General features: G+C 41.0%; 7 protein-coding genes and 3 long non-coding RNA genes across 13 annotated transcripts in view; 6 read left to right on the top strand and 4 right to left on the bottom strand.

The window, feature by feature from the left end:
* srd5a1 (steroid-5-alpha-reductase, alpha polypeptide 1 (3-oxo-5 alpha-steroid delta 4-dehydrogenase alpha 1)) overlaps nt 1–32281 on the top strand; it is a 58520-nt gene extending 26239 nt beyond the window's left edge. The window contains exons 3-5 of the mRNA XM_059945814.1: nt 20755–20856; nt 20944–21094; nt 29139–32281. Of these exons, the coding sequence (XP_059801797.1) occupies nt 20755–20856; nt 20944–21094; nt 29139–29205 (320 nt within the window). The 3' untranslated portion in view covers nt 29206–32281. The remainder of the gene's footprint in view (nt 1–20754; nt 20857–20943; nt 21095–29138) is intronic.
* Nucleotides 32282–84323: 52042 nt separating this feature from the next.
* LOC132378310 (uncharacterized) lies at nt 84324–108583 on the bottom strand. The gene is made up of 3 exons (XR_009506962.1): nt 108516–108583; nt 94200–94256; nt 84324–90413 (listed from the first exon to the last, which is right to left on the bottom strand). It is a non-coding gene; the product is annotated as an uncharacterized LOC132378310 (long non-coding RNA).
* A 111-nt stretch (nt 108584–108694) lies between these two features.
* On the top strand, nt 108695–187023 carry tent4a (terminal nucleotidyltransferase 4A). Of its 2 annotated transcripts, XM_059945125.1 has the most exons (13): nt 108695–109669; nt 150280–150403; nt 151820–151866; nt 153999–154119; nt 154206–154313; nt 159823–159951; nt 166129–166342; nt 171297–171423; nt 173533–173630; nt 179418–179596; nt 179816–179974; nt 182098–182163; nt 183303–187023. In XM_059945125.1, exons 1-13 carry the CDS (start codon nt 109002–109004, stop codon nt 183477–183479), a joined length of 2217 nt encoding a protein of 738 aa, XP_059801108.1. In that variant the 5' UTR covers nt 108695–109001; the 3' UTR covers nt 183480–187023. The 2 variants fall into 2 exon arrangements, with proteins under 2 accessions (XP_059801108.1, XP_059801109.1); XM_059945126.1 differs by lacking the exon at nt 179816–179974.
* Nucleotides 187024–229890: 42867 nt separating this feature from the next.
* LOC132378312 (adenylate cyclase type 2-like) lies at nt 229891–737183 on the top strand. Its single transcript, XM_059945128.1, has 28 exons — nt 229891–230108; nt 258753–258797; nt 318733–318794; nt 433411–433909; nt 444257–444454; nt 485336–485497; nt 565991–566140; nt 583609–583763; nt 587776–587887; nt 587979–588106; nt 602675–602833; nt 622137–622269; nt 633526–633702; nt 640134–640177; nt 641195–641275; nt 650921–650990; nt 658789–658886; nt 662530–662614; nt 671351–671488; nt 681048–681164; nt 692811–692995; nt 693750–693834; nt 703763–703921; nt 713427–713573; nt 717766–717873; nt 730594–730708; nt 732217–732341; nt 736542–737183. Exons 4-28 carry the CDS (start codon nt 433712–433714, stop codon nt 736692–736694), a joined length of 3282 nt encoding a protein of 1093 aa, XP_059801111.1. The 5' UTR covers nt 229891–230108; nt 258753–258797; nt 318733–318794; nt 433411–433711; the 3' UTR covers nt 736695–737183.
* A 503-nt stretch (nt 737184–737686) lies between these two features.
* Nucleotides 737687–743180, bottom strand: LOC132378315 (uncharacterized). The gene is made up of 3 exons (XR_009506963.1): nt 743129–743180; nt 738917–739176; nt 737687–738019 (listed from the first exon to the last, which is right to left on the bottom strand). It is a non-coding gene; the product is annotated as an uncharacterized LOC132378315 (long non-coding RNA).
* Nucleotides 743181–743211: 31 nt separating this feature from the next.
* LOC132378316 (uncharacterized) lies at nt 743212–811347 on the top strand. Of its 2 annotated transcripts, none has more exons than XR_009506964.1 (3): nt 743212–743251; nt 796023–796115; nt 808635–811347. It is a non-coding gene; the product is annotated as an uncharacterized LOC132378316 (long non-coding RNA). The 2 variants fall into 2 exon arrangements; XR_009506965.1 differs by lacking the exon at nt 743212–743251 and adding an exon at nt 788741–788799.
* Nucleotides 748621–785602, bottom strand: cfap90 (cilia and flagella associated protein 90). Of its 2 annotated transcripts, XM_059945132.1 has the most exons (4): nt 785105–785602; nt 767687–767731; nt 754297–754413; nt 748621–748904 (listed from the first exon to the last, which is right to left on the bottom strand). In XM_059945132.1, the coding sequence occupies exons 2-4, from the start codon at nt 767729–767731 to the stop codon at nt 748752–748754; spliced, it is 315 nt and encodes a 104-aa protein (XP_059801115.1). In that variant the 5' UTR covers nt 785105–785602; the 3' UTR covers nt 748621–748751. The 2 variants fall into 2 exon arrangements, with proteins under 2 accessions (XP_059801115.1, XP_059801114.1); XM_059945131.1 differs by lacking the exons at nt 767687–767731; nt 785105–785602 and adding an exon at nt 759270–759615.
* dnah5 (dynein, axonemal, heavy chain 5) lies at nt 787350–1018722 on the bottom strand. Its single transcript, XM_059945127.1, has 79 exons — nt 1018392–1018722; nt 991988–992122; nt 990954–991038; nt 987936–988099; nt 984673–984891; nt 983012–983149; nt 977621–977797; nt 975227–975340; nt 962018–962125; nt 961439–961561; nt 959657–959872; nt 958446–958553; nt 957444–957529; nt 952315–952636; nt 951431–951637; nt 948290–948461; nt 942652–942797; nt 938977–939148; nt 938458–938700; nt 937417–937607; nt 937216–937315; nt 935568–935710; nt 933159–933360; nt 929773–930008; nt 928306–928524; nt 927910–927972; nt 923337–923575; nt 921075–921315; nt 919269–919468; nt 918892–919045; nt 916581–916744; nt 916029–916185; nt 915382–915594; nt 914644–914868; nt 910763–910935; nt 909411–909589; nt 905091–905278; nt 900642–900836; nt 899780–899914; nt 898826–898933; nt 886147–886300; nt 883343–883489; nt 874375–874616; nt 873597–873773; nt 870678–870882; nt 864063–864205; nt 861201–861335; nt 857273–857395; nt 855817–856030; nt 855489–855712; nt 854536–854734; nt 852641–852813; nt 849853–849983; nt 845759–845912; nt 845143–845410; nt 843687–843918; nt 841752–841866; nt 840162–840338; nt 837326–837529; nt 836431–836610; nt 835502–835639; nt 829906–830041; nt 827922–828238; nt 826833–826988; nt 825843–826025; nt 823101–823344; nt 819618–819732; nt 812998–813188; nt 812418–812539; nt 811403–811552; nt 803073–803318; nt 802502–802721; nt 800379–800584; nt 797565–797768; nt 796944–797159; nt 794936–795148; nt 790931–791083; nt 788931–789165; nt 787350–787852 (listed from the first exon to the last, which is right to left on the bottom strand). The coding sequence occupies exons 1-79, from the start codon at nt 1018500–1018502 to the stop codon at nt 787701–787703; spliced, it is 13965 nt and encodes a 4654-aa protein (XP_059801110.1). The 5' UTR covers nt 1018503–1018722; the 3' UTR covers nt 787350–787700.
* An 8421-nt stretch (nt 1018723–1027143) lies between these two features.
* Nucleotides 1027144–1058541, top strand: vps4b (vacuolar protein sorting 4 homolog B). Its single transcript, XM_059945122.1, has 11 exons — nt 1027144–1027355; nt 1029630–1029741; nt 1030523–1030670; nt 1041954–1042015; nt 1043406–1043525; nt 1045234–1045390; nt 1046510–1046658; nt 1047613–1047694; nt 1049481–1049700; nt 1053034–1053174; nt 1055525–1058541. Exons 1-11 carry the CDS (start codon nt 1027329–1027331, stop codon nt 1055624–1055626), a joined length of 1320 nt encoding a protein of 439 aa, XP_059801105.1. The 5' UTR covers nt 1027144–1027328; the 3' UTR covers nt 1055627–1058541.
* Nucleotides 1058542–1061825: 3284 nt separating this feature from the next.
* On the top strand, nt 1061826–1112605 carry kdsr (3-ketodihydrosphingosine reductase). Its single transcript, XM_059945123.1, has 10 exons — nt 1061826–1062152; nt 1071926–1072015; nt 1076095–1076151; nt 1077070–1077135; nt 1080143–1080238; nt 1085164–1085355; nt 1086568–1086651; nt 1088533–1088616; nt 1091611–1091712; nt 1101181–1112605. Exons 1-10 carry the CDS (start codon nt 1061985–1061987, stop codon nt 1101301–1101303), a joined length of 1062 nt encoding a protein of 353 aa, XP_059801106.1. The 5' UTR covers nt 1061826–1061984; the 3' UTR covers nt 1101304–1112605.
* The last annotated feature ends 11485 nt before the right edge of the window (nt 1112606–1124090 follow it).

The following is a 1124090-nucleotide window of genomic DNA, read 5'->3' as shown; positions in this document are numbered from 1 at the left end:
GAGTGGATTACGTCATTTTAGAAAATTGTTCAAGTTTATTGTCATTCAACTGTACACATGCATACAGTTAAATGGAACAAAGTTCCTCCAGACTAAGGTGCACACAGTATATACAGTTCAAGGTACATTATCAAAGTATGTATACGTTGTACAATATTCAGCCACAAAACCAGAAGCCCAAAAGAACCATTTTAAAAAAAGACCCAACAACACCTGATGTGCAGAGAAAGGAAAAAAAAAAATCATGCAAACAATAAAGCAAGCAAATAAAATAAGTATAACTCAAACACACCACATATTACCACAAATAACTTAACAAATAATAAGGTGTGTTTACATCACAAATTCAACAAGTGAACAGCATAACACTACTGGCACTTGGTCTCACAGCCTGGGGGAAGAAGTTGTTTCCCGTCCGAAGAGTCCTTGCCTGATGATAGGATGTCAAAGAGATTCCTAGTTGGATGGAAGAGAAGATTACTCATTATTCCTTAATTGTTTCTCTTACAATTTTTAATGTTGTTGCCATAATATTGTAACAATTTCCTTCTACTTGATTTACCTTAGATCCCAAAGTAAATTACAGCATCACAGTAGCATTACAAGATCACAGATATACAATATTCAAAGAGAAATAAGAAGAATAAATAAATAAAAAAATGTTTCCTTAAACAGTCTAACAGGAGGGGGTCATCGCTTCCCCGGTATAGGTTGATTCATTATAGAGCCTTGTGGCTGAGGGTAAGAGTGATTTCACATAGTGCTCTTTGGAGCAGCACAGTTGTCCTAATCTATCACTGGAAGTGCTCCTCTGTTCAGCTAAGGTGGCATGCAGAGGGTGAGAAACATTATCCAGAATGCCAGAATTTTCCGTAGGGTCCCTTGTTCTACCACAGTCTCCAGTGTGTCCAGTTTGAATCCTATAACAGAGTCAGCCTTTCTAGTCAGTTTATTGAGCCTGTTGCACCACCTGTGTTGATGCCATTACCCCAGCACACCAGCACATAGAAGATTTTACTGGTGACAACAGACTGGTAGAATATATGAAGGAGAGGCCTTCATATTAAAAAGAACCTCAATCTCGTTGGGAAGTAGAGGCAACTCTGGCCCTTCTTGTACACGGCCTCTGTGTTGGTGCTCCTCTCAAGTCTGTCATCCAGGTGCACCCCCAGGTACTTGTAGGTCCTCATCACATCCATGTCCTCACCTTCAATGGTAATAGGGAGCAGTGCAGGCTTAGTTTTCCTAAAGTCCATCACCATCTCCTTTGCCTTACTGATGCTGAGCTGCAGATGATTCAGCTTGCACCATTTGACAAAGTCCTCCACCAGGGATCTGTATTCATCCTTCCATCTGCCCTTTATGCACTCAACTATTGCTGAATCATCAGAGAATTTCTGCAGGTGACATGACTCAGTGTTGTATCTAAAGTCTGAGGTATACAGGGTAAACAGCCAGGGAGCCAGCACAGTCTCCTATGGACCCCAGTGCTGCTTATAGCCATGTCTGACACACAGCTCTGAAGTCGCACAAACTGCGGTCTGCCAGTCAGATAGTCCATTATTCAGGATACAATGGAAGTGCCAACCTGCATTCACTGGAGCCTTTTCCCCCAGAATGAAGGTTGTATGGTATTGAAGGCACTGGAGAAATGAAAAAAACATGATCCTCACCGTGCTGCCCTGCTTATCCAAATGGGAGTAGGCTCTGTTCAGCAGGTAGATGACAGCTTCATCGACTCCAATGTGCTCCTGGTAGGCAGACTGCAGGGGATCCAGGACTGATCTGACCAGGGGTGGGAGGTGAGTTAGGACTAGCTTCTCTATGGTCTTCATGATGTGTGGGACCAGGGCCACTGGCTGGTAGTCATTCAAGACTTTCGGCCAGCCCTTCTCAGGCGCTGGGACCAGACATGATGTTTTTCACACTGTCGGGACCCTTTCCAGGCTGAGACTCGAATGGAAAATGCTCTGGAGAACTCCAAACGGCTACTCAGCGCACTCCTTCAGGACCTTGGGGTTCACACCATCCGGTCCTAATGCTTTGCCATGTCTGAGTTTCCCCAGAGCCCTTCTCACCTGCTCCTTAGTGACGGTGAGTCCATGATGACTAGGGAACTGGTGAAAAGTGGGGGCTAGGGGAGGTGACGATCAGGACAACAGCAGTTGGTACATGGAACTGCTAATGCAGAACACTGACGTTCCACACCACCAGGTTCAAGAACTGGTACCTCCCTTCAACTGTTCAGTCCTTGAATCAACTGGTACAAGATCACAGGAATTTAGAAACAATATGATCACTGACCACTTTGTGCTAAATCAATATTTTTGTTCTAATCGTGCTTTCCCATCAACTTTCTGTATAATTTATGTTTCCTCTTGTACCTTCCTTGTGGCTGCTGTGGTGATGCAATATGTACGTGTGTACTTTGGCAAGCAATAAACCTGAGTTTGACTCACAAACAGGAGAAAATCTGCAGATGCTGGAAATCCAAGCAACTAACACTAAATGTTGGAGGAACTCAGCAGGCCAGGCAGCATCTACGGAAAAGAGCACAGTTGGCATTTCAGGCCGAGACCCTTCAGCAGGACTGGAGAAAGAAGGATGAGGAGCCAGAGTTAGAAGCTGGGGGGAGGGGAGGAAGGTGATAGGTGAAACCAGGAGGGAAAGGGGTGAAGTAAACTGCTAGGAAGTTGATTGGTGAAAGAGGTACAGGGCTGGAGAAGGAAAATCGAGTAGAGGACAGAAGGCCATGGAACAAAAAAAGAAAGGGAGGGAGACATACCAGAGGGAGGTAATGGGTAGTCAAGATTTAGGGTGAGCAGGGGCAAAAGGAGTTGGGCCATGGTGAAGGGGAGGGCATTACTGGAAGTTCAAGAAATTGATGTTCCTGCCATCAGGTTGGTAGCTACCCAGGTGTTGTTCCTCCAACCTGAGTGTGGCCTCATTGCGACAGTAGAGGAGGCCATGGATAGACGTATCAGAATGGGAAGTGGAATTAAAATGGGTGGCCTCTTGGAGATACTGCTTTTCCTGGTGGAAGGAGTGAAGCAGTCTCCAAATCTACGCTGGGTTTCACCGATAAGCAGGAGGCCACACCAGGAGCACCGGACACTGTATATGATCCCAACAGACTCAAGGTGAAGTATCACCTTGCCTGGAAGGACTGCCTAGGGCCCTGGACAGTAGTGAGGGAGGTGGTATAGGGGCAGGTGTAGCACTTGTTCTGCTTGCAAGGATAAGTGCCAGGAGGGAGATCAGTGGGGAGGGACAAATGGACAAGTGAGTAATATAGATTCCTGTGGAAAGCAGGAAGTGTGGGTGGGTGGTGGTGGGGGGGGGGGGAGAGGGGAGAGGTGCCTGGTGGTGGGATCCCATAGGAGATGACAGAAGTTTTCGAGTGTTATTTGCTGGATTTGGAGGCTGGTGGGGTGGTAGGTGAGGACAAGAGGAACCCTATCCCTGGTAGGGTGGTGGGGAGGATGGAGTGAGAGCAGACTGCGTGAAATGGAAGAGATGCGGTTGAGGACAGCGTTGATGGTAGAGGAAAGGAAGCCCCTTTCTTTGAAGAAAGAGGACATCTCATTCGTTATGGGATGAAAAGCCTCCTCCTGAGAGCAGATGAGGTGGAGACGGAGGAATTGAGAGAAGTGGATGGTGATTTTTTACAAGTAAAGGGGTGGGAAGAGGTATACTCCAGGTAGCTGAGAGAGTGTGGGTTTATAATAGATATCAGTAGATAAGCTGCCGCTAGAGAAAGAGACAGAGACACTTTGCGGACAGGGAGGAAAAATCCGAGGGATTTCCAGAGGTTTGAACCCAATCTCACAGACAAATTGAAGTTACATTGTTCTCTTCGCCTTGTCATTGAACACAGCACAAAGCTGAAGGCAAAGTGGTAACTGATGCACCATCAATAACTCTTGGAGATGTGAGGCGAGATATAGGCTTTTATTGGCTGGAAGAAAGAACAAGCAGCAATTGACCACCACACTGCATCCTGGAGACTGAGGCCAGGGCAGTGTCTCCAATCGCCTTTACACCGGGGTCTGTGGGAGGAGCCACAGGAACAGTCAGCGGGGGGGGGGGGGGGGGGCGTGTCCAGACAGGTATATGTAGTTCACCACAGTAACACAGATAATGAAAGGCATTTGCAGCACAGTAGGTGTTGGGTTTCCTAATTTTAAAAAGTTTATTGATGATTTCACACCTATTCAACAAAATTTGAATGACAAATGAGAAAGTATGTAGATGCTGGAATTCTGAGCAACACACACAAAATGCTGGAGGAACTTAGCCAGGCCAGGCAGCATCAATGGAAAAAAGAACAGTCGATGTTTTGGGCGAAACCCTTCGGCAGGACTGGACTGGAGAAAAATAAGTTGAGTAGATTTAAAAGCTGGGGGAAGGGAGAGAGAGATACCAAGTGATAGGGGACACCTGGAGGGGTAGGGATGAAATAAAGAGCTGGAAAGTTGATTCCCAGCATCCCAGCTATGCCTGTCTGTTTTGTTGACTATGTGGAACTGTTTATGTTCCAAGCCTACACTGGTGACCATCCCACACTTTTCCTGCATTACATCGACGATTGCATTGGTGCTGCTTCCTGCACCCTTGCTAAACTCATTGATGTCATCCAATTTGCCTCCAACTTGCACCCTGTCCTCAAATTCACCTGGTCTGTTTCTGACACCTCCCTTCCCTTTCTATACCTCACTGTCTCTATTTCTGGAGACAGCTTATCCACCGATGTCTATTACAAACCCATGGACTCTCACAGCTACCTAGACTACACCTTGTCCCACCCAACCGCTTGTAGAAATGCCATCCCCTTTTCTCAATTCCTCTGCCTCTGTCACATCTGCTCTCAGGATGAGCCTTTTCATTCTAGAACGAAGGAGATGTCCTTTTTTCAAAGAAAGGGGCTTCTCTTCCTCCACCATAAATGCTGTTCTCAACTGCACCTCTTCCATTTCATGCACGTCTGCTCTTACCCCATCCTCCCTCCATCCTAGCAAGGATAGGGTTCCTCATCCTCACCTACCACTTCACCAGCTTTTGCGTCCAGCGCTTAAGTCTGAAACTTCTGCCACCTCCAACTGGATCCCACCAGCAAACACATCTTTCCCTCCCCCCCCACCCTTTCTGTTTTCCACAGAGATTGCTCCCTAAGCAACTCTTTTGTCCACTTGTCCCTCCCCACTGATCTCCCTCCTGGCACTTATCCTTGCAAGCAGAACAACTGCTCCACTTGCCTCTACACCTCCTCCAGAGCCCTAAACAGTCCTTCCAGGTGAGGTGACATTTCACCTGTGAGTCTGTTCGGGGCATATACTGTGTTTGGTGCTCCCAGTGTGGCCTCTTGTATATCATTGAGGCCCAATATAGATTGGGAGAGTGCTTCGCTGAGCATCTGCCAGACTGAGCAGGATCTCAGTGGCCACCCATTTCAATTCCACTTCCCATTCCCATTCGGATATGTCCATCCATGGCCTCCTCCACTGTCGTGCTGAGGCCACACTTGGGTTGGAGGAACAACACCTTATAATCCACTTGTGTAGCCTCCAACCTGATGGTATGAACATTGATTTCTCAAACTTCCGGCAATGCCCCCCCAAACCACCGCCCGCCCTGTTTTCCACTTCCCATCCCCTCTTCCCTCATCTCACTAATCAACTTCCCAGCTCTTTGCTTCATCCCTCCCCCTCTAGATGTCACCTTTCACCTAGTGGCTCTCTCTCCCCTCCCTCACCTTTTAAATCGACTCTTCGGCTTTTTTTCTCCATCCTGCTGAAGGGTTTTGGCCTGAAACGTCGACTCTACTTCTTTGCATAGATGCTGCCTGGCCTGCTGAGTTCCTCCAGCATTTTATGTGTGTGTTTGCAACAAAATTTAGATACCACTGACCTAGTGATCACCCACCCTTGGACTTTGTTCTCACTGACATCTTCAACATCTCCCTGTGCAGCATCACTGTTCCAACGTGCTTCAAGGCCACCACCATCGTCCCCATGCCGAAGAAGTCTTCAGTGTCCTGCCTCAATAACTTCCGTCCCATTGCACTTACATCCATCATCATGAAGTGTTTTGAGAGGCTCATCATGAGGCATATCAAGACCCTGCTGCCCCCTCACTGGACCCCCTGCAGTTTGCGTACTGTCCCAACTGCTCAGCAGATGATGCCATTGCCACCACCCTCCACCTGGCCCTAACCCACCTGGACAAAAAAAGGCACATACGTTTGGATGCTGTACATAGACTTCAGTTCAGCATTCAATGCAATCATCCGTCAGAAACTGATTGGAAAGCTGAGCCTACTGGGCCTGAACACCTCCCTCTGCAACTGGATCCTAGACTTCCTGACTGGGAGACTTCAGTCAGTCCGGATTGGGAGCAGCATCTCCAACACCATCACACTGAGCACGGGGGCTCCCCAGGGCTGCGTGCTCAGTCTACTGCTGTTCACTCTGCTGACCCACGACTGTGCTGCAATACACAACTTGAACCATATCATCAAGTTCGCCGATGACACGACCGTGGTGGGTCTCATCAGCAAGAACGATGTGTCAGCTTACAGAGAGGAGGTGCAGCGGCTAACGGACTGCCAACATTAAGAGACAGGTTGTTGACTCTCAAGGTTTGACTTGTAAGCACATTGTTTCACCAGTTCTGTGGAACAAAACTAAAGGGAAGCTAACCACTAACTGATTACATTGTGGCCTGGCATGGGAACAACAATGCTCAGGAACAGCAAACTCTTAGAAAGTGATGGATATAGTCCAGCCCATCATTGGAAAACTTCACATTCACAAGGAGTGCTGCCATAAGAAAGCAGCACCTATCGTCAAAGACCCTCATCATCCAGACCATGCTCTCATCTTACTACTTCCATTGGGCAGGAGATACAGGAACCTCAAGTCTCACACCACCAGGTTCAGGAACAGTTATTACTCTGCAACTGATGAGACCATTAGACTCTTGATGAAGCATGGATAACTTTAATTACCACTGCTCTGAACTGTTTCCGCAACCAACAGACTCACTTTCTAGGCTCTACAATTTATGTTCTCAGTACTATATATATGCATCACCCTGGGAAAGGTTTCACTGCTAACAGAGTGGTCTTTCTGTAGAAGCAGAGATTGGGTTGTTAAAGTTAGAGGTTATGGGTGCTTTGGAATGTGAGCCGTCCAATGAGGGGGTGTGTTTTTGTGTTGTGTGCCTGACACCGCTGTGTCTTTTGTTCAGTGGGGGATGAAGAGGGAAAACACTGGGGTGAGCCAGTCGTAGGATACGACCAGGTGGGAGACCCGTTTGCTCGAGGTGGATTGTGAGCGATGTTCGGAAAGTTCCTTTAATTGTATGCAGTGTGCTGTCCGTTATTTCTTGGCACTGCGTTGTAAGAGAGTAACAAATTACACAGCATCCCCACAAACCGGGGTTTGTGTTGGGACAGCCATCTCATTCTCACGGGTTTCAGTGGGACAGGAGTTTGTATTCCCTAGATTTACGCAGCCAAGGAATCCAAGTACTTCCATTTTTTTTTATTTGCACAGTTAGTCTTTTCCACATTGACGAAGGGTCTTGGCCCAAAACGTTGACTGCTCATTTCCACGGAAGCTGCCCGACCTGCTAAGTTCCTCCAGCTTGTTGTACGTGTTGCTTTTCCACATTGGTTGTTTATCAGTCTTTATTTATGTATAATTTTTCATAAATTCTGTTGTATTTCTTTATTTTCATGAAAATGAATTTCAAGGCAGTATATGTAACTTTGATAATAAATTTACTTTAACTTTGAATTAACATCATTTGAGGACAGCCGTTAGCAATCCATCAATAGGAAGAAACATTTGTGGTACCCTAGATTAATAACAATGCCCTATTATCGTGGTTGAAGTTACAGGGAGCAGTGGGGCCTCCATGAAGAGTAGGAGGTCTCTGTCTCTGTCTCTATCACAAAGAAATTAATGCTGTGAGTGAGATACTATCGACGTGGTCTCGGTGTTCTGATAACACCCACGCTCTCCTTGTGGCTGCCAGCTAACTGCAGCTATTCAATCATAGCAGCTGTCTTCTGCAAATAAATTCACGATTATTTAGATTCATGATTCAAAATTGTTTAATGTCATTTACAGTACACAAGTGTAGAGGAGAATGAAATAATTGTTACTCTGGATCCAACATAGCACAAAAAAATATAAAGAGATAAAGAACACAATAGTAAAAAACACAATAAATAAATATAAATACATACATAAGGTAGCCTATATAGGTAGATAGCTAGCATGTTCATAAAGTGATGCTGGGCACAGGAGTGTCTCCATAAGATGGCTCTAACAAGAAATGATAAAGTATTAGTAGTGGGGGGAGAGTGGTGGTGGGATGGGTTAGTGGGTGGAGGTGTTGATCAGCCTTACTGCTTGGGAAAGTAACTGTTCCTGAGCCAATTGGTCCTGGCGTGGATGCTATGTAGCCTCTTCCCTGATGGGAGTGGGACAAAGTCCATGAAAAAAGGTGGTTGGGATCCTTCATGATGTTACTAGTGTTTTTCTAGCACCTTTCTGTATATATGTAGTTAATGGTGAGATAGGCTGGTACTGGTAATGCATTGGGCAGTTTTGACTACCCATTGTAGGACCTTCCTCCTGCATTCCAAAGACGTAGGGATAGGAAGCTCTCTGATTGCCCTGTTGGCAATGGACACCAGTGGGCTGCCCCAGGCACCTATTTAGACTGTGTTGGTCATTCATGCAAAATGATGCAATTCACAGCATGTTCCAATGTACATGTAACAAATAAAACTAGTCTTTTTCTTGCCTTATCTTTTTAACATGTAAACATCACATGACTACCACCAGAGTATAAAGTGATGACGAGTGTCACTTTAGTTCAGAGGAGGAAACCAGAGCACCTGGGGGAGAGCAGATACAAACTCCCGACCAACAGCGGCAGGAATTGAACCCGATCGCTGATAGTAGGCACTGGTAAATGTTATGCCAATAACTACCCTATCATGCTACCTGTAACCACATATGTTTCAACAGTTTCCTTCCATGGCCCAAAGACATGCTTGTTTTTAGGTTTGCAGCTGTCTGAAAATTGTCCCAAATATTGGGGGGTGTTGGGGGATTCAAAGAGGTGTTGTAAAGCATGTGGAGAAGAGAGGCCACAGGCAGGTAAATGGGGGAATGGGATCGATGGGTTTACTCTGAGATTTGACAGGCTGAATACCCTCCTATGTGTGGGAAGGAACTATCCAATGAAGAGACTACAAAGGTGAATTACTGACAAAGCCATGTTAAGAGTTTAGATTCAAGTTTACATTGTGAATGTTTTGTAAAGAAATTGTCGAATGTTAATTTCTTTTACCGTGTTTTTATGGCTTGTGCTCTGGGCCAGGTCAATTGTATCATAAAAAATGGATAACTAGGATTGAGTGCAGCCATTGGATGACTAAATAGCTTTAGTGACTGGATAGATTGCCTCAGGTTAGTAGTTGAGTCTGCAGTCATCCAGCTGAAGGAAATTATGATGTTGTAGCTATTAGTGAAACATGGTTGCAGGAAGGGTGTGATTGGCAACTAAATATTCCTGGATTTAGTTGCCTCAGGTTTGATAGAGTAGGAGGGGCCAGAGGAGGAGGTGTTGCATTGCTTGTCCGAGAAAATCTTATGGTGGTGCTTTGGAAGGATAGATTAGAGAGCTCCTCTAGGGAGGCTATTTGGGTGGAATTGAGGAATGGGAAAGGTGTAGTAACACTGATAGGAGTGTATTATAGGCCACCTAATGGGGAGCGTGAGTTGGAAGAGCAAATGTGTAAGGAGATAGCAGATATTTGTAGTAAACACAAGGTGGTGATTGTGGGAGATTTTAATTTTCCACACGTAGACTGGGAAGCTCATTCTGTAAAAGGGCTGGATGGTTTAGAGTTTGTGAAATGTGTGCAGGATAGTTTTTTGCAACAATACATAGAAGTACCGACTAGAGATGGGGCAGTGTTGGATCTCCTGTTAGGGAATGCGATAGGTCAGCTGACAGATGTATGTGTTGGGGAGCATTTCGGGTCCAGTGATCACAATAGCATTAGCTTCAATATAATTATGGAGAAGGACAGGACTGGACCTAGAGTTGAGATTTTTGATTGGAGAAAGGCTAACTTTGAGGAGATGCGAAGGGATTTAGAGAGAGTGGATTGGGTCAAGTTGTTTTATGGGAAGGATGTAATAGAGAAATGGAGGTCATTTAAGGGTGAAATTATGAGGGTACAGAATCTTTATGTTCCTGTTAGGTTGAAAGGAAAGGTTAAAGGCTTGAAAGCACCATGGTTTTCAAGGGATATTAGAAATTTGGTTCGGAAAAAGAGGGATGTCTACAATAGATATAGGCAGCATGGAGTAAAGGAATTGCTCGAGGAATATAAAGAATGTAAAAGGAATCTTAAGAAAGAGATTAGAAAAGCTAAAAGAAGATACGAGGTTGGTTTGGCAAATAAGGTGAAAGTAAATCCGAAAGATTTTTACAGTTATATTAAAAGCAAGAGGATAATGAGGGATAAAATTGGCCCCTTAGAGAATCAGAGTGGTCAGCTATGTGTGGAGCCGAGGAAGATGGGAGAGATTTTGAACGATTTCTTCTCTTCGGTATTCACTAAGGAGAAGGATATTGAATTGTGTAAGGTGTGGGAAACAAGTAAGGAAGTTATGGAACCTATGACAATTAAAGAGGTGGAAGTACTGGCGCTTTTAAGAAATTTAAAAGTGGATAAATCTCCGGGTCCTGACAGGATATTCCCCAGGACCTTGAGGGAAGTTTGTGTAGAAATAGCAGGAGCTCTGACGGAGATCTTTAAGATGTCATTAGAAACGGGGATTGTGCCAGAGGATTGACGTATTGCTCATGTGGTTCCATTGTTTAAAAAGGGTTCTAGAAGTAAGCCATCAATTATAGACCTGTCAGTTTGACATCAGTGGTGGGTAAATTAATGGAAAGTATTCTTAGAGATAGTATTAATAATTATCTGGATAGACAGGATCTGATTAGGAGTAGCCAGCATGGATTTGTGCGTGGAAGGTCATGTTTGACAAACCTTATTGAATTTTTTGAAGAAGTTACGAGGAATGTTGACGAGGGTAAGGCAGTGGATGTAGTCTATATGGACTTCAGCAAAGCCTTTGACAAAGTTCCACATGGAAGGTGAGTTAAGAAGGTTCAGTCGTTAGGTATTAATGCTGGAGTAATAAAATGGATTCAACAGTGGCTAGGTGGGAGATGCCAGAGAGTAGTGGTGGATCATTGTGTATCGGGATGGAGGCCGGTGACTAGCGGGGTGCCTCAGGGATTTGTTTTGGGCCCAATGTTGTTTGTAATATACATAAATGATCTGGATGATGGGGTGGTAAATTGGGTTAGTAAGTATGCTGATGATACTAAGGTAGGAGGTGTTGTGGATAATGAGGTGGGTTTTCAAAGCTTGCAGGGAGATTTATGCCGGTTAGAAGAATGGGCTGAATGTTGGCAGATGGAGTTTAATGCTGAGAAGTGTGAGGTTCTACATTTTGGCAGGAATAATCCAAATTGAACATACAGGGTAAATGGTAGGGCATTGAGGAGTGCAGATGAACAGAGAGATCTAGGAATAACAGTGCATAGTTCCCTGAAGGTGGAGTTCATGCAGATAGGGTGGTGAAGAAGGCTTTTGGAACGCTGGCCTTTATAAATCAAAGCATTGAGTACAGAAGTTGGGATGTAATGTTAAAATTGTACAAGGCATTGGTAAGGCCAAGTTTGGAATATTGTGTACAGTTCTGGTCACCGAATTATAGAAAAGGTATCAATAAATTAGAGAGAGTGCAGAGACGATTTACTAGGATGTTACCTGGGTTTCAGCACTTAAGTTACAGAGAAAGGCTGAACAAGTTAGGTCTCTATTCATTGGAGCGTAGAAGGTTGAGGGGGGGATTTGATCGAGGTATTTAAAATTTTGAGAGGGATAGATAGAGTTGACATGAATAGGCTGTTTTCATTGAGAGTAGGGGAGATTCAAACGAGAGGACATGATTTGAGAGTTGGGGCAGAAGTTTAAGGGAAACACGAGGGGGTATTTCTTTACTCAGAGAGTGATAGCTGTGTGGAATGAGCTTCCTGTAGAAGTAGTAGAGGCTAGTTCAGTTGTGTCATTTAAGGTAAAATTGGATAGGTATATGGACAGGAAAGGAGTGGAGGGTTATGGGCTGAGTGCGGGTAGGTGGGACTAGGTGAGATTAAGAGTTCGGCATGGACTAGGAGGGCCGAGATGGCCTGTTTCCGTGCTGTGATTGTTATATGGTTATATATGGTTAAATGGGCTCCTGTTCATTGTGATGTAACTGGTGTTATGAACACCGTAACTGGGTCACTTACCAGCAAAGATAGAGAGGTCCGTTGAAGTCTGATGGTACTATTTTTAACAGTATTTATTAGTAAAAATACACAAAAATAATATCAATGCAAACATACAGATAATATACATCGTCAATACTAAATCTAAAAGTGCGGGTATAATAACAATCAATAAGAAATAAGCTCTATCTTTGTTTAGGGGATAATGTATTGTCCGATGGAAATATAAAAGTCACTCAGTTCATTCAGGCTGCAGCCTTTGGTTGGAGTCAAGAGAGAGATTTTTAGAAACTTGCCGGCTTTTCCTTTTATGATTTCGATCCTTCGAGAATTCCATTGGTGTGGCCGGTCACTTGTGGCCTCTCCTTTAGCTAAAGCCGTTCTTCCGTGGCGAGCCCACCAATTCCCAGGCAAGGGAAAAGGACGCACGCGAGCCCCCCACCGGCTGTTGCTATTAAACGCTGTCACGGGATTCCTAGCGTTTCTCCTGGTGCGTCTGAAGGGGTTGTTCCCCAGACCCTCTTTTATCCTTACTCACGGGGTCTCAGATGTCAATCGGGTTGGGATGATGCAATCCCTCAACCAGCCCACTCTGGTCATCCCCTGAGGGCTTCAATGAATAGTACAGTACTCAATACACAATTCCGGCTCCAAGAGACAATGGCCGTTATCCGGGGCTTTGTCTCGCTGAGGCCAGGACACATTCCAAAACCTTGAGGATTCTCTCTCATTTTCTGGGACCCTGACCTGAATTAATAGCCATCTTGCGATTCTCAAAAAGGAGGGGGCGACTTTGTACCCTTCGGCCCCTCAGAGTTGTGGCACATTTGTAACACTGGTACCTGGTAGTTTGCTTAGGTCAACCTCACTTGTGGAGACAAACTTAGCTTCTGTCAATGTCAATTTGACTGTAACGAAATAGATATCTCAGGCATTATGGGCTCAAGCCTCTGTGATGGCAAGGGAAATAAAGAATATTATCACAGATGCTTTTGCAAATTTCTACAGGCTGTACCCACCATGTGTTTAAGTTATTCTTCCTCAACATAATTTTAGGGGTGGCACAGGTCACATAGCAGCAACTATGACAGGGCAAGTAACCTGGTTCAATTCCGCTGACATCTGTATGGAGCTTGTATGTTCTCCCCGTGACTGCACGGGTTTCCTCCCACATTCCAAAGATGTACGTGTTAATTGATCCCATCCATGTAACTGGTGGCCATGAATTCGTTGGACTAGAGGAACTGTTCCTGTTTAAATGCTATAGACTGAGCATTGTTCATGCTGCAGATTGATTGTGAACTGCTGTAGCTTCCACATGATGTGGATGGCTAGTGTTACCTGAGTAACTTCCACTGGAAATGATGAAATCCTCAATGCATTGAGTGCTCCCGGGTAATCATTATCTGAAAGCCAGGTGTCTGTGTGGTGTGGTCAGAGAAACGGACCAAATCATGTAAATTGCCTGAGAATGAAGAGAAAAATGAGAGGCGATCTCAGTGAAATGATCAAAATTCTTCTGGGGCGACTTCTGGTCAAGATGGCGATGGTTTAATCGCTAAAAGCTATCGCTCCATTTTATTTATCTCCGCACTCCTATTTTTTTCCACTCCAAACTGTTGAACTTTTTATTCTCCCTCCTGCCTGCGAATACACCTGTTTTACAATGGCTTTAAAGACCACCAAATCGGGGAAGAAAGAAGTTCCTTAGGCAAAAACATTATCTCGATTTTGGAGCAGCGTCGACAGGAGATAATAGCTGAATTTAAGTCTTCTATCAGTTAATTGGATCAAATTCAGTCCATAGTGGAGGGTCATGCCCAACGCTTATCACATCTCGAGTCTGCCATGGATGTGTTAGACCGCTGTTTTAAAGAGTTGGAAAGTGTTTGTTCCAGCTTGAGAGCTCATAACAGCAAGCTGATATCCAAAGTTACTGATTTGGAAAGTCACAGCAGACATCAAAATCTACATATTCTCGGATTGCCAGAGTTTATCAAACATGGATCTCCCGCTGAAATTTTCTCTACTCTGCTATGTAAGATTCTTAGGAATGATATACTTTTGACTCTGCCCGAGATAGACAGAGCTCATCGTACCTTAGGGCCGGGGCACAGGCCACTTCCAGTAATCATTTGTTTTCATTGCTACCAGATTAAAGATCCCCTGATTAAGGAAGCCTGTTGGAGAGGTGTGGTGAACTACATATACCTGTCTGGACACGCGCCCCCCCCCCCCCCGACTGCTCCTGTGGCTCCTCCCACAGACCCCGGTATAAAGGCAATTGGGGCCTGAGCCCTGCCTCTCAGTCTCCAGGATGTAGCATGGTGGTCAATTGCTGCTTGTTCTTTCTTCCAGTCAATAAAAGCCGATATCTCGCCTCACGTCTCAGAGAGTTATTGATGGTGTATCAAGAGGGAAGTTAGAAGACAAGAGTCAACCAATTCGTGTTGTCGAGGACTATGCTCCGCAAGTTCTGAGTCTGCGAGCCAAGTTTAAAGGAGTCATTATATAATTGCGGGTTCAGGCCTTCCCTTCAATTTCCAGCTTGTTTCCAAATAATTCTGACCAGTGGAGGCAAAAAGTGTCTTAACTCAGCTTCAGAAGCACAGAAATTTATTGATGACCTCCCTATGGCTTTGATTCCCTCAGATTTATATGCTCCCAATCCAGATGATGTGGAGTTTTTTGATCGTTTCTTCTCTTTATTGCCTGAGCTGAGTTCATATTCTCTCTTATTGGGCGGTGATTTTAATTGTGGGTTAGATCCAGTTTTGGATCAATCATCCTGTATTCCTAGACTACCAAGCAAATCTGCTTTATCAATTCAGTCTTCCCTTTCTAATTAAGGTATCTCCGATGTATGGTGTTTTCTCCATCCAAGTATGAGAGATTATTCTTTTTTTTCATATGTCCATCATACTTTTACTAGAATTGATTATTTTTTAATTGATAATAAGTTGATTTCATCCGTTTGCTCTTGTGACGATTAGAGGATATTGATTTCAGATCACGCCCCAGTCACCCTGTCTATAATTCTTCTTGGTTTCCCCCAAATGAATAAGCATTGACGTTTTAATCTGACCTTGTTGTTAGATAATAATTTTGTCAAATTTATGGAGGACCAGCTCACTTTTTTAAAAAAATACTAACACGTCATCGGAAACCTCAAATCAGGTTGTTTGGGACGTTATGAAAGAATACCTAAGGGGTCAAATAATTTCATATACTGTGAATTTGCATAGAAAGACCCATAAAGAGCGATTAGATCTGGTCAATCAAATTAAAGCAACAGACCAACTGTATGCCCAGACTAAAAATCCACAGCTGTATAAGAAACAAGTCAAACTTTATTTCCACTCACTCAATTGAACGCTAACTTTTGGAAAGTAAAAGCTGGTTTTATATCCATGGTGATAAATCTGGTAAATTCGTAGTCAACTAACTAAGATGCTCTAAAGTTAAACAACAAATTACTAAAAATTCAAATGGGAAATGGGAACATTACCTTGAATCATTCTGAAATTAATGACACATTCTAGAATTACCATTCTTGATTCTATATTTCTGAATCTCTAAATGATAATATTTCTGTCGAGCATTTCTTAAATAATTTAAATATTTCTACGCTTTCTCCTGATTTTAAAGCAAAACTGAATGAACCATTATCACTAAAGGAAATATCCTCAGCTATTTCTGTACTGCAGTCTGGTAAAAATCTCCTGGATCTGATGGGTTCTCTGCAGAACTTTATGAATCACTTTCCTCACTGCTTTCACCTCAACTAATGTTAGTTTTAACTGACTCGTTTAAACATGGTAAATTGCCAGCATCATTTCGTGAGGCATGTATCATCCTTTTAGCAAAAAAAGGCAAAGATCCAATAGAGTGTTCCTCATACAGGCCAATTCCTTTGATGTTAAAATTGTGGCTAAAGTTTTGGCCTGTATATTCTACCCTTAATTATTTCTGAAGACCAAACTGGTTTAATTAAAAATCGTCTCCCTTTTTTTAATAAACGTTGTCTATTTAATATCTTGTACTCACCTTCAGCTGGGATTCCTGAATGTGTCATTTCTCTAGATGCGGACAAAACATTTGATCTTGTGGTGTGGAATTACCCTTTTATGGTTTTAGAGAAATTTGATTTTGGACAAAGTTTTATTACGTGGATTAAATTGTTATGGTCATACCGTACTGCTTCTGTCTTGACTAGTTCTCAGCCATCCCAACCTTTCAGCCTTAAACATGGCACCCAGCAAGGGTGCCCTTTAAGTCTCTTACTTTTCGATCTGGCCATAGAGCCATTGGCGATTGTGTTTCATAGTTGTGCTGAATTGATGGGGATTTGCGGGGAGGGGGGGTGTTGAGCACAAAGTCTCTCTTTATGCTGATGATCTTTTACTTTTTTATATCAAACCCGACTACCTCCTTATGCCCAATGTTTTCACTCCTTAACAAATTTAGCCAGCTTTCCAGATACAAACTTAATTTACATAAGAGTCAACTCTTTCCAATAAACAGAGAAGAGCAAATATTAGAATTTCATAACCTCCCTTTTAAAGTAGTAAATAATCAATTTACTTACCTTGGCATTACAGTAACAAGGAATTATAAGCGACTTTTTGGAGAAAATTTCACTAATCTTTTAAATCATACAAAACTGAGTTTAGCAGAGTGGTCACCCTTATTCATGTCTCTGATAGGTCGAATTCATGTTGCCCTTCCTAAATGTTTATACTTATTTCAATCTTTAACAATTTTTATTTCTAAAGCTTTTTTTTTGACCTGTTTCTTTTATTTTGTCCTATCTACGGAAGGGCAAACATCCCAGACTAAATAAAGTTCACCTTCAAAAATCTAAAAGGGTAGGTGGTATGGCCTTGCCCAATTTACATTGTCTTATCTTTTGGTCTTACTTTTATAATCAGTCTGACTGTCCAATATGGGTGGCAATGGAGTTGAACTCCAATAAGGATCTCTCCATCTCTGCACTTCTTGGATCCACACTTCCTTGCCATTTACCTAAATCAATTGTTAATCCAGTTATCAGACACACCCTGAGGCTACATCCACACCAGACTGGATAATTTTGAAAACGCCGGTTTTGCATAAAAACGATAGGTGTCCACACTATGCGTTTTTGAAAATATCTCTATCCACACTGAAACGGAGATTTCGGTGAATCTCCTCCTCCTGCGCATGTGCAGGACACATCTACCGAAAACAAGCGACACGTTTGGTGTCGAATCTTGCCATAGAAGTGCACGTTTATGTAGATACAGACTAGAAAAACTTAAAACGACGGACAGCTGTTGGCTTTTGCGCAGGAGAACTTAAAACTAGAAAAAAACAAATACTGGAGCATATGGCAGCAACCGACAAGGAGTTCATGGACAGATTGACCCGGCTGACGACAAACATTGAGAAACTGACTAACTCTGTTGCATTAATAAAGCACCTTGTTAAATGTATAAAACATGTCTGCATCAGTGTTATCTTGTATTTCCATACAATGTTACATTAGACTGTTACACATCTATTGTCAGAGAAGTAGTTGCATAAATAGGTAAACCACCTTCATACGAGCTAGGACAGAAAACGGCAAAGTGAGTACAGTATACTTATTTATTCAGTAAGTTATGGGTCAAAGTATTTGGTGAGCACATTTCTAACTCTTCTGGCTTCAGTCTCGTTGCTGTCTGTTCTGAAATTGTTAGGTTGCGTTCAAGAAAACAATGAAATAGCGCACTGCTGTCTGACAGCGTTTTCAAGTCTCCGGTTACCCCGTCCACACTGATCTGCCCAAGCAGCGTTTTCAAAAATATCCACTTTGGAAAGTGTTTTTGAAAAGCTCCAGTTTCGGGAGACGAAAACGCCATTTTAGTGTGGGCGGAGGGTAAAAAACGAAGAGAAAAAGCTTTGGTTACAGATTTATCCGGCGTAGTGTGGATGTAGCCTGAGAATGTGGGCTCAGTTCAGAAAATATAATGGGCTTCATGGCTTCACTCTTTCTAGTCCTATTCTACATAATCATCTTTTCCTGCCTTCTATACAGGATTTAACATTTCTAGACTGGCGCAGAAAGGGCATTAGGTGCTTTGAAGATCTTTTCATAGACAAGCACTTTGCAACTTTTGAACAGCTGTCTGTAAAGTTTGTCCTACGCAACACTCATTTCTTTAGTTATCTCCAAATTAGACATTTTATCAACCCTTTAATACCAAACTTTCCTGAGATGCCTGATTAAAAATGTGGATTTGTTTCTTTGTATGAACCCATTGGGCAGACGTCATATATCTACTATTCGAGATATGTTAGCAATGTTGAGGCGAGCCCCATTTGACAAAATTAAAATTGCCTGGGAGCATGATTTAAATTTTCCGCTGTCCGAAGATGTTTGGGATTCAATTCTCAAGTCAGTTAATTCAACTTTTCTGTGTGCTCGCCACTGCCTTTTACAATTCAAGGTTGTACACAGGGCTAATATGTCTAAAACTAAATTATCGCAGTTCTATCCTGATATTAGTCCCTGTTGCGATGTGTAAAGGGGGCGAGACTTCCCTTATTCATATGTATTGGGCTTGTCCTAGCTGGGAGAAATTCTGGAGAGATTTTTTTTAACTTTATCTCATATACTTATTTGCTACTTTACCTAAGTATTTACCTAAGTTTCCATATTTACAAGAATCTGATTTGTTGGATACCATTTTGAAATTGAATCCCTTAGTGAAAGGTTCCATTAGCAGAATTTATAATTTACTCTTGTTACAAAAAGAGAACCTATCACTAAAGTTTAAACAAGTTTGGGAAAGAGAACTTAATATGACCTTTGTGAATGAAGATTGGCTTCGAATTTTGAAAATTGTAAATTCTTCTTCTATATGTGCCAATCACTGTCTAATTCAATTTAAAATTGTCCATCATTATTATTTAACAAAGGAGAGACTACCTAAAATATTTCCTAGTGTAGATAATTATTGTGATAGATGTAAAACTGAAGTAGCTACTTTGTCACATATGTTCTGGTCATGTTCTTCATTAAAACTGTTTTGGAAATCTTTATTTTCTACAATCTCTAAAGCTTTGAAAATTAATTTACAACCTAATTAACTGTTCTAATTGGAATAGTTCTGCATCATATTCAGGGTATTTCATCTTCAAATCAACATGTAATTGCATTTGTTACATTGTTGGCAAGAAGGGCTATTTTATTAAAATAGAAAGATATTTCTTCCCCTACATTAATTGAATGGTTTTCTCAAGTAATGTTATGTCACAGCTTGGAAAAAATTAGTAGAACTTCTGAACCTGGATTTGATTTTGAGAGAAGATGGGGTTCTTTTGCCAAATATTACCATTTAATTTGAATTACTCTATATGGTTTTCTTCCAATTTTATTATCTTTTTTAAAAAAAAATGTGAACTGGCAGTTGATGAATTTTTTTCTATATATCTAGATGATGGTTAAATGTATTGCTTCTGGGGGTTGATTCCTAATGGGGTTTTTTTGTAGTTAATGGGTTGTTTTTCTCAGTTAGATGGGGTTCTTTTTTTTCCTTTTTTCTATATGTTTTTTTTTCATTTTTATATGTTATGATTAGTTTTTTTCTTCAGCTCTATTAATTGTATATATATTAATTCGTTGAAATTTTGTATTATTCTATAGTTGTAGAAGATTATATATTAATAAAAAGATTTTTAAAATGAAAATAACAATATAGTTAAAATAAAAAAAACAGATGACATGATTTAAAATATAACTATTTGGTGACAGATATTACTCAGCAGTAGTTTGTAGAACATGCACTGTCAAAATTTACTTGAATAGACATGATCTAATATTTTCTGGCATCGGTGTCCCAATTTTATGCCTTATGTTTGAATGATGAGTCTCAGTGATGTTGGATGAAACTTCAAAAGCTGGCTGCACTTTATATGCTTGATTTAAGATGCTAACACTTGTCATCTTGTTTACTGTATATTGATGGTAAATCCTGATAAGTTCCAAGATAAATGGACTGGATTATGCTCCATAGCCCAAACACCTACAAGAATCTGACTTGCAACTCATTTCTCACTTGCAAGGCACAATGTGAAATTAGGGAGATCTGAGGAGAGCTGACTCCGAACAAGCATTGCCCATAAAAAATAGTATTGTCAATAAACAAACCTAGTCCAAAATTGAAAGGGAGTAGTTTCAAAATACATTGGGTCTGCTCTTAGCCCGATGAAGCAACAAAAAAGTCTATGTTCTATTTTGATATAGAAATACACACTCTCTTTGTTTTTTCTTGCCAACTAAAGCCTTATTTATCTCTCAAACAGCATAGAAACTGTAGGGAGTTAGTGTTGCACATGAATTCTTGTTTTTAGGCTCGGCTGTCTGGTTTCTTGGATTGGTAGTGAACCTGCATTCTGACCACATACTCAGAAACCTACGAAAACCGGGTGAAACTGGATACAAAATCCCACGAGGTGAGTGTTTTAGAAAAGTAGCAATTAAAGCTTACAACTAAATCATTCTAAATAACTCCAAATAATTTCTTTGAAAATATTTTAAAGGAGGACTGTTTGAATACGTGACTGCTGCCAACTTCTTTGGAGAGACAGTCGAATGGATTGGGTTTGCTATAGCCTGCTGGTCGCTGCCAAGTGCAGCATTTGCTTTGTTTACCTTTTTCATACTTCTTGCTCGGGGTAAACATCATCATCGGTAGGTTCAGTTTGAAATCACTACCGTCCTTGTTGCTGAATTTGATTTACTTCAATTGACAAGTTAATAAGAATGCAAACAAGCAGGAAGTAGATAAGTGAGCGAGATTATGAACATGAGATTCTGCTGATGCTGAAAATCACAGAGTAATCCATACAAACTGCTGGAGGAACTCAGCAGGTCAGACAGCATCTATGGAAATGAGGGTTCAAAAACAGTTACTGCCCCTCTACCACTAGGCTTTTAAACAAAAGAAATGGACTGCACTCACTTGCCCATCCCTTGAGATATTCCCACAACCAATTATCTCACTTTAAGAACTCTTTGTCTTGTTATTTCACAAGGTTAATTCCCGGGATGGCGGGACTGTCATATATTGAAAGGTTGGAGCGACTGGGCTTGTATACACTGGAATTTAGAAGGATGAGAGGGGATCTGATTGAAGCATATAAGATTATTAAGGGATTGGACACGCTAGGGGCAGGAAAAATGTTCCCAATGTTGCGGGAGTCCAGAACCAGAGGCCACAGTTTAAGAATAAGGGGTAGGCCATTTAGAACAGAGTTGAGGAAAAAAATTCTCCCCCCAGAGAGTTGTGGATCTGTGGAATGCTCTGCCTCAGAAGCCAGTGGAGGCCAATTCTCTGGATGCCTTCAAGAAAGAGTTAGGTAGACCTCTTAAAGACAGCGGAGTCAAGGGATATGGGGAGAAGGCAGGAACGGGGTACCAGTTGTGGACGATCAGCCACACTCTCCCCGTGACTGTGCGTTTTCAAAGACATATGGTTAGGGTTAATAAGTTATGGGCATGCTATGTTGGTTTCAGAAGCATGGTGCTACATGGATTTTGACTTTTCCTTGTGGGCTGCCCACAGCACAGCCTTGGACTACACTGGTCATGGAGGCAAATGAGACATTTCATGGTATGTTGCGGTGTTTGGACATACATGTGACAAATAAAGCTCATCTCTCTTGTTGATGAAGTTGCCTCGGCCCGAAACGTCAATTGTGTAAAGTATAAAGTTCAAAGTAAATTTATTATATAGTACATATATGTCACCACAATCAACCCAGAGATTCTTTTTCCTGCGGGCATACTCTGCAAATCTATAACAGGACCAACAAAAGATTAATCAGAGTGCAGAAGACAATGAACTGTGCAAATGCAAATATAAATAAATAGCAATAAATAACAATAGACAATAGGTGCAGGAGTAGGCCATTCGGCCCTTCGAGCCAGCACAGCCGTTCAGTATGATCATGGCTGATCATCCAACTCAGAACCCTGTACCTGCTTTCTCTCTCTTTAGCCACAAGGGCCATATCTAACTTATCTAACAACCCTGAGATTCGTCACAGACAGCCATAAAACAAAGAAAACCATGGAACCCGTTTAAAGAAAAACCACCCTCCACCCATTGTGCAAAAAAAAACCAAATCACACAAACGGCAATGTAGGAAAAAAGTAAGTGAAAAAAAAACAGTGAATATATGAGGCACAAAGTTGAAAATCAAAAGGGTTCAGGCATATTCAGTTCAGCTCCGTTTGTTATTTGCAGGCTGCCGCGACCAAACTCAGAAATGATCGTTCTTACTTTGTTTGTGGGAACATTGTCTTCAGCACAGTGAGGAGCAGCAGCAGGAACGTCAAGTGGGAGAAGACATGGTTTCAGCAATCGCCTGCTCTCTAAATTTCAACTTAGTTCAGAGAAAAGCAGTTTGATTTCTTGATCTACAACACCATCTCCCAATTAGGAAGCTGTCTTTGTGTGTTATTTTTAGCAATCCCAGTTGAGTTGCATTATATATAGAACATAGAAGAGTACAGCACAGAAACAGGCCAATCGGCCCGCAATGTTGTGCTGATCCAGCTAAAAAGCAAATCAAAAACACCCAAACACTAATCCCCCCTACATACACCATGTCCATATGCTCTCCCCCCCACCCCATCTTCCTTGCATCCATGTGCACACCCAAACATCTCGTAAAAGCCTCTAATGTATTTGCCATACAAGGCAGCGCATTCCAGGCATCCATGATTCTCTGAATTAAAAAAAAACTTACCCCTCACATTCCCTTTTAACTTACCCCCTCTCACCTTTAATGCATGCTCTCTGGTATTAGACATTTCAACCCTGAGAAACAGATGCTCTCTGTCCTCTCTATCTATGCTCCTCATAATCTTATAAACCTCTATCAGCTCTGCCCACCACCTCTGCCACTCTAGAGAAAACAACCCAAGTTTATCCAGCCTCTTGTGATAGCACATGCCCTCTAAACTAGGCAGCATCCTGGTAAACCTCTTCTGCACCCTCTCCAAAGCCTAAACATCCTTCCTATAGTGGGACGACCAGAACTGTACACAGTACTCCAGATGTGGCCTAACCAGAGTTTTGTGGAAGCTGCAACATAACCTCCTGACTTTTCAACTCAAATGTTTAGTTTCTGACACCAAAACACGAATAATTAGGTTCTAAAACCAAAGGGCCAATGACTTCCACAATCAAGAGAAAATCTGCAGATGCTGGAAATCCGAGCAACACACCCAAAATTCTGGAGGAACTCAGCAGGCCAGGCAGCATCTACGGAAAAAAGTACGGTCGCTGTTTCGGGCTGAAACCCTTCAGAGGACCAGAGAAAGAAAAGCTGAGGAGCAGGTTTAAAGGTGGGAGGAGGGGAGAGAGAAAACACCAGGTGATAGGTGAAACCTGGAGGGGGAGAGGGAAAGAGCTGAGAAGTTGAATGGTGAAAGAGACAGAAGGCCATGGAAGGAAGAGAAATGGGGCAGGGGGTGAGAGGAGCAGCAGAGGTAATCCATGGGTGGACAAGGAGATAAGGTGAGGGAGGGAAATGCAGATGGGAAATGGTGAAGGAGGGGGTAGGGTTGGGGACATTACTGAAAGTTTGAGGAATTGATGTTTATGCCATCAGGTTGGAGGCTACCTAAAGAGAATATAAGGTGTTATTCCTCCAACCTAAGTGTGGTCTCACCACAACAGTGGACATATGGGAATGGGAAGTGGAATTAAAATGGGTGGCCACTGGGAGATCCCACTCGTCTGGTGGACGGAGTGTAGATGCTGGTGAAGTAGTCTCCCGATCTGTGTCAGGTCTCACTGATATTCAGTACGCCACACCGAGAGCACTGAACACAGTAAATGACCCCAACAGACTCACAGGTGAAATGTTGCCTCACATAGAAGGACTTTTTAGGGCCCTGGAGGAGGTGTAGGGGCAGGCGTAGGACTTGTTTCGCTTGCAAGGATAAGTGCCAGGAGGGAAATCAGTGGGGTGGGGCGAATGGACAAGGGAGTCACGTAGGGAGTGATCCCTGTGGAAAGCAGAAAGAGACGGGGGAAGGGAAAGATGTGCTTGGTGGTGGAAGTTTCAGAGAATTATCTGCTGGACATGGAGGCTGGTAGGTGGTAGGTGAGGACAAGAGGAACCCCATCCTTGGTAGGGTGGTGGGGGGATAGGGTAAGAGCAAATGTGCCTGAAATGGAAGAGATGTGGTTGAGGGCAGTGTTGATGGCTCCTTTCTTTGAAAAAGGACGCTGCCTTTTTTTTAGAAGGAAAAGCCTCATCCTGAAAACAGATGTGGTGGAGATGGAGGAACTGAAAGAAGGGGGTGGCGTTTTTACAAGTAACAGGGTAGGAAGAGGTATAGTCCAGGTAGCTGTGAGAGACTGTGTGTTTGTAACAGACATCTGCAGATCAGCTGTCTCCAGAGATGGAGACAGTGAGATCGAGAAGGGGGAGGGAGGTGTTGGAAATAGACCAGGTGAACTTGAGGACAGGGTGGAAGTTGGAGGCAAACTGGATGAAGTCAACGAGTTCAGTGCAGGTGCAGGAAGCAGCACCAATGCAGTTGTTGATGTAGTGTAGGAAAAGTGTGGGATGGTCACCAGTGTAAGCTTGAAACATAGACTGTTCCACACAGCTGATAAGCAGGCAGGCATAGTTGGGACCCATACAAGTGCCCGTGGCTACCCCTTCTGTTTGAAGGAAGTGGGAGGAGCCTAAGGAGAAATGATCTAGAGTGAGGATAAGTTCTGCTAGGCTGGGAGGAAAGTGGTGGTGGAGGGGAATTGGTTGGATCTGGTGTCCAGAAAGAAATGGAGAGCTTTGAGGTCTTTCAGGTGGAGGTTTATAGGGACTGGACATCCACAGTGAAAATAAGATGATGGGGACCAGGGAACTTGAAACCCTTGAAAAGATCAAGAGTGTGCGCGGTATCACGGATGTAGGTAGGAAGAGACTGAACTGGGGGGAATAAAACAGATTCGAGGTATGCCAATGTGAGTTCAGTGTGGCAGGAACAAGCTGAAACAATGGGTCTACCTGGAAAGTGGATTTGTGGATCTTGGGTAGGAAGTAGAAATGGAAGGTGTGGGGTACTGGAACTATAAGGTTGCATGGGAGATCCCCAGAGTTAATAACGTTGTTGATGGTGTGGGAGACGATAGCCTGGTGTTCCTTAGTGGGGTCCTCTTTGAGGGGTGAGAAAGAGGAGGGTTCTGAGAGTTGCTGCTGGGCCTCAGCAAGGTAGAGGTCAGTACACCAGACTCCTACAGCACCTCCCTTTTCTGTGGGTTTGATGGTGAAGTTGGGATTGTTGTGGAGAGCAGAGCGTTCGGAAGGAGTGAGGTTGGAACTGGAGACAGGAGTATTGAATTCTAGGTGGTTAATGTCCCGTCAGCAGTTGGCAGTGAAAAGGTCCAGAGCAGGCAGAAGACCAGGGCAGGAGTCCAGGAAGAGAAGGAGGGCTGAAGACGGGAGAACGGTTCATCAGTGCAGGGTGGGGAGTCCTTGCCAAAGAAATAGTCTTGGAGATGGCGGAAGAAGAGCTCAGCGTTGTGGTGGCCACGGAACTCACAGAGGTGTGAGCGCAGAGGGACAAAGGTGAGGCCCTTACTGAGGACAAAATGTTCTGTCTCAGAGTTGGGATGTTGAAGACCCAGCATGGATAAGAGCTGGGATCAGAGGGGGGAAGGGGGTTGGTAGTGTCTGAGGGGAAGGGAGGTTTGGAGTGTTCAGGGATGATGGTGTGAGAGGAAAATGGAGTCTACGAGGGCTGAATAGCTGGTGGTGGGACCTGAGAGAGACAGGATTGAGGAGTGGTGGTGGGGAAAGGGAGATGGGTTCCAGTGGCAGCGCGTGAAGACCCGGCTTGGAGGTTAAGGCCAGAGTTGGAGTTGAAGGTTGCTCATTCGGCACCTTGGAGGTATCCGAGGTCGTTGGAATCCACATTGATGGTGGTAGAGTCCAGGTTTTGAATCTGCTCTGAATTGTTAGAGCTGTTGAGGTCAGCAACGGGGATCGTGGTCTGGAGACATCCAGGCCTGCTGGCACTGGAGTCAACAGGTTCTGTGGTCTGTAGAAGAACGATCTTCCGATCCTTGCAGGACATGAAAAAGTCTTATCTTCCACAATGGCTGCTCAACATGCATCAAACCAAACATAATTAATGCCCAGAAACACAAAAATGCTGGATGAACTCAGCATGTCGGGCAGCATCTATGAAGAGGATTAAACAGTTCATGTTTTTTGGCTGAGACTTCATCAGACTGGAAAGGAAAGGGAAAGAAGTGAGCTTCCTCTTTCTTTTCCAGTCCCGATGAAGTGTCTCAGCCCGAAACGTTCCACTCCATAGATGCTGCCTGACCTGCTGAGTTCCTCCAGCATTTTGTGTTGATACTCAGGATTTCCAGCATCTACAGAATTTCTTGTGTTCTTCTTAATGCTCACTTGTAATGAGGAAGAATTGCGGCACAATGTTCTACACACTTTCTAGTTTCTTTGGGCTTTAAGTATAGCATTTATTTCTTTCTCAAATTTTCCTCAATCTTGTTCAACCTATATCTTTGAGCTGATTTTCCAGCTACTCTTTTCAATCTTGCCGGTATGCAGCATTATTAACCTTGGAAATTTCTCCATATTTCTGAACTGTAAATTTATACTCTGAGTAGTGTAACTTTTCCAGCTTGATGTAAATGATATTATATATATATAAGGTCAAACTACCATGTTACAACATGTACAAAATGCTGGAGGAACTTGGGAAGTCAAACAGTATCTGTGGAGGGGAATAAACATGTTTTGGGCAATCCTCCAGCATTTTGTGTGTGTTGCTTAAGATTTACAGCATCTGCAGAATTGCTTGTGTTTAGCATTTGATTTAGATCTGTGTGCCTTTTGCTTTGTATTCATACTTCAGTTTTAAGTAGAACCAGTGCTAATTAGAGTTTGAATTAAAGTTCAGTACATTTGAATTGTACAAAGTATTTAACACTGTAGTTACCAAACTGGGACACACAAACCTTTCTTAGAAGGCAGAGGTTGTAAATATTACAGGAGCTTCAAAAAATTTATAATAATATTGTACTACTTTAGTTAGAAAGATTATAAAAAGGTAAAGGAAAGTAATACATAGAACATACACAAAATGCTGGAGGAACTCAGCAGGCCAGACAGCATCCATGGGAAAAAAGTACAGGCGATGTTACAGGGAAGGGCTCAGCCCAAAACGTCGACTGTATTTTTTTCCATAGATGCTACCTGGCCTGCTGAGTGCCTCCAGCATTTTGTGTGTGTTGCTTTGGATTTCCAGCATCTGCAGATTCTCTCCTGTTTGAGAAAGTAACACAAGCTAGTTTTCCTCTCAGTGAGACAGGTTAACTATGGATAACTTCATTCACTGCAACTCTGAACTGATTCTACGACCTATACTTCACTTTGATGGGTTCTACAGCTCATGTTCTCAGTTTTTTTTTATTATTTGTACAATTTGTCTTTTGAACATTGGTTGCTTTCCAGTCATTGTTTATGTATAGTTTTTAGTAAATTCTATTGTATTTCTTTATTTTTCTGTAAATGCCCGCATGAAAATGAATCTCAAAGTAACATATATGTACTTTAATTATAACCTTTACCGTGATAGCTCTAACACCATGAAAGGCCAAGCATGTCACATCAAAACAACTGCAGATGCTGCAAATCTGAAACAAAAACGGAAAGTGCTGAAAATATTCAGCAAGGCAGGCTGTAGCTCTGGGAAGTATAACGATAAAATGATTCAGGCTGAGATCCTTTGTCAGAGATGGAGATAACAAGCTCGTTTGCAGTTCTGACAAAGGGTCTCTGACCTTGGGCATTGACTCTGTTCATCCTTCCATGGTACCTGACCTGGTGAGTTTTTCCAGCATTCCTGTGACTTCATTCAGCATTTATTTCGGGAGAAGGGTTGTGATCATTCAAAAGGATTTAGAATCAACTGGCCAAAAACATGAAGGAAAGTACTGTAAATATTATCCAAATACTGGAAATTGTTATAAAATATTTCTGTTGATACTGTTAAGATACATAGGTTTCCCCCGCTAATCGAAGGTAGAGCATTCCTATGAAATGGTTCGTAAGCCAGAATGTCGTAAAGTGAAGAAGCAATTACCATTTATTTATATGGGAAAAATTTGTGAGCATTCGCAGACCCAAAAAATAACCTACCAAATCATACCAAATAATCAGCCTATATAATGTTTGCTACTGTGTTCAGCTTCAATTGTTATCCTTTCCTCTTCATCAGCTCTTCATCTCTCCTGGTTCCTGGTCATGGGATGCCAAAACCTCTTCAACATCATCTTTGTCAACTTCCACAAACCCTTAGCCAAACTCACTATGTCCTTACTTTGTTCACCATGATCGAAACGCTTAATTATGTCTAGTTATACACTAAGTATAAAAGCCTTATGCGCTCTTTAAGGCTTTTCCGATACCTTAGAACTCATCTTGCTAACATAGGCACAAAATAACTCGATGTAAAGCACAGATGCTCTCAGGTACGTGTTTAAGCAATGCTGGCTAGAATGCAGTTCCGGGGAAGGAACTTGGTGGCTTGGCGCGCAACTGCCTTTTTTTGTCACAGTGAAAACATCTACTGTTAGCAAAAACAGGTAACTAATGTAGGTCTTTTGTAACAGCGAGTTGATGTAAAGCGAACGTTCGAAAAATGGGTGACGCCTGTATAATAATTTATTTTTTCATTGCAGATGGTATCTGGAAAAGTTTGAAGATTATCCAAAGACAAGAAAGATTTTGATACCTTTCATATATTGAAATAGTCAATGTATCCAATAGATTAAAAAGTCAGAAAGAGAATAATTCAAACCTTGAAGGTCACCTGCCCCCAACACTCAATATGATGATTGCTGATTTCAACTCCTCTTCCATGTCACTTCCACCTAGCCTTCAATTCCCTGATTCTTTTATGGTCAGTCATTTTGATTCCACTTCCCATTCCCATTCCGATGTGTCAATCCATGGCCTCCTCTACTCTTGAATAAGGCCACTCTCAGATTGAAGGAACAACACCATTTATTCTGTCTGGATAGCCTCCAACCTGATAGTATGAACATTGATTTCTTGAACTTTTGGTAATGGGCTCCCCTTCCGTCACCATTTCCCTCTCTCACCTTATCTCCTTACCTGCCCATCACTTCCCTCTGGTGTTCCTCCCCTCCTTTCTTTCTTCCATGGCTGTCCTGTTAGATTCCCCCTTCTTCAGCCCTGTATTTCCTTCACCAATCAACTTCCCAGCTCTTTACTTTATTCCTCCCCCTCCCAGGTTCACCTATCACCTTGTGATTCCCCCTCCTCTCCCCCACCTTTTAACTCTACTCTTCATCTTTTTTCTCTCCAGTTGGCCCGAGATGTTGAATGCACTCTTTTCTATAAATGTTGCCTGGCATGCTGAGTTCCTCCAGCATTCTGTGTGTATTGCTTACATTTCCAGCACCTGCACATTTTCCCTTGTTCTTAACTTTGTGCCCTTATTTGAGTCTCTCCCATTTAGGAAATGTCTCAACATCTACTTTGCAATGCCCTGTTAGGGTGGAGCACAACATCATGAACCAAAAGGGCTGTACTGTTCAAAGTTCTATCTTCTTATGATCCTTTATGTTTCAATATGACCATTCTTCATTTCTTCTAAATTCCTAGAGGTTACTGATCTAAATTTATTTGCTGAAAGGAAAGGACAAATCCTTGTCCTAGGGATTAGCTCTTTTGAATTACCTTCAACGAAACAATATCCTTTCCTAAATAAGTAGACCAAAATTGTTAACTGTATTACAGCTGTGACATCACCAGGGCTCTGTACAACTATAAGGCTACTTCCCTGTTTTCAAATTCCAACTTCCTTGCAATAAAGGCCAACATGGCATTTGTCTTCCCAATTATGTTCTGCACCTGTATTCTAACTTTTTGTGTTCATGTACAACAACAATAAATCCTTAGATAGTCCACTCATTGCAAACTCTCCTTTTCAGAGAATGGTCTGTCTTTTGATCCCTCTTATCAAAGTGCAGACTTAACACTTTCCCATAAGAAATTCCATTTTTCAATTTTTTTTGCACGTTCCCTCAACCCATTTACATTCTGTTGCAGGATGTCCTCATCCCAGTCTTGACAGCTTATTCAGCAATCTTAGATACTGTGCCTTACATTTCACTCCTTCTATCTCACAGATGTAGATAGTAAATAATTAGAATGCAAAAATAACCCTCATGGAACGCCTACATTTACATCCTTTCACCATGAAAACATTGCATTATTCTATCCCTCCATTATGTAATCACCAGACCACTTTCACACACCTTTACCCCCACAAATTCTTATTCTATGCGAAACTTTATCAAATATCTTCCTGAAACCCAAATACATTTACAGGATAAATCACAAACGAAAGAAAATCTACAGGTGCTGGAAATCCGAGCAACACACACAAAATAGACAATAGGTGCAGAAGTAGACCATTCAGCCCTTCGAGCCTGCACTGCCATTTTGAGATCATGGCTGATCATCTACTATCAATACCCGGTTCCTGCCTTGTCCCCATATCCCTTGATTCCCCTATCCATAAGATACCTATCTAGCTCCTTCTTGAAAGCATCCAGAGAACTGGCCTCCACTGCCTTCCAAGGCAGTGCATTCCAGACCCCACAACTCTCTGGGAGAAGAAGTTTTTCCTTAACTCTGTCCTAAATGACCTACCCCTTATTCTCAAACCATGCCCTCTGGTACTGGACTCTCCCAGCATCTGGAACATATTTCCTGCCTCTATCATGTCCAATCCCTTAATAATCTTATATGTTGCAATCAGATCCCCTCTCAATCTCCTTAATTCCAGCGTGTACAAGTCCAGTCTCTCTAACCTCTCTGCGTAAGACGGTCCTGACATCCCAGGAATTAACCTCATGAATTTACGCTGCACTTCCTCTACAGCCAGGATGTCCTTCCTTAACCCTGGAGACCAAAACTGTACACAATACTCCAGGTGTGGTCTCACCAGGGCTTTGTACAACTGCAAGAGGATTTCCTTGCTCTTGAATCAATTCCCTTTGTAATAAAGGCCAACATTCCGTTAGCCTTCTTCACTGCTTGTTGCACTTGCTCATTCACCTTCAGTGACTGATGAACAAGGACTCCTAGATCTCTTTGTATTTCTCCCTTACCTAACTCTACACCATTCAGCTAATAATCTGCCTTCCTGTTCTTACTCCCAAAGTGGATAACCTCACACTTATTCACATTAAACGTCATCTGCCAAGTATCTGCCCACTCACCCAGCCTATCCAAGTCACCCTGAATTCTCCTAACATCCTCATCACATGACACACTGCCACCCAGCTTAGTATCATCAGCAAATTTGCTGATGTTATTCTCAATGCTGGAGGAACTCAGCAGGTCAGGCAGCATCTATGGTAAACAATTGATGTTTCCAGACCTTTCAGCAGAACGGTGGGGGATGGGGGGTGGCAGGGGGGGAGAAAAAGCTGAGCAGTAGATTTGAAAGGGCGGGGAGGGGAGGGGAGAGAGAACCACTGGGTGATAGGTGTCCAGAAAGGACACTTGGCTGTGGCAAAAGTATTTACAGGTTCATCTCTGTAATTCATAAGTACTTTGTCAAGCACAATTGTGCTTTAATAAAACCACTATGAATTGACTTGCCTGCACTGAGCTTCTATGTGACTTTTTTTTCCCCTTTTATAATGGATTCCAGCATCTCACCAATAAAAGAAGTTAAGTTTGTTATTGTATGCTTAATTTTGCACTGTTTTAATGTTCCTCATTGGGATTTGGGGTTTTTAATTTGTAAAATGTTTTGAAAAACTAATAAAAAAGAAAGAAAAGAAGTTAAGTTGACTGCCCTATAGTTGGCTTACTTTTGGTCTCTCTCCCTTAAACATTTGTGATTTTCCAGTTTGCAGGAGTCCTCAGTGAGTTTTGAAAAACATCAGCTAACAGCACTCTGCAGTCACTCTGTTTAACATCTTTGAGTGCAGGTCATTGTCCTGGTGACGTGTCTACCTTTAGTCCCAACAAATATTTGCACCATCTTGTCCCTTTCGATAGATTTCTGTACCTTGAGGAACTAATCTCTGCCTATTTAAATATGGTGATCTGTTTTCAGACTACTTGTGACAAAGGGCCTTTTGAACGTGGTCCCTGTTTATACAGCTGCACCTATTGATTTCAAAACCAATACTGCTTATTAGTGTCAATGCATTCAATTGAGCTACTGTACTTCATTTAAAAGATAAAGATTAGCTTTGTTCGTCACATGTACATGGAAACATAAAGTGAAATGTGTGGCTGTGTCGATGATCAATACAATCCACAAGAGTGGCCATGCTTCCAGCACCAACATAGGATGCCCACAGTTCACTGATCCTAAATCATGCTTAATTATATCACATCCTTTTACAGTATTTAAAAGTGTCTATGTGCTTTTTAATACATGTTAATGCTTGTAGGACATTATAGTGACCGTTCAAGATTACTTAAGAGTATATTGAAATCAACAGAGAGGGTCTTAGCACTATTACTCCTGAATAACAAGAACTTAGTGCACAAGAGTCGTCTGGAACCCAAAAGAGTAGATAGAGGCTGATCTGTTTCCTGGTTCCCAGGGACCAGTCTTCAAAACAGTGAGTTACGAAGAAATCTGTAGACCTATTTGGAATCTTAGGAATTCACCCAAGAAAGTCGTTGCAGGATTCGAGATCCAAGATTGTTTAATGTAATTTCCAGCTCACAAGTGCAAAGGAGAATGAAATAATTGTTACTCCAGATCTGATGCAGCTAAAAAAAACACACATACAATAAGGTAAAGAACACACTAATAAAAAAGCACAATGAACATTAATACATAAGATAACTTATATACACAGATTGATTGTATGTCCATAGAGTGATGCTAGGCACAGGAGTGTCTGTACATAAGGTGAGTAGGAACATAAAAATCCTACAGCACAATACAGGCCCTTCGGCCCACAAAGCTGTGCCGAACATGTCCTTACATTAGAACTAGCTAGGTTTAGCCATAGCCCTCTATTTTTACAAGCTCCATGTACCTATCCTGGAGTCTGATAGGAAATGATAAAGTAGTGGTAGGGTGTGTGGAGGTGTTGATCAACCCCTGCTTGGGGAAGGTAACTGTTTATGACTCTGGTGGTCCTGGGGTGGATGCTACATAGCCTCCTCCACGGTGGGAGTGGACCAAACAGTCCATGAGCAGGGTGGGTGTGATCCTTCATGATGTTACTGGCCCTTTTCCTTGACGTTGACCTTTCTTGGTGCGTAGGGTGGTGGCGTTGATGTGTTAAGCAGATAGCATATTCAGAGTACATGTAACGTCAAGTTCAACGGATTTTCTGTGTATTAAAGGTCGCAAATAAAAAGGAATTAGCGCAAGAGTGTGATGTGGAGAAAAACATTCAGCTAAGATCTTATTGAATGGCAGGGCAGGCACAAAGGATTTATTCCTGTGCTGGTTCAGAATACATTTACTTTGTTTTTCCTGCTTTCAGTAAAATGATTACATGAGTGAGATAATAGCCGAAGCACCCACAACTTTTGAAAACTGAGGCATTTTCTTACTACGAAAGCACTTTCCCTCCTTGTCTTAATAACGTCAAGGACTCAGCAGGGAAGCAAAACAGAAAGTGCTCTGCTGTTCCATCCACTAATCCATCTTTACTTCTCAAGCCATGAAAGTAACTTATTATCATTCTTTTTTCATTAAAGTGCTACAGCCGAACAGGAGAAAAGTCAAAAATCGTTTCATTGAGAAAGAAAAGTCAAGGTTGTATTTATTTATGTATTTAATGATAAAGCGCAGAGTGTGTCCCTCCAGAACTGAGCCACGCCACGCAACCCCAATAAACCTGATTACCCCTAACCCTAATCCAATCACAGGACATTTTACAATGACCAATTAACCTAGCCAATATATCTTGGGACTATGGGAGGAAACCCATGCGTTCCACGGGGAGGATGTACAGACAGCACCAGAATAGAACAACAACCTCTGGAACATCCCAAAATGCAATAGTGTCACACAAACCACCAAGCTATTATGGCGCCACATGTGATGTACCACGTAATCATAAGGCATTACATCTGAACAAGTGACGAACGCGAGGTTTTGTTCTTTATGATCCAACACCATTTCAACCTGGACTTTTCCACTTGGATGTTTGCTGCGAAAACTAAGCCAAGTTCCCTCCACTGCAGCATCATTTGTACACACAATGCTGGATCAGCAGGACTAATTAGTTTAGGATATCAATAACAGATCCTGCATCTGTGAATCTTCTTTAACATGAAAAGTGCTTCCCTGGTGTAGTTTCTTCCCACAGCCACCAATGGATCCAATCTGACTGCTAGAGTTCAAATATTGTCCTGATTCTGTATTTTAAAAATCAGATTGCCATTGGAATATTTTTGCATTACAAATATTCTATCAGGAATATTCACCATAATATTAATAGAATTCATGTAGTTCACTGACAAAGAGTTAATAAACTATGTAATTATTTATTTTGGGTAACCGAGGTCTAGATATGTCTCTATGTCTCTGCCAAAGGAGGTGTAAGACACTCCTTTCCTCCGCTAGCCTGTGGGTCCCCCTTGGGCAAAGTGTAGTACCTGTTTAGCACCCCACCCCCTCAATCAGAGTCACATGTAGCCATGGGAGCAGCTGCTGCATATCACAAGTCCTGGTTATGCCACCACTGACACCAGGCAGACAATCTCTGAAGTGTATTGATAATGGCTGGGGTTGCCTGTCTTGTAAAGACCCTGCCCAGAAGAAGGCAAAGTATTTGTGTAGAAAAAAACACCCTAGAACAATCATACTGTACATGACAAACAAATTATTCATTTTGGCAAATGGAAATAGACTTATGGAGATTCCATTGTCTGGAGTGTGTGGAGGTGATGTAGTGCTGTACCCAGGTGGTCTTGCCCCTTTGTTGTCATCTGTTGTACTTTACACTGGCACTGTGAAGTCAGGTGCTGAGCTCACAGGTAGCTGGTGGAATAAGACTTCTCATACGCCCGAATGTTTGACACAGACTTTTCCACAGACCAGTCAATTTGCATACATATATATTTTCATTAATAATTGTCTATAGAACTCCCCATCTGATTCCTCTTGAATGGAACCAGTATGTGATTTCCCTTTCTGGTTCACACTAGATACTCCTCTACCATTGCCTAACCACAGTCCCCTCATGGCTAGTGGGTATCTGCGTGTAGATCCCGTCTCTAAAGTACTCTCTACACAGGAGCTGACGGTGGATGTGATGGCCACTTATAGAGTGAGGTGCTGTATTTTGAATCTGTTAGCTCATCAACTGGGGTCTGCTTACTCGTTGGATCTCGCAAATAAGAAAGAGAGAATACAACAATGAAGGGGAGACAAGGGCACATTTCGATCAATGAGTTTCATTCCTGCAGAAATATTCCTCGGTTGCATCACAGTCTGGTATTGAATTGACTTTATTTCTTACATCCTTCATATACATCAGGAGTAAAAATCTTTACATTACATTTCCGTCTAAATGTGCAATGTGCAGTTTATAATAATTTATAATAGAATGTACGACAGGACAGTCAATATAACATAGAAATACAATTGTGTCAGCATGAATTAATCAGTCTAATGGCCTGGTGGGTGAAGCTGTCCTTGAGCCTGTTGGTCCTGGCTTTTATGCTGTGGTACCACTTCCCGGATGGTAGCAGCTGGAACAGTTTGTGGTTCCGGTGACTCAGGTCTCCAATGATACTTCGGGCCCTTTTTACACACCCGTCTTTGTAAATGTCCTGAATAGTGGGAAGTTCACATCTACAGATGTGCTGGGCTGTCTGCACCACTCTCTGCAGAGTCCTGCGATTGAGGGAAGTACAGTTCCCATACCAGGCAGTGGTGCAGCCAGTCAGGATGCTCTCAATTGTGTCCCAGTAGAAAGTCCCTAGGGTCTGGGGGCCCATACCAAACTTCCTCAACTGTCTGAGGTGGAAAAGGCACCACTATGCCTTTTTCACCACACAGCTGGTGTGTACAGATCACGTGAGATCCTCAGTGTTGTGTATGCCAAGGAACTTAAGGCTGTTCACCCTCTCAACCCCAGATCCATTATGCATTGAAGCCTCCCGTATGGGACATCCCCTCATTACGATCAACAGGGAGGAGGTACAGGAGTCTAAAGACCCTCACTCACTGATTTAGGATCAACTTCTTCCCTTCACCATCAGATTTCTGAATGGTCCATGAACCCATGAACAGCCCTCATCAATCTACACACTAGTTCCGTTCAAGAGGAGTCAGAAGAAAGTTTTTATATAAAGTGTTACATACCCTTGTCACGTGACAGGTGTTGAAGCTATACTGGACTTGAGGTAATGGTCTTGTGATGGTGAAGGGACATCATTTTCCCGCCAGTAGAGGTCACGTGACAGTTTTTTTTACAGGATATAAAAGGAGGACCCCTCCCTGTGAGGAGGGGCAGTTCATGGCTGGATTTGCCATGTTGACTTCATGCCACTGCATGATTTAATGTTATGATGCAGTTTAGTTGAAAGATGAAGTTTTATCTAATGTCTAAAGTTTAAAAGGTCATTGCCAGCAGTTTCTTTATAATACTGCTAGTTGAGAATCAGTGGAGAGTGAAGATCGGAGTTCGGGAGTTAAAAGATCGAGGAGAATTGATTTCGACGGTGAAACAGGTTCAACCTTGTTTGATCCTCATTCGGAAGGAATTCGTTGACTGTTCTCGTGTTAATCCCTGTGAATAATAGCAGAAAGGATTGGGAACAGTTTTGTAAAGGAAAGGTTAGTGCCTTAAAGCCGTTACATATCATCTTCGTAAAATTCTTCATGGGAAAAGTAGTTCGACTGGGAATTGCAACAACACGACGTGAAAGAGAATTTAAATCGTCTTAAAAAGTCTCTCCCTTAAATGGACTGTGAGCATTTTGAACTTTTGCAATACTACTTTGAAGAACTGTTTTTGCAACATCGCTTTAAGAACTGTTTAAGCTGCCGCACAGCAGCTGATTTCCGGTTACGTTAGTGATTTGTTTACTTTTGGGGGGGTTGTTTTCAGTGTTTAATAAACGTGTTATTTGTTATAAAACACCCTGCCTGACTCATATATTTATTGTTGCTTGAATCTGTTACAAAAGTTATAGAAAAAAAACATGTATGAACATTGACTGGGCAACCCTTGCTATTTCCTCATGGATTGTCAAGAATAACCCTCATAATTCCTTTGTTTTACACTATTTACTTATCTTTGCATCACAGTGCTACAACAAAACAACAAATTTTGTGTCATATGTCAATAGTAATAATTCTGATTCTGGTAAATCTGGAGAGGGAAATAAATTTGGATCTTTCACCATCCTAACAGAATTTTACAGGAGTACCATTGAGAACATGCTGACAAGCTGCATCTCCATCTGGTATAGGAGTTAAAGAGCATCAGACTGCAAGTCCCTATAAAGGACTGTGAGAACAGCCAAGAGGATCATAAGGGCCACCCTACCGTCCATCAGGGGCATTTATCAGGAGCGCTGAATATGCAGAGTCCTTAGTATTATCAAGGATCCCACCCATCCATCCAGCATCCTCTTTGACATTTTACCATCAGACAGAAAACTACAATGATTAAGACAAGAACAGTCAGGATGGGAAACAGCTTCTTCCCTCAGGCCTTTAGGCTTCTTAACTCCCTGCCACATCGCATTCAAAGTGTCACCGGATCACTTGTAGTGAAGCCTACAATATTTAATTTATGCATATTTGTTTGTCTAGGTGCAATTCATCTGTAGATTTAATCTCTAACTTTCTAACCCTAAGCCATTGTGTGTCATGTGCTCTGCGGTCCAGAGAAGCATTGTCTGATTTGGCAGTATACATACAAATAGTTAAATGACAATCTGTGGTGGCCAGTGCTATCATGTTTGCTGTTGTGTACTGGGGCAGCAGGCTGGGGGTAGCAGACACCAACAGAATCAACAAACTAATTCAGAAGGCCAGTGATGTTGTGAGGGTGGAACTGGACTCTCTGATGGTGGTGTCTGAAAAGAGGATGCTGTCCAAGTTGCATGCCATCTTGAACAATGACTCCCACCCACTCCATAATATATTGTTTAGGCACAGGAGTACATTCAGCCAGAGACTCATTCCACCGAGATGTAACACTGAGCATCATAGGAAGTCATTCCTGCCTGTGGCCATTGAACTTTACAACTCCTCCCTCGGAGTGTCAGACACCCTGAGCCAATAGGCTGGTCCTGGACTTATTTTCACGTGGCATGATTAACTTAAAATTATTTAATAATTTATGGTTTTATATTGCTATATTTCTACACTATTCTTGGTTGGTGCAGCTGTAACAAAACCCAATTTCCCTCGGGATCAATAAAGTATGTCCGTCTATCTGTCTGTCAATAAGCTTGACTTGACTTGACATTTGGGATCAACTTTGTAGAAGTTCAGTTCTTATCTACTTCTTTAGTGTCAGAATTTGATTGACTGTACACACGATACCTTTATTACAACATCCAAAGCAAAATGATACATTCCTAGCGCTATGAAGTAAGAGAGAAACTTTATAGCAGTTACTTTACTTACCTCCGTCATTGGTGGCCCCTCAGAGCAGCTGGGATAATGGATATGTATGTATGCAGCAAATTTTCATTACTAGTGACAAATATTAAGAGTATATTTATGCCTTTTCACTATTATTTGTTGAAAAACGCAGCTAGGCTTTTTAAAACTACATACAACTGTTCATAATGCAGAAAACACAGACCATTAAGTAAACTTAGATAAATATAATCCCTAACAGGAAGTTGAAAGATATTTTTCTCCAGAGTAATACTTCACAGGAGGGGAAGTGTACTTTAAGGGTCCTTGCGAAGATCAGTGGTTGAGAGGTGCTACGTAATAGGAGTAAGGAAGTTGCCTCAGTTATTGGGCATGGTTCATTCAGCATAGTTGCCCACAAAACAGCAGAGGCACAAACGCCAAGTGTTCTCCAAGAAAGGTGTGAGTGACTTCACTCTGGTGATTAATGCTAAACAAACATTCAAACAGAGAGAAAAAAAATAGCTGGAGAAGAAGTGATGTAATGAAAGTTGCCTGCTTCAGATTTATAGGAACTGAAGGCAGGATACATTCAACTGCGTCCGTTACTCAGCTGGGAAATGTCGACACTGAAGCATCCAACATTGAGCGACTTTGGTGCCCTTATGACCTCATAGTTTACTGCACTTTATTCCAATGTGTTTCACTACAGTCCAAGTTGTATTAAAGAACTAATGGTGTCAGACATTGGCAGACCGCCTTATGTATACTGATTTCTCAATGTGTCCTTGTGGGTATGTTATGTTGGTGCTGGAAGCATGGTGACACTTGCAGGCTGGGCTACCCCCAGCAACTCTCAGACTCTGTCCATTGTTGATACAAACGACCATCTCACTGTATGACTTGATGTACATTGAAACATACCGTGAAATGTGTCATACATGTGACCAACCAAGATTCATATTTATTAATCACGTGGACATTAGAACATACAGTGAAATGTGTTGTTTCCGTTAACAACCAACACTCCCAAGGTGTGCTGTGGGCAGCCTGCAAGATCACCGCACATTCTGATGCCAACATAACAAGATCAAAGTGTTTGGCAGAACAACACAGAACACAACATGTTCTGGCCTGCCCTCTAATTTCCCCATATCATGTCCCTAAACCCTAACCTAACCACTGATTCAGCGAATATAAACCTAATGAAGTCTAAAGCTACACTCAATACTTATCTTTATCTTTATAAATGACCACTGACCACTTGGCCACAACGTTGCAATTAAAACCAGAACAAAATATGTATTCCAACCTGTTCATAAATTACAGCACTCCAATTCAAGCAGAAGCAAATTAAGGATGTCTCCAACTCCAGCAGGCCTGGACGTCTCCAGACCACGATCCCTGCTTCTGACTCCACAGCTCTAATGATTCAGAGCAGATTCAAAACCCAGACTTCACCACTATCAATGTGGGCTCCAACAACCTTGGACACCTCCAAAAAGCCAATTCAGCAACCTCCAACTCCAACTCTGGCCTTGACGGGTCTTCACGCGCTGCCACTGGAACTCCCGTCTCCCCTTCCCCATTGCCACTCCGCAATCCCGTCTCTCTCAGGTCCCACCGCCAGCTCTTGGGTCCTCGGAGTCTCCATCTTCCTCTCACCCCACCATCCCTGAAAACCCCAAACCTCCCTTCCCCTCAGACACTACCATCCCCCTTCCTTCCTCCAAAGCCAGCTCTCATCCATGCCATCTTCACCATCTCCTCTGACCTTCCCTCTCTGAGGCAGAATATTTTGTCCTCAGTAAGAACCTCGCCTGTCACCCTGCACCCAACTTCGGTGAGTTCCGTGCCTGCCATGACCCTGAGCTCTTCTTCCACTGCCTCCGTCTCTGAGCCTATTTCTTTGACAAGGACTCTCCGCCCTACACCCATGACCCCTTCCCCTGGCTTCAGCCCTCCTCCTCTTCCTGGACACTTTGCCCTGTTCTTCTGCCTGCTCTGGACCTTTTCATTGCCAACTGCCCATGGAACATTGACTGTCTAGACTTCAACACTCCTGTCTCCAATTCCAACCTCTCTCCTTCCGAAGGCTCTGCCCTCCACTCCCTCCACAACAATCCCAACGTCACCATCAAACCCGCAGATAAGGCAGGTCCTGTAGTAATCTGCCGTACTGCCTTGCTGATGCCCAGTACCAACTCTCAGAACCCTCCTCTTAATTACCCTTCGAACAGGACTCCGTTAAACAACAGCAATCCATTGTCTCCTACACCATCACCTACTTTACTGACTCTGGGGATTTCCCATTCACTGCACCCCACACCTCCTGTTTCTACCTCCTACCAAGATCCACAAACCCACTGTCCAGGTAAACCCATCGTTTCAGCTTGTTCCTGCTCCACTGAACTCATGGTTTATCCCCTCTAGTTCAGTCCCTTTCTACCTAGATCCAAGACACTTCAAACACTCTGGATCTTTTTAATGATTTCAGGTTCCCTAGCCCCCATCATCTTATTTTTACTATGGATGTCCATTCCCTATGCATCACCATCCATCACCAGGAAGCCCTCAAAGCTCTCCATTTCTTGCTGAACACCACACCCAACCAGTTCCCTTCCACCACCACTCTCCTCTGCCTAATGGAACTTATCCTCACTCTAAATAATTTTTCTTTTGGCTCCTCCCACTTCTTCAAACAAAAGGTGTAGCCAAGGGTACTCACATGTGTCCTGGCTATGCCTGCCTATTTGTACGCTACATGGACAGTCTATGTTTCAAGCCTACACTGGTGACCGTCCTGCACATTTCCTACGCTACATTGACAACTGCATTGGTGCTGCTTCCTCTACCCATGCGAAACTCGTCGACTTCATCCATTTTGCCTTCAACTTCTACTCTGCCCTCAAATTTACCTGGTCCATTTCTGACACCTCCCTCCCCTTTCTTAATCTCTCTGTCTTTGTCACTGGAGAGAGTTTATCCACAGATGTCTATTATAAACCCACTGACTCTCACAGCTACCTGGACCATACCTCCTCCCACACTGTTACTTGTAAAAATGCCATCTGCTTCTCTCAATTCCTCCATCTCCAACGCATCTGCTTTCCGAATGAAGCTTTTCAGTCCAGAACTAAGGAGATATCCTCCTTCTTCAAAGAAAGGGGATTCCCTTCCTCCTCCATCAACGCTGCCCTCAACTGCTCTTTTCCATTTTGCACATATCTGCCCTCACCCCATCCTCCCGCCACCCAACCAGGGATAGGGTTCCTTTCCCTCATCTACCACCCCACTAGCCTCCACGTCCACCACATAATTATCTGTAACTTCTAACATTTCTAACAGGATCCCATCACCAAGCATACTTCTCCCCCCCCCCCCCCCCCGACTTTCTGCTTTCCACAGGGATCACTCCCTATACATTTCCCATGTTCATTTGTCCCTCCCCACTGATCTTCCTCCTGGAACTTATCCTTGCAAGCAGAACAAGTGCCACACCTGCCCGTACACCTCCTCCCTCACTACCATTCAGGGCACCAAACAGGTGAGACGACACTTCACCTGTGAGTCTGCTAGGGTCATATACTGTGTCTGGTGCTCTTGGTGTAGCCTCCTGTATATTGCTGACATCTGACGTAAATCGGGAGACCGCTTCAGCAAGCACCTAAGCTCCGTCCACCAGAAAAAGCAGGACCCCATTTTAATTCCATTTCCCAATCCCATTCCGACATGTCTATCCATGGCCTCTTTCACTGTCATAAGGAACACCACCTTATATTCTACCTGGGTAGCCTCCAACCTAATGGCGTGAACATAGGTTTCTCGAACTTCTGTTAATGCCCCCCTCCTCATCATTCCCTATCCCTCTCTCACCTTATCTCCCTACCTGCCCATTGCCTCCCTCTGGTGCTCCTCTCCTCTTTTCTTTCTTCCATGGCTTTCTGTCCTCTCCTATCAGACTCCCCCTTCTCCAAATCTGTATCTTTTTCACCAATCAACTTCCTAGCTCTTTACTTCTCCTATCACCTTGTGTTTCTCTCTTCCCTCCACGCCACCTTTAAAATCTATTCCTCAGCTTATTTTCTCTAGTCCTGCTGAATGGTCTCAGTCTAAAACATTGACTGTACTCTTTTCCGTAGATGCTGCCTGACCTGCTGAGTTCCTCCAGCATTTTGTGTGTGTTGCAAATTAAGGATGGTGCTTTTCTCCATCCTAGAGTCTTTTGTGAAGTCCTTCCTGTGAACTCAGCATCGCTGGTGATAGGTTTTTGATACTTGGTGGTGAGAAACTGATGTACATCTGTGATCATGGAGGGCCAACAGAACCAGCATTTCCTAGAGTTTCCAAGAGATCTTCAATTGTAAGACCAAGACAACATTTTATATTTGTATTACAAGCGTCATGGAAATGAAAGAGATTCAAGAGATTGAAAGACCAGCTTTATTTGTCATATGCGCATCGAAATATCCACAGTGAAAACAAGTGAACAATTCTGACCACCTGCCCTTGACAATCACTTGCATTACCTTTACCTGCTTCACATGCATCAACAACCTGGGTTGCCATGACCCAAAACTCAACCGAACCAACCACTTGAATACGGTGACCATGTGAGTGGCCCAAAGGCTGGACATCCAGCCGTGATAGCCTCAGCTGGAACACCAAAGACAGGTGTGCGCTGGAATATTCTCCCATCCCCTGAATAACTGCAGCCTCAAAAACTCTCAGTGGTGCTTGGCACCATCCGGGCCAAAGCAGTCCACTCGATTGACACCCATTCCCTCTGGATCAGTATACAGTGACTTCATTTGTTCCATCTACAAGTTTCAGTTGTACTTCTGCATCCACTCCCAGTCCACACCCTCCACTGCCAGGAAGGTCAGGAACTGTGGGCAGATGGAAGCCTCACAGCCTGCAGGTTCCCCTTTAAGTCACTTTGACATTCTGGCTTGAATTCTGTGGCAAATGCTCTGCATGTGGCCACAGGAAAGTTGCGGAGAGTGGTAGACACAGCTTAGCACCTCATAGAAACCTGCCTCCCCTCTCAACTCTGTCTAGATTTCTCACTCATCAGTACCACAGCCAGCATAATCAAAAACCCCACCCATCCCAAATGTTCTCTTGTCTCCCCTCTTCCATTGGGCAGTAGATACAGACGTCTGAAATCACGTACATTTGGGTTCATGGAGAAACTTTTTACTGCACCTCAGTAGATCTGACAATAGTAAACCAATTCCAGTTCCAAAGCATACCCCAAAGAAGCAATCTGTTGGTGCCAGTAATCCTCTATATTCTGACAACTCCTTCACAGCACTGGAAGAATTCTACAGTGACTACAGGGGAAAGAAATGGAGGTCCATGAGCACATCCTCATTAGGTTTTCAGAGGTGAAGAGTGTCAGCGACTTTAACCTCCTTGGTATTATCACTTCAGAAGATCTGTCCTGGGTCCAGTGCGTAACTGCTTTTACAGAGGAGGTGGCTCTTCTTCCTTAGAAGTATAAATAGATTCAGCATGTCACCTAAAAGATTGACAAACTTCTTTTGACGCGTAGTAGAGAGTATCCTGGCTAGTTGCATCACAGCCCGGTATGGAAGCACCAATGCCCAAGAATGAAAAGCCTGCAAAGAGTAACGGATACAATGCAGTCCATCACAGGAAAAGCCCTCCCTATCACTGAGCACATCTGAAAGGAATGCTGCCATATAAAAGCAGCATCAATCATCAAGTAGTCCCACCATTCAGGCCATGCTCTCTTCTTGCTACTGCCTTTGGGAAGGAGGTACAACAGCCTTAGGACCCATGCAACCAGGTTCAGTAATGGTTATTAACCTTCAACCATCAGGCTTCTGAACCAGTGTGAATAACTTCACTCACCCCTACATCCAATTGATTCCATAACTTATGGACTCATTTTCAAGGACTCTACAACTTATGTTCTCAGTATTATAACATAAGAGCATAAGAAATAGGAGCAGGAGTAGGCCATCTGGCCCATCGAGCCTGCCCTGTCATTCAATAAGTTTATTAAATTCAATAAATATATTTATTTATCAATCTATTTATTTATTCACTCATTCATTCATCTAATTAGAAACACAGAAAACCTACAGCACAATACAGGCCCTTCAGCCCACAAAGTTGTCCCAACCTTAGAAATTACTTGGCTTACCCACAGCCTTCTATTTTTCTAAGCTCCATGTACAACTTTGTACCTATCCAAAAGTCTCTTAAAAGACCCTATCGTATCCGCCTCCACCACCGTTGCCAGCAGCCCATTCCACGCACTCACCGCTCTCTGAGTAAAAAACTTACCCCTGACATCTCCTCTGTACCTACTCCCTACCACCTTAAACCTGTGTCCTCTTGTGGCAACCATTTCAGCCCTGGAAAAAGCTTCTGACTACCCCCATGATCAATGCCTCTCAACATCTTATACACCTCTATCAGGTCACCCCTCATCCTCCGTCGCTCCAAGGAGAAAAGGCTGAGTTCACTCAACCTATTCTCATAAGGCATGCTCCCAAATCCAGGCAACATCCCTGTAAATCTCTTCTGCACCCTTTCTATGGCTTCCACATCCTTTTGTAATCTTTTCTTTTCTTCTTGATTAGATTTATTGCAGCCTTTGTACACCACATTATTTTTTTTTTTGCACATTGATTATTTGTCTGGCTTTGCGTGCAGTTTGTCTTTGATTCTATTGTATTTCTTTGTTCTGTCAATACTGCGATTCTATCGCAGCTTGGGCCATCGGAATGTGGAGTTCAATTCTGGAAAGTATACTTTCCAGAACTGAGCACAGTACCCCAAGTGGGGTCTGACCAGGATCCTATATAGCTGCAACATTACCTCATTACCTCATGGCTCCTAAATTCAATTCCATGATTGATGAAGGCCAAAGCACCATACACCTTCTTAACCACAGAGTCAACCTGTGCAGCTGCTTTGAGCATCCTATGGACTCAGACCCCAAGATCCCTCTGATCCTCCATACTGCCAAGAATCTTACCATTAATACTATATTTTGCCATCATATTTGACCTACCAAAATGAACCACTTCATACTTATCTGGGTTCAGCTCCATCTGCCATTTCTCAGCCCAGTTTTGTATCCTATCAATGTCCTGCTGTAACCTCTGACAGCCCTCCACACTATCCACAACACCTCCAATCTTTGCATCATCTGCAAACTTACTAACCCATCCCTCCACTTTCTCATCCAGGTCATTTATAAAAATCAAGAAGAGTAGGGGTCCCAGAACAGATCACTGACTTCCATGCAGAATATCACCCATCTACAACCACTCTTTGCCTTCTGTGGGCGTGCCAGTTCTGGATCTACAAAGCAATGTCCCCTTGGATCCCATGCCTCCTTACTTTCAAAATAAGCCTTGCATGGGGTACCTTATCAAATGCCTTGCTGAAATCCTTGCTCTTCCTTCATCAGTGTGTTTAGTCACATCCTCAAAAAATTCAATCAGGCTCGTAAGGCATGACCTGCCCTTGACAAAGCCATGCTGACTACTCCTAATCATATTATATCTCTCCAAATGTTCATAAATCCTTCCTCTCAGGATCTTCTCCATCAACTTATCAACCACTGAGGTAAGACTCACTGGTCTATAATTTCCTGGGCTATCTCTACTCCCCTTCTTGAATAAAGAAACAACATCTGTAACCCTCCAATCCTCGGGAACCTCTCCTGTCCCCATTGATAATGCAAAGATCATCGCCAAAGGCTCAGCAATTTCCTCCCTCGCCTCCCACAATATCCTGGGGCACATCTCGTCCAGTCCCGGCAAAGTATCCAACTTGATGCTTTCCAAAAGCTCCAGCACATCCTCTTTCTTAATATCTACATGCTCAAGCTTTTCAGTCTGCTGCAAGTCATCACTACAATCACCAAGATCCTTTTCCATAGTGAATACTGAAGTAAAGTATTCATTAAACACCTCTGCTATTTCCTCCGGTTCCATTCACACTTTGCCACTGTCACACTTGATAGGTCCTATCCTTTCATATCTTATCCTCTTGATCTTCAAATGCCTTGGGATTTTCCTTAATCTTGCCCGCCAAAGCCTTCTCATGGCTCTGGCTCTCTTGATTTCCTTCTTAAGCTCCTTCCTGTTAACCTTATAATCTTCTAGATCTCTAACATTATTTAGCTCTCTGAACCTTTTGTAATCTTTTCTTTTCTTCTTGATTAGATTTATTGCAGCCTTTGTACACCACATTATTTTCTATTTGCACAGTTTTTTTTGCACATTGATTATTTGTCTGGCTTTGCGTGCAGTTTGTCTTTGATTCTATTGTATTTCTTTGTTCTGTCAATACTGCGATTCTATCGCAGCCTGGGCCATCGGAATGTGGAGTTCAATTCTGGTGCCCTCTATACACCATCTCTGTATGTCCTCCCTGTGGAATGTGTTCTCCAGTTTCCTCTGATAGTCTACCGAGTAGATGTGCTGGTAGGTTAATCAGTCATTGTAAATTGTTTCATGATTAGGTTAGTGCAGTGTTTCCTGACCTTTTTTTTAGCCTAATGCCCCCCCCCTAAAGCACCTTCATACATGCCAATCCTCTTTTAAGGCACAATATACTTTCCAGCGTCCCCACAGTGTAAAAACATGTCTACCATATGTATGCTGACATAAGAAAAATTATTCTGCTTTAAATTTTTATTTGTCTTTAAAATTAGCTTACACAGTACCTGGACACTGTGCAGCAGCTTCAGTATCAATGTGATCCTTGAGCTTGATGGCTTTAAGCAAAAGTTGAAATATCTGATTCAAGTTGTTTAATGGATGAGCTTTAATTTTGTTGATAACTGATATTACAAAAGTCATGCTTGAAAAAAGTCGCTGTGTGAGGTTTTTGGTTACAACATGTTGATGATGAATTACACAATGGATTACAAACAGGATTTGAATTTCTTTTTTCATAAATGGCACTAAACCAGTATGGCGACCCGTTATATATCATGCTCCATCTGTTGGACAAGAAATCATGTTCCTAATTGGAATACCTTCATCCTCAATATTAATTTTGGCTCGTTGCAGATTGATTCTCTGATGATACATGTTTTTAAATTTTTGCAACAGAGTATCTCTTTGTACACGTTTCCATTTTTGATAAAGTATACATATGCCATTAGCAATGTCTTGTACAGATGACTCATCCAGTTGTATCCTTAATTCTGTTTTTTTTTGTAGCTCTGTGCATAGCTGATACTCAATGTCTTCACTCATTTCGTCAATACAACGAGCTACAGAGTTATTACACAGAGGAATAGATTTTAAAATACCGGTATCCATTTTGAGAACAGTGGTGAGCACTTTTGATACAGCAGGCATTATCAATTGTATGACATTTTCCACACTTTACTATAATTTTGGAAATGTTATCAGAAGCCTGAAATTCAAAAAAAGGCAAGGGTCGAAAGTGAGTGTAGTCACTATTACTAAGGAGATACTTGGGAAGCTGAAAGGTCTGAAGGTAGATACAGTAAGTCAGATGGACTATAGCACAGGCTTCTGACAGAGGGAGCAGAAGAGAGATTATGAAGGCATTAATAGTGATCTTTCAAGAATCATGAGAGTCAGGAATGGTTTTGGAGGACTGGAAAATCACAAATGTCACTCTGTTCTTTAAGAAGGGAGAGAGGCCAAAAAAAAAGGGAAATTAAAGGCCAGTTAGCCTGACTTCAGTGGTATTAGAGTTCATTATTAAATGTCAGCTTTCAGGGTACCTGGAGGCTTATGACAAAATAGGCCAAAGTCAGCATGGTTTCCTTAGGGAGAAATCTTGCTTGACAAATCTGTTGGATTTTTTTGAGGAAATAACAGGCAGGATAGACAAAGAGAGTCTGAGATGTTGTTCAATTGGATTTTTAGTAGGCCTTTGACAAGGTGCTACACACGAAGCTGCTTAACAAGATCAGATCTCAGGGTATTACAGAAAGATACTATCACGGATAGAAGATTGGATATCTGTCAGAGATATCTGTAAAGAGTTGGCTGAAGAGACTAGTGGTGTTCCACAGGGGTCTGCTTCTTTTCATGTTATGTTATTGATCTGGATGACAGAATTGATGGCATTGTGACCTAGTTTGCTGATGATACAAAGATAGACGGAGGGGCAGGGAGCATTGAGGAAGCAGTAAGTCTGCAGTAGGCCCTGGACAGGTTAGAATAGGCAAAGAAGTGGCAGATGGAACACAGTGTAGGGAAGTGTGTGCTCATGCACTTTGGCAGAGGCAATAAACGTGTAGATTATTTTCTAAGTGGAGAGAAAATTCAGAGATGCAAAAGAACCTGGGAATCCTGGTCCAATGTTCTATAAAGTTTAACTTGCAGGTTGAGTCAGTAGTAAGGAAGACAAATGCAATGTTACCATTTGTTTTGAGAGTATCAGAATATGAAAGCAAGAATGTAAGCTGAGACCATTGGTCAGACCATATCTAGATTATTGCAAGCAATTTTGAACCCCAGATCTAAGGAAGAATATGCTAGCATTGGAGAGGGCCCTGAGCAGGGTTTATGAGAATGATCCCAGGAAAGAGAGAGTTAATGTATGACAAACATTTGATGACACTGAGCCGGTAATTGCTGGAGTTGACAAGAATAAGAGGGAACTCATTGAATCCTACTGATTATTGAAAGGCATAGATAGAGAGGATATTTTCAATAGTGGGGGAGTCTAGGACCAGAGGGCACAGCCTCAGAGTAAAAGGACATCCCTTTAGAAAAGAGATGTGGGGGACTTTCTTGAGCTAAAGGATAGTGAATGTCTGCAATTAATTGCCACAGACAGCTGTGGAGGCCCTGTCTTTGGGTATATTTAAATCGGAGGTTGAGCTCCTGATGATTAAGGGTGTCAGAGGTAACTAGAATTTATATACCTTTTTCAGGCCTTATTTGTTTTTATTCCTAAGTCTTTATTTGATTCTCTTGATTCAATTCTATCTTCTTACATATGGAAGAACAAACATTCTCAATTAAGCAAAGGCCACTTTCAAAAAGCTAAAAAGAATGGAGGTTTAGCTTTACCAAATTTTAAGTTCTATTACTGGGCAATCAATATCCAAAATCTTATGTTCTGGTCATATTACATTAATTGTGAAGACTGTCCAGAATTGGGTCTCTTTGGAAGCTAATTCTGTTAGAAAATTTTCTATTATCTCTCTTCTTGGATCCTCACTTTCTTTATCTTTATATAAACTGACAAATTGGTAGCTAAGCATACTTTGAGGTTCTGGTTACAATTTAGAAAATATTTTGGTTTATTGAGATTTTCTCTTTCTAGTCCCATTTTTTCAAATTTTTTAAAAACTTCTATGATGACCGATGTAGTTTTTAAAGAATGGAATAGATTGGGTAATAAATGCTTCCAAGATTTGTTTGTTGGAGGGAGTTTCTCTTCTTTTGGGCAATTGTCAGTTAAATATAACTTACCAAATACCCATCTTTTTCAATATCTATAGATTAGAGACTTTCTGCGATCACAACTACACACGTTTCCTATGAGTCCTGATAAGAACTTAAAAGATGTAATTTCTAATTTGAAACCTTTCCATAATGGCTCAATATTCAACATTTATGACATGCTGTTGGGAACGAGAGAGGCTCCTTTAGACAAAATTTAAAAAGCAAGGGTACAGGATTTACAGATTTCAATTTCTGAAGAGACTTGGAACGTAATTTTTAAATTGGTTAATACCTCATCACTATGTGCTCACCACACCCTCCTACAATTTAAAGTGGTCCAGAGGGCTCACATGTCCAAAGACAAGCTATCTCGTTTTTATGCAGATATATCTCCCTGTTGTGATAAATGTAACAATGGAGAGGCTTCACTAATTCATATGTTTTGGACATGTCTGAGTCTTGAAAAATACTGGAGGGAAGTATTCCAAACTTCTTCTGTATTTTTTAAAGTAAATTTTAAGCCTAATCCTTTAACTGCCAAGTTTGGAATTGTTTGAGAAAGAGGCATAACTTTGGAGTCATCTGATTTGCATGTATTGGCCTTTATTTCTCTTATGGCTAGGAGGGCGGTGTTGCTTAAATGGAAGGATGTTGCTCCACCTACTCATGCTCAATGGTTATGTGATGTTATGTCATGCTAAATTTAGAGAAAATCCGTTGTTCAATTTCTGATTCTAATCAAGACTTTCAAACATTGTGGGGACCTTTTTTGAACTATTTTCCAAACCTTTGATCTGGTGTTAAAGTATAGATGTTGGCAATTAACATAAATTACTATGTGATAAGGTTGTTTTTGTCTTTCCTTCCTTTACCAAACAGCTTCAATCTTGGTAGTGGGTTTAGATTATTTTGTCATTATTAAAATGAATAAAACTATTACAATTCAATTTAATTCATTTGTTTGATTATGAATATGGGGTACTGTGATTGCGATAGCATGATTTAAATATAGTACATTTTGTACTATTCTATCTTTTTTTTTGATTCATAATATGTATCCTCATGAACTCTGTATTTTCCTATGTGAAATTTAATAAAAATATTGGATGGATAAAAGTAACTGGAAGAAGGCAGGAGAATGGGGTTGAGAGGATAATAAATTGTGCATGATTGAATGGTGAAGCAGAATCAATGAGCTGAATGGCCTAATTCTGCTCCAGTGGCTTATAGTCATACATTAATCATTCATTTTTCCAAGTAAATTCTTCCTTTCATTATTATTGAACTAGCTGGTTTATTCTCCCGAGGTTTTGTTTTGTTCAAGAAGTTCTCCAGGAATTGGTAAGGAAATGATATAATTATAACACAATTTTCTTGTCAGTTTTATTCTCGAAGGAGGATTAATAGAATAAAGCTAAAAATTCAGTGGTTGTTATTTCTAAGAAATAAGTGTTATTTCCTTTGGTATGTATAATGGTTGGCATATGTGCATTTGTAAGCATACCATTTTCCAGTGGTCCAATGCCCACTCCTGCCTCTCTTTTACTCTTCATATATCTGAAAGAACTTCTGGTATTCTCATTTATATCACTGGCTAGTTTCCGTCTTGTTTCATCTTTCTCTTCTCATGGCTTGTTGTTGCCTTCTGTTAGCTTTTAAAACGTGCAATCCTCTGGCTTCCTAATAATTTTTAATATGTTGTATGCCCTCTCTTTTGTTTTTATGCTGTTTTTGACTTTCCTTGGCAGCGGTGACACAACAGCAGAAAAACACAAACAACATCAACAACACAGACAAGGGATGAATAATCTCAGACCAGTTGGACAAGCAAAAGGACTGATGCTCCTCCAGCAACACTGAACTCCCACTCCAGTAATCCTCCTACCTGTATCACTCACAATCACATCCTCTTATTCCTGTCCACCGACCTAATCTGAAGTAGTTAATCTAATGGCTATTAAGACCATAAGATATAGGAGCAAATTTAAAGCCATTTGGCTCATCGAGTCTGCTCCACCATTTCATCATGGCTGATCCAATTTTCACCTCAGCCCCAATCTCCTGCCTTCTCCTCATATCCCTTCATGCCCTGACCAATCGAGAATCTATCAACCTCTGCCTTAAATATACATAAAGATTTCATCTCCGCAGCTGCCTGTGGCAAAGAATTCTGCAGATTCACCATTCTTTGGCTAAAGAAATTCCTCCTCATCTCTGTTCTAAAAGGACGTCTCTCTATCCTGAAGCTGAGTTCTCTGGCCTTAGGCTCTCCCACCATAGGAAACATCCTCTCCACATCCATTATAATGAGGCCTTTCACCATTTGATATGCTTCAATGAGATCATCCCCTCATTCTTCCAAATTCCAGTGAATACAGGCCCAGAGCCATCAAATGCTCTTCATATGACCAACCATTCAATTCTGGAATCATTTTCGTGAACCTCCATTGAACCTTCTCCAGTTTCAGCAGACACTTTCTCAGATAAGGGGCCAAAAACTACTCACAATACTCCAAGTGAGGCCTCACCAGTGCTTTATAAAGTCTCAACATTACATCCTTCCTTTTATACTTCAGTCCTCTTGAAATGAATGCTAATATCGTTTTTGCCTTCCTCACCACAGACTCAACCTGCAAGTTAACTTTTAGGGAAATCTGCACAAGGATTGCCAAGTCCATTTGTGCCTCAGTTTTTTGTAGTTTCTCTCCATTTAGAAAGTAGTCAACCCTTTCACTTCTTCTACCAAAGTGCAAGACCATACACATCCCAACACTATATTCCATCTGCCACTTATTTGCCCATTCTCCTAATGTGCCCAAGTTCTTCTGTAGCCTCAAAACTACCTGTCCCTCCACTTATTTTCATAAACTTTGCAACAAAGCCATCAACTCCATTCTTCAAATCATTGACATTTAACGTAAAAAGATTCATTCCCAACACAGATTCCTGTGGACCATCACTAGTTACTGGCAGCCAACCAGAAAAGGCTCCCTTAATTCCCACTCTTTGTCTCCTGCCAATCAGCCACTGTTTTATCCATGCTAGAATCTTCTCTGTAATACCAAGAACCCCCACATCGATTCTGTTTGAGCATCCTGTGGCCACCACCTTGAGAGGTCCCGGAGCTGAATTCGAGTGTGCTATCACTTGTGTTGAAAGGATATTTGTTGAAGATCACTGTCGGTGTATTTCGTGTGTGGAGTAGAACAACTTCGGAGATAAAACCTACTGCTGTTGTTGTTCTGTATTGCTGTTGCGGAATCTGTGGAATAGTAACGTAATTGCCTTCTCACAACATTCGCCTTTGGATTACAAACATCTCGCATTAATTAACCTGTGCATTTGAACTGAACTTTTTTTATATTCCATCGTAAGACTGCAACTCTTGCCACCTGAGCTTGAATAAGTTTGGGAACTTCATTTTTTTACATCTATATATGCATAACACCGTTAACTCTTGATTTACCTGGTTTAAGTTACTATATTAAGTAGATACTATAAAGTAGTGTTTTGTTAACAGCAAAACCAGATTTCAGGTGTGCTCTATTGTTGCTGATATTTTTACAGGTTGCATGTACATAACAATATCCTGTGCCTTCCGAATTGCTTCCAGAAATTCCAGCTATTGCTGCTCTGCCATCATCCCTGCCAGCATTTTATTCCAAAGAATTCTGGCCATCTCCTATCTCATGCCTCTGTAATTCCCTTAACTCCACTGTATTACTGATACATCTGACTTCAGCTTCTCCTTCTCGAATTTCAGGGTGAATTCAATCACATTACGATCACTTGCCGCTAAGGGTTCTTTTACCCCAAGTTCTCTAATCAATTCTGTTCATTGTACAATACCCGATCCTGAATAGCTGATCATCTAGCAGGCTCAACCACGAGCTGCTTTAAAAAGCCATCTTGTAGGCACTCCAGAAATTCCACCTGCTAGAATCCAGCATCAACGTGATTTTCCCAATTTATCTACATTTTGAAATCCCATGTGGCTTTTGTAATATTGTCCCTTTGACATTTGTTTTCTCTCTCCCATTGTAATTTGTAGACCATATCCTTATGGCTGTTTGAGGGTCTGAATACAACTCCTATTGGGCAGTGTTTGATAGGATCTTGATTGGACATCGCATCAAAGGTTACAGGGCAAAGACTAAGGAGTGGGGCTATCAACCTCTGTCTTAAATGCACTCAATGTTCTTAACTCCACAGTCACCCGTGGCAATAATTTCCACAGATTCATCACCTTTTGTCTGAAGAAATTCTTACGCATCTCCATTCTAAGTGGACGTTCCTCTATTCTGAGGCTGTGCCCCTGGTCCTGGACTCCCCCACCATAGGAAACTTCCTCTCCACATCCTCTCTTTCTAGGCCTTTCAACATTTGATAGCTTTCAATGAGATCATTCTATAAAATTCCAACGAGTAAAGGCCCAGAGTCATCACTCGTTCCTCATGCAGTAAGTCATTCCCAGAATTGTTCTTGTAAGCCTCCTTTGAACCCTCGCCAATGTCAGTATATCCTTTCTAAAACTATTCACAATACTCCAAGTGAGGCCTCACCAATGCCTTATAAAACCTTAGCATCACATTCTTGCTTTTATATTCCAGTGCTCTCAAAATGAACGCTATCATTGCATTTTCCTTCCTCACCACCACCCTAACCTGCAAATTAATCTTCAGGGAATCCTGCACGAGGACTACCAAGTCCCTTTGTACCTTGGATTTTTGTGTTTTCTATCTGCTTAGAAAATAGTATACGTTTTTATTTTCTTTACCAAATTTTCAAAATCCTTTGTAAGTTTGCTCTGAGCTCTTTCAAATTTATTGATCTCTTTCCTCTAGTAGGTGACCAGAGCTGCAACCAAGTGAGTCAAGAATTGGCAAAAGTAATTCTACTGAGACAAGTGCCAGGTGTTGCTTTTCGGTAAGTGAAACCAGGACAGGACTCGCACGATAAATGAGAGGGCTATGGAGAGTGGCTCAGTTAGACAGTGTGGAGAGCACTGAGTACAAGAGCAGGGATGTAATATTACAATTTTACAAGACATTGGTAAGAACATTCCAGGAAGGATGTCATGAAGTTGGGAGGGCCACAAGATCTTAAGTTATAGGAGCAGAATTAAGTTATTTGACCCATCAAGTCTGCTCCACCATTTCATCATGGCTGATTCATTTTTTTCTCTCAACCCCGATCTCCTGCCTTCTCCCTGTATCCCCTAAATATATATTAATTATACAATATACAAAAGCGCACAAAAGAATTCCAAGGATTTCACCAGGGGAGGCTTAATAGGCTGGGACTTTTGTCCTTAGAGTGTAGTAAGAGTGACCTTGGAGGTATATAAAATCATGATGGTTATTGATAAAATGGGTGGTCACAGTCTTTCTCCCAGGATGGGAGAGCTTAAAACTAGCGGACATAGATATAAGGTTATGCCAGAGAGATTTAAAAGGGACCTGAGGGGCAACGTTTTCAAACAGATGGTGGAGGAAATATGGAACGAACAGCCAGAGGGAACTGTCGAGGCAGGTACAATTGCAATGTTTAAAGGACACTTAGCCAGGTACATGATTTAGAGGATTATGGGCCAAGTACAAGCAAATAGACTAGCTTGGAAGGACATCTTGGCAGGTGTGGACAAGTTGCACTGAAGAGCCTGTTTCTTCACTATAAAACTCTTTGACTATGACTTCTGTTCTAACCAAATCACACAATAGAAACGATTTTACATTCTTGTGTAGTTGCAAGGAAAGATATTGGTGAAGAATGAATTCTTCCTCATATACCTGCTGTCTCTGTTTCTAGGTGATGTGTCCAGGCCAAAGGTCATGAGGGGTAAGAAGGTATGGGCTGGCAGCACTCGGGGATGGAAAAGTACTGGGGTAAAAGTTATGTTAGATGTTTGAAGAGTATAAAAAAGTGACATTTTCTTTGTGCAAGTGGGAATCTTCTTCTCTTAGGCTGGGTTGCAACTAGTGCTAACAGCTGGAGACAGACACAACGTCATCAAGAGAGAGGGACTTGAAAAGCTGTTGGAGACTTGTGGTTTCTTCCAGCAGTGTATTGTGTAACGTGGCTTAGTCATTAGCTGATGAGTATTATGTCTCTTTTGTTAGTTCATTAACCACTTTTCTTTCTTTCTGTATTTATGCTTTATATTAATCGAATAAAGTAATGTCTTATAATCTTTAACATGTATATAGTGTCTTCTTTGTTTTCAGATATCTCTTGCTGCTAAATCTCGAAAGAACAAGGAACAAATTTTAAAATATTTTTACACAGTAGTGGAATTGCCATTGGGTGTAGGTATGTTCCTTCATCATCATAGAGCTGGGAGTCTGTGAAGAAGAAAACATTCTTCACCAGTATCTTTTCTTATTACTACACAAGAATGTAAAATAATTTCTATTTTGTGACTAGATCAGAACAAAAGTCATAGTCATAGAGTTATATCATGGAGAAACAGGCCCTTCATCTGAACGTGTCTGCATCAACCACAATGTCCATAGTAGAACTGTCTGTCCACCGCTATGTGGGAGTACCTTCCCCAAATGTACAATAATGGCTCAGAAGATGCCTAACCATTACTGTTAGAAGGGAAATTAAGGCTAAATCACATTTGCTGGCTGTGCCAGGGACACATGATTAAATTGGTTAAGAATGTGTTTGTTTACTCTTAGGCATGTCCCACTTCCATCTGTCATGAAGAAAGAAAAAGATCTGTGGATGATTATAATAATATTTATTCACCCAATGAATATTTAAACTTAAAGATTAGCTTTATTTGTCACATGTACATGGAAACATACAGTGAAATGCGTCATTTTGCGTCAACGACCAACACAGTCCGAATATTTGCTGGGGTATATATTCAGTCCAGAGGTGTTGCCGTGCTTCTGGTGCCAACATAACATGCCTACAACTTACCATTCAGTATGTGGGAGGAAACTGGAGCACCCACAGTCACAGGGAGAACGCACGGACTCCTTACAGACAGCAACAGGAATTATACTCCAGTGCTGGTGTAGTAAAGTGTTGAAGCGTTATGCTGACTAGTATGCTATAGTGTCACCCTCCACACTACCATGCCAAATGTAATGCACTTGGCGAGGTTTCAAACGGCGGGAAAGTGGTGAGCGACAGAGGTGGAAGGATAGTCAGAGATGTGTAAGATTTGGCATTGAATGAGTATGAGGGACAATATGATGGCCAAATAGAGCAAAGGAATGGTGATGATATGCACAACATGATCTACAGGAATATTATAAGACTATAAGGCCGTAAGACATAGGAGCAGAATTAGGCCATTTGGCCCATTGAGTCTGCTCCACAATTCAGTCATGGCTGATCTTTTTTCCCTCCTCAGCCCCTCTCCCCAGCCTTAACCTGCATAACCTTTGATGCCCTGTCCAATCAAGAACCTGCCTTAAATGCACCCCATGACCTGGCCTCCACAGCTGCCTGTGGTAACAAATTCCACAAATTCACCACCCTCTGGCTAAAGAAATTTCTCTGCATCTCTGTTTAAAATGGATGCCCCTCTATCCTGAGGTTGTGCCCTCTGGTCCTAGACTCATCCAGAATGGGAAACATCCTTTCTACATCTACTCTATCTAGGCCTTTCAACATTTGAAAGGTTTCAATGAGATCCTCCCCCACCACCTGCCGTCATTCTTCTACATTCCAGTGAATACAGAACCAGAGCCATCAAATGTTCCTTGTATGATAACCCTTTCCTTTCCAGAGTCATCCTTATGAACCTCCTCTGGACTCTCTCCAATACCAGCACATCTTGTCCTAGATGAGGTGCCCAGAACTGTTCACAATACTTAAGGTGAGGCCTCACCAGTGCCTTATAAAGCCTCAACATCACATCCCTGCTCTTGTATTCTAGACCTCTTGAAATGAATGCTAACATTGTATTTGCCTTCCTCACCACCGACTCAACCCGCAAGTTAACCTTCAGGGTGTTCTGCACAAGGACTCCCAAGTCCCTTTCCATCTCAGATGTATTGACTTCCCTGGCTTTGTTCGAAAGTACTTCCTGCACTGAGGGCATAAGGCACCTGGAGCTGATCCCTTCAGCCACAGATTCCTTCCAACAGGAATTTTCTTCCTCCTTTGGGTTGCATGGTGATGTAGAAATTGAGGCTCTGGAGAGATTGCAGAGAGGGCTACCAGGATGCTGCCATGGATACTATCATGAGAGGCTGGATAAACTTGGATTTTTTTTAGCGTGCCAGAGGCTGAAAGGAGATCTGATAGAGGTTTATAAGATTATGAGAGGCACAGATAGAGTAGGCAAGGAGTATCTTTTTCTCAGTGTTGAAAAGTCTAATAGCAGCAGGAGAGAGGATAGATTCAAACAGGATGTGAGGGTTAAGTTTTTTACTCAGAGCGTGGTGGATGCCAGGAATGCACTGCCTGGTATGGTAGAGGCAAATATGTTAGAGGTTGGAGGACTCAGCAGGCCAGGCAGCATCTATGGAAAAGAGTACTGTCGATGTTTCGGGCCGAGACCCTTCCTCCACCATCAACACTGCCCTCAACCAGGGATGGAATTCCTCTTTTCCTCACCTACCATCCCACCAGTCTGCACATCCAGCACATAATTCTGCGTAACTTCCGCCTTCTCCAATGGGATTCCACCACCAAGAATATCTTTCCCTCCCCCATTTTCTGCTTTCCACAGGGATCACTCCCTACACAATTCCCTTGTCTATTCATCCTTCCCCATTAATCTCCTTCTTGGCCCTTATCCTTGCAAGCGGAACAAATGCTATACCTACCCCTACACCTCCTCCCTCACTACCATTCAGAGCCTTAAACAGTCCTTCCAAGTGAGGCATCACTACACCTGTGAGTCTGCTGGGGTCATCTACTGTATCTAATGCTCCCAGTGTGGCCTCCCGAATATCGGTGAGACCCGATGTAGATTGAGAGACCGCTTCGCTGAGCATCCACATTCTGTCCACCAGAAAAAGCAGGACCTCCCAGTGGCTATCCATTTTAATTCAATTTCCCATTCCCATTCCAACATGTCAGCCCACGGCCTTCTGTACTGTTGCAATGAGGCCACAGTCAGGTTGGAGGAGCAACACCTTATATTCTGTCTGGGTAACCTCCAACCTGATGGCATGAAAATCAATTGCTCAAACTTCTGATAATGCCCCCCTCCTTCACCATTCCCCATTACCTCATCTCCTTATCTGCCCATCTTCTCGCTTTGGTGGTCCTCCCCCTTTTCTTTCTTCCACGGCCTTCTGTCCTCTCCTATCAGATTCCTCCTTCTCCAGCCCTTTATCCCTTTCACCAATCAACTTCTAAGCTCTTTACTTCACCTCTCCCCCTATCCTGGTTTCACCCATCACCTACCACCTTTTACTTTTTCCTCCCCTCAGCTACCTCTGACTCAACTCTTTTCCTCCAGTTCTGATGAAGGGTCTCAGCCCAGAACACCGACTGTACTCTTTTCCGTAGGTGCTGCCTGGACTGTTGTGTGCTGTGTGCAGCATCTTGTGTGTGTTGCTTGGATTTCCAGCCTCTTCAGATTTTCTCGTTTGTGAGAAGCTTTTAAGAGATGTTTAAATAGGCACGTGGATGCAGAGGGATATGGATATTGTGTAGGTAGGAGGAATTAGCATTTGGGAGCTTTCGATTTGTTTTTTAGCTGGTTTGGCACAACATTTTGGGCTGAAGGGCCTGTTCTTGTGTCGTACTGTGCTATGTTTAAAACCATTAGACCACCAACGACCTGGGTTAAATTCCATTGCTGTCCAGACGGAGTTTTTATGTTCTCCTGGTGACTTTCCTCCAGGTGCTCCAGTTTCTTCCCACATTCCAAAGGCAGAGACGTAGTAGGTTAATTATCCACACGTGTGTAATTGGGTGGCATACACTCATGAAGGGCTTGTTTCCATGCTTTTTGCTAAATAAAATAAATTTGCGTCTTGAATTTTTTTTCCTTCGTTGCTGGAAAAGAAAGTTACCTACCACAACGATGACAATCAGCACCAGCTCACCTCAAGGATGTGTGCTTAGCTTCCTCTACTCTCTCTATAAACATGACTGTGTGGCTAGGCACAGTTCAAACGCCATCAAATAAATTTGCCGATAGCAAAACTGTCGTCTGCAGAATATCAAATGGAGACGTGGAGGCCGACAGGAGTGAGATAGATCGGCTAGTTGAGTGCAACAACAACCCTGCACTCAACATCAGGAAGACCATGGAACTGATTGTGGATTTCAGGAAAAGGACGTCAAAGGAACACAGACCAGTTCCCTTTGAGGGATCAACAGTGGAAAGGATGAGCAGTTTCAAGTTCTTAGGTGTCAATATCTCTGAAATCTATGCTGGGTCCAACATATTGATGTGATTATGAAGTCTGCATATCAGCAGCTATTTTATTAGGAGCTTGAGGAGATCTGGTATGTCTCTAAAGACTCTCGTAAATTTCTACAGATGTACCGTGGAGAGCCTTCCAACTGTTTGCATCACCGTCTGGTATGGATGGGTCACTGCAAAGGATCGGATGAAACTGCAGAGGATTGTAAACTTGGCCAGCTCCATCCTGGGCACTAGCTTCCCTAGCATTGAGGACATCTTCAAAAGGCAATGCCTCAAAAAAGCAGCATCGATTATTCAGGACTCTTATCACCCAGGCCATGCTTTCATCTTATTGCTACCATTATAAAGGAGGTACAGGAGCCTGAAGACCAACTCTCAACCTTTTAGGAACAGCTTCTTCTCCACTACCGTCAGATTTCTGAATGGGCAATGGAACTGATCCATGAACAACACATAACTATTTTTGCTCTCTTTCTGCAATATGTATTTAATTTATATATATTGTAATTTATTGTATTTTATGTACTGCACGGTACTGCTGCTACAAAACAACAAATTTCACAGCATACATCAGTGATATTAAACCTGATTCTGATTCTGCTTTAAATCATGTACAATTAAATCAAGGCACAACCATTTTATTGTCCTGATTCCTTTCTAGGAGACTTAATTCTTTAAGGTTCCACTTATTAAATTTTTGAATAGAAGTTTGACAAGTCTGGAATTTCTAATTAAGGGGATGTATTAAAGTGCCACACACAGACATGTTGAGAGACCACCCAGTGTGCTGCAGGATCAGGCAGCATCTATGGATGGGAAAGAACAGTTGACATTTTGGGCCAAGATTCTTCATCTGGCCTGGAAAGGAAGCATGCAGAAGTCAGAATAAGGAGGTGGGGGGAGGGAGGAGAGAAAGGAGTACAAGGTGGCAGGTGATTATGGAAACAGGGAGAAGGGGAAGACTGAAGTAAAGAGCTGGGAAGTTGGTTGGTGGAAGGGATAAGAGGTAGGAGCAGGGGGAATCTGATAGGAGAGGACAAAAGACCATGGAGGAAAGGGAAAGGGGAGGAGCTGATGTGCAGGTATGACGCAAAGGTGTGAGAGGGAAAAAATAATGGGGATTGGTGATGGGGGGGGGGGCATTACCAGACGTTCGAGAAATCAATGTTCATGCCATCAGGTTGGTGGCTACCCAAACGGAATATAAGGTGCTGCTCCTTCAACTTGATTGTGCAGTAGAGGAGGCCATGGACTGACACGTTGGAATGGGAATGGGAATTAGAATTGAAATGGGTGGCCACTGGGAAATCCCACTAGAGGGAGGGTGCTCAATAAAGAGGCTCCCTAATCAATGCCAGGTCTCACTGATATGCAGGATGCCACTCCAGAAGCATCAGATACAGCAGATGACCCCAACAGCCTTGCTAGATTTCCAGTATCAGCAGTACTTCTTGTGTCTATGTTAAGAGTCCATTTTCCCACCAAATATTGCTCACCCTGGCTTTGAAATTTATTGAGTTATCAGTGAGTCAGGTCTAGATCAGAGTATGGGAGGGACTCTTCATTTATTAAATGACTACAATAACTTTCAATGGTTCATTTATTTTCGAAGTATGCAATTTTGAAATTCTTCTTCTCTGGGTAGCCATGAAACCAAGAAAGAAAAGTAAGGCAGCACGATCATCAACCCCACACAAACAAACAAACAAACAAAAACAGAACAAGCGCATCAACCACCCTCCACATCCCTCCTCCCACACAAAAAAAAGCCAACCAAACAAAAATGGAACAGGCACATTGACCCCCAAATCCCCCTCCTGGCACAAAAAAAAACAAGAAAGACTGGGCGAAAAACACAGAATGTAGGAAACTATAAGACTGAAAAAAAGACTACAGACAAAGTCAACATTCAAATCACAAGAAATCTCAGCCTCAGGATAGAGAGACAGAAATGCAGAGAAATTTCCTTAGCCAGAGGGTGGTGAATTTGTGGAACTTATTACCACAGGCAGCTGTGGAGGCCAGGTCATTGGGTATATTTAAGTCAGAGCTTGATAGGTTCTTGATGGGCCATACCACCAAAGATTACAGGGAGAAGGCTGGGGAGTGAGACTGAGGAAGGGAATAAAGGATCAGCCATGATTGAATGAATGGCAGAGCAGATTTGATGGGCCAAATGGCCTAATTCTGCTCCTATGCCTTATGGTCTTATGGGTTTTGGTTACCTTTCAACAAAATTATGGAGTTAATAATTAGGAATTATTTCTTTAAATGGTAACTGTCATGGCTATTTTGTAGCATTTATGTATGGACAGTAAATGAAGTACAGTCAGTTTCCATGTTATTAGGACCCCAAGTACACCTGCTCATTAATGCAAATATGCAATCATCCAATCATGTGGCAGCAACTCAATGCATACTGTCTGCAGACCAAACATCAGAATGGGGAAGAAAGTTGATCCAAGTGACGTTGACCATGGAATGATTGCTGGTGCCAGATAGGATGGTTTGAGTATCTAAAAAACTACTGTTCTCCTGGGATTTTCACTCACAACAGTCTCCAGAGTTTACAAAAATTATCAGTGAACAGCAGTTCTGCGGGTAAAAATGCTTTGTTAATGAGAGAGGCCAGAGGAGAATGGGCCGGACTGGTTCAAGCAGACAAGAAGGCTACTGTAACTCAAATAACCCTGCATGACAACAGTGGAGAGCAGAACACACACACATCAAACCTTGAACTAGAAGGGCAACAGCAGCAGAAAACCATTCAGTGGCCACTTTATTATGTGCAGGAGGTCCCTAACGAAGTGGCCATTGAGTGCATATTGGTTGAATAAGGATATCATCTACAATTGAAACAAATTGCTTTCAATTTGATTACAGTTGACTCTATTTGCATTCAACTGATTAAATAATTTTTTTGGTTAACATTTAATCATTTAAAATTACAGAAAAGAAAATGAAGCTGTTAGCCTGCAAAAATACTCTCAATGTGGTTATATTATATTCCAACCCACAGACGAAAAGCTTCAACTGGGTTCATTAGGGAATTTAAAATATGTGTTTATAAGCAAACAGCTGTTTGCTGCTGCTTGTGTGGATTGTGGATTTCTTCGCTCGGAGGCAACGATGGGATGGCAAAGCTTCTAAAACTCAAGACACAAAGGGACGTTTTCAGAAGAGCAAGGAACATTGTTTACTGAAATATCTGGGTTGCCAATGAAAAGGAAGGAAAATGCATTGCTCAGGTCCACTAATGTGAAAATTAACAGAGGAGTGGTGCTTGGAAAAGAACATTGAAATCAGGCCCAAGCGAATTTGGCAGATAGGCCTCATAATGATACGGGCCGAAAGTTGCCAACCAATTGCAGATCATTCATCCATCTTGTGTACAATTTCCAATGGGAGTCATGAGGCTGCTTATTAAAATAAATACTGTACCTCAGGAAGGCTACACTGAAACTCTATCCTCTGCGATTTTGCTGGATGTTGTAGATGACTGGTCTAAAAAGAAAGGGTGTACTCAGAATTTTAGAAACCACCCAGGTGGTGTTGTTGACAAGTCATTCAGGAGGGGCTTTCCCCTCACACAAAGTGGGTTGATGCACCTTAGAAACATTGAGAAACAGGAACAGGGAAAGGCCTGTTTAAAAGCCTTCTGAATCATTCCATATGATTGGGACCAATTTATTATCTCAACACCATTCTCCCGTTCTCAATCTCCAGATCCATGTTGTACCAAAAAAAAACCTATCAGCCTCCTTCTTAATACACTCACTGGCTGCTTTATTAGGTACACCTGTACACCTGCTCGTTAATGCAAATATCTAATCAGCCAATCATGTGGCAGCAACTCAATGCATAAAAGCATGCAGACATGGTCAAGAGGTTCAGTTGTTGTTCAGACCAAACATCAGAATGGGGAAGAAATGAGATCTAAGTGGTTTTGACCGTGGAATGATTGTTGGTGCCAGACCAAGTGGCTTGATTATTTCAGAAATTGCTGATCTCCTGGGATTTTCATGCACGCAGTCTCTAGAGATTACACAAAGTGGTGCGAGAAACAAAAACCATCCGGGAGTGGCAGTTCTGTAGGCAAAAATGCCTTGTTAATGAGAGAAGTCAGAGAAGAGTGGTCAGACTGGTTCGAGCCGACAGGAAGGCAACAGTAACTGCATTACAACAGTGTGAAAAGAGCGTCAGAAGGGCGTCTCTGAATGCACAACACATTGAGTCATGAAGGGAGTGAGCTACAGCAGCTGAAGACCATGAACACACACTCAGTGACCACTTTATTAGATACAGGAAGTACCCTGTAAAGTGGCCATCAAGTGTATATCAAGCAACATTGTCTCCGCAGTCTTTTGTGGTGGGGAATTTCACAAGTTCACCACCTTCTGAATCAGTAAGTTAACTCTGTCCAAAATGCCTTACCCGATAACCTAAAGTAGTGATATATGGTCCTATCCCCATCAAACACCCTCCCTGCATCCAGCCTGTACAAACGGAACATCTGCGTTTCATTGGGATCTCTTCTTATTCTTCTAAATGCTGCTATCAGGTATTGCATTGTACTGCTGTTGCAAAGTTAACACATTTTACAATATAGCCGGTGATACTAAACCTGATTCTGCCTGCGATTCTGATTACAGGCCCAGGTGATTCAATATTTCCTCATCCAAATCAGATTCATCACGCTCTGGCTAAAGAAATTCCTTCATATTGACTGAAGGAATTACACCTCCAATAAACACAAAGGCCTCAGTAAGAATGATGAAATGGTGGTACCGTTCACTCACTCCCACCCTAATATTTCCCTTCACTTCTTCCTGATCCTTCTCAGCAAAAAGGAACTACACAAGAAAACAGGCCAATAGGTATTCTTTAGAGAAAGGCAATCAGGCACGGCCAGGCGCTGCAGCAAAGTTAGTAGATCTGGTGGAATAGATAGGGAGCTTGAGGATCCTATAACAAGTGAACAATCCTGTAATAAGTAGTATGAAATAGATGTAGTACCACTACCCACCTGTTGTATGGGTACAGGTGTGTAGGGTTAGCAAGGACCCCACAGAGAATGATATCTTGTAATGTCTGTTTCGAACTTCACTGGCTGAAAAATTGATCTGGAACCCAAGGACCTCAGTCTTGAAAAGGTGATTTTCATGACTGACTGCTGCAAGTTAGAGGGGGAAGCCCCCTAACCTAAAACTTTGACAAACTATCATGACTGGTTCCATCAGGGTTTTGGTATGGAAACACCTAAGCCCAGGAACAAAGTCTACAGAAAGTGGTGGTTACAGCCCAGTCCATCACAGGCTAAGCCCTCCCCACCACTGAGGACATCTACAAGGAGCACTACCACAAGAAAGCAACATCCATTGTCAAGGGTCCCCACCATCCAGATCATGTTCTCCATACCACCAGGTTCAGAAACAGTTATTACCTTTCAGCCATTGGGCTCCTGAACCAGCTAAGATAACATCGCTCACGTCAACGGTGGATAGATTTCACAACTTTCAGGCAACACACATAAAATGCTGGAGGAACACAATCGGCCAGGCAGCGTCCGTGGAAAAGAGCAAATAGCCAATGCCGCAGGCCGGCACTTTCAAGAAATCGACAATTCATGTTTTCAGTACAAGTGTAATTTATATCTGCACAATTTGTCATCTTTTGCACATTAGTTGGTTGTCAGTCTTTATTTATGAATATCTTAAAATAAATTTAACTGTGTTCTTTATTTTCATATAAATGCCTGCAAGAAAATTAATCTCAAGGTAGCATATGATGACATACACAGTATATACTTTGATAATGAATTCATTTTGATTTTGACTTTGATTATATGACGTAGGAGAAGAAGGTGAGCATCAAGTCTCAAACCTGCCAATCTAGTCTGGAACGTATCATCACCTCTGATGACACTACGGCCAGGTGTTCTTTCTGCCACATTGCCAAATTGCTGCACAATGAACTCTACTTGGAGGAGGCAGTGAAGAAAGTGGATAAAATGGTGAATCACATGAGCAGGTAATTTCAAGGCATAAATCAACTCTTGCAGTCTGCCCTTCTTCAGTTCAATAGAAGCACCAGGGCCTTGACTCCAGTACTAGGCAACAAGCGAGCCTCACCCACAGTATGAATGGCAATGTGAATACTCCATCAGTTTAAGCCTAGAAATAGTACCATAGTGGCGGATATGGTAGCATAATGGTTAAAGTTTGCAGGACTGCATCCAAAAACATGGATCATTGATCCAGAGAGTTTAAATCCCATCATAGCAGCTGCGGAATTTAAATTAAACTAAACAAGCCAATCTGGAATTGAAAACCTAATATCTGCAATAGTTCCCATGAAACTACCGGTTAGTCATAAAAAATAGATCCATTTCATTCAAGGAAGCCTCTATAGTTCAGGGAGAGTGAGGAATAGACAATAAATGCTGGCATTGCCTGCAGGATCAAATCAACAAATAATTTTTTAAAAATTTTAGAAAACCAAATTTTCTAAGTGTACCAAGGCAAGTTTTCTGAAAACTAGCCAAGTCAGACTGGCCTGGGGCACTGGAGAAACTGTATTGTACAGCTGTGCCCTTATTGCTTGTGGTCCAAATATCATCTACGGTAACCCAATTCACCTAAAGAGCTAAACGAAAGGAAATTCCAATGAAATTGGATAAAATTGAGTGAATGAAAGATCCAGTGATGATATTATTCCTTTTCTGTATTACTCCTAGTTTACTGCTGAAAAAGTACATGAGTAATTTAAATGATTTGCTATTTCCTGTAATAGCCCACTTTGGATACTTTAGATTGCTGCAACAGATTTTCTATTAAGAAGTGAAAACAGCAAGTGGCAAAGCAGCCAATCTAATTCAATAAAGGAGTAGAAAATGTTTTTTACTGGTATCAGTTCACCATCAATTTTGTTTGATTATTAGATTACAATTTTCATTGGTTTGTTGACACATGATCCCTGGAACTACAGGTAAACCAGGGAACATTGTATACTAATGGAGATTACAAATAGTTTGCAGTTCTTCTGCATCAGAACTCAGCATATTACTACTTCATAGACAATCTATTTATTTATTTATTTATTTATTGAGACGTAGCGCAGGATAAGGCTCTTCCAGCCCTTGGAGCAGTGCCACCCAACAACCCCCCCCCCCCCCAATACAGTCCTACCCTAATCAAAGGACAATTTTACAAAGCCCAATTAACCTACCAACCGGTACTTCTTTGGACTGTGGGGGGAAACCGGAGCACCAGAGGAATCCCACGCAGTCACGGGGAAAACGTACAAATTCCTTACAGAGAGCGGCAGGAATTAAACCTGGGTCGCGGATACTGTAAGGCATTGTGCTAACCACTACGCCACCATGCCACACTAATTTATTTTCACCGAGTTTCAGATTTTGTTTTCAGGATATTACTGAAGGGTGATATTGTAAAGCACTGGGAAAAAGAAGCTGAAGTCTCAAATTAGCTCGAATTGGTGTAAAATGGAGGCAAACTTTGCACTCTAAGTACTCAGCCAACACCAACCAAATGTTTTATTGAGTTAGCACATAAACACAGAGGCTAATTACACTGATTACTGGCATGAGTCAAAGATAGCTGGGAATGATTGAAGTCACATATGCACCTCTTGAAATGGAAATGTTCATGGAAGAACAAACACAAAATGCTGGAGGAACTCAGCAGGCCAGGCAGCATCCTGGAAGGAAATAAACAGTTGGCGTTTGTTTGTTATAAACAGTTATTGCAAAGAACAGGCATCCTGAATTTTGGACACCAATACGGACACTTTGATCAATGGAGAGAATGCATCTATAAGGAACGCTGCCACAAGAAAGCAGCATCTATTATCAAGGACCCCCACCATCCAGGCCATGTTGTTTTCTCAAACACAAGAAAATCTGCAGACGCTGGAAATCCAAAGCAACATACACAAAATGCTGGAAGTACTCAGCAAGTCAGGCAGCATTTTGCATGCTGTTTTCTCATTGCTTCCATCAGGAAGGAGACACAGGAGCCTTACATCTCACACAACCAGGTTCAGGAACAGTTATTACCCCTCAACCATCGGGCTCTTGAACCAGTGTGGATAACTTCACTCTCCTCAACTCTGAACTGATTCCACAAACTATGGATTCACTTTCTACAACTTATGTTCTCAGGATTATTTATTTATTCATTATTATTATTATTATTTTTGTACTTGCACAGTTTATCTTAGTTTACACATTGGTTGTTCATGTATACGTTTTCACTGATTCTATTGTAATTCTTTGTTTTACTGTAAATACCTGCAAAATATGAATTTCAGATTTGTATATGGTGACATATACGTACTTTAATAATAAATTTAGTTTGTACTTTGAAGTGGTCAACAACTGCACCATAACATTTAGGCTCCATTTGGTTCACTCCATTTCCATCAATCACCTATCATCAATATATTATCCATCAGTGCCCTTCACAGAATTCCAGCACAACACCAAGTTTCAAAATCGCATCTCATTGCTTTCATAAGCTGCCAGCTATTCAACTGTGACAGCCACATCACCTAAAAACATAACAGAGAAATCATCTGAACACATCCCTTTCCCTTGCGAGGAAAGAGGCACAAACAATCAAGGTCCAATGACTGACTGTCCTGGAAACAGGGCCCAGAGGACAGGGCTAACACAATTGAAGATGAATGCATGTTAATGACTGATCAGACACATCACATAAGAGATGCACCTTTTTAGGTGCTACCCCCCCCCCCCCACCCAACATCATCATAATCCTACCCCTGTACCTTTCTTCATCCAGATACAGGAATTCCTTCCTTCCAGGGAGTCTGCAGAAGGACTTAGACGCATTAGGAGAGTGGGTGAAGAAATAGCACATGGAATGCAATGTAAGGTGGTGTATGGACCTGCACTTTGTTAGAACTGAAGGCATAGACTATTTTCTAAATGAGAAAAAGTTCAGGAGTTAGAGATGGAAAGGGACTTACAAGTCCTCGTACAGGATTCCCTAAGGTTTAACTAGCAGGTTGAGCTGATGTTAAGTGTGTGTGTGTGTGTGTGTGTGTGTGTGTGTGTGTGTATGTGTGTGTGTGTGTGGGAGAGGGAGAGAGAGACAGCGACGACTAATACCAACATCAGAGGTAGGTCCTCCACACAGAGAGTTGTAAATTCCTGGAATGCATTGCCAAGGATGATGGTAGAGGCTGATATATTCAGGATATTTACAATACTCCTGGGTAGGCACAAGGACAAAAGGAAAATGTCCACTATGGGCAATGTAGGAGGAAAAGGTCAGATTGAGCACGGAGCAGGTTGAAAGGTTGGCACAACATCATGGGCCGAATGGCCCATACTGTGCTGTATTGTTCTATATTTTATGCTCCGCTTGGTCCACTTGCTTGAAAATATGCATGCAGTGGCAGGAAACAAGGAGAAATCCAGCACCAACTTTGCATTTGGCTTTGCAAATATTTTTAATTGACTGATATCCACAGGGTAGTATGAACTGTGCATGTTCTTATAGTGAGACACCCAATCACATTTCAGCATAGGATCATTTCAGTGATTGTAAGCCTCTCTAGAACTTTGATTCTTCCAGGAGGAAACAAAGTTCTAGAGGGGTTTAGATTACTGAAATACATTTACATAAATATATGTCAATATAATTATATATTCAGTTCTGTGCAGAAATATTAGGCACCCTACATTGTTTATTTGGTTTCAGATGGTATGGCTTCCACAGAGCCCTGATCTCAGCATCGTCAAGGGAACCTCTCCGGGGATTGCCTGGAGAGACCGAAGCAAGTGAGACAGCCAAAGTCTGCAGAAGAACTGTGGCAAGTTCTCCAAGATGTTTGGAACAATCTACCAGCTGAATTTTTTTTTATAAAACTGCATGGCTGTGTATCCAAGAGATCTGATGCAGTTTTAAAGGCAAAGTGTGGTCTCACAGAATATTGATATGATTTTTTTAAATATCTACTGCTTTTTATAGCAAATTTTTTATATTTAGAAATGATTAATTACTTTTGAAAGCATCTTCACTTTACAGAATTTTCCTATATGCGCCTAAGACTTTTGCTCAATACTGTATATATAATTTATATAAATATATTTATGCAGCTTACACTGTCCAACGTGAGAAGCCTAATTAGATGTAGGCATACTATCACCTTTAGTTTATTTATTTTTTCCAGGTTTTAGTACAAAAGATTCATCTCTCATACTTGTCCATCAACAGTGCATCTTGTTTGCTGAAAGATGCAATGAAGCTCGTGTCAGGCTTGTCCTGAAGCAACATGGTGGCTTGGCTAATAAACAACCTGTCTTGTAGCATCAAAGACCCATGTTTAGTTCTGACCTCGGGTGATATCTGTGTGAAGTCTGCACATTCTCCCTGTGATTGTCTGGGTTTCTTCAGAGTGTTCCCACATCTCACAAATACGCAGGTTGAAAGACTAATAAAGTGTCCTGTATGTAGATAAGTGTTACAATGTGAAGGGTGGGGAAGCTGATAAGTATGTGAGGAAATTAGAAATTGGGATCAGTGTAAGATTAGTGTAAATAGATTGTCGATGGTCGACATGGAATTGAAGGACTGAAGTGTCTGTCCTGTTCTTAAGTCTCTATGACTCTCTAATGAGTTACTTTGAACTTTTAGTGAAAGCAGAGTTTGGTTAGAGATGTTGCCTTCGATTTAATGAACAGTAAGGGTGGTGTGAATGTGGAATGGAAGTGGTGAACACAGGGTTGATTGCAACTTTGAAGGGGAATTTGGATAAGTACATGATAGGAGAGGTGTGAAGGGCTATGGCCCAGATGCAGGTTGAGTAGACTGGGCCGAATAATAACGCTGCATGGACTAGATGGGCTGAAGGGCCAATTTCTGTCTTGCAGTGCTTTATGACTCTATAACTATTACAGAATCATCGGGGCAAGTATAGTTGTGTAAATAGACCATAAGATACAAGAGTAGAATTAGACCATTTGGCCCATCAAGACTGCTCAGCCATTTCATCATGGCAGATCCACTTTCCCTCTCAGCTCCCGTCTTTTATCTTCTCCCCTTATCCCTTTGTGTCCCGACTAATCAAGAATCTTTCAACCTCTTCCAATGACTTGGCCTCCACTGCTGCATAGATTCACCATTCTCTGGTGAAAGAAATTCTTCCCCTTCTTCACTCTAAATGGATGTCCCTCTATTCTGAGGCTGTGTCCACTGGTCTTAGACACCCCCACCATAAGAAACATCCTCCCCAACTCCACTCTTTCGAGGCCTTTCAACATTTCAAAGGTTTCAATGAGATCCCCCCGTATTCTTCTGAATTCCAAAGACTAGAGGCCCAGAGCCATCAAGCACTCCTCAAATGACAAGCCTTTCAATCCCAGAATCATTTCTATAAATCTCCTTCGAACACTCTTCAAAATCAGCTCATCTTTTCTTAGATAAGGCGCCCACAACTGCTCACTTTACACGTATATACAGTAAAAAAGACAATACCATTCATTTTCATAAATGAAGGCAGAGAAAATGTTCCTCTTTGCTTCAAGATTTAACCAAATAATTTTATTATGCTGTACATTTTAAGATCGAATGAAACTTACCCAGTTAACAAATTGTTAACATCTGAACCTTGAAAAGGATTCATTCCAAGCAAGAGAAAAATATTATTCTACATAATTCTTAAGTTTCTAAAGCAACTGGGCTTCCATCCAATGGGTGATCTCGGATATCCTAAACAGTTCTGCAAATAGAAAAAGTTCAATACTGTCCCGTTTCTTCAGACAATTCAACTCTGTATAGAGGCTGGCTGATAGTCACAAACATGAGTTATGTGACCTTTCATATCACTTTACTAGATCATAATTCAGTGTACTTTCAGATTGAATTTCAAAATGCAAAAGTATTAGTGCAAAGAATTCTTTGGCTTTGTTTCAGACTTAAGAAATTATGAAATGTTCATGTGATCACACTGAATCTTAATATATGAAATCTCCACATCTCTGTGCCTCTAGTAAATGTGAAATACATTGAATACAAGGTCACCTGAGTATTTAATAGGCATATTTTGACTATTTAAGATTTTCATGGATTATTTGAGTGCTTTTTAGCTTGAAGGATTAACTGTTAGATTTTTATTTTTAAAAAAATCAATTTAGAAAGCTTTCCAAAAGAAGCACCTGTAGCTTTTATCTGGGCTCTGAGGTAAGATCATTGGAAATTAATATGTGTTTGTGTCAAAACATATTTGATATGATTGGAGAATTAGTTCATCCATTTTGCAGCCCAAGCAAATAACATACAGTATGTTGAAACAAAGCAGAAATGAGATCTAAAAGCAAAGAATATTTATTTTTTTATAAAGGCAGCAGCCTTTTAGGTCAGAATTGGTGATTTATATTTCCAAAGTGTAGAATTTAATTAGCCTCATAAATTTCATGTATAGAGAATTCCACATTTGTTATTGTAGTGTCAGAGTTAGTGATTCTTAAGTATACTTCATGTGGCATTCTCAATGGGAGGTCCTTTGAAATCTACGTTTTCAACCAAATGTTAATTTGTTTCATTTGGGCTAAGATTGTTTTGAGGTTTTACCCACCACTACTCTGGTCAGAAATGAAGAGAGGTTTTCTGCAAGATTGATATTCATAGAACCCTCCAAATGGAAGGAAGAAGTGGTGTTTCCATGGTTTTTTTTAGCACTGTCTTTGGCAATAGAAGGTGAATCTTTTTGAAATCCTGAGGAGTAGCATGAAGTGTTGAGAAAACCTGGCTTTGAGTCAGGTAGAAATATAGAAGTTTCATCAGGACAATCAAATTAAGATAATGCCTTAGGATCTGATTTGTTGTGGGCTGTCCAAATCAAACAAATTATACATTGTCTCTTCACGCTCTGTTACTTTCAACTTTAACCATGCTTTCATGTCCAGTTGTTGTTAGGAACATACAGATAATGACAAACAGACAGACATTTTGGTCCATCTAGGACAGGGGTCCCGAACCTGGGGTCTATGGACTCATTGGTTAATGGTAGGGACCCATGGCATAAAAATGTTTGGGAACTGCTGTTTTAGGATGTCCCACAAATTACCATGCTTAAGTACAGCTTCTGTCCCACTGTTATAAGACTCCTGAATGGACTTGTCATACAATAACAATGAACTCTTGAATTTGCAGTCTACCTCGTCACAGCAGTTGTGTTTTATTTGTCTACCTGTGGTGAACTACGTGTGCCTGTCTGGACCACGCCCCCCACTGACTGCTCCTGTGGCTCCTCCCACAGACCCCTGTATAAAGGCGATCAAGGCCTGAGCCCGGCCTCTCAGTCTCCAGGATGTAATATGATGGTCACTCACTGCTGGTTCCTTCTTCCAGTCAATAAAAGCCGATATCTCGCCTTTACGTCTCAGAGAGAGTTATTGATGGTGCATCACTACCTACACAGCACTTTCTCTGTAACCATAACATTATATTCTTTTTTTTTTGGTACTACCTCAATGCGTCTACCTGGATAGCATGCAAAGGAAAGCTTTCACTGTATCTTGGTATATGTGACATTAATAAACCAATTACCTGCGTGAGAGAAACACACGAATAGAGGGTAAGAAATCCTCTGACTCTTCTGAGGCGAATAAAACTATTCCAGACCCTCTAGTTTCAGTTGCAAATAACACTTCCCAAAGTCAGTTCTACACTGACCCTATACTGGCTGAGTTCTGGGCAACAAAAAGTTTGGACTGAAAAGAAATTTATATTGAAACAACTTCTCTCATCTCTTCTGGCAATTGAAATTCCGCATCAGGATAAATACTTTAAATACTCATGTCCTGGTGTTCTAACTTTGAATGCAATTTTACAACTTTTTTTTGAATTTGACTCAAATGGATTGCTGGAAAATATTTTAAAAATCGAGTGCAGTGAGACCAAGTTAAAACCTTTATTATTCTGTGCACGTAGTTACAATCATTCTTACATGTTTAAGGAGGCCTCTTTTGTTGAGGTGGTGGAACATTGTGTTCTGCTTTTTAACACGAAATAGATGTTATTTACTATCATTCCTGAGGAAACTTTGATCTAGAATAACAACTTAGCCTTTTCACTGCTGTTGTCTATTCAGTGGGAATCACATAAACTAGACAGCAACCATCACAATAGTCTCACGATATGTCAGTTAACTTCAAGAACAGGAGTTCCCAACCTTTTTTATGCCATGGACCCCTACCATTCACCAAGGGGTCCATAGACCCCAGGTTAGGAGCCCCTGTTCTAGAAAATGTCAGATTAATTTATTTATTATGTACATCCAAACATACAGTGAAATACATCATTTGCATTAACAACAGTCACGACCTGAGGATGTGCTACAGACAGTCTGCAAATGTTGCCATTTACGTTCTTGGGCAGCGTAGTATACCCACAATGTTCCACGAGACAACAGCAACAAGATGCTGGATATCTTGTGTAACGTGTACAAGATTGTGGAGGAACTCAGCAGGTCAGGCGGAACCTTTCTATGGAGAGGAACGAACAGCTGACATTTCTAGCTGAGACCCTTCGTTGGGGCATTAGGCAACAAAACACACCCTTTCTGGCTCCCATCAAATCACTCACACTGACAGTCCTCCAGTGTCAGGATAGGCCGGGCTGTCAGCCTCTATTGGACTCTTTTCTGTAATTCTGAATCAGAATCAGAATTAGGCCACAAGGGACATCAGAACTGATGTCCCTTATAAGATACTACAAATATCCTTAGGTAAAAACAATCAGGGTCATATCAGTCAGGAGCCCAAAGACCCAAAATCAACATATTAGGAACAGCTTCTTCCTCTCTGCCATCAGATTTCTGTACCGCCCATAAACCCATGACCACTACTTCGCTCTTACTCTTTTGCAATATTTATTTATTTAGTCATTTATAGCAATTTTATGCCTTGCGCTGTACTACTACCACAAAACAAACAAATTTCACATGTTCCTGATAAAAATCTTGATTTGGATTGATCTTTGACTGTTATTGCCAGCACAAATCATTCTCACTAACAGAGAAAAATGTGATCAGGAAATACATATTGAAAGATAATGTTACATAAATCAGCATCTGATATGGCCCTTTTTATTTCACGTTGAAGCCAAGTGATTCCCACTGGAAAATATACACCATTACATTTTAGGTTCAAGAACTTTGGTTGAAAAAAAACACACCAGTACAGTTTTTAGCAAATAAGGAATAAAATACAAAGCAGCTTATTCATTGCATATGGATGAGAAGAAAGTGCAGCCAACTCTCAGCATGAAGTATGGAACATTGTGCATCCATTCATTATAGTGTATGTAAAGGTACTTCTGATGTTTGCAGAAACTTACTCTACATCAGGAAGCTGTCGTGACAAGCATGAAGAATTAAGGTAATCTATTTCTATTTTTCCAAACCCTCTAATCCAGGTTTATGATACTATCAAAAATTTGCCTTCAACCTTGCACTTAAGTTAACGATATAAGTTTGATGGTTCATTGTTTGTTTCCCTTCCCCTCTCCGGTTTCTGAATGGACACTGAATCCATGAACACTACCTCAATACCTTTTTAAAATTTATTTTTTTGCACTCACTACGAGGGATAATTGATAAGTTCATGGCCTAAGATGGAAGGTGTCTATTATAGAAAACCTAGCACAATTATTTTTCAACATAGCCCCCTCCTACATTTACACTCTTGCACCTGCAATTCAACTCTTTGAGTGATTATGCAGAAAGTTTGAAGTTAACTCATTTCCTTCTACCTTAGGCCACAAACTTATCAATCAGCCCTTATGACTTATTAACTTCAAACTTTCTGCATATCACTCAAAGAGTTGACCTGCACATGCATGTAACGAGAGCTGTATAACTCATCTCCTTCTACTTTAGGACACGAATTTATCAATCACCCATCTGTAGACACTTTTGGGAGGTCCAAGATCCGTATGCTCCACGACCACTGGACTAAGTGTGTAAATGTAGGAGGGGACTATGTTGAAAAATAAATGTGCTAGGTTTTCTAAAATTGACTCCTTCCATATTAGGCCACAAACTTATCAATCACCCCTCATACTTCTCTTAATTTAATTATTTAATATAGCTATATATACTCACTGTAATTCAGCTTTTTACTACGTTTATCATGTATCGCTGCAAAGTTAACAAATTTCACGACATATGCCGGTGATATTAAACCTGATTCTGATTAATTCAGGGTTTCTAACCATTTTTAAGCCAATGAGCCTTATCATCAACTGAGGCGTCTGTGGACCCCAGGTTGGGAACCCCTGATTTAATTAATTAAATTATTTGTTCTTGATTGATTACATTAAATATCCCCATCACCCAGGACATGTCCTCTTCTCATTGCTACCATCAAGGAGCCTGAAGGCATGAACTCAACAATTTAGGAACAGCTTCTTTCCCTCTGCAATCAGACTTCTGAATGGACAGTGAACCAACCCATGAACACTAGCTCACTATTTTTATTTGTTCTCTTTTTACACTACTTATTAAATTTATTAATTTATAGTTCTTATTGTAATTTATGGTTTTTAAAATTATGTATAGCAATGTTATGCCTTGCAATGTATTGCTGCCACAAAACAACAAATTTCACAACACATGCCAATGATAGTAAACCAGATTCTGATTTTGAATCTGATAAGTCTATAAAAGTCTTTAAATTAATTAAATCAGCCTTGATAGTTTATCTTTTTTTTCAATGCCACAAAAGCATGATGCAGTCTGGCAGCCAACCAATAGACAGTGGCAAGAAATAAAATCACAATACATTCTTTACAGGCTGCCCGGGAAATCACACATTGACTCCTCGCCCTCAGAGTCAGAAACATGGAGTTATTTTTCCAGCTGCAATAAACACTGCCCAGGAGATTCACTAGAATACCTTCTGGGGTAACTTCACGAGTTCAGGCTGTTGGCAGAGAATGTGGCGGCTGGCTGCTCAGCTCAGACATTAAGGCATGCAACTTGTTTTACTATGTTACATCTTCTATATTGGAAACTAATTGTACTTATAAGTTAAGCAGCCAGTATTTTGAATTAGCAAAGCAAGCCTATTCTTCTTAAAGAATCAAAAAAGATACTTACTTTCCTATTGGACTATAACCTTCTTCACTCAGTGGCCACTTTATTACACCTGTACACCTGCTTGATAACACAAAGATCTAACCAGCTGATCATGTAGTAGCAATGCATAAAAGGATCCAGATGTGGTCCAGAGGGTCAGCTGTTATTCAGACTAAACATCAGAATGGGGAAGAAATGCAATCTAAGCAACTTTGACCTTGGAATTACTGCTGGTGCCAGATGGGGTGATTGGAGCATCTCAGAAACTGCCGCCGCCTTGGTACTTTCATGCACAACAGTCTCTAGGTCTTACAGAGAATGGTGCGAGAAACAACAAAACATCCAGTGAGCGGCAGTTCTGTGGGCAAAGACACCTTTGTTAATGAGAGAAGTCAGAGGAGCATGGCCAGACTGGTTTAAGCCGACAGAAACTCACATAACCATGCGCTCCAATAGTGGTGTGCAGAAGAACACACAACATGTCAAACCTACGGGCTATAGCCGCAGAGAGGAATACACTCTATGGCCACTTTATTAAGTTTCTCCTGTACCTGAAAGCATAGACACTGAGTATATTTTGGGAAAAGTGTAAAGACCCTGGTAATCAGCAAAAAGAAATTAATCAGCAGGCAGCTAAGGGTTACTTTCCTATCTCTGTGGTTCCAGGCAGCCTTGCCAACATGGCCAGCATGAAACCAAAGGCTGTGCCAGACAGACATGCATTTTGAATTATGTATTCACTGTGATTTTATTTAAAGAAATTCCTGAAGGTATGGTCTAATTTCTGGAATATTGTTCCAGACTGTTGGCAAGTACACTTTGCTCTTCATCTTCATTGATTTCACATGTAATGATGATCTATTGAAATCATTCTGACTTTCTTTTTCCCATTCTCAGTCTTTCACAGTTATGATTTCACCTCTCAATAACAATCGAACACTGCAGGTATTATTGTAGATCAAACAGATCTAGTGGGGCAGAATTACCCCTTTGAAAAAAATAACAAAATTCCAGTTAACTTTGTTATTAGAGCCTGCCAGCAAAATCATGAGCAAACGGCATCAATGTTTGCACAGGACTAAATTGGATAGTCCTTAAAAGGTTTGCTGGGAGTTGCCAGCTGGGAGTGGCCCATGCCCATTGCTTACAATGCAGGCAGTATGCCACTTCATGCTTTCTGCTCAGTTTCAAGAGTCCTGCGTGCATTGATTCCCAACTACTCTGCTGGAAAGATAACTCAGCAAGAAGCCAAATATCATTAACCCGCATCATTTAAAGCTAGCCTGGAATATTTAAAAACAGACCATATCTGTAATATTCAGCGAACTTAAGGCCATAAGACATAGAAGCAGAATTAGGCCATTTGGCTCATCAACCATTGCTGGTTTATTGTTCCTCTCCATCCCACTCTCCTACCATTGCCCCGTAACCTTTGACACCATGATTAATCAACAGCATATCAATCTCTGCCTTAAATATTCACAATGAACTGGCCTGCACATGAATTCCACAGATTCACCACCCTCTAGTGAAAGAAACTTTTCCTCATCTCTGTTCTAAATGGATGTTCCTCTGATTCTAGACTCACCCACTACAGGAAACATCCTCTCCACATCCACTCTATCTAGGCCTTTCATGATTGGATAGTTTTCAATGAGACCCCCCCCCTCCCCTTTTATTCTAAACTCCAGCAAGTACAGGCCCAGAGCCATCTCTCCACTCTGCATATGTAAATCCTGACATTCCTGATATCATTCTTGTGAACCACCTCAGGACCCTCCTCAATGCCAGCACATCCAAGTGTGGTCTGACCAAAGCCTTTTAAGACCTTAGTCTTGCTTTTATATTTAGTTTTCTCAAAATGAATGCTAACATTGCATTTATCTTCCATACCGCCAACTCAAACTGCGTTAATCTGTATGGAATCCTGCACAAGAACTCCCAAGTCCCTTTACTACTCTGAATTTTCTCCCAACTGCAGTCCCAACACTGATCCCTGCAGCTCACCTCTAGTCAAGGGCAGCCAACCAGAAAAGACCCATTTAATCCCATGCTTTCCTTCCCGCCAGTCAGCCAATCTTCTATCCATGTGTGTAATACCTTGGACTCTTATCTTGTTAAACAGCCTCATATGTGGAACTTCTCAATGGCGTTCTGAAAATCCATTTTTAGAATCTTTTTATTGATATGTAATCATCAACAGCTATAAAATGATACAAAACTTTAACAGATTAATATGCATACAATTAATAAAGCTGAAAAAAAGAAAAAAAAACTGATCTTGAAATATAAACATGGGAAAAAAAATTTATATATAGTAAAAAGAAGGAAAAAAGAAGAGCCCCATCTAAGAAAAAAAACCCATTAACTATATAAAAAAACCCATTAGGAATCAACCCCCCCAGAGCAATACATTTGACCATCATCTAAATATATAAAAAAAGAGTCATCAACCGTCATTTCATACTTATGTTAAAAAAATAAAATTGGAAGGAAACCATATAACTTAATTCAAATTTAATGATAATATTTGGCAAAAGAACCCCATCTTCTCTCAAAATCAAATCAAGGATCAAAAGTTCTACTTCTGAATTTTTCCAAACTAAGACATAACATTACTTGAGAAAACCATTCAATTAATGTAGGGGAAGAAATATCTTTCCATTTTAATAAAATAGCCCTTCTTGCCAGCAGTGTAACAAATGCAATTACGTGTTGATCTGAAGATGAGATATCCTGAATATGATGCGGAACTATTCCAAGTAGAACAGTTAATCTATTAGGTTGTAAATTAATTTTCAAAACTTTAGAAATTGTAGAAAAATAAAGATTTCCAAAACGATTTTAAAGAAGAGCATGACCAGAACATATGTGACAAAGTAGCTACTTCAGTTTTACATCTATCACAATAGTGATCTATACTAGGAAATTTTTTAGATAGTCTCTCCTTTGTTAAGTAATAACGGTGTACAATTTTAAATTGAATTAAACAACGGTTGGCACATACAGAAGAAGAATTTATGTTTTTCAAAACTTGAAGCCAATCTTCATTAACAAAGGTCATATTAATTTCTCTCTCCCAATCTTGTTTAACCTTTAGTGATAGGTTCTCTTTTTGTGACAAAAGTAAATTGTAAATTCTACTAATTGTACCTTTCACTAAGGGATTCAATTTCAAATTGGTATCCAACAAATCAGATTCTTGTAAATATGGAAACTTAGGTAAATATTGTTGTAAAAAATGTCTAACCTGAAAATATTGCAAAAACTGTGTATGAGCGAGAGAAAATTTATTAATTAACTCCTCAAAAGTCATCAATCGATCGTCACAAAATAAATCTGTAAAAGAGCGAATTCCTTTATTTTTCCATAGAAGAAAAATGTGGTCAGTTGTTGAAGGTTTAAATAAAAAATTTCGACATAAAAGACTAGCTAACTTAAATTGTTTAAGATTAAAAGAATTACGAAACAGAACCCAAATCTGTAGGGATTGTTTAATAATTGGATAGCGATTTAAATTTGGAATTTTAGAGAGCTATAAAGGTAATGGAGCTCCTAAAATTGAAGTTAAATGAAATTGTTTAACAGCTTTTAATTCCAAATCAACCCATAATGGTTTTTGGCTCTTATCAAGCCAATATAACCAAAAACATAATTGTCTGATATTAACAGCCCAATAATACAGTCTTAAATTAGGAAGTGCAAGTCCACCATCTTTTTTAAATTTTTGTAAATGATACTTATTAATTCTAGGTGTCTTGTTCTTCCAAATAAAAGAAGAAATAAGAGAGTCAATTTGATCAAAAAAAATTTTTAGCTAAAAAGTTAGGTATATTTTGGAAAACATATAAAAACCTAGGTAAAATCATCATTTTCACAGCATGAATACAACCTATTGAAGAAAAAGTAAGTGGATTCCATCTAGAAAATAATTGTTTCATGGAGTCCATTGAAGGAACTATATTCACTTTATAGAGATCTTTATATTTTTTAGTAATTATAATACCTAAATATCTAAATGTATTAACAATTCTAAAAGGAATATCATTACATGTACTAACATGAACATTTAATGGAAACAATTCACTTTTATTCAAGTTAAATTTATATCCTGAAAATTTACCAAAATCTTTAAGTGTTTCCAAAAGATTAGGAATTGATTTCTCAAGATTTGAAATAAAAACCAAAAGTTCATCTGCATAAAGAGAAATCTTATGTATGGTTCCATTCATTGAGATACCATGGATATTTTTAGCTTCATGTAATGTTATAGCTAAAGTCTCCAATACAAGATTAAATAATAAAGGACTTAATGGACATCCCTGTCTAGTGCCATGAGAAAGTGAGAAAAAAGAAGACCGGCAGTTATTAGTAATGACTGTGGCAATAGGATTCTTATAAATAATTTGAATCCATCTATTGAAATTATAACCAAAACCAAATTTTTCTAATACTTTGAACAAATATGGCCACTCAACACTATCAAATGCCTTTTCTGCATCAAGAGAGATAACACATTGAGGTTGCTTAGATAATGATGAATATATAATATTCATCAATCTCCGAATGTTAGAGAAAGAATACCAGCCTTTAATAAAGCCCATTTGATCTATTTAAATAATTTCAGTTAAATATTTTCCAAGCGATTGGTCAATATTTTAGAGAGAATTTTTGCATCCACATTTAATAGCGAAATAAGTCTATATGATGAACATTCAACAGGATCTTTATCTTTTTAAGAATTAAGGAAATAGATGCTTCATAAAAAGAAGGTAAATTACCCTTGTCAAAGGATTCATGAAGTACTTCCAAAAGATATGGAGAAAGTAATCTTTCAAATTTTTTTTAAAATCCCACTGAATAACCATCAAGTCCAGGAGCTTTACCGAATTGCATTGATAAAATAGCTTTCTGAATTTGATGCTCGGTAATTGGAGCATTAAGCATCTGTTGTCCTTCAAAAGAAATTTGTGGAAATTTAATCTTATGCAAAAAAACCTTCATTTTAGAGGAGTCTGCAGGAAATTGAGATCTATAAAGATCAGAGTAAAAATCTTGAAAAGTATTATTAATGTCCTCATGGTTACTTACTATATCTCCATTATTTTAACAAATCTTTAAGATTTGTCTTTTAGCTCTAGCTGCTCTTAATTGAGAAGCTAAGAGCTTATATTTTTATCCCCAAAGATATAAAATTGACTTTTCAATTTAAGCAAATATCCTTCAATAGGATATGTTAGTAATAAATTATACTGTGATTGTAGTTCTTCTCTTCTTTTAAATGAAACAACATTTGGAGAGATTGCATTAAGGTTATCTAATTCTTTAATTTGTTTAGAGATTTTATCTAATTCTATTCTTGTTTGCTTCTTCAGTTTAGCTACATATGAAATAATTTGACCAGATAAATAAGCTTTTAATGTATCCCAAATTATTAACTTAGAGACATTTCCTATATTATTAAAGAGAAATAACTCTTTTATCTCAGCTTCGATAAACTCAACAAATTCTGAACTTTGTCATAAACGTTCTAAAAAAATGCCCAAATGGTCTGGTAGAAACAACATGTTTCAGTTCAAATATTAAGTTTAAAGGAGCATGATCAGAAATAGCGATTGCATCATACTCACATTTCTGAACATTGAATAAAAGTTGAGGGTCAACTATAAAATAGTCGATTCTCGAATATTTATTATGAACACGTGAGAAAAAAGAATATTCTCTATCACTAGGGTGCATATGCCTCCAGACCTCAATTACACCATAATCAATTAAAAAGGAATCAATAAGTGATGCAGTATGATTAGGGAGTTAATATTTGGATGATGACTTATCCATTAAAGGATTTAGACAAGTATTAAGATCACCACCTGTGTTGCCTTTATGGCAGTTATTTAGTAAGTCGTTTGTTAGCATTCTAGTTAAAGTTAAGATTGTTTAAAGTAAATTCGTTGTCTGTGATATATCGCAGCATGTGATGATGTCACATCCGGTTTCGCTGCGTCTTGTGGGAAAATACCGGTTTGGAGAAACGGGAAGATGAGGGGCTGACATGTGCGATATCAGCGCAAGGAAAGTTGCCTTTCTACACACTAGAAACATAGTGGAAGCAACGCCGTAAGTCATGAGATAATCGATATGTTGAATTAAAATGTTAACGCCGATTCTGTTAAAAGTAATGATGGTCGATAAGGTTTATGTTTTCGTTAGTTAAAGAGTTGCGGATAGTTTGCGATGAAGTGTATTTAAAGCAGTCAATGGCGTAGGTAGACTCTGACTGTATGCTGCACTTTAGTGTAATGTAGCAGTTGTAGTTTTACTTTTGCAAGTATTTACGATGTAAATGTAATATCAAGAAGGAAACAAATGCTGTACAAATCTTGTATTGTTTTATCAACAGTTTTCACCATACGTTAATGTGGAAGAGTGAACAGTAAATGGTTAATCTTACTGCGACCTTGTTTTCATTGACTACGGTTTACCTCGGTGTTTAGTTCGGCATTCCGTTACACCCAAGCGAGAACACTACACCACCCATTAATAACATATGTTTGTTTAAATCAGGTAATAATGCAAAAACAGTTTTAAAAAATGAGGGATCGAAACATTTTGTCCATTTTTCTATTACAAATTGTTCCTTTAAGAATCAGAAATCTACCATTGATATCAGTTATAATATCCTCCTGGTTAAAAGGAATATTGAAATCAATATAAATAGAAACACTCTAGTTTTACTCTGGGAATTTGTATGAAACTGAGGACCCATTCAAAATTTGAAAAATCGATTTTTATCACATAACCTGATATGCGTCTTTTGAGCAAAAATTATATCAGGCTGGAATCGGTTCATAACTTTAAATGTTTTCTTACGCTTAATAGGATGATTCCAGCCATGAACATTCCAAGTTAAAACATTTAGCTGTACTTTGTGTCTAAAAACAATAGTTAGACGTATGCCAGGATACGATAGTCGAAAATGGCGGAGATGCACAACAATAAAAATAATTGGCATATGCTCCAGGATTCCATAATTGGGAAAAAAAAGAAAGAAAATCCCACCCAAACTACAAAGCCCAGAAACAAGTCGATATCAATCGACGCAAGCCCCAAGCAAAGCATAGACACTAATGCAAATACAAAGTCCGCCTACCTCAGCAAAAAAAGAAAAAAATTTAAAAAATAATCTCTGTCTGCCTCTACCGATCATAAAACTCATTACAGTCGACATATATCTCAATATAATTAACTTGGAAAGAAAGCATTTTTCTTGTATAACAAAAAGACCTTCAATTGAAAGTAGCCTTCATAACATTAGAAAAGGGAAGAAAAACACATCCAAAACAATCCTTGAAATATTTGCACAGAAGAAAAACAATCGCCATCTTTAAATTGTCAGTCCTATCTTTAAAACATAAAGAAATCCAAATAATTACTTAAAAAAATCTTTACAAAAGCATACGAAACAAAAAAAAAACAATTAATTCATTTAAATGCTGCAGAAAAAAATTCTAAATGGTTCAAATTTATTACAGACTATCGACAGTTCTCCCACTATGTCTTCTGAAATTGAAGCCATCCAAATCAGTCTTTTTCAGAGATAAAAATGTATTTTAAAGTAAAGACTTCTGTAACCATCAAACCTTTCAATGTCATCACTCTTTACACCACAAGACAATCAAATCATTATAAATCATTCAAGCTTCTGATTCATCATTCGTCGGATAAAGAATTAATAAAACTCAATGCATCAAGTGTATCATCAAAGAAATGAAAACCAGATTTTTTAACGAAGAGCCTCAGTTTCACTGGATATTGGAGCAATGGAAAGAGCTTTTTTTCATATGCTGATTTCATAGCATTTGCAAATCCAGCACACTTTTTAACAATTTCGCGTGGAAAATCTTCATAGAAACGAATGTCTGAATTCTGATATTGAAAGAGTCTTTTTTTTCTTGCAAGCTTAATAATATGGTCTTTGTCTCTGAAATGGAGAAAGCGCACCACAATATGTCTGTTTTTACCTTGATCCAAAAATTTTAAAGTGCCGATTCTATGAGCCATTTCGATATCTGAAGGCTGTAAACAAACCTCCGGAAATAAAATCTGAAACATTTTTGTGAAATAATCCGGTGCGTCGGCCAATTCTGATTTCTCTTTTAATCCAACAATTCGAATATTGTTCCGACGTGATTGAGCTTCGAGATCGACGATCCATTGTGAGCTTTTCCCAAACGTGAAGAAAGGTGCACAGTATTTCAACTGGCTTCTTTAAGATCAAGGCTCAAAGAGTCGACTTTTCCTTCAAATTTCTCTTTTAGTTGAGTTATCTCAATGCTGATATTGCTGATTTGAGATTCTAGTCTCTTTACCCAGGGGAGTTCCTCCCAGAATTCGTTGGTTTTCTTGGACTTTCCATTGCCTGGGTCCGGATTTCTTTTGGCGCTTCTGAGAGTAGCCATAATTATAACTGATCCAACTGAATAAAGTTGAAATTTCAAAGTTTAAATCGGAAAAGGGAGAGATTAAAGGCGGACAAGAAGCAACTAGTCTTACATGCCCGTAGCTGGGAGGCAGAGTTCCGCGTTCTGAAAATCCAATTAAAATTCCATTGTCTCTCCTTTGTCTATCCTACTAGTTATTTCATCAAAGAATTCCAACAGATTTCCCCTTGAAAAACCATGCTGACTTTGGCCTGGTTTATCATATGCCTCCAAGTACCCCAAAACCCCACCCTTGCTAATGGACTCCAACATCTTTCCAATCACTGAAGTCAGCGAACTGGCCTATAATTTCCAATCTTCTGCTTCCCTCCCTTCTTAAAGAGTTGAGTGACACTTGCAATTTTCCATTCCTCTGGAACCATGCCAGAATCTAGAAAGATCATTGCTAATGCTGCCTCTATCTCTTCAGCTACTTCTTTCAGAACCCTGAGGTGTAGTCCATCCGGTCCAGGTGACTTATCTGTCTTTAGACTTTTCAGCTTCCCAAGCACCTTCTTTGTAATAATAACAACTTTTGGCCCCTGATATTATCATATTTCTGGCATTCTGCTGGTGTCTTCTACTGAAGATTAATGCAAAATACTTATTAAGATCACTCATGATTTCTTTGTTACCCATTACTATCTCTCCAGCATAATCTTCCAGCTGTTCAATATCCATTTTTGCCTCTCTTTTACGCTTTATATATCAGAAAAAAATTTTTGTATCCTTTTTTTATATTATTGGCTAGTTTTCTTTCATACTTCATCTTTAAGAAAGCACTTGTGAAAAAAGATATATTAATGACGAAACTTGAGAAAGAGCAGGCCCCATACTTTTATGAAGCTGCATTGGAATTGGATGGAGGAGATGGAGAAATGAAACTCAAATACAGGGTCTAGGAGACCCTTTGGACACGCATTGCAAAAAATTTATGGCAGGACGTAATAAGATGACTTTACTTATAGTGCAATTCCATTCTATTCCTCCACGTACAGTATGATAGAGTAGCAGTTGGCATAATGCTTTATATCGCCAGCAACTGGGGTTCAATTCCCGTCACTGTTTATAGGGAGTCTGTATGTTTTCTCTGTTCCAAAGATGTACAGGTTATGGTTAGTATGTTCTGGGCATAGTATGTTGGCGTTGGAAGCATGGCAATGCTTGCAGACTGCGCTCAGCACAAAATTGGACTGACAAAATGAAACATTTCAGTGAGTTTTTCAATATTTCAATACACGTGAAAAATAAAACTAATCGTTCATCTTTTTTTCTTTACTTTCATTCTGCCAGTAATCTGCTTGTTATCTGCCCACAGTATTATTTAGTCACAGACCAACAATCAGCTGTAAACATGGTCTGTGAAGGAGCCTTCATAGTCCATCTTTTTCCATGGATCATGGAGGTAAGTCAATAGCTATGTCGTCAGTAATGAGATAGCAAGATTTGGTAGTCATGGTAGCATTAGTCCTAGACAATACAGCAGAGAATTTGGGACAGCATGGTACTGTTAGTGTTACGCTCATCATGACAAAAGTGCCAGCAACCTGTGTTCAATTCCTGCCACCGTCTGTAAGGGAATTGTATGTTCTTCCCATGGGTATCTTCCAGCAACTACACATTCCAAAGATGCATAGGTTAGTCAGTTAATTGGTCACATGGGTCTAAATGGATTGCATGGGTTTGTTGGACCAAAAGGACCTGCCACCATGGCGTATCTCTAAATAAAATAAAATAAGATCCCTTGGCCCAACTTGTCCATGTCAAGTAAGCAGCACAATCAACCTGCTCCCATTGCCGATGTTTGGCACATAACTACTTAAGCTGTTCCTATCCATAGAAATTGAGATAGAGATTGCGGAAGCATTAGTAATGATCTTTCAGAAATTTTTTGCACTCTGGCATGGTGCCAGAGGACTGGAAAATTGCAAATGTTGCTCCACTCTTTAAGAAAGGAAGAAGGCAGCCGAAAGGAAAGTATAGACCAGTTAACCTGACCTCAGTTGTTGGGAAGACGTTGGAGTCATTCATTAAGAATGAGGTTATGGAGTACTTGGTGACACAGGACAAGATAAGACAACGTCAGCATGGTTCCCTTAAGGGAAAATCTTGCCTGACAAACCTGTTGGAATTCTTTGAGGAGTTTACAAGTAGGATAGATAAAAGGAATGTACATTTGGACTTTCAGAATACCTTTGACAAAGTGCCACACACTAGGCTGCTTACCAAGTTGAGAGTCCGTGGTATTACAGGAAAGTTACTGGCATGTGTGGAGCATTGGCTGATTGGTAGGAGGTAGTGAGTGGGAATAAAAGGATCCTTTTCTGGTTGGCTGCCAGTGACTGGTGGTGTTCCACAGGGGTCAGTGTTGGGATCACTTCTTTTTATGCTGTATGTCAATGATTTTTTGATGGAATGGATGGTTTTGTTGCAAGTTTGCAGATGATACAAAGAGAGGTGCAGGGGCAAGTAGTGTTGAGGGAAAGGTAAACTGCAGAAGGCATTAGACAGGTTAGGCAAATGGGCAAAAAAATGGCAAATGAAATACGATGTTGTTAAATGCATGGTCGTGCACTTTGCTAGTGGAAATAAATGTGTGGACTATTTTTTAAACGGGGAGAAAATCCAAATACCTGAGATGCAAAGGGACTTGGGAGTCCTTGTGCAGAACACACCAAGAGTCTCACCTCGAGTACTGTGAAAAGTTTAAGGCTCCTCATCGAAGAAAAGATGTGCTGACATTGGAGAGGAGGTTCACAAGCAGGATTCCAGGAACTAAAAGGTTATCATATGAAGAGTGTTTGATGGCTCTGGGTCTGTTCTCACTGGAATTTAGAAGGATGAGGGGGGGATTTCATTGAAACATTTTAAACATTGAAAGGCCTAGACAGAGAAGATGTGGAAAGGATGTTTCCCATGGTGGGTGAGTCTAAGACAAGGGGGCATAGCCTCAGGATAGAGGGTCCACCATTTAAAACACTGATGCAGAAAAATTTCTCTTGCCAGAGGGTGGTGAATTGGTGGTATTTGTTACCACAGGCAGCTGTGGAGGCCAGGTCATTGGATGTATTTAAGACAGACATTGAAGGTTCTTGATTGGACATGGCATCAAAGGTTATGGGGAAAAGGCCAGGGAGTGGGGCTGAGAAGGGAAAAAAAGGATGAGCCATGATTAAACAGCGGAGCAAATGACCTAATTCTGCTCCTATGTCTTATGGGCTATCTATGTACAGTCCTATGCAAAAGTCTTAGACACATGTATATAGCTAGGGTGCCTCAAACTTTTGCACAGTAATGTGTTTGTCAATGTGGAACGGAGAGCAAGTTTGTAAATCTGGCAGGAGCAGAGGACGTTTGTGATGGTGAGGATGGAGCTCCACGGGAAGGGTGTGCGGCAGGAGGCAGAGAAGAAGTGCCAGGGGCGAGGGGATGGTGCAGGTGCAGATTCACCCAGCCCTAAGACATCATACGAGGTAATTTGATTCCAAACAATTGGTTTATTGATCATTACAGAATGCTTCTCTGGTGCTTCCTGCTCCCACCCCCTCTCCCTTCCCCTTTTCCCAACCAAAATTCCCCTCTCCCGGCCTCCTTCCCACTCTCAATCCACATTGGAGACCCATATCAGAATCAGGGTTATCATCATTCACATACATCACAAGCTTTTTTTGGCAGCAGTATAGTGCAATACATAAAATTAAGCTATATGTATGCGCCCAAGACTTTGGCACAGGTAGGTACGTTCAGGTAGAAGATCTGTCCGTAAGTGTTCATGATCGATAATGTTATCTTCTACAATATTTATTTTTTATTGTTATTTATTGTCATTTTTATGTCTTGCATTGTACTGCAACTGCAAAACAAATTTCACAATAAATGTCAGTGATAATAAATCGCATTCTCATTCTGTTTACTGAGAGCCTTTCTCTCTTTCCTCCTCCTCCATCCTCTTCCAGCTCTGAACATCATTTGATCATTCTTCAGTGATTCTATGCCTAAAGAGAAATGTGGACCAAATCAGGGAACAGATGCCAAAGAGGATAGTTATAAGCTATAGGATGACATTGTTTAATTGATCAAATCGGCCGAGCAATAGCAGATGGTATTTTGTCCCGATAAGTCTGACATGATTTTAACTTATTTAAAGCAGGGGTCTGCAACCTTTTTTATGCCATGGACCCCTACCATTAACCCAGGTTGGGAACCCCTGATTTTGAGGTACAGAATGGTAACAGGCCCCTTCACCTCAATGAGCCCATGTCAATTAATTACATCCATGTGACCGACTAATCTACTAACCCGTACGTCTTTGGAATAACCATGAGACTTTAAGGCCGTAAGGTATAGGAACAGAATTAGGCCCTTTGGTCCATCAAGTCTGCTCTGCCATTTCATCATGACTGATCCAATATTCCTCTCAGGCCCAATCTCCTGACTTCTCCCCATTTCCCTTCATAGCCTGACCAATCAAGAGTCTACAACCACTGCCTTAAATATACATGAAGTCTTGGCCTCCTTAACTACCTGTGGCAAAGAGTCCCACTGATTCACCCCCGTTTAAATAAATTCCTCCTCACCTCCGTTCTCTAAAAGGATGCCCCTCTATTCTGAGACTGTGTCCTCTGTTCTTAGATTACGCCACCATAGGAAACATCCTTTCCACATCCACTCTATCAAGGCCTTTCATCAAGGTTAGTGAGTTGTGAGCAACTATGTTGTCACCAGAACCATAGCGAGACTTGCAAGCTGCCCGCAGCACAGTGTTCGGGGTGCACTGGTCGTTGACACAAAATGTCACATTTCCATGTATGTTTCGATGTACATGTGACAAATAAAGCCAATCTTTATCTTTATTTTTCAATTATGTCTAAGCCAAGCTCTTAAGGTCTGATTTGGCCACTCATCCCAATTTCTAATCCTTTTCTTCCATATATACTATAACTTCCATAACAGGATTTCCCAATTCTTCTTTCTTGTGGTGGGAAGCTGTGGGTGAAGAGATGGGGTGGATGTTGTAGTTGTATATGTATCCATAAACTCTGATTATATATTTTTTCTTTGCAGAATAATTGTGGGATACTGTTCCCATGGATCCCCTATGCTGCCTGCTGCTGAATCAGGACTGTGTCGCAGGACTCAGCTCAAACCGTGTCATCAAGTCTGCAGATGACACACCAGTGGCTGGCCTTGCCAAGAACGATGATAAGATGGCACATAGAGAGAAAATGAAGTGGCTGGTGGATTAAGGATTGGTTTAAGAAGAACAACCTAAGCCTGAACGTGGAGCAGACAAAGGAAATCATTCTGGACTTCAGGAAGGTACAGATGAACCATCCTCCCCTGTGAGTACATGGCTGCTCCATAGAGAGAGAATTAAATACAGCAAGTTCTAAGAGTTCACATCCTCCAAGTCCATCCTCATCTGATCCCTCCTTTATACCCTCTGATCTTTTCATCATTGAGAATACATTGATTCATACAGAATAACCTGAGAAAGGTCCTTTCTCTGCACTTAATATGCCAGCCAGCTAGGGGTAAATACAATAGACTTGCATTTTTATTTGTTCTGACCACCTGATGTTTAAGAAGCATGCAGGCATAGAAGCAGAAATTGTTTATACAGAAGTTGTTGTCCTTTTGGAGATGGCCCAACTTTCTGCAGTTATTTCTAGCAATTGGTTGAAGAAAGTAGTTTAGCATAGACAGTGTAAGTTACATGGTGACATCAGACACTGTAGGGGTTCAGAGTAATTTCCGAATGAGTAAGACATTGGCTGAAGGGTAGGAAACAATGAATACTTGTTTGAGTATTCAACTGGAGGAGGAGCAGGGTACTAGTTGAAATACTTAAGGGATAGGTGCGAAACACATAGAAAGTCAGAGCGAGGTGATTGACCAAGGAGAGATGTTGGTGTGTGGGACTATTGTGAAATTAGAAGAGGCAGTTCATTATATAAGGAATAAAATGGATATATTTTCCACATAGGGACAATGGCAGATAAAATTTAATCTAGACAAGAGTGAAGTGAAAGAATAAACCGCCAACACACGTATCATGGTGCAATCAAAACAGCTGAATCAATTCCCAATGAAGTTAATATGTTGTTGAACTGCATAAATAGATTGAAGGGAAATTGACAAACCGCGTATGTTTTGGTCAAACAACTCTACTGCAATGGAGATGAATACTTGGCTCTGTGTATAAAGTTGATTGATTCATTTTGATCCATGACTTGAGCCAAAATCCTTCTACACATAAACGATACCCCTGAATAAAAGCTGTAGTTGTGAAGACTGAACACAGTTGAGGCAGGCTGCTAAAATGAGTAGATCAACCAGGGCAGAGGGCCCGCCTGGTGACTCCACAACCTCTGGACTCACTTTCAAAGTCTTTCCAAGTCATGTTCTCAGTATTAGTTATTTACTTATTTATTTTTATTATTATTATTATTATTATTATTTGTTTTTATGTATTTGCATAGCTGTTTCTCTGTTCTTGCACATTGGTTGTGTGTAATTTTTCATTGATTTTTCTGTATTTATTTGTTCTATGAAGGCCTGCAAGAAAATGAATCTCAGGTAGTATATGGTGACATATACATACTTTGATAATAAATTTTATTTTGAACTTCGATTACCTGTTCTGTCATCAGATTACATTAAAGTCACACTTTACAGCAATTAGAAAATTCAGCAAACCTCAATATACACTCCCTTTTATCATGTTATAAATGAGTTGTAAAAGTCAAATTTGACGAAGAAATCAGCTATTGTCAAGATGAGGTATTGTGATTAAGCTGATCAAGCAATTGTTCTGTATTTTAAAAGGTAAAATATATCTTTATTTGTCACATGTACATCGAAACATAGTGAAATGCATTGTTTGCATCAACAACCATCACAGCCTGAAGATGTGCTAGGTGCAGCCTGCAAGAGTCACCATGCTTCCAGTGCCAATGTAGCATATTTCCCCTAAACAATCACTCAGTTTTTAAGTTGTAGCTTACTATGTACTACCTCATGTGTAATATTAATTCACTGAAATAGCAATACATGAAATTGGTTGTCAGGCCTGCACCTACAGGTCCCTCCCAGCCTCCACCCAGCTAACAGGAATCAGTTGCTATTCATCGCCAGCTGATCACCTGCAGCCTATTTAAACCTGGCTCTCAGCCACAATCTTTATACACTCATACGAACCAGCTAATCTCAACCTTCATTTTCCTTGTTGCTTTTTTCTGTTAAATATCTGTTCTCTCTTGATTTTGTGGCCCCTTGTGGCTCATTATTTTGCAGTTTAATATTAAAGTTATCCCTCACAGCTAAATCATCTTCACTGCTCTGCATTTGAGTCAAGCTTCCTCTGTACTTTTGACAGGATGAGTGAACCGCCAATTGAAAATACTTGCCTAAAGAAAGTCATCCACCAACATGAGTAGACAATCTGGAGGCAGCGAGAAACCACTGATTATCTGCTCGAGCTGTCCCACAATCTCTGCCAAGGGTATGCCACTCTTTGAAATGTTTTCATGGCTACCAACCATGTTTTCCGTGGAAGAGCCAACGGTGGAGGTCCCTTCCCCCAGAGCCATGGCTCACCGAAATACTTGGAAGAGTGCATGGAGGGCCATCCTTAGCTGCTAACCATGCCTACTGCTGCCTGGCTAACTGCTATCAGTGCTCAGCCAGACTCCTCTGGTCTGACTGTCCACCCACAATCTGCCCCCGTGCACCAACTCCCATAAGCTCTTGTCGAAGTTCATTAGTCCCTTTAAGATTACCCATTGCGGGGGATGTCATGTGATGACATAGGATCGAGATGTGGAAATCCAGCTCTCCTGTAAAAAACCAGTAAAATAATGTTTAAATAAAGAAAAGTTAGTAAATACTTCTTAAAAATTACTTATAAACTACTCAGGATTGTCTTAAGATATGTCTCTTAAAGCTGAAGAAAACTACTACTTTGAAGACAACACAAGTTGGAAAAGAAACAAGGCCGGCGGCCATGAAAGAGCCTCAGGCTCAAGTGCATTTTATCTCTGGCAATACAGAACAGGAAACTGTGGCAACATCAATTGTTTCCAAAAAAAAGAGCAACAGGAATTTCACAGGCGTGAAGGAAGGGGCATGTGCAAACACAAGCAACCCAAACTACAAATCCCAGCTATGATTGGAACTGAAAGTGAAAGTGAATATGAGGTGGAATCAGATTCTCTGGATAAATCAACGAAGATTAAGAGACAAACAAAGAAGAGCAACAGGAAGAGGTTGGAGGTGATATTGGAGACATAAAAAACTCTTTGGTGCAAATAATGCATAAATTAAAAGCATTAAAAGTAATAAAAAAGATATTAAAAATATGAAGATTATGTTTGATAAAATGATAAAATGACAGGACAAAATGGACAAGAAAATTAAAGACTTGGAAGAAACAACGGGAGACACCATTGATAGAGTGAATAAAATGGAAGATAATATTTCTGCCTGGACATCAGAAAGAAAATGGTTGTTGGAAAAAGGGGATGTACTTGAAATTTTTAACAGACAAAATAATATTAAGATTGTTGGACTTAAAGAAGTTATAGAGGGAGAGGATCCAATAAAATTTTTTCAAAAATGGATTCCGGAAATTTTGGAAATGGAAGAAGGAATCTAGTTAATTGAAATTGAAAGGGCTCACTGAGTCTTAAGATCAAGACCTCAAGTTGATCAAAACCCACAGTCAATCTTGATAAAATGCTTAAGGTATCAAGATAAAGAAAAGATTCTGAAGGCGGCTGCCCAACGTGCCAGAAAGAGAAACGGGCCATTGATGATAGAAGGGAAAACAGTTCTTTTCTATCCTGATATAAGTTATGACCTTTTGAAGAGAAAGAAGGAATTTAACTCAGTGAGAAAAGTTTTATGGGAAAAGGGTTATAAATTTATATTGCACCACTCGGCAACCCTGATAATTTTTTTGGATGACGGAAAAAGAAGATCTTTTACTGATTATCGGGATGCGGAAGAATTTGCACAAGAACTCCCAAATATTTGCTAACCACAGCCAAAGATTTAAAAGTGAAATGGATTAAAGATGAAGACAGGGACAGTGAATGGAGTTGATGGATGTTTAAGGACAGAAGAATATTTAAATATCTTCTTAATTTTATGATTCAGGGGGAGAAAGGTAAAAAATTGAGAAATATTAATCAAGAGTAGTGATATTATTTTTTCTTCTCTTATATATACTTTTTTATGTTACGGGGGAGCTGGGGGAACTTTGGATCGATTGCTACGGGATTCACGTGTGTAATCATGGCGATCGCCATGACCTGTACAACAGAGGGGGGTAATGTTGTGTTTTTTTAAATTCACAACATTAGTAGGGGATATTTTTTTTCTTTATAATCAATTTTTCTTTAATCTTTCTTTCTTTGCCTGGACAATTGTGGGGGGGGGGGGGGAGACACATAGCAACATGGAGAATTAAAAAAAAATTCCCCAAGGTACTACGAAAGTTGAAAAGTTAGGTATTATTATAGACTGGAGTAACCCTGTGAAAAATAATGACTAATTTACTGAATTTTTAAAGTTTTAATGTTAATGGGCTTAATGGACCAGTGAAAAGAAAAAGAATTTTAACATACATTAAGAAAATGAAAATAGATATAGCTTTTAGCTGCATTCCATTTGAAAAAATTACTTATAATTTATGAGATAAATATGAAATATTTCTGAAAATGTGGCGCCCTTATTTACAAAAGATAGGATTAAATATATAGGTGCTCCGAAGATAAAATTATTGGTTATTTGGGGAAAGAAATAAATATATATACTAAAGCTAGTATGAACTCCATGGAGCATGTGGGGATCTTCCGATATCCAGGCCTTCTTTCTTTCTTTCTTTTCTTTTTTTTCTCTTCTTTTTTCTCCTTCTACAGGGATATGTTAGGGGGGAGGGGTTGGGGGGGAAGGGTTTTTCCTTCTGTAACCATTCGAAAATTCAATTAAAAAAATTATAAAAAAGATTACCCATTGCATCAAACCAGTTATTCACCGTCTCCAGCTGCCACCAACCCTTCAGGATCACACCTATCTTCCATGTGTCCTGCCTCAAGCCCATTGTCCATGGATCACTCAACCCATCTGAGCCTGCAATTCCAGAAACTAGGATGATGCAAAGTGGTCCCCTGTGCATGGTTTTACCGCTTGATGGAATCACGTCATCATGGACAGGATGGGTTGAATGGAAAGGGTATGCCCCGAAGGAGAGATTTTGAGTGTTGGCCAGTTACATCTTGGATCTATTGTTCATTGAGAGGTTCTACCAGACCTGCTCAGATTGTCCTGGTCTGCGTGAGGAGAGGTCTTCTCAGGCTTGCATATGCTGGCATTCCGAACTAACAGGAGTCACCTACCGCTCATTTCCAACTCATCAAACCTGCAGCCTATTTAAACCCTGCTCTCATCCACAATCCCTGTGCATGCATACAAACCAGCCAACCTAAACCATGTGCTCCCAGCCTTTAGTTACTGTACTTTATTGCCTTGTAATGTTAAATATTGGTTCTCTCATTTTGTGACCCCTCATCTTGTCTTGTTATTATTAAAAATTATCGCTTACTGCTAAACCATCTCTGCTGCTCTACATTTGAGGGAAGTCTCCTCAATATTTCCTGTCATGTTTGCTGTTTAAAATCTTTCAATTCAAGAACTAAAAAGGGAAAAATATCAGTGCAACATCAATCATTGCTCTTTATGTCAAGATTAGTTTCCTGATATTGTGCTAATTTAGTTGTTTTGAATCACCCGTAAATGTCAATCTTAAAATTTAGACCAAATCAGAAAACACTTTCTTTCAGAATAGTCTTCACTGTAAGTTAGCATAATGCTCCTTTGAGTACACTATTAATGCACGCATAAATAAAGATAACTTCGCGGGCTGTCCCCAGCAAACCCTTGGGTGAGCTGGTTGTTAATGCAAATGACACATTTCACTTTATGTATTATGGAAGATGTGAAAAATAAAACTGAATATGTACCCGAACTTGAAACTTACTTTTGCTTATCTACTCATACTCATTAACATTTCTCTCATTTTAGGAGTACATAAATAATGCTTGCACTAATAAATACAAATTTCACTGCAAGCAACTGAGATGTGTGTCATAACTGCAATGTAGACTTCAGTCCAACAATGAATCCAGCTTGCTTTGGTCCATCTTTTACAGCCAGACCTCAGTGTGTCATCACCACGTGGAGCTGTGCTGTTCGAATACTTCCAATATACAATCTTAAAAGTTAAATGTCTCCCTACTTTCCATTTAAAGCTAGTTTCAACCCTTAACATGAATAATTCAAGGTCTACAAGTACATTTATTACCAAAGTACATATGCATTATACAACCCTGAGATTTGTCTTCCTACAGACAGCCATGTAACAAAGAAAACCATTGAACCTTTTCAAAGCAAAATATCAAACCCCTAATGCATTAAAAAAAACAAAACGTGCAAATGGCAAAAAAAGAGCAGGAAACACAAAATATAAAGTATCAAACCACTAAGTATTCGAAGCACTCCCCGAATGTTCAGTTTCAGCTCAGCTCAGTTCAATTTAGAGCTGTATTGTTCATTGACTGCAGGCCGCCCCAATCAAAAGCATACAAAACCACAACAGAAAATGATGCAACCGGAAACACATGATAACACGAGCTACCAGAGTCCAATCCCCAATCCACGTCGATTAAACCTTGCCCAAGACCCAGGATTCTGGTACCATCCCTCTGGCAGCAGCGAGCGAGAGACCGGACCGGTCACTCTTAGGCAGATGACACTAAACACCTGCTCACCATCTGCTCTCATCCTTGTTAATATCAATCTTTCCTTGTCACTTTAATCGGTGAGAAATGGGAGTCCATCTTGAATTCCATCCACATATACTGTAGATAGAAAATCACGGACAGCATCTGCAGTTTCCTGTGGGTCTAGATAGAAATTTCTTCTTTCAGAGGATGGTGAATCTCTGGTTGAGCAGATGGTGAAAGCTGGATCATTAAAACAATCTAAAGTATTGTTATACTTTGCACAATTCCTCACCCTTTCCTATTTCTATAAACTCTATACACTCAGATTTCTCTGTGCATCCTCTTTCCTTATCACGCCCCTCTTCAGGTTTATTTAAACTCTTCTTTAGTAGATCCGCCTTCAGTTGATTTGGCCCAGCAGTCTGAGATTCCCTCCTTAATCTCTCTACTCTGCATGTTACCCTTTAAGACATTCATCAATAATTGTCTTTCTTCTATGGCGGGTTGGAGATAGGTCTCTACCAAAAGAGATGCAAGGTGCTCCTTCTCTCCACTAGCCTGCAGGTCATCCTTGGGCATGGTGTTGTACCTGTTTAGCCTCCCGATCAGGGTCATGTGAAGCCATGGGATCAGGTGGTGGATGGTTGTATGAGCAGCTGGTGCACATCACAGGTCCTGGTTATGCGACCACTGATGCCAAGCAGACGATATCTGAAGAACATTGATACTGGTTGGGCCACGCATCCTGTAAAGACACCGCCCAAAAGAAAGCAATGGAAAACCATTTCTCTGGAAAAAGTTGCCAAGAACAATCACGGTCACGGAAGACCATGATCGCCTACATCATATGACATGGCACATAATGATAATGATGAATGTTTCTTTAAATGGCAAATTGGATCCAAAATTGATTCAGGTCTATGTAGCAGAAATAAAGGTAGACATTTTTTTTTTGCAAATGGAAGGCTGTGTCCAGTGGGAACTTGTAGGGCTCATGAACTAAAGTTTTACTTATTGTTGTATGAAATGACTTGAAAATTTTCATACTTTAAAAATACTGCAAGATACAAACTGTTGTTGTAAAGCTTCAATCACTATTTGGGGTAGCACTGTAGCAGAGCAGTTGTTTTTGGTGCTGTTCAGTCATTTTTCAGTCGAGTCCGAGTCTTCGTGACTTCACAGAGTCCATAGGGTTTTCATGGCAAAATACAAAAGTAGATTGCCAGGCCTTTCTTCCGCGCAGGTACTGCTGCTGCCCAGGTTGGGACCTGGCTGGATTCAAACTCAGGACCATCTGCCTTGAAGACCAATGCTGATCCCACTACACCACCAGCTGACCCAACATAGTGGTTAGCATAATGCTATTACAGCGCTGGTGACACTGGTTCAATTTTGCTGCTGTAAGAAGTTTGCACAATCTCCCTGTTAAGGCGTGGCTTTCCTCTGGGTGCACTGGTCTCCTCCGACATTCTAAAGACATATAGGCCAGTAGGTTAACTGGTCACATGGGTGGCATGTACTCTTTGTGTCGGAATGGTTTGTTACCATGCAGTAATAATGAAATAAAAGTAAATAAATGGGTTAAACTAGAATCCTAGTGGCGTTGGGACTAGGATTACAGTGCATTCATTGAACAAGATTTGTTATCTGGAAAGGCAAAACCTTGTACTAGAATGTTTTGGTGGAGAAATCATAAATCCTATACTATGTTTCCTATAATTCCTTGTACAGCCAGCATTTCCTCTAATTGCTATTCATGCTCATAGGCCCAAAGGGGCCAAGTATGTCTGATAGAATGCAGATAAAAGTAAATAAGATGTATTATCTTAATTACTTGATACAGCAAACAAAATAAACATATTTGAGATTTCCACAGTTATTAATCTGTGCTACAATGTGCATATTGAATGAATAACCAGTACAGCAAAGTTCTTTAACCATTCAATTTACAATTGTACTCAGAACATCTTGTTCCTTCAAAACTTCACGGCATTGCAGTAATGCCTTTCAAACAATTGCAAAATGTGTCAGTTATATTGTTCATTCACAGTCTACAAAAGAGATCCTTGCGCTCAAATCTGCAGCTGTTTGACACAGGTAGCAGAAAGACAAGAAATTAAAGATGAGTGCTGGAGGAACTCAGCAAGTCAGGCAGCTTATGTGGAGGAGAATAAATAGTCCACACATCCCTTCCTTCGGCATCCTTCATTTCCTCCACTGATGAAGATTCTCAGCCCAAAACATTGACTGTTTATTCCCCTCCACAGATGTTGCCCGACTTGCTGAGATCCTGCACATTTTCTGTGTTTTTCTCTGGATTTCCACCATCCGCAAAATCTCTTGCGTTTAAAAAATTGAGTGCAGAAAGCCGTGGGTGGAGGGGGGAGTAAAGGTGCGTTTGATGGTAGGATCCCTTCAGAAATGGCAGAAGTTGATGTGTTGAACGCGGAGGCTCATGGGGTGATAGGTAAAGGCCAAGAGGAATGGAAAGATTGGGTGAGTGTGGATATTTGGGAAATGCAGGAGATCTGGGTGAAGACAGCATCAATGGTGGAGGAAGGGAAAACCTGTTCTTTGAAGGAGGAGGACACCTTTGATATCCTGGAAAGGAAAGCCTCATCCTGAGAACAAATGCAACAGAGTCAAAGCAACTGAGAAAAGGGAATAGCATTGTTACAGGAGACAGGGTGGGAAGAGGTATAGTCAAGATAATTGTGGGAATCGGTAGATTTATAAAGAATGTCAGTTGACAGTTCGTCTCCAGAGATGGTGACAGAGAGATCGAGAAAGGGGACAGAGGTGTCAGAAATGGACCAAGTGAATTTAAGGGCAAGGTGGAAGCTAGAGGCAAAATTGATGAAATTACCAAGCTCAGTACAGGTGTATGAAGAAAAACCAATGCAGTCGTCAATTTATAATTAAAGAAATGCAAAAAAAAACTGCTGGAGGAACTCAGCGGGTCAGGCAACAACTGAAGAGGGAAGTGGACAGTCAATGTTTTAGGTTGAGACACTGCATCTAGAAGATTGGTTTAAAAATCTACCATCTCAGGTATGAAACTCTTCTGGAAACATTGAGCTAAAGAAAGATCAGGAAGATCTCGTTTAGTATGAAGGAGAATATTGCAGTGCTCCAGTGGGAGTATTTCCTTGAGCTGTCTGGGTCAATCTACTTGGACAGTATGCAGATGAAGGGTCCCAACCCAAAACATTGACTATCTATGTCCCTCTATTGATGCTGCCTGACTTGCTGAGTTTCTCCAGGACATTGTTTTTTGCTCTAGCATTGGCAACCTTTTGTTTCCCCATACAACTAAAGAATACACTAGTATTCTTTAATATACAAGAATACAACATCTCCACACAGAAATCAACACTTGGCATCAACAGACAGCCATCTAATCATTGCCAAAGCAACCCCTTGCAGATGAATTCACCAGTGCTGAGTGTGTGGCTTTAGGCTAATTTAGCAGGAGATGGGAATCAGCACACAGCATTGGAAAGAAGAAATAACGTCAACAAAGGTTTGGATGAGACAGAGCACTAGAGAAAGAAAAAGTAGAGTATTAGAAGGGAAGAGACTAAGCCACAAGATAAGATGTAAGAACATGAATGTATAAGGGCAAAGCTTCATAAATAAGACTAGGACATTCAACTAGCCCGCACTGCGAAGTAGAATATCACTAGGCACTAAACATTCCTGGAAACAACCTCAGAGGTCTCCGTTGGTCAGAGTTGACCAAGAATGTTGAGATACATAAACCTGCAGTACAATATGGAAAGCAAGCTGTTGCCCATGTAGCAAACTCCTCTCCACACATCTGACGAATCTAAAGGAAAGGCAATACCGTTTGGCACCAGCAGCGTCACAGGAGTTACCAGTCAGTATTGAGCTCAACATCGGACTCCAGCTCTGAATTTTTCCTTTGGGGTTTACTCCCAAAGCCTTTTGCAGGAGTGGGTACAATCGCTAAGCAGAGGAAGATCAGAGTTTTCCTTCTCCCAGATGAGCTGCCAACCACAGCTGACAAGCCCAATCTGCCCAAAGCAATTGGTTTTAAAGCACCAGTAACCTGCCTTTGCCCCTTCTCCTGTCAGTAGAAATAGTTCCACTGGGCTAAGTAGCTAACCAACATGTGAAGGCCCGGAGCTGGACTTGGCTGTCAGAGGCTATTTGAGTCACACACCATTGAGAGCATTTAATGAGTAGTGGGAGCTTGTCCCCATTACTACCCCTGGCTATAACAACATTAAGGAACCAATAAGATTGGAAAAGATCAGGAATGAAAGGAAGGACTGAATAATAATAAATGAATCTGAACCTGACTGGGTATGTTCAATTTAAGGAGACTATTTCCGTGCTTCAGAGGGAGTGTTTCCTTGAGAATCAGGGATACAATCTATTTGCATACAGTTAAGAAATATTAGAAGTGTTTTCTATAGGCCATTATTCAGTAAGAAGATACGGAGGCTGGTTTTTTACTACAGCTGCAAGAACTATAAGGCAGTGATAATGGATATACAATGGTCCTAATTCAGATACAGCATGATAATATTGTAAAGAGCAAAGAAGGGGGAAGAATTTCTTAAGTGCATTCAAAAACACTTCTAGACCAGCAAGGAAAAAGCCTTTACTGGATATTGATCCACCTCGGAACAAGTGAATCAAGTTTGGTAGGGGAGCACTTAGGGAACAGGTGTCAGAATTTAAGATTTAAATTAAATCTGGGTAAGGTTGAAGATAAAGGTTCACAATGAAGGGTCTGTAATTTCAAACCTTTACTCTGTTTGTCTTTCCATAGATGCTGCTTCATCTGGTGAGTGTTTCTGGCATTTTCTGATTTTATTTCAGATTTCCAGCATCTGCAATGTTTTGATATTCATAAACTATAGATTAGCTGTAAAAGAGGACAAAGATAATCTGGACTGAGAGAGTGCTTCATTGAAGAAGAGCCAATTTTCAGAATGGTAAACCGACATCAACAATCGGCAGGCAAAGATATAATAGAACAAAGGTCACCTATTAAAGAGGAAATAACGGGTATGGTCCAGCTACATTCCCACCTGGGAAAAGGATTGAGCAACCAAAACCAGGACTCCCCTCTGACCAAAAGATATGCAGAGTAAGGTAAAACGGAAAGAGGGATTTCAGATTTATTTATTTATCACATGGGCATCGAAACATAGAGTGAAATGTGATGTTTGCATTAACAACTGACACAACTGAAGGGTGTGCTGGGGCAACCTGCCCCAACAAAGCATGCTCACAATGTTCAACAGAACAACACAAGCAGCAACAACAAAAACAAGCCAAAACACCAACAGCAAAACAAGCCCCTTGCCCACCCTCACACACCGATGAACCTCCAAACCAGGGCAGGCTGCCTCCGGCCTCTGACCTCCAGACATCTGTGCCCCAGGCACTCAGATGTGCTGACATCGGGACCTACCAACCCAGGGGCTTCAACCTCCAGACAAATTTCAAATGGCAAATGATAACTTTCAGAACAAACAGGAATCAAGCCAATTACAAGAAAGTAAAGTCAGAAAAGCTTAAAAATACGGACAAAAAAAGGAACATGACAGTTGACCACAACTAACATATAAAGAAATCAAAAAGTCCTTTGTGACTACTCAAGTAACAAATAGTTAATATGAGGTGGTGCAGGGCCTGTTAGAATAAAGAATTCTCTGCAAGAAGGCTGAGAACATTTCAAAGCTATTGCCATGTATCTGTTTTTCAGAGATTCTGCCAAAATCAAAGAGTGTGTTAAGATAGGCTGAAAATTGATATTCTAGAAAGGAAAAATGAGTGGGTTGGGTTCACCAAAGGTATATTAGTCACCAGGTCCAGGTGGGGAGGAACTGGCCGTTAAATTGCAATCTCCATACAAATGATCGATTAAAATTTTTTTAATAACTTCACTTCAGTAATCCATGTTTGCTCAAGTGACAGAAGAGATGGCAGATGCTGGAATCTGGAGCAATAAAGAATCTGCTGGGGGAACTCTGTGCTCATGGCAGGTTTCAATCTGGAATGTCAACAGTTCCTTTCCCCCTACAGATGTTGCTCAACCCGACAGCAACTTGGTAACAGATGTTGCTGAGTTCCTCCACCAGATTCTTTCTTGCTCGAGTGACCATCATTATCAGTTCAAGCTACTTCTTCAGGTGAAACTGATTAGGTTATAGCTGCTGGGTTTATGCTTACACCTATTTTGAAAATATCTGTAATACTCAAACTAAATGTTATGAAGTAACTGCCTATACATTCCCTTCGAGCAGTGAGTTGCAGGTTTCAACCTCTTTCTATGTGGAAAAAAAATCTTCCTCAAATCTCTTCTAAATCTTCTTACCTTCAAAGTTCAAAGTAAATTTATGCCCTTGGAATTCATTTTCTTGCCAGCGTTTTACAGGGCTGAGCGTCAGCAATCTCTTCCCTTGCCTCCAACAGCAGCCTAAGATTTATCTCAACAGGCCCTTAGATTTATTCACCTTTTTGCTGGTAATTTATACTATGATTACAGCACAAAATGCTGGAGGAACTCAACTGGTCAGACAGCATCTATGGAGGATAATGAATGGTCAATGTTTCCGGCCTAGACCCTTCATCACAGTTTCTAAGTACATTATTTTGTACTAATGTCCCCTTGTTTGAGACTCTCCTACTAGTGGAAACATCTCAGATTTCTATCCTGTCACGCCCCCTTAGGATCTTAAATGTTTAAGTAAGTTCATCCTCACTTCTTTTAAACTCCAAGGAAAAGAGACCTGAACCAATTAGTCCCTCCTGGTAGAATATAAATTAATTTTGATAGGTGCATGGATAGGATGGGATATGGAAGGCTATGGTCTGGATGCTGGTTGATGGGACTAGGCAGATTACTAATTTGGCACTGACTAGATGGGCTGAAAGGCCCGCATCTGTACTATCACGTTCTATAACTTCTATTCCATAACTCCCGTTATTCTCTGCATCAGCTGACAAAGGAAAATATTAGCATCTTAATCAGTAGACTGTGCTTCTACTTTTAATACCTTGTCAATATACAGCCCAAGGCCCCTTTGTTCCACCAAATCTCTCACTGTCCACCTTTGTATTCTGACTTCTATCCACCTTCCTTTCTAGTCCCGATGAAGGGTCTCGGTCTACAAGGTCAACTGTTTATTCCCCTTGCTCCCATATTTGCTACTTAACTTTCCGAGTTCCTCTCACATTTTGTGTATAATGCTCAAGATTTCCAGCATCTGCAGAATGTCTGTGTTTATTCTGTATTGCCAGCCTTATTGTACCTCAGACTTTTCTGGACTGAATTCCATTGTCACTTTTATGCACAACTGACAAGTCCGTTGCTATCTCTAATGAATACTTTCCTCCACACTTTAGACCACATGGTTATTTTTTTCTGTATCATCTGCAAACTTTTATATTGTGCCCCTTATATTTAATTTTAATTTTAAATTATTAATATACATTACAACTAGGCCAGGAGTAGGCAGTATCATTCAGCTATTTGGCTCTTGAACAAACCAACACAACCATAATGACAATTTTGACCACCATGCAGTAAATGGATTTTCTTTTTTTTTCTAATTGTGTTCTTTCTTGTAAAATTTATGTTATGTTTGATTTATATTTTTCTTCTAAATTCAGCTTATAAGATGCTATTTGACTTTGATGCTGCTGCAAGTTTTTCATTACCCCTGTGCATTCATGTACTTGTGCATTATGACAATAAACTTGGACTTTGGCAAACTTAGTGAGTCCTGAAATATCCAAACTGGATACAGCCTTCCATTTACAAAAACATCTGTCAGCCATTATCTTTGTAACCTAGCATTGAGCCAATTTTGTATCCCATTTGTCACATCTGAATTGCTTGGGCTCTTACTATATTGACTAGCCTGTCATCTGGAACCTTGTCAAAAATATCCATGCAGGCTACATCAAATGCACTGAACCCAACAATACTCCTTGTTACCTCTTCAAGAATTTCCATCATAGAGTCTTAGAGGAGTACAGCGCAGAAGAAGGCCTTTTGGCCCATCTAGTCCATGCCGAAATCAGTTAAACTGATCAATCAGACACTTTATTTTGTTATCACATACAAATGGACTGTTTGTAATTATTTTGTACCTTTCTAACAAACAGGTTATATACTGCAATGGATTTGAATAGTTCTTCCACCCCTAAAACTAAATTTAACAAACTGGCCTGAAAACACTTATATTATTGCTTCTTTTGTTCTTAAGTAACTCAAATAACTGTCCTCAGATTGTATTTCATCACTTCTGCAGCCAAGGATTGGAAATATTGGTGATGCTGCTATGATTTCTCTCTTGCTTCTTTTAACAGCTTGGGAAATATTTCATCTGGTCCTCATGATTTACCCATCTTTGTAAACATGAAACACTTTCCCAACTCCCTAAGTCCCTATTGTGTCCATAACATACTGGTTAGGCACAGGACTACATTCAACCAGAGACTCATTCCACCGAGATGCAACACCGAGCATCATAGGAAGTCATTCCTGCTTGTGGCCATCAAACTTTACAACTCCTCCCTCGGAGCGTCAGATACCCTGGGACAATAGACTGGTCCTGGACTAATTTCCACTTGGCATTATTTACTTACTATTATTTAATTATTTGTGGTTTTATATTGCTATATTTCTACACTATTCTTGGTTGGTGCGACTGTAACGAAACATTTTCCCTCGGGATCAATACAGTATGCCTGTCTGTCCAATATTTCCTCATACTTCATTCCTAACAACAATAACAATCATAGCTGTTAGCATAATGCTATTACAGTGCCAACATCCCGGGTTCAATTCCTTCTGCTGTCTGCAAGGAGTTTGTATGCTCCCTTTGTGATCATGTGGGTTCCCTCTGGGTTGTCGGAGCTCCTCCAAAGACATAGTAAGTTAATTGGTCACATGGGCGTAATTGGGCGGCGCATGTTCATTGGGCTGGAAGGGCCAGTAACTGTGCTAAATCTCAAAATAAAATAAAAATGACATGTGGAGGTAGCCAGCAATGAGTCAAAAGTCTAACCAATTTCCACACATGGCCTATTTTTATAGATCCCTAATGGGCTCTCAACTTCTTTAGAACTTTTTGATATTCCTTGCCACTATTTTTGTCCTTTTTCCCCAGTTTCTCTTTTAATTTCATTGGTATACTTTCTATATCCACCAAACTCTTCTTCACAGGGCCATGCTTAACTCAAGTCCTCTGAATCTCCTTAAATGCCTTCCATTGTAATAAAAGTCATTTACCTACAAACAATTGTATTCAACATTTCAAAGTTCAAATTTCAGAAACAAATTAATTATCAAAGTACATACGTATTACAATACTACCTTGGGATTAATTTTCTTTCAGGCATTTACAGCAAAAAAAAGAAATACAATAAAATTTATGAAATACTATTCATTAAGAGAAAGATTGACAAACAACCAAAGACAAACTATCCAAAAAAAAATTGATAACATGGGTTATAAAGAATCCTTGAAACTAAATCAATTCAGATTTCGTGATTGAAATTAACCACACTGGTTCAGGAGCCTGATGGCTGCAGTTTACTAAGTGTTCCAGACTTGAGAAAAATCTCACAGTCAGGCATATTGCTGACAACTACCTTTTTACCTGGAAGTCCAACTCTTGTTAAGTTGTTTTTTTTGCTAAATATTTTGAGTAGATCAAAGTATGCTACAATGAAATTTGTAAATATTTTCAAAATCTTGGTTTGGATGAAGTTCAGATTGTACTATAAACAATACTATTGCAATCAGAATAAATAAAAGCAAAAAAAAAATGCAACGCTAAGCATGTCAGGCAGCTTATGTGGAAAGAGCAAGTTAACAAGTTTCACTTAAAAAAGGAAAGAACAAATTAGCTCAACGTTGTAAATAAACCGGATAGGCCAAAGGGACAGGGTGAAGCCAGGTCAGATAGGTTAATGCAGATATTTAAATGATGATTACTTATTTGTCTGTATGGTTAACAGCAGGTCAGGCTACATTACTGGAAATAAGCCAATGTGCGGTGGCGGGGGGGGGGGGGGGGGGTGAAGATCTCTGCCACCACGTATGTGTCAACATGTGGGAAACATTGCAGGAATTAAAAAGAGTTAAGATTGCAAGTTTGGGACTTTTGTTTTCGGCCTCGCTGAAATAATGGAGGAAATCAGAAGTAGAAAATGAGTAAAGGGTGGCACAACGCAAATCAGAATACAAAGTAAGAGTTAAGTGAGACCACATTGCAAACAGATTCCAAGCCGGGGGCGGAGGACTGCGAAAATCAATACCCCACACTGTGCGCTCCTGCTCCGCGCTCCCCGCCTCTGCTGGCCAGTGCGCAGGCGCGATGGCGGCGGCCAAAGGGGTGGGGGTGGGGTGGGGGGGGAACGAGCGCATGCGCCCCCCCGGCGGTTGGAGACGGGCGAAGCATTTAAAAATTCGCGCGCATGCGCGGCGGGGGCGGCCGGGTTCAGGGAAAGACGCCATATTGTCAAAGTGCAGCGTTAGTTTGGTGGGAGCGAGAACCCGGTCTCGGCATTGCTTTTATCTAAGGAAGAAGAAAAAAAAGAATCGTAACAGCAAAAGAAAACAAAGTTTAAGCGCTATTTAAGAAGAGAAGAAGCAGATCGCAGGGAGAGAGCAGGAGAACGGAAGGCAGAGCCCGGTGTAGCGGAGGTCCCGGTGGGTTGTGGTTGCCGAGCCGGTGGTTCGTGAGGTGGTCGGCGCTTTGTTTGACAGAGGTTTTCTGCTGGGCTGAGGGCGAGCACTGTTTGATGGATCCGAGGGTGGCTTGGATTCAGCCGGAGCAAAAGGGACCTGCCAATGCCTTGTGGATGCAGATCTGGGAGACGTCTCAGGGAATGCGCAGCAACTCGGCTCACCACCATCATCCGCTGTACCTGAACTCGCCGGCGCTCGACACACCGCCGAGCAGCAGCGGCGGGGGCCTCGCCTCCCCCGGCTTAGCGCCCGCCACCGAGCACGGCCACCGGACCGGTCCCCCGGCCGCCGGCCGCCCCGACACCGGCAATGGCCCTGGGCCAGGGCCGGGGCCGGGCAACGGCGAGGGCTGTAGGGCGCTGCAGAAGTCCTCTTCAGCCTCATCGTCTTCCTCTTCGTCCCCTTCCCCCGAATCGGGTACCGGCAGCTCCTCGTCTTCGTGCTGTTCCACCTCCTCCTCGGGAAGGACTAAAGCCGGCACCGGCACCTACTTCAATCATCACAATTTCACGGAAATGAATGGTGGCGGGATTGGCAATAACTTGGTGAAGAACAACAACTACCACAATAACAATTTGAAGAGCTTGGTGGTGGGAGGGAGAAGGAAGAGGGAGAACAAGGCCAGCACTTACGGCATAAATTATATGTTGAGCTCCAGCAATGGGAACTACTACAGCGGGACGCCCTGGAAAACCATGAAATATAACGTGGGGGTGACGGGGTAAGAGACTCGCTGACCGCGTTGTGTGTAAATGTGCAAATTTCCAGCCTTCACTTTGGATATCGGCAGCTGCATTCATGCAATGAGCAGGGGGCGGGGTACCGAGTGGATAAAATTCATTTAAAATATAATGCACCTTAAAGTCTGTTTCAATGATTGGTTAGCGTTTAATGTCATGTTAAGACAAAGACTGGAGAGAACACCGGGGCGTGTAGAATGTGGAGGCAGCGCTTGCGATGTAGGAGCACATGGGCACCTACATTGCCCGAGATGAGATGCTGTGTGTAAAGCGCTTTATGTAGTTGCACCTCATTTTGAGTAATATATGGTTATAAACAGGATTTTAGCAGTGACACGAGAATGGAGCGTTTATTTTTGGGGTTCAACTATAAACTGTAATTTGAAAATAATAAAACTAGCTAGCCCATTAATCCTAGTGTCTTAAATTCCGGCTTACTGTCTTTATAAGGGAGACGAAGCCCCCGACTGAGATGCTTAAACTAAAAAAAATGGCGTTGAATAAGGCTGGTGATGAAGCATGGCCGGTAAAAGCAGTAGTATTTTATAGTTACAGTACTGGCCTGTGCGCTTTTAGATCAACGTGTATTGGATTTTGCCGAATCACTGAAATTAAAGCTTTATTTAACATTACTAAACAAAAACTAATGCTTTTTAAGGCAGGTAATTTTACCAAAAAAGCTGACTTGCATCTCTTGCCACATTAGACGTGATTTGACATTGCATTCACGTACTGAAAAAAATCAGATAAGTGTTTAGAATTTGATTTAATTATTATTCCCTCTGTGTCCGAATTGTAAGAAACTTTTGCAGGGATGGTTTTATACTATTATTTCAGGAACCGAAATATTACAAGTACTTCAAGAAATGACATCATTGGTTATACTAAGAATGTGTAACATTTAACAGAAAAAGTCCTTCTGTATAATCTGGCCGAATTGTTCAGTATGAAAAAGTATAACTAGTCCCAGCAACTAATTATTTCAGGACTTCAAAAATATTAAAGATCTATTACATTCTATTTTTTTTACCAGTAGCTTGTCACTTGTGTTCCTTTTGTAAGTGGAGCTGTAGATCTAAAATTGGAGGCAGGTCATCTTTCTACTAGATCAGTTATAATGTACATGCAGTTGATAACCAGTTAACTGGGATAGTCAGTTGAATAGCACTTTTTTGTAATGTGTGCTAAAAATTAATATTGATTAACTGCAGTTATCATGTTTTGAGGTTTAAAGTAAAATCATCAGCATTGCTGTATAATTAAAATCAACTTCTTTCATAATTCAGTGTGAATGAAATTGTGGATGCACCATTATATTTTAAAAAGGATGGGGAGCTTGTGGTTAGATAAGGAGGTCAAGCACACTTAGATCTAAGGACTTAGATCTTAGATCATTGACAGTTAGATATAACAGAAAGAAGGGGAAAATTTCTGATAAGACTTCTATACTTGATAAAAAATGACAAATCGTAGTAAGTGCCAAGTTTTGAAAAAATACCTCAGCAGGGCAGCATGTGTGCATTTAAAGGTGAGCAAATGACCAGCGGCATGTATGTTAAGGAAGTGTTGGTGTAGATCAAAGAGCTTGAGCTCGGAGTCATTGCCTCTGTAACACCTCATGGTAGGGTTGCATTACCAGATTGCTTTGTGTAAGGAGATGGTCAGACCCGTTCAGTTACTTTGTTAGTTGGTCAGGGCTGAGGGAGAGCAGCAGGTAAGGAAATTTGAGTTTTTAGTTTCTTTGAGTGGTGGATGAGGTTTATGACCAATGATGGTGCAGGAAGCCATTCAGATGAGAGAGAAAACAAATGTAATCAAAGAAGGGGACTGCATAAGAAAAAAATCTTTCAAGGGTGAATCTTTGGAATTCCCTATGTGGGAGGCTGGAAAGGCTCAAGCATGCACATGCTGATCAACGAGATGACTCAATGTTAAAGGAATCTTGGGTTATGGGGTTAGTGCTGAGAAGGTAATATTAGCCATACTTAGAATCATGGAGCAGGCTTGAAGGGCTGAATAGCCTGTTCTTAGTATGTCTTGCTGAAGATAACAACATTGCTGTTTGTAGAGTGCAAAAAGCTCTTTTGTGCATCTGGTATCAGGGTATGCAGCATCTTTACACAGCCAGAAGGATACTTGCCATGGGAGGGTAGGATCTGATTGTGGTGTAGTGGGAGCCAAAGAACACACTAGGCGGTTTAAGTGGTTTGGCATGGACTGGAGGGCCTGTTTTGGTGCTGTACTTTTCTAAGGCTATAAGATCACCAAGGTGGTTCTATATAGTTGATGCAAAGAGGTGGTCGTTAATTGAGAAGCACAACCTTGGGTGCCAGTCTCTGGATTGATGCAAGGTAAATTTGATTTGAGAGATGAATACATTACTCATACTGCTAAGGAAGAAGTGGGTTCTGGAGCCAATGTTGTGGCAAGCTGGAGAGCTGTACTGTTCGTATTCACCCTGAACTGTGATGGCTATTATTCCAGTAGATCATAACTGGAAAAGTTCTGATGATTATAAACTAAATGGTGGATGCAAGGGATCAAAGTTGGGATTATGTAGCAAATGAAATTAGAGGCAAGGTGAGAGGAAGGTTTTATTATGGGAAATAAGATATGATGGGAACGAGTAGGGACTGCAAAAAGTAAATCTAAGGCTAGAGATTACAAAAACAAATGGATAGAATTAAAAGCACGAGTGTGCATAGCATTCAAAGTAAGATGAATAATGAAGTATGAAATAAAGAAATGATGGAAGCTTGGCATAAAGGTATTTCTGGGGATTAATTTCCATGAACTGGAAAAATCAGATATTCAAAGGTAACCTAGGTGAGAAGTTAATTATGTTTTCCATATGGAACAGCATGTTCTAGTACCAAGCAAGAACGCAATGAAATAAAGATGTATTGGATTTCTGTAGGTAAAAGTAATCATTAAATGATTGAATTTTGCATTAAGTTTGAGGGAGAAGAATGTGTGCAAGGTATGTTAAAACCTTCAATAATAGTAATTAAATATTAGATTTATTAGATATTAGAATAAGATCTTGGTCAAACAAAACCTAATAGTGGGTTTAAGAGGGTCTTCCAAAGCAGAGCAGAAACATTATAATGAGTTACAACGAATTCTAAGAGGGATTGACGAGACACTGGGTAACTTTAAAATTAAAGATAGTATCAAACTTGAGAGTAAGTGGGCAGAATTACACTGAAAGAGGTGGTATATTTTAAACTAAACATTTAAAACTGAAGGAAATGGAATGTAAAATGAAATTAACAAGAAACAAAAAGGTGGGTTAATATGGATGTTTAAAAATAGTCCGATTCTGGTCAAGTGAGTGGGATAGAAATTAATGTTGGAAAATAAGGAATTGACAATTGAATTAAACTGGTGATCTTGTATCAGTATTCATTACTGAGAATATAAGCAGCATCCACAAAATTGTGAATGGGGAAAAATGTAAAGAGGAATCTATTCTAGAAATTATCACTTCTGATCAAATTGCTGCAGGCTGCAAAGTGTGAGCAAACTTTATCCGAGTAGATTAAAAGATCCGACTGAGAAAGTTGCATCGGTTTTACTTTTCCAATAATTATTTTCTAATTTTCCATCTAATGTCCCCAAATATGCAACTTCTTAATTCAAATAGGGAAGCAGGAAAATGAAAACTTATTGTTGGAGAATATTTAGTTTTCAGCTAGTACAGCTGGATATCTAGAAACATTCAAGGCAATTAGGCAAGGCTAGCATGGTTTTATGAAGGTGGTTTTGTGTTTGACTCTTTTTGGCATTCTTTTGAGGAAGTCATCAGTGTATGAAGGGACTTCAGAGTTTCCCAGAAGACATTTGATAAGTCAAAGATTATTGGAGAGAAAATAATTTGTGATGTTGAAGTTAACCTATGAGCTCTCAAATAAAGAAAAAATTGCAGTGATGCTCAGGTAAAGCAGTATCTTTAGAAAGATATTTAAGGTAGGTTTGGGATCTTTTCATTAGAAAAGAACTGGCAGATTTCAGATTCCATCAATGGGCTTGCATATGACTGTGAGCATCCAACTTATCACTTGATGATTTGATATACCTCTGCAAATAGCTGCCCTGTGAGGTTTACTCATCTCTGCACTGAACGATAGCTGTGGCCTGCAATTATCACTCTGCAGATTGACTTGTGAACTTAAGTTTTAAATGCTATTGTATTGTTTGCACAATTTGTCTCTTGTCTCTCTGCTCATTGGGTGTTTGACAGTCTTCCTTTATTTTAATGGGTTCTGTTGGGTTTCTTAAATTTTGTGGCTGTCTATAAGATGAATCTTAGGGTTTCATAAAGTATACACTGATAATAAATGTACTTTGAACTTTTATCCCCTGCCCCCTTACAGTGCAGGGGCAGAAAATAGCCTCTCCTTATAACTCAAGTTGTCCAGTCCTGGTAATGTTCTTGTGAATATTGTCTGCACTTTTTCCTTATTAATGACATCCTTCCCAAGCCTTGCTGTCCAGGTCGTCACACAACAACTTGTAGTAAATTGATTGAACTGCTGATGGACTTGGGTAATAATAGGAATTGAGGAGTATGTTGAGGTAGATCATTCACCTGATATTTTTGGTTGAATATCATTGTAATATGGGGAATGGCAGTATGATAGGGAGATTGGCAGTATGATAGATTTGTGCCAATACAGTTGGCCCTCCTTATCTACGGGTTCCGCATGCGCAGATTCAACCAGCTGCGGATGAGGAAAACCTGGAAGTTATCTCTCTAGCACTCGTTGTTTGAGCATGTACAGGCTATTTTTCTTGTTATTCCCTAAACAATACAGTATAACAACTATCTACATAGCATTTGCATTGTATGAGGTATTATAAGTAATCTAGAGATGATTTTAAAGTAAAGCAGTCCCCAGGTTATGAACAAGTTCCGTTCCTGCATTCGTCTTTAAGTCGGAACGGGTGCATCGAGTATTATTTAGCGTCAGTTAGTCAAATGTTTGTCTGAGCATATAGTATATATTTTACCTTTCTATGCATATAAAATACTTAAAGCATATAAAACACATAAAACATATGTATTTCAATAATTAAACTGCTGCGTAGTTTAGTAATAATTGTAGCTTTCATCGGGGCAGGGCCTTTCACATGATCGATTAAAATTGCTTTGATCGTTGACTGACTGTACCCTAACGCTTTTCCAGTGACCAATGGTGTTTCATCTCTTTCTGATCGCTTTATTACTTCCATTTTATTTTCAATCGTGATTATTTTTGTGAACAGAAACGCTGCAGATTTAGAGCTGTGCGGGGTCCTAAAGTCCACGGCACTGAGACAGGTTAAATAAGGGACTTGAGCATCTGCGGTTTTTGGTATCCGCGGGGGGGGGTCCTGAAGCCAGGTCCCCGCAGATAAGGAGCACCGACTGTATATCTAAGTTCTTGAAAATAGTAAATGATGCTGTGAATGTGGATGACAGATTTAGCTTGTTGCTTGGAAATGTTCAAAAGTCAGCGAATGTAGCTAGATAAAAAGGCTAGGCCAGGGGTCAGCAACGTTTACCACTGAAAGAGCCACTTGGACCCGTTTCCCACAGAAAAGAAAATACTGGGAGCCGCAAAACCCATTTGACATTTAAAATGAAATAACACTGCATACAACGTTTTGTTTTGCCTTTATGCTATGTATAAACAAACTATAATGTGTTGAATTTATGAAATTGATGAACTCCTGCAGAGAAAACGAAATTACATTTCTGCATGCAACAAAAACATTTTGAACTCCGAAAAAAAGACGTTGGGTTGAAGGTTACTTTGAAGTAAAATACCCAACGTCTATTTGAGTCCTTCTTGTATTTATGAAAAACGCCAAACTTAAATTTGCCGCCAGCAGCAAACCAAAAATAACGTCAGCCAGCTGTCAACCTGAAAAATAAAAGGACTATTTCACTGAACAATGAAAACATATGAATATACGTAAAATAATAGGCAATTAAAATATTTATCATACTTGTTCAGATTGACTCACACCTGACAATGCAGTCGTATTCAGTAGGGATGGATCTATGCTCAGGGGAGTGACCGGGAAGGATAATGTGTTTTTTTCCTCTCTGAACTCACAGAAGCGTTTCCCAAACGATGTTTGCATTGCGATGATTGCAGAATGTAAATACTCCGAATTTATCATGTCGTGACCTTGTTTGAATTCTCTCAAATTGGGGAAGTGAGACAATGTGCCTTTCTGTAAATCTCTGGCAAACACTGTCAACTTGCGCTCGAATGCCAAAACATCCTCCAACATGTGCAGGGCTGTACGTCCTGTCCCCTGAAGAGCTGTGTTCAGTGTGTTCAGGTGCGCTGTCATGTCTACCATGAAGTGTAGCTTTTCCAGCCACTCTGGCTGTTCCAGCTCAGGAAAGTTGAGCCCTTTGCTGCCCAGGAAAGTTTTCACTTCTTCCAGACACGCGACAAAGCGTTTCAGCACCTCCCCTCTGGACAGCCAGCGATAAAAACACGTTGTAGCGGTTGCTACACGCAGTCAGTAAACTGCAGTCAAAGATAGCTTTATTCGAACTAAACAGCCTTGCTTTTAAGCCTCCCTCAACCCGCCCCCCATGGGCGCGGATGCTGCAAAAGACACGTACTCACAAACCCCCGTAGGCTATCTCCCTTAGCCTGAACGCTGGCTAATTGTGAGCCGGTTCGGATGTGTCAGGAAATGGGTCGCCACAACGTCTTATTTAGATTGTACAAGATCACCATAATCTTCAAATTTAGATTTACATTTCAAAAACTAACAAACTAACATAAAATACATTTTAATTAAATACTGACCATGTAGCGGTGTGCTACACGCAGCGCTAAAATTACGACACGGAGTCGGTAACTACAGTCGAAGGAAAAAACTTTATTCGAAATCTTCAGCCTCACTTTTAAGCCTCCCTCAACCTGCCCCCCCCCCCACCCCGTGCACAGAGGCTCCAAAGCTCTGTGCTCGCAAACCCCCGTAGGCTATCTAATTGTGAATCGGTTCGGATGTGCCAGGAAAAGGGTCGCCACAACCAATTATTTCCCAAAGCAAAAGGGAGCCGCAGCACAGACGTAAAAGAGCCACATGTGGCTCCGGAGCCGCGGGTTGCCGACCCCCGGGCTAGGCAATAGATGTCCTTCCCACCATATGAATAACCAACTTATCTGCATAGGAACGAGTGTTTAGGAGACGGATTGTATGGATTCGCCCACTCCGGCTGGGCTGCAGCATTTTCTGCTGTGTGGGTACACTGTTTGCAGATGTTGGAAGTAATGTGCACAAAATACTGGCGAAACTCAGCAAGTTAGGCAGCATCTCTGGAGGGAAATGACCAGGCAGCCTTTCTGTCTGAAATCCTTCGTTAGGACTGAAAAGGACAAGGTCAGGAGTGAGAATAAAAAGGTGGTTGGATGGTTGGAACACCCATTGGTGATGGGTGAGTCCACATTGGACTACAAGTTTGTTGGGTGGGGAAGAAGGGGACTGATACGAGATGCTATGAGCTGATGGGTAGAAAATGTAAAGGGCTGAAGGAGGAGGATAGTTGACCATGAAGTAAAGGGAAGGAGGTGATGAGCAGGTTATGAGGGCAGGGCCACTTAACTTTCCCTTCATCTGGATTCACATATCACCTGTCAGATTGTCTTTCTCCCCTCATCATTTTATTCTGATTCCTGACCCCTTCTGGCCCAAGCTGTGAAATGTTCATTTCCCTCCACAGGTACTGCTTGACTTTTCTCCTGCATTTTGTTATGTGTTCGGTTTACAGACTCTTTACAGGAATAAACCCTGAATAGTCAGGGCCTATATCAAGCATTTCTTACTGTGAACTTCTGAAATTTTTAGAATATTGTCACATTGTTTTTACTACCTGAAGCTCTAAAAGTACACATCTTGGGCTATTTCTAAAGTTGTACTGAAGAAATGTGTGTGACTCCTGTAGCCTAATGTAAAACTCACCACGAAAGGATCATTGTACAAGACTCCACTCAAGCCACGTTTCAGATATTGTAATAATTTTGCTCACTTTCCAAGTCCCCCGCAATTAGATGGAAGGAGGGAAGCTGTTGGAATAATTCTTGTTTTTAAAATACTTAGTTTTACTGTTTCAGAATAAGTTGATTTTACTGGCAATAGCTGCATTTTATTCATTCACTAATTGTCCTTGAATCAAGTTGTGTGCTGTCTTAATACAATTTTGGAGTCTCTTGGTATAGTCCCACTAAAGGAGGTACATTTCCCTCCGAGAGCAATATTTTAGTGGACCAGTTGTTTCTTTATAACAATTTACCGGTTTCTTGGTCGTTTTATTAATGCCAGTTTTATTAATTGTGTGTAGATTTATCTACTGCCGGGGCAAGATTCAAACAAGTTTCAAGATTATTTAGCCAGGCTTCCATGTGCTTGATCAGTAAGAAAGCTGCCTTCTCATCCCTTAATCATTTGTCCATTCACTAGAGTTGTATCTTTCCATGAAGTTCATGAGTTGGCATTGTATGATCTTGAAACATTCATGCACTGTTCTCAAGCAGCTCTATGGTTGGCTCTCACACTAATTGCAGTCCTTGTTTCTTATAGTCCCATGTTGATTCTTGACTAGCTGGTTTGAGAGCAGTAGCAGTTTGTACTTTGTGGGTTGTTTCTTTTCTCCTCCTGCAGGAGGATACTGTGTTCCTTGAATGCCCATGCTATCACAACTCACAGATGGTTGCAGTGGGAGTGTGGGATATCTGTTGTGATGAAGTTCCTGTGTGACATAAGGTGAATTTTTTTGTGATGGTGTGACCATGTTGAGTATGTCTGGCACCCTTTGTTTACCATTTTCTTTCTCTTTAGTTTACAACAGCATTTTTGATGTTTGAGGATGCTGTCTAATTAAGGATGTACTTGCTATCGACATTCATTGTCATTTGGCAGCCTATAAAAGTTCTATAGCTACTGTTCAACAGCTTGGTGTCTTTCCTTTTCTGCAGTGTTCCCATTCCAGGTGAGCATTCTTAGTAAAGGAGAAACAGTCGAGGTGTAGGGTTTGAATTGTGCATAGATGTGTCCTCACTTTTCAGTTTCCAAACTTCCAGGTGTTGCTTCAGCGACTCATTCTTCATTGTCCTCATCATCCTAGCATTACTCTTATAAGGGAATGAGAGGTCCAAACTTTCCCTGAAGTAATCAGGATTTGTGTACTGAGCGAAATGAGCACTATTTCAGTTAAAGGATACAAACATGAGAAAATTTGCAGATGCTGGAAATACAAACAACATGTGCAAAATGTTGGAGGGTCTCTAGCAGACCAGGCAGCATCTGTGGAAAAGAGTACAGTTGAAGTTTTGGGCTGAGACCCTTCGTCAGGACTGGTAAAAGAAGATGAGAAGTCAGAGTAAGAAGGTGGGGGAAGGGGAGGAAAAGTGGTAGGTGATGGGTGAAACCAGGAAAGGGTGAAGGAAAGAGCTTAGAAGTTGATTGGTGAAAGGGATAAAGGGTTGGAGGGGGGGGGGGGGAATCTGATAGGAGAGCGTAGAAGACCATGGAAGAGAGGAAATGGGGAGCAGCAGGTGTAGGCAGTTAAGGAGATGAGGTGTGAGGGGAACAGAATGGGGTACAGTGAGGGGGGGGTGCGGAATTACCAGACTTCCGAGAAATCGATGTTCATGCCATCAGTTAGAGGCCACCCAGATGGAATACAAGGTATTGTTCCTCAAACCTGAGCATGGCCTCATTGCAGCAGAAGAGGAGCCCATAATTGACATGTCAGAATGGGAAGTAGAATTGAAATGAGTGACCATCCTGCAGGTCCTGCTTTTTCTGGCAGACGCAGCATAGATGCTTGGCAAAACAGTCTTCCCAGTCTAGGTTAGGTCTCACAGATGTATAGAAGGTCACACAGTGAGCATTAGGTGCAGTAGGTGACCCCAACAGACTTACAGGTGATGTGTCATCTCATCTGGAAAGTCTCTTGGGGGCCTGAATGGTAGTGAGGGAGTAGGTGTGGCATTTGTTCTGCTTGCAATTGGAAGGGAGTTGCGCAGGGAGAGATCAGTTTTTTTTCCACAAGGATTGCTCCCTGTGCAATTCACTTGGCCATTCGTCCCTTCCCATTGATTTCCATTCTGATTCTTGCCCTTGCAAGCGGAACACATGCCACACCTGCCCCTATACTACCTCCCTCACTACTATTCAGGGCCCCAAACAGTCCTTACAGGGGAGACGACACTTCACCTGTGAGTCTGTTGGGGTCATTCACTGTATCCAGGAGGCTTTCTGTATATTGGTGAGATCCGACATGGATTGGGAGACCGCTTCACTAAGCACTTGTGCTCTGTCTGCAAGAAAAAGTGGAATTCTCGGTGGCCAGTCAATTCAATTCTAATTCCCATTCCACCATGTCAGTCGATGGGCTCCTCTTCTGCGATGAGCCCACACTCGGGTTGAAGGAGCAGCACCACACAAACACAGATTTCTTGAACTTTTGGTAATTGCCTCCCTTCCTCTACCATTCCCCATTCTGTTTCCCATCACACCTTATCTCCTTACCTGTCCATCACCTCCCTCTAGTACCATTCCCCTTCCCTTTCTTCTCTGGTCTTCTACTCTCCCCTGGCAGATTCCCAGTTTTCTAGCCCTTTATCTTTCACCAAGTATCTTCCCAGCTCTTTACTTCACCCCCCCCCCCCCCTTCCTGGTTTCACCTGACACATTTCTCCCTGCTCCCCACCTTCTTACTCTGACCTCATCTTGTTATCCCCAGTCGTGATGAAGGGTCTTGCCCCGAGACATTGACTGGCCTGCTGAGTTCCTCCACCATTTCAGTTGTGTTTAGCTTTAGCTTTTAATTTGTGTTGCCTTTTGTGCAGGTGGGAGTTTAAAAAAAACTGACCTTGAACTTGTTCATGATTGGTTTTAGTAGGATAGTAGCTGTTGGCCTGGTTGATGCAATTGTTAATAATGTAGTTGATAAGTGTAGTGCCCTGCTTGAGCTGCTATTTCTAGCCCTTTGCCATAGATAAAGCAAGCTACTTGAATGGGTTGGTCATTCAGTAGAAATGTTAGAGCTGGGGTCCTAATGACATGTGGGTGCCAGATTTTCACTCAGTAGAATGCATGAAGATGCAGCTCAGCTGTAAACAGTTGAAATCTGTGTCTTGAGGCCATGACTGTATCTGGTTTTTTGCTTGTTAATATTTAGATGAGAACCTTGGGGAAAAGAAATGGTGGGCATGAATGTTTAGCTAATGTACACCTACTTACTCACAAAGAATCTAATAAAATGACATTTTGTATACCCAGTTGCAGTAAGACTAAATTGTGTTCTCAGATTGATCTTAATTCTGCAGTTGACTAAGCTGGAACAATTAGTGACAATTCACCATCTAATTTCTGCAGCTTTTTCTATGTATGCAATGTGCAGCTATTTTAAATTAATATAGAATTAATTAATTGGATAAAGATTGCCTTTAATTGAAAGTGAACTTTCTCCATGGATGCTTATTACTAATCACATGCAACTATAGTCTGAAGTATCACAAATGCTGGAGGAACTCAGCAGATCATAAGACATAGACAATAGACAGTAGGTGCAGGAGTAGGCCATTTGGCCCTTCTAGCCAGCAGCGCCATTCACTGTGATCATGGCTGTTCATTACACAATGAGTACCCCGTTCCTGCCCTCTCCCTATATAGATAGTGGGGTCAAGGGATAAGAACTCTATCTAACTCTCTCTTGAATGCATCCAGAGACTTGGCCTCCACTGCCTTCTGGGGCAGAGCATTCCACATATCCACCACTCTCTGGGTGAAAAAAGTTTTTCCGTATCTCTGTTCTAAATGGTCTACCCCTTATTCTTAAACTGTGGCCTCTAGTTCTGGACTCACCCATCAGTGGGAACATGCATCCTGCCTCCAGTGTGTCCAATCCCTTAATAATCTTATATGTTTCAATCAGATCCCCTCTCATCCTTCTAAATTCCAGTGTATACAAGCCCAGTCACTCCAATCTTTCAACATATGACAGTCCCACCATTCCGGGAATTAACCTTGTGAACCTACGTTGCACTCCCTCAATAGCAAGAATGTCCTTCCTCAAATTTGGAGACCAAAACTGCACACAATACTCCAGGTGGGGTCTCACCAGGGCCCTGTACAGCTGCAGGAGGACCTCTTTACTCCTATACTCAATTCCTCTTGTTATAAAAGTCAGCATGCCATTAGCTTTCTTCACTGCCTGCTGTACCTGCATGTTTGCTTTCATTGACTAATGTACAAGAACACATAGGAGCAGAATTGGGCCATTCAGCCCATTGGGTCTGTTCTGCCATTCCATCATGGCTGATTTCAGATCTCACTCAACCCCATACACCTGACTTCTCGTCATATCCTTTGGTGCCCTGAACGATCAGGAAATGATCAACTTCTGCCTTAAATATACCCACGGACCTGGCTCCACCGCAGTCAGTGGCAGAGCATTCCACAGGTTCACTACTCTCTGGCTAAAAAAAAAATCCTCCTTACCTCTGTTCCAAAAGGTCACACCTCAGTTTTGAGACTGTGCCCTCTGGTTCTGGACCCCCACCATAGGAGACATCCTCTCCACATTCACACTATCTAGTCCTTCCAGCAGTCCTGGATACGTCTGTAGTCTAGTGTAGTTTTTTTGTGGTTTTTACGTAGTTCAGTCTAGTTTTTGTACTGTCATGTAACACAATGGTCCTGAAAAACATTGTCTTGTTTTTACTGTGTACTGTACCAGCAGTTATGGTCAAAGTGGCAATAAAAAGTGACTGGACTTGATTCGGTAGGTTTGAATGAAATTCCAATGCATTCTTCTAAATTCTGGTGAGTACAGGCCTGAAGCTGCCAAACACTGCTTATATGTTCACTCCTTCATTCTGGAATCATCCTGTGAACCTCCTCTGGGCACCCTCCAATGCCACCATATCCTTTCGGAGATATAGGGCCTAAAACTGTTGACAATAGTCTAGGTGCAGCCTGACTAGTGTCTTATAAAGCTCAGCATTATCACCTTGCTTTTATATTCTATTTCCCTTAAATTAAGTGCCAACACTGCATTTGCCCTGATGTTTGAACCTTCTCCAATTTAGATTAGGCAGTTTGTATGGCAGAGGTTCCCCAAAGTGGGTGATATTGCTCCTCTGGGGGAGGGAGGGAGAAGGTTGAGGAAGAGCAGTGCGAGTTTCTAAGGGGGTGGTAAGAGTGCTTAGTAGCAAATTTTAGGCTTAATTTAAGAAATGAATTTCTTATTATAAGCATTTGATCCTCCGTGCCACATAATTGATTGCAATGATCACATAATCACCTCATTTCTTGCTAACCCATCGTTCTCTTAGATTTTGCTTGAAGCATATTAAAGCTATTAAAAAGCAATGTGTCTTTTCTGTATTTGGCATATGAGAAATTTAGACTGAAGAAATCAAGTCAAGTCACTTTTTATTCTCATTTCGACCATAACAACAATGTTTTTCAGGACCATGGTGCTGCATGAAACAATACAAAAACTATACTGAACTATGTAAAAACACAGAAAAAACTACACTAGACTACAGACCTACCCAGGACTGCATAAAGTGCACAAAACAGTGCAGGCATTACAATAAATAATAAGACAATAGGCACAGTAGAGTGCAGTAAGTTGGTGTCAGTCCAGACTCTGGGTATTAAGGAGTCTGATGGCCTGGGGGAAGAAATTGTTACATAGTCTGGTCGTGAGAGCCCGAATGCTTCGGTGCCTTTTCCCAGATGGCAGGAGGGGGAAGAGTTTGTGTGAGGGGTGCGTGAGGTCCTTCATAATGCTGTTTGCTTTGCAGATGCAGCATGTAGTGTAAATGTCTGTAATGGCGGGAAGAGAGACCCCAGTGATCTTCTCAGCTGACCTCATTATCTGCTGCAGGGTCTTGTGATCCGAGATGGTGCAATTTCCGAACCAGGCAGTGATGCAACCCCTGTAGAATGTGGTGAGGATGGGGGTGTGGGAGATGGACTTTCCTCAGCCTTCAGAGAAAGTAGAGACGCTGCAGGGCTTCTTTGCTATGGAGCTGGTGTTGAGGGACCAGGTGAGATTCTCCGCCAAGTGAACACCAAGAAATTTGGTGCTCTTAACAAGCTCTACCGAGGAGCCGTCAATGTTCAGAGGAGAGTGGTTGCTGTGTGCTCTCCTGAAGTCAACAACCATCTCTTGTTTTGTTCATATTTTATTTATCAAATAAATCATTTTATTTCAGGGCTCTGCCGGCACATTACAGTACTGCTGTTCACTATTTTGGTGCTGTATTGACCAGTACAATTCCCACGTTCTAATCATGCAGTGGAGAAGTTTCTGTGAATTGGGTTATGGCATTCAACGGTGTAAAGTTCAGAATCTGCCCTTTTGAATGATCTTGCTCGCACTTGTCTAGTTCTTGGCCCAGTTGAGATATCTTCATCCCAGTTAATATACCTCCAGACAGAGAGTCAAGTTTTGAATAAGTTATAATGTTGTAACTTCCTCTCCCTCCTTATTGATAGCAGTGCTTGAGGTTGGACTTCAACAATAGTTATAGACCAGGAGCCAAACAAATGAAAAAGTATAGTGTAAAGTATCTGAAGTATAGATTTGTACCGGCACCAAGTATCTAACAGCTGTCAATGTGTCTGTATGGAAAATGTTTTCAAATGAGGCAATGAAATCATTCAGGCTCCTTGAATATTTGAAGAGAATGTACTCAGATAGCACCAACAAGAACTTTGCTTATTTTCAGTCACTTTATGAAAACTTTCCGAAACAGAAAACATTTCAAGCATGCTTGTCAGCGCATCACAGCAAAACAGTAATGGTTTACCTGCTTCATACAATATTTCATTGCTAAATCTGGAAAGCCCTGTGCAATTGGAGAAGAACGGATTTTTGCCAGCGGTAAGGGAGGTTCTGAGGACAGTTTTGCAGAAGTCACCAGACCAAAAAGCAATTCCGCTCAGTCAAAACTTTATTTTTCACCCTCCCCTAGTGTTGCCACCATGTCCTTGTGGACCTCCTTGGGTGATAAGCCCTTGAGACCGAGGTAGCGGATGACTGCATGAAGGCCAGTGTTGTCCGTTTTCTCAGACAGTGCTTACTTGCAATTTTCAATGATCTGAAACAGAGATACCACGTTATTAACTTCAAACTTTCTGCATAATTACTCAGAGTTGAATTGCACATGCATGTAACGAGAGCTGTATAGCTCATCTCCTTTTACCTTACGCCATGAACTTATCAATCACCCTTGCTGTGGATCACTTTCTGGAGGTCCAAGATGCTGACTTCTACAAAGAAGGGATCCCTTATGCTCCATGACCACTGGACTAAGTGTGTAAATGTAGCAGGGGTCTATGTTGAAAAATAAATGCGCTAGGTTTTCTAAAATTGACTCTTTCTGCCTTAGGCCACAAATTTATCAATCACCCCTCTTATTAATGTATGCACTGAAATTAATAAAAATTGTTTTACTGTAGTTAAATGATCTGTAGCTTTAAATAGATTTGAATAATTTTTGCAATTATTTATCATTGCTTTGAGTTTGCAACTCCTATTTTCTTTCACTGTGCATTGTAAATCAGAATTCTTTATAGCTTTTGTGTAGTATCCAAAAAGAGAGGATGTGGTGTGAGAGCCAAAAAGTTTGAAGTAAATTTACTTACAAAGTACACAAGTCCCCATATACAACCCTGAAATTCATTTTCCTGTGGGCATTTACCATAACAAAAACATTATAGAATCAGTGGAAAAAAGACACGAGAGTAAACAATCCATGTGAAAAATAAAACAAACTGCAATGACAAAATAATTATAAGAAGTAAATAAACAATAAATATTGAATATGAGATTAAGCATCCTTTAAAGTGTCCATAAGTTATGGGTACAGTTCAGTGTTGGGGTGACTGAAGTTGAGTAAAGGTATCTCTTTTGGTTCAAGAGCCTGATGGTTGAGGGGTAATAACTGTTTCCGAACCTGGTGGTGTGGATTCTGAGACTCCTGTACCTCCCTGATTGCAGCAGTGAGAAGAGAGCATGGCCTGGATGGTGGGAGACCTTGGTGACAGATGCTGCTTTCCTATGACTCGACTTGATGTGCTTAGTGGTGAGGAGGGGGATTTACTTGTGATGGACTGGGCTACATCCACTATTTGTAGGGCTTTCTATTCATGGACATTGGTATTTCCATACCATCCGTGATGCAGCCAGTAAGTATACTGTATCCACAGTACATCTTTTGAAGTTTTAGGTGATATGCCAAGTCTTTTCAAACTTCTAAGAAAATAGAGGTGCCTCCAAGGGGAAGATAACCTGGAAAAGTTTGGGAACCTCTGATCTATAGAAAGAAATAAATAGTTGAAGTTTCAGGCCAAGACTTTTCATCAATCCTGATAGTGTCTCATCTCGAAATGTCAAATCTTTATTCCTTTCTAAAGATGCTGCCTGACCTGAGTTCCTCCAGCATTTTGTATGTTATTCTGGATTTCCAGCATCTGATGAATCTCTGGCGTTTAATGATAGTCTGACTATGCCTTTCGTCAGGATATCAAAATAAAGAATTTTGTAAACTCGTATTTTGTAAAGCTGTTGTTCAGTCAATTCTAAAATGTCACCTAATCTGGGTGTTTGCTTTTCTGAACGTGCAATCCTTATAAATTAATCTGCATTTCCATAACTGTACTGTCATGCAGACTGTTCAGTTTTGTTCTGCTGTCTCAGTGACTAATTTATCAAGTGCTATAACTGAAAAGAACCTGAATATTATTTTAGTCCTTGGATTTCGGGTAACTTCATTTGATGCAATCGTTGGGCTTGAAATAAAAATAAAAAATTTGGATACCTGAAGCGAACTTGTAGCCTGGAATCCATTTCAGCCCTCGGTCTCGGAGTCAGTCGTTCCCTTTTTGAGGAGTGGGCTGGATAGACTGACTCTATGTCACCAAGGGCAGAAGTGTGCTCAGTCTGCAAGGGCACTCCAGGTATTATCACTGACTTTAGTATCCTGATTTTAAAAATTGTTATATTAGGAAAAGCAAACTTAACAGTAGACCCTCTGTAATGTGGGTGTTTGGGTGTTCAGTTCAACGTCTTGGAAGCTATTTGTGTCATAATTGAAACGTAAGTTTTATACCCACTATGCTGCCCATTATATCTGAAACTATGGTATAAAACTGCCTTTTATGAGGGTTGCAGCCTGTAATTGCAAACATGGAAATTGTGTAAAGTAAGTGTACAGGGTTGGCATCCCCTTTGAAATAAAATTAACTATTCTTCTTGAATCCATCACTGCAGAGGTGAAGTGAAGGGTTGTGTGCCAAATGCATCTTGATTCATCCTCTGGTATGTTGCTGTTGGGCTTGGTGGCAAGATCAGGCAGTGAGACAGCTGGTGTCTTTTTTTTTTGGCCAAGTACATGGAGCTGACAGTGTTAATACTGACGAGTGGAAGTGGAGTGGGAGCAGGGATGAGATCAACGTTAAACAATTGTCAAAGTGAAAACAAAAAGGCTGCAAAGTCTCTGAAGCTCTGAATCAGGTTTAATATCACCAGCATACGTTATGAAATTTGTTGCTATGTGGCAGCAGTGCATTGCAATACATTTTTTTTAAAAAAAGTAAGACAAAATTAGAGAGGTAGTGTTCGTGGTTTCATTGTCCATTCAGAAATATGGCAGGAGGAAGAAGCTATTCCTACATTAAGTGTATGCCTTCAGGTTCCTGTACCATCTTCCTGATGGTAGCAATGAGAAGTCATGTCCTGAGTGATGGGGGTCCTTAATGATGGATGCTGCCTTTTTGAGGCTTGCTTCTTGAAGATGTCCTGAACGCTGGGGAGATTAGTGCCCATGATGAAGCTGTCTGAGTGCATAACTTTAAGCAGCTTATTTTGATTCTGTGTAGAATTCCTCCCCCTCTCCCCATACAAGACGATGATGCAGCTCGTTAGAATGCTCGCCACAGTACATCTGTAGAATTTTGTGAGTATCTTTGTGTTTCCTTGTCTTAATTTTTTTGAAGTCCACAATTAATTCTTTGGTCTTTCTGACATTAAGTGTAAGGTTGTTTTAGGGACACTATTCAACCAGCTGATCTATCTTGCTCCTATATGCCATCTCATCGCCACCTGAAATTCTGCCAACGATAGTTGTGTTGTCAGCAAATTTATAGATTACATTTGAGCTTTGTCTAGCCACGTAGTCATGGGTGTAGAGAGAGTAGAGCAGTTGGCTAAGCATACATCTTTGAGGTCCACCAGTGTTGATTATTAGCAAGGTGCAGATGTTAGCATCTCAACTTAGCTTTGCATTAAATGGGCAGTTTTGTTATGTTTTGACAAAATTAGACCTGCCTGTAAATGGGAAGTTGAATTAGTTCCATTAAATGTTTCAATCCCATTCATATTAATGGGAGAATGTCTGCTGTGGGAATCTGTTAATTTTGCATCTTGGATATTGAAAAATTGGCTAACATCCCTACTCCCTTGTTTGAACTCAAGTCTACCATTAGAACAGTGTTTTATCATACTACTGGTTGGCAATTTTTATAAGTTATATACTGATAGCAGTACTTTGGAGTAAAAAAAAATTCCCCCATCCTAAAAATGCCTTGGATCATAAATGTTCCACACAAGAAAACCTACAGTTAATTTTAGTTGTCTTAACACTCCTTGTTGCAACATGATTCAACTATGTTGTGCATTTGATTTTATTTTATTTTTGAATACTTTATAACAAGTCAAGGCTTGGATGAAATAATTCAAAGTAATGGGCAAGTTTTGTAAAGCAGAGGTATCAAGTCTGTGACAAGTTCTGAAGTTGTGATTAAAATGAGTGCTAAGCATTTCACTGTATATTTTGATGTGCATGTGGTAAATAAATCAGTATCATTAATTCTGAGAAATACATGCCAAATACAAGTTTGAATTGCTAAATCACAGGTGCATAAATGTAAAATCAAGAATCTATTAATTTATTTGGATCAACTGGACTTCACCTTTGAATAGATGCTAAAAATTCACCGCTTGCAAAAAAAATGAAATCTGTTTCCTTGATGTGATTATGTACACAAATTCCATTGTCTAAGCCTGGAAACTTTGCGTGCATTGGTAAGAGTCTCGTAATCATTTTATAAAAACAATGCTGTCTATGGTGGTATTGACCCCTAGTTGGGTTGCTTTTGTGAGTTCTTCCTGTTGGATGTTATTTATTGAATAACAAGCTCTGAGGAGAGGCCCCTGAATCAGTGATGTCCATTATTATCAGATTAATGGCAGCACCTGAAAGTGTAGAGTTGAACTGAATATTTGAGACTGACACAGAATTGAGCTTGGATGTGTTGATAGCATTGTATCCTGTGTTGTTAGAGAACTTTGGTTTATGTGTCTAATTATGCAGATATATTCAGAAGCTACTAGGGTAGAAATATTTTATCAGATAGAACATTTAAGCTAAGGATTCCTTTTCAAACCAGAAGGATATTGGACTGATTTGAGCTGAATTTAGCTCATCCACACTTGTCTCAGCTTGACCAGCTCTATCCACCTGCACCTAAGATTTGGGCAGCAGAGTACAGTTGTATGAAAGCTGTGTCCCACCCTGAAATGTCTGTCTGTCAGGACATTACACACATCTGAAGGTAGATCTTTCATACTTTCTTTGCTTGGATGCTTTGTTTATATTTTTCATATTCAAAGACATTTGGTTCAACTGCCAAAATTTTTTAAAAGAATAATTCATTTGATGCTTTAAATGTAATTAACATTAATTTAAAACACTAAACTTAAGACAAATGGGAGAAGATAACTTTCTCCTATTTGCAATTGAAAGATCGAATGAATGGGGTCTCTTAATACTGGACCTGCAGAGCATAGGATGAGAGAGATTTACCCAACAAGGTAAGGTTCTATAGTTGAATTCCATGTGGAGTCCAGTGATGACTGAAGATATCACTCAGCACTTCTTAGTCTTTCAGACTAGTCCATACGAAAAAGGGGAGTGCCTGAATGACAGATGTCTTCAGAATCAGCAGCATGAGAAAGAACATACTATATTTATTATGTAAAGTTGACCTGAGTTTTCCCATATTTACTTCATTCCGCAATCTGCTAGCACTAAAATATAGTAAAGCAATTGATCCCATGCCTTTTTTTGTTTTGATAAATGAACAATGAGGTGCTTTGGGAAGTTGAAGTATTAAGGTGGATTTTTTTTCAGTATTCTGCTGCTAAGTTTTTATCATCTTGGAAGCAAAACTCTTTTTTTTAAAAAAAAATCTTTGTTCTCTTCCCAAGCAAATAATGATCACCATTGTGGGCAATCAAATTTTACCTTTTAATTTATTTCCCCTGCCTTATTTTTGCATCTGCACATTCCCTCTTTCATTATCCAGTTGAGTTATTGTGGCTAAGTGTATCACTTGGACAGTTATATGTTAACTTGGTCATTTGTATAGAACCATGGAAGGATAGAACATTACAGCACAGAAACAGACCTTTTGGCCCTTCTTGGCTGTGCTGAACCATTTTTCTGCCTAGTCCCACTGACCTGCAGCTGGACCATATCCCTCCATACACCTCTCATCCATGTACCTGTCCAAGTTTTTCTTAAATGTTAAAAGTGTGCCCGCATTTACTACTTCATCTGGCAGCTCATTCCACACGCCCACCACTCTCTGTGTGAAGAAGCCCCCCCCCCCCATGTTCCCTTTAAACTTTTCCCCCTTCACCCTTAACCCATGTCTTCTGGTTTTTTCTCTCCTCTAGCCTCTGGAAAAAGCCTACTTGCATTCACTCTATCTATAGCCATCATAATTTTATACACCTTATTAATATCCTTCCTGTAATTTGGTGACCAAAACTGCACACAATACTCCAAATTCGGCCTACCAGTGCCTTACACAACCTCACTATATCATTCCAACTCTTATACTCAGTACTTTGATTTATAAAGGCCAAAGTACCAAAAGCTCTCTTTATGATCCTATCTACCTGTGACGCCACTTTTAGGGAATTTTGTATCTGTATTCCTAGATCCCTGTGTTCTTCTGCACTCCTCAGTGCCCTACCATTTACCTTGTATGTTCTACCTTGGTTTGTCCATCCAAAGTGCAGTACCTCACACTTGTCCGCATTAAACTCCATCTGCCATTTTTTTTTCAGCCCATTTTTCCAGCTGGTCCAAGCTTTGAAAACTTTGAAAACTGTCCACTACACCTCCAATCTTTGTATCACCAGCAAATTTGTTGATCCAATTTACTACATTATCATCCAGATTATTGATGTAGATGACAAATAACAATGGACCCAGCACTGATCCCTGTGGCACACCACTTGTCACAGGCTTCCACTCAGAGAAGCAATCCTTCATTACCTCCTTCTTTTATTGAGCCAATGTCTAATCCAATTTACTACCTCACCATGTATATTTAGTGACTGAATCTTCCTAATAACCTCCCATGCGGGACCTTGTCAGACGCCTTACTGAAGTCCATGTAGACAACATCCACTGCCTTCCCTTCATCCACTTTCCTGGTAACCAATGGAAAAAACTTAAAAAAAACTCTAATAGATTTGTTAAACATTACCTACCACACACAAAGCCATGTTGACTCTCCCTAATAAGTCCCTGTCTATCTAAATATTTGAAGGTCCTGTCTCTTAGTACTCCTTCTAATACCTACTACCAACGTCAAACTCACTGGCCTATAATTTCCCGGATTACTTTTAGAGCCTTTTTTAAACAACGGAACAACATGAGCTATCATCCAATCCTCTGGGCACCTCGCCCGTAGATACTGACATTTTAAATATATCTGCCAGGGCCCCTGCAATTTCAACACTAGTCTCCTTCAAGGTCCGAGGGAATACCCTGCCAGGTCCTGGGGATTTATCTACTCTGATTTGCTTCAAGAAAGCAAGCACCTCCTCCTCTTCAATTTGTATAGGTTCCATGACCTCACTACTTGTTTGCCTTACTTCCATTGACTCCATGCCAGTTTCCTTAGTAAATACAGAGGCAAAGATCTCCCCCATTTATTTTGATTCCATACTTAGTGAATCACTCTTGATCTTCAAGAGGACCAATTTTATCCCTTACTATCCTTTTGCTCTTAATATACCTGTATAAGTTCTTTGGATTATCCTTCACCTTGACTGCCAAGCACCCTTATTTGCTCCGTTTCCTATACATGTTATACGTCACTCTCTTCTTCTTTATCAGAGTTCCAATATCCCTTGCAAACCAAGGTTTCTTATTCACTTTTCCTTTAATCCTGAAAGGAACATACAAACTCTGCACTCTCAATTTCTCCTTTGAAGGCCTCCCACTTACCAATCACATCCTTACCAGAGAACAACCTGTCCCAATCCACACTTTTTAGATCCTTTCTCATTTCTTCAAATTTAGCCTTTTTCCAGTTTAGAACCTCAACCTGAGGACCAGATCTATCTTTATTCATAATCAAGTTGAAACTAATGGTGTTATGATCACTGGAGCCAAAGTGTTCCCCTACACATGCTTCCGTCACCTATCCTAACTCGTTTCCTAATAGAAGATCTAACATTGCATCCTCTCTAGCTGGTACCTCTATATATTGATTTAGAAAACTTTCCTGAACACATTTTCCAAGCTCTAACCTGTCTAGACCTTTAACAGTATGGGAGTCCCAATCAATATGTGGAACATTAAAATCCCCTACTATCACAACTTTGTTTCTTGTTGTTGTCCTCCCTCTCTCTCTCTCCCCCTCTGTCCCCCTCTTCGTTGTCCTCCTCCTCCTCCTCCTCCTATTCTTGCTGACTATTGGATGGTCTATAATACAACCCCTTTAATGTGGTCATACCTTTCCTGTTTCTCAGCTCCACCCATATGGCCTCGGTACACAAGCCCTCTAATCTGTCCTGCCTGAGCACTGCTGTAACATTTTCCCTGACTAGCAATGCAACCACCCCCCACCACCTTTCATTCCTCTGCCTCTATCAAGTCTGAAGCATCAGAACTCTGGAACATTAAGCTGCCAGTCCTGCCCCCTGTAGCCAAGTTTCACTAATGGCTACAATGTCATAATTCTATGTGTCAATCCATGCCCTCAGCTTGTCAGCCTTCCCTGACACACCTCAGAAGATTATCACCACATGCAACCCTTCTATTTGTGACTGCATGAACTTTTAACATCATATATTTTCACCCCTGCTCCCCTATCTGCTCTGGCATTCTGGTTCCCATCCCCCTGCAAATCTAGTTTAAACTCTCCCCAATAGCACTAATAAACCTCCCTGCAAGGATATTGGTCCCCTTGTAGTTCAGGTGTAACCTGTCTCTCTTGTACAGGTCCCACCTGCCCCAAAAAAGGTCCTAATGATCCTGAAAACTGAAACTCTGCCCCCTATACCAGTTCCTTAGCCGTGTGTTCATCTGCCAGAGCATCCTATTCTTACCCTCACTGGCACATGGCATAGGTAGCAATCCTGACATTACCACCCTCGAGGTCCTGCTTTTTAACTTTCTACCAAGCTCTCTGTACTCGGGACCTCCTTACTCTTTCTTCCTACGTCATTGGTACTGATGTGTACCATGACATCTGGCTGATCACCCTTCCACTTCAGAATGCTGTGCACGCGATCAGAGATCCCTGACCCTAGCACCCGACAGGCAATAAACCATACAGGAGTCTCTGTCACAACCACAGAACCTCCTGTCTGTACCTCTAACTATCGAGTCCCCTATCACTACCACTCTCCTCTTCTTCCACCCTCCCTTCTGAACTGCAGAATCAGACTCAGTGCCAGAGTTCCAGCTGCTGCAGCTTGTCCCGAGTAAGTCATTTCCCCCCTCCCCCTCCCCAACAGTATCCAAATTGGTATACTTGTTGAGGGGAATGGCTACAGGGGAACCCTGCTCTGCCTGCCCTTTCCCCTTCCCTCTGCTGAGGGTAACCCAATTACCTGTGCCCTGCTCCTTTGGTGCAGCCACCTCCCTGAAACTACTATCTATAAACTCCTCATTCTCCCTAATGATCCGGAGGTCATCCTGCTCCTGCTTCAGTTCCCTAACTCGGTTTGTTAGGAGCTGCAGCTGGATGCACTTCTTGCAGGTGTTGTTGTCAGGGGCACCAGAGGTCTCCCTGACTTCCCACATCCTGCAAGAGGAGCATTCCAGCATCCTGCCTGGCATTCTCTCTACTCTAAACAAACAAAACAATACTTACCAGAACCTACCCTCGCCTCTGCCTGTTCACGTCGAAGCCTGTTGAGCCAAAACCATCCCACTCTGCTCCTTCACTCCACTGCCCGCTGTATACGGTGGTCTATTTTTTAAACCTTTGGTGCTCTACGTCACGCACTTGTGCAATCTAGCCTCTTTTCCCCGAGCAGTGTTTTAAAAATAATGATTTCTCTCTGAGATTCCTTTACTCTTTTACTGTTTACTGAGAAACTGTTTAAATCTTTAAGTTGAAATTTAAGAACTGAAAGAAAAGAAGTTAGCTCAAAGTTGCAAAGAAGATGGGGGAATAGGTATAACACATAGAATATTTCTTATAGAGGCTAGGTCGCTGAGATGGTTCCAGTACTTGCAGGACAATCTGGGCTAGAGAGGGAGAGAAAACAGGGACATGTAAAACTGAAATGCAGGTCAGAATGCTAAATCTGAAACCAAGGTGATCCTGGGAATGCCACCTATGGAAAATTAAACCATTCATATTTTGGGTCAGGTACTCTTCAGAACTGGAAAAGAAGAATGAAAGTGATTTAAAAAAAAAATAAGATGGCAAGAAGGATGGATGGTGGGATTAAAAAATAGGGCAAGACCAGGTCATATAAGTAACATTTTTGTGATTGTTTTTTTACCTATGTTATGTTAGCAGCTATTGTGTACATAACTGTTGTGGACGAGGGGATAAAATGCAATATACTTGGGTGGCAGTGGATTACAAAAAGGATGTGCTGAGGTGTTGTGGAGATAGGAACAGACTAAGTGATGATGTAATGTAACATGGTCAAATGTGAAATTTTGTTCAAAAATGGAAGTGATTTTTAAATGGCATTCAAAGGTATATGTTGTTCAGAAGGACCTGAATATGTACCCAATTTGTAAAATGTGCAGGTGCAGTTAGGAACTTGAGCAAAGTGGAATATTCAGATTTTATTGAAACATAATTTCTGTAGAGTTTGGTATAGTAAAAGCAGCGATAGTGTTTGCCTTTGCTGGGGTCTCTTAAAGTAAGGAAATGGCAGTTCTGGACAGATGATAAGAAATTGCTTTACCCAGAGTACCAGTGATCATTTGGAGTTTTCTGCTCAAGATAATTAGATGCTGTTTCACTGTCTATATTTGGAATAAAGAGCAATAATTTTTAAAATATTATACAACTTGTGCTTCTCTGTGATCCTTGCTGACCTGTGATTTAAAATTCAGCTTTGTATGTACCTGAACTACTTTGATTTGGAAGATGGGCTATTCTCACTTTCATAAAATCTCAAATCATTCCAGACTGTTAGTACTGCCAATGTGTGGCATTTATTTATCCAAGTTGTATACTTGAGAGCCCAAATGAGTGGAGGGCAAGCATGGCGATTTGTCACTGGGAATGCCACCTATGGAAAATTAAACCATTCATATTTTGGGTCAGGTACTCTTCAGAACTGGAAAAGAAGAATGAAAGACATTGTGGATTTCAGTAGGTGTTCATGTAGCACTTTTCTGTTCCAAGAATGTCTGATTCCTGCCCTTGAGGGCTCTTTTATTTCTCTGTCCAAAGAATCTTCCTCCTGCGGGTAACGTTTTCCTTTAGCCTGTTCAGATCCTGTTGAGCACCTATGAGCACGCTACCATTCTCATCATTATAGCATTCTTTAAGCAGGAGCATTTCCTCTGGCTAGTAATGTGTTCCTTGTATTATGCTTGTAGCCCTTTAAGGAATGGCTTCCGTTGTAATAGCTGCAAGGCCATGTGCCAGCAGTAGATCAACAAAAAACTTACTGAAACTGTTGCGGCAGCTGACAATATTGCACTTGGAACCTCACATTAGAAAGTTGTAACCTCTTATGGATTTTTAACAAAATGTTTTGCTGATGCACAAAGTTGTTTTAGCAGTAGTTGAAAAGCAGCAAAAAAATTTCTGGGGCAAATTGTGATGAAAATGAACATTGTGTTTTAAAAATGAGGCTGAAAGATTAGAAGCCAAATGGTTTTGGAGTAGTACCCAAAGCAGTAGTGAGCAGATAATTGGTGATAACTATTGTTAGATCCTTTCTATTTTTTTATTGATAGGCTGGCAGTTGGCTCTTCAGTTTGTCATATTTTGGAGTCTACTCGATATGATTGCTTGTTTGGCTAGTTTCATCTTGTGGGTATTGACCTCTTGTACAGTGCTTCTAGCCATTCAGTCACATCTGGTGGAAAATCAGAATTTCACATTTAATGAAAGCAAGAAGAATGTGTTGGTTCACCAGAATGCAGGATCTGTTTTTGATTTGTTCCAGTTAATGTGGTAATCTTGTTTATGCGGAAAGTCGCTATTTTGATGAGAACATCCTTTCGTGGGCAGGAGTGCTTGTGATCTCCAAACTGTGTAGAAAGAGATCAGTGTAGTTTAGAGAGAACTAAATTATAGTCAAACTTAGTTAGTCACCTCCCTTTTTCCCCAGTCATAATTGACAAGTGTAGATACTACCAAGCTAGACACACAAAATGCTGGTGGAACGCAGCAGACCAGGCAGCATCTATAGGAAGAAGTACATTCCCATGACTGTGTTCCACCAGCATTTTGTTTGTGTTGCTTGAATTTCCAGCATCTTGTATGTCTGTGGTAACCAAATGTTAATCCTTTGGTTCTGCAGTTGGAAAAAGATTTTTTCCTCTTTGGTTCCAACTATCTTTCTCTTAAAGTGGATCTCACTTCAGAGAGATTGACTAGGGTGCAGCCTGGATAGGAGAGCATTATGAATAAGGAGAAATTGGACAAACTTGGATTGTTTTCTGTGGTGTGTCAGAGGCCGAGGGTTGGCCTGGTAGATGTATGCAGCTGTAAGAAAAAGATTGTGAATCCCTTGCAATTACCTGGTTTTCTGCATTAATTGCTTATAAAATGTGGTCTGGTCTTCTAAGTCACAATAATAGACAAACACAATCTGCCGAAGCTAATAAAACACAAGCAATTGTACTTTTCATGTCTTTATGGAAGTCCATTGTTTAATTGTTCACAGTCCAGGCTGGAAAAAGTATGTGAGTCTTGTATTTAATAACTAGTAGAACCTACTTTAGCAATAACCTCTACCAAATGTTTCCTGTAGTTGCTGATCAGACTTGCAAATGGTGAGGAGAAATTTTAGACTGCTCCTGTTCATCAATATTTCTGGGATACCTTGCATGAACAGCCCTCTACAGTATCTCAATTGGATTAAGGTCTGGACTCTGACTTGGCCACTCCAAAACACATTCTCTTTTTAAAACTTGCTGTTTTGATTTACTCTTATTTCCAATGTTTGTCTTGTTGCATCATTCAACTTCTATTAAGCTTTAGGTGACAGACCGCTACCTTGACATTCTCCTGTAAAATATCTTGATACAATTTTGAGTTCATTGTTCCTTCAACATTTGCAAGTTGTCTAGCCCTGAGGTAGCAAAGCAGCCCCAGACTATGATGTTCCTTCCACCATGCTTCACAATTGGGATGAGATTTTGGTGTTGGTGTGTATTGCCCTTTTCCCCCCAAACATAGCGGGGTGCATTTCTAAAGTTCAACTTTTGCAAACTTGAGACATGCAGCCATGTGGTTGTTTTTTTTTGGAGAGCAGTGGTTTCCTCTGTGGCATCCTTCCATGAACACCATTCTTCAGTGTTTTTCTTATAGTGTACACATGAACAGAGACTTTAGCAAGCTCCAGATATTTCTGCAGGTCTTTTGGGTTCTTTTTCACCTTCAGCAATGCACATTATGCTCTTGATGTGATCTTTGCAGGCTGCTCACTCCTAGAAAGAGTAGCAACAGTACTGAATTTCCTCCATTTGTAGACAGTTTCCCTTACTGTTGGCACCTCTACAACCCACACCTCCAATCTCATCTCACTGTTTGGAAAACCTGACTCCAAATAATGTTTGTAGTAGCATTGTTCAGAGGTTCACATACTTTTTTTGAACCTAGACTGTGATTGTTTAAATGGTTTGTTCAGTATTGTTGAGAAGTACAATTGTTTGTGTTATTAGTTTAGACAGATTGTGTTAATCTATTATTGTGTATTAGATGAAGATCCAACCGCATTTTATGAGTAATGCAGAAAACCAGGTAATTGTAAAGGATTCACAAATTTTTTTCTTCCAGTGGCATCTGAAATTGAGAGGTGGAGATAAAGATGATAGCTGGTCTTTTTCCCAGGCACAAGTTTAAGGTTCACAGGGGATTTGCAAGGCAAGTTGTTTTTAAACTGAATGGTGGGTGCTGGGAACAGTCTGCTGGGAGACATGGTAGAAGCAGATACGGAAACAAAGTTTCAATGTCATTTTCACAGATATGTGAACAGGTAAGGAATAGGGAGACAGACCACATGAAGGCATATGGAATTAGCTTAGATTGGCATCATAGTTGGTGTAGACTTAGTGAGCTGAAGGGCTCGTATAGTTGAACTATGCTCTCCAATTCAGGAAAATTGAAGGAAAGTAATACTTGATCATTTGGTGGTGTCGTGGCATCAGCACTGGGCTTTGAGCGAGTAGTCCTGGGCTCAAATCTGGCTGACTCCCTGCATGCTTCCTGCATGCTTTCAATCTGTGCTGGGTTGAGCATCGAGTTAGCAACTTGGCTTCGTAGGAAAAGCAGAAAAATGCTAAAAGAAATGGCAAGGTTGCTGTCTGATGCGCTACAAGGCACGGAGAGGAATAATGATCATACAGTGAGTGGTTATAACTAAATCAGAATCTAATTTATCACTGGCATATGCTGTGAAATTTGTTATTTTCTGGCAGCAGTACATTGCAATACATAATTTAAAAACTATAACTTCTAATAAGTATGAGTAAACATTAATTAACAAGTTCAAACCCCCCCCTCCCCCCCAGAAATAGTGAGGTAGTGTTCCTGGGTTTATTGTCCATTCAGAAATCTGATGGTGGAGGGAAGAAGCTGTTCCTGCAACGTCTTCATGATCCTGTACCCTGATGGGGGTGATAAGAAGAGGGCATATCTGGGGTGATGGTGTTCCTTACTGATGCCGCTTGCAGGTACCTGGATGCTGGGGAGGCTAGTGCCCACGATGGGCTGGCTGAATTTACAACCTTTTGCAGCTTTTTCCAATCCTGTACAGTGACACTTCCATACCAGGCAGTGATGCAGCTAGTTAAGAATGCTCTCCACAGTACATGCATGGAAATATACAAGTGTTTTTGGTGACATACTATTTCTCTTCAAACTCCCAATGTAATATAGCTGCTGTTGTGTCTTTGTAATTGCCTGAATATGTTGGTGACAGGATCGATCTACAGACATGCTGACACAGAGGAACTTGAAACTACTCCTTTCCACAGCTGATCTCTCAATGAGGTGGTGTGATCCCTTGACTTCTGCTTTCTGAAGTCTATGATCAATTCTTTGGTCTTACTGGCATTGAGTTCAAGGATATTGCAACACCACTCAACCAGCAGATCTGTCTTGCTCCCGTGCATCTCCTAGCCTCCTTCTGAAATTCTGCCAACAGTCAGTGTGTCATCTGCAAATGTATAGATGGCTCAGCTCAAGTGCTTAGTCTCGTAGTCGTGGGTGTAGAGAGAGTAGTGCAGTAAACTATATTGTGTACCTGGTTTAGCATACTTAAGATGTATACGAAGCTTTGGCCTTGTAGTCATTTTATAAAACTGTGGGATGTGATTCTTTATACACAAAAAGTTCTCTGGATTTTAGCTGTACTTGCCATATTTAATTTGAATCTTTAATTTTGGGGGACAGCATTTTTTTAAATTGTAAAGATTGAATTTCTTCAGTGCTGTAAAAAGGTGTTTTCATGCAGTGTACTTAAAGTGTTCTGGTTTAGATGATCCCACACATTTGATAGCCCATAGTTGGAAATGCAGCCATGGTGACCTAAATATTGCACTATGTCCATTTCGAGAGAGAATTTCTAAGTATTCAAGGCTTTTAAGTTGTGTCCTGTTATACTGGTCAATTTATAGCACTTTTTTTTACTTTTGTACCTTAACAGTCAATCTTAATCTCTAACTCAACAAATGGAGTGGCAAAGTAGTCTTAAGGATTAGAGAACCAGGGATAATTGATCAGAGTGCACAAAATTAATCTGGTAATCTTTTCCTCGCTAAGTATTTACTTGAGAGTTGCTCTTGAATTGCTTTTGCTTTTTTTTTTGTCTAGTGCATTGAAGATCATAGCAGTTCTGTTTAAAGTACTCATTCCAAATTCCACAATTTGGAATATCCCTATCAATTTTTGGTTGCAAAAGTGGGTAATCTAAGTTTTTCTAGTTCAGCTGTCCTCCTCCTCCTCTACCCCCCCCCCCCCCCAGTATAACTGAGGGCTACCATTCCTAATTGCTATTTTAGTAATTCTATAAAAACTCTAGGTTCTGAATCCCCAATTTGTGTACAGTGAGTATTTGCAAAGCTAGTGGGATAGAATTGCCAGCTTCTGTAGTGCTGCAGGCATCTTCTGCTTGGGAACTTGACTGACAGCCTCATTTCTGTTCAGCAAATTGTCCACGTTATGAACAGTCTGCAGGAGTAGAACCCTGTTGTAATCTGGGGAGGACCTATACATTTACTAAGATATTAATATTTTTCACAATATTGCATTAAAAACTGATCACACAACTTGAGCTAGTTCTTTCCTTCGGCTTATGAAATGAGATGTTAGTTTTCTGCATGCTTCTGCCTTGTAGGCTAATTTTCTTTTGACAAGTGGCCCTTTTAGGACATGACTGTGTTCTTATCCCCTTTAGTATGAAAGATGACAGTTAATATTCTAAACACAAGATTCTGCAGATGCTGGATAATATTCCTTTGTCTCAGGGCGGCCTTGCCACTATCCATGAGTATCGTTGGTAAATCAGTGACATGGTACTTTATCAAACTCCTTAAGAAAATTTCTAGCCACATGAACTACTGCCATCAACCCTCTCAATTACAAAACAAAAAAAGTTGAATATTGAGTGACATAGCTTGACTGCTGTAAATTGGATTGGAAAGCTTTCTTAAGAAGTGGCAGTGACCATATCATTCTCTAAATTTCTGTGATATCATAAAGCAACTGTTCTCCAAATAGAAGTGTGATTGTTTGTATGTGATCCGTCTCTGTGTATATTTTGAACAAACAAATTGAAAGTTAAAAGGTTTGGGCCCTTCTTTAAGCAATTAATCATGTTATTTGAATAAGAAATGTAGGGTGTATGTCAAATTATATGGATAAGCATGACAGGATAAATAAAGGCAGATAATTATTTAAATGTTGATAAACATCAAGATTTGAGTATCCTTCTCTATCAGTTACAGAAACAAAATATTCAGCTACAGCCAAAAGTTAAGACACATGGTATGTTGGCCTTTATAGGTGATTTTCAGTAAATGAATACGTATGTCTTGTTATAATTATACAGGACCTTTATGTGATTGTGTGTACATCTGCTCTTTTCAGCTTAAGAATTTTGAATGTTGACCAGAAAGTTACAAAATAACTGTAAAAAGGGGTCTTAAGTCAGCTCATCAAGTTTTTTTTGTAATCAGACAAATCAAGACATGTGAACAATTTTTTGAGTGTTGTCCATATTATACAGCAGGATTTGGGAGAAAACTTGGCTCAATAGCGGCTGTCATTATTTTAAGGTAAATTTAGTAATGGAGGTTCAAATTCACATGAGGTGTAGTCACAAAAAGTTGTATAGAACAGCAATAAAAAAAAAATAAAAATAGGAAGGAACAGCTTTTTTTAAAAAAGAAATGAACTATTGAGGTAATATTGAGTGAATTATCTGTAATAGAACAGGGATCAAGAGGACAGAATATTTCAAAGAATTAAATATGGTAGTTTAATACATGGCTGACATCCACCCTCATGAAGTTCATTGAGAGGATGGTCATGACACATTAACTTAAGCCTTCCAGAGAACCTTGATCCAGTAATTTGGCTATCACCAAAACAGGTCTACAGCAGATACCTGGCTCTGTACTCATTTGTGAAGCATTTATACAGTAAAGACATCAACATTGAACTATTGTTTATTGACTACAGCTCTGCCTTACAAGAAACTATGGAATTACGGATGCAGCTTAGCCCATCACAGAAACCAACCTCCCTTCCATGGATTCTATCTACATTTCTTGCTGCCTTACTAAAGCAGCCATCATAAATCAGAGACCCCACCCATCCCAGACATACATCGGGCCGAAGATACAGAAGGCTCAAAGTGCCAGGACATTTTCCATCTGACTGTGAAAAGACTATTGAATGGTACAATAGGATGCACATCTGACTTTGCAGTCTACCTTGTTACGGCTTGTACCTTATTTGTGTACAGAACTTTCTCTAACTGTAACACATTCTATCTGCACTCCGTTATTTTACCTTGCACTACCTCAATACACTGTTGAAATGAAGTGGTCTGCATGTACAATATGCAAGATAAGAATCAGAATCAAGTTTATTATCACCAGCATGTGACATGAAATTTGTTAACTTAGCAGCAGCAGTTCAATGCAATACATAATCTAGCAGAGAGAAAATTAATAATAAATAAAATAAAACCTAATCATAATAAATAAACAAGTAAATTATGTATACTGAATAGATTTTAAAAAATGCAAAAGCAGAAACACTGTATATTTAAAAAAGAGTGAGGTAGTGTCCTAAGCTTCAATATCCATTTAGGAATCGAATGGCAGAGGGGAAGAAGCTGTTCCTGAATTGCTGAGTGTGTGTCTTCAGGCTTCCTGTGTCTCCTACCTGATGGTAACAATGAGAAGAGGGCTTGCCCTGAGTGATGGAGGTCCTTAATAATGGACGCTGCCTTTCTGCAACATTGCTCCCTAAAGATGTCTTGGGTACTTTGTAGGCTAGTGCTTAAGATGGAGCTGACTAAGTTTACAACCTTCTGCAGTTTCTTTCAGTCCTGTGCAGTAACTCCTCCATACCAGACACTGATGCAGCCTGTCAGAAAGCTCTCTACGGTACAACTATAGAAATTTTTGGGTGTATTGGTTAATGCACCAAATCTCTTCAAACTCCTAATGAAGTATAACCACTGTCTTGCCTTCTTTATAACTACATATACTACTATAACTAACTGATAGGTATATGGACAGGAAAGGAGTGGAGGGTTATGGGCTGAGTGCAGGTAAGTGGGACTAGGTGAGATTAAGAGTTCGGCATAGACTAGGAGGGCCGAAATGGCCTGTTTCTGTGCTGTGATTGATATATGGTTATACATCGATATGTTGGGACCAGGTTAGATCCTCAGAAATCTTGACACCCAGGAACTTGAAGCTGCTCACTCTCCACTTCTGATCCCTCTGTGAGGATTGGTATGTGTTCCTTTGTTTTACCCTTCCTGACATCCACAATCAGCTCTTTCGTCTTACTGATGTTGGATGCCAGGTTGCTGCTGTGGCACCATTCCACTAATTGGGATATCTCACTCCTGTATGCCCTCTCGTCACCACCTGAGACTCTACTAACAATGGTCGTATCATCAGCAAATTTATGGATGGTATTTGAGCTATGCCTAACCACTCTGTCATGTGTATATAGAGAGTAGAGCAGTGGGCTAAGCACACACCCCTGAGGTGCACCAGTGTTGATTGTCAGTGAGGAGATGTTATCAACAATCCACACGGACTGTGGTCTTCCAGTTAGGAAGTCGAAGATCCAATTACAGAGGGAGGTACAGAGGCCCAGGTTCTGCAACTTCTCAATCAGGATTGTGGGAATGATGGTATTAAATACTAAGCTGTAGTTGATGAACAGCATCCTGATGTAGGTGTTTATGTTGTCCAGGTGGTCTAAAGCCGTGTGGAGAGCCATTGAGATTTGATATGTAGAATAGGATGGCATCTGTTAGTCTTGCAGCCTCTCCAGGGCACAGGCCTGGGCAAAGTTGTATGAAAGACTGGCAGTTGCCCAAGCAGCAAGTCTCCTCTCTTCATACCACCAATATTGTCCAAAGGAAGGGCAAGGGCTGATACAGCTTGGCACCAGTGACGTCACAGGAGTTGCCAGAGCGAGGTTGAAGACAACATCGACAACAACGGCCTTAGGGACTCCAGCTCCGGATTTGTCCTCAGGGTTTACTCCTGAAGCCTTTCCCATAAGTGGGTATAGCAGCAAAGCAGCGGAGGCTTGAAAAAGAGTTTTCCCTCTCTTAAATGGACTGCCTTCCTAGGTTGACAAGCTCCATCTACCTGAAGCACTGGTTTTTTGGCAACAGGACCTGCCTTCGCTCTTTCTCCTGTCAGAAGAAACAGTTCCACTGGGCTTAGAGGCTGAGCCACACGAGAAGGCCAGGAGTTGGACTTGGTTGTCAGAGGCTATTTGATGCACAAGCCATGAGGAGCACTTTTAGGTAGTGGGAGCTTGTTCCCTCTATCATTCCTCAGCTTGACAACCTTAGAACCATGGATTTGATACATGTAGCAATAATAAAGCAATTTATGTGTTCACAGAAGAATGAGTAAGATTTAAACATCTGAATGCCATTAGAGTAGTTGGCGAGGAAGGAATAGGGATGGAGTATGTGCTTGTTTAAAAATTTAAGTGACAGAATAAGTAATGTAGCCATGTGGTAATAAAGGATCAATTGCGCTGAAAAGTGAATGAACAGTTGAAAATTTTTGAATGTGTAAATAAAATTTGACTTTTTAAAACTTCACGATTAATTTAGACTGATATTTTAGGCAAAGTGTACAAGGGAATGAATTTGAGTAAGGGATAAACCGCCATGCACATGTACTCGCATGGTGGTGTACAGCTTATTCATAGCAAAAACCTGAGGAACTTATCCTCATTCAACAAGTATAGTGAAAGCATTGCAGGGAACTCACAGGTGTACCTAAAATGAGATCAAATGGTGAAATTATAGATCTGTGTTTACAAAAATTTACAACAAATTTAGATCGTGAAGTGATACAGAATTCCACAAAAAAAAAATAAAGCTTTTGCGATTCTGCCACATCCAACCATGAATAGTGATGAATAATTGAAGAACTCATTGTGTAGAGAGATAGATGAATGCATCAGTCGGCCCTCCTTATCTGCGGGGGATTGATTCCAGAACCCCCCGTGGATACAAAAAAAAAGTGGATGCTCGAGTCCCTTATATAACCTCTCTCAGTGTGGTGGACTTTAGGACTCGGTGGAGCTCTGAATCTGCAGTGTTTCTGTTCACGAAAATAATCACAATTGGAAATAATAAAGCGATCGGAAAGAGGTGAAACACCATCGGTCATTGGAAAAGCGTTAGGCTACAGTTGGTGAACGATTGAAACAATTTTAAAGGATAAAGTGAGAAAGGCCCTGCCCTAGTGAAAACTACAATTATTACTATGCAATGCAGCGGTTTAATTATTGAAATACATACATTTCTTAAGCGTTTTATCTGCATAGAAAGGTAAAATATATACTATATACTAAGACAAACGTTTGACTAACTGACACTACAAAATACCCAAAGTACCTGTTCCGACTTAACTTGTAAGAGAACTTTCGGGATTTTTCCCAATCCTGATCCGCGGTAACCTACGCACATCCTCTCGTATACAGGTGGCCCCCATTTTTCAAATGTTCACTTTACGACAGCTCGCTGTTACGAAAGACCTACATTAGTACCTGTTTTCGCTAACCAAAGGGGATTTTCGCTTTTACAAAAAAAAGACGCCCACTTTATATGTGTGTTTACCCTGAGAAAGACTACCATGACCGTGAAGCCTTGTGTGCGCATGCGTGCAGGTGCCGATTTTTTTTTTTTTTTTTCCCCATCTTCAAATTGATTTTGGCTCACTGTCTTCCCCATTCTGATAAGTGAAACTATACCGTACATACAGTATTTCTACTTTATATAGACTGTATATTTATCATATCATTCCTGCTTTTACTACATGTTTGTGTTATTTGGTAGGTTATTTTTTGGGTCTGGGAACGCTCAAAAATTTTCCCCGTACAAGTTAATGGTAATTGCTTCTTCGCTTTACGGCATTTCGGCTTACAAACTGTTTCATAGGAATGGATAGCGGGGGAAATCTGTACTTTAAATCATCTCTAGATTATTTATACCTAATACAATGTAAATGCTATGTAGAAAGTTGTACTGCATTGTTTAGGGAATAATGACAAGAAAAAAATGTCTGTACATGCTCAAACAACAGGTGCTGGAGAGTGAACTTCTGGGTTTTCCTGATCTGTGTTGGTTGAATATATGCATGCGGAACCTGCAGATAAGGAGGGCTGATCGTACCTCCCATAACTCAACCTCATTCTCAGTTATCAGAAATCTAGCAGGTGTTGTCAGAGACCTGGCTCAGTATACAACCATTTTTTATTCCAAAGTGCTGGAACAAGAACCCTGAGGCCAGTGGAATTCACCGTACATGGTATGAGTGCTTGAGTGAACAAGATAAGGACTATGAACCCCAACCAATCTGAGATGTAATGTTGAAAGTGTGTTCCTGAATTAGCCATTGTTTTTGTGACTTGTGACTCTGAAATGTTTCCAGTTGGCTATAGTCCATTGTAAAATGGGGACAGCATCAGAAGCACAGTAGCCTTTTCAAATTTGGGGGAAAACCTCTGCCAGGATCAATATAAATTCTAGAAAGTAGCCATCTGGCAAGTCTATCTCAGTTATCTTGGCTCTGAGTACATTAAACAATGAGTTATTTTGAGGACTGTATGTGATTTTATTTTAACGTGTGTACAAATACAGTGGCATCTAAATTGAAGTGTGATTATAGAGCAAAGAATAGTTTTCCCACTATTTATCAAAATCTCAATCTTCCATAGGCATGGATTTTCTTGATTTGTTACTTAATTGCTTATAGATATTCTTCAGTGGAAATACCTGACTTCCATGACGTCTTGGAAACGTATCACCAGTCTTGCATCTCTGGGTCATAATACGGAATCTCTTGTCCTAAGAGCATCATGGACAGACCCATGCATGAAAGACTAGAGTTTGAAGAAAGCATCTTGCCACTTTTTTCAACAGAGTCTGGGGTTGGGCAATTAAATGCCAGTTCAGTTTGTGAAGCCTATATCCCTTGAATAATTTTAATCACACTAGGTGGAATTTGGTGTCGTTCAATATTTATTATTTTCTCACACTACTTATAAGTGTGTTTTCCAATTTGTATTAATAAAACGTTGAAAGTACTTGGGTCAAACTGTACCTATGGGGAAAGAAACACTCAATGTTTTCTGATGATCCATTCCAAGAATGGGATGAATTTTGACAACCATGTATCTATTCTAATTACAACTACACTCCATGTTAATCAGGTATAACAGATATAAGATTGCTATAACTTGACAGCTTGCCTTTTGAGATGTAATTGGAATTTCTGTACTAGCTGCTAAGATAAAGTAGGGAAAATGTGTTTGAGTTTCACAGTTGAGGCATGTTTTGCTTGCAATTTCTTCCCCTAGGAGAATGTACTTGAATGACTATGTTTCAGATAAAATCCTTTAATTGTTCCGTGCCATTTGGCTTTTATAGCAGTATTCACACTAAAATTTATGCTCTAAACAATTGACACTTGATTTAAAAATTGCTGCCTTTTAATTTTTTTTAAACAAAACCTTATTCTGATTCTGACATTTCAACACTTAAAACAGTAGATTTAAGACCATAAGACATAGGAGCAGGATTCGGCCATTCCATCATGGCTGATCCCAGATCCCACTCAACCCCATACACCTGCCTTCTCACCATTTTCTTTGACACCCTGACTGATCAGGAAATGATCAACCTTTGCTTTAAATATGCTCTTACCATAGAAAACATCCTCTCTACATCCACCCTATCTAGTCCTTTCAATGTTCAGTAGGTTTCAATGAGATCTCCACACATTCTTCTAAATTCCAGTGAGTACAAGCCTAAAGCTGCCAAATGCTTCTCACATGTTAACCCCTTCATTCCTGGAATCATTCTTGTGAACCTCCTCTGGACTCTGTTTAATGACAACACATCTTTTCTGAGATATGGGCCCAAAACTGTTGACAATACTCCAAGCGTGACTTGACTCAGCAATATTTCCCTGCTTTTATATTCCCCTTGAAATAAATGCCAGAAGTGCATTTGCTGCCTTTACCAGAGGCTCACCCTGTAAAGTAAGCTTCTGGTGCATGAGGACTCCTAAGTCTAGCTGCACCTCTGATGTTTGGATGTTCTCCCCATTTTGATAATAGTCTGCCCTATTGTTCCTTTTACCAAAATTTATTATCATACATATCCCAACACTATTCCATCTTCCATTGTTTTTTGCCCTTTGTCGAAGTCCTGCTGCAATTGTTTGCTTCCTTAGCACTACCTACACCTCCACCTATCTTTGTATCATCTACAAACTTTTTGCCACAAATCCGTCAATTCCATTATCCAAATCATTGACAAACAGTGTGAAAAGTAGCGGTCCCAATATTGACTCCTGAGGAATGCCACTAGTCACTGGCAGCCAATCAGAAAAGGCCCCTTTTATTCCACTTGCTGCCTCCTGCCTGTAGGCTATTCCTTTATCCATGGCAGTATCTTTCCTGTAACGCTATAGGATTTTATGTTGTTAAGCAGCCTCGTGTGACAAGTGCCTTCTGAAAATTCAAGTAAATGACATCAACTGCCTCTCCTTTGTTCACCCTACTTGTTACTTCCTTGAAGAACTCTAACAGATTTCTGTTAGGCAAGATTTCTCTTTACAGAAACCATGCTGACTTTGACTTATTTTATCATCTAGTTTCCAAGTACCTTGAAACTTCATCCTTAAAAGACTCCCAACATTTTCCCAACCTCTGAGGATAGGCTGAGTGGCCTATAATTTCTTTTCTTTTGCTTTCCTTCCTTAGAGTGTAGTGACATATGCAATCTTCCAGTCCTCCAGGGCCATGCCAGAATCAGGTTATTCTTGAAAGATCATGACCAATGTATCTGTTATCTCTTCAGCAACCTCTTTCAGAGCTCTGAGATGTAATCCATCTGAACCAGGTGACTCATCCACCTTAAGGCCTTTCAGTTTGCTTAGCCTTTGTAATAGCAATGGCACTCGCTCTTGCTTCCTGACACTCATGGACCTCTGACACACTTCTAGTCTCTGCCACAGTGAAGAATAGATGAAAAGTAGCCATGAAGTTCAGCTGCTTTTTCTTTGTCCCCTATTACTACCTCACCAGTATCATTTCCCGTTGTTCAATATCAATTCTCGCCTCCATTTTATTCTTTATATAACAGAAATCTTTCAGTACCTTGCTTTCTATTATTGGCTAGTTTGCCTTCATATTTAATATTTTCCCTTTAGCCTTTTAGTTGCCTTTTGTTGGAGTTTAAAAGCTTCCCAAATCATCCAACTTCACACTCACTTTTGCTACTTTACATGCCCTTTGCTTTTATGCAATCCTTAACTTCCTTTGTCAGCCATGGTTGCTTACCCCGCCATTTGAGAACTTCTTCCTTTGTGAAACATATCTATCCTGCACCTTGTGAACTATTCTCAGAAACTTCGGCTATCTCTGCTCCGCTGTCATCCTCGTCATGTTTGGATGCTAGTAAATGTGAATGTTACTTAATTTTTTGCAGCTTTACATTTTTGATAATTTCCTTACCTGGTTCATCCTCTGTGTACTAGGTGAGAAAGTGAACAGTAAAGTTAGATGGTGTTTGTTTTAGATACTTGTTTTGTTTAAAAGGAAAAAAGGGATTCGAAAGGTGTTGCACTGTAGCATCAACAAGGGTTGCAGTAGAGTTTCATCTACATTGCTTGGAAATTATACAAGTTGATGGCCCAGAGAAAGGAAGCACTCTAGCAATACAAACAAAAATGAATAAAGGATGTCAAACAGGTACATAGTAAACCGGGCCAGGGGTGGTGGGGGGGGGGGGGATGTTGGTAAAACAGCAATGTGTTTTTTTTTAAAAAAATTGTTCTAGCGCTAAAGTTGAAACTGGAAATGGTGGGAATTATTGAGACTGTTTCTTCATGAGCAGATAACAAATAAAAATTGTACTGTTTGAAGTTGTCAAACCTTTCAGTATGCTAAACAGAGGACTTGGTTTGTGATTGTTAACCAGCTTAGAAAATGCTAATCTACTTGCTGCAATACTGCTGTGACAGAAGTGTGTAATTTGTGTGGCAAATTACCGTTCAAGTAATTAAAAATATGACGTTGTTCCCAAAAGTTTTGGAAATGGTTGGAATTTTTCAGTCTGGTTAAGCAAAACTCGTAACTCCCTAAGTAAGGGATATTCATTGAAGATTGTTTTGTAGTCAAACTGGAATTTTACTTAGTGTAGAGAAAGTTATTTATAATATAATGAAAAGCTTTGTAAAGTTGAAATGAAAGGTACTAGACAGGTTGGATATGGAATGCTAAGTTAATTTTGCTTCATTTTTAGACTTCATGAAGAAGTCTTAGACTTCTACAATTTCATGTCACCACGCCCTGAAGAGGAGGCCATGCGTAAAGAAGTAGTAAAACGAATAGAATCTGTTATCAAGGAGCTCTGGCCTTCAGCTGATGTGAGTATTACCGTATATGGCACTACTTGTCACTGAATTTATTAACATTTTTCTTAATTACTTGAGGGGAGTTCCAAATTTATAAGAGATTTAATTTAAAAAGGTATTCTTATTGACAAATAGAAATCTGGTCTTGAATAGGAAAAAAAGATCTGTATTGAATCTAACCCAACATTTTCGGTGTACCTGGTTTAAATACCTATGTGTGCAGAGATGCCTGAATTGAGTATATATAGTTAAGGCATCAAAATAAATTGTTTGATATTCTTGTATTGAGATTGCTGAAAACATTACATTGCAAATACGTTAGATTGATTTCTTGATTTGTAGCTTATCCAAATGATCCCAAGCAATAAACTGAAGAGAAAATGCTGTATCTTTAAACTAAGTAATTTTCTAGGGATTTTGAGGGATGTAAAATTGAAAAACATTTTTTGTTTGTAAATTCATGTATCAGGAGCTGTCATTGTTAGAAAATAGTAGATATCTGTGGTTAACACTACCATTTTTTTTTCTAAATGTATAAATTACAATTGTCAAAAAAATGAATTTTGTCCAGATTTCTTTGGTCCCTGGCAAGCTGATAGCTCACCACCAATTCATTGCTGTTCACACGTGTCTTCCTTTTCAAAGCCTCTTATTGTTGGGCTCGGGTGGTAGAACAAGCCCCCATCTGCAAATATGTTGGAAATCTATTTTGGCAGGCAGATAAGCCACAAAAACTTGGCATAATCTGTAGGCAAAACTGTCAAAAGCAATGTTTAAACGGTTAAATTATTTAATTATTAACTATTTCAAAATGTTAATCTTGTAAATTATTACTGTTTAAAACCACAAATAAAATTGGAACATAATCTCAATTTTTAATTGACGAGACTTTCTTATAGGGCAGAACCTTAATTTTGCTTACCTTACTGTTCATGCAGTTAAGTTTTTAATACTTGAAGGATATTATGATACACCATTGATTGCTATGTGCTGGCAGTTTTCTCTGTGGCTTACTAACTTGACTGCTTTCTTCATTGCTTCATTGTTTGTTTAAGCTTGCTTTCATCTGTTGGTGAGCATTTTTCAGGAGAATGCAAATTTGTTTATTGACAGAAGTTACCCCCTGCTTTATCAGTTATAATCATTTGGAGAGCTGCACTACTTTAAGAAATTAAACTGAAGTTAAATGTGTTTTTTGATCAATATAACAATGTATGCTAATTTCGAGAAGTTTTTTGTTTAGTACCTACAATATTGTTTTGATAAAATGATTAATGTTCCCTTTTAAAATAACTAGTCAAAAATCAAACAATTTGGGCATTGTACATTCTATAATAATGAAGCAAATTATAATGAAAAACTTTGTAGTAATTTATTGCAGGGAATGAAAAGTAATTTTAAATTGATGCATGCATGTCTCTTCTCCAGGTTCAGATTTTTGGAAGTTTCAGTACAGGTCTCTATCTCCCAACCAGGTATGCAATTTAAAAAAATCTATTATAGCAAGTGGTTTTGTAACATGTTTTCTATTGCTTTGTTTTAACATAACTTATTTAATACCAAGGTTAAAGAAGTGCCCTGTATTTATAAAATATTTTTCATAACTGACTATCTCAGAACATCCCAAAATCTTTTCAAAACCAATAAAGTCCTTGTATTATGAAGCATGGTCTCTGTTATAAAGCAGCAGTTTTGTGCATGACAAGCCCATGACCAAGTAACTTTAGTGATGTTAAGAGTTAAATATTAGTGATGCTGGCAAGATCACCAAGGGAATCAAGGGCATCCCTTTCCTTTGCTTGGTGGTGGGTTTCACTTTTAAACTTGCCATCTGATAGTGCAGTTTGGTGTTAAAGTGTACCTCAGAGTTGAGTACTATCACGCCTGTATGGGAAAGAAGGATTGACTTTCTTCTGAACCACAGCTGGTAATTACAGGGTTGTTTAAACACTATTTAATGATTTATTGTGGATATTGTCATATGATGTATTGTACTTTAATTTCTCCTGTCATTTTCACTCAGCTTATAAAGTGTTTACTTAAAATGTATTTACTAAAGATGTGATTATATATTATGCGTGCAACGTAAGAAGTAAAAGAAATAAATTGCACAGTCATACTAAAATTGGGTCAACTCATTCATGCTGTCCACCTGAGCTAGTCCTGAGTCTGTTTCCATGCTGTCTAACTAACTTTAAAATGCATTGCCTTAGCTTTTATACTTCTGAAATTAGTTTATCTTGAAGCTGTAAGTTTCCTTTGTTCAATTGGGGTGTACTGATACACATGTGATTAACATTGGCATATTGATTTGAATTTGGTTTTTCAGCAAGAAGGATGAGACAGTAAATCTTGCATTCATATGTAGCAATGTGAAACTGAGTTCTATTGAGCTCATTTTCTAGTAATGCCTTCATAAAATGAAGTTCAGGAGTAAGTTTAAGTCTGGCTGCTTGTATAAAGTGTACATAGTAGTTCAACAATAGATCATGTGCCAATGACCTGTTCACTTGACTACAGAACTGAGGAATAATCTGAGGTGGTAAAATGAGTTTATGGAGGATAATACAAATCACTCACAAATGAACATTAAAGTAAGGAGATGAAGAATAAGTATAGGGCATTGGTGACTTCACATTTGAAATGCTGTGTTTCATCTAAGAATTTAGATGCTTATGCAATGTAGTTCAGATTAGCAGAACAGACACTTGAAATGAGTGGGTTGGCTTATGAGAAAAGCTAAACAAGCTATAGTTGTTGCTGGAATGTGGAATAGCAAGAGTGGATTTCATTGAAGCATGTGAGGTCCTGAAAGGAATTGATAAATGGAATGGGAGAATCTTTCCTGGTATGTGAAAATATTGAACTAGCAGTTACTCATTCAAGACAAATGAGGTTTTCTTACCTATTTGTCTTGAGTTTTGGAAAAAGGTGGAAGTATAGACTCATGAATATGTTTAAGGCAGAAGTATGTACATTTTGACAAGCAAATGGTGAATGGTTTCAGGAGTATGGAAATACACATTCAAGATTGTTATCAGATCAGCCTTGATCCTACTGAATGGTGGAGCAAATTTGGCTCCTAATTTTCTCAGGCAGAACTGTTTTTATGTGTAGGTTATATACATGCTGCAGAAAATAATGTGGGCTTTATTTAAAATACCAGGCTAAGAACATTTAACGACAAAGATCCTCAGGTTTGAGAGAGCGGAAAATATTATTAAAGGAAAGGTTTTTTTTTATAAAGCAAGTGTAAAACTTTTTTAAATAGTGGAAATAAGATTTCATGGGACTCCTCCGAATGACAGGCATATTTACATTTCTAAAACTTGTATTTAAAGCTATAACTTTTTGCTGTCACTTTAATTGTAAAAGATTTATTTGATCTTGCAAGCAAAGCAAAGGTATGCGCATTTGTTCAGTGTTCTGATAGTTTTAAGTAAAATTTTTTTAATAAAAATGATGAAATTCTAAGATGATCCAGTTATTTTTTTTAAATAAAATTTATAGCAATATGTTTATGGTTTATAGCTGGCTTATCTCTACAGAAGTTTCTTCTTATCTAGAATTTACTAGTGTTATTTTTTTTCATTCTCTTACTTTACAGTGACATAGACCTTGTAGTTTTCGGGAAATGGAAGAACCCACCTTTACAGCTATTAGAGCAAGCGCTGCGAAGACGGAACATTGCTGAACCATACTCTATTAAAGTACTTGACAAAGCTACAGTAGGTTACTTGAATGTCTGCTTTTACTTTTAAAACTATTTCTTTTAGTGTTTTCATGATTCGAACAAATGTTCTTAATTTTGCAGGTGCCAATTATAAAACTGACTGACCAGGAGACAGAAGTCAAAGTAGATATCAGTTTCAATGTTGAAACTGGTGTGAAGGCAGCTCAATTTATCAAAGACTTTATTAAGGTAATAATGACAATTGTATTTGACTGCATGTTAGGACATGTGACAATGGTAAAACAATTTGCATATTGTTTGTGTGCCCACATGATTGACAGTAATGACACATGGGTCTGTACCTGATGGTGATGCTCAATGTGTAAATATTGATACATGAAAACTTTGTCTCCCATTTGTTCTGGACCATTCTTGCCATTCAGTTAAAACCTTGCTCTTTCAAGAAAATGTGGTAGCTGCCCTAAGTTCAGAGTAACCATAAGGTGGTGTGCAAAAGTTTGGACACCCCCTGGTCAAAATTTCTGCTATAGTGAATAGCTAAGCAAGTAAACGATGACCTGATTGCCAAAAGGCATAAAGTTAAAGATGACACATTTCTTTAATTTAAAAAAAAATATTTTAAGCAAGATTACTTTTTTAATTTCCATCTTTTACAGTTTCAAAATAACAAAAAAAAAGGGCCTGAAGCAAAAGTTTGAGCACCCTGCATGGTCAGTATTTAGTAACACCCCCTTTGGCAAGTATCACAGCTTGTAAATGCTTTCTGTAGCCAGCTAAGAGTCTAAGAGGGGGATTTTTGCCCATTCTTCCTTACAAAAGGCTTCTAGTTCTGTGAGATTCTTGGGCCAACTTGCATGCACTACTCCTTTGAGGTCTATCCACAGATTTTCGATGATGCTTAGGTCGAGGAACTGAGGGCCATGGCAAAACCTTCAGCTTGTGCCTCTTGAGGTAGTCCATTATGGATTTTGAGGTGTGTTTAGGGTCATTATCCTGTTGTAGAAGCCATCCTCTTTTCATCTTCAGCTTTTTTTACAGATGGTGTGATGTTTGCTTCCAGAGTTTGCTGGTATTTAATTGAGTTCGTTCTTCCTTTTACCAGTGAGATGTTCCCCGTGCCATTGGCTGCAACACAAGCCCAGAGCACGATTGATCCACCCCTGTGCTTAACAGTTTAACAGTGCATGAAATTCTGCATCCTTTTTTCTCCAAACATACCTTTGCTCATTGCAGCCAAAAAGTTCTATTTTAACTTCGGTCCACAGGACTTGTTTCCATAATGCATCAGACTTGTTTAGATGTTCCTTTGCAAACTTCTGATCCTGAATTTTGTGGTGAGGATGCAGGAAAGATTTTCTTCTGATGACTTTTCCATGAAGGTCATCTTTGTGCAGGTGTCACTGCACAGCAGAGCAGTGCACCACCACTCCAGAGTCTGTTACGTCTTCCTGAAATTCTTTTGCAGTCAAACAGGGATTTTGATTTGCCTTTCTAGCAGTTCTCTTGGTCTTCCAGACCTCAATTTGACCTCCACCTTTCCTATTAACTACCATTTCTTAATTTCATTACGAACTGAGGAAATGGCTACCTGAAAATGCTTTGCTATCTTCTTATAGCCTTCTCCTGCTTTGTGGGCATCATTTATTTTAATTTTCAGAGTGCTAGGCAGCTGCTTAGAGGAGCCCATGGCTGCTGATTGTTTGGGCAAGGTTTGAGGAGTCAGGGTATTTATAAAGCTTTGAAATTTGCATCACCTGGCCTTTCCTAACAATGATTGTGAACAAGCCTTAGCCCTAACAAACTAATTAAGGTCAGAGACCTTGGTAAAAGTTATCTGAGAGCTCAAATCTCTTGGGGAGCCCAAACTTTTGCATGGTGCTCCTCTCCTTTTTTCCACTCTAAAATTGTCCAAAACAAAAATAATGCACTAATCTTGCTTAAAATGTTGAAAAAGAATGTTTCATCTTTAACTTTATGACTTTTGGAGATTAGTTCATCTTCTACTCACTTAACTATTCACAGTAACAGAAATTTTGACCAGGGATGCCCAAACGTTTGCATGCCACTGTATACTGGCATTTTTTATTCCATGATATGAAGTTCTAGGCCTGTAGTGTTAGGATCCTCATGCACAGGCCCAGTAGTGACTCATAGGAGCATCATTCTGCTGTCGTTGACCAGGAACTTTGGAATTGCTGCCTCCTGGTGAGGCACAACAACCACCTTCTGCAAGAGAACGCTGTCTTCTTGATGAGCTAGGTGACATCTCGGGAAAATTGTTAGAATGAACAATTTTGACCCATTTTGCAATGAACCCATTATTGCTTAATGCCTCAAGAAGGTTTGATCATGAAATGTCCTGTTCTGTATACCAGAGGACAATTAACTGGTCCTCCTGATCAACTTCATGTGGGGTTGGAAAAGATACCTTTATCTTTCTTTTCAAATCTTTTTTTTATTATTATTATTATTATTGTTATTGTTCAAAACTACACAGGTACATCAAAGTATCAACACTTACAATGCCTCAAAAAAATTTTTTTGAATTATCTTAAAGGTTGAAAATTTTTGCGGAAAAGATACCTTCCGGCAATGAAAGATCAGTAATGAAGGGGTGTAAGTGTAGTTCAAAACAGTCCTTCTGATAAGATGCTTCACCAAGCACAGGATCTTAGTGCAACATCTCTGACTGGAGGAAGACAGTAGTTAGATTATAAAATTGCCTGCGGGAAGGACAGCAAAGATGTTCATTTGACAGGTATCAATTACTGCTGAACTGACTCTGCCTACTCCACTCTGTTATCTTCATCAGTCTGTTGACAAGAGAGGCATCATCTGAAAGGTTACCACATGTAGATCAATGCTGAAGCTCTCAAGGACTCTACAGAAGCAGTTGTTTTCAGACATCACTTTTCAGAATAGTTGTCAAACCTGCAACCATGAGAACCACAGGGTGCCCATGGTACAAGCTGTTCTGAAGCTGAATGTAATTGACTCTTGTGAACTGATTCTGAGCTTCACCCAGGCTTGATTTGTTGAGAATGGTCATAAAACTGAAGAACTTGTTAACTGCAAAGTGTTCCTGGATTGGAAGCTCCTCAAAGGAAATAAAACAAAGGGACAGCAGAGACTTCTGAAGCATAATTGGTGGCTGAAACACAAGAGGCTCAGCATTTTGACAGCCGAATTATGCATGAATTTATCAGAGCTGTTAAAGCCACTGAGAGCCCAGTCACCCAAGGCCACACCCAACTAAGAGCCATGGTGGAGATGAACTTGCTAAGGACAGGGGCAGTTAATGGTTGCTGTGCCAAACACTTAAAAATCTCTTCAGTCAGGACTCTGTCACTGCTGTGAGCCCTTTTGACTCCATCCTCCAGTCAACAGACTTGCCACCTATCCTGACCTACAAATTAAACCTCCATGCCAAATTAAAGTAAATGATCTTTCAGGACTAGATGGGATCCCTTTTGAAGTTCTAAAACACTTTGGATTTGTGATAGAGGTTCTTCACCATTATCTCATTGTCCCAAATCTTGACAAAGGAAGAATCACCAGGGGACCTCATGCCACAACTGCAATAATCAAGAAAGGAGACAATTTAACCTGTGGGAACTACAGAGAAGTCCCTCCTGCTGTCTACCACAGGGAAGTTATGGCCAAGTTCCTTCTGAATAGCTGCCTCTAGTGACTGAAGAGCTGTTCCCTGAATTGCAGTATGGGTTCAGACTAACCTGCGGCAGAATGTGGTTGCCTTAAATCAGGCAACATTTCCAAGAAAGTCAGACAGCAGCTCTAGTCACTAAGTGAATTTTCTGAAATTCACTGAAGTCTTTTACACAGTCAACTGGGTGCCACTATGGAGTGTTGACCTCCATTTCAGCTACCCATAGAAATTGGTTTCCCTTCAATGTTTCCAATATGACATTTGTGCATAATCCAACAATGAGTCTTGAGCAAGGCGGCTTCATTGTCTCACACTTTCTTCAGTTTTTCTCATTACTGTGCTGTACTTCACCTTCAACAAATGTCCTGCAGAATGGTACTGATCTTAAACTTGGCAAGTTTGCTGCAGAATTTGTGTCACCCAAATATCAATATTAAAGCTGCAATAAACATGCTTACATTTGCATGCAATTAGAGGCTGAACCCCAAGCCATCAATGCTTTCACTGAAGTAGTGGAGGAAGTGGGACTTCCATTCAACATCCTCAAGACAATATAAACTTCCAGAAGATATTTAATTTTTATGACCAAACTAGTCTGGCTTGCACAGATTTCAGAGATAAAGAATAACTAGCTGGTAAAACCTGAGTGTTCTGTTCACCTAATATGCCAGGCCTTGTTTTGCCTTTAATCTAATTGTTGAATCTCTTCCCACGTTAACAGGCTTGTCCACGTGAGGCTGACTGCAGAGTTGCTTGAAACTAGCACTTAAAATGTACTGTTTTGTTTTCAGTGAATTTCCCTTAAAACAGTCACCATTTGTAAACCTCTTATATTTGTGTATGTGTAATAAAATGTGTGTTATAATTTACTATATATTGAAAGCTTGTATCTAAAGCTAAGCCCATAAAACACTATAGTTTATTTCAAGTCTGCTCTGACCTTAACAATCAGTTATTTTCTGCATTTGTTCTGAATGTAATTACTTAATTGTTGAGGCTGTTCCACAAACCAGTTTATCTATAGTTTGTCCTTAGCTGAAACCATTTATTTAACTGCCAGAAGTGGAACTGATGATTGAGTTAGGTGTTTATGATTTTGCATCCAACATCTGTTGAAGGAAAGCTAGTTTGATATGATGGGCCTAAATGACAAATGAAGCTTTTTCTATCTGCTCCTTGTATTCCGAAGCACTTTGCTATATCACTTTTATTGACAGGACAAATGTTAGTGATGTTATTAATGTCTGACAGACATTAAGGTAAACTGGCTTGTTGAATGCTTCCATCTCTCTACCGTGATTGAACAAAGGAGTGGTACTTAATATTTTTTCAGTATAATAGATCCTTCATTGAAGAGAAAGATTATTAAGAAAAGTAAATCCAATGCTTCAGCTATCCCATTAGCCCCATCTTTGGAGATCTTGTCACGAAGTTCATCAAGACATCCTCTGACAATTTGTGTGCTTTCATATCCCTCGTGTTTGGAATTTTTCTGAATTCTTGTCTGTGTCTCTGTCGTCTTCCCAATTTCCAGCATTTTCTGGGAGGTTACTTGTAGCTGCTTCACCTAAAAAGGAATTCTTAGTCTTAAAATGTAATTATAGAAAGAAAAATCTGTTTTGAAATTATTGAAATGACTTATAATAGGCAAATGTTGTCAATGAGGGCCCAGTCTTCTATTGAAACTGCTGTGTGCCAACTTCTGGCGTAAAAGATATGCCAACTGAGATATAATTTAAGCTCATTTCAGTGGTACAGCAACTCAGTTGACCATTAAGCAATCAATAATACTATTACTCCATGCAGCTGTTTTGTTGACCTGTATATTCCCTTTAGTATATTTGACTTACTAAATTGGATACTATCATCACAGGTAACAAACATTCTATTTTTGGGTGCTTACACTTTTCAATTTTGTATATACATGATAATGTTCTGAATGTCTTATGGCACCTTAAATCAATTGATCAGATTTCTGATTCTGGATCATTTTTGATATTTTTAGCTTTAATCCTTGACAATTTTTGTTTTATTTTAAGTTAACACAGATATGTTTATTTTTCTTCACAGGGATACCCAGTGTTACCTTACTTAATACTGGTCTTAAAACAATTTCTTCTTCAGAGGGATTTGAATGAAGTCTTTACTGGAGGAATTAGTTCTTACAGCCTCATTTTAATGGCTATTAGTTTCCTACAGGTAAAAAGTTCTTAAGTTTAAGATGAAGGCAACATTTTGTTGACAAATGTTAATTGTACAACTTGGAGCCAGATGGTTTTAATTGTATGGCAGCACATTTATGTGTTTTGTTCATGTTTTGTCAAATGTTCAAGTCCTGGATGTATAGTACTGTGCAAATGTCTTGGGCACATATACAGTGCCTTTAAAAAGTATTCTTACCCCTCCCCCCCCCCCCCCCCCCAAAGTTTTCATGTTTTATTGTTTTACCACGTTGAGTTACAGTGGATTTAATTTGGCTTTTTAGACACTGATCAACAGAAAAGGACTTCTGTGTCAAAGTGAGAACAGGTCTCTACAAAGTGATCTAAATTAATTACAAATACAAAGCACAAAATAATTGATTACCTAAGTATTCATCTCCTTTAGTATGACACACCAAATCATCACCAGTGCAACCAATCGGTTTCAGAAGTCACATAATTAGTTAAATAGAGATCTGTTTTTCGAGACCTGTGGTCAGTCAAGGTGTTTCAATTGATTATAGTAAAAATACACCTGTATCTGGAAGGTCCAACTGCTGGTGAGTCAGTATCCTGGCAAAAACTACATCATGAAGATAAAAGAACACTACAAGCAACTCCGCAAAAAAGTTATTGAAAGGCGCAAGTCAGGAGATGGATTTAAGAAAATTTCCAATCACTGAATATCCCTTGGAGAACGGTAAAGTCAATCATCAAGAAATGGAAAGAATATGGCACAGCTGTAAATTTGCCTAGAGCAGGCTATCCTCAAAAACTGAGTACTGTGCAAGAAGAGGACTAGTGAGAGAAGCTACTAAGAGACCTATGACAACTCTGGAGGTGTTATAAGCTAAGTGGCTGAGATCGGAGAGCCTAGGCATATAACAACTGTTAGGTGTTTCTCCAGTTGCAGTTTTATGGGTGAGTGGCAAGGAGAAAGCCATTGGGGGTAAAAAACTCGCATGAAGTCTTGGCTGGAGTTTGCCAGAAGGCATGTGGGAGACTGAAGTCAGCTGGAAGAAGGTTCCGCAGTCTGATGAAACAAAAATTGAGCTTTTTGACCATCAGACTATATGCTATGTTTGGCATAAGCCAAGCACTGCACATTATCAAAAACACACCATCCCTACCATGAAGCATGGTGGTGGCTGCGTGATGCTGTGGGGGATGCTTCACTGCAGCAGGCTCTGGAAGGCTTGTGAAGGTAGAGTGTAAAATGAATGCAGCAAAGTACAGGGAAAAATGGGAGGGAAACCTGATGCAGTCCGCAACAGAACAGTGAGTTGGGAGAAGAATTGTTTTCCAGCAAGATAATGACCCTAAAGCATAAAGCCAGACTTCATAGGAATAGCTTAAAAGCAACAAAGTTATAGTCCTTGAGTGGTTAAGTCAGAGTCCAGGCCTCAATCCAATTGAAAATGTGTGGCTGGACTTGAAAATTACTGTTCATTCGGGATCCCCATGCAGTCTGACACAACTTGAGCAGTTTTGTTAAGAAGAATGGGGAAAAATTGCAGTGTCCAGATGTGCAAAGCTGGTAGACCTATCCACACAGACTCAAGGTTGTAATTGCTGCCAAAGATGCACCTACTAAACACTGACTTGAAGGGGCTAAGTAATTAAGTAATCAATTATTTTGTGTTTAATAATTGTAATAATTTTAAATCAATTTGTAGAAATTTGTTTTCAATTTGAAACCAGTTTTTTCTGTTGATCAGCAGCAGAAATGGCAAATTAAATCCACTGTCATTTAATGTGGTAAAGCAATAAAACATGAAAATTTCTGATGGCGGTTGGGGTTGAATACTTTTTATATAGCTAGGGTGTCTTTGCACAGTACTGTATTTATCAATGTGGAGCAGAGGGTGTGTTTGTCAATCTGGCTGGAGCAAAGGATGTTGGGAATGGTGAGGGAAGAGCACCACAGGAGGGGTGTGGGACATATGGCAGAGAAGGAGTGCCAACAGTGGAGGGTGGCACGGGTGCAGATACTCTTAGCTCTGAGACTTCAGGCAAGGCAATTTGTTTCCAAACAATTGGTTTATTGATTGTTATAGAACATCACTCTGGTGTTTCCCATTCCCTCCCCTCTTCTTCCCCTTTTCCCAACAGTGATTTTCCCTCTTCTACCTCCTTCCCACCCTGTCCACAATAGAGACCCATATCAGAATCGGGTTTATCATCACACAAATGTTCTTTTTGTGTGGCAGTAGTGCAATGTATACTTAAAACTACAACAGTACTGAGCAAAAGTTGTAGGCACCCTAGCTATGTACAGTACCCATAAAAAGTATTCAACTCCCTTGGAAGTGCTCATGTTTTATTGTTTTACAACATTGAATCACAGGGGATTTAATTTGGCTTTTTTGACACTAATCAACAGAAAAGTCACTTTTTTTAAAATTTAAAAAAAAAAATTTTTGTTAGTTTTTCAAGACATTTTACAAATTAAAAACCCCAAATCCCAATTAGGAACATTAAAACAGTGCAAAATTAAGCATACAATAAAAATATGCTACAAAGGAAGAGAATTTAGCAAAAAAAAAGCACCTGAATTAAGAGGAAGGTTATGAAAGTACTCGAGAAAAGGTCCCCAGACCTTATGGAACTTTAGGTCCAAATTAAGAAATGAATAATGAATTTTTTCAAGGTCCAAGCAGGCCATAATGTCGTTAAGCCATTGAGCATGAGTGGGCGGGGCAACATCTCTCCATCTAAGGAGGATCAAGCATCTAGCCAGGAGAGAGGCAAAGGATAATATTCGGCATTTGGTCGGACCCAGACATAATTCTGTCTCGCCCCAAAAACCGAACAGAGCAATTAAGGGGTTTGGTTCTAGGTGCTTATTCAGAATACACGATAACATAGTGAAGACATCTTTCCAGATTTCTCCAAGCTAGGACAGAACCAGTACATATGGATGAGAGAAGCCACGCCCCTTTTGCATTTAACACAGAGCGGACTAACGCTAGGGTAGAATCGAGATAGTTTAGATTTAGACAAATGGGCTCTATGAACAATCTTAAACTGTAAAAGGCAGTGGCGAGCACAAAGAGAGGTTGAGTTAACCGATTTGAGAACTGAATCCCAGCTCTCCTCAGATAAGGAGATATTTAAATCCTGCTCCCAGGCCATTTTGATTTTATCCATGGGGGCCCGTCGTAAGGCTGCTAGTTTATCTCAGATGATTGATATTAAGCCTTTACCTAGTGGATTCATGGAAAGAAATAAGTCCATAGCATTTTTCGCAGGCATTTCAGGAAAGTTAGGAATTAAAGGAGCAATAAAGTGTCGGATTTGGAGATATCTGAAAAAATGAGCATTGGGCAGATTGAACTTAACAGAGAGCTGCTGAAAAGAAGCGAAGCGATTATCAATGAAAAGATCTTCAAAATGTCTAATGCCCTTCCTATACCAAACCTGGAATGCTGAATCGTATGTAGTAGGTAAAAAAAAGGTGATTATGAGCAATAGGGCTGGAAATGGAAAACCCCTGGAAACCATAGCATTTCCTGATCTGAGCCCATATACGCAAAGTGTGTCTAACAAGAGGATTAGCTATTGATCTGGGCAGACTACTAGGGAGTGCAGAGCCAAGAAGTGCAGAGATAGATAATTCTTTAGTGGAGCTCAGCTCCATCGCCACCCAGTTAGGGCATTCAGGTTGGCCATGGAAGAAAGACCAGAAGGTAGCACAACGTATATTAGCTGCCCAATAATATAAGCGAAAGTTAGGTAAAGCCATGCCACCCTCTTTTTTAGATTTTTGGAGATGGATTTTATTAATTCTAGCGCGCTTATTCTGCCACAGATATGACAAAATAATAGAGTCTAAGGAATCAAAAAAAGATTTAGGAATAAAAATTGGGATAGATTGAAATAGGTATAAAAATTTGGGGAGAACATACATTTTAACAACATTAATACGACCTACCAAAGACATAGATAGAGGTGACCATTGTACCAGACTCTGTTTTATAGCATATGAAAGATTGGCAAAGTTTTCACGAAAGAGATCTTTGAACTTCCTTGTGACTGTAGTTCCAAGATAAGTAAATTGATTATGGACTACTTTAAAAGGGAGATCATGAAATGTTAGTTCTTGTGCTTCTTTATTAATTGGGAGAAGTTCACTCTTATGTAAATTAAGTTTATAGCCAGAGATCTGGCTAAACTGGTCAAGAAGTGAAAACATTAGAGGTAAGGATGTAGACGGATTTGAGAGAAAGAGTAATAAGTCATCAGCGTAGAGAGAAACTTTATGCTCAATACCCCCTCTCCAAATCCCAGTCAATTCAGGGCAGTTTCGAAATGCTATCGCCAGAGGTTCCATAGCCAAATCAAAGAGAAAGGGAGAAAAGTCACTTTTGTGTTAAAGTGAAAACTATACAAATTGGTCTAAATTTATTACAATTATTAAACACAAAATAATTGCATAATTACTCATTCCCTTCAAGTCAATATTTAGTTTGTACCTTTGGCAGCAATTACAGCCTTGAGTCTGTTGATAAGCCTGTATCGGATTTGCACATCTGGATACTGCAGTTTTTCCCCATTTGTCTTAAACTGCTCACCCTGGCAGACTGAGTGAACTAGGCTTTTGACTTGGCCACTCCTGCTTTTAAGCAATTAGTGTGTAGATTTGGCTTTATACTTGGGGGTCATTGTCTTGCTGGAAAATAAATCTCCCAGTCGCAGTACTCTTGCAGACTGCATCAGGATTTTCCTGTATTTTGCGCATTTATTTTACCCTCTACCTTCACATGCCTTCCAGGGCCTGCTGTAGTGAAGCATTCCCACAGCATGATGCAGCCACCACCATGCTTCACAATAGGGATGGTGTGTTTTCGATGACACAAGGTGTTTGGTTTTCTCCAAGCGTAGCGTTTACTCTGATGGCCAAAATTTCACTTTTGGTTTCATCAGACCATAGGAGCTCAGTCTCCCATGTGCCTTTTTGCAAACTAGCCGTGATTTCACGTGAGTTATTTTAAACAGTGGCTTTCTCTTTGCCTAAAGCCAGCACTCCTGCAGAGTTGTCAGACCTCTTGTTGGCCTCCCTCACAAGTCCCCTTGCACGGTCACTCAGTTTTTGAGGACGGCTTGCTTCAGGCAGATTCACAGCTGTGCCGTATTCTTTCCATTTCTTGATGATTGATGTAACTGTACTGACTTGGAAATTTTCTTCTATCCATCTCCTGACTTGTGCTTTTCAGGAACCTTTTTTGCGGAGTTGCTTGGAGTACACTTTTGTCTTCATGGTGCAGTTCTTGCCAGAATACTGACTTGCCAGCAGTTCCAGATACAGATGTGTTTTTACTACATACAATTGGAAAAACTTTGACTGCACACAGTGATCTCCATTCAACTAATTGTGACTTTTAAAACCAATTGGCTTCACTACTGATGGTTTGGTGTGTCATATTAAAAGGGAGGATACTTATGCAATCGATTCATTTGTATTTTATATTTGTAATTAATTTAGATCACTTTGCAGAGGTCTGTTTTCACTTTGACACGAACAAGTCTTTCTCTGTTCGATTAGTGTCAAAACAAAGCCAAGTTAAATCCACTGTGATTCAATGTTGTAAAACGATAAAACATAAACTTAAAGGGAGGTGAATACACCTTGTATATAAGCACTGTGTGTGCCTAAGACTTTGGCATTAATGGGGTTTCTTTTCTCAGATGAGCTTCACATTATCTCCATTGCACAAGTTTAGTGCAAAGGGAATGTTCATTATAATTAGGGAGGTGAAGGGCTAGCTTATTGCAAATTTACTGATTTTTAATTAACCCTAAGTTTTAAAAATTAAAATGTGAAAATTCACTTGCTGTTTAAAACAAAGAAATGCTGGGAAGGAGGTTGTAAACAGCTGTGAAAGGTTTGAAGGGTTTCAAGGCATGGGTTGTCTCAGAACACTAGATGCCATGCTTCTGTCCAAACTGTTTCATTGGCATTTAGGATGTCTTTTGGCCAGCAGAGTGGGCATTCCAATCAGTTAAGTGCAAGTATGGTTAGACCATAGATGGTCACTCAGCTAGATTTATTGGCTGGCAAGATCTGGTCCTGTATTCTTCATGTTTTAAAATACTTGACTATGAAAGCTAATGGGTTTACCACTTTGGAAAAGTGGATACTTTCAAGCTAATCTCTGAACCTTGAACATTTCAGTTACATCCAAGGATTGATGCCAGAAGGCCTACTGTAAATCTTGGAGTTCTTCTGGTGGAATTCTTTGAACTGTATGGGAGACATTTTAATTACTTGAAAACTGGTATTAGAATAAGAAGTGGAGGTGCGTACGTTGCCAAAGATGAAATCATGAAGAACATGACCAATGGATACAGACCATCCATGTTATGTATTGAAGATCCTCTGGTTCCAGGTAATTCAAAGTGATTAAGAATGCATTTTGCTTGAGTGCCTTGCCTGCTTTAACCAAGTAACTGGCTTGGAGCAGTACAAGATAATTTCATCATTGTACTATAAATAGAAAAACAACAAATGTTAGAAATATGATATAAAAGCAGGAAATATTGGAAAACCTCAACAGGTCAGGCAACATCTGTGAGAAAAGAAGTGACTAGCATTGCAGGTCAGACACCTTTCAGACAGTTGGGTCTTCAACCTGAAGTGTTATCACTATTTCTCTTGACACAGATGCTTCTTGACCTGTTTAAAGCTGCCAACATTTTCTACTCTTATTAAATTAATATAATGTCTTGGTCTTAGGGGAATCCTTCAGGGAACAAGTTAATGTTTTTGTGGTTCTGAGGTGACTGAAGCCATTGTGGAAATGCAAATGGTTCCACCGATGGGGCATGTAGTGCCTGATGGAGTATGAGGGTGGGTAGTTTGAGGTGGTATGCTTCTCACACCACTTACACAACTTTCTCTGCATTTTTGATATTTGGACTGAGGTTCTTAATAGCATCCCAAAAGAGTAGTCAAACCAGGAATTCTCAAGAGACTGAAGAGATATTGAATTTTTAAGAGGATTTTGACTGGACTTTTGATTCTGTCCTCATCTTGTTATAAGCCTCAGTGAAGTGGCAGTTTTGATATCAGGGGTAAACAGTATGGCCTTGACCAGTGGAGCGCATATTGAGTATCACATTACCTGCGTAAGGGAAGAAGATGTGCCAAGCACCTCAGAGACTGTAAATGTGACATAAGTACCATTATGAAGAAAGCACAGCAGTACCTTGACTTCCTTATGAGTTTGTGAAGATTCAGCATGTCATCTAAAACTTTGACAAACTTGCGTAGATGTGTGGTGGAGAGCTATATTGACTGGTTACGTCATGGCCTGATATGGAACCACCAGTGCTCCTGAATGGAAAAGCCTACAAAAAGTGATTTAGTTTAGTCCATCATGGGTAAAGTCCTCACCACCATTTTGCACATATACATGGAGTGCAGTCTCAGGAGTGCAGCAACACGATCAAGTACTCCCACCATCCAGGCCATACTCTTTGCTGCTGCCATCAGAATGAAGAAGCAAGAGTCTCAGGACCCCCACCATCAAGTTCAGCAACAGTTATTACCCCTTAACCATCAGGTTCCTGAACCAGAGGGATAACTAAACTGAACTTCACTCACCTCATCTCTGAACTGTTCCCACAACCTACAGACTCACCTTTAAGGACTCTTCATCTCACATCCTCAATATTTACTGCTCATTTATTTTAGCTTTTTTTATTTACACTGTTTGTTGCATTTGCACATTGGTTGTTTGTCTGTCTTGTAGTTTGCAGTCCTTCATTGATTCTATGTTTTTTCTTGTATTTACTGTGAATGCTCGCAAGAAAATGAATCTCAGGGGTTGCTGTATGTACTCTGAGAAGCCCACCTTCTCCTTTGAGAAGAGGAAATCTAGCTGAGAAGTGCAAAGGGAAAAAGTTAAGGCAGGGATCTTGTATATGATCTCAGCTGAAGAGCTACTTCCTGAATCATTGTATGGATTCTGCCATCCAGAATCATGATGGATACCAACGTCGAACAACTCAGCGATAGGGCACCAACTGATGTACAGTACACTTTAAATCAATAGAACCTTCAGGATCAATCAGCTATACACAAAAAACATTGCTTTTAGTTCCTTCATGAAAACATGCACACCAAACCTATAAATATGCAAATGAAGGAAATCTTGGTGCAGGCTGTGTCACTGCCAAATACAGGGGAGCTCTTTTGCGTAATATACGTTTTATGCACTGGATGATTGCCTGATGAATTAAAATGTTCTGAAATAGCTGTTGCACATATTTTGCTTTCTTCAAGAAATTATTTAGTGGAATTAATTGCATTGCCTCAAAATGAACCTATCAAAGTATAAGCCCCTCATTGATACTGATTTTTTTGGGTGATGTCCATCCTTGGATGCAGGAATACTTCCTAGCTACAATGAAAGTTGGCGGTACTCTCATCATGATTTAAAGGGTGTGAAATAAATCTTGAATTTGACCACAAGACACAGGAGCAGAATTAAGCCATTCAGTCCATTGAGTCTGCTCCGCCATTCCATCATGGCTGATTCCGGATCCCACAGAACCTCATATACCTGTCTTCTCGCCATATCCTTTGATGCCCTGACTGATCAGAAAACGATCAACTTCCGTCTTAAATATACCCACAGACTTGACCTCCACAGTAGTCTGGGGCAGAGCATTCCACAGATTCACTGCTCTCCAGCTAAATAAAAAGGTGGCCCCTCAATTTTAAGGCTGTGCCCTCTAGTTCTGGATACCCCCACCAAAGGAAATATTCTCTCCACATGCACCCTATCCAGTGCTTTCAACATACTGTAGGATTCAGTGAGATCCCCCTATATTCTTCTAAATTCCAGTGAATACAGGCCCAAAGCTGCCAAATACTTATATGTTAATCCCTTCATTCCTGGAATCATCCTCATGAACCTCCTCTGGACTGTCCAATGACAGCACATCCTTTCTGAGATATTGGCCTGAAAACTGCTGACAGTGCTAATTTGGCTTATTTAATCATTAGTCTCCCAAGTACCTTGAAACCTCATCCTTAATAATAGACTCCAACATTTTCTCAACCACTGAGGTTAGGCTACGTGGCCTATAATTTCCTTTCTTTTGCCTTCTTCCCTTAGAGTGGAATGACATTTACAATCTTCCAGTCCTCTGGGACCATGCCAGAATCAAGTGATTCTTGAAAGATCATGACCAATGCATCCATTGTCTCTTCAGCAACCTCTCTCAGGACTCTGGGATGTAGTCCATCTGGACCAGGTGACTTATCCACCTTAAGACCTTTCAGTTTGCCTAGCACCTTTACCTTTGTAAGAGCAATGGCACTCACTCTTGCTCCCTGACACTCACAGACCTGTGGCACACTGCTAGTGTCTTCCACAGTGAAGACAGATGCAAAGTAGCCATTAAATTCATCTGCCATTTCATTGTCCTCCATAACTACCTCACCAGCATAATTTTCCAGTGGTCCAATATTAACTCGACTCCCTTTTATTCTTCATATAACTGAAAAAAACTTTTGGTATCCCGCTTTATATTATTGGCTAGTCTGCCCTCATATTTTGTCTTTTCCCTTCTTGTAGCTCTTTTTAGTTGCCTCTTGTTGGATTTTAAAAGCTTCCCAATCATCCAGCTTCCCACTCACTTTTGCTACCTTATTTGGCCTTTCCTTGCTTTTAACTTCCTTTGTCAGCCACAATTGCCTTCCCCTGCCATTTGAGTAATTCTTCCTCTGTGGGGCATATTTATCTTGTGCCTTGTGAACTATTCCCAGAAACTTCTGCCATCTCTGCTCTGCTGTCATCCCCGCCAGTATTCTCCTCCAGTGCACCTGGGCAAACTCCTCCCTCATGCCTCTGTAATTCCCTTTATTCCATTGCAATACTGATATGTGACTTGTGTTTTTCTCTCTCTCTCAAATTGCAGTATGAATTCAATCATATTATGATCACTGTCTCCTAAGGATTAAGCTCCTTAATAATATCTGGGTTATTACACAATACCCAATCTAAGATGGCCTTTCTCTGAATAGACTCAAACACAAGCTGCTCTAAAAAGCCATCTTGTAGGCTTTCAACAAATTCCTCCTCTTGCAATCCGAAACCAATCTGATTTTCACAATTCCCTTGAATTTTGAAGTCCTCCATTACAATTGTCATTATCCTTATTATATGCCTTTTCCAGCTCCCAATCTGAACCCATGTCTTGGCTACAATTTGGAAGCTTATATATGATTCCCATAATGTTTTTCTCACCCTTGCTATTTCTTAACTACACCCACAAAGATTCAACATTATCTGACCCTATGTCACATTTTTCTAAAGATCTCTTGCCACCAGAGCCACACCACTGCCTATGCCTAATCTGGGCAGTCGTGCAGTTTGCAAAAATACCAGTACTGGCTAATTGGGTCATTGGTTAATCAGGGCAGTCACTTATCTGGGATGACTCCAGAAGAACAAAAACTATCAAGAAAATAGCTATGATTCACTTCATTTATTAGGGACACTGTGCCACTTAATTGGGACAGGAGTTGAACAGTTTATAACTAGTAATAGTTATGTGTGACCGTGCTTTGAGCAAACAGTTTTTAACTAGTGAGGTTGCATGTGTTTGTGTTCAAAAAGCAACAATTTTTGTCACAAATATTTGGCAAGAAATAAGTAGCAAGACAATTCAGAACTGTGTTGCTCACTGAAGTTTCAAGCAGTGGAGATTCCACAAACAGCTGAGAGTGCAAATTAAATGTTTTTACTACTTCAGGAGCTATGAAGTGTTAGAAAGTATTGGCAATGATCTTGAATGTTACAATGAAAATGAAGATTTGGAAGATGCAGTTGTCGAAAACAATGTTTGAAGGCAGTCCTTCAATGTTCAATGTTTGAAGGAATATCTGCACTGTGTCTGCAATAATTTTATTCAATTACATTCAATGAAAATAACATGGCAGTGTGAATTCCTCCAATAACTATTTGGAGCTAATACAGTTTTATAGTACTGCAGTAGTATTGCTAGTGTTCTAATTTGTTCTGTATTCCATTTAAACATATAATTTCTTCCTCAGTTAAACGGTAGTTTGTCTTTTTTATATCTTTTTTAGCTATTTCCACAAAGGTTTAGCTAATTGTGACAGCCACTTAATTGGGCCCAAATGTACTGGTTAACCTAAATACACTACATTAACAAAACCTTTGCAATGGCTGTTTGGGACTGTAATGATTATTCAGAATTTAAATTACATTTGAACTCTATACAGTCACAATTTTTTTTCAGTAATGGTTCATGTTCAGCACTCAAAGCTACTGATGAATAATTTTGAATGTTGCTCCCTTCTGGTAGGAAATGATGTAGGGAGGAGTTCATATGGAGCCATGCAAGTCAAGCAGGTGTTTGATTATGCATACATTGTCCTAAGTCACGCCGTGTCACCGCTGGCAAGATCTTACCCAAACAAAGATTCTGAGAGGTATTGGTTTATTATTGTCAAATGCATTGTATTATTTTTATTTCTTACATCCAAGGGAGTAAAAATCTTTGTTGCGTCTCCATTGCCAATATAAGCAATAATGTGGGAGGATATTGCCTAAACACTAGGATTATATACATAATTGTTTTGTATACGTGTATGTGCAGTCAGATACACAATCGGATCACTACAGTCAGATATGCAATCAGGTCAATGTGTATTGATAAATCTAATGGCCTGATGAAAAGCTTTCCTGGATCCCATTGGTCTTGGCCTTAATGCTACGGTACCCTTTGCCATACTGTAGCAGCTGAAACAGTTTGTGGTTAGGGTGGCTGGAATCGGTGATGATTGTCTGGGTCCTTTTTACACATCTGCTGTAAATGTCCTTAATAGAGGGAAGATCACATCCACAAATGTGCTGGGCTGTCCGCAACACTCTCTGCAATGCCCTGTGATTGATGGTGGTAGAGTTCCCATTCAAGGCAATGACACAGCCAGTCAGGATGCTCTCAATGGTGTCCCTGTAGAAAGTCTAAGGGTTTGGGGACTCATGCCAAACTACTTACGCTGAGGCGCTGTTGTGCTTTTTTTCACCACGTAGCAAGTATGTACAGTCCAGATGAGATCCTTGGTGATGTGTATACCGAGGAGCTTGAACCTCTGCGCTACAGTCCCCTTGATGTCAATAGGGACTAGACAGTCTCCATTCCTCCCATAAAGCACGATCAATATTTTTTTGACATTTGACCGAAAGGTTTTTTTGGCATCAGTGTGCTAGGGCATTGACTTCTTTGTCGGCTGACTCATCATTGTTGGAAATGAGGCCTATCAATATTGTGTCGTCTGAAAATTTGATAAGATTGGAGCTGTGCTTGGCAACACAGTCATGGCTGAAAAGGGAGTAGAGGAGAAGCCTCAGGACACAAGCCTGGGGTATTCCTGTGTGTTGAGGGGCAGAGGTGAGGGAGCCCATCCTTACCACCTGCCAGCAATCTGACAGGAAGTCCAGGATCCAGCTGCACAAGGCTGGTGCAGGCAAAGGTCTCTGAGCTACTTGTTGAGCCTGGGGGGTATTATGGTGTTGAATGCTGAACTATAGTCCCAAGAACAGCATTCTAACATAAGTATCCCTCTTTTCCAGGTGAGTGAGGATGGTGTGTAGAGCTATGGCATTGTCTGTTGATTGGTTGTGTTTGTAGCTGAATTATAGGGGGTCCAGTGTGGGTGGTAGCATTTTGCACATGCTGTTCTTGAACAGCCTCTGAAAACGTTTGCTTTTGAGCTGAGTGCAACAGGACACCAGTCGTTCAGACATGTTACCTTGGTTTTCTTTGGTACAGGGGCAATGGTGGATATTTTGAAGCAGGAGGACTGTAAATAATGTACCAAAACGCAATGAAAAGCTTATCTTGCATAATGTTCATGCAGCTCAAATCATTTTACAGTGCATTGAGGTAAACAAGATAAAGTGCAGGTGAACAATAAGTTCAAGATCACGGTGAGGTCAAGATTGAGGTCATGAGAGCATAATTGTACATGAGGTCCATTCAGGAGATGGAGGCTGTCCTTGAGCCTGGTGGTGTATGCTTTGTATTCTTTGCCCAAAGGGAGAAAAGAAAATCCTTTTGAAGATGGACAAAGAAGCAAAATTTCTCTAAATGAAAGACATTTTACTAAAATAGCAGATGGTGCACCGCATACAATTTAGCTTTATAATTCTTAATTTGACTAAAGGGGTAAAGGAAAAAAAGGGCTTATTTTAATAAAACAGCCTAATGTGCACAAGTTGGAGCTCAGTTTCCCCTTCGCCAATTCTCCTTTGATCTCCCTGGGCTTCATTGAATCATCGCCCTGCTCCAGGTCAAGACCTCTTCTCTCCGGCATCTTCTCCCTTCATCTCCCGCTGAACAAAAGACCCAGCTCACCTCAGTGTCAGGCACACAACTCGAAAGCACACCCCCTTCAACAGACAGCTCACATTCTCTAAAGCACCTGTTATCTCTAACCATATCCCAAACATTGCTTCTACAGAAAGACCATTGCGTTACCAGTGAAACCTTTCCCAGCGTGTTACATTTGCTTTGTATTTATTTATTTTTTTTGCAGCACACTTGGAAGAATCATTAAAGTGACCCAAGAGGTAATAGATTACAGGGAGTGGATCAGGAAGAAATGGGGTGCGATTGTAGGATCACCTGATTCTGGTATGTAATGCTTTCCTGCACTGAGTTGGTGTAGAATTAAAGTATAAATCTCATTTTTTTAATAGTGTCATAGTCAAGTAAACCTACTTTGAGTCTAACAAAGTTTTTTTCTTTACCTGGTAGGATTTGGAAAATTCTTATCACCTTTCACGTAAAATGTTTTGCATTTTTACTACATTAAGTTAGGGTCAATTTTATTATAAATGGAGCCCATTCACCTTGTATTTTCAACATGCAAGTACAATTAATATTGTAAGCTGATGTTTAATTTGTTATTTTGGGTTATAGCAGCTAGAACAGAGGTATTGTCATGCTAAAATACAATTGAAAAAAGATAAATGTGTAGTAGGGAAGCTTTTAGAAATCAGGAAAACATGGACATTAAGAAAAATCTGAAGGAATGTAGTTTGAGAAGTTGTTTAATAAACCATTACTCAAAAATGTGGTCTATTGTATTAGTCATGCTTGAGAAGCTACCTTAAAGACAGGAAACAGAATCAGGTTTATTATCACTATAGGTATCATGAAATTTGTTTTGTGGAAGCAGTACAGTATCAAGACACAAATTACTTACGTTCAAAATAACTTATGCCAAACAGAGAAATAATTAGATGGTGTTTTATGAATAGTAAATGATTGTTCAGACAGGAGGATGTTTATCACTGCTATTTCCCAGTGATTGACACTTGGACATAGTGCTAATATTGATCACCTTGCAGCATATAGGTTAAAGTTTTCCAAATTTGTGGATGACATCCACTTGATTGAGATGTAGAAAGGGCAAGCTAGATGAATGAGTAAAGAAGTGGATGAAAATGAATGGAGTAATATGCAGTGATATACCTTGACTGAATGTATAAGGGAAGGCCATATAGACTGACTAGCACAGGGTCTGCAGGAACAGGGACTTGAGTGTGTGGCAAAAGCAATTTGGGTGTAAAGCATGTGGAATTCTGGTAATACCATTCAGATGAATTGAGAGCAAAATCTGAAGTTATATTAAAACAGTACTGAATGTTGTTTAGGCTTCAAATGGAGCAGTGTGTCCAATTCTGATGGTCAGATAAACATCAGAGTCTTGGAGAATGTTTAAATAGCATCGTTCTATTGATTGAGGGATTTCAGATGTTGGATTAGACATGACATACTGGAGAATACCAGCTTTTCAAGTATTTATGAACTGGAGTCAATATTGTTTAGCATGGATAGAGCATTGGGTAATGAAAATAAAAACCATTAAGTTGACAAATTGTAACTACAGGGCACTACAGGGATCAGTTTGGGGGCCTTGACTAGCCTGCACAAAAAGACAGATTTTTCTGAAAATTTGAAGATGGTCAAAGAAGCAGGGTATTATAAAATTTCTGTAAATGAAGGACAGGTAATCGAGTTGACTAAAAATATTTGCTGTTGGAATATAATGTGATGAGTGCTTCTGTCCAGAAGGTCTAGGTATCATTTTTGATGAAATATGGTTAACAAACCGTTGAGTGAATAACTGATCCAATGGAATATTGGATTTTATTATAAGAAGAATGACCTTTAACAGTAAGATTCTGACTGCGTTTGCCTGGGTAAATAATGAGATTTTCTTTCTGTATAGCAAAATTAGGGGCATGGTTTCGGAATAAATAGTTGCTCATTTAAGAATAGTAAGGAGACCTCTAGTTGTAGTTAAAGGTATTGCATTTTCTGTCAATGATAGACACTAATGTTTTTATTAATTGTTGAGACTCTGCCTGTTTCATTCATCTGAAGAGGACTTGGCTATTCTGACATCTAGTGAGGTTAATGGAATCACCTGCTTTAATTTTTGTGGTTTGTTGATACAGTTCCCAAGAATGGGCGAATTGCATTGTGCTCTGCCTAGAAAAGATTAATTTCATCAGGAATTGTTTTTACCAAGGGCCAAATTAGTGGTGAAGCAGCATGTGTACAAAAGCACTCACTGCTTTTGCTTCTACTCGGCATCATTGACCATGGTTCATAGTGCTTAATTATCTCAGCACTACACAATAGCTGTAGATCTTCCTTGACAACACGCAAAAAAATGCTGGAGGAACTCAGCAGGTTGGGCAGCATCTATGGAAAGGAATAAAGAGTTGATGTTCAGCACCGAGAAACGGCAACTCTTCAATTCCTTAGATGCTGCCTTTCCTGCTGAGTTCCTCCTGCATTTTGTGTGTTACTCTGCTTTTACAGTATCTCAACATCTCTAGTGTTTAGTTTTTCTTGGTGAAATGCCCTAGGCCAACAATGTTCAACTGCTTCAGAATGTTCTTTCCATTATAAGGTTTAAAATTTTTCAATTAATTCATAATATTCAGATCCTGCATGCAGCAAGACCTAACCGTCATTCATTTCTGCTGATGAGTAGAAAATGAAATCTGTAACACAAGTATCAGGTGATATTTCTGTCTCAGCCCTCTATACATACACCACTTTCAGATAGCAGTATGACATCTAAACTTGAACTGCATTTGGAGAAATGCCCATCCACTACAGTTCTGCTTTCCGTCATGCCAACGGTGGATACAGTTTGTCAACATGTCTCAGATCCCTTGAACTTTAACCTTCTGGACTAGTGACCTTCCATCTGTGACCTTGTCAAAGACTTAGGTCCGTTGTAGACCATATTTGCCACTCTGTTTCATCAATTTCTTAATTCATTAAAATCTCAATCAGTTTTAATTTTCTTGCAGAAAACCATGCTAACTCCTGATTACTACCTGCCTTTTACAAGTGAACATAACTCCAGTCTCTCAGTCTTCAACAACTTCACTTTTAATTATGTAAGGCTCACCAGCTCGTTTCCAGGCTTATCCCAGCTATTCTTTCCCCTTTTTCAACAAGGGGCCCTCACCCATGGCTAACAAAGTTCAAGAATCGCAATCAGAATCATAGTAATTTCTTTGCTTGTTCCCCTTAACCCCAGGCCCTAGGGTTTTATCCATCTTAAAGTACGCCATCATCGATACCACTTCCTACATCATGATACAGACAGATTCCAGAGTATCAGTTTCTTATTTCTCCAGCTTCCACATCCTTATCTAATCCAGACGAAGGGTCTCGACTGAAACTCAGGTTTCCCACCACAGATGCTGCCTGTCAGTTTTTCCAGCATTTGTTTGTTGCTCCACATCCTTTTGGTCTTCCCTGATATCCCTGCTCAGGTGTACAAAATAGAGATACAATAGAACCCACTTAAATAAACAGACTATCTAACACCCAATATGCACGGAAAAAATGCATTGTGCAAACAAACAAGTGAAGTTCACAAAAGTCTGTAGCTAATCCAGTATTTTGTTAGCTGCAGGCCACAGCCTCAGCTCGGTTCAGAGACAAGTAAACCTCACAGAGCAGCAAGCTGAACTGGCATGCCCTATCCGTTGCCTCTGGTCCCGGCACTCACCTGTTTAATCTGTCCCAGTGCTTAAAACAGCCACACCATGGGTTCATCCTCACTCTCTGACCCAGACACTGCTGCCTCGATATGCTTTTGGGCCCAGATCCTACTGCCTCGATTCGGACCATACCCTACCTTTCCAATTCAGCCTGGCACTTAAATCAATCAAACCTCGAGTCTCTCCTCACTCTTGGGCCCAGGGCTGGACCACATCGCCTCAACTCTGCCGCATCAAATCACCTCTAAGGCTGCTCCAGTGATGGCCAAACATTGGCTTATTCCTCACTCTTGGGCCCTGGTCCCATTGTCTTGATTCGGCCCATATGTGCCATGCTGCAACCATCCTGCACCTTCGAGACTACATTCACACTGCAAAAATGGCAGGCCATTTAGGTGTTTCTAAATTTCTTTTGCACAACTATATCTGTCTTATGTTGCTAATACTGATATTAGTATCAGCATTGATATGGGCCATGGCTCTGGCTACTCACCCGCTTTCAAAATGTTCTTTACCCCACTCTGAGCACTCCTATTACTGGCACCTGGGAGGCAGTCTTAAGTGATATTATAAATCCAAACTACTGACAGAAATGAGGAACAATCTTACCTTGCCCAACTGTATATTGCCACTCATCCTTCTCAGTGAAACCTCACTTGTCACAAGTCACTGTACTTTGACCTCAGTGACACCTGTTCTGAAAATGGCCACTCTCACTTTTCCTACCTCCCATTCCCCAATTTGACAGGTTTGTTAATCTTATTGACAGGTGTAGGGCAATAGACCTTGTCCATGTGGACTTCAGCAATGCTGTAACAACATCCCAAGTGGTAGGCTGGTCTAGAAGAATTAGTTCATATGAGATGCAGTGTGAGCTAGACTATTGGATACAAAATTGGAGTCAAGGGTAGTAGACCCTTGGAGTTGATGAATTGGAGTGAAGAGGAGTCAGAGTAGTGTTGTTTTTCCAGATTGGAGGCCTGTGTCTAGTAGTGCTGCAAGGATTGGTGCTACAGTTTGTATTAACAACATGAACGTGAATATAGGTAGTATGCTTAATAAGTTTGATGATAGTGAAATCAGTGGTATAGTGTACAATGAAGGTTATCTAAGATTACAGCAGCATTTAGATTTACTGGGAAAGTAGAAAAAGGTGAATTGGAATTTAACACAACGTAAATGAAGTGTTGCATTTTAGGAAGTTGAGTCAGGGCAGGATTTGCTTAGTAAATGGCTGGGTCCTGGAAGTTGTTGTAAACAGAGACCTAGGAGTATAACTATGTAGTTCACTGAAAGTGGTGGCATAAGTAGACATTGGTGAAGACTGAATTTGGTCTTCCTTGCTCACAGCATTGAGCACGTAGAGTTGGAATGCTGTGTAACATTTGTACAAGATGTTGATGAGATGGCATTTAAGGTATTTGTGTGCATTTCTGGTCACCCAGTTATTGGAAGGGCGTTATTAAACTAGGAAGGGTATGGAAAAGATTCTCACAGATGTTGCCAGGACTGTAGGGCATGACATCCAAGGGAAGACCAGATAGGCTGGGGCTTTTCCCTGCGGTGAGAGAGGTTGAGGGGTGAGTTCATGGAGGTATATAAAATCATTAAGGGCAAAGATAATGAGAATGGCCAGTTTTACTCCCAAGATGAGGGAATCTATTACTCAGGGGAATAGATTAAAGGGAAAAAAATTTTTTTTAGAGGACTGAGGGGTAGCCTTTTCACAGATGGTATGTGGAGCAAGCTTCCAAAGGAAACATTCAAGGTGAGTACAATTACACAGGGTAGGGAAGGGTTTGGGGGATTTGGGCCTAACACAAACATATGAGGCTAGTTCATATGGTCACATTTGGCTGTCATTTTCTCTCTGACATTGGCTGTACTTCATTGGAAGTTTGGGGAGATTTGATATTTCAAATTTCTGTAGATGTACTGTGGAGAGCATTCTGACTAGTTGCATCACAGCCTGGTATGGAAGATCAAATGCCTAGATCCTGGTTGTAGACTCAGCCAGTTCCATCGTAGGCACAAACCTCCATACCATCAAGGACATCTTTAAGAGACAGCGCCTCAGCAGGTGACATCCATCATTAAGATCCCTCACCATCTGGGACATGTGCTGTTCTCATCACTGCCACCAGTAAGGAGGACAGGAGCCTGAAGACCCACACTCAATTCAGAAATAGCTTCTTCCCTCTGCCATCAGATGAACCTTGCCTCATGATTTTTTTGACTATTTATTTTGTAACTTGTAGCCTTTTGTCTTTGCACTACTGTTGCTGTAAAATAACAGATTGCATGTCAAGCAAGACAGTGATAAGATAACTTGTTCAAACTGACTCTTGTGTATTTCTACGTCTTCTTGTTCTTCCCAAATCAGATAATAGTGTTAAGATTGAACCAGTGGATAAGACTACTAGTAATATCAACAGAGAACACCAACAGGGCCGAGATTCTGAGTCTCCATATAGCCAAGCATCACCTATGTCATTGTCAAGCCCGCAGCAGCTCTCATCTGCCTCCTCTTCATCAGCTGCTTCACTGTCTGGAAGTGATATAGTAAGTATGGTCATCCAACAAACTAAAATGGCTTTAATAGTTCGTGTCCAATATTGTACTCAAAATTACATCTAAAATACATTTATTAATTATTTGGAATAATAGGTTGATGTTATTATTTTGAAATTGATCTTGTGAAGCCAGTTTATAGTAAATTCTAATATATTGACATCAGTTGCAATAGCACTATGAAAGTGTTTTTAATGGTGCTTTTGACAGGATTCTGATTCTACACCATGCACAACTCCAAACCTTCACCACTTTGGCATCCCTGCATTAGCTCCTTTGATGGCAACTTTAGCACCTACACTGCCCATCCCAAGTGGGAAACCACAGCCAAATATAACAGGTGCATTGATAGTGACTTCAAATACTCAGGTGAGAAAGTTGTTGTCCTTTGAGTACTTCAATCTCCCTTTTCAACTTTCAAAGTCAGCAGGTCTTGAGCATAAGCAAATGTAATCCAGGGTGGCCAATCTTTCAGTTCGTAGGCCATCAAAATAAGTTTTAGTCCATTGCTCATTAGGGTTTACCAGTAGTTCTAGAGACTTTGTAAAACAGTTGTGTTCTCTAATCTTGTTACCATTGCTCACTTTATTACAAGAGAATCCTAACATCTTGATCTCCATCTTGAATTTTGTTAAATATTTACTAATTCTATGGAAGCTCTACTTGCACATTTCGCAATGTAAATTTAACAAAAATAATTAATTTCTTGGGTTCTGCACCACAGAGTACTTTTCCAGTAACTGTTTTAATTGAATTATTGATGGATAACATTCTGAACTTGAATATCCCACTTTGATAATGAAGACTTGAAAGCCGAAATGCCTATTAAATGAAACTAGTTTTAGAAGGAAGGATCCATTCTGTTCCTCAATAAAAATTTACATAACTTAAAATGCTTCAATACTTTCACATCCAGACTTGCCACCTCATTGCTCAATTATGTTCTAAAAATGTCTTGTGCATAATTACTAATTTCTTAATGGTTAATACTCTCTTGGTGTGGTAAATGTGTCTGCTGCAGCTCCATGGTTGGGAAGCAGCTAGTTATGACTGAATGTATTCATCCCAAGTGGAGGAGGTAAGGTGGATGCAAGGAAGGGAAGAAAAACTCGGCAAAATTGTGGGGTGGAAGATTAATTTAATGGAAAGCCAAGCATACCTACCTAAAAATAGGTATAAGCCCTATGTTAGAAATGGGACATTTATTAATTTTCAGTTATTCAGTTTATCTAGTTCTAATTATTTAGGTTTTATGTCAAACCCTGTACTGTGGTAAATAATTTTGAGAAAAAAAATGTTGGTCTGAATTTATAATTTGTAAGATGTATTCATGCACTTAGGATTCATGCATCTCAACAAGGAATTGCAGATAAACCTTACTCCATTTCATAAAATCTCATATTTCAGTATTTGATGATTGAGCTACTTTGACTGTGATTGAAGTTGTGCTTAACACAAGTGAAATTGGAAAGTCTACAGAGCCAGTCACACATCATGGGAACAGTGTCACATGAAGGCCAGGAGTAGTAGACTTCTTTTTGGAAAGGATTTGAGTTGATGAATGACCTAAGCTTCATTGTCCTGAGGCCCATTATAACTCATTGATTATTGTTTTATTTAAGAACAGTTAATTCAGCACAGAAAAATGAACTGGACTTTTTGTCATTTGTGTCTGTACTGTGATGGCTGAGATGGTTTATTCACTGATCCTTCAGAGGAACAAAGTGATGCTATAATAATTATCTAAAACCTTAGATGGCTCAAACCATTCAACTCTTATTCAAACCATTCACAACTGTTACAGTCTGTTTTCTCCCAAGTAATTATCACTGCCTTTAATACCTCTTTGCAAAGGTTGTGGAAAAGTCTGTTTGAAATTTGTGCTTTTTAATATGCAATATAATTTTCTATGACCTGAAAAGTTGCACTGATCTAACAGAATTTAGCTTCTGCCTTCTATTCCACATTATAATTTTTGCCATTGTCATGAATAAGAGTTTTAGTTCTATACTTGTATAAACTTTTCAAGACAGCTACTTAAAATTAAATGGAATGTGCATTATAGAAAAGGCCATTTGGTGGAAACATTTGATACCAGCATTTACATTACCACTTCAGATTTTCATGTCATCCTTTGCCTAACACACAGGATTACACAATCTCTCCTTTTTTACTAGATTTTTGTTTCCTTTTGATGTATCTATGCTATACATTTAAATCACTGCATATGTTTAATATGGGAAGGAATGTTCCTATTTATGATTTTGACTCGATGGAAATTTTAAACACTTTAAAACACACCCTGCAATTATTTGTTTAATAGAGTGCGATGCTGATAATGTTTTGTATGTGTTTTAGAATTAAAATATCATTTAAGATTATAAAATAAGAAAACCAATGAAACTTTAATGCAAGTAATTTCATTAGCAGATTTTAGTTTCTTTTTTAAAGTAGACAGGTAATTAATTTTGTCAATTTTCTACCATGTACAGGCTAGGATTGCTGTCTCACCAGCCAGTATTGGTGTTTCCACACACCCTGCACTTCCTTCCAGGCAGGTTGGTATTGAAGGAGCACCATTGAATCCTGTCACTGCTGTATTTCCTATCCCCCCTACTGCATTCTCTAGCCTTCTGTCAAGTCTAAATATGCATCACGAGGTAGGAACCAGTGAAGTGAAAATAAAAACCAACCACTACGGTGCTAGTACCAGACTGAACTTATACCTTTAGAAAGCACAATTTGCAAATTTCTTAAATGGTGATATTTGCAAAATAATTTTGGCTTGGGGTAGTAATGTTCTGTACAGTAATTAGAGAATAATTGTCTTAAACTTTAAGGCTTTGAGCAACTTTTGATGCTATATATATGCATATAGAAAAACACTAAAGGTTGGACCTTGTTTCCCAATAGCTGAAGAATGATGTCTAAAATTGAAAGTAATTAGTACATCTTGTCTGTCAAAGGCAGGGCAAATGAGTGGGAGAGGAATTCATTATTTTTATTCGGTATTTATATATGTATGTTGGGCCATATTAAATATTTGAATTTATGATTTTTTGGGGGGGAAATTAGCCAAGTAACTACACAGTCCTGTTCAGAGGGGAATAAAACTGATTTTTGAACAGGTCAAAGGAACAAGTAAGGAATAACATAAGCCATCAGGAATTAAATGGGTTACATTTGGAAAGTTAAGACTGTGTTCCTTCTAAAATAGTCCAAATTGGTTTTAAAACCCCATTTCATAAGCATTGAAACAGCTGAATTAGCATTTGGCTAAATTTTGGGGTCAATGCAAGGAGAAATTATAGGTGAGTCTGTTGAATTCTCGAATGCTGTGATTTGATCTGTTTAAACTGCGCAAAGTTTTGAGCTTGGTTTCTAGACTGCGTTACTTAATCTTGGAAATCAATTGCGCATATGAACAGAAGATAACTTTACAATCCCTATTCCTGATTGTTGTTTAGTGATGCTCCCAACAGTAGTAATCTTTCTTACCGACTGTTAACTGCAACACTTGGGTGAAGTCTGAGGAACAAGTGATCTACAATAACATTTTATATTTAAATTTCTGAAGATCAATGTTTAAAATGAATGTTTGTTTTCCTGATATTTTAATGGATTTAATTGGTCTCTTGGAGATCAGGATTCCCATTTATTGACTTTGTTTCCCTTTTTGTCTTTTATAACATCACAGCAGCACAATGGGCCAAAGTATTCGGTGAAGGGACTCCATAATCAAGGCTCTAGTCATAATTCAGTTGGAGGTATGAAGCAGCCAGTCATTCACAGAGGGCATAACCAATATAATCGCACCATCTCTAAAAGGAGAAGACAGACAAGGGATACCATAACTGTTAGTTTAAGTCGGTAGGGGTGTGCCATTGGAAATCATCCTCAGTCTTCTTAAAACTGATCTCAACATCAGACTGGAAATAAAGACCAGCATTTACTTGCAGTTAGTGGATATTGGTTAATATCTGCAACTGGCTGTTTGCATGTGTCCGATTATGATGGTTGAACTCCATCTTACAGAACATATCATCTTGTGCTAAGTATTTGTGAAGCCTTATTGGATATGGAGGTTTTGCTTTCCATAGTTCTCAAGTAAGTCGCTGCTGGAACGGCTCTGGTGATAGACCTGCAAGAGCTTGAAGCTTTCACCACAAAACTCTGCAGTTGATGAGCATTTCCTGCAATTCTTCATGGCAGAGGCAAACTTAAGGAATCCTTTAACCCGAGGGTCATTCTAGTAGCTGATCTAGGTGGATGTTTTCATGGCAATTAGTTTTGCCGCTTCTTAGTCATGGTTTCATACATATATCAGAACTTTTTACTCTGTACATATTGAACAAATTGTATCATTCGTGCAATAACTGTTTTCAGAAGTTTTTATTTAATTTTCATATGATGTTATTATCACATGTTTAAGTTATATTTAAGTGGAGGAGGGAAACATTTTTCAAGTTTACAAATCCTTTCCCAGGTTGCATATTCTAAGTTTGTAGAGGATTCTTAGTTTGGCAGGTTTGATATTTAAGCTGAGTGTGCTAACACTGTAAGGGATTTTGTTGAGTAGTTCTGGCTCCTTGATTCATTATATAATGCTCAGTACTAACCAGAAGTTTTAAAGAAAGTTAGCGCAACTGGAATCATTTTTTCTTCTGCTTTGGTCATTATTTGTGTTTTAGGCTGCGTTTTCTCAGGGTCTGTTTATAGTCACCTTGAATCTATAACTTCTGATTTGAATAAGAGCCAGAAACGCAAGTCTTAACAACACTGAAGAAGCATACTCAAATTTTGTCCGAACTTGGAGAACTTTGTTCAGTGTTTAAAGTCATGCTAGTCATAAAAACATAACCTGTTAATGTTGGGGTCCAAATGGCATTTATGAATGATGTTCCCAGCTAACAGAATGTGGTGGAAGGAATTATGTTGATTCTATTAAAGAATCTGTATACCAGTATGCATATGTTCTATTAGGAGCAAAAAAAAGTACTTCTACTGTATGCATTTGTAGGAAGTGTTTTGATGCAGTATTGCAATGGACAACAAAGATTTTAACTCAACTGTAATGCTGGCACTTAATGAATATTACTCATGCATACAGTTAGACTATGCAAGATTTTTTTCATGACAACCACTGTTTTGTTACCTTTTTGGAAGAGAGAAAAACTACAGCCTGCCTAGCCCTATGTTTTAAAGAATGTACCACAGTTGCCCTGAGGGATTTGATCTGCCTTCTGTATTGCCTGAATTAAGTTGAAATTTAAACACGAAATGAAGAGGTGCCGACCCAACTAAACACTAATAGGTGGATGAAGTCCATTTGTGGAGGTGGTTTTGTTTGGAGATAATATTGCCATGACATTCAGGAATTCGAAAGAAAACACTTGGAAAATTTTCAAGCTTAGTCTTTTCTCAGTAACGGTATACAAGGACATTTCATAATGTTACTTCTATATTATTGTGTGATACTGCGAGCTCACTGCCATGATTTTCTGTTGCATGCTGTTGACTTGTTTAGCTGGTGTGCTTTATATTCTATAACATTCCAGTAAAGTCCACACTTTGTACACACTGTAATTTCATGAAAATAATTATCTGTTAAATTTGTTTTACAGGAGGGTTAAATTTGTAGAAATTTTGTTGATGTAGCATTCAAATTTGCCAGTTGAAAATTTAAGAAAAAACACTGTAGATGCCAGAAATCTGAAATAAAAGCAAATGGTTGGAAACAGTCAGATCAACCAGCACCTGTGGAAAACAGAAAACTAGGGTCTGTTCTAGGGTTTTTACCTGAAATGTTAATGTGGTTTCTCTCTCCTGAAATCGCTGCTTGATGTGCTGGGTGTTTCCAACATCTTGTTTATAAATTTGTCAAACTGCCCTCATGAAAGTGGACATTATAATAGTAGTGGAAACTTCCAAGTGCAGGTGTTAGTGCCTCCACTCCAGTGTAATTAGCATGATAGTGAGTCAAAGTATTTCCAAATTCATAATGGGCATGGTAGAATAATGCAGTGCAGAGAATTATTTTTGTTCAACTATAGATTATGTATCAATAATCTATTCATTCTTGCTCTGTAGAATGACAGGTATAATGTAAAGCCAAAATGAAAGTTTTGTAGCTACACATTCCAATGCACGAACAAATTTTGGGGCAATATTTTGCCTGTAATGTATTCTAGATGCTGCATATCATTCCACATAGTGACAGGTATTTCCCTATGCCACTGTTTTGAAACTGCTTTTCATTAATGCGGGTCATCGAGGTCTCAGCATTTGGGTTTCTCTGTACCTTTGGTTAGTGAAACTGGGACACCTTTGCTGTACAGTTAGAAGGCTTTAGTTTCTCATGATTGCTTTCAGAATTGTGATTCCTGTCCATAATTTATCAGTATAATTGTGACTTAAAACTGGACACAGGGTGAACAGATACTGCTAAGTTTTCTAATCTGAAATAAAAAGTAATGAAATCAGGGTGGTGTATTTTGCACAAAATCCTAACATGCATTGTTAGGATATCTGAACCATATGCTATGATTTTCCACAAAGTGCCCGTTTAAAAAAAAACAATTGTGATTTGAGTTTTATTTCCTTGTAAATCAGGAAATTTTTGATTATATATTTAAAGAACTTTCATTTCACCAAGTGTCAGCCATAGTAAACAGGGATTTTGTTTTTAATTGGCTCAGTGTATTTAAACTCTTAAATTTAAGTGAATTTGTTTCCAGTTGACATTGATGCTACCTTTGCTGACTTTGTAGCATCTTGTCTAACACGAAATCCTAAATTGTCACTTAATTTCATGTTTTCTTAACGGTTTATTGTTGTCAGAAAACTTCAAGTTTTCTACAATTGTTTTGTAATTCCACTGGACTGAAACTGAGGGCTAAATTGTCAGAATTAGCTTCTGTAGCAATTAGACCCTGCCAGTTACAAAAATGGTGAGAACAAATTATTTTTATGAAATTACTGTACAAGGTATCAGTTTAATCATACTGGTGATCCCACCAAACAGTACAGCTCAAACCAAAGCTCAAATGAAAAAGGGTGAAATTGTGCTGAAATGATTTTCTATTGATTATAACATCTAGCTATATAAGCTTCAGCAATGGCAGAAACACATTACTTTGTACATATTCGGTTTATGCAATTAACATCTGAAAATGCTGTGTATTTTGTGGTGCTAGATAACCATCTGTATCATGTTCAAGTCGTGTCATGGTGAACAATGAATTAGCCAGATTACCACTGTGGGGCTGTACGTTCTTGCGTACAAAAAAAAAAAGAATCGTGTTTAGGACTCTACTGGGGCAACTTGTTACGGCAAGTGAAAATTCAACATATTTTTTATGTATAGTTTTCTATTCTTTGATTATTTTTAATAAACTTACTGAAACAATTGTATTTGATCTATTGTACAAATATATTTGAGTATTTGTGAGTGTGGGCCAAGTCACAATTCTTGCTCACTTTATCTTTTACAACTAATTTGCATTGTTGGATTTTAGAATTGGTGCTGATTAGTTTTAGAATGAATGTTAAGCTGAAAATGGACACCTAATGAAGAGTCTTGGTCCAATATATCAACTGTTTATTCCTTTTAGATGCTGCCTGACATCCTGAGATCCCCCAGCATTTTGTGGGTTACATCAAAATTTTGCCTTCAAGATTATTTCTTCTGCCATCTGATATTTTTTTAAACAGAGCACACTTTTGGTTAAATCATTACTAACTTGATTCTGTCCCACACAATTTAACATTCGCTTCACCTTTTTCTATTTTCCATTCAGTCCTGAAGATGTTTCTTTTAACAAGATATGGCATTTAACAGTCGAACTCTTCACTTTTTTCATCTGCCTAGACTTCAAAGCCTGTGCAAAACTATTGCTTCTGATACTATTCTCATTCCCTTCTTTCCCAACCTGTCAGGCTAGACAGTCAATATTGTTCCAGCCTAAACTTCAATGTCATCTTTCTCTGCTATATTAACTCACGCTGTCTCAGAATTCTTAACTTCTTTCCTCATTTGAGCTTCCTCAAAGCAGCACTCAGTGCAAAACAGGAGACTCTAAAGTCCATGCTGACTCGAAGGGAAGCCATCCCATTTGTCTCATTCCTACTCATTTTTCTCTGCCCATATAATATTCTCATATACCAACAAGCTCTCCTTTGATTCAGTTTTGCCGTTTGGTTAAGATGTAGACAATTAACATATTTTTGGGATGTAGGAGGTAGTGTTGCAAAATGAAAGTCCAAACATACAAAACGAATGCCTGAAGTTGGGATCAAGCTAATTTCACTAATGGTGTGAAGCAGCAGCACTAACCACAGTAATAACATACCGCTCTTACTCTTCCCATTTTATTGCCTGGTTCCAATGCTTGCAAGTTCTCTTGACCTTTCAATCAGTTGTTGTTTCCTGCACCAAATCTGCCATTTTAAGCTTCTCCCTCAAAACCCAACCTTGCCCTCTAAATACCATTGTTTCATCTCCAACGTTCCTTTCCTCTTGATGGCTAAAACACAAAATTCACTCATTCCTGAGTTTGCTAATATTCTGTGATTGGCGCTAGTGCCTTGACTATTTTAACCGTGATGCTTCAGTGTCTTTTTTTGATGATGCATTTTTTAAGGTGCATTAAGGTGGCTCACTACTGCCAGAGGTGTGATTGGAATGATCGGAGTTGTTTTGTCCTTCTCTCTGGTCCCAAGATGGCAGATTAATTTTGTAGCTGGTTTTATCCATTTTAGCTAAGTTTGTCTTTAGAACATTGTACCAATTTGCCAGTGGTGACAACCTCTTTTCATAACTGTCCTCTTAAGAACTCTTTGCCATATGATCTCTCTTTGTTTCCACCCTTTTCAGACCTATTCAATTATTCTCTACTGCCCTTTACCGTTACATTTTGTAAGCAATGTTGTTCATCTGTTTGCAGTTATGATGCAAGGCCATTAACACCCCCTTCTCCTCCAATTCTGCCTTATCTGCTTATTTCCTGCATTTTCTGTATTTATTTCTTGTCTGTTACCTCAGTAAATCTTAGCATTTTTCACCCACTCTCTCCACTTTGAAAGCTTAAAAATTGTGCCATGCTTTGGTTACCTTCAAGTACAAACACTTTGGTATTGAATAGAGTAGATATGTTGTACTATCAGACATTGTGGATTGTTCTTTGAGCAGCTATTCACCTGAAGGAGGAAGTGAATAACTTGATAGATCTATGACTACTGAAGAAGAAACCAGAGCTACAGTTTTCATCCAGGTAAACACGTTATACAACTGTAACTGCAAGGATTGTGGTCAAGATTTAAGTTACGGATTTTTATGCCTTTAATATATTAGGAAATGGCAAAAAATGGAAAACATCAACCTACCCAAAATAGTGAGTAAATTAATTGTAAATTAGAGTCCTGCTGTTGCAGATACATACTGTTTGTTCAAAGCCATTGATATAATACATGGATCGCGTGTCACATATGCTTCAGTCTGCTCCTTGGGTTGGAAGGTTGGACTTAGAAAGCAAGCACAGTCCAGCAAATAAATGTAAAGAGCAGTATATTGAAAGGAACAGTGAGGGATTTCGCCAGCCAACACCCCCCACCCCCCGCCATGGGTAAATGTATAAGGAAGTGGCGAATATTAGATGTAAGCCAAATAGAATAGATGACTTAAAGATGTGTGGCCTTGGGTATACTGGTTCTTGCCCACTCCACTGAATTCACATGCGAGTGTGTAGGCATTTCAGCCTGCTCTGTCATTCTGTGAAATTATAACTCACCTGTATCCTGCTTATATAGGCCATACAAATGTGGCTTTCAAATAACAATGGTATAGCATTAAGTTGCCAATCCATTGCCTTTTGCAAGAATCTCATTTCCGCCATGGTTAATGGAAAACTAATAGTTTCTGATGTCTGAATTAACAGGCTCTGATTATTAGTTATTTCTTCCTAGATTTCTTCATTGGAGCAAATGTGACTAGCCACCATATTTTAGTAATTGTTGTGAGTGTACTCTCAGATCTTGGTGGCCCTCACTCTTTATTTCATGTGAAATGTAAATGGAACTCGGGCATAAATAATATCATGTTTGTACTGAATTCCATCAGTGCATTTGTTCTGTGTTCTCATTTAAGAGTTGAGCACAAATGGAGGCCATTGGATGTGTCATGTCTGTGGCAGAGATAAATAACCCAGTCTAATTGCACCTTCCACCATTGGTTTTGGATCTGCAGATCGCAGCTCTTCAAGTACATAAACATTTCTGCCTGGTAGGAGGAGTGTGAAGATAAATCCTTGTCTCAGTTCCCATCTAAACCTTCCAGACATTCTATGTAATTTAACATCTAAGCCCTCTGGCTTTTACTTGCCCTGTTGTGGAAATTGGGATCTTCCTATATACAATCTTGGCTCCTTCATTTTTGATTTCTGAAGTATTCTGTTCACTTCCAAAGGAAATGGCCTAAACTTGTTCCATCTTTCTTCCAAGCTGCCATTTCCCAAGCTCAGTAACAACACTGTAAATGTGGTTTACCCAAGAGTGCAATTGTATCTTACCTTGTGATGATCAGAATACTGCCTCAGTACTTCAGCAATGCTTTAATGATTATCGTAAACAGATTCAGAGTAACCTTACTTTTATATTATGTGTGTTGGCTACAAATGAAAATGTTCTTTTTGACCACCTTATTCACCTGTCTTACTTTTAAGCACTTGGGCTTATTTAACATTTTTCTTAGCTCTCAGCACCCTCCCATTTATTATATATTCCTTTGCCTTATTATGCTTTTCTAAATCTCAAACTTGCACTTCTGAATTAACACACACAAAATGCTGGCGGAACTCAGCGGCTTGCATCTGTGGAAAAACGTACAGTCGACGTTTTGGGCCGAAACTCTGGAAGGTTTCCGTAGACGCTGCCTGGCCTGCTGAGTTCCTCCAGTAATTTTTTTGTGTGTGTTCTTGGATTTCCAGCATCTGCAGGTTTTCTCTTGTTTGTGACTTCTGAATTAAATTCAGTTTGTTGCATATTTTCTCAATAATAGCAAAGCCATTTAAGAACTTTGCCCATGTGCACTTGCTCTTCAGTGTATTATTTTGACATCCAAAAGGCCTTACTCTATCATCTTGCTTGTCTGTACTCAGAAATCATTGATTTTTTTTACTTTGGCAGTACTTTATAACAGTACTTTTTCTAAAGTCCCTTTATTTACAGACATTCTATGTTCATCTAGACTTTTATATTTAGCTCTTTTTGTCTCACAAGTGTCTCGTTTACCTTTCTGCTATATACTTTGATAGCCAAGGATCTCTAGATATGACAGTTTTATCCAGTTTTTGGGAACGAGTTTACCTAGAATAATGCAAAATGTCATTCTGATGAAAAGTAAAGGAATGCTGCTGTGTTAGAGATGCTGTCTTTTATTTACCTGCCAATCAACAGCATTGAAACAAATTAATCTGGTCAATACTGTTTGTAAGATTTTCTGACAGACTTTTGTTGCAGCGATAATCTTGCATCAAAATAGCTCTCCTTTGAACGGTGCTGAGAAGCTGCTGATGTGGAAGTCACTCTAAATCAAAACTCATTCCTTACTGTACTCGAGATGGATGTATTGTGATATTTTCTAACTAAAGTTCAAATTGGATTCCTGATTTTCTTTCTGACAAGCAGCTAGCTTTATCTAGTAATTATGCAAAATGTTTTATATTGCATATGTTTAGCATTTGGGGTTTGTGTGATGCTGTCAATCAATGCAATATAGTGATTTAGCTGTCACTGAGTTACCCATATTTCATTCAATATTACCTATCAGCCATAGCTGCTTTCGTTGAGAACAGAGAATGGCTCGGGTCCATAAACCTTTTGTCCCTGGAACGTATGAGGATCCATGCTCTTATCTCCCAGTTCTGAAAAAGAATGTGTGTGAAAACTAAGGCTTTCTTAATCAATGGTGACCTTCAGGCAGAGATCCAGCTACTGCTTACCTGTGCCAAATATCCCAGACTGCTCTGCACTGACCTATGCTCTGTAAGGAAGTTGTTAATACCAACAATTTGAGAAAGATTCATTTTCTCCCTTAAGCATGGACCATAAAGTGAAATAGCTAAATAGATTGAGGTTTGGAGGCTTCCAAAGTTCTTGTTCTTTCAACTTCTGCACACTTCACTGAAGTAGACAAATCAGCCCACAGCAGCAAACATTTTAGTAAATATAACATTCAGACTAAGATGAAAGGAGCCAGTCTGCTGAATCCTATTTTCTGCCCAAGTAGTAGCTTTCCAAATTGGTTTGTTGGGTTTAAAACAACCATGCACCATCCACATATGACTGCTACCATGCTAGTGCAAAATTTTTCTTAATTGTGAGCTACCTAGTGTAAACTGGATTTCACAGTTCCATTGCTGCCTCCAGATGAGGCATCACGCTGGTAGCTGCTTCTGTCCAGTTACCAGACCTCTGCTCTTGATACGCAGCTTTATTCCTGGAAGGCTACCATCTGCTCCTAGTTGGCAACCAGCAATACATTTTCTGGAATGGACAACTGTTCCAGTAAGGCACTCTGTAGAGAAAACAGAAGAGTCCTCTATCAGTTGCTGTTCTGTGGGATCATAACTAGTAGGTGACACTGAGGTATGCAGTAACTTCTGACTGGAATGTTTGTGCTTCTGGCTTCAGAGAAGCTCCTGCAAGATCTGAGAGGAGGTCTTATTTATTTAGAGATGCAGCATAGTTATAGTCCCTTATGGCCCCACAAACCTGGGCTGCCCAATTACACCCGTGTGATCAATTAACCTAGTAACATGTATGTTTTTGGAATGCAGGGAAACCCATATGGTCATGCTCCTTACGGCAGCGGAGTAAAAATCTAGTTGCTGAGCTGTAATAGCATTACACTTTAATCCAAGGATGAGCTGAAGTCCAGGTGCAGATTGCTTTGGGATGTCATTAATCACATTTGCCATTTTGAGCACAACTCTTACCTTTACCTTGCATTGCTACTTATTAATTTTTCATTCAACCAGGCACATTGCCTCAGATTTAGCATACTGTAGTATTTATTTAATAAGTCTTCCTTGCAAAACCTTAAGTGCCTTTTGGCAGCCTTGAGCCACTCCCTTATCAACATCTGTTACTTTCTGGAAAGGTTATCTTATAAATCTGTTGTCTCCTTCTGACCAGATCATATTTGGCCAAATTAGCAACATGCTTAACAACAGATGGTAATAACTTCCTTTTACCCAAGATTAACTCTTCAACACTTCAAAAATGGAGTGCTCCGAGTAGTTTACTGAATCACGTCGGAAGGTGACTAACATTGAAAAGTGTTTAACTTTTTATTGCAATAAGTTCTCAGCCACCTCTTCCTTCCTGAGGCAAAACCACACAGCAGAACAGAGATTGAACAACTCCACTCGTGGATCAGGGCTTCATGCGTTCGGATTCCCCGCAAATTAAAGCTGCAAATAAAATGTGTAAACTATGGCCGTCTGAAATTTCAGGGACTCAGAGGTTCATTCATTATTTTAATGCTGGAGGAACCTATGGCAGTATCTATGGAAAGGAGTAGTCAATTTTTCAGGCCAAAACCCTTCATCAGGCCTAACTGAAGTTGGTATCTGATTCATCTGAAGTAGAATCAGCTTGTAGTCTTGCATCAGGGAAGCTGACTCCTGAATTGCTCTCATCCCTTCTCGGGCTGTATATCATTCTTACCTCATGACTTGCTTTATGCAAGTCATCTGCCTAAGCTACACTCAGTGAATGAAGTGGAAGGATTTGGGTTGATTGTAAGTATTTGAGTGATGGAGTGCATTCTCTGTTTACTTGTACAGCTACTTGCCTCTGTTTCCTTGATGAGATAAGAGGAAGTCATCTGACCCACTCTACTTATCATTAAGATCATGGCTGGACTATCTCAGCACTTTAAAAATGTATTTATTGAGATACTCATCTTTATCCTCATGAAACCTCTCCTCTATACCCTTAATCCCTCATGCTCGATCTCCTCACTACCTTTCAATTCCCTGGCCCTCACTGCCTTATTTTCACCATGGATGTCCACTCCCTATACATTTATATCCCCGATTAAGAAGACCTTAAATCTTTCTGCTTCTTTCTGAATAAAGCAAGCAACCAATTCCCTTCCAGCACTATGCTCCATCTGGCAGAACTGGCCGTCACCCTCAACAATTTCTCCTTCAGTGACTCTCACTTTCTTCAAATTCCAGGTAGCCATGGGTCCAGCTATTCCTGTCTCTTTGTTGGCTACGTAAAACCGTCCATGTTCCAAGCCTTCCCCAGTACTGCTCCCCAATTCTTACTGTGTTACATTGAAGCAGCATTGGTGCAACTTCATGCACCCGTGCTGACCTCATCAATTTTATCAACTTTGCCCCCAACTTCCACCCTGCCCTTAAATTCACTTGGCCCATTTCTGACACCTCTCTCCCCTTTCTCGAACTGTGTCTTCATCTCTGGATCGGGGATATAAATGTATAGGAAGTGGACATGCATGGCGAAAATAAGGCAGTGAGGGCCAGAGAATTGAAAGGTAGAGAGGAGATCGAGCATGAGGGATTAAGGATATGGAGGAGAGGCTGCCTGAGGATATAGATGAGTTGACTAAATTGATGAGAAAACAGGAAATGGGGTAAATTGATGTTAGTCACTTTGATACACGACATGAAAGAGCATTTGTTAAATGGAAGATTTAGATAGTTGTGCTATTCCCCCCGAGTAACAATATAAAGGGCTGCAGATATTTAGTCATTATATGCATTCAGACAAGATTTCTGAACAAAATCAATGAAAATGGGAATAGTGCTGACTGCCCGAGTTTCCTCCAGCTGCTCCAGTTTCCTCCCAGATGTACCTTTCTATTAACATACTGATTCCCACACAATCTTGACTATACCTCTTCCCATTCTCTCTTGTTTTAAAAAAAAATTCTATTCCCTTTTCTCGATTCCTTTCTGTCTGCTGCATCTGTTCCGAGGACATCAGATGTCTTCCTCCTTCAAAAAACAGGGTTTCCCTTCCTCCACCATTGATGCTGCCCTCACCTGCATCTTCTGTTTCCTAGACATCTGCTCTCAACTCATCTTCTCGCTGCCTTAACAGTGATAGAGTTCCTCTTGTCCTTTCCTACCACCCCATGAACTTTTGCATCCAACACATCAATCACCGCAACTGCTGCCATTTCCAAAGAATCCTACTACTAAGTACATTTTTACCTCCCCTTCACCCCCCTCTTTTCCACAGGGATCTGATTCTTTTGTCCATTGATCCATCCAGTGTTTAGCCCTGCAAGCAGCCCTAGTGCTATATCTGCCCATTCACCTACTCACCTACTCCCTCACCTCTATTCAGGGCCCCAAAGATTTCACCCATGACTAGGTTGGTATTGTCTATTGTATCCAGTTCTCCCAATAAGGCCTTTATGTTGGTAAGGCCAGTCTTAAATTGAGGGACTGCTTCAGCAGGCAGCTCCGTTCCATCTGCCAAAAGCAGAACTTCCCAGTGGCCTAATGTTTTAATTTGATTCTTGTTCTGACATGTCCACCCATGTCTCCTCATGCCACAGTAAGACCACCTGGTGGAGGAATAACACACTGTATTCCCTTTTGGGCAGCCTCCAACCTGATGGCATGAATATCTATTTCTCCTTATGTTTTAAAAGAAATCCCTCCCCTCCCTCCCTTCTATTCCCCACTCTGGCCTCTTGCCTCATCTCAACTGCCTATCACTTCCCCTAGTGCTCCTCCTCCCTACCTTTCTCCTATGACCCACTCTCCTCTCCTATCAGATTCCTTCCTCTCCAGCCCTTTATCATTCTTACTCACCTGGCTTCACCTATCACCTTCTAGCTATCTCACTCCCCCAACTGCCCACCCCACCTTTTTTATTCTGGCATCTCCCCCCCCCCCACCTTTGCCCTTCCAGTCTTGAAGAAGGGTCTAGGCCTGAAACATTGACTTTATTCATTTCCATCGATGCCACCTGACCTGCTGAGTTCCTCCAGTATTTATTTGTGTTGCTCTGGATTTCCAGTGTTTGCAGACTCTAGTATAATCACAAACTTGGAAATATGACAACAGGTTCCTTCAGCTAAACTGTGGATATGGATTGTGAAAAGGTGGGGCCAAAGCACCAAATTTTATAATGTCTCAAGTTAGTAGACCAATCTGAGAATGCTCCGTTTATTCCCATTCTTTGCTTTCTGTCCAGTAATAATTCTCAGTCTTTGTACATTACTCCCAATTCCATATTCTCTAACTTTCATCAGCCACCCATGTTAATAAACTACTGGTTACATCCTCATAGAACTTCCATACAACAGTCATAAATAAATTTCCATTTTGAAATGCATGCTGGCTCTACCAAGTTTATTATTTTCCACTCCTGTTACAATAATGAATAGAGTACATACTGAATAGAGTGGGCAATCAATGAACTGAATGTGTCACCTTTTGCAGCTTCTAAATCTGAAGGAAGGATGGTGAGGTATGAAGATACTGTTACCAATGATTGTTCCCACAAACTCATCATTCCTGCATCCAGCATTGTATTATTTATGGGGTAGACTGCAGTCATTCTCATCCCTCAGCTGCTTTCTCCTACTGTTTCCAATTATGTGCTGCCGTGTCCTGCAAGAGAGGAAAAAGTAAATACTGCAAAACTCGAACAACACAAAACGCTGGTGGAGAAAACAAGCCAGGCAGAATCGATGGTGGGGAAGAAGCAGTAAACGATTCAGGCCAAGACCCTGTTTATTCCTCTCCACAGATGCTGCCTGATCTGCTGAGTTCCTTCAGCACTGTTGCTCAAGATCTCCAGCATCTAGGATTAGTCTTATTTGTCACATGTACATCGAAACCAGTGAAATGTGTCCTTTGCATTGATGGCCAACACAGTCCGAGGATATAGTGGGGGCAGCCCACATGTTTCTGGTGCTGACATAGCATTTACTAACCCCAACCTGCATCACTAGAGCACCCAGAAGAAACCTACGTGATAAAAGAGAGAATATACAAACACTGGTGCCTATGATGTACTGCAAAACTTGTTTCAGCATTCCACAGTTGATTGTATGCAAGCTCTGAGATTGTATTGAGTTCTGAACTAGTGGTAAGTTTTGCTAAATTAGTGGAGCAATAAATTGAGAGCTCTATTGAGATTTTGTGGGCTATATTGCTTGGTCAGTGAATGCAGTTACTGCATAGTGAATGGAATTTGGGAGTTATGTCATTAGGGCATCAATGTGCTTACAGGATCATGTCAGAGACGTGACTAAGGGTTTTGGATCTCAGTCGCTGGCAATGCACAGTGTGCCTGGCATATTCCCTGCTCCCTGTGCCTAGAAGATCACTAACCAGTCGCTCCACCTTAGCTGTCAAAGTTTCCTCAGCAACAGTGAAAATTCAGTAACTTGTCACTTGTTTTCTGACATGCAAATAGAGCAGATAGCCCAGGAAAAGGCCCTTCAGCAGCCCACAATGTTATGCTGAAACAGGTAAAACTTAAATTTAAAAAAACAAAAACTAATCTCTCCTTGCACAGTCCCTCCATCTTCCTCATTTATGTGTCTAAATGCTTCTTAAAAGCCTCTATTGTATTTGCCTCTGCAACACGGGGCAGCATAGTCTAGGCATGCGCCACTGAGATTAAAAAAAACTTGCATCTCCTATGAACCTACCCTCTCATTGCCCTGCTCTCTCTATCTCCCCCCCCCCCCCCCCTCACCTTCAACATATGTTCTCTGTATTAGATACTTCTACCCTGGGAAACAGATGCTCCCTGTCTATCTACCTATGCCTCTCATGATCTTTTAAACCTCCGTCAGATCTCAGCTCAGCTTCCGCTGCTGCAGAGAAAACAACCCAAGTTTGTCCAGCATGATAGCACATGCTATCTAAACCAGGCAGCATCCTGATGAACCTGATCTGCAATTTCACCAAAGACTCAATACCCTTCCTAGGGTGGGGCAAAATTTCTGGCAAAGTTCCTAATTCTTTCAGAATGACTTCCATAAAGCACCTGCCTTCACAAAATTAGAATGGCTTCAGTTGTTGATGACTGGCTTATGGCGGTGAAAGCCAAGGACAGCAGCAGTGCAGATAAATACAATAATGTCACAGTACATGCATCACTGTGTTCTGGACCAGGTGAAACATGCTTGGGTCATCACGAAACACAAAATTGGAACTGTTTTCAAACATTTTGCTATTTAACTCCTTGGCTATCTCAAGAAAGTAATAACAAATCCAAACAAAATATCTAAAGTATGCTAAAAATGTTAAACAGTAAGTTAGGTTTATTGCAACTTAATTAGCTATTCAACACATTCCACTGGAGGGAGCTGTAGTAATATGCAACGTGTGTGAGCAAACCTATTGAATTATTGGATGAGAGACTAACGGAATAGTGTCAAAGCAGAATCTGGGGAAAAAGCCTTTATGACAACCATGTTGTTCAATTAAATACAGTCATTAATGTGAAAAAACAAATTAAATTTATATAATTGAATAATCCACTTTGCAACTGACACTGGAACTATAAAGGTAAATGGGAGTGGTGAGAGTTTTGTCCCAAGTTTCTTCACTTGAACTGCACACTTGCACCATAAGACCATACAAGTACATTCTTGCAATGTATGATTAATAAATGTGGATAACACCAAAAGCAGAGGTTCCCAACCAGGGAACCACAGACATCTCAGTTAATGGTAGTGGATCATGACATTAAAGTGGTGGGGAACCCCTGCCCAAAAATGCGTAAATGACTTACAAATTCTCTGCATGTTGTGATTGCTAAACAGAAGCTACAAACTCTTGATAAGATGCATTTTTATAATCCATAAAATGTTAAGTGTCAGCATTTGGAAATGAGTCAGACAAATAATCATTTTCATATTTCAAAACAATCTGTTCAAGGAAATAGTGCTGAATTTCCAATTAGTACTATTCTATTTTCTTTAAGATTATATTTTCATTCCATGCATTTAGATGTTAAAACAAAGTTGATCCAGAAAGTGGGAAGATACAGAGTACTTCCCACCCTAAATGTATAAATTTGTTAGAGGATCAACAGTACAATATGTTTCTTGTCTCAGGACAATGTAAAAGCCAATTGTTTTGTTGACAAGTATATTATACCAGAATCCACCTTTTCCTGCATTGGAAAGATGTGACATTGCTGTCAAAGTTCCCATCAATGGGTAGTCAAACTGCCCAATGCATCGCTGACACCAGCCTACCCACCTTCAAGGACATGTACACAGAAAGGTGCCAGGAAAAGGCTAGTGACATTCACAAAGGATCCCACCCACCCTGTTCATAGACTATTCAGGAAGGAAACTATGTAGCATCCATGCCAGGACAATCAGACTCAATAACAGTTAGACTCTCCAAGTAATGAAGCTGATCAACACCTTCACCCATTATCATTTCCTGTCAGTCACCTTATGGACTACAATCAATTTATGTATAAAAACTGGCTTATGTATTTAAGTTTGTTCATTTTATTATGTTCTTTATCTTTTTTCTGCTCCGTCAGATCCAAAATAACAATTATTTCATTTTCCTTTACACTTGTGCATTGGAAATGACATTAACCATCTTGAATCAAGTCCCTATTTTACAAGTGCTGGAATGAAGACAGATGGACCACTTACGTACTGAAAACTATGATTTCTGAGTTTTGTGCAAAACCACGTGCAGTTTGCTATGTGACTTCTTGTTCCTTCATGTTTCAAACATGCTTTCCATCAGGCTGGAGGCTGCCTGTATTGATTGCTAATAGTATTGGTGATTTGTACTGTGGTTGGTGAAACTAAGCATCTAAAATTCTTCAAGACCTCCAGTGTGGCCTGTCTTTAAAATGTTTGGAAATGTCAGCCTGTAGTGCATCCACACTGTATTTGTGTGCAGGCAGGACAGGGAGTTATAGTTTGAAGTGATTTCATCAAAGTAAACTGTGTCACTTGGAGCCCTATCCTATTGACTACTTAAATGTATTTGTTAATGTATTCATTGATTAAGATATTGCACAGAATAGGTCTTCCTGGTTCTTGAAGCCATACTGCTCAACAATCCCCTGATTTAATTCTTGCCTAATTACAGGACAATTTTCAATGGCCAATTAACCTAGCCACCTGTAAATCTTAGAGTGTGGGAGGAAACTGGAGCACTCAGAGGAAACCCATGTGGTCACTGGGAGAGAGTGTAAATTCTTTGCATATGGTGGTGGGAATTGAACCTAGGTCACTTGTACTATAAAACGTTGCACAAACCATGTAGGATCCTAGGAGGATAGTAGAACACTATATGAGGTAATTCTTACTCTCAGACATTAGGCTCTATAATGAGTCAACGTATAACCAGGGAGTTGATGACCCCCACCTGCTAGACTGCTTGAGGTAGCTTATTTTTTCTTCTTTCTTACTCTCTTCTAATATTTGTATATCTGTGCACTTGTAATGCTACTGTGACACTAATTTCCTTTGGGATCAATAAAGTATCTATCAGAGCTGATATTATGTACAAACATGCATAAAATACTTTTGTGTGCTTAAGTAATAGCAAACTAGATTATATAAAAGACTGAACATTACCAAATGGATATTTAATGTGATCATCTTTACTATAAATATTTCTTCCACTAGATGTTTCTAGAGCAGTAATGGAGAGGACAAAACAGAGTAGTAGGTAAAGGAGAAATAGATTGTTCTGAGAGCTAATGTAGACTTTGGGTTAAGAAAAGCTGCCTTTTATGTAAAAAGGAAATATGACGAGTAATCCAAAGGCCAATTGCAGTAGTCCAGAGGCAAGAGTTTAGTGTGTTTGGGGAATTTAAACATAGTTAATAAACTTAGGAATTAAAAAGCTAGCATCAGATCAAGGCATTGGGTATAGTAAAACAGGTTGATAGGTTCTTCATTAGTAAGTATATCAAAGGTTGCAGGGAGAAGGCAGGAGAATAAGGTTGCAATGGAAAATAGATCAGCCATGGTGGAAAGGTGGAGCAGGTTTAATTGGCCAAATGGTGTAATTCTGCTCTTGTGTCTTGGGGTCTTAGAAGGCACTGAGAATTTGTTAGAAATGAAAATGTGCCATTCTTACGCAATCTGGTTAAGATCTCTGTACCCACAGCACTGTGGATTATGGCTGATTACTTTTAAAAACAGCTCAGGACATTCAGTTCAAAGACAATTAAAATGCCCATTCTATCAATGTTGTTCACATCATATGAGGGAATTAAATTAAATTTGTTGGTTAGAACTTATCATAAAATTCCCTGGAAAGGAACTTAAATGCTGCAAGTCATCCATCTTGCTTTTAAGGAATTACTTTAGGACTATTAAGGCAGAAGTAAACAGGAATAAATAAGCTTGGCCAGTATGGAAGTATGTCAGTCATTTGACAATCGATCTTTGTACTGCTGCACTAAATTAATGGAAAGCTATAAGGTCAGTTTGAACCAATCCAATATATGCAACTTTTAGAGCAACTGTAGAACTTATTTGGATATTTTCAGACATAATGGGTTTATTACTGATAACATGCTTGGGATGGCTAGCTTTCACATGATTGTGACAAGTGTTGGGTCACATCATGCATTTCCTCAAAATTCCTGTACTCACTGTAATTTGGAATGATGAAGGGGATCTCACTGAAACCTGCTGAATATTCAAAAGCCTGAATAGAATGGACTTAGTCATAGAAAAGCACAGCACAGAAACAGCCCCTTTAGCCTATTGACTCCACGCTGAACCATTTAAACTGCCTATAGCCCTCCATACCCCTACCATCCATGTACCTATCCAAACTTCTCTTAAACGTTGAAGTCGAGCTCATATGCACACTCATGGCCCTCTGAGTGAAAAAGTTTTGCCTCATGATCCCCTTAAACTTTTCACATTTCACCCTTAACCCATTATCTCTAGTTAGTCCCACCCAACCATTAGTAGAAAATACCAGATTGCATGTACCCTTTCTATACCCCTCATAATTTTGTATACCTCTATTAAATGTCTCAACCTTCTACGTTCCAAGGAATTAAGTCTTAGCCTATTCAATCTTTCCTTGTAACTCAAGTCATTCAGACCTGAAAACATACTTGTAAATTTTCTCTGTGCTCTTTCAACCTTATTTGCATCTTTCCTAGAGGTAGGTGACCAAAACTGCACACAATACTCCAAATTTGACCTCGCCACAGCTTGGACAACTTCAGCATAACATCCCATCTCCTGTACTCAGTACATTGGCACATTGGGCTTCAAAAATCAAAGACTTTATGACCTTATCAACCTATGACACCACTTTCAATGCATGATGGACCTACATTCCCAGATCCCTTTGTTCTACAGCATTCCTCAGTGTCCTACCATTCACTGTGTAAGACCTACCCTGGTTGGTCTTACCAAAGTGCAACACCTTGCTCTTGTCTGCATTAAATTCCATCTGGATAAACTCCATCGATCCAAATACTCATATATCCAGCCCCTTTCAATTCCTTCCAATAACTTTTCCACTACTGAAGTCAGACTCGCTTGTCTACATTTTCCTGGGATATTTTTAGAGCCTCTCTTAAACAGTGGAACAACATTGGCTACGTTCCAATCCTCTCATAATCACCTGCTGCTGAGGATCATTTAAATATCTCTGTTGGGGTTGTGGCAATTTCCGCACTTCCATCCCACAGGGTCCAAGGGAACACTTTATCAAGCCCTGGGGATTTATCCACCCTCGTTTGCCTCCGGACAGCAAACACCTCCTCTGTAATCTATATAGGATCCATTAAGTTGATGACTCTTTGCCTCAGTGTCCATCTCTTGAGTAAATACAGATGCAAAAGATTAATTTAAGAACTCCCCCATCTCTTCTGGCTCCACACATAGATTACCATTCTGATGTTCCAGAGGACCAATTTTGTTGTTTGTAGTCCTTTTGCTTGTAACATATCTGTAAAACCTCTTGAGATTCTCTTTCACCCTGTCTGCTAGGGCAACCGGATACATTCTTTTAGCCCTCTTGATTTCTTAAGTATTCTCTTGCATTTTGTATGCTCCATAAGCACTTCATTTGTTTCTACCTGCCAAGACTTTAAAAGCACCTCCTTTTATTCTTAATCAGGGCCTCAATATCTTCTGAAAACCAAAGTTCCCTACACCTGTTATCTTACCCTTTTATTCTGACAGGCACATGCAAGCTTTGTACTCTTAAAAATTTCACATTTGAAGGCCTCCCACCTACCAAGTACACCTTTTACCAGAACACAGCCAAACCCAATCCACACTTGGCAGATCCTTTCTGATGCCATCAAAATTGCCCTTTCTCAAATTTAGAATCTCATCCCACAGGCTTGTCTTTTTGCATATTTACTTTGAAACTAATGGCATTGTGATCACTGGTTGCGAAGTGTTCCCCTACACTAACCTCCGTCACCTGCCACGTCTCATTCCCTAACATCAGATCAAGTTTCGCACACTCTTTCATTAGAACTTCTATGTACTGATTAAGGAAACCTTCCTGAACACATTTGACAAACTTTATCCCATCTAGTCCTTTTACAGTATAGGAGCCCCACTCAATATGTGGAAAGTTAAAATCACCTACTATAACAAGCTTATGTTTCTTGCTACAATCAGTGATCTCTCTACAAATTTGTTCACCTAAATCCCTCAGATGTTTGGGTGGTTTGTAATACAGCCCCACTTACATGGGGGCTTTCTTACTTAACTTTCTTTTTTTTTTGATTTTATCCCCCCGCCCATAACACCTCACTGGATGAATTCTATAGTGTCCGCTGATAGAGCACTGCCGTGACATTTTACCTGACTAATAATGCCACTCCTCTACCTTTAATTGTCCCTGCTCTGTTCCCAATGGATCTGGAATATTGAGCTGCCTGTCCTGCTCCTCCTGCAACTAATTTTCACTAATGACTTACAATATCATAATTCCAGGTGTTGATCCTTGCCCTAATCTCACCTGACTTTCCTATAATATTTCTTGCATTGAAATAGTCGCACCATGCTCAACCTTTTTGATTATTCGCTTTGTCTGAGGTTGTAACAACAGTTGTCTCCACAAGCTCTCCAACAGTTCTGGCACTCTGGTTCCCATCCCCCTGCAACTTGTTTAAGCCCCACTGTGCAGCACTAACTCACTTTCTCACCAGGGTACTAATCCCCTTCCAGTTCAGGTGAAAACCGTCCCTTCTGTAGAGGTCCCAGCTTCCCTGTAAGAGAGCGCAATGATCCAAAAATCATTTGCCCTCCCTCCTAAACCAACTCCTTAGCCATGTGTTAAATTGTATAATCTTCCTTGAAGAGGACTTGAATAAGATGTTTCCAGTCGCTTCAATGAAAAGAGGCGAGGAGGAATTTCTTTAGTCTGAAGTTGGTGAATTTGTGAAAGTTAAACCTCTGCTTTAAATATTTTGAATGACTTAATTTTCTCAGATGGCTGTGAAGGCTAAATCATTGGGTATACTTGAAATGGGCATTGATAATTTTTATTAGCATGGATGTCCCACTGGTCATCATGAATAATTCATGGTTCAGGCAGAATGGTAGCCTAACACCCCACAGCACCAGTGACTGCGGTTCAATTCTCACCATTACCTGTAAAGAGTTCGTATGTTCTCCCCATGACTCTGTAGAATTCCTCTTCGTGCTCCGGTTTGCTCCTACATTCCAAAGACATACAAGTTAGTAAGTTGTGGGCATGCTATGTTAGCACTGGAAGCATTGTGGCACTTAAGGGCTGCCACCGATGTGCTCTTGGACAGTGTTGGTTGTTGACACAAAGAACGCATTTCTTTGTACGTGTGACAAATAAAGCTGATCTTGAAATCTTTCTCTCTTTAATGCATGAAGAGTGTTGTGGCACAGGGACAGCTATCAGTACTGGTGACTAGTTGAAAATGCCTTGGCTTATCTAAGGCAATGGGTCTTCCATGGGGAAGTGTGACCATATAACCATATAACAATCACAGCACGGAAACAGGCCATCTCGGCCCTCCTAGTCCGTGCCGAACTCTTAATCTCACCTAGTCCCACCTACCCGCACTCAGCCAATAACCCTCCACTCCTTTCCTGTCCATATACCTATCCAATTTTACCTTAAATGACACAACTGAACTGGCCTCTACTACTTCTACAGGAAGCTCATTCCACACAGCTATCACTCTCTGAGTAAAGAAATTCCCCGTCGTGTTTCCCTTAAACTTCTGCCCCCTAACTCTCAAATCATGTCCTCTCGTTTGAATCTCCCCTACTCTCAATGGAAACAGCCTATTCACGTCAACTCTATCTATCCCTCTCAAAATTTTAAATACCTCGATCAAATCCCCCCTCAACCTTCTACGCTCCAATGAATAGAGACCTAACTTGTTCAACCTTTCTCTGCAACTTAAGTGCTGAAACCCAGATAACATCCTAGTAAATCGTCTCTACACTCTAATTTATTGATATCTTTCCTATAATTCGGTGACCAGAACTGTACACAATATTCCAAATTTGGCCTTACCAATGCCTTGTACAATTTTAACATTACATCCCAACTTCTGTACTCAATGCTTTGATTTATAAAGGCCAGCGTTCCAAAAGCCTTCTTCACCACCCTATCTGCATGAACTCCACCTTCAGGGAACTATGCACTGTTATTCCTAGATCTCTCTGTTCATCTGCACTCCTCAATGCCCTACCATTTACCCTGTATGTTCAATTTGGATTATTCCTGCCAAAATGTAGAACCTCACACTTCTCAGCATTAAACTCCATCTGCCAACATTCAGCCCATTCTTCTAACCGGCATAAATCTCCCTGCAAGCTTTGAAAACCCACCTCATTATCCACAACACCTCCTACCTTAGTATCATCAGCATACTTACTAACCCAATTTACCACCCCATCATCCAGATCATTTATGTATATTACAAACAACATTGGGCCCAAAACAAATCCCTGAGGCACCCCGCTAGTCACCGGCCTCCATCCCGATACACAATGATCCACCACTACTCTCTGGCATCTCCCACCTAGCCACTGTTGAATCCATTTTATTACTCCAGCATTAATACCTAACGACTGAACCTTCTTAACTCACCTTCCATGTGGAACTTTGTCAAAGGCTTTGCTGAAGTCCATATAGACTACATCCACTGCCTTACCCTCGTCAACATTCCTCGTAACTTCTTCAAAAAATTCAATAAGGTTTGTCAAACATGACCTTCCACGCACAAATCCATGCTGGCTACTCCTAATCAGATCCTGTCTATCCAGATAATTATTAATACTATCTCTAAGAATACTTTCCATTAATTTACCCACCACTGATGTCAAACTGACAGGTCTATAATTGCTAGGCTTACTTCTAGAACCCTTTTTAAACAATGGAACCACATGAGCAATACGCCAATCCTCTGGCACAATCCCCGTTTCTAATGACATCTTAAAGATCTCCATCAGAGCTCCTGCTATTTCTACACAAACTTCCCTCAAGGTCCTGGGGAATATCCTGTCAGGACCCGGAGATTTATCCACTTTTAAATTTCTTAAAAGCACCAGTACTTCCACCTCTTTAATTGTCATAGGTTCCATAACTTCCTTACTTGTTTCCCACATCTTACACAATTCAATATCCTTCTCCTTAGTGAATACCGAAGAGAAGAAATCATTCAAAATCTCTCCCATCTCCCTCGGCTCCACACACAGCTGACCACTCTGATTCTCTAGGGGCCAATTTTATCCCTCATTATCCTCTTGCTTTTAATATAACTGTAGAAACCTTTCGGATTTACTTTCACCTTATTTGCCAAACCAACCTCGTATGTTCTTTTAGCTTTTCTAATCTTTCTTAAGATTCCTTTTACATTCTTTATATTCCTCGAGCAATTCCTTTACTCCATGCTGCCTATATCTATTGTAGACATCCCTCTTTTTCCGAACCAAATTTCTAATATCCCTTGAAAACCATGGTGCTTTCAAACCTTTAACCTTTCCTTTCAACCTAACAGGAACATAAAGATTCTGTACCCTCATAATTTCACCCTTAAATGACCTCCATTTCTCTATTACATCCTTCCCATAAAACAACTTGACCCAATCCACTCTCTCTAAATTCCTTCGCATCTCCTCAAAGTTAGCCTTTCTCCAATCAAAAATCTCAACTCTAGGTCCAGTCCTGTCCTTCTCCATAATTATATTGAAGCTAATGCTATTGTGATCACTGGAGCCAAAATGCTCCCCAACACATACATCTGTCAGCTGACCTATCGCATTCCCTAACAGGAGATCCAACACTGCCCCATCTCTAGTTGGTACTTATATGTATTGTTGCAAAAAACTATCCTGCACACATTTCACAAACTCTAAACAATCCAGCCCTTTTACAGAATGAGCTTCCCAGTCTATGTGTGGAAAATTAAAATCTCCCACAATCACCACCTTGTGTTTACTACAAATATCTGCTATCTCCTTACACATTTGCTTTTCCAACTCATGCTCCCCATTAGGTGGCCTATAATACACTCCTATCAGTGTTACTACACCCTTCCCATTCCTCAATTCCACCCAAATAGCCTCCCTAGAGGAGCTCTCTAATCTATCCTTCTAAAGCACCGCCATAAGATTTTCTCGGAAAAGCAATACAACACCTCCTCCTCTGGCCCCTCCTACTCTATCACACCTGAAGCAACTAAATCCAGGAATATTTAGTTGCCAATCACACCCTTCCTGCAACCATGTTTCACTAATAGCTACAACATCATAATTCCAGGTATCAATCCACGCTTTAAGCTCATCCACCTTTCTTACAATGCTCCTAGCATTAAAATAGATACATTTAAGATACTCCCCACCCCCTCCTCTCTTTTCATCCCTAACTATGCATTCAAATTTGTTCTCCTTTTTTTTCTTCTCCCCGGCATCTTTGGGCTGAGCGCATCCCTTCTCCATCACCTGCCTTTCCTCCCTCACACACCGTCTATTTACTTGCTCTACTGGTGAACTAACCACCTCTCCCATGGTTTCCTCAAATTGATTCCCCCCCCCCCCCATCTTACTAGTTTAAAGTCTGCCCCGTAGCCCTCGCAAACCTCCCCGCTAGGATATTGGCCCCCCAGGATTCAAGTGTAACCCATCCTTCTTGAACAGGTCATGCCTGCCCCAGAAGAGGTCCAAATGATCCAGAAACTTGAATCCCTGCCCCCGCTCCAATCCCACTGCCATGCATTCATCCTCCACCTAATTCTATTCCTACTCTCACTGTCATGTGGCACAGGCAGTAATCCTGAGATTACTACTTTTGCGGTCCTTCTTAACTGCCTTCCTAACTCCCTATACTCTTGTTTCAGGATCTCTTCCCCTTTCCTACCTATGTCATTGGTACCTACGTGCACCACGACCTCTGGCTCCTCACCCTCCCACTTCAGGATATCTTGGACGCGATCAAAAACGTCCCGAACCCTGGCACTAGGGAGGCAAATTACCATCCGGGACTCCCGATCACCTCCACAGAACCACCAGTCTGAACCCCTGACTATCGAGTCCCCTATTACTATGGTCCTCTTTCTTCTATCCCTACCCTTCTGAGCTACAGGGCCGTCCTCTGTGCCGGAGGCCCGGCCACTGTCACTTCCACCAGGAAGGCTGTCCCCCCCCCCCCCCCCAAACAGTACTCAAACATGAGTACTTATTGTCAAGGAGTACAGCCACCGGGGTACTCTCTAGTACCTGCCTCTTCCCCTTCCTGACCGTGACCCACCTATCTGCCTCCCGTGGCCCCGGAGTGACCACCTGCCTGTAACTCCTCTCTATCACCTCCTCACTCTCCCTGACCAGGCGAAGGTCATCGAGCTGCAGCTCCAGTTCCCTAACTCGGTCCCTCAGGAGCTGCAGTTCGGTACACCTGGCGCAGATGTGGATGTCCGGGAGGCTGGGAGACTCCAGGACCTCCCACATCCGACACCGAGAACAACAAGCTGCCCTCACACTCATACTTCCCGAAAAACTGAAAAATAACAAGAACTATAAAATAAGCCCCCGAGCCCAAGCCCTACACTCTGCTCCCAGCGAACTCCGCTGCCCGCTTCTTAAGGCTGCGTTCTTTTTATATCTTCCCTCCTTCACGCGCCTGCGCAGTCCCGCCTCTCAGAACTCCGATCTGAGACGCAATTGGACAATTTGAAAATGGCCGCCGCCGCACTTGCTCTCAAAGGCTCGCTGTCCTCTTCCAAAAGAGAGCTACCTCACTCAGTCTCTCCTTTTTTATATCTTCCCTCCTTCCCATCATGTGGACTGGAAACTTGTTGCAGGAGGAATTTGAAAAGCATCGCCTTCTTCTGAAAATAAAGATCCTTGAACTGAGCACACCCTTGTCCTTTGTACTTGCTTATTTATTCTTTGGACATCCTCCTCCCATTACCTGTTATTTGCTCATCACCCAAAATTAATGCTGAATCTAATCTGTTAGCTGTAAGATTACAAATTTCAAATTCATGGATTTCTACAGATGTAGTGTGAGGAGCATTCAGACTGGTTGCATCACTGTCTGGTATGGAGGGGCTGCTGCACGGAATTGGAAAAAACTGTAAACTCAGCGGCTCCGTCATTGGCACTAACCTCCCCCGCATCCAGGTCATCTTCAAAAGGAGCACCTATCGCTGAGTGCCCCCATCATCCAGGGCATGCCCTCTTCTCCTCGCTACCATCAGGAGCATGAAGACATGTATTGAATGTTTCAGGAACAGCTTATTCCTCTTTGTTATCAGATTTCTGAATGGACAATGAACTCATGTAAACTTGCTCACTATCATCTTGTTCTGGTCTCTTTTTGCACTACTTATTTAATTTTAAATATATATTTCTTATTGTAATTTATACTCTATTATTGTGTTGCAGTGTACTGATGCTGCAAAACAATAAATTTCATGACATATGCCAGTGATATTAAACCCGATTCTGATTATAGTGCACTTCTGTTTTTTGGATACTGATGTAATTTCACTGGATTTGCATCTCATTTTTCAATGTCTGTTCTCCTAATTGTACTCTTATTGTCCTGGTTTGATAGGGTGGAACGTGTAGCCCAGATTATATAAACCCAAAGGTGAAATGTTAAACAGCTCCACCTGTTGAGGGATATAAATGAGGTTTACCGAATTAAAAATAAACTCGGGGAGAAAAAAAAGCTAAGCAAGAACAAGGCGTGGCTGACACAGCGCGGGAAAGTGAGAGAAACGCAGCAAGCTATTAGAAACTAAAGATATAAACTTAAAAGTGGAATTAGTAGTGCGTATCTCTACCCTACTAACTTGAAAAGCTCGGGGTGAAACCCCTGGAGGAGAGATGATAGCGATAAAGGATCTATTGAAACTACAGCTATAACAAGACAATATCGGCAGAGACGAGTGTCCAAGATCTCGACTGTGTAACCGGGAATTAGTTCTGTTAAATCACACCAAGGGATTTGTCAGGTTTTTTTTTTGTATAAGTTTGTAAATTGATTTTCCATGGATGATCAGCTAGTTCACCCGACGAACCAAGAAACGAGATGGCGATCCACCCAAGGTTGTAGAACCAGTGCGGGAGCCAGAAGTTTAATGAGGCAGAAGATTTAATACAATTGGATATATAAATTTATTTTCATTTGAATGATCTGAATTTGATTTTCTGCAAGAACTGATTATTTTTGCATAGACTTTGGTAAGTTACTCAATGAGATTTACTTTGTTTAAAAGCTGTGATGGAGAATTGTGAAAGGAGTTGAGATGTATAGATATATAATTTTTTAATTTGTAGAAATACAGACTTGAACTGAAACTGAAGTTAACTATAATACTTACTAGGAATTGAACTAGTTTTCTAACTAATAGAGATAAATAAAAAGGAAAGGTTAGTCTGTAAACCTTTAAATAGAGAATAACACTAGATCTAATTAATTAGAGAAATCCAAGTAACAAAGGTTATTCTAATGAATATCACTGATTCTAACTAAAAAGGAATGCAGATTTTGTTGATATCTGAGATTTGGAACCTAAACAGAATTTTGGAATTTTGAATTGTTCTTACTCATGTAAATATTTTGTATATATTGTTTTTTTTATAAACAAAACTTGCCTCCAGAGGTGTATGTTTTCTATTGACTGTCTTCTTTGGATACCTAGAGCTTTTGATGGCCTACTAGCACCTAGTATAGTACTATGTAATTTGATTTTTCTCATAAAGAGTGCAGCGACCAGTCACATGAGATAGGACCAACACTACACAGGTGTCACATGCAGTAGCAAACTGGTTAGTGTCACATAGTGCTTCCCAAATGTTTTTAGCTAAAATGCCCCTCTAGAGCACTTCATACCTGACAACACCACTCTTAGGCACAATATACTTTCCACAGTGTAAAAGCACGTCTAACATATGCAAACATGAGAAAAATCATTCTTCATTAAATTTTTATTTGTCTTACACTGTGCCTGTGCTCTGTACAGCAGCTTCAATATCAACGTGATTCTTGACCTTGATGGGTTTTAGTAAGAGTTGAAATAACTGTTTTAAGACGTTACAGCAAAAACCTCAAGTCCCTACACATAACAATGTCCAACCGTTTTCTGTTTTTTGTGCATATGTAGCTCACTCCACTTGTTCTTGTAAAGAAATGGGTTAATTATCCAGTCTGGAATTGCCAGATCATTTTTCTTCAGTGACTACAGGTGTAAGCAGTACCCTTGCAAATCACTGTCTGTGAAAGAGAGTGCCATACTTTGTTTTGAACTTTCTGCAAAAGAGAATATCCTCATAAACTTTTCCATTCTTGATAAAATATACATATGCCTTAGCAATGCCACATTGTCTCACACAGTTGATTCATCAAGTTGTATTCCAAATTCTCTTTTTTGAACCTGTGTTTAGTCGATACTCAATGTTTTCACTCATTCCATCAATACCATGATCTACAGAGTTATTACTCAGAAGAATTGATTGGAAAGTACTGATATCCATTTTGAGAACAGTGGTGAGCACTTATGATACAGCAGGCATTATTATCTTTCACCAATTGATTGAGATTTTCCACACTTTACTATCATTTTGGAAATGTTATAAGAAGCAACGAGACCACTATTGAGGTCACTTTTAGCTTTCTTGGCAAACGACTTGAGTGTGCGACACTTGTCAAATGCTTCTTTCAACTTCTGGAACAGAGTAATAGAATGAAGTAGCCTTTTCAGGGTGACTTCTATGGAAGTATTCCTGCAATCTTGATGGTTTCATGGTTTCTTTACAAATAAGACACATGGGGCATTGCTGATCTGACGGGAGTGGAATAAAACCATACTCCAGGTATGTAACATTGTATTGACGCATTTTCTGTAGTTCCTCTTTCTTAGCAGGATTAGAATTCAAGGCTTCCCTACCGTCAGACTCATAGAGATTGCACCATACTTATTTACCTATCATTAACAGGACAAAATTAAAATAAAACGTTAGCACAAACTGCGAATGCCTATTGGATGTTGAGGATGGCAGCGAGTTGACGCTGATGGAACAACAGTGGTGGCACGCAAAGGAATGGTGAGGGGAAGATGACGATCTCAACAACAACAATTATATTGGCAAGGATTCCGATTGGAATCTGAATGTTAGTCGGGATAGAGCCGATGTTCAGCAGATTGCCTTTATACTATTCCAGTTAGCACGATTGACCAATCACATGAAGTCTCATAATTCCACCAAAGATGGTTCTTACTGCATACATGAAGCCAAGGTCACTTTGAACACGTCAAAAGGAATCCCCAGGGAGGGTTGGCAGGTTCACTGATTGGCTCTATTTCCCCGTTTGGTTATGGCCAGCATTGCATCGTTGCACAACCTTTTTTCCGTAGATCTGTAGAGAAAGTTGAGAGGGTGTATTTCACTTACCAACTGTTAAATTGCATGAGCTCATTCCATGCTGTGAGTCAAGGGGAAATGTTGGACAGTCTGGTTGCTAATTTATGCATCCCCTATAATGCCTGTTTTGTTGCTAAGGCCTGATGAGATTGCCGAGTTTCGGATGTGTTGTGACGATGACGCAGAGCTATGGTCCCTCCTGTGTTCCAGTGCCTCGTCCTTTTTTTGGAACAGTCAGTCAGGTCTCGTGCCTCGAGTTAGGGTGCCGCTTACCTCCCCTAAGAATCTCGAACACCCTGTGAAGACCTCTATTTCCCCTAACGCCCCTTAGGACATGTAACTGCCCCCTTGGGGAGGGGGGTGGTACCGTTCCCATTGGGAATCACTGGTGTAACACTATTACAGCACCACCTGTTTAATACCCACTGCTGTCTGTAAGGAGTTTGTGCGTTCTCCCCGTCACTGTGTGGGTTTCCTCTGGGTGCTCCAGATTCTAAAGATGTACAGATGAGTGTTAGTGAGTTGTGGGCATGTTATGTTGGCACCTGAAATGTGGCGGCACTTCCTAATTTGATTAAAAGCTAGTGATGTGTTTCACCGTATGTTTTGGTGTATGTGTGACAAATAAAGCTAATCTTTAATGGAATAAATGATACACTGTAATGGATTATTGGTGCAGAAAAATTATAATGCAGCTGATGTTCAACAGCACCTCCTGAATCCCCAATTTTTGCCTGATTTGTTCATAATCTACCCCATTTAGTACACAATATCCCCAGTGTAGAGGAAGGATAACTTCTCTGCACTTGTCAGTTCCAGCACTGCTACCATGGACACACGCAATTTGCAATAGGTAGATCTGTGAACAGATCACATTGGCTTTTCTATCACATTTTATAATCCACCTGCCATGTGCTGTGTCCTTCAGAATTTAGTGATTGCTCAATGATGCTTTCTCTGAATTACTGATAATAGACATCCGGCCTCGAGCAAACTCTGTGCCTTTATTATCCCTGATGTTTCTTCCAAGAAATTCTCAATAAGGAAGAGCACTGAGTTATCGGCTGAACCATAGAGAGCATTCTGTCTGGATGCATAAGAGCTCGATATGGCAACTGCTTTGCACGTCACTGCAAAAAACTGCAGAGAGTTGTGGACACAGCTCAGCACAGCACATGAACCTCCATCAACTCAGTCTGTACTTCTCGCTGCCTCAGTAAAGCAGCCAGCATAATCAAAAAAACACACCCACACCACACAATACCTTTCCTCTCCCACCCGCCCCCCACCATCTCTCATTGGGCAGAAGATACTAAACACTGGCTTTGCTGATTGCCAAACTGTTGCGAAGGGTACTTTCTCAATGCTGGCCGACGGGGTCCTTCCTCAGGATGCTGGCTCACATTGCTAACAGTATTCCCACTAGCACTAAGAGCAGCTTCATCCACGTTCTCTTCCGAATCCCGCTCCATTTCTTGTTCTTCTACTTCGCCCTAACACTCCTTCGATGAACTGCTGTCGTCTTCTTCCCCACTCACTTTTTGCATGTCACTTTCAATTTAGACAGGCTCAGGCTGAGACGCCACTGATTCCTCCGGATGAGGTCGTTTTCTCACTAAGAATCGATCCATTTTTCACGCCGGCCAAAATAATGCACGTGCCAGGCCCACGCGAGCTAGTAAAAGCACAATGTGTATGTGTGTGTGGCATCTGTTAGTCTCGCGAGACCACGGATCTGCCTCTGGATCCTGCACAATGTATGTATACTATCAATCCCTTGTGTGAGAGTGAGTGACATCACCCCCTTAAGTGATCTTAGATCAGCTTAACTGATCTGAATGAGGACAGCGACGGCAAGACATTGACAACGAATGAATAAGCGGAAGTGTAGAGTGGATCTGACCACAGACCTGCACAGAGTTTATAACTTGGTTGCTGTGTGGGTGCTATGGTAACTGGGGGCGCTGTTTCACTAGATCAACTGGAGAAACAAGCTGTATTCAAAACTATACAGAGAAAGCAGCTGCAATTTGTATGTCAAATTTCCAGTTAATTTCTTGTTGCTGCTATAACCACCTCAGCACCGCCCCTGTCTGTGGCTCAGAAGGGAATTAGGGGAGAAGAGGCATACTATGGTGATAGGGGATTAGTTTATTTGGGGAACAGAAAGGAGGTTCTGTGGGTGAGAACAAGATTCCTGGATGGTATGTTACTTCATGGGTGCATGAGTCTGGGACACCTAGGATTGAGTCCTCAGCATTCTGAAGTGGGAGGGGGAACAGGAGGAGTTCATGGCCCATGTAGGTACCAATGACATGGGCAGAATGAGTGACAGAATTCTGCAAAGTGAGTTCAGGGAATTAGGTACTAAGTTAAAGGGCAGGACCTCCAGGGTTGTGATTTCAGGACTGTTACATGAGCCACGTGCTAGTGAGGACAGAAATAGGAAGATTACACAATTTAACATGTGGCTAAGAAGTTGGTGTAAGAGGGGGGACATGAGACTTTTGGGTCATTGGGCTCTCTTCCAGGGAGGCTGGGACCTGTACAGTAGAGACATCTAGAACGAGACAGTTTGTACCTGAACTGGAAGGGGACTAATATCCTAGCGGTAACACTTACACTTGCTGGGGCTGCAGACATGTGTTGTGGGGGGCGGGGGGGCGGTGTTATACTAGAGCTGCAGAGGAATGGGAACCAGAGTTTCAGAACAGATATTGGAGAGGTTGTGGGGACAGATGTTGTTAAGACTTCAAAGTGAGGAATGAAAAGATTAATCATGGTGTGACTAATGTCCTGAACTGCATACATTTCAAAAGAAGAAATATTGTAGGAAGTTTGCACGAGCTCAGGGCATGGAACAACACCTACAAATATGATGTTTAGCCATTAGTGAGACTTGGTTGCAGGAGGGGCAGGACTAGCAGCTCAATATTCAGGGGTTCCGTTGATATAGGTGCGACAGGGCGGGAGCGATTAAAGGAGGATGGGTGGCAATGCTTGCCAGGTAAAATGTCTTGGCAATGCTCAGTCAGGACAGACCGGTGAACTCTTCTAGTGAGGCATTATGGGTGGAACTGAGAAATAAGAACGATATGATCATGTTAATGGGGCTATATTATAGGCTACCCAACAGTCTGAAGGATTTAGAGGAACAAATTTGTTGAGAGATTGCAGACTGTTACAAGAAAAATAAGCTTGTTATAGTAGGTGATTTTAACTTTCCACATATTGACTGGGAATCCCATACTGTAAAAGGTCTAGATGGGATAGAGTGTGTTCAGGAAAGTTTCCTTCATCAGTACGTAGAAGTCCCAACGAGAGAATAATACTGGATCTGCCATTAGGAAATGAGACCGAGCAGGTGACAGAAGAACACTTTGCATCTTTGCATTTTGCCATTAGTTTCAAAGTAAAAATGCAAAATGATAGGTCTAGTCCACTGGTTGAGATTCTAAATTGGACAAAGACTATTTTTGATGGTATCAGGAAGGATCTGGCAACTGTGGAGTGGGCCTAGTTATTTTCTGGCAAAGGTGTACTGGGTAAGTGGGAGGCCTTCAAAAGTGAAGTTTTGAGAGTACAAAGCATGTATGTGCCTGTCAGAATAAAAGGTAAAGATAACAGATGTAGGGAACCTTGGTTTTCAAGAGATATTGAGGCCCTGGTTAAGAAAAAAAAAAGGTGTATTGCAGATATAGGCAAAAAGGAACAAAGGAGGTGGCTATGAAGTATGAGAAATGCATGAGGATATTTAAGAAAGAAATCAGGAGGGCTTAAAGAAGGCATGGAGTTGTCCTAGCAGTCAAGGTGAAGGGATCTGGGAATGCAGGTCCATCATTCATTGAAAGTGGTGTCACAGGGATTTAGTGTCATAAAGAAACCATTTTGTACATTGGCCGTCATAAATTAAAGTATTGAGTACTGAAAATGGGATGTTATGTCGAAGTTGTATAAGACATTGGTGAAACCTAATTTGGAGTAGAGTGTCACCAACCAACAGGAAAGATGTAAATAAGATTGAAAGAGTACAGTGAACATTTACAAGGACAAAAAAATTCTTCCCATCCTCCCTACTTACAGCAGTTACGGTTTCCTGATCAATACTGCGTGGCCATCTTATCTTTTACATTTCGCACCCCATGACGCTTTTAGATTCTACACCCTGAAATGCTGAGTTTCCAATCCTGCCTAGCTTTTAACCACATCTGGCAACAATATCACATTCCCATATGCTAATCAACACTCTCAGTTCATCTGTTTTACTTGTCAGACTCTTTGTATTAAAATAGATGTAATCTAGACTTGTATTCTTCCCAAGTGCCCTGTCAAGTCTATGCACAAATAATGCCTACTAGACTGAGTAACCTACTGAGTTTTCCTTTTATATCTGGCTATTCATCTCCTACTATATCTTTATTCTGTGCCCCTGATTCCTCAGTCAGATTAATTTAAATCTGCTACAGAAGAATTACCAAAGCTCCTGATGAGGATAGCTGAACCAGCTTTGTTTCATGTTCATCCTGGTTTATATAGAACATTACAGCACAGTACGGACCTGTTCACTCATGGTGCTGTGCTGATCTCTTAAACCTCACCAAGATCAATCTAACTCTTCCCTCCTGCAGAGCTCTCCATTTTTCTTTCATCCATTGCCTATCTAAGAGTCTCTTAAATGCCCCTTATGTATCTGCCTCTATCACCATCCTTGGCAGCACATTCCATGCACCCACCACTCTCTGTGTTTAAAAAAACTACCTCTGATATTCCCACCATACCTTCCTCCAATCACCTTAAAATTATGCCCCCTTGTATTAGCCATTTCCATCCTGGGGGAATGAAGACACTGGCTGTCCTCTCTGACAATGTCCCTAATCATCTTGTACATCTCCATCAGGTCACCCCTCATCTTCCTTCGCTTCTAAGAGAAATAAAGTGCTAACATGTTCAACCTTTCTACATGAGACATGCTCTCTAATCCAGGCAGACAGCATCCTGGTAAATCTCCTCTGCACTCTCACATCCTTCCTATAATGAGGCATTGAGAACTGAACACCATACTTAAAGTGTAGTCTAACCAGAGATTTATAAAGCTGAAACATTACCTCGTGGTGTAATAGATCTCACCATACCTAGGACTGGTCCCAATTATTCAGAGATTCAAATCCCTTTCACTAACACTAATTGTTTAGCCACACTATCAGCTGCTCAAACTCTTTCTCCAATGTTCAGGAGCATGTGGATCTGGAAGCAAAGCAGGGATTACAGCCTTAGAATTCTTGTTTATTAATTTGCTACCTAATTTTCCAAACTGCACTTTCAGCACCTTATACTTCAGTTGATTATGCTACATAAAGAGACAATTCAGCCCATCAATTTTATGCTGGTCCTGTGTGGAGCAATATATATTCAATCCCATTATATCATTTTCTCCCCATCACCTTAAATTATATTTCCCTCAGGCACCTATCCCAGTCCCATTTTGAAGATTAACATCATTTGCTAATATTCAGCACAGCAGTGTAGCAGTTAGTGTAGCACTTTACAGCACTAGTGATATGGGTACATTTCCCCCTTCATCCATAACTGTGCGGATTTCCTCTGGGTGCTCCTGTTTCCTCTCATATTCCAAAGATATATGGATTAGGGGAAAATTAGCTAGCCCTGCCCCCACCGTCATAATCAGACTCGGCATCTTTTTTTCTCCAGTCCTGATTAAAGGTCTCGGCCCGAAACATCGATTGGACTCTTTTTCATAGATGCTGCCTGGCCTGCTGAGTTCCTCTGATATTTTGTGTGTGTTGCTTGGATTAGGGTTGGTGAGGTGTGGGCATCCTATAATGGTGTCAGAAGCATGCTGATAATTGCTACAGCACATGTTTGGACTGTGTTAGTTGTTGACACTAAAGACTCTTTTCACAGTATGTTTCAATATTTCAATGTACATATGAAAAATAAATCTAATCTTGTTTAATCTTTCTTAAACCTGTCAGCAATCCAATGGGCAGCATTGAAGTTCCTCCATCTGTGGTGGTGGTCACAGCTTCCTTCATCATGTCAGTAGCTTCCTCTCAGTCTTCTCGACTGTCAGCCATGCAAATCCCTACTGGAGGGTCAGGAAAACTATCACACTCAAATGTAAAAGGGTTCTTCATCGCTATTTCCATAACAGTTTTGTTTTATCAGTCAGAGTTGTTAGCCCTGAGCTGAACCTCCCGAACCTGAAGGACCAGTAGACCACTCTTAGTCTGGCCTCTACTTTCTGACTTGTTAGGCATGGGTGATCCTACCAAGAACTAAAGCATGAAGCCCTGACTCCAGCCAACACAGCTATCGAGGCACGCAAGCCTCCAAACCATGACAAGGTTGTGGTCCTCTTGGAGGTGCATGACAAAAAAGTATGGTTAAAATGGGAGAAGTCTCTTCAGATAATGTGTTGTGCCAGTGGCTTTTGGGCCACCTGTTTAAGGAAGCCATTAAAATAAAACTAGAGGAAAAGAATTTTAACAAGGAAGAAGATCTTACTCTAAGTAAGAACTGTAATTGTAAACAAGGTGGGAGAGCAGAAACCTGATTGGATGAGGCTAACCAATCAGGAGGGTCGGTTTAAGGGGGTATAAATACCACTGGACAACACATGCTCAGATATCATCCCTGAAGAAGATGGCAGAGTTTGTCATCAAAACATTGGTTATAATTGATAGTCGTACCCAGCTGAAAGACTGAGGGAGTTTATTCTCTGGAATTTTAAAGTTTTCACTGTATTTCAACCTTTCTAATAGTTGTGGTTGCTAGCTTCTTCCCCTCTGCCATCAGACATCTGAACGGTCAATGAACCCACATACACTATCTCACTTTTTTTTTTACTCTCTTTTTGTACTAAGTATTTAAGTTTTTTCTCTATATATATTTCTTATTGTAACTTATCATCTTTATTATGTATTGCACTGTACTGCTGCCGCAAAACAATAAATGTCCTGACATATGCCAGTGATTCAGATTGAATCACTCATGTCATCTCCGGCATACAGGTGTAAAGGAGAATGAACCTATTGCTTCTTGAGATCCTGTGTAGCACAAGAAAAAAACGCAACGAGATAAGGAACACAATAAAAATACAATATAAAAATGTAAGATAGCTTATATACGCAGATTGATTCTATGTCCATAAAGTGATGCTAGGCACATGAGTGTCTGTACATAAGGTGACTCTGACAGAGAATGATAAAGTAATGGTAGTGTTGATCATGTTTACTGCTTGGGGAAAGTAACTGTTTTTGAGTATGATAGTCCTGGCTTGGATGCTACGAAGCCTCCTCCACGATGGGACTGGGACAACCATAAGCAGGGTGGGTAGGATCCTTCATGATGATGTAGGGCCTTTACCAGCACCTTTATATATATGATGGCAGGCAGGCTGATGCCGGTGATGCATTGGGCAGCTTTGACTACCTATTGTAGAATCAGAATCAGAATCAGGTTTAAAATCACTGGTGTATGTTGAGAGATTTGTTAACTTTGCAGCAGCAACACAATGCAATACATGATAATAGAGACGGGAAAAAAATCTGGTAGAGGGGAAGAAGCTATTCCTGAATTGTTGAGTCTGTGCCTTTAAGCTTCTGTACCTCCTTTCTGACGGTAGCAATGAGAACAAGGCATGTCCTGGGTTGTGGGGGTTCTTTCTGAAGCACCACTCCTTGATGATCACCTGGATACTATGGAGACTAGTGCCCAAGATGGAGCTAATTTTACAACTCTCTGCAGCGTACTTTGATCCTGCCTAGCATACTTTCAGCACCCGCCCCCCCCCCAATACCAGACAGTGGTGCAACCAGTTAGAATGCTCTCCACAGTACACCTGCAGAAATTAGTGCTTTTGGTGACTAGCCAAATCTCCCCAAACTCCTAATAAAATATACCTGCTGTCTTGCCTTCTTTATAGCTGCATCGATATGCTGGGTCCAGGTTAGATCCTCAGAAATATTGACAACCGAGCGCTTGAAACTGCTCACTCTTTCCACCTCTAATCCCTCTATGAGGACTGGTGTGTCTTATCCTTTCCAAAGTCCACAATCTTTGATCTTGGTGACATTGACTGCATGGTTGTTGCTGCGACACCTCTTATCTAGCTGGTATATCACACTCCTGTACACCTTCTCGTCACCATCTGAGATACTGCCAACAGTGGTTCTATCATCAGCAAATGTATCAATGCCATTCAAGCTGTGCCTAACCTATCTGTCCACTTCAGTTCAATTCCCATCCCAAGCAGTGATGTAGTTTGTTAGGATGCTCTGTACTGCACATCTGTAGAATGGTGTGAGTATAGATGTAGAAAGCCCAGCTCTCTTCAACCTCCTCGGAAAGTAGAGGCATCAGTGAGCTTTTCTGATTGTGTATGATGTGTTCTGACTCCATGAGAGGTTGTGTGAGAAGTGCACTCCCAGAAGCTGATTTTGATTTTAACCGAATTAAATTTTCATCAGCAAACATTACAGTTTACATTATTGCATAGAAGGATGTTATCTTTTTCAGCAGAAATACATATCATGCCAAGAGCCACTTTTGGATATTGAAAAAAATATCTTTCTGGCTTCTAGAGTTTTAGTCATTTTAAAGATTGCTGTGGACAATATTGTTACTAAAACATTACAAACAGAAAGTGAAAGTTTAACTCATTCTTTCTCCGTACACTTTGTTTCCTAAGAGTTTTGCATCCACCTCAGCATTTTTCTTGGATCTCATGGAAGATGTTTTTGCTGATCTGTCTGCCATTTTCAATTTCCCACAATGCTATATGCCTGTACCTTATTAAATATGTCCCCCATTGACCCTTCTCATTAACCTCAAAAAATTCAATTATTAAGCAGGTTTGACTTTTCCTTAAAAATTCCACAATATCCCTCAGAATTGCTTCCAAAACATTTCCGATGACGTTGGGTTATCTGGTCTGTATTCAGTTCATCTGTTCCTTCCTCTGCTACCAGGCCTCTAGTCAAAAGGATCGGAACATGATGGAGCCCTGATTATTCCTTCCTTCCTTCTTTCAGCAGCCTGAAATGAACTTTCTCTCAGTTTGGTAAGTTATCTACTTTTAATGATTCTAAACCTTTCAATATATCTCTAGATGTGATAATACATCGAAACACACAGTGAAATGTGTCATCTGAGACAACAACCAACGTAGTCTGACTATGTGCGGGGGGCAGCCCGCAACTGTTCTCATGCTTCTGACACCAACATAGCAAGCTTACAACTCATTAACCCTTACAAATCCATACATCTTTGAAATGTGGGAGGAAATGAGTGTCCCTCGCACCCCAGCGAGTTGTGGGTGTCTGGAATTTGTTGCCAGGGGAGATGGTAGAGCTGGAGTCATCTGACTAATTTAAGAGGCTATTAAACAGGCACAAGAAAAATGGGGTGGTATGTGAGAGGAAGCATTAGATTGATCCTGGAGTAGGTTGAAAGGCCAATACTGTGATGTATTGTTCTATGTTCCTTAATGCCCAATACTTTGACTACACTCACCCAGCATCTCTTTAAATTATGTGGCAGGACCACATAGAAGCCCAATGTAAACATTGGAAGGACTGAACTACTTCCTAAGTAACCCACTTGCCTGCCCCACCTAGCAAGTACTGTTTCATTTCTGAGAGAGTCTGCAGGTCCCACACTACTCTTCTTGGTCAACTCTGAATCCACAAAATTGGAGTGGAAGCATGTCAAGCAACCACTAAAGAAGAAGTTGTACCCAACTGTGACACACACAAACTGCTGGAGGAACTCCACAGACGCTTTGGGCCAAGACCCTTCATAAGTATTATTTTCCATTAGTGCTGCCTGGCCTGGTGAGTTCCACCAGCATTTTAGACCATAAGATATAGGAGCAGAATTGGGCCATTTGGCCTATCGAATCTACTCCGCCATTTCATAATGGCTGATCCAGTTTTCCTCTCAGCCCCAATCTCTTGCTTTCTTCCTGTATCTTTTCATGCCCTGACTAATCAAGAATCAATCAACCTTTGCCTTAAATACACCTAAAGACTAGACCTCCACAGCTTCCTGTTGCAAAAATTTCCACAGATTCACCACTCTTTGGCTAAAGAAATTCCTCCTCATCTCCTCATTTTGTATACATTGCTTTGCATTTCCAGCATCTGCAGACCTTCTCATGTCCCCAACTGTGAATTATTTAAGTAACTGAAGGCTGCATTTTATTCCCACCTTCAGCCAAGTGGGCTGGTTAACCAAAGTCCTGGAGCTAAAGTTCATCCATTTGTATCTCTAGGGCTATAACTATGAACAGCAGGCCACTCTAAAGTTGGAGGAACAACACTTCATATTCCTTCTGGGTAGCTTCTAACCTGAGGGCATGAACATTGATTTCTCTAACTTTGCGTAATTTATCCCCTCTCCCCTTTTTCTCTTTTTCCATACCCCATTCTAGCTCCCCTCTTACTCTTCTTTGATCCTCATTTGCCCATCACCTTCCTTGATGCTCTTCCTTCTTTCTCATGGTCCACTATCTTCTCCCATCTGCTTCAGCACATTACCTCTTCTACCTATCGTCTTCGAATTTCTCACTTTCTCCACCCACAGATCTTCCCCCTCGCCTGGCTTAATCATCACCTGACACTTTCTACTCCTTCCCCCACCCCACCCCACCTTCCTCCCTCTTCAGGCTTCTTCCCCTTTCCTTTCCTTTCCAATCCTGATGACAGGTCTCAGCCACAAAAGTTGGCTCTGTATTTCACTCTAGATGCTGCCTGATCTGTCGAGTTCCTTCAGCATTTTGTGGCTTTAGATTTATTTTCAAGGTACATAAATGTCACTATGTACAACCCTGAGATTCATTCTCTTGTGGGCATTCTCAATGAATCCATAATAAAATAATACCCATAACAGAATAAATAAAAGACTGCACCAACTGGGCCTAGAACCAATGTGCGAGACAGCAGACTCTGCAAGTACAAAAAAAAAGAAATAATAATATTAAATAAATAAGCACTAAATGTTGAGAACATGAGATGAAGAGCCCTTGAAAGTGAGTCCAGAGATTGTGCAAATACTTCAGTGATGGGGCAAAGAAGTTGAGTGAAGTTATCCCCTCTGTTTCAAAAGCCTAATTTTTGAGGGGTAGTAACGTCATGTGTGCATCATGAGGCTCCTGTACTGTACCTTCTTCCTGATGGCAACAGCGAGAAGAGACCAGGATGGTAGAGTCCCTGATGATGGATATTGCTTTCCTGCAACAGTGCTCCGTGTGGATATGGTCAATGGTGAGTTGGGCTTTATTCGTGATGGACTGGGCCGTATCTACTACTAATTGTAGGATTTTCAATTCAAGGGTGTTGGTGTTTCCATTCTACACTCTGATGTAGCCGGTCAATATACTCTCCCATGCACACCTGTAGAAATTTGTCGAAGTTTTAGATGTTATGCTGAATCTTTGTGAATTCCTAAGAAAGTAGAGGCTCTGACATGCTTTCTTTGTAATTGTACTTACGTGCTGGACCCAGAACAGATCCACTGAAATGATAACTCTGAGGAATTGAAAGTTGCTGATCTTTTGCTGTTTTCCTGTGGCAAGCTATGCCAACCATGAGTAATCTAAAATCCGTACTGCATGAATTGGAATTGAAAGGCAGTCAACAATATAGTCTTGGCATGATCTTTTTCTCCCTAATCTCGTTGGATTCACCTCTTTAATGGAATTGCCTTGCCTGCAATGTTCTCCGCATTGGCTCCTTTCTGACTCATTCCTCCATTTGGTGAAATTGTAAAATGATCTCAGTTATTTGGCTGAAAGACTGCATGTTTAAGATCCTTAAACAATAAAAAGGGCATAAAGAAACTGTATAAAGACACAACAAAGTATTGTTAAACTGGTAGCAAACACTCATTAGGAAACTCATGTAAAACAACCAATATTGTTTCAATTGAATCTTTGCAAATGTAGACTGGTATTTGCCAAATTTCTGATTCATTCAAACCTAAGACAACAGAATGCTCTGGTTGTGAATGCTTTGTGCTTCAGAGTTTCTCCTCATAGCCTTGCTTTCCTTCCTATCTATTATCTCCAGGTTTAAGCCCTCTGCGGTGTCCGGTCTCCTTTCTCTAATGCCCAATGAGCTTTCTTACTCCCTCCTCACTTGGAGTTATAGAGTCATGGAACACTACAACACAGAGACAGGTCCTTCAGCCCATCTAGTCACTGCCAACCATTAATCTGCCTAGTCCCATTGACCTGTATCTGGACCATAGCTCTCCACACCTCTCTCATCCATGTACTCATCCAAATTTCACTTAAATGTTGAAATTGACCATGCATCCATCACTTGTGCTGGCAATGTATTCCACACTTTCACCATCCTCCGAGCAAAGAAGATCCCTTTAAACATTTCACTTTTCACACTTAACCCATGACCTCTAGTTGTAGTCTCCCTCAACTTAGAGGAAAACTCTACTTCAATTTAATTTATCTAAACCCCTAATGTTGTATGCCTCTATCAAATCTCCCCTCTATCTTCAATGTTCTAGAGAATAAAGTTTACCCTATTCAAACTTTCCCTGTAACTCATTTTACCAGCTGGTCCAAATCCCACTGCAAGCTTTGATAGTCTTCCATGCTGTCCACTACATTCCCAGTTTTGGTATCACCTGCCAATTTGCTGATCCAGTTTACCACACCATCAACCAGACCATCGATACAGATGACAAGCAACAATGGACCCAGTACTGACCCCTGCAGCACACCACTAGTCACAGGCTTCCAGTCAGAAAATCAACCATCGATAGCCATTCTCTGGCTTCTTCCATGAAGCCAATGTCAAATTCAATGCCTCATCTTGAATGTCAAATGCCGGACCCTTCTTGACTAGCCTTGTTATTATTATTGTGTTCTTTATCTTTAGTGATCTTTTTGTGTTGCATCAGATCTGGAGTAACAATTATTTCGTTCTCCTCAAACTTGTGTACAGGAAATGACATTAAACAATCTTGGACATTGGCATTTATGCCGTGAAATCTGTTCAGAGAAGGGTTATACTTTCCTATGTGCAGTTGCTTACTGTATGACAAGCCAAAGCTACAATATTCCAGCAACCAATGTATTGTGTTTCATTGTGAACTTGATCTGATTTTTATAAATGATGGAAACATTTTGCAAAATGCCTTTCCACAAAGCCTGCATCTGTTTATGTTAGAAAAGCTGCAAATGTTTGGTTACACTCGATCATTGTGCAACTCTGTTACCAACTGTGACGCTCCCGAGCACAACTGCATTTCAACAGACAAGATGCAATTTATCAGCAGTAAACAGAGCCGAGTATGAATAGTGCCAGTGATTGTTTATAAAATCTGTCAGCTGCAAAGCTCCTGACAACCTGATCTCACTAAAGAGGGTGATGAGTCAACAATAGGGTTTGTGAACGGCTTTGGGAAATGTAATCACTGATTTGGCAGTGGATTAAGAATTGGGCAAATTACACACAACATGGATGAGAAACCGCATTAATCTGATTCGATCCAACTCCCCATTGCTTTCTCATCCACTTGCCACCTGACAGGAAAACTGGGGATGTGCAGTTGCCTTTTATAAAATTAGGAAATGTACTGGTTGGCAGGACCAGGGTCAGAGGTTGCTAGGTGCAGTCAAAGTCACTCAATGACCTGTTGTGATAAGGGTCAGTTGGTGGACAGTGTCAGTCAATGTCCAGGAGGAGTCATGATCAGTTGGTGACAGGGTCAGTCCATGACCAGGAGCAGTCAGGGTCAGTTGGTGACAGGGTCAGTCAATGTCCAGGAGGAGTCAGGGTCAGTTGATGACAGGGTCAGTCAATGTCCAGGAGCAGTCAGGGTCAGTCGGTGGACGGTGTCAGTCAATGTCCAGGAGCAGTCAGGGTCAGTTGGTGACAGGGTCAGTCAATGTCCAGGAGGAGTCAGGGTCAGTTGATGACAGGGTCAGTCAATATCCAGGAGCAGTCAGGGTCAGTTGGTGGACGGTGTCAGTCAATGTCCAGGAGCAGTCAGGGTCAGTTGGTGGACAGTGTCAGTCAATGTCCAGGAGCAGTCAGGGTCAGTTGGTGGACGGTGTCAGTCAATGTCCAGGAGCAGTCAGGGTCAGTTGGTGACAGGGTCAGTCAATGTCCAGGAGCAGTCAGGGTCAGTTGGTGACAGGGTCAGTCAATGTCCAGGAGGAGTCAGGGTCAGTTGGTGACAGTGTCAGCCAATGTCCAGGAGCAGTCAGAGTCAGTTGGTGACAGGGTCAGTCAATGTCCAGGAGGAGTCAGGGTCAGTTGGTGACAGGGTCAGTCAATATCCAGGAGAAGTCAGGGTCAGTCCATGACCAGGAGCAGTCAGGGTCAGTTGGTGACAGTGTCAGTCAATGTCCAGGAGCAGTCAGAGTCAGTTGGTGACAGGGTCAGCCCATGTCCAGGAGCAGTCAGGGTCAGTTTAATTGTTTCTTGCATCTACTGTGTATGCCTGTGAGAAATCAAATTTCAGGGTTGTATATGGTGATATATGGTACTTTGATAATAAATCTACTTTGAACATTAAACTTTGTTTATCAGTCCATGAACAGTGGCGGTCTAGGTCAGTTGGTGAACAGGTTCAATCGCCTGGTGCAGTCAAGGTCAGTTGATGGATAGACCCAGTCAGGGTCAGATGGTGGATGGGATCAGTTGATGACCAGGAGCAGTTAATCTGTTGATGGACAGGTATGGAAAGGATCTATTAATGGACAAAGTCAGGGGGGACCAGATGGTTAGAGTCAGTGGATGACCAGGTGAGGTCTGGGTCAGTGGATGACCAGGTGAGGTCTGGGTCAATGGATGACCAGGTGCATTTAGAGTCAGTGGATGACCAGGTGAGGTCTGGGTCCGTTGATGACAAGGTGAGGTCAGGGTCAGTGGATGACCAGGTGCATTTAGAGTCGGTTGATGACCAGGTGAGGTCTGGGTCAGTTGATGACCAGGTGAGGTCTGGGTCAGTGGATGACCAGGTGCATTTAGAGTCAGTGGATGACCAGGTGCATTTAGAGTCGGTTGATGACCAGGTGAGGTCTGGGTCAGTGGATGACCAGGTGAGGTCTGAATCAGTGGATGATCAGGTGCATTTAGAGTCGGTTGATGACCAGGTGAGGTCTGGGTCAGTGGATGAACAGGTGCATTTAGAGTCAGTGGATGACCAGGTGCATTTAGAGTCGGTTGATGACCAGGTGAGGTCTGGGTCAGTGGATGACCAGGTGAGGTCTGAGTCAGTGGATGACCAGGTGAGGTCTGGGTCAGTTGATGACCAGGTGAGGTCTGGGTCAGTGGATGACCAGGTGCATTTAGAGTCAGTGGATGACCAGGTGCATTTAGAGTCGGTTGATGACCAGGTGAGGTCTGGGTCCGTTGATGACAAGGTGAGGTCTGGGTCAGTGGATGACCAGGTGCATTTAGAGTCAGTGGATGACCAGGTGCATTTAGAGTCGGTTGATGACCAGGTGAGGTCTGGGTCCGTTGATGACAAGGTGAGGTCTGGGTCAGTGGATGACCAGGTGCATTTAGAGTCAGTGGATGACCAGGTGCATTTAGAGTCGGTTGATGACCAGGTGAGGTCTGGGTCAGTGGATGACCAGGTGCATTTAGAGTCAGTGGATGACCAGGTGCATTTAGAGTCGGTTGATGACCAGGTGAGGTCTGGGTCCGTTGATGACAAGGTGAGGTCTGGGTCAGTGGATGACCAGGTGCATTTAGAGTCAGTGGATGACCAGGTGCATTTAGAGTCGGTTGATGACCAGGTGAGGTCTGGGTCAGTGGATGACCAAGTGCATTTAGAGTCAGTGGATGACCAGGTGCATTTAGAGTCGGTTGATGACCAGGTGAGGTCTGGGTCAGTGGATGACCAGGTGAGGTCTGGGTCAGTGGATGACCAGGTGCATTTAGAGTCAGTGGATGACCAGGTGAGGTCTGGGTCAGTGGATGACCAGGTGAGGTCTGGGTCAGTGGATGACCAGGTGCATTTAGAGTCGGTTGATGACCAGGTGAGGTCTGGGTCAGTGGATGACCAGGTGCATTTAGAGTCAGTGGATGACCAGGTGAGGTCTGGGTCAGTGGATGACCAGGTGAGGTCTGGGTCAGTGGATGACCAGGTGCATTTAGAGTCGGTTGATGACCAGGTGAGGTCTGGGTCAGTGGATGACCAGGTGCATTTAGAGTCAGTGGATGACCAGGTGCATTTAGAGTCGGTTGATGACCAGGTGAGGTCTGGATCAGTTGATGACCAGGTGAGGTCTGGGTCAGTGGATGACCAGGTGCATTTAGAGTCAGTGGATGACCAGGTGCATTTAGAGTCGGTTGATGACCAGGTGAGGTCTGGGTCAGTGGATGACCAGGTGCATTTAGAGTCGGTTGATGACCAGGTGAGGTCTGGGTCCGTTGATGACAAGGTGAGGTCTGGGTCAGTGGATGACCAGGTGCATTTAGAGTCGGTTGATGACCAGGTGAGGTCTGGGTCAGTGGATGACCAGGTGCATTTAGAGTCGGTTGATGACCAGGTGAGGTCTGGGTCCGTTGATGACAAGGTGAGGTCTGGGTCAGTGGATGACCAGGTGCATTTAGAGTCAGTGGATGACCAGGTGCATTTAGAGTCGGTTGATGACCAGGTGAGGTCTGGGTCCGTTGATGACCAGGTGCATTTAGAGTCAGTGGATGACCAGGTGCATTTAGAGTCGGTTGATGACCAGGTGAGGTCTGGGTCCGTTGATGACCAGGTGCATTTAGAGTCAGTGGATGACCAGGTGCATTTAGAGTCGGTTGATGACCAGGTGAGGTCTGGGTCAGTTGATGACCAGGTGAGGTCTGGGTCAGTGGATGACCAGGTGCATTTAGAGTCAGTGGATGACCAGGTGCATTTAGAGTCAGTGGATGACCAGGTGTGGTCAGGGTCAGTGGATGACCAGGTGCATTTAGAGTCGGTTGATGATTAGTGTGGTTAGGGTGATTTGCTTGACAGGGTCAGTCGATGGACAGGACATGTTAGTGACCCGGAGTGTTCAGGATCCGTAAATGAACAGGCGCATTTGGACTCAGTTGATGACCACTTTTGATTCGAGTCAGCTGGTGACCGGGTGCGGTTAGAATCAGTAGATGACCTACTGAGCTCGGGGTCAGTTGGTGACCATTGGGTTAGCTCCTGTCCTATCGAGTCTGAAGAGCCGCCTGTACTAACAGTCAATGCTGGGGTGTGGATGTCGCGGTTCCCAAGTCTGAGAGAGAGAGAGAGAGGGGTGAGACAGAAAGAGAGAGAGAGGGAGCCAACGCTCTCAGTTGAACTGCCAAAGCCTTCACTGTGCGGAAGGCGGGCTGACAGCTTCTGCCACCACACGCAACCTGGGCTCTGTGCGTTTCTGGTTTCGAGAACCAAGTACTTGATCGGGCGGGAGATGGACAGCGGAGACGCGGAGGGTGTTTAGTTGTCACTGAGGAGCGCAGAGGACGGGCCGGCGGCTGGACGACATGCAATTAGCCTGGACACAAGCGGCACACACACACACCGGAGCCGGTCTGCACAGCCCAGCACGTAACGCATTCAATCGGAAGACAGCCCGTGAGTAGAGCAATGTTTTCTCCAAGCTAGGGATTAGTATCGGCCGAGACATACAGTCTTTATGGGAAGTTACAACGAACGGTTTCTGTCTTGGTTCTGGGGTGCTGATACTTTGGTGTCAGCCGGTAACGTTTGCCCCTCTCACAGTTGATACTCCCACCACCCAGTGTAAAACAGAATGAGCTGTTCGACGGGTTGCTGGAGTAAGAGGGCTGAGAGTGAGTCCTGGGCGCTCTGTGTTCCCGGAGCAGCAGATCCGTAGTTGCACGGAACCATCCCGACCCTCAGTGGATGTTTGCTGTCGGAAGTACCGAAAGGCTGGTGTGCATGAAGGTTGAGATTTCAGTTCGGAACCTATGTGTTCGCATTTATCAATAGCTGGACTGGCTGTTTTTTTATTTATTCATTGTCACCAGTTTCCCATTTTTACAATCTGACCAACTCTGTTTTTCGCGAGACTCAAGAGCTGACTCTGATCGACTCAGCTTCAGATGCGTTTAACCCAGTTCCGAGAAGTTTACTGACCGATCTGCCCTCCTTCCACCGTTTCTCCTCTCCACCTTCCCTTCCTCCCTCGGCATTCTCCGCCCACCCATCCTTTTTTTTTCCTCTCCCCGTTCCCTTTCATAAGCTCGTTAATTTAAACCTTATCCCTCCCTCCCATCATCTTCTTTCCTTCTGGCCATCTCTGCTCACCCACCGTCCTGTTTGAGTCCCATCGCTTCCACCGCATCCTCTTCTCCCCACCCAGAAGGCCCTTTCTATTTCTCTTCTACCTGTCCACAGCACGGTCCTATCCACACCCCCTCCACGCATTCCCATTCTTACCTATCCCCACATCCCTCCCAACCTATCTTCTAATGATGCCAATGGAGGCTATTCGGCCCAGCAGTTCAATTCTAGCTTCCTGTAAGGGACGCAGGGAAAGCGTACAAATTCCACACGGAGAGCGTCCGAGCTCGGGACAATGGTGCCGTAAGGCAGCAGCTACACCGGGGCGCGCTGATCTCCGTCGGGAAAACCCAGACAGCGCACAGGTAATGCTGGAAGAACTCTGCAAGTCAGCGCCTATTCCTTTCCTGAACTGGGTGAAGGGCATTAGCCCGAAATGTCTCTTGTTTATTCCCCTCCATAGATGCCGCCTGACCTTCTGAGTTCCTCCAGCATTTTGTGTGTGTTGCGCAAAAGATTTGCAGTACTGTATCTGCACAACCTTTGTGTTCAGGAAAGCGCAAGCAACGCTGGGTCCAATGAAATTCACGTGAGCAGAAACTAAATCAACGAACGATAAAGCTCTTAATCCGCCGGAGAAGCTGTTAATTCAGGATTGTGGAGGATATACAGTGGTCTGCAAAAGTCTTAGGCACTGATGCACCATCAATAACTCTCCGAGACTTGAGGCGAGATATTAGCTTTTATTGACTGGAAGAAAGAGCAAGTAACAATTGACCACCATGCTACATCCTGGAGACTGAGAGGCAGGGCTCAGGCCCCAATCGCCTTTATACAGGAGTCTGTGGGAGGGGCCACAGGAGCAGTCAGCAGAGGGGCGTGTCCAGACAGGTACATGTAGTTCACCACAGGCACGCCAGGTTTTTTATATGGTTTCAGATAGTATGACCTCCATAGAACCCTGATCCCAACATCATAGAGGCTGCTTGGGATTACCTAGAGAGACAGAAGCAAGTGAGACAGCCAAAGTCTGCAGAAAAACTGTGGCAAGTTCTCCAAGATGATCTTCACACAAAACTGCACGAAGAGAATTGATGTATTTTTAAAGGGAAAGGGTGGGAACACCAAATATTGATTTGATTACGTTTTTGACGGTTTACTACTCTTTATAGTTTTTTTGATATTTATATACTTTTCATTCAATTCGTTTTGGAAACATCTTCACTTTACAGGATCTTGTTGCATGTGCCTAAGACTTTTGCACAGTACTGTAGAGGATGGTTGTGATAAATGGCTCCATAAACGCAGATTCCGAACCAAGCGAAACGAGCTTTGTCTAGTTTACGAAGCTGGTATTCTGCAGAGTGACTGGGCTGGGTTTAGTGAAACGTACTTGAATAATATGACAGTGAGTTCCGAATTTAGTTTGCACCCAGTAGTTTCTTCTCTGGAAGCTTGGATACTCACATGTGAATCTGAGTATAATTTCTTTTTTACACACTGTTTGGCCACTGACTTGACTGATTCTTGACCAGGATGGGTAATTAGTTACCTAATTGTTCCAATTTGCTATAAGACCATAAGACATAGGAGCAGAATTCGACCATTTGACCCATCGAGTCTACTCCAGCATTCCCTCATGGATGATTTATTTTCTGGCTCAACTTCATTCTCTTTCCTAATGCTCATAACCTTCCACACCCTTACTAATCAAAAACGAAATCAACCTCCTCTTTACGCATACCCAGTGACTTGGCCATCACAGCTAATGATTCACCACCCTCTGGCAAAAGAACTAGCTCTTCATCTTTGTTGTAAATGGAAGTCCCTGTATTTTGAGGCTGTGTCTTCTGGCCCTAGACCCTCCTACAATAGAAAGCTTCAAAGACCTATCTTTCAATATTCATTGAAGTAAATGTTGGTCTACTAACACTTTATGAATTGTTTTCTTTCATCCGATATCTTTGAACTAGTAAGAAAATCTATTCTGTTCATCCATGGGAGCAGCAGAAGACCCCGCAGCCTAACAACCTCTTCTGTCATTCAGTAGTACTAGAGCTAATCAAATATTTAATGCCTAGTTCCTTAAACCCCTGTATCTATTGATGATCAAAGTTTTTATGCCAAAGCCTCAGCTGTCAGCTGAGGATCAATATTTGCGCACTTGTTTACTTTGCCTACATGTCACACCTCAATACACATACTTTCTCAATAGAAATGTGGTTTCTCTGAGACATTTGCCCTCCTGTATGCTTGTGTGTGATCAATAGTGTTTTGATCTACTGGACTTGTAGGATGAAAGATGGAATAAGTATTGGATGCTCTTCTATATTCAGTAACAATCACTGCCAGTTTCATTAATAAGTGCCACCCTGGAGGAGCTGGTCTTTTGTGCGTTTTGCTGTGTAAGTTGTGTAATATCCAGTTTATGGGACGTGTCTGAGCACTGAAATCGACAAGCGTTTTTTGTAATATCTGATGATAGTCTTAGCTTGTAAATGATTGATTTTAGAGTGGAAATAGTTGTTTTGTGGCAGCAGTACAATGCAACACATAAAAAGTTCCTATAAGTTACAATAATAAATACATAGTGCAGAGGAGAAATAGTGAGTTACACGCACAATGTGCTGTGGGAGCTCAGCAGGTCAGCAAGACTGGGTCCTGATGAATATTGACAGTTTATTCCCATCCATAGATGCTGCCTGACCTGCTGAGTTCCTCCAGCACATTGTGTTATTGCGCTAGATTTCCAGCAACTGTGGTACCTCTTGTGTCTAAGAAATAGTGACTTAATGCCAATGACTTCTTGAACCATTTAGAAATCTGATGGCAGAGGGGAAAAGCTGATCTTAAAATGTTTGAGTGTGGGTCTTCAGGTTGCTAAACCTTCTCCCTGATGGCACTAATGATGGATGCTGCCTTCTTGAGGCACTGCCTTTTGAAGATGTCCTCAATGGTGGGGAACACAATGGAGCTTTCTGGGTCGACAGCCCTCTGTAGCCTCTTTCGATCCTGTACAGTGGCACTTTCCTAACAGACAGTGATGCAACCAGTCAGGATGTTCTCCACGGTACATCTGTAGAAAACTCCAAAAGTCTTTGCCTTCATTCCAAACCTTCTCAAACTCCTGATGAAGTATAGTCACTGACGTGCCTTTGTGATTATATCTATGTGTTGGCCTCAGGATAGATCCTCTGAGATGGTGGCTTTCAGGAACATGCTCAACCTTTCCACTGCCAACCCCTAAAAGAGAATTAGGGTATATTCTCTAGTCCATCCCTGATGTTGAGTGCAAGGTTGTTCCACTCAATTACTCCAACTGATCTATCTTGCTCCCATATGCCTCCTCTTTGCCACCTGAGATTCTGCTAACAACAGTGGTGTTCCTAGTGAATTTATAACTGGCATTTGAGCTATCCCTTGTCACTCAGCTGTGAGGGTAGGGAGAGTAGAGCGGTGGGCGAAACATGCGTCCTTCAAGTGCACCAGTATTGACTTTCAGCAGGGAAAGTAAAGCAACTTGAAATGGCAAATTCAAGAGCTTTTATGGACTTGTGTGAACTTGTCTATGCCCAGTAAGATTACTGTGTCATGAATTTTTAGATCTGAGTTTACCACAAGCTCATTTTATGTGTCACAACTATGAACATTGTGCTTGCTTCCTTTCCGTTTTGTTATCCCCAATTCTCTCATTGCCTTTATTCACTGGCGCAAACCAATCAGCTTTTCTCTCCCAAACCCATCAATGCTGTACATTTGTGCAAGTATAAAGGTGCAGTTCACAGTAACTGAGATTGGCTTGATTACTTGCATGCTTGTGAGATAAGAATCAAAGACTCATAGAAATTGATGCACTAAAACAAAGCTATTCCCAGGTTCTCTGTTTTGTAAGTTAGAGTTATACTTTAAAGGACTTTTTAACTGTATTAAGATAGTGAGTTCAAGAATCCAACCACAATTTGGGTGACATTCCCTCTGATCCTTTTACCAATTACCGCAAATCTTTATCTTGTGGTTATTGACCTTTTCAAAGAAAAATAGATCTATGCAATTCATAGTTTTATAGACATTAAACAAAGATCAGCTTCTTTCATTACAAGGACATCAATCAGCTTGGTCTAATAACAAAAGTTCAATTTCTTCTATTATCTCCCCATACTGGCATACTTCCTTCTGTCATATGGCAACCAAAGCTGTGTGTGCAGGCTCTAGCCATATTGAAGCTAATGTTTTCTGAAGTTCTGTGCTCAGTCAGTATTTTATCCCGGCTGCGTGTACAGAGTTAAGTGCTCATTCAGACCAAGATAAGCCGCCCAGTGGTGTAGTGGCATCCGCCCCAGACTCCGAGGCGAGAGGTCCCGGGTACAAATCCAGCCAGCTCCTTGCAGAGTTGAGTGCCGAGCTAGCAACTCGGCCTCCTAAAAAAACTGGCAAAACGCTTGAGAAATAGCAAGGTTGCCGCCCGATGTGCCAGAAGACACGGAAAGGAACAGCAACAATAGTCCAGTTTATTACCAGAAATAAGAAGTTACATAGTTGAAGGGGAACAGGAAATATTGAGACTTTCAACTGGAACCAAGGAAGTCGTGAAGGGGATCTAATAAGGTTTCTGAACTTCATGTATAAGGAAAGATTATTTCTTCTTTTTCAGAAAAGTTTGTAGGAAATTACCATGAAGAGTGAGGTGCCATTTTTCAGCAGCTTTCTTCATGCCAATTTTTCCCACTGGAAGTGAATATTGAAGTTATTTTGATGGAAATTTAGACAAATATTGAGTCAAAGGAAAGCCTAATCAAATATTGCCTGAGTAGAATAATAGAGACTGCATGGACTCAAATCATTAAGCCCACACAAGCCATTAGCCACCTATTTCCACAAATGCCATCTTATGCTCCTCAAATTCCATCAGTTGTCCTCCATACCTGAGGAGAATTTCAATAGATATTTACCAACCAATTTTAACACCTTTGGGATGGGTGTGGGGAAACACATGGTCACACGAGGAATGGTCAGGACTGTACTGGGCTTGGTGGGGCTGCAAGGTAGCTGTTGTACCACTGGCTTGCTCTGCTCCCTTCTGGAGTGCTAGGGTAGTGTAGCTGTTAGCGTCATACTTTATAGCACTGGCGACCTGGGTTCAATTCCCGCCACTGTCTGTAAGGAGTTTATACTGTACATTCTCCCCTTGCCTGCGTGGGTTTTGTCCGGGCGCTCTGGTTTCCTCCCATATTCCGTAGGTGTACTGTACGGGTTAGTAGGTTAATTGGTCACATGGTTGTATTTGGACCAGAAAGGCCTGTTAACTGTGGCATCCATCGGTCTCGAGAGACCATGGATCTGCGCCTGCAGAGCTTTGATTCAGCTGCTTATGGCGGTGCAGTGTCTGTTGTGGCTGTACTGGCCCACACGGGAGTGACAGTCTCGGTTGCAGTGATTGCGTTTGAAGACGCTCTCCTCCAATGTTGCCGTGTTGTTGTCTTTTTGGTGAGCATGCTTTTCCTCGGTGGCAAGCCTCAGTTTCTCTTCTCCTCGCTCCAGCCCTCTGTGTAGTTCTCGTCTCCAGCATGAGTGATCGTTCGCGACATCTTCCCATCTTTTGACGTCCAGGTCCATTGACTTCATGCCCCTCTTGCAGACGTCTTTGAAGCGAAGATGCGGACGTCCTCGTGCTCTCTTGCTGGTGGTTAGTTCCCTGTCCAGTAGGTCTTTCGGAATCCTCCCATCCGGCATGTGATCCAGCGGAGCTGGCGTTGTTGAAGGGTGAAGAGGCAGAGTAACTGGGCGCGGGTAAGGACTTCGGTGTTGGTGACTTGGTCGGTCCATTTGATGCCCAGAACGCGTGTCAGGCTGTGAAGGTGGAAGGCATTGAGACGTCACTCCTGCCTCCAGGTCTCGCTGCCGTAGAACGGTGTGCTGAGGACGCATGCCCTGTAGACTGCAATTTTGGTGTTCGTAATTAGCTTTCTGTTCTCCCAGACTCTCTTGGTCAGCCTGGCGAATGTGGTGGCTGCTCATCCGATCCGCCTGTTCATCTCGTTGTCCAGGGAGAGGCTGTCCGTGATGATGGAGCCGAGGTATGTGAATTCGTGGACTACCTCCAGCTCGTAATTGTTGATGTTGATGACGGGGCCAACACCTTGGCCCATCACGTTGGTCTTCACGTTAGGCTAAATTCCTGGCAGGCTCTTGAGAGGCTGCAGTTGCTCTTCAGAGTGTGTCGCCAACGCTGCGTCGTCTGCAAACAGCATGTCTCTGATGAGTACTTCACGGACCTTGGATTTTCCCCTCAACCGGGACAGACTGAACAGCCTTCCGTCCGATCTGGTGTGAAGGTAAACTCCATCGGTTGAAGTTCCAAACGCGTGTTTCAGCATAACTGCGAAGAAGATGCCGAATAGGGCGGGAGCAAGCACACAGCTCCCAGTTGCAGAAGACAACTGTGCTGTATCTCTAAATAAATAAATTGTGAAAGCATTTAAATTCCCACAGACCCTGCTTAAAAAATAATCCTTGTACCAAACTCAAACTGAATGTGTCAAAACTTCACGCTACATGAATAATTAATTAAGTTACTATTTTCAACTCTGTTTTTGAAAATAAAATCAGTAACTTTTATAATAATTATTGTTTAACTTGTCTATGTATACATGTCCTTGGCAGTACATATTACTCGTGATTAAACAGTTCAGTTTTGGATCTCCTTACACTTGGTTATTGACAGTTTTGAGAGCTGATATCTAATGTGTAGGTGTTAGTGCTTTTAAGTACCAATTTCATTCAGAGTTTAATGGAACTTGTGTGTAACAATTCAAGTGAGAGTATGGTTTCTTTCAAGTGGTTGAAATATCAAAAACAGCACATGGGATGCACAGTCAAAAGTAATTGATTTTGCATAATCCATTTTGCATAAAAAGCAGGAGGTAGGAAATAAATATTACCAAATGCAATGTTAAAAATAAAGGTATTTATTATTATGTTACAAATTCTTGGTATAACTTGCTGCCACAAATATTTGAAGGCTTAAAAGGTCAAAGTTCAAAATAAATTTTATTATAATGTACATATATATCACCATATAGATTCATTTTCTTGTGGATATACTCAATAAATCTATACAATAATAACCATAACAGAATCAGCGAAAGACCGCTCAACTAGGGCATTCAACCAGAGTGCAGAAGACAACAAACTGTGCAAGTACAAAAAGAAGAAAAGATAATAATAAAATAAATAACCAGTAAATATTGAGAACATATGAAGAGTTCTTGAAAGTGAGTCCATAGGTTGTGGGAACATTTCAATGATGGGGCAAGTGAAGTGAAGTTATCCCCTCTTGTTCAAGGGCCTGATGGTTGAGGGTAGTAACTGTTCCTGAACCTGATGATGTGAATCTTGAGGTTCCAGTACCTCCTTCCTGATAGCAGCAGCACACTTTCCAATCAACAATCCTTTTTCTTTATTTTAGAAATGGAATAATTATGCTGCAAAGATCATTAATTTGAATTAGAAACAGAGTGGGAATGCAAGGTTCCCTTAGCAGTTTTATACTCCTTTTTCTTCAGAGTGAACTATTGCACAAATCATAATGATACTCTCAAGACTCTACCACGTTCTTATTCTGTAAAACAGAGTTTTAAAATATTGTACAAAAAACATTATTGCTGAGATGTCTTTTTAGTTGTGATGAATAAATAGAGCATGTTGCAGAATGAAGATACCACTTAAAACAGATAAATTTTACATCTGCCTGCTGTTAGGAGAAGCATCAGATTCTGTTGACACAGCATGGTTGCTCAGTTACCTTCATTTGCATTTGAAATGAGACAAATCTTGTACATACCCTAAGAGTCAAAGATTCACTGTCTAGTTTGTTGAATGTTTCACAATCAAGCAAAAGATGGCAATCATTTTATTCCAGGTTACAACAGAAATTTAGATTGCTTATTTAAAGAAGGAGTACAAAATTTGGTTACCTGACAGCAATTTAATGAGTAAATATGGAAGGTCTAATTTTGCTGGAATATTAAGAGAGAAAAAATATTGTTTTACGCCTTGTGGATAAGACAAATGCATGTGCACTTACTCCACCCAAATTACTTCTTGAGAGACTTCACTTAATAAGTCTTACTCTAGTCAACCCTGAATGGATTACACCATCTATGGCCTCACAACTCATGCTCTCAGGATTATTTCAGTATTATTTATTTACTTTTTTTTTGTTACTTGCTCATTTGTCTTCTTTTGCGCATTGTTTGTTTGTCAGTCTTTGTGTGTAGTTTCTCATTGGTTCTATTGTATTTCTCTGTTTTCCTGCGAATGGCTTCAGGAAAATGAATCTCGAGGTAATGTATCGTAACATTTACATACTTCGATAATAAATTTACTTTGAACTTTAAAGACACGGGCCTAGCAGGAATATGCCAGCACTTGGTTTCTTTAGAATGGCATGGCAGCATAGTGATTAGCATAATGCCATTGCAGTGCCAGCGACTCAGGTTCCATTTCGGTGCTGTCTGTAAGGAGTTGTACGTTCTTGATGTGACTGTGTGGATTCCTCCAGGTGTTCCAGTTCCTCCCACATTCCAGGGGACGCATGGGTTCGTAGGTTAGTTGGTCACCTGGGTGGCATGAGCTAGGTTGGCCAGAAAGGTCTGTTACTGTGCTGTATCTCTACAGAAATAATATAAACACATAAATAAAGAAAGCAGGAGCAAGAGTAGGCTATGTGGCAACTCGAGTTTGCTGGGCCATTCGACAGAATCTTGGCTGATCTTCCACCTCATTTGTATTTTCCTGCCCTATTTTCTTGAATCACTTAATTTCCAGAAATCCTTAGATCTCTGCGCGCTTGGTCTCTGTGGTTTTTTGTGTAAAGAATTCCAAAAGTGGAACACCCACTGAATGAATAAATTTCACTCTGAAATCTCACCTCATTTCACTTCTAAATACGCTTTTGTTTATGGTTGAGACTTGGTGATCCCTCAGCTCTACTCTGGTCAGCCGGAAGAAATATCTTCCCAAGTCTATCTTACTGACCCCTCTTGTTGCATGTTTCAATGAGAAACTTATCTTATTTTCCTAAATATTAGATGATGAAGGTCCAGCTTACTTAGTCTCTCCTCATATGACGTCTGCCTTCCTAGGACTCAATGTGGTGAACTTTCACTGCATTTCTTTTATAGCTAGTGCATTCCTATTTGGGTGAGCAGACCAAGCCTATAGAAGCTATCCCATGTATGTTGTCACCAAAGCCCTATGTAACTGATGTGATGCAGCTGTACTCTTCTACTCAATTCCTCTTGCGTTGTTGGCCAATGTACTGCTTGCCTTCCTAATTGCCATTAGTTAGTTGTCAGTGAGTTTTGAACATTACCATTTTCTAATCTATCTGATTTATATTCAAAGTGGGCATCGTTGCATTTTTTTCCTGCTGTACTCTACCTCCCATTTACCCGCTCCATCACTCAACTCCTCTGCAACTCCTTGAAATCTCTTTGCAGTTTCTTTACTTTTCACATTCCAATTTAGTTTTATCTCTTCGGCAAACTTGAGAATATTCTATTTGGTCCCTAAAGCCAAATTATCGATATACGTTACCTGTGAATACTTCCTGCCCATACTCCAATCCTTGTGGTGACTCACTAGTCTGCTAGCCTCAGGAGACCAGCCAATTGCTTTTAGCCTCCTCTTAAACTGCAATGGCATGTTAACTCCAATTCCGCATGCTCTGATTTTGCTCTGCAACTTCAGGTATAGAACCTTGTCAAATGCCTTCTGAAATTCCAAGTGCTCCACATTCATTAATTCTCCCTTACCCCACTCTACAAGAGACTCCATTAGATTGCTTCCCTTGCATCAATCTCTTCTCAGTTATTGTATTGCTATTTTATATGTGGCTTGCTATCACCTTCCTGTTTGTAGGTTACAACTTTTTCCCGACTATAGATGCCAGGTGAACAGCTTGACGGTTCTCTGTTTTCTTTTCTCTATCTATTTCCTTATTAATGAGGTCACGTTTGCTGCACTCCAAATTTGCACAACAGAGAACAGTAGAGCACAGTGTAGACCCTTTGGCTGGCAATGTGATGCCAACACTTTAACCTCCTCCGAGATCAATCTAATCCTTCCCTCCCACACAGCACTCCTTTTTTCTAAGTGTCCCTAATATATCTACCACCACCCCTGGCAGCACATTCCATTCACCTACCACCCTCTGTGTAAATTACCTCTAATACATCCCCTATACTTTATCTTCTATCACTTTAAAATTATACCTCCTTATGTTAGCCATTTGTGGCCTGGGAATTATCTCTGGTTGTCCACTCTATCTATGTCGATGCCTCTTATCATCTTGTACACCTCTATCATCCTCCTTTGCTTCACTGGGAAAAGCCCTAGCTTGCTTAACATATCCTCATAAGGCATGCTCAATAATCCAGACAGGATCCTGGTAAATCTGTTCTGTGTCCTGTCCAAGGGTTCACATCCTTCCTATAACGAGGCAACCAGAACTGATCATGATATTGCAAATGAGTTCTAACCAGAGCTTTATAGAGCTATCAATACCTATAAGATAGATATTTTGAAAGTTGATGACCTGAGTGTTCATTTCCACTTCAACCTTTGTTAAAACACTGGAATGCAGAGCATAAATTCTTTAAGATGTATCAACTTCTAAGTTTATTAGTTTCTCTTGGAGTATATGTTTATTAACACTGAATTCTTTCATTATCTCACTTATACCAGACTTTAGTTTCTTCAGTACTTCTGGGGAGTCCTTTGACTACTTCCACAAAGATTAACGTAAAGAATTTGTTTCACACCCTTTGCCATTTCCTCATACTCATTATAAATTCTTCCATCTCTCTAATGGATCCACATTTTCCCATGCTTGTCTTTCCATGTTTACAAAAGTATTGTAGTTTTCATGATATACTTTTGTGTTTCTTGCAAGTTTATTCTCCAATCCAATTTTTCCATACTCTTATCAATTTCTTGGTTGTCCTTTGTATTCCAAAACACACCCAACACACAGGCTTAAAACAAACTGCTGAAGGAGCTCGGTGGGGTAGAGCAGCTTCTTGGAGACAAAGTAATGGCTGACATTTTGGATTGAGACCTGAATCAGACTTGATGCAGGGTCTGGACCCAGAACATCAACCATTTCTTTGCCTCCGCTGATGCTGCCTCACCATTTGAGCTCCACCAGCAGCTTGTTTGGTTTTTGCTTCCGATTGCAGCATCTAGAGCCTCTCTTGTGCCTCCAGTCCTCAGGCTCAGCTCTTTTCCTTGCAACTTTGCATGGCTGTTCTTTAAGTTTGCTACTGTTGTTTGATTTCTCCTGTCATATACTGTATCTTCGGATCCTTTCTTCTGTTCTGCTTCTTGTGACCTTCAACTCGTTTATTTCAATTTATTAAGATATTAATTTATTTCGGCTTTGTTCTTCCCCCAAAATTGAAGCACTCCATTTGCAGAATATTTCCAATATTTCAAAGTATCATCCTCATGGTTAATTCCTGCCTTCTCTATTCAACCTTCTCTGTCCAACCTTTCCTGATCAATATTGTCTTGAAGGTTTGGATCTTCCTTAAAAAAATATAGCAACCACATTATTTAACACAATGGTGCCTAGAATTCAATGTCATACCAAAGATTTAGCATAACTCTTCCCAACTTTTTAATTCTATTATTCCAGAATAGAGATTCCCAAACTAATTTTGGAACATGTCAGTTCAAAAAGATTTGCTTTTCCCACCCCTCATTTTTTATTCTAATTATAAACACCAAGTAAAAGATGATGTGTTTATTTATGAAATCCTAGTTTGTATAAATAAACTAGGCAAAGCATTTGCCTTTTTTAACAGAGTCATAGTCATAGAACAATACAGTGCAGAAATAGGCTCTTCTGTACATCTAGGGAGCAGGGATTCTGCTTTCTGGATCATTGGGACCTCTTTTGGGGCAGGTGTGACCTGTACAAAAACAGACAGGTTGCACTTGAATCCCAGGCGGACCAAGATCCTGGTGGGGAGGTTTGCTAAGTCTACTGGGGAGAGTTTAAACTAGACTGTTGAGGGGTGGGAACTGAACTGAAGAGACTGGGGAAGAGGAGGTTAGCTCACAAATAGAGAAAGCTTGTAGACAGTGCGAGAGGGAGGATAGGCAGGTGATAAAAGGGACACGCTCAGACCGAAGGTTTGAGATGTGTCTATTTTAATGCAAGAATGTTGTGAATAAAGCGGATGAGCTTAGAGCGTGAATCTGTACTTGGAGATATGATATGCTGGCCATTACAGAGACTTGGATGGCTCAGGGACAGGAATGGTTACTTCAAGTGCCAGGTTTTAGATGTTTCAGAAAGGACAGGGAGGGAGGCAAAAGAGGTGGGGCGTGGCACTATTGATCAGAGATAGTGTCACGGCTGCAGAAAAAGTGGACGTCATGGAGGGATTGTCTACGGAGTCTCTGTGGGTGAAGGTTAGGAACAGGAAGGGGTCAATAACTTTACTGGGTATTTTTTATAGGCTGCCCAGTAGTAACAGGGATATCGAGGAACAGATAAGGAAACAGATCCTGGAAAGGTGTAATAATAACAGAGTTGTCATGATGGGAAATTATAATTTCCTAAATATCGATTAGCATCTCCCTATAGCAAGGGATTTAGATGGGGTGAAGTTTGTTATGTGTGTTCAGGAGGGTTTCTTGATACAATATATAGATAAGCCCTCAAGAGGAGAGACTGTACTTGATTTGGTATCGGGAAATCAACCTGGTCAGGTCTCTGATCTCTCAGTGGGAGTGCATTTTGGAGATAGTTATCATAATTCTATCTCCTTTACAATAGCATTGGAGAGAGATGGGAACAGACAAGTTAGAAAAGCTTTTACTTGGAGTAAGGGGAATTATGAGGCTGCCAGGCAAGAAATTGGAAGCTTAAATTGGGAACAGATGTTCTTAGGGAAATCTATGGAAGAAATGTGGCAAGTGTTCAGGGGATATTTGTGTGGAGTTCTGCACAAGTACGATCCAATGGGACAGGGAAGTTATGGTAGGGTACAGGAACAGTTTTGTATAAAAGCTGTAATAAATCTAGTCAAGAAGAAAAAAAAAGCTTACAAATAGTTCAGAGAGCTAGGTAATGTTAAAGATCTAGAAGATTCTAAGGCTACTAGGAAGGAGCTTAAGAAGGAAATTAGGAGAGCCAGAAGGGGCCATGAGAAGGCCTTGGTGGACAGGATTAAGGAAAACCCCAAGGCATTCTACAAGTATGTGAAGAGCAAGAGGATAAGACCTGAAAGAATAGGACCTATCAAGTGTGACAGTGGGAAAGTGTGTATGGAACCGGAGGAAATAACAGAGGTACTTAATGAATACTTTACTTAAGTATTCACTATGGAAAAGGAGCTTGGTGATTGTAGTGATGACTTGCAGAAGACTGAAAAGCTTGAGCATGTAGATATTAAGAAAGAGGGTGAGCTGGAGCTTTTGGAATGCATCAAGTTGAATAATTCACTGGGACCGGTTGAGATGTAACCCAGGCTACTGTGGGAGGCGGGGGAGAAGATTGCTGAACCTCTGGTGATGATCTTTGAATCATCAATGGGGACGGGAGAGATTTCGGAGGATTGAAGGGTTGCAGATGTTGTTCCTTTATTCAAGAAATGGAGTAGAGATAGCCCAGGAAATTATACGCAAACACGAGAAAATCTGCAGATGTTGGAAATTCAAGCAACACACACAAAATGCTGATGGAATGCAGCAGGCCAGACAGCATCTATAGGAAAAAGTATAGTCGACGTTTTGGGCCATTTTGTTTTGTTCCGATGAAGGGTCTTGGCCTGAACTGTCGACTGTACTTCTTCTTATAGATGCTGCTGGGCCTGCTGCGTTCCACCAGCATTTTGTGTGTGTTGTTCCAGGAGATTATAGACCAGTGTGTCTTAAGTTGATTGGTAAGTTGATGAAGATCCTGAGAGACAGGATTTATGAACATTTGGAGAGGTATAACATGATTAGGAATAGTCAGCATGGCTTTGTCAAGAGCAGGTCGTGCCTTACGAGCCTGATTGAATTTTTTGAGGATGTGACTAAACACATTGATGAAAGAAGAGCAGTAGATGTAGTGTATATGATTTCAGCAAGGCATTTGATTAGGTACCCTTGCAAGGTTTATTGAGAAAGTAAGAAGGCATGGGATCCAAGGAGACTTTGCTTTGTGGATCCAGAACTGGCTTGCCCACAGAAGGCAAAGAGTGGGTGTAGACAGGTCATATTCTGCATGGAGGTCGGTGACCAGTGGTGTACCTCAGGGATCTGCTCTGGGACCCTTACTCTTCGTGATTTTTATAAATGACCTGGATGGGAAGTGGAGGGATAGATTAGTAAGTTTGCTGATGACACAAAGATTGGAGGTATTGTGGATAGTGTGGAGGGCTGTCAGAGGTTACAGGTGGACATTGATAGGATGTAAAACTGGGCTGAGAAGTAGTAGAAGGAGTTCAACCCAGATAAGTGTGAAGTGGTTCATTTTGGTAGGTCAAATATGATGGCAGAATTTAGTATTAATGGTAAGACTCTTGGCAGTGTGGAGGATCAGATCGATCTTGGAGTCCGAGTCCATATGACGCTTAAAGCAGCTTCACAGGTTAACTCTGTGGTTAAGAAGGCAAACGGTGTATTGGCCTTCATTAATTGTGGAATTGAATTTAGGAGCTGAGAGGTAATGTTGCAGCTATATAGGACCCTGGCCAGACCCCACTTGGAGTACTGTGCTCAGTTCTGGTCGCCTCATTACAGGATGGATGTGGAAGCCATAGAAAGGGTGCAGAGGAGATTTACAAGAATGTTGCCTGGATTGAGGAGCATGCCTTATGAGAATAGGTTGCGTGAACTTGGTCTTTTCTCCTTGGAGCGACAGAGGATGAGAGGTGACCTGATAGAGGTGTGTAAGATGATGAGAGGCATTGATCATGTGGATAGTCAGAGGCTTTTTCCCAGGGCTGAAATGGTTGCCACAAGGGGACACAGGTTTAAGGTGCTGGGGAATAGGTACAGAGGAGATGTCAGGGGTAAGTTTTTTACTCAGAGAGTGGTGAGTGTGTGGAATGAGCCGCCGGTAATGGTGGTGGAGGCGGATACGATAAGGTCTTTTAAGAGACTTTTGGATAGGTACATGGAGCTTAGAAAAATAGAGGGCTATGGGTAAGCCTAGTAATTTCTAAGGTTGGGACATGTTTGGCACAACTTTGTGGGCCGAAGGGCCTGTATTGTGCTGTAGGTTTTCTCTGTTTCTAGTCCATGCTAAACTAATCTGCTTAATCCCAATGACCTGCACCTGGACTATAGCCCTCCATAACCCTCACTCCATTTACCTATCCAAATTTCTCTTAAATGTTGAAATCGAGCCCACATCCAACACTTCTGCTTGCACCCTCTCATCATTCTCTGAGAGAAGAAGATCCCCCTCCTGTTCCCCTTAAACATTTCACCTTTCACCCTTAACCCATGACCTCAGCAGCAAAATCCTGCTTTACATTTTTCTGCTTACATCTATAGCCCTGATAATTTTGTAACCCTGTATGAAATCTCCCTCATTCTCCTCTGCTCTAGTGTAGGAGTTTCCAATCTGGGGTCCATGAACCCCTTCCTTAATGGTATTGGTCCATGGCATAACAAAGGATGGGACCCCCCTGGTCAAGGAAATAAAATCTTAACCTATTTAATCCTTCCCTATAACTCAGCTCCTCAAATCCTGGCAACATCCTCATATAGCCTGTGCTCCGTGGCAGCCAATTATGACCAGTACTCGAAGAGGACTTTGCTTATTTATTATTAGATTATTATCTTTAGTAATGTAGGACTATTTTGGGTATGATGACATGATAATTTGTCAATTATAACCTAATTTGAACTGTCTTGCTCAGCAGTACTCCTGATACTTCCACACCGAGTATTGTCATTTGCAAAATTAGGAATTTTGTTCAACTCTAAGCCTGTTAATAAACTCATGCTGAATGACAGTGAGGGTTCGGCCACATTCCGCAATTATTCATTATCCTCTTCTCGATGCAGCCGTTTAGATATGGCCCAGTCAATTAACTTGATCAACCATTTTATAGTTAGTCCCCTTGCCCCTCACTATCTATTATCTCAGCCACTGCATGCAATGTAAACACTTTAAACCACTTTTCATAATGCAACACACACAAAATGCTGGAGGATCTCAGCAGGTCAGACAGCATGCATGGAAATGAATAAACAGTCGATGTTTCAGGCCGAGACCCTTCTTCAGGACGGGAAAGGAAGGGGGGAAGATGCCAGAATGAAAACGTGGGGGGAGGGGAAAGAGGACAGCTAGAAGGTGATGGGTGAAGTCAGGTGGGGTAGGAAAGGTAAAGGGCTGGAGAGGGAGGAATCTAGGAGAGAAGAGTGGACCATAGGAGAAAGGGAAGAAGGTGGGGCAGCAGGTGGAGTTGATAGGCAGGTGAGAAGAGGTAAGATGTCAGAGTGGAGAAATGAAGAGCGGAGGGGAAGGGACAAACATTACCTGAAGGAGAAATCGTCATATCAGAGGTGACTGAGATGAAATGTGAGGTGTTGCTCCTTTCTATAATTCTGTTTACATTGTAAATATATGTTAGTATTTATGTATTCATGCACATTTTATGCCATATCTGTATTTAACTTTATTTTTATATAATTCTTTATATTGTGTAATTGTTGAAAGTTCTTTTTGTCATATGCCACGCCAACACACTGCCGCAATTTCCAAATACATACAAGTCGATATAGTGAATAAAGTGAATAAGTCCCAAACTCCGTGTGCTCTGTTTCTAGTTACCAGTCACTAATAATCAGTGCCTTTCAAATTTAAACCATGCAGTATCTTTACAAGTTTCACTTTCCGATGCTGTGAACTGATGATCTACGTCCTTGGCAAAAACTGAAGCAAAATAATTACTTCATATTTCTGCCACTTTGCTCTTTATGATTATGATGCCCTTGGAGCCTGGCTTTTTCCATGCACATTTATAGAATCTTCTTTACTATTCATGATCTTCAGTAATCTTCTTACTTCATCACAGCCTTCACATATTTTATAACATTTCTCCTAACCTTTTTATATATTCTGTGTTGCGCTTGCCTCAACTCTCTGTGTATTTAATTGATCTGTCTTCTTTGTCCATTATTTCTTCCCTTGATTTGTCATTCACTGTATTTCATTAGTGTTCAGTTTGTACATTTTAGAATACTTTTATTAACTAGATCCAGTGAATGTCCTAAATATTTCCTGTTCATGTTTGCTAATATTGTTCTCTGTTATTGAGGTAAATTGCAATCCATTAATTTGTCTATCGTCATGCTTGATTCCTTCTCAATTATTATTTTAGTTTTTGTCCTTTATTTTTATTTCACTGTTTAGCTCTGGTTCATTCCCCAACTACGGTGATGAAGTGCTTTGAGAGATTGGTCATGGCTAGAATTAACTTCTGCTTAAGCAAGGACCTGGACCCATTGCAATTTGCCTACTGCCAGAATATAGAAACATAGAAAACCTACAGCACAATACAGGCCCTTCAGCCCACAAAGCTGTGCTGACATGTCCTTCCTAGGCTTACCTATAGCCCTCTGTTTCTTTAATCTCCATGTATACATCCAGGAGTCTTTTAAAAGAGTCTATTGTTCCTGCCTCTACCACTGCCTCCTGCAGTCCATTCCACGCACTCACCACTCTCTGTGTAAAAAACTTACTCCTGACATCACTTTTGTACCTACTTCCAAGCACCTTAAAACTATGCCCTCTCGTGCTAGCCATTTCAGCCCTGGAGAAAAGCCTCTGACTATCCACGTGATCAATGTGTGGATACGATCTCACTGGCTCTCCAGTGTGTTTTTGGACAGGAGCAATGCTTATGTCAGGCTGCATCGGTTCCTGTGCACTTCAGTAATCCCCAGTCTTCATACAAGGGAAGGTCACTTCATCTCTCAAGCCTGGGGCATGGCTGATGCAAGGCAGCACGGTAGCATAGGGGTTAGCACAACACTTCACAGTACCAGCAACGCAGGTTCAATTCCCACCGCTGTCTCTAAGGAGTTTGTATATTCCCCCGACCTCGTGGATTTCCTCCAGGTGCTCCGGTTTCCTCCCACAGTCCAATGACAGAGGTTAATCGTGCATTGTAAATTGTCCTGTGATTAAATTGTGGGTTGCTGGGCAGCACAGCTCAAAGGGCTGGAAAGGCCAACGCTGCATCTCACTAAATAAATACATAAATGTAACCTGGGTTCGACTCTCCAGTCTCTATTTGATCGATTGATCTAGTGCTCTGATGTCCCTAAGAAAATCCAGGAAAGGACCACGAGCACGAACTGCCTTGAGGAGACCAGAGATGGGGTTCAGGGCCACGGTGGCCTCCGTTTCTCACCAGTGGAAGTGCCAAGGAAGATTGAAACATCGTGGCGGATGTGGAGGAGGTCTGATTGGTGGTCGCTCTCCCCGGAAGGAGTGAGTTCGAGCGGCCGCTCTCCTCAATGCTGACAGAGGATGTTCTTGAGATTTGTGTGATTTGTCGGTGTGGACTGTAGTTCATATCGATCTCCTTCAGTTTTCTGTGTTTTCATTCTTGTTGCTGATTGGCCGGTTTGGGGGGGGTTGATATCCTTGTTGCTGTTTTCTAGGTAGGCGATATATTCATTTTTGTACGAGGGAGGGGTTGGGGATTTGGGGTCTGATGTTCTTGTTAGTGTTTTTTTTTGTGTGGGAGATCTGGTAATTTTTTGTGTGCGAGACAGAGGGTTGGGGTTTGTTGTTATTGTCGCTGTTTCTTTTTCCTTGTGAGTTTTCGTGCGAGGGAGGAGTTAGGGTGGGGGTTTGGGGTTTGCGAGTTTTTGTTTCTTTTTCTTTCTCATGTGGGAGGGGGAGTTGATGCCTTTTCTTTCAACGACTCCTGCGGTTTTCCTGTATTTCGTGGCTATCTGGAGAAGGCGAGTCTCAGAGTTGTATTCTGCGTAGTGTTTGATAATAAAATGAACCTTTGATCCTTCGACCGTTGCAAGATGCTAAAGATGTCCATTAAGACCTCCAGACTACACAGTCCCTCAGCACCTGACCAGGTATGTTGTCCAGCTCTGCAGCATTGCGTGGGTTTACCCTGATTAGGATTTTCCTCAACTTGGCTTCAGCCAGACATAAATATCGTACCAGAGTGAGAAATACAGTAATACATTGTGGAGTCTGATGCACAGTCCTTCTCGTGCAGCTTCAACAACACCCTCTGCAACTGAAATAGAAAACTCCTCTTTTTGTACTCAATTCCTCTTACAATTACCTTCCTAATTACTTGTTGCTCTTGCATACTTGGTATACGTAATTAATGCAAATGTCTAATCAGTCAATCATGTAGCAACAACTCAACACAAAAAAAGCAGGCATGGTCAAGACGTGATTCAGTTGTCGTTCAGGTCAGACATCAGAGTGGGGAAGAAATGTGATCTAAGTGACTTTGACCATGGAATGGTTGTTGGAGCCAGTCAGGGTTGATTGAGTATCCCAGAAACGGCTATCTCCTGGGATTTTCACACATGACAGTCTCTAAAGTTTACAGAGAATCATGCAAGAGATAAAATCATCCAGCGAGCAGCAGTTTTGTGGCGGAAAACGGCTTGTTGATGAGAGAGGTCAGAGGAGAATGGCCAGACTGGTTCAAGCTGACTGGTGGGCCCCAGTAACTCACATAACCATACGTTACAACAGTGGTGTAGAGAAGAGCATCCCTGAATGCACAACACATCGACCCTTGACGTGGATGGACTACAGCAGCAGAAAACTACACAGGGTTCCACTCCTGTGCCTAATAAAATGGCCACCGAGTGCATTTTCTCACAAAGTTTGCACTGGAATATCCAGATTCCCGTGCCCCTCAAGAGCTCTGCATTCTCCCTGCAGCTAGATAACTTGCTATTTATTTTCCCTCCCGAAATGGACAAGCTTATATTTGCACTTATTTGCAGATCTTCACCCATTCCAGTATGGCAATTACTAAGTCCAGGTACAACCAATTGCAATAAAAATCAATGCCATATCAGATTAGATTTTAATGGTTACTAACCGCACAATAATCTAAAGTAGCAACGCTAATTCATTAAATCCAATTCAAGTGCTGAAGAGAAAATAAAATATTTTGGTTACCATAGGAGGCAGAGAATTGGTATAAATTTAACTTCTGTAACCACTCGTACCTATGCACAAGTTCTGTCCCTGTACTTTGCAGGGATTTTAACTATATTCCGTTCTGCCAATATGATACCAGTAAGGAGTAATATTCACTTCTGGTTGAAACTCCTTGCATTTAGATTCTCCTCTTTAAGCCCATCACCCTTACTGGGGCATAGGGCACTGACAGCAGCTCTCCAGAGTCCCGTGTCCTGAGCCAGTCTTTCGAGTGTAGCCAGGTGTGACCCATCTTCATGATGTATCCTTCCTCTCCCAGGATGAAGTCTTTGAAGCTTTTGTTGGTGTTTCTGTAGCTCTGGGCATTTTTACAGGGCAGGGTTGCTAGCCCCCATGTCCAACCCTCCTCCTTTCGCAGCTGGGCTTGGGAATCTCCATAGCAGAGTTTCACTGGAAAACTGGCATATGTATAAAATGAAATCTATCATTGTGCACATGCAAGCTGCTGAGGGGTTTCTGCCCAAAACATCGACTGTACATTTTTCCATGGATGCTGCCTGGCCTGCTGAGTTCCTCCAGCATTTTGTGCGTGATGCAAACTCCAGTTCAGTTTTCTGCGTTAATGTTCAGTTTTTTTTTTGTGATTTCACAGTGGATGTGTGCTTCGATTTCTTGTTATGTGGAAGAACGGGAGGTGAATGCAAACTGGGCACAAGGCTTGTTAGGCTGTACTAGAGGCAGGCTCTCGATGTCCATAGAGCTGTCTGTTCAAGCTCAGTAATCTCCTTGCGAATGGAGCAAGTTTGCAATTTCCAGGCAATGTGCTTCTGCAGAGAGATGATGACCAGAAAATGTAAATCTAAAATTTTCCTGCTAGATTTGTATTTGTCGCATGACTGCCTATAATACAGGCACCCGGTGACACTTTGGGAATAATACCTCAATCTACAAGAGATTCTAGAAGGAATGGCCACTGAAAATTGATTTTACAATTGAATGCCCACTGCACAGGCAGCTGTCATGACAGTTAATGACCAGTTTCACTTGACAGGAAACTAATAGCGTCTCCTGGGAGACCTAAATTGTCCCTTTTAACTCTAACATCTCAAATTATTGAGGAAGGTAAACAGTGACAAAGTGAAAATGCAATAATTGGGAACAGGGATGAGCGAGTGTTAGAGGTCAGGGGCTGAAGCCTGTGTTTGGAGTCCAGGATGGAACAGTCTGCCGTCACAGCTCAGAGATCCCGGGAGTCAGGTTGTCAGGCACTGTTGAGGTCAGCTATCCACAAGTCAGTGAATCCTGAGTTGGAGGTCCATATGGGTGGGAGTCGCACGGACCCACCAGGCCACCGAGATCAGAGGTCCGTGCAAGTTCAGAAGCAAAAGCCCAAAGCACTCCACAGTAGAAGGTCTGTGACCCCAGAGGTTGACTCAGTCGAGGCCTGGAGGTCAAACACATGATGAGCGAGTCTTGAGGTCAAGGCTTAGAGGCCAGTAAAGTGCGAAGGGCAAGGCCAAAGGCCAAAGTAGAGAGCCCAAAAGGTCAAAGACCAGAATCGGTGAGTCCAGAGGTAGAGGCCCAAGGGGTCAAATCTGCAAGTCTGGGCCAGGGACAGAGGTTGGAGGACCAAAAACTGAGAGTCCAAGGCCAAGGACTAAAGGCCCAGAAGTGCGGTGTCCAGGAACCGGTGGCCTCTCTGTGTGTGTGGGAGAAATAGAAAGGCACTTGTTTTGCTGTTGTTGTCTGTTTTGTTCTGTTGTGCCTGTTGCTGCCTGTATTGTCCTGTTGAGCATTGTAGGTATCCTAAGTTGGTGCCAGAGCATGTAGCAACATATGCAGGTTGCCCCAACACATCTTTGGGTGTGTTGGCTGTTAATGCAAATAACGCATTTCACCGTATGTTTCTCTGCAATTGTGATAAATAAATTTGAATTTGCTTCTCAATCTGATTATATCACCACACAAAAGATTGCCCATATGTCAGGAATGTGTGGTTTTACTTTGGAATCCTCAAAAGGTAGCCAGGATTCTGAGGAACTGCCAGAGAGAGGAAGTTAAAAAAAACTGTATTTATATTGTACGTTTGATTAGATCATAAGACTGTCAGACACATGACTAAATTATTATCCTCTCAACCCCATTCACCTACCTTCTTCCTGTAACCTTTGACACCTTTACTAATCGTGAACCAATCAACCTCTGGTTTAAATATACCCAATGACTTGGCCTCCACAGCTGTCTGTGGCAATTACTTTCACGGATTCCACACCTTCTGGCTAAAGCAATTTCTCCTCATCTAAGTTCTGAAGGGACATCCTAATCTGAGGCTGTACCCTCTGTTCCATGTCCACTCTATCCAGGGCTTTCAATATTTGATAGAGTTCAATGATATATCCCCTCATTCTTCTAAATTCCAGTGAGGACAGGCCCTGAGCCATCAAACTTTCCTTTTACATTAACCCTTTCAACCCTGGGATCATTCTCGTGAACCTCCTCTGGACCCTGTCCTGTGCCAGCACATACCGGTACTTTCATAGATAAGGAACCTAAACCTACTTCCTATACTCCAAGTCTAAAGGCTGATTATACTTCTGCGTAGTAGCCGACACCGTGGCCTTCGTCAGTGGCCTGCGCTGTTGTGAGCATTTACACCTGTGCGTTTGTGTGTCTGCATTGCTCTGAAATTCACTGCCAAAACACTGGTTGGCGGTGGGGTTTCTATGCCACTGTGTAGAGTTTCTTAGTGTACTTCAAACAATGACGACTGAGTGCATCATGTTGGAGTTGGAACTGATAAATGTTGAACAAGGGTTACTTTTATTGAAATTACTGCAACGCAGAAAAGAGAGAAGATGTCGGAGGAGATGCTATCTACGACCATTGAACAGATTGAGGCAGAAGGAGGGTGAATTTTCTGTGCTTGTCTGGCCACTGAGAGACATGGACAAGGAAATGAATTTCAAATATTTTTGGATGTCAGCAGGTAGACTTGACGATTTGGTTCATCGTCTCCAACCATTTATTTCACATCAGTGTACGCACAGTATGCCTATAGACAGGAAGAAATGCGATGCTACCAAGCGGACCAATCACAGTTGCTGTGGTCTGCATCGCCACGACACGCAGTTACACTTTTGGAGAGGTGCACGCCAGGCTATGGCATAGGGTATGGCATAGGGTACAGCGTAGGTCACGCGGCTACGCCGTACCTATGGCGTTCATTTGATGCAGAAGTATAAATCAGCCTTAATCCTCTCGAAGTGATTGCTAACACTGCATTTGCCCACCTCACCACCAACTCAACCTGCTTGTTACCTCTGAATTTCTGAGTTTGCTTCCTGCTTAGAAAATAATCTATGCCATTATTCCTTCTTCCAAATTGCATGACCATAAACTTTCCTGCTACGTACTGTATATTCCATCTGCAACATCGTTGCCCATTCTTGTAACCCGTCTAAGTCCTGCAGATTACCTGGTTCCTCACCAATACCTGTCCCTCCACCTATCTTCATATGGTTAACAAACTTGGCCACAAAACCATCAATTCCATCATCCAAATGACTAACATTTAATGTGAAAATAAGTAGTCCTAACACTGACCCCTTCCTTTGCCTCCTGCCAGTCAGCCAGAATTCTATCCATGTTAAGATCTTTCCTGTAACTCAATGGATTCTCATCTTGTTAAGCAGCCTAATGTGTGGCACCTTGTCTAAATCCTTTTGAAAATCCAGGTAAACATCCATTGCCTCTCCTTTGTTTATCCTGACTGTTATTTCTTCAAAGAATTCCAAGAGATTTATCAGACAAGATTTCTCCTCAAGGAAACCATGCTGACTTTGGCTTATTTTATCATGTACTTCTAAGTACCCCCAAGACGCATCCTTAGCAATAGACTTCAACATCTCAGTCACTGAGTCAGGCTAACTTGCCCATAATTTCCAGTCTTTTGCCTCATTCCCTTCTTAAAGAGTGGAGGGACATTTGCAATTCCCCAGTGCTCCGGAACCATTCCAGAATCTATTGATTCTTGAAAGATCAAGCTGATGATGATGGAATCCTCATGCAGAATTCCCTAATTTGCAGCTTGAGTTGGTGGTGAGGAAAGCAAGCGTGGTGTAGCATTCATTTTGAGAGGACTAGACTATGCAAGGATGTAATGCTGAGACTTTATAAAGCACAGGTGAAGCCTTACTTGGAGTATTTTGAGCCGTTTTGGGCCCATTCTTGTAACCTGTCTAAGTCCTGCAGACTAGACAGGGGGTTGAAAGGCTTGTCATATGAGGAGCGCTTGATGGCTCTGGGCCTCCACTTACTGAAGTTCAGAAGAATAAAGGGTGACGTCATTGAAACCTATTGAATGTTAAAAGGTCTCGATAGATTGGATGTAAAGAGGATGTTTCCTATGATGGGAGAGTCTAAGACCAGAGGACACAGCCTCAGAATAGAAAGGCTTCCTTTTAGAATGGAGATGAGCAGAAATTTTCTTTAGTCACAGAGTGCTGAATCTGAAATTCTTTGACACAGGCAGATGTGGAAGCTATCACTGGGTATATTTAAAGCAGAGATTGATAGAATCTTGATTAGTCAGGGCATGAAGGGATATGGGGAAAAGGCAGCAGATTGGGACTGAGAAGGAAAATGGATCATTCATGATGAAATGGCAGAGCAAGTCCATGGGCCAAATGGCTTAACCCTGGTCCTATATTTTATGATCTTATGGTCTTATCACTACTAAAGCCTCTACAACCCCTTCAGCTACCTCTTTCAGAATCCTGGGGTGTAGCCCACCTGTTCCAGGTGACTTATCTACCTTTAGACCTTTCAGCTCCCCAAGCACCTTCTCCTCAGTAATAGCAACTACAGGAGTCCCCCCCTTTACAAAGGTAGAGTGTTCCTATGAAGCCTTTCTTAAGCCAAAATGGCATAAAACGAAGAACCATTAATTTATATGGGAAAAATTTTTGTAAAAGCGAAAATCCTCTTTGTAATGCAAAAACAGGTTACTAGTGTAGGTCTTTTGTAAAAGTGAAGTGGTGTAAATCGAACATCCCTAAAGCGGGGGACACCTGTACACTCACTTCTGCCTCCTGACACTCTTGCATTTCTGGCATAACTATTACTGATTACTGACAAGCCTGAGAAGTACACAGAAACTTTTCTCAACAGTTTAATGGATAGAGAGTATCTAATGAAGTTTGTGTAGCAGACAATGTTCGAAAGTAATAAGAGGACACTGTTGGTAATCATTGATAGCAGCATGAATTACCACTGATCTGGGTCATTCATTAGTTATTAATTTGGAACCATGAGTAACCATGCTGAGTCCTTTTGTCTATACTATCTTCCTGTAGGATTCTCTTGATCACCTGTCATAAACTTCAAATCAAATTTATGCAATGTATCCTTCTTTAATTCTTCTGGTAATGCTACAGTGGGGGATGATGATGTCAGCTCAGGCCTGAGAGGCCAGCGTAAGGCAATTTCATGCCTCACAAGGCGCAGAACGAAAGACCGTGTGGCACGCCACTCCTCACACAGACATTTTGCAGTATTTTTTTCTTTATTTTACAAGGTTGAGTTGTGAGCTCAACACTCAACCCAGGATAGAAAGCGTACTCGGGAACAGCCCAACTGGATTTGAACCTGGGAACCTCCGTTCCGGAGTCTGGCACTGCTGTCACTGCGCCACCAGCCGACAGTGGGTGATAAGGATAATCTCCACAGACATTTGATTATAACTGCACTGTGAGGGTGAAGGTGAGGACATGGGGTAGGGTTGAGATGAGTGCGCTGTAATCAGATCCTCGCAATACACGATATATATAGCAATTCTGTTTCCATTAATTCAATGAAACCGCCATAAAGTTATGAATGAAATGGGAATATCAGTATAATAATGTCTAAACAACTGGCTTTTGTTTTACCTGTTTATATTACTCTTCTTCTGAAGACAAACAGCTTCATATTTGTATAGTTAAGGTTTATGTACAAGGGTGATTAAAATCTGAGCTTGATTTGAAGATTCTGCTTATCTTTCTCGGTAAGTTAAGTTTGGAGAGTCGGGTAGGATCTAGGTGCAATTTAGGGATGGTGATCACCACCACAAAAATGGATCACCCTTAAGAGGGTTGTGGAGAAAAGGGGTCAATTTACAATGAGGCGGCGCAGTAATATAGTGGTTAGCATGACGTTACTACAGTGCCAGTGATCTGGGTTCCATTCCGGGTGCTGTCTGTAAAGATTTTGCACGTTCGCACTCCTACCTTTGTTTCCTCCGAGTGCGCCGGTTTCCTCATGCTTTCTAAAGGAGTAGTAGGCTAATTGGTCACAAGGGTGTGATTGGGATGGAAGGGCCTGTCATGGTGTTGCATTTCTAAATAAATACATGACAGCTGAAGTATTTACAAAGTTCATTCCCCCCGTGTCTGAACTTTCTTGCTGGGTGTACTTTGTGAAATGTGTGGCAGGATTTTCCGTTGTGAGGAGTTTCTTCAGTTTTACTGTGCTGTATTACAACCTGAAAATGTTCCCACCAATGCAAGTTGCAATTCCTGCTGGTTTGAGCTGGAATGTCCTTCCGGGCCTTTTGCAGCGGTAGTGGGAGGGACATAACTGCATGCCATATTTTTCTGAAGTGTAAATATATGAAACTGACAATGAATTTTGTTTACCTGGGATAAACTGAGGTCAGATTTACTGTTCAGTACTGATGGGGAGTTTTCTCATTGAAGTGTTCTTGAACATATGGCATTGTAGATTTATAAGTATCAGAAAATTGCATGGCAACATTTATGAGAAGTTTGGATAGGAACAATCAGGGTATGGAGGGCTAGGCAAAGGTTGATTAGACTAGGCAGAATCACAGTTTGGCACAGACTAGATGGGCTGAAGGGCCTATTTCTGTGCTGTAGTGCTCTTTGACTCTGACTCTATAACTATAATCATGCCTATGTGATCAAACAATGATCAATCAGTGATCAGAAGGGTACCAACCTAAGAAATATCAGTACTTAATATCAGTTTGAAAACTGAGATGATGGTGATCCCTGATGTTCTGATTATTTATAGTGGATGAGATGATAATGATGTCTTTTGAAACTGGGGCATAATTATTTTCCTAGGTAAATCTATGAGTCATGTAAGTAACCTTTTTCAATTTTACATTTGAGGACTACAAGACAGTTTATTTCCATGTGTAAAATTTAGACTTGTCTTTCACATTTCTCAGTTGACTTTAAAAGTAAAGCCCTGAAACACAATTTCTTGGAACCTTTAATTATATGAAAACAGTTTAAATGATTGCAGGCTCAAGTGTAGATTAAATGTATTAATAATATAGCCTTGGCTTCCCTGGTGTTTTTGCTCAATAATTACCATCATACTCACCACAGAATGTTGAACTTGGCAATTAATAGTGCAAGGACCATTTTGGAAACCTGATGATGGTTAATAATTTCAAGCAGCCTCTCTGATTCAAAAGTCAAATGGTTTAAATTGCGGAGTTTCAGAATGGTTTTAAATATTTTAAATGCTCCTGTTCTTTTTTGGAATTGACTAACATTGGGTCGGACTTAATCTCATATTTTCTTATAAATTCTCACAGAGGAAATCACAATTTAACTTTATAAATATGTGAAATAACTTATAATATGCCAGTTATATTGTTTATTTGTTTCTTGTTGTTGAGAGAGAGACTCTTAACTACCATCAGCCAATATTGGGTTTGTTGATGAAAATTCCTTTTGAGAACTGAAGCATTAGTTATTAAATTTTCTTTGCTTTTATTCCCATACCAGGAAAATCTGCAGGGATGGATTTGGTCGATTCAGGAACTACTACAGGTTGGCCATTTTTTTCAAGTTTGGTTATTGTCAAGGTGTTGACATTGGGAAATTAACAGGGCATCTAATTCCCCTTCCCCCTCTCACATGCAATAACAATGATGCAAATGTTCAGAAAAGGCTACTCGGCTTTGCTAAAGGAAACACAGTGCTTTGATTATGCTTGGACAACAAAATTTCCATTCTAAAACTCCATCTTCAATAAACTTAGTGGCAAAGACAGAAAGGCCTAGATGGAGTGGACATAGAGAGGATGGTTCCTGTAGAGGGGGAATCTAGGACCAGAGGGCACAGCTTCAGAAGGATACTCTTTCAGAACAGAGATGAGGAGGAATTTCTTTAGCCAGAGGATGGTGAATCTGCAGCCGTGGAAGCCAAGTTGTTGGGTATATTTTAAGTAGAGGTTAATAGATTCTTGATTAGTAAAAGTGTAAAAGGTTACGGAGAAAAGGCAGAAGAAAAGAGTTGAGTGGGATAATTAATCAGTCATGACGGACTGCTGGAGCAGACTCAATGGACCTAATGGCCTACTTCTGCTCCTGTGCCCACTTCGGTAGAAATTTCCTGAATGGAGAATTCCTTTTCATTTTAGTGCTGTCTTTGAGACTACAAGAACACACAAAAATGTGGAGGAACTCAATGACTCAGCTTCTATGGAGAGGAATGACAGTCAACGTTTGGAGTCGAGAATCTTCATCAGTGCTGGAAGGAGCGGGGGAAATAGCAGCGTAAAAAGATGTGGGGAAGGGATGGAGCAAGAGCTGGCAGGTGATAGGTGAATGTGGGTGAAGGAAGGAGTGAAAGGAAATGATGTAAGAAGCTGGGAGGTGGAAAGTGAAAACAAGTGGCTGAAGAAGACAGAATCTGATCAGACAGGGCAGTGATCCATAGAATAAAGGGAAGGAGGTGGGGAGAGAAACCTGTGGGAGGAATATGAGGGTGTTGGGCAGATGAAGAGGGTGGAGGAGGGGAAAGAGATGGGATTATGGGGCTAGTGGGATAAAGGTAAAAAGGAACAGAGTGGTTACTGGAAGTTAGAGAAATTGATATTCCTGCCAACAGGTTGGAGACTACCAAGGCAGATTATGAGGTGCTACTCCTCTGAATAGTTTTATTATAATCAGCATCAACCCTCACCCTGGTAGGAGAGCAAGCCGTGAACAGACATGTCAGTGTGGGAATGGGATATGGAATTAAAGTGGCTGGCCATCGGGAGAACCCAGCTGGTAAGGGAGATAGAGGAAAGGAGCCCTACACTTCCTTCCTTGCTGTAATTCAGGGCCCTAAACAGTCCTTCCAAGTGAGGCAAACCTCTACATATGAATCCATCAATGAAATCAGTGCTTCTGGTGTCATCTTCTCTACATCAGTGAGATCTGTGGCAGATTGGGGGATCACCTCATTGAGAATTTCAATCCATCTGCCATACCCGCTGGGATGTCCATAACTTTATATCTTTAAGCTACTGATATATGCACTGAAAGCTATTCTGGATATATTCAGCGATATACGTCTCTGACCCAGCTGCCCTTCGCGAATTTCCCAGTGCATCTCTGTAATGGGCTGTTACCTCCAATTCTTTCTCCACAAATGCTGCGTATCAAATTGAGTTTAGAGATGCTGGAAATTTGAAATGAAAAAGGAAAATGCTGAAAACACTTCGTAGGCCAGGCTGCATCTGAGGGAAAGGGAATATTAACAGTTTCTCTTTTCACAGATGCTGAGGGTTCCCACAATTTCTTACTTGCCCAGTTGCTTATTTCAAACATGTTAAGATTTCCAATTACTGTAGCTTTTCACCGAAGTGCTATTCTTGAATTTTTGAAGTTTTGGTCAAAATTACACTTTGGTTGTTTCAAATTCTTGTCATCGCCCTCTCTACACAGCAACAATGGAAACACAAATTCTATAGAAGTCAGCTGAAGATTGAATTCTGGATCTATTTATTGCAGAAAATAATTATGTCCTGATGAAGGGCCTCAGCCCAAAACATCAAGAATTTACTCTTTTGCATGGATGCTGCCTGATCTGCTGAGTTCCTCCGGGATTCTGTGTGTGTGTTGCTCTGGATTTCCAGCCATCTGCAGATTTTCCCATGTTTATGTTTTCCTACCTGACTTTTTCTCAGCAATCTCAATTCAGAGATATCTTTTGAGATTAAGTTATGAGTGAATTAGCTGCTGATCTTTTTTTTTAGGAGAGGGGAGTGTTGTAATCTCAGCACCGTGCTCCTTACTTCTTTGTTTCTGTTTTATTCTCTACAGCTATCTTTTTTGCTCCATAGTCCTGTAAATTTATGCTCCATTTTACATATTAATGTACTGAATAATTTTTAAACGCACTAAATAATCCTTTAAAAGCCCCGGGCATTATCTATTAAATTGGACAGTAGCATACCATCTGTCCATATTAATCTGGCTGCTGAGATTGAATTATGTCACTGGATCTCCATACAAACAGTTGAACAGAAGGAGTTCATTAAGAATTGAGGCCAGAAAAGAAGGCATTAAATTGCAGGAGAGGGCTGTTTAGTTATAACACATCATTCTCATTCTGTGTCTATGTAGACATTTTGTCATTCAAAAATCAAAATCTCAAAAAAATATCAAAGTATTTAAAACAGTATTTGCTGTAGAAGTGCATGTTGCTAAATCTGATTGAAGACCAAACAAGTTGCTGACAAATGATACACTTGCTTAGCTTCGGAAAATAGTTAGATCTAGCACCGACTAAGAGGGGAGTTTACTTGCATACCTTCTGCATGGCATCTCAGAGCTTCCTGTGCTTAGCAGGGGGAAATACTCAGATTTTCATGTAGAACTGTCAGGACTGCCTCAGGAATATGCAAGTCAATACATTTGGACTACGTGTGTGCAATAATATGGATTTGGTAAAGTTGTAAAATATGCAGAATAACTCCAGTTTTCTCTGAAATTTAGAAACGTTGGCACCTTGTGTTACTCTTGTTGGCTTGCTTTGTTTAAAATCACAGCACTAGTCTGTGCATATCTCTTGACCCACTTCACCGTCTCATGTTTTGACACACTGGATGAACAGCAGTTTCCCTGCATCTAAGAACTGGGAAGAAGTTCCTCAGCCACTGACTCCATTCCTCTCCTTGCCAGCGGTTACAGGATAAGCCTGACTGTTCAGAACCTTGATGTCATTCATACTTGACCCCAAGATCGTTTTTATTGGCATCATCACTAATTTCACTTTGTAGACCATTCAGCTCTGCCCCAAGTTCATCTGCTGTTTGAATCCTTAACCAAGCCCTGGCTTCTTCCAGACTTGACTGTTCCAAATTTTCCCTGAGCAGTTTTGGTTCTCCATTTAGACCTAATCATCTCTGGCCTATCCTGACCTACTTTGGCCCCTATTCTATTTATAGAATATAGAATAGTACAGCACATTACAGGCCCTTCGGCCCACAATGTTATGCCAACCTTCAAATCCTGCCTCCCATATAACTCCCCACCTTAAATTCCTCCATATACCTGTCTAGTAGTCTCTTAAACTTCACTAGTGTATCTGCCTCCACCACTGGCTCAGGCAGTGCATTCCACACACCAACCACTCTCTGAGTGAAAAACCTTCCTCTAATATCCCCCTTGAACTTCCCTCCCCTTACCTTAAAGCCATGTCCTCTTATACTGAGCAGTGGTGCCCTGGGGAAGAGGCGCTGGCTGTCCACTCTGTCTATTCCTCTTAATATTTTGTACACCTCTATCATGTCTCCTCTCATCCTCCTTCTCTCCAAAGAGTAAAGCTCTAGCTCCCTTAATCTCTGATCATAATCGATACTCTCTAAACCAGGCAGCATCCTGGTAAATCTCCTCTGTACCCTTTCCAATGCTTCCACATCTTTCCTATAGTAAGGCGACAAGAACTGGACACAGTACTCCAAGTGTGGCCTAACTAAAGTTTTATACCCCTGCATCATTACATCGTGACTCTTAAACTCTATCCCTCGACTTATGAAAGCTAATACCCCATAAGCTTGCTTAACTACCCTATCTACCTGTGAGGCAACTTTCAGGGATCTGTGGACATGTACCCCCAGATCCCTCTGCTCCTCCACACTACCAAGTATCCTGCCATTTACTTTGTACTCTGCCTTGGAGTTTGTCCTTCCAAAGTGTACCACCTCACACTTCTCTGGGTTGAATTCCATCTGCCACTTCTCAGCCCACTTCTGCATCCTATCAATGTCTCTCTGCAATCTTCAACAATCCTCTACACTATCTACAACACCACCAACCTTTGTGTCATCTGCAAACTTGCCAACCCACCCTTCTACCCCCACATCCAGATCGTTAATAAAAATCACAAAAAGTAGAGGTCCCAGACAGATCCTTGTGGGACACCACTAGTCACAACCCTCCAATCTGAATGTACTCCCTCCACCACGACCCTCTGCCTTCTACAGACAAGCCAATTCTGAATCCACCTGGCCAAACTTCCCTGGATCCCATGCCTTCTGACTTTCTGAATAAGCCTACCATGTTTTTTATTTTTTTATTATTCTGATATGCAAATATTTAAATATGAATATATGAATATGAATACGCAAAGCAAGTTGTTACCTCTGTAGCAAGCTCCCCCTCTCCATGCATCTGATGCACCCAAAGGAACGGCAAACTGATACAGTTTGGCACCAGCAGCCTCGCAGGAGTTACCGGTCAGTGTTGCACTCAACGTAGGGCTGCCGTAGGGACTTCAGCTCCGGATTTTTCCCTTGGGGTTTACTCCCAAAGTCTTCCTCATGAGTTGGTATCACCACAAGGCAGCAGAGGTTTGAGATCAGAGTTTTCCTTCATCCAGATGATCTGCCAACTATCGCTGATGATCCCCATCCACCCAAAGCAACTGTTTTTAAGGTGCCAGTAATTCACCCTTACCCCTTCTTCTGTCAGTAGAAATGGTTCCACCGGGCTTCATAGCTAAGCTACACGTGAAGACCTGGAGATGGATTTAGTTGTCAGAAGCTATTTGAGGAGCACACCATTGGGAGCATTTAATAGGTGGTGGAAGTTTATCTCCATTGTCACCCCTGCCTATAACAACCTTAAGGAACCTAAGAATACTTTAATGTTCTTAATATGCAGTTATTATAATACAGGAGAAGTTTGGCTCCATATGTTTCTTGATAAAAATACAAAAGTATTCACATTATAGTAGTGTTGAGGGTTTTTATTGTGGGGTAGTTTGCCTGTTCAGTATGATATTGAGGAGATTTGGTCTGGTTGCTTCCAGTTGACTTTCCCTCCACTGTCCCCACAGGCAAAGTTGACAGAAAGTAAAAAGTACTATTCGTAAGTAGGAAGCTGCTTTGGCCCTGTCAGCTTTCCACAGGGCTGGTTACATGAAAGAACTCAGATTCATATTAGGATTCACTTACTTATCACCTGCACATCAAAACATAGAGTTAAATGTAACGCCTCATTTGTATTTACAACCAACACAATCTGAGGATGTGCTGGTGGCATCCTGCAAGTATTGCCACATATTCCAGGGGCAACGTAGTATGCCCAGAACGTTCAGCAAAGCAAGCCCCTTTCTTCCTGACCATTCGGATTTTTGTTCTTGGAATTTTATAGATGTGCAGCACAGAATGAATCAACTTCACACATTGTGCCTCACTGACTGAAAATGCTACACAGGTGCACTTAAATCGGTAAATTGGTTTATTATTGTCATACATACTGAGGGCAGAGTGAAAAGCTGGTTTTGCACGCTTTTCATACGGATCGTTTCATTACATTGAGGTAGTGCAAGGAAAAAGCAACATGGAACCCCAACATGTTTTAGGTCATAACATTTATTCAGCTGTTTTCTAATATATGAATCCATGGCCTTAGATCATTGATCGGAAGTTTGCAAGATTGGAGCCTAGCCTGGACTTGACCCCACTTGGCAAGAGACTTTCTGGACCCAGCCTGAGCCCGAGGCCTTCCAAGCTCAACTTAGTCATTACTGTGTGAGTGGAGTGGTCTTGTGTATGCTGTTCAGGAGTAAGTAAGTTATCTAACCTGTCTGCAGTGTTGGGTCTGATCAGTGCAAAGTGACCTCACCTGAACCCAATTGTTCTGTTGGCAAATGCACCTGACTAGTTCCAATCCCAGCTGGTCCTGCTGTGATCCATTATTGACCTATCCACAGTAATTCTTCAACCTGCTGATAAGCTGACACTTCTTTATAGCAAGATAATCAAATTGTTTGACAGGCTGTCTAGCAATCCCTCTTTCCCCTCAGAACTCTGACAGAAGATTGATACAGGCACTTACTCCAGCCTTTTCATTTTCTGTGATAATTTGCAGTTAGGATTGATCAACTCTTTGGTATTCTCATTTTCAACGTATTCTCTCCATGTCAAAGTAAAACCTACATTTTCTTCAGCTTGTGTATAAAAAAAGTTAACGTATCCTGGACCTCAACTGCCTCTGACCTGAAGAGTTATGTTTCTCTGAGCAAGCTTTCCTTTCATTTCCCTTCAGTTCCTTTTTGAAATGTGTGTAAAAATAAACATATAGTATTGCATTGAAATGTCAGTCCAGAATAAGCGCTGAAGTCCCATGCTGTAGAATGGTGCCTGAATTTAGACTGAAACATTCAAATTTTGATGTGTTTTTGATGTAGGGTGGAGCTCAGGATGTTTCAGGATGTTACAGTATTGAAGAATAGTTAGTTACTCCCTGTTATGCCCTCTGTGTTTAAGACAGCAGTAAGGGTCCTCCTTCTTTGTCTGTCCTTGTCCATCCTTTCTGTTCTGCCCCGGGTATGGTGCAGAAATTACTGCCTCTACGGTATGGCACCAAGTTGTCTTTGGCCTCCTGTGTTTCCTTTACCCTTCAGGGGTCCTATGAAGTGCTGTCTTAATGATGGAGTTGGCCTCTCTTATCACATGCCCAATCCAGCTGCAATGTTGTCTTATGTTGATTGTGGCCATGTTCTCTTGATGACACTGAAGGAGTAGGGCATGATTGGAGATCTTTCTTGGCCTAAGAGTGTGGAGGATCTTCCGGAGGCTGATATTGAAGAATACATGAATGTTAATGGGTATTAACAGGGTTCTAATTTTCCTATGCCTTCTTCAGCTACAATCTGGTCCTCCGGTCATGGGTCCTCTCCCAAATCTCTGCCTTCAGGTACCAGTTGAGCTGCTTCTTTTCTCCTCAAGGAAAGGGTGGAGTTTCCAAACCGGGAACATGCATGTTTGTTGTTAGCTAGCCTCTCAATTTCTTGGTCATTGTCATCAAGCTGATAGTGGTTCACACTAGAGGTAAACTCCACAGGGACACAGATGCAGTCAATGACCACTAGAATGAAAGTTTCAGAGATCTACCCTTGACATGAGTGACCTTGACTTCATCCCACAACAGCCTTGCCATCCATGCGTTGGCCTTCAGTGTCCAAGCACATCCACATTGCCTACACTTCCTTCAGCATCAACATTATCCAGACTCTATTAATTTAACAAAGACTCTGCTTTTCCATTATTTGTACAACTACCACATTTTTCTACATTATATTCCATGGACTGACCTGTGCATTTCACCTTGATGTACGTCTTCCTCTCTGCTCACAAACCACCGAGTTCAGCATTGTCAACAAATTTAGAAACACAGCGTCGTGTATTTAATATTTCAATAATATTTGAGTAATCTTGTGTGTGTGTATATATAAATATATAGTTTAATTAAGCATTCTTGTGCATTAAAATAATTAATTACCAGTTATATGTAAAAATACATTAATTGTACATGTCGTCACACTACCACGCTTAGAGAAAAGCCAAAGTTAGGCTTGCATTTTGGACTCCATGTCTTCCTTTGAATTAGATTAAAACATTACACACAGCATTCTTTTCCCTCAACCAAGTTGCTAATTTATATCATTAAAAGCTGGATCCCTGCACTATCCCACTGGTCAGCCTGAGAATAACCCATTCATTCCTGTGCTTGGCCTCCTTTCCAATTCTCACTCAATGCCAGGACATTACACCCAGTTCCTTGTGCTCTAATCTTGTTGACAGGACCTTATCAACAACTTTATTTAAATCCAAATGCATCATATCCACTAGTTCCCCATTACCTATTCTAGCCACATCTTCAAAGGATCAACAGATTAGTGAAAATAAATTTCTCTTCATTAATGCATATTAACCCTCCTCAACCTGATTAATCTTTTCCAAGATGTTCTATTGTTACATCCTTCAAGAATTTTCTGGCAGAAGTGTTTGGTTACAATTGACTTCAGGTATAAGAACAGAGTTGTATTGTTGGAGGCATTGAGCTTCTGGTTTAGACTGCATTTATAGTGCTGCGTATGGTTTTGAGTCTTTTTCTGTAGGAAAAGTACATTGTATCACTGTCTCTGTTTAAGATGTGGAATGCATTAAGTAAGGCTTAGTCCCTTAACAACTCTCCATCGTCTATAATTTGCAGCTATCTGTCTCTGTGTTGCTTTTGTTATATAATGTTTTTTGGACTGACGTGATGTGTCTGCATCTTGTTGTTTCTTACATACAAGAATCATGATAACAAGATGGGGGCGGTCACCACGGTGGCATAGTGGTTAGAGCTACACTATTGCAACGTGGAGCATCGGATTTTGGAGTTCAGTTCTCTAAGGAGTTAATGTGTTCTTGCTGTAGAATGGGTGGGTTTTCTCCGGATGTTCTGCTTTCCTCCCACGTTCCAACAGCATACTGATAACTAGGTTACTTGGTCTTTGTAACCTGTCTTGTGATCCAATAGGTATTGAATAGGTAGGTTGCTGGGCAGCATGGCTTTTTGGGCCAGAAGGGCTTGCTCTGCCCTGTGTCTCTAAATAAGTAAATAAATACATACATACATACTTGGTCTCAGCAATAAACAACACAATTCCTGCACAAGCCCCCCCACAGGGCGTGAGGGAACACTTGGTCAGGCCCTGGGGATTTATCCACCTAGTTTGCCTCAACAAAGCAACTACCTCCTCCTTTGTAATCTGTATACAGTCCATGCTGTCTTGAGACAAATTAAGGTTCAGCAATTCCCAGGGCTGATGAAGCTTTCCAATGGACCCTGTGGGAGGCTGCTTTTGCTCTTAATATATCTATAGATACCCTTGGGATTCTCCTTCTCCTTGTCTTCTAGGACAACCTCCTGATTAGCGGAAAGAATAGTAAGGCACTAATTAGTAAAAAGGGGGTGTGGGTTGTGCTAACAGCTAACAGGTAACTGCAGACAAAGCCAAAAAGTAGAAAAAATGGAATGCACTCTAGTTTAAACGCCAGCTTCCCCATGCAGCACTAAGAAATCTTTCTGCGAGGATATTAGTTATTCTCCCCCCCCCACCCCCCCCCCCACGATCAGGTCCACAGCATCCCATCTGTATGATTGGTTGAAAAGGCAAGATTTTATTCAGGTCATTATTGGCACACACGGGAGCTTGCCTTTAATGTAACTCAAAAGGGTGCAGATGATAGAGCTCATTCTTGTGGTAGGACTCATCCAGATTTTACTATTAACGTACTCTGATCCCTGATAATTATGAATAATTTAAGTTTGTGTTTTTCTTGTGAATGTGACTTATATGATACAATGGGCCCATGATGTTGCTGGAAGTAAGTTTTTCATCGCCCATGCATGCACTTGTAGATATGACAATAAACTTGAATTTGAATTCAAAGTTTGAACTTGGCCGTGTAACATCAGACAGTCCCAGAAGTTGACCTGCATGGTCCATTGAAATTTTCCCAACAGGTGGCTTCTTGCACCAAATCAAAACACTGAGGTCTCTTACAAATAAATGAGGTAAGTAATGGGCACACACACTGAAAAGTTGCATGCAGAATTTCCTTGGCGACACTGAAGAAATTCTCTCTGAGCATTTTGAGCCGGATCAGTGAGTTCATTGATCTGATGTGTTGTAGGTGAAGATTTGCCTGTGGCGAGCACATAAAAAAGGAGAGTGGGACCAATGATGCAGTGGCCTTACTTCATTATATGAGAGTGTGCTCATTGTTAATGCTGCTCTTTGGTCTTTTAGCCATTTTCCTCACTTACTGATCCTTGCTGGAGAGCCAACATAATAATGCCTCTTACTTTGACTGTGATGATTTAGTAGTGCACCAAGATCCCTGTAATTAGCAAAGCTGCATTGCATGATTTTCCTAGATCTGCGCTGACATTTGGATGTTCTTAATACACCACTGTTATGCCTGGTGATGCTTCCTTCAGTGGGTGTATTTGTCTAATTATACCTTTGCACATCTCTTGCTTTGGGCAGTTGCAAAATTTCATCAGTCATTGCTCTAGAAGCAGCCTTGTTCTCCAGTTGTCACACTTAGGCTTAACTTTGGTGGTTTGAGTGTTAATGGGATTGTGTGCACTGACATAAATGTGAAAAATGTAAGCATTGTTCCCTAGCAAACGAGACTGTCTCATACAACTCCTATGTTGAAACTGGAAAATAAGCTAAGCATTTTGTTTCATGGTAGTGAAATAGTAGTGCAGGTAAAATTTTGTGGTTGTGTGTAGTTTATAAAGGATCTTTGGGGACCTGAGTCACCCCAACCACAATCTATTCCAGCCGCCACCATCTGGGAAACGGTACCGCAGTATAAAAGCCAGGACCAACAGGCTCCAGGACAGCTTCTTCCACCAGGCCATCAGACTGAATTATCATGCTGATTTGAGTGTGTTTCTATGTTACATTGACTGTTCTATTTATTATAAATTACAATGATTACATTCGGATGGAGACGTAACATAAAGATTTTTACTCCTCATGCACATGAAGGATGTAAGAAATAAAGTCAATTCAATAATATTTCTATAAAATTTTAACGTGCATAATCTTAAGGTGATTGGAGGAAAATATAGTGGGGATATCGGAGGTAATTTTTTACACATAGAGTGATAGGTGTGTGGGAAGGTGTTTGAGGTAGCTACATTAGGAACATTTAAAAGACTCTCAGGCACAAGGGTGATAGAAAAATGGAGGGCTATACGGGAGGGAAGGGTCAGATTGTTTTTAGAAATAGTTCAAAAGTTGGCACAACATCATGGGTTGAAGAGCCTGTACTGTGCTGTACTGTTCTATGTTCTAAAATTGGCAGAACTAATCCCATAAAAATTTAAGCAAAGTTCAATGTTCAAAGTAAATGGCGCCAGCGAACAGCAATTCCTCAGGCGACATCTTCCAGACAGTCAATCATTTCAGCTTTTCTGCAGATTCCACTTATTCTTTTTATCTTAATACGGTTTTTGAAACTGTTGGAACCTGTGACTTACAGTCTGCTTTTCGATCGAGTGAGGTAGTGCTCTGCTGTCCTTGAGAAAACTCCAGGAGAGAAATGTGAGCGTGACCTCCCATGAAGAAAAGCTCAGAGACGAGATGAAGGGTTACGATTAACTTTATTTCTCGCCGATTAAAACTTTGAGGTAGATTGAGATATTGAGGCAAATACGGAGGAGAGTGAGTGTTTTTTGGAAAGGCCACTGATTCGAGTCGTTTTCCTCAGAGGGGCTGCTAATTTGAGTCACTGCTGTTGGGTCCCAATGCTCTCGGAGATGTTATTGAAATTCTGAGATTTATAGATTGGACTATAGTTCACATTGGCCTCTTTCAGTTCTACGTTTTTTCACCTTCTCATCCAATCTTTCTTGTTGCAGATTGGCGAGCTGGGGGTTTGGGTCATCTGTTAGTGCAAGGGAGAGGTTGGGGGTGTTTTGGTTTGCAAGATTTGCTTCATTTTCTTTTCATTGGGAGAGGGATAGAAGTCTTTCTTTCAACTGCTTATATGGTTTTCTGTGTTCTACAGCTATCTGGAAAAATGACAAATTCCTGCATTCATACTTTGATAATAAAATTAACCTTTGAACTTTTAAATTTTATTATCCAAGTACAGATATGTCACAGTATACAACTGTCAGATTCATTTTCTTGTGGATATATTCAATAAATCTATAGAATAATAACCATAACAATGAAAGACCACCCAACCAGAGTGCAGAAGACAATGAACTGTGCAAATACAAAAAAAATAATAATAATAGTAAACAAATGATCAATAAATGTAGAGAACATGAGATGAAGAGTCCTTGAAAGTGAGTCCATAGGTCGTGGGAACATTTCATTGATGAGGGCAAGTGAAGTTGAGTAAAGTTATCCCTTCTGGTCAAGATAGCTGAGGGGTAATAACTGTTCCTGAACCTAGTGGTGTGAGTCCTGAGGCTCTTATGCCTTCTTCCTAATGGCAGTAGTGAGAAGAGAGCATGTCCTGGGGGGTGGGTTCCCTGATGGTGCTTGCAGTGCAAAATGCTGGTTATTTATGAATGTAGAAACACATTGCATGAAATTGGATTTAGAGTACTTTGTAATCACAGGATCGTTACATTTTGGTTTTGATTAACTAGATATATTTAATCACAATTTTCATGTATTGAAATACAACTTTAATGTAGCTTCATTTCTGCCTCCATTTGTCACAAAAATTCTCAGGAAGCTGGGCAAGTCATTTATTTTTAGAGTTACTATTTTTCATTAAGCTTGCCATATCATAAGATACTTCCTGTAAGAAACATGAGACATGATGTCCTTCCCTAATCTGTTGAAAGGTAGACAAATTATTTCTGAGGTGTTATTTATTTCCGTAATCTATCCATCTGTACCTAACATCATTATTGTAAGATCTGTGTGAACACCAGCAGTTGCTTTATAATTGTGTGTTATTAATGAAAAATAAGTCATTATTGACCAGTTTGAAACCCATTTAATATCACCGCAAGACAAGCAATAGATGATTGTATTCTTTCAAACAAGATAGTGTTTTTACTTCTGATTTCCTGTATCAAAAGTTTACACCATATTTTTGTACTAATTTTTTTTACTGCAACTGGAGTAATATTTGATATAGATACTGATGTCATATACTTAGGAATTCAGGCACCGTTTGTGGACAGAGGAATAAATTTAACCAGCTGCTTCAGGTAAAGCTGGAGGTATGTGACACAATAGGTAGGTGGATAGTACTGGGAGGTGGTATGTGCTTTCCACTACTTTTTATTTGGCTGGCTTCTGCATGCTCTCACTGAAGTGATCATCAGATCATAGTGTGATTCCGTTTGCTCCTTCTGTGTATCTACGGAATTCTTTGCCACAGGTAGCTGTGGAGCCCAAGTCTTTATGGATATTTAAGGCAGAGGTTGATAGATTCTTGATTGGATACAGGGAGAAGGCAGGAGATTGGGGCTGAGAGGAAAATTGAGTCAACTATGATGAAGTGGCGGAGCAGACTCGATGGGCCAAATTCTGCTCCTATATCCTATGGTCTTATGGTCTTCTCCACCTTGAATGGTCATGGGCCAAGCATTCCTGTGGGTCAGTGGAGATATCACATTTTTTCAAAGAAAGAGAGAGGCATTGGTCATGTAGATAGTGTGGTGAACTACATATGCCTGTCTGGATACGCCCCCTGCTGACTGCTCCTGTGGCTCCTCCTACAGACCCCGGTATAAAGGCGATTGAGGTCTGAGCCTGGCCTCTCTGTCTCCAGGATGTAGTATGGTGGTCAACCACTGCTTGTTCCTTCTTCCAGTCAATAAAAGTCGATATCTTGCCTTTACGTCTCAGAGAGAGTTATTGATGGTGCATCAGATAGTCAGGTGCTTACCCCCAGGGCTGAAATGGCTAGTACGAGAGGGTATAGTTTTAAGGTGCTTGGAAGCAGGAACAGAGGAGATGTCAGGGGTAAGTTTTTTTATGCAGAGAGTGGTGAGTGTGTGGAATGGGCTGCCGGCAACAGTGGTGGAGGCAGATACGATAGGGTCTTTTAAGAGACTGCTGGGTAGGTACATGGAGCTTAGAAAAATAGAGGGCTTTGGGTAACCCAAGGCAATTTCTAAGGTAAGGACATGTTCAGCACAGCTTTGTGGGCTGAAGGGCCTGTATTGTGCTGTAGGCTTTCTGTGTTTCTAAACTTTGAGCAAACATTTGAATAATTTACCCATTCCTTTTGGTACTATCTTGCCATGAATGACATGAGAATAGAGTAACTGTTTCAGGAGAATAGTTCTGGGCATGAAAGCAATGTGACTATCATTTTAGATTTGACTTTGTGTGTTTAGAGCCCGGGAGAATGTGCGAATGTAGAGCTGGTGGATGGATTTGCCGATGGATTTGCAGGCAGGGTTAGTGGTGCTTTTTCAGTTATTTGTTTTTTGGCACAAGAGATTCTGCAGATACTGGAAATCTTGGGCAAATTGCAAAAAATGCTGGAGCAATTAAACAAGTCAGGCAGCGTCTACGAGGGAAATAAACAGTGGACACTTCAGGCCAAGTAGTGATTGAAAGGCCTGGATAGAGTGGATGTGCAGTGGATGTTTCCAGCACTGGCAGGGTTAAGACCAGAGGGCACAGCTTCAGTATAGAAGGATATCCCTTTAGAATTGAGGTGGGGAGGAATTTCTTTAGCCAGAAGGTGATGAATCTATGGAAATCATTGCCACAGATGGCTGTGGAGGCCAAGTCATTGGGTATATTTAAAACAGCATTTGATATGGACTTTATTAGTAAGTAAATGTTATGGGGAGAAGTGAGGAGCATGAGGTTAAGAGGTATAATAAATAAGCCATGACTGAGTAGCAGAGCAGACTCACGAGAAATGGCCTAATTCTGCTCCTACGTCTTATGGAAGGAACTCGGCCCAAAACATTGACTGTTTAGTCCCCTCTATGGATGTTGTTGAAACTGCTAAATTCCTCTAGCATTTTGCATGTGTTGTCCATGTCTGTGAAGAGTGAGGAAGAACACGGACAACACTTGCCTGATGGATCCTGAATTTTGTGCTGCATCTGAGGCTTTGATCCATGAATGTTCTTCTCCTCAAACAGCCAACAGATATGCTTGCACATTGGAGGCAGTGGTGAATTTCATCATCAATATCTGCCTTCACTAAGAGGTGGCTCTATGGTAAGTTATCTACATTTTCCAGGTTCTCAGTGTTACAGACGTTAAAGATGAAGCTTTTCTTTCTTTCTTTCTTTCATACTCATCAGTAAACAAGGGTTTAGAGGTTGGCCTCCAAAATATAAAAGATATTAACTTTGGAAATAGAAATTAACAATTTGGATGCAGATTTTAATCTCTTCCTTATATAGTAGTATTCAGACTTGCTATTAATTTCCACCCATCTTTTCTTGTTATTATCCACTTGTTATTTTGATTTAAAGCTTTTGCACTTGAAATTTATACAGAATAAATGCAGTAGGTTTTGCTGCTTGTATAATAAACTTAATTATAATCAGCTCACTTTCATAAAAGCAGAAAAATGTAGTTGGTCTGTTTCTACAAGTTATTGTGTAGCACAATCAGTCAATTATGTGCTTCTCAGTGCTATGGAATAAACATTATTATGGAAAAAATATCTCAAATTCATCAGGCATGAAGAATCACAATCATAGAACAAGTTGGCTTTTGTTTCAAATGATAGTTTCTTGTCACCTATAAATCATAAAGCATTTATTGTTTTGCTCAGCAAATGATTCAATTGGGGTAGAAAACTGATTGCAAAATGCAGTCAGCATATCTCATTGTAAGTAATGAGACATCAGATTGTATGTGCTCATGCTCATGGCTCGCTGAGGCATAAATTATGTGAGCCTGCTGTAATGGTATCAACGGGCAAGCAGTGCATGTTTGGCATCATTGCTGTAACATTGGACTTCGTATTTGCAAATAGGAAGGATCATGGCTCATAAATAGAAACAAAAAAACAGGCCGTAATGAAAAGAAATTGATCTTACTTAAAGGGGAAGATTTTACCTGAACTTCTGCTGAGGATTCTGTTACAAAATACAGTGATACACTCAAAAATGCTAGAGATTCTGCAGATGCTGGAAAACCTATACTCCTTCTCTACCCCTTACCTTCTAATTCTGGTGTTGATGAAGGGTCTTGGCCTAAAACGTCGAATGTTTATTCCTCTCCGTAGATGCTGCCTGACCTGCTGATTTCCTCCAACGTTTTGTGTGTGATAATCATGATAGGTTCCATCTCATTTGGCAGAGCAGCATTTTGCAGATGAGGTCTGACTTGATTGCTCTAATCTGCAGCCACCCTGCAGATACCAAAATTCCAATCAAGATTTGAAAATGCAGAATGCCATCTAGGTATATCTGCACTTTGCTCGCACATCCTGACATTTCGTGAAGTTAATGTGTGTAGCTGTACGAAGGCATGAATAGTGCCCACAAAAATGATGCTCCAATCATGCTGGATGAAATTGCTGTGGGATCCCTGCACAGTGACATTTTATTATCCCACTTCATATGGTGCAGGTTTTCTCAGCAATTTACTTGTCTATTTTTCGATTGTTGTGAAGTGAAATCCTTAGAATTATCATGTGAAAAACCTATAGTCAACTGCAGTCAGATTCAAGAATGTTTATAGTCACTTTTCAGCTCATGAGCGTAGAGGAGAATGAAATGATTGTTACTCCAGATCCGATGCAACATTAAAAAATACAATAAGTGTAGTGAATACAATATAAACACAAAAAAATATATAAATATGAAATCAATCCTATTAAACACAATGTACAAGTAACTGTTATATACATAGACTGATTGTATGTACATAAAGTGACTATGGGCGATGTGTTTGTCATGGTGTAGCTGGGTTAATAAGTGGATGTGTTGATCAGCCTGATGGCTCAGAGTGACAGTGTTATGGTTTTTATTGTCTGATAAGTAATTCATGAGATGTTCCAAAAATTAAAATTCTGTTTGTTTCTATTTTAGTGCTTTATGCAGCAAACAATGTGACTGAAGAAAATGAAAAGAATTTAACCTTTTTTCATTTCAAATACTTCATAATTGTACTTCTATGTCAACAGTATTAGATTTTGTACTGCATTCAAATTCACGTTAGAAAGTCAGAAAAATCAATTTTTAAAAAAATCAGTTTTGTTAGTATTCTGAAACTGGCAACTCTGGTAACTTACTGCTGAACTGAAGGATATTTCATAATATACTCATGTTTATCAGGAAGTCTAATGCATGTTGTCGAGGTGATGATCTTGTATTGCACCAACCTTACAAAGAAATGCCTTGTAAGATGGCATTCTTGAATTATTTAGAGCATCAGTATGTTTACCACTGACAAACTAGTGTAGTAAATTTCTTCCTCACCTGCATCTGGTTTCAGAGCACAGCTGAAAAAGCAATTACTTATTCAGTAGTCTCTCCCCAGGGCATTCTGGCAACACTCCTGTCCAGAGAGTGCAATTTAGCTTCAGAATAATTGGCTGTTCTTTGTGCAGCTCACTGCTGCAAAGAAGCAGTAGCTTTTGGTCGGCTTCTTGAAATATGGCCGCATTGTTTAGCCACTTGCAAATGTCACTTCTCAGATTTGTTTGCCCAGGGATTCTAGCTGACTCCAGAAGCTGACTAGAACACTATTTCTTGATGTCAGGAGATAGGAGCTAACCATCCAAAATTGCACTAGACCTTTTCTACGATCTCAACTATTTTTTACTGCTTGACTTGTGTGTACAAATGCAAAACATTCTTCGGTTAAAATTTTACATTTGGGGAGAAACCTTCGACATGAAATGATCATGGCAATTTAATTTTAAAATGCACGTCTCTGGTAGAAGTCATTTGGTAGACTGGGTGGTGAAAAGGGATTTTGACACATTGGTCTTCATCAATCAGGCTACTGAGTATAGAAGTTGGGATATTATGTTGTAGTTGTATAAGATATTTATAAATTTGCATCTGGAATATTATGGTCCATCTTGATCATCCTGTTATAGGAAAGATGTTATTAAATTTGAAAGGGTATAGAGGAAATTCACAAAGATTTTGCCAGCCCTCAAGGGGCTGAGTTATGGAGGGATGTTTTTGCAGGTTTCATTGGAGTGTTGGAGAATGAAAAGCCATCTTACTGATGTGTGTAGAGGCATAGGTTGTGTGAATGTACACAGTCTTTTCCCCAGGATCAGGGAATCAAGAACTAGAGGACATACAGTACTGTGTAAAAGTCCTAGGCACATATATACACAGCTAGGGTGTCCAAGATTTTTGCACAGAACTGTGTTTGTCAATGTGGAGTGGAGAGCAGATTTGTAAATTTGGCGTGAGCAAAGGATGTTGGGAATGGCAAGGGTGGAGCAGTGTAGGACAGGTGGCAGAGAGCTGGGGTGGGGTGGGGGAGAAAGGTGTCACGGGTGCAGACACACCCAGTCCTGAGACAGCAGGCAAGGTCATCCGATTCCAAATAATTGGCTTATTGATCATTATAAAATGTCTCTCTTGCTGTTAACTGAGGGGTCTGTGGATGCCAGGTTGGGGAGCCCCTGGCTTAGAGGGATATGGACCAAATGGAAGCAAACGGGACTAACTGGGATGAGATTGATATGAGCCAGTTGGGTTGAAGAGTCTGTTTCCGTACTGTATGAATTGTACTCCAGTTGAGGAGAGTATTTTACTTTTTACACTTTCTGCTTGGAAAATAGATGGCTGAATATCATTTTTATAAAAACATAATTGGTTGAAAGTTAATGGAAAGGATGGGGTTTTATTTGCTTGTGGAAAATTGAGGACTGATGAGGGATAATCGGCATGGCTTTGTGGATGGGAAATCATTGTCTTGTGAATGAGTTTGAACTTTCAAAGATGGCACTAAGAGGATTGATAAAGGTAAAGTGGTAGTCATCGTTTACATGGACTTCATCAAGACCTGCATGGTAGGCTGATCCAGAAAGTTAAACACATGGGTAGGCTCAGTCTGTATTGCCTAGAGCAACAGGGGTTAAGAGGTGACCTGACCAAGGTATAGAAAATGATGACCGGCCGAGGTGTCTGCTTCTCATGGTGGAGGTATCTAAAACTAAAGAGAATTGGCTTAAGGTGAGAGGAAGAAGATTTAAAGGTGATCTGAGTGGTAAATGTTTTATACAAGGGATAGTTGATATTTGGGAGGAGCTGGTGGAGGTAGAATATTAACTTCATTTGAAAGTCTCCAGGACAGCTACTTGCATGAGTAGGGCAGAAAGGGACTTGGAATTAATGCAGGTGAGAGGGATTAGTGTGGACAGGCACGATGGTCAACTGGTCTGTTATATGCAGTATAACGATATGACCCTAATGATAACATCAGCAATTACTCTCACTATCATTCTGTATTTTTAAAGTCACAGATAATTTGGCTGAAAGAAAAGATTCACTCATCAATTCCAAATGAGATTTTTGTGTCTGCTAAGTCAACACAAGTTCTGAATCTGGAGATTAATGTAAGGCAAGAAAACATGAAGCATCTTTCCACTCTTCAGTCTGTTTTAATTGCAGCAATTGTTGAAAATCCACTGTCACCAAAGTAAGTAACATGGGCTGCAAGTTCACTGGTGTCTGTTTTCAAGTTTCAGGATTGTTTGTGGACACTCTTCAGTGCAGGAGTGTAAAGGAGAACAAAATGGTTGTTACTCTGGATCCTGTGCAGCATAAAAAAAACACAATAAATGTAAATATAAAAGCACAATGGGCAAGTAACTCTCTGAATGTGGCCTTACATACATAAGATTAGCTTACAGTAAATACACAGAACAATTAAATGTTCATAAGGAATACCTGTACATTGGTGACTCTGACTGGAAGTAATAAAGTGATAAAGTGATTTTAATCCAGAAAGTGATTTTAAAATGGAAAGCAGGGTAAAGTCAGGCTTTGAGATTTTAACTTCAGGCCCTTGTCACTTGACAATTCCAGCAACAATTTCTGATATTGGTATTGGCAAGGATGGTGTCTATAGGAGAGAATGGGTCATCAATCTATTGATTTCCATGGATTTGTGCAGAGGGGAAATACTCTTTTAAGTTTTGGAGAATTGATTTTGTATGGGATGAAGCTGTTCCAGTTTGGAGAGTCAGATTGATGTCTTTGTTGTCATGAATGAAAATCAATGCAAAAGAAGAACATGGCCGTTTAATTCTGCTCAACTCCTTCTTTCCAGACTCAAACTTCCTTTTCAAAGCCATAATTTTTGTCTGTTTTTTTCAAACACGCTTGATATAAAGATTAAGATTAGCTTTATTTGTCATATGTACATTGCAATATCAAAACATACAGTGAAATGCGTCAATTGTGTCAAATCAAATCATTGAGGATTATGTTGAGCAGCCTGCAAGTGTTTCCACACTTCTGGCGCCAACATAATATGCCCACAGCTCACTAAGGGGAAAGTGGAACACCCAGAGGAAACCCACATGGCCACAGGGAGAACATACAACTCCTTAAAAATAGCAACGTGAACTGAACTGTGATCGATGATTGTGGGCACTGGAATAGTATTATGCTAAGTGCTACACTACCATGGATTTATTTCCCTGCAAAGACTGTTTCAGGTGATTGAATCAAACGTCACTGTTAGATATTGGGTTTGTATTGTAAATTCTCAAGCATCCAGTGAACTCTCCATCACTTTGACTGCTGGACCAGAATGTCTGCCTGTCCTGATGAAGGGTCCTGCCCTGGGATGTCGACTGGCTATTGGCCTTCATAGATGCTGCCTGACCTGCTGAATTCCTCTGTGGCTGCTCCTTCAGTACAAATTCCTGGAGTCCATCCACTGTTACATCTTCAGGCAAAACTCAATTTGTAGTGTATGGAGTTTCCACAGCAAGGTAAATCTTTATGAAATGCCCCTTCATTAGCATGGGTGAGCGAGTATAAGGCATGATCCCTACCATTAACCGTGGGGTCCATAGAGGCCAGCTTGGGAAGCCCTGATCTAAGAGAACTGCAGCATAACAAATACACACAGAGTGGCCGCTTTCGTTCAGTAACTCCTGTACAAAATAAAGTGGCCACTGAATGTATATTCGTGGTCTTCAGCTGCTGTAGCCCATCTTCTTCAAGGTTCAATGTGTCATGCATTCTGAGATGCTCTTCTGCACACCGCTGTTGTAATACATAGTTATTTGAGGTACGGTCACCTGCCTGTCAGCTTGAACCAGTCTTTCCATTCTCCTCTGATCTCTCTCATTTACAAGACACTTTTTGCCCCCAGAACTGTTGCCCACTAGATGTTTGCTGTTTTTGTTTTTTTTTTGCTTCTCTATAAATTCTAGAGACCGTGTTCCTGAAAATCCCAGGAGATCAGCAGTTTCTGAGATACTGAAAACCACCCTGTCTGGCATCAACAATCATTCCACAGTCAAAGTCACTTAGATCACATTTCTTCCCCATTCTGATGTCTGGTCCGAATGACAATTGAACCTCTTGACCATGTCTGCATGCTTTTCTGCATTGTGTTGCTGCCACATGGTTGGCTGATTAGATCTTTGAGCAGCTGTATCTAATAAAGTGGCAGCTGAGTATATTATCTACCTGCACTGCACTTCCTCTGAACTCTGCATGCCACTTTGGCTAAACAGAGGAGCACTTATAGTAATAGATTAAGACCAACTGCGCTGCTCCAAAGATCACTATAGGAGTCATTCTTACCCTTGGCCATTGGGCTCAATAATGAGTCAATCTAGCCGGGGAAGTGATGACCCCCTCCTGTTAGATTGTTTGAGGTAACTTATTTTTCATTCTTTCTTACTTCTCTTCTAATATTTGTATATCTGTGAACTTGTAATGCTACTGTGATGCTGTAATTTCCTTTGAGATCAATAAAATATCTATCTATCTACTGTACACATTACTCTACATTCTTTTATTATTTAACTTTGTACTGCTTCAATACGCCGTTGCTATGAATTAATTGGTATGAATGATCTGTGAGGCAGGTTTTCACAGTACCCCAGTATGAGACAATAATAAACCAATTTACCAATTTACACTCCGATGCAAGACACTGAAAAAGAAATTGGATAGTGGAATCCAATTCCTAGGCACCTTTTTCCTCAAAAAAAACATTCAGCTTTTCTTTGTGGGAAGTCTTTTGGCTTCTGCAGGCAGTTCCTGAGTTCCAAATGTTGAAGGGCTAGCCAGCAACAGACTGAACCCTCCTGGGAGAAGCAGTAATATCAAGTGCTTTGAATTGGAAATAATTTTTTTTCTCTATTTCTTATTCTCAAATGCTCCCCAATATGTTATATGCTTGCAGGTTCTCTTCCCTGACTAAACACAGGGCAATGCGACTTGCTGAAATCTGGTGGGTCTATTGGTGATTATACTGAGAAAACTAAGATGTAGCCATAAATTGTTTCAAAGAAAGTTATGGGTTATAAATTCAATCACACAGCATATCATTTTAACTCGCTTGCTTGGCCATTGCACGAAAATTCTACTCAGTGGCAACTTTATTAGATCCCCCTTGAACACAATGAAGTTGCCACTGAGTGTACAATCCTTGTCTTCTGCTGCTGTTCCCATCCACTTTGAGGTTTGATGTGTTGTGCGTTCAGACATGCTCTTCCGCACACCACTGTGGCAACGTGCGGCTATTTCAGTTACTCTCACCTTCCTGTCATCCTGAACCAGTTTGATCGTTCTCCTCTCACCTCTCTAATTAATAAAGCATTTTTGCCCATGGAACTGGATGCTTTTGCTTTTCATACCTTTCTCTGTAACCTCTGGAGTCGGTTGTTCATGAGAATCCCAGGAGGTCAGCAGTTCCTGAGATATTCAATCCACCCCGTCTGGCACCAACAATTACTCCGTGGTCAAAGATGCTTAGATCATACTTCTCCCCCATTCTGTGGTCTGGTCTGAAGAAAAGCTGAATCTCCTGACTATGTCTGCATGCTTTTATGCCTTGAGTTGCTGCCACATGATTGGCTGATTAGATCTTTGCGTTACGAGCAGGTGTACAGTGTACCTAATTGAGTGGCCACTGAGTGTAAGTTCCTATACATTTTGTTACTTTCCCTTCTTTGTTTGACTCACCAAAGTCTAAAGCAGACAGAGAACAATGAGTCCCCATGTTGATTTCTGAGTGACATTTGTTCTCAGCCTCCCCTGCTGAAAATGTGTCCTGCATATCTAATTCTGAAACAGTGTGGGTCCAGATTTTCACAGCCTCATGCACAGTATTCACGTTATTTACATGAAAGTCAACCACTCGCATTCACATTGAGTGATTGAGACTAGTGGGGGCCACAAAGATGAAATCACAGGTTCCGATTGGAATTGATTTATTTGACACATGTACATCATAACATAACGGCGAAATGTGAAAACCAACACGATGTAAGGATGTGCTGGGGACAGCCCGCAAGCTTCATAGAGCTTGTCATTTCTCTTGTTCTTCATTTGCCATTGTGTTTCAGTGGTAGTCTCAGTATAATCACCTTTAGACCCTTCAGATCTCAGCAAGTTGTATTGCCCTGTGTTTAGTCAGGGATGAGAACTTGCACGTAAATAACATATTGGGGAGTATTCAAAAATAAGAAACAGAAAAAAATTACTTATTTCCGGTTCAAAGCACTTGATATTTCTGTTGCTCCCAGCCTTTTCTCCACCTTTTTAATGCTATGGACCAATACCATTAATCAAGGGGTCCACAGACCCCAGATTGGGAAACCCTGCACTAGATGTATTGTACATGCTACCATAAGCAATGAAATATGGCAAATTCATAACTGTTCCCTGGCTTCGTGTTTGGTGGTGCTTGGCTGTTCTTAACTGGATTTGTGATTTGTCTGGTTAAGCCAGAGAATGATGTTAAATCAAAGGGCCACGAGGAGAACTGATAGATGTACACAAAATCACAACTGATTCAAAGAGAAGGAAGATGTTCACATTAGCAAATGGTTCCTTAATCAGATGGCACAGATGTAAATGTTTGAGCAAAGTATAAAGGGGAGATGTGAAGTCTTAGGCATGGAGCGTTTATGGTCTGGAATTCATGGGTTCCAGTGAAAACAACAATTGAATGGACTTGGACTGAGAGTTAGGGTTAGGAATCAGAATCAGGTTTATTATCACCAGTATATGTCATCAAATTTGTTTTTGCAGCAGCAGTTCAACGCAATACATAATGGACAATACGTAATGAACTGAAAGGGATTAGGATTGATGGGATTTCTCTACTAGGTGATGGTTTAGCCTTTATAGATTCCTTCAAACGTTTAAAATTCTATGGATAGAGGAATAATAATGATCACTGAGTGAGAAAGGGCAGTTGGGTTTCTGCCTTCTGAGCCTTCTTCCTGAGAGTTTGCTGGCTGCCATATTCCTTATTCCTGTCACCCACAGAGGAACGTATCCAGAACCTTGAATTTACGTAACCATTTTGGAGTTAGGGGCATTTTAAAACTACCACGGGCTTGCAACAAGTCTAGGTACCTCATATTTATACTGGTGCAGCCTCCAAACGGCAAGTCTCCTGTGAACAAGGTGAAAACATACGCAATGTGTTAGACTTAGTATCCACTGCTACCTTGTAACATCATAGCGAGAAAATCGCCTGATGAAATCTGAGCACTATGGCCTGAATGTAACCAACTGATCTTCTTTGTCTGCATTGGTGACTCTGTGCTCCAGAGAGAAGCTGTTCCATTTGTGTTAATTGGAGCTTATCCATTCCCTCCTCCAGTGGATGCATTTCAGGCATGTGCCAATCACAAGGTGCATTGTAACGAAATGCCGGAGGAACTCAGCAGGCCAGGCTGCATTTGTGGAAAGGAATAAAGAATCAACCTCCTTCCAACATTATTCTTTGCCACAGGCAGCTGCGGAGGCAAAGTCTTCATTTACATTTAAGGCAGAGGTTGATAGATTCTTGATTGGCCAAGGCATGAAGGGATACAGGGAGAAGGCAGGAGATTGGGGCTGAGAGGAAAATTGGATCAGCCATAATGAGATGGCAGACCAGACTCGATGGGCCAAACAGCCTAATTCTGCACCCATATCTTATGGTCTTATGAGGGTCTCAGCCTGAAGGGTCGACTCTTTATTCCCTCCATAGATGCTGCCTGGCCTGCTGAGTTCCTCCAGTTGGTTACATTCAGGCCGCAGTGCTCAGATTTCATCAGGCGATTTTCTCGCTATGATGTTACAAGGTAGCAGTGGATACTAAGTCTAACACATTGCGTATGTTTTCACCTTGTTCACAGGAGACTTGCTGTTTGGAGGCTGCACCACTTCCTTCCAGCATTTTGTTTATGTTACTCCGAATTTCCAGCACCTGCAGAATCTCCTGTGTTTACAAGGTGCTTTGTTGCCTGTGTTCACGAGGGACCCTTCTCCATAAATGTACAGGGATCTTTTAAGATAAATTAAAATAAACATGGTTTATTCCATCAAACCTTCCTCATTCCCTGTCCTGTATACTGGACTTGCTTGCTTGAACTTCAGTGTTTCCCTCACTTTCTTATCTAATTTCCTCCCACTTTAAGGCAAGTTCTTGCTTCAATAGAACCGCACGGAGGTGTGATAGGAGCAGAATATCTTTCTGTCTTTATTTTTATCTTTTCAATGGTTTTACAGTGTAATTACTGCACATGCTGAATTTCCCCCATCATTATGGCTGTAAAAAGAAGTCAGTGTCAATTTTTCCCAGATGGATTTTGCAGGCTAAGCAAACTAAACTGCATTGCAGAGATGAGCTCATAAATTTCAGAAGAGGAAAATATATTTTAATAGTTCTTGATATAATTCACTGGGATGAGCAAGCCCAGGACATTTGAGCTTTTGATATTTACCCCAGCATTTCTATTGAAGTATTTAGCAATTCAGCGTTTTAGGAAGCCTTTTATTCTGGGAATTATTTTATTGACATATCTCTATGGCTTTTCCTCTCTCAGACTGGCAACCTCGAGCACATTTTATTCTTAATTAACAATGCTTAAGCTAAATTGAAAATTAGTCTGTTTTCTGCATCCTTCCTAGCAAAGCTGGAAGTGAGAAGTTTTTTTAAAAATGGAGTTAAAACTAGGAATATGTGCTTAAAGGATTGCATGAAGACTTAGAATCCCAATTAGCAAACGCTACCCAACAGCAAGTGATGCCGCAATGTACAACATCCTCATATAACATTATGTAGGAATTCTTAAATTATGTAGGAATTCGAAGGAATACATTTTTAATTGGATTTTAATAAATGCATTTGGTAACTGATTTTGTGATGTGAAATGACGAAGGAAGTATGTAACAAACATCTTTCTTGTGTATTCTTTTATGGTCTTAAGGTTTTAAAGTCTTTGTTTAAGGTCTGCTCTGTTGAGTTAAGGCTTTGAAATGTGTTGTGTTTAGTTAATGTAACAATTGATTTAAAGGCATATAAAATATTAAAATGTGGGTGTTCCGGGTAATAATGATCTGAAAAAATAGAGATCATGGGTTTATCCTGCAGCCATCTTTGTTCCTCTCATCTACGAAAATATGTACTGGCAGTGGAGATAGTCCACAAGAGATTTACTGGACAAATTCTTCTGTTGGATTTCTTCTACTTCAGCCACTTTTTACTTCCACCTATCACCTCCCACCTTCTTACTTTATTCCTCTTCCACACCCACCCACCTTCCCCATCACTTGGTTTCACCTATCACCCGCCAGCATGTACTCCTTCCCTTCCCCTCAATTTCTTATTCTGGCACCTTCCACAATCCTTTCCAGGCCCGATGAAGGATATCGACTTGAATCACTGATGCTTATGGCTGTCCATCGATGCTGCCTGACCTGTTGAGTTCCTCCTGCATTTTGTGTGTACTGCTTAAGATTTCCAGCATCTGCAGAACCTTGTGTTTCTGATTTACTGGACCAGTTCCAAGGTTGAGAAGACATAGACACAAAGGCCAGGAGGAATCCAGCAGGTCAGGCAGCATTTATGGAATAGGTATATCCCCCGGATAAGAGAGTTGTCATATCACCAGCAGATAGGGACTTGAAATAATTTTTCTTTGGCATTTAGAAGAATGAGGGGTAATCATACAGAAACATGGAAGATCCTGAGGTAGCATTACGAGATAGATACCTAAATATTTCTGCTTGTGGAAGAGTTTCAAACAATAGTGCATAGTTATAAGATCATGGGTTGGTTACTTAGTGTTTTGCTGGGATTTTATTGGAAAGTGAAGTTTGTCCTGAAGAGGTGATGGCAATGTTAGGACTGTTCTCATTGGAACAGAGTTAAAAAGAGTAGAAATTTTCAGGATGATTGGCAGAGGTTTCTTATGAGGATTGGTACAGCAGTTTCTAGAGCCACTGCCTCACAGTCCTGTTCAATCCTGACCTTTGCTGTTCATTATGTCGAATTTGCATATTTTCTCCATGACCTTGTGGGTTTCTGCCGGGTTTTCGGGTTTCCTCTCATGTCCTCTCTAATGTACTTGCCTCTCAGTGGCAGAGGCAAGTACATTAGAGGCCTTTAGGAGGTGTTTGGATAGGCACATGGATGTAAGGAAGATGGAAGAATAGGGACACAGTGTAGGTAGGAGGGATTAGTGTTAGGGTGTTGTTGATTTGCTTTTTCGCTGGTTTGTCACAAGATGGTGGGCCAAATGGCCAGTTCCTTTGCTGTCCTCTTCTATGTTCTATGTCTCAGGGACGTGAGGAACGGTGTCACTCTCAATTGCCTCTGATGTGTGGGCAAATAGTCTAACCTGGGAGAGTTGATGAGAAGGTGGGGAGTATAACAATTGGTGCTCACAAACAAAAACTGTATTTTTGGTGATTGGCTTGAACTTGGAGCTGAAGAGCCCGTTTCTATGCAGTCTACCTCTATCACGAAAACCAGTTCCCTTTAATGAAACTGGAAGAGAAACCGTTTTTGTGAAGCATGAATTATTACTGTTAGAGTAAGTAGTGGCACAGTAGTTACTAGAGCCACTGCCTCTCAGTGGGTTGGCTGAGCCTCTTGCATCAGCTTCTACATAATTATTGAAAAGAGCAACAGAAAATTTCTTCTCTGGAGTGTTATGAAGTGAGTGGTTTCTGATTAACTGGTAACACTTCCATAATGCACAGTGCTATTGGAATCAATACCGGCAGTACTCTTTAAGATGGAGCAATTTATGGTCATTGAAAAGACTGTAATGTGACAGGACTAACTCTTCAAAGCTTATGCCAAGAAGCCTAAAGTATTTTGTGGTTTAAGGCTCATTAGTACGAGCTGCTGAGCACTCATTAAACATTAATAGGCATCTGGAAATTCAGCAGGATCAAAGGTGTTTCGAACTAATGAATGGCTTAAGAGGGAGTCCACCTAGCAGTCGGCTTAATTTCGATAATTCTCCGTATTAGGAGGTACAGCACGTTGAAAGTGCTCTTGATCTACAGTGTTCCTTTGAGCGTTCGTTGGCTTGGTTGCTATTGAATGCAAATGGATGTAATGCATGCTGCATATTCCATTCACATATACCTGAAAATTCCCTGTAGGTTTTACAACTAGTAAGGCACCCCAGCTGAACACATATAAGCAACTTCCTGTGTACTTTAGGTGACTTGTCTGCTGTTTACAGTCTGCCTGGAAACAATATCAGTTAGACTCTTAAGGAATCAGAGATACAGTGCCTTGAAAAAGTGTTCAGTCCCACTAAACTATTTTCAAATTTTACTATCTCATTTTCTAAATTTAAAATATAGCACAATTTTTGAGCGAGTCTACAAAACATTGTATATCATGAAGAAAAGGAGCGTGTGATTCAGAAATAAAAATTCTCGGTTAAATTGATCAGAATCCCTGATTATAATACTCATTTATGTGAACGAAGGATTGGAGCCTGAATACATCTTCAAGGCACTTTATCTTGCAATACCCTTTTCTACTTTTACTCTGCTTGTTATTCCTTTCTCCAGCATACAATAGATGGTTCTTGGTAAAAATAATGGCCATCAGTTTCTCAATTAAGATCATTGTGTCTCTCTTCTGGTACAAATGATCCCATAATAAAGACCATATGATATATCACATCCAACTGCTCGTGAGCACTATCATCATGATCATCGTGGGCACTAGCCTCCGTAGTATCCAGGACATCTTCAAGGAGCGATGCCTCAGAGAGGTGGTGTCTCTCATTAAGGACCTCCACCAGCATGACATTCCCTTTTCTCATTGCTACCATCAGGAAGGAAGAAAAGAAGCCTGAAGACACACACTCAATAATTTACAAACAACTTGTTCCCATCTGCCATCCGATTTCTGAACTAACTCACTACTTTTTTATTTCCTATTTCTGCATTAATTTAATTTAACTATTATTTATATATTTTTTTCTTTTCTCTCTATAATCACGTATTGTGTTATAATGCTGCAACAAAGTTAACAAATTTCACAACATATGTCAATGATAATAAACCTGATTTTGATTCTCCAAGATTTGTACTGGATTTCCTGCATTGTATGATTTAGAAATTAGATTTCTGGGATGCTTTCGTTTGCAATTATTTTTAGCTGAGGGGGCATAAATCAAGGCTATAAGTTATGCAATAGCAACTGAAGCCTAGCTGATCATGTCCTGAAGTTTAAAATGTAACTGATTAAATATGACTGCTTATTAGCACCAATAATGTATGTGGATTCAATTGAGTTGCAAAGATTGGGACACCATCTGTTGAGACAAAGTTAAGGGAAATAAGGGTTCAGTATATGAACTGTGGCTCTGAAGAGATAACAGGAGATTAGCTTTATTTGTCACAAGTACATTGAAACATCAATGACAAAACACCGAGGCGTCAATTCAAGTCTGTGAGGATTGTGTTGGGGAGAGCCTGCGAGTATTGTCATGGTTTTGGTGCAAACATAGCATACCCACAACTCTAAATTGTATACCTTTGAAATGTGGGTTGGAAATGGAGCACCTGGAGGCAACACACACAATGACAGGGAGAACTTACAAACTCCCTAATGCTGCTGATGATAAGCAGAGTCTTTGTTTTATCCTGAACAGGGCTTGTGTAGATGACAAAGAAAAATACCCAGGAACTACTGATAACATAATAGTGCATGGATTCACCGTGATCTGTAAGGTCTGAAATAGAACAGTGGAGTACAAATTCATCCAGACGTGCTGGCAGTTCAGAACTGCACCTGCGCAGGCAGTGTGCAATAGATCAGGCATGTGACATCATTTGAACTTGTTCAGGCTCAGCAAGGTAGTTGAGAAAGGATACTTGTGTTTCAATATAAAGGAACAGAGATTAGATCCATTTGTATAAGAGGGTATTTTTGATTTGATGTTGGTCAATTATGCAGCATAGAAATGAAGCCGGTCATGCATGCCAGCTAAGATGGCTATTAATCATAATCCCATATGCCTGCATTAGGTCTGCATCCCTCTATGCCTTTCTTATCTAAGTACTCATCCAAATGCCTTTTAAACATTGCAGTTGGAATTGGTATATTATTGTCTCATGTACCAAGGCACAGTAAAAAGGAAACACAAGAGATTCTGCAGAGGCTGGAAATACAGAGTAACACACACAAAATGCTGGAGGAACTCAACGGGTCAGGCAGCAACCAGGAAAGGGAATAAAGAGTCGATATTTCGGGTCGAGACCCTTCATTAGGTTGTCTTGCATACCATTCACACAGGTAAATTAATTACACAGTGCACTGAGATACATACTGTACAGAAATCTTAGGTACACGTAAAAAGATTGTCTGAAGTGAAAATGCTTTCAAAAAATAATGAATTGAAAAGTTTCTAAGTATCAAAAAATACTACTAAGAGCAGTAAACAATAAAAAACTAAATCAAATCAATATTTGGTGTGACCACCCTTTGCCTTTAAAACTGCATTGATTCTCTTCGGTACACTGTCATGCAGTTTTATAAGAAAATTTTCTGGTAGGTAGCTGTAAGCATTTTGGAGAACTTGCCACAGTTCTTTTGCAGACTTTGTCTGTCTCGCCAGCTTCTGTCTCTCCAGCTAATCCCAGACAGCCTCGAATATGTTGAGATCAGGGCTCTGTGAAGACCGTACCATCTGAAACCATACAAAAAAATCTGGCATGCTGAAGGCTTTTGTGTAGTGCTGTCCTACAAATTAAAACAGTACAGAATCCAGTAGTAGATATCGAGAAAATGTAGTAGTAGATACAGATAATGACCACACTTGGTGTGTGCAAAAGTTTACCCTGAATTTCTCTCCTCTCATCTTAAAGGTGTGCTTTCAAGTTCTAGACACTCTTCTTTGGGAAAAAGATTCTGACTGTCTAAGTATGAAATTTTAAAAACCTCAGTAAGGCCATTATTTTAGCTTCCTGGGTTCTCATGAGATTGAACTCAATTATCCAATCTATTAATTAACTACAAATTATTAACTGGAGTCCTCCATTCCAGGCAACATCTTGGTGAATCTTTTCTCCTATCACTACTATGTTCTTCCTATCCATAATAAAAAAACAATTGTCCTATAATGGTCTAATGCTGAATCATTTTTGAGTTACTGATTCCAGCTAACCTTTCTTTACTCATAGCTCAGCCTTGAATATTTTGCCTAGACTTGCTATATATTGCCAGTTCAAGAATCACTTGTATGCACCATGCCCAACCGAGCTGGCGCGTGGCCTAGTATGCAAGGCATCAGACTAGTAACCTGAAGGTCACTGGTTCGTGATTGTGTCCTTGAGCAAGGCACTGAACAACACATTGCTCTGCGACGACACCGGTGCCAAGCTGCATGGGTCCTAGTGCCCTTCCCTTGGACAACATCGGTGGTGTGGAGAGGGGAGACTTGCAGCATGGGCGACTGCCGGTCTCCCATACAACCCTGCCCAGGCCTGCGCCCTGGAAACTCCAAGCGCAGATCCATGGTCTCTTGAGACCGATGGATGCCACAACAACAACCCAACCCAGTATTTATCTTTGTTTAATCAAAAGTAAAGTTTGCAACAAGTCTTTCATTTTGCAAAATGCTATTTGAAAATACCAGTTACCAAATCTACTGCTGGCAATGTTTTGTACTTGTACTTCCTTGAATGTAAACATTGCTTGAAATATGAATTAATTAACTTTCATTTATAATTATTTTAATACATACAAAAAAATCAACAAGAGTTGAACCTCTTGATGCTTCCTGATGAACTCATTAACTGGAGTGCATGAGCATAAAAGAATAATCATTTATTTTATTAACTCTATAAGCTTGTATCCCTTATTTTGCTTAGTTTAGCTGCTATACTTTCTTTAACTTTTAAAAATATTTGAAGTTGCCTCTGCTATTTTTATTTCCTATTTTATCGAGCCTATAAATTGCACATATTAAATGTGTTTCTGCAGAAAAAAATGATAAGAGATTTAAAGATTATGGTTGTTTGTCACACATACAGCAGATTGAAACATACAGTGAAGTGCGTCATTTGCATCAAATCAAATTAGCGAGAGATATACTGGGAAGCCTGCAAGCATCACCACACTCCTGGCACCGACAGGGCATGCATACAACTTACTAATACCAATACATCTGTGGAATATGGAGGGAAGCCAGAGCACCTGGAGGAAATACATAGTCACAGCAAGAATGTATAAACCCCTCACAGACAGTGGCAGGAACCGAACCTAGTCTTATACGGGCTTAGGCGGTAACGGGCCGAGGCGAGGTAGGTTTAACTGTGTTAATTGCGGAAAGGAGGTAGTATGTGTGTGAGGCCAGTTTTCTGTGCTCGGTGTCAGATGTGGGGGATCCTGGAGTCTCCTAGCCTCCCGGATGGCCATATCTGCACCAGGTGTGTTGAGCTGCAGGTCCTGAGGGACTGAGTTAGGGAAATGGAGATGCAGCTCGATGACCTTTGCCTGGTCAGGGAAAGTGAGGAGGTGATAAAAAGGAGTTGTACGCAGGTGGTCACACCAGGGCCACAGGAGACAGACAGGAGAGGGAGTCAGGAGAGAGAAGGGGAAGAGTCAGGTACTAGAGAGTACCCCTGTGGCTGAACCCCTTGACAATAAGTACTCCTGTTTGAGTACTGTGTGGTGGGAGGGACAGCCTACCTGGGGGAAGCAACAGTGGCCGTGCCTCTGGCACAGAGTCTGGTCCTGTGGCTCAGAAGGGTAGGGAAAGGAAGAGGAAGGCAGTAGTGATAGGGGACTCTAATAGTTAGGGGGGTCAGATAGGTGATTCTGTGGACACAGGAAAGAAACTCGGATGATAGTTTGCCTTCCAGGTGCCAGGGTCCGGGATGTTTCAGACTGTGTCCAAGATATCCTGCAGTGGCAGGGAGAACAGCCAGAGGTCGTGGTACATATTGGTACCAATGATATAGGTAGGAAAAGGGAAGAGGTCCTGAAGACAGACTACAGGGAGTTAGGAAGGAAGTTGAGAAGCAGGACCACAAAGGTACTCACCTCGGGATTACTGCCTGTGTCTTTGTAATTTCTAAGGTAGGGACATGTTCGGCACAGCTTTGTAGGCCAAAGAGCCTGTAATGTGCTGTGGGTTTTCCATGTTTCTATGTTATAGCTGGCACTGTAGTAGTGTTGTACTACCATAGTAGCAAGAGGAATTTCAGGCAAATGATGTAGACATAGGTACTAAGATGTTGCAATTAAACTTATATTGAAGTTTCACTGATGTTTTACACATATGAAGTTCTTGATTAAAAATGTAAAACTAGGGATACTAAAGCAAACTATCCGAGAGTGAGAAATAGTGGTTTAGAATCTGAATTTCAGTTTACCCAAATTTATAACATACACACAATGGCTACTTTTTTTCGATATGCCTGTACACCTGCCTGTTAATGCAAATATCTAATCTGTAACTCAATGCATTAAAACATGCAGACATGGTCAAGAGGTTCAGTTGTTCAGACCAATCATCAGAATGGGGAAGAAATGAGATCTCAGTCACCTTGACTATAGAATGATTGTTGGTACCAGGCGGGGTCACTTGAGTATCGCAGAAACTGCTGATCACCTGGGAATTTTATGAACAAGTGTCTTTAATGTTTACAGAGAATGGTGTGAAAAACAAACAAAAAATCCAGTGAGCAGCAGTTCTGTGGGTAAAAGTGTCTTGTTAATGAGAAAGGTTGAAGGAGAATGGCCAGATTGGCTCAAGTTGTCAGGAAGTCGACAGTAACTCAAATAACCATGTGTTATAATAGTGGAGTTCAGAAGACCATCTCTGATTAAGCAACACTAAGACCATTAACATAAACACTCAGTGGCCACTTTACTTAGTATAGGAGTTACCTGCTTAGTGTATGAGATAATTGAATTCCCATTGGGTGGGAATATTCAAACCCTTCTAACCCTGTGGGTTCTGAGCTGGCGGATGAGATAAATGGGGGATCCACAGTCTACCATCTACCATGGACTAGGCAGCCAGTACTTTGATGCATTGGCTGGTAGGTATTTGAGAGATGATGTGCTGCTTCCACCATTTCTGCTGGACTTCTGCCTGTTCCCGTTGAATAGATTCAAGATCTTCATTGCCAGCCCCAAAGCTCCTCCTCCATTTTCAGCCTTGCGATTCCTAAGAGTTTGAAGGGACTTTGCATTTTCTCAAATTAGCTCAAATTAAATGGAAAGATCATCATGATTAAAATATGAAATTTGAGATTTATGTGGAAAGCTGCTGGGAGCTTTATTTAGGATATTAGAAACTTTAGCTCCTGGTTGGAGGGAGAACTAGTTTAATTCATTTTACAAAAGTCATTAAACAGATCATCCAATTTCTTGTTGACAAGCACAGGGGTCATAGGGTCATATGATAAGAAGGGATAGCTGGAAAAACAGTTAGCACAGATCCCTTAAAATAACATGCAGATAACTGGATGAGCATAGAGACAAGTTTGTGATAAATTAATTATAGACGTCTATTTCTTGTTGAAATTCATTTACTGTTTTACTTTCATAAAACACACACATCAGTTCCATGCATTGGATGGCATTGGCCTCTGAATAATAACTACATTGTTCTGCTTGTTAGAATAGCTTCAGTCTTATCTTGTTAAAGTAAAAAAATGTAAACACCCTTATTCTTAACACCAGACAGACATAGCAAGGCACATTGTACTTGATAATTTGGGGGAATATATCACTCTCTCATTCTAAAATTCATGTGATTATTTTTCACTAATTTTATAGAACAAGTACAGAGAGCTTCCGCTGTATTTGGTGTATACTGTCTGCCAATTTAGGGCTGTTGCTATTTAGATGGAAATAACCCCTTCCATCAAATTAAATTTCAAAAATGATTGTGGTCTCTATTTATCAAAACATTTTGTTGATTAAATTTCACTTTTCTTATGGCTGCCAAGTAAAAAACAAAAAAGCCAGAAATGTATTCCTTGTTACCCATTCTATAAACATCAAATTTAACATTTGGAGATTTTGCAATATAGCATATTCCAATATCATTAAACGTTATGGTATACATTGTTCAGCATTCCACAAAGGTTAGTTCTTTTCTAATTCCCTCCCTCATAAGTGGGAGGCATCACTCAGTCAAACGCTGCACTTTACCTCCAGTTGTGTGACATCTTCACTTAGTTCTGATAAGCCTCAGTTTTTATCTCCTAATGAAAGAACTTCAAATCACTGCTGTTGACCTCTCAAACTCCACAGTTTTTAACTCTAGTCCTGTCAAATTGTAGAACAGCTGTATTTATGTAAATGCCACATTCCTATCATTTGGTGTGTTCAAAAGGCCAGTATTATTCTGCTTACACCAATAATCAGAATCAGGTTTAATATCACTGACATATGTCGTGAAATTTGTTGTTTTGTGAAGGCAGTACAGTGCAATAGAAGATAGTATAAATTACAATAAGAAATATACTGTACATTAAAACATTAATTAAGTAGTGCATAAAGTAAGCAAAACTAGTGAGGTAGTATTCATGGATTGGGTCATTGCTCATTCAGAAATCTGATGGCAGAGAGAAGGAAAGTGTTCCTAAAACTCTGAGTATGTGTCTTCAGGCTCCTGTACCTCATCTCTAATGGTAGTAATAAGAAGAGGGCACATCCTGAGTCTTTAATGATGGATGCCGCCTTTTTGAGGGATCATCTTTTGAAGCTGTCCCCAGTGCTGGGGAGGCTTGTGCCCATGATGGAACTTGACACCCAACACCAACATTGCAACCACATGGCTGAATTCCATTTGCTATCCTCAGCATTGCTAAACAGCAGATTCAACAATTAGCGTGTCTAAAGAAGAGATACTGTAGTCTAGAAATCAAATCTCGTATCACCATTTTAGTACTATGTAAATGAAAGTATATTTTTCCAGCATGGAACACAAATGCAACCTTTTGCTGATCAAGTTGTGCCACTCTGGAAATTCCATTAGATCCATCTGGACTTGAATTGCTAATTTCTCAATTTCTCAACAAGAGGCACAATCATTCATGTTCCAGCGTTCGGCCTGGGAGGTTAATCTATAATGCTCGAGACATGCTTTTTGGGACTGTTTTTATGCTACAACAGTGTGCTTCACAAATGAGGTTCTCTGACGACGTCTTGCTTCATGGAGGCCTTCTTTAGTTACATTGCAGCTCTACTCATGATATTCCCAGCTCCCTCACTTTGCCATACACATCTGTCTCTCCCCACCTCTCCTACTCAATATAGTGGCACTGATGCCCACCTTTCGTCAAAGGAGCTGAACCTCTCCCCACAACTCTAGACATCACCCAACCCAATCCAATACTCTTGTCCAGCTTCCAACTCTGTCTCCCCCTACCTCACATGGGCCAATCAGAAGTTTTGGAAGTTGGTTGCTGAAGTGTCAGCATTTTACAGTAGAGTTTTTGCCAGGCAAGAATTAATTGCAGGAGAAATCTTGGAAAGTGCAGAAGTGGAAGATGGTAAAGTAAGGCGAGCCCCTTGCATGCTAGCAATGATTACTGATTAAGTTTCGGATGAATTCCATTAGAGCCAGTCAAAAATTCTGTTACTTCTGGACTGGAGTAAGAAGAGAGAGATTAGCTTTATTTGTCACATGTACAGTGAAAAATCAAAACAGTGTCATGCATATTTGCATTAAATCAATTCATTTTTCTCCCCTCACAGTGACAAGGGATCACTGTGATTGGACTCACATCTGAATCCTCCTTGTGAAGTTACTGGGAGAGTCAATGGTGCAAATTCCAGAAAGGCACCAACATTTCTCTGGTGACAAATGTGCTCGTTGCTCTAGAGAAGGTATTTGGCCTCTTCCGGCTTATCTGCTGAATTCCCCTTGCACCATGTATGACTTTGTAAGCTTCAGTAGATGAGCCTAGAGTTTGCACACTCATGAAAGCGTTTCGACTACAGACCACCCAGCTGAGCGTGACAATATATTGCGCAACGTTTAGCTGGCTGCGCTCTGGGCCACACACTCATTCTGACTGATCTCTGTGACATTTCCTTAGTTGCCTGTTTACCGTCCAGAGATGGTTTGGTCAGTTGTATGATTCATGATGTTTACACGAAATGGGGAGCTTGTCCCAATGACCTGGAGATGAAGAGCACACACGGCAAAAACACTGAAAAAAAGTAAGGTATATTTCTAGAATTTCCCGTCTTTATTTCAACTTTATTATGCTCTTTTCTCCTTGTATTGCTCCTTGACCACATTACTTTGATCCTGGATTAATCTCATCCAACCTTTTTAACTGCATTACTGTCAACTAATATATAAACTAAATGTAAACATCAAATAACGAAAAGTTTAAGATAAAAATTAGATTTGCTTTATTTGTCAAATGTGTTGTCTGCATCAAATCAAATTGAACGTAAAATCTTGAAGAACTATTTTATTATTTGAATCTGGGTTTCCATGTCCACTTTCTGGAAGTAGGTCATTTTACTAAAGTTTCTTTTTTTTTAACATTTTGGCAGCCTGACGAAGGCATCTCCCACAACTTGCTCCATTCATTATCAAATCCGGTCCATGTGTTCTAATAATCCTTCCTGCATATGTAGGTTTCTCTTAAAGCAAAGAGAGCTTTCATCTCAACTACTCCATGAGGTGGTGGGTCCCCTAACCTTACTGTTCTAAATTTGTATTGATTTTATAAGTGATTACTCGCTTACATGCTTCTGGCACAGAACCATGCCTCAGTCTCATCTCTGTTGAATCTACCTCTATATTTTCAACTGCCTGACTGGGGGTTTTGACAGTCACTCCTGCCTGAGCTAATCCACTTTGTGACATTTCTACCTATTCACTTGATCCTACGCCCATGTACTGTGGGCAAATGGTATTAGTATAGACGTGGGGGAGAAATACCAGCAGAAACATGGTGCTGAAATTCTCTTTGTTGTGTGATTCTGATTCAGTTCATTAACTCCTCTCCCTTCAGAGCTCTGTTGATCCAATGCTTATGTTAATTTCCCAGCATAGAATTCTTCACAAGCAGCTAAAGGAATTGTATTGTGTAAATCCAAATCAAAAATATTGGAAACTGGATTGAGTTGGAGAAAAAAGGGTAAATTTTGTTTTGAGATACAGCACAGTAACAGACCAATCCAACCCAAGGAGCCCGCACCGCCCCTTGCGCCTAATGAACCTAGCAACCCATATGCCTATGGAATTTGGGCGGAAATTGGAATAAAGTGGTCATGAGTAGAACATACAAATTCCTTACAGACAGCAACGGGAATTGAGACCAAGTCATTGGTGCTGTAAGGCATCACTTTAACCACTACATTATCATACCATCCCCAATGAAGCAAAGTTGAGTTGATACACAAATTCATCATCAGCATTATGTGCTGTGTCATCTGATGCCAAGCTGTATGGGTCCTAATGCCCTTCCCTTGGACAACATCAATGGCGTGGAGAGGGGAGACTTGCAGCTTGGGCAACTGCCAGTCTTACATAAAAAAAACCCTGCCCAGGCTTGCACCCTGGAAACTTTCCAAGGCGCAAGTCCATGGTCTCACGAGACTAACAGAGGCCTACACACACACATGCTGTGTCATATGGCATAGGTGGTCATCGTCTCATGTCTATGATTGTTTTTGGCAAATTTTTCTACAGAGGCGGTTTGCCAGTGTCTTTACAAGATGGGTGACCCAGGCCATTATCAATACTCTTCAGAGATTGTCTGCCTGGTGTCAGTGGTCACACAGCCAGGACTTGTGATATGCATCAGCTGCTCGTATGACCATCCACCACCTGCACCCGTGGCTTCAGCTTAGCTGATTGGGGGAGCTAAGCAGGTGCTACACCTTGCCCAAAGGTGACCAGCAGGCTACCAGTGGGAAGGAGTGCCTTACACCTCCATTGGTAGTGACGTATCACCACCCTGCCACCTGTAATGTCCCAAATTAGCTGTATCTAGTAGATTTGGGGCTTTTTCTATGTTCAGTTTTTGGCACAGCTTTTAATATTTTTTAATGGATAAGTACCTCTGAGTATTAAAGTTTGGAAAGAAAAATGAGCACAAACAGCAATTGAAATGACCTACGCGTTGACATTAATCTAAAGGTACAGTGTACTGAACCAAATTGGTAAACTTGACCTTCAAATTAAATTAGCATCTTCAAAGCTATGAACAAAATATTAGATCTGACAGCAAGTAAAAAATGTTGCTCTATGCATTATTTTTCTTCACTCAGCGTACTAATGGTACTAACAATCGATTAATCAGTGCATTTAGGAGTCTGTTTTTTCTCAAGAATATGTTATTCAAGCTAGTTACTGTGCAAAAGGAGGTTCTATCTGGATGCATGAAGTTTTAAGGCATGCCTTCTCTGATGTTGTTATTATAAGACACAATACATCAACTGCCATGATTTGCAGTCACTGAGCTGCACACTGGCCAGAAGATGCTCCTTCTGGTACAAAGGCAATTTGCAATATATTTGCAGATAACTAAAAATCTAAAATAATTGCAAAACAGAACTCTCAGCCAGCCAAGTAATGTCTATAGAGGGGAATTAGACAACAGGTACCATCTGATGTGCTGAATAATTCAAACAATATTCTGTTTAATTTAAAAACAAATTGGGAAATATTCACTTGTTGTTCATCCTTAATGTTTCTGAGAGGTGTTAAGTGTTTTTTATTTGTGTGGTCTTGGTGGGAGTTATGATAATTCCTGATTTTACTTAAAGTACTGTATAATAATTGGCTATTGACCATTGGTGGGGAATGAAGGGTGTTAATTGCATGAGTATGGCAGTTGCATGAGAATTGCTCAAAAAACATTATTGTACAGTACATCAAACAGTAATATTCATCAGATAAATTGCCTAACCAAATGTGATCTCCTATCCCTTTTAAATAATATTTTACACTGCAATTCTATGTTTTAAAGCTAAACAGTATTAGTGTAAAGAAACAACAAACATATGTCAAATGAATAACTGCCTTCAGAATCATATAAAAAATGCCAAATCTTCAAAGAGGTTTTGTTGCTAATCGGCTTGCAGTTACAGTGCCCTTGTATAACCATAAGTAATCTAAAAATGTCATATCAGGATTATTTTGAATAATACTTGAGGAGAGGATGGCGTGGAGAAGATAACAGCCATGATAGAATACCAGAGCAGACTCGATGGGCTGAATGGCCCAGTTCTGCTCCCATGTATTAAGGTTTTCAAATGGTGAAATTGATCAATGGTCTTGGGAAGTTCTGCCAGCTGCATGAGAATTGTAGGTGCACAAGTAGTGGATAAATGAGTCTTTTATTTACATTGCTCTTTCTGGGACTATCCAGGGTTTGGGACACCAGTTCTGAAAGCATTGCAAATGCTGCAAATTTAAAATAGAAACAAACAATAATGCCAGAGACCCTCTGCAGTGTATTTGTGGTAGTGTTCACAGAGTTAGTGTTTCTGGTTGAAGAATTTTTACTGGAAGTGGCAAAGAGAGAAAACAAACTAGTTTGAAGTTACAGAGAGGAAGTCCCACTACCTATGAAGTGTTCCCAATGACATGTGCCTTAAATAGCCTGACAACCAGGTCCAGCTCCTGGCCTTCATGTGTGGTTCAGGAACCTAGCCCGATGGAACTGTTTCTACTGACAGGAGAAGGGGCAAAGGTGGGTTACTGGAGCCTTAAAACAAGCCACTTTGGCAGATGGGGCTCGTCAGCTGTGAAAGGCAGCTCATCTCGGAGAAGGAAAACCCATCCATGGGGAAGGCTTTGGGAGTAAACCCCGAGGGAAAAATCCAGAGCTGGAATCCCTAAGACCCTCCTGCGTTGAGTTCAACGTTGACTGACAACTCCTGCGATGCTGCTGATACCAAACTGTATCGGTCTTTGCCGTTCTTTTGGGTTCATCAGATGCGTGGAGAGGGGAGCTTGCTACGTAGGCGACAGCTTGCTCTCCATATTGTACTGGCCAGGCTTGTGTATCTAGACAGCTAGGATGCAACGTCCATGTTCGACCCTGACCAGCAGAGCACTCACTCACAGAGAGGATGGGCCAGTGATGAATAGGACAAGGGAAATATTTCTGATGGGGGAGCGTGAAGAGTTAACATGACGTTTCCAGCATCTTCTTTTTTTACACCAGTTACATCTTTTGGCATGACATCTAAAACTTTGACGAACTTCTATAGATGTGAAGTAGGGAGAATATTGACCGGCTGTGCCACAGCCTGGGATGGAAATACAAATGCCCTTGAATGGCAAATCCTACAAAAAGTAGTGGGTCCACATCAAGGGTAAAGCCCTCCCCAACATTGAGCACATCTACTTGAGTGTTGTTACAGGAAAGCAGCATCCATCATCAGGGACCCCCACCACCCAGGACATGCTCTCTTCTTGCTGCTGTCATCGGGAAGAAGGCACAAGAGCCTTGGGACTCACTCCACCAGGTTCAGAAACAGTTATTACCCCTCAACCATCAGGTTCTTGAACCAAAAGGGATAACTTCACTCAACTTTACCTGCCCTGTCATTAAAATGTTCTAACAACCAATTGACTCACTTTCAATGGACACCTCATCTCATGTTCTCAATCTTTATTGCTTATTTATTTATTATTATCATTTCTTTCTTTCTGTATTTGCACAGTTTGTTGTCTTTTGCATATATATGCTTCAATAATAAATTTACTTTGAACTTTTGCTGTCCATAACTTTTTTTTTGATGAACATGCTAAGCCAGGTTATGGCAGGAGAAGACCTCTAGCAATATATACAAAGATAGGATTCAAAGTATATTTATTATCAAAGTATGTATAAGTTATACAACCTTGAGATATCTCTGCTTACAGGTAGCCACTAAACAAGAAACCCGAAAGAACCCAATTTAAAAAAAGAAAGACCAACACCCAATGTGCAGAGAGAGAGAGAGAAAACACAAATTCTTCTCACATGAATGCAACAGCATTCTGAACCAAATCGTCCTTAGAACCAAATCCCGGAGCAGCTGCAGTAGGCCCAAAGCCTCAGTCTCACTTCATCATATTGGTGGAGCAAATCGCTGCAAAGCTCACAGACACAAAGCAATGCACATGAAGCAGTCTCACAGCCTCAGTGCCACAGAGAGCAGAGTGAAGATCACAGGCGAGTGAGTGGAATTGGCCAGACCTTCGCCTCCAGTCACGACACCCTGCCTTTTCAGTCTATCTGGGCTGACGCTTAAGTTGTCCAAACAGGAGACCATGCATTGCATTAGGACCCGGGCCCCGCTGCAGTGATACGGTTTGGGCCTAAGCCTCACCGCCCAGCCTGAAGCTGTTCTCTAAGTCTCCAAGTCAGCTCCGCGCTTAGAGTGAACCAACCTCGTACCTGGGTTAGGTAGATGGGCATTGAAACTCCTCTGCCTCGACTCCTCTTCTCCGAAGCGCTTTCTCCTACTCTATCTCCAACAGTGACACAATCTCCGTCTGCGACCCTGTCTCAAACACGTTACACTTCGACTTTGCAACACAGCAGCACGAGCTCATCCCTCCACTCAGCTTCACCTTCGCTTGCTTCATCGTTGTTAGCCGTGTTAGTTTACCACAATCTACTTCAGAAAAGGTGTTATTAATAATGTTTTTAGATGAATTTCTTGCCTTTTGAACTACCAGTGAGCTGCTCACTTCCAGTAGCGCCATCTTAAACCAGAACTTCAACGACAAGTACCTCTGATAGTTGGTCAGCGAGTGGCTGTACCTGTTAATCAGAGAGATCAAAGATGAATGGCCAGATTGGTATGAACTGACAGGAAGGCTACAGTAATTCAAATCATGACCACATAATTACATGTTGAACTTTCTGCTGTTGGTAATTGTTCTTGAGGGTCAGATCTTGCTGGCACAATGCCAAGCTCAGAAATACAGCCTCTTATCCACTCCCACAACCCCCACAGGCTACTAAACCTAAAAAGTAAAATTGGATATTGAATAGAATGGATCAAGATTCGCTGGCGGAATGAGCAAATTGGTGTCAGATGAGAATTAGTGCTGTGGTTCTTTGAAATGAAAGTTAATTTCTCAAGGTTTAAAAAGAAAGTTTTAACTTCTAAAAATGCTCAAATAATAAGTACAATTGTTTTTAAAGAGGATTAGAAATCCTTTTTTATTTCTAAATCTGAGGCCCTGCTATCCTCTTTCCGGATCCTGCACCTGCCCTCAATGCCTTCTTTATTAGTTGCATCTTTACTCCTGCTTGTTAATGCAAATATCTAATCAGCCAATCATGTGGCAGCAATTCATTGTATAAAAGCAAGCAGACATGGTCAAGAGGTTCAGTTGTTATTGAGACCAAACAGGAAGAGATGTGATTGAAATGAATTTGACTGTGGAATAATTTTTGGTACCCGACAGGGTGGTTTCATTATTTCAGAATGTGCTGACCTCCTGGAATTTCCAAACATGACAGTCTTGGAGAATGACACAAAAGATGACTAAACAACATCCAGTAAGCATCCTTTCTGTGAGTGAAAACGCCTTGTTAATCAGAAAGGTCTGAGGAGAATGACCAGACTGGTTCAAGCTGATGGTAATTTAAATAGCTATGCATTACAATAGTGGCATGCAGAAGAGCATTTCTAAATGCGCAACACTTTGAATCTTGAAGTGGATGGGCTTCAGCAGCAGAAGACCATGAATATGCACTCAGGGACTACTGAGTGTAGAATGAGAGGGTGAACAATTTGAGAAACTGTTTCCCCGACACGTTGCAGAAGAAATCCCAGCAAGGCTATTCTACACTTCTGAACTCCAGTAACTGAGCAAACTCCCAGGGTACAGCCTAGGTGTGGTATCCAGAACTTCAGTTTGAGCAGCTGTGTACTGGCATTTCTGATTGAAATTGCTGGTATTACCCAGTGAAATTCAGATCATTGTTTTTGTTCAAAACAACTTGTATAAAACCACAATGTCATATAGAAATAGATTGAGTCACAAAGGAAAATTATATCAAATGACTGTGTGCATTTGAAAATACTATTTATTCCCTTAAAATGGATTCAGCTCTTTTATATTGTGATGCTAATTAATAGCAATAAGCATGCATTAGTGAATTATTTTTAATGAGTTAATTCTACAGCATGCAAAAAAAAACTTGGCTTAAAGTTTATCAAACAAATAGTCTGCATGCACTTCCACTTTGTGTTATTAATCAAACTTTTGTTGTTTTTTTTTGTAATAGCTTCTTGTGTCTGACAGAAATATGGTTGGATGAAGCAGCTTGACAGTAAGAACTATGAATTCTGACCTGTCTAAGACTGTTGGGCGCCTGGCAGGTTTGACATTGGTTTGCAGAGAAATGACTTTTCGAATCCAGGAAGTATTCATTTGGGCATTGTACTTTACTAGGCTCTTTGTCTTTCTCCTGGGTAGGCTTTGAGGTGGAGCTAGGCCCATGGCTGAGTAAACTATCGCAGCAGCTGTGGTGGCAAGACACTAAGGGCCTGCTACCGTATTGACAATTAATGGAAGTTCCCTTTCAAAGAAAGCACGGCAGCGCATTTACTTACTTAGGAGTTTGCAAAGATTTGGCATGTCACCTAATGCTTCTTCTATAGATATATGGTGCAGAGTTTATTGATTGGCTGTATCACAGCCTGGTATGGCCACACCAATGTCCTTGTGCAGAAAAAAGTATTGGATATGCCCACGTCTCTCATGGGTAAAGCCCTCTCCACCTCTGAGCACATCTACACAAAACGTTGTTGCAGGAAAGCAACGTCCATCATCAGTGACTCCGATTATCCAGGCCATGCTCTCCTCTCACTGCTGGCCACCTGGAAGAAGCTACAGGAGCCTCAGAACCTGCATTACCAGGTTCAGGTACAGTTATTACCCCTCATCCAGCTGGCTCTTGAAGCAGAAGGGATAACTTCCCTCAACTTCACTTGCCCCATCAAATCAACCATTCCCACACCCTACTGATTCACTATTAAGGACTCTTCATCTCATGTTCTTGAAATTTATTGCTTATTTATTATTATTATTATTATTATTTACTTTTAGTTTTATTTCTGTATTTGCACAATTAGTTGTCTTTTGCACATTGGTTGTCTGCCCTGTTGGTGTGGTCTTTCATTTATTCTGTTATGGTTTTGGATTTATTGAGTATGCCCACAAGAAAATGATCTCAGGGTTGTATATGATGACATATATATAAACTTTGATAATATATTTACCTTGAGCTTCGAGCTTTGTTCCACAAAGCGGGCCAGTGGGGAAAGGAACACTGTGTGCAGGGTTCTTCTGCTGCTGAACAGGAAGGGGCTGGATTGGATGAGGAAGCCCTCAGTTACGGTAGAATATATCACCCTGGGGGCAGATGAGTTGCAGCTGTGCTGTTGGTGTGTTGGAATGTAATAGAGCAGTACTAAAAGCCTTGACTCTGAATGTAAAGAATGAAAAGACATTGCATGGTTTCCTCTTGCAAGCTTTGTTTTATTCCGAATAATTTTGCTTTGGATATAAAAAATGGAAAGTACTTCAGGCCATGACTGGGGCTCTGACAATTTTATTGCTTATGAAGTGTTACTGCCATTGTAAACCTGGGGCCTGTAACAAACCATTTTGCCGGCACTTTTTACAGTGCCAGTTCACTCACTCTTGTCCCTCCAGTTGTGTCTCCTTTCCACTTTAATTCTGGAGCTTTTGCTGTCAAAGTGAGGCAGTGTCACTGATGCCTTGTGTTTTGTCACAGAACTAGAAGAAAGCTTTTGCCAGTATGTATGCGCCTGGTTCAATAGCCAAATCATAGTCTTTGTATTCCTGAGCAGTCTCGCCCCTCTGTATTTCGCTAAGGTATAATTACCCTGCCATCAGTCACCTTGCAGTGTCTCATCTCCCCAGCAATCAATATGCTACTAAGCTAGTTAGTTGGCCATGGTACTGCATAGGAAATGCACAAAGGACTGGAGCTGGAGCAACATGAGAGGATTGGAAGAGAATAAAAAGATATTAAGGGAGGAGTCTCTGGAGGGAATGGAACAATAGAAAAAGATTTTTAAATTACAGCTTTAGAGATTATAAAATAAAATGTTTTCCATTGTACCATGCAAAATGTTAGTACTCTATTATTGCTTAGCAGTACAGTTGACCTAGTAATTAAACTCATAATTTTAATTAAACAATACTGATTCACTTTTAATTATTCAGTAACCCCAATTTTCTGTAAACTATACTAAGTAATTTATAAGAAATAAAAATATGAAGGGGAAGGAGACTCAAGAGACTGTAGTTGCTGAAATCTGGAGCACCAAGTAATCTGCCAGAGGAACTCAGGGAGTCAAGTAGTATCTGTGGAGGGAAAGGAACCGTTGATGATTTGGATTGAAAACCTGCATTGAAACGTCAACTAAACCCTTCCTCTCTCAGATGTTGTTCATCCCACTGGGTTCCTCCTGCAGATTCTGTAAAAGCTCAAGCCCTTTTCTCTAAATTCTTAATTCCTAAGATTAAAATTTCCTAAGATTTAGACAAAGAGAGATTTATGAGCTTTAAACTTAGTTGGTTTATCTTTCTCTTTGAATGAGTTTTATTTTGCATTGCCGGTATAATGAATCAATTAACACCTGTTCCGAGTCTGCAGACCATCTGTATCATTTGTGAGCACCGCTTATTTGGTAAAATAAGGCAGAAAATCTCAAAGTGGTTGTGAATCTTTGAGAATGTCCCCATCCCCATTCAGGCCGTGCCTTCTTCCTTGTGTCTCACACTACCAGGTTCAGGAATAGTTACCCTACAACCATCAGGATCCTGAACTGGTGTGGATAAATCCACTCACCTCATCACTTCAAAATGAAATTTGCACACCTGTCTTGTTAACGTAAGCTTTTCACACTGGGACAAATGTTAGATGAAATTATTGGGGTATCTTTCCATTGTTCAGTCCGTTTCAATTCTTGGCTTTAGATGCAGTCTCTTCTGAAAATCCACTTTCACAAAAATGGTAGTGAAGACCATAAGATATAAGAGCAGAATTAGGCTGCTTGGCTCATTGAGTCTGCTCCACCTTTACATCATGGCTGATAATCTCCCTCTCAGCCCCAATCTCCTATCTTGTACCCATGCCCCTTCATCCCCTGACTAATCAATAATCTATCAACCTCTGCCTTAAACACACCCAATGACTTGGCCTCCGCAGCCGCCTGTGGCAACAATTTCCATAGGTTCACCACTCAATGGCTAAAGAAATTCCACTTCATCTCCAGTCTAGTTGGCTGTCCCTCTATTCTGAGGTGGTGTCCTCTAATCTTAGACTTCCCCACCATAGGAAATATCCTCTCCATATCCACCCTATTGAGGCTTTTCAACATTCGATAGGTTTCAATGAGATCCCCCTTCATTCTTCTGAATTCCAGTGAGTACAGTCCCAGAGCCATCAAACAGTCCTCAAATGATAAACCTGTGGCGACCCACTTACTAGCACACCTGAACCGGTTCACAATTAGCCAGCGTGCAGGCACAAAGGCCAGGTCCGCAACAAAGGGAGAAAGCCTGAGGGGGTGTCAGTACGTGCCTCTCGAAGCATCCGCGCGGGGAAGGGCGGATTGAGGGAGGCTTTAAAAGCAAGGTTGTGAAGTTTGAATAAACTTAACTTTGACTGCAGTTTACTGACTCCGTGTCGCTATTTTAGCGCTGCATGTAGCACACCGTTACAATTGGTGACCCCGACGGTCCAGACGATTTTGGACCGGAGATGAACGACGCCGCATCTGTTCATGCAGTTTCGTTGAAACTGCCAAGCTTCTGGACGCTATAACCTCACCTATGGTTCCAGCAAGCAGAAGCCCAATTCAACGTTCGGCAGATAACCTCAGAGAACACCTGTTACTACTACGTGGTGAGCTCCCTCGACCAGGACACAGCGGCCCAGGTCGTGGAGTTCGTACAGTCGCCCCCGGCGGACGGCAAGTACATGGAATTCAAAGCCCTGCTCATAAGGACTTTCGTGCTCTCACGCCGTGAGTGGGCTGCACCTGGATGGCTTGGGCGACAGACCTCCATCGGCTTTAATGAATGAGATGTTGTCTCTGGCCGACGGACACACACCCTGCCTCATGTTTGAGCAGGCATTCCTAGAGCAGCTGCCTGAGGACATACGCCAGCTGCTGTCCGACGCGGATTTCAGCGACGCCCGGAAGGTGGCAGCCCGGATGGACTTGCTGTGGAACGCCAAGAAGGTGAGTGGGGCGTCCATCTCACTGATCACCTGGCCATGCTCCCAGCAGCCAACCAGTCCAGGCCCGGCCGCAGAGCCCGCTAACCCCAGAGGCAAGGGTGTGGAGCCCAACGAGCATGAGTGTTTCTACCACCAGCGGTGGGGCGCAGAAGCCCGCCGTTGTCGCCCGCCCTGCCAGTTCCCGGGAAACGCCAGGGCCAGCCGCCGCTGATGACTACAGCGGCTGGCCATCGGGATAGCCTCCTGTATGTGTGGGATAGAAGGTCGGGATGCCGGTTTTTGGTCGACACCAGTGCCGAGATCAGTGTCTTACCTCTGATGAGTTACAACACCCGCAGCAGGGCACTGGGTTCCCCCCTGAGGGCCGTGAACAGCAGCACAGTAAGGACCTATGGCACCTGTCCGGTGCAGCTACGGTTCAGCTCCAGCCAGTTCACGTGGGACTTTACACTGGCCGCCGTAGCCCAACTGCTTCTGGGTGCGGATTTTTTGCGGGCTCACAGCCTACTGGTCGACCTGCCCAGGAAGAGACTGGTACACGCCGAGACCTTTCAGACGTTCTCCCTGGGTGCAGCCCAGTTGCCAGCCCCTCACCTCGGCTCCATCACGCTGTCCGACAACGACTTCACCAGGGTCCTGGCGGATTTCCCATCGGTTCTGGCACCGCAGTTCACAGCGGCCATGCCCCGACACGGCGTACAGCACCACATCCCGACCCAGGGACCACCCCTCCACGCCCGCGCTCAGCGGCTTCCCCTGGACAAGCTCCGACTGGCGAAGGAGGAGTTCCAGAGGATGGAGGAATTGGGGATCATCCGGCGGTCCGACAGCCCATGGGCCTCCCCCCTGCGCATGGTGCCCAAAGCGACGGGAGGCTGGAGACCGTGTGGCGACTACCGCAGGCTGAACGAGGCTACAACACCGGACCGCTACCCTGTGTCGCACATTCAGGACTTTGCAGCAAACCTGCACGGCGCACGGATTTTCTCCAAGGTAGACCTCGTCCGAGGGTACCATCAAATCCCGATGCATCCGGACGATGTCCCCAAAACGGCTCTCATCACCCCGTTTGGCCTTTTCGAGTTCCTCCGCATGCCGTTCGGCCTGAAGAATGCCGCACAGACGTTCCAGCGGTTGATGGACGCGGTGAGACGGGACCTGGACTTCGCGTTCATCTATTTGGACGACATCCTCATAGCCAGCAGCAGTCGTCAGGAGCATCTGTCCCAGCTCCGTCAACTCTATGCCTGGCTGAGTAAGTACGGTCTAACAATCAACCCGGCCAAATGCCAGTTCGGGCTCGACACCATTGACTTCCTGGGCCACAGGATTACCACAGACGGGGCAACCCCTCTGCCCGCTAAGGTAGATGCAGTCCGCCATTTCCCCCGACCCACCACGATCAAAGGCCTTCAGGAATTCGTAGGTATGGTCAATTTCTACCACCGCTTCCTCCCTTCAGCTGCCCGGATCATGCGCCCCCTGTTCGCCCTGATGTCGGGTCCGAGCAAGGACATTACCTGGGACGAGGAGTCAGCCGCCGCTTTCATTCAAACAAAGGACGCCTTGGCGAACGCCGCGATGCTAGTGCACCCCAGAGTGGACGTCCCTACCGCCCTCACAGTGGACGCATCTAACACGGCAGTCGGTGGGGTGCTGGAGCAACTCATCGCAGGTCGCTGGCAACCCCTGGCGTTTTTCAGCAAACACCTGCGGCCACCCGAGCTCAAGTACAGTGCTTTCGACCGGGAACTGTTGGCGCTATACCTGGCAATCCGGCATTTCAGGTACTTCCTAGAAGGTAGGTCCTTCACCGTGTTCACGGACCACAAACCGCTTATCTTTACGTTCACAAAGGTGACCGATCCCTGGTCGTCCCGCCAGCAGCGCTATCTGTCCTACATCTCTGAATACACGACGGACGTCCAGCACGTCTCGGGTAAGGACAATGTCGTGGCGGATGTGCTCTCTCGCCCTACCCTTCATGCCCTTTCCCAAGGGGTAGACTTTGAGGCGCTGGCAGAGGCACAGCAGGCAGATGAGGAGATTCCGAGTTATAGGACCGCAGTCTCCGGTCTGCAGCTCCAGGACCTCCCCGTGGGCCCGGGTGAGAGGACCCTACTCTGTGACGTCGCCACCGGCCAGCCCCGTCCCTTCGTCCCGACAGCCTGGCGGCGCCGTGTTTTCGACTCCATTCATAACTTGGCGCATCCCTCCATCCGGACGACTGTCCGAATGGTCTCCAGCAGGTTTGTTTAGCACGGACTCCGCAAGCAGGTCAGTGAATGGGCCAGAACGTGCATGCACTGCCAGACGGCCAAGGTGCAGCGGCACACCAAAGCTCTGCCGCAGCAGTTCCACCCCACCCACCGGCATTTCGACCACATTCATGTGGATATTGTGGGCCCCCTGCCAGTGTCGCGTGGAGCGCGGCACCTCCTGACTACCGTGGACCGGTTCACAAGACAGCCAGAGGTGGTCCTGCTCACCGACACCACCTCCGAATCTTGCGCCCGGGCACTGCTCGCCACCTGGGTGTCCCGCTTTGGTGTACCGGCCCACATTACCTCCGACAGAGGCGCCCAGTTCACCTCCAGCCTGTGGTCAGCGATGACCAGCCTGTTGGGGACTCAGCTGCACCACACCACTGCCTACCACCCACCGTCGAACGGACTGGTGGAGCGTTTCCACCGTCACCTGAAGTCGGCTCTCATGGCCTGCCTGTGAGGAGCTAACTGGGTGGACTAGCTTCCCTGGGTCCTACTCGGCATCCACATGGCGTCCAAAGACGATCTGCACACTTCGTCAGCCGAGTTGGTGTACGGCGCACCCCTGGTCGTCCCCGGGGAGTTCATACCAGCCCCAAGGGGACGAGAGGAAGAACCCGCAGCATTCCTGGGCAGACTACGCGAGAAGTGGCCCCCATATCCTCTTTGCAGCATGGGCAGAACCCGGCCTGCGTACCCAAAGAACTGCAGAACTGTAAGTTTGTGTTTGTACGAAAGGGCGGGCATCGGCCACCGCTGCAACGGCCCTACGAGGGGCCGTTCGTGGTGCTCCGGAACAACGGGTCCACGTTCGTGCTGGACGTTGGGGGGAGAGAGGAGGTTTTCACGGTGGACCAACTCAAACCGGCCCATGTGGACCTGGTGCAACCGGTCGAGTTTCCGACACCGCGGCGCAGAAGCCGACCTCCTAAACAGGGTCTGGCCCAGACTGTGGACATTGTGGGGTGTATCGCCGGTTCTGGGGAGGGAGGGGTTACGTGGCGACCCACTTCCTAGCGCACTCGAACCGGTTCACAATTAGCCAGCGTGCAGGCACAAAGGCCAGGTCCGCAACAAAGGGAGAAAGCCTGAGGGGGTGTCAGTACGTGCCTCTCGAAGCATCCGCGCGGGGGAGGGCGGATTGAGGGAGGCTTTAAAAGCAAGGTTGTGAAGTTCGAATAAACTTAACTTTGACTGCAGTTTACCGACTCCGTGTCATTATTTTAGCGCTGCATGTAGCACACCGCTACAAACCTTTCAATCCCAGAATTATTTCTGTGACCTCCTTTGAACCCACTCCAATGTCAGCACATCCTTTCTAAGAGAAGGGGCCCAAAACTGCTCACAGTACCCCAAGTGGGGCCTCACCAGTGCCTTATGAAGGTTTCACTGCAAGTTCACTGAATTCCAATTGTTCTGTTTTTAGCTTTAATCCAGAAAGCTGATAATGTCAGTTTTTGAAATATTAACTTCAGTCCCTTGTCACTTGACATTTCCAAGACCCGAGTCAAATATTAACCACAGCAACGTCTTTGAATTTCAAAATGAGAATGTGTCACAAATCTGTTGCTTTCCTTTTTGTGGATTAGAGTCAGAGAAGAAATACTCAGAATTTTTGGGTAGCTGATTTTAGATGAGGTGATCTACTTCCCCCTTGGAGAGTGAGGTTGACACCTTTGCTGTCATCAATAATGACTGCGCCGAAGATGGAGCATATCAGATTAATTGTGCCTAACTTAGATCCAGATTGGAGGCTTCTTTTTAAAAGCTGTGATAATATCTCTCACCACAGTGACTGAAATGTCAAGTATAGATATTAATATGCATATTTATTTAGCTCTTGTAAATCATAATTTTTTTTACAAACTAAATGTCTTTTAGGCTAGGGTATACGACACTTTGAATACACCTCATGTGTCATCCTTGCAGTCTGCCGAAATTTTTCGTGAGCCAACACTTCATCTTATTTCCATTGTAAGAAATTTAGTTTTTTTAAGTTTGGCTGTTTGGTCCCAAGTTGATGAATAATTTTAGAATGGTTCAGAGCATTGTAGCTCAGAATCACACCTCCCACGGCACAACAAAGCTTGAAGCAATTCTCTTTCCAGTTTAGAATAAGGCTTTATCTTACGCATGTGGCATCACACTTCTGTTGAATGCCAAACACTTCCTCGTCATTTCCAACTTACCTTTCATTACATTGTTCATCCCGTGCCTCATCTTTGCTGAACTTTAATGAACTTTTACTAATTCCAGGTGTAACTTGCTTTGACAAACAGCATAAGAAAATTAAAATGCTTCTTTGCGTTCAAGATTGTTTAATGTTATTTCCAGTACACAAGTGTAAAGGAGAATGAAATTATTGTGAATCTGGGTCCAATGCAACACAAAAAAATAAACACAATAAGATAAGGAACACCATCTTGGTAAAAAAAAACCCAGAGTAAATAGAAATACATAAATAGCTTATATACTTTGATTGTATGTATGTCCATAAAGTGACACTATGCATAGGAGTGTTGAGTACATGAGGTGACTGACAGGAAATGATAAAGTTGTGGTAGTTGGAGATGTAGAATAGTGGGTTAGTGGGTGGAGGTGTTGATCAGCTTGGGGAAAGTAACTATTTTTGAGTCTGCTGGTCCTGGCGTGGATGCCATGTAGCCTCCTCCCTGATGGGAGTGGGATGAACAGTCCATGAGCAGGGTCGGTGGGGTCCTTCATGATCTTACTGGCCCTCTTCCAGCACTTTTCTGAACGTACATTATTGATGGCGGGGAGGCTGGTGTCGGTGATGCGTTGGGCTGTTTTAACTACCCGTTGCAGAGCCCTCCTGGTTGCCACGGTGCAGCTTCCGTACCAAGCAGGGATGCAGCCTCTTCGGGTGCTCAGCTTTTGAAATATTAACTTCAGGCTTTTGTCACTTGACAGCTGTAGAATGATGTAAGCATAGAAGTACATGGTCCAGCTGTCTCCAGTCTCCTGCTCGTTTGTACTCCAGTTAATTTCAATCGTAAAGTGGGACAAGAAACAGAGAAATTTGAACTGACTGGGACCCCTCTGGAATTTTCCAAACTTCCATTTTGCTCACAAGTCTACGTAGTCAGTGTTATTTATTCCTTAAAATACACTTTAAAGTATTTTTCCACATAGACTGACGATGCAGCGGCCATGGCTGTCGGCAGTCTAAAACCTGCTGAGAAATGCAGCTAAACCTGATCCAATTCCTTCGGTGCACATCAGCTGAATATTGAACGTTTGACTATGGAGTGCTGCGTACACAGGCGGATTGCTGTTCTGATTCTCTCTGAAGCCCTGTACCGGATTTCAGCATCACTGAGAAGACCAGCATTTATTCCTCTATCGTAGTGTTCCAGGGAACTAGATGGCGGGGCATCTTGGTGAAGCGGATTGGGTAGGAGTTTCAGGATTTAGATTTGTATTTGAAACAGTTTATTTAAGTTTCCGACTCCACTAGGTTCTGACACCTGTAGGCTCACTTTCTAGAACTCTACAAGTCAAGTTCCATGTACTATATTATTTATTTTTTATTATTATTGGCATGATTTGCCACCTTTTGCCCATTCGTTGTTTGTCAGTCTTTGTGTATAGTTTTTCAGATGCATCTCTGCCAATGGAGATATAAGGCACCCCCTCCCTCCGCTAGACCGCAAGTCACCCTTGGGCAAGGTATGGTACCTACATATCCCCCAGATCAGTCACTTCAAGATTCCAGATTCAAAAACTTTACTGTCATTCTAACCGTACATCAGCTCTGCAGGGCAGAATGAGACAGCGTTTCCCAGGGGCAAGTTCAATCACAACATAACAAACACAACACTAAATAATAAACATAACAATAAATAGTAAAACACAACAGCCACATGTCGGTTAAAATCAAGTTATAAGTGTCCAGTGCAAGTTAAAAGTATCCAAAGCAGAGTCAGGTAGAGCAGCTATTTAGCAGTCTGACTGCCTGTGGGAGGAAGCTGTTTAGTAGCCTTGTGGTTTTTGTTTTGATGCTCCTGTAATGTTTACCTGATGGCAGAAGAACAAACAGTTCATGGAGAGGGTGTGAGAGGTATTTAATAATGTACTGTGTCTTCTGGAGGCATCAATTCTGAAAGAGGTCTTGGACAGAAGGTAGGGAGACCCCAATAACCTTTTCTGCTCCCCTAACCACCCTCTGCAAGGCTTTTTTGTCGGCAGCACTGCAGCTGGAGTACCAGGTTGTGATGCAAAAGGTCAGCACACTCTCAACCACGCCTCTGTAGCGAGGTTAAGATGTTAGTGGGGAGTGATGCTTGTTTAAGTTTCCTCAGAAAGTGCAATCTCTGTTGGGCCCGTTTCACAATCCCAGTAGTGTTCCTGGACCAGGTGAGATTGTACGAGATCTGCGCCCCAAGGAACTTGGTGTTTTCCACTCTCTCCACTGTGGAGCCGCTGATGCTGAGGGGTGTGTGCTCAGGCTGAGACCGTCTGAAATCGACAATCACCTTGTTGGTTTTGGTGACATTAAGCATCAAGTTGATGTCACTGCACCAGCTCCCTAGGTGTTTGACCTCCTCCCTGTACATTGTTTCATCATTTTTGCTGATGAGCCCCACCACTGTGGTATCATCAGCAAATGTAATGATCACTTGAAGCCATGGGAGCAGACGGTGGATGGTCGTATGAGCAGCTGGTGCATATCCCATGTCCTGAACATGTGACCACTGATGCCAGGCAGACAATCTCTGAAAAGCAACACACACAAAATGCTTGTAGAACGTAGCATGCCAGGGAGCATCAATTGAAAAGAGTACACTTGACATTTCGGGCCAAAACTTCGACTGTACTTTTTTTCCATAGATGCTGCCTGGCCTGCTGAGTTCCTCCAGCATTTTGTGTGTGTTGCTTCGATTTCCAGCATCTGCAGATTCTCTCTTGTTTGTGATTGAATCTCTGAAGAGTATTGATCATTGATGGAGTCAGCTACTTTTGTACAAGGCACTGCCCAGAAGAAGGCAATGTTAAACCACTTCTGCAGACAAATTTGCGAAGAACAATCATGGTCATGAGACTGTGATCGCTCATAACGTATGACAATGCTGATAATGATAAGTTTTTCACTGATTCCATCGTATTTCTTTGTTCTATTTTGAATGCCTGCAAGAAAAAGAAACTCAAGGTTTTATGTGGTGGCATATGCATACTTTGATAATGCATTTGCTTCGACTTGACCTTGACTAACAGTGCATTTCTAAGTTGGAATAGTATGTGATTTAGAAGGAAACGTTTAAGTTGTGGCACACACCTACTCATTCCAGATGTTGAATGTCATGAATTTAGGAAGTTCTGTTGAATAAATCTTGGTAAGTAACCGGAGTGTTTTTGCAGATGATGGTGTGCAACTGCTGAATGGAATGAATGTTTAACATGGTGCTATGGGTGCATGAGGCAGGCTGATTTACTTTACGTGATCTCATTTAGTGTTGGAGCTACAATCACCTAAGTGAGTTTTTTAAAAATTGAAATCTGCAAAATAATGTTTGAACTAAAAACATTTTAACTGTCATAGAAATGTAAAATCTTCAGGAAATTAACTGTGAAATAATAATAATAATATAGCAGCTTTACCAAAGCAGCTGCACAAGGATTTTTGATATACTAATTTAACCAGAGCAAGAGAGAAATTATATCTCAAGTATCATTCTTCAGTTTGCAATAAACAGAAAAGGTTGAACTATCTGACTTTTCTTGCGCTGTAAAATTTTATCAAGTGTATAGTTTTCACTTTTTACTCAAGCTTTGGGAGTGTATTTCTGTATTCATTTTAAAGATACTATCAACAATTGCTGTGCAATGCAGAATTCTTGAACTTGTAAAGATACGTCTTGATGGTCTTGATGATTAAAGAATTCTGCTATGAATTTTTGTTTTCTGTCTTTAATAATATTTATGCTAAAATATTTCCTGTGTTGCCATTTGCTGCTTGGCGAATTTAGAGAGGAGTGCCTCCAATTCTAGTACTATTTATTGTTGATAAATAATATGACTTTGATCTTCAAAGCAAGGATTTATTGCAAACAAGAGAAATCTGCATGTGCTGGAAATCCAAAGCAAGACGCTCAAAATGCTGGAGGAACTCAGAAGGTCAGCCATTTTCCATGGAAAAGAGTAAACAGTCGATGTTTTTGGCCGAGACCCTTCTTCAGAGCCAGGAAGGCTGTCAAGTATAAAATTATGGGCAGTGATGCCATAATCTACCAGGAATCTTAAGTCATCACTTTCAAAGTTCAAAGTAAATTTACTATCCAAGTATATAGCATATATGTCACCATATACTACACTGAGACTGATTTGCTTCAGTATTTACCATAAACAAATCAGCTGCATATCGTGTTGGTAATGATATAGTGTAGTTCCTTTTATATTAAGGAATAAAAAGTAGACATGTTTAACTGAAAGATTATAGCATTGGCCTGGATGGACTGCATTCTGTACATTTTAAGAGAATCCAGTTGGAAGGAGTATAATTCCTTGGAAGAAGACAAAAGCAGGATCATTAAGAGCATCCTGATAAGTTGTATCTCCATCTGGTATGGGAGCATTTCTGCATCAGACCTGAAGGACAATGAAAACAGCTGAGAGGATCATAGGGGTCTCCCTACATCCACTGGGGACATTTATTAGGTGCGCTACATAAGCAGGGCTGTCAGTATTAGTAATGATCCCACCCGTCCATCCAGCACCCTCTTTGACTTTCTACCATCAGGCAGGAGACTCCGATGCATAAAAACAAGAACGGTCAGGATGAGAAACAGTTTTATCCCCCAGACTATTAGGCTTCTGAACTCCCAGCTGCATCATAATTGAAGTGTCTCTGGCTAATCTGTTCCGTACTTTACAATATTTAATATTAATGCACTTTAGTTTGTTATTTATGTGTGATTCATCTGTAGATTTTGTCCTTACCTTCCTTCATAAATTATCATGTGTTACATGTGTTACGTGCTTTACATTCTAGTTTGAAGAAACATTGTCGCATTTCTGTACACATTATATACGTTATATATATGTATGTAGTTAAATGACAATAAACTTCACTTGACTTATATTTAAGGAAAGAGTTGGAGCACAGCCAGGGAACTTCAGGGCCTGTCTTCTCTATGTCAGAACTAAGAAAATAATGACATGGGAAAAACTACACTCAGAAACCTGGAGCATATAAGATTGCAAGTACAGCAGCTCTAATCTTGTTGGCTGTTCTTTGCTAGTGATTTTCTTTTTTTATTATTTTTATACATTTTCTACATCGCTACAGATAAAAAGCTAGTGATTTTCTGACTGTGCCACAAGTTGAATCTGAACAGTGAACTTGCAGCAATGCCCCCAACACATAAGCTGAGGAATCTGCCTGCTGAACGGTATAGTGCGGGGGTCGGCAACCTGCGGCTCCCGAGCCATTTGTGGCTCTTTCACCTCTGTGCTGCGGCTCCCTGTGGCTTTGGGAAATAATTGGTCAGTATTTAATTAAAATGTATTTTATGTTAGTTTGTTAGCTTTTGAAATGTAATTCTAAATTTGAAGATTATGGTGATCTTGTACAATCTAAGTGTGGCGACACATTTCCTGCCACATCCGAAACAATTAGCCAGCATTCCGGCTAAGGGAGATAGCCTACGGGGGTTTGTGAGTACGCGTCTTTTGCAGCATCTGCGTCCATGGGGGCTGGGTTGAGGGAGGCTTAAAAGCAAGGCTGTTTAGTTCGAATAAAGCTATCTTTGACTGCAGTTTACTGACACCGCTACAACGTGTTTTTATCGCTGGCTGTCCAGACGGAAGGTGCTGAAACGCTTTGTCGCGTGTCTGGAAGAAGTGAAAACTTTCCTGGGCAGCAAAGGGCTCACCTTTCCTGAGCTGGAACAGCCAGAGTGGCTGGAAAAGCTACACTTCATGGTAGATGTGACAGCGCACCTGAACATGCTGAACACAGCTCTTCAACGGGGTAAGGACGTACAGCCCTGCACATGTTGGAGGATGTTTTGGCATTCGAGCGCAAGTTGACGTTGCTTGCCAGAGATTTACAGAAAGGCACATTGTCTCACTTGCCCAATTTGAGAGAGTTCAAACAATGTCACGACATGATAAATTCGGAGTATTTACATTCTGCAATCATCGCAATGCAAACATCGTTTGGGAAACGCTTCTGTGAGTTCAGAGAGGAAAAAAACACATTATCCTTCCCGGTCACTCCCCTAAGCATCGATCCATCCCTACTGAATACGACTGCATTGTCAGATGTGAGTCAACCTGACCAAGTATGATAAATATTTTAATTGCCTATTATTTTACGTATATTCATATGTTTTCATTGTTCAGTGAAATAGTCCTTTTACTTTTCAGGTTGACAGCTGGCTGACGTTATTTTTCGTTTGCTGCTGACGGCAAATTTAAGTTTGGCGTTTTTCATAAATACAAGAAGGACTCAAATAGACGTTGAGTATTTTACTTAAAAGTAACCTTCAACCCAACATCTTTTTTTCGGAGTTCAAAATGTTTTTGTTGCATGCAGAAATGTAATTTCGTTTTCTCTGCAGGAGTTCATCAATTTCATAAATGCAACACATTATAGTTTGTTTATACATAGCATAAAGGCAAAACAAAACGTTGTATGCAGTGTTATTTCATTTTAAATGTCAAACGGGTTTTGCGGCTCCCAGTGTTTTCTTTTCTGTGGGAAACGGGTCCAAGTGGCTCTTTCAGTGGTAAAGGTTGCTGACCCCTGGTATAGTGTAACCGGGTGCAGGAACATTGACCTTGTCCCTTAAGTAGAGAAGATAGCTGGCAGCAAATTTGCATTTATTTTAAATGCCATTTTATCATGTGCTTTTAGTTGTTAAAAAGGGTTTTAACTCCTACTTTAGCTTTCAAAAATTTTATATTGTTTTACAATTGCTTGTTTGACTTCCAATAGTTTTTAAATATATTTGAATATTTCTGAAAAACGGAAGCATTCCTTCATGCCAGGCTTGGCAGGAGGTTTTGCCAGAAATGCAAAATTCAGCATATTGAACCTTTGTGTAAAAAAAGGAGAAAGTTTAGGGTACTGTATCCTAATAAATATCTTTGAATTTATAAAAGAGTAAGTTTTTCTGCTTATAGGAAAACCAAGCCTAGAGGTAATCAAAATACTATAGTCACCAAGAAATCAAAAGGGGAAGAGGGAATTATTAGAGAAACGTTCCATACCTATAGAAAATTCTGTATGTGTTTTTGCAGAGAATGCTTAAAACTAAAAGCAGAAAAGTGTCTGGGGGAGACGTATGCATCTGAGGGAGAAGGTAAATCAGCCTTTGTTGTCACATGAACTGAGGTACAGTGAAAAATTTTGTTTTGCATGCCATCCATACAGATCATTTCACTTTATCAGCGTTATTGTTTCCCCTTGTACTACCTCAACACAGGAAGCAGATTCAAGTGCTACAATTACAGAGGAAGTGCTGTAAGGCAATAATAAGGTACAAGGGCATCATGTGGAAGATGTGAGGTCAAGTGTCCATCTTATCTACTAGGGGACCATTCAGTAGTCTTATAGCGGTGGGATAGATGCTGTCCTTGAGCCTGATGGTATGTGCTTTTAAGCTTTTCTATCTTCTGTCCAAAGAGAGGGAAGAGGAGAGGGAATGACTGGGGTAGATTGAAGTCCCCTGGAAATAAAGGAAATAGAGGATTATTCTGATAGAGATAGATAAGAAAAGGTGGGAACCGTTTGTCATAAATACCTGGCTGTCCTGATTGTGTGGTGTATTCTGTGTAATTTTATGAAATGCACCCTGGTCAATGGTTGGGTTGAATCGCTCTGTGATCATGGCACTCCATTTGCAAACATTTTGTTACCATATGGGGATCATCAAGATCGGAGAACAACTCAAACCAACCATCAACCACCTGAGCTACACATTCTCCAACACCCTGGTCAAACTGGGAAAACTATTGGAAATAAACATTTTCATGAAGGACCGAAGTTACGGTAATTTTGGTAATGGAAGCCAAGCCAAGTGGTTGCACTATTTTCAATGTTTCAGAAAAGTTAGATAATGCTAACCTTTGCAGAGAGAAAACTTTAGACTGAAAATTGCTTGATTAGTTTGTATATAAGATGCTTTGGGAATTTATTAAAAACATTTATTGAATTAAAAAATAATCTATGACTTATGAAGGAGAAATAATCGGTTCATTGTATTTATTATTAGAGTGGAAAATCCTAGCAATAACAATGTTTTGGAACCATGAGATCTCTAACATTCTTGACATTCTAAGCTTTCAACAAATCAAAATTTGTTATTTTTTCCTCTTGTGTTCATATTAAAAGTGCTGAAGGAGGTATCAGATGGTCTAGTTGTCTGTATCAAGCAATCATTTCTCAATCTTGCAGGTGCTGTTATTTTTGTTTGATGCAAATATTAAATAACTAGATCAGATGCATTTGATATATTGTTACCAAATGAGAGGTTTAACATGGAGACATGGTGAATTAAATATATTTCTGTACTTTTTATGTTTTGCATTTCATTGGCATCTTTCTAATGGGTGGCAGGGTGGAGATGTGTCTCTACCAAAAGAGGTGTAAGGTGCTCCTTCCCTCCGCTAGCCTGCAGGTCACCCTTGGGCAAAGTGCAGCACCTGCTTAACCCCCATTAAGGGTCATGTGAAGCTGTGGGAGCAGGTGGTGGATGGTCATTTGACCAACTGGTGCATAATACAAGTCCTGATTATGTGACCACTGACACCTGCCAGACAGCCGCTGAAGAATATTGATAATGGCTGAAGTCACCCATCTTGTGCCCAGAGGAAGGCAATGGCAAACCACTTTTGTAGAAATATTTGCCAAGAGCAATCATGGTCAAGACCAGGTTTACGCATGTCATACAACATGGCACATAATGAATGATGAATCTTTATAAATGAGGATTTATAGTTGTGTTTAACTCCTCACTCCTTAGCTTCCCTGAGATTTGCAAAGAACATTTAAGAAAGTAGTCTAACTTTTACTGTGCAACTTGTACGGTTACACCTGACAGATAAGTAGCTAAGTGGTAATTCAGTATTTCTAAGCTGTCACCAGTGATAGCATAATGGCTCTGCATTTTGCATTCAAAAACAAATGAAGGGAATGCACTAGTTGTAAATGCATGGTCTAAAAAGGTGTTGAAGAAATAAATACTGCCATTGCAACAGAAGTATAATTGTGAAAATATTAGGGGTAATTTTCATCTTCACTGCTTGGATAATACCTGCTGGAGAATATTATCCGCATATTGTAGAACCCACTTGTTTTTCAATTCCTTTCTAATCAGAAAGTTCAACCTAGACTCTTAATAAATTTTTAGAGATGCATCCCAGTAACCGGCCCTTCCAGCCTAATGAGACCGTGTCACCCAATTACACCCATGTGACTGACTAACCTTGCAAATGCCTTTGAAACCAGAGTACCAGGACGAAACCCACACAGTCACGGCGAGAATGAATAAACTCCTTATCAACAGCAGTGTAATGAACTGGGGTTGCTGACCAGGTAGTAGACTGACATTAACTACTACACTACCATGCCACCTCTACTCTGCTGAAGGACTTCCTTCTTGGACTGAAACAAATATGGACGCTCACAAGTTGAATTTAAAATAGAAACACGGGTACTTCCTTCCTTGAGATGAAGAAACAACGAGTCTGATTTCCATCTTTCATAACTCTTCACTGTTATCTACCTAACAAATCCTTAAAGAGTTATCTCATCGCACAGTAATCTCAGCTATACAGGAAAGGTTGTGGCATTTTATCAGTGTACAGCAAAAGACCCCAGAATGTGGATACTTGGAGAAACTTGTAAGTGTATGATACAAATTCTTTGAGAAGTCCCACACTGGAACTATAAAAACTCCATAATACCCTGATTAGACCATACTTGGAGTATTATGGTCACTTCATTATAGGAAGGACATGGAAGCATTAGAGAGGGAACAGGATATTTACCAGGATGCTGCCTGGATTAGAGGGCAGGTTGAAGGAGCTAGGGCTTTTCTCTTTGGAGTGAAGGAGGATGAAAGGTGACTTGATGGAAGTGTGCATGATGATAAGAGGCATAGATAGAGTGGACAGCCCGTGACTTTTTCCAAGATTGGAAATGGCTAGTACAGGAGGGTACAATTTGAAGATGATTGGAGGAATGTATAGTGGGGATGTCAGAGGCAGGTCTTTTTACAGATAGTGTGATGAGTGCATGGAGCAGCTGCCCAGGGTTATGGTAGAGGCAGATACATTAGGGACATTTAAAAGACCCTTAGCTAGAATCAGAATCATTTTATTGCCAGTATATGATACTTAACAGAATTGATTGTGGTTCAGTGCCAAGCATAAGACACAGAATACCAGACAACACAACAGCAATCAATATTTTACAGGATAATAGTGCAAACATCCATGAGTAATCAACGATTAGCAGAATGGTTACATGTGCAAATATCAATAATCAAACTTAAATAGATGTGAACGTATGAACAGATTAAGTAATTATCAACAGAACAAGGAGAGCAGGAAAGACCATTTAACAGATGTTGTACAGGGACAGTTAGGGTTTTACACCTGAGTGAGTTTTGTTGAGAAGCTGGATAGCTACAGGAAAGAGACAAGCTTTAGAGACAAGGGAAGCAAAGGAGTGCCTACAGAACTGCTTTGAATTGGTGGACTGGACTGTATGCAGGGATTCATCTTCGAACCTGGAGAAGTATGCTGCAGTTCTACCAACTTCATTAAAACCTGTGTGGATGAGTGTGTGCCTAGAAAGACTGACTGTACATTCCAAAACCAAAAGCCCTGGATGGACCAGGAAGTGCGTCATCTGCTGAAGGCTAGATCTGTGGCATTCAAGTTTGGCAACCCAGGACTGTACCAGAAAACCAGGTGTGATTTGCAGAGGGCTATTTCAAGGGTGAAGAGACAATTTTGAACAAGGTTGGAGGCAACATCGGATGCACGGCAACTCTGGCAGGGTCTGCAAGACAATACTTCCTGCAAAGTGAAACCCAATAGCATGAACAGCAGCGATGCTTCGCTAGCAGATGAACTCACGGCCTTCTATACCCGTTTTGAAAGGGAGAACACAACTACAGCTGTGAAGGTCCCTGCTGCACCTGATGACCCTGTGATCTCTGTCTCAGAGGTCGATGTTAGTCTGTCTTTAAAGAGAGTGAACCCTTGCAAGGTGGAAGGTCCAGATGGAATACCTAGTAAGGATCTGAAAACCTGTGCCAACTAACTAGCAGGAGTATCCAAGGACATTTTCAACCTCTTACTGCTACAGGAGGAAGTTCCCACCAGCTTCAAAAAGGCAACAATTACACCAGTCCCTAAAAAGAATCATGTGAACTGCCTTAATGATTATTGCCTGTTAGCACTCACATCAACAGTGATGAAATGCTTTGAGAACTCCTGCCTCAGCAAGGACCTGGATCCATTGCAATTTGCCTGTTACCACAATAGGTCAACGGCAGATGCAATCTCAATGGCTCTCCACGTGGCTTTAGACCACCTGGACAACACAAACACCTATGTCAGGATGCTGTTCATCGACTATAGCTCAGCATTTAATACCATCACTCCCGCAAGTACCTCCCTCTGCAACTGGATCCTTGACTTCCTAACCGGAGGACCACAATCTGTGCAGATTAGTGATTACATACCTTCCTTGCTGACGATCAACACAGGTGCACCCCAGGGATATGTGCTTAGCCCACTACTCTACTCTCTATGTACACATCACTGTGTGGCTAGGCACAGCTCAAACACCATCTGTAAATTTGCTGATGATGCAATCATCATTGGTAGAATCTCGGGTGATGACGAGGGGGCGTACAGGAGTGAGATATGCCAACTAGTGCAGTGGTGCCACAGCAACAACCTGGCACTCAACGTCAGTAAGACAAAAGAGCTGATTGTGGACTTCAGGAAGGGTAAGACAAAGGAACACATACCAATCCCCATAGAGGGATCAGAAGTGGAGAGAGTGAGCAGCTACAAGTTCCTGGGTGTCAAGATCTCTGAGGATCTAACCTGGTCCCAACATATCGATGTAGTTATAAAGAAGGCAAGACAGCAGCTATACTTCATTAGGAGTTTGAAGAGATTTGGTATGTCAACAAATACACTCAAAAACTTCCAAGATGTATCATGGAGAGCATTCTGACAGGCTGCATCACCTTCTGGTACGGCGGGGGGGGGGGAGCTCCTACACAGGACCGAAAGAAGCTGCAGAGGGTTGTAAATCTAGTTAGCTCCATCTTGGGTACTTGGGTCTCCTTTTTAAGTGATTAAAGTAACTAAGCTTGACACAAAAATAGTTACCTTTTTTCTTCAAATTTACAATTGTTTTCAAAACAGTAATTGAATTTACCTTGGTTTTTATTCATCAATATCTGTAGTTGTAGATGATTTCAGAAAGGCTGAAGCTGTCAATTTGTTCCCTCCAAACTGATGGTTCAAATAATGTTTTTGGTTCATTGGAGGTAAGAGTTGGTGCTAGATCATCTTAAATTGTGTTGCTATTATGCATGTTGTTTCTGAAATGATACTTTAAGTGAAAAGCACTGATGCATACAAACTAGGCACTCTGATTTTTTTCAAAGATATAAGTTTTATTCAATTCTGTTCAACTTAAAAATGCTTGTTGTATATATCCTTTAATGGAGTTATCTTCTAATGTTCCTACTAAATATAACAATATAGATTAAACTAGAATCAATTTCAGAAGATGCATTAAATACACAAATATGTTGGAACATTTAGTTAATGTACTTAAGTGAATTGGTTTCACGCGCAAAGCTGCATAAATCCAGAGCGAATAATATTACTATTGCATGTTCCCTAGTGCATTAGGCAAATGGATTTATATAGGCAGTCCAGTGTATTGGACAGTCCACCCAATACCATCTCCATGAGGCCTGAGCTTTTGTGAGACCTGTGCTGTGCAGTTTGATTAGCAAACTTAGTCCTGAGCCGGCAATCCCAAACAAACTGTCAGGAAATATTGGGGAAGCCAGAATTTTCAAAGTGCTTTGTGCCCATACTGCTGAGTGTTTTCAGCATTTTCGGTTTTTATTTCAGGTTTCAACTGGATGCAATTTGTCTTGTTCATACAGATCAATTCATACAAAACATATTGAGGTTGTACAAAGTAAAACAACAGCAGAGTAGAATAAAGTGTTACAGACAAAGTGCAATATAGTAGACAGTAACATGAACATGCACAGTATGTTGTAATGGTCATAACAAAGTACAGTACTTAAAATTTTTAGACACATATATATAGCTAGGGTGCCTAAGAGTTTTGCATAGTACTGTAGTAATTTTTTGTATTGCACTGTACTGCTGCCACAAAATATCAAATTTCACAACATATATGAGTGATGATAAGGCTGGTTCGGTTATGGGTCTCTATTGTGGACTGATAGTAGGAAGGGGCAGGGAGAGGGGAATCATGGTTGGGAAAAGGGGAAGGGAGAAGAGAGGGGGCAGGAGGGACTAGAGATACATTCTGCAGTGATCAAAAATCCATTCACAAACAAGAGAAAATCTGCAGATGCTGGAAATCTGAGCAACACGCACACCAGACACAAAATGCTGGAGGAACTCAGCAGGCCAGGCAGACTTCGGCCCGAGATGTCGACTGTACTTTTTTCCATAGATGCTCCCTGGCCTGCTGAGTTCCTCCAGCATTTTGTGTCTGTTGATCAATAATCCAACTGTTTGGAATCAAATGACCTTGCCTGGTGTCTCAGCAGTGCACCACCCCCTACCCCTGGTGCTCCTCTCTCACCTGTCCCACACCCCTCCCTCAGTGCTCCACCCTCACTGTTCCCAACATCCTATGTTCCCACCAGATTTACAAATCTGCTCTCTGCTCCACGTTGACAAATACTGTACTGTGCAAAAGTCATAGGCTCCCTAGCTATATATATGTACCTAAGACTTTTGCACAGTCCTGTAGATTGTGAGGTCTAGAGTCCATCTTAGTGAACTAGGGAACCATTCAGTATTCCCATTGTAGAAGCTTGAGCCTGGTGACATTGTCGGTACTGAAAGAATGTCTGGGGAGGGGAGGGTGGTGTCTTTCATCATGCTGAATGATTTACTGAGGCAACGGGAAGTGTAGACAGAATCCATGGTAGATAGGCTGCTTTCCATGACATGCTGAGCTGTATCCACAAATCTCTGCAGTTCCTTGCAGCCATAGGCATTGCAGTTGCCATACCAAGAGTGGTGATTCCAGATAGGATGCTCTCTATGGTGATTGGAAAAAAATTGGTAAGGGTCAAAGAGGACGTGCTAGATTTCTCTAGTCTCCCGAGGAAGACGATGTGCTGGTGAGGGTCCTTGGCCGTGACATCAATGTGGTTGGACCAAGTGAGGTTTCTGGTGGTTTTCACTCTTGGGAACTTGAAGCTCTCGGCCGTCTTGGTGCAAATAAGAATGTGTACAGCAACTCCGCTACTCACCTTCCTAAAGTCCACGAGCAACTCTTCTGTTTTGCTGACATTGAGGGAAAGCTTGTTGCCATGATGCCATTTACCATCTCACTATCCCCTTCCTGCGTGCCGGCTCATTGGCATTTGAAAATGCAGCCCACTGCGGTGGTGCCTTTTGCAATTTTGCAGGTGGAGTTAGAGAAGAAGCGAGCCATGAAGTCGGCACTACAATTACCAGAACCATGACGTGTGAAGATGAAGTTCTGATGAGAATTAAAATAAAGTTTCATCAAGTAGCTCAGAAGTTAGCACTTGTACTATGCCTCTGACCAGAGGTTTATTTTTCCTAGGGAAGCCCCCCATTCTCCACTTTGAGTACAAACTTTCAATACTTTATTGATGACGTTTCTTCCTTTATTTTCGCTAATAAAATTTTTACTATCTGAATAGTAATTTAAGCTACCTGTCTTTATCAGGGCATGAAGGAGCAGTATTTTCGCTGACTAGGGATGGGTGTATATCAGTAACATCCATGTGTAACTGTTTAATTGACTGTATTGATTTTCACCTTGCTTTAGGATTTGCAGCTTTCCTTCTGGATTTAGTATCCAGCTTTAATTCAGCGTGAACATTTTGATGGATCACAGTTCACCCACTTTCTGAAGCAGAGAAACTGCAAGGTGACTGACAACAGCTAACAATCAAACTGGCTGGCAACCGGACTCCAACAAAGCAACCAGCCAAGGTATTGAACAGCTTGAGGCAGGAGCACGTGCCATTTTAGGTTTCTGTGTGCAAAGCAACTACGCTTTTCTATAGAGAAATGTATTTTCCTTGTATCCTCTAACACAGGGTTTCCTAACTGGAGCTCCATGAGAAATCGTGATCAAAAAAGAGCCATCGTTTTTTTGGACTTTGCCCGACCCGCAATGCCAGCGCTCGCAGTGGTGAGCAGTGACCCGAGCAGCCCCGTTAGCAATCCCGCTATAGCAGTGCACAGTAGGACCATGCTTATTTGCTTGAGTCCATTCTCAGTTTCTGACATGAGATAGAGGAGGCTGTTGATAACTGGTAAGCGCTGCATTGCACGGAGGGGAGGCAGTAGGCTGATGAGTGCGAAGTGCATTTTCCAGGCACTGAATGGACCTAATAATGCCAACATGTAAAATTAAAGTAGTTAACATGCCAGGACAAGATGCAGTACGAGAAATTGAAAAGGTTTTACTCTCAAACAGTACGATAAATCGACATATTGATGGCATGTCACATGATGCTGATGTGGTTTTGTGTGATAAACTGAAAAACAACAGCTTCTCTATCCAGGGTGATGAGACAACAGATTTCACCAATAAATGTCACGTTGTAGCATTTGTAAGATTTGTAAATGATGGTGAAATTCAAGAAAACTTTTTCTGTTGGAAAGATCTGCCTGAAATGAGCAAAGGCCAAGATGTATTTAATGTTTTGTCTTTATACCTGGAAACAAAAAATGTCTGTCTTGGAGGAACTGTGTTGGCATCTGTACTGATGGTGCCCATCAATGGTCAGCTCCATGAGAGATTTTGTTTTGTTAAAAAAAAAAGAAAATCCTGATGTCACAACACACTGCTTTCTTCACAGCGAGGTGCTGACGTCAAAAACTCTTGGAGATGAAGTGAAGAAGAGTACTGGGTGATGCTACTTTATTGAACAGAGACCAGTTCACTCAAGAATGCTTAAAAAACTGCGTGAAAGCCTGGACAAAGAGCACACCAATCTCCTGCTACATACAGAAATCCAGCGGCTTAGCAGAGGAGGAGTTCTCAACAGGGTGTTTGAGCTGAAAGTGAATTGCAGGAGTACTTACAAGAAAATAGTAGGCCAGAATTTGCTGAATTCTTTGAAGAGGAAGAATGGCTGCAGAAACTAGCCTACTTAGCAGACATTTTTCATCATATGAACCAGTTGATCAAGTCTTTGCAAGGTTCTTGAGAAAGTGTTTTAACTTCAAGTGACAAGATCTTTGGAAAAATCATGTTGCAAAAGGAAATATTGAAATGTTTCCACTGCTTCTTGGGCTTGAGAGTGAGGAAGGATCAGAAAGTCTCGAATCTTATTGAAAACCACCTGGAAGAATAAAACTGAACAGTATTTTTCCTCCCTTTCAGCGCTGGGTGAGGGACTCTTTTACTGAATCCTCTGCTCAGCCTGAGAGCTTGACTTTGAGAGAAGAAGAAGAACTTTGTGAACTGCAGTGTGATCGTGCACTCAGGATGAGATTTACTGACCTGCCCCTGGACAAGTTCTGGATTTCTATGAAGGAAGAGTATCCTGCCATTCATAGGAAAGCAATGAACATTTTGCCGTAGTTTTCAACTTATTACATGTGTGAGCAAGCGTTTGCATGTTTAACAAGCATCAAGAGCAAAGATAGAGGTTGTCTCATTTCAGTTGAAGGTGAAATCCATGTGTGGTTATCTCAAGTTTAACCCAGAACTGAGTATTTGTGTAGCAAAAGCAAGCACAGGTTTCACGTGACCATTTGAGCCTGATCACGTCACTTAGGGTATATTTTCATTCATATTGCTTTGGCTTATAGTCTTTAGTAACTTTACTATTCAACATTACCAATAAATGTTCATGATGTAAATAGCATTAAATTAAATCAATTTACAACCTTTATTTAAATTAAATCTATTGAGCCTACCTTTAGAAAAAATAAATCCCACTTTGGCTTAAGCCAGTTATTTAACAGAAATTTATTATGTTTGCCTTATGAGTTTTTAAAATTTATGAAAGGAAGAGAGATTAAAATTTCAAGAAAGGTAAGCTACGCTTAACTACCCATTTTTTTCAGGAAAGGTTAGCTAAAAATTAATTCTCTACTCAAAAGAGCAATGACAATTATTTTTGCATTATTATATCTGGAACTTACTGACCACGCTAACATACCATGAGCCTAGATATAACAATTTTTACGCAGGGGCTTCCTGAGACTTGAAAATTATTTCAGGGTTCCTCCAGGGCAAAAAGGTTGAGAAAGGTGGCTCTCGTAAGTCAAGCAGTTAGAAGTTATGTTCATAGGAGAAGAATAATTTATACTTGAGCAATTCATGGAAATTAAATACAGTAATGAAACTAGTGCTGAGCTAGGTGATTTTCGGGGTACGGGAGGTTTTCCACATATGAATAAAAGGTATGTTATTATCTGAAAGTGAGATGCAGAGCCACTCTGTTTCCTTCAGTTAATGCAGTTGATGGTATACTCCCAGCCAGAGCTCGCATGAGCCGGATGGTGATGCTTTATAATATGACAAACAAGACTTGTGAATTGCAGCGTTAGGACTGAGTAGTACAAATTCAGTGGCACGCATGGCACATGGTTTCAGCTGCTGGCCCTACTGGTAACAAGCCCAGAATGTATTTATTTGGGTGTGCATTTATGCATGGCTGGGAGGATTGGTTCTGCCTGCTTGTGATAAACAAGGTGAGATGTGGTTGTACCTCGACCCTAAAGAACTGCCTGGTTCAGGTGTTAGATGACCACACCTGCCCTTAGAATTATGTGTGATTGAACCTGCCTAATTGTCATCAATTTACAACTTCTAGAAAGATGATTCACCAATGTCAGTTTGCAATGTCATGAGTATTAAAATTTTCTCTATTCTTTGAAGTCCTGAGGCATATTTCTGAATGTAGTCCTGATGGAAAATCTTTTCATTTGATGCAAAAATATAACACAAGTTGACCTTTAGATTTGTGATAACAGAAAATAGTCAAGAATGTCATATCAGACTTGCTTGACATCATTAATCATTTGACCAAAGATAATCTGGACTGGAATTGCATACAGCAGAACTCAAAGCGTTACAAGAATAATTTACTAAATTTTACCTGCAGTTGGAGATTTGCTCACTGGGGGAAAAAACATCACAGATCCATATGTTATTCTACCTGATAATTTTAATGGAAAACAATCATAAACAAATTGCTTTTATCTCCCAATTTCTGCTTCTGGTGGAGTGCATAAGGGAAATCATTCCATTAATAAGAACTGCCCATGTTGATATGCACAGCATGTCTTCAGCATTTGTAATAAGGAAGTACTTGTTAATGCTTTATGTGCAAACCTTTAGAGGAAATTGAAAGCTGCCAGATAAGCAAGCCTTGTAATAAGGCTGAAGAGTAAAGCCTCGGACATTACTGCAATCATACAGAAGGACTTAATAGATTAAATTTATTCAGAATCAGAAACAGGTTTATTATTGCTGTCTTAGATTGTGTGAAATTTGTTTTGTGGCAAGACACAAAGCAAAGTCATTAAAATTACTATAAATTACAATATAAATAGAGCAAAAATAAGCATAAAGAGATAGTGTTCACGTATCATTCATAAATCTAATAATAGGAGGAAAGAAGCTGATCCTGAATCATTGTGGGTCGTCATCTTCCTCAACCTCCTCCCTCACAGCAGTAATGCCAAAATGGCAAGTGAGGGTCGTTAATAGATGCTGCCTTGCACCATTTCATGAAGGTATCCTCGATGCTGGGGAGAATTGTGTCTGTGATGGAGATGGTTGACTCCTTATCATCTCGGGACCCTGTGTATTGGAGTGATGGAATTTGTCACAATTCTCTCCAACATACACTTACAGAAATTTGCAGGAGTCTTTAGCGACATACTGAATCTCCTCAAACTCCTAATGAAGCAGAGCCACTGGTGTGCTTTCTTTAACAAGATGATTATTAGAAAACCATAGAAACTACTATATGAAAGTTCAGTTAACTGAGGCAATGAAACAGCAAGCTGATGTGACATCTACAAGAACAACTCAAGACATAGGAGAAAAATTAGCCCATTTGGCCTATTACATCTGCTCTTCTATTCTATCATGGTGTATTTATTTTTCAATCTCACCCCATTCTCCCATAAACTTTGAGTCACTTACTAAACAAGAATCTATCAACCTACACTTTAACTATACCCAAAGACTTGGTCTCCACTGTCATCTGTGGCAATGAATTCCACAGGTTCACCAGCCTCTGGCTAAAGAAACTCCTCTTCATCTCTGTTCTAAAGGGATGTCTTTTTATTCTGATTCTAAGCTCTCTGGTCCTAGACCTACCTCACGATTGGAAAGAGTCTCTCCACATCCATTCTATCTAGGCCTTTCCGTATTTGGTGGGTTTCAATGAAATTCCCCCCTCCCTCCATTCAATAAAACTCCAGTCCCAGGCCCAAAGCCATCAAATGCTCCTCAGGCATTAACCCTTTCCTTCCTGGGATCACTCTCGTAAACCTCCTCTGGACCCTCTGCTCATATTTCCTTAGACATGGGTCCAAGCTGCTTACAATTCAAACGTGTTTTGACCAGAGTTTCATAAAACCTCAGTATTACATCCTTGCTTTGTATTCTAGTTCTCTTGAAATGAATGCTAACAGTGCATTTGCTTTCCTTACAACTAGCTCAACCTGCATGTTAACCTTTAGAGAATTCTGCATTAGGCCTCCCAAATCCCTCTGTACCTCTGATTTTTGAATTTTCTCCCCACTTATATAATAATCTCGCCCGTTATTCCTAATGCCAAAGTGCATGACCATACACTTCCTGACACTGTATTCCATCTGCCACTTCTTTGACCAATCTTCATGTCTGTTCACATCCTTCTGCAGTCTCACTACTTCTTCAAAATTACCAGCTCCTCCACCTATCTTTGTATCATCTGTAAACATGGCCACAAAGTCATCAATACTGTCATCCAGATCATTAACATGAGAAGCAATATGAGAAGCAGTTCCGACACTGTCCCCTGCAGAACACCACTAGTCATCAGCAACCAACCAGAAAAGGCCCCCTTTATTCCCACGCTTTGCCTCCTGCCAGACAACCAAGCTATCATCCATGGTAGCACCTTTCCCGTAATACCATGGGCTTTTATCTTGTTTAACAGCCTATATGCAGCACCTTGTCAAACACCTTTTGAAAATCCAAGTAAGCAATGTCCACTGACTCTCCCTTGTCTATTCTGCTTGTTACCTTCCTCAAGGAATTCCAATAGATTTGTCAGGCAAGATCTCCCCTTATGGAAACCATGCTGACTTCAGTCTATTTTATAACGTGCTTCCAAGTACCCTGAAAACTCCAACATCTTCCCAACCACTGAAGTCAGGATAAATGGCCTATGATTTCCTGTCTTTTGCTTCTCTCCCTTCAGAAAGAGTGGAGCGATATTTCTGATTTTCCAGTCTCCAGGAATCATTCCTGACTGGAATGGTTGTTGAAATACCATTACTAATGCCTCCACAATCTCTTGATCTATACCATGGGGTATGGTCCATCTAACCCTAGTGACTTAGCTACCTTTAGACCTTTCAGCTTCCCATGTACCTTCTCTTTAGCTTCCTAATCAAATCTGGCTCACGGCATTATGCAAATTCCAGAATTGCCTTTTCCGTAGGATGCTCAACCACAAGCTATTCTAAAAAGCGTTCTACAAATTCCCTCTTTGGGAGTCTGTGCCAACCTGATTCTCCCAGTTTACCTGCATTTTGAGTCCCTCCCCCCTACCATGACCACTGTAACATTGCATTTCTCCATGCCTTTTCTAACTCCTGTCGAAACTTGTCCCCCAACACCCTGGCTCCTTTTCAGAAACCTGTAGTTAGCTACCTCCTGGGGCTTCATCCCATTACAGCTTCTTAACTCTGCCCACAAGGATTCAATGTCACTTCTTGCTAAGTATCTGATTTCAATTTTTGCCAACAGAGCCACTCCATTCTCTCTGCCCACCTGCCTGTCCTTTCAATAGGATGTGAGCTCACGGCTGTTTAACTCCCAGCTGTGATCTTATTTCAGCCACAACTCTGTGATGACCTTAATGCCGCGTGTGCCAATTTTTAACTACACAATAAGCTCATCTACCTTGTTTTGTATACTGCAGGCATTGGGATATACCACTTTCATGTTCTCTACCCATCACCCCCCTTCTCAATTTTGTATCGTTGTTGCACAAGGTTAAATTCTTATCCCTTTCTAAACTTTCTTTCTTATATTGTTATTCTGAAGGTTCCAGTAATCTCTCCTTCTCTTTTACCTTATTCATACTTTTTCAAGCAACACACACAAAATGCTGGTGGAACACAGCAGGCCAGACAGCACCTATAGGAAGAAGCACTGTCGACGTTTCAGGTCGAGACCCTTCGTTAGGACTAACTGAAAGAAAAGATAGTAAGAGATTTGAAAGTAGGAGCGGGAGAGGGAAATCCGAAATGATAGGAGAAGACAGGAGGGGGTGAGGTGAAGCTAAGAGCTAGAAAGATTGCCAATCACCTTTCCATCTTTTTCCATCTTTCCAATCATCTTTTCTTTCAGTTAGTCCTGATGCAGGGTCTCAGCCCGAAACGTCGACAGCGCTTCTTCCTATAGATGCTGCCTGGCCTGCTGCGTTCCACCAGCATTGTGTGTGTTTTGCTTGAATTTCCAGCATCTGCAGATTTCCTCGTGTTTCCATACTTTTTCAGTCTGTTTAACAACCCCAGCAGCACTTACTACTTAGTATTAGGCTCCATTCACAGTCATAGTTATGCAATCACTACGCTGGTTGCGGTATCTGGTCTCATGGTGGTTCAGGTGGAGCCTGTCCCATTGGCCCAGCTGTCTCGTCCCCCTGTGCTGGTGCCGATGATCTGTTATTGCTACTCCGTCTCCTGCTACTCAGTCAACAACTTGACTTCGGTCCCACAAGCTTCAAATCTTGGAATCATTTTATTTTAGAGGGAGATTATTACATGTCATCTGAGAGTACGTTTACAGAATTCTCCCTGATCGCTCTTTTGGTCACGTTTTCCACATGATTTGTCAAGCGTGATCTGAAATTTACAAATGCTTGTTGATTCTCTCAGATCAGCTGAAGAGTCTGAGGCATTTAGTCAGTTTGACATAATTATGGACTCCGGATTTTTTTCCTTGACAACAGTTGTTAGGACAATTGGTCCACGATTTCCTGTTTTTTTTTTCCTACTCTTATCTCAGTAGCAGAATGGCATGGAGAATTTTGCTATCGAAAGTAACAATTGCAAAACTGTAAGAATATTGATAGCATATTTAAAACATACTTAGCTAATTCACTAGGTCAAAAACTCTCTGATCTGGAATATTAGTGAGCGTTTAGTACCTATTTTATGTTACTAATACCATCTTATAGCGTTTTTTTCTCGTGAGACACTATCCTCATCTCAGTACATTTTTCCATGTGACAATAGGAGCGCTGCTTTCCTCATGGAATGAAAATGAAATAAAGATTATTTATTTACTTATTTATTGTGATGCAGCATGGAATAGGCCCTTCCAGTCCTTCAGGCTGCACCACCCAGCAAACCGTGATTTTTTAAAAAAAAATAAATTTTTATTAGTTTTTCAAAACATTTTACAAATTAAAAACCCCAAATCCCAATGAGGAACATTAAAACAGTGCAAAATTAAGCATACAATAACAATATGCTACAAAGGAAGAGAATTTAGCAAAAAAAAAGCACCTGAATTAAAGACAAGTAAGCTTAGTGTCCTCCCCAAGCCCCACAACACAAGAGAAAACAACAGCAACTCCAGACCAACCACAACACAATATAGAGAGTATAAGTCAGGACAGCCAAACTCCCAGACTGTGAATACACTTAGCAACAGAGGGTAATAATGCCTTCTACCAGAAAAAAAAGGGAGCTGAAAGCAAGGGACCGAAAAGAAAAAAAACCCTAGTCAAGAGGAAGGTTATGAAAGTACTCGATAAAAGGTCCCCAGACCTTATGGAACTTTAGATCCGAATTGAGAACTGAATAATGAATTTTTTCGAGGTCCAAGCAGGCCATGATGTCGTTAAGCCATTGAGCATGGGTGGGCGGGGCAACATCTCTCCATCTAAGGAGGATCAAGCATTTAGCCAGGAGAGAGGCAAAGGATAATATTCGGCATTTGGTCGGACCCAGACATAATTCTGTCTCGCCCCAAAAACCGAACAGAGCAATTAAGGGGTTTGGTTCTAGGTGCTGATTCAGAATACACGATAATGTAGTGAAGACATCTTTCCAGAATTTCTCCAAGCTAGGACAGAACCAGTACATATGGATGAGAGAAGCCTCGCCCCTCTTTCATTTATCACAGAGCGGACTAATGCTAGGGTAGAATCGAGATAGTTTAGATTTAGACAAATGGGCTCTATGAACAATCTTAAATTGTAAAAGGCAGTGGCGAGCACAAAGAGAGGTTGAGTTAACGATTTGAGAACTGAATCCCAGCTCTCCTCAGATAAGGAGATATTTAAATCCTGCTCCCAGGCCATTTTGATTTTATCCATGGGGGCCCGTCGTAAGGCTGCTAGTTTATCTCGGATGATTGATATTAAGCCTTTACCTAGTGGATTCATGGAAAGAAATAAGTCCATAGCATTTTTCGCAGGCATTTCAGGAAAGTTAGGAATTAAAGGAGCAATGAAGTGTCGGATTTGGAGATATCTGAAAAAATGAGCATTGGGCAGATTGAACTTAACAGAGAGCTGCTGAAAAGAAGCGAAGCGATTATCAATGAAAAGATCTTCAAAATGTCTAATGCCCTTCCTATACCAAACCTGGAATGCTGAATCGTATGTAGTAGGTAAAAAAAGGTGATTATGAGCAATAGGGCTGGAAACGGAAAACCCCTGGAAACCATAGCATTTCCTGATCTGAGCCCATATATGCAAAGTGTGTCTAACAAGAGGATTAGATATTGATCTGGGCAAACTACTAGGGAGTGCAGAGCCAAGAAGTGCAGAGATAGATAATTCTTTAGTGGAGCTCAGCTCCATCGCCACCCAGTTAGGGCATTCAGGTTGGCCATGGAAGAAAGACCAGAAGGTAGCACAACGTATATTAGCTGCCCAATAATATAAACGAAAGTTAGGTAAAGCCATGCCACCCTCTTTTTTTAGATTTTTGGAGATGGATTTTATTAATTCTAGAGCGCTTATTCTGCCAAAATAATGACAAAATATGACAAAATAATAGAGTCTAAGGAATCAAAAAAAGATTTAGGAATAAAAATTTGGATAGATTGAAATAGGTATAAAAATTTGTGGAGAACATACATTTTAACAACATTAATACGACCTACCAAAGACATAGATAGAGGTGACCATTGTACCAGACTCTGTTTTATAGCATATGAAAGATTGGCAAAGTTTTCACGCAAGAGATCTTTAAACTTCCTTGTGACTGTAATTCCAAGATAAGTAAATTGATTATGGACTACTTTAAAAGGGAGATCATGGAATGTTAGTTCTTGTGCTTCTTTATTAATTGGGAGAAGTTCACTCTTATGTAAATTAAGTTCATAGCCAGAGATCTGGCTAAACTGGTCAAGAAGTGAAAACATTAGAGGTAAGGATGTAGACGAATTTGAGAGAAAGAGTAATAAGTCATCAGCATAGAGAGAAACTTTATGCTCAACACCCCCTCTCCAAATCCCAGTCAATTCAGGGCAGTTTCGAAATGCTATCGCCAGAGGTTCCATAGCCAAATCAAAGAGACAGGGACTTAAGTGGCATCCCTGGCGGGTGCCACGTTTGAGATTATATACCTGGGATTTCTGAAAATTCGTTAAAACAGAGGCAGTAGGACACAGGTACAGCAATTGGATCCAAGAGATGAAACTTTGGCCAAGGTCAAATTTTTCTAAAACTGCAAAAAGGTAGTTTTTATATATACTCTATACGATCAAATGCTTTCTCTGCATCGAGGGAAATAACACATTCGGGAATCCCAGTTGGAGGTGAGTATAAGATATTAAATAAACGCCGAATGTTAAAAAAAGGGAAACGGTTTTTAATAAAGCCTGTTTGGTCATCAGAGATAATGGAGGGAATGATGGTTTCTAATCTATGAGCCAAAACTTTAGCTAAGATCTTTACATCAACATTGAGCAGAGAGATCGGCCTATACAAGGAGCACTCTGTTGGGTCTTTGCCCTTTTTTAAAAGAAGAATAATAGATGCCTCACTGAAAGAGGGTTGCAATTTGCCGTAATTAAACGAGTCAGATAATACTGAAAGTAACTGAGGAGAAAGAAGAAAAGAGAATGATTTATAAAATTCTACAGGGAACCCATCAGGTCCAGGCAAACCATGATTTAACTCCAGCTCAATCATGGGCCAATTTACAATGCCCAATTGACCTACCAACCAGTGTAACTTTGGACTGTGGGAGGAAACCGATGCACCCAGTCACGGGACAACGTACAAACTCTTTAGAGACAGCATCAGGAATTGAACCCGGGTTGTTGGTACTGTAGAGCATTGTGCTAACAGCTATGCTACAGTGCTGCCCAAATTAAACATTTCTTGCTTTGTTTTAACTTTCATTAACGTTATGCATCTTAAAGGACCTAATTTGCTACAGGTCATCTTTTTTAATGTAGTTGGCGTTGCTTCCTCTGATTCTGAAGTAGCTTTCAGATTTGTTTCGTAGTTTTTGTGGACCTTCTTGTTATATTTGTTACCACCTTTTAAACAGCTTTTTGCAGTTTGTTTACATTTCAGTTGTCCTTTACTTCTGCATTTGTCCACCACTAGATTTCTGACAATTGCAATTCCTCACTGATAATGGCAAATACAGGGCCCACATGATGCTAAATTCATAATGGGGGATGTCAGAGGTAAGTTCTTTTCACAGGGAGTGGTCGGTGCGTGGTACGCCCTGCCAACGGTGGTAGTAGAGGCAGACATTTAAGAATCTTTTAGATAGGCACATGGATGTTAAAAAAAGTGGAAAGCAATGTAGGAGGATAGGTTAGTGACCTTCGAGTACGTTAGAAGGTTGGTGCAACATCATGGGCCAAATGGCCTGTTCTGTTCTGTACTGTTCTATGTTCTTTATTGAACAGCTCCAGTTGATCTACTATTGCTTAACCTAATAGTAAATTTGTAAAAGGATCTAGATCTTTCTCGGCGTGTATGATGAATAAACTCTTCTCGGGCTTACAGCCGGCTACAGGTATTGATTTTAACCTGGGCATCTCTAGTCTGGTAGTATTTATACCCCTGTCATCAGTCCCTCCTGATTGGTTAGTCTTCATCCAATCACGTCCTCATGTGGTCATAGTTTGATGAGGATGTCACTGACCTTTTTGAACACACCCTTACATCGACGTACTTCCTCTATTAGGGGAAATATGAACAGGGTGGCCGTGGGTTCGCCCTTGTCACTGGCTATTGCTAATTTCAACATGGAGGGCTTTGAGTTCATCGGCCTTCATCAGGTACGTCAATGATACCTTCCCAGTGTGGACTCATAGACTCCAGGCACTCCAACAGTTCCACGACCATCTGAACAGCATACACCCAAACCTTCAGTTTACAGACAGACAGACATACTTTATTGATCCTGAGGGAAACTAGGTTTCGTTACAGCTGCCAACCAAGAATAGTGAAGAAATATAGCAATATAAAACCATAAATAATTAAATAATAATGTTAATCATGCCAAGTGAAAATAAGTCCAGGACCATCCTATTGGCACAGGGTGTCTGACCCTCCGAGGGAGTAGTTGTAAAGTTTGATGGCCACAGGCAGGAATGACTTCCTATGACACTCAGTGTTATATCTCAGTGGAATGAGTCTCTGGCTGAATGTACTCCTGTGCCTAACCAGTACATTATGGAGTGGATGGGAGTCATCGTCCAAGATGGCATGCAACTTGGACAGCATCCTCTTTTCAGACACCACCATCAGAGAGTCCAGTTCCACCCCGACAACATCACTGGCCTTATGAATGAGTTTGTTGATTCTGTTGGTGCCTGCTACCCTCAGCGTGCTGCCCCAGCACACAACAGCAAACATGATAGCACTGGCCACCACAGCCTCATAGAACATCCTCAGCATTGTCCGGATGGATGATGAAAACAATGAAGATGAAGGAGAATGGTTGCCTCTTGTTCCTGGACATTCTAATATGACAGAAACTGGACGGTAGCCTTGGAGATGGCATGTATCGGAAACCACCTCATACAGGCTTGTACCTCAACAATACCAGCCGCTATCAGGCTTCCCAACGTAAAGTGGGTCTTTCTACTTTGATTAGCCATGTGAAAACTATTTCAGACCTGGAGAGTCTTCACGAGGTAATAAGCTGATTACGCATGACTTTCCTGCAGAGTGGCTACAAGGAGAAGAACATCAATCTGGCCCTTAAAAGGGCCGATGGAAAAACCAGGAAACCTAACAATGAGGAGGATCACATCGCTATGGCCCGTCTTCCCCATATTTCTACCGTTTCTGGAAGGATCAGCAAGGTCCTGAAGAAGTACCGGTTTAGTACCATCCACAAACCCGTAAGGAAGTTCAAATCACAGCTTTGGGTCAAAGATGACCTGGCACTCAGGACAGCTGGATTTTACAGGACTCCCTGAGAACGTGGAGCAGCAGGTATCGGCCAGATGGGATGCAAGTGGAAACTCACATCAAGGAGCACAGGAGGTGTATCTGTTTGGGTTACCCAGAGAAACTGGTGGTAGCAGAACATTGTATTTGCAATGGCCAAAGGATTGACCTTGACATCACTAAACTACAGTTCCATTCCTGTGGCTTTTGGGACCACTTAGTGAAGGAAGCCATTGAAATAAAACTAGAGGAAAAGAATTTTAACAAAGACAAAGGAGTCATTCTAAGTAAGAACTGGAATTTGATTGTAAATGAGGTGGAACAGTGGAAACCTGATTGGATGAGAACTAATCAGTCAGGAGGGAAGGATGACGGGATATAAACACCACTCGACTAGACATGTCCAGGCATCGTCCCTGATGAAGATGGCAGAGTTTGTCATCAAAACGTTGGTTAAAATCAACACTTATACCCACTGGAAGCCTGAGAAGAGTTTATTTGTAATAGCAAATTTGTCAATCTCCATCTATTTTAAATGTTTAACTAAAAACTAATTTACATTGTGATTTGGATTGTTTAGAAATGAAATGCTTAGTAAAAGGGTAAGAACAAAAGGCAAGCTACTGAATGCTAGAGGAATATTTAGCGATAGAGTGCAGAGTAGGCCTTTCCGGCCCTTCAAACCATAACCACCCCAACAACCCCTGACAAGCCCGATTAAACCCAACCTACTCACAGGACAATTTACAATGACCAATTAAGCTACCCGGTATGTCTTTGGACTGTGGGGGAAACCGGAGCACCTGGAGAAAACCCATGCAGCGATGCAAGGACATACAGAGGCTCCTTACAGAAGGCACCAGAATTGAACTCCGAACCCTGGAACACCCTGAGCTGTAATAGCGTTGAGCTGACCGTTACCCTACCGGCGCCCAATAAAAGCAGTCTGCAGCAAAAATCCGGCAGAGAGCCATCGAGAAGAATCACATTTATACCTCCAATGGCAACACAAATACAAACACATGGAACTTGCAGATGAATATCTCACTTCTCCCAGGCTATATAATTTTAGTGGACATTTTTATGTGCATATGAATTTCCAGCCCAAGGCATACAATAGATTCTTCAAAGATTTATGTAGTATAATGTTCTGGAATTCTGGTAACTGTATATTTTTGTCAGTTTTATCTTTCAGTAGTCTATAGTTCAAAGCCTTTTGCTCTGATGAAATTAAATCGTTTGGTTAATTACATTTTTGTTAATTCAAAGTGACAGGCATGGAATTTTTACATTTTAAGCTAACATCTCACTCGAGATGTCAGAAATATTTGTCTTACTCCTGACTTTCTGCGTGATTTGTTTTCTCATGAGTGTAAAATGAAGGTTACGGTTTGCAACCTTTTGATCGCATTTTTGTATTTAAGTTCTTAATGAGCATCGTGCACATCAGTGATGCCATTACAAATGTAAAGTAAGGGGAAATTGAACACATGCTAGGGTGAAGCATGACAAAGTTCAAGTTGCTGACGAGTAGAACTTCTGCCAGAAACACTTCACGCACACAGAATTAATTGCTTTTGGTACAAGTTGCATACACACTCCGTGGCCACTTCTTTAGGTACAGGAGTGGAACTCGGTGTGATCTTCTGCTGTCCACTTCAAGGTCTGGCAATTTCTGTGTGTTCAGAGATGTTCTTCTGCACACCACTGTTGAATCGTGCAATTGTTTGAGTTACTGTCACCTTCCTGTCAGCTGGAACCAGTCTGGCCATTCTCCTCTGACCTCTCTCATTAGCAAGGCGTTTTCACCCACAGGACTGCTTCTCACTGGATGTTTTTTGCTTTTTGCATCATTCTCTGTAAGTTCTACAGACTGTCATGTGTGAAAATCCTAGGAGATCAACAGATTCTGAGATACTCAAACCATCCCGCCTGCCACCAACAATCATTCTAAGGTCAAACTCACTTAGCTACCATTTCTTTTCCGTTATAATGTTCATTCTGAATGCCAGCTGAATCTCTTGGCCACGTCTGCATGCTTTTATGCATTGAGTTGCTGCAACATGATTGGCTGACTAGATATTTGCATTAGCGGGCAGGTATACAGGTGTGCCTAATAAAGTAGCCAGGGAGTGCATACAAAAACAAACATTTTTTTTTTCATTATTGGATTTCTAAAGATAAAGATTCGCTTTATTTGCCATGTGTACAGCCAAACATCAAACCATATAGTGAAATGCATCGTTTGCACTATTGTTTGTGATACGCTAGGTAGAGAATGCCAGTGTTGCCATGCTTCTGGTTCCAACATTTCATGCCCACAACGTACTAATCCAGACCTGTATATCTTTTAGGAATGTGAGAGGAAACCAGAGCAACTGGGGGAAACCCACACGGTCATGGGGAGAATGTACAGACTCCTTACGGCCAGTGGCGAGCATTGAAATCTGATCTTCTGACTGTGGGTGCTGTAAAGCATTACGCTAGCCACTACGTCACTCTTTGTCTTTGTAGACAAAGGACCAGCAAGTGGTGCCAAAGAGTTGAAAAGGTGCTGGAGATTAGGTTAGGCAGGGATGAGTCATGCAGAGATTAAAAGAAAGATGAGGCTTTTATCATTACTGAGTTGCTGATCAGAAGGTTAGTAAGTTAAGGAGTCAGAGCCATAGATTCATAGCTGCATTGAAAAAGACCGTTCAGCTCATCTCATCCTTACCGACCATAGGACATCCTTCAGCATTAATCACATTGTCCATAGCTGTCTATGCTAAAAGGATTCTAGTTCTCAGCAGATAGCAATTCAGCTTGTACCACTCTCTGGGAGTGCATTACCACTCCCTGATGTGGGTCTCTATTGAGAGAGAGGAAGACTGAAAGAGGGAAGGAGGTGGGAAGAGGGGAATCATTTTTTGGAAAAAGAGAAGAGAGGAGAGGGAGCAGGAAGCACCAGACAGACACTCTGTAATGATCAATAAACCATTTGTTTGGAATCAAAATGACCTTGCGTGATGTCTCAGGTGTGTCTGCATCTGTGCCACCACCCGCCTCTGGCAATCCTTCTCTGCCACCCGTCCCACAACGCTCCACCCTCGCCATTCCCAGCATCCCGTGCTCCTGCCAGATTTACATACTCGCTCCCTGCTCCACATTGACAAATACAGTACTGTGCAATCCTCTTAAGTACCCTAGCTATATCTAGGTGCTCAGGACCTTTGCCCAGTACTGTATATCAACAGCATTCAAAATAGCACTTCTGAATGTGAAAACAAGAGCATGATAGGAAAGGTTTGTGGGGTGAGGTATGGGCAAACAGAAGCAAATAGGCAAACTAAGGTATGGATAAGCTGGGCCAAAGGGACTATTTCTGTGCTCTATATTTCTGTGACTCTAAAATTCCTCTCACATTCCCTCTGATTCTCTTCCCACTCACACCAAATTTGTGTCCTCTAGTTTTCATTTACCTATGAAATGGGAAAAGGCTACCCCCCCTCATAAATTTATATAACCATATACTAATTACAGCACAGAAACAGGGATCTAGACCCTTCTAGTCCATGCCAAACGCTTACTCTCACCTAGTCCCACTGACCCGCACTCAGTCCATAACCCTCCATTCCTTTCCTGTCCATATACCTATCCAATTTTGCTTTAAATGCCAATACCAAACCTGCCTCTACCACTTCTACTGGAAGCTCATTCCACACAGCTACCACTCTCTGAGTAAAGAAATTTCCCCTCATGTTACCCTTAAACTTTTGCCCCCTAAGTCTCAACTCATGTCCTCTTGTTTGAATCTCCCCTACTGTCAATGGAAAAAGCCTATCCACGTCAACTCTATTTATCCCCCTCATAATTTTAAATACCTCTATCAAGTCCCCCCTCAACTGACCCATGTCCCCTCTTAACCTCCACCGCTCTTTCTGTCCAGGGAGAGCACACCAAGCTTCTCCTTATTGCAGGATATGATAGCACTGGGGACAGTGGAAGGGAGATCCACAAGGATATTGTCGGGATGGGGCAGTTCATTTATAAGGAGAAACTGGAGAAGTTAAGCCTATTCTCCCTGGATTGGAGGAAGTTAAGCAGGGACACGATTGACATATATAAAATTATGAGCGATATAGCTTGGTGATCTGTACTGCACACAGTACTCCAGTTGAGGTCTCACCAAGGTTTTATAAAGTTAGAGCATAGCCTGTCTAACTCATGAAGGTCAGTATTATATTTGCCTTCTTAACACACATAACCTCCCTGTTATAGAGATTACTGTCTATGTTGCCACCTTCAGAAATCTGGGGATTTGTATTTCAAGATTTCTCTGTTCCTCAATAATCCTTAAGAACCCACCATTCACAGTGGATGTCCTAGCCTCCATACTACTAACAACTCCATAAACTTAATGAACATGTCTCCTACATCCACATAAAAGTCTTTAATGAAAGGGTGCCCGCAGAGATCCTCACATGCAGCCAATTGCAAAAAAAAACCCCAGCTACTCTCATTCTCTGCTTCCTATTGCTAAGTCAATTTTGGATCTTCTTTACTAACTTCACCTAGATTCCATGGACCTTAACCCTTTGTTTGCATTGTGCAACCTGGGGAAAGGCCTCACTAAAAGTCCACATAAACACATCAACTTCCTTGTCCACATCTCCTTTGTTAACTCTTAAAACCGTTTGATCAAGTTAATCAGACAGCTGTAACACACACACACACACAAAATGCTGAAGGAACTCAATAGGTCAGGCAGTGTCTGCAGAGAAGAATAACAGTTGTCGTTTTGGGCTGAGACCCTTCATCTGGATTTTCTTGACAAAGCCTTGTTGCCTGTCGCTGATTAGTCCCAGCCGTTCTAAGTGATCATTAAGTGCAAGATTGTTTAATGTCACTTCCAGTGCACAAGTGTAAAGGAGAATGAAATCATTTTTAATCCGCTCTCGTAGTATTTTTCTTCCATGTTCCCTGTCATTGACAATAGGTTCACAGGTCTGTAGTTACGAGGTTTTTCCCTGCTGCTATTCCTGAATAAGGAACCTTGTTTTGGTGTTTTCTCTCCCACCGTCTGATACTTCACTTGTGTCCAGTGAAGAATTGTCAGAGGGTTATTATTTCATCTCCCACCATCCCCTAACCGTCTAATCAGGGAGAATTTACAGAAGTTCGAGAATACGTATCACCAGGCTCAAAGACAGCTTCTGTTGCACAGTTCAGTGGAGTTCAGCCAGAAGCATCATCTCCTCGCCTCTGCTCATGAATGCTAAGCCCACAGAAATCCATTTATAGTTAATAAACAGGAAGAGAATCACAGTGGGTGTGATTAGAAGGGAAGTTTGAATGGTGGATAAATGCTAAACTTGATTGTTGAAGTAAATCATAATTATCAAGCAGTATTGAATCTTTCTCTTCGTGATTTTGTTTAGAATATATGCTAGGTCAGTCCCTTTTTGTTTGTCCTCTACGTCTGCATTTTTTGGAGACTTTAAATTACAATTCATTGATTCATCAATGCTTTCAGTGGTCTTTGTAGTAAATGTCAAGGAGCCAATTACTGACAGCGTTGCAACATTAAAAGATGGGCTCTTTTACGGACTACAGAACTGAAAACTAAAATACCTGTCATTTCCGCAGATAATTAACATATAAATTTTAGAGCAATCAGCTTCTTAATAGCTTCTTAATATAATTTTTATTTACTCTTTTAACTGATAAGCTCTCATAACTACAGAAATCTTTGCATGTAAGCTAAATAAATAACATATATAGGACTCATCAAAATAAAAAAAAATTCCAAGATACAAAGTGAAACAATGTTTTTTTTCTTTCAGTTGCAATTTTCAGCTAAAAACACACCAGATTCAGTAAAGCAGGCTTAGTTTGCCCCAGAATACAAACATATACTTGGCAGAACATCTGATACTGGGCTTGAATACTTAAATATTTATTACCATTAAAGTATTCATGTCCATTATCAGAATACAGTGGATTCTGGTTAATTGGGGCAGCTGCTTATTTGGGACAACTCTTAAAGAACAAAAACTAGTCAAGAAGATAGTCAGGATTCTCTTCATTTATTTGGGATGATTGGAACAGGAGAATGATGCCAAACTATTTCTAACTATAGTCAGTTGTGTGAACTTTATGGCCATTAGTCTTAAACCATGCATAGAGTGAACAGTTTTTAAATAGTGTAATTTGCGTGTGTTTGAGTTCAAAAAGCACTGAGTTTTTGTCACTGAGAGCTGGAAAGAAATAAGCAGCAAGACAAATAAGAATTGTTTTGCTCACTGCGGTTTCAAGCATTCAGGCTTGGAAATAACAGAAATGGCTGGGAGTGAAAGCAAAGCGATTTCTCTATGTCAACAACTTAGGAACCATGAAGAATTAGACGATATCACCAATCCTCTGTATGTTACAATGAAAATGAAGATTTAGAAGATGCAATTGTCAAAACTATGAGGGCAGTCTACTATCTGCACAAGGTGACTGCATTAATTTTGTTTATTTAATATGGATCATGGCAGCATGTTGGTTGTCTGTCATATCCGATGGTGACAGTGAAACTTGTGCAGGGGATTTGTTAAAGTGGAAAAGCCACTGCACTGGGACAGTTCCACTCTGTCGACCTCAGAAGTTTGGGTCCAGTAGTACTAGTAGTCATTACAAACTCGGTCTTTCTTGGTTGCAGTGAATAACCGTGACTTCTTCTATGCCTTTCATTCTCCACAAAGCATTGCAGAACATTCTTGGCCATTGGATCTCACTGTTGATCTCATCTACTCAGTCTGCCAGAGCTGACTTCACACGCTGGGACAGGCACGTCCCTTTCTGACCAGCGTATGAGGCCTGCTGGCTACCCTGACCTGGTTTAGCCCACCAGTCGAAGCAGTGTGCCGGAGTGTGGCCACTGTCACAGGCAAACAGATACTTGGAGCCACAAGTGAGAGCTGAGTGTCCAGTGGGGATCAAAAGTGAGTGAGCTGCCTAGAAAGGACACCGCAACCAGAGGTACTATCCCTCCCTACATAGCACTGGATGAATTCCTCCGTCGATAACTTTTAGGAACTAATACACAGTTTTATAGTACTGCAATTGTATTGATAGTGTTCTAATTTGTGTATTATTTAAATACATAATTGGTATAGTTAAACTGTAGTTTGTCTTTTTATACCATTTTAATTGTTTCCATGAAACTTTGGCTAATTGGGACAGCTGCTTAATTGGGCCAAAATGTTCTGGTCCCAATGTGTCTGAATTAACTGGAACTAACTGTACTTAATTTTGTATCAAATGATACTTCACATTTAGTCTCAGTTTGTTGACTGATTTGTACAGGGAATTTCTCGTCGCTAGAAACTGGATTTAAAATGACAAATAACTTATTTAAGATCCTCAGAGAGATGAGCTAGAGACACAATAGGATGCATGATAGTTGTGGTAGTGCTATTGCCTTCTATAACAGCCTAACTGGTAGTGATGCTTCACTCCCTAGAGATCTCAACGCCTTTTAAGCACGTTTTGAAAAGGCAACTAACAGTACACCTGCAGCATCTTGTGGCACTCTGACCTTTGTTTCAGAGGACAAAGTCTGAATATCCTTCAAGAGGCTGAGCCTTGACAAGGCACAAGGTTCTAATGATGTACCTGGTGGGTACTGAAAACCAGTGTCAACCAACTGGCTGGAGTATTCAAGGACAACAAGAGGATTCGAGGTTGAGTGAACTCGGCCTTTTCTCCTTGGAGCGACGGAGGATGAGAGGTGACCTGATAGAGGTGTACAAGATGATGAGAGGCATTGATCATGTGGACAGTCAGAGGCTTTTTCCCAGGGCTGAAATGGTTGCCACAAGAGGACACAGGTTTAAGGTGCTGGGGAGTAGGTACAGAGGAGATGTCAGGGGTAAGTTTTTTACTCAGAGAGTGGTGAGTGTGTGGAATGGGCTGCCGGCGACAGTGGTGGAGGCGGATACGATAGGGTCTTTTAAGAGACTTTTGGATAGTTACATGGAGCTTAGTAAAATAGAGGGCTACAGGTAAGCTTAGTAATTTCTAAGGTAAGGACAAGTTTGACACAACTTTTTGGGCTGAAGGGCTTGTATTGTTCTGTAGGTTTTCTATGTTTCTATGTGGACATCTTTAACCTCCCACTAGGCGGTTAGAGGCTCTTGGCTGCTTCCAATGGCCGGCGAGCATTACAGTGCCCAACATGAGCAGCCTCAAAGACTACCTGCCAGAAATGCCCTCATCTACTGAGAGTGGTTGTTTGCAATTAGAATCAACTCCTGAGCAACGATCTAAACCTGCTACAATTTGCTTGCCACAACAGGGAGACATAATCTCGCTAGCTTGCTGCTCTGCTTCAGATCACCTCGACAGCCGCAAGGCATATGGCAGGCTGCTGATTATGGATCACAGCTTGGTGTTCAATACCACTTTTCCCTCGGTACTAATCAACAAGCTTCAAAACCTGGGCCTCTGGACCTCTCTCTGCAAGTTCCTTGTTGGGAGACCACTGTCCGGTAATAATATCTCCCCCTTACTGATCATCATCACACACGCCTCAGGATGTGAGCTTAACCCACTGTTCCACTTCCTTTACACTCACAGCTGTGTCGCCAGGCACAACTCAATCACCATTTATAAATCTGCTGATGGCACCACTGTTATTATTAAAATCTCAAACGGCGATGGGGAGGCTCATAAGAGTGAGATAAATTGGCTGGTTGAGTGATGTTGCAACAGAGGATTTGAGTGTGGACTTCATGAAGGGCAAGTTAGAGGACCACATACTTATCAGTCTTTGCTCAGTGATCAGCAATGGAAGGGGTGAACAACTTTATGTTCCTAGGTGTCAATACCTCAAAGAATCTATCCTGGGCCCAACACACTGATGCGATCATGAAGATGGCATGCCAGAGGCTCTACTTCATTAGGAGTTTGAGCAGATTTGCTATGACACCAAAAACTCTTGCAAGTTTTGACAGATGTACAGTGGAGGAGGCAGAGGGCTGTAGACCCAGCCAGCTCCACCATGGGCATAACCTTCTCAATCATCAAGAGATGTTGTCTCAGGAAGATGACATCCATCATCAAGGATCCTCACCATCTGAGATATACCCTCTTCTCATTATTACCATCAGGAGGAAGGTACAGAAGCCTAAAGACCCACACTCAATGATTTGGGAACACCTTCTTCCCTTCAGCCATCAGATTTCCGAACCATCCATGAATCCATGAACAACCTCACTACTCCTTTTATAGCACTGTTTATTTTTTATAATTTATAAATTTGTATGTTCTAGCACAGTAGTCCTACTGCAAAACAATTGATGTCCCATCGTATGTTAGTGACAATAAAACTGATTCTGATTCAAACCATCAGGGAAAGAAATTTTCAGGATGTAGAGACCTTGGAGAGCGTGCAGAAGAGAATTATCAAGATGCTGCCTGACTAGAGGACATGTCTTACAAAGATAGGTTGAGTGAGTTAGGGTTTTTCTCTTCGGAGTTAAGGAAGATGAGAGATGACTCGATAGAGATGTACAAGACGATAAGAGGAGTAGTTCGAGTGGATAGCCCAGAGACTTTTTCCCGGGGCAGAAATGTCTCATAAAATTGGACATAATTTAAGGTGATTGGAGGAAAGCACAGAGGAGATGTCCGAGGTAAGTTCTTTACACAGGGAGTATAGGTGTATTGAATGCCCAGCCACTTGGGGTGGTAGAGGCAAATACATTAGGAGCATTTAAGAGACTCTTGGCTGGGACATAGATGATGGAAAATGGTGAGTTATGTAGGAGGGAAGGGTTAGATTGATCTTAGAGTAGGTTAAAAGCTCAGTGCAACACCATGGGGCAAAAGGCCCATACTGTGTTGTATGTGGTATGTTTTAGTGAAAGAGCCAATGATGACTTGAAGCTCAGCCTCTGAATAAACACACGTGCATTGTAGCTCAATGAGGTGAAGCTGGCAAGACCTTGGTTCTGGAGTACATGTGCGTCAGATGGTTGAACAGTTCTTCAGTCGTCTTATGGATTAGTTGCACTTTCAGAAGAAAGCTTGTTGGAGATGATGCACAATACATTAGCAGGATAATTTGAGAAAAGAATTAAAGTGGCTAATCTGCACTGGGATTGGGTCTGTGGTGGACAAGTTGCATAGAATCACTCATTTTTGCATGCCATCATGTAGCAGACACAGAATGAATGAAGCTGAACACACACAAAATCCTGGAGGAACTCAGTAGGTTAGGCAGCATCTTTGGAAATGAATAAACAGTTTCAGTCGAGACCCTTCCTCAAGACTGGGGAGGGAGAGAGAAGATACCAGGATAAAAAGGTGTGGGGAGGAGAAGGAGGATAGCTAGCAGGTGATAGGTGAAGCTGGGTGGATGGAAAAGGTAAAGGGCCAGAGAGGAAGGAATCTAATAAGAGTGGAGGGTGGATCATGGGAGAAGGGGAAGAAGGAGAGGACCATGGGGAGGTAACAGGCAGGTGGGGCCAGAGTGGGGATTTGAAGAGGGAAGGGGGAAGGGAAAAAAAATTACTGGAAGGAGAAATTGATGTTCATGCCATCAGGTTTGAGGCTACCCAGATGGAATTCGAGGTGGTGCTCCTTTTTATAATGTTGTTTCCATTGTAACTACTTGTTAGTATTTATGTATTTATGCACATTTTATTTCATATCTGTACTTCTAACTATATTTTTATATAATTCTTTATTCTGTATAATTGTTGAATGTTGTTTCTTTCGTTGCATGTCATGCCACCACATTGCCACAATTTCCAAATACATACAAATCAATATAGTGAATGAAGTTGATCCTAGATCCTGTTTGTCCCAAACTCCTTGTGCTCTGTTTCTAGTTATCAGTCATTAATAATCAGTGCCTTTTAAATTTAAACCATGCAGTATCTTTACAAGTTTCACTTTCTGATGCTGTGAACTGATGATCTGCGTCCTTGGCAAAAACTGAAGCAAAATAATTACTTCATATTTCTGCCACTTTGCTCTTTATGATTATGATGCACTTGGAGCCTGGCTTTTTCCATGCACATTTATAGAATCTTCTTCATTATTCATGATCTTCAGTAATCTTCTTACTTCATCACATAGTGAAGTGTTGCCTCACCAGGAAGGACTATTTGGGACCCTGACTGGAGGTAAGTGCCCAAGTGTAGCAGATCTGTCTCTTGCAGGTATACATGCCAGGAGGGGATTGATGGGGAGGAACGAATGGGCCAGGGAATTGCGGAGGGAGGGATCCCTGCAGAATGCAGAAAGCGGTGGGGGTGGGAGGAGGTAAAGATGTGTTTGGTGGTAGGATCCTGTTGAAGATGGTGGAATTTGTGGAGAATGGTGTTTTGGATGCAGAGGCTCATGGGATGGTAGGTGAGGATAAGAGGAAGTTAATCACTGTTAAGGAGGCGGGAAGATGGGGTGAGCGCAGATGTCTGGGAAATGGAGGAGACACGAATTAGGACTGCATCAATGATTGAGGAAGGCAAACCCTATTCTTTGAAGAAAGCCTCAGCCTGGGAACAGATGTTTTGAAGAAGAAGGATATCTTTGATATCCTGGAAAGGAAAGCCTCATCCTGGGAACAAATCCATTTGAAGAAGGAGCAGAATGAAGATGTTCATTGTAATCGGATTCACTGGCCCCTCAAAAGGTAGGAGCACTCAGGGTGGCATTATGAACCCTGAGTCTCTTTGGGGCCATATGGAAGCCAGTGAAAATGGACTAACCCGCCTGCCCCATCACGAGTCTTCTACCTCTCCTATAGCAACGTTGTATATCCCACGTTGGCTTCATCTGCCACCTTAGGACTCATAGATCTGGAGTGGAAACTAAGTCATCTTTGTCACAGGGGGGACGGCCCAAGTAAAGAAGAGTGGCATATCAAAATTGACTCAAGTTTTAAATGAAGCAGACATTGACATTAGCCTCCACAGGCAGGAAATTGTAGCAGTAAGGGGGACACATTGCACGTCAGTTTGATGGGCAGGGATGGGTCATTATGTTTGAGCAGTTCATTCGATGTTATTAGTCTCTTTGTTTCCTTGAATGTTTTTTTTCACAGCCTTCTGACCATTCCCACTTTGCTCCTGTCTGTAACCGTGCATTTGATGGATGTAGCACTGAATCAACATTTGGGAGAAACTGTTGGTAGTAGGTAACAAGGCCCAAGTATGACCTAAGATGTGACACATTTTCTGATAGAGATGCCTGTACCACTGCTTCAGACTTCTCTTGTAACTTATATAAGCCATGCTTGTTACTGACTTGTCCACAAAATGAGATTTCATTCTTGAAAAACTTAACATTTCTCTCTCTTTGCCAGCAGACCATACTCACACAGCCTGGTAAGCCCCTTACCAAAGTTCTGGAGGTGCCCTTCATCATTTTTGCCACTCACAATGATGTCATCATGGTAACTTTGTATTCCTGGGATATCTTGGATCACTTGGTCCATTGCTCTTTGCCAAATTGCTGGAACTGATGCAATGCTGAAGACGAGATGAACAGCCCTCTTGTGAGTGTTGATTGTGAGGAAGTTCCTGCTTGAATCCTCAATCTCCATTTGTAGATAAGCTTATGGCAAGTCAATCTTTGAAAACCTTTCCTTGCCTGCCAAAGATGCAAAAATGCCTTCTATTCTTGGCAGGGGCTACTGCGTAGTATCAGTACAGCACCAGGCTGAAACTCACCTTGAAACCCCCACATATGCGAATGGCACTGGCCTTCCCTGTCTTGATCGGGACAAAGGGCGTGGCCCAATCGTTTCACACAACCTTGGAGAGTATTCTAGATGCCACCAATCTCTGAAGTTCAGCATCCACTTTAGGACACAGTGCATAAGGCACTGGGCATGCTTTATGGAATCTTGATGTTGCTGTTTCATCCAGTTCATTTCTGGTCTTCATGCCTTTGGGTTTACCAATCCCCTTCTCACACACCTCACTAGCGTTAAGCAGCTGTGCCAGTTTCTGGTTAGTGTTACCATCAGGGCTGCCATTACCTGTTGATGTCACACTGAGAGCTTTGATTGAGTGCCAGTCTAGTTGGATTTTTCTCAACCATTCACTTCTGAAAAGTGCTGACCCTCCACTTTTCAGAACATGAAGTTCTAACTGTTGTGTTTGGCCTCTGCATATCACATTTACTTTCAATTTGCCTTTGGGAGACAGTTTCTTACCTGTGTAAGTCTTTAGCATCACAGAGGTCTTTTCTAACGATGTCTTAGAAAACAGTCTATTGTAGTCAGCCTCTGGAATTATGGACAAAGCTGACCCTATATCCAGGTCCATTTTCAGTTTTACACCAGATGCATCCATTGTGATTCATATTATATTTAGATCTGCTTCAGAAATACTATGCAGTCCTAGGCATGACAGTTCATCTTTGTCAGACCCTATGATGTCTGATTCTGTTTTACATTTGGTAACTTTATGCATTTGGTTAGTTTGTGTTTGAGACTTTTTACTCGATTGTGCTTTTTATCTGCTTTGCACACTCTCTCTACGTGAGCTTGTCTGCTTGTCTGTGACACTTGCTGCACACTTTTTCTTTGAACCAACAGTTATTTGCATCTTGGGAGGATTTGTCACATTGATAATATCTTTAGCTTTTTACCCCATTCAAGGACATCTCACATTCTAACTTCCTTTTCTGCATTTCTGCTGCATCCTTTGCTGCTGTCTCTAATGCTATTGCAGTGGTAAATGCCTGTTCTAAGGTTATGTCTCTTTTGCTCAGTAGCCCCCTTTGAATGCTTTGACTATGTATGCCACATACAAGCCTGTCCCTTAATGCATCAGAAAGTCCATCTCTAGTACTGTACTGGGAAAGTTTGTGCAGTTCTGCAATGTATTCAGAAAGGCTTTCACTTTTTCACTGGTTCCTTTTGTAAAATCCAAATCTTTCAGCTATTGACAATAGTTTAGGGCTCAAATGGTTTTGTAAAATTCTAACAATTTCACTGAATGTCTTGCTTGCTGGCTTTGCAGGGGTTTCCAGGATGCCTGATAGACTGTACATTCTTGGACTCATTAAGCTGAGAAGTGTAGGGACTTTGTTTTGTCCCATCACGTTGTTCGTGTTTCTATACAGTTCAACCCTCTCGATATACGACTCTCAGCCTTCATTAGCACTATCAAATTTGTCAGCTTTCCTGACTGAAGCCATTGCCACATTACTTTCACTTTAAATTCAGCACGTCTTTCACTGTGCACTATGCACTCTACCCACATCTTTGTTAGTGTCCATGACGGCTTCCTCATGCTCTTTAACCCTTGCTGATTTGTCCTGTCATTGTGCCATAACTGTCGGTGCAGTTCGTGATATTTTCCGACATTCAGGTTCACTCTCCTTGCCAATTTGTTGTGTCTCTGCACAACTACATATCAATTAAATAAAAGCATGCACGCAGGTGGTGGCTTTAACTGGCGTGTTCACATTGCAGTCAGAGAGGAAGCGAGAACGATGAACATGCACGGCGCATGTGCAGACACCAGATCAATACATAGTGCTAAGAGGGGGTTCATTGCACTAAAATAAATAAATCCATACATTACAGTGCTGTTCTATGTTCTCTATGCTTATTGTGTCCACCAAACCATGTTTTGGAATGTTTACATGTTGTGAATGCTACAAGATATAATATCAGGTAGAATTCATTTGTGCAGTGCATAAAGGAAGTGCGCACCCAGGGATCGTGAAGGACAATACTGAAATCCCGGATTTCTAAACCATTGCAATACCTGAATGTATATTGTAATGTTGCACAGCAACAGATTTACAGATCCAATAGCAGTGGAGTGATGAGATTATAGGGTTCTGCAACATCTTGTTTTGAATAGTTAGATTCTTGAAATGGCATCTGAAATTGGACAAGATAACAGGAAGCAGAGTGGAATAGAAAGCTTTTCATCATTTCTTATGCCACATAATTACTTTTTGTTATCTTTTTTTTCTGTTCCTATTGTGGCCTGTGCAATTTTCCTATTTTCAGCATTGTTCCTCCTGTGTAATTTTGATAGAGCACATTCTAACAGATGGTGTCATTAAAAAGTACCAATTGTTTCCAGTACAATGAGATATCAGGTAATGGCTTCCACATCTGCAGCAAATTGGTCAGACTGCTACAGCTGAAAGCTTGTATCAAAATAAATCTCAGTCAACGGGCCACTAAACTCTTCACTAATAAGAACAGGGCTTATCAGACAGTACTAGATGCATACTAAACTTCTTTACATGTGTGAATTCTAATGGTCAAAATCACTGCCCGGTAGCCAACGGCAAATCATTCCCACTGACGACTTGGAGCTGAAATGCTGTGAAAGTTAAGGCCCATTTTAATTCATCATCCCACCCCCACACTGACTTCTCTGTGCATAATCTCCTGCACTCTTCCAATGAAGCTTGATTCAAGCTGAAAGGACAGGGGCTCATCTTTTGACGAGGCATTTCACCACCTCCAGTTTTGTCAGTGAGTTCTCCACCTTCACAGCATAAGTTCCATTCTATTTTTACTAATTTAAGCGTGAAGTCACACGCTTTGATAGGAGGAATCAAAAGGGAGGCCAATTTCTAAATAGAGAGACTGCAAGTGAATACAGGACAGATGAGTCCAGGAGATCCTGTGAATTCGCCACAAAAGCTAGCATGCAGTTGCTGTAAACAATTAAAATAAAAAGATAAATGTCTTTATTGCTAAGGGGTTGGAGTGTAAAATTAGAGAAATATTGTTATAATGTTGTAAGATATTAATGACGTCACAGCAAGAGGACTGTACACAGATTTGGTCCTTTTATTTAAGAAAGGATGTGATAGCATTAGAGGAAATCCAAAAGAGATTCACTAGGATAATACTTAAAACATGAGGTTTGTCCCATCAGAAATGGCCAAAAAGCATTAAAGCTACATTCTTTGGAGTTGAAGAAAATGTGGGGTAATCTTATTGAAATTTATATTATTCAAAGGGTGCACATTGAGGTAAAGATATTTCCAGTAGTTGGGCAGTCACGAACAAGAGGGACACGCTTGCAAGAAAATGGAGGAGTTGTTCAAAATTGAAGTACAAAGCAATTTCTTTTCTCAAAGGGAGATGAAATTTTGTAATTTTGTACATCAGAGGATATTAGATCATTAGAAGTACAGATCCACAATCCCTTATCTGAAATCCTTGGGGCCAGTTGCATTTTGGAATTCAGAATTTTTCGGATTTCAGAATCCCTCCTTATTGGTTCTGGGACCCCTTGCAGATAGCAGAAAACATGTATGCTCAAGTCCCTCATTTAACTGTCTCAGTGTGGGTGGACTCTAGGACCCAGCGGAGCTCCAGACCTACGCATATCCTCCCGTATACTTTAAATCATCTCTAGATTACTTATAACACCTAATACAATGTAAATGCTATATAAATAGTTGTTATACTGTATTGTTTAGGGAATAATGACAAGAAAGATACTTTATTTCCAACAAGAACTTTCAATAAATGTAAAAATATACAGCTTCAAACGAATTGAATCAAACACATGGTAAATGACTTATTGGAATAAATGTAGAAAGTCACTGTCACTATAGAACTTCAGTAACTAGTCTTTCTGTTTCTTTAAATCATATACAGTGGTAGTTCTGACACCACATTCTTCAGTCAGACACCACACAGACACACCATGATCAAGTTTCTGCAATAACTCCACTTTCTGCGTTATGATAATGATAGATGCTTCCTTCTCCTTGTTACCTATAGGGGCATCTGCAGCGCTTTTTGACATTTTCATAGTAAAATTAAACACAAAGTCAACAGTGAGCACAAAATATCAGCGAACAGCAAATGCACGTGTAACCAGTACGAGTGCTGAGCCACAACTGGCAGCCTCTGCTAGTGCTGCCACGTCACACCTGAGTGACGTCAGCTGTTGGCGAGAAAAACTTTGGTTTTCAGAGCTTTTTGCATTTCCGAATTTCGGATAAGGGATTGTGAACCTGTACTAAAAGCAGAGGTAGATACATTTTGTGAAAAATTGGAGAATGGAGGGGTAGATGGAACTGGTACAGAGAGGAAGTGAGGCCTGGGGCAAATCAATCATAATGAATGAAGGAGTAGACTTCTAGAGCAATGTAGTTTGCTTCTACTCCTGTTTGCTTGTGTGTTCTCACCAAAGCCTTACATAACTGAAGTATAATCTTCCTGCTTCTGTATACACTTCCCCTTGCAATAAACAATTAAATTCTATCAGCATTCCCATTACATGCTGAATATGCACACTAATCTGTGAATCACGTACCAGATGACCTAGTTCTCATACAAATTGGATTAGGTAGTGCAGAAAAGCATGGCGCCAGTTAATCCAATTTCTCAGGACATGCACCTCTTTATGGACTTATAATGTTAACATGTCTGTTATACTGGTCCAAAGCATATGTTTAGCACTCTAATACTGTAGTGCTTGTGCGGTTCAGTAGAGAATATGTTGGGGTTTTCATTTGGTAACTTCCACCTCACAGGAGCAAAAACACAGAATAGAGGTAGAGGGTGGTGAGTTGGTATCTAGGCTAGAGGCATTGCTCGACCTTGGTTCAGCTGGTTAAATGTATCCTGAGGAATCAGGATCGAGTTTATTATTGCTGACATGTTTTGTGATTGGGGAACTTGTTCATTCCTGTCAACACTGCAGTGCAAGCGATCAAAAATACTATCAGTTACAAAAGTAAATATATAAAAAGTAAATAAGCAAAAAGGCAGATTGTGTTGGTGGGTTCGTGGTCCATTGGCAGAAGAGAAGAAACTGTTGGCAAAGTGTTGAATGTGTGCCTTCAGGCTCCTATACCTCCTCCTTGATGTCAGTGATAAGACAAGGGCTTGTCCTGGATGGTAGTGGTCCTTAATAATGGATGCCGCCTCCTTGAGGCATAGCCTTTTGAAGATGTCCTTGGTGGAGGAGAGGCTAGTGTCAGGTTATCATAGAACTTAACAAAATATTTGAGTATACATTCACTAATTGCTGGATTTTCTGAAATTGTTTAAAGAATGTATTAGCAGTTTTAAAAAAAGAAAGTGAAGAGTGGGACCAAATGAAGGAGGTTCTTGGCAGACTAGACCCTTCCCCTTCAGTTCTTATCACATTCCATAATCTGCAGTCCATTGTTGCCTCTACCTATACTTGGGGTGGCATGGTAGCATAATGGTTAGCATAATGTGATACAGTGCCAGCAACCAAGGTTCAAATCCCTCCATTGCCCATCAGGAGTTTGTGCATTCTTCCTCCGACCACGTGGGTTTTCTGACATTTCAAAGGCATATGGGCTAGTAGGTTAATTGGTCACATGGGCCATGTAGGCTCATTGGGCTGAAGGAGCCTGTTACAGTGCTGTATCTCCAAATAGATAAATTACCACCTCCCAGCCTGTCACTCTCTCCACCCTTTCTACATCACTGACTCTATCTATCAATCAAACCCTTCTCATCAGGATCCATCTATCTCCTGCCAGCTCTTGCCGCACCTCTCTCCCTCAACCCTTTACAATGGTTACCTCCCCTCTACTCCCTCAGTCCAAATGAGGGGTGTCAATCTGGAACCCTGACTGCCCAGTTCCCTCCACTGTTGCTCCTGCTCCACAGAGTTCCTTCAGCAGCTGGGTTTTGGTTTTGTTCCTGGTTCCAGCATCTGCCATCTCTTGTGTCTTGATGATAAGTTGTGTTTGTGGTATCTATTCAGCCTTTCCTCCTTTAATAACAAAAAGTTGGTTGGGCAGGAATTGTTAAGGTAATCAAAACACTTCCTCACATTGACGCACGGAAATTTTCAATGCAGTGCGAATGATGGCTGCATTGCTCAGAGTTTATGAAGAAATAAATTGCATTTGATCATCAGGACATAATTCATGTTGTGTATTCCTGTCGATTCAAGATTAGAGGTATGAGGATTCAAAGCTTTGAAGTATAAACACACACAGTAATAGCCAAAACAAAACCAGCAGCTACTGCATGTTTCTCTTGGACAGTTGATTATCAGTCATAAGCTAAACAGTCACTGTAAGCCAAAGGTTGTCAGAATGATAAAATGTGCCTCAGATACCGAATCATTATCTGCTTTGCAGTCTTTTCCCAAGGGACGTTATTGCAGAATCGGGAAAGCTGGGTCTGGGAAGGGGAAGTGATACTGGGTTGTGGCAAGTTGGAATGGAATTGTTCCTAAAAGGTCAAATAATTGATAAATAATATTAATAAATCAATTAATTCTGTCATTTGTAGACTGTGCTGGTGTTGTGGTGGCACTCTCACCCGGACTTTGGGATGAGAGGTTATGTATTTGGATCTAGCTGGCTCCTTGCTCGAGTTCCACCTGTGCTGGTTTGAGCATTGAGCTGGCAACTTGGCCTCATGAAAAGAAAACACTAAAGAAATGGCAAAGTTGCTGCCTGATTCGTCAAATGAGGCACAGGAGGAACTTGTTATTATTTTTATAGACTATAGAAGACATTCCTAATTCCTACCTGCAGTGTTTTGTTTTGATTATAACAACACTACATGAAAGAAAAAAATAACAAGGGCAAGAAATCAAACCTTTTATTCAGTTAGTGAAAAGATCTGTTATTAGATTAAATTCATAAAAATCATATTCCTTTGAAGGAATGTGTAATGTGTAATTAACACCCACATTGATTGAATAGTAACTTGCTCAGATATTTTCCAGACAGTAAACGTATCGTCTGTTCAGCTGATAATTAAATCTATTTTCGGACTTTGCAAGTTTTCTTATCACAACCATATTGGCTCTCCAGGATATATCACAATCAGAATGAAAAATTAAATGCTTATATATGAGTAGAAAATGAGCTTTGCTAGTCAGTTCGAGTGTCAGATTAACCACTCATTTAAACTGTTCATGATTGCATTTGGAAATTGGGTAATCAGTCCATTTTAATTAAAGCCTTCATCAGCTGATAATTATTATGTGGCATTGATCCTGCATGTAGGCCGTCTGCCTATTCACTTGAAACTCTGACTAAGTTGGCGCCTTTGCTCTTGAGTAAGATGGTTCTAGACTTAAGACCTGTGTCGGGGACTTGGGCAGAATCCATGGAGTGTTGTTCTGACTTTTGGATTAGATATTAAACTCTGTCTCTGTTGTCTGATCAGGTAGATGTTCCTGGGATGATCTCAGGAATGAAAGGGTTAACGTATGATGAGAGTTTGATGGCTCTAGGCCTGTACTCGCCGGAGTTTAGAAGAATGATGGTCGTGAGGGGTGGGGGGAGTCTCAGTAAAACCTATTCAATACTGAAAGACCTAGATAGGTGGATGCAGAGAGGATGTTTCCAAGAGCGGGGGAGTTTATCACCTGGAGCAGAGCTGCTCCTTTTAGAACAGAGATGAGGAGGAATTTCTTCAGCCAGAGGATGATGAATCATTGTCATGGATGGTGGTGGAGGCCAAGTCATTGGGTATATTTAAGTACAGGTGATGGGTTCTCGATTAGTAAAGGCATTAAGGGTAATGGGGAGAAGGCAGGAGAATGGGGTTGGGAGGGATAATAAATCATTCATGATGGAATGGCAAAGAAAACTTAATGGACCTTATGGCCTAATGTACTGTGCAAAAGTCTTCATTGATCATATATATAGTGAGCGTGCCTAAGACCTTTGCACAGTACTGTAGTAATTTTATGTATTGCTGCTGCTGCAAAGAAGATCAATTTGATGACATATATGAGTGATGATAAACCTGATTCTGATCTGGGTCCCTATTGTGGACTGAGAGTGGGAAGGGGGTAGGGAGAGGGGAATCATGGTTGGGAAAAGGGGAAGGGAGAGAGGAGGGAGCAGGGATCACCAGAGAGACATTCTGTAATGGTCAACAGACCAATTGTTCGGAATCAAATGACCTTGCCTAGTGTCTCAGGGCTTGGTGTGTCTGCACACACAACACCACCCACCCCTGGCGCTTCACTTTGACCAATAGAGTGCTATGCCAAAGTCTTAGACACAGTATATATACGTGCCTAAGACCTTTGCATAGTACTAAATGTAATAGTCTTATGGTTTGATGTTCAAAATCCAGGGATACTATTAATGTGAAAGTTGGTTAGTTCTGCTCACTGCCTTGGGTGATAGTCTGACTCATCAATATCACCAAGGTATATTATTTGATTATTATCAACCGCAGACTTTGCCATTTGAAAATCGTTTTTTGCATTTCTACATTAATTCTTCACTGCCTAGAAAAATGTTGAAGCCATTGAAGGTACATTTTTTAATTATGGAATATTTTATGGGAATTGATGTTTTTAGCAGAGCCTTGCTTGACAAGACAACAGATGATAATTAGGTAGTTCTGTATTTAGTCTTAGGTTTCAATTTACTGATTGCTGCATTGTGTTCTTGGGTTGTTAATTTGATACTGCTATCTGCTTGTCTGATTTCATGTCAGATAATTTTGGTAAAGTTTGTAGTATCAAAAGTTTCTGGGTTTCTGCCAATCTCCCATAATAACAGTGCAATGTGCCTGATGAAGTTCAGAGATCTGGATCTGATCACAAGAGATTCTCCAACATTCTCTAGCATCCATGTTCCTCTGGCATTTTGTGTGTGTTATAAAGGAAAAGATCAGTGGATCTGGAGACAGTCCCCATATTTGGAGTCTTTACAGTACTTTCCTGGTGCATCCACACCCAAAGTTGTGCAGGCAGCCTGTAACCATATAACCATATAACAATCACAGCACGGAAACAGGCCATCTCGACCCTCCTAGTCCGTGCCAAACTCTTAATCTCACCTAGTCCCACCTACCCGCATGCAGCCCATAACCCTCCACTCCTTTCCTGTCCATATACCTATCCAATTTTACCTTAAATGACACAACTGAACTGGCCTCTACTACTTCTACAGGAAGCTCATTCCACACAGCTATCACTCTCTGAGTAAAGAAATACCCCCTCGTGTTTCCCTTAAACTTCTGCCCCCTAACTCTCAAATCATGTCCTCTCGTTTGAATCTCCGCACTCTCAATGGAAACAGCCTATTCACGTCAACTCTATCTATCCCTCTCAAAATTTTAAATACCTCGATCAAATCCCCCCTCAACCTTCTACGCTCCAATGAATAGAGACCTAACTTGTTCAACCTTTCTCTGTAACTTAAGTGCTGAAACCCAGGTAACATCCTAGTAAATCGTCTCTGCACTCTCTCTAATTTATTGATATCTTTCCTATAATTCGGTGACCAGAACTGCACACAATATTCCAAATTTGGCCTTACCAATGCCTTGTACAATTCAGACTAAAACATGGCAAACTGACCTCAGGATGACTGAATGTTGTAATTTCCACTAAGATACCCAATATCTAGTGGAGGACTGTGAAGGACTACACTGTAGGACCAGCCCGACTCCCACAGTTATGACTGGCCAGTTGATTGTTCATTCCATTTAGGTGTACCTCCTGTGGATACTGCCCCTGCTGGGTGCACAAATTTATTTACAGCAACCTTGCAACTTCTGATGATGATGATGATAGTTTTATTCGTCACAAGTGCGTTGAAGCACTCAATGAAGTGTGTTGTTTGCATCAAATCAGATCAGTGGGGATTGTGTTGGGCAGGCTGAAAGGTTGCCACAATTCCAGCACCGACCCACAGCTCATTGATCCAAACCATATGTCTTTAGAATGTGGTTGGAATCTGGAGCACCCAGATGAAACCCAAGCAGTCAAGGGGTGAACGTACAAACTCCTGACAAGCAGCGATGGGAATTGAACCCCAGTCAGTGATCACTGGCACTGTAAACAGATGTGCTGTTACGCTAACGTGCAACCCATTTGCCCTACTGTGACACCCATAACACATCCAACACCTTTGTGTCCTTGATTTTAGGAAGAATCCCATGACAACCATTGTTCCATCTAATATTGTTGTAAAGGTGGCATAATTAGCAATGGTTACAAAGCAAAATAAGAATAAGTGCTACATCTCCCCCTGCACCCCTCTCTCACTACCATTCAGAGCCCATGAAGTAATTTCACATGAGGCACCTGCAAGTCTGTCCTGGTAATCAGTAGTATCCAGTGCTCCGGGTGTGACCAACACAAATTGAGGGACCACTTTGTCAAGCACCTTCGCTCTATCCACCGCGAAAGGTGGGATTTTCTGGTGGTCACCCCTTTCAATACAATTTTCCATTCCCGTCCTGGCATGACGGTCCATGGCCTCCTCTACTATCATGATAAGGCCAACTTCAGGTTGTAGGAGCAACACCTCATTTTCCATTTGGGTAGCTTCCAATCTGACAGCATGGGTATCGATTCTCTAACCTCTGGTAATTTTCTCCCCTCCCCTTCCCTCACCGTTCTGGCTCTCCTCTTCTCAGCTGCCCATCACTTCCCTCTGGAGCTCCCCTTCCTTCCCTTTTTCTCATAGTCCACTCTCTCTCTCCCACAGATTCTCTCTTCTTCAGCCTATTACCTCCAAGCTCCTCACTTCATCACCCTCCTGCCCTGCCCTGCCACCTTTCCCCTCACCAGGTTTCAGTTATCATTTACTAATTTGCACATTTTCCTCTTCCCCTGCCCCCACCTTCTCATTTTGGTTTCTTACCCCTTAATTTCCAGTCCTGATGAAGGGTCTTGGTCTGAAAGATCAACAATTTATTCTCTTCCATAGGTGCTGCCTGGCTTGCTGAGTTATCCTGGCATTTTGTGTGTGTAGCTCAAGACTCTAGCATCTGCATAATTGAATTGAATTGAATTGACTTTATCTCTTACGCCCTTTACATACACAAGGAGTAAAAATCTTTACATTACGTCTCCGTCTAAATGTGCAATCACAATGATTTATTATAAGTAGAACAGTCAATAGACAATAGGTGCAGAAGTAGACCATTCGCCCCTTGAGTCTGCACCGCCATTCTGAGATCATGGCTGATCATGCACTATCAATACCCAGTCCCTGCCTTGTCCCCATATCCCTTGATTCCCCTATCCATCAGATATCTATCTAGCTCCTTCTTGAAAGCATCCAGAGAATTGGCCTCACCGTCTTCCAAGGCAGTGCATTCCACACCTCCACAACTCTCTGGGAGAAGAAGTTCTTCCGCAACTCTGTTTTAAATAACTGACCTCTTATTCTCAATCCATGCCCTCTGGTACTGGACTCTCCCAACATCTGGAACATATTTCCTGCCTCAATCCTATCAAATCCTTTAATTATCTTAAACGTTTCAATCAGATCCCCTCTCAGTTCCAGTGTGTACAAGCCCAATCTCTCCAATCTCTCTGTGTAAGACAGCCCTGCCATCCCAGGAATCAACCTAGTGAATCTACGCTGCACTTCCTCAATTGCCAGAATGTCCTTCCTTAAACCTGGAGACCAAAACTGTACAAAATATTCCAGGTGTTTTCTCACCAGGGCCCTGTACAAATGCAAAAGGACATCCTTGCTCTTGTACTCAATTCCCCTTGTAATAAAGGCCAACATTCCATTTGCCCTCTTCACTGCCTGTTGCACTTGCTCATTCACCTTCATTGACTGATGAACTAGGACTCCTAGGTCTCTTTGCATTTCTCCTTTACCTAACTCTACACCATTCAGACAATACTTTGCCCTCTTGTTCCTGCTTCCAAAGTGGATAACTTCACATTTATTCACATTGAATGACATCTGCCAAGTATCTGCCCACTCACTCAGCCTATCCAAGTCTCCCTGTATTCTCCTAACGTCCTCTTCGCATGTCACACTGCCACCCAGTTTAGTATCGTCAGCAAACTTGCTGATATAGTTTTCAATGCCCTCATCTAAATCGTTGACATAAATCGTAAAGAGCTGTGGTCCCAATACAGAGCCCTGTGGTACCCCACTAGTCACCTCCAGCCAGTCCGAGAAACACCCATTCACTGCTACCCTTTGCTTTCTATCTGCCAACCTGTTCTCTATCCATGTTGAAACCCTGCCCTCAATGCCATGAGCTCTGATTTTACTCACCAATCTCCTATGTGGCACCTTATTGAATGCCTTCTGAAAATCTAGATACACAACATCCACTGGCTTACCCTCGTCTAACATCCTTGTTACACCCTCAAAAAACTCCAACAAATTAGTCAAGCATGATTTGCCCTTGGTAAATCCATGCTGGCTCGGCCTAATCCTATTACTGCCATCAAGATATGCCACTATTTTGTCCTTAATAATGGACTCAAGCATCTTCCCCACGACTGACGTTAGGCTAACAGGGCGATAGTTCTCCGTTTTCTCCTTCCCTCCCTTCTTGAAAAGTGGGATAACATTAGCCACTCTCCAATCTTCAGGAACTGATCCTGAATCTAAGGAACATTGGAAAATGATGACCAATGCATCCGCAATTTCCTGAGCCACCTCTTTTAGAACCCTCGGATGCAGACCATCTGGACCCGGGGATGTATTCGCCTTCAGTCCTATCAGTCTACTCATCACAGTTTCTTTCCTAATGTCAATCTGTTTCAATTCCTCTAATATCTTATGACCCTGGCCCATCCATACATCTGGGAGATTGCTTGTGTCCTCCCTGGTGAAGACAGATCTAAAGTACGCATTAAATTCTGTTGCCATTTCCCTGTTTCCCATAACAATTTCTCCCAATTCATTCTTCAAGGGGCCAACATTGTTCTTAACTATCTTCTTTCTCTTCACATAGCTAAAAAAGCTTTTGCTATCCCCTTTTATATTCCTGGCTAAACTGAGCTCATACCTGATTTTTTCTCTCCGTATTGCTTTTTTAGTTAAGATCTGCTGTTCCTTAAAACTTCCCCAATCATCTGTATTCCCACTCATTTTAGCCCTGTTGTACTTCCTTTTCTTTAATGCTATAATGCAAGAGCAGGCATCACAATTAGAAACACAAAGGAACTGGTTGTGGATTACAGGAGGAATGGAGATGGGCTAACCCCTATTGACATCAATGGATCTGGGGTTGAGAGGATAAATGGCTTTTAAGTTCCTCAGCATCCACATCATCGAGGACCTCACGTGGTCTGTACATACCAGCTGTGTGGTGAAAAAGGCATAACAACGCCTCTTTCACCTCAGACAGTGGAGGAAGTTTGGAATGGGCCTCCAAATCCTAATAACTTTCTGTAGGGGCACAATTGAAATCTCTGACTTCCTTTGTCAACCACTGTGGCCCCTTCCCCCTCTTTGAATCCTTCCTTCTCATTGGAATGAACTGCTTTTGCATCTTTTGTATTATCCCCAAGAATATCTGCCACTGCTGATCCACTGTCTTTCCTGCCAGGGCATCCGCCCATTTAACTTTGGCCAGCTCATCCCTCATGGCTCCGTAGTCTCCTTTATTGAATTGCAACACTGACACCTCTGATCTGCCCTTATCCCTCTCAAATTTTAGATAAAAACTTATCATGTTATGATCACTGCTTCCTAATGGCTCCTTTACTTTAAGATCACTTATCAATTCCTGTTCATTACACATCACCAAGTCCAAAATAGCCTCGTTCCTGGTTGGCTCAAGCACAAGCTGTTCCAAAAATACATCCCTTAGACACTCCACAAACTCCCTATCCTGGGGTCCAGCACCTACCTGATTCTCCCAGTTCACCTGCATGTTGAAATCTCCCATAACGACTGCATTACCTTTAGCACATGCCAATGTTAACTCCCTAATCAACTTGTACCCAATATCCAGGCTACTGTTTGGGGGCCTATACACAACACCCATTAGGGTCTTTTTACCCTTACTGTTCCTCAGCTCAATCCACACAGACTCTACTTCCCCTGTTCCTAAGTCACCCCTTGCTAAGGACTGAATCTCATTTCTCACCAACAGGGCCACCCCACCCCCTCTTCCCATATTTCTGTCTCTATGATAGCACGTATACCCTGGTACAGTCAATTCCCAGGTCTGATCCCCTTGCAGCCATGTCTCCGTTATCCCAACAATATCGTAGTTCCCCATTTTCATCTGAGCTTCAAGCTCATCTGTCTTATTTCTGACACTATGCACATTCAAGTATAGAATTCTTAGCCCATTCCTCCTCTCTTTGCTTAAAACACTGTCTATTGTACCTAACCCAGCTCCTTGAACTTCCATTGGGCTAATTACACCTTGAATTTTGATGACCTTCTCAAGATCACCCAAACCTTCTACACATTTAACCCCATGCTCCTTCTGACCAACCCTCTGTGCATGTAACTTTTCCAACACATGTTCTGTCTCACCTTTCTCCTTTACACAATTAATATTTGGGAAACGTGTATTCCCCACCTGTCCCTTATCCTTCATCATATCATCTTCTCTCGTATTCTGGATCCCTGTCGATGTAGCATAGAATACATTCAAATCAGTGTGAGGTAATCAGTCTGATGGCCTGGTGGAAGAAGCTGTCCCGGAACTTGTTGGTCCTGGCTTTTATGCTGCGGTACAGTTTCCCAGATGGTAGCAGCTGGAATAGATTGTAGTTAGGGTGACTTGGGTCCCCAATGACCCTATGGTCCATTTTTACGCACCTGTCTCTGTAAACGTCCTGAATTGCGGAAAGTTCACAACTACAGATGTGCTGGGCTGTCCGCACCACTCTCTGCAGAATCCTATGATTGAGGAAAGTCCAGTTCCCATACCAGGCAGTGATGCAGCCAGTCAGGATGCTCTCAATTGTGCCCCTACAGAAAGTTATTAGGATTTGGAGGCCCATTCCAAACTTCCTCCACTGTCTGAGGTGAAAGAGGCGTTGTTGTGCCTTTTTTACCACACAGCTGGTATGTGCAGACCACGTGAGGTCCTCGGTGATGTGGATGCTGAGGAACTTAAAACCATTTATCCTCTCAACCCCAGATCCATTGATGTCAATAGGGGTTAGCCCATCTCCATTCCTCCTGTAATCCACAACCAGTTCCTTTGTGTTTCTAATTGTGATGCCTGCTCTTGCATTATAGGGGGAATAACACACTTTCCTCCAAGGTATGACTGAAATTCATTCTGTAGAACGAATAAGAACATTAAAGCATAAAAACAGGCTATGGCTAGTTGGTCTCTTGTGTCTGCAATGCCATTCACAAAGGTTATGGCAGATCTTCTCCCTCAATTCTATTTTCCTGAACCAACCCCATATCCTCCGGTTTCCTTAAAATCCAAAATTCATTCAGTCTCTGCTTTGAATTTACACAGTGGCGGATCCTCATAGTTTATGAATTCCAAAATTCACTATCCGCTGTATGAAGAAATCTTCTGTCATCTCGGTCCTGAATAGCCAATCCTTTATTTCGAGTATCTACTTTAGTACCCTCACAAGAAGGCCGAGGTCCATAGGTACCTCAGCCAGGGGAAATATTATCCCCATGTCTACTCTGCCATTCTCTTGTTGAATTTTGAACGTAAAAGCATGAAAAGTAATAGGAACAGCCCAGCATCTTCAAACATGCTCTGCTCTTTATGCAGATCATGCCTGATGTTTCACTTCAGCTCTATTTTCATGAATTCATAGAGTCAATGAAAAATACAGCACAGAATCAGGACCTCCGGCCTATCTAGTCCATGCCGAACCATTTAAACTTCCTACTCCCATCGACCTGCACCGGGACTGCAGCCCTACTATCGATATCCAAACTTCTCTTAAACGTCAAAATTGAGCTGGCATGCACCACTTGTGCTGGCAACTCATTCCACACTCTCACCACGCTCTGAGTGAAGAAGTTTCCTTGACAATCTCCATGTTCTATGTTCCTTCAGTATTCCGAAATCTATAAAATCTCTGTTTGGAATGAACTGATTGAATGTAATTCCCAGAGCTACTCAGGATAAGAGATTCTAAAGATTCACCATTCTTTGATAAAATAAGTTTCTCCAGATCTCAATTTTAAATGGTCTGTCTCTTATTCTTTGACCATGAACCTTGGTTCTGGACTCCTCAACATGTCTGCCCTGCATTCATGAACTGAAGATATTCTGCAGATGCTAGAAAATCTTGAGGGACACATACAAAATGCTGGAGGAGCTCAGCAAGTCATGGAAGGGAATAAACACAGTTGATATTCATTAGGACACTCCAGGATGAAGGGACTCCCCCTAAAACTTTGACTGTTTATTCCCCTCCATGAATGCTGCCTCTCTTACTGAGTTCCTCCAGCATTTTGTCTACATTACTCTCTGCATCCAGCCTGTCAAGTCTTGTATGAATTTTGTAAATTTTAATGAGATCACCTTTCACCTTCTAAACTGGAGGATACATGCCAAGCCTGCTCAATCGCTCCTTATATAGAAATTTTATCATCCCAAGAAAAAGGTTGGTGATACTTCCTCACACTCCTTCCATGGCAAGTATGTCCTTAATTAGACAAGGAGACGATAACTGTTCATACTAGTCCAGGTGTGGTCTCATTAAGACCCTCTATAGATACTGCTTTAGGATAAGCAATCATTGCCAAACAAGCTCTTTTGCCATCTCAGTTACTAGTTGAAACGGAGGAATTAGCTTTCTGGTGATTTGAGAAAGTTAATTGTCAATGACCTCTTCACTGTTCTCCAAGCTTCTTGTGGAGTTCATTCAGAATTATCTAAGCCTAAGGCAATAAGCTCTTTTTCCTTAAGGAGGATCTATTGCAAGCTTCAGAAATATATCAAATCCTCAAAAGTGCAAATGTAAATCAGGGAACAATTTCTTCCTAATTTAAATCTTCGTACTGTCCTTTGCAAAGGTGGAAATAAAACACAGAACAGGTCCTTCAGTCTGTCAACCTGTCCTTCAATATCCTGTCAAATAAAAACCTGCTCCATAACCTTGAATTTTACCAGTGGTCAAATGATATTGTCTACACTGAAAGATAATGATTTTACCAGCGATATTAGGTTGTAATTACCAATGGCCAGTTACCTTTATGTCAGCAGCGTATTTACATTCTTGTCGGGCTCTCCAATCATCTAGAGATCCTAGAAAATGAGAAAACAGAAGCAAACAATATATAATTATCCTATGGAGTAAACAGCGCAAAATTATGATGTTGATTGTAATTAGATACTTCAGGATAACAAATATGCAGTCGTGAGGAACAAATGGATTCTTTTGCGAGTGCGATGTTTTCATTTTTGTCAGATGAGAGAAGGTATATTTCCAATTTATTTTCATGCACATCAAAATCTAGTCACCAGTTTTTTTTGTTTCTGTAATTTTTTTTATTCCTTACAGATTGCAACAACAGAGGTTGGACCTCATTATTTTTGCCATTGTAATTCTGATGTTCTCAATTAGTCTGCCAATCCCAGAGGCTACTTAACTCACTTAGTTCAATGGAGATTTGCACACTCATTGGCCACTTTATTAGTACAACTGCCCACCTGCACTTTAATGTGAATATCTAATCAGCCACTAATGTGGCAGCAACTCAGACACGGTCAAGAGGTTCAGTTGTTATTCGACCAAACATCAGAATGGGGAAGAAACGTGATCTAAGTGACTTTGACCATGGAATGATTGTTGGTGCCAGATGGAGAGTTTTGACTATCTCAAAACCTGTTGACCTCCTGGGATTTTCACTCACAACAGTCTCTAGAGTTTACAGAGAATGGAATGGAAAACAAACAAAACAATCCAGCAAGTGGCAGTTCTGTGGGTAAAAGCACCTTGTTAATGAGAGAGGTCAGAGGAGATCGGCCAAACTGGTTCAAGTTGACAAGAAGGTGACAATAACTTGAATAACCATATGACACAACACTGGTGTGCAGAAGAGCATCTCTGAATGCACAACATGTCAAGCCTTGAAGCGGATGGGCTACAGCAACAGAAGACCATGAACTCAGTGGCCATTTTATTAGGCTTTGGAGGTACCTTATTTCACAGCCGCTGAGAGTTGATGTATGACATTTTTTTATGGACCGGTTCTGTTTTCCTTTCGTAATGCAATGACTTTTTTCAGATCAAGAACAAAATTGAGAGGAACCATACCAGACATCTGATCATTGAAACCCCTTCCTTACCTCTCATTTGTACAAACTACAGAGTCAGTGTCCCAAGCTTTCATGGCATGCTCCGCAGGGGCATGTGATGAGATACTTGCAATCCTTTTCGGACAGCCTCGTGTTCTGATGATATTACCTTTGACAAGCCCACAACAAATAGAAATGAATGAACATGGAATTAGTCCATAGTGAACCACTCCAGTGTCAATTAAATTCTAAACCGATCACCTTTCTTCTTTAGTTTGACCCCAGGAAAGTAGTAAAGCAACGTACAGAAAATGCTAGAGGAGCTCAGCAGATCAGGCAGCACCCATCAAAATGATCAAACAGTCAATGTTTCAGCCTGAGGCCCTTCACTAGGACTGGAAAGGAAGGGGGAAGAGGGCAGATGCCAGAATAAAAAGGTGTGGGGAGGGAAAGAAAGTGATGGGTGAAGTCAGGGGGGTGGAAAAGGTAAAGGGCTGGAGATGAAGGAATCTGAAAGGAGAGGAGAGGAGACCATAGGAGAAAGGGAAGGAGAGACACCAATAGGTTTCAATGGGTACATTTAATGTCAGAGAAATGTATACCATATACATCCTGAAATTCTTTTTCCTTGCAAACATCCATGAAAACAGAGTGCCCCAAAGAAAGAATGACAGTTACATGTTAGAACCCCAAAGCAACCCCCCCAGCTCCCCCCATGCACAAGCAGCAGCAAAGCAATGACCTCCTCCAGCAAAAAAGCATCTTTACCCTCCACCGAGCATCAATAAAAACACAGACTTGCAGTAAGCCCAAAGACCCCTTGTTTACCCAGTAATTCAACATACCACAGGCTCTCTCTCTCTCTCTCTCTCTCTCTCCCTAATAAGGGAAAAAGAGGTGTCCCTGTTTCACAGCGAGAGGGGAGACATAACAAAACAATTCACCGATTTATGGTGTTAAAAGTCTGTTCCATTGCTTTTTCCGAGCTCTGTGCCCAAAGAACTCGGGTCTCTGGGCACACAGCCAGCAGCTGACTCACTGCTTTCAATCATCTGTGTACTCCCACGACACATAAGGCGGCGGCACCAGTCTCAGATCTGGGGGAGGTGATGGGCAAGTGAGAAGAGATAATAGGCTCTTTCTTCTACTTGACCTTAGGAATTGCAACTGCAATTAATAGTCTGAGGAGTTGTTTATCAGCCATTTATCAAAAGCCATAGTGAACCTGCTATTCAGATTAAGACTTGGAGAGTAATGTATGAGATTAAATATTACAGCTGAAAGAAGGCAAAACAATGAGACTTCGCAAACTTGGTTTAGGAGGAATATCTTGGACACTATAAAAGTTTTGGGCCGCTTCACAAGAAGAATGTGGACCAATTTCTGAAAGCACCTTCTTTAGTAATAATCCATCTTCTGTGCCACAAGGGAAGAACACGTCAGGCCCCAAGTTAAATGTGGAATAACAGTAACAATGATTTATACTTACTAGGCATTTTTACGATTACAAAATAGACTAATGAATCATTTCACTCACCTCAGTGCTGAACTAGTTGCATACCCTGTGGAACTATTTTTGGGGACTCTGCATCTGATGATCTCAGTAGTATTTGTTTGCTTTTTAAAAAATCATTTGCCTGATTTGTCCTTTTTTGCACATTGGATGTTTGTTAACAGTTTAAAGTTCAAGTAAATTTATTATTAAAGTACACACAGGCATACTCAATAAATCCATAATAGAATAATAATCCTAATAACAAAAATAAAGAAATAATAATAATAAATAAATAAGCAATAAATATCAAAAACATGAGATGAAGAGTCCTTGAAAGTGAGTCCATAGGTTGTGGGAACATTACAATGAAGGGGCAAGTTATCCTCTGTGGTTCCTGAGCATGATAGTTGAGCTAACTGTTCCTACACTTGGTTTTGTTATGAACTTGAACCTTTATTATGTTTTTTTTTTGCCCATGTATTTCTTTATTTTCCTGTGGGTGCCTGCAAGAAAATGAATTCCAAGATTGTGTATGGTACATATACTTCGCTAATAAATTTATTTTGAACTTTGAACTTAGAGGAGCATGCAAGCCAAGCAAAAAGAAATGCTAAACAAGAGCACTAGTTGTGTGATGTGAACATAAGTTATATCGAGCAGATTAGCGATACAAAGGCACCTAGACACAGATAGAGTAGGACATAGCTAGCTGGAGTCATAGTCTCTATTGGGAGATTGAAATGGAGTAGAGATGTGTACATAAATAGATGAAAGGAATAAGTATTGCAGAATGTTATAGGATTTGACAAGGTTATGGAGATACGGTAGATTGAAAAGGGTGAGGCAGAAGACGAAGTGAAACAATGGTGGGGTTTAATCACTGGGATGAGAATGTTAAACAAGGTATTGAAGGACCGTGGGCCAGTACATGTCAGTGAGGTCAAGGTAACAGGTCTGTAGAATGTGCCAATCAATAAAATGGGAAAACCAGTAGGATCTGGAGAATATTAGGAGCAGTATAGGACAGACAGAAGCATTGCTAGATACTGTCAAGTTTATAGCGGCTGAAAGATGGAGGCTACCCAAAGAGAATTTAAGTAAACATGTCAAAGGGATGAATTAAAGTTTTAGTGATAGTTAAGTTAAGACCAAGGTCAAAGATAGGAGGAAAATGTTAAACAACAGAATTAAGTGCAACTTGCAACTAGGAAAATGTGAGATTGGAAACTCATTCCCAAATTAACTGGACACCATGGCTAGACACAAGTTGATTTAGTTTGAGGTTGTGGTCTTGACATTTGGACACATTATACAGATTCTGTGCAGGAAATGGACAACTACAGATTTACTTTTGTTTATATTGTAATACTTAAAAAAAAATAGTGTCAGATAGAATAGTGCAGAATTGTAAATGTGATCTTTAGAAATGTGCTCAATAGTGGGGAGGGCTTTGCTGAAGATAGACTGGACAGTGTCCACCAGTTTCTGTAAACTTTTCTGTCCCTGGGCATTGGTGTTTCTATATCAGGCCATGCAACCAGTTAAAATACTCCCCTGTACTGTATATAGCAATAGAACGTACAGAGCCGAAAGGTGCCGTTTGGTTCATTGTTCCTGCTAGGATGTTGGAAGATCTATTTAATTACTCTGTTCCTTCTCTGTAGTTTTCAATACAATATTGCCTGCAATTATCTTCGAAGTTCTTGTTAAATCAGTTCGGCTTCATTCACCTCATAATTTTAATTTCCCTCAAATGAGGCTTAATTCCCCTGATAATTTACCTTTAATATGCTTCCTCTGTCATGGGAGGGATTTGAAAATTGTAAAATTGCATTGGCCCCTGTTAAGGTCTATTTGGCAAGAGAGCTCACCGATGAGTCAGCTGAGGTTTTGAACTTGGAGTGACAGTGGAGCAAGCCCAGTGGGCTGATGAGGCAGACTTGATGGGTCAAGTGGCTTGTTTCTGCTCCTGCATCTTAACGTCTTATGGTCTTGTTGCTAAGGGGCCTCACTATTTCACCTGAGGGGTTGTAAGGCCAACTGGAATAATGCTCTGCCACTGTTTTAGTACCAGCTTGAGGTGAGCATAGAATGCAGGTGGGAGCACGTTTGCAACTTCTGCAAGATTCAAGATATAAAAGGCATTATCAGCTACTCTGTCCTCTTTTACTCCAATAATCTCAAATAGGGCAAGCACTACTTTCAGTTATGAAATCAGTACTGGGTTTAATTATATTTTTCCAAGTCCCAATTAATTTAATCAAGTTTACTCTCTCTATAAATTTTCCTTCCACTGACATTCAACTTATTAGTCTGTAATTCTCAAGTTGATCCGCAAGTCGTAATAGTATGAGGTGAATGGAATATTGGCAAGTATAATGAGAAATCTAACATTACAGCCAAAGTAGCTATAGTTTCCACTCCTAATTCCCCAAGGGAACCACAATTTATCCCAGCAGGACTGATGATTTACATGGCTTTCAAAAATATCATCTTTACCTTTTCATCTTTTTTCATTTAAAATTATTTGTAAAGCGCGTTATGCAGCTGGGAATGAAACTTAAAAAAAACTGAATATGCCAGAATTCAGAAATAAAAAAACAAAAAATACATAAACACAGGAGACTTTGCAGATGCTGGAAATCAAGGGTAAAACACAGAAAATACTGGTGGAACTCAGCAGGCCAGGCAGCATCTATCGAACATTTTAGGCTGAGACCCTTCATCAGAAATGTTGACAGTTTATTCTTTTCCATAGATGCTGCCTGACATGCTGAGTTTCTAAAAGCAGAAAATTTTGGATATACTTGGCAGAACAGGCAACAGCAAAGCTGAGAATTTTCTGCTATTACTAATAACCGGAAACTGATAACTGGCAGGATTTGAGAACTTTTAGGCTGTCGGCTATAATCAGAGCTATTGCACAATGATCTGGAGGGCTTGCCTTCAGTCTGTGGTTCACTCCACATCTCTGGTGGATTGATCATTTTCATTTATGACTGGAGACTCACAAAAACACAAAGTTTTCTGGACATAGTTGCTTAAATCTCAACCATTACCAGAATCGCTTCTACATATTCATGTTGATCCAAATCTTCCTTCGAATATTTTATAAATTTGGGTCTTCATTATCTATTTTCAGAACTCCTCTGAACTTGATGATATTGCAATAATTGTTTCTCAAATGCACTCTTAATGAAGTTTGTTTCTTTTGCGCTAAAGTAGACTGGGGTTTATAAACGTTACCTTCCTCATGGGGCAAGAAACCCACTAGCCAAGATAGTCCCTATGCATGTTTCAAGAAATCTGTTTCATCTTCGCTTTTGTTTTATTGGTATCCTAGCGTACATTGGAAGAACTGAAGTCGATCATAAGACTGTTGTAAAGTTCTTGCATTTTTCTGCTGTTTGCTTCTGCCTTCCCAAGGCTTTCAGTTACCTAAAGCACATTCCCAGCCACCAAATAATTCCCGTGTGGTTCCTTAATTCCTACAACAAATCTTTGGAGCAATTCCAGTAGTATCTTTTGTCAGTTCCACATTCTGTTTTTTTTTCCCTTTCCCTTTCTGTCCTTACTGCTTTGTAACAAAGAATATTATGTGTTTTCATTGTTTGAACCAGGGTTCTACAATGACACCACAATAATAACCTTATGTGGAAACTTGTGTCTGAAAGTCACACTCTTCATTTAATATTCAATGGACATTTGCAAACAGGCACTTTTTCCATGTGTTTCTATTTCTGGACTACACTTTATCTCATGCTGTTTATCTCTCCCAGATCTCCTCATATCTCCTCTCTTTTGCTTTTCACTGCACTGATCAATTTTCCTGGAGGGAAGATAGGTCTGAACTCTGTTGATAAGTAACCCATAAATCTTTTAGATCTTCCCTTGGAACTGGTTACAATGCTGTGGGAAGGGCATTAAGCTGCCCTTCCTGCAGTGTTACGTCTTCCCAGGCACGATCCTCTCCTCATTTCTGTGCTTGTACCTTTTCTCAAACAAGTGCCGAGTCTTCAAGTTCAAAGTTCAAGAGGAACTTATTACCTGAGTATGTGTGCGTCGCCAAACGCTACCCTGAAGATTCATTTTCTTGCAGACATTCACAGTAGAACAGTCATCCAATAGAATCAGTGAAAAACCAGACACAAAGACTGACAAACAACCAATATGCGAAAGAAGACAAACTTTGCCAACAGAAAAACAAACAAACATATAAATAATACTGAGAACAGGAGTTGTAGAGTCTTGAAAGTGAGTCCATAGGTTGTGTTCAGTGATCAGTTTACTGTGGAGGTGAGTGAAGTTATCCACACTGGTTCAGGAGTCTGATAGTTGTAGGGTAATAACTGCTCCTAAGCCCGGTGGTGTTGGACCTAAGGCTCTTGTGCCTCCCTTCCCTCCTGATAGCAACAACAGGAAGAAGGCATGGTCTGGATGATGGTGTTCCTTGATGATGGAGAGTGTTTTCTTGTCATTGCTTGTCGATGCGTGTGATCACTCAAGCTGAGTATGATGTTCTCCTTAAGGGTATTCCCTTAGTGGTAAATGCTTGTGTGTGACTTTATTTCATGCCAGGAGGCTGATGCATGGGCAGTGACAGAAGGTCCTGGACAGATTGGGGTCACAGTGGCAACAAATGCAAGACAACCGGGGACCCTTCTCTGCCTCAGCCCCCCTCCCACTTTCCTACCATTGTGATGTGTCATCATCTTCCGCCAGCTCCACCACTGAGGTGTTGGTTGGATCGCTCTTCGTCTGGAAACCCCCCCCCCCCAAGAACTTACCGCTACGGGTGACCCCACCAGGAGTAAGTTCCAGTCAGCATCACTTTCAGGATCTCAGGACCTCACAGGCCTCCCCACCACGACAAAGTGATGGCCCTCAGAGAAGTTGTAGGTGTGCTCAGTGGGGGCCAAACTAACTCATGAGCTTCCCTGGATCTTGAAATTAGGTCAGTTCATTCTGGACACATTCAGCACAAATGGCTGACGGGTCCAATTTCCAAACAGGCTTACTTGAAATTGGGACAGCTTTGAAATGAGCTCTATTAGTATTTTCCAAAAAAACACATGATTTATTTGACTGTTAAGGTGTTGAAGCTTCTGTTGTCAGAAGCAATCCATCCAGATAAATTAGCTGGACTTGGACTTGTATCCAAGATGCTATGAATTTTGTCTGAAGAATCCCACTTTTTTATTGAGTGCTTTAATTTAGTTATTTTTTAAAATAACTTTATCTCCATACCTCTCAACCACTTCTGCTGAGAAAAGGACATGAATATGATGCTTTCGTCTCCTAAGCTAATATTCTTTCGTACTATCAGGGGTCTCTCCATGGTGAAATTGAAATAATCTTGCTTTTGTTTCAGTGTAATGTGCAAACAATGTCTCGAGCAAAAGGCACATTTACAAATATCATAAACTGCACTGTTATAAGTTGCTATATTTCCTTTTTGAATATATTTTAAAAGGGAAGAGAAAATGATCATGAATTTGAGATATTCCATTATTAGTCTCTACAGCTGGCACAGATGGTATATTGGAATTTATACCCTGCCTGAGGGAATAACTTAGACAATTTGAGATTTTCACTATGTCACAATAAATAAATATAATGTTGCCTCTGTTAACCTTAGTGAATCAAATTAGTCTTCTCTAATGAAAAACCAGCAAGAATGTTTATGTATTGTGTTGTTAGTACACAATATCACGATATAGTAACCACACCTGTTGTTCAGATGTAGCACTGTAAAAAGACATGCCAATCCTGATATTGGATGCTCACCTGAATAATTTTTATTTACCAATTGCTACCTGCAATTGGCCCATGTACCTCAAAACCCAGGGACCCCTCGGCTAATGGTAGGGATCCATGGCATAAATTAGGCTGGGAACTCCTGCTCGAAACATTTCCTACCCAAGTACCCGTCCACAGGTCTTTAAGTGTTATAATTCTTCCTGTCTGTACCACTCTTCTGGCAACTCATTCCATCTATCCACTACCCTCAGTCCATCTTTCCCCTCTCACCTAAGATCTCTAGCTTCAGATACACCTACCTGTGATAAAGAGGGTGAACTTCCACTTTTCTATTGTGGGAGGAGATTGTGGTTGAAGGCTCTCTTCATTGTTTGAGAGAAAAGTGTTCCTGCTCCTCTGCGTGCACGGTTTCTGCTAGTAAACATCTTACCTGCCGTGCCTGACTCCTCTCCCTGCTCTGCAGCTGGCTTCAGGAAACTGCGACTGAGTCACACTGATTGAATTGTTTGAAAAGTATCTGAACGATAGAGATTAATATAAGCAGAATGACTGGACTCAGCCCTTTGGAACAGTTCCAAATCCAAGATCTGGAAGTGGATATGTATATAGTGGTTTGGACCAGCTTTCCAATTTTTAAGAATGTGACAGGAATTGGCTTCTTGTCCCTTCAGTGACCTCTGCTATTAATACACTTGTCACTCAACAATCTATTGGTCTCAGATTTGCACTTACATGCTGCTGTGATAGAGAGTTGGTCATTATTGACTTCCTTTGTGCGAAGAAATCTATGCTGTCTTATTTCTTCTTTGATGCAGCTCTGATTTAACGAGATTAGCTTTATTTATCACATATACATCCGGTGGAATGTAGCTATTAGATGTGTGGATTATGACCGCAGAAAAGACTAGCTGGAATCACTTAGCATTTTCATGCGAGGGTGTTTAATAGGTACATCAAAAATCAAACTTATGCAACCCTCGTACACTAACACGACTTGCTAGCTGCCTCTGTAAACAGCCACGTGACTCTGTGGTGAGAAGGCCACCTTTCACAAGCTAAACATGTCTAAGGTCGGTATGGTTTGGGGTTCAACCAAACAGAAACCTTGTGATGTTCCCATTAAAGGAACCTCGATTTGAGTGAATGCTGGGGAAGTACTGCCCAAACGCAGTTATCGGTAGCCCAGAAATGACAGATTGTACACCAGCATAAATTTATAAAGAAAATATACTTACCAATTTTCAACTTTATCAAACAGTTAACAGCGAAAGAGAGAAAAAAAAGATAAAAGGGCCCATTACATTTAAATCAGTCTAAACATGTGCACCAACATTGGAGTTCATTTCTGTAATAGCTGTGAATAGCTTTACTCACAGTATTAAATTCTCTTCACCAACCACAAGTAGAACTCCCCTTCTTGGAATCCCCTGTCTTGTGAAGCACTCCTGGCAATAGGGTCTCCCCTTCAGATGGGACCCTCCAGGTGTCTCCCCTGGTGCTTTTCTCTGTGCACCTCCTGCCACAAGTCCTCAAACCAGGCTACTGTCCTTTAGAAAACCCTTCCTGCCCAACTCTCGGGAATATGCTATGCCATCCCACTGACTGGCTGACATAACATTCCTAAATTGGACATCGTGGCTCCTTATCTTTAGCCAAAGCCAAAACACTCTTACCAGCAGGACACACTACTTTTACAGAAAACTGCTAAAATAAAATACCTCACAGCATAGCAGTAGAAATCTTAACCTGGGCATTATACTTACAAAAATTAGCAGAAAGAAAACTGCCAATATTTACAAAAAGATGTCTACCAGAAAACACAATAAATTGCTCCGTACTATTTTGTCCAGCATGAACTACTGTCATCATGATCTCTCTCAGCCACTGAGAGCAACCCACCCATTTTTTTTAAACATCAGGACATACCATCCTTAATGACCCACAAAGTTAGCTTGTGAATCCCATAATGTAGTTACAATCATATCACAAAATAATCAGAAGTATCTACATTAAATACAGTATAGGAACAATATATTTACACAATCCCATTAGTAAAGAAATAAACTATTCCACCGTGTATGATGGGAAAGGCGCCATAAAGCCTTCCCCCACTATTATCAGAAAATACCGGGGGAAGACATTGAAGTGCACACACTCAGAGCAACAACAGCAGAATGATAAGGCCATGTGTGTGAGTGTGTGTGTACGTGTGTGTGTGTGAGAGAGAGAGTGTGTGTGTGTGTGTGTGTGTGTGTGAGAGAGAGAGTGTGTGTGTGTGTGTGTGTGTGTGTGAATGTGTACGTGTGTGTGTGTGTGAGTGTGTGTGTCTGTATGTCTGTGTGTATGTGTGTATGAGCGTGTGTGTGTCTGTGTGTGAGAGAGGGAGAACATCTATGTGTGTGTGTCTGTCTGTGTGTGCGTGTGAGAGTGTGTGTGTGTGTGTGTAGAGAGAGAGAGGGTGTCTCTGTGTCTGTGTGTGTGTGAGTGTGTATGTGAGTGAGGTGTGTGTGCATATGTGTGTGTGTGAGAGAGAGGGTGTCTGTGTGTGTGTGTGTGAGATGTGCATCCATAACGAGTGCATTTACTGAACACTCTCCTTCTCAGTAGCATCTTGCATCGACAGCCAGTCTGAGGCCTGTGCTGGGGACAGGCTGCAAGCGTCACCGTGCTTCTGGCACCAACACTGCACGCCCATAACTCACTAACCGTACTTCTTTGGAATGTGGGAGGAAACCGGAGAACATACAGACTCCTTACAGACAGTGGTGGGGATCAGTGATTGCTGACACTGTAAAGCGATGTGCTGATCACTACACTACCGCGCTGCTCCTGATGGCATGGCAAGGTGATGGGTGGTTACTGAGCAGGAGCTGTGCAGTCTCCCTGGGAGGAGAGATGGAGTTAGAACGTTTCCTGAAGTGGCTGGGGAAGCCTTCCTCTTCCTCTTCCTGTTAGCTCCCTGCTCTCTATCTCGTCTACACCTTGAGACATCTGCCCTTCTCTAACTCTGATGACTTGCTCGTGCACACAGAATGAGTGCCACGGTTTGTGCGACACTACTACAGTTCACAGTTCAATTCCAGCACCATCTGTAAGGAGGCTCTGTACATCCTCCCCGAGGAATAGATCCTCACTTTCCTCCCTCAGTCCAAAGATGTACCAGGAGGGTTAATTGGTCATTGTAGATTGTCCGGTGATTAGGTTAGGGTTTATCAGTTTTGTTGGGGGTTTCTGGGGTGGCAAGGCTCAAAGAGCCTACTCTGGCTGTATCACTAAGCAAGTAAATAAATATGCTGGAGGAAGCATCTACGGAAAGGAATAAACAGTTGTTGCTTTTGGCTAAGACCCCTGACGAAGGGTCTCAACCTAAAAAATTGACTGTTTTTTCCCCTCCATTTACACTACCTGACCTGCTGAGATCCTCCATCATTTTTTGGGTGTTGCAGAAGATTTCTAGCATCTTTAGAATCTCCTGTTGTCTTTAATGACTCCATCACCTGTTCCTCTATCTTCTGAGCAATTCTCTCAGCCCCAGCAAATCTGCTGTGTTGCCCATCTCCCTCCTCCGTACAATCCTCCTTAGTAACCCCTTGCCCCTTTGGCAAAGGTTATAACAATCCAGTTTTCTCTCTCCCGGTGCTAACACCTCTTCCTACGTTGGAGGTTCTACATGAATCATTGCAGTGATTTTAAAACTGACAAAATAAAGTATATGTTTTTGTGCTCCAGAATTGAAACCCCGCATTGTAAGCTGTGTTATATATTTAACATGGTGGTACAAGATTACTAGAGTTTAAAAAGACTGATTAAATAATTTACCAAAAACATAATTTAAAGCCAAGTAAAACTTCAGTTCAGCTCTGGTATGAAATTAGCTGAGTAAATTTGTTAAATTAAACAAGAATTATATTGTGCTGGTGCGAAGGTTTGGTCCCAGCACTCGAAGCAATAAATGTCAGAGGCAAGGCAGCTGAAAGTAAAACGGAAAAAATACAAGTTAACTATTGATTGTTTAGGAGGTTATTGGTGGCTGATTGTATGCTGATGTCATCAAGGAGTGTGTGTGTGTGTGTGTGTGTGTGTGTGTGTGTGAGCATGACCTGTGATGACACACAGGTCCTTGATGATGGATTTTGCTTTCCTGCGACAGTACTTCATGTAGATGCGCTCGGTGGCGAGGAGGGCTTTGTCTGTGATAGACTGGGCTGTACCAATAGTTTTTGTAGACTTTTCTACTCAAGGGAATTGGTGTTCCATACCAGGCTGTGATGCAACCGGTCAATATACTCTCCACCACACATCTCGAGAAGTTTGTCCAAGTTTTAGACGTCATGCCTAATCTTCACAAACTTCTAAGTAGACACTGTTGTGCTTTCCTTGTAATTGTACTTACACGCTGGGCCCAGAACAGATTTACAGTTATTGACCATCTCCACCTCTGATTCCTGGATAAGGACTGGCTCAAGGACCAACTATCTCCTCCTCACGGAGTCAATAATCAGTTTCTTGGCCTCGTCACCGTTGAGTGAGAGGTTATTGTTATGACACTGCTCAGCCAGATTTTAAATCTTCCTCCTGTATGCTGATTCAGCACCACCTTTGTGTTGGCCAATGAAAGCGGTATCATCAAAACATATGGCATTGGAATTGTGCTTTGCCATACAGTATTAAATATAAAGTGAGTACGGCAGGAGGATAAGCAAACAGCCTTGTGGTGCACCTGTGCTGATAGAGATTGTGGAGGAGATGTTTTTGCCAGTCTGCAAGTGAGAAAATCAAGGATCCAATTACACAAAGAGGTATTGAGGTCAAGGTCTTTAAGCTTATTGATTAATTTTGAGGGGACAATGGTATTGAATGCTGAGCTGTAGTCATTAAAGAGCATCATAATGTATGGATCTTTGCTGTCCAGAAGTTCCAGGGTTGAGTGAAGAGCTAATGAAATGGTATCTGTTGTGTACCCGTTGTGCTGGTAGATAAATTGGAGCATATCCAAGTCACTTCTTAGGCAGGAGTTGATACGTTTCATCACCAACCTTTCAAAGCACTTCCCCACTCTGAATGTAAATGCTACTGAACAATAGTCATTGAGGCAGGTTACCATGCTCTTCTTCGGCACTGGTATAAGTGAAGTGGATATTTCAGACTGCCAAAGCAAGAGGTTAAAGCTATCAGTGAACACTCCAGCCAGTTAATCAGCACAGGTCTTTAGTTCTCAGACCAGTATCCTGTCTTGGCTGGATACTTTTTCTGGGTTCATGCTGCTGAAGGGTGCTTTCATGTTGGGTGTCGGTAACTGAAACAATAAGGTCACTCAGGGCTGTGGGAGTTCACGAAGGTTCTCCCCTGCTTTTGACAGTCAAAGGGAGCCAGAAGGCATTGAGCTTAAGTGTCTTATGGGGACTTCAGTCTGCAAACCATATCTGTCACTAGCCAACCCCTTGCTATGGGCCAGCCTGTGCTTAGCAGACAGCATTGTTTATTTACAAAGTTGTCCCTTTAACTTCAAAACAATTACTGCTTGCAATTCACTTTAAGAACTGAAGAATAATTCTCATTTGAACTAATCTGATATATTTACATAATTCCATAACTCCTCAATAATCCCCAACAGTCTCCAGGCTCTAGTCTACCAGTTCTTTTACTCTACATTCACTTTACTTTGCAGACGTGTAGTGCCAGAGTGCTGACTGAGTCATTCAGAGCTTATCTAAGCTGCTAATCTAAAGCTCAACCTTCATAGAATCGAAGTAAAATACAGAGTAGAATGGATATCAGGTGGACTCTCTCGCTAGTTAATCTCTGGTTAAAGGATCCATTACAATGAAATTGTAACTTATATTTTTTAACACACTCAATGAACTAAAATGAATTAGCCCTTGATACAATAGAACAAGTTAATGCTGATTTGGAGACTGGCCTCACAAAATGTGCAAACATCACCCATAGACTGCAGCTCAAGGACTGAAGCGGAGCTCTTCTGGTCCTGCATTGGAGGTGACGTAGGCTGAACAGTTAGCAATAAAAACCATTGTTCGTTTGTACTCCAATGGGAAGCATTTTTGGTGGTAAAATGCAAATTCAGAAGTCTTGAGATGGTGACACAGCCATGCTTGGCATCATTCTGCAAAGATTGGTTTCAATATTAATTCTTTGATGAAGATCCTACCAGAGAACATGCACTTAAGGTGAGTGGGGTAATTTCAAAGGAGGTGTGAGGGGCAGGTTTCTTGCGCAGAGAGTTGTGGCTGTCTTGATTGCACTGCCTGGGGTGGTGGTAGAAGTAGAAACATCAGGGACTTTTAAGAGAAGTTTGGATTGATATGAATGAGAGGAAATGGAAGGATACAGACAATGCGTAGGCAGAGAGATTAGTTTAGTTAGCCATCTGATTATGAATTTAATTAGCTTGGCACAGCATTTTTGCTGAAGGCCCTGTTCCTGTGCTGTACTGTTCTATGTCCTATGTTCTATAATTTGCATTTATCATAGAGCAGGCCTGAAATGAAACCAAATTTCATCATGCAGATAATTATGAGTTTTCAAAACATTCCGTCCTGATTGTCTGAGGCAAAGAGTCAAAGGATTTTCTGAGGTCATGAAAGAAAAGAATAGAGGAAACTGCTTTCTGTGCTTCCCTTGGAGCTGTTGCAGAATGAAGGGCAGGTCCAGTTATGCCTTTTGGTTGGATGAAGCTTGTGAGTGAAAAAATGTTTGCTAACATAGACCATAAAACACTACCACACATTACAGACCTTTTGGCCTGCAGTGTTGCACTGTCCTTTTCCCCAACTCTAAGATCAATCTCCTACACGGTCCTCCATTTTTTTTGTCAACCATGTTCCTCTCTAAGAGTCTCTTAAATGTTCCCAATGTACTGTATCTGCCTCTACCACCACCCTTGGCAGTGCATTCCATTTCACCACTCTTTGTGTTAAAAAACCTACTTCTGTAACACCCAATACTTTCCTCCAGTCACTTTAAAGTTATGCCCATTTGTATTAGCAATTTCAACTCTGGGATAAAGTTTCTGGCTGCCCTCTTGATCTATGCCTCTTGTCATCTTGTAGACCTCTATCAAGTCACCTCTCATCCTCTTCCTCCGAGGATACCGCTACAAAATAAAGGTTTCCTTCCAACTTGCCTCTCCTGTACACCTACAACTCACCTCTCTTGTACACCTATCACCAGCAATCAATACCAATAATCAGATCCAAGGAAACATCGACCATTTCTCATAAATGAGGAGCCACCTATTAATTCATCAATATCTTCAGAAAGTCAGCATGACCTTTGGTCGGTTGAGCGGAAGAGAATTCAGTTTGGTATGGGTTCCCTGGGCCGTCTGGCTTCCCAGGTTCCTTCCCTGCACAATCGGATTTTAAGACCATGAAATGCAGATTTAAAAAAAACGTCCTTCATGCCCTCATTTCCCACCTTGAAAAGATTCTGTGAGAATTGTGCTCTGGGATTTATTAATAATTCCATAAACATGATAAAAGTAGACATGATTTGGAGTTTGGCTGATGGTGTTAAATATTCAAGAATGGCTAAAAGATATGTCTTTGTTTCACAGCATTACAAAAATAAAAACAATTTCGAAAGAATACAGTGATTTCTTGCACTTTCATAAAATGCATTTTGCCTCCACCATAATGTTTTAATATATTTTTGACTTATAAGTTAATTTTAAAATGTTCACCTGCATTTAGCTGGACTCTTGTCTCTTTACCCACGTTGATACAACCTGCCCAGTCCATCACAGGAAAAGCCCTCCCCACCTTTGAACACATTTACAAGGAGTGCAGCCACAAGAAAGCAGCATCTATCATCGAGGACCCCCACCATCCAGACCATGCTCTCTTTTTGCTGATGCCATCGGGAAGGAGGTAGAGGTGCCTTAGGTCCCACACCACCAGGTTCAGGAACAGTTATAACCCTTTAGACTCCTAATCCAGCATGGATAACTTCACTCACCTCAACACTGAACTGATCTCACAACCTATGGACTCATTTTCGAGGACTCTACAACCCACATAACCAGTATTATATATTTACTTACTTATCTATCTAACTATCATTATTATTCGTTTCTTTCATATTTGCAACTTTGTCTTCTTTCGCACATTGGTTACTTTGTGTGTGTTTTTATTGATTATTGATTTGTTCTATTTCTTTGTTCTATTGTGAATGCCTGCAAGAAAATGAATCTCAGGGTAGTATATGGGTACTTGATAATTCATGTACTTTGACTTTGACCTGATGGGTTGGAACTGCTCTCAGCTGCTTTGTACCTTAACCCTGCTTTCCACTTGTGCTATCCTTCACTTGCACTCAATAAAATTTCTAACATTGTTAATTATAAATGGATTGCCATTTGAGCAATAATGTGGCTTAATTTCTTCAACACTGAAATAAACCACCATCTAATTATGCCTAAAAGGCACAAATAATTAATCATCTTATTTCACATTCGAAAATAGCCAACAAGAAAGCAGCACATTTAAGCACTCATATGTTCAGTGGAGTAATCATGGCACTAAACAGAAAATGCTCCACTGTAAAACAAAATTCTCAAACTGCACTGAAGCATTTTCATCTTCGGAGATAATTGCACTCTTTGGTACATGACTAATTGTTGCACTTGCAAACCTATCACATCAGTCAATGCAGCATATTATGGATAACTGTTAACGTGTGCATGCACAGACATTGGAAAAATGAACTGCAGCAGACAGTGGGCATAGACTTCGATCAGATAAACAAGTTAGTGTTATGAAGTGAACACTGAAAATACTGGAGATCGAGCGACAGGCGTGGTGGCAGAAACAGTTAACATTTCAAATTAATGCAATTCAGATTGGATCGGCCCAGTGGCCTAGTGGTTAGCACAATGCTTTACTGAACCAGTGACCCGGGGTTCAATTCCCACCGATCCTGCAAGGACTTTGTACGACTGCATGGGTTTCCCTCAGGTGCTTTGGTTTCCTCCCACAGTCCAAAGACCTACTGGTTGGTAGGTTAATTGGTCATTGCAAATTGTCCCATGATTAGCCCAGGGTTAAATTAGGGGTTGCTGGGCAGTGTGGCTGGAAGGGCTAAAAGGGGTTGTTCTACGCTGTACCCGGATAAATAAATAAAAAACACTGGTGGAGCTCAGCACCTATGAAGAGGAATAAACAATCAATGTTTCAAGCTCAGTCCCTTTACCAGCAATGGCAAGGAAGGGGGAAGAAGCCAGAACAAGAAGCTGGTGGAGCAAGGGGGCAGTGAGAGTGGAAGGAATATGAACTAGAAGGTCACAGGTGAAACCAGGTGAGGGCAAAGATAGGTGTGTGGGGAGGTGGATGAAGTAACAATCTGGGAGGTGTTAAGTACAAAGGGTGAAGCATCACACTACATTACTCAGTATATCTGTGCTCAAATGGTGAGCCTAGGTGTGGATCCAAGTGTCAGATACACAGGATTCTATATTTTTGCTCAGAACCAGTAGAATCTCAGATTCCCCTGTTTTAATGATCAGATGCAAAAATCGGAGTTAAGCTAAAGAGTGGGTAGCTGAAAATATTCTACAGAATGATCAGCTACAGATAAGTACGTTCTGGTCCATTTATTCTGAGGAACTTAGGGATCCATACCTAAAATTGAATTTTTCAGGACTAGAGATAGGTTTCTACTTGAGCTGATCCCCCAACATTGCTCTGAGTTTCACCATGCATTGGAAAATTCAGACCCTGCCATTACAATGCTGACAATCCTGCCATTGCATCGCAAAATTGAGGCCCTTTCCTTTGGTTTTCCCTTCTTGCTTTTGGACCACTTTTTGCTTCCTGATCTGCTTACTTGATTATTCCTGATCAATATTAAAACCCTTTCTCCTTTCTTTGACATTTTACATAGAAAAAAAAACACATCTGAAATCGTGTATCAAAAACTTTAGATGGAACTATTGCTTGTTTATGAATAATAATTAGTCCACATTGCCACTTGTTCTAGAGCCACTGCTTGCAAGTGATCTTATTGTCAGGTGTTGAAGTTAAAAACAACATGATCTAGTTTGTTTCTGCTGAGATTGAACTTCTCACCTGGGTGTCACAGAGATTTGAAACTTAGATCAAAATTGTTTCTGACAGATCATATCTTTCCAGGTTACCTTTAACAGCAGTAAACAGGAAAAACATTTTCCTTCCTGATGTGGCTGATGAAGATCCACTAATGAAACCAATTGAATAAATTAAAAAGCAACAAAACCTCAAGCAACAACAATCTTAACACCTGCAGACAAGAAATATTCTACTTTTAGCTTCTACCATTGTCACTTGAGAATAGAATTATTTTAAATGAATCTTCTTGTTCCTCGGTTATAATGCTGCAAAACATGTAAATAAACACCTTGCATTGAAATCAACGGCTATTTCTGAATCTCAAAAAGCACAGATTTCATCTATGAAGCTAAAGCAATTCTGACGCATAAACTGCCCAATTTATTAATGCATATCTTCCACAAAACATTTACTTCAAATGTCCCTTTCTTCACATGATTAAACTCTGTTTACCCTTGAGTACTGGTTCAAGGAACACAGAACTCTTCACTTTCAGAAACAGTGCAAGCAAGAAGCATGTTCAATCTTTTGGCATTTGTTAATTGTAAAACAGAAGTAATTCCCAGCAACACACAATGGAAACAGTGGTGAGCAATTTTTAAGTGTTTGCTTGCAAAGATGTGAATTCTCAGTAGTGTAACCATACTGTTCTGAGCTTATGAAAGAGTTTTGCCAGGTGATGGCTGTAGAATTTGATGAATTATCTTCACCACAATGCTATTAATTGAACAGGTAAATAGTTAACATTGTTAGTAATTATATCAGGTAAGGAAATGTGGAATTGGATCCTTGTCTTATATTCATGTTGGATATTAGATGATGTAAGTTAACAGCTGAACTATTTCAATTAAAGTATTTTGTCAATGACAATAGACAATAGGTGCAGAATTAGACCATTCGGCCCTTCGAGCCTGCACCGCCATTCTGAGATGGCTGATCATCTACTATCAATACCTGGTTCCTGCCTTGTCCCCATATCCCTTGATTCCCCTATCCATAAGATACCAATCTAGCTCCTTCTTGAAAGCATCCAGAGAATTGGCCTCCACTGCCTTCTGAGGCAGTGCATGTCAGACCCCCACAACTCTCTGGGAGAAGAAGTTTTTCCTTAACTCTCTCCTAAATGACCTACCCCTTATTCTCAAACCATGCCCTCTGGTACTGGACTCTCCCAGCATCTGGAACATATTTCCTGCCTCTATCTTGTCTAATCCCTTAATAATCTTACATGTTGCAATCAGATCCCCTCTCAATCTCCTTAATTACAGCGTGTACAAGCCCAGTCTCTCTAACCTCTCTGCGTAAGACAGTCCAGACATCCCAGGAATCAACCTTGTGAGAGGTTAATTAACAATGGTGAGAAATGAAATGGCTTCAGATGATTGGACATCGACACAAGAGGGCCAGAGGGTAATGCTTATGCCTCTTTAAATCACTGCCATGCCGAACGGCTTGCAGGAACTGCAGTGCAGACACCTAGGTACCCTGTTCTGGGGTGAAGTTAAGTCAGGTCTAGTTTATTGTCATTTAACTATATACATGCCTACTGTCAATGCTTCTCGGAACCAGGGTGTAAAGCACAGTAGTACACATAATGCATATATAATACACAATAACATTAAAATAAAGGTAAAATGTGCAGATGAGTTATACATAAGTAATTAAAGTAATGTGCATAAATTAAATATTGTAAGGTACAGAACAGATTAGTTGGTAGCACTTCAAAAATGATGCGGCCGGGAGTTTAGAGATTGGCAACCAGAGGTGTCCCGCATGGGGTGAAAAGACCAGCCCTGTACACCAGCCTGATTCACTGCAGGAGGCTCGGGTTAGACAGAGGTTCCCACCGAAGGTCCACAGACGCCTTGCTTAATGATATTGGCCCATGACATAAAAAAGATCGGGAACCCTGGATTAGACGTTCCTGGATGCAATGAACTCACCCGCAGCAAGCAATTTGGAAGCCAAAGAGTATGTTGGTTTTCTTTGCAAGAGGAGTTAGGTGCAAAAATGACATACCCCTGGTGCCAATTGAGACAGTCTCCAGGCTGTGCCCAGATCCAGGCTCGCCTGCGAAGGAAGACTATATCTGTGACAGGGGAAGGTTCACCAGTTTTATTCGGTGGAGGGCATAGTAAGCAGACTGGCCATTTAGAAGAATGAGCAGTGATCTCTCTGACACTTTGACAAAGTAGCGAGAGATGAGAAATCAAAAGGCTGCGGGAAAGGTGACATTTACCATAGTCGATGAGTCTAGATCTAGGATCAAAGACTCAAAGCAAAGGGCCAGCAATTCCTTTATCCATCGCAAATTGAACCTTTGGCATTCTCTATTCCAGAGGGATGTGGAGAATCTGTTGCCAAATGCACCCAATGGGCGCTCTATTAGGTATCTCCTGAGGTGGCCACTGTGTGTATGTTGATGGTCTTCTGCTGTTGTAGCCCATCCACTTCAAGGTAAAATCCGGTGTGCATTCAGAGATGTACTTCTGCCCACCACTGTTGTAACACACGATTACTTGTGTTACTGATGCCTTCCTGTCAACTTGAACCAGTCTGGCCATTCTGCTCAGATCTTTCTCATTAACAAGGTGTTTTTACCCACAGAACAGCTGTTCACTGGACTTATTTTGTTTTTTGCACCATTCTCTGTGATGCGCCATCAATAACTCTCTGAGACGTGAGGCGAGATATCGGCTTTTATTGGCTGAAAGAAAGAACAAGCAGCAAATGACCACCACACTACATCCTGGAGACTGAGGCCGGGGCTGTGTCTCCAATCGCCTTTATACCGGGGTCAGTGGGAGGAGCCACAGGAGCAGTCAGAGGGGTGGGGGGGGGGGGGGGCGAGTCCAGACAGGTATATGTAGTTCACCACACTCTGTAAACTCTAGACTCTGCTGTGCATGAAAACCCCAGGAGATCAGCAGTTTCAGAGATACTCAAAACCATCCCTTGGCAACACCAAGCATTCCGCGGTCAAAGTCGCTTAGATCACATTCCTTCCCCATTCCAGTGCTTGGTCTGAACACTAACCAGACCCTGGACCATGTCTGCATGCTCTTATGCACTGAGCTGCTGCCACACGATTGGCTGATCAGATATTTGCATTAACAAGCAGCTGCATGGGTGGTGTACCTCATAAAGTAGCCACTGATGGAGAAGGTGGAGAAAAATTTTTGGACATCAAGAGCTGCGGAACGAGTACAAGAAAGTGATACAGAGGTCAAAGGTCAGCCACAATCTTATTGAATGTGAGAGTGGCCATGAGGGGCTCAGAGGCCTAGGCCAGCTTCCATTTTCAACCCCATAACCACCTAACTTTCCTTTCTACTTTCTACTTTAAATTTTTTTTGACATAATTACTAGTCCCTCACGTTATCAGATCTATGTTTTACTATCTAAATTTTGATTTCCTGTTTACTTACATTACCTCACTCAATTTATTCGTCCATATTCCTTTATTCTATTTATCCACTGCACCTCAATCTTTCACTCACAACATTTAATCTAAAGGAATCTAATTAACTAATTGGTCTGATATTTAAAATTCTTATTGCTAACTCAGTGTTTGATCTCGTGATTTATTTCCCCACCATTGGATCTGAGTTAAACTTCCTCTCATCCTTCTGAAGTTATCCGATTCCCGCACTAATACCCTTAATATGGTCTTCTCCTTTGCTCTCTGTATTCAGTGTGAGCCTAATTAGGTTGTGGTTAGTGGTTCTCAAGTGTTCTTCAGGTTGCTCATTTGTTCTGCTTGCCTAACGATGATCAGGTGTGGCACAGAATTCATCTTTAATGAATGTGCACCATCCAGATAGAAGAAAAAGAGTTTGTTTAGATCCGGCAGTCTTAAGATAGCAAAAATCCCCAGGGTGGTTAATTCCTTGGAGCCACAGCTGCTCTGCTACTGAACAGCCGCGGAAATAGTTCCCGCTGATAACCCACACAGGTTACGGCATTACCTTGGGGGAAATAGCTCTTCCTTCCCCAGATAAAATTCCACTGTAACAATGTGAAGATAGAAATTGAAATAGGAGTGGTACGAGCTGGAGTTTGCCAGAAGATGCAGGAAGACAGAGCACTGCCAAGCCCTCCTGGGATTCCCAGGAACATTTCATTCCCAGAACTCATCCGCAAAGCTTCATCTGCATGAGCTAAAAATAGACAGCAAGTGACAACCGGCTGGTGAAAGAAAACTGCAGCATGAAGAGGGAGGGTTGCTATCCAGAAAAGGGGATAGAAGGAAGTTTCAAGGAGGATCTGGGCTAGTGGAAGTTGTTTTGTTTACCACATGTACTGAACATCAAAACGTTGAAACATACAATCTGAGGACGCGTTGCGGGCAACCTGTAAGTGTCACCATGATTCCAGCAGCAACATAGCATGCCCACAACTTACTAACCCTTACTCAGTCATACGGGATGTGGGAGGAAACCCACACAGTTATGCGGAGAAGTTACAAACTACTTACAGGCAGTGGCAGGAATTGAACTCTGATCGGTTCTAAAATGTCCTGCTAGCTGCTAAACTACCATGCCACCTGATAAATCGGTTAAATTTAATTTTGGTTTATTTTCAGTTAAATTTATCACTTGGGATCTGAAGGAGTTAGATTTAGAGATATGCCATTGCTACTTCTGGAAGTATTTTAAAATTGACTGTAACAAGTCAGTTGTCAGGGATTCTCAATTTTTTTTTATGCCACGGACCAATACCACAAAGCAAGGCGTCCATGGGACCCAGGTTGGGAACCCGTGCAATAGGTAAATCACCTGGCTATTCCTTGCTGCCGATCCATTTGAGGATCCATCTGCCAATACCCAACAAAAGGTCAGGCACCTCTGCCCATCATCAGCATCTGGCCTTGCTCCTTCTTCTTCTGCATTCTCATTGGCCAATATTTCTAGTTCCAACAGGAGAAAAAAATTATGAATTTTAAGCACTTCAAAACTAAGCTCGTTTGAATTAGTAAATTATTACCCATCATTGGAAAATATTGTAAGGCCATAAGATCCTAACTAGCAGAATTAGGCCATTTGGGCCATCAAGTCTGCTCTGCCATTCCATTATGGCTGAATTATTATCACTCCCAACCTCATTCTCCTGACTTCACCACAGAACCTTTGACATCTTCACTAATCAAGAACCTCTCAACCTCCACTTTAAATATACCCACTGACTTGGGAGCTAGTATCCCAATTGATCACTCAGCCTAGTGTTTAACAGAAACTGCATAGTGTATCTGCTTTTAGGTATAATTAGATAGACGCTGGGCGAGTACCATGCCCACTTCTGCACTTTGAGGTGTCTACTGTTAACTCTTGAGGGAAGAAATTTAAGATGTATCCTGCAAAAAATATCATTCCAACGGTTGTATATGTTCTACGTGAGGCTTCTCAATTCCAACCTTTCAGCTAATCGTTCAGTTCCTTCATGTTGCTAATTCATGTAGCAGCAGGCACCAATGCCTTGTTTGTGCACAATAGTACTGGTGAATAAGACACAGAAAGAAGCTTGAAAAGGTGAAGTGGGGTGTTCTTCTAATGGGATTGTTACACTTTCAATAACCTTGTTTATTTATGATTTAATGAGGCAAATGGTCCAATGTAAGTCCTAAAAATGATAAGGTGCTCATCGACCAGGGGAGAGGTCTGAAACGGGACACAGCAATCCCGGTGAGTCCGAATGAATGATCTATGCAAGGACCACATCCAGGGAGAGCATTCTGACTGGTTACAACACCACTTTGTCTGGAGGCTCCAATGTACAAGTTTGTAAGAGGCTACAGGGGTAGTAAACTCAACCAGCTCCACCACAAGCACAGCCCCATCCCCCCCACAACCCACCATCAAGGACATCTTCAAAAGGCAGTTCCTCAAGAAGGTAGCGTCTATCACTAAAGACCCTCACCAACCAGCCACATGCCTTTTCTTCTCATTACTACCATCAGGGAGGAGGTACAGGAACCTGAAGATATATACTCAACATTTTAGGAACAGCCTCTTCCCCTCCCCTCCATTGTCCAATTTCAGGATGGTTCATTTATGCATGAGCACTACATCAATTCTCTTCTGTTTCTGAACTACTTATTTCGTTTTCGCAACTTAAATTAATTTTTTACATCTGGCATTGTAGCAAGAAAACCAACAAATTTCACGGCACACAGTACCGTGCAAAAGTCTCAGACACACATATATATAACTAGGGTGTCTAAGACTTTGCACGGTACTTCAAATGTCATTGAGGAGCGGAAAGCGAGCTTGTAAATCTGGCGGGAGCAAACGATGTGGGGAATGGCGAGGGTGGAGTGCCCTGAGAGGGATGTGGGACAGGAGACAGAGATGGTTTGCAAAGGGGAGGTGAGGCATGGGTGTAGGTACCCCAGCCCTGAGGTACCAGACAAGGTCATTGGATTCCAAACAATTAGTTTTATTGATCATTACAATATGTCTCTCTGGTGCTTCCTGCCCCCTCCCTTCTCCATTACCTTTTTCCCCAACCATGATTCCCCTCTCCCTGACCCCTTCCCACTCTCAGTCCACTACAGAGACCCATATCAGAATCAGGTTTATCATCACTCACATATGGCATGAAATTTGTTTTTTTTGTGAAAGCAGTACAGTTCCAAACATAAAATTACTACATTATTATGCAAAAGTCTTAGGCTTCCTAACTATATATTTATATGCATTGTGTGCCAGGGATAATACACTTGATTTTGATTCAGATTCAGTAATATTGCTGGAATATTGTGTTCAATTCAAGTGTGCAGGCTGGAGAAAATGTGGAAGTGATTTACTGTGCTGCCGCTAGGGTTCTGAGATTAGAGCAATGTGGATGGAATAAAAAAAACTAAGGTTCTTTTCCTTTATGTGATAGATGGGTGTCTGGAGATATGCAGAGTTTAAAGTAAATTAGAACTTTGACAAACTGCGTAAACAAAGTTCCAGTAACTCCAACGTCGATATCCAGCAGTCACAAGCTTAAGGTAATTGTTGATAGAACCAAAGCTGACATGACAGACAACTTTTTTAAAGCGCTACATGAACTGGTGGGATTGATGGCGGTGGCAACAAGTATGATAGTTGACTTCAAAAGTGAATTGGGTCAAACTTAAAGGAGAGAAAAAAGACTGCAGAAATATGGCAAGGAGCCAGAGAGTGAGATGAACTTGGTTGTTTTTTATATAAAAACTGATGCAGATTCAATGGGACAAGCACCCCTACTGTGCTGCACAATTTCTTCTGTAAAACAGAGCATGTCTTGAATTACAATTAGTTGTCCCCTGTGTTCATATCAACATTCTATTCACTCTGGCTTTTGCCTTGCAGCATTGCTGTTAAGTAAACACTCAGCTGAAAACCTGAGATTTTCTTACTCCTGAAATGCTTATCCTTGAAAAGTCTGTGTATGGTGAGTATTTCTCCTTCCAACATGTATTACACTGTAGTCTAAATTAAATATAACTTTACAGTCCCAAGTCCCAACTGTCAACATATCATGAAACACTTGGGGATGTAAATATTGTCAAAAGTTCTGATGTTCAAATCATTTCAAATGAAGGTTGACTAACTATTCTCTCAAGATCTCCAGCTAGTTTGTTCGCTCATTATGTGCTATGTCTTATGATGTGGGCGATCATGGTCTTGCATTCTGTCTTTCTTATGCTTTTCTCTATCCATGACTATATTGTTCTTGGCAAACTTTTCTACAGAAGTGGTTCCCCATTACCTTCTTCTGGGCAGTGTCTTTACAAGACGGGTGACCCCAGCCATTATCAGAACTCTTCAGAGATTGTCTGCCTGGCGTCAGCGGTCACATAACCAGAACTTCCATCCACCACCTGCACCCATGGCTTCATATGACCCTGATCAGGAGCTAAGCAGGTGCTACACCTTGCCCAAGGTGATCTGCAGACTAGTGGAGGGAAGGTTTGCCTTACACCTCCTTTGGTATGGTCCTATCTCCACCCTGCCACCCATTTAAAACTAGTACAGGCAAATTGTTCTGACAAAGATCTTTGCAGTCTGTCATTGATATCTGGGCTCCAAAGAAAATCCAAATTCAAACACACTAATTTTGCCTATCCCTTTTCCAGCCAATTTCCAGTCTAGCTCCAGATACTATCATAAATGCTGGAGGCTTCACTCAAGTAGAGAAGCCCCTAATGGAGAACCTTATAAACACTTCTGTGAAAATTGAATCAGATCATGTCTCTTGAAGTTTCCTTTATTTCCTTCTTGGTGACTTCTGAAAATATTGTCTGATCTGTGTCCCACGACCGTTGAGAGAAGTCACAATGAGGCCTCTAACATACCACACACTATTCAAGCAAATAATATATACTACATCCAAATGTTCCCTTACAATTACCTGTGAGTCTGTGGATACCAGCTCCAGCTTGCTGCTTTTATTTAAAGATTACGTCTGCATTAAAATACAGAGCACGCAAGAATACAGAGTAAATTTACAAGGATGTTGCCGGGGCTTGAGGGCCTGACTTCTAGGGAAAGAATGAATCATTTTTAAGCTTTATTGTAAGGTTTAATAGGATTTTTTTAAATAGCTTTATTCCCTGGATCAAAGGAGAATGAGGGGAGATTTGATGGAGGTGTGCAAAATGATGAAGGGTATATTGTACCTAGAATAATGCAGGCAAGTTGTTTCCACTGAGGCTGGGTGAGACTAGAATTCACAGATAAGGGTGAAAGGTTGAAATAGCTAAATGGGGCCTGAGGGTTTCCTTCTTTACTGTGTGTGGAACAAGCTGTCAGCAGAACTGGTGGATGTGGGATCAGTTGCAACTTTTACAAGAAACTTGGATCGGTACATAGCTGGGAGGGGTATGGAGGGCTATGGTCCAGGAGTGGATCGACGGGACTAGGCAGATTAACAGTTCAACACAGACTTCATCGGCCAAAGGGCACTTTTCTGAGCTGTAGTGCTCTGTGACTCCATGACCTTAATGCAATGAGCCACAAATAATACTTGCTGATTTTCTTGCGGGCATCCACAGTTGTAAGGAAGACAAATGCAATGCTAGCATTCATTTTGAGAGGACTAGAATATCAGAGCAAGGATATAGTACTGAGGCTTTATAAAGCATTGTGCAAACTGCCTAGAATATGTGAGCAGTTCTGGGCCTTTTCTAAAAACAAATGGGCTGGTATTGGAGAGGATCCAAAGGAAGTTCACAAGGATGATTTTGGTAAAGAAAGAGTTAACATATGAGTATTAGATAGCTCTGGAATTGTACTCACTGGAATTCAGAAGAATAAGGGGAGTATCTTATTAAAACCTATTGAATATTGGAAGGCCTAGATGGGGTGGATGTGGAGACGAAGTTTCCTACAGTTTGGAGTCTAGGACCAGAGGGTACCACCTCAGAACAGCGAGGCATCCAACTCAACAGAGATGAGAAGGAATTTTCTTACCAGAGGGTGGTTGATTTGTGGAATTCATTGCCACAGATGGCTGTGGAGGCCAAGTTATTAGGTATATTTAAAGTGGAGGTTGATAGGTTGTTGACTTGTCAGTACATCAAAGGAGGCAAGGAGAAGGCAGGAGAATGGGTTTGAGAAATTAGCCATGGTGGATTGGCAGAGCAGATTTGATGGCCTAATTCTGCTCCTATGTTTTTTTTGGTCTAAATACAAAGAAACACAACAGAATCAATGATACAATCCAAAGGCATAAAGGTCGGTAGGTTAATTGGTCATTGTAAATTGTTCCATGGTTAGGCTAGGATTAAATCGGGGGGTGGGGGCATCGTGGCTCAAAGGGCCGCAATTTATTCCACGTTCTATTCCAATAAATAATTAAAATGCTGGAGGAACTCAACGAGTCAGGCAGCATCTACGATGAAGAATAAACAATTGACGTTTCAGGCCAAGGCCCTTCATCAAGCCTGAAACATCAAATGTTTTTCTTCTCCATGGATGCCGTCTGACTTGTTGAGTTCCTCTAGTATTTTGTGCAATTGCTAGGGAACATAAAAATGTGGTTTCAGGCAAGAAATGCAAGGAGCTTCTGAGGAAGTTTTTCTTACAGGCCAGATGATAATTGACCTGGAAGTCATTTTCCGCAATGGTGGTAGAAGCAATGGTTTCAAAAGGAAATCAGATTGACACCTCAGGGATGTAACTGTGCAAGAGTTAGGAAGGAAATCAAGCAGATAAGATTAACTGGTTCTACAGTGACCTAACATTGATTTGATGGGCTGAATGGTCTACCCCAGTGCTATTAATGATTCTCTATAGATATGTCTGTTACTCTGGTCCTTTCTAATCCTCACCAACTCATAAATTGCTCAACAATCCCATCAGTCACTTCTTACCCCAACTGTGGAAGTGCCTATCGGTCCCACACTTGCCTCATTAACTACCGCTGAGCCCATAGATGGAAGTAGAAACATCCTTGTTCCTAAAGACTGCATAAGAAAGAGTTGCATCTACATGAATGCATTTTCCCCCCATCTGATCCCTTCTCCACTGTCTACTTAAATGAATGTCTTTTCTTCCCCATTCTTCTTTAAAATTAAACTTCAGAATAAATATTGAAATCCATCTCCCCCGGTACCAGTGAAGAGGCAAGGATGCATTTTTTGCGCATATCGCTCTATGTTTAGAGCAGTCATTTCATCTAATGCTAGCTCAAAATAACAATTGGAAATTATTATCATAGAGTTTGCTATGTTACCTCTGCATCATAACTCTCATAGGAATTTCAAACTCTTGTTCGTATTCATTACGGATAAATGTAGATAAGAATCTATTTGATTCAGCATTATAGCTCCAGGCTAATGTGGAGAAAATCTACCCTCTGCAGTATTTTTATTAAACAGTTACCAAACAAATGTGTTCATGGAGTTAGTACACCTCAGGTTATTTCTCCTGATGCCCAAGTTCCTTTGAGTAGTTGAAGTGAAAGTAGATGTAGGTGCTGCAGTCCAACATAGATTGCCATCTCCATGGGAGTTAAAAGTAGGTTACTTCAGCCTCTACATAACTTGCTCATCCCCAGCTCTTGAGATCCACGCACCATAAATAAAGCAAAGTATACGACTAAAAAGAAAGTTATATAAGGTAGCTAAATCTAGTGGGAAGATTGAAGATCGAGAAGCTTTTAAAGATCAGCAGCAAATAACAAAGAGATTGATTAAGAAGGGGAAGATAGATTATGAAAGTAAATTGGCGAAAAACATAAAAGCAGATAGTAAGAGTTTTTATAGTTACATAAAAAGAAAAAGGGTGGCTAAAGTAAATGTTGGTCCCCTAGAAGATGAGACCGGGAAATTAATGGTAGGGGACATGGAGATGGTGGAAACGCTGAACAAATATTTTGTATCAGTTTTTACAGTAGAGGACACTCAAAATATCCCAACTCTAGATAAACAGGGGGCTCTAGGGGGAGAGAAGCTAACTACGATTCAAGTCACCAAGGAAATAGTACTTGATAAATTAATGGGACTGAAGGTGGATAAATCCCCTGAACCGGATGGCTTGCATCCTAGGGTCTTAAGGGAAGTGGCGGTCGGGATTGTGGATGCATTAGTGATAATTTTTCAAAACTCGCTGGACTCAGCAATGATCACAGCAGATTGGAAAAATGCTAATGTAACTCATTTATTTGAAAAGGGCAATAGACAGAAGGCTGGGAATTATAAGCCAGTTAGCCTAACATCTGTGGTTGGCAAAATGTTGGAATTGATAATTAAGGAAACAGTAACAGGGCATTTGGATAAACATAGCTTAATAGGACAAAGTCAGCATGGCTTTACAAAAGGGAAGTCATGTTTCACAAATTTGTTGGAGTTCTTTGAGGACATAACATATAGGGTAGATAAAGGGGAACCAGTGGATGTGGTGTATTTGGACTTCCAAAAGGCATTTGACAAGGTGCCACACCAAAGATTATTACTTAAAGTAAAAAATCATGGGATTGGGGATAATATTCAGGCATGGGTGGAGGATTGGCTTTCTAACAGAAAACAGAGAGTTGGGATAAATGGTTTATTCTCAGACTGGCAGTTGGTGACTAGTGGTGTTCCACAGGGGTCGGTGTTGGGACCCCAACTCTTTACAATCTATATTAATGATTTGGAGAAAGGGGCTAAGTGCAACGTATCGAAGTTTGCTGATGACACAAAGATGGGAGGGAGTGTAATGAGTGCGGAGGACATTGAAACCCTGCAGGGGGACATAGATAGGCTGAGTGATTGGGCAGACATTTGGCAGATGAAATATAATACTAACAAGTGTGAGGTCTTGCATTTTGGCAGGAAAAATAATAGAGCAAGTTATTATCTAAATGGAGAGAAACTGGAAAGTGCTTCTGTGCAAAGGGATCTGGGGTCCTGGTGCAGGAAACACAAAAAGTTAGTATGCAAGTGCAGCAGGTGTTCAAGAAGGCCAATGGAATGCTGGCTTTTATTGCTAGGGGGATGGAGTATAAGAACAGGGAGGTCTTACTGCAGTTGTACCGGGTATTGGTGAGACCACACCTGGAGTACTGCGTGCAGTTCTGGTGTCCATATTTAAGAAAGGACATACTGGCTCTCGAGGCAGTGCAGAGAAGGTTCACTAGGTTAATTCCGGGGATGGGTGGGTTGATGTATGATGAGAGGTTGAGTAGATTGGGACTCTACTCATTGGAGTTCCGAAGAATGAGAGGCGATCTTATTGAAACATATGAGATTGTGAAGGGGCTTGATTGGGTGGATGCGGGGAGAATGTTCCCAATGATGGGTGAAACTAGGACTAGGGGGCATAATCTTAAAATAAGGGGATGCCGTTCCAGTACTGAGATGAGGAGAAATTTCTTCACTCAGGGTAGTGAGGCTGTGGAATTTACTGCCCCAGAGAGCTGTGGAAGCTACTACACTCAATAAATTCAAAACGGAGATAGACATTTTCCTGGATAAAAATGGCATTAGGGGATACGGTGAGCGAGCAGGTAAGTGGACGTAAGGCTAGGTTTAGATCAGCCATGTGATCTCCTGGACCAGTTTTCGATAGCCTGGATGGGTCGGAGAGGAATTTTCCAGATTTGTTCTCCTCAATTGGCAAATCGGGTTTTTTTTCCCCAGGTGATCACATGGGTTTGGGCGGGATGAATAATAAAATAAAATGGGCGGCATGGTGCCCTGTTGGTTGGCACTGTTGCCTTGTGGGATTTGGTGAAAACTAGAGTTAAGATTGGATCAGCCATGATCTTGTTGAATGGCTGAGCAGGCTTGAGGGGCCGATTGGCCTACTCCTGCTCCTATCTCTTATGTTATAACAAAGTTGCTGTATCTTCATTGTCATATTTCCTAATATGGATCAATGTGATCATAAGGTGTATTGTCTGCAACAATTTTGTTCGCTGACGTTTGAAACTTGTGAGCATCTTGTAGCAATTCCTTGAATTTAGCCAGCCTAATAATGTTATTGAATCCGAATCGGAATCAGGTTTATTATCACTGACATTCTGTATGTCATGAAGGTGTTCGGAGGCTCATGGACTGTTTAGATATCTGATGGTGGAAGGGAAGAAGTTGTTCCTAAAATGCTGAGTGTGTGTTTTCAGGCTCCTGTACCTCCTCTCTGATGGCAGCAATGAGAAGAGAATATGTCCTGGGTGATGGAGGTCCCTACTGACGGAGTGTGTCTTTGAGAGGTATTGCCATATATAATACACAGCTGAAACGCTAAAGTTGGTGCGGTCCTTCATTGATTCCATTATGCTTATAATTCTATTATGGATTTATTGAGTATGCCCACAAGAAAATTAATCTATGAATCTCAGGATTGTATATGGTGCCATACATGTACTTTGATAATAAATAGCTTATATGATATAATTCTGAAAGGAGAAGAATGTCTATTAGAGATTATCTGTAGTTAAATATTGTACGTCAGAGGAGATGCAAGTGTTCCTGTTTGTCACTTCTGATTGGCAAGACTAAAGAAAATGATGAGAAAGACAAGGAAATATCTGTTAACAGAGACTCTCTCATCACAATAGACTTTGGAGAATATTACAGTTGCCTGATTTGTGATGCGTAGCTACATTTCTTTGTTTGAAATGATTGGAAATGAAACATTGAATGAGCAACGAACATGCTATTCAACTGATGTAATAGTGTTGTTGAGATGGAAGGACACACATGCTGTTTGCAGCCAAACTGATTGATTTTACTTTTATTATATTGTATGAAAGGGCTAAAAGAAGCCATTCAGGTATTGATGAGCTACCAGTTCTTCAAAGTTGGCCTTACATCCCAACAATTGAAGGTTAATTTCCAGAATATTGCTGCATGAGATTGTGGAGCAAAATAATAGTAATCAGGACTGAAAAGGAAGGGGAAAGAAATGTCTTGGCCCAAAATTCCTTTCTATGGATGCTGTCTGACTGGCTGAGTTCCTCCAACATCTAGTGTGTCAGTAACATTTACTTGTTCTAACAAATTTGTGAGCTACTACACAAGAATATTAACAAGCTTTCAAAATTTTGACAGTAAATAATGTCAGTTTATCGAAACTTTATAATATTACCTTAGAGCAGGGATTTCCAACCTGCAGTCCATGGATCCTTCAGCTTGGTAAGGGTCGATGGCCTTACTGACATACAGTCAGGCGTGAATAACCGTGTGCAATTTGTTAGCAATTTCTCAAACAAAAGAGGACAACGTGCCCATAGGTTTGCAACTTCTTCTACAATCATCATACAAGTATGTTTGCTCACTCACTAGTCATAGAACACTAGAGCACAGAAACAGGCCCTGTGGCCCATCCAATCCATGCCGAACTACGAGGGGTGATTGATAAGTTTGTGGCCTAAGGTGGAAGGAGTCAATTATAGAAAACCTAGCACATTTATTTTTCAACATAGTCCCCTCCTACAATTACACACTTCGTCCAGCAGTCGTGGAGCATACGGATCTTGGACCTCCAGAAAGTGTCCACAGATGGGTGATTGATAAGTTCGTGGCCTAAGGTAGAATGAGATGAGTTATACAGCTCTCGTTACATGCACGTGCAGTTCAACTCTTTGAGTGATTTTGCAGAAAGTTTGAATAACTCATCTCCTTCTACCTGAGGCCACGAACTTATCAATCACCCCTTCTATTGTTAGCATAACATGGCAGTGTGAAAAATGCAAGCCTGTTGCCAAACGTAGTATCTTCATGCTGTCTTTTCACAGAGGTAAGAACTGGTTTGTGCACTTGGGTGAGGTTCAGCGATGTGATATTGTGTTTTTGTTTCTTTTTTGTTATGTTAGTTGTGGAACAGATATTTGCTAGAATAATAGGGATAATTCCTGTTAAATTTTGAAGAGGTCCCAAAGATTCTCTTTCCATCCATTATTCTGTCAATTCCTGCTAGCTGCCTCTTTCACATGGCCATATCTGAATTTTGACTTCTCTATCTCTGAACCAGGGAGGGCAGGTGGAGATACATCTCAACCGAAGAAGGGTGTAAAGCACTTCTCCGCTCCGCTACCTGTAGGTCACCCTTTGGCAAGATGTAGCACCTGCTTAGCCCACAAACAGGGTCACTTGAAGCCATGGGAGCAGGTGGTGGATAGTTGTATGAGCAGCTGATGCATATCACAAATTCTGGTTATGCAACCACTGACGCCAGGCAGACAATCTCTGAAGAGTATCGATAATGGCTGGGATCACCCATCTTGTAAAGACACTGCCCAGAAGAAGGAAATGGCAAACCACTTCTGTAGAAAATGTTTTTCCAAGAGCAATTATGGTCCTGGAAGGACCATGATTGCCTACAGCATGTGAATGAATGATCTCTGAACCAGGAAATTTGTTAAGGACCAATATACATTGCAAGTTGATCAATTTTTTTTAAAGCAGATGCTTGGAATTTGTAATTAAAATAGAAAATGAGGAAAAATTAGGCAGCAAATATGATAGGGAAATGATGTTTCATGTCAAAGACCCTTTATCAGAGCACAGAAGAAGGGGAATTCATTTAGTTTTGAGCTGCTGAGAATAACAGGGATGGAATAACTCTGAAAGGGTGAGGAAAGGGTTGCCATTATGATAAACTGTACTGGACCCACTTTCCTGGTCCATTCCAGGTATCACCACTTTCTGCTTTAAAAACTTTCCCATCAGATCCCTTTGCAATCTCTTTCCTTCTCACCTTAAACACATGTTCTTTTGTTTTTGATACACCAACTATGGGGTAAAGATTCTGACTATCTGCCCCATCTATGCCTCCTCTTATTTCATATACCCCCAACAAGTCACTGCCTCCTTTCATTCAGAGAAAGCAAGACCAGTTCATTCAACCTCACCCCATCACTAAAAATCCAATCCAGGCAACTTGCAAGTGAATCTCCTCTGTACCCTCTCCAGTATAACCCCATCATTTAATATTGTCCAGGTTTTGCTGATGGAGTCATGAACTGTTACATTTTCCAATGAGTTACAAATAGAATTGAGCAATGCCCATCAGCTGAATTTGTCAGGAATCATGGAGTGTTGGGAAATGAGTTGTGCAAGCTCCTCAGAAATATAATTAACTGTGATAAATCTCATCTCATTCTGGAGACCAGTAAGTAACTGGTCTTATTGGGTATTGGGTTCACATCAGGAGCTCAAAGCACTATACACATGCAGTCTTTCACATTCTGAACATTCTGGTTACGCACAATCCTTTCACAGCGTCAGGTCTACAATGACTGTGTTCCCAGAGGACACAAACTCAGAATAGAACATATCTGTAGAACAGAGATGAAGAGGAATTTCTTTAGCCAGAGGGTGGTAAATCTGCGGAATTCGTTGACGCAGATGTCAATAGATGTCAAGTCATTGGGTATATTTAAAGCAAAGGTTGATAGGCTTTTCATTAGTATCAAAAGTTATGGGGAGAAAGGAGGAGAATGGGGTTGAGAGGGATAATAAATCAGCCATGATCAGATAACAGCAAACTTGATGGGCAGAATGGCCCAATTCTGCTCCCATGTCTCATGGTCTTTGTGGTCTCTGCCTAATAAGAACAAAATTAAATTTCTTTCTTTGAAAGGAATGGCCTAGTGACATCTATTACACGCTAAATAAAAACAAACAAATAAATAAATAATCTCTTGCTCTGTACGATGCCTTGTAAAAGTATTCAGGCCTCCAACCTGTTGTTCACATAAGTGAGTATTACAACCAGGGATTTCAATCAATTTAATTGAGATTTTTTATTTGTGAATCACATGCTCCTTTTTTTCACAGAAGAGTCCAAAAAGCAGGGAAAATTGTAATGCATGAGAAACTAAAAAGTCAAAAACTGAAATATCAGCAGTTCAAAGGTATTCATCCCCTTGGGCTCAGTTTAGTTGAACTGCCTCTCACAGGTATTACAGACAGTAGTCATTTTGGATAGGTCCCTATTAGCTTTGCACAACATGATGGAGCAAGATTTGACCATTCCTCCTTACAAAGTTGCTTAAACTGTGCCAGGTTAGTTGGGGAATGGAGGTGGACAGCAAGCTTGAGGTCTTGCCAGAGATGTTCAGTTAGGTTAAGATCAGGACCCTGACTGGGCCACTCAAAGACATCAATTTTCTTAATTTGAAGCCACTCCACGGTTGCTCTGGCAGTGTCCTGCTGAAAAACAAACTTCCTCCCCAGTTTAAACTTTCTGGCGAAGGGTAGCAGGCTTTTTTTTTATCAGGATCTCTCCATATTTAGCAGCGTTCATCTTCCCATCAATCCTGACCAGATTTCCAATCACTGCTGCTGAAAAGCATCCCCACAGCGTGATGCTACCTCCACCATACTCTACAGTAGTGACAGTGTTACCTGACTGATGCACAATATTAAATCTACATCACACGTACTGCTTAGTGTCGAGGCCAAAAAGTTCTACTTTAGTCTCACCAGACCACAAGACCTTCTTCCATATCCTTACAGTATCTTCTAAGTGATGCTTTGCAAAGTCTTTGTGGTCAAAGATATGTTTTTTTTTTGAAACCATGGTTTCTTCCTTGTCACTCGTCCATAAATACCCTAATATGCACGGCCTTAGAGATTGTGGAGCCATGAACTTCATTTCCAGTTCCAGCCACTGACTTTTACAATTCATTCAGAGTGGCTGTTGGCGTCACAGTAGCCTCTCTTACAAGTGCCTGACCTAGGCAGTGTGGTTATTTTCCACGTTTTCATGTTGGACTGTGCTGAGCTCTGAGGTATGTTCAGTGCCCTTGAGGTGATCCTGTACCTTTCCCCAGGTTTCTGCTTCTCTGTTACCATTTCACTGGCTCGTTTTGATCTTTCACCTTCATTTTGGTTTGGTCTGTTAAAAACCTACCATACTGATGGACCTTGCAGAGTGAGGGTGTATTTATTCTCATGAACTAATAGAAAACAGATGATTCTCCAATTTTCTACATCAACAAATTGAGCGAGTTGATGGGGTAATACTGTATTGCTCCTGGGGCAAGTTAGCATTGTAATTGCAAAGAGGATGAATAATCTTTTAGCCTCACAATTTTGGTTTTCAATTTTTAGTAACTTTTTCACAATTTGGAATTTTTCTTTCAATTTAACATGATGCACAATGCTTTCTAAAATAGCTCAAAACACCCTGCTTCAATATATTTTAAATTTAGAAAATGAGACAGTAAAATGTGAAAATAGTTGTGGGGGCTGAATATTTTTTCAAGGCTCTGTAGCTCCTGGGGCAACTTGAAGTTGAAGGATAGATTTGAAATATAGGCTTCAAAGTTCAAAGTAAATTGATTATCAAAGTACGTATATGACAATAGACAATAGACAGTAGGTGCAGGAGTAGGCCATTTGGCCCTTCTAGCCAGCAACACCATTCACTGTGATCATGGCTGATCGTACACAATCAGTACCCCTTTCCTGCCCTCTCCCCATATCCCTTGACCCCGCTATCTATAAGAGCTCAATCTAACTCTCTCTTGAAAGCATCCAGAGACTTGGCCTCCACTGCCTTCTGGGGCAGAGCATTCCACATATCCAGCACTCTCTGGGTGAAAATGTTTTTCCGCCACTCTGTTCTAAATGGCCTACCCCTTATTCTTAAACTGTGGCCTCTAGCTCTGGATTCACCCATCAGCGTGCTTCCTGCTTCCTGCCTCCAGCGTGTCCAATCCCTCAATAATCTTATATATTTCAATCAGATCCCCTCTCATCCTTCTAAATTCCAGTGTATACAAGCCCAGTCGCTCCAATCTTTCAACATATGACAGTCCCGCCATTCCCGGAATTAACCTTGTGAACCTACGCTACACTCCCTCAATAGCAAGAATGTCCCTCCTCAAATTTGGAGACCAAAACTACACACAATACTCCAGGTGGGGTCTCACCAGGGCCCTGTACAGCTGCAGAAGGACCTCTTTACTCCTGTACTCAATTCCTCTTGTTATAAAAGCCAGCATGCCATTAGCTTTCTTCACTGCCTGCTGTACCTGCATGCTTGCTTTCATTGATTGATGTACAAGAACACCTAAATCTCATTGTACTTCCCCTTTTCCTAACTTGACTCCATTTAGATAGTAATCTGCCTTCCTGTTCTTGCCACCAAAGTGGATAACCTCACATTTATCCACATTAAACTGCATCTGCCATACACTTGCCCACTCACCTAGCCTGTCCAAGTCACCCTGCATTCTCATAACATCCTCCTGATATTTTACACTGCCACCCAGCTTTGTGTCATCGGCAAATTTGCTAATGTTACTTTTAATCCTTTCATCTAAATCATTAATATATATTGTAAACAGCTGTGGTCCCAGCACTGAACATTGCGGTACCCCACTGGTCACAGCCTGCCATTCCGAAAGGGACTCGTTAATCATTACTCTTTGTTTCCTGTCAGCCAGCCAATTTTCGATCCATGTCAGTACTCTGCCCCCAATACCATGTGCCCTAATTTTGCCCACTAATCTCCTATGTGGGACCTTATCAAAGGCTTTCTGAAAGTCCAGGCACACTACATCCACTGGCTCTCCCTTGTCCATTTTCATAGTTACATCCTCAAAAAACTCCAGAAGATTAGTCAAACATGATTTTCCCTTCATAAATCCATGCTGCCTCGGACAGATCCTTCTACTGCTATTCAAATGTGCCTTAATTTCCTCTTTTATAATTGACTCCAGAATCTTTCCCACCACTGACGTCGGTCTATAATTCCCTGTTTTCTCTCTTGAAAAGAGGGACAACATTAGCCACCCTCTAATCCGCAAGAACTGATCCTGAATCGATAGAACGTTGGAAAATGATTACCAATGCGTCCACGATTTCTAGAGTCACCTCATTAAGTACCCTGGGATGCAGACCCCTTCAGACCCAACAGTCTATCCAACACCGTTTCTTGCCTAATATAAAATTCTTTCAGTTCATCCATTACCCTAGTTCCTTTGGCCACTATTACATCTGGGAGATTGTTTGTGTCTTCCCTAGTGAAGACAGATCCAAAGTACCTGTTCAACTCATCTGCCATTTCCTTGTTCCCCATAATAAATTCTCCTGTTTCTGTCTTCAATAGCCCAATTTTGGTCTTAACTTTTTTTTTCTTTTCACAAACCTAAAGAAGCTTTTACTATCCTCCTTTATATTCTTGGCTAGTTTACCTTCGTACCTCATTTTTTCTCCACGTATTGCCTTTTTTATTATTTCCTGTTGCTCTTTAAAAGCTTCCCAGTCCTCCGGCTTGCCGCTCATCTTTGCTACGTTATACTTCCTCTGTTTTATTTTTATACTACCCTTTACTTCCCTTGTCAGCCATGCTACCCTGAGATTTATTTTCTTGCAAGCATTTACAGGAAAAAATACAATAGAATTTAATAAAAAAAAACTTTACATAAACAGACAAAGACTGACAAACCAACAATGTGCAAAAGAAGTCAAACTATGGAAAAAAATAATCATACAACATGACTTGTAAAGAGCTCCTGAAAGTGATGTAATCAGCTCAGAGTAGCGGTGGCTGAAGTTATCCACACCGGTTCAGGAGACCGATAGTTGTAGGGTAATAACTGTTCCTGAGCCTGGCAATGTGGATCTTAAGGCCTTTATACCTCCTGCCTAACGTTAGTGCCGAGAAGAAGGCATGGTCTGGATGTTCCGAGCCTTTGATGATGGATGTTGCTTTCTCGTGGCAACACTCCTTGTAAATAGTACTCAATGTTTACTAAATAGTACTCAATGTTACTCAGGGTTTTGCCTGTAATAGATAGGGCTGTATCCACTACTTTCTGCAACCTTTTCCATTCCTGGGCATTGGTGCTGATGTTCCCAAACTGAGCTGAGATACAACCACTTAGGATACTCCCCAATGTGCATCTATAGAAGTCTGTCAAGGTTTTTAGTGACACGTTGAACCTACAACAAACTTCCAAGAAAGTGAAGGCGCTGTTGCGCCTTATTTGTGATGTCTCTAATGGGCTGCTCCTGTGACAGATCCTCTTGTATATTAATGCCAAGGATTTTAAAGCTGCTGGCCCTCTGTTTCCCTATTGATGACTGGCTGACTGTCAACCAGCTTCTTCCTCCTGCGATTGATAATCAGCTCTTTGGTTTTGCTGACATTCAGTGAAAGGTTGTTGTTGTGGCACCACTCAATCAGATTGGAATGAGAATGGACGTGTTAGTTTGGGTGGTAGGATCTTCAGGCATGAGTTTCTTTACTCCAGATCGTCTGAAACCTCTGTGGTGCATCTGCCCTGTTTCTCATCTTTATCCTCAGCTTCAGTCCATACCTTCGGCACAGGCAGTATTCATGACTGCAATGACGATTAAGCTCTTCAAAATTTACTCCATCTTTCTTGCGAGTTTCAAAGATCAGATGTAACAAACTCAATGAAAAGCACTTGAACAGTCTGTTAGATATTTCAGATGCTGTGCATGGGGTACTATGAAAACAAAACCATAACACCATAAAATCTGACCATACAATTTTTAGTCAAACAGATGTAGCATAATTTTAGCATGGAAGACTTGGTAGGAGTTATTAAGCACATCCATGCATTTTCTCTGCCCCCTGTGTACTTTAATGGATTATATCCACTACAGCATTGGTTTTAACTTAGCATGTTGTGTAAATCATAATTTTCAGAATCAGAATCAGGTTATTGCCATTGATATATGTATATCGTGAAAAATATGCTGTTTTGTGGCAGTAGTACAGAACAATACATGAAAGATACGATAAGTTACAATAAGAAATATAGAAACATAAATAAGTAGTTCTTAAGGAGAGCAAAAAGTGTTTATGGATTCATAGTAGTGTGACATGATAGTTCACAGATTCAATGTCCGTAAAGAAATCTGATGGTGGAAGGGAAGGAGCAGTTCCTAAAGCATTGAGTGCACGTCTTCAAGCTCCTGTACTTCCTCCCTAATGGTAGCAATCTCCTAGCTGATGTTAGTAATCTTCACCCTGATGCTGGTAATTTTACCATGCTTGCATGAGGTAGCTTGACGGAAAACACTGCAATTCATTTATGCTGCACATAAATACTTAATGCTACAAAGAACAATTCAGCATTTCTTTATCTATGGTCAAGTACAAATGAAAACCACCTTGTTATATCTGTACTATATTTTCCTCTGGCTATTGTGTGATATTATATGATAATGGTGCTCAAACCTCATGTAATTACCTTTTGCAAAAGTTATTCTTTTGGCTGAAGTTTAAGAGGGCAGTCAAATGAATGGGTGGGGGCGGGGAGGTGGGTGCACAATACAGAAGTTCATTTATCTCCAGCTTTCAAACACTCAAAATTAAGGGGAACATGAAGGGAAACTTTTTCACTCAGAGGGTTGGGATAGCGTGGAACGAGCTGCCAGCGCAAGTGGTGCATGTGAACTTGAGTTCAATGTTTATGAGAAGTTTGGATAGGTACATGGATGATAGCGGTATGGAGGGCCATGATCCCAGTGCAGGTTGATGGAAACAGGTAGTTTAAATGGTTCGGCATGGACTAGATGGGCTGAAGGGCCTGATTTTGTGCTGTACTTCTCTCTGACTATGACTCTAAGGTAATATTTTGAGTCCACAGATTCAGGATTAAATCTGGTAAAACAAAATCTTAACAGGAAATTATTGTTAAAAATCAATATTACTTAACATTTGAAAGAGATGATTTTAAAGTGTACGTTTACACTTGAATGCTTCTTGTTTAAAATATTTATGGTATGAAATTGATTCAGAAATACAATTTCAGAGAAGTTTTTATTTTGATCAATAACTTAACTGAGGCAGTAATTGTAATGGTGAAATTTTAACCCAGGATTGCTTGTATTGAGGACTTGACCATGCATTGTCCTGAGCTAAATGTAAAACTGCAGCAGCCAGTTGTCATCAGCCAGAGGGAAAGTTCAGAGTTAATTATTACTACCCTGAGATTCAGTGTCTTGTGGACATTCAATAAATACAAAGGCACACAATAGAATCAATGAAAATCTGCGCGTTATAATTTATGGATAATCAATCAATGTGCAAATGACAACAAATTGTGCAAAGACAAAAATAAAAACAAATAAATATTCAGAACATGAGCAGTGGAGTCCTTGTGTGGAATCAGTTCAGTGTCGAGGTGAGTGAAGTTATTCATGCTGATTCAGGAGCTAGATGATTGAGGGGTTGTAATTGTTCATGAATCTGGTTGTGTGAGACTGACCGAAGGCTCAAGTGCCTCCTTTGAGCCTGTGGCCTGGATGGTGGGGGCAGGAAAGTGAGAGCAGTTGTAAACTCAATATTTTCTAATATTACCTTTCACCTTTTCAAGTGACTTTCTGACAAAAGTTCATGGCAACAGAGGCAGTTGTTGTCTGATTATTTCATGCCACCATCAATCAGCTTTTCATACCACCCATGATATAAACACATTCTTCCAATCCAAGGTATTTAATCATAAAGCAACCAGCCTTTTATTAACAGATTGAAAGACAATTAAATATGAATTAGATCATAAAGCTGTGAGCTACATAAACAGAGTGGCAATACAATTCAGATGTAATTAGCTGAGAGCTGTTGGAGCAGAAGCCCAAGGTAATTCAGGAGCAGAGAAGTAAGTGCTCAACCAACAAGAACAAAGCAGCAATATGCACTCAGGGGCTACTTTATTAGGTATAGGAGTGGAATCCAGTGTGGCCTTCCGTTGCTTTAGCTCATCCACATCAAGGTCCAACATGTCAAAAATACTCATCAATGCCTCTACTTTCTAGGGAGACTGAAGAGAGCCGGGCTCTGCACATCCGTACTCAAGACACACACTAGGGAGCATCCTGATAAGCTGCATGATTGCAATGTAGAGACACTGCACTGCAGCGGGCAGTCAAAACACATCACCGGCACCAGCCTCCCCATCTTCAAGGACATAGTGTATGTAGAGAAAGGTGCCAGAAAAGAGCCGGTTACATCATGAAGGATTCAACTCACCCTGCTCATGGGCTGTTTGTCCCACTCACACCCAGGAGGAGGCTACACAGCCTCCATGCCAGGACTACCAGACTCAAAAACAGTTAATTTCCCAAGCAGTAAATCCGATCAACCTCTCCACCCACTAACTACACCACTACTTTATTATTTCCCGTCAGTCACCTTATGTACAGCCTAGTGTCACTTTATGGACAGACAACCATGTAGTCATGGAAGAGAATAGCACAGAAACAAACCATTTAAACTGCCTACTCCCATCGACCTGCACCAGGAACATAGCCCTCCATCAATCTATGTACATAAGCTATCTTATGTACTGATATTTATCGTGTGATCTTATTCTTCTTCTTCTTCTTATTATTATTATTATTATTGTGTTCATTATCTTTTGTGTTTTTTGTGCTGTATCGGATCTGGAGTAACAATAACTTTGTTCTCCTGTACCCTTGTGTTCAGGAAATGACATTAAACAATCTTGAATCTCAAATTTTGTGCATTCGGAGATGGTCTTCTTCACACCACTGTTCTAACATGTGGTTGTTTGAGTTACTGTCAGCTTGAACCGGTCTGGCCATTCTCCTCTGGCCTCTCATTAAGTGTACCTAATAAAGTGGCCACTTGTTATTTCTATTTAACCTTGACTGGCAGTCACTTACGCATTTTGATCACATGAACAAATGCAAACACAGACAAATTAGTTCCACTTACTGGGCAGGAATTATTTAGCAAGGAATGACATTAATATGATTGGAAGCATTTCCCAGGCTGTGGATTTGCACTATCTGGAAGTGCTTCCCATGAAGGCTGGCTGCATGAATTATGCGATTATCACTCATGTGTATTAATAAATATATTTAGTTCTCAACTAAATCTCTGCAAACAATAGTATTGTTCAGAGAATTAATTAAAGATATGAAAATGGCTAGCAACATAAAATCAGTCATTACTGACATATCAAATAGTGTAAATATATATCATGCACTCGTTGGGTGATCCTCATGCCTTTAACCCACATCCCTTGTTAAGGTAGCCAATTATTATTAGCAGAAATTCCTAAAGCATTCTTTGTCCTACAAGTTTTATTTTTAATGCTAATTCAATTTTCTTTTCTTCTTTGCCATTGAAAACAGATTATGCTATGTTCTCAGCACCACAGCTCACCATTAATGACCTCTGTTCTAATGAAATAAATCCCAAACCTGCAGCTATTTCTTCATATTCTACTTTCTCATACCAGACAATATCCTTGTGATTCATTGTTCTACCTTCACAATTGGCTCAAAGTCCTTCCAGTATTAAAATGCCAAAAGAAGCACATAACAGTCGATTTATATTCATTCGAGTGTTTTACATCAATTCAGGCTTACACTTTAAAGCCAATGTTCGATTTCCCGTAGCTCAACATCAGGAAATTCATTCCATCTGGACTTCTATAATAGCATTAACTTTAATCGCTTTCGTTACCTTGTACATCTCACCTGTTACATCACTCCTTTTCTAACACATTTTAAAACAATGTTGGTGTTTAGGTAGGAAACAGATTATTACCAGTTTTTATCAGTGCACCACAGGAAGCACTCTCTCTGGAAGGATAATGACCTGCTGTGTGCACAAGAAACTGCAGAGAGTTGTGGACACAGCTCAGCTCAGCTCAGCACAGGAACCAGCCTCCCCTCCGTGGACTCTGCCTATATTTCTTACTGCCTCAGTAAAGCAGCCTGCATAATCAAATAACCCGCCCACCCAGCACAGTCTCTCTCCTTCCCTCTCCAATCAATGCAAAAGCATGAAAGCACGCACATTGATATGTTTGCTGCATGGGCAAGTGTGTGAAGGAGCGGTGAACTTATGAGTGTTAAGTGAAACTTCATTCGTAGAGATTGGTATTAGGGAACTGGTAGGCTCTGCTGCGGAGAACTCGGATGAGGATTTTGATCAGGCAGTCTCAAGTAGACAGTCTGAGGAAATGGCTTGACCTGAAATATTAACTGGTTTCTACTTCCGTTGAAGCTGCTTGACTGAGCTCTTCCAACATTTTTGTTTTGTTACAGTAGAAAAATGATGAGTATGCAGATTGGAAATGGTAAGAGACTATTTAAGGGATAGCACATTTGAAATTCCATTTATTCACCTTGCTACAGATTGAGATAATTGATATCAATGCATGTTTTGCAGTACAGAGTCATGGTGTTGTGGCCTGATTACTGAGATTGACCACAGCTGTCTGTGTCTGCTGTCGTGTTCCTCTGAACGTTTGTCTGCAGGCTATGTGTTTGGAGCTTCTCTACCTCTTCTCCGCCTGGGCACCTTGGAGCCTGCCTGCATCCATATTGTGTTCCTATGCAAAAACACCCCCCCCCCCCCCGTTACCTTCTGAAAGAACTACTCACAGAACAAATGCATTTTCCCTCTGAGGCGTGAAGGAGAAGGAGCCTAGAAGTAACAATGGTCACTTCATACATTATCCCCTGCCTTGGTATGCAATTGAACATTTTGCACTCATTGTAAACGAGAGTACATGTGAAATTCCTCCTGTCTCAAGTAAAATGGACTTTCAAGAGTCAAGATTGTTTATTGTCATTCTTCAGTACACAAGTGTAAAGGAGAACTGATGTGTATGTATGACATGTACACAGCACAGTACAAAACACAATAAGCACAATGAACTCAATGAAAAACAAAGACACAATAAGTATAAACAAATCCTACACAACACAATGTACACGTAACTGAGAGTGGTCGTTTATACATAAGATTAGTTTATATACACAGACTGAAGTGACACCAACTGCAGGAGTATCTGTACACAAGGTGACTAACAGGAAATGATAAAGTGACAAAGTGACTCTGGGCAAGAGCAGCTGCTCGAAGTAGCAGCAGGGCGTATTAACTCACAGTAGAACAGTGACTGTGTCAGTGTTGGTATGAGGTGTCAGTCACTTTACTCTTACAACTGTGAGGCTAAGCACAGCTCCAGTGCCATATTCAACTTTGCAGATGACACCACTGTCGTGGGCCGGATCATAGGTGGTGATGAATCAGCATGTAGGAGGGAGATTGAAAACCTGACAATAATTCAATGTTAGCCATACCAAGGAACTGATTGAAATATATAAGACTATTAAGGGATTGGACACGCTGGAGGCAGGAAGCATGTTTCCGCTGATGGGTGAGTCCAGAACTAGAGGCCACAATTTAAGAATAAGGGGTAGGCTATTTAGAACAGAGAAGCGGAAAAACTTTTTCACCCAGAGAGTGGTGGATATGTGGAATGCTCTGCCCCAGAAGGCAGTGGAGGCCAAGTCTCTGGATGCATTCAAGAGAGTTAGATAGAGCTCTTACAGATAGCGGGATCAAGGGATATGGGGAGAGGGCAGGAATGGGGTACTGATTGTGTATGATCAGCCATGATCACAGTGAATGGTGGTGCTGGCTAGAAGGGCCGAATGGCCTACTCCTGCACCTACTGTCTATTGTCTATTGATTATAGCAACTTTAAATTCCTGAGTGTTACCATTTCACTGGGCCTGTCCTGGACCCAGCACATACGCGCAATTTCAAAGAAAGCAGGATGGTGCCTCTACTTCTTCATGAGTTTACGGAGATTCGGAATGACATCTAAAAAACTTCGACAAACTTCTATAGATCTGCAGTCAAGAGTATATTGATGGGCTGCATCACAACCTGGTATGGAAACACCAATGCCCTCGTACGGAAAATCCTACAAAAAGTAGTGGATTCCTTCCAGTACATCATGGGGAAAGCCCTGCCAACCATTGAGCACATCTATGTGAAACGTTGTCGTCAGAAAGCAGCATCACTCATTAGAGATCCCCATTGCCCAGGCCATGCTCTCTTCCCACTGCTACCATAAGGTGGAAGGTACAAGAGCCTCCAGACTCATACCACCAGGATCAGGAAGAGTTACCACCCCTCAACCATCAGGCCCTTGAACAAAAGGAGATAACTTTACTCAATCTCACTTGCCCCATCATCGAAATGCTCCCACAAACAACGATCTTACTTTCAATGACTCTTTTATCTCATTATCTCATGTTCTCATTATTTATTGGTACTTATTTATATTTGCATTTGCACACTTTGTCGTCTTTGCATTCTGTTTGATCTTTCATAGATCCTATTATAGTTACTAGTTTATAGATTTACTGTGAATGCCCACAAGAAGATGAATCTCAGGAATGTGTATGGTGACATCTATGTACTTTAATAATAAAATTTACTTTGAACTTTTTATATTGAGGTGTGGAGTATAAGCATCAAATGGCATTACATGGGGGACCAAAGGATGTTGAGGGGGTAATAGAAAAATTGGCTGATGTTTATGTAGTCCTCAAGTAAATCGAAGTAAATTTATTATCAAAGTGTATATATGTCAACTTATGCAACCCTGAAATTCATTTTCTTGCAGGCATACATAAATCCATAACAAAGAAATAATCATGATAGAATCAATAAAAGACCATTTGTCTGTTTTCAACCAACGTGCAAAAGACAACAAACTGTGCAAATACAAAAAGAAAAATAATAATAATAATTAATAAATAAACAATTATTATCGAGAACATGAGATGAAGAGCCCTTGAAAGTGAGTCCATAGGTTGTGGGAACATGATGGGGCAAATTAAGTTGAGTGAAGTTATCCCTTTTGCTTGCCTGATGATTGAGGGGTAACACTGTTCCCGAACCTTGTGGTGTGAGTTGTGAAGCTCCCACACCTTCTTCCTGGTGACACACATCATTTCCTTACAATTCAACACAAAAATCATGTTTTCAATCTCTCCCACTGATCCTTTGAAAAATCAGAGATCAAATAAAAAAACTAAACAAGATATGTTATCAGAATATTTCAGGGATTTTCAAAACATTGTAAATCGTCAGCCCGAAACATCGACAGCTCTTCTCCCTATAGATGCTGCCTGGCCTGCTGTGTTCCACCAGCATTTTGTGTGTGTTGTTGTTAGTCTTTTTGACCATGGGTTTACTGTTAGTTCAATAAAACACCATTCAACCTTCAGCAACAAAACAAGCCACTATTTTGATCTCTTATTTGTACTTGTGGTTGTTAATACCAGACCCACACTGTGTAGATGTAATGGCACGAAGGATTTGAAAAGAATATGGTTTACTATGAATGATTGATGTTGAATTTTAGGGAATAGCTATGAATTAATGTCCATAAAAAGCTTTATAAATCTACATATGGATCATTTCATCTTTCACATGCAAGCTCTTCAATTTCTATTGTAATTTCTTCTGAATAATTATTATCTTCTGGGCACATGCAAGATTCATGCACTTCACTGCTGCCTTTATGACTCTATGTATTTGCATTGGTGTCCCTTATTGATATTACCCAAGCATGGTGCACTCCTCTGATAAATCATCACTGCATACCTGCGATGGGCACTCCCCACACAGGGTGGCAGGTGTCATTCTGACATTGTGATTTCAAAGTTCACAGTCCAATGGTTCACTGGTTCAATGTAATATCAGAGAATGTATATAGTATACAACCTGAAATTCTTACTCTTCACAGACATCCATGAAACGGAAGAAAATTCCGCAGAATGAATGACAGGAAAGCGTTAGACCCCCCCCCCCCCACAAAGCTCTCCCCCTCCCATGCACAAGCAGCAGCAAAAGCATCAACCCCCCCCCCCACCCTTTCACCCTCCCCCCACATTTGCTCAGTCAAAGGCATCAACCCCCACCACCCGCCACACAAGCAATAGCAAAGCCCCCGGAGACCATGATCCAGAGTTCGTCGGAAACTACTGTCCATCCCAACACCTTGACATCTCAACAATCCCCCTGCCTCTCTCACAGCTTGCCTGTTCTCTCAATGTTTCAATCTCTTGCAACACTTCAGTCGGTGAGATCAGCGAGGAATCGGGTCGTCCACAGGGCCGCACCCCAAGGTGCACACCTTCCAGGCTGCACGTGGAGATGTTGAAATGCCAGGCCGTTCAATATAAATACTTATTGTCAAAGTACTTATATGTCACCATATACAATCCAGAGATTTGTTTTCTTGCAGCTATACACAATAAATCCAACAACGTTCCCTTTAACTGTTTAACAACTGAAAAATAACATGAAATATAACTAACGTAATTTTTGTCCGTGGGGATACCTGGAGCCAGAACTTCATTGGTTCCTGAGGAATTGTGCACTTTGGAGCCAGTTAATTTCTTGTTCCAGTTATCTTCACAGCCAATATTTCCATTTAAAATATTTTATGGGTTGCAATGGAATGTTGGGTGGCAGGCAGATGAATGCATTTCCCAAGGATCTATGAAATCTGTGGGAAGGGCAGCACTTATAATCAGGTGGACTGGGAAGAGGAGCGAAGTTCAGGCCTACCATCAGGATGTAACATGGGGTAAGTGACCAGCATTATTAGTGTTGGCAGTTCTGAAAGAGATCCATCATGAGAACTATGTAACATAATGAAGGAGTTACCAAGAATGGATTCCCAACACCAGGCACCAAAATCTGGGACCTGATTCGGCACGTTCGATTTCATGAGGAAGACATTACCGATGCTTGCAGTATGAACGTACAGTGTATCTCATCTTCTCAGTTACAACTTGTGGCAGCATAATGGCTAGCACAATGCCTTACAGTACCAGCGACCCAGGTTCATTTCCCGCCGCTGTCTGTAAGGAGTATGCACATTCTCCCTGTGACCACGTGGGCTTCCTCTAGGTACTCCGGTTTTCTCTCACATTCCAAAGACATACCGGTTAGTAGGTTAATTGGTCATTTTAAATTGTCCTGTGATTAGGCTAAGTTGGGGGGGGGGGGGGTTTGCTGGGCAACACAGCTCAAAAGGCTGGAAGGACCCTCTCTGAACAATACTTCAATAAATTAAAAAACCCATATTCTCAGTATTATTTTTATTCGTAGGTCTTGCACATTGGTTATTTGCTAGTCCTCATCTGTTTATGTATAGTTTTTTTTGTAAGATGTCTCTATTTCTATAATTAACAATCTTTCTTTTTTCCTATAAATGCCTACAAGGGAATTAATCTGAAGGTAGAATATGGTAACATATATATACTTTGATAATAAATTTGCTCTGAACTTTGAATTTCTGTGAACCAATGACCTGGAAAGAAAATCACAGACTTCACAATGTAGTGCTTAAGTCTTCAATATTCATTAACGAAAGCTATTGATGAAAATTGTGTTGAATTGCACTCATAAATAATTCACGATGCAATAGAATTTGTAGACTGTAGTATTTTCACTCTCACACCAAGAAGAAAGACAAGCCAGATTTGGAATGCATGGGTGTAAACTTACTAAGTATGACAAGCAAGGTTAGTCAGCTCTGGATGTAAACAGACTCTGCAGATGTAATATAGTCACAATAATTAAAATATGGTTCAAAAGCACAAGGCTGGGTGCTAAGTGTTCCTAGATACAAGGTTCAGAAAGAAAAGTGAAAGATGAAGGATATAGGGTGCCAGCCATTTTGCAGAATGCCCACCATAAGAAATCACAAGCAAGCACCAAGACTGTGTTTGATTACCAGTGAGGATGGGTGGGAGGGGAATGTCTGATCCCATCTTTGAAATGTTCCCACAACCTACGGACTCTTAAAAGCACTCTCCACCTCATGTTCTCAATATGTATTGCTTGTTTATTTATTATTATTATTATTATTTATTTTTGTACTTGCACAGTTTGTTGTCTTTTGCACACTGGTTGAACGCCCAAGTTGGTGTAGTCTTTCACTGATTCTGTTATGGTTATTATTCTATTATGCATTTATTGAGAATGCCCGCAAGACAATGAATCTCAGGGTTGTATGGGTTAACATATACAGTATGTATTTTGATAATAAATTTGCTTTGAACTTTTTCCCTTCCACATTAGCCACACACTACCCTCAAGATGTATGTGGTTCAGTTGAGATGATTGTCCGCCACTGTGTGGATACCGCATTTGCTAATAAAATCTGGAATAGGATGCAATGTTCTTGTCAAAGTTTGCTCCCAGCAGGTCTGTGCGATCCACAGGCTGTCCCCAGGGATGCCTGCTGATAAAAACTGCTGCTGGATGATCATCATCCTGATGAGACATGCACTTTGGTCTGCCTAAGTCGTGCTGGTCTTCCAGACAAAGAAGATACCTGCAAGTGAATACAACCAACCGGCACATTCCAGAGTTCAGGAATTCATGCTGAGGGATGCGCTGAAGCTCATGGAGCCTCCTTCTGGGCTTTGTGAAGTAGGACCACAGTCTGGAGTCCCGCCTCCACTTGAAACGGAGGGGTTGATCGTTGTGTAAACAGCCTCTGAAAAGATTTCAGGGGACATGGTTAAGGAAGAAACGAGCAGCATTTATACATTTTCAGAGAATGCATTTTATAAAGGTTAAAAGTTATGCTTATTTGTTGCATATACATCAAAACATCAAAGCATAGAGTGAAATGCATCATTTGCATCAATGACCAATGCAGTCTGAGGATGTGTTAGGCACAGCCACAAGTGTTGCTATGCTTCTAGTGCCAATATAGCATGCCTACAACTTATTAATCTTTGCTAACCTGTATCTATAAGAACATAGGACCATAAGACATAGGACCAGAAGAAGGCCATTCAGCCCATCGAGTCTGCTCAGCCATTCAGTCATGGGCTGATCCAATTCTTCCAGTCATCCTCACTCCTCTGTCTTCTCCCCATACCCTTTGATGCCCTGGCTAATCAAGAACCTATCTATCTCTGTCTTAAATACACCCAGTGACTTGGCCTCCACAGCCACTCATGGCAACAAATTCCACAGATTTACCACCCTCTGACTAAAGTAATTTCTCCGCAACTCTGTTCTAAATGGACGGCCTTCAATCCTGAACTTGTGCCCTCTTGTCCTAGACTCCCCTCCCATGGGAAATAACTTTGTCATAGCTAATCCGTTCAGGTCTTTTAACAATCAGAATGTTTCAATGAGATTCCCCCTCATTCTCCTGGACTCCAGGGAATACAGCCCAAGGAGCTGCCAGGTGTTTCACATATGGTAACCCTTTCATTCCTGGAATCATTCTCGAAAATCTTCTTTGAACCATCTCTGATGTCATTATATCCTTTCTAAAATAAGAAGCTCAAAACTGCACACAATACTCCATGTGTGGTCTCACGAGTGCCTTAAGAGCCTCACATCCCTGTTCTTATATTCTATACCTCCAGAAATGAATGTCAACACTGCATTTGCCTTTTTCACCACCGACTCAACCTGGAGGTTAATCTTTAGGGTATCCTGCACAAAGACTCCCAAGTCCCTTTGCACCTCTGCATTTTGAATTCTCTCCCCATCTAAATAATAGTTTGCCTGTTTATTTCTTCCACTGAAGTGCATGATCATACACTTTCCAACATTGTATTTCATTTGCCGCTTATTTGTCCATTCCCCTAAACTATCTAAGTCTCTCTGCAGGCTCTCAGTTTCCTCAACACTCCCCGCTTCTCCACTTATCTTTGTAACATCGGCAAATTCAGCCACAAATCCATTAATCCCATAGTCCAAATCATTGACATTGATGCACCATCAATAACTCACACTGAGATGTAGGCGAGATATCGGCTTTTATTGACTGGAAGAAGGAACCAGGAGTGAGTGTCTATCATACAAGGTCTTGGAGACTGAGGCCGAGCGTCAGGCCGCAGGTCTCCTTTATACAGGGGCCTGTGGGAGGAGCCACAGGAGCAGTCAGCAGGGGCGTGTCCCGACAGGCACATAGTTCACCACAGACATACATCATAAAAAGTACCGGTCCCAACACTGACCCCTGTGTAACTCCACTGGTAACTGGCAGCCAGCCAGAATAGGATTCCTTTATTCCCACTTCCTGTTTTCTGCTGACCGGCCATGTTAGTAACCTCCCTGTAATTCCATTGGCTCTTATCTTGCTAAGCAGCCTCATGTGCGGCAAACTCGAGGAAATCTGCAGATGCTGGAAATTCAAACAAAACACACACAGAATGCTGGTAGAACACAGCAGGCCAGGCAGCATCTATAAGGAGAAGCACTGTCGACGTTTCGGGCCGAGACCCTTTGTCAGGACGAACTGAAAGGAAAGATAGTGCGGCACCTTGTCAAAGGCCTTCTGAAATTCCAAGCACACCACATCTACTGCATCTCCTTTGTCTACCCTGCTTGTAATTTCCTCAAAAATTGCAGTAGGTTAATCAGGCAGGACTTTCCTTACAGGAAACCATGCTGGCTTGGCCTATCTCTTAGGATATTTACACTACACGCTGCATCCGCAAAGGAATCAGCACTATGAAGGACCCCATGCACCCCTCATACAATCCCTTCTCCCTCCTACCGTCTGGGAAAAGGCTCTGAAGCATTCGGGCTCTCATGACCAGACTATGTAATAGTTTCTTCCCCCAAGCTATCAGACTCCTCAATACCCGAAGCCTGGACTGACATCTTGCCCTACTGTCCTGTTTATTATTTATTGTAATGCCTGTGCTGTTTTTGTGCACTTTATGCAGTCCAGTGTAGGCCTGTAGTCTAGTGTAGCTTTCTCTGTGTTGTATTTTTCTTATTACGTAGTTCAGTCCAGTTTTTTGTACTGTGTCATATAACACCATGGTCTTGAAAAATGTCTCATTTTTACTATGCACTGTACCAGCAGTTATGGTCGAAATGACAATAAAAGTTGACTTGACTTGACTTGAGTTGAATGTGGAGGAAACGCAGTGGAGAACTCCTTCCTCCTTTCAGACAGCAGTAGGAGTTGAATTGCAATTGCTGGCATTTTAGGTATAATAAGACCACAAGCTATAGGAGCTGAATTAGGCCATTCAGCCCATCAACTCTGCTGTGCCATTCTGTCATGGATGATTCATTGTCCCCCTCAACCCCATTCTTCTGCCTTCTCCCTGGAATCTTTATCACCCTGACTAATCAAGAACCCAGCATCCTCCACGAAAATCTACCCAGTGACTCGACCTCCACAGCCATCTGTAGCAATGAATTCCACAGATTCACTCCCTAAAGAAATTACTCCTTATCTCTGTTCTAAATGGTCGCCCCTCTACTCTGAGGCTGTGGCCTCTGGTGCTAGACTCCCCTGCTATAAGAAATATCCTCTCCACATCCATTCCAAAATATGCCAGCTGCTATGCTGCCATTTTTAATCTTCGGCTTCAGATTCAGATGTATTTATCACATGCACATTGAAACATACAGTGAAATGTGTCATTTGTCTTTGCAACCAACAAACCCATGGATGCACTAGGGGCAGCCCACAAGTGTCGTAACACATTTTGGCGCCAATATAGCAAGCTGAAAATGCTGCCCTTTATGCCATTAATTGTGTAATGAAGGTAGTGAAAGATGAGAAAATGTTTTTGACAGTTCCAGAAATGGACATTAAAGATTTAATAACATGGTCCCAGAGTTAACGGTTCTTAACTGCAAGCTTACACTGGAGAAGCTGATGTTACCTTACCTGGAGCCAGGTAGTGTGGTGGAAACTTGACATAGGTTGACAGAGGCATACAAGTTCATGTCAGTTTTAGACAGGGTTAAAGAGAGGGTAAATAAAAAATCACAGGTCCCCATAGGGAAGAGTTCAAAGACAGGGCAGATAGATTTAAAGTGAAGGGAAATAGCTATAGTTGCAGAAGTGAGCAGCGAGTGGTTTAGATGTGGAACTCAGTGTATGTAAGTGTCATATAAAATCAGCCAGAACACTCCAGAAATTAATTGGAGAGCTGCATAAGGAAGAAGAATTTACAGAGTTACAGGGAAAAAGTAGGGTTGATGGAGTGACTGGATTTGTCTGCTCTCACTCTCTCTCTCTCTCTCTCTCTCTCTCTCTCTCTCTCCGTTAGTTTTTCTTTAAATTCAGATTCAGATTTACAGTATTTATTGCTTGTTCATTGAAACATACAGTGATATGCATTGTTTACGTTAAGAAGCAACGTGCACAAGGCTGTGCTATGGGCAGCCCACAAGTGCCACCACACATTCCGGCTCCAGCACAGCATGGACACATTAACAGCACAGAATAACGCAAGCAGCGGCAACTACAGCAGGGTAAAACAAACCCCTTTCACACACTCCCATCCCCTTCACAAACACACACACACACACCTCCATCTCCAGGACAGGCCACCTTCAAGAATGCAGTCCTTGGCTGTGGACTCTCAAACCTGTAGACAAGGAGCTTCTAACTTCCAGCTTTGATGTCTGTGCCACCTCTCAACAATGAAATGAAGGAACATCTGCCACCCTTCCCTTCTGCTTACGATTCTTTCATTCTTCAATTACTTGACATTCTGTCACTTAGAGCATCTTAAATTCTCCATGCACAGAAACAGTATAATGTTTCATGTTCTCTAAGCAAAACCACATGGAGCATCTTACAAAATGTGCTTTCTGTTTCATCAGCATGTGTAAAATGCAGAATATTACTACAAAATTCTAAACAATGATAGGTTGGCAAAGAAAGCTTTGTGACAATTTCTGATTTTCATAAGTGGCAATAAGAAAATTATTTATGTTCCATATGAAACAATCCGAAATAACTTCACTAATCCGTATATGGGTAACGGAATTAAGTCATTTTCATTTGATTTTTGTTTTCAATTCATGAGTGCTCCTGGCATTTTATTTTCCACCATAATTTGAAAGGTTAATCAGTTGAGTAACTGGAATTCCGCAGCTATTCGATTCTTAGGACGAAACATTTGCTGTCAATGGCAAAGCTTCAGAGTGTCCTGCTGACCTCAAACAATGTTGTCCACCAAACACTAGAGATTCTGGCAAGCACTTCCACCTTTCCAGCACTCACTGCTGCCAGATGTCAGTACAACAGGGCCTCTGGCATCCAGCACCTTTCAATATCAACAAGCTGGAAGAAAAGTCAATCTTATTAAAGAATTCTCACAGAGTGCAAAAGATATCCATAAAATGATATCCAGAAAATGATTACAGGAGAAGCTGCATTACAAATCTTTGTTGATATACTTTAAACGCTCTGTTTTGAAATGGTCATATAGATATGGTTAAAATGGTTTTATATCATATACACTCAGCGGCTACTTTATTAGGTACAGGGGGGAAGCCAGTGTGGTCTTCTGTTGCTGTAGCCCATCCACTTAAAGGTTTGATGTGTTGTGCATTTAGCGATGCTCTTTAGCACACCACCATTGTCATGCGTAGTTATTAGAGTTACTCTCGCCTTCCTGTCAGCTTGAATTAGTCTGGCCGTTCTCCACTGACCTTTCTCAACAACAAGGTGGTTTTGCCCACAGAACTGCCATTCACTGGCTGTTTTTTTTTCCATTTTTCGCACCATTCTCCATAAACTCCGGAGATTGTTGTGCGTGACAATCCCAGGAGATCAGCAGCTTCTGAAATACTCAAAGCACCCTGCCTGACACCAACAATCATTCCGCTGTCAAAGTCACTTAGATCACATTTATTCCCCATTCCGATGTTTGAACTGAACCTCGTGACCATGTCCGCATGCTTTTATGCTTCGAGTTGTTGCCACATGATTGGCTAATATTTGCATTAACGAGGTGTCCAGGTGTGCCTAATAGAGTGGCCACTGAGTGTATGTTGCTAAAGAGTAATTATGGATTTGTACTTATTTAAAACCTTAGTTAGACCTGATGTAATCAAATATGTAGTCTTAAGGCTAAAGTCTGCAGTGAAAATAGTTCTGTAAAAATCTCAAGAAACTTCATTTCAGCTTGGTTGCTGCAAAGAAGGTTCCGCCCAGCACAGTGCCGGGGTGCATGGATGTTTGAGGGAAACTCGAGGATTTCCAGTTGAAGGAGAATTCCCAAGGTTACCAGTGGCACGGAATATTGATAATGGTACTTCCACTGGTGTTGCTATTGCAGAATCAGGGATTGAACTACCATGGGCACTCACAAATATTGGGGCACCAGCAGCTTTCTGGTTCTACCTGGTAACCAGCATGAGGAAACAGAACATTAATAAAGTAACTAAATGCAAATTCAACATTGCTAATAACACTTATTTCCGCTTTAATAAGTGGAGCGTAACTAAACCAACAGATGTGAGAATCTGAACCAAAAGCAGAAATGCTAGAGCAATGAGTTAGGTAAGCAACACACTCAAAATGCTGGAGGATCTCAGCAAGTCAGGCAGTATCCATGGAGAGGAAAATACAGTTGATGTTTGGGGTCAAGAGTGCTCATCAGGACCTTTAATAAAACCAAACTCAGAACATTTCACCTCAGAGAGGGAAGTGGATAGAGAAGACACGGAAGGAGCTGGTTTTGGGTGGAGGGGTAGGGGGAAAGTTGGAGGAGTCAAAGGCGAGGGAAGGGTAGGGGTGTTCAGGGATGGTTACATAAGTGTTAGGTTACTGCAGCAGTGGCTACAGGTTCCTTTTGTCTTTACATAATATATGTCGTAATCGCAGCTCAATGATTTGCTGTAAAATTGCATTCTAATTTATGTAAACATTCACCATTTTATAACAGATACACTATTATTGATTTTCTTGTTTCAAGTGAGATATCTGCCTCTGTTCCCATTCTGTCAGCAGGTTCTTAGTGACTGAGTGCTTTATCTGAAGTCCTATTTTTAACTCTCCACCTTTGAAATGTCTTATGTTACTCACTGATTTCTTTCTGGTTACCTGAAGAAACACAGCAAATCAATGATTTCATTGTTTTGCAAATTTTGCTGAAGATATATTTGCCTGGAAATCCAGTTGAATAACATACTATATCTTTACAGGATGATGCAGTTAGAAGTGTTTCTTTCTTTGCCCAGATCAAATCCCAGGAAAGATTACTGAAAGAGCTCATGAAGGACACAGAGTGACAATAAACCCCAGGCAATACTCATTTTGGTGCACTGTTGGAAGAACTTTTGTCTTGAAAAATAGACAAGTCTGCTTGCCTGTGCTGAAGGCCTTAGACACAACCGAAGTTTACAACAATATAAAATGTTTCCCTTCTGCTGCTGTCTTCACTTAATGTACTAAAAATTACAAGCAATTTACATAAATATTAGTTGCAGACACAAATTAATGAATATAAATTGAATATACTCTGACAAACCTTTGGGATTGCTTCAACATTGCTGGTGCGTAAAAGTGAGAAAATGTTCGCTCAGTGGCAGCCTTCTGTGTGAAAATGCAGTCAGGTTTTCAATAGGTCAAAAAATATTTTTGTTACTACTTATTAGCTGGTACTATGGTAGGCAGTTTCATTGGTAAACTAAGTTCAAAGTTCAAAGTAAATTTAATATCAAAGTACATATATATCACTATATACAATCCTGAGATTCTTTTTCTTACAGATAAAGACCAAGAAATACAACAGAATCATAGAAAGGCTGTGACAGCTTAACAACCAATGTGCAAAAGGCAACAAAACTGTGCAAATGCAAAAATAAATAAATAAATAAATATGCAATAAATATTGAGAACATGAGGTGAAGAGTCCTTGAAAGTGAGTCCATAGGTTGATGGAACAGTTCATTCATGGGGTGAGGGAAGTTGAGTGAAGGTATCCCCAATGGTTCAAGAGCCTGATGGTTGAGGGGCTATATTTGTTCCTGAACACGAGAAAAGCTGCAGATGCTGAAAATCAAAAAAAAGCAACCCACACAAAATGCTGGAGGAATTCAACAGGCCGGGCAGCATCTATGGAAAAGAGTGAACAGTCGACATTTCAGGCTGAGACCTTTTTCAGGATTCTGAGCCTGTTTCCTGAACTCTGAATTGTTCCTGATCTTGATGGTGTGGGCTCTGAGGCTCCTGAATCTTTTTTTCCTGATGGCAGTAGTGACAAGGGAACATGTTTTGGACGGTGGATGGATGCTATTTTCCTGCAACAGTGCTCTATGTAGATGTGCTCAATGCTGGGTAGGGCTTTGCCCCTGATGGACCCCTGATCATGACTTTTTGTAGGCTTTTTCATTCAAAGGCATTGGAGTTTTCAAACCAGGCTGTGATGCAGCAGCCAAAAAACTCTTCGTCTCACACCTGCAGAAGTTTGTCAATGTTTTAGATGACATGCTGAATCTTCACAAACTTCAAGGAAAATAAAGTTGCTGCCATACTTTCTTTGTAACAGCCCTTACATGATATACCCAGGAGAGACTCTCTAAAATGATAACACTGAGGAATTTAATGTTGCTGACCCTCTCCACCCCTAATCCCCTGAGAAGGACTGGCTCATGGACCTCTGGTTTCCTTCTCTTGTAGTCAATAATCAGCTCCTTGATCTTGCTGACATTGAATGAGAGGTTGTTGTTATACACCACTCAGCCAGATTTTCAGTCTCTCTCCTATATACTGATTCATCACCAACTTCAATTTACATTATTAGCAGCTCCTGCAGTGGGTGCTGCATATTGGTATGGGAAACTATTCTGTCTGCTTTCCACAGTGCATTCTCCTTAATCCACCTAAAATGCAGGATTGAAGGTGAAAAATGGGAAAGGATTATGAATAGATTAACAGCCAATTCATCAAATACCTTGTGCTGGCTACCAATGATTTAATGCCATCCCCTAACATTAAAATGTCTGTTTCTCACTACTGTGCAGAGTCATAAACTTCAATTGGCCAGTACTCTCAGAGCAGGCTTCCACATAGTAAAATAAGAGTATCCAACTCCCAGATTATCCTTAAACCCTCTAACAGCAGAAGTGAGAAGAGGCCCAAGAAGTTTGCTGACATGTAAAGTACTCAACAAGGACAGATCTGTTCCCATTGAGACCTTCGCCTTCTTGCTAAGAGTCTGTTTTTATTTCTACTTGAATTTATTGTCCTTTTTAATACTAGAAATCAGAAGTGAATTGTAGAGTGGTTCCTATGTCTGCATGTTTACAGCATGCAGCCAAGGCTAAATTTCTACCCTGTGAGCTTCAATTCCCATCTTAATTAAGCTAAGGATCTGCACTTTAACTGTACGTGATCTGTTCTCAGGTTTCTGGCTTTCCATTTTCCAGATCTATGCACTGAGGCTCATGTACTGGTTCAAATCCTGCAGCAGCAACTAGATATCTGGACCATTGTGCCAGGAGCACGAAGCATGGCAGTTTAAAGGAAGGTGAACAAATAAATATGGAGCTAAGATAACAGCAACAATTGCAGAAGTAATACCTCACAGATCACTGCTTTGCCAGATCCAAGTGGCTCAGTAATATCTTTCAGAGAAATGTGGACTCAAGGAGTCTGCCGTGCAAACCCAGTCTGAATGGAAAGGAGCTAAGGAAAGTTGTAAAATTAGTCCGCTCCATCTTGGGTACTAGTGTCTGTAGTATCTAAGGCATCTTCAAGGAGCAGTGCCTCAGAAAGGCAGTGTCCATCACTAAGGCCCCTATCACCCAGGACATGCCCTCTTCTCATTGTTACCATCAGGAAGGAGATACAGGAACCTGAAGGCACATGCTCAGCAAATCAGGACCAGCTTCTTCCTTTCTGCCATCCGATTCCTAAATAGACATTGAACCCATGAACGCCACCTCACTTTCTTTAAAATATTATTTCTGTCTTTGCACTATTTAATATATATATATACTTACTGTAATTGCTTTACATACTTATCTTTTCTATATTGCATTATACTGCTGCCGCTAAGTTAACAGATTCCATGACATATGCCGGTGACATTAAACCTGATTCTGATTTTACTCCTGTTAGTTGAAACTTTTACAGATTCATCATTTAAAGCTACCCATTTGAACTAAAAGCTTATATTTCTTATATTATTTATCTGTAAGTGGATCTCAAGATAAGCGACATAAAATACATATTATAGCTGCTGTCATTGGAAAGGAAACATGCATCAATGTGAAAATACTTGCATAAAGAGAAATGATAGTGACAGACACTCTCATTTTCAATGATATTGATAGAGGAATATGTATATGTAGAATATCATGAATAACTCTTCTGTTCTTCAAATAATGTGCCAGACAAAATATCTTAGCCAGCTGAGAATCCAGACGGATCTCAGTTTCACATTTTATTTGAAGCTTTGCACCCTAACAAAACACAAGAGATTCTGCAGATGCAGGAAATCTAGGACAACACCCACACAATGCTGAAGGAACTCAGCAGGTCTGGCAGACATCCATGGAGAAGAATAAACAGACAGCGAATTGGGCTGAGATCCTTCATCAAGTCGGTCTCGGCCTGAAATGCTGACTGATTGTTCCTCTCCATAGCTGCTGATTGACCTGCTGAGTTCCTCCACAATTTTGTGTGTTTTGTACCCTAATCAATGCAGCATTCACACATTAGAACATACATTTAGATTATTACGGTCAAGACTCTGGAATGGGGCTTTAGTGCTCAACCTTCTCCTGTCCCAAAGATTTTGATGAAAATAGTTAACTCACAGTTGAGACTCTATCGACTCCATTTCAGCTGGGGTTTTTATTTTATTTTATTTTATTTTATTTTAATGACACTGTGTGGACTATGCCTTTCTGGCTCTTTGAGCCATTCCAACCCAGCAACCCCACAACTCTGTTCAACCCCAACCTAATCGTGGAACAATTTACGCTTACCAAGTAACCCAACAGTGCATCCTTGGACTGTGGAATCAAACTAGGGCACCCAGGGAAAACCCACACATTCCATGGGGAGAATGTGCAGAGACTCCGTAAACAACAGTGCTGGAACTGAACTCTGAACTCCAGAATGCCCTGAGCTGTAACAGCATTGCCTGATTTATAGTTCTGTCCAGGACCAAACTGGGAACTTTTCACATGTGCGGAGAACGTGTTAACCGTTACTCCATAAAACCCACTACATTTATGCTGTCAGACAGATTTCTCTGTGGGCTGCTTCTGCAATTTCCATCTATGTTTAACATCATATGTGCATTCACAGGGTTAAATGTGAAGACTGGACATGTTTACAAGATAATTTTTAATTGTCAGGAATAGATTTCAAAAACTTGCTGTTTTTTGGAATTGTTTAAAAGCACTTAAGTCATAGGAATCGTAATTCTTCAGCATTCAACACTGAACCTCCTTTGCACCTTATGGTAGCTGAAGAATTCCACCCTTAATCCCTGCATCAGATCGTGCAGACCTACAGACTCCCCTGGTCTGTTGGATTATTGAGAAAACAAAGCTGCTGACTTCTTGGGTCTCAGTGCAACTTTGTTCTGCTATCAATCATATTCATTACTTCTGGGAAGATTTTTGTTTTGTCTGGAACTTCCATGCAGCTAACCCTTGGGCAACACCCACAAGCACCACGTCGCTGAAACCTGAAATGTGCCAACCCCTATCAGCAAACCTAGAAAAGCGGGAGGGAGGAATCTCCTCTTCTCTGTATCTCAGCTATACCTGTTCCTGGGATGGAGGAGAAGTGGAGGGAGCAGGGGTCCTACACATATTCTGCACCAGGATTTTAGTGGAAGCCCTCGTATTGTTGGCCTTGACCTTGACTAGATACAGCTCGGCAATTGGACTTTGATGAGTCATCCCAGCCTGCTTGACTTACCTGGATTCCAAGTAGCCACATACAGTATGTTAAAATCATAGCATTTGTCAATAGATGAGTGTTTTTTGTTACCCCACCCCAACCCCTCAACTACTCCTAGCTCATATCCCTCAGAAGTAAGGAGGCAAAAAGTGGTCTGGGGTTCATGAGCAGAGCTGAGAAGTCTTCACCTTCTCAATGATTGGATACGATCCCTGCCCTGAGTGTATATTTAAGTCATGCAAGAAGCCAGAACATTCAAGTATTGTGCTTCCCTATTCTTAAATCAATAGTCAGTAACTCCAAGCATGTTTATGCTGTCAAGAATATGTGTTTCACTTGGGAATAATGACCTTTTAGAAAATGCCTGCCAACATTGATAGAGTTGTTAAGTAGGTGTATGGTATTAGCTCATTAGTTGAGGAATTGAATTTGAGACACAAACTAATGTTGCAGCTCTATAAAACATTTGGAGTACTGTGTTCAGCACCGGTTGAACCAACAAAGGAAGGATATAGAAGATTTAGAGGAGATTCACCTGTATGTATAACTGATGAGGATAGGTTGAGTAAGCTAGGCTTTTCTATTTGAAGTGAAGGATGATGAGAGGTGACTTGATAGAGATGTACAAGATCATAAGAGGTTTAAATTGAATGGATAGCCAGAGACTTTTCCCAGGACAGATATGACTAGCTTTAAGGTGATTGGAGGAAAGTATAGGTGGGATGTCAGAGGTAATAGTTTTACACAGAGACTGGTGAGTGTGTAGAATGCCCTGCCAGGGGGTGGTAGTTGAGGCAGATATATTAGGGACATTTAAGAAACACTTAGATGGGTATGGATGATTAAGAACAATGGAGTGAAAGGTTATATTGCTCATAGAGTTGGTTAAAAGGTCAGCACAATATTGTGGGCTGAAGGGCCTGTACTATGCTGTAATACTTGATATACTAACATTGCTATGGCTTGCAAATGAGTCTAGGAACAAAGAGGGCAATTCATCCCACAGCACTGCAAACCCTACTGGAGACAGTGTGGACAAACAGGAGAAGCTGGGGGTTAGAGGTGCAGTGCACATAGGGAAAGAGGGAGGAGTCTAAGGCAGAAGAATATAAGATTATTAATCACAATGTCTAAAGCAATAGTACTGAAACAAATGGCACATTTTCGGATCTTCCCATTGCATGCGATGGATTTTGTATTCTAGGCAGGTAGAATTCTCAGTAGTTATTACAAAATAATTGTCTTTCTATTTGTCAAGCTACTTTCTGGATTTCCAGGAAAATGCATCGAAGGATTAATGTGATCAAACCAATTGAATAACGTAATTGATTAGCAGGAAAGATGAACTGCACGGAGAGTGGAATTTGACAGATGACTCATTTGATACATTTTGTTTTCCTGTCGTATTTGTCTTTAAGGTCTTCACTGTATGTATCCCGTAAAGGTGCCAAGATATCTCCCGTAGTACATGGGTAAAAGCTGGCAAGCACATTAAAGCTGAGCCGCTGATGGATGATTTGCAACCTACTTACATTCTTCCAGCAGCTGTGGAAATGACACACAATCCCCCGTTACAAGTAGAACTTCCCCTGTGCAGATGTCAGATGCTTTTTTTCTATTATACACGTGCAGCCTTGTTGTATCACACACGATGATTTTGTGCGGTGAACTGTCTCTTATTTAGTTGCATCCGATCGAACTGCTAACATTCCGAAAATACTGGAGGTAAACATGAACTGCCATTCATTTCATTGGGTTAGATCTTTCATTATTCTACTGGCTAAGAAAGAATTCTCTTCATGGTTTATTAGGTTCACGACTCACTTTACCGTGTTTCATGCGTGTGGCTACATCTTATGCCATAATGAGTTAACTAACGTTAGATGTCTTTTCCAGGGTATTAGATCCAGTCGAGCGGGACCCCGGTCACAAAAGAATAAGAGACTGCTTCTCGTCAGTTGAAAGCCATTTGCTACTGTTGTTTCACATCGATTATCGGAAGGGACCCATTCTCCGGGATGATGCATTTTGATTGCGGTCAGTTGCACCCTCTCTTCAGCACCTCCGTCTCACTCGCCACGGCTCAACATGTTGCTTCTGCGGTATGGCTGGGGTAGGCTCCCTCGGCTGCACCTTGCTGACTTTGTAACAGTTAATTGAGAGTTGAAAAGCTTGATTGCTGATTTCTTTTTTATTAATGTGGCAAGACGCAATGAGAAGGAGACGGTATCTGCTTAACAGAACTGACGATGTCCCAGCTAAACAGAAGTCAACCGACTGGCTCTACGAGTCGTATTACTGCATGAGCCAACAGCATCCGCTGATTGTTTTCCTGCTTCTGATTGTGATGGGAGCCTGTTTATCACTACTCGCTGTCTTCTTTGCTTCAGGGCTGGTAAGATCCTTTATTACCTGAAATTCGTAGTGAAGTATTTCTATTTCCATCATTCCGGCATTAATATAAAAGGTAGCCATCACATTGATTTTAATTTAGCACTCGAGCTGTAGATTTTATACCTTTCGCACGTTACCACTGCTGTTAATTTCTTCAATAAATGTCATTGAGTATCAGTGCATTGAATGGCTTTGCTATTAGCAGCTTGTAGTAAATGCGCTGATGGAGTCTGTCGCTTCTTGATAATCGTTAACTGATGGAAGCCGGTCAGTAGAATGCGCTGGGAGCAGAGAGCATCTCTGCATCGTCCCAGCACTTGCTGAAGAGCTCTAAGTTTCTTCAACTGCCACTGATGTTGAAAAGAGAGAAAAATATTTCCACAAAATACTGAATAAAGCAAAAAAACCCTAATTTTGATAAAATCATACTTTCATATAAAAAGGACTGAAAGCAAAGCAATATAAATTTAGAGCCCCAGTGCTCATAATAATGATACAAATAACTTGCCAAAATTCGTGAATTGATTATATTCACATCCACGTCAATGTCGACATCTTTGCTTTTGTTACCAACTGATATTCAATGATGTAAAAACTTTAGAAAATTTGCAATGTTTCAAAATCTGTTGTGTTGAATGGATGATCACTTTTTTAAAGACTTTCAGCAATGGCTTATTTCAGAAGCTTATTACTATTCACCTTTTTGAATTGAATTTCCCCATCATTGTTTCTTCTAAAGCAGTGGTTCTTACATCCTCCTCCAAGAATTTTTTGTTGAATCGTACTCAAAATGCCCAGCCAAATTTTCTTTATTTCAAATAATTCTGGACGTAAGTAAACTCTGATTAATGCCAGAGCAATATTTCTCAATGCCGGCAACTGATTTGTTTCCGTTTCTCTTGAAGGAGGGAAGGGCATCATAATGCATGTTAAACTGCTGCCTGGAAAAAAATTGTTCTTTCAAAACGAAAGGGCTGAAATTAGACGTGGTAGCAGTCATCTTTGGGGAAAATCCGTGAAGACCCTGTCTTGCACTCACTGAAGCCTAGCTACATATGATTAAAAAAAGATGATGCAGATACAGGATAACAAGATAACCAACTGAGTACTGGCAATCCTTTCATTTTAAAACTTGGTGTTCAAGCTTTGACTTTTCATGAACCCCTATGTCAGAATATGTCTTCAGCAGCGGACTGATTCAGATTCAGATTCCGATTTATTTATCACATTTACATCAAAACAAACAGTGCAATGTGTTGTTTGCATCAACAACTTGCGCACCTAAGGACAGGACTCCATCCCCTGATCTTAAAGTGGTCATGAACCACCTCAACTAAGGTGGGTTTCCTCTCTGATGTGATTCTGTAAGTTTAGTTTAGTGCTTTAGAGAATTGTTTCAAGGCACGGAAATCTAGTGGCTTCTCACTGACTTTATGGAGAGAGAGGGAGAGAAGAAGAAAGAGAGAAAGAGAGGGAGTGAGGGAGGGAGGGAGAGAGAGAGAGAGAGAGAGAGAGAGAGAGAGAGAGAGAGAGAGAGATCACCTTACACTTTTAATCTTTCACCCTTAGCCCTTGACTTCTAGTTCTAGTCTCACCCAATCTCAGTGGAAACATCCTGCTTGCATTTACCCTATCTATACCCCTCATAATTTAGTATACTGTATCTCTATCAAATCTCCCTTCAATCTTCTACATTCTAGGGAAAAAAGTTCTTAGCCATCTTTCCTTCTCACTCAGGTCCTCCAGACCCGACAGCATCCTTGTCAATTTTCTCGGTACTCTTTCAACTTTATTGACATCTTTCCTGTAGGTAGGTGATCAGAACTGTACACAATACTCCAAATTAGACCTCATCAACATCTTATACAACTTCAACATAATATTCCAACTCCTGTACTCAATACTTTGATGTATGAAGGCCAATATCCAGTCAGAGAGGAATCTATCTACTACCATTCTCTGACTTCTTACAATGTCAATGTCTAATCCAATTTACTACCCCATCTTGAATGCCAAATGACTGAACCATCTTGTCAAACTCCTATGCAGGACCTTGTCAAATACCTTGCTGAAGTCCACTGAATGCACTGCCTTGCCTTCATTATCTTTCCTGGTAACTTGAAAACTCTGTAAGATTTGTTAGACAAAACCTATCACACACAAAGCTATGCTGATTATCCCTAATAGGTCCTTGTTTATCCAAATACTCACTTATCCGGTCCCTTCAAATATCTTCCAATAACTTTCCCACTATTGACGTCAGGCTCACTGGCCTATAATTTTTCCAGCTTACTCTGAGAGCCTTTCTTAAACAACATTAGCTATCCTCCAATCCACTGGTACCACACCTGTCGCTAAGGATGATTTAAGTAGCTGTGCTAGGGCCGCTGCAAGTTCTGCACTTGCTTCCTGTAGGGTCCGATTGGAACACTTTGCCGGGGCCTGGGGATTTGTCCACCCTAATTTGCCACAAGGGAACGGACATCTTTCTTGAGTCTATGACCTCACTGCTGCTTTGTCTCACTTCAGTAGACTCTGTGTCCATCTTTCGAGTAAATACAGATGCAAAGTTTTCATTTAAGATCTCCCCCTTCTCTGTTGGCTCCATGCATAATTACCTATTTTGGCTCTTGGAACCCTTTTGCTCTGTAGAAGCCCTTAGGATTCTCCTTCACTTCATCTGCTAGAGCAAAGTCATGTCTCCTTTTGACCCTCCTGATTTCCTTCCTAAGCGTTCTCTTGAATTTCTTGTACTCCTCAAGTACCTCATTTGTTCCTACCTGCCTATGCCTGCTATGCACCTTCTGTTTTTCTTAACCAGGGCCTGAATATCTCTCAAAAAACCAAGGTTCTCTAAGCCTGTTATCCTGACAGGTTGAAGGCCACATACAAGCTTTGTACTCTCAAAATTTCACTTTTGAAGGCCTCCCACTTACCAAGTACACCTTTGCTGGAAAACAGCCTGTCCCAGTTCACACCTGCCAGATCCTTCCTGATGCCGTCAAAATTGGTGTTTTTTCCAGTTTAATATGTCAACCCACAAACCAGCATATTTACTTTGATACTGATGGCATTGTGATCAGTAGATTCAAAGTGTTCCCTTACACTAACTTCTGTCACCTGCCCTGTCTCATTCCCTAAAGCAGATCAAGTACTACACACTCTCTCACTGGGACTCCTTTGTACTGATTTAAGGCAACTTTCATGAACGCATTTGACAAATGCTATCCTATCTAGCCCTTTTACAGTATTTGAGTCCCAGTCAATATTTGGAAAGTTAAGATCACCTACTATCACAACATTATGTTGTGATCTTTATCGCTCTACAAATTTGTTCCTCTAAATCCCCCGGACTATTGGGCAGTCTATAATATAGCCTTTTTATGTGGTCCTACCTTTCTTATTCCTCAGTTCCATCCATAAAACCTCACTAGATGAGTTCTCCAGTCTGTCCTGACGGAGCACAGCTATGACATTTTTCCTGACCACCCCTCTCCCTTTAATCCTTCCTGGTCTATCACGTCTAAAACAATGGAACCCTGGAATATTGAGCTGCCAATCCTGCCCCTCCTGCAATCAAGTCTCACTAATGGCTGCAATATCATAATTGCAGGTGTTGATCTATGCCTTTTCTACAATTCTTGCATTGAAATATAGCCAACTCCGAACATTAGTCCCACCATGTTCTACCTTTTGATTCCTGGTTTTGTTTGAGGTCTTAACAATATCTGTCTCCACAACCTCTCCACTATCTGTTCTGGCACTCTGGTTCCCATCCCCTGCAACTCTAGTTTAAACTACCCCCCTTCCCCATGCAGTATTAACAAACCTTCCCCCTTCCCATATGTTCCCTCCAGTTAAGGTACAAGCCACCTCTTCTGCATAGGTCCCACTCCCACCTACCTTTCCTGGACATGAGCCCAATGTTTTTAGCTTTTCATTATTTGCCTTCTTTTGTTTGGCTGTAGAAACCACAACACTGCCAATAAAGTATTGGACAAGAAGGGTGTATTTACTTTGGTCATAAGCATTCAGCAGACCCTGAGAATGACCCCACCAAAATTTTGCCTGGAGCTAGTGTTCAAAATTCTTTTGCAGGATACCAGCAGATGGGGGGGATTTTACAAGGATTTCAAGCTTCACTATTGTACAGGTTGATCCTGACCACATGAATTCACTGTTTGTGGGAACTGTGTGTCGACTTTGCCCCACGTCAAAACTGCAAGGGAATTCTGTGCCCCATCTTTCATGCATTGAGTAAAGGTAAACTGCAAGACACACAGGACCACAGGTGGAGGCTTTTAGATACATGAATATGAAGCAAATGTGGGGGGGGGGGGTGCAGATGACACACAAAGAGAACATTTGATACAAACTGGCATCAAGTTCAGCATAACATCATGGGCCGAATAGACTGTAGTGCTCAATGTTTTCATAGTGTGCACACAATTCACGAGGAAAGTTGATCTCCGCTTCCACTTTGGAAAGAATGGACTCTGAACTATGTACAAAATGCTCTTTGGATTTTTTTTTTTGAAACGATGAATGCAGGATTTCTGGTTTTCATTGAAAAGGACTGGCATGTTGTTATCCAGTTCTCTGCATCTGTCTGCTGTTAGCCTGTCAGAGACTTATCTGTGTGTTCCACAGCATCATTACCACAAACCGAATCCTGAACTATTCTTCACCCTTCGCCTGGTTCCCAGTCACTTGTGCCCAGTGCCGCACCATGCACGGATCCTGATTTTACAATGCTTTCTAGATTATGCCGTGTGCTATATTGAGCAATAGGGAGTTTTAAATCCAGTGATGTTGTTTATTATCATTCCCACTCTTTTCTCCTCTGCGTGGCCTTGGTTGGTGGTAGATTATGGTCTATCTGCAAAGAGGAAAATAGAACATAGAACCATGATGCAGACCCTTCAGCCCACAATATTGTGCCAGCCTATTAACTTACTCTTATTGAATCTAGCCCTTCCCTCCCACATAACCCTGATTTTTTCTGTCATCCATGTGCCTAACTAAGAGCTTCTTAAGTGCCGTAAATTATCTGTCCCTATCGACCCCGCCGACAGGGCATTCCACGCACCACCAATCTGTAAAAGAAACTTAGTCTGACTTCCCACCCACCTATAATTTCTTCAATCTCCTTAAAATTATGTCCCCCTCATATTCGCCATTTCTGCCCTCAGAAAAAAGTCTCTGGCTGTCCACTTGATCTATGTCTTTTATCAAATTCTACACCTCTGTCGAGTCATTTCTCATCCTCCTTTACTCCAAAGAGAAGAACCCTATGGTCATCAGACATGTTCTCTAATCCAGACAACTTCCTAGTGAATCTCCTTTGCACCCTCTCTAAAGCTTCTACATCCTATAATGAGGCAACCATCACTGGACACAATTCTCCAAGTGTGGTCTTCCCAGTGTTTTATACAGCTGCAACTCTTCCACATGGCTTATGAACTCAGTCCCCTGGCTAATAAAGGCCATCACAGCATACAGCTTCTTAACCACCCTCTCAGCATGAGGGATCTATGGACCGTGGACCCCAAGATCCCTCTATTCCACCGCACTGCTAAGAATCTTGCAATTAACCTGGTATTTTGCCTTCAAATTCAACTTTCCAAGATAACTAACTTCATACTTCTCTGGGCTGAACTCCATCTCTGACTTCGCAAGCCCTGCTCTACTTCCTGTCAATGTCCTGATATAACCAACAATGGACTTCTATGTGACCCAGCAACTCCACCAACCTTTGTGTTGTCTACAAGTAAGTTTGTGATGAGGGTTTTTGCAGTGAGGTTTGAAGTAAGATGGTTGTCACCCGTCTGTCTTGAAGGACAATGGGTGATGATGACCAACATTACACACCTGGGCAGAAGGAATGGACATCCTGAGGTCTCCCTCTCGGCCTCACCAGTGTAGTCCAAAGGAAAACTTATCAAGCAATATGGTTGGCACCAGCTCAGCTGCAGGAGCAGTCGGAAGGATGTTCAATGACGTCCAGCTGCCTTAGGGGCTCCACTCCGAATTTGCTGCCTAGGTTTATCCTTGTATCGTCTCTCCTGAGGCTGCCCACAAGGCAGTGGGGCTATTCACCTGGAGATCTGGTTCACGAGCACCATGGTATGTCCACACACCTGTGGGCCTGTGTGCTATGTGTACAGGGGCCAGACCTCCTCCCTGTCCTCTGTAGATCGGCCTGAGTCTGAAAGGAGTTCAGTTTCCGTGTGTCACCAGCGACGTGGCATTAGATAGGGCTTGCTGTTGGAGAGCTATGTACTGGCAGGGAGAGACTTAAACATTCAGCTGTCCTTTTCGCAAGACTGCCAGCCAGTGGTGGGAGCTAAAAGTGAGAACGACTAGCACTTCCCACTACACCACCACACTGGACGCATCACACCAACCATTACATACTTCAACCACCCATAGCTTGAAATTTTTTAACTGTGTCTAACCTGTATATAGGATGGTTAATAAATTTCTGTTTGGTGAGTCCCGGGTACATAGTGCATCAGCTAGTGCTTGAGGATAGTAGTATGTTTTGGCAAGATATGATCTTTGATGTGCATCCATTGACTTTAACCACTTATGTCAGATAATTGAAGTTCTTGTGGCATTGCATTTATTCCTCATGATTTAGCGTTGTTAATGCCCAGAGCCATCTGCTCCATCTGCCTTAAAAGTGTGTATTTCTCCCTTCCACCTCCTTCACCCAACCTATTGTGCACTGTTCAAAATACTGTGTATCTTGCTCTCTCTCATATTGCATCATTCTCCAGTTTCTAGGATCATTTTAAATTCTGGAACGCAAGCTTGCATCTGCTCCAGACACATTGCATAAACACACGGGATTCAGCAGATGCTGGAAACCAAGAGTAACACGTACACATTGCTGAAGGCACTCAGCAGGTCAGGCAGCATCCTTGCAGAGAATGAACAGCACACGTTTTGGCCAAGACCCTTCATCAGGGCTGGAAAGGAAGGGGGAAGGAGCCAGAATAAGACAGTAGGGGGGGAAAAGGAGTACAAACTGGCAGATGATAGATGAAGCTCGGTGAGGGGTGTGAAGATGGTGATAGGTGGAAAAGGTAAAGGTAAAGGGCTGAAGAAGAGTGTCTTTAAAAGGTATGTGTCTTCTTTAAGAGATACATCTTAGCATTAACTGAAATTAGTATCTCTTAACATTGACAGAACCTTTAGAAGGTTTCCAATGTATCCATTCTTTGATTCTAACCGGATGGTGCAATCACATCCAGAGGTTGCTTGGATGCAGCTTTCTGGCCATCTTGATGGATAATTACACGTCGTGATCACTGGATGACATTTTTGCCGGCTGATGAATTTAATAACAACAGCAGAGTATGCTGTTTATGTAACTGGTGCATGTTGTGTAATATAATTTAAAGTGCACAGAGTAAAGGTAAGAGTTGGTTCTAGGTGAAAAGTGGGCTGCCCATGTGTCCATTTCAAAACCCTTCTATGGCGACTTGCTGGAATATGTTGCAGAGAAGTATCACGCAAACTCCAAGAAGGATAGAGCTGCAAAAAGCCCATTCAAGCAACTATTTATGCACCAGGTGGAGCATCAATTCTTTTTGCTATTGCCACTGACATATCCAAAATATTCATTTTCTATGTTCTCCACCAGACCCTCATGAGACTGATATTTAGAAAATATACTTTGTATTCCACAAATTCATTCATGTTCCATGCACACTGTTTCTCAATTTTAAGGGCACTATGTCGTGATGATCCAAATTTATTGAGCCAGATTGAGCTAACCGTTTGAGAACTCCCAGTGTCCAATTGCTCCCAGATGAGGGAATCCTCAGCTTATGCAAATCTCGAGAGTTCTGTGTCTGATTGTCATGCAACCATCCCTCGTTTCTTTTCCTGGATCTCAAATCCAGCTGGGGCGTCCTATCCAGTGACGGCTCACTCTGGAGTTGGAGGCCTGTATTTGTGTGTGAGTGGGTGTGGAAAGGGGCTTGTTCCTGATATTGTTTTGTTGCTGTGTTGCTCTGTTGAACATTGTGGGCTTGTTACAATGACATCAGAATTGTGCTGACAATTGTGCACATCCTTAAAGATAAAGATTAGGTTTATTTGTCATGTATACATCAAAACACTGCACTGCACAGGACCGAAAGAAGTTGCAGAGGGGTATAAATTTAGTCGGCTCCATCTTGAGTACTGGCCTACAAAGTACCTTGGAAGTCTTCAGGGAGCGGTGTCTCAGAAAGGCAGCATCCATTATTAAGGATCTTCAGCACCCATGGCATGTCCTTTTCTCACTGTTACCATCAGGTAGGAGGTACAGAAGCCTGAAGGCACACACTCAGTGATTCAGGAACAGCTTCTTCCCCTCTGTCATCCAATTCCTAAGTGGACATTGAAACCTTGAATACTCCCTCACTTTTTTATATACACTATTTTTGATTTTTGGCATGATTTTTAATCTATTCAATATACATATACTGTACATTATTATTTATTTATCTATCTATTTGCTTATTTATTTATTTACTTTCTTCCATATTATGTTCTGCATCAAACTGCTGCTGCTAAGTTAACAAATTTCACAACACATGCCGGTGATAATTGACTTGATTCTGAATCATACAGGGAAATACATCATTTGTACAAATCAAATCAGAGAGGGTTTTGCTGGGCAGCCAGCAAGTATCGCCATGCTTCCAGCACCAACATAGAAAGCCCACAGTTCACTAACCCTAACTGTACATCCTTGGAGTGCGAGAGGGGATGGAGCACCTGGATGAAACCCACACAGTGAGTCATGGGAAGAATGTAAAACAGATCTTTTCAGGGAACAGCAGGAATTCAATTCTCATCTCACAACTGGCACTTGAAAGAGTGCAAAGAAAAATTACAAGTATGTTGCCAGAACTTGAGGACCTGCATTATCGGGAAAGTTTGAACACGTTAGGACTTTATTCCCTGGCGAATGAGGTTAGTCTTTATAGAGGTGTACAAAGTTATGAGGAGCATAGATAAGGTGAATGCAGGCCGGCTTTCTTTTCTCAGGTTGGGTGAGACTAGAACTAGAGGCCATAGGTTTAGGGTGAAAGGCGAAATATGCAAGGGGAAAATGAAAGAATACTTCTTCACTCCGAGGGTGTAGCAAGTGTGGGATCAGCTGCCAGAAGTGGTGATATGAGTTCAACTGTAACTTTTAATAGAAGCTTGGGCAGGTACGTGAATGAGAAGTCTATGGAGGGCTGTGGTCCATGTGCGGGTAGAAGCTGCCAGAAAATCAGGTTGGTATGGAATGGATATTTCTCTGCTACATTTTCTGTGACTCCGTAACTTTTACACCGCCTGAGACTCAATCTGTCGTAGTCTTACTGTCTTTCTTGATGGATAGAAGATCAACTGATGTTCCATAGACGAAGACAAAAATGATACATTGATTGAACATCAACATAAGTGCATAAGGAAAAAAATTATGAGCTTTTGACAACCAGAGCATGCAAAATTGCAGAATTCCAATTATTCCATAAAGGGAAGAACTTTTTAATAAATATTTCTGCTGAAAACAAGAGGCTTGTAAAAGAAAAAAATAGGAGCTTTTTTGCCTTCCAACCTGCCTTTATCAAGTTAGGACCACCTGAGAGGAGTATAAGTTCAAAGTTCAAAGTAAATTTACTATCAGGGTCACCATCTACTATCCTGAGATTTATTTTAAAGCACCCTAAATAAATAGGTTATGATCAAATCATTTTTTTAATGATTTAAATTATATGACCCAGTCAAAAATGCAAGTAACCTCAGTTAACGAATTGTGCGTACATTGTGCAATTGGGAATATTTTAGCCATTTAATAGTGAGGATGTTGAGTAGAGATACTTTGGCAAAAAAGTAAGAACTCCCATTAGACAGAGCATAATTTATATCCATTTAATTAGTTGTTCTCAATTGTTGCATTATGAATGTGGTTTTTAATTGCGTTTTAAGTAAGTCAATAATGCTTGTTCCACAGCATAGCAATAAATGTGACATAAACAAATACAGAAACCGCTCCAAGTACCCAGTAGGCGAGCCGCATTTGTGAAACATGAGAAGTTTTAAATTGAGAGTTTTTTCTAATGTATTAACTTGTATCACATATACCATGATTAAATAGAATTAGTTGAATTCATGAACTTAATTGTGTCATTTTAGCACACATTTTGAACCAGTGGATGATAGAAATGTTTGAAGCTGATTGAAGAAAATGCTTTGTCTTTGCGAGTTTCGGTTGTAATTGATATTGCTAAATGCATAAATCATCCCAGACATACAAGTGAGAGTGTTTTTAACCAACTTCTCATTTCTTTCATCCCAGGATATCAAAGACCACATGGCTTTCCTAATAACCGTTCCAACCGCTTTGGCTATATTCTTCACAATTTTTGTTCTGGTCTGCATGGAGGCAGTATTCCGAAAGCTACTGCACGTGTTTTCACTTGTAGTTTGGGCGTGCCTGGTTGCTATGGGTTACCTCTTCATGTGTTTTGGTGGTATCATTTCTCCGTGGGATCAGGTAAGAGTTCTGAGATGCAATGGAACATGATTTTGTCAGTCAGCAATCACATTTATACATAGACTATATTACACTGGGGCTTCTTTTCTTTGAAACATGATTGTTAGGGGTATATTGTAACCACCTAGTAAGTGCAAATTGGAAGAAAATTAATACTGACCAGCATGATTGCAACATTGAATCGCACATTCTGGTTCCTCATTAAGTAGGAAACAAGTAGGGACATTTGATATACTCTTAGATAGGCAGATGGGAGATAGAAAAATGGAAGACTATGTAGGAGAGAAGGATTAAATGACTTCAGGGTAACTAGAAGAGTTGGCACAACACCATGGGCTGAAGGGCCTGTACTGTGCTGTCGTGTTCTATGTTCTATGACTCATAAAAAAATAAAATGTCATGATATTTGGCATTGGCATTGGTTTCTTTTTGTCACATCTACCAAAATACAATGAAAATCTTGTCGTGCATACTGTTTGTACAAATCAAATCATTGCACAGTGCATTGAGCTACAATAAAACAAAACAATAATAATGCAGAATAAGGTGTAAATGACACCAAAAAAGGGCAGTACAGGTAAATGTTAAAGTGCAAGATCATAACGAGGTAGACCGTAAGGCTGAGTCCATCTTATCGCACAAGAGGTCTGTTCAAGAGTCTGATAACAGTGGGATAGAAACTGTCTTTGAGCCTGGTGGTATGCACTCTCAGGCTGTAGTATTTTCTGACTGATGGGCGAGAGGAGAAGAGAGAACATCTGAGCTGTGTCAGGTCTTTGATTGTGCTGACTGCTTTACTGAGGAAATGAGAAGTATAGGCAGAGTCCACAGAGGGGTAGCCGGTTTCTCTAATGTGCTGAGTTGTTCCGCTACTCTCCACAGTTTCTTGCAGTCACAAGCAGAGCAGTTGCTGTACGAGACCTTTATGCATCCAGGCAGAATACTTTCTGTGGCGGATCAATTAAAAGAGTAAGCGGGGATGTGCTGAATTTCTTTATCCTGCCTGAGAAAATAGAAGTATTGGTGAGCTTTCTTGGCCATGACATCAATATAGTTGGACCAGAATATATTCACACCTAGGAATATGAATCACTCAACACTCTCAACCTCTCTACACCATTGATGTAGACAGGAGCATGTGAACAGCCACCATTTCTGAAGTTAATGATGTGCTCTTTTGCTTTGTTGACATTGAGGGAAAGGTTGTTGTCATGACATCAGGTCACTAAGCTCTCTATCTCCTTCCTGTGCTCTGATTCATTGCTATTTGAGTTGAGCTTGTGAATGTGTTGCTTTGTGATTGTTTGCATAGAAATTGCTCAATGTCTCCAAAAACCCGGTTAGTTACACAGCTGATGATGGCTAATAAACATTCTGCCGGCGGACTAGCTGCTAGAGGATTCGTTAGTGCATGAGACCAAAGATATTTTGCACAACTGAACAAGTCTTGTACGCTCAGGAGCCTTCCATAACATGGTGTGCAGAGGAAATCTGGGAAGCTGATCAGATGGTTTGATCTTGGGCACTGGGTGGGTTGAGAAAGAAATTTAAGCTCAGCTTGTTGTGGGAGGTTGATCGTCTCATGGGAGGAAGGTAGGATCAATGACCTGGAAGCTAGTTATGAAACACGAGAAATTCTGCAGATGCAGGAAATCCTGAGCAAAATACTGGAGGAACTCAACAGATCAGACAGCATCTTTGGAGGCAAATAGTTCAAGATTCTGCCCCCTTCCTTTCTAGTCATGATGAACAATCTTGGCCCGATATATTGACTACTTATTCTCCCCCGTATATGACATCAAAAAGCCCAAGTCTGGGAATTACTGTTGTTTAAATAGCTGAAAGACAAAAAAATACTCTGCCACCACCGAAATCTTGCCACAAGGACAGCAAGCTATTTACTGTTTACCTGGGCTACACACTACATGCATTTTGAATGATAGGTTATTAACTTACTTGTGGTAATATTTTGTTTTGTGTGATGCGTGTGAATACATGTGCTGTGGGTGCTCCATGGTCTGGAAGAAGTTGATTCATTTGGTTGGGTTTATACTGTATGTACACTCAAACGACAATAATTTTGAACGTTGTTTATCTATTTACTTATTTTATTTATCGAGAAACATTATGGAATCAGCTCTTCCAGCCCTTTGAGCCAAACTGCCTGATTTAATCAAGGGACAATTGACAATGACCAATTGACCTAGCGATCGAACTTGAACTTGAACACAGGCAGTTTCTTTGGGCACCACACTGGCGTTAGCCATTATGACTTTGCTCAATCTAATTCCATCTTTGCAGACTTTCACCATTCATTTCCATTTCAGCAGAACTGACAGAAAACTCCATTTCAGAGAATTTGCATAATAGACAGGGAACAAACTGCACTTTAAAAAGAATTAAAATTCAAGTGCTTTACTAGTGAACTCTTAGTTTCAATTGAAAGCTGTTGTTGAATTATTTCCTTTAAGAGATGTAGACTCAAGATAGATACTAAAACCGCCTTAATGAATGAACACTTTCCGTCCTCCAAACATTTCATTTTAATGATAGGAAATGTGCATCTACATTAAGTTTAATTTTTCATGTGCAATCACTGCAGGTCAAAATTAAGCATTAGGACTGGAGACTTTAACCCACACTACGGTGACGATGGTAATATTATACTAACCACCAAATATATAATTCATCTTATTAAATGAAACGTGCTTTTGTGTGTTTGAGTGAGACAGGGGTTATATTTTATTAGCAGTTTGAGGAGATATGATATGTCACCTAAAACACTCTAAAGATTTCTACAGATGTACCATGGATAGCATTCCGACTGGCTGTATCATTGTCTGGTATGAGGGGGTGGTGGTTACTGCACAGGATTGATGTAAGCTGCAGAGTTGTAAATTTAGTCAACTCCATCATGGGTACTAACCATAGTATCCACGACATCTTCAAGGAATGGTGCCTCAAAAAGACAGCGTCTATCTTTCAGGACCCCCACCACCCAGGACATGCCCTCTTCTCATTGTTACCATTAGGAAGGAGGTACTGCAGCTTGAAGGCACACACTCAGTGATACAGCAACAGCTTCTTCCCCTCTCACATCTGATTTCTAAATGGACATTGAATGCATGAACTCTACCTCACTACTATTTTTAAAATTTCTGTTTTTGCTCTACTTATTTAATTTAACTATTGTGTGTATATATACACGCAGTAATTCACCATTTTTTTCCTATATTTATCATGTATTTCATTGTACTGCTGCCACTAAGTTAGCAAGTCTCTCAACATTTGTGGGTGATATTAAACCTGATTCAGATTCTGATTCTGAGAAAGAAAGCAGTGGGGTGGCTACAGGGTGAATCTCAACTGTAAGTATGTGGATATATATTCATCTTGGAGAGACTCGAGTTATATTAATCTAAACAGTTTTCTTAGATCACTACATTGTGTTATTTCTACCTGTCACTACAAAGGGAGACAAGGACACAGTCAAAGCCAACAGGACAGTCAGTGAGGATGACATTGTGCTGTGCTTTGGATGAAATATAAAACTGAAGGTTCATTTGCTTATTTCAGATTGTCCTTGCTTCAGGACATTTTAAAAACAAAACACGACTTAAGTAAATTTGAAAGGCTTTTCATGAGCTTTGAGACACTGGAGTATTCTGAAGCTCTATGAAGCACAATGTCACTGCTGGACTTTCTAATTTTACATTGGCAAGTCCAATTATTATAAAGCAAATTCCACAGAGCAAGTGCTGCATGTCAAGTAAAGGCATCCTATAATTGTGGTTTTTTTAGTGTGAATATTATTGCTGTAACTGTGGGCATGGCAGTCATAGACCATAGACAGGAGCAGAATTGGGACATTCATCTCAATGAATCCACTTCATCATTCCATCATAGCTGATTTATTATCCTTCTTAACCCCATTCTCCTGCCTTCTCCCCATAACCTATGAGCCTATCAAACTCCATTTTAAATATACCCACAACTTATCCTTCACAGCTGTCTATGTCAATGAATTGCTCAGATTCACCATCTTTTGATTCAAGAAATTCCTCCTCATTCTGTTGTATTCTGAGGCTGTGCCCTCTGGTCTTAGACTCCCCCACTATAGGAAATATCCTCCCCACATCTACTCCATCTGGGCCTTTCTGTCACGAACAGGGGCAGGATTGGACCCAAATGCAGGACACAGATACTGAAGTACTAGGGGTAGGACAGGATGGGGATGCCATGGCATGTGAGGGGTAAGGCAGGCAGGAGGATCCCAGAGTTCAGACGAGGCAGGCAGGAGGATTCCTCATGGCAGGCCACGTGGATCCCAGGCAGGGCCGCCTCCCAGGTGGAAACACAGAGGCCTGGGCCAGTCGTAGACACCTGGGCAGGTGCGGGACACAACCCATGGTAAACAAGGGGAGGAAAGGGTAGGAGTCCTTAGGGCAGGCCACATAGATCCCAGGCAGGGCCACCTCCCAGGTGGAAACACAGAGGCCTGGGCCAGTCACGGACACCTGGGCAGGTGCAGGGCACAACCCTTAGGGAGCAATAGGTGGAAAGGGCAGAAACCCCCACCGGCCAGCAGCAATCCAGCCAGACCTGCCCAACAGAGGTAATGGATAGGAAGGGGTAGAACCCCCTGCCAGGCAGCGGCAGTCCAGCCAGACCTCCCCGACAGAGGCAATGGGTAGGAAAAGGCAGATGGGTGGAAAGGGCAGAACCCCCACCAGGCAGCAGCAGTCCAGCCAGACCTGCCCGACAGAGGCAAGGGATCAAAAGGAAGCTGGGTCCAGGGTGAACAGCAGGACAACCATGACACACAGGTAATTTGGGAAAGGGAACCAACAGCGTGACAGCACAAGCAAGGAGAATAAGGCAGAACAGTAGGACCAGCACACAGGAGAGAAGCAGGGGAACAAGACCAACTGGATAGAGCATATACAGAATAGGCTAGCAAACAGGATTCAGAGCCGGTGGTCCAGGTACAGAACGGGTTAAATCAGCTTTGGAGTAGGACAATCCCACAACTAGGCTCAGTCCCCGAGCCCCTTATAAACACCTGCCCCCTAATAGGCAACAGGTATACCTCCTTAAGCCAAGATGATCCAATGGCTCCGTGTGATAGGAGGGCTGGCTGCTCCGTGTGATAGGAGGGCCCGGAGTCCGGAGTCTGCGGACCGGAGCAAGACCCGAAAGGCAGGCTCCGTACCGGACCCTACCACTTTCAGTATTTGATCGGTTTTCTCTCCTCGTTTTTCTAAAATCCTGCCAGTACAGGTCTAGAACCATCAAATGCTCCTCATATTTCAACCTTTCATTCCTGGGATTATTCTTGTGAACCTGCTCTGGACCCTCTCCAAAGCCAGCACATCTCTCTTAGGAATGGCTCAACACTTCTTACAATACTCCAAGTGTGGCCTAAGCAATGTTTTATAAAGCCTCAGCATCACATTCTTGCTTCTATATTCTAGTCCTCTTGAAATAAATGCTAAGGTTGTATTTGCTGGGTTGTTTTCCAGGTGCTTTCTAGATGGTTAAAAAAAAACTTTGAAGTATAAACCAGGCAAGGATTTAGAGATTTCACCTCAAGCCTAACCAAGAAGATAAATATCTATTCAATTTTCACCCAGGGGAAGCAGAAATGCAGCCATTCAAAGAAAGCCAGCGAGGATTTAGAAAAGGTTGTTCATGGCTGACAAACTTCACTGAATCGAAAAAATAACTCATTGACTTTGTTCTTTCCATATGGATTTCCAAGCAATGAATAGCCGTCATTCTGTTGTTATGATTGGAATAACTTTTCACATAACAGTCGATATTTTCCCTAATAAAATGGGCTTACTTCATGTCAGGCTAACAGAGTACATTGAGTCATATTACCCGGAGGTTACTTGTCTTCCCTTTGATATAAAATGTGCAAACAGCAATAGAGGAGCTCCAGAGACATGTCAACAGCAACAAACAAACCAATTCTAGTCCCAGGAGAAGTTCTGATCAGTGTGACATTCTGTACAAACTCCTTGTCACTGTGCTATTCATCTGCTATGTTTTCTAGATAGAACAGGGAATGTTCAATTGCAAAGGCAAAGAAATTAGGGACATTGTCTGAAGGTTAACATTCCATGAAGGCTATTTAACTTCTCCATTGGTCAGCTTTCTCATTTTAGGCATATCCCTCGGTGTTTCATCTGTTTATTGTTTTATATATTTGTCTCTTTGTTTGTTTATTTATTGAGGTACAGTGCGGCACTTCAAGCCACGCTGCCCAGCAATCCCCCGATTTAATCTTAGTGTAATCACAGGACAGTATACAAAGACCAACTAGCCTCCCAACAGGTAGGTCTTTGGACTGCAGGAGGAAACCCATGAGGTCACAGGGAGAACGTACAAACTCCTTACAGACTGAGGTGGCAATTGAGCCCGGGTCGCCTGTACTGTAAAGCGTTGTGCTAACCACTACGCTACCTGTTTGTGAGGAGAACTTTACAGAGTGGATTGGGTTGCATGTGCTAGATGCAGATTCGTTTATATTTGTACCCACCAGGGATGCAATGAATTTGCTTGCCTGTGTGTGAAGCCAACAGAGCATACAGAGTAGCTGGTAATACTAAAAACAACATCAACACAGAAACAACAGAGCAGTGAATGATACGGTGGTGCAAAAATAAAAAGGAATCCTGAAGTGACGATAATGATGAGGTAATAAACAAGGGTTTGAGAATGTGGCACCACCAGCAAGGGAATGTGAAAGAAGTGATTGGTGTCTGGCAGCAGTGAGGAAGACTTGAGTCTGGTTTTCCAGATTTTCAAGCTCCTGGATATTCTCCAAGGAGGTAGTAGAGAGAAAAGTGAATTGCCAGGGTTGGCAGCCATCCTTGACAATACTGTTGCTATGTACGATTGGAGCAAGAAGAACAGTGAATTTGTACGATGGAATGCTTTTACTGAGTCAGGCTAGTCAAGGTAGATGCTGGTCCAACTCGTAGCTGTCATGTGGTTAAGTTACACAGCATGTACATTAATAAGATGACTCTAAAATCTTTCCACTGCAACACTCTGCTGTCGCATACATAACAGCTGTCAGTCCACCATGAGGATGGACTGGACGGAAGGATATGGTGAGCCTAGACAATACTGCGTGCTCTGATGGTCCAGGGCGAAGCAACTTCCATACATGATTGAAATGCAATCCATCAGCATTCTTTCTATAGCACATTTGCTGAAGTCCTCATGGACAAGCCACATCTTTTCTGACCCCTAAGAATGTACGTGCGCCGATGTGCCTTCTTGATCTTTGCACCGGTATGGAGGGACCAGGAGAGGTTGCTTGTTGGTTAGATGCCCAGGAACTAGAAGCTGGAGACCATTAATGCAGAAGCTCTGTTGGTAGGACAAGAATGTGTTTACGTGCCCCAGGTCAACAACCAGCTCTTTCATTTTGCTGACCTTAAAGGCTAGGTTATTGTTCTGACACCAGGATGCAGGGTGTGTATTCTGTCTCAATATTCTTGTTGACCTGGCAGGAAGCAACATGAGAGAGGGAAAACATAAAAGCTACAAGGCAGGCAAAGGGGCCCCTCGCCTTTTAACTCTACTTCTCATCTTTTTCTTTCTCCAGTCTTGCTGAAGCGTCTCAGCCCAAAACGTCAACTGTACTCTTTTCCATAGATGCTGCCAGGCCTGCGGAGTTCTTCCAGCAGTTTGTGTGTGTTGCAATGCAAGCTTTGGTAAGGTAGCTTTAACCTGTAAACTTGCTGAGGAGGCCAGAGCATTGGTAGCGTAGCAATATGCATAATGCTTTGTAGTGCCAGTGACCTGGGTTCAATTCCCGCCGCAGTCTATGAAGAGTTTATACATTCTCCCACAACTGACCTGTTTTCCTCCAGTTGCGCTGGTTTCCTCCCACATTAATTAGTCACATGGGTGTAATTGGGAAGCACAGATTCATTGGCTGCAAGGGTCTGTTGCCATGCTGTATCTCTAAATAATAAAAAAATTGCTCTGGAAACCACTATGATTCAACAAAGATATAAAAGCTTCATGTTTAAATCAACAAAACAGCAATGTAGTCATTAAAAAGCTAAGAGTTACTTTTGAAAGTGGAATAGCAACTGGAATTTGAAATTAAATATAAAAGAATTGAAGATGGAACAAAAGAAGGCTGTGTAGGAGGGAAGGAATAGATTGATCTTGAATTAGAATGTTGGCTCAACATTGTGGGCCAAAAGGCGCGTACTGTGCTGAAATGTTCTATGTACTAAAACAGGACATTTGAGCCCTGCGTGGTGAAGGAATCTGTTTCAACAAGAAAACAAAATTTACTTTCTCTGAGCTAACACATTTCATTCCCCTTCATTTCACAGACTGGGTTAGACAGCTGTTAATTGGGAGAAAGACAGCCTTTTATTTTTTATTATTAAAATGTTTAATCTTCTCACAGTCTTTTTTCCATTTGTAATCTGCATTATTAGATCACTTACTCCAGTAGAGTCATAGAGTCATTGAACAATATAGCACAGGTACAGGCCTTTCAGCCCAATGATTCCATGCTGGTCGTGCTGTCCTCCCAGCAAACCGACACCTGAAATGGATTATGAAACCTGCACCCTCAGATTAAAAGTCTGATGCTGTACTGACTGGGTTAATCCAGGTTAATTAGGACAGGAATTCCCAAACTGGGGTCCGCGGTCACTTCGGTTAATGGTAGGGGCCCATGGCATAACAAAGCTTGGGCATCCCTGCTTTAGAACAGAGGTTGGAGGAATCTACAAAACTGATATACTGTATGCAACTTCACATAAAATACAAATCGTCCATCATCCAATGGTTTGGAAATCCTGAAAGTCTAGTGTTTGGGTTAGTCATTGGTAGGTAAAATGAACTGGGTGTCCAGTGTGTATGTGGCGTGTGCATCTGGCATTAAGGGATCCAGAGTGTGGCCAGAGCCAGGTTCTGTGAAGAGGCCTGAACCCTGACTGGTTCAGGCCTCAAACATAGAGTTGGAGTGGGGCATGTTTCCTCTGGAACAGCAGCTGGGACTGCTCCGGTATTCTCTTCAGCCTTTCAGACTCAGTGATACACTGGAAATTTTATCATATTACCATGTAGCCTGTCAAAAAAAGTGAAATGAAAGCGTGTGCTGGGTACTAATAGTAGTATTATTCAATAGGCTAGAAAATCTCCACGTCTGGCTCTACACAAGTCCCAAAGGCGGCAGATTATCAGAGCTTTAAGGTTGTTTGTATCATGAACTCATACAAAGTATTATATTAACTGAAGTGGCACAAACAAACCTGAGGAACAAAGACAAGGCAGACATTTCTGAAGCTGTTTCAACTACCAAGCATCTAATTTTATCTCAGGGAGATAGAGCCTATTTTCATTACTTCAGAAAAATATAGCAATAATGCTTCATTTCCTGCTAGCAATGTAGCATTTCCATGTAGCAGTCACATGTGAAATATGGCTGGGTAATTGTAACAATGCTATTAATAGAGGTGAGGGAAAGGTTTAATTTGCCAGCTAATGGAGGAGGCTGGAATATAATTGGGGTGTGTTACATTTCTGCTATGGGATGAGCCAGAGAGTACAGGATTAAAGAATATGAAATAAACAACTGTATCCAATCCGGGAAAGATTGGGATCGATACAGGAGAGTTCTCTGTTTATTTTATCCAACAGCAGTTGTCTAAGTGGGAAGAGAATTCACTCGAAACAGCAAAGCATTTATAAATTGACCTAAATAAAAATGTAATAATATAGATTATTGTCACGAGAAGATACTTGATAAAATGTTTTCTACACAGAGCTGGAATTTAATTCTTGACTTAGTACATGTTGAAATATATTTGGCTCAGAGTCGAGGTACCACTTGATTACAAAGTACTATTTGTATACACAAACAGAATGATTACTCCCTAGAGATTACAGTGATAAGTAATTCTCGTGTGGAATAATGTTTTGAAGAAATGCCTTCGCCCAACCATAATAGACAATAGACAATAGACAATAGGTGCAGAAGTAGACCATTTGGCCCCTCGAGTCTGCACCGCCATTCTGAGACCATGGCTGATCGTTCACTATCAATACCCAGTCCCTGCCTTGTCCCCATATCCCTTGATTCCCCTATCCATCAGATATCTATCCAGCTCCTTCTTGAAAGCATCCAGAGAATTGGCCTCCACCGTCTTCCGAGGCAGTGCATTCCACACCTCCTCAACTTTCTGGGAGAAGAAGCTCTTCCTCAACTCTGTTTTAAATAACTGACCTCTTATTCTCAATCCATGCCCTCTGGTACTGGACTCTCCCAACATCTGGAACATATTTCCTGCCTCAATCCTATCAAATCCTTTAATTATCTTAAACGTTTCAATCAGATCCCCTCTCAATCTCCTCAATTCCAGCGTGTACAAGCCCAATCTCTCCAATCTCTCTGCTTAAGACAGCCCTGCCATCCCAGGAATCAACCTAGTGAATCTACGCTGCACTTCCTCAATTGCCAGAATGTCCTTCCTTAAACCTGGAGACCAAAACTGTACACAATATTCCAGGTGTGGTCTCACCAGGGCCCTGTACAAATGCAAAAGGACATCCTTGCTCTTGTATTCAATTCCCCTTGTAACAAAGGCCAACATTCCATTTGCCCTCTTCACTGCCTGTTGCACTTGCTCATTCACCTTCATTGACTGGTGAACTAGGACTCCTAGGTCTCTTTGCATTTCTCCCTTACCTAACTCGACACCGTTCAGACAATACTCTGCCCTCTTGTTCCTGCTTCCAAAGTGGATAACTTCACATTTATTCACATTGAATGACATCTGCCAAGTATCTGCCCACTCACTCAGCCTATCCAAGTCTCCCTGTATTCTCCTAACGTCCTCTTCGCATGTCACACTGCCACCCAGTTTAGTATCGTCAGCAAACTTGCTGATATGGTTTTCAATGCCCTCATCTAAATCATTGGCATAAATTGTAAAGAGCTGTGGTCCCAATACAGAGCCCTGTGGTACCCCACTAGTCACCTCCAGCCAGTCTGAGAAACACTCATTCACTGCTACCCTTTGCTTTCTATCTGCCAACCAGTTTTCTATCCATGTTGAAACCCTGCCCCCAATGCCATGAGCTCTGATTTTACTCACCAATCTCCTATGTGGCACCTTATCGAATGCCTTCTGAAAATCTAGGTACACAACATCTACTGGCTTACCCTCATCTAACATCCTTGTTACACCCTCAAAAAACTCCAACAGATTAGTCAAGCATGATTTGCCCTTGGTAAATCCATGCTGGCTCGGCCTAATCCTATTTCTGCCATCAAGATGTGCCACTATTTCGTCCTTAATAATGGACTCAAGCATCTTCCCCATGACTGACGTTAGGCTAACAGGGCGATAGTTCTCCGTTTTCTCCTTCCCTCCCTTCTTGAAAAGTGGGACAACATTAGCCACTCTCCAATCTTCAGGAACTGATCCTGAATCTAAGGAACATTGGAAAATGATTACCAATGCATCCGCAATTTCCTGAGCTACCTCTTTTAGAACCCTCGGATGCAGACCATCTGGGCCCGGGGATTTATTAGCCTTCAGTCCTATCAGTCTACTCATCACAGTTTCTTTCCTAATGTCAATCTGTCTCAATTCCTCTGATATCTTATGACCCTAGCCCATCCATACATCTGGGAGATTGCTTGTGTCCTCCCTGGTGAAGACAGATCTAAAGTATGCATTAAATTCTGTTGCCATTTCCCTGTTTCCCATAACAATTTCTCCCAATTCATTCTTCAAGGGGCCAACATTGTTCTTAACTATCTTCTTTCTCTTCACATAGCTAAAAAAGCTTTTGCTATCCCCTTTTATATTCCTGGCTAAACTGAGCTCATACCTGATTTTTTCTCTCCGTATTGCTTTTTTAGTTAAGATCTGCTGTTCCTTAAAACTTTCCCAATCATCTGTATTCCCACTCATCTTAGCCTTGTCATACTTCTTTTTCTTTAATGCGATACAATCTCTGACTTCCTTTGTCAACCACTGTGGCCCCTTCCCCCTCTTTGAATCCTTCTTTCTCATTGGAATGAACTGCATTTGCATCTTTTGTATTATGCCCAAGAATATCTGCCACTGCTGATCCACTGTCTTTCCTGCCAGGGCATCCGCCCATTTAACTTTGGCCAGCTCATCCCTCATGGCTCCGTAGTCTCCTTTATTTAATTGCAACACTGACACCTCTGATCTGCCCCTATCCCTCTCAAATTGTAGATAAAAACTTATCATGTTATGATCTCTACTTCCTAATGGCTCCTTTACTTCAAGATCACTTATCAATTCCTGTTCATTACACATCACCAAGTCCAAAATAGCCTCGTTCCTGGTTGGCTCAAGCACAAGCTGTTCCAAAAATACATCCCTTAGACACTCCACAAACTCCCTATCCTGGGGTCCAGCACCTACCTGATTCTCCCAGTCCACCTGCATGTTGAAATCTCCCATAACGACTGCATTACCTTTAGCACATGCCAATGTTAACTCCCTAATCAACTTGTACCCAATATCCACGCTACTGTTTGGGGGCCTGTACACAACACCCATTAGGGTCTTTTTACCCTTACTGTTCCTCAGCTCAATCCACACAGACTCTACTTCCCCTGTTCCCAAGTCACCTCTTGCTAAGGACTGAATCTCATTCCTCACCAACAGGGCCACCCCACCCCCTCTTCCCATATTTCTGTCTCTACGATAGCACGTATACCCTGGTACACTCAATTCCCAGGCCTGATCCCCTTGCAGCCATGTCTCCGTTATCCCAACAATATCATAGTTCCCCATTTTCATCTGAGCTTCAAGCTCATCTGTCTTATTTCTGACACTACGCGCATTCAAGTATAGAATTCTTAGCCCATTCCTCCTCTCTTTGCTTAAAACACTGTCTACTGTACCTAACCCAGCTCCTTGAACTTCCATCGGGCAAATTGCACCCTGAATTTTGATGACCTTCTCAAGATCACCCAAACCTTGTACACATTTAACCCCATGCACCTTCTGACCAACCCTCTGGATCTGGATCCCTGCCCCCTGCACATCTAGTTTAAACCCCCCCCGAGCAGCACTGGCAAATACTCCTGCAAGAATGTTAGTACCCCTCCGGTTCATCCCTTCGAAACAGGTCCCAATGTCCCTGGAACAAAGACCAATTATCCAAAAACCTGAACCCTTCCTTCCTGCACCATGCTCTCAGCCTCGTATTAATGTGCATAATCATTCTATTCTTCGCCTCACTCGCACGTGGCACAGGTAGCAATCCCGAGATTGTCACCCTGGATGTCCTGCCTTTCAGCTTCACTCGTAACTCCCTGAACTCTCTAAGCAGGACCCCCTCACTCACCTTACCTACATCATTGGTCCCTACATGGACCACTACATCTGGGTTCATGCCCTCACTCTCAAGAATAGCCTGCACCCGATCTGAGATGTCCCAGACCCTGGCACCAGGGAGGCAACATATCATCCGAGACTCCCGATCTGCCCCACAAAATCTCCTATCTGCCCCCCTAACTATAGAGTCCCCTAAAACTATCGCTCTCTTCTCTTCCCTCCTCCCCTTCCTAGTTGAGGGTTCAACCTCTGTGCCAGAGGCAGGACCACTACAACTCATTCCTGGTAGGTCATCCCCATCAACAGTATCCAGTACGGTATACTTATTGTTAATGGGAATGGCCTCAGGGGTGCTCTGCTCTCTCTGCCTGCTCCCCCTGCCTCTCTGGACCGTCACCCATCTGCCTACTAATAATGCCTACCGGAATAATCCGGTTAATAATCTAATAATTGGAATGTTTAATGAAATGATTTGAATTTTGCCCCCTGAATGCAATGCTATTAGTTCTATAATGTTAGCAAATATCTTGGGTTGGAAATATTTTCTCTCTGGAAATTTCACAGCAGTCAGTATCTATTGGGATATGTATGTATGTGTGTATGTTTCTCAATCTTTTTTGATGAAAATATTTTTCGTCACAGCTAAGAGCGGGAAGGAGGTGATTTGAGACTGAGTTTTTAACAGGATCTTGAGATACTGAGAATTTAAACTTTTACAGTTTTCCTGTGATTTGTTAAACAGCGAAGACCAGTGCTACATGACTTCCCCAAGACTGAAGTTTGTTTACTATTATTCTTCAATACGCCAGTGCAAAGGAGAGCAAAATTATTGTTTCTCAGGATGCAATGCACCATAAAAAAAACACAATAAACATAAAAAACACAGTAAAAAAGCCAATAAGTGTAAATATAAAAGTAATCCTATAAAACACTATGCATAAGTAACTGTTATATCCAGTGTCTTGAAGAAGAATTTAGACCCCAACATTTTGTTCACATATGTGAGTATTACAAACAGGGATTTTGATCAATTTAACTAAGAAATGTTATTTGTGAATCACATGTTCCTTTTTTTCACAGTAGAGCCCCAAAACGGGGAAAATTGTAAAGCATGAAGACTAAACAATTCAAATACAGAAATGTCATCAGTCCAAAAGTATTCAACCCCCATGCCCAGTACTGTACTTAGTTGAACCGCCTCTTTCAACTATTACAGCCTTCTTTGGATATTAGCTTTGCACAATGGACTGGAGCAAGATTTCCCCATTCCTCCTTGCAAAATTGCACAAGCTACGCAAGATCAGATGGGGAATAGGTGGTGGACAGTTGTCTTGATGTCTTGCCAGAGATGTTTGATCGGGTTAAGGTCAAACTCTGACTGGGCCACTAAATGACATCAATTTTATTCATTTGAGGCCACTCTGTGGTTGCTGTGGCAGTGTGCACTGGGTTGTTGTCCTACTGAAAGACAGGATTTATCCCCAGTTTTTATCCAGGATCTAAGTTTATTTGGCAGCATTCATTTTCACATCAGTTGTGACCAGATTTCCAGTCCCTTCGGCTGAAAAGCATCCCTATAGCATGATGCTGCTTCCACCATACTTTACAGTAGGGATGGTGTTAACCATATAACAATCACAGCATGGAAACAGGCCATCTCGGCCCTCCTAGTCCGTGCCGAACTCTTAATCTCACCTAGTCCCACCTACCCGCACTCAGCCCATAACCCTCCACTCCTTTCCTGTCCATATACTTATCCAATTTTACCTTAAATGGCACAACTGAACTGGCCTCTACTACTTCTACAGGAAGCTCATTCCACACAGCTATCACTCTCTGAGTAAAGAAATACCCCCTCGTGTTTCCCTTAAACTTTTGCCCCCTAACTCTCAAATCCTGTCCTCTCGTTTGAATCTCCCGTACTCTCAATGGAAACAGCCTATTCACGTCAACTCTGTCTATCCCTCTCAAAATTTTAATTACCTCAATCAAATCCCCCCTCAACCTTCTATGCTCCAATGAATAGAGACCTGGCTAATGTGCTGTGTTAGATTTACGCCACATGTACCACTTAGTGTTCCACTTCAGTCTCATCCGACACAAGACTTTATTCCACATCTTAGAGTATGTTCTAAGTGATGCTTTTCAAAGTTCTTACAGGCAAGATATGCTTTTTTTTTAAACCAGGGCTTCTTCCTTGCGACTCTTCCATAAATAGCGTTTTTGTGCAAGGCCTTAAGAGATTGTGGAGCCATGAACTTAATCTCCAGTTGCAGCCACTGGCTTTAGCAGTTCACTCAGGGTGACTGTTGGCATCATAGTAGCCTCTCTTACAAGTGCCATTCTTCTCCGGCAACTGGGTTTAGAGGGGTGGCCTGACCTAGGAAGTGTGACTATGGTTTCTTATTTTTCCCACTTATTCCACAATGGACCGCACTGAGCTCCGAGGTATGGTCAGTGCCTGTGAGATGGTCCTGCATCCTTCTCCGGGTTTGAGCTCCTCTATTATCATTTCCTCAAATTGTCTTGAATGCTCTTTTGTCTTTGTTTTGGTTTGGTCTGTTGAAAATCTACCCTACTGTTGGCTTTACAGAGAGAGGAGGTATTTATTTTTCTGAAGTAATTACAAAGGGGATGAATACTTTTACAGCCTCACTATTTTGGTTTTTAATTTTTAGTTAATTTTTGACAGGGTTTGGAATTTGTTGATTTGCCATGATGCACAGTGCTTTGTATATTAGCTCAAAAAGCCTGCTTCAATATTTTTTACATTTAGAAAATGAGACAGTAAAATGTGAAAATAGTTGTGGGTGCTGATTACTTTTTCAAGACACTGAATATAGACTGATGCTATGTACATCAAGTGATGTGTATGTAGTGGTCGTGGGGGATGGTGGGGGTGGGTTAATGGATGGAAGTGCTGATCAGCCTGACAGCTTGAGGGCAATAACTGCTTTTGAGTCAGGAAGTTTTTATTGCTGCTTTTGCATGTTTTAAAGAGAAATAAACAGATATATATTTTTATGTTGCATAAATTGCAATAAGTTTAATGTAAATTTAAATACTATTTAATAGTTAAAAAATTAAGGCTTGGCGAAGAGCTCCACTGATAACATACAACTTTTGCATCAGTGAAGAGTAGATAATTATTTTACACAGTAATTGATTGCAAGGAGGAGCCACACTTAAGGAACTCTCTTATTAAAACGAGTCAGCATCACCTTTTCCAGTACTTTCCCTACACCCTGTGAAAATTTAGCAGAGGAGAATCATTAATTATGTAAAGATTTGCATTTTCCCTTCCTGTCCTATTTTATGTCACATCGCCATATCCTTGCTGCTTACCACCAATTATTAATAATGGATTGAACATGTGAAATGAAATGTGTGATCAAAAAAATCATTAGAAAGCCAGAAAGTAGAAACCAGACTTCCAGTCTTTTATAGTTAGCAAATCTTACCTAACAGAAATGAGGGAGGGAAAGGATGGTAGGGTACAGGAACCATGGTGTACAAAGGTTATAATAAATCTAGTCAAGAAGAAAAGAAAAGCTTACGAAAGGTTCAAAAAACTAGGTAATGATAGAGATCTAGAAGATTATAAGGCCAGCAGGAAGGAGCTTAAGAATGAAATTAGGAGATCCAGAAAGCCTTGATGGGCAGAATTAAGGAAAACCCCAAGGCATTCTACAAGCATGTGAAGATCAAGAGGATAAGACGTAAGAGAATAGGACCAATCAAGCATGATAGTGGAAAAGTGTGTATGGAACCAGAGGAGATAGCAGAAATACTCAATGAATACTTTGCTTCAGTATTCACTACAGAAAAGGGTCTTGGTGATTGCAGGGATGACTTACAGCATATTGAAAAGCTTGAGCATATAGGCATTAAGAAAGAGGATGTGCTGGAGCTTTTGAAAAGTGTCAAGTTGAATAAGTCACCAGGACTGTACGGGATATATCCCAGGCTACTGTGAGAAGCGAGGGAGGAGATTGCTGAGACTCTGGCAATGATCTTTGCATCATCAATGGGGACAGGAGAGGTTCTGGAGGGAGGGAGGAGATTGCTGAGACTCTGGCAATGATCTTTGCATCATCAATGGGGACAGGAGAGGTTCTGGAGGATTGGAGGGTTGCAGATGTTGTTCCAATATTCAAGAAAGGGAATAGCGATGGCCCAGGAAATTATAGACTAGTGAGTCTTACTTCAGTGGTAGGTATGGTGATGGAAAAGATCCTGAGAGGCAGGATTTATGAAAATTTGGAGAGGCATAATATGATTAGGAATAGTCAGCATGGCTTTGTCAAAGGCAGGTCATGCCTTATGAGCCTGATTGAATTTTTTGAGGATGTGACTAAGCACATTGATGAAGGTAGAGCAGTAGATGTAGTGTATATGGATTTCAGCAAGGCATTTGACAAGGTACCCCATACAAGGCATATTGAGAAAGTAAGGAGGCATGGGATCTAAGAGGACCTTGCTTTGTGGATCCAGAATTGGCTTGCCCAGAGAAGGCAAAGAGTGGTTGTAGACGGGTCATATTCTGCATGGAGGTCAGTGACCAGTGGTGTGCTTCAGGGATCTGTTCTGGGACCCCTTCTCTTTGTGATTTTTATAAATGACTTGGATGAGGAAGTGGAGGGAAGGGTTAGTAAATTTGCTGATGACACAAAGGTTGGAGGTGTTGTGGATAGTGTGGAGGGCTGTCAGAGGTTAGACGGGACATTGATAGGATGCAAAACTGGGCTGAGAAGTGGCAGATGGAGTTCAACCCAGTTAAGTGTGAAGTGGTTCATTTTGATAGATCAAATATGATGGCAGAGTATAATATTAATGGTAAGATTCTTGGTAGTGTGGAGGATCAGAGATATCTTGGGGTCTGAGTCCATGGGACATTCAAAGCTACTGCACAGGTTGACTCTGTGGTTAAGAAGGCATATGGTTCATTAGCCTTCATCAACCATGGGACTGGGTTTAAGAGCCAAGAAGTAATGTTACAGCTCTATAGGACCCTGGTCAGGCCCCACCTGGAGTTCTGTGCTCAGTTCTGGTCACCTCACTACATGAAGGATGTGGAAACTATAGAAAAGATGCAGAGGAGATTTACAAGGATGTTGCCTGGATTGGGGAGCATGCCTTTTGAGAATAGTTGAGTGAATTCAGCCTTTTCTTCTTGGAGCGATGGAAGATGAGAGGTGACCTGATAGAGGTGTGTAAGATGATGAGGGGCATTGATCGTATGGATAGTCAGAGGCTTTTTCCCAGCCTGAAATGGCAAACATGAGAGGGCAGAGTTTCAAGGTGCTTGGAAGCAGGTACAGAGGAAATATCAGAGAGTTGTGAGTGTGGAATGGGCTGCTGGTGATGGTGGTGGAGGCGGATACGACAGGGTCTTTTAAGAGACTTATGGATAGGTACATGGAGCTTAGTAAAATAGAGGGCTATGGGTAACCCTAGGTAATTTCTAAGTAAGTAAATGTTTGGCACATCATTATGGGCTGAAGGGCCTGCATTGTGCTGTAAATTTTCTATGTTTCTATATAAAATAAATTGGAAAACATTATAATGACAGAAATTCTTTAAACAATTCCATCGCTTCCACAATATTATATGGCTTAAGGGTTCAATCTTTTTCCCCTGATATAATCTTGCATGTTGCAGGTTAAATTTGCACTGCACAATTCACCTTGATTAAACTACTCTAAATTCAGTGGGACTAGAAAATTAAATACTGTTGATATGAGATAAGATAAGAATCTGAGTGTCCTAAAATGAATGAGTTATTTACTGACACCCTTAAGCCTTTCTACCATCTTTATGGTACCAATCGGGGCATGGACATGACTTCTCCAATTTCAGTTACTTTTTCCCCCACTCTTCCCTCTTCTTCAATTCCCCACTCTGTTCTTTTACCTCTTGTGCTCATTTGCCTTTCACCTCCCACTGGTGCCCCTTCTCCTTCCCTTTCCCTCATGATCCACTCTGCTCTCCTATCAGATTTCTTCTTCTTCTCTAGCTCTTTGCCTTTTCCATGTATTATTTCCCAGTTTTTAACTTCATCTCTTCTCCCAACTAGCTTCACCTATCACCTTCTAGCTTGTTCTCCTTCCAGTCCCCCCTTTCCCCCCCCCCCCCCGCCACCACATTCACATCCTGGCATCTTCTCCATTCCTTTTCTGTCCCGATGAAGAGTCTCAGCCTGATAAGTCAACTGTTTATTTGCATAGGTATTGCCTGACCTGGTAAGTTTCTCCAGTATTTTGTGTGTAATGTTCTCCACTTGCCTGGATTAATGCAGCTCCAATAATTCGTAGAAAGAAAGTCACCATACAGAGAACAAACCCCCCACTTGACTAGCAGCCCGTCCAGCACCCGAAACATTCATTCCCTCTACCGTCTGCACATGATGGCCAGGGTATGTTCTACCTGCTGCAAATTTTCTGCCCAGGCTACTCTGCCAACATCTTCCAAACCCACAGTCTCTCCTTGCAGAAAGGACAAGGACATCAGGAGCATAGGAATTCCACAATTTGTAAGACACATGTACTCACACAACTTTATAGTTGAATTTGTTTAAATGTTTTAAATTTTTAATATTTAATATTTTTTTTCAATTATTTTAATGATTTCTTTTAGAACAGATTTCGAATGTTGCTGAATGTCAGGGAGTGGGCCTATCTGTCAGCATACTGATGGAACTTTGGAAAACTTCAGATCAGGTCTTGCTGGCCTGGCACCAATACCACCAATCCACAAGTCCATTGACCCTCTACCAATCCAAGTGCAGAGGGCCTCTCCCAAAGCACCACAGGTTCTGGTGGTATAGACTGAATGTTAGCAGTTGAGAACATCAACTTTACTTGAAGCAACAATTCCTTTGCCTCATTTCTGAAGTCCTAGTGTCCCCACTGAAACAGATGGAGTCTAATTTGCTGCACCATGTCTTCATTGACAAACAAATTGAGAAGCAATTTTCTTTGATATCTTTGGTTTATTGCTGGTTAAATAACCACCAAGATCAAAACCACCTTGCTTCACTTATCATCTTCTAGTTGTCCTACTTCCCCTTCCCCACCTTTTTATCCTGGTGTCTTCCCCCTTCCGTTCCAATCCTGAAGAAGAGTCTTGGCCTAAACGTCGACTGTTTGTTCATTTCCAGGGACGCTGCCTGTCCTGAGTTGTTCCAACATTTTGTGAAAATTACTTCTGTTCCTGGATAATATATCTACACTCATAGAGAAGAGTTTGACAAAGAAAGACAACCATTTTGGGTGCATTTCAAGAATTGTTAAAGTAGCAGTAAAAGCAACTAGTTGGAACTAGGGATATTTTTGCCTGTATGTTCACCAATTGGATATTGTCCATGAAATCAAATCTTACTCCTTCATACCGTCCCCTAGCTGTTCAATTACCTTCAGTGGCCAGTCTTATATGCTTTATGGGGTATTTTGTTTCAGTAAATTCCCCTCCTTTTATCTGTGTATTTATCTCAAAGTGCATCATTTTTACATCGTCCTTTGTTCTGATACCCTGAAGCTACATCACTTAAAATTCCCAGTCTGAGTTGCGGCTGTCTGGCTTCCACCTTGCTCATCAGATCAGAAGCAAGCAAGTCACAAAGACAATTTTCATCTTCCGTTTCAGTGATCCTGGTCCATTATTCCTTTTCAGCCAGCATAATTTCTTCCTGGCTTTTGATGTAGTCAGCCTCCCCTCCAAGACAAATTTTGTAGCACTGTGTGATGCCACTCCTGCTGATCCAATGCATCTGGTGTTGCACTGACGTTGAAATCTTTTGCAATAAACAATTAAATAAACGTACACATGTGTACCGCCAAACAAAACAATGTTCCTCCAGACCAAAGGTGCACAACACGGTATATATAATTCATAAACGTATAAAAAATATTGCCACAAATAAATTAAGAAAGAATAAAGCGCATTATCAATATGTTAAAAAGTAAACTGCATGATGCTATTGGCACTTCATACAACTTGAGACCTGAATGGTGGCAGAAAGTTTAGTCGTCTTACAGCCTGGGGAAAGAAGCTTTTTCCCGTCCTAACAGATCTTGTCCTAATGCTACATTTCCTCCTATCTGATGGTAGAGGGTCAAAGAGATTGGTGGATGGATGGGAGGAATCATTGACAATGCTAAGGGTCTGGCGTACGCCGTGCTCCTGATAAATACCTCTATTGGGCGGAAGAGAGACCCCTGTGATCTTCTCAGTGGCCCTCACTATCCTTTGTAGGGACTTGCGATCATATGCCTTCTGATGCATTGTACGTTTATACAAATTATAATTAATTGAAGTAGCTTTTACTGCTTAAGAATGAAAGTCCATTCATTGCTTAATTACAGGAGGTTTCTGTCTATCATAAATTTACATAGATGAGGTTGTGCACGTGAGATTTGTTTCAACATCCCAGTTGACTAGGGGAAATTCATGATCATTTTTTTGCAGAAGATATTTGCCTCATACATTTAGTTAGAATATGCTTGAATACACAGATTGTTGTTTAATTAGTCATTGATCATAAAATATTCATGGACATGAATAATAAGTTTTATAGGAGGACTAGGAACCAATTGACATTTGGTTTTAGGGAATAAATAAGACTTGCAAATTTATCTGCAGAAGTTGGTAGTTTTATTTTCATATTCTCTTGGCTAATATGAGAATGTTTTCAACAGTCTCTGTACATTTTACTAAAATACCACGAATTGCCAGTGCAAATCTAGTTTTAGAATGAAGCCCAGAAGTTTTGCGATGGACTTTTCTGGTATGGTAGATGGAAACCATCTATACATGTTTGATTTGGAAGTTCAATATTTACAATTTTGCCATTATTGATGGGAGCTCAGGTTGAGAATTATTAAAAGCCAGTAGTTTATTCAAATTGAATTATCCTTGTTTAATAAAGATTGAATTAACATCACAATGCAGCAATGTCAATGAGATCTCTGTACTTACTTGATCCACATTAAAACGAATGTGGTCTGCTAAGCATTGTGCATAAACAGCTTAACGACCAATTCCCATTGATCCACAACCATTCCACATCTCCCATTCTCCAGGTTATTGCCTCCTGCAGACAAACTGTGACTCGATTTTACACCTTTTCTTGCTTACCAATTATACCAATAGATCAGTTCTCTCCTCCAGTGGGTTTAAAAATAACATGTGCAATATATGCTGGAATTTCTCGGCACTATTTTGGCCCTACAAGAGTCAGTCAAAATATTAAATTAACATTTGCATGTTGATATGGAAGAAACTGTATATAAATTGTTCTAATAATTTTCACCAAAATATCTTGTATTCTGAAGAGCTAAGGATATCTCCACTATATTAATTGCAACCATCTCAGAACTCCACTCCAATATACAGGAATATACATTCAATGGTCACTTTATTAGGTAGCTCCTGTACCCAATAAAGTGGCCACTGAGTGTATGTTCATGGTCTTCTGCTGCTGTAGCCCATCCACTTGGAGGTTTGATGCTTTGTGTGTTCAGAGATGCTCTTGTGCACACACCAGTGTTGTAACATGAGGTCATTTGAGTTACTGTTGCCTTCCTGACAGCTTGAAACAATCTGGCCATTCTCCTTTGACCTCCCTCACTAACAAGATAATTTCCCCACAGAACTGCCGCTCACTGAATGTTTTTTTTTTGCTTTTCATGCCATTCTGAATAAACACTAGAGACTGATGTATATGAAAATCCCAGGAGATCAGCAGTCAAGTCGTACCACAGTCAAAGCCACTTAGATCACATTTCTAACCCATTCTGATGCTTTGTTTGAACACCAACTGAAGCTCTTGACCATGTCTGCATGCTTTAATGCATTAAGTTGCTGCCACATGAGCGGCTGATTAGAGATTTGCATTAACAATTGGGTGTACAGGTGTACTTCATAAAGTGGTTACTGAGTGTCGAACAACAAGAGCATGGTTATAGGGAGAAGATAGGAGAATGAGGTTGAGAGGGAAAGTAAATCAGCCACGAACAAATGCTAGAGCAGATTCAATGGGCTGAATGGCCTAATTCTGTTCCTATATCTTATGGTCTTACTTTTTTGAATGTAAGTGTTTACAGTCGGCCCTCCTTATCCGCGGGTTCTGCATGCGTGGATTCCACCAACTGCGGATCAGGAAAACCCAGAAGTTCCCTCTCTAGCACTTGTTGTTTGAGCATTGTTCGCCTCGTGTCTTGTTCGGTCGCTACTTTGTTTCTGTGAAAAAATGGCTCCAAAAAAGCAATTAAGTGGTCAAAGCAATTCCTCAAAGGTTAAGTGCTATCTTTCACCGAGAAAGTAGAGATTTTAGATCTTTTGAAAAGTGGCTTGTTGCTTGCCGAAGTGATCCTCAGCCCTCAACCTCCACAGGTCCTGACTTTAGTATTATTGAGCCCCCTCTAAAGCGTCCTTATTCCCTAAACAAGACAGTGTCACAACTATTCACATAGCATTCCCATTAGGTATAAGGTATTATAAATTCTGTGATCTAGAGAGGATTATAAGTATTACTAGTTGTTTGAGCATTATTTGCTTCGCGTTTTGTTTTCTCGCTACTTGTGTTGTGAGCGAGAGGAAGGAGTTTAAAGCTAGTAAGGGATGGCTGGCTAGCTATGTAAAGCGCTACAGCCTCAAGAACCTGAAAGATCACTGGAGAATCGGGATCGGCTGATGCCGAGGTAACATCAGTGTTCCCAGAAGAGCTACGATTGTTGCGTCTGTACTGAACATGTACAGACTTTTTTTCTTGTCATTGTTCCCTAAACAATACAGTATAACAACTATTTATATAGCATTTACATTGTATTAGGTATTATAAGTAATCTAGAGATGATTTAAAGTATACGGGAGGATGTGAGTAGGTTATATGCAAATACTACGCCATTTTATATAAAGGACTTGAGCATCCGCATTTTTTGGTATCCGCGGGTGGTCCCAGAACTAACCCCCGCGGATGAGGAGGGCCAACTATACTTTGTCAGTCCAGCATCTCTTCCTATTCCTTTATACTGAGACAATCTCAGGGACTTTCTACATGAAACACTGTTCCAATGCCGTAGAAGAGAGCCACACATAATACAGGTCTTAAAGTGGTTGAAGTAAATCAGCATTGATATTGCGTAGGGCATTCATGTTAAAGTAGGTAGAGCCCATTTGGCATTCATCTTTTCTCAGTTAAAGGAAGATATCCACTGCAATGACTATGAATAGATTATAGATAGTGCAATTGATTCTAGCTGCAGGAGACATCAGTTGTTGAGGATTTGGCATTGTGTACTCTGCTGTGATGCTTTCTGAGCCTACTTCCCTGCTGCGTATCATTGTTTAAGTTGGATGTACGTGGAAGACTACGACATCAGAAAGCGTGGTTGATAGACAATAGATACTGTAATCCATAATGCAGTTTGTGTGGTAAAATCAAACATCACATTTGCTAAAAATACACTAACATGATCAGAGCTGAAGATGGTGTTATCCAGACTCCAGAGAATGTATTCTATATTTAAGATTCCAAAGGATTTAAGAGCTTTTATGTTGTTTTCAAAATAATTATATGTCAAAGTTGACGATAAAACTTGAAAAGCTTACTCTGTTGTAGAAGCATAGTGTCATCATTATGCATGTTAACTTGTTCCATTTATAAACAGAGTGCTGGTGTTCATTAGAGCTGATTCCGTTTCACATTTGATTGTGCATAAGTGGGGTTTTGATACAGTTATGACAAAAATACATCTTGCAAATTTGCAAATGATTTTCCTTGTTTAATTACTCATCCAATATGGGGAGTTTTCATCTACTACCAATGGCCATTTCTATTAAGGTCCCTTCCAGGATCATAAACTATAGTCTGCCTAACTTAAAACCGAATGTTAATTGCTCTCAAGGTATAGACAAGTCTAAACCTGTGGCTAAACATTAAAATTAGGCGATTCATGAAAACAACTGGAAAGATCATTTCTCCCATAGCCAATGTGTCCAGTGCCATGTGCAATATACCACTTATTCTTTTTAACATTATGCATATTAAAGTATTGAGGTGTCTTTACCTAATCAACCCCAAATAAATATTCCTCTCTCTCTCTGCGGTTGTTATAATAATAAAGAAATTGCACACAGTGGATGACATTTTGTAGTGAATACTGATTGTCCAGGAAAGTGGACAATCGAATTTTGTGATCAGGTTGTTGGGATATACACTCAAAACACAGAGACTCAAGAAGCTGCAGAGGCTGGAATCTGGAGCAAAACATAATCTGCTAGAAGAACTCAGCAGTTTGAGCAGCATCTGTGGAGGAAAAGGGATGGTTGATGTTTGTTGTGGAGACCAGGTATCAGGACTAAGAGGGAAGATAATGAGTATATAGGAGTGTGAGAGAGGACCGAACTAGAGGATAGTAGATGATAGGTGGAACTAGCTGAGAAAAGGATAGGTCTATACATTGAATGGTCAGAGCTTGGGGAATGTTTTGGAACAGAAGGGGCCTGAGAGTATAAATATGTAATTCATTGAAAGCAACATCACAGGTAAATAGGGTGGTGAAGAAGTCAATTAGCATGTTGGCCTTCATCAGTCAGGACACTGAGCATAGGAGCTGGGTTGTTATACTGCAGCTGTATACTACATTGACAAGATTCCACTTGGAGTATTGTGTACAGATGGGAAAGACATCATTAAACTGGAAAATTCCAGAAAAGATTTACAGGGACATTGCCAGAAGTCAAAGGCCTGAGAGGATGGCAAGGCTAGAATATTCTTTGCTGGAATGTTGAGGGGCAACCTTATAGAGGTTGTCACGTTCTCCTTCGCGTGTCACGAACGTCGAATTTAACGTCGAGATAAACCACAGTTAATAAGAACCAGATCGCAGCAAGATTAACCATTTACTGTTCACTCTTCACATTAACATATGGTGAAAACTGTTGATAAAACAATACAAGATTGATACAGTATTTGTTCCTTCCTTAATATCACATTTCAATTGTAAATACTTGCAAAGGTGACTATAACTACATTACACTAAGGTGCAGTATACAGGGAGAGTTTACCTGCTCCATTGACTACTTTAAATACACTTCCATGCAAACTATCCGCGACTCTTTAACTAACGAAAGCATAAACATTATCTACCGTCGTTACTTCCAACAGGATCGGCATTAACATCTTAGTTCAATATATCGATTATCTATTAACTTACAGCGTTGCTCTCACTGTGATTTCTCATGCCTGCAAAACAACTTCTGCTCGGGTCTGCCTCGTGGTGAGCCCCCACCCTCGCGCTAATTTCAAACCGGTATTTTCCCACAAGACGCGGCGAAACCGGATGTGACGTCATCGCATGCCGATATATTTTACATGCAATGAATATACTTTAAACACTTCTAATTCTAACTAGAAAATACTATCGAATGAATTACTAAGCGGAAATATTATAAACTAAATAACTGTCGTAAAGACAGCACAGAGGTGTATAAATCATGAAAGGTATAGATAGAATGGATGCACACAGTCTGTATGGTAGAGAAGGGGAACTAAAAACTAGGTGGCATGAATTAAAGATGAAAATTTAAAATGTACTTTAGGGGCAACTTATTTATAGAGAGAGTGGTGCATATATGGATTGAGTCATCAGAAGAAGTGTTTGAGACAATACAGTAACACCACTTAAAAGACATTGGAGCTTAGAGGAATATGGGTTATATATTTGATTATTCAACTTATGAACATGATCGATTAGGGAATTTCAACAATTGAGGAACAGAAATTCTACTACATCTCCAGTTTTTATTCCGAGTCTATGCCACTGATTCTGGTTTCCTCTGGAGGAAAGCTTCTAGTTTGCCCAGCCATCTCTGAATCTTAAGTTTCAATATGAAAATTTCTCTTTCTTCTAAAATCTGATGATTGGTCCAATATGTCGAAGATTGCCGCAGAAGCCAACGCCTCATCCCAAAAGACAGCCTTGCAAACCTTCTCTCAACTTTCTCAAATGCAACTCTGTCTCTCCTTAAATGAGGAGTCCAAAACTGTACACAATTCCTCCAGCTGTACCATATCAAAAATGCTGAGGAAACTCAGCAAGTCAGCAGCATCTATGGAAAGGAGTAAATTGTCAATATTTCAGGTTGGGATGCTTCATTGAGACTTCCAGAATGTTGACTGTTTATTCCTTTTGATAGATAGTGCCTGACCTGCTGAGTTCCTCCAGACTTTGGCGTGTGATTCTCTGTATTTCCAGCTTTGCTGAATCACTTGTGCTTATGATTAGCTCCTCCAACTGTAGACAGACTAACATCCTCTACATCACCAGCAAAGATTTCCAGACTTTTACTCAATCCCCTTCGCATTAAAGGCCAAGAAAGCACTTGATGCCTTAAGTATTCCTGCACCTGCATTTTCAATTTCCTTTTCAGTATTGGAAATGTTTGTGACTGAGTGGAAAATGGAGATAGGAGGGCAGGAAGCAAATGCACAAGTGCCCAAGGGAAAAATGCAGAAAGATCAAACGAACCATTTCCTGGCTATAAAGTATACCAGAGGATAAGTGAAGTGTGACCTTTTCTATCAGCCTTTTAAGTAATTTCCTGGACAGTATGTCAGAAGTAGTTAAATGAAACAATTTTGCACAATGGCTTTATAATCATGTTAACCTTTTTGGTTTAAGTCAAGTTAAGTTAGAGCTTTGTCATTGGTGAGGACAACAAAATTGCAGTACTTCTCCATTCAGTGCAAAAACAGCATAAAAACACAATAACAATGAGTTATTTAGAGTGACATCTAAGTTACACCTGAATTGAAAATGAACAACTCTAAGATCGGGCATTGTTCAGTTGCTTGACAACCCTGGGGAAGAAAGCTACTTTTCGATCTGGATGTCTATGTAGAGATGTTTCTGTATCTCCTGCTGGATGGTTGGAGATTTACAAGTGATTATTGGGGTGGGATGAGTCCATCATGATTTTGTGATCCCAGCATAGACACCATGAATTGTAGATGGTTTCCATATCTGACAGCTGTGTCCCAGTGATGTTCTGTGCAGCCCTGATCACTCATTGCAGAGCTTTTTGGTCAATTTTGTTGCAGCTAGTGTATGATACTGTCTTGCATCAGGTCCATATGCTCTCAAATATATATTGATAAAAGTTTCATAACTGTTATTACATACCGTGATGTACGACATTGGTGATCATTGTCTTTCTATAGCCATGATTGATCTCGGCAAAGTTTTTCCTGAAGAATTGGCTTGCCATTGTCTTCTTCTGAGCAGTGTCCTTAAACAACGGGTGACCTCAGACACTCCCCACACTTTTCAGAGACTGTCTGTCTGGCTTCAACGATTGCACGCTCAGGACTTGTGATGATGCATCAGCCGCTCAAACGACCATCTACCACCTGCTCCTGTGGCTTCATGTGACCCTGATTGGGGGGCTGAGCAGGTGCTACACCTTACCCGAGGGTGAGCTGCAGGCTAGTGGAGGGAAGGAGCACCTTGCATTTCCTTTGGCGGAGACGCATCTCCACCCTGCCACCCAGATAAAGTTCAAGTCCTGAAGAAGGGATCTTAGCCTGAAACACCGCTTATCTATTTACTTCCATGTATGCTGCCTGACGTGACGAGTTCCTCCAGTATTTTGCTTGTGTTGCTAAAGGATTACCAGCAGCTTTTGGGGCAGATTTGCTCCCTTTAAACCCCTAAGGTAGTATAGGTGATGTCGTACCTTCCCTACTATCAGGGAGGTGTTGGTGGTCTAAGAGAGCTCCTCTGTGATGTTCATTCCCAAGAACTTAAAGCTGGAGACCCTTCCCACTGCTCCACCATTTATGAGTAGTGGAGCCTATTCATACCTTCTTGATGTCCTGAAATAAATTTGAACACGGGACCAGTCATCCCCCTGCCCCTCATAAGATACTTGCTTCTTAAATACTATTGAAATCTGTGGTGGAAATGAAAAAGTAAATTGAGAAGCAAAAGGAATAGATCATTTTAGCTTTGAAAAGAACCTGACTTTCATTGTAACTCAGTTACGGTATGTGTTATATACAGAGGCTTTACACACCTTCTGCTGTGGTGCAGTAAGACCAAGGAATTGATTGTGGACTTCAGGAAGGGGAAGATGAGATAACACACACAAATTCTTATCAAGGGATCAGCAGTGGAAACGCTGGGCCATTTCAAGTTCCTGGGTGTCAGTGTCTCTGAAGATCTACCCTGGGCCCAACATATTGATGCAATTACAGCAAGAGCGGCTACGTTTCATAAGCAGTTTGAGGAGACTTGATATGTTACTAAAGACTCTTGCAAATTTCTATAGATGACCCATGGAGAGCATTCTAACTGGTTGCGTCACTGTCTGATTGGGAGGGGCCAATGCACAGGGTGGGAAAAAGCTGCAGCAGGCTACAGACTCAGCCAGCTCCATCATGGGCACTAGTTTCCCAGCATCCAGGGCATCTTCCAAAGGCGTTGCCTCAAAAAGGCAGAACAATCCATCATTAATGACCACAACCCCCCATCACCCAGGACATGCCCTCTTCTCATTGCTACTATCAAGGAGGAGGTACAGGAGCCTGAAGATACACACTCAATGTTTTAGCAATAACTTCATTCCCTCTGCCATCAGATTTCTGAATGAACAATGAACATGTCTACACTACCTCACTATTTTTTCTTTCTTTTTTTTGCTCTCATTTTGCACTACTTGTTTAATTTATTTTTTAAACATATATTTCTTATTGTAATTGATAGTGTTTTTATTACTATGTATCGCAATGTACCACTCCCACAAAACAATAAATTTCATGATAGACGCCAGAGATATTAAGCCTAATTCTGATTCTGCCATGATTCCTTGTGAGCTGACTTGAGAACCCAAGAAAATCTGTGAGTTGTGTCTTACACATGGGCCTGGAATTTTCAGTCCTGGACCTTGGCAAATCAATGTCACTGCATCACCACCTTGGAGATAACAGGTGGTTATCTGTTATGATTACACCAAAGCAAGAATTGAAATCATGAAGACCACAACTCACTGGATTCCTTCAAGCGTTTTTGGAGATCCCTGTCCAAATTCTGGGTAGTCTTGCCTACCGGTATTGTTTGCCCTATTAAATGTAGCAATAACATTTACTCACAATTCTGTTCATATGTATAATGAGGAAGTTGTCACTCGTACCCATCATATGACCTCAGCATTCAATGATGGTCATCGCCAAGGATGGCTTCTCTCTCAGCACTCTAACCACAAACGTTGACGTGGGACCTCACAACCAAGAAGTTCCCAAGGTGACACATCTGAGCTATCTCCAATCCATCCTTAGATTGCGTTAGTTCTTAATGCCAACGGCGCATTACACCGCCGTGAACATGTGATAAAGAAGTAAATCTGAATCTGAAACCCCACCACTGAGAAAAAAGTCTTCTGCTTCAAAAATCAAGGCGCAGGTAGAAAAGCCTGTGCGCTCATTCTATTCATTTGAAGGATGTGGGCTTCACAGGCTGAGCCTGCATTTAATTTCCCGACCCTAAATACCACAGAGAAGGTGGTGATGAGCTGCTTTCTTGATCCACTGCAGTCTTTGAGGTGTGTGTTTACCCTGTTAGGAAGGGAGATCCAGGATTTACTTATCCCTGCATAAAAACTTACAGGATAATTCCAAGGGCTTCTTGAGATTGTGACATTATAAACAGCATTTGCCATCATAATGTTTCTGGCCTTGTGCACATACATTGCTTAAAAGATAAACTTCACACATACATCTGGACATTACCCTACATTATTTTGTGCTCCATTTTCCCAAAGCCAAACTCATCACCCATCCAAACATTGACTCCAACCTGGCAACTTGTATGCAGTCAGTCTGAAAGTTTAGTTAAACCGAATGGAAACTCACCAATATGCAATGGCACAAAGTATTCACTAGTATGATGCCCATTATTGACAGCTTCAAAACTGAATGCTTTGTGGAATACTTTCCCTACAGTTGTAGCTAGTACGATACTGTCCCCATTCAGTGGTACAGTGAGGGATTTATTTATTTAGAGATACAGCACACAACAGGCCCTTCCGGCCCAGCAACCCACCTATCTAATACTAACCTAATTACTAAACAATTTACAACAACCAATTAACCGGTATATCTTTGGACTGTGAGAAGAAACCAGAGAACACGGAGGAAACCCACACCCTCACAGGAAGTTTGTGCAAATTTCATACAGAGGACACCAGAATTGAACTCTGAACTCTGAAGCCGTGAGGTGTAATAGTGTTGTGCTAACTGCTGTGCTACTATGATGACCATGGGCAGGTTTGGATTTGGATTGTCCAGCTGAAAGCTGTGCTATTATACTTGGGATTGAGAACCCTACCACGTCGTGACAGGAAAGCTGCACTCCTGACTGTGTGGAAAGTGCAATGAGGCCTATACACCTTACCATTTCTCATTTGCTAACAGAAAATCTAGATAATGCAAAAAGCATTTGGGTTTGCATTCATGACTGCTATTTTACAGCAATCTTTCCTGAACAGAATGATGTGTGCATTTCACCCCTCACAAACATTTCCAGCCCTCTTTTGTATTTACTCTCACAAGAAACATGTACATCTAGAGTCATAGAAAAGTACATCGCAGAAACAGGCCCTTCAGCCCATCTAGTCAGTGTCAAACCATTTAAACTGCCTATTCCCATTTACCCGCTCCCCGATCATAGCCCTCCATACATCTGCCACCTATGTACCTATTCAAACTTCTTTAAAACACTGAAATCGAGCTCGCATGCACCATTTACGCAGGCAGCTCGTTCCACATTCTCATCCACCTTTCCTACGATACTTCCTGCATTGAATTAGATGCAGCTCAAGACATTAGTTGCACCATGTTCAACCTTTTGATTCTTGACATTGTCTGAGATCTGAACAACATCTCCCTCCACAACTTCTCCACTATCTATTCTGGCACTCTGGTTCCCATGTCACTGCAATTCTAGTTTAAACTCCCCCACCACGTAACACTAGCAAGCCTAACAGCTGGGAGATTAGTCCCCTTCCAGTTCAGGTGCAAACCATGTCTTCTATACAGGTCCCAGTTTCTCTGGAAGAGGGCCCAATGATCCAAAAATCTGATGCCCTCTCTCCTAATCCAACTCCTTAGCCACGTGTTAAACTGTACGATCTTCCTATTTCTGGCCTCCCCAGTTGAATCTGTTCAGTCCTCCCAGTGGCTTTACCTAAGATTTTACTTGGTTGTATGAGGTGCAATGACATTGGGTTCCCTTCCTCGAACAAGAGAAAATCTGCAGATGCTGGAAATCCGAGCAACACACACAAAATGCTGGAGGAATCAGCAGACCAGGCAGCATCTAAGGAAAAGAGTACAGTTGACGTCTTGGCCCGAAATGTCAATTGTACTATTTTCAATAGATGCTGCCTGGCCTGCTGAGTTCCTCCAGCATTTTGTGTGTGTTGCTCGGGTTCCCTTCCTTTCTGGAGTGCTCTTCATTTAGAAAGTTTGGGTCCATGTACATGGTGAATGAAGAAGGCTGCTATACTTCACTGAAGTCTCATTGCCATTGAGATCGCTGTCATTAAAGGCCCTCGTCATCTAAGACATGCCATCTTCTCACAAAAACCACCAGGGAGGAGTTCCAGGAGCCTGAAAACCCACAAACAATGCTTCAGGGACAGTTTCTTGTCTCTTCACTATCAGACTTCCGTATGGTTCATGAACACTGCGTCACTGTTCTGTTTTTAGCATTATTTATCTATCTATCCGTCTGTATCTATCTATATCCATCTATCGGTATCTATCCATCTATCTATCTATCTATCTATCTATCTATTTATTTATTTATTGTGACTTATATTAATTTGTTATGTCTTGCATGGTACCACTGCCACGAAACAACACATTTCATGACGTAGGTCATTAAATAAAAAACCTGATTGTGATTCTGATTCTAGTGTGTCCTGTGATTCTGCAGTGATAAGGCAGAGGAAGAGTAGGGTATTGGGAATCAAATGTTATGCAAGAAGTGGCTTGCAGACATGCAAGGTGGGATGGATGTGAAAGGGTGGTCCTCAGTCTAGCCCCTGACACTGGAAAGGTCACTGCCAGCTGTTGGTTCTGCTATTTATTGTCCTACAAGACACGGGAAGTTTTATATCATGGTGGCCATGCTATGTTGGCGTGGAATTTGTACACCCTTTGGCGTGTTGGTTCATGATCGCAAATGATGCATTTCACTGTACATGTAACAAATGAATTTGAATCCTGAATCTTGTTGCAAGATTGCCAAGGGACAGAGTATATGCCTCCTCCACCCAAGCTTGCATCCTATGATATATAAGGATTTTTCCAAGCAGCATCTTATATGTACTTGGCTGTTTCTCGTGAAGGATCCCAGTCTGCCCCAGCTACTATTCAAAAGGATATAACTATAATGTAAAAAACCCCACTGTGGCTTATTGTCAAAATTTAAACTAAACACTTCCAAATAAAATAAATATATAGAAGTAAAGAACACCCTTATGGCCTTGTGCTTGCACATACTTAAATTGGAAAGAAAGGAGATTAAAGTAATTTTATGTCAAAATACATTCAACTGAAAAATAAAAGGATGCCTTTTGGGTGGCATGATGCAACATGAGTAGGCCTGCTGATTCACGGCTTCTGTGCTCCTAGTTTGATCCTTGCACTGTCTGTGTGAAGTTTGCACAGGGGCTCCATTCTCTCCTACATGTCGCTGGCATTAATTATTTCTGGTGTGTGTGTAGGACTCCGTTAGTCTCCATAGACCATGGATTTGCACCTTGGAAAGTTTCCAGGGCGCAAGCCTGGGCAAGGTTTTTTTTGTGGAAGACTGGTAGTTGCCCAAGCTGCAAGTCTCCCCTCTCCACGCCACCGATGTTGTCCAAGGGAAGGGCATCAGTTCTAGTGTGTACATGATGGGTATATCCCAGGAGAACAGAGAACATGGAACATAAAAGTACATGCCCTTTGACCCACGATGTTGTGCTGAACTTTCAACCTAATTCAAGATCAATCTAGTACTTCCCTCCCACATAGTCTTCCATTTTTCTTTCACCCTTGTGTCGATCTTAGATGATCTTAAATGTCACTGCCTGTACCCCGGCTGTGCGTTCCACTGACCATTCTCTGTGAAAGAAAAGATTCAAAGTATGTCGGAAGTATACAACCCTGAGATTCTCCTTCCCCACAGACAGCCTCAAAACAAAGAAAAACAAATAAAAAAAACCATAGAACCTGTTCAAAGAAATACATCAACCCCACCCCCCACACACAAAAAAAAGCAAATCACACAAAAGGCAACAAAAAAAAAACAAGTGGAAAAGACAGAATATAAAACACAAAATTGAAAGAGTCCAGCCACATTCAGATCAGCTCAGTTCATTACCTGCAGGCTACCCCGATCAAAATTGCCCAAAATAACAAACAGAAGCAATAAGCACATCATAAAGAAGTCCACCTTTGACATCCATCCTATACTTCCCTCCAAGGAGAGCTGATAGGAGCGTGGGGAGAATAAAACAGGAAAACTGTATAATTCATTTAAATTGTCAGCAAGGACTCAGTGGTAAAAGGGTCTGTTTCCAAGCAATCGAACTCTAAATGAAGATGAGTTAATAAACGATGGAGATAGGAACTACAATACATACATAAAGTGTTGATGTCACACCTGCTTTCCTTTCTTACACTATTACACATCAGAATCAGGTCACCAGCATGTCACGAAATTTTGTTAACTTTGCAGCAACAGTAAAATTCAATACATAATAATAGTGATGAAACTAAATTACCGTATGAATATATATATATATAAATATTATATATTATATAGTATATTGAATAGTTAAATAAGTAGTGCATAAAAAGAAATAAAATTGAAATGAGTTAGTGTTCATGGGTTCAATGCCCATCAGAAATCGGATGGCAGAGGGGAAGAAGCTCTTCCTGAATCACTGAGTGTGTGCCTCAATGCTCCTGTACCTTCCTCCTGATGGCAGCAATGAGAAGAGGACATGTCCGTATTGATGGGGGCCTTTAATGATGGACCCTGTCTTTTTAAGGTACTGCTCCCTGAAGATGTCCTGGATACTACAGAGGCTAGTAGTGCCAATGATGGAGCTGACTGATTTTGCAACTCTCTGCAGCTTACTTCGATCCCCCATACCAGACAGTGATGCAGCCAGTTAGAATTCTTTCCACAGTACATCTGTAGAAATTTTCGAAAGTTTTTGATGACTCCTCCAACTCCTAATGAAATGTAACCACTGTCTTGCCTTCTTTATAGCTGCATCAATATGTTGGGCCTAGGTTAGGTCATCAGAGATATTTGACACCCAGGAATTTGAAAATGGTCACTCTTTCCACTTTGGATCTGTCTATGAGGACTGGTGTGTGTTCCCTTGTCTTACCTTTTCTGAAGTTCACAAGCAGCTCTTTTGTCTTACTGATGTTGAGTGTGAGCTTTGTTACTGTGACACCACTCAACTATCTCGCTCCCATACACCCTCTCTTCACCGACAATAGTTGTATCATCAGCAAGTTTGAGCTGTGCCTGGCCACACAGTCGTGGGTATGGAGACAGTCGAGCAGGGGGATAAGCACGCATCCCTGAGGTGCACCAGTGTTGATCGTCAGCGCAGTGGAGGTATTATTTTCAATCTGCACAGATGGTGGTCTTCTGGTTGGGAGGAAAAGGATCCAGTTGCAGTGGAGGGTAAAGAGGCCCAGCGTTCTGGAGCTTTTTGACCAGAACTGTAAGAACGATGGTGTTAAATGCTGAGCTGTAGTCAATGAATAGTATCCTGACACAGGTACTTGTATTGCCCAGGAGATCCAAGGCCAATGAGATCGCGTCTACTGTAGACCTATTGTAGTGATAGGCAAATTGCTGTGGGTCCAGGTCCTTGCTCAGGCAGGAGTTGATTCTAACCATGACCAACCACTCAAAGCACTTCATCACCACGGACGTGAGTGATACTGAGCTCTCTGTAAATCTGACCGAGCCAGTAATTACCACACCATTCAGGCACGTTGCAATGAATATTGTTGGCCCATTGGAGAAGGGCAGCTCAAGGTGCAATTACAGACCAGTGGTGTGTGGCTATGCAACCCAGTTACCTGAGGCATTCCCTCTTCCCTCTGTTACCACACCAAGGGTAATCAGTGTCCTTGTCCAACTCTTTTCTCATGTGCATATTGGTTGTTGATGCACACTTTTGCCCTAAGGTGACTCCAGCCATTTTTCTTTGGTAAAATTAAAGATCCTAACCCATGTATTAACATATGGTTAAAAAGAGGGAATCAAATTGTAATCGATATTCATTACTTTGAATCTGCAGAGATCAAATCTTTATGCATCTAAACAGAAGATGTACACCAACATATCGTAGTAGAATGAAAGAGATTAAGCTGAAATCATAGCTCCTTAACTTAATCAGTTGAATCTGCTGATCAGATTAATGTCATGAACATTTACGTTTCCCAATAAAGTCAGCCAATATATCCAACATATAACTCATTTTTGAAAATCATAAGTTTATTGATGCTTTGGCAGTCATATAAAACTGTTTATAATACCAATTTATGATTGTGTTAAAGCAATGCAAGACATGGCTCATACAAAACCAATTATTAACGATCCTGTTAGGAGTCCATAAGCAATTCAGTTACCTTAATAGGTATTTGGGATATGGCAAAATCATAAAATAGTCAAATATGGTAAATAAATTCACTAACAGAGGGACTACAGAATTCATTATCATTTAAATAATAAAAACATATATTTTATATTATATCACTGACAATTAAATGTTCTGTTTATGAATATTTGTGCCTCTGTTTAATGAGAAATATAAATATTACATTATCTGTATTCCAAGAAGCATATCTGAAGTCTTGGTTGTTATCTAAACAGAAATATGTTTATTATAATTAGTTCTAGTATAAAGTACATAGGTTGTGTGCAGATTCTTAGAGCACAGGGTGCTTCCTGAGAACTGAGGGCTTCTGTATTTAAAATAAGGTGCAGCACGGTGGAGAACGATGGCAGATTGGACCTTCGCTCAGTCCAAAGAACTGCTTTTGTTTAATCATTCGCAATGCTCTCTTTCATTTAGCCATGCAACCTAGGAGGCCAGTTGGCCCATCTGAGCGCCGTGGTAGCATAGCGGTTCGCACAACACTATTACAGCTCAGGGCGTCGGAGTTCGAATTTGAATTCTGACATTATCTGTAAGGAGTGTGTACTTCCTCCCCATGGAATGCATTGGTTTTCACTGCATGGTACCATTTATCCATCAGGCTCTTGAACCAAAGGGGGTAACTTCACTCAACTTCACTTGCCCCATCCTTGAAATGTACCCATAACCTATGGACTACTTTTCAAGGACTCTTTATCTTATGCTCTCAATATTTTTTGCTTATTTATTTATTATTATTTCTTTCTCTTTGTATTGCATAGTTTGTTGTCTTTTGCACGCTGATCTTATACCCAAGGTGGTGCGGTCTTTCATTGATTTGGTTATTATTCTGCAGATTTATTGAGTATGCCTGCAAGAAAATGAATCACTAGATCATATATGTCAAACTCAAGGCCCGTGAGCCAAATCCGGCCTGCGGTGGAATTATCTTTGGCCCGCGAGATAATATCTAATTACTATTAAAGCTGGCCCCAGTAATCGAAGCGCCTATGGCGTATGATATGGCTAATGCTGAGTTTATTCAGGTACCAGATTTTCAGGGTTTTTAGTGTTTATTCGGTTTCCCTGGTTTATTTCCTGAATATCATTAATGAATAAAATTTTTTTCTTTTAGAGCTGGCCCCCCGATATATTGCATGCACCACTAATACTACAAATCCCACAATGCACTGCCAGTGCATTGCTCGTGCTTGCCTGACTCTCTCATCAGCATCCTTATGGCGCTAGTCACGTGTGGTCAACTTTCAGCTATCCCTCACCCCAAAAATGGCTGAACGAAGGGTGGACTTTGAAAACAGGGGTTTTCAAGGCAGGTGGGAGGCAGAGTATATGTTCGCAGATATAAAGGGCAAACCTGTTTGTCTTGTGTGCGGAGACGGTGTGGCTGTAATTAAAGAATATAACGTAAGACGACACTATGAAACGAAACACCACGACGAATACAAGCATCTGGACAAGAAACAGAAGCCCGCGATGTGCGGTCAAAAGAGTGGATTGGTGGGCAGGATCCGGGAGAAGAAGCAGGAGGAAAACAGCGCAGGTGAACTGACAGCTTATCACTGCATCATACACCAGGAATCGTTGTGTGGCAAAGCCTTGAAAATGGAACATATAATGAGCACCATAACACGAGCAGTTAACTTCATAAGAGCCAAAGGTTTAAATCACCGCGAGTTCAAGTCGTTTCTGGAGGAGTTGGGTTCAGAATATAATGATGTGCCCTATCACACAGAGGTGCGATGGTTAAGCCAAGGAAAGTGCTGAAAAGATGTTTCGAGTTGCATGAGGAGATCTGTCAGTTCATGGAAAGCAAAGGGAAAGACACAACAGAGCTCCGGGATAAAAAGTTGCTTTGTGAAATGGCGTTTCTGTGTAACGGTTAGGTCTACAATTGTGTTTGCTAATGCTTGATTTCAAACGGTTTATTACTGGAAAAGGTATGGCTCCCAAAACAATCTTAGCTGAAATAGTCTCGCTTCTTTCTCGTTGCCTACTTTCTTGTAATCTACGTCTGTAAGTTAATACCAATCATAAAAAGAATGCTTGCTAAAACGAAATTCGTAAAGTGAAACAAGTTTAGATATAGCAGAGACTGAGACACATGAGAGCAGGTTGAAAAAATGAAGGCAACGAAAGCTGTGGGAGCACGCGCACAACTGATCCGGCCCGCATGAAGTCGCATTTTTCTCAATCCGGCCTGTGACCTAAAATGAGTTTGACACCCCTGCTCTGGATGGTGACATATACGTACTTTGATAATAAATTTACTTTGAACTTTCCTCCCACAGTTCAAAAATATACTGGCAGGTTAAATGTTATGGTAAAATTATCCTGTAATTAAGCTAAGTTTAAATTCGGGGTTGCCAGGTGGCGCAGCTTGTAGAGCTGGAAGGGCCTATTCTGCACTGTATTTCAATCTATATATACTCATACACACACACACACACATACATACATATATAAACTCCAGTCAGCTCTCAGAGCATTTATTGTCTGGCCCTATTGACCTTGAACCGACTAGGCCATTTTGGACTGAAGTTAGAAGTCTACTACATTGCTGCAAGTTTAGATAAGATCAGCAGATTTCCATCCCTAAAGAGAATCATCTGATTTTTAAGTGCAATCCAATAGCTTTATAGCCATTATTATTGATACTCACTTTCATTCCAGAATGATTTAATTATGTTTTTGTTCCCCACGCACTGGATGAGAATTGAACACGTACCTGTGGATCATTTGCTGAGACCTGAAGGATCACTGGTCCAGCACAGTAACCACAGTGCAAGTGTTCACCCTTAATCAGATCTTGTAATAACCGGCATCTTTATGATGGAAAGACTGATGATTCAAGATTCAAAGTTCAAAGCAAATTTATTATCAAATTATATACATGTCACCATATACAACCCTGAGGTTCATTGTCTTGTGAGCATACTCAATAAATCCATAGAATAATAATCACAATTGAATCAATGAAAGACTTTGCCAACATGGACATTCATCAGTGTGCAAAAGACCACAAGTTGTGCAAACACAAAAGAAAGAAGTAATAATAAAAAATAAATAAACAATAAATATCAAGAACATGAGATGAAGAGTCCTTGAAGGTGAGTCTATGGGTTGTGGGTACATTTCATGGATGGGGCAAGAGCCAACCCACCAACCCTTTGGTTCAAGAGCCTGATGGTTGAAGGGTAATAACTGTTCCTGAACTGGTAGTATGAGTTCTGAGGCTCCTGTACCTTCTTCCTGATGGGAGCAGTGAGAAGAGAACATGTTCTGGGTGGTGGTGGTCTCTGATGATGGACGCTGCTTTCCTGCGACAGTGTTTCGTGTAAACTTTCTCCATGGTTGGGAGGGCTTTACCTGTGATGGACTGGGCATATCCACTACTTTTTGTAGGATTTTCCGTACGAGGGCATTGGTGTTTCCATACTAGGCTGTGATGCAGCTTGTCAATATACTCTCCACCACACATCTATAGAAGTCCTCGACAAATCATGCTGAATCTTCTGAATCAGATGGTCTACTCAAATTCTTCAGTACACAAGTGTAAAGGAGAACAAAATGATTGTTATCAAAAACACAATAAGCATAAAGAATACAATAAAAACACAATAGATAAAAGTTTAAAAGCAATCCTATAAAACACAATATGCAAGTAACTGATATAGACGTAGAACATTACATACATTGCATCTACAAAACTTTGTTTCAATGTTTTAGCAGTGTAGTTAATTTTATACTGTATATATTGTTTTGTTTCCAGGTATCCTTCTTCTTATTCATTATTTTTGTGGTCTACACGATGCTGCCCTTCCGTATGCGAGATGCTGTAGTGGCCAGTGTGTTGACATCTTCCTCCCATACCATTGTGTTGAGTGTCTACCTCTCATCCACGGCGGTCATAAAGGAACATTTGGTCTGGCAGGTGAGTACTCAGTAGGATAGTTGCAAAGGTTAGACCACAAGAAACATACAAGCATTTCCAAGCTGATATTAGAATTTTTTTTTAAGTACTGAGCAAAACAAAGAACCTGGTAGCAACATGTGTAATAGTAGCTGTGCTTTGTGAATAAGCCATCTGTCTGGAAAACCCAAATTTCTCTTTGTCTGCTTTGGAAAGAAAACACAGCATTTTTGAAAAAGAACTGTCAGTGCAAGAGAAACTATTTGAACTAATTCAAGATTGTTTAATGACATTTCCTGTATACAATTGTAAGGAGAATGAATTAATTGTTACCTCAGATCTGATGCAGCACAAAAAAAGATAAAGATCACAATAATAATAGTAATAAAACACAATAAATATAAGTACATAAGGTAGCTTATGTGCATAGGTTGATTGTATATCCATAAAATGACGTTAGGCTGCACATAAGGTGACTGACAGGAAATAATGAAGCAGTGGTGGAGCTGGTGGGTGGAGGTGTTGATCAGTCTTACTACATGGGGAAAGTAACTGTTTTTGAATCTGGCGGTCCTCGCATGGATGCTACGTAGACTCCTCCTTGGTGGGAGTGGGACAAACAGCCCATGAGCAGGTTCTGCATAGCTCCATGGGACCACCCTGTATGTATATCTTTGATGATGTGTTGGGCAGTTTTGACTACCCATTGTAGTCTTCCTGTCCTCTGCAGTGCAGTTTCCATACCAAGCAAATACGCAGCTTATTTGGACGCTCTCTATTGCGCATCTGTAGAGTGACATGAATATGGATGTGCATAATTCATAAATAATTATGCAATCCGCTCATTTTATTCTCCATACATTCCTATCAGCTCTCCTTGGAAGAAATTATAGGGGGGAAGCCAGAGGTGGGATTTTTTTTTGACACGAGGAGTGTCAAGTGAAGGGAACGCACTGACAGAGGTAGTGGTAGAGGTGCGTTACAGTGTTCGTGGGCAGGTCTGGACCCAGGTGCGAAGATACAGCAGACTGTGCCACAGTGAGCACCAGTGACAACTCGACCCAGGAGTGGAGGAATGGCAGATGCCCCGTAAAGATTCAGAAACAAGAGGTTAGACATACCAAGAGAGCATCAGAGAGATGACCGAGTGACACTGCAAGATAAATCATTCTCCCCAAACACTCATGTACTCTGCCCAGCACTAAACGAGAGTTATCAATGCTGGAAACCTGTGCCAGTCACAGTTAATGACAAAATTAAACTGAAAGCACAAGGGCTTAATGGCTCTAAGGTAACAATTAGAACATGCAGGTGCTAGAGAAACCCAGAAGCCCAACGCTCTACGGTATGCCTCAGAGACCCGCAGGGCTCGTGACATGATGGATGCATTAGGGGTATTTAAGAGACTGTAAGATAGGCATATAGATGAAAGGAAAGTGGAGTGGTATGAAGAAATATTGGTCTTGCAGAACATTGTAGGCTGAAGGGCCTGCACTGTGTTGTACAGTTCTGTGTTCTCTTGGATTCCACCCGTCATGTAACACCAAGGTCAATCAATATACCAACACACATGCCAGTGACATGTGGGGGGAAACGGAGCACTGAAGGAAATGCGCTCAGTCACAGAGACAACGCGTGACCTTCAACTTCACGCAAACAGTGCCAGAGGTCAGGATCAAACGAAAAGCTCCAAACTTGTGAAACAGTAGGTCAACTGGCTCTTGCATCATGCAGCCATTTTTGGATGTGTAGAAGTTGCATCAAGTGTATCATGATTTATGACTTGTAACTTCTTTATTCATAAACTGTTTGGATTCTAAGGTCTAACATTCTTATCAAAGAATAAATGATGAGCAGTAGTTTTAACATATTTCAACCTTACTTAACTTGCCAGAATTCAGATGATGTATTGCTTGAGGTTTATTTAAATTTATAATGGGCCACAAGTCACCTATAATTGAAGGTTTACTGATCTAGCCTTAATTACCTTTCTGGGTAACTCACAAGGGCGACTGTCAAAATGATATTAATATATGGTAAGGAGATTCGTCAGTTTACTGCAGAAGTAAAGACAAAATCCAATTCTTACCGCTATCAGCATTTTTCAAGATCAAATGAGCTTTTTAATTGTATGGTAAAAAGCTTCCACAGTAATACGTAGATATTATTCCAATGTGTAGAAAAAGTCAAATTGTATTCTCTTTTCTGTAATTCTCAGACATCTGATCCTCTGGTTGAAAGCTTTACTGGTGATACATATAAATTAATAATGGCTGTCTCTAAGCAGTTTATATTTGAATAACTTTGTTAATTTGATCTATAAATTTGATAAAATAAGAACACTGTTACCAGTCCCTGGAAGTACCAGATGGTCTATTGAAATTGATTTAACTGGTTAACATACATCTGATGAACGCCTTTGTCTCTGTTTGTGACATTCTGGAGTCAGAGGTGCGGAATAGACTTTGACTGTTTTTTAAAAGAATCGTTGTTAACTTGCTGTTAGAACCTGCTGTATTGACATTTGACTGTGATGCATTGGAGTTTTATTCTGGTGTTATTCCAGATTTTTAGCAGGATGTATTGAGTGCTAATTTATTAATATTGGCTTATAAATGATTGTTAAAGATTATATTTTTTAAAATTCTCCTGGTACGACCACTCATTATCTGAGTATCTGTAAAGTTGCACTAATTGAGAGCAGCAGATTAATTCCCTTTGATGAAAGTAGCATTTTAGGCAGCATTTTATTTTCCGTCTGACAAAAATTATATTATGTATTCAGACTGAGCAGAAAGTGGAGGAGGTGACTGGGTTAAAAAGATAATGTTGAATATGCTTGTTAGGTAGCACAAGCCTGAAGACACACAATCAATGTTTTAGGGACAGCCCCTTCCCCTCCGCCATCAGATTTCTGAATGGAAAATTAACTAACCCACCATCACTACCTCACTATACTTTGCTCTCGTTTGCACCACTTATTAAATTTACTTTTTAAAAAATATGTATTTCTTATTGTAATTTATAATATTTTTATGCTACCTTAAAACAACAAATTTCATGACATATGTCAGTGATATTAATCCTGATTCTGATCCCAATTTTTTATTCTGATATAGTTATCCAAAATATAGACATGACTGGAATGTTGTAAGCTGATTTTATCAGGGGAAAATCCAGAAGCTTGGGAGCAATTTATTTTGTAAAGTCTGCCTTGATAATTAATATCTCAAACCGTTCTCGTTTTCAGCACTGCAACATCTGTAGTTTAAAGTCTCTTGTTTCCATGCGGAGAAATTATTTTGCAGAAGAAAATGTGTGCTGAAACCTCAATGGCAAACTAGCCCATGTCAAAGATGTGGAATGGAGAAGGGATGTCCTCTGTGTTTGTGTTCAAAGATAAACCTCAGACACACCTTGAAGGATGGCTACAAAAGTTAACAGGTCAAACTGTGAAGGAAATAAATGCACTGCTGGAAGCCATTTAACGACCTCACATGTTCAGGGTCAGTGAATATCACGTTGCATCTCCCAACAAGTGCTTATCTACAGTCACAGATTGCTCTGTGCCCATCACTCCTATCACTTACTGAAAATAATCTCTACCAATCAAAACTTGAAATTGGTGCTACCAACATTGCTCGGCATGCTTGTTCAAGTTTGGATATGTCACACCAGTCCAGACATCTATCCTCCCGTAGAAGGGAAGACTGCTGAAGTTGTACGGTAGATAGGGGTACAATTGTCACATTTAAGAGAAGTTTGGATAGGTACATGGATGAGAAGGATATGGAGGTCTGTGGTCCTTGAGCAGATTAGACCAAAGGCAAGGTTGGCCCAGACTGAACTGACCAAAGGGCTTGTTTCTATGCTTGTGGGGCTCTATGATTATCAGTGATAGAGGCAGTGGCTGCATGAAACTTTGACAGACTTCCGCAATGCTCATTGGACACTATCCTAACTAGTTGAATAATGGCCTGGAATAGAAACACAGGGCCGGAACAGAAAGTAGTGGATACAGCCCAGTCTATCATAGGAAAAGCTCTCCTCACTATTGAACACATTCAAGAGTGCTGCCACAAGAAAGCAGCATTCATCATCAGGACCACGACCATCCAGGTCATGGTCTTTCCTTGCTATTGCTGGTCAGAAGGTACAGGAGCCTTAGGTCCCACACTACCAGAATCAGGAACAATAATTATCCTTCAACCACTAGGCTCTTGATCCAGCATGAATAACTTCACTCACCTCAACACTGAACTGACTCCACGACCAATTTATTCACTTTCAAGGGCTCTATAACTTATTACTTTTTTATTTGCACCATTTTGCACATTGATTGTCAGTCTTTTTTTGTGTACTGTTTTCCATAAATTCTGTTGTATTTCTTTCTTCAGGGTTGTATATGGTGACATATACGAAGGCTGATAACGAACTTACTTTGAGTTTGAATCTGCTTTTGTCAGTTTGTGTGGCAGCATTTGAACTCATGCCGTTCACATGTAGCGTGTTGGGCAGCCCGTGGTCTATTCACAGCCTATGCCATGGCTACTTCTACACTGGGACAGCAGCCTTCCACCAGCCATACTACTGCCACGTGCACAGCACTGGTAGAAGCAGATGAGCAAAAGCAGGCAAAGGGGATTACACATGCTGATTAGCCTTGAAATACTTGTTATCATGAATTGATATACTCCCATTCTCATATTCTCACCAAACATATAAGGAGGCATTCAGCTCATTGAGTCAATACCAGATTTCACTGCAATTCCACCTATCACATTCCCTATCATGCATACTCCCTCATATCCCCATCACTTCTGCATCCCCAGTTCTCCTATGAACCAATCAGGCCAATTATACAATTGCCAATTAGCCTATCGACCAGCATATCGTTGAAATGCAAGATGAAACTGGAACATCCAGGAGAAACCGGGCAAAAACCCCCACTGTCTCAGGCCGAAAGGTGCAAGTTCCAGAAAGAGAGCAGATCAGGTCAGGGTGGAAACAAATTTCCTAGAGCTGAGAAGCAATGTAGGAATGGATTGCAATGGGGTTGTGTACAGATTGCGCTTTTTAAAGTTCATTCTCTGCAAGGCATTGCTGAGACTGCACCTCGAGTATTTGTACAGCCTTGGTCTCTGTATTTAAGGAGAAATGTAACATTATAAGCTGTTCAGAAAAAGTTGATTCCTGAGATGAAGTTTTTATCTTAAGAAGAGAGACACCATCACAAAAAGATCTTCAGATGCTGGATATCCAAGCAATACACATAAAATGCTGGAGGAACTCAGCAGGTCGGGCATCAAATATGGAAAAGAGTAAACAGTCCACATTTTCGCCCGAGACCCTTCTTCAGGACCTGAAGGGTCTTGGCCCAAAAACATCAAAAGAGAAATAGATTGGATTTGTACTGACTAGCATTTGGGAAAATGAGAGGTGATCATATTGAAACACATACAATTCTAAGGGAACCGAATTGGAGAAAATCTGAGGGGACGTTTCTCTTCACAGAGAATATGTTGCCAGGGTGTATAACTTCAGGATAAGCGGTCACCCATTTCATACGAAAGAATCTATTCTCTCAGAGGATCATGAATCTTTGGCATGACTTACCCTAGAGACTTGTGAGGATAAATTCAAGACCTATTGAGACAATTCCTTCAAATGTAATAAAGGATTATTGGGATCAGGCAGGAAAATAGACTTGAGCCCAACTCCTGATCATTCATGTTCTCATTAAATTGCAGAGCAGATTTCAGCAATTATATGGCCTGTTCCTATGCCTATGCCATTAAGAATTTACACTCTTATTCGATGTCGGATTTGAAGTTGTTTGTGTGGTCATGCAAATTTAGTGATGGTCAACAGAAGAACAGGGTGATATATAACATGGAACTGATGGTCTAGTTATTAACTGACTTCTTGGTGAGAGGAAGGCTCTCCATATTGTCTTCTCCCTTCCCTGTCTTCTTCTCCACCTGCTTCTCCCTCTGTTTCTCCCTCCACCTTCCTTTCCTTTTCCTTTGGTTCCATAGAGTTTACCAGACTACTCTTGTGAATCCTGAGATCTGGTTTGATCATAAGCACAAGAGTTTCTGGAGGTGCTGCAAATCCGAAAGAACAAGCACAAGATGCTGGAGGAACTCAGCAGTTCAGACGGCATCTATGAAGAGGAATGAATAGTCAATACTCCAGGCTTCTGATGAGGGACCAAATGGCCTAGTTCTGCTCCTTTATCTTATGGTCATATATATTATCTAAAATATGGCTGATTATTCATATTCCAAATCATATAATACATTTTTAATAAGTTTCGTCTTTGTTACACATTTGGACAGCTACAGAGAAAGACCTTACAGAAATCACTCAAAGAATATAATCATAAAGAAGATAAAAGCTTTCTCAAGGTCATTGGCCCCTTTCCAATTCATCCAGCAACTTTCAAGCACAGTGGAATCAGTTGTTTCCTAAGAGGGATTAGTGTAAAGTTGTTTGATTTCTCCCTTTGATTAATGATCATGTCCTTTCATTCAGAATTCTGCTTTTGTATCTCAATCCCATCTATTTAGTTTTTGCTGCACGCACAATCCTTTCATTCTTATTTTTCTATTTTTTATTTTTTTATACCATATAACAGTATTTTTTATAACCATATAATTACAGCATGGAAACAGGCCATCTCGGCCCTTCTAGTCCATGCCGAACACTTACTCTCACCTAGTCCCACTGACTCACACTCAGACCATGACCCTCCATTCCTTTCCTGTAGATATACCAATCCAATTTTACTTTAAATGACAATACCAAACCTGCCTCTACCACTTTGACTGGAAGCTCGTTCCACACAGCTACCACTCTCTGAGTAAAGACCTTCCCCCTCTAGTTACCCTTAAATTTTTGCCCCCTAACTCTCAACTCATGTCCTCTTGTTTGAATCTCCCCTACTCTCAATGGAAAAAGCCTATCCATGTCAACTCTATGTATCCCCCTCATAATTTTATCAAGTCCCCCCTCAACCTTCTATGGTCCAAAGAAAAAAGACCTAACTTGTTCAATCTTTCCCTGTAACTTAGGTGCTGAAACCCAGGTAACATTCTAGTAAATCTTCTCTGTACTCTCTCTATTTTGTTGACATCTTTCCTATAATTCGGTGACCAGAACTGTACACAATGCTCCAAATTCGGCCTTACCAATGCCTTGTACAATTTTAACATTACATCCCAACTCCTATACTCAATGCTCTGATTTATAAAGGCCAACGTACCAATAGCTTTCTTCACCACCCTATCCACATGAGATTCCACCCTCAGGGAACTATGCACCATTATTCCTAGATCACTCTGTTCTACTGCATTCCTCAATACCCTACCATTTACCATGTATGTCCTATTTGGATTATTCCTACCAAAATGTAGCACCTCACACTTATCAGCATTAAACTCCATTTGCCATCATTCAGCCCACTCTTCTAACTGGCCTAAATCTGTCTGCAGGCTTTGAAAACCTACTTCATTATCCACAATGCCAGTATCAACTGCATACTTACTAATCCAATTTACCACCCCATCATCCAGATCATCAATGTATATGATAAACAACATTGGACCCAGTACAGATCCCTGAGGCACATCACTAGTCACCGGCCTCCATCCTGACAAACAGTTATCCACCACTACTCTCTGGCATTTCCCATCCAGCCACTGTTGAATCCATTTTACTACTTCAATATTAATACCTAACGATTGAACCTTCCTAACTAACCTTCCATGCGGAACCTTGTCAAAGGCCTTACTGAAGTCCATATAGACAACATCCACTGCTTTACCCTCATCAACTTTCCTTGTAACCTCTTCAAAAAATTCAATGAAATTTGTCAAACATGACCTTCCACACACAAATCCATGTTGACTGTTCCTAAACAGCCCCTGTCTATCCAGATAATTATATATACCATCTCTAAGAATACTTTCCATTAATTTACCCACCACTAATGTCAAACTGACTGGCCTATTTTTGCTATTTTTGTTCATGCAACCTCATTTGATTTAGTCGTCGTAATATCTCATTTCACCTGTAATTAATTTTGTGTTCTCATTTTCTCCTGCATCTTTTTATTATTATGTATTTGCAACACATAACAATAAAACCTATCAATTACAATAAGTATGTAAGTATACCTTTTTGAGGCATCGCTTTTTGAAGGTGCTCTTGATGCTGGGGAGGCCAGTGCCCGTGATAGAGCTAGCTAAGTTTACAACTTTCTGCGGCTTTTTCTGATCCTGTGCGGTGGCCAGTCCATAACAGACGGTGATGCCACCAGTTAGAATGCTCTCCACAGGACACCTGTAGAAATATATGTGTCATCTGTCGTTAGTGACATAACTAGTCTCAAACTCCTGCTGAAGTATAACCAGTTTTGCTTTTAGAAAGAGTAGAACAGTGGGCTAAGAATGCATTCTTGAGTTGCACTCGTGTTGATCGTCAGTGAGGAGATGCTATTTTCGGTCTGTACAGACATTAGTCTCCCAGCGAGGAAATCAAGGATTCAGTTGCAGAGAGAGGTTTAGAGACCCAGGTACTTTCACTTTGACTTTCCTCTTTGTTAGTGTTGCACTGTCATCATTGTATAACATGTAACTGTATGATTATGACCCATGATAGATCAGAGCGAGGCATGGCCTATGTACAGGCAGATGGGGTCAGTAAGATTGGCATCATGGTCGATACAGAATTGGTAGCTAAAGAGCCTGCTCTTGTGCAATACTCCACTATACCGTACCATAATTCAGAATCAGGGGTAATATCACTGGCAGAGGAATTAAGAGAAATAGATAGAGTGGACAGCCAGCGCCTCTTCTCCAGGGCACCACTGCTCAATACAAGAGGACATGGCTTTAAGGTAAGGGGTGGAAAGTTCAAGGGGGATATTAGAGGAAGGTTTTTTACTCAGAGTGTGGTTGGTGCGTGGAATGCACTGCCTGAGTCAGTGGTGGAGGCAGATACACCAGTGAAATTTAAGAGACTATTAGACAGGTATATGGAGGAATTTAAGGTGGAGGGTTATATGGGAGGCAGGGTTTAAGGGTCATTGCAATACATAATAATAAAAATATAAATTACAATAGGAGGTGTATATGTAAAATTTTAAACATAGTGCAAAACGAGAGGAAAAAATATTGAGGTAGTGATCAGTGGTTCATTCAGAAATCTGATGGTCAAGGGATGAAGCTGTTTCTGACTTGTTGAGTGTGTTTCTTCAGGCTCCTGTACCTCCTCCTTGATGGTAGCAATGAGAAGAGGGCATAACCTAGCAATGGGGGTCCTTAATGATGGATGCTGCCTTTTTGAGGCATCACCTTTTGAGGGTTCCTCGATGCTGGGGAGGCTAGTGCTAATAATGGAGCTGGCTGAGTTTACAATTTTCTGCAGCCTTTTCTGATACTGTGCGGAGGCCCCTCCATATCAGACGGTGATATAACCAGTTAGAATTTTCTGCAGTGTACATCTATAGAATTTAAGAGCCTTTGCTGGCATACCAATTCTCCTCAAACTCCAAATGAAATATAATGACCGTTGTGCCTTCTTTGTAATTGTATCAATATACTGAGCCCAAGATGGATTCTCAGAGATGTTGACAGCCAGGAACTTGAAACTGCTCACCCTTTCCATTTCTGATCCCTCAATAAAAACTGGTGTGTATTCCCTCCACTTCCCCTTCCTGAAATTCTCAATCAATTCCTTGGTCTTACTGACTTTGAGTGTAAGTTTGTTATTGCGACACCACTCGACCAGGTGATCTATCTTGCTCCTGGATGCTTCCTCATCACCATCTGAAATCTTGGAAGCTATAGTTGTGTCAGCGGCAATGGTGTTTGAGCTGTGCCTAACCACACCATATTGAGTGTAGAGAAAGAAGAGTAGTGGACTAAGCACGCATCCTTGAGGCACACCACTGTTGATTGTAGTAAGGAGGTGATGTTATTTCAGGGGTCCAATTGCAGAGGCTCAGATTTTGGAGCTTGTTGATTAGAACTGAAGGTATGATTGTGTTGAATTCTGAGCTGTAGTCAATAACCATCAGCCTGATGTAGGTAATACATAACTCACAACTCAAGGTGTTCCATGGAGAGCTTTCTAACTGGCTATGCTCCATAACTGTCTGGTATGAAGAGAGAGGGGTCACTGCCCTGTTCTAAATAAGCTGCAGAAAGTTGTAAACTCAGTCAACTCCATTATGGGCACTAGCCTCCCCAGCATTCAGGACATCATGCCCTCTTCTCAATGCTCTCATCGGGGAGGAAGTACCAGAGGCTGAAGGCACACACTCAATAATTCAGGAATAGTTTCTTCTCTTCTGCAATCAGATTTGTGAATGGACATTGAACCCATGACCACCATCTCACTACATTTTTTTCCTTTTTTGCACTATATGTTTAATTAAAAACGTATATACTTACTGTAAGTTACAGTTTTATTATTATGTATTGTAATATATTGCTGCTGCATAACAACAATTTCAATTCAATCTTGTAATTAACCCAAATTTCTAAGAGCAAGCTTGCCATTGGTGGTTAGAAATACTAGGAAGATCAATCCAGAACGTTCAGCCTGCTATCACTTGGTGTTTCAGCAAGTGCACAATTTGTTACCTATCTCTGCATCGTTTCCTCTAATCAGCAGCAATAGACCAAATTATGATTAACTACTGTACGTTTATTGCCGAGGAGAGATCATACCCAGCATGAAGTGAAATTGCATGATCTCAGCTCAACTGTTTCAAGAGCAGTATAACTAAAAGGTAGGAAAAGCTCCCTAGCCCAGTCACAGATCCATGGATGATAAATGAAGGCCATAAATAGATCAAAATCATTGCTTAGAGCCTTAGCAGATGGAAAAGCCTTTGGAAAATGCAAGTATGAAGAATGTTAAAGAAAACAAATAATATCTGCTTCCTCTTGAAAAATTCTTGTGCAATGATGTTAGATCCTAGGTATCTTGTTATGCTTTTTTTGTCTGTCCATCCAGGGTGCAGCGTTGGGAATTTCTGTGAGATACGGAAGTTTAGAGAGGAGTCTATCAGCCATCCTCTCTGGTTTCATCAGGAAAATTATTTCTACTGTGTTTTCAAGGATGAATAGTTTGCAAAAGAATTCCCTTGCCTACCCTGTGGAGCTGCAGGTTTACTAGTGCTCTGTTTGGTTATACTTAAGCTCCAGTTGCAAGTCTTCATTTTTAGCAGTCTCCAATTTTTCCTTCAATCCATTTGTAAACTGCTCAAATAATTACCTGTAAGTTAATTTGGGGCAGGTGATGTTTGCAGCACAGCAGGCAAATTCCCAAAAATAATCCTTCCGTGGCTTTGTTTGTCAACTCTCGAGGGTGGTGGTGATGAATGAGGAAACTGAGATCAACCAGCATGGACTATGTTAGGCTCTCACATTGGTTTATTAAGCATGTTTGCTCTGTGGGTGGTTACATTTTATTCTGCATTCTGTCATTGTTTCACCTTGTTCTACCCCATAGTACTCTGCAATGAGTTGATCTGTGTGAAGAGTATGCAAGACTAGCTTTTCACTGTATCTCGGTACATGTGACAATAATAAAACAGACCCAATACCAATGCTACGAGGGGTGATTGCTAAGTTCGTGGCCTAAGGTAGAAGGAGATGAGTATTGTCTTCAAACTTTTTGCATTATCACTTGAACTGTACGTGCATCTATCAAGAGCTGTATAACTCATCTCCTTCTACCTTAGGCCCCAAACTTATCAATCACCCCTGCTGTGGACACTTTCTAGAGGTCCACGATGTCAACCCATGCCTTCTGATAAGTGGGGACTGACCACCTAACTATATATCTCATTCAAGATCATTATCAAAATGAAATAGACTGAAGCATATAATTAAAGACAGGGCTTGATTGCACTGATCTCTGATCGTTACATGTGGCAGCCCCACATCTTCACTCGATTGACTGATTGGGCTGATTCCTGGTATCATGGTGACCCTTTCACAAGGTAATCTACAGACGGGCTGAGGACTTACATTGTCTGATCAGCTGAATCATTTAGCAACAAGTTTGCAATTTTCATTTGAAAACTACTAAAAAATGAAACACTTCTTTAAAAAAAAAGCATGAAACTGTTATACGAGGGGCGATTGATAAGTTCGTGGCCTAAGGTAGAAGGAGATGAGTTATTAACTTCAAACTTTCTGCATAATCACTCAAAGAGTTGAACTGCACGTGCATGTAACAAGAGCTGTATAACTCATCTCCTACCTTAAGGCCATGAACTTATCAATCACCCATCTGTGGACACTCTCTGGAGGTCCAAGATCCATATACTCCACAACTGCTGGACAAAGTGTGTAAATGTAGGAGGGGACTATGTTGAAAAATAAATGTGCTAGGATTTCTAAAATTGACTCCTTCTACCTTAGGCCATGAACTTATCAATCACTCCCCCCCCCCCCCCCCCACCCCGTAATACAATTGCAGAGAAAATGCATGCAGTCTGGCGATAAGGTACCATATTGAGATGGACTGAGAGATCACGAGTTCATCTTATTGTGCAGACAACATTTGAGAGTCCTACAACAGCAGGGTAAAAGCTGTCTTTGAGCTGGTAGTATGTGCTCTAAGCTTTTGATCTTTCTGTCCGACGGAAGAGGAGAAAGAGAGAATGACTGGGGTGGGAGGGGTATTTCATTACACTGCTTTCTCAAGGCAGCAGGAAGTGAAGATAGAGTCCACAGAGGGGAGGATAGTTTTCCTGATAGATCTGGGCTACATTCACAACTCTCTTCAATTTCTGTCAGTCTTGGCAGAGGAGTAGCCATACCAAGCTGTGACGCATTTAGATTTCTGTCATGCCTCTGTAAAAATCATTGGGAACATGCTAAATCTCCCTAGCCTTCTGAGGAAGTAGAGATGCTGGTGTGCTTTTTTGGACCACATGGCTGGACCAAGTGATATTCAACCTAGGAACATGAAGCTCTCAACCTTCTGAACCCCAGCACCATTAATAGTTCATTTGAGTGAGAATTCTTGTTCAGTTTTTAACTCTCTCATCTTAGAGTTGTTGGATCCTGATGCTTTTGCAATCCAAAGGTTCTTCAGAGGGGAAGAAGCATGGTGAGAACAAAGAAGGAGAGAGAGAACAGGCAAAGGGAAGAGCAGTGGAAGAGAAAGACTCAAAGTAGTGTGGCATTCTTATACCAGACTACTGATAACATGAATTCCAAAGATAACATTAATCCAGTCATATAGAGTTATAGTCATAAACTACTACAGTATAGAAACAGGCCCTTCTGCCCATCTAGTCCATGACAAACTATTATTCTCCCCTATGCCCATCTACCAGCACCCTGACCATAGCCCTCCAATCCATGTCGTATATAATTTCTCTTAAGTATTGAAATTGAATCCACATCCACCACTTCTGCTGGAGCTGGTTCTACGCTCTCACCACTCTGACTGAAGAAAGAGAACCAGATTCAAGTTAAATGATACTCCCCACTGAAACCAAGAAGTTTACAGAAAAATATAGAGGCAGCTGTAACTACTGAAAAAACTCATTGAACAATTACATCTATATAAGTGTCTATGAAGGTTCTCAGCCCTCCAGGTCATTGTATATCAAGCAGTTGTAGATCAAGGCTACTGGACTGGCTGTGTTGGCTAGAAGTCTTTTTGCCTCTCATCCAAGAGGCCTCTTCAGTTCTGATCCATGGTGGGTAGTTTTCCGGCTTTTGGACTTTGTGAGTTGTTTGAAAGTAACATAAGAGTCGTTAAGAGTCATAGAGATAATGAGAGGGTCATTAGTCTTATTTTTGCATAAGTGGAGGTATAAACTGTTGTGGAGATGCCAAGGTAGAGATATTAGGACCGCATTGTCAGTAGCTGATAGGTGGTGTCATACCCCAACCCCTCTGTTCAGGAGTGGGTTTTCCAGTTTGACAGAGATGCCTTCTTTAATCCCTCTTTCAAACTACCTGTCTTCCCTGTCCAAAATGTGCACATTGTTATCATCAAAGGAGTGGCCCTTGTCCTTTAGGTGTAGACATACAGCCGAGTCTTGACCAGTGGTGTTGGCCGTCCCATGTTGGGCCATCTTGACTCGCCGATATACAGATCTGTGCAGTTCTCGTTGCATTGGATAGCATATACAATATTGCTCTGTTTATGTCTGGGTGTAGGATCCTCGGGGTGGACGAGTTTCTGTCTGAATGGGTTTGTAGGTTTGGAAAATGCAGAGATTTGGTGTTTGTTAAAAATCCTTCTGTGTTTCTCTGAAACTCCAACTACATGTGGGACAACCATGTTTTCCCTTCTGCTTTGCTCCTTACCTGACACAATCATGTTAATGTCCCTGCTTGTTTTTTGTTGCTGTCTTATGAAGGCCCAGTCAGGGAAGCCGCAAGCTTTCAAGGCTTCTCTCAAATACTTGTCCTTTGTCTTTAGTTGTAATGTTGGCGGGCACATTCTCGCCGCGGTGATGTATTGTTCTGATAATCCCCATCTCCGGAGGGCTAACACTTCAGGTGAAGATTTGGCTGTAAATCTACGCCTAAAGGACAAGGGCCATTCTTCTGATGATAACAATGTCCGTATTTTGGACAGGGAGGACAGGTGATTTGAAAGAGGGGTTAAAGAATCCATCTTTGTTAAACTGAAAAACCCATCCCCGAACAGAAGGTTGGGCTATGACACCATTTAACGGCTACTTACAATGTGGTCCTAACATCTGTGACTCCACATCAGTTCACACCTCCATTCATGCAAAAATAAGACTAATGATCCTCTCATTACCCGTCACGTGATTGCTATACCTTCAAACACTTCACAAAATGTATAAGCCGGAAAGCTGTCCACCATGGATCAGAACTGAAAGATGATTGGTAAAACATCTTCATGATGATACAGCGAGTCGGGCTGCCTTGATTTACTACTGCTTGATATCTATATAGTTAATCATACAAAAACACAAACACATATAAGGAAGTTCAAACAATAAGAAAAATAACAATTTTACTGTCCATTCAAGTCAAGTCAAGTCACTTTTACTGTCATTTCGACCATAACTGCTGGTGCAGTACATAGTAAAAATGAGACAACGTTTTTCAGGACCATGGTGTTACATGACACAGTACAAAAACTAGACTGAACTATGTAAAAAAAAACACAGAGAAAGCTACACTAGACTACAGACCTACACAGGACTATGTAAAGTGCACAGAACAGTGCAGGTATTACAATAATTAATAAACAAGACAATAGGCACAGTAGGAGGCAGAAAGTTGGTGTCAGTCCAGGCTCTGGGTATTGAGGAGTCTGATAGCTTGGGGGAAGAAACTGTTACATAGTCTGGTCGTGAGACCCTGAATGCTTCGGAGCCTTTTCCCAGGCGGCAGGAGGGAGAAGAGATTGTATGATGGGTGCATGGGGTCCTTCATAATGCTGTTTCCTTTGCGGATGCAGCGTGTACTGTAAGTGTCTGTGATGGCGGGAAGAAAGACCCCAATGATCTTCTCAGCTGACCTCACTATCCGCTGCAGGGCCTTGCGATCCGAGGTGGAGCAGTTTTCAAACCAGGCAGTGATGCAGCTGCTCGGGATGCTCTCTATACAACCCCTGTAGAATGTGATGAGGATGGGGGGTGGGAGATGGACTTTCCTCAGCCTTCGCAGAAAGTAGAGACGCTGCTGGGCTTTCTTTGCTATGGAGCTGGTGTTGAGGGACCAGATGAGATTCTCTGTCAGGTGAACACCAAGAAATTTGGTGCTGTTTACGATCTCTACCGAAGAGCTGGTCGCGGGGAGTGGTCGCTCCATGCCCTCCTGAAGTCAACAACCATCTCTTTTGTTTTGTTCACATTAAGAGACAGGTTGTTGGCTCTACACCAGTCCATTAGCCACTGCACCTCCTCTCTGTAAGCTGACTCATCTTTCTGATGAGACCCACCACGGTCGTGTCATCGGCGAACCTGATGAACTGTGTGTTGCAGCACAGTGTTGACAGCACATTCCAGTGCTGTTCTTACTGACTTATGTTTTAATTAAGTTAGTTTGGAATATTTCATAAGTTTTATTATTTTAAATTATTTAATCACTTTAATAGTTCTTAGCTTAGGAGATAAACCTCACTAACTTTGGCAGAAAGGGGAAACTCTTCAGCCTGGTTCCAAGTGGTAGAGGTTACCTGTTTAGACTTCTGTGCTGGTCCCAGCTAATTGCAGATAGGAATTGTAGACAGCGGGCTGGGTTAAATACAATCTTAGCCAGCTTCAATAAGCCTTCATTTCAATTGCCATCACTTCCTCCAGATAACTTTAAAAAGTCTGCAAAATCAGTGATGTTATATCATACCTTTGGAAAATAATTACCCTGCATCAATACCAAGAATTTTTCAACAAGCAAAAGACAGCTGGCTCTTTATAGCATTCAGTGCTGACTGTGAAACAGAGCTGCTCAATTTTTGCATTGATTTATTAAGAAGGAACAGCTTAATGCATCTTGGCAAATGTCAAGTCACAATAAAGTTGGCTTATACAGTATCATGATTTTGAATCTATAGATAGCTCTAATAAACCAATAATGTACTACAACAGGTATTTCTAATGGCGAGGCTCAATTAAAGTGTCCAAGTTTAATTAAACATTATTTAAGTAGCATACAGTTAACTTGCCAACCACTCAAGCAATTAGGTTAAAATATTTATAGGGGATACCAGGCTAATCATTGTATTTACCTCAGTTTTTGCCTCATCTTGGCCTCTATTGAGCTGAGGACCTCTTTCCTTAGCCTCTTGGAATTCAAAGCAACTTATTGATCTGTCTCAAAAAGTGGCTGGGAAGTACATACACACATCGGATAGATGTAATTATTCAGACCCCCATGAATATACACCCCTTCTATACAGGACATGTCCTCTTCTTTTTGCTACCATCAGGAACAAGACACGGGAGCCTGAAGGCACGCAATCAACATTTTAGGAACAGCTTCTTCTTCTCCACCATCAGATTTCTGAATGGACAACGAACCCATGAACACTACCTCACTACTTTACTCTCATTTTGCATTACTTATTTATTTTTGTATATATTTTTCATTGTAACTTATAGTATTTTGTATGATTTGCAATGCACTGCTGCTGCAAAGGAACAAATTCAGATTCTGATTCTGTTTCAGGATCCATATTCACTGTATTTAAACGTGACTTGATTATTTGTCAACAGCAAACTATAAGCAGTGTAGATAGAAGTATTCAATTACAAAGACATGCAAATAGATTGAAGAAATGGGAAAGCCTGTGACAAATGCTTTCCAGTATCAAAGCATATGAGGTAATCCACTTGGAATTGCCCTAGAAAGAAGTGCTTTCCAAGCAATAAAATTCTAAAAACAGCGTGGTTCATTGGCTCTTCGTAATCCTGACACATACAGTATTCTGCAGATGTCTTAGCCACGTATATATAGCTCTGGTGCATAACTCTTTTGTAGACTACTATATTTGCCAACATGGGGCAGAGAGCTGGAGCAAAGGATGTTGGGAATGGCGAGTGCCGCTGGAGGGGTATGGGACAGGTGGCAGGGAAGGAGTGCCAGCGTGGGGGTAGAGTTGCGCAGACACAAACAGCCCTGAGACACCAGGCAATGTCATTTGATTCGAAACAAATGGGTTATTTATCATTACTAAGTGTCTCTCTGGTGCCTCCCATTCACTCCTCTCTCCCTTTCCCTTTTCCCAGCCATGATTCCCCTCTCCCTGCCCCCTTTCCACTCTCAGCCCACAACAGAGTTCCATATCAGAATCAGAATTGTCATCACTCACATATGTCATGAAATTTGGGTTTTTTTGCGGCAGCAGTACAGTACAATACATAAAATTACCACAGTACTGTGCAAAAATCTTAGGCACCCTAGCTAAATAAATGTGCCTAATACCTTTGCACAGTCCTGTATATCATTAATATAATGTGGACAAGTGCACATTAAACAAAATAACCCAAAGGATTAATAGATGGCTGGCTTATCTATTAAGAGGACTGTAATAGAAGAGGTAGAATTTATGCTACAACTGTAAAATGCAACAGTGTAATTTTAATGAGCAGTTCTTGTATTATAAATTATGAAGAAATCATTGACTTGCAAAAGAAATGCATCACAGATGTCTTCATCTTTGAGGACCATGTAGTATGACATGGGTAATCATATCTTTGACCATGTTCTTGGCAAAGTTTCCCATTACCTTCTTCTGGGCAGTGTCTTTACAAGTTGGGTGATCCCAGCCTTTATCAGTACTCTTCAGAGATTGCCTGCCTGGTGTCAATGGTCGCATTACTGGGACTTGTGATATGCACCAGCTGCCCACACGACCTTCCACCATCTGCTCCCCATGGCTTCACGTGACCCTGGTCAGGGGTGGAGGTGTTACACCTTGCCCAAGAGTGACCTGCAGGCTAGTAGAGAGAAGGAGTTCCTTACACCTCCTTTGGTAGAGATGTATCTCCACTCTGCCATCCAGCATGGAAGCACTCTTTGGTAGTGAAGAACACTATACAAAGTGCATTAATACACATTCAATTTGGCCGTAGTGCCTGAGAAACAATTTGCCACTCCTGAGGGGTGAAAATCTTCTCATCTGCTAGGACATGAAAGGAGATTTTTGAAAGCTTTTGAAAAGATTCAGTAAAATAGGCATTGACAAGATTTTTTTTTTCACATACTGACTGGACCAGAATTGGACATTAAAAGCTTCACCAATAATGAATGAAAACAGAAAATGCTAAAATCACTAAGCTGGTGGAAAGAAAAAGTTGAATGAATATTTCAGGTTCTGTCAGAGCTGAAGGATTTTCAGACTAAAATATTAAACCTGGTTCTCTTTCTACAGTTACTTTCTGACATGATTACTTACAGTATTTCTGATTTAATTTCTGATTTCCAGCAACTGCTTTTCTAAAATTCTTATTTACAGACTGGAGTTCATTAAAAAAAAATGTTACGTGAAATAGTCCGTAGAACAGGAATCATAAACACAAGAAAATCCGCAGGTGCTGGAGCAAACACAAAATGCTGAAGGAACCCAGCAGGTTCTATGGAGAGGAACACGTCAGAATTGCTTCTTTGGTCTCGGACCAAAATATCAACTGTTTATTCCTCTTGATAGATGCTGCCCGACTTGCTGAATTCCTCCAGCATTTTGTGTGTGTTGATCGCAAAAGGAAGTGCAGTTGGGTCAATGTGCTTTGCTGAACTTAAGAGAAACCTCATTAAAACTAACCTGTGGAGCAAGGAATACAAGTATGTGTTTGATGACAAAAGGTGAGAGGGTACTCATGTAGACCCCAGGAACTGGCAATGACGCTTCCGGGCTGAATGGTCTGTTCCTGTAACGCACATATAACATATACATACTATATAATGCCAAAGAATTTGCTTCCACTCCTCTTTCAGGCAACACATTCCAAATACAAACCCCAGCAACCTGCTGAAAACCCATTCTTTCATATTTCATTGTTTTATGAATCACCTCACATCATCCAGTGAGTAACCACTCTGCCAATGAAAACAGTTTCTGACAGTGTAAATATTGGAACAAGTTTCTGCATGATTAATGGTCTGATAATGCAAATGCTCCTTCCATGAGCAAGGATATTTTATACCAGCGTGTAGGGTGATTAATCCTAGTTGAAAGTACTCCTACAACCCAGACAATGAAGCTCAACTACCTACGCTTAGTATATGAATGAACTCGGTCTGCAAAGCTACAATTCATACTGTGTGCACAGGTGCAATGACAAACGTCGTTGCACTGGCACAAAGCCAAAGCTCTGATTATCCTTCAGTGGGATTGTTTAAGTAACCTGCAGTCTCAGATGTGAGGTTCATTACCTCTAAGTCAGAAGTTCACTAACACGGGGTAGTTGTAGCTGAGAAGAATAAGATCACATATCCATACCCTCCAGATCAATACACAAAAGGTGCTGGAGGAACTCAGCAGATCAGGCAGCATCTATAGAAACAGAAAGTCAACTTGATCTGCTCTAAATAATTAAATAAATAGAGCCCAAGAAAAGTACAGCACATAAATAGGCTCTTCAACCCATCTAGTCCATGCAGAACCATTTAACCTGCCTACTCCCATCAACCTACACCGGGACCATAAATAAAATTTTTGGGCCAAGACCCAGGACTCAGCCTGAAACGTCAACTGTGCAATTCCTTCCACAAATGCAGCCTGACCTGTTGAGCTCCACCAGCATCTCATGCATCTCCCTTGCGTTTCCATACTCTCCAGATTATTTAATCCCATCACATGTTAGTCATTCTGAAGGATAGTTCTTATCTTCATGTACCATTTGACGATAATTTGTCCTCTTCATATCACCCTGTCATCAAGACTACATCAGTCAAATTGTTTTTTCCCTCTAGCTTCGTTGCTGAAACCTTAATCCACTCTGTTATCCCAATAACAGATTTCAAATACTCTTCTTATTAATCACCATTCAGATTATAAGTTTACTGAAGATCTTGGGGAGTAGCCACGATGGACTGAATGGCCTAATTCTGCTCCTTTGTCTTATGGTCAAAGGATTCAAAGTACATTTATTATCAAAGTATGTATGCTGTATACAACTCTGAGATTTGTCTTCTCCACAGACAGCCACAAAACAAAGAAAACTATGGAACCCCTTCAAAGAAAAAACATCAACCTCAACAAAGTGCAAAAAAAAACCAAACCACGCAAATGGCAAGAAGAACAAACAAGCAAAAACACAGAATATAATACACAAAATTGAAAGGTCTATATTCAGTTCAGCTCAGTGTTAATTATCTGCATGCTGCCCTGATTCAACAAAATCATCAGTAGAAAAAGAGGCCAGCATAAACCAGAAAACACATCACAACTTTGCTTTTAGCCAAGCTTCATAGATTACTCAGTGGTTGTTGTGTTTTGTTTTGAACTTTCAGTCACATTTTCTTTACTCTGCCATCCTTCTCTGTCTGATTCAATAAGCTGCACTCTTTTGACTCCTGACCGCTAGTAATTCTGTTTTCCTCTCCAGGAGCAAAGCTGAGCTCACCGTGCCTCATGTTTCTCTAAAGGTGCTCTGCTGTCATTGAATACAAAGCAACTAGCAAGAGGGGTTGACTCATCTGCCCCTCACAGGGGCATTGGGAACTGACATGCACAGAAATATAATTCAAGACAGTCACTGAAAAGCACTCAAATGAACTGAGATCTTAATATCATCACAGGTAGTTAGTGTTCAATCTTGGGCTGCAGGTTTATCTCAGGGCTGACCCAGATCCAGTCCAGTTATGCTTCCCGTGTTTTGTACAGAGCGGTAGTAGTGCGATCACTCGAGTCGAGTATGATCTTCTCCTAAGGGAATGCCTATTGACGGGTCTTCATCTGGGTTTAGAGGCCAGTCTGGAATCCACATAATCCTGTCCCCTTTGTCATTTGCTGATCACCACAGGACTGAATTCCAGATGTTAGGGTGCATTCCCTTAATGGAGAACGCCTGTGCGTGACTTAGTTTAACATGTGGAGGCTGATGCATTGGCAGCAGTCAGTCATAGGCATAGAAATCTACAGCACATTACAGGCCCTTCGGCCCACAATGTTGTGCCGACCATGTAACCTGTAGAAACTAAATCTGTCCTTGACAGATCGGGGTCAGGGTCCAGTGGAACGGAATGCAAGATGACCAGACACTCTTCGCTGCTGCAGCCTTCCTCCACCTTCACTGCCGTTGTGACGAGTCATCACCAGCTCCACCCCTGAGGTCTCGGCTGGATGGCTCTTCGACTATAGTTGTCATCTGAGTTGAACATCAACTTCAAGTAGCTTTCTCATACAGTTGTTCCAGTAGTTCAAGATCATTAATTCTGTACAATTCAGTGCCAAGTACTTGAATGAGTCTCAGATTTTTCAAGATAAGTGACAATTTCATCATGAGGTGAATACAAGGAATGCTTTAATCAAACAAAAACAAAATCTACAGATTTTCTCTTCCTGAAATGAAAACAAGAATGTGGGAAATGCTCTGCCAGTTAGGGGAATCCATGGAGAGAGGAAAGCCATTACTATGAACCGTTAACTGTTTGTCTCTCCATAGAAGATCCCCAGCCAGCTGTGTATTTTTAGCACTTTCTATTTTTATTACATGAAATTCTTCTTTTTGGATGTTTTTAAGTCTTGTAGGTCTTAGTGTTTCTTTAATTGACTGGGGTTCAACTCCCAGCACTGTCTATAAGGAGTTTGTATGTTGCTTTCCTCCCACGTTCCAAGGATATACAGGTTAGGGTTAGCCAGCTACGGGCATGCTACGCTATGACCGTTGGTGACACAGGCGAGCTGACACCAGCACTATCCTCGCTGATTTGATTTGATGTAAATGACACATTTCACTGCATGTTTCTATGTTCTGACGTACAGCTGACAAAATAAAGCTGATCTCTTGCGAAAGATAAGAACCTCTGAGCAATTGAGCACAGAAACGGGACTTTTGGTCCAACTCATTTGCATTGACCAAGATGTCCATTTAAGCTAGACCCACTGGCCTGCATTTTGTCTAAACATTACCCATGTACCAATATCCTTTAAGTGTTGTTATTGAACCAATTTTTCTGGCAAATCTTTCCACACACCCACCACCCTCCGCACTAATGAGTCATCCCCCCTCAGGTCCCATTCAAATCTTTCCCCTTGCACTCCAAACCCATGTTCTTATCCTGGGAAAGTGACTGTAGCTCCATGCCATCTGTGCCCCTCATGATTCTATACACCTTGAGAAGGTTAGCCCTCATTCTCCTCGTCCGTCCAACCTCTCTCCACAGCTCAGGCCATCCGGTCATGGCAACATCCTGATAAGTCCTCTCTGCACCCTTTCCATGATAACCTAGTTAAAACAGCATTTGGGATACTGGCCTTCATTAAATAGAACATTGAATACAGAAGTAAGGGGGTTATGCTCCGACTTTCTAAAACCTTAGTCAGACCTCAGCTGGAGTACTAGGTGCAATTCTGGTCACCAGTGTATACTGAAGGAAGGGTGTGATAATACAAGGAATTACTAACCGGATTCACCAAGATGAGCAATCCAGTTATGAAGAAAGACTGAAGAAGCTGGACCTGTTCTCCCTGGAGTGATGGAGGCTAAGAGAGGACATGATTGAGGTAGATAACAATGAGTAGCACAGATAGAGCAGGCTCAAGACTCCATCTCTTCTCCTTAGCCTCCCATCACCTCCCTCTGGTGCCCCTCCTCTTTCACTTTATCCAGTGGTCCACTGTCAAGATTCTTTGTTCTTCAGCCCTTCACCTTTTCGGGGTTGAAAGGTTTATCATATGAGGAACGTTTGAAGGCTCTGGGCCTGTACTCATTGGAATTTAGAAGAATGAGGGGGCATCTCATTGAAATCAATCAAATGTTGAAAGGCCTCAACAGAGTGGATGTAGAAAGGTAGTTCCTATTGTAGGAGGGTCTAGAACCAGAGGGCGCATCTTCAGAATAGAGGGACGTCATTTTGAATAGTGATGAGGAGTAATTTCTTCAGCCAGAGAGTGGTGAATCTGTAGCATCCATTGTCACAGCCAGCTATGGAGGCAAGGTCATTGAGTGTATTTAAGGCGGAGGTTGATAGATTCTTATAAGTTAGGGCATGAAAGGTTATGGTGAGAAGGCAGGGGAGTGGGGTTGAGAGGGATCAGCCATGAATAAATAATGGAGCAGACTCAATGGTCCAAATGGCCTAATTTTGCTTCAATGTGTTTTGGTCTTATTGTCTTCCACCTATCCCCTCCCAACTTCTCATTCAATCCCAATCGTCTATCCACCTATCTTCCCCCTCACCTCGTCTCACCTGTCACTTGCCAGCTTGTACTCCTTCACGTCTCCCCACCTTCTTAATCTGGCTCCTTCCCTTTCCTCTCCAGACCTGATGAAGGCCCAAAACTTCAACTGTTTATTCCCCTCCATGGATGCTGAGTTTCTCCACTATATTGTGCTTGAGGCTCCAGGAAATGTTTCTTCACACCTGAGGCAAATTAAACTAGAGTACCTGGATTGGGGGAAAGGATTTGGAGGGGATTAAAGGAAGGTCCTCTTCACCCAGAGAGCAGTAAGAATGTGGAAGCCATTTCCCGAGTGAGTGAGTGATTGCATTGCTGGCAGCATTTAGGAGGTGTCTGCAGGAGAACTTGAATCACACAGAGGACCATAGGCCTCATGCTGGGCAATGGGATTACTATGGAGTTGGTGCTCGGATGATTTGTGTCAGCGTGGCCTGGTTCCAAGCTGTACAATACTCTGCCTCGGAAGAACATCCTGATGCGCAACCTGCCATTTCTACTCACGTTTCTAGAGCAGAACTTGAATGATTGAACTTCTGAGTCAGAGCTGACAGTGGCCCCAAGCAAGCAGAGTGATACAAAGGGCCCTTGAGATGAAATGCCAATCCTGTTTCTCTTTCCATACATGATGCTTGTCCTGATGGGGGGGGGGGGTTTCCTTGAAATTTCTGGTTTTACTTCGGAGTTGGATGGCACTGCCTCACAACGTCGGCAACCTACTTTCAGTTTTGAACTTGGGTACTGGTCTGTGTGGAGTTTGCGCCTTCATCCCGAGATTATATGAGTTTCCACTGGGTCCTCTACTCCGCTTCCATTTCCCAAAGAGGTGCAGGTTGGTGCATTAATTCACCTCTGTGTGGATTTCAGTGAATGCTGAAACCTGGGAGGAAATAGTAAGACTATGATGGAAATTTCAAAATAATTGATGTAGGATTGGTGAAAGTAGATCACTGAATCATGGCAGGTTGTAGTTATGAGCAGAATGTTGCATGTTGCATCCGAGGGATCGGCAGGTAGGCAGAGGGGGTGGTGTGGCTCTGCTGGTAAAGAATGGCATCAAATCAGTAGAAAGATGCGACATAGGATCAGAAGATGTTGAATCCTTGTGGGTTGAGTTAAGAAACTGCAAGGGTGTAAGGACCCTGATGGGTTATATACAGGACTCCCAACAATGGCTGGGGGTGGACTACAGATTACAACGGGAAATAGAAAAGGCATGTCAAAAGGGCAATCTTATGATAGTCATGGGGGATTTTAACACACAGCTTGATTGGGAAAATCAGGCTGGTACTGGATCTCAAGAGAGTGAATTTGCTGAATGCCTATGAGATGGCTTTTTAGAGCTGTGTGCCATGGAGCCCACTAGGGGATCAGCTATGCTGGATTGGGTGTTATGTAATGAACCAGAGGAGGTTAGGGAGTTCAAGGTAAAGGAACCCTTAGGAGGCATTGATCACAGTATCATTGAATTGAACTTGAAACTTGTTAGGGAGAAAGTATAGACTGACTTAGCAGTATTTCAATGGAGTAAAGGAAATTATAGAGGTATGAGATGGAGTTGGCCAAAGTAAATTGGAAGGAGATGCTGACAGCAGAACAGCAATGGTGTGTGTTTCTGGGGAAAATGAGGAAGGTGTAGGACAGAATTATTCCAAAAACAAAGAAATACAGAACTCAAATGACAAAATAGTACAACCATGGTTGACAAGGGAAGTCAAAGCTAATGGAAAAGCAAAAGAGAGCACATACAGCAAAGCAAAAATTAGTGGGAAGTTAGAGGATTGGTAAACATTTAAACACATATAGAAAGCAACAAAAAGAATCATTAGGATGGAAAAGATTAAATATGAAAGCAAGCTAGCAAACAGTATCAAGGTGGATAGAAAAAAAAACTTTTTCAAGTATATAAAAAATAAAAGAGAGGTGAGAGTGGATATAGAACTGCCAGAAAATGAGGCTGGAGAAATAATAATGGGGGACAAGCAGATGGCAGATGAACTAATTGAGTATTTTGTATCAGTCTTCACGGTGGAAGAGACGAGCAGTGTGCCAGGTGTTGAAGGGTGCGAGGGAAGAAAAGTGAGTGTAGTTACTTTTACAAGGGATGAGGTGCTCAAAAAGCTGAAAGACCAAAGGGTACATAAGTCACTCAGCCAGATGAACTGCACCCTAGGGTTCTGAAAGAGGTAGCAGTAGGGACTGTGGAGACATTAGTAATGATCTTTCAAGAATCATTGGACTCTGGCACGGTTCCAGAGGACTGGGAAATCGCAAATATCATTCCACCCTTTAAGGAAGGAGGGAAGCAGCAGAAAGGAAATTATAGATCAATTAGGCTGACCTTAATGGTTAGGAAGTTGTTGGAGTCAATTGTTAAGGATAATGTTATGGAGTTCTTGGTGACACAGGACAAGGTCGGACAAAATCAGCACGGTTTTCTTAAGAGAAGATCTTGCCTAACTAACCTGTTGGAATTCTTAGAGGAGATTATAAGTAGGAGAGATAAAGGGGATGGAGTGGATGTTGTATATTTGGATTTTCAGAAGGCCTTTGACAAAGTGCCACACACGAGGCTGCTTACCAAGTTAATAGAGCCCATGATATTACAGTTACTAGCATGTTTAGAGCATTGACTGATTAGTAGGAGAGAGCCAGTGGGAATAAGAGGTCCCTTTGCTGGTTGGCTGCCAGTGACTAGTGGTGCTTCACAGGGGCCAATGTTGGGGCCACTTCTTTTTATGCTGTATATCAATGATTTAGGTGATGGAATAGATGGCTTTGTTACCAAGTTTGCAGATGATACGAAGATTGGTGGAGTGGTAGGTAATGTTGAGGAAACAGGTAGGATACAGAAGAGCTTAGACACATTAGGAGAATGGGCAAAAAAGAGGCAAATGAAATACAATGTTGGAAAATGCATGGTCATGCACTTTGGTAGAAGAAATAAATATGCAGACAATGTTCTATTTGGGGAGAAAATCCAAAAATCTGAGACGCAAAGGGACTTGTGTGTCCTTGTGCAGAACACCCTAAAGGTTAACTTGCAGTTTGAGTTGGTGGTGAGGAAGGCAAATACAATGTTAGCATTCATTTCATGAGGTCTAGAGTACAAGAGCAGGGATGTGATGCTGAGGCTTTATAAGGCACTGGTGAGGCCTCACCTTGAATATTGTAAGCAGTTTTGGCCCCTTATCTAAGAAAAGATGTGAAGATATGCTGACATTGGAGAGGGTTCAGAGAAGGTTCACAAGGATGATTCCAAGAATGAAAAGGTTATCCTATGAGGAATGTTTGATGGCTCTGGCCTGTACTCACTGGAATTTAGAAGGATGAGGGGGGATCTCATTGAAACCTTTCGAACGAGGAGGGGAAAAAAAGATCAGCCATGATTAAATGGTGAAGCAGACTTGATGGGCCAACTGGCCTAGTTCTACTCCTATGTCTTTTGGTCTTGATGATTGGCATGAATTTGATGGATTTTATTATATTTCTTTATTGAGATACAACATGGGATAGGCCTTTCTGGCCTTCAAGTGGCACTGCCCACCAATCCCCAGACTTAATCCTAGCCTAATTACAGGACAATTTGCACAGAGAGTGTAAAAACTCTACAGGCAGCGGCGAGGCTGTGTGGGCTATTACTGTGCTGTAAAATCTTATGACTAAAGGCGTGATTGCCGACCTCAGATCTGTTTTTTTTGGCTTAAATGTAAATAGGGCAACAGATTGCTATAAAGCAATTGGCACGGATCTCTTTGATATGCTGCTGACAGTTGCAGACGAGATAGATACTTGAGAGCCATTTGAAGGCTGAATAACATTTGGTCTGTATCGGTAAGAAAGTGACATTTGTGCAGTCGATGGCACTCAGCATGAGGTGGGTTATAACCCTTGCAAAGCCATGTGCTTCCTCCACCTCCAGTCTAAGAGAATGAGTACAAAAAATAAATAGAGGGCAATAGGCATCTTCCAGATAACACAGTGGGCAGCAAACTGCAAGCCACTGTAAATATTTTCAGGTCCTGCTTAACAGGATTGTAACACATTAAAGTTAATGTCTGTGGTAACCTCAGCAAAGTGGAATAAAAACTGAAAATGTTGGAAGTGCTCAACAGTCCAGACAGCGCCTCTGTATAGAGAAACTGGAATAACAGTTCAGGTTGAAGATAGAAGTTTTGAAGTTAAGACAAAATCCTTCAGCGACATTTTGTTGTTCGATCATGCTTGGTGGCATCACCAGCAAGATCTGCCTTTAAGCCATCACTGATCATATTTGAATAGGGGTTTTGAATACTCTTTACCAACTGAATGACTTCCAAGACGATTTCAGAGAACGTTTAAAGGTCAAAGGACTTGCTCTGATTTTGTAGGTAGATTGTCTTTCAATTTATAAAAGGTTAAAGGATAGCTCTTAGGAGAAATGTAATTTATTGATTTATGTATTTGTTATGAAGATTATGGATTAGAGTTATTTGTCACGCATACATTGAAACACAATGAAATGTGTTGTTTGCATTAAAATTAAATCAGTGAGGATTGTGCTGGGCAGCCCACAAGTGTTACCATATTTCCAGTGCCATCATATCAACCGTAACCATAAACCATACTAACCATAACCTATACATCTTCGAGATGTGTGGGGAAACCAGTGCACCAACAAGGGGAGAATCTATAAAATCCTTGCAAACAGCAGCAGGAATCGGACCCTGATCTTATAGCTGGTGCTGTAAAGCATTATGCAAACTGCTGCAGTTTTAAAGTTAGGAGTTTGTGTCCTTGAACATCAAGGCTATTGTGTAACTGCAGCATATTCAGGGTTCGCCAGAAAATGAGAGTTGTCTGAGCAAATAAGTATTGTCTGAGAACATTTTCAACTTTATTGCTTCTGAATTAAAAGATTAAGATCTCAAGTAAACATGTTTACTCTCAAGATGTTTGTCTTGGAGGAATATTGTTCAAAGCTGGCAAATTTATCAGAAGACTTTTAGAAGCTACATTGTAAGTGGATATAAATTGCTTGGACATGTGTGAAGCAAATTTTAAATTATTTTCTTAAGATGAACAATGCACCAGTCTTACAGGAACAAATCTTAGCAATGTATTTTCACTGCTAAATGAATTCAGCTAGTTATGAAAATAATTTTTATCTGTTGACAATATAACCAAGAGTAATCCAACAAAGAAAAGTTAAGTCATAAATATGTATCTAATATGACTCTCCCGAAGAACTTTTTGTTACTTAACAGTGAAAAATACGTCACCAAGAATTACTTCTGTAAGACTACTGCCTGGATTAGTGTTTATAAAATAATATTTGTTTCACAAATGTCCATACAATTCAGTTTCTTAAAAATTGATCCATTTGGGGTGTGTAATCATTTTACCTTAAAGTAGACGTGCTTCTAGTTTTTATTAACTGGCCTCCCAATGTGTGTCTCTGATTGAATCAGCCTCATTTTCACAACACACACACATTCTGACATTTACATCAGGATGTAGCAATCCAGATGTAAAGTAATATTATTCTCACAGCTATGCACATCTTCTAGTCTTTTAATTTGGGAGACAAATATTTTAACTGTGCAAGCACGTTTGACACTTGGCTTCTTAATTTCTTTATTATCAAGAACTTGTGGAAATCATAAAATTAGGTATGAAAAAATCTTAGTTTTTCAATTTTTCATTCTCCATGGATACATTGCTAATTAATTATTATATCCTAGCCTTGCTCAACTAGTTTACTGCTGGCTATTTGTTGTATCAGAATGGCCACTTTATCAGATACACCTGTATACCTATTGTTAGTGCAAATATCTGATCGGCCAATCATGTGGCATCAATTCAATGTACAGAAGCATGCAGATATGGTCAAGAGGTTCAGTTGTTGTTCAGACCAAATATCAGAATGGGGAAGAAATGTGATCTAAGTGACTTTGACCATGTGACGATTGTTGTTGACAGACAGAGTAGCTTGAGGAATTTCTGTATCTTTTTTTTAATCTAATTTTATCTTTTTATCTAATTTTTGAGTATCTCTTGGGATTTTCACTCACAAACAGTCTCTAGAATTTACAGAGAATGGTGTAAAAAGCAAAATAAAAATCCAGTGGGCAACAGTTCTGTGGATGAAAATGCCTTGTTGAAGAGAGGGGTCAGAGGGGCATGGGCAGACTGATTCAAACTGACAGGAACTCCAAACACCATGTGTTACAAATAGCAGTGTGCAGAAGAGCATCTCCGAATGCCTAAAGTGTTGAACCTTAAGATGGATGGGCTAAAGCAGTAGATGACCAAGATCATACAGGAGATACCCAATAAACTGGCCCTGGAGTTTATAAGGTACTTGAGGAAATAATAAAGTTAGGCATGAAGAATTCTTACAGTTTGTCTTCTCCATCAATGTGTTGCAGATTTGCAGTTACATCCTAGTTTTGCTAAGATAGTTTACTGCAGGCTATTTGTTGCATCTGAATTTAAATGTTCGGTGTCAGGAGCCCTTTGGAGTGAAGGCAGGTTAGAGGTGTCTTGATGGAGGTGCACAAGATGATAAGAGGCATAGATAGAGTGGACCTTCAGAGACTTTTTCTCAGGGCAGAAATGGTTAATACGAAGGCTTTAAGGTGATTGGAGTAAAGTGTAGGAGGAAGGGCATTTGGATGAATTTCTATCATCCACATGCTACCTGAGAATCCCTTAAAGGTCTCTAATGTGCCTGCCTCTACCACAAGCCTCATGTTCTAGAGTGGTGGAAGTGTGGAATGAGCTGCCAATGGAGGCGGTAGAGACAAATGCATTTGGGATATTTTAAGGGCTGCTTAGATAGGATCATGAATGAAAGGAAAATGGAGTACTATGTGTGAGGGAAGGGTTGGGTTGATCATGGAATAGACTAAAAGGTGGTCTGAATGGCCTGTACTGTGCTGTAATGTCTCATGTTCTATATATTTTAAATAAAACTATTTTGGAAGGAAAGCTTCATTGTGAGCTTGGTGCTGGAATTGGTCAACACTTTTATATGTTTTCCAGCATGGCCCATAGTCAGCAGTGAGGCAAAATGTCTGGATGATAACTAGAGCTTCTAGTCCATGGAACAAATGAAAACTTTTCTCCCTTTCTAGTTCCATACGCAATAGGAATTACAAATCTGGGGTATTTCTAGTTTCAGCAGAATTGTTACCTCCACAATAGTGTATTTACTTAAGTCTTGAAATAAATTTCAAAGTCTTACTACTTCCCTCAGATGTAAGCAAAACAAAGATATCACAAATGGATTGAAGAATTTTTACTGTCAGCTTTGTGAATATCAATTTCATCATTTATAAGCTGTTCACAATGCACAAAAGCATCTAATATCAATGTGCAACCAACTGCAGATGTGCTCAAATACACATTTCTTATTGGGGAAGCAGTCTTGATATTGGTAATGTTAGTTTTGATCCAACCCTGCGCAATTTACTATTAAAATGTTGTTAAATTTTCATCTCCTTGGCTTATTCCTTACTAATATATTCACTCTTAATTGTGTCGCTGTTTTTTTTAAACTGTGTTGAATGTTTTTATGCATAGAGCCTTCATTGTTTTTCGGCAATACACACAAAATGCGTGAGGAACTCTGCAGCTCAGGCAACAGCTATGGAAAGGAATAAGCAGTTGATGTTTCAGGCCAATACCTTTCATCAGGACTGGAAGGGAAGTTGGAAGGGGCCTGAGTAAGAAAGTGGGGAGGGAACGAAGTACAAGGTGTCAGGTGATAGGTGAAATCAAGTAGGTGGGGTGAGGAAGAGGATGAAATGGGAAGGCTGGGAGGTGATAAGTGGAAAAAGAAAAGGGCTGCAGTAGAAGGAATCTGATAGGAGAGGACAGTGGATCATGGAAGAAAAAGAAGGGGAGGGGGCATCAGAGGGAGGTGAAGGGCAGCTGAAGAGAACAGAAAGGGTAAAGGTGGGGGCTGTGGGGTGAGCAGAATGGAGAATAGTAAATGAGTGAAGGGAGAAGGAGATGAAATTACCATATGTTGGAGAAATCAATGTTCATTCCATCAGGTTGGAGGCTACCTAGATGGAATATAAGGTGTTGCTCTTCCAACCTGAGAGTGGCCTCATTGTGACCATAGGGGAGGCCATGGGCAAACATGTCAGAATGAGAACACGTAGTCAATGAAAATCATCCTTCTTGTTCTTCATTTATTTTGCATTAAAGTATAAATTATGATGCAAAACTTTTATTTAGTAACTAAGGCACGTTCATGCAGTTTGCAATTTGAAATCTATTTTGTTCTTTCAATTTGATGGTAGCTCCACTACCTCACTTTAAAAATATATGGGCTGGCATAAAATGAAAGAAATTACAGGGCATCAATGGGAAAAAGTCGAATTGGTCACCCCTTACTGGAATCATTGTTGACAGAGCAGTTTTTCATTTACAGAAGTAATATACAATATCTTCAGCACAGAACAGACTCTGCAACCTGTGGACTCAGTATCAGAGACCCAGCAGCTCATGTTCTTTGTAGTTTATTATTATTTACATGATCTGTCCTCTTTTGCACATTGTATATTTGTCAGTCTTTGGGGTGTGTTGTTTTTTTGGGGGGATTTTATTGTATTTCTTTGCTTTTCATAAGAACGTAAGATATAGGAGCAGAATTTGTCTGTCTGGCCCATCGAGTCTGCTCTACCATTTCATCATGGCTGATCCAACTTTCCTCACATCTCCAGTCTCCTGCTTTCACCCCATATCCCTTCATGCCCTGACCAATCAAGAATCTATCAACCTCTGCCTTAAACATTCATAAAGACTTGGCCTCCACAGCAGCCTTTAGCAAAGAATTCCACAGATTCACCACTCTCTGGCTAAAAAATATTCCTGTTCACCTCCATTCTAACTCTGCACCTCTATTCTGAGGCTGTGTGCTCTGGTCTTAGATTTTCTTGTGATTGCCTGGAAAAAAAATGGATCTCATGGTTTTGTAAAGTGTTATGATATGGCAACAATGAATATAGAATTGATTTTTTTATAAACAAATAAAACATTTATTAAACTCAGCTCAACAACAAATGAAAAGTAAACAAATGACTAACTTAACCGTAAGTTAACTGCTATATGGCAACTCGAACAGATCCTAAAATGATAAGTGCGAACACAGTTCTTAAAGTGATAAATGCAAAAGTCCAAATGATTTACACAGTCAATTAGGAGAGACTTTCCTGAAGTAACAAATTACTCGACGACGTGACGTTACTGCTGATCCCAGCTGAAATATGCCTTGCCCAAAGGATTTACGATGAAGGAAATTAAAACGGCTTAAAGGTACTGACCTTCTCCTTGGCGAATAACCCTGCTCCAATCCTTTCTGCTCTTATAGCAGGGACTATCTCAGGTTACTATTTCTTTAAACGAAGATTAAATAAGGTCGATCCTGTATTACCGATGACAGCACTAACTTTTCTCGATCCTTCAGGTCTCTATACTTCCATAAATCTTCACTCTCCAACTGGACTAGACTGGCAGTATTGTAGTGAAACTGCCGGCAATAACTTACAATAGAAAGTGAAACTCCACTTTAAAACGAAACTGCGTCATGAGATGAATACGCAGCATAACGGAGTCACTGACGAATTAAACCACGAACTGACCTGCGTCACAAGTCTTTCCCCTTTTATACCTGTTGAAACAGGCCATCACATGACCTATCACTGGCGGGAAAATTACATCATGTCCACCATCACAAACCATTACATCATGCTCAGCAGAGACTCAATTACATCATGTTCATGTGACAGTCACAAGATACCCACAGGGTATGTAACAATAGTATATGTACTTTGCTGATAAATTTACTTTGAACTTCAAACTTCTATTTAGTACAATTATTACTAGAACTAGCAAGGATTCTATTTGAGCAAGTCCAGGGCAGTTACCATGCTAATAGATTTGGTTTTAATATTGGTTCCAATTAATGTATAAACATAACAGAAATTACTAAACTCAAATATGCATTGGGCTTTGGCTAAAATTATAAAATAACTTTTCTATAACTGGCTGTTTACCAATTGTCTCTGAGAAAGAACTGTTACATATCATGCAAAACAAGTTCAAATTTTCTCCATTTGCAATGAATAGTCATATATTCCCATGTCTGTACGGATGACAATTGAAATTGTAAACATCAAAATGATTTAATTTTCAAACTTTCTTCCAACCTGCTAATCTTTCACTGTTATAACCTAACTTTTACTTTGCCCTACCATTGGCTCTTAAAGCCTTAGTCAAATAAACCATTTCAGAATCAGAATCAGGTTTATTGTCTCTGACATTAGTCCTGAAATTTGTTGCTTTGTGACAGCAATACAGTGTAGTCATAATAAATTGCACCGATTAAATAAACAGCACAAAAGAGGAATAGAGAGGCAGTGTTCATGGGTTCAAAACTGTAATTGTGCAGTGAAAGAGACTGTTCCTAAAACATTGCATGTACAGTATGTCTTCAAGCTCCTGTGCCTCCTCTCTGAAATAAATAAATGACAATAAGTTACAAGAAGATGAAATAACAAGATAAAGAGTCCTGAAAGTGAGATCATTTGTTGTGGCAACGTCTCAATAGGTGAGGGCAGTTATCTTCTTTTGTTCAAGAGCCTGATAGTTGAGGGGTAGTAGCTGTTCTTGAGCCTGGTGGTGCGAGTACTGATGCACTTGTACCTTCTACCTGATGGCAGCAGTGAGATGAAAGCATGGGCTGGGTGATGAGGATCTTTGATGATAGATGCTGCTTTTCTACGACAGAGTTTTATGCAGATGTGCACAATGTTTGTGAGGGCTTTACCAGGATGTACTGGCCTGAATCCACTACCTTTAGTAGGATTTTCTACTCAAAGGCATTGGTGTTGCCATAATGCAGCCAGTCTGGACACCTTTCACTACACTTCTATGGAAGTTTGTCAAATTTTTTGATGTCATGATGAATCTCTGCATTTTCCTAAGCAGAGGTGCTGTTGTGCCTCCTTTGCAATTACATTTATATGATACATCCAGGACAGGTCCCAGGAATTTAAAGTTACTGATACTCCACCTCTGATCCCCCAATGAGGACTGGCGTATGGACCTCTGATTCCCCTCTCCTGAAGTCTACAGCCAGTTCCTTGGTCTTGCTGACATTAAGCGAGGGGCTGTTATGAGACCACTCAGCCAAATTTTCAGTCTCCCTCCTGTATGCTGATTCATCACCACCTTTGATACGGACTACAACAGACAACTTGAATATGATGTTGATGCTGTACTTAGCCACTCTGTCATAGATGTAAAACGAGTAGAACAGGGGGCTAAGTATACATCCCTGTGGTGTCCATGTGTGATGGAGATTGTAGAGGAGATATATTTGCCAATCTGAAGTGACTGGGGTCTACAGATGAGGAAAGCCAGGATCCAATTGCACAAGGGGGTATTGAGGCCCAGGTCTTGGAGGTTACTGATTTGTTTTAACAATTTGTTTAAATAATTTTTTTACACTTTATTCTGCATTCTGTTATTGTTTTATCTTGTTCTAGCCCAATGCACTGTGTAATGATTTGATCCGCATGAACAGTATCTAAGACAAACTTTTCACTGTATCTTGTACACGTGACGATCATAAACCAATTCCAATTCCAACAATGGGTCACAGTTATCTTATAAGAATAGGCAGATTATGAATTCAACTAAGTGTACAATACAAGCTTTTTGCTGCTCATGTCATTTTCAAATGCTGCATTCCAACTAACATCCTTTATTAATGGTCTGCAGAGTTGACATGGCATAGAACTCAGCACTATTTTATAAATATTATGAACTACTTACAGGTTAAATGATGCATTACTCCTGGATATTTATGTAACTATATGCATTTTTGGAACAATCAGAGAGCTGTCTGAAGTTGTATAATCCACAGAACATTTTCAGGCTGTTGCTGACAAGGTTCCTTTATTAATTGGAATATTTGTGCAAAGCAAAGTTAAAGTAAAATTATTAACAAAGTACATACAGTATATACTGCATCTCCATATACTACCCTGAGATGCATTTTATTACAGGCATTCACAATAAAACAACGAATTACAATAGAATTAATGGAAAACTACACATAAATGAAAACTGACAACTGACAATGTGCAGAAGAAGATAAACTGTGCAAATTTAAGTTAAAAAGTAGATAGACAGATAAATAAATATTTAATTTATTGATACTGAGAACATGAGCTGTAGAGTCCTTGAAAGTTGTGAAATATTGGAAGTTGAGGTGAGTGAAGTTATCCACACTGGTTCAAGAAGCTCTTGTTTACTACCCGTTACACCTGTTGGCATTTAGGACAGCAAGGTAGGTCCTCCATCTCTATCCATCCTTGACACTCAGGTGTAGGATTCTTCATTGCTGTTTCCATAGCAATTTTGATTTACTAGTCAGACTTGTTGGCCCTCAGCTGAATCCCCGAACCTTGATATCCAGGAGGCGTAGGTTGAAGGGTAATATCTGCTCCTGAACCTGGTGTTGTGGGACTTAAGAATCCTGTGCCTCCTTCCTGATGGTAGTAGTGAGAAGAGAGTGGGTGGTGGGTGTCCTTGATGATGGATGCTTTCTTGTGGCTGTGTTCCTTGTAGATGTGCTCAGTGGTGGGGAGAGCTTTGCCTGTGATGGACTGGTCTGTGTCCACCACTTACTGCAGGTTTTTCTATTCCCGGGCATTGGTGTTACCCATACCAGACCTAGGCTTCCTCTAGGAATTGATCAAAGCCAAGAGAATCAGAAACGACCAAATATTACAGGTCATACTGAGGGAATAAGGAGTAGTAAGAGCTATTGATAAGAAACAAAACAGAGAAGATTCTGGTCACTAATTTAATAAAGACCAGTGCACATTCAAGAGATTTGTGACTGATTTATCTCAATCTGAGCAGTTGTCACTGCAGTTTCAAAGCAAGACATGGGCTTCATTGGGTGTTCTTCTAAAGAGGCCTGTGACTTAATGTTTGTCTATCAGCTTCTGGATTGGTACTGCAGATAAAAGGCATCATCTTGCTAGCTACTTTGTGAGGGAGGTGACAGAAACCCCCTATAAGACAGACAGTTTTCTCTCATTCCTTCATGTCGGAGTCTGGCAGATGAAGCAAGTACAGGAGTTTATATAGATTAAAGATAAATTGGCTTATTTGTCACTGTACATTGAAACGGTCAGTGAAACGCGCTGCTTTGAAAAAAAAACAACAAAAATCTGTGTATTTCTGGGTAATCTAAACTATGAGAATAGTTCTGGAAAATGATGCTGAGATGAAAGGATTCCATGCTCTTGATGAATGGCAGTCTACTCTGCCTCTTCTCTACAAGCTTCCTATGTGTTGTGTATGTAATATTTTGAGAATATTTCAGTAATCTTGTACATACACACCACATATATATGTACAAGATTGCACTCTCTCTCTCTCTCTCTCTCTCTCTCTCTCTCTCTCCTTACATGTAGTTTGATTAAACATTCTTGTTCATTCAAATAATTCATTACAGGATGTATGTATAAATACGTGAAGTGTATATGTCATCACACCACCAGGTGATACATGCACATCTTGCTTAATGTAAGCATGAAGTTAGTTAATGCGCATCTTCCTTTGAATTGGTTTAATGTTTTGAAGTTACAAAAACGTAACATTATGCTCATACTGTGTCTTGAACATCCATGTATTTGCCTACACCAATATGGTAACCAACACAATTCATCATATAGGCACACCTCCTACCTGCCCTGCCAGATGGTCAGACACATTTGCAGTCCCAATAAGTAAACACATTGACATCAATATTTTGTGAGACTTTGTTTCTGACAGCTGCTCCTGACCCACAGGGAAAGCTCAGCATTTTCTGCTTATATTAACAATTGTAGTTGTTTTGCCTCACTGTGCTTACAAGAGCACCTTTAACCCTCTTAAAACCAGTCTTGAAAATAAGTGAACTTACGGTTGCAACACACACACACACACACAAAATGCTGGAAGAGCTCGGCAAATCAGGCAGCATCTACGGAAGGGATATTTCAGGCCGAGAGCCTTCATCAGGACTGCCCGATCAGGTTGTCAGTCCGAAAGGTTGACTGTTTATTCTCCTCCATAGATGCTGCCTGATGTGCTGAATTCCCCCAGTGTTTTGTGTGCCTGTCGCTCTTGATTTCTAGCATCTGTGGAATCTCTTATCTTTATGCACTTACAGATGTATGTATATGTAAAGCACGAGATCCTTTTTTTAACAGACGTATATGTTCAACATTCCTTATTCAACAGATGAAAGGCAAACTTTAGGATAATTTCAGGAAGTCTTAATGTAAAGAATGGGTTTTCACCTGGAACAGACCTTCAGAAGGATTAATTGAGGAGAAAAAAAATTGTAATCATTTGGAACAGGGTTAGATGCCATGTGGATCAAGAACAGATTTCCAAAAAGGGTAATGAAGAACAATTATTTCCAATCACTAAAGAAATGTTTGGATATGATGTAGATCTGGTTTTGTTTCCATAAGTGATCTATGCTTGTTAAAATTACCTGTATCTCAGTTTTTTTTTGTGTAGATGTACAAAGACAGGTGCATTATATAACACAGAGTGTTAAATGTAGGAACCAACCTAGTGCAAGTTAACCAAGGAGTTTGCTTTGGTGTTGCTGCTGGTTGTATATTGGCAATGGGTTCTTCTGCTGAACACCTGGGGCATGTTATGTTGCCGCCAGAATGTGTGGTGACACTTGCGGGTCTTCCCCAAGCACGTCCCTGGGTGTGTTGGTTGTTAATGCAAATGATGCATTTCAATGTACATGCAATTATTAAATAAATAAATCTTAAATTATACCCATTAACAAGTGCTGTCTTTTGTTGTTTGCTTTAAAAACTATACATTAGGTAGTGAAGTTTGGCATATTTCTTCCTCTGAATCAAAATATCAACTGTTCTTTTAAAATATTTCTAACCATCCCAGTCCATGGCCCTATTGACTTTGGCCTTGTTCAGACAACTGAAAAACTTGAAACTCCAAAGTCGTCTGAGCTTCTGTCAGCTGCTATCACAGGTTCTAGCTTGTTCTTTAATGGAAGAGTGAAGTATGGAATACAGTGAATCCGGTTAATTGGGCCATTTGGTAATCATGCAGATGTTTATTTAGGACAATTCTTAAAGAACAAAAACTAATCGAGAAAATTGCTGGGATTCCTTTTGTGTATTTGGACTATATGCTCTTTAATTGGGGCTGGAGACTGTTGCCAAACATGTTCTAATTACCATCACTTGTTGGGCCTTTAAACACTACAGTATGCTAGAGGGAACAGTTTTTAAATAGCATCAGTTACATATGATTGCATTCAAACAGCAGTGATTTTTGTCAGGGATAAATAAGTAGTAAAACCATTCTGAGCTAATTTGTTCACTGCAGTTTGAAGCTTTCAGGCTTGGAAATGCCTCAAGTAGCCAGGAGTGAAAATGAAACAATTTCATTACTTTAACAAGTTAGGAACTATGAAGAATTTGAAAGTATTAGCAATCATCTTGAATATTATGATGAAACTGATGATTTGGAGGATACAGTTATTGATAACAATGTTTGAAGGCGGTGCAGAATCTGCACTACGTGCCTGCGTTGATTTGTTTCATTGCGTACATTGGATGAATTCCTCCATTGATAACTATTAGGAACTAATACAGAATTTTATAGTACTAGAGTAATATTGGTAGTGTTATAATTTGTTCTGTGTTTCATTTAAATGCATAATTTGTCAGTTAAATGGTAGCTGATCTTTTTTATACATTTTAACTACTTGCATAAAACTTCAGCTAATTGGAACAGCCACTTAATTGGGCCAAGATGTACTGGTTACCATGTATCCCAAAAAAACTGGAATCCACTGTGCATGTATTAGTCTCTAAACATGGCTGGGTTATGAGAAAATGAATCTACATAAGGCACGTACTAAGATTGTATTTGTTTCTAAGTTACTGCAAGCTTTAGTCTTTAGGCTTATTACAAAATGGATTTCTCATTTGCTCTCAATTACTTAATATTATCATCATTGAGCATAATTTTTTGGCATTGAATCATGTGGCACCATGAATATTAAATAGAGCTAATGCAAGTATATTCATAATTATGCCTTAGGCAAAGAAGCTGCATATCTGCTATTTAAATTAACTGCAAAGAGTATAATCATAATACTTTGTGAACGCTCAGTCTGTTTGCTGCCTTGTAATTACATTTTTACCCTTTGTTTATTTTCCATTGTTATTGGAATTGAAAGCATCACAATATTTGCAGAATATGATGTGCATTCTTTTTTTCCCTGGGGAAGCTTTGTAGCTCTTCCAAATTGCAAATCATGAACAAAAGCACAAATGAGATAAATATTGACCAGCCAATGAGTGGCACAGAGGTCCAAGAGTTTCTATGTGCCAATTTTGAATCAATGATGATTCCACCTCTAGAAATGAATCAATGTCAAAGTAAATTTACCATCAAATTATGTATACATTATGTTGAAATTCATTTTCTTACAGGCATTTACAGAAAAAGATAAAGAAATGCAATAGAATTGATGATGAACTATACACAACTAAAGACTGATCAACAGCCAATATACAAAAGAAGACAAATTGTGCAGATAATTTCTTTGGCATCAGTAATAATCCAGAGATTAGGACATTCAGGTTGATATTTACAGGCAGAAAAGTCCAGTCAACAGTGTTAGGCTTTGACTGTGGGTACATATCACCATTATTTTAGAAAATCTTGATTTCAAAGGTTTTGTTTCTCTGATGGACTGTGATAGCAATGTGAGTCAGATAATGGAGCCCTTATCCCTCTGTCTTTGTACCTACTCAATCTTTTAGTCCGCTGGAACAGTTCTTCAGCCTTACGTTATCTGTTCCAAACTTACGGCACGCGTATCATTCACCTCCAGATCCTGCAGAAAAGCAAAACCTGGTGATCCATCTGGTTAAGTAGGATGGATGCAAGGCTTTGTCTGCCGTGTTCAGGCCTGCCTGACCCAGAGAGCCATGTTCATACCTGTAACGTACCTGTACAGGGCAAGCATCTTCCAATCTCAAAGGCCAACTTGTATGAAGATTGACTTTAGCTGTGTATATTTCAAATGGATTGCACAAAATTAAGATTTATTTTATGCACTGTGAACTCCCAGTCATATTACAAAACTGATTTTATGTTACAAATCCATCGCATAACATTAAAAAATGTACATGTTTGTAAGCCAAATTCTGTTTACTTTTAAGTACTGTTTCCCAATTATAATTTTGATACATGGACATTTTTACAATGAACATATGTTTTTTATCATTAGCAATAATATGGATAACATTTGGATGTTTGCAATATACATATATTACCATTTATCATTGCATAGAAATACATATTTTCCTTTCAATTTATCATTTCAAAGGAATGAAGGTTATTATGAAGCTGAATTGAATGCTCATCCTTAATTGGTTTTGTCACTTTTTCATTCTAAATTTATTCAGTCTGCAAAATTACAGCCTTGCTATTCTCCGGCGATTTAGGTGGAATTTCAGTTCATGTCAATAATTGCAGGTCAACTAACCATGATGCTACAATGCCATTCAAAAACTGATATTCCTTCTGTGATTTGAAGCTTACAGATGTATAGTTTAAGAGGTGAGTTTTGTGAAGAAGTATCCTTTGGTAACACATTCAACACCATATCAGAACTTTTTTGAGATATCCTTGGCCCATTATTGACCATCTAAGGTCGATGTGAAGTATTCTCTGTTCTTCTCCTCCAAGGCACATTTTAATTATTCTCTGGGACATTTCTTTTTCATCTCAACCCCTTTAACACTTCTGATGACTTTTTTAAAAAACCGAATGAAGAAGTAAATCTCTTTAGAAAGCTACAGTGAGCATTTGACTTCTATAAAAGTCAAAAATGCTTAACTATCTACCCAAGATAGTCTATATACCCAAGATGAAATAAATGTATTAAATTTCTGTGTGACACATTTGTACATAGTGTGGATTGAACTCAGAGCCTGTTTTGTGCGAGGGATGTAGCGTAACACTGAGCTACATCCTCACTAAAAAGGATCGTGAAGATGAAAGGGATTGGGAATATGTGAGCAGCTGATTACCTAGAAGTACAGTGGAGGACGTCCTTCTTTACTTCATCTCACAATTCACTGTTAACTAGTGATATAGCACACAGCATAAATACCTCTGAAGCCATGACATTTCCAAGCCATTTCTTCCATCACATGCACAGAATATCGACAAAATTCCCCAAAGCTTTCCTTCCTCCAAACAAACAAGCAAGAATTCACTTCAATGGAAATGTTACTCTCAGCGCTATATACAACATAATTCTATAGAATGAGGACACCACCAATTTCACTGGTGTCAGTAAATTGTGACTCTTTGTTCTTTTTGTAGCAATGATTATACTGCTGAAAAATAGCTGTTTTCTTCATTGTCTAACCTATCATGCTTAGAATATACTGTATAATCTTAAAAGGAAAGAGTGTTCAAAAAATGACTTATTTCAATGTAGCAATAAAATAGTAACACTAAATCTCTCCACATATCAATTTAAAGTTCTAATTTTCTAAGTCTCCCTCTAGTTTTGTTACCATAAGTGAACTGAGATGATGCTCAAAAGCTCAGACTAGACCTGAGTGCTTTTAATTACCCGTCTTTAGTGAAATGAGACTTGTGGCCTGATCGAAACATTGAAGTTACAGGATTTAAATTTCTTTGTAAGTCTTCATGTCTGAGAATTCATATTTTCATATACCAGAGCTCAATATGCGATAACATTAGCATTCCAAGGTTGATAAGATCATTTGGTGAAGATGTAGGAACAGAATTCGGACATTTGACAAATGAGAAAATCTGCAGATGCTGGAAATCTGAGCAACACACACAAAATGATGGAGGAACTCAACAGGCCAAGCAGCATCCACAGAAAAAAGCTCGAAATGCCAACTGTGCTTCTTTCCACAGATGCTGCCTGGCTTGCTGAGTTCCTCCAGCATTCTGTATGTGCTGTTAGGACATTTGAGTTTGTTCTGCCATTTAACCAAGGCTAATTTTTTTTTAACCCGATTCTTTCTCCTTCTCTACATAACCCCCTTATCAATCAACAACCTGTGTACCTCAGCTTCAAATACACTCAATGACTTGGCCTCCTCAGACCTCTGTGATAACAAGTTCCTTAAATTCACAACTGTTGGGTGAAAACTCCACCTTATATCAGGTTTAAAGACATATCCCTTTATTCTGAGAATGTGCCCTCAGATCCTAGACACTCCTACTAATGGAAACATTCTCACCGTGTCCACTTCATCAAGGTCCAGTAATTTTCAATGAGATCCACCTTCATTCCTTTCAATTCTATTGAATACAGGCCCAGAGAAATCAAACATTTCTCATATGTTTTCATTCATATAACCATATAACAATAACAGCACGGAAACAGGCCATCTCGGCCCTCTTAGTCCGTGCCGAACTCTTAATCTCACCTAGTCCCACCTACCCGCACTCAGCCCATAACCCTCCACTCCTTTCCTGCCCATATACCTATCCAATTTTACCTTAAATGACACAACTGAACTGGCCTCTACTACTTCTACAGGAAGCTCATTCCACACAGCTATCACTGTCTGAGTAAAGAAATACCCCCTCGTGTTTCCCTTAAACTTCTGCCCCCTAACTCTCAAATTATGTCCTCTCGTTTGAATCTCCCCTACTCTCAATGGAAGCAGTCTATTCACGTCAACTCTATCTATCCCTCTCAAAATTTTAAATACCTCGATCAAATCCCCCCTCAACCTTCTACGCTCCAATGAATAGAGACCTAACTTGTTCAACCTTACTCTGTAACTTAAGTGCTGAAACCCAGGTAACATCCTAGTAAATCGTCTCTGCACTCTCTCTAATTTATTGATATCTTTCCTATAATTCGGTGACCAGAACTGTACACAATATTCCAAATTTGGCCTTACCAATGCCTTGTACAATTTTAACATTACATCCCAACTTCTGTACTCAATGCTTTGATTTATAAAGGCCAGCATTCCAAAAGCTTTCTTCACCACCCTATCTACATGAGACTCCACCTTCAGGGAACTATGCACTGTTATTCCTAGATTCCCAGGATCTTTGTTGTGAACCACCATTGGATCCTTTCTAATAGAAATATAATTTTAATTATGCAACCCCCTGGGTCACCTCAGGCTCGCTCAGCTCGTTCTCGTCTAGGGGGAGCAGCCTTCGGCCCCGCCAAACTGGGTAATCAGCTGGTGTGGATGCTGTGTGATGTCCCCGCCTCGCCCAAAAACAGACAGTACACCATAAGCGATTAAATGAGTACAATTTATAAAGGTTACTATAACTAAGTGATTAATAATGATACAGTATATATGAAGAGAAAAAAAATAAAGAAAAGTCGCCAAACTTATCAAAATCCAAACCACTTCGTGCACAACCGTTGGAGCTCATTACTGAAGTCTTCTGGCCTCCATTCGATCCACTCCGAACTCCTCGACTCACAGCTCAGGACCCTCCGAGTGGTCAACCAAGCACATCTAGCTTCATCCCCCCCCCCCTCCTCAGAGTACCTCCTGGCCTCGGACCCCCGCTTGGGGTCCGTTCCTCGCCCAGCTTACAGCACTGCGTCCTCTGTCTCGACTCCCTCGCGCCGATCTGCCCAAAAGCCCGTCAACAAAAGTTTACAGACTCAGGAGAAAGAACATTAATCCCCATTTGATTTACAAAGGAATACAATTCTCGTTATCAGTAAATTTTAACCCGAACAAGCTTCCAGCACTCTCTCGCAACAAAGAAGCATTCCTGCTAGTTAACAAAAGAAGCCCTTTTGATTTCATACACAGTAACAAAGAAAAAAGAAGAAACCCCTTTTACAATTACATGCTAGGATGCCTACATTTCATAATTAACACATCTTTCATGGAGACCATTTTAAAGGTAAAATAAGAATTTGAGTATTTAGTTGAAGTAGAAAACTAAAAAGCCCTCCATATCCCTCCCATCTGTGTACTAATCCAGTCTTCTGTTTCTGCTGCAATTGAACAATTCCACCGGCTGCGTGTTCTACACTCACATAACCTCGGAGTGATGAAGTTCTGCCTGAAGTCATTCGAGCTTCAAAAAAACATTTAGATTACCAACAGTGTATGTCCCCTGGTAAACCTACAAAACTCCTGGAGTATTGTGAAAATAATATTATTAGAAGTCACAATATTGCTGGTGATCAAAAAGTAGTCAAAACAGCCCAGTCCATTACAGGCAAAGCCCTCCCCGACATTGAGTACATCTACTAGGAGTGCTTCCATGGGAGAGCAGCATCCATCACCAGGGATCCCTGTTATCCAGGCCATGTTCTCTTCTTGCTCTGGCCATAAGGAAGGAGGTCCAAAACCCTTAGGTCCCACACCAGCAGTTCAGGAACCTTTCAACCATCAGGTTCCCGAACCAGCATGGATAACTTCACTCACCTCAGTGCTGAACAGATTTGACAACCTACAGAGTCACATTCAAGCACTCTACAACTTGCATTCTCAGTACTATTCATTCAGTCTTTTATTTACTTACTTACTATTCTTTGTTTATTTGGTGCATTTTGTCTTTTGCATGTTGATTGTTTGTCTCTGGTTATGTGTAGTTTTTCATTGTTTCTGTTGTATTTCTTTGTTCTACTGTGAATGCCTGCAAGAAAATAAATCATATGGTGATATATGTGTACTTTGATAATAAATTTACTTTGAACTGATTCCATAACCTTTGAACTCAATTTCAAGGACTTTACAACTCAATTTCTTAGAACTATCTATCTATTTGTTTGTTTGTTTGCAGTTTGTCTTATCTTGCACATTGGTTATTTATCAGTCTTTGTGTGTAGTTGTTCATTGACTGTATTGTATCTCATTGTTCTACTGTGAATACCTGCAAGAAATCGAATCTCAGGATAGTATCTGGTAGCATATATGTACTTCAATAATAAGTTCACTTTGAAATGATTCCACAATCTATTGCTTACTGTCAAGAATTCTACAACTCACGCTATCAGTATTATTTATTTACGTTTATTTTTGTATTTGCATACTTAGTCTTTTTGCACATTCATTTTTGTCAGACTTTGTGTGTAGTTTTTCATTGATTCTATTGTATTTCTTTGTTCTACTGTCGATGCCTGCAAGAAAATGAATCCAGTATATGATGACATATATGTACTTTGACAATAAGTTTACTTTGAACTTTGACCATTTTCACTGTGACTCCTATAAAATGCCTACTGCAGACATTTGCTGAAGATGCAATCAGCTGTCTTGTGAATTGCTGCTGGACACTATGATTAGATTTAATGAGAAATTGTCTTCTGGGCAAAATGATGAGAAACCAAAGGTACCTTCTAAATTATATCCAAGCCTCTTTTGTGCCTTTTGTAATAACTGAGCAGATGGAAGAGAGAAAGAAGTGAGTCAGTGAAAGGGAAAGTGAGAGATAGTCTGGGAAGGATATGAGTCAGATGAAAGTATTCACTGATGGAGACTGCTTTGACTAAATGTACTAACTGTAACCTCAGGACTGATTACATAATCCGTGCTATTGTTATTGAGCTCCAATAGCATTATAAAGAATTCAGTGCAGTCTTTGAATCCATATTCAACCCATTCTGCAAAATGCATTTGTAACAGAATGAAAGGAGCTGTCTGTTACAGTGAGCCTGAATAAACCTCTTTCTTGGCCGTGGTTTGTATTGAGAATGTGATGAATATCTCAATATTGTGGTGTTGTATCCAATCAGCAAATCTCTTTTGTATTTTCTTTGGAAGCCTAAAGTGATACTGTGCAATGTTACCATGCAGATTTTAAACAGTTAACACCTTGAATAAAGGAGCAGATTGCAGGATCACAGGATTCCATTTTAATTCCATTCCCCATTTCTGGTACAACATGTTGGTCCATGGCTTCTATTGCCACAGCGAAGCCACTCTCAGGTTGGAGGAGCAACATTTCATATTCCGTCTGGGAAATCTTAAACCTTTATAGCGTGAAAATCGATTACACTAACATCCAGTTATTTCTCCCCCTCCCTTCTATCTTTTTTCCATTCCCCATTCTGGCTCCTCTTTTACCCCTTCTCCTCACCTGCCTATCACCCCTCTCTAGTGCCCCTCCTCCTTCTCTTTCTCCCATGGTCCACTCTCCTCTCCTATCAGAATTCTTTTCCTTCAGCACTTTACCTTTTCCACCTATCACCTCCCAGCTTCTCACTTCATCCCCTCACCTTGCTTTATCGTTACTTCTACCTTCTGCCCCTTCCTCTTCCCCCCACCCTAATATTCTTATTCTCGCTTCTTCCCTCTTCCTTTTCACTCACGATGAAAGGTCTCAACCCAGGATGTCGACACTTTATTCCTTTCCATAGATGTTGCCTGACCTGAATTCCTCCAGCTTTTTGTGATGTCCAGCATCTGCAGAATCTCTTGTGTTAATGATACTCCATTCTCATTTTACCTCATAAATAGTATTGCACTACATTAGTTCTGGCTTTTAATCCTTCTTCATTTTCCTGATGGTAGTGGAGTGTAAATCAGTTTATAAACTAATAGAACTAACTCATTCTTGCAGTACCTGGTGATAGTCTGAGTTCTGGGTTCAGCAAAATTTAGTGTTATGTAATTTGATTACAAACTGCGCAATTTGAAAGAGTGGAAATTGTGTGGTAAATGCAAGGAAGCATTGACCTTCACAACTCAAAATGTGCAGCAGACCGGGCAGGAACTCCAAGTCGTGGAATCAATGGATTGGAAAATTCTGCAGGGCATGCAGACCTGCCTACGAAAATTCCCCATAGCCATACCGAGGTAGAAAATCTATTCTGCTCTGTAACTACTGCAACGGTGCATTCCCCTTGTTCCATATGGTGTTTTGTTTTCATGTGAATTACAAATTTGCCATGGAATGAGATGCCAGCAGGCATTTCAGGCAACACCTGTTAAACAATAATCTGCTGATTAATGTTCTGCTTGGTTACTGCCAAGGCCGCTTGTCCTTATTGCAACCTTTGTCCAACCAGGAGCTGCACTCTGCAGATGGAATCATAATGGATATCCTCAAAGTCAAGGCTGCATTCTGCTGTTCTTGTTCCCAAGGGGATGGAGGAGTCAGTCATCGCCGTATCATATAGGGTAGCATGGTAGCATAGCAGTTAGCGTTATGCCTTACAGAGCCAGCAATCCGTGACCGGGCTTCAATTCCTGCCACTGTCTGTAAGGAGCTTGTGCGTTCTCCACGTGACCATGTTATTGTAACCATCTCTGGGTGCTCTGCTTTCCTCCCACATTCCACAAAGACGTATGGGATAGGGTTAGTAAGTTGTGGGCATGCTGCGTGTGGTGCTGGAAAAATGATGATACCTGCAAGCTGCAGTATATCCTCAGAGTGGTATACTAGTTGAGACAAATGACACATTTTACTGTATATTTCAATGAACATGTGACAAAAGAAGCTCATCTTTAATCTTTAAAGCTAATTGAAGGAAGATGTATTTTGCTGTTGTAGATCAATAACACTCAGAGGCCACTTTATTAGATACACCTGTACACCTGCTTGTTAATGCAAATATCTAATCAGCCAATCACGTGGCAGCAACTCAGTGCATAAAAGCATGCAGACATGGTCAAGAGATTCAGTTGTTGTTCAGACCAAACATCAGAATGGGGAAGAAATGTGATCGAAGTGACTTTGACTGTGGAACCATTGTTGGTGCCAGACAGGGTAGTTTGAGTATATCAGAAACTACTAATCTCTGCAGTTTACAAAGAATGGTGGCAGAAACAATAACCATGCAGTGAGCTGCAGTTTTGTGGGTGAAAATGCCTTGTTAATGAGGGAGGTCAGAGGAGAATGGCCAGACTGGGTCACACGTTACTATGGTGATGTGCAGAAGAACATCCGTGAATGCACAACATGTTGAAACTTGAAGTGGATGGGCTACAACAGCTGAAGGCCACGGACATACGCACAGTGGCCACTTTATTAGGAAGAGGAGGTAGCTAACAATTATCCTCAGATGCTTCATCTCTGACTCCCCTAGAATTATTTCTAAAATATCACTGTTGCTTCATGAATGAGTAGTGTTGATTTACAGTTCCTCACATAATGAAGATGGTTATTGTCTGGGCAACATGTGGTCTTGGGCTAACAGAGAGAGCATGTTAACCCCCATTGCCTCCTCAACATTCAAAAGCATCAGGTTTGCTGGATCAGCTTCAAAAGTGACAAGAAAAGTCGCATAGAGTCCTGAACATGGTGACTTCTTTCTGATGGCATCAGTGAGAAGAGAGCATGACCTGTGTGGTGGGGGTCCCTGATGATGGATGCTGCTTTCCTGCGACAGTGCTCCAACTAGATGTGCTCAATGGTTGGGTGAATAAAAATGGGTTTGTGAAGAATTATTATAAATGGGTAGTTGATGGTCAGTGCAGAATCAGGGCCAAAAGTCCCTTTTCTGTGCTCTATGATTTACTGGCAGCGAGAGCATAGGAGACACCATCCTCAAGTTGCCCTCCAAACCATACATCATTCTTACTTGGAAATATGTCCTTGATCCCTGTTTGTCACTGGGTCTACACTCTGGAACTCCTTAACCAACAGAGCACTTATGAATACCTTCACTTGACAGACATCTGTGTTTCAAGAAGGTACCTTACCATACCTCTCAATGGCAACTAGATGGGAAATAAATACTTGACATCAGTGCTCTAATTCCCCAAAAAAAGAATAAATAAAATAAACACTGATCTATAGCTATGCCTGCAGGCCAGAGAAAAAAATCTCAGATTTGCTGGACTGAATTGGCATTGGCATCGGTATTGGTTTATTATTGTCACATACAGTGAAAAGCTTGTCTTGGATACTTTTGTACAGATCAAAACACTGCATGGTGTATTACACTGATTCCGCTCCTGGCACTTCTCCCTGCAAGTGGAACAAGTGCCACACCCCATCGCTCACCGCCATTCAGACCTCAAACAGTCCTTCCAGATGAAGCAGTACATCGCATGCAAATCTGTTGAAGTCATCTACTCTATATGGCGTTCCCGATGTGACCTCCTCTATCGCGGTGAGCCCCAAGGTACAATAGAGGACTATTTTGGCGAGCACCACCACTCCAGCTGAAACAGGGAGGATTTCCCAGTGGCCAACCGTTTTAATCCCATTACCTATCCCTGTTCCTGTTCCAACCTGTTGGTTCCTCTACTGCCACAATGAAGCCACTCTTAGATTGGAGGAGCAACACCTCATTTTCCACTTGGATAGCCTCCAACATGATGGCGTGAATATCGATTTCTCCTCCCCTCCACTTCTTTCCTTTTCCATTCCCCATTCTAGCTCTCCTCTCACCTTCTCCTCACCAGCCTATCTTTGTGCCCCTCCACCTTCCATTTCTCCCATGGTCCACTCTCCTCTCCAATCAGATTCCTGCTTCTTCAGCCCTTTACCATTTCCACCTATCATCTCCCGACTTCTTACCTTATAACCCCTCCCCCACCTGCCCACCTTGCCCTCCATCTTGTACTCCTTCCCCTTCATCCCTCCTTCTTATTCTGGCTTCTTCCCCCTTCCTTTCCATTCCTTCTAAGGGTCCTGACCCAAAACGGCAACTTCACAGATGCTGCTCAACCTGCTGGGTTCTTCAAGCATTTTGTGTGTGTTGCAGTGTATTGAACTAGAAAAGGTAAAACAATACCAACGCAGAATCAAGTGAACCGGCGACCGAAAGGATGCCATGCAGCTTAACAACAAAGTGTGATATCGTACTGAGGTAGATCATGAGGCCAAGGGTCCTTCTTATTGGATGAGATCCATTTAAGAGTCTGATAACAGTGGGATAGTAGGTGTCCTTGAGCCTGGTGGTACATGCTATTTGGCTCCCTCCTGCCTCTCTATAACCTCTCCAATCTACAGGGTACGTTATGAATTGGAGATAAACTGTGTATTAGCCAGGATGAGTTCAGCGATCAGAAAACTAAAGACTAGGCAGGACAAAACAACAGCTTGGTTAGAGCAATTAGGGAACTGCTTCGTCAAGCATCTCCCCACCATCCACCGAAAGCATAACTTCCCAGTAGCCAAACGTTTTACTTCCAATTCCCATTCCCGTTCTGACATGTTGGTCCATGGCCTCCTCTTGTGCCACAATGGGAAACTTGGACAGGTACATGGATGAGAAGGGTATGGAGGGATGTGGTCCAGGTGCAGGTCAGTGGGACTCAGCAGAAAAATGGTTCTGCACAGCCAAGAAGGACTAAAGGGCCTGTTTCTGTGCAGTAATGTTCTATGGTTCTATGGTTCAATGAGGCTGCCCTCAGGGTAAAAGAACAACACCTTATATTCCATCCTGGGTAGCGTTCAACCTGATGGCATGAATATCGATTTCTCCTTCCAGTTAAAAAAAATTTCCTCCCTCTCCCCTCTTCTTCTATTCCCCACTCAGGCCTCTTACCTCTTCTCACCTCCCTATCACCTCCCCCTGTGTCCCCTCCTCTTTCGCTTTCTCCTATGGTCCACTGTCTTTGCCTATCAGTTTCCATCCTCCCCACTCTTTACCCACCTGGCTTCACCCTATCACATTCTAGCTATCCTCCTTCCCCTGCCCTCACATTTTTCTGGTCTTCCGCCTTCCTTTCCCCTCCTGAAGAAGGGTCTCGGCCCAAAATGTTCATTCATTTCCATAGATGCTGCCTGACCTGCTGAGTTCCTCCAGCATTTTGTGTGTGTTGCTTGATAAGAACAGTAGTTGCATAGCATAGAAATATTCCCGTTGACCTACTGAGTCCATGCCAACCCATTCATACCAATCTGATTTTATTCTCTTCACACTCCCATCAACCCCCCCACCCCCCACCGAGATTGTGCCAAGCTCCTACACACCACAGGGAAGTTACAGCGGACACTCAACCAATCGAACCCCACTTCATTGGAGTGTGCGAGGAAAACAGAGTCTCTGGAGGAGAACAGTGTGGCCACAGGGGGAGTGTACAACTCCACACAGGTGATACTGGTGGTCAGGAATGACACCAGTTTGCTGGGATTATGAGGTAGTGGCCTACCAGCTGCACAATTCTGTCAACAACAGTCCCCCCCCCCCCCCCCCCAACAGCCCTGCCATCTTTAACGTAACTCTGCCATTGGCATGGTGTGGCTCCCGAGTGCAGCATCTAAAATTCGACAGCATGTCCTCTGACCTTCGCAACCTCGAAGACAAGGGGAGTAGTCAAACATGGCTCACAATTCCATCCAAATCAGACACATCCCTAACTTATTAGCGTCCTAGCTTATTGTCAACAGCAACAATACTTTGTTGGTGCTGTGGAGCTCCACGGCTGACAACATGTGGGAGTACCTTTCACGTAAAATGTCGCAGCTCAAGAAGGAAGCTTCCTACCACCCATTCAAGGGCAATTAGAACTTTGCTGATGACTCCCACGTTCCCCTCATGAACAAAAAACTGCCTTTTAATTTGTCAGAATCTTTACTGACTGCCAGCCACCATTCCTCCCCAAAGATGAACACTTAAAAAACTTGAAGTACTGTTTTTCAGAAAGCAAATTTTTTTTGGAATATTAAAAATGATATAAAGAGCAGCTTGACAAATCACGAAGTCAGGGGTGCATGAAAGGAATTCAAATGTGCTCCCTCTGCAATGTTTCACCAGTAAAACATTAAAATTATGTGACATTTCTTTTTTAAATTTGTCTGTGAGATATAGTCAGATCAGAATAACATTCACATATAAACAACTGTATATCAGTTTACAGTTTACTGCTTGGTATGTTAAACTTGGTGATTGAGAATGTTGTTTTGAAAGTGCAGGAGCACCTTCAAGAGCTCTCGTTATGAGCTTTGCTTACTGGAAGATTGCAGTCTTAACGGTGTTTCTGCATATAAAAATGTAAGCTAAAGCTACAGGGATCTGGAGATATGTGTCAGATTTCTTTCTGACGCAGTCAAAATAAGATGCCCATTCACTTAAAACTGGGAGGCATTGAAGCTTCACATAGAGGGTGCTGATTCTCTGGAATTCTTTGCTTCAAAGAGTGAATGAGCCCTAGTCATTCGGTGTATTAAAGGTGGAGATAGGTGAATAAAATTGAGGGTTATGGGGAAGTGGCACAGAAGAGGAGCTAAGGCCAGTGTACGGCAAAATAATATTGGATGCAGAAGCAATTTTGTGGGGCTTGTTAGTTTATTCCTGTTCCTATTTTCTCATGTGCTTGTGATTTGCAAAGGAAATGCTTCAAAGTTAACATCAAAATCAGCCTGAGGAAATTCAGCCTTACATCAAAAAACCGGGAAGACATTGCACTCAGTCGATACAGCTGGAAGAAATCTCATCGGAAGAGAGCTGTGCTGCATGAGAATAAGTTGCACTGTTCTGCAGAGAACAAGCAGCAGCTGCGAAAGGGGAGGCTGACCAACCAGAAGACCCAATCACTAACCACAGCCACCACTTACACTTTACCGCACTACACCAGAATATGTGGATCCTGAATCAGCCTCTGCAGCCACCTGACGACCCACCAATAGGAGAACATCATACCCAACTTGGGTGATCATACTGACCCACCCTCATATATTCAATTGTTAATTCCTTACTGATTTCTGAAGAATAACGTTATTCAGAGTAAATAGGGGCAGAATATGCCAGTTGTACTGTAGATAAGTTAGAGTAGAAATGGCTTATTCAAATAGGATGTAATTTTAAGATAATTGGAAGAAAGTACAGGTGGGAATCTCAGTGGTGAGTGTGTTAAACATGCTGCCAGGGGTGCTGGTAGAGGCAGATGAATTAGGGACATTTAAGACACTCCTGGATGGGCACATGGACGATAGAAAAATGGAGGGCTATGTGGGAGGGAAGGGTTAGATTGATCTTAGAGTCGGTTCAGAGATTGGCACAACGTTGTGGGCTAAAGGACCTGCACTCTGCTGTAGTGTTCTGTGTCCTGCGTTCTATAATTCTCCAATCCATGTTCAAGCCCCTAACAAGCACTTTGCCTCACAAAAGAAAAGCAAACATATCGAACTGCAAATGCTGGAAGTACATAACAGGTAGTATCCTTTGAGAGTGAAACAGAATTATTGATTCAATATGATGATTTTTCTTCAGAACCTGAAAAAGTTAGAAGCCGAGTTTAAATTGGAGAGGAGAAGGGAGAGAGAAGAACGGGGGATATAATAGGATGGAAAAATTCCAGAGAAAGTGAATGACATGCATGTTACCATGGCCAGCTGAGAGAAGGTGATGTCAGCTTGGTGACTACATTCGAATGGGCTGGAAAATTAAATAGATCGAAGTTCAAAGTAAATTTATTATCAACGTACACACAGTATATTCATCATATACAACCCAGAGATTTGTTTTCTTGTGGCCATACTCAGTAAATCCAATAACCGTAACAGAATCAATGAACCCAACAGGTCGAACAGCCAGTGTGCAAAAGACAATGAACTGTGCAAATAAAACATATGCAATAACTATTAAAATCATGAGATGAAGGGTCCTTGAAAGTGAGCCCATAGGTTCTGTGAACAATTCAGTGCTGGGGCAAGCGAAGTTGAGTGAAGTTATCCCCTCTTGTTCAAGAGTCTGATGATTGATGGGTAATGACTGTTCCTGAACCTGATGATGTGAGTCCTGAAGCTCCTGTATCTTCTTCCTGATGGCAGCAGTGAGAAGAGAGCATGAACTTGGTGGTGGGGGTCCCTGATAATGGATGCTGCTTTCCTGCAACAATACTCTGTGTAGATATGCTCAAAGGTGGGGAGGGCTTTACCCAAGATGGACTGAGCCGTGTGCACTACTTTTTGTAGGATTTTCTGTTCGGGCATTGGTGTTTCCAAGCCAGGCTGTGATGTACTTTCCACTACACATCTATGGAAGTTTTATCAAAATTGGAAATGGAAGATAGAAGCGCAGTGGTGCTGCTGCTTCACTGCTCTGGAGGCAGGTTTGCACGTTCTCTCTGTGATCTCGTGGTTTTTCCCAATTTCCTCCCATATCCAAAAGGTGTTCCAGTTGCTGAAAATCTGCTATAAAAGAAATCACTGGAAAACATCAAAACAAAGACAGTTTCCCTTTTGGAGGGGGGGGGGGTTTGAGGTGAAGATACTTCTCTACCAAAAGAGGTGTAAGGTTCTCCTTCCCTCCGCTAGCCTGCAGGTCACCCTTGGCCAAGGTGTAGCACCCGCCTAGCACCCCCCCCCCACCCCGATCAGGGTCATGTGAAGCCACAGGAGCAGCTGGTGTATGGTCGTATGAGTAGCTGGTGCATGTAACATGTCCTGGATATGCAACCAATCAAGAGTATTGATAACGGCTGGGGTCACCCGTCTTGTCAAGACAATGCCTAGAAGAAAGAAATGGCAAACACTTCTGTAGAAAGATTTGCCAAGAACAGTCATGATCCTAGACCATGATGATGATAGCCGTGTCATACAACATGGCTTACGATGATGATGGTGACGAGTTTCCTATTGTTTTCACCTTATATCCCATCAGCTTGCACATTCAATGGATTATTATAATTTGTGCCGCCTTCAACAAGATTACACCCAGCAGACGTAATTTTCTCACCTTTCCCGTTATTATTTACGCTTCTTCCAACCCCAAAAGTTACAGATAGCAACCTGTCTTGACCCTCCCTGGTCTGACACCTCACTGTTCATCTCCACCTTATCACAGATACTTCCCTTGTTCTCTCCACCTTACCCTCTTCCCTATTATTTCTAAGTCTTTCAGGTCCTCTTGAAAGATCACTGACTGGTAATGTTAATATTGTTTTGTAACACTGAATATCTGGGTAGAACATGGAATACTACAACATGCACAAAATGCTGAAGGAACTCGGTAAGTCAGGCAGTTTCAATAGAGATGAACAAACAGTCAACATTTTGGGCCAAGATCCTTCTTCAGGACTAGACACCAGAATCAAAAGGTGGAGGTGGGGGAAGGAAGATAGTTGGAAGTTGATATGTGAAACCAGGAGGGCAAGACAGGTAATGAGCTGGAGAGGATGGAATCAGATAGGAGAGGAGAGTGGACGATAGGAGAAAGGGGAGGAGGGAGATGATAGGCAGATGACAAAAGGTAAGAGGGTGGCCGGTCCGGGTGAGTCCATGCTTGAAGAGTCGTAGGGCAGCAGAGGTCACAGAGGGGGAGCAGTGAGAGAGGGTCTCGCTGAACTCCTGTCAAAGAGAAGATTTAAACTTCAGCAGGGTAGGCAACCCTCGATGAGACTTTGCAGTGAAGCAACAAATCATAAACACAAGAAAATCTGCCGATGCTGGAAATCCAAAGCAACACAGACAAAATGCTGGAGGAACTCAGCAGGTCAGGAAGTACCAAACTATAGAATACTACAGCATGATACAGGCCCTTTGGCCCACCATGTTGTGCCGACCATTTAACGTTCTCTGAGATGTAGAGGTAAAAGGATCAATGAACTTCAAATGACAATGATTCTCCAGCCACCCACTGCCCCGGGGAAGGTGGGAAAACCTTTATACTTCAATGAGTGAGGTAGGCTGAGGTTCTGCGTTCTCCAGTGAACCAGTAGCAAAATTTTACAGTTATTAATTGGCTGTCTAGCAATAGTGCAAATCCTTTGTGCAGTTTGCCTGCTTTAGAGAGACTCTTGTGACTTGGACTGTGGAATTTTCGTAACGCAGAGAAATTAGTTTCAATATCGAACCCTTTTTAAAAATAACGTATTGATGCAATTTTGTCGCTCATTAATTACTGTCAATTAATGTTTCTCAGTTCCAACAACAGTCTGCCTAAATATGATTTATTGCAGGATGTGCAAATTAGAACCAAAAGTTGTTGCACTATTTTAGCACTTGTTTTAAATATAGTTAAACACCTTTGTTCTGGAATAATGTAGAACTCTAATTCTTGTGACTGTTTCATGTTAAAGGCCTGGGTGGGGTGGGGGGGGGGGAAGCAATGGTATTTTAATAGATGTCACAAGGACTTTCAAGTAGCAGTTCTTCAAATAACTACCCAAAATGATCTATTATCAAACTTAATTTTTGCCCAAGAGGTCTCGTGTTTTAAAAGTGATGGATGTTTGTTTGGTTGAAACAGCAAAAATGATTATGAAAAAATGTATGTGAAAAATTAGCCTACTGTGGCAAATGATAGAACTCAAAATTATGAGGAATGTCAATGGATAGATTGTCAGGGTCTTTTCTGCAGATAGAGGTGGGCTTGATGGCTCTGGACCTGTGCTCACCGGAGTTCAGAAGAGTGACAGGATGTCATTGAAATCAAATATTGAAAGGCCTACCTAGACTGGATGTGGAGAGGATGTTCCCTCAGTGGGGTGGTCTAGGAACAGACAACACCGCCTCAGAAACAGAGGAACCTCCCTTTAGAACTGAGATGAGGATGAATTTCTTTAGCCAGAGGGTAGTGAATCTGTGGAATTCATTGCCACACGTGGCAGTAGAGGTCAAGTCAATGGGCATATTTAAAGTGAAGGTGGATAGTTTCTTGGTTAGTAAGGGCATCTAAGATTACAGGGAGAATGCGGGAGAAGGGAGTTGAGAGGGATAACAAGTCAGCCATGATGGAATGGTGGAAGAGAAACAATGGGCTGAATGGCCTAATTCTGCTCCTATATCTTATGGTCTAGTACGAGAAGGCACTGGTTTAAAATGAGGGAGGAAAATTTGATAGAGATCTGAGAGTCATTCTTCTACGTGAAGGGTGGTTGTTATATGGAGCAAGCTGCTGGAGGAAGTGGTAGAAGCAGGTACATTTATAAAGGATTTAAACAACTATGGATAGGAAAGGAGTAGTGGGATACAGGATTGGTTTAGAAAGGTGCCACGGTCAGTATGAGCAAGTTGGGCCCATTTCAGCATGGTGACTCTATGACTGTATCAAGGATCAAGGATCAACTTTATTCGCCATATACAATTACATGTATCAATAATTTGCTGTGACATGCAACAAAAAATACAACAACATTCAATGATTGTAGACAATAGACAATAGGTGCAGAAGTAGACCATTCGGCCCCTCGAGTCTGCACCGTCATTCTGAGATCATGGCTGATCATTCACTATCAATACCCAGTCCCTGCCTTGTCCCCATAACCCTTGATTCCCCTATCCATCAGATATCTATCTAGCTCCTTCTTGAAAGCATCCAGAGAATTGGCCTCCACCGTCTTCCGAGGCAGTGCATTCCACACCTCCACAGCTCTCTGGGAGAAGAAGCTCTTCCTCAACTCTGTTTTAAATAACTGACCTCTTATTCTCAATCCATGCCCTCTGGTACTGGACTCTCCCAACATCTGGAACATATTTCCTGCCTCAATCCTATCAAATTCTTTAATTATCTTAAACGTTTCAATCAGATCCCCTCTCAATCTCCTCAATTCCAGCGTGTACAAGCCCAATCTCTCCAATCTCTCTGCGTAAGACAGCTCTGCCATCCCAGGAATCAACCTAGTGAATCTACGCTGCACTTCCTCAATTGCCAGAATGTCCTTCCTTAAACCTGGAGACCAAAACTGTACACAATATTCCAGGTGTGGTCTCACCAGGGCCCTGTACAAATGCAAAAGGACATCCTTGCTCTTGTACTCAATTCCCCTTGTAATAAAGGCCAACATTCCATTTGCCCTCTTCACTGCCTGTTGCACTTGCTCATTCACCTTCATTGACTGGTGAACTAGGACTCCTAGGTCTCTTTGCATTTCTCCCTTACCTAACTCTACACCGTTCAGACAATACTCTGCCCTCTTGTTCCTGCTTCCAAAGTGGATAACTTCACATTTATTCACATTGAATGACATCTGCCAAGTATCTGCCCACTCACCCAGCCTATCCAAGTCTCCCTGTATTCTCCTAACGTCCTCTTCGCATGTCACACTGCCACCCAGTTTAGTATCATCAGCAAACTTGCTGATATAGTTTTCAATGCCCTCATCTAAATCGTTGACATAAATTGTAAAGAGCTGTGGTCCCAATACAGAGCCCTGTGGGTACCCCACTAGTCACCTCCAGCCAGTCCGAGAAACACCCATTCACTGCTACCCTTTGCTTTCTATCTGCCAACCAGTTTTCTATCCATGTTGAAACCCTGCCCCCAATGCCATGAGCTCTGATTTTACTCACCAATCTCCTATGTGGCACCTTATCAAATGCCTTCTGAAAATCTAGGTACACAACATCCACTGGCTTACCCTCGTCTAACATCCTTGTTATACCCTCAGAAAACTCCAACAGATTAGTCAAGCATGATTTGCCCTTGGTAAATCCATGCTGGCTCGGCCTAATCCTATTTCTGCCATCAAGATGTGCCACTATTTCGTCCTTAATAATGGACTCAAGCATCTTACCCACGACTGACGTTAGGCTAACAGGGCCATAGTTCTCCGTTTTCTCCTTCCCTCCCTTCTTGAAAAGTGGGATAACATTAGCCACTCTCCAATCTTCAGGAACTGATCCTGAATCTAAGGAACATTGGAAAATGATTACCAATGCATCTGCAATTTCCTGAGCCAACTCTTTTAAAACCTCGGATGCAGATCATCTGGACCCGGGGATTTATTAGCCTTCAGTCCTACTAGTCTTCTCATCACAGTTTCTTTCCTAATGTCAATCTGTCTCAATTCCTCTGATATCTTATGTCCCTGGCCCATCCATACATCTGGGAGATTGCTTGTGTCCTCCCTGGTGAAGACAGATCTAAAGTACGCATTAAATTCTGTTGCCATTTCCCTGTTTCCCATAACAATTTCTCCCAATTCATTCTTCAAGGGGCCAACATTGTTCTTAACTATCTTCTTTCTCTTTACATAGCTAAAAAAGCTTTTGCTATCCCCTTTTATATTCCTGGCTAGACTGAGCTCATACCTGATTTTTTCTCTCCGTATTGCTTTTTTAGTTAAGATCTGCTGTTCCTTAAAACTTTCCCAATCATCTGTATTCCCACTCATCTTAGCTCTGTCATACTTCTTTTTCTTTAATGCTATACAATCTCTGACTTCCTTTGTCAACCACTGTGGCCCCTTCCCCCTCTTTGAATCCTTCCTTCTCATTGGAATGAACTGCTTTTGCATCTTTTGTATTATCCCCAAGAATATCTGCCACTGCTGATCCACTGTCTTTCCTGCCAGGGCATCCGCCCATTTAACTTTGGCCAGCTCTTCCCTTATGGCTCTGTAGTCTCCTTTATTTACTTGCAACACCTCTGATCTGCTCTTATTCCTCTCAAATTGTAGATAAAAACTTATCACGTTATGATCATGTTATAATCATGTTACGAAGAAAGAATTATATAAAATATAAAGTTAGAGGTTAAAGCACGAATATGGAATAAACTGTTATAAATAAATACCAGCATCTATTTACAATGCAAACAGCATTACAAAAAGTGGTTTCAAATGTTTAGAGTGCAGTGCAGTGGCAGAGATAATAGGTAGAGGGGAGTGGGGGGTAGTAACTAGAATATTTGATCAGATTAATTGCCTGGGGATGAAACCTTTAAGATGGTGTGAAGTTTTGGTGTTTATAACCCTACAGCGCTTTCCAGAAGGGAGTTTTAGGATGCTGGTTTAGATAATGGATAATGCATAGAGGCCATTTAATCTGTTATTCTACAACTGAGCAAATATTTTCTCTGGTAGGGAATAACAGAATTAAAACAAAAAGGATTGTAAGTCGTAATGTGCTCCAGAAGAGGCTTTTAGATCTGTAATGCACCACCTGAAAGAGTAGTGGATTCAGGTTCCAAAAGAGCTTTGAGAAAATGGTTGGGTATGTATTTGAAGAGCATTGATTTGCCAGGTCGTCGAGGGAGTGGGGTGGGTAGTGCTTGGATATAGAATAGTTGAATCAGACCACTTTCTCAAAAAAACAACACAAACATGATGGGCCAAATATCCTCCCACAGACAATTTTATAGAATACTGTAAAGATTCTAACAGATTAAATGGCCTCCATGCATTATCCATTATCTAAACCAGCATCCAAAAGCTCCCTTCTGGAAAGTGCTGTAGGGTTATAAAAACCATTGTAAAGATCCTTACTGAAAAGTTTGGAACTTCCTCAAGGTTTCCAGAAACTCTGGAGATTGCACAAACTATGGACTCGCTCTTAAAGACTACAACTTTATGTTGTCAGTTTGTTATATATTTGTTTACCTTTTATTGTATTTGCACCGTTTATCTAGTTTTGAACATTGTTTGTCAGCCATTGTTTGTAGTTTCACATTGATTCTATTGTATTTATTTGTTCTACCTCGAATGCTCTTAGAAAATGAATCTCGGGTAATATTTGGTGACATATATGTACCTTAACAATAAATTTACTTTGAATTTCCAACTTTGAAATAGTAACAATCCAGTGTCCCCACACAGGTTGGTCACCATTAAATAAAATGTACGTTTGTAAGAGCGCTTATTGGCTGACTATTCAGTAATATAAAAAGTATTATTACATAATTTCTTACCTTTCTTGTCTAGTTTATGTTTAAAATGTAACCTGACATTCTGTGTCTATGCTCATTTAGTCTGTATTTAGTTTGTCACAACTTTCAGAAGATTAGTGGTTTGAGAAATGACATATTCCAAATGTTTGTGTCAATATTCAGTCCCAGATAATTGTGAGTTATAAAGGGTAAAGTAATTGTGCTTGGTTTAACTAAGCATTTAACAATCATATATCCATATATGGCATGTGAATGAACCAAAATTCACAAAATGTATCAGTGAAAAGACGTTAAACAACTAAAAAGTTAAGGTTTATCAGCATAGGTAATCTGAAAAAAAAGCCATCAATCGAAGTTGTCAAAATAACTTAACCAAATCGAGCAAGCACATTTATCCATAGACACCTGGATTGCAGTTCTTGCTGCCTTGTCTCTGGTCAGGATTCCTTCCCTTCCTCTCAGTTTGTCCATCTTTTCTCAAGATGGGGGTCTACTCTAGGCCATTTGAAATGTCCTCTTTTGAGGAAACAAGGCCCTTCCACTCCCCAAAGTGATGGGACTGTTTCTATGGGAACTATTCCTTGGTTCATTTATCAGTTCCCACTCAACCCACCCTCTCTTTTGGCAATTTCCTTTGAAACCATAGAAACTCATAAATGCTGCAAAGACATCATCAGGTTGTTCGTGTCATTTTGGGGATATTTCTTTAGTCCAGTCAGCCATGAAATTACATAATTTTAAATGTACTAGGAAACTCATTAATGAATGATTGACAATTGAAGTGCTGCAAATTAATTATCTACTTGAACTGAGTTTTTGTTTGGAATAAAAAGTATCATCTGGCACTGTCAGTTTTTTTGGGGAAATTTGCAGATGCAGATGCATGTGAGAGGAAAATCCATATCATGTTTATTGTCACTGACGTAGGCGCTAATAAAGTGGCCACTGAGTGTACGTTCATGCTCTTCTGCTGCTGTAGCCCATCCACTTCATTGTTCAACGTGTTGTGTGTCCAAAGATGGCCTTCTGCACAGGGCTGTTGTGGCACATGGTTGTCTTGAGCTACTGTTGCCTTCCTGTCAGCTTCAGCCCAGCTGGTCCTTAACCACTGACCTTGCAAGGCATTTTCGGCCACAGAACTGCTGCTCACTGGATGTTTTTATTTGCTTTTCACACCATTCACTGTAAACTCTGGAGACTGTTGTGCATGAAAATCCCAGGAGGTCAGCAGTTTCTGAGGTACCCAAACCACAATTATTCCATGTTAAAAGTCACTTAGATGAGAATACTTCTCCATTCTCATCTTCGGTCTGAACAACAACTGAACCTCTTGTCCATGTCTGTGTGCTTTTATCCATTGAGTTGCTGCCACACGATTGGCTGATTGGATATTTGCATTAATGAGCAGGAGTACAGGAGGTACCTAATAAAGTAGCCACAAAGTGTATGACATGATACTTGTTGTTTTTCAGCAGCAATACATAAAAAATTGGAAGTTACGATAAGGAATTTATTGAAAAATAAATTACTAGCGCAAAAGGAGAGAAAAATAGTGAGGTAAAGTTCATGGACTTTTCAGAAATCTGATCGCAGTGGGAAAGAAGCTGTTCCTAAAACATTGAGTATATGTCTTCAGGCTGCTGTTGTTCTTCCCTGATGGGATTCATGAGTAGAGTGCATGTCCTGGATAGTGAGAGTCCTGTCAGGGGAAAACCTAGTTTGAAACTGAGTCCAGAATAGACCCTATGAATTGTGCTGCTATTAAGAAAGAGAGAGAGGGAGGCGTCCAGTGCAATGAGAGAGAGAGAGAGAGACATACAGAAATGGCTTGGAAGATTGATGTTATGGTTCCTCTGCCAGCTTGTTTACCTTTTCCCCGAGGTCACTTGCCTGCTTGTTGAAGTTCCTGCAGAGAGAGAACGGAACAGGTTAATGGACAGCCGGTGTCTGACATGGGGAGATAAAAGCCAGGTCTGCTGTTACACAGAGAGACACACCACGAGACACAAAGAGTGGACACTGGACGAGCTTTGTTGCACCCATAGGAAGGTGGGGTTTTCGGAGGATCGATCAGTGGCTCACAGTGTGAAAAGGCGCGGCCGGTGGGGAATTATTTGTGTGTCCACCCTTGCCTGGGTGATAATTCCACCACTGAAGAATGGTCGTACGTATCATGGTCGTAGTCGATGACCACGATGGGATTTTGGAAGACAACGGGAAGATTGACGGCATCACCTCTCACCCCCCCCCCCCCTCTCTCCAACGTTACTCAACTAACTACCTTGAACTGAACTGAACTCTCTTCATCACATCGTAAGACTGTACCCATTTACCCCTAGGTTTGAAAGAGCCTAGTTTTGTTCCTATTTCCACACACACACATATATATATATCATTGCTAACCTGTTCAATGTATTTGCATTTATATTACCATATTGCTTAGTAACTAATAAACATTATTAGTTTATAGCAATACCAGACTCCAAAGTGTTTTCCTTTTCTGCTGGTTCTTTAACACGGTCATGGGGTACGTGACAGTCCTTCCTGATGAAAGCTGCCTCCCAGAGGCACTACTTTTGAAAGATGCTTTTGATGGTGGGATGGGTTGTGCCCATGATGGAGCTGGCCTAGTTTACAACCCTCGGCAGCTTCTATTCAACCCTGTACATTGGAGCTTCCGTAACAGGTGGTGATGCAAACCAGTCAAGGTACATCTGTAGAAATCTGCTAAAGTCTTTGCTGGCATCCCAAATCTCCTCAAACTCCTAACAAAGTATAGCTGCTGTCATGCCTTCTATGTTGGTACCCGGATAGATCCTCTGAGATGCTGCCCGCCCAGGAAGTTGAAGTTGCTCCACTCTTTCCACTGCTAATCCCTCAGTGAGGACTGGTGTGTGTTCTTCCTACTTCCCCTTCCTGAAATCAACAATTAATTTCTTGGACTTACTGACGTTGAGCACAAGGTTGTTATGGTGACACCACACAACCAGCTGATCTATCTCACGCCTGTACACCTCCTCATTACCACCTGAGATTCTGCCAACAACATTTGTGCCATTTGTGAATTTATAGATGGTATTTGGGCTATGCCTGTCACATAGTCATGAGTGTATAGAGAGCAGAGCAGAATACCATGCTGTGCTGATGTGCAACTTCAATACCTTGAGTATATTGTCACTCCAGACTAATTATGTACTAGTCACAACTAGGATACACAAACAGTGGAATTAATGGCATGCGATAGTCTTGCGAGTCCAAGGATCTGCACCTGGAAAGTCTTGCTTCAGTTTCTCTAGGGAACAGACCAGGGTGCAGGTCGTATGGAAGACCGGCAGTTGCCCAAGCAGCAAGTCTTCCCTCTCCATGACACCGATGTTGTCCAAGGGAAGGGCTGATACAGCTTGGCACCAGTGACGTCACAGGAGTTGCCAGAGCGAGGCTGAAGACAACATTGACAGCAACGGCCTTAGGGACTCCAGCTCCGGATTTGTCCTCAGGGTTTACTCCCGAAGCCTTTCCCATGAGTGGGCATGGCCACAAGGCAGCAGAGGTTTGAAATCAGAGTTTTCCCTCTCTTAGAAGGACTGCCTTCCCTGGCTGACGAGCTCCATCTCCCCGAAGCACTGGTTTTAAGGCGCCAGGACCCACCTTCGCCCCTTCTCCTGTCAGTAGAAACAGTTCTGCCAGGCTGAGAGGCTAAGCCACATGAAGACCAGGAGTTGGACTTGGTTGTCAGAGGCTATTTGAGGCGCATGCCATGAGGAACACTTTTAGATGGTGGGAGCTTGTCCCCACTACCACTCCTCAGTTTGACAACCTTGGAACTACAAACAGTGGAATACCGGCAAATGAAAACATAATCTTTTACTTTATTTATGAGCTTGATATGTTCAAATGAAATTCTAAATAAACTGTATTCAGGGTGTAATGTACCACAAGGTAATAGAAGTTTGGTCTAGGACAATGGCTCATGGTTCAATTTAATATCAGAGTATGTATACAGTATACAACCTGAAATTCTTACTCCTCAGTGATGTCCATGAAACAGAAAAAAAAACAAAGAATGAATGTCAGAAAAACATCTGTACCCCCTCCCATGCACAAGCGACAGTTCAAGCATCAACCTTACCACCTCTCCTTCCCCCCAGCTGCTCCAGAAAAAGTGTCAACCCTGACTAGCCTCTATGCAGCAGTGGAAAAGCCCCCAAGGAGTCCATGATCAAGACTCCATCAAAAACTACAGCCCATCCCAACACTGCAACATCTCAGACAGGCTCTCTCTCTCACCAGCGAGGGAGAGAGAGAGATTTCACCGGTCTGCAACAACGAGAGGGGAGACCAACATGTTTCGATGTGATAAAGCTAAAAAAACTCTACCTTAGTTAACTGCAAAATAAGTTAAAAGGATTGAACTATCAATTACTGTTTAGTAGAAATTCAAAAGACAAGGCAGTAAATGTATTCATTCGTGATGAAGGATCTTGACCCAAAGCATCGACTGTTTACGCATTTCCATCAATGCCACCTGACTTACCGAGTTGCTCCATCATCTTGTGTGTGCTGCTCAAAATTTCAAGCAGAATCCCTTGTGAATTAATTGAGTGAATTAATTGAGGCTTGAACTTTTACGTTTTAGATAATTTGGAGATTAGTAACTTCAGGTGTTTTGTTGACGACACACACAGACATTGAGAGTAGAGTGAAATCTTGTTCATCTGTTGAGGTAACAGAATCTATGGAGGGAAGTACACAGTTGACATTTTGGCCCAAGAGGCTTCATTAGGACTCTGGTGAGTTTAAAAGTGGCATGGAGAGAGTGGGCAGTGCATTCAGAGGGGGGACTGGTTGGGATAGGTGAGTTGAGCAGTAAAGTCAAGGTGGTTGATGACCCGTCGGGAGTTAGATATGGAAAGATCCAGAGCAGGCAGAAAGTCAGAGTGGGACATCCAAGAAGTGGAGGAAGTTGAAAGTGGGAGAAAGGGCCATCAGTGGTTCCTCTGGCACTTCGTGTGAGCAGCTCAAGATCTCCAGCATCTTCAGAACCTCTTGTGTCTATGTGAGGTAACGGAACATTTGTTTTGTTACTAACCACACAGAAGGAAACCTGCTTAGATTTCTAAAGGCAACAGTTAACTAATGCTGCATTCAGATTTGTTTGTCAAAGGTGTAATTACATAAAACAGAAATCACAATGTAATAAGAACACTGAACTGCTTGGGGTTGAATAAATTATCAGCACTAATATTTCCCATGGGGTAAGAGAGAGGGAGAGATATGACGGCAGTTCTTAACTGAATTGAATTGACCTTATTACTTACATCCTTCATATACATGAGGAGTAAAAATCTTTACATTACATCTTGGTCTAAATGTGTAATGTGCAATTTGTATTAATTTGCAATAAATAGTATGTACAACAGGACAGTCAATACAACATAGAAATACAATTGTATCAGAGTGAAATAATCAGTCTGATGGCCTGGTGGAAGAAACGGTCCCGGAGCCTGTTGGTCCTGGCTTTTATGCTGCGGTACTGTTTCCCGGATGGCAGCAGCTGGTGGGTCCCAATGACCCTTCGGGTCCTTTTTACGCAGCTGTCTTTGTAAATATCCTGCATAGTGGGAAGTTCACATCTGCAGATGCGCTGGGCTGTCCGTACCATTTTCTGCAGAGTCCCGCGACTGAGGGAAGTACAGTTTCCATACCAGGCAGTGATGCAGCCAGTCAGGATGCTCTCAATTGTGCTCCTGTAGAAAGTTCTGAGGATTTGGGGGCCCATATCAAACTTCTTCAACCGCCTGAGGTGGAAGAGGCACCGTTGTGCTTTTTTCACCCCAGAGCCGGTTTGTACAGAACACATGAGATCCTTGGTGATGTTTATGCCAGCCTGTCTCCATTCATCCTGTAATCCACAACCAGCTCCTCTGTTTTTGCAACACTGAGGGAGAGGTTGTTTTCTTGACACCATTATGTCGGGATGATGACTTCTTCATTATTATTTGAGATTAGGCCAATCAATCATCAGCAAATTTAATTAGCAGATTGGAGTATACAGAGAGTAAAGGAGGAGGCTTAGTACACTGCTTTGAGGGGCACCTGTGTTGAGGGTCGGGGGCAGAGGTGAGGGAGCCCAATCTTACCACCTGCTGGTCATCTGACAGGAAATCCAGGATTGAGCTGCACAAGGCAGGGTGAAGGCCAAGGTCTCTGAGCTTCTTGTCGAGCCTGGAGGGAATTATGGTGTTGAATGCTGAACTGTAGCCCAAGAACAGCATTCTCACATAAGCACCCCTCTTCTCCAGATGTGTAAGGACGGCGTGTAGAGCTGCAGCTATTGCATCGTCTGTCAATCAGTTCTGTCAGTAGGTAAATTGTAGAGGGTGGTAGCGTGCTGCAGATGTGGTCCTTGACCAGCCTCTCAAAGTATTTACTTATTATTGAGGCGAGTGTGACAGGGTGCCTATCTTTCAGAAATGTTACCTTGGACTTTTTAGATACAGGGACAATGGTGGATATTTTGAAGCAGGAGAACACTCTACACTGGGAGAGGGAGAGATTAAAAGTGTCTGTAAACACACCTACCAGTTGTGCTGGGCACATCTTGAGTACCCCCCCCCCCCCCCTGGGATGCTGTCCAGTCCTGCAGCCTTGTGACTGTCCACATCTGCATACCTCAGCCTCAGAAATAACCAAGGTGCAGGTCGCTTTGGAGGCTCTCCTCAGGGGCTCAGTGTTGGCAAACCAAGCGATTTAGCTCACAAATCCCACCCACAACCATGACAGAACATCGTCACTAACCCAGAGATGCTAAATTACTGTTGGATCTATTCCTTTGATGTTTCTTTTGTTCTTCCACTGGAGTGAACATCAAGGGATAGATATGATTGCAAATGTAACACTCACCCAACAGGCTGGTATATGTTTAGAGGAAAATGAGATCTTGTGCTTTAGTTCTTGGTAGGGTCACCCATGCCACACAGGTCCAAGGGTAAGAGGCCAGATTAAGAGAGGTCTACTGCTCCTCCTCCAGGTTCAGGGGTTCACCCCAGGACCAACAACGCTGACTGGTAAAAAAAATTGTTACCTATACAGAAGAGGAGTCCTTCCATATCTGTGTGCGACTGTATGAACAGACAGAGATGAAGGAGCTTCATTGCTGTCCCAAATTCCAATGGCATAATGGGTAGTAAGTAATTATAGAAATGATGATATGAGGAAACAACAGCTTGCCAAGCTCTTTAAATGTGCGAAGGGATAAAATTCAAATTACAAATCCTTTTTATGATTTAAGACAACTGTCTTTTGTGAACATCAGAATGAAAGAAAAAGCAGATGCTGGAAATCTGAAGTAAAAATTGAAAATTCTAGAAACATTATGTCAGGGAGTATTTGTGGAAAGAATATCAATTAACATTTCAGGTCTGGAATTGCTCATCAGAACTGTGATGATGGACATCCAGTCTGAAATATTAACTGTTTCTCTCTCTGTGGGTGCTGCCTTACCTGGTGAGTGTTTCTGGCATTTGCTGTTTTTATTTATATACTTTATGAAGATGTACTTAGTCATTGTTGTGCTAAGAAAGCTGCTAAGTATTTTTAATAAATAAAAGATTGTGAATAGCGCTCACACAATTTTATGACATTACCAGCCAGCAGGTGAAGCTTCCTGTTGGTAGTAAGAATTCAGAACATCATCATTGAAGTAACTTGAGAATTAGAAGATGAAATCACCTGTTCAGTCATCAGTTCTTGATTTAAAACCTTCATTTTTCATGCATGCAAAAATATTCATGAAGTATTCATATCATTCTGTTTTGTAGTCTCAGATTTCCTCATTCTGTATAGAATGAATAACAATTCTGATCCTGGGGTTTGCATATTTGTATCATCTTTCTTTGAAAGAACATGCAAGTTATGTTTTCATTTATGAATCTTTCATTAGATGCATCACTTTCCGAAAAGGCACCATCGGGGCTTACATAGAATTATGAATTACAGATTGTGAACATCCCAAGAGTTTGCTCTGATAGGGCAGATTGTGCGTAATGGAACTGTTACGCCCATGGCCCCCTCCTTTTTGAGAATCGCAGGAGTCAGGAGACCCAGGAAATGAGAGAGAGACATGCAGAATCCACAAAGGGTTTGGAATGTGTCCTGGCCTCCGAAAGGCGGAACCATTGATAACGGCTATTGGAGACGGGATTGTGTATTGAATACTGTACGATGCATCAAAGCCCCCCAGGCAATGAACCAAGGGAGGGGGGGTTGGTGGAGGGATTGCATCATCCCAACCTGATTGACATCTGAGAACCTGTGAGTCAGGATAAAAGAGGGTCTGGGGAACAGCCCCTTCAGACGCACCAGAAGAAACGCTAGCGATCCCGTAATAGCGGAAGCCGGTGGGAGGGCCACGTGCGTCCTTTTCCATTTGCCCTGGAATCGGTGGGCCCTTACCACGGAAGAACGGTTTTTAGCTAACAACGGGGAAATCAACTCCCAACGACTCTCGAAGGATTGACATCATAAAAGGAATGGGCAAGTTTTAACCCGTCTTTCTCTCCAACCAAAAAGCTGCAGCTTGAATGAATTAAAGTGACTTTTATATTTCCATCGGACAATACATTATCCCCCAGACAACGATAGAGCTATTCCTTATTGATTATTATTATACCCGCACTTTTAGATTTAGTATTGACGACGTATATTATCTGTATGTTTGCATTGATATTATTTTTGTGTATTTTTATCAATAAATACTGTTAAAAATAGTACCATCAGACTTCAATGGACCTCTCTATCTTTGCTGGTAAGTGACCCAGTTACGGGGTACGTAACAGAACCCAAATGTATAAAGACGATTTCAAAATAGTGAAAGGAAATCCTATTAAAAGTCTGTAGAACAATTCATTTACATATCAGTAAAAAAAACAAAGGCTGTAGAAAAATGTGATACAACCTTCAGCAGGAAAAAACATAGTCCGTGTGGACAGAGATAGATGATGATCTACTTCATAGTGGAAACAAAATGGAGGCAAAATGTAGTTCATAAATCGGATTGTGTAGCAATATTTTTAAGTATCTAAAACTGTTTTGACCTGGAGCTAATTGAGCTAATGATCATTTTCAGCTGAAAATGCACCGGTGAAGAGACTGGCCTGCATACTTCTGGGCACCAACCATGTTAGCCCTCCTGATGTTCTCTTGGCAACAACCTGCTCCTAATCACATTGTTTAAGGAAGAACTAATGACTTCTCAGAGGGAGAAGGTTCATGGTTCAATCTATTAATCTGTTTCCTGCAAATGGATATGATCAATGCAAATTTATGCTTTTCTGCATAGCCAGTGAGATTTTGCTTCCTTAAGGTTGTTATAGCCGGGTGTGGAAAAGGAGACAAGCTCCCACTACCTATTAAATGCTCCCAGTAGTGTGAGCCTCAACTATCCTCTGACTACCAAGCCCAGCCTTCATGTGTGGCTTAGCTACTGGCGGAACTGTTTTTATTGACAGGAGAAGGAGCGTAGGCGGGTTATTGACACCTTAAAAACCAGTCACTTCAGGCAAATAGGGCTTGTCAGCCATGATTGGCAGATCATCTAGGAGAAGGAAAACTCTGATCTCAAGCCTCCACTGCCCTGCATTTATACCCACTCATGGGGAAGGCTTTGGAAGTAAACCCCGAGGGAAAAATCCAGAGCTGGATTCCACAAGGCAGGCCTACATTGAGTTCAGTGTTGACTGACCACTCCTGTGACGCTGCTGGTACCAAATTGCATCCGTCTCTGCCGTTGCTTTGGATTCATAATTTACATGGAGAGGAGGAGGCTGTTACATGGGCAACAGCTCGCTCTCCATATCGTACTGCCCTGGCTTGCATATCTAAACAGCTAGGACACAATATCCATGGTCAACTGTGACCAATGGAGCCCTCAGAGCACGAGTTTTGGCTACCTCTCTCACCAAGTCCTGTTGTTTGAGATCACATGCATAAAGAGGGCCTTCTGGAATTAGTTGAGCCGTTATTGAAGATTAGATTAGATTATCTTTATTTGTCACATGTACAATGAAACGCGGAGTGAAAAGTGTCGAATTTGTATAAACGACCAACACAATCCAAGAATGAAATGGGGGCAGACCACAAGTGTCGCTATGTTTCCGATGCCAACGTAGTATGCCCACATCTTACTATCCAAAACCCAAACATCTTTGGAATGTGTGAGGCAACCAGAGTACCTTGAGGAAACTTGCATGGTCATTAGGAGAAAGTACTAACTCTTTATGGAAAACGATGGGAATTGAACCCTGCTCGCTGGCGCTGTGCCATGACTCTTCTGTTTCATTTTACCATTAGATCTTCCTTGTGTTTCTCACCTATAATTATAGTGCTTCCCATCCAGTTTGCCATAACAATTATTACAAGTGCAGGCCAAACAGAACCGAAGAAATCTCATATAATAATCGACTTCTGAGTCATCACCAGATTAGCAGTTATGGCATCAGTCAAATTATTTCACTATCAAGCTCTCCAGTGCATTGAGACTATTGTTTTTAATTGATAAGCCTCAGTCAATGTCCAGTGACAATTGAGGTTTTTCTCCTTGAGTTTGCTGACATGGAATAAATTACCTCTCAGTCTGAGACATTGCAGAGTACACTGAATGTTATCAGCTGCCAGATTAGTGCTACTGGTCTCTGCATGCTGACTACTGCGCGTTGCATGCCCCAAATGTTTGAAACATTGAAACATAGAAAACCTACAGCACAATACAGGCCCTTCAGCCCACAAAGGTGTGCCGAATATGTCCCTACCTTAGAAATTATTAGACTTACTCATAGTCCTCTATTTTACTAAGCTCCATGTACCTATCTAAAAGCCTCTTAAAAGACCCTATCGTATCTGCCTCCACCACCATTGCCGGCAGCCCATTCCACGCACTCACCACTCTCTGAGTAAGAAACTTACCCCTGCCATCTCCCCTGGACATATTACCCAGCACCTTAAACCTGTGTCCTCTTGTGGCAACCATTTCAGCCCTGGGAAAAAGCCTCTGACTATCCACACGATCGATGCCTCTCATTATCTTATACACCTCTATCAAGTCACCTTTCATCCTCCTTCACTCTAAGGAGAAAAGGCCGAATTCACTCAACTTATTCTCATAAGGCATGCTCCCCAATCCAGGCAACATCCTTGTAAATCTCCTCTGCACCCTTTCTATGATTTCCACATCCTTCCTGTAGTAAGGCGACCAGAACTGAGCACAATACTCCAAGTGGGGTCTGACCAATGTCCTATATAGCTGCAACATTACCTCTCGGCTCCTAAATTCAATTTCACGATTGATGAAGGCCAATACACCGTAAGCCTTCTTAACCACAGAGTCAACCCGCGCAGCTGCTTTGAGCGTCCTATGGACTCGGACCTCAAGAAGTTGCATTTGTTTTGTGAATTTTGATAGCATTGCAAATACCAGTTATGCCATATACTTATCCAGTTAAATGCCTTTATGCCTTTCCTCGTTGATGGCCTTGTAAGTAGGTTTCCATAACCAGGGCATAACCAGAGTGTAGTGAATTTGTGGAATTCATTGCCACAAGTGACTGTCAAGGGTATATAATTGGGTATATTTAAAGTGAAGGTTGATTAGTCATTACTTCTTGATTAGTAAGGCTGTCAAAGGTTACAGGCATAAGGCAGGACAATAGGATTGAGAAGCCATAAATAAGCCATATTTGAATGACAAAGACTTGATGGGCCAAATGGCTTAATTCTCCACCTATGTCTTATATCTTATGGTCTGAATGCCGTGGAGAGTATGCTTGAAGGGAAAGAAGACCTTCTCTGATTGCCAAGTTTTGGCAGCAAAGCTGAATTGAGTGTGGACCCTTTGGAGATTGTATAAATCCCTGTCCCTCTTAACACTTCCCTTTTCCTGATTTTCCCTCATTTGGTGATTTTTGTTTTAGGAGGAGGAACTGATTTAGCTCCAGAGCTAATTCCAAAACGTTCATCGACTGAAAATAGGTGTAATCCGATTCCAAGGCACAAGCTGCCTTCAGGTTGATCTGAGTCCCGAAGAGGAGATTGATCAGAATATTTCCAGTGGGCCTACATTGCTTATTCAGTCCCAGCAGCACTTGATGTTGTATATTTAATGTTTCAATAATATTTGACTAATATTGTATATGGATGTGTGTGTGTTGATTAAGCACTCTTGTTTATTTAAATAATTAATTACATATTATATGAATAAATGCGTGAATTGCTTGTGTTATCATGCTACTACATGATATATGCACACCTCACTTAAAAGTATACCTGAAGTTAGACCCCACATTTCAATCTCCCATGTCTTCCTTTCAATTTAATGTTTTAAAATTACGAAACATAACATTGGCAATGAGATTTTTTAAAACAAACCAGAGACGGTTATCGACCTGTAAGATGGACAAATTAGAAAAAAAAATACAGTGAGGAACGTTGAGTAAAATACACAGCCCAGCATGTACAAGTTGTTGAACTTTTTAAAAAGCAACACAGCATATATGCTTCATAAGGGAAGACATGGTCGAGTTTTTTTTTAATTAATAAAATGGACCAATTCACAGGGTCATAAGGAGCGAGTACCGAGTGCTGTAATCATAAAAAAAGAAATGAAATAGTTGGTTATGCCAGAAAAGTTGACCAGTTTGATTACATAACAGGTAGTTGACTCATATACACTGAGCTATTGAAACAGAATTTTGAAGCAAGTGAAATAGTTAATGAGTAGCAAGTGTCAATTTTATCAAGTGTATTGAGTTTAAAGTCATACAGTTTGCTTAGGAGTTTGACAGTTCCAACCAAATGAGCTTTGCTGATAGTGTCAAAGTAGTGCAGGAACATTGAGAAGCAAATTCATTGTTGATTGGAGAATGCTTTAGGTTTCATAAGCAGAGTCAAAAGCAAAAGTGAGTCCATTTTGGTATTCTTGGCTGAATGGAAGATGCCTGAGGATTATCAGTTTGGCAATGGGCTTGATAATACACTAAGAGGTCATTGAGTTTGTGGACTCTTACAAGAGAGCATTCAAAATTGGCTCCTAACTGAAAGACAACCGACACTTACAAGGGCAATTGAAATCGCTGTTTCAATGGAAACCGCCGACTGAGTTGCAGTTGAGATGCAATCAGTAATGAAGATGAGTGTGAACAAAATCGCAGAATCTAATTTGCTGAACAAATTATGTTACCGTTGTGGCGGGGGCTCATGTACACCAAACAAATGCAGATTTAAAGGTGAAACTTATAGAAAATGCAACAAAATAGGTCACAAAGAAAGGGCATGTCGAGGAGACAAAAATAAGTTGATTGCATAGGGAAGAGAAAAAGTCAATTTTCAGCTTATAAAAGAGCACTAATCCGAACATGTTGATTAAAAAACCTGATCGTGCTAAGAGTGATACAGGACTGTGTTGCCATGAGATTTACAGGGTGAAAATTAACAATAGACAAGCAATATGGACTACACCATATTAATTAAAATGGAATTAGACACTAGTTCAGCTGTTTCAGTCATTCCACAAAATGAGTTTGAGAGGCATTTCAAAGATACTAGACTGAAGCCTGCAGATATCCAACTAAGAATTTACACTAGAGAAAAGATTGCTCCTGAGGGAATGACTTTGAGCTTGTATGCGGTGAAAACAAGAGGACCAACATTATAGGGGTGAGATTGCTGAGACACCTACAGCCACATTGGAAATCCATCCACTATTTGCATACCACATCCCCTGCAATGAAGCCATCTGAAAGCAAATTAAGAGAGATTCTGGATGATCCCACAACTGTCTCCATGCTGAACTCCATGAAACATTACCCAACAGAGGACTGACAACCTCTGTGTCTTGGGTTTGAAAATGTGTTGGACAAAGGAAGGACGATGTTTCTCAGAGAAAGTATGAAAGTGACAAAAGCAATGGTCTGAGTACAACAGTTTTTTTAGGCAACATATCTGAGAAAGCTTCTGAAATGTTAATCAAGCAGTCACTTGTGACATATGAATTGGTTTCAAGCTGGAAGAGAGTTCAAGGAGCTTCAGGAAAATTGCAAGCATTTGCCTTTTCCTAGTACAAAGAACCAGCATCTACTCTGCATGCATTCAGACTATTGCACAAAGTTCAAATGAGAGGCAAAGAGCTGCTTGTAAAAGTAGATGCAAAGACCAAAGCCCAGCTGGATGAATGGAAGGCCCAAAATAAAGGAATCAACGGAGATACAAAAACAAACGATTTATCAGATGATGTGGTGGATGAGGAAACCAAGGAAAGAGATCAGTTTGCAAAGGGAGCAAAAGAAGGATTAATAAGAGAATACTCCACTGAATTAAATGCCTCTTTCCAAGATCGAGATGCACAAACTAGGAGAAAGAAAAAGAAATGGATTGCAATAGATCCCTAGGGAGAAAAGAGAAGAAAGGTGCCCAAAGGTGTCAGACCCACTTCCTGCAGTCTCAGAGTCAACTCCCACAACCACCATGGAGGAGGCCCCGGAAACCCGAGATTGGTTTCACTGCCATAAGTCTCACCTGCCAAGCAGAGGGAGCCCCATTGTCAGGAAAGACATTATTCCACAAGGGTAACAAATCCTCCACAGCAATTAAATCTTTAGGCCTGAATGGGACAAATTAAAATGTACCAAGCTGTGAATGTCTGTATATAGTAGCTGTAGTATATAATATAATGCATATAAAATTGTGATGCATTCTCTATTGACTTGGAGTTATTAGCTAAGCAGGGAGGAGTATTGTGTATTTAATTTTCAGTAATATTTGAGTAATCTTGGATATATATATACAGGTTGATTAAGCATTCTTGTTTGTTTAAATAATTTAATATGGGTTGTATGTATAAATATGTGAACTTCCTACATCATCACCCTACCTCATGATATTTACAATCGTCGCTTAAAAGTAAACCCGAAGTTAGACTTGCATTTCAGACTCCCATGTCTTTCTTTGAATTAGTTTAATGCTTTGAAATTACAAAACAAAACAACACTTGAGGCCCAAGCCTTTGTACACTACTGACAGGCATTACATACCAAGGCAACACACATAATGTTGGAAAAATACAGCAAGTCAGGCAGTATCTGCGGAGGGGATCTTTACCTTGTCATGGTGGAGAGGCTAGTGACTTCCTGAGCTACATGGAAGGATGTCATCTGTCATTCTGCTATCTGGCACTTAGGTCTTGGTAGGGTCACCCATGGTGGTAAGGTCAAGGAAGAGGTTCCAGACAAAGGCCTCAGTGGTGGAGCAGGCAGAAGATGATGGCACATCACAATGGCAGTGCAGTGGAGGACAGCAGCAGTGAAGGGCCCCCAGTCATACTGCTTTCCATGCCTCTGGACTCTGACCCTGATCTGTCTGGAACCTTGTGGTGACTGTTGTGCATCAGCACCCCCCCCCCCCCCCCCCCCAGCTTAAACAAAGTTGTGCACAAGCATTCTCCATTAAGGGAATCCACCCCAACATCCCTGATTAAGTCCTGTGGCAATCAGCACGTGACGAAGTGGGCAGGTTTGTGAGGTCTGGAACCCCCTAGTCATGGGCTGGCGCATTGGGTGGGGGGGTGTTTGATTCAGTCACTGGTCTCCTGGGCTGAGGCAGAAAGAGCCCTTCAGCAGCCACAAGCCACCAACAGACAACCCCTCAGGGGAACGTCACACTCAACTCAAGTGATGGCACTTCAACTGTTATGGAGGGAAATAAATAGTCGACGTTTTGGGCTGTGACTCATTATTTATCGGGACCTGACGGAAGGTCTCATCCCAAAATGTTGACTTTTTATTCCTCTCCATTACGCTGCCTGGCTTGTTGAGTCCCTCCATAATTCTGTGCATGTTCGTCAAGACTTTCATCATCTGCTGCATCTCTTGTGTTTACAAACCAAGGCCTTCCCTTCACATTTTTCACCATTTCCAGAGCACCAGAGAGAAACTGAGGACTGGAGCCTGTTCTTGGGTGTGATGATGTGTAGAGGGAATTTACTGTATGATCTATCATATGCAATTCACACTTCATGCCTTCCTAGTTTACTTTGTTTAAGTTTAAGGCCTTGATTTCAGATCACTTCCAATCTTTATATAAACGTCCATCATATTATGTTCAGTCTTTACTAATGACCCCTCATTTACCAGATTACTAATTACAAGTTTTAAATAGTCTTTTTCCTGTTTTGTCTGCCAGCATACACATTGCATTGGACAACAAATAGTGGGAAAGATTTAAATGGTATTTTACAGAGTTAAATAAAAAATATATCCCAATAAACACAAACTCAATGTTCCAAGGTATAATAGAAAAATCAAGTTAAGAGGTATACACCAAATTTATGTCCAGAATAAGAGACTACAAAAAGAAGATAACAAGAAATTTGAGAAGTCAGAAACCGATTAGGAACATAAGGAGACATTTTGTAATTAAATTACCCAAGGAATATTAAACAAAATATTGAATTATTCTGCTGGCACATAAATAAAAAGAGGAAAGTTGAGATTGGATTATGAGAATGGCTAAGATAAAATCATGGCAGCCATAGCAAAATGGAAGAAAGATTAAATAATTACTTCAGTAACTAACAGAGAGGTATATCATGTACATAATATCAGTAGATGAAATGAAGAATGATATTACTGTAATAATACAAAGAAGAGAAATATTAGATAAATTAATCAAAGTTCAGAGGATACAATTCACAAATAAATTGAATCTGTTTTCTGAAGGAAAAGGAAGTGATGTCAACAGCAGCTTACATGTATTGAATTTTTTTTTAGTAAATTGGAAGAGATCTGGCAGAAAGCTAAATCTGTATATGCCTAACCTGTCCAACCTTTCCACATAAGACAAACTACCCATTCCAAGTATTAATATTGTAAAACATCTCAAAACGGCTTCATTCATGAGATCAGGAGACTAATGATGTTGTTTTACCAATACCCCACGTTGGGGCACTTTAGCATTAGCAGTTAGCACAACGGTTTACTGTACCAGCAACGTGGGTTCTATCCTGCTGCTACTTGTAAGGAGTTTGTGTGTTCTCCCCGTGACTGCGTGGGTTTCCTCCGGGTGTTCCGGTTTCCTCCCACAGTCCAAAGATGTACCGGTTATTAGGTTAATTGGTCATTGTAAAGTGTTCCATGATTAGACAAGGATTAAGCCGGTTTGCTGGGTGGTGTGGCCTGAAGGGTCAAAAGGGCCTGTTTCATGCTGTATCTCAATAACTAAATACTGAAGTGTACCCTCTCAACTTTTGTATTCAATTCCCCTCACAATAAACAGCAACATTCTATTAGCACTCTGGGTTTCTTGCTCTACCTGCATACGACCCTTTTGCAAATCAAACATGAAGACACCCAGTTTGTTCTGCATCTCAGAGCACTGAAATTGCATATCACTTTGATAACATACTTCAGTTTTATCTTCCCTATTTAAATGGACAATTTCACATTTTTTCTCATTATACTCTCTTCTATTCAACCTCGTTATGTACTATAGTTCTGCGGATTCAAAGCTATAAACCTGTCAATATATAGATTATAATTGCCAAAGAATATCACTAGACCCTTTAGACAAATTGCCATTATTAGTATCAATATTGATTAATTGTTATCACATGCACCAAGATACAGTATGCCTGTCTTGCATACTGTTCATACAGATCAAAATCTTGACACAATGCATTGAGTGAGAGCAAGGTGAAACAGTAACAATGGAGAATAAGGTGTAAAAGTTGCAGAGAAAGTGCAGTGCAGGTAAATGATAAAGCGTGGAATCTGAACAAAGTCAATTATGAGGTCAAGTCTATCTTATCATACAAAAGGACTATTACTATTTTTGCAAACAAGAGAAAATCTGCAGATGCTTGGAATCCGAGCAACACACACAAAATGCTGGAGGAACTCAGCAGGCCAAGCAGCATCCACAGAAAAATGTACAGTCACCGTTTTGGGCCAAAACCCTTCAGCAGGACTGGAGAAAAAATGCTGTGGAGTAGATTTAAAAGGTGGGGGGAGGGGAGAGAGAAAGGCCAGGCAATAGGTGAAACTTGGAGGGGGAGGGATGGAGCAAGGAGCTAGGAAGTTGATTGGTGAAAGAGACAGAAGGCCGTGGAAGGAAGAAAAGATGGTGGGGGGGGAGGAGCACCAGAGGGAGGCAATGGGCGGGCAAGGAGATAGCATGAGAGAGGGACAAGGGGATGGGAAATAGTGAAGGGGGAGAAGCATTTCTGGAAGTTAGAGAAATTGATATTCATGCCATCAGCTTGGAGGGTACCCAAACAGAATATAAGGTGTTGTTCCTCTAACCTAAGTGTGACCTTATCCCGACAGTGGAGGAGGCCATGGATGGACAAATCGGAATGAGAACGGGAAGTGGAATTAAAATGGGTTATTATTTTTACCTTTATGTTTTTATACTCTCCATCATTTCCACAAATGATTTCTTCCCTTTATTGTTTCCTATTTCCATTCAAACCAGTTCTGCATTCTAGATCCTTAAACTTAAACTATTGCAGTCTGAGCATCATCACAGCCCCTCCTTCACCTTTCTGAGCTTTAATCTAGAACAGGAGTTCCCAACCTCTCCACAGACCTCTCGGTTAGTGGTTGGAGTCCATGGTGTAACAAAGGTTGGGAGCCCCTGATCTAGAACATGTATGATGAATGCTCCTGGTGATGAGTTCCCACATATAACTTCTATTGTGTGAGATACCAGTTTGCGTTTTAAATGTAACTCAGAAGGGTCTTCCAGATACCATTAATGTACAGTTTCTACAGAGATTAGTATTGCCAATATCTCATGGGAATGAAGGCAAACCTTGCCATTTCCGTTGTTCTACCACAAGATTTCCACCAGGAGATTCTCTCAAATGACTGGAAAAGGCAGAAAAGCCACTAATCTGGTATTTTGAACTCTGCTTTTAAGCTTTCTGTTATTTACTCTACTGCAAGTGTCATTATAAACTGGAAGGAGAAGCTTTAATATGGACTCTTTAAATATTTATGTCAAGTGCAAGGATTAAAATTTTTTTTTACTCAATTTCCCAGATTTTGGCCAATGTCATCATTTTCATTTGTGGAAATCTGGCAGGAGCCTATCACAAGCATCTGATGGAACTCGCTCTACAGCAGACTTATCAAGACACATGCAACTGCATTAAGTCACGTATCAAGCTGGAATTTGAAAAGCGTCAACAGGTAACCATTTATATTCCATATCTGACTTTTCAATATACTATTACTTATCTCCCTCAAAATTTGAAATTTGGGTGGCGATAACAATATGTTTTTGTTATCTCTACCATATAATTCGTATCTGCCTCACTACAGGAAGGACATGGAAACCGTAGAAAGGGTGCAGGTAGAAAGGATATTGCCTGGATTGGAGAGCATGTCTTATGAGAATAAGTTGATTGAACTTGAATTTTTCTACTTGGAAAGACGGAGGATGAGAGGTGACCTGATAGAGGTGTCTAAGATGATGGGAGGCATTGATCATGTGGATAGCCAGAGGCTTTTTCCCAGGGCTGAAGTGGCTAACATGAGGAAGCATAATTTTAAGGTGCTTGGAAGTAGGGATGTCAGAGGTAAGTCTTTCACACAGAGAGTGGTGGGTGCGTGGAAGGCACTGCCAGCAAAGGTGGTAGAGACGGATATAATAGGGTCTTTTAAGAGACTCATAGATATGTACATGGAGCTTAGAAGAATAGAGGGCTATGTAGTAGGGAAATTCTAGGCAGTTTCTAGAGTAGGTTACATGGTCGGCACAACATTGTGGGCCGAAGCATCTGCAATGTGCTTCTACGTACTGTGGTGCCAGACCGGGAGGTTTGAGTATCTCAGAAACTGCTAGTCTCTTGGGATTTTCACACACAACAGTCTGTGGAGTTTACAGAGAATAGTGTAAAAAGCAAAAGAAAAAAATCCCATGAGTGGCGGTTCTGTGGCACGAACACTTTGTTAATGAGCGAGGTCAGAGGAGAATGGACACACAGGTTCACGTTGATAGGAAGGTGACATTAACTCAGAATAAAACTCACTTCTTTCAACGGTGGTGTGCAGAAGAACATCACTGAGTGCACAACATGCCAAACCTTGAAGTGGCTGGGCTCCCCTCCTGTAGCTAGCAAAGTGGCCACTGAGTAAGTATTACCAACATACTACCTTGAGATTTATTTTCTTGCAGGCATTTACAAAAAAATAAAGAAGCACAATAGAATTCATAAGACTATACATAAACAATGACTTATAAACAACCAATGTGCAAAAGAAGACAAATTATGCAAATAAAAAAATAATACTGAGAACATGACCTGTAGGGTAGATCATAGAATCATTTCACCGAAGTGAATTATCCACACTGGTTCAGGAGTAGGGTAATAACTGTTCTTGAACCTGCTAGTGTGGGACTTAAATAAGTTCATGGCCTAAGGTAGAAGGAGTCAATTTTAGAAAACCTAGCACATTTATTTTTCAACATAGTCCCCTCCTACATTTACACACTTTGTCCAGCAGTTGTGGAGTATATGGATCTTGGACCTCCAGAGAGTGTCTACAGATGGGTGATTGATAAGTTCATGGCCTTAAGGTAGGAGATGAGTTATACAGCTCTTGTTACATGCACGTGCAGTTCAACTCTGAGTGATTATGCAGAAAGTTTGAAGTTAATAACTCATCTCCTTCTAACCTAGGCCACGAACTTATCAATCACCCCTCGTATAACAGTTTGATGCTTTTTTTTAAAGAAGTGTTTCATTTTTTAGTAGTTTTCAAATGAAAATTGCAAACTTGTTGCTAAATGATTCAGCTGATCAGACAATGTAAGCCCTCAGCCAGTCTGTAGATTACCTTGTGAAAGGGTCACCATGATACCAGGAATCAGCCCAATCAGTCAATCGAGTGGAGATGTGGGGCTGCCACATGTAACGATCAGAGATCAGTGCAATCAAGCCCTGTCTTTAATTATATGCTTCAGTCTATTTCATTTCGATAATGATCTTGAATTAGATATATAGTTAGGTGGTCTGTCCCCACTTATCAGAAGGCATGGGTTGACATAAAATTGCAGAAGACATCTTTTTTTTGTCAGAAGTTTTAATGTTTGTACTTTTGTATTCATTGTATTCAAATGTAATTGTCTGTACAATGTACCTTGTTCATAAAATTCACTCCCACCAATTTTAATGGAATAAATTTCAGAAGCAGTGTACAAAAGGTGTATTTGTACCAGTGTATTCCAAATTATTGTAAAGGAACAACTTCAGTTTTCTATATCAATAAAACATTAAATAAACCATTGACCATGAACAGCATAGTCTGCTGCTGAAGTACTTTTGTAAATTGGTCCTTTAGTACTGTCAAAGGGAACTTTAGTAAATGAGGAAAGCTATAAAAAGGAATCAAGATTTTAATTGTTTATCAACCATTATAATTAAAACACTGAAGCTGTTCACTAAAAAGCTGCTACCTCATGTTAAATGCAGTCTTGTTTCAAGCAGCACACACAAAATGATGGAGGCACTCAGAAGGTCAGGCATCATCTATGGAGGGAAATTGAAAAAGGAGATCTCTCTCCTCTTTGCCCAAGGAGTAAGGAAGCTGAAGCCAGAATGAGAAAGTGAGAGGAATTAGAGGTGTATAAGCTGGCAGATGATAGGTGAGGGGGAAGAGTGATGATGTATGAAGCTGGGAGGTGATGGGTGGGATAGCTAAAGGACTGAGGAAGAAGGAATTTGACTGGAGAGGCACTGGACCATAGAATAAAAGGAAGGAGGTGGGGAAGCAGAGGGAGGTGATGGGTAGCTCATGTGGACAGGGGAGGAGATGAGAAAGGATGGGAGGGGAACCAGAATGGGGAACAGAAAAAGAAAGAATGGGGAGTGGTCCACTTCTACAATCCTTACTTCAATTCTTATTTATCTTATGAATAGTTAAGTGGCACGCCATGAAATTATCTATTTGCATTGTAATGGTAGAAGAGCAAAATCTAGATTTCCAAGGTTATTGTCCATCTAGCTGTCTCATATGGAAAGCAGCAAGAATTGGCATTTAGTGTTATGAGTCAACTGAGACAGACGGCTTGCTTTGGAAAGCAAAAGCAATCTTACATGCTTCATCTGCAAGGGTGACACTTGGAGTCAAAAGGCTTAAATCCTTGCAGGGACTCGCTTCTTGTCTTTCCATTCCTGTCAGCACTTGGGAACAACATCTTCTACGTATTCTTCAAATGGCAAAATCATGTGAATAAATCAAGGCTTGTCTCTTGTTTCCAGTTTAGAAGATCTGCCAATCTGAGTAGACTGCTGTTAAGGGTACCTGGAAAATGAGAGTGGAGAACATGGATGAAGGAAATAGCAGAGAGTAACTTGCAATCACAATAGTAGGAATCGAGTAAGGAATGCTTTAATAGTTGTGGTAGTCTGCTGGCCATTAAGGAAGAATCTAAGATGAGACAGTATTCTGATGGGTGTGTAATGAGGTTATTTCACTGTATGTTTCAATGTACATGTGACAAATAATGCTAATCTTTAGTCTCCCAACATTTTGGAAATACCTGGATGAGAACCTCAATCCCCCAGGGATAATAAACTATATAGCAAACACTGCTCAACACATGCAAAATGCTGGAGGAACTCAGCAGGATAGGCAGCATCTAAGGGAAAGAGTAAACTATCAACATTTCAGACTGATAACCTTCATCAGGACTGGGAAAAAAGAGGAGAAGCCAGAGTAAGAAGACCCTTCCAGTCCTGATGAAGGGTCTTGGCCTGCAACGTCGACTGTTTACTCTTCTCCATAGATGCTGCCTGCTGAGTTCTTCCAGTGTCGAGTGTATGTGTTGGTTTGGATTTCCAACATTGGCAGATCTTCTCATGTTTGTGACCAAATGCTGGTCAAAGGGATTAGTTTAGACAGGTTCTTGATGGCCACCGTAGCCAAGTTGAGGAAAGTTCACCTTGCCTTAGGAGTTATTGTTTCTTTTGAATTTCACCACAATTGATGCTCTTTATCTGGTATCTTTGAAGGATGCAAACCTTAATATTTCTCTGATCTTCAATTTTATTTGATTTAATAAGGGTCACAATTTTGAAGGCATCTTTGAGAAGCTACCTGATCAAATGAATAGTGTGTGAACATCACTCAGATTGAACAAAGAAGTTTCAGTAGCAAACTTGTTGTTCTAACACAAACTGGGAGAATTTAAACAGGACAGCATACTTTCTCCCTCCAAGAGGACCACAACTTTGTCATGGTTTGGAGGCTTGTCTGTCTCAAGGACCCAGAGAGCCATGTTGGCTGGAGTCTGGGCTTTATGCTTTGGCTGTTGGTAGGGCCACCCTCGCCAAACAGGTCAAAAGGTAGAGGCCAAACTAAGAGTGGTCCACCAGTCCTCCAGGTTCAGAGGTTCAGCTCAGAGCTAACAACCCTAACTGTTGTTACAGAAACGGTAATTAAGAATCCTTTCACATATGAGTGAGAAGACATTCCTGGGTCTCCATCCAGGACTTGCAGGACTGACAGTAGTGAAAGCTACTGACACAATGAAGGGAGCTCTAACACCACCAGTGATGGAGGACCTTTCATTGTGGCCCTAAACGCCAGTGGCATAACGGGTAGTAAATATGAAAGCATACTTTCTCTGAGTGAATTTTGTGTTGAGTTTAATGAAACAACCTGTCATACTCAACTTATTACTGTCAAGTTCCTCAGACCAGTTTGGATTTCAACAGATCAGAGTGGAAGCATGAAAAACTGCTGGGTGATTAATGGGCGTACAGTGCCTAAATTCAATTGTACATAGCAGCGTTTTATGAAAAATTTATGGCTGCAAAACAATAAATTATAGCAGGAGCAATATTATAGTTTCAATTTTTTATCAGTGCACTGTTTTCCCATAACTCTTATAAAGGAATCCTGTTTATTTGAGTAATAAATGTTGGCAATAAGTGCACGATAATAAATAGAAAGTTGTCATCTTCAACTTGTCCTATTCATATCAAATAGACAGATTTTGCTGCTACAGGACATCTCACAAATGCGCCCATTAGTTGGGCTGGTTTGTGCACATTATAAATGAAAGCTGTTGCCTTGCAATTTATTGAAAGTGGGAGCTGATAATGCTATGGCAAGAGAACAAGAGGATCCTCAGTAAGCAATGAACATCATCTTTGAATGAAGAGATGAAAGGATTGCGAAGTAGTTAAAAGGTTGAGGAAAGAAAATGGTTTTGGTGGGGGAGTCCATTTCATATTAGGTACATTAGGGAAGAAGGCTGGGTTAGAAGTTGAGGTAGAGAATCCACTTCACCAAAAGGTGCATTGACAAAGCCATAAAAAGTTATTTTCCTGCTTTATGACCAATTATTTAATGGTGCTGAACAGCAACACACACCACACAACTTTAGCTCTACTGTTTAAAATTTTATTGCCCACGCAACATTCAATTCATTCCCGAACTGCTAGATAATATGTGGAAAATAGAAAATTGATGGAGATACACCAAATATTCAGGGAATTCTGTGTTTTTCCTGGTTGGGGTAGTGTGGCCACCGGGGCTCTTCTGTTCCCTCAAAATGGGACTGCAAATAGTTTGGGGAAGAAAGAGGAGGATAAACTGCCTACAGTACCCAGGAGATCAAATTGTTCCTTTTCATTCACTTCAGCTTCACCATATCCAATATTGTTTTTATGAAATGCTTTTCCCTTACATTCACCACTAACATCCATATGTCCAGAAAATGCCATTACTGCAATGTCTGGATTTTTATTTAAATTTTTCATAGAAGAGAGAATATTGAACCTCCAGGAGATGCATAGAACTTGCAAAAGGCCCTCCAGCCACCTCCTGGAGTCAGTGAGTGATGGTATTGAGTTCTTCTCTCGGGCCCTAGAAAGTGAATATCTATCACAGGTTAACCTCCTGTGGCATGCCAACTAGTGCTTCAGGTTTAACTGCTGGCCTTTATTTTCAGAGCTAACTGATTCCTTTTTTTTAGACATTGGCCTGGAAGGCATTCTATATCCCTCTAATGGATAAAAGATATTTCTCCTTCACCTAATCCTGCAGAGGAGAGCTCCAAAAATGAAGCCCCATTTTCCCTCATTATTCCACCTGAGTGGCCTCCAACCTGATAACAATTTCCCAAACCTTTGGTAATGTCTCCCCCTCCCTCTTCTGGTTCCTCTCTCATGCCTTTTCTTCTCCTCACCTGCCCATCACCCTGCTCTGCTGCCCCTCCTCTGTCCCTTTCACCCACAGCCTGCTGTCCTCTCCAGTCAGAGTCTTCCTTCTTCAGCCCTTTAACTCTTTCACCTGTCAAATCTCCACCTTCCGCAACCCACCCACCATCCTCCTCATTCTTCCTGTCACTTGAAGGGAGGGAGGCAAAAGACAAGAGATGATAGGCCAGTTAGTGCTTGGGAAGACATTGAAGTATATTATTAAGGAAGCACATGAAAAAATAGGCTGAAGTCGGCATGATTTCCTATAGGAGAAATCTTGCCTGATAAAACAGTTGGAATTCTTTTAGTAAATAACAGGCATGATGGATTTCAAATCAAACCCTATCCAGGAGAGTCAGTATTTGTTGTTTCCTTGGGTTATCAAAAGGCCTTTGACAAAGTGCTGCACATGAGGCTGCTAAACAAGACAAGAGCCCAAGGTGTTACAGGAAAAACGCTAGCATGGCTAGAAGACTGGTTAACTGGCAGGAGGCAAAGAGTGGGAATAAAGGGGGCTTATCGGGTTGGCTGCCAAAGACTGGTGGTGTTCCGCAGGGGTCGGTGTTGTGGTCACTTCTTTTCACACTACATATCAATCATTTTGATGACAGAATTGATGACATAGCAGCCAAGTTTGTGGAAGGTATAAAGATAAGTGATGGGACAGGTAGTGTTGAGGAAGCAGGGGGTCTGCAGAAGGACTTAAACAGATTAGGAGAATGGGAAAAGAATATAGTGCAGAGGAATGTACGGCCATGCACTTGGTAGAAGGAGTAAATGTGTTTTCTAAACGGGAAAAAAACTCATAAGTCAGAAGTGCAAAAATCCTTGTGCAGAATTCCCAAAAGGTTATCTTACAGATTGAGTTGGTGTTAAGGAAGCCAAATGGAATGTGAGCATTCATTTTGAGAGGATTAGAATATGAATGCAAGGGTGTAATGCCTGAGGCTTTATAATGTCTGGTTAGACCACACAGAGTAATGTGAGCAGTTTTATCTAAGAAAGGAGGTATAGGCATTGGAGAGGGTCCAGATGAGGTTTACAAGAAAGATCGCAGAAATGAAAGAGTTAATGTATGAGAAGTGTTTGATGGTGTAGTCCTGTACTCACTGGAGTTTAGAGGAATGAGGGGAGTGGATCTCATTGAAACCTAACGACTTTTGAAAGACCTAGATAGAGTGGACTTGTAGAGGATGTTTCCTATAAAGGGGAGACTAGGATCAGAGGGTACAACCTTAGAATAGAAGTATGTCCCTTTGGAACAAAGATGAGGAGGAATTTCTTTAGCCAAGGGTAGTGAATCTGTGGAATTCAATGTCACAGATAGCTGAGAAGGCCAATCCATTTGGCATACTTTAAGTGAAGTTTGATAAGTACTAAGCCTTTGTTTTAAGGCTTAATACTTGATAAGTTTTAAGCCACTAATACAGCCAACATGTTAACTGGCTGGATGCTGCAACTGTTGATATCGACAGGCAGAAGAAGATTGCAACGTTGTCTAAAATTCACTTAATTGTGCACAGGATTCCCATGCCCAATTCTATGATTCTTTTCATTACTAAATTAGGGAAGGAGATACAGGCACCTGAAGACCCACATTCAACATTTTTGAAAGAGCTCCTTTCTCTCTGCCATCAGACTTCTGAATGGTCCATGAAAACTACCTCACTATTCCTCACTAATTTACTTTTTTAATTGTAACTTTCAGTAATCTGTTATGTTTGTACTGCACTACTGCCAGCAAGCAACAACTGTCACGGCTGATTCTGATTCTGATCAAATCTAGCCCTTCCCCCCCCATTTGAAATTCATGCTGATTGTAGACAATTCATTCGGTGGCATCGAGCACAGTTGACCTGGTTAATGTGATGGGTAACTCCAATAGTCCAATGCACCATTGATTCATTTGGGCCAAATGCTGAAAAATATATGTGTTCCTTCTTGAGGCTGAATATTCTAATACATTACCAAGCAGCAATCTCATTTTAAATGCTGGTACCTAATTAGCTGCAGAGCCTAAAAGAAGAATACAAAGGTTTTAATGAAAAAAATTATTAAATGGCCTGAAAGCAAAAAGCATTCTGTTTTCTATTAATATTTATATTCATTTCTAACTTATTTCATTTTCATCATAGTCTATAAGATAATAATTCAAAAATTTCAGCACTGAAGTATAAATTGAACAGTTACTGATAAAATCTGGAAGTGTGCCAAAATGTACATGTCTGAGGACTGGTTTAGGTTGGTCTGGGGGCATGATCATCATTATTCTGGCAAGCTGTGGTTGTCAATTTGATCACAACTAATTTTCAAGGCAATGTATAAAGGGCATAGGATAAATGGATCTTTTTCACAGACCTGGCACAGGAACAGGATTTCCTTCTGTGCTGTTGATTTTATGATTCCAGTTTGGATCAGAAGAAATAATATTCCTTCAACTAAAATGAGGTAGCAAGTTTGTTCCTTCAAATCAAACCATATCCAGTCTGGCGGCACAAGATGGTAAAATATCAGGAAGTGCACCTCCCGTACAGAATTAAAACTTGCAGCCAAGATCGGTATCATCCAGCATTATAGTGTCATAGAATCTTGAAGCACTACAGCACAGAAACAATTGATGCCAAACTTTTATTCTGCTTACTCCCATCTGCCAGCACCCAACTGTAGCCTTCCATATTCCTCCCATCCATATACTTATCCAACTTTCTCTTAAATGTTGAAATTGAACCTGCATCCACCATTCCCCTGGCAGCTCATTCCACACTCTCACCACCCTCTGAATGAAGAAATTCCCCCTCAAATTCCACTTGAAAATTTCATATTTCAGCCTGAGCCTATGACCTCTAGTTGTAGTTTCACGTGACTTCAATGGATAAAGCCCACTTGAATTTTTCCTCCCTTTACCCCTCATATGCTGTATACCACTATCAAATCTCCCCTCATTCTCCTACACTCCAGGGAGGATTAAAGTCATAACCTATTCAACCTTTTCCAAAATATAGAAAATTACTCATTCTTAAGCAAGTAAATCTTTATTTGTGAATTATCTTAAGCTAGATCATTTCTCCCTGCCAAAAAGTACCATTTTCTTACAATTCTTTTTGTAATTTTGCTTTCTCCAAATTAATAAAAAACCTTTTTAAAACACAATGATCAGCTGACAGACAATGCCCAAAAGTCCCCAGTAGACCAAAGCTTTCAAGAGAGGTAGTTCAGTAGATTTTCTTTTAGCCCTACTAAAGCCACAACAGCTTGAACATAGGTGTCATTTTTTCTAGGCTCGATTAAAATTGAGCAAAATGCAAAACTCTTGGCACTAGTTTCCAGGAAGTTTAATTCCAACACAGCATTGCTGTTTTTATATTTGATGCCAATGTTTATTTCAAGCAATCACAGGGGATGCCTAGCATAGATCCAATTCAATATGGTAACAGCAACTTTTTGTGTGGATGAATAGAGCCCCTATTTCCTTCTCAAAGTTCCCAGGAAATGTTAACGCATCCCTGCATCAAAGCGTTTTAGTATGATTTAAAATATACTAGCTCTAACAGCTTTGTTTGTTTCTTATTGACAATTGTTCATTTCACAGTAGAGTGAGCACAGACTTTCTTGGCGAGCAACACCATTGACTGAGCAGTGAGAAGCAAACACTGCCTGGATTGCTCCAGGATAAAATACATTCCAACATTTCAGCTGCTTCTACAAGCATTTATTTGCCTAATACAATTCTGTGTATGTTTTTGCTTCCCTAAGTGAGGATGTTGGTTGAGGAGTTTTACTGACGGTACTTCAAAGAGAAATGGAAACGCAATCATAAGCTCTTTTCAATGAATTTATTTATTTAGTTGATTTCTTTGTTTGATTAGAGATACAGCATGGTAACAGGCCCATTACACCAATTGACCAATTTCCTTTTGACTCGTATGTCTTTGGAACATGGGGGGAAGCTGGAGCACCCGGAGGAAACCCACGCAGTCATGGGGAGAAAGTACAAATTCCTTACAGCAGAGGAATTGAACCTGTGTCGCTGCTGCTGAATTAGGTTTATGCTACTGTGCTGTCCCAATGAAGCTAAATTTGAATACTGAAATTGATTTCAGAAATGTTGCAGCTCTATAAAACCCTGGTTTCACCATGCTTGCGATATTGTGTTCAGTTCTGGTCACTTCATCATAGGAAGGATGTGGAAGCTCTCGGGAGAGTGCAGAAGAGATTTAGCAGGATGATACCTGGATTAAAGAGCGTGTTTTATGAGGAGACGTTGAGCAAGCTGGGGCTTTTCTCTTTGGAGCGAATGGGGATGAGAGGTGACTTGACAGAGGTGTACAAGATGATGAGAGACAGATTGAGTGGGTAGCCTGAAATTTTCACCCAAGGTGGGAATGGCTAATTCAAGGGGAAATAATTTTCAGGTGATTAGAGGAAAGCATAGTTGGGGAGGAGGATAAGTTATTTTACACAAAGAGTGGTGGGTGCATTAAATGGCCTGCCAGGGGTGGTTGGAGAGGCAGATACATTAGAGACATATAAGAAACTCTTAGATGGGCAAAGGGATGATAGAAAAATGGAGCGCTACATAGGAGGGAAGGGTTGGATTTAAAGGTCGGCATAACACTTTGGGCTGAAGGGCCTGTACTGACATCAACATGGATTCCATGTTCTAAAAGTCATCTTAATGTCCCATGATTAATCAGCTTGATAGAGTAATTAAATCTTAATATCTGCGCTATACTTTAAATTGTGTAATGTACAACAGCTATCCAGGCATTCCTCTTCCGAAAATTTCCCAATCACAATGGCCATAACCACCTGGATAGATGTAACTTCACCTGCTTTGGGTCCAGTCTCAGCAAAAAACTGTGCATATTGCAACCACAGGGGTTGAATTGGATACATCTGCCAAATTAATTAGGAATTTTAAATTATAATATTTTTATCAGTACAATCTGCAATTCTGTATCAAGGTACTGGGGAACAAGGGTAGAAATTTGTTGGGACTGGATTTGGGTTCTAAAGCAACAATCCCATTGTAACACATATCCAGATAGATAGGTGATGATTCTACCATCAATATCATCTGGATGAATTGTCTGTGAAGGAGCAACTGAAAGTAATTGCTTGCTCTTACTTGAATCAATCTCAGACTCCTTGTCCTGACTGCATGCAGCACTCTGCCAGACAAGTAACATGAAAGAGACCTTTCTTGGTAGGTATTGTAAAAACTGTCCAAATCCACGTTTCTGTGTAAATACACCCTAAGGAATTGAACCTGAAACAAAATAGTTTTTCAGTTATACTAGTAACATCGAGGATAACTACATCACATGTGTCCTTATTGCTCAAAAAGACAGGAAAACTGGTGGTCAAATAAATGGACTTTACTCCAGGTGGTCTTACTAGCAGTTTTACTTGGTGATCAACTGTACCTCTTTTGAAACAGTATTTTAAACTTCTGTTTTTTAATATGGTTTTGTTCTGAGGACAATATTTGTATAATGGAAGTAGCATAATTTACATCTTTCACCGGAAAATAATGTAATATTGAAATTTAGAAAATAATTAAGTTGTTCTCCTGATGGTATTAACCAATTAGAAAAGAATAAAATGTCAACTTAATATTATAAGCTACAACTCATGTTCTCAGTATTTTTTTCGTATTTGTAGTTTGTCTTTTGCACATTGGTTGTTTGGCAGTCATTGTATTTCTTTGTTCCACTCCGAATGCCTGCAGGAAAATAAATTTCAAGGTAGTATATGGTAACATATATGCACTTGGATGATAAATTTTCTTTGAACTTTGAAGAAATGGCCATTCTGTTGTTGTTTTTTAATGTTCTGCACTGTGTAGTGACTTTTAACTAGAGCTGACAAAAAGGAGAAGAAATTCAAGCAAAGCACTTGGAAAGAGAGCTAATAATTAAAGAGATAGATGCGGAGATATTCCATCTAGGTAGCATCCAACCTGATGGCATGGCCACCTCTACTGTCAAGATGAAGCCACACTTAGGTTGGAGGAACAGCACCTTATATTCTGTCTGGGTAGCCTCCAACCTGATGGCATTAACATTGATTCCTCTAACTTCCGTTAATGCCCCCCTCCCCCTCTTACTCCATTCCTTATTTATTTATTTGTTTGTTTATTATTTTTTCTTCTTTTTTTTCTCTCTCTGTCCCTCTCACTATCACTCCTTGCCTGCTCTCCATCTCCCTCTGGTGCTCCCCTACCCTTTCTCCCTAGGCCTCCCGTCCAATGACCCTTTCCCTTCTCCAGCTCTGTCTCCCTTTTGCCAATCACCTTTCCAGCTCTTAGCTTCACCCCCTCCGGCCTTCTCCTTTCATTTCGGATCTCCCCCTCCCCCTCCCACTTTCAAATCTCTTACTTTCTTTTCTTTCAGTTAGTCCTGATGAAGGGTCTTGGCCCGAAACGTCGACAGTGCTTCTCCCTATAGATGCTGCCTGGCCTGCTGTGTTCCACCAGCATTTTGCGTGTGTTAATCAAAGTGATAGTCGAAATTTTGGTATTTTTCACTTTGCTAAAGCATCAAGTAGGAAACATATGCTGAATTGCTTGGCAGATTTAGAATTCTAGGAGCAACGCTAAAAAGATTGAAGAGTGATTAATATCACAGTATACTTATGAAATAGAAAGTATTACTGATAATTGCAGTCTCATCAGTTATAAATTATTACTAAATTACATGTACCTGCTTTACACAAAAGATTTGAACAGATTCAACACAAGTAAATTGTAACAGTTAACACTTGGCCTTAGATTATGTTGTGTTTTGGGGATTTTTTTAGTGCCTTGAAAGCAAAATTTAAGACTATTAGCTTGGTTAGCAGGCTAGTTGCATCATGTGAGGAAGATTGCTTGCAGGCAATGTGTTTCAGGAATGGATGGGTCTGCAAGCATGATTTCCCATCCATTTAAATTAGCAGAGAGAAATTCAGACACAGCAGGCTTGTAATTTCCAAGTAAGTACCATTCTTCTCTGGTAGCTTCCAAAGGGAATCAATACTAGGAGATTTTGATGTTTTGGCAGTATGCCTGGAGATTTACAGTGAAATTGAAACCTCGTGGTGTGTAAAATAAAGCAACAACTCGATGATAAAAGGCAAATTAGTGTAAAATTAAGCCAATAAATTTAAAATAGTGGAAGCAATGGATTAACCATGATATTTTCCTACTTGGAGTATTTGCAGGAGTTCTCAGAGAAATGCCCAGTGCTCCAATGACATTTCTTTATGAGGTGTGATGCGATAACCTATGCAGGCAAAAAGCAGCTGGCGTGTGCCGTGCCCTGCAAAGTCAGCTGAATACCGTCTTAGAAATGGGGTTTGTGTGAACTCTTCTGCTGGCTCATATGAGCTGGAAATTTTTAACTTCAATGGACAGAAGAGGTTGCACGATGGAGAAAATGAATGAAGATGAAGATGTCGGTATTCTTCAGTCCTACTTGTGGCCGTGGGCCCAGTAATATACACTCAGTGGCCACTTTATTAGGTTTCTCCTGTGCCTAATAAAATGGACCCTGAGTGTATGTTTGTGATTTTCTGCTGCTGTAGCCCATCCGCTTCAAGGTTCAATATGTTATGCTCTTCTGCACACAACTGTTGTAATGAGTGGTTATTTGCATTCCTGTCAGCTTGAACAAGTCTGGCCATTCTCCTCCGACCTCTCTGATTAACATGGCATTTTCACCAACAGTACTTCCACTCACTCGACCTTTTTTTTTCTCCCATTATTCTCTGTGAACTCCAGAAACTATTGTGCATGAAAATCCATTTCTGAGATATTCAAACCATCCTGTCTGCTGCCAATAAACATTACACAATCAAAATCATTTAGATCACATTTCTTCCCCATTCTGATGATTAGTCTGAATAACAACTGAACCTCTTGACCATGCCTGTATGCTCTTCTGCATTGAGTTGCTGCCACATGATTGGCTGATTAGATATTTGCATTAATGACCTGCTGTACAGGCATACCTAATAACGCGGCCACTGAGTGTGTACTTTGAAGTGCACATGACAAATAAAGCTAGTCTCCTTAAAGCTAATCTCTGTAAAATGAGGAGTTTATATTAATTAAGCAGATCTAAGGTTGGACATGCATCTTCCATTTGAACTTGAGGACCTGAGTCATAGGGAAATGTTGAATCTATGTGGACTTTATTCCTTGAAATGTGGAAGACTGAGAGGAGATTTGATAGAGGTATACAAAACTATGAAGGGTATAGATAGGGTAAATGCAAGCAGGCTTTTTCCACTGAAGTTGGATGGGATTACAACTAGAGGTCACAGGTTAAGGTTGTGTCATCTTTCCTTTAGTATACGTGGGGTGATTGATAAGTTCATGGCCTAAGGTAGAAGGAGTCAATTTTAGAAAACCTGGCACATTTATCTTTCTTACATTTACACACTTAGTCCAGCGGTCGTGGAGCATACAGGTCCTTTCTTTGTAGAAGTTGGCAACTTGGACCTCCAGAAGTGGTCCACAGTAAGGGTGATTGATAAGTTTGTGGCCTAAGGTAGAAGGAGATGAGTTATTAACTTCAAACTTGCTGCGTAATCACTCGAAGAGTTGACCTGCATTGCATATAACAAGAGCTGTATAATTTATCTCCTTCTACCTCAGGCCACGAACTTATCAAGCACCCCTGCTGTGGACCACCTGGAGGTGCAAGACGCTCTCGTTGCATGTACATGCAGCTCAACTCTTTGAGTGATAATGCAGAAAGTTTGAAGTTAATAACTCATCTCCTTCTACCTTAGGCCACAAACTTATCAATCACCCTCGTATTTCTTCCTCTTTGGGATGTGTATATCCTGTGCTTTCCTAATTGCTTCCAGAAATTCCAGCCATTGCTGTTCTGCCATCATCCCTACCAGTGTTCCTTTCCATTCAATTCTGGCCAGTTTCTCTCTCACACCTCTGTAATTCTCTTTACTGCACTGTAACACTGATACATCTGACTTTGGCTTTTCCTTCTCGAATTTCAGGGTGAATTGGGTTATATTGCCTTTAATGGGAATCTTAGATAGGTACGTGGATGGTAGGGGTATGGTCCCAGAGCAGCCCAATGGGGCTAGGCAGAATAACACTTTGGCATGGACTAGATGGGCAACAGCACCTGTTTCTGTGCTACAGTACTCTATGACTCTATCTATGGCCCTCAAAATTCTATATAGCTCTTTGTATCTTTGACTCCTACATTCCTGTGAGAATATACCCGGTCTGTTTTCACTCCATTCCAGACATCATCCTGGCAAATAGTTTTTAAATGATTTTGGACAGGCCTTAAGCAAGTGCATTAAAGATTGCTGTTTGGTCTGCAAGGATACCTATCTTAATAATAACTGGCGGTGTTCATGTCAACCTAGTTTTGAACAAAGAGCCTGAGAGCATTTAGTACTTTATTTTCCACTCTGCAAATCTTTCCTTTATCTCAGTGGCCTCTGTTCCTTTGGCCCGCTTAAGGCACCTTTTCCAGCATCTGCTAGTACTTCAACAATGATTCATCATCACGACAGTGTATTTTGCCCATGAGCGAGGAGGTTTGAACCACTACAAAAAAAACACTCCCATAGAATTTCCAGACTGTTCTAACAGTGGTTGCAATATGTGGAATTAATCTAATTTGATTTACACACACTCAATGGCCACTTTATTAGGTACATCTGTACACATGTTCATTAATGCAAATATCTCACTTTCCCAACCCTTGAGATGTTCTCACAACCAACGATCTCACTTTAAGGATTATTTATCTTGTTATCACATGCTCTCATTATTTATCGTTATTTATGAATATTTGCATTTTTTCATCTTCTACACTCTGCTTGATCTTTCATTAATCCTGTACATTTGCTAGTCTGTAGATCTGCTCAACATACCCACAGGAAAATTAATCTCAGAGTTATAGATGGTAACATATATGCACCTTGAAAATTAAATTTACTTTTAATGTTGAATGTCAGCCAATCATGCAGCAGCAACTCAAGACATAAAAGCACACAGACATGGTCAAGTCGTTCAGTTGTTGTTCAGACCAAACATCAGACTTACTGCGAAGTCTCTTTGAGGGATGCCTACCCTGAAGAAGTTTAAATCTTCCATTTGACAGGAGTTCAGCGAGACCCTCTCTCACTGTTCCCCTTCTGTGATTTTTGCTATCCTGTGACACTTTGATCTTGCTTTCCCTCCCCCCCCCCCCCCCACGTTTTTATTCTGGCATCTTCCCCCTTCCTTTCCATTCCTGAAAGAAGAAGCCTGAAACATCGACTGTTTATTCATTTCCATAGATGTTGTTTGATCTGCTGAGTTCCTCCAACATTTTGTGTGTGTTGCTTTAAAATGGGGAAGAAATGTGATGTAAATGACTTTGACCGTGGAATGATGCTTGGTGCCAGATGGAGTGATTTGAATATCTCAGAACCTGCTGATCTCCTGGGATTTTCATACATAGTCTCTAGAGAGTTTACAGAGAATGGTGCAAGAAACAAAGTACATCCAGTGAGCGGCAGTTCTGTGGATTAAAATGCCTTGTTAATGAAAGATGTCAGAGGAGAATGGCCCGACTGGTTCAAGCTGACAGGAAGGTGACAGTAACTCAAATAACCACACGTTACAAAAATGCAGAAGAACATGTCCAAACATATAACACATTGAACCTTGAAGTGGATGGGCTACATCAGCATAAGACCATGGACATGCGCTTGGTGACTACTTTATTATGTACGGGAGATACCTAATAAAGTGATGACTGAATGTACTTGGTGCTCAATGAACATTAACATAAGAAGTTGTTGACAGGAAAGTTTATTCGAGATTACAACCATGGCTGCAGAGAACCTACACAGGAGGAATTTGATTTTTTCTGTCAGATCAACCAGCTCTGGACATAAAGTATCAGTAATAACCACAAGAAGAAGATCAGCTTATTTTGATGTTAAGGCATAGAAGCTAATATCATATCTTTCAAATTGTAGGGATATGATTGACACAATATAGCAGTGAGATGAAAAGCAGCTGCTGACTTCTGTTCTGATAGATTTGTAGCAAAAACGTTTGAAGTCCAGAGTGGTATGAAAGAAGAACTTAATTTTATTCTTCACACTTAATATCCTTTGCCCATTAAAAAAATTAATTTGACTTTTCAATTTAGAACTGAGGTTTTTTTTGCCAGGTTATCTGTCTGACATAAAGGAATAAATTTAAAAGACCATATTATCCTCAGAAATGCAGGAGAAATAAATGAACAAATAAGTAAAAATTATTTAAAATTCTTGTTAATGTCTAAGGTCATCTGAGACCCATTATTTTCTTCTTTGTCATACATGCTCACATCATTTCTATGCCAATACAGAGATTCAAGATGCATGTACATTTGCCATTACAACATTTAAATTTGTAATTCTCTTTTCCTTTTCTTTTCAAAGGAACGTCTCCTACTGTCATTGCTTCCTGCACATATTGCCATGGAGATGAAGGCCGAAATCATTCAGCGACTACAAGGGCCCAAGTCTGGCCACTGCCAGCTGGAAAATACAAATAACTTTCACAATTTGTATGTGAAGAGGCACACAAATGTGAGGTACTTCTCATTTCTTCTCAAAACATAAAAAAAATAGAAAAATTTACCTCAACACTGTTTCTGTAAGGGGTGCTTTATAAAATTATTGTCGATACAGTTGGTATTACATGTTTTTCACCTTTGATGTGTATACTTCTTACACATCAGGCAGTATGTTATAATCTTCAAAAGTATCGTTATCTTATAATGCAATTTCCATCCTCTTATCTAGTTTAATGCAATAAACAGAGAATGTTTTCCTGCTGTCCGGGCTGGCTGACCTATTCAGTTCCACTTAGAACTGATGCCTGGTTAAATCCTCAAGTGTCGGGTTCCTGCACAAAATGTGGAATGTTTGCCTTAATAAAATAGCTGGTCTTGAATACCTTTATAACATTTGCATTAGAACTTTCCCAATGTATGATTTTCGACTATTTCAAGTTTTAAGTTGGACGTGTTGTTCTTTTACAAGTTGTATCGTTCTAAGGTCACTCCTGAAAACAAACTGGCCTTCCCACTGGAGCTGTGGAATATGACCAGGTCGCCTGTGGGGATGCTTTGGTTCCATATCCTGCCGGAGGATTTTACAGAGAGTTTTGGTGCTATTTCTTTGAGATATTGTATGTTGTCCAAGTTCTTGAAGCATATAGAACAGCATGGATCATTGCTGCTCAAGAATCTCTGAGCTAGTTGCCAGCTTTAAGATCCTACTCTTTCCAAAGTTCAAAGTAAACTTATTACTCAAGTACATATATGTCACCATGTACTTCGTCAAGATTCATTTTTTTTTCAGGCATTCAAAATAAAGAAAAACAGAATTTATGAAAAAAGGACTATAAATACCAAAGACTGACCAACAACAATTTGAAAATGATCCAAACTGTAGAAGTCGATAAATAAGTAATAAGTAAATAAATAACACTGAGAACATGAGTTGTAGCATGCTTGCAAGTGAGTCCCTAGATTGTGGAGTCAGTTCAGAGTTGAGGTGAGTGAAGCTGATTCAGGAGCCTGATGGTTGAGGGGTGATAACCAGGTGGTGTGGGACCTAAGGTTCCTGTGTCTCCTGGCCTGAATGAAGGGAGTCCTTGACGATGGCAGCTGCTTCCTTGTGGCAGGGCTCCTTGTAAGTGTGCCCATTGGCTTTGCCGATGATGCACTGGGCTGTATCCACCACTTTTATAGACTTTTCTGTTCCTGGGCATTAGGTTCCCATACCAGGCCATGATGCAACCATTTGACTCAATTGGCTGCTGCATTGGAGGTGTGATGAATTTTATCAATACCAACCTTCACTTAAGTGCCCCACATTTTCCAGAATCTCATTTTTGAAATCCATAACATCAAAATTCCTCGGAGATTTCCAGGTTGATGGAAAAGAATGTTTCAATGATATTTTCAAAGTTTCTTCGTTTTGAATTCCTGGCTCGCGATATGAAGAAAAATCGCCAGGTGAGGCTTTGAACATCTGAAAAGGAGCACACAACATCCCAAACAGACTGGCCATCTTTTCAAGAACCTACAGTGTCACATATTGGTAAAAATTTGTTATGTAACCCAGGACCGGAGCAGAATTAAATCATCCTCAACCCCAAGGGAATGATGAGATGAAGGACTTCAGTTCCCTTCATTTAACAATCACTCTAAATCAAGAGAAAACCCGCAGATGCTGGAAATCCAAGCAACACGCACAAAATGCTGGAGGAACTCAGCAGGCCTCCAGCATTTTGTGTGTGTTGCCTCTAAATCATTGTTTTTATTTGGCCTTTAATTCCATTTACTGCTATTGCATCGTTAGCTTCCATTTACATTGTTATCTCCCTCTCACGTTCTTTCTGTCACAATAATTCAATGTCGGTTTAAAAGCCTCACCCCTGAAGTTTTATTCCCTTAAAATCCTATTTTGGGAGAGCTGTGAAAACAAATAAAATCTCTGGATCACATCAGTTTTCAGCCTGAAAGCTTTAAAATGATCATAAAATGGTAAACATCTCTGGAATATGAAAGCACCAAAGGTCTTACTAGGTGCAGTTTTTGTGACTTTTCTAGGCTCCGAGATTCATTTCCACTGAAGGCGTGGATTGCCCAGACTGATAATTAATGGCATCTATGTTAGAATGGCTCAGGAGACCCGGAGAACGTGCTCGCTGGTTGACAAATCTCACACAGTCTGCTCAGCTCGTCCAGAAATCTTTTGCTAAAATAGAGCTCGGGGTGTTTGTTTCAGGAGTCGGTTTTGTGGCATGTGGCATTCGGCCAACTCATCTCGGAGTGATTAGCCTGAATTTCAAAATGTGACTAGAACTTTGGTGCTGGGAAGGGACATTAGTTCATCTGTCCAGCTGATGGAAATGGAGACGATGGCATTAGTGTTCCTTCTCCATTACTTCAATGTGAGTATTTGAGTACGACCATGTCTCCAATGCACACAGGAGAGTGGGGGTCCCTTTCATTGTTGACCATGAACCTTAGTCTCAATCTTTGAATTCTTCAATATTCATACTCTGTTGAATGTTATACTGGCACACCGGAGATACTTGTAATTTTATAATTTTTTCCATTGACTGTGGATCATGAATTGGAAAGCAATCTACATTGTCTAGGTTTCATTGTGATTTTCAGAGGCATGTTGGTAGAGGACCTTTGAAAGGCACAATATTTAGTTCGGTTTTAGTTTTCATTTATTACTGTCACATTTACCAAGGTGCAGTGAAAAGCTGATCTTGCATACAGTTTATACAGATCACATCTTTACATAGTGCATTGAGCTAGAGTGAGTTAAAGCAATAGCAGTGCCATCACATATAGACCAGTTGCCATATCAGACCATTATATATCGAGACAGAATGTGATTCTTCACTAAAGGTTGGAATTGATAAGGACGTGCCAAATTTCTTCTCTTGATACTTGTATCATCATTCCATGTCAACATTAATTGCCCAATAGTCTCGTCTTGGAAATATATCAAGCATGAGTACCATCATAGTATTACAGTAATGGTCAAACTACTTTTGCCCAAAGAGTGAACAATTAAAAGTAGTAAGCTGTCCGGTTATACGTACTTTAAAGGAAGATGCCATAACCTATATTTGCCACCTGAGTAAGAAAAAGGCTGCATTTGATGCAGTGTTTCAACCTCAAGTGTCAACGATTAACTTCCCCTGCACAGATACTGCTTGACGCTCTGACTTCCTCCAGCCAATTGTTTGTCGCTCTAGATTCAGCACTTGTATTCTCTTCTGCCTACAACATACTAGGCAATTGAAGGTACATGAATGGCTGTTTCGTGTGAAAAGAGTGTTTCAGCCAGTGGGAAATAGTGTTGGAAGTAATTCGGAAAATGTGGGTGATGGTCGGGTTGAGCCATACTCCAATCTTGGCAATTTACTTGTAAATGTGTTGTCACCATGTGAGGAGACCGTGTCATATTGAGGTGTGTTTCTTTGAATGCTTGGCCTTAACATACTTTTCAATAGCTGATTGGACGTCATTTCAGAAATTCAATTGTGAGATGGGGTGTATATCTTAGCTCTGATTGGCTGTGCAGCAAACTTCCTGGTCAGGAATTTTGCCTGCATCGGCTTATAAATTGTGGTCTACATGTTCGTTAACAGAGCTGTTCACGGAAAAACAGGCTTATAGGAATGCTCTTGCATTGCGCTATGACTTCCATTGATGGCTAGACGAATTTGTGCCCCTCTCAATCTTCATGGGTAGGTGTGATGGAAACAAAGAAGCAACTTTTCTCACAGTGTTAAAACAATGAAGGAGTCCCAATGCAGGGTCTTGGCCTGAAAAATCATCTGTTTACTCTTTTCCATAGATGCTGCCTGGCTTGCTGAGTTCCTCCAGCATTTTGTGTGTATGTGTGTGTTGTAGTTTGAAATGTCTAACTTGTGTCTGCCAGGTGAGGGAAAACTGCATTCTTAAATATCTTAAGATTATTCCATCACTGTACAGAGCATTTTGCTGTTGTCTACTATCAGACATGATGATAGGAGTTCAAATATTTTAAACATTTATGTTTCTGCAGTATATTGTATGCTGATATTGTGGGGTTCACACGCCTGGCCAGTGAATGTTCACCCGGGGAGCTTGTGCACACACTCAATGAATTATTTGGCAAGTTTGATCAAATTGCAAAGGTAAGTTGTACCTGTATTTACAAGTAAAACTCTGTCTAATAGTAACATACTTTGGCATTATGAAATAATCTTGACCTTTCATTTTATTCAGGAAAATGACTGCATGAGGATCAAGATTCTGGGAGACTGCTACTATTGTGTCTCTGGTTTACCGATATCCCTGCCAAACCATGCTAAAAACTGTGTGAAAATGGGCTTAGATATGTGTGAAGCCATAAAGTGAGTTATGTCTTAAGCTTTTTCACTGCTAGGAATAAAAATAATTTAAACTTGATTTTCTAGCAATATTTTACCTCTTGATACCTGTTTGCTGCTTGTTATACACTGAGGTGCCAACTGTTATTAGAATTTATTTCCGTTTGTGCTGGGGATGTATTACCTTAAAACAATCATCCCAGATGTGGTAACTTGTACTTTCTGCAAATGAAATCCAGCAAGTACACACATAGCTGCAAATAATATTTTACAAATTATTGCAACCTATGTATCATCGTATAATCAATCTTCCACACATACAAGATATGAAAATGGGCTCATAAAGTTTCAAGAAGATAATAGGCACCACGGTGGCGTAGCCGTTAGCCCAATGCTATTCCAGCTCAGGGCGTTGGAGCTCGGGGTTCAATCCTGGTGCCATCTGTAAGGAGTTTGTACATTCTCCCTGTGGCCACGTGGATTTCTTCCAGGTGCTCTGGTTTCCCCCCACAGTCCAAAGACTTACCGGTTAGTAGGTTAATCGGTTATTAATAATTGTCCCGTGATTAGACTAGGGAAATGGAAAAGGAAGCGCCCATTCAATACTATATCTCTAAATAAAATAAGTCAATAAATAATTTAGTAAGTCAGGTACTGGAGAAACGCTACAAAAACTATTCAATATGCTTGGGAGTTTAACTTTTAAACAAGCTTAACTATTCTACATGGGTGGCAGGGGTGGAGGTACATCCCTAGCAAAGGAAGTGGAAGGCGTTCTTACCCTCTGCTAGCCTGCAGGTATCCTTAGGCAAGATGTAGCACCTGCTTCGCACCCCCCTGCCTTCCCAATCAGGGTCACATGAAGTCGTAAGAGCATGTGGTGGATGGTCGTATGGGTAGCTGATGCATATCACAAGTCCTAGTTATGCGACTTCTGACTCCAGGCAGAAAATCTTCAAAGAGTATTGTTAATGGCTGGGGTCACCAGTCTTGTAATGACCCAGTCCAGAAGAAGGCAAAACCAAAACACTTCTGTGGAAAGATTTGCCAGGAACAATCATGGTCATGGAAAGACCATGATGCCCCACGTCATACAACATGGCACATGCATGAATGAATAATTCTATATGAAGAGAGTTTTCTGGGGAAAAATATGATCAGGCATGAATGGGACAGATCACTTCAGCAAAAAATTCTGTCTCTTCAGCCCACTAGACCATCAAGCATCCATCACACTAACCCTATACCAATCCTGTTTTCATTCCCTCCCTCTCCCCTACACTCCCCGCCAACATTCTCATCAATCTCTGCTCTCCCAGCCCAGGTGTTGTAGCCCATGGAAAAGTACACACTCAGGACAACAACTACCTTTTCGGGTTTTAATTCCTTTATCTGTTTTAGATGTTTAAGTGCCAGAAGAGGGTCTTAAAACAAAACGAACAACTTTACAATCAGGTCCTGCCGTTACAATCTCCGTTTAACCTTCAGTCCACACACTTGTGTCTTGACCAATTGCGTATGCAGTATAAAAAATACAAAAAAACCGCACAAAACTAATACGGTACTAATACGGTAGTGGCAATTCTGAAGAAAGACAATACAAATAACATTAGAACCCCCCCCCCGACCCTGTACCTTATACATAGCAACAAAAAATGTAAGTGAATGCACCTCATCTGAGAAGTGTACTACTTTTTAGTATACACGTGCTGAACCCCCGAGCAGAGACTAAACATTCACGTTACGTGGTTACATGCACAATCAGTCATGATACAATAAAGTTAGACAAAAGGTACACTTCGGCACAACTTTTACAAGATATTGCCTGGGAGTTAAATTACAGGAAGACTGACCTGCTCGGCCGGTGAGGAACTTTGCAAGCACGCTATCCAGCCTCGAGTTCTTTACTCGCGAAAATCAAAAGCGTCCACATGTAAAACATGTCAAGTTACCGATATTTTCCATTCACCAACAAACATAAATGAATTTACATGGATATTGTAAATTAATGTTCACCTTTCCTCACCCAGCCCAGTACCTCTGGGGGAACTTGAGTCCAACGCTCCACCAGTTTCGGCAGCCGAAAGCAAAATGGTCTCCCCACTATCCCGCGCGTGCGTAATGACGTCACCATCTCCACTTAAAGTCCCAGACAACTATTCTAGCATTACCTGGATGAATGCCTAAGTACACTTTTAATGATATGGAATAAGATTCGATGGTCACCCGGCTACACAGAGTTTACCTTCAAATACAAGAGGTGAAAACTCACACAGCCTCCAACCTAACAACCTACATATCTTTGGTATCTGGGAGGAAACCAGAACACTCAGAGGAAACCCACATGGTCACAGGGAGACGAGGAAAATTCCACACAGACAACACCCGAGGTTGGGATTGAACCTGAGGGCTGCCACGGTGTTACGTTACTGCACCTTGATACAAACTTAGTGCAATTCCTCTATTTTCCAACTCTGTTCGCCAAAAAAAACAACCTGAGTACTTGCATTTCCTTTCATTCCTGATTCACTATTTGACACCTGATTATTAAATCTAGCGATCATCTAACAATAAATTATGTGTTAATGCTGTATCTGAATCTGGTATTGTGTTAACATCAGCCTCCATCTGTGAATAACTATATCCTACCACTAAAATTGAACCTTACAGACCTGGATCATGGTCGTGGGTGTTATTGTTCCAGTGTTTACTTGATGATGGGTTGTTAAAAGCAAACCTTGATTTTGGTGTAATACCAGCGATCAATTTTTTCAGAACTAATAATAGTAATTCAGAAATCTTTACATCAATCAGAAACATTTCAGGTGGTTCACATGACTGCAAATAAATCCCACACTTAAAAAGGTTACATGAAGTCAGGTAGTTCTTTGCATGTTTAGCCTATCTTGAGAAAACCTACTCTATCTGTTCTCCTATTTGGGTACAGCTTCAGACTAGATTTTCAGTTAGGGCCAAAAGCCAGTGAAATCCATTTTAAATATGTTAATTGTGTTTTATCATGCACTCCTCAGACTACACTGTAGCCAGCCGGTGGTATAGAGGCATCCGGGCCGCACTTTGAGGCAAGTAGTCTCGGGTTTGAATCCTCCAGTTTCTTATATGCTTTCCATCCATGCTGGGTTGGGCATTGAGCTAGCAACTCGGCCTCGTGAAAAACAGACAAAGATGCTAAAGAAACGGCAAGGTTGCTGCCTGATGTGCCACAAGGGACAGAAAGGAACAACAACAACTACTCAGGCTACAGCATACTAGGCCGGAAGCCTGAGTATATTTATAACGGAAATTTCATGCCATGGTACTTTGGTACTGTCAAATGATTTGTGCTCTTTACTGATAGCTGAAATTATTGAAATGGGACACAACTCCTTTATCATTTTATTTTTTTTAGAGATACAGTGCAGAACTGGTCCCTGGAAATCCACCTATTTAATACTAACCTAACCACAGGACTAATTACAATGGCCAATTAACCTACTAAGCAGCATGTCTTTGGACCATGTGAGGAAACTGGAGAACACGGAAGAAACCTGTACAGTCACGGGGTGAATGTACAAGCTCCTTACAGGTGGTGTCAGTCGGAACCCCAAATGCCTCAAGCTGTGATAGCATTGCTCTACCAACTATGCCACCTCTCACCAAGGGAGATAAGTCATCTCTCTCAAGGCTTGATTGCACTAATGTGGGTAGCCCACTGCAATCCGAACTCCGGGATCCCCTGATGCCAAACCAGCCAAATACTTAGCAACACCCACAAAACGTCGGAGGAACTCAGCATGTCAGGCAGCGTCTATGGAGAGGATGGGCATTTGGGGCTGAGATTCTTCATCAGGGCTGGTGAAGAGTGGAGGAGAAACCAGAATAAGAGGGTTGGGTGGGGGTGGGGATGGGAGGGAGGGGAAGGAGCACGTTCTAGAAGGTGGATAGGTGAATCCAGGTGAGGAGGAAGGTGGAAGGGTGGAGGAGGGGGTGGGGAGTGAACTAAGAAAACTGGGAGGTGATAGGTGGAAAAGATAAATGGCTGAAGAAGAAGGTATCTGAAATGGGAGGACAATGATCCATGGGAGAAAGGGAAGGAGGAGGAGCACCAGTGGCAGGTGATGGGTAGGTGAAGAGAAGAGAAGGGGTGAAAGAGGAACCAGAATGGGGAATGGAAATAGAGAAAATGGGGAAGGGAGAGAGGGAAGAAATGATTGGAAATGAGGAATATCAATGTTCATGTCATCAGGATGGAGACTACCTTAGCATATGATTTTCCAGGCCAAATCTTTACTTTTTGCATCCATTTTTCTCTCCTTCTTTGCACCTCCACCCAGAAATGCCCGTCCCCCTCCCAGTCTGATTTTCCCCGTCTTCAATCTGTTCAGCCCCTGATCTACTAGACTCAAGGCTAGCAGTCCAGTTTTGACTGCAGTGTCAAAATTATGAATGGCAGCTCTCTGACAGCGTGAAGCCACTGTCAAGGTACCAAAGAAGAAAGCACAAATGCTGTGATTTTGAGGGAGATAAACTCTGAAAAGGCCTTTTAACTCTCATCATTATGGATAAAAATAATTTTAATAGTGTATTTAAAATATGACAAAAGTATAATTACAACGGTATTATAAATTAGGATAGTAGATGTTATAAAGTAAAATTAGTAGTAGGGAGTTTATCGACTGGCTGCATCACACCTTGTTATGGAAGCACAATTGCCCTTGAATGGAAAATCCTACAAGAAGTAGTGGGTATGGCTCAGTCTATCACATATCTACGTAAAACACTGCCTCAGGATCCCAACCAACCAGGACATGCTCTTTTCTCACTGCTACCATCAGGAAAAAGCCTCAGAACTCACATCACCAGGTTCAGGACAGTTAGTAGCCCTCAGCTATCAGATTCTTGGACCAAAGAGGATAACTTCATTCAACTTCACTTGCCCCATCATTGAAATGTTCCCACAACCAATGGACTCACTTTCAAGGACTCTTCATCTCATGTTCTCAATATTTATTGCCTATTTATTTATTTTTATTATTTCTTCTTTTTGTATTTCCACAATTTGTTGTCTTCTGCACTGTGGTTGAGCGGCCTAGTTAGACAGTCTTTCAGTGATTCTATTATTATTGTTATTGTATAGATTTATTGAATATGCCCGCAAGAAAATGAATCTTAGGGTTGCATATGGTGAATACATGCACTTTCAAAATAAATTGGCTTCAAACTTTCAACTTGGAATTAGGATAGTTTTGATTTCTACTAATGAGGATTAAAAAAGTATGTTGTTTCTTTTTTGTAGGCTTATTTAAAAAAATCTGTTGTGACAGTACACAATTGACCCATGGATCTAATGAAACAATAACAAACACGGGGCAAGGATTCATTTCTATATTCCTCTTTTCTCTGCTGCATTGAGTAAATAATTGTGCTTCTCCTTTAACCAAGAAGACTTGAGTTCAATACCCACCAATACCCACCATACTCCAGGTAATACTTCAGAATTTCATGGAACGGTGCTGAGGCTTGGAAGAGGTGTTACATGGAGAACACATTAATCCCTTAAGTCAACTCAGGAAAGAACAATTTTTTTTCTTTCTGTTGGATTATTTTGCTTGGTTTTCATTCTTCCCCCCACTACAGTAGTGATTATCTGTGACATACTGTGGAACATGCTTAGGTCGGTTCTTTTATTCTCTGTTACTTCTTGCTTTATTCCCTGATCAAATTTTCACAAATGAAATTTTTCAGAATAATTACAAAGAGAAAAGAAGTCCTGAATATTTGGTTGTTATTCATATTTGTGGTCTTGAGAAAGATCTTTGCAATTTTCACTGTATGGGTCAAAGAATCCTGTTTTTAAAAAAAACCTAATTGTCTTGCAAAATCTAGAGTTAGTGCATTGTAATTGAAGCAGAGAGACAGAGAAAAAAATCCACATAAAAATTTTCAGCGCAGGGAGCTCTGAAACATCTTATGTTTACTAGCAGCAGGTCATATCAAAGGTAATGTAGAGCTGTGCTTAAAATGCCAGAATTATGCAGAATCACTACATAACCGAAATGGTACAAGATTAAAGAAGCATGCTTGATTCAGGCAGATGCTGCATCTCTCTTTCTTAGTTTCATTATGCCATAAATCTACAGTTCTTAACAATGAGTAAGAATACACAGGCATCTCTTCAGTACCATTTCATACTGCTATTCCATTAGCTGCAATAGCACTTACAGCTAACTTAGCAATAGCCTGTGCCTTCAGAATTCAACACTGCCTTCGATTATTTTCCCTGTTGAATCAACAATCATAATAGTTATGTATCTGGCAGATAGCGAATGATGCGTTGGCTGTGTCACTACATTTACCTGCTGGCCCATTATATAACAAATTAACGACCCACCTTCCAAATGGTTCAGGACTGCCAGAATTCCAAAGTAAAAGGAGCTCATTGAAGTCAACACTATGACCCTTGCACAATTTGATTGCATGGCCTCTTGCAATTATAGGGCTTAAAACCGTGTTGACCATTGAAGCAACCTCTAAAAGAGTGGAAAGCAGCGAATGTACAACCTTCCTTCTCTCTTGCAGGGAGCTGTTGACAGCTGCTGACCTAATCTTGTCTGACAAAGCTCAACTTCTCAATCAGTTACCGGCAAGGGTATAGGCAAGTATGAGCTGTGGAGCTGATAGTCAGACGTAAAGCACCAGAGCTCTCTCATCCGAAGTACAAAGTACATATACATCATACAACCTTGAGATTCATCTCCTTCCAGGCAGCCACAAAGCAGAGAAACCCAGTAGAACCCATTTTTAAAAAAAGACCATCCAACACCCAGAAAAAAAAACAAATCATGCGAACAATGAAAGTAAGCAACTACCATTCAGAACTGAAGTTCACAGAAGTGAATCCACAGCCACAAAGCCAGCCGTCACTGCAGCTGGCCCCGGAGCAGACCACAGCCTCATTTCAACGCAGAGATGAATCAACCTGACAGAGCAGCAAGCTGAACCAGCTCGTCCCTCGCCTCCGGCTCCAACACCCTGACCTTTTCGATCTGGCCCAGCACTTAAATCATCCAAACCTCGGGTCGTTCCTCGCTCTCAGAACCAGGCCCCTGATATACTCCCTCACATCCCACCTTAAGTCGCGCTCTTCTACCTTTTATAATCCGGCCGGTTCGGACAAAGCCCTCTCGCCCCTTCCTATCCTCCAATGATCATTTGTTTCCATCAATCCCAGTGCACAGGCCCTGGGCAGGCCTAATCTGAGCCCTGTGACTCTGTAGGGGAAGATTCTCCACCACCGTATCGCTCACTCACATCTGCCGTCACTGCTAACTGAGGGCGGCATGTTAGCGTAGCATTAGGCACAATCGCATTAATGGAGTTCAATTCCTGCTGCTGTCTGTAAGGGGTTTGCACATTCTTCCCATGACCGCATGGGTTTCTTCTGGGTGCTCCCGTTTCCTCCCACATTCCCAAGGTGGTTGGTTTAGGGTTAGTGAGTTGTGGGCATGCCTACGTTGGTGCGGGAAGTGTGGAAACACTTGCAGGCTGCCCCCACCGCACAGCAAGTGATGATCCAAATGGCGCATTACATTGTATGTTTCAAAATTTTGATATAACAAGTAAAACTAATCTTTAAAATTTTTAATCGCTAAGCCCAGTGAACCATTCAAGAAGTTGATACCTCAAACTCCAATAGCCCGCCCTACCCACGTACCTTTCTATTCTTTAATACCCTGGAATAAGATCATAAGACATGGGAGCAGGATTAGGCCATTCAGTCCATCGAGCCTGCTCCGCCATTCTATCATGGCTGATTTATTTTTGCTCTCAACACCATTTCCTTTCATTCTCCCTGTAACCTTTGATACCTCGACTAATCAAGAACCTGTCAGACTCATTAGAACTAAACAGAGATATTATGAACTAGGTGAAAGATCACACAGGATTCTTGCTTGCCAGTTAAAAACAGACCAGGCTTCCAAAACGATAAATGCAATTAGAACAAGTGTAAATAAAATTACTTATAAACCTTTAGAAATCAATGAAACTTTTAAAATTTTTTATTCCGAATTGTATCAATCAGAATCATAAAATGATATTGTTGAGATAGACAGGTTTTTAACACAAATAACTCACCCAAAATTGAATTTGAAAGAACAGGAGGGATTAGATGTGCCTTTTACATTAAAAGAGGTCGAAGAAGCTTTAAGATCACTTCAGAGTAACAAATTTCCAGCAGAAGATGGTTTTCCGCCTGAGTTTTACAAAAAGTTTAAAGATTTATTAATTCCTCATTTTATGGAGCGAATACACCAAGCGGAAAGAACACATAAACTTCCAGAATCTTTTTCAACAACTATTTTAATAGTATTGCCAAAAAAAGACAGAGATCTTTTAAAACCAACATCATATAGACCTATTTCTTTGTTGAACACGGATTATGAAGTAATAACAAAGATTTTATCTAACAGATTATCTAAATACTTACCAAAATTAATACACATGGACCAAACAGGATTTATTAAAAATAGACAATCGGCAGATAATGTAACTTGGTTACTTAGCATAATTCATTTGGCACAAAAGAGGGAAGAAATGAGTGTGGCAGTTGCTTTGGATGTAGAAAAAGCATTTGATAGATTGGAATGGGATTTTTTATTTAAGGTATTGGAAAAATATGGATTAGGAGTATCTTTTATAAAATGGATTAAAACCTTAAATACTAACCCCAAAGCTAAAGTGGTGACAAATGGCCAAATTTCAACATAATTTCAGTTAACAAGGTCAACTAGACAAGGTTGTCCATTATCACCTGCTTTATTTGTGTTGGCGATAGAACCATTAGCTGAATTAATTAGAACTGACTCAGATATTATGGGTTTCAGAGTTAATCAGGAGGAATATAAGATTAACTTATTTGCTGATGATGTTCTGTTTTATCTAACTAACCCATTATATTTGTTGCGTAAATTATCTTCTAGATTGGAAGAATATGGGAAAATACCAGGGTACAAAATAAATTGGGATAAAAGTGAAATTCTACCCCTTACTAAAGGAGATTATAGTCAATGTTGATTAATAACTCAATTTAGATGGCCGATAAATGGTATAAAGTATTTAGGTATAAGAGTTGATAATGATAGAAAGAATTTATATAAATTAAATTATTTGCCATTATTGAAAAAAATTCAAGAGGATCTTGATAAATGGATGATGTTACCAATAACATTAATAGGTAGAGTCAATGCTGTAAAAATGAATATATTCCCTAGATTACAATATTTATTCCAAACATTACCAATACAATTACCGAAGAAATTTTTTTAAGAGTTAAATAAATGTGTGAGGAAATTCCTTTGGAAAGGTAAGATGTCAAGAATATTGTTGGAAAAACTGACATGGAAATTTGACCTAGAAGGGTTACAATTACCAAATTTTAAGAATTATTACAAAGCAAATCAACTTAGATTTATTGCATCTTTTTTTGATGAAGATAAACCGGCATGGATTAGAATAGAATTAGACAAAATAGGAGAAAATATACCAGAAGAGTTAATATATAAATGGGAATCTAAATGGATATGGGAAAAGAAAGAATCTCCTATACTAAAATATTTGATTGATTTATGGAATAAGATAAATGTTGATGATGAGATAAAGAAATCTTTGTTAGCAAAGAGACCTTTAATTCAAAATAAACTTATCCCTTTTACAATGGATAATCAACTTTTATATAACTGGTTTCACAAAGGGATTAGATATATAGGAGATTGTTTTGAAGGAAGTATATTAATGTCATTTGACCAATTAAAGAATAAATATAAAATATCAAATAACACTCTTTTCTGTTATTTCCAATTAAGGGCTTATTTAAGAGATAAACTGGGTCAAACAATGTTATTGCTGAAACCTAATGAAATAGAAACTTCAATTCATAAAAGAAAAATTTTAAAAATTATTTCTGGTATGTATAATTTGATTCAAAAACAGGCAATTAAACAAGGAATTCATAGTCAAGACAAAAATGGGAAACTGATTTGAATATTAAAATTGATGAAACAAGTTGGTCAAGGTTATGTCTTGACAGTATGACAAATACAATAAATGTTCGACTAAGATTAGTACAATATAACTTTTTACATCAAATATATATTACACCACAAAAAATAAATAGATTAAACTCAAATTTATCTGATCAATGTTTTCGATGTAATCAAAAAAATTGGTACTTTTTTACACCCTACTTGGTCTTGTTCTAAAATTCAACCTTTTTGGACAAATGTAAGAGTTTGACTGGAATAAATTATTGGAATGCAACTTCCACACAATCCAATATTATTTTTACTAGGCGATATTGAAGGGATAAAATCAAAATTCAAATTGAATAAATATCAGAAAGAATTCATAAAAATTGCATTGGCAGTAGCCAAAAAGGCTATTGCAGTTACTTGGAAATCGGATTCATACTTAAGTAAAGATCGTTGGAAGAATGAAATTTTTAGCTGCATTCCACTTGAAAAAATTACTTATAATTTAAGAGATAAATATGAAATATTTCTGAAAATTTGGCGCCCTTATTTACAAAAGATAGGATTAAATATATAGGTGCTCCGAAGATAAAATTATTGGTTATCTGGGGAAAGAAAGAAATATACATATTAAAGCTATTATGAACTCCGTGGAGCCTGTGGGGATCTTCTGATATCCAGGCATTCTTTCTTTCTTTCTTTTTTCTTCTTTTTTTTTCTATATGGATATGTTAGGGGGGAGGGGTTAAGGGGAGGGGGGAAGAGTTGATAATTTTCTTTTTTCTTTCTGTAACCTATTTGAAAATTCAATTTTAAAAATTTTTTAAAAAAGAACCTATCAGACTCCATTTCAAACTTCAAATATGCCCAATGACTTTGCCTCCACAGCTGTCTATGGCAATGAATTCCACTGATTCTTTTGGCTAAAGAACTCTCTCTCTGTTCTGAGGCTTGGACCTTATGCTCCTAGACTCCCCCGCTATGGAAACATCCTCTCCACATCCACTCTATCTTGACCTTTCAATATTCTATAAATTTCAATGAGATCCACCCCATTCTTCTAAATTTCAGTGAATACAGGCTGAAAGCCATCAAACACTTTCCATACGTTACCTTTTCATTCTTGGAATCATTCTCGTGAACCTCCTCTGGGCCCTCTTCAATGCTAATACAAAACTGCTCACACTATTCCAAATGGGGTCTGACCAATGCCTTATATAGCCTGAGGATTACATTTTTGCTTTTATATTCTAGTCTTCTCAATATGAATACTAACAATGCCTGCCTTGAATGCACTGCCATCCAGGGTAGAGAATTCCAAGGATTCCATCACCACTTGAGTGAGGACATTCCTCATCATTTCAGTTCTAAGCGACTGACCCCTTATTTTCTGACTATGACGCTAAACTTTTGACCTCTAAGCCAGAGGACCATTCAAGCATCTGGACACAGTGGGATAGAAGCTATCCTCGAACATGGTGAGACATGTTTTTGGGCTTCTGGACCAGAGAGTGAAGAAGAAAGAATGTCTGAGGTGGGTGGGGTCTTTGATTATGCTGGCTGCAAAATGCATAATCAAATCAAATGGCTGCCTATTAAATGACATAATTATACTGATGGAGCAGACTCGATGGACTGAATGGCCTAATTCTGCTCTTAGGCCTTATGGTCTTTTACAGTGAGGACCATAAGACCATAAGGCTTAGAAGAAGAATTAAGCCATTCAGCCTATCAATCCTGCTCTGTCCTTCCATCAATGCTGATTTGTTATCCCTCTCAACCCCATTTCCTTGCCTTCTCCCCGACACCCGATAACCTTTGATGCCCTGATTAATCAGGAACCGATCAACCACCACCTAAAATATGCCCAATGACTTGTCCTGCACAGCTGTCTGTGGCAAAGAATTCCAAAGATTCACAAATCTCTATTTAAAGAAATTCTTCCTCATTTCTGTTCTAAACGAACGTCCCTTAAGTGTGATAGCATAGACATGGTCAAGGTCACTGTAAATGTCTAGCAGTCTTGTAAGTTCTTGTCATATGCTCAAAAGGACTCAGAACAAATTTCCGGAAGTCACTTACAGGCACAAGCTTAAACAACTTTTTGGTAAGCTACATGAATTCCAAGACCTAAGCGTTAAAGTGTGTGTAAACGCAGGAGGACTGGATTCAAATCTGCTGGGCGAGAAAAGACGTGTAATAAATAGTGTGCGACTCTTTTGTTTACGAAAGGAAGCATAGATTACGAAACCAATGTGGCATGTGTACCCTTTATCAGTACTTGTTAGGCCCCAGTTGTAATATTACATCCAGCTCAGGCAGCACCTCGAGAAAGACCTTAGAAAGGGAATAGAGAAAGGGAAGCAAGACTTTATTCGATGGAACAACTACAGATGCTGTGTTTTTTCCTCTGTCTCTCTTCAGTTCTGAGAAAGTTAAGTGGGAATTTAGTAAATATGCTCAAAATCATGGACGCAGACCAACGCAGCAGGAAAAAGAACAAGAGGCCACAGTGACAATAAAAAAGCATTTCACATTGTGATCTAATGCATTTACCCCTTATAAAGTGATAGGAACAGTTTCAAAAATACTTTCAAAATATGATTGAAGAAATAATGTAGTTGAAAAGGAACAATTTGCAGAGAAAGAGCAGGGTTTTTTTTAACCTGACACAGTCGTGATGCTCTGTATTGTATGATTCAGCGAATCAAAGGTATCATACTGATTGTATATTATAGTGATTTTATGTGGTGCCTTCTGTTAACAGAACTCTTGACATATAAAATCTCTGCTGTAATTGTACCACTGCCCTCTCATCATCTGTCGTGAAGACACACAGTTTTGCTATTTAGTACAAATTGAAAAAGGTGTATGGAAGGTCAATAATAATTTGCATTGCTAGCTCTTTACCCTGAAAGCGGTTAGCGGTGGCAGGCTATTTGTGATAATGGAAGCAACCTTTTGCCATCTGTAACAGACTGGCTCCCAATATTTTTTCCACTACACTTGCTGTACCATATTACATTGACGATGCTTGTTCATCTTGCAGTTCTTGCTGTACTATTCCGTTTTATTCACATGTTAAGCATTTGAACAGAACAAATAACTTGAGAGGCATTGACATCAAATGAGCGAAGCATCATTTACAGAACAGCATGGCGTATCGAGGATCACCGATCAAACCGAATACCATTGCGTCCCTTGTTCTTTTGAGGTCATTTTAAAATTAGGGAAAAGACTGCTGGTCCTTGGTAAAGTGATTTGCACATGGAGAGAATCAGCAGATGCTGGAAATCCAGAGCAACACACACACACACACACACACACACACAAAATGTTGCAGGAATTCAGCAGGTCAGGCAGCATCTATGGAAATGAGTACAGTCGACGTTTCGGGCTGAGAAGGGTCTCGGCCTGGAATGGCGCTTGTTTACTCCTTTCCTTAGATGCTCCCTGGCCTGCAGTGTTCCTCCTGCATCTTCAGTCTGTTGCATGTGAATGTCACAGTGATTTCTATGAAACACCTGCAGAACGAATAAGTAAATTTAAACTGCTTCGTTCATGTATTAGTAGATTAGGGTCAACCATGGATGTTACCTTCCAGCTGTCTAGATACACAAGCCTGGCCAGTACAATATGGAGAGCAAGTTGTTGTCCATGTAGCAAGCTCCCCCTCTCCACACATCTGATTAACCCAAAGGAATGGCAGGGACCGATACAGTTTTGCCCCAGCAGCATCACAGAAGTTGTTCCCTTGGGGTTTACTTAGACAGACAGGCAAGTAAGAAACTAGTCGGAGCAGCTGTAATAAGCTGCATGCACGGCCGGCGCAGGGGCACTAGGCCTCCCGATGCCTTCCCCATGAATGGGTGTAGCAGGAGGGCAATGGAGGATTGAGATTACTTTTCATTTTCCAGCCATGGCTGACGAGCCTCATCTGCCCGAAGCGACTGGTTTTGATGCACCGGTAAACCACCTTTGTCTCTTCTCCTGTCAGTAGAAGTGGTTCTGCCAGGCTTAGTAGCTAAGCCACACGTGAAGGCCAGGAGCTGGACTTGGCTGTCAGAGGCTATTTGAGCCACACAACTATGGGAGCATTTAATGGGTAGTGGGAGCTTGTCCCCATTACCACCCCCAGCTATAAGAACCTTAAGGAACATTCATTGTAGACTGAATGTATTTAGTCCAAAAATCAGAGAAAGATGAGACATGCTCTTGAAGATAGAACGCAAGACATGTACGCATTTGGCCATATACCTAAGCATAAAAGCTGCAGTAAACCATCTCAGCTTTCCAAGGAAGTTTGCAGAATCATCTTGAGGGTTAATTTTTGGCTGATTCATTAATTAAGGTAAGTGTATTCATGAGGAAGACTGAATAAACATGATGTAGAGGAATATCACTCTGACATTTTCTTTTCTCTAGCCACAGTAAGAATGAAAGCCAACCCCATTGTTGACTGAAAAATTAGAGTTCTGAAATGGATAACTGGGAGTTGATTTTCAATTTGTTCTGAGACTCAAACTAAGGTTTCTCATGCTCATTTTGATCTTGTACTTTTAAGGAAGGTAAGGGATGCCACAGGAGTTGATATCAACATGCGTGTGGGAGTTCATTCCGGGAATGTCCTGTGTGGAGTCATCGGATTACAGAAGTGGCAATATGACGTCTGGTCACATGATGTCACTCTTGCAAATCACATGGAAGCAGGAGGTGTTCCGGGGTAAGTGAGCTTTGAATGGTCTACCATGTTTCAAATTTATTTGGCGTCTATCCATATGCCTATTCATAATCTATTTACATGGAAAACTAACTGCCAAATTTGCGTCATGCAGGGTTCATTTCCTGCATATCTTTCCCTCCTGGTTTTTGGAATTGGTTTATTATTGTCATGCACAGTACAGAGGAAAGTCTGATTCTTTAGAAGTAGTGAAGCCAGGGAAAGCACATTGTCAGTACTTCCTGTCCCACCCTTCTCCCTCAGCTTCGCCATCTTCCCTTGTGGCACTGAGCTTTAATCCAGAGTTCTCATCATGGGTTAAAATTGAAGGCAGTGGGTAGGTTCTACAAGAGATGATTTAAATTCCATTGAAGAGGACATGTTGAAATTGGAAGATGTGTTGCTGTACAGAAAGGGAGAAAAAATAAGGGGACTTCTTCCACTATTTCTAGAATGCTAATACCAATCTCTGACCCTTCCACTCTACTTTACAACCTAACCTTAACTTCATGCCTTCCAATCTCACCTGTCCAACTATTCCAGTCTCTTTGACTTTTGATTTCTTTTCCATTTCCCTTCTCCTTCGATTCTTACAATTGACTCCACCCTCCAAGGGCTGCTGACCTCCTTCTTCCTCAACTACCACTACATTTTCCAATATTTAAAGCCAACCACCCCCCAGTCTCCAGCCCAATTCCTTCATCCCTACACCGTCATCATACCCCCTCTTCTCTGCTTCCTGCTGCAGTTTGATGCTACTCACCTTCCCATCGGATAAGTAGCCAGTTTCTTAATTGCATCGTTGCAAACTTCAAAGGAGGAAAGAACTGTTTACCCAAAAAAGCCTGTATTTTTGCTCATCTTCCTGGCAAATATCAGGAAGAAAGATTCTAATCATGAGAGATATACAGTATTCACAAAGATGAGACTGGACCCGGAGGAGGGCAGTGGTAGGGAAATGCTATGTCAGGAAAAGGTTGTTTTTAAAAGATCAGAAAGCTGAAATTGATCAGGTTCCTTGACAAATATAAAGGAAGTAGAAGAGAACTGAAACAGGGAATAAGGATGGCTAAAAGGGGCCATGTAATGTCCTGAGTAAATAGGACTAAAGAAAACTCTAAGGCATTAAAAATATTTTTTAAAAGATTACAATGGAGAGGCTATGACCATTCAAAGGCAAAGAAGGAAATTTATGCCTGGACCCCCAAAGGTGGATAGCACTGGGCAAAAATCTTGGGCATATTTCTATAAGTGGTGCAGCTGCAGTCACACCCAGTCCTAAGCCACCGGACAAGGTAATTTGATTCCAAAAAATTGGTTTATTGATCACTACAGAATATTTATCTTGTGCTTCCCGCTCTCTCCCCTCTCCCTTTCCCCTTTTCCCAACCATTATTCCCCCCTCCCTGCCCCCTTTCTACTCTCGGTCCACAATAGAGACCCAGATCCAAATCACACTTTACATCATTCAACTGTCATGAAATTTGCTTTCTTTTGAGGCATTGGAATATTGCACTACATAAAATTACTACAGCACTGTGCAAAATTCTTAAGTACTCTAGCTATGTATGTGTGCCTAAAACTTTTCCACAGCACTGTACTACACACTGCTAATCACCAAGGAGATGAATATGGAGGATAGTAGGATCAGGGGAGATATACTGATATTTCAGACATGTTGATCTCAAGAAGGAGGAGATGTTAGGTCTCATGAAGAGCACTAAGGTGATGTTACCAGGGCCTGTTGGGATTTTCCCAGGTTATTGAGACAGGAAAGAGAAGCCAGACAGGAAGTTGCTAGGGCCTTAAGAAAGATCTTTATCTCCTCTTAAGCCACTGTTGGGGCCACAAAAGATTGTATAATGACCAACAGCAGTAGAGAAAAGCAAGGAAACTAAGCTGCTGAGCCTTATATTGCTGATAGGCAAATTATTGGAGATGATTCTCAGGGACTTGACTTCCTCACATCTGGAAGTACATTGACTTATTAGGGCTAATCAGCAGATAGGTCATGACATATAAACAATTAATTTTTTTGAGAATATGACAAAGATGTTTAATAAAGGCAGGGCAGTAAATGTTGCCTACATGGACTTTAGTAATATTTTCAGTTAGGTCCTTCATGGTATGCTGACATGGAATATTAAAGTATATGGGATTGGACTAAATATTGGCTAGGCTATAGAAAATCGAAGGTAGTGGTGGAGAGGCGTTATTCTGACTGGTGTTCACTGACCAGTGGTGTACCACAAGGTTCATAAGACCATAAGATATAGGAGCAGAATTAGGCCATTTAGCCAAGTCATCACTGCCATTTCATCATAGCTGATCCAATTATCCTCTCAGCCCCAATCTTAGCCTTCTCCCCATAATTCCTTCATGCCCTGACCAATTGAGAATCTATCAACCTCTGCCTTAAAAATGCATAAAGGCTTGGCCTCCACAGCAGACTGTGGCAAAGAATTACACGGATTCTCTGTCTAAAGAAATTCCTCCTCACCTCCATTCTAAAAGGATACCCCTCTATTCTGAGGCCGTCCTCTGGTTTTAGACTCTACCGCCATAGGAAACGTTCACTCTATCGAGACTTTTCATCATTTGGCAAGTTTCAATTAGGTCACCCCGCAGTCTTCTGAATTCTAGTGAATACAGGCCCAGAGCCATCAAGCCCTTCTTCATATGACAAGCCATTTAATCCTGGAATCATTTTTGTGAACCTCCTTTGAACCCTCTCCAGTTTCAGCACATCCTTCCCAAGAGAAGGGGCCAAAAATTGCTCACAATACTCCAAGTGAGGCCTCACCAATGTTTTCTAAAGTCTCAACACTACATCCTTGCTTTTAAATTCTAGTCCTCTTGAAATGAATGCTAACATTACATTTGCCTTCCTCACCACAGACTCAACCTGCAAATTAATCTTTAGGGAATCCTGCACAAGGACTCCAAAGTCCCCTTGCACCTCAGTTTTTTGTATTTACTCTTCATTTAGAAAATAGTCAATCCTTGTATTTCTTCTACTAAAGTCAAGACCATACACTTGGCAAAACTGTATTCCATCTGCCATTTCCTTGCCCATTTTCCTTATCTATCTGCGTCCTTCTATAGCCTCTCTACTTCCTCAAAAGTACCTGCCCTTCCACCTATCTTCATATGGTCTGAAAACTTTGCAATAAAACCAATTCCATTACCAAAATCATTGACATATAATGTAAAAAGAATTCATCTCTACACAGACCCCCGTGGAACACCACTAATCACCAGCAGCCAACTAGAAAAGCTCCCTTTATTCCCACTTTTTGCCTCCTGCCACTCAGCCACTGCTTTACCCATGCTAGAATCTTTCCTATAACACCATGGGCTGGTAGCTTGTTAAGCAACCTCATGTGTGGCACCTTGTCAAAGGCCTTCTGAAAATCCAAGTACACGAGATCAACTGATTCTCCTTTGTCTATCCTGCTTGCTATTTCTTCAAAGAATTCCAGCAGATTTTTCTGGCAAGATTTTCCCTTGGGGAAACTATACTGATTAATGGCCCATTTTATCATGTGCCTCCAAGTACCCTGATACCTCATCCTTAAAATTGACTCCAACATCTTCCTAACCACTGAGATCGGACTAACTGGCCTATAGTTTCCTTTCTTCTGCCTCTCTTTCTTCTTGAAGAGTGGAATAACACTTGCAATTTTCTAGTCTTCTGGAGTCATTCCAGAATCTAGTGATTTTTGAAAGATCATTACTAATGCCCCCACAATCTTTTCAGCCACCTCTTTCAGAAACCTGGGGTGTACACCATCTGGTTCAGGTGACCTGTCTACCTTCAGACCTTCCAATTTCCCATGAACCTCTTCACTAGTAATAGTAACTACACGCACTATGTGACCTTGACATCTGGAACTTTGCACCATACTGTTACTGAAGACTGAAGCAACAGTGAAGACTGATGCAAAATACTTATTCAGATCATCTGCTATTAATGTTCCCCATTACTACCTCTCCAGCATTATTTTCCAGTGGTCTGATATCCACTCTTGCCTCTCTTTTACATTTTAAGCATCTGAAGAAACTTTTGGTATTCTCTTTAATATTATTGGTTAGCTTACTTTCATATTCTATCTTTAACTTCTTTATTACTTTTTTAGTTGCCTTTTGTTGGTTTTTAAAAGCTTCCCAATCTTCTAACTTACGTGCCCTCTTTTTGGCTTTTATGTTGGCTTTGACTTCTCTTGTTAGCCACTGTGGTGTCATTTTGCCTTTCAAATACTTCTTCCTTTTTGGGATATATATATATCTTGTGCCTTTTGAATTGCTTCCTGAAATTCTAGCTATTGCTGCTCCGTCGTCATCCCTGCCAGTGTTCTTTTCCAAACAATTATAGACAATAGACAATAGACAGTAGGTGCAGGAGTAGGCCATTCGGCCCTTCTAGCCAGCACCACCATTCACTGTCATCATGGTTGATCATACATAATCAGTACCCTGTTACTGCCCTCTCCCCATATCCCTTGACCCCACTATCTATAAGAGCTCTATCTAACTTTCTCTTGAATGCATCCAGAGACTTGGCCTCCACTGCCTTCTGGGGCAGAGCATTCCACATATCCACCACTCTGGGTGAAAAAGTTTTTCTGCATCTCTGTTCTAAATGGCCTACCCCTTATTCTTAAACTGTGGCCTCTAGTTCTGGACTCACCCATCAGCGGGAACATGCTTCCTGCCTCCAGCGTGTCCAATCCCTTAATAATCTTATTTGTTTCAATCAGATCCCCTCTCATCCTTCTAAATTGCAGTGTATACAAGCCCAGTCACTCCAATCTTTCAACATATGACAGTCCCGCCATTCCGGGAATTAACCTTGTGAACCTACACTGCATTCCCTCAATAGCAAGAATGTGCTTCCTCAAAGTTGGAGACCAGAACTGCACACAATACTCCAGGTGGGGTCTCACCAGGGCCCTGTACAGCTGCAGAAGGACCTCTTTACTCCTATACTCAATTCCTCTTGTTATAAAAGCCAGCATGCCATTAGTTTTCTTCACTTCCTGCTGTCCCTGCATTCTTGCTTTCATTGACTGATGTACAAGAACACCTAGATCTTGTTGTACTTCCCCTTTTCCTAACTTGACTCCATTTAGATAGTAATCTACCTTCCTGTTCTTGCCACCAAAGTGGATAACCTCACATTTATCCACATTAAACTGCATCTGCCATACATTTACCCACTCACCCAACCTGTCCAAGTCACCCTGCATTCTCAAAACATCCTCCTGAAATTTCACACTGCCACCCAGCTTTGTGTCATCAGCAAATTTGCTAATGTTACTTTTAACCCCTTCATCTAAATCATTAATATATATTGTAAACAGCTGCGGTCCCAGCACCGAACCTTGCACTACCCCACTGGTCACAGCCTGCCATTCCGAAAGGGACTCGTTAATCACTACTCTTTGTTTCCTGTCAGCCAGCCAATTTTCAATCCATGTCAGTACTCTGCCCCCAATACCATGTGCCCTAATTTTGCCCACTAATCTCCTATGTGGGACTTCATCAAAAGCTTTCTGGAAGTCCAGGAACACTACATCCACTAGCTCTCCCTTGTCCATTTTCATAGTTACATCCTCAAAAAGCTCCAGAAGATTAGTCAAGCATGATTTTCCCTTCATAAATCCATGCTCTCGGACTGATCTTTCTACTGCTATCCAAATGTGTTGTAATTTCCTCTTTTATAATTGACTCCAGCATCTTTCCCACCACTGACATCAGGCTAACCGGTCTATAATTCACTGTTTTCTCTCTCCCTCCTTTCTTGAAAAGTGGGACAACATTAGCTACCCTCCAATCCGCAAGAACTGTTCCTGAATCTATAGAACATTGAAAAATGATTACCAATGTGTCCACGATTTCTAGAGCCACCTCTTTAAGTACCCTGGGATGCAGAGCATCAGGTCCCGGGGACTTACCAGAAATATTCATTTCCCAGGCCCTGTCTGCTTGAAGCCATGTCTCTGTTATTCCCACAACATCGTACTTGCCAATTTCAAACTGAGCCTCAAGCTCATCTACTTTATTCCTTATACTTCGTGCACTCATATATAATACTTTTAATTTGTTACTCCCCTCTCCTTTCATATCAATTCCTATTTCACTTGGCCATACTGTATGATCTCTTCTTGAGCTTTCTACTCCATTGATTCTGTTGTCCTTTTTAACTTCTCTTATTTTCACTTTCCCTTTAACTCCATCCTTATATTTTCAGTTCATCCCCTCCCCCCGACTACTTAGTTTAAACACATCCGTGTTGCAGTGGCAAACCTGTCTGCCAGAATGCTGGTCCCCCACCTATTAAGGTGCAACCCGTCCCTTTTGTACAATTCATCCCTACCCCAAAACAGATCCCAGTGGTCCAAGAATGTAAATCCTTGCTTCCTGCACCAGTTCCTCAGCCACACATTCAGATCCATTATCTCCCTGTTCCTGCCCTCTCCAGCACGAGGAACTGGAAGCAAACCAGAGATAACCACCCTGGAAGTCCTGCTTTTCAGCCTTCTTCCGAGTTCTCTGAAGTCCCGCTGCAGAATGTCCTTCCTCTTCTTCCCAATGTCATTTGTGCCGACATGCACTACCACTTCCGGCTGTTCACCTTCACCCTTGAGGATTCCCTGCGATCAGTCCGTGATGTCCTGGATCCTAGCACCAGGGAGGCAACACATCATCCTTAAATCTCGCCTGTTGCCGCAGAATCCCCTTTCCGTACCTCGTACTATGGAGTCCCCTGCGACCACAGCTCTTCCTGATGTCTGACTCCTCGGCTCTGCTTCTGTACCAATTTTCGGCTCGCAGACCTGTCCGCCTCTCAGACTGGCAGTATCTTCTGTCCTGACAGCTTCCAAGAGGGTGAACCTGTTTACGAGAGGTACGTCCCCTGGGGTCTCCTGAACTTCAAGCATCCTTTCCTTCCTCATCGTCGCCCCCTTTCTCAGTTCCGGTATCCTCGGTGTAACAACCTCACTGTAGGTCCTGTCCAGAAAGCTCTCGTTTTCGCGGATAAACCTGAGGTCATGCAGTTCTCTCCTCAGTGCTGCAACATGCTCCTTCAGAAGCTGAATCTGGACACACTTTCCACAGCTGTAGCAGCCAGGGGCACCATCAGTGTCCCTGACCTCCCACATCATGCACGTAGCACACTGAATCAGCTTAGCGGTCATGTCTTCACCCCCTCCAATTGTGCCTGGCATAGTCTCCTCCCTCAGCCTCCTCGCCGAAGACTCTCGAGCCAAAGTCTAGCATTTTTCACACCAAGCACTTCCCTCGACCAGGCCAACTCCTGGTCAACTCTGGGCAACTCCTCTCTCATGCCTCTGTAATTCCCTTTACTCCACTGTAATACTGATGCATCTGACCTTAACTTCTTCTCAAATCTCAGGGTGAATTCAATCATATTATGATCACTTGCCCCTGACAGTTCTTTTACCCTAAGGTCTCTAATCACTTCAAGTTCTTTGCACAACACCCAATCCAGAATAGCTGATCCTCTAGTGGGCTCAACAATGAGCTGCACTAAAAAGCCATTTCATAGTCTCTCTAGAAATTCCCCCTCCTGGAAATAGGGCACCAACCTGATTTTCCCAGTCTACCTGCATATTGAAATCCCCCCCATGACTGCCCTTTTGACATGTATTCTCTGTCTCCCATTTTAATTTGTAGGCCACATCCTTACTACTGTTTGGGAGTCTGTATACTACACCCATCAGAGACTTTTACCCTTACAGTTCCTCAGCTCTATTCACAATGATGCAACACCTTCTGACCCTCCGTCACCTCTTTCTGATGATTTGATTTCATTTTTTACCAACAGAGCAATGCTGCCCCCTCTGCCTTCCTGCCCGTCCTATTGATACAATATGTATCCTTGGACATTAAGCTCCCAGCTATAATCTACTTTCAGCCATGACTCAGTGACGCCTGCAACATCATACCTGCCTATTTGCAACTGTGCGGCAAGTTCATCTACTTTGTTCCATATTCAAATACAACACCTACAGTCCCATATTCACCCCTTTTCTATTTAGTCCACCTTTTACGTTGCAACTCATCCTGTTGATTGCAATCTTGCCCTTTCAACAGCCCTTCCTCACCACACATTGCCTGTGTTTGTAAACCAGCTACCTTATCTTCAGCTCTATTATCCACTTTCCTACGATACTTCTTGCATTGAAATATTTGCAGCTCAGGACACTAGTCATTCCATGCTCAACCCTTTGATTCCTAACTTCATCTGAATTCTTACCAACATCTGCCTCCACAACCCCTCCACTAACTTTTCAGGCCCTTGTGACTCAAGTTTAAAGCCCACCGTGCAGCATTAACAAACCTTCCCACTAGAATATTAGTCCCCCTCCAGTTCAACACTGGTACCATTGTTGTGATGAAAATGGAGGTCGGCCAACCTGTAAGATTGCAGGTGACACAGAAATTGGCAGATTAGTGAATGTTTATGAAGGGTGTCCAAGGATTCTGTTAGAAAAGTGAGAACAGACATGGAAGATGGATTCATTGAAGACAAATGTGAGTTATTAGGCCTTGGGAGATCCAACTGTAAAGGGAAAGTGTATAGTCAATGGCAAGTTCCAAGTAGAGTTTGTGGCAACACAAGGAGATAAGGTGGTAAAGAAAATATACAGCATACTTGCCTTTGTCATTTAGGGTCACAGAGCCATAGAGCACTACAGTACAGAAACCGGCCAATCTAGTCCATACCAAACAGTTACATCTGCCTACTCCCATTAAGCTGTCCTCCATATCCCTCCCATCCATGTACATATCTAGACTTCTCTTAAGTATTGACATAGAACCCACATCATTGAGTTCTGCTGGCAACTTGTTCACACATTCACACCACCCTCTAAGTTCCCCTCAGATTCCTTGTAAACATTTTGCCATTTACCCTTAACCTAAAACCTCTGGTTGAGCAGTCAGAAAGTCACGTTGCGGCTGTATAGATGTTTGGTTATGCCCGCCATCTTACAGGAAGGATGTGAAGGATTTGCTGAGGATGTACAGGAGCATCCTCAGGGTGTTGTCTGCATCAGAGAGTATTCACTACAAGGAGAGGTTGGACAAACTTGGTCTGACTTGTCAGGAATGACAGAGACTGAAGGGTAACCTGATAAAGAAAATATATAAAATTATAAGAGACATAGAGACGGTGGATGGTCACAGTCTTTCTCTTAGTATAGAAATTCCGGAGGACATAGCATAAAGGTGAGAGGGTGTAAGTTTAAAGGAAACATACAACACAAGTGTTTATAAACAGAGACTGAAAGCTGCCTGGAATGCATCACCAGGGCAGGTGCACATGAATAGACAGGGGATAGAGGAATATAGACAATATGCAGATGGGGATTAGTTTCAATTGGCATCATGGTCTATTCAGACACTGTAGGTTAAAGGGCCTATTCCTGAGCTGTACTGTTGTATATGCTATGTTCTAAAGTAGCCACCTGTTTTCTCAGTGACAAGTTGTGCAATAGCATCTGGGTGAAAAAACAGCAGACTCCCAATCACAGATTTAAAAATATTGTTACTTAAGCGCATCATTAGGGAAATGTAGTGAGGTGGAAAGCACTCAATTAGGACATCTAGTTATTATCCATAATTTGGCTTACTGTCAAATAATGCATTATTGCAAGTGTTGCAGGACCTAATTATCTGATTAATGACTTATCACAAAACTCTGCTGCATTAAATGTGGAACCCTTATTAATATTCATCTAAAAATGCAGCTGTTCCCATAGAGGATTAAGCTCCAAAGTACCCATGAAGCAAAACCTCCCACTTGTTACAATGCCGTTCTTGTTTGTACCAGTCGTAATGCATTTCAAGGCCTGGAACTGAAACAAAGTGAGCTTTTTCTGACAAAACAACACTCCTTTCTCTAGCTGTGTTCCCTGTTGTGCCCCGTGGTAAATACAGTGGATTCTGGTTAATTGGGCCATGGGTTAATTGATGCATCAATTTATTTGGGACAACTCTTAAAGAACAGAAGCTGATCGTGAAAACAGCCAGGTTTATTTGGGACACAAATCTTCTTAATTTGGACAGGAGACTTGCTGAACAGTTTCTAACAAGCTTCAGTCATGCACTTGTGCGGCCATTAGACACAACACCATGCTCAGAGCGAACCATTCTTAAATGGCATCAGTTGCATGTGCTTGCGTTCAAAAAACAGTATATCTTGTCACTGATAGTTGGCAAGAAAGAAGAGGTAAGGCAATTCAGAAACATTCTGCTCAGTGTGGTTTCAAGTATTCAGGCTTGGAGATTCCATAAATGGCTGGGAGCGAAAAAGAAATGATTTCACTACTTCAACAAGAACTATGAACAATTTGAATGTATCATAAATCAACTTGAATGTTGCAATGAAAATTAAGATTTGGGAGTTGCAATTGTCAAGAACATAATATGAAGGCAGTCCGTTATCTACACTAGGTGTCCACACTGATTTTATTTGTTTAGAGTCAATCAAAAGAACACGCCACTGTACATTGAATGAATTTCTCCATCAAAAACTTCTAAGAACTAATGGTACAGGTGTCCCCCCTTTACAAAGTTAGTGTTCCTATGAAACCTTTCTTAAGCCGAAATGGCATAAAGCAAAGAACCATTAATTTATATGGGAAAAATTTTCGTAAAAGCGAAAATCTTCTTTGTAATGTGAAAACAGGTTACTAATGTAGGTCTTTTGTAAAAGCGAAGTGGCGTAAAGCAAACATTCGTAAAGCGGGACACCTGTACTGTATTAGTTTTGAGAGTTTTCTAGTCTGTTATGTATTTCATTTAAATACATAATCTGTTACTCAGTTAAATGGTAGTTTGTCTTTTTTTATCCCTTTTTAACTATCTCCATAAAACTTAGGCTGATTGGGCAGCTGTGTTATTGGGCCAAAATATCCTGGTCCTGAATTGTCCCAATTAACAGGAAGCCACTGCATTTAAAGGTCTGAAGACAAAAGGACCATCGATGCTGGAAATCCAGAAGTTCTACAAGTTAGGTCGCATCAAAGCAGAAGGAAAATGTAACTTAACCATTCAAGCCCATGGCCAATGTTCTGAAAAAGGTACAGACCCAAGGAAATAGGGAGCATTGACTATCTGCTCCTTGTCATGAATTTTGAAAATTATGTTTAGGTTGGCCTGAGAAAATACTGTAGTGAATGATAAAAGGAAATAGATCAGAGCATACACACAGAACATTTCAGGAACAGCTTCTTCCCTCCGTCATTAGATTTCTGAATGGACGATGAACCACCCCATGAACACTACCTCACTATTTTTGCTTTCTTTAATTTACTTATTTAATTTAATTTTAATACTTATTTCTTATTGTAATTTATAGTATTTTAGTATATTGCACAACATATATCAGTGGTAGTAAGCCTGATTCTGATTCTGATTCTGATTCTGAAATGAGTGAAATTAGCATAATTCACATCTGAGCAAGTAAAAGAAGGAGGGAGAAGAGGAGTTATGAAGGTTGGAGGGTCAGGGATGGTTGGGTGGGGGTGAGGGGTGCCTCTTAGCCGTATATGTAGGTGAATACGGTGATAACATTTTTCATTCAGAAGTTCTTGCTGGAAGAGCTTTTCAGCAATCAAATCTCTCTGAATAGCCTGTAATCAACCGTCTAATCTATCCCACGGCCTCAGTATCATGGATTGTTAGCTCTATTATGCTGGCTTTAAACTTTCTAGACCCGTATGCTACGTGAGCTTTTAGAATCAAAATCCAGTTTATTGTCACTGACATGCATCGTGACATTTGTTGTTTTGAGTACAAGGCATAAAAAATTAATATTAGTTACTATAAATAGAGCACTGTCGGTAAGTCTAGTTATTTCTAAAGGAGGGACATGTTCAGCACAACTTTGTGGGTCGAAGGACCTGTAGTGTGCTGTAGGTTTTCTATGTTTCTATGTCTATAAAAAATAAATAGTGAGAAAGGGGAATGGTGAAGTAGTGTTCATACAGGACAGGCCCTTCAGCCCATCATACTTGCACTGACAGGAAACCAATCTAAATTGATCTCATATTCCCTATTTGTTCATATATTGTCTACATGCCTACATGTATTGTCTACTAATGGTATGCCTCAGGGATCTGTACTGGGTCCAATTTTGTTTGTCATATACATTAATGATCTAGATGATGGGGTGGTAAATTGGATTAGTAAGTATGCAGATGATACTAAGGTAGGTGGCATTGTGGATAATGAAGTAGGTTTTCAAAGCTTGCAGAGAGATTCAGGCCAGTTAGAAGAGTGGGCTGAAAGATAGCAGATGGAGTTTAATGCTGATAAGTGTGAGGTGCTACATTTTGGTAGGAATAATCCAAATAGGACATACATGGTAAATGGTAGGGCATTGAGGAATGCAGTAGAACAGAGTGATCTGGGAATAATGGTGCATAGTTCCCTGAAGGTGGAATCTCATGTGGATAGGGTGGTGAAGAAAGCTTTTGGTATACTGGCCTTTATAAAGCAGAGCATTGAGTATAGGAGTTGGGATATAATGTTAAAATTGTACAAGGCATTGGTAAGGCCAAATTTGGAGTATTCTGGACAGTTCTGGTCACCGAATTATAGGAAAGATGTCAACAAAATAGAGAGAGTACAGAGGAGAGTACTAGAATGTTACCTGAGTTTCAGCACCTAAGTTACAGAGAAAGGTTGAACAAGTTAGGTCTTTATTCTTTGGAGTGTAGAAGGTTGGGGGGGGGGGACTTGATAGAGGTATTTAAAATTATGAGGGGGATAGATAGAGTTGACATGGATAGGCTTTTTCCATTGAGAGTAGGGAAGATTCAAACAAGAGGACATGAGTTGAGAGTTAAGGGGGCAAAAGTTTAGGGGTACCACGAGGAGGAACTTCTTTACTCAGAGTGGTAGCTGTGTGGAATGAGCTTCCAGTAGAAGTGGTAGAGGCAGGTTTGATTTTGTCATTTAAAAAAAATTGGATAGGTATATGGACAGGAAAGGAATGGAGGGTTATGGGCTGAGTGCAGGTAGGTGAGACTAGGTGAGAGTAAGCGTTCAGCATGGACTAGAAGGGCCAAGATGGCCTGTTTCCGTGCTGTAATTATTATATGGTTACATGCCTCTTATATGTTTTGATTGTATCTGATTTCACCACTTCCTTAAGTATCTCATTACACCCTAAGGATTTTTAACACGCCCAATACCTCCTCCTCCTTAATCTTGATTTGTTCTACATATCAATATACCTCTCCCAAATCCAAGCATAATCCATATTTCTGATCAATGGTCTCGGCCTAAAATGTCAACTGTCTATTCTCTTCCGTAGATGCTGCCTGTCCCACTGAGTTCCTCCTGCATTGTGTGTGTGTGTGTGTGTGTGTGTGTGTGTGTGTGTGTGTGACTTAAGATTTTCAGCATCTGCAGGATCTCTTGTGTTTGCCCGTGTCTTTCTCCTCGCCGAATACCAGAATGTAAAAAGATTTGGTACATGGGAAATCTATAAGAATAAGTCTCTACTTCAAAAACCTTTTGAAACTGATAGACTGCATATGATGTAAATGTTATTCTGGAATATTCTATTGGCAATACCTCTGCTGCCAAAAGGGAACACTGCCAAAACTGGCAAGTTGCACAAGCAGGTGTATAGATTTTCATTACGGCGATACAAATGAGTTTTATGTCATAATGTTATAAATTGTGATAAATTGCCTTACGCTGAATATTTTATTGCTTGCCCAGTGTCCTCCTGTTGTTCTATTAATAAGCCTCAGAAGTCACTCAATGTAATGTAAGTAAATATGAATCCATCCATTAACAAACAGCAACCAAGTTATTTGTGCTGTTATAAGTCCTGTTTTGAAAGGTTGTCCCGGTTAATCATATTTCAGACATGACAATAATGAAAATTCTAAATCTGTATCTGAAGCTGCAAAGCACATTTTGAAAATAAGTTATTATTTCTCCTTGTTCTCGCCGAAGACTCCTTCTGGCTTTGAGTGTTTTGCACATACCTTCATTCATCCTGGTCCTGCCACCTTCCGCTTCCCCATAACCAGGCTCTAGGCCAGTTGCGAGCATAAGCTTCTGAGAAATGCTGGCAATGAATTTGCTAAGAATCCATTTGAAATACAATTGTAATTGTTTCAATTAACAAGATCCGCTTTTGCAAATTAGACTAATTTAATTGTTATTGCCATAATGAAGAAGCTGATATTGCACTCGTGTGGTGTAGTCCTTTTTGGGTATAAAAGGAAGATACCTAATTCCCTTGGTGTAGATGCCTTTGCCAGCATGTCTTTGGCACCTGCCATTCCCTTGGAATAGAAAAGTCCTGAAGAGAAATATCGTATCTCTAGACAACACTAATATCCCCCTCAGCTCTTATCTAAGTAGGCTGAACCAGCTGTTTTCTCCAATTCCTTTCCCCGGTCTCCATGAGTAGAGCTCATCAGTGTAACAGATTTTGTATTGTACTGCGTGCTAAATCAGCTGTCAAACACAAAGGTAATGTTATAGTAGTAACGGAGAAAGCCAGGCAACTGGGCAGCTGCAGACTTCCAGTGTGACCGGCTGCAATTTGTAATTAGCTTCACCTTGTTTATACAGCTGTGAGGATAAAGGACAGGCACAATCCCAGACAGCAATGCGGTGGGAAAAATCAAGCATTTTGACTAAAATTCCTCATGAATTCTCCTGCAATATTAAATTGTTGTGAAAATCATTGTTTGTTAGTGGATGAATTTATAACTTACTTGAACCTCTTTGTGATTTTTGACATCATAATGATAGAACCAGAATTAGGTTTAATATTATGAAACTTAATTCATGGCAAGATTGCAGTGTAATACATGAGAAATTATATAAATTACAATAAGATGTATACAGTATATAAAAAAATTTAATTTAATAAGTGTTACAAAACATAAGGAATCATATTGACCTTGCAGTACGTAGTTTTCAAGTTCAAATGCAGGTTTAGTTGTCATTCAACGACATTTGAATATCCATGAATACGGCCAAATGAAACAGTGTTACTCTGGCGCCAAGGCGTATCACAGTCACATGCAGCACTGGTCACATATAGCACACATAAGACAGCAAGCTCATGTATGACGGGAAGGTATGACCTGTACAACAGGGACGGGTTACACCTGAACCTGAGGAGGTCCAATATCTTTGCAGGCAGGTTGGCTAGAGTTGTTCAGGTGGGTTTAAGCTAATTTGGCAGGGCGATGGGAACCAGAGTGATAATGCTGAAGATGAGGTAGTTGGTTTACAGACGGAGGCGACGTGTAGTGAGACTCCTAGCAAGGAGAGGATGATGATAGGACAAAATTTCAGTCAACAGAATGAGAACAAAATCGAAAAGGGAGAATACAAAACGGTATTTAAAAGCGCGCTGTATACAGACTAAATCAGATGAACTTGTAGCACAGTTACAAATCGGTATGTATGACGCTGTAGGCATCATGGCTGAAAGAAGATTATAGCTGGGAGCTTAATGCCCAAGAATCCACATTATATCAGAATGTGGTGGTGTTATTGCTCTGTGGGTAAAAACTGAAGTCATATCATTAGAAAGGGGTGACATAGGGTCAGAAGGTGTTGACTCGCATAACTCCTTGAAAAACTCCTCCTCTCATCTTAAATGCACGTAGACATTTTAACCTGGGGAAAACATAGCGGCTGTCTGATCATGCAATAATAAGATCCATTAACAACTATCCACTGTCTTCTATGGACAAGTCAGTACTGAATCTAGACAACCAGATCACCATAGATTCTGTGCATCTTAATCTTCTGGGTGAGCCTATTATGAGGGATCATTTTGAACACTTTACCAAAATCCACATAGGCTTCATGCACTGCTCTACTTTCATCATCTCCTTGAAAAACTTAATCAAGTTAGTAAGACATAACCTGCTTTTGCAAATGTTCGTAAGTTCTATCCCTAATAATCCTTTCAAGTAGCTTCCATGCCACTGACATGGGCCTCACAGTTTGAAAATTTCCAGGACTATCCCTATTTCTCTTGAACGAAGGAACAATATTCGCCACTCACCAGCCATCTAAGATCATGCCTATGACTAGGGGGACACAAAGATCTTGATCAAAGCCTCAGAAATCTCATTACTGACATCTCTCTATATACAGTATACCAAAAGGCTCTGGAGATTTATCTACCTTAACATTCTTCAAGATATGACATCTTTCTTTATCTAAAAATGTCCTAGCATATCAGTATGCTCCACGCTGGTGTTACATCTACCATTTTGCCTTGGTGGATACTGATGCAAAGTACTCATTATAGACCTCACCCTCATTCCCCACCTCCTAGCACACGTTCCCTTCTTTATCCTTTAGTGGTCCCACCCTCTGCTTAGTTATTGTCTTACGCTTGATGTCTATTTTGAATGCCTTGGGGTTCTCATTAATTCTGTTTGATTTTCTGCTGGCCCCCACTGGCTCTCCAAACAAACCCTCTTGAATTCTTTTCAGATTTCTTCATATACTCCAATTTTAGCTCCCCAAACCCTATATGTGCTTCTTTATTCAACTCACCACCCTTCTCGTAATACAAGGTTTCCTTACTTGTCTTCCCATACTTGTCCTTCCATCTCACTTGAATTTACCTGCTCTGTGGGCTTTGCAGAGGTCTTCATGCATCTCCACATGTCAGATATGGACTTGCCCCAAAATGTCCATTCCCAATTAATTCTCCCTAGCTCCTGCCTAACACTCTCATTATACTCCCTCTTCCAATTTAATACTTCCCCACAAGGTCTGTTCATAGCTGTCTTAAAATTCAGGAAACTATGATCACTGTTTCCTAAATGTTCCCTCACTGGAAGGTTCATCACTTGACCGGGCTCCTTTCCCAAAATAAGGTCCAGTACAGCCCCCTTTTTAGTTATTTTAAGAAACCCTCTTAGATGCACTGTTCCAATATGGAAACACAATATGGAAAGTCCTACAAAAGGTAGTAGATATGGCTGAGTCCATCACAAGTAAAGCCCTCCCATCACTGAACACATCTACACAGAGCATTGGCACAGTAAAGCAGCATCCATCATCAGGGACTCCCACCACCCAGGTCATGCCCTCTTCTTGCTGCAGTCATTAAGAAGGTACAGAAGCTTTAGGACCGGCAGCACAAGATTCAGGAACATTTATTACCCCTCAACCATCAGACTCTTGAATCTGTGGGGATAACTTAACTTGCCCCATCACTGAACTGTTCCCACAGCCAATGGAATCACTTTCATGATATTTACTGTTTATTTATTTATTATTATTATTTATTTTTTTATTTCATATTTGCACATTGTTGTCTTTTACACATTGGTTGTTTGCCCCTGTTGGGTGTAGTCTTTTATTAATTCTATTATGGTTCTTGGATTTACTGAGTATGCCCAGAAGAAAGTGAGAAAAAAAAAATAATAATAATAATAAATAAACAATAAATATAAAGAACATGAGATGACGAGTCCTTAAAGTGAGTCAATAGGTTATGGCGATTTGTGAATCCATAGGCTTGGTGGAATAAATAAACTTTTTTAATGTTGTAATTTCCAAACTTCAGAAGAGCCGCCAGCGACCCAGACAGATGGAGCGGCATTCAAAAGCTAAAAGCTGCAGATGTGGCTATCTGAAATATACACAGAAAATGTCAGCATTACTCCACAAATATTTGTAGAGAGAGAACCCGACCGAACATTCAAGTCAATAATCTCTCATTAGAAGTCAGTAAAGACAGAAATCAGGTGTGCTGCTGAGAGGAGGGCTGGTGCAAAGCAAACAACAGCAATGTCTGGCATAGATGGAGATGACAAGGAACTGAATGCCATAGTGCTGACTGAGAGAGGATGCTGCTGACTGGAAAAAGAGAAGAGGGCCCATTAACCCATGAAGGACATTACTCTTATTTATAATGATTTTGCTTATCAACATAAAGAACATACGGTATAGTAGATATGAAAGGAAGGGTTGTGATCTGTAAAGCAAGCTACATATAAATTGGTTTGGCTTATTTATTATAATTTTCCTCTTTGTGAGTATAAATTAATGAGATAAGATCAAAACAGATGCAAAACAGTTTTCTCCTTGCATAAAATAAAACAATATGAAAAATGTTTTTGCATCACACTACAAAGCTCACACTTCCCAAAATGATTCACCCTTGCATACCCAACAGGATTTTGTACATGGTGCGACACTGTTCCTCGCATGGTGCTTGCTTTTGGAGCAGGAAAGATGCAAGAAAATGTAAACAGCATCCATAAGTTACAGAGTCAAAATAACTGGATGAAAGGAATGATCGGCACAATTTTGCAGAAAATGTGCTTACGTCTTAACAAAGTAAATTATCAGCTAAGTCGCTGAAGTAATGAAAAAAGGTTTGATGTATTTTGATTTGAGATCTTGCGGAATAATCCGATACGGATCTTCATCTATGACTAGAATTATACTGTAATTGAAACTCATGGAATTGGAGGTAACCTAAGTTGGGTTACGAAAATGATGGGAGGTACATTGCAAAAGTTTGGAACGAAAAGCTTATACTGTAAATGAAACTCAGTGTTCAGATGAATTACTTTTAAAATACAACCACTACTATCATGATGTGTTGGTCACATTGAAATCAAGGTTTCAAAAACAGGAATAAATCTGGCAATATTGGCTGGTGACAAGCACTAGGATATTATTTTTTTCTCTTCATTTGGTACCAGAAGTTCTTATATCTCCACCTTGATTTTACATTCAGTTCTTCAATGATGTGTCAGCCTGTATTACAAATGCAGGCCCCCGCAGTAACAATTGGGTAGATGAACTTCTGCCTCAGGTGAGAATGCTACAGGCAGAACTAAAATGGTATAAGGAAGGAGAAGAACAGGATCAGAGATTATACTGCAATGAAAGCTGAAGAGTATGTTGTCAGCTGTCAACACAGTGATGAACAAAGAGCCTGTTCCTTCCTACTCCTATTCTTCATGGTCCACAACTTCAGCTGCCCTCAGCTGTCAGATGTAGTTCTGTAATTTCTTCATGATAAAATGTAAAGTTGAACTTTATCTGTTAATAACATTATTGTATGTACTTTCTTGGCATTCTGACATGACTGAGACAATAATACTGAGATATACCAGAGATTAGATATTGTGATTTGTGCATGTTCAGTTTCCAAGCTTGAACTACCGTCCAGTTCTTGTTTTTTAACATTTTTTTTGGATTCTGTGTAATGTTCCCTTTTTTAACATTTTATTTATGATTGTGCTAGTCGTGTGCATATTACGTCAATCACATTGGAGCATTTGAACGGTGTGTATAAAGTGGAGGAGGGTAATGGACATGTCAGAGATCCCTACCTAAAGGAGCACAACATCAGGACCCACCTGGTGATTAACCCAAAGGTAGGTCAATTGGTTAAGCTCCTCTTCTCTTTGCTGTATATATCTTTAAATTGCCATCACGTAAACAATGAACCTGGCAATGTGGCCTCAAAGTCTAACCTGAAGTATTTGTTTTCAAAGGTTAGTTGTCCTGTTTGAATCCTATGCACCTGGAAATTCATGAATTATTGCATATAGTATTGGTGGTTCTTTGACGAATTACTTCTATCTCAAATACCAAGAATAATTAATTTTGAAAACTGGATGTAGTAATTGGGAAATAACTTGAAAGTTCAATTTTGAGTGTGATGTTTTCCTATTTTTCACACTTCATCCTGAAAGCAAGCCTTTTCCAGCCAATCATGCTACACGTACAAAATGTTGGAGGAACTCAGCAGGCCAGGCAGCATCTATGGAAAGAAGTAAACAGTCAACGTTTTGGGCCGAGCCCCTTCTTCAAGACTGGAAAGGACTGGGAGAAGTCAGAGTAAGAAGGTGGGAGGAGGGGAGGAAGAAGTACTAGGTGATAGGTGAAACTAGGAGGAGGTGAGGTAAAGAGCTGTGAAGCCAACTGGTGAACGAGATAATGGGCTGGAGAAGGGGGAATCTGAGAGGAGAGGACAGAAGACCATGGAAGAAAGGGAAGAGGAAGAGCACCAGGGGGACGTGATGGGAAGGTAAGGAGATAAGGCGAGAGAAGGAAACAGGAATGGGGAATCGTGAAGGAGAGGAGTGGGGAGCAATTATCAAAAGCTCATGCCATCAAGTCTAGCATCTGCAGATTTTCTCGTGTTTGTGATACAGCCAACCATGACAGGGACACAAAACTAAACCAGGAAATATAAATTACACTTAATGATCAGAAAACAGTTTGGAAGGTTTAGATGGAACTATTTATTTTTTAAGTCTCCAGTATTAATTCCTCCGAAGAGTTTAAGACTCTAGACTGATAAAGTGAATTTTTCTGACCAGTTATTCAGTATTATAACAACATAGTATCATCAATTTATTGACACCTAATTCACTCATGTTTGGCGTGGAATTAAGCAGCAAGCAGAGGAAGTTCTGGAATTGTTTCCTTGAGCTTTTTTTAAGTACGGATTACTAAGTGCATCTTTGTCTTCTGTTTGCAGTCTTGTAGATTTAACCACATGTGTGCAAATCTCATTTACTCTAAATTAAAGACAAAATTTAAGCCTCATGTTAAGGTCCACTTTTGAATGTAAACATTTTAACCAAAATATGAGGTATGAGGACCGACAATATCATCATGTGTTTGGGGAAGATACGTTCTTCATGGAAGCAAGGAAGGAATTTAGAAAGAATGGTCTGCTGAATTGGGTGGTAGGGTGGAGATACTTCTCTACCAAAGAAGGTGTAAGGCAGTCCTTCCCTCCCCTAACCTGCAGGTCACCCTTGGGAAAGGTGTAGCACCTGCTTAATACCACCCACCACCCACCCCCCCCCCGATCAGAGTCAGGTGAAGCCATGGGAACAGGTGATGGATGGCCATCTGGTGCACATCACAAGTCCTGGTTATGTGACCACTGACACCAGGCAGACAATCTCTGAAGAGTATTGATAATGGCTGAGGTCACCCATTTGGTAAAGACACTGTTCAAGAGAAGCCAATGGCAAACCACTTCTGTAGAAAAATTTGCCAAGAATAATCATGGTCATGGAAAGATCACGTTTGTTCATGTCAATTCAACACAGCACATAATGAATGAACGGTCTACTAAAAGAAAAAGAGGGAAATCAGTTTGGCAGGAATTTGCCCCAGAGCACATAGATATTACCATAGACGTTGAGCCGGCTAGCATTCTTCTTAACTGGCAGCATTACTTTGAGAAAAAAAATCTGGAGAATTAAGTAGATCGGAAGAAAAAACCTTAGCATTTATTCATTGATTTTTCTCATTCTATATTTAGCTGTACAAAGCATACATTATTTCTTCCATTGTAACTTGTCCTTGAAAATAATTCTAGTTATGCATCTTTGAATTTCCTTTGTGCCATGAAAATAGGTTTAATTTTCAGACATGTTATTGGTAAATCTAATAATTACAGTTCATTTGCCTTCTAGATGATTTTGTTGTGTACTGTTGGGGACTTTAGCATTAAAAACTTTGATAACCATACATCCAACAACTAGGAGGCCCGTCAACAATCCAACTAACAGAGAAGCCCATTGTGGGGTAATTTGCTAATATAACGAGTGCTAACTCTCTGCAATAGATATGTATCTGTCCACATCATGAGTTTGGATAGAACACGATTTTTGCTGAAACTTAGTGCTATCATCCTATATGGTTATGAGATTTCAGAATCACTCAACTCTTAGAAGTAACCAGATTAGACTTTGTTCATTAGTTTTTTTGCAAATCAGCAAAGAAATCCTCCACAGACAAAGTTCCAGGAGAACTTAAAAACCACTCCATCGAGATGTAAAGTGTTTCTGAACTCTCACAACTATAAGAACTGTAATTTTAACTTATTCAATTTCAGCATACTTCCAGCAAAAATCATGTCCTATCCAAACTCCCCAGATATGGTTATTATGCCTTAAGCATAATTATATGTGATCCCTGTCATCCAATTCTGAGATTACATATGAAAGACAAATATTTGAACATTTTCTTGACCGAAGTTCAAAGTACATTTATTATGAAAGCATGTATAAATTATATGACATGGAGATTTGTTTCCTTACAGGCAGCCACAAAATAGGAAACCCAAAAGAACCCATTAAAAAAAAACTAACAAACACCCAATACACAGAGAGAGAGAGAAAAAACACAAATTATGCAAACAATAAAAGCAAGTAACAGCATGCAGAACAAAAGTGAGTCCATCGACCCAAATCCCAGAGCAGCCAGAGCAGGCCCAAAGCCTCAACCTCACTTCTTACCAAAACACAAACTATTAGTTCTTGACAAACCCAGGATGAAATGTCTGCTGCTGGTCAGCATCTGATTTAACAAAACATCCCTTTGATTCAGTCAATCATTGTCACTTTTCTCTAGAGTTCATCTGTACTTAAAAGGCTTATTAACAGGAACCACATTACTTATGCTGACCGCTTGTGTACACTAACATATCACCTCTTCCTTCATTCCTGCTGATGCTAATTGCTTTAGAAACAAGCCTGTTGCTTCTTTATCTCTTTACATCCTGTAGAAATGGCATAGCCTGCTCTTCTGGAACCAATCGGTCAATTAAGTCTTTTCTACGTATCCCCATCAGTAATATCTTAACTGACATGTCCGTGTTAATCCTACATTTCAGTGAGTTGTTGTTTGTTATTAGTTGTACTGACGGGCCTGTCAGCTCAATTACAGACACCAAGTCCGAGTGGCGTCAGTAGATGTGGACACTGTTGCCACACAACATGCTTTACAATAACCATGAAAGTATTTCCCAGAGGTATCCTCTAATCTTACAGTTCAAAACACAGGTCATTGATCCCCAGTGACAGGTCTAATCAGTTGTGTTTCATAAGAGCAGCAGGCTAAATGGAGAATTATGTATCACTTGTCAGCTTGTACTCCTCCATCCCCCATTGTTATCCTGGTGTCCTCCCCTTTCCTTTCCAGTCCTGATGATAGGTCTCGGCCTGAAACGTTAACTGTTTATCCTCCTCCATAGATGATGCCTGACCTGCTGAGTTCTTCCTGCAATCTCTGTGTGTTCCTTTGGATTTGTAGTATCTGCAAATCCTTTTGTGTGTACATGTCACTTGTTCCAAGTTACCAGCTACAGAGAACTGACTCACTTCAAACTTCCATCACTTAACTTTCCAAAGCCCCCTTTACAAAACTCAGTTTTACAAAACTATTTTCATTCATTTACATCTTACAAGTCTTCAGGTGTGTGGCACTTGGAATGTAGTGAGTGCGTGGAACACTCTCTCAGGGGTGATGGTAGAGGCAGATACATTAGGAACATTTAAGAAACTCTTAGACAGGCCCATGGATGATAGAAAAATGGAGAGCTGTGTTGGAGGGAAGGGTTAGATTGACCTTAGAGTAGGTTGAAAGTAGATTAAAGTAGGTTGATCAGCAGAACATTGTGGGCCAATGGGCCTGTACTGTGGCATAATGTTCGACATTATATGCTCATGTAGGTGTGCTCTCAGTGGCTATTTTATTAGGAACTCGTGTTTACCTGCTCGTTAATCTAACCAGTCAATCGCATGGCAGCAGCTCAATGCATAAAAGCATGCAGACGTGGTCTAGGTTTGTTTGTCTTTCAGACCAGACGTTAAATGGGGAAGAAATGTGACCTAAGTGACTTTGACCGTGGAATGGTTGTTGGTGCCAGACAGGGTGGTTTGAGTACCTCAGAAACTGCTGATTGCCTGGGATTTTTACACATAGCAGACTCTGGAGTTTACAGAGAATGGTGCCAAGAGCAAGAAACATCCAGTGAGCAGCAGTTCTGTGGGCAAAAATGCCTTGTTATTGAAAGAGATCAGAGGAGAACTGCAGAATGGCTCAAACTGACAGGAAGGTTACAGTAGCTCAGATAACAACAGTGGTGTGCAGCAGAACACGTCTGAATGCACAACACATCGAGCCTTGAAGTGGATGGGCTACAATAGCTTCATTAGGTACTAAAGAAGCCACAAAGTGTACATTCTATGTTCCTTGTTTGTGTTGGTGTAGTTTGAGGCTCACTGCTTCGATCGCCTGTCAGGCACCATGTTACTGTGAATATTCAAACTCATGAAGTTCTATATATTTTCCCCAGTTCCTCTTTTATCTTTCTAATATGATAACAATGTGAAATAATGGGATATAAGCACGGAAAGTGTTCTGATTCAATAAAAAAGAGTCTTAAAGGTGAACTGGGAAGGAACATGGCATGAGTTGGCTGAGGTAGACTGGGAAATCACACAGATCTTATAGCAGGAAGCAATGGCAAATGTTTAAAGAATTAATCCACATTTTACAATGTACACACAGGCCTTTAAGACATAAAAGCTAACGGGGAAAATGGTCAAATGTGGCCAACAAGGAAGATGAAGGTAGTACAGTATTAGGTCAAATGAAAAGCTTCATGATGTTGTCAAAATAGTATAGGGGTGGAAACATGCAGGATTCACAACCACCAACACTGAGTTGGGCTTCAACTTAAGAGGCTCGTCTGATGTGAAGTTTTTACCTGGCTTTATGTTCTGTGTTTGGAGGACGAATGAAAGAGTTGTTACAGTTTCCCTTAAACTTAAAACACTTCTGCAGTTTTATTTACCAAAACCCACAATGGCAGTAAGCTGAAGGCTTGGGAAAATTTCAGAATTACTCAAAGGAAGATCAAGGGCAAAAACAAACTCAGCAGGTCAGGCAGCATCTGTGGAGGAAGAGGGATGGACAGTCTGGGCTGAGAGGCTGTAGCTAGTGGGAGCCCCAGCTCTTCACAACCTACATCAGTGATTTGAATGAGGGGAAGAATGAAATATCTACACATTTGCTGATGGTAGAAACCAGGGGGAATGTGAGTTATGAGAGATTTCAATGAGAAACAAGTGAAGCAAATGGGCAATTACACGGGTTCCCAAACTGGCTCCACAGATCTCTCGGTTAAGGGTAGGGATCCGTGGAGAAAAAAGGTTGGGAACCCCTGGGCAAGTACTTTACATGTGAAATATCATGTGGAACTTTATACGAACTTCAATTTTATTTTAAAGTAAAAAAGCAGAATATTTTTAAATGCACTGTTGTATAAATGAATTGTTCAAAGATTCCCCCCTCTCTCTCTTCCTCTCTGCCCCCTTACCCCTCTCTTTCTTTCATTGTCTCTCCCTCCCTCCCTCTCTCCTCCTCTCCCCTCTCTATCTGCCTCCTTCCCTCTCCCCCTCTCCCTTTCATTCTCCCTCCCTCACTCTCCCCTGCTCTCTCTCTCCCTCTCCCCTTCCCTCTCTCTTTCCTTCCCATAGAACCATAGAATATTACAGCACAAAAACAGGCCTTTTGGCCCTTCTTGGTGGTGCCAAACCATATTTCTGCCTAGTCCCACTGATCTGCACCTGGACCATATCCCTCCATACCCCTCTCATCCATGTACCTGTCCAAGTTTTTCTTAAATGTTAAAAGTGAGCCCACATTTACCACTTCATCTGGCAGCTCATTCCACACTCCCACCTCTCTCTGTGTGAAGAAGCCCCCCCCCCATGTTCCCTTTAAACTTTTCCCCCTTCACCCTTAACCCATGTCCTCTGTTCTTTTTCTCCCCTAACCTCAGTGGAAAAAGTCTGCTTGCATTCACTCTATCTATACCCATCAGAATTTTATATACCTCTATCAAATCTCCCCTCATTCTTCTACACTCCAGGGAATAAAGTCCTAACCTATTCAACCTTTCTCTGTAACTCAGTTTCTCAAGTGCCGGCAACATTCTTGTAAACCTTCTCTGCACTCTTTCAACATTATTAATATCCTTCCTGTAATTAGGTGACCAAAATTGCACACAATACTCCAAATTCGGTCTCACCAATGCCTTATACAACCTCACCATAACATTCCAACTCTTATACTCAATACTCTGATTTATAAAGGCCAATGGTCCAAAAGCTCTCTTTACTACCATATCTACCTGTGACACCACTTTTAGGGAATTTTATATCTGTATTCCCTGATCCCTCTGTTCTGCTGCACTCCTCAGTGCCCTACCATTTACCTTGTATGTTCTACTTTGGTTTTTCCTTCCAAAGTGCAATACCTCACACTTGTCTGTATTAAGCTCCATCTGCCATTTTTCAGCCCATTTTTCCAGCTTGTCCAACTCCCTCTGCAAGATTTGAAAACCTTCCTCACTGTCCACCACACCTCCAACCTTTGTATCATCAGCAAATTTGTTCATCCAATTTACCACATTATCATCCAGATCATTGATATAGATGACACCTACCAGCCTTCTTCTGCCCATCCTCCCCCCACCTTCTTTATAGGGCTCCGCCCCCTCCCTCTTCAGTCCTGATGAAGGGTCTCAGGCCAAAACATTGACTGTTTGTCTCCATGGATGCTGCCCGACCTGCTGAGTTCATCCAGCGAGTTGTGCATGTTGCTTTGACCCCAGCATCTGCAGAGTATTTTGTATTCATAATCTATGTTATTCCTGTGCACCAGGTTATTTCCTTCCTGTCTTGCTATCTTCAGTGGTTTGTAGGGATTCCTGAAGAGAATTTATAATGAATTTCCTTAGCTTGTTTGCCTTCCCTGCATACATGACCTCTGATTTCTCTGGAATGAATTCGGCTTTCTACTTTGCTGTCTGTCTCACCAGGTCCATCAAAATCTTTGAAGTCTGCCGCTGTTTTCCTTCTTAATCAAACACTCTTTGAGATCTCCTATTCTTTTGCAAATGACTTATTCGTGATTCTTATATTTAGTTCATTATCTTTGTGTGGTGAACCACGTGTGCCTGTCTGGACACTCCCCCTGCTGACTGCTCCTGTGGCTCCTCCCACAGACCCCTGTATAAAGGCGATCAGAGCCTGGGCCCGGCCTCTCAGTCTCCAGGATGTAGTATGGTGGTCACTCACTGCTTGTTCCTTCTTCCAGTCAATAAAAGCCGATATCTCGCCTTTACGTCTCAGAGTGAGTTATTGATGGTGCATCACATTGTTACATACCACACAAAAAAAACAAGTGATTTAGTACCAAGCTCACTGCAGACAGTCGTCCATTCATTAAGACCATTGCCTTGTAACTGACTGGCAGTGAGTCAGTTTTGGGTAGAAGTTGTGATACTTCTCAAACCCCTTGGGTTTAATTTTTCTTATCAGACCATCATATCTGTTTGCAAAAATCCATAAAATTCTTTTCAACTATTGCAATCCCTCATCACCTTCCTTGATGCTTCTTTTAAAATTGTAATATTAATCAAGCATGATGTACATTAATATATGCATACTGGTTCTCCTTAATTAAAATATGCTGTTATAAATAAAATTAATACCATCTTTCAGGATTTATTTCAGTAATCTTCCTGACATCAGTACTGAATTAATTGTGCTATAAATACTCAACATACCCTTTATTCCCTTTCAAACCATTGCATTCCATCAGCACTCTTCCTTCTTCTGCCAATGCCTCTGAAGCCAAAGATATTCAGAAAATCCTTTTTCATCCATTGATAGCCTTAATAGCCTGAGATATGGTTCATTCAAAACTTGCGGTTCATCTACTTTAAAAGATATTAATTCATTTAATATTTTCTCCCATGTTATCTAATCACTTCCTTCTGTTCACCATCCCTCTTCAAAGTCTTCTGCTGAAGATGGGCACCAAGTACTTAACCTTTCTCATGTCTGCTGCCTCCAACTGCACGCTGGCTTTTCAGTCTCCCAAAGTCCTGACAGTTTCCTTTGTTGTCTCATTACGAATTTATATAATATCTTATACCAGCATATTTCTTTCAGAGAAATCCAACTCTTGCTGAGATGCTGCCTAACTGAATGTCTTCAGCATTTTGTTTCTGTACCAGGTTTTGAAACATTTACAGCATTTTACTTTTGCTTTATTTTCTTTTTACTGGCCTAATTCATGCTGCAGTCACACTCTTGTTTTCAAGAGATCCCCACAGCTTGCACCATACAGGAAACAGCAGACCTTCAGTAAGGAATCTTGTCACTGATTCCATTAAGCACAAACATAAATGGGAGTATTTATTCATATCAAAGAATTTTGTTTAATGTTAGCACAATGCTCTATAATTTGTGCAATATTTTGCAGTGTTAATTATCACAGAGATGAAGGAATCACTCTGGTGATCTCTTCACAGAACATTAATTGGAAAGTGCATTGATAACCATCACATCAAGTATTACGTATAGGTCCAACCTGGCCTTCATTATCCAATGAACAAAATTCCTGACTTGTACAGGGCTGACACCAGGAAGTCACCACAAGACATACAAGAAATCATTGATGGAATATTTTAGAAGGAAGATCTAAATAAAATGTATACAAATTGTCCTTTGCAATGCGGGTGCATTTGGAATAATAGACTTTCCTTACTTTTGCAAAGATTGCTATTATATTGCTTTATAAAGGTGTTTGAATTTGAAGAATTCCTATGATGACCAGGTATTTACTGCAATAGAAGTAAATGTAAGGAACCAATGATTACAAAATGGTTGATGCCTGTAAAATCTTTCTTAGTAAATTGGCTCGCATTGCATTAATAACTGTTTAGTGTGTTTAACCAACGTTAGGATATTAGATGGCCCAACGTATTGTGATGTATGGAATTGGCCTTTCTGAAGGAAGCTGGGTGAGAAATCAGTGGACAGGGGGATTAGGATGAGAACTGGTCACCAAGGTGATCAGAGGTTGTAATTGCTGCCAGAGGCAGGACAGAAAGAGGCTGGTAGATGGGACCAGAGTAGGGAAAGCATTATTCCTCAGTAGCACGAAATTCCTGCTCCCTTATGTTGGCTGAGGTGGAGCTGTTGATCCAGTATTGTGGGCAGACCAAAGCAGCTGGGATGCCTGCAAAGTGGAGCTTATTGACTGGAGCGTGTGATCAGTAGTCACATGGGAGGGGAGATGGTTATTAGGTTGTGACAGCCAACCAATGGGTTGCATAACACATCAAAGTTTTGTGGAGGGGTGTAACCCAACTGGGGTTGGTGCCGCAAGAACACGTGAGGGAAAACTAGGTAATACTTATCTTAAAGCAGACCTACCCAACCCTGGTTCCTGGTGCCAGCTGGAACCTGCTCAGTTGACCACTCTCCATAACACGAGCCTCTTAGCCATCGTGTCAACCTTGCTTCTACACGGAGTGACTTACAGCCGCATACCCAAGATTGAAAGTTACCTGTGAGAGAGTCCTGCATCAGTGGATGCCACAGTGCATTGCAAAGGCTAGTGATTCTGAATTAAACCATCAGATCCAAAGACAAATGCAATGACACAGACTGAGTCAGAGGTCTATGGGACTGAGAGTTCGGGGCTGAGGACTGGAGGCCCGAAGGTTGGACCCCCTTGGGGTTGCAAGCTCATCTGTGTGGGTGAGGGGCTTGTTTTGCTGTGTTTCCTTACTTTGTTCTGTTGTTGTTGCCGTTGCTGCTTGTGTTGTTCCGCTGAACATGGTGGGCATGCTGTGTTGGCACCAGAATGTGCGGCAACAATTGCAGGCTGCCCCAGCGCGTCGTTCGGGTGAGTTGGTTATTAACGTAAATGAGGCATTTCACTGTACTTCTCAATGTACATGTGATAAATAAATCTGAATCCAAATATCATGAGGCTATGTGCAACCCCCAAGAAGTCCCCACTCTTCAATCACATTCCACTTTCTGTTGAAATTTGATCTGGTCACAAATAAAAGGTGTGATTTCCGGGCAAATCTACAGTGAGATGGTACTGAGGCTCAGTGATGCTGCTCTGTTCTGTTGGCTTGGGAGGAGAATGCTGACCTCATATTGTGGACATTGTAAACTGGGACCTGTCCTTAAAGTGAGTAAGGTTCAGATGCAGTCTGGGCATACAGTAATTCAGTGAGGCTGGGAGCGAAAACAGCGCCCACCTGTGTACTTATTAATTCGGCATAACCAAATGGAAAACGAAGCATGGTTGAATCCAAAAGTTAAGAAGATAAGTTATTGAATTGACAGAAATTGATTAAGTCGTAAGATTATGTTGTCTTGCTTCCATGATTGGGCCTTCACAGAATGACCCTTTCCATGCACAGTAGTTTAGTGGTTAGCACAACGCTTTACAACTCCAGCTACCCGGGTTCAATTGCCGCCGCTGCCTGTGAAGGGTTTGTACGTTCTCCCCATGACCGCACGAGTTTCCTCCAGGTGCTCCCGTTTCCTCTCACCTTCCAAAGACCTACTGGTTGGTGGGTTAATTGGTCACTGTAAACTGTTCTGTGATTAGGCTAGGGCTGAAGCAGGAATTGCTGGGTGGCGTGGCTCTAGGGGCCTGAAAGGCCTGTTTTGCACTGTATCTCGGTAAATAAATACCATTACTATTGGAGAGACTTTTCAAGTCTTCATCACCTACAACTATTTGCAGACTCAGTCCTTACATGTGTACATTTTATGTAAGTTAAAGTGATATATAACTTGAAAGGACAGAAATAAATTTTGCAAATGTTGATAAGTACTAACAAATTCATTTCAAATTGCAGAGCAGCTTTAAGATGGGTCAAATCTTAAGGAATCATTTTAAACTTGTGCTCAACCATTATGTATGTAAGTGCATGCTGCACAACAAGACCTTTCAGAATTGCTGGCCTTTAACGCACACTGTTTTGAACCTTACAGGCAGAGAGACGTAGCCCACAGCATCATTTTAGACATCGACACACAGCGGATGGAGCCAAGATGAGAGCTTCTGTCAGAATGACCAGATACCTGGAATCTTGGGGAGCAGCCAAACCCTTTGCACACTTACATCATCGGGACAGTATGACAAATGAAAATGGCAAGATCAATACAGTTGTAAGGATACATGTGTTAATCTTCCTAAAATGAAACTAATGACAGTATAAAGTCAAATCACAAAATAGCCGCTGATATATGAAATCCATATGCTGCTCTGTGCAGGATCATTTTGCATCTGTGCAATTTGGATAGTGTTTTGATAATGTTGAGAATTTTGATAATGTTGCATAGTGGATTAACCTATAGGAATTCCAATATTTCTTAATTTCCAAATGGAGAGGAGTGAAACTATACACTTGTTGCAAGGACAACATATTTATTTAGATATATATAGTATTCTTCATGCCTCACGGATACTTTATGCAATTACTTAAAAAGTGGTTGTGGGTGGAAGCAGTTCCAGTATTTTAGAGCAGTATCCTTTTGTAGAGCTGTGACTAACGGCAGGACATTTGTCAGAGAGTCAGAGAGGTGCACAGCCCGGGAAAAGGGTCATTTGACCCAGCTCATCCAAAGAGTTTATTGATGCTAATTTAGGAAGGGGAAGCCTCAGAGAACGTGCAGAGGAGATTTATCAGGATGGTGCCTGGATTAGAAAGCATGCCTTACGAGGATAGGTTGAGTGAGCTAGGGCTTTTGTCCTTGAGGAGACATTTTTTGTGAGATGTTCTTTGGTTGGCTATAACATGCAAGTTTGTGAATATCGGGGTTGATGCCTCCCCGAAGTGATTCAAGCTCATTGCTGATTGAGAACCAAGAGCCATAAATTATCGACTGTCACTTGATGGGAAGAGAACAATAAATGGACACTGGCTTGGAGCAGAGCCAATAACAAGGTTCTAAAGGACAGACCCATGACCTGTGGCCAATGACACTGGAATGCGATATTTGAATTGATAAGGAATGGATATAAAAGTGGATATAAAAGTGTGTGCTGGTAGTGGTAACTTTGAAGAATAACCATCGCAGATACAAGTATAAGCAACCCTGTGTGAAACATGTGGCGAGTGAATCGGGACAATGAGGAATGCCTGGCCAGCGTAAACTCCTTTGTCCGGGTAATACCTTTGCTATTCTTTGACTATTCAGGGGAGTCAGGGATACCTAGCGCGTGTGCACGCAAAGTATTTAGTGTATGAATTCACATACTTATTAGTTTAAACAATAAAGGTACTTGTAGTAAATATAGATGTCTCTGTGCCTCACTAATCATCGCTGTAAGTAGTAAGTATTTTTTTTCAACACTAGAAATAAAAAAAATCTGGTTGCTTTGGTTGGGCTATATTATAGAACCAATGGTCAGTAGGAACTTAAGGGGCAGATGTGTGAAGAAGTTGTTTGTAGTTGTGAGAATATTAGGGTTGTACTGGTGGAAGACTGGACACCCAGAGTACAAAGGGCCTGGTTGGGGCAAAATCTGTGCCATGCATCCAAGACAGTTTCCTCACACAATTATATAGGAGAAGGAGAAGGAGAAATGCTGGACTTGCTCTTAGAGAATGCTGGACTTGCTCTTAGAGAATGAGGTGGGCCATGTAACTGTAGTGGACATCGGGGAGCACTTTGGATCCAGTGACCTCAATTCCTTTAGCTTTAAAATAGTTATGGGAAAAAGATGAAACAGTCCATGGGCTAAAGTCCAGAAACGAAGTAGAGTCACCTTTGAGGGCATTAGGTAGGATCCGGCTGAGGTCAACTGGCTACCTCTATTTAAAGGCAAAATAATTGATGACAGGTGGGAGGCTTTTAAAAGGATCAGATCAGAAGTCCAGGGCAGCATATTCCTGTGAGGGTGGAGAGTAGACATACCAAGTTCAGAAGCAGAATCATTATTCTCACTGACATAAGTCTTGGAATTTGATGTTTTGTGGCAACAGTACGGTGCAAGGAATAAAAAAGAATACTATTACTTACGATAAAAACCACGTAATGCAGAAGAGGAAAAGGAAGATAGTGAAACAGGTAGTGTTCAAGAATTATTGGACCTTTCAGAAGCTCAATGGCAGAGGAGAAGAAACTGTTCCTAAATCATTGAGTGTGGTCCTTCAGGCTCCTGTACCTCCTCCCTGATGGTAGCAATGAGAAGAGGAACTCTGGCTGATGAGAGATTTTGAGGCACTTGTCAGGAAAAAGAAAGAAATATTTGCATTGCCGTTAGTCAGTGGTGATGTTCCAGAAGACTGGGTTGGGGGAGGGGGGAATGGCTAATGATTTTCCATCATAGAAGAGTAGAAGTGACAGGCCAATGATACCTGTAGGGAAGTCGCTGGATGGAGTTCTGAGGGACAAGATCTAACATCATTTGGATAGTCAAAACCCGATCAGAAATGGTCAGCATGATTTTGTGTATAGACGGTCATGTCTGATAAACTTTTGGAGTTTTACCAACAGGTAACTAAGATAGATGAAGGTAGGACAATGCGTGTAGTCTTTGTAAGCTTTAATGAGGCTTCTGACAAGGTCGCTAATGGCAGGCTGGTCTGGAAGATTAGATCATGGTGGGAGCTAGCAGGGTGGATTCAGAATTGGCCCAGCGATAGGAAGGATTGAAGGATCATCTTGGCCATGGACCGACATGTCAGAGCAGGAATGGGAATTGGAAATGTTTGGCCACCAGGAGGTTCTGCTGTTGGCGGATGGAGCAGAGGTGCTCGCCGAGGTGGCCCCCGATAGGTCTCTCCAGCGTACTGGAGGCCGCATCAGGAACACTGGACGCAATAGATGCCCCCGGCGGGTTTGCAGGTGAAGTGCTGCCTCTTCTGGAAGGACTGTTTGGGACTCAGAACGGAGGTGAGGAAGGAGGTCAATGGGCAGGTGTAGATCTTCAGCCGCTTGCAGGGAGGGACGAGCGGACAAGGGAGTCACAGAGGGAGCAATCCGTGTGGAAAGCCGGGGGTTGGGTTGGGTAGTAGTGAGAGGTAGAGATATGTTTGGTGGCAAGATCCCAGGTCAGGGTCTTCAAAAGAACCCTGAAAAGGAAAAAAAGAGATATTAAAGATAGAAGTAAGGCTGTTTCCGAAAATGCAAGCAAAGAAGTCGCCATTAGGCACCATCATCCTAAGCCTTTAGCTTTTGCTTTTCAGTAGAGCTGCTGAAATTTCAGCACTTTCTGAGATCAGTCAACATTATTTATGCGTTTGAAAATTACAGAGTGAGCAATGGATGGCTGGGGGTGTTTAATGGGCTGTTCAGCTTCAGAGAACCCTCTTGTGCTGCTGAATCCCACCAGTAAATGTAACTCTACAATCTATAATCTGCAGCAGCAGTAATAGCAATAGTATCAATTAAGTGCAAAAAGGCTGAAGTCTGTGAGAGGCTATTGTGATAGAATTGTTCTGGAATAATATTCCAGACTCTGAATTAGGTGACAGTAATTGCATGGCACAAAATCACGATTAAAAGTTTAACAATGCGAAGAGCCATGGAGGAAGATTATTCATCTTGGATAAAAGTTTGTTGAAACTTCCTCGGTTTTCTGCGATATAAATAGTACTTCAAATGTTGGTTTTGCCAAAAGGAAGAATCCTAGCAATCTCTGACAGTTACTGACCCTGACATCAACATTCTAAAGACGTACAGATTAGGGTTAGTGAGCTTCAACATGCTACGTTGGTGTCGGAAGCAAGATGTCACTTGCAGGCTGCCCCCAGCATGATCCTCCCTGATTTGATTTGACACAAGTGACTCATTTCACTGAAATGGAGCACCTCACCACGTTCTATCCCAAAGCAAAATTGACAATTCCAAAGCTAGAATCGCAGAATAGCAATATTTATCATGGTCATTACACTTGAACACCATGCCATTTATATCCCTATGCAATGCCGTAATAGCTTTATCAAAAATAATTCACTTTTACTGGAATGTTTGGCATGTATTCAAAAGAATCATAAAAATTTTGTACCACAGAAGGAAGTTATTTTGCCCACATCAGCCAAAAAATAGCTAATTTAGAGAAACACCACTGCCGCCTGTAACGTTGTCCACATACATTTCAAATGGGTTGAGCGTTTCAAATAGAAATTGCAGAGTAGGCTTTGAGAGTTTGGGGGTGTTTAATGGCCCTTCAGCATCAGAAGACCATCCTGAAACATATCGGGGGCTGCTGAAACCCATGATTGAATTATAACTCTGTAGTTTATAATATTGTATGTACCTTCACTCAAGGCTCATTTTTTGTGAAATTCTTCTTCCATATCTTTCCCTCTCTTCTGCCATTTTCCTTAAATTTATGCCCTTACCCCAAAAGTTTATTAATTTCTCTGTTAAGAGAAATGTCTGAGAATTAAGCCTCTGAATGCATTCAATCTTGAGCAATCATAGATTTACATAACTCAGGGAAAAACTCCTCAGTCTCCTGTATTTTAAAGGAACTAATACCACCAAACGCTATTTTTATTCACAGCTAAACCTCTCCAGAGTTGGCAATATCATTTGTATCGACCAAACCCCATTGTATCTTTCCCTTAGTGTGGTGACGAGAACTGTAGTCTGTACTCTAACTGAGGACAAACTAGTTTTTTGCTGTTCTTGTATGCTATGCTTTTACCAGCAAGAGGAGTTGATATAAGCTGCCTTCTTAACCACCTCATCTACATGCTTTACTGCATTCAGGGATCTGTGAAACTCGATATGGTTTTCTCTTCTCAGTCACCCACCATTGATTGTGTATACAGTTGGATTTACTGCTTTGGAGTTGGTTGCTGTGGATTTTCAGCATCTGCAGAATCTCATTTGCTTGTGTGTACCCTTACCTTGTTTGTCCTCCTTGCAAACGGGGAAGAGCTGAGTTAATAAGAGAAGTGAACAAAGGTAGAGCTAGAAGTCTGGCAAAATGCCACAGTGGAGCAGAGAGTACGGGTGAGAGCTCCTGTAAAGAATACAAGGGAATTAAATGCTAGTCTGTTAAGAAGGTATATTAATAAGGATAATTTTTTTCAGAATCAGGTTTATTATCACTGGCATGTGACGTGAAATTTATTAACTTAGCAGCAGCAGTTCAATGCAATAAATAATATAAAAGAAAAAACTCAAAAGGAAATAATAATAATAAGTAAATAACTAAATCAATTACAGTATATGTATATTGAATAGATTAAAAATTGCACAAAAAAAAACAGCGAGTAAAGGGCATGCACTGGGTGCTGGAGGTCCTTAATAATGGATGCTGCCTTTCTGAGACACCACTCCTTGAAGATATCCTGGGTACTTTGTAGGCTAGGACCCAAGATGAAGCCAACTATATTTACAATCCTCTGCAGCTTCTTTCGGTCCTGTGCACTAGCCACCCCTTCCCCATACTAGACGGTGATGCAGCCTGTCAGAATGCTCTCCACGGTACATCTATAGAAGTTTTTGAGTGTATTTGTTGACATACCAAATCTCTTCAAACTCCCAATGAAGTATAGTCACTGTCTTGGCTTCTTTATGACTACATCAATGTGTTGGGACCGGGTTAGATCCTCAGAGATCTTGACACTCAGGAACTTGAAAGTGCCCACTCTCTCCACTTTTGATCCCTCTGAGGATTAGTATGTGTTCCTTTGTCTTACCCTTCCTGAAGTCCACAATCAGCTCTTTCATCTTATTGACGTTGAGTGCCAGGTTGTTGCTGTGACACCATTTCACTAGTTGGCATATCTCACTCCTGTATGCCCTCTCGTCACCACCTGAGATTCTACCAACAATGTTTGTAACGTCAGCAAATTTATAGATGGATTTGAGCTATGCCTAGCCACACAGTTATGGGTATATAGAGAGTAGAGCAGTGGGCTAAGCACACACTCCTGCGGTGCAGCAGTGTTGATTGTCAGTGAGAAGGAGATGTTATCACCAATCCGCACAGATTGTGGCCTTCCAGTTAGGAAGTTGAGGATCTAATTGCAGAGGGAGGTACAGAGGCCCAGGTTCTGCAACTTCTCAGTCAGGATTGTGGGAATTAGGAAAGTAAATGCTGAGCTATAGTTGATGAACAGCATCCTGACGTAGGTGTTTGTGTTGTCCAGGTGGTCTAAAGTCATGCGTAGAGCCATTGAGATTGCACCTGCCATTGACCTATTGTGGCGGTAGGCAAATCGCAATGGGTCCAGGTCCCTGCTGAGGCAGGAGTTCATTCGAGTTATGACCAACCTCTCAAAGCATTTCATCACTGTAGATGTGAGCGCTACTGGGCAATAGTCATTAAGACAGTTCACATTATTCTTCTTAGGCACTGGTATAATTGTTGCCTTTTTGAAGTAAGTGGGAACTTCCGCATGTAGCAGTGAGAGGTTGAAGATGTCTTTGAATACTCCTGCTAGTTGGTTGGCACAGGTTTTCAGAGCCTTACCAGATTTTTGGTGATGTGGCTGAATGGGTATTAATGAATGACAGAGAAGCTATTTAGCATATCAATTAAGGATAAACTCCAACTTATGTGGAGGCATGTTTTCTTATCATTTTCACTTTGTTCCAGTGAATAACAATCAAATATCTTTCTGTTTTTGCAGGACATGCCTATGGTTCGATACCATTTCCATCGATGTACAGAAAGGTTAGTGTTGATCTTTTTGCTTCATCATCTTGTGATCGCCTACAGCAGAGGTTCCCATACTGGGATCTGTGGACTCTTTGCTTCATGGTATTGGTCTATGGCATAAAAAAAAAGTTTGGGAACCCTTGGCCTATAGTATGTTTGTTCTTAAATTTGAGGTTGCTGAGATTTTCATTAGGATGAATTAACAATACTGTAAATTTTTAATAACAGTTGTTGCAGAGGTGAAAATGCCTTCATTAAATGAACAGCAAGGAATTTTATACAACTACCAAGCTTTTAAATGGCTTTGATCAAAATACGAATATGCCAAGAGATTAGTATGTTACTACATGCAAAACAAGTAAAATACAAATAATTCTGATGCCTTAATTCTTTAAGGGACTAGGCTGCCATTAAGTTCCATCTCTGCCTATGAAGATGCTAGTTTTACCTTTATCTTCTAGTCAACCAGCCTCTGAAAATACCCCTGCACTTGCAGAAGCGTGGGGTACAGAATAAAGTTAGTCTTCCTCTCTGCTCTTGCGCTTCTTGAAGTCCCAGACCAATTGGTATCACAGGCTAGAACCTGTTTCTCAGTCCGTTTTAAATGTGTTTTCAAGGTTTAAGATTGTTTATTGTCATTCGTCAGCCACGAGTGTAAAGGAGAGTGAAATGATTGTTACTCTGGATCCAATGCAACATATAAAAAATACAATAAGGAATAAACAAGAGTATATGATAAATATAAATGTAAAAACCATTCAGTGAAACTCAATGTACAAGTAAGAGTTTGGCTGCATATACTGTACATAAGATTTGTTCCAAAATTTCACCCTGCTTTTAGTCTTATTGCTCTTACTGTCATGAAACACAATTTTAAGACCAACAATTAACTATTTGCAAAACCTTATGCATTCTTGTGTCAAGCAAATTATATGTACCCTTAGAAGTTTCCCCCAATTTCATGATGTCACATTTGGCAGACAAAGTGTTTTACTCTAAACACCAAAAGATTAACTAATTTTACTATTACAGAACAAAGTCACAAAAAAGAAGATTTGAGGAGGAGTTAAACGAAAGAATGATCCGAGCTATTGATGGAATTAATTCACAAAAGTAAGTTTACATTAAAGTATTCTTTCAGAATAAAGAGGAAGCAGATAATATGGAACTTAAAATCAGAGTTTAATATAATGTCACACAATTTGCCTAATGATTCTTTTTGGGACAGTTAACACTGTTCCCCCTAAGCTGCACAGGTGCACGACCACCCATCTAGCCTCTGTTGGCCACACAGCCGTACTTTTTAAAAAATATAATGTTAATTTAAAGTGCCATGCAGTTATATGTCTGTGTGTAAAACTTCCTGCTCAGAGCTGTAGTTGTGAACTTCCACTATTCAGGACCTTTACAGAGATAGGTGCGTAAAAACGGCCCGAAGAATCATTGGGGACCCGAGTTATCCCAACCACAAACTGTTCCAGCTGCTACCATCCGGGAAACGGTACCGCAGCATTAAAGCCAGGACCAACAAGCTCGGGGACAGCTTCTTCCACCAGGCCATCAGACTGATTAACTCACACTGACACAATTTTATTTCTGAGCTATATTGCCTGTTCTGTTGTATATCTTACTGAACGTGCTATTTATTACAAATTACTATAACTTGTGCATTGTACATTCAGATGGAGATGTAACATAAAGATTTTTACTCCTCGTGTATGTGAAGGATGTAAGAAATAAAGTCAATTCAACTCAGTTCAGTAGTTGATCACACAGCTGTAAAAAAATAAAGGGAATGTTGGTTTGTATCTCTATAACTTGAGCAAATTTAAAGATTTTTTATCTCATCACATGGACTAATGCAGGGCAGAAACAAACCCTTCAGCCCTGATGCACCATCAATAACTCTCGGAGATGTGAGGCGAGAGATAGGCTTTTATTAGCTGGAGGAGAGAGCACTATCAGCAGCAAGAGACCACCACACACAACATCCTGGACACTGAGGGAGGAGCAGTGCCTCCAATTGCCTTTATACAGGGGTCTGTGGGAGGAGCCACAGGAGCAGTCAGTGGGGGGGGTGTGTCCAGACAGGTATATGTAGTTCACCACAAGCCCTACTCTTCTTTTGGAGAATAACGTAGGTGAAATTATAAAAATAAATCTAAAATCTAGCCAAATTACTATATTACCACTTGATAGTGCTCTAATTCATAAAGACAAATGCGCAACTGTATGTCCACCAACCTGCCAGAGATTGGAGAAACAGCAAAGTAGATCTAGAACAGGGTTTCCCAATCTTTTTTTTCACCGTGGACCGATGCCTTTAAGCAAGGGGTCATCAATGGACCCCAGGTTGGAAACCCCTGATCGAGAAAGCAACTATCATCACAGAAATGGGCCAGATTTTAGTGTAAAGTAGAAAGACTTAAAATGACTATAAACACATTCACTTCCAATTTCAATGAAATGTCATCCGTCAGAGCCACCTCTGCTTCCCACAGCATATATGCTGATCCCTCACCTCCAAACTCCAGAGCTCTGACCTCCCCAGGTATTGTATCAGCAACCGTGCATACATTCCCTCCGTTGGAGTATTTACTGCACAAGCTTAGCAGATCTATCAGTCAAAGGCTGCCTGGTATAATACAAAAATAAAGAAAATGCTATCAGAAGAACAGTGTACCAGCCTCTCTGCTTTCATAGAAGGTTAAGAAAGTTTGGCTTGTCTCTGAACCTGTACTGTTGAAAGTGTCCTGACTGGTTGTACCACAGTCTTGTACGGCTATTCTAAACTGCAGGAACATAAGAAGCTGCAGAGAGTAATGGACTCTACACAATACATCACAGGAACATCCTTCTCCATCATAGGAAGTACTTACCTGAACAAGAGGGATGGTTTACACCTGAATCCAAGGGGGACCAATATCCTTGCAGCCAGGTTAGCTAGAACAGTTGGGTAGGGTTTAAACTAATTTGGCAGGGGGATGGGAAACAGAGTAATAGGGTGAGGAGGGGGCAATTGGTATACAATCAGAGGACTTGTGTAGTGAGTTTGTCAGGAAGGACAGATAATTGAGCAAAATTGCAGTTTGTGGGATGAGTTGGAACGTAACACTTTGAGAGCAGCTTGCTGTTGAGTCCTTTGGGGGTAAGGCTCTTCCAGAATGTATAATGAACTGGATTCGATTAGGGAGATTAAGAGACCTGTAGGAGGCAGTAATCCTAATATGATAGACTTCACCCCATAATGTGAGAGGAAGAAGCTAAAGTCAGATGTAACCCTATTACAGTGGAGTAAAGGGATTATAGAGGCATGAGAGAGGAGCTGGCCAAAGTTGATTAGAAGGGGACACAAGCAGGGATGATGGCAGAACAGTACTGACTGGAGTTTTTGGGAGCAGTTCAAAAGGCACAGGACAGGTAAATCCCAATGAAGAAGTTTTCTAAAGGCAGAATGATGCAACTGTGACTGACAGGGGAAGTCAAAAACGACATAAGAGCAAATGAGACGGCACATAAATAGAGAAAAAAATAGTGGGAAGTAAGAAGATTGGAAAGCTTTTATAAAACCAACAGAAGGCAATGAAACAAAGGCTCTACAGCAACCTGAAGAGTCTCACTGCCAGGTTCAAGAACAGCTACCTCTTTTCAACAGTTCAGTTCTTGAACCAATGTGCACAGCCTAATTCACAGCCTCAGTACAGTAACGCAACGACTACTTTGCACTACAATGCACTATATTTTTTGTTCTAATAGTATTCTCCCTTCTGTAATTTTTGTATAATGTATGTTTTCCTTTGAATTTTGTGTATCTGATGTGATGTGCTTATACCAGCACAAATGGGTTTTCCATCGCACCTATGCCTACAGGTACAAACTTGTGCACATGACAGGAAACACAGAGAAATAAAACAACAGCTAGGTACCCTCTCCCCACTGCCACCTCCATCCCGACATGGACTGTGTACAAGATTCAGGTCTGATTTGATTAGCAAGGCAACTGAATGAGAACCTAAAAGCCAGCGGTTGTACCCAGATAACGTTTCAGTGGAATGACTGTGTTACAGCCTGAGAATTAAAAATCGAATCGCTTGGGACATACTTTAGACAGGAATGTTTAATTGCTCTGCCTTCTGGATCAGCAGGAGATTTTATCCTGACATATCTAAATACTGAATAGATGGTCCTGTCTGATTAAATTGTCTTTGAGCCAGCTGCGATCACAGTCAAATCTAACATTCAATTCCCTATACATTTGTACCATGTGATCCCTGGGACTTACCTATTTATCTCCTTGTCTTTTTCCCTCTTGCATCTTTCATTTTATATGCAACACACACAAGATGCTGGAGAAACTCAGCAGGCCAGGCAGCGTCTAAAGAAATGAGTAAACAGTTTATGTTTTGGGCTGAGACCTTTCTTCAGGACTGATTAATTACTTTAATGAGTCCCGAAGAAGGGTCTCATCCTGAAATATTGACTGTTCGTTCATTTCCATAGACTCTGCCTAATCTGCAGAGTTCTTCCAGCATTTAGTGTGTGGCGCTTTGGATTTCCAGCATCTGCAGATTTTCTCGTGTCTTCAATTCTCTGTGCAAATGTTCCTTTCTCCTTCACAATTACCTGGATATTTCATAAGTTCTACCTCTTGCCTCTTTGTGTGTTCTTCTGCACAACCGTGTTTATGCCTCACTCAACTTTTAGTGGGTTTGGCCCTATCCTTCTTGAGGAGATACTTCCATTGGGCTCTTCCATTGGATACTTCCATTGGGCTCTTCCATTGGATACTTCCATTGGGCTCTTAGATGACTGTGGGCCTTGTTGTGTATTTACTATTTCAGTAATATTTGAATAATCTTGTATATTTCTTGGTTGAGTGAGCATTCTTGTTCATTTAAATAATATATTAGGGGTTATATGTATAAATATGTGAATTGCACATGTCATCGTGCAACCATATAATACACGCACACTTGGCTTAAAAGAAATAGTTAACTTAGACTCGCATCTCTCAGTTCTCTTGTTTTCCTTTGATATAGTTAACCATTTTGAAGCTACAGAACATAACAGACTTCACCTAACCAGGGACCCAAATCAATCCTAGTGATTCCAGAGATGCTTAGCTAAAACTTACTGGAGTCGTCCGTGAAGTAAGCGAAGTGCAATCCCATGGCACCATTGCAGACTATTTACTGCCATGGCCTTCCTTTCTGGCAGACAGGAATCATAAAGACATACTGAAGAGCCAAAAAAATATATGTGATTTTACTGTTCTTCCTTCAATAAAGATATCCCTTCAGGCACCAAAAGGGTTCAGAGAAAACTGCCAAGTAAAGAGACCCAATTGTGCCCCTTTTATGTGCAAAGGTCATGTAAAAGCTATTCGGTTCATGATTACTAAAAGTAATGTGCAAACTAATTTTGCTATGGGCATTGTTCACCCTGGCAGGAAAAACATCCCCTGGCATCAGTCACACAACTATTGACACCACAACTATTTCTGGCTTTAGTGGCAGATATCGGGCCATCTGGGCACCTCTTCACACTTGAATTGATCACTGACAGTTCAACCATGAGCACTTTGTGGCACTTGCCACCTTTGTTCACAATTTTAAAATGACACTGCTGACATCAGAAGATGCTTCAGATAATACAGGAACTTTGAAGTCCACTGCTGTTTTCAGTGAGTGCTTTTCATCCTGCAAGCGTAGGAAGCTACTCATAGGACGTATGGCCACAGCAGCTGGGGCTAATGCACTTTACATAGCATTCATAAGACCTTGCATAAGTTCAGCATGTCATCAAGAACTTTGACAAACTTCTATAGATGCACAGTGGAGAGTATCCTGATTGCATCATGGCCTGGTATGGAAACATCAGTGCCCAAGATGGGAAAAGTCTTCAGAAAGTAGAGGATACAGCCCAGTCCATCAGAGGAAAAGCCCTTCCCATCTACTAGGAGCACTGCTTGAAGAACGTAGCATCCGTCTTCAATGTCCCCCACCATCCAGGCTATGCCCTCTTCTCGTCGCTGCCATCAGGAAGGAGGTACAAGGTGCTGCTTTAGGTCCCACGCCACCAGGTTCATGAAGTTATTAACCTTCTGCCATCGAGCTATGAATCAATGTGGTTAACTTCACACTGAACTGATACCACAACCTATGGACACTCTTTAAAGGATTCAACAAATCATGTTCTCAGCATTTTTTATTTGTCTGTTTTTGTATTTGCACAATAGATTGTCTTCTTCTGTACAATTATTGCTGTTTGTCAGTCTTTGTGAGTAGGTTTTCATTGATTCTATCAGATTTCTTTGTTTTACTGTGGATGCCTGCATGAAAATGAATCTCTTTGACACATACATTTGTACTTTGATAATAAATTTACTTTGCACTTTGATTCAATAGCTGTGAAGGTATTTTAAAGGGTTAATATTTCAAGCAAATCATCATTAACAAATGCAAAATTACTCATGAGGTTTCAATTGAGATCATTGCTCAATACGGAGGGGTGCCTGCAATTTGAGATGGTAGCTTATTGCTTCCCATATGTAGCTGTCAAAAGATTTATCTTATCAATGTGCTGTACTGCCTCCCTTCTTGATGCATCACTTGCTGTAACTCTCACTTCGAGCCTCTCTCTTTAATTCCTCTGAAAAACAGAAGGGGTCTCATGCAGGGGATGTTCTGTCTCAATGAGCAGACTCCCTCACAATTTCCTTTCCCTGTCACGAGTTCCTGACGCTTGTGCTGGAGAAGCAGGGAGTTAAATCAGAATTGGAATCGTGTTTATTATCACCATCATATGTCATGAAATTTGCTGTTTTGAAGCAGCGGTTCAGTGCAAAACATAAAAAATTCCTATAAATTATAATAAGAAATATTAAAAAATAACATACACAGCTACAGGTTCAAAAGTGGTTCATGAAAACGATTCCAGGATTTGAGTGGTTTATCATATGAAGAGCATTTGATGATCTGGGCCTGGACTCACTAGAATTCCGAAGAATGAGGGGTGACCTGATTGAAACCTATTGAATGTTGAAAGGCCTCGATAAGAGTGGATGCGGAGAGGATGTTTCCTATGGCCTCAGAATAGAGGAGCGTCCTTTTAGCACTGAGATGAGGAGGAATTTCTTTAGCCAGAAAGTGGTAAATATGTGGAATTTGTTGCTGCAAACAGCTGTAAAGACCAAATCTTTATGTATATTTAAGGCAGAGATTGTAGATTCTTCATTGGTCAGGGCATGAAGAGATATGGGGAGAAGGCAGGAGATTGGGGCTGAGAGGAAAAATGGATCAGCCATGATGAAATGGCGGAGCAGACTTCAGTAGCCAAATGCACCAATTCTCTTCCTATGTCTTGTGGTCTTTAAGTTATCCTTACACAATAATGGGTACAATCAAGACAACATTAAGTGCCTTTATATAGTGCTCACTTAGACAGGAAAGATGTAAATAAGGTTGAAAGAGTACAGAGAAGATTTAGAAGGATGTTGCCGGGTCTGGAGGACCTGAGTTAGAAATAAAACTTGAATAGGTAACAACTTTACTCCTTGGAAGACTAAGAGGAGATTTTTTAGAGGTATACAAAATTATGAGGGTAATATATAGGGTAAATGCAAGTAGGCTCTTTCCACTGAGTTTCGGTGAATTGAATTGAATTGACTTTATTTCCTACATCCTTCACATGCATGAGGATTAAAAATCTGTACGTTATTTCTCCATCTAAATGTGCCATATGCAATCATAGTAATTTATAATAAATAGAATATTCAATGTAATATAGAGTACACTCAAATCAGTGTGAGTTCATCAGTCTGATGGCCTGGTGGAAGCAGCTGTTCCGGAGCCTGTTGGACCCGGCTTTTATGCTGCGGTACCACTTCCTGGATGTAGCAGCTGGAATAAATTGTGGTTGGGATGACTTGGGTCCCCAGTGATCCCACGGGCCCTTTTTACACACTTGTCTTTGTAAATGTCCTGAATCATGGGAAGTTCACAACTACAGATACACTGGGCTGTCCACACCACTCTCTGCAGAGTCCTGCGATTGAGAGAAGTACAGTTCCCAAACCAGGCAGTGATGCAGCCAGTCAGGATGCTCTCAATTGTGCCCCAGTAGAAAGATCTTAGGATTTGTGGGCCCATACCAAACTTCCTCAACTGTCTGAGGTGGAAGAGGCACTGTTGTGCCTTTTTCACCACACAGCTGGTGTGTACAAACCACATGAGGTCCTCAGTGATGTGGATGCTGAGGAACTGGAAGCTGTTTACCCTTTCAACCCCTGATCCATTGATGTCAAAAGGGGTTAGCCCGTCTCCATTCCTCCTGTAATCCATAACCAGCTCCTTTATTTTTGCAACATTGAAGGAGAGGTTGTTTTCTTGACAGCACTATGTCAGAGAGATGACTTCTTCTCTGTAGGCCACCTCGCTATTTTTTGAAATAAGGCCAATCAATGTAGTATCATCGTCAAATTTAATTAGCAGATTGGAGCTGTGGGTGGCGATACCATCATGGGTATACAGGGAGTAAAGGAGGGGACTCAGTACGCTGCCCTGAGGAGCTCCTGTAATGAGAGTCAGAGGGTTGAAGGTGAGTGAGCCCACTCTTACTACCTGCTGGCAATCGGACGGGAAGTCCAGGATCCAGCTGCACAAGGCAGGGTCAAGTCTGAGGTCTCTGAGCTTCTTATCGAGCCTGGATGGAATTATGGTGTTGAATGCTGAACTGTAGTCCAAGAACAGCATTCTCACATAAACATCCTTCTTCTCCAGATGTGTAATGACGGTGTGTAGAGCTGTGTCATCTGTCGATCAGTTGTGTCTGTAGGCGAACTGTTGGGAGTCCAGTGTGGGTGGTACAAGCTGCAGATGTAATCCTTGACCAGCCTCTAAAAGCATTTGCATATTATTGCGGTGAATGCGACAGGACACCAGTTGTTCAGGCATGTTACCTTGGTCTTTTTAGGTACAGGGACAATGGTGGTTAAATTGAAGCTGGAGGGCACTCTACACTGGGAGAAGGAGAGATTAAAAATATCAATAAACACACCTGCCAGTTGTGCTGCGCTGAGTACTCGCCCTGGGATGCTGTCCGGTCCAGGCTTCAACTAGAGGTCACGGGTTAAGGGTGAAAGGTGAAAAGTTTAAAGGGAACATAAAGAGAAACTTCTTCATTCAGAGGGTTGTAAGAGTGTGGAACAAGCTACCGACACAAGTGGTGTATGTGGGCTTAATCTCAATGTTTAGGAGGTTTAGAGAGGTATGTAGATGGTAGGGGTGTGAAGGTGTAGGTGTCGATCCAGGTGTAGGTCAATGGGAGTAGGCAGTTTGAATGACTTGGTATGGGCCTGTTTCTGTGCTGTAGTCTTCCATGGCTATACAACTTTACAAGAATAATGAATTAAAGCAAATTCAAATTCTGCCTTGAATTTAAGCACCAATTTCTCTTGAATTTCAATATTTTTATCCGAAACATTATCGGTTATTGTAAATGGAGACGAATACAAAAATAAATGCACTGTACTTCATTTATATAAGGCATTGTATGTAGTATCGTTCTCTTTATTAAAGGTATTATAGAACATAAAAGCAGATTAAGAATGCTTACTGGACTAATACCGGTAAGAAGTAGCTTGTGTCGAGTGAACAGTTTTATAAACAAAGTACATCCACTGGAATTTAGGAGAGCAACAAAACCAGATTGAAGCTAACACTCATTGGCCATTTTAATGGATACCTCCTGTACCTATTAAAGTGGCCATTTAGTATATGTTTGTAGTGCTCTGCTGGCATAGTCCACCTGCTTCGAGTTTCGACGTGTTGTGCCTTCAGAGACTGTCTTCTGAACACCACTGTTGTAACACGTGGTTATTTGAGTTACTGTCGCCCTCCTGTCAGCTTGAGCCAGTCTGGCCAGTCTCCTCTGACCTCAACACACACAAAATGCTGGCAGAAAACCAGCATTCTGTGTGTGCTGTGGTTTGAATTTCCAGCATCTGCAGATTCCCTCGTGTTTGCTCCTCTGGCCTCTCCCGTTTTCACTCACAGAGCAGCCACTCACTGGGTGCTTTCAGCTTTTTGCACCTTTCCCTGTACACTCTAGAGAGAGCATGAAAATCCCAGGAGATCAGCCGCTTCCGAGGTACTCAAGCTACCCCGGCTGATTGCAAGTTGCTCTGTGACTAGCCGGCGGGGGAAATCAGCGACTGCTGGGCAGTGTGGCTCAGAGGGCCAGGAGGGCCTATTCCACACTGTGTCTCAATAAACCAATAAAGAAAATATTTTCATCAGCAAGCAGGTGCACCTGGTAAAGTGGCCACTGCCTGTAAGTATCACTGTTTAAAAAAAGATGCCATTCAAGGTAAATATGAAGCAAAAAAAAAAAAATCCTCTCAGAGCATCATGAGTCCGGAACTCTTTGGCAGTGAAACCAAAATCTTTGAATATTTATTAATGGAAAAAGGTCAATAAATAGATAGTAGTCTCAGAGGTGAAGTGTTATCGAGTTTGAGTGAGAAAGCAGCATTGAGGTGACGATCCATTCAGCCATGATCTTGTTGAATGGCAGAGAAGACTTAACGGGATACTCCTGATCTTTGTTCATTTTATTTGGGTTTACAGACCTGAGTTACCAGGTGCTCTGGCACCTGGTAGGCCGCAGCGTGTACAGTTTTTTCTCTTTTTGTTTCGGATTCTAGTATCTGCAGTTTTGTTTGTTTGCCATTATAAAAAAATGAGTTTGCTTTTGCAGGCAGTGGCTAAAATCGGACGACATTCAGCGAATTTCACTTTTCTTTCACAATCAAGAATTGGAAAAGGAGGTAGGTGCCACATTGTTTCACGTTGGTGCCGCATCAAGTCCGAGGGGGGTCTCGGCCTGAAACGCCGACTGCTTATTCATCTCCATAGATGCTGCCTGACCTGCTGAGTTCCTCCATCAGTTTGTGATCGTTAATGTATATAGGAGTGAGGTTTCGGTCCTGCTTCAGCAAAGCACGACTAGCCTGAGCAGGCTTGAGGGTTGAACCTGCTTCTGAGTTCCCTCGGTGAGGAGGTCCTCTGTAAGTTACCTACCTCCCCATTGCTCTCGCCGCCTTCCCAACTCATTTCAGTCTCCTTCACACCTTCACTGTGCCAGCCAGCCTGCTAGTCCTACCAGCAGCTGACCTCTGTCTCAACTGTACTCTAAACTCCCCCGATACCCATCCCCTTGTCCTCAGCCTCGCCTCATCCCCCAACTCCATGTCTCGACACCCTCCTGTACACTAAACTGATGATAACTCCCCCGATACCCATCCCCTTGTCCTCAGCCTCGCCTCATCCCCCAACTCCATCTGTCTCGACACCCTCCTGTACACTAAACTGGTGATACTCCCCCGATACCCATCCCCTTGTCCTCAGCCTCGCCTCATCCCCCAACTCCATCTGTCTCGACACCCTCCTGTACTCTAAACTGGTGATACTCCCCCCCGATACCCATCCCCTTGTCCTCAGCCTCATCTCATCCCTCAGCCATCCCACATTCTATGTGTTACTCCCTGCTCTCCCACTAAACCAACCATCTTCCATGCTGTGGTGTTATCAGACTCTTGAATGGACCTTTTGCTTGATAAGATGGTTTCTTGGCTTCACAGTCTACACTTTATGATCCTGCACTTTGTTGTTTACCTACACTGCACTTTCTCTGCAGCATTTACACTTTATTCTGCATTGTTATTTTTTTTTATTCTTATTCTACCTCATTGCACTGTACAGTGATTTGAGCCATATAAACAGTATACAGGGCAAGTTCCTCACTGTATCTTGGCACATGTGACAAAAATAAATGTGCCAAGCCATACCAAACTAAACCACACCTATCCAGACTTCAGGTAATACACACAACGTTGCTCTCTTCCCACATTCCCTTTGTTCATCCTTCCTGTCACCCTCCCTTCACCTGGTTTCGTCTGTTCATCATGGCTTCACCTATCACCCAGCAGCTACCAGCTTCTGTTCCAAACCATCGCTCCCACCTGCTCCACCTCTACAACCTGGCACGACCGGCCCTTTGTTCTCCCTCTCCCTCCCGCCCACCCCCTTCCTGTCTGACTCTACTTATCGCCTTACTGTCATGTATTATTTCAGTACTAATTGAGTAATATTGTAATTATGTTGTTTGATTAATTATTCGTGTTCATTTAGGTAATCCATTGCCGGTTATATGTCAAAGTAAGTGAGTTGCATAAATCATGAAACTACCATGTGATTCATGTGCATCTCACTTTAGGTAAAGAACAAACTAAGGCTTGCATCTTTCAGCTCTCTTGCTTTCCTTAGGATTAATTTAATGTTTCAGAACTGCAAGATATAGCATGTACAGCTTCTGTTCTGAGCCATTCTCAACACCATCCTCAGCCACTCCCTCACCTCTGCCTGTCGTCTCCTCCCCAACTGGCTTCAATGATCCTTAGCCAGCTCTCTTCCAATTTATCCCCACTGCCACCCTTCCCTAGCCTCAACAGATTGGCACCATCTGCCATTCATCCACTCTCTATCTGGCTTCACTAGTCACCAACTGTATCTGTTCCAAACCATCCCCACCTCCACTGCTGCTCTCCCCACCCCACCGCCAGCCTCCACAAATTGGCTCAACCTCATCCCCCCCCATCTGGCTCCACCTATCACCTACCAGCCTCTTTCCCATTCCCCTCTGTACTACTACATGCTGGGTCTCTGTCGAGTCCCCTCTCAGCTCAAAGCAGGGTCTTGATCCCCCATGTCAATCCAGCATTCTGTATTTATTAACAGTGTTTATTTACTTAGTGTACGAAGCATTAGGAGTGTTTGATGGCTCCGGGCCTGTACTCAAGTTCAGAAGAATGAGGGGGAATCTCATTGAAGCCTAACAAATTTTGTAAGGCCCAGAAAGAGTGGACGTGGAAAGGATGTTTCCAGTCGTGGGGGAGTCTAGGACCAGAAGACACAGCCTCAGAATACAAGGACGTCCCTTTAGATCAGTGTTGAGGAGGAATTCCTTTAGCCAAATAGTGGAGAATGTGTGGAATTCATTGCTACAGACAGCTGTGCAGGACAAGCCACTGGGTCTGCTTCAAGCAGGGCTTGATAGGTTCTTGATTAGTAAAGCTGTCAAAGGTTACAGGGAGAAGGCAGGAGAATGGGGGGGTTGAGAAGGAAAAGAAATTAGTCAAGGTAGAATGGCAGAGCAGACTCGATGGGCCAGATAGCCTAAATCTGCTCCTAGGTGTGATAGTTTTTATTCTGAATTCCAGCACCTGTAATCTCTTTTGACTTCTACCACAATGGTGATGCCAGCAGAGAAACAGCCTTTGCGATGGCTCAATGTGAAAGATTAATGCCAACACGCACGCAGGCCCACCACCTGTCACTAGTCTAATGTGCCTTTCTAAATGCAGAAACATTTCTAGGGCTTGTATGTACAAGAGGGCAGAAGGTCTTTGAAGCACATGCTAAGGAGGCAGTAATAAAAAGGGCAGTGGAGGTTAAAGGGGTGGTGGGATGGAGATACATCTCTACCAAAGGAGGAGTGGGGTGCTCCTTTCCTCCGCTAACCTGTAGGTCCCCATAGAGCCTGCTTGACCACACCACACCACCCACCCCCAGTCAGGATCATGTGAAGTTATTGGAGCAGGTGGCAGATGGTCATACGAGCAGCTGGTGCATATCAAAAGTCCTGGTTTTGTGACCACTGATGCTAGGCGGACAATCTCTGAAGAGTGTTGATGATGGCTGGGGTCACCCATCTTGTAAAGACACTGCCCAGAAGAAGGCGATGGCAAAACACTTCCGTAGAAAAATTTACCAAGAATAATTATGGTCATGGAAAGACCATGATCGCCCACATCATTCGACATGGCACACCATGATGATGTCATACAACACCCGCACATTCTCATGATGTCATATGGCACTGCACAGAATGATGATGACGAAGAAGGACAAAGTCAGGAGTTTATCTTATTAAAGAGTTTGAAAGCAGTACAAGAACATGTCAAGTGAGTTTAGATGAATTTGCAAAGCTTCCTAGCCTGCTGTGTTCTACCAGCATTTTGTGTGTGTTGTTCATTTTCAAATGGTATTTTCTGCCAACTGCACTGCTTGCCTCTTCCACTGCTCATTTGATTGCATTTATCAACAATCAGTCAATATCCACTCCTTCAGTTCTTATGTCATCCCTGATTTCAAACACACAGCACCAGAACAAATCTCCTTTTCTTTGTTTACACACAGAAATGTGCTTGCCTGTATGGAGCCTGCAGTTATTGCTTCGCAATTTCACAGTTTTCACTCCAAACCATCATTACAGATCATATTGAGCCTTAGCCAATGATGAAATTGAGTTAAAGCTATTATTCTCCTGGTAGATATGTCCAGCTGAGAGACTGAGGGATGTTAGAACATAGTACAGGCTCTTCAACCTGTGACCTTTAGCCTACTCCAGGTTCAATTTAACCTTTCCCTCCTACATAGCTCATAACCCTATTTTTGCTTTCATCCATGTGCCTATCTAAGGATCTCTTAAATACCCCCATTGTATCAACCTCTACCACACCCCCGACATTGTGTTCCAGAGACCTACCACTCTCTGTGGAAAACTTCCTCCTCTGAGGTCCTCTCTGAACTTTCCTCCACACATGTTAAACTGATGTCTTCTGGTATTAGTCATTGCTGCCGGGGAAAAGGTGTTACTGTTCCCACTATCCATGCCTCTCATAATCCTATATACCTCTGTCGTTGTCTCTCCTTCTCCTTCACTCCAAAGAGAACAGCCCTGGTTTACTCATCCTTTCCATAATGGACATCTTCATCTCACCTATGTCACCATCTCCCCCACCTCATATGTCTACCACCCCACCGTCCCTCCTTGCCTCTCCTGACACTGTTCGGAATTGTTCCCTCTGCTTATCCTCTCCAGCCCTTTACCTTACCTAACTACCTGATTTCACCTATCTGCATCTAGCTATCCTGCTTCGATACCCCACCCCCTGACCTTTTTATTCTGGCGTCTTCCCTCTTCCTTTCCAGTACTGAAGAAGGGTCTTGGTCCAAAATGTCGACCTTTTGTTCATTTCCCCTGATGCAGCATGACCTGCTGAGTTCCTCCAGCATTTTCTGTGCGTTGCTTTGGATTTCCAGCATCTGCTGATTCTCTTCTGTTCTTGCTCTGCATTCCATGGTCTCTCACCTGGCCATTCACTTACAGTTGCCGAAGGAAATGCTAGCATGCACTCCATGAGGCACCTCCTTCCAGTAAGGTGGATTTACTTTATATAACCATATAACAATTACAGCACGGAAACAAGCCATCTTGGCCCTTCTAGTCCGTGCTGAACGCTTACTCTCACCTAGTCCCACCGAACTGCATTCAGCCCATAACCCTCCATTCCTTTCCTGTTCATATCCGTATCTAATTTTTTTTTAAATGACAATATCGAACTTGCCTCTACCACTTCTACTGGAAGCTCATTCCACATAGCTACCATTCTCTGAGTAAAGAAGTTCCCCCTCGTGTTACCCCTAAACTTTTGCCCCCAACTCTCAACTCATTGATGCACCATCAATAACTCACTCTGAGACGTAAAGGCGAGATATCGGCTTTTATTGACTGGAAGAAGGAACAAGCAGTGAGTGACCACCACACTACATCCTGGAGACTGAGAGGCCGGGCTCAGGCCTCAATCGCCTTTATACAGGGGTCTGTGGGAGGAGCCACAGGAGCAGTCAGCAGGGGGCGTGTCCAGACAGGTATATGTAGTTCACCACACTCATGTCCTCTTGTTTGAATCTCCCCTACTCTCAATGGAAAAAGCCTATCCATGTCAACTCTATCTATCCCCCTCATAATGTTAAATAACTCTATCAAGTCCCCCCTCAACCTTCTATGCTCCAAAGAATAAAGACATAACTTGTTCAACCTTTCTCTGTAACTTAAGTGCTGAAACTCAGGTAACATTCTAGTAAATCTCCTCTGTACTCTCTCTATTTTGTTGACATCTTTTCTATAATTCAGTGACCAAAATTGTACACAATATTCCAAATTCAACCTCACCCAGTGCCTTGTACAATTTTAACATTACATCCCAACTCCTATACTCAATGCTCTGATTTGTAAAGACCAGCATACCAAAAGCTTTCTTCACCACCCTATCCACATGAGATTCCACCTTCAGGGAACTATGCACCATACTTTGTATGGCAAAATATGTCATTTTAAACTTACCCATTTCCTGCTGATGATTGAACTTCGTAAACACAAGAGATTCTTGCAGATGCTGGAAATTCAAAACAACACAAACAAAATGGTGGAGGAACTCAGCAGGTCAGGCAGCATCCATGGAATTGAACGTGCCTCTGGCATTTTGTGTGTGTTGTATTGAACTTCAAATAGGAATAGAAAAACATGAAAATACTTACATTTGCTCAAGCAGAAAGAAAAAAAAAACAAGCACCTAATCTGTAAGGATTTATAAACCCTTTATAGTTTGGATCACCTCAGTTAAAGACATTAGCTTGATTTTCAACGTCTACATCAAAATCATTACAGGATCTTTGTCTGTTTGGCTGCCAGTGACTAGAGGTGTTCCGCAGGGGTCGATGATGGGATAGCTTCTTTTTTTTGTCACATATCAATGATTTAGATGACCGAATAGATGGCTTTGTTGCCAAGTTTGCAGAGGATATGTAGATTGGTGGAGGTGCAGGAAGTGTTGAGGATACAGGCAGGCTTCAGAAGGACTTAGATCGGAAGAATGGGCAAGTAAGTGGCAAATGAATTGGAAAATGCATGGTCATGCACTTTGGTAGAAGAAATAACTGTGGTCTATTTTTTAAATGGGAAGAAAATCCAAAAATCTGAGTTGTAAAAGGACTTGGGAGTCCATGTGCAGAACACCCTAAAGGTTAACTTGCGGATTGAGTCTGTGGTGATGAAGGCAAATGCAATGTTTGCATTCATTTCAAGATGTCTATAATACAAGAGCAGGGATGTGATGCTGAGGTTTTATAAGTCACTGGTGAGGACTCAGCTTGAGTACTGTGAACAGTTTTGGGCTCCTTATCTAAGAAAAGATGCCTTGGCATTGGAGAGGGTTCAGAGGAGGCTCACAAAGATGATTCCAGGAATGAAAGGGTTATCATACGAGGAACATTTGATGGCTCAGGGTCTGTACTTGCTGGAATTTAGGAGGATGAGGAGGGATCTCGTTGAAACCTTTCAAATCTTGAAAGGCATAGGCAGAGTAGATGTGGAAAGGATGTTTCATGTGGTGGGGGAGTCTTGGACAAGCGGGCACAGTCTCAGGATAGAGGGGTGTCCATTTAAAACTGAGATACAGAGAATTTTTTTTAACCAGAAGGCGGCAAATTTGTAGAACTTGTGCAGGCCAGGTTACATAGGGCGGGGCGGGATGGGATACAGCGTACTCTTATGGGATACAGCATCAAAGGTTCCGGGGATTGGGGCTGAGGAGGGGGATAAAGGATCAGCCATAATTGAATGGCAGAGCAGACTCGATGGGCCAAATGGCCTCATTCTGCTCCTGTGTCTTATGGTCTAAAACTTTTAAGTCAAATGCATGTGTGTTGATACTTGCCCCTCCACACATCCTTGGTTTGTGCAGACTGTTAACATAATGACGCATTTCACTGTATGTTTCAATGTACATGTATTAATCATATGGGTCAACGTCCAACACAGTTCAAGGATGTGCTGGGGACAGTCTGCAAGCTTCTGGTACCAACATAGCACATGCACAACTTTCTAACCTCTGCAACTTCAGAATGTGGAAATACCCAGAAGAAAGCCATGTAGTCATGGGGGAAACGTACGAACTTCTTACAGGCAACGGCGGGAACTGAACGATCGCTGGTGCTGTAAACCATTATGTGAACCGCTGCCATTCCACCCATAAGTCAGCAGCTTCACTGATTTCAGGGTCACGTTCAACTGTGCATGGTTAAGAAAAGCTGTTAGCTGGAATGTGGGACTGGCAAATAGCAGAACTAATTCTGTCGGTGTTGTAAGCTGATAAATAATTTCATTCACTGCTCTGCATGCTGCTAGCAATTAGTTAGGTTCATTGCACAAACCCTTTGTAAATAGAAATACATATGGACATTTCAAGCCCTTTTTTCAAAGCTCAGTTGGTTGCATAGCATTTAATAGACTACATAAAATCCAATTTAACCCCTCAATAGTTTCCTAAAGGTACATATGACCTCTCTTTTATTATTTAAAGCTTATGTTCCACTTGTATATACATATGTTTGCATTTAAAATTAAATTTTGCAAAACTAAATTACACAGTCATCTATTTATTCTGCACAGATATGTTTAACACTTAGTGAAAACTTCCTGTCATTAGCTCCTGTGTGACATTTGTTGGATAAACACTAACAGGACAAATTACTGCCATTCAAATTCTGCTGATACAGGTCGACCACCGATGCTTGGAAATATTTTTCAAATTCTTTTATGTTCCAGGTTTGTCCATGGGTATGTGGGTGCCATTCTGGTTGAAAAACATCAGCTTGCTGTTAAGTGAGTGCTGGAAATTTATAGCAGATCATTAATTGATTTATTTTTGTTAACTATTACAGTATCGAGCAACTCCACTTCCAGCCTTCAAGTACTACGTCACCTGCGCTTGCCTCATATTTTCCTGCATCTTCATCGTTCAGATTCTGGTCTTGCCAAAGTAAGTGTATACGAATGTATCAACGAGGATGATTTCCATGCCGTTTCTCCATTCTTTTACATTTCTCTGAGACAGGAAGACCTTTCCATCAATGCAGGGGAGAAAGTGCTAGCACTTCCAACAGGCACAGATGAGGGTTGCCATGGCAATAAGACGAAGGTGAATTCCTGGCTCTCCACTTTGCTCTCCCACATTAAAGATGGACCCATTTGAAAGGCACTGTTAGGCCCTGCATCAAATCACTCTCCAAGTTACTTGCTCATGGAACAGCGGGTCAAGGCGGGCAGCATAGGACAATGTCAATGTAGAAAGATTCTTCCCTGCTTTTTTCAGATTCAGATTCAGCTTATTTATCAGGAGTGCATCAAAACATACAGTGAAACGTGTCATTTGTGTTTACAACCAACACACCTAGGATGTGCTGGGGACAGCCTGTGAGTGTTGCCACAGATTCTGATGCTAATTTAGCATGCCCACAATGCTTGGCAGAACAACACAACATCTATCTGTCTGTATATACTTTATTAATTTATTTGTTTGTCTGTCTGCTTATTTATGAGCCTTAAAGTAAATTTTTATGTCCTACGCTGTTCTGCTGCTGCAAAACAACAGATTTCGTGATTCATGTCGGTGATAATAACCCCTGGTTTCAGGTTCTGATTCTGACTCTTAGAGCGAAGCTGCAGCTTGGAAGATGAATTATTCCATCTTCCTTTCATTCGTCGGCTTAGCTCTAAAATGCATTGCCTCCATCTTTCAAATGCCATGGGCACCGCAGATAGTCACTGTGCAAAATCAAATGGCTCACAAAATCTGAAGTCCAATAACAATGGAGGCTGCTGCTCCTCAAGGTAGAAGTAATGCTTATTTCATCTCTTTGCAGGCACCACATATTTGCCTATCTATCCCTGAATCATCTCTGGCCTCTATTTGTCTGGAGAAGAAGTGGTTATGATAATTGCCAATGGCCCAAGAGCAGTTTAACTTTCATCGAAAGTGGTCTAAAATTTAGACTCTATGTTAAATCTGTTCTATTTTCTATCATTACTTTAAAAAAATCCTTGCAAGTTTCTGAGGAGGTTTAAATTTAATCACTCATTAATGTCAGGAAATATCAGGACTTTATTCTGTCTGTGATGCTGTTGTCGGTAAGTTTTTCATTGCACCCGTCCAAGCCTGTACCCGTGTATAAAAATAAGCTGGCTTCTACATTGACTTTTGCCCTCATCGTCATAGAGTACAGCACAGGTCTATGATTCTGCCAGGCCCACCAACCCAGATCTCAGTGCTGTCAAGGGAAATCTGGACCTTCTTCTTCTTCCTTTGCTGTTTGGAAACAAATTACCCTTTACAGTTAAATATATGAGATGTGTAATTTAAATAATATAAATGTAATTTTAATTAAATGCATGATGCCTACTTACCCTACTAATACATCTTTCATGGACATTCCCATTCCGACATGTCAGTCCATGGCCTCCTCTACTGTTGTGACAAGGCCACAATCAGGTTGGAGATGCAACGCCTTACACTCCCTCCAACCTGATGGCATGAACATTGATTTCTCGAACTTCCAGTAATGCCCTCCCCACCCCAACCCCTCCCCTTGTGGGTAGTGCGGCTTGTTGGGACAGAAGGGCCTGAAGTATGCTGTATCTCCAAATGAATGAATAAATAAATAGACCCAATGTCAACACCAGTGACAATAATGGACAACTTAATCTATTGCTGTGAATATAAAGTCAGATCAGAGTAAAAATTGGCACTATTTTAAGCATTTCTTAGTGACTTCATCCTGTTTTTGCCACCTGGGCTGACAAGGAAAGTTAATTAATAAAATATGAGTTACCTCCCGACGTTAGTCCAGGAAGCAAGTTCCAGAGGCAGGGTAGCCAGTGAGATTTCAGTGGAAGTCTTGATAGACTTATTAATCATTACTATTCCGTTTCTTCTGACCCTGGAGGCTGGTCAATGTGATTTTCTGCATAAGACTGATCTATGATACATAATAATGGAGAAATACATTATTTCTATAATAATTGTGAAAGGTGCAGAGTTGAGGTATAAAACTCTTTACAAGTTAAAAAAATCATTAACCCTGTCACTTTGATCATCAGAAAGCAAGTATTTAATGATGCTTCAAACCTATATTTTCATTATTGCCTTGTACCTATAAATAATTGAATATTTATAAATATATAGTCCTAATGAAGGGTTTCACCCCGAAATATCAACTGTTTACTCTTTTCCATAGATGCCGTCTGACCTGCTGAGTTCTTCCAGCATTTTATGTGTGTTATTTTGGATTTCCAGCATCTGCAGATTTTCTCCAGTTTGTGACCTTGTATATATGATTTCTATTGACTTTGGTTTTCATTCAGCAATTATCAAAATTGACTGATAATGTTGTTCCTGTTTTGTACATCTCTAGGTATTTGATTCTATAATACAGCATATTAATACATATTTTCTACAATTTATATTTATTCACCAGGTACGGATATTGCTATCAGAATCAGCATTTATTGCTCATTGAAATGAGTAACTTTCTGGGCCATTTCAGAAGTCAGCCATATCAATATGTTTGGAGTCACATACAGACGAGGCCAAAAAGGAATTTCAGATCTTTTCTTCCCTAAAGGATATTAGTAAATAGATAGGTTTTATTACCATTCTGGTGGTTTCTCTGTTACCATTACTGAACTTTTTTAGTATTCCTGGTATGTTTAGTTATACGAGTTTAAATTTTGTAACTGTGATCTGCAACTCATACTCACGCCTCCAGATCAACAGTTCAGGATGCTGGATAATAATCCAACACAAATAATAGGCTACCACACCAATCACTTTATCTCTGTATCCACAAATCTGCAGAACATTTAACCTAAGGTTCATGTAACAAATAAAGTCTTTTACGTTACAGATTTGTCTCTGCAGTGCATGTTAGCAGGGTCAATGAACCTAACTGATTGCATCCACTTCATGTTTTTTTATTAATGCCACGATTGGTCGTGACAAAACCGAAGTGCAATCCAAGGATCAGCCTCCTCCCGTCCTTTACCAGCCTCCACCTGGGCATGAATGAGTTAATTTCTTGAAAGCTCGAGATGTGTTTTATTGCTAAGTTTTCCCTTTTTTGATGGGCAGGATTACAGGTTATCATTTTCCCATGGTGGCTGAGATTAGAAACACAAGGAAAATAATAAATTTGGAAATAACGTCATTCCATCCGCTGCAGTTTAGTGATTTAGTAAGTACTGCTACCCCATTACCCACCAGTCTCAGCCCTGAGTTAAACAACTGTGAATTCAAACTCCATTCTTGACTGCAAAATCTACACAGTTGCTTCAACACACTGGGCTGTTGAGTTGTGCCCGCTGCAGTGGCTGTGCAAGATATTAGAGGTTGTATTTCTCAATTTTATTTCATTTCTTAATGTCTCATTGCCTCTTGTGGGGTTTGGTATGTACCACAGGACCACCAGCTACATGTCAAAAGTAGCTGCAGTTCATATAATTGTGACATTTTTAGATTTGATAGCTGGCAAAAACTAAAATGTGTCTTTGCTAATTCTGATAATGTTGATGTGTGTAATTCATCAAAAATGCACTTATATTAAATAGAATGTTTTGATTCGCTCTAGAACGCCTGTTCTTGCGATTTCCTTTGGAACTGCTTTCCTCGTTCTGGTTTTCATCCTCTTCACCTGTTTTGCTGGTCAGCTTCTGGTGGGTTTATATCTTTTGCCAGGGGGGTGAAGATAACAATAAATTATTCTTGTGAAGTAACATTAAGAGATGAGTATTTACATTCATGGCAGAAAGTGTTTGATTTCTACCCACAAGTCATTTATGACGCACTCTCATCCTGCACTGGTCACTTTTTACCTCTCATGGCTGCTGTGTTTCACATATTTATACAGCTGCTTGTTTTATTATAATAGCACCAGTAACATTATTGCAGTGAGTGTTCCAGGCCTGTGTGGGACGCCAGAGAGCATTGGGCACTGGGGTTTTCAGAACACCTGAACTAGTTAATTGTTGTTTAACGATGGTCATGAATCATTTAGAGTTCCTTGTGTTTTTCTCGAGTGATGTCCTCCTTGTAATATGGTCTCCTGATGCCTTCTATTGAAGCTTGTTAAGTTTATTTCGACAGTCTCAGAGATTCTGTGGTTACTTGTATTATTTAAGTAGAGTCCCCAGTAGCACAATTGCGGGGCCCTACCTTTGAGAATGTTACTTCTCATGGTGTTGCTTGGCCGAGCCCCTGATGTTCTTTTGAAATTATTATGAATAAACTGTAGTCACCATCACTACATCTTTCATTCCTCTGCATTTGGGTTCCGATATTGCCAGCACAAATCGTGACAATTAAGACAGACTTACATAAAAATGCACCTCACACTATATGTCAACCTATCCCATGAACCAGTCAATCTTCAGACCAGGCCACTCAGGGACTTGTGCTAATATTATTTTGTGTCTGTATGTGCTGGTTCCTAACTATGTGTGTTGTGTGTAACTATACCTTTTGCACCTTGGCCCCAAAAAAAGAGTATTTTGTTCAGCTGTTGAATAGCAATAAACTTGAACTTGAAATAAATGTTAAATATAGCAATCTTAGGCAAGCTGTTCTTTTCCCAAAACGAAACACGCTTTCACACCCTTCCCCCGGGATGCTAGTTTGAAGTGCAGTCCCGTTCAGTGGGTGCTGGTTGTGCTGTGCTGTTGTTCTCAGGTTGGTATGACTCAGCCCACATGATAGGTGTCGAAGGCCTTTTCTTGATAAAGCGGGCATCGCAGTTGAGTTCTGCCCGGAGAACAGTTGGTCAGCAGCTCAAACAGACTTATGACATTTGTAATTTCAGCTACCAAAGCATTAGAGCTGTCATGCACAAGTAATTTGGAAATAAAACATGGGGGAATCATTTCAATAAACCTGATTCAACATAAGTAGGATGACATTCAAAAGAGACAAGTGGGCCATCGTAAACCATTCCAAAGTTGTATGACCTACAGGGGCTGGATTAGAAAACTTTCCACTGAGGATTGATGTACTAAACTGGCAGTTCATTATATGCTTTATGAGGGAACTGGGTACAGCAAGGCTCTATTGTGCATTAGTTTCAACGTGACCAGCCATTCCTTCTCCAAACTAAATCATGATATCTAGATGCAATAAAGAACACTATTTTGTATAGCTTAAAAGGCACAAGAAAAGATTTTTAATTTGCGTCGTCCCAGCTATTTATGAAGTGATATAAATATTTGCTACAATATCAATTTTTCCAACAGCGTTCATAATATGAATGAAGACAAACAAATAGTTCTGTTTATTTCAAGATGTTGGATGGTGCCTTATTTTTTTTCTATTTTTACAATTTTGCTGCTTGCTTTCCCTGAAGCCATTGACTATGTTGAAGTATGATTTCACAAGTATCACAGTTCTTAGATGCGTAGTCAGAATAGACAAGAATGGGGTGCTTACTGTAATTGAAAATCCCTTGATACCTCATTGAGAGGGTAGTTGACAGGGAGTGGTCGTGAACTGTTAATGTAGTGGGAGGTGGCAGGGGCATCATGAACTCATTCAAAATCTAAACATTAAATTCCTTATAAGGGTCCCTGCTACGGTGTGGGATAACACATGAAATTCAGAAGCTACTGAAAACGGGAGGAGCAAAACATTTTGTTCCTTCCTAAATAGAAAGAGTTTTAAATTGGATGCTTGAATGAACACAAGAGATTCTGCAGATGCTGGAAATCCAGAGCAATCTAATCATAATGAAGAGTCTTGGCCCAAAACATCGACTGTTTATTCCTCTCCATAGATGCTGCCTGACCTGCTAAGTTCTTCCAACATTTTGTGTTTGATATTCTTAGATAGCTTAGTTCATTGTATAGAACTAGAATCTTTAAGTGTACTTTTGCAGAGTCTGTGACGAGTGGCAAGGTCAGCATTCATTGTTTATCTGTAACTGCCCTTGAGAAGGTAGTGGTGTTTAGCCTTCCTGAACCACTGCATTCCTTCTGGTGCAAGTCTTTCCATTCTCCCAGTCGGTAGGAGTTCCAGATTTGGATGAAGCCTGACAGTCTGTTTCCACGTCAGGGTGGAAACGGATCTCAGGCTGGTAAATTATTGTCAAATGGAATGATATATAGTGAAAAACTAGTCTTGTAAACTGTTCATACAGATCGAATCATTACACAATGCGCTAAGGCAGCCAAGGGTAGCAGAGCAGCAAGTACAACGCTTTACCGCACCAGCAGTCGGGCTTCAATTCCTGCCACTGCCTGTAAGGAGTTTGTATGTTCTTCCTGTTACCTTGTGGGTTTCTTCCAAGAATTTGCTCCCACGTTCCAAAGACATTCGGATTAGGGTTAGTAAGTTGTGGGTATGCTATGTTGGCACCAGAGGCATGGCGACACTTGCCGGCATAGTGGTTAGCATGACACAATTAAAGCTCAGGACGGTTCTGGAGTTCAGAGTTTAATTCCAGCGCCATCTGTAACGAGTTTGTACGTTCTCCCTGTGGCCATGGGGGTTTCCTCTGGGTGCTCCAGTTTCCTCCTACGGTCCAAAGATATACCGGTTAATTGGTCATTGTAAATTGTCCTATGATTAGGATACTGTAAACAAGATCATAAGATATAGGAGCAGAAATAGGCCATTCAGCCCATCGAGTCTGCTCCGTCATTCAATCATGGGCTGATCCAAATCTTCCAATCATCCCCATTCCCCTGCCTTCTCCCAAACACTTAGATGCCCTGTCTTAAATGCACCCAATGACTTGGCTTCCACAGCCGCTTGTGGCAACAAATTCCACTGATCTACCACCCTCTGACTAAAGTAATTTCTCCGCATCTCTGTTCTAAATTAACGTCCTTCAGTCCTGAAGTCATGCCCTCTTGTCCTAGACTCCCCTACCATGGGAAATAACTCTGCCATATCTAATCTGTTCAGGCCTTTTAACATTCGGAATGTTTCTATGAGATCACTCCTCATTCTCCTGAACTCCAGGGAATACAACCCAAGAGCTGCCAGACATTCCTCATACGGTAACCCTTTTATTCCTAGAATCATTCTTGTGAATCTTCTCTGAACCCTTTACAATGTCAGTAGTGTATATCCTTTCTAAAATAAGGAGCCCAAAACTGCACACAATACTCCCAAGTGTGGTCTCACAAGTGCCTTATAGAGCCTCAATATCTCATCCCTGCTCTTATATTCTATACCTCTAGAAATTAATGCAACGTTACATTCACCTTCACCACCGACTCAACCTGGAGGGTAATCTTTAGGGTATTCTGCACAGGCACTCCCAAGTCCCTTTGCATCTCTGCATTTTGAAATCTCTCCCCATCTAAATAATAGTCTTCCCATTTATTTCTTCCACCAAAGTGCTTGACCATACACTTTCCAACATTGTATTTCATTTGCTACTTCTTTGCCCATTCCATTAAACTATCTAAGTCTCTCTGCAGGCTGTCTGTTTCCTCAACACTACCTGCTCCCCACCTATCTTTATATCATTGGCAAATTTAGCCACAAATTAATTAATCCCATAGTCCAAATCATTGACATATAAAAAGCAGAGGGGTCCCAACACCGACCCCTGTGGAGCTCCACTGGCAACTGGCAGCCAGCCAGAATAAGATCCCTTTATTCCCACTCTGTTTTCTGCCGATCAGCCAATGCTCCACCCATGCTAGTAACTCCCCTGTAATTCCATGTGCTCTTATCTTGCTAAGCAGCCTCACATATGGCACCTTGTCAAAGGCCTTCTGAAAATCCAAGTACACCACATCTACTGCATCTCCTTTGTCTACCCTGCTTGTAATTTCCTCAAAAAATTGCAGTAAGTTAGTCAGGCAGAATTTTCCTTTCAGGAAACCATGCTGGCTTTGGCCTACCTTGTCATGTGCCTCCAGGTACTCCGTAATCTCATCCCTAACAATCAATTCCAACAACTTCCCAACCACTGATGTCATGCTAACTGGTCTATAGTTTCCTTTCTGCTGCCTCCCAGCCTTCTTAAATAGCGGAGTGACATTTGCAATTTTCCAGTCATCCAGTACAATGCTACAACCTATCAATTCTTGAAGGATCATTGTTAATACCAACACAATCTCTCTAGCTACTTCCTTCAGAACCCAAGAGTGCATTCCATCAGGTCCAGGAGATCTATTGACCCTCAGACCAATAAGCTTCCTGAGCACCTTCTCAGCCATAATTTTCACTGCACAATCTTCACTTCCTTTGAATGACCAGTATACTGCAGATCTCTTCCACTGTGAAGACTGATGCAAAATACGCATTCAATTCCTTTGCTATTTCTGCGCCTCTCATTACAATATCTCCAGCGTCATTTTCTATTGGTCCTATATCTACTCTGAACTCTCTTTTACCCTTTATATACTTAAAAAAAGTTTTCAGTATCTTCTTTGATATTAGTCACCAGCTTCCTTTCATAATTCATCCTTTCCTTCCTAATGACCTTCTTAGTTCCTTCTGCAAGTTTTTAAAAGCTTCCCAATTCTCTACCTTCTCACTAACTTTGGTATCCTTGTATGCCCTCTCTTTTGCTTTTACTTTGGCTCTGACTTCACTTGTCAGGCACGGTAGTGTCCTTCTTCCGTTCAAAAAATTCTTCTTATTTGGAATATATCTGTCTCGCACTTCACTCATTTTTGCAGAAACTCCAGCCATTGCTGCTCTGCTGTCCTTCCTACTAGTGTCCCTTTCCAGTCAACTTTGGCCAGTTCCCCTCTCATGCCATTGTAATTTCCTTTATTCCACTAAAATACAGTCACATTGGAATTTAGTTTCTCCTTCTCAAACTTCAAAGTGAACTCAATCATTTTGTGATCACTGTTCCCTAAGGGTTCTTTAATCTTAAACTCTCTTATTACCTCCGGATCATTGCACAACACCAAATCCAGGACAGCTGATCCCCTAGTGGACTCTACAACAAGCTGTTCTTAAAAGCTACCCTTTAGATATTCTACAAATCTTCTCCCTTGAGATCCCAATCCACTTTCATGTTAAAATCCCCAACAATTATCATGACATTGCCCTTCTGACAGGCCTTTTCCAAATAGGTGGGTTGCCGGGCAGTCCTCCTCGCTGGGCTGGAGGGGCCTGTTCCAGACTGTATTTCCGGCATCTGCAGAATCTCTTGTGTAAGTAACACACACAAAATGCTGGAGGAACTCAGCAGATCAGGCAGCATCTGTGCAGGGGAATAAACAGTTAATGTTTCAGGCCAAGACTCTTCATCTGGCCTTGTGTTTAAGTAATTATATGTACACCTCAACTTACACTGGGCCACACTTGGGACATCACAGGAGGCTTAAGGTGAAAAAAAACTGGAGGGGGAATGAGACAGATAATTAAATGGCAGGTAACTGGAATGATTGGGTTACATCTACAGACTTTGATGTGCTGTATAGCACCCTCTGTGACAGACCAAGTAAATCAGTTCTTCATCAGGACCGTGTCTGGCACTCAGCAATTCTGAAACTTTTGTATTAGGTTCCCAGCAATTTCACTGCTAGTCCCAGAGAATTATTCTGTGACACTAGAGATTCTGCAGATGCTGGGAATCCACAATAACACACAAAAAATGCTGAAGGAACTCAACAGGTCAGGCAGCATGTATGGAAATGAATAAACATTTTGTGTTGTGATGTTTTGTGTTGAGACCCTTCTTCAAAACCCTATTACCACTTACTTTCTACTTACACAGTCACCCTTTTTGTTGTATAATCTCTTCACCCATTTACCCTATCAACACCCATTGTTCCATTTCCCTGTCCCTTCATTCTCCCATCTTAGAACTATTTCTTTAACTATTCCTAGTTTCAATGAAAGGTCGTTGACCCAAAAGCTTCCAGGTCTCCTTTTCTCTGCTATCATCTTTATTCTGCCATCTTTCATCTTTATCTTGTTTGAGGAAGCAATATTAAACAGCAAAATTCCCTGTGATCTCTGTTGGATGTGTGTCTCTTTTTACATAATATATTACTTGTGGTTTTTTTCTAGCACTTGGAAGGAATGTATAGTGGACATCCATTGTGAGTTATTTTCTTTCCTACAAGTACTAGATATAAGACACACACAGGAGATTTGTCAATACTTCTTTAGCTTGTTATTGATGTACCTTTTTAATGATTTACACTTTATAGTGTAGCTAAACAATTTGTAAAGTGTGGAATGGAACTTAAATTTGGGTGATCTGCAAATAAATGTATACATTTTGCAAACAACACACACAAAATACTGGAGGAACTCAGCAGGGCAGGCAGCATCTATGGAAAAAAGTACAGTTGACATTTGTACTTTATTCCATGGATGCTGCCTGGTCTGCTGAGATCCTCAAGCATTTTGTGTGTGTTGCTCAGATTTCCAGCGTCTACAGATTTTCTCTTGTTTGTGGCTTGTGTATAATTTGCATGGTAAGAGGATGACAGTTGTAAAGTATCAAGTTCAAGATCAGGTGTAATTGTCATTCAATCGTGCACATATATACAGCTAAACGAAACAGCGTCTCTCCAGGGCCAAGTTGCAAAGCACAGTACATATAGTCACACACAGCACTTATAGTCATGATAGCATATACAGTCACAAAATAATATTAGCACAAGTCCCTGAAGATTTATAGTCCTTGGGATGTAGTCCTGGAGTCAGGTTTCTGCAAGAACAAGCACGCAGCAGTTCCTCATCTTCCACAGCCAGTGATGAACGTAATCCAGCTTGTCTTCCAGGGAGTGAACTCTGAGAGCCCCACTGGCAAGAGCCCTACTGCAGGGCCAGTCCCTAACCCAGCATGGGACTTCTAAAATCATGGATAAATGATGATCCTGACTTGGCACATTTCTAATTTCTGTATGCTTCTGCAATTCCTTCTCTGGTGTCCTTGAAGCAAGTGCTAATTTTCTGAATGGATATGGACTGAGGCAGCAAAACTCTTTCGATCTCTAAAAATCTGACTATAGATGAGAGGTACTCCGGCAGTAGATGTAAAATTTAGACTAGTGCCAAAGCACTGGAGGCACTCAGCAGGTCAGCCAGCATCGATGGAGAGAGTCCTCCATCAGCATAGCTTTGTGCATGGGAAGTCATGTTTGACAAACCTTTTAGAGCATTTTGAGGGTAAGGCTGTGAATCTTGTCTACTTGGAATTTAGCAAGACCTTCAACAAAGTCCTGCATGGTGGGTTGGTCACATGGAATCCAGAGAGAGCTGGTTAGGTGGATTCAAGATTGGCTCAGAGGTTGAAGGCTATTTCTCAGAATGGAGGAGGGTAACTAATGGAGTACCTCCAGAGCTGGGGTTGTGACCCTTGTTATTGATTATTTATAGAAATGATTTTGATCCGAAAGCACAAAACTTGATCAGTCATGACACAGAATTAGGAAGAGTTGTTGACTGTAAAGAAGGTTATCGGAGATTACAAGGATACCTTGATTAGTTAGGGAAGTGGGCCAAGGAGTGGCAACTGGATTTCAATACAGATACAGCGAGTCAAACCAGTGTGGGACTTACTATGATAAGGCACAAGGGAGTGTAGTGGAACAAAAAGGATGAGGCGTACGTGTGCATAGTCCATTGCAAGTTGTAGACTGGGTGGTGAAAAAGACAAGACACTGGCCCTCATCAGTCAGGTCATTGAATATGAGAGTTGGGTAGTTACGTTGTAGTTGTATAACCATTGGTGAGGCCACACTTGCACGGTACTACTGCCACCAAACCACAAATTTGACGGCATGTCTGTGGCAATAAACCTGATTAGTATTTTGGGTTTTGTTCACCCTATTATAGGAAAGACGTGGTTAAAAATGGAAAGAATGCAGAGAAGATTTATGAGGATGTTGCCAGAACTACAGGGCATGAGTGTAAGGGGGAGGCTGGTCCAGGCTAGGCTTTCACTCCTTGGAACATGAGAGAATGAGAGGTGGTACTATAGAGATACAGCGGCGGACAGTAACAGTCTTCTTTGAGAGACCAAAACTTACTTAGAGACAAGTCTTACCGAATAGCCTGTGCGGTACAGCTGCTTCTAAGGTGAATTATGTTGAGGATGTCATGCACATTAGAAGACCCTTTCTGTTCTAGCCTCACTGAGTCATAACATGAGACCTCACATCGCACTGTTTCATTAGTGCTGACACTTACGGAAGAAATTCTAATCCATTAGATTCTTTCTGCATCACATGTTTCTGTAATAATGCATTCTGATATTTAAAAGGCATAAAAGTGGGTTGGTGATTCTTACTTCATGAGCTGTTAAATCTCATTTAATCTTGGTTATCTGGGAAATAAAAAATCAATTGTTTCCAAGGCTCCCATCCCGATGAGGACAGCAAAAAGCACTCAGTACAAAAGTTGTTAATTTTTCTGCAAGCATGTTGTGACATTTTCTATATAGAAGTTTAATTTGTTGTTTTTCCTGCATCTAGCAATGTAGCAAGAAGGCTACAGCTTCCCTGATGTGGATTTTGAAATCGTCAGAGATAATTGCCAATAGGCCTTGGCCTCGTCTCACACTCACAATGACTACCACCACAGTTATATTAGTTATGGCCATATTTAACATGGTAAGTTTGCCACTTTATAATCAAACTAAAAGAACAAATTATCAGAGATTTAATTTACCATTTTTTGTAAATTATCAAATATGTGTCTAAGCAATATCATAGGCCATTCATTAGTGTAAAATTAAAAAAAAATTAATAGACTACAAATGGATTATGATTAAGCACTCTCAAGTAAAATCAAAGGAAATGCAAACTGTTATCTGAACAAGGGAAAGTAGCGCCGATTAAAAACCAAAAAGCAAACCTACACATGGAGATGAAGGTTGAAGAAAAGACTCGTAATGAATACAGAAACAAAACAAATTGTGTCTGTCTTCAGGGAAATAGGCATTGACAGTGATGTGGTTCTGGAAGTTGTGTATGAAATGTTGGATAGTGCAAATATAGTAAGTGTATTAAGATCAGAAGATATAGGAACAAAATTCAACCATCGAGTCTGCCCAACCAGTTCATCATGGCTGATTCAGTTTCCTCTCAGGCCCAATCTCCTACCTTCTCCCTGAACCCCTTCATGTCCTGATCAGTTAAGGTAACATATGGATAAATGACTGGAATCCATTGTATATGAGAGGATAAGCCCTCATATAGAATGTACCAGTAATCAGGGCTAAGGAGAATATATAATTAGAAGGGTCTTTTTTTTGTTTTATTTATTTAGAGATAGAGCACGGTAACAGGGCCTTCCATCCCAATGAACCCACACTGAGCAATTACACCCTTGTGACCAATTAACCTACCAACCGGTACATCTTTGGAATGTGGCCGGATCACCCAGAGAAAACCCACATCTTCATGGCAAGAACATCCAAACAGGTGGCAGGAGAATTGAACCCTGATCACTGGTACTGTTAATAGCATTACACTAGCCACTACACTACCACGCCACCCCTATCTGTATAAATTGATTTAATTTTTTAAGGAAATAACTGAAGTGTCCAAAGACATAGGAAAGACTAACAGATCAAGAAACTTGGAGGGATAGAATTAAAATGCTTGATGGAATGATTAGAGGGAAAAATTTGGAATAAGAGGGTGATGAAGTTTTGAAGGGTGTTAGAAGCAGAAACCTCATACCATCCATAAATCATTCCAATAACCATATAACCATATAACAATCACACCACGGAAACAGGCCATCTCGGCCCTCCTAGTCCGTGCCGAACTCTTAATCTCACCTAGTCCCACCTACCCTCACTCAGTCCATAACCCTCCACTCCTTTCCAGTCCATATACCTATCCAATTTTACCTTAAATGACACAACTGAACTGGCCTCTACTACTTCTACAGGAAGCTCATTCCACACAGCTATCACTCTCTGAGTAAAGAAATACCCTCTCGTGTTTCCCTTAAACTTCTGCCCCCTAACTCTCAAATCATGTCCTCTCGTTTGAATCTCCCCTACTCTCAATGGAAACAGCCTATTCACGTCAACTCTATCTATGCCTCTCAAAATTTTAAATACCTCGATCAAATCCCCCCTCAACCTTCTACGTTCCAATGAATAGAGACCTAACTTGTTCAACCTTTCTCTGTAACTTAAGTGCTAAAACCCAGGTAACATCCTAGTAAATCGTCTCTGCACTCTCTCTAATTTATTGATATCTTTCCTATAATTCGGTGACCAGAACTGCACACAATATTCCAAATTTGGCCTTACCAATGCCTTGTACAATTTTAACATTACATCCCAACTTCTGTACTCAATGCTTTGATTTATAAAGGCCAGCGTTCCAAAAGCCTTCTTCACCACCCTATCTACATGAGACTCCACCTTCAGGGAACTATGCACTGTTATTCCTAGATCTCTCTGTTCCTCTGCATTCCTCAATGCCCTACCATTTACCCTGTATGTTCTATTTGGATTATTCCTGCCAAAATGTAGAACCTCACACTTCTCAGCATTAAACTCCATCTGCCAACGTTCAGCCCATTCTTCTAACCGGCAGAAATCTCCCTGCAAGCTTTGAAAACCCACCTCATTATCCACAAAACCTCCTACCTTAGTATCATCGGCATACTTACTAATCCAATTTACCACCCCATCACCCAGATCATTTATGTATATTACAAACAACATTGGGCCCAAAGCAGATCCCTGAGGCACCCCGCTAGTCACCGGCCTCCATCCCGATAAACAATTATCCACCACTACTCTCTGGCATCTCCCATCTAGCCACTGTTGAATCCATTTTATTACTCCAGCATTAATACCTAACGACTGAACCTTCTTAACTCACCTTCCATGTGGAACTTTGTCAAAGGCTTTGCTGAAGTCCTTATAGACTACATCCACTGCCTTACCCTCGTCAACATTCCTCGTAACATGTGTATGAATAGTTTGGTTGGGGAGCTCCTTTGCAACAGGCATGGACCTTTGGGGTTACAAATTATCTACAACTGTAAAAAAGAACAAATGTTTGATCCCAAACTTCTGGCAGAAACTCCTGGCAATAAGGGTAAGGCTCAGATGATTACTCTCACATTTCTTCTTACTGCCCATGTGCTTCGTACAAATGAGATTGGAAAACTGACTGATAAAAGAAAGATTAGGACTTCACTCTCTTGTTTCATTACACTATGTTGGTGACTCTAATATGATGCAATGTCCTCCATCAGTCCATTATCAGTGTTTAGTACCATTATTCCTACAGTCCTGATCGATAAGCTATGGAACCTGAGCCTCTTTACCTCCCCTTGCCATTGGATCCTTGACTTCCTAACTGGAAGACCACAATCTCTTCAGCTTGGAAATAACATCTCCTCCTCACTGATGATCAACACCTCAGGGATGTGTGCTTAGCCCACTGCTCTACTCTCTCTGTACAACACAGAGTCTCTTCAACTACAACACCGAGTCTTGCCATCTTCAGAAGTTTTCTGATGACTCTGCCATAGTTGGATGCATCAGCAAGGGAGATGAGGTCGAGTACAAGGCTATGGTGGGAAACTTTGTCACATGGTGTGAGCAGAATCACCTGCAGCTTAATGTGAAAAAGACTAAGGAGCTGGTGGTGGACCTGAGGAGGGCTAAGGTACCGCTGACCCCTGTTTCCATCCAAGGGGTCAGTGTGGACATGGTGGAGGATTACAACTACCTGGGGATACAAATTGACAATAAACTGAACTGGTCAAAGAACACTGAGGCTGTCTACAAGAAGGGGCAGAGCCGTCTCTATTTCCTGAGGAGACTGAGGTCCTTTAACATCTGCCGGATGATGCTGAGGATGTTCTACGAGTCTGTGGTGGCCAGTGCTATCATGTTTGCTGTTGTGTGCTGGGGCAGCAGGCTGAGGGTAGCAGACACTAACAGAATCAACAAACTCATTCATAAGGCCAGTGATGTTGTGGGGGTGGAACTGGACTCTCTGATGGTGGTGTCTGAAAAGAGGATGCTGTCCAAGTTGCATGCCATCTTGGACAATGACTCCCATCCACTCCATAATGTACTGGTTAGGCACAGGAGTACATTCAGCCAGAGACTCATTCCACCGAGATGTTACACTGAGTGTCATAGGAAGTCATTCCTACCTGTGGCCATCAAACTTTATAACTCCTCCCTCGGAGTGCCAGACACCCTGAGCCAATAGGATGGTCCTGGACTTAATTCCACTTGGCATGATTAACTTATTATTATTTAATTATTTATGGTTTTATATTGCTATATTTCTTCACTATTCTTGATTGGTGCGGCTGTAATGAAACCCAATTTCCCTCAGGATCAATAAAGTATGTCTGTCTGTCTGTCTGTCTGTCCGTACCCATGAATGCATGGCTCAAATGCCATCTATAAGTTTGCTGATGAAGCAACCGTTTTTGGCAGAATCTCAGATGGAGACAAGAGGGTGTATAAGACCAAGATATACCAGCTAGTTGAGTGGTGTCACAGCAACAACATCGCAGTTAACATCAGTAAGACCAAAGAGATCATTGTGGACTTTTGGAAAGGTTGGACCAGGGATCATGAACCAATCCTCAGAGGGATCAGAAGTGGAGAAAGTGAGCAATTTCAAGTTCCTGGCTGTCAAGATCTCTGATGATCTAACCTGTTCCCAACATATCGATGCATCTATAAAGAAGGCAGGTCAGCTATATTTCATTAGGAGTTTGAGGAGATTTGGCATGTCACCTAAAACACTCAAACTTCTGCAGATGTACTGTGGAGAGCAGTCTGACAGGTTGTATCACTGTCTGGTATGCAACGTCATATCCAAGACTTCTTCAAGGAGTGGTGTCTCAGAACGGCAGCATCTATCATTAAGGACCCCCAACACTCAGGACATGCCCTTTTCTCACTGTTACCATCAGGAAAGCGGTACAGAAGCACGACGGCACACACTCAGAGATTCAGGAACAGCTTCTTCCCCTCTACCATCCGATTCCTAAATGGATGTTGAATCCTCGGACACTATCTCACTTTTATTATTTCTGTTTTTGCACTATTTTTAATTTAACTATTTAATGCACGTATATATACTTACTGTAATTGATTTATTTATTCTCTATATTATCATGTTTTGCGTTGTACTGCTGCTGCTAAATTAACAAATTTCACAACATATGCCGGTGATATTGAATCTGATTCTGATTCCATCTCCATGAAACTCAATAATTTATTATGCCTGCATGGAATTTTAAGAAAGCATGCGTTTCTGAAAATGAAAGTCTTGAGCAGCATCTTCCTGGTAACTTGTTTGCTTGCGACTGACACTGGGATCAAAGAGAATTTACTTTATGTGACCTTATCTTTCAATTTATATGGATCATTTAACTAAGTGCATTAACCTTTTCTGTGTCATTAAACTTAATGCTCTGCTTCAGTAGATTATAGAGGTCCTCCTGTTGCACCTGATTTAGATGGGTTCAGTAATCAAACCGCAGAGATCACTCAGAGGCTGTGGTTCAATACTGCACTAGCATAATGCTGTATGCTAAATACTGTACATTAGCGAGGTACAAAAGGGATGTGGTTCAATACTGCACTAGCATAATGCTGCATGCTAAATACTGTACATTAGCGAGGTACAAAAGGGATGTGGTTCAATACTGCACTAGCATAATGCTGTATGCTAAATACTGTACATTAGCGAGGTACAATAGGGATGTGGTTCAATACTGCACTAGCATAATGCTGCATGCTAAATACTGTACATTAGCGAGGTACAATAGGGATGTGGTTCAATACTGGAGGGAAGAGCATATTTCTGTGTAGTAAATGGCCACACCAAGTGGCCATCTTATTAGGTACCTCCTGCACATAATAAAGTGGCCACTTAGTGTACGTTCATGGTCTGCTGCAGCTGTAGCCCATCCACATCCAGGTTTGATGCGTTGTGCATTCAGAGATGCTCCTCTGCACACCACTGTTGTAACACATGGCTATTTGAGTCACTGTCACCTTCCTGAACCAGTCTGGCCATTCTCCTCAGACTTCTCTTATTTACGAAGCTTTTTCACTCACAGAATTTCCACGTACAGGTTGTTTTTTCTTTCATTTCTCACACCATTCCCTGTAAACTCTAGAGACTGTTGTGTGTGAAAATCCTGGAAGACAACCCTGTCTGGCACCAACAATCATTCCACAGTCAAAGTCATTTAGATCACATTTCTTCCCCATTCTGACGTTTGGTCTGAACTACAGCTGAACCTCTTGACCAAGTCTGCATGCTTTCAGGCATTGAGATGCTGCCATATGATTGGCTGATTAGATATTTGCATTAACGAGCAGGTGTACAGGTGTACCTAATAAAGTGGCCACTGAGTGGATGCTGTTCACTGAAAAGACAAGTAGTTCAGACATATAGCAGCACAAAGTGGGAAAATGCATGATTTTTCTCCGTAACTGATCCAAATATGCTGTTGCATAATTATAGTGGTGTTGCATGTTACATGATTGGTTTCCTATTCGTGATCACTAACTACACCCCACTTTCTAATGTAGAATAAGCTGCATGTGTTTGAATACTAAGCATATTTTGCATATTTCATCATTCTATTTTGTAAGTAATACTAGCTGTTGGAAAATAGACACACCGGAAAGTGGTTATTTACTCATTTTGGTTTGCAAGCGTTGTTGCCAAGAACAGGATTGATTGTGAACATTTACGTTTTCCTAATTTCCCTTGAGAAGTGCTGGTTGTAGGTACTTCCACAATGTTGTCGGATAGTGCGCTCCAGTATTTGATCCCATGAGTCCACACGACATAGGAGTAGAATTAGGCCGTTCGGCCCATCCCAAGTCTCTCCAGCATTCCATAATGGCTGATCTATTATCCGTCTTAACCCCATTCTCCTATCTTCTCAGCATAACCTTCAATGCCCTTACTAGTCAAGAACCTATCAACCTCTGCTCTAAACCTACTCAATGACGTGGCTTCCACATCCATCCGTGGAGATGAATTCCACAGATTCACCACGCTCAGACTGAAGAAATACCTCCTCATCCCTACTCTACGGGGACGTCCTTCTGTTCTGAAGCTGTGTCCCCTGGTCCTAGTCTCCTCCAATATTGGGAGCATCCTCTCCACATCCACTCTATCGTGGCTTTTCAATTTTCAATAGGTTTCAATGAGATCCCTCCTCATTCTTCTAAACTCCAGTCAGTACAAGTCCACAGCCATCCTCTTACATTAACCCTTCAGGATCATTCTCATGAGTCGCCTCTGACCCCCCCCCCCCCCCCCACTACCCAGGCCAGTATATCCTCTCTTTGAAAAGGAGCCCAAAACTGCTCACAATACTCCAAGTCTGGTCTGACAAATGCCTGATAAATTCCCAGCATGACATAATTGCATTTATATTCTAGTCCTCTCAATGTGAATGTTGACATTGCTTCCCAAAGACAATGAAGGAAGGGTATATATTTTCACCAAGAATAGAAAATGCCGGAAACACTCTACAGGTCCAGCAACATCAGTGGGAAGAGAAACAGAATTAGCATTTCTTCAGAAATTGGACAAATTTTTTTAAAAAGGCAACAATTGTACTTGCAAAGGCACAGCCAGAACCAAAGGGACATCTGTAACAAGGTAGGGACATTTTTCCAGATCAGGAGTGTATGCCACTTGGTGGTGTTTCCATGTGCTTGCTGCCTTTGACCTTCTTAGTGGTAGAGGCCACAAGTTTGGGAGATGCCGTCAGAGTATCCTGAGTGAACATCTGTGGCATGGTTTTTACACAGTGTACTCTACAGCCTTGATGCAGTAGCTGAGGAAAGGTACAAATGAATGAACTCTTTTGCCCTGGATGGTATGGGCTTGAATATTACTATAGCTGACCCGTGCCCTGTCAAAAGAGGAAGACTGACTTGTTCTCTGAACTGCAGTATTTATGAGGCTATAGGATTTGTGGTCCGTGTCCATGCTGACACCTGGATGTTCACGTTGAGCAAAGCACTACCCAAGGTAGGTGGTTAGGATCTTTCCCGTTTGAGAACAATATTGCCCAGCACCAATGGAGCAAAAAGGCAATTTGTCGTTTAATAGCTCTTGCCAGAATCTGGTCACAATCTTCCTGTATGCACTTGTGAATGATTTTATTTTCAGAGGAGTTGCAGTAGAACCTAAAAATTTCATTCCACTGTAAAGTGCTACCTTCAAATTGGATCGGTGAGCCTGATATTTTCCAGTGGTTTACAGCCGAAAATTGATTTCACCCGGAATAAATTGCTCCTCTTCATGTTTCCCTGTCAAATGGTTCAGCTACCTTGTGCCTTAATTCATCCTTCCATCTCTGATGTTCTTTTAGAGTCAGTAATGCACTTGATGATATTATTCCTGAGCAACACTCACTTTGAAACATTGAGCTGAATTTTGAACCAAGTTGTTTTATTAGAGGGACCCTTGTATGAAACACCCTAGTAATATGGCCCTACTCTCATCTGGGCCATTCCAGGATGCCTGCGAGCACTTGCACGTCCCTGAGCCACCAATGTGTCCTGCAGATGGTTGACTTCCTTCCAACCCAAGTTCATTGGATTATATCTATATTAAAGAAATCTAAAAGAAACAGGTCTATTCTGCTTTAAACTCTGCCTGTATTTTATTTTCCTCATTTGAAATCCTGTTGTCTGTACAAATCTTCATTTCAATCACCAACAAATGGACAAAGCCTTCGTGTGATTAACTTGGTGAATTATCTTTACCCTAAGTCTAACTCTTGTGCTATTCCATAGGTTCCCAGGGAAGTGTTGCCAATAATAATTGCTTTCTGTGCAAATGGATCCTGTTTTTTGTCCAACCATAAATCTGCTTACAAGTCTCAGTATCTGCAGAATATTTAATAGCATATTATTCAGGACCGACAACGGTTTCTTTGAAAGTCAGAGTGTATATTGAGTTCACATGTAGTTCAGTTTTGATATCCTCTCACCTTTCAATCTTTCACGATAAAATATATTTCTACCAGCAATATTAACAAAACCATTAAGAATAATTTGTCATTCTGATGAGCATGGAACCTTTGACTTCTTCCTCATCACACACCAATGTCCAGAATTAACAAAACTGCTGGATGGCCAATGAGACATAGAACATTACTGCAAAGAAGCAGCCTCTTTGGCCCCTCAAACCTGTGTTGAATTCTGCCTAGTCACACTGACCTGCCGTCCATACCCCTCCTGTTCAAGCTTCTCTTAAACATTGAAATCAAACCCACATCCACCATTACCCCTGGCAGCAGGTTCCACGCTCACACCACCCTCTGAGCTAAGTTCTCTCAAGTTCTCTTTAAATATTCCACTTTTCGCCCACAACCTATGACCTCTAGTTCTAGTCTCCCACCCAATCTCAGTGAAAAATGCTTGCTTGCATTTACCCTATCTAAACCTGTCATACATTTGTATACCTCTATCAAATCTCCCCTCATTCGATACTCTAGGGAATAAAGTCCTAAATCTATTTAATCTTTCCCCATAACTCAGGTACTCAAGTCCCCGCAACATCTTGTAAATTTTCCCTGTGCTTTTTCAATCTTATTGATAACTTTCCTACAGGTAGGTGACACCAAATTACTGAATATCTTAAAGAACTTCAACATAACATCACAGACACTTATGCTCAATACTTTGGTTTATGAAGGCCAAGGTGCCAAAACCTCTCCTTATGACCTTATCTACTTGTGACACCACTTTCAACAAGTTATAGATCTGTATTCCCAAATCCCTCTATGCTCACAGATTCCAGATTTTCTCCCAGACAACCTACTGTTATCTTTGTGCTTCAAAAGCATATTAGATCTCAGTATATACATATTGTACTAAGATATGATGCATTTGAAAGAAACAAAAATACAGGTGTATGCTATAAATATGTGTGTATACATAACCAATGTTTACGAAAAAACAAAATGATTGCATTAACAAATGTCTTATTAATTGCCAAATCATTAGTTGAGGGTTATTTGATCATTAAAGATATTCAGTGACTTCATATATTGTCACAAAATAATATATATGAACTGAAATAAGGTATCTCATTTCAATTGTCTTTGGAGATGTAACACCTACAAGAACTTTTATCTTCATCATCTGTTTATTTCTCATTTCAATTTTTTTTCCTTCAGTTTTTTTTGAAGAACTCAGCGGTAACTTCCATCTCAGTGAACAACACAAATGGCAGTTTGCAATCTATAAATGGACAAGCTGTGTGTTCCATGCACAATGACTGTTTCTTCTTGCCAGTGAGTACAATTACACTTGTCAGCTCCTTCATTATGAATTGCATTTTATACTGAGTATCTATTGAAACCATTTTATCTTTGCAGTAATTATAACATTTTAAATAAGAAAATACTCTTCAAATGTTGTTGAGAATCGATCATTTGACAATTTCTAAATTATGTAAATTGCAGATGAACATTTAAAGTATTTTAAAGTACTGGAGTTTAACAATTGTTTTTCAGTTTGTATCTATTTATTGAGTCGTGCCCATGGACTTACAAGGCATTCTTTTATTGTCAGTATTTTATCGCCTCCCTGCCAAAGCTGACATTTGTAAAATTATATAGTGCAATAGAAATTCCCAGCACCAATGTACTGTCTTCCTACAGCTCAGTGACAATGCACCAGATCAGAATGCTGGGATTTACTGATTGACAGATGGCTTTGCATCTTGCTGTCCTCTCCATTGCAGGAGTTAATTGAGCCCAAAGGCTAAGCTGCATCTTGCTGGGATTCTTCAGCTTTATGCTGGTGAATTTGTCTCTCAGGTCCTACAGTAGGTCAGACCTGGTATAGGAATTGAAATCTCACTGATTTCAATGCAAACTGTAGACCTGTGGAAAAGGAGGCAAGGAGGGAAAGCAGGTGTCTTTTTTAAAAATTATTTTACCTAAGATTGGGTAATAGTTAGGCATGAGGGGTGGTATGATAGTGTAGCAGTTCGCACAATGCTTTATAATGGCAGCATATACCAATCAGAGTTCCATCCCACCACTGTCAATAAGGAGGTTGTACATTCTCCCCAAGACCGCGGGGGTTTTTACCGGGCGTTTACAAGACTTACGGGTTAAGGTGAGGGTTAGTAAGCTATGCTGGTGCTGGAATTGTGATGCCTCCTGAAGGTTTTCCCCAGCGCGTTCCTCAGACTATGCTGGTCACTGACACAAAACGACGCGTTTCACTGTGTGTATTGATGTTTCAATGTGTATGTGACAAATAAAGCCGACCTTTATGTTCTGATTAACTTTATTTCTCCATGTCTGAGGTGACGTTTTTCAGCTTAAATAGTTCTTAAATGTCTTTGAATGTCAGATACAGTTTACAACTAATAAGTGAGTTAACAATTTTCACAGCAAACAAAACTGCTTTGCTCTTTGACACAGCTAGTCATGAGCATTCTGGGGTGAAGGACCTCTATATGTCAGCTGGACCATAGTGCTGATACTGAGCCCTTAAGAAAGCTAAAAGTGCCCTAACCCGTGCTCTCTCACCCATGCCCAGAAACCCTTTTACTATGAATTCCTGCACCCCCAATTGCCTTAGATTAATTCTCATCATCTCTCTGTATCGCATACTTCCTGCAACTCAGAATTACATGTTCTACTGACTCCTCTTCCTGACATTCCTCACACAATCCTGTCTGGTGTTCCCCTGTCATTTTCAATGTTTTGCACAGTGCCTCAGCCGTAACCGAGCCCACACAGGTCCCTCTCTTTTGTATCCACTGCCTACCCTAGTACCTGTAACACTCTTTTGTATTTGATATAAATGCCTCCCTTTCCGCTCTCTGTCCCATCCTTCTTGCCACATTCAACTGACATTTCCCACTCTTCCCTCACTTCTATTTTTCTCAATCTTCTGTTCGTTGCCTAAAAATGGATAGACTTTGATGCTAGTGGGAGAAGCTTCTCTCTGAACCAATTCTGATTTGGCACAACTCTGTCAAATCTCTTATCAGTCTTCTTTGATCCAGAGAAAACTCCAATCCCTGAACCAATCTGAAACCATTTAGCAAGTTTTTATCTCCCCCACCACCACCACCACTGCAACCATGCGAGGACCAACACATCCTTCCTGACATAAGATCAGAATTGTAGGCAATATTTAAGTTATAACTTGATCGGTGTTTGGTTACAATTCAACATAAATTCTTGTCATTTGTACTTAGTCATTTTTATTTATAAATCCCTGGATCCCAAATGCTTTACTAACTGCTCTCTCATCATGTACAGACGTGTCCAGATGCCCCATTCCGATGCATCCTTTAGAACTGAAATATGACTAATCTCACAGCTCCATTAATTCTGTATTGCTACTCTCCTCTTGTTGATTTAATGGTCTGACTGCTGTGAGGTGTCTGCTTAACAGTGTGTACATTGTATGGACTTGTAGCTCATGACCTTTCAGTAATATTGGACATGCTTACAAGCATATAAATTTATTAATGACTGATATATCATTAGGGTTAGAGGTTTAATCCTTTTCGCTTCTTATGGAGCTTAGGGCCTCAACAAAAGTCCTCCACTTTCTGTGATCTCTAGCAGATGTTTTTGCAGTCTCCCAAGTTTGGCCGGCGGCTTTCAGTTCATCCAAAAGCCTACGCCTCCAGGTTTGCTTTGGGCGACCTCTTCTTCTCTTCCCTTGTGGATTCCATTCGAGTGATTCTCGAGTGACATTCGACTGGCTCTTCCTCAAGGTGTGGCCGACCCATCTTCACTCCCTCCTCCTTATCTGGAATACAATGGGCTCTTGGTTTGCTCCCTTCCATAAGTCTAGGTTTGACACTTTGTCGTACCACTTGAGGCGGAGGATCTGCCGGAGGCATTTGTTGAAAAAGGTCTGGATCTTGTTGCAGCTGGTGTTAGTGATTCTCCAATTTTAAGATCCATATAGCAGGATGGCTTTCACATTGCAGCTGAATATACGGAGCTTAGTTTTTACAGAGATGGCCGTAGATCTCCAAACAGGTCGCAGGGTTGTGAAGGCATGTTGGGCTTTTCTGATCCTTGCTCTGATGTCCTCATCTGTACCTCCTGATTTACTGATTTTGCTTCCATGGTAGGTGAAATTGTCTACATCTTCAACTATTTGTCCTTCGATCCGTAATGGCTCCTCTTGTTTGTTATTAATGCGTAGAACTTTGGTCTTCTCCTGACTGATCTTAAGGCCTACTCACTGTGAGGTCTCTCCCAAGGAATCTACTTTCTTCTGCATATCTTGAAGCCGGTGTGAGAGAAGAGCTAGATCATCTGCAAATGCCAGGTCTTCCAATTTCCTTGTTAACATCCACTGGATGCCTCTCTCTGAGCCAGCATAGGCTGTTCTTGTAGCCCAGTTGAGTACCACAAGAAAAAGTAGAGGCGACAGCAGGCATCCCAGTCTGACTCCAGTAGTGATCAGGAACTCTTCGGACAGTCTCCCATCGTGGATGACCCTGCATGAGAAGCCATCAGAAAGCTGCTTGATGATATTCACCATCTCTTCCGGTACACCATAGTGTCGTAAGATGCTCCACATTGACTTTCTGTCCAGGCTGTCAAATGCCTTCTCAAAATCAATAGAACACACATATAGTGGAGTTTGCCATTCTATTGTCTGCTCCACAATGACTCTAAGTGTAGCTATCTGGTCAATGCATGATCTCTCTTTCCTGAACCCTGCCTGCTCATCTCTATTCTCTGGTCAATGGCGTCTTTCATCTACTCCAAGATGACCCTGGTGAGAACTTTGCTAGGAATGGACAACAAGGTGATCCCCCTCCACTTGCCACACAGTGAAAGATCTCCAGATTTTAGCAGCTTCACAAGGAGGCCCTTCTTCCAATCTGATGGGATCTCTCCTGTTCTCCATATCAAATTCGGCAGTATATGCAAGAGGTCCACCATAACCTCTCCACCCTCTTTCAATGCTTCTGCAGGAATGTTGTCTTCTCCAGCAGCCTTGCCGTTCTTCAGGCTTTTCAGGGTTTCTTGGATTTCTTGCTTGGTGATTTCACCTATATTGATGTGAGTGGGTCTCCAGGCTCCAGGTCAGGTGGGTTCTGTGGTGGCGGTCTATTCAATACTTCCTGGAAGTGTTCCTTCCATCTCGCCAGCTGATCTTCAACCGAAGTGAGCAGATGGCCTGTCTTGTCTCTAATAGGTCTGTTGAAATTGCTTTTCTTCCCTCTCAAAAGTTTAGTTGTCGTGTAGAGTGCCTTGAGGTCCCCTTTACTGGCCGCTGTTTCTGCTTGCTCTGCCATTTCATTGAAGTATGACCTCTTGTCCTTTCTGAGCTGTTTCTTCACCTCCTTGGCCATCACGCTGTACCTGTTAGCAGCGATTTGTTTCTGTTGCCAGGTTCTGGCCTGATTCAACTCCTGTTTGAGCTTTTTCCTCTCCTCGACCTTCTGTCATGTCTCGTCCCTGATCCAAGGTTTACTGTTGATTCCCAGTACTTCTTCACAGGCTCCTACAGTGGCCTGCTTGAAGGTAATCCAGGTGTGTTCCACTGTTCTCTCATATTGTTCCTCTATTTGAAGAGCCCCAAAGCGGTTTTGCAAGGCGATGTGGAAATCTTTCTTGTTCTCTTCCATCTGTAGTTTTCTAACATCAAACTTTATTCGCATGTTCTGTTGCTTCTTCTTGGCTGACAGCTTCATCTTCAGCTTTGCAACAACGAAATGGTGGTCAGATCTAATATCTGCTCCTCTTTTGGCTCTTACATCTTGCAATGAACTTCTCCAGTGCTGGTGGACTATGACGTGATCAATCTGGTTCTCTGTTTGATGGTCAGGCGAGACCCAGGTTATCTTGTGGCAGTGTCAGTGGGGAAAGAGGGTACCTCCAATGGTCAGTTCGTTGAAGGCACAGAAGTCGGTAAGGAGTTCTCCTTTTCATTCATATTCCCCAAACCATTCTGACCCATCTCTCTCTCCCTGCCAGTGTTATCACTGCCTACTTTGGCATTCAGATCTCCCATGATGATCAACATATCTTGCTTAGGTACCTTTCCAACTACTGCTTGAAGCTGGGTGTAGAAGAGATCTTTTTCTTCTTCCTCTGCGTTGTTAATTGGGGCGTAGCACAGGATAATGGATACCTTCTGGAATCTGAACTCGAACCTGGCTGTGATGATACAGTCGGACACTGGTTCCCATTCTATCAAACTTCTAGCTGCTTCTTTGGACAACATCAGGGCCACACCAGCCTCATGCGGGCCTTCGCTTTTTCTTTGCCTGAATAGAGCAGAGTTTCTCCCGTCTGCAGTTTGGTCTCACCAAAAGTATTCCACCTTGCTTCGCACATGCCCAGGAGTGTGAGGTGGTATCGGTTCATTTCCTTCACTGCCTGTGCGCACCTACCTGTCTCCCAAAGCGATCTCACATTCCATGTTCCAATTAGAATAGATTTCTTCTGTGAGAGCAGCTTTGGAACCTCCATTATGGTTTTCCTCGGGTGAAGGAGGGTTGTCAGCCCTGCAGCTTCCTGACGGGTTTGGTTGCAGCGCGTCGTCAGCCTCCTGAATGGGGCCCTGCTTTTCCCGGGATCTGGGTTAGTGGTTGACAATCTGTTGACGGTTTCCATAACAATTGCTTGTTTTACGTGAACTGGTTGTTATCCCATTGCACAACCCCCAACCTGGAGGACCAGGGATTTTCTGTCGAGGTCACCTTCCCCTAGGTGATGGCATTTCCATGCTAACGAGCTCCACCTGCCCAGGTTTGAAATCAGAGTTTATCCTCTGCTAGATAGGCTGCCATCCAAGGCTAACGAGTCCTATCTACTCGGGTTTGGAATCAGAGTTCCTTCTCCTAGGCCAGGGGTCAGCAACCTTTACCACTGAAAGAGCCACTTGGACCCGTTTCCCACAGAAAAGAAAACACTGGGAGCCGCAAAACCCGTTTGACATTTAAAATGAAATAACACTGCATACAACGTTTTGTTTTGCCTTTATGCTATGTATAAATAAACTATAATGTGTTGCATTTATGAAATTGATGAACTCCTGCAGAGAAAACGAAATTACATTTCTGCATGCAACAAAAACATGTTGACCTCCGAAAAAAAGACGTTGGGTTGAAGGTTACTTTTAAGTAAAATACTCAACGTCTATTTGAGTCCTTCTTGTATTTATGAAAAACGCCAAACTTAAATTTGCCGCCAGCAGCAAACCAAAAATAACGTCAGCCAGCTGTCAACCTGAAAAATAAAAGGACTATTTCACTGAACAATGAAAGCATATGAATATACGTAAAATAATAGGCAATTAAAATATTTATCATCCTTGTTCAGGTTGACTCACACCTGACAATGCAGTCGTATTCAGTAGGGATGGATCGATGCTTAGGGGAGTGACCAGGAAGGATAATGTGTTTTTTTCCTCTCTGAACTCACAGAAGCGTTTCCCAAACGATGTTTGCATTGCGATGATTGCCCAATGTAAATACTCCGAATTTATCATGTCGTGACCTTTTTTGAACTCTCTCAAATTGGGGAAGTGAGACAATGTGCCTTTCTGTAAATCTCTGGCAAGCAACGTCAACTTGCGCTCGAATGCCAAAACATCCTCCAACATGTGCAGGGCTGTACGTCCTTACCCCGTTGAAGAGCTGTGTTCAGCGTGTTCAGGTGCGCTGTTATGTCTACCATGAAGTGTAGCTTTTCCAGCCACTCTGGCTGTTCCAGCTCAGGAAAGGTGAGCCCTTTGCTGCCCAGGAAAGTTTTCACTTCTTCCAGACACGCGACAAAGCGTTTCAGCACCTCCCCTCTGGACAGCCAGCGATAAAAACACGTTGTAGCGGTTGCTACACGCAGTCAGTAAACTGCAGTCAAAGATAGCTTTATTCGAACTAAACAGCCTTGCTTTTAAGCCTCCCTCAACCCGCCCCCCATGGGCGCGGATGCTGCAAAAGACACGTACTCACAAACCCCCGTAGGCTATCTCCCTTAGCCTGAACGCTGGCTAATTGTGAGCCGGTTCGGATGTGTCAGGAAATGGGTCGCCACAAAGTCTTATTTAGATTGTACAAGATCACCATAATCTTCAAATTTAGATTTACATTTCAAAAACTAACAAACTAACATAAAATACATTTTAATTAAATACTGACCATGTAGCGGTGTGCTACACGCAGCGCTAAAATTACGACACGGAGTCGGTAACTGCAGTCGAAGGAAAAAACTTTATTCGAAATCTTCAGCCTCACTTTTAAGCCTCCCTCAACCTGCCCCCCATGGCGCAGAGGCTCCAAAGCTCTGTGCTCGCAAACCCCCGTAGGCTATCTAATTGTGAGTCGGTTCGGATGTGCCAGGAAAAGGGTCGCCACAACCAATTATTTCCCAAAGCAACAGGGAGCCGCAGCACAGACGTAAAAGAGCCACATGCGGCTCCGGAGCCGCGGGTTGCCGACCCCCGCCCTAGGTGATGGCATTTCCATGCTAACGAGCTCCACCTGCCCAGGTTTGAAATCAGAGTTTATCCTCTGCTAGATAGGCTGCCATCCAAGGCTAACGAGTCCTATCTACTCGGGTTTGGAATCAGAGTTCCTTCTCCTAGGCCAGGGGTCAGCAACCTTTACCACTGAAAGAGCCACTTGGACCCGTTTCCCACAGAAAAGAAAACACTGGGAGCCGCAAAACCCGTTTGACATTTAAAATGAAATAACACTGCATACAACGTTTTGTTTTGCCTTTATGCTATGTATAAATAAACTATAATGTGTTGCATTTATGAAATTGATGAACTCCTGCAGAGAAAACGAAATTACATTTCTGCATGCAACAAAAACATTTTGAACTCCGAAAAAAAGACGTTGGGTTGAAGGTTACTTTTAAGTAAAATACTCAACGTCTATTTGAGTCCTTCTTGTATTTATGAAAAACGCCAAACTTAAATTTGCCGCCAGCAGCAAACCAAAAATAACGTCAGCCAGCTGTCAACCTGAAAAATAAAAGGACTATTTCACTGAACAATGAAAACATATGAATATACGTAAAATAATACACAATTAAAATATTTATCATACTTCTTCAGGTTGACTCACACCTGACAATGCAGTCCTATTCAGTAGGATGGATCGATGCTTAGGGGAGTGACCGGGAAGGATAATGTGTTTTTTTCCTCTCTGAACTCACAGAAGCGTTTCCCAAACGATGTTTGCATTGCGATGATTGCAGAATGTAAATACTCCGAATTTATCATGTCGTGACATTGTTTGAACTCTCTCAAATTGGGGAAGTGAGACAATGTGCCTTTCTGTAAATCTCTGGCAAGCAACGTCAACTTGCGCTCGAATGCAAAACATCCTCCAACATGTGCAGGGCTGTACGTCCTTACCCCGTTGAAGAGCTGTGTTCAGCGTGTTCAGGTGCGCTGTCATGTCTACCATGAAGTGTAGCTTTTCCAGCCACTCTAGCTGTTCCAGCTCAGGAAAGTTGAGCCCTTTGCTGCCCAGGAAAGTTTTCACTTCTTCCAGACGCGCGACAAAGCGTTTCAGCACCTCCCCTCTGGACAGCCAGCGATAAAAACACGTTGTAGCGGTTGCTACACGCAGTCAGTAAACTGCAGTCAAAGATAGCTTTATTCGAACTAAACAGCCTTGCTTTTAAGCCTCCCTCAACCCGCCCCCCATGGGCGCGGATGCTGCAAAAGACACGTACTCACAAACCCCCGTAGGCTATCTCCCTTAGCCTGTACGCTGGCTAATTGTGAGCTGGTTCGGATGTGTCAGGAAATGGGTCGCCCGCCACAACGTCTTATTTAGATTGTACAAGATCACCATAATCTTCAAATTTAGATTTACATTTCAAAAACTAACAAACTAACATAAAAAACATATTAATTAAATACTGACCATGTAGCGGTGTGCTACACGCAGCGCTAAAATTACGACACGGAGTCGGTAACTGCAGTCGAAGGAAAAAAACTTTATTCGAAATCTTCAGCCTCACTTTTAAGCCTCCCTCAACCTGCCCCCCCCCCCCATGGCGCAGAGGCTCCAAAGCTCTGTGCTCGCAAACCCCCGTAGGCTATCTTATTGTGAGTCGGTTCGGATGTGCCAGGAAAAGGGTCGCCACAACCAATTATTTCCCAAAGCAACAGGGAGCCGCAGCACAGACGTAAAAGAGCCACATGTGGCTCCGGAGCCGCGGGTTGCCGACCCCCGTCCTAGGCTATGTTGGTTCACGGTACCTTCTTCCATGTTATCCGGTGCACCCTTCACATGAGGGATCCCCCATCCACCACCCAGGGGACGCGCCTCAACGCTGTATAGCCCCAGCGTGAGGTGATATATCATTAATTAATAATTATTATACCCACAGCTCCATTCACATATCTGGTTCCCAGCCCTGTGTCAGTTCATTGACGAGCTTTCTGCTTTGTAAATTTATTCGTGTCAGCAATCCTTTGCATAAGTTCTGTCTGACTGTTAGACATAGGAGCAGTATTAGGCTCATCGTGTCTGCCCCGTCATTCAATCATGGCTAATTTATTTTCCCTTTCACACCCATTCTCCTGCTATTCTCAACCCCATTCCTGTGCTAGCACGTCAACTGGCCAAGTTCAAAGGTCAAAGTAAATGTATTATTAATGTGCATATATACAACCCTGCAATTCAATTTATTGCAGGCATACTCAATAAATCTATAGAATAATAACTACAACAGAATTAATGAAAGACCACCCAACTTGGCTGTTCAACCAGTGCGTGAAACTACGCAAATACTATAAGAAAGAAATTATAATAAACAAATAAGCAATAAATATCGAGAACAGGAGATGGAGTCCTTGAAAGTGAGTCCAATGGTTGTGTGAACAGATCATTGATGGGACAACTAAAGTTGAGTGAAATTGTCCCCTCTGGTTCAAGAGCCTGATGGTTGAGGGGCAATAACTGTTCCTAAACCTGGTGGTGTGAATCCTGAGGCTCCTGAACCTTCTTCCTGATGGCAGCAGCAAGAAGTGAGTAGTAATACACTACAGTCCAGTTCTCCAGTATTAACAGATATTCAATCTTGAGCCCATTTTTCCAAATATAGCTTTCTGTTCACTGGCTTATCTGCTATTGTATTCACTTATTAATACTGGCTCCCATTGGTTTCTGAATGAAAACAGGAAGCAATGGAAATACTCTGAGAGCCAGGCAGCATCTGGGTAGAGAGAAAAAGACCTATTATTACAGACTAATGACCTTCTATTAGAATGTGTTGACTCCTTATTTGATATTTACATATTATATTATTAATTAATTAATGCTTATTTGAATGCAAGATTCAAGATTGTTTAATGTCATTTCCAGTGTAAAGGAGAATGAAATGTTTCTCTGGATCCAATGCAGCATGAAAAAAGATAAAGAACGCAGTAATAAAAGAGACACAATAAATATAAATGCATAAGTAGCTTACTGTATATACATAGATCAATTTTATATCCATAAAGTGACAAGGCATATTGATCTGTAAAATGGCAACAGTGATGCAGATTGTTCAGGATTGTTGTATCAAAGAAAGAAAGTGATCTGATAATGTGAAGCTTCACTGGAAGTTTTGTGCTGAGTGAATACTTTTCTGATGGGTCATACTTGGAATCAAAGTGGAATTTTCATCCACAAAGGACAAGTCAGCAGAATCAGAATCAGGTTTATTTTTCACATGTACATCATTTGCACTAACAACCAATAACACTGGAATTGTCAGCAACTTCCAATGAAATGCTTTATAATTAATTATTACCTAAGAACATAGGAAAGAGGAATTTAAGTGCAATTTAAAAAAAATTCTACTCTAATGGTATCTGATAGATTAATATTCACAATATTACAGCAATAAGCAAGTGCTGTAGTTTGATTGTTGACTTTGATTCCAATGCAGAACATAAGCCATTTTGATATTGTACAAACTTTTCACCCATTCCTATGAACAATTTAAGTGAAAAGTAATTGCCATTAGTTAATTTGGGAATCTATTACCTCTATACTTTAGAATTTTTTAAACAGTTTAAAGCGTACTCATGGAATATGAAATTAAGACATGCTTATCAAAATATAGACAAGAAACAAACAGTTGAACTACTTAAACTGTCCAGCCACACAACTGCTGTGCTGTGTTGGTAACCTGACTGCCTTGTTCACTTCAGTCAGGAGTCATCTAATCTCACTGCTAAGTTTTTTTTTGAAGTGTCTAGGTGATTTTCATTTTCAGACTTGGGTGACGGTGGGGGCAGTGATAGTAAGCAAAGGCAAGTATACTAGGAAATGTTTCCTTTACTCCCAAAATGTAGACAAACCTAGTTCCACATGCTACAAGTGACTACTTCCTATCTCCCCCAATGCATCCCACCAACTTTCTGCACAAATTGATAACTTGGAACTCCTCTGACTCCGTTTAGGGTGCTTGCATTGAACCCCCACTCACTGTCTAGGTGAGCATCCATTTCCACAGAGCAACGATCTCCCATGAGAAAAACAATGAGCATTTACCACCGAAAAGTTCTACGTTTATATAACTTACCCAGGGGTTCCCTGCAACTCAGCTAATTTAATAGTCTTGTCACCAAGTCAGAGTCTAGTTCTTTCATCACTTTAACTACCTAATCAAACCTGCTCAAAAAAGTCCTGCTAGCCAAATTAGCTATTAAATCAATCCAGTGTCCCTTCAGGGCCAGCATTACTCTCTCCATGGAGCTCTTGACGTGATTTCCAGCTTGTGTTTTGAAGCACAAGATATGTTTTACATTGAATCATGCCGACAATAAATTCAGATATTCTATAATTTGCAACTTCAAGAGGATTTTTGTAACTGTAAAACAAGACTAATATTATGAATTTTTTATTTGTTTCAGAAAGTTACATTCATTTTAATAGAGTTCACGACAATAAATTTAATTGCGTAACTTTTCTGCCACAGTACTTCCTGTACAGCTGTATTTTGGGACTGATATCATGCTCTGTGTTCCTGCGAATAAACTACGAGCTAAAAATGCTGCTGATGCTGATTGCTGTCGTGGTTTACAATGTTATACTTCTGCAAACCCATGCCTCGCTCTTTGATGATTATAGCAAAATGCTATACAAAACTATTGACATAGAGAGGTAACTTCTTTACATTTCTCTCTTCAGATTTTGAGCATTTAGTCTTTTACAGCACATAAAGTAGTTTGGCCTATCATGTCTGCCAGGGTTTTGCTAGAGCAATCCATAATTTATCTAATCACTGATAATTTATCCCTCCTGCCCCTTCCCTTTTCTTCCATCTCCCACACCAGTTTCCCACTTGCTTCTCCTCTTCTCACTTGCCTATTACCTCCCCCTGGTGCCCCTCCTCCTTCTCTTTCTCCCATGGACCACTTTCTTCTCCTATCAGATTCCTTCTTCTCCAGCCTTCACCTTTTCCACCTATCACCCGCTTGCTTCATGCTTCCTCCACCACCAATAGGCTTCACCTATTACCTTCTCACATAACCCTTCATCAGGAGGGTTTCGGCCCGAAACATCGTCACTATCTCCTCCCATAGATGCTGTCTGGCCTGCTGAGTTCTGCCAGCATTTTGTGTTTTTATTTCCAGCATCTGCAGATTCGCTCGTGTTGACTTACATTTTCTGTTTATGTTAATCAATGTTTTTGAAAGAAGCAGATATTACATTTTGCAATGAATAATAAGTGAAATAGAATCAAAATGGATAGAATGAAATGAAAAGTAGAAATTAAAGAAAAGGGATTTAAAGGTCAACAAATAAAAAAAAGTAATGACTGTTAATGATAATTTTGACTATTATAAAGTGATCTGGTGTCATAGCTTTACTTTATCATTAAATTATTGACATGCATTTCCTTCTCCTTTGTCAGGCCTGGTGTGCTGAAGGATCTGAAGACAATGGGCTCTATCTCCCTTTTCATTTTCTTTGTCACCCTTCTTGTTCTGGCCAGACAGGTGAGGCTAATGTTCTCTGAATAGCATTTTTTTAAAGTTCGAAGTGAATGCTGGAGCCATGTGTTGGTTTTCTATCTGCATTGTAATCTGTGTTCCATGTTTATTATGTGTATCGTGGTAATCAGTCACATGAGCGGGGACATGGAAAACTCGAGGGGAATAAGTTATGGATTCTTGCCTATTTCATGGCAGTTTGTAGCTCCAGACCAGCGGATGTTGTCTCTTTTGCTGACCGCTCAATACTGCTTAATTGCTCTTAGCTTACACTTGGGTATGCTTAAATTCCACCTCATCAAGATTGAACGCTTGCTAATTGCTAATAAAGGATTGAATAAAGGATTCGACTTCTGGAGCAATCATTGGAGCTGAGGGCATGTCATGCAAGTATAACAGGTCCACAGGGTCGCAGGCAGCAGCTATCGTTTTGGTTTGGTTTTGACACCACAGTAAATTTATTATCAAAGAACATATATACAACCCTAAGATTCATTTTCTTGTGGGCATACTCAATAAATCCAGAGAATAATAACCTTAACAGAATCAAAGAAAGACTGCCCAACTAGGGAACAGAACCAGACAGAAAGTAATTGAATCCCAGAGGTATGTAGAAACAACTAAAGTTTATTAATAATGCATAAAGACATCATAATATTGGACAACATTGACCTCAATGACATTTAAGTGATTAATATTTCCTGGAGTAACCTGGCAATATTACTCAGAGGTCTATGTTTCTGGTTTTGAAGCTGAAATACTTTAAAATTCATTTATGTTTAATAGATATGGTTTAACTGATTTAAGAGCTACAAAAGTATTTTGTTTAATCCCACGATCATGTTGTGAGGATCAATTTCCAGTTGAAGTAAGAGCTTGGGCCATAGAACCAGTTCTACATTGTTGCTTCAATTCTTACCCCTTTTCAGTCAGTTTCTTCTCGTGTTAACTGGGTTGTAAGTGGAGCTCTGTCACCTAGTTGTAGCGGGTCGCTAGTGCGAGGTCTTCCTTCTCCTGCCTCTTAACCCTATGTGCTATGAACGGGGCCCTTTTGTAATGACACAGAGGCTCTGAATCATTGCTAGAAGGCCTTTCCGGCTCTTATTTGGTCAAAAGAGGGAAATAATGTACAAACACCATCACAGGTAATGTATTTGCTACTTGGTAACAGCTGACAGGAAGTAAATCAGTGAAAGAGAGAGGAGAGGGGCCTGAAGACCAGTGTTGGCCGGGTCCTCAGTGGAAGCCAAGATGCAAGTTGAACTGTTCACCTTTGGCCAGCAATTCCAAAACGAACAGCTGGTCCCAAATAACCACAAAGGCAGCTGGTAGAGTCCTGTTATTTGCCTCCTATCCTACAGCAGTCAGACTGGGTTGAGTATTCAAGTCCTAAACCATATGAATTGTAATACACACAAAATGTAGATGAAGGTTTTGGCCCAAAACTGCTCATTCCCCTCTGTAGATGCTGCCTGACTTGCTGAGTTCCTCCGGCATTTTGTGTGTGTTGCTCAAAATTCCAGCAACTACAGAATCTCTCTTGTGTCATTTGAGTGGGGAATCTCAATTTGGGCATAAGAAGAAAAGGACAAGCTGAGCTATTTTTTTCAAATTATTTATTTATTTATTTCCCTGTTTTTTAACATTTCTCAGTGATATAAATAATGTAATTATAAATATTCCTTTCTAATTATGTTATTTTTTAATAGTTTTACATGCCTCAAAATCAGAATCATTTGAAAATGTTAAAGGCATGACAACTTTGGCAGAAGGCAAACTCCAACCCCAGTCTTCCCTTATATCAAATATGGTCAGGGCATTCCTGGGGCTATTCCTCAGCAAGACCTACTTGCTAAGAGGCTTTACTATACCTCAACTTCCTGCATGTCTCCATGATAGGGAGAGTGAAAGTCAATCTTCCTCCCCTATCCAGCCCAAAGCTGGAACTGCAGGTGATGGGTAAGTTACATAGTGAAAAAGAATCTAATACTTTCCTGGCATATATGATGAATAAACTCTTCTCAAGCTTCCAGCTTGCTTCAGGTATCGAAATATTATTTAAAATAGATACCTGGTGAGACATCACATGGGTGCCAGGCAAGATGGCTGCATGTTAGTGGAGCTCCGACAGCCCACCATAAAATTCTATCAATTAGAGCATATTTATCCGGCCTTATTCAGATACAGCTGTTCTACAGTGAAAAACTGTTTGTTTTTTTCACTAAAATATAACAACTTTGCAAAATAATTTGGTACGATGCCAAGACCTTCGAAGAGTGGTACAGCGAGCCACGTGGCTACAAGACAGGGCCCGCAATCTGAAGCTCAAGGCACGCTAACAACACAGACTGACCAAGGCTCCAACATGGAGAACTTACTGGCTGAGGTTAGTCGTATAAGTTCCATTCTGCTCAGAGTGGCTACCGATGTATCTACAATTAAAGAAACAACAATGGAGTTGAAGAACTCCGTCAATACCATTCAAGAGAGGCTGATGGAAGCCGAGGGTTGCCTCTCCTGTGTGGAGGACACCACTGTGCAACTGGTGGGTGCCAGTGAGCAGAATAATAAACGCTCGGACCTGCTGTGGAACCATGTCGAGGAACTTGAGAACAGGAGCAGACGCAACAACGTCAGGCTGATCGGTCTAAAGGAGGGTTTCCGAAACGGGCAGTCTGATAAAGTGTGTGCAAAGAATCATGTCCGAGGATTTGGCATCGAACTGAACACAGAGTTTGAGACTGAGAGGGCGCATCGGGTCCCGGTTCCGAGGCCGGGCGAGGGTCACCCCCTCCAGGCTGGTCTTAATACGATTCTTGCGCTCTTCGGCCAGAGAGAAAGTGCTGCGAGCGGCCAAACCAAAGACAGGTGTCGAGTGGGAGGGATGCAAAGTCTCCTTCTTTCCAGATATGTCCAGAGAATTGGCTGAAAAACAGAGGGCATTTACTACGTGATGCACCATCAATAACTCACACTGAGACGTAAGGCGAGATATCGGCTTTTATTGACTGGAAGAAGGAACCAGGAGTGAGTGTCCATCATACTTTGTCCTGGAGACTGAGGCCGAGCGTCAGGCCTCAGATTGCCTTTATACAGGGGCCTGTGGGAGGAGCCACAGGAGCAGTCAGCAGGGGGCGTGTCCAGACAGGCACATAGTTCACCACACTACGGCTCGGAAAATGCTGCATAGAATCAACATGAGGTATACACTCGCTTATCCAGCAGGTCTACGCTTCAGGTGGAAAGGAAAGAACAAGTTCTTTACCACTGCTGCAGAAGCAGTGAAATTCATTCGGGAAAAGTGCAGCGCTGGCATTGACTGAGAGACAGTAATAGGTGGAGGTAACTTTTTAGGTACAACAGTGGGGAGCTGGATAAAGCGGTCTGTTTAGTGCTCGGCTTACCAGCTGGCACGGTACTTCGCGGACCATGTCATGTGTCTTTTTCTTTTCCGTTTCTTTGTTGAGTTTATCCTGCCTATTTGTTTTTATTTGTTAGTTAGTCTGGCAGGAATATATTATCGCTATGTTTTTGGGTTATGTTGGTTGTCTAATTGTTTGAAAGCGCAGCATTTGCGGTGTTTGTCAGTAATAATTGAGCATGGGAATAGAGTACAGCAGGTTTTTCTTTGGATATTTTTTTTTGAATTATTGCATTCCAGACTCAGTCATCTGGAAAAATGTATATTTTTGCACATGTGCATGAAGTTTAGGACATGAAAATGGTTAACTTCATATCATGGAACATTAATGGGTGTGGAAACCCAATCAAGAGGAAAAAGATTTTATCATACCTTAAAGGTAAACAAATTGATTTTGCATTTGTCCAGGAAACACATTTTAAAGATGCTGAAGCACTGAAATTTAGAAGAGATTGGGTGGGCCAGGTATTCTATTCATCATTTAATAGCAAACAAAATGGGACAATGATTTTAGTTAACCAAAAACTTTATTTTGTATTGCTTGGAGAATTTAAGGACAAGGAAGGTAATTTGTATAGATGCGCTTATTAATGGGGTGAAGGTAGTACTTTGTAACATATATGCACCTAATAAGGAAGACCCAGACTTTCTTAACAAGGTAAACAAAATTTTAGGTGCCAAGGAAGGAAAAATAATTTTAGCAGGAGACTTTAACCAAGTAATGGACCCTGTTATTGATAAAAACAGATTTCAGACATCACCTTTACCTAGGGACAAGGCAGCTTTACATCAACTTCTTGAGGATATCGGTCTGGTGGATATACGGTGATTGGTGAATCTATCCGGAAAAGAATATACATTTTCGCTCATCGACATAAATCCTACTCCAGAATAGATTTTTTTCTAATATCCAATTCCATTGTTGAACAGGCGATAAACTGTAAAATTGGCCCAAAAGCATTATCAGACCATGCACCAGTTGAAATTCAAATTGATTTAAATACTGAAAGGGGAAGGGGGGTAGATGGCAAATGAATATTATGCTGTTAAAAGATGAGGATTTCAGTGATAAGCTGTCTGAAGATCTGACTTCGTTTTTTGAATTGAACGTAGGGAGCTCAGTAAAGCTGTCCTCCGTATGGGAGGCATCCAAGGCGTATATAAGAGGAAAATTAATAGCACGAGCGTCTAAAAGGAAGAAGGAAAGCATGGAGCAAATAAAAAATCTGGAGGCAGAAATAACCACATTGGAAAAGGTCTTATCAAGACAATATACCGATGACTTATATACAAAGATCTGTGCAATTTGAAATTCCAGCTCAATAACATATATAACAAAGAAGCAGAATATGCATTATTTAGATTAAAAACAGGTTTCTATGAAGGTGGTGACAAAGCTGGTAAGCTGCCGACACGATATTTAAAGCAGCAGAACACGGATAGTGTTATACCTGTAATTAAGAAAGGGGATACATTAGTGTCATCATCTAAAGAAATAAATGAATTCTTTCAACAGTTCTATGAAAATCTATATGCATCACCGTTTAATCATGACCAGGAGGAGCTGAATCAGTATTTTGCTAACATAAAATTGCCTACATTATCCCCACAACAAGATGAGTCCTTGGATGCCCCAATTACCGAGGATGAGGTCAGACAGGCTATTGCGGCTATGAAAGTGGGGAAATCTCCAAGTATGGATAGCTTCCCAGTTGAATATTTTAAGAAATTTCTGGACATATTGGCTCCTATTCTAACAAAAATCTATTCAGAAGCATTTAATTTGGAATCTTTACCTAATACATTAATATCGTTGATCCCAAAAAAAGACAGGGATGCAATAGACCCTTCCAATTATAGGCCTATAAGCTTAATTAGTGTGGACTGTAAGATACTGACTGGCTTTGTGATTAGAGAAAGTATTGCCATCTATAATTAACACTGACCAGGCTGGCTTCATTAAAGGCAGATTCCCAACTGACAATTTAAGGAGGTTACTGCACTTAATATGGCTGAACTCCACAAGTAGTAACCCAGTTACTGCCATCTCCCTGGACGCTGAAAAGGCCTTTGACAGGGCGGAGTGAAGATTTTTAACCACAGCCTTGTCATTCTTTGGGTTTGGCTCTATCTTTAAATCATGGGTTAGAGTTTTGAATAAAAACTCTAAGGCTGCAGTTATTACAAATGGTATCATATCCCCAGTTTTCAACATTTCACATGGTACTCGCCAAGGCTGCCCCCTCTCCCCACTGTTATTTACGATTCTTTGGAACTGTTGGCAGTCATGATTAGAGCAGATCGAAATATTAGAGGGGTGAAGGGAGGCGGAAAGGAGCATAAGTTGATGCTATGTGCTGACGATATTCTGTTACTGATTAGTGACCCTCCTAATTCCTTACCCCCACTAATGAAAACAAGTCAATTATATTCTGAAGTGTCTGGTTATAAAATTAACTGCAGTAAATCTGAGGCTATGCCAATATCAAAATCGTGTTACTCAAATTCAGTATTTCAGTCCAATTTCAGATGGGTGCCAGTTGGAATAAAGTATCTGGGGGTCAAACTCAGTCAGAATTTGAATGAAATAATTACTTTAAATTATGATCCATTATTGAGTAGGATAAGAAATAATCTGGATAAGTGGGGGGTACTGTGACTGTCACTCTGGGGTAAAGTCAATGGTCATAGCACCTCAGTTTAACTATCTTTCTATGATGCTTCCTTTAAATATTTCAGATGTTATCTACAAGCAATACAACAAAATTACTAGTGACTTTCTATGGAATAAGAAGAAGCCCAGAATTAAAATGAGTAAGATGTGTATGTCCAGGGACATGGGTGAGCTCAGTCAACCAGACGTCAGGGCATATTAATTATCCTTTGAAATGACCAAGTTAGCTAAACATTGGGACAGAGCTGATGTTGATTTAGATTGGGTAGTTATAGAACGGAGCCCGGCTACACCGCATTCTCCCCTTAACATTCTCTCACAACACGTGGAAATCAAGACTAATCTAAATCCTATACTATTTCACTCAAGGAGTGTGTGGACTATAATTCATAAAGCTTGTAAAATGTCACATTTAAATCAGTTATACTCCTCGATCTGAATAACCCTGCGATACGCATTGGGAAAAGAATGGTGAACTGGAAAGAATGGAAGATTAAAGGTATAAATACAGTAGGTGATCTCTATGAGAATGGGATTTTTATGTTGTATGTGGATTTACAGAGGAAATATAACTTTGTAGATAAAGGGAATTTCTGGAAGTATTTACAAATAAGACATGGCATTAGTAGCGTATTCAAGAATGGTGGCCCACAACGTAACCCTTTAACTGAATACTTTACACTACCACAGGAAGTTCATAAGGCATCAGTGTTTTATAAAATGTTCAAGCACTCTGTGGGTGAACTGTGTGACAATCCAAAGCAGTATGGCAGAAGGATCTTGGAAGTGATATTGAAGATAATGAGTGGTCAAATATTTTATCAAATGTGGGTAGACATATTAGGGAAGCAAGAGGGAAATTTATTCAGTATAAGATAGTACACAGATATTATTGGACACTAACTAGACTCTACAAAATGGGGATTGTTGATAATCATTTATGTTGGAAATGTAAAAATGAGGTGAGCACATATTTTCACATGATTTGGGAGTGTTCCATGGTTCGTCCATGTTGGTGTAAAGTTCTTGATTTGTTAGGGAATTGGGCGGGTCCTACACTAGCCTTGTGCCCACGGCTTTGTCTCCTGGGTGATAGGACAATGATGCCTAATGTAAACAATGACAAATTTACTATTTTAAAGGTGGGTCTCATCACAGCTGCAAGAATTATATTGCAAAACTGGAAAAAACCCAGATGTCCCACTGTGTGGGAATGGACTGAGGAATTGGTTAAGATTTCATCATATGAACACATGTTGGGAAGAATTAACAGTGAGGGAAAAGTGCAAGACGTGTGGGATCAATTTTGATTGTATGTTAATTTAAGCTTAAATTAGAAGATTTTTTCTGTTTCTTAGTTTTATATGTTTTCCTGTCATGGGATGGCTGTGTAAATATGCTGTACTGTATCTGCTCTATGATATGCTGTGATGCTTTGTAAAATAAGAATAAATAATAATAAACATTTGAATTTCAAAAAAAAATACCTGTACCCACACAAAATGCTGGTGGAACACAGCAGGCCAGGCAGCATCTATAAGGAGAAGCACTTTTGACGTTTTGGGCTGAGACCTTTCATCAGGACTAGTCTCCATCTCCGTCTGGTGCTTCCCCCCTCCCCCTTCTTTCTCCCGAGGTCTCCCATCCCATGATCCTTTCCCTTCTCCAGCTCTGTATCACTTTCGCCTATCACCTTTCCAGCTCTTAGCTTCATCCCACCCCCTCCGGTCTTCTCCTATCATTTTGCATTTCCCCCTCCCCCCACTACTTTCAAATCTCTTACTATCTTTCCTTTCAGTTAGTCTTGACGAAGGATCTCGGCCCGAAGCGTCGACAGTGCTTCTCCTTACAGATGCTGCCTAGCCTGCATCTATGTGTTCCATCAGCATTTTGTGTGTGTTGCTTGAATTTCCAGCATCTGCAGATTTCCTCGTGTTTGCACTTTAAATACCTGTACCCGGCTGGAAGCCCGAGAAGAGTTTATATGAAAATTCATACTGTTTCAAACTCATAAGGTGGTTTGTTGGTCTAGGGTAATGATACACACTTAGGGTTCAAATCCCAAGCAAACCCTTATTTACGAGCTGCCAGAGGGAAGTGACGGATGTGAGTTTGATTGCAACATTTAAGAGAAGGTTGCACAAGTACATGGTCTATGGGAACTAGGCAGAGTAACATGAACTAGATGGGTTGAAGGGCTTGTTTCTGTGCTTCAGTACTCCATGACTCCAAATGCTTCTACTAAAAGCTCAGAATTAATTTATATTTAATTGAAAGTAACTTCTGTGAAACAATTTTTGAATGATCAGTTTTATTAAATCTATGAAATGTAAATTTATATTAAAATTTAGTTTTTTAAAATGTCATTACATGGACAAACTTTGTCTTTTCTCAATCTCTGATGGAATCTTTAAATGTAATATAAAAAATTAGGAATTCAAGTCAAGTCACTTTTTATTGTCATTTCGACCATAACTGCTGGTACAGTACACAGTAAAAACAAGACAATGTTTTCCAGCACCATTAGTTGGTACATGTGAAAAGCTGCTGTTATTTCAGTGTAAAACATCTAATAACGTTAGGGCATTTTGTTCCATCTCCAGTCATCCCTGAAATAAAGCAAAGGGGAAACTAGCTCAGGTTGTAGTTGGGTACAGGAGGGTCAGATGAAACTGGTGCTGGAATTGCACTTGTATTGTGGTTAAGGTTGCAGATTGAGACAGTGGTAAGGACGGTAAATGTAATGTTATCATTCATTCATTTCAAGAGCCGTAGAATATAAATACAAAGCTGCAATGTTAAGGCTTAATAAGCCATTGATCAGACTTCACTTGGAGTATGTGAACAGTTTTGGGCCTTCTATCTAAGAAAAATGGGTAGGCATTGGAAAGGGTCCAGAGGGGTTCACAAGAATCACTCCAGGAATGTAAGTGTTAATGTACGAGGAGCATTTGATGGCTCTGGGTCTGTACTTGCTGCAGTTTAGAAGAATGAAAGACGATCTGATTGAAGCATATCAAATGTTGAAGGGCCAAACAGGTGGATGTGGAGAGGATGTTTCCTATAGTGGGGGAAATCTAGGAGAGAATTTATAGTGGGGGAAATGGAGAGAAGGCAGGAGAGAGGGTTTAAAAGGATATTAAATTAGTCATGATAGAATAAGAGCTGACTTGATGGACTGAATGTCCTCATTCTGCTCCTCTGCTTGCTGATCTTTATGGTCTGATTTACGACATTGATCTGTAATTAATAAACCAAACAGAGTTCCCACTGTTAGCATGCTTTAACGTGCATCCAGTCAACTTCGACCATACAGCATCATTACAAAGTAGTCTTCATAATTTATTTCACACCAGTCCCAGCCAGCTAAATGCACCCTATGTTATGATTTCCATAGTATGAACCCTGAGGCTACACTTGTGATCTTTGATCCAATCTATTTAGGCATGGAAGTACCCAAATTGTGCCATTGACAATCTTCTGCGCTGACTACTACAGTTTACTCAGTTCCTTATTGGTCACCCTTTCTCATTCAGCATTACAAAAGAGCCCAAAACATTCTTGGCTTTATTGTCTTTCTGTAAGCTTGGTAATTATGGTGTTCATTCGTACTTCATGAAAGAATACTTTCTGGTGCCTTCCTGCACATAAGAAATGCCTTAGGGATGGAAGTTGTCATGTTCGGTATTCTATTTTTGATTTTTATTACCTCTGTTTTCCCATTCTGGTGGCAAGTTTGTGTACATTCCATTTACCCCAGAAACTTTTGAATAACTTGTGTAATTCAGTCAGATGATAAGTGCCTATTGTTTCTTTATCTCTGTGTCCTCTTGTAACAGAATGAATATTACTGCAGGTTAGACTTCCTGTGGAAGAACAAATTCAAAAGAGAATGTGAGGAGATAGAAACCATGGAAAACCTCAACAGAGTGTTGTTGGAAAATGTGCTGCCTGCTCACGTGGCTGAACATTTCTTGGCTCAGAATTGGAAAAATGAAGTAAGTGGTCTGATTTAGACAAAAGCAAATGGCTCCCACTGTGAGTCTATATATTGGGGAAATACTTTGGATTCAGATGTCTTTATTTAGCATGTGTACATCAAAACGTAAAGTTGTTTGCCTTAGTAACCAACACAACATGAAGATGTGCAAGTGTCACCACACATTCCAGCAGCTGGCTCCCGATATTATGTAGCTCAGTGATTAAATAAATGAACAGAACTGAGCTATACGTACTGTTATAAAGACCCCGGTTGATCTTCGCTCACTAATGAAGTAGGAAAATGGAATGCAGCTGAAATTGAAAGAAGTGCAGGAAACACTTTGCAGGTTGGTCAGCGTCAGTAGAAAGAGAAACAGTTGATATTCCAAACTCAAAACCCTTTTCTGGAATCAGGAAGGAGAGAGAAAAAGAAAAATTAGCAGAATCAGAGCAGTCGGAGGAATAAAAGATGGAAGACCATAAGAGATAAGAACAGAATTAGGCCATTTGGCCCATCAAGTCAGCTCCACCATTCAATCGTGGCTGATTCTTTTTTACCCCTCCTCAGCCTCACTCCCTGGCCTTCCCCCACCCCCCCCCATAACCTTTGATACCATGTCCAATGAAGAACCTATCATCCCCTCCTTAAGTACACCCAAAATCCTGGCCTCCACTGCTGCATATGGTAACAACTTCCACAAATTCACCACCCTCTGGCTAAAGAAATTTCTCCATATCTCAGTTTTAAATGGATATCCCTCTATGCTGAGGCTGTGCCCTCTTGTTCTCGACTCCTCCACCTTGGGAAACGTCCTTTCTACATCTACTCTGTTCAAATTCCCCCATCATCCTTCTAAATTCCAGCGAGTACAGGACCAGAGCCATCAAACATTCCTCATGTGATGAAGGGTCCTGATGAAGGGTCTTGGCCCAAAACGTTGGCTACTCTTTTCTCACAGATGCTGCCTGACCTGCTGAGTTCTTCCAGTGTTGTGTACGTATTCCACATATGATAACCCTTTCATTCACAGAAACATCCTCTGAACACTCTCCAGTGCTAGCACATCTTTTCTTAGATAAGCAGCCCAAAACTGTTCACAATACTAAAGATGAGGCCACACCGATGCCTTATAAAGCCTCAACATCACATCCTTGCTCTTGTATTCTAGACCTCTTGAAATGAATGCTAACATTGCATTTGCCTTCCTCACCACCAACTCAACCTGCAAGTTAAATTTTAGAGCGTTCTGCACAAGGACTCCCAAGTCCTTTTACATCTCAGATTTTTGAATTTTCTCCCCGTTTAGAAAATAGTTCGCACATTTATTTCTTCTACCAAAGCGCATGACCATACATTTTCCAACATAGTATTTCTTTTGCCACTTGCTTGCCCACTTTCCTAATCTGTCTAAGTCTTTCAGCAGCCTTCCTCTTTCCTCAACACTACCTGCCCCTCACCAATCTTCGTATCATCTGCAAACTTGACAATTAAGCCATCTATTCTGTTACCTAAATCATGATATACAACTTAAAGAAGCAGTCCTCACACCAACCCCTGCGGAACACCACTAGTCACTGGCAGACAATCAGAAAACATAGAAACGTAGAAATCTACAGCATATTACAGGCCCTTTGGCCCACAATGTTGTGCCGACCATGTAACCTACTCTAGAAACTGCCTAGAATTTCCCTACCACATTGAATCCTTTTATTGCCTCTAAACAGATCCTTTTATTCCCTCTCGCTGCCTCCTACCGATCAGCCAATGCTCGAACCATGCTGGTAACTTACCTGTAATACCATGGGCTCTGAACTTGGTAAACACCTTCATGTGTAGCACCTTGTCAGAGGCCTTCTGAAAATCCAAATATACAACATCCACTGCATCCCCTTTATCTATCCTACTTGTAATCGCCTCAAGGAATTCCAACAGGCAAGATTTTCCCTAAGGAAACCATGCTGACTCTGTGCGATCTTGTCCTGTGTCATAACCTCTTCCCTAACAATTGACTCCAACATCTTCCCAACCACTGAGGTCAGGCAACTGGTCTATAATTTCCTTTCTGCTGCCTCCTTCCTTTCTTAAAGAATGGAATGACACTTGCACTTTTCCATTTCTCTGGACCCTTGCCAGAGTCCAATGATTCTCGAATGATTATTACTAATGCCTCCACAATCTCTACTGCTACCTCCTTCAGAATCCTAGGGTGCAGTTCATTTGGTCTAAGTGACTTATGTACCTTTAGACTTCCAGCTTTTTGAGTATCTTCTCCCTTGTAATGGTAACAGTACTCACTTCTCTTCCCTCGCACCCTTCAACACCTGGCACACTGCTAGTGTCTTCCACAGTGAAGACTGATACAATATACTCATTTAGTTTATCTCCTTGTCCTCCATTATTATTTCTCCAGCCTCATTTGCTAGCGGTCCTATATCCACTCTCATCTTTCTTTTTATATATATACATACTTGAAAAAGCTTTTTTCTATCCACATTGATATTGTTTGCTGGCTTGCTTTCATATTTCATCTTTTCCCTCCTAATTTATTCTTTGAATTTCTTTCTGTAGGTTTTTATAAGCTTCCCAATCCTCTATCTTCCCATTAACTTTTTGCTGTGTTGTATGCCCTCTCTTTTGCTTTGACTTCCCTTGTCAGCCATGGTTGTATTAGTTTACTGTTTGAGTATCTCTTTTTATTGGAATACATCTATCCTACTCCTTCCTCATTCCAGAAACTCAAGGATTTGCTGTTCTGCTGTCATCCAACCAACATTTCCTTCCAATTTACTTTGGCCAACTTCTCTCTCATACCGCTGTAATTTTCTTAACTCTGCAGAAACACTGCTAGGTCAGACTTTACTTTCTCCTTATCAAATTTCAAGTTGAACTCAATCATATTGTGATCACTATCTCCTAAGTGTTCCCTTACCTTAAACTCCCTAATCACCTCCAGTTCATTATATAACACCCAATCTAGCATAGCTGATCCCCTAGTAGGTTCAACGACAAACTGCTCTAAAAAGCTATCTTGTAAGCATTCAACAAATTCATTGAGATCCATTACCAACCTAATTTTCCCAATCTACCTGCAGGTTAAAATCTTCCATGAATATCATAACATCATCCATTTGACACACCTTTTCTATTTCCTGTTGTAATCTGTGGTCCACATCCCAGCTACTGTTTGGAGACTTGTATATAACAACCATCAGGGTCCTTTTAACCTTGCAGTTTCTTAATTCAATGTCCAAGCAGTCAACATTGTCCAAACCTATAACACATCTTTCCAAAGATTTGATGCCATTCTTTACCAGCAGAGCCATACCAACCCCTCTGCCTCCGATACAATGTGTAGCCATGGACATGCAGCTCCCAACTACAACCATCCTTCAGCCACAGTTCAGTGATGGCCACAACATCATACCTGACAGTCTGTAAAAGTGCAACAAGATCATCCAGCTTATTTCTTATACAGTTGGCCCTCCTTATCCGCGGATTCAACCAACCGCGGATCGGGAAAACCCGGAAGTTCTCTCTCCAGCACTTGTTGCTTGAGCATGTACAGATTACTTTTTCTTGTCAATATCCCTAAACAATACAGTATAACAAATATTTACATTGTATTTACATTGTATTAGGTATTATAAGTAACCTAGAAATGACTTAAAAGTACAGGCAGTCCCCGGGTTATGAATGAGTTCTGTTCCTGAGTCCGTCTTTAAGTTGGATTTGAGGTCAGAACAGGTACATCCGGTGTTATTTGGCATCAGTTAATCAAACGTTTTTCTTAGTATATAGTACATATTTTACCTTTCTACGCATATAAAACACTTAAGAAACATACGTATTTCAATAATTAATCCATTGTGTTGTTTAGTAATAATTGTAGCTTTCATCGGGGCAGGGCCTTTCACATGCTCCATTAAAATTGTTCCGGTCATTGACCAACTGTAGCCTAACGCTTTTTCAATGACCGATGGCATTTCACCTCTTTCCGATCACTTTATTACTTCCACATTTTCAATCATGATTGTGATTATTTTCGTGTACAGAAACATTGCGGATTCAGAGCTACACCGCCAGGTCCTAATGTCCACCGCACAGAGACATGTTAAATAAAGTCCGGGGTTCCGCTGGGTCCTAAAGACCACTGCACTGATTCATGTTAAATAAGGGACTTGAGCTCCGCGAATTTTGGTATCTGCGGGGGGTCCCGGAACCAATCCCCCGCGAATAAGGAGGGCCAACTGTACTCTGCATTGAGATATAACACGTACAGTACTGTATTTGCTACCCTTTTTGGCTCTGCATCCCTTTTGCACTGATAGTCACCCTGCTGGCTGCCCTTCCTGACAGTCTGACTGCACACTACCTTTGCCTTTTTACCATCTGTCCTATCCTGAGTCCCTTCACTCTGGTTCCCACCTTCCTGCCAGATTAGTTTAAAACCTCCCCAGCAGCTCTAACAAACCTGCCTGTGAGAATATTGGTGCCCCTGATAGAATGAAGAGAACATCTCTGATAAGGTAAGAACAAGTGATTTAGGGTAGAAGTTATCATCCCACTGTGCTTCTTTGTCCCTGTCATATATTTCTAGTAGCAAAGCCATTGGATTTTCGCAGCAGGCCAGACAAATCTAATAGCGATAAAAACTGAGCCAAAATGATGTCAGGCAAACATAGCTAGATTATAGTTCAAAGTTTAAAGTCAATTTATAATCAATATATATACATGTTACCATGTACTTGTTACTTCAATATTCATTTTCTTACAGCTATTTACAATAGAGAAATACAATAGAATTTACGAAAAACTATAAATAACAAAGACTGCCAAACAACCAAATGCAAAAGAAGACGAAGTGTGCAAATAATAAGGAATAATAAATCAATAATACTGAAAACATGAATTGTACAGTCCTTGAAAGTAATTCTATAGGTTGTGAAGACAGTTCAGTTTTATATTGAGTTCTGATATAAGGACAAAGAAAATATGACAAATTAATGTAGGAGAATTTAGTATTGAGTCCAAAAGGCTCCAGTGTGCCCAGAGAGAAATGAGGTGTTGTTCCTAAAGTTTGCATTGGGCCTTGTTGCTGCAGCACAGGAGGCCAGCAAGAGAAAGATCTTGTAGGAATGGGATTGTGAAAGTGGGAAGCAGCCGAAAGCTCAAGGTCACTACTACGGACAGCACACGTGCTCAGCAAAGCAGTCCGTCAATCTGCATTTGGGTTCTCTGCTGAAAGGAAGACCACCTTGTGAGCATCAGATTCATTGCTTGGGCCTCCGGATGGTGATGAGGGAAGAGGTGAAAGGGCAGGTGTTGCACTTCCTGTGATTCCATGGGGAAGATGCCACACAATGCAGAATAGCTGAGCAGACTATGAAGGGAGCAATTCCTTTGAAATGCTGAATGGAAAAGTGAGGAGAGTGTATGGTGATGGGGTCTTGCTGGAAATGGCAAACCTAGGAAACAATAACCTGTTGCATATGGAGGTCATTGCAACAGAAAATGAGAACCAGCGAAACTCCATTCTTGCAAGCACGGGGAAATCTGCAGACGCTGGAAATTCAAGCAACACCCGCAAAATACTGGAGGAACGCGGCAGGCCAGGCAGCATCTGTAGGAAGAAGTCCAGTCCACGTTTCGGGCCGAGACCCTTCGTCAGGACTGGATTATCCATTCTTGCTCTGTCCAGAAGGAGAGAGTGTGAGGGCAGAGGCGTGAAGAAGACTTGAGTTATATGAAATAAATGAATACAGTCAACAACTCTTTGACCAGGAAGAAATCCTTGGTTTCTCTCTCTTTCTGTTGTATCATTGCACCTTTTTATAGTGTAGACAATGACAGAAAGTAGGAATAATCAGGGCTTCCATGTGTTGGTAGACAATTACTAGAAGGGTCCCTCAGGGATCAGTCCTGAGCACTCAATAATTCACATCTAATGTCAGTGACTTAGATGAAAACACAAAATTTACTAAATCAAAGTTTGCTGATCATCCTAAAGACTGTTGGAAAAGATTATCCATGATAGGGTGAATTCACACAGTTTTCTTTTCCCCATCGTGCTGAGGAATCAAGAGCTTGAGGACTTAGGGGAGAATGGCAAGCCGTTTAATAGGAAACCAAAGGGTATATTAGGTTCCTCTTAAAGCTAGTATGTTAAGTTGAACATGTTTTTTTTTGGCCTAGATGGTGGTTTGTATGCGGAATGAGCTGCCAGAGGCAAGTACTGTACATTAACAACATCTAAAAAACCCTTGGCAGGCATATGGATAATAAAGGTTTAGAGGGATATGTGCAAAGCGCAGGTGAACGGGACCAGCTTCAATGGGAATCCTGGGTGGCATGGTCCAGTAAGATCCATTTGTTTCTGTGCTGTATGCCTCTGTAACCCTGTCCTTAACCCGCTGAAGTTTCATCATACTCCTTTTTAGTTCTGGACCTCCTCCTTCTACCGTTTTCTTCTCTTCCAGTGAAGTATTGGCATCTGCATGTGATTTCCATTTCTAATGTATTTTTTCAAGTTGTAAGTGTGGATGAGTTGCTGACCCTCCTGAAACAGCTATTCAAGAGGCCAGAGAATCTTCATAGATAAGATATGTCACTATTAATATAGAGGTATCTTTGTTATTTTCAAAATTGTGAATTTATGAGCACAATAAATCGTTGTTGGCAGATAACATTTATAGCTTCATATGTCAATACCAGCAACCATTGTTCAAAATAACCTCATTATCAAAGTGCATATATGTCACCGTATACAACCCTGAGATTCATTTTCTTGTGGGCATATACTAGAAATCCAATAGTCATAATATAATCATTTCAAGGCCACACCAGTGTGCAAAAATGTCAAACTGTGCAAATACAAAACAAAATATAAAGAAGAAATAATGATAAATAAGCAATTAATATCAAGAACATGAATATTCCTTGAAAGTGTGTCCATAGGTTGTGGGAACATTTCAGTGCTGGAGAGAGCGGTTATTCCCTCTAGTACAAGATCCTGACGATTGAGGAGTAATAACTTTTTTTGAGCCTAAACAACCAAGGATTCAACCTAAGAAAGCATGAAAGCAGTGATTGTTTTTTTTAAGTTCAAAGGGAATTTATTGTCAATGTACATATATGTAACCATATACAACCCTAAGATTCACTTTGTTATCAAGTGTACAATGGAAAGGTAGAGCTCATAAATCTTACCATGAATTTGGGTGATAAAGATCAGATACTCACTGAGGATCCAATGAATAAATCTATTGAAAAAAAGTCCAAAAGGGTTAGAAAGGCAACATGAAGTTCTATGTTTTAGAAGCTTTAGAATTTATTTATGTTAATTCTTTTGTTTTTTGTGCAAAGAGCGGTTACACCTGTTCTCTTGTTGTTAGGAGTTGCTATTAGTGGAAAGGCTTTTTATATTATTATGCATGTGGTGCCAGAAAGTACCATCAATATCAATAACCTTGCAAATTGCGATTTTCAAGTACCTCCAGAGTGCATTCACAATGCAACCACTTATCTAGTGAGATGGAGGTTTGTACCGACACAGGCCATTATTGTCTAAGGGGATCATTCATCCATGGCTCAATTATTAACCATTTCAAAAGAAGCACAGCACATACTCCACGTTGCTGCCACGGCAGGCACTGACATCCACACAGCACTTTCTGTGCATCATTACTGCCTTCATATGGAAATTACAGCTTGGTACTTATTTTTTTATTGAGGTCAATGACAAAATGGTCCACGTTCTTTTGATTGCACCAATTTTAGTTTAGATTGGTGCTGTTCAGACAGAAATGTTTAACATAATCATAGGTTGGATGGTGCCTTCTGAAAAAATAATGGCAAAGCAAAGAATGTAATGATTTTGTATAAACATTTCCATGAATATATTTGCTTTATTCAATGGATGTGGCTACATTGGCAGTTAAAGTTGACCATATTTGTGGAGGAATTATATATGGTTCAGATTAGATAAGGAGGGCAGATCGCCTTTCCTGAAGAATGTTGGTAGATGAGGTAAGTTTCCATGACAATTTACTAGTTTCATTGCCACCAGCCTTTTATTTCAGATTTCAGTAATTAAAATTCTCTATAAGTATAATTGAAGTTCCCTTGGCTGCTTTATTGGGATTCAAACTCATGTCTGTGGGTAGATGTTTCAGCTGTCTGAATTCTAACACAGTAGCTAATCCACTAACCTACTATAATCTGTATATGTATTTTGGGACCGAAGTCATTCCCCAATACTAGACTCCATAATGCTACAGTCTCATGAATTTTGCTGGGGTTCCAATATTCCCCTTTTCAATCTATTGGAATTGGTATTGGAATTCCTAACAAAATCATATGAAAAAATTATGTCTCAATATCTCCTTTAATTTACAGGGGTTTACTCAAGTGGGTGTACCTACACCTCAGGGACTGCAGCTCATCAGCACCTTCTCAAGGGCAACTAGGGACAGGCAATAAATGCTGGCTTAGCTGGCAACACCCACATCCTGTAAATGAATAAATTAAAAAAAAGGGAAAAAAAACTCCTAGATGTCTTTCCACTTTGATTGACCTCTCCTGTATTTTTGTGGATAAACTCTGGTCTTGGGACTAATTTCCTCTGATGTGCAGTAGGGACCTACTGATAATGCTATGTGGGAGTATCTCACTTACCACAAGCCTTAAAGAACTTGATGTTGGCAAGTCAAGTGTCTCAAATCCAAAAGCTACCCAGATTCCTCTGCAAACTGCTCTGAAAATTGGCCACTTTGCTAAGGTCCAAGTGACTAATTGTAGAGGTCAAGTAGAATGGGAGATCTTTCAGTACTCCACAATCTGCCCTGACCCCTAACAATAGGTGGAGGATTATCTCAATTTTGTAATCGTATGGGAACCAAAACTGTTCCTAAACTGACATCTGTACTCATATTTCCTAGGGTAATGAATTGCCCTCCCACGGGGACTTGAATCTCCATCAGGCACAGCGTTGAGGGGCATTTTGATGTTCAAAAAGTTCAAAGTAAATTTATTATCAAAGTATATCTGAGTTTCATTTTCTTGCAGGCATTCACTGTAAAACAAAGAAACACGAATAGAATCAATGAAAAACCACAAAGACTGATAAACAACTGATGTGCAAGATAAGACAATCTGTGCAAATACAAAAAAAACGCTGTAAACAGGAGTTGTAGAGTCCTTGAAAGTACAATTACAAAGAATTACACAGAATTACAGAGAATTTAACAATTAGATCTGCAAATGAATTGCAGGGCATTCTTTACAATATCATGCAATGAAAAATAGGTTTAGTCAAGTATTTTCCCGAGGAAATAAAAACTGTGTGGGCGTGAGAGAAAAAAAGTAGCATAAATACTTTTCATTTCTTATACCGATATGACGATTTCTACAATGTTATGAGGCTTTATAAATGCACAAACTGAATGAACACTGGATGTCAAGCTTCAGCAGAGAAAAGGTAACCTTGAGTCTTTACAAAGTCACACTTTGCATTTGTTTGACAGGACCTCTACCATCAATCATACGAGTGTGTGTGCGTCATGTTTGCATCTATCCCAGATTTCAAAGAATTCTACACTGAATCAGATGTAAATAAAGAAGGGCTGGAATGTTTACGATTACTGAATGAAATCATTGCTGACTTTGATGATGTAAGTATGCAACAACGTAGTCAGATTTTCCTACAGTTGTGAAAATATTAATGCAAATATGCAAAATAGAAGCAGCATTAGGCCCCTTAGTTCTTCGGTCAGAATCAGGTTTACTATCACCAGCATACGTTGCAATACATAACAATAAAAACCGTGAATTACACTAAGAAGAATATATATAAAAAGTTAAATTAAATAAGTAGTGAGATATTGTTCATGGGTTTAATGTCCATTCAGAAATCTGATGGCAGAGCAGAAGGAACTATTCCTGAATGATTAAGCTTGTATCTTCAGGCTTCTGTACTTCCTCCCTGATGATAGCAGTAAGAGGGCATGTTTTGCTCTACAATTCAACATATCAAGGGCTGATCTGATTACAAACTCACTCCACCTTCATACCCTAACAGTTCACCCCCTTACTTATTGAAAATCTATCTGTGCCTTAAAAAATATTCAAAGTCAGCTTCCACTGACATTTGAGAAGAAGTTCCTAAAATTCCATGAATCTTTGAGAGAAAATATTACCTCATTTCTGTCATAAATTTGTAGCAAGATGGAGATATTAATGCACAAGTAGAAACAAACAAGTATGATCTAAATGACATTTTGGCATGGACTAGATGGGCCAAATGGCTCATTTCTGTGCTGTAGTGTTCTATGCCCATGTCATTACATAAAAGCAGTTGCAGAGTGACCTGAACTGGGAGGAGAATGCTCAAGGGTATTTGACATTTAGGTAGTACAGGCAACAAAGAAAGAGAGACTTGGTAGCATTACATTAAGGAAACAGATTTGTACAGTTAGGAGAATTTTAAGGCAGGTCTTGAATCAGAATTAGAATCAATGAGCTAAGGAACAGCAAAGGGAATAAGTGATTCATAAAATTATTAGAGGCCGTCAAATAGCAGTTGTAATATTGACAAAAATCAGGAAACTACAACAGCGTTAGAAGGGTTTACTTTAAATGTTGATCCAGTGAGGGGTAATAGGGTGGAGTATGAATTCCTCGAACTTACGTATGTTCAGGAATGAATCACGGAAAAGGCTGCTGTAGATCATGTCTTGTGCAATGAGAAAGGTTAATTGACAGTGTTGTTCAAGGACGGGTAACCATAGTATAACGGAATGTTACGTCAATTTTTAAAATGATTTTGTCCAAACAAAGCTAGTCTTAAATCTAAACAAAGGAAACTACAAAGCTGTGGGGGAAGACTTAATGGCAATTCGCCGAGGAAATATATATTGTAAAGTATGACCATGGGCAATCAATGGCTGGTATTTAAAGAAATAATACATGATTTGTAGAAAATGTACGTTCTTTAAAACACAAGAAAACAAGGAAAGTGACCCAAATTCCAAATGCTATGGGTAAAAAAGTTCTTCCATCCCCTTACCCTAAACTGATGCCTTCTAGTTTTAGATACTTCAGGTATGTGTAAAAATTTCCATATCTATGTATTAGCATATATGTGTCTCTAATGTTGTGAACTCCTGTCAGACAGCCCATCGCACCAGCTTCCTCCACTGCAAAGACTTCAAAAATCTCAGTTCATTTTACAGCAGCTTTAACCCATTGAGCTCTTTTGAACCTTTTGAACACATTCCACCTCTTTTCCATCTTCCGATAGATTTTCCTGAGAGTCTCTATCTCACCTTGTCGACATTTAAACCGAGAATTTCAATAGCTGTTCTGAGTCGCTGTCTCTTTTTCAGGCACTAGGTTAAGTTTGATCTGATTTGGATGGTTATCAAATTAATAGTCATGTGTCGTTAAGTGGTTATCTAAATCGGTCTCATTACTCATAACCCCTTTCCCCTCATGCTTCAGAAACATTTTAATTACACAAAACTATGCAGAATACATGAGGGATTCACCCTCAGATATGAACTATTCTGCTTATCCCACTCGACATAAAATTAAAAATCTTCCATTGAACTCATCCTGTTCCATTTTATACTTGCTACATAATATCATTTTAAAACTGCCTTAACACATTCATTTTAGCGTCCTGCTTAAATCTTTTTTTTCTTAGTTATACCCATCAGTTCCCTGTGACTAACTTATCTTGCATTATATCCTCTTCTTTCAGGAGGGTTTTCAAATCTCCACATTACAAACATTGCTCCTCTTCCTCTGCTATTTCTCCTATCTTTCCTATAAACCCAAAAACCTGGAATATATAGTATTCAGTACTAATTGCCTTGCAGCCATAAAAGCTACTGTGTAGTTCTGAATGTGGGGTTTCTGCCTGAAAATCATTTAATTTGACCCCTATATCTCATATTTTATACATAATCGATGCTAATGTAGACCTCATCCTTTAATAAAAAACTATGAACACATGAGGGATTCACCCTCAGATATGAACTATTATGAACTATTCTGTTTATCCCACTCGACATAAAATTAAAAATCTCCCATTGAACTGTGGACAGGGGAGGGAGGGAGGGAGGGAGGGGAGGGAGGGAGGGAGGGAGGGAGGGGGAGAGAGAGAGAGAGAGAGAGAGAGAGAGAGAGAGAGAGAGAGAGAGAGAGAGAGATCTCCTTTAACCTGTTCTCATGGATAGACTTGCAGCCCACAAACTCCATTTTAACCTATAATGCTTTACGCACTGTACCTCAATCTACATTATGCTCAGTGCCATCTTCCCACTCAATACCCAGTTTTCATTCTTCCTAAAGTTCACTCAATTTGACACAACCCTGTTCGATTCCCTTGTGCTTCAACAAATGAAAAGATCAGATTCCCCCTTCTCCAGCCCTTCCACCAATCAACCTCCCAGCTCTTTACTTCACCCTGCTCCCAGTTTCACCCATCACCTGCCACCTTTTACATTTTGCTCCCCTCCCCCACCTTATTCTGACTTCTTCCCCCTTCTTCTCCAGTCCCTAAGAATGGTTTCAGCCCTAAATGATGACCGTTTATTTATTTCCATGGATGCTGCCTGACCTGCTGAATTCTTCCAGCATTTTGTGTGTGTTGCAAAATAAATACTGTACTTGAACATCTTTTCAAATTAACCCAAATTACAACCACTCAAACAGCCTCCTGTTCAAATAGTTCCCATTTGTTTTGCCCATGCAAAGGTCAATTAAAAGTTAACTGACAGTGGGAGACAGCTTTTGTAACAAAGGCTGACCAACTTTATTTGTCATACACAAGGATCGACTTCGTTCGTTATACACACTTACAGGTATTAGGAATTTGCAGTGGTGTGTTGATGTGATATACAACAAAAAGCAACTTTCAACTATTGTAAAGAATAAATACTGTATTGTGCAAAAGTTTGAGGTACATATATATAGCTGGTGTGCCTAACTTTTGCATAGTACTGTAGTAATTTCATGTATTGCACTGAGCTGTTGCCTCAAATAAAAAGAAATTTTATGACATATGTGAGTGATGATAAACCTGATTCTGATATGGGTCTCTATTGTGAACTGAGAGTGGGAAGGGGGCAGGGAGAGGGGGATCATGGTTGGGAAAAGGGGAAGGGAGAGGGGAGTAGAAAGCACCAGAGAGACTCGCTGAAATGATCAATAACCCGATTGTTTGGAATCAAATGACCTTGCCTGGTGTCTCAGAGCTGGGTGTGTCTGCACCTGCTCCATCCCACCACCGCCTCAGCACTCCTTCTCTGCCACCGGTCCCACATCCCTCCCACGGCACTCCACCATTCCCAACATCCTCTGCTCCCACCAGATTTACAAACTCACTCTCTGCGCCACGTTGACAAATACAGGACTTCAGGACTGTGGAAATGTCTTAGACACCCTGGCTATCTCTATATATATATATATATATATATATATATATAGATACACACACACACACACACACACACATATATATATATATGTGTGTGTGTGTGTGTGTGTGTGTGTGTGTGTGTGTGTGCCTTAGACTTTTGCACAGTACAGTACAGTAATTATAAAATATAAAGATAAAGGTTAAAGTACAGATTTGGAATAAGCTGTGTATAAACACATAAATAGCAGCATGCATTTACAATGTAAGCAGCTATATAAAAAAAAAGTGGTTTAAATTGTTCACATGTCAGTGCATTGATTGGGTAACAGATGGAGGGGTGAGGGTGCTAACCAGAATGGTCGATCAGATTAACTGCCTGTGCGAAGAAACATTTTACCATTTAACTCTTTCACAAGAATGTATATATTGTTACTTCCTAGCTGTTGTCCAAGCCTAAATTCAGTGGAGTAGAGAAAATTAAAACAATTGGGAGCACCTACATGGCTGCAACAGGTTTAAGTGCTGCAACAGTTCAGGAGTACAGCCAAGTAAGTTGATTTTTCCCCTTTCTCAACAAATATTTTCCAGTGACAAGTTTTTGTACCAATCAATGTTCTGCTTCAGGTTTACAAGCGCATTTCCATGTTTTAGAAGCAAAGCATGCACAGAATATTTCAATGTTTTACGTATTTGCATTTGGTTTTGGGAGAGACCATAAGATATAGGAGCAGGGTGAGGCCATTCAGCCCATTGGGGCTGCTCTACCATTCCATCATGGCTGCTTTACACTCAGTGGCCACATTATTAGGTAGCTCCTCTACATAATAAAATAGCTATTAAGTACATGTTTATGATTTTCTGCTGTTATAGCCTATCCATTTCAGGGTTCGATGTGTCATACATTCAGAAATGCTCTTCTGCACACTATTGTTGTAAAACATGGATAATTAAGTTATTGTCACCTTCTTGTCAGCTTGGCCAGTCTGCCCATTTTCCTTTGACTTCCGTCATTAACAGTAAATGCAAAGAGACACAACAGAATCAATGAAAAACCACACACAACAGGACGAATAAACAACCAAGGTACAAAAGGCTGTACGAGTACAAAAAGAGAGAGAAAAAAGGAAATAACAATAAATAACAGAGGAATAAATTTAAGAACATGAGATGAAGAGTCCCTGAAATTGATCTATGGGTTGTGGGAACACTTCAGTGTTGGTGAAAGTAGAGTGTCGTGATCCCCTCTGGTCTAAGAGCCGGCAGTTTAGGGGTGATAACTATTCCTGAATCTGGTGGCGTGGGTCCTGAGGCTCCTGTATATCCTTCCTGATGGCAGCAATGAGAAGAGACCAGGGCCTCAGTGGTGGGGGTCACTACTGAGGGATGCTGATTTCCTGCGACACCTCTCCTTGTCGATGTGCTCAGTGGTGAGCACGGCCTTACCCGTGACGGACTGGGCCGTATCCACTACTGTTTGTAGGATTTCCTGTTCAGGGACATCGGTGTTTCTGTACCAGGCCATGATGCAAACAGTCAGTATGCTCTTCCCCATACATCCATAAAAGTTTGTCAAAGTTTTCGATGACATACTAAATCTTTGCAAACTTCTAAGAAAGTGGAGGCCTGATTTGTAGTGGCACACGTACTGGACCCAGGACGGATTGAAATGGTATGGCCAAAGAATTTAAAGGTGCTGCTCCTGATGAGGACTGGCTCCTGGATCTCCGGTTTCTTCCTCATTAAGTCAATAGTCAGCTCCTTGGTCTTGCTGACATTGAGATAAGAGGGTCGTTGTGGCACCGCTCAGTCAGAGTTCCAGTCTCCCTCCTATATGCTGATTCATCACCACCTTAGATTTGGCCAACGGCCGTGGCGTCATCAGCAAGTTTAAATATGCCATTGGAACTGTGCTTAACCTCACAGTCATACGTGTAAAGTGAGTAGAGCAGGGGCTAACCGTGTGGTTTACCTATGCTGATGGAGATTGTGGAGGCGATGTTGTTGCCAAACTGAATTGACTGGGGTCCACACACACCCATGTTTACTGATACTCCAACTATGATCAATGTAATGGCACACATTAGAATGAAGGAATATTCAATTTTAAATTAATTGAAGTTTGTGAAATTTAACAGAAATATGGCTGTAAGATAAATCTGCCACAATATTTATCAAATGCATGGATGGCTTCAAGGCAAATTCCTCTAATTTTCCACCTAACTCCCTGAATTGAACTTACATTCAATCCCAAGTACTAAAATTATGTGTGCAACTAGTTGATTACATTAAGAAATGAGGCAAGCAAGTGATAGCAATTAGGAAACACAACATCTTTGGTCACATTAATGGCAAAATACATATTGGAGAGGGTGAAGCAGAGAACTCCCTTGCTGTATTTTTAGAATTGTGTCAGAGGATCTTTTACAAACACTTTAGAAAGCAAATATGACCTTTATTATTATCTCTTGACATTAACCTAGATATTGTGCACAGACCTCTCGACAAGTGAGAATGTATAAAGAATCCATTCAGAGGTTCATCTTATTTTAAAGGTATGCATGCTTGGCGCATGGCCTAGTAGGCAAGGCATCAGACTAGTAACCTTCAGGTCATTGGTTCGAGCCTCAGCTGAGGCAGCGTGTTTGTGTCCTTGAGCAAGGCACTTAACAACACATTGCTCTGCGATGTCACCGGTGCCAAGCTGCATGGGTCCTAGTGCCCTTCCCTTGGACAACATCGGTGGCGTGGAGAGGGGAAGGCCTGCAGCTTGGGCAACTGCTGGTCTCCCATACAACCCTGCCCAGAAACTCCAGGCGCAGATCCATGGTCTCTCGAGACTGACGGATGCCACCACCATGCATGTACAATACAACTCGGAAAATCATCTTCTTTAGATAGCCAGAAAATACAGGGAAAAAAAACATGGGTATTGCTGAAAGACATCAGCTTACCTCCCCGCACAAAAAAGAAACAAAACTCATAAACCGCAACCCCTGCCCCCAACCACTCCCTCACATATAAAAACTAACAGATCACCTAATCACCCACACGAAAGGCAACACAGCCAGAGCACCGAACGCTCTCTCTCGCACAAAAGCCACAAAAGATTGCCCATCTGGAAAACGGCAGCTGGAACGTCAAAACCCCAGGCCCCCAACCCCGCCCTCTCAAAAAAGAAACAGTGATGACAACATCAAAGCCCAACCCCTCCTCCTCTGCAAAAAAGAGCAGCAGCAACAGCACCGAAACCCCCAACCTCCAGTCCCATACTGAAAAAAAAAAATCAGACCCCCAAGGTCCCCACCCCTCCCTCACACCGACACATCACCCACCCAGACCCCAACCCGCCAATCAGCAACAACGAGGAAAACAGAGGAAACTGAAGGAGAGCGATATGAACTACAGTCCAATAATCACATACAGTAAATCTCAGAGAGGAGACCAGCTGCTCGAACTCAGTCCTTCCACGAAGAGCGACCGATCTGCGGCCTTCCGAACGCCCACTGAACTGGCTACCGACCGCTGTTGACCCAGCATGCAAGTTATCGTCTAGGAAAAGGCTCCGAAGCATTCGGGCTCTCACGGCCAGACTATGTAACAGTTTCTTCCCCCAAGCTATCAGACTCCTCAATACCCGAAGCCTGGACTGACATCTTGCCCTATTGTCCTGTTTTTATTTATTGTAATGCCTGCACTGTTTTTGTGCACTTTATGCAGTCCTGTGTAGGTCTGTGGTCTCGTGTAGCTTTCTCTGTGTTGTATTTTACATAGTTCAGTCTAGTTTTTGTACTGTGTCATGTAACACCATGGTCCTGAAAAACATTGTCTCATTTTTACTATGCACTGTACCAGCAGTTATGGTCGAAATGACAATAAAAGTGACGACTTGACTTAAATGCAGTGCAAAAGTTGCAAATATCCTGACAGAGCTGACTTATAAAGCACTTTAGAATCTGTGAACTTTTTCCCAAACCGAAGCATTGTTAGCGTAACATGCTGTTCATTTGGATTTACAGAACGGGTTGAATGAGACCTGTTTATTGTGTTCTGCATTAGTTATTAAATGCATCACCATGGTGACACTGGAAGATGTGTTCTTGTACCCACTACACTAAATGATAATGGGCACAGGGACACCACTTCAGCATCTAAACTTTTCAGAATGAGCCTTTTCGGAATCAGTAGATGAGGATTAATTTGATAATTGCAGCAGCAATTTAAAATGTTGATTACAAGTAGGACTAAGGAATATGTGAAAGGCACACAATTAAAAGCAGCCATTGTAGCCAGTTGAATGCAATTAATGTGGTGCTTTATTCATTTTTCTTTCATTGATTAATATATCTCAAAAATACAGTCAACGGTTATACCTGCTTTTAATATTCCCCACAGTGATCTCTTTACCATACATGACTTGCCATTTTGTTTTTCATTGGTATGGCCGTCTATCATCCACTGTGAGTAAAGATTATTCCCAGTAGAATTAGATGATTAGATGAGTGAATTTAGCCATTCCCTTTCAACCTGACTCACAACAACATTGTTTAGGCAAGGTTGATTAGAAGTGACATATTTATGCATGATCTTCATCTTAAGCTGATGTTTTGCCGAATATCTGTTTGCTTTCTGAAAGAGTGAATAATGTGGATGTTGAGAGCAAACGATTTTGGAGAAAATGGGATATGGGGCAATATCGCCCCACATCCTCTCACACACTTGCTACATCCCAAATGGTAGCTTCTCTTCTTGCCTTTGAACACTACCACTGAAAATTTTCAAGTATCCAACTGGAAACATTCTTCTTCAAATCAAATCAAGTTTAATTATCATTCAACCATACTTGGGCACAGATGAATGAGACAATCTTCCCCTGGGGCCAAGGTGAAAAACACACACACAGCACATTCAGAATAGTGAGAAAAAAAAAACATAGTCACGCAAGAAAACACATATATACTCCAAGACCCTGAGCGACATGTCCTGCAAATTGATAGTACAGTTCCTGGCAATCCAGCCTGTCATTCCACTAATTGAATACTGGAGGGCAGCAATAACAGGAGAGGCCAGCCCCTAGCCGAGCACAGACACCATGCTACACCACCTCCATCTTGTGTCTCCTCACTTGGACTGTAGTAGCAGGCAAGCCCGTGCCTTGAGACCGAGTCCTCTCTACAAGTGAGGCCACACTGCTACCTTGCCATCTGTCAACAAGGGAAGCAGGCCTGTGGCATTTTACATTGCCACTGTCCGACAGGGTCTTGTGATCGCAGGAGAAACATCTAAGACAGTCACTCACTGTTACACTGCACACCCTCTTCGCACACCAACTCCAGTGTCTTTGAGTAGCAAGCAGCAAAACAATCTGCACCCAGGTCAGCCCCTCCAAACCCAGTCTGGCTCCTCCTTCATCCTCATTTACGGATTACTGTATGGCTGCAGTTCCCAACCTGGGCTCCACGGACCCCTTGGTTAATGGTAAGGCTCCATGGCAAAAAAAAAGCTTGGGAACCACCCCCCCCCCCCTTCCCACCACTGCTCTGTGGCAGTCCAGCAGATTGACATACTGTCATCTTCCACAAAAATTCTGGAAAAAATATCATTTTCCATTCTCCATAAGCATCTGTCCTTCTAAAATTTGGTTTCCTGCCCTTACCAGAGAGTGCCTTTGACACACACCTATAATTCTTATTCTCAGAAATGTGTACACTCCTAAGACATATCGCTTAGTAGGTTAATAGATAGTTAAAGTCTGTCCCGAGCCTTATAGGCTCATGAGGCTGGTGCTTATGCCGGTTTCCGTGGCGTGAAGCGACTGAAAGTACAAAACTTACCCCCCCCCCCCCCCCCACCCCGGATAGGACACCAGTCTATCGTGAGGTGAACCCCCAGCATTTTGCCAGTACCCATTTTCAGTTGGGTGGAGTGGAGCAAAGTGTGGTTAAGTGCCTTGCTCAAGGAGGTTAATAGATGAATTAGTATATTTAATCTCTAAATAAAATCAAATACAATTTCAATATGTCCATTTTCCATAGTGAATGTTATACGAATGCATAAACCATACAAACATACACCCATATCTTTAGTGTGTAATGATTACAGGGATTGGGAAGATGTGCCTTTGCCAGCCCATTAACTCATCCAAACGACTCTGTTGGCCTGATCTGAACCTCATCTTTCCCCACAATCACTTGTTCGGACTTAATTCTGCTGTGGTGGTCCCTTGCTTGCTTGTTCACTGAAAACTGTTTTAGTTCTTCACTGTACTGTGTCTCTTCATTGAAAACTCTCCTCAAAACAGATTCGACCATGCTTTAGACCACCTGTCCTCCTTACACCATCCTTAAGCATCAAATATATGAGTACAGTACTGTCTCTTCATTTTTTCTATGTTGACAGGGGTGTAAGCCTTTACTTTCAATACTTAAGGTTGCTCAATTTTACTTTGTAGAAATTCTGCTTCTAATGTGCATTATATTTAATACTGTAAAAAATCCTCAAATTTATTGAAAGTTACTTGCATCTGGCAGGTAATTAATATTCTTTACTTGTAAAAGCTTTTCTCAGTAACAGCACTGAGTGGCAACTTCATTAGGTACACCAGTACACCTGTTTGTTAAGCATCTAGTGAGTGGCAGTTCTGTAGGCGAAATCACTTCGTTGATGAGAGAGGTCAGAGGAGAATGGCCAGAGTGGGTCAAGTTGTCAGGAAAGAAGTAACTCAAATAATCACATGTTACAACAGTGGTGGGCAGAAGAGCATCTCAGAACATACAACACGTCAAACCTCAAAGTGGATGGCTATGTCAGCAGAAGACACACTTCCCCCTAATAAAGTGGCCAAGTGCAAATATGTTGCACGTGACCAAGTGGTTAAAGTGTTGGACTCGCGACCTGAAGGTCGTGAGTTCGAGCCCCAGCTGAGGCAGCGTGTTATGTTCTTCAGCAAGGCACTTAACCACACACCGCTCCAGTTCACCCAGCTGAAAATGGGTTTCTGGCAAAATGCTGGAGGTTAACCTCGCGATAGACTGGTCTCCTTTCCAGGAGAGAGTCTCGTACTCTCAGAAGCTTCACGCCACCGAAACTGGCATAAGCACCTGAACCTGATGAGCCTATGTGAGGCTCGGGACAGACTTTAACTTTAACTAACTGTAAGTATCACAATTTTCCAAAACCTGCTATGATTTGCTGCATAAGGTAAAATTTCAAACGGCTTTTGCTATGAAACACAGATGATACTATTTTTATATTGTTTTATATATATCGTTTTATATTGTTTTACATTGCTGCTGTAGCCAAGATTAAAGATTAAAGATTCACAGATTAAAATGGCATTAGCTTATTTAAGTTCCTTGTCAAATTTTGCATGTCATATTAGCAGTTTTCCTGTTTTTTTTGCAGTATTAGCGAATAAGTTTTCCTGAAACACCACTTTAACGCATCAGTTGTGGATGGGTGTTGATGTTTGCTAATTTATATTTCCATGCTTTATGGTCTAAAAATATTTGCCATTCAATCAGACAGCAGCTGTATTAAGACTTATTAATGATTAAGACTGTATTAATGACTGCAATGAGAATCTTTAGTAGGTGGGAGAAGCCACTAAGAGTCTAATATTTTATTACAAACATAATTAATAAGTTTTGAAATATTAATTTAATATAGTAGGAGAACCATTCAATTATTAATGCTGTTGTAATAAAGAAATATTGGTTTATTTTCACATTCCCTAATTAGGATATTAAATTAAATTCTGTTTAAAGATTCAAAGGTTTATTATGCAGGACACCAGTAATGAGTGAGCACCATAAAATTGTTGGGGTAATACTCCATAAAGCTTAGCACATCAGTTTATAGTGTTAGCTGAAAGATCAGGCCTGTAAGGAATTTGTATGTTCTTTCCTGCGAGTGCTCCGGTTTTCTCCCTCATTCCAAAGAGACGTACAATTAGGGTTACTGCATTGTCAGCATGCTATGATGGGGCCTGATGTGTCGCGACGTTTGTGGGCTGCCAGCATTATCCCCACTGATTTGATTTGATGCAAACAATGTACATTTCGATGTTCATGTCGCCAATAAGGCTAAACTTTTTAATCACCATGCAATTCTAACTAAAAAATTGCTGACCATGATACTGACCAGTCTGAGATTCACTTCTACGAGTTTTTCTTTTCATCAGTTTGCAGATGCATTTCAATGATTGTAGACAAGGCTCTATCCAGAGAATTTCACTCCTGTTTTAACTTTAACATATGGAATCTCAAAGCTTGAGCACTCAACCCCCAATACAACTTGGACAACCATGAACAACATCTCCTAGGGGTCAGCAACCTTTACCACTGAAAGAGCCACTTGGACCCGTTTCCCACAGAAAAGAAAACACTGGGAGCCGCAAAACCCGTTTGACATTTAAAATGAAATAACACTGCATACAACGTTTTGTTTTGCCTTTATGCTATGTATAAACAAACTATAATGTGTTGCATTTATGAAATTGATGAACTCCTGCAGAGAAAACGAAATTACATTTCTGCATGCAACAAAAACATTTTGAACTCCGAAAAAAAGACGTTGGGTTGAAGGTTACTTTTAAGTAAAATACTCAACGTCTATTTGAGTCCTTCTTGTATTTATGAAAAACGCCAAACTTAAATTTGCCGCCAGCAGCAAACCAAAAATAACGTCAGCCAGCTGTCAACCTGAAAAATAAAAGGACTATTTCACTGAACAATGAAAACATATGAATATACGTAAAATAATAGGCAATTAAAATATTTATCATACTTGTTCAGGTTGACTCACACCTGACAATGCAGTCGTATTCAGTAGGGATGGATCGATGCTTAGGAGAGTGACCGGGAAGGATAATGTGTTTTTTTCCTCTCTGAACTCACAGAAGTGTTTCCCAAACGATGTTTGCATTGCGATGATTGCAGAATGTAAATACTCCGAATTTATCATGTCGTGACCTTGTTTGAACTCTCTCAAATTGGGGAAGTGAGACAATGTGCCTTTCTGTAAATCTCTGGCAAGTACTGTCAACTTGCGCTCGAATGCCAAAACATCCTCCAACATGTGCAGGGCTGTACGTCCTTTTCCCTGAAGAGCTGTGTTCAGCGTGTTCAGGTGCGCTGTCATGTCTACCGTGAAGTGTAGCTTTTCCAGCCACTCTGGCTGTTCCAGCTCAGGAAAGGTGAGCCCTTTGCTGCCCAGGAAAGTTTTCACTTCTTCCAGACACGCGACAAAGCGTTTCAGCACCTCCCCTCTGGACAGCCAGCGATAAAAACACGTTGTAGCGGTGTGCTACACGCAGTCAGTAAAATGCAGTCAAAGATAGCTTTATTCGAACTAAACAGCCTTGCTTTTAAGCCTCCCTCAACCTGCCCCCCATGGGCGCGGATGCTGCAAAAGACACGTACTCACAAACCCCCGTAGGCTATCTCCCTTAGCCTGAACGCTGGCTAATTGTGAGCCGGTTCGGATGTGTCAGGAAATGGGTCGCCACAACGTCTTATTTAGATTGTACAAGATCACCATAATCTTCAAATTTAGAAATACATTTCAAAAACTAACAAACTAACATAAAATACATTTTAATTAAATACTGACCAATTATTTCCCAAAGCAACAGGGAGCAGCAGCACAGACGTAAAAGAGCCACATGTGGCTCCGGAGCCGCGGGTTGCCGACCCCCGTCCTATACCATCTTTACAATGATAGTAATCAGCCATTATTGGGTAGATTAGTAGTTCAAGTCTGGTATCATTGCGCACCTGCAACAGGCTATCTGTTCACAGAATAATGGTTGTTAATGGAACTGTATAGAGGGAGGAAATTTTAAAAAGATTCCTCACTTTTCGGTATCCAGCAAGGCCACATTCATACCCTTTCCAAATTTCTAAGGTGGAGGGAGATGAACAATCGTGGAGCTTTTATAAAGTATGGGCTTTTTGTGCCAGAGGAGGAAGATCATGTTTAAGATAATGATTCACTTTGTCACATATTCATCGAATCATTAAAACATGCAGTGCGGTGAACTGCATTGTCAACGACTAACACAGTCCGAGATGTGCTGGGGACCACCCACAGGTGTCACTGTGTTTATGGAGCCCACAACTTGCAAATACTAATACATTATTTATTTGTTTACTGGGATACAGCGCGGGATAGGCCCTTCCAGCCCCTCGAGCTGTGCAGCCCAGCAATCGACCCACTTAACCCTAGCCTAATCACGGGACAATTTACAATGACTGATTAACCTACCAACTGACATGTCTTTGGACTGTGGGAGGAAACTGGAGCACCCAGAAGAAACCCACACAATCACAGGGAGAACGTACAAATTCTTTACAGGTAGCGGCTGGAATTGAACCTGGGTCACCGGTACTGTAAAGTGTTGTGCTAACCACTGTGGTACTGTGCCACCCCCTACACATGTGGCTGCAGGGAGAATATATAAACTCCTTACATACAGCAGGAGGTGTCGATCCCTGATTTTACAGCCGACGCTACAAAGCACTGAGAAGTAGGTGTCAGTGTTGAGGAGAAAAGGCATGGGAGTGCTTGGGAAGCAGGGACTTGGCCAGATGCTTCTATTTTCAAAGGAGCAGTTATGTTGAAGTTGGACTTCTGCGCTCTTCTAACATGCAGATTTCCTTGAGAGAAGTCGGACCGATATTCCTGGTGAAATTGTCACGATACAAAGAGCACACATCATCCTGGACATTGATGTTGGGCCAGGAGGAGAAAGTGAATAGGTGCCAGAACGAGCACAAGCTCTGTAAAATCATCTTTACAAGACGTTCTGAATAAGGAAGTATTGCCCCACACCATTCAGCGAAGAATTTGAACCAGTACACTCATTTTATCTGGGGTCAGCAAAGCTATTTACTTTGAGGGGGGAGCTTTTGTTATATATATCATATTTGTTATATGGAATCATTTTGTATGGAAACAAGCCTTTCAACCCACTGATCATCAAATACCCATTTACACTAACCCTCCTGCATTGACATCAATTTCCCCTCTTACCCTCCACACCACGCCCTGCATCACACCAGGGACAAATCACAGTGACCAACGAAGCTACCCAATTGCACACCTTTGGGATGTGGAATACCAGGAAACTGGAGCACCAATGGAGACCTACGCAGCCACAGGGAGACTGCACAAACTCTGCACAGATCAGAGCCAGAATCAAGTTTAATATCACAGGCATATGTCATGAAATTTGTTGTTTTGCAACAGCAGTACATTGTAATGCATAGTAATAAAAACTATACATTACAATAAGTATATATATAAAAAAATAAATGAAATAAGTAGTGCAAAGAGCGTGGGGAGAAGGTATTGAGGAAGTGTTCAGTGCCCATTCAGAAATCTGATGGCAAGAGGGAAGAAGCTGTTCTGGAAATGTCAAGTGTTTGTCTTCAGGCTCCTATCCCTCCTCCGTGACAGCAGGGCATGTCCTGGACAATGGAGGTCATTATGATGAATGCCGGCTTTTTAGAGGCGTCATCTTTGGAAGATGTCCTGGATACTGGGGAGGCCAGTGCCCATGATGCAACACCCTCTGAAGCTTTCTCCGATCCTGTGCGATGGCCCGTCCACACAAGGCAGTGTTGCAACCAGTATGGAGTAACCACTGCACAGGATCGGGGGAAAAGCTGAAGAAAGTTGTAAACCCCAGCATCAAGGACACCTTCAGAAGGCTGTAGAACGCAACGCTGTGGGGATCGGGGATGAAGCCAGGTTTCTAGAGCTGTGAGGTGGTGACTCAATGAGCTAACTTGTTATATACACCTGTTAGGGTGCATGCTCCAGATACCTTATAAGGTAACCGTAGCCTTCAGCCAGGAGCAGATGTCATCAAGTGGGTCCCAACCCTCACAGAGTGTTTCGACCCTTAACCACGACACTCTCCAGTTGGTGGGCCGGCATTGGTGGCCAAATCACTGCCCATCTGCTCCTGGCTTCCAGCTTCCCTCCTCTCGCTTCCTTCCTCCTCCAAATCCAACAGGAGGCTCATTCTGCCTCTTCCCCCATCCTACGAGCTGCTTGATTTTTGCTCCTTTCGTCAGGCCCAGAGCTGACAACAACCGCCATGCTGATTTGGCAGAGAAACCTCTGCAGCCAAACTCCACGGGGAACAACCGTGCCTGCCATCCCTTGTCTTTGCACTCCTGCACTAAGGGCTGGTACTTCGAGGCCTTTCTCTCATGGCCATCACAATTACATCAATTTTAAAGCATAAAATTAAGGGTAAATATTTGCGTTTACTTCTCTAAATTTAAAGTCTGCCTTTCTGCTTCAAAGAATTCAATGGTCATTAAGGTCTCATTGGAACCCTCTCCTTCCTGCAATAGCATTTTAGAAGAAAATCAATGTAATTAAATAAATCCTTGTCATATTTATATTACTCTCTGTGGCCACTTTATTGGGCATGTCCTGTCTCTAATAAAGTGGCCACAGAGTGTACGATCAGTATATTCTGCTACTCTAGCCCATCCACTTCAAATTGTTGTACATTCCAAGATGCTCTTCTGCATACCACTGTTGTAATGCACATGACTACTTGAGTTACTATCACCCTCCTGTCAGCTTGAACCAGTCTAGCTATTCTCCTCTGACTTCTTTCAATAACAAAGCTTTTTCACTCACTGAACGACTGCTCAACGGATTTTTTTTTGTTTATCGCGCCATTTTCTGTCAACTCCAGAGACTGGTGTGCACGGAAATCCCAGGATATCAGCAGTTTTTGAGATCCTTAAACTACCCCATTTGGCACCAACAATCATTCTACGGTCAAAGTCACTTACATGACATTTCTTCCCCACTCTGATATTTGGTCTGATCAACAACTGAACCTCTGGACCATGTCTGCATGCTTTTATGCACTGAGATGCTGCCACATGATTGGCTGATTAGGTATTTGCATTAATGAGCAGGCATATAGGTATACCTAATAAAGTGGCCACTGAGTCTACTTTAACTTGAGTTTAAGAACTATGTAAATCAATGTTCTTTGGTAGATCCTTAACATAGCAGTGCAGAGTTATTGATTATGCAGACTATGCAGTCCTTTGTTATATGCATTGCTACATATTTTAGTCCTTAAGCAAACATGTTGCTTTCTCACATCTTCAGCATTTTAAAAAGAATTCATTTTTTCAGTTATACTATGATTTTGAAATATTGGTATTGAATATTGAATATTGAAATATTTGAAATATAATTTGATCTGATGCATGATTTTTCTTACTTTACAGGAGGCAGATAGACAATACACACATATTGGAACCATGCTAGAATTTGCTTTTGCACTCATGATAAAGCTTGACGTGATCAACAAGCATTCTTTCAATGACTTTAAGCTCCGCATTGGTATGTAATGTAATTTGAGACCTTTGGCAGCTGAGAAGGGAGCAGAGAATTTTGGCTTGCATTTTTATGGGTCTGTCCGATTAGTTGAAGCTGTGACATTGATGCAAACCTGTTCATCGTTGTGGGTTTGTAGATGACGCTGCCTCTGGTTGTTGCCTGTACTTGCACCACCGGTTTTAGATATTACATTCGTATTGTGTAAGCAACAATTCAACTCTAGTTAATCAGATAAAGGAATTGCTAATTCTAGGACTTTGGTGACTTACTATGTCAGGTAGCACTGTTATTCCCTGGTGTACGGACTCCAGTTCTCACTTGGAAAGGTAATACCACGGGAAATGGGTTAGGAAAGAAAGGTCTTACGGTTTTCTTGTGTTGGAATGTTCTTATTAATCTTCTGCAGAGAAAGGCCAATATGACAATGCAGGAAAACTTTGAAAAGTATTAATAGTTTCAGAGGACCTGATGAATATTAAACAGACTTCTGAGCTGTAAGTCATCATCAAAAAAGGGAATAGCGGTCTAACTAGTTTGGACCTCCTTTCCTTGAATGCTGTTTTTTTTTGTCATTGAAATCGGTAAAAGGAAGCTTTGATGACAATCTGAATATAATTTAGTTCTGAAGGAGCTGCAAAAAACTTGCAGCATAATCATCAATTGAATCCAGCAGCTTGGGAAATAACCAAGCTCTGATCTCTGCCAGTGACAGTGTAGGAAACTTTCCCTGTTTGAGTTAGAATGATCTTCCCAATGTCCAGCACTTATCACTTATCACTTAAAGTTGATAAAGATTTTGTTTTTATCCAGTTTACACATACAAAATGCTGGAGGAACTCAACAGGTCAGGCAGCATCTATAGAAAGACATAAACAGTCGATGTTTTGGGCCTGATGAGGGGTCTCAGTCTGAAACGTTGACTCTTTATTCCTTTCCATTGATGCTGCCTGACCTGCTGATTTCCTCCAGTAATTTGTATGTGCCACTCTGGATTTCCAGCAGCTGCAGAATATATTGTGTTTCTGATTTTTATCCGGTTAACCTACTTTTAATTTAAAATATCAGATCAGGCAATAGCAAGTTTCTTTTTCTATTCATTAAAAATTGAATCATATTACCAAATCACCTAGCCATGTTATTTTGGTTATATGATTACAGAGGAGTTAAAACATTTCTCTTCATCCGGACATCCATAAATGTATATAGGTGTCCCCTGCTTTAGGGACGTTCGCTTTACGCCACTTCGCTTTTACAAAAGACCTACATCAGTAACCTGTTTTCGCATTACAAGAAGGATTTTTCCCAGATAAATTAATGGTTCTGCGCTTTACGCCATTTCGGCTTAAGAAAGGTTTCATAGGAACGCTCTACCTTTGTAAGGGGGGGGGGGGGTGACACCTGTAATACTTTTTTTGTGAACTGATCATTTTCTGCTCTTGCCACACCGTTTACTGCGTAATTTTTGTAAAAAATATTTTAAAATATTTTTGTATGGTGTAATTTTCTGTCAGGTATTAACCATGGTCCTGTTATTGCTGGAGTAATTGGAGCTCAGAAACCACAGTACGATATTTGGGGCAATAGTGTCAATGTGGCCAGCAGGATGGACAGCACAGGAGTTCTCGGCAAGATACAGGTAGCTTTATCAAAACTCTTTCTGGTTCTTTTCTAGACGTATGATGAATGAATGTGATTTCTTTCATAGCTGCTATTTAGTGTAACAGTATATGCTGTACAAATCAGTGTGGCAGCTAATTTTAAACCTCAAAGTACAATGGAAACCAGTTATATTATGTAATGTTTCAAATAGGAAGGAAAATTACCAAACCATACTGGCATGAAGACTGATTGTTGGCTACAATAGAAAGTTATTTAAATATGTTCTGTGTAATATTTCTGGAAGGAATAAGTACATTAACCTCATACCCTCAGTGGGAAAGTGTACTTGATAGTTTTTATCAAGAATTAGTAGATCTATGAAATCAACTTGAGTTAAGATAAAGATACTAATGGCATGGTAAATTATGACAACTGAAGATACAGACCATTTAATTATCTATTGGATAATTCAATCACAAACTGTTTGATGGTACACTAGCATAGTGATTAGCTCAATGCCTTAAAGACAGGTGACGCGAGTTCAATTCCCACTGCTGCCTGTAAGGAGTTTATACATTCTCCCCATGACCGCATGGGTTTCCTCCAGGTGCTCTAATTTCCTCCCACAGTCTAAAGGTGTACAGTTAGTCATTGTAAATTGTCCTGTGATAAGGCCAGGATTAAAAATCGGGGGTTTGCTGGGCAATGTGGCTCAAAGGGCCAAGGGGGCCTATTCCACACTGTATCTCAATATATGTTTCAGTATTTCTACACCAGTTGCACGACAGCATGTGACTTCAGAGTGGCGGAGAAATCTCCACGTGACAGCCTGAAGTTTGTCATCCTTCCTGTCCTTGCAAAGTAAAATTAAGTGTAGTAGGCACAGTCACCACATGAAGGTCATTTTGACATACCTGTAGGTGAATGTGGATTCCCAGCACTACTTTTTTCTTTCTGCTGTCAGTCTGCATTTGTTTGTTCTTAGATCTTCCAAGTGGGTTAGAGGAAATTTAATGTTTTCTATTTCATGAAGGTGAAACTGAATATAAGAGATACAATGAGCATTTTGATTGAATTTAACACTGTACAGCTGTACAGCTTCAAGTTTTCAGCAACATCACCACCACCAGTTTCCCCACAGGGGTGTGATGAAGGGTCTCAGCCTGAATCATCGACCTGTTCATTTTCCTCCGTGGCTGCTGAGTTCCTCCAGCATTTTATATGGCTTTTATTTGCCAGAGACCAGGATGACGAGGAGAAGGTAGAATGGGGAGGCAAACTAGATTGGTCCTTCCTGGTCAGACTGACTTTACATCATTCAGTCAACTCTGACGCCAGTAAACATCACTTTATTTCCCCAGGTACCATCGGACCCAGATCTAACCTTGCTTCGGTTGCTGACCTTAACAGTGGCCCCTAATCCAAATTTTAAAAGAAACAAGCCATATGTGAAGTATACTTTCCAAGATAAAGACATAAATCCAGTCAGGACAACCACCATGTTGGTACTGGTTTATTATTGTCACATGTTCCAAGATACAGTGAAAAGCTTATCTTGCTTTCTGTTCGTGCAGATCAACTCCCTACATGGGGCATTGAGGTAGAACAAGGTAAAACAGTGGCAATGCAGAATAAAGCACAGTGCAGGTAAGCAAAGTGCAAGATAGAGAGTGGAAAGTTCGAGCGAGCTGGGCCCTTCCTCTGTGGAGCAAAAGAGGATGAGAGGAGTATAACACAATAAGAGGCAGCAAGCACCCCTTTTCCTAGGGCGGCAATGGCTAATACCAGTGGCATAATTTTAAGGTGAGTGGTGGAAAGTTTAGGTGGGGATGTCAGTAGTAGTTCTTTTTAAACACAGAGTGGTCAGTCTGTGGAATGCACTGCCAGGGTTGGTGGTAGAAGCAGATACATAAGGGACATTAAGAAACTTCTAGATTGGTACGTAGATGATTAAAAAAGATTGATGGCTGTGTTGGAGGGAAAGATTAGGTTGATCTTAGAATAAGTGAAAAGTTTGGCACAGCGTCACAGGCTGAAGGGCCTGTACTATGTTCCATGTCCACGATCATAACGAGGTTGATTATGAGGTCAAGAGTCCAACTTATCATACAAGAGGTCCATTCAAAAGTCTGATTAACAGTGAGATAGAATACAGTGTGCTCTGATTTAAAGATTTAAGTTGGAGAATTTATTTCCCCCTTGTGCCTTCCTTCTAGTACTTGCAGTAAGTATATCTTTGGCATTGAACTCTTGCAACGTGGCTGGTGGCCTTTGAGGATGCACTCAAACAACCTTGGGACTAAGATTTTGGGCTCCTTTTTCATGAGTAGCGTCAGCATCAACTATCCAAAGCACTCACATGAGGTCACTGAACGTGCTGCCGCAGATTTCTCAATGTCTCTAGTCATCTGGTGTGGTGAATCAGGATCCCAATGCCAATTATCGGAAGTAATTCAATTTCACCCGCTGGATCTGGCAGATGTAAAATGCCAAGGAAACAAATGCCTTCTGTGGACTGCCTCATAAACGTGTCTGTCCCATATACACATTACTCTGGAAATATAATATTAAATTGAGAGGTCTCAGTATCTATGGGGCAGGAAGACTGTTATTAGAACCAGTGAACAGATGAAATGTAGAAGCAGCTTGAGCAAACACAGTGGCCTTCTGAATGTCCTCAGTGACAAGAATAGAACTATTATTGCTGATGTGCTGTACTTACAGTCAAACATATTGCAAAAGTTGAAGGAAAGGACAGAGGTAAGTATTTTACACAGAGACTGGTGGGTGTGTGGAACATGCTGCCAGCGAAGGTGGTAGAGGTAGATACAACAGGGTCTTCTAAGGGACTCTTAGATAGGTGCATGGAGCTTAGAAAAATAGAGGGCTATGCGGTAGGGAAATTCTAGAATAGGTTGCATGGTCAGCACAACATTGTGGGCCGAAGGACCTGTAATGTGCTGCAGATTTCTCTGATTCTATGAAATGAAGCAGATACCAAAACACAAGAAATCCTACAGATGCTGGAAATCTAGAGAAACTCACTCACAGTGCTGGAGGGACACAGCAGGTCCAGGGAGGGGAAGAAACAGTCCATGCTTTGAGCCAAGACCCTTCATCAGAACTGGAAGGGAAGATGGACAAAGCCAGAATATGAAAGTTGGAGAAGGGCAGCGAGTGCAAGCTGGCAGGCAACAGGTGAAATCTGGTGGGGTAGGTGGGTGGGTGGGTGAACGAGGATGAAGTAGGAAGCTGGGAGGTGATAGGTGGAGGAGGTGAAGAGCTGAAGAGGAAGGAATCTGATAGAACAGGACAGTGAACCATGGAAGGAAGGGAAGGAGGAGGGGCACGAGACGGAGTTGATGGGCAGCTGAGGAGAAGAGATAAGAGTGGAATGAGAACGGGGAATGGAAAGAGGGCGACGGGAGGGGGGGATAAATTATCAAAAGTTACAGAAGTCGATGTACATGCCATCAAGTTGGAGGCTAACCAGACAGAAAGTGACGCGCTGCTCCTCCAACCTGAGTGTGGCCTCATCGTAATTGTAGAGGAGGCTCTGGATAAACATGTCAAAATGGGAATGGGAAGCCAAATTGAAAGGGCGGCCAACGAGAAATCCTGCCTTTTGTGGCAGACTGCACAGAGGTGCAAATACCTCTCTTCTGCAATTTAATTGAGAGCTCTAGGCAAACATTAGCAGGTCAAATTTAATGTAATTCTCTTAGGTTTAACTTATTTTTGCACTTAGCTCTTTTTATCACCCAAAATTGTGTGGAAATGGCAAACAAATTGGGCAGGAAACCTAAAAAATAAAATGCCATTTCTGTTGTCATATTTGACAATTTATCGTGTTAGAGACTGAAGTCCCAAGAAAATAACATTACACAAGATGATAGCATAGCGGTCAGTGCGATGTTATTACAGCTCAGGGTATCACAGTCTGGAGTTCAATGCTGGCTTCCTCTGTATGCCCTCCTGTGGAATGTGTGGGTTTCCTCCGGGTGCTCTGGTTTCCCCCCCATGGTTCGAAGATGTACCAATTAGTAGGTTAATTGATCATTGTAAATTGTCCTGTAATGAGGCTGGGGTTAAATCGGGTGTTGCTGGCAGCTCGGCTCAAAGGGCTGGAAGGGTTTATTCCCCACTCTATCTCTAAATGTAAAACAGATTAATAAATAAAAAGATAAAATTACTGCAGTAATAACTGGCCTCCATCGCTATTTTTATCTATTCCCAGACCACAGAAGAAACAAGTAACATCTTACAAACACTCGGCTACAACTGTACCTGCAGGGGAATTATAAATGTCAAAGGGAAAGGAGAACTTAAAACATATTTTGTAAACACGGAAATGACACGATCACTATCGCAAGGAAACATGGTGACCTGAAATACTGAAGGCTCGACATCAAAAAATAAAGGTTAAGCAGCCAAGTAAGACAAGCCTTTGAAAGAGGGATCTCAAGTAATAACACTTGTACATAGGTTTGATTCTATCCTTAGCTGCACATCAATTGCCTATGTTTTGGAAATGTAGAGCTATTAATATCTAAATTCATCCAACTTAGAATATTCATGTGTGCTGTGGACAGCTTATTCGCCTCAACTGAGCAAACTAATTGAATTACTTACAGAATGCTGGCAATACTCAGCCGGTCGGGCAGCATATGCGAGGAGAGAATCAGTTAATGTTCCAAATCAATGAACTGGTTCTCTGTCCATCGATGCTGCTTGAGCAGCTCCAACATTCTCGGTTTTTATTTCGGATTTTCAGCATCTACAGGTTTTGGCTTTTGGAAATGAATTACTTAACACGGACCTGTTTCTAAAATGTGTCCTGCATTGTTATGTTGTTTTATAAAAACTTATTAAACGTTTGTATGTTCTTCTATTTCCAGAATCTGTCATTTGTTGTTGCTCCATGGAAAAATAAACAAGTGCTCTGCTGCATTCAGGTTGACCTCATTTACCTTGCTCTGTAGATTACAGCTTCGGCCGCCAGTGGCCAGCTTTTCATTGCCAGTTTATTGCTTTCTCTAAGCACACTCAGCACTTCAAACTGTGTGTAAATGGTCTCTGTATCCCTAAATTAACTTAGAACCAATAGAGAGGAATCAAGACCTGATCTCTGATGGATTGGAACTCAAAGCGAGTGATGCAAGTGAGAGGGTCAAAGTAAATCAATCATCAGCAGGTAACTATCCCCACGGATTCCTGCACTGGAGCCCAGACTTGCAGGGACTTCCCAGCGTTATACCAGGAAAATCATTGCTTATATCCCGAGGCATTTCAGACCATTAGCAAGATGCAGGACCACAAAGAGGATTATAGACCTATGGATTAGGGGCAGACTAAGTTACACTTAAAATTATTATTTTTTTTACTTCACTTTACTTTATTGTCACCAAACAATTGATTCTTGAGCGTACAATCATCACAACGATATTTGATTCTGCGCTTCGCGCTCCCTTAAGTTCAAATCGAAGTAAATATAATAAAAATTTAAATTATAAATCATAATTAGAAAATAGAAAAGGGGAAGTACGGTAGTGCAAGTCAGGTCCGGATATTTGGAAGGTACGTCCCAGATCCGGGTCAGGGTCCGTTCGGCAGTCTTATCGCAGTTGGAAAGAAGCTGTTCCCAAATCTGGCCATACGAAGCTCTTTTTATCGCTCAAAATTGTGTGGAAATGGAAAACAAATTGGGTAGGAAACCTAAAAAATAAAAGGCCATTTTTGTTGTCATATTTGACAATACTGTGTTAGAGACTGAAGTCCCAAGAAAATAACAATACACAACATGATATCATAACGGTCAGTGTGATGTTATTACAGCTATGTTTTTTATTTAAAAATATAAAATATTTGTTTTAAATTTTAGTTCTTAATTTTTACATACACTTATGTGTTTTAACTAACTTTTTGGTTTACATTTTTAATTATTCTTTGGTTTACCATTGTGCCTTGATAGTGTAGTCGTTAGCACAAGGCTTTTACAGTTCAGGACATACCAGAGTTTAGAGTCCAATTCCGCTGCTGTCTGTAAGAAATTGCAATGTTTTGCCTGTGCATCATGTGGGTTTCCTCTGGGTGCTCCAGTTTCCTACCACAGTACAAAGATGTACTGGTTAGAAGGTTAACTGGTCATTGTAAATTGTCCAGAGACCAGGCTAGAGTAAAGAGTAGGGTTGCTGAGGGTCATTGGCCAGAAAGGCCTGTTCCATGTTTTGTATTTCTAAATAAACAAATATCTCTGAATGTTTAAGAACTACTAAATATATTTACTGTTTTCTCAGTTCATTTGTAGGGATCTATCCTTCGCTGCACATCATTTCCCTATGTTCTGGAAATGTGGAACTATTAATATCTAAATTCATCCAGCTTGGAATAATCATGGATCTGGTCATTCCAGCGAGACAGGCATTTATTGTCCATTCCTAATTTTCCTTGAGAACTTGCTTGACAACCATCTTTGAGAATGATTGCAACCCTTCTGGTGAATCTGCTCCCAAATTCTACTAGTCAGGATGTTTTCCAACAAAAAAAAGGATGCGGGCACTCAGTGTACACTCAGTGGTCACTTTATTAGGTACGCCTGATAAATACAAATACCTGGGCAGCCAATTACTTGGCAGAACTCCATAAAAGCATGCAGATGTGGTCAGGAGGTTCAGTTGTTGTTCAGACTGAGTATCAGAATGGGGAAGAAATGTGTTTGAAGTGACTTTGACTGTGGAATGATTGTTGGTGTCAGATGGGGTGGTTTGAGTATCCCAGAAACCGCTGATCTCCCGGGATTTTCACGCAAAACATTCTCGAGAGTTTTACAGAGAATGGTACAAAAATCAAAAGTCATCCAGCAAGTGGCAGTTCTGTGGGTAAAAAAAAAATGCCTTGTTAATGAGAGAGATCAGAGGAAAATATCTAAACTGGTTCAAGCTGACAGAAAGGTGACAGTAACTCAAAAAAACTGGTGTGCAGAATGATGCCTCTGAATGCAAAACATAGTTCCTGGAAGAGGATGGGCTACAGCGGCAGTAGAGCACAAACGTACACTGAATGGTCACTTCGTTAGGTCCAGGAGGTACCCAGTAAGATTTCTAAGTTAAGATAGTGTGCAACTTCCACCAGAGCCTGCAGGTGACATGTTCCTAATGTCTTTATCTTTCTTGGTAGTAGGGGTTGTGGGTTTGTCAGTATAGCCTGGCTGGATAACTGCATTTTGTAGATGGTATATAATAAAGCCACTGTGTGCTAGGGGTGAAAGGAATGATTGTGAATGGCAGGCTGCTTTGTCCTGGAAAGGCTTGAGTGTTTATCTTGCTACACTCATCTAGGCAAATCAAGGTATTCCATCACATTCCTGACTGGTGCTTTATGTGTCACAGAATAGTACAGCACAGTACTGGCCCTTAGGCCCACAATGTTGTGCCGACCCTTAAACCCGTCCTCTTGTATTGAGCAGTGGAGAAGGTCTGGACTGTCAATTTCTGCAGGACGTCCAACTTCTGACCTGCTCCTCAGGCATAGTGTGCAGCTGATCCATTCTCCTCGGCATTCTCTCTAAAACTTCCACATCCTTTCTATAATGAGGCAACCAGAACTGAACATGGTCCAACCAGAGTTTTATATGTTGGATGTGAAGGACTATAGGTGAATGATGAGGACTGAGAGACCTCTGTGTTTGCCTGATCCTCACCTTATGGGCTTCCTCATCACGGAGGACTCTCTCAATAAAATAACTGATCCTTCATTGTAAGCGTTGAACTGTGAACTGTGGCTGCGGGAGACTCACAGCCAAAGTCAGTATGCTCTTTGAACTGATATCATAAACAACCCTTTAGCCTCAGTTACCTTGCAGTTCCTGGTGTAAGTAACAGAACTCATATCTAATTAACTGTGAACTAATGCCTGCTGATCTTACATCTGCCATTGGAAATTTATGTATTTACAGAGTGAATATGAAGTCTCCAGCTTAGAAATTATAATATGCTGCTTTGGGAGCTTATGGAGGTTGTGCTTAAGATCCCCTGAGGAATGATATTCTGTCAAGTACAAGGACGAAGGCATCAGGCACAGTACCATAGCTCTTGCCTTAGAAACCCACACAGATGGCTTTCTTCTGCAGGCTGGTGTCGTTAATGAAGATTACTTCTCAATTATCTGTAACTTCACTATGTTTCCCAGAAGCAGCCATCAACCATCTGGGCTCTTTGAATAAACCACTGTACAGGGAATTTGCTCCAGTACAGTTCTGCAGATGGATATGCCCCTAGCTAGGTAATTCCCAAGCACAACGTTCACCTTCCAGGATACTGGGCGCAGGACTGTTTGGCTGCAAGTTTGGACTCTGGGCTGGGAGATCTGCTTATCCACTCGGTGGCCAGTTTATTAGGGTCACCTGTACTCCTACTCATCAGTGCAAGTATCTAATCGGCCGATCATGTGGTGGCAGCAACTCAATGCATTAAGGCTTGCAGTTTGCGTCGGTGGTGAGGAAAGCAAATGCCATGTTAGCATTCATTTTGAGAGGTCGAGAATAAAGAGGAAGGATGTGATGCTGAGGCTTTATAAGGCTCTGGTGAGGACTCACCTTGAGTATTGTAAGCAGTTTTGGGCCCCTCATCTTAGAAAGAATGTGTTGGCATTGGAGAGGGTCCAGAGGAAGTTCGTAAGGATGATTCCAGGAATGGAAGGGTTATCCGTTTGACGGCTCTGGGTCTGTACTCGCTGGAATTTAGAAGGATGAGGGGGGGATCGCATTGAAACCTTTCGAATGTTGAAAGGCCTAGACAGAGTAGATGTGGAAAGGATGTTTCCCATGATGGGAGAGTCCAGGACAAGAGGGCACAGCCTCTGGATAGAGGGGCGCCCTTTCAAAACAGAGATGCGGAGAAATTTTAGCCAAAGGGTGGTGAATTTGTGGAATTTGCAGCTGTGGAGGCCAGGTGCTTGGGTGTATTTAAGTCAGAGATTGATAGGTTCTTGACTGAACATGGCATCAAAGGTTACGGGGAGAAGGCTGGGAACTGGGGTCGAGGAGGAGATTTAAAAAAGGATCACCCATGATTGAATGGCGGAGCAGACTTGATGGGCCAGATGGCCTAATTCTGGTCCTATGTCTTATGCATCATGGTCAAGAGTTGTCATGGTTCAGTTGCTGTTCAGACCAAACACCAGAATGGGGAAGGAATTTGATCTAAGTGATTTTGACCATGGAATGATTGTTGTTGCCAGACGGGATGTTTGGAGTATCTAAAAAACTGCTGATCTCCTGGGATTTTCACACACAACTGTCTCTAGAGTTTACAGAGAATGGTGTGCTAAGCAAAAGGACATCCAATGTGTGGCAGACCTGTGGGCAAATATGCCTTGTTAATGAAAGAGATCAGAGGAGAATGGCCAGGCTGGTTCAATCTGACAGGAAGGTGACAGTAGCCTCAAATAATCACGAGTTTCAGCAGTGGCGTGGAGAAGAGCATCTCTGGACGCATATCAAACGTTGAAGTGGATCAGCTACAACAGCCTTAACCATGAACATACACTCAGTGGCCACTTTATGAGATACAGGATAAAGTTATGTATATCTCTTTTGAGCTATGCTTAATTCACCTAGTGTAAGTGGAGTGAGGCATGACTACACAGCAATGTTCCCTTTAGTTTTTAGTCAGAGTCCTCAAAAATCTTATGTAGTGCAATTTTTTTTCCTGTGACAAAAGTATATGCACACTGAATGCAGACATGGCACATTTATGTAGGTTTACAAAATACTTCACATAAAACTGCACAGAATAACAACAAAATAACATACATATTTAAGTCACTCAGTTATTTTTTCTCTCTCCTGTCTTTGGCGTTTACCCATTCTTTATAAACTCTATCTAGACTCATAGATCTTCCATCCAATTGATAGCTTTTGATTCTCATTAACATATCCAAATGACATTCACCTAAACTGTTTCTCAGCTTGTTTTTGAGTTCATTCATTAGGCTGAAACCTCACTCACAGTCCGCACTAGACGCAAGAAAGGTTCCCCCAATGTCCATCAACTGTGCAAGGTCGCAAAATTATTCATTTTGAAGTACGAATGCCACCATTTGAGCAAAGTTTGAAATCAGTTCGGATTTAATTTTTTCTTGCATGGAAAATTTGAAATCATTAAACTGTCTAGAAAATCATGATATTTTAGACATTTTAGATTTCCTCTGGGTTTGACCGTTTTCGCTCTTGCTCGTCTGCACTCAACCGTAACGTGCGTAGCACTCCCATAATGACGGGTTCTGTTGCTTGAGCTTTCGTACACCGTTCAGATGCGATTTACTTGCCAAATGCTACTTCAAAAGTTCCCAAATATCATCCCCACTTCTTTCCACTAGCAAATTCCCCAGTAACTGTCGCATCACGGCAATACAAACGGGTAACTCCAGTTTCCGAATCGTACAAGAGTATCTCTCGTAGCTGAACGTTCATGACCTTCCTACTTTTAAGCCATTCAACTTTAAACAAATGTGCAGTTCATTTGCGCTTCATGCCCTTGGCTTCTTCGGAATTCGACATAGTGAATCAATATTTTTCAACAAAATCTCAGTGAGCTATCTACAGGATTTGAAAGAGATCTTTGTAAACTTCACCGTGTGAACACCGGCCCCCGCGATGCAGCCGTACAAACCAGAACAGGTAAAGGTGAGGTGACGCTAATTAGTGAAGTACTTTGTTTTTTTTTATTTGGAAAAACCCACTAACTAGTTAACAGAAACGTTTAGCTAAAAGATTAGTTTCAGTAAGTATAATTAATAATTACTACATTATTTTAGGTAACTAACCTTCTGTGCGCACATTCAATGCATTTGAGCGCTGATTAAAAAACGGTGTGCGCGCATGCGCATAGTTTGGGGGGGGGGGGACAGCGCACAGCAGAGAAAAGGTAATCTCCTGCTGGGAGAAAAGTAAGTAAATCCTTTATTTAAATTATTTTACATGGCTTTATGATTCCAGGTTATTTTCGCTTGTAACTTTAAAAAGAGATTAACAATGTTTAAAAGATATAAATTTATTGATTCTTGATAGATTCTGTGTGATTGAGAATGTCAACTGGTTTCAGACATCCCACCCTGCAAAAACTCATTTCAGGGAGGTAGTACCATCACCCCCACCCCACGCAGCTCCATATTACCCCCTCCCCTCCCCCCCGTCGACCTCCATGGGTGTATGTAATACTTTGTTTAGTGATTTCGTCTAATCTGTAAACCAAGTTGGGTATATGCAGAAAATGTGACACTAAAATATGTACTTATATTATCATGGAGTCGTTTTTTTTATTCTATTACAAGTTTAAGCAAGTCTACAGGGATTTCGGCCTCATCACCTAGGACGTCAATAGAGTAGCTCCTTAGCAGCTAGCCAGCTAGTTTAAATAACGTTAGCTCTGCTAATGAACGAATGACACCTGTTAAACTCACCTCAACATGTCTTTTACATTTTAACCCACCATGGGCAATAGAAAAGTCACTGTTGCAAACAATGCAGCGAGCAGCACGGTCATTATTTTGTACCCCTATTAGGCAGGGGTACACTTTAGTGTAGTCTGGGGTGAAGTACGTTTTATATTTTCTTTTTTTTTTGGAACACTCTGCCATGGCGCTGCAGGACACTAAACTGAACTGACGGACAATGAAAGAGAGAGAGAGGTCGACTGTAAAGCCCGCCCACAGAGAAGACTGATAGGTCTACTTAGCACGAAGAGAGACCAATCAGGATGCTCACTCTTGCTTTTGCTCTTCCTCACCCTCTCAAAAAAAAATTGATTTCCGGGATATTGTATATAATTTGCAGGTGTCAGGGAGCCGCTATCAATATGCAGGAGACTCCCAGAACTTCCGGGAGAGGTGGGATGCCTGAGGTTTGGCTGCCAGTGAGTCAGGCCCCCAGTATTGTTCATTTCTCTACAGCTGGCCTCCTATACCACACCAAGCCCCAAGTTGTCCGCCATCTTACTGCTCCAGGCGTAAGATAATACCCTGGATCCCAGTGGAAGAAATTGCTAGTCCAGGTTACAAACTTGGATGGTTGGGTGCAGACAAGCACTTCCAGCTACTTGAGGTTCCCCGTTAGCAAGCCTTCGTCACCCAGTTAAGAAGAGCTGGGCAATTCCTGCACGATATAATTTTACAGAAGAGCATAAAAGGTGAATGAATTTGAAAACCATGAGGATTATCAATGTTAGAACATTAGAAAGAAGCATTTCAGGGAGCAATGAGCACAGTCCTTTTTTTCCTGAGTCTGACTAATGCACCAGCCTGCCTGCCTCATCGCCAGCTTTGTAGTTTTTTCTGTGTTGTTTTTATGTAGTTCAGTGTCGTTTTTGTATTGTTTCATGTAGTACCATGGTCCTGAGAAATGTTGTCTCGTTTTTACTGTGTACTGTACCAGCAATTATGGTCGAAATGACAATTAAAAAATGACTTGACTTGAGCTACCGCTCTGTTTCTTAGAAAACACACGGCATGCAGCTTTTAAGTGCAGATGAGCTGAATTGTAAGTAAATGTAAGAATTCCATAAAGATGTCCAGACATCGATGGCGTATTACTGTTTGTCAAATACACGAGAGCACATCCAGTGAATATGTAATGTAGAGAGGATCATCAGTCAGTATTATTGAAGAAACAAAGCAAACACAGGATAAAATGCCACAGCTGCCATTTTGGGCTTGAACTGCATGATGGGATACTTGACATTCTGATGATTTTGATTCCACCTCACCATCTTTACCACTCCTACAATACATCCTATTGGAACTGAACAGAACCACTTTTTAATTCACTGCTGTGCAGAAGTTTACCAATTTAAAAAATAAACTCCAAATTCTGCCAACACAAGGAAATCTGCAGATGCTGGAAATTCAAACAACAACACACACAAAATGCTGGTGGAACACAGCAGGCCAGGCAGCATCTATAGGGAGAAGTGCTGTCAACGTTTTGGGCCGAGACACTGTTTGTCCATTAAAGGTTAATAACCAGGAGCAGAAACTGGAATATATCAAGTATAAAGAATAAGTAAACAGATTCTTTATACTTCAATAATTTCAAATTTGCATCAATTATATATTTTTTGTGTGGTTGTATTTTACTGATACGTTGTACTTGCTATCTTGTATGTGTGAGGATGAGGCCCCAGGCCGCAGCACTGCCTGTTTATAGCCATCAGGAGAGAGGTATTAAAGCCAGTGCACTCCGCTGAGGGTGGTGTTGCATGCCGCCCCCCCCCCCCCCCCCCACCATCCCCCAGTATTCGCTCGGGCAAAGACAAGTGTATTGTGGTCTGCTGCAGATTTTTATGGCATTCATGGCTCAGATGGGGACTATATTGTTTTTCCAGGGCTGTATCTTACTGATATCTTTATGTGTGCTGTGTGACTGTCGGTGTTGTGTTTTACACCTTGACCCCAGAGTAACGCTGTCTCATTTGGTTGTCTTGAATTAAAATTTAAACTAACAATCCGAACAAAATTGAGAGATCACATCCACAAAGCAGTGTTTTCGTTTTTGTCAGTGTTTTCCAACAATCTTTTCTATTTGTATAGTTGGTTTTCTTGCAAAATGTTCACCACCTCCCAGTCTTTCAGACACTGCTTCCGCATCTCATTTCCCTAATCTGGCCAGTCCCCACTATCTTCTTCACTGCCGAACAATATGTCAAGCAAATGGGTTTAGGTGAGGCCACGCAGCCAGCATGGTTCTGTTTTTGAATGCAACAATGACAAGAGCAAATATTCTTCCTTCCTGATTCTATTGTGAGAGAACAGTTTATGTCCAATGGAATATTAATTAACAGGCCCCAAGGCTACAACTCAGTCATTCATTTTTTTTTCTGAGTGGAATTAGCAGAAATCCTCAAATCATCGCCCTTCTTGTTCGTGTGCGCAGATTTGCCCTGCCAATGAATTGCTGAGAGTACAGAAGGATGTAAAGAGCCTCTAGATTTAAAGTCAGCAACTAAAATCTGCACCTGTAGACTGGGTGGGTTGGGGGGGTGGAGCAGAGTACAAGACTGACAGTTTTAATGTTTTAATTTCCATTTAAAATTTCAGTTACTTTATTTGATAATTACTAAAAATATTTTCAGAAATTGTCAAAGGAGAGGTAAGTATTCACCTTGAGAAAGGAAGATGGAAAATTCATGTTTAATGTTCAGGTGTAACAAAGGAAAGAAACTGTTCAATGTTCTAAAACGGGTTCCCAACCTTCTGTTCTAGTGCCCAGTTCAATTAGTTTTATTTTAAGTGTCTTTAGTCACATGGAGATAGTTCATATTGACATTGATTACCAGGGCACTGTGCAGATTGTTGGTTTGTGCAAGCTAACCTAGACTGCCAGCGCAATCTAAAGGAGCAACTCACCGTTTCTTCAAACTTTGAACAGTTATTTTAGCCTTCATCCTACAAGGTAATGTCATCATTGACTTTGAGAAAGTGATGATTGAGAGTCACTAGGATTGTTTGTTCCATGTTGTTAGAGCAGCGCCTGCTACATCTCTTACTCTATAAGAGACGGGACACTAGATGATTAGAAAGCAAGAAGAGCAAAAGATGATGATAATGTGCCTAGAATCCCGAGGCCCTGTGCACAAGACTCCCCTTGACTGAAGAGCTGTGGAACTCCAATCTCATGATTCCTTGTGATGATGGTACAATCTCCAGGCCACGAGGCAATTGACAGTCAGAAAAATTGCCAGTCAATTTCTTCAAGGTGAGATGTTGCTTTCAATGGGATGATTGACACACCTTAAACCACTTCTAGTGGCGTTGGTTAAATTAAGTGATAAATACTGGCATGGACACTGCAGAGAAACTGCTGTTTCTCTTTGGAATAATTACATAAGTTTTAAAAAATATATGCGCCCTTCGAAAGAACAGACTAGATTTGGTGTACCGTTTACAAATTTGAATGTTAATACTGACAGTCTGGTGCAGTACTGAAGTGCTGTCCTGTTGAAACTGGCAAGTGCTGAGAGTAGAATTGAAGTGCAGAAGCAAGGTAAGCCCCTCTTCTCTGCAACACACACCGAATGCTGCAGGAACTCAGCAGGTCAGGCAGCATCTATGGAAAAATAGCTGAAGGGACTTGGCTCAAAACTTCGACTGTTTATTCCTTTCCATGAGTGCTGCCTGACCTGCTGAGTTCCCCCAGCACTGTGCGGGCGTTGTTTGGATTTGCAGATTTCCTCTTGCTTGAAGAATGGTTAAATTGCGTCTCTCAGTGTGTGGCTCCCCCGTGCCTTTTCACAGTGATGCCCTTTTTGAATATAGGAGAGCGAACAATCTGGCATCTGATTGCTCATAAATCAAGTCCAGAATGTTAAGTGGAAGTCCAGAGTCCTAGCACGGGCCCAGAACTGGGGCCAGGGGTGCAGCCAGAACATGCTCACTGCAAGACATACACTGAGTGGTCACTTTAGTAGGTACCTCCTGTGCCTAATAAAATGGCCACTGAGTTTAGGCCCGTGGTCTGGTGCTGCTGTAGCCCATCCACTTCGAGGTTCAACACATTGTATGTTCAGGAATGTTCTTCTGCACACCACTGTTGTAACCCATAGCTATTTGAGTTACTGTTGCCTTCCTATCAATTCGAACTTGTCCGGCCGTTCTCCTCTAACCTGTCATTTACAAGGTGATTTGGCGAATAGAACTGCCTCTCACTGGATTTTTTTTTAAATTGCACCATTTTCTGTAAACTGAAGAGACTGTTGTGCGCAAAAATCCGAGGAGATCAGCAGTTTCTGAGATACTCAAATCACCCCACCTGGCACCAACATTCATTCCACAGTCAAAGTCACTTAGATTACATTTCTTCCCCATTCTGATGTTTGGTTTGAATCTTTTGACCATGTCTGCATGCTTTTATGCATTGAGTTGCTGCCACGTAATTAGATATTTGTATCTAATAAAGTGGCCGCTATTATTCCCATGTGTAATATGTTCAAAAAAGCCAATTAAAAGTGCATTTGGTTATCATTTAGAGTAACAGTGAATGGTTCTGAATATACAACAATAGAACCAAAGTCAAAAGATGCCGGATTATCAGTTTTCCTGAAGTGGCGGAGAAGGATTGAGGAGAATTTTATCTTTGATTATGAGCACTATGTAATATTTTATATAGTGTACTTAGTTAATTCACTTCCATACACTAATCACCATGTTTAGTGCTAATAACCTGGGAGATTAATTTCTTACTGATCAGTTAACAGATAAAGTGCAACAAGCATTTTTCACCATGTAGATTAGATGCAAATAATATACATGAAGAATATTCCCAGTCAAGTGTAAAGTTCCAATTTTTAATTAGGAATTCTCTACAATAAAAAAAGAGAGAGATACATTTATTTAAAATGTCAGCTGCATTGAAGCAATAATCAATCTGATGTTACTCCCGTGTTTCTTTTTATTCCTAATTCTCTTCCAGATTGTTAGCAATGCCATTTCTTCTGTAAAATTCTGTTTGCACTCGGGCAATTCTGACAAAGGTACGATTGGTTTGCTCGAGTTGGGGACGATTACCATAGAGTGATGATGATAAGACTGGAATTGTTCGAGCTTTCTCCTGCGTGACACACAAGCAGATGTTGCTGAAAAGTGTTTGAAACTGTGACACCCAAACAAAAAGTGCTTAGAATAGTTCAATGAAGCAGAATGAAAGGGAGAGTTTAGTCATTTCATGAAATTTCAGATCTTTCTCCCAATTTACATATTTTATTCAGGAACATTGATTTCTTATCTAATTCCCTTTGTGTTGCCTCAGTAAAATTATCTTACTGTTTAAAGATTATACAGCCCTTCAAAATAAAATTATTTTCTCTGAAGGATGTGAAATACAAGAACATCACTGCTACATTTCTCATGGCTGACTAAATTTCTCAAAGGATAATACGTATTTATTTTCTGAACTGTATATTAAAGAAAGTTTCATCCTCATTACCTGAACAACAAACTGTAATCATCCATATAACCATATAACAATCACAGCACGGAAACAGGCCATCTTGGCCCTCCTAGTCCATGCCGAACTCTTAATCTCATCTAGTCCCACCTACCCGCACTCAGCCCATAAACCTGCACTCCTTTCCTGTCCATATACCTATCCAATTTTACCTTAAATGACACAACTGAACTGGCCTCTACTACTTCTACAGGAAGCTCATTCCACACAGCTATCACTCTCTGAGTAAAGAAATACCCCCTCGTGTTTCCCTTAAACTTCTGCCCCCTAACTCTCAAATCCCTTGATTTGTAGAAGCATTTCTATTCATTCCAATTCTGAAAGATCAACCACTGAGGCAGGAGTAAAAACTGAACCAGGTGCTGCTACTTTACACTTTCAAGTGTATCCCACCACTCTTTAAATCTTTGATTGCCACCATCTTCCTACTCCAAACCCCTACCCCTCAACTTCCCTTCGCACTCATCGCCCTGGAAATTTGCTTGTGAAAAACTTGCATTACTTATTCTAAAGTATTTTAATAGTTTAATGACCATAAGATACAGGAGCAGTATTAGACCATTTGGCCCATTGAGGCTGTTCCACCATTTCATCATGACTGATCCATTTCTCTCTAAGCCACCATCCCCTGCCTTCCCCCTGTATCCCTTCATGCCCTGACTAATCAAGAATCTATCAACCTCTGCCTTAAATATACCCAGTGACTTGGACTCCAGAGTTGCCAATTTTATACTTGAAAATTTTGACTGTTTGGGTGACAATGGTGCAAAAATGGCTGGACATACACGAGATAAATAAACAAGTCAATACTTCAAAAAAAAACTAACTTTAACTTCATGCTGCCTTTCCAGAGTTCAAGCCACACATTATCTTGAACACAGATTCTGCCACATTAAAAAAACCCACCACCTGTGCATTTATTCAAATAATCTAGTACAGATGCTGAATTCTTGTTACAGGCTGTTTCTGTGATAATAGTTGATGCTTTGCTGAAAATAATTCTTTGAGGTCGTTAAAAATCTACAACAGCAATATCAGAATCAGTTTCAATATCAACAGCATATGTTGTGAAATTTGTACATTCTAACATAGGAAAAATAAACATTGTGAATTACAGCAAGAAATAGATATATGAAATTAAATAATTAGTGCAAAAAAAAGTGAGGTAATGTTCATAGATTCAGTATCCATTCAAAAATCTGATGGCAAAGGGGAAGAAGCTGTTCCTGATTCATTGAGTGTGTGTCTCCAGGCCAGCTGTTGTGGGTTTGCCCAAAGTTTAAAACTTCAAGAGGCAGCACAGCAGTGTAAGTAAGGCATGGACATTTCACGCACAGTTACAGCATCCAGATTCAATTCCTCCACTGGTGGTAAGAAGTTTATATGTTCTCCCCATGACCCATGGGCTTCTTCAGGGTTTTCTGGTTTCCTTCCCCATTTCAGAGATGCATGAGTTAGTAGGTTAATTGGTCATATGGGTATAATTGGGCAGCGTGGTCCCTTTGGGCTGTGTCTCTAAATAAAATCCAGCTGCTCATGGGTATGACCATGGTGGTGAGAACAGAAAGCACCAGGGATAAAGACGGCTGCAAAGGAGGATGGAGACAGAACATAGAACAGTACAGCACAGTACCCTTTGGCCCATGGTGTGTTGATTTAACCCTTCCCTCCTTCACAGCCCAGAGATAGGGGAGGAAGAGGAGAAGAAAGGCTCTCAACAAGAACCCATATTTGACAGTGCTCATGGACCTTCTCTCAATTCCTCCATTTCCACTGCATCTTCCCTTCCTCCACCATTGACTGCCCTCAAATGCATCTCTCCCACTTCACACACATCTGCCCTCACCCCATCCACCTACCACCCCACTCGGGATAGGGTTCCCCTTGTCCTCACCTACCACCCCACCAGCCTCCATATCCAACATATAATTCTCTGTGACTTCCGCCATCTCCAACGGGATCCCACCACCAAGCACATCTTTCCCTCTTCCCCCCCCCCCCCTGGTTTCTGCTTTCCACAGGGATTGCTCCCTACTCAACTTCCTTGTCCATTCGTCCCTCTCATCCCTTCCCACCGATCTCCCTCCTGGCACTTATCCTTGTAAGCGGAACAAGTGCTACAACTGCCCTTACACTTCCTCCCTCACCACCATTCAGGGCCCCAGACAGTCCTTCCAGGTGAGGCGACACTTCACCTGTGAGTCGGCTGGAGTGGTATACTGCGTCCGGTGCTCCCGGTGTGGCCTTTTATATATTGGTGAGACCCGACACAGACTAGGAGACCGTTTCGCTGAACACCTATGCTCGGTCCACCAGAGGAAGCAGGATCTCCCAGTGGCCACACATTTTAATTCCACATCGCATTCCCATTCCGATATGTCAATCCGTGGCCTCCTCTACTGTGGAGATGAATCCACTCTCAGGTTGGAGGAACAACACCTTATATTCCGTCTGGGTAGCCTCCAACTTGATGGCATGAAAATTGATTTCTCTAACTTCTGTTAATGCCCGTCCTCCCCTTCTTACTCCATCCCTGATTTATTTATTATTTTTTTTCCCTCTGACCCTCTCACAATAATTCCTTGCCTGTTCTCCATCTTCCTTGGTTGCTCCCCTCCGCCTTTCTTTCTTCCAAGGCCTTCCATCCTATGATACTCCCCCTTCTCCAGCACTTGTATCCCTTTTGCCAATCAACCTCCCAGCTCTAGGTTTCATCCCTCCCCCTCCTGTCTTCTATCATTTTGGGTCTCCCCTCCCCCTCCCACTTTCAAATCTCTTACTATCTCTTCTTTCAGTTAGTCCTGACGAAGGGTCTCGACCCGAAACATCGACTGTACTTCTCCCTATAGATGCTGCCTGGCCTGCTGCGTTCCACCAGCATTTTGTGTATGTTGTTTGAATAGTGCTCGTGGACCATTTCTATTTTAACTTCACTGAAGGGCAACATGTATTTCAATAAAAAGTACCATCCTAACAGGCACTGACAACTACAAATAGATTTGTTAAGTATTTTCAAGAACCACCATCATCATTATGTGCTGTAGGCCATCATGGTGACAATGATTGTTCTGCAGAGAGTTCTTCACCATTGCCTTCTTCTGGGCAGTGTCATTACAAGATGGGTGACCCCAAACATTCAGAGCTTTTATTTAACTGTAACTTGCCCTGCCCAATTAACACTGAGAATTCAGGCATTCTCGGAGAGTGGTTGAACAAGGGGCTACTGTTCTAAAATGAGGTATTCCAGACTAATAAAAAGAAACTCAAGAATGGGTAGTTATAGGAGAATCACATTGGTGTCTAAAAGTGATTCCATTATTCTTCTCCATTTTCCCACTTGCTCACCTGATTTTGAACAGCTTAGACAGGGAAACACTTAATAAGAATTTTTCAAAATCATTACAAGCCATTTGGCATAAATTCAGTCAATAAAGAAATTTATTAAATAGTGAGAATTTCAGTTTGTATTCATCATTGTTGCTCATACGATTAAATAAGATGGGCAATGGTAAGGTGATTGATGACAGACAGACATACTTTATTGATCCCGAGGGAAAATGGGTTTCGTTACAGCAGCGCCAACCAAGAATAGTGTAGAATTATAGCAATATAAAACCATAAATAATTAAATAATAAGTTAATCATGCCCAGTGGAAATAAGTCCAGGACCAGCCTATTGGCTCAGGGTGTCTGACACTCCGAGAGAGGAGTTGTGAAGTTTGATGGCCACAGGCAGGAATGACTTCCTATGACGCTCAGTGTTACATCTCGGTGGAATGAGTCTCTGGCTGAATGTACTGTGCCTATCCAGTACATTATGGAGTGGATGGGAGTCATTGTCCAAGATGGCATGCAACTTGGACACTTCCTCATTGGATATGGTTCTATAGGATAGTGGAGGAGGTTTACAGGGGATCTGAGGGTGTATTTCCTGCTAAAGTGTTAGATCCTGAATAACTGTGCCGCAGTAGCTGCTGAAGACTGGGACTGAAAATTTTCAAGTATGTTCAGTTCTGACCAAAAGTCTTGGGTATATATCTAGGTTGCCTAAGACTTTTGCACAATATTGTAGTAATTTTATGTATTGCACTGCACTGTGATGTGAAAAAAAAATTCACAACATATGTGGGTGATGATAAACCTATTTCTGATATGGGTCTCTATTGTGGAAGAGGGCAGGAAGAGGGGAATCATGGTTGGATAAGGGGAAGGGAGAGGGGAGGGAGTGGAAAGCACCAGAGAGGCATTCTGTAAAGATCAGTAAACCATTTGTTTGGAATCAAATGATACTGCCTGGTGTCCCAGGGCTGGGTGTTTCTGCACCCATGCCAACTCCTACCCTTGGCAGTCCATCTCTGCCACCTGTCCCACACCCCTCCCGTAGCGCTACAAGTTGACAATTTTTTATTGAGATACAGTGCATAATAGGCCTCTCTGGTCCTTTGAGCCACAATGGCCAGCAACCCCCGATTTAATCCCATCCTAGTCACGGGACTTTTTACAATGACCAATTAACCTATCAACCAGTACGTCTTTTGGCATGTGGGAGGAAACAGGAGCACCTGGAGGGAACCCATGCAGTCATGGGAAGAACATACCTCACAGACAGCAGCGGAACCAAATACAGTACTGTGCAAAAGATACAGGCACCTTAGCTGCATATACTGTATGAGCCTAAGACTTCCGCACCGCACCGTAGGGGAACACTTGAAGACTAATGATCAAGCACTGGTAAATAGAATTGGTACAGAAGAGTACTTGGCAGTGATTCAAAGAATCTGTTCCTGTGCTGGACAACGCCATGATTCTGTGAACAAACAAATGTTTACCAGAACAATATTAAAGAATGGGGAAAAAGATTGCTTGTTTACAGCATTCCTTCTGGGCACTATCATTTGAAAAGCCAATTTTCCTGAAAGTTGGATAATACCAATTCACCGAGGTACAATAACTCTGATAGTGGATTCCATTTTAACAGAGCAAAACTGTAACATACCTCTGCATTCACATTTAGACCTTGGCTGTGGCTGTATTCTCGATCATCGCGATGAATTTTATTATTATATCCTTGTTGCACTTTAAAAACCTGATCATAAATCAGCACCGATACTTCCTAAAAGGAAAACAAAATACCTTAACAACTATAGAAAGACCTTGTTCAGTCATAAATATAGAAGAACTTCAATTTACTTTATACTGTCTGACTTTGTTGCTGTGGTGTTGAAAGGAAATAATTTGTTTTCTTACAAATCTCTCCCTTCCACTCTAAACTGCCTTTCTGTGGGCTGGAATTCCCTCAAAGCTGCTTCTGTTGCTGTGTGTTATCGTAGCTCCAATCAAAAGTGCAGCTGAAACCTAAACGATTCACATGAACAAGGCTTCCACATATTCAATGAAATTTGGGGTATCTAATGCTGTGGTTTGGTTAATAATCTGGTAATTCAGAAACCAGGACTGATATTTAAACTAAAGATTATATCACACTATTATTGCTGGGAAATTTAAATTCAGTCAATTACAGAATGAAATGAAAATAGTAGGCATCTGTTATAATTATTTAATATAGGGTGCATGTGGAGAGGATGTTTCCTATGGTGGTGGAGTCTAGGACTATAGCGCACAGTCTGAGAATATGACATCCCTTTGGATCAGATGAGGAGAAATTTCTTTAGACAGAGGATTGTGCATTTGTGGAATTCATTGTCACAGACAGTTGAGGAGGCCAAGTTATTGAGTATATTTAAAGCAGAGGTTGATAGATTCATGACTAGTCAGGTCAACAAAGTTAACAGAGAGAAGGCAGGAGAATGGGGTTGAGAGGATTAATAAAGCAGCCATGATAGAATAGTGGAGCAAAATTGATGGACCAAGTGGCTCTATGTCTTGTGAACAATGAAACCACTGCCGTCAAAACTACCTGCTTCATTAATATATTTTTCAGAAAGCACAGAGCCAATAAGGCCTACAAGACTCCAGATCCACTGCAATATGGTGTATATCTTTCTCCAGTGAAATACTGGGAACTCCAAAGTCACCAGGATCTCCATATCTCCTTAAGTGATTTCATCCTCCTCCCTAGCCAGTACTTTAGCTTGATTAGACTGTCAACATTTTGGTTTAGTAAGTCCAAGATGAATTTTCACTAAAATAGTTCAGTATATTTACAAAGCGCTTCCATCTGCTCTGATTTGGGACATGCAATTACTCAGTTCATGACAAAGGCAGTGTAAAAGAGATGAGTAAGGAAGGCAATGGCAGAAATTCTGGGCACAGCATTCCAAACATCTAGATTTTTTTGGTAGTGTCCAAGTTCCCAATTTTAGACCCTTGTTTAATGAAGAAAGATGCTGGGATAAACCCAGTGCCTATACACTGTTTACTTTGATCTTAGAGCAAGGAAATGTTTTAGAACAATGATCGGAGACTGGATTAGCAGTCACTTGGTCAAATGTGATAGCTTGGAGAAAGCCAGCATAAAGTTATTTTCTGATGATACAGTAGTAAAGACATTTCCATAAGACCCAGGAGCGGAATTGAGCCATTTGGCCCATCAAGTCTGCTTAGCCATTCCATCATGGTTGACTTATTGTCCTTCTCAACCCCATTCCCCTGCCTTCTGACACCCTGATTAATCAAGAACCTATCAACTGAAATATACACAATAACTAAGTTCATGAGAGAGACAGACAGACATTCTTTATTGATCCCGAGGGAAATTGGGTTTCATTACAGCCGCACCAAGAACAGTGAAGAAATATAGCAATATAAAACCATAAATAATTAAATAATAATAAGTTAATCATGCCAAGTGGAAATAAGTCCAGGACCAGCCTATTGGCTCAGGGTGTCTGACACTCCGAGGGAGGAGTTGTAAATTCAATGGCCACAGGCAGGAATGACTTCCTATGACACTCAGTGCAACATCTCGGTGGAATGAGTCTCTGGCTGAATGTACTCCTGTACCTAACCAGTACATTATGGAGTGGATGGGAGTCATTGTCCAAGATGGCATGCAACTTGGACAGCATCCTCTTTTCAGACACCACCGTCAGAGAGTCCAGTTCCACCCCCACAACATCACTGGCCTTCCGAATGAGTTTGTTGATTCTGTTGGTGTCTGCTACCCCCAGCCTGCTGCCCCAGCACACAACAGCAAACATGATAGCACTGGCCACCACAGACTCGTAGAACATCCTCAGCATCGTCCGGCAGATGTTAAAGGACCTCAGTCTCCTCAGGTGATAGAGACGGCTCTGCCCCTTCTTGTAGACAGTCTTAGTGTTCTTTGACCAGTCCAGTTTATTGTCAATTTGTATCCCCAGGTAGTTGTAATCCTCCACCATTTCCACACTGACCCCTTGGATGGAAACAGGGGTCACCAGTGCCTTAGCCCTCCTCAGGTCCACCACCAGCTCCTTAGTCTTTTTCACATTAAGCTGCAGGCGATTCTGCTCGCACCATGTGACAGTGTTTCCCACCGTAGCCCTGTACTCAGCCTCATCTTTTTTTATTTGTAAAGGTGCAGCATTATGATTACAAAATGTACTGGGTACAGTCCAGTCCATCCCTCCCCACTATTGAGCACATCTACAAAGAATATTGTCAAAGGAGGTACAGGAGCCTCAGGTCCCACGCCACCAGCTTTAGGAACAGTTATTACCCTTCAACTATCAGACTCTTAAACCAGAAGGGATAACTTTACTCAACTTCACTCACCCCAACATTGAACTGTTCCCACCATCTATGGACTCCCTTTCAGAGACTCTACAACTGATGTTCTCGATATCTGTTGCTTATTTATTATTATGATTCTGTTTCTCTCCTCTCTTTTAGTATTTGCACAGTTTGTTGACTTCTGCACAGTGGTTCTTTACCTGTCTTTGTTGTGTGTGGTTTTCACTGACTCTGCTGTGTATCTTTGTATTTATTATGAAGTCGCACAAGGCAATGAATCTCGAAATAGTAAATTGTGACATATATGTATTAATAAATTCCTAGATTAAAGGGGGCTGTCACGGGAAAGATGGCTAATTGACTACATAACAGAAAATAACAGTAGTAGTAAAAGCTTCCTTAGTGGGGGAAATGCACAGACGAGTTCCCCAGAGAGTAGGTATATAATCAAACATTAATGATTTGTGCTCTCCAAATAAACAAAATTCACAAAACCAGAAATACCGTGAAATGTAAAGTACAGAATGGCAGAGTTGAAGGAGACATATTGAAGGTGAGGTAGTTAGGTTCTTGATTAGGCAGGGAGTGAAAGGGTTCAGGGAGAAGGCAGGAGAATGGCCCGATTCTGCTCCTATCTCTGGTAATGAGGCTTGCGGAATGAGCAGAGAGGTGACAAATAAATAATATGATTACATTTTAGGAAGAAAAATATTTTTAAAAATCAATATAAAGTAGATGGTAAAATTTGAAAAGGTGTTCAAAAACAGAAATCAGGAATATATGTGCAAAGTTCTTTTTCCAGAGTTGCAGGCATGTAAAGAAAGTGGTTAAGTATATCTTGATATCCTGAGCTTCATAAGGCATAGAATACCACAAGGAAATCACAATGAATTTTCATTAAACACTTGCTCAACCAGAACTGGACTACAATTCCCAGGTGAATCTCAGGTTTCAGGAAAGATATAATGATTTTGGAGAGGGTGCAAAAGAAATTTACTTTAGTTATTTCAGAGATGAGGGACTTTGGTTAAGTGAAGAGACTGAAAGAAATAGAATTGATTCTCCTTGCAAAAGAAGGGGATTTGACACAGGCGGTTACAATTATTAAGAGTGCAGAAAGTGGATCCCAAGAAATTGTTCCCTGTAGCTGAGGGATCAAGAACTCAAAAACATTGAATGCAAGTATATACAATCTTAAGAGGCAATAGAAAGACTAAAGAAACTCTTTCACCAGGGTGGAAGTGTCTAAGTCTTAGTGGGAGTAGATTTAAATTGGGGAGGAGTAGTTTGAAAATAATGTACAAGGTAAGGTCTTTTTACAGATGTAAAAAATGCCCTGCCGGGGAGGTGATGGAAGCAGATAGGACAATGACAGGGGCATATGAATAGGTTGGGAGGCGGGGTGGAAATATGTCTTCACTGAAGGAGGTGCAAGGTGCTCTTCCCTCCGCCAGCCTGCAGGACACTGTTTTGCAAGGTGTACTGCCTGCTTAGCCTGGTGATCAGGGTCAGGTGAAGCCGTGGGAGCAGGTGGTGGATGGTTGTACGTGCAGGTCACAAATCCTGGTTAGGCAGCCACTGACACCAGGCTGACAATCTCTGAAGAGTATTGATAATGGCCGGGATCATCCGTCTTGTAAAGACACGGCCCAGAAGAAGGCGATGGCAAACCGCCTCTGTAAAATAAATGCCAGGAACAATCATGGTCACGGAAAGGCCATTATCGCCCACACGATACGAAATGGAACATTAGGAACAATATGAATAGGCGGAAGTGGACGGGTATATACCATGTGCAGGCAGATGGAATTATTTAACTGGGCACCATGGTCAGCACAGACATTTTGGGCCGAATGGCCTATTCCTATTGCTGTACTGTTTTATGTTTAAGTAACTGGCCGGAACACAAAGGCAATTTTTAAAAATTGTAATGAGCAAGTAAGGTCTGAAAATGTACTGCCAAAAGGGGTAGTAATGAAGGCAAATTCAACTCTGGTATCGCACTGGATAAGTATCTAAAAAGAAATAATTCGCTCGAGGGAGAGGAAGAATGCCCAGCTGATCTTGTTCCTCAAGACCACACGAAATGTAACATTCGGAACGAATTTCCGGAGGTGAAAGTAGATTTAATAATAACCTGAAGACAGAAATGGGATAAATTGAGAGGTGTGTGGACAATTAGAGTGCCTTACTAAAGAACCTATTTCAAAGACGGAGTTAGCAGTCGACTAAGCAGCGGGTTGAGATCATGGCTGTCCAGCAACAGGGAGAGATAGAGGCGCAACCAGCACTCACTTTCTTCTGATTACCAAAGTAAGTGATCTCATTGAGGTCCCGTTTCTCGGGGATGAAGCTGAAGGCGGACAGTGCAGACAGCGGTGTGTTCTTGTCGATGCGTTTGCTGATCTCGGTCATGTCCTCCAGTTTACTGGAGGGGAGCGGGCTTCGTGCGCCGGTTTCCGGCGTCTTCTCGTTGCTAGGTTACCAAGCTACAGCTTGCGGCTCAGCGCCACCCGGATCACCTGCCTCCGCCTCCCGAGCCCGCAGTGACCGGCTGGGACCCGCGCTCCCGTCACAATGGGTCCTTTGGGACCCCACCTGGGTGTTGTTCCTTTACGTCCACAGCAGCCTCGTGTATGTACAGCAAACACTCCCAGTGCTTTTATCTTGCAGAAAGGGACCTTTGCTCATTGGGGGGGGGGGGGGAACAAATGGGTAAGTAAAAATTTCTTCAAAGTTCTTACAAAGCAAAATATGAAAAGGCGTTCATAGTAGAACAGATAAACACAACAGGAATCAATGGAAAGACACGAAGACTGACAAACAGCCAATGCGCAAAAGAAGAGGAACTGTACAAATACTGAGAGCATGCGTTCTAGAGCCCTTGAAAGTGAGTATAGGTTGTGGAATCAGTTCAGAGTTGAGGTGAGTGAAGCTATCCCACGCTGGTTCAGGACCCTGGTAGTAACCGTTCCCGAACCTGATGGTGTGGGACCTAAGGCTCCTGGAACTCCTTACCGATGGCAGCAGCGAGAAAGGGAGGCGCTTAAAAATGAATGCACAAAAATTCAACCTCATCGTCTTCTTGTAAAGTTAAAGTTTTTTTACACACTGGTTGAACACCCAAGTTTGTGTGGTCTTTCACTGATTCTATTATGGTTATTATTCTGTTATGGATTTATTGAGTATGTCCGCAGGAAGATGAATTTCAGGGTTGTATATGGTGAGATATATGTAGGTACTTTCGTAATAAATTTACTTTGAACTTTCATGGTTGGCAGACGAACATAAGGTGCATTACGGCCATCTACTGAGGTGGAGTGTGGAGCAAAGAGATCTATTCCCCCTCCCCCTACAAAAAAAATCAAATAATATCAAAATATAAATCTGTTTAGAAAGTCAAATACACAATTAGATACATTACAATGACAGTGATATCCTAGCAAACTCTCCATGTTAAACTGTATTTGATCCAAACACCTCAATTTTGCAATTAGATGTTCCCTTTGTTTTTCCTAGTAACTGCACTCAAACAATTTATGCTGCACTGTTTCATGATAAGTCCACTCTTTACAGATGCCCTATCATTGCATCCTAATTCTAAACGAGAAATTATTCACCTAGTGTATCCAATATATAAATGTGCAAGTATAACATCTTCCCTCTTTTTTTATACCCATCTCCGAGACGAGTTCCCAACATCCTCTGCATTTGTATAAACACCGTCCCTTCCTTGTCCCAACTTTGTTGCCACAGTAATCAAATAGATTTTTTATTTATAGCTTTCACCTCCCCTTAAAACAAAGGCTACATCCTTGATTTTAAGTGATTGCTAGACTAGAATGTCTGCCACTTGGTTTCCTTCAACCCCAAGATGGGCAGGGTTAGGATAAGAAATGGGAACACAAGCCTGGACCCTGCAGCCTCAACAGATGCTGTCCAATTTCAAAAAAAGATTTCCTAGCTTGCCGTTTGAAGTATCTGTTTTTATTGATGTCAAAATTGAGAATATGTCAAAGCATAGAAGTACATATTCAGGGTTACATCTTCTGAAGTACGTTTTTAACCCATTCCCAGGCTAAAATGATAGCAACCATCTCAGATGTGAATACTAATAACTTTGATAATCTTTTCTTAATAATCACCTGAAACTTTGGAAGATAAACAGAAACATCTGAGTGAACTTCCACTGGACCTCTTGAACCATATGTAAGAAACCATAATGCCCAGCTTGCATAAGTTGCTGAGCTTCCTGTGCCACTAATATAACCATATAACCATATAACAATCACAGCACGGAAACAGGCCATCTCAGCCCTCCTAGTCTGTGCCGAACTCTTAATCTCACCTCGTCCCACCTACCCGCACTCAGCCCATAACCTTCCACTCCTTTCCTGTCCATATACCTATCCAATTTTACCTTTAAATGACACAACTGAACTGGCCTCTACTACTTCTACAGGAAGCTCATTCCACACAGCTATCACTCTCTGAGTAAAGAAATACCCCCTGGTGTTTCCCTTAAACTTCTGCCCCCTAATTCTCAAATCATGTCCTCTCGTTTGAATCTCCCCTACTCTCAATGGAAACAGCCTATTCACGTCAACTCTATCTATCCCTCTCAAAATTTTAAATACCTCGATCAAATCCCCCCTCAACCTTCTACGCTCCAATGAATAGAGACCTAACTTGTTCAACTTTTCTCTGTAACTTAAGTGCTGAAACCCAGGTAACATCCTAGTCTCTACACTCTCTCTAATTTATTGATATCTTTCCTATAATTCGGTGACCAGAACTGCACACAATATTCTAAATTTGGCCTTACCAATGCCTTGTATAATTTTAACATTACATCCCAACTTCTGTACTCAATGCTCTGATTTATAAAGGCCAGCGTTCCAAAAGCCTTCTTCACCACCCTATCTACATGAGACTCCACCTTCAGGGAACTATGCACTGTTATTCCTAGATCTCTCTGTTCCTCTGCACTCCTCAATGCCCTACCATTTACCCTGTATGTTCTATTTGGATTATTCCTGCCAAAATGTAGAACCTCACACTTCTCAGCATTAAACTCCATCTGCCAACGTTCAGCCCATTCTTCTAACTGGCAGAAATCTCCCTGCAAGCTTTGAAAACCCACCTCATTATCCACAACACCTCCTACCTTAGTATCATCGGCATACTTACTAATCCAATTTACCACCCCATCATCCAGATCATTTATGTATATTACAAACAACATTGGGCCCAAAACAGATCCCTGAGGCACACCGCTAGTCACCAGCCTCCATCCCGATAAACAATTATCCCCCACTACTCTCTGGCATCTCCCACCTAGCCACTGTTGAATCTATTTTATTACTCGAGCATTAAAACCTAACGACTGAACCTTCTTAACTAACCTTCCATGTGGAACTTTGTCAAAGGCTTTGCTGAAGTCCATATAGACTACATCCACTGCCTTACCCACATCAACATTCCTCGTAACTTCTTCAAAAAATTCAATAAGGTTTGTCAAACATGACCTTCCACGCACAAATCCATGCTGGCTACTCCTAATCAGATCCTGTCTATCCAGATAATTATTAATACTATCTCTAAGAATACTTTCCATTAATTTACCCACCACTGATGTCAAACTGACAGGTCTATAATTGATGGCTTACTTCTAGAACCCTTTTTAAACAATGGAACCACATGAGCAATACGTCAATCCTCTGGCACAATCCCAGTTTCTAATGACATCTTGAAGATTTCCGTCAGAGCTCCTGCTATTTCTACACAAACTTCCATCAAAGTCCTGGGGAATATCCTGTCAGGATCCGGAGATTTATCCACTTTTAAATTTCTTAAAAGCGCCAGTACTTCCACCTCTTTAATTGTCATAGGTTCCATAACTTCCTTACTTGTTTCCCATACCTTACACAATTCAATATCCTTTTCCTTAGTGAATACTGAAGAGAAGAAATCGTTCAAAATCTCTCCCATCTCCCTCGGCTCCACACATAGTTGACCACTCTGATTCTCTAAGGGGCCAATTTTATCCCTCACTATCCTCTTGCTTTTAATATAACTGTAGAAACCTTTCGGATTTACTTTCACCTTATTTGCCAAACCAACCTCGTATTTTCTTTTAGCTTTTCTAATCTCTTTCTTAAGATTCCTTTTACATTCTTTATATTCCTCGAGCAATTCCTTTACTCCATGCTGCCTATATCTATTGTAGACATCCCTCTTTTTCCAAACCAAATTTCTAATATCCCTTGAAAACCATGGTTCTTTCAAACCTTTAACCTTTCCTTTCAACCTAACAGGAACATAAAGATTCTGTACCCTCATAATTTCAACCTTAAATGACCTCCATTTCTCTATTACATCCTTCCCATAAAACAACTTGACCCAATCCACTCTCTCTAAATCCCTTTGCATCTCCTCAAAGATAGCCTTTCTCCAATCAAAAATCTCAACTCTAGGTCCTGTCCTGTCCTTCTCCATAATTATTTTGAAGCTAATGCTATTGTGATCACTGGACCCAAAGTGCTCCCCAACACATACATCTGTCAGCTGACCTATCGCATTCCCTTACAGGAGATCCAACACTGCCCCATCTCTAGTCGGTACTTCTATGTATTGTTGCATTATACAATCAATCTTCATCTTGGTCTTTTCATGAAGGCTTAAATCAACCATATTTACTTACTGCCCGTTATACTGCTAGCATTTAGGGCAGCAATGAAGGTCCTCCATCTCTGGTGGTGTTCAAAGGCTTCCTTCATCATGTCAGTAGCTTCCTTTGGGTTTTCACTTTTGTCAGTCATGCAAGTTCCAGGTGAAGTCCCAGGAATTTCGTCACACATCAGATGTAGAAGGGTTCTTCTTTGCTGTTTCTGCAACAACTTTGTTTAACCAATGTTGTTGGCATTGAGCTGAACCCACGAACCCAGAGGACTGGTGGACCACTCTTAGTCTGGCCTCTACCCTTTGACCTGTTTGGCATGGGTGACCCTACCAAGAGCCAAAGCATAAAAGCCCTGACTCCAGCCAACATAGTTCTCCAGGTCATTGAGGCACGCAAGCCTCCAAACCCAGCGACAAGGTTGTGGCCCTTTGGGAGGAAATCAGCTATAAGCAAAGCATGGACGAGCAACAGAAAGGGGTAGATTGAAACCATATTCCTCCTCAGACAACCCAAGGTTTTATGCCCATTCATCTCCCATCCACCTAAAACTGAAGACCTTACAAATGCACTCTCAACACATTCCAATGTTGCCAATATTAGATGACCATCTTTATATCCCCAGAACCCAATGAACCATTCCTAACTGTGAGCTGAATGGGTGTAAATGCACATCACCCACTTCTATCAGTAATGCCAAAATTGGGGATGATTTCATAGCACCACAACAAAATCTCAATGCTCGAGCTTGAACTATATCTAGGGCAGAGGTTCCCAACCTCTCTTATGCCATGAACCAATACCATTAAGAAAGGGGTGGGGGGGGGGTCCACAGACCTCAGGTTGGGAATCCCTGATCTAGAGGTTTCAAGACTGCTGGTGAGGCTGACCCATAACCCACACATCCATAAACAAAGACAGAACTGGTTAGAGCGATAGCCATTTAAGTGACCTCCTACTAGCGCGTGGCCTAGTGAACAAGGCATCAGACTAGTAACCTGAAGGTCACTGGTTCGAGCCTCAGCTGAGGCAGCGTGTTTGTGTCCTTGAGCAAGGCACTTAACACATTGCTCTGCGACGTCACCTGTGCCAAGCTGCATGGGTCCTAGTGCCCTTCCCTTGGACAACATCGGTGGCGTGGAGAGGGGAAGGCCTGCAGCATGGGCAACTGCCGGTGTCCCATACAACCCAGCCCAGGCCTGCGCCCTGGAAACTCCAGGCGCAGATCCATGGTCTCTCGAGACCGACGGATGCCACCACCACTCATATCCCAATCACACCCAACTAAGCACACTAAGTTAGTGTTAGTCCTGACGAAGGGTCTCGGCCCGAAACGTCGACAGTGCTTCTCCTTATAGATGCTGCCTGGCCTGCTGTGTTCCACCAGCATTTTGTGTGTGTTGTTTGAATTTCCAGCATCTGCAGATTTCCTCGTATAAGCTCACTAAGGCCTTTTTTACAGTTCTCTTGAACTGTACTCAGATGCACCTTGCACATTAGCCTTCTGTTCATCCACATACCTAGAAATTTTACCACTGCCATAAATGCAAGAGACGGTGCAGATAGAAATCCAAAGCAAAACACACAAAATGCTGGAGGAACTCTGCAGGTCGGGTAACCTCAAGGTTGTGGTCCTCTTGGCGGTAGGGTGTTGAAAAGCATATAATTTTACTATTGTTTCTGAATGTTGGCACTCAATCCTGATTTTAAAAGTTGGTGGTAGGTGAGTGATGGGCTGTGATGCAATGAGCAGTATTGAGGCTGGCAGTGTGCCAGTAATGTGGTTTGAAGTTAACTTACCTGATTACAGTTAAGGTTATTGAACTATTTCTGCCGCACTATGCATAAGTTCAAGAGCTGTACCTATCTATTTCTATTCCCCCACTGCCCTTTTAGCATGAGTCTGAGGACCACCCACACGAAGAGCTTGCTCGCAGCAGATTTCCTGATGGAGCAGGCAGAAGCATTCTTCTCTTGTCTGTGTTCTGCCAACCAATGTGGTCACAGTGCAATAGTGTGTACCAGCTGCTCTCATTATTCAGCACCAAGGCAAATTGATTATGAATAAGCAACATGAATTTTATCTATAGCTCAAATTGATTGTGTACCATTGTGCCCATGTTCATGTCCAGGGCTATTCAACTAAAATCTCAAGACTCTGTGAGTTGTTACAATCCAAAGACAAAATTTTGTTCCACAGACTAATCAAAGGGCTGCCTTGCCATCATCAATGAAGTTGCCATTGATACAACAGATAACTTGCAGTCAAAAGATGGTCCTTGCTCATCAAGATTAGCTTTATTTGTCACATGTGCATCGAAACATACAGTGAAATGTGTTGTTTGCGTCAATGACTAACCTAGTCCGAATATGTGCAGGGGGCCGCTCGCAAATGTTGCAATGCTTATGGTGCCAACATAGTGTGCCCACAACTTACTAACACCTACCCGTAGGTCTGGAATTTGCAGGAACATGGGGAGAACATACAAATTCCTTCCAGGCAGGGTGGGAATTGAACTGCAATCACAGATCACTGGCTCTTTAAAGTGTTTCACTAACCACTGTGTTCCCATGCCACCCTCATTATCATCTAAGTGTTAGTTTAGGTATTTGATATGGAATATGGGTGGTGGGGTGGAGATGTGTCTCTACCAACGGAGGTGTAAGGCGCTCCTTCCCTCCACTAGCCTGCAGGTCACCCTTGAGCAAGGTGCAGTATCTGCTTAGCCCCCCGCCAACCCGATTTGAGTCACGAAAAGTAATGAGAACAGGTGGTGGATGATCGTATGTGCAGCTAGTGCATATCACAAGACCTGGTTATGCGACCACTGACACCAGGCGGACAATCTCTAAAGCGCATTGATCATGGATGGGGTCACCCGTCTTGTAAAGACACTGCCCAGAAGAAGGAAATGGCAAACCACTTCTGCAGAAAAAATTGCCAAGAACAATCATGGTCATGGAAAGACTATCACCAGCAATGTCATATAACACTGAACATAACAAACGTATGATATGCACTAATTACTGATAGTTGGTCTCAGTTGCACCAAAAACAAATCAATTGCAAGTGTTATTCCTTAAAATTTTAACATTTATCTAAGTTAATGTATTATCGTTTTCCCTTTGTTTCTCTTTCAACCACCCCCCGCCCGCTGCTAACCTGATTGGATTTCCCAGTTTAATTTACACTCCATCGAACTTGATTCATGGTCCTCGCCCTGTTAATTTCACAATCCTTCAGTCTGATTAGTGAAAGATATATTGCTACTTTCCCTGTTCTTTCTGTTCCCAGAATCTCTGTTTTTCCAGCTGTGACGTGATTAGCTTGCCATTTCAGCAATATTCATGCAATTAGAAACCTAAACTTTTAAGGAAAAGACTAATTAATGTCAGAGGCAATTAAAAGACCAGCTGTGATTTAAAATTTAGGTACAAATAGTTACTCAGTATTTTGTGTTGCTAATGGTGAAATTAACGGAATAATTTTATTTGGTGTATTCCCTTAATAGTTCCTTAATGCCCATTTATGCACAGGACTATAGTTTTAAATTGATTTCTGAATCTTCAAACCTTATGATTGCCACTGTCTCAATACTAAATGTCAACCTACAATCTTGCACTTGAGACCTGAAGATTATGTTGCTCAGCTTGACACAGACACTGAGAGGCAGAGACAGAGGGAGACATGCTGTACATATTCTGGACGTAGCCCAGTATTGAATGAGCTTTTCTTTGGAAGTGTTGTAGTTTAGATAGGCTGGTGACCACTGAGCCTGGTCAGCTGGATTGCAAAGATCCTATACTGCTAAGTGGAAGGTAACTAGAAGAATATGTATTTGGATAGGAAATCTCAATGTTTTTGAAGCCTTGGTATTCTATTGTGCAGGAGTAAAATGAACATCCTTTATTTTGAAAAATCTATTTTTATTATCCCTTATATTTTCATTGAATTTATGTGCTACTGGGAAGCAGTCTTTCTCTTGATTTGTTTATCACACGTATGTACTTAACAGTAAAAATTATTACATACCATAAACATAATGTGTGCAGGGTAACAGAAGCAGCACAACAGCATCTGGAATTAAACCATTAAATTAAATTAAATCACCTGAATCAGCTGTTGAACAACAATAAACCACAGCAGGCTTTTATTCTCCACCCATGATGCCATGTTTGAATTAAAAGTTACAGTAAACTGTATTTGTATTTTGTTTGCTGTGAAAACTTACAGCTTAGCCTCTTCCATGTTTTTGACATTCCCCATTTTCCATCACATTGAGCTAAAGATATTTCTTTTGGAATATCAGTACAGGTATCTAGAATCCACAGAACATTACAGCACAGCACAAATCCTTTGGTCCATAATGTTGTGCCAACCATTTAACCTAAGATCAATTCAACCCTTCCCTTCTGCATGGTCCTCCACTTTTCTCTCATCCATGTGTCTTTAAATGCCCCAATGTGTCTGCCTCTGCCACGGCCCCTGGCATGTTGTTCTACACACACCCTACTCTCTGTATAAAAACTTACCTCTGACATCCCCCCCCCACCCCATACTTTCCTCCAATCACCTTAACGTTATGTCCGCTTGCATGAGCCATTTACACCCTGGCTAAATAGCAAAATAACAGTGAAAAGTTCTGACGCAAGCCCACTTTGTTATAAAGGTCACTGAATAAGCATCACTACACTTACACATCACTTGAAATGTTAGTAAAAAATGACATTGCCACCTCCATGGGTTGGTATCTGTGAGAATTCTTTATTGCAATTAGTTACTCAGCCAGTTAGATTACTTTGAAGTGACTGAAATTAAGGAGACCTTGAATAGATATTCAAGGCAAATGATTTTGGAAATGTGAAGTCAACCCCGCTATCCATAAATCTTTGGGAGAAGCTTCCTTTTGATGTCACCTGTGGGAGGTGGGGGTGGAGGCTGTCATTTTGTCCCTGATTTCAAACTACAACATTGAAGTGACATCCTGATTTTTGCACTGACGACAATAATGTGGGTTTTCAGTCCAGGTCAAAAGGTGTATTACTAAATTTGTCAAATATATGGTCATCAGCTTAAACCCACATGTCTGTGTCATTCAGCAGAGTGGCAGTGATGTGGGAACCTGCTCTGTGTTCCTATGAAGGAGCGAACATTATTTTGCAATGTTCTCTTTCTATGCCAAATCAGATTTGGCTGAATATTGACCTCCCACTGTTTCATTGACTCCTTCAGAACACCCTGGGGTTATCACTATATTACTGCCTTGAAAGTAAGTAATAGTTTGTTTCCATGTTTTATGTACATAACTTGCAAGGTACAATTAGCTAAAGGGGCCCTTAGCATTGTCAGTGATTCCATCCACCTGTCCAACAATCTCTTTGACCCCCCCTACCGCCCCCACCATCGGGCAGGAGGTACTGTAGCTTTAGGACAAGGACTGCTAAGATGGGAGACAGCTTATTTCCCCAGCCATGAGACTGCTGAACTCCCTGCCACCAGCCAGGTCTTTATCCCATAAGAAGTGCCAGTAGCTTCATACCGTTCACTTTTTAACGTGTCATAAATGCACCTTTGCCCTTTATTGTGCCTATTGTCTTGTTTGTTGATTATTGTACTGTCTTGCACTGTTTTGTGCACTTTATGTACTCCCGGGTAGGTCTGAAGTCTAGTGTAGTTTTGTGTTGTTTCATGTAGCACCAGGGTCCCAGAAGAACACTGTTTCGGTTTTACTGTGTCCTGTACCAGCAGTTGTGGTTGAAGTGACAAATAAAGCGACTTGGCTTGACCTTATGCTAAATGGCAATCTTCTGAAATATATTTTATTTGTTAGCTTATTCGTGGTAATATTACCTTTTCTGTTATGTGTGAGTTATATGTACTGTGTTGTATACCTTGGTCTGGAGGAACGTTATTTCGTTTGGCAGTATACATGCATACGGTTAAATGACAATGAACTTGAACTTGGAGCAATTTAGTCAAGCGGTTAGTTATATAACATGCACCTGTAATTCACCCAATAACTGTGGTTGTTGGCAAATTTACATATTGCATTGGCACTCTGCATAGCCACAGAGTCATGTATAGACAGTAGAGCAGGGGGGTAAATGTACAGCCTTGAAGGGCACCTATGTTGATGATCAGCAAGGTGGTGATGTTACCAAGCCTCACTGATTTGAAGTATCCAGCTGCAGAGGGAGGTACAGAAGCCCAGGTCTTGAAGATTGATAATGAGTTTGGATGGGATGTACACAGATTTAGTTGATAAACAACAGCCTAACATGTGAGTTCCTGTTCTTCAGAATGCACAAGATTAAGAAGTTGGCCCAGTAATGTTAAGACTTTGCCACTGACAAACATCTTCCCATCATTGTTTCTACAGATTATGCCAAGGGTGCTGTTTTGTACTTTGAATGCAAGGGATCCCTGTGATATTGACTAATTCCTGCCTGCCTTGATTCTTCCAGAGAAACCCTCATCGATTCTTCCTTCAACTCTAACCTCATTTCCAGTATTTTCCCGGTCAGATTCCCAACAAAATCTGTTCATTGCACTTTTTCAAAACTTTTTCAGCTATCTCAGTTTCTAAAAGGTTCCCCCACTTATTCGCAGGCAGAAATGGCTAATAAGACAGGGCATAATTTTAAGATGATTGGAGGAAAGTATAAGAGTGATGTTAGGAGCAGGTTTAACAGAGCGTGGTAGTGCACAGAACGTGCTTGTGGTAGAGGTTGATACATTAGGGACATTTAAGACTCTGAGGCACAAGGATAAAAGAAAAATGGAGGGCTGTGTGGGAAGGAAGAGTTAGATTAATCTTGGAGTAAGTTAAAAGGTCAGCACAACATCTTGGGCCAAAGGGTCTGTACTGTGCTGTAATGTTCTATGTTCCATGTTTAGGGAAATTGGTTCATTTTTTTTTCAGCCTGGAGGATGTGCTGTTGAACAGTTCCACAGCTAGGTTTAACCAATGTCCTACTAGAGTTGCTTTACATCTATCCGTCAGACTTCCCGTTCCTACTCCCCAAACCTAAACATCCCAATTTCTGCCCTCTCTTTGAAGAGCCTCTCCAACTAAACCCTCCTCTGAGCCCCAGGACCCAGCCAGTGACTTGATATTCAGTAACTCTTGTCCACAGTCAGACCGTGGTGGCCCACTCCTCTCCTGGCCATTCTCTGAACCAGCCTCTATATACCAGAACCCATATTTCTTTTAGCATGCTTCTTAGCCTGTCACAGCCACGGGCATTGGAAACCTGTCATTTGTTGTAATGTCACTGTTTACATTTCTTGATATTTATTGTTTGATGTAATTAATAATCTTGGAAGGAAACTGTTAATATAGACTAGCGGCCAATACTAACCACAACAGTTGCAGCTGCTGGTGGCCCCATAATTTGTTCAACTTGCATGTTGCAGCCTCAGCTCCAATAGTGATGGTTCCAAAGTTGAAGATAAGTATTCGATCCTTTATTAGCAATTAGGAAACATACCACCTTGTAGCAATAAAACTTGAGAGTACCCAATTGTAAGCTGAGTGTAGTTGAGCAATCAGCAAAAGGCATGGCATCTGTAAGTCCCCAGCTACGTAATGCATTGAACAAAGCATGAATATGTAACTGATGCCCTTCATTCTACCACACCCCCACTTGTGACCAGTTACCATACTAAACATAATAAAAGTGAAACACAACACAATACAATACAGAGAGAGAACAGATGCATGTTTAGTATATTTTCACTTCTCTGAAAAACTTCTGTGTACATGCCTCTCTCTGGCCTGACCTGACTCCACACATCGCTGCCAGATTTGGGTCTTTCCCGACCCCTCAAATTCCAATCCAAAGTGAGCCAACCATTTACCAGAACCTTTTATTTATTCACTGGAACACTGTCAGGCAGATACCTTAAAGACATTTAAGAAACTCTCAGATAGCCACCTGGATGATAGAAAATTGGAGGGCTACGTAGGAGGGAAGAGTTTGTTTGATCTTAGAGTAGGTTTAAAAAGTTGGCACAACTTTGGGGGCCAAATGGCCTGTAATTGCGCTGTAATATTCTACAATTAATTATTAAGCAAAATATACTTTATAATAGCAAAATATTTACAAGAATAAACTGCAATGAATGCCTTTTCATTGTTTACATTTCTTAGTCAATGCTTTTAATACTATCCTATTACATTCTACACAGCAACAGCACAGCCGCTACTCACGTAGCCCTCGCTACTCACGTATACTCATATTACTAAGCCAGCCACCACCCAACCCAGCCCCTCCCTCTCCAGCAGCAGAGGGGGCCCTATTCTGTGGTCCTCCACTGAGTCGGTATGGTGGCTGTACCAAGCTTCAGTGCGTTCCTCAGCACGCGCTCCTGCAGCCTGCATGTGGCAGTCGACAGCATTCCTCCACAGACATCTCAATGTGATGTCAGGCCAACAATTGGAGCAGACCATTGGGCACAATCTGAGTAGATGATCTTCCACTAATGCTTGATCTTCGTCTTTGTGTAAGAGAGGAAAAGTAGTACTGTCACTTCAATGTCTGCGTCAGTTTGCAATAGCAATCATAGCCCACACCTTCTTAAAAACAATGCAAGGAGATGATGCCCTGGGTTAATACATCCCTGTTACTTTTTTGCTCCCTTATATTATGGAATGAATTCCTGTCACTTGAAGGACAAAAATGAGGGGGGAAAAGAGGCCCTTTTCTGGAACATTGTTATAATAGAATTTAATCATTAAAATTTTGCAGTCATTTTTCCAACAATAGTAATTTAAAAATATTTTAGTATTGTCCTTGCATTGTTTTACTTGCCACTGGCAAAATAGTTAATATAAGATCATCTAATTGCAATTAAGTATCTTGGAGATTATGAAAAGCAGCATCGCTGATCTGGGGAGTAAGTTATGGGCAAATCTCCTTGCCAATAATTGGTTGAAAATCCTTGGAGAGACGGGATGCGGTGAGATTGTGGGTGGACTGCTGCACTTTGCTTGGCTAATTTGAAATTTGAGAAGTTTCTGGTACAGTTCAACTGACATAACAAGAACAGATGCATTAATAATGAGCATGCTGGAAGTTTGTTTTTTGCAAAATGGTTTGTTGAGCTTGTCATTGCCCCAAGTTCAGAGCCAGCCTGCCAAATGCGCTTACAGGTGATTGATGTGACGGGGTAGAGGGTTGAGTCACGGGGTGCTTCACTTGGAGATGAAAACCATTCCTTGACAACAACCGGGAGATTAATCAGACTAATAGTGACACCGTGAAGATGGCCTGTGGAATATCTGGGCATATGCTAGATAATTTAATTTGAGTTCAGCTGCTGGATCTCTTTTGAAGAGTCAGGTTGACAACTAGGTCGAATACAAACCATGATGAAAATTGGTTAAATTGAATTGAAATTAGATACTCTTCAATTATTTCTATTTTTCTTGAAGAGCTGCAAGGACAAACAATCTTCCGAACAGGGGTGCCAAACTGGGGTCCAGGAACCCCTCAGTTAACGGTAGGGGTCCATGGCATAAAGAAGTTGGGAACTTTGCTCTAAAGTAAGACCATAAGACATAGGAGCAGAATCAGGCTGTTTGGCCCATCGAATCTGCTCCACCATTCAATCAGGGCTGATCATTTTTTCCCCTCCTCAACCATTCCCTGGCCTTCTCCACTAACCTTTGATGCCGATGCCATGTCCAATCAAGAACCTATCAAGCTCTGCCTTAAATACACCCAATGATCTGGCTTCCATACCTCCATACCTGCCTGTGGTAACAAGTTCACCCCACTCTGGCTAAAGAAATTTCTCTGCATCTGTTTTAAATGGACCCACCCCCCACCATCCTGAGGCTGTGCCCTCTTGTCCTAGACTTGCCCCACCATGGGAAACATCCCTTTCCACGTCTAGGCCTTTTAACATTTGAAAGGTTTCAATGAGATCACCCCTCATTCTTCTAAATTCCAGTAAGTACAGACCCAGAGCCATCCAATGTTTCTCGTATGATAACCTTTACATTCCCACAATCATCTTTGTGAACTGCCTCAGAACTCTCTCTAATGCCAGCACATCTTTTCTTAGATGAGGAGCCCAAAACTGTTCACAATACTCAAGGTGAGAGCTCACCAGTGCCTTTATAAAGCCTCAACATCACATCCTGCTCTTGTATTCTAGACCTATTTTAGTATTTCTGAAAGAACAATAGTATTAGCAGTGTACAAATGCAGGATTAGAGAGGTGAGAGGATGTCATGGGGAAATGGGTAATCTATGTTAGTTTGGTGTTTGGTGATAATCAAGCCAACCCTGAATCTTCAAGTGAATAACAGAGGGGAAAAAAATTGACAGCTTGTCATTTTTATCTTTGATACTATTCGGTTCCACTGTTCAGTCGTAGCACAGTACAGGCCCTTCAGCCCACAGGTTCAAGTTCTTTCTCATTTCAGCTGTATACATTGGCAGGCCAGTGACCTCGTGGCTTCCGCACTGAACTTTGAGGTGAGCGGTCCCGCATTCGAATCCGGCCGGCACTTTGCACACGTCTGGGTTGAGCGCTGAGCTAGCAACCTGGCCTCATTTTCTTTAAAATAAGACAAATGCTAAAGAAGCAGCAAGGTTGCTGGCCGATGCACCACAAGAAGCGGAGAGGACAAAAAAAAAAACACATACATAACTGAACAACATTCTACCAGACCAAAGTGCGTATAACTCTCACACACAATACTTATTTATGGTAATATTACTTTATCAAATAATGAGGTGCATTTTCATCACAAGTTTAAGCAATTAACAGTATTATGCTACTGGAACTTCATACGTGAAGAGACCTGAGTGGTGGCAGGGAGTTCAGTAGTCCCATGGCATGGGGGAAGAAGCCTCAGTCCTTGCCCTAATGCTATGGTACCTCCTACCTGGTAGTATGGGAATCAAAGAGATTGTTGGATGGATGGGAGGAATCATGGAAGATCTTAAGAGCCCTGCATATGCAATGCTCCTGGTAAGGATCTCAGATGGGTGGAAGATGATCCACTCACCTCCACTCTCTGTTTATATAAAAAAAACTTCTGTCCGACATCCATCCTACACTTTCCTCCAAACACCTTAAAGCTATGCCCCACCTTGATTGGCCATTTTCATCCTGAGGAAAAGTTTCTGGCTGTCCATTCTATCCATGCCTCTTAACACCTTGTACACCTGTATCAAGTCACCTCCCATATAATGCGAAAAGCCCTAGCTTGCTTAACCTGGCCTCGTAAGATATATGAGGCCATTCTTACCTCAGTCATTAGGCTCTATAATGAATCAAAACCATAGCCAGGGAAGTGATGTCCCCCCCCACCCCCCGTTAGACAGTTTGATGTAACTTATTTTTTATTGTTCTGAGTCTCTTCTGAACCCTTCCTAAAGCTTTCACATCCTTCCTATAATGAGGTAACCAGAACGCAACAGAGTGGTCTAACCACATTTTCACCCCCTCCCCACCCCCAGATTTCCTCCTTGTACCAAATGATCTATGTAAAAAAGTAAAGTCATGAAAGCCAAGAATCTGGGCTCATCCACAACTGTTGCTTTGAGTAAATTGAAATCTTATCAATATTACGACTATTTGATGTTAAGGATTTAAAAAAAATAAGGTCAAAATGATGTGTTTCTTGCAATTATCTGCCTTGCCTAGCTCTAGCTGTTCATACTTAGAAAAATTGAAAACTTCAACAATTTGATATGTCAGAGGTTTGGGTGAGAAGCTTGTGGAGGGAGTGTTGGACAGAAGGTGGAAAATTGCATTATATGTGGGAGATAGGCCTGTGGGATCTAGTTACACAATGAGCTGTTATGGAGTTGTATCTAGAAGCAACTAACAAGTAATTGTCAACCCACTTCTCCTGAGAGGTTATGAATGTACAGCCAACTATACCGGATTATAATTGGGATGAAAATGTCAAGGGGTTTATCAGTAATTTTGCAGATTGGTGGAGATGTTTCAAATGATATACATCAGGATATAGATCAACTACAGATATTAATCAGCAGGGAAATGGCAAATGAAGATTAATCTGGGCACGTGTGAGAAGCTGCACTTTGATTGAAAATTAGCTTTATTTGTAACATCTACATTGAAATATATAGGTTTGATTGATTTAAGTACTGGGCCAATTTGGAAAGGTCGGGGACCGGCCTAATCGAGGCATCAGGACCCAGGGCCTGTAGTGAAGCGAGTCCAAAAGCAAGGAATGAGCCGAGGTTTGGACAATTTAAGTGCCAGGCCAGGGTAGCAGGCTGGAGGTGAGGGACAAGTCAGTTCAGCTCGCTGCTCTGCAAGGTTTACTCGACTCTGTACTGAACTGAAGCTGCGGCCTGCAACTGATGGACTACTGGATCGGCTGCACTGATAACTGGCTTCACGGCTGTGGGCTGACTTTCATGAGCTTCTGTTTATAACTGTGATTTTGTTGTTTGCACCATTTTCCTTCCGCACATTGGGTGCTTGATGGTCTCTTTTGTTTTGATGGGTTCTGTTGGGTTTCTTGGTTTTGTGGTTGCCTGTAGGGAAATGAATCTCAAGATTGTGTATAGTATATATACTTTGATCATAAATGTGCTTGGAACTTGAACTTTGAAACATACAGTGAAATGCATCAACGATCAACATCGTCCACAGATATGCTGGGAGCAGACCACAAATATTACCATGCTTCCAGCACCAGCATAGCATGCCCACCACTTGTAACTCTAACCTGTATGTCTTTTGGAATTCCCACAGCGGTGGAAATTGAACCCAAATCTTACTGTAAAGCATTATAATAACTGCTTTTGAAGGGGAGAGTATGCAGTTAATGGCAGGACCCTTATCAGCATTGATGTGCAGAGGGATCTTGAAGTCCAAGTCCATAGCTCCCTGATACGGTGATAATGAAGGCATGCTGCATGCCTTCATTGATTGAGCTGTTCTGTAATAGAGTAAGGAAGTCATCTTCCATGTCTACAAAATATTGTTTATGCTTACTTGGAGTATTGCTTGCACTTCTGGCTCCTCCACTATGGGATGTGGAGACCTTGGAAGGTGTACAGGACAGTTTCACCAGGATGCTACCTGGATAAAAGGGTATGAGCTTATAAGGAGAACTCGGACAAATTTGGATGGTTTTCTCTGGAGTGTCAGAATGTGAGGTAGACCTGGTGGAAGTTAATTTAAAAAAAAGAGAAACAGAGTTGTTACTATCTTTTTCCTAGAGTAGAAATATCAAACACTAGAAGATATGTAATTAACGAGAGAGGGGAAAGTGTAAATGAGTGCTGTACAGAAATTTTTACGTGGTGGTAGGTGCGTGAAATGAGCTGGAGAAGAGAGATGGTGGAAGCAGATACAGTAGTATACTATACAGAGAGAGGCCTTTGGATAGATACAGGAATATGTAGGGTTAGGAATCAAAGGCAGGTGGAAGAGTTTAATTGAATTTGGCATAGTTTAGTCCAGTCAGTGTGGGCTGAAGGCCTGCTCCTGTTCTGTGTTGTATTGGAAACTTCCTGACAGCCTATCAAGTTCATCAGCAGTAGTTGTGTACCTGATGGCAAACCCATTGAAATTCACCCACAGTTTCTCAGTGGCATAATTGGCAATGATCAACAAGTTCCATTTTCTTGAGTGAATTTTTTTAATAGTTCAATGGATGTACAGAATCTTAATTGATTTAATAATGTTGAAATATTATATCTTTTAAATCAATCTATATAATTTCAAATATAGTTTTTAATACTGAACTGATCAAACTCAATATAATAGCATCATAGAACAAATGAGAATTTGCAATGGTGAAATTTTTGAATTAAACTTTACCACTGCATTCATACATTCAGTTTATTGGGTATACCTGCTCATTAATGCAAATATCTGATCAGTCAATCATATCGTAGCAGCTCAATGCATAAAAGCATGCAGACATGGTTAAGAGGATTGGTTGTCGTTCAGACCAAACAGCAGAATGGGGAAGAAATGTGGTCTAAGTGACTTTGACCGTGGGATGATTGTTGGTGCCAGATAAGGTGGTTTGAGTATTTCAGAAACCGCTGATCTCCTGGGATTTTCACACAAGACAGAGTCCAGAGTTTACAGAGAATGGTGCAAAAAAACAAAATTATCCAGTGAGTGGCAGTTCTGAGATGTAAAAAAAAACTTGTTAATGAGAAAAGTCAGAGGAGAATGGCCAGACTGGTTCAAACTGACAGGAAGGCAAAATAACTCAAATAACCAGGTGTTACAACAGTGGTGTGCAGAAGAGCATCTCCAAGTGCCCAACATATTGAACCCTGAGCTGAATGGGTTCTAGCAGCAGAAGGCTACGAACATGCATGCAATGGCCACTTTATTAGGTAGAGGAGGCACCCAATAAAGTGGCCACTGAATGAAGTGAATTGGATTTCAATGAGTTGGAGGGGCAAGTATTTCAGACTCCAGGCCGGTGGTGTATCTCCTCACTTGTTGCCTGAGGGTTGATAAATAGATCAAAGCAATAGCAACTGAAGTTTTGTAAAGGTTTCTTTGCTTCATTGCTCAAATGACAGGATATTTTCCTTGCCATGAATTACGCAGAGTTCCATTTGTTCTAAGTCATTAACACTTGATGGCTTCTTTGCTTTATCAATTTATGGCATTTGTCTCCTATATTATAACTGTATTAACATAACTGCTCCACCATCAAAGAGCTACACCATCTGGACCATGCTCCCTTCTCACTACTGCCATCAGGAAGGTGGTATAGGAGCCATAGGACCCACACCAGCATGCTTAGGCATGATTACCCTTCATCCATCAGGCTGCCGAACCAGTGTAGATAACTCCACTCACCCCAACACTGAACTTCACTTGTCACAACACATGATCACCAAACGCAACCTATGGATGCACTTTCAAGGACTCTACAGCTCATCTTCTCAGTATCACAACACACACAACATGCTGCAGGAACTCCGCAGGCCAGGCAGCATCAATGGAAAAAGAGTCAACATTTTGGGCCGAGACTCTTCAGCAGGACTGGAGAAAAGAGATGAGTAGATTTAAAAGGTGGAGGGGGGAGGGACGAAGTAAAGAACTGGGAAGTTGATTGGTGAAAGAGATACAGGGTTGGAGAACAGGGAGTCTGTTAGAAGAGGACAGAAAGCCATGGAAGAAAGAAAAGGGGGAAAGAGCACTAGAGAGGGGCAATGGGCAGGCTAGGAGATAAGGTTGGGGGGGGAAGGGGATGGAGAATGGTGACAGAGAGGGCCATTACGAGAAGTTCAAGAAATTGTTGTTCATGCCATCAGATTAAAGGCTATCCTGACAAGGTGTTTTTGTGCCTACCTGAGTGAGGCCCCATCACGGTAATAGAGAAGGCCATGGATTGACATATCAGAATGGGAAGTGGAATTAAAATGGGTGGCCACTAGGAGACCCTGCTTTTTCTGGTGGATGGAGGGTCTCCCAATCTATGTCGGGTCTCACTGATATACAGGAGATCACATCAGGAGCACTGGAAAGAGTATATGACCCCAACAGACTCACAGGTGAAGTGCCAGCTCACCTGGAAGGACTCTTTGGGACCTGGATGGTAATGAGGGAGATGTAGGGGCTGATGTAGCACTTGTTCCACTTGCAAGGATAATTGCCAGGCAGGAGATCACAGAGAGGAACAAATGGACAAGGGAATCACATAGAAAGGGGATCACAGTGGAAAGCAGAAAGTAGTGGAGGGAGAGGGAAAGGTGTGCTTGTCAATGGGATCCTACTAGAGATAGCGGGAGTTACGGAGAATTATGTGAGGGGCAGTGAGGCTGGTGGTGTGGTAGGTGAGGATAAGAGGAACACTATCCCTGGTAGAGTAGCAGGAAGATGGGGTGAGAGCAGACCGCGTGAAATGGAAGAGATGCGGTTGAGGGCAGCATTGATGGTGGAGGGAAGAAAGCCCCTTTCTTTGACGAAGGAAGACATCTCCTTTGTTCTGGAATGAAAAGCCTCATCCTAAGAATAGATGCAGCAGAGATGGAGGAATTGAGAGAATGGGATGGCATTTCCCACAGGGTGGGAAGAGGTATAGTGTGAGAGTCAGTGGGTTTATAATAGACATCAATAGATGGATGAGCTGTCTCCAGAGACAGAGAATTCAAGAGAGAGGAGGAAGGTGCCGGAAATGGATCAGTTAAGTTTGAGGGCAGGGTAGAAGTTAGAGGCAAAGTTGATGAAGTTAACGAGAAAATTTACTAGGATGTTGTCTGGTCTGGAGGACCTGAGTTATAAGGAAAGTTTAGGAGTTTATACCTTGGAGCGTGGAAGATTGAGAGGAGATTTGTTAGAGATACAAAATTATGAGGGGTATAGACAGGATAAATGACACCAGGCTTTTTCCACTGAAGTTGAGTGGGACTACAACCAGCAATCAAGGGTGAAAGATTCAGGGTTCAAAGGGAACATGGGGGAATCGTCCTCACTCAGAGTCGGCGAGAGTGTGGAATGGGCTGCCGGCACAAGTGGTGCATGTGAGCTTGATTTCAATGTTTAAGCAAAGTTTGGGTAGGTACATGGCTGTTTGGGGTATGGAGGGCTATAGAGTGGTTGCAGCTCAAACGGAATAGGCAGACTAAACAGTTTGGCGCAGACTACATAAAGCCTGTTTCTGTGCTATTTTTCTATGACTGACTTATTTAGTGTCTTTTTTTTGTATTTGCAGTTTATCATGATTTTCATATTCTTTGCTTGTCAGTCTTCATGTGTAGTCTTTCCACTGATTCCATTGTATTTCTTTGTTCCAGTATGAATGTTTGTAAAATAATGAGTCTTAGCATAGTGTATAACGATGTATATATATGTACTTACTTAGAATTCATTTTGTATTGCGTTCATCTACTTTCATTTTTAACTGTCTGTTTGCTATATGCAAAACTGCATAAGCTAAACATGTACAATGCCTATAAAAAGTATTCCTCCCCACCCCCCACCCCCCCGGAATTGTTCATGTTTTATTGTTTTACAACATTGAATCGCAGTGGAATTAATTTGGCTTTTTTGACACTGAAAAAGACGTGTGTCAAAGTGACAACAGATCTCTACAAAGGGATCTAAATTATAAATATAAAACATAATACAACCAATTGGTTTTAGAAGTTACATAATTAGTTAACAGAGATCTGTTTTTGGAGACCTGTGTGCAGCTAAGGTGTTTCAATTGATTGTAGTAAGAATCTAACTGTATCTGGAACGTCCAACTGCTGGTGAGTCAGTATCCTGGCTAAAACTACACCAGGAAGACAAACACTCCATGCAACTCCGTGAAAAGGTTGTTGAAAAGCACAAGTTTGGAGATGGATACAAGAAAATTTCCAAGTTAACTTAATCATCAAGAATATGGCATAGCTGTAAATCTGCCTGGAGCAGGCTGTCCTCAAAAACTGAATGACCATGCAAGAAGGGGACTAGTGAGGGGGGCCACTAAGAGACCTATGGCAACTCTGGAGGAGATACAAGCTTCAGTGGCTGAAATGGGAGTGACTGCACATACAACAATTGTTGCTGGGTGCTTCACCAGTCACAGCTTTATGGGAGAGTGGCAAAGAGAAAGCCACTGTTAAGAGGAAACTCACATGAAATCTTAACTAGAATTTCCCAGAAGGCATGTGGGAGAGTCTGAAATCAGCTGGATGAAAGTTCTATGGTCTCATGAAACCAAAATTGAGCTTTTTGGCCCGGCTGTCGGTCTAAATACTATGTTTGTTGTTAAGCCAAACACCGTACCTCATCAAAAACACACCATCCTTACCATGAAGCATGGTGGTGGCTGCATCATGCTGTGGGGATGCTTCACTGCAACAGGCCCTGGAAGGCTTGTGAAGGTAGAGGGTAAAATGAATGCAGCAAAATACAGGGAAATCCTGCAGGAAACCCCGATGCAATCTGCAATAGGACTGTGACTTAGGAAAAGATTTGTTTTCCTGCAAGACAATGATCCCAAGCATAAAACCAAAGCAACACGGGAATGGCTTAAAAACAATGAAGTTAATGTTCCAGAGTGGCCAAGTCAGAGTCCAGACCTCAATCCAATTGAAAATTTGTGGCTGGACTTGAAAAGGGCTGTTCACTCGTGATCCCCTTGCAACCTGACAGAGCTTAAGTATTGTAAAGAAGGATGGGGAAAAATTGCAATGTCCAGATGTGCAAATCTGATAGAGACCTACCCACATAGATTCAAAGCTGTAATTGCTGCCAAAGATGCATCTACTAAATACTGACTTGAAGGGGTGAATACTTATCCAATCAACTATTTTATGTTTTATATTTGTAATTAAATTAGATCACTTGGTAGAGATCTGTTTTCACTGTGACACCACAAGAGTTTTTTTTTTATGTTGATCAGTGTCAAAAAAGACAAATTAAATTCACTGTGATTCAGTGTTGTAAAACAATAAAACACAAAAACTTTCAAGGGGGTTGAATATTTTTTATAGGCACAGTATGTAATGGTCAAGGCTATACTTGCACAATACTGCTAGACCACCTTTGGTAAATAACTATAGAATGATTTGTAGGTATAACTTGCTGTAACCATGGTGTCTGGCAGTGGAATGAACATTTGGGAGCTTAATGGCCAAGGATACACATTGTATCAAAAGGACAGGCGGGAAGGCAGACAGGTTAGCATTACTCTGTTGGCAAAACTGAAATAAAATCATTAGAAAGAAGTGGCAGAGGGCCAGAAGGTGTTGAATCATTATGGATAGAGCTAAGGAACTGCAAAGTTTAAAAAATACCTTAACGGGAGTTGGATACAGACCCCCAAACAGAAGTAAGGATGAGGTCTACAAATTACAATAGGAGATAGAAAATGGGCAGTACTGTATTACAATAGTCATGGGGGATTTCAATATGCAGGTAGATTGGGAAAAGCAGGTTGATGCTCGATTCCAGGAGAGGAAATTTCTAGAATGCCTACAAGAGAGCTTTTTAGAACAGCTCATGGTTGAGCCCAGTAGGAGTTCAGCTAATCTAAATTTGGTGTTGTGCAATGAACCAGAATTGATTAGAGCTAAAGGTAAAGGAATTCTTAGGGGAAGATAATATCGAATTCACCCTGAAATTTGAGGAGTCCTTGTGCAGGATTCCCTTAAGGTTCATTTGCAGGTTGAATCTGTGGTGAGTAAGGCAAATGTGATATTTCAAGAGGAGAAGAATGTAAAAGCAAGGATGTCATGTTGCGACTTTATAAAGCACTAGTGAGGCCTCAGTATGGGCTCCTTTTCTTAGAAAGGATGTGCTGATACTGGAGAGTATTCAAAGGAGGCTCTCAAAAATGATTCCATGTTTGAAAGGCTTGTCATATGAAGAGTATTTGATGGCCTGTATTCACTAGAAGTCTGAGGAGTGAAACCTATCGGATGGTGAAAAGCCTTGATAAAGTGGATGTGGAGAGGATGTTTGCTATGATGGGAGAGTCTAAGACTAGAGGACAGAGCCTCAGAATAGAAGGTCGTCCTTTTAGAACAGAGATGGGGGGGAATTTCTTCAGCCAGAGATTGGTGAATCTGTGGAATTCTTTGCCACAGGCAGTTGTGGTGGCCAAGTCTTTATGTACATTTAAGGCAGAGATTGATAGATTCTTAATTGGTCAGGGCATGAAGGGATACAGGGAGAAGGCAGGAGATTGAGGCTGAGAAGAGAAATGGAGCAGCCACGATGAAATGGCGGAGTAGACTTGATGGGCCGAATGGCTTAATTCTGCTCCTATACAGTATCTTATAGTGAAATGCTGCCAACTAAGTCATGGAATCAGAGAATATTTACAGGAATCCAATCAGCCTGTGCTTGCTCTCTACCAGAGCAGCTCATTAGGTCCAACTTCTAATGGCTTCTTTCCTGTGGCTTTCTAATGGTTTTTCTCCACAATATATTCATTCAGCTTGCTTTGGAAGGCCACATTGAAAATGCATTTGCCATATCTATCTACTGACCATTCCTGATCCCACCCGCATGCTGCAGAAGAAAGTTCCCTTAATTTTACAGTTAATTCTCTTGATTGTAATACCTGTGACCTCTAGTTGACATCCTCCATCAATAACAACAAATTTAGGGCAGCAAGGTAGCATAGTGGTTAGCACGTCACTTTATAATACAGGCGACCTGGGTTCAATTCCCACCGCAGCCTGTAAGGAGTTTGTACATTCTACCTGTAACCGTATGCATTTCCTCCAGGTGCTAGGATTTCCTCCCACATTCCAAAGATGTACCGATTGGTAGATTAGCTGGTCATTGTAAATTTTCATGATTTAGGCTAGGATGAAATTGGGGGATTGCTGATGGCATGGCTCGAAGGGTCGGAAAGGTTTATTTCCACCCTGTATCTCAATAAATAAATTTCCACCATAAAATGGTGATGGTCTGTACAATTTGTTTGGGAATATACTGTAGGAACTGCTACCGAGTTGTACAGATTATAACCATTTTTATTTTATTTCCATCAGCTTTCACCTCAATCATATCTTCCCTGTCTTGAAAAAGAAAATTGTGGCCCTAGCCTCACTAATTATAGATGAAACAGTAATCCATCCTCCTGGGAATTATTCTCTTAAATCTTTTCATTATCATTCTCTAATCCCCTTCATATCCTTGCTATAATGAGATGATCAGATTTGAACACAGTACTGTGTCTGAGGCCAGACCGGTGTTGTTTCTTGTTTCTATACTTGAAGTCCAAAACTGTGCACATCTTATTAACTTTTGGAGCCATGGTTCTATTCTCTATCTACACTGTATTCTGTGTTGTGTGTTCATTATAACAACTAGTCGCACAAGTGGGGATGTGGTAAAAGCAAATGGAATAAGTTATGTCTTCATACTTTGTTCTGGGCAGTTTGGAATTTGGGATCTAACAGAGATCATATCTTTTGCTGACCGCTCAATAATGCTTAATTACACTTGGGTATGCTTAAGTTTCATTGTTTCAAGACTGTATGATTGCGAATAAAGGATTTCAATACATGTTGGCATTTGGAGCAATTGTTACAGGAGCTGGGGTGGAGGTGTTGGGCTGGTCACACAAGTGTAACAAGTTTGTATGGTCACCATTAGTGGCAATTGTTTTGATTTTGGTTTTGCCGCTACATTAACTGCTCCTGCACCAGTTTTGGAACAGTATCCTTGTTCCACATGACCTTTCCTTCATTACTCCCACTAAAATGCATCACCTCTCATTCCCTCAGCATTTGCCTTCAACTGCCCAGTTCTTGCAGGTATTTATGCTCTGCAGTAATTTACCACTGATCTCTTTTGCAGTTCACAGTACCGCCAAGTTTTGACATCTGCAAAATTTTAAAGCTGTGGTTTCTTTAATGTTGTTAGAGTGGCATTTATGCAGATTGCGTGAGCAAATACTGTACTTATTGACTTGTTTTTTTATGGGTGGGGGAAATGTTTGTGGTTTCAGAAGGGTGAGTAACTTACCAGAAGATTACCAAGCAACTCGTCCGCTCCTTGTTAAATTGTACGGAATTTTTTTAATGCAAAATATTTATTTCCTTGTGTTTTGTTATATAAAGCCAAGCTCTGAGGGTGCAAAGGTAAAAATTATGGTCCATTTAATCTTGTGCAGCAGTGAAACTAGAAGAGATCCATTTCAACGTGGCATGGCACAGGAGTATAGTGGTTAGCATAATGCTATTACAGTGCCAGTGACCCAGGTTCAATTCTCTCACTATCTGTAAGGAGTTTGCATGTACTCCCTGTAACCATATGGGTTTCTTCGGGTCCTCCGGTTTCCTCCCACATTCCAAAAATGAATGGGTTGGTTAATTGATCGCATGGTTCATATTGGGTGGCGCAGACTGGTTGGGCCTGTTACCATGCAGTATCTCTAAATAAAAAAATAATAAAACTAATATGGTGAGAACCACAATGCTGCATTAATGATGTCAATGATTATGAAAACAGAACTAAATAAATTCAGAGTCTCATGATCTAAGGTGTATTTGTCATCCACCATAAGAGTCTTACTTGTTTTTACTGATGTATTGACATCATAACTGTATGTAAAAATTAATATTCCTTGGTATTGCTCCTAATACAATCATGCCACTTCTAGATTAACACAGAATCAGTGTAGATAATATACAGTAAATGTTTAAAATTAAGAATCTATTTTCTCAATCTTTTAAATCTTTTACCTTAAATTCAGTCAGTTAAGTATTTTCTTTTACAGTTATTTCTATTCTATTCCAGATTTTCGTGCATTTACTGTCTTACCAATTGCTGAATTGGGGTCTAGATTGCTATTCAAATCATTGTCTTTATTCTAGTTTAATTTATTGCTTGCTTTTATGTTTGAATAATCACTTGTTTGTAACTGTGCAGTGAATTTTCAGTAATGTGTAGTTCAGCTGGTTCTGTACTGATGTAGTTTTTGTCTGTAAGTCTGACATGGCAGCATAAATCAAGACAGTCCTCATTGTTTCATGACTGCTCTGCTCACAGAAAAACTCCCTTATCTAACTCGCAGTATAAAGAGGGAGCTCCTAGTCTCTCTAATACTTTGTCGTCTTTCTCTTTACTTCCCTCCGTTCTCTTTTGTTCTAGTCTTTTCTTATTCCTTGTTTTTACTTCTTGCTTGCTGTTCTTTTGCTGAATTGAAACTCTTGAACTTTTAGCAAATTTTTCATGCTTTCAATTTGGACCAAATGCCTATTGTTTTCTGGTATTATTTCAAATAAATGAAATAGCTCATAACTTCAGCAGTATATGGTTAATTTTTCACTTTAGTAATGTTTTATTTTTTAAAACACAAATATCTATGCCTGACTCGGAAATTGCATTAGATAATGATGAATTATTTACAATTGGAAGTACTGAGCAGCATTTTCATATGGTGATAATTGACCAGCAGTTGGTCATAATTGCATTTCTACTCAGGGAAATTCAATTAATTTCTCAATGCGTTTCGGAGAAAAATACTAATATTAATTGTCTCCAATTAAAATGTTATTTAGAAGATAAATATCAGTTTAGGTACAAGGACTCTGTCCATTGTAACTTTGCTATCCACAAGAGTAAAAAGATAATGTTTTAAAATTGTATTCAGCAAGAGCCACCATGACCAGTGTAAATGCCCTAATACTGTTTGTCCAAGCTTGCTGTACTTGGGTGTCTGCAAAATAACTTGAATTAACAACTCTGACCCCCCCAAGCTACCTCTGAATTGTATCTCCGTAAAGAAACAGTACTTATATTGCCTTCCTCTCCTCTGGTGCTTTGCAGCTGAAAATTGCTTTTTCATTCCCTCAGTCAGGTGATAATTATTTATGACATGTTTTCCATTCTCCAGAAGTTCAATGGAACCCTTCCAGGTGTGAATTGGCATTGTGCCCCTGAAGTGATTTCCATCAGTATCGCACATGCAGTGTTCTGCTGCAATGGGGCACTGCAGGAGAATTTAGAACGCATTGTTTTGGGATTAGCTGTCACTGGGTGCTCTCAGGCAAGATCAGCTTCCTAGCAGGGAGAAGTAACAGAATGCTAGCCAAGTATGTGAATTAGAATATGTGTATAAGAATTCATTCTTTTCCCCATTGATTTTTGACATCTTGCCTCATTCCAGCCACAGCAAGGACCCAGAAATTGTAAGTATGCATAGTTGACATTGATGCAGAATTGTAATGCGAGAGAAACGGTACTAAGTAACTTCTTGCCATAAATAGTGAAATAATATTTTTGACATTTATTGAAGTTACTACTTATTCTAGAAAAATGGTATTTTTTAAGCTTATTACAGAATTTGACTTAAATCTTTTTCTTCATTGGAGTCTTTAAAATCTATGTGGATGAAGAGGTAAATTAGCTAAAAATTTTAAAATGCACCAGATAATAAAGATTCATTTTTAATCAAAATAAAAGTAGAAATCTGAATCGATAAACATCCATTATACATGATAAAAGTTAAAAAATCTTCCACTGTGGCCTAGAAATTAAATTATCCATTTCCAATCAGAAACATTTTTAACATCGAATGCTAATGCTGGTGTGCTAAGTCATGGAATAGTCTTACTGTTTACTGGACATCACAAAGGAGCGCTACACCACGTAAGATCCAATTTTCAGGGGGTTGAACCGTTCGGAGATTTACTGCAGCTGTGTAGTTTATATCTGTTCTTACTGGCTTCTTGTAGATTGGGCATGAATATAATCGGGGGTCTTTTGGATCTTGAAGACAAGAAAAATTGTACAAATTGGATAAGCCTAAGGCAAACATTCCCTTGGAATATTCATAGTATTACTGCTTGTATTTATTTATTTAGCGATACAGCATGCAGTAGGGCTTTCTGTCATGCCATCCCAGCAACCCAAACTAACCTGATAAACCTTAATCTCCTCAAGTGACAGTGTACAATGACCATTTAACCTACTTGGTGCGTCCTTGGGCTGTGGGAGGAAACCAGAGCACTCCAGGAAAACTTGTGCATTCCGTAGGCAGGAAGTATAGAGACTCCTTACAGAATGGATTGAACTCCAAGCTCTGCAATGCTATCATGGTGCCCAATGTCTTGACTCAAGTGCCAGTCATACGATAAAAAGAAATTCCCAGTATGTGAAATCCATTTGTATCCCCGTCGTAAATCCAAAACCATCAAATCACCACATTGTCATTTTACTTTGGTCAATGCTGGTGATTATGTGGGCTATTTATAAAAACATATTCCTCTTCAGTGTAAAGGAAATGAGTGTCATGATAAAGCAAAAACGAATGAGAAGAACAAAAAGCGATGCAAGGTCTTTGGTGGGCAGTTTTGAAATGTAGGATTGAGATGGTTTAAACATGCGACACCCTCTCACTGCTCCCCTGTGACTTCTGATTCCCTCTGACTCTTCCAACCAGCTAGACTTGCTACCACAGCCCTGTACCCTTTCTCACCAGCTCTTTACCCTTCCCACATATCGGGCTTCACCCTATTGTCTTCAAGCTATCCTCCTTCACCTCTCTCCCCCCCCCCCCCCACCCTTTTATTATGTTGTCTCTTGTGTTTATGATTTGATGCTATCTCTGTTCTCATTCATCTGCTTACGTCAAAATCTGTTTCTTACACATATTAGAAACCATGAACCTCACTGAAGAGGATCAAAGATATCTTTTCCCTTCAATTCATCCCTAGGTGAGTACAAGTCACTGTAAATTTTCAAGTTGTTGCACACTAAGAAAGAAAATTAGACTACGTGTAGCTATCAGTTAAATACCGATGTAACAGCCAAGATTAAAATATCGATTATTTACAGTAGTACTTACTTAGGTTATTTTGAGCAGATAGGTGTATGACTGGCATCAACTCAAACAGCACTTTAGGTTTGGACTCAATGAGCTTTGAATTGCGTCTGTCCCATCCAGCTCCTTCCAGGTACAGCCCGTACACGTAAACTCCCGCTGCAGGGGGTGTTGTAATGTCATCTTTCATCCATTTGGTGACTTCATTGCACAGAACCACGCTATCCAGTGCCCAGCCCTTGTGAGCACGAGTCACTTCCTGTTAGTTAAAGTTTAGTGAGAAATGGCTATCAATATTTCATCGCTGCTTTTAATATCAAAATTTTAAAGTATAAAACAAGCATTCCTGTCATTAATAGGAATAATTTACACAGTTACTTGGAAAACAGTAAATGCAAATGAATAGAGGAATACTGTAGGTGGATAATTTAGCATTTGGTTAGCACAACACTGCCAGAGACCTGGGTTCAATTCTGCCATTATCTATAAGGAGTTTGTACGTTTTCCCTGTGACTGCATGGGTTTCCTCGGGGTGCTCTTTCCTTCCACAGTCGAAAGGAGTATGGGTTTAAGTTGTGGACATGCAATGTTGGTACCAGAGCCATGGCAACACTGGCAGGCTGACTCTAGGACATCCTCAGACTGTGGCTGTTGACACAAATGATGCATTTCACTGTATATTTTCATATACCCATGATTATTTGAAATTAAATTGTCGAATTTCAATTTTTTTTTAACCCCTTTTTAAGATGTAATTCCACATCACTATTACCATCTGAGACAAGGTCATAAACTCTTAATGATATCCTATTTCTAGTTACACCCTCTTCTGCAACTTGATCATCCTACCATGTACTAGTCTTCTGGATTCTTTAATAAAACAAATCATTCATGTAAGTTTGCACAGGCATACCCTATCAAAGGGAATCTGACTGAATAGCAGTGAGGAGGGTTGAATGACTTTAATAAAATACAATTCCTTTGCATCTGAAATTCTATGCAAGTATTTTTACTGATCCTAGTGTCTGTATTGTACATCACTGTATTCCCTTTTTGGAAGTAAAAAGAGTTGATGAACAATTTATTTGTACATATTCATCAAATACATTGCCATTTGTTTCTCAAAAGGAAGCAAACACACATTGTGCTGAACTAACTATTCTGGCACATATGTTTCATTAAGAATCAATCTTCAATCCTTTGGCAAGGCACAATGTGAAGTATTAGCCTTATCGTATTAAATTTCGTAATAACACTTTGGCAGTGAAATTGGGCAGAGTACCTGAAGGACAACCAAGTCTGTGATGGTTTGCCATAGGTCTGCGGTAGTGTTGTGTTGAGTACAATTTTGAGCAAGTTCAACTATGTTAGCATCGCTGAGAAAGTGAAACATTTAAGTGACTGGCCTCTGTGGATCAGCATTTAGTAGAGCCAAAGGTTGCTACTTTCAGTAGAGTCAACGATGAAATCAAAATAGAGAAAGGCTTGAGGTCATCCAGTCTTGAATGGATTTGGGTCAAAAAGAAGGTACACAGGACTTCTGTGGCTGATGAATATGGCTAGCCACTTCTGACAATTCCTCTTGTAGCCAGGTTCTTAGTTTGATCAGAGGGAACTGAGTTAATAATTTCAGAGTGATAGTTGAGGAGGAGGTCACCATTCTATTTGCATTGAAAATAAATGAATCACTGGTGTCATTCCAATGGTTCAGGCACTGGAACTTTGTCTTTAGTAAAGGAGAAACAAGGTTCTCAATAAACTAGGTTGTGGTAGATGGCAGGATGGCCTTTGACTAGTTAAGAAGTAATAAGTTAACATTCTTTCAAACCCAAAGCGTCTGGGCCTGAAAGGTCAACTGTACATTTTTTTTCCATAAATGCTACCTGCCCTGCTGAGTTCCTCCAGCATTTTATACTACAATTGAAAAGTTTAGCTGAATGTAAATTACATCATGGAAACAAATCAGTGGTTGATGGTAATTGTACAAAACCTCACCTGTAATCTACTACGGCTATTAGCATTACCTGTCTCATTGCTGTTAAAAATCCCTGAGGATTAAAAAAGCCAGTCATCCAGAAACAGTTTGGTCGTCCCTCAAAGATCCAGGAATGGAACTGATGATTTCTCTCCAATAACTCTGTAAACCAGAAACCAAGGGTGCTCGATTCCCAGGATGTCTGGAGAACAAGGCAAATATTTTCATAGTTACATCAGTGAATGTTTGCTCTCATGAAATATGCATAGCCTGGCATTTGAAAACAAATTCTGTTGCACAATTGAAAGGGAGTTTATTTTTGCTGAAGAATCCCTGAAATAAATCATAGTAGTATGAAAAAAATATATAGCTGGTTGGGGTTAGAAATTTAGCCAGTTTAAAACTACCTGAATGACATGATTTTTCCAAGTATTCCAATAATAGGGGCATCTGTTAGTTTTCCAAGTTTAAAATCACTGCAAGAGATCTCAAACAATATTAATACCATCAAGTCCTTTAACATCAGCTTCGCTGAGAAAATAACCAGCAGTGAGGATTGATGTAAGACAGCTAAATAGTTAAAGGTTCTGATGAAGGCTCTCAGCCAGAAATGTTGACTCTCTATTCCTTTCCATTGATACTGTATGACTTACTGAGTTCCAACAGCATTTTGTATGTGTCACTCTGGATTTCCAGCATCTGTAGAGTCTCTTGTGTAAATAGTTAAAGGGATTCAATGGTATCAGTATTGTCTGAGACTAGATATAAACTCAGAATGGCAGCCTCAATAAATAGAGTAGGCAGAAAATGTATCAGGGAAACTTGGCTGCATGGACTTAGAATTGGCTTGTCCAAAGAAGGCAGAGAGTGACAGTAGGAGTATATTCTGCTTGGAGATCCGTGACTAGTGGTATTCTGTAGGGATCTGTTCTGGGACCCCTGCTCTTTGTGATCTTTATAAATGACTTGGATGAGGAAGTGGAAGGGTGAGTTACTAAGTTTTTAGATGGCAGGGAGGTTAGTTCTGTTGCTGATAGCGTAGGAGGTTGTCATATGTTACAATGGGACATTGACAGGATATAGGAGTGGGCAGAAAAATAGCTGATGGAGTATAATCAGAAAAGTGTGAGGTGATAATCTTTGAAAGATCAAACTTGAAGACAATGGAAGAATTCTTAGTGTGGAGGAACACAGGGAACTTAGGGTCCACATCCATAGATCCTTCCAAAGTTGCCACACAGATTGATAGGGTGGTTTAGAATGTATATGGTGCATTGGCCTTCATTAGTTTGGGATATGAGATCAACAGCTATGAGATGTTACATCTCAATAAACTCTGGTTATACCACACTGGGAATACTGCATTTGGTTCTGGTGACCTTAATCTAGGAAGGATGTGGAAACTTTAGAGACAATACAGAGGCTGCCTAGATTGGAGGAAAAGCCTTTTTGAGTGAGCTATGTCTTTGGTCACTGGAGCAAAGGATGATGCAAAGTGGCTTTCGAGAGTTTCTCAGAATTTTGAGGAATTGTGCGTTCAGCTGGCACCGTTTTCCCAGGGCTGCAGTGACCAATACCAGAGAACATTCATTTAAGGTGAATGGAGGAAAGTTGAGGGGAGATGTCAGAGGTCGTGTTTTTCCCCCCACAGAAAATGGTAGGTACCTGGGTTGCATTGCTGGAGATGGTGATAGTGTCTGATACAAAAGGGACATTTAAGAGACTTTCAGATAGACATATGGATGTGAGGAAGAGGGAAGGGTTAGTTTGATTGTTAAGTAGGTTTATATAGGTTTCCTTAGGGACTGGACTGGACAGTGTGTAAGGCCTCTTTTCATAAGACAAAGGAGTAGAATTAGGTCATTTGGCCCATCGAGTCTGCTCTGCCATTCAATCATGACTGATCCTTTATTCCTCTCCTCAGCCCTTTCACCAGCCTTCTCCCCGTAAATTTCAATGCCGTGTCCAATCAAGAACTTACTCAACTCTGCTTTAAATGTACCCAACAACCTGGCCTCCACAGCTGCCTGTGGTAATAAATTCCACAAATTCATCACTCTCTGGCTAAAGAAATTTCTCTGCATCTGTTTTATGTGGATGCTCCTCTGTCCAGAGGCTGTACCTTCTCGTCTAAGACTCACCAACCATGGAAAACATCCTTTCCACATCTATTCTATCCAGGCCTTTCAACGTTCAAAAAGTTTCAATGAGATCACCCCCATCCTTCTAAATTCCAGCAAGTACCAGCCCAGAGCTATCTACTGTTCCTGATATGGTAACCTTTTCATTCCTGGAATCATCCTTGTGAACCTCCTCTGAACCCTCTCCAATGCCATGACATCTTTTCTAATATAAGGAGCTCAGAACTGTTCACAATACTCAAGGTGAGGCCTCACCAGTGCCTTATAAAGCCTCAGCATCAGATCCCCGCTCTTGTATTCTAGACCTCTTGAAATGAATGCAAACATTGCATTTGTCTTCCTCACTATCGACTCTACCTGCAAGTTAACCTTCAGGGTGTTCTGCACAAGGACTCCCAAGTCACTTTTGCATTTTAGATTTTTGAATTTTCTCCTTGTTTAGAAAATCCTCTGCATATTTATTTCTTCTACCAAAGTGCGACCATGCATTTTCCAACATTTGTATTTGATTTGCCACTTTCTTGCCCATTCTCCTAATATGTCTAAGTCCTTCTGCATCCTACCTATTTCCTCAACACTACCTGCCCCTCCAACAATCTTCATATCATCTGCAAACTTGGCAACAAAGCTATTTATTCCATCATCTATATCATTGACATACAGCATAAAAAAGAAGCGGCCCCAACACCAACCACTGTGGAATACGCCTAGCCACTGGAAACCAACCAGAAAAGGATCCTTTTATTCCAACTCGCTGCCTCATACCAATCAGCCAATGCTCTAACCATGCTAATAACTTTCCTGTAATACCATGGGCTTTTAGCTTGGTAAGCAGCCTCATGTGTGGCACCTTGTCAGAATCCTTATGAAAGTGCAAATATATAACATCCACTGCATTTCCCTTCATCTATCCTACCTGATTGTCAGGCAAGATTTTCCCTTAAGGAAACTATGCTGACTTTGTCCTATCTTGTCCTCTGTCACCACTGTCATCAAGTACTCCATAACCTCATCCTTAATAATTGACTCCAACATCTTCCCAACCACGAAGGTCAAGCTAACTGGTCTATAATTTACTTTCTGCTGCCTACCTCCTTTTCTTAAAGATTGGAGTGACATTTGCAATTTTCTAGTCCTCTGGACCCTTGCCAAAGTCCAATGATTCTTTAAAGATCATTACTAGTGCCTCCACAATCTCTCCTGTTACCTCTTTCAGAATCCTGGGGTGCAATTCATCTGGTCCGGGTGACTTATGTATCCTTAGGTCATTCTGCTTTTTAAGCACCTTCTCCCTTGTAATAGTAACTGCACTCACTTCTCTTCCCTCACATCCTTGAACACCTAGCACACTGCTAGCATCTTCCACAGTGAAGACTGATGCAAAATACTCATTTAGTTCATCTGTCGTCTCCTTGTCCCACGTTATGATTTCTCTAGCCTCAGTTTCTAGCAGTTCTATATCCATTCTCATCTCTTTCATTCTTTACATACTTGAAAAAGCTTTTTCTATCCACTTCGATGCTGTTTATTAGCTTGCTTTCATACTTCATCTTTTGCCTCCTAATGATTCTTTTAGTTGCTCTCTGTAGGTTTTTAAAAGCTTCCCAATCCTCTATCTTACCACTAACTTTTGCATTGTTGTATGCCCTCTCTTTTGCTTTTACTTTAGCTTTGACTTCCATTAAAACATTAGGTTGGCACAACATCAGGGGCCAAAGAGGCTGTACTGTACTGTTTTATGTCTTCTATTAATAATTTTTCTTGTGGAACATTGCTGTGTTAAAATTGGCCGCTACATTGCCTTGCACATTACAGTCACTAGTAATGCATTGACTTTTAAGTTTTATAGAATATTAAAATTATAAATAAACTTTCTGTATATCAATATTCTAATGAAAACATCCTATTGTTACCTTTATCCATCGGGCTGGAATTCTAGCATCATACATGCAGTCTAAAGCATCTCGAAGATTTTCACTCATAATGATTGTTCCATCAATTGCAAGTTTCAAGTCAGTTAAAGTACTTTGCACCAAAGCAATTACCCGTTGCATTCTATCAATTTCTTGATGAAGGAAGATATTCATTGGTTGCAGTGGTCCCATCTTCTGCAGTTTTTCTTTCACCTGGCAAATAACCCAATATGTTAGATTGCCAATATCAAATGTGCACAATAGTCAAAATTAACAAGGTCTGGCTTTTGCCAGGTCACATGAGAAGTGTGTGCTTTATTCTCCCTGTGCCTAGCCAATTCTGTACCATTTTGTCATCACTCTGGCATAGAATGAGCAGTATTCTCAGTATTCTTTACTTGTTTGTATCTGCAGTTTGTTGGTCAGTCTTTGTGTTTAACTTCTCATTGATTCTATTGTGAATGCCTGCAAGAAAATGAATCTCAGTAGTATATGATGACGTGTACCATATGTACATTATAAATTTATTTTGAAGGTGTGTGAAGGGGGAGGCCTTGTTCTATAAAATAAAATTGACAAAGATTCACTGGAATTTAGAAAAATGAGAAGTATTTTTCCAGTGAGACATGGAAAATCCAAATACACATTAACAGAGTACTATTAGGGGCGTAGTCACAGAATACATTTAACTATAATAATTCGAACTGAGCTAAAGTGGGACTTCATTTTGTAAAGTATGTAGGTCTTTAGAATACTCAACCTCAGACATCCATTGAGTTTAATCAATGAGTATAGTCAAATCGGGGACTGATAAGTTTTTGAACAATGAAGGAATCAGAGCAGAAAGTGACAGGGCGTAAAGTTAGACCTGAGGCTCAGTATTTTAAATGATGCATCACCAACTGATTCTTGGGCAGTCTTTTACACCATTTACAAATAGGTGCAGTGCAACCTGGACACCAGTTAACAGCTACTTCTGTATTATTTCAAGGGCATGTTCTTGATTGTCAGTCCAAAACGGAAGGTTCATTCAGTCCTGGTGAAAGATCACTAATCTAATAAATTAACTCTAGTTCTTTCTATACAGGTGCAGCCCAATCTGCTGAGAACTTCCAGTGTTTTCTATTTTTGGTTCGGATTTACAGCATCTGCAGGTTTTGCTTTTAGAAGATTCTAGCAGGTGGGTTTAACACTATATTATTAACAACGTCATCACCCTAACAGCTGTCTTTTACTTTTAACTTTGATTATACACTGATCAACTTGCTGCTAGTTCTGATTTTCTCTTTCCTCCCAGAATCCTCCATAAAGTACTCCTAACCTCTTTAGTCTCCTGTTCATTTGCAAAATTCCTTTAAGCTCCTTTTGATTTTCAACTCATCTGCTCCCTTAGCAACCCATCTACTGCTTTCTCCTCATGGCAACTCTGCTCTCTGCTGTAATCCATTCATCTACTCTGGATCAACTTCACCCCACCCATCCTTAACTCTTATCACCCCTGCTCTGGATCTTATAGATAGATAGATACTTTATTCATCCCCAAGGGGAAATTCAACATTTTTCCAGTGTTCCATACACTTATTGTAGCAAAACTAATTACATACAGTATTTAACTCAGTATAAATATGATATGCATCTAAAATCACCTTCCCAAAAAGCATTAATAAATAGCTTTTAAAAAGTTCTTAAATAGTTTACGAGTTTGTGTAGTTTATGTACGGGTTTAAATAGTTTATGGGCACAAAGTCCACAGTGTGCTTCGTGTACAAATGCTTTAGGCCTCTGTCCTCAAGTATCAGACTAATACAGCCTTGCACCTAACTTTTCCAACCATATCTACTTTTAACAGAGGAAACTTTTAAATAACCATGCAAGTTGTGACAACAGAACTGCTGAATTCCAAGTTTCACATTCAAGGTTAATAGTTGATGGCTTTTACATTAGCTTGAATTGAGCAGATTTAAATCAATCCATAAACTATGTCCCCCTTTACCTGGTTATTACCTACCTCAAATGGTACATAGTCTACGGGAAGCTTCTCTAACATGTCATCAGCCAACCGGGCAACCACAGCTTCCCTTGTTTCCCTCCCTCCACTTGAGCTGTCCTTCGGCTGGATGCTTAATATAGTATCCAAGACATCCTTGGCAAGTTTGCTCTGGTAAGTAATATCAGCATTGGTATGTAGACCAAACACTTCAGGTGTATCATATGTAGGCAGACTCTGGAATGTACAATAGGTTTGATATTATTCCTTAATGAATAAATTTCTCATATAACATAATATACTGCAGCAGTCTAAGTGCAGATTGTTGTACAAGAAGATGACAGTTTAAGAACTTTAATGGAAATCTCCAAACAGAGAACTAATTACTGCATATATGACATGAAATAGCCAGCTGGTTAGGGCTCATGTTCCAGCGTCTGCATATGATGGTCAGAATGCTACAATAAAAAAGAGCATCTCTAATTAATGCAATACTGTCATCATACACTTGCTAAAAATCTGGAACTCAAAAAATCAAAACAAGATTAAGAAAGAAAAGATTAATCAGAAGAGCTGCTTTATCTAACTACTACTTTTACTACTGATTACATTTAGTTTTCCACAGATTGTGTGTTTACAAACCTGAATATACTGTAGATATTGATCCACCAAAGTGCATTTAGGAATACTGTAACTCTTGTAGAAGCAGAAGTCTGAAGTGAAGATATTTTCACTGAACCAAACCTTGGCAAATGTGTTCAGCAATCGTTTATCATAATCATCTGTGACTCTCCCACCATACTGGATCTCACCAATCATATATCGCACTGTAGTCCACGAAACACCCTTGTAGTTTGGTGGGTGAGTGGAAGGGAAAGAAGAAGCAAGAGATGAAAAGTACATTTCACAATATAATTTTATACTTAATCTAATATACACTCAGTGGCCACTTTATTAAGAATACATACACCTGCTCATTAATGCAAAAATCTTATCAACCCTTCAGTCTGGCAGTAACTCAATGCAGAAAAGCATGCATACATGGCCAAGAGGTTTGGTTGCTGTCCAGACCAAACATCAGAATTGGGAGGAAATGCGATCTAAGTGACTTTGACCATGGAGTGATTGGTGATGCCAGATAAGGTGGTTTAAGTATCTCAGAAAATGCTTATCTGGGATTTTCACTCACAACAGTCTCTAGAGTTTACAGAAAATGGTACAAAAAAAAATCAAAAAACGTCCAGTGAATAGCAGTTTGGTAGTCAAAAATGTTGCTACCAAGAGAGGTCAAAGGAGAATGGCCAGACTGCTTCAAGCTGACAGGAAGGAGACAGTAACTCAAATAACCATTTGTTATAACAGTGGTGTGCAGAAGACTGTCACTGAATGACCAACACAACACATCGAACTTTGAAACTGGTAGGCTACAGCAGCAAAAGACCACAAACATACACTCATTTACCACTTTATTAGGTAGAGGAGGTAGTTAATAAAATGGTCACTTTATTATATTGTATCCAACAACTTTAACTTTTGATCTTCCTGATAAAAACATAAAAACACTGATTAACTGATTTCTGTTGGGGATTCTTATTTATTGAGATACCACATTGCTCCATCAGATCCAATTGTCATTTGCAACCAATGAGAGACTACTTGGATCATACGATGTTTGAACATTTAGGCATATGGTTTACTCTCTATGGAATTTTCTCAAATTGTCCTAGGTATTACACAAATATTTTTATATTGTTTCAAGCCTTAATTGGCTTGAAAATTCTCTTACCAGATGCCTTACATACACAGTGGATTCCAGTTAATCGTGTCACGTCAAGACAGGTACATTTTGGCGCAATTAAATAGTTAAAAAGGTATTTTAAAAAGACAATCTACCACCTGAGTAACGAATTATATATTTAAATGAAATACAGAACAAATTAGAACACTATCTACACTACTAGAGTGCTATAAAACTGTGTATTAGTTTCTAATATTTAGTTTGGTAGTTGTCCACCATATCAGACTATGACAGGAAACAGTGCGGGACAGTTTTTAAAGTGGAAACGCTGTTGCACTGGGTCCATTCCACTGTCTTGACCTCGGAAGCCCAGGTCCAGTAATACAAAGGTCATCACAACTGGGGTCTTCCTTGGTTGCAATGGTTGGCCATGATTTTTTTCTATGTGTCATCATGCACTTCCCTCTCCACGGAGCATTGCACAACCACCTTCCTGGCCGTTGGATCTCATCCACCGAAACTAACTTCACACGCTAGGACAAGTACGTCCCCATCAAGTACGTCACCTGATTTAACCTGCCTGCCGAAGCGGTATACCGGTGCGTATCCGTTATCGCATGTAAATAGCTCCTTGGAGCCACAGTTGAGAGCAGAGTGTTTTTTTGATTGATAAATAAACAAAGTTAGTGCAGATACCTAGAGAATGGACCGTCTTCATACAATTTTCGACAGTTGAATCCTCCTAATCTTAATTTATGTTGTAACATTCAAGATGATTATCAATACCTCAAATTCCTCATAGTTCCTAACTTGAAGTAGTGAAATCATTTCATTTTCATGCCCAGCCATTTTTGGCATCTCCAAGCCTGATGTATGAAACAGCAATGAGTAAAACAGTTCTGAATTGTCTGGCTGCTATTTCTCATGAATTATCAGTGACAAAAATCACTTTAAAAAAAATCAAAAGTACAGGCAACTGACGCTATTTAAAAACTGTTCACTCTAAGCGTGGTGTAGTGTCTAACAGCCAAAAAGTCCCCGTGTCTGATGCTAGTTGGAAACTGTTCAGCAACAGTCTCCCGCCGAAATTTAGCAGCAAAGTATCCCAAATAAACAAAGGTAATCCCAAGCTATTTTCTCGATTTAGTTTTTGTTCTTTAAGAGTTGTCCCAAATTAGCAGCTGCCCCAATTAACTGATCAGCCAACTAACCAGAATCCACTATGATACCATGATATTCAATGTGATTACAAACAAATCAATGAAATAAGTAGCTAAATAAGGTAGGCTTGAAATTTCTGAGAGGATCTTCAAATAGTCTGACATTAATGCATGCAGATGACTGTAGATCTGCCTATAAAATGTTGCATAATAATATTTTCAAAATTAGAGCATTTTCACCAATTGGTTCTGCAGATACTTCATGGAAGAACCCCGTTGAAATTCTAGGTCACTAGACATGTGCTACGTCTTCCCCAAAGACTCATTGGCAGAATTGGGCGTAAAGCTTCAATTCAATGCCAATCGCTCCCCTGAAGATATACTTGGGTATTAATAAAGCAGTCTTATAAGAATCCCTGCTTGGGAAATATTAACAATATAAATTTTCTTTAATACTACTATTTTTCAGTAATTTCATTGCTGCAGGGTATGTTTCAAAGATTTGGAATTTGCAGTATTATAAGAACACAACTGAGAAATAAAAATTGCCATCTGTACCTTCTTGATATCCATGTCATCCAGGTGGTTTTGAACAAATTGCACAGTAGCATTAAAGTCAGCCTGGTTAAATTCATACGGAATATTCCAACCCAACGGTCCATATTTGCGTCGTTCTTGCACGGTTGAGTGTAAAAAAGCCACTGCATAGAGCAAAGGCTTCCACTGAGTCATGCTGCTAACATCCAGCAAATCCTGATTAATTCCTGTAAATTAATATCTCAGATAAGAGATTTAGTATTAACTACATAATTCTCTAACAGTGATTCAAATCTGAACTTATATGGTTATAAGAATATATGGTACAGAGAATGTGGAAATCATTCAAAGTGAATTCAGCCATTTTAGTTAGAAAATCCATTTATATTGTGTGATTACAACAAACACAAGAGATAGACCTCGGGTTAGTCAATAAATAAAAGAAGTCTGTCAACCCCAAATGTGACGTCCCTCTATTCTGAGACTGTGCCCTCTGGTCCTAGAATCTCCACTATAGGAAGCATCCTCTCTACTTCAACTCTGTTCAGGCCTTTCAAAATCCGATAGGTTCAAATGTGAGCCCCCTCATTCTTCTAAACTCCAATGAGTACAGAGCCATCAAACATTCCTCGTATGTTAACCCTTTCATTCCTGGACACTCATGAATGTCTTCTAGACTCCTCTCCGAAGCCAGCAGATCTTCACGTCTTTTCTTAGATGGGTCCAAAAGTGCTCACAGTAGTGCAAGTGCTGTCTGACCAATGCCATATAAGGCCTCAGCATCATATCCTTGCTCTTATAATTCCAGTCCTCTCAAATTCAATGTTAACATTGCATTTGCCTTCCTTACTACTGACTCAACCTGCAAGTTAACCTCCAAGGAATCCTGCACAAGGATTCCCCTGATTGGATTGAGTTGTATTGTATACCAACTACCCCATCGTCAGCCCTATCACTCCTGTTCCTATCCCCCTGCCAAATAAGTTTAAACCCTCCCCAACATCTCTAGCAAACCTGCCCACAAGGATTCAAATGTAACCCATCCTTTTGCACAGGTCATATTTTGCCCAGAAGAGATCCCAATGATCCATTAATCTAAAACCCTGCCCCCTTGCAGCTATTCATTCATCTGTAATATCATCCTATTCCTGCCCTAACTAACACGTGACACTGGAAGTAATCCAGGAATTACTACCTTGGAGGTCCTGCTCTCAGCCTCTTACCTAAACCCCTATTCTCATTGTGCAGGGCCTCATACCCCTTTCGGCCTATGTGCACCACAACCTCTGTGCTCACCTTCCCTCTTCAGAATCTTCGGCAGCCACTCTGAGACATCCTGGATCCTACCACCTGGGAGGCAACACACCATCCTGGCATCTCCTCCATGGCCACATCATCTACTGTCCATTCCCCTAACTAATGAGTCTCGTATCACTAACCTTCTGTCTGACTTTACTCTTCCCCACTGAGTCTCAAGCCAGCCACTGTGTCACTGGTCTGGCTGCTGTTGCTATGCCCAGACAGGTCACCTTCCTCCAGCAGTATCCAAAGAGGTACTGTATACTTGTTGAGGGTAATGACCAGTGGGGACTGCTGCACGGACTGCACTCCGTTACCTTCTCTTATCTACTGTCAGAAGCCTGCACTCTGAGTATGACCACCGCAGTTAAAGTCTCAGCTATGAAGTTTTCAGCCTCCTAGATGATCTTCAAGGCATCCAGCTCCAGCTTGACCTTGTCAGTCAGGAGTTGAAGTTGGGTGCACTTTCTGAAGATGTAATCATCAGGGGCACCATTAGGTACCCTGAAATCCCACATCTTGCAGGAGGAGCATTCCACTGCCGAGTTACCACGCTGCTTACACTTGTTATGCCTCTAACTTCTCAGGCTTAAGTTCTAGCCCCTATCTGTTTTCACCCAAACCTGTTGAGCCAAAGCCTGACCACTCTAACACAAGCCCACTCCAAAAATGGCTACTCCACTTAAACCTTACTTTTTATTGGCCCTTGCTATTAACTCAAGCAATCTCCTGCTCCACAGACAAGTCCCATCAGGCCCCATTCACTGTTTAAATCTGGCACAATGGGCATTTTGAATAATTTTAGGTCATGCTTTAACATGCATCTACTAATTTTGGTGGCTTACCACAGTAGGTCCTTTTTAAACCTGCTCGTAAACCCTGTGGAGGCTCATTGGTAAATTTAATTGACATTTGAAGAAGTGCAATTGGGAATAACTTATGAGCCTCTGTAGTCATCCATAGTTGGAAGCTTTCATGAATATTTTTGGTTTCGGTCATGATGTCCATTAACTCATCCAGGAAATCGAGACCCAAGTGACAATTCTGGAGCAAAACCCAACCACCCTAAATAAAAGGACAATGAAATTTTAATATCTCCTAACAGAAAAATGTACAAATAGACAGTTAATAATGACAACTAAACAAACCTAGGTACAATGAACAGATGAAACAAAGCTTTTATGAAATTAGTTAAATGTTTAACGCAGAGGTTCCCAACCTGGGGTCCATGGCATCAAAAAAGATTGGGAGCGCCTGTGTTAATGGAAGTGTCAACTTGGACCATTCTGTCAGCAACAGCAAATTTATTTTACCAACAGAGAGAGGATTGGTGGGATCAAAGGTTGAAAGGAGGGAATTGTTTTCTTAATTATGTACAATAACTCAGACTTATCTCATGGAATTTCCTCCTCTTACATTGGTCATGGACTGATGCAGTAGTTTCCGAGCATGGACTTCTTGTCCCTGACCCATTGAAACACAGCGAGTCTCTATCTTGACCCTTTTGCCCAAAGCTATAATGGAATCCGTGGGATCTGAGCCCATTGATAGAAAACAGATTAGTGGAGTGTATCTATCTGATTCCTCCCAAGTCTTTTCCATGTCCAGGACGATTCCTTCTGCATATTTTTCTCCCACTGCATCCATGATGTACTTACGAGCCTATAAAACATGGGGGGAAATTAAGATTTTTTGATTTTAATTTTTGCTACAAGTATAGCAAAGCATTCATTAAATAAATGAAAATAGATATAAAACTATTGAATCATTTCACTTCCTCTGAACAAATAACTATAATTTGGTTTTGCACTGATAATTGAATTTTAACTTTTCATTATTAATTGCATAAACTTCATTTCAGAAAAAATTCCAAGCCAATAAGCACTAATTGTATAAGTATTTGTGACCTGCATTTTGTCTGGGGACAGTTAATATTCTGCCATTTACGTGGCTCAGGCTACATCTGGTAAGAAAATTATGCTGCAAGGGTGTCATTTTGAAACTTTTTACAGGAGAACCATCGAGAGGGTCCTGTCTCGTCACTAGGGTAGCAAGTATTTACGGTACTATTTATCAATGCAGTGCACTTCACATGCAGCACAGAAACAGGCCCTTTAACCCAATTTGTCCATCAAGAACAAGTTGTCCATTCAAGCTTGTTCCATTTCTCCATGTTTGGCCCACATCCCTCGAAAACTTTTATATCCACATAGCTGTGTGGATCTTTTAAGCATTGTAATTGGGACCTTCTCTACAGTTTCTTCTGGAATCTGATTCCGCATATCCACTGTGTGGAAAAGCTTGCCTCTCAGATTCCTTTTAAATCTTTCCCCTCTAATTTTAGACTCTCCTACCCTCCTACTTAACCATTCTGGAGGAAAAATACAGGCGATTCTCATGGTTTTTATATACCTCAACTTCAGGACCCCTCAGCCCTCAGGGATCTGACATTAGTCTACAATAATTTCCATGCTAGACGCTTGCTCAAAAAATTCCTTTGGTTAAATGAAAACTGCAACAAAAACGTTAAGGAAGGGGGTTATTTTTGTGACGTATTAGGTGGAAAAGCAGTCTGCAGTTGGAAAAGTCAGTAAGCACATCAAGCCATGTATGGCCACAGGTTTGTTTATATTATGCATTAAAATTCAAAGAAATTCTGATAAGCAGTAAGGATTGCCTTTGGAAACTATTCAACTCCTTCATGAGAGCTTGTATTCCCAGGAATAGGATTCACAACAGCATTGTCATTCCCCAAAAACTTTCAGTTCACCTGTTGTTTTACCAACTCCCATCCTAAATAAATTCAATTCCGTTTTGGAAGAATAAGTGAGTCATAAGTGCTATAGCATAGAAACAGGACCTTTGGCCCATCTAATTCATGCTGAACTGTAATTCAACCTAGTCACAGCAACTTGCAGCTGGATCATCGTCCTCCATACTCCTCTCATCCTTGTACTTATTCAAATTTCTCTTGAAAGTTGAAATTAAACCCGCATCCACTCTGACAGCTTGTTCCACACTTCCACCACCCTTTGAGTGAAGAAGCTCCCCTCAAATATTTCACCTTTCAACCTTAATCTATTACCTCTATTTCTAATCTCACCCAACCTCAGTGGGGGGGGGGGGGATTGCATTTTTCCTACACCCCTCATAATTTTGCGTATCTCTGTCAAATCTCCCCTCTTTCTCCTAAACAATTTAACCTTTCCTTATAACTCAGATCCTTCTGGCAACATCATTGCAACACTGAAGCAGCTGGGTTCCAACGAAGGAGGTTTGGAAATGGCCTGACTCTAAATTTCACCCGGTATAGCAGAAGAAACTAAATTATCAGTCTCACTTTTATTGATCTCTGAGACATGCGACACTGACAATCATCAAGTGCTGTGTGAAATTCTAAAGGGCTATAACCCAACCCAAGCGATTCATGCAGTTTGAGTACAATTTCAAAAATCAGAGAGAAATACAATTGCTGGATGCTGCAATAAAGTCGTATTTTGGCATCTATCATTTTTAACACTGCTTGAGTATCTAAACACCTTCAACTCATCTCCACTGACAACCAAACAATTGCAGCGCAAGAAAGGAACTGTCACCAGATCAAACACATTATGCTAAAGTAGTTGCCAGGCTGTCTAAGCACTAAATTGCTGACTAAGTCTACACAAACCTAACCAAGAAAAAAGATTAGTCTCTTTTATTTGCACAACTGTTCTGTCATAGAAAGCTTCAGCACTATTTATTCTTTCTACAAATAAATTCTACTGCTCAAGCAAGGAAAAATGACCTGGTGATGAATTGATGGGTGGCAGAGTGGAGATATCTCTCTACCAAAGGGCACCTGCAGGACATCATTTTGCAAGCTGTAGCACCTGCTTAGCACCCTGATCAGGGTCGTGTGAAGCCATGGGAGCAGGTGGTAGATGGTTGTATGAACAGGGGTGCATATCACAAGTCCTGGTTATGTGACCACTGACATCAGGCAGCCCAGTCCTTGAAGAGTATTGATAATGGTAGGGGTTATCTGTCCTGTAAAGATACTGCCCAGAAGGTGGCAATGGCAAGTCACTCCTGTAGAAAAACTTGCCAAAAACCATCATGGTCATGGAAAGACCATAATCGCCAATGGCATGTGACAGCACATAATGAGATGATGAATTAAACTTGCCAGCTTCATTAAAACCTGCATGGATGAGTGTGCCCCACAAAGACTAACTGTACATTCCCAAACCAAAAGCCATGGATGAACCAGGAGGTACGTCGTCTGCTGAAGGCTCGATCTATGGCATTCAAGTCTGACGACCCAGGCCTGTACCAGAAAACCAGGTATGATTTATAGAGCGCTATTTCAAGGATGAAGAGACAATTTTGAATGCGGTTAGAGGTGACATCAGATGCACGGCAACTCTGGCGGGGTCTATAAAGCGAAACCCAATCGCCTGAATGGCAGCAAATGCTTCACGACCAGATGAACTCAACTACAGTTGTGAAGATCCCTGCAACACCTGATGACCCTGTGATCTCTGTCTCAGAGGCCGATGTTAGCTGTCTTAAAAGAGAGTGAACCCACGCAAGGTGGAAGGTCCCGATGGAGTATCTAGTAAGGCTCTGAAAACCTGTGCCAACCAACTAGCAAGAGTATTCAAGGATATTTTCATCCTCTCACTGCTATGGACAGAAGTTCCCACTTGCTTCAGAAAGGCAACAATTATACCAGTTTCTAAGAAGAAGAATGTGGGCTGCCTTAATGACTGTCGCTCGGTAGCACTCACATTGAAATGCTTTGAGAGGTTGGTCATGACTAGACTGAACTCCTGCCTCAGAAAGGACATGGACCCATTGCAATTTGCCTATCACCACAATAGGTCAACGGCAAATGCAATTTCAATGGCTTTCCACATAGCTTTAGACCACCTGGACAACACAAACACCTATGTCAGGATGCTGTTCATTGACTATACAGGTAGTCCCCTAGTTACGAACGTCTAACTTACGGACAACTCGTACTTACGATCTGAGGAAGGAGAATGCCATCCGCCATTTTAAGTCGTTGCTGTTGATACTGTGTTGAGTGTGTAACTTTGCATTTGGTTTAACTTTTTCTTAGCAAGATTCACCCTGACCATCCCCCCCCCCCCCCCCGTTCTGGTTGGCTGGTGGCGCAATGAGATCAGCGCCAGGCTCGAAAACAGAGGTTTCCGAGTTCAATCCAGTGATAGACTGCTCCCATGCTGGGCTGATATCGATCCAGTGACTCCCATACCATCCTTGCCAGGTTTATGTCGAGCTCGTAACTCGACCTCATAAAAAAAACACACACTGCCACCTCCAGTTTAAATTTCCACGCAGAATATTGTGGAGGATCTAATACCCAAACCCAGCACAGCCCCCACTTGTCCCATTTAACCTGACTCAGTGTAGTGGACTTTAGGACCCAGGAATGCAGTGCGGTGGTCCTTAGGACCCAGCGGAGTTCAGGACCCTCCGCCTTCAGTGTTTCTGTTCTGTTGATGGGAAGCGATCGTGATTGAAAATAAAGTGGAAATAATAAAGCATTTGGAAAGAGGTGAAATGCCATCGGTTATTGGAAAAGTGTTAGGCTACAGTCGGTCAACATTCGGAACAATTTTAAAGGATAAAGTGAGAATAATGGAGCATGTGAAAGGCCCTGCCCTGATGAAAGCTACAATTATTACTAAGCAACACAGTGGTTTAATTATTGGAATACATACATTTCTTAAGTGTTTTATATGCATAGAAAGGTAAAATATGTACTATATACTAAGACAAACGTTTGACTAACTGGTGCTACAAAATACTGGATGTCCCTGTTCTGACTTGCGTACAAATCCGACTTAAAGATGGACTCAGGAACAGAACTCATTCGTAACCCGGGGACTGCCTGTAGCTCAGCATTTATTACCATCTTTCTCACAATCCTGATTGAGAAGGTGCAGAACCTGGGCCTCTGTACCTTCCCTCTGCAATTGGATCCACGACTTCCTAACTGGAAGACCACAATCTGTGTGGATTGGTGATAACGTATCCTTCTCGGTGACAATCAACACTGGCGCTCCTCAGGGGTGTGTGCTTAGCCCACTGCTCTACTCTCTATATATACATGACTGTGTGGCTAGGCATAGCTCAAATACCATCTATAAATTTGCTGACAGTACAACCATTGTTGGTAGAATCTCAGGTGGTGACAAGAGGGCATACAGGAGTGAGATATGCCAACTAGTGGAGTGGTGCCACAGCAACAACATGGCACTCAACATCAGTAAGACAAAAGAGCTGATTGTGGACTTCAGGAAGGGCAAGACAAAGGAAGATAAAGGGATCAAAAGTGGCGAGAGTGAGCAGTTTCAAGTTCCTGGGTGTCAAGATCTCTGAGGATCTAAGCTGGTCCCAACATATCAGTAGTTATAAAGAAGGTAAGACAGCAGCTATACTTCATTAGGAGTTTGAAGAGATTTGGCATGTCAACAAATACATTCAAAAATTTCTTTAGTTGTACTGTGGAGAGCATTGTGACAGGCTGCATCACTGTCTGGTATGGAAGAGCTACTGCACAGGACCGAAAGAAGCTGCAGAAGGTTGTAAATCATGTCAGCTCCATCTTGGGTACTGGCCTACAAAGAACCCAGGACATTTTCAGGGAGCGGTGTCTCAGAAAAGCAGTGTCCATTACTAAGGACCTCCAGCACCCAGGGCACGCACTTTTCTCACTGTTTCCATCAAGTAGGAGGTACAGAAGCCTGAAGGCACACACTCAGCAATTCAGGAACAGCTTCTTCCCCTCTGCCATCTGATTCCTAAATGGACATTGAATCTTTGGACACTACCTCACTTTTAAAAAAAAATACAGTATTTCTGTTTTTGCACATTTTTAAAAAATCTATTCAATATACGTAATTGATTTGCTTGTTTATTTATTATTGTTTTATTTTTATTATTTTTTCTCTCTCTCTCTCCTAGATTATGTATTGCATTGAACGGCTGCTGCTAAGTTAACAAATCTCACATTATATGCTGGTGATAATAAACCTGATTCTGATACAATATTAAAAACCTTTATATAACCACTAAACCAATACCAGTTGACATCTGCAATGTTGAAACAACTCAAGCAATGAGGAGATGGCAGAGGATACAGGACCACCCATCCATGGTCACTCCATTGCAACCGAAAGGCTGAAGTCACAGTATTTGCTGGAGGTTAGATGAAAGAGGAGAGATCTCATCGAAACCTATAAAATATTGAAAGACCTAGATAGAGTGAATGTGGAGAGGACATTTCCAATCGTGAAGGAGTCCAGGACCAGAGGGAACAGCCTCAGAGTAGAAGGATGTCCCTTCACAACAGAGATGAGGAGGCATATTTTCAGCTAGAGTGTGGTGAATCTGTGGAATATGTCACCACAGAAGGCTGTGAAGGCCAAGTCACTGGGTATATTTAAAGTGGAGTTTGATTCATTAGTAAAGCTGTCAAAAGTTAGAGAGACAGCAGAAGAATGGTGGTTGAGGGGGAAAATACATCACCCAGAAGCAGTTAGTGGAACAGGCTCAATGGGCTGAATGGCCCAATTCTACTAAGTCTTATGGAAGCTACCTCATGGCAAGAGGACGAGAGAAAGCGCATCCACGATCAGCTGTGCTGAAATGTAACAGCTGTGACTTTGTGTCATCTTTAATATAGACATCAGGGTAATTTAACAACAGTAAACCACCAGAAGTCTCCTCTGTAACCTAACTAGCAAATCAAGAACAGACACAACAAAATAAAGATCCTCATGCAGAGCTGACACCCTGTGATATGTAGATCATGCTTAACGACAGTGTCTGAATTGCGGAATAACCCAGCAAAGCCAACTTGTTGGCACCGAATTGTTCTTGTCAGTGGAAATACATAACTTTGGCATCTCAACATTAATGCAGAAGAATGGTGAGTTCCTGAAGTTTCCTCAATTAATGATCTGCTTCAAAAAGATAACAACCCAAAAATGATGGATCTGTGACAACTTAAATCCCATGGTCAGCAGGCTTTCTGTGGCCTTCTCCCACCAGATGTAAGTAGCCACTTCAAATTAAGTTCCAGTGTTCAACAAATATTATTTAACCATAAACAGTGCTTCATAAAGTACAATTAATCAAATACAGTGGCAGAACAATCTAAATAGAACAATGACACTATAACTGAACTTCATTTATTTATTTAGAGATACAGTGCGGAACAGGCCCACTCAGCCCTACAAGTTGCACCACCCAGCAACTCACTTAATTAACCCGAGCTTAATCACAGGACAATATACAATGACCAGTTCCCCTGCTAACTAGTATATCTTTGGTCCTTGTGAGGAAACTGGAGCACCCAGAGAACACCCACACAGGGAGAACGCTGGAATTGAACTCCAAACTCCGGGACACGCTAATCACTGTGCTACTGTGGCGCCCGTCATATGTCTCAAATTTGCTTTGCCAATAAATTAGCCTAACACATCACTATTTTCTTTGCATCTTTTGAATAAGTTTGTGCACATACAAGAGAGAGAGGAGTACCAAGTTTCTGGGTGTGCACTTGACAGACAATCTCACCTAGTCCCTCAACACCTCTTTTGTCATGAAAAAACAGCAGTGTCTCCACGACCTGGGGAGTTTGAGGTGAGCAAAACTACCCTCCCCCATTCTAACCAATCTTTACAGGAGCATTATCGAGAATATTCTGACCAGCTGTATTGCCGTCCAATAGGGGAGATACAAAGCATCAGACTGCAAATCCCTACAAAGGACTGTGGCAACTGCTGAGAGGATCACTGGGGTCTCTCTTCCACCCATATTTAATAAGAATGCTGCGTACAGAAGACTCCAAACATGCTTAATGATCATTCCTGTCTGTCCAACAATGTCTTTGACCTACTCCCATTAGACAGGAAATAGCAGAGCGTTAGGACGAGAACTGTTAGGATGGGAAACAACTTCATCACCCAAGCCATGACATTACTGAACTACCTACCACCACCAATGTCTCATCACACATAAAGTGCCCCATAGCATTATAACTCCGTAATTTGTAAATGCGCCTTATTATTTGTTCATCTACTTGTGGTCATATTACATTATATATTGTGTCTGCACTGTGTTGTGCACCTTGATCTGGAGGAACATTGATTTGTTTGGCGGTATAATGTGTGTATGCATGAATGACAATAAGCTGAACTTGAAATTCATTATGTTGAAAACCTAATATTTGCTTTAGTGATATGAAGACCATATGAGAGATCTTCAAAGTCACGTTCAAATTTTCTATTTATCTTTCAAACTTTACTTTTAGAGGTGGATTTTAAGAAAAGTGCAATCAGGAAGGTGCATCAGCTAACTGGGTTTGGTTAAGTCACACATTTGGTTGCTGCTAATCCTAGGTACACTGGAGTGCATATGGAATCTTCTGATAATTTAATACTTTAGTGCTGATGTGGATCAAAGCTGATACACATCAAGGCAGCACTATTACTACATATTCTGTTTTTCTTAGCTGAACTACTGAATAATCTTTTCATATTAATGATCATATTATATACTACTTAAAATTATTTTCGGTTTCAGAGTAAGTTAAAATTAACCAGCTTAGTTTCAAGTTAAGAAATACAGTTAATTCTAAATTCATGTAATTGATTTTCTGTTTATTATTTACTGTATTTGCTTTTTAAAAAGTCATCTCTAAATTTTGCAGTTCTTTTAAATCCTACCTGAGCAATGGTTCTATCAGGACACCAAGATCTGATCAGGAGAAGACGTTGAAAGCAATCCAAGCACTGGTCATAAGCATTTGGCAGAACTGCTTCTTCAGGGGCTTCTCTATCAAACCAGTTCTTCCATTGTTTCTCATTCCTCCTAATCTATAAGGATTGGTGGATAAGTAAAATAAAAAGGTTAAGCAATCAGGAAAAAAATCAATTGTACTGCAAAACAAAGACACTATTGAACTCACCAGTGCACATCTAAGTCATATTTTCCTTCACTCACTACTATTATAATCTGAATGATTACACTGGCAGTTTTATTTAAGTTTGTGCGATCTTTTGCACTGATCAATTGCATTTGCTACTTCAATCAATTTGTACTGATGATCACAATCAGTCCAGATAATCTATTTCCATTGGTTTTTGCACTTGTTGTTATCAAAAAGCAATTTTTGTTTTAATGGGTGGCCTTGGTAGATCAGAAAATGTGTGCAGCCAGATAGGTTACCCTCTCCAACTTTAATTGTGAATCCTCGTATACTATTGGTATTCAATGCTTCACCATTAAAATTGATGCAAATAATTTAATGTACATCATTTTATCTATTATAGTTATTTGCATTCATCTTCAATAGGTTCCTAATATATATTGGTGCTATTTATCTTGATATAGAAAAGGTTTTGCATAGATAGCATCTTTTATTTTTTAATCATTTTTCACCTTAGTTTCTTGATGCATCTTCAGTGATATTTAGCTCTTTCAGCTAAATGGATTATTATATTTAAAATAAAATCTTTAAGACTGATACCTTTTCCATGTTGTTCTTTATCTGTGCATCTGCTACTAGCATTTTAACAGACAAACCGGCCAGTTTGACACAGCTTGTCTGAGTGAACCACAGTGCACAAAAGCATAATTGCTGTGGAGTGATCCAACTACAATGTTAGAAAGGTCACCTTCAACCCAGCTTTAGCATACAAGGAAACTAGTTCTACGTAGTTTTATCAGTTCTTAACATACTTTGTCTAAGATATCTGCAAATTGCCCAAGTTTACTCAGTTCCACCAGATTTAACCAGGTCATATCCAAAATCCACCTTGCAGGTTTTGGAGGGCAAGCCTTCAGGTCCAATGAAGCACCACCTGTGTGTAGGATTAATCAAATAATTCAGGTTAAACAAATATACCATCAATAAATGATTTTTTTCTCTCTTTATAATGAAATAAATTTAGGTTTAGAATATATTTTACTTTATGCACTAAATTAATTCTGGCACTGACACATGTTAATAGCTTTGGCACCTTATTGCTTTGGGATATGTAGATATTAATTGTACATTTTAAAAAATGATTTGTACCATTACATTGAACCAAAACATGTCAGTACTGAGTTCAGTTGCCACTAAAGCACTTATTCTTAATAGGCTAGTTCAATTTGTTTCTGAAAATCATTACATGTTGTAATAGTCACAGATTGAATACCCATAGCAAAATTGGATAAAGCAAATGCAAGTTAAAACGTGTAGGTTGGTAGGCTGCCCCAGTAGGTAGCATTTACTTTTACTTTTTATAGTGAGGCAATGGAAGTTTCATGTTCTGACCTTTAATAAGGGTGAGGAACTCTTTGTGCTTCAGTTTGTGACGCTGCATGTCAATCTTAAGTGTGAGCAGGAGAGAGAACAAAAACTTGTGTTCCTCATATAGACCACGGGCTGCATACTTATATATTTCATAAGTCATATGCTCAATGATATTTGCTATTCTCTTACTGGTTATAGGATTCTTGGCAGACCTGCAAGATACATATTCAATTGAAAAAGTAACATTCAGTTTTGTTTATGCACTTACAATGCTGTAATTATGCATGCAAATCATTCAGAATTCTGTATGCAAAAAACCTATCATGAAATGAAGAAATGAGAAGTTATCCTCCAAATATGTTCATACAACAGTCAGAATCACAGGTGGAGAGAGTCCTGCATCAGAAGAGAAGTAGACAAAGTATGGGTGCGAAGCTGATTCGTGTACGGCAAGAGATTGTGGCCAGCGGGAAGGGAGAGAGTGGGTGGTATTGGGAATTTACAAACAGATGAAGATCACAGAGAGTGGCTGATTGCTGCAGTGTCAGAAGGATTTAGGAGGGGAGAGCAGGCTTATTAGCCCTAGAGTGATTGCTACCACAAGAAGGTTATATCTCCAAGTAGAATAACTTATCTGGACTGGTCCTCCTTATTTTGCTTTCTCACTGGGCTAAGGCTCAAAAAACCCAAAGTATATGAGAAGGAAGTTAAAATAATGGAGGCCTGTGGCCTCCTTCAAAGAGATTACACAATCAATCCATTTCTTTGTCAGTGGAATCATGAACTGCTGATCAACCCAAATGACATCACAACTTAAAATAAACTGAAAAACAAATAACCGCAGATACTGAACGTGTGAAATAAAAACAGAAAATGCAGGAAATATTCAGCAGGTCTATCATCTTCTGTGGAAAGAGTTAATACTTCTGAATGTCAGATTTAGTTTTAACCTGCAGTTAGGGCTTCGGAGGAATGGAAAGAACAAAGGTAATATTGATAGAGGTGTCCACGATGATAAAAAGCATATATAGAGTGAATGACAGTGGCTAAGGTGAATGGAGGAAAGTTTAGGGGAGATGCCAGAGGTAGTTCTTTATTTCCCAAACATAGTGATAAGTGGCTGTAGTGCTGTTAGAGCTGGTGGTAGAGACAGTTATATTAAGAAATTTTGAGAGACTTTTAGAGAGGATTATGGATGAAAGAAAAATGTATGGTTATTTGGAAAGTATTTCCCACTCAGGATCAATATATTATTATATTGATGATAGAGACTGTTAAAATGTCAACACAGCATCATAGGCCAAAGGGCCCATAGGATATTGCACTGTTGCGAGCTCTATGATCTAACATCTCTGACAAGAGAGAGACAGAGAGACAGACACACAGGCTGAGGGAATAAGATGAAACAGAAGCTGTGAAAAAAGAAGAATCAGAAAGTGAGAATTCAACAACCATGAAATGAAGGTCAACTGTGCTAATAGAGAAAGATGGCTTACAGCAGAAATTGGTCATTGTAATACTGAGAAATTAAGTTACCTTAAGTTGTAGAATTTAAAGGCTACAATATGGCCAGACACATGACAAGCTCCTCAAGCTTACACTGGTCCCTGACAGTGCAGGAGGTTATAACCAGAAATACTGGCATGGGAGTGGAAGAGTGGCAGACAACTGGAATCGCTATGCTGCATCTGCAGACTGAATGCGGGTGAGCTGTGCGGTCGTCACCCAGTCTGCATCCAGGTTCTCCAATGTGGTGGAAGTGCAAGTGAATTGAAAGGACCGTCTTGGGCATTGGATTGAGGGAAAACAGTCAAGAGGATAGGCCTTGCATCTCCTGCAATCTCACAGTGACTGCCACAAGACAAAGACTGGTTGCTGCAGATAGAAGAACCAACACTGGATTCACGAAGGGAGCAGTCCTTTCAAAATGCTGACAGGGGTAGGGAAAGTTTTTTGCCATTGTTATATCGAGGTCTCATGTACGCTTGATTAACTGCCCATTATGATATGCTTGGGTGCGGTGTGGCAGCTTTCCAAACCCAATTGCAAATTCTACTACTTTAGGCAGCTCACTTTCTCTGTAACAGAACTGGACATTTCTGCTGTCAGTCACCCGTCTGTATTATTGGCTCAGTTCCTCATTCTACATTTGTACATATTAAAATCATATACAGTGGATTCTGGTTAATTGGAACACATCGGGACCAGTACATTTTGGCCCAATTAAGCAGCTGTCCTAATTACACAGAGTTTCATAGAAATAGTTAAAAGGTATAAAAAAGCCAAACCTCCATTTAACAGACACAAAATGCTGGAGGAACTCAGCAGGCCAGGCAGCACCTATGGTAAAAAGTACAGTCCATGCTTCAGGCTGAGACCCTTCAGCAGGACTGTAGGAAAAGTGCTGAGGAGTAGATTTAAAAGGTGGGGGTGGGGGGGGGGAGAGAAACACGAGGTGAAACCGGGAGGGGGTGGGATAAAGTAAAGAGCTGGTAAGTTGACTGGTGAAAGAGATGGAGGATTGGAGAAGGGGGCATCTGAGAGGAGAGGACAGAAGGCCATGGAAGAAAGGGGGAGGAGCACCAGAGGAAGAGGATAGGCAGGTAAGGAAATGAGGTGAGAGAGGGAAATGGGAATGGGGAATGGTGAACGAGAGAGGAGGGCATTACTGGAAGTTCGAGAAATCGATGTTCATGCCATCAGGCTGGAAGCTACCCAGACTGATAAGGTGTAAATCCTCCTGCCAGAGTGAGGTCACATTACGACAGCAGATGAGGCCATGGACAGATATGTCAGAATAGGAATAGTAAGTGGAATTAAAATGGTTGGCCACTAGGAGATCCCACTTTGTCTGCCGGATGGAGTATAGTTCAGTGAAGCAGTTCCCAATCTATATCGGGTCTCATACATACAGGAGGCCACACTGGGAGCACCAGATACAGTAGATGACCCCAACAGACTCACAGGTGAAGTGTCGCATCACCTGGAAGGACTAGATGGGGACCTGAATGGTAGTGAGGGAGGAGGTGTAGGGACAGGTGTAGCACTTGTTCTGCCTGAAAGGATAAGAGCCAGGAGGGGGATCAGTGGGGAGGGACAAATGGACAAGGGAGTCGGGTAGGGAGCAAACCCTTTGGAAAGCAGGAAGTTGGGGGGTGGAGATGTGTTTGGTGGTGGGATCCCATTGGAGATGGCGAAAGTTACAGAGAATTATGTGCTGGATGCAGAGGCGGAGATGAGAAGAGGAACTCTACCCCGGTAGGGTGGCAGGATGATAGGGTGAGAGCAGACGTGAGCAAAATGGAGAAGTGTGGTTGAAGCCAGCGTTGATGGTGGAGGAAGGGAAGCCCCTTTCTTTGAAGGAGGAGGACATCTCCCTCATTCTGGAATGAAAACCCTGAGAGCAGGTGCAATGGAGCCAGAGGAATTGAAAGAAGGGGTTGGCATTTCTACAAGTAACAGGGTGAAAGAGTCTGTGAGAGTCGGTGGGTTTATAATAGACATCATTAGATAACCTGTCTCCAGAGACAGAGGTAGTGAGATCGACAAATGGGAAGGAGGTGCCAGAAATGGACCAGGTAAATTTGAGGACAGGATTGGTGAAGTCGACGAACTCTGCATGGGTGCAGGAAGCAGCACCAATGTAGTCGTTGATGCAGTGTAGGAAAAGTTGGAGAGTGATACCATTGTAGACTTGGAACATAGATTGCTCTGCATAGCCAACAAACAGGCAGGCATAGCTGGGATCCATGTGAGTGCCCATGGCTATACCTTTGTTAGAAGGAAGTGGGAGGAGCTGGAGGAGAAATTATTAGGAGTGAAGACAAGTTCCACCAGATAGTGGAGAGTGGTGGTTGAAGGGAACTGGTTGGGTCTGCTGCCCAGAAAGAAAGAGAGCTTTGATGCCTTCCTGGTGGGGAATAGAGGTGCATAGGCACTGGACATCCATAGTGAATATGAGATGATCGGGGCCAGGGAAATTGAAATCATTGAAAAGATGAAGAGTGTGTGAAGTGTCACAGATGTAGACAGGAAGGGACTGAACTGGGGGGGATAAAACTGAGACAAGGTATGCAGGTAGAAGTTCAGTGGGACAGGAGCAAGAAGAAACAATGGGTCGACCTGGACAGGCAAGTTTGTGGATCTCGGGTAGGAGACTGCAATGGGAAGTGCAGGGTGAGGGATCTATGAGGTGTGGCCTCCTGTATACTGGTGAGACCTGACGCAAATTGTGAGACTGCTTTGCCGAGCACCTATGCTCCATCCCCCAGAAAAAGCAGGATTTCCCAGTGGCCACCAATTTCAATTCCATTTCCCAATCTCATTCCAACATGTCAGTCCATGGCCTCCTCTACTGTTGTGATGAAGCCTCACTCAGGTTGGAGGAGCAACACCTTATATTCCATATGGGTAGCCTCCAACCTGATGGCATGAACATCAATGTCTCTAACTTCCAGTAATGCCCTTCTCTCTCCTTCACCATTCCCATTTCCCTCTCTCGCCTCATTTCCTTATCTGCTTCTCATCTTCCTGATGCTCCTCCCCCTTTTCTTTCTTCCATGGCCTTTGTCCTCTCCTACCAGATTACCCATTCTCCAGCCCTGTATCTCTTTCACCAATCAACTTTCCCTGCTATTTACTGCACCCCTCCCCCTCTCCATTTCACCTATCACCTTGTGGTTCTTCCTCCCCTCTCACTGCTTTCTTACTCGGACTCCTCATCTTTTTTTCTAGTCCTGATGAAGGGGTTCGGCCTGAAATGCCGACTACTTCTTTCCATAGATGCCGCCTAGCCTGCTGAGTTCCTCCAGCAAAAGCATTTTGTGTGTGTTGCTTTGGATTCCAACATCCACAGATTTTCTCTTGTCTGTGATTAAACTACCATTTAACTGAGTAACAATTTATATATTTAAATGAAATACTGAACAAATTAGAACACTATCAATACTACTTTATACTGTAAAACTGTGTATTAGTTCCTAATACTTATCGATGGAGGAATTTAACTGCCACATTCTTCTGACTGATGGTAAATAGACAAAATCAGCGCAGACACCTAGTGTAGGCAATGGACTGCCTACAATGCTGTTGACAATTTCATCCTCCAAATCTTCATTTTCATTATAACATTCAAAATGAATACCTTCAAATTCTCCATAGTTCCTAACTTATCAAGGTAGTGATGTTGTTTCATTTTCGCTCCAGGCCATTCCTAGCATCTCCAAGCCTGAATTTTTGAAACCATGGTGAGCAAAGCAGTTCTGAATTGTCTTATTGCTATTCTGCGCCAACTATTAGTGACAAAAGTCACTGCTTTTTGAATGCAAACCCACACAACTGTTGCTATTTAAAAAACTATTTGCTCTAAGCGTGTTGTCTAATGCCAAGGAAATGCATGCGTAAGACACCAGTTAGAAACTGTTCAGCAACAGTTTCCTGGCCCAGTTAGGCAGCACAGAGTGCCAAATAACCAAAAAGAATCCCAGCTATTTTCCCAATTAGTTTTAACTCTTTAAGAGTTGTCCCAAATAAATGGCGGCCCCGATTAACTGGAATCCACTGTATTTGAGATGTACGTTTAAAATGTTTTAAAATTCTCATTACCATTGATGAGAGCTTAGGGCTCCATGCAGTCACAACAAATCACCCTTTCAATCTATTTCATTTTGTCCTCTGGGACGGCCAAAAACAATTGAATTTCCAGAGGAAAATGTCATAACGGCTCTCAGACATAATCAGCAAATTGAAGATATGTGCCCATGTTTATTGATATTGACTATGATGCTAATATGAAGCACTCTGGGTGACAGAAGTGGCCTCAGTAAAAATGAAGTTAAGACTATGCTACATCATTAGAGATACTCACAATTAATACCCTTTGTATCTGTCCACAGGACACATACCATTTCACTCCATCAACCAATGATGAATTACATCTGATAATATGCAGACAGTTCTTCCCATGGGGTCCAAATAATGGAAAGTTATAATTTATGAAAACTGGAAACTAGAACAAACTTGTTTTTTGTTTAAATATACATGCTGAGAGTCAGGTTCTTCTGTATACTATATTGATGGAGAGAATAATCTACTTTAGAATAATTGGCAAGTATTAATAAAATAATTTAATAAATGTGCTTCCTTGTAAATAACATTACAGTAATTCTCAGGCTTCAATAAAGTACATGATGCTTTTATTGTTATCAACAGTGATCATTTAGCAAAGAACAGGATTGCTTCTTTGCTATCCAAACCATTCCAAGTAATTGAATTTTCACATTTCAAGATTAGCAATATTTTTCTTCCAGAATTAGAAATCTTGCTCTTTTCTAAATCAAGTCACTGATGTTTAGATTAAATGTTATAAAGAAAAATTAGCTTTATTTGTCACATGTATATCAAAACAAAGAGAAATGTGTCATTTGTATCACATAGTTCAACTTAGTCCAAGAACGTGCTGAGGGCAGATTGCATGCATCGCCATGCTTCCAGTACCAACGCACTGCGCCATGGCACAACATTTAGCATTTTGTGTGTTCAGTTTGTTAATACTGACTGGTAAAATTATATTTAATAAATGTTATTTTTAAATTTGTAATTTTACATATAAAGGAAATATCCCTTTCCAAGTGTTTCATTACCTGGCTAATGACAGGTCAAAGCGCCCCAGGAACTGGCGTAAAGAGGTTTGATACATAACATTCACCATGCTCATCTCTGTAATCAGGAAATACAGGATACTTCCTCTGGTTGCCACTAAGAGAATACAAAATAAAGTCACTTCTATTAAATATGGGTCTTGGATGTCACCACAGTAGTTTGATCTCTCAACTATGAACACTTCCAGTTCAAAAAGTCATAGAAATAATATGCACAAGGACAAGGTGAACATATGACAAATAACAAATGACAAATAGTGTAACATTTATACTATTTACTTGCTGGTTCCAGTGGGTTTTCTATTGATGTGTCCAGCTGAATATTTTCCTATGTCCATTAATTCATTTTTTAAATATATTTTTGTGCTCAAAGTAATGGATGTGTAAGATGATAGCAAGACAACAGGAACTTTGGGTTATCAGTTTAAATACCAGAGATTTAAGAATAGAGAAGTAATGATAAAAAGGTTAAGAAATTAGAACTAGTTAATCTAATATCATGGGATGTAGATCAGTTGAAAAGTTGGGCAGAATGATGCCAGTTGGAACTTAATCCATGAAATATTACACATTGGGAAGTCAAAGTCCACTAGGACATATACAGTAGAGTAAATGGCAGAGACCTTAGGAGCACTGAAAAGTAGAGACACCTTGGGATACAAAACCATAGCTCAACCCTGTCTCCAAAACCTAATCTAAATTTAACTCCCATTGTCCTTAAAAGCAGCTAAGTCTGAGCCACAACCTCAACACGAACTGCAGCTCAGCACCATCTTGACTGGAACTCTAACAATTAACCAATATAACAGCCAGGTTTAAGTGACATAACACCTTCTGCAGAAAAACTGAGATGCTTCTACAAAAATACAGATTCATCATAACTACAATTTCCTGGAAATTTTACTGAACAATTACATGTATACAAAGAAGGTGACAATATAAAACCACAAGCAAGCACAAGAAAAATACTAGAAAATAACAACTCTTCTTCCTATAGCCAACAGCTCTCAACTTCTACCTCGTTAATCCCTCCCACAAGTTCATCTGTTATAATCAAATTACCTCTATCTATTTGAAACTCATGACAATTGGTCAGGATTCCTCAAGGAACCAGATCCCAAGCTGGAGTGTCAGCATACAATCTCAGGGTTGTATACGGTAAATATACTTTGACTTTGAGTGTCTATAAGGAGAGATTCAAAATCTGCAAATCCTATGCTTTGTTTCAAGCTCGCTGCTGTCAAAGATCATTGAACTGGGTTTAGTGCCACTGATAATTCGAGATGTAAAGATACTTCAAAGGGATTATTATTTTAAAAATAATAAGTTGACTTACAGGACATCTGTGATCTAAATGCAAGTCTCAGAGGATTCTGGGAGGCAAAGGCAGCATGAGAGAACTTTGAGTTGGCAGGCTGTAGGACAGCGCGCAAACCGACGTTTGGCTTCATTTTACAATTATAGCTTCCACTGTTTGTCGACTAAAGCAACAAGGAGACTGAAGCATCAAAGCGAATGCAAAGGGTGAGCACCAGCTGTTTGCCTTTTGATCAGTTGCTCTGTACTGGAGAGGGGAGAGTCTGCCGCTGCTCCCAAGAGTATTGCCCAGGTTTCTTCTGCATTTTGGACATGGTCTTGGACTATAGACTTTTTTCAGTCTTATATTTTTTATATTCTGTGTTTTTTCACCTGATCTTCTTGGTTATTTTTTTGTGCAGGGAAAGGGATTGGGAGTTGATGTGCACGATTGTTTTGTTTGTTTTTTTTGGTACAGGAGGAGGGATCTGGGGGCGGGGGTCGACATGCCTGATCCATTTGGTGTTTTTGTGCGGGGGGAGGAATTTGGGGGCCAATGTACCTAACCTTTTTGTGTGAGAGGAGGGATTTGGGGGTTGATGTGCCTGTTCCATTTTTTTCTTTTTTTGTGGGGAGTTGGGATTTGAGGGTTGATGATTGTGCTGCCTTTCTTTCGTGATTTCATGATCACCCAGAGAATTGAGGAATTTCAGAGTTGATTACTTTGATAATAAATGAACCTTTGAACCTTGAAATTATTTGAAAATATTAACCCTGTAAAATAAGGAAACTACCTATAACAACCTTTACAATCTGTGTCAGAACTTCATTCGTATACCAATCAAAGGCATTCAGCCTAGGGGCTGGATGCATAGACTCTCAGCAGTGTAACTGAGCATGGTCCCTGGACTCAGTTATGAGTCCAATGACAAAGCAAAAGGTTAAAGGTGCCAGGCAGAAACAGTGTACAGAAATACTGAAATCAAATACATACTGACTCACAAAGATCAGCTCACAAGCAGTTCTCCACCAAATTGTGAACATTAGTACACTGGATCACGTTTCTCCTCATCGTCCAAACCACTCATTCTAGCTATCAATCTCAAGAATTTGCACTACATTGACTCCAAGGTAGATTAATCCTTCTTTACATACAGAGACCAAAACTGTACAAAATCCTGTAACTCCCCTCAAGACTTGCTCACATTTGTACTTCAATCTCAATGCGATAAATGCTACACACTAGTTACATGTTTATTGCTGTTTCTCATAAAGGAAGGATACCAAGATCATACTATGCAGCTTCAATTGCACACTACTGAAAAATTCATCCCCTTTGCTACAAATTTACACTCAGTGGCCACTTTATTGAGTACAAAAGTGGAACCTGGTGTGATCTTCTGTGGCTGTAGCCCATCCACTTCAAGGTTCATTGTGTTGTGCATTCAGAGATGCTCTTCTACACACCACTGTTGCAATGTATGATTATTTGAGTTACAGTTACGTTTCTGTCAGCCTGAACCAGTCTGTCCATTCTCCACTGACTTCTTTCATTAATAAGTCATTTTCGCCCACAGAACTGCCACTCACTGAATGTTGTTTGTTTCCCTCACCATTCTCTGTAAACTCTAGAGACTGTTGTGCATGAAAATCCCAGGAGATCACCGGGTTCTGAAATACTCAAACCACCTTGTCTGGCAACAACAATCACTCTACAGTCAAAGTTACTTAGATCAAATTTCTTCCCCGTTCTGATATCTGACCTGAACAACCACTGAACCTCTTGACCATGTCTTTTATGCACTGAGTTGCTGCCACACGTTCGGCTGATTAGGTATTTGCATTAATAAGGTGTACAGGCGAACCTAATAAAAGTGTCCAAGGAGTGTATATTTAAACTGAAAGATATTTTCCTTTCTTTTCCTCTAGATTGATCCAGTTTTTTTCTTGATTTTGTACACCAGATCATGCTGTAATTGTACTGTTCACACAGGCACCTGATTTTCAGGTGAAGGTATTGCAGTTTCCTGTTGAGTTGCAACTACAATGCAAAAACCAACACGGTGGGTCAATACGCAAGTGCCTATCAACAAATGTCCGGCATCATTTATTCTCTACTCAGATCAAAGCCCAGCCCAATATTCCTTCTCAATCACAATCTGTTCTCACCTGGTCTGTATTCCTCACGGGCAACATTAATCTGTATCTCTGTTTCCGCAGCTATCTGTAGCTTTTGTGTGACCTCCTCGGCTGTCTTTCTGGTGCTGCTTAGGACCGTGACAAGACTTTGGTCCTCCACAAGGGAACCTTTTACACTCGTCAAACGATGCAATAGATTGTCTTCCAATTCTTTCATTTTCCTCTTGTTTAATGTCACATCTTCCATTAAATCTGTTCGTTCTTTTTCCAGCTCCTGTTTTTAATCACATCATACAATACTTGAAACTTCGCAATTATAATGTGCATTAACGGGAAACTCAAAAGCATTCAAAACTGAACATGTCTCAAATGCTACAATGCAGTTCTCAGCCATTTTTCATGGTGGTTACAGTAGACCAGAGGTTACCAACCATTTTTGCGCCATGGACCAATACCTTTAGGCAAGGGGTCTGTGGACCTCAGGTTGGAAACCCCTGCAGTAGAAATGATTGAAGCAGTGCTGAGTAAATATAAAATCTTCATAAGCTGCCTCTTTTTTAAGACCACTGATAAACAGTAGTAACTAACCTCGGGACTGAATAGAAAAATTCACCATGTGCAGCAAGTTCTTCATTCAGAGATGGAAATGGCAACTGTACCTTTCTACACGACATATCTCATGTTTATGCATTCCCATCCCATAAAAATACAGGTAAATCTGCAAAACTAATCTGGTCTGGAGTTTTGGCAAGAAATAGAACACATTATTGAAAATGGGGGAAAAAAAAGAAGCAATGTCCTGCTCATCTCTGTCAGTCACACGTAACAACCCCTGGAGGAGGAGGCGCTATGTCAGAACTGACTAGTCGGGAGTCATACGAAGAGATCCTTGATGTTTGCAATTCATTGTTTCCAATCAAACGACGCCAAATTTGGTCCAATTGGTAAAGGGTTGCAGGAATCTCCTGCTGATTTCAGATTGCAAACTCATTAAGTCGCTCCAAAAGAATTACTTAAACTTTGAAAAATATCTAAAGAATCTTCAAAGGTATAACAATTAAACAGGAAGACAACCTATATAATATTGTGATGAGCTGCATGACAAAATACTGAGTTATGAATGCATTGTTGAAATTTGCAATCTAATACTGATGATCAGGTGTTATGTAAGATACTTTAGGATCCAGAGAGAACTTGCTATTTTAATCTGGAAATTTCATCTGTAGCTGATCTTTTTCATGAAAAAGATTGTATGTTTCAGGCTGTTGATAACTTTGATGAGAGACCTTTCACTCACTATGATATGCTTTTCTCCAACTTGTATTTTTTTCAGTATACTTCCTTTGTGCCATTAATGACAGCAAAGCAACAACTGCTACATATCTTTACATCAGTATTATGCTGGAACAGAAGTTAATCATTTGATCCTAATCCAACATTCAGTGAGATGACCTGTATTTGAATTCTACATATCAATACTTCATTTTACATGGTACCATTGGTTCCTAAATATCCACTTTTAATTGACACCTGATCCATCACCAAATTGACATTACAGAAGAGAATTTACACTTTGTAGAAGTGCTTCCTCCAGCCATATCACTCCAGGTATAGCTAGCTTTAATACCTAAAACAGGAGTTCCCAACCTGGGGTCCATGGAGCCTTTATTTAATGGTATTGGTCCAGGTCATCAGAAAGGTTAAGGACCCCTGATTTAAAGGATATCCCAAATCTTTGACTCCCCAACCAAGGGATATTACTTGCATCTACCACATCGCTTCTTAATATTCTAAAAACTCCCATCAACTTAACTCTCTGCTTCTAAGTGCCAAGGAATATCACCTTAATTTGCAAAATTTTTCCTCCTCTGCAAATACCTCTCCAAGTATCCCTCAACAGAGAAACCTCCCCTTAATTCAACCATCCTAATTGGATGGTTCATATTTCTCCTCTTATCTTCAATAATAACCCCAACAGGCTGAAAACAAGCTGCTCTGACAGAACTGTCAAAATGAAATACATACAGCATGACAGTAAAAATATGAACCAGGGCATTACATATATATATATATAGTCAAATTAATAAGTAATACAAAAAAGTAATGAGGTAATGCCCAATCAGAGATCTGAGTAAAAAAAATACTACCTTCAACATCCCTCAACATTTTCCTCCGATCAACTTAAAAATGTGCTCTTTCATATTAATGACTGCCGCTCTGGGGAGAAAGGCATTGGCTGCCATGTTATCTATGCCTCTTATCATCTTGTACACCTTTATCAAGTCATCTGTCAAACTCATTTACTCCAAAGAGAAACCCCCCAGCTTGCTCAACCTTTCTTCATAAGACATGCTCTCCAATCCAGGCAGCACCTTGGTAAATCTCCTCTGCACCCTCTCTAAAGCTTCTACACCAGAACTGAACACAATACTCCAGGTGTGGTCTCATCACATTTTCCCTCCCTTTTCTTTATTAGACCAAATAATCTAAATGCAAAGCCATGAAAGCCAAGAATCTGGGCTCATTCACAACTATCATTTAAAGCAATTGAAACTTTATCAACATTATGATTATTTGACATTAAGGATGAAAAATAAAATCAAAATTATATAGTCTAAGTATAATTATATAGTTTATGTATAATTAATGGAGGAATACATTCAAAACACTGCTACACAGGATCCAACAAGTATAAACAGCGCAAATTCTCTAATTGACAAGAGATTGTGATGCTGAAACCTAGAGCAATAAAACAGAGCAGTACAGATATACCTGTTTTTCAGTTAGAATGGCCCTCCCCAGTAACTGGTCTTCCAGTCCCTTCATGGTGACAGTAAAGTCAATGATGGAGGTGCGAGCGCTGATCTCAGGTGTGTACGCTGGATTTGGAAGCTGTGTGGTGATGTAGAGCCTAAATCCATTCATTACATCAATTTCTTTATCACCCAATTTCACCTGATGAGAGAGAAATTGATCTTTAATGTAAAGTTTTGAATTGCACAGCAAGCGAACAAGTGCAGCTTTCAGGCTGATAATAGGTAAAACAGGCAGGCACAAACCTGCCAGGTTTTCAAATTGTTCCTGTGTGCCTCTGCCTTCCTGCTTCACAGAAAGAGGCTTAGCGACAGCTTTCAGTGTGCAAACTTCTGTGTTATCCCAGTGAGTACAATGAGAAGATAAAACATGACTTTGGAAAACATGAACACAAAATTGGAATTCCCTTCATCATACAAGCTGCTCTTTCCCTCAACCTCATGCAATAACTGTCTGTTTCACTCTGAATTAGCTATTATTTTTTTAAACCTGTAATTTAATGGGTCACAATGTTCACTTTTCTGAGACAACAAAGGCTTGCATTTGGTAGCAGGAATCCTACAAGGAGATTTCCATGAATAGACTAGGAAGAAAGAAGGGCCTGGTACAGTATAGATCCGTTTTTCAAATCCACAACTAACCATAATGACATGGGCTACGTTCACCGTATAAAACAGCAAGGGTAAACAGAACATTTTCTTATTTCTCACATTCTCTTCCAAAAAAAAAGGCAATTTGGCTCATTGAGTCCATGTGGCTTTGAAAAGTGCAGCTGAAAGAAGGATTAAGATTATAAAAGTATACATATGTTATTTAGACCTCTATCATGAAAATCTAAACTTTATTCCAAAAAATGTTGAAGTGAGTTAAATTTAACTCTGAATCTACATTTTCACCATTCAGCTCTACTTACACGTTCCACAGCAAAGCTGAACAATATCACTTTACCTTGTATGTGGAGCCTGTTTTAATGAAGTTTTTCTCTAAGATATTGTCAAGTGCTGGGTCCAATTCCTCTCCTACATCTTCAATAAGCACTGGTCTTCCAAGAGAGAGCCCATCCTCCATGTGATTTCGGAAGTATTTCTGATTTAGAGAAGTGATCTGGAAAAGTATAAAAAATCTTCAGAATGCACCTGGTACATTTTAACATAGAACAGTAACCATATGAATTGTCTGCAGAACATGATGGGAATCAAAACTAATTCCAACGTAATCTGAGTCCCTCAATTCTGCACTGACTCCCACCCCGATCACATGCCTGTCTAAATATTGCAGCCGTATCTCCTTCCACCATCTCCCCTGGCAGAGATTTCCAGGCAACTGTCCCGCTGTGTAAAAATAAGATTACTGTGCACATTCCCCTTAAATTTTCCTCCTCTCACCTTAAACCTATACTCTCTTGTATTTGATGTTTCCAATCAGGAAAATAAGACTACTTACCTGAACTATGCTTCTCAGAATTTTATATACTTCCTCAAGAAAACAATCTGAGTTTATCCAATCTCTCCTTATAGCTAATACTTTTCATTCCAGGCAACATCCTGGTGAACCTCCTCTGCACCTTATCCAAAACCTCCACATTGACCTACAGTGCAGCTACCAGTACTGAACACAATATGGCTTAACCAAAGTTTTATGCAACTGCAACATCATTTTGATTATGTTGCCTTTGACTTTCCATCACTAGTTGCAAGGTCAAGATCACCCTATTGATTATATTTATGCATTTTGTTTATGTGCTAACTTTAATGGAATAAGAGGGTAATCAACATGACTACTCAAATAACTTTGAAATTCTCACCTAAAAATATGCATAGTTCACATTATGGAAAATAGAATGCTTTTGAAAGATGATCAATGATGTTTTATCCTGTTTGTTTCTCTTAGCACATTTGTTAAATTGAAGTTAAATAACATATTCTAAAGCCTCAATTCACTAAACACATATAGAATACATGCTTTTCAATGATATGGAAAGATAAAGCTTGTATGATACGTGAACTGTTTTAAGAAATTGAAGGAACAATCTGGTACCTGAAGTTCATTCATCATCTCTTTGTTTTTTATCCATATCTTGCCCTGGTTTTGTGGATCAATCAGCAAAGGATAGCGAGCTGCTTTAGTAACAATGATCCCATTCTGTATCGAGAGTTCGTCATTTGGCAAACCTTGCAAGTTCCATTCTCCAATTGTAGGGATGTCAATTAGCAAGTCCATAAGACTGAGGTTGTTGGCAAAGGGAATTCCATGAGCTTTCATTTCTCTCTCCCAATCTTTCAGTAACAAATTTCGGAACTCTTGGTTAAAGGGGCCAGCATATGACAAAAATGCAGTAGCCAATAAAACGTCACCTTAAAAAAAAAGCTTAGTTATTAGCGGTTCAGTTTTAATTGAAACTAAAATTCCCTCCCCTCCCCTCTTCTATTCCCAATTCTAGTCTCTTACCTTTTCTCACCTGCCTATCACCTCCCCTGGTGCCCCTCTTCTTTTCCTTTCTCTTATGGTCCACTCTCCTCTCCTATCAGATTCCTTCCTCTCCAACCCTTTATCTTTCCTAGCCATCTAATTTCACCTATCACCTTCGAACTATCCTTCTTCCACCACCAACCCCCCACACCTTTTTATTCTGGTGTCTGCTCCCCTTCCTTTCCAGCTCTGGCAAAAGGTCTCAGCTTGAAACATCAACTGTTCATTCATTTCCGCAGATGCTGCCTGACATTCTGAGATCCTCCAACATTTTGTCTGTGCTGCTTTCAATTATAATTTAATTATTTAACGCCTCAAATTAAGTTAGTAATACAATAATAGAGGATACAATTAGAGGTAAAGGAAGCAACAGCTATTGAATGCTTCTGTGAAAGGAATTACAGTTGCAAAAGCCTCTAAGTGAAGGCAAATTACAGTTCTGGAATTAGTAATTGAGAATGATTAAAGTATTTCATAGAAAAAGAAGGAAGGGTTCCATTATTAGAGACTATTCGGGTCATGGGGATTCTCAAAGTACTTTACATTCAAAGAAGAAATTTTAAAGTGCAGTACACCTGAAATGATGTTCACATCCTTTATCTGGCGTAGATATACGCTGTTAATTGGATCAAAAGTCTTATTATTAGACTCCCACGCAGGTTCTCTGCCCATGATCATTACTTCATTGTACTTTTGATTTTGAACTATTTATCTATTTTATAATTTATGATAATTTTATGTCATTGTTGTGCTGCTGCAGCAACACAGATTTCACTTCATTTAGGATAGTCATAAATAACCTGATTCTGATGGATAATCTGGAGGTACGGCTTGTATAAAGATCTTTCAAAATCAAAAGCTTTGCTGAGTTCTTCATATAGCACACAAATTAAAAGGTACAAGTATCAAGCTTCTTCAGTAACTCCTTACACTCTAACCAATCCTCTCTACTTCAGAGTTATTCATGTCCATGAAAGAAAGGCAACAACAGTCCTGTCCTGCCACACACCAGCCAAAGGCTCAGCCTGCATTGAAATATCCCTGGACCACAAAAAAGCTCAAAGCCAGGAAAATCAAAGGCAGCCACAACAACCAAGAGGGAAATCAATGCTTTCTTTTTTCCCTTTTACTCTGGTTAACCAGTTTCCCCAAAGAAATTGGTGCATGGTTGTGAAAGCTTGCGAAACCCAATCATAGATGCAGTTATGTGTCTTAAAGCTGTGACAGTGATGTAAATAAAGCCCAAATTTGAAGCAACTGTTACTTTACTATTCAATTGAAATAAAAGCTTGCACATATTATTAAAATAATCTTTGTTGCTTTAATTCTTTTGTCAGAAAAATATTAATGATGAATAATCTTTCATGATTCTATCATCCATGTTGCATCCACATTTCAGAATTATTGTTCGATTTAACATTCATACCTTTATCCATTTTACTGATTTTAAAATATTTCCAATGCTGCAACAGCCAATTCTATTCTCTTGTGTTATCACACAACTCACTGGCAGGAGTGGCTTGCTGAACTCACAGACAGAGTCTGTACTCACCCACAAGCCGTTTGGTTTGTGCTGAAAATTCCTTGCTTTGCTCGGTCCACCGTTCTTTTTCACCTGCCAGTCCACTGATAAGACTGGAAGCAGTCTGCATCTTACATCGGCAACGATCAGCATCCTCCAGCAGTGCCTAACAAGGAGAAGCATTTCAACTATACTTAATGGACATCAGGAACACATGATCATGAAACTTCATATGACTCCTGAAAACAGATTAACTACTGTGTAGCCTTTGATAGTGCGATAAATTTCAGGTGCGACTAAAGCTCAAAGTCAGAAACTCATCTGAAATTGTGCCTCAGGTCTCATCTGTCAGTGTGCACCAAGGGCTTTACTTCACAAATCATTGAATTGTGAAATTATTCTTATTATTCTTATTAAGTAAAGTCAAAATAGATAATGTCTTCATATTCACTCGATGCATGCCTGAGTGACAACTATGTCTTTCAGGGCACAGAGAAAAGTGGTGTATCTGAGGTATTCTCAGTGGTGGACCTTCAAAGTTCAAAGTAAATTTATTATCAAAATACATATATGACACCATATACAACCCTGAGATTCATTTTTTTTGTGGGCACAATCCACAGAACATCACCGATGATCACCAGCACCATCACTCAAAGTCCCATCTGGAAAACACTCTTTACCTTGACTTTCTTTAGCACTTTGTCTAAGTAACATTCAATAAGGAGTAGTACTGATTCCGTAGGCTTGAATAGGTTTCCTAGATACTTGTACTGAATCTAGCAGATCTTTTGACAACAAGAGTACAATAAAATAAGGTGGTTGTGACGATCCACTTTCTGCGCAGGCGAACCAGCTCACAAATAGCCAGCGCTTGGGGAGAGACTTTGCTAAAGCACCTCTGACATCATTTCCGCCTGGAGAGGGCGGGCGCTAGGGATTTAAATGCCAGCACTGCGAAGTTTGAATAAACTAGTCTCGAAATGACTTACTGACTGCATGTCGTTATTTCAGTGCTGTGTGTAGCACATCACTACATTGGTGACCCCGACGGTCCAAACGGGATTTGGACCAAAGATGACCGACTCGTCATCTGTTCACGCAGTTTCGCTAAAACTGCCGACTTGCTGGACGCTGCGACCACGCATGTGGTTTAGCCAAGCAGAAGCCCAGTTCCAGATTCGGCAGATATCCTCTGATTCCATGCGTTACTACCAAGTGGTGAGCACCCTTGACCAGGAGACGGCCGCCCAGGTTGTGGATTTCATACAGTCGCCCCCAGAAGAAGGCAAATATGAAGCATTCAAAGCACTGCTCATTGAGACCTTTGGCCTCACACAGCATGCCCGCCTGCTTCACCTGGACGGTTTGGGAGACAGACTGCTGTCAGGATTGATGAACGAGATGCGGGCCCTGGCTGAGGGACACAAACCCTGCCTCATGTTCGAGCAAGCGTTCCTAGAGCGACTGCCCGAGGACATACATCTGCTGCTGGCCAACGCAGATTTCAGCGACTCCCGGAAGGTAGCGGCCCGGGCAGACGTGCTGTGGAAAGCCAAGAGGGAGAGCGTGGCATCCGTCGGTCAGATTACCAGGTCACGCACCCAACAGTGAACCAGACCAGGCCCGGCAGGGGGGCGCACACAATACTGAGACAGGAGTGAGGAGGCCAGTGAACAGTGGTGTTTCTACCACCAGCATTGGGGTACAAAAGCCCGCCATTGTCGCCCGCCCTGCAAGGGCCAGGGCCAGCTGCTGCTAATGACAATGGCAGCTGGCTACCAGGACAGCCTCTTGTACGTCTGGGACAAACAATCGGAACGCCGCTTCTTGGTCGACACCGGAGCAGAGATCAGTGTCTTGCCCCCGACAGGGTACGACACCCGCAACAGGAAGCCAGGACCCACCCTGAGGCCTGCAAACAGCAGCATGATACGGACCTATGGCACTCACACAGTTCAGCTGCAGTTCGGCGCCAGCCGGTTCACGTGGGACTTCACACTGACAGCTGTGGTCCAACCACTCCTGGGGGCGGACTTCTTGCGAGCTCACAGCCTGCTGGTTGACTTGCAAGGGAAAAGACTGGTACATGCCGAGACTTTCCAGACATTCTCCCTGGGTGAAGCCAAGTTGCTGGCCCACACCTGGACACCATCACGCTGTCGGACAATGAATTCACCAGAATCCTGACGGACTTTCCATTGATTCTGGCACCGCAGTTCACAGCAGCCATGCCCAGACACGGGGTACAGCACCACATTCCGACCCAGGGACCACCCCTCCACGCCCGCGCACGAAGGCTCCCCCCGGAAAAGTTCCGCCTGGCAAAGGAGGATTTCAAGAGGATGGAGGAATTGGGGATTGTACGGAGGTCCAACAGCCCATGGGCCTCCCCCCTGCACATGGTGCCCAAAGCAGCCGGGGGTTGGAGACCATGCAGCGACTACCGTAATCTGAACGAGGCTATCACTCCAGACTCCTAACCCGTGTCGCACATACAGGACTTTGCAGCAAACCTGCACGGGGCAAGAATCTTTTCCAAAGTAGACCTCGTCCGGGGATACCATCAAATCCCGGTGCAACCTGAAGACATCCCCAAAACAGCACTCATCACCCCGTTTGTCCTGTTCGAGTTCCTCCAATGCCGTTCGGCCTGAAGAATGCTGCACAGACATTCCAGCGGCTAATGGACGCGGTGGGACTCGACCTGGACTTTGCGTTCATCTATTTGGATGACATCCTTATAGCCAGCAGTTGTCGTCAGGAGCATCTGTCCCACCTCCGCCAGCTCTACTCCAGCCTGAGTGATTTCGGCCTCACGATCAACCCGGCCAAATGCCAGTTCGTTCCTGATACCATCAACTTCCTGGGCCACAGGATTACCAAAGACAGGGCAACACCTCTGCCCGCCAAGGTAGACATGATCCGCCACTTTGCCCGGCCCAACACAGTTAAAGGCCTGCAGGAGTTCGTTGGTATGGTGAACTTCTACCACCATTTCCTCCCCTCAGCAGCCCGTATCATGTGCCCTTTGTACACCCTGATGTCGGGTAAAGGCAAGGACATTACTTTGGATGAGGAGGCCACGGCCGCTCTTGTTAAAGACAAGGAAACCTTGGCAGATGCCGCAATGCTGGTGCACCCCAGAACGGACGTTCCAACCGCCCTCACAGTGGACGCATCCGACACAGCAGTTGGTGGGGTGCTGGAGCAGCTCATCGAGGGGCGCTGGCAACCCCTGGCGTTCTTCAGCAAGCACCTACGACCACCCAAACTCAAGTACAGTGCTTTTGACTGGGAGCTGTTGGCACTGTACCTGGCAATCTGGCATTTCAGGTACTTCTTAGAAGGCAGGCTGTTCGCCGTGCTCACAGACCACAAACCGTTGACCTTTGCGTTCACGAAGGTGTCCGATCCCTGGTCGGCTCGCCAGCAGCGACATCTGTCCTACATCTCCGAGTACACAACGGAGATCCAGCATGTCTCGGGAAAGGACACCATCGTGGCGGACGCACTCTCCAGACCAGCTGTCCAGGCCCTGTCCCTGGGGGTGGACTATGCAGCACTGGTGGAGGAGCAGCAGGCAGACGGCGAGATGCCCAGCTACAGGACCGCAGTCTCGGGTTTGCAGCTGCAGGACTTTCTCATAGGCCCAGGTGAGAGGACCCTCCTGTGCGACGTGGCTACCGGCCAACCTCGCCCCATCGTCCAGGCAGCCCGGAGGCGGCAAGTTTTCAACTCCATACATGATTTGGTGCACCCATCTATCAGGACAACCGTCCGGCTGGTCTCCAGCAAGTTTGCGTGGCACGAACTTCGCAAGCAGGTCAGTGAATTGGCCAGAACGTGCGTGCAGTGCCGAACAGCCAAGGCCCCGCCGCAGCAGTTCAAACCCACCCACCGGAGGTTCGACCACATTCATGTGGATATCGTGGACCCCCTGCCAGTGTCCCGAGGAGCACGGTACCTCCTAACTATGGTAGACCGATTCACGAGGTGGCCAGAGGCGGTCCCGCTCACCGACACATCTGCTGATTCCTGCGCCCGAGTACTGATTGCAACCTGGGTAGCACGCTTCGGGGTACCGGCCCACATTACCTCCGACAGAGGCGCCCAGTTCACCTCCAGCCTGCTGGGAACGCAGCTGCACCACACAACTGCCTACCACCCACAGTCGAACGGACTGGTGGAACGCTTCTACCGTCACTTGAAGTCGGCTCTCATGGCCCACCTGAGAGGACCTAACTGGGTGGACGAGTTTCCCTGGGTCCTGCTTGGAATTCGTATAGTGCCCAAAGAGGATCTGCACGTCTCGTCGGCCGAGTTGGTGTACGACGCGCCCCTGGCCATCCCGGGAGAGTTCATACCAGCCCCAAGGGGGCAAGAGGAAGAAACCGCAGCAGTCCTGGACAAGCTACACAAAGGGCTCGGAAACCTGGTCCCCTTACCAACTTCTCAGCACGGATGGACCCCGACCCATGTACCCAAAGACCTGCAGAACTGTAAGTTTGTGTTTGTACAAAGGGGCGGACACCGGGCACCACTACAGCGGCTCTACGAGGGGCAATTCAAGGTGATCAACAACAATGGGCCCACATACATTCTGGACATTGGGGGGAGAGAGGAGGTTTTCACGGTGGACCGACTCAAACCAGCCCATGTGGACTTGGCGCAGCTGGTCGAGGTTCAGGCACTGTGGCGCAGAGGCCTCCCAAACAGAGGGTGATCCAGACTGTGGACATTGGGGGGTGTATCGCCGGTTCTGGGGGGGGGGGCGGTTATGTGGCGACCCACTTTCTGCGCAGGCGAACCGGCTCACAAATAGCCAGTGCGTGGGGGGAGACTTTGGTAATGCACCTCCGACGTCATTTCCACCCGGAGAGGTCGGGCGCTAGGGATTTAAATGCCAGCGCCGCGAAGTTTGAATAAACTAGTCTTGAAACGACTTACGTTATTTCAGCTGTGTGTAGCACATCGCTACATTGTTACATTTAGGTCTTTGTGGGGTACCTTTATAGCCCTAACAACAGCTGAATGGGGTGCATGTATCAACCAAGAACTGGGTTATTTTTTGGTGAATCCACCACTTTGTTTCCTATGTTTGAATTTTGAAGTAAGTAGGTATTCCTGAATATCAGTCTGCCCTGCACTGGACAGTGATAGGAAGCTCTCAGCTTGAGTGTTAGCTTTCACCAGATGAGAACGTAGGTAAGATTCATTGTTAGAACCTTATTTAATAAAATTAAAAACATACTTCACATAGTAGGCTATGAGTAGTACATAACTTTCATGTTATTGCCACATTAATTATTGTCTGTGTTTGTGGTATCTACCCAAGACAACTCATGCCAAACTGGCCAATAAATGATATATTCTTGTCTCAATTAGTTGCTTCATGATATGTATATTCTGCATAATAATAGGAATCTTTCATTTGTAGATTCGTACTGCTTAAAGAATTTGTACAGTTTAATCAGTAGTTCTAAAAGCAATATTTATTTTCCTCAAATTAATTACTTAAATAAGAACCTCGTCTAGTTAGGGATGAGAAGTTATGCCTTGTAATTGAAGGAATACACTAAGTGTATGTTAAAATAAAAAACATCAATTATCATTTAACACTCACTTGCTTCTCTGTCATGGCCTTGTCGTATGCTGCTTGTACAATATCCAGCTCTGCTTGTTTGGCATCCAGCTCTGCTTGTGCCTTCTGGAGATCTAACATGGCTATGGCCAGCCGATTTTCCTGGATTGCCAAATTAGCCTAAGACAAAAATAAATAAATGAATGAATGAATGAATGAATGCCAGTATTTTCTCTATAAAATAAGTGGGCCTGCAGCATGGCATTATCCAAGGATGCAGGGACAGCTTCTGCTTATTTACCGATAACAGAAAGATGCATCTATACAGCATATACTTTTGTTACTTAACTGATAGCCACAACTTCTTGCAGCATAAAAGCAGGGATGATTTTTGACTCTTCAACAAAATTTGTCATTTACCCTTGCCACTTTCTCACCTTACTGTTGTCCCACATTTTACCCAGCTCCTAATTCTTCAATTATCACTGTCAGAAGAGTTTTTAGAAGTTCTGATTTTTTTTTGTCTTTTGCCTTCTAGGCTACTCTCCCTTTCCAATTCCTTCTCCATTTATCAAAAGTTCTTCAAAGGGCCATATTTTCATTCACATCAGATTTCCTAATACCACATCCACCTAAAAGAGGTCCAGATATTCTTCCATTACCGTGCATACAGGTCATTTCCTTTTTCAGGCTGACTGATAATCCTGATCTACGATGATCCTACTTACTACCTTCAATCTAAACAAAGATATATCGTGAATAGGTTAAGTAGATCTGATGGGAATAGATTATAGATACATGTGACAGAAATGTTCTGTTTAACCTTAAATCCATTCAGCAAGTACCCATGGATCATGCATTCGTTTTTCTCACCCTGTTTCTGCAATATTTTACTGCAAAGTATTTCTTTGAAATTAACTTTCAGAAATGTTTACCATAATGTTAAATACTTTCACCTTAATGTACAATACCTTTAGTGGTAAAACTTCTTTGTTAATGGAAAAGAAGGACGCCATAGCCCTTGTCCAGGAGCAAATTCCTGCTACATTGCCACAGACTCTCCTGGCTGTTTCAATATTGTAGTCACTCATTTCAAAGTAAGGCTGAAGTAAATCAATGACTTCCTCATTAATCGTGTCTTTAGGAAATTGCTAGGATGGTAAAATAACAAACAAACATCAGCAAGGTTCACTGTTAGCTGTGAACAAATCTATCTATTAAAAGATCACTACTGTTTATATCTTTTTACATAAATATAAACCAACAGTTTTGCTGTTTGGTCACATGCTTTGGAAGTAATATTGCATTGTACTGTATGTTCTTGTAAAAAATGCATTTAAGAACTAGCGAAGTTTAAATTACAAAGAGGCCATCAAAAACTTCAAACTGGTATAATTAGCCCAATTTTTATGCAAGTTTCTGTTTTGGCAGCTAACACATTTTAACTAGATACTTTAAGCCATAACAGAAGTATTGAAGCAAGTAAGTAGAGTGTTAAAATATAATTTCTGTTGATCCACATAATATGAATTGAATATGAATATAATATGAATGCTTAAGGTAATGCTTACATCCTAGTTACCCTGCCTTCTTGCCTACAGAACAATTTAATTTTAAGAACACATACCTTAAACAAAAGAGGTAATTAAACTCTAAATAAAACTATTGCCAAAACATACTCACTTCTTAAGTTAGCATTTTCTAAAATTAAACCTACAATTATCTAAATAAATAGTGAATGCTCATGAGTGTAGCTCTGAAAAATCAGATTAATTATGTGCACTTTTTACTTTGACAAAAAAATTGAAAACAAATCGTATGCTTTATTCAGCTAAGAAAGAAAGGAACTCTGAATAATTTGCTGACCTGAAGATTTTGCAGGAAGTTTCCTGCTGTCATGAGCTTCAAAGACTCTTGCCATGAGGGGATTGTGCAAGCCCTCTCGACGTCAATTTTGACAGTGTTCACTCTTCGCTGGAAGAGCAACAGTACGCAGTCCATGATACGCATGATGAGGTGAGGTGGTCTACCCAGCGTGCGCACTGTAGCGATATCAGTTGGCTTAATGGTCTAGGCAGGTAAGCACAAGAACAAAAACAGGCATCATAAAATGTAAATTATTTTCATCTGATGTGCATAATCTGCTCTGGAACTACTGAGCCATTGTAGGCTGTGCCTGAAATTTTACTGCTTATTTATCAGAAATCAATGGAATATGAATGAGTATGGATAGACAAGCTCCACAGTGTATTGGGATTGATGCGAACTATTTCTGTTTTACCAATCTTCCAACTATTCCTCTCAAACTTAACAATGCTGATAATGTTAAAAATTGTATGGAGTATGACAGGCACTGCATGTAGTAATAAAGCAAAATTTAACAGATTAAGTATCTTCTGGCGAAAGAATTCATTGGATTTGCTGGGTAATCAAACTGTCTTCAAATTCCAAATTTGGTAATCCCTGCAGTGTTTGGCTCATTAGGTTCTGGTCCTGATGAAAGTTCGCGGCCTGAAATGCCGACTGTTTATTCCTTTCCCTGGATGCTGCCTGACCTGCTGAGTTCCTCCAGCATTTTGTGGGCGTTGCTCTGAATTTTCAGCATCTGCAGAATCTCTTGAGTTTATAGAGTTCAGCTCAGCAGGAGCGCCCATTGCAGCAGGAGAAACACTGGGTGACAGGGTACATGTTCCAAGGAGGAAGTACTAAGATTAGCCTCTACTGAGAGATTTTGAAGAATTGGTTTTGGAACTGATGCATGGAAATTCATAGATCCATAACCTCTGGATTGTTAACAGATCCATGTGTTCTAAAAATGGAATTATATAATTACTCAATCCATAGAAGTAGTTTTAAAAATTAAAGGATTAAAATAAAAACAACAAAAAATATATAAATGAGAATTGTCCTGAAATACAATCATTTATCTTAACCCCTATGTATTTTCCTCTGGTCAAAATTCAAAGTACATTATCAAAGCATGTAGAAATTATACAACCTTGAGATTTGTTTGCTTACAGGCAGCCACAATCAAAGAAACCCGATAAAACTCAATCTAATTAGAGTCCGACACCCAATGCATAGAGAGAGAAGAAACACACACAAATCGTGCAAACTATAAAAGCAAGCAACAGCATTTCAGATGAAATGAATCCAAAGGCTCAACGCCCAGAGCAGCCGGAGCAGGCCCATGTCTACCTGTCACTCAGTGTTTCTCCTGCTGCAACAGAGCTTCTGCTAAGCCGAACAGTATCAACTCAAGAAATCCTGCAGATGCTGAAAATCAGTTCATCAAGCAGCAGGGTAAATAGCCATGAAGCTCGCAGATATGAAGCCTGGAGGAGCCAGAGCAGTCTCTCAGTCTCAGTACCACGGACAGAGGAGTTAACATCGCGGAAGAGCGAGCAGAATCAGCCCGATTCTTGTCTCCAGTCTCGATCCCCTGCCTTTTCAGTCTATCCAGGCCTGCAGTTAAACACCGCGTCATTATCCCCACTAGAACTTGGGGCCTGCCGCAGCGATACGCTCTGGGGCCCAGGCCCACTGAAGAACTCACTGCACCAGGTTAGAAGTGGTGCAGATATTTTGAGTGAATTCCCTCCATAAAAGCAGTGGTGAGCCTTAGGCACAGAGTCCAACAGCAAATATGGGAAACGAAACAGCAATGAACAGCTACAGATGGCATTGCTGAACTTCCCCTAAATCCAGGCAATGTATCCAGTGAATATGGAAAGGAAAATGTGCTTCACACATCCACTGCTTTCTGAGATTGCAGCTCAAGGGATAACTGTAATCTTCAGTGTTTGGTCCTATCACCCTACCAATTTAAAGAATGAGTGATGATCACAGTGCAACATATAGAGTTTAGCAAGATTGGTCTAACCATTTTCCCTGAATGGATAGTCCAAAACTAGGGACAAATGTTTTAGAATTAAAGGGTCAGTCATCTCAGACTGAGAAGAGAAATCTCTTTGATCAAGTTTATGATTCCCCATCACCCAAGGACTGTTTTATTGACCTATTAAGTAACTCAAGAACAAGATTATTGATTTTTGGTTGCCAAGGGGATCAAAGAATATGGGGCAGTGAGAGATCATCCATCATTTTATTGACTGGTTGAGCAAAGTCAAAGGACTGAATACTGTATACAATGCCTTTGACCACTGCTAGACAGAGATACTGATTTTTGCTAAATGTATGTGCATTTGTTAACTCAATGTTTTACCCATTTGCAACATATAATTTCACTGAGATCTACAAACGGAGCCTGCGGGTTGTTTTTCCAATGGGCAGCCACTTACTGCTAATAGGCAACTTAGCAGAAAGTTTGGTGCTTTGTTCCCAGTTTTCAGCCAATAATGCAAATGGACAAAATAATCTCTATTTTTTCAGATGACAGTCCAATTGCTCCAGTGACACCATGAATTTCAATGCTTTTTAAGTGCAACTATTTTTGTTAAACAAAGAACTGTTCATTAGTTAGGCAAATGCTCTTTCCCAGAGATAAGGATAACAAAAATAGAAAAAAACAAGTGAGGATGAAAGTCTAGCTGTTGGAAATAAGGAACAATGCATAAACCGCAGGAGGAGCACAGCGGGTCAGGCAGCATCAATGGAGGGAAATGGTCAGTCAATATTTCAGGTCCAGACACTTTACTAAGGTTCAAAAATCAGGACAGCGGAAATAAATGACTTAATTTACCTGTAGAGCTGCCTCAGCCTCCTCCAGAGCAGGTTTTGCAGCTTCCAGCTTCTCTTCTGCAATGGCCTTGTCTGCTGATATACTATCAACTAAGGACTGAGCTTTATCCTTGACCTTTTGAACTTCTACTTTTACCTTCTCAGAAGCTTGAGCTTTCACAGTAACCTCCTTTAAAACCTTAAAAACACACAAAACAGAAATTCATAAGCTATCAATTCTAGTCTCAAAACAAACACTTAAACTCTATATTGAAAATGGGAATGAATTCTGGTTTAGATCGGTTTGACAATGGCTCATTTTTGCATGATCATTTCTAGAAAAATACAATATCCAAACAGGTGAAGAAATGATGCATGCAGCAACAATGTTCTCGGATGATTATGTGCAGCAATATGGATATATTAAAGAGATTTTTTTCTATTTCTCTTGCAAGATCGCAAACATCTTCCTATTTCAAGACCCGAAGGTCTACAGTACATGTGAAGAGTGGAAATTACAAATGTTATCACACATTTTGACACAGAGCTCTATAAGACAGTGAACAACAAGTTTCTTACAAGCATATTTAAACACTTAGAAAATAGCTTTTAATAGTTATGTAAATATTAAATGTATTTGTGATATATATTTATTGATCTGTGCAAGTGCGAAATGTGTGTAAATAACACGGACTTTTTTTTAAATGACACGATCGATTTGGTTGGTTCATTTTGCAGATTTAATCACGACGGCTTTGAAAACATTCACCAGTTTGAATGGTTAGTTTTTAAATCAGTGTTTAATATATATGCTTCTTACCTACTAGTTAAGTAAAAGCCACTGTATTTCACTGGTCAACTTGCACTTAATTGGTTAACGTATGGGAACCTAAACAAATGATTAAACTAACTATTATGATCAGAAAATTAATGGCCATTCCAAATGAACAATCAAGGTCATTTTACTGGGATCGTATCTTATTTCCAGTTTAACACCATAATTTCCAGGGTGATCCACAGAGTACACAGGATCTACCCACCTCTTCCTGAACCATCTGTAAAAATAGGGGTTAGATGCGATGTACAGAATTCGAATGTGTGTAAAATACAAATCAGGATGTGTTTCAACTCATCACTGGTACATGGATTATGTCTGTGCTACTACTAAAGGGTAGATGTGGGATTCACTAGTGGGATTAGGCTAGGTTCTGTAACAATGTCAATGGACTGGTGTTTTAAAGTTTGACATATGGTCCTACTTTGAAAATGTTTCATTCAGTGTGGGAAAACTCAGCATATTTTTATCTGGTTACACTTTCCAAACAATTCAGTGGATTTGGATGATGAGGGGGTCAGGGGAACAGAGAAAAATTGACTCGTTGTACAAATCTGTATCCAGTAATTTTTCCTCCTGCAATTCACAAAACCCAGAGAATTGCCCACATTTTATGGAATATTTGTGCCAACATCTGTCAAAGCCAGATTTTTTTTTATTGGTCACAAGGAAATGTAATCTTTTAAATGTGTACGACTAAAGTCTTAACTATGTAAACCAGTAAGATAAAAAAAGAACAAAAAGATTTCTGAAATATTATTTTGTTAAACTACATACCATATCGGCCTTTTCATTGGCTATTTGTAGCTCCCTCTCTTTCACTTCCAGTTCTTTACTCAGAGCAGCCACTGATTCTGATGCCTCCTTCAGTTTCTGAAGGCCTGTATTCATTCTGTAGAACAGATATATTTCGGTTCAGCAAACTCTTTGGCAAAGTATCTATCTTAAAACAACATGAAACCAGGTAAATCCATTTCAGCACCAAGTTTCAACTAATTATGCTTTCCCATTTTGCACTTTCTCAAGTTTTACTAAGTAACACAGTAAACTTATCATGTTAATAATTATAGACCATAATTCTATATTCACAGCATAACAATACAGCTTGTTTTATGTTAAGTTTAATAATTTAATGGCGGAATATGAATGATGTCGGGGTGAAGTAGTAATAGGTTATGGATTAGTGGTGTTTTCGTGTATACAATTAATATGGTAGTGACAGGAGATAAGTCAGGGGGAAAAATGGTTGTTTTAGCCAAGATTACAAATGATTTGCTAAGTCAATGACTAAAAAAAAAGGTATGTCACCGAAGACTTCAGCAAATTTGTACAGATGCACCATGGAGAGCACTCTAGTTAAATCACCATCTGGTACGGAGGCACCAATGTGCAGGATAGTCAAAAGCTGCATCGGGTTGTAATTCAGTCACTTCCATTATGGGCAGTGCCTTCCCCATCATTGAGGACATTTTCAAAAAGTGGTACCGCAAGAAAATGGCATCCATCCTTAAAACATGACCTCTTATCATTACCATTGAGAAAGTACAGGAGCCCAAGGACCCACACTCAACATTATATAAAAGGCATCAGATTTCAGAATGGACTATGAACCTGTGCTGTCTTTACGACAGTTATTTAGTTTATAATATTTTTGCTTAGTAATTCATTCGATAGTATTTTCTAGTTAGAATTAGAAGTGTTTAAAGTATATTCATTGCATGTAAAATATATCGGCATGTGATGACGTCACATCCGGTTTCGCCGCGTCTTGTGGGAAAATACCGGTTTGAAATTAGTGCGAGGGTGGGGGCTTACCACGAGGCACACCTGAGCAGAAGTTGTTTTGCAGGCATGAGAAATCACAGTGACAGCAACGCTGTAAGTTAACAGATAATCGATATATTGAACTAAGATGTTAATGCCGATCCTGTTAGAAGTAACGACGGTAGATAATGTTTATGCTTTCGTTAGTTAAAGAGTCGCGGATAGTTTGCATGGAAGTGTATTTAAAGTAGTCAATGGAGCAGGTAAACTCTCCCTGTATACTGCACCTTAGTGTAATGTAGTTATAGTCACCTTTGCAAGTATTTACACTTGAAATGTGATATTAAGGAAGGAACAAATACTGTATCAATCTTGTATTGTTTTATCAACAGTTTTCACCATATGTTAATGTGAAGAGTGAACAGTAAATGGTTAATCTTACTGCGATCTGGTTCTTATTAACTGGTTTATCTCGACGTTAAATTCAGCGTTCGTTACACGCGAAGGAGAATGTTACAGAACCCATGAACACTAACTCACTCTTTGCTCCCCTCTACTCTTTATATACATCTTATGGCAGCTTATAGTTTAAAATGTATTACACCGTATTGCTGTTGCAAAATAACTAATTTTATGTCATATATCAGTAATAATAAACCTGACTCTGATTCTTAAAAGAAAGTTTTTTGTACCTCCATCCAACAGCGTGACATGATATCCATGCTATTCTCTGCAGCAAGGGTACAAATGCAACTGCCCATACAATATCTTTAGCTCTCTTCCCCATCTTGATCCTCAGTCATCTGTTTACCTCTCTGTCTATTACCTGCAAAATGACTAATGATGCCCTTAGAGAAGTCAGAATAAATGTCAGTTTAACTAGTAACTTCCTTTGGTAAGAGTAAATCCACTTCTGTAAAAAAAAAGTTGTTTGCATTAAATTCCTACCGATTTGCTAATGTTTGGACCTCAGTGTGCTTCTCCTTGTAGGTGGCTTTGTATCCCTGGATGAATGAGAGATAGGATTTTGGTGTCACATGAGTGGATCGGCGATATCTTTGGAAATAGTCCACACATTTCTCAGCCACTCCATCTTGGAAGAATCCCATGCATTGCACCACCTCCCTTTTAACCTCAGTGCTGCAGTCAATTTCAAAAGAAGATAGGAAGTGCTCAGAAACTGTTGAAAAAAAAACAACAAACAATTTAATCTATAAAAAGGGAAATGAATTAAATTGTTTGTACTTGTACCAAAACCAAAGTGAAAAATTGTTCTGCATAAAAGAAAGTAGCCATATTTTCACTCTAATCTTCAGTTACTGCTGAGGAATTAAAATTGCAGTATCTACGTACTGGCTTCTCAATACTAATGTTTACTTAAATTACTATAAATATTTAATTTATCAATGGGCAATTTCATTATCTTCCATAGTAAAAACTAACTGATGTGTTCATTATAGAGGGATTGTGCAGAGCGCACCAGGCTTGCAAGATATTCACAGCTGAACTTTATTGATAACCTCGCCTGTACAGTACGTGAATGCCTCCCAAGTGGGAGTGGGTAACTGAGTGATATAGAAATACTCTATTAACTACCGCAACACTAACAAGAAGAAAAGTCAGCTCTTGAAAAATAATTTTATTATAAAAGTGAAACAATATAAACAAGTATAAAAGTTGATTACACATTAGATTCCTTCAAAAGCTAATTGGATATCATTATAAGAATTAAAGGTATCCAATGATGCTCTTTTGAATCTCCGAGACAGTTGGCTGTTGATAGCTATCATCACAGAAATATAAATTGTGATTATTTTAGATTAAAACTAATTTTTTTCATTCTTAAACCATTTGTTTATTTCAGAATTATTTTAATACAACAAGAAATTAAGACTTTAGTTATTTAGTAAGACTCCTCAGAACACTTAATCAAAAGCAACTATCTCACAGTCCCATGTTTGATATCATTCATTAAATACAAGAGGAATCCCCAGGATAAAAACATCATTACAGAGAGCATGAAAACACTCACCGTGTTACTGGTACTAAAGCTTATTCTAAAATTATATGTTTACTCCAGCAACACACAGCAAGAATGATAAAATTCATTAAACAAATCTACATCTTAAATAGACAAATGTTACTGTCGCCTGCTAGATGTTAATTTGTACAAACACCTCTGAGAACATGTCTCAAATTCCTCTTTGAATTGCTTCATTTTAGCACATTTAAATACCTGCTTTAAAATACATTGAGCACCTTCAGTGCTCAAACCAAAAGTTAACCATCAGAAAATTCCCTTCACAGTTCCATATTACTCATCAAATATTTGAATGATATATTCTTCTCAAATTTAAACAACATTAGTAACTTTGTCAATCTGATGTTATGTGCTTCAACCTACCAGCAACAAGGGCATCTTTGGGCCAACGACTGAACCAGTTAATGGTGCAGCCTGAAATGAGCGCTGGAAACTTGAGTGCTCGATTACGGAATTTCTCTCCCACTGGTGAAAAGCACAGCACTACATGAAGATTCTGACGAACTCTAGTCATGAAGTATTCATACAAGTTTTCAACAGTCGGGGGCCTGCGAGGACACTCCTTCTTCATTACTGGTATCAGGTTGCATATAACTTCATCTAGTTCATCCCGAGCAAAGAGGTTAGAGATCTAAGATCAAAATAACATTTGAAAACCTAATGTTAACATGACTGCAGCTAATAATAAAAGGAAGTCAATGTGGTGGAGCATGCAGTCTGTCAACAATTAGACCCAAGATTCATTCCCACACCAAGCTGATAAGAATTGGGAATGCTGTCAGCTATTTCTACCCTGCCCAGTTAATGAAAATGCCCATGAACTGCAGGTGGAAGAAATTGGTGCTTCTTTCTAGATTTTATTTTAAATATGACAAATATTTTCACCAGAAGGACTGTGATAGTGGTAATAAAAATCATAAGAGCTCTATAGACCTGAAAAATATGGCAAGGCGTTGATAGCACTAATTGATTAACTTACCTCACCAGATGACAGAACATTGTTCAAATATTCAAGGAAAGACTCATCTTTGACCTCATTATCTGTAAAGATGAAGGTGATTCCCTTCCCCTGATGACCTGCGGATTTATACAAAATCTTCAAATCCTCCATCAGGTTAGAGCTGTTATATGACCTGAGAAAAGGAAGGGGAAAGTACACTCAGTGGCCACTTTATTAGGTACTCATACTCATTAATTCAAATATCTAATCAGCCAATCACGTGACAGCAACTCACTGCAAAAAAAATCATGCCGACATGGTCAGAGTTTCAGTTCTTATTCAAACCAATTGAGGAAGAAATGTGATCTAAATTACTTTGATTGTGGAATGATTGTTGGTGTCAGATGGGGTAGTTTGAGTATCTCAGAAACTGCTGATCTGGGATTTTCACATACAACAGTCTCTAGATCTTACAGAGAATGGTGCAAAAAAACAAAAATAAAATCCAGTGAGTGGCAGTTCTGAGGGTAAAAAAACTTATTAATGAGTGAGATCAGAGGAGAATGGCCAGACTGGTTCAAACTGACAGGAAGGCGACAGTAACTCAAATAACCACGCATAACAGCAGTGCTGTGCAGCAAAGCATCTCTGTGTGCACAGAACATCGAACTTTGAAACTGATGTGCTACAGCAACAGACCAAGAACATACAGAAATACATTTAGGGGCCATCTTATTATGTATTACCTGTAATTAGAGTATGTACTGAATGTATTTAGCTTATTCAAAGGAAATCTATTTTATGAAATACCTTCATAATAGAAAAAAACAGTCACAGAAAGGAATACATGACAGAACCTTTAATGTCATAATTCTTCCAGGCCTTAAATGTTCAGTTGGCCTTTTCTCCTTGGAGCGACGGAGGATGAGAGGTGACCTGATAGAGGTGTAATAAGATGATGAGAGGCATTGATCGTGTAGATAGTCAGAGGCTTTTTCCCAGGGTTGAAATGGCTTACACAAGAAGGCACAGTTTTAAGGTGATGGAAGTAGGTACAGAAGAAATGTCAGGGGTAAGTTTCCTGTTTACATCTGTAAGGGGTTTCTTCTTTATGCTACTGCATATGTTAATCAAAATGGCTTCTTTGTTATGTTAAAAGTAAAAATGCTTCTTTGTTATGGTAACTGGTGAGAGAGTGCTTTCTCTCGCAGCTTGTTTGGGTTATAATTACTAATAATGAGTATTGTATTCATTTGTTAACCAATTGGGATAGATGTTATTCTCCCTTGTGGGTCTGTAAGCTAGTGTTGCGCGGATTTTTGGGGAGTTGGAGGGGAGGTCGCGAGGAAGGATGCGCTCTGGTCGACCACCGAGGTTGGTCCCAGGCAGCAGGTCAAGGAGGTCGGAGAAGATCGAATAGTGGACTGAAGACTTCAATAGTTGAGCTCCAATGGTTGTGCATGAATTGACTGAACCCTGATAAGTTTTGGAGCCTTTTCTTTCTTTTCTTTCATATATATTGTATCGCCATTAATTACCTAGTTCAGTTTATAAAGTGTAATTTGTAAAATGTACATTGTGTGCTGGCTGATGATTGCTGTTTGAGACCGTATCAGGTGGCATTGCACAGCAACTGACGCAACCGTGAGACGAGGTTGGGCGGGGGACGGGGTCTCCCCTAGATATGTACGAGTCAATGTGAGCGCGTGGAATGGGCTGCCGGCAATGGTGGAGGAGGCGGATATGATAGGGTCTTTTAAGAGACTCCTGGACAGGTATAGGAAGATCAGAAAAATAGAGGGTAACCCTAGATCGGGGGTCGGCAACCCGCGGCTCCGGAGCCACATGTGGCTCTTTTACGTCTGTGCTGCGGCTCCCTGTTACTTTGGGAAATAATTGGTTGTGGCGACCCTTTTCCTGGCACATCCGAACCGACTCACAATTACATAGCCTACGGGGGTTTGCGAGCACAGAGCTTTGGAGCCTCTGCGCCATGGGGGGCAGGTTGAGGGAGGCTTAAAAGTGAGGCTGAAGATTTCGAATAAGGTTTTTTCCTTCGACTGCAGTTACCGACTCCGTGTCGTAATTTTAGCGCTGCGTGTAGCACACCGCTACATGGTCAGTATTTAATTAAAATGTATTTTATGTTAGTTTGTTAGTTTTTGAAATGTAAATCTAAATTTGAAGATTATGGTGATCTTGTACAATCTAAATAAGATGTTGTGGCGACCCATTTCCTGACACATCCGAACCGGCTCACAATTAGCCAGCGTTCAGGCTAAGGGAGATAGCCTATGGGGGTTTGTGAGTACGTGTCTTTTGCAGCATCCGCGCCCATGGGGGGCGGGTTGAGGGAGGCTTAAAAGCAAGGCTGTTTAGTTCGAATAAAGCTATCTTTGACTGCAGTTTACTGACTGCGTGTAGCAACCGCTACGTGTTTTTATCGCTGGCTGTCCAGAGGGGAGGTGCTGAAACGCTTTGTCGCGTGTCTGGAAGAAGTGAAAACTTTCCTGGGCAGCAAAGGACTCAACTTTCCTGAGCTGGAACAGCCAGAGTGGCTGGAAAAGCTACACTTCATGGTAGACATGACAGCGCACCTGAACACGCTGAACACAGCTCTTCAACGGGGTAAGGACGTACAGCCCTGCACATGTTGGAGGATGTTTTGGCATTCCAGCACAAGTTGACAGTGCTTGCCAGAGATTTACAGAAAGGCACATTGTCTCACTTGCCCAATTTGAGAGAGTTCAAACAATGTCACGACATGATAAATTCGGAGTATTTACATTCTGCAATCATCGCAATGCAAACATCGTTTGGGAAACGCTTCTGTGAGTTCAGAGAGGAAAAAAACACATTATCCTTCCCGGTCACTCCCCTAAGCATCGATCCATCCCTACTGAATACGACTGCATTGTCAGGTGTGAGTCAACCTGACCAAGTATGATAAATATTTTAATTGCCTATTATTTTACGTATATTCATATGTTTTCATTGTTCAGTGAAATAGTCCTTTTATTTTTCAGGTTGACAGCCGGCTGACGTTATTTTTGGTTTGCTGCTGGCGGCAAATTTAAGTTTGGCGTTTTTCATAAATACAAGAAGGACTCAAATAGACGTTGAGTATTTTACTTAAAAGTAACCTTTAACCTAACGTCTTTTTTTCGGAGTTCAAAATGTTTCTGTTGCATGCAGAAATGTAATTTCGTTTTCTCTGCAGGAGTTCATCAATTTCATAAATGCAACACATTATAGTTTGTTTATACATAGCATAAAGGCAAAACAAAACGTTGTGTGCAGTGTTATTTCATTTTAAATGTCAAACGGGTTTTGCGGCTCCCAGTGTTTTCTTTTCTGTGGGAAACGGGTCCAAGTGGCTCTTTCAGTGGTAAAGGTTGCTGACCCCTGCCCTAGATAATTTCTCAGGTAAGGTCATGTTCAGCACAGCTTTGTGGGCCGAAGGGCCTGTATTGTGTTGTAGGTTTTCTTTTTCTATGTTTCTAATATATGCAGTGGAGTATCGTGGATACTAAAATAACTTTTATGTTTACACTTGATATTAGAATTGCATTACAATTTATAAGTATCAGATAGGAGGTAGGAGGCCATAGCTCTTTTTACTCCCATCTGGTCATTGGAACATTACCTCGTGTTGATGAAACATCTTAAATAAAACAAACTAAATACTGAATGTACTCAGCCCAGGCAGCAACTGTGGAGAAAAAAAAATTGAATTAACCTTTCTGGTTGATGGCTTTTAATCAAAATAGATCAATGAAGTAACTGCCAGGTTGGAACAGAAGCCTTCAGTAGCTCACATTAATTTGCTTTTTGACGTACAAGTGTGGAAGGTCGTCTCATTCAATTATAAATTACATTCTTCTTAATTTTTACAAGACAAGGAGTGCCAATAGTTACTTTAAAATGAAAACAGTTGGGGTGTTATGTGTCGTTTCACCTTTTATGATTCAAAATACATTGCAGTCTTTTGACTTGAAAATGAGAGCAGAAGTCAAAGAATGTTACAGACTGACTTGCAAATTTTTAAAAGGTTGTTACCAAAGCCTTATCCTCTAAAAGGTTAAATTTACTAATCGTCATTGAAAAAGGAATAAAAAATGGCCAAGCCTTACCTTGTTAATGTGATTTGGAATGTCCTGTATCCAGCAATGAAGGATGCCAGTTTAGTCAGACTTTGCTTGCCAGATCCACCTACACCAACCAGTAATGCATTCCCACGAGGTGTACGAATAATACGTGAGATCTAGTGATAAAATAAATTATTTTGCTAATAAGCCAATATATTTATCATGGATAGAAAAGTATTAGATGAACTTCTGCACATAGTAAACTCAACATTTTTAGGAATTGCTTACAAAGCCACCGAATAACCCTAATTGTATTGCACTTGATGAAGTACTTCATACACACTATTGCAAATAAGGTGTAAATTTAAATAATTCCCAAAGGCAACTGAGCATTAAAAGGACCGAATGTCAGGGCTGTGTGAGAAGAAGGGGGAGGAATAGTAATCTGAACATTGTTTTAAAAGAGCCATACTGGCTCCATGGGTTAAGCAGCAATTTTCTATGTAATACACTTGATGATTCTATGATTGGGCATAAGGAGTGAAGAAATAGATCAACAGGTCAGTGTGGGAATACCCAAAGTTTTCCATTTCAGGCATTATTTACATCATTGCAGGATGATCCCACATACTTTGTAAGCAATACAGTTCTACAGGGGAAAATGGAATCCAGCTCATATGCAGCTGTTTCTAAATGGCAATTGATTATTGTTCAAATAATATAATTCCACTGCATTCACAAAATACCAGCTAGAAATCTTTTTTTAAGGACTTACTTGATATATATTTTTTTAAAGTGTATGTTATGTTTTATATCCAACTGACTTGAGTATTTGATTCAATATTTAACTTAAATACCAATGTCTTGCACAGCACTGCACTGAATGGAAGACAAAATAAGCCTAAATCCTCATATTAGGGATCTGTCCTCACAGAGTAATGTCCTATTACTGAGACAAGACTGGAAAGTGAAATCAGAAGTGATCTTTATGAAACTGTAACCAGTCCATGTCAATGTTATACTCAGATGTCACTGAAGATTCAGTCATCTTCCTGCATCTTGGCTTTGCCTGTGATCTCCTCAAAGTAAAGAATCTTGTAAAAACAAACAGCAAATTTGGCAGAAACCATAATATTGAAGAGATATGCGGATATCCCGCAGCTTTGCTTGACTGCATCAACGGTTGGGAACAATTCATGTGAGTCAGTGTTATCCACAATGCAAGCAGGTATTCCATCATTGAACTAAATTACTAAATTTACTGAACCACTGTTCCTGAACCATCTTTTTTACGACTCAAAAATACGCTGGCTGGCTGTATCAAGTATCCCTCAGATTAATCTAAGCCATGTTAAGTTTGGACTATTTTCTGAAGTTGACTTAATGCACATACCATGTCTTTGACCCCACATTCTTTCCTGAAGAATCCCCATTCTTAGGCAGAAACCCTTTACAACGTGGTTCAGCAGGATTTTGGAGAATAATTTTCTAGCTATTTACAATCGGATGATCTGTAGTTGTGGCAGAACATTCTTGCGTTCCTAAGGTATGGTATATGTATCCATAATTGATTAGACCAAAAGACATAGGAGCTGAATTAGGCCATTTGGCTCATCAAGTCTGCTTTGCTATTTGATGATTTATTATCCCTCTCAACCCCATTCTCCTGTCTTCTCCCCATAACCTGACACCCTAACTAATCTAGAACCTATCAACCTACGTTTTAAATATACCCAATGACTTGGCCACCACAGTTGTCTGTGGCAATCAATTCCACAGATTCACCACCTACTGGCTAATGAAATTCCTCCTCATCTGAGCTTGTGCCCTCTGGTCCTAGACTCTTCACTATTGGGAACATCCTCTACGCTAGCTAGGTGTTTCAATAGTTGATTAATCATATACATATATTTAGTATATATAAACATTTGAGCAGTGAAAATATTTAAAAGGTTCAGGAAATAGTATTACTACTTTGTACTACACAATAGAGTCAGTAATGCTAATAATGTCCCCAAAATAAGCAAATGAAAAATTAGTTTTAGCATTAATTTAAATATTATCATTAAAATGCAGACAATTGGGTTTTTATGTGGAGTACACAATTTATCTAGCAAGTAATTCTTGAGAAGATCAGATCTAAATAAGTGGGAATGACTAAGTGGGATTCTGCAGAAAGTTGTGAACTCAGTCCGCTCCACCGTGGGCTCTGGCCTCCCCAGCATCCAGGACATCTTCAAGGAGCAATACTTCAAAGAGGCAGCATCCACCTTTATGGATCCACATCACTTAGGCATGTTCTCCTCTCAATGGTACCATCAGGAAGGTGGTACAGGAGCCTGAAGGCACATACTCAATGATTCAGGAATAGCTTCTTCCCCTCTGCCATCAGATTTCTGAATGGATATTGAGCCCATTAACACAACCTCACTACTTATCTCTGTTTGTACAACTTATTTAATTTAACTCCTTTAATACATACTTCTTATTGTAATTACAGTTTTTAATCATTAAGTATTGCAATGTACTACTGCCGCATGACAACGAATTAAACGGCATATGCCAGTGATATTAAACTTGATTCTGGTACTGATTGATGATAGACTGACAGCTGGCTACACTAATGATGTGAAGCGAGGTGAAGCAATTCCACTAATCACAAAGTATGGTTAGTTTCTTTAAGAATGGCACAAAGCCACCTAGAAGCAAAATATTGTGAAATAACTTGAATTATGAAAAGAAAATACTGAAAACAAATCGTGGCCAAGTGGAGAAGGAAACTGCCTGAGAACAGGATGGAGAATCAAAATTACACACAAATGATTTTTTTTACCTTAACTAAGTGAGTCATGGCATCCTTAAAGAAAACCATGTCTAATCCCATTCCTCGGATGCTTTCATTGTATCGCTGTAGAAACATATTTAGCCGAACCTTTAACTCATCAAAACTGCCAACAAGTTCATAGACTTTCGGCACGTCAAAGTCAGCATCTTCTGGTTCATCTCCTTCAACAGAAGGATTTAGTTTTCATTAATGCATATCCATAAACACAATCTTCCATTTCACATCACAGAACTGTTTCTCATTAAGCTACAAAAATTAAGTTTTATTTGATGTTTGTCACTCATGCTAGCCCCCTAACACCACAGGAGAGTGCCAAGTGCTGAGGTACCTCATCCCACAACTTCAATGGCTGGCCTTAAATCTCTGCCTCAGTATAAAGACAGGAAGGGCAGAAAGAACCTGGCAGATTAGATAGTATCTGTGCACAGAAAAAAAATGGAATTAACACTTAGGGCCAATGATATTATCTAGGAGCCATTAATTTTGTTTCTCTCTTAACAGATGCTGCCTGAAAGGATCTGTCCTGGGCCCAACATATTGATATACTCATGAAGAAGACATGTTACTGGCTCTGTTTCATTAAGAGTTTGAGGAGATTTGATACGTCACCAAAGACTCAAGCAAATTTCTACAGATATACCAGGGAGAGCATTCTGACCGGTTGCGTCACAGCCTGGTATGGAGGCTCCAATGCACGTGATCGATAAAAGCTGCCGAGGGTTGAAGACTCAGCCAACTCCATCATGGCCACTAGCTTCCCTGCCACTGGATGACAGCTTCAGGAAGCAGTGCCTCAAGAAGGCAGCATCCATAACATGGCTTCTTCTCAAAGACACACAGTCAAACATTTTAGAAACAGTTTCTTCTGCTCCACCATCAGATTTCTGATCCCATGTACACTACCTCACTATTTCGCTCACTTTTTGCACCTTTTTTATATTTCTTATTGTAATCTATAGTAGTTTTTAATGCTTTGCATGGTACTGCTGCAAAACAACAAATTTCATGACACACGTCAGTGATAATAAATCTGATTTTGATTCTGACTTGTCGCTTCAGGTATTAGCAGTTGTTTTTTCCTTTCTTTTACCTCAGCCATGGTTTGTGGAGACCGGTTGGGGAGAGGAGGGACTTTACCCTAAAGATGATATGAACTGATAATCACTCATACAATAATGAGCATTTAAAACCAAGTGAAGCTTGACTTACCTTGAGCATCTGGTGGACATGTCATTCACTGTGTCGTTTATCACCGATAGTTGGAAAGTCTGACAGGAGTGGCCCTGTCTCCTGAAGACTTACAAATTATTTACTTTGTTGGCCCATTGAATCTTTGTATGCAATTTTTTTTTGGTATGTGGGTGGGGGAAAAGGTTAATTTTATTTATTTTTCTTTTTGGTATCTTCAGCTGTGGTCAGGCAATTTACCTGCCCTGACACACCAAATCTTTACAAAGATAGCTTTGCTTCAAGCAGTGAAAAACCCTGGTCTCTAGAACAGAACAAGTCTGGGGAATGGCAAAGCTGGGTTCTGGACTTCTGCTGAAGCAAAACTGCAGCAGATGCAGATTTCCTCAATCATTTTACTTGAACTTGAAACTGATTTTTCTATTACTGCAAATGTATATTTTTGATGATATTTTGAAGGTAAAAGATATTTTGAAGTTTTTGCCTCAGACTCCAACTGTGAGTCCTTCACATGACAGATGATGGAGACTTTGGGGGAAAATCCAGAGCATCAGACTGATACCATAATAGGGTTAAAAGTTGAGTTATTTTACAACAGCAAAATAAAAATTCAAGGAAATTTGACAAATTCTTCAAACCATTAACACATCTGGATTTGGTCCAAATCAATGGGTTATTTGAATTGAACAGGTTACCTGTGGCTTCTGGTGGATCTCGTAAGAAGTCCACAAAGTAAGCATCGACACCAACCCCAACTGTTGCTAGGGCTTTCTCTTTTAGCTCCATCTCAACAACTTTGGCTAATGCATTGTCAAACCAAGCTACATCTTCTGAGGTGGTAAATCGATCAGCTATAACACATCTACATTCATGCTTCCACAACTTTAGTGCTACCTGAACATTGAGTAGAAACAAATATTTTATTAGTTATTCAAGATATAGATTTTTAATAATAACTCAGTTTGGTTGTGAATTAGTACTTCTGAAGTCAAAGAACACAGTCTATGATTTCAAAGTAAGGAAATGTAAACAGCGCACTCTGTATTTACATAATTCAAATGTTTGTTGTACAAGAATAAGACAGTATGACAGAATGTTACATTAGAGTAAAAGAGGTTCAAAACCATCCACTGCAATCTGAATTGCCACTGGTATGAAAGTCTGCAACTCGTGGTGCCTCCGTACAGCTTCAGAGAGCGTCAGGCACAGTCAGGGCAGCAAGGTACATTAGTGGTTTGCACAATGCTTTAGAGCACCGACAATCACCAATTGGGGTTCAATTCCTGCCACTGTCTGTAAGTTTAGTACGTTCTCCACATGACCGCATAGGTTTCCTCTGGGTGTTTTGGCTTCCTCCCACATTCCAAAACTGTCGATATTTCGGGCCAAGACCCTTCATCAGAACCGCTACTTTTTTTTCCTCCTCGTGCACGACTTATTTAACTCCTTTAATATATTTATTTCTTACTGTATAATAGTTTTATTATTATGTACTGTAATGTACTGCTACCACAAAACAACAAATTTCACAACATATGCCAGTGATATTAAATCTGATTCTGATTATGCATTATGGTTTCAAGGAGTACAGGCACAAAATTTTCTAATAAGCATAGCAAAATAAAAATATCTTTGAAACAGTACTCACACTTTCATCATTTACAACCTCAGAACAGGTATTCAACATTCCCTGCCAAATTCGTGAAAGGTCTCTCAGGTTAAAAATATAATGAAACTTGGCTGGTGTAGGCAACATTTTCGCCTTTGTCATCTGCCAGAGTTTACGAGTCATTGGTACCAGCTTGGCTACCAAAGCTCTCACTTCAGCACAGAAGCCCCGCTCAGGGCAGAAGTGACCAGTTCCAATAACACCTGAAAAGATGAACATCAGAAGCTTAAATTTCCTGCTATTAGGTTTCATAACAATGTTTCAGACTTTGAAATGTACTTTATAAATCACCAATCATTCTTCTTACCAAAAATCTTATCAATCGCGGAGTTAGATGGCAATGTGCAATTAAAAACTGAAAAATGTCTCTTCAGGCGCTGGGGTATGTCATTTCTGCCTCCTCCTGGGTGGATCATTGCAGCAAGGAACTGGACATCCAGAATGTTTGTGAATTCGCCTGGTTTTTCAAGGTTGTAAAAACCACATTGTTCCATTAACTGTCGCACTATTTCATTGGTGGCCTGAAGTAAGAAAAATGCCAAGTGAATTGAAGTCCCTTCAATATAAAGTCTTTCTAGAATGCAGATTACACATTGTAGTTGTCTTTTCTTATGATGTCATGTACATTCAGGGTAAGGAATGTAAATTCAAGGGAAATGAATACTTTTAGACACTCACTATCAAACTACTTGATTCAGCTTGTAGTAGTTCTATCTCATTAGATTTATTCACCTCTCAAGCATGAAAGTGAGTTTATAAATTTGCAGACAGCTTTACCTGTTCACTGTCTGAATCCTTCATGATCTACTCATTTCAAGGCATTGATCTCAGTGCTCGAGCTCCTGATGGGCTCAGTAAAGCTCCATAATGCCAGTGTGCATGAGGAAAGTCGCCTATTATTTCCTTGCCAAGCAACTAAACACTGACACATTTTAATAGTGTTGTTAAATTAAGTGCTAACCTCAGGAATAGCCATCCTGTACTAATGAGGCCCAAGGAGACTCAGGTAATGAATCTCAGCCCCTGTGTTAGAAGAGAATTCAATGAAGCAAACATAACTGGCAATTTTAGAGAGGGACACGAATTTGAATTCTGGTGCAATTCAACCAAATAGACTACCCATTTCACATATTTATCCCAAAATGTTCATTAGGTCAAACATTCAACAATATTTTCATTAAAGTTAAGCAACAAAAATACTCATGTCAATGGTACTGATGTGTTAAGTGTTCTAATGCTATCCGATAACTTTTCCCCATTAAAAGGACAATGATCATTTTACTATTCTGCTTGAATACTTTCAGATAAACCTGCTGCTGACATCTGTACGCAACGCACACAAAATGCTGCAGGAACTCCACAGAGAAATGAACCAATGACCTTTCGAGCCGTAGTTGCTGCCTGACCTGCTGAGTTCCCTCCAGCATATTGTGCGTGTTCCTCCAGATTTTGTGAAATCTGCATGTCTCTATGGACCTCTTCATCATTTCTATGATCTTTACTTCATCCACATTGTCTAGTGACAACTCCTCAGTGTACAAAGATGCCAAAATCATCTCCCTCCTTGCTGATATAGTCCAAGGTCCTTCAACCACATCTGCTTGTTTCCCATTTCTAGATATCATTACCAGCAATTAAGTTCAGCAGGTGATACCATTTTCACATGTCCTGGCTACAAACCTGGGGTCATCGACTCTGCAGACTAATGATTAACCATAACATACTACGTTAGGGTTAGGCAGCAAGAAGTTCTAAGTAGTTACCTGATCTCCCCAGGCATTAATCACAGGCATATTAATATCATCAATGAAGACAGTCATCTTCTTCCCAGCAGGTGGACCATAAGTGGATCCCATTCGCTTATCAACATAACTTTCAATTGTGCGCTATATAACACAATTAATAGAAATTCATTCATGAAATTCTAATATACTTTATGCAATCATAATAGATACTTTCACGTAACACACACAGAATGCTGGAGAAACTCAGCAGCTCAAGATGCATCCATGGAAAAAAGTACAGTCGACACTTTGAGCTGAGACCCTTCCGCAGGACTGGAGATAAAAAAATGAGGAGTAGATTTAAAAGGTATGGCTCCATCCCCACACTCTCCTTCTCCAGTCCCCATCCTCTTTTCCCTCATTCACGTCATCTCCTTGCCTGCCTGTCACCTCCCTCTGATGCTCCTCCCAATTTTATTTCTTCCCAGGCCTTCTATTTCCACCTACCAGATTCCCCCTTCTCCAACCTAGTATCTCTTTCACCAATCAACTTCTTAGCTCTTTACTCCATTCCTCCCCCCACTCTGGATTTCACCTATCACCTTGTGTTTCTCTCTCCCCTCCCCAATCTTTTAAATCTACTCATCTTTTTTCTCCAGTCCCGCCGAAGGGTCTTGGCCCAAAATGTCGACTGTACTTTTTCAAATAAATGGTGCCTGGCCCGATCCCCGCGGGGGTGGGGGGGTGGGGGGGTGGTTGTGTGTGTGTGTGTGTGTGTGTGTGTGTGTGTGTGTGTGTGTGTGTGTGTGTGTGTGTGTGTGTGTGTGTGTGTGTGTGTGTGTGTGTGTGTGTGCGCGCGCGTGTGTTGCTTGGATTTTCAGCATCTGCAGATTCTCTCTCTAGTTTTTTGATACTTTCACATGATTTTTTTTGACAGAATACTGTATGCAATCTACTATTTTTTTCAAAAGCAGTTCTTAAATCTCTTCTCATAGATACATTTGTCGCTTTCAAATTGCAGCAGCATGGTGGTTGAGCCTCTTTTCAAAATAAATGTGCGTGCAGTTTATTGCCTGACTGAATATCACCTACCTTTCATGCAAGGGACTCAATTCAGCAGAACGAGTAGCAAATAGCTGCCATAAATTGTTATGAGGTGTGTGACAAGCAGAAAGGATGATGAGTGGGGCGTGAGTTGAACATGGGGAACACACCTTTGGGTGGCCAGAAGCTTACAAACCAGAAAAAAACATGGAATGACCACCAGCAAATTATGCAGTTAGTCATTCTGGAAAGAGAAGGACAAATGTCTCAGCAGATAATCTGGTGTCTGGATAGGGACTACTAAAATGATTTAGATGGAAACAGGCAGCCTTTGGGCAGATAGATGGCTGAAAATTCACCTTGTGCCCAAAGGTTATAAATAAGCTGTTTCACTCTCAGATAGCAGCTGAAGCTACAGAACAAAGTTCATGACATGAGCCAAGAATAATGATTTCAACTTTACCAATATTTTGTCAGAGGAAGTTTTGTTCAACCATTAGTATATGTCATATGGATGAGTAAAACAGCATTTAGATGAAAAATATGAAGGGAATAAGGATAGATCCTCAAGCAAAAAATCAGGGTAAAGATTGAACAGCAGGAAGGAAAACCATTGTAGATGATTTGTTCCCAATGGCTTGACAGATATGAGTGGAACCAAGTCAGTAGGTGTTCGTTAAGCTGTCGTGGAGGTATATCGGAGAGGCTGCAGAAATGAGAAGAACAGGGAATGAGAGGACATGTCAAAATTGTGTAGCCACTTACAGCTGCTCTTTCAAAGTTTCAATTCCCCAGTCTGCCATTAACTCTGCATTTATCACAAATATTTCTGCAGCAACCAACATGTGCAACTATGCTCTTGCTTCCATCATAGATGCCAAGACCCCATTACTCTCCCTTCAAATGGACTTCACCTCTGTTCCAGGAAATATGAGGAATTGAGATTTTTTTAAAAAATATGATGGAAATTAGCCATTCACCATCAGGATTTCTTCCATATGTTAATAGGTCTGGATCCTTTTTGACAAAACTGTTCACAATTTCAGTATAATATTGAAAAGCAAAAATATCCCCTGGTTTTCTTTCTCTACAGTAAGCTATTTTCTTGTGCTCTCTTCCATTCTTACCCCCAAGTAAAGGTTCAGTTCTTTGTCAGCAAGACTTAGTCTGTCCATTCAGCAGCATCTGCTGCTTACATTCCCTTTGTCTCATTGTCTCCATTGTTCTGAGTACAGCAAGATGGGTTCTTGACTTTACTTCTACCTCACTATTCACAATCTAGCTCATTATGATCTTGTACCTTGTTGATATCTGCACTGTATGTTCTCTATAGCTGTTCCTCTTTATAATGTACTGTAATTGCCACTTATTCAGCCTCAATGCCCCATGTAATGTTTTGATTGGTATAAACAGTATGCAAGACAAGCATTTCACTCTGTCTCGGTACATGTGACAATGATATCATAATTCCAATTGTTTCCTTGCCATATCCTTGAACTTACATCCTCCTCCAGTTTTTCTTTTATCTCCATAAGAGCTTTCTTATTGTTCTGAGAAACTTAACTCCTATTTCCTCAAGGTTTCTCCATTAAAATGTTGTCCATACAGCTTTTCTAGCTCTGATGTTATCTTTCTTTCAGATGTTTTCTCCATTCTACGGCATGAACTATCCCACCCCCCTTAAATTCTCATCATTATACTTCTCCATGAGATAAACAACTCCTAATCCCTTCAAATCTCAGAGTAAATTTATTATCAAGGTACATATACATCACCATATACGACCCTGGATTCATGTTCTTGGGGGCATACCCAATAAATCCATACCAGAATAAAAAAACATAGCAGAATCAGTGAAAGTCTGCACCAACTTGGGCGAAAGATAACAAACTGTGCAGGTACAAAAAGAAAGAAATAACAACAAATAAATAGGCAATAAATATCGAGAACGTGAGGTGAGGAGTCCTTGAAAACAAGTCCATAGGTTTTGGTAACATTTCAATGATGGGGCAAATAAAGTAATCGCAAACTGGAGAAAATCTGCTGATGCTGGAAATCCAAAGCACTACACACACACACACACATACAGAATGCTGGAGGAGCTCAGCAGGTCAGGCAGCACGTGAAGAGAAGAGTAAACAGTTGACGTTTTGGGCCAAGACATTTCATCATGCTGCCTGGCCTGCTGAGTTCCTTCAGCATTTTATATGTGTTGCCTTGATTTCCATAGCTGATTATATTGAGTTCCCAAAGAAGTTAAAGTTGCAAAATGATTCATATCAAACTCAGAGATGCTCTCTATTTGAATGTGACAAAAAATGCTAGTGAGCTATACTCTGTCACTTTCTAGTATGGTTGGTGGCATCCGTCGGTCTCGAGAGACCATGGATCTGCGCCTGGAGTTTCCAGGGCGCAGGCCTGGGCAGGGCTGTATGGGAGACCGGCAGTTGCCCAAGCTGCAGGCCTTCCCCTCTCCATGACCCATGCAGCTTGGCACCGGTGACGTCGCAGAGCAATGTGTTGTTAAGTGCCTTGCTCAAGGACACAAACACGCTGACTCAGCTGAGGCTCGAACCAGTGACCTTCAGGTTACTAGTCTGATGCCTTACCCACTAGGCCACGCGCCAACTTTCTAGTATACTTTCTGAGATTTGTAGGCTTATTATATCATATTTCTATACATATAGGCAATGAACACAGAAGGGACGATGAAGAAAAGCACTAACTTGGAATAATTTATTGAAAGGAATTTAATAATATCAACAGATGTTAAAAATTACTCTGCATGGTTCATTTGTTTACAATTACAAATACAAAAGTACACCCAATAACTTATTTACTATTATTTTACTTTAGCTACCAATAGAACCATTTGACTTTTTATTTACATCACCAAGTAATAAATTCTGAAATGAAGTATCACCTGGAACATTAAGGGAGTAGTTGCTGATGAGAAGTTCAGACACTTGCCAAGGTGGGACTCAGGGTCATATTTTGACATGTAGCTCTTGATGATCACAGTTTTAGCGGTCCCTTGTTCACCAATCAACAACACAGCCTATGATAAAGGAAAGCAGACTTAGCTGAAGATCTGGCAAGATTGTAAGCAATTTTTAACACATTAGTAGTCCTTGTTTGGTTTTTTCAAGACCTGGATTTCATCCCAGTCTACATAAATTTACAGCAAGCATTAGACAGCTATCATCTCCAAAATAATGGGATTCTACACACACACAATTTCAAACCTCACAACAGTAGACGTACACAGTAAATCACTAATCCTCTCAACATTTAACATTCTGGTGGCAAAATGAATAAAGATTCATCTTAATTAACCCTGTGGAGCATATCAGAAATTTGTCAGTTTTGCAACTTCTATAGGTAGCTCCACCAGCTGTAATGTGAAGTCAGGACATTGATATATTATGCTCCACTTGGATGGATGAGTACAGTTGTTATAATCAAGAATCTCAATGCTACCCACCAGACAGCTTGTTTGCTCATCAAGCCAAACATCATCTTAAACAGATTCGCTCTTCAGCAAGTCACAAGTGATTGTAATCTTCAAGTTAAATAACACAGCAAACACCGAGTCAGCAAGGACACGCGAACACAATTACCTCCAGTTCCCAAGACACACACAATCTTAATGAAACAAAAAGCACTCGTTCTCTATCACTGCAGCATTAAAATTTTTATATCTTATGATCAAAAATTCTGGGGAAGTACCTTCAACACAAGATCAACAGTGAATCTAGAAAAAAGACTCATCCTATTAGGGTTCATTGGATTCATTTGTCACCTTCGGGAGAATCATGTACCTTTCTTGAGAAAAATTGTTGTAGATTTTGTTTTCTCTATAACGCAAACAAACCTTGCCTGCTGATTAAACTAACTTTTGATCTTAAAGCAGCTAAGGATTAGAAATAAATGCTGATCTCTCCAACACCATCACATTGCTCATCATGTGCTGTGCCGTATGCTGTGGGCGATCATGGACTTCATGACCTTAATGATTGTTCTTGGCAAACCGTTCTGCAAAAGTGATTTGCTAATGCCACCTTTACAAGACAGGTGACCCCAGCAATTATGAATATTCTTCCGTGAGCTGTACCATAATTAGGACATGACATTATGCACCAGTTGCTGATATGACCATCCGCCACCTGCTCCCATGGCTTCACATGACTCTGATTGGTGGAGGGGGGGGGGGGTTGCTACAGTCTTTTTTGGTTATGCATAGTTATTCATAAATTCTATTGTAATGCTGCAAGGAAATGAATCTCAAAGTAGTATATAGGCATCCGTTAATCTCGTGAGACCATGGATTTGTGCCTTGGAAGGTTTCCAGGGTGCAGGCCTGGGAGGGTTGTATGGGAGACTGGCAGTTGCCCAGGCTGCAATGCCACCAATGTTGTCCAAGGGAAGGGCAGCTTGGCACCAGTGTCGTCACAGAGCAATGTGTCGTTAAGTGCCTTGCTCAAGGACACAAACACGCTGCCTCAGCTAAGGCTCGAACCAGTGACCTTCAGATCACTCGACCAATGCCTTATCTACTAGGCCACAAGCCAACACCAGGTAGTATATATATAAAATTGTATATACAGTATAACACATACATACTTAGTTAGTAAACTTAGTTTGACTTTGACTTGTGCTTCATGAGGAACTATCAGTTATCTGCAGCCCACATCTGAATTTCTGCAATGAACAATCAGCTGAAGGGCTGAGGAACTCAACAAGTCAAGCTGTATCTTCTTGAGGTGGGTGGAATCGTGGAAGCTTCAATTCAAAACCTGATGCAGGGTTTCCGCTTAAAACCTGACAATTATCTTCCTCCCACAGCTACTGCTTAAACTGCTAAGTTTATCCAGCATATTGTTTGCTGTTCCAGCTTCCAGCATCCGTGGTCACTTGTGCCTCCAGGAATTCTGTATATGTGCAGCCAACATTGAAGACTGAGAGAAGCTGATAGATCTATTTTCCCTCTCCACTGCTCTACATTACTGAGCCCAAAGATGGAGCTCTATGATGCCAAATATATGATCACTATGATCCCATATCCTGACCTTTAGCTTCTACTGGCTGGTGTAAACCATTCATATTAAGATGGGGGCCTTTGGTTATGACATCTGAGATCTGATCACATTACAAAGACCAATCTGCTCTGCAAGACACCTCTCAGATAATGGAGGGTGAGCTCATTTAGCTCTCCGCATCCAGAACAAATTGGCAAGGCTGGACAGGCACAACAAACAGCAGGTTCTGGTTATCAATCAAATCAAGGTTCATCCTCAAGGGCCATCCATCAAATTCTGAAAGTTCAAACTTCAAAGTAAGATTTATTATCATACATATCACCACATACAACCCCCGAGATTTGTTTTTCTGTGGCAGACTCAGCAAATCTATAGAACAGTGACTGTAAACAGGATTAAAGAACAACAAATTATGCAAATGCAAATATAAGTAAATAGCAATATATAACAAGAGCATGAAATAACAAGATAAAGAGTCCTTAAAGTTAGATTCTTGGTTGTGGGAATACCAGAAATAGAATGAGTGTAGTTAACCTCTTTCGTTCAAGAGCCTGATGGTTGAGGGGTAGTAACTATTTTTGAACCTGGTGGTGAGAGTCCTGTGGCACCTGTACCTTCTACTTGATGGCGGAAGTGAGAAAAGGGCATGGCCCAGGTAGTGAGGATCTTTGATTTTTGATGATGAATGCTGCTTTTCTACAAATTCTGTGGAACAGTAAGCATGAAGTCAAGAGCAATTGTCTTACCTTTCCTTGCTTAGCAACTGTGTGTATGAGAAAATCTGTCCTCACATTGTCAACATTAGGCACAAGAATGGAGCCGTACCATGGACTGCAATCAGTTGGATAAATGTATTCTTCTATGCTTGTATTCCAATGGAGCCACTTTCCTAGTTAGCATACACACAGCCCATTATTTATTGAGAATCAGAATCAGGTTTATTATCACTAACATATTTCACAACATTTGTTCCTTCGCGACAGCAGTACAAAGCAATACATAATTTAAAAAATAAGTTAGAAATATTAAAGAAATAAAAAATATGTAGTGCAAAACAAGAGCAAAATAGTGAAGTTGGGCTCAGGGACCATTCATAAATCTGATGACAAAGGGGGGAAAGGCTGTTCCTAAAATGTCAGGTATGGATCTTCAAGCTCCTGTACCTTTTTCCTGATAGTAGTAATGAGAAGAAGGCATGTCTTGGGTGCAGGGGTTAATGGATGTTGCACCGCAATTCTTTGAAATTAACAGTCTAGACAATTTTAATTTATTCATATCTTGCACAGCAACCAAAGATCAGTAAACTTCAGACCCATTTCCAAACTTTTCTACTGTTCATCCACAATTTGGATCATAACACACAGCTCAGTTGTTGAAAAGGTATCCAATTAGACTTTAGGAATGAACTGCTGTATCTGATCTCTGCTGCTTTTCAAAGATTAATTACTTATTTATAGTTGCCATATACCAGTACTTATTACATATTGTTGAAAGATTGTAAAGTCTGTACTCATGACCACAGAAACACAAGGTGACAACAAAATCATAAGTCAATTTTTCAGTTTTCTCACAAACAATATCAGGAATGGTAATTAAACTTCTAACATTGTTTCTTCTCTTTTAAGATTATGGACAACATATTTTGTGAACCATTGGGAAGAATAATTAGAATTTTTTCCCTATATTGTTTAATGACCAGCAAACTAGCTTTTTGTCATTGAATTATGGATGAAGCCGGGATGATTTCACTTCAGTAATTTTAACTCAAGCCCCAGATATAAGAAAATAATCTTGCACCTTAATCTGCACTGCACTTTCTCTGTAGCTTTTGCTCTTTATTGTTTTACCTTGCATACCTCAATGCACTTTGTAACGGTCTGAACGTTTTGAACAGTAGACAAGACCAGCTTTTCTCTGTATCTTGAACATGTGACAATAATTAACCAATAAACTAGGGATTCCCAACCTGGGGTCTACAGACCCCACTGCAAATGGTAGGGATCCACAGCATATTAAAGGTTGGGAACTCCAGTAATAAACCAGTACAATTGCCAGTATAGTGGCTTATATGTTTTGGGTTATATCTTTACCTCAGAACATTTATTTGGCTTTTTTTTGCATTTGACCTGTACAAATAATATGCAAATTAAACTTTCACTGTACATCTGTACATGTGACAATAATAAACCAATTCCAATTCAACCATGACTGGGTCATAATCAGCAGATTAAAATCTAGACCCTATCTTCGCAATTTCAATCTTGATCTAAGAAGTGCTCTGTGATACAGTTCAGGATGGAACGAGATTGGCATATGGCCTACATGTTTCCGAAATCACCATTTTTTTTTTGTCTTCTGCTATTAGTGATGCACCATCAATAACTCACACTGAGACGTAGGCGAGATATCGGCTTTTATTGACTGGAAGAAGGAACCAGGAGTGAGTGTCTATCATACAAGGTCCTGGAGACTGAGGCCGATCTTCAGGCCGCAGGTCTCCTTTATACAGGGGCCTGTGGGAGGAGCCACAGGAGCAGTCAGCAGGGGCGTGTCCCGACAGGCACATAGTTCACCACATTCACCCCCCCTTCGTTTGAAAAAGTCCTCATGTAGCGAAGGTTCTTACAAGTCAAGCCGATCAGGCGGTCGAATCTGTCGCTGCGATCTACGTAGCACCGGCTGTGACCGCATAGGTGCCGGCAACATTGGCGATTGCACAGGGGACGGGGGTTGCGCGTGTTCTTGCCCACTAGGCGCCGGTGATCCCTCATGCATGTGCGAGGCGCCTGGTATAAATGCGTACGAAACGCCCGGTATACAAGTGTCGTGAGGAGTCTGTGTAGGGCCTGGTGAGTACGGTGTCACCTCTGGTGCAGGGTTCACAGTTACCGGAGAGCCTTCAGGGTAGTGGTCTGCTGCACCTGCGGGTGCCAGGTCGCGGATGGAGACCGTGTCCTCCCGCCCATCAGGTAAGACCACGTAAGCATACTGGGGGTTCGCATGGAGAAGGTGAACCCTCTCCACCAGCGGGGAGTATTTATTGCTCCTCACATGTTTCCGGAGCAGCACTGGCCCCGGGGACGTCAGCCAAACTGGTAGGGTGGTCCCAGTGACAGACTTCCTGGGAAAAGAGAATAGGCGTTCGTGAGGGGTGGCATTGGTGGACGTACATAACAGAGAGCGGATAGAGTGCAGTGCCTCAGGGAGGACCTCCTGCCATCGAGAGACCGGCAACCCTTTGGACTTAAGGGCTAAAAGTGTGGCCTTCCACACTGTGGCATTCTCCCGCTCTACCTGGCCATTACCCCGGGGATTATAACTCGTGGTCCGACTGGTAGCAATGCCCCTAGCTAGCAAGTACTGGCGCAGCTCCTCACTCATAAAGGAGGACCCTCTATCACTGTGGATATAGCAGGGATACCCGAACAGAGTGAAGAGCTGGCGCAGGGCTTTTATGACGGACGTGGCAGTGGTGTCGGGGCAGGGGATGGCAAAGGGGAACCGTGAGAACTCGTCAATAACACTGAGAAAATAGACATTGCGGTCAGTGGAGGGAAGGGGGCCCTTAAAGTCAACACTCAGGCGTTCAAAAGGGCGGGTGGCCTTGACAAGTTGTGCCGTGTCAGGACAGTAGAAGTGCGGTTTGCACTCGGCACAAATTTGGCAGTCCCTGGGCATCGTCCTGATGTCCTCCAGGGAGTACGGCAGGTTCCGAGCTTTCACAAAATGGTAAAATCGGGTGACCCCCGGATGGCAAAGTTGTGCATGAAGGGCGTACAGCTGGTCGAGCTGTGTGCTAGCACATGTTCCCCGGGATAGGGCATCAGGGGGCTCATTGAGTCTGCCAGGCCGGTACAGGATATCATAGGTGTAGGTGGAGAGTTCTATCCTCCACCGCAAAATCTTATCATTTTTGATCTTGCCCCGCTGTTGGTTGCTGAACAGGAACGCAACCGAGCGCTGGTCGGTCAGCACAGTGAATCTTTTGCCAGCAAGATAGTGCCTCCAGTGCCTAACAGCCTCCACTATGGCCTGGGCTTCTTTCTCCACCGCGGAGTGCCGAATTTCAGAGCCTTGGAGGGTGCGAGAAAAGAATGCTACTGGTCTGCCTTCCTGATTAAGGGTAGCAGCCAGAGCGAAATCGGAGGCATCACACTCCACTTGGAAGGGAGCGGTCTCGTCCACTGCATGCATCGTAGCTTTGGCAATGTCCGCTTTAATGCAGTTGAAGGCCGCGCAGGCCTCAGCAGAGAGGGGAAACGAGGTAGACTTGACCAGGGGGCGAGCCTTGTCTGCGTAATGGGGGACCCATTGGGCGTAATAGGAAAAAAACCCCAGGCACCGTCTGAGGGCCTTGAGAGTGGTGGGAAGAGGGAGCTCTAACAGGGGGCGCATACGTTCGGGATCAGGCCCAATAACCCCGTTTTCCACGACATACCCAAGTATAGCAAGGCGGGTGGTACCAAAAACACACTTGTCCCTGTTATAAGTAAGGTTCAGAGCTGCGGCCACTTGGAGAAACCGTTGGAGGTTGGCGTCGTGATCTGGCCTGTCATGACCACAGATGGTGATGTTATCCAGATAGGGAAATGTGGCCTGCAGTTGGTACTGGTCCACCATCCGGTCCATTTCCCTCTGGAAGACAGAGACACCATTCGTGACACCGAAAGGGACGCGCAGGAAGTGATAGAGCCGGCCGCCCACCTCGAAGGCGGTGTAGGGGCGGTCCTCTGGGCAGATGGGGAGCTGGTGATAAGCGGATTTCAGATCTATTGTCGAGTACACCTTATACTGAGCAATCTGGTTGACCATATCCGCGATGCGGGGTAGGGGGTATGCGTTAAGCTGCGTAAACCTATTGATGGTTTGACTATAGTCCACCACCATCCTATTTTTCTGCCCAGTCCGAACAACAACCACCTGGGCCCTCCAAGGGCTTGTGCTCGGCTCAATGATCCCCTCCCTGAGCAGCCGCTGCACCTCCGACTGAATGAAGGCCCGGTCCCCCGCGCTGTACCTCCTGCTTTTGGTTGCCACAGGTTTACAGTCGGGGGTCAGGTTGGCGAACAGCGGTGGGGGAGGGATCTTGAGAGTGGAGAGGCTGCAAGTGTCGGTAGCGCAGCTGTTGGCCTGGTTCTGGATGGGATGTGTGTGTCCGTGTGTGTGTGTGGTCAGTAGCGGGGTATGTGAAGAAGTCCCACAAAACTGAGGATTCTTGACAGTGAGTGGTGGGAGGGGCCCGTCGTATACCATAGTCACACTTTCGAGATGGCTCTGGAAGTCCAGCCCCAATAGCACAGGTGCACACAGATTAGGCATGACCAGCAGTTCAAAGTCCCGATATTCTGTGCCTTGCACCACCAAAGTCGCTACACAACCCGCCCGGATGTCTGCGGACTGCGACCCAGAGGCCAAATGGAACCTCCGACTGACCGGCCGCGTTGCAAGTCCGCAGCGTTGCACTGTGTCCGGGTGAATAAAACTCCCAGTGCTGCCCGTGTCAAACAGGCATCCAGTCCAATGCCCCTCCACCTGGATGTCCATCATGGATCTTGCAAGCTGGTGTGGGGCGCTTTGGTCGAGAGTCACAGTGGCCAGAGTTGGATCGCCGTCGGGGTACCCGGTCAGCATCGGAGGGTCGGGGGCGGGGCATGCTGACGCCGACAAAGATGGCCGCTCACATCCGGGGTACCCGGTCAGCATCCGAGGATCGGGGGCGGGGCGTGCTGACGTCGACAAAGATGGCCGCCCACATCCCGGCATGCAAGATGGCGGCCCCCACGTTTCACCCGCAGCGCTGCACTCCGCTCGAGGTTGAGACTTACAGACCTTGGCGAAGTGGCCCCGCTTTCCGCAGCTGGAGCAGGTCGCTTCTCGCGCTGGACAGCGTTGTCGAGGATGTTTCTTTTGGCCACAGAAATAACAAAGCACGAGTTTCTTACGGGCCACAGCCGTGGTCTGGGTCGGGGAGCTCGTGGAATCGCGACTGGCGGCGGCGTTGGCGAATTCGCTCCCGGGAGCCGGCGGTGGCGGGGTCTGAGGCGTCCACAAAACCGGCGGGGAATCGCGCGACTGGACAGCGTCGGCGTTATGCCGCGCAGCTTCTAGAGCGTTGGCCTTCTCTATCGCCGAGCTTAAGGTAAGATCCGAGTTCTCCAGCAGTCGCTGGCGCATGTACACTGACCTCAGTCCCGTCACAAAGGCGTCTCGCACCAGCAGCTCCGCATGCTGTTCTGCCGTGAGCGTCTTGCAGTCACAAGCTCGGACGAGTGTCTGTAGTGCTCGGAGAAACTCAGCGCATGATTCGCCAGGCCGCTGTTGCCGGGTAGCTAAGCGATGTCTTGCGTAGACGGTGTTCACCGGCCGCAGGTACTGTCGTTTGAGGGCGTCCAGTGCCCCTTCGTAGGTCGGCAGGTCCCGGATAAAGGAGTAAACTTTGGAGGTGACCCTCGAGAGTAGGATTCTGTGCATAACGGCGGGTTCAGTCGCACGAAGCTCCGCCAAGTACGATTGGAAGCATGCAAGCCAGTGTTCAAAAGCGAGAGCTGCGTCAGGGTCTTGAGGGTCCAAATCCAACCGGTCCGGACGCAAAACGGGTTCCATGTTTTAAAACTTCCAGTCAATAAAATTGATGCACCATCAATAACTCACACTGAGACGTAGGCGAGATATCGGCTTTTATTGACTGGAAGAAGGAACCAGGAGTGAGTGTCTATCATACAAGGTCCTGGAGACTGAGGCCGATCTTCAGGCCGCAGGTCTCCTTTATACAGGGGCCTGTGGGAGGAGCCACAGGAGCAGTCAGCAGGGGCGTGTCCCGACAGGCACATAGTTCACCACAATTAGTTTTTTCTTTGGCTTCTTAAAAACATACCTTGCTTTGATAAGTCCTTCTCTCACCCATTGGTCATCTCAAAATTCAATGCAAGTTTGGATACAGGTTACACTACATCATAATGGAGCCCAAGAGTTAAAATAGTTAAGCTGTCTGGCTCACACTGTTAAAAACTGGAGCTTAAAACTCATTTGTACTTTGCATTTCTTAAGCAACTTCTATCTGCATTTTCATATCGTGAAGACCAAAATTATATTTTCATATATTTTTGGTCCTCGCATCCATGATTTGATCTCCAAAACTTATCAAATAAAGTGCAATCATACAACAGTGGATTATTAAAAAAAGATGCTTAACAGAAAAGTGTATTTAAATTTATTGATATATTTACCTCGATTTTTAAAAATGTACTAAAAATACAGCCACGTTAACTTAGTCACTTGCTATTAAAGTAAACCAAAAATACTGAAAGATGCTGTGCCATTCTAAATTGAATTATTGCTTGTTGGGTTATTTTGGTACTAACCATTAAAATCCACAACATAGTCAAACATTGTGTCCTCACTCTCTGGCGGTATGGACGGCAGATCTAAATGAATAGTCTCGTGAGTTCGCAGCCAGTGCTCCATTTTCCTTCTGTCCTCTAGTTCAAGTAAGGCCCCAACACTCCACATGAGAGAAAAGACATATAATCTCTCCAAATGTTCACGAGTTACTTCCCCACCTTGCTCCTAAAAAAAAATCTTAATTAGGAACTATATTAAGACAAAACATCTTCTACAGTATATAAGATAGTGAAGTTTATACTTCATCAGCTATGAAAGAAACATTTACAATTTTGATTTAATGGCATTCCACAACCATAATTTCAGAATGATATGCTCACTTTTCACCTATTTTATAACATTTTGATGATTTTAAACATAAATATAGTATTGGTCGAGTATAGTACATGATATATAGCTTTCTCATCTGTAGCAAGCATATTAAAATGAGATTCAGTCTTCAGATGAGTCTATAAACCAATAAGTTAATTTTCTTGGTATGATAATTACATTTCCAGTGGTAGCTGTCTAATGCAGATTGTGAATGCAATCACAAAGCTATTTATCTGGCTCATGCTACACACTGACTAACTGCCTGCTGAATCAAGATGATTCAATACATTCTTCTAGTGCAAAACAGTCATTGAAAGAAGGAAACAGTATTCCTCCCTCTGTCACAATCTTGTTTGTATCTTCAGCCTGGGCATTAGTGGTAACTAAGACAATTATCTCAGGACGATGAAGACAAAAAACCCCATAGATTCTGGAATCTAAAACAAAAACAGAATACTGGATGAATTCAGTGGATCAGGCAGCATCTGCAGAGGCAGAAAGTGCAAGTTGAAGCCCAATGCCAGGAGACCAATTACCTTAGAAGTTTGTAAACTGAATGTGACAATTTTACTTCATGCTTAGTATCAAATGCCTTGAACGTCCAGTACAAGTTCCCAATGAGATGTGACATAATAAAACCCTGGTTTCTTAGATCTAGCAGGTCACATTATTCATTTCCAAATATTATCCAGGCTAATTAATACATCAGTTCCACTCAATTTGGAAAAATTCCAATCAAACTGCAATGTACTAAGGACAATTATAGACAGCTGATAAATAATTCAAAAGAAAGAAAAAAAATCACCTTGGCTTTGAGTTTTCTTCTTAGTTTATGATTAACTTTTGTCTCTCAAATTTTACAAAGCAAGACCATACTTGAAGCCTTTGGTGAAAATCTGAAATCAATGTTTTACCAGACCAGATCAACAATCAATGGACTACCAGGTGAATGAAATTTGGTGCAAATATGAAACAGAGTTTTGGTTGAGCTCAAATTTACTAAATAGATGTGAAAGTGTTGAAGAAAGTCAAGTCCAGAAAAGAATCAAAATATTTATATTCCTGGCTCATTTCATCTTCCACCTGATCTTAAAACATTTGACAGCAACAGGTCCTTTTAAGGCAGAAGCATTAATGTAATGAAACCTAACCTAAAAAAAATACAGTGTGTTAATGGCCGTGTAATGGGTCATCAGACATACAGACCGAGGTGTAAGTTCTAGTCAGGATAACAGGGTATTGACATCCAGTCCTCCGCTCTTCTTTTAAATGGTACCAGGAGATTTTACATCCACTTAAATGGAGACAGCGCATCAGTTCAACAGCTCATCTTAAAGGCAGCATATCAGGCATTGCCACCTTTCCTCATTGCTGCGTTACACTAGATTCATATGCTCATACTTTTGGTGAAGGATTTGAGTAAAGATTGTAAAGACATAGGTAAGAATTTCAGCACCACGTGAGCTGAGGCGAGGAAATGAGCAGGCAGGGTTGGTTACTGAGAGTTGTTTCTATCATAGGGTCAAATACTACAATGTGGACTCGATGGACCAAATGGCTTAATTCTGTTCCTATGTCCTATGGTCTAACAACAGGTATGACAGACATTTGCCAGAGTGAGTGATAGAATTGGGTTTGAGAAAACAAATTTGCAAAGGAGATCAATGTCAAGTACTTCAGTCTTCTTGATGCCAATTTGGAGAAAAATCTTGCGCATCCAAAACTGGAATGAAATGAATCAGTGTAAGAACTCACAGGCATTATTAGTGAGGTAGAACTGCTCAATGTTGACATACAATGTGGAACCTGTGTGTGTACAGATGATGGTGCCACAAAGTAGCAACAGCAAACAGACTAAGAAAATAGGGCCTAGGATAAACACAAGAGATTCTGCAGGTGCTGGAAATCTAGAGCAACACATACACACACACACAATAATAATAAACACAAGAAATTCTGCAGTTCTTGGAAATCCAAAGCAATAAACAAAAAATTGCGGAGGAACTTAGCAAGTCAGACAGCATCTGTGGAGAGGAATAAACAGTCAACGTTTTCAGCTGAGATCTTCAGGCCGAGGATAGAGTGGTGGTGGACTTCAGATGTAATAAAGCAGCAACAGGAAAAAGCACTTGCAAGTTATTCTCAAATAATGCATAGAAAATAGAATGTGGTAACATAAATTCTACCCCACTGAACAATGGAAAGGAGCTATTTGATGATAATGTGATAAATTGCATCAAAGGCTGCAGATAAAGCGAGGATAAGATTTTTAAAAAGTCAGTAGGGTATTGTAATGTTATTGGGATGGATCAGAAACCACTTGGCAGATAATCCACCAGGGAATTAGTTGGAGGATTTAAGTTTATCAAAGCTTATCAAATGGTTTGCAATATATCAGCCATATTAATGCAGCCCAGCAGAAAGTGTTATTAATATACACGGTTGAATTTCTATGCTTTATGCACACTTCAAACACATAATTATCAACACGAACAAAAATCACCACTGAATATAATTTTTGTAGCATTTTATAGAGCCTTGCGGCAAAGTTTGAACCATTTACTCACTTTTGGGGGAATAAGGCCATCAAGCATGTTAATGCATTGCATAATGACAAAAGACTCCAGCATTTCCATCTTGTGTTCCAGTGACTGGATACTAAAACGATAGAGCTCAGCAAAGGATTCTGCAAATAACTTTCGTAGAATCTCAGCTGCCTGCAAAGACCGTTTCTTCAGCCAACCCTAAGCCAAACAAACCATATAAGCAATTTATCAGGCTACACTTAAATGAGAAATGAACTACATAATATGAGGGAAAAGTAAACATAACACCTCATAGTTATTTTATGAAGCCAGGCATAAACTTCATATGGAAACACATTGAATGAAACTTCTAACTTCAGCAGGATCATAAGTTTCAGAAAAGTTATCAACTGTTTCCTTGCTAATGTACAATCCATGCCACTGATTTCAGTTGGACATGGTGTTAAATTTCCCCATTATTTTTATCCCTTGTTGGTTGAAAATTCAAATTATTTCTGCACAGAAATACAAAACTTTGTTTTCAGTTAAGCAACCAATTTTAACTTGGAACATTAGTTTTGTACAAAGTAAAATTATTGATTTTCTGTGGGGGTCAGCCCAATGGAGTGCATTAACTTTGACAGAAGATCTTTAGGAAGGATGGAAGAAAGCATTCATGTTTTCTCTAAATCTTCCAACAACATTAGCTATAGCAAAATTCAATATAAACATCGGACTAAAACAGTTTCAACAAAATTAATCATTAAATAACACTTTGTAATTCAATTGCAGTCAAATAAAACTGAAATGATTTGTGTACCTCAAGAACAGGGGTGAAGTTCAAGACTGACGAACTCATGAAGACCATGCCATTGCGTGAAACTGTTGCAGGTGATGCGTTGTCAATGTTGTGTGGCTCAAATACAATTTTACAGTGAGCGGCCATGGGAATGCGATCACCATTTGCCAGGGTAAGAGTTTTGTTGTCGTCAAGCACTGAATTTAAATTTTCAATCCAAACGGCATCAACGGGTCCATCCAAAACAATCCAGATATGTTCTCCTGCAGTCCGAGATAAAGATCTCTGGGTCAGAAAAATATAGCTTATTATCCTGTATTCTTCCAAAATATAGACCAGAACTATGATCTTTCCTTGATTATATGATTCATTCCATGAATCCAAAGTGTTCACTCTCTAACCTGACAATTATTTCACAAGGCTACAGAACTGGGCTACAATGTTTCTAGTGAATGGATGTTACAGGAGCTGATTTGATCAGATTATGCACATTGCTTCCACAAGTTATTTTCAGAATCTCAAGACATCTGTCATATTCCATGTAGGTCACTCATGGATGCTGGAAATGTGATAATGGCGTGCCAGAGTCTTTAGTCTTGGGCAAGGTTTAATCAATGTAGTTCGTGGATTGGACACTAGTGGTATAATTAGTGAGCGATGGGGTTTGATAATGTATTCAATGACCTTTACCACACACTAGATCATTAAACAGCTTTTGAAACTACACGCAGGTCCTTGAAGTTTGGTTCCTCTGGTTGAATTTAATTGCCATCTCCAGAGGGGGAAAAGGTGACCTTCCCGCTTCCACCTGGTGTCCAAGAAAGCAGCCATAGAGAGACTGGAAATTGTGACTTTCTCTTTGCCTGTGTCGTCTCCTTTTCTGAGCTGCCATGGAATCAAGAAAGACTCTCACAAGTTCTTGACATAACGCACATAAACAAAAACTAACGAAGAACCAACGTGCAAAAGACGAACTGCAAATACACAAAAAAGCAAATCATAATTATTTAAATAATACTAAGAACGTGGGTTGTAGATTACTTGAAAATGAGTCCATAGGTTGTGTTCAGTGATCAGTTCAGTGTAGAAATGAATGAAATTATCATGCTGGTGCAGGAGCCTAATGACTGAAGGGTAATGACCTCTCCTGAACTTGACAGCGTGGGACCTAATGCTCCTGTACCTCCTTCCCGATCGCAGCAGTGCAAGGACAGAATGGCTTGGATGGTGGGGATCCCTGATGTTGGTTGCCGCATTTCTTATTGCAGTGGTCCTTGTAGGCATGCTCAGTTGTGGGGAGGGCTATTCCTTTGATAGACTAGGCTGTATCAACTACTTTTTGTAAGCTTTTTCATTCTTAGTTGGGCACTGGTGTTTCCATACCAGGCCATGATGAAACTACTGTGATCTATAAGGTTGTCAAAGTTCTAGATGACATGCTTAATCTGTGCAAACTTCTAAGAAAGTTTGTGATGGCACTTACAGGCTGGTCCCATGTATTTCTATTGCATTGTATCCTACCTCTCAGAAAGGTCTCCAATTTCCATGTACAGAAACAACTACTTCTTCGTGGGCAAGAAAGTTTCTTCCACCGTGCAAAGTAACACCCACAGCATAAAACCAATTACCAGTTACCCGAAATAGTGTTCATTCAGTAATAGCACCGTTTCCTGATGCTTCAGAATTCCTTGCCCTTTGCATTCTGACAAGGCTCCACCTGAACCATTAAAGCAGATAACTGGGCCTTGAATTAATGCCCAATGGGCCGCAGCTCCGCCATGACAGGAATAGAGTTTCTCAGTACATACTGAAGAATCACCATACAAGCAAGGTCAAAATGCAGTGAGACCAAACAGCTCAGCACACACTCATTGCATAAATGTGAAATACTACCTTTACTGGACATACAAAACAAAACCTAGAGAATACTGTGATTAAACAGCAAGCCAGCTATCTCCTGCGGAGAGAACAAGCAGCAAATGGACTGGTGTCTGCTGAAAAGTTATGAACCTGAAACTTTAATTCTGTTTCCTTCTCCATGGGTGCCATCAGAACTGCTGAGTATCTACTGCAGTTTCTGTTTCTATTTTCCTCATTTGAATCAGACACTCATTAATTTGCTTTGCCCATTTTCATCCCTGCGTGAAAAGGAACAGTTAGCTTTAGCTCGACATTTATTTTTACCATCAGTAACAATTATAATTATGATATAATCTTCAGCTTCAATGCTAACATGATTCACAGTATATTCACAATAATTAAACTTAACAGTCCAGCAAATGGGTGCCGGGCATTGTTATCCTCTTCAACTTACAAACCCCATTTCCAGAAAAGTTGGGATATTTTCCAAAATGCAATGAAAACAAAAATCTGTCATATGTTAATTCATGTGAACCTTTATTTAACTGACAAAAGTACAAAGAAAAGATTTTCAATACTTTTACTGACCAACTTAATTGTATTTTGTAAATATACACCAATTTAGAATTTGATGGCTGCAACACACTCAACACAAGTTGGGACAGAGTTAAATTAAGATTGAAAAGTGCACAGAATATTCAAGTAACTCCAGTTTGGAAGACTCCACATTAAGCAGGCTAATTGGTAGCAGGTAAGGTATCATGACTGGGTATAAAAGTGGCGTCCATCAAAGGCTCAGTCTTTGCAAGCAAGGATGGGTCATGGATCATCCCTTTGTGCCAAAATTCGTGAGAGAATTGTTAGTCAGTTCAAAAGGAACATTTCCCAACGCAAAATTGCGGAGAATTTAGGTCTTTCAACATCTACAGTACATAATATTGTGAGAAGATTCAGAGAATTCAGAGACATCTCAGTGCGTAAAGGACAAGGTCGGAAACCACTGTAGAACGCGTGTGATCTTCAAGCCCTCAGCCTAAGAAACCGTCATGCTACTGTGATAATTATAGCCACCTGGGCTTAGGAGTACTTCGGAAAACAATTGTCACTTAACACAGTCCGTCGCTGCATCCAGAAATGCAACTTGAAACTGTACTACGCAAGGAGGAAGCCATACATCAACTCTATGCAGTAACACCGGCGAGTTCTCTGGGCCCAAGCTCATCTCAGTTGGACTGAAAGACTGTGGAACCATATGCTGTGGTCAGATGAGTCCACATTTCAGCTAGTTTTTGGAAAAAACGGGCATCGAGTTCTCCGTGCCAAAGATGAAAACGATCATCCTGATTGTTATCAGCGAAAGATGCAAAAGCCAGCATCTGTGATGGTATGGGGGTGCATCAGTACCCACAGTGTGGGTGAGTTGCATGTATGTGAAGGTACCATTGACTCTGAGCCATATATTAGGATTTTAGAGAGACATACGTTGCCATCAAGGCAACGTCTCTTCCCAGGACGTCCATGCTTATTTCAGCAGGACAATGCCAGACCACATTCTGCACGGGATACAACAGCGTGACTTTGTAGACACAGAGTGCGTGTGCTTGACTGGCCTGCTGCCAGTCCAGATCTATCTCCTATTGAAAATGTATGGCGCATCATGAAGAGAAGAATCAGACAACGGAGACCACGGACTGTTGAGCAGCTGAAATCTTATGTCAAGCAAGAATGGACAAAATTTCCAATTGCAAATCTACTACAATTAGTATCCTCAGTTCCAAAAGTGTTATTAAAAGGAAAGGTGATGTAACACAATGGTAAACATGCCTCTGTCCCAACTTTTGTTGAGTGTGTTGCAGCCATCAAATTCTAATTTTGTGTATATTTACAAAATACAATCAAGTTGGTCAGTAAAACTATTGAAGATTTTTTTTTGTACTTTTGTCAGTTAAATAAAGGATCACGTGAATTAACATATCACAGATTTTTGTTTTTATTGCATTTTGGAAAATATCCCAACTTTCCTGGAAATGGGGTTTGTAAATTCACTGCTTTCTTGTATGGTTGTTAAAACCACTGGACACTCAATGAGGCACTTCTGGTCATGTCTCGTCAACTGATATGTGCATCAGTCAAACTTACAACAACGATATTCTGTTCTGGGAACTTGACCCAAGTAAGTGCTCAAGTAGCCCATCCCACTTTCCCCTTTCTGTTGGAACTAGTATGCCTCACACAACCTCCCCAATTTCTCAAATTACGAAGCTAACAAACTGTGGTAAACTACCTATACCTGTCTGGACATGCCCCCCAGCTGACTGCTCCTGTGGCTCCTCCCACGGACCCTGGTATAAAGGCGATTGGAGACACTGCCCCAGCCTCAGTCTCCAGGATGTAGTGTGGTGGTCAATTGCTGCTTGTTCTTTCTTCCAGCCAGTAAAAGCCTACCTTAACCCACGTCTCAGAGTTATTGATGGTGCATCACAAACACTGTTTCCAGCCTGCAGACAAGCCACAAACCCTCTTCCCTTACTCTAATACAGCTCTTGACAACTAAGTCCCCTTCTCTCCTCTTTATTTTGCATGCTGTACAGTGTACAGAAGAAACAAAAGTACAAAGATTTAGCAACAGTCAAAGACAGAGATGCCCCAGAGATTACTCAATTTTCCATGGTGATAAGATGCAATTTGCATTATTATACATAGCTTTCAAGATTGCCCATTTTTCTGTCGGAATCACCATATAGTTAATTTTACTAAGTGACAATAGTGAGGGACATGGACAGATGTTGGGAGTTGTGGGGGGTATGGGCAGGTCTGGTGTTGAGTACAAACCTTCGTAATAATGCTGGCAGAAAAGACAGTTAATTTTATAGATTGCTGTAGAATGGTGGGTTGCATAATGCTGGCTCAATATATTTTTCCTATTTTCAGCAAGCCAATGAAGCACACTCAATGGTTTTATTTCTTTAAGACAAATATTTAGTTAATCATTCAGTAATTAAACAAAGAGCATTTCAACTAGCAGGCTGTGTAATTTGCCTTCATCATATTCTTAATGGGAAGATGCTACAAATAAATGTTTCTCCAAACCACAGATGAAGGTTTAAGTTGCCAAACAGATTTCTTAACCAACAATTAAATGGAAGCAAATTAAGGATTATAAAGTAATAGAAATTACAAACATAATTATTTCTCCATGGTTGGTGCAGAAGAAGAATCACATTTAAATGATAAAAAGCTAACTGCAATTGCAAGTGGTTTCTGCAACAACAGCTTTCTCCCGCTGAAGTCAGAGGTTATCTGCTCCACAATACAAAATAGCGTGTGTTCCAGGCATATGGCATTGGGCACACGAATGTAGCTTTCCCAACAAAGCTAAATGAGTGTAACTAGAGCCCCTGTGCTAGGAATGCTGGCTGCGAAAAGACACCGACGATGGTTTGCAGATTCTCCCAGTGAATTTGGAGCATTTTATGATGAGAGCTTTGGTGGTGGCAGTCTGTAAGCAGTCCAGATCTCAGAAACAAAGAGGAGGACGGGAATAATTGCTGCCTGGTAGCCCATGTTTTTGTGCTAGGTCTGAGGTGTTGACGTGCAAATGCTCTTTTGCTCAATCAATGTGTTGGTGCAAAGGAGGCAGCAGCATCAGGGGCTTCCAAGACTTAAGAAATATCAATGAGCAAATGATGACAACTTAGTGGGGGAATCAGTACAAGATATTTCCATTCCCTTCATTTACACAAGATGTTTGAAAGTATGATACAGAAATTTGATTGCAATATTTCAAAATACCAATAATTGACCTTTAAAACTCAATAAATAGCAAGATAAAAATATTAAGACAGATTATAGATGAAAGAGCAATATTCCTCTCATAGAAGTGAGATAATCTGGACTGCATGTGGTCATTCCCTAAATAGCAGAGATGAGTAGGTAATTCCACCACCTATCAAGCCAGGTTAACACATTGCTGTAAATTACTGACTGATTTTACTTACAGCACCAGCAACTAATGGCAATATTCTGGAGAGTTCACAAAACTATTTCTTCTATTAAATTTGCTTCCACTACTAAAATGCACGTGACTGAAGCCTGTAATTTACATTCTGATTATGTGTTTTTGGGCTGACTGAATGACCCAGTGCTTTTGCTGTCTCCGGGGAAATTCAGCAAGGTTGAGTGCGGAAAGTATAGCCTAAAGGCGGAGTGCAAACCCATGATGGGGTCCATTATTCCTCACCAATGAAGATGTCGAGCAAGACTGAAATTGTCGAGGATGAGAGCGGAAGGTGAGCAGGTGTTCCATGCTGTCTGCCTCATATGATTGCTCTCCCTCTCCCTCATTGCTCTTGGAGGAAGTTACAGGAGTCTTCCTCATGTTGCAAGGTTTGATTGGCACGGCTCATGCCTGTGGACCCATTTTCGAAGGCCCTACGTTTCTGTTTTTTTTTTGCTTATTTTTGAACAACTTGATTGGAGTGCTTTGGCATGGGCTGGCTCTGCAGCCTGCAGTCAACAAATTACACAGTGCTAAGCTGAACTAAACTGAACACTCTTAAGGGTTTCGAGGACTCTGCAGTTTGATGTTTAATATTTTGAGTGTTATTCGCTTGCTTTTTGCTGTTTGTGCAATTTGGTTTTTTTGCATGTTGGGTGTTTGATGTCTTCTTTGAACAGGTTCCATGGTGTTTCCTTGCTCTGTGGATGCATGCAAGAAGACATATCTCAGGGTTGTGTACTGTATATCTACTTTGATAAGAAATGCATTTTGAATCTTGGAATCAATCAATTAAGTATACTCTATACTGCATTCCTTTGGAGAAACCATCCAGCATTTATTGGGGGATGTTGTTGTGATTTCTACCATGTTTTCATTCATTTCAATTTGAAATAATGTCTATAAGGAAACCAATTATACTAGTCAGAAGACCATTCACATCTGTGGTGTATCCACACTATGTGACCCTAGTGTCGTCCAATTAGCCTACCTTCTCTTTTTGATCCGCAAAAATGGAATTTAAAAATTATTCTTTAGAATATGAATGTGTGACCAACATTTTTTATACTTTCATAGCTACCCTTAAGAAGCAAGTTGGCAGTGAAGAAAGGAGGGGCTGATGAGCGACAGAGAGAAACTCTTCTTGATCATTTGAACCCGCATGAAATAGTGATATTCCGACAGGAGTACATAGAGAGTGGCAGAATTCTAACCCAGCAACAATGATGGAACAGCAATGTACTTCCAAATGGTGCACTTCTTTGAGGTAAAACAAGATAGTGCTGCTTCCATCGTCCATCTGTCTAGCTGGTGAAGATGTCAGATCTTGTGGCCTGCTCCCAAGCATCCCAAAGGATGTGCTATGATGGATGATAATATCGGTCGCTTTCCAAATTCAAATCAACAATGGAAACTCCCTTGAACTCTGGACTGACTGATTTCACAAGCACTGATCCAGATTGATGTTTATTGCAATACTATGTTTACTGAGGAGGGTAATTATGAGATTGTCACGTAACCTAAACAAGATACTCATTACTTTTACGTTCGCACTTTGTCAATCTCTAACTTGTACTTACAGGGAGCACTTAAGTACAGGAAAACAGGATAACTAATCAATAATCTTTATTTCACAGCAAAATCAACATTTCAAACAGCAGTTAAGATTCGACTCATTTAATTCAGAAAGTGTAACTTATCTTAGTTTAATAGAGCAAAGTAAAGAAATGCCACACTTTCAGCTGGCTGCCTGGTTTGACACAAACAAGATCATCTTTATCTATTATCGTCTACTTATCGACCATACCACATTTCTTACTGCCTCGCTGCCTTGCAGCATTCTCAATCGAACCTCAGTGCACGTCTCTGCTTTTAAAATTACAGAACACTTCATATTAATTGAATTTTGTTCATGCTGCTTGGGATAAACATTAATGCCAACTCCACAACACTTTCATCACCAACAATTCAGAATCCTTTTAAAAGGTACAAATAGAACATCCTTTAACAAAACTAATATTAAAAGCAATTCATCGCATAAATATATTCTATGGAGAATGGCCAACGAACAGACATAGTCTTTTTCTGTGAACCCTACAACTCTTCAGAATCTACGGAGACCTCTCTCAGGCATATACTTTCCTTTGGTCCTTTGGCATGCTCGGGTTAACTCCAGTTCCACAACGTGTGTGAATGACAAGGTACATCTAAAACTTTAAATGGGCCTAAACATTTGCACAGACAATGCAACCATATTATCACATACACCAAACTGCATGCAGAGGTGACCGTGGGCTGCCTGCGCCACTCATGGTCACACTAGCTATCTCCTATAGGCAAGCTAAAGAGTTTCTCTTCAGGTAACATTGTACAGATCTCTCTGAGCAAGCGAGTTCCATGTGGCATGGTTCAACTCTTCTGTCTCTCCTTTGAAGATAAAAATTAGCTTTATTTATCACAAGCACATTAAATATATGAAATATGTCATTTGTGTCAAATCAAAATCAGTGAGGATTGAGCTGGGGGGGGGCAGCCTGCAAATGTCACCGCACTTCCGGAGCCAATATAACATGCCCACAATTTACCGATTCTCAATGTACATCTTTGGAATATGGGGGAGAAGACCACATGGTCATGAGGAGAACTTACAAACTCCTTTCAGGCAGTGGGTGTAATTGAACCCTGATCAGTGATCACTGGCACTGCAAAATGATACATTACTGCTTTGCAACCATGCTGCCCCATAATTTTTAGTTTAAAAAATTCCAAGAACACAATGACTTCTTAAATTTTAGCTGTGCAAAGATATCTAATATGTGTGACTGCCTGGACAACTGGATTTCTTGTCTCTTTGATAATACTCCCTCATCTACGGATAATATGGCATGCATCTTAGTTCTGAATCCACAAGTATCTATTGCTTGTTGATAATCCATACTGCTGGCCCCATTTTAGAATAAGTTTCCAAATGAAAAATACATAGATCTGATCGCTTGTGTAATACTGTGGGTTAGGTAAGCTGCTATTTCCACTAATGGACTGTCAAGGAACCAAGTGACAGAGAATTACAAGTGCATGAGCTTAAAAAAATTAATGCTTTGTCTCCTGCACTTACTATCATTGCTTTCTTACCCTTCTTTGCTCTCAGAGTTTTTCTCCATAAGGTTGAAAATATACCATCTGTCCAGTCATTTGTAGCTACGTCCAGACGACCAAACATTTGTGATGCAGTGATGGCCTTTGGATTCATTCTCATCTCGCGGTGTGGTTGACCACAATCTGTAAAATGAGAAGATTAGTCATCAAACGTAAATAACACTCCCATTCTAGTATCCAGGGTACACTTTTTTTTTAAAAAGAGTCCAAATGCTTCAATTTAATTTCAGAGAATGCATACAGTACACAAACTGAAATTTTTGCTCTTCACAGACATCCACAAAACAAGAAAAACCTCATAGAATGAACGATGGAAATATGAGAACCCCGTAGCCCCCTTCCCGTCCCACGACATTAGCAGTAGCAGGAGCATTGACCTGTACCCTCCCCCTACTTGCGCCAGCAGAAACACCAATCCCCCCCCCCCGCCATATAAGCAATAGCAAACCCCTACTCCCCCTCCCCCCCGCCAAAGAGACCTTGATCTGGTGTCCATCAAAACTACAGTCCATAACCCAGCACTTTGGTATCTCAGACAGGCTCCCTCTGACCAGTGAAGGAGAGAGAGCACCTGCAATAAAGAGAGACTCATAGTTCTGAGTCTCGGGGGCCAACATGCCCTCACTCACTCTCACAAAGAGAGATTGAGGGATTCTTTCATTTGCCATTCATTTTACAATTAATTCTCTTATTGCAGAATTTTGTGCAATCAAAACATGAACAATTTGTGCTGTGCTCAAACTGCTCGATATATCATTTCCTTTCCATTAGTATTTTTGGATTAAAACTCATGCAGGGCTCATCAACCTCAAAGCGTCAATTTCATTTAAATGTTTCAACCAAATGGAAAAGTAATATCTTACATTAGTATGGTCATAATTCAAAATCTATTGCTTATAATTAAAAGGAGTAACATGCATTTGATCCTTCATTCTGACTGCAGAGAATGGTGAATGAAATTTTCACAAAAGCTTAGACATGTTGCTCAATAGAAAAAAAAGTACGATCTTCTGAAATTCCCAGGGCTTCCTGTCCACTTCCTGATAATCATCCACTGAATGTGGAAAGTATAAAGCACATGAAGTGGGAGGTGAAGTGGTTGAACATAAATTTTCTCTGGGCTTTTGTTTCATTTTTATAGCGTTTGCAATTTATTTTTGCTATGAGATTCATTGTAGTTGTTTGCAGAGGGCCAGAGATTGCCAGAAAACACTTGTAGCTCCACACTGACCTACTGGCAGTTTACACAATAAAGTGCCAGGGTGGTCCAGACTCTTACACAAACACAAAGTCAAGGGTGGAAAATGTCCACGAAAGGATATTGAAAAAAACAACTGGCAGATAGTGTGTAATGTAGAAACATACAAGGCAGATTACCAAGAACATAAAAGTAGAATACTGTTTGAATTGACAGAAACAACATAATGTAATTGCACACTATCATACATGATTCAGCATGCAGGTGCAAGTACCTAAGACAGCAAATGGAATGGAGGCTTTTCTTGCAAAGGTGCCTTCCAGAATTGCACAATTTGTTGACAACACAATACCTGGAGTACATTCTTAGTCTCTATCTAACAAGAGATATATTTTCACCAGCGGCAACTCAAAGACATTACACAAGGGTGATTCCTGGCATTCAGTGATTTGATTTAAGACAACAAGGTTAACAACTTGTGGCCTTTGGAATTTAGGGGTACAAGGTCATTGTACTGATAAATGTGAATGTCTAAGACTTATCAAGGTAGATTACTGTGAAGGTGTTTTCTTTAATGGTGGAATCTAAAATTGGGAGCACAGTTCCATAACAAGGCATGGGCAATTTATGAGGGCTGGTTGATAAGTTCGAGGTCTAAGGTGGAAGGAGTCAATTTTAGAAAACCTAACACATTTATTTTTCAACATAGTCCCCTCCTACGTTTACACACTTAGTCCAGCAGTCGTGAAGCATACAGATCTTGGGCCTCCAGAAAGTGTCTACAGATGGGTGATTGATAAGTTCATGGCTTAAGGTAGAAGGAGATGAGTTATACAGCTCTTGTTACATGCACATGCCGTTCAACTCTTTGAGTGATTATGCAGGAAGTTTGAAGTTAATAACTCATCTCCTTCTACCTTAGGCCACGAACTTATCAATCACCCCTGATTTGGCAGTAAAGAAAATCATTATGTATCTTTTTATTGTGGGTGGGGTTTTTAAAATTGAAGGGAAGCACTGAATGTCATATGCCAACAAAATACTCGTGTGTGCTAGCCTGGACATGTTTCACCATCCCGGACTACAAAATCCTTATCAAGAATTATATCTTTCCTCAAATGAAAGTATATTACCACTCTTACATTTTGACTGGGTCAAAATCCTAAAACTTTCAACTGGCAGCATTGTGGGAGTATCTTTTCTAGGGAAATTGGGAATAGGCCTTAACTGCTGACTCCACTATGAAGCCAACGTTTCCAGAAATGCTAGTAATTAATAAATGAACAAATGGAAGATCTTTACAAGGCTAGAAAACCTTGATTGCAATAGTCAGAGCACCATTGAGATGGTTCCCTTTGTAATTCCACCCACTTCACATCTTTGATGTAATGTAGTTCTTAGAAGTTTATACCAGGTACAATTTAGGATTCTTATCTTTCAAGATAAGGTTCTTATCTTATTTCAGTCCAAAATTAGTCTCCTCAGCAAGTCCAGTATTTTAGAGTTACATGTAAAATACATTTCATCTAGAATTAAGAACCACTTAAAGATTTAATTGACGCTTTAAATGCTTCCACTTTACCAGTCATGGCTTTCATCAATGTGTGGATACAAGTGGTTTTTCCAGCTCCACTGGGTCCTAAAGTCATCATTCCATGTCTTACTCTCTGAGTTTCAAATAGCTGAATAACTTTCAGTTTCCATGGAGGATGACGGACAAGTTCACCTTCTTCAATCTAAATACAACCAAATATAATTTCAGTATACTGAAAATTTACAATAGTACATATACAGCTTTCATTTTTAATTTTGCCATGAGAAACCAAAACTTAAAACATCTTACTTATTTTAAAGTTATAACAAAGTGGAAATATTGCAAATAATCCAACACTGCCACCATATAGATTAATACATTTACACAATTGAGTAGAGTTACCAATTTTAGTTTAAAAACAATCAAAAAGGTAAGCTCAACTTTAAGTGCTTTTTTCCATAAAGTCAATACAATTGTCTGCACCAGCTAATTTGTATATCACCAAGTTTGAAAACAGCCATGAACCAGTTCAATCAAACTGCTCATGAAAATATAAGAAATTTAAGCCACAGAACACCATTTAGCCCCTTTAACCTGATCCACTATTAAACCAGTGGTCTTGGCCACTGGCCCATAATTCTAAAATCTCAGACCTGAATTTGCTTAATGGCTACTGTATTTTGGAATGAGTTACAAATGTTCACAGGACTTAAAGGAAAAGTTCTCATTCTATTTCATTTATGCTGATCCTATGCCTTCTAGATCTAAATTCTCCATCCATGGTGAAGAATTGCCCTCAATCCAAAATTAGGATTCCAAACTTTATGTAATACTCCAGATGTGATCTTACCAAGGCCCTGGGCAGCTGTTTATGTTTAATGGATGTTTAAGAGTAAATGTCTTAAGGTACAATATTCTTTTTACCATCTCAATTGCTTGCTATACCTGCTTTATTTCTTGAACGTTAATGGTGTTATGTTTATGTAACACTCACCCAACAGGCTGGTATATGTCTAGGGGAAAAGGAGATCCAGCCACACCCCAACCCCACCTCCCATACACGCAGGTGCTGGAATCTTGATCTATCTTGATTTTGAACCATCTATAAATTTGCTGATGCTACAACCATCGTTGGTAGAATCTCAGATGGTGACGAGAGGACGTACAGGAGTGAGATATGCCAACTGGTGGAGTGGTGTCGCAGCAACAACCCGGCACTCAATGTCAGTAAGACAAAAGAACTGATTGTGGACTTCATAACGGTAAAATAAAGGAACACATACCAATCCTCATAGGGGAATCAGAAGTGTAGAGAGTGAGCAGCTTCAAGTTCCTGGGTGCCAAGATCTCTAAGGATCTAACCTAGTTCCAACATATCGATGCAGTTATAAAGAAGGCAAGACAGTAGCTATACTTCATTAGTAGTTTGAAGAGATATGGCATGTTAACAAATACACTCAAAAACTTCTATGGATGTAACGTGGACAGCATTCTGACAGGCTGCATCACTGTCTGGTATGGGGAGGGGGGGCTACTGCACATCCAGCACCCCAGGGCATGCCCTTTTCTCACTGTTACAATCAGGTAGGAGGTACAGAAGCCTGAAGGCACACACTCAGCAATTCGGGAACATCTTTTTTCCCTCTGCCATCTGATTCCTAAATGGACATTGAACCCATGAACACTACCTCAGTTTTTAAATATATATTATTTCTGTTTTTGCACAGTTTTTAATCTATTCAATACATGTATACTGTAATTGATTTACTTATTTATTTTTCTTTTCTCTTCTTCTATATTATGTATTGCATTGAACTGCCGATGCCAAGTTAAAAAAATTTCATGACACGTACTGGTGATAATAAACATGATTCTGGTTCTGATTATGAACATAAATGAATCTATACTCTTTTCCATAGATGCTACCTGGCCTGCTGAGTTCCTCCAGCATTTTGTGTGTGTTGCTCTAATACAAAATGTTCAGTTTTCTTACCCAACTAATCTGTTTTTTTCAATTATTCCTATCAAAGTGATTACCTTCACAAATCCCCACATTATACCCCATCTGCCACCTTTTTGTCTACTCGCTCAACCTGTCATATCCCTCTATTTCCAATGTCCTCTTCAGAAGTTGCTTTCCCACCTATGATGACGATGATAGATTCAGATTCAAATGATGGGCTGCTGTCATTGATGAGTCCTTTTGTTAATATCAAAGCCAGAAGCAAAGTAGGCAAGCCCAGGTGTCAAAGCCTGATAACCGTAGCCCTAATTCTATGAGTCTATTGGCAAAGTCAAAGGCCTGGCACTTGCAAGTCCACTGGAGGCTGGAAGTCCAGAGGTGGCCTGTTCTGGGTTTGAAGGCCTGTCTAGGTGAGCGAGTGGGTGGGTGGGTGGATGGAATGGAGGAAAGGGGCTTGTTTTGCTGTTGTTGTTGTTGTTGTTGTGGTGTTGTTGCTTTTGTTGTTCTGCTGTTACATTGTCACGAGAATCTGTGGCGACACTTGTGGGCTGCTCCCCCCCCAAAAAAAATACCATTAGATTGTGTTGGTTTTAATACAAACAAAGCAATTCATTGTATGTTTCAATACAGATGAGATAAATAAATAAATCTGAATTGATTATTCAATAAAATCAATGATGACCTGATCCTTGTGCAAGATCCAATTTTCTTTGAATCGTCATCATCTTCAATTTCCTCATATGGTCCATGAAGCTTTCAGCCACAGCCTCAAATATGCATATTAATAGCCAACCCCAAACAACAAAATTAATTTCCTTTTCTGTCAGTCACTCTTCTAATCACGTTAATATATTACCGTCAATACTATGAATCCTTGCATTGTAGGGCATTGATTTAGCACCATATCAGATCCCTTATTCCAAATGCATAATATCTACTGGTTCCTTTTTATCTACCCTGATATTTTTTTAAATTTTTATTTAGAGATACAGCAAAGTAACAGGCCCTTCTGGACTGATGAGCCCACACCCTCCATTACACCCATGTGAACGATTGACATAAATCTTTAGAATGTGTGAGGAAACCAAAGCACCCAGGGACAATCTATGTGGTCACCGGGAGAACATAGAAACCCCTTACAGACAGCAATGGAAGTTAACCCGGGTCACTGCTCTAATAGCATTACGTGAATCCCTAATCTACCATGCCACCCAAATCTCAATGAGAATTAATAGTGTCAAACAGTTTCACATTCATAAAACCATGTAAATATTTTAAATGTCCTATTCCTACTGTCTCAATGATGAATTTCAGCATTTTCTCCATGACAGTTAAGTTCAAAGTAAATTAATGATCAAAGTACATATGTCACCTAGATTCGTTTTCTTGTCCTATCGCACTCACCTCAATAATAAGCAAATGCTTTGAGAGACTGGTCAAGGATTACATCTGCAGCTTGATACCACCCACACTGGACCCCCTACTTTGCCTACCGGCAGAACCAATCGACAGATGATGCAATAGCCACAGCTCTACACACCGTCCTTACACATCCGGAGAAGAAGGATGCTCATGTGAGAATGCTGTTCTTGAACTACAGTTCAGCATTCAACACCATAATTCCCTCCAGGCTCGATAAGAAGCTCAGAGATCTCAGTGTTCAACTTGCCTTGTGCAGCTGGATCCTAGACTTCCTGTCACAGCGCTGGCAGGTAGTAAGAGTGGATTCCCTCACCTCTTCCCTTCTGACCCTCAATACAGGTGCCCCTCGGGGCTGTGTCCTAAGTCCCCTCCTTTACTCTCTGTATACCAATGACTGTGTTGCCACCCACAGCTCCAATCTGCTAATTAAATTTGCCACCGATACTACATTGGTTGGCCTAATCTCAAACAATGATGAGGCAGCCTACAGAGAAGAAGTCATCACCCTGACACAGTGGTGTCAAGAAAACAACTTCTCCCTCAATGTCGCAAAAACAAAGGAGCTGGTGGTGGACTACAGGAGGAATGGAGACAGGCTAACCCCAACTGACATCAATGGATCTGGGGTTGAGAGGGTGAACAGTTTTAACTTCCTCGGCATACACATCACCGAGGATCTCACATAATCTTTACGTACCAACTGTGTGGTGAAAAAGCACAACAGTGCCTCTTTACCTCAGATGGTTGAAGAAGTCTGGTATGGGCCCTCAAGTCCTAAGAGCTTTCTACAGGGGCACAATTAAGAGCATCCTGATTGGCTGCATCACTGCCTGGTATGTGAACTTCAGGACATTTACCAAGACAGATACGTAAAAAGGGCTAGGGATCATTGGGGTCCCGAGTCACCCCAACCACAAACTGTTCCAGCTGCTACCATCCAGGAAAGCTTCTTCTACCAGGCCATCAGACTGATTAAGTCATGTTGATACAATTGTATTTCTATGTTATATTGACCATCCTGTTGTACATACCATTTATTATAAATTACTATAAAATGCACATTGCACATTTAGATGGAGACATAACATAAAGATTTTTATTCCTCATGTATATGAAGGATGCAAGTAATAAAGTCAATTCAATTCAATTCACTCTGGTCAAATCACATTTTGAATAAGGTCCCAGTTTTGGTTTGTTCATTCCGACAATGAATGAATTTTACATTCTGTTGTGTTATGATCACTCTTTCCAAAATGACCTTAGTCATTGAGCACTACAGCATAGAAACAGACTTTTCAGCCTGTCGAGTCCATGCCAAAAGGGCAGTCTGCCAAGTCTCACTGATCTGCACCTGGAGCACAGCCTATCATACCTCTCCCATCGATCTTCTACTGACTAATCCTGTACAATTAAATACGATCATTTGTAAAAATTGTTTATTCTTCCATTGGATCTGGAACATTGTTAGGGGTGTCCTTCAGACAACCTAGCCAACTTGAGCTGTTCAAACTTAAATTAACATTGCTCATGCTTTTAGCAATACCTTTATTATAAGCTCTGCATTCATTGATACTCTGACCAACTGTATAATCACCACCCCAGCAGTGATTATTTTTCTTGGTTATTTCTCATTTCAAAGTTATCAAAGCTAAGTCAGCTCTTTATCCATTTCCTTAATCTTTCTGTGCAGTCAAATACCATAGAAAATGCATTTTCCGGCTTTGGTCGTTTTCCCATTATGTTCTTGTAATGACTGTATGATTATATCTATTTATCTCTGTTCATGCCATCCATTAATCGATTTTGTTATGAATGCTTTGTGCATTCAGATTAAGTGGCTACTTTGAAATAAGTTGCCATAATACCCTTATCATTTTACACACACACTTCTTTTGTGTCACAGGTGGCTTATCATTATCCACAGTATTACCTCTCAACTGGTCTCTTTTTTTACTGTTTCCTCTTACAGAACCTATTCTACTTTATTTATTTTTTTGTTTTCAGTTTAAAGGCCTAAATATAGCATTTTAAATACACTTTTGTAATTTTCCCTTAAAATTTGGAAAAAATATTATTAATGCAGATTAAAATCAGTTTAATCATACAAAATACTTAATTCACATCACCTGTTAATGACTAGTTTCTCAAATCGCTTTTAAACATGCAATTCTATCTTACAGATAGGCTGGTGTGCATAGAGACATATAGTCATAAAGTACTATAACACAGAAACAGGCCCTTCAGCCCATCTAATCCATGCTGGCCTGCTCCTCAGCCTAGCCACACCTACCTGCACCCAAACCATCGCCATCCATACCCCATTCAAACATCATTTAAGTGTTAAAATTGAATCTACATCTAACATTTCCACTGGCTGCTCATTCCACTACCCTCTGAATGAAGCAGGCCTCCTCAGATCCCCATTAAATATTTCATCTTTCATCCTAAACCACTGACGGCTAGCAATCTGTGGTGAAAAGACTGTATTCACTCACCCTATCTATACCTCTCATAATCCTGTGTAAGATCTCCCCTCATTTTCCTGTGCTCTGGTTTCCTAATCTATACAACCTTATCCTTTACAGTGGTCAGTGTTTCATGAAAATTAGAAAAAAAATGTTTAAAACTTGAGACATATCTATTATTATTGTTGTTACTGCACATCAAAGATCCAACTCCATTGCTAAAGCTTACTTTAAGGCATACAAATGAGTGCAGGAAATGGAGATGCTCCAGGATTATAGAATCTCTGTGAGGACACATTGATGTCGTGTGCATCCTGGGACTGTTTTCACAAATGATACAGAAGAAATCTAAATCTCAATTAGCACTGAAAGCAATTGTGTTTAAAATTCCACAGTCCTATGCACAAGTTGTACCAATACTAAGCAAACTGTGCTCAAAAGTATGCAACATTATCAAACAGAAGTTCCTGCCCAATACATACAGACGTTAAATGCTTTAGTAAGGGTCTTGTCTAAATTAAGGAGTTAACTGATAATTATATTGTAAATGGACAATTATGGAAGAGTGATGATAACATGATAGAAGTTTGTGCCCAGTTCCTCTTCCAGTAAACAAAAATTCCTTCCCCATCCATCCTCTCTTCTATTCCTCACTCTGGCCTTTTAGCTCTTGCAATTTGCCTATCGTCACAATAGGTGAACGGCAGATGCAACCTCAATGGCTCTCAATATGGCTTTACACCACCTGGACAACACAAACACCTACCTCAGGATGCTGTTCATTAACTATAGCTCAGCATTTAATACCATCATTCCCACAATCCTGATTGAGAAGTTGCAGAACCTGGGCCTCTGTACCTCCATCTGTAATTGGAACCTCGACTTCCTAACCAGAAGACCACAGTCTATGCGGATTGCTGATAACATCTCTTCCTCGCTGATGATCAACTCTGGCACATCTCAGGTGTGTGCTTAGCCCACTGCTCTACTCTGTGTACTCATGACTGTGTGGCTAGGCATAGCTCAAACACCACCTACAAATTTGCTGACAATACAACCATTGTTGGTACAATCTCAGGTGGTGACAAGAGGGCGTACAGGAGTGAGATATGCCAACTAGTGGAATAGTGCCTCAGCAACAACCTGGCACTCAATGTCAGTAAGACGAAAGAGCTGATTGTGGACTTCAGGAAGGGTAAGACAAAGGAACACATACCAATCCTCATAGATGAGTGGAGAGAGTGAGCAGCTTCAAGTTCCTGGGTGTCAAGATCTCTGAGGATCTAACCTGGTCCCAACATATTGATGCAGTCATAAAGAAGGCAAGACAGCGGCTATACTTTATTAGCAGTTTAATGTGATTTGGCTTGTCAACAAATACACTCAAAAACTTCTATAATTGTACCGTGGGGAGGATTCTGACAGGCTGCATCACTGTCTGGTATGGAGGGGCTACTGCACAGGACTGAAAGAAGATGCAAAAGGTTGTAAATCTTGTCAGCTCCATCTTGGGCACAAGCCTACAAAGTACCCAAGACATCTTTAGGAAGCGATGTCTCAGAAAGGCAGCGTCCATTACTAAGGACCTCCAACACCCAGGGCATGCCCTTTTCTCACTGTTACCATCACGTAGGAGATACAGAAGCCTGAAGGCACACACTCAGCGATTCAGGAACAGCTTTCCCTCTGCCACCTGATTCCTAAATGAACTTTGAAGCTTTGGGCACTACCTCACTTTTTAAAAAATATACAGTACCTGTATTTCTGTTTTTGCACATTTTTTAATAATCAATTCAATATACGCAATTGATTTACTTGTTTATTACTATTTTTTCTCTCTCTGCTAGATTATGTATTGCATTGAACTGCTGCTGCTAATAAACCTGATTCTGATTCTTCTTCACCTGCCTATCACGTCCCCCGTATTCTTTCTTCTTTCCTTTCTCTTATGGTCCACTCTCCTCTCCCATCAAATTCCTCGCTCTCCAAACCCTTTACCTTTTCCACCCACCCGACTTCACTTATCATCTTCAAGTTATCCTCCTTCCTGTTCACCGCCACCCCCCCCCCCATCTTTTTTTTATTTTGGCATCTTCTCCTTCCTTTCCAGTCCAGAAGAAGGGTCTTTGCCCGAAATATCGACTGTTTGTTTATTTCCATAGATGCTGCCTGACCTGCTGAGTTCCTCTAGCATTTTGTGCGTGCTGCTTTAGACTTTCTCGTGTTTACAGTTAATCTGAAACTAGGATCCTAAACCTTAACAAAGGGAAGTATGAAGATGTGAGAGGAGGCTTGTCTGTGGTTTATTAGAAAAAGAAATAAAGTGAAAAGTCTTCTGGCAAACAGACTTTGAATATAAAAGAAATGTGTAGATTATTGCCAGAGGAAAATTAATTCATTGGTGGAAAGTTTGAAAGTTCTCAGAAAAATCAATAGGCATGAGGTATAGAAGAATTCTACTATTTACCAAGAAATGACAAACAAATCATTAAAAGGACAAGACAACATTTGAGAAGAGATAGGCGAGAAACCTAAAAGAACAAGTTCAGGAACATACAAAAATGTACAAACGACTAGAGGGAACAAATGAGGAAACGGCAGAGACATTAAGCAATTACTTTGTCGTTCCTCAGAGAAGATGATGCAGAAACTGATCAGAACCATGATAGAAACAAGGGTCTTGCAAGAATGAAGAAATTAAGGTAATGTACAAATTTTTTTTAAATACGAGAGGTTAGCGAATTTTGCATTTGATAAATCCTAAGGATGATCTACAGTGCCTATAAAAAGTATTCAACCCCCCCCCCCCTTGGAGATTTTCATGTTTTTTTGTTTTACAATAGTGGTCGCCAACCCGTCCATCGCGATCGACTAGTCAATCTTTGAGACTTTCCCAATAGATCCCAAAAAAAAAGAAAAAAATACTGTTGAGAGATTGCTTCCGGGTTGTGGGGTTTTAGCTCCGTTCTTTCTGCTCAGTGCGCATGTGTGTAGCTCCCCCACACTATGCTGTGTAATTCAGTGGTCCCCAACCACTGGGCCGGGAGGAAACAATATGAGTCAGTTACAACTCTCCTCATTCCCTGTCAGCCCACTGTTGAACTTGAACGCACTCGAGGTCATCAGTCGCCTAAATGCAGTGATAACCTCGCGCCGGGGATCACTGGTTGGCCTCGGGCAGTCAGCGGGAAGTGCCGTCGGTATTGGCCTGGAGCGCTGCCTCTAAACCTGTTCCGCACACCGAATGCTCACGGGGAACCTGGTGCTAAAATAATTTGGGCTCAGCCTTTCATAAGTATCAGAGCAGCTATCTCGCTGCGATCTACTGAAAAAAACTTTCATCGGCCGATAGATCCTACGGTGGGGGGGGGGGAGCGGGCCTGCTCCCTGTTACACTCCTTGCTCGCTCAATTGCTCTCTTCGGACTGCGACCGCCGCCCCCCCCCCCCCCCCTCTGGTACGGGGACCTCTAGCCCTGACCTCGTCCTTTCACCCGACCCACGACCAACCGCACCTGGCCAAGGCATCTGGGGGCGGGTGGGCGGGAGTTTGGAGTTCGGGCCGGGAGGCTGTCAGAGGCAACGTAGCCCTCAAAACTGCTTCAGTACCTTGAGTCCAAGCACCCAGCACTTAAAGACAAACTCGTTGAGTTTTGTGAGCAGCGTGGGATAGAAGTTAAGTGCCGAGAGCCACAAAATTGCGGAATAGAATGGACATAAGGAACCTGCTTTGAGTATCGCTGTATTCCCGTCGTATTTAACACCCCCTCCCCCCCACACCCTGTCGGCCGGTCCACAAGAATATTGTCAATATTAAACCGGACCGCAGTGCATAAAAGGGTGGGTACCCCTGGTGTTCATACATTATTTCTACTTCTGGATTGTGGGGATTTACCTCCGGTCTTTTCTGCCCTGGCGTGCATGCGCGTAACTAATTGCTCTGGGGTCGATCTTGCCTTGAACTGACCGAGGTAGGGGATCTTGGGCTTAAAAAGGTTGGTGACCACTATTTTACAACATTTAATCACAGTGGATTTAATTTGGCTTTTCTTGACACTGATCAACAAAAAAACTCTTTGAGCTAAAGAGAAAATAAATCTCTATAAAGTGATCTAAATTAATTACAAATACAAAACACAAAATAATTGATTGCATAAGTATTCACCGCCTTTAATATGACACATCAAATCATCACTGGTGCAGCCAACAGGCTTTAGAAGTCACATGATTAGTTAAATGAAGATCATCAACATGTGCAGTCAAGGTGTTTCAATTGATTGCAGTAAAAATACACCTGTATCTGGAGGCCCAGCTGCTGGTGAGTCAGTATCCTGGCAAAAGCTACACCATGAAGGCAAAAGAACACTCCAAGCAACTCCACGGAAAGGCTATAGAAAAGCACAAGTTAGGAGACGGATTCAAGAAAATTTCCAAGTCACTGAATATCCCTTGAGTAGTTGAGTTAATCATCAAGAAATGGAAAGAATATGGCACAGCTGTAAATCTGCCTATAGAAGACCATCCTCAAAAACTGAGTGACCGTGCAAGAAGGGGATTAGTGAGGGAGGTTACCAAGAGAGCTGTAACAACTCTGAAGATGTTATAAGTTTCAGTGGCTGAGATTGGAGAGACTATGCATATAACAACTGTTGTCTGGGTGCTTCACCAGTCATAGAATTATGGGGCAGTGGCAAAGGGAAAGGCCACTATTAAAAAAAAACTCACATGAAATCTCAAATAGAGTTTGCCAGAAGGTACATGGAAGACTCTGAAGTCAGCTGGAAGAAAGTTCTATGGTATGATGAAACCAAGTTTGAGCTTTTAGGCCATCAGATTAAATGCTATGTTTAGCGTAAGCCAAACATGGCACATCATCAAAAACACACCATCCCTACCATGAAGCATGCTGGTGGCTGCATCATATTGTGGAGACGCTTCACTGCAGCAGGCCTGGAAGGCTTGTAAAATGAGGGTAAAATGAATGCAGCAAAATTCTGGAGGAAAATTTGATGGCATCCGCAAGAGACTGGAACTTGGGAGATTTGTTTTTTTTAGTAAGACTATGTCTGCAATCATAGAGCCAAAACTACACAGGAATGGCTTAGAACAACAAAGTTAATGTCCTGGAGTGGCCAGACCAAGTCAGAGTACAGATCTCAATCTAACTGAGAATTTGTGGCTGCTCACTCAGAACTCTGATGCAATCTGACGGAATTTGAGCAGTTTTGTAAAGAAAAATAGGGAAAAATTGCGGTGTCCAGATGGGCAAAGCTGATAGAGACCTACCCACACAGACCTAAGGCTGTAATTGCTGCCAAAGGTGCATCTACTAAATGCTGACTTGAAGGGGGTGAATACTTACACAATCAATTATTCTGAGTTTTATATTTGTAATTAATTTAGATCACTTTGTAGAGTTCTGTTTTCAGTTTGACAAGAAAGAGTCTTTGTTGATCAGTGTTAAAAAAGCCAAATTTAATCCTCTGTGATTTAATGTTGTAAAACAATAAAACATGAAAGCTTCTAAGGGAAGTGAATACTTCTTATAGGCATTGTACATTCCAGTGTTTTGAAAGGTGCAGCTACAGAAAGTGGATGCTGTAGTATTCATCTTTCAAAATTATGTAGACACAAGACTTGTGCATTAGAGAGTAAAAAGTACATTCTTGGTATCTGAAAGAGGGGAGAGAATACTAACCTCTCCTTATATTAGTTTCATATTAGTAGTGAGCAAACAGTGGACTCTCTAGTAATAACAGAATGCCCAAAAAGGAATCATTGGATTGAACGGAATCAGCACAGGTTTGTGTAAAGAAAATGAATGATGTTTTATTAATCTATTGGAATTCTTTGAGGATATAACTTGCAAAATAAATATGAGGTGGAGGGAATGAGTGAATGTGCTGTTTACACATTTTCAGGGTTTTTCAGCACAGGTTAAATGTGAATCAAGAAGGTGAGAATACACAAAGAATTGGGAGAAAAATACTGATATGGATTGAGAATTGGATACGGAACAGAAAACAATGAGCAGGAGTAACAAGATATTTCTCAACGTGCTGAGCTTTGACCTTCATATCTTTTCATCATTACATTCATGTCTTATATTCATGTCTATTTTATATTCATAGACGCAGCAGAATCGGATGTTCTGTCAATGGTATGCATTGTTTTCAAAAGTAATGATTATAAAGATGTGGGTCGTGTAAGGATTAGTGCTTGGGCTCAGATTTTCACTATGTACGTCACAGATTTAGTTGTTCAAGAGAGGTGATATGGCCGTCTTAATACTTGCTGTTGAAGAAACCTAGGCAAGTCGCTCCATCACATTATGATTATAATCATCATGTGACAGTGCTGGAGAGCGAGTCTGCTCAAGATGATGTATTGCCTAGCAAGCAAGAAAGCTGTCTTGTGGGTGGTGTTGAGATTCTAGATTGTTACAGCGGCATTCATCCGCGCAAGTGCAGAACAATCTGTCAAATCCTGGCTTTGCTATGCAGATGGTGGAGACGCCTTGGGAATATGCAAGAAGAGAGTTCTACTCATGACTGATTAAAGTGAAATCTTAGGCATGTGCTATCAGAACGACTAATTTATGAAGAAATTACTGATTGTTATACTATCTCTCCTCCCTTTCTTTCTTTCTTAAATACTAATGTCATGAGGTATGGGTTGGTGGATGGGTATGAAATCCTTTTTGCTTTGGAGATGGCAACCTTCAGATATGTACACAATTAATCTTTTTCATCTTTATATTCACAGACACAGCAGAATCGGATGTTCTGTCAATGGTATGCACTGTTTTCAAAAGTGATGATTATAAAGGCACATCTCATCGAATATGAGCCAAATGATGAGGAGTTTGTAAAGTTTACCCTTTTGTCAATGGCAGCTTCCAGTTCTGGTAATCCTGCTTTATCCAACCGGATACCAGGAAATAGATCCTCAGTCAAACTGAGGAAAAGTGGCTCATCTTCATCAATCTAAGAAATAAAGATTTCTTCTATTTAGTCATATTTAAAGTATGTAAGAAATTAGTAAACCATTAAATAATTGTAACTTAGAGCAAACTATACATTTTTTCAAAGTAGAAATTTGCTACTGTCAAAAAGAAATTTTATAAAGAAAACATTGCTGGCACTAAGATTTGTTGATCTGAATTAATTGAGGATTTATAAACATTCTTGTGTAATCAGGTTCATATTAGAAAGGGATATAATTTAATGCACTAGTAGATTTAAGATCTTAATATTCAGTCATCGTCATCTTTCTTTGCCATATTATATAACATGGGCAATCATGGTTTCACGACCATGATTGTCTTTGACAAACTTTTCTTCAGAAGTGGCTTGCCATTGTTTTCTTCTGGGCAGTGTCGTCACAAGATGGGCGACCCCAGCCATTATCAATACTCTTCAGAGATCGTCTGCCTGGCACCAGTGGTTACACGACCATGACTTGTGAGATACGCACCAGTTGCTCAAACAACTATTTACCATCTGCTCCCATGGTTTCACAACACCCTGATTGGGGGGGGGGGGGGGCTCAGCACTCAGCAGGTGCTCCACCTTGCACAAGGTTAAGCTGCAGGATAGTGAGGGGAGGGAGCGCCTTACTCCTCCTTTGGTAGAGACGCATCTCCACCCTGCCACCCAAATATTCAGTATATAAACAAAATCTAAGAACACTTTAATAACTGTGCATTTCTTTTGGACCTGACATCTCCTGAAAATCATATAATTCTAACCAAGACAAATCCTAGGTCAGTTCTAAGTTGTGTGTTGAAGTTAATCTGTTTTCTCACGAACCAGAACCGAATTGTAACTTACAAGTTTAGACAGGTTCATGTCACGAAGTACACGCATAACAATGGTAGACTCTGTATCCTTGGGATTGGCTCGCTTTGTTGCTCCAAGTGTTCGCAACACAGACAGGATGTTACGTAGGCCAAAATCATAATGCACCTAATAGGGGTGAATTATGCAAAGATTCATTTAGGTTATATTATTTTTAAAATGTAGCTTCACTAATTCAGTGGTTATAACAAAAGTCTGCTTGCTGACGAAATGTAGATCAATAAGAAAGTTACAAAACTATATATTATTTGGTCTGCACTTATTTCAGCAGCAATTCCCTGCTGTGTGCCTGGAATTTAGAAATTCACTCTTGTAAGTTTTAAAATCATAAAAATCTGAATTTAAATTATGCAACTACTCAAAAGCTTTCCCAGAACTGTTAATAAAAACTTTTCACAGATTTCAAAATCCACCATATCATCTTTAAAGCAATAATTCTTGCAGCTTTTAGATGCTAGATATATCATAGATTAAGTGGAAACTATAGCTACAGAATAAAATATTTTATTCAACTTTTTGTGAGTAATTGCTCCAGCAGTGTAAATGCTGAACAATACACATCTATCATCTTGTAAATGATGGCAGAATTAAAAGGAAATTCATCTTGAAAATCTCTCAAGGCTTTTAATGGCCAATTCAGATGTGGAAGGCTTAAGTTAAGTTATACACAGCCGTTATAACAGATGCTGCTCGGAGGTTAATAAATTAGAATGTAGTACACAAAAACAGACACATGTCATTAGACAATGTGATAAACCACAATTTAACCCTTTAATTTTGTTTCAATTGAGGATGTTATTGACAAGTGCATGCATATGATCAGATGTGCATAAACCTGTTTTGAAAGTTGCTCCTCGCATAACTTGTATAGGGTGAAGAACTTCCTGGCAAGAGTTACGTTGTCAATAAATCCACAACTCGCAAGCTTGACGCGAATAATTATCTGACGATCTGGTACCATCATTGCAACGGAGCGGAAGTTAACCTTCAGATTCTCAGGCAGTTCTTGGCGCCCAGCATAGCCAGGGTTCTACAAATTTAAAAGTATATTTCAGAAACCCAACAATCTCTCCTGATATTAGATCAATCCAAATAAGAAATATAATTTTCATTATTCTTATCCAGTATTTATATGGCCAAAGCAACATATACGGAATGCTGGAGTAACTCAGCAAATTAGGCAGCATCTACGGAAATGAATAAACAGTTGATGTTTCAGGCCGAGACCCTTCTTCAAGCCTGGAAAGATGCCAGAACAAAAAGATGGAGGGAGGGGTAACAGCATAGCTAGAAGGCAACAGGTAAAGCCAGGTGGGTGGGAAAGATAGGGGGTTGCAGAGGAAGACAGCTGATTGGAGGGGAGAGTGGACCATAGGAGAGAGGGAGGAGGGGGGGATCCGGGGGAGGTGATAGGCAGGTAAGAGGCCAAAGTGGGGAATAGAAGGAGAGGGAGATTTTTTTTTTACTGAAGGGAGAAATTGATACTGATGCCATCAGTTTGGATGCTAACCCTAATGGAATATAGGGTGTTGCTCCTAGACCAACATGTTAGAATGTGAACGGGTATGGGAATTACAATGTTTGGCCACTGGGAAGTTCCACTTCTGGCAGAATGAAGCGGAGGTACTCAATGAAGCAGTCCACCAATTTATGACGGTCTCACCAATGTACACAAAATGTTGGAGGAACTTGGAAAGTCAGACAGCATCAATGGAAATGAATACACACACATACTGCTAGCCAAAAAACCTTACTGCTGCCATAGTAATTGGATCAATTAGTTGAAACCACTATTATTAAAAGACTCAGTAATTAAAATGCAACTATTAACAGTATATTATTCACGTCAAACCATACATTACTATTGTCCACAAAGTTCTACAGCAAATAAAGGATTGAAAATCAAAGAGGAAGGAATGAGTTAATAACAGGTCAGCAGCATGAATGGATGAATATTCCAGGCTGATATCGAGACAAAAGCTTTTGGAAAGTAGTTCAGACCAAAGAAGTAACATAATATCATACTGAAGGGTGTAAGTGAAGGCTAACTCCAAACTAGAACAAGCAGGAAAGATGAAATTACATACTCAGACTGAGGCTAGTTAGATAAAAAAAAACCTCAGGTTAGTATGGAAGCATGATGCATTAGAATGAGCTTAAGCTTGTTACTTGGAGGCTAAAAGTCAGAGAAACCTGAAAGAAAAGGTTAATAACACCATTATTTCTGTAAAACAGCAGCATTTGAGAGATTAAGCTTTATAAGAAACTGACCCAGCAGAGAACTGCCATGGCAACGGCAGGTCAAGACATTCTTTTTGTGATAATGCATCAGAGATACATGAAAATAATAATAAAACAAGCACAAGTAAACACTACACCACAGACATTCATCCAGAATCTTTTTCATCACTGACTGAATGTTTTTGCAGTGCTCCTCAGTTTGAAGATCTGATTTTTTTCAACGAACATTATAAACAAAATACAGCAATCAGAAAATTTTCAAAAACATCGACTTGCTATGTTTCAAGTACAGAGGGTTTTGTGCATGAAGTACAAATTTTTAGCAGACATATAACTCAAGAAGTTATGTAGCCAAGTGGCATATTGGTCTTTATAGCAAGGTGCTTAAATCAAAAAATAAGGAGGTATTGTTAGAAGTACATGGGGTACTGGTGAAGCCACATCAGGGTTATCATGCAGAGATTTGGTCCTCTTTTAGTTAAAGTGAGATATACTAGCAGTGAAAGCAAAATGCTGGAGGAACTCAGTAGGTCAGGCAGCATCTGTGGAAAGGATTAAACCGTCAACATTTTGGGCCAAGAGCCTTCATCAGGTCAAAGACGGGCCTTGACTGCCACACTTGCATACAGTGGCATGCAAAAGTTTGGGCACTCCGGTCAAAATTTCTGTTATTGTGTATAGCTAAGCAAATAAAAGATGACCAGATTTCCAAAAGGGATAAAGTTAAAGATGACATATTTCTTTAATATTTAAGCAATATCTTTAATATTTCCATATTTTACAGTTTCAAAATAAGGAAAAGGGCCCGAAGTAAAAGTTTGGGCACCCTGCATGGTCAGTATTTAGTAACACCCCATTTGGCAAGTATCACAGCTTGTAATCACTTTCTGTAGCCAGCTAAGAGTCTTTCAATTCTTGTTTGGGGGATTTTCGCCCATTCTTCCTTGCAAAAGGCTTCTAGTATGTCAACAAAATAGAGAGAGTACAGAGAGATGTCAACAAAATAGAGAGTGTACAGAGAAGATTTACTAGAATGTTACCTGGGTTTCAGCACTTAAGTTACAGGGAAAGGTTGAACAAGTTAGGTCTTTATTCTTTGGAGCATGAAGGTTGAGGGAGGACTTGATAGAGGTATTTAAAATTATGAGGGATAGATAGAGTTGACGTGGATAGGCTTTTTCCATTGAAAGTAGGGGAGATTCAAACAAGAGGACATGAGTTGAGAGTTAGGGGGACAAAAGCTTAAGGGTAACACAAGGAGAAATTTCTTTACTCAGAGGGTGGTAGCTGTGTGGAACGAGCTTCCAGTAGAAGTGGTAGAGGGAGGTTCGGTATTGTCATTTAAAATAAAATTGGATAGGTATATGGACAGGAAAGGAATGGAGGGTTATGGGCTGAGTGCGGGCCGGTGGAACTAGGTGAGAGTAAGCATTCGGCACGGACTAGAAGGGCCAAGATGGCCTGTTTCCATGCTGTAATTGTTATATGGTTATATAGTTCTGTGAGATTCTTGGGCCATCTTGCATGCACTGCTCTTTTGAGGTTTATCCACAGATTTTCAATGATGATTAGGTCGGGAGACTATGAGGGCCATGGCAAAACCTTCAGCTTGTGCTTCTTGAGGTAGTCCATTGTGGATTTTGAGGTGTGTTTAGAATAATTACCCTGTTGTAGAAGCCACCCTCTTTTCATCTTCAGCTTTTTTTTTTACAGATGGTATGATGTTTGCTTCCAGAATTTGCTGGTATTTAATTGAATTCATTCTTCCCTCTACCAGTGAAATGTTCCTCGTGCCACTGGCTGCAACACAAGCCCAAAGCATGATCGATCCATCCTCGTGCCTAACAGTTGGAGAGGTGTTCTTTTCATCCTTTTCTTTTCTTTTTTTTTTCCTTTTCTGCATCCTTTTTTCTCCAAATGTACTTTGTGGCCAAAGAGCTCTATTTTAACTTCACCAGTCCACGGGACTTGTTTCCAAAATGCATCAGACTTATTTAGATGTTTTGTGATATCATTCTGGAGGAACGTTGTCTCATTTTTTAACTGCATTGCATTTGTGGTTTCTAAATGATGATAAACTGAAACTGAACTGAACTGAACTTTGCAGGCTTCTGACACTGAATTTTGTGGTGAGAATGCAAGAAAGGTTTTCTTCTGATGACTCTTCCATGAAGTTTATCTTTGTGCAGATGTCGCTGCACAGTAGAACAGTGCACCACCACTCCAGAGTCTGCTAAATCTTCCTGAAGGTCTTTTGCAGTCAAACGGGGGTTTTGATTTGCCTTTCTAGCAATTTTGCGAGCAATTCTCTTGGAAAGTTTTCTTGGTCTTCCAGACCTCAACTTGACCTCCACCATTCCTGTTAAATGCCATTCCTTATTACATTACGAATTGAGGAACCCTCAAAAAGCTTTGCTACCTTCTTATAGCCTTCGCCTGCTTTGTGGCATTATTTACTTTCATTTTCAAAGTGCTAGGCAGCTGCTTAGAGGAGCCCATGGCTGCTGATTGTTGGGACAAGGTTTGAGGAGTCAGGGTAATTATAAAGCTTTGAAATTTGCATCACCTGGCCTTTCCTAACAATGACTATGAACAAGGCATAGCCCTAACAAGCTAATTAAGGTCTGAGACCTTGGTAAAAGTTATCTGAGAGCTCAAATCTCTCGGGGTGCCCAAACTTCTGTATGGTGCTCCTTTTCTTTTTTTCACTCTAAAATTGTACAAAACAAAAATAGTACACTAATCTTGCTTAAAATGTTGAAAAGAATGTTTCATCTTTAACCTTATGACTTTTGGAGATCAGTTCATCTTCTACTCACTTAACTATTCACAGTAACAGAAATTTTGACCAGGTGTGCCCAAACTTTTGCATGCCACTGTACATGGATTAATTACTGCATATTGAATATATTCAATTAGTATAATGAGGCAATGAGCAAGCACACTATGGTTTAAAGCAAAGCTGTTAATTCACTGCTTGCTCAAGTGTTTTTACAAACCATTTTATCACACTCTTGCTTTTCACAAACCGAATTTTACTTACCATTGTGAGGAATATGCCAAATTCAGGATTCATTTCCACAGAATCTCCATCTGCAAATATGAAGTTTTTCTTGCGTTCCTTCTTGCACGTCAAAACTATTGCGATCTGCTGCGCGGCCACTGACAGAACTGGTAGGTCAATACGGTTGAACTCATCAAAGCAACCCCAGGATCCAGACTGTGCTAGGCCTATGGGAACAACAACTCATTGTAGTCAAAGTACACATACTACCTTGAGATCAATTTTTTTTGCATGCATTTATGGGAAAGCAAATAAATACAATCGAATTTATGGAAAGAATTATACATAAAGAAGGATAAACAATTGCAAGAGAAGACAAATTGTACAAATAAATAAATAATAGTGGGGCCCTGAATTGTAGAATTCTTGAAAATGAGTTTGTAGGTTGTGGAATCTATTCACAACTAAAGCGTTGAATATAGCAAATGGACTTTCTCAACAGATGAAATTATTCATTTCCTTTCACAAGACTATTTATATAATACTTCACAGTGAAGATTGTTAACCTAGTTACAGGCTACAAATGTAAATGCAAATTTCTTTTTACACCTGAAAACAGGTGCAGACAAAATACAAGACAAGCTAACATACAAGATAAATACCATATGTACCAGTTTCCTAAAGGCACATTGCATGCTCCAAGCAATATGCACATCTTTGCTCTAATGTTCCAGGGAAAATTTGCTTGCACAGTTTCACTTGCACAGGAAAAATACATCTTAAGCTTTGAAATTGTCTGCTTACTGTTCAAGTTGCTTGCATAACATTTAAGCATTTGCAGATTCCAGCATGAAAAAAATCAAAATCAACTTCTTTTTCCCTCAGATAATAGTATGACACCAATCACCATTATGAAACTTCATCTTAAGCATCAAGAGGGCAAGGACTGCCTACGCAGAAAAAATTCAGAGACTCCTCTCTGATAACGATCCCTGGTATATGTATCTGGGCATCAACAGCATTACTGACTATGCAAGGGAAAACAGTGTCAAACAGCGTTGATGATACCAATATAGTATTCCCCGATGCTCAAAACAACTTCTGTGCACAGCCATCTTCAACACTTCCAGGCTGCTGTCCCCACATGCTTTAAATCAACCTCCATCTTCCCCATCCCAAAGAACTCTACACCTTTAGACATAAATGACTAACCCCCCCCCCCCCCCCAGTGGTAGTGACACCGATCATCATGAAGTGTTTTGAATCACTGATAATGGCACATACTATATTAAAAACCCCACTCCTGCCGCATTGGACATGCATCAATATGCTTACTGACAGGACCACTCTATAACAGATGCCATAGCATCAGTCATGCACCCAGCCCTAACATACCTAGAAGACAAGGACACATGTCAGAATGTTGTTTCAAGATCTCAGCTCAGCATTCAACACTATTGTCCCACAGACCTTGGAGAAAAAACTCCTACTACTTGGTCTAAACTCACCACTGGGTGTTGGACTTCTTTAAAAAAAAACAGATCTCAGATAGTCAGGATGCACAACTGCTCTCCTCCCCATCAACCTCGATACAGGTACCCCTCCGGGCCCTGTGCTAAGCCCATTGCTGTAAACTCGGCTCACATATGATTGCACTGTCAACTACCCAAGCAATCATATCACTAAGACTGCCGATAACAGAGCAGTGGTAGGGTTTATCACCAATACCCATGGGGGCGGGCTGACAGAGAGGAGGAGGGAAAGCCTGAGGCCTTGTGCCAGGCAAACAGCCTCTTCCTTAATGATGACAAGACAAACGAGATGGTCAACAACTTTGGAAGAACTCGTACCACTTTACATCAATGGCACAACAGTGGAAACTGCAATCAGTTTCAAACTCCTGGGAGTGCACATCACACACAACCTCTCATGGCCCCAGAACATATCCTACACAGTCAAGAAAGCTCACCGACACCTCTACTTTTTGAGGCGGCTAAGAAGAGCTGATCTTTGCACATCCATACTACAATTGCACAGGATCCTAACATCTGCATCACTGCTTGATGCAGAAGCTGCACTACAGGAAGGCTTTTCAATGAGTAGTCAAAACTGCCCAACGCATCACTGGTACCAGCCTACCTTCAACAAGGATATACATACAGAAAGGTGCTAGAAAAGGGCTGGTAACATCAATGCCCCCTGCTCACGGACCCCTTGCCCCACTCCCATCAGAGAGGAGGTCACATAGCATCCACACCAGAGCAACCAGACTCAAAAAGTTATTTTTGCCAAGCAGTAAGGCTGATCAACACTAGTGTCACTTTATGGACGTACCATCAATCTATCTATATAAGCTATTTTATGTATTCATTTTTTATTGTGTGTGTTTTTATTATTATTATTATGCTCTTTATCGCTTGTGTTTGTCTTTGTGTGGCATCAGATCCAGAATAACAATTATTTTGTTCTCCTTGCACTTGTGTACAGGAAATGACATCAAACCATCTTGAACCTTATTCAAAATAGTAAATAAGGCCCAAAGACTGAGAAATACTAGTCTGCATCAAGACCAAAACAATAAATAATAGCCAACATACAAACAGAAACTTAGTAGATCAGGTAGCAGCTGTGAAGAAAGCAATAAAGGTTTCAAGTTAACAACCTTTCATTTGAAGAAAGTTTTACTGTCTTGAAGATTGCCCCTCCACATATGCTGGCTGACCTGCTGTGCATTTCCAGTCTGTGTTGCGGATTTTATTTCAGATATCCAGCACCAACAACATTCCACTTTTCAAATGACTACATTAAGTAACAAGATTTTCTACGTCTTATTCAGTCTTTTTGGATGAAGGATGGTTATGTAGGTCATTCCAAGCTCTTCCCAAAGATGTGACTGGAGATGACTGACACATCTGTAAGCTGATGAGCATTCACTGAGCTTCTGATGAATGGAGTCAAGCTTCTCAATACCATCCTGAATGCTCCTTCTCCACATAGAATACTCATGGACAGGGATTCCCAATAGCTAGTGGAGATGTTGCATCAGACTGGAGCCTGAATTAGAGATCTTGCATTCTAAGGCAACACGAGTGAATTTGCAGATGCTGGAAATAAATGAAAACACAAAATGCTGACAGAACTCAGCAGGCCAGACAGCATCTATGGGAGGAGGTAGCCACAATGTTTCGGACCAAAACCCTTCATCAGGAGTGAAGAAACACGGGATGGTCAAGGGGGGATAAGAAGTGGGGGAAGGAATGAAGTAGAGAGCTGGAAAGTGATAGGCTGGAGGGAAATGGGCTGGGGAAGGTGAAGAATTATAGGAAATAAAAGAGAAAGAAAGGTAGGGCTGGGGGGGGGGGTGGGGGGAGATTATAGTGAGGGGGGAAAAAGACAGAAAGAGAACCAGATAAAATTATAGATAGGGATGGGGTTACCATACCCACCATCCTAGGCCCCAGACAGTCCTTTCAGGTGAGGCACCACTTCACCTGCGAGTCCACTGGGGTGATATACTGCATCCGGTTCCCCCGATGTGGCCATTTACACATTGGGGAGACCGGCCACAGACTGGGAGACCGTTTCGCCAAACACCGGGGCTCAGTCCTCCAGCAGTGGCGGGATCTCCCTGTGGCCACACACTTCAATTCCACAGACCACTCCCACTCCGACATGTCTGTCCATGGCCTCCTCTACCGTCAAGATGAGGCCACACGCAGGTGGTGGAGCAATACCTTATCTCCCGCCTAGATAGGCTCCTACCTGCCGGCATTAACATTCAACTCACAGACCTCCGTTGATAACCCCTGCACCCCCCCCCCCCACCTCATTCTTATCTATAATTTTAGTCTGGTTCTCTTTCTCTGTCTTTTTCCCCCCTCACTATAATCTCCCCCCAGCCCTACCTTTCTTTCTCTTTTATTTCCCACCTTCCCCCAGCCCATTTCCCTCCAGCCTATCACTTCCCAGCTCTCTAATTCATCCCTCCCCCCCACTTATTATCCCCCCTTGACCATCCCACGTTACTTCACTCCTGATGAAGGGTTTCGGCCCGAAACGTCGTCACTACTTCCTCCTGCAGATGCTGTCTGGCCTGCTGAGTTCTGCCAGCGTTTTGGGGTTTTTAGATCTTGCATTCTGTTGCTTTGCGAGAAGCTCGATGCCTAAATTTTGTAGCTTGGCTGCCATCTAGTGGCGAATTAGAGAAGAGCACCTATCTGCTCTTGGGCATACGTGAAGATGGAGCGGGTGGAAAAGAGAAACATTTAGAAGTCGTCTAATCAAAAAATAACATACAAAAATAAAAAATATTGCATAACTATAATACAAATAAGTACATATTTATATTTATTCTGTCACCTTTAAAGATTCTGCCAAGTCCCCTAAAATCCATTTGATCCGAGCAGTTGAAGACCACCACGTATTTCCCAAGGCACCTTCCCATGTCTTTGGTAGTTTCGGTCTTCCCTGTCCCTGCTGGTCCAGCAGGTGCTCCTCCCATGTTCATTCCAAGTGCCTGAGCTAGAGTTATGTAACATCTAAATGAAACAAAATAGCACAAGTGCATGATAAAAGGAATTAACTTGTTTAATAGCTCATCAGAAATTTAACAAGAACACAATAGTCACGGGATTTGTGAAATCCAGTCTCTCGTAATGAGCTGAGCGAATGACCTCAATTTAGAAACCAATGAGTTACTGAGACATTGTATTACTGACAAAAATTCAGCATGACACCACTAAAAATGCTCTATTCAAACAGTGCTCCTCATCTTATGGGATCCTACTCAATACAAAATTAGTTACATGTAAAGCAAAAAAAAGTGATCATGTTGGAAATCTGAAATGAAAGCAGAAATAGTCAGCAAATCTAGCAACATTTGCACAGTAACAGAAATCAATCACTTTTCCTAATTAGTACTTCATATGTCCACGTGAAAGATGATTGTTCTTAAAAGTAAGCTGCTGTGTGCTATGAAACATGATCTTGAAACGATTAAGTGCCATCTGAATACTCGTGGGGGTGAGTTGATGCCGATTCTTTAGACAGGTTCCGTGGTTTTCTTTGTTTTGTGGCTGTCCGCGGGGAAGGCAAATCTCAGGGTTGTATACTGCATATACTGCATACATATTTCGATTGTAAATGTACTTTGAATCTTTGAAATTACACAAAGTCCTGGAAATACCCAGCAGGATAAGTACAAATCAAACATCACTAAAGAAACTCTACAATATGTAGAGCCAATTGATGACAAACTGTTAATCAGCTACAAGGAGTACTCCAACGATTCACCAAAGTTCATCTGACACTACCTCCAAAACGTGAAACCTAAAGAAGGGTTCTTATTCTGTCAAAGGGTATCAGACTTAAATGCAGAGCTCGGTTTCTCTTTCCACTAATGATATCTAACCTCCAAGTTTTTTTGCTTTTATTTCTGACCTCCATGACATGAATCATTTGCCATTAGGATACAAGGGAACAGCAAACACACGGACAACCAAGTCCAACTCCCTGATGATTCCAAAATAATTTCTCAGTTGCTTCAGTGTCACTAAATCCAAATCTAGGACCTTCTTGCCCAACAAACTGTCAGCAGCTTACCAGCACATTATCCACGGGAATTAGGGAGGCAAGCATTATCAACAACACCCACCTGTCAAGAATTAAATAAGTTTAATAAACATAGCAGTGTGAAGCTTTCCAGTTCCCACCTGTCAGTAAGTGGTGTTATAACCAATCTGTCTGTGCAGCCCAGGAACTCATTCTGATATACAAATCCAACGTCTGTAATATTGATCAGCATTTTGTCGGAGTCCTCATTAAAATAAAATCTGCATTGTTTCAGCCATTCAAAATCGGTACAGCTTCTGATGTGCAGGCGACACTGCAAAAGAAAGATATTTCAGAAACCGCAAGTTGTTCTTAACTACTGTCTTTAACTCTTAAATGAAGAAAATAATAAGGGTCATTAAAATAGTGTTACAATTATGATGGGGCCATTCTTGGTTGCCTCGGTGTGTTTGGAAATAGATTTTTCAGGAAAGAAGTATCTGTGTGCATTAGCTATGAATTACACTGATTTCCCCAGAAATGTACATGAAGAAAGAGAAGCAGTTTATAAGTATGTCACATCTGCTGTAGTCAACTAGCACTCTCATCAAAGAACTTGAAATCCTTCCCCAGGACTGCCCTGATTAGTTCCTCCTTTCCTCCTCTAAGGCTCATGAGGTGAATCACCATGTCCCTGAGCCCCTCAGTTCCAGCTATTTTTTTTAAGGTAATTACCTTCAAATTGTATTTTTACCCCAACTCTGCAACTGAGTTCTTTCAATATTGTCACAGCCCTGCAACTTAAGTTCAACAGTCAACATGCAACTATCCAACAAACTCCCAGACATATGATTATCCTTAAAAATTGCAACTGCAAGACATATTCCTGTTGCAAGCATCTGCTTTCTTCTGTATTGGTCACAATAAATGTTAATAAGATAACTGTATTATGTCAACTCATACATCTACAGAATACCTTCTTTATCAGTTAATATTATTTTATGAGGGGTGATTGATAAGTTCGTGGCCTACATTAGGAGTCAGTTTTGGAAAACCTAGCACATTTATTTTTCAACATAGTCCCCTCCTACATTTACACACTTAGCCTAGCAGTCATGGAACACACAGACCTTGGACCTCCAGAAAGTGCCCACAGCAGGGGTGGTTGATAGGTTTGTGGCTTAAGTTAGAAGGGGATAAGTTATTAACTTCAAACTTTCTGCATAATCACTCAAACAGTTGAACTGCATGTGCATGTAACCAGAGCTGTATAACTCATCTCCTGATTTACTGATAACTACACAGCCTACAGACTCTCACAGCTACCTGGACTATTCCTCTTTCCACCCTGTCTCTTGCAAAAATGCCATCCCCTTCTCCCAATTCCTCCGTCTCCGCCGCATCTGCTCTCAGGATGAGGCTTTTCATTCCAGGACGAAGGAGATGTCTTCCTTTTTTAAACAAAGGGGCTCCCCTTCTTCCACTATCAACTCTGCTCTCAAACGCATCTCTCCCATTTCCCGCACATCTGCCCTCACCCCATCCACCTGCCACCCCACTCGGGATAGGGTTCCCCTTGTCCTCACCTACCACCCCACCAGCCTCCAGGTCCAACGTATAATTCTCCATAACTTCCGCCACCTCCAACGGGATCCCACTACCAAGCACATATTTCCCTCCCCCCTTTCTGCTTTCCACAGGGATCGCTCCCTACGTGACTCCATTGCTCCATTGTTCATTCATCCCCCCCCCCCCACCATCCCTTCCCACCAATCTCCCTCCTGGCACTTATCCTTGTAAGTGGAACAAGTGCTACACCTGCCCTTACACTTCCTCCCTCACCACCATTCAGGGCCCCAGACAGTCCTTCCAGATGAGGCGACACTTCACCTGTGAGTCGGCTGGTGTGGTGTACTGCGTCTGGTGCTCCCGGTGTGGCCTTCTATGTATTGGTGAGACCCGACACAGACTGGGAGACCATTTCGCTGAACACCTACTCTCTGTCTGCCAGAGAAAGCAGGATCTCCCAGTGGCCACACATTTTAATTCCACATCCCATTCCCATTCTGATATGTCTATCCATGGCCTCCTCTACTGTCAAGATGAAGCAACACTCAGGTTGGTGGAACAACACCTTATATACCGGCTGGGTAGCCTCCAACCTGATGGCAGGAACATTGACTTCAATAACTTCCGTTAATGCCCCTCCTCCCCCCATCCCTGATATATTTAGTTTTTTACCCCCCCCTCCTCTTTTTTTTCTCTCTCTCTGCCCATCACTCTGTCTGTTCTCCATTTCCCTCTGGTGCTCCCTTCCCCCTTTCTTTCTCCCTAGATCTCCCGTCCCATGATCCTTTCCCTTCTCCAGCTCTGTATCACTTTTGCCAATCACCTTTCCAGCTCTTAGCTTCACCCCACCCCTTCCGGTCTTCTCCTTTCATTTTGCATTTCCCCCTCCCCCTCCTACTTTCAAATCTCTTACTATCTTTCCTTTTGGTTAGTCCTGATGAAGGGTCTCGGCCCGAAACGTCGACAGTGTTCCTCCCTATAGATGCTGTGTTCCACCAGCATTTTGTGCCTGTTGCTTGAATTTCCAGCATCTGCAGATTTCCTCGTGATAACTCATCTCGTTCTACCTTAGGCCACAAACATATCAACCACACTGTGGACACCTTTCTGGAGGTCCAAGATCCGTATGCTTCCACCACCGCTGGACTAAGTGTGTAAATGTAGGAGGGGACTGTGTTGAAAAATAAAATGTGCTGGGATTTCTAAAACTGACTCCTTCTACCTTAGGCCACGAACTTATCAATCAGCCTTCGTATGTGCTATATGTAATATATACACTGTGTTCTGCACATTGGACCCTAAGGAACATTGTTTTGTCTAGCTGAATACCTGCGTGCATCTGATAAAAATAATCTTCAACTTTTTCAATCAGACAAGGGAATCCTTCAGCTGAGTGTCACATCAGGGCTGAGATTTCCAGTGGGGGCTCAACATGCACAAAGAAGAGACCAAATAAAGTTCACGGAGTACCAAATTTGGGCTTTTAGGGACTTAAGAATATAAGAACTAGGAGCAGGAGTAGGCCACCTGGCTCGTCGATCCTGCTCCGCCATTCAATAACATTCAAAGTATTAAAAATAACCGAATAACAGTTTTGAAGATTTTTGACGTAAACTCCAAAAAAAGATTTGGCGGAGAATGGTATAAGCTTTCAAATCTTGAAAACTTTAACCTTTTTTTTAGGCATTCAATTAAACAAGGAACATCTGCAAGCAATGTTTCCATAGAAAGGATAATTTAAAACTGGATATTTGGACAGGAATAAGCTGTATATACTATTGCAATCAAAAACTTCAAGGGTGAGTTAAATTGATTGTTGTTTAATAGTGGTGCTTATAATGTTGATAAGAGGTAGATCGGGAGCTATCTACATCAGCCAGTATCTTATCAATAAACAAAGCAGACTCAAACAGCTTAATAACCAATTTCTGTTTGTACAATCTTCACCATCAAGCTAAGGAGGTCAAGACCATCTACAATTAATTTAATATTATTTTAATGTAGATTAATATTCCAACAAAAATAACTTTACAGAACCCAAGAAAATATTGTCTTCATGAGTTAGAAATATGCAGGATTATAAAAGTATATTGTAAAATATTACAAAAATTACTTCAAATTGTACTGAACAAGAGATTTGGCAGATGCAGGAAATCTTCAGCATCATATGCAAGTGCTGGGGAAACTCAGCAAGTCAGGCAGCATACATAGAGGGAAATGAAGTGTTTTAAACAGTATGTTGTTTTGATACTCAAAATAATTCAATTTCCAAATGTGTGCACTTTCTGAAATAAAGAATAAATAATAGATTAAACTGGACAACCACTGCTGCTGAATTCTTTTGTTCTCCATCAGTGTTTAAAGACTCATCACATAGGATTTTGATAATCCCACATTTTTCAAAACCTTTAACCAAACAAAATGTAATTATTATGTGTTAATAGAGAGACACATTGTTTAACATATTTCCTACCAAGTCATCAAAGATATCTCGCTGGTGCACATGGACGGTGATAAGCGTCTCATATTTCACACGCTCTACAACGCTCAAGTCCTTCGTTGTCATGTCGATTAAGGTATTCAGCAATTCCAAGAATGATTGGTTGGTCTGTTGCATGATCTTTCGGTCATACTTGGCATTGGTTAATGCTTCTTCAGAATCTCGTGTCCAAATCATTTGAATTCCAAGCAACCCAACCTTTCAAAATAAAAAAAAAAGCTGTAGATTGCTGTAATCAGACATCAATAGCATTTTTATACAATATAAAATTCTAAAGTCAGAAATATGCCAGCCAGCTTACTTTTAAGCATACATTTAAATATGAGCCACTTTGTTCTTGGAACAATAGAAAATTGTTATTTTACCTTGAGTAAAACCCTATTTTCACATACAACAGAATTAACTATTATGAGACTCAAAATTCAACCTGCATTTAGTGCAAATTTGCTGATCAACCTGTTTAGAAATAGTGCCCAATTTCTAATCATACTTCCAAAAGGAAATTGTAAAAACACAACATAAAAATAAACACATTGGAATAAATCCTAACAAAATATCAATGGGTTCTTGCTTAAATTACTTTTCCAATACAAATTCTGCAGGAAAGGAAAAACTAACAAATGTCTTGAAATGTTGCAGGTACCAAGCCTATATTCCAAATGCAATAAACAAAGAATACCGTGCAACATTTTAATTAAAAGTACACTATACCTGTGCTGGATAATAATTAAGGAACTCAATCAGTTGGAAGGCAGTGTCCTGAATGCTCATAGATGCAGAACGGATGACCAGATGGAGAGATTTCTGAGATTCCAACAGTAAAGCATTTAGCCAGATTTCTACATTTCCCTCTGCCATAACAGGTTTGTCCAGTTCAATCGTTTCCCCCTCACGTGAAGAGACAGCCAAAATACAATCATAGACCTGTTAATAAAGACAAACTGACTCTGTCACGTCCAACTTGCTAGATAACCCTATGCCAAGCCTTAATTTAAATTCAGCTCAACAACTCTTATTAGCTCAGTAAGGTAATAGTTCAGAAATAATGGATTTCAAATTGTGTAGCTCACTGGAGCTTAGCTACTGTCCTAAGGCTCAATTCTATTCTCAGTGAGGTGTAAGATCCTATTTCCTAAGACCTGAATGCATATGCAAATTGGAGCTTGCTAAATTTTCAGTTCATTTGGACGAATAAACAGGACCTCAACAGACTCAATTGACCACTTGGTATAAAGTTCCTTGACCTTCCCATGTATATTGTCTCAAATATGACCAAAAAAAAAGGAAATTAAGCTTAATATTTCTTTTTACATTGAATCATGAACATATAACTTCAGCTCCTTGATTCTTCACCTTACCCGGTCAAGGAAGCTGACCGTTTTGATGTTATCAAAGACGTTCAGCAGGTGTGCTTGAATGGTATGGGAATCTGAAGCCTGACCAAGGATTTCAAGGAGTGCTGGATCAGATACAAAAAAGAACCGAGGAAAAAGCAGCCTTTTCTTTTCAAGATACCTGTTAAGTGGAAGATAAAGCAATAGCCAATAAGCAAAGTGATACCAAACCAGAACTAAAACATTTCAGCTGCTCTGCCCAAATGTGGGGATCAAAACTGAATACATTTTAGCTCAGCCACAGAAAACCAACAGAAATGCTTTGCAAGCGTTTTGATTTTAAGAACAGAAATTTAAGTGAAATAATGTTACTGGTGTCATAGAGCAAAAGCTATGGACACACTAACCAAACTAAACTTGCAAAATTACAACTAAACACCATAATTTAAGTGTTTCAGACATTTTAAAGAACTAAGTCAGGCTTTGAAGTTAAAAATCTAGCCTGAATCATTATCACAGAAACAGTTCTGCCTATAACAGCTCAGACGATGGCAGCTCAGTATGTTAAAGACTTACCCTGTCAAGGACTTCTGACAGATTTCCAGCTGTTCCAGTAAATGTGGTAAAAGTTGCTCCATGGTTTCATCACCTACACAGCAATACACTACATTTGGGGTTTCATGAGCCCGAGTCATGATCTTCACCCAAGATTTATCAATGTTTGAAAAACGTTTGGCTTCCTTGAGTCAAAGAAGAATGACAATGGGAAAAAAAAAATCAATGACAAAATAGCAAGTTAGTAAGTCTGCCGCCTTGTTATCCATGTCACTGGAATTCCTCCATCATCTTCTCTCGTTCATGATATATAAAATCATTGAAACTTACCTTCCAATTGTCCAATGTCCTCCCTTCAGATTTATTATTGCAATTTGACATTTTTGATCTTTCTATGCTTGACACAATAGTTCGGTGCTGCTTATTTCTCATCTGATTTTAAAGCCTTATACACACTTTATTTCTGCCTCTTATTACTCACCAAAATGATGATTAAATTGATCATTCGGTTTATCACCGTCACATGCACGGCGTGGTAGGTAAGCAGGACATGAGCAATATAGTTCTAAAGGTTCTTCAAAGGGAGCTAATCTACATTTTGAGAGCATCCTAAGCTACCTTTAGACAGTCATCTGAATGTTTACAAAAGTACCTGCATCCCCTGTGATGCACTCCAATGGTAATTAAAATGCTTCATGTCCAGTCTAAACTCAAATAAACAGAACAACAGTTATCATTTCCCATCAGTATGGTAGACATTAATCTGACAGATCAATTTCTGCCCTTTGCAGATATCTTTATAAAAATAAAATTATATTTGAACAGAAAGATATATCTTTATTATACTGTACATTGAAAGAAACTGATGTCAACTGATAAAAAATGTTTATAATTAACAACCAACTCATTTGAAATTACATTATGATAGGAGTGCATAATTAATTTGTTACTTATCAGTGAACCCAGGACAATCAAGTAGCACATTAACGTGACAGAGTAAGAGACCTACTCTGCCACAAAGAATAACTAAAGATCGCAAGTGATCAATTATAAATTCTCCTCAAAGAACAGCTTGAGGAGAAAAAAAATGCAGACATTGAAAAGCATAAATAAAAATGGAAACTAGTGTTAACATTCATCAGGTCATACAGCATCTGTCAAGAGCAAGACAGTTAACATTTCAGTTATGATACACTTCCTCAACCATCAGGCTGTTGAACCAAAGGGGATAACTTCATTTGCCCCATCACTGAAATGTTCTGACAACCTATGGGTTCACTTTTATTTAGTGTTATTGTTTCTATTTTTTTTCTCTTTCTTTTCGTACTTTCACAGCTTGTTTTTTATTTTGCACCTTGGTTGTGGTCTGCCCTGTTGGGTGTGATCTTTCATTGATTCTATTTACCATTATCACCTGCAAGAAAATAAATCCCTGATTTGTATATGGTGACATACATGTACTTTGATTTAAAAAAAATTACTTCAAACTTCAAAAAATAGATTATTTTTAGGTAACAGACAAGAGAGTGGGATAGGAAGAATGGAGGGCATATCTATATAGGGTGAGGCCAGATAAGCCAATGACACAGTTAAGATCAGATTAAGTTTTTTGTCTGTATGATCTGTTGCTACTATGGGACATAATCACAGTCCAAACTACACAAATAAACAGCTGAGCTAAAAGGGTCAATTCTGAGACAAACAGAAAGAGTGAACTAGCTGAAAATATACAGTTCAATACTGAGTCCTGGTGGCCATAACATGCCCAGTTGGAGATGGCATCTTACTGCTGAAGCTTGCAAAAGTTTGATGATAGCCCAGAGGGGAAGAACAAAATGGGAATGGGAAGGTGAACTAAAGTGGCAGATAAACAAAGTAGAGGCCAATAGACAAACTATTTTCCTTGACAAGAACATCAGATACTCCTTGTATACAAGTACTGGAATACTGAAATAAGATACACATTTTGATATTATCTATATTAAAACAGATATATTTTACCTGTAGAAATACACACAAAATGCTGGAAGAACTCAAGCATGCCAGGCAGCAACTATGGAAAAGAGTGAACAGTCAGCGATTCAGGCCGAGACACTTCACCAGGACTTTGCAGCATTTTGTGTGTGTTACTTTGGGTTTCCAGCAACTGCAGATTTTCTTGTGTTTCTGATCTTTTACCCACATTCCAGGACCAATAGTCCTTGGAAATCAGATGAAATACTTTCATTAACTTGGTGGCTTACAGAGGAAGTGTTGCATATTGAAAGGAGAAATCTGAACAATTGCCTTCAACCAAAAATATTTTAGGATTTAAGACCAGCTACTTTCATACCTTTGGGAGTTGTTTAGCAATATCTCCACCTACAAAAACTGCCTCCAAATAAATCCATAGATTCTGTACAGTCATCCAGTTCTCAATAATATCAGTTGAATTAGATAGATTATGAACCCATTTCTGAATCTGTGCCTTGAAGGGGGTATTGTACCTGCCATGAAACAAGAGTAAAATATAATGTTTACCCATAATGAATTACATTTGTACAATTCTATTCATACATGGCCCTTTGCAGATTTTTTAAAAATAAAACTGTATTTGAACAGGAAGATTTGCCTTCATTATACATCGTTTGAAAGAAAGTGACATCACTTGTTAAGAATATATCTCTGTGATTAACCCCAATAAAATTATGATATGAGTGCATAACTAACCTGTTATTCATCAGTGAACCCAGGACCATCAAACTGTCCTCCATACTGGCAATAATTTCCGATGTACTGTCCCCTCTCAGCAGAAGCTCACCACGTGCTTTGAAACTGGCAAAAGTGAACATTTTACCATCCCATTCTGCTATAATCTGTTTTAATTTCTGCTCAATATCTTTCTCTTTCACTGCACTGATGCAAATATCCTGCAATAAACAAAGGAATCAAAAGGCTGTCGCATAGTAATATTCACAATAAGGTGCGTGTTTGTGTGTAAGGTATAAGTACAGACTCTATACAGAAGATTGGTTATGAAACCAGAACTTCTCATTCAAATACATATAATGACATGATGAATGTTTTAGTGTTCAGATACGGTTTAAATATCAGATACAATTCTAATCATGGTGTTGAAAATCAAAGGACGACAGATGTCAGAACTCTGAACTAAAAGCAGAAATGCTGGAAACAATCAGCAGGTCACGAAGCATACCCCTTCCTTCTCTTTCTCTCTTCCCTCATTAACAAGATGGCATCTTTAGCATCTTACCAGGAAATCTCCAACTCGACTCAAGAGATTCCTTTTGGTTTATTAATTTCCCCCACCTCTCTGCAAGTTAAAATTGTCTTGTTTTTTTTTTCTTTTGATGGTTGTAGTAAATGGTCTTGAACCTTAAATAGCAACAGCTTGTCTTTCTACAGACATTGCCTGAGCTGCTCAGTGTTTCCTACACTGTTATTTCTTAAATATATATGAGTGACACTTGTGCCACATAATGATAGCCCAAGAGTGCAAGAGAACATTCGGCTTTTGGAAGACATAGCACAATTCAAGCTGAAGAACACATTGCTTATAAAGCAACACCCACAAATTCTGGAGGAATTTAATCGGTCAGGCAGCATCTCTGGAGGGTCAACATTGCCAGCCGAGACCCATCATTAAGCAGAGATCCTGATGAAAGGTCTTGGCCCAAAATGCTGACTATTGCGTCCCTCCATGGATGTTGCCTGGCTTGCTGAGTTCCTGCAGAATTTTGTGCATTTTGTTGATGATTTCCAGCATCTGCAATCTCTCTGATGTCTTAAGACACTGCTCTCAGAATTTTGGCACAATAGTTTATTCTTTGCTTAATGTAAGCTAAAGAACTGACATCGCAAAGTCCAATTTTAATTAACTTTAGACTAGAACCATAATTATTGCACACATTCATTTTCCCTTTGTAAAACCCGAAGGCTCAATGAAAAAAGATAATGAAGTAAATAATTATGTAAATTGAGAAAACAGACTTCCACTGAACAAATACACAACTTCCCAATATTGTTTGCATATTAAAAGCTAATTCCAATTCAAGATCTTAAACACCTATAAGTTACATCCCCTCCTTCCCTTTATCCCATGGTCCACTCTCTTCTCCTATCAGATTCCTTCCTCTCCAGCCCTTTACCTTTCCCAACCATCTGGCTTCACCCATCACCTTCTAGCTGTCCTCCTTCCCTCTCCCCCCCCCCCCCCCACATTTTTATTCCGGCATTTTTCCCTATTCCTTTCCAGTCCTGATGAAGGGTCTCGGCCCAAAACAACAACTATTTATTCATTTCATTAGATGCTGTCCGACCTGTTGAGTTCCTCCAGCATTTTGTGCGTGTTGCTTTAGATTCCCAGCATCAGCAAATTTTTTTGTGTTTATAACCTATAAATTAGCTCAGTATCAATGACGTTTATATCTGAAGAAAGCAATACATTATTGTGATTAGTTATTTTAAGGTTATGCATCGTGCAAAAACATTCCATGGTTTAACATAAGCAAATACCTCAATTTCTTCTTTATACTTCAGTATTGATGCTTCCATAATGTTTCTCAACTTGAATGTTTCAGTTTCTATATCAAAGTTATGCCCTGTGGTTTCTGCAATTCGCTTCCAATGCCGTAGCATCATGGCTTTGTTAGACATGTGCTCTAACAGTGGGCAGCAATCACTAAAATCATCAATCGTTTGCTTCAAGTCCAGGAACGCTTGCCATTTCTTCAAAGCACGAGGAAGCTTCCGACATCTGAAGAAATAATTGCAATGCAGGTTTTAAAAAGGTTATGCGACATACAGAGATAGGTTTATAATTATTACTTATTTTTTACAGCCAACTTCTGTGATGCTATGTGTACTGTACCTCATATTTTTACTGATGATTCAAACAGTGGACAAAAGCTTTGGTGGATAAAGCGCTTTTCTCTTTGGGCAGTCTTTCTGAGTCACTGATGTGCATTTATCAGGCAATTAACGAGAGTGGGGTGGGGGTGGAATTGCACGTTTCAACTTTCTTAGAAGCCTGTCTCAGATTTTTGTGCATTCATCTGTTTCAACTCACCCCAAACTGAGAAATGCAAAATAGCATGCCACAATCAAAATCTGAGAAAACCCCCCTAAAGTTTCCTCAGAATATGTACAGTACTGTGCAAAAGTCTTAGGCACCCGAGATTGTCAACATGGTTTCAGATGGTACGGCCTCCACAGAGCCCTGATCTCAACATCATCGAGGCTGCCCAGAATTACCTGGAGAGACAGAAGCAAATGAGACAGCCAAAGTCTGCAGAAAAACTGTGACAAGTTTTCCAAGATGCTTGCAACAACCTACCAGCGGATTTTCTTATAAAACTGCACAACAGTGTACCTAAGAGGATTCATGCAGTCTTAAAAGCAAAGGGTGGTCACACCAAATATTAATTTGATTTATTTTTTTATGTTTACTGCTCTTTATAGCAAGTTTTCTGTTATTTAAAAACTTCTCATTTCATTATTTTTGTGTTACATATGTCTTAAGACTTTTGCACAGTACTGCATAGTGAAATAGGTTAAAAAAGCTTCCTATCCAGAGTAATAATTGGTATAATGTATGTTCATGTAGATCTTTTGCAGTATTTATTTACTCAATCATTTCTTATTATAACTTAGAGTAATTGCACTATACTACTGCTACCAAACAAACTTCATAACTTATGTCAATGATAAGAAACCTGATTCTGATTGGTTGCATGGCTCTCGCCAGCAAGGAGATTCCTCAATGGTAACAAGCTTACCTGACAATCTTGTCACACAGAGTGCTGGATCAATGCTTCACTGGATTTACACTGACAGAGCTACATATCTCCTTGTATATCATGCTACAATTACCACAAAAGGTCTTTCTGTGCTCTCATTCCTGAGAATCCATCTTCTACACTACACAAGCAACCGATAAGTAGTGATATAATTGCCAGTAATTTGCCATGAATTCCAGATTTATTTTCAAAATAAATTCCATCATATAGATTAGTAGATCCTCCAATAATTCAATAGCCACTTCATATCTTTATGACCTCTCAAGGCATTTTATAGTCTACATGTCGAGACAGGCAAGCCAAGAAAGATTAATAAAAGTGGCATCTTCTTCCCGCAAAACTTCCTTTCATGATAGTCTTCAAGAATAAAAGGTAGAGTAGTAAAGATAGAAAAAGTGGAGATTTTTTAAAGGAATTCAGTTGTGTAGGACTGTAGGGGAAAAGGGTTGGGAGGGTGGACAATAAAAAGTACCAAGGAACTTGGATGGAGGAGGAGCTGGAAAAGGTGATAAAAATTGAAGAGTTAAGTAAGGAAGGATATTGTTACTTCAAAACAAGAATAAAGGCTATGAACCCAAGAGAGATGGAAACCACTTTAATCAACAAGGCTGGGATGAATAAGAAACACCATTGACAGAAGACATATGAAGATTTTTTAAAAATGTAAGGCCATCAGAATTGAATCAATAAGGGGTTTAATTATCTGGAATGATTGAAGCAAGGAGGGCGGCTTCAGCAGCAAATGGCCTGAGTTTGAAGTACAGCTAGACAACACTGTGGAGGTGAAAATAAACAACCCATATGACAGGGCATAATTAGTTCTGGAAGATAAAGGATACAGAATATTAAAAACCATAGAATTATTCTAGTTTATGGAGTTTTTAAATATGGAGTTTTCATATCCATATTTTAAAATAAAAATAACATTTTTCAATCATTAATGTCAACAAAGAATAACTCCTCAAGATTTAATCATTACCTTATCTGAAATTCCAAAAGTTCACTGTTGATTTTCTCTATGTTGACCTCTGACCACAAGATTTCATAGTAACCATTGACGGTATTGATCACATTATTGTACAAACTGTAGAGTTTCTGGAGTAAAGTCAGTTGCTTCATTATTTCCAACAATTGAGGATATTCAGTGACAGGCAGACCAAACAGCTCTTCACCACCTGTGTACGTGATGTACTTCCGATATAGGTTGTCGAACTGATTCTGACAGTAAAATTAATTCATATGCTTAAGTATATGTATATGTATATCTGCACATAAATCTCACAAGTACTAAATATAAATTATAGACTGTGCAGTGAAGCCATAAAATAATAAAGAATGCACCCGAAATTCACTATGAGTCAACAATACCCAAAGTAGTAATGGGCTGTGAAAATTTTAGGCTGAACTTTAACATGGATTGACAGCTCTAAACCAGACAATTTGTCTATTATGTGAGACTGATTCCAACTTACTAACTTTCCCATTTTATTCAAGTGCATTCACCTCTGAGATTTATCACTTAGGTAAGTGGTATTTTAATAAACAACTTATGTTTTAATAAACAATGTATGTTTTCAATAAACCCTTAACTTTATTATTTGTCCTGCTTAATCCATAACAATTCATTTCAGTGCAAAGCACCAAAAACAAAAGTTAGTATGCATGGCCAACATGTAATTAGGAAGGCAGTTGGAACATTGTGTTTTTTTTTGTATGTTATGAATGTACCACAGCTCTGAGGGGTCGAAGGGTGTGGGGTAGCCCCCTCCTTTGTGAGGATCGCAAGAGCATTATTGGGTTGGGTCAGAAGACCCAGGAAATGAGAGAGAGAGAAGTGGCCATTGTCTCCTGGAGACAACGTTTGTGGATTGGGGACTACGCTACGTGCAAGCCCTTGGGCAAAGTGGGCTGGTTGAGAGAGGGATTGCATCATCCCAACCTGATTGACATCTGAGACCCCGTGAGGAAGTATAAAAGAGGGTCTGGGGGAACAACCCCTTCAGATGCACCAGAAGAAACGCTAGCAATCCTGTAATAGCGGGAAGCCATTTGGAGGAAGCCACGTGCGTTTGGTTCCCTTGCCTGGGGGCTGGTGGCTGGTACCACGGAAAACAACTTGAAACTAACAACGGGGAACCAACTCCGCCGATGCAACGGATTGGCCTCATAAAAGACCCGGGCAAGTTTAAAACCATCTCTCTTAAACCCAAAGAGCTGCAGCTTGAAAGGACAGTGACTTTTATCTTTCCATTGGACAAAACAATATCCCCTACCTAGACACACGATTAATTGATGATTATTATTATACCCGCGTTTTTAGATTGAGTATTGATGATGTATATTATCTGAATGTCAGTATTAATCATATTTTTGTGCCCCTTTATAAATAAAGACTTTTAAAAATAGTACCATCAGACTTCAACGGACCTCTCTATCTTTGCTGGTAAGTGATTCCATCTTTGCTGGTAAGTGATCCAGTTACGGGAATTTTGTAACATGTACAAGGGATATGGAGTATGAATATAGGCAAGTTTACAAGGCTATGAGAACCCTAGCTGGAATACTGCTTACAGATTTGATCTGCATTCTTAATGAAGAATCTGTCTGCATTGGAGCTCGAGTTTGGAGTTCTGAGTCCCGTTATCGGTTAGTCTGGAAGTCAAAGCCCAACGACCCAAGACCGAAGGGGAGAGGTGGGGAGAGGCAAGAGGTGAGAGGGTAAAGGAGCTTGATCTGTTCTTCTTGCTTGTTGTATTCCATTTTGTTGTGCTCTGCATCTCTCTGGTAAGCATTCTGGGCATGCTATGTTGGAGCTGGAATGCGTAGCATCACATACCTAGGTTTTGTTGTTTGCTAAAGTAAATAACGCATTTCATGGAATGTTGTGATGTACATGTGATAAATAAATATATTATATCTGATCTAATGCGGAGTTTCACTGAGTTGAATACTGAGATAAAGAGGTCAACTTAAGAAGAAAGAGTGAGTAGGTTGGACTCATTGAAGAACAGGTCTCAATCCTGCTCACCCGACCTGAAACATCTAACAGTCAAATGTCGTCCATTTTATCTGCCGAGGGAGTTTTTAATGCCATCATCATGGTAGTGGTGTACCTTCCACCTCAGGCCAATGTCAGGCAGGCCCTGGAGGAGCTACGCTCTGTAATCAACAGGAACAAAACTATGCACCTTTATGCCTTCCCTATCATTATGGGAATTTCAATCGGGCCAGCGTGAAGAAGTCTCTGAACAAATACCACCAGCGTATCACCAGTAGAACCAGAACAGGCAACACATATGACCACTGCTATACCACGATCTGGAATGCTTACTGTGCCACCCCATGTCCACACTTCTAAAGTCCAATCACCTGGCTGTACTTCTACTTCCAGCATATAGAAAAAGACTAAAGACCACAGCAGTGGTGAGGACCAAGGTGGAGGCGAGGAGCGCTTACAAGGTTGCTTTGTGTCAGTGGGCTGGACAATATTCAGAGACTCATCTTCAAGTCTGAATGAATACACTACAGTTGTCACTGACTTCATCAAAATCTCCGTGGAGAAGAGTGTGCCTTCAAGAACACACTTGACATACTCAAACTAAAAGCCGTGAATGAACCAGAAGATTCATAGTCTCTGATGGCCAGATCTGTGACATCAGATGCAGAACTATACAAGTAGTACAGGTACAACCTACAGAAGGGTATCTTTAGAGCGAAAAATCAATTCTGATTGAAGCTAGAGAGAATTGGATGCACGTCAGCTCTGGCAGGGTCTGCAATCCATTATTTCCTACAAAGTGAAACCGAACATCATAAATAGCAGTATTGCTTCACTCCCAGATAAGCTCAATGCCTTTTATGTTCACTTTGAAAGGGAGGATAAAACTACATCTATGCAGATCCCTGCAGCATCCAGTGACCCTGTGATCTCAGTCTCAGAAGCCAACATTAGAACATCTTTCAAGAGGGCAAACCCTCGCAAGGCACCAGGCACCTACTATGGCTCTGAAAAGTGTGCCAACAAGCTGGCAGGAGCATTTGAGACATCCTCATCGTTCACTGCTGCACTCGATTTTTCCCAGCTGCTTCAAAAGGGTGGCAATCATACCAGTGCCCACGAAGGGCAGAGTGAGCTGCCTCAATGACCATCACCCAATGGCACTCACATCTACTGTGATGAAATGCTTTGAGAGGCTGGTCATGGCCAGAATCACCTTCTGCCAAAGCAAGGACTCCGATCTGCTGTGATTTGCCCATCACCATAATAGGTGTACAGTGGATGCAATCTGTCTCACCCTCCACCTGGCCTTGGATCACCTGGACAATAATAAGACTGGTGTCAGGCTGCTGGTTATTGACCACAGCTCAGCATTCAGCACAATCATGCCCTCAGTTCTAATAAAAAGCTCCAAAACTTGCACCTTTTTAATCTTCCTCTGCAATTGGATCCTTGACTTGCTCACTGGGAGACGACAGTCTGTGTGGATCAGAAATTACATCTCCTCCTCACTGAGAATCAACACTACCACACCTCACATCCACTGCTCTACTTACTCTACAACCACGACTGTGTGGATAAGCACAGCTCAGCTATCTATAAATTTGGTGACAACCCAACTTCCGCCGGCAGAATTTCAGCTGGTGACAAGGAGGCACACAGGAGCAAGATAAATCAGCTGGTTGAGTGGTTTTGCAGCAATAACCTTACACTCAACGTCAGTAAAACCAAAGTATTGATTGTGGGCTTCAGAAAGGGCAAGTACAGGGAACACACACCAGTCCTCAATGAGGGATCAAAAGTGGAAAGCATGAGCAGTTTCAACATTGCTGAGGATCAATCCTTAACCAGCATTCTAACTGGCTGCATCACTGTCTGCTATGGAGGGGCCACTGCACAGGATCAGAAAAAGCTGCAGAAAGTTGTAAACTCAGCCAGCCCCATCATGGGCACTGGCCTCCCCAGCATCCAGGACACCTTCAAAAAGTGATGCCTCAAAAAGGCCAAATCATTAAGGACACCAGTCACCCGGGACATGCCCTCTACTCATTGCTGCCACTTAGGAGGTGATACAGGAGCCTGAAGAAACACACTCAACAGTTCAGGAACTTTTCTCCCCCTATGCTATCAGATTTCTGAATGGACATTGAACACATAACAACTACCTCAGTATTTTTCCCTTCTATTTGTGCACTATTTATTTTTATGTATACTTATTGTAATTTATAGTTTTTTATTACTATGTATTGCAATGTACTGCTACGGCAAAACAACAAATTTCACAACATATGCCGGTGATATTAAACCTGTTTCTGATAGCACTGATAAATGTGCTGATTCTCTGATTTGTTCACCTTACCAAATAACGCTCACTTTGCGTCTCTCAATGGCAAGTCCCACATTTCTTCAGGTAAGAAGGAAAATTGTTTAAATTGTGATACTAACTGTGATCTACAATCTTCAGGAAGAGCTCAAAATGAACCAGAATATAAAATTGCATAGAAGCAAGGAATTTGTGGCCACACGCACAGAACCGATAATAGTGAGAACATACCTGAAAGATTACGAGCCTATCACTAGCATCCTGTGGTGCCAAGCCCATGACCATTGGACCTTCCTGCAGCACAGTAAATGAAAAAAAACAGACTGATAGTTCAATTTACTGAGTCTTAGGATCAAATATTCACAATCAATAGTAGATAGAGTTTCATAAGGCTTGCCAACAAGAAATCCTTACAGAACACATACATATTAAGAATTATTGTCAAAGAACAACACTTCTTTTTACTCCACATTTCTAGTGATTTAATTTGGTTTATCATTGAATGGTTTTTAAAATAGATTACTTGAAGGTAAAACAAAAGTAAGTTTTAAACACAGAAGCAATATCTCTATCATTTAAGCAGTTGGCAGTGATTTAGTCACACTAGTGATTTGTTTACTACTGTACCTTTTCATAATCTTCATAAAATTGATGACAATCTTCAATGAATGTCCTCACATTGCTGATCAGCTCTCCTCTGAAATTTGGTTGCAAGGTTACTAGTTCATTCTGAATCTCATTCGCACGCACTAACAGTTTTTCCCAAATGTATCGTAAAGTGTCCACCTTCTCTATCTCTTCCTTGGCAACAAGCAATTCATGTTTATTTAACAATGCATAAGATTCCTAAGAGAATAACAAGAATGAATTTCAAGGGACAGCTGAATTTAGTTATGGAGAGCTACAAAAAACTGTAAAATTAAGTAACTATAACATATCAATTCAAAAAAGGTACAACTGAATGAGAAAGCTCAATAATGCAGTGAACAGTACATGTGCTCCATCAACTGCATTTACCACAGCAATGACTACCGAAACAATATTCACATTTATCAGGTCAATTTCTTCTAATGAAGTAACAGCCTGATCTTTTCAAACCTTTCAGATATTAAAATTTCAAAAAGGCACTTGCTGCACTGCAAGATTTAAACAAAGCCATGTAAACCAAGGGATTTTTTTAAAAACAGCCTTTCTAAGGGTTCTTGCATTTCCTCAAACATATTATTCTGAAAAAGCATTTGACATATGATGTTCTCATCATTTACCATCACATTTAGTTAAGCATGAGGAAATAAGCAATTTTTTAATGAGTTACTTGTATACCAAAATCTAAACTTCATTTGTATCTAATAAAGTGGCCACTGAATGTATGTTCAAGGTCTTCTACTAATGCAGTCCATCCACTTCAAGGTTCAATCTGTTGTGTATTTGAGTTGCTCTCCTGTACAACACTGCTGTAATGCTGTGGTTACTTGAGTTACTGTCACTTTTCTGTCAGCTTGAACCAGTCAGGCCATTCTCCTTTGGCCACTGACAATAACAAGGCTTTTTTGCCCACACACTACTGCTCACTGGATGTTTTTGGTTTCTCGCACCGTTCCCTGTAAACTCGAGAGACTATTGTGCTTGAAAAAAAAAATCACAGGAGATCAGCAGTTTTGGAGGTGCTCCAACCACCTCCTCTGGCATCAACAGTCAAAGTCACTTAGATCACATATCTTCCACAGTCTAATGTTTGTCCTGAACAACAGCTGAACCTTTTGACCATGTCAGCATGCTTTTATGCATTATGTTCTTGCCATATGATTAGTTGATTAGATATTTACATTAAGGATCAGGTGTATCAAATAAAGTGGCCAGTGCACGTATCAGGATTGTTGCCCACACACATATCAAATGACAGACCTAAACCAGAACATCTACATAATTCACTTCAGCTGTAGAGTATGGCTTCCCAACAAAGAAAAAGCAATTGCTGCATGAAAATCCTTCTGTGTATTTTATATTCTTTAACAACTTTAATTATTTTGTATCATGTTGCTGAGGCAAAGAGACAGATGATGGAAACCAAGCAACCAGGAAAAAAAAAGTTACCTCAATGGGTCCCACTTGGAAATCAATGGAAATCTGCAGCTCCCTTATCTCCTTGAGTGCACCCATGGCTATTCTGATATCATCCAAGTCCTTGATAGGTCGATTCAGTTTTTTGCTAGCTTCCTCTATGAATGTAAAAATACTCTCCATCTCGGTCCGATACTTTGTATTGCAGTGTTGACCAAAAGCAGACATCCATGCTTTGGTTTCTGAAGTTAATGCCAATTTAAGATCAGCTGAAAAATACAGCAAATTTTAAGCCTGTTGGGAAAGGCAGCACTATTATTTTGATATTTCACTGATAAATTGAATTATGTTTTCCTATATTTGTACTCGTCAAAGATCACCCCCCAAAATCAAAAACTAATTCCATCCCATTTGTCCCTACTCCCACTACACATTCATGGAATGCTTCAAAGGCTACCCCCTATATGAAACAAGAAACCGTTCTCAAGTATTACCTTTACTTTTCCTAAAGTGTATGTATTACCACTAAAATATGTTTTTAAACATTTTGAAATCTACTATCATGAAAGAGCTCACTAACACCCACTTTTTAACCACAAAGGCCATAATTTGACTGGAATTTCAGGCAGAAGATACCAATAATTTTTCTTCAATAATTGTGAAATCGTATTTAGTTTCAGTGACAGTTGTACAGGATTATACAAGTGTTAGAAACTCAGGATGATAATCCACGTGTAATATTGATTTGATCTAGAATTCATTAGCAAAAATCTTTGGGTACTGTAGACCTATTATGACAAAAGCATAAAACTCTTCAAGCACAAAACAAAGCTCCTTTTGACGACCTAACCTTTGCATAAGTGCCAAAATTGCCAACCATGTCAATGTATATGGTCAACAGGAAGGGTCCCGGATTTTAACCATCCTGAAAATACCTGGTCAACTTTGAACCATTCAACTACAAAGGAAAATGTGACCACTTACTACACTTGCAAGATGAGTACAAGCCCAGGAGTGATTCACATCAAGATCTTTCTTCTAAACGATCCTTTGGTGATCGCTTAGCATTCTACAATTCAATGTTACTAAAAGCCATTGAATAGATGTGCAACCTCTTTAACCTGCTGCACAGTCATTACCAAAGGAAAGCTTCAGAGAAAACCTCACCTGCCTGAAAGTGGTGCCTAAAGGGATGCATTCTCAATTACTTGCAGGCTATTCTTGTGATTAGTTTTTAAAAATGTTGGTGCATGGGCAAACAGCATCTCAAGAATACTGTACGATAAACACCCATTTTGATCTGGATATGAACTGAAATCTGGATTCAGGCCCTGGGCCCAAAAATTAGGTGTACTCTCTAGCAGACAGCATAGTGTGGGAGTGGAGTCCTACTTTTAGCTTACAGCTACAGACTCCACCGTCCATCTACTAGTCCAGTCTGTCCACAAGTCATTCTGGCACTTCATGCCTGGGTCGAGAAGCCGAGGCTATTCTGGCGATGTCTAGAAACTGCTGACACATCCTCTGCGGCAACCAATCAAATAGCCAAATGAGACAGAAGCACTCCTCATGGGACTGCAGGGAAGGTAAGTGCTCATACACCGAGCATGTAACAGTATATCACAGGAACAAGCCTTTCAGCACACGTCTATATGAATCATAATGAAGAAATGAATTATTCCTATCAGCCTAAACATGACCCCTTCTCTTTCATTCCCTGAATGTTAATGTGCATGTCTAAATGCCTCTTGAACACTACCATATTTATTTAATTTTGTTTTATTTATTTAGAGATACAGCACAGAACAGGCCCTTCTGATTGGATTGTGAGAGCACCCAGAGGAAACTCACATAGTTTATGGTCAGAACATACAAGTTCTTACAGTCAGCACAAGAACTAAGCTCCGAATGGCTGAAGCTGTAATAGCATCATGCTAACTTTTACTTCCACTATTGTCCTTCCCCCTTTAAACAATGCACTACAAGCACCAGTAACTCCATATTTAAAAATTCCTCCACACATCTCCTTTGAACTACCTCCCTCTCATCTCTAGTGCTTGACATCTCTATTCTGGGAAAAGGACTCTACTTTCCCTATCTATGCCTCTCACAATTTTATGTATTTGTATCAGATTGTCCCTCAGTCTCCACCACTCCAAGGGAAAACAATACAAGTCTGTCCAACCTCTCCTTATAACACTGTTATCCAGGCAACATCCCAGTGCAGAAGTGGTTTTGCCCCTCCTAATCATCCACACCCATCCTATAACACTGCAACCAGAACTGCACAACAAACTCCAAATGTGGTCTAACCAAATCTTAATTCAGATGCAACATGCCTTCCCAAGTTTTAGACGCCTTGCCCTCACTGACAAGGCAAGCATTCTGTACACCTTCTTTATCATCCCATCTTGTATTGTCTGGGCCAGATGGAATCACTCAGCAGGTCAGATTTTATGCACCATAGTTCAACAGGATGTTAGTGAGTCACTGGCTCGATAAGCTTATAAGCTGCAGAGAATCTTTGAGTGTGGTGAATTTTTCATCTCATTAACTGCATAAGCTCTCCAGTCCACCTTGCTTGAATTCCAATAAATTAAAGACTTCAATTTGATCACAGGATGCAAACCCATTTTAGCAAGAATAACTTCAGAAATTGCAGCTATTTTTTCCTGGAAGCCAATCATTAAATTTCTTCCTGAGAAAAGATATGAGTTATGGACTGTAAAACATCTTCCAATGCACTGATTCCTATGCTCTAGGCTGCTTGAGACCCAATCGTAATCACGCACTTGAATATTTGCCACTGGGTAATGTAAGAGCGGGTGGTGGGATGGAGATACATCTCTACCAAAGGAGGTGTAAGGTGCTCTTTCCCTTCACTAGCCTGCAGGTCACCCTTGGTGCAAGGAGTAACACCTGCTTCGCCCTCCATTCAGGGTAACATGGGAGGAGATGGTGGATGCTCAAGTCCTGGTTATGCGACCATTGACGCCAGACTATCTCTGAAGAGTTCTGATAATGGCTGGGGACACCTGTCTTGTAAAGTCACTGCCCAGAAGGCAATGGCAAACCACTTTTGAAGAAAAATTTGCCAAGAACGATCATGGCCATGGAAAGACCATGATCACCTACATCATGTGGCATGGCACCTAACGAACGAACAAATACAAGAAAGCTTTTGAGCAGTAACAAGTTTTACAGAATGCACAGAAACCAAAAAAAATGTGTAAAGCCACATTCCCAGTAAACGGCCAGACAAAATAGAGCATGGTAGAACGCCTCATATAATGAGGATCATTACTTTTCAATTTATCACATGAAATAAGACATAAGTTAATCAGAAAACGTTTTCTTTCAAAAAGAATATGATAAGATTTAGTGCAATTGAATAGGTTTTTAAATTTTCACGACTTTACCAGTGTAAAGAGCCAATGCTCCAACACAAATGTATTCTGGCTCAGAATTGATCTTTGCCTCCAAATCTCTATAGTAAAGAATTTGTGACTCAAACTCAGACAGCAGGGGACTTCTTTCCACAAAGTCTTGAATTGCTTCATCCCTCTCTCTCTTCCAAATGTGGTGGTAACACTTGAACTTTTCTAAAGCTGTAAGAACCTCCTAAAGAAAAGGCAAGAAAGGGAGAAAACATGCCATTTACAATAATAACAAGTTTAAGATAATGAAAAATATCATAAGCAGACCATAACCATTTGTAGATTGTTATTCTACAAGTTATGCTGTTGCATTAGGTATCAAGCAATTACATAATTTTGTATCAGTGTATCTCTACACCTGCTATCAAAGATACAGCTAAGATTACAATAAAATTTCTTACATAGCAGTACATTTGTAAATATGTTTGAGTAGGACTTTTGTAATGGAGTATACATGGGGTCAAATTCAAACTGTAGGTTTAGCTTCATTGTCTACACAGGGACAAATAGAACATAAATTTTGTCCCAGATGATCATCGAATCAAAAAAGAGGGTATCCAGAACATGCCCTCTTCTCATTATTACCATCAGGGAGGGGGTACAAGAGCTTGAAGACCCATACTCAACATTTTTAGGAACAGCTTTTTCCCCACCATCAACAGATTTCTGAAAGGTCCATGAACCCATGCACATTATGTCTCTGTTCCTCTTTTGCACTGTTTATCTATTTATTGCAACTTGTGGTGATTTTTATGTCTTACATTGTACTGCTGCCATAAAACAACAAATTTCATAACAAACATCAGTGATAATAAACCTAATGCTGATTCTAATTTTAAATTGGACAAAGTTTCTGTTGCGTGATAGAAGCACTGGTGAAATTGGGTATCATCACAAAGACCTATTGATTTCAGTCTCATATGACTCACTATTCCACAGCTTCCCACCTTTCACATTTCCTCACTGAAATTTGTTGTCATCTGATTCTGAAGGGTCAAACATTTATCTTATGTTTAACAGCCTAGTTCTTCACTCTCCAGCTTGAGGGAGGCAACATCTCAACTTTTATCCTCTAAAATTTTGTTTGATTAATGTGATCACCCAGCACACAATATTCTCCTTCATGTGCAATCATAGAACTGGCATGTCAAATTAGAATAAATATTTTCATCCCATAAAATTAAGTTTCCAGAAAATGGAAAAATGGTGAGAAAGATTTAAGCCCTTCAGTAGATAAAACATGCAACCACCATTGCCTTCTAAAAAAAAACAAAGAAAATTGTGCTCACTTTCAAAAAAATTCCTGACACTTTGTTAAACTCTTTAAGGAAGTCAAGTGAGTTCACAATTCATTGCAACACATGACTGGGAATATTAAATAACCTCAGAAATGTCTCCCCTCTCACTGTCGTTTTCCCAGTCGGTATATGCCGATTTAATTCCCTTTATCTGCTTCCCTCCTCTGTGTGTGTGTAGTTTGAACTGCAATATGCACTCCAGAAACTATTCTCTCATGCATCATGTGAAGTATCACCCAAACACAGAGCCAGAATCAATCAAGTACACTGGGAGACATTTGCATTCATTTCCTGAATATTTTCAGAAACACATTAATCACACAAATTTGTGCTATATAAACTGTCCCACTATTCCAAAATCATTAAAAATCACCTAAATCTCTGGATTAGACCTGGAAGAAATAATTCAAAAAATTTTCTAATTTTATAGTGAAAAGAACCTTTTTTTTGAAAATTTGCTGTTACATTTTAAATCTTGTATAATTTCTCCTGTAGGAAACATGTTATTCTATGAATGCTTGTTGCTGTCTCTGGAGGGCCGGAGGCTGAGGGGAGATCTTACAGAGGTTTATAAGATTATGAGAGGCATAGACAGAATGGACATAGATAATCTGTTTCCCAGGGTTGAAATGTCTAATACCAGAGGGAGAAGGGTTAGGTTCAAAGGGGATGTGAGGAGTAAGTTTTTCTACTCTAACAGTGGTGGATGCCTGAAATATGCTGCCTGGTATGGTGGTCAAGGCAAATACATTAGAGGCTTTTAAAAGACTTTTGGATAGGCACATGGATGTAAGGAAGATGAAGGGATATGGACATGGTGTAAGAAGGAGAGATTAGTGTTTGGGTGCTTTTGATTTTCTTTTTAGCTGGTTTGGCACAACATAGTGGACCAAATGACCTGTTCTGTGCTGTACTGTTCTATGTTCTATTTTCTAACCCTCCCAGTGGCCACAGAAGAAAATGAAGAGTCAAAAATAATAAATCTGAATTTCTAATATTAAGCTAAGTTACAAAATGTACCATTTTCTACAAACATACAGATTCAGCGCGGTGTTAAATTATTTACTTTGGCCACCTCTACAAGCAAAGTTACCTTTTTAGTGGAATTGATAGCTGTACTAAGCACAGATCCAAGTTTAATAATCTCCTTATTCTCAGAAACACATCTGTGGTAGTTCTTCAGTTGTAAAGCAAATAAAGAGTTCACAGATGCAGAAATATCAGAGGTGCTGCCGTCTAAAAGAAAAGACAACAGACTCAGGAGGAATACAGTATAAGAAACTGCTCTCTGCCACTTTTAGACAACCCAAGAGGAAACTCCTCTTGGCTATATGCTTACTAGTTATGGGTTTTATATTACACATGATGATTCAAATTTAATAACGAGCCATATTACAGCTTGTTAAGAATCTCTTTTCCCAGCAGCATCTTGATTTCTAACCAAAGAATGCTGAGAAAGAAACTGTTATTCGATGCACTAGTTGATACAGAGAACCATATAGAAACAGGCCAATTGGCCCTCTGCATCTATGCTGACCCACTGCACCTTTCTATACTAAACCCACTTGCTTGTATTAATTTCACATATCTCTACACTTCGCTCATTCAAGTTCCAGTCAAGATGCCTCTAAATGCTGACTCCACAACCTCCTCTGTCAGCTCATTCCAGACACCAACTACCCCTTAAATGAAAAATCTACACCTCATTTCACTTAAATCTTCTCCCTCTCACCTTAAACCTATGCCTACTACTTTCAGACATTGGCAATATGCTCTATATGCCTCTTATAATTTTAAGAGACTTCCATTATGTCACTTCTCAGCCTTCTTCACTCTGGAAAAAACAGACGTTGCCTGTACAACAACTTCTGTTAACTCAAGCGATCCAGTCTAGGTAACATACTTGTGAAACTTTTCTGTGCCCTCTCCAGCTTAATCACATCCATACAATACTCCAAACATACAACTGTAACACAACATCCCAACACCTAACTTCCATTCTTTGGCCAATAGAGACAAGCATGCCATTTGCCTACCAGACCACCCTGTCTCCCTGTGTTCACATTTTCATGGATTTATCAACTTATACCCATAGGTCCTCTGTTCAACAACACTCCTAGGATACTGTTGTTAATTGCATATCTCCTGCCCTAGTATAACATCCCTAAGCGCATCACTTTACACTTATCGGAGTTAAATTTCATCTGTCATTCCTTGGTCCACCTTCTCAGTTGATTGATGTATATTCTGTAGTACCCTCACACAACCTTCTTCACTGTCCAGTCCACCACCAATTTTGGTGTAATCGGCAGCCTTACTAATCATCCCACCTCTGTTCTCATCCAAGTCATTAACATAGGTGTCAAACAACAGTGGACCCAGCACTGATCCCTGCAGCACATCATCGGCCACAAGCTTCTAACCTGAAAAACAACCCTCCTCTACCACCAAACTAGCTTTCAAGGAGAATGCGAACAAATACATTATCAAAAATGCACCAAAACCTTTAATTTCAGTGCAGCTGCCGACTGCGGGATCTGACATGGACCAAACTGAGAACTTAAATTTTCACTTAAATATTGGTGCTTCACAGAAATCCAGATATTCTCCAATGCTTACCAAAACAACAATGTAGGGTGAAAGGGTATGGGACAGGCTTGGTTAATTACTTCAAAAACATACGAAAAAAATGCTGTGTTTTAAAATAATTGCATGCATCTCGGAATAATTTGTAACGTTACCAAGAACACTCCTGATTGCAGCTTCTGAGGCTCCATCTTCCCAATCACTCTCTCTGCTCCTACGCCTTATCACTAGACTCTTCCTTTCACTCATTTTTCTCTGCACGTGTAAGAAGAGGCAATTATTAATAGAAAACGATAAAGGAGTTTAGAATATGCTCAATTAGCAGAACGTAAAATAATTAATAAATCAAAGTAAACCTTTGGAATTCTTTCCTTACTCCACTGGCCAACTCCTCTTGAGACACTAACAATATACTCCACTGCTTTGGTCAGAGCCTGTTGTACTTCATCCAGTGAAGGTATCATGGTTATGTTAGGAATTGACAGTGTAATATTAGTTCTAAAGATTGGGTGGCTCGACTGCTTCTGTTTACTGGAATGGTCATTTTCTGTTAAAAAAAAATTGCAAGAATACACTTAAAAGATGAACTGTTAAGAACGCCTTCCCTAAGATCTGATAAACTCCTTTGAATGGTATTTAACTTTATTTCTACAATTGCACTGACTCAACAATTGTTGCTGCAAGCTGAGAGTGAAGACAGAAAAATTGTTACGTCACTCTTTAAATTGGCAAATTATGAATGTGTAAAGGCCAATTATCTATTTTCTGTCTGCCTGTAATGCATTTGTGTTGTGTGTTTTATTTTGGGTCATGGTAATTAGTCACATGGGTTTGGACATGGCAGAAGTAAATGAGCATCATCACATATTCACCCTTTGAGCCATTAGTTTAGTTAGAGATAGACAGAGCAGGGGATGAATATTTTTTATTGACCACTATCTTCTCTTATTAAGATTATACCACTAATTCCACAAACTTCATTAATGTTGTTAACTTCATTATTGCTATTTTTGATTGCTTTTCTTTGCTGATTTCATAACAAAGGATTGAACATACTTTTATCAACTTGGAACTTAGTTATTTGGAAGCACATCATACAGTGTTAATTCCCTCACTCAGTCTCTCAGTGGTTTTTCAAGTAGCCACTACAAGAACATTTGAGGAAATTTAATATACTCTCTGCCTTGCATCGACATAACAATTTTATTGAAATTCTGTCAGCATTTTTTTTTAATCATTGAATTCACATATGCCAGTAATTAATGCTCTGCAGAAACACATCAGCAAAACATTTAAAATCTGCCTGAAATCCTCCTTGCTGTGCAAGCATCTATTAAATCAACAGCGCACTGTTTATCATACTAATTGTACAATGTTTGCATTGCACTGACTCATACCCATAAAATATAGGAGAAAAGATGAATGAATGCGTTTGCGAATTGTCTCGAGAGTGTTGCGGGTGACCTTCAGCAATGCATCAACATTCCGGTGGCTGAAATAAGAAAGCAATTCTCGTGCTTCTCCTTCCATTGACTCCAAGTCTTTCTTTTTCCTTCTTGTTAGTGGAGATGAGGGGTTGCTGCTCACCTGGTGGCTTCCATTCTGAGAGAAGGAACGTTTCTCACAGTTCCTTTCTTTGGCTAGAAGGATATTTCATAGATTAACTACAGTTTTATTTCCCCACTGGTTTACATTAGGTGAATTTGAAATAAAAAGAGTGTTTATCTATTTCATACCTTGTTAATGCAGGAAACATTATATATTTAAATATGCATTACAATAAACCATATTCAGATAGCATATGAATAACAATAAATATCAACTTTTGCCATTCTGACACAATTATTGTCAAAAGAACAAAAGGCAGCATTTGCAAGTCTTCAATATTCAATGTCATTGTTATTTCACTATTTTACCTTCACGGTCACATAGTTCTTTTCGTTGTTCACTTCTACTGCTCCCTTTGAACTTTTGCTCTTCATCTCTACTAGACTCAGTATCAAGTAACATGTTTATAAGTTCATTGGCTGCTTCCTCAACTAAAGAACTTTTACTGTGCAGCACTTGCGCAGCCTTCACACACAGTTCCTGGAAAAACAAAATACACTTAAGTTACCCAACATGCAAAAGGCAATTTAATTGGGAATCTGGCATTCATAGTACTATATCCAGTTGTAGGTTACTAAAACACAGCAATTACTGGAAATCTGCTGAGCATTCATAAAAATCAAATGAAACTGCAAGCCACAGCCTTGCAGATTCAATATTGAATTTTCCAACTTACAATTATGTGCTTACTCTTATCAATATCAGAACCAGCAAATTTTGCTCTGAGTAATCTATCTGTGACATTGGCTCAGTTTCTATCCCCCCTCTCCATTAGCACTCCCCACCCTGCTATCTGCACTTCACCACACTTCTTTTATCACCCTCTAGGTGCAACTATTAACAACTTGTACCTTCGGCTCTAGCCCCAATGTACTGTACGTATTCCCTTTGTCCAATCCATTTTATCCAAGTTATTTTCCTTTCATAGACAAAGGTACTTTGACCTGAAATATCAACTGATTTTCTTTCCACTGATGTTACCGTTCTAACAGTTTCTGTTTTGCTCCAGATTCCAGGATCTGCAATCTCTCCTGTTTGCAACGGCTGTTCTGCCTTTCATAATTCCCATCTGTGCTATTGTTATTTTCCTCACATTTTTTAATTAACCAGAAAGCATCAAAATCATTGCGGCACTTATCCAACACTGAGCCGCACCCAAACACGTTCTATTTCCCTCTGCTCACTCCCCCTCTCTAAGCTTATATCTATTTGTAATCTCACTCTTCTGATTCTGGTGAGGAGTCAATGAGCTGAAATGTTAAGGAGATATCATCAAAAAATCTTAATATATTGTTAAAATGTTTCTTTAGACATGATCCGTATTTAAGACACAAATGTTCTTGGTCAGTATAAAGCTAGGCTACCTAAGACTTCGCACAGTACAGTAGCAATTTTATGTATCGCACTGTACTGTGGCTGCAAAAAAAAAATCAAATTTCATGACTGTGGTGAACTACATATACCTGTCTGGACATGCCCCCTGCTGACTGCTCCTGTGGCTCCTCCCAAAGACCCCTGTATAAAGGCGATTGAGGCCTGAGCCCGGCCTCTCAGTCTCCAGGATGTAGTATGGTGGTCACTCACTGCTTGTTCCTTCTTCCAGTCAATAAAAGCCGATATCTCGCCTACATCTCAGAGTGAGTTATTGATGGTGCATCAATGACATATGTGAGTGATGATGATAAACCTGATTCTGATATTTGTCTCTATTGTGGACTGAAGGTGGGAAAAGGGCAGGGAGGCATTGGGAAAAGGGGAAGAGCGGAGAGGAAAGGGAGCAGCAAGAACCTGCATGACATTCTGTAATGATCAATAATGTTTAGAATCAAATTACCTTGCCTGGTGTCTAGGGCTGGGTTTGCCTGCATCTATGTCATCCACTCCCTCCGCCCCAGCACTCTTTCTTTGCCACCTGTCTCACACCCCTCCCACAGTCCTCCACTCTCACCATTCCAAACATCCTCTGCTCTCGCCAGACTTACAAACTCACTCACCACTTCACGCCCAAAAAAATTAAGTTACATGGAATCCATTGAGATAAACATACATAAATAAATACACACACATTTCTTCTTCTTTGGCGGTAGAGATGGCAACCATGGCTGCATTTCTCCTGGCTCTCTTCTGCTGTCTTCTGGTTGTTCTTTCCATCTCCAGAATATGAACATCATTCCTATACAGCGGTCGCCAAGTGTTACGGTCAGCAGCAACATCCTCCAGGTCCTCAGGTCTGATCTTGCACTTCCTTAAACCATTCTTCATCTGATCCTTATAGTGCTTCTTCAGCCCTCCGGCTGAGCATCGACCATGATGTAGCTGGCCGTACCACACTCTATGGGGTAGCCGACAAGGGGGCATCCTTATCACATGCCCCAGACCCTGCAGCTGACACTGGATGATCATGGCCTCAACACTTCTGCAGTTGGTCTTTACAAATATTTCAGTATGAGGCACCCGCTCACGTCAGGTAACTCCCAGGATGCGCTGAAGCGCGCCAAGGACTTGATGTGACAGCTGTAGGTTACCCAAGTTTCACAGCCATAAAGGAGGGTGGTGACACAGACCGCTTGGTATACAGTGACCTTTGTGGAGGGACGAAGGCTCCTGTTCTGAAAGAGTCTACGCCAAAGTCTCCCAAAGGCAGCTGATGCCGGTTTAATGCGGCTCTGGATGTCGTTGTCAATGCCGCTATCCTCAGAGAGAATGCTCCCCAGATATTTGAAAGATGGCATTATTGACAGCTATTCATCACCAACAACGAAGGCAGGTAGGGCGCGCGCACACACACACACACACACACACACACACACACACAGAGTTTGTTTTCCATAAACTGCACAACTAAACAAGAAAAAAAATTGTTGAGGATTTTCAGCAGGCTACACAACATCTACGGAGAGAGAAAAGAACTAAACATTTAATTGTATGATCTTCAGTAACAGATCATCAGCCTCAACTTTAAAGTTTGTTCCTTCTGCAGAGATGCTGCCAATTTGCTTAATATCTCCAGCATTTACTTTAATTTCAGATTTTTGCACCTGACATTGTTCGGCTTTTAATAACCATATGAACAATTAATAAGAACTCTTTAAAATTTCTGAAGAGATGGTGAAATGAAGGTATTGTTGGATCCTGATGCTTTTGTGATCCAAAAGGTTCTTTGGAAGTCAAGAGTGAGGCATAAAATTTGTAGCTTACGATCGCTTTGTTAAGCATTACAAGAACAAAGGGGGGGGGGGTTCTTCTTGTAATAGGTAAGATTACTGAAAACATTAAATTCTGTTGATAATGTTAACCAATCAGACAGATTCGAGTAATATGATACCTGCCACACAAACCAAGTAGCTTCCAGGAAAATAGAAGCAATTGTAACCACCAGAAAAATCGCTGATTGCATGTATATAGGTATTAGGTAATTATATTAAAATACCTACATTCATAAGCACAATAAAGTTAAACAACAAGAAAAATAACAATTCTATAGACAATCCAACAGTATCTTCATTATTGTTTAACCTTTTTGCTCCACCTTATGCTGAAAACAATTAGAATCTAATGTGTCATAATGCAACCTTGAGTAGCTAGTTTTTATAAACTGGTTCAGTTGGATTTTCAGATTCTTGGAGAGCCTGATAACAGGAAAAAGAATGATAATGAGAGAAATCTATTGTAAAGTCACTTTTGTGTCAGCAACCACTCACTTTCTCTATGATTAGTTGATTTGGTTTCCTACAAGGTTTCATAAAAATTAACAAGCTAGCTAGAGAAAATAATCAATTTAACAGTGTCAACAGAAGTCAACAATGCCTCAACTAAAATCTAAAGAAACATCCAAAAGTAATTGTTTAATAATCTAATAATGTGATCAAAATTAACTATAATTAATTTTCATAATCATGTAATTATTCATGATTTTTAAAAATCTGTTGACTAAATCCACCTTCAATTTGAAGATAGTGTGTTCATAAGTGTATTTCACATACCTTAGTTTTCCCTATAAATTCATCACATGTAATAGGGTCTTCCTCAGGTAATTTACATAACTGCATGGTGCTCATATCTTGAAGTACTGCATCAATGCGAAATTCTATTAAATCATTTGCACGATTCAGTAAGAGTTCAAGTTCTTCTGCAGGATGTCAAGCACAAAATTGAAAACAAAAGTGGTTCTTATCAAAAGATTCTATAAATGTTGATTATAATAAAGCAAACATTATTAATACAGTGTATGCCTCAATTTATTGGTTCTCCAACTTGCCACTGATGCAAGTTCAGAGGCTGATTTTAATCCTTGGTGAGATGCTCTCAGACCTACTCTGAATCCCTGTGGCCAGAATCTGAAACACTTCCCCTGCGCTCAAGTACTTCATCTCCATTGTCATTAACATACACATCTGTTTTCTTATTTGGAAGAAAATCAGCAAGTGAGGTAGATTAACCACTTTCCTACTGATGTCTGTGATTGACTTGTTAGACAGCTCTGGTGAAATCCAAAGGGAGCATGAAAATAAAAACTCTAACATGTTCAGAATGGAAAGTTTATTATACATATATACGGAAGTATGAAGGAAAATAATTAAGAATTTAAGATATTTTATTTGCAGTTTACTAATACACATCATGTAAACGTAAAGAGCTAGCCATCCAAGATGGTTCTTTGATCACAATCTAATTCATTAACCAACTTATCCTAATTTTTAGATATAGTTGAAGTTATAAAGTTATGGAACAACTATTCCACAATTATCATCGAACATATTGAGTTTTCCAGAATTGGTAAGGGTTTTATTATTCAAACATGAAAAACATCTGTCATAACTGGGAATTTCCATCTGAAAATTACCTCGCCAGCAGCCAGATTTCTGGAATACAACACCTAGCACGGCAGCTAAGCAGGGGAAATTCAAGTAGGTTAATAACCACTTTAAGAAGACCCCCATCTAGTTCACTAATGTCATTCATGGAAGGAAATTTGGCATCCTTATTTAAACTGGAGTACACCTGACTTCATGCCCAGTAATATGGTTGACTCTTAATTGCCTTCTAAGTTCAGGAGTAATTAAAGATTTCAGCATTGCCACTGATACCCACATTCAGGAATATACAAATAAAGAAAACCCTTGTGAGTACATTATCATTTTTTAAATATTTTAATCTGGATGTTTCACAGTAGGTTTGGAGAGGCCTGTACTAAGTAACTGAATATTTCCTCTTTCAATATTTTTATTAATGTATACAAGAATATATAACAAATACAGAGTATATATATAAAAAAATTTACTAACAGAATACAGACAATAGAAAAATTGAACTGTATAGGACTGAGTAACATACGTGTATATAGTACTCCGGTAATGATTACTAATACTGCAAATTTATAAAGAGTATACATTAGGAATTTATATATAAAATCTAGCCCCTACCAAGAAAGCCAATGGGTAAGAACAAGGAAAAAAATATTTTTAAAAGAAGTGTTGCTGTTGTTAACAAAGAATAACATAATTAATAACATCTACTTAGAAAAAGAAACCTTTCACAAGTTAAAGTAGTAGTTCATAAAAGGACCCCATGTCGTATTAAAGTACTGTACTGAATTAGAAATAGAACACCGAATCTTCTCCAAACTAAGATGAGTCATAATGTCTTCTAACCACTGCATATGAGTAGGAGAGACTGCTTCTTTCCATTTAAGCAAAATACGTCTTCTCACCATAAGTGAGATAGCTAGAACATACAAGTCTGAGGGAGTTAAAGTTATATCTTGAGTTCCGAGAATACCAAAGAGAGCAGTAAGAGGATTAGGTTCAAAAATTAGTGTTAAAAAGTTGAGGAAAAAGTAGAAAATAAATCTTTCCAAAATTTTTCTAAGCTGGGACATAACCAAAACATATGAATTAACGAAGCATTGGCTGAATTACATTTGTCACAAGTTGGAGAAATATCAGAATAAAAACAGGATAATTTCTCTTCAGACAAATAGGCTCTATGTACCACTTGAAATTGTACCAAAGAATGACGAGCGCAAAAAGATGACTTATTCACTAATTTCAAAATGTCATTCCAATCTTCATCAGAGATTTGCATATTCAGATCATGCTCCCAAGCTTGCCTAATATTATGTAAAGAAAGCTGCTTAAACATAAGCAGTTTATTATATATATTAGAGACTGATCCATCAAAAAAAGGTTTCAAATTTAAAATATCATCTAAGAGATTCTTATCTGAACTTGAAGGAAAGGTAGCCAATTGAGAACACAGAAAATCTCTAATTTGAAGGTAACCATAAAAATGAGTTTGGGGGTAAGCCAAATTTGATTGACAACTGCTCAAATGATGCCAAGTTCCCATCAACAAATAAATCCAAAAATTGTCGAATACCCAATCTATTCCATTCTATAAAAACTTTTATCAGTAGTAGAGGGTAGAAAAAAATAATTACAAAGAATGGGACTAGAAAGGGAAAAATGAGATAAACCAAAAAACTTCCTAAATTGCGACCAGATTCTCTAAGTATGTTTAAGAACTGGGTTATCAGTAATTTTACTGAAGGGTAAAGGAAGAGAAGATCCAAGAAGAGAAATAATTGAGGCATTTTTAACCGATTGAGCTTCTAGTAAAGTCCATGGTGGACAGTAGTCCCTCTTGATATAATATGACCAAAATGTGATATTCCTTATATCAGTTGCCCAGTAATAGAATCTGAAATTAGGTAAAGCTAGACCACCATCTTTATTTTTCCTTTGAAGAAAGACTTTGTTCAGCCGGATTGTTTGTTATTCCACATGTAAGAAGAGAGAATTGAGTTCAAAGAGTCGAAAAACTCTTTGGAATAAAAATAGACAATGCTTGGAAAAGATATAAGAATTTAGGTAACACATTCATTTTAATAGAATTAATATGGCCTAACAAAGATAAAGAAAGAGGAGACCATTTACTAAATAGCCTTTTAAGGTAACTCAGTAGTGGAATAAAATTAGCTTTATACAAATACTTAAAAGTTTTAGTAATAGTTATTCCAAGATAAGTAAACTGATTAATCATAACTTTAAACGGAAGATTGGTGTTTATTGGTATCAGGTTGTTTAAAGGAAATAATTCACTTTTATATAAATTCGACTTATAACCTGAGAATCGACTAAATTGAGAGAATAAAGAAAGAGTGGAAGCTAAGGAGTCATTCTCATTGGAAATAAAAAGTAAAATATCATCTGCATATAAAGAAATCTTATGAATAGTATTATCTCGGGTGCTACCTGTAATATCCTTGGAATCACGGAGTGCTATGGATAGAGGTTCTAGAGCCAAAGCAAAAAACAGAGGACTAAGGGGACAGCCTTGTCTCGTTACCTTGATATAGGTTAAATGGTTTAGAGAGTTATGAATTAGTAAGAACCTGAGCTGTAGGTGAGAGATATAATAGTTTAACCGAACGAATAAAATTAGGTCCAAATTTAAATTTTTCTAAAGTCTTGAATAGATAATTCCATTCCACTCTATCGAAGGCTTTCTCTGCATCTAAAACCTTGTTAGAGGGGGAATACATCACATTTAATAAACGCTGAATGTTAAAATATGAATAGCGGTTTTTAATAAATCCAGTCTGATCTGATTGTATAATGAACGGTAAAATATTTTCAAGCCTTCAGGCTAAAATTTTAGACAGAATTTTAGTATCTACATTAAATAAGGAGATCGGTCAGGAGGAACAGTCAGCAGGATTTTTATCTTTCTTCAAAATAAGCAAAATAGTTGCTTGATAAAAGGATTTCAGAAGTTTACCTAATTTAAAAGATTCAGAAAAAACAGCGGACAATTGAGGTATAAGTAGTTTAGAAAAGGTTTTATAAAATTCACAAGGAAAACCGTCTGGTCCTGGAGCTTTACCAGAGTGAAGAGCCGCAATAGCTTCGGCAATTTCGGAACATGAAATGGGTTGATCAAATTGGGACAAGGTAGGATCAGAAAGTACTGGAATATCAATTTTCCTAAAGAAGCTGTGCATTTCTGTGTCAGAATATTTCAAGATTCGAGATACAAGTGTATTTATCATGCGTACATCAAACCCATACACAGAAATGCATCATTTGTGTTAACAACCAACATACCTGGGGCAGGCCATAAGTGTCATTACACATTCCAGTGCCAACATAGCATGCCCATAATGCTCGGCAGAACACACAGAACATAACAAGCAACAAAACAATAGCAGATAAGGCCTGTTCCTCCCTCCATCCATGCATATAGGCAGTCCTCTAACCCCAGGGTAGGATGTCTTCTTCAGCTTCCAGCAGACTAGGATTCAGACTCACTGACATTGTTCCTTCAACGACACCAGTGGACTCACAGAGATTCACAGATTTGGGGCTCCAGTCAATGGGCCTTGACCTCCAGATTTCAGATTTGTCCCTCTAGCCTCGATCTTTGGCATCAACCCAGGACCTGCTGATCACCAAACAGGAGGCCTCAAAGTGCGGTCTCACCAATTCATGAACCCAGGGGATCATCGGACTTCATTCCTCCTGTCGGCACAGAATTTCAACTCTGGAAATAGTCGACAACTTGCTGACCCCGGGGGCCACCAGCCCTTGTCAATGCTGGTCTGCCAGCCCAACATCCAGATGGACATCACCAGCCCAGTTCGCAGACATCCAAAGTCCGCATTACTGGACTTCAAACAAGGAGCAGAAACTTATAACCCAGGCTACCCTCCAATTCCCCCACATCCTTGTCCCCAAACCAAAACCAGATACCTCGCTCTCCACTCTGTATCCAAAATGTCACTATTATCCTAAGAAAAGCACTATAAGACCAAATAAAACTGGGTCACAACCTAAACAGAGGTTGCAGCTGGGCTCCACCTTACCTATTTTGGAAGTGATGCCCGTTAAATGGTAAATTTGTGATAAGAAAATGAAGGAGCAATACACGTGTACTACAATTAACCCATTTTCCACAGTCTACTTCTAAACTGTGCATCACGAACTTGGAAGTTTGAGAAAACAATTTTGCAAATTGATTGACAAAACATATTTTTGGATCACTTTCCATTTAGATTGCACAATCTATCAAGCTGGTATCTTTCGAAGTTTCTCAGAACACGTCTCAAGGTGTTATCCAATTTCATTTTCCAACTACACTTTTGACTTTAGTAAGCTAAATCCCTTATTTGAGCAAGCTGAACAAAAAGTCAAGATTTCCCAGATGATAAACGAGATATTCTTCACAATTTTTAAATAAAAAATAATCTCTTCAAAGAGTTGAATCTAAAATGAAAATTAAACCTAATGTATTTTCTTGATCCAATTGTACTTCCTGACAAGCACAGGCTCACTTTCAGAACAATCAGCAGAAGAAAGAAAGTTCTAATGTTGCCATGAAACATTCTGCTAAGCAACTAGTTTGTCTGTGAAAGGAATTTCCGATGGATGTTGAGGGGAACTGGTGGACATCATGAAGAGGGACTGACCAATTAAGTTACAGGAGATGATGATTGCTCTGAAGACTGTCATAAAATAATTAACCTGCCTTTTATCAAATAATAGTAAATTCCATTATGCAAATAGATTTGGGAACTCAGTCATGCTTCTATCTGCTAATCCCACACATACTATATAAACTTACCTAAAGCTTCAGAAACTCTGCTCAGGAATTTATCAACATTCAGAGAAGTCCAATTGAGAGAGGTCAAGCCAGGCTGCAATGCATTATCCACTTTGATTAAATGAGGACCCATCAGTCGCTCAAAAAAACTTTGAATTTTTGATCTTATTCTTCTGTTTTCTGACAAGATCATCTAAATAAATGCAAAAGAACAGCATGATTTGTCTCACAAATTACAAATAATGTGAACATTTACAATTTAATAATACAAGCAAAACACAAATTCAATCTACAAAGCACGATATTTTTGACTGATTGAAGTCTAGCTTCACCTATTACCTTCTAGCTAGTCCCCCTTCCCCTCCTTCCCCCAACTTTTTATTCTGGGGTCCTCCCCCTTCCCCTCCTGTCCTGAAGAAGGGGCTCGGCCTAAAACACCAACTGTTTATTCACTTCCAAAGATGCTGCCTGACCTGCTGAGTTCCTCCAGCATTATGTACGGTGCTCTGGATTTCTAGCATCTGCTGAATCACTTGTGTTTCTCAAGTTATTTATGCTTAATTTCCCTTAAAAGAACCACTAACATTATACATCCTCTTTTCCGCAACGTTCTAAAGTTATACTTGATAGATTCTATGATCGTAAATGAAAAGTGTAAATAATAATTAATTTTATTCTCCTTTCTGCCTTTATTCAGAATATCTAGATTCTATTCTTCCTAGATTTACCAAGTTTGGTGGCATGATGTTGAGTGAAAATTCTAAAACAAAGAAATCTTCCTCCTGCTTATACCAGGATAATAGACAATCTAGAAATCTTCTGGGGAAGCTCCTAATTTATGTAAATGAGTATGGTGCTGTAGCAATTAAATGCACAATGCTGGTGTGATAAGAGCATTACTGAGTCCCCAGGACATTCTGAGATCTAAATATTAGGAAGCTAAGGAAACCCAGTACATATGGCAACACATGCAAGCAATTAGAATAAAAAATATCTGGTGGAATTAAGAGGTAAGGCAGCATTTGTGGGAAGAGGTATTTAATTAGCAACACACAAGATGCTGGAGGAACTTAACAAGTCAGGCAGCATCTATGGAAATGAATAAACAGTCAATGTTTCAGGCCGAGACCCTTCTTCATAACCGGAAGGGAAGGGGTAAGACTCCAGAATAAAAATGGGAAGGGAGGGAAAGGAGGACAGCTGGAAGGTGACAGATGAAGCTAGGTGGGTAAGAAAGGTAAAGTCTGGAGAGGAAGGATTCTGATAGGAGAGGAGCATGGACCATAGGAGAAAGGGAAGGAGGAGGGGCAACATGAGGAGGTGATAGGCAAGCAAGAAGGTTAAGAGGGCAGAGAATGGAATAGAAGGACGAGGGAGGGAGAGTGTAACTTTTTTTGTCTGGAAGGAGAAATCGATATTCATGCCATCAGGTTGGAGGATACCTCAATGGAATATAAAGTGTTGCTCCTCTACCCCAAGAGCGGCCTCATCTTGTCACAAGAGGTGGCCATGGACCAACATGTCGGAATAGGAATCGTTATTAAAGTGTTTGGTTACCGAGAAGTTCCATTTGAGGAAAATGGGGCAGAGATTCTCAACAAAGCAGTCCCCCAGTTTATGACAGGTCTCTCCAATGTGGAGGAGGCCACATCAGGAGCACCGGACACCATGGATGACTCCAGCAGATTTGCTGTTGAAGCGTTGCCTCACCTGGAAGGACCGTCTGCGGCCCTGGATGGAGGTGAGAGAGGAGATGAATGTGCAGGTGTAGCACTTTGGGCGCTTGCAGGGATAAGTGAAAGATTAGTGGGGAGGAATGAATGGACAGGGGGAATCATGGAGGGAGCATCCCTGCAGAAAGTAGAGGGTGTGGAGGAGGCAAAGGTATACTTGGTGGGAAGGTCCCTTTGGAGATGTCAGAAGTTGCAGAGGATGATGTGTTGGATGTGGAGGCTCATGGAGTGGTAGGGAAGGACAAGAGGAACTCTATCACTGTTAGGGTGGCAGGAAGATGGGGTGAGAGCAGATCCAGGAAATGAAAGAGATGCGAGAGTGAGGGCAGTGTCTATGGTGGAGGAAGGAAAACCCCATCCTTTGAAGGAGGAGGACATCTCTGATGTCCAGGAAAGGAAAGCCACATCCTGAGAAGAGATGTGAAGGAGACAAAAGAACTATTTCAGGTCAATAACACTGACTGTGCTTTCCCCACAAATGTTCCCTGGCCCTCTATATCTAAATATCCTCAGTATTATATTTTTGCATGTACAGACATGCTTAATTCAAACATATGAAGGAAGATCACGGGTAGGTCCTTCTAACCTATTTTTCCATTTAATAATCTGATACAGACTGTAATTTCCCTCCTCCCCTTATTCACTCTGAAGCAGTAGAAGCTACAGTCCTTCTTTCGTGCTTGCAATGCTTCCCTTTTTTAAAAAATCTGAAGCACATAACCAACCAGAGAGTGGATCTGCAGTTTGGGATCCACTGTCTGTTAAATTAGGATAAAGAAATCCTAAATTAAATCTTCACACAGAGAGTGGTGGGAGTGTGGAACGAGCTGCCAGATTAAGTGTTAAATGTGGGTTCACTTTTAATATTTAAGAAAAACTTGGACAGGTACATGGATGAGAGGTGTATGGAGGGATATGGTCCAGGTGCAGGTCAGTGGGACTAGGCAGAAAAATAGTTCGGCACAGCCAAGAAGGGCCAAAAGGCCTGTTTCTGTGCTGTAATGCTCTATGGTCCTATGGCAGAAAAGGTAGTTCTTCATGTGCAGTGCACCTCGTATGTATCTAACTACCCACAGAAAATAGATTTAACAGAGTAAATGCTGAGGATAACCATTTCTTTACTACACTTCATTACTGTGACTTGGTAGTGTAGCAGCTACTGTAAAGCTTTGCAGGGCCCACGGTTGAGGTTCAATTCTTACTTCCTCCCTATAGAAGTGTGAGTTTCCTCTGGGTGCTCCGGTTTCCTCCCACATTCCAAAGACATTAGGGTTAGTAAGTTGTCGGCATGCTGTGCTAACGCTGGAACAAGGAAACACCTGTAGACAACTTCGACTGAGTTGGTCATTGAGTCAAACAACACATTTCACTGTATGTTTCAATGTATATGATAAATAATAAAACTAATCTTTATCTTTCAAAACATTACCTGGAGTCTGTTATAGTTCTTCTTAAGCACATCTTGTTTCTGCTGAAATACTTTGGCAAAAGGGGGAATTTCAAGGCCCATCTTGGCCATACATTCTGTTTCACGTATTAAGATTAGGATTTGAGGATCAAAGTTCACAAACAGTTCCCCTGTCTCCGGGGCTTTCACCAACAATGATGCCTGCAAACCCACCTTTGCTACTTCAATCTAAGGAAATAAATCAAATAAAAGTAATTAATTAAAGAAGAGGCCATTTTGCTCATTGGGAGAATTCAACATTCACTCTATCACAGCACAGCCTTCAAAATATAATTGTCAGTGTTTTAGATCTGGAACCAAATTCATTTAGATATATTTCCTTTTTGAGCCAATGGCTACATTGAATCATCAGGCAAAGAGTTTATTTCTTTTCACTGTGAAAGTAGCTTTTTCACATTGAGCTACCATAACAATTACAAATTTTCCACAATAGTGCAGTGAGATTATCCAATGAATGCCTGAATCTTAAAGGCTAGCAGTCCCAACTTATAGCAAACATTAATCAAAGAAGTTAGGACTAGCACTACAACTGTATCACTGAAATACTCAGTGAGTCAAGCAGCATCTGCAGAAACAGAGTTAACTTTTCAGATCAAAGATTTTGCTTGATATGCTGAGTGTTTCCAGCACATTTTGTCTTTATTTCAGACTTCCAACATCCCCATTTTTAAAAAATTTTCATTTATGAATACCACTGAGTTCTATAACTCACACAAGGCATGGTACTCAGCAAAGTGCAAATGTACAGATTTAAAAAAGCATATTCTCCACATCGCTCAGGAAGACATCAGTATTGCTTTCAAAGAATAGATGTGGTTCTTTTGTTGTTCTGTAGTATTCATTACCTGCCTCAGCCAGCCTCGATGATACAGCACCTCAAACTCCAGCAAAACTTTTGCCACTTTGTTATAGTTGCGAACAATGCGCTTGGCATCTGCTGTCTGCAGGATGCTTGGCTGTTGTTGAAAAAGTTCCATTGGCTTGTGAATCTTGTGGAAAAGCTGTTGGGCCCACAGAATCCTGCCTGCTATTGGTGGCATGTCTCGTGCAATAGGGGGATCATTTTTTTGTCTGTTGTATAACTTAGACACCATCTCAATGTCATGTCCATATTTTTGAAGAACCTTCTGGTTTCTTTCATCCATAGCAAGATCTGATATTTCAAGTCTAGACAAAAGGCATAAAACAAAATCAACCAGTAAAATGATATTCATGTTCCCTAACTTGAATAAGTCCACATCATCTACAAACCTTCCTTCCCTGGTTATTATCATACCCATGTGAAACTTCTGGGCCCCCAAAAACCCCCAAGGTCTTGTCAGCTGATCCAAGAAGAGAAAACACTCTAGAATATGTAACTAAGCAGGAACACTCCCACGGTCCTCTGGCATCCTTATGCAGCACTCAAGTGCAGCAGTTGGAGCAAGACTTTACCCAGTGCCAGCAATCAGTGATTGGGGTTCAATTCCTGTCGCTATCTGTAAGTTTGTACGTTCTCCCTATCACTACATGGGTTTCCTCCAGGTGCTCCAGTTTCCTCCAAAAACATAATGGTTAGTTGGAGGTATAGAAGCATAAAAATCTACAGCATATTACAGGCCCTTCAGCACACAATGTTGTGCCAACCATGTAACCTACCTACTCTAGAAACTGCCTGGAATTTCCCTACCACATAGCCCTCTATTTTTCTAAGCTCCATGTACCCAAAAGTCTCTCAAAAGACCCTATTGTATCCACCTCTACCACCTTTGCTGGCAGTGCATTCCATGCACCCACCGCTCTCTGCGTGAAAAATTTACCTCTGACATCCCCCTTGTACCTACTTCCAAGCACCTTAAAACTATGCCTCTCGTGTTAGCTATTTCAGCCCTGGGAAAAAGCCTCTGGTTATCCACACGATCAATGCCCCTCATCATTTTATACAGCTCTATCAGGTCACCTCTCATCTTCCGTTGCTCCAAGGAAAAAAGGCCAAGTTCACTCAACCTAAGTTGAGTAAGGCATGCTCTTCAATCCAGGCAACATCCTTGTAAATCTCTACACACTCACAATAGTATCCACATCCTTCCTGTAATGAGGTGACCAGAACTGAACACAGTACTCCAAGTGGGGTCTAACTAAGCCCTTATATAGCTGTAACTTTACCTCACAACTCTTAAACTCAATCCCATGGTTGCTAACTGCCAACACACCATACGCCTTCTTAACCACACAGTCAACCTAGCAACAGCTTTGAGTGTCCTATGGACGTGGACCCAAGATCTTGCTGATCCTCCGCACTACCAAGAGTCTTACCATTAATATTCCATTTGGTCTTCAAATTTTACCTACTGAAATGAACCACTTCACACATAACTGGGTTGAACTCCATCCGCCATTTCTGAGCCTAGTTCTGCATCCTATAGATGTCAAGCTGTAATCTCTGACAACCCTCCAGACGATCCACAACACCCCCAATTTTGGTGTCATCAGCAAATTTACTAACCCACCTTTCTACTTACTTATCCAGGTCATTTATAAAAATCACAAAGAGGAGGGATCCCAGAACAGATCCCTGCAGAACACCACTCGTTGCTGTCCTCCATGCAGAATACAAACCGTGCACAATCACCCTTTGCCTTCTGTGGACAAGCCAGTTCAGGATCCAAAAAGCAAGGTCACCTTGGATCCCATGTCTCATTACTTGCCAAGGTCCTTTTCACTGGTGAATATTGAAGCAAAGTATTCATTAGGTACCTCCCCTACCTCCTCCGGCTCCATGCACGTTTCCACTCTCACTCTTTTGGTCCTATTCTCACAGGGCTCATCCTCTTGCTCTTCACATACTTGTAAAATGCCTTGGGGTCTTCTTTAATCTTGCTCACCAAGGACTTCTCATGGCCCCTTCTAGCTCTCCTAATTTCATTCATGAGCTGCCTTCTGGCGCCTTTATAATTTCCTAGAGCTCTAAAAGTACTTAGTTTCTTCAAGCTTTCATAAGCTTTTCTTTTCTTCTTAACTAGATTTTCTACATCCATTATACACCATGGTTCTTTTACCCTACCATCTTTTCCCTGCCTCAATGTAACATAGCTATGCTGAGTGCCATGCAAGTTTTCCCTGAACATTTGCCACACTTCTGCCATGCATTTCTCTGTGAACATTTGCTCCCAATTTATGTTCCCAAGTTCCTGCCTAATAGCATCATATTTCCCCCTACCCCAATTAAATGTTTTCCCACATTGTCTGCTCCTATCCCTCTCCAGGAGATAGAGTTGTGATCACTACCTCCAAAATGGTCCCCCACCAAGAGATCTGACACCTGACCAGATTCATTTCCCAATACCAGAGCAAGTACAGCCTCGCCTCTAATTAGCTTATCTACATATTGCGTCAGGAAATCTTCCTGAACAAACCTAACGAACTCCACCCCCTCTGAAGTGGACTTAGGATTAGTAAATTGTGGGCATGCTAGTTTGGAGCTGGAAGCATGGCTGACTCCAGCACTTCCTCAGAATGTGTTGGTTGTTGGTACAAATCGTGCATTCCACTGTATGTTTTGATGTGCATGTCACAAATAAAGTTAATCTTTCGAATCGTTATGGTACCAAAGTCTTATTTATTTAGAGACACAACTTGGTATCAGGCCTTTCTGGCTCAATGAGTCCAGCCACCCAATTACACCCATGTGACCAATAACCTACTAATATCCCATACATCTTTGGAATGCGGGAGGAAACTCACGCGGCCACAGGGTCCCTGTGATCTGTCTCAGAAGCCGACATCAGGCTGTCTTTCAGCCCTGGTAAGGCTCTGAAAATTTGTGCCAACCAACTGGCGGGTGTATTCAAGGACATTTTCAACCTCTCATTGCCACAGTCAGAAGTTCCCATCTGCTTCAAAAGGGCAACAATTATACCAGTGCACAAGAGTAGTGTGAGCTAACTTAATGACTACAATCCAGTAGCACTCACATCAGCAGTGATGAAATGCTTCGAGAAGTTGGTCATGGCCAAAATAAACTCCTACCTCAGCAAGGACCTGAAGCCACTGCAATTTGCCTATTGCTACAATAGGTCTATGGCAGATGCAATCTCAATGGTTCATCACACAGTCTTAGATCACCCAGACAATGAAAACACCTATGTCCAGGATCCTGGTCGTTGATTGCAGCTCAGCATTTAACACCATCGTTCCTACAGTCCTGATTGCTAAGCTATGGAACCTGGGCCTCCATACCTCCCTTCTGCAATTGGATCTTCAACTTCCTAACTGGGAAATCACAATCTGCGCGGATTGGTATTAAAAACGCCTCACTGACAATCAACACTGGTGCACCTCAGGCATGTGTACACTGCTCTGCTCTCTCTAGACTCATGACTGTGTGGCTAGGTATAGCTTAAATGCCATCTATAAATTCGCTGATGATACAACCATTGTTGGCAGAATCTCAGATGGAGATGAGAGGGCGTACAGGAGGGAGATATACCAACTAGTTGAATGGTTGTGCAGCAACAACCTTGCACTCACTGTCAGTCAACCGAAGAGTTGACTGTGAACTTCAGAAAGGGTAAGAGAAGGGAACATAAGCCAACCCTCAAAGAGGGATCAGATGTGGAGAGAGTGAGCAATTTCAAGCTCTTGGGTGTTAATATCTCTGAGGATCTAACCAGCTCCCAACATATCGATGCAGCTATAACGAAGGCAAGACAGCAGCTAGTTTTCATTCAGAGTTTGAGGAGATTTGATTTGTCACCTAAGACACTCAAAAACTTCTACAGATGTACTGTGGAGGGCATTCTGACAGGCTGCATCACTGTCTGGTTTGGGGTGGGCGAGGTGGGGGGTACTACTGCACAAGACCAAAAGAACCTACAGGAAGTTGTGAAGTTAGTTAGCTCCAGCTTGAGTACTAGCCTCTGTAGTATCCAAGAGATCCTCAAGGAGTGATGTCTCAGAAAGGTGGTGTCCATCATTTAGGACCTCCATCACCTGGGGCTTGCCCTTTTCTCATTGTTACCATCAGGAAGATGACACAGAAGCCTGAAGGCACCCACTCCGCATTCAGGAACAGTTTCTTCCCATAAGACTATAAAAAGTACGAGCAGAATTAGGCCATTCAGCCAATCGAGTCTGCTCCACCATTCCATCATGGCTGATCCTGGATCCCACTCAACCCCATACACCAGCCTTCTCGCCATATTCTTTGATGCTCTGACCAAACTATCAACATCCACCTTAAATACACCCACAGACTTGGCCTCCACCGCAGTCTGTGGCAGAGCATTCCACAGATTCACTGCTCTCTGGCTAAAAAAAATTCCTTCTTACCACTGTTCTAAAAGATCATCCTTCAGTTTTGAGGCTGTGCCCTCTAGTTCTGGATAGCCTGCCATAGGAAACATCATCTCCACATCCAACCTATCTAGTCCTTCTGTCATTTGATTCCTAAATGGACTTTGTACCCATGAACACCACCTCACTTTTACTATTTGTCCTTGCACTATTTTTAATTTAACTATTTTATATATATATAGTATAAATGATTAATTTATTGTTTCAATATTATCATGTATTGCATTGTACTACCACCACTGTTAACAAATTTCATGACATATGCCGATGATATTAAACCTGATTCTAATTCCGATTTTAGTGTTCTATTTTTTCAATGTTCTAGATAATCAAATTCCTTGTTGCAAATACACAGGAATGAATGTGCTTTGTGCTTTTCAAAAATATTTTTGCTTTAATTTTTTCTAAGGCTCAGGGAATATTCCTAATACAATATGCTCGAGCCATCCTTCTCATAAACGCTCCGCTCCAGGTGCGGAAATATAAAATTCACTTTCTTACAATGGTCGAGATGCTAGTTAGGCATAATAGTTCTCCAAATAGTATTAATAAAACTCAAAGTTATATTTTGGGTCATGCATGGCACCCTTTTCAGACCGATGGCATGAAACAAGTCAACCTTTAAAACTAATTATATTACCTTTCAAACTTCTTCAGTAGCATCAGAGCTTGTTCTGTGCCCTTAATTTTTTCAACTGTGCTTTCTATAAATACCTTGAGCTGGCTCTGTGCAAGGAGAACATTTGAATTCAGATTGCAATAATGGATGCAGAAAATTTGAAAACCAAACTTTTACTTTAGTTGTAAGACAATATATAATGCATTTAATCAATCACAATAAGGTACTTCTACTACATAAATCAGTTACCCTAGCAGAAACCCCATAATTAGATAATTCCAGATTGAGAGCTACACTATTCAGTCAATCCTCTGCATTGTTCAGATAGACTCCTTATGGAATCCCCAGGGATCATACAAGAGTCCATTGATTTCCAAGCTTTCAGAATGGAAAATAAAACAACTGAAGGTCTGTCATATTAATGTGCTTGACCCAGTGAAATCAAAAAAATAGCTAGCAGGAGAAATATACAAAGATACTTTTGCTTGACTAGTTTAGATGTTTTAAGTGTGTTTATATGCACATGCACACATTTGTGCTTTTTTAATCTTCTGAAAGTTATTTTAAATCATTTTAACTTTTTTTCAGCAGATATCCTTAGTGAATTTCTAGATACTGCAATTTCATGATCAAGCATTCTATAAAACAAATATCAAAGATATTCATAAATATTCAATTAAAACTGCTACTACCCAATACATGAATATTACTGAATGAAGTTTAAAAAATGTAATGCTCCATAAAGTGTATTACTCTAGAGAGTGCTTCAGATTGTAACAGCGCAGTTATACATTTCAAACCTCAAGATTAATTTCAAATCAAATGACAAATGATATTTACTAAGCTTAGAAAAGAAAATACAAAATTCTGGAAGATCATTCTGAGAAGCTTCTGTCGTACCTGATAAATGTTGGAAGAAATTATGCAAATATCTTTAAATTTATTTTTTAGATAACTATATATAGCCAGGCATTCTACAAAACAGTTGGTTATTTCTTCCCTCACAGCACCTTTGATACTTACATGCACATCATCAGTCTGCTTACAAAAATCATCATAATCTTGATCAAAATCAGCTTTCCTCTGATCTAGGAAGTTATACTGCTTTTTCTTCAAACCCATAACAATGCTCTGAGAAAACAACACTCATTACTGGATTGGTCATGTTTGCAAAGTCAATAAATTCTCCAATATCTAATTTTTATATCTGGATTCTGTAACTTCCCTGTTTTTTCATTCAGACTTAAGCCTCATTCAGTTATATTTTTCACAAGCTCTCTTTTGAGACAACAAAAGATACTTACCATTCATTCCCAGCAGCTAACTATAGATCCATATAAAGGAGTCTGCTTCACAATTTTAACATATTCTCACAAGTTACAAAATGCTAAAATCTTTAAAGATACACAAAACATTAAAACCGTGCTCTCTCCATTTCAACAAATAAACAGGTGCATAAAGATTAAAGTACAAAAAGGAATTCTAGAAATCTTTCTGATCCTTTTAGAAAGACAAATTATATATTTTATCCTCTTCTAGGATGCTGTCTGGTTTAGATGGCATGTGCTATCACAAGAGGCTGGATAAAGTTGGGTTTTTTTGTCTGGAGCTGACAGAGGTTTACAAGGTTACGAGAGGCATCAGCGTGCATCTGTTTCCCAGGGTTGAATTGCCTAATACCACGGGATATGCATTGAAGGCAGGTTCAAGGGGGATGTAAGGGGTATGTATTTTTTTTTAATTCAGAGTATCATGGATGCCTGGAATGCACTACCTGGTACATTACAGGCCATTAAGAGATGTTTGGATAAGCACAGGAAGATGGGGGGATATGGACATGGTGTAGGTAGGAGAGATCAGTGTTTGGGTGGTTTAGATTTGCTTTTTAGCTAATTCGGCACAACACTGAGCCAAATGGCCTTTTCTTGTGCTGTAATCTTCTATGTTCTATAACATAGCAATGCATTATTCATTGGTTTGAAAGAATCAACCAGAATTGACTCCTTGTAACATTGGCCCTCAGTTGGGTGGTTATCAACCTTCCAATCTTGGGAAAATTCTTATCAACTTTGACAAAATAAAACTTTATCCCCAACTCCCCAAACCACAGTAATGAACTAGAGGCACTGCACCTTTCACTGCAATTTGAGAATTAAAATAATTGATTAGTTATCACAGCAAAAAAAATTGACTGTAAGCATTTCTTTACACTAAACAAAGCTTCAAGAAAGTACCTGAAATTGATGGGACAGAGCTTCCACTCCTTCAATCTTAGAATTCTGGAGAGCAGCGTATGCAGATATGGTCCTGAATATGCCAATAATCTTATTCAGGCGCCTTTGAAATGTATCAAATTTGCCAAAGATGTACATTTCACTGAAATCAAACTGTCGTTCTGCTGGGCTTTGTTCAAGTTTTTGTTTTATTTTATGAAAACAGCGCTGATATTCCTGCAAAATATGAAACACACCATCTTAAAAGGCAGAAACTTAGATACCTGTCAGCATGCTTGGAAATCATTCTGTACCTGGCAATCTGTGACACAAGTAAAATCCAAATATCTGGGCTATACAGTGCTTAAACAGAAGTCTCTACTTAGAAAATATTCCTTTTGTACTCAATTCATGGATGTCTAGCTCTTCTTTCACTATGAATTTGACCTTGTTAACTCCAATATTTTACTTTCATAAATACAGCACACACTAGACAATACTCATGGTATTAAACACTATGGTAATGCATTTTTTATTTTAATAGGAATGGAATTACTGTTTTGAAATACATCTGAAAGCTACCAAGTTGAAAACTTTCAACTCACACTCTGAGTATGTTGCCTTGCTGGGATTAAAGAGTCACCCTTACTGCTGTACTTTTAATTCAACATATGAAGCTTTGACTACTTCCATTGAAGAAAGCAAAGTTAAGCAATGGATGTATCATAATAACATGAACTTAGAAAGGGAAATCCTTGCTTAAACTTAAATTGAAAAGGTGAAGGAGTCAAGAACGGTAACAATATTTAAGAAGCATCTGGAGTGGTATTTGAACTTGCAGGGTCTAGTGGGAAATGGAATTAATGCAGGTAGGTGGGATTAGGACAAACAGGCATGATAGTCAGCATATAATGCTTTCATCTGAAGTAATCTCATTGAATTCATGGATATAAATGAAAATAGAGGTTAATACAGGGGACTTAATAGCCTCAGAATTAGACTTCATAGCTCCAGCTGTTTGGATCCTGCAAGATACCAAACCAGTTTCAATAATGACAATCAATGCAGGTTAGTCCCATTTACTGTGTGAAACATACTGCTCTCCATGCCAGTCAAACACACCAGTTTGTGCAAGGCTAACAGCCACTGAAAGTAAGCACAGTTAGGCATACTTAAATGGCAATAGGCATGCAATGCTTCAGAATAATTGATGTGAATGTGTAAAATTAATTTATAAAATATACCTACATAAACACATCAGGTATTCATATACAAGACAGATTAAAATATTTAAATGATTCATAAACATTGGCAAGGACTTGAGAAGCCCCACTGAAAAAGAGGAATTAAAACTGCAGCAAAAATGTTAATGCAGCAACTTAAAAAGAACATTTATTAAGATAAAGTCTGCAATTTAAGAGCACAATGAGGTGTTCTCATGCCATTAGCTGGAAGAGTGCAGCTCCAACAATGCTATTGAGGGCAAAATAAAAACTGCCGCCTGACTGGCATTCCCACCACCAACCAAATCAACATGATTATTGCACCATCTACAATACATTCACACCAAAGTTCTTCAAGTAGGCTTCTTCATTAGCATCTTACAAGCCTGCAGAATCACCTGCCTAGAAAGACACTGTCACCAAACTTAAGTGACATGCTATGCACACCTAGTGACAAAAGACCCATGCTCAAAAAGCAAATTTGTTTTAAAAAAAAGCTCTTGTGTGAAAACTTACATTGATCCAAAAATATAAAAAAGAGATTTTAAAAGATTCAGCTGTATTAGGATAGTGTTGTTACCTGGTTTAAGTGAATTGCAGACATCAGTTTTTTAATTACCACTTCCTGTGGTTGATCCCAAATTGTAACAGTGCCATTATTTGTTATGTATGTTTTGCAGGCAGTTATCATCTGATTGGTCACCTGAAAATTAACAACAAAAATATCTTAACTCAAGAAGAAAAATTTACATTTTCTTCAAGTAATTTTCTTAATATAATGTACAAAATGCAAATTAATAGAAAACAAAAATATGTAATGCGCCCACTGGAGAATATGTGATCAGTATTGGCTTATTTCTGCATTTTCATTTGGCAGAATTTTAATTCAAGATTTAAGATTGCTTAGTGTCATTCATCAGTACACAAGTATAAAGGAGAACAAAATGATTGTTACTCCAGATCTGACGCAGTATAAAAACACACTAAGCATAAGGAACACCATACAAATGCAATTAATATAAATACATAAGATTAGTTTATATACGATACATAGACTGATTGTATGTACAGAAGTTGACTCCAACAGGAAATGATAAAGTCATTGTGTTGGATTAATAATAGACTAAAAACAGACCAGAATATAATTTTAATACAATACCTTTACAAATAAAGAGGTAATCTTTTCTGAAGTATTGTAATAGCGGGAGATACTATGAATCATTCTAATTGCATTGATCAAGCCTGGAATCGCTTCCACCATGGAAACCTACATTAAAGTTTAAAATACATGTCAAATTTAAATCCTGTAAAGAGTGCAATAACAATTTTCTCAACTGGTAAGATTATCATCATTTGAAAATACGTCACACATATCAGACTCCTCTCATTTTCTTATTATTAGCTCAAAACTTCCTCAAGAAATGAATTCTATAATCTTTTTTAAATCCAAAAGAGATTTAAAATCCAAAAGGGTTCACTCAAAGGGCAGTGTGTGCATGTGGAACAAGCTGCCGGTGGAAGTGGTGGATGCAAATTCAATAGCAATATTCAGAAGTTCAGATAAGCACATTGATGGGAGGGCTATGATCCAGATACAGGAAATGGGACCAGTTAGAATAACAGTTCAGCAAAGACTGGATGGGCTGAAGAGCCTGTTGCGGAGCTATGGTGCTCTGTGACTCTAAAAGTATTGTGCGAGTGATGCACCATCAATAACTCACACTGAGACGTAAGGCGAGATATCTGCTTTTATTGACTGGAAGAAGGAACCAGGAGTGAGTGTCCATCATACTATGACCTGGAGACTGAGGCCGAGCGTCAGGCCTCAGATCGCCTTTATACAGGGGCCTGTGGGAGGAGCCACAGGAGCAGTCAGCAGGGGGCGTGTCCAGACAGGCACATAGTTCACCACAGCGAGTCAGCCTGTTAAATTTTGTATCTCCAAACCATTAAACTAATTCAAATGAAAACACAGGAGTCCAAAATGTGCATCCATCTTTGTTTTTACTTTAAGTGACATATGTGCACGTCACGTAGTAGCGTCATGATGCATGCAATTCATGCATTTTTAAATATAACCACAATGACTTATATAAACAACAAAGAATGTTTAATCAAGCAATTTATTTACAAGATTATTCAAACACTCCTGGAATATTAAATACACAACAAACCAGGAAATCATCTGGGATCTTAAGAAATACACCACAAGTTCTAACTCTTCAGAGGTTCGTGCTTAGCTCATCCTGTCCTGATAATTGGCTTAAAACAAATGAGATTTCAAGTTGGTAAATCATTTTTAAGAACTTGCCCACTATTTGCCTATTAACTTTCCCAATGAGAATTAGGACTATAACATATACACGAAGCACTAGTTGAGTATTATAACTGTTAATGGCATGTCAAACAATATCCATGCGACAGAACAGAAAGAATGCACAGTGGATCTTGGCGAATTGGACTATCAGTTAATTGTGGCAGCTGTTTATCTGGGACAACTCTTAAAGAACAAAAACTAATTGAGAAAATAGCCAGGACTCCTGTCGTTTATTTGGGACTGGAGGCTGTTGCCGAACAATTTCTAACTAGCATTAGTTGTCTGTACCTGTGTTTCCTCTAGAAGCTATACCACATTCAGAGTGAACGTTTTTTAAATAGCATCTGTTGTGTGTATTTCTGTTCAAAAAGCAGTTACTTTTGTCACTGATCGTCGGTGTGAAACAAGCAGTCAAACAAATTAGAACACACACAAAATGCTGGAGGAACTCAGCAGGTCAGACAACATCTAAAGAAACAGTCTTCATTTTGAGCAGAGACCCTTCAGAACTGAAATGGAAGGGGAAAGACGTCAGAATAAAAAGTTGGGTGAGGAGAAGGCAGCTAGCCAGAAGCTCACAGGTGAAGCATCTAACATTACAGTGGTACAGTTACATTAAAAGTGCACAGATATACAAATATTAGGAGCCAGAAAGAATTTTAAAGAAGTTACTTCTGACAGTCTAACAGAAGGGGGTTGTCATTTCCCTGGCTATACAGTGGTGCTAAAATGTTTGTGAACCCTATAGAATGTTCTCTATTTCTGCATAAATATAACCTAAAATGTGATCAGATGTTCACACGTCCTAAAACTAGATAAACAGAACACAATTAATTACATAACACAAAAAAAATTATACTTTTACATTTGAGAAAAATTATCCAATATTACATGTATTTGTCAGAAAAAGTATGTGAACCTTTGCTTTCAGTAACTGGCGTGACCCCCATGTACAGCAATAACTTCAAGCAAACGTTTCCAGTTACTGTTGATCAGTCCTGCACATCGGCTTGGAGGATTCTTAGGCCATTCCTGCTTACAAAACTGCTGTAACTCTGGGATGTTGGTGGGCTTCCTTGCATAAACTGCTTGCTTCAGGTCCTTCTAAAATATTTCTATAGACTTCTATAGATTTAAGGTCAGGACTTTCAAAATACTTGTCCATTCTAAAACACAGATTTTCTTCTTTTTAATCTATTCTGTTGACTTACTCTTCTTTTGGATCGTTATCTTGTTGCATTATCTAACTTTTATTAAGCTTCAGGTGACAAACTGCTTTCTTTTCTTTTTACAATATTTTTATTCAGAAGAAAAAAAACAAGATTTACAGAGTGCAACACATAGATACATCTCAACATAACTTGTGTACATTTATATATTGCGATAAAATTGATCAAAATGTTATGGCATAAAACATAAAGGCATACCACTATGTAATCAAAAATTTAAAGATAGGTCATACACCATTAAAAAAATAATTTTATGTAAAAAAAAGTCAACCCCCTACCAACTACCAAAGAAAAAAGCTGATGGATGATAATGGATAAATTAGAAAAGAAAACATATTCGCTTAAGAAGAGAAGATAAAAATATACATAAAAGTCAGTGCACTGTTAAACTTTATAAATTAGAAAAGTAATTTAGGAAAGGTCCCCAGATATCATAAAAAGATTGTTTCGAATTTAAGACCGAGCAGCAGATCTTTTCTAAATTTAAATAAGACATAATATCACGTAGCCTTTGAAGATGTGTAGGAGGGGTAGACTCCTTCTATTTAAGCAAGATTGCTCTCCTTGCTAAAAGAGAGGTAAAAACTAAAACCTGTAGGTTAGAAGTATTTAAAGTTATATCTTCATCTGCAATAATACCAAACAAGGCAGTAAGGGGATTTGGGTCAAATTGGACCCTAAAAAGTTGTGAGAAGGTATGGAATACTTCCCGCCAAAACTTTTCAATTTTAGGGCAAAACCAAAACATATGAATTAAAGAGGCATCAGCAGAGTTACATTTATTACAAAATGGAGAAACATTCGGATAAAAACTGGACAGCTTCTGTTTAGAAATGTAAGCTCTATGAACCACTTTAAATTGTAGAAGAGAATGACGAGCTCAGAAAGATGATTTATTAACCCATTTAAGAATTTTATTCCATCTATCATCAGAAATCTAACAGATTAAATGATTGTTTACTAAATGATCACCAGTATTTTTATCTCTGATAGGTCAGATTAATGCTATTAAGATGGTTATTTTACCCAAGTTTTTATATATATTTCAAGCGGTACCAATTTTTATTCCAAAATCTTTTTTTGCTCATGTTGATTCAAAAATTTCCTCATATATGGCAGAATAAAAATCCTAGATTAGGTAAAAAAATATTTACAGAAGGCAGGGAAGGAAGGTGGATTGGCATTGCCTAATTTTAGATTTTATTATTGGGCAGTTAATATCCGATATTTGATATGTTGGTTAAAGGATTGGGATACATCTTTTAGCCCTCAAAGGGTGAACCTGGAAATTAAATCTGTACAAGGATTTTCATTGGGTTCTATTTTAGGGACTTCTCTTCCCTTTGCTCTTTCTAAGTTGCCGAAATGAATTGACAACCCGATAGTTAAACATACCTTACGTATATGGTTTCAATTTCGGAAATTTTTTGGGTTGACTCAGTTTGTTTTAAATATTCCTATTGTATCCAATTGCTTTTTTTATCCTTCTATTATAGACCAAGCTTATTCAGCTTGGAAGACTAAAGGATTACTACGATTTTCCGATTTATTTTTGGATAATTGTTTTATGTCTTTTGAACAATTATCTAATAAATATAATTTGCCTAGATTTCATTTTTTTTAGATATTTACAGATTAGGAACTTCTTAAATACTGTACTTCCTACTTTTCCAAATTTTGTGTCTTCAGGTATTTTGGAGAATTTGTTTGAACTAAATCCTTCTCAGAAAGGGCTAATATCAAAACTTTACAATATAATTATGAAGATATGTTCAGAGCCCTTCTATAAGATTAAAAATGATTGGGAAAGAGAACTTAACCTTACTATCCCTATTGAGAATTGGGATAAAATTCTTCAATTAGTTAATACATTATCTATATGTGCTAAACATTCATTAATACAGTTTAAGGTTGTGCATAGGGCTCATATGTCCAAGGATAAATTGGCTCATTTTTATTCCTATATAAATCCTATTTGTGACAGATGTCATTCTGAGATAGCGTCTTTAACTCATATGCTCTGGTCGTGTCCGCTTCTGAAAAAAATATTGGAAAGACATTTTTGATATTATTTCTAAGGTATTGAACATTGATTTACAACCTCATCCTATTACTGCAATTTTTGGTTTACCAATGATGGACTCACTCCATTTATCCTCTTCTGCTTGTCGAATAATTGCATTTCTTACATTAATGGCTAGAAGATCTATTTTGTTGAATTGGAAAGAAATTAATCCTCCTACCGTATTTCATTGGTTTTCTCAAACTATGCTATGTCTAAATTTAGAAAAAATTAGAAGTAGTGTATTTGATACTTCTATTACATTTGAAAAGATATGGAGACCATTTATTCAATATTTTCATATGATGTAATGTGACCCTGTTCCAAGCCTATTTGTTTTTCCAGTTTCGATTTTATATATGTTGAGAGGATCGGAGTTGACGACACTGATGATTTTGTATTTTTGTGAAATATTATAAACAGCCCTTTTTTTCCATTTTTTCTTTTTCTCTTTTTTTGTTTTTTTCCCTATTAGTTATTAGATTATTAGATTAGTTCTTTTTGCATAATTTTTTTTCTTTTTCTTTTTTGTTTTTTTTAATATATATATTATGATATACCTAGGTTTGCCTTGTTTATTTGTTACTTGTATCGTCCATGATTTGGGAATACTCATTTATACTGTAACCATTGCTTATGTATTCTTTCATGTTCAGTTGAAATGTGTATGTTTGTAATCCCATTATCTATGTATCAATTTTATTTTGTTGATATTAATAATATTAATAATAATAATAAAAAGAATGACAAAGAAAGAAAAGAAATCTAACAACTTAGGTCATCCTCCCAAGCTTTTTTTAAATTTTATCTAGAAAGTCTTGTCTAGATTCAATCAACAAGTTATAGATACCAGTAATAGAACCATTAACAAAAGGTTTTAAATTTAAAAGATTGTCCAGTAATTTTTTTTTCAGGACCTATAGGAAAAGAAGTTAATTGGAAATGTAAGAAATCTCTAATTTGAAGGTATCTGTAAAAATGTGTTTTTGGGAGTGCAAATTTAGTTGACAATTGGTCAAATGAAGCAAGAGATCCTGAGATAAACAGGTCCCAAAAACACTTAATACCTAGTTCATCCCAATCCTTAAAGACTTTATCAGTCATGGAAGGGATAAAAAAAATTAAGAAGAATGGGAGATGATAATGAAAAATTCACTAATCCAAAAAATTTCCTAAATTGAGACCAAATCCTTAACGTTTGCTTAACAATTATGTTATCTGTTATTTTATTTGCTGAAAAAGAATATGATCCAAGAAGAGAGACAATAGAGGAATTTTTAACAGAATTAACTTCTAAGGAGACCCATGATGGGCAGTCTTTACGATAAATATAATAAGACCAGAAAGTAATATTCCTTATATTGGCAGCCCAATAGTAAAACCTAAAATTGGGTAGGGCTAATCCACCCATCTCTTTATTTCTTTGTAGGAAAATTTACTTAAATGAGCTTGCTTATTATTCCAAATATAAGATGTTAAAATTGAATCTAAAGAATCAAAGTAGGTCTTAGGAATAAAAATAGGTAAGGCCTGAAAAAGATATAAAAATTTAGGAAGAATCTTCATTTTAATCGAATTAATTTGGCCAATTAGGGATAAAGAAAGAGGACACCATTTAGAAAGCGTCTTTTTCACTTAATTCAATAAGGGGTTTAAGTTTTCTTTAAATAAATTCTTGAAGTTTTTAGTAATTGTTACACCTAGATATGTAAATTGACTTGTAACAACTTGGAATGGAAATTTGGCATTTGACGACATTAGGTCATTTAAAGAAAATAGCTCACTTTTATGCAAGTTCAGCTTATATCCTGAAAAAGAACTAAACTGGGAAATTAAAGAAAGAACCGGTAAAGAAGTTTCAGTGTTAGAGATACAAAGTAAAATATCACCAGCGTATAATGAAATTTTATGAGCCATACCTTCCATTAGTATACCAGAAATGTCCTTAGATTCTCGAAATGCAATTGCTAAGGGTTCTATAGCTAAAGCAAAAAGTAAAGGACTAAGAGGGCAACCTTGTCTAGTTCCCCGCTGTAACTTAAAGGGCTTAGAAATTTGAGAGTTAGTAATAACCTGAGCGGTAGGAGACAAGTAAATTAATTTAACCCAACGAATAAAATTAGGCCCAAAATTAAACTTTTCTAACGTCTTAAAAAGATAATTCCACTCAATCCTATCAAAGGCTTTTTTTGCATCCAAGTTTGGATGGTGAATATATCACATTCAACAACCAATTAAATGTATATTAAAATGTGAGTAACAATTTTCAATAAATCCTGTCTGGTCATGTGATATAATGGATGGTAAAATATTTTCTAGTCTTCGAGCTAAGATTTTGGCATCAACATTTAATAAAGAGATCGGTCTGTATGAAGAACATTCAGCTGGATTTTTTTTAAGAATAAGAGAAATAAAAGCTTCATAAAAAGATTGCGGGAGTTTACCTGATTTAAAGGATTCTGATAAAACAGAGGATAAATAAAGTGTAAGTAACGTAGTGTAAGTTCTATAAAACTCCCCAGGAAAGCCATCAGGTCCTGGGGTCTTACCAGAATGTAAAGCACGTATAGCCTCAGCAACTTCTTCATTGGAAATAGGCTAATCTAACTGTCAGCAGACAATGTAGGAATGTTGATATTACTGAAAAAAGCATTTATATAGGTATCATCTAAAGAAGAGTCAGACTGATACAACTTAAGGTAAAAGTCTTTAAATACGTTGTTAATTTCAGAATGGTCAGATATCTTAGTACCATTATCTTTAAAAATTTCTGTGATTTGACAATTAACTGTAAAAGATTTTAAGCGATTGGCTAATAAACTACCTGTTCTATCCCCATGAATGTAAAATTGAATTGAATTCAACAGCTGTTGTTCAATTGGGTAAATCAGCAGAAGATTATACTTGGATTGGATTTCAATCCACTTATTATATATACTTGGATCTGGAGATAGGGCATACTTTCGATCAAGGTCTTTTAATATCACTGCTAGGTCAGAACTTTCTTTGTCAGCTTTTTTCTTTATATAGGTAGAGTAAGAGATAATTTCTCCACAAATATACACTTTAAAAGTATCCCAGGCTATAGTACCAGCAGTATCTCCTTTAAAATTTTCTTTAAAGAAAAAAGTAATATGGTTTTCCAAAAACTTTAGAAAATTTTTATCAGATAACAATGATAAGTTAAAATGCCAACTTCTGTTTGGTACAGAGTAAACAGGTAATCTTAAAGCCAGATGCACAGGTGCATTATCAGACAAAGCAATCTCCTTATAATCACAGGATTGAACCAGTGGAAGCAAGTTTCGATCTATAAAAAAGTAGTCAATCCGAGAGTACTGATGAAGCTGAGAGAAATATGAATATTCCTTTTCTTGGGGGTGTAAAAAATGCCACACGTCGAGAATACCACATTGAAATAGAAAAGATTTAAAAAGTAAGACTGATTTATTAGTGACAGGGTTTTACTTGAAGAGCAATCTAATATAGGGTCAAGCCAAAAATTAAAATCTCCACCCATCACTAAGGAATACCGATTCAAATCAGGCAGAAAAGAGAAAAGACGTTCAAAGAACAAGGAGTCATCTATATTTGGAGCATATACATTCGCAAATATGATTAGTTTATTCTCAAGACTACCCGAAACAGTAACAAAGCGCCCATTTGTATCAGAAATTACATTATGTTGAATAAAGGATACATTCTGATCAAACAGGATAGAGACACCTCTCGATCTAGATTGAGAGGGTGAGTGAAAATGTATACCCTTCCATCCTTTGAAAAAGTGTGAAATATCATCTTTACGAATATAGGTTTCTTGGAGAAAGATTATACGAGTTTTAAGTTTCCTGATATAAGAAAAAATCTTATTTCATTTAACAGGGTTATTTAGAACTTTCACATTATAGCTGAGTATATTAATAAAAGAATCCATCAAGTATCCTTTAGTAATGTATAAAGGGTAATCACAGACAGGTAGATAGCGAATAAATAGAACAGTAAAAACCTCCAATCAGCTTTCTGGAAGAACCCCTTTCCCTCCTCCCTCCCCCCAAAGACCGAAATCAGCCAAGGGAGGCTGAAGACTCATTATAACGTTCCCAACCAAAAACTCCGATGGCTCCAGAAAATATATATGTATAGCTGAGCTGAATAAACAATTGTAAATATATACATACAAAAGCAAAATATCAAAGTAAAAAAGTTCGCTATTTACAAGAAAAAAACATGGGAAAATACAAGTATTAGTCTCGGTAAAAAGGAAAGACAAATAAGGAAAATCAATAAGTAAAACAACATATACTTACTGGTGCAAAGAAAAGGAGTAAAGAAACAAATAGAAAATAATTAGAAAGGGAAGCGATTTAGATAGCTTCCTACATAACTAATTTAAGGCATTCAAGGGGAAAAAAAACCAAAATGACAAAATGGCAAAATAATGAAAAAATCAAAAACCAGCAATAAGAAATATAGGATATTGTATACTATTGAAAAACAGTAAAAGACCGAAAGGTGTATTAATAATCAAAAGATAGGAAAAATCTGAATGAATTTAAAGTAAAGCAAAACACCCTATAGTTTCATTCCTCAGTAATTACTACATGTACACCCTACATAATTACTTTCAGTCAAGTTACCAAAAGGAAGGTAAAAATCAACATAACAGTGAGAGAATATAACGTTTTGTTTAAAAAGAGCTGCGAGGAAGTAACATGAGAGAACCCATATAAAGGAGGAAAACAGCAAAAGAGAAAATGGATGCAGTCTGCCCGCATATTTTGCATAGTTTGAAAGATAACAAGGCGCCAGTTACTTAATCAAACAAATGATTAAGACTTCGTAAAACCAAGAAACCTTGTTATCAACAAAGTGCCAATTACTTGATTGAACACCTGAAATTAAAACATTTAGCATAAAGCAACTCAAGGTTTGAATTTAAGCATGGAGACTATGTAAAAATTTCTTAGCTTCTTCAGGCTTCGTAAACCAAGAAACCTTATTATCAGAAGTAGTAACTTTGAGTTTATACAGATCTCTGAGAAAAAGGCGACAGCCAAGCTTAGAAAGGTCAGACATGACCTCTTTAAAAGCCTGTTTAGCTCTTAAAACTTCCGGTGGATAAGCTTGAACAATCCGAAACTGTTGATCACGAAATTGTAATATGTGTTTCTTCCTTGATTCATGAAGGATCTGTTCTTTAATCTGATAGTCATAAAAGCGAATGATAATAGAGCAAGGTTTGGCAGGATCCCAATTAGGCGGGGTAACTCGGTGAATGCACTCAAATTTTGGTAGTTCCGATAGTATAACAGGGAATAAATCTTTCAGCATTTGAGCACAAAAATCGATAGGTTGATTACCCTCCAGTTTTTCAGGAAGCCCAAGAATTCTGATATTGCACCTTCGATTCCTGGTCTCCAAATCTGTCAATGTCTTCAGTAACGCGTTGCATTTTTTAAGTTGTTCCTTAGAAATTTTCTTGAAACCTTCGATATCCTTCTGCAACACCGGCAGAGATTCTTCGTGTAGCTTAGTACGAATTTCATGGTCATTCACAGTCTGCTGTATACTTCCAAGTTTCCGATTAAGCGTTTCAAACTTGGATTCCAAGTCATCCAGTTTATCCAATTTTTCGAGTCTCTCTGACATTTGTTGAGACATTTCAGCCAAAGTCTCTAAAGTAACCTCTTTTCTAGAGTGTTTTCTACTTATGGTGCTCTCACCGAGATAGGTTTAAACAGCAAAGTAAGCGAATAATTTCGGAGCACGTAGCTACTGCAACCTACTCCATTACAGCCACCGGAAGTCCCGACAAACTGCTACCCTAACGTTCTCTCGTAAAATGTCTTGATTCAATTCTGAATTCATTTTTCCCTCAACGATTGCAACCTGTCCAAGCCCTGAGGTAGCAAAGCAGCCCCAAACAAAGATGCTCCTTTCCACCAATGCGTCACAGTTGGGATGAGGTTTTGGTGTGCAGTGCCCTTTTTCCTCCAAGCATAGCAATGTGTATTTCTGCCAAAAAGTTCAACTTCCGTCTCATCTGTCCACAGAAAGTTGTGCCAGATTGTTGTAGAAAGTTGTGCCAGGTGTTATTTTTTTTTGTGAACTTAAGATGTGCAGCAATGTACTTTTTTTAAGAGAGCAGTGGTTTCCTTCGTGAACACCATTTTTTTCAGTGCTTTTCTTATAGTGGACACATAAACAGAGACTTTAGCAAGTTCAAGAGATTTCTGCAGTTCTTTTGCTGTACTCTTGGGTTCTTTATCACCTCCTTTAGCTTTGCATGTTCTGCTCTTGGCGTGATCTTTGCAGGATGCCCACTCCTAGGGAGAGTAGCAACAGTACTGAATTTCCTCCATTTGCAAACCTCTTACTGTGGACTGATGAACACTCAGGTCCTTAGAAATGCTTTTGTGGCCTTTTCCAGCTTCATGTATCTCTACAATTCTTCTTCTAAGGTTCTCTGAGAGTTGTTCAGATCAAGGTATGGTGCGCATAAATAGATCTTTCTTAAGAAGAGCAGTTTCTGTCAGTGACCTGACTTTGTGTGTCTTTTTATGAAGCAGGGCATCTCTACAACCCACACCTCCAACCTCATCTCATTGATCAGGGCACCTGACTCCAAGTAGCTTTTGTATAAGGCAATACCCCAGAGGTTTGCATACTTTTTCCAACAAATACATGTAATATTGGATCATTTTCCTCAATAAATAAGTGAAGTAGTATAATGTTTTTGTGTTAATGTATTTAATTGGGTTCTCTTTCTCCAGTTTTAGGACTTGCATGAAGATCTGATCACATTTTAGGTCATATGAATGCAGAAAAAGAAAAAATTCTATAGGGTTCACACACTTTCTAGCACCACTGCAGGTTGACTCATTACAGAGCCTAATGGCCTAAATGACTTCATATAGCACTCTTTGGAGCAGCACAGTTGTCTTAGTCTATTACTAAATGTACTCCTCTGTTCAGCCAAGGTGGCATGAAGAAGGTAAAGAAACATTGTCCAGAATTGCCAGGATTTTCCATAGGGTCATTTATTCTACCACAGCTTCCAGTGTGTCCAGTTTCTCCTAAACAGAAGCAGCCTTTCTAATCAGTTTATTGATCCTGTTGTTATCACCTGTGTTGATTCCATTGCCCCAGCACACCACCGCACAGAAGATTGTACTGGCAACAAGACACTGATAGAACATGTTAAGGAGATGCCTGCATACTCCGAAGGACTTGGTCTCTTCAGGAAGTAGAGGCAACTCTGACCCTTCTTCTACACAGCCTCTGTGTTAGTGCTCCACTCATGTCTGTCACCCAGCTGCTCCCCCAGGTACTCGTAGGTTGTCATCACATCCACGTCCTCGTCATCAATAGTAACAGGGAACAGTGCAGGCTCAGTCTTCCTAAAGTCAATCACCATCTCCCTTGTTTTACTAACGTTAAGCTGCAGATGATTCAGCTTGCACCATTTGACAAAGTCCTCCACTAGGACCCTGTATTCATCCTCCTGTCCACCTTTCTGAATTTTACACTGAAAATGAAGATTTTGAGAATGCAATCATCAAAAGCATTGTATGAGAAAACTATCTCCACTAGGTATCTGCACTGATTTGTTCACTTACAGTCAAATGAACACGTCAGTGTACACTTGGTGAATTCCTCCATCGATAACTATTAGGAGCTAATACACAGATTTATAGTACTGTCGCAGTATTGGTAATGCTCTAATTTGTTCTGTATTTCATTTAAGTACGTGATTGGTTACTCAGTTGAAAGGCAGTTTGCCTCTTTTTGAATACCTTTTTAACTATTTCCATGAAACTTCGGCTAATTGGGCCAGCAGCTTATTTGGGCCAACATGTACTAGTCCTGACTAACAGGATTCCACTGTACTAACTTACTTTTGAGAGTTTTAGGAAATGTTAAGATTTAAGTTTATAATCTTCTGAAAACTTCTTTTGCCTCTTTTTCTCATTGCTCTTGATCTAATTTTGTTCTACTAACAGCACACAGTCCAGCTTTGCTTATTATTTTGATTAAAAATTAAAGAGAGATCAAGGATGAGCTTTATTTGTCACATGTACATTAAAACATAGTGAAATATGTTGTTTTTTGCTTTCTATTCATGATTTGACTCTAATTCACCCACTTTCCCTATGTCTCCTAATTCTTTAAAATTACTGGTTCTACTTTCTTCCCCCCCCCCACCCCGTTTTACTCCACTTTCCCTCAAGTTAGTTGTGCTGCAAAGAAGAATTAAGTTTTAGAGATCATCAAGAAATTATATGACGTGAGCTGATCCTGATCCAGCAAGATCTGGCCTGCTTTTCAAAATTACCAGCCATTCAGGAGATGTGACATAAATATGCACTGCAATGGAATAATGGCAGGATGAATATAGGTGGAAACTGTTACTACATCAAAAGGACATTCATGCAAAAAGAACCACTCAATCAACAAATGAAACTTGAAATCTGTGGCCACTTGTTACTTAACGACAGTGATTATAGAAAATCAATTCCTCTTCAGCTAAATTACAAGGGAAATCATCAAAGCAACAGAATTACATCTCAGCAATGAATAAACATGTTTTTTTTCCCCAGCTTCCTTTAACTGTAATCAAATACACAATAAGTTTATTACTATTAAAGTGATGTGCAAACTCGGCAGTTCAGGCTCTTAGATGACAGGAGAAACAAAAGTAGAATTTTTTAAAAATGTAAACCAACATAAATTATGACTTTAACCAACATCGTTACTTACAGGATCACTGTTGTATAACGGATCACAGAATTTCTCTAGTGTGTAAAGGTACTTCACATTGTCTTTTGCCTCATTGGCTGCATCAGTGATGCGAGCATCCAGATCTCGCCATGTCTATAAATATAACGCACATTGGTTTCAATTATGAAAACCACAATGATAAATCATTCACTGATGAGTTAAACCATTAAATCATGATTGAAAGAAGGAAAATGTAATGCAACCTGGCAACATTTAATGATAAATAAACAAACACAAGATGTGACTACAGATAGAAAAGCAGAGGAACAGAAAACAGAAATTTCGAGGAGACTGGGTCCCAACTCAGGATGCCACATTCGTAAAATATTAAAATGGTCGATTTTCATTCAGTCCTGCAAATGGATGAGGCCAGCAAGCTGTTTCTAACAATAAACCGTACACATAACAAAAACAGAATTTGATCCCAGCTCTAGGGCCACAAAGACATTTCAAATTCTTTCAAGCCTCATACCAAATAATCAAAAGAGTGCATTTTACAAGTGTTAAGGACCACTCAAAAACAACATAAAATATAACCTAGAACAGTACAGAATAAGAACAGGCCCTTCAATGCTGTGCCAAACTAATTCAGTTAATCTTTAACCGAAAGATTGAAAGATCTTCAAAAGAAAATCTTTGCATCTTCGTAAGTTACTTATTTAGCAGCGAATAGCATCATTCATCTTGGCAAGGTCCCACACACTCTAGGCTCTTCCAGAAGACTGAGAGGCATGGGATCCACAGTTTAGATTTGGAATTGGCTTGCCCGGAGAAGATAGAGGATAGTGATCAATGGGACCTATTCTGGCTGATATTCTGCAGGGATCTGTATTGGGAGCTCTTTGTGTATATACTGTATGTGATTGGATGAAGATGCAGATCAATGGGTTAGTAAACTTGCAGACAATACAAACAACAGTGACATTGATAGATAATTGCTGAGGAGGGGGTGCCACGGTAGTGTAGAAATTACCACAATGCTTTTACAACTTGGAGCAGAGTTCAAAGTTCAATTCTGGTTCCCTCTTAACAAATTCATATGTTCCTTTTCAAGTGTGCGTGGGTTTCCTCCAGGTGCTCTGGATTCCTACCACATTGGTCACTGTAAATTGTCTTGTGATTAGGCTGGGATTAAAATCAGTGGGTCGCTGAGTGGTGCAGCTTGGTGGTTCAGAACTGCCTGTTTCACACTGTATCTCTAAATAAATAAGTAAATAAATGGACGCGAGGAGATATAGATTAGTTGAAGTTATGGGTGGAGAAATTTCAGACTGAGTTTAATCCAGCCAAGTGTGAGTGGATGCACTTTGGGGGATCAAATGTAAAGGGGCAATATACTACTAACGGCAAGACCCTTAACAGTGTTGGTGTGCAAAGGAATCTTGCGTTCCAATTTTAAAACTCCTTGGAAGTGACTGCACAAGTTGACAGGGTAGCAATGAAGGCATATGGCATGCTTACCTTAGTCAAAGCACTGTGTTCAAAAGTCAGTAAGTTATGCTGCAGCACTATAAAACTCTGATTAAGCCGTTAATGGAAAATTGCATTCAGTTCAGATTGCCCCATTATAGGAAGGACATGGAGGTTCTGGAGACAGTGCAGATGACATTCACTAATACGCTGCTTGGATGAGAGGGCCTGTGCTATTAGGAGAAGTTGGGCACACTTGGGTTGTTTTCTCTGGAATAGACTTGACAGAAGTTTATAAGATTATGAAAGGAATAGCTAGACAGCCAGTAAGCTATTCCCAGGTTTGAAATATTTATTGCCAGAGGTCATGCATTTAAGGTGCGAGCGATTAAGTTCAATAAAAATGTGGCAGGGCAAAATTTAATTTCAGGGAATTGTGGGTACATGGTTTGCACTGCCAGGGATGATAGTGGAGGCAAATACAATAGAGCCATTTTAAAAAGGCTCTTAGACAGGCATATGAAGAAATGGAGAATGGAGGGATATGGTCTTGTGTAGGCAGAAGGAAATATTTTAGTCATGCATTTAACTATTAATTTAATTAGTTCAGAACATCATGAGCCAGTGTTCGTGTTCAGTACTGCTCTATGTTCTACATAGTTATTAAACAGCAGTACCTCCACATTAGCAGCAACACTGTGAAAGAGATATTGATAAGAAAGTTCAAAAAATACCAATCATTTTCTGAGAAAAATTGCAGAAAGGGTAACTTCTTGGTCCCTTGCAAAGAGAGTCATTAATACAGAAGGTGGCAAAGCTGACTGGAGTGGCTTAAATCCAATTCATTGGGAGTCCCCTTCATTTTACTTTCATTACAACTGCCTCCACTGAACTTGTTATCGACCTTTTCAATCTTGTGATTTCTTATTAAAGTTAAACAAAATGAAAGAGGAGTACCATCACCTTAAGAAATTTAGATTTTGCTGTTGTAAGAACTCCAAGTACTGCTTTGACATCCTGACCCTTCAGCTGGTCCAACAGATAATTGAATTTTGACATTCGCTTTTTCCAGTGATCCAGTTCAGCACGCGGCCCAAGGTCGTCAGCTTCCTGACGCAGTTGTTCACTTTCAGCAAGGACCTAACATTGCAGAGTTGTTGAATGGAATAGCATAAATTCAATATTTTATCAAAACTGTTCATCAACTTCACTTTGCCAGCATCTCGCCCCAAGTACAGAACAGAGATGAAGAGGAGTTTCTTTAGCCAGAGGGTGGCGAATCGGTGGAACTCATTGTCATAGATTGCTGTGGAGGCTAAGTTAATGGGTATATTTAAAGTGGGGGTTGATAGGTTTTTGATTAGTAAGTTTGAGAAAGTTTACAGGGAGAAGGCAGGGAATGGGGTTAAGGGAAAATAAATCAGCCATGGTAGAAAGATGGTGCAGACTTGATGGACTGAACAGACTAATTCTGCTCCTATGTCTTATAATCTATACACGAGTCCCATGGTTCCAAACAGAATCTTGCCTGGTATTTCCTGCACAACTGAGAGGCATATTTCAGAAGGAACAATGAAATGTTATGTTTCATATCTCAAAGCTATGCCCTGGAAGCCCCTGGTGGCTTTTCAGCCTGCTATAATTAAAAACTTCTAAACTTTTTAAAAATGGAATATTATAACAGAAATGTCAGAAAACTACTAAAGTTGATAAAAAAATAATTACAAAAATGAACTAGAACAGACAGTAATGTAAAGTAACTGAAGAACTTGCTCGCTGTACTTTTTCCAATAGTATCAGTAACATCATTCAAGTGAAGAAATTCAGTGGCCAACCCACACTAGCTGAAAGCTTTTTGGGGGTGGGGGAGGGGGAGGAGGAAAAGCAAAGGTGAAAGGGTGAACAATTTCAAGTTCCTGAATGGCAACATCACTGTAGATCTATCCCGGACCCGACATAATAATGTAATTACAACGAAGGCATGCCAGCAGCTCTTTTTCATTTGGAGTTGGGGGAGATTTGGTATGTCACCAAAGACTCTAACAAATGTCTGCAGCTGTATCACAGAGAATATTCTAATGGGATACTTCACTGTCTGGTATGGACAATGCACAGGATTGGAAAAAGATGCAGAGGGTTGTAAGCTCAGTCTGCTCCATCATGGGTGCTAGCCTCCTCACCATCAAGTACACCTTCAAAAGGCAGTGCCTCAAGAAGGCAGCATCCCTCATTAACGATCCCCAATGCCCAGGACATGCCATCTTCTCATTGCTACATCAGAGAGAAGGTACAGAAGCCTGGAGACATTCAATGTTCTACGAACAGACTCTTCCATTCCACCATCAGATTTCTGAGCTGTCCATGAACCTTTGAACACTCCCTCACCGTTTTGCTCTCTTTTTGCACGAATTGTATATTTCTTATAATTATGTAGTTCTTATTGCAACTTACAGTACATTTTTATGTAATGCACTGCATCGTTGTCATTAAACAACAAACTTCAAACATGTGATTCTGATTTAAATTGCACCTGTGAATCCTTCAGGGCATCAGTCTACCACTGCTGGAGTCACTGGAGTTCAGAAGCAATAATCTCCAGCTTGCCTTTAACTTCGATGTTGCAAGATGATTATGCACCTGATATCAGGCAATATGCTGATGTCAATATCTGTAGTGTACTGATAATAGTGTCTGATAGCATGCAATTCCCTGCAGAAATGCCATATGAAGGCATCTACAGTATTGATGCCCATTAAATCAGTGAAACAGGGGTGAGGGGAGTTACCCAATTATTTCACCCGATCACTGAACACAACCTATGGACTCACTTTCAAGGATTCTACAACTCATGATGTTGATCTTATTTATTTACTTATTATTATATTTTGTTTTGCATTAGCAGTGTACTTTCTTTTGCACATTGGTTGCTTGTCGGTCTTTGTGCATAGTTTTTTACTGATTCTATTACATCTCTTTGCTCTACTGCGAATGCCTATATAGGCTTTTGAAAATAAAACTGCTGAGTTTTAATTTTAAGAGAAACCGTAACAACTCCTTTATTGTCCTCCAAACACAGAACATAGCGGTAACAAACCACATCATTATGTTAAAGTGATCCCCAATTCAATGTGGGTGGCTGTGAATTACACATACACTACCATGTATTACATTACCCTACACAGGCCCTGCCAAGAATTCAGCAAAACTGGCAGCAAGAGCCTGTCCGGAGCCCGGATGTGTTCCATGGGTGGAGTAACAGCAAATGCCTCTGGCTCATCCAGAGGTGTGTTGATATGCTTATGGTCATGCATTGACGCCAGGGCCATGGTAGCAGAATCCTCCAAATCTTGGAGGACAGGTTTAAGGTGACCTACTGAAATACATTCAGGTTCACCCCCCCCCCCCCCATATATGATAGAAGTATTTTCCCTCTGTTCCAAAATGCAGAATGGGCCATCGTAAGGAGGCTGAAGAGGATGTTAGTGGATGAAAACAAACGAGGCAGAATATAAGTCAACAGGAACCCAAAAGTGCTGTACACCATGATGGGAGGTAGGAATAAGTATAAAGTAATTGAGTTTACTGAGGAGGGAAGAACGCTGTTGAGAGGCCAACCTGGCTGTCGTGGTGTCAGGAATAAAATCGTTTAGCACTGATAGCAGCTGACCACACACCAACTCAGCCACCGATAACTGCAGGACCTCTTTTGGAGCAGTTTTGAGCCCCAGTGGGACCCACAGCAGGTGATCATGCCAAACGCTCGTCCATCAGGGAGGCCCTCAGAGCAGTCTTTAAGCTGTTATTGGACTGCAGGTGATACACCGCCACGTAATGAAGCCGAACACCGAGGTTTTGGCATGGCATCACAGCTCACAGGTCTGATGCGAATAGAGGACCGTGGTCCGAGGAAATATTAGATAGGATGCCAAACCAAACAACCCAAGTGCTGACGAATGCCCAAGTCATGTTTGTGGCCGTCATTGACGCTAGAGGAACGACTTCTGGCTACCTGGTGGTACGGCCCACCATGATAAGGTGTATTAAACCATGGGAGGGGAGAAGAGGACCAACCAGCTCCACGTTGACATGGTCACATGGTCACTCAAGGATCTCAGTGGTGCCCAAACATGGTACCTAACCTTCACCCTCTGACACTCAACACAAGCTGCACTCCAATCACGCACGTGCTTTCCAGAAGAAAAGAAAAATCTAAATCTTTTGATACAGAGTCCATCAGCCTTTGCAAAGTCTAAGGATATTTTTCAGCCCAAATGGCAGAAACTCAAGGGGGCCATACGGGGTTATCACAGGCATTTTGGGAATGTCCTCCGAGCACATGGACACCTAATGGTAGCCCCTAACTAAGTCAACTTTAGAAAACAATTTACTTTATCGGGCTAAATGCGGCAAAAAATCTTGAATGTGTGGGCCCAGGTAATGATCAGGCGGGCAGTAACCTTGTTAAGGTGTCAGTAATTGCCTCTTGGGCTGCAACTTTCAGACTTTGGGACCACGTGGAGGAGCAAAGCCCAGGGGCTATTCGACCTGCATACAATGCTAAGCCTTTGCATGTTGGTAAACTCAGTCTTTGCAGTTGCCAGCTTTTCTGGATCCGTGTGCAGGCATGGACTGACAGGCCAGTTGTGGAAATGTGGTGCTTGACCCCATGTTTTGTAAATGTTGTGGAGAGTGTGGACTTGGTGAGGTCTGAGAGTTTGCCCAGCCGTCAAGTGAACTGACATGCTGCGGTGCATGTGCTTGACAGCATCGTTGTGGGGAACTTACTGGGGGAGCAGGGTAATGACCCAAATTCCTTGATATCCAGAAGCTGGCAGCTATTAGTATTAACTAACCATCTTTGGGCACATAGGAAATCTGTGCCGAGCAGAGGTCTAGCTACTTTAGACAGGATGAAATTCCATGTCTAACATCACCCACAGAAGCACAGCATCACCTATCATGTCCCGCAAGTCTGGATCTTGCTGCCATTGGCAGCCTCCAGTGAGGCTTCATCACTCTGTGCCTTATGATCAATAGGCAATGCTGGCAGCACACTCACATAAGCACCTGTGACACACAAGATGCGCCACCTGACAGGGTGTCTGTGATGAACAGTAGACAACCCTGGCAGCTGGAACCCACAGTGTTCACAGACGTCTTGACGGCCTGATGCACCAGCACTGTTGAAGCTGGAAGGCGGTCAGCACTTCTTGGAGTGTACCAAAGCAAATGTGGTAAAAGCACAGACTTAACGTTGTCTGTTTTGCGGCCACAGGTGTGCGCGTGTTGGTGGCCCTGCCAACCAGGCTTATTGAGGCAGGGAAAGGAGGAGGAATTACGCATCTCTGCCTGGCTGAGTGTAGCCCATCAGCCATTTTAGCAAGCTCCCGAAAGTCCTTCATGGGTGCATTAGTGAGGGCTATGTGAACTTCATCAGGCATTTGCTGCATGAAGAACTTTTTAAAAATAAACAAGGACGGTGATTTCCCAAGACAGACAGCATGTGGTCCATTAGCTCTGAAGGCCTGGCAAGGAGAGGAACTATTTGGCAGGCTCAAACTCCAATACTGCAAAATTCTGTAAAAGGCGAGTTTTTAGCATCCAATATTTATCATGTTCAAGCAGGTGTTCAATCAGGCTCAGCACTTTTGCTGCTGTGGAACTACTGAGCACCACTACTATGTAGTAATATCAGGTGTTGTCCACGGAAATTCTTGCAGCACGAATTAGGCCTCAACTTGTATAAACCAAGCAATGGCATTTTGGTCCAAAGCTACAACAATTTCTAAGTAACTGCATTGGCCGACATGTTGAATAACACTGGAATCATCCTGGAGCATTGGTGTTACCATTATTGGTCTTTGCAAATAAAATGGCAGAGGCGTTTTAAGTTTAAAAGAAACTGTAACAACTCCTTTAATGTCCTCCAAACACATAACATAAAGCACGGGAAAAAAACTTAATGGCGTTACGTCATCACATCAGACCATCCTTTTAAAGGGAACCCTAACTAAATGTCAGTGGTGGTGAATTACGCATATATTTGCACCTATTGCATTACTCTTCACGTAGACGAAAGTGAATCTTAAGGTAAGTATATGGTTACATATACCATGTACTTAGATAATAAATTTACTTTGAACTTTTAGTAAGTTCAAAATCTTCATCAATTTTTCTTTGTCTGTGACAACTACTTTGGGTAACACTCCCCGTTTGTCATTCACCTCTCTTGGTATTTTGACTGAAATGGTAATTGTGCACCATTTTAAAACCCCCATGAGATCAGTTAGTTTTGCCTAATACCCAGTATGTCAAGAGTTTTCTTAAGCATACACAAAAACTAGTTAATACTACCTGCTCAATTTGCTTCATCCACACTTTAACGCAGGATTCAATTTTTTCTAACGTTTCAGTGTTATTGACTGCAGACAAATAATCCATCGGGCCCTTGAGAAGCCTCAGGTCAAAAGTTTCACATTCCTTCAAGTTCACCTATAATTATAATTTTATAATGACATAAATATGATTCAATTGAAATTAGTTGCATAAATTTTGATTAACACATGTTCAACAATCAAAGATGAAAGCAAAATTAAATTCTTTTGTCCATTATCTTACCAGTAATAATTTAGTTATTATTTTTTAGTAAAGCTCCTGAAGTTCAATTTGGCATTTTTGATAAGCAAAATCTCTACTAATTTTTGCCAATCATCTAATTGTTAATCTCACTTTTCTCAACTTTTTGAAAAAATTCATTAAAACTCTTTGACTATGACACAAGTTTCCCAAACTTATGCACACTCTCGCTAATCTACTGACATTTTAAGATGTTCAGTCACTGTATAATTAATCATAGACTAGTAACTTCTACCAAGTTTGTATGTAATTCTTGATTTCTGCTTCTCAGGTTTCTTGAACAGTCAAATGACCAGTAGAGTTTTCAGTCTGAGGGAGCTTTGGATGATTATAGGGTGGAAATTAACAAAAATTTCTTTTGTAAAATCCAAAGAGTGAAGCTACTTGGCACTATCATTTTCATTCTTTAGCAGCATTATTTTAAAAGTAGTGTCATTTGATTATACAAATTCTTCATTCCCAATTCAGTTTTACTCTCAATGGTAAGGCCAGCAAGCTATCCTCCTCCACTGTAAAAAATAAGTGGCAAACAGACGACTTAGAGGCAAACCCTGTGCTATAGGGTTGGGTGTGCATGTGTATAGAGAGGAGGGGGTTTGCATTTCTAGAAAATAGTCCACATCTCAATTTTCTATAACTTGAAGCCTTGCCATCTGTATGCCACTAAAGGAAAGTGAATCAAACACAACCTACAGCATGTTCAGATTATTTCAGTTGTTAGACAAACATTCATATACTTTTGGATGGATGGCTAAATGAGATTTAATAATTATTGACTGTAAAATGGCCAGTCCATCATTGACACTAGGGCATATTACTGAACTAAACTACCTTGAACACATTAAAGAATTCTCTACTTTTCTGACATGATTGGTCTGATTGTTCCATCCACATTAAAGTTCCAATAACCTAAGTGAAATTTAATTTCATGTTAAATTGCCTTTGTTACATACCAGCCTAAGGTCTACATTGAAATACTTTTTCACATTTTGGCAGTTACCAAAGCACCTCTGCGCAACACTGACTATAGTTTTATTTTAATTTTTATTTTATTTCTTAATTCTACCATGAAGTCATCACTAGATGCTTACCTCCTGTAATAGTATCTCATTACTGAGGTGATTTCATACATCATAACTATATTACTCTTCCTCCTCCTCAATTTTCCTACCTTTTCTTCAGTCTTTATAACTGATAAATTCACTTGCCAGGATACTTTAGAAATATGATAGAGGGAATTTAGAAAGAATAAGTATCCTCCCTTAAGTATATTCACACTTGTACAGATATGATGTAACTGTCAAAATATATGGATAAACAAAGATCCATTGAAATTTGTAACATCAAAAATGAAATCGAATTTTGCAGTAACAACTTACTTTTTCCATCAGGCTCTCCTGGGCACTTGCCAAAACACTCACAAACCCTTCCAATGAACTAAAGAAGTCTTGACGTACACCGCTTGCCTGAGGACTGCTTAGCTCTCCCCAACCACCATTCATTTTCTTCAAAGCAGGAACAAATACTTCTGAGAGGAGATGTTCTACAGCTTTCAACAGCCCAACATGAGTAGTATCAAGAACATTGAAATTTACTTCCTGCATTTTTAAAAAATAAAACAATTGTATCATATGTTTACTACCGGTCTGCATTTTATTTCAACATATTACCAAGTAATTGTTCTTGATTACTTTATAACAAGAAGGGAGACCATTCAACCTATCAAGTCTTATTAGTTCCCCTCTCCTGGTTCCCAGAATTCCTCCAAGTTCTTTTCTCTCACATTTGCTCATTAACTTCCATTGATTCATTTTTGCCATTAACCTACACTGAGTGGTAATCTTAATTAACCTACCAGCTGATCGTTGGGTGACGATGTGAGTGCCCAAAAAAACCCATGCAGGAAGATGCAAACACAGGGCTGAACTAGGGTCCCAACTTTCATAGGGCAGAAGCATTGCTGCACTACTGTGTAACCTATATGACCCCCATGCAGGAAAACAAACCTTAACTGGTGAATGACACCTGAGGTAGAAAGATTGCACCTCTTGAAAGTAGAGATTGGAATACTTTGTTCACAAATGAACTGTTGATAAATCTGGCAGTGATATCAGGCAGTGGATATATAAATATTGACCGACGTACTGCAATATATTTCAGATTATGCATTGTGATCTTCTAATTCCATGTGAGCCAGTGGATGGGAGATTCAAAAGGCAATGCTTCTAAAGTGTCAACCTGATCAAGTCTTTAACACAAGAGACTCTGTAGATACTGGAAATCCATGGTGACACAAACAAAATGCCGAAAGAACTCAGCAGGACAAGCAGCATCCATGGAAATGAAAGGCCAAGATCCTTCTTCAGGACTGAAAAGGGAGAAGGCGTCACAATAAAAAGTGGGTGAGTGAGGGGAAGAAGGATAGCTTGGTGATAAGTGAAGCCAGGTGGGTCAGAAAGGTAAAGGGCTGGAGAGGAAGGAATCTGATAGGAGAGGAGAGTGGACCATAGGAGAAAGGGACAGAGGAGGACCAGGGGAAGGTGATAGGCAGGTGAGAAGTAGCAAGAAAACAGAGTGGGGAATAGAAAATGGGAGGGGGAGGGATTTTTTTTTAAACTAGAATGAGAAACTGATATACATGTCATCGGGTTGGAGGGTACCCAGAAGAATGTAAGGTGCTTCTCCTTCATCCTGAAGGTGTCCTCATCACGGCCCAAGATGAGGCCATGGGCTGACATGTCAGAACAGGAATGGGAATTGAAATTAAAATGTTGGGCCACCAGGAACTTCCACTTTTGGGGGACGGAGCAGAGCTGCTCTAAGAAGTGTCCCCCAATTTATGACAATTCTCACCAATGTAGAGGAGGTTGCACTGGGAGCACCAGATATGATAGATTACCCCAACAGATTCACAGGTGAAGTGTTAGGTCACCTGGAAGGACTGTTTCGGATACCGAATGGTGGTGAATGGGCAGGTGTAGCACATGCTGCTTGCAGAGGTAAGTCCCTGGAAGGAGATTAGTGGTGAGGGACAAATAGACAGGAAATTGCAGAGAGAGAGAGTGATCCCTGCAGAAAGAGAAGAATTGTGGGGGGGAGGGGGGGAGGGAAAGATGTGTTTGGTGGTAGGATCTCTTTGGACTGTAGAAGTTACTGAGAATGATGTGTTGGATGCTGAAGCTCATGGGGTGGTAGGTGAGGACAAGAGGAACTCTGGTACTGTTAAATCGACGGGAGGAAGGGGTGAGTGCCAATGCCCAGGAAATGGAGGGGATGCCATTGATGCTGCCCTCACCTGCATCTCCTCCATTCCCTGGACATCTGTGCTCACCCCATCTTCCCGCTTTGGGGGACCACTACATCGAGTACCTCCACTCCATCCACCAAAACCAGAACTTCCCGATGGCCCAACATTTTAATTCTGATTCCCGTTCCTATTCTGACATGTTGGTCTATGGCCTCCACACACCACAATGGGGCCTCACTCAGGCTGAAGGAGCAACACCTTGTATTCCATCTGCATAGCATCCAACCTGATGGCATAAACATTGATTTCTCCTTCCAGTGAAAATAAAATTCCCTCCCCCTCCCCTTTTCTCCTATTCCATACTGTGGCCTCTTACCTCTTCTCATCTGCCTATAGCTTTCCCCCGGGTCCCATTCTCCTTCCTCTCCTATCAGATTCCTTCACTTCCAGCCCTTTATCTTTCCCACCTACTTGGCTTCACCATCAACTTCGAGCTATCCTCCTTCCCCTTTTTATTCTGGCATCTTCCCCCTTCCTTTCCAGTCCTGAAGAAGGCCTGAAACATTGACTGTTTATTCATTTTGGTGTATGCAAATGTCTGGATGAGGGTTGGACATACAATCTCAAGTTTCAGATATGACAACGCTACTATTGGATTAAGTATGCTAATTTTGCCTCGATTACTGATAGGGTGATCCCAGCCACAGAACAACACCTCAGCATATTTCACTACCTTTCACTTGGAAAGGAATATAATAAGAATTGAAAAAAAAACAGATTTGTTAAGTTCAGACCAAACGATTTAATAATTCATCTTCTTTCTATTATGATTATAGTGTGGGTATTTAGTGTATTCTCAATTTAATTGCCACCAAATTAACTTTTATTGACCCCCCCAAAGAATACTTCTCACAGTATACGAATAGTAAGTGAGAAAGTTATGTTTAGCCAAACAGCCTGGCATCAACAGCAATACTGGAATCTCTGGAGTTCTCAAATGTTTGCCTTGGGCTACAGTAAATTTTGCTGTTTTCACCCATTTGTTTTGAAAGCAAGTACTAATTTATCCAAAAAAAAAAAGCAGTTGCATTTAAACTAATGTCAGTGCAGAGTTTATCAGTCACTGCTATTTTACGTAAAGACACTATGTAGAATTATTCAACATCTTCACAAGAAAGCAGCAAAAAAAAAACCAAAAGAGCTTCTGAGCTCCTCCAGTTAGCTGGCAAATCGGCAGTGATGATTGAAATCAGCGAATTGTTTGTCTGTCCCATGAATAAGGGATAGCACATGGATCCGAAACAGGATAGGATGAAAGGCTGGAAGGGTGAAAATGTTGCAGAATGCAAAATAAAATCTGAACAAAGTGCTTTCAGGATAAATTCAGCTGCTCACCTTATGTACATTGTCTATAGTAATTGCTTTGGATGCACTAGCTCGTAAAAAAATTACACAAATGCCAATAAGTGCCACATCCTTCCCTTCCGTTACAAATATTTTTGGTTTCTTGCTTCGTCCTATATTAGGATTGGTCCCTGCTCCAAAGAGGTTCATTTGCACTGCAAAACAAATATAGTTCGCAAAATAAGTGCATTCATTCACAACATTTTAGCATATTGTGTGCATGTTGTTTGCATATTAGCAGGAAATTTGGACCCTGATTGAAAATTTTATTATTCAATATTTATGAACGTTATGAGAATGCAGGGTGACTCGGACAGGTTGGGTGAGTGGGCAAATGTATGGCAGATGCAGTTTAATGTCGATAAATGTGAGGTTATCCACTTTGGTGGCAAGAACAGGAAGGCAGATTACTATCTACATGGAGTCAAGTTAGGAAAAGGGGAAGTACGAGATTTAGGTGTTCTTGTACATTAGTCAATGAAAGCAAGCATGCAGGTACAGCAGGCAGTGAAGAAAGCTAATGGCATGCTGGCTTTTATAAGAAGAGGAATTGAGTATAGGAGTAAAGAGGACCTTCTGCAGCTGTACAGCACCCTGGTGAGACCCCACCTGGAGTATTGTGTGCAGTTTTGGTCTCCAAATTTGAGGAAGAACATTCTTGCTATTGAGGGAGTGCAGCGTAGGTTCACAAGGTTAATTCCCAGAATGGCAGGACTGTCATATGTTGAAAGATTGGAGCGACTGAGCTTGTATGCACTGGAATTTAGAAGGATGAGAGGGGATCTGATTGAAACATATAAGATTATTGAGGGATTGGACACGCTAGAGGCAGGAAGCATGTTCCCGCTGATGGGCGAGTCCAGAACTAGAGGCCACAGTTTAAGAATAAGGGGTAGGCCATTTAGAACAGAGATGCGGAAAAACTTTTTCACCCAGAGAGTGCTGGATATGTGGAATGCTCTGCCCCAGAAGGCAGTGGAGGCCAAGTCTCTGGATGCACTCAAGAGAGAGTTAGATAGAGCTCTTATAGATAGCGGGGTCAAGTGATATGGGGAGAGGGCAGGAACGGGGTACTGATTGTGTATGATCAGCCATGATCACAGTGAATGGCGGTGCTGGCTAGCAGGGCCAAATGACCTACTCCTATACCTACTGTCTATTGTCTATTTAGTACGGTATCTCAATACAGAACGCTTTTGTACTATTGCTTTGGATTTGATTACTTAGTTTTCCCTGTGATTAAATCTCCAATACAGTTTAAATTAGCCCAAAGCTGAGGGTAGTTTGAGCATCAGATGAGGTTGAAAGTCACGTCTTGAGCTCTCAAACTATACTTGGAAGCACTGCCAATAAGCTGCTTTGATTTCCAGATGACCATACAATTAACTTTCCTAGGCTAATAATTATCTTATAAAAATGATACTAGGACTGAACTCAAAGAATTAAATAAAACTGGAATGTAAAACGGGCTAATGCTTTGCAGGTAGAGGTAAAATTCATTCCCCTTGATCCCAATATTGTAATTCCATTGAAATGATGCATTAATGTTTGTGAAGCAAGTTCATTATCAAATGAAAAAGAGACATTTTTAGGATTTTTTTTTAAGAAGTTCCGTTACGAGCCAGTGTTCCGGCTTGCCTAGCAAGAAAAAATCTGCGAGAAACGGTATGACTTGAGTGCAATTTCATACAGATGAAGATTCTCTACTGACTCTCAGGATGATAACACAACTTTTTAAAAACCTGTCTAACTGTGAAATCCAGACTATTCCATACAAGCTCAGGTTATTTTCTCAGATGGCCAATGATAATCTAGGAATATCCATGTCCACATTTTCTGGTGACGATTCAGTTTGATGTTTAACCAAAATACTGCAACTCGCACTCTTAGATTGCTGCTCCAGCACAATAACATAATTTAAAATGCACACACAGCTTCACAGATTAGTAAAAAAATTGGAATGAAGTACAGAGCAACCAAACAGAAAACAGAATAGTTTAATGAGATATGCTAACATAACAAATATAATATTTTTAGAAATTTTTTAACTACTCTCATTACTCATGCCAATTGATGAGCCATAATGACTGAGAATTTAAGTCTGATTTCTAACCTTTGCAAACTAGTTTGTTTTAGCAGCGGTGTTCTTGTGATACAACGGGCCATTGCAGCTTCAGCCTTGAAAAGGCGTGAACTGGCAAAAGCTGCTGCTGCATTTGGCTGCAGTTAACTTGTGCATGTTCATACAACTAGAAGGTAGGTAAGGAACGAATTAGGTTGGAGCTGTTGTAATAACTCTTCATTGGTTAAACAGTCTGTTGATACGGCAATTAAGACTTTCAAATGAAGAATGGTCATGTACGCGAAGGCGTCACTGGAATTTCAGTGCATGTGGACTGTGGTCCAGGAAAGGGGTCACTCATTATGATAGGCAGCAATGGAGATTTCCATCACAACATTTAGGAGAATTTCTGTTAATTAATTAAGCACATGTAAAATTGTGCTATCACAGCCATGACTAGGGATGAGAAATCAATTCCAAGTGACAGGCATTAGCCTGAGAAAGCATCATTTACATGACCTTTTAAAATTATGCATCTTAAACAGCATCATTAACACAAAAGGAAATTGATTACTTGCTCCACTTACTTGCCCCATCATTGAAATGTCCCTACAACCAATGATCTCGCTTTAAGGACTATTTATCTCAATCTCATATTCTCGTTATTTATTGCTATTTAATTATATTTGCATTTGCACAGTTTGTCATCTATCACACTCTGGTTGATCTTTCATTGACCCTGTTATAGTTATTATTCTATAAATTGGCTGAGTATGCCCGCAGGAAAATGAATCTCAGATTTGTATGTGGTGACATATATGTACTTTAATAATAAAATATACTTTGAACTTTGATTATATCCAAATTGCTCACCACTAGCCTTTGAATAATTACACAAAAAAGGAGTAAAGGATCAGTTCACTTACTCAGTTACTCACTTTGCTTACCTTTTTCATTCGGTTCCACTTCTTGATAATAAAACATAAGGTGTGCAAGCCCACCAATGGCAAAGAATGAATCTACACGATCAATCTTTAAAATAAAAATGAATCATCACAATTGCCACAATTTATAAACGGAAGTGTTCAGGACAAAATGGTCTCACATTTAATTTTAATGCATGGAAATATTCAGTAATTCATAAAGAGTACGCTTTAAACTGAAGGCAATATATATTTCCATTAGTAAGAGAGAGCACAGTGAACTACCTACTCTGTCTCATTCATATCAAAAAAACAAGCAAGCACTGGTATTAATATCCTCAAATGAACTGCCCTGCCTAGCTCGCTTCAAATACCAGTACAGTACTGTGCAAAAGTCCAAGGCACCCTAGATTTTTTTTTAATGGGGTTTCAGATGGTAGGGTATCCACAGAGCCCCGATCTCAACATTGTCAAGGCTGTCTGGGATTACCTGGAGAGTCAGAAGCAAGTGAGACAGACAAAGTCTGCAGAAGAACTGTGGCAAGTTCTCCAAGATGCTTTGAGCAACCTACCTGATGATTTTCATAGAAAACTGCACGAGAGTGTACCTAACAGAACTGATGCAGTTTTAAAGGCAAAGAATGGTCACACCAAATATTCATACGATTTAGTTTTTTTTTACTGTTTACTGCTCTTTATAGTAATGTTTTGATATTTAGAAATGTTTCATTTCATTATTTTTGAAAGAATCTTCACTGAATTTTTGCTTACATGTACCTAAAACTTCTGCATAGTACTGTACATTACTTTTGAAGTGTCTTATTATCTTGATTTTAAAATGCCCAGAAAATGCCTTGGGATGTTATTTAACCTACTTGCCAAGGATAATTCCTGACCCCTTTGAACCCTCCTAACTTTACCCAAATTGAGTTCTATCCTGCTTTCTTTCTATTCCTCCAGCATTTTGTTTCATTTTATCTTCAAGTTATGCTGCAAATTAAATGTAATTTCTTGAAAACTATTTTTGTTGACATAATTTTAGTAATACATACACTCACCTGGGAACCCTCAAGAATGGCATCTTCCACCTCAACTTTCTCTATTCCAATGCACGAGGCCACAACCCCCAAAATGTAGTCATGTCTACCATCCAGATGGGCCCGCTTGGCTTCTCTTTCCTCTTTTAGCTTTTGCTGCAAAGATAGGCCATTTTATAGTTAGAAAAATTGAAAGCAAATAATGAAGAATTATACACTTTTAATCCCATCGTATTATTCCTTATTTTGTTTATACTCCTGCTTGAGCTCTCAGGTCTTTTTATACTTCCTTCAAAATGTGACAGGTCAACTTTTTTGAATTACACTCCTAAACAGTGGAACTCAATATCTAAAACTAGGGTCTCGGCCCAAAGCGTCAACAGCGCTTCTCCCTATAGATGCTGCCCAGCCTGCTGTGTTCCACCAGCATTTTGTGTGTATTGTTGTTTGAATTTCCAGCATCTGCAGATTTCCTCGAGCTGACACTCAGACTCAGTCAACCCTGTTAATATCAGCTCAAAACCAATTCGCTTAACCTTGCATTTAACTAACATCTTTTTGTCTTTCATTTTCATGTTTATTTTTATTTTGGCTTTTTTATTTTCACATTTGCACTTTTTCCTATTGTAAAGGACCTTGTATTACTCTAAGAAAACTGCTCTATAAAGTTATTATCATTAAAATTATTTGATTACAGCAATTTGATTGTTCAGGTATCTACTCATATTGTAATGCACCCCACCAAACACATAGATCTAATAGTTCAAAAGTACAGATAAAGTGCGTCTCAATTTAATTAACCCAGGATCCTCTCTTTAAGATAGCAAGTTTTACAGAAGGGAAATTACGTTGTGATTATACAGCCCTTATATTAACTGTCAAATATAGAAAATTTATACATAGTTGCTGTCATCTTAAGGACTAAATTTACAGATCAAGCATCAACATAATCACCAAATGGGTTCCTAAAGTTGTTATAGCCACGGGTGATAGTGGGGGCAGAGAGAGGGTGACGGGGGGGGGGGGGGGGGGGGCGGGTGACAGAGACCAAGTTTGGCCATTCTCCTCTGACCTCTCTCATTGAATGTTTCTTGTTTTTCGCACCATTTTCTGTAAACTCTAGAGACTGTTATGTATGGAAATTCCAGGAAACCAGCAGTTTCTGAGATACTCAAACCACCCCGTCTGCCACCACAATAATTCTATGGTCAATGTCACTCAGATCACATTTCTTCCCCATTCTGATGTTTGGTCCGAACAACTGAACCACTTGACCATGTCTGCATGCTTTTACGCATATGATTGACAGATTAGGTATTTGCATTAACAAGCAGGTGTATAGCTGTACCTAATATAGTGGCCACTAAATGTATATATTTTGTTGTTCCTTTTTCATGCCTTGTGGCGCATCAGGTGGCATTTTTTTTTTTGTCATTTCCATACTATTTATCTGTTTTGACAAAGCAGCGTTGCTAGCTTGACCCTCAGCCCAGCACAAATGGAAAGTGTGCAAGGAGCCGGGTTCGAACCTGTGACCATTCACCTCAAAACCTGGTGCTGTCACCATTACATCAACAGCCAGCATTAAGCGTAGCTATTATATATACATTATATCCATGCGTGCATAATATGAATGCTGATAATTACATGAATGCCAAAGTATTTGCAAACAGTTTTACTGTTTATGTGGTAAAATTAAAAATTGGAATTATAAAAATTAGAAAATATGTTTTATGAATTATACTAAAATTAACCAAGCATTATTTAGAACAGGAATTATTACATGAAGAATGCTTATTTGTTAGTTTTGAAGATAACAAAATTATTAATAGAGATGCTAATTAAAGTGGTTACATTTTCATGAAGATTTTGGTAAAGAGCACATTCCATTTTATCTGAGACGTTCAGCTCTGCTGTTAAGGGAGTGCAAATAGGTAGGAAAGTTCTTTCAGAATGTGATAACTCTTTCCTCAAGTATCAAGCTCACAAACTCATCTCATTAATTCAACTTGGAGGAAAGGGTGGACATGAAGCAGATTTAATTTATTGTGTGAAAATATGAAGTATTGCAAGGAAAACTGCTGGGACACAATATGATTTTACAGATGTGAGGTGGAGAGAACATCACTGTTGGTACGGGGGGCATCAAAGAACAGGATCAGGAAAAGCTACTGAGGGTTGTAAACTCAGCCAACTACATCACTGAGGCATCTTCATCATTAAGGACCCTCACCATCTAGGGCATGAATTACCATCATCAGGAGAAGGTACAGGAACTAGAAGACACACATCCAATGGTTTAGGAGCAGCTTCTTCCTCTCCACTATCAGATTACTGAATCACCCATGAATCCATTAACACCACCTGCTCTCCTTTTGCACTACTATATCATTTTCATATTCCTTATTGTAAATTATCAGGGGCATAAACAGTTGAGTGCTTAAGGTCTGGAATGTATTAATAACGACACATTTGAGGAAGCCTCAAAGTAACATTCAAAAGTGCGGTTGTGGCTGAAGGGAGGTAGTGGTTGGGTAAATACCTAAGAGGAAATAAATGTCAAGGCTTTCAGAAAGGATGGAGGACTGTGACTTGCCAGATTGCCCTTTCAAAGAGCAAGTATGGTCTCAATGGACCAAAGACGACCCTACATCTTTTTAACCACTCTGTGAATTTAACACTATTACAGGACTGAATTTGCACTGTTACTAATCAAATCAATCCTTCTTTTTTGACCACAGTAAATTAATAATTGATACCAAATGGTTGACACTTTACATTAATGCTTTGTTCAAATTTAATTCCCTTTCTCTTTGTTCAATAGAAGTTTTCCAATAACAGCAGAAATAAAAAGAACCACTCCTAACTGATGTGTGCACTGTATGACCAGGTCAAATTATGGTCCTTTCCGTCTCAAACAGACCCATTCAGAAATAACAATAATGTAATTAGAATTCAGGAAGTGGATTTAGATAAGCCGGAATGATCACTTAAACAGTTCACTGATTCACAAATTAACAGTACATCATTAAACCTTTCACAAGAGCAGGCAAGTATGTTGTAATAACACTGGTGCTTGGTAACAAAGAGTAACTAACAAGTTATCAGAACAAAGCTTTCCAAAAATAATTATTTAACCTTTACTTCTCAAGTACTGCTCATTGTTGGTATTTGTGTTGTCTATCATGAACAATAATCGGGAAGAACCCACAATGAAGTGTAGTTTCAGGCACAGCTACCTAGAAATAACCAAAGAAATAACCACTGAAAACAGTGATCTAGCCTTTAAAATAAAGAAAAAATTATACACAGAGGGAAATATATAATTGTTTTAGATACCATCAAAGCCAAAGTTTTATATATTTCCAAAGTCAAAGTAAATTTATTATTAAAGTACATATATGTCACCATATACTACCTTAAGATTCATTTTCTTGCAGACATTCATAGAACAATGAATTATGAAAAACTGCAGACTGACAGCTAAAGTGCAGAAGACAAACTGTGCAAATAAAAACTAATAATAAATAATTAGGTAAACAAATAATTCATAATTCAGTGAGATCATGCCTCTTCCAAACTATTCATCTGTTCATTACAGTTAACTCCTCTATCTCAGGATTAAAACAAGGGAACCTTCTCTGAACTACTGCCAATCCATGTGCACTTCTCCGTAAATTAGGGGTTCAAAACTGCAATACTTCAGCTGTGATGCCTGGCAGCACTGAAGCAAAACTTCCCAACTATTGTACTTAATCCCTATTGATCTAATGACATTTCCTGTACACTTCACCAGAGTGCTTTAAGGTGTTCATATTTGCTCTGCTCCAATATTGAATAAATAACTCTATATACAGTACCACACATTGTGGAACCAAATATACTTTGCATAAATACAGTAGCATGGTCATTTGAGACCACTTGCATCAAAAGGCTACCTACCACATAATACAGCAGCTGCTGCTCTTATAGACAGCAACCCTTGTTTACACAGCTGCACCCACTGATTCCCAAACCCAGGATCCAGACATTCAATGGAAGTGCTGATTTTGAGCTCGAGATCTTCAAAAGCACTTCTGATATAGAATGTGTCTGTCTTGGCACATAGAAGTTGACGATGAATTTCAACATTAATGTCTTCCATTCAATTATAATAAACATGAACTTGAATTTAAGCTAAAAACAAGCTACTGGAGAAACTCAGTGGGGTCAGGCTGCATCTCAAAGTTCAAAGAAAAAATTATTACCACAGTACATATGTACATATACCCTGAGATTCTTTCTCTTGTGGGCATATTAACCAAATCTACTGAACAGTAACTGTAAACAGGATCAATAAAAGAGTAAGAGCATAAAAGACAACAAAATATGCAAATACAAATAGCAATATAACAATGAGAGCATGAAATAACAAGATAGAGTCCTTAAAGTGAGATCATTGGTTATGAAAATATCTCAACAGATGAGTGCAGTTACAAATGAGAAAATCTGCAGATGCTGGAAATCTGAGCAACACACACAAAATGCTACAGGAACTCAGCAGGTCAAGGCAGCACCTAGGAAAATAAACTACAGCTGGCGTTTCGAGCCAAAACGTCGACTATACACTTTTCCTAGATGCTGCCTGGCCTGCTGAGTTCCTCCAGCATTTTGAGATGAGTGTATTTATCCTCTTTTGTTCAAGAGCCTGATGGTTGAAGAGCAGTAACTGTTCTTGAAGCAGGTGGTGCGAGTCCTGAAGCTCTTGTATCTTCTACCTGATGGCAGCAGTGAGAAAAGAGCATGGCCTGAGTGGTGAGGAACTTTGATGATGGATGCTGCTTTCCGACAACAGCGTTTCATGCAGATCTCCTCAACGGTTGGGAGGACTTTACCCGTGACGTACTAGGCCGAATCCACTAACTTTTGTAAGATTTTCCACTCAAAGGCATTAGTGTTCCCATACCAGGCTGTAATACAGCCAATCAATACACTTTCCATGACACATCCACAGAAATTTATCAAGATTTTTGATGACATGCGGAATCTCCACAGACTCCTAAGGAAGTAGAGGAACTGCTATGCTTTCTTTGCAATTACATTTATATGATAGATCTATGATAAGTCCTCGGATATAGTGACACCCAGGAATTTAAAGTTACTGACCCTCTTCACCTCTGATAAAAATATAGAAATCCAATACAGGCCCCTCAGCCCACAAAGTTGTGCCAAACATGTCCCTACCTTAGAAATTACTAGGCTTACCTATAGCCCTCTATTTTTCTAAGCTCCATGTACCTATCCTAAAGTCCCTTAAAAGACCCTATCATATCAGCCTCCAAAACCATTGCCGGCGGCCCATTCCACACATTCACTACTCTCTGAGTAAAAAAAAAACTTACCCCTGACGTCTCCTCTGTACCTACTCCCCAGCACCTGGGTCCTTTCGTGGCAACCATTTCAGCCCTGGGAACAAGCCTCGGACTATCCACACGATCAATGCCTCTCATCAGGTCACCACTCATCTTCTGTCGCTCCAAAGAGAAAAGGCCAGGTTCACTCAACCTATTCTCATTAGGCATGCTCCCCAATCCAGGCAACATCATTGTAAATCTCCTCTGCACTCTTTCTATGGCTTCCTCATCCTTCCTGTAGTGAGGCGACCAGGACTGAGCACAGTACTCCAAGTGGGGTCTGACCAGTATCCTATATAGCTGCAACATTGAGTGAGCTGTTGTTATGACACCAATCTGCCAAATTTTCAATCCTCCTGTATGCTGATTCATCACCACCTTTGATATGGCCCACAACAATGGTGTCATTAGCAAACTTGAATATAGTGTTGGAGCTATACTTAGCCACACAGTCATAAAGTGAGTAGAGTAGGGGGAGAAGCACACAGCCCTGTGGTGCACCTCTGCTGGTGGAGACTGTGGAGATGTTTTTGCCAGTCTGAACTGACTGGGGTCTGCAAGTTAGGGAATCAAGGATCCAATTTCACAAGGGAGTATCGAGGGTCAGGTCTTGGAGTTTATAGATTACTCTAGTGGGAACAATGGTACTAAGTGCTGAGCTGTAATGGATAAATAACATTGCTATCCAGATGTTCCAGGATTGTGTGAAGATTCAATGAGATAGCATCTGCTGTGGACTAGTAGGCAAATTTGAGTACATCCAAGTCGCCACTTGGACAGGAGCTGATATGCTTCAACACCAGCCTCTCAAAACACTTCATCACTATGGATGTAAGTGCCATTGTGCGAGTCATTGAGGCAGATTATCACGTTCTGCTTGGGCACCACTATGTTTGAAACCTGCTTGAAACAGGTGGGTACTACACACTGACGAAGCCAGAGGTGGTAAAATGTCCATGAACACACCAGCCAGTTGGTCAGCATAGGTCTTCAGTGCTCAGCCAGGTGCTCCATCCAGACCAGATGCTTTCCTTGGATTCACTCTCTTGAAGGCAGCCCTTACGTCACCTTCAGATACCGAGGCCAAAGGATCATCGGGAGACGTGGGGGTGCGTGATGGTTCCTCCCTGTTCTGGTGGTCAGAGAAAGCATAGAGCTCATCTGGAAGCTGTCCCCATGTCACTAGATTTAACTTTGTCAGAGGCTATAGCGTTCAAACCTTGCCACAGCTGTTGAGCATCCCTTGTTGATTCCCTCCTAGTCCAGATTCTCCACTTCACCCATGAGATGGCTTTCCGGACATCATACCTGCACCTCTTGTAGCATTCTTGATCTCCAGACTTGAACCTGCGGAGAGTCTTTCAGCAAAGATGAAAAGGGGAAATAGCCAGTATAAAATAGGTGAAGTGTAAGGATGGGGCTTGATAGGTGGATCAAGTGAGGAGCAATTGATTGGCCCACAGAGATCAAAGGCCTGGAGGCCTATCCTGGAGTTGAAGGACTGCCTGTGTTTCAGTGGGTGGGAGGAAGGAAAGGGGCCTATTTTGCTGCTGTTGTTTTGTTGCTTGTTGTGTTCTCTGTTGGTCTGCAGAAGACTGCTGTCATGTTACATTGACACCAGAATGTGTGACAACACCTACAGACTGTCGCCAGCACACTCTCAGGTGTGTTAGTCGTTGATGCAAATGACATATTTCACCGTATGCTAACATGTACATATAATAAATAATTCTGAATCTGAACATGGAGTCAGGTGGGAGAGGAAAGGGTGGAGAGAGTGACAGAGATTGGGAGGTGATAGACAGGGACAAAGGGCTGCAGAGATTATTGGATCGTAAACAATGAAGGTGAAGATTGGAACTAAGTAAGGAAAGAAAGGTGGGCAGATGGGAACATTAGGGAGAGGGAACAGGGGAGGAGAGTGTTGGTAATGGCGGATGGGATTAGATGGTGACAGGAAGGAAATTGGGCAATAGGGGGCAAGTGGAAAGAAGTGTGTGTATGAGAGAGAAAACTTAGATCAGAAGGAAAGAGGGTGAGAAAAGGAGAAACAGGTTATCTTAACTTGGCGATTTCAGATGTTCACAACACTGTTGGGTTAGACCAGGGGTCGGCAACGTTTACCACTAAAAGAGCCAATATGGACCCATTTCCCACAGAAAAGAAAACACTGGGAGCCACAAAATGAAATAACACTGCATACAACGGGTTTTTTTTTGCCTTTATGCTATGTATAAACAAACTATAATGTGTTGCATTTTTGAAATTGATGAACTCCTGCAGAGAAAACGAAATTACATTTCTGCATGCAACAAAAACATTTTGAACTCCGAAAAAAAGACGTTGGGTTGAAGGTTACTACATAGGTAGCCTACCTTGGATCGAAGAATTAAAAGAAAGCGCGCACTGGCGGGTGTCAGGCATTGGCAGTTGTGATGTATATTAATAGCGATAAAAAACACGTTGTAGCGGTGTAGCGCTACACGCAGCGCTAAAATAAAGACTGCAGTCAAAGGTAACTTTATTCGAACTAAACAGCCTTGCTTTAAAGCCTCCCTCAACCCGTCCCCATGGGCGCGGATGCTCCAAAAGACACGTACTCACAAACCCCCGTAGGCTATCTCCCTTAGTCGGAACGGTGGCTAATTGTTCGGATGTGCCAGGAAACGGTGTCTCCGCAAAGTTTTCATATTGTACAAGATCACCATAATCTTCAAATTTCGAATTACATTTCAAAAGCTAACAAACCACGGGGAGCCGCATCACAGAGATCAAAGAGCCGCATGTGGCTCTGGAGCCGCAGGTTGCCGACCTCTGGGTTAGACCATCAGTCAGAATATGAGAAACATTTGGTTTGCAGTTTGCCTCTGCCCATTAGTGGGGGGGGGGGGGGGGTTGAGGACAGATAGGCCTTTGATCAATGGCAAAGGGAAATTTAAATGTCTTGTAAATGGGAGGTCCAGACAGCTACTGCAGAGTGCAAGTGCTCTGCAAAGCAGACAACTCTTGGTCTCACATCGTGAGCAATGAATGCAACCTGCAAAGTTAGAGAAAGTGCACGTGAATCACTTGGAAGGGCTGTTTAGGCACCTGAATGGAGGTGGGAAAGGTGTTACAGCTCCTTCTGTTGCAGGGGAAAGTGCTTTAGGAAAGGGAAAGATGGGTGAACCTGCAAGTCACAGAGAAGTTTCTGTGGAAAATAGAAAGGGGTGGGGAGGGAAAGATGTGACTGGTGATGGGATCATGTTGTAGTTGATGGAAATGTCAAAAAAAAAATGCGCTGGATGCAGAGGCTGATGGGATGAAAGTTAAGGACTGAGGGGATTCTATCTCTGTTCTACCTGGGAGTAAGTGGGGTGAGAGCACAAGTGCAGGGAATGGAGGAAATGGGGTAAAGTCTCCATCAACCACGGAGGATGAAAGGCCATACGACCATAAGGCATAGGAGCAGAATTAGGCCATTCATCCCATTGAGTCTGCTCCACAATTCCATCATGGCTAAAGCCAGATCCCACTCAATCCCACATTCCTGCTTTCTCGCCATATCCTTTGATGCCATGACCAATCAAGAAGTAATCAACTTCCACCTTCAATATACCCACAGACTTGGTCTCCACCGCAATCTGTGGCAGAGCATTCTGCAGATTCATTCCTCTCTGGCTAAGAAAAATGCTCTTTACCACTGTTCTAAAAGATCACCCCTTAATTCTGAGGCTGTGCCCTCTAGTTTTGGATACCTCCCCCCCACCAAAGGAAACATCCTCTCCACATCCACCCTATCTGGTTCTTTCAACATTCGGTTGGTTTCAATGATATCCCCCTGCATTCTTCTAAATTCCAGTGAGTACAGTCCCAAAGCTACCAAATGCTCCTCATATACGAACCCCTTCATTCCCTGAATCATCATTGTGAAACTCCTCTGGACTCTTTCCAACGACAACACATCCTTTCTGAGATACGGGGCCCAAAACCATTGACTTTACTCCAAGTGTCTGACTACTGTCTTATCTCCTTGTTGTTATATTAAAGTCCCCTTGAAATAGCCTCGAGATTCGGGGGAGTAGATTTAGGACAGTGATGAAGGGGAACTGCTTTTCCCAGATGGTGGTAAATCTGTGGAATTCTCTGCCCAGTGAAGCAATGGAGGCTACCTCAGTAAATATATTTAAGACAAGGTTGGGCATACTTTTGCATAGTAGGGGAATTAAGGGTTATGGGGGAAAGGGAGGTAGGTGGAGATGAGTCCATGGCCAGATCAGCCATGATCTTATTCAAAGGCAAAGCAGGCTCGACAGGCCAGATGGCCTACTCCTGCTCCTATTTCTTATGTCTTATGTTCTAAATAAATGCCAGCATTGCATTTGCCTTCTTTACTATAGACTCAACATATAAATTAGCCTTCTGGAAGTCTTGCACAAGGACTCCCAAGTCCCACTGCACCTTTGAACCTTCTCCCATTTAGATAATAGTCTGCACTATTGTTCCTTTTACCAAAATGCATTATCACACATTTCCCAACACTATTTCATCTGCCACTTTTTTGCCCATTCTTCCAATTATTCTAAACAACACTACTTACAACAGTTGTTGATGAAGCGCAGAAAGATTTAGGGACTAATAGCAGAATAGGTTTGGAACAAAGACTGCTCCACACAGTCAACAAAAAAACAGGTGTACCTAGTGTCCACGAGAGTGCCCTGTGATTTACCAAAAGAGAAAGGAATGAAATAGTTGTCCAAAGTGAGAACAAGTTCTGCAAGGCGAAGGGGTGAAATTAGAAGGGAACTGGCTGGATCCATGTTCTGCAAAGCAACAGAGAGCCCGAAAGCCTTCTTGATGCACAATGCAAGCGCTTGGGCCTGGACTTCCAAAGATGAGGTAGTGGGAACCAAGGAAATGGAAGGTGTTAAAATGATGGCTCGTAAGACATGCAAAGTGGTCTTCATAAGTGTGTCATTAAGGGCCTTACCATCAGAAAAAAATACCAGCAGGCTGGTAAAGGCCAATAGTGTGAAAGAAAACAGAAAATGCTTTAAAAAAAATTCTCAGAATGAAAGACCCTAGACTCAAAACATTATGTATCTTCTCTTTCCACAGATGCTGAGTATTCCAGTATTTTATTTTATTTCATATTTCCAATTTCTGCAGATATTTAAATATTTTCTTTTCCTGAAGTAGTGTGAAGACTGATTGCTTGTTATATCAATGGTTCCTAATATTAACCATATAACCTCTAATTATGGCCCTCTCTTCCCATAGAGGCTTTACCCTCTCTGTTCAGAACCAGAATCAGGTTTATTATCACTGACATATGTCATTAAATATGCTGTTTTGTGGCAGCAGTTACACCATTATCTGCCTTTAAACAGCTTGTACAGCAGGCTAACATGTACTAACCCATATTTTTCCAAGCAACAATTACTTTTGTCTTGTATTAGTATCTTTCAGTGTTGCCCCACCATTGACATTGGGCTGCCTGACCTAAAACATTAAAACACATACATGAATCCACAACAAAAGCAATTACAGAGCTTCTATGTCCCGAGGGCAAATGCAGTCGTAACCCCATCACGGGGAACAACACGCCCTCCGCTCCTATGAGTGATAAGCATTTTAATCACCATTGAAACAGGCTTGGCAACAATGACAAAATACACAAAACCTCAAACAAGCCTGGACTTGCTGAGTGCAGTAACTGTGACAAAAGAAAATGTGGCACAGGTCATCTGTGCTTTGAATGTAGATTTAAAAATTGGCAATGTGATCAAGTTAAAAAAGGTTACCTCAGAGAAGATATAAGGAAATAAGAGGTTTTGTATTTCCTTGCTGTATTGTCATTTTAGATAATTCTAATTCCACTGTAACATTGAATTAAACAGTTTATAATGAAATGCTATTAAGGTTACTCGAGGACAAAGCAATGCATCAGATAAACAGAAAATCCACAGTACTCACTAATCCTCTACAAAGATCTTTATGGATTTAAATGATAAATATTCTGAATAAATACCATATCACTAAATACTTGAGAAACGTCTCGTGAATAAATGTACAGAAATAATGCACATTTTAACCATACATTGTACACGTCCAAGTTTAGAATATATTGTCTAAATACACTATGCTACAGTTGTCAGTTTAGTGAAGCAGTAAATATACAAACTAAGTATTCAAAATAAGTACCGCTTTGAAGTATTCATAAGGGAAAAAAATCCTTCCCAAACAAGAATAAAGTAAAATGCAGTGAGTTTTATTTGTTTATTGAGATACAGCACAGCATAGGTCCTTCCAGCCTGTCAAGCCATGCCACACAGCAATCCCCTGATTTAATCCTAACCTAATCACAGGACAATTTTTACAGTGACCAATTAACCTACCAACTGGTACATCTTTGGACAGTGGGAGGAAACCAGAGCACCCAGAGAAAACCCACATGGTCACATACAATCTCCTTAGAGGCAGCATTGGGAATGAAACCAGATTGCTTGTACTGTAAAGAGTTGTGCTAACCATTACACTACTGTGTGCCTCACATGTATAATACACACGTATAATGGACATATATTTAATCTGCACTTTATGGTGAATAGACACAATGCTTCTGTGTTGTATCTTTCTATGACTCAATAGAGGAAATGATCAGGAAATGATTTGGGGGGGGAATGGAAATAAGAGAATAAACATTTCAGACTTGATTTTATTTAGCATATTTTCAACTCACATTCAGAACATCTCAAAGTGTTGTAGAGCCAGTGATGCAGTTCTGGTCAAGTCAATGCAAAGTAGGATACTCAACAGGCAATTGGCCCATAATAGGCTCCTATAACAGCAATCTATTATTTAATTGATAGTCTGTTGACAATTGTTAACTGAGGAAAAAATTTAGGAGAGGAGATTATTATAACGATGGTTTTTTTTTATGTTATCCCAATTCAAAGATGAACTGCATAAAGAGTCCAGCGTTGGAACACAGTGATCAAATTTTGCTTATTTTCACGGGGAAAATAGAAAAGCAGAATTTTTCCTACATAACGATAGAGCAACAACTGTGATAACATAGCGAACTCTCAATGGCCACTTTATTAGGTACACCTGTATATTAATGCAAATATCTAATCAACCAATCATGTGGCAGCATCTCAGAACATGCAAGTATGCAGACATAGATGAAAGATTCAGCTGTTTTTCAAACCAGACATCAGAATGGAGAATTAATATGATCTAAGTGACTTTGACCATGGAATGATTGCAGGTGCCAGATGGGATGGTTGCATATCTCAGGGATTTTCACACACAACAGCCTCTCGAGTTTACAGAGAATGGAGAAAAAACAAAAAACATCCAGTGAGCAGTTCTGTGGGCAAAACACCTTGTTAACTAGAGAGGTCAAAGGAGAGTGGCTAAATTGGGTTAAATTGACAGGAAGGCATGAGTAACTCAAATAACCATGTTACAAGTGATGTACAGAAGAGCATCTCCGAACACACAACACATCGAACCTTGAAGTGGATGGGCTACAGCAGCAGAAAACCAAATGGGGTTTCATCGTGTAACTAACCAAATGGCCACCGAGTGTATAAATCCATGCCTGCTTTCTGTATCATGACTCTCTCTGAACATGAAATACAGGAAGTAAATCTGCAGATAAAGCAAGCTATAGAGAAAATGGTCTTTAAGTGCACCAAATAAAAGTGCATGCAGGTCTTTATGTATTCATACATGATGTAATGAGATCATACTGAGACCCATTACTGTCTTTTCTTGAGTCAAGCCATGCACTATTTCCAACTTCTGTCTTCCGCCTCACAAATTTGAGACAAAATAGTAATCTCTTCTATGAAAAGATGAGAAATACTATTTGGAAATGTCAGTGATTAGACTCCAGTTTAGCATGGCCAATTCTATTTGTTGGTTGCTTAAAAAAAGAGGTAATTTGATTAGATCATCCTTTTTAACAAACATTGAAACGAGTCCAGGTGAATCTGAATTTGAACATGGGTACCACATTTACCCATAGAAATCATTCACTGTCCATTCACTCTTTTGAGTTAGTTGTTAATGCTAAACTGCTGCACACACAAATAAACTACAATGAAAATAAGAACATAAAAATATAGAACTAAGAGGAGTCTTGATGGCTTATCGATGAGTACAATAGTATTGTGATTAAGCTACTTGACTAGAAACCAGAACCCTGGACTGTTGATTGAGCATTGTGTTCAAATTAAACCACAATAATGGGAATGTAACATCTAGTTTTATAAATCTAGAATTTAAAGAACATGCTAATGTCAATACTAGCGATCATGAAACCACTGTTCTCTCTTTAAAAAAAAAGAAAACAATTTGGGTTATTGAACCGGACCAGTGTCCCAAAAACAGGTCTCGGCCCAAAATGTCGACTGATTCAAATATAAATCCACATGTCAAAATTAGATCATCTTGTTAGAAATGATAGTTGTGAGTGGGAGATTTCCATGCATGGCAAGAAACAATAACAGCAAAAGGTGAAAACCACTGGAAATCCCAGATCACGGTGTCAATTTGTCCTGAATTAACACTAATAAGTAGTAATTATTAAAAAATGTTCATATGTATAGACAACACAAACTAAGCAGAGGGACAGGTGCGGAAAGGAGGAAGTTCCCAGTGGGCACATGACATACAGATTGTTCAGCTCTGCAGTCAGCACAGGGTGTAAAGATTTGTGTCTGACCTATGCAGATGGAGATTTAAAGTCAGAGGGATGGGAATTAGATTTGAAGCTACAATAAAGTGAACAAGTAGGAATCAATAGTGTTTAATTACAGAATCTGGAATGGCAACGAATTGGGTGGCAATGACAAGTCATCACCTTTCATTTTTCTTTACAACATAGCAGGAGGGCATTCAGCCCACCAGGATGTACTGTGGAGAACATTCTGACAGACTGCATTGTTGTCTCGTAAGGGAGAGGGGGCCTACAGCACAGGACCGAAAGAAACTGCAGAGGGTTGTAAATTTAGTCGGCTCCATCTTGGGTACTAGCCTACAAATTAGCCAGGACATCTTTAAGAGCGGTGTCTCAGACAGGCAGTGTCTATTATTAAGGGCCTCCAGCACCTAGGGCATGCCCTTTTCTCACTGCTACCATCAGATAGGAGGTACAGAAGCCTGAAGGCACACACTCAGCGATCCAGGAACAGCTTCTTCCACTCTGTCATCTGATTCCTAAATGGACATTGAAGCTTTGGACACTAACTCACTTTTTTTAAATAGACATTATTTCAGTTTTTGCATGATTTTAATCTATTCCATATATGAATACAGTACTGTAATCAATTTATGTATTTATTTTTCTTCTATATAATGCACAGTATTGCATTGAACTGCTGCTGCTAAGTTAACAAATTTCAAGACACATGCCAGTGATAATAAACTTGATTCTGATTCTGAAACATATGTAAATCCCATTTTCCCTCTAACTTATTCTCCTCATATTCCCATTGGCTATCCCATATTCTACCACCTTCCTATATTCCAGGGCAAATTGCAGTGGCCAATTCATCTACCAACTTACATGTATTTGGGGCATTGGAGCTGTCATCTAGGGTTAGGTCAGCAAATTGAGCCACACTGTTTAAAGAGATAGATCCACTTGAAAACTACTCCATGGAGGTATATAGTAGTTAAGTTAATGTGACTTGAACTTAGTGCATTCACCACACATAATCACAATGATAATCCACAATTAGAATCACTTTAAAAAGCGTTTAAAAACCTCTCTCGAGCCCAAAAATAAAAAAAGTTGCACTGCTCTACAGTAATTTAGCAAAGATATCCATGCTTTTTACGATTTTAACTCCCTCCCCCCCATCAGAGTGAAATGAAATAATACGAAGTTGATCATCTTTAAGCACAGTTTTTAACATCTAGTTATAAAGTGATAGGAGATATTGAAAAATTCTGGCCACAGATACTAACTTCTTACTTCCTAGAATCCTTATATTTTAAATCTATTTCCCAACAATGTAAACTTTTTTAAAAATTTATTCAAATGTTAACCTTTTGGCAAATGAAAGAAGAAGTTTGCTTACCTTCAGCACTCGTGTAACACTCTGTCTCCAGAGCTGTTTTCTACCTGTTCTCAACATCATTCTGAAACTTCGTTCAGTGTTTCATAATGAAATTCCCCATCAGCTGTGGACAATGGCCACAAACTTACCAAAACTAAAGTCATACCTGGTCATGCCTTAAAATTCAAACTGCCTTCTTCAGAATCTGAATCATGTAGTACCTTAGCTCTCAATCAACATATCAAAGTCTAACAATGACTTTGGAACAATGGCTTCCAAAGACATTAATTATTTCCAGTGCTTTATATTTGGACATGGCAATGCACTGCCCCAAAGTTCAAGCTGTCAAACATTTCATAATAAATTGTTTAGTTATGTTTATGATGGCAACAAACTATAAATACCTCCCTCCCTTCATTTCCAATTGCTGAAAAGCAATTATCTAATGATGTTTTACTGGATTAAAAATTAGCCGTATTTTACAAATACCCTTAGCTGGGAAAAAAATTCTTTAAACAAAGGAAGAAGTACATACATAACTTTATATTTCATTGGTGACTTCAATTAAATTAGTATTTATTTTATATTTTCACCATGCTAATCGGTTTGAGAGTTACCTATGCTAGAAGGAAAAAAAATAGCCAGGATATGCTAAGTTGCTTGGCAAGTTCAGAAACAGAAAACAACATTAGCAAGACCACAACAAATAAGAGATAAGAGATAAGCAGATTTACAAAAGGATCAGTTCATTATTTATATGGAAAATTTGAATGAAAAAATATTGAAGTGCAATCTCAAAGTCTCTTATTTAAAAAAAGACAAAAGCTTATAAACTTACTGAACTGGAATTTTTTGTAGGAGTTAATTAAAAACAGATAACATTTTGGATTCCTAGAAGTGTGATGAAGAATAGCTCCAATAGGAGGACACCACAGTTACTCAGGTGATACCAAAGTTTATGCAGCCTGTCTGATGGTCAGATTAATAAGAGCAGTGAGAGAGAAAGAGTAAACAGAGTTATATTAAAGCTATGAGAGCTACTGCTGAAACTCCAATCAAAAGGATATTGAAAATGCCAACAGATCAGGCAGCATTCCCGAAGAGAGAAAAACCCAAGTTGATACTGCAGATGTTTAACCATACAGCAGATCTGGTCGATTCTGATACAAATCAAAAGAGATTTACCCAAAATTGTTGAATGCAGTGTGGAGTTCTTTTGACAACAAAGTGTCTAAGAAGAAGATCACATGGTGTTCCTTAAGCTCACAGTGGGTCCTGGTGAATGAGAGCAGGAGGCCATGGGCAGGTTGGTTAGAGAGCAAGTGGAAGCTCAAGATCTGTATGGCATACTGAATGGTGTCTCTACAAAGCAAGCAGGTAATCTGTATTTGGTAATAAATTATCCTGTGATTAGGCTAGTGGGTTGCTGGGCCGTGTGCCTCGAAGGGCCAGAAAGATCTTTTCAGCACTGTATCTCTAAATAAATAAAACAAAAACTGGACAGTTTTTTTTGCTCCTATAAGTTTATCGATAATACGTTTTTCTCTTTCCACAAACACTGCTTGACCTACTGGGACTTGATAACCTTTCTGAGGTTTTAGGTCTCACCAGCAGCTCTGACCTGCATTCCACAGTTTTCACATCTCCCTGGGTTTGTTTTCCCTCTTTCCTGCTGTTCTCAGTAATCTATCAACATAATATTCATATTGGAATCACCTCAACCACTCAAGCATCATTCCATCCTATCCATCCCTCCAGACCCCCTTCCACTTTTCCCCTTCTGATGAAGGATCTTTGACCTAAAATATTATCTGTTTCTTTTCAACAGATGCCGCCTGACTTGCTGAGTGTTTCCAGAAGTTATTATGGAAATTATTTTAATATATCTGCAGTATTCTCATAATGGTAGCATTGCATTTAATATCAAAAACACAAACTGGTCAGCAAAATAACTAAAATTACCACCAAAAGATTACATGTAATGTTTTTTTTTAAATAAGTTGCACAAAAGTGTCTCTTCTTTTATAACCCTCATTATCTCTTTCATTTCTATTCCTACTTTAAGCAATCAGACAAAATGCATCATGCTTTATAATGACAGCGACCCATGCTCAATTCCCACTGTTGTCTGAAAGGAGTTTGTATGTTCTCCCATGACCACATGGGTTTCCTCCTGGAGCTCCAATTTTCTCTCACATCCAAAGATGTGACTTTAGGAGGTTGGTTAGTTACATGATGTAATGTGTATCTCTAAATAAAATAAAATATTAAAATGTAGTATTTTCAATCATTTATATTTGAAAGCATGATGTTCAATTAATATTTGTGGCTGCAAATAACCTAAACTGCAGTATGTGATTAGCATATCTGTACAAGAAGCAACAAATATATCATCAAAATTAAGCAAAATTGATTTTTCCCCATTTAAATCTACAATATGCGCACCAGTATGGTCTCATTACTTATATTCCCCAGAGAACCAATTAGAATTCATGTCAATTGTAAATGTAATTAAACTGAACAATAGATTATAAGATGAATATAAATCAGCTCTGCAGCTTTCACAAATGGGACCAAAAAAAAGAGTTCAAATTATAGCTCCCCAGCAGGATTGCTTACACAAGACTATGGAACAAAGTGTTCCAGTACTTGTTTCTTTCACCTGGACAGAGAGTTCCCCACAAGAACAGAAACAACGTAAAACACTTTGGCAATTACCGTCCCTCAGGTAAGTTAAACAACTTTTTGGTAAAACTAATTCGTATCTATTAGCCCACGTATGCAGAGTCAGTAAGACAGATCCATCACAAATGGGGAAAATGCTGGCAGACAGATTGGAGTGGGCATAGGACTCTTTAATATTTGACAGTGGATATCACGAAGTATCACAGCTTCATATCAAACTCGGCCAAGAGGAGAATTCCTGTGGACCTCTACCTACCAACTGCCCTCTAGTTCTTGCCTCCTTTCCTGATAATTACCTTAAAAGCCCTCAAACTGCAAATATGCGTAGATATAGGTAACTTCCACAAAATAGGGGATACACGGATTGCACTGACTAGGGAAAGCTGGTTGTCCAAATGTGTCCACCTGTTCAAAAGTCTCAGCTTTCAAGCTAAAAAGCTAACCTCTGCGAAGTATAAGCAATAACTTATTCTGACAAAGAATCTCCGATTAAAATATTTATCTTCTCAAAGAAGCCGCTTTAGTATTTCCAGTATTTTACGACTGTTGTATGTGCAGTAAAAATGATTGTAATCAAAGGTTAATTAGGAATCTTTACCAATTGCAAATGGTTATTGAAGCAAACAAAAATTGCTAATTAATTCAAGTTGTCTTACTGATGACAAGTGTTAAATTTGACCAACTGAAATAGAAATTGTTGTTGGAACACAAGGTCACCATAAAAGCATTTTATTTAAGCACAAAGAAAACTTTGATTCTGTACCCTTGGGGTATGGCTACGACTCAAGAACACAAGTAAATACAAACCTGAGTTATAGGGAAAGGACGAATAGGTTAGGACTTTACTCACAGGAGTGAAGAATAAGGGGAGATCTTATAGAGGTACAGTATACAGATTTTGGAGGGTACAGACAGGATGAATACTTATAGGCTTCTTCCCCACAGGTAGGGTACGACAAGAACTATAGGTCATAGGGTTAGGGTGAAGGGTGAAATTTTCAAGGGGTATCTGAGGGGGCACTTCTTCACTGAGGGTGGTGAAAATATGAAATGAGCTGCCGGCGGATGAGGGCTGAATTGCAGGGAACTGAGGACTCTCAGGGGCTGGCACAGAAAAGGAGTGATTCCCTGGGCAGATCAGCCATAATCATTTTGAATGGTGGGGCAGGATAAAAGGGCAAAGTGGCCGACTACAGCTGCACTTTTCTAAGTTCTTGTATTGCCATAGTTCATCTTCACCGGCTTTAAACCCAGGAGTTACCAAAAGCAGCAGCACAGTAAAAATACCCCCACGGAAATTAAGGCAACAGTTCAAGTCAGCAGCTCACTACAAACCTCTCGAGGATAATTCTGGTCTTGCCACTGAAGGACAGATCCACAAAATAAATTAAATTAAAACAAACCAGGACAATGCAGCAAGTAATCTAATTGTTTGACTTTCATTAGCATCTGGTGCCCTCTGCTGGAAGCACCTGTACATGCTGTTTGTGGTGAAGTGTCTTGAAATAATCCTAAAGAATCTTTTTGACCATTACGCAGTGCATTTCCAGCACTAAAGTTAATACTTTACATGCAAATAATCTGATTTATTTATCTATTTAGATGAGTGGAAAATACCAAGGTATATTTAAATTCCATTGAAAAGTTCAATGTAAATTTTCATATATCTTTTGTTTTCACTTATGAGGGGATCTGCAATTCTCTCTTACATTTGCTGCTCATTTCAAATTTCCTGTATTAGATCTCTTTTACATGAAGACTTTGGTAAATAAAGCTTTACTTTCAAAAGTTTTGAGTACCATACCTTGAGTCAAGAGTACCTGAAGTATTTGAATACTGCAGATAAATTCTCTAAAACGCTTGATGCTCATAAGCATAATGGACATGCTCATGAGTTGAGAATTCACGTTGGCTGTTTTGACTCATTTCATATCCAAAAACATCTACTTGCAACTTTGATAACTTTGTGCAACATGTCCGTTGGTGACTGCACTACAGAACCCATCATTACTGGTTGAACTCTAACCCAGCTATAACCAGACATGTTCCACTCGCTTACTCAAAGTCTCTGGAGTGGAATGTGGATTCAAGTCCATCTCCGAGATGAATTCAAATCCAGGCTAACACTTGGCAAAAAAAAACTGAGTGAACTTTGCAGTTTGACGTTAGAAGGGTGCCCCGTCTGCCCACACAGGTATAGACAATGGATGTAATGTCACCTTTTTCAAAAATAAAACAAAATGTATTATCAGTTTACCCTGAAATGACTTCACTAAATTGGGTGTGATATACCAAGTTTCCTCTGTGCTATAGATTTTGGTAGTTTCATAAGAACAGATCATCTTTCATTAGCAATGTCCAAAGTAAATTTATTATCAAAGTGCATTTATGTCACCATATACAACACTGAGATTCAGTTTCTTTCAGGCATACTTAATAAAATTATATGTAATAAATATCAAGAACATGAGATGAAGACTCCTTGAAAGTCAGTCCATAGGCTGTGGGAACATTTCAATGAGGCAAGAGAAATTCAGTGAAGTTAACCCCTTTGGTTCAAAATCCTGACGGTTGAGGAGTATTAACTGTTCCTAATCTATCTTAATGTATCAAAGAACTATCTGATATTCAGCAACAACGCTGGAAATGAAATGATTAATCACAACTGGTAATCACTTGATGAGAAGCAACAGCCAATTTGACTTTCAAATGGCATCTTAATCTCTGTACTTCTCTGCACTCTTGGTAATAATTGTATTGGCTTGATAAGCGAATAGAAGTACTGCAAAAAATCTTTAAAATATTACATTGATTCATTTCTGAGAGGTTACAACTACAGTAGATTCCAGTTAATTGGGACACATCAAAATCATTTTGGCCCAATTCAATGGCTGCCCCAATTAGCTGAAGTTTCATGGAAATGGTTTAAAAGGTATTAAAAAAAGAAAAACTACTGTTTAATTGAGTAACAAATTATGTATTTATATGAAATACAGAACAAATTAGAACATTACCAAGTCTAGTAAACATAGAAACATAGAAAATAGGTGCAGGAGTAGGCCATTCGGCCCTTCGAGCCTGCACCGCCATTCAGTATGATCATGGCTGATCATCCAATTCAGAACCCTGTACCTGCTTTTTCTCCATACCCCCTGATCCTCTTAAATATAGCCAATGAACCAGCCTCAACTGTTTCCTGTGGCAGAAAATTCCACAGATTCACCACTCTCCGTATGAAGAAGTTTTTCCTCATCTCGGTCCTAAAAGGCTTCCCCTTTATCCTTAAACTGTGACCCCCTCGTTCTGGACTTCCCCAACATCGGAAACAATCTTCCTGCATTTAGCCTGTCCAATCCTTTTAGAATTTTATATGTTTCAATAAGATCCCCCCCTCAGTCTTCTAAATTCCAGTGAGTATAAGCCTAGTCCAGAGGTCGGCAACCTGCGGCTCCAGAGCCACATGCGGCTCTTTGATCTCTGTGATGCGGCTCCCCGTGGTTTGTTAGCTTTTGAAATGTAATTCGAAATTTGAAGATTATGGTGATCTTGTACAATATGAAAACTTTGCGGAGACACCGTTTCCTGGCACATCCGAACAATTAGCCACCGTTCCGACTAAGGGAGATAGCCTACGGGGGTTTGTGAGTACGTGTCTTTTGGAGCATCCGCGCCCATGGGGACGGGTTGAGGGAGGCTTTAAAGCAAGGCTGTTTAGTTCGAATAAAGTTACCTTTGACTGCAGTCTTTATTTTAGCGCTGCGTGTAGCGCTACACCGCTACAACGTGTTTTTTATCGCTATTAATATACATCACAACTGCCAATGCCTGACACCCGCCAGTGCGCGCTTTCTTTTAATTCTTCGATCCAAGGTAGGCTACCTATGTAGTAACCTTCAACCCAACGTCTTTTTTTCGGAGTTCAAAATGTTTTTGTTGCATGCAGAAATGTAATTTCGTTTTCTCTGCAGGAGTTCATCAATTTCAAAAATGCAACACATTATAGTTTGTTTATACATAGCATAAAGGCAAAAAAAAACCCGTTGTATGCAGTGTTATTTCATTTTGTGGCTCCCAGTGTTTTCTTTTCTGTGGGAAATGGGTCCATATTGGCTCTTTTAGTGGTAAACGTTGCCGACCCCTGGCCTAGTCAATCCAGTCTTTCTTCATATGAAAGTCCTGCCATCCCAGGAATCAATCTGGTGAACCTTCTCTGTACTCCCTCTATGGCAAGAATGTCTTTCCTCAGATTAGGGGGCCAAAACTGCACATGATATTCTAGGTGCGGTCCCACCAAGGCCTTGTACAACTGCAGTAGAACCTCCCTGCTCCTCTACTCAAATCCTTTTGCTATGAATGCCAATATACCATTTGCCTTTTTCACCGCCTGCTGTACCTGCATGCCCACCTTCAATGACTGGTGTACAATGACACCCAGGTCTAGTACAGTACAGAAAAGCTGTATTAGTTCTTAGTTACAGGTAGTCCCTGAATTACGAACATCCCATTTATGAACAACTTGTACTTATGAACCAAGGAAGGAGAACGCCGTCCACCATTTTAAGTCAGATCGCGATGCCATCCGCCATTTTAAGTTTTTGCCGTTGAGTGTGTAACTTTGTATTTGGCTTAAAATTTTCTTAGCAAGATTCACCCTGACCCCCCCCCCCCCCCACCTTTCCAGTCGGCTGGCGGCGCAGTGAAATCAGTGCGCCGGGCCCGAGAACGGAGGTTCCTGAGTTCAATCCTGCGACAGACCACTCCCAAGCGCGCTCTCTATCCGTGCCAGGTTGATGTTGAGCTTGCAACTCGACCTCGTAAAAAAAAAACACTGCCACCCCCAGTTTAAATTGCCATGCGGAATATCGTGGAGGATCAAATACCCAAACCCAAACCCAGCACAGTCCCATTTAACCTGTCTCAGTGCGGTGGACTTTAGGACCTGGGGAATTCAGTGCGGTGGTCCTTAGGACCCAGCGGAGTTCAGGAGCCACCGCCAGGAAACAATCACGATTGAAAATAAAGTGGAAATAATAAAGCGTTTGGAAAGAGGTGAAATGCCATCGGTCATTGGAAAAGCTTTAGGGTACAGTCGGTCAATGATCGGAACAATTTTAAAGGATAAAGTGAGAATAATGGAGCATGTGAAAGGCCCTGCCCCGATGAAAGCTACAATTATTACTAAGCAACGCAGTGGTTTAATTATTTGAATACATAGGTGTCTTAAGTGTTTTATATGCATAGAAAGGTAAAATATATACCAAGACAAACGTTTGACTAACTGACGCTAAATAATGCCAGACGTACTTGTTCCAACTTGCATACAAATCCGACTTAAAGACGGACTCAGGAACGGAACTCATTTGTAACCCGGGGACTCCTGTATTCATGGAGGAATTCATTCAGTATACATCGCCGTGTTCTTTTAACTGACTGAAAATGAACAAAATCAGTGCAGATACCTGGTGCAGATAATGGACTGCCTTCAAGCAAGGCTTTCGACAATTGTATCTTCCAAATCTTCATTTTCATTGTAACATACAAGATGTTTGTTGATACTTTCAAATTTTTTGTAGTTCCTAACTTGAAGTAGTGAAATCATTTCATTTTCCCTCCTGGCCATTTCTGGCATCTCCAAGGCTGAATACTTGAAACCACAGTGTGCAAATCAATTCTGAATTGTCTCACTGCTTATTACCCACCAACAAACAGTGACAAAAAAAAGCACTGTGTTTTGAACACAAATACACGTGACGCTGTTTAAAAACTGTTCACTCTAACTCTAAGCACAGTGCAGTGTCTAATGACAACACAACATACATACAACTGACACTCATTAGAAATTGTCCGGCAACATCTTCTACCACAAGTGGCATGATGTCCAAATAAATGAATGGAATCCCAGTTTTGTTTTTTTAAAAGAGTTGTCTCTTAATTAACCAAAATCCACTGTATATGGGAAAAAAATAAAATTATGAAGGGATTTTATATAAAGGTCAAAGAGATCATTCTGGTTTGGGGATTAGAGCACTAGAGGGTTGAAGGGATGAGAAGTTGGAGGAGAGAAAATAGTTAAAAATGTATGCCAAATATAAAGTAGATCTAAATTTCAAAGAAATTCCGAGGATCTATTTCCTGAAAATCGTGAGAATGAAGACATTGTTCAGGCAAAAGGGGAGAAACTAAAGAACTACATGAATGAAATTGTTGGAAGCGTTTAAAAAAGATGATACAGGCAATGTGGTGAACATGAATCATGTAAAACATAAACACTATCGCTAATTCTGGAAGAAGAAAGAGATTTGCACTGTAGCACATGCAAAATACTGGAGGAACTCAGCAGGTCAGGTAGGAATAAAGAGCTGATGTTTTTGGCCAAGACCCTTCAGTGGGACTGGGAAGGAAGCCAGAATAAAGTGATGATAGGGGATGGGGGGAGGGAGGAGGGAATACAAGCTATAAGGTGATAGATAAAAGCAGGTGAGAGGGAATGTAAGTGGTGGGGGAGATTTGCACACGTTTTTGAAGTGAAGTCAACATTTCAATTTAAGATCTGAGGCATTTGTTTTTGGCAAAAACCTACAATTGCAATAGAAGGGATAACTGCAACTTTGCTCACCAGTGTAATGTGTATCCTGAGAAATTTTTTTTTAAACTGGCATCATTTCTTCAACAGCCTTAAACTGTCAATTATGATTAACTGCATGTACAGATTTTTGTAACAGAAATTCATGCAATTTCAAGCAGTTATACGCCCAGATCAAAAGGAAATAGCCTGCCTATCACATTAACCCAAACAGAGTGCAGTGAACTTTTACATATTTTCAAATCAGCTGGACTTCAGTGTCATGTATGGAAGTTGGACAATATAAAGATGATTCTTTGCTTGACAGCCCTGGTAAGGTAAGCTATTTATTTTCCTTTCTCCAGGTTCATGGGTTGAGATCTCAAATACCTGCTAGCTCTATTCTCACTACAAAACTTATCTGGGCATCAGTCACTCATTTGAAAAAATGAACCTCCTGTTGACAATCTATTGCCAAATTCATGTAGGAATCTAGAAGCTTTCCTATCTGCTATTCAGGGACATTACATATTCAATCATTTGTTCCTCCAGAGGTAAATACTTCTGCACTTATGAATATTTCTGCACTTTTCATTTCTGGCAGGAAGTTCCCCCCCCCCCCACACACACATTTTAATTACATTTTAATTAGTGGTGGGTTCGGCAACTGAAAATTGCTGACTATAAAAAGGGCTGAGTGGTCTAACACAGGAGTCACAGGCAAATTCAGTACCTTGAGAATTCTTTGTGACAACAAAGTACAGAGTAAATTTTAATATCAAAGTACATATAATGTCACCAGATACTGTACCACCCCGAGATTCATTTTCCTGCGGGCATACTCAGCAAATCTACAAAATAGTAACTACAACCGGATCAATGAAAGGTCAACCACAGATTCTCTCATTTCAGGTGACTCCACAACTGAACTCACTGCACGCCCAGATGATCATTACTATTATGTCTAATTATCTGACTAACTGCTACACAAAGTGATTTGGAAGTGCTATCTCTTTATGATTTTCACCTGGGGCGTTACGGTGACTTCTCTTTTTCTTCTTGATCACTTACTTCTTGCACAACTTTCGGGTTCTTTTCCTGCATGTGCAGTCAATTAATTTTGATCCTTTCCCCTTGATTTCAGCTTTCAAATATTTGCAGTTTTCTAGAGTTTCTGAAAACAAGTGATTCTTTGAAGCTTTTACCTACCACGATCGTGCCGAATCATCTATATGCGAAAGCCGGTCACTGGGTAGCAGAGCAAACATTTGGCGGAGTTTGGCATCTAACGTTAATAAAAATCAGCATGTACGCAGATTCAATTTCCACCTCAGCCTATTTCTGAAGTCAATTAAGCCGTTGTAAATTTCAATATCTGATGAATAAGTTCGGGACATACAGTGAACAGCATTCTCGGTGTGTGAAATTCATTTAGGCATTGGCATACCTAGAAACCAGTGAGCACGACTGTTTAACACCCGCTTGAGTTGAATGAATTACGGCAGAGGTGGGTCATAACTTTACATGTCTCTAGCCCGTGGGAATCGCCGTGAAATGCACCTAAAGTTGCCCTGCTCAGTTTGTTCCTAAACTTAAAGTTTATTCCACAGTTTGTTCCTAAACTTAAAGTTTATTCCACAGTTTGTTCCTAAACTTAAAGTTTATTCCACAGTTTGTTCCTAAACTTAAAGTTTATTCCACAGTTTGTTCCACATGGGACGCAAACAAACCTTGGTCTCCTTGGAGTCCACCGGTGACCTCGTCTGGGCGGCTCTGCTGCGGAGCCCCGCAGCTCTGGGGCTCAGGCCGGTGGCTCTGCGTGGCCCGCGGACACCATCCATCACCCGGCTGCCGAGCCCTGCCGTGCGGCGCTGACGCTAGCGTCCAGTCGGGCGTCGGGGCATCCCACACCGGCGCTGCACAGCAACCCGTCCGCCGCAACCTCGCCTGCCTGTCCTGGAGGAGGGGAGGCGGCCAGACAACAGGCTCCGTCTCCAGGCAACCACTGCTCTGCGGGCTGGGGGCGGCGCCGAGGGGCGAGGACCAGGTGCGACCGACCAGAGACAAGTCAGGGAGGATGTACGTGTGGGTTCTGTCTTCCACCCCTCCATAGCCTCCCTTCCCTCCCTCCCCACACCTCATCCCCCCTCCTCCATTTCCCCTTCCCCTTTCCCCCCTTCCCCCTCCCTCTTCCCCTTCCCCCCTTCCCCCTCCCTCTTCCCCTTCCCCCTCCCTCCCTCTTCCCCCTCCCCCTCCCTCCCTCTTCCCCCTCCCCCTCCCTCCCTCTTCCCCCTCCCTCCCTCTTCCCCCTCCCTCCCTCTTCCCCCTCCCTCCCTCTTCCCCTTCCCCCTCCCTCCCTCTTCCCCTTCCCCCTCCCTCCCTCTTCCCCTTCCCCCTCCCTCCCTCTTCCCCTTCCCCCTCCCTCCCTCTTCCCCTTCCCCCTCCCTCCCTCTTCCCCTTCCCCCTCCCTCCCTCTTCCCCTTCCCCCTCCCTCCCTCTTCCCCTTCCCCCTCCCTCCCTCTTCCCCTTCCCCCTCCCTCCCTCTTCCCCTTCCCCCCCCTCCCTCTTCCCCTTCCCCCTCCCTCCCTCTTCCCCCTCCCCCCCTCTTCCCCTTCCCCCTCCCTCCCTCTTCCCCTTCCCCCTCCCTCCCTCTTCCCCTTCCCCCTCCCTCCCTCTTCCCCTTCCCCCTCCCTCCCTCTTCCCCTTCCCCCTCCCTCCCTCTTCCCCTTCCCCCTCCCTCCCGCTTCCCCCTCCCCCCCTCTTCCCCTTCCCCCTCCCTCCCTCTTCCCCTTCCCCCTCCCTCCCTCTTCCCCTTCCCCCTCCCTCCCTCTTCCCCTTCCCCCTCCCTCCCTCTTCCCCTTCCCCCTCCCTCCCTCTTCCCCTTCCCCCTCCCTCCCTCTTCCCCTTCCCCCTCCCTCCCTCCCTCTTCCCCCTCCCTCCCTCCCTCTTCCCCTTCCCCCTCCCTCCCTCTTCCCCTTCCCCCTCCCTCCCTCTTCCCCTTCCCCCTCCCTCCTCCTCTTCCCCTTCCCCCTCCCTCCTCCTCTTCCCCTTCCCCCTCCCTCCTCCTCTTCCCCTTCCCCCTCCCTCCTCCTCTTCCCCTTCCCCCTCCCTCCTCCTCTTCCCCTTCCCCCTCCCTCCTCCTCTTCCCCTTCCCCCTCCCTCCTCCTCTTCCCCTTCCCCCTCCCTCCCTCTTCCCCTCCCTCCCTCTTCCCCTCCCTCCCTCTTCCCCTCCCTCCCTCTTCCCCTCCCCTCCCTCTTCCCCTCCCCTCCCTCTTCCCCTCCCCTCCCTCTTCCCCTCCCCTCCCTCTTCCCCTCCCCTCCCTCTTCCCCTCCCCTCCCTCTTCCCCTCCCCTCCCTCTTCCCCTCCCCTCCCTCTTCCCCTCCCCTCCCTCTTCCCCTCCCCTCCCTCTTCCCCTCCCCTCCCTCTTCCCCTCCCCTCCCTCTTCCCCTCCCCTCCCTCTTCCCCTCCCCTCCCTCTTCCCCTCCCCTCCCTCTTCCCCTCCCCTCCCTCTTCCCCTCCCCTCCCTCTTCCCCTCCCCTCCCTCTTCCCCTCCCCTCCCTCTTCCCCTCCCCTCCCTCTTCCCCTCCCCTCCCTCTTCCCCTCCCCTCCCTCTTCCCCTTCCCTCCCTCTTCCCCTTCCCTCCCTCTTCCCCTTCCCCTCCCTCTTCCCCTTCCCCTCCCTCTTCCCCTTCCCCTTCCCCTCCCTCTTCCCCTTCCCCTCCCTCTTCCCCTTCCCCTCCCTCTTCCCCTTCCCTCCCTCTTCCCCTTCCCTCCCTCTTCCCCTTCCCCCTCCTTCCCCTTCCCCCTCCTTCCCTCTTCCCTTCCCCTCCCTCTTCCCCTTCCCTCCCTCTTCCCCTTCCCCCTCCCTCCCTCTTCCCCTTCCCCCTCCCTCCCTCTTCCCCTTCCCCCTCCCTCCCTCCCTCTTCCCCTTCCCTCCCTCCCTCTTCCCCTTCCCTCCCTCCCTCTTCCCCTTCCCTCCCTCCCTCTTCCCCTTCCCTCCCTCCCTCTTCCCCTTCCCCCTCCCTCCCTCCCTCTTCCCCTTCCCCCTCTCTCCCTCTTCCCTTCCTCTCCCATCACTCCCCTTCCCTCATTCCCCCACACTTAATCTTCTCTCCCCTCATCCCCTCTCTGCCTCTCTTCCACCTCCTCATCCCCTCCCTCACCACCTCTCTTCCCCCTCCACCCTCACCCTTCCCTTTTGGTCTTAAAAGCTTGAAAAGTGCAAAATGGTATATAGTAGATATAAAATACCTTGCAATGTTAAATGTTAACATGGATATCAATTTCACTGAAAATAAATATAATTCAAGTACATTGTCAATGCTTTGAAATGTTTCATAGCAATTATAAAATACGTTGTGATTTTAACTGTTTATTTGTATTGGTTTGTGGTTTAAAAACATTTTTCAACTATTCATAAACTGAAGCTGAGCAATACAAATTCAGATGTTCTCAAATTCATGCCTTTGGTTTCTTACAATAATGAAAATAATTAAAAGTATAGTTTTGCATTGTACAATACAATATATGTCACAAGAACCTTCGTGGCTCGCAAATCTTAGTTGCAAAGCAATACAGCATGGACACAGGCTCCTTGGCCCAATGAGTCCATGCTGACCACAGTACCCACCCAGCTTATTCCCGTTTCCTATGTCCAATCTATAGTTCTCCAGTCCCTCCCCCCTAAATACACCAATCCACATGCTTCGTAAAGAACACTATTGTACCTGCCTCAACCACTTTCTCTTGCACCTCATCTCACATGGTCACCATCCTCTGTATGAAGTTGTCCCACAGACCCTATTTAAATCTTTCCTCTCTCACCCTAAACTTATACCCCTTATTTTTGGTGTTCCAGATCCTGAGGAAAAGACTGTTACCATCAACTTATCATTGTCACCTCTTGTCATTTTAACACTCCCTCTTGTGTAAGGTCATTCACCTACATTCCAAGGAATAAAGACCAAGCCTAGCCAACCACTCCCTATCTCAGGGCTCCTAGTCCTGGCAATGCCTCATAAATCTTCTCAGCACTTTTTCTAACTTAACCACATCTTTTCTATAATTGGGCAACCAAAACTATATCCAATACGCCATGTTCAACCTAACCAACAACTTGGAGAGGTGCAATATAATGTCCCAGCTCTTAGTTAATGCTTTGAATAATGAAGACAGTTTGCGAATGCCATTTTCACCACCCTGTCTACGTGTGACACAGTTTTCAATGAATTCAACATCAGTACTTCTAAATCTCTCTGTTCCATTACATTCCCTGGTGCCCTACCATTCATAGTATAATTCCTACATTGGTTTAACTTTCTAACTCAAACTTATTTGTAATAAAAACCATTTTGGCACTCCTCATCCCAATTTCCTAACTAATCCAGATCTACAGCCCAGGGGTTCCCAACCTTCTTTATGTCATGGAGCCTCATCATTAACAGAGAAGTCCATCAACCCCAGGTTAGGAACTCCAATCTACAATAACCTTCTTCACTTTCAAGAATACCTCCTAATTTTGTGCTATCTGCCAATCTACTGATCAAGCCTTGTGCATCACCCAGATCATTGACATAAATAATGAATAACAAAGGTCCTAATGCCAAAGTAATCTGCAATCTTGCTTGGACTAACTTAAACTGAACTACAGATGGTCAGAGAGCTGTACAGTATGGAATAAAGGTCCTTTGGCCCAGTTTGCTCCTGTTGACCAGGTTGCCGAAGTGAGCTAGTCCCATGGTCCTCTAAATCTTTCCTGCACATGTAGCTATCTCCAAATGTCCTTTGAAATGCCATAATAGTAGCCACCAGTAACTTTGACAGCCTGTACCATTTCTGCATCCTCTTTGTGAAAAGTTCCCCCTCATGTCCCTTTTAAATCTTTCCCCTTTTATTTTAATTGTATACCCTCTAGTTTTGTACCCCCTCCCCCATCTGGAGGGAAATACTTTCATTAATCACCCTAGCTATGTCCCTCAGGATTTTATAAACCTCTGTATGTTTACCCCTAAGCCTCCTACACTCCAGCGAAAAAATGTCTTAGTCTGTCCAGCCTCTTACAACTCAAACCATACACAAATCCTATAAAATTTACATTCAAGACTGTGAACAAAATAGTACACAGCACTCCAAATGTAATCTTATTGACATCTTATGCAGCTTATGGTGCACCAACTTCTATCTAAATATTCTGATCAATGAAGAGCAGCGTGCCAAAAACCTTCTTTGCCATCCTATCAGACTGTGTCTCCACTTTCAAGGAGTAATGTACCTGGAGCCTTAAAACTCGCTACTTTATATCATTCCCTAGGACCCTGCCTTGGTTCATCTTACCAAAGTGTATCTTGCATTTATACAAATTAAACCCCATTTGTCATTTCTTCTCTCCTTCTCTGCTGCAATCAGGAAAAAAGATACAGCAGCCTCAGGATTCACACCACCAGGTTCAGGAACAGTTATTACCCCTCAAGTTGAGGGCCTCAACCATCAGGCTCTTGAACCAAAGAGGATAACTTCACTCAACGTAAGACCATAAAACATAGGCCCATCGTTTACTCCGCTATTCAATCATGGCTGATCCTTTTTTCTCCTCTTCTCAGCCCACTCCCCGGCCTTCTCCCTGTAAACTTTGATGCGGAGTACAATGAAGAACATATTAATCTCCGTCTTACGTACACTCAACAACCTGGTCTCCACAGCTACTTGTGGTAACAAATTCCACAAATTCTCCACCCTCTGGCTAAAGAAATTTCTCCGCATCTCTGTTTTAAATGGACATCCCTCTATCGTGAGGTCATGCCCTCTTGTCCTGGACTTCTCCACCATGTGAAACATCCTTTCCACATCTACTCTGTCTAGGCTTTTCAACATTCAAAAGGTTTCAATGAATTTTGCACTGTTTTAATGGTCCTCATTGGGATTTGGGGTTTTTAATTTGTAAAATGTTTTGAAAAACTAATAAAAAAAAATTTTAAAAAAAGGTTTCATTGAGATACCCCCATATCCTTCTAAATTCCAGCAAGTACCAGAATCATCCTTGTAAACCTCTTCTGAACCCTCTCCAATGCCAGCTCACCATTTCTTAGATGAGGAGCCCAAAACTGTTCACATACTCAAGGTGAGGCTTCACCAGTGCCTTATAAAGCCTCAGCATCAGATCCCTGCTCTTATATGATAGACCTCTTGAAATGAATGCTGTCATTGCATTTGCCTTCCTCACCACAAACCCAACTACAAGTTAACCTTTAGGATATTCTGCACAAGGACTCCCAAGTCTCTTTGTATCTCAGATTTTTGGATTTTCTCCCCATTTAGAAAGTAGTCTGCACATTTATTTCTTCTACCAAAGTGTATGACCACGCATTTTCCAACATTATACTTCATTTGCCACTTTCTTGCCAATTCTCCTAAATTGTCTAAGTCCTTCTGCAGCCTTCCTGTTTCTACAACACTACCTGCCCCTCCACCAATCTTTGTATCATTTGCAACTTGGCAGCAAAGCCATCTATTCCATCATCTTAAATCATTGATTTACAGCATAAAAAGAAGCAGTCCCAACACTTGTTAAAGTCGAATCTGAATAAAACTTGGGAGACCAGCTTCTTATAGTTACAGCAGTTTATTGCACACCCTCCTGCAGGAATTTGAGACCCAGTTGTCAGAGGGAAGGCACGTAAGTACTGCCACCATCTGACAAGTGGACTACTATTATCTAGTCACATAGTAAGTCCCATAAATTACTGTTGCAAGATGTCATTCAAACTGGTACGCCCACCAAGTCTGTTAGTGCAAAACTTAGTTACGGATAAGAGAGTCTGCTAAATCAAGGTTTAATTACAGATGGATGTGCTGTCCAGTCCTTATCAGTTACTAGCTTTGCTAGGCCCTGACTTAATTACAGATGGATATTCATTCCTGTATCATTTCATTGGTGAGTCCTCCTCCCCCACTACTCAAACGAGGGTACAATGTACGATTTATCAAATTCTCAATGTCTCTCTGCAAATTAAGAGAGAACGAATAAAAGCCGTTTTTTTTTTGCTAACTGCTGAAGACAGAGTTTACTTCAGTTCAAAAATTCCTGTTCAGTCCCAATTATTCTTTTAGCCAGAGGTTACATAGGTTCAAATTTATTTTTTTATATATCCTCAATTCCTCACACCAACCCCTGCGGAACACCATTAGTCACTGGCAGTCAACCAGAAAAGGATCCTTTTATTCCCATTCACTGCCTCCTACCAAGCAGCCAATGCTGTAACCATGCTAATAACTTTCCCGTAATACCATGGTATTACCATGTTAACTTGGTAAGCAGCCTCACGTGTAGCTCCTTGTCAAAGGCCTTCTGAAAATCCAAATATACAATATCCACTTTATCTATCCTACTTGTAATTTCCTCAAAGAATTCCAACAGGTTCATTAGGCAAGATCTTCCCTTAAGGAAACCATACTGACTTTGTCCCAGTCATCAAGTACTCCATAACTTCATCCTCAACAATTGACTCCAACATCTTCCCAATCAGGCTAACTGGTCTATAATTTCCTTTCTGCTGCCTCCCTCCTTTCTTAAAGAATGGAGTGACATTTGCAATTTTCCAGTAACTCCAGAACCAGGCCAGAGTCCAGTGATCCTTGATATTAAGAGTGATCCTTGATATTAATGCCTCCACAATCTCTAACCACAACCTCTGCAGTGTGCAGTTCACAACCTAGTGTGCAGTTCATCTGGTCCATGTGATTTATGTACCTTTAGGTCCTCCATCTTTGTGTGCACCTTCTTCTTTGTCATGGTAACTGCACTAATTTCTCTTGACTCAGATCCTTCAATACCTAGTACACTACTAGTGTCTTATACATTGAAAACTGATGCAAAATACTCATTTAGTTAATCCGCCATCTCCTTGGTTATTTCCCCGGCCTCATTTTCTAGCAGTCCTATAGCCATTCTCTTCTTTATTTTTATATACTGTACTCGAAAAAGCTTTTCCTATCCAATTAGATATTGTTTGCTAGCTTGCTTTCATATTTCATCTTTTTCCTCCTAATGATTCTTTAGGAGGGATTGTAGGAACTTCAATTGCCCCATCATTAAAATGTTTTCACAACCTACAGACTCATTTTCAAAGACTCTTCATCTAATGTTCTCGATAGTTATTGCTTATTTATTTATTTTGTTTATTTTTGTATTTGCAGAGTTTGTTGTCTTTTGCACACTCGTTGGTGTAGTCTTTCATTGATTCTGTTATGGTTAATATTCTATTATGGATTTATTGAGTATGCCCAAAAGAAAATGAATCTCAAGAGTTGTATATGGTCACATATATGTACTTTGATAATAAATTTACTTTGATCTTTGAACTTGGCTGATTGGCCTAATTAGTCAAGATCTCATTTTAATCTTAGATAACTTTCTTCATTGTCCAATGGTCTACCAATACGACCAAAAAGCATTACATTCATTCACCACTATGGATTAACATAAAATCCTGACTTTCCCACAATAACAACCAACGTTAAAATGGATTTATTCATTTCATACCACACCATATCACAGAGGTGAAACCCCATGTTTATTGGTCTTGTTCACAAGACATTGCTTGTTCTGTGATTGTCTTAAACTGTTAAATTGCTTACCACCAAGATGACGCTAGAATGAGTTTTCAACCAGTTATTCACACTGTCATGCCTTTATCACATTCACAAAATTATATAATCCTTACGAAAAGAATAATGCCTTTGAGAAAAATAACAAATTTCAGTATTGTGACAAAAGCAGATGTAATTGAGTAATCCCAATATGAATCGCACAGTATAGAAAGAAGCTCCAGGAAGTTGTCAGCTCTATCATGGGCTTTCCAGGACCGATGCTCAAGAAAGTGGTATCTATCATCACGCAGGACATGTCCACTTCTCATTGCTACCATCTGGAAGAAGGTACGTGAGCCTGAAGGCACACACTCAACGATTCCGGAACGGCTTCTTCCCCTCTGCCATCCGATTTCTGAATGGACATTGAACCCGTGAGCACTACCTCGCTATTTTGTATGCGCTTCTACAAAACAGCAGGTTTCACGACTATATGCCGTTGTTTTTAAACCTGATTCAAGTTTCTGGGTATCAGTACCTCTGAGGACCAGACATTGACGCACTCAGGAAGAAGGCACGCCAGTGGCTTAGTACGTCGGAATTAGTTGCCAACGTCTTACACGCATCTGACTTTATCTCCCCGTTTGCTGCGCCAGCCATCCGGAAGCGGGTGCGCGCGCCCGTTCACTGCGGGGCTGGGGTGGGCGCGCAGATCCCCAGGATCAGGGGGCGGGGCCAGACTACGCGCGCTCACGCTCCGCGCACCGGCGGTCGGCTGCGCGCTCCTGTCCCGCCCACAGCACCTTCCCTCCGCCCAGCCGAATGTCGGCCGCGCATGCGCCGCCGTCACCTCTCTCCCCCTCCCCCCCCCCCCGGCGCGGTAGGGGCGTGGTTTGGTGCCGGAAGTTCGTCGCCATTTTGGACGCGGAAGTGGAGTGCCGGCGTTGTTTGGGTTTTGTAGCCGCTCGTAGAAGTGGTCGGTAGGCCGGCCAGGCGGGGGTCGGCGTTAGGTTGTCAACCCGTTACGGAGCTAGGCTTCGCTCTGACCGATCCAACGTGGTGACGGGGCAGTCTGTCTACAAATGGCTGCCCACAGTAACAATCTGCAGGTGAGTACTGTTGAAGGGTTGCGGCAGGTACTCACCTGGCTCGGCCGGTTCCCTCTTGTTTTGGCAGGCAGCGGCCCTGGGCCCGAACTCGATGCCAGCAATTTGAGAGAGTGAGGGTGACGTGAATATAGTCTGAAGGAAAAGGGTTGGGCCTAAGGTTGAAGTGAGTGCTGAGAGTTAAAGGGCCCGGAAGAGCAAAAAGGGAATGGAGGAGGTAGAACTGGAATAGACTCACAGTCCCGCCCTTAAATCCAAGGGAAGGAATGGGACGTATAGTGGGTGCGGTGAGATTCAGGCAAGGAAAGTCACTTCATGACAACACATGATTCAGCTTTGTATATGCTGTCGACCCTTCACTCAGTCCTGATTGAAAGGCCTTGACAGTTCCTGCTTACCTCTTCCTTTCCCCTCCCCCCCCCCCCCCCCACAGTGCTGCAGGGCCCCTGAGTTCTTCAGTAGATTGTTGCATGACAAAGCATAAGAAGGTAAAATTTTCACGCCAGCCTAGATGGTCATCGTGATCCTCTTCCCATTTCTCCTCTTTGTCATATCAATCCCTTCCTCTCCCAAACATTTGGTTTATAATATTGAAATTGCAAACTCTGTATGTCTGAAATCTAAACCAATGTACTAGGTCAGGCGCAAACACGAGGAGATCTGCAGATGCTGGAAATTCAAACAACAACACACACAAAATGCTGGTGGAACACAGCAGGCCAGGCAGCATCTATAGGGAGAAGCGCTGTCGACGTTTTGGGCCAAGACCCTTCGTCAGGACAGGTCTTGGCTTGAAACGTCGACAGCACTTCTCCCTATAGTTGCTGCCTGGCCTGCTGTGTTCCACCAGCATTTTGTGTGTACTAGGTCAGGCAATGTTTTCGGAGGGATTTAAAAGTTAAAAGTTTCAGGTCGATGATCTTTGGGATATCCATATGAAAAGTTAACTTGCTCTGCAGATGCTGCCTAATCTCCCAAGTGTATATCTCTTTTCATTCCATACAGTTGCTTTTCTAGAGTTTTCATAAGTTTTTGTATTGTTTGCAAGGGTGTTTCACATTCTATTCTTTGTAAAGATGTTTCTCCCAAATCCCAGATCAGATTTATTAATGATTTGTATTATTTCACCTTGCTCTGTGCTTAGGGTGGAGATACAGAAAATATGTCAATTTCTGCGATACATGTCATGTGTGGTGATCAAAACTCACATGACACTTCAAATGAGGCCCAACTAAAATGCTTTTTTAACTTTAATTGTCTATTTAGTCACAGTGCTTATTTTTTTTACAGAATACATTGGCATTTTATGCATGGTCTCTAAACTGCTAATCAAAAACATGTGTAAATGTTTGAGTCTAGTTTATAAGTTTACCTATTTCCCTTTCTTCCATGATCCACTTTCTTATCAGTTTCCTCCTCCTTCAGCCCTTCATCTTTTCTACATGTCTCTTCCCAGCTTATTACTTCATGCCCCCCTCCCTACCTACATACCTAACTTCCCCATTACCTGCCAGGTTGTACTCTTCCTCTCCCCACCACCTTATTCTGGCTCATGCCCTTTTCCTTTCCAAGCCTGTTGAAAGGTCACGGCCCCAAACATCAACTCGGTAGATGTTGCCTTATTGCTGAGTTTGTCCAGCACTTTGTGTGTGTTTGTTCAATATTTCTAACATTCGCAGGATGTCCTGAGTTTGTGAGATTGCTGTCGTCAGTTATGCCCCTCCCATTCCCATACTCCTTCAGCACTTCCCTCTAGGAACCACATAACAAACACACAAACAGTTGTACAAACACATTCCACAGTGCTTTATGCTTCACAAGACTATTGCAAGGCCATCTTGAAAATTACTTTTTATCCATAAAGAATTAGTTTGAAATTTCTTGTTTCAACAAAAGAAATAGTATGCTTCCTTATGAAAATCATTACTCCACCATGGACATTCCTAAGCCCAACCACAAAAGGAGGAGGGTTGGGTAGGCTTGCAACCCCTTCCATAAAAATCTAGTGCTACAGAAATGCAGCAGAATATTCCAAAGACCTTATCCCTGGGAGAGCAAGAAGATGGGGATAGCTTGAAAGATTGGCCTAGAACATAGGACTCTGACAAGCTATTTTCAACAACCTATGCCCAGTAGGGGTAATGGACTTAACTAACTAACTTACCATAATCATAAAGACTCAATTGTTTAACCTTTTGATTTGTTTGGTTTTGGTTAACAGTAGCAAATAAAACCTTGAATTACATTAATAATTGTTCAAATGTATTTTCCTCTTAGAAAGGTATTGACCTTGCAAGCAAGGCAGCTCAGGAAGATAAAGCAGAAAACTATGAAGAAGCCCTACGATTATACCAGTGTGCAGTGCAATACTTCTTGCATGTTGTCAAATGTAAGCATTTCTATTAAATGATTTCTGCTCATTACATTACACTGCCGATTTTCCATTGTATTTTCACTTTATTGTATTTTTAAGTTCCAATATAAAATCAAGTAACATATTTTCAAAAGTACTCATTTGTCACCCACTGGTGGAAGTCTTTAAAGTTATGGAAAAAAAGATGACAGAATGTAGAAATAAGGTTTCACGAGCTATAGATACGCCAAAGCTAGGTGTCATTCATATAGCTTATTAAATTAAAAGGGAAATTTCGAATACATTTCTGTGGTATGGTTGGAAGCTGAAATAGACAATGCAGCTTCAGTGAAGAAAAGGGGTGATTATTAGATAGGAAGAAAGTGATAGGATTTATTAATATTATTAGATCATTAGTGTGTGGGTCATGAACAGGTTGTTTTGAAAGACAATCAGTGTAATTTTGAACGCTGACCATCTTGTGGGGAATAGGGACTTTTCTGTTATTTTTTTCTTGCTTCCTAGTCTCTGAGCAATAACTCAATGTGAAAGAGTTTGGTTATTGTTGGGTGTAGGGGTAGGGGGACCTATGTGTTGGTAAGCTGATGGAATAGATAAGTGTCTGTCTTCGGGAGGAACAAGGGATGGTGTAATTAAATATAATGAACAATTGCACTCAGACTTTTCTACTTAAGGTTTACTGGATTCTCAAAAATGAAAAAAAAAGTAGTGCAGCAAATGGTTTTCATGATGTTAGTAAACATTATTCTTTTTATTTTAGTAGATGGAAAATGATTTTGTTTTTCATAAATGTTAGATGAAGCTCAAGGTGCAAAAGCCAAAGAAAGCCTTCGTACTAAATGTACAGAATACCTTGATCGGGCTGAAAAACTGAAGGATTATCTGCAAAAAAAACAAAAGGTGAAGAAGCCTGTTGAAGAGTCCAGCTCGAGTAACGATAAGGGGTAAGGTTATTTCTCTTACTATGATGACATGATAACATACAGTTTAATTTGCAGGATAATAATGGGTAATGAACACTAATACAAACATTTTTGCAGAGGATGGAAATTTTTGAGCAACACACAAAATGCTGGCAGAACTTGGCAAGTTGTGCAGCATCGATGTTGGGAAATAGTCAAATTTTGGGCCTCTTATTCGGGTTCTGACCCCTTTTCCAATCCTGATGCAGGATCTCGGCTGAAATATAACTCCCATTATCCTCCATAGTGTTGTCTGACTTGCTGAATTCCTCCAGCATTTTGTGTGTATTAGATTAAGCAACATCAGCCAGTTTATTTTCTTCTGCCCAAAGATACCCTAAAGCTCCCGTGCATCCTTTCAGCACATAATATATTTTCTATTTCCAGATGTCATTCACATTCAAAATCTTAGAAATCATTCATTCTCTCACTTTGTGCATTAGGCAGGTGTGGGTGGTTATGCATATCTGTGAGACCACACTCCGTCAATTCACATCTCATTGTTGATATTCTTGGCTAACAAAAAACTTCCCTCTACTCCTCCACTTGTCGTGGTTTCTCGTGCCCCACAAACGACCTGGAGACGCAGAAGATTCTTCAAGAAGTATTAAACTTTAATTTGCAAATCAAAGCTGAGACAGTCATTGAGCTAGTTGCTGATTGCCCACTGATCCTTGTACATAGCATTTTTTATAGCAATCTCCTGGTTTCGTTGTATAAGCATATCCAATCGGTCTACAGTTGCATATCACAAGTACATCCGCCACTATTGTTTCTACCCATTGATTTAATCATGTTCTACTCTACATCTCTTAGCTACTTCTCATTAACACACCATTATCTTCTACATTCTTGCGATTTCATTCTCCTACTAAATTGGATACATGCATAGCAAATAGCAAGCTCAAAGCTGACTACATAGTTTTGGTTACACAGTGAACAATGCAACTTTTATACTCCAATATATCCCTCCTTTGAGACCCATAGGGTCTCACACAGAGAAAGAAGACTAAGAGTCCGCGCACAAAAGCCCCAATAAACTCAAGCACTTATTCCCAAATCTCGGGTTAAACTATAATTCTCTGCGCCAAGACCTCAAAGTATTCCCTCCCTGTTACCCTGGGCCGCTGAGCCAAAAACCTGTCCCTTTGTACCTGAGACAGGGAAAAAAACTCAGAAGCCCTTACAACCTACTCCCACACTGTCGTTTTGCTCTTGTTCATCCTGCAGGTGTTGTAGGTTGTAACGATACATTTTCGGTGTTTCTTTCTCCACTAAGCTTGCTTCAGTAATTGCCATGAGCATCGGAAATCGTTTGGTTGCAGCACGCACTACAAGAGACTTGAGACAAGGAAGAAAACAGCACAGCACAAGCGCACAGCTCAACAATACAATACTGACAGTTATTGCCATTTTAGTCAGCCATGCTCCCCATCCTCCGAGTCTTCTTTCTAACCAGTCAAATAACTGATGTCTGGACCCTACATTCTGTTTAACTTCCTTTCTTAGACTTTTCAACTTATACATTGCCTTAGTAAACGATCCTTCTGGACTAGTGTTATTTGGTATAAAAGTACAGCACTTCTCTCCAAACATCACACAAACTCCTCCTTCAGGGTTCCATTAATTCTCTCTACCATGCCCTGCGACTGAGAGTGGTATACACATCCAAATCTTTGCTTTATCCTCAGCGCTTGTAGTACCAATTTGACCACTTTCTGGATAAAAGCTGAACCATTGTCTGAGCTAACTTCTGTAGAAATTCCAAACCTTGGGATCACTTCATTTGTCAGAAATTTTACCACTGTCTTTGCCCCTTGATCTCTTGAAGGTACCGCCTCCACCCATCTGCTAAATCGATCAATTACTACCAGCATGTGTCCTTTCCCTCTCACTGTCTTTATCATGTCTACGTAATCGATCACTAGATGTTTAAATGGTCCTTCAGGTACAGGAATGTGACCTATTGGGGTTGTAATTCCCTTCTGAACATTATTCTGTGCGCATACCTCGCTCTGTGACAAGACAAAGTCCAATGAAGCCTGTAAATAAGCTGACCAAAAACCATCCTTCTTTATTTTCTTTATCACTTCCCCCCTTGCACAATGGTCAATCCCATGCGCTTCTGAAATCAGAAATGTCAGTAGAGGGGTGGGCGCTACCAACAAACCGTCTTCCATGCTCCACAAGCCTTCCGGGTTCTGCTCGGCCCCCCTTCGTCTCCACATTGTCTATTCTGCCAAAGTTGCCTTGCCTTGTATTTCAATCAGGTCCTCTACCACAGGTTCTGGAGCTAAGCTTACCTGGGGGGCAATGACAGCTGAAGTACATCCAGATGCTTTTCTGGCTGCCTCGTCTGCAGCTTGATTTCCCTTTGTTATTACATCATTTCCCTTTATATGTGCCTGGCATTTTACTATAGCCAATGCTTTAGGTTTCATTATGGCTTTTATTAAGTCTAGAATTTGCTGACAATGTTGTATGGGATCTCCACTGCTTTTTTTAAAACCTCTATTTCCACACCCGAACAAATGGCATACTCCATGAGCATATGCCGTATCAGTATAGATGTCTACTTTCTCACCTTCCATCATTTCACACACAGCTGTCAAGGCTTTGATTTCCGCTAGTTGGGCAGAACACGGTTGGGGACAGGACTCCATCCTAATAATCTTATAGCTCGACTGATCCTGCTGCACTACTGAGAACCCTGCATGATTTCCATCATAATCCCTATAACAAGAGCCATCTACGAACAGAACCTTTTTATCTATATCCTCTAGTGGTTCTGACCGTAAATCTGCTCTCAATTTGGCAAATGCCATCGTCTTCCCTACACAATCATGGGGTTCTCCTTCATAGCCCAAATCGGCTATATTACTGGTAGTGCATCTCTGTATACTTATGTCAGGAAATGTCAATAGCATCTGATACGCTGCTATCCTGGCTGGCTTCAGCACGAATTTCCCTCTTTCCAGGAATTCTGCTACTTTGTGATGTGTGTACAGAGTCACAGGATAGCCCAGGGTTACAGATGATGCCTTTTCATATGCATGGTACAGCGCCGCCAATCCCTGATAACAGGGTGGATACCCCTGAGCCACCTCATCTAGTCTCGTACTGTAGTATGCTATCGGCTGCTTTGCTTTTCCTGTGCCTGTCTCTTGTGTTAGAACCGCTGTGACATAACCCTCCTGTTGGTTGGATACATACAAATGAAAAACCTTCTTGTAGTCAGGCAAAGCTAATGCTGGTGCTGACTGCACTTCTTGCTTAATAGTATTGAAAGCTATCTCTGCCTCTCCATTCCACTGTAAACCGTTCTTCAAACTGGTATGTCCTGCTTCTTTCATTATCTTTCTCAAAGGTGCCACAATCTCAGCATAGTCTCCTATCCAATCTGAGCTGTACCCTGCCATTCCCAAAAACATCATCATCTGCCCTACAGTCTGGGGTTTTGGGGCCTTAGTTATTGCCTCAATCTGATCTGGTGCTGTTGCCTTCACTCCCTTGGATATTACCCTGCCTAAGTATTCCACTTGCTGCGTGCAAAATTGCACTTTCTTTTTGGATACTTTATGTCCTCCATGTGCCAGCTTCTCTAACAGAGTTATAGTGTCCTGCTCACACTGTTCCTTACTGTGGGAGCAAATCAACAGGTCATCCACATACTGTAACAATGTACTTTCCAATGGTATGCCCTCTAGGTCTGCCTTCAACACCTGATTAAAAACGTGGTGAATGTTTAAACCCTTGCGGCATTCTGGTAAAGGTATACTGAGCACCTCTGTAAGTAAATGCAAACAGATACTGACACTGGTCGGCCAGAGGAATGCTGAAGAAAGCCGAACACAAATCAATCACTGAAAAGTAACTTGCTTCTGGTGAAATATTAGTCAAAAGTGTGTGTGGGTTGGGGACTACCGCTGGCCAGTCCTCTACCACATCATTTACTGCTCGCAAATCATGCACCAATCTCCACTTAGATTTATCTGCTTTTAAGACTGGCAGCAATGGGGTATTGCATGGACTGTTTGTTCTTTTAAGCACTCCTATTTTAAGCAACCCCTGCACTGTCGATGCTATTCCCTCTTCTGCTTCTGGTCTTAGAGAGTATTGTGGTCTCCTGGTGGAATTGCTCCTTTTTTCAGCCTTATTTCCACCGGACTAGCTGTCATGCTGTGACCACAGAATAGATGGCAACTCATCTAACCTTCTATCTTTCTGCTGGCCTCTTTCCTTTCCCAGCAATGGCATGTGTGGTTGGGGAGTTATTTCGACCTCTCTCACTGTCCCTACCATATCTACACTTACCATTATTTTAATGCAATTGTTGTCTTCTGATATCCACACCTCTGGCGTGATTTTCCTCCACACTGTTATGGTTTCAGCACTCTTAGCTAAGGGTCCTAAGTCTTTAGACTGATATCCCTTGTTTACCAACAGCGTTACGTGGGGCGCAGCCTCTGTTATCCTGTACCATTTTTCTAAAAAGGTGTTCCACTTAACTTGTAAAGCTGCCCCTTGCTTTCCAATTATCACAGACTCCCCTTCCAGGTGCTGTTGGGTACATGCCTCCAGGTGCCACCTCTCCTCTAACTCACTGTTCTGAGTCTCATCAAAAATCACTGTACAATGTAGCTCAGATTTGGGCATTACAGCCCTGAGTAATATAGCCTGCACGCCCTTTTTCCATTTTTCCCAGGTTTCCTGAATCTGATCTGCAATGCCTCCTATCCAAAAGACATTAGCCTTCTTGTCTTCTCGCACTATCAATTGAGCCCCTGCTCTTTCCACACTCAGCTCATTTCTGGTGCATTCTAATTTTAATTCCAGTTTCAATAAGGCATCTCTGCCTAACAAATTAATCAGAGTTCCTTTAAGTACTAGCACCAGCAAAACAATTCCTTTATTTCCCATTCTCAACTGCACTGGAGCCGCGTACTGTGTCATCTGTGTTTTCCCTGAGAACCCTACCGTCTTAATAAACTTTCCTGACATGGGAAGGTGAAGGGCATACTGTGGCTGTACACAAGTGTACATGGCTCCAGTATCTATCATCATTGGTGTCAGTTGCCCTTCTAACATAACCTGAACAATGGGTTCCTCGTCTGCCTCCCTTGTTATCATTGGGTAATGTCCCTTCCCACTCGAGTTCTCGGGGCACCCCTAATACCTCGCATAGGGGTTCACAGGTCCGCTTGGGCCTGTGGGGGCTGGTCCTTGGCTAAACTTTAGTTCCCTTCTTATCGGTTCCTGCTGGTGTGTGACAGGCCATGGTGTAAACGGACAATCTCTTCTCATGTGACCTGGCTGATTGCATCCCCAGCACAATCTCTCTATCTCCCTTTCCCCCTGTTTCCTCACTGGTCCCCTCTGCCCATAGCTCCTCTGTCCCTCTCCTTGGGACTTCCAGTCCTGTCTGGGCTGTTTGAATTCAGTCTGTTCCTGATAGGGCATTTGTGGGAATGCTCCTCCAAAGACATTGATTATTGGCATAGGGTTTTCCAGCCCTTGTCTTACAGTAAGATCGGTTCCTCCATATAGTGGTGCTTCATCCCGTTCGATGGCTGTACTCGGACAGGTGGTTGCTGGCAGCATCTTTTTACTTTTCTCTTTTTCCTTTTTGAGTTCTTTGAGCTGCTTCTGTATTAACTTTCTTTGCACCTCTTCCTGCTGCTCAGCCAACCTTCGTTTGTCTTTCCGGTACTTCTCAACCACATGAACTATGTGGTCTCTAAATTCTTGTGGGGTCATTGATGTCAGCCCAACTACTTCCTCCAGTTTGGATTTTACTTGTGGAGGCATTGCATCCAAAATGCTATGTCAGAACAGTGTGGTGATAAATAAGCTATTATCCACCTCTTGCTCAGTCTCCAGTCTCCACCTTTTCAACTGGTTTTCTACGCAGGCTGCTGGGTTTTCAGTGTCTCCCAGTGGATCCCCCTTTAAGGGTTTGGGTCTACTTTGGGTGGATAAAGCTTCCTGAGGGCCTGCCATACCCTCTGCCTCACTCTGTCAAACCCGTCTCCATCAGTTTTAGGGTCGTTCGAGTTTATTATGCCAGCCATTTCCATTAGTTTGTTAAATTTGGAGGTTCCCTTCAACCTTATTTATAGTGCCTTCAAATCTCCCATAGCCAATAATCTTCCCGCCGTTTCTTCTTCAAAGGCTCTAATCCATTTCCCTGCTCCTTCATGTAGATTGGGCAGAGTGTTTTTCAGCCCTTCTAGGTCCTGGGATCCCCAAGGGATATAATGCGCTTGTCCTGATCCTTTAACTAACAACGGCATCATTCTTCCTCCTCCTTCCCACCTGACCTGGCTCTCCTCCTCACCTGACTCCCCATCTGTCTCAGGGTATGACTTTACTGCCTCCCACACAAATTTTCTCCGGGGTCCTCTTCTTCCCTCCTCTCCCTGTGGAGTCCTTCCTTTCTGTCTTGATTCAATACTCGGTTGGCCCCTGGAGTATTTTTCGCATCTCTTCTGGCAATCCCCTCTCAGTAACTTATCTAGCTCTCTCTCTACCTCCACAAGTCGCCCCCCTACCGCTTCCTTCTGCTCTTCTAGGCTTCTGCCTCCTACCTCTTCCCCACAAATTCTCATATCCTCTCTCTCTCCACTTAACTCTTGCTCCTCCAATGAGTCACCTTCTCTTTCTTCCTGTCCGTGTCTGTACACCTGTGGCAGGGACTCCTCATGATCCTTACTCGTGCTTGATTCACTTCTCTCTTGTGTTTCTCCAAGACTCTCATCTCCTATCTTTTTTCCACTTCCTCTTGAATGCCTCATCTCTTCTTGCCCTGATGAGCCACTTTCTTTTCTAGTCTGTTTATTTCTATAGTATAACCGATACTCTTCATACTCCTTTTCCTCCCTCAAGTATTTCATCCGTTCAATCTCTTCTTTCATTTCTCTCTTTGCCTGTTCCACCTTTATCCTTTCTGCCTGTATCTCCTTCCATATCGCCGCTTTTTTCTTCTCGTATTGTCTTTTTTCCTCCTCATTATCCCAAACTTGTACATCTCCCTGCATGTTTACTGTTCCCGTCAGCAGGGGGCACATGCGGAAGTGGGCTCTTTCTTGGAGGACACAATTACAATATTGAATACAAGAGGATAACTGTGGAATTGTTGATGGATTGTCCTGTAAACCATTGGGAAAACGGAACACCTGAAAAATTTAAAGAGAGGAGACTCCTTGATATATTCTCCCTAATGCAAATTGTAAGTCTATTATAGCAGAGATGATCCAAAGGGAAATCTGAAAGTACCCCATAATGTTTTAGGTCTACATGGCAACAGAAAATGTGCAACCAAAATCCCAGCTTCCCCTATTTTTTGCTAGCATCAGGATGAACTTGGTGAAGTTTACCTTGTGGGGATTGAGGGTTGTTGTACCAACCAAGCTGGGAGCTAAAGTGTTGGAGGAGCCACATGCCAGTTATCTAGGCATGGTCAAAATGAAAATATTGACTCAAAGCTTTCTCTGGTGGCCTAGGATAGATCAGTAGATCGATCCACATGCCATGAATTGTTCAGGGTGCCAACACATCCAGAAGCTGCTATCTCTGGGAATGGCCTGCATTGTCCCGAAGAGGATTCATGTGGATTTTGCTGGACCATTCAAGGACACAAGTTTCATTATAGTGGATGCAGCTGCAAACTGGCCAGAAGTATTCCCAATAGCCCCACTACAGTCTAGTGCACTGTTCACATGTTGAGAAGCCTCTTCAAAGACCAGTGTTCCAAAACATTTAGATACTGTCAATGGACCACAAGTTGTTGCTGAACAGTTTCAGTCATTTTTGAAAATGAATGGAATAAGACATATTACACCTGCACTACACCACCCAGCTGCAAATGGCTTGGTGTAAAGGTTTGTCCTAAAGAATACACTGTGAGCAATGTTATCAGAGCACACTACACTGACACTGAATCAGAAGCTCGCTAATTTCCACCTTGCACATTGCAATGCAGCACACTCCACAACCAATAACTCACGAGCTGTTCTGGTCCCAGATCATCCCTTGCATTCTTGCTTGGATCTGCTCACACTCCACCTCAAAAGCACTATGCTGGACAAGCAGTCCTGGTGAGGGACTATGGAGATGTTCAAAAGTGGATACTTGAAAAGATGAAGGACAGAACTGGATCACTGTCCGATTTCTGGAGACAACCCATTGATCAGTTGAGTCGATTGTTAGCAAAGAAGAGAGTCCAGAGCTGTCAGAGCCACTTCCTGCAGTCCCAGAGTCAACCCCTACAACCACTGCGGAAGAGGACACAGAACCAGTGATCGTTTCACGGCCAAATGTAGTGTCCCTACCCCCCCCCCCCCCCCACTCCTGTCAGAAACACGTTATCCCATAAGAGCAAGAAATCCTCCACGGTGATTAAATCTTCAGGCCTGAGTTAAAAAAAATTAAAAGATTTACTATGCTGAGGATGTCTATATAGTAGTTGCATTATATAGTATACTATATATAAATGTGTTTGTGTATGTATCTAAGTTGATGTGTATTCTATATTGAGTTGGAGTTTATAGCTAAGCGGGGAGGAGTGTTGTATATTTAATATTTAAGTATTATTTGAGTAATATTGCTGATTAAGCATTTTATTACATAATTCATTATGGGGTATATGTAAAAGTAGGTGAATGGCATACATCATTATACCACCATGTTGTAGGTGTGTGCCTTGCTAAAGTAAGGAATGAAATAGACATGTTATTCCTGGCTCCATGCTTTTCTTTCAGTTAGTTTGATGTTTCAGAATTACAAAATGTAACTGTGGTTTCTAAATCAAGAAGAACCCAAACATTTACTGAGGAAGTGTCATTTTACATAAATTGCTGGAAATGAATGTGCACATACAGCAAGCAATTATTAAGAGTGTAATTGCACGTTCGTCATTATTGCAGAAGTTTTTGATCGCTCCAGTTAAACAAAAGCCCTGGTGAGATCACATCTGGAATATTATGTTCAGTTCTGCCTAAGGTAAAATATACTTGTGATAATTGTCAATTGGTCATTGTAAATTGTCCCGTGATTAGGTTAGGGTTAAATCGGGCTCGACGAAGAGTCTCAACCCAAAACAACAACTGTTTATTCCTCTCCATAGATGTCGCCCGACCTGCTGAGTTATGACAGCATTTTGTGTGTGTTGCTTTGGGTTAGACGTTTGTAGTTTTTGTGAATATAGCATGCTCAAAACGATCTTTGGTTCATCTTTGTTAAGTGTCAATGTTTTTACTCATAATACTAACAACCAGTATCCATCCATGTTTCAACTGCTCAATTCCAATTTCTGTTTGTGTTGACATGAACAGTGATGAAATAAAATATTGCACAGGCTTCTTTAATTCACAAGAGCAGGAAATACTAAAAAGCCTTGGAGAGCAGAGGTAGCATTTGTCTTTCCAAAGATGCAGCCTGATTTTAAAAGGGTTTCCTGCACAGTCTGCTTTACTTTCGAGTTCATAGTGCCTTTGATACTTTTGGATTATTTACTGTACAGTTTGTAAAGCACAGTGAATTAGCTTAATTGCCGTATTGGAGGAAGAATGGTTCACCAGGTTGATTAGAGATGAGGGGGTTAGACGATGAGGAGAGATTGAGTCACCTGGGACTGTACCTGCTGAAATTCAGAAGGATGAGAGGAGATCTTACAGAAACATATAAAATTATGAAAGGGATGGGTAAGATAGAGGCAGGAAAGTTGTTTCCACTGGTAGGTGAGACTAGAACTAGGAGGCATAGCCTCAAGATTCGAGGGAGTAAATTTAGAATGGAGATGGGAAACTTATTTTCCCAAAAATTGGTTAACCTGTGGAATTCTCTGCCAATGAAGCAATGGAGACTACCTCAGTAAATATATTTATGACAAGGTTGGATAGATTTTTGCATAGTCGGGGGATTGAGAGTTATGGGGAAAAGGCAGGTAGGTGGAGATGAGTCCATGGCCAGATCAACTGTGATCTTATTGAATGGCAGAGCAGACTTGACAGCCCAGATGGTCTACTCCTGCTCCTGTTTCTTGTGTTTGTATCATCTTATGAAATAGGATGGAACATTAGTTCAAGAATTCAACAGAATGAGGAATTCCCAGTGGAAATGCTGAGTGTAGGCAGGAGCACAGGGCTGAAGAACATTGAAAATACAAGATGGGTATATGTCCTTAAAGTGTTTTTAGAAACTAAAAGGAATTCTTTGATCTGTTTATCTATTACATTTTAATGTACGGGGTTCTTCTCAATCAGATTCCACAGATTCCCTTATGATAAAAATCATGAGAGCTCCCTGGGAAGGTAGCGTTTACTTCACAAGAAGACCAGATACCACCCATTCACAGAATATAAAAATGCAGTTCCCTTTATTTTGACACATGAATGAGCACTCAGGCTAGATAATACCATAGAACTTGCGTATCAAGAGTATTTTGTTTGCTTTCTGGCCTGGTAGCATGGCTTGCAGCTATGAATCATTCCATTTCGATTGGATATCAGAAGAACGTGTAGTTTAAGGATTGCCTTTACTTCCTTGAGAAAAAGGGATGTTAACTATCTCCCAGATGGGGAATTGAGCCTGCATTCCATTATTGGTGTAGCATGAGGGTTTTGAAGACGTACGTAGTGGCCACTTTATAAGATACCTCCTGTACCTAATACAGTGGATGTTTGGGGTGTTCTGCTAATGTAGCCCAATCACTTCAAGGTTTGACATGTTCTGTGTTCAGAGGTGCTCTTCTGCACACCACTGTTCTAATGCCTGGTGATTTCAATTGCTATTGCCGTCCTGTCAGCTTGAATCAGTCTTGCCATTCTACCCTGATCTCTCTCGTTAACAAGGCATTTTCTCACTGGATGTTTTATTTTGGGTTGGGGGGGGGTTGCACCATTTTCTGTAAACTCTAGAGACAGTTGTGGTTAAATCCCAGGAGACCAGTACCATCCCATCTGGCACCAACAATCATTCCACAGGCAAAGTTACTGCGATCATATTTCTTCCCCATTCTGATGTTTGGTCTGAACAACAAGTGAACCGTTGAATGAGTCTGCATGCTTCTTTGCATTGAGTTGCTGCTGCATGTTTGACTGATAAAATATTTGCATTAATAAGCATGTGTACAAGACTATCTAATAAAGTGGCCACTGCGTGTATAGATGGTGTTCTTTTAATGTCTCTGATATTAAATGTTATGAGACATGGTTATTTCATAGAAAAAGATCTTGTATTGAGATTTTGTGTGCATTTGTGTTGTAGGAATGAAAGTGATGGAGAGGCTGACAATTCAGAAAAGAAGAAATTGCAGAATCAACTACAAGGTGACAAGGCTGTTATGCCAAATTATTATTATTGTTTTACTTGCTGCCCGTTACACCACTGGTGTTTGGGGCGGCAATGAAGCTCCTTCATCCCTGTTGGTGTTCCTTCATCACGTCAGTTGCTTCTCTGTTTTTTCCGATTGTCATTTGTACAAGCCCCGGGTGGAGACTCACATACTCAGATGTAGAAGGATTCTTCATTGCTGTTTCCATAACAATTTTGTTTTATCACTTGGGGTTGATGTCCTTGCTCCCCCAAACCTGGAGGACTCTAGTCTGTCCTCCACCCTTCGACCTGTTTGGCATGGGTGACCCTACCAAGAGCCAGTGCACAAAGTCGTGACTGCAACCAGCGTAGCTCTCCGGGTCATTGAGGCACACAGGCCTCCGGACCAAGGCAGAGTTGTGGTCCTCTTGGAGGATTATTCCGTTTTACTCAATTCAAATTGAGTATTAAATTATCAGCTATGATGTTTATTGACAAACCAGCCTTGGTTCTTCTCAGAAGATTAAAAATCATGAAAATGTTCATTACCATAAAACATGCAGGTCTTGTTTTGATTTTTCAATTGCTATTATTAAAAGCCCCGTATATTAAATGTAAATTAGTCTGGTGTTTTAACCAAGTATTTTCTTAATCCTGCATATTCTATTCCTGGTTCTATTTCTTATAATTTGATAAAAATTTCATTGCCTCAGGTGGGGTTAAACAGTGGACAGAGGCTGTGTACAAGAAAGGCCAGAATCACCACTGCTTCCTGAGGAGACGGAGGTCCTTTGGAGTATGCAGGCCTCTCCTTCACATGTTCTGCCAGTTTGTGGTGGTGTGCTGGGGCAATGACATCAACATGAGTGATGCCAATGGGCTTAAAAGCTGGTTAGAGAAACTGGTTCTGTTCTAGGAGTCAACCTGGACACACTGGAGGCCGTGGTAGACCAAAGGATCTTACGGAAAATCTTGGCAATTGTGGGCAATATTTCTCACTCTCTGCATGCCACCTTGGCTGAACAGAGTAACAGATTAATATAACTGTGCAGCTCCAAAGAGCACTATATGAGGTTATTCTTACCCTTGGCCATTAGGCTCTATAATGAGTCAACCTACAGCCAGGGAAGTGATGACCCCCTTCTGTTAGACTGTTTGAGATAACTTATTTTTTGTTATTTCATACTTCTCATATTTGTATATCTGTGCACTTGTAATGCTACTGTGACACAGTAATTTCCTTTGGGTTCAATATAATATCTATCTGGCTTATACAGAAGAGAAGTTTGGAAGTTAGTAATTTCGAACTTCCTTATTTTTCATTTTGTGTATAACTCAGAACTCAGCTCCTTTGAACTTCCATATCTTGGGTTTTCACAAGTTCCTTTTTTTTTAACTCTTTAGGTGCCATTGTTATGGAAAAACCAGATGTGGGTTGGAATGATGTTGCAGGTCTTGAAGGTGCCAAAGAAGCACTTAAAGAAGCAGTGATATTGCCCATAAAGTTTCCTCATCTCTTTACAGGTTGGTGATTTTTTTTTCCCCCTGATATGCCAAAATCTTATTGCATCTCGGGCGCACTGAGACGTACTGGTTAACATGATGCTGTTGGGGTTCAGTACACCAGAGTTCAATTCTGGCAACCTCTGTGAAGAGTCTCTGTAGGTCCTCCCCAGGGAATGCGTGGGTTTTCTCCCAGTGCTCCGGTTTCCTCCCAAAGTCATACTGGGTAGGTTAATTGGTCATTATAGATTGTCCGGTGATAATGTTAGGGTTAAATACATAAATTGAAAGCTTGCAGGAGGCATGTATTCCATCAGAATGTGACATGTGATTTTGTGAGAATTCTGGACAAAGTATCAACCCTTTTTTTAAACTATCTGTAATTTGTTACATTACTAAATGTAATATGATTGCTGCTGCTTTATTAGATTAATTAGAACATTATTCTCACTTCTAGTATCATTTCACCAGGGAGCATAATGATGCAGCAACTGGTGGTGCTGTCTCAAGTCCTGAATTGAATTGACTTTATTTCTTACATCTCTCACATACATGAGGTGTAAAAATCTTCATGTTACTTCTCCATCTAAATGTGCAATCACAGTAATTTATTATAATTTATAATAAATAGGATTGTCAATGTAATATAGAGTACACTCAAGTCAGCATGATGGCCTGGTGGAAGAAGCTGTCCAGGAGCCTTTTGGTCCCGGCTTTTTTGCTGTGGTACCGCTTCCCGGATGGTAGCAGCTGGAATAAATTGTGGTTGGGATGGTTTGGGTCCCCAGTGATCCTATTGGCCCTTTTTACACACCCATCTTTGTAAATGTCCTGAATCATGGGAAGTTCACAACTACAGATGCACTGGGCTGTCCGCGCCACTCTCTGCAGAGCCCTGCGATTAAGAGAGGTACAGTTCCCATGCCAGGCAGTCACGCAGCCAGTCAGGATGCTCGCAATTGTGCCCCTGTAGAAAGTTCTTAGGATTTGGGGGCCCACACCAAACTTCAACTGTCTGAGGTGAAAGAGGCGCTGTTGTGCCTTTTTCGCCACATAGCTGGTATGTACGGACCATGTGAGGTCCTCGGTGATGTGGATGCCGAGGTACTTGAAGCTGTTTACCCTCTCAAACCCAGATCCATTGATGTCAATAGGGGTTAGCCCGTCTCCATTCCCCCTGTAATCCACAACCAGCTCCTTTGTTTTTGCGACATTGAGGGAGAGGTTGTTTTCTTCACACCGCTGTGTCAGAGAGATGATTTCTTCCCTGTAGGCCACCTCGTTATTGTTTGAGATAAGGCCAATCAATGTAGTGTCATCGGCAAATTTGAGTCCGGGTTTGATTATGATCTCTGTATGAAGTTTGCACATTCTCTCTGTAATGATAATGGGGTTTTCCTTGGCGTACTAGTTTCCTTCCAAATCCCAGACACCTGTTGACGTGTTAATCAACTCCTGCAATGACCTGGATGATATGTGTGATAGGGAATCGATTTGCAGGGACAGAGATAAATGTGGAAAGGACAAACAGGAGTATTGGGATTGCCCTCCAGGGGGCGGGCATGCACGTAATGGCACACCTCATGATCAGAAATTAGGTTTGCAGTCTTTGAGTAGTGCCTGATATAGCTTACATACATTTATGTTTCCTCTTGCACAGAGTTTCAGGGTTGTAGAATTAAAGAGTAAAACAATTTCTTTCCACGAACCCTCCCCTGTTGCTGTCTAGGTAAAAGAACTCCTTGGAGAGGGATCCTACTATTTGGCCCTCCTGGAACTGGCAAGTCGTACCTGGCAAAGGCTGTGGCAAAAGAAGCTAATAACTCTACATTTTTCTCCATTTCCTCATCTGACCTCGTGTCTAAGTGGCTTGGAGAAAGTGAAAAGTGAGTTTCTATTGTGTTGAGTGGCCAACGACTTAATTGATTTGATAGCTGTTTGTTAACTGATCGGGTGTATTTAATACTCTCCTGCCTTATGGCAAACATAGTTCGTAAAGATTTTGCCACAAAAATACCTTGTTTTTGGTGCTGTTTCATTCCAGATCAAAAGTATGAGTAAATTCAAAGTGAAATTAACATGTCAAAATTGCTTCCATTGAGGTCAATTGCATGCTATGTGGATCTTTGGAATGTAGCTTTTTATCATATAGTAAACTTCTAAGTCACTATCCAATTTTTCAGAAGTCCTGGTGATGCCACAATCCCTTCATCATGCACTCCCTTGAAACTGGTCATGTTTAGTGCAAAATTTATTGTGCTGTGTTGCATTTAGAAATCTATACTGTAAATTGGAGTGTTAATGGGAATAACATGCAGTAGTTCAGAAAAATCTGCCAATCCAGCACAGCCAGTGCCTTGAAAGTGCCAGATTAAGTTTTACAGTATTAATTGCAGTCAGCATTTTCTTGTTGAGTGGCTTAAATATACACAGTTGACTAAACTCAGAGAATGTGATACATTTATGTACGTTCTCTTCCAAACCACTTTCAGTTTCATTTAATTGGATTTTGTTTTGATTAAATACTTCATGCCTTTGTCTTCACTTGCTTTGCAAAATTTATAAAATTGCTCAAGATATACCCAACAATGGGATTAAAATAGGATTAATGCAAATGGTTTGTTGATGCTTGACATGCACTCTTGTCGACCAAAAGGCCTGTTTTTTTTGCTGTATCTCTCTGACTCCAATAAGATTCATTTAATTGTTGGTAATATCTCCAAAAGGTGCTTTAGGATGGGAAAGAGATTTCAAAATGTAAGCCTACAGATCACCAGTGGCCAGAGTCATCAGCAACTTTGTACTGTTAGCACAATAAAATTGAGTGTGAAAGGGTTACTGTGGGTAAATCTTGACCAGAAAAAATGTGAAAATGGTACATAATATTTCTAAACAGGATGTGAATATGCAGAGATCTTGTTTTTGTACAAATCTTCCATATTTCTGGAACTTTTTACAACAATTTTTGTAACTTCTAATTAGAATATTTTATTATATTTCTTTAGATTGGTAAAGAATTTATTTCAACTTGCCCGAGACCACAAGCCTTCAATTATCTTCATTGATGAGGTTGATTCCCTTTGTGGTTCGAGGAGTGAAAATGAAAGTGAAGCTGCAAGGCGCATTAAAACAGAGTTTTTGGTTCAGATGCAAGGTAAGCAAATCTGTGGAAATTTGTAAAAGTTGCAAATAAAATTTGAAAATTGAAGGAATGAAATTAAAAGCAGTTCATTCAGTACATTGGTTTATTCTTACCGTCATTCCACTTTATTGTGGACGCCATCCAAACATTCAGCTTTTAAGAAATGCGATTAATCTGGAATGTTAACTCTGTAACTCACTCCACGGGTGCTGACTGACCTCTTGGGTATTTAAAATATTTTCTGCTTTTAATTCACATGTTCAGCATCTATTGGTCTTTGCTTTTCCATTTATGTATTTTAATCTGAAAAGGCTTTTCATGTTTAACTTAATAGCACAGTGGTTCTTGATGCCCAGATCATTATAATAACACAGTGTGCATTATCGGAAATGTTCTTAATTTTATCAACCGCAGATTAATTCTGAATTTTAAGTTGGGGGAAAATTGCAACAAGTTCTGTACTCTTATTATTTCCTCATTTTTATACAAGATTATAGTCCAAATTAAGGACAATGTTTGCTGTCAGTTTTGTGAAGTATTTGATTATCAGTTATTAAAATGGTGAGCTGAAATTTTAAATTGTGTTAATGTTTCTAATGAATAAATTAGATGCACCAAGAAACATTTATACAAACCAGTTAGTTTCCTAATTTTCCTTTACCTATTTAGCAAGCTGTACTCTCCTGGTATAACCAGTATTTCTAAAGCAGCACTTACCTTCCAAAAATTTAGTAACCTGTACATATTTGTCAAAGAGTCAAAAGCTGGAAAACATAGTTTTATTGCTGTGTGGTATTTTGAACTTTAATATATATCTAACTTGTGTCTCTAATTTAATTTTATATAGTTTCTGAGAAAGAATAATTTCCTTAGCATTATTCAAATTCTTGCATAACTAATAATTCCTGCCACAATCTATTGTACACAAAGTACAGTACACATTAAAATTACTATGGTTTTTAACAGGTGTTGGAGCAGATAATGAAGGAATCTTGGTACTCGGAGCAACTAATATCCCATGGGTTCTTGATTCTGCCATAAGGAGGAGGTAACATTGTGGAACTCTTTTTACATGTTTATACTTTACGTAGTTAATATTTAATTGACAAAGATCAACCGAACTAATAAGGTTCTCTGTATGAGTGGAACAAGGATGCCATTTTCTTTTCTATTTGATCATCCAGTTATTAAGACAACTGATAGCATTCCCTTGTAAAATGCTACACTTTTTAAAAAAAAAAGACCAGTCTGGCATATCACTAAAACAATTTTCTCTTGACAATGTTCAAAAATGTCTTTTGTATACGATTTGTGCTACTTGTAAAATAGCTGCATAAAATGGTGGGCTTTTGGATATAAAATGGAGAGGACCCTTTTCATCCAGAGGGTGTTCTGCCTGATGATTTTATTGCAAGACTGTAAGACCTCAGAGCAGAATTAAGCCATTAGGCCCATTGAATCTACTCTGCCATTCCATCATGGCTGATTTATTATCCCTCTCATTCCCATTCTCCTGCCTTCTCTCCATAACCCTTTGACACCCTTACAAATCAGGAACCTATCAACCTCTGCTTTAAATATACCCAATGACTTGACCTTCACAGCCACCCATGAATATTCCACATATTCACCACCCTATTGCTTAAAAAAAAATTCCTCCTCATCTCTGTTTTAAATCCCTCTATTGTGAAGCTGTGCACTCTGATCCTAGACACTATCGGAAACATCCTCTCCACATCCACACTATTTAGGCCTTTCAATGTTCGATGGGTTTCAATGAGATCCTCCCTCTTCTAAACTCCAGTGAGTACAGGCCCAGAGCCATCAAACACTTTCCCCTAAGTTAACCCTTTCATCTCAGGGATCATTCTCATGAATCTCCTCTGGACCCTCTCTGATGCCTGCACTTCCTTTCAAAGACAAACTGCTCACAGGTGTGGTCTGACCAATGTCTTGTAAAGCCTTAACAAGATTAATTATTAAATTTATATAATCACAATTGAAGTTGCTGCTATTCTTCTCCTTCATAACCATTGGCCCAGATTTTTCTGAGAGGCTGCATCCCCAATAGTCAACAAAATTAACAGGTCCATGTAGCCAGACTTGGTGGCCAAGGTTGGTGTGGAGCTGAGCAGAGGTCTCTTGTCACATGCAGCCCTAAAACATTGAAATTGGCTTATCTGATTCAGCCCAAACATAGCTCTCTCACAAAACTCCTTTATGACAGATGACAAAACCATGCCTCAGCTTTGCCATCTGCATGGGCTTTCCTTGATGTTCTGGCTTCCTCCCACATAAAGTGTAAAGGAGAAGTGATGCTGGATGTTGGACCTCTGGAAAACTGTGCAGGAGAGTTAGTAGTGGGGAACAATGAAATGGTGGATGAACTGAGTAAGTATTTTGTGTCAGTCTTCACTGTGGAAAACACTAGCAGTCATGGGTGTAGAGAGAATAGAGCAGTGGGCTGAGCACACATCCCTGAGGTGTGCCAGTGTTGATCGTCAGCGAGGTGGGGATGTTATTACCAATCTGCACAGATTGTGTTCTTCCAGTTAGGGAGCCGAGGATCCAGTTGCAGAGGGAGTTAGACAGGCCCATGTTCTGTAGCTTTTTGATTAGGAATGTAGGGATGGTATGCATTAAAGTTTTTCACTGTACCTCAGGTCATATGACAATAATAAACCGATTTATCAATGTATAAAATGTAAGCATAATACACTGTTTACCAATATAGTCCAGACAAACTGAGTGTGTTGCACTGATACGATAATTCTGAATCTCCCTTCTACTGGAGCCTTTGGCATAAGAATTCCTTTTTGTATTATGTTTTCCAGATTTGAGAAACGTATCTACATCCCATTACCTGAGCAGGCTGCTCGTGGTGTGATGTTCAAATTGCATCTTGGAACTACACCAAACAGTTTGTCTGAAGAAGATTACCGGATGCTTGCGAAAAAAACGGAGGGGTATTCTGGGGCTGACATCAGTGTCATAGTGCGAGAGGCTCTGATGCAGCCAGTCAGGAAAGTTCAATCAGCTACTCACTTCAAGAAGGTAAGGCACCGTATGATTACTGGTAAATTTAGGGAAGGTGGAACTATTCCATTGACAGAATTGATAATTATAAAGAAATTATACTATCTAAGATTGTACATTTTGACTTTTATTTCTCCATATCCTTTAGTTAAGTGCCATTTTGTTGTATTGTTTTGTGCCCTGGTCATTTTTCACTAAATATCAGCTACTAGAATTGGATCTCTGTTTATTTTCTGATCCTTGGGAGTCAGGAATGATGAGCAGTTTTAATTCTAAGATGGTTTACTTTAGAGTACAAACAAACATACAAAGCAAATACTAAGCAAACTATATAAAGAGCTGAAAAACAATGCTCAGAAGTAGAATGAATACAAAGACAAAGGAATAAAGATAGCACCTCTGAAAGCACATCACTTTGATCAAGGAAATTCCTTGGAGAATAAGCTAGTTCATAAGCTATATAATTAGAACAATTACATCACATGGGTAATAATAATAATAGGCATCCGTTAGTCTCGAGAGACCATGGATTTGCGCCTTGGAAAGTTTCCAGAGCACAGAGCTGGGCAGGGTTGTATGGAAGACCGGCAGTTGCCCATGCTGCAAGTCTCCCCTCTGCACGCCACCGATGTTGTCTAAAGGAAGGGCAAGGGCCGATAAAGCTTGGCACCGGTGGCGTCGCAAAGCAATTTGTGGTTAAGTGCCTTGCTCAAGGACACAACACACTGCCTTAGCTGAGGCTCAAACTAACGACCTTCAGATCACTAGACCAACACCTTAACCACTTGGCCATGCGCCATGTAACATGCCAATGAAAATTGAGAAAGATGATAAACTGTTAATTTAACTGCTATACCACTTTCTGCCAGTGAGTGGGGATGACCCACGACATGCTGTGAAAAAATACAAGTTTGTTTAAAAAGTATAAATCTTATATTTAAAAAAACTGAGGTTTCCAATGGTGGTTTAAATGTTTCCCTTCAATTCATCACTATTATCCAATCTTCAGCAAAACTTTTGAGTTATTTCATTCATACCATTGAATGAGATGATTGTACCTCCTCTTTATTAAAGGTTTCTATTTCTGTAGGGTTTAAGACAGGCTAGTACCCTGTAGGTGGCAAGGTAGCGTTGCAGTTGGCATAGCACTTGTACAGCGTCAGTGTTTGGGGTTTAATTCCCTCTGTTGTCTGTAAGCAGTTTGTATGCTCTCCCAGTGACTGTGTGGGTTTTCTCCTGCTGCTCAGGTTTCCTCTCGTGTTCCAAAGGCATATGGTTTAGTAAGTTTGTGGGCATGTTATATTGGCACCGGAAGCATACCAACACTTCTGGGTTGCCCCCAGTAGACCCTCGGACTGTTAGTTGTTAACGCACATAACACATTTTACTATATGTTTCGATGTGACACAAAGCTAGTGCTATTTTCTTCATACTTCCTCTGCCAATGAATGTGTACTGCTGCTTAACTGTCAGATTGCTACCAGATATTAAGAGCTGGCTGAATCAGTGTTCCTCCAGCTTCCAAATGAGTACAATTGAAATTTATCCTCTTCAGCTTATGGCAACATCTGGACTGGTCTAGACATTTACAAAAATTACTCTGCCACCATGGACTAACTATCTAGTCAGCTGTCTGTTCTGCTTTACTCCCGTTCCCTATCCCACTGGCCCAAATTTTTAAGAATCAAGTATCAATCCATTTAGCTCTAAATTTGCTAATTTTTCTTTTTTTTTGTTCCGTCCTCATGCCACTTCGTCCACGAGGTATCACTAACCTCTGAATGCCTTCTCCTTGTCCCATTCCCTGCCCATACCACAGAGAAACACCACTTGGTCCTTCTGTCCAAATCCAACTTTACTTTCCCCAAGGGTCCTTGCAGTGATTTTCCCCCCAAAATTTGTGGATGCCTTTCCCAGAATTCCTTGCAATTAAATTTCTGTGCTGCCTTTCTGTTTCATGACATATCCTATGTAATAAAACATCCTATGTGATGGTGAAAAAGAAATCAGTCTATTCTTTTTGACTATTCTACAGCTTTTAACCCAGCTAATCGCACCATCCTCCATTGCCGTGGGGGTATCTTGAATCAAGGGTCCACAGACTAGTTCTTGTATTTCTGGTCTCACAAATCACCTGCAATAGCTTCACTACTGCTGTGTGATGACTACCCCCCCCCCCCCCCACCCCACCCCATCACCACCACTATTTCGGACTGCTAGTAATCTCCATCTAAAACTACAGCTGATTCTCTATTTGTATACCAAACTCTAGCTCTACCTAACTACTGTCATCCTTAACTGTCTCTGTCACCAGACTACTTATCTGACCACCTGTATGAGATGAGCAGAAAAATAGAAATTTTGGAGATTAAAGCCATTGTTTTTAATCCCCAGCTCAACTGAAGTCTCCTAATTCTGGTTCCATGTCTGAAATTAATCCAGCTTTAGAATCAGATTGACCCTTGAGTTTTGCACTGCACTACAACACCAACCACTGCAGTTGTTTGCTTCTACCTCCTTAACATATCATTCTACTGGACATCAACTAATAGGCTGCCGAAACTTCGTGTTTTTTTTAATTTCCTCTAAACCTGACATTTATAATGCACTTCAACGTTTACTGTGCCCTCCATAAATTTCAGGTTATTCAGCACTTCTTGTCATATCCTAATGTACACTAACCTTTCTACCTGTCACTTGAGCAGTTGCTGATTTTCATCAGTTGTGAGTTAAAATATTAAAATTCTCATCCCTTTGATCTTAATACTCTTCGTTGCTTTGTCCCACCCCATCTCTGTTATCTTCTCCAGACCAGCAGTCTCCTGAGATTATATGTGGTCTTCCACTGTTGGTCTCTTGATTATTCCTAATTGTTCCATCAGCCACCTCTGTCCTTTCAGCTACCTCTATGCTCTTGACCCCTTCCTAAGCCCCTCGACCCTTCTATGTAATTTTCATCCTTTAGGACATCTCTTTGAAGCTACCTGAACAACCATATCCTGATTTCCTTTTGCAAGTCAATGTGTTACAATGGTGCTTGATAAAAAAAGGTTTTAACATCTTGAGTTGCTCTGTGGAAAAAGCAATTTAGTCAGAGTTTATCTATATCCCTCATAAACTTGTGTACCTCTTATCAAATCCCCCCTCCCTCCTCCTACACTCCAGGGAGTGAAGTCCTAACCTACTAAACCTTTTCCTATAAATCAGGCTCTCTCGTCCTGGCAACATCCTTGTAAGTTTTCTCTGAACTCTTTCAATTTTATTTACAATCTTGTAGGTAGGTTTATTCAATTAGATTCACTAAAGCACAGCATGATAGGTGAAAGTAATCTGTTTTGTTCTAATTTTTAGGTCAGAGGTCCTTCAAATTCGGATCCATCTGTGATTGTAGATGACCTCCTAACTCCATGCTCACCGGGTGATCCCAATGCTTTGGAGATGACCTGGATAGATGTTCCAGGTGATAAGCTTCTGGAGCCTGTTGTCTCCATGGCAAGTTGTTTTAATTTTTCCAGATATTTTTAAAAGTCTTTAATTATTGGTCAACGAATCTCTTGCTAAAAGTCACCCTGTATGTCTAACCAAAGGGAATTTGTTGAAACCTTACATTAGTTTTAAGTTATAAATACCGAGGCAGCTGAGTCATCAATACCAGGTAAATTGACTATCATTTACTAAATGTGAAACCTGATCTAGTCAAAATATTAACTGATTCAGCATCAATTTATTTAAATTACTTCTGTAAGATAATATGAGCTGTAACAAGGTGCATTATGTAAATGCCTATGTTTTGTCATGTATTTCATGGTGCCAAACATCATTTCCTAATGAAAGTAATCTCATACCTCAATAAAGTGCAAAAAGTTCCATTATCTCCATTCAAACTCCAATTAATTGTGAGACTACTGAGGTGTGAAAAGCCAAATCGTAGGTTGGCACCCATCTATGCTCCGGGTATTTCGATGTAGTCTTTCATAGATGTGCAAATCTAAATGTTTAATTTTCGAGATCAGAAGGGCGAAAGTCCAATACCAAAGGTCTTTTATTCAAATTCAAGTTTATTGTCATTCAACCACAGACATGTATACAGCTAAATGAAACATTGTTCCACTGGAGCCAGGGTGCAAAACACAGTACATGTCGTCATATACAGCACATACTTGCAATCCGTCACACGGAGTCACAAAATAAAATTAGCGCAAGTCTTTGAATGGTATGGCCTCAAGATTGACAGGTTGCCATAAAGTGCAAAGTGAATGTTTATGGAAGACAGTATCTACTAGCACTATTTTACTGTTTTAAGAAAAATCACTTTCCTTTTCTACTTAGCCAATATTTTTTCCAGTGACTTCAGATTTGAGATCTCAATTTATCTCTCCCTGGTTTTTTTTACTAAGATTTTTCTTTACTTGAACCTATATTATGTGCCCTTAAGTTTTATACCAGTTTTAACTGCAATCTTGGGCAATGCCTGGGTTCTTAGATCTGTACATCACAGAACACCAAACATTTGCCTTGCATCTGTAATCCGTACTATTTTAATCTTGATCTATCTTTTGGAACTTACAATAGGCTTAGCCATAACAGCTCTGTTTTGAGGTGGAGGAATTCAACATCATGGTGAAAAAAGTGTTTTGTCTCACTCAGGAACAGCTTACCTCTGTAGATTTGAAAATAGGGTTTCTTCCTTTCCCCTACCAACCACCGTACCCTCAACTCTACATTCTATCCAACAAATTTAATCTTAAATGCTCAAGAAGATTGAGGGTTAATCATAAGACTCTAAGATATAGGAATAGTATTTAATTTAGCCCATCAAGTCTGCTCCACCATTTCACCATGGCTGGTCCAATTTTCCTCTCAGCCTCAATCTCCTGCCTTCTCCCCATATCCCTTCATGTCCTGAGCAATCAAGAATCTATCACCAGTGGAATTCTCCCACCATAGGGTATATCCTCTCCATATCCATGTGTTTGGAATCATGTTAATCATGTGTACTGAAACCCAATCTCTGCAATCTGTCCACAGTTCAAACTGAGTCTAGTTTAGTCCTAGCATTATGGTAAATCTTTGGTGCATCTCCTCTAATATCAGCACATTCTTTCTGATATGGGTGCTATAGAAAGAAATGCACTACTCTAAATAGGGTAAAATCCAAGTACTTTACTACTAAGACTTCGTAGTTTTAATGGTATTGTTCTTGCCTTTTGGCTTCCAGTGATTTGTGATTCTATTATAGTTTTGCTCTCTCAACTAGTTATTTGTTGCAAATTTCCGCTCCCATACTCACATTTCTGAATTTGTTAGTCATTTTGCAGTTTTTTTATATTCCACATCATTTATCCACATTGGCCTGGGATATTAAAGGAAAATTAAAGGGTAGAAGCCTGTCTCCACAAGACAGTCAATGTTAAAACAATATAGTTATATGGGAGTAACATTTATAATACATTTTTTAATAACCATTTTAAATCCAGCGCAAGAGGATTTATCTTTGGTGTTAGATGAGTTAACATTTATTGATTGCAAACTTGATGGGCTGAATGACCTAATTCTGCTCCTATGTCTTATTTATATAAATGTGTAAACTAAGTTTGTTCACTAATGAAACAGAATATTTGGTTATGATTTTTTTTATAAAATTTGTATTGTAACAGTGAAAACAGTTTGTAGATACAAAGGTTTTAAAAAGAGCTATGATGAATTCCAAAAGCTTAGAGGGTAAGGGTGGCAAGTAAAATATCTCCTTTTACTATAAACTGCAACATGACGGAAGTCTTGTTTGGTTGGGATTATTTAAAGTTCTTACACCTTGTCATTTTTGCTCCTTGTTTTTCCACAGCCTGACATGCTGCAGTCATTAGCGAACATAAAACCAACAGTTAACGATGAAGATCTGAAGAAATTGAAAAAATTCACAGAAGACTTTGGTCAGGAAGGCTAAATCATAGGAACATGATTTGCACTGCATTTATTTTCTTGTACCTCTTTTTTCTATTCACTTCAATCAATTACATATACTAGTAAACATTATTTTACTTTTTTGATATTAATCTTGTTTCTTGTGTTTCAGGCCATGGGACTTTGTATAAAATTGGATCTAAGCCTACTTATTATCTGAATGTCTGCATGTGCCTATTATGAATCTATATCTCATAGCATACAGAAAAAGTTTGAGGACAGTGCAGATTTCATTAAGGGTATAACATGATATTTATATATGACAAAAACATCTGAGTATTTTCAAATGCACCGTGTGCATACCAATTTGCTGGGCTTGCTATGGATTGTAAAATAATCTTGCTTGTTAGTGATACATTCCAAATAGTGAATAGTGCATTTAAACTGATTATTGCACATGGACTGTGATAATTGTACAGCCCTTGGGGCTGGGACCTTCTCATCGTACTTCAAGTACGCTCTAAGATTTTCTACTAATGATATGCATAAAATATAAACCTTAAGCTTTGTACTGGAGAAATTTGGGCTACATGCATCTAGTTATTTGTATTCTCGGAAATATGTATGAGATGAGCAAATCCCCTCATAGATTTTTTTAAATAATGTAAATGCTTAAAAGTCATGGAATCTTAAATCCTGTGTGAGTTTAATTTCTGTTTATTTGTAAATAAAATATGTATCTACTTAATGCTGTGCACTTAAATTGTCAGAGTTGGGTATAGCAATTAATTATTTTCTTCAGGTTGCCAAATAGAAGTTCTGAGGCCATGTTGTTAGCTGACTGCACACAAGATGTGTTCACCTAGGATTTCATGATTAACAGCCTTCTATTATGCATCTCACTTTTGAGGCACTTCTGCTGTACCTCAGCAGTTTTTATTTTCTTGGGCTGCAGCCTGAGCATAGATGAGTCACCAGATGAAATGTCTGCATGCAAGGTGCTTTCAGCATACCTGGTGGATAGATGCAAGAGCTGGAATGCAGTTGGATAGATTGAAGTATGCTGATTCCCTCCAGATCCAAGCACGTGGAAGGAAAGTTTGCACAGTTGTAAGTGAAGACAATCAGCGTTTGAGCAAGAACAAACCTCTGGAGGAAATGGGAATCAAGCAGCATCTCTTGGGAGTGGAGAGGATATGGGAGAAGGCAGGAGAATGGGTTTGAGAGGGATAATAAATCAGCCATGATGGAATGGCAGTTGCAGACTTGATGAGTTGAATGGCCTATAGAAAGAGGACTAAGAATGGAGAGGGAAAGTTGTGAATATGAAGAAGAGAGGCTTCCAAGAGGACCACATTTGGAGGCTTGTATGCCTCAATGACCTGAAGAGCTCTGATGGGTGGAATTGGCTTTATGCTTTCGCTCTTGGTAGGGCCAACCATGCAAACAGCAAAGGGTAAAGGCCAGGCGAAGAGCGGTCCACTGCTTCTCCAGGTTTGGAGATTCACAGCTTACAACCCTGGCTGGTAAAACAAAATTGTTGACTGAAACACCAATGAAGATTTGGTCTACATCTGACTGCGGTGGTATTCCTGAGTAGGCAATAGGTGGAAGCAGATTAGAAAAAATGTACATGGAGCCAGGTAGAATGAGGGAAGGGTGATCAGCAGGTATATAAAGGTTACAAATGCTGGAATCTGAAAAATAGGGAAGGAGATTATGGGAACTATTAAGGGAGAGCTGAAAGGGCAGACAGGAAAAGATATGGTTGACATGTAGGTGGGTAGAACTTGTTTTGTATTTTATTTAGAAATACAGTGCTGAAATGACCCTTTGAGCAGGAGAAAACACACACATTCCACGGGAAGAATGTATAAGCTCCAGAATTGAACTCTGGAATAGCCTCATACTACACACACTACTGTGGCATAACTTGAAAGGGAGAAGGATGAAAATGAATGGTGATTATGGAAAACATCCGGATTGGACTGTATAATTGTTATTATGCTTGTAGATTAACTTTCTTATTCCTGTTTATAATTTTTTATAATTACCAGCATACTTGTAATTGTTCAGTGTTTTTCAGTTGTTGAAGTTGTGGGTATCACATTGCTTGAATGGTTATTGGTTAATTGAAGCAAATGGATTGTCTATGAAAATTCAATGGGATGCAGCAAACTGGTGTAAGAAGAGCACACAACATTGGATTGTTCTTTAACCTTCTGTTCTTTTCCCTTCCAATAGGGTCATCTTCCTTCACTCTCTCTCCCCCTCTTGCTTCATCTTCTTTCTCTTTGTTTTGTTCTTGTAATGCTTAATAAACAACTATAAGCAACAAGTTTTATGCTTCATTCTTGACTTCCAAAGAACCTCATGGACAAAAGGGAACAAAAACGGGAGGACTGAAGGTGAATTGGAAGGAGGGACAAAGGGGAACACAAGCACCAAACGTTGCTTGAAATTGTAAAATTCCTCATTCATACCTTTGGTTGACAATTACCCAACCAAAATATGAATTGTGTTCTGCCTCATCCTTGCAGTGAGAAGGCCAAGGATGGATGGGACAATGTGGGAACGGGAGAGGAAGTTTGTTTATTTATTTATTGAGATACATAAATTGAGCATGGAATCGGCCCTTTGTGGCACACCACCCGGCTATCCCCCAATTTAATCCTAGCCTAATCACAGGTTAATTTACAGTGACCTGTTAACCTACCAATTGGTATGCCCAGAGCTTAATAACAGAAGGCTGTTAATCAGGCAATCCCAGATGAACACATCTTGTATGCAGACATTTAAACTGGCACAGAGTTTACAGAGAATGGTGTGAAAAACAAAAATAATGAGTGGCAGCTCTGTGGGTAAAGTGGATGTACTGCAGCAGCAGAAGACCGTAAACATATATTCACATATGAGTTTACATCTATGGTCTTCTGCTAAATACATCTCATTGGTGTGTGCTGTGAGATTATATACTCTATGTAATGAAATATTACATTAAAACAATATTAGTAACCTTTATATTTTGTTTTCTTGTGTAAAATCAAATCTATCTTTTGCATGAAGAACAAGTTCAATCATCGTTTTTATAACTTGTAAGCTTACAAGAATCAGATGAAGACATCTAGCATATCAGCACTGGGCATCCATTGGGCACGGCCACTGGCAACAGTAAAACTGCTTCAAGTTTCAAAGTACATTCATTATCTAAGTATGGATACAGTTCTGAGAGTCATCGTCCTGCAGGAAGCCACAAAACAAACACCATGGAATTTGTTCAAGAAGACATCGAACACCCAACACACAAAAAAAGAACAATTTTCGCAAACAGCAAAAAGCGAGCAAACAACATATAGAATATCAAACATCAAAGTAAGAGTCCAGTAGTATTCATTTTAGTTCAGTTCAGCGCCACGCAGCTAGCCAAAGCGTTCAGGGCTATTCTTCGCCGAAGCGCCCCAGTCTGCATTGATTGCCTCAATCAAACAGCTCAAAAACAGCAAATAAAAGAGTGACCAGAATCCTGAAACACATGCAGTGCAAGATTTCCCTTCCCAATCTGTAATCTCATGCTGAAAAATACCAATCTACTCTGAGAATCCATTTGGCCAGTATTGTTGCAGTTAGCATAATGCTATTACAACGGCAACGACCTGGGTTCAATTTCACTGCTATCTGTAAGGGTTTGTACATTTTCCCCATGGCCATGTGGGTTTCCTCCCATATTCCAAAGACATACAAGTTAGTAGGCTAATAGATCACATGGGTGTAATTGTGTAATGTGGGCTTTTTGGGTTTGATGGACCTGTTGCCCTACTCTATTTCTAAGTAAATAAAATTGAGAATAAGCTGCACCTTTGGAGAAAGTACTTAGTATGGCTACAGTACTGGTATCTCCAATGATGTGGAATGTGGCTGGTCCACATGGGGCTACAGTACTGGTACCTACAATGATGTGGAATGCCTGTGGTCTACATCTACATGGGGGATACAATATTGGTATCTACAGTGCTATGGAATGTGTCTGGTCTACACTGGGTCTAATACCTCCTTTCAAGCATCGACAAAGTATTGAAATATGCATTTGATAGTACCATTAAGTAGTTCTTACTTATCGCACACCTGACTTGCACCATGAAGTCAGAAGTACAGCATTCAATTCCATTCACAAAATTTTAGATGACAAAGCCATCACTGCGCATCTACAGACTAGAGCACAAAGGCGGCGCATATATTTCAGGCAATAATCATCTTCAACAAGGCATTGAAACTAGCAGCAATTGGTGATATCACCATTATGATTTATCCTACTACAGTATAAATATTCCAGTAGTCCTCAATGAACTGCATTAACTTAGGGAATGGAATGACTTACTGTCCAAGGCACGTCCATGCACTACAAGCCACAGGACAGCACTGCGATAACACAGCAGTTCTAATAACATTCAAGATACCTAACATCAAGGACAAAGTTGCTCACTTGACAGGTATCCCATTCTGCACCAGACTATTTTAAACTGCAATTCATCCATGAACTGTCTCTTGCAATGAATTAGGGAGGGAGAAAATTGGCCAAGACCTGATGCAATTGCTTCCCTTTTGGTGCCATGAAACTAAGCAGTCCAGTTGGTTATGGTTTGAGGTTCCCCTTGTTGGTCCTTACACCTTCCTCCATTGCCTGGCTAAACTTCTCACATTGAACAACTCACTTAACTCCAGTCAATCACAAAGTATGTGAATTAGGAAGATCAGTGGAATGTCTGTCTTTATTGCAAAAGGTATGTAGCAGAAAACCAGAGAAGTTTTGATACAACCTGACAGGATACTGGTGAGATCACACAGAGTAATGGGTACAGGTATTGATATATTTAGGAAATGGTGTACTGGTGCAGGAAGTAACGGAGAGAAGGTGCTCTGCACTTCTGGGTTGAAGAGAAATTTTCAGCAGTTTGAGTCTGTACTGATTGTGTCAGAGAGGAAGGTCTGGCGATCTTATTGAAAATAAGGATTCTGAGGGAGATTGACAGAGTGAGTGGTAAAAATATTTTCTCCCTTGTGGAGATGCGGCTCCTTAACATTATCATAACGGGGGGGGGGGGGAGTGGCGATAAACGCCCACGACTTATTAAATGCTCCCAATGGCGTGCATTTCAAGTAGCCTTTGACACCCAAGTACAGCTCCTTGCCTTCACGTGGGGTTCAGCCACTAAGCCTGGCAGAACCGTTTCTATTGAGAGGAGAATGGGCAAAGGTGGTCCCTTAAATGGGTCTCGTCAGCCATGGCTGGCAGCTCATATAGAAGAAAAACTGATCTCAAACCTCCGCTGCCTTGTAGCTATACCCACTTGTGGGGAAGGCTTCGGGAGCAAATCCCGGGGGGAAATCCAGAGCCGGAGTCCCTGAGGCAGTTCAAAGCCGAGTGGCAGCTCTGGCGACGCTGCTGGTACCAAACTGTATCCATCTCCGCTGTTCCTTTAGATTCACTAGAGTCGTGGAGAGGGGAAACCTACTACGCGGGCAACAGCTCGCTCCTTCATATCGTATTGCCCTGGCTTGTGTAGACAGCTAGCACCCATGGTGGACCCTGACCAATGGTGGGGGGTGTGTGTGGTGGGGGGAGGTCATAGTTTTAAAATGCCACTTCGGATGTAAATGAGGAGAAACTTCAAAGCGTGCTGGAAATCCAAGGAGATTCACAGAAGTTTAAATTATTGTGGGGGAGGGGGGCGGATGCCATCCACTGGTAGAAAACATAGAAAACTGACTGCACAATACAGGCCCTTCGGCCCACAAAGCTGTGCCGAGCCTGTCCCTACCTTAAACTACTTACCCCTGACATCTCCGTTCCTACTTCCAAGCACCTTAAAACTATGCCCTCTTGCGGGAGAGAGAACGTGAGTAAATTGAAGTGATGGTTGAATGAATGACTAGATCTTTATTAACTGGCCTTCTCTTGTTTCTTATTTTCTGTACACGCCAGTTCGACTTGACTTTCTTACCTTGTCGAGGACTTTTTTTTACAGTATCGATTAAGTACTTTTCCTCTGATATTTTCCACATGTTTAGTGTATTGATATAAGAACCTTTCCATTTTTTAAAAAAAAACTGCACTGAATCCTTTTCTCTGGATTTTTTTCACGATACCTGTCCTCTGGGGACACAGGTGTACCGTCACGTTAGCAGGACGGGTTCCCTCTGCAACCAGCGGCTCGGCTGCGCCCGTTCCTTTCCGCCTCGGCTCTGTCGTTGCGCATGTCGAGTCGCCCCGAGTCGCAGACAGACAGTTCGACTCTTTGATTGGTCGCACCGGGGCTGCGACGTCGGTTTGTGTTATTTTCCTTTCGGATCGCCGGCCTTTGGTCTTCCGTCGCCGAGAGAAGGCGGCTCGCCGTGCGTTATAAATGTTCTTCCTGGAGGAGGGGTCCGCCCTGTGGAGCGAGGTATCGGGCTGGAGGCTCGTCATGCTGCTGGTGGTCGGGGCCTTTATCGTCGCTTTCGTCCTGCTGCTGTACATGGTGTCGCCGCTGATCAGCCCCAAGCCGCTGAAACTGAGCGGCTCGCACGTTGTGGTGAGTGAGCAGCCAGCCGGGGGTCGAGGGCGGCTGCTGTGGACAGCCACACGGGCGCCGGGGGCTCCGCTGAACGCTTCCCCGGAGAGGTGAACTGTGCTGGGACACTGAGTAATGAGCCCCTCAGCTGGTAGTGTTTTGATGCTTCAGGAAACTCTATTAGATTGGTTATGAAACCTTTTTGTTTTGCGCCACAAGTCATTTAATTGTTGCATCCAATTTATTAAGGTTTTAAAACTGCATACTATGTGACCAGTGACTTAATGTTGATTCCAAAGGCCGACCCTATTTCCCATTAGTCTATCCCAGGTTATAGTATGTACTGATCGTGGCTGTGAAGAAGAGGGAGTTTTTTTTTAATGTATGCTTCTGTGCACATGATTTTCCTTGCCCCTGTTTTGGAGGTTAGTTGGGCCTTTACACACAAGGCCAAGTTCAGCAAAGAGCCCACAATATGCAGATTTCAATCTACAAAGTTTGCACCTTTCAGGTACGGCTTTGCCTTGTTGGAGCCCAAGTTTGCCGTCAGCATTTGTTTTTTTTAATCTTCTGTTTTAGATCGGAACTGAAGTACATAGCTGCTGTTATTGTTCGACATGCCTCAGAGAGTGTCAGTTAATGATTACCAGCTGTGCATGGACTTACTGGCACAATTTTGAATATACAGTAATATCTTCTGCATAGATGACAGGAATGCAAAGGCCTGACGAGATCTTTGTTTTAATTACCAAGATAAATAGGGTCAGTTTATAAGGAGTGATTGGTATTCCTCATTTTTAGAAGTGATTGTTGTTTGTGAAGCCTAGAATTGGATTGTATGTAATTAAAATTTAAAAACTTGGTTTTTTGGAAGAGGTTGCAAAATATTTGAACATGCACGGTGGTATTAGGAATTTGAAACTGCTCTCTGGTTTAGTTTATTTTTTATCCCAGATGCTGGACATTTGTTAAAACAGTAAAATAAGAACAGTAAATACTGAAAATTCTTAGCTGGTTTGGAGACATCTTTGGGAACTAAAACACAACCATTAAGAGACTTGGGATAAGAGTGAATGTAGATTTAGGTTATAGTTCAGCCATGATCTGTTGGAAGGTAGCAGAATCTTGAAGTTATTTGGTGTGTCACGTGTACCGATATTATATCAACACATGCCAGGTGCAAGACCAGGATTCCCCCCCCCCCAAAAAAAAGCTTATCCAAAGGGAAGAAACTTCTATGGGGGGGGTTTTGTCCCTCTGTCATAACTTGAATATTCAGTGTTACATTGCAGAATGTGTGTTCGCACTCCCAGTCTCATTTTGAGTTGCATCATCTTTGCGATTGTACTAGCACTACCTGCACTCCTTGGGAGACAGTTCTGCCATCTGTTTGCAATTCCCGTTTCCAATTGTCATTCTTTCTGTGTGCACACCAGGGAGCCCTTCCTAGGTTTTTTAAAAATCCATTTTTCTTGGGAAAGCTGGCAGGGCTTGTTATTGTTCCCCCAGTATATGGAATGGCTACCCATTTGCAAACATACTCCTCTCCTCAAACTTGAACTTGGCACCTGATCAGAATCGTGACAAATGGAAGGTCTCTTTTCCCAATATGATGCTGTCAAATCTTGTTTGTTTTGTAATTTACCACTAAATATTTTTCTCTTGAATTTATTTCCAATTATGTTCACCCCAACCTTTTCCCTCCTCTTTTGGCACCTCCTGTGGTCTTCATACTGAAAGCTTCTTCCCGTTGGCCTTCACCTGGCCTGTGAATCAGCAGTTTTGGCTTTCAGACTTAACCTGGCATGTGACTTCAGGAAGAAAAAATCTTTTTCATTCCTCCTTTGACGTTTCTCACCATTTGGCTCTTGAAAGTTGAGTGTTCCCCCAGTCATGTTGCCAGTTTAAAAAGAAAATTCAAATCTTGACGGCTGGCAAGATGCACTCCTCCCTTCTCAGCTTGGCAGCTTCATTTGTATCATTAAATATTCTGCTTGGAGAGTGGCATCTTTAATTCTCAATGGCCAATGTAGTCTTCGTTCCTTTTATCCACTAGTTGTTGCAGCTTTTTATTGGTCAACTCAAGGCAAGATCCTTGACAGTGCTGTTGACCAGAGGGGTCTTAGAGTCCAGGTTCATAGCTCAATGAAAATGGTGAGACAGGTTGATAGGGTGGTGAAGAAGGCTTGCATTTATTAGTTGAGGCATTGAGTTCAAAAGTCTCAAAGTTATGTTGCAGCTTTATAAAACTCCAGTTAGGTTGCATCTAGAGTATTGAATACTGTTCCGGTCGCCCCATTATAGAAAGGATGTCGAGTCTTTGGAGGGGGTGTGGAAGAGGTTTACTAGGGTGCTACCTGGTATGCGGGAGCATGTGCTATAATGAGTGCCTGGATAAACTTTGGTTGTTTTTCCTTGAGTGGTGGAGGCAGAGGGAAGATCTGATGGAGGTTTATAAGATTATGTGAGACATGGGTAGACAGCTAGTATCTTTTTCCCAGGGTCAAAATGTCTGATACCAGAGAACATGCATTGAAGGTAAGAGGGGGTAATTTTAAAGGAGATGTAAGAGACAAGAATTTTTTTTTAGTCGAAGTGGTGGATGCCTGGAATGCACTGCCTGGGCTGGTGGTTGGGGCAGATAAGTTAGGGACTTTTAAGGAATGTTTAGATAGACACCTGAATGGGAGGATAATACAAGGATATGGACTTTGTGCAGGCATAAGGGATTAGTTTAGTTGGTCATTTAATTACCAATTTATTTGGTTGGACACAACATTGTGGGCCAAAAGGTCTGTCCTGACCTTTTATTAGAGGATTTAACTCTAAATTAGAAGATTTAACTCATCCTCCTTTAGTGAGGTGCTGAGTTGTTTGCTTCTTGTTGCCAGTGCCACGTTTCAGGACTTGTCTGCAGACTAAATTGTACATATGTTATGGTTGACTCCTGAAGTTCAAGGACACAAAGATGTTTTTATTTGTAGTCAAGTATTTTTTTTAACATAATCTTTAGTACAGTCTACACTGGCGGCCAAAGAATAATCCCAAACTTTCAGATTCAGATTTATCTATAACATGTACATTGCGACACACTGTGAAATGTGTCATTTGCAGTTCACCCAACACAAACTTTACTTGTGAATCCAATAACTGGCTGCCAGATCATGCTCCTTATAGAGAAAATTTCTCCCTGTCCTTCACCATCTCTCGCTGATCATCCATGCTTCTCTGTGCTGCAGTGGGTGAGTTCATTTTCGTGCTCTATTTCACTGTATCTTCGGTTTCCTTCCAACTCCTCTTTCCTTTCTATCTGTGCCGATAGTACTGACCTATTTCTCTTTACTTCAGCTTTGTTTTTCTTTATTTCAGAGCTGCTGTCATTATTTGAAGTCCAGAGAGTTTTAGCTAAAATCTTTTATTGGCAGGGTGGGAACTTGTACTACTTCACCTTTTGGCTGTCATTGCTCTCAACTACGTGCTTATCATCGAGTCAGTCAGCAGAAAAATAGACCAGATCAGCGCTGACAATCAAAGTTCAAAGTAAATTTATTATCCAAGTACATATACATCATCATATACAGTCGGCCCTCCTTATCTGCAGGGAATTGGTTCCGGGCCCCCCTGCAGATACTAAAAAACGCAGATGCTCAAGTCCCTTATTTAACCTGTCTTGTTTAACCTGGACTTTAGGACCCAGGGGAGCTCCGGACCCGCCGTCCGTGACTGCTGCTGAATCCGCAGTGTTTCTGTTCCGTTGACGGAAAACGATCACGATTGAAAATAAAGTGGAAATAATAAAGCGAACGGAAAAAGGTGAAATGTCATCAGTCATTGGAAAAGCGTTTGGCCACAGTCGGTCAACGACTAGAATAATTTTAAAGGATAAAGTGAGAATAATGGAACACGTGAAAGGCCCTGCCCTGATGAAAGCTACAATTACTACTTAGCAATGCAATGGTTTAATTATTGAAATACATACATTTCTTAAGTGTTTTATATGCATAGAAAGGTAAAATATGTACTATATACTAAGACAAACATTTGACTAACTGATGCTAAATAACACTTAAAGACGAACTCAGGAACGGAACTCATTCGTAACCCGGGGACTGCCTGTACTTTAAATCATCTCTAGATTACTTATAATACCTACATTAAAGAAGAAATCTGTACATGCTCAAACAATAAGTGCTGGAGAGAGAACTTCCGGGTTTTCCCAATCCACGGTTGGTTGAATCCATGCATGCGGAACCCGCGGATAAGGAGGGCCAACTGTATCACCCTGAGATTAATTTTCTTGCAGGCATTCACAGTAGAACAAAAAATACAATAGAATCAATGAAAAACTGCACACAAACAAAAACTTACAAATAAGCAATGCGCAAAACAAGACAAACTGTGCAAATACGAAAAACATCCAATTATAGAGAGATAACTGGAACTTGAAAATCCAAGGAGAGGCCATGCAGATATAGGAATCATCATCATTATGTGCATGCTGTATGGCTTGGCATGATTAGCTTCTTATTAACTTATTTAATTATTTATGGTTTTGTGTTGCTAAATTTCTACACTATTCTTGGTTGGTGCAGCTGTAACGAAACCCAATTTTCCTCGGGATCAATAAAGTATGCCTGTCTGTCAATCATGGTCTTCCATCTGTCTTTAATCTGAGAAGTTCTGATAACCTCTTCAAAACTTCAGCCTGTCCATCCTTTGATGTAATTCATGAATGTCATGTGCTGTTGACCGTGACTTTTTCATCCCTCAGTTTTTCCCATCACCGCAAGATGTTCGAGCTTCTCTTTCCTCAGTACGTCTCAGAAATTCTAGCTGCCATTTCCTGCTTCATGGTATCAGCTCTTATTCTGACTTTTCACAACACTTCTTCATTTGTTACTCTGTCCTTCCTTCCTTCATCTCATCTCCGCAGCTTCGAGTCTTCCCTCATTTAGCTCTGATATTGTCCATCATTCGCTTCCAGATGTTAGTGTGGAATGAATGTAGCACTGTGACACTTTGAGTTTCCTACCCTTAGAAATGGTGTTATTCTTCAGTATCTTGCTCAAATGCTTAAACATGCATTTAGCGACCCCAATCTTCCTCCTAATGTTGATGTCAGCTGTACCATCAGATGTTATGGTGCTCCCTAACTAAAGACAGGGAGTTGGTAGAAAATTGCACACAGACAGCACAGTGTGGGGTTTGAACCAGAGTCTTTAGAGCAACAAGGCAATGGCAGTTAATCACTGCACTATACTGCTTGCTTTCATGCTTCTTGTTGCTAATTCCACCTGAATTCCTCATGATTATGTAATAAAGAGAATTTGGACTCTCAAGTCAATAACAGTAAATTAGATAACAGCCTGTGATCTCACTCTGTCTGGCTATGACCCCACCTCCCCAACCCAATGTCTTTGACCCCTTTCCCATGTCTCTGTACTTCTGTCCTTTTCTTTCTGGCAAAAGCTTCCCTTGCACTGTTTTGATAGAGCCTGCACAATGAGGCTATTTAATTTCCCCCTTCCCTGCTCTTACCTCTTCCTCTCTCCCCTCCCAGGTCTACAGTTGTTTCTGCTTCTCCTTGTCTTCAGTGTCTGTTTTCCCCCATCCCGCACCCCCCCCCCCATCCTTTGGCACTTTTCAACACCATTTATTTATTTACTAATGGAGTAGGCCCTTCCAGACCTTTGAGCCATGCCACCCTGGCATCCCCCGACAAATGTAATCACAGGATAATTTAACATGACCGTTCTACCTACCCAGTACATCTTTGGACTGTGGGAGGAAACCAGAGTACCTGGGGGAAACCCAGGCATTCCACAGGGAGGACGTACAGAATCCATACAGATGGCACTGGAATTGGGCACTGAACGCCAGAACATCGGAGCTGTAACAGCGTCGCGCTCACCACTGCGGTACAGCGTCGCGCTCACCATTGCGGTACTGTGTCACCTATCGCTATGATCCCATCCTAAGCATTGAGACCCATGCTTTTGAATTCTGTTCCTACATCTTCTGGTCCTGTCCCATGTTCCTGATAAAGCAGAGATTAAATTCAAAGTGCTACAGGTAATTTCTGCTTCATTAAGTAATCTAAATTTAAAATGCTGTGGGAAGCATCCTTAATTTGCTGCTCTACATGAATTTTCTGCTGCATTGCGAAGATTGAATGTGGTTTGGCGGTTTTGCTTCGGCTCTTTAGTCAAGAGCACGATGCTGAGCTTCTATTGGATGTCCATTCAGTTCCCCATCCTACACGTGTGTTCACCATATGGTTTAATGAACAACTCCCAGCTGTCAATAGGCACTTCTTATTATGAATAAAGTTTATTTTGTGTTGGCGCATGGCCTAGTGGGGAAGGCATCAGACTAGTAACCTGAAGGTCACTGGTTCGAGACAGCTGAGGCAGCGTGTTTGTGTCATTGCTCTGCGACGTCACTGGTGCCAAGCTGCATAGGTCCTAGTGTCCTTCCTTTGGACAACATCGGTGGCGTGGAGAGGGGAAGGCCTGCAGCTTGGGCAACTGCCGTCTCCCATACAACCCTGCCCAGGCCTGCGCCCTGGAAACTCCAGGCGCAGATCCATGATCCCTCGAGACTGACGGATGCCACCACCACGGTTATCAGTATTTATAAAGATAAACCATATGAGAATGAGAGGAGATCTTATAGAAACATACAAAATAATGAAAGAGCTAAATAAGATAGAGGCAGGAAAGTTGTTTCCACTGGTAGGTAAGACTAGAACTAGGGGATACCTCAGGAATCAGGGGAGTAGAGATAGGATGGAGATGAGGAGGAACTGCTTTTCCCAAAAGTGGTGAGTCTGGAATTCTCTACCCAATGAAGCAGTGGAAGCTACCTCAGTGAATATATTTAAGACAAGATTTTTACATAGTAAGGGAATTAAAGGTTATGGGGAAAAGGCAGGTAGGTGGAGATGAGTCCATGGCCAGATCAGGCATGATCTTAATGAATGCTGAAGCAGGCTCGACATGCCAGATGGCCGACTCCTGCTCCTATTTCTTATGTTCTTGTGTATCATTCCTTTTTATTCTTTACACTCATAGTCAATGCTCTCAAGACTTTTCTATTACATTGCTACACATCAATAGCACTCATTTTATTTTTATTGAGACACTGTATTCTGGCCCTTCCAACCATGCCAAGGAGCAGCCCACCAACTTAACCCTAGCCTAATCATGGGCTAATTTACAATGACCAATTAACCTACCAACTGGTACATCTTTGGACTGTAGGAGGAAAGCAGAACGCCCAGAGGAGACTCACAGGGAGCACGTACGAACTCCTTACAGGCAACAGTGGGAATTGAACCCAGGTCAGCTGTACTGTAAAGCATTGTGCTAACCACCACACTTCCTCACTGCCCCATGCAACCCCATGCAGTGGTATACCACCACAATAATTGAGAAGCTTCCTCACAAAACCTAGTCTCTCCCTCTCCAGTAGCAGAAGAGCCCCTGAATGGTTCTACCCCACCAAGTTCTTGCAAGCGGCTGCATCAAACTTCATTGCGCCAATAGCCCCTTAGACCCGCGGTTAACAGTGCTTTCAGTGGTTTGTAATCCTACTACTGCACTCTTTCATTTCTTGATTTGCCCCGGTATTAATCTCTTCAGTTTGCACCGTCATTGCTTCCATCTTAATCTCTCTAGAACTGGGCTCTATCACAGCATTCCTTTCTGTTTGAGTTTCACTTCCTTCCCACCTCACCCCTGCCAATATTTCCTGCATCTATATTTCATCCTTTTCCATTTCTAACACAAAATTGCTGGTGTTCAGTCTCCATAAATGCCGTCTGACCTGATAATTAGTTTCAACATTTTGTGCTTTTGTTGTGGGATCCCTTTTGGGATTGGCATTGCCTTACAATGGTGTTTCTGATATCTCTACAGCCTATAACTTCGCACAGTGCACCTCATTAGTAGTGCCATGGTCTGAATATATAAAAAATATTTAACTCTTCATTGGTGCTCTAACACTTCTGGTTCACAGATGTTGTCTACTCCACATGCAACTCGAACCCACTCTGTTTGCCAATACATTTTCCAACAGTTTGAGCTGGGCTGTGGTTCGATTCTTCTGATTATAATCACTGGCATCTTCCTTTACCCCATTCCTAAGATCAAAATCGGGTGTTAGTTGAGGTAGCACTGGACCACTTCCAGCATCTGTTTTGCCATTCTTTATCTTGAATTTGATTCTTTTTTGTTTAATGTATTCTATCAATCATGCAGTGGTTGTTTTTGTTTTGGAATATGTGTATTGCAGGCAATTTCTTCCCCCCCCCCCTTCTGTTCAGCTTCTCCCCACCTAAAATAAGAAATCATTTCTAGATTGAAACTTTTGCACAAATATCTCTTCCACTGCTTTCGGGTAACTCCTTTCTAATATCGTGCTTATACCTTAATTGGTTGGTGAGCTTGTATCAAATCTGCTGACCACAGAAGTAACACTCCTTCATGCTTTAGATGCCCCTCCTCCCTCTCCTTCTCCTATGGTTCTCTGGCCTCACATCGAATTCCTCCTTGAGCCTTTACCTTTTCCAGCTATCACCTACCAGCTCCTTCACCCCCCACCCCTTCCCTCCTTCCCTATCACCTGCCAACTTGTACTGCTTCCCGTGGATGAAGGGTCTCAGCCCAAAACATCAACTGTTTATTTCTCTCAAAAGTTGTAAGTAAATTTATTTTCAAAGTGCGTGTATGTCACCATGTACTACCTTGAGATTCATTTTCTTGCAGGCATTCAAAGTAGAACAAAGAAATACAATAGAATCAATGAGAAACTGAACACAAGGACTGACAAACAACCAATGTGCAAAAAAAGGCAAACTGTGCCAACACAAATAATAAATATGGAGACCATGAGTTGCAGAGAACTTGAAAGTGAGGGGAAATAAAAGGTTGTGGAATCAGTTCAGTGTTGAGCTGAGTGAAGTTATTCATGTTTGATCGTTGAAGGGTACCAACTGTTCCCAAACCTTGTGATTTGGGACCTAAGGCTCTCGTACCTCCACAGATGCTGCCTGATCTGTTGAGTTCTTCCATCATTTTGTGTGTGAACCTCAAGATTCCAGCATCTGTATAATCTCTTGTGCTTATTCTAGAATATATTTTTGCTATGAAAGTAAGAAATACACAAGCAAACACGAGGAAATCTGCAGATGCTGGAAGTTCAAGCAACACACACAAAATGCTGGTGGAACGCAGCAGGCCAGGCAGCCAGGAGAAGCACTGTCGATGTTTTGGGACAAGACCCTTCGTCAGGACTCACAATACATAAGTTTATTTTGCCAAAAAGGAAAATGGTAGTGAAGGTGAAATGAAAGCAAATGCATGTAAAGTGTTGGTAACTAATTCCAATGTGTTAAACTTTTAGAAGTTCCGTCCTTCTTCTTTGGACTAGAATTTTAAAGACCATGAAAGATCACTTGGTGGTTGGAGAAAGATTTACACTTGCACAAAACAAAATGCTGGAGGAACTCGGCAGGTCGGGCATCGGTGGAGGGGAATGAGTGCTCGATGGGCTCCTCCAGCATTTTGTGTGTGCTTGTGTTGCTCAAGATCTTCAGCATCTGCAGAATCTCTTGCCTGCCACTCACACTTGTGTTGCGTTCTCACATACTGAGGAAATGTGGCTGCAAGATCCTACGAGCAGCAAATGGAACTGACCAGATTTGTTGGAGAGATGTTCTAGCAAGAATGTAGGGTGACTACTCTGAAGTATGAAAGTAAAATAATTTTGTAACTTTTCTTATCTTTTTAAAGGTAACTGGAGGGTCAAGTGGTATCGGTAAAAGCATTGCCATTGAATGCTTCAAGCATGGCGCTTTTATAACTTTGGTGGCTCGGGATGAGGTACGTGATGGAACACAGTTAATAGCCGCGTGCCCAGTTGCTAAATTTTAATTGATCTTGTAGTATGATTTTAGTACAACATACTTGTGTTGAGTGAATCTGTAGAGGTTACTTGAAAACAAACCAAAACTGCTGAGAGATTGACTGAGGAGGTTGACACTACCAAAAATAACTAAATTCCAAGTCAAAAAAAGTACTTTCAATCCTTTATTACGAAGCCAATGACGAACAATATAACAGCATTTTTTTTCCTTCTGAAACTAAATTAGCGATAGAGTGAAAATAACAAAATAAGCGTCCCAAATGCGAAATAAGCGATAAATGTGTCACTCCCTGGTTGTCTCTAACTCTCTTTATTCTTTTAAAATTGAGTTTCTATTAAAGTGGGGTGAGTAGAAATTTTGCATGTTTGAATTTAGTAGAAGTCTTCCTATGTTATGGGTAAAATCTTTGAATGTGAACAGGTCATTTTGATTTTTGCTCCATTTCTTAAAATGTATTTACAGATGAGGATGAGGCATTTCTCTGTGCTTTACCTTGTCTCTTTCCCCCTTTTCCCCACTGGGTTGCAACAATTTGGGGCTGGGTTTGCTGGGAGCACTGAGCAGAGTCGCTCTCTAGCTCAACAAGTCAGTGAGGTGGGCTGCCATCACCCTCCTGCTTGGTGTTGTGTCACAGCTGTTTCACGCCCTTTGTTCTTTTCAGACCTGAGAGCAGGTCACAGAAATGGAATCCTGTCCTAATTTGTGAGCTGACTGTACATTAATCTAGTATATGTTACTGAAACTTTAAGGATAGCAAAAGGACAGCAGTACCCTGGACAGAGCAGTTGGACATTACACTACCGTTACCAGAGTGGTGTGATGTCACAGGATGTCATGGATCCTTCTGTTTTGATAATGAATGTAGAGAAATTAACACGTCAAACTTCCGTTGTTTTGACACGGTAGTATAGCTGTTAGCACAATTGCTCTACAGTGCCAGGAATCATCAATCTGAGTTTGATTTCTGTCCAAGGAGTTTGTTTGTTCTGCTTGTGATCGTGTGGGCTTCCTTTTTAGGTACTCTGGTTTCCTCCCACATTCCAAAGATGTGCATTACTGTGCAAAAGTCTTGGGCACATAATATGCATAAAACTCTACTGCTGCCACAATTTCATGACGTGAGTGATAATAAACCTGATTCTGATGTGGGTCTCTATTGTGGACTGAGAGTGGGAAAGGGTCAGAGAGAGGGGAATCATGATTTGGGGGAAAAAGAGAAGAAAGAGGGGAGGGAGCAGGAAGTAAGTAAATAGTGGAATAGTGAACAGTGTTTATAGACTGTTCGGAGATCTGATAGCAGAGGGGAAGAAGCTGTTCCTAAATACCGAGTGTGTCAACAGATCCCACCTTCTTGAGCACTGCCATTGGAAGATGCATTAATTTATACAATTTTTCATACCATTTTTAAGATCAGTCAAATTTTCTAATCATTTAAATTTTAAGTAGTGCTAAACGAGAAAAAGAAAGCAGTGCGGTAAGTGCTTATGGGTTCAAAGTCCATTTAGGACTTTGGCTAAGGGTAAGAAGCTGTTCCTGAATCATTGAGTGTGTGCCTTCAGGCGCCTGTACCTCCTCCCTGATGGTAGTAATGAGAAGAGGGCATGTTCTAGGTAGCGGGGGTCCTTAATGATAGATGCCACCCGTAGTAAAATTTTATTAATTTTATTTAGAGATAAAAACCTATAACAGTCCTTTCCCGCCTCAAGCCCATGGCACTCAATTGCACCCATGTGACCAATTAACCTACTAATCCATACGTCTTTTAAGCTTTTCATTTCCTTTTTTCCCCCAAGAAATTTCTGTAGTAGTTTAGCACCATTCCCACATTAAAAGTTGTATGTAAATTGAAAGCATTTTCAATGTGTTTTTAGTTCTATTGAAAGCATTTTCTTAGCCTGTGTTAGATGCTGGTTGTTGTTGAGATGGAGTAACTTGGATTTAAGAATTTGTGCAGTTGCAGGGGTAAAAATAACTTTTAAGAAATTAATTGGGGATAAAAATGGAAGAGCATTCATATGGTTATTCAGAGTTTCCAATTCCCCTTTACAAGTAGGGACAAGTTATCAGTTTGGAATGGTGTTTTTTTGGGAATAAAGATTAGCTTTATTTGTTACATGTACGTTGAAATGTACAGTGAAATGCATCATTTACATCAACGATCAACACAGTGCGATTATGTGCCAGAGACAGTTTCCATTGCCAGTGTAGTATGCCCACAACTTACTAACCCAAAGCATACTTCGTTGGAACATGGGAGGAAACTGAAGCACCAGGAGGAAACACAGGTGCTAATGGGGAGAACATGCAAACTCCTTACAGCCGCGGGAATTGTACCCCAATCACTGGCCATGTAGAGCATTACACTAACCGCCAAGCTCCCATGCCACCCTCCTGCACTATCGGTAACTATTTTGTAAAAGAGGAGAACCTTTTCCTTTTAGTTATATCTGCACGTCCAAGTCTCCAAGTTGCTTAAGTCAGGGGCTTAAAATGATCCCCTTTGAGGTTGTTGACCAAAACAGTTCAGTTGGATCACCAGTGGCTTGGAATACACTTAAACTTCGGGAACAGGTTTGTACTTCTATTAGAACATATGATGTCACCAAAATTTACTAAGTGCCTGATAAAAAAAAAAAATCCAGATGAAAAACACACACAGAATATGCTGGCAAAACTCAGCAGGTAAGGCAGCATTTATAGAAAGGAATTAACTGTCAATGTTTCGGACCGAGAACTTCATCAGGTCAAGAAGGGAAGGGGGAAGATGCCAGTTTAAGGTGGGTGGATGGAAAGGAGGACAAACTGGAAGATGATAGGTGAAGTCAGGTGAGTGGGAAAGGTCAAGGGCTGGTGAGGAAGGAATCTAATAGGAGAGGAGAAAGGGAAGAAGGGGCACTAGGGGAGGTGATAGGCAGGTGAGAAAAAGAGGTAAAAGGCCGGAGTGGGGAGTAGAAGAGTGAAGAGGAAGGAAACAATTACTGGAAGGAGAAATCAATATTCATTCCATCAGGTTGGCGGCTTCTTAGTTGGAATATGATGTGTTACTCCTCTGTGCTCAATGGCCTCTTCGTGGCAATGGACCCTCATGTCAGAATGAAAATGGAGATGGGAATTAAAATGGTTGGCCACCAGAAATCTTGGCTTTTGGCGGATGGAGCCGAGTTCAACAAAACGGTCCCCCCACCCCACCCCAATTTACTTCAGTCTCAGCAATGTACAGGGGGCCACATCAGGAGCACCGGATACAACTGATGTCCCAACAGATTCGGAAGTGAAGCGTTGCCTCACCAGAAAGGACTGTTTGGGGTCCTGAATGGAGGTAAGGGAGTTGGCGAATGGGCAGGTGTAGCATTTCTGACACCTGCAGGGAGGGAGATTGGTGGGGAGGGATGACTGGCCAAAGGGAATCAGGGAGAGAGTGATCCCTGTAGAAAGCAGAGAGTTGGATGGGGGGGGGGGGGGTAAAGACATGTTTGGTGGTAGGATCCTGTTGAAGATGGTGGAAGTTACAGAGAATAACATGCGAGATACAGAGGTCACGAGGTGTGATTTGAGGACAAGAGGAGCCCTATCACTGGTAAGGCGGGGGGGGGGGGAAGATGGGGTGAGTACAGTTCTAAAAATATAGTTAACATTGAAAACCCACAGCACAATAGAGGCCCTTCGGCCCACAATGCTATGCCGAACATGTACTTAGTTTAGAAATCACCTAGGGTTATCCATAGACCTCTATTTTGCTAAGCTCCATGTACCTATCCAAGTGTCTTTTCAAAGACCCTGTCGTATCTGCAAATAGTTGTGTGGTTTAACACCCAAAAAATGCCGGAGGAACTCAACAGATCAGGCAGGATTTATGGAGAGGAATTAAGAGCTGACCCTTAATCGAGGTCCTCGGCCCAAAAACCAGCTCTTTATTCTTGATCATAGATGCTGCCTGACCTCCAGCTCATTGTATGTGCTACTCTGGATTTCAAGCATCTGTAGAGTCTTTTGTGTTTATGTAGTTTTGTGGTTTGATTGTTTTTTATCTTACAGACCAAGCTGCTGCGAGCAAAGAAGGAAATTGAGAAATATTCAATTAATGATAAACAGGTGGGCGTAGAAGAGTTGTTAAGTTATGTGCGTGCTTTTTACCAGAGCATTTTGTGTGTATGGGTGTAGAGCTATTGTGATTTAAATGTTACCCTTGTATTTCTAAGTAGCTTCTTTGTTCACTGACATTTTATTGAAAGAGAGCAGTTCACATGTGATTGGGGAATGAGAGAGCTTTTATTTTGGCAAGATAAATTGCATCGCTCTGCCAATAAGAAAATAATTTGGTTTCTGGCAAAATAACTGTAAAGCTTAAAAAAATTGCTTTCTAAATGCTGGTTTTAAAACCTCATTAAATACTAACCATCCATAGCACAAGTATTTCTACCAGATTGGTTCTTAGTTTTTATTTCTGCAGGCTGTCACCATGTAATCGGCTGAGTGACTGGAAGTGGGGCATATTCACTTTAAATTTTCTGGGTATGCTGATGAGTTCTCTTTGGATATTCAGTCAGTATTGCACTTTCTTTCTTGTGCTTTTTTTTGGGGGGGTGGGGGATGTGAAGATTTGCATCTCTTCCCGTACTTTGCCCAGAGATAGACGAGCTATCATTGAGCAAGAGTGGCTTTTCCTCTTCACCACCCCACCCCTGTCTCACTCTTGCATTTCTGTCTCGCTCTGCATTGTGTCCTGTAGCGTTTTATTTTCCCTTGCTTGTGATTATGTGCACATCATTTCTTTGTCATACATCGTAGTCTCCTCCCTAGTGATCCCTGTGCCTGTTCCCAGTCTTTTTTTTTAAACCCCTGCACTCACTTGCTGTCTCCTCCTCGTCCGAAGAATCGATTTCATTGTGTAGTTCCAGTTTCCATTGTGCGAATCTTTAGGGAGGTACTTGTGCAGTTCTGTCCTCATTGATGCTTCGGCTGTGTTGATCAATGCATGTTTGATGGTGAAGACTCTGATTTGTTTCACAGGTGGTTTTATGCATATCGGTTGATGTCTCAAAAGGCTATGGACAAGTGCAGAGTGTGATAAAACAAGTACGTGTGTTGCTTTCTTTTCCCCTCGCTCAACGATACGAAGCACATCTACGAGATTCCTTTTGTATCTTGTGTCCTCATTTGGTTTTGACCTGTTGTTGCATCGCGCTCACTGTTGGTGTTTAGGGCAACAATGAAGGTCCTCCATACCTGCTGATGTTCAGGGCTTCCTTCATCACGTTGGTAGCTTCTTCTCGGTTTTCACTACTATCAGTCACACAAGTCCTGGGTGAAGACTCCAGAATATTGTCACACCCAGGTGTAGAATGATTCTTCATTGCTGTTTCCATAACAGTTTTGTTTTGCCAATCAGGTTTGTTAGCCCTGAGCTGAGCCCCTGAACTTGGAGGACCGGTGGACCACACTCAGTCTGGCCTCTACCCTTTGACCTGCTTGGCATGGGCAACCCTACCAAGAGCCAAAGCATAAAGCCCTGACTCCAGCCAACAGAGCTCCTTCTGGGTTATTGAGGCACGCAAGCTTCCAAACCCTTTGGCACGGCTGAGGCCCTCTTGGAAGTGTAAAGGCATCAACACTGTGAAAATGCAAATGATTTCTAGATTCACTGACAGCCTTCGTGGTTGCCTTTTGATTTTTTTAAATTTGTTGAACACTCAGTTAAATTACTTATGTTGCAAAGTAAAGGTTTTTTTTAAATTGAAAGATTTGTTGTTGTAATTTAGACCATGAGACACAGAAGCAGACTTAGGCCGATTGACTCATCATCTTTGCTCCGTCTCATCTATCATTCTGATTTGTAGGTTTTAGAATATACAGCCCTTCGGCCCATAATGTTGTGCCTACTCCAGCTAATCTATCTAACCCCTCCATCCTACAAAGCCCTCCATTTTTCTATCAAGCGTATGCCTATCCAAGAGTTTCTTAAATGTATCTCTAATATACCTGCCTCTACCGCCACCCCAGCAGGGTATTCCATACACTCACTACTCTGTGTATATTTTTTAAAAATCGTCTGTAACATTCTCTCCATCCCCTTAAAATCAAGCCCCCTTGTATTAGCTCTTTCCGCCCTAGGAAAAAGTCTCTTTCCACACAATCGGTCTTTTATCATCTTGTACACCATTATCACCTTCATATCTCATTCTCTTTTGCTCCAAAGACAAAAGCTCTCGTTTGCTTAATCTGTCCTTATCACATGCAATTTTACAGACAAATGCATGGAATTGTAAAATGCACTTTTCTAAAGCTGCTATGTGATCGACCAGTGTGCACTATACAGAAACAAGGCCGAGCTCCCCTGCTGCCCGCCATTTCGTATCTCCATCCCATTCCTACTCCACCTTATCTGCCTGTGGCCTATTGTAATGAAAGCCTGAGGAATAATGTTTTTTATTTAAGTATGACATAGCTCTGAATTCTATACCTTCAGGTATTTCTCATTCTCTGTATTAGAACTGACCAGTTCCCTGAGGTTGGCTCCTTGTTTCTGTCCTAATTGCCATAGCCTGGCATTCTGGGTATTTCACACAGCTCTCTATTTCTGCTTTTCTGTTCGTCTGCTTATATTGTTTTTCCTCACTGTAACTTCTGATTTCACAGCATTCTTACTTGTATTCTTCTTGTTATTCCTCTATCCTCATTAACATATAGACTAGATTCCCTCACCTTAAATCCATGGCAACCCTGGCTTCACTCCTTCAGAATGGTTCTTTTGTCCTATTTGTCCGATTCAATTTTCCCTACCTTCTGTGCTACTTGTATTAGTTTTTTTTCTTACTTCTGACAAAGGGTGTTACAACTTTTGCAAATGGAATAACTGTAAGGAGCAGCATGGTAACACAACGCGTTACAGTCCCAACAACCTGGGTTCGATTCCTGCCACTGTCTGTGAGGAGTTTGTACATTCTCCCTGTGAATGCATGGGTTTCCTCTGGGTGCTCTGGTTTCCTCCCACAGTCCAAAGGCATACCAGTTAGTAGACTAATTGGTACTTGTAAATTGTTCCGTGATTTAGCTGGGGTTAAATCAGGGGTTGCTGGGTGGCGTGACTAGAAGGGCCTACACTACGATGTATCTTAATAAATAAACAAATAAACAAACAAACAAGACCATAAGGCATCAGAGCAGAAGTGGACCATTTGGCACACGCAGTCTGTTCCGCCATTCCATCAAGGCTGATCTATTGTATCTGTCAACCCCATTCTCTTGCCTTCTCCCTGTAACCTTTGACACCCTTACTAATCAAAAACCCAGCAACCTCCACTTTTATTATATTCTGTGACTTGGCCTCCACAGCCGCCTGTGGCAATGATTTCCACAGATTCACCACTCACTGGCTACAGAGATTCCTTCTCTCTTTTTCTAAAGGGGCATTCTTTGATTCAGAGGTTGTGTCCTCTGGACCTAGCCTCTTCCACTATAGGAAAAGTCACCTTCACATCCGCTCTGTCTCTGTCTTTCAATATCCGATAGTTTTCAATAAGAATTCCTCCTCGTGTACTTTGCTAGAAAAAGGCAAACTAATGTTTATCCATTTATAATGTCAATGACAAACTTGCGTAATATTATCATTGTACATTGCTCACAATGTCTAAGTCTTGTTTTGCCTGTTTTGTACATGTTTGAAACAGAGCTGTTCTAAGAATTGTGAAGTACATGTTAAAGAATGTACTTAGAAGCCAACTGGAGTCAATATAAAATTAGCTGTTCTGCCTCATTTTTCCATCCAAAAGAACAAATTTTAAACGCTTTCTGCTTTAAATATGTAATGCCGTAGTTTTGTGTTTTTAACTAAGTTACTGTGACATTTTTAAACTCCAGGTAGAGTACTTGTCAACAATGTTTTGATGGAGATAGGAGAAACTACAGATGTTGGAATCTGGAGAAAGCCTTGACCCTACACAATTCTACCAGTAGTTTTTTTTTGTTAGTTTAGTTATGCCTTCCTATTTGAAAAGCTTCAACTAAGCTGTTCAGAGAAATTGTATATTTTTTCCAATTGAACTTTTGTTCTGCTCAGACATTAATATAAAATTTAACTCTCAAGGCACAGGAGAAGCTGGGGCCAGTGGACATGCTGATAAACTGTGCTGGAACATCTGTTGCTGCAAAGTTTGAAGATGTTGACATCGGCATTTTCAGAGTGAGTAATTTGCTTTAATAAACTTTGATTTTATTTTCATACAGTGGAAACATTTGTGGAAGCATGTAAAGTGGTGGTCTCCAACCCGTTGGGGACTGGTCGATCTTTGAGACTTTCCCAGTAGATCCCGCAAAAAAAAAAGAAAAATAAATACACAAATACTGTTGAGAGATTGTTTCCGGGTTGAGGGGTTTTAGTTCTGTTCTTTCTGCCCGGTGCGCATGTGTGTAGCTCCCCCGCCACGAACTACACAGTGTACTTCAGTGATCCCCAACCGCCGGGCCGAGAGGATACGATATGAATCAGCTTCACCTTTCCTCGTTCCCTGTCATGCCCACTTTTGAATTTGAACCCACACAAGGTCATCAGTCGCCTAAACACAGTGATACCTTCGCTCCAGGGATCACTGGTTGGCCTCGGGTAACCGTCCGCCTCCCTTGGCTGGCGTGAAGTGCCGTTGCTACTGGTCTGGAGCGTGGACAGATGGGTGCTGCCGCTAAACCTGTTCAGCACACCAAATGTTCGCGGAGAACCCGATGCTAAAATATTCGCAGAGGACATAATTCGGGCTCAGGGCTTTGTAAGTAGCAGAGCAGCTACCTCGCTGCGATCTACTGAAAGTCATCCCTCGAGCCAATCTTTTGTCGGCTGATAGATCCTACCTACCTATGGGGGGGGGGGTGGGCTCGCGCTCCTCGCTTGGTCGGTCACTCTGTCCGGACTGCAGCCCCGGTATGGGGACCTCTGGCCCTTGTCCTCTCACCCCATCCACGACCAGCCGTACCTGGCCAAGGCGGCGGGTGGGAGGCTGGAGTTTGGGCCCGGAGGCTGTCTAATGAGGCAATGAAGCCCTCAAAACAGCTTCGGTACCCTGAGTCCAAGCACCCTGCACTTAAAGACAAATCTACTGTGGTTTTTCAGCGAATAAAAACATGAGCAAGTGTGACAGAAGCAAAGTGCTGATAGCCACGAAACCTAAATTGCAGAATAGACTGGTCATGAGGAAACTGCTTCAAGTATCGCTGTATTCCAGTCGTGTTTAACACCCCCCCCCCCCCCCCCCGTTGCCCGGTCCGCAAGAATAATGTCAATATTAAACCGTCCGCGGTGCAAAGAGAGGGTGGTGACCCCTGGTGTACATACATTATTTCTATTTCCGGGTTCCAGGGTTTTACTTCCGACCCTTTCTGCCTGGTGCGCATGCATGTAACTAATCAATTTGGGGTCGATCTTGCCTTTCAGTAAGGCCGAGGTAGGGGAGCTTGGGCTTAAAAAGGTTGGTGACCACTAATGTAAAGAATAGCACACACAAGATGCTGGAGGAGCTCAGCAGGTCAGAGAGGACTATTGAAGGGTCTTAGCTCAAAATATTGACTATTTATTCCTGTCCATAGATTGCTGCCTGACTTGCTGAGTTCCATCAGTGATTTGTGCTTGTGTTACTCTAGATTTCCGGCATCTGCAGAATTTCTTCTATTTAGTATGTAAACAAAATCAGGTTTTATTTTGGGCTACCTAGTTTCAACTAGTAACCATTCTTTACCTCTTTTTTTTAACCTTTCCATTTTCCAAATACATAGATGACTTTCTAGGACACTTTATTTAACAGTACAACCCTTCAGTCGGTTTAGTAATAATGAATCACTTCATATAAATGAATATTTTTAAAAGAACTGCTTTTTTGGGTTTGAAGCATCTCTGTCAGTGCTAACATTTAGTACCATCCTTAAGGAAGGCACAGTAGTAGAACAGATAGCATAACACTAGTACAGACCAGTGCCCTGGGTTCAATTCTGCCTGTAAAGAGTTTTTACGTTCTCCCTGTGACCACGTGGGTTTCCTCTGGTTTTCTCCCACATTCTCAAGGCATACAGATTGATTGGTTAATTGGTCACATGGTAAGCTTGCTGGACCAGAAGGCCTGTAACTCTAAATAATAATAACAATAATTATCTGAAGGAAGTCACCTTGAAAGTAATCCCACAGTGATTCCGAGAAGAGGTGATACTTTTCCAAATGATATTCCTTTTGGTATTGTTTCAATGCATTAGTTGCTCTTGTCCAGATTTTTTCTGGGGGGGAGTTTTGTGATTCTTGTGATTTCAGGATGGAAATGGAGCATCACATGAAGCAGTAGTTTTATGGGAAAGGAAAATAAACTTGTAAATAATAACCAGTGAACCATTTCATGGGTCAGTGCTCTGTGCTATTCATAAATTCCAATTGTGATTCAGCTTGTTGTTTATTAACAACATTAGCTCCGTTAAAGAGCAGTGTGTCTATATTGTGTGTCTATGAAGTATTCCTCATAAATTGTTCAGTAGTTGACATTTTCAGCTTTTGCCAGAAATTAATACTGTTTTTGTTTTCTTTTGACAAGTTGAGCTACAATGTTTTGGAAAATGTTTTTCTTGGTTTGGATCTTAACCCAACAGAGATTGAAATCTGGTCACTGATCTGCCAGCTGTCTGAGGGAAGAAATGGCTGCTTTGCTGCTTTTCCTGTTCATGTAAACATTAATTATCAAGGCCTGCAGGATGCCACACAAACTGCTACCAACACCCCTTGTGGTTCTGAAGTGAATTGCTAAGAAGTTCATCATTGCTTAGTCAGAAACACAAATGGTTCTGGAAATCCGGAGTAACACAAAAATGCTGGCGGAGCTCAGCAGGGCAGGCAGCATCCATGAAAAGGAATAAAGAGTCGACATTTTGAGCCGAGACACTATCGGGACCATTGCTGTTCCACACCGGCCACATTAATGCATTTCTTCTCTGGCAACCAATAAATGTGCCGTGGGAAGCATTCCCAACTAGTTGCTTCGTCAACACAAAGTACACTGCAGATGCTGTGGTCAAATCAAGACATACAGAAAAGCTGGATGAACTCAGCAGGTCGTGCAGCATCCGTTGAAAAGAAGCAGTCAACATTTCGGGTTGAGACCCTTTGTCAGGACTAAGGAAGGAGGTGGGGGGAGGGTGGAAAACCAATCAGGAAAGATCAAGGGGTGGGAGAGGGGAAGCAGGGAGGGGATAGGCAGGCGAGGTAAAGAAGGGATGTAAGGGGAAAGCACTATGGGTAGTAGAAGAAGGCAGAATCATGAGACAGGTGATAGGCAGCTAGAAGAGGAGGCAGAGTGAAAGTGGGATGGAGGAAGGGAGAGGGAGGGAATTACTGGAAGTTGGAGAATTCCAGTTCATACCAAGGGGCTGGAGACTACCCAGACGGTATATGAGATGTTGTTCCTCCAACCGGTTTGGCCTCATCATGGCAGTAGAGGAGGCTACGTATGGACTTTATAGGGCCCCTGCCCCCTCCTCCGTTAGTCCTGAAGAAGGGTCTCGACCCGAAACGTTAACTGCTTCTTTCAACGGATGCTGCCCGACTTGCTGAGTTCATCCAGCTTCTTTTTGTATGTCTAGTTGCTTCATCGTCTGATATGGAGAGACCGCTGCACAGGATTGAGAAAAGCTGCTGAAGGTTGCAAACTCTCATCAGCTCCATCATGGGCACTAGCTTCCTCTGCGTTGAGGGCATTTTCAAAAGGAAATGTCTCAAGAAGGGCGGCATCCATTTGACCACCCAGGACGTGTCCATGTCTTCTTATTACCTTCAGGGAGGAGGTACAGGAGCCTGGCAATGCACACTCAATGTTTTAGGAAGAACTTGTTCCCCTTGGCTATCAGATTTTTTGACCTGACAGTGAACCAAATGTTGAACACTACCACAGTATTGTTGTTCTCTTGTGCATTAATTAATTTATTGTTAACATGTATTTCTTATAATTTATAATTTTTTTTATGTATTGCACTGTAGTGCTGCTGCAAAACAATAAATTTCAGAACACAAGTCAGTGATATTAAACCTGATTCTAATTCTGAAATATTGGGTCATCAGCAGTGTCCTGACTGACTTGCAGTTATGCTGATTTTAAGAACTGCCGAAGATTGACTCACTATCTTTAAAGCTGCTGATAACAGTTTCAAGATGACTCCAAAAAAAATAGTGCTCGAGCAGTAAATCACAAATGGTGCTGTCAGCATTCTTCAGGCTGTTCACAAAATCATTCCATGCTCTACCAGATCGACTTCTGAACTGCGATGACTGCAATCTGCAGCCTGTCATTTCACTTTAAGGAATGGACCTTTGAACCATCTAAATGAACTAGTGATTTTACGATTGGTGACCTTGACTCTCGAGAATGCAGGTACGACAATCTCCAGTGGCGGATGCAGCGTCGAGGCCCGAGAATGGAAAACAATGAGTCAAATTTGATCCGTCTCCCTCTCTTCTGGCTACTACAGTTAGGGGAGCGGTTCAGGAGTGTCTGGTCCCGTGCTGCTGGGTTTGAGGGCAGCTGTCTCCTTGCAGCCATTGGGTTTCTAGGCCGGTTTCCTAGGCCTCAGGGTTGAGCTGACCCGGCAGCTGGGGTCTCGGCAGTTCACGTTCCATGTATTATTTGTTTACTTTTTTAAACTATTTGCTCAATTTGTCCTCTTTTGTACACTGGATGTTTGTCTCTGTTGTGTGTGGATTTTCATGGATTCTATAGTGTTTCCTTGTTTTGTGGGTACCTGCTAGAAGATGAATCTCAAGGTTGTACATGGAGTACATCCTTTGATGATAAACTTGAAATTTTGAACTTCTGGGTAATCCATTATGCCAATGTGTGTTGGCATTTAGTTCCTAGTATAATGGCGTGTTATCATGATGTGTGAATTTGTCAAGTGAACTATTCATCTATTTCACTGAACTAAATGTGATTTTTAAGGCTGGTTTTTCAGTAGGCTTCATGTCAACTTCTAGGTGACAGAATTAACATGCCAATTTCCATGTAAATTAATTTGCAAAGTTGCTTTCTGTTAATTTTATTTTAACTGGCTTGAATATTGATCTTGATTAGTATTGTGTGTCATTCTCTCCAGAGGTTAATGGAGATCAATTATCTGGGTAGTGTTTATCCCACCCGAGCTGTCATTCACACCATGAAGGAAAGAAGAATGGGAAGGGTAGTCTTTGTGTCATCCCAGGCAGGACAAGTCGGGTTATTTGGATACACCGCCTATTCTCCATCCAAATTTGCTCTTCGTGGATTAGCTGAATCACTGCAAATGGAGGTATGCACATCAATTTTATAATTTGTATTATACCTACTTATGACGATTTCCATTCCCTCCCCCTTTTTTTTCCAGGCATTTTAACTGTTGACTTCCCTATTCGATTACTTTGAGTTTTGTGTATGATATTGTTGTAGATTCAACTTTCCTAAGAAATAGAAAGGAGCATGTGAAGAAATATAACATGATTTTGTTCTGAGTTAGACATATAATTGTTATGTGTTATAATTCCAATAATAATGTACTCCCATAATAACATGCTATTTTAGTAACATCCTATCAGTGAGCAAGATTCTATATGCAGATACATGTGCTATATCCGTTATGCTCCATTGAAAGCCAAACATTTTGTGAGGAAGTATCACCTTTCTCTGGTTGTACATTTACACCATTCACAGGAAATTAGGGCAGGTGAGCCTGGGAATTTATAGCTTAAGCCCTTGGCATCAGGCATTTTTGATATTTCATATGTATCAGGATTTAATTTATCTCTCAATTTAATGTTATTCAAAAAGTAACTTTTCAATTAATGTTTTCATTATTGTACATTATTTCTCTTTCCCCAAATTATTTAAAGCAATTCCTTCAAATACCAAATTCATCACTGCCTTAACAAACAATTGTGTGCAGACATGGGTAATCATTATTGAAATTGGCCCTGGAAACACTGCATTTGCTTTTGTAATATTATAATGCTCCTTTTCATTGCCTTGATAATGCACCTTCCTATTGCAAGGCCTCTTATGGGTGGCCGAAATGAAGGTTTGCAGGAAGATTCACTTTTTTAACCAATGCATTATAACAGTGAATAGTTTCGAAAATGCCTTTCATTAGTTCTTTTCCCCACATATCTTGAGCATTACTTATGAAATATTAAATTTAATATAGGTAAGGGGAAGAAATTTCAGATTTGCTGATCTTGAAGATTTTACATTCCCCTCCCTTTTTCTTCTGTTCAAAGTACCGTTGCCTGCTTTTGAATTTCAATCCAAAATAAGGTCCAATAAAAATCCATACTTGAATCTCCAATTAGGAGATCATGCCTATTAATCACCAAGCTGTTAATTACTGGAATGAAAAGAATGGACACTGTTTTAGTTTCTAATGATCCCATAGAACGGAAAGTTTCCCAATGAGTTTTGTTGCTTTGCTAAATTTAATTTTAAGATGTACAGAACTTATTTTTTGATTTGCATTTGTTGGTGTTTATAGGTGAAGCCATATAATATCTACATCACAGTTGCGTACCCTCCTGACACAGACACACCTGGATTTCAGGAGGAGAATAGAGACAAGGTAAAGGCTTTTTTTAAAAACATATTTAGCTCAGACCTCTTTATGTGCATACATCTGTATTTGATGAAGGGTCTTGTCCTCACTTCCTCCAGTATTTTGTGTGTGTTGCTCAAGGTTTCCAGCATCTGCTGATATCTTGTATTTACATATGTATGTTCTTTTTTAAATCATTATTCATGATAAATACTTAAGAAATCTGTAATCCCAAATGAGTTTTAGTACTACAGGGTTGCTAACTCTGCTCTATTTTTTCCTTTTCCCATTGTTCAAAAATTTACGATAATTTTTCGCTTTTCAAATCTTTCACATTAGAGTGTTAGCTGAATTGTCGAAACAATAATAAGGTTGAGCATTTAAGATCAAAACAAAATTAATGAGAATACAAAATTTTCTGGTGGTAAAGAAAATGACAGCTTGTTGATGAGATCTCAGAAACAAATAGACAATTTTCTATACAAAGCTAATTTTTAGTATGAGAAAACTTAGATTAAATATTTTAAAAATATTCGTAGAAAAGGCTTGTTTAAATTGAGTCTTTTTTTTAATCGTCAACCATGCTTGTCAATTGGGTGCAGATCTCAAATAGTCTGTATGATGAGCAAAAAATGTCTATGAGTTGTCAATAGGAGATCCAAAAATGAGGTACTTTAATTATTTGTATACCAAGTCAATTCTGGTTTAGGTGAGAACGTAGAACAGTAGAATATAGGAAGACGCCATTTGGACCATGATGTTGGTGCTCATCACAATGTTGGTCCTGCAAACATGTTCATAGCTAGGGTGCTCAAGACCTTTGTACAGTACTGTAGTAATTTCATGTATTGCACTGTACTGCCACACAAAAAAAACAAATTTCATTACGTGTGATTCTGATATGGGTGTCTATTGTGGACAGAGAGTGGGAAGGCGGCAGGGAGTCAGAAACACCCGAGAGACGTTCTGTAATGATAAGCAAAATGTTTGGATTCAATTCAGCTTGACTGGTGTCTCAGGACAGGGCGTGTCTGCACCTGTGCTGCCCCTCCCGCCCTGGCTCTCCTCTGCCACTTGTCCCACAGCGCTCCATCCTCGCCATTCTTTCCTCCCACCAGATTTACAAACTCACTCTCCACTTCATGCTGATAAATACAGTACTGGGTAAAAGTCTTGGGCACCCTATCTATACGTATGTGCCTAACACTTTTGCACGGTGCTGTGCGTTCCATTGTACTGTTTGAGGACTTTCCTCATTATCCAGTTTCTGCCAATAGCAAACTTGCTAATTGACCCTCCATTTTTGACCAAAACATTTATATGTATCACAAACAAGAGGTCCAAGCACTGATCCCTGTAGAATGCCACTAGTTGTAGACCTCCTGTCAGAATAAGACCCTTCCACCGCTATCCTCTATCTTATATGGCCAAGCACCATGGAGTCGGTGTGCCTTAATCTTCTGGTTTAACTTGCCATGAAGTACCTTGTTGAATCCTTAACTAAAGTGCACTTAAACAAGATTCACTATCCTACCCTCATCCATCACCTTATGATAAGACTCAGAAAGATCAGAAACTATTTTGCAGGTAATTGGAATATCCCATTATGGTGGGTTTAATTTTATTTATATATATGTGACATGCAGTGCAGATCAGGCCCTTCCAGTGCTGCCTAGCAACCCCTGATATAACCCTTGCTTAATTACACGAACAATTTACAATGAAATCCACATAATCACAGGGAGAACGTACAAACTCCTTACAGGCTGTGACAGGAATTGAACCCCAGTTGCTGGTACCGTAAAGTTTTGTGCTAACCGCTACACTATCATACCACTTCATTGTTTATTGTACTTTCCAACAATATGTCAACTATTAATCTATTTTTTATGTACATTTTTATTTTAGCCTTTGGAGACACAAATGATTTCTGAGACATCAGGGCTATGTCAACCAGATCAAGTGGCAAAGATTATTGTAAAAGATGCTGTGGTAAGTGTGAATACATAGAAATTTTAATAAAGGACTTGTAAATTGTGGACACAGGTTCTCATGCGTAAATCCTCCTTTGGAAGACATTAACTTGCGGCTTCCCATTAACTCCTGAGACCAAGTTGGGGAAGATAAATGGCATGAACCTCCTGATGTCTTGTTTAAATATTGGATTGAAAGAATCCAAGGCTAAGGTCAATTCTACAAATAAGTGACGTTGACCCTTGCCAACCCCCTACTCTTCTCCCCCACCCCCACAGTTAACATCTGAGAGTTTGTATTTCAAAAACCCCTGTATGTTTTTTAATTTGTACTTGATAAGTTACTTGTCTAATAAGGTCATCTAAGTTCACATCCTGTTAGGGATAGCTCTGCAATGTACTCAGTAAGTTTTGTCTTTGGTGTTGGCTTCAGAAACCATTAGCTTGAACTACGGAGACTAGAGTTTAAAAGCCCAAACTAGTTGAGATATTGGGGACTGAAATCATACTACCTTATTCTATGTGGTGTCTGTAGTGTGAATACAATAAATGTAATACTATGTCATTATGACAAAGGAGGCCATTGGACCTGTCAAATCCATGATGCTATCCCTTTAACTTTAAATTTATTTTTAAGAGAAGTTTGGACAGGTACATGAATGATAGGACTATGGAGGGTGCTCTTGCAGATGACAGCCTTGCAGTTTAAATGGTTTCGGCATGGACTAGATAGGCTGAGTGGCCTGTTTCTGCTGTATTTTTCTATGACTCTATTTCTTTCAAGTTTACATCCTAATTTCTTTTCCAATTATTGATTACCTCCATTTACACCACTCCTGCAGGCAGCCACCTTGCTACTTCATTTTAAAGATAAAACATCTTCATTGTGCATGTCTTCCCTCAGCCTTAAATCTGTGCACTTGAGGTCTTGTATCTCAACCCATACAAGCAGCTTTTATCTTGCTTATCTAACCCTGTTGTGGTCATGTAAACCTCAGTCAAAACTCCCCTGATGTTACTTTTGTTTCTAGGGGAAAATCCTATATTTATAGCTAAAATCCCTTATCTCTGAACATGTCTTTCATAAGTGTGCTGACTAGAACTGGTCATAATGCTCAAAGTGTAGCTTCACCAGAACTTCATAAAAGTTCAGCAAAACTCCCCTGCTTTTGTATTCAGTGTCTGCTAGCTATGAAGCTAAGATCCCTTATCCCTCGCTATTTAATCTTTCAATATATTCTACTTCCTTCAGAGATCTTTGCACAGTCTGTTTATTCCTCTGTGCTCTGTGTTGGAGATTCCCAACCAGGAGTCCATGAACCCCTTGATTAATGGAATTGGTCCATGCTTAAAAAAGGTTGAGAACCCCTGCTCTATGGATTTGTGTCATTAAGTCTCCATTGCCTCTCCTAACTTGCAAAAACATCACCTTATACTTGTCTGTTAAATTTCATCTGCTGCTTGTTATGCCCAAGCATCTAATCTGACCATGATTAGATTATTTGCTGCTGGGTGGGAATGGGATATTGTAGTTTGCCTCGTTTCCACAGCTCCACAACCTTTCCACGAGCTGCAACATTCGGGGACCACCAGTCCAGCCAAGCAGAGCTGGAGCACTGTGTAGACACAATTGGCTGCTCACTCACTGAGTCGGTGAGTCTCACTGGCAGCTGCTCTTCCTGCACATGGACGACACAGCGCTAGATTGAACAAGACTAAGTATGGCTGGACGCTTTCAGTTTTGTGTTTTTTATTGAGTTTATCCACTTGTTTCTTTTTTTTTGCTGGTTGTGTGATTTTGTTTTGCATCAACCCCCCCCGGCTAATGTTTTTCTTTGAATGGGTTCCATGATTTTCTTTGTTTTGTGGCTGTCTGTGGGAAGACAAATCTCAAGAGTTCTGAACTGCGTACATATTTCGATTTTTTTTTTATTTTTAAAAAAATATTTAAAATCCCATCACCGCTATTTCTGTAAACATCTCCCACACTTATTTGTTAACTTCTGAGGTACAGTTTGCGTTACAAATTGTTTTCAGGGACAGAAACCTGCCATAACCTGGGGGCCACCTGTATTCCTAAATCTTGCGTGTAATTCTGCAAAGATCAATATTGATACTTTATCGGTTGTATAAATAATTGCTGTGATTCTATTGGAAGCACTGATAAAGGGCATGCAACAGAAGGATGGTAGGACAGAGGTATGAGGAGAAATGAGATTCACGTTCACTGGAGTTTGGAGAAACAACAGGAAATCTCATGGAGACCTCTACTTCTAATTAGAATGAGCAGACTTGATTCAGGGATGTTCCCGATATCTGTTAGATCCTAAACCAGAGATTACAGCCTTGGGGATTGTCATAGAAGGATGAATAAGTCAGATCTATATATCTCTAGGGTGCCTAAGACTTTTGCACAGTACTGTATTTGTCAATGTGGAGCAGAGAGTGAGTTTGTAAATGTTAGGAATGGCAAGGATGGAGCGTCACAGGAGGAGTGTGGGACAGGTGGCAGGGAAGGAGTGCTGGGGCGGGGTGTGGCACAGGCAAGGTCACTTGATTCCAAACAACGGTTTATTGATCATTACAGAATATCACTCTGGTGCTTCCTGCTCTGTCCCCTCTCCCTTCCCCTTTTCCCAACCATGATCCCCCTCTCCCTGCCCTCTTCCCACTCTCAGTTCACAATAGAGACCCATATCAGAATCGGGTTTATTGTCATGATTTTTTTTGTGGCAGCAGTACAGTATAATACACAAAATTGCAAGACACACACACACACACCCCACCCCCACCTAAGACTTTTGCACTATGCTGTAGATACAACATTACAACATTAAAGGGATAACAGTGGAACAGGGTATTGAAATAAATAATTAGCCAGAATTATTTTGAATGGTGGAGAGGGCCCAAAGTACCAAATAGTTCACTCTAGTTTCTATGTTTCTTGGCTATCACAGAAAAGAAATCTGTTGCAACAATTGTAAATGTCCTTTTTCCCTTCTCCAATGAATAGCAAGGAAATTTTAACAGCTCAGTCGGTTCTGATGGATACATGTTGTCTTCTCTCACCTGTGGTATGTCTCCTGTCACCACTATTACAGAAGGTCTTCAGCAGGTATGTCATTACATTTACATTTTTTTTTCTTATAAGTGAAGTGCGAACAAGAATTCATGCCTCTTAATTCCAGACTTTGTAGAACATTGTAAAATATTATCTAGTAATTGGTATTTAATTTTTTTTTCCACTTTCTCTGAAACTTTGCTGTTTTTGGTCTCTGGTTCTTTAGAGCTCTGCACAGAAATGAAGTTTGGTGTGCAGTGGTGCGTGTGCATATAGACATTGTCGTCTCACAAAGTGTAAAGGCTAGGTATCATATTCCATTTCACTTCTTGTCCTAATCATTTCAAATTTGTGTGCCACTAAATATTTACATGATTATTCTTGTGACATTCTCATCTTTCAGTACAAGAACGTCCCTTTAAAACAGATGAGGAAGAATTTCTTTAGCCAGAGGGTGGTGAATCTGCTAAATTTATGGCCACAGGCCACTGTAGAGGCCTATTTATTGGGTATATTTAAAATGGAGGTTGATAGGTTCTGATTAGTAAGGGAGTGTCAAAGATTAGGAGAGAAGGCAGGAGAATGGGGTTGAGAAGGATAATAAATCAGCCTTAGTGGATGGCAGAGCAAACTCAATGGACCAAATGACCGAATTCTGTTCCTATGCCTTTTGGTCTTTTCCATGTTTTGCTGCTGCCGTTTAAATGTTTAAAAAATTCACATCGGAATCAGAATTGCTTTCTTGCCAGTTTGTGAAACGTACCAGAATCGATTGTGATTTGATGCCAGGCATAAAACCCAGGACAATACCTTAACAGAGAACACAATGCCAACTAACATTTTACAGGACAGTTGTGCAAACAGCCTTGAGGAATCAACAATCAGCAGAACGCCCAAGTTCAAACATCAATCATCATGGATAATCTCTTTTAATGATTTGTAGAGTTTTTAATTCAGGGGAAAGCTTACAGTGTCTATTCACTCACAACAAATGTCTTGACTTTCTTTTTGATGTTCAAAGCACTTCAGATGCTAGAAATCTGAAATAACTAAAGGAGTTGGTGGAAATTTATCTGACCCCACTGAGGTTTTTTTTCCACAAAAACTTTGTTTCCTTTTCAATACCGTATTAGCATATTTTGTTGGAAGAGTCCCAGATTGGTATATGGTTTGTCATCATATAGTATGTATTTTCAAATCCACTTATAGTGTCTTCCATGACCAAAGTAATCTTTATGAGGTTCCTTAACTTCAGAATAACCAGCTCCTACCCCAAGGCAACAACACACACACAATGCTGGTAGAACACAGCAGGCCAGGCAGCATCTATAGGGAGAAGCGCTGTGGACGTTTCGGGCCGAGACCCTTCGTCAGGACTAACCGAAAGGAAAGATAGTAAGAGATTTGAAAGTAGTGGGGGGAGGGAGAAATGTGAAATGATAGGAGAAGACCGGAGGGGGTGGGATGAAGCTAAGAGCGGGAAAGGTGATTGGCGAAAGTGATACAGAGCTGGAGAAGGGAAAGGATCATGGGACGGGAGGCCTCAGGAGAAAGAAAGGAGGTGGGGGAAACACCAGAGGGAGATGGAGAACAGGCAAACAACTAAATATGTCAGGGATGGGGTTCCAGCATCTGCAGATTTCCTCGTGCCTACCCCAAGGCTCCAGGTTCTGATGTGGTTGACAAAGTGAGTAACCAAGACTGCAATATGTGAGGCAGGTGCTGCCTGATGGGACAGGCAGGTAGGCAGTGGTATCTATGTTTATTATGGTGGAACTCTGTATGTTCCCAACCAGGACTAAAGGTCATAAATACAAGAGATCCTGCAGATGCTGGTGTGGTGCCTTTAACATTTCAGGAATATTGCAAATATATTGCTTAAGCATTCTTTGTTTACATAATTCATGATTGATTATATGAAAGAAGTGGGTGAATGGCATATTTCATTGCACCACCATGTCAAACGTGAACGCCTCGCTAAAGGAAACTATTTAACCAAAACATGTCCCACTTCCTGTGTTTTTCTTTCAATTAATTTCTGGAGTCACAAAACATAACAGCTGGAAATCTAGAAAATTCTGGAGGAATTCAACAAGTCAGGCAGCATCTATGGAGGGGAATAAACAGTTGGCGCTTTGGGCCAATACCCTCTGTCAGGACTGGAAAGGAAGGGGCAGAATCTAGACGAGGAAGATGGTGGTGGGGAGGGGGGATGAAGGGGTACAAGCTGGCAGGTGATAGGTGAAACCAGGTTGGGGGGGTAGAAATAAAGTGAGAAGCTGGGAGGTGATAGGTGGAAGCGGTAAAGGGCTGAAGAAAATTGAAAGAGCAGTGGACCATGGGGGAAGAGGAAGGAGGTGGGGAACCAGAGGGAGTGATGGGCAGTAGAGAAGAGGGGAGAGGAGAGCCAAAATGCAGAATGGGAAAAGAGAATGAGGGAGGGGTAGAAATTACTGGGGGTGGGCGAAGGGAGAGAAAGGACTGTAAGTTCTTAATTCTGTTCTGAATGCGGCATCATTTTGAGCAGACACGGTAGGTAGGTCCACAACTAAGTGGGATGTTGCATTTTTTTCAAGGAAGTTTTGGGAACACCCTTCATTTCTTCTTTCCGCCTTGTGATCTGACATCACAATGGAGCTTGGAGTAGATTCCATACGAACTGGGGTGTCTGCTGTCAAGCATGTAAGTGTGGGAGCCCACAGTTTGAATATGGCAGAGTGAACTGAAGAGCCTCCAAGCTCCTTAGCATACCAGTTAGTGATGGTATTACAGATCGGGGCATTAATGTTCAATTCTGATGCCGCCTGTAAGGATTTTGTATGGTCCCTCCCCATGAATGCATGGGTTTCCTCTGGGAGCTTCAGTTTCCTCCAGCACTCCAAAAACGAGCCGGATAGTAGGTCAGTTGGTCATTGTGAATTTCCTGTGATTAGGCGAGGGTTACAGGGCAGTATGGCTCATTAGGCTGGAAGGGCCTGTTCTGTGCTGTATCTTAAAATAAATGTTAAAAGGCTCCAACAGTATGGTGCTGCATCAGGTAATCAGTAAATCTGTTGTTTAGCCTTCTGAAAGGAAGTTTCACTACCTCATGCTTGAAGCCTATCTGCTTTCTAGAGTGGGTGTGGTACAGCATAGAAACAGCCTCTTTGATGCACTATTTCCATGCTGCCTGTTGTGCACACTAAAACTAATTCTATTTACCTGTGTCAGATCCTGGCTTTTGCAACTTAGCAATTCCAAAACTAGTCTAGATTATCCTTAAATATTGGGTCAGTATCTTCCTCAATCACCACCTTTGTGGGGAACAAAATCCCATTCTGAACCACCGACTATTAGCATTAAACCTATGCCCACTTGTCTTTGACACACCCTCCTGGGGAGACAGACTGCTTTTCTCGAGGGACTTCCTATTCTCTTACCCTGGTTTGTTAGATGCCCAATTAATTTAATTTCCCTTTAGAACCTGAAAAGAGATTTCTGATCTGCCTTGCAGTTTAGAGCTGTGTTGACATTGACAAATTGCATTAATTGCTGCAATAAAGGAGTGTTCGTGATTGTTTTACACAGCTAAGCCACATTTCTATGTTTCACGTTTGAAATCGAATCCATGGTTTCTAGATTCCAAAGTTCAGAGTAAATTTATTATCAAAATACACATATATCATCATATACAACCCTGTGATTTACTTTCTTATGGGCATACTCAATAAATCCATAGAATAATAATCGCATCAGAATCAGTTAAAGACTGCACCAACTTGGGTGTTCAACAATGTGCAAAAGGCAGCAAACTGTGCAAATACAAAAAGAAAGAAGTAACAATAATAAATAAATAAATAAATAAATAAACAATAAATATGGAGAACACGAAATGAAGAGTCCTTGAAAGTGAGTCCATGGGTTGTGGGAACATTTCAATGATGGGGCAAATGAAGTTATCCCTTTTGGTTCAAGAGCCTGTTGGTTGAGGAGTAATAATTGTTCAAGAACCTCATGGTCTGGGGCTTGAGGCTCCAGCGTCAGCTTCCTTGTGGCCCCAGTCAGAAGAAGAGAGGATGTCCTGGGTGGTAGGGGTCCCCGATGATGGATGTTTCTTTCCTCCGACAACGTTTCATGTAGATGTGCTCAAAGCTGGGGAAGGCTTTACACGTGATGGACTGGGCCGTATCCGCTACTTTTTGTGGAATTTTCTGTTCATGGGCATTGGAGTTTCCATACCAGGCTCTGATGCAGCCAGTCACATATCTAAAGAAGCTCATCAAAGTTTTAGATGTCATGTCAAATCTCCACAAACTCCTAAGGAAGTAGAGCTGCTGCCGTGCTTTCTTTGTAATTGCACTTGCGAGCTGGGCCGAGGACAGGTCCTCTGAAATAGTAACACCATGGAATTCAAAGTTGCTGAACCTCTCCACCTCTGATCCTCCAATGAGTGGAGGGTAAAACAGGCTCAGGCCTAAGTGCTGTTTTGCCCTTTTAACCATGTTCTGCTTCTGTTCTACTTGAGTATCTGGTGTGACATTGGGCAAGTTCACCTATTGAACTATCTGCTGCCATTGGATAGTCATGCTTCAACTGTCCACTGAAGCAGATTACTGCAACTGGTTTCACAAACCTTGAGGAGGAAGAAAGTGACCTAGGTTCCTAATTCTGCTTCCTCTCTGACTTAGGCCGCACTTGGAGTAATGTGAGCATTTTGGGACCTTTATGTTAGCAAGACATTGGACAGAATCTGGATGAATTTTATGAGAATGATCCCAGGAATGAAAGGGTTAACATATGAGGAGTTGACATATGGAGGTGGGGTGGGGGGAATCTCATTAAAACCTACTAAATATTGAAAAGCCTAGATGGGATGTGGAACCCCAGAATAGAAGAACATCCATTTAGAACAGAGATGAGGAAGAACTTATTTAGCCAGATGGTGGTGAATCTATGGAATTCATTGCCACAAATGGCAACGGAGGCCAAATCATTGGGTATATTTAAAGTGAAGGTCAATAGACACTTGATTAGTAAGAGTCAAAGGTTGCAGGGAGAATGAGGTTGAGAGGGAATGGTGGTGCAGACTCAATGGGCTCCTACATCTTATGGTGTTGGAATTAATGACGAGGAGGTGTACAGGATTATTTTCGACCAACTGGTTTCGTGGATTTTCTGCAACACACAACTTTGCACTCAACAGCAACAAGACCAAAGGGTTCATTATCGATTTCAGGAAAGGTAAATTGAGGGGACACATGCCAGTTCTCATCGAGGGATCAGAAGTGGATAAGGTGAGCAGTTTCATGTTCCTTGGTGTCAGCGTCTCTGAGGATGTATCCCAAGCCCAGAATACAAAGAAGGCACCACAGCAATGGTATTTTGTTATGAGTTTGAGGAGAACTGGTATATCACCAAAGACCCTCACAAATTTCTGCAGGTATACCTTGGTACATCTGTAGAAATTCTAACTGGTTGTATCACCATTTGGTATAAAGGAGCCACTGCACAGGATCAGAAAAGGCTGCAGAAAATTGTAAACTCAGCCAGTTCCATCATAGGCACTGACCTCCCTAACATCCAGGAGACCTTCAAAAAGTGATGACTCCAAAAGGCGACATCCATCCCCACGACCCCCAGACATGCTCTCTTTTCATTATAACCGTCAAGGAGGAGGCACAGGAGCCTGAAGGCGCACACTCAACGTTTCAGGAACAGCTTCTACCCCTCTGCCATCAGATTTCTGAATGGACAATGAACCCATGGATGCTAACTCATTATTTTTCCTCTCTTTTTGCAGTATGTAATTTATTATAGGTTATAGTTTTTATTACTATGTATTGCCATGTACTGTTGTTGTAAAGCAACAAATTTCACGACATATGCCAGTGATAATAAACCCGATTCTGATTCTAAGGTGGAGCGGAAGTTGAGAAGCTGCTCCTCAAGATTTCAGTCTTGTTGCTCTTATAAATGAAGGTCACAGATGAGCATTTTTGTCCCTATCTAACTGGTGAGAAGCTTGATTCCAAGTCATTCAATTAAGCTGATTAAGTCATATTAAAACTTAAATTAAGACTTGCAGTAATCCTCAGACTCTGAACAAATGTAATTTCCCTACAAAGTTAGAAATCTTTTCCCAGCTTTAGGTTGGTATCTTTTATCTTTAGTCACTTCAAAGTCACAGGGTTATTTGTGACCTTCAAGATGATACAGCCTGGTACAATTTTTTTTGTATTTCCATTTACCGTAATCCCATAGTTGAAATGTCATCTTCCTTTCAGCACTCAGTGTAGTTTTATAGGAAAAAAGTTAATCATTAAATCCATGAAAGATCAAAATTATCAGTAATATTTGCCAAGATTAAAACTAATTTGGGACTTATTTGTGTGTATAACAAGTCATTATAGGTTCGGGTATATTGGTCATAGGCACAAAATACTGTAGTAAAACTCTGATTATGTGGGGTATTAACAGGCATAACATTGTGGCTCAGAAGATTTGCCTGGTCACACCAAAGGCTCAGGTGTGTGGGACGAACAGATACAAATCATGCTCTGTTCTTTGAAATCTCGAGAGGACAGTGAGTGATATTTTCTTTTCACCGTTTCTTCCTCCCAGTCATGCTTGGTCTCTATGTAACCACTTTTTTTTCTCTTCAGTCCCTCCATAAGACATGGGAGCAGAATTGGGCTATTCAGCCCATTGAGTCCACTTCATGATTCTATCACAGCTGATTAATTTCAACCCCATTCTCTGTCTTCTCTTTTAACCATTCATCCCCTTACTAATTGAGAACCTATCAACCTCTGCTTTAAACATACCCAGTGGCTTGGCCTCCACAGATTCATCACCCACTGGCTAAAGTACTTCCTCCTCATCTCTGTTCTGAAGGGACATGCTGAGGCTGTCTCAGACTCTTCCACTAATGGAAACGTCCTCTCTTGCATCCAACTTAGGCCTTTTGATATTTAATAGGTTTCAATGAGATCGCTCCCCTCATTCTTCTAAACTCTAGCGAGTATAGGCCCAGAGCCTTCAAACACTCCTCATACATTAACCCTTTCATCCCTGGGTAATTCTTATCAATTTCCTCTGGATCCTCTCCAATGCCAGCACATCTGTTCTGAGATAATTAGGCCCAAAGCTAGTCTTAAACACCAATTATCAATCTGCTAATAAACCCTACCCTTAGTTATTGCAGATTCAGATTTATTTATCACACATACATCAAAAGTACAGTGAAATGCTTTGTTTGCATTAACAACTGACACACCCAAGGATGTGCTGCGGGCAGCCTGCAGGTGTCACCACACGTTGTTGTGTGCCCACAAAGCCACACAACAGAAGCATCAACAACTACAACAGAACAAAGCAAACCCCTTTCCCGCTCCTCCCCCACCTTCTCTCTCTCTCTCTCTCTCTCTCTCCCCCTCCCCCCCCTCTCTCCCTCTCCCCCCCTCTCTCTCTTTTGCGCTCTCTCCCTTTCCCTCTTGCGTGCTCCCTCACTCTCACACATATACATGCTCCAACCCCAGTCACCTCTAGGCCAGTCCTTGGCCCAGAACCCTTGGGCATTAGGCCTCCAACCTCCCTGCAGATTCAGCGGGCCTCTACCTCCGGATTCACCAACTTCAGTCTTTGCTCTTTGGGCTACCTCCAGAATCACCAACTTCAGTCGCTTTTCAGGCCTCTACCTCTGGAATCACCAACTAAAGTCTTTGCCCTTTGGGCTTTCTACTTCTGGATTCACCAAGCACTAGACTGTGCTGTAGGTTAAGGATTAGTTTTATTTGTCACATGTACATTGAAACATATAGTGAAATGCAGCGTTTGTGTCAAAAACCAACACGGAGAGTGCTGGGGCAGTCCACAAGTGGCGCCTTGCATCTGGCACCAACATAGCATGCCCACAGCTTACTAACCTGTATGACTTTTCAGTAATGGAGAGAATGTACAAACTCCTTACTGAGGGCGTCAGGAATCGAAGTGGTGTTCACTGGCGCTGTAATGCATCACACTGACCACTATGCACCCGAGCCACATCTTGTTTTATTCTGTTTACTCACATATGGAAAAGGAAAACATTGCTGGTGGAGCCGCCAAGTTATCGGGTAATGGAACTTGGAAATGCTATTTTCAAATTCTGCCCAAACCGACTCTTAGAACAAAATATGGACGCAGGTCCCTTTGTTCTGTGTCTCTCAATCCATTGTTAGGAAACCATTGACTACAGCTGTCGTCATATTGCACCCAATTAGCTTTGTCTGACTAATGAGTTTCCTTTGGCACTGACTTGTAGATCTGCACTATTGCTTCCTTGGCTCTTCTTATCTCCAATAATACCTACTGTGTGATATTTCTCTTCTGTGCATCAAGGGTTTCCCTTCAGGCACCAACTTGTTCGGGCTTGTCCCTGAAGCTTCATGTCTCTCCACAACAATAGACTGTCACCAACATCATTTGCATTTCTTTAATTATCATAGTTACTGAAGTTTTATTCTGTGTTTCTCTCCCATCTCGCTCCCACTCGCCAACACCACCACTAGATGTCAACCATTTGAACGGGGTCTATAATTACCCCTTTATTTCTCTGTCACGGTAACAACAAACTCAGCAGCCACTTTATTAGATAACCTTCCTGTTCATCTGCTTGTAAATGCAAATATCTAATCAGCCCATCATGTGGCAGCAGTTCATTGCAGTAAAGCATGCAGACATGGTGGAGAAGTTCAGTTGTTCAGACCAAACATCAGAATGGGGAAGAAATGTGATGCAAGTGATTTTATACTGTGGACTTATTGGTGACAAACTACTGGTCTTCTGGGACTTCCATGCTCAACAGTCTAGAATTTGTAGACAATGGTGCGGGAGGTGGGGAGGGGGGAAACGTGTTACAACAGCGGTGTGCAGAAGAGCTTCTTTGAACGTACAACATGTCGAAGCTTGAAGTGGTTGGGCTACAGCAGCAGAAGATCACAAATGTACACTCAGTGGCCACTTTATTAGATACAAGAAGTATTTATCAATTACTTTATTTCTCTGTCACAGTAACTATATTTATTATAAAGTTTTAAGTACTGTCCCCTTTCCCCTTGATGATGAAGGGAATGTGTCTTAAACCTAATTGACTGTTGAAGCTAATTGATTTCCCACTGGAGTAGACCATATGTCCCTTCAAACCCTCTGTTCCATTCATTAATATTTTAACTGAATTACATTAATTTTGTTCATTGCAATCTTTTATGCTTCATAATCTAGCAGTGTTGGCGTTGGATCAAATTTCTCTTAAACTTACCAGTATGTCTATTAGATTCATCCTGTCTGGTTTGGATATGATATCACTTGTATATTCCCTGTATTAGATGCTGCCTGTTTGGTTTGCTTTCCCGAAGGGAATAGAACCTTTTTGTTCAGGTGAAAAGAGTTTAAAGCCAAACCAGATCTTTTGTAATCTCAGAGCAGAATTTTGGACTTGCATAGTTGCAGTGTTAGTTTTACATGGGTTTAATCCTGGATTTTTTTTTAACATTTGTTCTTCAGATCTTCACCATGGGTCTTTTCCGTACAATTGCTCTGTTTTATTTGGGAAGCTTCGACAGCATAGTACGCCGCTGTATGATGCAGCAAGGAAAGTGTGAAGCTCTGGAAAAGAAGGATGATTGACCTCCATTTGACATGGTGCCCAGTGATCAGACTTTTAAAAGTTGAACGATCGAAGGAGATGTTCCGGTGAAAAATAATTTTATTCCTCGTCTCAGTGGCATCAGGCATTGGTTGTGGATTGTGGCAGAAAATCCCATAAAATGGAAGCTAATGTAATAGTTATGTGGGTCTGATGCTTAAAATGGGGATTTCCATATAATTTATAACTCCGGTATGGACTGGCAGGAGTGCATGTGAAAGATTTACAAATCATCAAGTGTCTATTTTTTAATGTATTGTCTGATGCACACTACTTTTGTAAGTAATCAACTTCCCTTGATTGGAGTAAGTTAACATCTTTTTAAAATTCATTTCTACACTGTTTGCATTCAGTGTTTCACTGGAATCTGCAAAAATATATTTTTTCTGGTCTCACAACCTGTTCATCTGGCTTTAAACATCTGTGTCACACATTAAAAATGAATCCCTTCTTTGTTTATAAATGCCTCAGTATGTAGTTTTGGAAATCGCATTTCTTCAGGTGTCCAGACTGAGGCATTCATCTAACGTCCCCTATTTGTATTTGGTCAAAAGCCTAATGCGGAAAAATCAATGCAAGTCTTAACCTCGTGATTTAAATACTAAGATTCACTAAGCACTACTTTGTTATGTTAAAAAATTGAATAAAATACTTTCTATAGGAGCTTTGCTATCCTGTCAGGTAATGACATGTGATGCATCACACTAATTTGCGGAATAATTTATTTAGTTTTTAATATTGTTTACAGTCTTAAGTTCTCTAGTCACTTTGGGGAAAAAAAATTAGAGATGAGATTTTTCCTCCCTGATCTAAATAATGCAATAGAATCTTCTGGAATACTATAGTGATACCTCTGGACTGGTATTTGAACCCATAACCGACTGGGGTGTGAAAGCTGCAGCTGACTAGAGGATGATACAAGAGTGATCACCTTTTAAAGCATCCTATAGCAAATTCTGTATCACCAAACTAGTTTTATTTAAAATTTATTCAGTTCTAATAGATCAACTATCTAATCAGTAGTGTATTTTAATTGGAATTTTTTGTAACTTGACCAGCATAGCTATGGGATATTTATTGTATTAAGCCCATAAGATATAAGACCAGAATTAGGCTGTTCAGCCCATCGAGTCTGCTCCACCATTCCATCATGGCTGATTTATTGTCCCTCTTAACCCCAATCTCCCCACAACCTTTGATGCCCTTCCTAATCAAGAACGTATCAACCTCCATTTGAAATACAGTGGATTTTGGTTAATTGGGACACATCGGGGCCAGTACATTCTGGCCCAATTAAGTGGCTGCCCCAGTTAGTCGAAGCTTCATGAAAGTAGTTTTAAGAGGTATCAAAAAGGCAAACTGCCATTTAACTGAGTAACAAATTATGTATTTAAATGATAAACAGAACAAATTAGAACATTACCAATACTACTACAGTGCTATAAAACTTATATTAGTTCCTAGTAGTTATTGGCGGAAGCATTAAACTAGTATACGCTGCTGAGTTCTTTTGATTGACTGTAAGTGAGTAAAATCAGTGTAGACGCCTAGTATAGATAATGGATTGCCTCACTATCATTTCGATGACTGCATCCTCTAAATCATTATTTACATTGAAGATAATTGTGGATAACTTTAAATTCTTCATAGTTCCTAACTTGTTGAGGTAGTATAATCATTTCATTTTCACTCCCGGCTGTTTCTGGCATTTCCAAGCCTAATTGATTGAAACCACAATGAGCAAAACACTTCTCAATTGTCTTGCTTCTTATCACCAACCATCAGTGTCAAAATTCACTGCTTTTTAAATACACAGACAAGTAACGCTATTTAAAAACCTTTCACTCAAGGCACTGTGTAGTGTCTAAGGCCGCACAAAGGCACGCAGCAGATGCTAGTTAGAAACTGTTCAGCAACAGTTTCTTGCCCCAATTAAGTGGCATAGTGTCCCAAATAAACAAAGGAAATCCCAGCTATTTTCTCAATTAATTTTCATTCTTTAAGAATTGGTCCAAGTAAGTGGTTGCCCCAATTTACCAATGATACATTCTGGATTAGGAAGGGCATCAAAGGTTATGGGGAGAAGGGAGGAGAATGAGGTTGAGAGGGATAATAAGTAGGCCATGATGGAATGGTGGAGCAGATGCAATGGGCTGAATGGCCTAATTCTGCTCCTGTGCCCACTGTACACCCAATGTCTTGGCCTGCACAGCCATCTGTGGCCATGATAGCCACAGATACACCACCCTCTGGCTAAGGAAATCATTGGTGAAGATCTAAATTTTTCAAAACCCTTATTAAATATAAAATGAAGCATTTCAGTTTTATATAGTTTTGAAAAAATGAGAACTCTTAAGTTATCAAAATTAGAAAGCCTGCATTGGTTCACAGACATTACTTTGTTTTAGAATTTTAAAGAATTCTGCAGTATTTTACTTCTAATACAGACGTCTCTCTGGGGCATCTGTCACAGGCACAAGTTTCAAGACTAATGCTTCAAAGGTTGTAACACTAACAGAACCCTGTTAGTTTTGTTTTAACTCATTGGTTGGGAGTGTATGTTCTGTTGTACTGTTATCAGGAATGGGTTGGGGCTTCTTCAGCCTCATTTACAGTACCAGGAGTAAATCTTTACATGATGTTTCTTCAGTGCTAGGTTATATTCAGCTGTTGGAGCACTTGCTTAATTTTAGCAACATTTGAATTGTTTTAGTGACATTTACAGGAAGTTGTTTCCTGCTTGGCAGAGCTTGCAGCCACACCTCCAACAGTGCAGCATCATCAACCACGGGTTACCATCTCTCTCCCTTGGCCCTGCATATCTCCTGGTGGCAGAACAGTGGTAGGGATGTCTCCCTGCCACCCCCTGCAGATTCCATTGGGGTTAGTCCCCAAATGTCTGCCCTTCCTCTTCAGCCACAGCCGAAAGCTCCCTTCTTCTGCCTCTCCAGCCAACTCTCTGGCGGCCCTCCTGAGCTTCAGTTAAGTCACTGCCGTATCACCGAGTAGCCTTGTCAGCCATGCGCCGATGAAGCCCCAGAAACCTACCTCCACGGGGCAGATGATGGTCCTCCAGCCAGCTTCCTTACACTCAGCTGCCAGGTCTGAGTACTTCAGTTCTTCTGCTCGTGGGCAGCCTCCACTCCTTCCTCCCACGGGATGGTTAAACTCAATCATGAGGACTGTCTTGGTTGCCGTGGACCACAGTACTATGGGTGGAGAGATTTCCCTGGGGAACTGTAGCTATCTGCAGAGATCTGCCCTCATGTTCCTCTCCTTGCCTGTGGAGAGGAGTCCTGAGGGAGATCTTGGGCAGGTGCATTCAGCACTCTTACCAGCCTAAACAAATGGGATGAGTTGTTGTGGAAAGGCTGCTCCTCGCATCTTGCCTGCAGGTCTCTAGGATCTCCTCCAGCTTCTTTAGGACCTGGTTGAGCTGCCTTCTGTCGTGTCCTTGGGACAGCACAGTCTTGCATTTTGCCAGGGTGTGTTGGAGGTTGGTATTGGTGGTATCACACAAGGGGCAGTTATCCTCACTGCTGAACCACTGGTGGAGGGTTCGGGGGCAGGGCAAGGTGTCATGGGTTGATGAGGAGGCTGAGTCTGGTTTGTGGGATCTTCCACAGGTGAGAGCAGCTGTTAATGGTGCCCGCCCATGTTGTCCATGGAGGCCCTGTGCTCCTGCTCTGTCCTTGTCACCTCCTCTATTTCTATGAGGCCTTGGACCAGAAACGTGCCATCTTCCCTCAGCCAACTCTTGCTTGTCCAGCCTGCTGATGGCCTGGTCGACTACAGTCTGAGCTTTCCAGTTATGTCCTGTGCGGATTGTGGCTTTGTCACTCCTCCCCAGCGGGTCGATGGACTCTCTCAGCTGAACGACCAGTGGGGATTCCTCCCCCTTGCACCCAGACTGATGGATCTCTGTGGCAGCTGCAGCATAAGACCATAAGAATCAGGAGCAGAAGTATGCCATTCAGCCCATCGAGTCTGCTCCGCCATTCATTCAGAGGTTGATCCAATTCTTCCAGTCATTCCCACTCCCCCGCCTTCACCCCATACTCTTTGATGCCCTGGCTAATCAAGAACCTCTCTATCTCTGCCTTAAATGCACCTAATGACTTCGCCTCCACAGCCGCTCGAGGCAACAAATTCCACAGATTTACCACCCTCTGACTAATTTCTCTGCAAATCTGTTCTAAATGGATGTCCTTCAATCCTGAAGTTGTGCCCGCTTGTCCTGGTCTCCCCTACCATGGGAAATAACTTTGCCATATCTAATCTGTTCAGGCCTTTTAACATTCGGAATATTTCTATGAGATTCCCCTTCAATCTCCTGAACTCCAGGGAATACAACCCAAGAACTACCAGACATTCCTCATACAGTAACCCTTTCATTCCTGGAGTCATTCTCATGAATCTTCTCTGAACCTTCTCCAATGTCAGTGTATCCTTTCTAAAATAAGGAGCCCAAACTGCACACAATACTCCCAAGTGCGGTCTCACAAGTGCCTTATAGAGCCTCAATATCTCATCCCTGCTGTTATATTCTTAACCTCTAAAATGAATGCCAACATTGCATTTGCCTTCTTCACCACTGACAGCCTGGAGGTTAACCTTTAGAGTGCCCTGCATAAGGACTCCCAAGTCTCTTTGCATCTCTGTATTTTGAATTCTCTCCCCATCTTAATAATATTCTACCTGTTTATTTCTCCCACCAAAGTGCATGACCATACACTTTCCAACAATGTATTTCATTTGCCAGTTCTTTGCCCGTTCCCCTAAACTATCAAAGTCTCTCTGCAGTCTCTCTGTTTCCTCAACACTCCCCGTTCCTCTACCTATCTTTGTATCATCAGCAAACTTAGCCACAAATCCATTAATACTGTAGTCTAAATCATTGACATACAGTGTAAAAAGCAGTGGTCCCAACACTGATCCCTGTGGAACTCCACTGGTAACTAGCAGCCAGCCAGAATAAGATCCCTTTATTCCCACTCTGTTTTATGCCGATCAGCCAATGGTCCACCCATGCTATTAACTCCCCTGTAATTCCACGGGCTCTTACCTTACTAAGCAGCCTCGTGTGTGGCACCTTGTCAAAGGCCTTCTGAAATTCCAAGTACACCATATCTACTACATCTCCTTTGTCTACCCTGCTTGTAATTTCCTCAAAAAAATTGCAGTAGATTAGTCAGGCAGGATTTTCCTTTCAGGAAACCATGCTGGCTTTGGCCTAACTTGTCATGTGCCTCCAGATACTCCGTAATCTCAGCCCTAACAGTCCATTCCAACAATTTCCCAACCACTGATGTCAGGATAACAGGTCTATAGTTTACTTTCTACTGCCTCCCACTCTTCTTAAATAGCGGAGTAACATCTGCAATTTTCTAATCATCCAGTTCAATGCCAGAATCTATTGATTCTTGAAGGATCATCGTTAATGCCTCCACAATCTTTCCAGCTACTTCCTTCAGAACCCGAGGATGCATTCCATCAGGTCCAGGAGATTTATCCACCCTCAGACCATTAAGCTTCATGAGCACCTTCTCAGTCCTTTTTTTTCTGCACATACTTCACTTTCCTGACACTCTTGAATGTCCGGTAGACTGCAGATGTCTTCCATTGTGAAGACTGATGCAAAATATACATTCAGTATTTTGTTATTTTGTTCTTCTGTCTCTGTCTCGGATTCCGTCTGTCTCCTTCGCTTACAAATGCATTCTGCCCTTTTGCAGCCTGGCCACTTCGTTTCAAACAGCTTCAAGCACACCTTCTCCTCCTGTGTTGCTTTCTTCCAGTTCTTCCGCAGCTGGAGTCACCTTCGTACGAGCTGCTTTATGTCTTTCTCCCTTCTTCCCTTTTCTCTTGGAGTAGCAACTCGCTTGACAGCAACTTCGCCAAATCTATCTCTACAGAGGAAGTCTCCAAGTGAGTTGATCTTGTCTTCCTCTTGGCTGTTTAAAGTGTGCTCTTGGATCGCACTGAGGTCAACGTCCAGCCTCTGCCACTCGGCCACTTTATCTCGTGCCTCCTTCCTGGTTTCTTCCTCTTGGCTTTGCGGTGTGGCTCCACAGCTTGTGGGGGGGGGGGGGGAGATGTCAGGTGTGTTTGTGTGCTCACATCTTAGGTGGGTGGGGGGGGTTATGCTCCATTGATGGGCCTTCCTCCCCTACCAGTAAATCACCTCCAGAAATGTTGGTCCTTCAGCTCTGTGGTTTTCTCTCTGGCTCTGGGTCCCTCTTGTCTGATGGACTGCAACAGTGTAAGGTTGCTGTTGGCCTTTCTCACTGCATTTCATTCTCCCCTGATGGATTCATAGCCCCCCGTGTGTCATCACATTCTCCCATCCACACCTGCACTTTTGAAGGGTCTAAATTTGTTGCGATCATTGTCATGTTAAGCCATCCTTTTGGGCTCATCTTTCATCCCACCTCTCGGAGGGCATCAAGCTGTCTTCACTTATACCTCTTCATAGTCATTGATAGGTTTCTCTGCTACAAGAGACTATTGGGTTGGGTGTCTAACTCCTAATGAAGACTTTCCTTCACTCATCCAGTCTTTCCTGGACTCCAACTGCCCTTTCACATTAGTCATTGGATACCTGAAGTTTCAATAAGATGTACAGGAAGATGTTTCCTGCTTGGCATTGCTGCCTGCCACACTTCCAACAATGCCCTCAGGTCATCAGCCACAGATTACCGTTCGTTGATGTTTCATTCCCTTAGCCCTGGCACATCTGCTGGTGGCAGAGCAGGGGAAAGGGTGCCTCCCATCACCCCCTCCAGCTTTTTGATAGTCAAAGGGCAATTATAGTTTTTAATCTTCTGATTTCCCCTCTTTTTCACTACTATAAAACTGTAAGGTTGAGGGGTAAGAGATTTAAAAACTAAATTCTTTGCCTTCCTAAATGGCAAGATTATCAGTTATTGCCCATTGATAATTAATCATGAGAATACGATGGTCACTCGCAACTTCAAATAATTGGAAGATCCTGTGGTGCTTCCTAGTTGTAGGTTCCAGGGATCTGTCCCAGTGAGCTATAGAATGTAACCACTGAATGCTGAACTTTCCAAGGAGCTCCAGATCAAACCGAGCATGCAATCTTATTACCTTGTAATCTGAAGGAAGGTCACTGAGGCAGCCGGAGATGGTGGGTTCTAGGACATTGCAAAGCAAGCCAGGCATTTGCGTTCTATCTAGAAGATACTTGGCCTCTAACGATGATAGCCCCCTTCCATTGTGTAAATATAATTCCATCCAGTGGAATTTACCCCAAATTCATTAACTGCAGCTTTCTGAGGCCTCTGTGATGCCACATTTGGTCACATCTGGAATTTGCCTCTTTGGTTTGCTTATGGAATAGAGTTGAGGGTTGCCAAACTTTCAGGTGACTTGCTTACAGTTAAGGTGGTGCAACATTGTGCTTTGCCATACGACGCAAAGGAATCATTTTTTTCTGACAGTTTGATAATCCCGTAACCCACATTTTCAATTACTTCGAAAGTAAGGAGAGAAAACACTAGCTAGATTAATAATCATAAAATCCTTGCAGAATCACTGCTGCATTCTTGTCTCATCACAGCTTTTCACAACAACTAGACTTCTAACAAATCTGCCAAAAATTCTGTAGTTCATACAACAAGCAAATGTTTTACATTGACAGATAAATATGTTCATAAACTTGTTAGCTGTATTTTGATCATCCTTGGTTTGGCCAACACTACTTGAACAATGTCCTTTTTACATGGGGAATGGCAGGACTGGAATTATTAGATGGTGTCCTTTTCCACCTTGGATCTTGAGCATTGTACATACCTTGCTGGAGGAACTGGGCAGGTCAAGCAGCATCTGTGGAGGCAAAGCAATAGATGACATTTTAGGTTGAAACGCTGCATCAGTCCTAAATGACAGCTATCCTTTTGCCTCCACTAATGCCATTTGACCTGTCTGACTTACTCAGGCAGCTTGTTTCATGTTCTGGTTTCCTGAATCTACAGTTCCTTGTGACCCCATGTAATCTTGGACCTTGCCAGTTAGTAGCACAATAGTAAATATTTCCTTCTCCTGGAAGACTTTCAGTTGTTCTTGCCCATTGATAGTGCTGCACAACTACTGATAATGTCTTAGAGAATGGTCTCCAGAGAAGACCAGAAGAGCATGAATCTATATGGCAAATCCATTGGAGATGAACCAGAACATATACATCTCTCTCCATACCTCTCGACCAGGTTCCCAACCATTTTTTATTCCATGGACCCCTACCATTAACCAAAGGGCCCATGTCCCCAGGTTGGAAACTGCAGCTCTAGATAATTATAGAGCAGCAATTTAAGTTATTGTTTCCATGATCTTTTTTTATGTCATAATCTTAAATTATCTTTTATTACAAAGTTATGGGTCTCTTTTAAGCAAATGGTACAATGTTATGTGCCATTGAGTCTTCTATTTGTGGCATTCCTTTTCCTGCCAATCTATCTTTAATCGAATTAACATTTCTATTTAAGGATTAAAATATGCTAAAGAAAAAAATTCCACACTTGGGTCTAGATCATCTTACGATGAGAAAGCTGTGGTGATGAATAAATAGAAAGAATTTTAATTAATAAGATTCTTAAAGTTAATCTTATAAATTGTCTTCAGTATCAGGGAACTAAGATTAGTGGCTGTTCTGTAGTCATGAAACACAGGCACTTCTACTCTTGTTTTCTTTACCTTTTTTTTTAAAGGGGAATAATTTTAAGGCTGTCCTAAGAACACCTCTCTAGGAAAAGCATTTAGATTGTCCTCTTAAAGCATTCAAACACGTTGACTTAATCCACGGTTCCACATGTATTAAGATACAGCAGTTGGAACCCACTGTGGTCTTCTGCTGCTGTGACCTATCCACTTCAACGTTTTATGTGCTGTATTATACACCTGCACACCTGCCCACTAAAGCAAATATCTGATCAGCCAATCAAATGTAAGCAACTCATAAAAGCATGTAGACATGGTCAAGAGATTCAGTTGTTGTTGAGACCAAGAATCAGAATGAGGAAGAAACATGATCTAAGTAACTTTGACTGTGAAATGTTCCAGATGCAATGGTTTGAGTATCTCAGACACTGCTGATCTCCTGGGATTTTCATGCACAACAATCTCTAGAGTTTATATAAAATGGTGCGAAAAGCAAAAAGCACCCAGTGAGTAGCAGTTCAGTGGGTGAAAACACATTATAATTGAGAGAGTTCAGAGGAGAATGGCCCAAGACTGGCTCAAGCTGATAGGGAGGCGACAATAGCTCAAATAACTACGCATTATAACAGTGGTGTGCAGAAGGGTATCTCTGGCCTTGAAGTGGATGGGCTACAGCAGCAGAAGACTACATCAACTTCCACGCCAGTGTCTAATGAAGTGGCCACTAAGTGTATCTTCAATTAGAAGATTATGGAAGTGGGCACTTCTACTTTGCATACACTTGATAATTCATTCTGGCAAGAATTTTAATGTGAACAGTATTCTTCTTCTGTTAAATCATTAAGATGTAAAACAAATGCGCCATCAGTCGTTTTTTCCATAGAATACTCATTTAAGAGCAGCTTCCCCTGAGGTTGCACAGCTTTGACTATTGAGAAATGCCACTCTGGATAAGATGCTAGATTGCTTTTTCTGTATGATGTGTCAAGTGTAAATGTAATGATGGCAAAGCAGCAACCTTTCCTCATACAGTAATTCTCAAATAACATTAGAAGTGTCTATATTTGCTGAACTATTCAATATTTAAAGTTAAGTTTCTTCCTTTCCCCATACTGTGAATTATTCAGCCTCTGAGAACAGGATCATCAATTTTTTCTGTTATAAATAATCCATAAATAGCATTTTATACTTGGTTATTTTCAAGATACAAACATTTTTTTGGGTAAGTCACGGATCTTGCTTATCATTGAGGCAGAAGTTATTACGTGTAGTTTTAGAAATATGCTCAATTATTCCCTGTTGGATATGTTATCGAGCAATACATTTTCTTCAGACACCTAGTGACTTCCAAATGTAGATTTTCTACTGATGCCACATTTGAGAGTACTATATAACTCTTTCCCTTTGATGCACTGAAGAGATTCTTCTGAGTCTTGGGGTTTTCAAAATAACTTGGCCAATCCATGGAGATGTATGTGGCAGACTTACTCATTTTCCCAGTGTGAAACAAAGGTGAATATATAAAATATATCTGTAGCAGAAATGACAATTTTTAAATTAAATCATACTGCTGCAAATGGAGTGTTTGTTTATTGTTATAGAAAAATATGTTGTGCCTGGTGACACAAACCCAATACTGCAGAATTCCCATTGATTTCACAATGATCTCAAACCTAGGGACCCTTTTTTTATTATTATTCTAGGCCTGTTATTTCCTCCTCGTTTCCTAGGTTACTGCCATGGCATGTGATTCGCTCCAAAGGCTCCCATGGTACACATTTACCAGCTCTGATAGTGCCCCACACTGAACTTTCCTTCCTCAGAGTCTCCGGCAGTGAACTTCCAAAGATGACCCGCCAGTGATTTGGGATATCACTAGAGGAAAAATGAAGAGGGAGGAATTGTACTTAAACCCCCTTTGCTCCATGATATTTGTGTACCAAAGTATAGTTTAAATCTATTTTGGCTCCCCATTTCCTTGTATATTTATAAAATATGTGTAGTGGTGTAAAATAGCAGTTCTGATGGTTAGTATTCCCAGAGAAAATCCGAGCAAAAAATCTTAGCTACTGTAGACCTCACTAGTAACTGACAGCTACCCTGAATATTTTTGTATTGTTATAAAAATAGATTTCATTTATGTTATTGCTGGTAACATTTTACTGCTAATGGTGTTCTTGCTGTTCAAATTAAAACTCTGGATGTTCACTATCTTGTGATAATTAAATTATTTAATCTTTGTCAATTTAGATTTTTAAGTCCTATTTTATTTTTACTATTCATGAATAAAGCTTGCTGTTTAGAAGCACAAGAAAGAGCCTTTAAGCCATACTCATAAAGGTATTTGTAGTTATTAAATTTTGATTCACCCATGACTGTTAGATTTTTAAAGTTTGTATTAAAGCATTACAATTGGAAGATTAATTGGTATCCTGTGTGTATTAGTTCTGTCTCTAAATCCTGCCTTCTAATTCTGTAATTGCTGTTTGTACTATGCACTGTTCTATAGTCTTTTAATGTTTTCACTTGTTCATGTTGAAACAGTCTAGCTTTGTCACTTAAAAGTCTTGAATTATGGTCCAATAAAATATTTATTCTTCCACTTAGCATTGGGGGCATGTCATTTCAGCTTTAGACTTGAATTTCATAAAGCAAGAAAATGAAGATAACTGGTTGCCAAGTGTTTAATGTTTACATCAGAACTACAGTACACATTTATGGTTTTCAGTGCTTTGATGTTTCAGTCATTTAACTGCTATTTGTCCTGGACATTGGTCAAATAATTTTAACTCAGAATGATTTTGAGGAGATGTTTAAATCTGTAAACCATTAAATGCATTTTACAATTGTTGACTACTTAACCCATCCATTCTTACAGCCATTTCATTGAAAGAGCTATCCAATCGGATAAATAGGTCAATCTACTTCTACCACCTTTGTCCATTACAAATTGGTTTAATTCAGTTCATATTAATCTCTGGTTCTAATTAATTACTATAAAGTCCACATGTTCCAGAAACAATTGTGCAAGTCCTTAAAGATTTGTGGAAAACTTGCTTCCACTCTGATTTTGTGGATTCAGACATGATGCAAATAGAGCTTTATTGTCGTCGCTCAAGACAAGATTGCAGTGCTACTCCAGTCCGTGCAAAACCGATATTTACAGTGCATTCATTAGTCCCCTTACAGCAGTTATCTTCAAAGTTCAAAGTAAATTTATTACCAAAATACACACATGTAACCATATACTAGCTTGAAATTCATTTTCTTCTGGGCATGCACAGTAAGTAGAAAGAAACACAACAGAATCAATGAAACACACGCAAGATGGAGAAATAAAGTGTGCAAAAAGCAAATGTGTAAATATTAAAGAGAAAAATAATGATCATAAATAAATAAGCAATAAATATTGCGACCAAGAGCTGCAGAGTCCTTGAATAGGTTGTCGAACCAGTTCAGTGTTGAGGTGAGTGCCAGTAATCCACACAGCTTCAGGAGGCTGATGGTTAAAGGTAATAACTGTTCTTGAACCTGATGGAGATGGACCTGAGGCTCCTGTTCATTGCACAATTTGGACATTCATTGTTTGTGTGTAGTTTTTTTTTATCAATTCTGTTGTATTTTTTAGTTACTGTGAATACCTGCAGGAAAATGAATAAAAGACATGTTTGGGTTTTTAGGAGTTTTAACACCAGTTCCTGTGTCCCTGCCTCTAAGATAACACTCTTCAAGCTGGAATTCTTGACATGATAACTTTGTCTATTCTACTGGAACCATTTCATACCCAACTTGGGAAGGCCGTACTCTGATATTTTCCACTAGCCTGAGGATTGAATCTTTTTATTAAATTGCTTATTTTTTCGTGCCACATTGGATCCACGGTAACAGTCATTTTGTTCTCCTTTATGCTCGAATACTGAAGAATTACAGTAAACAATCTTGAAATATATTTTATTTCTAATTTATTGTAATTTTATGTCTCTTGTACTGCTGCTGCAAAACAAATTTCATGACGTCGGTGATAATCCAAATTCTGATCTGGAAAAGAAATCCTGTAACTGTTCAATACTGCGTGTGATGGCTGTGCCAGACTCAGTACAGAGACCGAGTTTGGAACAACTTGTTCAAATTAAATTCCTTTCCATCGATGCTGCCAGCATCCGCTGCGTGTGTTGTTTAAATCAACCTGTGTTTAGCCACTAGATGGCAACATATCTTCACTTCGCCATTTTCGAGTCCAAAGAGACGTCTTCGCTCCGTCCGCCACATTTGCTAATGAACGAAGCCCAAGTTCGGAAACTGAAGTCTGAGGAAGTAGGAGGAGGTTTGTGTCCAGATGGAAAGGCTAGTCAGGTAGTTCTGGAATGCTGGGTGTGAGATTAATGTTCACCGATACTCTTTTATGACAACTGGGCATCAACTTCACACACATCAGCTTCCATTCAGGCCACGCTCTCCTCTCTCCGCTGCCATCGGCAGGAAGGTACTGAAGCCTCGGGTCCCACACTACCAGGTTCAGATCACTTATTACGGCTCCTGAACCAGCATAGACAACCTCAACACTGAACTGACTCCACAACCTATGGACTCGCTTTCAAGAACTCTACAACTCAAATCACTTTTTATTGTCATTTCGACCATAACTGCTAATACCGTACACAGTCAAAACGAGACGACGTTTTTTCAGGACCATGGTGTTGCATGAAACAGTACCAAAACTAGACTGAACTACGTAAAAAAAAACCACAAAAAAAAACGCCACTAGACTACAGACCTACCCAGGACTGCATAAAGTGCACAAAACTATTACTATTTTTACTTGTTATTTGTTTTATTTGTGCATTTTGTCTTCTTTTGCACATTGGCTGTTTGTCAGTCTTTGTTCATAGTTTTTCATTGATTCTATTGTACAGTATTTCTTTGTTCGACTGTCAATGCCTGCAATAAAATGAATCTCCGGCTAATACATAGCGACGTGTATGTACATTGATAAGAAACTGACTTTGAAACTCAGTAAATGTACACTCAGCTGTTCACTGGCTTACCATATCAGCAGGAATACAATTTTCCAAGTGGGCAACGATACATAAACCCAGTCTGCACAGTGTTCTTCTAACAGATGCTCCCAGATTCACTGTAACTTTGATCTGGTGAACATTTAAGAATAAGGCAGCACATATGAGGAAAGGCTCCGTGTTTTATTTTGCCTCCTTGTATGGAAAGGTCCCATTTTTCCGCCAGACCACATTGCAAAGTCTGCAGGAGGCATTCCTAAGGAGCTGCAAAATGTTTCCAAATCCAACACGGTCAAAAACAGTGAAACAATTTCAAATGTCATCCTTCCTCAACTCCAACCCTGCATCCTTCATCTGTTCAATGAAAATACAGACAAAATCATTTGTTAATAATCTGTCAGGACTTCAACCAGAAGTCAGATCTACTGGAACCTCACACAGAGGCTTCACCCTTGCATCTTTCGGCCAGCTACTCAAACAGAGACCTGTGCAACGCCCACTACTGCAGGGGTTCCCAACCTTTATGATGCCATTGACCCCTACCATTCACTGAGGGGTCCGTAGACCCGGTGGGGGACCCCTGCACTAATGCATCCTCTTTTATCATAAAAAATTTGAAGGATACAGAATATAGAATGCTAAAGCACAGTATGGGCCCTTTAACCCACACTCAGGTGACTCCTGCAAAGCCCTCTATTTTTCTATCATCCACGTGTCCATTTAAGAATCTCTTAAATGTCCCTAATATATCTGCCTCCGCTACCTGCCCTGGAAGTGCACCTGGCACTGGGTGAAAACAGCTACCTCTGACACCCCTATACTTTCTCCATACACCTTAAAGTTAGACCCCCTTCATATTAGCCAGTTCCATCCTAGGGAATAATATGGGGCTGTCCACTCTATCTAAGCTGCCTATCATCTTGTACACCTCTGTTGTGTATTGAATAATTACAGACTGCAATAGCTAACCGTAAAGATACAAGCTCTGCTGCAACTCACCAAAGAAGAAACAGTACTTGGAATAATTGGGACAATGAGAAATGAGGTTTGCTAAGGTAGGTCCTTGTATTCAATCCACCTTCACCCCCCAACACAATTTTACGATAATATATCCTTTTGTTATGTGACGTGGACGATCATGGTCTTCCCATGACCGTGATTGTTCTCAGCAAATATTTCTACAGAAGTGATTTCCCTCTGCCTTCTTCTTGGCCATGTCTTTACAAGACGGGTGACCCCAGACATTATCAATCATCCTCAGAGACTGGCCTCCTGGCATCAGTGATGGCAAAACCAGGACATATGATAACCACAATATACAGGAGCAGAATTAACCCCTTCATCCCATCATTTCTGCTCTGTCACGGCTGATTTATTATCCCTCCCAATCCCATTCTCTTGCCTTCTCCCCATGATCTTCAATGCCATGAATAATCAAAAGCCTATGAGCCTCTGCTTTAGATATACCCAGTGACTCGGCCACCACAGCTGTCTATGGCAATCAGTTCCACAGATTCACCGCCCTCTGACTAAACAAATTCCTCCTCATCTCTGTTCTAAAGGGATGACCTTGTATTCTGAGGCTGCATCCTCTGGTCCTAGACATCCCCCATTGTATGAAACCCTCTTTACATTCATTCTGTTTAGGCCATTCGATATCCAATTGGTTTCAAAGAGATCCTCCTTCATTCTTCAGAACCCCAGGGAGTACAGGCTGAGAGCCATCAAACCCTCCTCATACATTAACCCTTTCATCCCCAGGATCATTCTCTTGAATCTCCTCTGGATCGTACCATTACCATTTCCCTTTCCAGTTAGCCGAGGAAGATGGTATAGCTTGGCAGTTGTACCACTGCCAAAATTCCCGTCCATCAAGTGATAACATTGTGCCATTTCGAGGTTATCAGATGGGATCTGCAAGTAGTGACTCACTGGAAAGTACCAGATAAAGTCAAGTCTTCAGGCAGTAGCAGTCTATAAGCAGTGAGGTACCGGTTCTGCACTGTTACTAAGCACATGCCAGTTAGAAAAGGTACGTGTTGCCCCCATGTTATGAATCACCAAGTTAAAGCCACCCCAATATACAAACAAGCTCTCATAGTATTCAGAAGTCTAACCTGCATACATATGTCCCCCTGAATATGTCCCGCTGAGAAGAAGCATCCGTCAAAGATCCTCCCCACCCAGGCCATGCTCTCTTCTCGCTGCTGCCATCAGGTAGATGGTGCCTCAGGTCTTACACCACCAAGTCAAAGAACAGTTACTAACCCTCAAACATCAGGCTCTTGAACATAAGGGGATAACTTCACTCACTAAAAGGACTCTTTTATCTTGCTATTTCATTATTTATTGCTATTTGTTTATATTTGCATTTGCACAGTTTGTTGTTCATTGTTTACAGTTATTGTTCTATAGATTTGCTAGGTATGCCCACAGAGAAAGCATCTCGGAGTTGTACGTGGTGACATGTATGTACTCTGATAATAAATTTTACTTTGAACTTCAAATTCTGAATATCAGAACTAGTTTTCTATGTTTCCACTTTTAGTAATTATCATTTATTAGTCTTATGTGCTTTTAATATCATTTGTTAAAGCATGGAGATATGGTTATTGTATCAAGCAACTCTTAAAAAATATATTTTCTGGCTTATGAGCAAAATCAACTTATTTGAAATGGGGATGGACTGTATTAGCTGCAGCATTGATCTCCATCCCAGGTTGGGGAGTTCCCAACGTGAGGTCTATAAACCCCCTGCTTAATGGTATTGGTCCATGGCATAAAAAAGACCGAGAACCCCTGATCTATCCAAAGGTATCATCAGATTACTTTGAATATTGATCTGCCCACTCCAAACAGATACAAACACTTTAGAAGAAAGTGTTATACCTGCAAGAGAAGCTGAGATTTATGTCTAGTAAATTTTGCACCTCCTACTTCCCCAAGTCTTTCCATCATCAGTGAAACACTAGTTCTAATGGAAAACTACAGAGCTGAAGTGCTGGAGGAACTCATCAAGCCAGGCAACATCAATGGAGGGGAATTTACACTCAACGTTTCATGAGGGCTGAAAAGGAAGTGGGCTGAAGCCAGAATAAGAAGGTGAGGGCAAGAGTTGAAGCAGGCAGGCGACAGCTGAGCCCAGACGAAGGAGAAAATGGGTGAGTGAGGGACACGGTTCCCTCTGAGCTGTACAGGTGCATGGCCATGCAATAACCGAAATGCTCCTGCACACATAGCGTTTGTTGCCTTGCAGCTGGAATAAAGAGAGATGATAAAAAGTTTATGAATGGGAAAGATTTTCTTTGTTGTACTGTATTTTACTATACCAATTAATAAAATCAGAAGTATGTAATTTTTCAATTTTCATTCTAAATATTTGGAGTATATATATAATAAAATATTTAAAGTGCCATGCAGTTTTCAAGCCATGTAAAAATTTTCTGCTTAGAGAAATGGTGGGGCTGAGCAGCTGTTAAAAAATAAATAAATAGAGGGAACATTGGTGGGGAAAGGGAGATGAAGTGAGAAGCTGGGAGGAGATAGGTGGAAGTGGACCATTGAACAAGGAGAAGAAGGTGGGGAACCAAAGGGAGGTGATAGGTAGGTCATGAGGGCAGGGGAGAATAGGCAAGGAGACTACCAGGATGGTTATGGTGGAATATTCTCTGCTTGCCTAGATCACTGTAACTAATCTCAGCACCATCCAGAACAAAATAGGCCACTTTGGACCATTGTATCCCCTATCCTGAATATTCAGTCAGTAAGGTCTCAAGGCCATTGTGAAATCAAGAATTCATCTTATCCTACCAGGGGATTGTTCAACAGTGGGATAGAAGCTTTCCTGAAATCTGGTGGTGCATGCTTTCAGGTTATTGCATCTTCTACTAATTCCCATCTCAATGGCTAACATACATCATGTCATTGAGCTCTCTACCCAAGTTGGCACATCTTGAAGTTGTGAAAGTTAGTCTGGCAAGTTTATTACCTTATGAATCTATGGCAATGGAAGTTTGAGTAGGCTGCAAATAACTCTTAATGCGACTTCTGATTATCTGTTCTGTTCTAAAATACGGTCATATGGGTATTGTGTTTTGTAACTCCAAAACATAAAACTAATTGAAAGGGAACAATGAGCCAGGGATGTGAGTCTAACTTAGTTTAATACAGTGCACAGTTATCACATGGTATCATGATGACATAAGCAATTCACTTTTTTTTACATATAACCCATATTATTTAAAAGAACAAGAATGCTTAATCATACAATATATTTACAATATTACACAGATACTACTGAAATATTAAATGCACAACAATGGGGAGACTAGTGACTCTGTATTCACTCTCTTTCTTTCTTTATCCAACAGTAAGCCAGGTTTCTAGATGTTTAGGTTAAGGTCCTTACTCTGTTCTCAGTGAGTTATTGACTCAGTCAATGACTTGTAACATGGTCTCTGAACACAGGCATGCGCAAGTGTTCTCTGCATACCACACCTCAGTTGTAGTGATCAAGGGTTCCAAGTACAGGTAACATAGATTAATAGTTGGACACATGCAGTTCTGCAAATGCTGGAAATCTTGACCCATGACGAAAGGTCTCAATTCAAAATGTTGACTGTTTATAGATGCTGCCGGACCTGCTGACTTCCTCTAGCATTTGGTGTTGTTTAGTAGCTTCTCATTGGTCTTGAAGATCAGCTTCATTGCAGTGAGAAGATGGCTGGGTATGATGTGAAGCACTGTGGTGAGAAAGGCCAAGTAAAATGGCACAGCTTTGCATTACGCCAGTCTGTACTGAGATTGCACGCCCTTTTGTGGCAGACACAAAATGGAGACAAATTTCTGTGGGCAATCAGATTTGAGAAGGGTGCACCACAGCTCCATGATGCCCACTGTACAACAACACTGATTAAAGATTAAAAAGCCAAGTCAAGATTGTAGAAAACATGACCTACTGCTCTCATCTCGGGTGCCAGTTCTCAATGAAGACAAACACCAGCAATGGGATTCATCATATTCTTTTATGAACCAGTGAAGCCTCTGGATGTCGGAGGCAGAAAGTGTTGCAGGTTGAAAATGATGATTCCAAACATATGGTTACTTTGTCCACCGGGCAGCTGTGATCCCCATTTTTCCGCATGCTTCTAAATCATAAACTACTTACAACAGGTTCCTGAAAGTGCTGGGTAGAGAGAACATAGAACAGAACAGGAATAGACCCTTTGATATACATATAGAAAGGTGCTGGAAAAGGGGCAGTAACATCATGAAGGATCCCACCCACCCATCAGGTGCATGGCATCCATGTCAGGACCAACAGACTCAAACACAGTTCCTTTCCCCAAGCAGTCAAGCTGATCAACACCTCCATCCATTAACTCACCCTTCCACACAACTCACCACCACTACTTTATCATTTCCAGTCAGAGTCACCTGGTTTACCGACACTCCTGTGCCTTTGAATGCATGCCCAATACATCTATGACTGTAATCCATCTACTGTATGTATTTATATGTATTGTGTTTTCGTGCTGTATCAGATCTGGAGTAGCAATTACTGTATTTCATACTCCTTTATACTTGTGTACTGGAAATTACATTAAACAATCTTCAGTCTTGCATCTCGACCCATCATGATACCATTTAACCTAATCACGCCTGCTTGCATGCAATCTGCATCCACCCACTCCTGGCCTATTCATGTGTCTCTAAATACCTCTGAAATATCACTATCATATCTTGTTCTCTGCATATTAAAAAAAACTTACCTCACGCAACTCCTTTAAACTTTTCTACTCTCATCTTAAATCGATCGCCTCTAATATTTAACATCTCCACCCTAGGAAAAAGACGGACTGTCTACCACATGTGTGAGTCTCACATATTTTTATCAGGTTGACTCCACCCCCCCCCCACCCACCCAGCTTCTGAGGGTCCACAGGAAACAGTCCAACCATGTCAACTTCTCCTTGTAGCACATGTTCTCCAATCCACACAACATCCTAGTGGACCTCTTGTACTCTCTCCAAAGCCTCTACATCCTTCCTGAAATGTGATGAAGGAATGTGGTCTATCTAAAGTTTTATGCAGCTGCCACATGACTTCCCAGCTTTTCTGCTCAATGTGCTAACCAGTGAAGGCAAGCATACTATAAAATTTTCATTACCACCCTTCCATTGGTGTCGCCACAGTCATGGGGCAATGGACTTGCACCCCAAGATCCCTCTGTACAGTGAAATTCCCTAAGGATCCTGCCATTCATTGTTTACTTTCCACTTGCAATTAACCTCCCAGAGCAGTGAAGTTCTCCAAATACACCAACAGGATAAGCAGACCTGTGCCCACATCCTCTGTCAGGTCAGTGATGTGCCCACCAGTTTCCTGAAGCAAACATGCTGAGCTTTATCATGGCAAAAAGCCATCAGATCGACTAAGAGAATGAATCAAGAATATTACACACAAAGTGCTAGAGGAGCTCACAATGAAGGTCCTAAAGAAGGGTCTTGGCATCAAACACTGACTCCATATTCCTTACCATGGGTGCTGCCTGATCTACTGAGCTCCCCCAGCATTTTGTGTGTTTTCCTCTGGATAACCAGCATCTGCAGTGTTTGTGATACGAGAGTATGCTCAGTCTTGTAACATTCCCAATATCTGGTGGAAATTCCTATCCATAATCGATCAAAATGACTATGTAAAACTCGGGGTGCACACTGGACAGGAGCACATAGGATCTCAATATAGACACCTGCCTCTCTTCTACCTGCTTCTCCAGCTAAAGAGATAGAAACATGCCCTTCAGCCCATCTAGTCCATGCTGAACAATTATTCTGCCTGCCCAGTCATCTTGTGATCCATCCCACTGGACCCTGACCCTTATCTGTCAAGGGCTGTGTGGTAGCTGCGTATGCATTAGCCTCCCCACATTAAAGTCACACACAGGCATTCTCCATTTATGTGGACCCTAGACTAGCTGCAAAAACCACCTGAAGACCTACCGATAGACAACCCCTTATGAGAACATCATACGGGGCTTGATTGCTCGCACTACTATTACTCTGTCGAGTCCCGTTCACCTGCACCTGGACTATAGCTCTCTATTCGCCTCCCATCCATATACTTATTAAAAAAAAATCTCTTAAATGCTGAGAGCAAACCCACAACCTGTAGAATAGTGTGCAAGCTCCATGCTAACCTCAACATCATAACCCATAGAACCCAAGTTCTCAATCCCAGGACACTGACTAAGGATAGCAATGTCCACCCCTTACCCTAAGAAGTATCATTCAGTGGCCACTTTATTAGGTACGCCTGCACACCTTCTCATTAATGCATATATCTAGTCAACCAATCAGGTGGCAGCAACTCAAGGGATGCAGACATAATCAAGAGGTTCAGTTGTTTAGACTGAACATCAGAATGGGGAAGAAATGTGATCTCAGTGACTCTGACCGTGGAATGATCGTTGGTGCCAGACAGGGTGGCTCGATTATCTTAGAAACTGCTGATCTCCTGGGAGTTTCACGTACGTGTCTCTAGAGTTTACAGAGGAAAGTGCAAAATAAATACAAAACACAAAAAAAAATCCAGCGAGCAGTCTATGGGTGAAAGCACTTTGTTAATTAGAGAGGCCAGAGCGGTCCGAGCAGACAAGACGACAGTAACTCAAGAAACCATGGGTCACAACAGTGTTATGCAGAAGAATATCTATGAATGCACTGCATGTCAGAATTGAAGTGGATGGGCTACAACAGCAGAAGCTCACACCAGATTTAATTAAGAGGCCACGGAGTGTATATTAGATGCTGAATATGAAAATTAATTGTAAGTTCATAAATATTAAGTATGATGCAAGTTTCATGTACAAAGACACTACTCTACTATATATATATATATATTAGTGAGGGTACCTAAAACCTTTTCTCAACGTGAAGCAGAGAGCGAGTGTGTAAATCTGGTGGGAGCAAAGGATGTTGGGGGTGTCGAGGATGGAGCGCCACGGGACGGGTGTGGGACAGGTGGCAGGAAAGGAGTGCGAGGGGGCGGCGGCACTGCCGGAGATCCACCTGTCTCTGAGACACCAGGCAAGGTCATTCGCTTCCAAATTGATCATTACAGACTGCCTCTCTGGTGCTTTCCGCTCTCTCCCCTCTCCCTTCCCCAATCATCATGAATCTTTGAATATATGCTTGCAGTCTTCTGCATCCCCTTACTGGCGGTAGAAACAAGAAGAAAGCATGTGCCGGGTGACGGGGTTCCTCCGTGACGGATGCTGCCTTTTTGAGGCATCTCTGAAGATATTCCTGACGCTGGGGCGGCGAGTGCAGCCTGTCCCGACCCCGTACAGCGGCCCCGCCATACCGGATGGTGATGCAGCCGGTTAGAATGGCCTCCACCGTAGAAATTCGCGAGGCTCTTTGGCTTATTATTATTGTCACCATGCACTGGAAGTAAAGCGAGAATCTTCTGCAAGGGATTTGATTCACAGAGGCCATTTCATCGCATCAGTGTATCGATGCTGGACACGGGAAAACAGTAACAGAATGAAGAATAAACCCATTGCGGTTACAGGTTACAGGGATAGTGAAGCACAGACCGACAATAAGATGCGACGCATAACAAGGTAGACTGGGACATTAAGATCCCAAGCTATCGCTAGGGAACCATTCAATAGTCATAACAGCGGGATCGAAGCTTTCCTTAAATCTGCTGGGGGTACGCTTTCGGGCTTTTCTATCTTCTGCTAATGCCAATCTTAATTGCTAGCCTTTCGATGGTTAACTTCTATCATATCATCGCGCTTTCTACGCTTCCTAAGTTCCTGCCATCACGAAAATGTGTAAAATTCTCACAAACCGCTGAGAAATCCTGTCCGCGGAATGATTCTGGCGATCTCGGGATGCACATTCGACGCGACCACGTATGGCAGCTCCCCACCTCCCCCCGTTCCACCTGCGGAATACTAGCCCACAGGTCCCACACCGGGTTCAGCATCGTAACCCGCGGGGACCCGAGTGGGAACGAAGGCTTCTCAATCCCAGGAGCCTGCCTGAAGAAGAGGAATCTCCATCCCT

The sequence above is a fragment of the Hypanus sabinus genome, chromosome 20 (assembly GCF_030144855.1).
Source record: "Hypanus sabinus isolate sHypSab1 chromosome 20, sHypSab1.hap1, whole genome shotgun sequence".
Taxonomy (NCBI): domain Eukaryota; kingdom Metazoa; phylum Chordata; class Chondrichthyes; order Myliobatiformes; family Dasyatidae; genus Hypanus; species Hypanus sabinus.
This window is presented reverse-complemented; position numbering and strand designations above follow the sequence as displayed.

Excerpts from the sequence above, each read along its gene's own strand:
- tent4a (XM_059945125.1), top strand. The coding sequence starts at position 109,002 with ATGGATCCGAGGGTGGCTTGGATTCAGCCGGAGCAAAAGGGACCTGCC. Across the intron at positions 166,343-171,296 it reads TGAAGATCCTCTGGTTCCAG|GAAATGATGTAGGGAGGAGT; the intron begins GTAATTCAAAGT and ends CCCTTCTGGTAG. Across the intron at positions 179,975-182,097 it reads TAGTGACTTCAAATACTCAG|GCTAGGATTGCTGTCTCACC; the intron begins GTGAGAAAGTTG and ends TACCATGTACAG.
- LOC132378312 (XM_059945128.1), top strand. The coding sequence starts at position 433,712 with ATGTGGCAAGACGCAATGAGAAGGAGACGGTATCTGCTTAACAGAACT. Across the intron at positions 444,455-485,335 it reads TCATTTCTCCGTGGGATCAG|GTATCCTTCTTCTTATTCAT; the intron begins GTAAGAGTTCTG and ends TTTTGTTTCCAG. Across the intron at positions 662,615-671,350 it reads GTTTTGCTGGTCAGCTTCTG|CAATGTAGCAAGAAGGCTAC; the intron begins GTGGGTTTATAT and ends TCCTGCATCTAG.
- cfap90 (XM_059945131.1), bottom strand. The coding sequence starts at position 759,389 with ATGACCGAGATCAGCAAACGCATCGACAAGAACACACCGCTGTCTGCA. Across the intron at positions 754,414-759,269 it reads ACTTTGGTAATCAGAAGAAA|GAAGTATCGGTGCTGATTTA; the intron begins GTGAGTGCTGGT and ends TTTTCCTTTTAG. Across the intron at positions 748,905-754,296 it reads GTCTAAATGTGAATGCAGAG|GAGAAAGCTCGAACAATTCC; the intron begins GTATGTTACAGT and ends TGTGTCACGCAG.
- dnah5 (XM_059945127.1), bottom strand. The coding sequence starts at position 1,018,502 with ATGGATGGTGTCCGCGGGCCACGCAGAGCCACCGGCCTGAGCCCCAGA. Across the intron at positions 826,989-827,921 it reads AGATGATGAATGAACTTCAG|ATCACTTCTCTAAATCAGAA; the intron begins GTACCAGATTGT and ends ATACTTTTCCAG. Across the intron at positions 802,722-803,072 it reads TGCATCAGTCCATGACCAAT|GGTGGTTGGGTTTTGCTCCA; the intron begins GTAAGAGGAGGA and ends CCTTTTATTTAG.
- vps4b (XM_059945122.1), top strand. The coding sequence starts at position 1,027,329 with ATGGCTGCCCACAGTAACAATCTGCAG. Across the intron at positions 1,047,695-1,049,480 it reads GATTCTGCCATAAGGAGGAG|ATTTGAGAAACGTATCTACA; the intron begins GTAACATTGTGG and ends TATGTTTTCCAG. Across the intron at positions 1,049,701-1,053,033 it reads CAGCTACTCACTTCAAGAAG|GTCAGAGGTCCTTCAAATTC; the intron begins GTAAGGCACCGT and ends TCTAATTTTTAG.
- kdsr (XM_059945123.1), top strand. The coding sequence starts at position 1,061,985 with ATGTTCTTCCTGGAGGAGGGGTCCGCCCTGTGGAGCGAGGTATCGGGC. Across the intron at positions 1,072,016-1,076,094 it reads CTTTGGTGGCTCGGGATGAG|ACCAAGCTGCTGCGAGCAAA; the intron begins GTACGTGATGGA and ends TTTATCTTACAG. Across the intron at positions 1,076,152-1,077,069 it reads ATTCAATTAATGATAAACAG|GTGGTTTTATGCATATCGGT; the intron begins GTGGGCGTAGAA and ends TTTGTTTCACAG.